The 1,067,330-nt window shown below is 41.8% G+C and overlaps 5 protein-coding genes, 1 long non-coding RNA gene, 1 other non-coding gene and 2 pseudogenes across 11 annotated transcripts in view; 4 read left to right on the top strand and 5 right to left on the bottom strand.

Moving 5' to 3' along the window:
- Nucleotides 1-152,165: 152,165 nt before the first annotated feature.
- Prr15 (proline rich 15) lies at nucleotides 152,166-157,234 on the bottom strand. Of its 4 annotated transcripts, none has more exons than XM_045135976.1 (2): nucleotides 157,195-157,234; nucleotides 152,166-155,193 (listed from the first exon to the last, which is right to left on the bottom strand). In XM_045135976.1, the coding sequence occupies exon 2, from the start codon at nucleotides 155,043-155,045 to the stop codon at nucleotides 154,677-154,679; it is 369 nt and encodes a 122-aa protein (XP_044991911.1). In that variant the 5' UTR covers nucleotides 155,046-155,193; nucleotides 157,195-157,234; the 3' UTR covers nucleotides 152,166-154,676. The 4 variants fall into 4 exon arrangements, with proteins under 4 accessions (XP_044991911.1, XP_044991909.1, XP_044991912.1 ...); XM_045135974.1 differs by lacking the exon at nucleotides 157,195-157,234 and adding an exon at nucleotides 156,832-156,967; XM_045135977.1 differs by lacking the exon at nucleotides 157,195-157,234 and adding an exon at nucleotides 155,649-156,198.
- Nucleotides 157,235-182,267: 25,033 nt separating this feature from the next.
- On the bottom strand, nucleotides 182,268-481,211 carry Chn2 (chimerin 2). The gene is made up of 13 exons (XM_004652770.3): nucleotides 481,104-481,211; nucleotides 346,804-346,842; nucleotides 325,792-325,847; nucleotides 302,194-302,225; nucleotides 297,799-297,912; nucleotides 296,281-296,566; nucleotides 213,599-213,676; nucleotides 198,450-198,534; nucleotides 192,909-193,082; nucleotides 190,220-190,297; nucleotides 188,438-188,575; nucleotides 186,792-186,897; nucleotides 182,268-183,991 (listed from the first exon to the last, which is right to left on the bottom strand). Exons 1-13 carry the CDS (start codon nucleotides 481,150-481,152, stop codon nucleotides 183,820-183,822), a joined length of 1,407 nt encoding a protein of 468 aa, XP_004652827.2. The 5' UTR covers nucleotides 481,153-481,211; the 3' UTR covers nucleotides 182,268-183,819.
- Nucleotides 278,630-285,991, top strand: LOC123455331. The gene is made up of 4 exons (XR_006633843.1): nucleotides 278,630-278,706; nucleotides 283,580-284,037; nucleotides 284,909-285,337; nucleotides 285,883-285,991. It is a non-coding gene; the product is annotated as an uncharacterized LOC123455331 (long non-coding RNA).
- Nucleotides 481,212-482,042: 831 nt separating the features above from the next.
- Nucleotides 482,043-691,680, top strand: Cpvl (carboxypeptidase vitellogenic like). The gene is made up of 13 exons (XM_004652772.2): nucleotides 482,043-482,356; nucleotides 573,044-573,229; nucleotides 580,091-580,209; nucleotides 596,794-596,908; nucleotides 597,905-597,963; nucleotides 600,082-600,161; nucleotides 605,615-605,681; nucleotides 616,479-616,601; nucleotides 617,039-617,170; nucleotides 621,310-621,408; nucleotides 623,372-623,545; nucleotides 645,207-645,389; nucleotides 691,570-691,680. The coding sequence occupies exons 2-13, from the start codon at nucleotides 573,067-573,069 to the stop codon at nucleotides 691,678-691,680; spliced, it is 1,425 nt and encodes a 474-aa protein (XP_004652829.2). The 5' UTR covers nucleotides 482,043-482,356; nucleotides 573,044-573,066.
- LOC105943674 lies at nucleotides 663,610-678,518 on the top strand (annotated as a pseudogene).
- A 45,423-nt stretch (nucleotides 691,681-737,103) lies between the features above and the next one.
- On the top strand, nucleotides 737,104-742,786 carry Tril (TLR4 interactor with leucine rich repeats). The gene has a single exon (XM_004652640.2). It carries the CDS (start codon nucleotides 737,990-737,992, stop codon nucleotides 740,402-740,404), a length of 2,415 nt encoding a protein of 804 aa, XP_004652697.1. The 5' UTR covers nucleotides 737,104-737,989; the 3' UTR covers nucleotides 740,405-742,786.
- A 4,751-nt stretch (nucleotides 742,787-747,537) lies between these two features.
- On the bottom strand, nucleotides 747,538-748,118 carry LOC101599625 (annotated as a pseudogene).
- A 58,990-nt stretch (nucleotides 748,119-807,108) lies between these two features.
- Nucleotides 807,109-807,273, bottom strand: LOC123455467. Its single transcript, XR_006633935.1, has one exon. It is a non-coding gene; the product is annotated as a U1 spliceosomal RNA (small nuclear RNA).
- Nucleotides 807,274-878,038: 70,765 nt separating this feature from the next.
- Creb5 (cAMP responsive element binding protein 5) overlaps nucleotides 878,039-1,067,330 on the bottom strand; it is a 430,087-nt gene continuing 240,795 nt past the window's right edge. The window contains exons 1-7 of one of the 2 annotated variants that reach the window (XM_004652775.3): nucleotides 1,028,281-1,028,360; nucleotides 995,001-995,127; nucleotides 988,643-988,753; nucleotides 898,876-899,190; nucleotides 894,837-895,064; nucleotides 885,312-885,420; nucleotides 878,039-884,439 (exon numbers count right to left, since the gene is read on the bottom strand). In XM_004652775.3, the coding sequence (XP_004652832.1) occupies nucleotides 884,276-884,439; nucleotides 885,312-885,420; nucleotides 894,837-895,064; nucleotides 898,876-899,190; nucleotides 988,643-988,753; nucleotides 995,001-995,127; nucleotides 1,028,281-1,028,327 (1,101 nt within the window). In that variant the 5' untranslated portion in view covers nucleotides 1,028,328-1,028,360 and the 3' untranslated portion in view covers nucleotides 878,039-884,275. Of the gene's footprint in view, nucleotides 884,440-885,311; nucleotides 885,421-894,836; nucleotides 895,065-898,875; nucleotides 899,191-988,642; nucleotides 988,754-995,000; nucleotides 995,128-1,028,280; nucleotides 1,028,361-1,067,330 lie in introns of those variants that run through there. The other variant, XM_045135541.1, reaches the window with a different exon arrangement.

Below are 1,067,330 nucleotides of genomic sequence, written 5' to 3'. Positions count from 1 at the left end.
CGCATCGTCCCAGCCTGAGCGAGCGGTGGGCACGGCGGGGCCCGGGGCTGGGGGTGCCCAGCGTGGGGCGATCCTTCGCTCCGCTCCACGACTCGGTGGGCACGCCGCTCCTCCACTTTATTCTAAAATGTCCTGAGCTCTTGGGACCGCTCTCCCCCACCAAGGCATCCTAAGCAGTGGGGGAGGAGACAAAAGAGGGAGCAAGACAGCCCCTCGCTCAAGGGTCCGCGGTGACACAGAGCAACAGCCAAGGAGCCCTGAGAACCCAGAACCCGGCAGGCAGAGGTCCGGTCAGCGGAGGCAGACTTGGGCCGAGTCAGGGTAGAAGGTTTCTCCAGCAGAATGGCGTGAATTATCCCGGTGACGCGGGGAGACAGGGCGCGTCAGGGGGGGCTGAGGGTGAGACAGCGTTTTGAAAACTAGAGTAAGTCTCTGGAACTTGGAATCTTTGCTCCCTGCCCCACCTCAGCCCTGTGTTGCACTTGGTGCACGGGCATTCCCTGCCTCCCTTGTCCTAAACATTCCTGCCAGCTAGGGGTGTGCCCTTGGCCTCTAGACTGACCCTTCAGGGCTTGAGTCTCTACTGTGAGCCCTGAGGGGTGCTAGGGAGGGAGGCGCGGTCTACAAAGGCTTGCAGGAAGTGCTTGGGAACACAGGTGAGGTGGCACTCAGTGCCAGCAGGGGGAAATCTCACATAGTGATCACAACCTGTCTCCAAATTCTGGTTTTGTGGCAGCAGCTGTCAAAGTATGTTTTCCAGGCAATCCTCAGCTCCTTTCTTAATTGCTCACGTTAATAGCCTGACAGAGTGGAGGCTTGTGGTTTTGGCAGGATTAATAATACACTCAGGATGTCTTCTCCTGTGTTGACAAGGATATGGCTTCTCTTTTGATTTGGTTGTAAAAGCAAATGTATGTCGTCAGGAAAGGTCAATGAAGGGCTGGGGGTACCCACTGTCCTACTTTAAACCTACATAACATATGATCGTGGATAAGAAACATGAGGAATTCACTCCAAGTAAAAGCCCTAAGCCATTTGATATAAAGGATCACTACCTAAAAAAAAGTCCAATACAGCACCCAGGGACACTCCTCCACTCTCATTACTTAGCTACTAATATTCTCATTTTAAAAGGCAATTTACTGAGGAAATATTTCCAAGGACCTGTAGAGTTTCCGTTAGTTCAGGTGAGCCTCTGAAGCACAGGTAGCTGAAAGGCCGTGCAGTTACTTACTTTACTAGATGGGTGGGCACTGCAGTGAATCAAGTCATTCAGGTTTTTTTTTCCCCAAAGGTGTTTGTTTTTAATTTATTCTTTGTGTGTGTGTGTGTGTGTGTGTGTGTGTGTGTATTGCTGTGCATGTGGTAGACAAAGGACAGCTTCAAGGTGCAGGTTCTCTCCTGCGCTTTGTTTCAGACAGGATCTCTCTGTGTTTTTGCCACTGGGAAGCCTAGCGTAGCTAGCCTGTGACTCTGCATCCCACTTTTTGTGGGGCTGGAGTTGTCAGACACAAACCACTGAGCCATCTCCCTAGCCCCTGATTCATTAAAAAGTTAAAAACAGCTTTTGACTGCCTGTTCACTCCTGAGCCTCCAGGTTCTGGTAAGTCTCCCCTTGTCTCTGCCCCCCTGGGCTGAGATGAGGGGAGAACCCCCCTGGCCCCTCTCTACCTCTCCTGCCCTCCACTTGGCAAGAGCTCTCTGTGCTTTCTTTTCTTTCCTCTGTAAATCTCATTTTATGTTTCTTCCAGGCCCCTTACATGGGCTCTCAGACCACATTGGGGTATCCATTTCCCTTCCCTTGGTTTTATACTTCCCTAAATAAATATAATAAGGTAATAATTAACAAAAATGTTAAAAAACAACAACAACAACAAAACTTGCTTTATGGGCTGGAGAGATGGCTTAGTGGTTAAGTGCTTGCCTGCGAAGCCTAAGGACCCCTGTTTGAGGCTCGATTCCCCAGGACCCACATTAGCCAGATGCACAAGGGGCACAAGTTTGTTTTGCAGCGGCTGAAAGCCTGGGAGTGCCCATTCTCTCTCTCTCTCTCTCTCTCTCTCTCTCTCTCTCTCTCTCTCTCTCCTCCTCCTCCTCCTCCTCCTCTTCTTCCTCCTCCTCCTCCTCTCTGTCTGTCACTCTCAAGTAAATAAAAATAAAAAAATTAAAAAAAAACTTGCTCCAAAGTAAAAGTGAAGAGTCTGGAAAATGGGGATGTTTGGGGCTTCAAGGTTTACCAGAGTTTGCATTCAGGTGCCCAGTGTCTCATATGCATGTGCACACCCTGTGATTAGCATCTTCTTAACGTCTATGGGCATTCCTGGCCAACTTTCACTGGGATGTGTATAACTGTAAGAAGGTATTTGTTGCCTGTTCGTGGTGAGAGATATTTGTTTAATGGAAGTCCTTGTGAGTCGTGGTCCAAATAATCAAGCCACTATCCTCTCATTCCTTATGTACAGAACTCAGGATCATGACTGGTTAAAGACTACCATGACGGTCCATTTTCTGATTGCCAAACCTTTCTAGCAGCTAGGGAAGTCATTGATATGGTTCTGGCCAGTGAATTAGAAAGAGGGGGATGTGTGAGAGGCCATCTGAAAAACCTTTTGCTGGCTCTGCCCTTCCATTTTCCATACTGTCTGTGCCTCAAATGCAAATGAGATGCCTAGTGATGGTACAACTAGATTTCCACCAACAGTCAATGACTGTAACACCAAAGGCCAATATAACCAGGGTGACAGGGTGGAAAATAGAGTCAGTGTGGTGTTGCTAGGCACCTGAACCAAAGCCAGCAGCTGTTCATTTAGGGACTATTTATTATGTGAGAAAAAACTGCTACATTTGTTTCAGCCGCTGGTACTGTTTTCTTTTTTTTTTCTTCAAGACTTCAAGAACATTATGAGACTGGGGAGATGGCTCAGTGGATAAAGCACTTGGCACTCAAGCATGAGGACTGGAATGTGGAGTTGAGTGGACATGGTGGTCTGCTGTAATCTCAGTGCTCAAGAGGCAGAGACAAGGAGCCTGGAGCCAGCTGGCTAGCTACACTAGCCAAATCAGTAAGCCCTGGGTTCAAATGAGAGACTCTGCTTCAGTAAATAAGGTGGAGAACAATCAAGGAAGATATTTGACATCAACCTCTGGCCTCCACATGCACCCACACATGCATGTGCACTCACACATATGTTAACACACAATGCATGCGAATGCCAAATAAAAAATATTAGTGCTTTTTATACCTATTTGTTTCCAAATAGGGAAGTCTAATTTGGAAATGATTTTTGAAGGGTCTAATCTTACAGCTAAAACTGAAATAGTGACCTGGAAAGGAAAAACTTCCCTTCCCTCCCATCCTTCAACAACAGACTGCTCACCGTTCATACCTTATGCTTGCAACAAATAACTTGCAAGCATATGTTTCTATCAGTTCTGTAACTTCTTGCACTCTCTAGGAGAAAAGTACTATAGGAATTTGAAATGTTTTGTATATGCATTCACTTTAATTTCTCAAATATTTATAAGCCAGCTATTACATAGTGACGCTGTGCCAGTGATGGGACCCCAAAGTTGGAGTCACAACTCTGTCTTCCCCTCCCCTACCCAACCCAAGAGCTTAGTAGATGACACCAGCTTGTAAGAAGTACTGCAGTTCTACATAGCAGAGGATAGACAGCTAAGATAGAGTAAACAAAGTTCCAGAGAACACAGCTGGGGGAAGAGGGAGACAGTAATGCCTTAACTGAGCCTGCATGGATGAACAGAAATACGTAGTGCCAAGAACTGGGCAAGGGAGGCTTTTCAGGGAGAGGGAGAGGTTGGTGTTTCAGGAGGCTCAAATATCCCATACCGAAAAGTGAACACACATGGACTCTCCCCCAAGTCTCACTTACTCTCAGTGTTGCCTGTCTTACCATTTATTCACACTATAGACTTGAGTGTCTACCTTCTGAATCTGTCCATTTCACTCTTCTGCCTGAGAACACAACCTGAGACCACTCTGCAGGACTTTCACAGTAACTTCTTAGCATTTATTACTCTGGTTTTTATCACAATAATGGAATATCTGAGGCTGTGTACTTATATTGAAAATAAGGTTAATTTAGAGGTTGAAAGTGCAGCATTATGGCAACTCTACTGAGGCCACACCACCTTACAGCAGAAGCTACCATAATGGCAGGAGCTCTGTGAGAGGGCAAAAGTCACATCACGAGCCCACAAGCCAGAAAGCAATACAGCTTATTCTTTTACTCATTCTTATATGAACCAACACAGGGTTGCAAGAGAACTACCTAATCCCTTCTGGGGGCACAGTACAATCACCTAACCAACTTTGACCCAGCTTCCCTTCTTGAAGATCCATTGTCACACTGACAACCAAGCCTGTAGCACCTGAGCCCTTGGAGGTCACACTTCATAGCTAGTGCCCTTCTTGTCATCAATTCCATGTTTTGGGGATGAACATCCAAATTAGACACAGCTTGTGGAAGGAAGGGATTTATTTCAAGCTTACAAATCCAGGGGAAGTTCCATGATGGTGGAAGAAACTGATTACCATGCATAAATCCAAGCAGAGAGCGAAACCAGCAGTATCCATCAAACACCAAAAGCAGCAAGCAGCAGGAACCCCACAAGAGCTCAAACATTTCTTCATAGTTATGAGCTGTAATTCAGATCCTTCCCCAAACACACCTTTGGGCTGGATCCTAGGATTTGTTCCCGGTGACACCTCCTTCAGCCCGGCAGCTGGAGACCGCAGTTACAAGCTTTTTATAAAATATCTGAGTCAATGGGGGACATATATTCAACTTATCAAATTCAAACCCAGTCCAAAATAGACTCATTATTGTCTCACACTGCAAATTGTATTCAGTCCAACTTCAAAGGTCCCCAGTCTTTACTAACTTTAAGATTGTTCTAAAGTCCCAAGTCTCATCTGTGAGTCAAGACTGTCTCTTAATTGTGTGTCATGTAAAATCAAACAAGTTACATACTTTCAACATATAATGATACAGAATAAACATTTCCAATGGAACAATGTATAAACAATAACCATCAGGTAAACATAAAACATCTGCAGTTCAACTCTGACATCCATAACCAGTGATGACAGTCTCTGGATTCCCAATTTCTATCCCTCCAGCTGGGCTGAGTAATGAGGGCAAACTTCCATCCCAAGTCAACAGTGCTCCCTGGAAGCCTCTGTATCAGCCTAGAAAGCAGCAGGTAGCAGAAACCTCACCAGAGCTAAAATCTCTCTACACACTTTTGGGCTGTGTTGTAGACAGCTGGGATGAACTCCCAAACAGACATATTAATGAGAGGAACAGGATTTATTTCAGGCTTACAGATCCAGGGGAAGTTCCACAATGGCAGATGAGACTGACCTCATTTCATATATCCAATATGAGAGAGAGAGAGAGAGAGAGAGAGAGGGAGAGGGAGGGAGAGAGAGAGGGAGGAAGAGAGGAGAGAGAGAGAAAAAAAACAGCACCACAAGAAAGAAAGCATGAACCTGCAGCAGCAGGATGCTCAGAGCTCACACTTCTCTGCATACTTTAGGCTGAGTGACACTCCTCCACCCTGTAGCAACAGTCTGCCTGCTAGGGGCAGGAGCTGCAAACTCAATTTTAATAATACCAGAGTCTATGGAGGGACATGTGCTCAAACTACCACAGGCTGGAATTCAGATCTGATCCCAAACACATCTTTGGGTTGGACCCCCAGGATCTGCCCCCAGTGACACCTCCGTCAGGCAGGTGGCTAGAGACCCAAGTTACAAGCTTTAATAAAGCAGGACTCTTGATAATTTCCCCAATTTCCCTGTGGTTTCAGCTGGGACTGGGGTGGAGTGCACTGGGTCATTTATCTCCTGAGGTCCAGCTCCTGTCTAAAACAGAGAAGCAGATTTTCCAATGGAGGGGGAAGTCAGAACTGGTTAAATGGGATAACCATTATTAATTTAGAGAGAATTTAAAGGGTATAGACCTTCTCATAGTCTAAGATTAGTGAGAGCTTGACAATGGAAAGCAGAATCACTATCTGGATATGATTCTGACTTGTTTCCCAGTTCCAGATACAGTTTCCTTTCTACTGAGCAGATCTTTTAGCAAATGGCTACCATGGCCATGCACCATTATTGCACTCATGTGAGCATCATGTCAGGTTGTTTGCTTCTGAGTCGCTTAGACTTTGAGTTGCTTGGACAGATATTGGCCACTTTCCCACTTGGTAGCTCCTGTAGTGCCTTCCAGCACTAGATGGGCTAATTGTCTACAGACTGGCTCTACTCCAGATTCCAACCAGGCCTCTCCATGGCCCATGCCAATAGCATTTGGTGTCTTCAGCAGTAGGGTGTTCCCATTAACCTCTGGTGGGTAATCAAGTGTCTGACAGAAGTCTGTCTTGTTTGTTTTGGGAGATCTAGTAGGTCTCTCTGATCAATAGCTGATTGTGGATGTAGAACACATCCTGGTACAAAGAATTATAGGCCAGCACCAAGGGAAAAGAAAAAAGAAAAATACAGAGAAGAAAGAGAAATAGGAGAAATTTGAGGTTAGATTTCATCTCACCTTCTCCACAGCCCTTCAATTCAGGTACTCCCCCTAAGGTCCTCTTGAAGGTTCCACCTTCTAGTTTGACTTCCAGAATATAGGATTCTATGGAAATAGCTCAAATTGGGTTCAGTTTTGTTTCCTCCCTCCACCTTTTCCCTTTCCCCAAGCCCTACTCTCCCTATTGTCCAAGCCTGAAGATGCTATTCAGTTATGTCAGCAACTTGGGCTGATCCAGGTTAGGAACTGCAGATGAATGAGATCATGCAGTGGTTGTCTTTCTGTGATTGTGTGAGTGCACTTAGAATGATCTGTTCCAAGTTTGACCATTTTTCTACAAATTTCAATGTGTTATTTCTTTTTCTTACTGCTGAGTAGAATTCCATCATGTAGATATACCACATCTTGGTTATCCATTTATCCAGTGATGGGCACCTGGGTTGATTCCAGTTTTTAGCTACTATGAATTGAGAAGCTCTAAGCATGGTTGAGCAAATATCTCTGAACTGAGATGTGGAGCTTTTAGGGTAAATGCCCAGTAAGGGAAAACCAGGGACTGGGCTAGTACTTCTAGTACTATGTTGAAGAGTAGTGGTGAGAGTGGACATCCCTCTCTTATTCCTGATCTCAGTGGGAACTCCTTGAGTTTTTCCTCATTAAGTATTATTTGGGCTTTAGGAGCTATATATATAGTCTTTACTGTGTTGAGATATAAACCTCCATGCCTATTCTTTCCAGTGTTTTAATCATGAAGTGGTGTTGTATTTTGTCAAAGGCCTTCTCTGCATCAATTGAGATGATCATGTGGTTCTTATGGTTCAGTTTATTTATGTTGTGTATTATGTTGACTGATTTCTGTATGTTAAACCATCCCTGCATCCCTAGGATGGATCCTACTTGATCAAGGTGGATAATTCTTTTGATGTTTTGAATTCGGTTTACAAGGATTTTGTTCAGGATCTTTGCATCTAAATTCATTACGGATATAGGCCTATGCTTTTCTTTTCTTTTTGTATCTCTGTCTTGTTTTGGTATTAGGGTGATGCTAGCTTCATAAAAGGAGTCAGGGAGGATTCCCTAGTTTCCGATTATGTGGAACAGTTTGAGAAAAAATGGTTTCAGTTTTTCTACGAAGGTTTGATAGAATTTAGCCAAGAAGCCATCAGGTCCTGGACTTTTCTTTTTTTTGGGTGGGTGGGGGGTTGATTACCTTTACAGTCTCCATTGATGTGATATGTTTGCTTAGGAGATTAGTCTGCTCTGAGTTTAGTTTTGGTAGGTAGTATGTATCTAGCAATTCATCCATTTCTTCCAGATTATTTAGTTTTCAAAACCTTTTAAGGTTTTGAAAGTATGCCTTGATGACTATTCCAAATTGGTTGATGTCTGTTGTGATCTCTCCTTTTTCTGATTTTGTTCATTTGAGATTTCTCTCTCTTTCTTTTTTTTTTCTGATCAATTTGGCCAGGTGTCTATCAATCTTGTTCATTTGTTCAAAGAACCAGCTTGCTTCATTAATTAATTTTTATTGTTTTCTTATTTTCTAGTTCATTATTTTTTGCTCTAATCTTGATCATTTCCTTCTGTTTGGAGCTCTTTGGGTTGGATTCTTCTGGTTTTTCCAGTGTCTTTAGGTGGACAGCCAGGTTATTGATTTGGAATCTCTCTGTCTTTGTAATGAAGGCATTTAGGGCTATGAAATTTCCCTCATGACTGCCTTCATTGTGTCCCATAAGTTTTGGTAGGTTGTGTTTTCATTATCATTCAATTCTAGGAATTTTAAAATTTCTTTTTTTATTTCTTCTACAATCCATTTATTGTTAAAAAGTATTTTGTTTAGTTTCCAGAAGCTGGTGGAGTTCTTGTTTTGTCTCTTGTTGTTAATTTCTAGCATTAAGCATTGTGATCTGACATGATGCAGGAACTTACTTCAATTTTCCTGACTTTATGAATGCATGCTTTATGGCCTAACATATGGTCAATTTTGGAGAAGGTTCCATGGGGTGCTGAGAAGAATGTGTATTCTATAGAGTTGGGGTGGAAAGTTCTGCAGATATCCATTAGGTCTAGTTGATCTATGGTGTTGTTGAGCTCTATTATTTCCCTGTTGATTTTCTGCTTGGATCATCTGTCTATTGATGATAGTGGAGTATTGAAGACTGCAACTATGATGGTGCTGGTGTTTATTTCTGTTTTATTGTCAAGCAGATTTTGTCTTATAAACTGTGGTGCCCTTGAATTTGGTGCATATATATTTATGATTTTGATGTTTTCATGTTGGATCATTCCTTTGATGAGTAAGAAGTGGCTTTTTTTGTCCTTTTTGATTACCTTTCATTTGAATTCTATTTTATCAGATATTAATATAGCAGCAGCTGCTTGATTTTTGTTTCCATTTGCTTGGAATATCATTCTCCAACCTTTCACCCTGAGTAGGTGGGGGGAGGTAGGTTTCTAGAAGACAGCAGATAGAAGGGTCCAGTTTTTTAATCCATCCTGATAACCTGTTTATTTTTTGATGGGTGAGTTAAGACCATTAATATTTAAGGTTATTAATGTGAGGTTTGAATTTATCCCTGCCATGATGAGGTGTTTTATGGGGTTTTGTGCTTTCTTGTGTTATGTACTATTTTGAGCCCAGTTTATTTTGGCTGTTGTGATCTTTTTCTTGTTGCTTCTTGAGATTGTTTGACTATTCTTGTGGAGGTTTTCCTCAAGTATTCTATGTAGGTCTGGTTTTATGTTCATATAATCATAGAGTTGACTTTTTTCATGGAAAATTTTTTCTTTAACCATCTATCTATTAAGAGTGATCTTTTTGCTGGGTAAAGTAGCTTGGGTTGGAAGCCATAGTTTTTCTGACTTTGAAGTGTTCTATTCTAGGCCCTTCTGGCTTTTCAGGGTTTCCAATGATAAATCTGATGTAATTCTGATGGGAATGCCCTTAAAAGATGTGAATTGCTTCTCTCTTGCTGCTTTTACCACTCTCTCTTTGTTTTCATTGTTAATAGTTTTAATTATGGTGTATCTTGGAGAGTTTTTTCTTGGGTCCTGCCTGTTTGGTATTCTGTGGGCTTCTTGTATCTGGATGGGCCTCTCTTTTGCAAGATTTGAAAATTTTTCATCAGTAATTTTGTTGAGTATGTTCTCTATGGCTCTGATCTGGATTTCCTCCCCTTCTGGTATACCCATGATCCAGATATTTGGTCATTTCAGAGTGTGCCATAGTTCCCTCGTATTCTGTTCACTTGACCTTTTTTGTTTGGTTTGGTCTTGGTTTTTTGAGGTAGGGTCTCACTCTAGCTCAGGCTGACCTGGACTTCACTATGTAGTCTCAAGGTAGCCTCAAACTCATGTCAATTCTCCTACCTCTGCCTCCCAAGTGCTGGGATTAAGGGCATGCACCACTATACCCAGTTTCACTTGACTTTTTGAACTTAGCAAAGGTTTTGGCCTCCTGATCAATCTCTTCTGTCTTATCTTCCCAGTCAGAGACTGTCTTCCACATGAGTAACTGTTGGTGAGTGACTCTAGAGAGGTTTTTATAACTTCTTTTGATTTTTGTGTTCTGTTGTATTTTGTATCATGTCTATCTCTTTTTTGAGGTACAATTTCAATTGGAGTTCTGATTTCCTTGGTGCTTCCTGTAGTTCATTCTTGCATTTGAGCAAGTCTTCATTTAGCTTAATCAACTGGCTTTTGAGGTCTTCCATTTCTTTACTTACCTTCAATTTATTCATATCTCTTTGGAGGGTTCTAATGTTTTCTTCAATCAAGTTAAGCCTACTGTCAAAACTGAATGCTCTAGGAAGATGATTCTGTTCAATTTCATTGATACTATTGTTGGTTCTTTGATAGTTTGCTTCAAGTTCAGAGATTTTTTTTTTTTTTTTTGATCAGAGTATCATTGGTTGTTGTGTTTTCATTTTGGGAATGAATTTCTGTTGATTTTTCTATGATTTCATTGAAGGCTTCCTGTAGGACTAGGCATCCTTGGTGGAGATCTCTCAGTTTTCTGATTTTTCATTGGCTTTTTTGCACTGTTGTCTACCCATTTTAGGAAGACTATTTTATTGAGGAGAAAGCATGTTTTCGTCCTTTGGCCCTTTACCCACTGACTCAGTTGAATAGGGATGTTGGTACCTAGTGGCCACTTAGGATGCCAGAGCAAAAGGCCTGATTACATAGCTTACACAGGGACCAGGCTTCCCCAAGCAAGGCACAATGGGACCTACTAGGACCAGGGAACTGGGAGAAGCAAGGGAACAGCAAGGAAATTGGTCTGGCCTATTCATTTTAGACCCACCCACACACTGTCTGTGTGAGGAACTCATGCCTGGGAGTTCGAGACCTTGAACCTGAGGGAAGGTTTTCTCTGACCTTCTCAGCCCTCCCTGTTCACCTCTGTACTCCAGCTATCCTGATCTTCTTTTACAGCTTTGAACAGATAACATTCTTCTTGACACAGGTTTTTGGTCATTCTCTTCTCTCTTTATGTGCCTCAATTCTTTTTTTTTTTTTTTTTTTTTGAGATATGAGCTAAATTTAGCTATCACTTACCTGGTTCCCAACTTGGTCCAAATTTCTTAGTATAAACTCTCATGACCTCATGAACCTTGCAGCATGGGTTACAGTTGTGATGATGATATTATCTGTTTCATAATCTGACTAACATCTATCATTCAGACTATAGCATGGTACCATGACCAGAGGAGCCACTCATAATTACTACATCCTACCTCATAGCACAGGGCACTAGAGGGGCACCCAATACAATCTGTTGTATTATTGGACAGAGGGACAAGTTGGGGTAGGAGCTTTGATGTGTACATTTAAGAGACTCTCAAAGTTTTAACTTGTAATATAAATTTATGGTAGTAAAATTTACCTAAAGTACTCATTCTTTTTTGCCTGTGTGTGGTATGTATGTGGGTGAGAGCATGTGTGTGCAACTGCATATGCATATGTGTGTGTACATGTGTGATGGAGGCCAAAAACCATCTTCAGGTGTCTTCTTCAATGGCCCTTCACATTATTTTTTGCCTAGAGTTCACCAGTTTGGCTAGGCTAGCTATACAGCAAGCCCTAGGGAATCCTCCTATCTCTGCCTCCACAGCCCTAGGATTACAGCAGTGTACGACCAGGAATAACTGTTTATGTGGTTGCTGGGGATCCAGACTCAGGTCCACACACTTCCGCAGTAAATGATTTACTACGGACTCATCTCCCCAGCCCCACAGCAACTTTCTACGTGGAACTTTAATCGTCAAACTTTTCTGCCTGAAAGCCTCAGTCATTATCATCTCATTTCAGGACAAAAAACAAATAATTTCACATTGTTCTTGTGTGATTCCTAATGTGCTAGCATTCAATAAACCTTGAATTAATAAGAAAACCAGCTTCTTGCTCTCTTCTAACATGTTCAGGAAAAAATCTGTAGTAGCTTAGAGGTGAACATGCCAACTAACACTGATGCTGCTTCTCCTTGGTGACACAGGACGACTAACAGTGACTTTGCATCTCTTTGGTGACACAGGTGACTAACACTGACGCTGCATCTCTTTGGTGACACAGGGTGACTAACACTGATGTTCTATCTCTTTGGTGACCCAGGACTCCAGCTACATTGGTAGGATGTGAAATCATGCAGCCCACTGGGAGTGGGTTTTAGGGCCCTGATACTCTCATACAATCCCCAGTCAGATCTTTACTTTGTAGCTTTTTCTTATACTGGAGAGAACTTCTGAACAACAGAAACACACATTGAAAATGTGAAACAAAGCAGTAGCTCAAGGTTAAGCAGGCACACTCTAGATTGTTCTTCCATTTCTGGACTTTCTGGACTTATACCCCCCAAAAACACATGCTATTTGTAGGATAATGAAGAATTTGCTGTTCCCAGACTTTTCGAACTTTCTGAAGATTAAGAAGATAATAAGAGTTGCATGTGATATTATGTTAACTTGTTACAAATCCTTTGTCAGAATGTTTGCTCCACAAAGTGTCATTCCCAGACCTCAGTCAAGTCAAAAAGAGAAACCTTTGTCTTCCTCTTTATACGGCTTACAGTTGGTAAGTGCTCTTGTAAGGTTGACCTATGTTTTCTGTCACAGTCCGACCCTCTCCCACAGTGTTGGTATGTGCTGACCAGAAACAAAGCAAGGAAGATATGGTGCCATATAAAAGGGGGAAAAAAAAAACCCAGCATGCTTATCTAATGGCAGTTTACACAGTGCTCTATAGTGTACTAAGAAGGGATCCTGAAAACACCTGGAAGGAGATGATCAAAAACCGAAGTACATCCTCATCAGCTGAGACTAATAATTAAGTATACAGTAAAGAACTGGGAGGGAATGGCCCTGAGAAACGTTGTTGAAGAATGACATGCTACGCAACCCTGCAGAGCCACTGCATGGGAACTTGAACCTGTGATTCCCAGTGTATTGCCACTCATCCAAGACCAACATTATAATGTAGCTATGAACAGGAGGAACATATATCTAGAAGTTACTTTAGTTGCTGTGAAAGGAAAGGACTGGTGGTGGGGTGTTGGAGAGGATGAGGCCAAAGCTTCAGGGTAATAGTGAGAACTAGTGATTATTAGATACTTCTTACCTCTGCATCAAGCTTTCCCCTAGCTTTACCCTGCCCAGTCTATGAGTAAACAAAAGGCATTGCTGTGTTTAGCCCCTCCAAGTTACAAGTCACAAGCCAGCAGACAGGAAAGCTTCAAGGAATGGTAGTAGCAGAATGTATCCTCCAGGCCCCTTCTGATGGGGCCAGTACAGCACCCCAACTTAGCTGTGGAAGCAAGGAGAAAGGCTTGATTTGTCTCTTACTCTTCTCAGGTCTGTTGCACACATAGTTGCTATTTGAAAGGAGAAGAAAGCTTCCTGGGGCTCTTCAATCAGCTGCTCTTCCAGAGCGAGCCAGGACAAAAGGGACACCTGGGCACATGTAAAATAACACAGAACACACAAAGGCCTTGTCGTTGTCAGCTCAGTGAATACTTCTTTAGTAGCTGGATTCGTAGTGACAACCTTGCATGGCGAGTTTCCAAATAATGTCTGTATCACAGAGATGCCATGTGAGCTGTCTGCTCCTTTCATTCAGTTGGACAGATTTGTTCTCTGTACAATTGATTGCATTAATGTGTTTATAACCTTTTCTATCAACAGTTAAATGGAATTTCTAAGGATGCAGAAATTTAGCAATGTGGTGTTTGGTAAACATTCTCATGGGTCTTTTCCTCTATAGTCTTCAATTTAAATCAGTGAAGATGGACAGAAATGCCATCACTGTACTTGTGTGTGCATATGTGATCTACTTTCCTGAGATAAAATGGTATTTTATGGGTGCTGACACTGAGATAGATAAACCTTGACATAGTAATCTTGATTTCTAGAATCTAAGATTAGGTGGTAGGTGTACTGAATCCCTAATAAAAGTAGGCTTAACGCAAATCAACCACTAGCTTATTTTAATTTAACATTGTATTCTTCTAATTCCAGTGGAGGATAGCACTAGGCTGTTTGGATAATGTAATGGTGGACAACAGCATGGTCATTTGCATAGTTAGAAACCACTTTTTCACATGAACATGAACATACACACACATATACACACAAACTGATTTTTGTAAGCCAATGGGATAATATATACAAACTCAACATAATGCTGAATGTTTATATGGACATCAGGAGTTCCTGGTTCTGGCTCCTAGTCCTCTTCTGCAGAGGTGACTACTCCACACTCTTCTAGCTTTTCATCTTTCATCTATACACTTTTCTTCTTAGATACATTCTTATTCTTTGTTAGTGTGCTTAGTCTTGGTTAACTTTCCTCCTCCTTGCTCCCTACCCTGCTTCTACCTTCCCATCTCATATTCTCCCCTTCACTTCATATCACTAGAGAGGTGCACCTTCCCCACCCTTTTCTACTAAAGCCTCTGTCTTCTCCCTTTTATAGGCTCCCTTCTAGTTCTCTGGAACCTATACATTCTCACTCCCACAATAACACACATATATCATTATTTTAATATAGGATCTGCATATGAGATAGAACATGTGGTATTTGTCTTTCTGAACCTTGGTTAGCTTTTAAAATATTTTCCAATTCCATTCATTGCATAGCAAGTTTCATGTTTTCTTTATACATGAATAAAAAACATTGCATACCACATTTTCATTATCTACTCCTCAACTGATAGACATCTAGGCTGAGTCTATTTCCCTGCTATTGCAAAAAGTTCAGCAATAAACACTGATGAACAAGTATCTTTGTGGTAGGGAGCACAGTTGCTTGGGTATATGGCCAGTAATGGTATAGCTGGATCATGTGGTATTTCTGTTTTTAGGTTTTTGAGAAACTTCCACACTGATATGCATAGATTGCACTAGTTTGTATTCTCATTGACAGTGAATAAGGGTCCTTCTACCTACAGGCCCTTGTCAACATTTGTTGCCATTTATTTTCTTGATGAAAGGTATTCTGATTAGGGTGAGATGGCTTCTCAAAGTAGTTTTAATTAGCATTTTTCTGATAGCTAAAGATTGTGAACACTTAAAAATATTTATTAACTGGTTTTATTTCTTCTATTGAGATATCTATATTCAGTTTTGTAGCCCTGTTTCTTATTTTAAATTCATTTTTTATTGATAACTTTCATAATTGTAGACAATAACCCATCGTAATTCCCTCCCTCCCCTGCCCAGTTTCCCCTTTGAAACTCTGCTCTCTGTCATACCCTTCTCACTCTCAATCACTCTCTCTTTTATTTTGATGTCATGATATTCTCTTCCTATTATGATGGTCTTGTGCAGATAGTGTCAGGCACTGTGAGGTTATGGATATCCAGGTTATTTTGTGTCTGGAGGAGCATGTTATAAGGAGTCCTACCCTTCCTTTGGCTCTTACATTTTTCCACCACCTCTTCCCCAATGGACCCTGAGCCTTGAAGGTGTGATAGAGACACTTCAGTGCTGAGCACTCCTCTATCACTTCTCAGCACCATGGTGCCTTCTGAGTCATCCCAAGGTCACTGCCATCTGAAAAGAGAAGGTTCTCCAACCAAAAGTGAGAGTAGCAGTAATAAATGGGCCTGAACATTAAGAGAAGTGCTTACTGGGCAGTTTGGTGAGCATAATATATAAATTTAGCCAGACAGCAGCAGATGTTACACCCCTAGGGCTCATGACTACCCCTGTTGTAGGTGTTCAGTATCAGAGACGTATTCCCTCCCATGGAGTGGGCCTCCAGTTCAATTAGAGAGAAATTTGTTTCCCCCATAACAGGTGTGCCACTATTGAACCCATTGCCTTATTTGGCCTGGCTGGCCAAATTTAAGGCTTACAGTGTCCATTGTTGAAAATCTTTGCTGGTAGTTTTTCTCTCTTACATTGAACTGTGTACAGTATGGCTTTTCCCAGCTTTCTGTCAGCTGGTCTACATAGAGGAGGTTTTTAGCTCAGCACCAGCAGGATTTCTTAGTGAAGACTCAGGCCAAATATGTGGAGTCTTCAACAATAAGGTCTTATCATTCATTCCTGATGGCAAGAGTGTCAGCAATGGCCTGTAGTGTTTGGGTGGGTGGTATCAGTGACCTCCCTGGCCAACAATTCACTGGAAAGTATCCCATCCCTGGCACTGAAAGTTTTCTAGTAACAATCTATGGCTCCTGAGTGTTCCATTGTCCAAAACAGTAGGTTTACATATGACTTATTTATAGCCTTTTAGATTTTGATTAGCCCACCCTCCACCTTTCCTTTACTCAATCTCTTTCCCTGACCTTACTTAGGCCTTTTCACCCCCATTAATCTGTTATTCTACTTACATATATACAATACCATCCTGTTAAGTGCCCCTCCCTTTCTATTCCCTTTACATCTCCTTTCTAGCTTACTGGCCCCTGCTACTGAGTTTTCTTCCTGCTCACATAGAAGTCCAATCATTTGTAGCTAGTATCCACATATGAGAGAGAATATGTGATGATTGTTTAGCCCAGTTTTTGATCAAGCTATTTGTTTTGGTATTGTTAAGGTTTTTGAATTCTTTGTATAGTCTAGATATTAAGCCTTAGTCAGATGGATAGCTAGTAAAGGTTTTCTACCATTGTATGCTGTATCTTCCTTTGTCTGTTCCTTTGCTTAAAGAAACCTTTAAATTTCATGAGATCCCAGATGTCAATAGTTGACTTCATTTCCTAGGTGACTAGAATGCTATTTAGGAAGGTCTTACTCATTTCTGTATCTTATGGAATCTTCTCAGCTTTTTCCTGTAGTATCTTTAGAGTTTTAATTCTCATGTGTTGGTCTTTGATCCATATGGATTTTAATTTGTTGTGTATGTATGCATGATGTATGTGTATATACAGCATTCCCATTTCCATTTGTAGGCTGTCTTTTCTCTAGTACATATTTTTGGTATTCTTTATTATCAGAAATCAAGTATCTAGGTCTTAGCAGCCACGTTGCCCAGGCAGACCCTCTCCCTTTCACCCTGCCGCAGTAGGACCTCCCACCTGGCCTGCAGAAGGGCATGTTTAAGTCTCAACAGTCTCTTCCCCCACAGAGACATTCTGCCTCCTTCACCCACACATGACCTCCCATTTGGCCACAGAAGGTCACCAGAAAGGGTGTATGTAATCCCAGAATCCATTTCCTTTCAGAATCTTTGCTCTGTTTATCCTGCATGGTGCACAGGACTTGCCATCTTGACTAAGACCTTTCCTTAATCATGAGACAAAGAATAATTTGTACTGATTATGGCATAAGTTACCAAGGGGATATTACAATTCTAAACATATATGCACCAAACACATGTGCACCTAATTTTATCAAGCAAAATCTAATATACAATTTCAGAGATAAATCCAGACACAATAATAATGGGTGACTTCAATATCCCATTATCACCAATAGACAGATCATCTAGACAGAAAGTAAGCAGAGAAACAAGGGATTTAAAAGATATCATATATCAAATGGATTGAACAGACATTGATAGAACATGTCATCCAAGCACTACAGAGTACACATTCTTATCAGATGCTCACAGAACTTTCTCTAAAATGGATAACATAGCATGACATAAAGCAAATCTTAACAAGTTTAGGAAAATTGAAATAACACTCTACATCTTATATGACCACAGTGCAATAAAGCTATATATCAACAATAAGACAAACTATAGAAAACATATTAACACCCGGAGATTAAACAGCACACTGTTGAACAATGAAGAGATTGCTGAAGAAATCAAGAAGGAAAGCAAAAATTCCTATGAATAAAGGAAAATAAAAACTTAATTTACCAGAACCTACGGTACATGAAGAAGGCAGCCCTAAGAGGACAATTTTTAGGTTCCAATACCTTTGTTACTGTTGTAGTTAGCTTCCCCTTGCTGGGATAAAACACCGAGCCAAACCAGTTTATGGGAGGCAGGGGTTTATTTGGCTTACAGTCTAAGTTTGATCATGGCAGGAAAGCATGGTAGAGCAGAGGCTGGGCATCACTTCTGGCCATAGAAGCTGGCAGAAAGCAACAAGAGAGTGAGCTGAGCTCTGGCAAGAGGGAAGCTAAGATCTAACACCCCAAATCCTATCCTCAGCAACACATCGACAGCAAAGTGCCATCTCCCAAATTTTCACCAGACAAGGACCAAGCATTCAAAACATACACGTTGATGGGGAACATCTGATTCAAAGGACCACAATTATAGAAGTAGATCCCAAACAAGTAACAATGAATCACCTGGAGGTTTTGGAAAAACCCAACCTCATAGTAACAGATGAAAAGAAATAATCAAGATCAGGGCAGAAATTAATGAAATATAAATTAAGAAAACAAAGAATTAATGAAATGAGTTGGTTCTTTGGAAAGATAAACATGATTGAGAAACTTTTAGCCAAATTAACCAAAGGAGAGAGAATATCTTAATAAGATTAGAGATGAAAAAGGAGATATTACACAGATACCAATGAAATCAAGAGAATCATAAGAACATACTTCAAAAAGCTATTTTCACAACTTGGAAAATGTGGTTTTCTTGGCAGATGTGAACAAAATTAAACCAAGAAGAGATAAAGAATTTAAATAGACCTATAACAAATACTGTGATTGAAACAATAATAAAAAAATCTACCAACTTAAAAACATCCAGGCCTTGATGTTTGCAGAATTCTATTATACCTTTTTGTTTGTTTGATTTGTCAATCTAAACCAGGGCTGGAGATATGACTTAGTGGTTAAGGTGCTTGTCTGTGAAGCCTAAGGACCCATGCTTGATCTCTCTCCAGATCCCACATAAGCCAGATGCACAATGGTGATACAAGCACAAGGTCATACATGTGCAAGGCCACACATGTGCACTAGGAGGCACAAGTGTCTTGAGTTTGATTTCAGGGCCAAAGGCCTAGGCATGCCAATTCTCTCTCTCTCTAAAATAAATAAATAAATAAATAAACAAATAAACAAATAAAAATTAAAAGATGAATCTAAACCACTGCTCCTCAAGACACCTCATAAAATTGAAAGCACTCCCTAAATCCTTCCATGAAGTCTGCATTACACTAATAGTCAAACCAGAAATACAACAAAAGAAAACTATAGACCAATGTCCCTGATTGGCATAGACACAAAAATTCCCATTGAGACAAAAGTGAATTGAATTCAAGAACATATTAAAAATATCATCCAACTCAATCAAGTAGGAGTCATCCCAAGGATGCAGGAATGTTTTGACATACAGACATAAATAAATGTAATATATTCCATACACAGGCTTAATGACAGAAGTCACAAGATCATCTCAATAGATGAATAGCTGTGTGAAAGGCCTTTGGCTGGGTGTGGTGGTACACACCTTTAATCCCAGCACTTGGGAGGCAGAGGTAAGAGGATCGCCATGAGTTCAAGGTCACCCTGAGACTCCACAGTGAATTCCAGGTCAGCCTGGGCTAGAGTGAGACCCTACTTTGAAAAAAACAAAAACAAAAACAAAAGAACACCCCCACACACACACACAAAAATAAAGCAAAGCAAAGAAAAAGAAAAGGCCTTTGAAAAATACAACATTCCTTTACAATAAAAATCTTTCTTTTAGGGGGCTGGAGAGATGGCTTAGCGGTTAAGCGCTTGCCTGTGAAGCCTAAGGACTGCGGTTCGAGGCTCAGTTCCCCAGGTCCCACGTTAGCCAGATGCACAAGGGGGCGCACGCATCTGGAGTTCGTTTGCAGAGGCTGGAAGCCCTGGCGCGCCCATTCTCTCTCTCTCCCTCTATCTGTCTTTCTCTCTGTGTCTGTCGCTCTCAAAAAAAAAAAAAAAATCTTTCTTTTAGGGATGGAGGGAACATTTTTCAACATAACCAAAGGCCATATAAAACAAAACAAAATCCAACAACATATTAAATGGAAAAAATTGAAGCATTTCTATTAAGATCTGGAAAAAAAACAAAGACCTAGTTTCTCCCTATTGCTAGCTAACATAGTGCTTGAAGTTTTAACTAGAATAAGACAAGAGAAATAAATGAAAGAGATACAAATTTGAAAAGAAGTAAAACTTATTTGCAAATGATCATTTTATACTTAAGAGAGCCTAAAAACTCTACCAGAAAACTCCTAGAGCTGATAAACACATTCAGCAAAGTGGCAAGATACAAAATTCATACATAAAAATCAGTAGCCTTCCTATTTACCGGTGACAAAGATACTGTGGCAAAAAACAAACAGGGAAGTAGTTCCATTCATTATAGTCACAAAAATAATCAAATATCTTAGAGTGTCCATAATTGAGGAAGTAAAAGACCTGTACAAGGAAAACATTGAAACACTGAGAAAAGAAATTGAAGAAGATGGAAAGATCTTCCATGCTTATGAATTAGAAAAATTAATATCATGAACATGGCCATGCTACCAAAAGGATCTTACAGATCCAATGCAATTCCAATTAAAATCTCAGTTATGGGCTGGAGAGATGGCTTAGAGGTTAAGCGCTTTCCTGTGAAGCCTAAGGACCCAGATTCAAGACTCAACTTCCCAGGACCCATGTTAGCCAGATGCACAAGGGGGCACATGCATCTGGAGTTTGTTTGCAGTAGCTGGAAGCCCTGGCATGCCCATTCTCTGTCTCTCTTCTCTCTCTCTCTCTCTCTCTCCTTGCAAATAAATAAATTAAATATTTAAATCTTAGTTACATCCTTCACAGAAATAGAAAAATAAAGCAATTATAAATTCATTGCTTCTCTATTCACAATAGCAAAGAAGTGGAAGCCCAGGTGCCCAACTACTGATGAATGGATAATGAAGACATAGTACATATACACAATGGAGTTTTATTCCATTTTAAAGATAAAGTATAAAATATATGAAATTATAAAATTTGCAAGAAAATGGATGGATCTGAAAAAATTGTACTAAGTGAGGCCAGCCATCTCTTTCTGTGCTGGCATCAGAAATACCCCGTGTGGGCTTCTGTGGGGACTTTTCTCATCTGTTCTGCTTGGTAGCTAGCAGTCTTGTCAGGAAATGATTTCCTTATTGTTATTCTGTTTATGAGTAATTCCCTCCTACCCATTTTCTGTTCACCCTTCATAGACTTTTGATCAATCAACAGTAAAACCCTGTGGTAGTCTAGTAATTGCCTATCTAAATATTTACATTCTCCTCTTCTTTTATAGCAGGAAAACACTTACTGATGGACTGTCAAATACTTAGATAATAGAGCCCCTTTCCAAGTCTTTTGCTGTTAAATAACACCAAATAATTAAGTTCTGGCCAGTAAGATTTAAGTGGATGTTTTAATAGGATATCGTGGAAAAGTACTTTTGGAGCTGACTTAGCTGACAGGGTTCTTTGTCCTGCCTGGCTTCCTCTTCGCTGGTGTTGGAGTGCAGACATGATGGTCAGAGCTTCAGCAGCTATCTTAGACCTTTAAGAGAATTTTCTACTGTCAGTCCCTCTCCTCCAGTCTCCATGGGGCCTGTGTCCCAGTGGTGGAGCATCTGCTGATGGCCTTCTTGATGTTAAAAGTATATAAAATGAGTGGGTTCTGCAAAGTGATTTAACATTAAGTGCACATGGCAGGTAAGATGCAATAGCTACTCCCCATTGCACAGATATAAGTAAACCAGAAATAAGCACATAGGGGCCAAGACCAATAGCCAAAGGCACTTGTCCCATTGCTTCCTCTGCCACTGACACAGGCCAAATAGAGTGAATGTGGATTACCTTCCTTCTCTACCATACACAAGCTGTGGTCTCCACGATTCCATTTTGCTTTTGCAGGCTAAGAGAGAAGGATGGAGAAATCAAAGTTCTAGTTCTCACATTTCATGTGACAAATGCTGCTGCTTTTGGCCATTGCATTAACTTACCATCACCCCTGTCACATCTGCTGAAGGTGGGTCTTGGCATGGTAATTCTTGGCTCACAGAAAAATGACCCAGGGAGAAATGACAATAAAAATGATGTTAGCACAGGATTGCACTGAGCACACACTACAATTATCCCCACGTCCAGTGAGAACAATGAGCTACAAAAGTCACCCCATGGACTACAGATTTGGAATTTAAAAATAGTCTCTTTGGCTGTCACCATTCAGAGCTTGAAGATGCTATATTGTGTTTTATTTGCATTTGCATTTCTTTTTAATCTTTTTGAGCCAGGCATTAAAGTTTTCTGTAGGGCTGAGGAGATAGTTCAGCTGGGAAAGTGCTTGCATTAAAACATGAGGACCTGAGTTCAATCCCCAGTATCCATGGTTATATACACCTATATTTCCAGCACAAGGGAGGTGGAGCTAGGCAGTTCCCTGGGCTTGTTGGCCAGCTAGTCTACCCTAATTGCTGAACGTCAGGCCAATGAGAGACTATCTCAAAAATAGGTAGATGGGCTGGAGAGATGGCTTAGATGTTAAGGTGTTTGCCTGCAAAGCCTTAGGACCCAGGTTTGACTACCAGAACCCACATAAGCCAGATGTACAAGGTGACACATGTGTACAAGGTGGTGCATGCATCTTGAGTTCTATTGCAGTTGGCAGAGGCCCTGGTGCACCAATTCTCTCTCATAAAATAAAATAAAATAAAATAGGTGGACCGCCTATCTGAGGAACTACACCTGAGCTTATCCTCTGGCCTCCACATATCTGTTCATACACATGCACATGCAGCCACACATCCTATGAACACCCACCACAAACACAAAGTGGTGTCTATTTTCTGCCATTATTTTCCTTATGTATATGTAAATATTCATATTCTTGAAATTTGGATACAACTTTATCTCAGCATTGTTTTAAATTAATGCTATGTATTTTAAAAAATTTTTCCCGATTTATTTTTATTTATTTATTAGAGACACAAAGAGGGAGAGGAAGAGAGAGAGGATGGGCATTCCAGGGCTTCTAGCCATTGCAAACTTCACCATGAGCATCTTGCTTATATAGGAACTGGAGAATCAAACCTGGGTGCTTAGACTTCTCAGTCAAATGCCTTAGCCACTAAGCCATCTATTCAGCCAAAATAATGCTATATTTTAATTACTACTCAGAAATCAACTCATTAAATAAATACTGTTCACTGACTCTGTGTATTTAGGGAACTGGGCTTGTCTCTGGTTAGGATAAACCTCACTATATCCCCTTCTTTCTTAGTTTTTACAGACAATCTACAAACTTACAATAATGTGCAAATGACAGGCAACTAGAGTACGCTGTGTTGAAAAATGAAATAAGGGCTGGAGAAATGTCTTAGCAGCTAATGCACTTGCCTGCAAAGCCTAAGGACCCATGTTCCACTATCTGGATCCCATGGAAGCCAGACACACAAAGGTGAGGAAAGTGCAAGGTCGCACATACTCACTAGGTGGTGCAAGCATCTGGAATGCAATTGTAGTGGCTGAAGCTCTGGCCTCTCTCTAAAAAATAAAAAAATAAATAAAAGAAATGATAGACTATTATGCTATTAGCTCAGACTTCTAAAGGGGCTTTTAAAAATCTCTCATTATAAAATTTTAAGACACGCTAAAGGTCACATCTGGCTGATTTCATGTAACAGAGTCCTATGTACGAATTAATATCAAAGGCCAAAATTTTGTCTCTTTCTTAATTTGCAGCCCCTCCATGAACCTTGCCTTACTCATGTGGTAGGGATATATTTGCAAATAATAATTCAAAAGCCATAAAGCTTAGTTACTTTGGGGTGACTGAAAATTGAAAACCCAGAAATCTCTATGCTTTGTTCAGCCACCTCCAGTACAAAGCTTTACTTGGTTGAGGTGACTTTTCAAATGAAAAGGAGTGGAGCTATTCTGGGGTCTGAGTTCACTAGGGGGTAAATACAGCCTGTGGCCTCCTCCAAAATTGTCAGAACTTCTCTTTCTCTCCTTTTAAGGAAATAAAGCAAAAGAAAAGATCTTTAGAGCAATCCTATCTATGGGTCACATTCTGGTGATTTCAACGTAAATCAAAATTTGAAAATCGGGCTGCAGAGATGGCACAGCAGTTAAGGCACTTGCCTGCAAAGCCTAAGGAGCCAAGTTTGATTCCTCAGTACCCATGTAAAGCCAGATGCACAAGGTGGCACATGCATCTGGAATTCATATGTAGTGGCTAGAGGCCCTGGTGTGTCCATTCTGTCTCTCTTTCTGCCTTTTTCTTTCTCTTACTCTCTCTAACATAAATAAATAAATAAAATAGTTTAAAAAATTGAAAATTATTGAAATCATTCATAAATTGCACCAAATTTAATGCTTCAAGAGCAAAACATCCTTGGGTGATAGCAGGTTTTATAGAACTTGACCAACATGATAGAGGGAAGGAAGAGCACTGCTTAAGCTGGGAACCCCAGCACCCGGACTCTGTTGGAGGAGCCAGATTTCCCCTCACCGACATCACTTGGAGAAAAACAAAGAAAAAGACAGTGGACAGAAAGTTGCACTGTGTTTTGGGGAACCTGAAAAAGAAAGTGTTCTTGGGAGATTGAGCTTCCATTATTGCCCAGGTCTGTTTAGGATCCTTGCTGGCATCTTCACGATCTGGGTATAAACTACGTCCTAGCATACTTTCATAGACCCCTGTGGCCCTATGCCCTTGCTCACACCATCCTCTGTAAACAAGAAGACAGACATTGCGACCTTCCTCTTCTTTCTGGGTACCGTTATCCTCCTGCTTCCAAAGATCTGGCTGGGCTTCCCAGCTCTGACATCCATCTTCATTTCCTCCTGTTGCTGCTTGGCTGCCCTTGGAGGATGGAATCATTGTTCATTTTCAGTGTGATTAATGACAGGACTCACTGTTGCCCCCTCCCCCCCAGGTTTCTGAGAGCTTTTAAAGAAATCGTTCCCACTTAAGCAACCTGAGGCAGGAGCTTTGATGCACTTTTTGGCAGCTGCTCTCTGCAGCCTACAGACAGAAGAGTTTCTCTTCACAAGAGCATCTGAGCATATTTTCTTGATGCACAGGTAATGCTAATCTTCTTAAAAGCCGTAAGCAGCCACAGGAAGGAATTGATCTTTGTTCTAAAATTGAAAGCTTTTTTTCAGCTTTAATAAACAGATGGGGAAAAATCTCATTAGCCCATTAAAAGAAACAAAGGCAAAAACAAAACCTAATCTCTTCTTTTCCTCCTTAAGAAGTGATTGAGGTTGCGCAGGAATGAGTCTTAAATCCTGGCCTGAGAAAGATGCTCCCCGGTCAAGCCCCCACGGCTGCTCTGGGTTTTTGCAGTCACCTCAGAGAGGCAACTGAAAGCTCTCCTTAAAGAGCCATTCGCTGGGTGACTCCTGGGAAAAGCACAGCTCTTGGAATTGGAAGCTCTGATTAGATGTCTTGCTGCCACCCACCTGCAGTGGGATCATGGCCAAGTGACTTAACCTTTGGCTAATCTCCTTTTCTGTATTGGGATTTCTGGGGTTGAGGATGGTAGTGGCACCTACTTATTTTACAAGGCTGACTGGGAAGCACAGTGATACCAGTGCAGACTTGATGTCTGTTGTTCATCTCCAGGTGGACAGTTCACATGAAACATAATGTATCTCAGAGGGAACTCTTAGCTCCTAAGCTCTGCCTCTGTCACCCTTACCTAAAGATCATCCCAAGGCCTCTGTAGCCTGGAAAATGGGATATAAAGTATGCCCTGGGATCCCGTTAGGGACCACCTGTAAGATCACAGGGGCATCCTACGCAAATAAACACAAAGACTAGAAAAGCTTGGCTTTGTCCTTTCTACCTGGGAGTCATTAGTCTCATATCTGCCCCAGCTGCATAGGAGTTATCTTTGCTTCTCCTTTCCTTTAATCTTCACAATGAATCCAAAAACAGGCCCTGGTGGTTTCCCCAATTCTGCTCCCTTGCACCTTCAGTCTTGCATTTCTGTCCAGCCTCCAAGCACTCTCCCTTTATCCACTGGCCTCTTTACACTTTGATCTCAGTGACAAAACTGAACCATTTCAGACTCTGACTGCCAACTAGATGTACCACCTAGAAGAACTTCTTTCATCTGTGGGGGATTCATTCCAAGACCTCAGATAGACTCCCAAAGTGGAAGATAGGATGAAATATACTGACACTGAGATAGAACAACTGCCACTCTGATAAGCACGATGACTAGCCAGTGTCTTTGCATGGTGGTATGCATGCTGTGCATTTAGATCAAGGGATGATGCATGACCCATACGGGCTAAGAGAGATGTTCACCACATAACTTGGCCAGTTGCACAACTTAAAACTTTTGTGGTATTTGTTTCTTGAATTCTTCCACTTAATATTTTCAGACTGCCTTTCATGAAGGAGAAGCAATGGAAATCTTACAAAGTATACTGGGTGGTTTGAATGCAAATGTATGTCCCTCATAGACAAAGATATATTTTTGTTTTGTTTTGTTGTTTTGCGGTAGGGTCTCGCTCTAGCTCAGGCTGACCTGGAATTCACTATGTAGATTCAGGATGGCCTTGAACTCATGGTGATCCTCTACCTCTGTCCCCTAAGTGCTGGGATTAAAGTGTGCATCATCATGCCTGGCCCTAGACTGAGTCATTTTTTATTGTTTCCTACTTCATTCTCGAGCAGACACAGCCCTGTTGAAGCAGGCATGTCACTGGGGGTGGATCTTCACTTCAACCCTGCTTGATGTGTAGCAAGCCACTTTGAGCTCAGACTGTTGATGCTTCCTGGCACTGGCTTCTCTGTCTCTGCCATGGCTGCTGAAGCGAGGCAGATTCTTCCCCTGGAATCTGTAAGCCTGAGATAAATCCTTTCTTCCCATGAGCTCCTTCCCAGTGGGTGTTTGTCCCAGCAACATAAAGGGGGCTGCAACAGTGTAGCAGCCACCTTCTCATTTCTGGGATAAAATACATGATTAGAAGAAGCTTATGGATAGAAACATTATTTCTGGTTTGCAGTTTTGAGGGGAAGTTTCATTGTGGCAGGGAAAGCTTGGCAGGAGCTGACAGCTGCCATCACATCTTCACATCAGCATGGAGGAAGTAGCAAGAGTGAGCTGAGTGTGTCAGACAGACTGGGCTATGACACCTCAAGGTCCTCCTCCGGTGGCATACTTCCTGCTGCAATGCTCCATCTCCCAAAGGCTCCACAACCTTTCTGAACTGCAACACCAGCTGGGGATTAAAAAGTCAAACATATGAGATGATGGGGGACATTTTGTATTCAAATCACCACAGAAAGTGACATTGTGTAGCAAGTTCAGTCTTGCGCTCAGTGAAGGAGCAGAGTGGTCACAGAGGGAACTAACTGATCACCAAGTAGATAATAAGTGTCTGCCAGAAGGAGAGACCCCAGCTGCATAATTCTGCTGGGAACAAGTAGAACAACTTTTTACACTGAAACTTCCACCTGTTGATGGAGGACAGAGGTCAGCAGTGTGAATGAAATACAAAAGTAACTGATACCTTTCCTAGAAATGGCCTGTCCTTCCCTCAACTGACTTGAAGTACTGAGCAACTCTACTAGAAACAAAACAAAACAAAAAACTGTAATGCACACAAAACTTTATGAATCATGTGCTAATGCTAAGGGAAATTGAGATTAGCCTGGATTTGAAATAATGCCTTTTAAATCTGTATCTCTAACTTCAAGCATAGAACATGTTTACAGGCTGTGAAGGAGGGCTGCGATCCAATTGTCCTTGGCAAATCAGCCCATTAGTTGAGTGCTGTTACTGTGAGCACTGGCAGGCTACACAGAGCTGGACAGGAGGCTGGGTGTCAAGAGGAGGAGGAGGCATCAGCACAGCAGACTAAGCCAACGATGGGTGTGAACAAGGGTCAAGGGCCATTCAGTAAGGAAGATGATAATTGTGGACATTCACACTCAGGAAGAAGAAACCACAATGCAAGGCAAGAGCTTCAGCCTGTACTAATCCTGAGTTCCCATGATAAAGAAGCCCCAGTCAGCAGGAGACCCCATTGCTCAGTCATGCATTTTGCAGTAACAGGGAATGGATCCCTTAGTCTGCTTGTCTATTTCGTTGTTTATACCCACCCCCCATAATAAAAAGTGCTTGGAAACTGGAAGAATGATAGTTGAACCAAATCATGGATCTAGACCCAGAAATCTAAATTTAAGGGAAAGCAAGAAACAAGGACAGAAGACTCTAGTCTCCAGGTAAGAGGGAGTCAGGTAGCTTTTTTTTTTTCTTCAGGCAGTTAGGGTGATGGGATCCCTGAAAGTGAAAAGCAGGAATGTCTTTGGTCCTATCCCTGTGAGGGCTATAGAGTTAGTGTGTCTGAATCTCTGGAAGTAAGAAAAAGGCAGGAGTTTGCACTTTCTAGAAATTAAAGATGATCTGACTTCTTATCTCTTGCCTAGTTCCCTAGACCTGTTTTTTCCATAACCAGCCAGGACCTCACCTGTGAAGGAGGTCTTTCATAGGATTTTAACACTGTGGTTGATCAAGTTCAGCCCTCAGAACTTGATGTCAGGGCTAATCTCTCCCTGAGAAAGCCCCTAGCCCTAATCAACCAGCTGTCCTGGTTCCCTGAGCTGGAAGACAGCCCACCACTATAAGGTTATAAATACCTTTGCAAGGGGAGGGCAGGCTCTCTGACCACTTGGGAACCCAGCTGTACTCTTCACATGGGTTCTTTATCCTTACCAGCTCCCCACATAGCAGAGGGTCCTTGAACTTTCTTTCCTCTCTTCTCTTTCTGTGTTCCCCTCCCCCCCAGGCCCACTACGTGGGATCTCTAGCCACATGGGTGCCTTTCCTTGGCTCTATACTTCCATCAATAAATATAATAATGTAATATTTATCCTTCTCAGTCTTTTTTATATTTCTTTGATTAAATTAGAAATGAACTTAGGATTTGGGGTTTAAGTACTTTCCTGGACCCCACATACCCTGTTACACTTGCATTTTGCTAGAGATAAAGGGATGATCTGCTTCCTTATCTCTTGCCTAAAGGAGATCTGTTTTTCCAGAAACAACCTGGGCCAGCCTCTAGCCCAGACCAATCAGCTGGCACATCTGAGCCAGAAGGTCCCCCCCCCCCACCACCATAAGGTTATAAATTTGTGGGGAGGAGGAAAGTGCTCTCTCTCTCTCTTTCTCTGTCTCTGTCTCTGTGTCTGTCTGTCTGTCTGTCTGTCTGTCTCTCTCTGTCTCTCTTTCTCTCTCTCTGGGCCACCTGACCATAGAAAACCTCCAGCTTCTGGTGAGTTTCTCCTCATCTTGGCCTATCTGGGCTGAGGTGGGGGGAAGAACCCCAACCTCTACTTCCCACATGGCTCTTCACCCTCTCCTGCCCTGCATGTGGCGGCAGCTCTACGCGCTTTCTTTTCTGTCCTCTCCACACTTTTTTTCAGTCCCACTACATGGGCTCTCAGGCCACATGGTATATTCATTTTCCTTCCATTGGCTCTGCACTTCCCTAAATAAACATAATAATTTAACAATATTCTTGTCAGTCTTGTTTTAATCAATTCTTTAATAAATTCTAGGGTTTGGGGTTTAAGGACTTTCCTGAATCCCAATACCCTGTTTCATAGGGGAACCAAACCTGCATACGTGTAAGATAGAATGAAGTACAATCCCCCAAACTGTGCCTCACTTTGGTTTTTAAATACTCTTTGTCTATCAGTTTGGGCTGCTATGATAACATATCACAGAAGGAGTGGTTTAAACAACTCACACATACCTTTCACAATTCTGGATGCTGAAAGTCCAAGATCAAGGTACCACAAGTGTCTGGTGAGGACTTTGTTTTGTTTTGCAGATAACTATCTCCTGGACACATCCTCACATGGACAAGACACATATCATTTTGCTAACCTTGTATTTCTAATAAAGACACTAATCCCATTCTTAATAATAATAATAAGAATTCTTAATAATAATAATAAGAATTAATTATCTCCCAAAGCCTATCGTCTAATAACAGCACTGTCTCCTCTAGAGGAGCAGCAACAGGTGCTCTTGGAAGCAGAGAGCCGCTCCCACCAGACAATGAATATGCAAATACCTTGATTTTGGACTTCCAGCATCCAGAACTGTCAGACTCATTTCTTTATAAGCCATTTAGTTGGTTTTTTTTTTTTAAAATAGCTGCATGCATTGAGTAGACAATTATGAAGACAGCTCCCAAATTCACTCTCAGAAGCCTGATTGGTTTTGTTTTCAAGGGGTAAGTCTCTAATCTGTCTAAAATAATTTACTCATCACAGTTTCTCTTTCTAGCAAAATCTGTCAAATTATTTAAAATATTCTGCAGTCTTGTGATTCAAAGATTTCCAGTACTATTTTCAAGTTGCTATTTGAAAGTTGGCTATATGCTATTATTTCCTCTTGGCCTAGTCCCCAGGCACTCTCGGCTAGTTTCCAGGAGTGTACACAGACAGCGCCCTTCCTGCATGCCCGCCCCAGCCTGGAGTCAGAGAATGCTCACAGAAGTACTAGAAGAGATAGTAATAATATAGAGATAAACAGCCAGGCATTGTGCTCATCAAAGCCTCAGTCTTCAAATTTCAGATACCTTATTTTAATTTTTTTGTTTTTCGAAGTAGGGTCTCACTCTAGCCCAGGCTGACCTGGAATTCACTATGTAGTCTCAGGCTGGCCTCGACCTCACAGGGATCCTCCTACCTCTGCCTCCTGAGTGCTGGGATTAAAGGCCTGTGCCACCACACCCAGCTTGAATTTCAGATACTTTAAAAAGCTCTTCATTGTAGCAATACAATTGTTCTTAGTTTTTTTTTTAAATTTTTATTTATTTATTTGAGAGCAACAGACACAGAGAGAAAGACAGATAGAGGGGAGAGAGAGAATGGGCGCGCCAGGGCTTCCAGCCTCTGCAAACGAACTCCAGACGCGTGCGCCCCCTTGTGCATCTGGCTAACGTGGGACCTGGGGAACCGAGCCACGAACCGGGGTCCTTAGGCTTCACAGGCAAGCGCTTAACCACTAAGCCATCTCTCCAGCCCTCTTAGTTGTTTTTTTAAAACAAAGTTTTCACATGAGGCCTTGTAAGACCTCTTTAGCTTGTTGGTTGACAGCTTCCTGGGGTTGCTTAGCTCAGGTGCATCTTGCTGGGTGTTGAGGAAGTCATGTGGCTTCACCTAGGCCAAGCAGCTCCTATTGAGAGAGGCAGATGATTCAGTTCAAGCTAACTAGCCAACCCTGGAAGGGCCAGAAGCACAAGGCTGCTTCTAGGAGGCCAGACCACACAGCTGTGTCTTGTTCTGAGAAAGAGTGCTATCTTTTAGAAGCCCCTGTTGCTCCCCAGGAAAATGACATGCTCCTGCCATCTGTATTCCTTGTATGCGTCCTGACAGGGACCTGCAGGCATTTAACTTCACTGAATCTGCTACAGATTCATGAGGTGAGTATCAACACTTCAGACAAGATGGCTAAATGTACATCCGAGCGGCAGAGAAGTGGTGTGAATATCAACTTCAAAGTTCACATTGCACCAAACTTAACGCTTTTAAAATTTTCTTTGTTCTTTGAAAGTTTTGTGCATGTGCGTACCGTATTTTGTTCGTAAGTGCTCTTCACTTTACCCTCTTACTCTTTCTCCCCCACCTCTGTTGCCTGCACTGAACATCAGTTCCTCACCGCTCACCAGTGGCGACACCCCTAAGGAGAATGACTTTACCTCCTCCAGCAACCAGTACACCTCAGGGTGGAGTGCGCCTCATGACCCCTTCCTCCATCCACGATGGAATTATAACAGTGTGTCTGGGGTCCAGCAAAGTCCTTGAACCCCAAACCCTAGGTTTGTTTCTAATTTTAATCAAAAAATTGGAAAAAAAAAGACTGAGAAGGATAATTAATAAATTATTATATTTATTGAGGGAAGTACCAAGTCAAGGGAAGGCACTCACATGGCCAGAAAGCCCACATGGAGGGCCTGAAAAAACCATGGAAAGAAAACCAGGAAAAGAAACTTTAAGGAGCTCCTGCACTGTGGGGAGCTGGAGGGGCTCAAGAGCTCATGGGGAGAGTAAGGGCTAGGGAGCTCTCGCCTCAGCTGGCCCAGCTGGGCTTTTCCAGGCCCAGCCTGGGGAAAACTGACCAGTGGCTGGAAGTTCCCAAGTGGTCAGGCAGCTCAGAGAGTGTGCCCTTCCTTTGCAAAGGTATTTATAACGTTACAGTGGTGGGCCCCGTCTTCCAGCTCAAGTCAATCAGACAGACAGCTGGTTGGTTAGGGCTCGGAGCTGTCTCAGGAAGAGGTTAGCCCTGATGCCCAGTTCCGAGGGCTGAACTTGACCAACCGCAGTGTTTGAATCCTATGAAAGACCTCCTTTCCAGGAGGGGACCAGGTTGTTTGTGAAAAAATAGGTCTAGGGAACTAGGCAACAGATAAGTCAGATCATTCTTGATTTCTAGCAAGTGCAGACTTTCCTGCCTCTTTTACTTTAGGGGCCCAGTCACCCTAATTGCTTACTCCCTCTCAGAGTGTTGACTAGCCCTATCATATGCACTAAGCTGTTGGGCCTTGAGAGGCCCGGGCGTGAGGCCTAGTGGAACTTCCTGAGCCCAGCTACAGTTGGGCGACCTGCCTCTGGCCAGCTAGGACTCAGCAAGACGCCTAAAGGCTTCTTGTCTGCTACTTCCCTGCCTGCGCCGGAGTTTACTATTGGCCCTTACCTCTTCCCCATCCTAAAATCCCCGCCTTCCCCAACATTATATAGACAACTGCTTGTAACAATAAAGCGAGTTCCTGTGAGTTCCTGGTTCCACAAGACTCCCGACTTAGTGTGGTTTTTCTCCGGTGACTAGGAGAGGTTTTCAGTCGTCTGATGCTCAGCCCCTTCTCCTCAATCCCTTGGGGGGAACCAGCTGCCTGGTCCCTCCTCAGCACTACCTACCCACCAGAAAGGAGCCCGGCACTAAGCTATTCTGCTTCTCAATGCTTGACAACTTCTTAAGCGTTGTTCCTTTATGCTTTGCTTAGGTGGGTTGTTTTCAATCTAAAGTCAGTTTTTTATGCCCTTAAAAAAGTCCGTAAATCCCTCAGTTCTAAGGAGATGCTATTTGCTTTTGAAGTGGGGTTCACAGAAGCCCTACTTTCCCTCAGATCTAGATTATCAAAACGTTCCATGAACAAAAACCCAACAAAACACCAGAAACGTTTCCAAGTCCTAGCACTGTTGATGAAGGAGAAACCTTGAGGTGGCCCTGCAGGCTGCCAGGCGTGGGCAGCCGGGCCCTAGGGTTCTGCAAGTCCTCACTGGTGTGACAGGCCCGCAGCTGGCTGCTGTTTGTGAGCCCCGGGGACTTCCCCAGGGCTGCTAACCTCCCCCACTAGCTGCTTTCTTCTCTCTTGTGATCACAGGGGAGGATAACGAATTCATAATAAGTAATCAAGGCCACTTGCAAATAAAACATAACGTACAAAATGTTCTTTGGAACCCTTTTTCTTGTTCTGTTCCCACATTTCCCTTTTTGATGCATGCATCCCACAAGAGTGATTAGGCTTCAGAGTGATTAAATACTATGTATAGACATTATTATAACCACATACTTTCTGGGCAGCAAGCACATTTTCTATTTGTGTAGTCAGGAGCCCCTTCTAAAACCTGTAGTGAAGGTTCTCAAACTGCAGTTGATATGGATCAGAGGTGGTAGAGGGAGAGTACATATGGAAGACCTCCTCTCTGAGGAAGACATACTCCATGATTGCAAGAAATTCCTGAAACCAGAAATAGTACCAAACCCTATATATGCACTGCTATTTTTCATATACACACAGTTTGGATAAAAGTTTAACTCTTCACTTGAAAAGCCTTCTAGCTTTTCTTTGGTATATATGAATTTCCAGCATTCCTACTTTACACTTTGGGGGTGTTAAGTAAAACAATCATTATTTGAATGCAAACACTGTGACTCTGATACTGATGCCTCACTCTGATAACGGATGGCCAACCTGTAATTAACAGGAGGGTAGCATACACTATGGACACATAGACAAAGGGATGGTTTGTGGTCCAGTAGAACATCAGAGGTTTTCTCATGCTATTTAGACACATTTAAAAATTATTTTATTTATTTAATTGAGACAGAAAGAGGCAGATAGAAAGGGGAGAGGAGTGCAGAGAATGGGCATGCCGGGGCCTCTAGCCACAGCAAATGAACTCCAAACACATGTACCACCTTGTGCATCTGGCTTATGTAGGTACTGTGGAGTTGAACCTAGGTCCTTAGGCTTCACGGGCAAATGCTTTAACCACTAATCAATCTCTCCAGCCCATATTCAGACACACTTTAAGTGCTGTGAACTAAGTTTCCCAGAAAACTTCTCTGTCTGCTGCACCTACTTCCAGCAAGGCTGAATGGATTGATAATGCTCCTGCGATCACAGAGAGATGGGATGTTGCAAGTTGGAGCCAAATTACCTTGGGTTGCCATCAGGTCCTTAATAGCCATTTACTGCCCACTTCTGTGTCCAAACTAATATCCTGCTGACTGTCAGTTGGTCAGGTGTAATCCATTTTGAAATGTAAGAACAGACCCCAGCTTCTGCCAACCCAAGGGCTCAAAATGTCATCAGATAGCCTCTGAGGCCTATGGTGGAGATCCCCCCACTTTGCTATAACCCTCCTACCTGATGGCTAGCCAGTGCACTTGAAAAGTGCCTTGATTTGTGACTTTCTTTTGTTCTGTTACTATAAAACCTTCATGAACTTGCAAACTTGTTGGAGCACGGGATTTGGGGTGACCTCAACCTACATTCCCAGGTCATGGCCGGTCATATTCGGCTCCAGAATAAACTATCTCTTGTCTCCTTTGAGGTGAGGGCTGTGTTTTTGTGTCAACAGTACACAATTTAACACTTATGAATTGTTTACTTCTGGAATTTTTTATTTAACATTTTCAAGGCACAGGAGATATGGGTAACTGGAATCTCAGAAAGAGAAACTTCAGATACACACATGGGTGATGATTAGGAGATAAAGTAGGGAGACTGTTGAAAGAGGCAGATGTGGGACTGCAGAATGAGATAGCATGAGAGAGCAAATAGGATTCGAGTCTTCAAATGAGGGGTTTGCATAGGTGTATGGGCTGATCGGGGAGAAGACCTTTCTGGGGGCAGCCTCATCTTTTTGTATGGCCTGACAGAGAAAATCAGAATTAGTGTTATGTTACATTTGCTGGAAGTTTTGGTCTACAGACCAACAGCATTGGTATCACATGAGAACTGTTTGGGAATGTAGAACTGAAGCCCCACCCAGGGTACCTGAGTCTAGTCCCCAGAGGGGCTATATAAATAGATTTAAGCCATATTACTGAATCAGGAGACATCAGGCAGATATGTGAGGTTGGGTGATATGGGTCACAGTGAGACATTAGAAGATACAAGAAGCCAGAATGACTGGAGAGAGTCTGGACAAGCAAACAAAAGTTTTCACAGGGGTGGGGATGGTTCCATCAGATTCTGGACATTGTATTTATCTATTTGTCCAGAGAATCTTAAAAGCATCATTACTTAAAAGGAATCTGATGCATTTTACTAAAACAGCTAATAATGTTTTGCCAATTTAACTTCTAGCCTGGAATGGCTGGTACATGTTTCTAAATAGGAGGAACCATCAGAAGCAAGGGGAAGATACAGTAGGTGACTGTCTTTTACATATATATTTGCTTACTCAGAGCTTTGGTCCAGACATAAGAGGTAGGATAGAGAAGGAGGGTGCTTCCCTGAGCAGGAGGAGAAGAGGATCGGTGGGGACAAAGAGCTAAACTGCAAGGATATTAATGGCTTATAGAAGTTCAAAGGATATTGATGACCTCTATCTAGGGGCAAAGGTCTCAAGTGTCAAAGAAGTCATAGAAGAGGTGGGATGTGCAGAGGAGGCTGAAATGGGAATGCATCTTACTCCCAGGTTGCAGAGTTTGGACTCTGTTTTGTGTGCATTATGCAGGGCAGCACCTTCCACAGGTAATGAAATCAAAGTTTAATGAGATAAGTGATGAAGGAAGGGCATCAGAGCATGTGCAAATAACATATAGGTTTAAAGTCCAGCTGCCCCTTCTCAGCTGGGTGATCTTTGGAAATTGACATAGTTCCTTTGGGCTTCAGGATCCTCATCTGGAGAACAGCGACAATAATTACCCTTCCATCAAGGCTGATTAGAAGGACAACTGGAGTGACCCATTAAGTCTTAGAAGTGTTTCTGGAACAGTTTGGTCCCAACAGTTATTAGTATACTATTATAACTATTGTTTTATTGTTATTATACAATTTTAACTGTTGTTTTATTGTTATTATATTATTAAAACTGTTGTTTCATTGTTATTAGAACTGTTGTTTCATTGTTATTAGAACTGTTGTTTCATTGTTATTATACTATTATAACTGTTGTTTCTTATTGGGCTGCAGCAAATAGACAGTTGGGGAAACTGGAAGCAAAGGAAACAGTTTTCTAGTTTCTGAGAATCAGAGCCAATTGGGAAGAGTGTGGAGACAAGTCATCCTTGGAACTTGCCCCAGTATGAAAACAGCTGATTTCACCCTTGTGTAAGCAGCTCTCCTGTTTACCAAGGGCACTAATAATAACCAGCCCCTGCATCTGTTCCACACGTCACCACCACCCTCCCCAGCTCCCAGAGTGCTGTCCCACACAGGACCCTTTGCCTCCTCCTCCTCCCATGCTGTGGGCTGGGGGTCAGGTGGAGTGTGCTCTGAACAGGTGGGTGGGAGGGTAAGCAACAAAGTATGTGCCCTGACTTGGTCAGAGACCGTGAAAGTGCAGGCAGGTTTTGACCATCTGAGTAATGAGAAGAGAGCGTCATGCATCAGTAAAAGCCCTCCCTGGCACTGGCCTGGGCTTTGAGGACTTGCGGCTCCTGCTCTGTTGCTCTCCGTCTTCAATCTGCAGGAGTCCAGAGGGACTGACAACCTTTCTAGTTACTTGCTCTAGGGAGCTGAACTAGAGCCTTTGTTAAATTGAAGACAGGCAAATAGCTAAAACTGCCATTTTTTTTTTTTTTTGGTTATTCTAGTTACAGTAGATTAACAAGTACCTTTAAAATGTGACTATCCCTTGAAAATAAATGTGAAGACTTACTTACATGTAATTTTTCCTTTATTACGATATAAATTTCTGGAGCTAGATAATGTTTTGTTATCAACAACATCAAGTGAAGATTGATCATTCTTGAGTGGGCTTGGAGAATGTGAGGTAGCTTTATAGACAAGGAAAATGATTGCAGGGACCAAATGTGGAATGGAGTTAAGAGCTTTGGTCACAGAGCAAGAATTCTAATGAGAAGGTAGCAGGCGGCACAATACGGGTCATAGAGGTAAAAGAACTGGCATTCTTGCAAGTCTTGTTGACTGTGAGACTGGGCCGCTGGACCAAGGCGTTAGCTTTCTCAATGTGATTGCAAATCTTGGCTTCTTTGGGCATTTCTGGTTTAGACTGACAATGTTTTCTTGCAGAATAAACTCCAGGTATCTCACAGAAGGTACTCAGCTCACTTGAGCAAGTGGAGTTCAGCTTCATGCCCTTTCTCCCTCTTGACTCTGGATAAGCTCTCTGCTCTGGTCAGGACACTCTTTCTACACCCTGTGATCAGCCATTGTCCTGGCTTAGGGTGCCCCACCCCTTCCTCTTTCCCAGCACAGCTTCCTGTACTGCAAGCTCTGCCAAAACCATTTCCCATGAGGTGATCTATTTGTGACGAGAAATCTTGTTTGCTGAAACATTTGTTTCCTTTCTTGTTTTTGCCATTTAATGGCATTAATTAATCAATTGCTATTTATTTAGAAAAGTAGAGTATATTTTTGCATTACAAATTAATGTGCATGTTGCTAATTATAGAAAATTTGGAAAATATGAAAGATAACAGAAATTAAATCATGCAGAAACCATGGCATTTTTCTACTCATGTCTACTCTTTTTCTTCACTTACTTATTAAGGCATACATAAATTACATGTACTGATTTTTATAAATGACGCTTTTGATAAGTGTATAAACCGCTCATTCAAAATATAGAAAAGTAGGAAAGAGAATTCAATTTCCCACTGTCACTATATGATGACACTACTCATTTAATCTAGGAATACATAGAGGGTGCAATGGTGTTTTTAGGCAACATATACTTTTCTTTAAAGTAGAGTAGGAAATATAGTAGTCCTTTCCTCATTTTGTTATTATTTTAAATGTATGATAGTAAAAATATAAAATATACAGAAATGATTGTCACACACAACTTGATATATTTATTTTTAGTCATTTCTCTATATATTTATACATATTTAAGACTATGTTATCAACAGCATATTGCATACATTTTAAATTGTAGTTAACCAGGGAATATTAACAGATTCTGGTGGTATGATAAAGAAAGTGGCTACAGGGCTGGAGAGATTGCTTAGTAGTTAATGCACTTGCCTGAGAAGACTTAGGACCCCAGGTTGATTCTCCAGGTCCCACGTAAGCCAGATGCACATGGTGGCACATGGGTCTGGAGTTTGTTTGCAGTGGCTAGAGGCCCTGGCTCTCCCATTCTCACTCTCTGTCTCAAATAAATAAAAATAAAATCTTTTTTAAAAAAGTGGCTACAGGTAATATCTGTTTATTAAATTTTCCCAAAGTAAAACACCCCTTACAAGCAATTAAAATAAGTTTTGAAGATGAAAAACACCATTACTCAAATTGCTCAGCTACAAAAGTGTCTATTATGTTGTCTTATGTAATCCTGCTTTTAATGAGGGGAAAGACTTTTTGTTAAGTATTTCTTCTAGCATAGTGCTTCAAAACAGCACAAAACTTAGCCATTGTTAGGAACTTCTAGAAGAACAAAGGCAGTTACTGTTTCATGTGGTCATCAAACAGAGCAGGAGTTGCCACCTGATTTGTTGAGTAGGGAGACCATGGTTCAAGCAACATGCAATGAACTAAAGAAATGTTCCTGAAAGGACAGTCTCAAAAACATGTATACCTTCTACTTGGAAAGGAATAAAGGAACAAGATGACTGGTCAACCAAAATAGCACTAAGTCAGACTTTGTTCTGACACTGAAAATTGCATCTGGAAATATATAATTCAACTGGATTACTAAACCACCATGCAAACTGTCTAAGGAGAGTGCTCATCTTTTTGAACCACAACAATCCCATTCTCAATATGCTAATTTGAATTAAAGTATAGTGTGGCTAGGTTATGGAGTCAAGTCCCCCTCCAAATGAGTATTCATTTTTTTTTAAATAGTTATTGTCCACATGTGGTGGTGCAATCTTTACTATTTTGATCTTAGAACATTTAAAGTGTACAGTAGTATTTTTAGGCAATGTATATCTCACCTTAAAGTTGAATGGAGAAATAAGACACCGCAATATGACAGTCACAGTTTTAAATTTTATCATTATTATTTTTAGCCTATTGATAAGGGCAGTTGGGATGTCTTTGAGATTAGTGGAGCCTTCTTGGTTCTTGGTTAAGCTTTAATCCAGGATAGGGGACTGGATGGCCATGGTCACACAAAAGTTCCTCCAGGTTCTTGTCTTATGAATTCAGTGAATAGAACTCCACAGACCATAGTAATAAAGTTTAGAAAGATTGTTTTGTACAGCTTAAGATGAGAGAAAGCATGGCTCCTAACGAGCAGGAAGGGTCCCCAGAAATAGAAAAGTCTGCCTGGTGACTCTGGTTGGAGTCTCTTATGGAAATTGGCTGGATGGGGGCTGAACAGGCCAGTCCAGTTCTCATGCCAGATGTCCAGGCACTTTGTATTGTTATTCTCATCATCCTGCCAGGTCTCTAAGGAAGGGAAATTCCTTTAGGGAAAAAGAAATAAGGAAAAAGAAAAAACAGATCCGAGGCCATGTTTCCAAGTACCTTGTAATCTTTTTTTTTGAAAAAAAAATTATTAATTAGTTTTGTACTCAGTGAATACAGTCAAGTTGGTACCATTATTAGGCTCATCCATGTCCTACCCCCTCCCTGTGGCCCCTCCTTGTTGAGGCATATGGGTCATGCATTGTGGAGTTAGCCCACAGTTATGGGTAGGAGAAATGTCTCTATGTATCATGACCCAACGAATGGCTCTGACATTCTTTCTGCCCCCTCTTCCACAAAATTTCCCTGAGCCATGTTGTGTTCATTTTTGGTGTGCTTCAGTGATGAGGTGTTGGGGGCCTCTGAGGCTCTGGCTCTCTGATTTGGTAGGAGTTGATTGTTCTCTGGGTTGAACTCCTTCACCCTTGTGCTGGTACCAAGTTCACCAAGAAAACAGCTTATTTTGCCAATAATTCTTAGTTTCAGCTGGGGCCCTATTGAGGTATGATAGAGTGGTTCTCTCCTTAGGATCTGTGTCTCTCTGAAAAAGAAAAGCAGATTCTCCAACAGAGAGTAAAGTTAGCACTAGAAATGGGATAACCCTTACTTTTTTTTTTTTTTATAGAGAATATAATGGTTGTAGGCCCTCTTGTAGCCCACGATTGGTGGTAGCTTGATAATGGAAAGCAGACTCATGTTTGGATATGGTTCTGACATGTTTCCCAGATCCAGCTTATGGGTCCCGTTCCACTGAGGGGATCAGTTAGCCAAATCAAGAGCAGTTGGTTTCCCACCATGGCTGTGTGCCACTATTGCACTTGTGTGAGCATCACAACAGGTTATGTGCTGCTAAGTAGGTTAGACCATGAGTTGCTTGGACAGACATTGGCCATTTTCCCCCAGTTGCCCATGTAGTACTTTCTGGCACTAGTCATGCTGACTGTCTGGGGACTGACTCTCTTCCAGATTCCAGCCATGTCATTCCATTTTATGTGTCAACCGCATATGGTATCTTTAGCAGTAGGGTCTTACCACTAACCTTTGGTGGAAATTAAGTAGTCTGACAGAAATCTGTTTTTTTTTTTTTTTTTTTTTTTAGGAAACCTTGTAGGTCTCTCTGATCAAAAGCTCATTGTGGATGATAGCCACATGCTGGTACTGGGAGTTACAGGTCAGTGCCCACTAAGAGAAGGAAGAAAAAGATAACTAATATAAAAGAGTTAGAGAGAAGAGAGACAAAGAGGCTGTAGAAGATTAAGGTCAGTCTTCATCATACCCTCTCCAGTATCTTGTTTTTAATTTTTTTTTGTTCATTTTTTTATTTATTTACTTGAGAGTGACAGAGAGAGAAAGAGGCAGATAGAGAGAGAGAGAGAGAGAGAAAATGGGCGTGCCAGGGCTTCCAGCCACTGCAAAGGAACTCCAGATGCGTGCGCCCCCTTGTGCATCTGGCTGACGTGGGTCCTGGGGAATCGAGCCTTGAACCGGGGTCCTTAGACTTCACAGGCAAGCGCTTAACCGCTAAGCCATCTCTCCAGCCCTCTCTCCAGTATCTTGTAGCTAAGGTGTTCCCTCTAAGGGCCGGGTGAAGGTTCAACCATTTGGTCTGCCTTTTAGGATGTAGAATGTTATGGCACCATTGCTGTTTGGGTCTAGATTTGTGCCCCCATCCCCTCCCTTGCCTCCCCTTCCCTCCCCACCTACCCTATGTTCTAGTCCTTGAGATGCTTGCTGGGTATGTCAGCATCTTGGGTAGATTCAGGTTAGGTGCTGTAGATGAGTGAGACTATGTGGCAATTAACTTTCTGTGGTTGAGTAGGTTCACTGAGAATGATCTGTTCCAGGTTCAACCATGTTTTCTCAAATTTCATTGTGCCATTTTTTTCTTACTGCTGTGTAGAGTTCCATTGTGTAGATATACCACATCTTAGTTATCCATTCTTCTAGTGATGGACACCTGGGTTGATTCCAGCTCTTAGCTATTACAAATTGAGCTGCTATAAACATGGTTGAGCAAATCTCTCTGGATTGTGGTTTAAAGGTTTTAGGGTAGATGCCCAGTAAGGGAATAACTGGGTCTGTTGGTAACTCTATAGTCAGCCTTTTCAGGAATCTCCATATAGCTTTCCAAAGTGGTTGTACCATCTTGCATTCCTACCAACAATGGATGAGGGTTCATAATTCTCCACATCCTCACCAGGATTTATTTTCATTTGATTCTTTGATGTTTGCTATCCTTACTGGAGTAAGGTAGAATCTCATAGTTGTTTTAATTTGCATTTCCCTGATAATTAGGGATGATGAACATTTTCTTAAGTGTAGGTTTGCCATTTGTATTTCTTCCTCTGTGAATTGCCTGTCCAGCTCTTTTCCCCATTTGGTGAGTGGGTTGTTTGATTTTTTATTGTTTAGGTTTTTTAGTTCTTTGCAGATTCTAGAGATTAGGCCTCTGTCAGTTGGATAACCAGCAAATATTTTCTCCCATTCTGTGGGTAATCTATTGGCTTTGCTTATTGTATGCTTGTCTGTAAAGAAACTCTTCAGCTTCATGTGATCCCATTGGTTGAGTGACTGTTTAAGATTGTGAGCTACTGGGGTTTTGTTCAGGAAGTCTTGTTCCATTCCTATATCATGGAAAGTTCTTATATTTTCTTCTAGTAGTAGCCGAGTTTCTGGTCTTATATTGAGGTCTTTGAAACATTTGGACTTGAGTGTAGTGCATGGTGACATGTGTGGATCAAGTTTCAATTTCCTGCATATGGCTATCCAGTTTGTCCATCACCATTTGTTAAAGATGCTGTCTTTTTTCTAGAATTTACAAAGAACTCAGAAACCTTTTTTCAGTCTCCTTCATATCTCTTAACTGTCTTTGATTTCCTTCCATTTTCTTATCTATTAGGTCTAGTCTAGTGATGGCAGCATCCACATGACTATCGGGCCTTTGTTGCTTTTCTGCAAGTTCTACCAGTAGCTTGGTGAGGGTTGCATTGCTCATAGCTTCAATTTGGTGTTCTGATCCTAATGACTCTTCTATGTTTGGATTAGAGATGTTCATTGTAGGACTAGGTGATCTAACTGGATTTTCTTGCATTTGATTTTTCATGTTATTTCTTTTATGCTGTGGTCTGCCCATCACAGTGCGGACTGTGGTCTAGATGGGCAGGGGAAGTGGTGTCTCTTGGCCTGGGCTAGCCAGCAGGCAAGCAGATGGGCTGAGTGGTCTTATGCTAACAAGTAGGTGGGTGGATCAGCCTGAGCTCAAGCACAGTGGGAAGCTGAAGCAGCTTGTGGCGGATGCCAAGCAGTCTGAGCTCTGACTTGGCACAATGCAGCCTGAGCTCCTGTATGGCAAGGGCGCCAAAGTTGCCTGAGCTCAAGTTTGGAGGGACTCTGACCACCAAGCACGGAGGCAGCCTAAACTCCCACATGTGGAACACTGGGACCCAGAAGCAGTCTGAGCTCACCCACCGAAGGGCTGGCACCTGAGCTGGTGCAGGCAGACAGGCAGAGTGAGCCTGAGCTCCTGTGGGCATGTGGAATGGGCCTGGGCTCACAGGTGAATGGGCAGCGGCCAGAGCAGTAAGTGGACAAACAGACAGAGCAGTCTAAGCTTGCACAGCGGGGTTCAGTGGCACTCATGCAGCATGCAAATGGATGGATGGATTCTGAGCTTTAGCGGAGCCTGCCCAAAGTCATGTGTAAACTGGGGTAGCCGGGCAATCGGCCCTGTGCAGTGAGGCAAGTGGAAATATGTTGGCCTGGGTCCCATGTCCTTCCCTAAGTGCAGTGATATCCTGAAGCTCCGACTGTGGGTATGGCAGCTGCTTGGGGGGATTGAGGGACTGGTGGGTACCCACGAGCGAGGGAATCAGCATTTCCTTTTTTCCTCCTCTGTGACCTCCCACTGGCAATCTATTAGAGATTGCTCTCCCCTAAAAGACCCAGCAAACCCTTAATGCCTTGCCTTTCTTTCCCTGGCATGTGTGGTACAGTTAGGCAGTGGCCATCTTGGCTGGAAGTACGTACCTTGTAATCTTATTCACATCTTCATATCAGATTTCTAAGGAAGGAGAATTCCTTTAGGGAAAGAGAGAAAAGGAAAAACCCAGATTCCCTCCTTACAGGCTCAAAAACATTTCCTGTTTCTAGCCAAGAAAAACTGCTCACTTTGTGGTAGGGACCCTGTTGCCCTCTGCTGCTTAGCCAATTTCTACCTCATTCTCCCTCTAAAGAAAATAACTTTTAACAGCCCCACCATGACAGAGAGGTAGAGACAAAGCCAGATCGTATTAAGCTTCTACAGAGAAACAGAATCAATAAGCCCACATAGTTGTCCTTGATTATCCGGGTTTGGTTACAGGATCATTTTAGACAACAAACTCTGAGGATGCTAATTCACTTATATAAAATGACAATATTTCCATATAATCTACATAATATTCCTATATATTTTGACATTTGTAGCTTATTTATAATATATAGTACAATATAAATCCTATGTAAATAATTGTTACTGTGTATTGTATAGAGAATCATGATAAGAAATATTCAATACAAGGATAATAATTTTTGATTTTTTTTAGATTCATAGTTGAATCCATGGATCTGGAAAATACTTACATAGAAGATCATGTGAAAAGCTCTGCCACAAGGCTTACAAGGCCATGGAAGCTGAGAAGTCCCACAAAGTGATGAAGACCAGGAAAGTAGGTGGACAGAGGCAATCACAATCTGAAGGCCTGAGAACCAGGGGAGCAAATGTTGGAAGTCCTAATCTGAGTTTGAAGGGGCTAGAACTAGGAAGAAGATACCCGAGGGCAGAATAGATGCCCCTACTTGAGCAGAGATCAAACATTGCCTTTTTATTCTCTTCAGGTCCTCAGTGGATTGGATGGTGCCCAGATGCACTGTGAGACAGATCCCATTCTCTTCACTTAGTTCACAGATCAAAGGGATTACTCCTCCTCGTAGCACACTCGTGGAGACACTCAGAAATGTCTACCGGTTACCTGGAACATGAATCATCACTTTGTCACTATGCTCCATGGCTGAATTCTAGCTTCAAAAAATCCCTTTACACAAATTTTGTCTTATTCAAACTTAAAGAGGGGTAGGGTTAGACCCTGAGTCTCATCTGCATTGCCCTGGGTCACCATTTCTTTGAGTGTCTGCCTATTTGATTGAGCTGTACTTGTGATCTGTGAGACTGCAGGAGAAATGCAATGGGAATCCTTGGAATGTGTCACCAAGATGGGCACTGCTGTTCCAGGGCTTCTACCCCTTCAGACACTGGGAAGCTACACACATCTACCACTGCTTGCTTTAGTCCATTTTGTGCTTATATGACAAAATATTTGAGACTGAGGGATTTGTGAAAGATAGGAATTTGCAGAAGACTTATGGGCCAGCACCTGGAAGAGCATTCTTGCTACATCACTATGCCATCACCTCTCACTTAGTCCCCCTCCCAAGATTCTAGCTACTAGCCACAGTGTTCTATCCTGACTGAGGTATGCCTCTGCCAAGGCCATACTGTATAAACAGGCCACTATATCAAAGAACTGAACTACCAGTGACACAACACATAGGTGTCCCTGTAACAACAAATACAACTCATCTCTAAGCTTGAACTGTGCACAGGTCCATAAGAAGAGATTACATCCTAGTCAAATATTCACACTATTATCTACTATACCCATATGATTCTCATATCCACAGCAGCCTGTTGGATCTATGCTTAAACCTAAACAGTCACAAACCACCATGAATTATCATAGGTCCCAATGAAAATTTCTCCCTGTACATGAAATTGTTTCCATTTGTGGTGTAAAAAAAGGCTGCAAACCCAATTGAAAGTGTAATGTTTCCATGTCCACGGAGCAGGTTTATGTTTCATTAATATTTGTGGTCACATCTGATGGTGGGTGGGGGGCAGGGGGAGAAGTCAGGCTGACTGTTGAATGACTGCAAGGTTCTGCTCAGGCTAGCTGATAGCAGGAAGCCTGGGACCAGACTCAGTTGCCCTGGGGACTGGGCAGCCTGAACCCAACTTCTTATAAAGTTGTCACTTGCTGAGCGCCAGCACATTCCTATAGCTTCCCACATAGTCTCTTGTGCCGCCAATATGTTTGGCATTTATGTGCTAATAGGTTACTCTCACATTTGGGTTATATAAAATATATGGAGAGACATAGTGGCAGAGTCTTTTTTCTAGAATGTAAAATGTGCAGAGTTTCTAGCAGCAATGTCTCTCCCCATGGATGAAAGAGAACAAGTACAAGGAGGAAACTGATGCTTTTCCTTGCTGCTGGTCTTGGAAGTTTCAACAGAGAAAGCCTTTTCTATGACTCATACCACAGCTGCTCTGCAACGTCTCAGGAGAACTGGCTCCAGGACCTCCATGGATGCCAAATTCTGTGGATATTCAAGCTATTTGTATAAAATACTATAGTATTTGCATCTAACCTACACATATCTTTCTTCATACTTTGTCAACTTTTACTGTTTGGGGCAGTACTCTAGGAAAAGAAAAGTCTGTACATGTTTAGTACACATGCACTTCTCCACTTCCAGTCTAAGGTTGGTTGAATCTGTGGATACAGACGTACAGATAGAGGGCTACATGTGTCTGACTTGATTCACCCAGCCACAGTACACTTCCCGTGATCCTATAGTACTTTTGTAAACTCCACTTTACTCATACTTAAGCATCCTCTACCAAAGTCCTAGAACCTAACATAGTCAGGCACTTCACATTTCTCTGATGGACCACATGTAGTGCATGATTTTGTTGCATCAATACTGCCCTTAGAATTCTTCCTGGTCATCTCACAACTACTAGACATTTGTACTTCCAAAGATGTTCTGTGTTGATATAGAACTTCTTTACTTTTGGGGGGCTTGTGTACTTGGAGTTACAATGCCATAAATGTAAGTAATCAACTGGTGAGTGGTGGGAAATGCTCATCTCACCAATTGGAAGGCAGTATATACTCAGTAGACAGAGCTGTGTTCCCTGAGTTCCCCCAGCCTGTGCTTGGTTCTCTGAGCAGAAGAGGGGCATCTTCCAAGTGGACTGATTTTGCTGGATTGCAAGTAGGTGTACAAATCAGCAGGGACTGGGGAAGCACAGTTTGGAAATTTTGCTTCACTGTGTGATGAGTTTTCTTCTGTCTGCATCTACACAGGCATTCCATGTATGCTTCACGACAAGCATAGCTTTAGACGAGGGCCACCCATGCAAAGCACTTCAAATGGTGACTCAGAGGAACTTTAGCAGAGGGTGTGACATCAACACCTGTGACAATGCAGATGTCCTGCTCCCAGATTTGCACACATACACACCTTCCTTCACAGACTACCTCGGAAACTTCACAGAACAGGCAATTGCCTCTATGAATCCTCTGCACAGTGGACAACCAGTATACCTCAACTGATAAGTTGACTGTTTATATTGGCTATTCTTTGCTGTGAGTTATGATTTTCTAGATTCTTACTTGGTAATTATGTAGCCTAAGAGCAGAGGAAGAATTTTAAAGGTAGAATTTAGGACTGGTAGAGGCCTCCACTTCACTCTCCAGTCTTCACATGCATTTATTTTTGTATAACTAGCTAAACATAAAAAAAAATTCCTAGTAAAATCTTGGTTTTTCATATTAGTTTCCTATGTAAATTTTAAACTAAACATTGCATTATTTTAAATTCCATAGTAATACTATATTTCTCTGGTCCCTACAAATATTAACAGACTGAAGTTCCCTAACTATGTAAATCTACAATTAGAGCAATTTTACTCCAAACCCACTTGGACTGAGCATCTCTAGAACAAAGTAATTTTATGGCCTATCCATTTTTATTCATCATGATGTAACTGAACATTTTGTAGGAATGGGCTGTGTTGAGGCAGCTCATTTAAATCCTTTAATCCCAGCACTTGGGAGATGGAGGTAAGAGGATCGCCATGAGTTCAAGGCCACCCTGAGACTACATAGTGAATTCCAGGTCAGCCTGAGCTAGTGAGATCCTACCTTAAAAAACCAAAAAAAAAAAAAAAAAAAAGCAGAACAGATTTTAGTCAACTGTTCCACCAACTTTACTGCATGACACTAATTTTGGAAGTTTTAGCACCCAGAATAAAACTGTGGAAACTTTGGGGCATGAAAACACAGGCCAGAATGGAAAATATTCCTTTGCTCCTTGTGAAAGAAAGTTAACATTACCTGTGTGCACTGGCCAAGGAAGGAGAGAATGTACAGTGTGCTTCTGGAGTCCACATAGGATAAAAAGCAAAATCTCTGGGCTGGAGAGATGGCTTAGTGGTTAAGGCACTTGCCTATGAAACCTAGGAACACATGTTCCAGTCTCCAGGTCCCACATAGCCAGGCATACAGGGACACAACTGTGCAATGCTACACATAGACACAATAGGTACAGACATCTGGAATTCATTCAGAGTGGCTGAAAGGCTCTGGTGCACCTGTTTTCTCTCTCTGTGTGTGTGTCTCTCTCAAAAACTAAAAATAAATAAATAAATAACCCAAAATTCCTACAAGCCCCAGAGATCCAAAGACAATTAGTGTGTGGAACTTTCCTTGGCAATTTCCGGTGTATCAAAAGGACCCCTATTATCAGCAGCCAGACTCTCACTTCCTATCAGTATTTCAATCTGTTTCCCAAAGAATGTTCCAAAAATTACTAGTACTTAAATTTATGTATTATTTGAGGAAAATGTTGGGGTCAGTGAAAGTTCAAGAAATGCTGCCTTACACATGCCTCCACTGCTTTGTTGGCACCAGAACGTGATCTGCTAGGCAGTGGCTTTCTAAGAGCGAGTTACAGAATGCAACTTGGAACTGTTTCCCAGCAACACTCAAAAGCAGACATTCTAAAAACCTTCTCTGTACAAAATCCTGAGAAGTATTGGATAAAGTGCATAATTTTATATGTAAAGCTAAGAAAATTACTGATTTTTTGGCAAGGAGAATGGAGATAGTGCATAGCTTAAGTAGTTATGAAGCCACATTGAATGGAATGCATTTCCAATGATAGAAAACCAGTACTTTTCATTTTAACAGCTGCTCAAGGGGCATGGTTGGAACTATAACCCTTATACTAAGCCTGGATTCTTAAGTGTGTGATCTTCTAGGTGTACGGGGAGACTTGAAGTTCATTCACAGAAAAGGGAAAAGGTAGGAACTAGTTTTATCACTACCTATGTTAAGGATATGGGAAGAAGTCCATCGTTGTAATTCATAATTGTAGACTACCTTTGCAATATGCAAAATCATAAAGCAAGATATTAAGTCAATATACTTTCAGATCATAAAGTTCCAGTTTTCCCAGAAAAAAAAAGGAAACATTGCTTATTGATAGGCTAATTCTCCATGAAAAGTTTTCAATGTTTATACCTACAAAATTCATTGAACATGACCTCAAAATCCAAATAAACATTTAAGGAATAAAGCTATCATGAATTTATAGAATAATTAACAACCATATTTTAACTCTAATGATTTCCAATATTGAAATTACTGGATGTAAAATATAAGCTTAAAATGTTTAAGTTATACAAAGAGAGAGAAAGGAATCAAACAAGATCATAAAAAGATGAGGCAGGTTTGCAAAGAAAATGTAGGGTTTCTAGAAATAAGAAATATCATTATTTTGGGCTGGAGAGATAGCTTAGTAGTTAAAGCACTTGCCTGCAAAGCCTAAAGATCCAGGTTCAATTCTCCAGTACCCACATAAGCCAGATGCACAAGGTGGTGCACACACCTGGAGTTAGTTTGCAGTGGCTAGAGGTCCTGCCATACCCACTCTCTCTTTTTCTCTACCTGCTTCTCTCTCTCTATCAAATAAATAAATTAAAGATATTTAAGGGGCTGGAAAGATGGCTTAGTGGTGAAGGTGCTTTCCTGCAAAGCCTAAGGACCCATGTTCTACTCTCCAGATTCCACATTAGCCAGACACACAAAGGTGAGACAAATGCAAGTTCGCACATGCCCATTAGGTGGCACAAGTGTCTGGAGTTTGATTACAGTGGCTGAGGCCCTGGCACTCCAATTCTCTCTCTCTCTCCTCTGTCTCTCTCTAAAACAATTTTTTAAAGAAATATAATTATTTAAATTAAAAATAAATGTTCAGCTCAAACAGCATATAAGACACTGCTAAAAACTAAAATTTGTAAGTTCAAAGATAGATTAGAAGACACTCTCCAGTTGTGGCACAGAGAGACCAACATATGGAGAACGTGGCAAGGAAGACAGACTGTGCACGTATCATTGGGTCCAATGGGAGCTCCAGAGGAGAGCTCATATTGAGTGAGCTGTGGCAGAAAATTTTCTGGAACTTAAAGAGTCACAAATCTGTAGATTCAGAATAAAAATTAATCATAATCATATTTAACAAAGTAAGTCTATACCTATAATAAACTTTTAAGACAAAAAAATCTTTATCTTGCCAATGATGAAATATGCATTTATATATAGAGACTTGTAAATTAGACAAAGTATGTCAGCAGACTTCTTAACCACAGTACCAGAGCTGGAAAACAGTGGAATATTGAGTGAGATTGTGGGAGAAAATTCACCATCAATGTAAAACTGTATAGTCAATCCAACTGTCTTGCGAGAAAGAAAATGAAAAATAGCTTATGACATACATACACACACACACATACATAGGTACATTGTTCCAACAAACTTTCACTAAAAGGAATTTTAATTTCTTTCACAAAGTGGTATGCTTTTAGAACAGAAAAACTGACTTTAGAAAGTAAGTCTGAGCAACAAAAATAAATAGTAAGCAAAGAATTTGGTTAAAAAGACTTAGGCAATTCTAAGAGAGTTTATTGCATACAACAGTAATATGAAATAATAGATAATATATATAGTGTGTGTATATATATATATACATGATAATGGTATGTAAAAGATAGGGCAAAAATAATGGATAAGAATAATCTGAAGCCAGGATGGAAATGATTGGAGTTAAAAAGAACACAGTTTCCAAAATTTACTGAGCACAGATCTCTTACGTGCAGGCATCCTGTGGGACTATGTTGCCAGGAAATGTGCCTTGTATTTGACTTGGAAGATAAGATTTCACCAAGAAAAACCCTCTTGGCATCCTGGATCCTTTTCTACCCTCCCATCCAGGAAGTCTAGTGACACTTGTGTTCAGCTGGGTTAGTGTAGCAGACAGAGACAGATAAAGTCTAAAGCAGATAAAGTCTAACTTCATTTGAATTCCAGATAAACAAACAATAAAAATCACTGTTTATTCAAAATTCAAACTTAGCTGAGCCTTCTGTGTTTTCATTCAGTGGCTGTGGATCCCCACATGGACAAAGGAGTGGGAAAGAATGTGGGGTTTTAAACACGGAGGTCAGAAGGGGGGTGGCGACTGTATGAGTGGCCTGAGGACACTTTTTCCTCTAAGTCATGAAACGGTGAAGCAGGGCTGGTTACATTAGCAGACTCTTGGCAAATATTTAACCTTCATAGATGAATAGGCTGTGTTCTGCTGTGAACTATCACCTGGGACCAGTTTCGGGCTTTTTTATGTTCTGCATAATCACAGCAGAAGGGCAATAGAATGGGCCAAAGAAGGAGCAGGGAATGAAGGGAAGAGTAATAACCATGCAAATCCGTAGCCCACTCACTGAGAACTTTGGTATATGATCTGGGAAAAGGCCTTGCTCTGAAGCAGGTCCAAACCTAATAAATAGGAATAGACTCTTAGCTATTATCTCCTGGAAGCTATCTAAATGAGTAAGAACTATGAAGCCATGCTAGACTCATAAAAGCCAGTACTTCCCAGTGTTGCTATGGTTTGACGATGGCTCCAGTGTGTCTGCTTTGAGGCTGGGGGTCCTCAGTGTGATGGTACTAAGAAGGGGTAGGAAGATCTTTAGTCCCAGCACTCAGGAGGCTGAAGAAGTAGCATAACTGTGAGCTCAAGACCAGCACTCTAGTCAGCCGTAACTAGAGGGAGACCCGACTCAAAGCAAACAAAGCAAAAAAAAATTTTTTCAAAAGGTAATAAACAATGGTAGTTGGGGAGATAAATCAAAGGTTTACTGCATTTGCTTACAAAACCTACCTGCCTGGGTTTGAATCCCCAGTACCCACATCTCCCCAGATGCAAAAATTGGGATATGCTTCTGTAGCAACAAGAGGCCCTAGCATCCCCCTTCCTCCACCCCCAACAAAAAGTGATGAGATCTTTAAAAGGAAGACCGTAGTGGAAGGTTAGTTAGGTCATTAGGGTTGGTGCCTTGGGTAGAGATTAATGTTGGTCTCTTAGAACAAATTACTTCCCACAGTGTGTTGCAATAGCAGATCAAACTTGACCCCTGAACTTCCTGGGTTTCCTGTCTTGCCATATGATCCCACCCTCTTGCAATCACTCCTTCTGTATGGCATGTTGGAATGTAACATGATCTTGCTGAGCTATTTAGATTTTCAGCTTCCAAAACCATGAGCTAAACTGATCCTCTTTTACTTACAAAGTACCCAGTCCCAGATAGTTTTTGTAGCTACAGAAAACAGACTAATGCAAATGATAATTATGGGTTAGGTATTGAACAAAGCACTGGATATTATCTTGTTTACTATTTACAGAATTTCTCTGTGTGGGGTGTTATTGTATTATCACCTCTGTCTATCGGTATGCCACACAGAAGTTAAACATGATCCCAATCATATATAGATACAAATAGCAGAGCCAGATGAACTCTGGTAGTGTGGTTCCAGAGGTGGGCTTTATTTTATTTTATTTTTCTGGCTCTCTGTCTTGAATCACGGTTTCACACATACTTACCAGGCATGTGCTCCTCCACTGAGCTATATCTCCAGCCCCCAGAGCTGTGCTCTGAGCACTAACTGTCCTGACTTACCTTGTCCTGTTGACTGCTAAGAAACAGTTTGATCTGAAATGCTGGACAAAATGTAGATGATGATGAAACACGCAGGAGCTAAATTTGGAGGCCATGTTGAGCTAAATGTTTTCTTGCTCTGTTTCAACCAGCAGTCAGGTTTTAATTTTTTGTAAGCAAATGCAGCAAGTCAAATGGGTGTAGCATGTTGATTTGCAGATCACATCTCTTGGGATGGGGATTATAAGAATAAGTTGTATATACAGTGGTTTTGAAAAATTGACAAAGTACTTAGTGGTAATATTGAAGTGTTGTTGCATTGAGAAAACAGCTTTACCTGGAATGCAGAGGCCCTGTGTCTCCCAGCTCACAGGTTAATACTTACACCTACAAAAACACCTTTCAGATGGGTTGTGCTGGAGCGAATATCTAAGGGTTTTGGCAGCCCAGCATCTCTCTGTACCTTCTTCTGCTTCAGAATCCCAGTTTTGCTTTGGGAGCAATTCATGCTTCTGCAATGGTCAGACATGGTACTAAGCATGAGGCAGTGTCCTGTGAGCCATATAGAGCCTCTTTCAATTGACTTAAATCTTGATGGAAGGCAGATATCCAAGGGGTTTTCCAAAGAGGTTCTGGTCCTTCATCTTCCAAGACCACTCACTGCCTTTCCTTGGACTCTGTGACCCACTCCATCTATCATCAATAATTTATTTTCTTAACTCAGCCCGAATTAGTTTCTACTACTTGGAGCCAGAGAACTCTAACATGTAGATCCTCTGTGTGAGTGTATAAACATATAAACATATGAATGTACAGGTAATAGGAATTCATTATTACTACTACACTTGGGGCAAGCCCTTGATTCTGTCCCTGGCTGTCTTACACTTACTGTTGCAGAAAGGTAACATGCAGAGAGCTTTCCCCAGAGTTGGGATGACAGTGGTGAGTTTAAGTGCTGCAGCTTCATGGAATAGAGTGGGTAGCAGAGGGCCGTGTTTCCTTAAGGACTGGAGGAAGACCTTTCTTCCACACTTGAGTGATCCGGTCCTGCACTATATTTGTCACAGATGAATAAAGGAGGTATTCTCTCTCTAGGAAATGAAGGGAACTAGAGGTAAGAAGGGGTGGGGTGGGGGAATTTGTGGGGTAATATGATGAAAGTACATGAAAATGGTCTTATATAACTGGAATACTAATTCCTTTTTTTTGGGAGGGGTGTCTTCAAGGTAGGGTCTCACTCCAGCCCAGGCTGACTTGGAATTCACATAGCAACCCTCATACCTCAGCTTCCTGAGTGCTGGGATTAAAAGTGTGCACTACTACACCCAGCTTGCCGAATACTAATACTTTTAATACTACTACTAATAAAATTTCAGCCATCCATGGGCATGCCTGTGATTAAGTTAGGCTAGGGTGGTGGGCGTGGCAGTGCATGTAAGAAATCCTAGCACTTGAGAGGCTGAGCAGGAGGATCTTGAGTTTGGGGTCAACCTGGCCTACAGAGTAAGACCCTATTTCCAAAAATAAGTAGGCGAGGTGACTAGAAGACCACTCCCTTACAAGATGCAGAAGTTCTTGGATGTGTCTGGCTAGCTGTGACTTATTGAATGTTCCTTCAAACAGTGCCACCAAGATGTGCAGGGTTCACTGATATGACCCTAGGAGTGAGTATGCATGGTTGCCAGGGGTATGATGGCATCTCCTAGGGTAGCTGCCCAGGGGCAGCGCTGTTTCTGATAAGTGAGTCTATAGTAAGTACCGGACCCCCAGCTCTATGCAATGGGGTTGGAAGTAAGGGCCCAGGGTGACTCCCCCAGTATAAGTTGCCCGGGCAATGGGGCAGCCTTCCCCCGCTGTTCTTACTGTCAAAACTCCAAAAGATATGGGTGCAGATGCAGCTCTTTAAGCCACATGTGAAATTTTGTGCAGGGTAAGGGACCTAAGGAAGGCACAGAAGCTCTCAGAGTGCCAGGCCACCAGCGCCTGCCACTGGGCTGACCGCTTACAGCTGCAGGGCTAACAGCAGAGCACAGACTGTGCTACTGGCCCGGGGCTAGTGTTTTCTTCCTTTGATCTCATGCGGTACTCAGCAACCACCACCTCCATTTAGCAGATGAAGAATCTAAGTCCCAAGGCCCCATCCAGAGCCACAATGCTGGTGAACCATAGACTGGAGATGAGATTCAGGAGGCTGCTTGAGAATTCATGTTCCGTGTTCTCTTGGATTATGACTTTAAGGTTCATGCTGCACACAGCCTTAGCCTTTCTTCATTAGAGATAACCTGGACCTGTGGCCAGGATTTCAAAAAGGAAAATCAGACCAGAATGACCCTCTGGTATTTGCCCATGAGGAAGGCACCACACTTTATGCTATGCAGAAATGATTGGAGAGAGCAGAGACAGAGAGATCTTTGTTTGAAGGACTTAGTTACATAATTTAGAAGCTAGTTCTCTTATTCATTCAACCGATGCTTGTCAGCCACCACAGAGAACTCCTGGGTTTGAACTCCAGTTATTCAACCAATGCCTGTCAGCCACCATAGAGAAAAACTCCTGGGTTTGAACTCTAGTTATTCAATCAATGCTTGTCAAATAGACAAATCAATAAAGCAGTCCTACTATATCTGTGGTCATGCACCCCATGGTTTCATTCACCCTAGTAAGCTGCAATCAGAAAATGTTAGTATTTTTCTTGATGAGAGAGGTTAGTTAGAATTTTTTTCTATTTTCTTATTTGCTGCTATTACTTATCTTACTGATTTATTAGCTAAATGTTATCATAGGCATATGTGTATAGGCAAAATATAATACAAACATATGGTTCAGTCTTAGCTGTGGTTTCCAGTATCCACTGGGCAACTTGGGGCATGTCCATCCTGGATAAGGAGGGATGCTGTGGTTGCAGTGTGATGTGAGACACCGGTGACAGAGTGAGGTGGGAGCCTGCACTGGGCACATCTCTTCCCTCCTAGATGGTGGGCACAGGAGTCAGCCCTGGCTTTGTAGAAGTGCTGATTATTTTTCTAGAGTCTTGCAGAACAGGGAACTAATAAGCGGAGCTTCAGCAATCCAGCTGGGAATGTGTGGGAGTGAGAGAAACCCGCTCACATCTGCACAGTGCCAGACTTAGTAACGAAATGCACAGGATGCCCTGTCAAATCTGAATTTCAGATAAACAACAGAATCAGTTTGTGCCAATCAATATTTTTAGTATCGTATGCCCCATATGTTATGTAAGCATGCAGATGATTGGCCATTTGACTGAAATTCAAGTATCCCTGGGCCTGCTGTGTGTTATCTGGTGAGTTTATCCAGGCATATCTAGGGAGAGGCAGTGTGCTTCAGAGTAGCTGGAGAGGTTGGGGAGGACAGTAGAATGGGCCAGCTGAGGCTGGAAGGCAGACTTGGGAAAACACATGCTTCAGGGAAGAATTGGGACTTATCCTGACATTAATGATGAGCCATTGTAGAGCTTTAGCCACAGGGGTGTGACACCATAAAGACAGCGGTGTTAAATGTGGTGTTAGGCTCCAAGAAAAGAGAATTAGCTTTTGTTCTGCCGAACTAAGTATCCAAGATTAGTGTTTTAAAATAATAAACATTTATTCTCTCATCATTTCCATGGGCTAGAAATTGAGAAGCAACTTAGCTGGGGGCCTCTGGCCCAGAGTTTCTTAAGAGGCTGAAAACAAGACATTAATTAGGGCTGGAGCTCTCAAGGCAAGGCTTTGCTGGATCTTGGCGGGGAAGCTCAATCCTTTGGCACATAGACCCTCATTTATGGGAGGAGAGACAGAAAGAGACACAGAGAGAGCGAGAGCAAATGAGCGAGAGAGCGAGAGAGCGAGAGTAAAAGAGAGAGAACCAGAAGGCATGTGTCTTTTGTGACCTCAAATTTGGAAGTCACAGTCATTCCCATAATGTCCTTGTGGTAACACAAACGTGCTCAGGGTGAACAGGCGCCTGTAAGAGTGTATTTAGAAGGAGGTAGGGATCATGGGACCATCCTGGCGGCTGGCTACTACCCATGGCTTGTTTCCCTGGTGATACACGGGACCTGGAAGTGGAGAACAATGGAAGTATGGAGCAGTGAAGAAAGGCTAGGAGAAGAAAGACAAAGGGAAAAGACAGGGAAGGGAGGTTGGAGGGCTTTACTTCCAGCTCACAGGCACATAACCGAGGCCATTCTAGGGGGGACTATGTCTACCTCCTTCTCTCCTGAAAATGCTCACAGGTGGCAGTGGCCTCCAGAAAGGACCCTAGGAGAGAGTACACACTCTGGAGGGGGAAGTGCTATGTCCCGGAGCCTGGCTTTTTCAGGTAAAGACAGAATTTTTTCCTGGTGAAATGTGAAATTTACATACTTAGAAAAAAGTGGAAATTGTAGAGTGGGCTTGTGTTTGGGTATGGTTCTGACTTGTTTCCCAGCTCCAGCTAAGGGTCTAGTGCCACTGAGTGGATCAGTTAGCCAAATCAAGAGCAATTGATTCCTCACCATGGCTGTGTACCACTATTGCACTTGTGTGGGCATCACATCCGGTTATTTGTTGCTAATTAGGTTAAACAATGTGTTGCTTGGACAGATCTTGGTCATTTCCCCCAGTCGCCTATGTAGCGCCTTCTGGCACTAGACACGCTGACTGTCTGGGGACTGACTCTCTCCTGGCTTCCAGCCATGTCATTCCATTTTACGCGTCAGCTGCGTATGGAGTCTTCAGCAATAGGGTCTTATCACTGGCCTTTGGTGGGTCATCAAGTACTCTGACAGAAGTCTGTCATTGTTTTGGGAAACCTTGTAGGTTTCTCTGATCAAAAGCTCATTGTGGATGGTAGGCCCAAGCTGGAAGTGGGGGTTACAGCTCAGTGTCCACTAAGAAATTGAGGAAAAAGATAACTAATATACAAGAGTTAGAGAGGAGAGAGATAGAGGGGAGAGGGGGAGAGGGAGGGAGGGAAGATGTAGGAGATTTAGATCAGTCTTGATCCTACCCTCTCCAGTGTCTTGTGGTTCAGGTGTTTCCTGTAAGAGTCTAGTGAAGGTTCAGCCATTTGGTCTGTCTTTTAGGAAGTAGAATTTTATGGTACCATTGCCGCTTGGGTCCGGATTACTGTTTTCCACCCTTTGATTCCCTCCCTGCCCTCCCATCCATCTTATTGTCTAGTCCATGAGGTGCTTGCTGGGTATGTAAGGCATCTTGGGCAGATTCAGTTTAGGTGTTGCAGATGAGTGAGACTATGTGTCGATTTTTTTTCTGTGATTGGGTAAGTTCGCTGAGAATGATCTGTTCCAGGTTCAACCATTTTTCCTCAAATTTCTTTATGTCGTTTTTTCTTACTGCTGTATAGAATTCCATTGTGTAGATATACCACATCTTTATTATCCATTCTTCTAATGATGGACATCTGGGTTGATTCCAGCTTTTAGCTATTATGAGTTGAGCTGCTACAAACATGGTTGAGCAAATCTCTCTGGCTTTTGGTTTGAAGGTTTTAGGGTACATGCCCAGTAATGGTGTAACTGGGTCTGTTGGTATTTCTATAGTCAGCTTTTGCAGGAGTCTCCATATTGCTTTCCAAAGTGGTTGTACCATCCTGCATTCCCACCAACAGTGAATGAGTGTCCCTGCTTCTCCACATCCTCACCAGCATTTATTTTCATTTGACCTTTTGATGTTGGCCATCCTTATTGGGGTAAGGTGGAATCTCATAGTTGTTTTAATTTGCATTTCTCTGATGATTAGGGATGATGAACATTTTCTTAGGTGTGTGTTTGCCATTTGTATCTCTTCCTCTGTGAATTGCCTGTTTAACTCTGTGCCCCATTTTGTGAGTGGGGTATTTGTCTTCTTATTGTTTAGACTTTTGAGTTCTTTGTAAATTCTAGAGATAAGGCCTCTATCAGTTGGATAACCTGCAAATATTTTCTCCCATTCTGTGGGTATTCTATTGGCTTTGCTTATTATATGCTTGTCTGTAAAGAAACTCTTCAGCTTCATATGATCCCAATGGTTGAGTGACTGTTTAAGAACTTGAGCCACTGGGGTTTTATTCAGGAAGTCTTGTTCCATTCCTATATCATGGAAGGTACTTCCTAAATTTTCTTCCAGTAGTTTTCTAGTTTCTGGTCTTATGTTGAGGTCTTTGATCCATTTGGATTTGAGTGTTGTGCATGGTGAAATGTGTGGATCAAGTTTTAGTTTCCTGCATGTGGTTATCCAGTTTGTCCAGCACCATTTGTTGAAGATGCTATCTTTTTTCCAGTCTATATTGTTTGGGCCTTTGTCGAATATCAAGTAGCTATAGTTGCTTGGCCCAAAATCCGGGTCCTCAAGTCTATTCCATTGGTCTATACTCCTGTTTTTATGCCAGTACCATGCTGTTTTTATTACTATGGCTTTGTAGTATAACTTTATATCGGGTATGGTGATGCCACCAGAGGTATTTCTTTTGCTGAGGATATGTTTGGATATGCGAGGCCTTCTGCCTTTCCATATGAAATTTGAGATCATTTTTTCTATGTCTGTGAAGAACACTGTAGGGATTTTAATTGGAATTGTGTTAAATCTATATATTGCCTTTGGTAGGATTGTCATCTTCACAATGTTAATTCTGCCTATCCAGGAGCATGGGAGGTCTTTCCATCATTTCAAGTCCTTCTCAATTTCTTTTTTGAGAGTTTTTATATTTTCATTGTATAGATCTTTTACTTGCTTGGTTAACGTTATTCCAAGGTATTTTATTTTTTTTGTTGCTATTGAAAATGGGACTATGTCCTTTATTTCTTTTTCTGTGTCTTTGTCATTTGCATACAGAAATGCTTCCGATTTTTGTGCATTGATTTTGTATCCTGCTACTTTGCTATAGGAGTTAATCACCTTCAGGAGTTTTGGGATGGAGTCTCTCGGGTCTCTTACATATACAATCATGTCATCGGCGAATAGCGCTAACTTAACTTCTTCCTTTCCAAATTGTATCCCTTTTATTTCCTTCTCCTGCCTTATTGCTTGGCCTAGGACTTCCAGAACTATATTGAAAAGCAGAGGTGAGAGAGGACATCCCTGTCTTGTTCCTGATCTCAATGGGAATTCCTCCAGTCTCTCTCCATTAAGTATTATTTGGGCCTTTGGAGCTTTGTATATTGCCTTTATTATATTAAGATGTGAACCGGCCATGCCGATTCTCTCCAATGTTTTGATCATGAAGTGATGTATCTTGTCGAAGGCCTTTTCTGCATCTATCGAAATGATCATGTGATTTTTATGTTTAAGCTTGTTTATGTGGTGTATTACATTGACAGATTTTCGTATGTTGAACCACCCTTGTGTTCCTGGGATAAATCCCACTTGGTCAAGGTGGATAATGCTTTTGATGTGTTGTTGGATTCGGTTTGCGAGAATTTTGTTGAGGATCTTTGCGTCTATGTTCATTAGGGAAATAGGCCGATAGTTTTCTTTTCTTGTGGCATCTCTGCCTGGTTTTGGGATTAGGGTGATACTAGCTTCATAGAAGGAGTTGGGTAGTTTTCCCTGTTCTTCAATTGTGTGGCACAGTTTTAGGAAGATTGGTTTGAGTTCTTCCGTGAAGGTTTGATAAAATTCGGCTGGGAATCCATCTGGTCCTGGACTCTTCTTTTTTGGGAGGTTTTTTATTACTTTTTCAATCTCCATGAGTGTGATGGGTTCATTGAGGTGGTTGATCTGCTCTTTGTTTAGCTTTGGTAGATGATATGCATCCAGGAATTTATCCATCTCCTCCACATTTTCCAGTTTTGTGGAGTAGAGGTTTTTGAAATAAGTCCTGATGATTCTGCCAATTTCACTGATGTCTGTTGTGATCTCTCCTTTTTCATTTTGAATTTTGTTAATTTGGAGTCTCTCTTTTTTTTTGCTTGATCAAATTGGCCAGAGGTTTGTCAATCTTGTTTATTTTTTCAAAGAACCAGCTCTTTGTTTTGTCAATTGCCTTAATTGTTTCCTTGGTTTCCAATTCATTAATTTCTGCTCTGATTTTAATTATTTCTTTCCTTCTGGAGCTCTTTGGGTTGGATTTTTCTTGTTTTTCCAATGCCTTTAGGTGGATGGTTAGGCTATTGATTTGGGATCTTTCTGTCTTTTTTATGAAGGCATTGAGTGCTATGAATTTTCCCCTGAGGACTGCCTTCATTGTGTCCCACAAGTTTTGGTATGATGTGTTCTCATTGTCATTCAATTCCAGGAATTTTGCAATTTCATTTTTTATTTCGTCCACTATCCATTTATTGTTTAAGAGTGTGCTATTCAGTTTCCAGTTGCCGTTGGGGCTCTTGTTGGTTTTTTTGTTGTTGATTTCTAGGACAATAGCATTATGATCTGATATCATGCAGGGAATTATGTCGATTTTCCTAAATATGTGGAGGCTATCTTTGTGACTCAGTATATGGTCTATTTTAGAGAATGTTCCATGGGCTGCTGAGAAGAATGTGTAGTTTGTGGATTTGGGATGGAAAGTTCTGTAGATGTCTGTTAGGTCTAAGTGCTCTATGGTTTTGTTGAGCTCTCTTACTTCCCTGTTGAGCTTCTGTTTGGATGATCTGTCTATTACTGATAATGGTGTGTTAAAGTCCCCAGCTATGATGGTGTTGGTGGTTATTTCTGTTTTATTGTCAAGTAGGTTTTGTTTTATGAACTGCGGTGCCCCTTTGTTTGGTGCATACCCAAATACAAGCCCACTCTACAATATCAAGCTACCATCAATCATGGGGTATAAGAGGGCCTACACCTATCAAACTGTCTATCAAACAAGTAAGTGTTATCTCAATTTTCCGGGTGCTAACTTACTCTCCGTTGGAGAATCTGCTTCTCTTTTCCAGATAGATGCAGATCCTAAGAAGAGAGCTGCCCCAACATACCTCAAAAGGGGCCCAACTGAAACTAAGGACAACTGGCGAAATAAGCAAGGGTGATGTTTTCCTGTGAACCGGATACCAGCACAAAGGGGAAAGAGATCAACGCAGAGAAAAATCAACTTCTACCAAATCAGAGAGCCAAAGCCTCAGAGGCCCCCAATATCTCAGCACTGAAGCAGACCAAAAATGAACCCAACATGGCTCAGGGAAAGCTTGCGGAAGAGGGGGCGGAAAGAATGTCAGAGTTACATGTTGGGTCATGATTTGCAGAGACATTTATCATACAAATAACTGGGGGCTAACTCCACAATGCATGAACCATTTTCATTAACAAGGAGGGTCTAATGGGAGGGGGTAGATCACAGATGAGCCTAAATAATGGTACCAAACTGCCTGTATTCACTGAAATGAAAACTAATAAATTAAATTTAAAAAAAAACTCAATCATTTCAAATAAAAAAGTGGAAATTATTTAAGAAAACATATTCTATCTCTATCAATTATTAATCATTTATCTATCGTCTACAATTTCCCTCTTCCTCTTTTTTTGTTTGTTTTTCTATAAAGCCATGAAGTAGTTCAAATACATATGCAGGTATTTTAGCAAGGGTTCCTTTGAAAAGTTCAGGTACATGCTAAGCTGTGATCTGAGCGCCCTCTGCTGCAGAGCAGGTGTCTTGCCTGGCATACAAGACTGGCTAGAGTCTGCTTACGTGGCCGTTTTAAAATCTATTAAATAAGTAGTACCTTGGCCTACTCAAAATCCCTGCGAATTTTCTTGTCTCCTAGGAGTCCAGGCTTCTGCATGGAAACAAAGTCTTTCAATTTGGACTTTTTTTTTTTTTTTTTTTTTTTTTGAGTGGGCACGGAGTCAATAGGGACCGTGGCTCTTGGTGCAGCACACAGTCAGAACACGCCTTCCAAACTTCATGAGGCGAATCCCTTGCTAGGCCCACAAATCCGTAGTTCAGAAGCTACCGCCCGGACCCCCAGGAGCAGCTCATCCAATAGGCCTCGGAAATGGCTTTGTGTATACCCGAGGATCCCCGAGAAGGTGCAGACATTTATAGCCAGCTCTGCTGGTAATTCCTGCAGAACTCTTCATCCTAAAAGGCTTGTGGCTTCAGAGGGACCTTCCCTGAACCAGCGCCATCCCAGCTACTAGCAAGTCAAAGGGAATTGGGCATGGTTACAATTTTGGACACATTGTGTGCACTTAAGACCAATTGTTGTAATGCATTGATAAAATAATTCTGCGAATATTACTGAAGTTTTCCGAGGAGAAGACAATTATTAATAGATGAACAGATAGTGACTGTGACCAAGCCACCAAGAGTAAGATTGAAATCCAGGGGGCCGAGCCATGTTCATAACAAACTAACTTGAAATATATGAAACAACATGGAGATAGTGCATCAAAAGTTGACAGCTGTTATCTTTGTAGCAGAAGGGGGCTAGGGAGATAGTTCAGAGGGTTAAGCGCTATTGTACAGGCATGAAGGCCTGAATTTGGAACTGCAGCGCCCGTATAAATGCGCAGTGTGGTGGCACACACTTATAATCCCAGGACGGGGGAGACAGAGATAGGAGGCTATTTAGGGCTCACCAGCTAGGCAGCTTAGCTGAATCTGCCAGCTCTAGGTCCAGCGAGAGACCCTACCTCAGAAAAAAGGTGGAGACCCCTTTGCATTTAGATGCCACTGCTCAGGTGCAGCACTGGCTGCATTTATAAAACCTGCACAGCCCAGAAATGCTCACTAGCTTCCGGTGCCTCTGAAAGATCCAGCACCTTACTTTCTGCTTTGGCACAGTTGTACAAAATCGATAGCAACTAAAGGGGAGAAAAAGGGGATGTGGAACACCCTCTAACTGCTGTGTTCACTGCTCTTCACTTCAGAATCACACCCTGCGCTTCAGCACAGGCTTTAAAAAAATTGTTGAGCCAACATGAAGCTATTGAAACTCAGAGAATGAGAATGAGGCCCAAATAAATAAATAAATAAATAAATAAATAAATAAATAAATAAATGGCTCAGGAACACAGCTCCCCTGCCTGAGGGTTCTTTCTTTCTGGTGGGTTGCACATTTTATGGCGAACACCAACATATTCCTGGGTCTTAGCAGGTATGTAGGTGTAAATGAAAGAATGCATTGTTTCTGTTCTTTCTGTGGAGTGTCGACCCTGGCTATCGATGGTGTCATCTGGGGAGCCAGGGCATTACGTGGTGGATTCTGTCTGCAATCGCCATCCTCCCTCTCCCATTTCCTCCACTCTGTGTTGCCAGGGTCGTTATCCAAACTCCGAATATGTGAGGAAAGGTTGTACTTGCCATTCTTCCTGCAGTTCAGCTTCTGTCTAAGCTGGGCTGCTCTGAACAACTGCCTGGGTGACAGAACGAGTGAACAACCATGTATGAAGTATCAAGTATATGCCAAGCACCGCTCCTGGTACATTCCAGCATTAGAACATGTTTTGTGATTCCAGTTGAATTTTCTGTATGAGAGCCATTCATACCATTTTAAATGTTTTCCAAAACCACTTGTGTTACAAAATCCTTAATTTTATATTTCACTTAAATTAAAGAAGAATATAAAAGGCTTACCCAAAGTGAGAGTAGCATTAATATAAGGGTATAAATATTAACAGAGGTGCTTAGTGAGCAGTTTGATAATAATTTTAAACCATGTGCTACTACATAATACTGACAAATGTAACTGTAGTTAATAATACCAATCTCTTGGGAAAAGTCAAAGGAATATTTAACTTCTGATGTAACTTTGACTAAGATATTTACTTTACAAACAAAACATTCTTATTTTGCTATATCACTTTAAGTATGTGATTAAAATTAAAAGAAGGTGGATACCTGAGAAGGTAGCTCAGTGGTTGGAGGTACTTCCTTGCAAATCCTGATGGCCTGTGTTCAATTCCCCAGTACCCACACAGAGCCAGATGTGCAAGATGGTTTGTGTGTGTGGAGTTCGTTTGCAGTGGCACTAGGACCTGGCATGCCCATTCTCACTCTCATTCTCATTCTCATTCTCATTCCCATTCCCATTCCCATTCCCATTCCCATTCCCATTCCCATTCCCATTCCCATCCTCATCCTCATCCTCATCCTCATCCTCACTCTCACTCTCACTCTCACTCTCACTCTCACTCTCACTCTCATTCTCACTCTCACTCTCACTCTCATTCTCATTCTCTATTTCTATCTCTGCTTGCAAAAATGTAAATAAATATCTTTTAAAAACTAAGGTGCACAACAACGAGGAATACCATTAACCTCTGGCTTCTACGCACACATACACATATGCATGCACAAACACACACAGAGAGAAAACAAAAAAGGAAAAGTAACTATTATATTTTAAAAGTGACAGAAGAAACAGTAACAGATTGCAATGTACAGATATATGTTTTTGATCTTCAAGCAAACGAAGAAAAATATGAAAGTATCATATATATTAAACAGTGAAAACTTTCAGTAGCTATTTGATGATACTAACAAGCTACTTTTTATTTATTTGTTTGCAAGGAGAGAGTGTAAGAGAGAGGAACAGAGAGAAAATATGTGGGTATGTCCAGCTGCTGTAAATGGACTCCAGACACATGTGCCATCTGTGCATCTGGCTTTATGTAGGTACTGGCGAACCAAACTTGGGTTGTTGGGCTTTGCAGACAAGTGCCTTGATCACTGAGCCATCTCCCCAGCCCCAACAAGTTATTTTTAAATGAGGGTATGACAATGACATTGTGATTATGCTTTATTTCTTTTCTTTCAATTTTTATTAATATTTTCCATAATTATAAAACATATCCCATGGTAATATCCTACCTCCCCCCACTTTCACCTTTGAAATTCCATTCTCCATCATATCCCCTCCACATCTCAATCAGTCTCCCTTTTATTTTGTTGTCATGATCTTTTCCTCCTCTTATGATGGTCTTGTGTAGGTAGTGTCAGGCACTGTGAGGTCATGGATATCCAGGCCATTTTATGTCTGAAGGGAGCACGTTGTAAGGAGTCCTACCCTTCCTTTGGCTCTTACATTCTTTCCACCACCTCTTCTGCATTAGATCCTGAGCCTTGGAAGGTGTGATTGAGATGTTACTCAGTACCCCAGTCACTTCTTTCCAGCACTATGTCCCAAGGTCACTGCCATCTGAAAAGAGAAGAATCTGTACCCAAAGTGAGAGTAGCATTAATATAAGGGTATAAATATTAACAGAGGTGCTTAGTGAGCAGTTTGATAAGCAGAGTCTATACATTCATCCAGACATCAGCAGATGTTATACCCCTAGGGCTCATGATTACCCATGCTTTAAATTTTCTCCCATGGAGCAGGCCTCCAGTCCAATTGGGGGCAGTTGGCTTCCACCATGACAGACGTGCCACTATTGCAACCATTGGCTCATTTGGCCTGACTGGCCAATTGTAAGGCCTGCAGTGTCCAGTGTTGAGTATCTTCACTGGTGGTATCTCTTTCTCCCATTGAACTACACATAGAATGGCTTCTTCCAGCTTTCTGTCAGCTGGTCTACATGGTGGAAGTTATCGGCTCAGTTCCAAAAGGATTTCTCAGTGGCCTTGCAGCCAAAGTATGTGAAGTCTTCAGAAATATGGTCTTACTATCTATTCCTGGTGGGAAACCAAGGGCCTCGGCAATGGCCTATAATGTTTTGGGGGCATCAAGGACCTCCCTGGCCAACAACTCACTGGAGGCATCCCATCCCTGGCACTGAAAATTTTCTAACAATGATGTATGGCTCCTGAGTGTTTCATTGTCCAAAACCGGAGGACTCCATATGATTTATTTGTATCCTCTTAGATTTTGATTAGCTCTCCTTCCACTTTTCCTTTACTCAAATTTTCCTCTGACCCCATTTTGGGCCTTTTCACCCCCGTTAATCTATTATTCTACTTACATATACAAAATACCAACTTATTAAGTACTCTCCTCCCTTCCTTTCTCTTCTCTTTATATCTCCTTTTAACTTACTGGCCTCTGCTAGTGAGTTTTTTCTGTCTCACACAGAAGCCCAATAATCTGTAGCTAGGATCCACATATGAGAGAGAACATGCGGTGCTTGGCTTTCTGGGCCTGGGTTATCTCACTTAGTATAATCCTGTCCAGATCCATCCATTTTCCTGAAAATTTTATAACTTCACTTTTTTTTACTGCTGAGTAGATCTCCGTTGTATAAATGTGCCATATCTTCATTATCCACTCATCTGTTGAGGGACATCTAGGTTGGTTCCATTTCCCAGCTATTATGAATTGAGCAGCAATAAACATAGTTGAGTATGTACTTCTAAGGAAATGGGATTAGTCCTTAGGCTATATGCCTAGGAGTGTTGTAGCTGGGTCATATGGTAGATCAATTTTTGGCTGTCTTAGGAGCCTCCACACTGATTTCCACAATGGCTGGACCAGATTGCATTCCCACCAAAAGTGTAGAAGTGTTCCTCTTTTCCCACATCCCTGCCAGCATTTATGATCATTTGTTTTCATGATGGTAGCCAATCTGACAGTAGTGAGATGGAATCTCAATGTAGCTTTAATCTGCATTTCACTGATGACTAGGGATGTAGAACATTTTTTAAATTTTTTTTTAATTTTTATTTATTTGAGAGCGACAGACACAGAGAGAAAGACAGATAGAGGGAGAGAGAGAGAATGGGCGTGCCAGGGCTTCCAGCCTCTGCAAACGAACTGCAGACGCGTGCGCCCCCTTGTGCATCTGGCTAACGTGGGACCTAGGGAACCGAGCCTGGAACCGGGAGTCCTTAGGCTTCACAGGCAAACGCTTAACCGCTAAGCCATCTCTCCAGCCCAGAACATTTTTTTAGATGCTTATATGCCATCCATATTTCTTCTTTTGAGAACTCTCTATTTAGCTCCATAGCCCATTTTTTAATTGGCTTGTTTGATTTCTTATTATTTAACTTTTTGAGTTCTTTGTATATTCTAGATATTAATCCTCTATCAGATATATAGCTGGCAAAGATTTTTTCCCATTCTGTAGGTTGCCTCTGCTTTATTCACAGTGTCCTTTGCAGTACAAAATCTTTTTAATTTTATGAGGTACCAGCAGTCAATCTGTGGCTTTATTGCCTGAGCAATTGGGGTTCTATTCAGAAAGTCTTTGCCAAGACCAATATGTTAAAGGGTTTCCCCTACTTTTTCCTCTAACAATTTCAGAGTTTCAGATCTGATGTTAAGGTCTCTAGTCCATTTGGACTTAATTCTTGTGCATGGAGAGAGAGAGGAGAATCTATTTTCATCTTTCTATAGATACATATCCAGCACCATTTGCTGAAGAGGCCATCTTTTCTCCAATGAGTATTTATGTCATTTTTATCGAATATCAGTTAGCTATACCTACCTGGACTTATATCTGTGTCCTCTATTCTGTTCCATTGATCTACATGTCTGCTTTTGTGCCAGTGCCATGCTGTTTTTGTTACTATGGTTCTGTAGTATAGGTTAAAATCAGGTATGGTGATACAACCCGCCTTATTTTAGTTGCTCAGTATTATTTTAGATATTCAAGTTTTTTTTGTGATTCCAGATGAATTTTTGGATTGCTTTTTATATTTCTGTGAAGAATGCCACTGGAATTTTGATGGGGGTTGCATTAAGTGTGTAGATTGTCTTTGGTAAGATTGCCATTTTCACAATATTGATTCTTCCAATCCAGGAACAAGGGATATTTTTCCATTTACTAGTGTCTTTTGCAATTTCTCACTTGAGTGTTTTATAGTTTTCATTGTAGACATCTTTTACGTCCTTGGTTAGGTTTATTCCAAGGTACTTTATTTTCTTTCATGCAATTGTGAATGGGAGTGGTTCTCTGATTTCATCCTATATGTGTTTGTTGATAGCATATAGGAACGTTACTGATTTTGGTGTATTTACTTTGTATACTGCTACATGGCTGTAGGTTTTGATCAGCTCTAACAGTTTGCTGGTAGAGTCTTTAGGGTCCTTTATATATAGAATCATGTCATCTGCAAATAATGATAACTTGATCTCTTCCTTTCCAATTTGTATCCATTTTATGTGCATCTCTTGCCTTATTGCTATGGCTAAGACTTCCAGTACTATATTAAACAAAATTGGGGACAGTGGACACCCTTGTCTTGCTCCTGATTTTAGTGGAAAACCTTTCAGTTTTTCCCCATTTAGTAATATGTTGGCCGTAGGCTTGTCATAAATAACTTTTATTACATTGAAATATGATCCTTCTATTCCAAGTCTCTGTAGGACTTTTATCATGAAGGGATGTTGGATTTTGTCAAATGCTTTCTCTGCATCTAATGAGATGATCATGTGACTTTTGTCCTTCAGTTCATTTATATAATGTATTACATTTATTGATTTATGTATCTTGAACCATCCCTACATGTCTGGGATAAAGCCTACTTATTCAAGTATTCAACTTTCTGATATATTCTTTATTCAACTTTCTGATATATTCTTGTATTCTGTTTGCCACTATTTTGTTGAGAATTTTTGCATCTATATTCATGAGGGAAATTGGTCTGTAATTTTTTTTTGTTGTTGTTGTTCTATCTTTGCCTGGTTTTGGTATCAGGGTGATGCTAGCTTCATAGAAGGAGTTTGGTAGGATTCCTTCTTTTAATACTTTATGGAAAAACTGAAGAAGCAATGGTGTTAGTTCTTCCCTGAAGGTCTGGTAAAATTCATCAGTGAATCCATCTGGGCCTGGACTTTTTTTTAGTTGGGAGATTTGTGATAAGTGCTTGGATCTCCATGCTTGTTACAGGTCTCTTTAAGTGATTAATTTCATCTTGATTTAATTTAGCTAGGTCATATAAATCAAGGAAATCATCCATTTCATTCAGATTTGCATACTTAGTGGAGTATATGCTTTTATATTATGTCCCTATGATTTTTTGAATTTCTTTGGCATCTGTTGTTATGTTAGCTTTTTCAACTCTAATTTTTATTAATTTGTGTCTCTTCTCTCTTTCTTTTGGTCAGATTTGCTAAGGGTTTATCCATCTTGTTTATCTTTTCAAAGAACTAACTCTTTGTTTCATTGATTCTTTGGATTGATTTCTTTTGTTTCTATTTCATTAATTTCTTCCCTAATCTTTACTATTTCTTTCTGCCTACTGATTTTTGGTTTGCCTTGTTCTTCTTTTTCCAAGGCTTTAAGGTGAAGGCTTTAAGGTGAAGCACTAGGTCGTTTACTTGCGACCTTTCTAATTTCTTAATATAGGCACTTGAACTATAAATTTACATCTTAGGACTGCCTTCATTGTGTCCCAGAGATTTTGGTATGTTGTGTTCCATTGTCATTTGACTGTGTAAATTTTTTTATTTCCTTCTTGATTTCTTCATTCACCCATTCATCATTTAGTAATGTGTTGTTTAATTTCCATGATTTTGTGTATACTCTATAGCCTTTCTTGCTATTGATGTGTAGTTTGATTCCATTGTGGTCAGATAGAATGCAAGGAATTATTTCAATTTTCCTGTATTTGTTAAGATTTGCTTTGTGTCCTAATATATGGTCTATTTTAGAGAATGTTCCATGTGCTGCTGAAAAGAATGTATATTCAGCAGCAATTGGATGAAATGTCCTGTAGATATCTGTTAGGTCCATTCCTTCTATGACCTCATTTAGTTCATATGCCTCTGATAATTTTTTCCTGGATGACCTGTCAATTGATGAGAGTGGGGTGTTGAAGTCACCCAATACCACTGTGTTTGGTGTTATCTGTTACCTTAGTTCTAGTCGTGTTTGATGAATTTGGGGGCCCCCATGTTAGGTGCGTATATGTTTAGGATTGTAATGTCCTCCTGTTAGAGGGTGCCTTTAATCAATATAAAATGACCTTCCTAATCTTTCTTAACTAATGTTGGACTGAAGTATGCCTTGTCAGATATTATGATAGCAACCCCTGCTTTTTTTGTAGGTCCATTTGCTTGAAACACCGTTCTCCAACCTTTCACCCTCAGATATTGTCCATCCTTTGTAGAAAGGTGGGTTTCTTTGAGGCAATAAATTGAAGGATCCTGTTTTTTAACCCAGTCTGCAAAGCTATGCCTTTTGGTTGTGGCATTGAGGCCGTTGATATTAAGAGATAATATTGAAAGATATATATTAATTTTTGCCTTTTTTGTAGTTCTTCTGGTTTTACCTTTGCTCTCTTGTGTTAACTAGTATATGAGTATTGTTTGTTTTTCCCAGTTCCTTATATGTGTGCTTTTCTTTTTCTTCAGCATGGAGGATTGTTTCAAGTATTTTTTGTAGAGCTGGTTTTGTCTTCAAATACACCTTTAACCTACTTTTGTTGTGGAATGTTCTTATTTCCATGTCTATTTGAATGGATAGATTTACAGGATAAATTAACCTTGGTCGACAGTTGTTATCTTTCAGAACTTGGAATGCATCATTCCAAGCCCTTCTGGCTTTTAAAGTTTGTGTTGAGTAATCTGCTGTAATCCTTATGGGCTTGCTTTTGTAGGTAACTTGATTTTTCTTTCTGACTGCTTTCAGTATTTTTTCTTTGGTTTGTGTGTTTGGTAGTTTGATTAAAATATGGCGTGGAGAGGTTCCTTCCAGGTTTTGTGGTTGGTGTTCTAAAGGATTCCTGTATCTGCATTGGCACGTCTTGCCTAATTTGGGGGAAGTTTTCTTCGATGATTTTGTTGAGGACACCTACTATGCCATTGGAGTCAAATTCTTCTCCTTTTACTATGCCCTTAATTCTTATGTTTGATCTTTTCATAGTGTCCCAAATATCTTGAAATTCCCACTCATACTTTTGTATTAGTTTGTCTTTCTCTTTGTTGGACTGTATTAGATCTGCCATCTGGTCTTCTAGCTTCGATATTCTGTCCTCTCCTTCATCCATTCTACTGGTGAGATTTTCTACAGAATTTTTAATTTCATTAACTGTGTTCATTATTGCTAGTAATTCTAACTGGTTTTTGTTCATTATTTCTATTTCCTAATTTATGTCTAGTGTTGACCTCTTTATTTCATTAAATTGGCATTCTGTGTCTTCTTTGCTTCCTTTGGTTTCTTCTTTGTGCTCTTTGAACATATTTATAATCATTCTGTTGAAATCTTTCTCATTTCCTCTAACTCATTCTCACTTGAGGTCATTTCTGATGCATTAATACTTTTTGGTGAATTTATATTGTCTTGATTTTTGGTGTTTCTTGTGTTATAATGTATATATTTTTGTATCCTGGATTATTTAATGATTGGATTTTCTAGTTATTTGGGTAATATTAGATATATCAATCAATTTGAAGTTATATATCTTCAGGGTAGGAGCTTAAGGAGCTAGGTGTGGCTCTGAAGACTCTCAGAGTATGTCCAAGAGTGACTCTAGGTGTGGGGCTTGCCTATTATGAGAGTATTCAAGTAGGCTGAGTGGAACCAAATGCAGATAGTTTCCAAAATTTAACTAAACAATTTACACTTTCAATGAAAAAAAGCACAGAGTATTTATCCAAGTGTATGCATTATGACAACCAGATCCTCTGTCTGTCCCTTAGGCTGTGTGGTGCCTCACCCACTTCCTTAATCCTGACAACAAGGAGGTTAAGATTCTGCTCTGTAGAGGGTTCCAAGTCAGCTTGTGACTAGGTGAGACTATTCCCTAATGTATAATAGAAGAGGAAACAAAGCCACTATAAATCAAGAAGCAACAAATAACAAGCCCCAAATACAGCTTATTTAAGAATGGCAAATTTGAGCATCAATCCGATTTAACATATAATTTATCCTGATATGGATAGTGCAATTAGCACTTCTGGTTCAGGCCTATATACCAGGTTTATTAGGCGGGTAGTGACCTGGTATACTCCCAGTTACCTTTTGGGATGAATTTGGTCTCAGTTATGCTTGGGTCCTTCTGTTGGTTCAAGTAGGCGTGGCTGGATCCTTGGACCGCTGCTCTGTTCGCTGGAGCTGGGCACTCGCAGTGGGGAAGGGGAGGCTGCCAATGCTGCTCTAGTTCTCTCACTGTTCCACATGCTCTTCTACCTTGTGATCTGCTTCTCCCTTGTTCACTGCCATTTTTCCTTCACATTTCTTGAGTTTGTGGAGAGCTCTGGTATGAGTGGAAAATCCCCTTGCCTGGCTTTTCCTGTGGCTCAAGCCATGCCTGGCAGCTGGCCACTGCGGTCCCATGCGTGGACCTGCTGGAGGCACTCCCACCAGCCTGTGCGGGCTCTGGATGCTCTGGATCTCTCCTACTTCTCTGCTGCTGTTTCAATTTCCTATACACCTCACTTTTTAGTAAAAGTATGCATTTTGCTGTTTTTGTTTTTTTGGCTTTTTCCCCCCAGGCTGCTTTGGCATGGTACCTATGCTGCCAACTTAACCAGAAGTCCCATGCTTTATTTCTAAAAGCAGTCTAATTTTCAGACTGACAGACTGAGATAGCCCTGATAAAATGGTTCTAAAATATAAACATCTTGCTTCAAAATCACTTAGGAGAGGAGGAAGTAGATGAAGGTGAGGATAAAAAGTATGATTATCTTAGCTATAAGCTAAGAATCATTAAATCTGGCTGATGAGGAATTCATTATTCCTTTTTTTCCCCTATGCACAAACATTTCCAAAGTAGGAATCCTTTTAGAATATCCAGTGTAAGGTACTGCACAGACTCAGTACTTGTTGAAAGACAGGACTTCTTTCTCCCTCTAAAACTTGTATTTAGTCACTGTTTGCTTTTGGTGGCAGATGTATGGCAATCTCTTCTGTTCCTTGCCCACTTTGCCTGCTTCACCTGCTGACTCTGGCTTCACAAGGCCAAGGCAGTAGTGAGGAAGACAGATGAGGGGATTTCTGCCATCACTAGTAGAGTGACCTCAGCCTCTCAGACTGAGAGTTGAGTTGTCCTGAGTTTTCTAATTTTCTTTTGTTATAAGAGCCCTCAGAAACCTAAGAACCACATAAACCACATACTGGTTCACACATCCTCAGTTTGGGTAGTGCCAGGTGTGTCCACCTGGGCAGAATGTCTGAAGCTCTCTCTCCCAGCTGTCTTTCATTGACTCTCCTATCCTATCTATCTCACTGACGTGAGCTGCGCAGTGGGGTGGAGCTCCTTTTTGGCTGTCCTACAAAGTTTCCTGGGTGTGACTCAAACTATCTGTTCTGCCTCCTCCTTCTTACTCTCTTTCTCTTCTCCTCTTTCTCCTTCTCCTTCTCCTCCTCCTCCTCCCTGGAGAGTGCTGGGATTAAAGGTGTGCGCACGACACCGACTCTAATTACAGGCAGCATGTATCAGGATTTCAGTCGAAGCCCTTTGTTCCACCTGCGCTGGTGATGAGGTGTCTCCCTTCTCATGAAAGTTTCTCCCCACCATATCTCGGGACTCTTGTCTTTGTTCTGACCTCCATTTATGTCCCTTATCTGACTCCAGAAAACTAGTAAGAAGTACTGGGCACTCTCTTTGTAAGTTATTCCTATGGTGTTCCTCACCATAATCCTCGCAGCGGAAATGTATGTGCATATAACTTTGCTTCTTCATAAATTGCTTGCTTGTTTTTTCAGGGAATATCATGCCACTTACTAAAACTAAATTGCTTCATTCTACAGTATTTTCTGGATTCAATTTTTTTTTTTTAACCAACAGTGCATTTCACTGTTTAAAAGTTACATTGAATTCCCTATAAAAGTGTTTTCCATACTTTATTCAGCTTTTATCTTAGTGATAATATTATGGTTCTCCTCACATTTTTGGTATTGAAAACAATCTGAAAGTGGCATTTCTTTCTGTGCACATGTGCAATTGTTTCTCTGAGTTGGAAAAGGGGAGGATTACTGAGTCATAGCCATTATAGCTAAAATTTTAAATCCATTCTGCCAAATGATCTCTGATGTAGCTGGTTCACTGCTTTCCCCAATACTTTGAAGGGACATTAGGGTTTTCATTGACTTCAACCTTACTACCTCAGTGACTGGTACTTATAGGCAGAAGGGCTAATATCTATAACCTGGTTGCAGCCTCAGCTCTGCCCTGACCAGTCCAATGACCTTTCTTTTTCTGGGACTGCTTCCTTGGATTTCTAATAAGGGGTTCTACACATAAAAGGCTCAGAGACTCTGGTCCTATGAAATCACTGCATTCACCAAGCATGGGATGGTAAAGTGCTAAATTCCATCTTGACCCACTAACAGTAGCATCCTTCAAATGACATGGTCGCTTTCACAGCATACAACCTAACAATTCTACTTTGAGTTAGAATTGTCCCTTTAGCCAGCCAGCTAGTTTTAGACGGTAAACTCTGTCTGCTTGCTTTTGTTTCATTTGCCATTAATAGTAAATTGACATAAAATTGCAGTTCCTGAGAATCAGAGGTGTTGCCATGGAAACAGCCTTGACTCATCCATGAAAACATTAAGCTACTGATGCTAATTTTTGAGGTGGTGATAAAAAAAAAAAGCTGTTATAGTAAGAATGGCATTTTGTTTTTAGAACAAGGACCACACTCCGAGGATGCATACGTGACTACCAAGGTTTGAATGTATCCAGGTCTAACAGTGTTCCCTGACTCTATGTCTGATAGGATATGGCAAGCCTGAAATGTGGGGTTGCTTCTGTCCCCCTGCTATTGTGTTATCAAGGAATTGCAGAACACTTACCAAATGGAAATACTCCACTTCAGGCTTATTGTTGAGTGAAATTTTATTACTTTTCATAAAAACATCTTATTTACTTTCAGAAGTATTTCATATTCTTCGTACATGATGTTCTTTGGAGTCAAGGTTTTCTATGTAGCTGCTCCTGATTTCATCACAATCCTTCAGCCTCAGCTTCTCAAATGCTGGGATGGATGCTACCACACCTAGATTCATTCTCTCCTCCCTCTCTGTCACTTTATTAAGACAATAAGCATATATATGGTTTATCCACCTTGAGTACAGTGGTTGCTCAATTTTGATAACTGTATATATGCAAACTTTTAACCTTCAGTAATATCAAGGTAAAGATTACGTCCATGACTCTAAAAGGTCCATCTTACTCTTTGTATTATGTCTCCTCCACTCTACTCTCTAACCCCAGATAATTTCCAACCTGCTTCTTATCACCTAAGTTTCATCCTTAGTAGAATTTCACATAAAGGAAACATATAGCATATATATTCTTTTGTGTTAGACTTCTTTCATGTCAAATAATCTCTTTGATACTGATATATATATATTTCATCCTTTTACTTGCTACAGAAGAAAATATTCCACAATATTCAGCAACATGACTATAGCACTGTTTGTATTCATTTAACAGGTTATAGATTTGAATTGTCACCAGCTGCAGGTGGTTTTTAATAACACTGCTACATCCAAGTTTTCACATGTCATATGCTGTCATCTCCCTGGAGAAACTACCACAAAGTAGGACTCTTGTGTTGTATGGTGTGCAGGGTTTCTTAGTAGGGGAAAAACTTCCCTGCCTGTTTTCCAAAGTGGCCATGCCATGTTACATTCCCATCAGCAATGCCAGAATGAGAGATTCTATTGCCACAGTTCTTGCTGGGGTTTGGCATCACCTCTTGATTTCTGTTCTTACCTTGGTTTGGACTAGCACCAGTTTGAAGACTATTTTTGGAGCAGGACTGTTCCAAGCTAAATGTCATCAGAGAAGCAATTCTTGGTGCCATCCAGAAAACAGATTGTATAACAAAACTCCCTTTATATATATAAAAAATCACACATCTAACCCCATAGATTTTAATAAAAGGTAATAGAATAAATGTTTTGTTGTTGTTGCTTTATGGTTGGGTCTTACTAGCTCAGGCTGACCTGGAATTCACTATATCATCTCAGGGTGGCCTTGAACTCAAGGCAGTCCTCCTACCTCTGCATCCTGAGTGCTAGGATTAAAGGCGTACACCACTATGCCTGGCTAGAAGATACTTTTAATGCCAAAATTTTGAAAAAACATTTTGTCTGAGAGCAATTTGGGCTTTTTAAAAACCCACTGAAATAATTAAAAACAATCTGAACATATCCATTTCTAAACAGTAAATTCAAACTTGTCTATGACATGCCTGCAGCCTTGAAAGCCCCTGTAGCTGAGTGGGAATGAGCCCCACTCTGATGGATGGGCATTGGGACAAACTCAGGAACACAGTGGGGATAAATGGAGTCACAGAGAGCTACCTTGAAACAGGCCAAGGGGAGCATTCACTAGGGAACATGGAGGGTGGCTGGAGGCAAGGGCTAATATAGGAAGGAGACACACTTATATGAAATATCAAGATATCCTGCCCATTCTATTATTTATTGCACACTATTTAGTTAGTTAGTAGCAGGGCTGGGATTACAGACTTGTCACTGAATCAAGTGTTTACATGGGTTCTGGGGATCTGAACTCAGGTATTCATGCTTGTATGGTAAGCATTTTTACCCTTGAGCCATCTCCCCAGCCCCATTTTCCTCCCTTTAGAAGGAAAGCTCCAGCCACTGCAGTCAAGTCGCAAGCACTTAGCTCACAGTTTGAAATATGAACTCACCAGCCCAGTGGTTCTGTTGAAGAGCACATTCGAGTGAATATTCAGGAGGGCATTAAAAATTACTCAACTCTGATCACTGATCTAGAGGGGGCCAAAGAATAGTGGGGTTAGTTTGTGAAAATTGCATTAAAAGCTTAATTCCCGAGGAAAAATTGCATCCACTCAGAATAACAGTGACCATGAAGTGAGCCGAAGTCTCATCATGACTGCTAGCAAGTTGTATTTAGCAACTTATTCAGGACCGGATCATGGCTTTGGAAGACATGAAAATTTAAACTTGCATTAGAACACAGTACACTTTTTCATACAAAATTAGGTTTGAGGAAAGTTTATGTTGAAGTTATTTTGAATAAGAGAGTGCTGTAAAAGTCGTATTATAACTTGAAGTTGGAAACCCTTTTTTCCGTTTGATATAATTAGCCTGAAGTGCACTTACAATGGCTTCAGAGATTAACATGTACTAACTTTTGGTACAAAATTGATGACCTGGACTTTGGGTCAAATAACTACAGATACTTGATATTTGACAAAGGTTGTAACATTATAGGCTGGAAAAAAGTCAGCATCTTCATCAATTGGTGCTGGACAAAATATATAACTATATGCAGGAAAATGAAACTCAATCCACACATCTCACCATGCACAAAAATCAAGTCCAAATGGATCTAAAACCTCAATATAAGACCAGAAACACTGCTACTATTGGAAGAAAAAATTAGGAAGAACTTTCCATGATAAGGAATGGGAAAAGAACAAAACCCCAGTAGCTCAGGAACTTAAACAGTCACTCAACCACTGGGATCTCATGAAGCTGAAAAGTTTCTTCACAGACAAACATACAATAAGCAGAGCCAATAGATTACTCACAGAATGGGAGAAAAATTTTGCCAGCTATACAACTGACAGAGGCCTAATTTCTAGAATCAACAAAGAACTCAAAAACCTAAACCATAAAAAAATCAAACAACCCACTCACAAAACAGGGCAGAGAACTGAACAGGGAGTTCTCAGAGGAAGAAGTACAAATGGCAAACACACACTGAAGAAAATGTTCAACATCCCTGCTTATCAGGGAAATGCAAATTAAACAATTATGAGATTTCTCCTTACCCCAGTAAGAATAGTAAACTTTTAAAAATCAAATGAAAGTAAATGCTGGTGAAGATGTAGAGAAATAGGAACCCTCCTTCACAATTTGTATGAATGTAAGATGGTGCAACCACCATGGGAAGCAATATGAAGATGCATAAAAAGGTTTACTATAGAGTTACAGACCCAGTTATTCCCTTACTGGGCATTTACCCTGAAAGCTCCACACCTCAGTTCAGAGAGATTTGCTCAATCATGTTTACAGTTGCTCAATTCAAAATAGCTAAAAGCTGGAATCATCCCAGATATTGTCCATCATTAGAAGAATGGATGACCAAGATGTAGTATGTGTACATGATGGAATTCCCCACAGCCATAAGGAAAAATTACATAATGAAATTTGAAGAAAAATGATCAAACTTGGAACAGATCATTCTCAGCAAACTCAATCACAGAAAGATAATTGTCGCATGGTCTCACTCATCTGTGGTTCCTAACCTGAATCTGCCCGAGATGCTAACATACCTAATAAGCATCTTTTTAATGTTTTTTATCTCAATTTTTATTAACATTTTCCATGATTATAAAATATATCCCATGGTAATACCCTTCCCCCCACACTTTCCCCTTTGCAATTCCATTCTCCATCATAGCCCCTCCCCATCTCAATCAGTCTCTCTTTTATTTTGATGTCATGATCTTTTCCTCCTCTTATGATGGTCTTGTGTAGGAAGTGTCAGGCACTGTGAGGTCATGGATATCCAGGCCATTTTATGTCTGGAAGGAGCACATTGTAAGGAGTCCTACCCTTCCTTTGGCTCTTACATTCTTTCTGCCACCTCTTCTGCATTAGACCCTGAGCCTTGGAAGGTGTGATCGAGATGTTACTCAGTACTCTAGTCACTTCTTTCCAGCACATAAGCATCTTGAGGACTGGACAATAGGGAGGGTAAGGTATGTAGGGAGGGTAAGAGTGGGGGGCCACAAAACTGGACCCAAATAGCAATGGCTCCATAAAATTCTATATCCTAAAAGATAGACTAGATGATTGAACCTTCATCAGGTCCTTAGAGAGAACACTTGAACCACAGGGCCCTGGAGAGGGTATGATGAAAACGAACCTTAATCTTCTCCTGTTTCTCTCTTCCCCCTTCCATCTCTTTTCTCTTTCTCTTTTATATTACCTTTTTCTTCCTTCTTTTCCTTGGCACTGCCCTGTAACTCCAAGTACCAGCATGTAGTTAACATCCACAATGAATTGTTGATCAGAGAAATCTACAAGTTTTCCCAAAAGAAGACAGATTTCTGTTGGAGTACTTGATGACCCACCAAAGGTTAGTGGTAAGACCCTACTGCTGAAGACACCATATGCTGGTGGTACAGAATGTGTAGTAACCTGGCTGGAATTGGATGAGAGTCAGTCTCCACACAGCTCATCTAATGCCAGAAGGTGCTACATGAGCAACTGGGCGAAAATGACCAACATCTGTCCAAGCAACTTGTGGTCTAAGCTACTCAGTAGCAAACAACTTGACGTGATGCTCACACAAGTGTAGTCATGGCACACAGCCATGGTGGGTAACCAACTGCTCTTGATTTGGCTAATATATCTGCTCAGTGGAATGGAACCCATAGCTGATTCTTGTAAACAAGACAGAATCATATCCAGAAAACGAGCCCACTCTCCATTATCAAGCTTTCACCAATTGTGGGCTACAAGAGGACCTACACCTAAAATAATAATTGTTGTCTCATTTATCTGGGGCTGACTTCACTTTCTGTTGGAGAATTTACTTCTCTTTTTGAGATGGACACAGATTCTGAGGAATGAATCAGCTTATCACACCTCATCATGGCCTCAGCTGAAACCATAGAATAATTGGGGAAATGAGCAAGAGTTCTGCTTTCTTGTTCAACCTGGTATCAGCACAAGGCTGAAGGAGACAGACACAAAGAAAATTCAACTCCTACCAAACCAGACATCCAGAAATACAGAGGCTCCTAAAACCTCATCACTGAAGTAGACTTAAAATGAACCCAACATGGCTCAGGTAAATTTGCTGAAGAGGTTGGCAGAAAGATTGTTAAAGCCACTTGTTGGGACATTATGCACAGAGACATTGCCTCTTATCCATAACTGATGGCTTACCCCCAAATTCACGACCCACATTCCCCAATGAGGAGGGCCCCTGTGGAGGGGGGACGATAGGGAGGAGGCTAATGATGGTAACAACATGGCTGTATACACACTGTGTATATAAGTAATAATAAAAAAAATAAAATAATAATGTGCTAACTTCTTAAACAAAAATACCAGATATAAAACATTGCAAATGTAGAAACAGAGAAGCAAAGCCCTTTGAGGATGCTCGGAATATTTTATGCACATTACAGATGAGTTACCTGATCATTGGTCAGGAGGTGTGAGGGGCTTTCTAACAGGTTGTCAGATGAAATAAATAATTTAAACAATCAAATATGTCCCACATTTCTGGGTTAAGAAGGTTGCTAAATAGATTCCTGAGTCATCTCCCCAACATATATATTTTACAAAACTACTCAGGAAATTAGTTATGAGATCAGTTGCAAATTACAACTTCTTGGGAATTAAATGTAGTAATCAAATATTGGACCCATTGCAGAAATTATTATTATTATTTTTATTTCTTTTTACTTATTTAAAAGAGGGAGAGAGAGAGAGAGACTGACTGGGTGTTCCAGGGCCACCAGCTGTTGCAAATGAACTCCCAGATGCATGGGCCACCTTGTGCATTAGGCTTATGTGGGTCCTGGGGAGAGAATTTGAAACCTAGCCTACTATGGCAAAAATACTGATGTGTTAGATCTGATTGATGTATTATCTGTTAATCTTAGTTAAGTTGTGTGTTAGGGTTAATTTATGTCACTTTTGATATTTCTTAGTTTATGGTACCTTCTCTTTTCTTCCTTTTTCTTTCGTGGGGACAGGGTCTTACTCTGGCCCAGGCAGACATGGAACCCACGATAGCCCATGAATTTTAGCCTCCCAACTGATGGAATTAAGAGCTTTTGGTTTTATTAGTTTGTCTGCTTGTTGTAATCTCCATTCATGAATAAATATTCCAAGTTAGTTTACTTGCATTTGCATATTGCTTGGTTGGATTTTAGGTTTGTTATATATATTTTTTCATCTAATCTACTATTGGTATCTTTCTTTTTTAAGATTTATTTTTATTTATTAGAGACACACAAAGAAAGAGAGGGAGGGAGAGACAAAGAAAAAGAGAGAAAGAGAGAAAGAATGGGCATATCAGAGTCTCTAGCCAGTGCAAACAAAATCCAGATGTATGCACCACTATGTACATCTAGCTAACATAGGACATGGAGATTTGAACCTGGGTCCTTAGGTTTCACAGGCATGTACCTCAACCACTAAGCCATCTCTCCAGCCCTATTTCTTTCTTTCTTTTTCAATAATTATTTATGGAGAAAGAGAGAGAGAATGAGCACATCAGGGCCTCTTATTGCGGCAGCAAAATAAATCCAGATACATATGCCACTTTGTGCATCTGCCTTGATCTTGATATTGGGGAATTGAACCCAGGTCAACAGGCTTTGCAAGCAAGTGCATTTAATTGCTGAGCCATGTCCCTAGCCCAAACTTAATTAAAAAAATTTTTTTTGAGGCAGCGTCTCATTGTAGCCCAGACTGACCTTTAACTCATTTTGTAGCCCAGGCTGGTCTCAAACTCACAGCAATCCTTCTTCAACTTTCCAAGTGCTAGGATTAAAGGTATGCACCACCATGTCTAACTACTAAAATCTTTCTACTACTCTCTCAAGCACAACTTGTTTACTTTCCCTCTATTTTCAACTTCATTTCCACATTATCTCTTCCTTATTTCCTCTTCTTTATTCTCAATAACATAACCTTACATAGTCTCAATAACCTCTAACATCTGTGGAAATTAACAATACACCGATTTATCTCTCCCAGATGCTTGTGTTACCTCCATTGTTTTCAAAGTTATCACTAGTCTTCACACTAACTCACCCTATACTGTCCCCACTTCTAAGTAACCCAAACCCTAGCATACTTATACCAGCCTTGTTCATTTGACCACTGGTAATTATTGAAGTAAAAAAGACCACTGTTATTAATTTTCTACTAGGACATTTGCATAGCAGGCATATCCAATAACTTGGGTCACTTCTGCCATTACTCTGCTAGTAATATAGAAGTCACATCTGGCACCTTAAGTTTCTGCTCTGAAGATACAATTTGTGATCTACACATCTAGGAGTACAACTGATAACAAGGCAACACAAGCATTAAAATAACTCAAGATGCAAAAATCTCTATGTAATAATATAAGAAACACAAAAAATCAAGTCAATATTATTTCTCAAAAAATTATAAATCCAACAGAAATGACCTCCAGTGAGACTAACTAAGATGAAATGCCAGACAGGGAAATCAAAAGAATGATAAGTATGGTCAAAAAAAATCATAGATGAAATCAAAGGAACCAAAAAGAAAACAAACTCCTGAAGGCCCAAAAGAATACAGGAAATAACTTAATGAAATAAGGAGGTGGATACAACATATGAATAAAGAAATAGAAATACTGAAGAAATAGCAACCTGTAATACTAGGAATGAAAATATATAGTAAATCAAATAACAATTTCAGAGGAAAAAAATTTCAGTAGAAAGTCTTACCAATAGAATGGGTCAAGGAGAAGACAGAATATTGGAACTTGAAGACAAGGTGACATATCTAGAACATTTCAGAAGTGAGAAAGATAACTCATCAAAGTATGAGGGGGAGTTTTAAGACGTTTGGGACACTATGAAGAGGTAAAACATAAGAATTCAGTGTATAGAATAAGGAGAAGACTTTCATTTTAAAGGCATAGTAAGTATTTTCAACAAAATCATAGAATAAAATTTCTCCCAAATAGGGAAAGAGATACCAATATGGATACAGAAGCATTTCAAATACCAAACAGATAAGACAGAAAAGAACCTCTACTTGTAATATTAACTAAACTACTAAACATATAGACCAAAGGAAGCATATTGAAAGCAGTAAGAGAGAAGCATCAAGTGGCCTATAAAGGCAATCTAACAGTATAACAGCAGATTACTCAATACAAGCTGATTCATTCCAGGCATTTTGAGAAAATGGGATCACTGGATCTTCTTCCCATCTTGTTCCCTGGGCTTCTGAGACTGTGATTACAACTGTAATAGACATCTGCTTCTGGAAAAAATAAGAACTAGTCACTGAAAAACTGTATCTGAGGCTGGGGCACTGGGCCTGTTTGTTTCTTTCTTGTCTGGAGTTAATACAAGTAAGTCCCAGTCTATTTGATTAGACTTGGGCTCAGCTTAGCTAGCAAATAACTTCCTGCAAACTCTTCCTCTGTCCATAGGAAGCTATCTTTAACTCTTACATTTCTGCTATTATAATCCCAAATCTTCCCACTCCCTTCCCAGGATCCCTAACTAGGGAGAATGTGAAACTTTTCAGAAATGTGCAAAGAACAAAACCATTTTCCAAAATATTTTTCTCATGACATCACATTTAAATGAGTGCTATTATTGCTAAGTACAAAAAAAAATCATGTGAACAGAAGGAAATTTAGGGTGCAATAAAATGACTATACATTCATATTTTGGGTATACCAGAAGGGGAAAAAAATCCAGGCCAGAAGCATAAAGAACATATTCAACAAAATTATTGAAGAAAATTTTGATACAGAGGAGAGTTCTGGTTAAGATCACGACATAGGAACCATACCAAAGCAGCCTAGGGGAAAAAAAGAAAAAAAACAACAAAATAGAGTCTTCTACTAAAAAGTGAAGGTGTATAAGAAATTATCAACCACAGCAGAGGAGTAGGAGACATCCATAGCATCTAGAGGCCACAGAAGCAGCCAGAAGCGGCTCCAGCAGCAGTGACACCAGATCTGCATGGCCACTGTTACCAGGCTTTTCCTGAGATGCAGGGAAAGCCAGGTGAGGGGATTTTCCATTCACACTAATGTCCTTGAAAACTCAAGAAACCTGAAGGGGAGGATAGCACAGACCAGTGGAGTGGCCAGTGAGAAAAAGGATTGTGAGGAACCAGTGAGACAACTTTAGCCACCATCCACAGCTTCTGTCCCCACCAGCTCAAGCACCAGCAAGCACTGGAGATCTGGGGAAGGGAAATCACCTACGCAGCACTCAGTACAGGCTGTCAGAGCAGTGACCTGCTAACCCTGCCAACTTACCTGAGCCCACAGCATTGCAAAGAGGGATCCAAGTTGTTGCGTACCAGAGCTGAGACGAATGCCATCCCAAATGGTAACCTGACTTACATCAGGCCATTACCCAACAAAAAAGCCTGGTATATAGGTTTGCATTAGAAGTTCTAATTACACCTTCCATGCCAGAGTAAATTACTTGTAAAATCTGATGGATGGTCAGATTTGCCATTCTTAAATAAGCTAGATTTTGGGCTTGTCATTTGTTGCTTCCTGGTAGTGCCTTTGTTTCCTTTTTGGTATTCATTGGAGTAGGGTCTCACTTGGTCACAAGTTGACTTTGGAACCCTCTACTGACCAAAAATCTTGGCCTTCCTGTTGACAGGATTAAGGGTGTGGGGCAATACACATCCTTAAGGACTTTGACTTTGTTAGAAGATCTGTTTGTTTTAGTACCTACTCTTGCATAAATACTCAGTTCTGGTTTTCCTTGACTGTGTATATTGTTCAGTTAAATTTTAGAATTTACCTGTATTTTGTTCCACCCAGCATACTAAAATAGTCACATAGCAGGCAAACCCAATGCCTAGGGTTACTTTTGCAATTTCTCTGAATGTCTTTGAAATGCCTTACCTAACACCTTAAGCTCCTGCCTTGAAGATATATAACATCAGATTGATTGATACATCTAAGACTACTGCAGATAATTAAAAAACCCAAGTATCAAATTAATCCAAGATGCAAAAATATCTACATTATAATGCAAGAAACAAAAAAATCAAGACAATATAATTCTATAAAAGTTATCAATTATGTATCTATCAGAAATGATCTCCAGTGAGACTGATTTGAGGAAATGCCTGAGAAAGATTTCAAAAGAATGATTACAACTATGTTCAAAGAAATTAAAGGACTCAAAGAAGACACAGACAAACTAATTTAATGAAATAAGGAGGTCAATATAAGACATGAATAAGGAAATAGAAATAATAAATAAAGCCCAGTCAGAAATACTAGCAATGAAAAAATGCAGTAAGTCAAATAAAAAAAAAGGGGTAGAAAGTCTCACCAGCAGAAAGGATGAAGGAGTAAACAGTATATCTAAACTAGAAGACCAGGTGACCGATATAATACAAACAAAAGAGAAATACAAGCTAATGGGAAGGCATTAATGGGAATTTCAAGATATTTGGTACACTATGAAAAGATCAAACATAAGAATTTAGGGTATAGCAGAAGGTGAAGAATTTAACTCCAAAGGCATATTAGATATTTTCAACAAAATGATAGAAGAAAATTTCTCCCAAATTGATAAAGAGGTGCCAATGCAGACACAGGAAGCCTTTAGAACAGCAAACAGACAAAACCTATAAAGAACCTCTCCTCTCCATATTATAATTAAATTATCAAACACACAAACCAAAGAAAATATATTGAAAGCAGTTAGAGTGACAAAGCTAGTCACTTATATAGGAAAGCCCATCAGGATAACAGCAGATTACTCAATACAAACTTTAAAGCCAGAAGGGCTTGTATTGATGTATTCCAAGTTATGAAAGACAACATCTGTCAACCAAGAATACTTTACCCAGTAAGGCTATCCATCCAAATTGATGGTGAAATAAGGATATTTTACAACAAATACAGGCTGAAGGAATATATAACAACTAATCCAGCTATACAGAAAATGCTTAAAGGGATCCTCCACACTGAAGAGAAGAGAAAGCATACATATGATATGAGAAAACAGGGAAAAATAAGTCATACTCAAAAAACAATACAAGAGAGTAAAAGGAAAAAGGTAAACATTACAAAACAAGAAGAATGGTGGATACAAATATATACCTTTCAATAATAACTCTTAATATCAAGGGCCCCAATGCTCCAACCAAAATACATAGGTTTGAAGATTGTATTACAAGGCAGGATACAGGGCTGGAGAGATTGATTAATGGTTAAGGTGTTTGCCTGCAAAGCCAGTGGACCATGGTTCGATTCACCAGGACCCACACAAGCCAGATGCACAAGATAGTTCATGCATTTGGAGTTCATTTGCAGAATCTAGAGGCCTTGGCATTTCTATTTTCTCTCTTCCTCTTTTTTTCTCTCTCTCTATCAAATAAGTTTAAAAAATATTTTAAGAAAAGGCAGGATCCTCTGTTGCCTCCATAAAAGGCAGACACTATCTTAGGGTGAAAGGATTGAAAACAGTGTTCCAAGCAAATGGGCCTAGAAAGCAAGCAGGTATTGCTATCATAATATCTGACAGGATAGACTTCAAACCAACAAGTAAGGAAAGATAGAAGGTCATTTTATATTGGTTAAAGGAAAAATTCAAAAGGAAGACATTACAATTCCAAACATATATGCACGTAACATGGGTGCTCCCAATTTTCAACAAACAAATACTAGTAGGTGTTGTGGTTTGAATAGAATAGATGCCCCCAGTATATTCAGTTGTTTATTTGTTTGTAGTTTGCATCTGCAGCCACCTGGCTGGAGGCAGTGTTACTGGACGGACCTTAAGGTGTGATGGTAGGTTTCAGATTTCAATCTAAAGTTATGAAAAGTGGGCGTAGCTGGAGTTCCTGAAGTGTGCTTTGTGGCTTTTGGCTTTTTGGCTTGTGCTTTTCTCTCTCTCTCTGCTTGGCCCTGTGAAGGCAGGTCAGCTTCTTCTGCCATTTATGGAACTTCCCCTGGATCTGTAAGCTTCAATAAATATCCCTTCCTCCATAGCTGTTCCTGGTCTGGAAATTCATATCAGTGAACCTGAATCTGTCTGCTACAGTAGGCTTAAGGTCACAGATAACACCAAGCACAATTGTCATGGGTGACTTCAGTATCCCACTGCCATCTATTGACAGTTCACTCTGGCAAAAAATAAACAGAGAGAAATCTGGATTAAATGATGTCATAGAACAAATGGACATAATAGATATCTATAGAACATTTCATCCAAGTGCTACAGAATTCACATTTTTCTCAGTAGTACATGGAACATTTTCTAAAATAAACCATTTGTTAGGGCACAAAGCAAATCTTAACAAATACAGGAAAATTGACTTAATTCCTTATACTCTATCTGATCCCAATGGAATTAAACTATAAATCAGCAACAAGAAAAACTACAGATCATATACAAAATCATTGAGATGAAACAGTACACCACTGAATGATGATTGGGCCATTAAAAAAATCAAACAGGACTTCTGGTTAAGATGGCAGTGTAGGGACCATGCCAAAGCAGCCTAGGGGAGAAAAAGCCAAGACACACACACACACACACACACACACACACACACACACACAAAACAACAACAACCCAGCAAAATACACACTTTTACTAAAAAGTGAGGTGTATAAGAAATTAAAATGGCAGCAGAGAAGTAGTAGAGATCCAGAACATCCACAGCCCACAGAGGCAGGCGGAAGCAGCCCGGGCAGTGGCAGCAGTGGCGGCTCCAGCAGCAGTGAATCCAGCAGTGGCAGCTTCAGCGGTGGTAGCAGTAGCGGTGGCTACAGCAGTAGTGGTGCCAGGTCTGCGGGGCCACAGCTGCTATGCTTGGCTTGAGTGGCAGGAAAAGCAAGTGCCCAGCTCTAAAAACAGAACAGTGGCACAGCAACCCAGCCAGCCTGCTTGAACCCACAGAGCACCAAAGAGGGATTCAAGCAAGAGCACAGCATAACTAATACCAAAATCTTCCTGAAAGGTAACTGGGATTACACCAGGTCAGTACCCGCCTAATAAACCAGGCATTTAGCTCTGAACCAGAAGTGCTAATTGCACCTTCCATATCAGAATAAATTATATGTTAAGTCTCATGGATGGTCAGATTTGCCATTCTTAAATAAACTATATTTTGGGCTTGTTATTTGTGGCTTCTTGATCTATACTGGCTTTGTTTCCTCTTCTGTTATACAATAGGGAAGGGTCTCACTTGGTCACAAGCTGACATGGACCCCTCAACAGACAAGAAATCTTAACCTCCTTGTTGATAGAGGATCTGGTTGGATCATAATACCTACACTTGCATAAATACTCTGTGCTGTTTTTCATTGAATGTGTACATTGTTTAATTAAATTTTAGAATCTATCTGTATTTTGTTCCACTCAGCCTACTTAAATACTCACATAGCAGGCAAACCCAACCCCTAGGGTCATTTTTGTAGATACTCTGAGAGTCTTAAGAGCCACATCTAACACCTTAAGCTCCTACTCTGAAGATATATAACATCAGATAGATTGATAAATCTAATAATACCCAGCTAACTAGGAAATCCAAGCATTAACTTAATCCAAGATGCAAAAATCTATACATTATAACACAAGAAACACCAAAAATCAAGATAATATAAATCCACCAAAAGGTATTAATGCATCAGAAATGACCTCCAGTGAGAATGACTAGAGGAAATTCCTGAGAAAGATTTCAAAAGAATGATTGTAAATATGTTCAAAGAAGTCAAAGAAGAAATCAATGGAATGAAACAAGAAATCAAAGGAATCAAAGAGGACACGGGACACTAATTTAATGAAATAAAGAGGTCAATACAAGACATAAATAAGGAAATCCAAATAATAAAGAAAAACCAGTCAGAATTACTAGCAACGAAGAACACAGTTAATGAAATTAAAAGAAAAATCTGTAGAAAATCTCACCAATAGAATGGATGAAGGAGAGAACAGAATATCTAAACTAGAAGACCAGGTGGCAGATCTAATACAGTCCAACAAAGAAAAAAAAAACAAACTAATAGAAAAGTATGAGTGGGAATTTCAAGATATTCGGGACACTATGAAAAGATCAAACATAAGAATTCAGGGTATAGTAGAAGGAGAAGAATTTCACTCCAAAGGCACAGTAGGCATTTTTCAACAAACTCATAGAAGAAAACTTCTCCCAAATTAGGAAAGAGGTGCCAATGCAGATACAGGAATCTTCTAGAACACCAACCAGACAAAACCTGGAAAGAAACTCCCCTCATCATATTATAATCAAACTACAACACACACACAATATATATAAAGCAGTTAGAGAGAAAAATCAAGTAACCTACAAAGGCAAGCCCATGAGGATTACAGCAGATTATTCAACACAAACTTTAAAAGCCAGAAGGGCTTGGAGTCATGTATTCCAAGTTCTGAAAGATAACAACTGTCGACCAAGGTTAATTTATCCTGTAAATCTATCCATTCAAATAGACATGGAAATAAGGACATTCCACAACAAAAGCAGGTTAAAGGTGTATTTGAAGACAAAACCAGCTCTACAGAAAATACTTGAAAGAATCCTCCATGCTGAAGGGAAAGAAAAGCACACATATAAGGAACCTGGAATAAACAAACAATACTCAAATACTAGTTAACATAAGAGAGCAAACAGAACTACAAAAAAATGGCAAACATAAATGCACACCTTTAAATAATATCTCTTAATACCAATGGCCTCAATGCCCCAACCAATGGATATATGTTTGCAGGTGTTGCTACCTTAATATCAGACAAGGTAGACTTCAGTCCAATGTTAGTTAAGAAAGACAAGGAAGATAAGGAAGGTCACTTTATATTGATTAAGGGCACACTCCAACAGGAGGACATTACAATCCTAAACATATATGCACCTAACATGGGGGCTCCCAAATTCATCAAAAAAGCACTATTAGAACTAGGGTTACAGATAACTCCAAACACAGTGGTAGTGGGTGACTTAAACACCCTACTCTCATCAATTGACAGGTTGTCCTGGGAAAAAATTAACAGAGAGGCATCTGGACTAAATGAGGTCATAGAAGGAATGGACCTAACAGATATCTACAGGACATTTCATCCAAATGCTGCAGAATATACATTCTTTTTAGCAGCACATGGAACATTCTCTAAAATAGACCATATATTAGGACACAAAGCAAATCTTGACAAATACAGGAAAATTGAAATAATTTCTTGCATTCTATCTGACCACAATGGAATCAAACTACAAATCAATAGCAAGAAAAGCCATAGAGCATGCACAAAATCATGGAAACTAAACAATACACTACTGCATGATGAATGGGTCAATAAAGAAATCAAGAAGGAAATAAAAAAAAATTATAGAGTAGAATGATAATGAGAACACAACAACATGCCAAAATCTCTGGGACACAAATAAGGCCGTTCTAAGAGGTAAACATATAGATTTAAGTGCCTAGATTAAGAAATTAGAAAGGTCTCAAGTAAATGGCCTAATGCTTCACCTTAAAGCCTTGGAAAAAGGAGAACAAAACAAATCAAAAATCAGTAGACGGGAAGAAATAATAAAGATTAGGGCAGAAATTAATGAAATAGAAACCAAAAAGAACAATCCAAAGAATCAATGAAACAATGAGTTGGTTCTTTGAAAGGATAAACAAGATTGATAAACCCTTAGCAAATCTGACCAAAAGAAAGAGAGAAGAGACACAAATTAATAAAATAAGAGCTGAAAAAGAAACCATCACACCAGATACCAGAGAAATTGAAAAAAATCATAGGAACATACTCTAAAAAGATATATGACACTAATTATGAAATACTGAAAGAAATGGATGATTTCCTTCATTTATATGACCTACTAAATTAAATCTAGATGAGATTAATAACTTAAATAGACCTATAGCAAGTATGGAGATCCAAACAGTTACCAAAAATCTCTCAACTAAAAAAAGTCCAGGCCCAGATGGATTCCCTGCTGAATTTTACCAGACCTTCAAGGAAAAACTAACACCATTGCTTCTTAAGCTTTTTCATAAAATAGAAAACCAAATTCTTTCTATGAAGCCAGTATCACCCTAATACCAAAACCAGGCAAAGATAGAACAAAAAAAGAAAATTACCGACCAATTTCCCTCATGAACATAGATGTAAAAATTCTCAACAAAATATTGGCAAACAGAATACAAGAATATATCAGAAAGATCATTCACCCTGACCAAGTAGGCTTTATCCCAGAGATGCAGGCATGGTTCAACATATGTAAATCGATAAATGTAATACATTACATAAATGGACTGAAGGACAAAAATTACATGATAATCTCTTTAGAATCAGAAAAAGCATTTGACAAAGTCCAACATGTTAAAAGTCCTACAGAGACTAGGAATAGAATGATTATATCTTAACATAATAAAGGCTATTTATGACAAGCCTACAGCCATCATATTACTAAATGGGGGAAAACTGGAAGGTTTTCCACTAAAATCCGGAACAAGACAAGGGTGCCCACTGTCCCCACTTTTATTTAATATAGTAGTGGAAGTCTTAGCTATAGCAATAAGGCAAGAGATGCACATTAAAGGGGTACAAATTGGAAAGAAATAGATCAACTTATCATTATTTGCAGATGACATGATTCTAAAGGACCCTAAAGACTCTACCAGCAAGCTCTTAGAGCTGATTAACAACTACAGCCATGTAGCAGGATACAAAATAAATACACAGAAATCAGTAGTCTTCCTATATGCTAACACAAAACACACAGAGGATGAAATCAAAGAATCACTCCCATTCACAATTGCATGAAAGAAAATAAAGTACCTTGGAATAAACTTAAACAAGGAAGTAAAGGATCTCTACGATGAAAACTTTAAAACACTCAGGCAAGAAATTGCAGAAGACACTAGGAAATGGAAAAACATCCCTTGTCCTTGGATCAGGATAATCAATATTGTGAAAATGGCAATTCTACCAAAAGCAATCTATACATTTAATGCAACCACCATCAAAAATCTTGATTTAATTTAGGTAGGCTTATAAAAGAATACAAATTAGAAAGGTAGAGAGCAAAATATCCTTATCTGCAGATCATCTGATTCTATACATAAAGGACCCTAAAGACTCTACCAGCAAACCATCACAGCTGATAAACACTTTTAGCAATGTCGCAGGATACAAAATAAACACACATAAATGAGAGCTTTCCTATAAACTAACAACAAACATGTGGAGGATGAAATCAGGCAATCTCTCATATTTACAACTGACTAAAAAGAAACATAAAGTACCTTGGAATAAACCTAACTAAGGAAGTGAAGGATCTCTACAATCACTCAAGCAAAAAATAGCAGAAGACACTAGGAAATGGAAAGACATCCTTTGTTATTGTATTGGAAGAATCAATATTGTGAAAATGTTACTCTTACCAAAAGCAATCTACACATTTAATGTAATCCCTATTAATATTCCAATGGCATTCTTCATGGAAATAGAAAAATATCCTAAAATTCATTTGGAAGTACAACAAACCTCAAATATCCAAAACAAATTTGAGCAACAAAAATAAGACTTGTGGCATCACCATATTCAATTTTATGCTGTATTACAAAGCCATAGTAAGCAAAAACAGCATGGTACTGGCATAAAGAGACATGTTGTAGATAATGGAACAGAATAGAGGACCTAGATGTCAATCCAGGTAGCTACAGTCATCTGATTTTCACAAAAAATCCAAAACAAACAAACAAACAATTCACTGGAGAAAAGACAGCCTCTTCAAGAGGTGGTGCTGTGAAAACTGGATATTTATATGTAGAAAGATGAAAATAGATCCTTGTCTCTCTCCATGCATAAGAATCAATTCCAAGTGGATTAGGGACTTTAATATTATACCTGAAACTCTAAAAGTAGGGGAATCCTTTCAACATATTGGCATAGGCAATTACTTTCTGAATATAATGCCAGTTACTCTGGAAATAAAACCAATAATCAACCACTGGAATCTTATGAAATTACAAAGCTTTTGTACAGCAAAGGACACTGTGAATAGAACAAAGAGACAACCTACAGAATGGGAGAAAATCTTTGCCAGCTATACATCTGACAGAGGATTAATATCCAAAATATACAAAGAACTCAAAAACCTCAACAGTAAAAAATCAAACTACCCAATTTAAAAATGGACTATGGAAACAGAGAGTTCTCAAAAGAAGAAATACAGATGGCATATAAACATCTAAAAAAATGTTCCATATCCTTAGCCATCAGGGAAATGTAAATTAAAACTACTTTGTGATTCTATCTCACTCCTGTCAGAATAATTATCATCAAGAAACAAATGACAATACATATTGGCAAGGATGTCGAGAAAGGGAAACTCTTCTACAGTGTTGTTGAGAATGTAGTCTGGTACAGCCATTGTGGAAATCAATGTGGAAATTCTTGAGACAGCTAAAAATAAGTTTACCATATGACCCAGCTATACCACTCCTAGGCATATGTCCTAAGGACTCTTCTCATCACCTTAGAGATACTTGCACAACCATGTTTATTGCTGCTCTATTAACAATAGCTAAGAAATGGAACCAGCCTAGATGTCCCTCAACAGGTGAATGGATAGTAAAGATGTGGTACATTTACACAATGGAGTTCTATTCATCAGCAAAGAAAAATGGAATTATGATATTTGCAGGGAAATGGATGGATCTGGAAAGGATTATACTAAGTGAAGTAGCCCAGGGCCAAAAGCCAAATGTCACATATTCTCTCTCATATATAGATCTTAGCTACAAATGTTTATACTTGTGTGTAAGTTGGAACCAAAAATTGATAGCAGAGGCCAGTAAGCTAGAAGGTGTATATAAGAGAGGGAGGAGAGGGAAGGATTTAAGGGGATGCTATCGTATATATGCAAGTAGAAGAACATACTATAGGGAGTGGAATAGTCTAAGCAAGGCCGTTGGAAGAGATTGAATAAAAGAAGGATGGGGGAGGGTCAATCAAAATTGAAGATATTCTGCCAGGTGTAGTGGCACACACCTTTAATCCCAGCACTTGGGAGGCAGAGGTAGGTGGATTGCTGTAAATTGGAGGCCACCCTGTGACCACATGGTGAATTCCAGGTCAGCATGTGCTAAAGTGAAATCCTATCTTGGAAAACCAAAAAGAAAAAAAAAAATTCAAGACCTTCTGAATAAGACATATGAAAGCCTACCTTTTTGGATAATGGCACATCCAGAAGCTATAGATTCTAACTAGAAAATGTCAGGGCCAGGGGTGAGATACCTTCCAATGAGTTGTTGGCTAAGGAGGTCCCTGTTACCTCTAAAACATTACAGGCTTTTGCCAAGGCCCTTGGTTTCCCACCAGAAACAGATGGTAAGACCCTGTTGCTGAAGACTGCCCATGGCCTGGGCAGCAGGGTAACTGAGAAATCAAGCTGAAGCTGAGCTGAAAATCTAATTCCTGTTGATCAGCCAACTGAAAGCTGGAAAAACCCGCACTGCATGTAGCCGTATGGGAGACAGAAGTCTTCAGTGGTGAAACAGTGGACACTGGAAGCCTCAAGTTTGACCAGACAGGCCAAATGAGCAAACGGGTACACTAGCAGTATGTCTGTTCTGAGGGAAACCAATTGCTCTCTAATTGGACTGGAGGCCCGCTTTATGGGAGGGAATACATGCCTGGTACTGAAAACCTAATCAAAAACCTATGGCAGTGGAGGTAATGAGCCTTAGGGGTGTAAAGCCTGCTCTTGTCTGGCTAAATACATATAATATGTTCACCAAACTGCCTCATAAGCACTCCACGTAATGTTGATATTCATATATTAACACTACTCTCACTTTTTTTTTCTAGACAAGGTCTCATTCTAGCCCAGGCTGACTGGAATTCACTGCATAAGTCTCAACATCACTTTGAACTCATGGCAATCCACATCTGTCTCCTGAGTATTGGGATTAAAGACGTGTGCCACCACATCACACACTTTTGGTTAGAGAAGTTTCTCTGTTCAGATGGTGGTGACCACTGGGATGACCCAAAAGGCAACATAGTGCTGAGAAGTGATGGAGGAGTGTCCAATCACTGAAACTTCTCTATCACACACTCCAAGGCTCAGGGTCCATAGTGGAAGAGATGGCAGAAAGAATGTAAGAGACCAAGGAAGGGTACCACTCCTTACAGTGCAACTGTCCAGACAGAAATTGGCCTCAATATCTGTATTCTTGCAGTGCCTACCAATACCTTCACAAGTCCCTCATAATTAGAGGAAGAAACAATGACATCAACATAAAAGAGAGAGACTAATGGAGAGAGGAAGGGGATATGATGGAGAGTGGGGTTGTGAAGGAGAAAGTGGAGGAGGGAATTATCCTGGTTTATTGTCTGTAAATATAGATGTTGTCAATAAAAATTATATGTTAAAAATGCACAGAAAATAAACAAACAAAAACCAAAAATTTCCAAATCTCACAAAAGAGAGGACCATTCAGATACTAGAAACTCACAAAACACCAAACAGACAGGACAAAGAAGAAACTCTCCAAGACGCATTATAGTTAGAACTCCTTTTTTTTTTTTTCCAAGGTAGGGTCTCACTCTATCTCAGGCTGACCTCTAATTCACTATGTAGTCTCAGGATGGCCTTGAACTCATGGCAATCCTCCTACCTCTGCCTCCCGAGTGCTGGGATTAAAGGCATGCGCCACCATGCCCAGCTCATAGTTAGAACTCTTAACATGAAAACAGAGAGTACTGAAAGAGAAACAACTCACTACAATCAAAGGAAATCCCATCAGGATGACCTCAGATTTCTCAGTGGAAACTCTGAAAGCCAGATGGACCAGGAGTGGAACACTTCAAAGTCTAAAAAACTATGGATTCCAACCCAAGATACTGTACCCAGAGAAAGCATCCCTTATAATTGATGTTGAAAGGAAGACTTTCCATGAAAAATGTCAGCTCTATGATTATATGAACACAAAGGCAAACCTACAGAGAATAGTTAAGGGAATACTCCACATAGAAGATTCACACAACCAATTTCAAGAGCCAACAAGAAGAAGATCACAATAACCAAAAATAGAGTAAGTTCAAAAAAGTACAAAGCCCAAGAAAGCATCAAACCCCATAAACACCCCAACATGGTAGGGACTAAATAGAACATTACAGTTATATAACCTTAAATATTAATGTTCTTAACTCACTCATCAAAAGATACAGGTTCACAGGATTGATCAGAAAAATGGACCCTTTTATCTGCTATCTTCAAAAACTCACCTTACCACTAAAGACAGACACCTCCTCAGGATGAGAGGATGGAAAATGATATTCCAAGAAAATTAAAATAAGAAAGAAGTAGGTGTATATTAATATCTGATACAATAGACTTCAAACCAAAAGTAATCAAAAAGGACAAAGAAGGCCCCTTCTTACTCATCAAGGGAATGATCCAACATGAGACCATCACAATCATAAATCTATATGCACCAAACCCAAGTGCAGCACAGTTTATAAAACAAAACCTACTTGACAACAAAACAGAAATAAACACCAATACCATCACAGTAGGGGACGTTAATATTCCACTATCATCAATACAGATATCCAAGCAGAAAACCAGCAGGGAAATAATAGAGCTCAAGAAAACCATTGATCCACTAGACCTGATGTATAGCTACAGAACATTCCACTCCAATTCTACAGAATACACATTCATCTCAGCAGCCCATAGAACATTTTCCAAAAGAGATCATAGATTAGACCATAAAGCATGACTCCATAAATTCAGGAAAATTGATCTAACTTCCTGTATCACATCAGATCACAGTGTAAAGCTAGAAATTAACAACAAGAGTCACATCAGGAACTCCATCAGTTTCTGGAAATGGACCAACACACTTTTAAACAATGAATTAGTTGTGGAAGATATCAAAAAAGAAACCTAGAATTGAATGAAAATGAGAACACAACTTACCAAAACTTATGGGACACAATGAAGGCAATTATAAGGGGAAATTTCATAGTGCTAAATTACTTCACAACAAACATGGAGAGATACCAAATTAATAACCTATCTACCCATATAAGTTGGAAAATAAGAAGAATTCCACCCTAAGAGCTCCATGGAAAGATGGAAAGAAATAATCAAGATCAGAGAAGAATTAATAAGTTAGAAACTAAGAAAACAAGTAAATAGATGAAATGGAGAGCGTGTTCTTTGAAACAATAAAGAAGATTGAGAAACATTTGGCTAATTTCATAAAAAAGTGTCAAATTAACAAAATCAGAAATGAAAAGGGAGAGATCACAACAGACATCAATGAAATTGGAAGAATCATCATTTCATACTTCCAAAACCTCTGCTCTACAAATTTGGATAATCTGGAAGAAATGGATGAATTCCTAGATATATACAACCTATCAAAACTAAACTCAGAAAATATTAATCTTGTAAACAAACCTACCACATTTGTAGTCATTGAAAAGGTGATCAAAAACATCCCCCAAAAGAAAAGTCAAGGATCAGATGGCTTCTTCACTGAATACTATCAAACCTTCATTGAAGACATAAAATCAATTTTTCTGAAAATGTTTCACATAATCAGAGAACAAGGAATCATCTACAACTCCTTTTTATGAAGCTAGCATCTCCCTAATACCCAAACCAGACAGATATACAACAAGAAAAGGAAACTATAGACCTATATTTCTGATGAACTTATATGCAAAGATCCTGAAAAAAATCCTCACAAATTGAATTCAACACACATCAAAAGCATTATCCACCTGGATCAAGCAGGCTTCATTCCATGGATGCAGGGATGGTTCAATACAAGGAAATCAGTCAACATATCACAGCACATAAACAAACTTAATCACAAGAACCACATAATCATTTAAATAGATGCAGAGAAGGCCTTTGACAAAATACAACATCACTTCATGATCAAAACTCTGGGGAGAATAGGCATGGAGAGTTTATATCTCTTTTTCATTAATTTCTGCCCTAATCTTTATTATTTCTTCCTGTCTACTGATTTTTGGTTTGCCTTGTTCTTCTTTTTCCAAGCTTTAAGGTGAAGCATTAAGTCGTTTACTTGCAACCTTTCTAGTTTCTTAATATAGGCACTTAAGGCTATAAGTTTACCTCTTAGAACTGCCTTCATTGTGCCCCAGAGATTTTGGCATGTTGTGTTCTCATTATCATTTGACTCTATAAATTTTTTGATTTCCTTCCTCATTTCTTCATTGACCCATTAATCATTTAGTAGTGTGTTGTTTAGTTTCCATGATTTTGTGTATGCTCTATAGCCTTTCTTGCTACTGATTTGTAGTTTAATTCCATTGTGGTCAGATAGAATGCAAGGAATTATTTCAATTTTCCTAATTTGTTAAGATTTGCTTTGTGTCCTAATATATGCTCTATTTTAGAGAATGTTCCATGTGCTGCTGAAAAGAATGTATATTCTGCAGCCTGTGGATGAAACGTCCTGTATATATCTGTTAGGTCCATTCCTTCTATGACCTCATTTAGTCCAGATGGCTCTCTGTTTAATTTTCCCAGGATGACCTGTCAATTGATGAGAGTGGGGTGTTAAAGCGACCTACCACCACTGTGTTTGGTGTTATCTGTGACCTTAGTTCTAATAGTGTTTGTTTGACGAATTTGGGAGCCCCCATGTTAGGTGCATATATGCTTAGGATTGTAATGTGCCATTAATCAATATAAAGTGACCTTCCTTATCTTTCTTGACTAATGTTGGCCTTCAGTCTACCTTGTCAGATATTAGGATAGCAACCCCTGCTTGTTTTGTAGGCCCATTTGCTTGAAACACCGTCTTCCAACCTTTCAACCTAAGATAATGTCTATCCTTTGTAGAAAGATGAGTTTCTTGGAGACAACAAATTGTAGGATCCTGCTTTTTAACCCAGTCTGCAAACCTATGTCTCTTCGTTGGGGCATTGAGGCCATTGATATCAAGAGATGTTATTGAAAGGTGTGTATTTTTATGTTTGCCTTTTTTTTTTTTTTTGTGGTTCCAGTTCTACCTTTGCTTTCTTATGTTAAATAGTATTTGAGTATTGCTTGTTTTTTCCAGGTTCCTTATATGTGTGCTTTTCCTTTTCTTCAGCATGGAGGATCCTATCAAGTATTTTCTGTAGAGCTGGTTTTGTCTTTAAATACTCCTTTAATCTGCTTTTGTCATGGAATGTCCTTATTTCTCTGTCTATTTGAATGGATAGCTTTGCAGGATAAAGTAACCTTGGTTGACAGTTGTTATCTTTCAGAACTTGGAATACATGACTCCAAGCCCTTCTGCTTTTAAAGTTTGTGTTGAATAATCTGCTGTAATCCTGATGGGCTTGCCTTTGTAGGTAACTTGATTTTTCTCTCTAACTGCTTTCAATAGTTTTTCCTTGGTTTGTGTGTTTGGTAGTTTGATTATAATATTACAAGGAGAGGTTCTTTGCAGGTTTTGTCTGGCTGGGGTTGTAAAGGTTTCCTGTATCTGCATTGGCACCTCTTTTCTAATTTGGGGGAAGTTTTCTTCTATGATTTTGTTGAAGACGCCTCCTATGCCTTTGGAGTGGAATTCTTCTCCTTCTACTATGCCCTGAATTCTTATATTTGATCTTTTCATAGTGTCCCAAATATCTTGAAATTCCCACTCATACTTTTCTGTAAGTTTGTCTTTCTCTTTGTTGGACTGTATTAGATCTGCTACCTGGTCTTCTAGCTTAGATATTCTGTCCTTCATCCATTCTACTGGTGAGATTTTCTACAGAGTTTTTTTTATTTCATTAACTGTGTTCTTCATTGCTAGTAATTCTGACTGATTTTTCTTCATTATTTGTATTTCCTTATTTATGTCTTGTATTGCCTTCTTTATTTCATGAAATTGGTGTCCTGTGTCTTTTTTGATTCCTTTGTTTTCCTCTTTGAGTTCCTCTTTGACTCCTTTGATTTGTTCTCTGACTTCTTTGAACATATTTACAATCATTCTTTTGAAATCTTTCTCAGGCATTTCCTCTAACTCGTTCTCACTGGAGGTCATTTCTGATGGATGCATTAATACTTTTAGGTGGATTTATATCATCTTGCTTTTTAGTGTTTCTTGTGTTATAATGTATATATTTTTCCATCTTGGATTAAGTTAAGGCTTGGATTTTCTAGCTAGCTAGGTATTCTTAGCTGTATCAATTGATTTGATGTTATATATCTTCAGGATAGGAGCCTAAGGTGTTAGGTGTGGCTCTTAAGGTTCTCAGAGTACCTACAAAGGTGTTCCTAGGGGTTGAGTTTCTCTGCTATGGGAGTATTCAAGTAGGCTTAGTGGAATAAAATACTGGTAGATTCTAAAATTTAACTAAACAATGTACACATTCAATCAAAAACAGCACCGAATATTTATGCAAGAGTAGTTATTATAACAACTAGATCCTCTAGCAACAAAGAGGTTAAGATTTCTGGTGTGTTGAGGGATCCAAGTCAGCTTGTGACCAAGTGAGACCCTTTCCTGGTGCAATCAATCCCAGTTACCTTTTTGGATGATTTTAGATTCAGTCAAGTTGCTGGCTGGGTTGTTGGTTGCTGTTCTGATTTCTGGAGCTGGGCACTGGCTTTTCCTGTGGGGCAAACCAAGCCTGGGAACTGTGGCCCTGCAGAATGGCACCCCCACTGCTGGAACTGCCACTGCTGCTTCTGAAGCTGCTGGTGCTGGATCTGTTGCCTCTGCTGGGTCCACTGCTGTTGCTGCCGCTGCTGCTACTGCTTTAGCTGCCACTGCTGGATCCTCCACTGCTGCTGATGGATCTGTGACTGCTGCCTCTGAAGCTGATGCTGCTGGCTCTGCTGCTGGATCTGCCTCTGCTACCGCTACTGGATCTGCCACTGCTGGGGCCGCTATTGCCAGTGCCAGAGCCGCTGATGTTGCTGCCAGACTCTGCTCCTGCTTGGGTCCGGCTGTTGGCTCAAGTTGGTGTGGCCAGGTCCTGAGACTGCTGCTCTGTTCGCTGGAGCTAGGCACAGTTGGTGGGGGAGGTGAGGGAGCCACAGCTGCTCTAGTTCTCACGCTGTTCCACATGTCCTTCTGCCTTGTGATCTGCTCCTCCATTGCTCACTGCTGCTCTCCCTTCACGTTTATTGAGTTGCGGAGAGTGCCGGTGTGAGTGGAAGCTCCCCACACCTGGCTTTTCGTGTGGCTGGAGCTGAGCCTGGCGGCTTTCTGGTGCGCCGCCGCTGCTGCAGTCAGCAGACCTGCCTGGGCCACTTTTGCCGGCCTGTGTGGGCTTTGGATGCTCTGGATCTCTTCTACTTCTCCATGCCGTTTCGATTTCCTATACACCTCACTTTTTAGTAAAAGTGTGTATTTTGCTGAGTTTTTTTCTGTCTTTCCCCCCACCCCAGGCTGCTTTGGCATGGTACCTAAGCCTCCATCTTAACCAGAAGTCTTTGAGTTTATATCTCAACACAATAAAAGTGATATATAAAGCACCTAAGGGCCAAATAGTACTTATTGAGGAAAGACTCAAGGAGTTCCCTTTGATATCAGGTACATGAAAGGGGTGACCATTCTCACCTTCAGGAAATTAAACAAACACTCAATCAACAGGATTTCATGAAGCTAGAAAGCTTTTACGCAAACATACCATAAGCAGAGCCAATAGATTATCCACAGAATGGGAGAAAAAGTTTGTCAGCTATACCACTAATATATAGGTATATATGTGGCCTAATATATGGAATATACAAAGAATTAAAAAAACTCAACAATAAAAATCTCAAACAAGCCACTCCAAAAAAAAAAAAAACCAAAAAAAAAAAACCAAAAAAAAAAAACAAAACAATGGGGGCATAGAACTGAACAGAGAGTTCTCAGAGGCAGAAATACAAATGGCTAACACACATTTAAGAAAATGTTCAACTCCCTAACCATCAGGGAAAAACAAATAAAAAAAAAAAACACTATGAGATTCCATCTTATTCCAATAAGGATGGAAATCACTAAAAAAATCAAATGACAACAAATGTTGGCAAGGGCGTGGGGAAAGAGGAACCCTCATTCGCTGTCAGTGGGAATGCTAACTTGTACAACCATTGTGGAAATGAATATGGAGATTCCTGTGAAAAAGATGAATATAAATCTATCAACAGACCCAGTTGTTCCCTTACTGGGCATTTACCCTAAAGGTTCCATGCTTCACTACAGAGATATTTTCTCAACCCTGTTTACAGCTGCTCAATACATAATAGCTAAGAACTGGAATCAGCCCAGATGCCCATCATTGGATGAATGGATAATGAAGTTGTGGCATATTTACACAGTGGATTTCTACTCAGCAGTAAGAAAAAACAGTGCAACAAAATTTGTAGGAAAATGCATGGTGCTAGAACACATCATCCTCAGTGAACTCACACATTATAGAAAGACAATTGCCACATGTTCTCACTCACCTGTGTTTCCTAACCATGATTGGCTTGAGCTGCTGGCATACCAGATAGGCAACTCGGGGCCACACAACAGGGATGGAAGGGTTTGCGGGGGGGGGGTGTGAGAAGGGGAGGGAAACAAACACAAAAGTAAACCCCAAATGAGCTAGTACCATAGAAACCTTCCTACTTGAAGGCAGACTAAAAGATATAATCCTCAGCAGAATAGGGGTAGCACCTGAAAAAAGGGCCCTGAAGAGGGTGGGCTGAAGTCTAACCTTAAAAAAAATTGGCTCTGATCTGTAACTCGCAGTACCAGAAATAGATACTACCACATCGAGCAGTTAATCGGAGAGAACAACCAGGTCCCCAAAACAAGATAGGCTTGTGTCAAAGCACTTGATTACCTGCTTGAGGTAAAAGGCAAGACCCTATTGCTGAAGACTCCATATGCTGCTGGCACAGAGCATGGAGAGACCTGGCTAGAATCCTGACGAGAGCCAGTCCCCAGACAGTTAGCCTGTGTAATGATGGAAAGCACTACATGAGCTATTGGGGGAAAGTGGCCAACAATGGTGTGAGCCAGCAGAGGCCTAAACTACTCAGAAGTTACCAGCCTGACAAGAAGTACACCGCAGTGCAGTGGTGGCACATGCCTTAGTGGGTAACCAGTGGCTTTTTTATTGGCTAAGAGATCTACTCAGTGGAAATGAACCCATATCTGGAACTGGGAGCCAGATCAGAATCCTATGGAGACAAAGTTTATGCTCTCCAATGTTAAGCTCCCACTAGTCTTTGGCTAAAAGAAGGGCTACATCCATCAAACTCTCCCTAAATTAATGCTCATGTAATTTAACATATATTGACTTCATTCTACATTGGAGAATCTTTTTTTTTTTTTTTTCTCAGAAGGTAGTGAGAACAAAGGAGATAAACCATCCCTTGTATCTCAGTCAAGGCCCAGATGAAACCTCAGAGGAATTGGGGAGAAAATCAAGAGTGCTGCTTCCATGGTGAGCCTGACAAGCAGTACTAGGGAGGAGACAGACCCTGAGGACACTCAACACACACCAAAGTAGAAATCCAGAGGCTCCTAAGAGCTCATCACTGAAGTAGACTTAAAACACACCCACCAAGGCTCAGGGGATTTTGCAAAGAGAGGGTGGAAAGTTTGTAAGAGCCCCAGGTTTGATGTCGTGCCCAGAGCACTGCATCCCCCCAGTAACTGATTGCTGCTCCCAAAACACATAACTCACAACCCATGGGAAATACCAGCAACCCCACTGAGAAGGGCCCCTGCAGAATGGGAGCAGGGAGGAGGGAAAAGGGTACCAACCCATGATATATCCACACAAAGTATGTCCTTAATGATAAACAATAAATTCAAATAAATATAAAAATAAATTAAAATTCAGGTGAACTTTTTGTTTAGCAAGAGCCAGAATAATTAGCGTGTAGCGGACTTCATCTGTCCCTTTGCCTAGGGTTCACTTGCTAGAGGGCCTAGCTACCTCTATTCACTCTTTGTAAAGAGTCTTCAGGCCAGGGTATCCTTCTTCCCTACCTCACATAGCTGCTCTGTTCCAATATATGGTGTAACCATCACTATGATGAGCTGTTTTCTCCCTCCTCCCTCCTTCCCTTCTTCCTTTCTCCTCTTACTGAGAAGCCTTCAAGAGTAAGTACTGACTTCTGTCAGTATCTGTGCCCTTTAGTCGTTATAGGGAGACCTCCAGTTAAGAATGTTTGTCCTGGCCAGCACTGAGCAACTCTACGTGGCTCCAAATGATCTTAGATACCAGAGGGATGTAACAAGCAGTGTTAAGGACCAATGATTTAGTTCTGTGGTAGAGGACTAGCCTAGCATGAGAGGTTGTGGGTTCAATTCCTAGCATCACAAAAAGAGTAATAAAGGGATGTAGAAAACAAGAATGGAGTAGCTAGTGATTCTGCTGGGGAAGTCAGGATATCACCGTCATTACTTAAGTCACCTCCCAATTGTTGCTCAGGCTGGCATGACTTGAGGAAGCTCAGGTTACAGAAGTAAAGACCACACATAAAGACTGCCAAAGAGAAATGCAGAGCTGCTATGTGAGAAGAAAGAGCTAAGCACATCCTCTTGGGACTGTTAAGCATATACAACTCTTCTGACAAGAAAAAAAATATTTTTGGTTAAAGTTTTAACCTCTACTCTGAATGCAATGAATGTTATGTAACAATATCTTCAGAAATGGCATCTGCAACATTTGTTTTACCTCAAGAAGTCAAAGAGGAAGTAGATACGAAGGGGAGCAGATACTGACACAACCTGTACTTACTCTTGAAGGCTCCTCAATAAGAGGACTGGGGAGGGAAAGAGGAGGGGTGGAGGGAAGAGAGAGAGAAGGGAAGAAGGGAAGGAGGGAGAAAACAGCTCAGTATGGTGAGGGTTACACCACATATTGGAACAGAGCAGCTATGTGAGGTAGGGGAGGAAGGAGACCCTGGCCTGAAGTCAGGAGGAAGGACCCAGTGGGCAGGAAGACGGGGTAAGTTTAAATGAGTGATTGGTGTGTTATTCGTTTCCACGGGTTACATTATCAGCATGGTTTGGTTTGAGTGGGAAATGCCCTGTAGTCCTATGCAGTGTATTGAAGTGCTTGGAGGCCAGCTGCTGGGCTTTGGGGAGCAATGGGTTCATGAGGGCTCTGGCTTCTTGAGTAAATTAATCACGATGGAGTCACAATTTGATTGCATTTTTAGGAGGGGATAGAAATATGGGAGGGAGGTGGGATTTGCTTGGAGGAAGTCATATCACTTAGAGGTGCGCCCTTGAAGGATGCATCTTGTCCCCAACCACTTCCTCTGTTACCTCTCTCTGCTTTCCACATGAGGTTGGGTTACTCTGCTGGACCACATGTCCCTGTCCGAATGTTCTGCCACATGCCCCACCACACACAGCACAGAGAGAGTAGAGCAGCTGATCATAGACTGAGCGCTTTCTTTTAAAAGTATGTATTTATTTGTGTGAGTATGTATGTATTTAGTGTGCACGTGTGTGCCACAGGGCACCCTGCCACTGCAAATGAACACCACTTACACACCACTTTTTGTTTCTAGCTTATGTGGGTGGCTTAGGAATTGAACCTGGGCTTTAGGCTTTGCAAGGGAATGCTATTCATTGCTGTGCCGTCTCCCAGCTCCAATTCTTCTTACTTTAAGTTGTTTTTCCTAGTTATTTTGTCATAGCAATGCAAAAAGGGACTAATACACAAGAAAAATTTAATAGTAATTTAAGGGAAAAAGGGCCTACTCACACTATTCACGTCTTGCTTCTTTGGGAAATGAGAGGAGTTCTTTGAAATTGTCCTAAATGCATAGGTGGCAGAGAATATTTAAAAAGTGTGCAAAGCACATACATAGCTCATTTCTGAGACCACAGCAACACATCATGGATGACATCTGGGGAAGAATTTTGGTGGTGACATTAAAAGCACAAAGTGGTGTTATTTTTTTTTCTGAGGTAGGGTCTCACCCTAGCCCAGGCTGACCTGGAATTCACTATGTGTTTTAGGATAGCCTCAAACTCTTAATGATCCTCCTACCTCTGCCTCCCGAGTGCTGGAATTAAAGACGGGCGCCACCTCAGCCGGCAAGATCACATGGTTTTAAGTGCGATCTACTCAGTCACTCCCTCCCCCCACCCTGACAGTGCAGACCCTCAACCACAGGAGCTAAGGATAAATACTTTTATTGACTCACAAGAACTGGTGTCCAGACTGGGTGAGACTGCAATGGTGGTGGGGTCTGGGGGTCACCACAGCACCTTACAGGGGGCTTTCTCTTCTGGAATAGCACTCTAGGCCCAGTTTTCTGTGTGCTCATTGTTGCTGCAGAAAAGCATTTAACTTCAGAGATGGTTTGAACCTTTAACTTGATCTTACAGGAAATTTAACCCAACTAACGGAAAGGTGGGTAATCAGTGGGCTGCCAGGCACAGGGGGGAGGCCAGCAGGGGAAATCTTTCTGGGTGCAGTGTTTAATTCCAGTCAAGCCATGCTATGTCCCACCATCCATTCAGTTCCCTAAAGAATGGAGTGAGCAGAGATGGAAAGGTGGCAGACTCTGACTTATGGAGACATTCCAAAACAGTTGCTGACATGAAATTCAATTTGGTTCAGTGATTGAATTCTCCCACTAGAAATGAAAGATTTTTCCAGAATTTATATTGGTAATTAAAGCTTCGTGGCTACTCCCCGTGAGGCAGGCAAGCAGAGAGAATAGCCCAGCCACCTGGGAATGGCTTGGCTTGAGCAGAAAACACACCCTTCTTCTAAACAATGCCCCTAGCAACCTGTGGGAACCTGGGACTCCCCCCTGTACTGAGCTGCAGAACTGCACGTACAACCCCTCCAAACAAGGAACTAGCTTTCTGCCCTTAGTGACTATTCTTGGTGATCAGTACCCAGTCAAAAACACTGTTGCACGGATCCCAAGCAGGAGCAGCAGGAGGCCACCCAGCCTGAACAGTATGGTGCACTGTGTCCTCTAAGCAAACTTTTAAGGAAAAACACCTACTTACTATCTAATGTCTATGCATAATTGGGTGTACATGATTCAAGTCAGATGTACCATGGGAAGGAACATGTACAGTTGAAAAAAATGTTATGTAACACAGCCTGTCAATTAAACCACAGCTCCATCCAAACTGCATCCTTAGAAATTAACCCTTCCTCCCCTAAAAGTCCTACAAAGAGAAGCCCCAGGTTACTTTCTGATCACCCATAGGACAGCCGTTACCATTTGGATAGTGTATTCAAACCTTTATTATTGCTTTGCTCTTAATAAATTTCCTGTTGCTTGACTATCTGGGTGAACCTTTCTTTAATTCTTTGCATAAGATGCCAAGAATGTGAATGTACCCAGAGACCACCCAGAACATCTAGCAGGACATATGCTGGCCCATTGGTATTTAAGGAACAACATTAAAGCAGACAAAATTCAAGGGATTTTGTAGGAATTTTCTATTTTGTTCATATTTAAGTGGGGAGATCATTCTATGTAAGGAATTTAGGTTAGAGATTATGTGAGATTTATGTTGAATCTTCTCATCTACCATACAGTGGCTGGTACACAGCAAATATTTGCTGAATGAATTTTTAATATTTGTGATCTTAAGGCAGGTTTTTAGTGTGTGTAGCATTTAAATTTCTTCTGTTTCATTGGGGACCAGAGGCTGGGAGATGTTAGAAGCTACTGGAAAATTAGCGACAGTACTGGAGCTGAATGCGCTACCCCTGCTCATTCATTGTTCCGGATCACACCAAACCTGACTTGTCCACTAGGCACAGCATTTAGGATTCAAAAACCTTTAGCAGTCTATAAAAATAAAGTTTAACTTTCTTCTAAAACTAGAAGAGAAGTGTTATATGTACATAGTCCTAAAGTATCATCTTTAACTGTTGTTTAATAGTTGCCAGTCAGTTGCCCACTGATGGAGGGAGGCAGTTGACCCTGTGCAGTGTGCTGTGTGGCTCAGCTGTGATATTTGGTAGGTTGAACAGTATAGTATCTTCAACCCACAATGGGTTTATGAGGATGTAACCCCAGCAGAAGTCAATACACATCAGTATTGCTCAAACAGACATTCTAATGACCTCATTTTACAGAGGAGGAAATAGCTCAATATGTCAGGTGACTTCCTCAACATCAAACAATGGAGAAGGAGGCACTGCTCATGTCTCTTTGGCCACAGAATGATCTTCAAACCACTACACACTACTCTTTTCTGCTCCTATCAGCACCTGTTACATTGATGGGTCATTGATATGGTCGAAATAAGAAAGTTCAGGCTGAGTCCCAGAGAACTGTACTGCTGAATGAAAGAGTCCATGTGGGGACTGGAGAGATGTCTCAGTGGTTAAGGCACTTGCCTGCAAAGCCTAATGACCTGGGCTTGATTTCACAGTACCTACATAAAGCCAGATGCACAGAATGACAATGCATCTGGGGGCCATTCACAATGGCTAGAGGCCCTGGCATGTTCATTGTCTCTCTCTTTGAAAATAAATAAATAACATATTTTTTCAAAACAAAGAAAGAGCCCATGTGAACAGACCATGCCCTCCATCTTCCTTTACCAGCGTCAGAATGTAGATGGGTCCCGGCAGGAAGCAGGTCTCTTTGTGCTGCTTCCCTGTCCTGCTCAGCTGTCGGGGTCCCTGCAACCCTATGCCAGCATCGCGTGAGGCTGCTCAGGCTGTAACAAAGATTGCTGACCTCCCTTTTTTATGCTCTGAAAATGAAAAGCTTAAAAGAAATAGATGATCTGCTAGGTCCTTTCCAGCTTGGAAATTCTAGGACCCTGATGGAACAACTGATGGGATTTAATGCACAAAATGTGACATAAATGGGTAAAAATGTACCCTTCTTGATTCTTGCTTAATCAAGTCCTTGAAACATAAAAGTTCTTTGTCTCCTGACCCTTTATAAAAAAAAAAAACAAAAAAACTCTTTTACCCTTTTTTTTTTTCCCTCTAGCTTCTCTTCTTTGTAGTGTCTTTGTTTTCTTTGATTTGTGGTCAACTTTGGTTTTCTAATGAACTTTCTAAAGGCTTTAGTCAACCTTTCTTGTAAATTACAGGGGACCAGATATAGAAAGAAAGAACAAGTTCATGTTTCCATGCAAATCACTACACACATCATCTGTCCTCAGTTTTGATGAAGCAAATGAAAGGAGAAAGAGCTCTTATTACTTGGAAGAAAATGGAGACGGCAAAGCCCAGAAGTTTCTCTTTAGTTAGCCTGCCATTGTGTTCCCAGCTTTGCTGTCCTCCCAAGGGCCAGACACCCAACACTCCCCCTGAGGTTCTCCGGGCACTGATGACATAGCTAGAAACCCAAGACTTGCTCCTGGCGCTTTCTTGCTGCCTTCCCACGGCCTGTGCATATTGGAAGCTATTCTGAGCTAAGAGGATGTGTGCAACGCAAGGCAGAATGAGGGAGACCTGATGGCAGGTTGCTGGCAACATACCTGTCCCAGGAGCCCTTTATGGCATGGTCACCCAGGCCATGAAACCAGAGACCAGTCCAGCCCTGGAGAACAGAGAGGCCCCAGGCTCCCTGGCTGCCAGGGCGCTGAGCCCTGCTGTGGCCACTACCAGCACATGGCCTGGCGCAACTGCTGGGAAGGTTGACGCGTGGGCTTCTTGGTTCTCTCTGCCGCTTTTCTTCTTGTCTTCCCTGTCAGCAATCCCCTTCTGCTCTCTTTCCTGTCTTCACTCTCATGTATCTTACTTTCTTTTCTCCTCTTTCTCCTTCTACCCTGCTGACTGTCTCATCTCTTTCCCTCACATTCACCCTAGTGTCTCCTGCCTCTCTTTATCCCTCTTCCTCATATTTCTCTTTCTTTCCTTCCTTCTGTCTCTGCCTTGCCATCACTTGAAAGTCTCACCAGAGAGTTGCTTTAGTGCCTTTCCAATCTGGCTGACATGCCAGACATCCAGGAAGATGGTCCCGTTTTCATGCACTCTCACACAGACACTCAGGCATGGTCGTGGCCCAGAGGAGGGAGTGCAATACATTGTCTTTTGTGCTTATTCCTGCAAAAGGCAATGTTGTATTTTGTGCATCAACTGGATTGTTGTCTGTAGAGTTTCCCTTTTCTGATCCCCCCACTCTCTCCTCTCTTATCCTAATGAGAAATTGAAGAGCATTATTATTGGATTATTATAAATCAAGACTGAAATTCCAGGCTGGAGAGATTTCTAAGTGGTTAAGGCTGTGAAGCCTAAGGACTCATGTTCAACTCTCCAGGTCCCATGTAAGCTAGATGCACAGTGATGCAAGCGTGCAAGGTCACACACATGCACAAGGGGGCACATGAAATCTGGAGTTTGATTGCAGTGGCTGGAGACGCTGGGGCCCCAAGCCTCTTACTCACTCTCTTTCTTACTTGCTCTTTCACAAAAAAAGACTGAATTCCTGAGGACTTTAGAATCAGGAAGTTACCACTAACCTTTTTTTCATGCCATACCAAAGTTCTCTGCATTATAGAAGACAAATGGATCTTCTCTTCACTCAGGTGGGATGTCTCCCAAAATTTGAGCTCTAAAGGATCTCTCTACATGGACCATTTCCCACAATCCTTTCTTAGTGGAATCACAGCTCTGGCCCCAGAGCTCCATGCTGTTAACAGAAGCACCAAGCTCCTCTTCCTCCCCCAAGGGAAAGGGGACAGTTGTAGATACGTCCTGAAGTGCTTGCAGGATTTCTGAGTCGCAGAATAGAGGAGACGTTTCTGCTGTCCTGCAGGGCTGGCCAGGCAGCTGGGTCTTATGGGCAGTGGCATCAGAGCGTTTGTCTTCACTGTCAAGCAGAAGTAAGCCTCTAGTCCTCGTGCTGGAGGCTGAGGACTGTGGTGTTGCCCATCACCTCTTCTTACACTCAGACCAGTCTTCTGGACCCGTAACTCTCACGGGTGCTGCAGAGATCACAGGCCCTACAGTCACAGTGTGAGAAGGGCTTCCAAGGGGTCTCTGGCTTTGCTGGTGTGGGTATATGTGAGAGGTGTCTGCTGCTTCAGTGTGATATACCCCAATACCCTTTCATCAAAAGCAATTCATGGGGCTGGAGAGATGGTTCAGTTAAGGTGCTTGCTTGGAAACCCCAATAACCTGAATTTGATTATCTAGTACCCATGTAAAGCTGGATGCACAACATGGCTCATGTGTCTAGAGTTTGTTTGCAGTGGCTAGAGGCCCTTGCATGACCATTTTCTCCTCCCCCTCCACTCTCTCTGCTTGCAAATAAAACAAAATGAAAACAAAAATCTACCTTTTTTGCTTAGTTATTTTATGGTAAATATTGACATTTAATTTGACTTAACGGTCTCAAAACAGGTGGTATGTTATTTTTTAAAAATTATTTTACTTATTTGCAAGCAGAGATGGAGAAAGAGAGAGACACACAGCAAACTTTAAACTGCTGAATCATGTCTCCAGCCTGGTATTTTCTTTTCACTGTTGATGAAAACCAGATATTAACACAATTCTGGGACCAGAAATGACAATATTTTTTCCTCTTGAAAAATGAGGAATTAGGAAGGTGTTATCTTTATTATGAATGGAGAATACATATCCAATTTTAATTATGGACATGGAGTGCCAACTAACTCTGTTGCTGTCATTCTGAACATTCTACTATTTAGTTAAAAATCGTCTAAAAGGGCTGGGTTTGGGGGCACATGCCTTTTAATCCCAACACTTGGGAGGCAGAGATAGGAGGATTGCTGTGAGTTCAAAGCCACCTTGAGACTACATAGTGAATTCCAGGTCATCCTGGGCTACAGCGAGACTCTACCTCAAAAAACAAACAAACAAAATCATCAAAAAGGACTGAAGAGATGGCTTAGTGGTCAACGTGCTTGTCTGCAAAGCTTACAGACACAGGTTCAACTCCTCAGAACCCATACAAACCAGCTGCACAAGATGAAGTATCTTGTGCACATGCCTCTGGAGTTCGAGTGCAGTGGCTAGAGGGCCTGGCACAACAATTCTCTCTCTCTTTCTCATAAAATAGTTTAAAACATCATCAAAAAAGTAAATATAACTCCTATTGAATTCAATCATCCAAACCACACCAGGGTGTCTCCTTGCAGTCCCCTTGGTGCGTGTTGTGGAAAGAGACGAAGTGTGAAGTCAGAGGTGAGAGTTTTGATCTCAGTCTATCATGTTGCTTAATCAGCTCTCACACAGATTTTATAATAAGTGATGGTTAACCACGACTTGTACCATGACGGTACCAACCACACTGTGGGAGAGAACACATTAATCCTCTTGCTTCTGTTGTTCTTACTCTAACCAGCCACTAGGTGGTGCTCATTTAGAGAATCCTCCAACTGCCAGTCAATGCATCTGGCAATTGGAGGTCACTCCACCACCTCAACCTCACCCAAGTGTTGTGTTGAGATCTGTGGCTTCCTCTCCTACCGCCTTAAGCCCAGCCATTTTGTGCCATTTTTCTATTGCCAAAGCACACATTCCATCTAAATTCACAGGAGGATTACTACAGGTGGAAAGAGAGGGAGGAGACAGGAAGGTGAGAGAAATAAAAAAGAGAGGGTCCCTGAGGAAAGAGGGGGAAGGGCAGAGAAAGCAGACGAGTAACCCTGGGAAAGAATAAGCGAGCTCATATTTTGCTAAAAAAAAAAAAGGTAGAACTTTTAATTTTGTTTCACACTGAGAAGCTGAAAGAGATACAGTGTTTCCCTGACAAGCCAGGAGGCCTTGAGGGCAGTGTGCTCAGAGCAGGCTAATGTGCCTGGACGCCCAGCCTGTGAATGCTGGAGGTCAGCAAAACCTGGGAGGACTGCTCTCAGCGATCTGCTGACTATCCTAGGTGCCTTGGTCCTCTCGCACTGCAGAGGTAGCTAAGGGAGAGGTGTGGAGTACAGGCAAAGTGTCGGTTTTCACCCGATCATTCTGAAGGAGAAACTACTCATGGAACATGAGAACTTTAAGGGTTAATTCTTCAAGATGATGAGCCATCTTTCCTGGAAGGATAGTTAATTACCGGTTAGGATGCTGAGAAAATGGTAAATTGTGCTGAGTGAAGCCAGCAAGATGACCCTTAGGGTCCTTTCTGGTGCTGCCTGTGTCCCCGAGACATGAAACTCATGGGCCAAGCTGAGCCTTTTAACTTGCACCCTGTCTACTCTGTGGTTTGATTTGGAAGCTTCAGGTAGAAGGGTGCCAGTGCCCACTGAAGCCACACAACACCTGCCTCTTCTACCCACACTTGCGGGTTTCCCTCCCACGTACTGAGGATGGGAGGGAAGGGCTGGGCATTTGGCATGGGAAACTGAGGACAGACTGAAAGGAGCCAGCCTTCTATAAGCTTGCTACTTGGAAAATGGCACACTAACTAAACATTTACATTAACTCCGTCTAAGAGAATGAAGTTCTGTGTTCTGAGATTGGGGGAATGCCTCTTTGGGACAGTAAGAGGATAATCAGAGGACTTCTGTCCTTCTCCACCATCTTCACCACTGTGGCTTTGCCCATATTACTGTATGAGTGGTTGTCTAGATGTCAGGTGCACATTTTCTAGACACCTGTTACGGAGTTGGAAGGCAGCAGTCTTGGTTAGTGGCCTTGGGAACTGAGTCACTATCTTTAAATCCAAGTTCTTTCACCTTTTAAGTGGAGTTCAGTTACGTAAGTGGCCCCGAAAGTACCTGTAAGAAGTCCATAAGATAATGCAGAGGGCTTAGTCCAAGCCTGTCACAGAGCTGTTAGCAGTATAATTATTCTGACTGAAAAGATTTGTTTTCATTTCTGTTACATTTGGAAGGATCCCTGGTGACTATATTAGGCCATGAACATATGAAGCAATTTGTGTAATAGTCCTACACAGGTAAATTTACTATTGATTCTGAAGGGCAATTTGCAAAGCAGAGATCAGAAGTTGTACAGCATGATAAAAAGCCAACTCAAGAACTACAAGAAGGACCCAGTTAGAAGCTAGAGCACACATAAGAAGAAAAACAGCCACCTCATGGCAAGACTCTCCTGCAAAACCCAAAGCATGCATATTTGCTTTGTAACTATACTTGTTAAGTCACTATGTTCAATGCAAACATATATACTGAGCAAGAGTTCTGATCCTATGTATGGTAGTCCCCATTCAACCTGACCAGAGAACTTTCATTCTGCACATGGCAGTCCCCTCTAATACATTAAGGGGATCCATTCCAAACACCCCAGAGGATTCCTAAAACAATGGGGAGCAATGGAACCTGTATATACTATATTTTCATCTTGTACTAACCTACCTATGACAAAATGTACTTTATAAATTAGACACAGTAAGAGGTTAGCATAAATAATAAAATAGGACAATAGTAGCAAAATATTGCAATAAAAGTTATGTGAACATTCTTTCTCTGTCTCTCTTATTCTGTCTCATAAAGGTTACTTGACCACAAGCACTGCCTTCAACCATCATTCTGACAGTCAAAATGACTCTGAAATGGTGAGTGGGGAGATATCACATAGAGTGTGTGTGCTCTGGACAAAGGGATGTGCCATGCCCAAGGTTGGGTGGAGCGAGAAAATGTGAGATATCCTTACCCTACTCAGAAAGGTACTCAACTTATTATGAATTGTTTTCTTACAAAATTTTTTATTTCATATTTTTAGGTCACAATTGATGCTAGACAACTCAACCCACAGAAAGTGAAACCACAGACACTAGGAGAGACTGCTGCATAAGAGTAGAGACTGTCATTAACCGAAAAGTTCTATTCAGATTGCCTTCTAGATAATTCTCTGAGACAAAGACCAAATTTTTAAAATTCAAATTTTGACACTTTCGTATATGTAATCATGTATTTTGATCTTATTTCCCCTGATGCTGTCTGTTTTCCCCATCCCAGTAAAATCCTTCTTCTCAATTAATCCCTATCCTACTTTCATGCCCTCTCTTGAGCCCCTGAGTTAAGTTGGGGTTGCCTGCATGACCATGATGTGTGCATAAACTGATGTAGTCTGAACGCTTGCTCCCCAGCTGGTGGCGATTGGTGAGGTCAAGCCTTCCAGATGATGTGTTTCTGTGGGTGGACCTTGAGGTTTGTCAGTCCTAGCTTGCCAGTGTTTGTTTGGCTTACCCCACCTGCTGTGACAGAGGTGATGCCCAGTCTCTGCTATGCCATACTTTACCCTGCCAGCCTGGAGACCGTGAACCACTACAAACTTCCCCCATCAGCTGCTTTCGATTGGGTGATTTATCCCAGCAGTGAGGAGGCAACTGCAACACGTGGGTAGGAGTTTATTTGCGGAGAATGGGCAGCTTGTGGTGCTTACACCACCGAAGAACAGGCTCCTCTAGAAACTGTTAGCTGCTATTCACCATCCTTGGAGGTGTGGGGTCTTAGGAGCCCTTGCCCACCCATGACGAAGCAGTTTCAGGCTCAGCTGTGTGCAGGAAACCACAGCTGCTGTGAGCTAATGAGTGGAACAGCCATGTCATACTCAGAAAGAAGACAGTGTTCCACAGCCCTGCTCTCCTCCCCTCCCCCTTCTCTTAGGCTCTTTCCATTCCCTCTTCAGTGAGGGTCTAGGAGCCCTGAAGGGGGTGGGTTTGTTGTTCTGTTTAGAACTGAGAATGCAATAGTCATTATTCTCCATATCTCTGCCAGCAAGGCACCTCTGCACTACCCTCTGTCCATTATAGACATAAATGGCTGAGCCTGTGGCTGTCAGCAGTACTGATGTATAGGAACAAATATGGATTCTTAAAAAGCCACTGGTCTGCTTAGCATACCAAATGTCCAGCTTTTTACCATGTGTTTTTGCCCCTATTCTAACAAGTAAATCTTATATTGGATGGCTTCGGAGAGGCTTTGTGACCTTGGGACGGGGTTCATGTGTCGTCTTTGGGTAGTTGTGGACACCTGTGGGAGTCATTTGTTGTGACCATCATCCAGATAGTTGTCATCCAAACTGATGATTACACATATTCCTGATGATGTTTAGTCAAATTCAACCCATTTTATTCTTAGCAGAAATTCTTCCAGGATGCTTATTCCATGCACTTTGTTTTATCTTTTTCAGACAGGGTCTCACTCTGTAGCTCATGCTGACCTTGAACTCATTGCAACCCCACTACTTCAGCATCCTGAATGCTGGGACTCAAGGTGTGTGCCACCATGCCTGACCCATGCACTATGTTTGATTTCCCAGAAGCATGCCTTCTTTACACAGACCCATGCCTCCCCACATGCTAGCCAAATAACTTGAGGAAGCAGTGAGGGTGCAGCACCTGTGAAACCATGCAGGGCCAGACTTAACCCCCCCACCCCCCGCCATCACAGTGATGTAGTCACAGGTAATGAGATGGCATCTTCAGAGCCCTGAGGACACAAGGGACCTTTACTAGGAAGTCTGGGACAGAATCTCAAAGCCTTTTTCCAGCTTGGGTTTAAAGGGATGAGAGCGTGCAGCTTCTGTGTCCCCCCACTGAGCCTGAGAAAAGGGCAGTGAAGCCAGGAGATGAAGAGACACAGGGTGACGTTATTGGACCCATCTTTCCCCCCAATTTTTCCTTTTAGTGGGACAATAACTTTTTCATGTGTTAATTCAGTTTCAGTTGGGGTTTCCATCACCTTGTCACCAAGGTGTCAAGATATACCCTTGTTCATTTAATGACAGTTAACAGCAGAGCACAGAGCGTGGTGCCCAAGACAAGGCAGCTGCTCAGCGAGTCTGGCATTTCCACTACCGCAAGCAGCAGGAGGCTCAGGGACAGTTTCCTGAAAAGTGGAAGTTGACTCTGGAAGATACGGAAATGTAGAGGTGTGAGTGGGATGAACGGTTGTGGTGGAGCAATGGCAGGAATGCATTGTGCACCCCTGGGTCACCCTGAGGACCCAAGCCAGGAGAATGAGCACTCCAGGGCGGGAAGGGATAAAGCAGCCAGCCAGCCTGGGGCAGGAATTGCTGCCGATCTAGGGTATGGCTAAAGAGCTTGGACTTTGCCTGCAGATGCAGAGAAATATTGTTTCCTTGCTTGATCTGACAAGCCAGCATTAATGTGATGGATCTTGGCAGCAGACAATGGCTTGGCAGGGAGGTCATGTCCAAGGCCAAGGCAGCGATGCAGGTTCAGCCTGGTCCAGTTCTGACCTGGGGCATGGAGCAAGTGGTGGACTGGGCAGGGCCGCTGAAGGGCAGGTGCAGTGACCCCAGCATGCAGTCTCGGCCTGCTGCTCGGCTCTCTTCCTTTCGGGGCTCAGGTGGTAGCTTTTGTCCTTGAGCAAGAAGAAGAGAATTTCCACAGGGCATTTGCTTTGTTTGGCTGGCTGAGTGATTATCAGTTTTCTGTTTCTGCGCTCACCACACCCTCTGACTCACTGCATGTACTGCAGGCGTGCACTTCTGAGAGCTTCAGGATACATTTCTTTTTCTTCTGAAAACATCTCTTTTAAAATGATGAATTGAATTGATATCAGTTTGTACTTTTAAATATTTCTTTGGCCTGTGTATGTGTGTGGTCTGCATGTGCGTGTGTATGCATGTTCAAATGTATATGGGTGCCTGTGTGTGCACATGAGTGATTGAGCAGAAGTCGAAATCAGGTGACCTCTTGAGCTGCTTTCTTCCTTATTGTTTGAGGCAGGGTCTCTTATTGAGCTCGCTCACTGGGCTAAACTGGCTGGCCTGCAAACGCTAGGGCTATGCTGCTTCTGTCTCCCCAGGGCTGGCATTATAGGCACGTACTGCCACACCTGACAATTTACATGGGTGCTAGGGATCTGCACTGTGTCTATTTGGAAAGCACTTTACCAGTAAGCCATGTCCTCTGCCCCTATTAATTAATTAGTGAAAGTTTTTTAAACTTAGAGAGACTTTATTTGGTTAAGAGAAGGAAACAGGAGAAAGTACTGAGAACTCCTGCCACAGGGAAGGCAGGAGGGGATAGCGTGTCCATGTGCAAGGAGCCAGGGTCCCCTCCCCCTTCTCAGCCCAGCAGGACCAAGATGAGGGGTAACTATCAGAGCAGGGACCTGAAAGTGCAGGAGAAGTGGAAAGTCAAGAAAAGCTGAATTATTTTTTGAAACAGGATCTCACTCTATAGCACAAGTTGGCCTTGAACTTGCAAAAATTCTTCTTCTTCAGCCTCGTAGGTGCCAGGATCACAGATGTGAGCCAGTATGTCCAGCTATACCTACTTTTTTTCTGACACTACAAAGAAGCCCAAGTTAATCTTGCTTGCAAAAGCTTGCAGATTTTATGATATGTCAAAGCCAAGGCTACCTTCAGACTGAGAAACAGTGTGGGATAAGCTCTGGTTGAAGGCCACGAGACCTGCATTCTAGCTAATCTCTCTCCATCTAATAGACACTTGTGAACATGCCTGGGGCATGCTCCTTGACATTGACATCCATACAGTTTCTCATCCTTAAGATGAAATAGCTCTGTTGGAGGCCACTCTAAATTTGCTTCCCGTTATGTAATCTTATGTATTTGTCCTGAGAGCCAGTGTTGGAGGAAATCTCTTGTGGAGTGAGGTAAGGTAAAAGACTTTGCCCTGGGGATAGAACTGAAGATTGAAGGTACAAAGCTCATTCCGTTTGCCTTGTTAGTTTTGTGGGTCTGTGGCAGAGTTGAGTCTTATCAGAACCTTACTCTTAAGAAGTACCACAGTCAACTCTTAATAAATCTGCCGATAAACTAGAGCTGTTATGGTTTGAGTGTGAAAGGTCCTCTGCAGATTCATGTGTCTGTGTATTAGATCCATAGCTGGCCAGGCTATTTTGAAAGATTATGGGACCATGGGAAGGTGGGGCTTTGCTGGAGAAACCTGTTTCTGAGGGCAGAGTTTTAGGGTTACAGCTGGGCCCCACTTGATCCATCAATGTATCTCTCTCTTGCTTCTTATTCATCTAAGATGTGAGGGGTCGTAGAGTCTCACCCCAAATGTCTGGGCTCCACCATGCTTTCCCCACTGTCATGGACTGTACCCTCAAACAGTCAATTAAAATAGGTCCTTCCTACCTTTAGTGGCTTCTTGTCAGTTATTTTATCACAATGTTGAGAAAAAATAAGTGGCCCCATTATATATGTATATTTTAAAATAAACATTATTTATTTATTTGAGAGGGAGAGAGAGAATGGGCATGCCATGACCTCTAGCCACTGCAAACAAACTCCAGACACATAGACCACCTTGTGCATCTGGCTTATGTGGGTCCTGGGGAATCAAACCTGGGTCCTTAGGCTTCATAGGCAAGCATCTCAACCACTAAGCCATCTCCCCAGCCCACATATGTATACTTTTAAACATTTAAGTTACAACACAGTTCATGAATGCTGCCTAGAACATCATGAGGTATCGTGGTTAGGCTGAATGACTTTGGAAAGATTTTATTTGAACCTTTGTTTCTTCCTCTATAACTGGAGATAAAAATATACATCTGGTTAATTTATTTTGAGGATTAAATGATACAATGTATATGATATGCTTGACCCTGACCTGGTGCTAAGATCAGGCTGTAACCTGTCCTAGGTTATTCCATATTGTGTAAAATATATATTTTTTAGACTGTATCTTGACCTGAAAAACTCTACTTTATAAGCAGCATTTTGAGTACAAACAGATTCAGTATGTTTTTGCATGCTGGTGGACACATGAATGATACCATTTACCTAGCACCCACCAAGCTCAGAATGACAAATAGAATGACAAATGACAAATAACTAAAGGGAAAAGATGCCACCTAGGAAAGTTGGGACCTTTTGAGATCATGCACATATTCAAATCATATCAAGAAAATCAGTCCTGAGAACTTACTGGACAAACCAGATTGAAGTAAGGGTGAAACATCATCACCTGGGCCCCAGAAACAGGAGGACACCAACAGAGCAATGGCAATGGCCACTACTGGTCTGCCATCTGACCACCTGGTGTGTATGTCAATGCATCTAACTAGGCAGAGAACTCTTGCCTGTCCTGGGGACTTCAGCTCAGCTCTGCCTCCACTGCTGACAGGGTCTACTTGCACTGTCATTCTGATCCTGTTCCTCTTGTAGACCTGATGTTCATATTCCCTCCTGTTTGTCTGGATCTAGTCTTGCCCCTCACCACTATGACCAAAGTCCCATGCTTCACCTGGGAAGCTTGAATCAACCTAGAGCTTTGCCTAAACTCTGACCCTGTGTCTGGCTTTACTCTTCAGAAAAGTGTCCATCAGAACTCCAAAGGCTTGCTGTATAATTTCTAGAGATTCCCTTTGAATCTTTATTAGCTTTCCATCTTTCTGCTTGTCTCAAGTCTGGACTGTCTGGAATTTCTTCAACTCTGCTGAGACCTCTTTAGCCCATTGTAGCTATTCTGTAACACACATCTACCCACCCATCCCCACGCCCTTCCAGAAACATGTGCGCAAACACACACACTCACATGCACACACAGAGGGGAGGTATTTACTATGTGTTGTGTAATGTGTGATCTGAGCATTAATATTAGTAGTAAGGATTGGAATAAAAATCTGTTCTGTACACACATCAAAGAGGGGCTGGGGAGATGGCTCCATGGTTAAGAGCATTTGCTGTGTAAGTATGAGGGCCTGAGAGAGCCTGAGACCTCCAAGGTTCAATTATCCAGATTCCATGTAAATATTTGAGTATTGACACAGGTCAGTAATCACAGTCTTGTGAGGGGTAGAGATCTGAGAATCACTGGCACTGCCTGACTGAAAAACCGGCAGAAATGGTAGTGCTGGGTTGAGTAGGAGACTCCAGCTCAAGGAAACAGGCTGGTGAGTTAGAAGCAGAGGATACCCAACACTCTCCTCTGGCAGGCACATGGGCATGAACAGGCTACACGCATCAGCACACACACTACGCATACATTACATCACACCACAGCACATGCCAAAAAATGGAAACAATCCAATCAATGCTAATCTCCACTGGAGATCATGGGAAAACAGAACTACTGGGAAAATTGCAGCCATGGAAACTGAAGTAGCCTGTTGAATCTGTTGTTAATAAATTCTGACATTGTATGCTCATGACATATCTACTAAGAGCTCAACATATAGGTATTAAAATAGTGATACAAATTCATAACTTTACAGATTAATTTTCTGCAAGCTTCATTCCTAAATTATGGAACTAAGTCTAAATATTTATAGTCCCTGCAATCTCCACTCAGATGAAATAATCAAGAATTTATCTGACCTATGCAACACAGTACAGTGGGCACACAGTGTTTACCAGCACATGTCCTAAGATGGATTTTAATACTGAACTTTGGACTTAAAAAGACTTTTATGCAGGCTCCTGTCCCCCCCCCCATAGTCACTATATATATGCATATATTGCATTCTTCATATCATAGACAATTTCAACTGCCATTAAAATGTTCTTTCTTACTTAATGACACCCCCACACAAATAAATACAATTTAAAAATATTAGTCATTTCAGCTGAACTGCTAGTTTTGCATTAGGAAGCTATGAGCAAAGAAGTCACAGAGGTGCAGGAGTGTTGGACAATTGCCCCATTTATTCAGTAGCTGTCACCAGCCCAAAAGGTACAAGGCAAATGTGCTAAGCAGTATAATAGCCTTCTGGGGTCCCACATAGTCGTGGCAGTGAAAGAAAAGTGAAAGACTGGGCATGCAATGCACTTGATAAGAGTACTTGTTTGGCGTGCACAAAGTCCTGGGTTCTATCCCTAGCATTACATAAAAATGAGGTGTGGTGTCACTTGCCTATAACCCCAACACTTGGGAGGTAGAAGCAGGGAGATCAGGAGTTCAAGACCACCTTGGGATACATGAGAACCCTGCCTCAAAGGAAAGTAGTCAGTATGTTCCTAACAAATCTACAAATGTCAAGGCTCTCTTAATTGGCTGGAGGGTCCAGGATAGATGTGAGCTAAGGATAGTTGGTCCTTTTTCAAGATAAATAAAAAGATGCTGGTTTTTTTTTAAATTTTTATTTATTTATTTGAGAGCGACAGACACAGAGAGAAAGACAGATAGAGGGAGGGAGAGAGAATGGGCTCGCCAGGGCTTCCAGCCTCTGCAAACGAACTCCAGATGCGTGCGCCCCCTTGTGCATCTGGCTAACGTGGGACCTGGGGAACCGAGCCTCGAACCGGGGTCCTTAGGCTTCACAGGCAAGCGCTTAACCACTAAGCCATCTCTCCAGCCCAAGATGCTGGTTTTTAAGTGTCGCTGATGCAGTCTAGCTCTGCGGCCATTAAAAACATAGAAAAATCCCAGAAGCTCTGTCTACTAGTGTTGGTTTTATGAGTTGCCTGTGCTAACCCCAGGACTCACGGGCTGACCTATGCCAAAGAGCGAATCCGCCTGAAATGAAGCAGGAGAGCACATTGTCACATCGTTGCTCTTTGCCTCCAGCATGAAAAAGAGAGTCTTCATTAGCTTTACCATCAAGAAAACCAAGTGTCTCTTCAGTACACAGGCATCACCTTCATGCAACACAAACGACAAGAATCAGGGCAAGGCCAGTAGCCTGGGATCTTCTAGAGCTACTCAAGGCAAATGCATGTAAGGCGTGGGAAATGGAGCAGAAGCTCTGCACATCACCGGGCTATTGAAGGGACACTTAGCAGGACTAAGTTAATCTTACATGTACTATTGATCAAAGCTCGAGCTGAGCAGATGTCTCATAGCTCGGGAGGCATGAAGATGAGAAAGGACACGTGAAGTTAGAAAAAGAAGAGGTTTCTAACAAGTCTATGAACCAGCTTGTCTTTCAAAATTATATATATAAAATGACAAAAATCTCCAGAAAACTATCTGATGGGGTCCCTAGGAAAGAGGTGTGGAAAGACATGCTAAGGGAACTTGCTAAGATAAAAACAATGGTAGGAAAGGAGAAGATCAAAGGTTTGATGGTGGGATGGTGAACAACATGTTGTTCTGAAGGATGAAACCTGGCAGAACAGAGCAATCAAGATCCTTTACAAATCTCTTAGACCAACCCACCATTCCCTGAGGCAAGAATGCTTAAATTTTCTTAGCAGATTTGAATTGTACAACAGGTTTTTATTAATCATGTTCACCACACAGTACAATAGCCCAGCAGAGTAACTTCCACTGCCTCAACTGAAAGTTTGTATCATCAATAGAAATTTCCACATCCTGAATGCCTCTACCTACCATCTTTCCTGTTTCTGAAAGCTTGTTTTTGTAGGTTCACATGCATATATGGCCAGATGTGAGTTTTCTGTGCCTGACTTATTTCACTTAGCATAACATCCTCCAGATCCATGTATATTGTCACAAATGACAGTTTTTTTTAAATTTTATTTATTTATTTGAGAGTGACAGACGGAAAGAGGCAGATAGAGAGAGAGAGAATGGGCATGCCAGGGCCTCCAGCCACTGCAAACGAACTCCAGATGCGTGCGCCCCCTTGTGCATCTGGCTAACGTGGGTCCTGGGGAATCGAGCCTCGAACCGGGGTCCTTAGGCCTTAGAGGCAAGCGCTTAATGGCTAAGCCAACTCTCCAGTCTGGCAGTTTTTTTTCTTTTAAAGGCTTAATAGCATTTCACTGTGCATGTAAGCCACATTTTTCTTTATCTAGTGTCCATTTATGGACATTTAGGTTGCTCACATGTACCACACTCTACCATTTAGTATACACAATTATTGCCAATTAAAATTAAATTTGAAAATTTTACAAATGGTTGTATTTTGATTTCATCAGTCTGTAAAATGATTCTCCCAAATTTAGGGCCCACAGTGTTTTACTTTATATAATGAATAAATTAAATCAGCAGCCCCTTTTAAAAGCACAATTTACTTTCTTCATAATTTTTTCTTTAATATATATTTTTTTAGATAAACGTTTTATTTACATATTAGAGAGAGAGAGAGAGAGAGAGAGAGAGAGAGAGAGAGAGAGAGAGAGAAAGAGAGAGAGAGAGAATGGACATGACAGGGCCTCAAGCCACTGCAAATGAAATCCAGACACATGTGCCACCTTGTGCATACGGTTTATATGGGTACTGGAGAATTGAACCTGGGGCCTTAAGCATCACAGGCAAGCACCTTAACTGCTAAGCCATCTCTCCAGCCCTCTTTAATATATTTATTTGGTTGCTGAGAGAGTATGGCTGCACCAGGGCCTCTTGCTACTGCACTACCTTGTGCATCTGGCTGTATGTGGGTGCTAAGGAGTAGAGCCCAGGTCAGCAGGCTTTGGAAGCAAGGGCTTTTCACAGCTGAGCCATGTCTCCAGCCCCCACTATCTCTAAAATAATGTGCATTCTAACCTCAGTGAGCTATTATTATCATTTTCACTTGTACTATAACTTTCTTCCTCCTTCTTCTAGACCTGTCTTATAGCCCTGTAATTTATAGAAAACAGAAGTTCTTTTAAAATAAAGTACACATGGGCTGGAGAGATGGATCAGCAATCAAGAGCATTTTTGTACAAGTGTGATGGCCTGAGGAGTCCCGGGAGACTGCTTGGTATGATACTGAGGACCAACATGAGCAGCCAGGGTTGGCTACCTGCATGTATGATTCCAGTCCCATAGAGAGTAAGAGAGTCAAGAATCACCTGAGCTCCAGAAGACACCACAAGCTCTGGGATCAGTAAGAAACTCCAGCTCAATTAAGAATAGATGGAAGAAGGATGGAGCTGAACACTAGGGTTCTACTCTGCCCAACACAGGAGAATGCACCCAGTCAGTCACAGTCAGCAATCCCCCGGGCACAGACCACATCCCAGTACATTATATACACAAACAAAAATGTGCACATATATTACCTAATTACTTCTTGGCTCAAAACCTCTTTCAGATTATATTAAAGATGAAATTAAAACTCTGCATCAATCTTTCATTCCTGCACGTTATTCCCATACTCAATGGCATGAATAGGCTCCTATGTCTGTAGGGTGGTTGAGAGGCTCTGCTTTGTGCTGTGGGTGTGACCAGGTCACCAAGGGCAGCAATAGCTTTCATTCTTTGGGGACCCACTGGCCCCCTGGGTCTTCTCAGAGCTGTCCTAAGTCTGAGCTCTACCCACAGGGCCCATTTCCAAACTTCCGCTTTGTGTCAGTTCTGTTAACAACCACCAAGAGGTCTCATGACCAAACCTAACACTGTCTGGACAAGAAAGTATATGAACCCCATAGCAATAGACCCCAAGGGCTGGGTGGTCCCTGAAAAATAATCCAAAGTAGCACATTCTCGAACTTTAGGTCAACTTGGTCTGGTGTCGTCCCCTAATGCTGCCCTGTCTTTGTGCCCCTTGCACTCTGACCTCAGGGCAATGCCGTCAGCTTTCTCTTTGCTCAGGGCCTCCAAGGGGCGGACATCCTCCTGGAATCACTGTTCTCCATCTCCTCCACCAACGGACTTTCAAAGCATCATTACTTTCCTTTACTGCATTTTCTATAGTCTTATTGTTTTAAACTTACAATCAGTTTTTCTAACACATCTCTAACCTGAGTGGGAGAGATTAGCATGTCCATAACCTGTGTGCATTGTTCACCATGGAAACATCAACTGTAGGCAGAGTAGCAGACACATAACAGATGAATATTTGGGGGGTGCAAGAATAAGTGAACAACTAAATAACTAATTGCTCATAGAAGTATAAAGTAGTCAGCATCCTGAAGAGTCAGCATTCTGTGTCAGTGCCTTAAAGACTGTTGATCTTCACAAATGAAATTATACTCTTGGAGTCTGTATAAGGAGATAGATAGGAGTGGTAACATTCATACAAAATTATGAAACTATTCTAAAAAGGCATTAATTCTTGTTCTGCATGTGTATGTCTGTGTGTGGTGTGTGTGTGTGTGTTGTGTGTGTGTATGTGTTGTGTGTGTGTTGTGTGTGTGTGGTGTATGTGTGTATGTGTGGTGTGTGGTGTGTGTGTGTGTGTGTGTGTGTGTGGTGTGTGGTGTGTGTGTGTGTGTGTGTCGTGTGTGTGTGTGGGGGGCTGTTAAGTCAATGTTGGGAGTCTTCCTCAATCACCCTCCGCTTTATTTTTGAGGCAGGATCTCTAACTAAACCTTGAGCCCCAGAATTTCCAGTCTTAATGTCTCTGGCATTAAAACCATAGACACACACTACTGTGCTTAGCATTTCTGTGTGAGTTCTAGGCATCTGGATTTAGGCCTTCACACTTGGGTGGCAAGCTTCTTACCAAATGAGCCATTGCTTAAGGCACTATTGCTTTTTTGATGGAAAATAATCATGATCACCATCAAACACTCACATAAATGATCAATATAAAGTGTAAGAAATAAAGTTGTCTCATACTACAGGGCACAGTGGTGTATACCTGTAATCCAGCACTCAGGAGGTGAAGGCAGGAGAAGTGGTAGTTTGAGGCCAACGTGAGCTACATGGAGTGTCTGAAAAGAGCACCCCAAACTATTTCATAGTCCTATATTCTAGATGTAACTATTGTTAATTGGTTTCAAGTAGATTTTTTCTGCATATGTTAACATAGTCATTTAGAAAGATCTTATTTAATCTACTTAATTATGTCTGGGAATGACATTACCCATCCTCCAAATACTATCCTAAGTATAAATCCACTGCAATGACTTATTGTTCCTACTATTTTTCTGTATGGCTCCACACTGTCAGCAAAGGAGAACCAGCATAATAGATTTAATTGTATGTTCTTAACCCAAGAGTCTGTGTTTCTTACTAGACCGTTTTCATCCAATTTTAAAGCTCTGTGGGTCTATGATAATTGTTATGAAATATAGGTCAATCCCTTTTTGCCCTTCAGTTTAAGTTTGGACAGAAAGTTTAATCTTCTGTTAGCTAGAAAAGCTTTACAGGTAAAAATGCTGCACTTGGCATAAAGAAACAGGAAGAGAGTAATGCAGAGAGCTTAACTGCAAGTGTTGTGAGTGTTGATGGTGCCCATAAAGATGGAAGAAAAAGCTGGGGATGAACAGGCAAGTTAGTGATTGCAGAAGAGATTTGCTATTATAAGGGCACCATAAACTGCACCTATAAGAATAGACCTATAGTTACATAAACTGCCCATGGAATTGTGCCATTATCTCATGGAGTATAAGAAGCAAGGGCAAGCAGTTGCCACATAGAATGTAAGAAATATGGCGCCCTAAAGAAAGGCAGGTCTCTACCATCTCCTATCAGCAGCTGATTCAGCCAGCCCTCCCATTTCCAGGAGCCAGTCAGCACCCCAATATAAGAAATTGGTGTGTAGAATACAAAGCATTTGCATTATCTTTTTAATTTTTAACTTAATAATTTATAAATATATTCTGGGTATCTTCTGATTTCTGTCTATATCTATTCCATCTTCTTTCTAAAGATTCCACAATATTCCTTTTTCTTAATTTACCATAATTTTTTAATCCCATACTAATGAGCTTCTGGATTATTTCCATTGCTCTGTGATAAATAATACTATAGTCAGTACACTGCTTTTAAAGCTATGGTACTGACTTGTCTTTTATGTACTTTGTGTAACTTTATTTTTCCATGTTTTGCCAACACGGAGGGATCACTAAAAAGTTTTGTAATTTGTAAGTGAAAACAGTGAATCATACTGTTTAATTTTTAATTCTTTTTTAAGTTTTTTTTCAATTTTTAATTCTTTCATATTAACAAATGTACATATTTTTATATTTATAGGACGTTTACACTTCAAATTCTTTGAGATTCTGGCTCATGTGATTTGTATCCTTTTCTAATGGGTCTAAGACTGATTGAAAATACCTTCTTTATTTAAAACTTTATCAAATTTACTAATTTATTGCTCCAAACTCTTGTTAGTGATGAGGACATTATTACCTGGCTCTGCACCATGTTGGTTAGGCCTGCTGTGTAGCCGTGTCTTCCAAATTGAGACATTCTGTCCTGCAGGGGTTACGTGAGACTCAAGAAGTCACCACAATTTATAAATCTCAGAAAGCACCTGAAACTTACCAGTATCACCTAGGCCCTAAGGTGACATGAACAACTGCTGGGGAGCGAGGCTGTCCCACTGGCTGAGCTGCTGGCGGGGGATCCCGGGGGGCAACCTTTGTGAGACCTCGCCCATACTCCCGAAGTACCGACTTGGATAGGGTTGTTTTCTTGATCCTATTCAGTGCTTAACCTGCTGAACAGGTGATTGCTCACATTGCACAACTGTTTGTCAAGGGAGATGAATTAATAAGTGATTTAAAAGTTTCTTCACGAATTACAATGTTTTCCAAAGTTATGACAGAGCATGTTGACCTATGTGGCCAGGAAGAACACGAGTGCTGCTGTCCGTGGAAGTCTGAGCCGATGTCTGCTATGTGTGCAGAACTAAGAACGAAAACAAGTCCTCTGGGCCGGTCTTGTGCTTGTGGAAGACTTCCAAGGTCTTACCTTTTTATGTGAGACTTTTGCTATGTGCACCAGGTAACCTCCTAGATAAGCGGTGTTATAGTATGAGTTGGCATTTCTAAATAAAATTGATCTGTCATTAGGGCAAGCCAAGTGTTCTCACATTTTGCAGTCTTTTCAATCCAAAGACAGTGCGGCAGCTCTCACTTCAGGTCTTCCCAAGCTCTCCTGCTCCTCTCTCAGGCCCTCCTGACTTGCACGGCAGCCTTGGCCTCTGGGCCTTCCCTTTGGCCATCTCACCACCACCCCAGAGTGGAAAACTTCTCTCCATAGTCGCTTCCACAGTCCCAAGGGGTCACTGAGCAAGGCTGTTGGCAGGGCAGATTTGAGTGAGGTTGGAGGCTCATGTGAGACTTCAGTGTGGCGCGTGGATGCCAGGCGGGGCGTCAGCATGTGTGGTCTCGAATCTCACGGCCTGCCTTGCCTGTGGTGAGCCTTTCCCTCTTCTCCCATCCTGACTCTCGTCGACCCTCTATCCCCTCACCCTCCATTCTGCGTCCTCGGCAGACTGGGGAGACTACGGGAATCATCAGTAGAACAATCCTGAATCTTTCTCTAAGGAAGGTCACTTTTTTTTCCACCTACAGAAATTTTAGCCTTGCTTTATTTAATCCTTACACCCATAGATTAATCATAAACAGACCATAAGGGAAAGTGTTTTTCTACTAAGGAAGAAACTGTCCTAAGAAGATTCTGCAGCTATCCCTTAAAAAGAGAGGAAAAAAAAATAACGGTCAACAGCATTCTGGTTTCCTGAATCTTCTGCAAAAATTGCTGTCATGCAGTGCATGGGGATGACTGTGAGATATGTGAACATACAGAGGAGATATCTGAGCATAATGTTGTCCTGAGGTGATCATACTCGATTTTTAATTGATGTTTATGCCTTTTAACTATGTATTTCTGTTAGTTAATTTAAAGATTTGGTTTATTATAGTTGTACTACAGTGAGTATTTTCATCAGTAATTTTAGAGTCTATCATATTTTTAATTTTTGAGACTTGTGTGTTGTGTTAATCTTATGTTGTTAGAATATCCATACATGCTACATATATATGTATATACTCCATTGTTTTTATTCCTCGAATGATGTGAGAATACAAAAGGTGGAAAGATAGGAAGTTCTTTCATGAAGCTTAACAAGTTTGAGAGACTGATACGGAGACAATGATATTAAAATACATGGCAGTTGGTAAAACGTGAATGTGAATTAGCGGGAAGCAGCCTGCTTTCCTGAGGATGTGGGTCCTGGGTGCTCCCCGGTGGCAGGTGTTCATTCTTCAGTAGTTGGATTCGATTGGGAGCTGGGCACGTGATCAAGTCCTCATTGATTACTTATCCATTTCTATGGATATAAATCAATATTTTAGTATCAAAAAGAATTGTACCAGTGCAAGGCCTGCTAAGAGGATGTCTGGAATGCACACACAGAATTATAGAACACTTGAAAACACTGGAATTTTTAAAAGAAATAATCTAAATGATTCAATTCATTTGGATAATAAATCCCTGAAAAGCAAAGGCCACAACACCCCTGCCATGGCTGCATGCCACAGACCCTCACTCACAGATGGGATAATCCAATGAGGGACTGAGCCAGGGCTCATAGCTGCTTCCTCAGCAAGCTGTCACCTGGCCTTTCCTGTGATAGAAAACTCAAGTGATGTCAGGAAATTTGTGGGCATACAAAGCTGCTGCTCATTTTGGGGTAGGAGAATGTGATTTTTATGTAATTTTGAGCTATTATTTTCTGATGTCTATAGCAAATGTCTGGATGAGTCTCTGCACATTATCCACATCAGCATATGTATGCTAGCATGCCTTTTTATATAGAAATACATGCTGAATGTACATATTGATATCTGTATTTCTGTCATTTTGCAGACAACATCCTTTTCCATCACAGCCCCTTGACCTCAACTCCATTTCTTCTTTTTTAATCTTTTTTTTTATTAATTAGTTTTGTATTCAGCAAATACAGTCAGTTTGGTACCATTATTAGGCTCATCCATGACCTACCCCCTCCCTTTGGCCCCTCCTTGTTGAGGTATATGGGTCATGCATTGTGGAGTTAGCCTTCAGTTATGGGTAAGATAAATGTCTCTGCATATCATGACCCAACATGTAGCTCTGACATTCTTTTTTTTTTTTTAATTTTTTTTTTATTTGTGAGCAACAGACACAGAGAGAAAGACATAGAGGGAGAGAGAGACAATGGGCGCGCCAGGGCTTCCAGCCTCTGCAAACGAACTCCAGATGCGTGTGCCCCCTTGTGCATCTGGCTAACGTGGGACCTAGGGAACCGAGCCTCGAACCGGGGTCCTTAGGCTTCACAGGCAAGTGCTTAACCGCTAAGCCATCTCTCCAGCCCAAGCTCTGACATTCTTTCCTCCCCTCTTCTGCAAAATTTCCCTGAGCCATGTCGGGTTCATTTTTGGTCTGCTTCAGTGATAAGGTGTTGGGGGCCTCTGGGTCTCTGGATCTCTGATTTGGTAGGAGTTGATTTTTCTCTGTGTTATCTCCTTCACCCTTGTGCTGGTATCCGGTTCATCAGGATCAACTCCATTTCTTAAGTGAGAGCAATGCAGCAGATGAGGGCTCACTGTTTGGGAGGTGAGGTGGTAGATGTAAAAGGGAGAGCAAAACCAGGGAACGAGAGGGACATGGAAGGAGCCTTGGTGTCACCGAGCCTTACTTCCCGTTACCACAGTAAGGTTGTCTCTTTTGTAAAGCCCTTGGCACAGACATTCTCCTCCAGTGTCCTGCAGCAAACGAGCAACAATGTACATGCTTGAGACAGCTGATGGCTTTGGTAGTCCAGAGTGATTGTGACAGGTGTGTCCTGTGGCAATTGTACCCTGCCACATGTCAGAGCACATCAGAAAGGCTTTGTAGAAACATTGTATTTTCAAATCAACAAGACAATCTAGTGTGACCTTGGGAGATCTTTATTTTGTTAAATTGCACTTGAATTTCTTAGGTGCTGAATTCTATGTTCCCTATGCTTAATATAATTCAACAATTGTATTAACACAATCATTGTTTCTAATCGGGATAAGAATAAAATACAAATTTGTTTCTGCTTTTTACCACACTGATGCAGACTTTATTCTCCCTATTGTACAGCTGAAGGTCTCTCGGGAAGAGCAAAGGGCCTGGGCCTCTGCATCACACCCTCCCTTGATAGATTCATGCCAAGTCACACAAAACACCAACCGGCAGCTTCTCACAGGGAAGGCCATAGGATTTTGCTCTTACTGACTCCAGGAAGACAGAGGAGGTCTTTGAACGCCAGATTTCCAGTTACTTTCAAAAATAGGAGCCTTAGCATTTTCCCATTTCAATCATACCAAAGAGAAATAAGTTGATCATAGGAGCTCAAAGAAAGGTGCCATCTGAGCCTCTACAGGTGCAAGAAAAATGGACCCTTTCTACCTTTCTACCTACTCCCGAAGCAAAAATATGTAAACTTTCAGTATATCCTTGTTACATGTTAGAAATGACTTCGAGCATGCAAATAGTCACAACAACTCTAGCCCAAGCCTATTTGGCTGTAGGAGTAATGAGTATTCAGTTGAGCTTCATTATTTACCCATTCCATATTTGTGTATTTTCTTATGTGTTGACATTTGTTTGTAGCCTGAGGTCCATTCTCATGGGGCTTTGGTAGTCAGGCATGTTCACACACTGACCAGTAGACCACATGTCACCCCACAAGCACTTACATTCCCAAGCTGAGGTAGAACAAGATGTTCTGCCTCCTTCTTTCCACTCTTGTACTAGAAATAATGACCTTTACCTAAGTCACTCACACATCTGTGCCTATTGCTAGTGATTTCATTGTTTAAAATGGACTCAAAGCATAGTGTTGAAGTGCTGTTTAGTGTTTAAAAGCACAAGAAAGCTGTCATGTGCCTTCCAGACAATGTGGTAGATCCACTTGGTTCAGTTAGTGAATGCTCTTGGTTGTGCATTCTGGTAAAAAAAAAAAAAATTAACAATGTGTATTAAATAAAATTTCTTCAAACGAGACACTTTAAACTGCATAAAAGGTGGTTGTACCTTGAGTGGCTGAAAAGTGCTAAGATTCAAGGCGCGCGTACCTACTCTATGTTTCCCCTGGAGCAATGGTACCATATTAACTAAGTTGGTGAACTACTAAATTACTCATTCAGTAGAGTGGTGACTCTATACAACATAACTATCATGGTTTATAGGAAGCACTTATTATTGTTATCATTGTGTGTGTATGTGTGCTATGCATGTGTGTGTGTGGGTATAGGTATATGTGGAGCCCAGAGAAGAACTTTGGGTATAATCCTTAGGAATGCTGCATGCCTCCTTTGAGACAGGGTCTCTCATTGGCCTAGAACTTGTCACATAGGCTAGACTGGCTGGCCGGTGAGCCCCAGTACTCTTGTGTCTGTCTTCCTAATACTTGGGATAGTGGGTATGAACCATCACTGCTGGCATTTGTGTCTGGGTGCTGGGGATCAAACACAGGTTCTCTGCTTATGAGGTGTGCATTTTACCTTCTGAGCTATCTCTCCAGCCCAAGAGCCAGTGGGATATTCATGTGCATATCACACATGTGGATATCTATATTCGCACAGTGTATTGTTTTAATTAACTGAGGTCTTCAAAATTTAAATATTTATTATTCATTAATGAATAATACTTGGAGATAACAATTACCATTTAATAAGGAACATTTATCTTAATTAGGGCTGAAAGACTCTATAACCAATCTTGCATTTAAATATTTATCTCTTCATCATTAAACTGGATTGTACCAACATGAGAATGTTACTTGACTTCTGTTTGGGAGAGTGGGAGTATGTAGGCTATAATAGTTTATGAATGTTACTGCAAAACATTTACTTGGCGTATCTCTACATTCCAAGCAACATTTTCATTCCAAAAATCTGTCCAAGAATTTGTTATCTAGTTAATAAGTGGACTTTTGAACATAATATTTGGTTCAAATCTCTTTGGCCATGTGTTTTTAAACAATTTAGCAATGCCCTTAAACACCAACTCATACCACATCAGACCATCCTCAGACTAGCACGACTTTCCCAGCGGGCACAGCCTGGTCCTCCAGACCCTCTGCGCTCCCTGCTGCCAAGTGAGGGTGGCGCAACATGCTTGCCAGTTTCACTTATCTTATTACACCAAATGCCAGCCAGGAGCTTCCGGGCATCTTCAGTTGTCAAAGTTTGTCCAGAGCCATAGTTTCTCAGAAATACCTGGGATCTAGGAGAGAAGTAAAATAGAAACATTTTTATAAAGCCATGTATCACCTAAAAATACATTTAAGTCAAATTAAAAATGTAAAGTATTTATTATTTAGTCATCTTCATAAATTATTTTATAAAATTCATCATGTGGTTGACAAAGCCCTAGGCTGGAATGGAGATATTATCTTCTTCACCCATGAAATTAATTATGTCAGATAGGCGAATGACTCAAGTGGGCCTGAGTTTTTGTACCTGTGAAGGTTGAGGTGGGACAGGGCCCTTTAGTGTTCCTCATAGATCTAGCTGGACGGCCTGGTTGATCTCAGGAGTCATTCAGGTCATCTTGATGTTAAAAGGACTTTAAATGTGCTTTAGATCCTGGAGAGTGTAGAGTTGGACTTGCTCTTTGCACCAGATCTAACAGTGGTCCCATCTGGTCCTGTGTACCAAAGGATAGTTTTGTTCTTCGTGTTGTGTTTAGCAGTTACACATCTGTTACCTCTCAGTTCATGAACTCAATTAATCTCATGAGCCTCTCCTGCACTGTAGCCACACTGTGAAGAAAACACAGCACCCATTTTCCAGCCAAGGCAAGGTCTGTGGTGCCTTGAGCTTAAAAAAAATTGTTTTTCAAAATTGGATAAAAATTCAATATCCTATCCAACTATCTTATTTTAAAAACTTATTTTAGCTGGGCATGGTGGCACATGCCTTTAATCCCAGCACTCGGGAGGCAGAGGTAGGAGGATCGCCATGAGTTCAAGACAACCCTGAGACTACAGAGTTAATTCCAGGTCAGCCTGGACCAGAGTGAGACCCTATGTCGAAAAACAAACAAAAAAACAAACAAAAAAACACCTTATTTTATTTATTTGTGTGTGTGTGTGTGTGTGTGTGTGTGTGTGTGTGAGAGAGAGAGAGAGAGAGAGAGAGAGAGAGACAGAGGGAGGGAAGGAGAGAGAGAGAGAGAGAGAGAAAGGTCATGCCAGGGCCTTCAGGCACTGTAAATGAACTTCAGATGCATTTGCTACTTTGAACATCTGGCTTATCTGGGTCTTGGAGAATCAAATCTGGGTCTATTGGCTTTGCATGCAAGTGCCTTAACCATTAAGCAATCTCTCCAGCCTTTAAAAATTATTCATTTATGAGTGTGTGTGTGTGTGTGTGTGTGTGTGTGTGTGAGAGAGAGAGAGAGAGAGAGAGAGAGAGAGAGAGAGAGAGAGAGAGAGAGAGAGAGGGAATAGTCTGGCCAGGGCCTCCAGCCACTGCAAATGAACTCTACATGCATGTGCCACCTTGTGCATCTGGCTTACGTGGGTACTGGGGAATTGAACCTGGGTCCTCAGGCTTCGCAGACAAGTGCCTTAACGGCTAAGCCACCTCTCTAGCCCCCTACTATCTTCTTTAGAACTATTCCTGCCATCTTAGACAATGAGTCAACATCAGAGAGAAATGCTTTTCTACGTAACTAAAAGATAAAGAACTAATTTATGTTTTAACAAATATGTGAGGAATTGTAGATGGCCACTTGAGTTAATTGGCATCATATTTTTAACTTATTCTAGAATTTTAAGGAACCATTTAAGCAGCTACTTGTGACCCACCCAACCCTGTATGGCTATTCTTGAGGTTACAGTCTGGTGTAGTTTTTTTCAATAATCAATTATCAAATAAAATCAGAAAACATTTATAAGTATTGTACTGTAGGGCTATAACTTATTTTTTGCCCTGGATGCCTAACTATTTCATTGTTTTTGTAATTTTAATAAGGTCTGCAATATACTTTGTGAAGCATGGTGAAGTAGAAATAATCTACTAGCTTAATTAACATTAGAATAGTTCTATGCTTCCAGTTAGCTAAAGCTGTCTTGCCTGTGTTAAAATTTTGTCCTGCCTGGATTTGGATCTCCAGGGATAAGGGGTGTCTCAAATAGCCTACCACAAAAAGGATCATCTACTTCCTTTCATGGGCTATTATATTGTGTCATAATGAATGTTTGGCAAAGCAAATATTTTCCTATTAGCTTATGTCAAAATGTTTTTATTTACTTATAAATCTGTCTACTATTTGGGAGCATTCTTATTCTCATTTTGGGCCCTCTTTCCTGGTATTCAAAACACCGCAGGCACTACTAGAATATTTTGGGTGAACTTTTTTGTATCTAAAGAATGTTTTATACTAAATAATTTCTCTCCATGTCATGCATTCTGTGCATTTAAATTTTTCCTTATAGCTTATTAAAATCAGGCATTGCTATAAATATATGGGTTTAATTAGTAATGTATCCTAGGGACCTTGAAATACAGAGGTTATGTTTCACAGAAGAAATACTTTTACCACTTACAATGCCTGGTTATTTTTTCTTGTGAAATAAATGGGCTTTCTATAGAAATAGTGCTTTCTAAGAACGTACTCTTGCCACTTAGTTTTGACAAGTGGGAATGAGGCAGTATGGACTTCATTGTGAGTCCAAATCTATCTTCTTTTCCATAAACAGAGGAAAATATTTCTTTCAGTTTTGATCCTCCATGAAAGGGAATTTGTCCTAGGTGTATTTCTCAATTAGTCTAAAGAAAAAACTGATTTTAATGAACAATTTACCTGACATTTTGTATGCTCCAAAAGCCAAGTTTTAAAAATATTATTAACTTACTTATTTGAGAGGGAGAGAGAGAGAGAAGCAGAGAATGGGCACACCAAGGCCTTTACCTACTGCAAACAAGCTCTAGATGCATGTACCACCTTGCATGTCTGGCTTATGTGGGGCCTAGGGAATCAAACCTGGGTCCTTCAGCTTTGCAGGCAAGCACTTTAACTGTCAAGCCATCACTCCAGCCCCCAAAGCCAAGATTTTAAGTCAAGCATTACTTAGCATGATCTTGTATTATCTGAAACTTGCTTGTTCATACTTAATAGTAAGTGAAAACCATTCTTACAAAGAGACCTTTGCCATTTAAGATTGTGTTCAAAGTGAGGTAGAGAATTAAGAAAGATAAGGATTCATTTTATAAGCTGATTATCATCTTGGAATATATCTGTTCTTGGTATTGTTAAGGTGTGGCTGACATTGGAATGATTCACGCACATAAAGAATTTTTTAAATACATAGAGTAATCTTTGACCTTTGACCTTTAAGATATTGAGTAATAGAGTACAAAAGTCCCTTCCAGTAATTTTCTCATTTTTTGCTGCTCTTAAAGACCATCAGAATATTCAAAGCAAAAAACTATCAGCAAGTCCAAATATAACATACAGGAGGATGTTAAGTAGTCTGTACTTTTGTTTGCTTGTGATTTGATTCATATGTGTTCAGAAATAACAAGCATTGATAAAGAAAATGAGGAATGTTAAATGCCAAATACCATTCTTTTGTGTGTGTGCATCTGCATATGTGCACATCTGTGTTCACACACATGAATGCAAGTGCATGTGTGCCATGGAATTCATTTTGAAGTCAGAGAACAACCTGGGGTGTCAGATCTTGCCTTACACCTTGTTTGGGGAAAGTTTTCTTTGTTGTTCATTTCTGTGACTGCCAGGTGAGCGGCCTGTGAGCTCCCAGGGATCCTCCTGTCTCCTCACCTCATCTGGCCACAGGGATGCGAAGTTGAAAGACACTCGCTGCTGCACTTGCTTTACATGGTGCTGAAGACTCAAACTCAAGGCCTTGAGCTTGTGCAGCAAGTGCTCTCTCTACTGAGCCATCTTCCCAGCCACCGAGGTAATTCGCAACATCGTATGTCAACCATGAACTTGTTCTGTAGTAATGACAATGCCACCTTTAAAAAAACATCAATCATAGCTCAATAGTAGAAGAGTGACTAAAATGTAGCTTGAATCCAGTAACATTAGGAGATAGACCTGATAGGCACTGCTATTAATCAAATGTGGAGGTGAGGGGAATGGACAAATCAAGTGTTTCCCAAAATGTATGGCTTGGATTCCTGAGATTTGGGGTTCATACTTATGGAAATTGGAAACAAAGCAGGTGGACATTTGGGGGTGAGAGAGATTGGGGCATTAGTTTTGATGTGCTGAGGCTCAGGTGGCCATTAGATATTCAGGAAAATCTAGAACTAACACATGAGGAAGTGAAACATGAGGAGGTTAGTAACTATTTTAAAATTTTTATTTATTTATTTGAAAGAGAGAGAGGGAGAAAGAGGCCTCCAGCCACTGCAAACAAACTCCAGATGCATGAGCCCCCTTGTGCATCTCGCTTACGTGGGTTCTGGGAGTTGAACCTGGGTCCTTTGGCTTTGCAAGCAAATGACTTACAGGTTAAGCTGTCTCTCCAGCCTGAGGTTAGTGACTTTTGCAAGCTCACACAGCCAGGATTATGAGATAAGGCATTCTGGTTCCAGACTCTCTGCTCATTTAAAAGAAAAGAAATACATATGTGTGTGTGTGTGTGTGTGTGTGTGTGTGTATGTGTGTGTGTGTGTACATACATACACATATGTATTTGCAAGCAGAGAAAAACAGAGAGAATGGACACATCAGGGCCTCCAGCTGCTGCAAGTAAACGTCAGATGCATGTGCCACTTTGTGCATCTGACTTTATGTGGGTACTGGGGAAATCAAACCTGGCTTTGCAGGCAAGCAACTTAATTGCTGAGCCATCTCCCCAGCCCAGATTTCCTGTTCTCAACCAGTACAATGCTTCTCAAAGCTTTGGGGCAAGCTCTTCCCTGAAGACACGGACCTTAACAATCCATCTTTGCTAACTGCTTTCTCTTCCTCAGTCTGCCCATGTGCTGACGATTGAACTCATGGCTTCACACATGATAGGCAAGAACTCTACCACTAAGGGGCAGAGAAGATGGCTTGGTTGGTAAAGTGCTTGCCTTGCAAACATGAGGACTTGAGCTTGATCCCCAGTAACCATATAAAACATAATAGATGTGGGATTGGAGAGATGGCTTAGAAGTTAAGGTGCTTGCTGGCACAGCCAAAGGACTGGAGTTCAATTCCCCAGTACCTATGTAAAGCCAGATGCACAAGGTGTATACATGTGTCTGGAGTTCATTTGCAGCAACTGGAGGCCCTGGAGCACCAATTCTCTCTATCTGCCTCTCTCTCAATCTCTTTCTCTTCTTGCAAATGAATAAATAAAAATTAAAATAAAACAGATGTGGTAGCACATGCCTGTAATCCCAAAACTGGAGAAGCAGACATTTGGATCCTTTGGGCTAGCCTAATTGGTGAGCTCCAAGTCAGTGAGGAGCTGTCTCAAAAAGGTGAACTGTGTTCTTGAGGATGATACCTGAGGTTGCCTTCTGGCCTTACACACAGGTATAACACGTGCACACAAACATATGTGAACATACATGCACATCCACCACACACTGGACAAAAATTAAGACCTCTGCCACTGAGATGTACCCCAGGGCTCTGGTTTTGTTGGACTGTGTCAGGGTACAGGCCTCTAATTCAGTCACTCCACTAAGTGCCGGGCCCTGAACACAGCTCTGCTCTTTCAGGTCACTGTCTCTATAGGGAGCAGGATTGCTGAGAGGTTTGAGAGTCACAGTGGGAAGTTTAGGAAGAGGAGATCATGGACACTGGGACTTATCCCAAGAACGGGAAGCTTGTGCCCATTCCAAAACTAGTCAATGTGGAGTATGCTAGAAACATCCACATGCTGGTTATGGGAAAACCAAATCAGGAACTTTTTTTCACATATTAGAAGGCATCTATAAAGCCACAACTAAACCAAACATAATGCTGAAAAGTATGTAAGACTGGAATACATTCTCTTCACTCCTGTTTAAGAGCCCAAAGGACTTACGTGCATTACTGGTGAATTACAAAGTGGTGAAGCACTCTAGAACACAGTTCAGCAGCTTCTCACAACATCGAGCATGGACTTGTCTGCATGCTTACCATGGAGACAAGAGATCAGGTTCACTCAAAAAACAGTTACAATAGTTATAGCAGCACCATTTACAATGGAAAGTGAGGCCTGAAAACAAACCCAACATCCTTCGCTGACAAATGGATAACCAGACAGGTGCTCATCCATTAAGTGACATACTACCAGTCCACAGTAAAAAGGAATCAGCTAATGATACCCTCAAGGCAGATGAGTGCATATGCTTATTCACATGGTAGGTGAAAAAAATCAAGGCTCACAAAGCTTGATTCCATTCATGTGACATTCTGGAGGAAATAATACTATAGGAAGAAATGCAACCAGCAGTTGCTATGGTTTAAGAGAGGAAAGAGGGCGTGAGTGCAAAGGTGCAGAGTCGGACACTTTTTTTTTTTGTTTTGCAGAGAACAAACTGTCTTCTATCTTGATTGGGGTGGCTGTTATACTCTAGAAACTTTCCCCAAACTCCCAGAAACTGTATAAAAAAGGGGGCACTTTTAAAATCATATGTACATTTTAAACTATTTTTTAAAGTAGTTGGTGGTCACAAAATGAAATAAAATAGACTTTGAGTAAAGGAAGGATGGGGAAAGGTCCCTGATAACCCCTAAAACATTGCAGGCCATTGCTGAAGCTCTTGGTTTCCCACAAGGAATAGATGCTAAGACACTATTTCTGAAGACTCCACATACTTGGGCTGCAAGGTCATTAAAAAATCCTGCTGGAATTGAGCTGTAAACCTATGTAGGCCAGCTGACAGAAGCTGGAAAAAGCTACACTGCATGCAGCTCAATGAGAGAGAGAAGTCATCAGTGGAGATAAATAACAGTGGACACTGCAAGCCTTAAATTTGGCCAGCCAGGCCACATGAACAATAGTGGCATGTCTGTTATGGAAGAAACCAACTGCCATCTAATTGGACTGGAGGCCTGCTCCACCAGAGGAAATATATGCCTGATAATGAAAACAAATGATGGAGATGGAGAAGTCATGAGTCCTATGGATGTAATGATTTCTGGTGTCCAGCTAACTGTATATATTATGCTCAACAAACTGCCTAATAAGCACTTCTCTTAATGTTCATACCAATATGTTAATGCTACTCTCATTTTTGGTTAAAGAAGTTTCTCTTTTCAGATGGTGGTGTCCTCTGGGGTGACTCAAAAGGCACCATAGTGATAAGTAGAAGTGACAGATGAGTTCTCAGCACTGAAACATCTCTATCACACCTTTAAAGGCTCAAGATCCATTGCTCTAAGTGGTGGAAAGAATGCAAGAGGCAAAAGAAGGGTAGGACTCCTTATAATACACTGTTCTAGACATAAATGGCCTGGATATCCATGACCTTGCAGTGCCTGACACTACCTACACAAGACCATTATAAGAGGAGGAAAAGATCATGACATCAAAATAAAAGAGAGACTGAGTGAGAGGGGGAAGGGATATGATGGAGAGTGGAGTTGTGAAGGGGATGTGGGGTGGGGGAGGGAATTACCATGGCTTATTTTCTATAATTATGAAATTTGTCAATAAGACAAATAAATAAAATTTTAAAAGGAAAGACTTTTATGATGATGCAAAAATTAGGCTGGGCATGTAGTTCATTTGGTAGAGACCTTGCAAAGAATATATGAAGCAGTGGTTTGACTTCCAGCACCACATACCCTGGGCATGGTTGTGCATGCTTGTAACCTAGTACTCAGGAGGTAAGTAGGAGTTCAGAAGTTCAAGGTCATCCTCCTAAACATAAAAAGTTCTGTGCTGGCATGGATGCATGATACCCTGTCTCTGCAAAAATGATAGCAATACCTAGAAGATTCAGAATTTGTCAATAATAATAGGGGCAGTGGGCAGAAGATGGTCTGCATGTCCTCCAAAGGACGTTAAGCAACTGTTCTTGCTCTTGTCACTTCCAGTGACCACTGGAGCCAGTAGCTGTGACATTCTTCCAGACAATCCCGGAAGAAAAACAGAAACACAATCACAGCCTCCTCCCGTGCCTTGTGAATTTTTTCAGAGGCACACTTTGCACTTCTGGGTCACTTGCATTGTTGAAGTCACTCGGGCTGTCCTGTGGGTGGCAGAGAGAGTGGGGTGATGTGACCGCAGAAGTATTCAAGTGGGTGCTTATGGCAGCTGAGCTTGCTTCACATGCCTGGACTTAGGAGACCTGCGGGGGGGCAGGGGGCACTGAACGACAGTGGTTGTGCCACGTTTTAGGGTTACGGATGGTGTATAGAAAAGCTTCCTAGGGGAGCCTAGGTGTTCTCAGTTTTTCGCCTGTTCTCTGCTGCTTGTAGGAATGACAGAAAATGTGACACGTGCACATAAATGAACTTTCTTGGTGTGACAAAATGCTTGAGGGGGACAGAAGAAGGCTGGAGAGCAGTAGGGAGGGGAGCACAAAGGGCAGGAATCTGTGGGGAGAGGCACGGCATCCTAACTGCAGTTTCCTCTCCCTCCCTCTCTTCCTTCTCTTCCTGCATTCTCTCCACTCCCGGCCTCACCTTGCCCCTCTTCTCTTGGCCTTGGCCTGCCTCTCTGCTTCTGATCCCATCCTCTTCTCACATCAAGTAGCAAAATAAAAGACAATTACTGAATGCGACAGAGAATGTACCAAAGGAATGGAGGGTGATAACAAATTATTACAAATTTGGTGGCTTAAGACAATACAATTTTCTTCTCATGGTCCTGGAAGCCAAAAGTCTGGAATCGAGTGTGGGCAAAGCTGCAGTGTCCCTGCAGGCCCTAGAGGAGAATCACCCTTGCTATTCGCAGTCCACAGGTCGTGGGTTATGAGCCTCCTCTCCTCCCTGTGTCTCTTTGCTGTGCATAGTGGGCTGTCCAGTGCTCTGAATAACTGTGCAGGATCCACTGCTCATTGTAAGACCCTGAACTACAATTGTAAAATCCCCCTTTCCAAAATAAGGTCCAATCAAAGATTCTGGGGACTAGGATGTTTCTTTTGGAGAGGATATAATCCCCTATAGCTGAGGATCCAAGTTCCAGAAAATCTTACTCATTCAATAAGCCAAATAGTTTCTGGTGATGCATGGTTACTTCACCTAATTAGGGTGAAGAGAAAACATGTGAAAAGTAAGGAAAACGCTTTGGCAGTACACCTAGGTGACTCAATCTTCTCCTATACTGTCCCCTGCCACTTGTCAACCAGCCGTCACCTTGCCGCCAGTGAGCACTGTTTCACAGCTGACTCTGTCCCTGCCCTTGGCTTCTGCTGCAGCCCTTAGATGACATAGAAGCGTTAGGAAGCACACCATTCGAAGTCCACAGCCAAGGAGCATGTGAAAGTCCATCCCTGGAAGCTGTCCCTGTCAGATTGACAAAATGCTGGGTCCATTCTATCATAGCCAGTCGACCACTCACTCCTCACAGGGGGCTTCATGAACAAACTCCAGTGACCTTGACGATGCAGTGATGGCCTTCCTGCACTTGCCATCGAAGAGACTGACAAACTCTTGATTTTGAGAACTTTGAGAACTACAGGCACGTACACTCATTCACTAACTCATACACTCACAGTCATGCCTAGCAAAGCCCAGCTCATTAGGAATTGATTTTTCAGGGAAACATGTTGTCCTTTTTCAGTGTATTTCTGTTCCCAGAGTCCGAGTCCATCTCTCTTAAAGAGGAATCAAAGGAGAAAAAAAGAAAACAGAACACATGAATATATTTTTAAAAATTATTATTATTTATTTATTTGAGAGCAAGAAAGAGGGAGAGGGAGAGGGAAAGAGAATGGATGCACCAGGGCCCCCAGCCACTACAAATGAACTCCAGATGCCTGCACCCCCTGTGCATCTGGCTTACATAGGACCTGGGGAATCGAACTGGGATCCTTTGGCTTTGCAGGATTCCTGAAAACTAATCCAACAAATCCCTTTTTAATACACATTCAGTTTTTTGATTCTGTTCCTCTAAAGAAACCCCAACTAATACACATTTGAAAGTGATTCCCAAGTGCACAATGTCTATAGAATGCTGATGGTGATTAGCATTCTGTCTTTCTTGGTAGCAGGGGTGTCTAAATGACTACTTCAAAGCTATCAGGCAAGGTGGGGTGGGTGCAATGCCTCTATATAGGACATTTACTCAGGAAGTTTGTAGATGTTGTCACTTAGTGAATGTGCTGGTTTGATTCAGGTGTCCCCTATAACATTAAGTGTTTTGGATGCTAGGTTCCCAGTTGATGGAGATTTGGAAATTAACGCCTCCTAGAGGGAGTGTATTATTAAGGGTGGGCTTATGGGTGTTATAGCCAGTTTCCCCTTGCCAGTGTTTGGCACACTCTCCTGTTCCTTTTGTCCACCTTATGTTGGCCAAGGGGTAATGTCCACCCTCTGTCATGCCATTGTTTTCCTTGCCATCATGGAGCTTCCCTTCCAGTTTGTAAGCCAAAATAAACCTCTTTTCCCCTCAAAAGCTGCTCTTGGTTGGGTGATTTCAGCCAGCAATGCAAACCTGACTGCAACAGTGAACAAAGGCCTACACTAGTTATAACTAGTCACAGAGGTAACCGTGGTTCAGAAATGCAATGCTGCACTGCACTTTCATACCTAGAAGAGCCTAAAAATAACATATTTGAATTAGCCCCACACAGCAAGTTCAAAAACAGGAGGTCTAATGGTCAGACAACAGGAGAAAGAAGAGTACAAATAAGCTTGGGCATCTTAGTGAACTTGTCAGCCATGCTCTCCACTTCCTTATCTACCAAAAGAGACAGTAGGCTGCTGAACCGAGGGAGGCAGCCCTCTGGGCTACAGCACTTACCTCCTTTGCCATGGAGAGACCTCTCCGAGGGTCAACAGATGTGTGTACATTCAACAGCCTTCCCTCATAGTACACGGCCTGAGGAAGAGGTGGAGAGGCCACAAGGCTAAAGAATGGGGCTTGGTAAAGAAAACAACTCCCAGTTTTATTAAGACTCAGGCCATCACGGGGTCTGCCACTTCACAGAACTGAGAAACTAAGAGGCAGAATGCCACATCTTCTCTGGGTCTCTCCTACTATTCACGCAGGCATGTTAGTGTTGCAGTCCGTTTTGCATTGCTGGTAGAAATCACCCAACCAAGAGCAGCTTCTGGAAAAAAGAGGTTTATTTTGGCTTACAGGCTTGAGGGGAAGCTCCACGATGGCAGGGGAAAATGATGGCATGAGCAGAGGGTAGATATCACTGCCCCCCCCCCCCCCGGCCAACATAAGGTGGACCACAGCCACAGGAGAGTGTGCCAAACACTGGCATGAGGAAACTGGCTATAACACCCATAAGCCCACCCCCAACAATACACTCCCACTAGGAGACAATAATTCCCAAAACTCCATCAGCTGGGAACCTAGCATTCAGAACACCTAAGTTTATGGGGGACACCTGAATCAAACCACCACATTCCACCCCTGGCCCCCATAAACTGATAAACATACATGATTTTAAATGTCATGTATTCAGTCCAACTTTAAAAGTTTTTTATCAATCCCAATGATGTTCATACATTCCCATAGTCCAAGATCATTTAACTGAGCCATAATACCATAAAAAGCCCCATAATGGCACAGAATAAACATTCACACTGCAAAAGATGGCTTCAGGCATAGCAAAGAAATATTCAACCAATACAAGATTTACAACAACCAGGGCAAACATCAAACTCTGTAGCTTCAAGTCCAACAACTCTAGCCAGTGATAAATCTCCAAGTCCAATAATTCTAACCAGCAACAAGTCTCTGGAATTCCAATTCTGCCCCTCCAGCTAGGCTACTCACGATCCTAGAAAACTTCATCGGGGCTGGCAGCTCCTTAACAACCATCTCATGATCCCAGCATCTCCACTGGGTCTCCACTGCAATCCTCATGGCTCCATGGGGTCTCCATTCAGGCAACCAGCAAACCCGCTTCACACTGACCATGGCCATTTCCAAAACACAAGACCATGTTGCAAACTCAATGACCCTTTCTTTCCTGCATTTCTTATACTCCACAATACCAGGTAGGGTGCCAATTTGTTAATCCAGGGGGCAATAAAGCAGACTTTGAAAAACAGGACACTCCTTGAGCACTTAGGTCCCTTCAAAAGAGTCTACATTCTTCCTGTTGCCCCAGTGCAGGTCAGCTGGCCCACTCTCAAAGGTTGTAATCTCTCAAACAATTTGCAGGTGCATGGGCAGTGACTTAGGCACATAGATTTCATTTTTTCTGTGCTATATCCCTCTGCTCATACCAGTTCATTTCTATACAAAGCAACCCTGCACAACTTCTCAGGACATGGGCATAACTACAAGCTTTTCATACAAACTGCCTCTAGCCCAGTCCAAGCAAAGCTCTTACTCACTCTCATAAGCCAAACCTCGAAGTTCATAGTACTTACTGCACTCAGGTCTTGCAACTCTGACTGGAATAGTCAATCAAACTGTACTTATAGTACTGCAAGCCATCTCTTAGGCAAAGGTTTCAAATCCTTCCACATTCCTCTTGAAAATCAGCTCCAAAAGGCCAAAGCCACACAGTCTGGTGTCTAGCAGCAATCCCACTCCTCGGTAGCACTTTACTGTTGTAGTCTGGTTCTCATTGCTGGTAGAAATCACCCAACCAAGAGCAGATTTAAGGAAAAAGAGGTTTATTTTGGCTTACAGGCTCAAGGAGAAGCTACACGATGGTAGGAGAAAACGATGGCATGAGCAGAGGGTGGACATCACCCCCTGGGCAACATAAGGTGGACCATAGCAACAGAAGAATGTGCCAAACACTGGCATGGGGAAACTGGCTATAATACCTATAAAGCCGACCCCAACAATACACTCCCTCCAGGAGATGTTAACTCCCAAATCTCCATCAGTTGGGAACCTAGCATTCATCATACCTAAGTTTATGGGGGACACCTGAATAAAACCACCACAGTTGGTTTAGAAGCCATGGTTTGGGTCACTCAGGACGTAGAACATCTTCAACACCATCAGGAACTAGAATAGCCTGGAAAGTAATTAATAAATCCAAATGTCCTGAATGATCTTGCATGATCCAACACTTGTGACCAAAAGTTCTTTTTTATTTTACTGTATTGCATTTCAAAATAAAGGGCTTCTTTTCTTTTAAAATACTTTTATCATTTATTTGCGTGGAAAGGGAGACTGAGAGCATGGTGTACCTGGGCCTTTTGCCTCTGCAAACAAACTCCAGACACATGCATGTGTTTGGCTATATGTGGGTACTGGGGAATTGAACCTGGGCAGACAGACTTTGAAAACAAGTGCCTTTAATCACTCAGCAATCCTCCAGCTGTAATATCATATTTTCTTTCAACATTTGCTATTTAAGTCATTGCCTACTACCCAAATGGCACATTGAATAATTGTTAGAATGAATCAATTTAGCAACTATTTGGTAACTAAGTAAGTGAATGGCTATACAAATGGCATCTCTAGGCTTCAGCCTCTCCATGTAGTCTCTGCATGTTGACCCCAATCTCCAAGAAATGTATATGTGAGCAGCTGCCAGAGGGCTGTGAAGGAGACCTGAGGTCTGAATTCCCATGCCACTTAGTTTCCTCTGCAAATCTGTCCCCATCACTGGGCAGAGGTGGCCAGCCTGAGTAACTCCTATGGATTGTGAGGATAAGGCTGTTTCTTGCGCTTTTTTTCTGCCAACAGGATCAGGAGCGCAGGGCAAATGCTTGTACCCAGGCTTTAGATTCATTCACTGCTGATGAAATGGTGACCCATACTCACCCTAAACTAGTACTAGCTCTCTTGAGACTCACCACTTCATTACCCCACCAAATGCTTCTCCATTTGTCTGCTTCACCCTTTTTTTAGGCTATCTTGCAGTACCTGAAACATATTGATCAAATAATCCCAGATTCAGAGCACATTCTGAGCTACAGAAAACACCACAGAACCACACTTACCTTCTTTGCCATCCCATAGCCTGGACCAGTGTTCCTCTCCCTCCATCTCCTCAACCTAGACCCTTCCTGTGTGTCTTTGAGGTTTTGAAGCAAGGGTATAACCACATGTTTTTAAAGAATAAGTATTCTGGAATTCATGGGAAGTAGAGCTTCTAAATTTACATCATATTTAAAAAGAAGTCATTGATATAATTCCCTGGCCATCCCCATTCCATTACACAGAAGTGAGAGTCAAGATAACCAACCTCACTGAAGACTTCTGCGAGGCTGCGTAGTTTCTGGTGGAGCTAGGATCACCTGTTCACTCAAGTCATGCAGTCACTGAAGTGCTGGTATCTGCTCCGCTGACTGACATGGGGAATGGACCCAGGGAGGTGCAGGAACACCATGCAAGCTTTGTTTACATGTGGTTACTCAAGCAGCAGAAGTGAAGTGACTTCAACATCACTCAAGGCTCCTGAGAAGGTGTACCTGAGGAGGCTCCCAAGCTCACGGACTCTGAGGACCTACTCTCCAGGGGGCTTCCTTGGCAGGGGGTAGAATATGTTCTGAAATCGGTATGCAGAAGAGAATGGTGGTTAGTGAAGTGGAAGAAGTCTGCTTTGGCTGTAGTGAAGAGATTGCAGGGAGAGAGGGATAGGGGAGAGATGGTTTGTAGTCCTACGTGCTAGTGGTTTGCACTGCCTCAACTGTCCATTTTCTTGTATGTTAACCTGTACCTTGCGAAGGTACAAAAGAAGGACGATGGCCCCTCTGGATTTCCATGATTCTCCAACTAAAGGGCAGGGAGCCCCAAGATCACATCCATAGGACATGGCCAGTGGTGGTGAGCAGCACCAGCCTGAATGCATCTAGATATATTCCAATAAAGTGATAAGCAATACTAGGAGGAAGTCTGTAAGTTACATGTACTGTTAGCTGACTTTCTGTCACTGTGACAAAATACCTAAGGTAAGCAACTTAGAAGGAAAAGTTTATCATGGCTCACAGTTCCAGATGTTTCAGTCCACAGTCACTAGGCCTGTGGCTTTGGAGCCTGTGGTGAGAGAGAGAACAGCATGGGAGGTGGCATGAGGTGGAGCATGCTGAGTACTTCTTGGCAGCTGGGAAGCAAAACAGCAACAGAAAGGAACTGGGGTCCCAATATCGCCTCTACAGCATGCCTGCAGTGATTTGTATCATTTGTTTTTTTGAGATATGGCCTCATATAGTCCAGGCTGCTATTCTGCTGTATAGACAAGGATGACCTTGAATTTTAACTCCTGATCATTCTGCTTCCGTTTCCCAAGTTCTAGGCATGTGCTGCTATGCCTAGTTTTCCATGGCTTTCAATCAAGCCATTACTACTGAAGATTCCAAAATTCCTATTAATGATGCCACAGGCTCGTGACTAGGCCTTCAACACACAGACCTTTAGGCAACTTTCAGGATCCACATGATAGTAAATGGGAAGAAAATCTTGAGACTTGAAGGTGGTTGAGGATTTGTTAGGCGAGGCTGTGGAAAGAATAGGATGTCAGATAGAGGCAACAGCATGCACAGAAGTCTGCAGGCAGTACAAGTTACATTTGCACTGGAAGTCTGCATGTGGATGGCCCCTGTGAAGGGCTGTGGCCTTCCCTGTCCATGTTTTAGAAAAGGATGGAGGAGAGTTGAGAAATGATTATCTCCAGGATCCTGTGTCTGGATCAGAGGTACTCCTGAGAACAACATCAGTGCGAATGGAAAGGAGATTTTTTAAAAATAACAATAAGCAGTCAGGACTATTCACAACACTTTAAAGTTTTTATTTATTTTTTTGTATGTACGTGTGTAGTTTTGTCTGTTCATGTATGTGAGGACACCTTTTGGGAGTCAGTCCTCACCTCCCACCTCCTTTGGGGCATGGTCTTGGGTTCTTCTTTTTTCCTGCTGTGTTCTCAGGCCAGCTGGTCTATGTGCTCCCAGGAAATTCTCCTGTCTCACCATCAATGTGCTGAGATTACAAAAGGACCCCAGAGCTTCCTACATTTGTATGGAGTCTGGGGATCGGAAATCCTACACTTGGACTTGAGCAGCTAGTGCTCTCTCCACTGAGCTATCCTCCTAGTCTGATTCATCGTTTGGACCTTGAGAGCTAGTTATGAGGAACCAAAGAAATAATGAAGGCAAGAGCACGCTTCTTGTTATTGCTGCTGGAGTGGAGCGCAGGGACCAGCCCTCTGCACCTCAAGCCCTGATGGTATTTTTTTAAATGTTAATTTACTTTGATACCCGTAGCTTAATTCTCACCACGAGTAACAAACTCCTAAATGTAATAGCAGTGTCCCTAAAACAGGAGGGACATCCCAACTTCTGGGCTAAATGACAGCACAACGGTGGCCTTCCCTGCCATCTCCCCTCCTCAGTCAGTACCAAGTGGCTGGTGCCTTCTGTTTTAAACAGGGAACATTACATGAGGTAGCTTTTACTATTAGTTTCTTAAGATAGCAGGATGCTAAAGGAGAATTACAGCTGGAATTAGACTCCATCTCCTCTTTCCATGGCAGAGTAAACCAACACTAGGTTACCAAAGTGTTCAAGAACAAACAGGAAAGAGGACTAGAACAGGTGCATTAGGAAAGCACAGTGACTTTGTGCTGTGTTTCCTTAGGGGGTGTGAGCCGACAGTTATGCTTACGCACTAGCAATTAGAAGAAGATTATCTCCCAGGATGATTGTAACCCAAGGAAATCCCTCTGAAGGAGGCACGGGGTGGCCCAATTTTGGTCCCTTCGACCCTACTCAGGGCTAAGGATTTTTCTAGTTTAGGCCAGAAATTGTGATCTCTTGAGCAAGCAGTTATGTTGCATGTCCTAGAGATAAAGACATGCCCTTCTTGGGTCTTATTATTGCATGAGATCATGCCACCAACTTTGGTGTAATGATGAGGAGTTCAGCATCTCACCTGAGGCTTCATTCACTTTGCTCTATTGTTTTGTCTGCTCATAAAGACTGCTTGTTTTTCTCACAGTGTCATTTATCATGGCCTCTAGCTATCACACTTTCTGCACAAACAGCTGTCTCTGCTAAGGACAGGCCTATGTGATTTCCTTACATTCTGCCCCTTTAGAGATAATCTCGGAGCCTGGGTACTACATCCTATACTCCAAATCTGCAGGGCCATATTCAGACACAGTGGTTGGGAAAACACTCACTGGGCTGTCTGGTGCCCCTTCCTCCACATCCCTAAGCCTCATGGGAATGCACATGCCATTGCTCAGAGGAAAGCTGAGAATGGGGCCAGGGAAGACCAGACCAGGTGACAAGGACAGTGCTGTAATAGAGCAGCCAACTTCACCCTGGGTTCCACACTTGCTTTTAGTCAGCAGTACTTGTAAGTTAACATCCAAATGTATAAAATACCCCTGAGCCCTACTTTTCTACTTACAGTTGAGATCTTCCAATAAAAGAACCCTTTAAAATTTTGTAAAGTTATTATTAAACTCCTCTAAGAAGAAGAAACACAAACTAAAAACTTCAGCTTACTATACCTGTCAGGCTTGGCATGCTGGTTTCTAGTGCCACACTCCTGGCATCTCTCTCTCTCTCTTTTTTTTTTTTTCCACAAATTTCCTGTGATCACTGTGTATTGGTGTCCATTCACATGTTTACCTTTTTTAAAAAAATTGTTTATTTTTATTGATTTATTTATTTGAGAGCAACAGACTGGGAGAGAAAGAGGCAGAGAGAGAGAGAGAGAGAGAGAGGAAGAGAGAGAGAGAGAGAGAGAGAGAGAGAGAGAGAGAGAGAGAGAGAGAGAGAGAGAGAATGGGTACGCTAGGGCCTCCAGCCACAGTAAATGAACTCCAGACACATGCACCCCCTTGTGCATCTGGCTAACGTGGGTCTTGGGGAATCAAGCCTCGAACCTGGGTCCTTAGGCTTCACAGGCATGCGTTTAACTGCTAAGCCATCTCTCCAGCCCTTGTTTACCTTTTATTTATACTTTTTCTTCTCATTTAATATTTCAAACGATTCCTCTGCACAACTCAGGAAAAAATTTTGACAAAGCTTTGGCCAGTGTTCTTGCTTATTATTAGTTTTATATTTCCCTTCTAAAGCCCAGGCAGGATGGAAGATACTGTATTCACTTGTTTCAAAGAATTTTTTTTAAAGAAGGCCATATGTTAATAATGAGCCATAACTTCCTGTCTATGCAAAATTGAGCCTCCGCGTGTAGTCAGAGTGCCATGAAGGCAAACACAGAAGTGCATGCAAGGTGGCCTGGAGTACGAGTCACGGCTCAGCCACCAACGTCGCAGGAATACTCACTGATGCAGAAACTATCCCGGTGTACAGTAATCATGGTTACACCACTACTTAACAAACACACCCTTGATTATTATGTCTTCTTTCATAACTTTTTGTTAACTATTTTATTTATTTGGGAGGGAGACAGAGAGAAAGGGGCAGACACAGAGTGAGTGAGTATGGGCATGCCAGAGCCTCTTGCCACTGCAAAAGAACTCCAGACCCAGGTTCTACTTTGTGCATCTATGTGGGCGTTAGGGAATTGAGTCTGGTCAGGCTTTAACCACTCAGCCACCTTCCAGCCCCTTTCATGTCTGTTGGGAACACAGCATTAGAATTTCCTAATGACTTCCAAGTTTGTCAGTGGAAGTTCACCTGCAAGAGGTTTAAATGAACACCAAATTTCATTCAGCAACACTTTCCCTTTATTTACTGTTAGTTATTTCAAGGTTTTAAAGCATTAACAGTCTGTAAGGATTCTGGGAATGAAATTATTTATCTGAAAGCACACTAAGCCCAGCAAGATATTTTGTCAGATTATCTCATCTCATTCATGATCTTACTACCCACCAGTTTTGTTTGGTTTTGGATTCCTCTGGCTTGGGGTTAAATCACCATGTTCTTCCCAGTGCATAACTGAGGAGCATTTGAAAATGATGTCATCACAAACCTTAGCGGCCAACTGTGGACTGCATTGACTGTCATAACTGCCATGATCGTGGCAGAACAGTGAGGAGAAGATGGCATGGTAATGAGTTCCCACTACCAGCCTGCTATTGGATATCCACAGCAATTACAGACTTGGCTGGAATCCACACTAGACACTGCAGCTGGGCGAAAGCCAATGTATGTGGATGGAGAGGAATTGTGAAGGAAAAAAAAAATTCTTTAAAACAGTAGATGAGTCAGTATAAGGTTTCTGAATTATGCAGTTGCAGACTTACTTTTGTAAAGGACAGCAGCATTAATCTATTGGTCTTGTTGAGGATGGAAGAGAACATTCTGGACAGTTACCTACTTGAATTCATATTACTTTCTACAAAGTGGAGTTGAAGTATCTTGGGAAGAGCCTCATTTGTCAACATCTGCTGCGCCCACTCCAACCCACTGTCCTTTGCATTACAGGATTTTCTGTCCACTCGAATTCTCAACTGCCTCTCTTCTGTTTGGATCTAGACTTAGCAGGTCCAATTAAAACTAATGGGAAGTCTTTCTCATCTAGAAAGCATATTCCTTTGAGTCACTGACCACATGTTTTCTGGTTTTAAATGCAAAACAAGTCTTTTCATGCTTGCAAAGATCACAGAACAACGTAAAACAAAAACCTCCCACACAACTTCTCTTTGCATGCAAGGCGTCCATAATCTCCAGTCAACAATTTCCTTTATCATACGATTTTAGGTATATGAACTCAGAGTTGAGTTGTCAGTATTTTAGTTTGGCTGGCACCCATCTCCCGTCATTAAATTCATTTTGTCACTGTCACCAATTTCTCCATGAGATTTCTCTTTAGATTTGTATTACTATCTTATAAATCACTAATCTGACAGAAGCAGAAACTGGCCTCCCTATATTTACAAACTGAGCAGCTCCAATTCTGTTTCCTTATTATTGTCTAAAACACACTGCAATGAATGCAGTTTCTCTACTTGGTATTAGTGGATGATGATCCATGAAGTGAACTGTGTTGGGAAAGGTCCTCAGTCCCTTAGTGACTAGAGTAACTTTTGTAACTTGCTGAAAGCAGATGGCATTTTCATTTACTTTTTCTTGAAGCTCAGAATAAAAGCAAACAGGTAGATTTTTAAAATCAGAATCTTCAGCTTAATTGATTAAAGGCTTTGAAACCAGATAAAGGCTGCTCTCAGACTAGAAGATAGTTGTCTGGAACACTGAAATAAGGAAAAACAAAAAAACAGCTTGGCACACTGCATGAGTCGCTTTCATGGGTTCAAACATTTTCAGTGTAAAGCTAACCACGGATACCAAACAGGTTGCATTATTATTGGCTTTGTGATTTACTGGACAGAAATTCACTGCAGCAAATGGAGAATTTAGTCATCTTGAATTGGCACTTTACTTTCTGAAGTTTGGTTAGTAAATTGGAATTGGCTAACTGGTTCCAGTTGGGTGTTGTTGGTTTCTGAAAATGTTCTCTGTTCTGTAGCTTTCCAACAGTAGCTGCTATGTCGTGTGGCAAATAATTAACACGTCACCTCACACCTGCCTGGAATGTCTGCTTTTAAGTATGATGAGTTTCCAACTTGGAATGGAAAAATAATAAAACAAAGTCACCTTAAGTCATACAGTGCAACAATTTTAATAGTCTATTCTGAAACAGGCCCATACAACTTTGCAGTTAACATCATTAAGGTATCCTGCCTTACTTCACAATGCTCCTGACTTAGGGATGGCTCTTCTGTCCTGTCCCTTCACTGAAGGCATAAGCCTAGAGCAGTGCCCCTAAAGTGCATTTCTCGGGCACTGAAAACAGCACTGTGTTTGGCTCCTAGAGTCTTCCATAAAAGCAGCCTTCCTCGCTTTGGAGTTGTAAAAGTTCGGCTACCTTACTGTCCCCAAAAGTGCCACCCATCTATCCCGCTCCCTTGGGTGGATGGACAGGGAAAGGCAAGGCTTCAGAAGAGCTTTTTGAAAACGAAGAAGAAAAGGCCATCCTCAGCAGCAAGTGTTTTTTTTTCTTATTATAAATAATTACTTAATGTATTTTTCAGTCATTAAATATTTAAAACTCAGTTGACACTTTACTTTCCAGGAAAAAAAAAAATCTTGAAGGCCTTGGGTGAATATTCTGAATTTGGTGGGCGCCACGCGAAGCTGAGGGCAGGGCAGAACTCTCCTTCCGAGCCAGGGGCTGGGCGTACCGGTGGGAAAGGAGACAGTCCTGGAGGAGGCGCTGGCTATCCCTGTGGGTCGTCCTGGGGGTCACCAGGGAAGCCCGCCTCCGCCGGGGGCCGGTCTCCCTCGGGGAGCAGGGTGGCACGCACTTTCCTCTTCTCCTTAAAGCGCCCCGAGCGCGAGATCTTCAAATTGCGCCGGCTGTTGCCAGATTTCTCTGCGCATAATTTGTCTGACTTGGGGGTCTCCCCGGCGCCCCCGAGGACATTTGGATGCTGGTTCTCTTGGGAGCTGCTAGTCCAATCAGGCTCGGGCGGCAAAGGATCCCCAGCTTCAGGCTGGGCCCCCGTGGCGTCTTCCTTGCTTTTCTTTCTGCTGCCGGTTAGCGATTTCCACCAAGGGCCCGAGCTGCCGAGCCCGCTGTCGGCCATGACCCGCTGGGGGGCCGAGGGGCCCCGGGCGCCCCACGTGGGCTTGACGGGGGTCCCCCTCTCTCCGAGGTTTCCCAACGTTCACTCCAGCCTTTTCCGGCTTCTCGCGAGTGGGCTGCGGAGTGGGAGCCCAGGAAGCGCACTAAGTCTGGAAGAAAACAAAACTTGGTTACTGGGTTGGTCAAATCCACGTGCCCCATTTCCTTCCCGTGCCCCAACTTTCAAACCATGAGGCCCCGGGGGGGCGCCACTGCATCTCGGGGCATGCAGGTGGGGCTGGACGTCGGGGTCACCACCAGATACATTGGCTGTGACCAGACTCCTTGGCCTCAACCTGTGCCTTGGCTCCAGGGGAGGTAGAAACATCACCCAGGGGAGCTCCTTGGCACCCGGATCAGAGCAGCTGGGGAGGGATTATAGCCCGCCTTCTCCACTTTGTCTGTAGCTGGACGTCCATAGATGACCACCTGGCCTAAAACAGCCAGGAGCACCTTCTGGAGGGCGCGCAGGGGCGGTTCAGAAACGAGGTGTTCCGCCCACTCTAGGTGAACAATGAGGTCAGACAGACCTAGGTTTCTTCAAAGGCTTTTTCTCACTACACACCCGTGTTCCAGGATCTTTTTCGATGTGATATTTCGGAGAATTTATATCCAAGTAAGTCAGAAGGTCAAGCGCCCACTGTTTGCTTTTGCTTCTTTAAGACTGTTTTAAACCACTTGCGCCCTGTGACTTTCAGAGAAGTGCGTCTAGACGTAACATCCCTTGAAAATTACCCTTACAGTCTCTTTCCTCCTAGAGGCCGAGTTTTCAGGAAGGCCCCGATCTCCAGGCAACGCTTAGAAGACGCCCATCGACAAACGTTCTCTTCCCATCGCCCATCCCTTAGTCCAGTATTTACAGTACGAGCAAATCTACCGCGCTGCCCAACTCTTGGACATTTTAGCTACAAACTCCTTTCCTGGCGCAGTTTCATCTCCAAAAGAGAAAGCGCCACGAGGCATTCCAAACAATAAGCTTCTGCCCCAAGCTTTACTAGACCCTCTGGGGAGCGAAAAGGCTGCTTCTTATCACTCGGAGCTGATACTGCAAACGTGCCTGCCCACGATCTACGCACGTTCCACTGGACACAGTAACTGCGATCCCAGGGCTCGCGTCTCCGCCCTGCGGCTCCGCAGCCCACGCACCGCGCGCTCCCGGGAAGCGGGAGGGAAACTTCGGCCGCGTCTTTTTGTGTGTGTTTGTCGCTGCAGGTTCTCCTCCCGGAACTGCCCCAGAGAGGAAGTCCCAGCTCCTGTGGGAGGTGGCGGGGCGGCCTCTGCTGAGCCCAAACCCTGGCATCAGCTCCTCCCCAGGATGCCCGGAGGACACGCTCGGGCTAGGACTTGAAAACAATAAAAGTAAAAACGGCCAAAAGTTGTTTCGGTTCAAAAGGCGCCCACACCCTCAGGCACAGTTGGCAGTCGGGTTTGCAAACATCCCACTCCCTCCTGCCTTGTAGATCGGAAAAGGGCCCCTCCTCACCCACCAGGGCTGTCCCATGCTGCGGCCACCTACCCTACTCTGTACTCCACAAAGATCAACTTTATGCGCATGGAAAGGCTGAGAATTGCGCCAGGAAAAGATGGCACATTGCGTAAAAGTAGGCTAAGCGCAATTCTTCAGAGCCCTTGGCTCGCAGCTTCTGCTCCAGGAGGCCAGGGACTGGGAGGGACAGGAGTCCGGAGTGACTCTGGAGTGCCAGGCTCTGTCTCCGCGCATAAATGCAGAACCGCTCCGGGTCACTCACCTGCTGTGGCTTTCCGGGACCCCGCTGCCCAGGCTGGCAAGAGCAACTCGGGGCCACCCGATCCTAGGCGCGGTGTCCCCCCCGTGCGCTCCTGGAGAGATGGGGCTGCTGGAAAGTGTTAGGGTCCGAATCCCCGCGGGGCTGGCCCGCGCCTCCAGCTCCCGCCCGCTGAGGGCGCCGCCGGGGGCTGCTCCGCCCGGTCGGTCGCTGTGACCCAGGGGCAAGCCCGGGTGGTCCTACGTGCCCCGTAGCGTTCCTCTTCCTGCTGATGCTGCCCGAGCCGCCGCAAGCTGGGACCTCAGAGGCTCAGTGGGGCGCACTGACCCTACGCGTCCGTAGGAACGGGGAAAGACATCTACCCACCTGCTGGTCACTCGCCAAGGGCCCGAAGACGCCACACGAGAGCCCCGGGGAGGGCTGGGGGCGGGACAGGAGGCGGCCACTGCGGCTACAGGTGCAGGTAGACGCTTCGTGGTCCCGCCCTCCAGGGAACCGGATTGGGTAAGACCGCTGAGACCGCCGACGAGGCGCCAGCATTGAGGGCTCTGATTGGAGGAAAGCTGAACTTCGCCGCCGGCCTGGACGACTTCTCCAGAACTGTGGACTCCCGACCTGGACACCCGGGCTCTGTGGAGCCAGCTTCACCTCAGTGCTCCGGGGCTTCAAACTCCAGTTATTTTACCCTCTGATGTCTGAGTCCCAGGGTCTCAAGCTTTGTCATCCGCGGGAGCTAATCCAAACTCCGGCATCGCGTTGGAGGGTTTAGTTAGAAGGCTGTACCGTGACCGAGCAGCGGTGCGGTCAGCCGGCGCGCTTTCCAGCGCTCGGTGGGTTCACTCTCTCGGCCCTCACCCCGCCCCAGGAGGACACCGTTCTTCTCGCTGGGTCCGCTAGGAAGCCTTGGCCCGCGGAGAGTAAAACAGACACCTGGTTTGCTCACGGGTGCGCTGGAGCCCGGGCGGAGGTTTGACTCCAGCTTCATCACCACACGCTACCTCAGCCTGTAGGTGTTGAGCTCCTGACTAAGTGAGATTGCAGTCATCCTTCGTATAACTCGGGATGCCCGTGGATGGACGGACCCCGGAGGCAGAGTTCGGGCCTTGCTAGGTGCTTTTTTTTTTAAGTTAGTTTTGCAAAACAGCATTTCCTTCTATCCCTCCCTCCGTCCCGCTCCTTCTTTTCTTTCCTCTCTTCCTTCCAGATGAGTTAGGAACAAAGCCTGTCTGAGGTGTCACCACCACTTTTGGATTTGGGTCCCTACCTGTTGAGAACACGCGCCCTGTAAATAGTTCCTTGCCTAGCATGTTTCCACAAAGGCCAGAGCGTTTTCTTCATACGTGATCCCCCTCCTAACTGAAATAACAACGACACAGCCCTTCATTTTTAGTTTGATGTTTCTGCTGTTTCGTGGGTTGGATGACGGCACGGTACAATTAACCCTTTGAAGGGAGAACACACCTATATGGAGGAGAAATGAGCTGGGGTGGGGGAGGGGTGAGCATTCCAGGAGGAACAGCATGTGCAGGTGCCTTGAAATAAGAAGGATACTATGGTTTTGGCCATCGAGTGCTGAGGGTGAGGTGACACGTAGTAAGACCAGATATCTGGTGCCACTAAATCATTGAGATCAAAAGCCATTGGAGAAGAGGAAGCAACCGTGATACTTGCATGAATGAACTAATTTAGCCATCCTGTGCTGGGATCTGACTTGCCCATGATAGGCAAGTCCTCCATCAAGAAGACAGGTCTAGCTCAAGATTCACATTTTAATATCCTTGTAGCTATGTGTACAGAGTACATGGAAAAGGACCCGTGGTAAGTCTTGAGGGCCCCATAGGCAGGGTGGAGGAGTTCAGGTGGGGTATGATAATGACTTGTAGGATGGTCTCCGGGAATCAGGGGAGATGTTGGAGGCAGAACCAACAGGACACTGTTTAATTTACGTCACATGAAATAGGAGACTGAGTTTGACTAAAGGCTTGAAAGATACTTTCACAATTCTTCTTGAGTTAGGAGTGGCTGTGTGACTCAGTTTTGTCCATAGAGTTAAAAGGAATGCATTAAGAAACTATTCTTCCTTAAATATTGGAAGGACTTCATGAGAGAATATCATTAGCCACACCTTTTATTCTTGCATTTCAGCGTGATGGAAGGATGTGATATCTGGTGTTGCAGCTGCCCCATTACAGAAGTGAGGTAATGGTTGACGCACAAGGGTACACGAATATGGAGTTCATTTTCAGTGGCAAGAGGCCCTGGCATGTCTGTTCTCTTTATATACCTCAAATAAATAAATAAATAAATAAATACTTTTTAAACAATGAGGTGATAGGCAAGCGTACAAGGCAGCATGCTAAGGAAAAGGCACAGCAGTGTGGGGAGCAGTTTGATGGCTGGTGAATCTGATGAGCCCCTGAAGGGACCTTGGAACCACTTGCCTCCAAACTTCTTCCTGCCCTCTGTTTTAACATTTCTCCTCCCCATTCTTCCTCCCCTTTGCTCCTCTCCTTCCTCATTTCCTTACTTATTTTATAGGCACTTTCGTCCTTTGGCAGCTGGACACGCATTTCCCTGTTCTTTCTCTTCATAGTAACTTCATGCTTTCTTTTATTCTTTCTGTGGACTGGCATCAGTGTTGTTGGAGTCATTATTCACTTTTCAACTGAGCAATGCAAACAGGAATGCCATTGGAATCTGTTCCTTGTAGCATTTTGTAATCTACCCTGACAGATTACCTGCTGCACTTGTTGATGTTCAAAAGCTGCAGACACAAAATATTTTCTACTCACTTCAGCTTTGCATATTTCTCCTCAGCAGCTGACCTCATCAGAGCCATTTGCTCAGAGATTATCTCTCCTCACAGATAAGGCCCCAAGGCTGACCTTTCCTGCTAGCCCACACTTCTCCCACTTGCTACTGTCACTGGATCAGAGATTCAGATGCCATTAGTCTCTCTGTTTATCCTTCTTCACCAAAAGTCCACCTAGCGGCTCTGTGCAGAGTGCTGGTGACAGGCACCTGTTGGAACGCAGCAGCCACTCTGCAGGAGAGTAGCAGTGTGCGTATGAGCTGCCTCTTCCACCCAGCTCAGCTCTCAGATATGCCGCCTGTGCTGGCCGAAGGGAACACAAATCATGGTAACTCACCTGCGTCGTGCACTTGCAAACCACTTCCACAAATATGTCCTTTCTAAGATCTCTGGATTCAGAGGAGGCTTTGACTGATCTGCAACATCTACATCATTGACAACTTCTTATTTGTTCAAGGAAAAAGAGAGTGAGAGAATCCTCTTGCTGTAAACAGAACTCCAGATGCATGTGTGCACCTGGCTTTAAGTGATTACTGGGGAATCCATCCCAGGCCTACTGCCTTTGCAGGAAGCATCTTTAGCTGCTCAGCCATCCCTCCAGCCCTAACAACTTCTTGAAGCATCCACTACTCTGATTTTCTACCTTTCCTCCGTGGATGTCATTTCTCTGTCCTCTCTGGCAGCTTATCTTCTTCTTAACTTTACTCTGGATAATCTCAGGGCAAGCAATTGATACCTTGCTAGGAAGTTTCTGTGCATCAACCCCTCCCAATCTTTGCAGCAACTGCTTGCTACTTTACAGGGAACTTAAATGGTGCTTGGGATGAACCAGCCTGCAGTAGTAGAACCAGGGTCCAGAATGAGGCAATCTGGATCAAACTCCAGGGCTTGAGCTTATCAATGTGTTGTGGTTTTTGTTGTGTTGTTGTTCAGTTCTCAGTCTTCCTCTGATCATTTCTGCCCTTTCCATGGCTTCAGCCACCATTTACAAGAAGGTACATCTTGAACTTGTATCTTTAGCTCAAGTCTCTCTGAATTAGGAAGCTGAGAATTTATTCAACTCGTTGATACTTCTGCTTGGATGTTTTTGAGGCACATCAATCTACATAAGTCTAAAATATGCTCTCCCAATATCTTCTGCCACACCCATGATGTACCCTTACTCAAAAATCCTTTGTCTAGTGGACTGGCACCATACCTAGGTCATAATGCAAACCAGACTCGAGGTATGCATCGTAATCCATTTTAACTGCTATAAACAAGTGTCAAGCTAGTGTAATGGCCCATCCCCATTGTCAACTTGACTGGATTTATCACCTTGGAGATACACCTCTGGGAATATCTTGGAGGGCCTTTCCAGAGTGGTTTAACTGAGGAGAAAAAACTCACTGAATGCAGGTACTGCCCCATGGACTTGAGGTCAGGAATACATCAAATCAGTCACAGTTTGAAGGCTGGAAAATCCCAGATCAAGGTGCCAGTAGATTCAGTGTCTGGTGAACTCCATAACCTGTCACTGGTGCCTTCCTGCTATGTTCTCCTATGGTCCTGGAGGCTCTTTTATAAAGGCACTGACTTTGTTCATAAAAACTCAGGCCTCAAGACCTGCTCATCTTCCAAAGGTTCCATCTTCAAATACCATTGCTGAGGGTTAGGTTTCCGGATAGATACAAACATTCAGTCCATAACCATGTTGTCAACGTCTTTCTCTGCTTGCTCTCCCAGTGTCCCAAAGCCTGTCAATTTAATGTTTTCAACAGAAATGACTTCCATTTGTCCTGGCTTTGTCTCTCTTTAGTTCTTGTACCTCATCCTTTCCCTCAGGAACACATTCCTCTCAAATACATATTATTTGCCCTATGAACCTGCTGGTGGTAAGCTCTTTATACTATTTTGTGATAATCCTAGTATATCTTCACTGAGTATTGACTTTTAAGGCAGGAATTATTTTCTTTCAGCCCATTAAACATATATGATTTCACTAAATTTTAGTCTACATTAGCCTATAGAAATATTGAAAACCTAGCTGTCAACCTGCACCCGCTTTCAGAGGTAATTGGCCCTCTCCCCCACTACTGCTATTAAGAATTTTATTTCTTGTTTCTTTTTTCAGTATGACTATGATCTAAGTATGCATTTCTTTTTATTTTTTTGTATTTGGTTTGATTCTTAATTCAGTTTTAGAAAACTCTCTGCCATTGTTTCTTCAAGTACCTCTGCCCCATTCTTTTTCTGAAATTTTGTATACACATTTGTTTATTTATTTATTTTATTAGAGGTATGAACTCCAGATGCATGTGCCACCTTATGCATCTGGCTTATGTGGGTCCTGGGTAGTCAAACCTGGGTCCTTTGGCTTTGCAAGCAAGTGCCTTAACCGCTGAGCCATCTCTCCAGTCCCACATAAACATTTGATACACCTCAATCTATCCAACCAAAGTTTCTAACTTATCCTTTTCTTGCTACCCACTTTTGCCTTCTATGAAGTATTCTGGATAATTTCTTTTGAGCTAATACCAAATTGTTAGCTCTCCCTTTTGCTGTATCTAAGAAGCTATTAAATTTCTCAATTAACTTGTACATTTTGACTACTGCTTTTGTAAATATTGTACTCAATTTAATTTCTAGAAAGTTAGATCATTATCTCATTATTCAATAAAAGTAGTTTTACACTTGTGTTTTCTTCTTTAAACATATGAACATAGTTGTTCTATAACACTTGTCTAATAATTAAAAATGGTAGGGAGCTGGCGAGATGGCTTAGCAGTTAAGGTGCTTGCCTGTGAAGCCTAAGGACCCATGTTCTATTCTCCATATCCCATGTTAGCCAGACACACAAAGGTGAGGAAGTGCAAGATCTCACATGACCACTAGTTGGCACAAGCGTCTGGAGTTTGATTGCAGTGGTTGAGGCCCTGGTATGCGAATTCTCTCTCTCTCCCCTTCTGTCTCACTCATACACACACGCTCTCTCATTCTCTCTCTCACTCCCTCTAATAAAATAAAATAAATGGGAGGGGCTGGAGAGATTGCTTAGTGGTTAAGGTGGTTGCCTGTGAAGCCTAAGGACCCAAGTTTGATTTCTCAGTCCCCACATAAAGACAGATGCACAAAGTAGTGCATGCATCCAGAGTTTGACTGCAGTGGTCAGAGGCCCTGGTGCCATTCTCTCTCTGTATCTGCCCTTCCATAAATAAATTTAAAAAGATGGGAACTTGTTGCAGGCCTATTTCTTTGTTGCCAGTTCACCACTCACAGTCTTGTTTCTCGATATTCTTGGCCATCATAGTGTGTTTCCTATTTTCCTAAAATGCTATTTGTAGGGAATGTTAAGGTGTAAGTTAAAGGTGATATACAAACAAATGGGAGTTTTAGGAGCTGAGAGGAGCTGCCACACAGGTGCACTTGGAGTTTGTGGCTTGGGGTTTGTCTGACAGTGACAGCAACAGATTCACATGAGCACTAGGCCATAACCACACCCTCTGGGGATATGTCCACTAATGCTTTCCCTTTCCACTCCAGCTCTTTTTCATTCAAAGATAACTTAGCCATGCACAAAGACCTGTGGGAAGATGGACAGTGTGTACTTCTGTTTTGCCAGGGCCTTGGTTGAAGTCATCAGTCCCCCTGGGGACCTAGACTTAATGAGAACAGCATCTCCTGTATATCTCTCTATCTTGGCCGAGTTCTGGGCTCATAATTTTGTCCTTTCTACTTCAGAAGCCTTCTTTTCATGGAGAGTTCATCCAGAAAACCCAGCCCACTGCTGAGAGTATTTAATTATAAATGTTTTGCTTGATGTTTGTCCTCTTGACTTTCTGGTTTATTTATTATCTGACTCACTAGATATAAATTTCATTTTGGTTAATAATTATTTACATGGCATTTTATACCGGTTACAGTTGAAGAATAAAGTTTAAATATAATAAGCATACACAAGCATTAGCTCACATTAGTCTTCCTAAGAGCCCTAGAAAACAGACACTGTTCTTATAGAACAAGATGCTATAGTGCAAAGAGGTTACTTCCCTGAGATCCCACAATTTGTCAGCACTGGAGCTGAAAACTGGCTTCAGAGGGCAGGGCCACAGCACACCACTGTTATATGTTGCCTTCTTTCTGCATTCTTACATGGCAGAGAGCTGTGGGAACTCCTTGAGATTTCTTTTATAAAGACACTGGTTCAGTTTATTTATTTATTTATTTGGTCTAACTCTAGCTCAGGCTGATCTGGCATTCACTATGTAGTCTCAGGATGGCCTCGAACTCATGGCGATCCTCCTACCTCTGTCTCCCCAGTGCTGGGATTAAAGGCGTGTGCCACTACGCCTGGCTTGGTTTAGTTTATTAAGACTCAGCCTTCAAGACCTGCTCATCTTCCAAAGGCTCTACTTTCAAACACTGTGGCTGTGGGTTAGGTTTCAATATGGGAGTTTTGGGGAGAGGCATAAACATTCAGCGTATAGCAGGTAAGTTCTTGCACATTGCATAGGGCCCTCTATGCTGATCACTGAGTTATCACAGCATGCATGGGTGCAGATGCCCTCAGTATAATATGACTGACGAGAAAAGAAATATAATAAATGTGGTGGGGAATTGCAATTTGGAGTCATCATTCCATGAGTTAATAGCTTGGTTTCTTTTCGAATTTGATGTGTGAGTATAATAGATAGATCAAAGTAGCTGGTATGTTCTTTTATGTTTTTGTTGTCAGCACGCTGAAAGAAACATATTGTGCTAAATTTGCCTCTGAGGAAGATGGATACAGGTGGTAAAATACAAATGGAGTGGGGTAATATAATGCTAGAGAGTGACTGTGAAGATTTTATTAAATCCTGAACTTAGGAAATAAAGGATATGGAATCCTAGAGCAAGGCTCTGTAAGACATTTGGACTTGCTTAGGAAGCAAAGATGAATTCAACATTATTGCTTGTTGAAAAATCACTGATGTAAGTAAACTCATGTCCAAGGCGGTGTTCTTTTGCTGATGACTTGATTCCAGGCTGGCCTGGGGCAGCCTGGCTCCTCTCAAAGGCGACCTGCTCTCTGCTCTTGCTAATGTCCCTTTGCAAAGTGCTGTTCAGTTATGCTCTGTTTGCCAGGCTGTGTTTTCTCTTTTGTGGTTGGTCGGTGTGTCAGCACCTTGAGTCACATGAACACAAGTAGAGGGTAGATATCTGATGAAAGGGTAACCTGATGCCGGAAGTGATATTTTGGTTTCCTTGCCTTCATCCAGGCCATTGCCAGACTTAAGGGAGTTGACAACCCTCAAAGAATCATGGCTTTCCTATGTCACAGGCTGTCAGGAGAGGTTAGCAAAGGGTTGGGAGCTCACCTCTGCTTAAGATAAACACAGGCACATCTCATATGTGTACTTTCACTTGCTGAATTTCAGGCTTGGGTGTTGATGTAATTTAATTTACACAGTAAGAGGAACTGATTTAGCTGTAGCTATAAATGTATTATGAGTAATTTTGAATTTTACCTCTGGGCTTTTCATTTTAATGGGAGGAGCCCTCTGAGAGTCAGGCATTATCAGTCTTATAATTTTATATAAGAAAGTTGAAGATTTTTTCCTTAAGGTCACTGGACTTGAGAGGTGGTGTTATTTTGATTCCAGTTTACTTTGTCCCTAGAACAGTGTTCTTCCCATATGTCTATTTAAATCTCACATTGCCATTTAGTTAATCAATAGATCAATAAACCTTTGTTGTTATCAAGGCTATCATATCAAAAGATAGTCATACTTTAAAAATTTTGATTAGGTCATTGTCTTCTAAGCTTCCCTTAACACAGTGTTAAATCACATTGGATTGCTTAATTGGTGAAGTCCCATGGAATCACAGCACACTCAAAATAAAGCTCAAATCAACTCTGGAAATCGTGATTATATACATTGCTTGTTAAAAGATTTGATTATTTGAATTACTTGCTGTGTGGCTCTGGGAAATGACTTCATGTTGTCAAGCTCTGGTTTTCTTACACATACAGTGCATATAATCCTATCCACTTCTCTGGGTGGGGGCCAGGATTAAAATAGACAATAGACAGCCAAATCTGCAGCACAGTGCTTACATATTACACACTCAGTGAATGCTTATTTCTCCTTGACTAATTTCTTTCATTGGCTGTGTGGAAAAATGATATAAGCAAACTCTGTCAGCCAACCAACCAATCAATTAATTAATTCCAAAATTATTTGAATTATAGCAGAAAGTCTTGAAAAGTACTGTCAATATTGTTGGTTATGGCCAGTGTCCTGCTCCCAACAATATCATGTTAAATTTACTGTTGAATATTTACTGTACAACATTTTCTCTGAATCTACAATTTTCAGGAATAACCTTAATCCAATCAAGCAGGATTTTTTTTGTATGTTATTCAAGGATGCTCATTAGCTTTCAGCACCAAAATTGCATTACTTATCATTAAGGGAGGAAATGTGCTGGGTTAAGCCTAAAACAATTCTACCAAAAAAAAAAAAAAAAAAAAAAGATCAATGAATGTCTAGTCAAAATCTTTAGAAGAAAGGACGCCATCAGATGATAGTTAAGGGCATACACTAGAGAACATATTTCATATGTGGTGCTCCAGAAGTCTCAACATATAATCCACATCCCTGCCTCATACTCCAGGAAGAAAGTTCCAGGAGCATCATGCCTCTGTTGTTTCAGATGACATGGAAATCTTCCTTTTGTCTTCCTCCAATTATGTTTCTATTTTGTTAAAGTAACATGTGCACATAAATTTAAGAGCTGAATATCATTCAAGTTCTTAAAGCGGATTACAAGAGTGTCTTTCCTTATTCCCTCCTTCAATGGTCTTCCTCTACCTCTTCAGTAATTTTTATTTCTTGGATTTATAGATCTCTATATTTCTAAATAATATGGCTATTATACTTTCTTTTGATTTACCAAATATTAGACCTGTAAATTTGCTCCCTAAGTATTTTTTTTTCAAGGTAGGGTTCCATTCTAGCCCAGGCTGATCTAGAATTCACTATGTAGTCTCAGGGTGGCCTCGAACTCACAGCCATCCTCCTACCTCTGCCTCTCAAGTGCTGGAACTAAAGGCATGTGCCACCACACCCAGCTAACTACCATAGTATTTAAGGGTTTAGTTTTATTATGTCACCATAACCTCTGCTTGACCTTTCTCCTATTGGCTATTCTATGTTTATAATATCATTCCTATGCAGATATTGTTCAGTCTTCATGTGGACTTTGGCAGCAAAGCAACCATGACACCTCATGATGTGGATATAAAAATGAAAGAGGACTCACCACCCTTCTGACCTAAAGACCTCCCACTAGCTTTTACCTCCTGAAGTCTCACCCACCACTTTGGAGACTAGGCCTTTATCACATGGATGTTTGGCGGACCTTCAAGATCTAAATGAAGGCAGCCATTCTTACCTTTGCACTTTCAATGAGGGAACACTATGGGGCAGCTCCACAGCCCACCCAGTGGTGTTTCCATCTACCCAAGATGCCTCTTCTTTGGGTACTCAGCAGATAGAGTGGCCCTGTTTGCACTAATCCTTTTCATCAAGAGTTCCAGCCCACTCCAGGTGCTATGTGTTGCTGTGTTCCTTCCCAAGCTTATTGCTCAAAGATCTGAAGAGGGAAAAGGTGGCAACCACTTGGATAAATGGAAGAACATTCATTCCAGGCACAAAGAAGGCTGGCCAAGACCTTCCTATGGTAGGAGTATGCCTCGTATGTGTTATTGATTTTATTGATTGTCAGTTTGACAGGAGTGAGAATCACAGCAATGTGTGAGGGATTATTTTGGCTAGGTTAGCTGAGGTTAAAAGATGCACCTTAACTGTGGGCAGTGCCATTCCATGTAGCATTCATGGGTCTCTGCTTCCTGACTGTGGACTGTGTGTGACCTGCTTCAGAACTACTGCTGTGCCTCTGCCATAGTGGACTACAACCTGGAACTTCAAGGTGAAATAGACGCTTCCTTCCTTAAATTGATTTTTTTTTTTGGTCAGGTATTTTGTCCCAGAAATGAGATAGTGACTAATGCAGCATGTTTGAGGAAAGACAGAAAGAACAGATCAAGTCTGCATGGGGTAGGTGCAGGCCACTGTGGCAGTGGAGGCAGAGAAATCATCAGGTCCAGAGAGGTCATATGCACAGTCAAGACTCTGGCCTTCATTCTTTTTTTTTTTTAATTTTTTTTTGTTCATTTTTATTTATTTATATGAGAGTGACAGAGAGAGAAAGAGGCAGATAGAGAGAGTGAGATTGAGAATGGGCGCGCCAGGGCTTCCAGCCACTGCAAACAAACTCCAGATGTGTGCGCCCCCTTGTGCATCTGGCTAACGTGGGTCCTGGGGAATCGAGCCTCAAACCGGGGTCCTTAGGCTTCACAGGCAAGTGCTTAACTGCTAAGCCATCTCTCCAGCTCTGGCCTTCATTCTTAGTGGGAAACCAGTACAGGGGTTCAGGCATGGCTGACATGATCTGACGAATTTTAACAGAATCTACCACTCACTGTGTTGACGCAGACTCACAGGCAGTAGGGAGGGTTGGGGACAATCAAAGAGAAGGGTGATGGTGACGTGGAACACAATAGCAGCAATAGAGTGACAAAATTGCTGGGACTAAAACGGTTACTGACTCATAACTTTTTGACTTCATGATGATGCCTTAGGCACTTAGTGAAATTGTGCTGTGAAATTTGAATTTGTAACTTTTCCTGGACTGGCAATGACTCCCAGTTAGCCCCACAAACACGAGGGTAACAAAATAACATTACAATGCGCACATCGCTAAGCTAGGTTAGGAGGATTAAATGCATTTTGAACACGAAGATGAATTTGTTAGGATACAACCCCAGCAGATCAGGGAACATGCTAAATTGTATCAAGATGATAAGCATTGCCCATACCCTGCTTGAGCAGAGCTTGAGAGAGTGAGAGAAAAGCAGCCCAGCAGGACTGTTATCACTTACTTCTCCATGTTGCAGGAAGCAGAAGCCGAGGAGGCATTTTGAAAACAATGATAGAGTCATAGTCAGTGTGTTCTTTCATTGCTTGACATCAGAAACTACTCTTTGTCAAGATATTGTGAAACTTTTTCACATCGATGATCTTGGAAAAATATTGTTTTAAATGATTGAATAGTATCCACTGCATACGATATAATAATGAGTGACTTAATAAGTCCAGTATTGACATTTTGTTGTTGCCAGTTTTAAATATTTATTTATTTATGAGAGACAAAGAGAGGGAGAGAGAGAGAGACAGAGAGAGAGAGAGAAAAAAATGGGTGTCCCAGGGCCTCCAGCCAATGCAAACGAACTCCAGATGCATGTGCCACCTTTTGCATCTGGCTTATGTGGGTTTTGGAGAATCAAACCTGAGATCTTAGGCTTCTCAGGCAGGTACCTTATCCACTAAGCCATTTTTCCAGCCCTATTGTCCATTTTACTGAAACAGTTTTTTTCTGGAACAATTGGGTGACCAAGCGGTTCTGTACTTCTGTTCATCTCCTGTAGCTACTTTTAAAAACTGCTGGAACAATTAACATTTACTTTTTGTTGTCAAAATAACTCCATGAAAATATACCTTATGGAAATTTAAATGGGACTTCCCTGATAAAGCCCCAAAGACTGGGAAAAATAGATTCTAGTCTAACCAGGAACTTAGTGCTTGAGAGTGTGAGAACAAGTTTTGTGATGCTTATCTAAACACCCATCTTGAGGCTATGAAGAAAGAGAAGAGTTCTCAAGAAAGTGGAGAGTGGACTGGAGGGATGACTTAACAGTTAAGCGCTTGCCTGTGAAGCTTAAGGACCCTGGTTCAAGGCTGGATTCCCCAGGACCCACACTAGCCAGATGCACAAGAGGGCACATGTATCTGAAGTTCGTTTGTAGTGGCTGAAGGCCCTGGCGCGCCCATTCTCCCTCTCTCTCTATAGGCCTCTTCCTCTCTGTGTCACTCTCAAATAAATAAATAAATAAATAAATAAATAAATAAATAAAAAGAAAGTGGATAGCATTGTTTTTAGGGTAAATTTTCAGATTACTATGAGAGTGCTCTTTGATGAGGGAAACCCAAGATCAAAGGGATTCACAGAGCTCCTTTGAGAATTTGATGGACATCCTGGAGCATATGGGGCATGCAGAGAGAGATACCAGTGTTTCTAGAAGAGTCTAAAGGTAGAGGGCCATACAGTGAGCAGGGCCTTTTCCAGGGCATGACAAAGCTGCATGCACTAATGTAGGCTAAGTGGAACCCCAGAGAGCTGAGATGTGAAAAGGACTTAGTTTAGGGTGTTAAATTCCAGCACAAACAGATGTTGGCAGTCTCTCTCTCTCTCTCTCTCTCTCTCTCTGTGTGTGTGTGTGTGTGTGTGTGTGTGTGTGTGTAGATGTGGGTGCACATGTGTATGGAGGCTAAAAAACAACCTCTGGTGTCAATTCTTAGACACCATCCATTTCTTTTTTTTGAGACAAGGTCTCTAAAACTTGCCAAGCAGGCTAGATTGGCTTGTCAGAAAGACAAGGGATGCAACTCTCAGCACATTTTCAGTGCTAGAATTTCAATCTTGTGCCACCACACCTTAAAAAATCATATACACACACAGTTTCTGGGGATTGAATTTAGGTCCTCAAGCTTATAATGCAAGAATTTAACTAAGCTAAGGTGGAGAGGAGAATTAAGAGCAGGCTGCAGGATGAGGCAGGGCTGGGCAAGGGAGCCACAGGTGGGAGATCTCCAGTTGATTCCAGATGGAAGGATCCTGGACCTTCATGGTATGTAGCTATCCATATGGAATTTTACCTGAGAGACAAGTAATTTCTTATTTATTCATTTATTTGAGAGAGAAAGAGAATGAGGGAATGGACATGTCAGGGCCTTTAGCCACTGCAAATGAACTCCAGATGCATGAACCACTTTGTGCATCTGGCTTATGTGGGTCCTGGGGAATTGAACCTGGGTCCTTTGGCTTTGCAGGCAAGTGCCTTAACTGCTAAGCCATCTCTCCAGCTCAGTAATTTCTTTCTTATTTTATCTGAATTTGAAATTTTTCCTATTTGTAGCCTACCCTAGTGCTATCATTATTCAAACTATTTTACAGAAAGAAATATGGAGAAATCCATGAACCTCAATACATCAATTTCACGTATGAAGCTTGATATAAATCTTTTTTTTTTTTTTTTTTGCTAAGCTAGAGATTAAACCCAGGATCTTCTTCAGGAAGAGCAAGTGCTCTTCCTGTGAATAACATCCCCAGGCCTGATATCAAATTGAAAAATACAGCAAATCATGAGCTAGATATGCAATTCTTTAAATCATATCATCAGAAACATATTGCACATGGTAGAATAAAATATTCCCTAGACGTGTAAGCAAGGCTTAACTTGTATGAATCTACTTGTACTACACACATTATTAACATGTTAATGGAGTAAATTTGATCTATAAGATATTATCCATGTGTAAGTTTTTGAAAAGTGGTCTCATAGAGACAAAAAGGAAGGGTATTCCTGTGTAAAAGCTGCTCTCCTTCTTCAGTGGCAACAAGAATCACCTGAGAATCATGACCAGGCAAAGGTCCAGTTTTGTTCTTTTTCCATCACACCTGTCATCCAGGCTCTGGTTCTCTGGAGGATTCTGTCACACACTCAATCTGATGACCAACAGTGTAAAAAACACAACACCCACCATACTTAATGGTGAAATGTTAGATGTATTCTCATTTAAAGTCAGAAACAAGATATGACTTCTGTTATTTCTGGATATGTATGCCTTTGTAGAAGAGAGGAGGATGAGGAAGAGGGAAGAAGAGGAACAGGCAAGAGAGAAAGGAGGAAGAAGAGAAAAGGAAAGAGAATTGGAAAGAGGACAAAGTCGCCTATATATGTAAGCAATTTAGTTATTTAGAAATCCACATAATATTTAGTCAAACTATTCAGTTTAATAGTATTATTCATCAAAGTTAGTGGATGTAAGACTAATATAAGTTTAACCTTATAAGATTAATGCATATGAGAATTATAGTATTCCCTAAATCTGTAATAATTCATTAGAAAATATATTAGAAATACCAGGCTCAGTTGCTCATGCTTGCAATTCTAGAAATTAGGAGGCTGAAACATAAGAGTGAAGTGAATTTAAGGCTAGCTTGGGCTAGTAATCTGCAGGTCAGCATGTGCTACAGAGTAAAACCTCATCTCAAAAAACCAAGATTAAAAAGAAAGTATATTATAAATAACAAATTTGTTCACATAGTAACAGAAATAATCATGTGTCTAGGATTAAATATCTTAAGACATAGGCATATACTTTGGGAAATTATGAAAAATTATTGAGTACAAAAGAAAACCCATATAAAAGAACATTATTATATTTGTTGAGATATATATCTTCTCTCCCAAAATAGAAATCAAATACCATTTTATTAAATCTGAATTGGTTGTGTCAGAATGAGATGAGAAGACTACATTACATTGTCATAGAATTCATTCAGAGCAACTAACTTACACCAACCACCAAGAAAATCTAAACAAATGGCACAAGAATGGAGTGTTTTCAAGACATTTCAGACACAAAATTTAAGAGTTTGGCATTGGTGCAAAGGTAGGTAAAATGACTAAACAGATAATACTAGAGTCTAGAAATAGACCCATATAATTATGGGAATTCTATCTATGGACTGTTGGGAGATCTCTGTCTCTCTGTGAGAATTCATATTCTATGAAGAACTCCAACAAATCCACAGAGAAGAAAACATTCAACTGGGGAATGATAAAACCTATGAATGGCCAGTTCAATGAAGAGGCCAGTAAATGAGAAATCAGTCATTAAACCAAAAAAATGTTGCTCAGCTTGTCTGGTATCCAAGGAACTACACATTAAGCAAAAATATATCTTTATCCCAATGGATTAGATTTAGATGTAGAAATACCAAGTATAGATAAAGATATGGCATAGGATACTCTCAAATGCTGGTGAGAGTACAGACTGTGCCATCTCTGGGAAATATGTTAACAAGGCTGACGATGGCATGAGCATCCTCCACAACTCAAGAAGTCCACCTGCAGTTGGTGCAGATTCTAAGGAAAATCTTCCCAGAAACGGTGATATTCAGAGAGAAGCGGAAAGTATCTAATATCTAATTGTAGCAAATGTTAAATTAAATAAAATTAGGGCAGTTGATGAAGTGGGTGAGGTGGGTCAATCCACGTGTGCCACTTGTAGAGACATTTCAATGCCATCATGTAGAGGAGAGAAGCTTGGTTGTAGACCAACTTAGAGTATTATTCCACATCTATAACCCATGGTATCTGTAAACCATGTGCAGTGGGTATATAAAATGTGCCAAGGAATGGCAAAAGGGGCAGAAGAATGGGGACAAAGCATTCATTGTGAACTTTAGAAATCTTCTAAGGTGAGTGGTGTATCTAAGGCCTGCTCACCTGGGACCTAGGCTGTAATTGATCACAAGCTTGCTTAAACTTGTCACAGGACATTAGGCAGCTTACTGAATCTTGGCGATAATTTGGTTTTGTTTACGGGTAGGATTCAAAGCCAGTGTGGGTGTGATTGCCTGAAGGAAGTAGGCCAGAAGCAGTGTTGGAGGCACATATCTGGCACCAGAGACAATCCCATGATGTTACTGCAATGACAGACAGGGAGACAGGCATTAATTTTCATGTTTCAAAAGGGACAAACATCGAGGCCACCCTGAGAAGGTGAGCCTGGGCTAAAGTGAGACCCTACCTCGAAAAAAAAGGGGGAACAACATCATGAAACTAGGAAATGTTAAAAACCTTGATCTCTGACTAAGCCAGGTCATGTGACTCTGCATCCTGTGCTCTGATCTTATCCACCCTGTGCTGCCTATCCACCATGTCCCTCTGCACAGGGAAGTTGCGCATGTCCATTCTCCTGTTTTTTGTTGCAATTGTATGTGTGTGCGCATGTGCATGTGTGTGTATTATTTAAAGTTTTTCACAACTTTGATAATTATAGAAATAAACCATGATAATTCCCTTGCCTCGCCCAGTTTCCCCTTCACAAATCCAGTCTCCATCATGTTGCCTCCCTCTATCAATTAGTCTCTCTTTTATTTTCATGTCATCATCTTTTACTCCTATTATAAGGGCCTTGTGAAGGTAGAGTTAGTCACTGTGAGGGCAGGGATATTGAGGCCAATTTGTGTCTGAATTATTACATTGTAAGCAGCCCTATGCTTTCTTTGGCTCTTACATTCTTTCTGTCACCTCTCTTGCAATGTACCCTGAGCCTTGGAAGGTATAATATAGATGTTTCAGTGCTGAATACTTCTCTGTCATTTCTCAGCACTATGCTGCCTTTTGGGTTACATCAGTGGTCACCTTCCTCTGAAAAGAGAAGCTTCTCTAACCAAAAGTGAGAATGGCATTAATATACGGGTATGAATGTTAAGAAAAGTGCTAACAAGGCAGATTAGTGAGCATAATATATGCATTTAACCAGACAAGAGCAGATGTTACTTTCTTATGGCTCATGACCTCCCCTGCCATAGGCTTTTGATTAGGTTTTCAGTACCAGGTATGTATTCTCTCCTATGGAGCAGGCCTCTAGGCCAAGAAGAGAGTGGTTGGTTTTCCCCTATAACATACATGCCACTATTGCACCCATTTGGTCATTTGGTCTGGCTGGCAAAACTTAAGACTTGCAATGTCTACTGTTTTCATTACTGATGACTTCTGTCTCTCCCATAGGGCTGTATGCAGCGTAGCTTTTTCCAGCTTTCTGTAAGCTGGTCTATAGGGAGGAGGTTTCCAGTTCAGATCCAGAAAGATTTCTCAAGCATGTGGACTCTTCAATAGGGTCTTGCCATCTAGTTCTGGTAGGGAACCAAGAGCCTTAGCAATGGCCTGTAATGTTTTGGGAGCATCAGGGACCTCCCTGGTCAGCACCCTCACTGGAAGGCATCTCATCCCTGGTACTGAAAATTTTCTACTAATAGTCTATGGTTTCTGGGTGTGACATTATCCAAAAAAGTAGGTTTATTCATAACATCTTGAATTTTGATTAACCCTTCCCCAACACTTCTTTTACTCAATCTCTTCCCTTTACCTCACTTAGGCCATTGCACCCTCAGTAACCTCTGTTTGTCTACTTAAATATATGAAATACTATCTCCTTAAGCCTTCCCTTATAGCACCTTTATAACTGGCCTCCTTCCCTTATAGCACCTTTATAACTGGCCTCTGCTACCAATTTTCACTCCAACTCACAAACAAGTCTATACATTTGAATCTGTGATCCACATTTGAGAGGGAACATGTGATGTTGGCTTTCTGAGCCTGGTTATCTCACTTGGTATTATCTTTTTCAGATCCATCCATTTCCCTGAAAATTCCATTTTTCTTTACATCGGAATAAAACTCCATTGTATAAATGTATTACATATTAATTATCTATTCATCAGTGGAGGGACATCTAGACTGCTTCCATTTCCTAGCTATTGCGAATAGAGCAGCAATAAACATGGTGGAGCAAGTATCTCTAGGTAGTGAGAAGAGACCTTAGGATATGTGCCTAGCTGGGTCATATGGTAAATCTACTTTTAGCTATCTCAGGAACCTCCACACTGATTTCCACAATGGCTGTACCAGTGTGCATGCCCACCAACAGTGTAGAAGGGTTCCTCTGTTTCTGCATCTTTGCCAGCATTTATTGTCATTTGTTTTCTTGATAATAGATACTCTGAAAGGAGTGAGATAGAAAGTTTTAATTTGCATTTCCCTGATGGCTAAGGTCATAGAATATTCTTTAGATGTTTATAGGCCATTTATATTTCTTTCTTTGAGAACTCTCTATTTAGATTCATAGCCCATTGTTTAATTGGGTTGTTTGATTTTTTTTTTTTTTGAGTTCTTTGTATATCCTGGATATTAATCCTTTATCAGATGTATAGCTGGCAAAGATTTTCTCTCATTCTGTTGGTTGCCTCTTCACTCTATTCAAGTGTTCTTTGCTGTACAAAAGCTTTCTAATTTCATGAGGTCCCAATGGTTGATCTTGAGCACCTGGGGTTATATTCAGAAAGTTGTTGCTTATGCCAATATGTTGAAGTGTTTCTCTTACTTTTTCCTCTAGCAGCTTCAGAGTTTCAGGTCTGATATTAAGGCATTTGATCCATTTGGACTTGATTCTTGTGCAAGAAGAGAGATAAGGATCCTGTTTTTGTATGCCGTCCCTTCCACTGTACACCAGTAGAAATTTTATTTGTAGGAGGCGTGTATATCAGTAAACTTGATATACCTACTGCATGTGAGGTACAATGCCTGGAAGGGTCTGAGGTAGGGTGGTGAGGGAAGCTGACGAAATTCCTGCTATCATAAAGCTGATCATTAGACAGTTACACTGTAGTTCCCAGTAGCTGTCAGGTGGGACCTATGGAGTCCTTGGCGGCTGAGGAAGGGTTTTATGAGTATGAAACATTTCATGCAGGCTCTAAGAATTGGAGCAGTCCTCACAATACTACAAAGCTGTTGTTCTGTCTGTGCTAAGGAATCCTCTTTGTTCAGGATCTTTGAATAAAGCAGACCTGTCCTCAGCTCAGTGTCAGTTCTGGTTAGTCAACACCATCACTTCTCAAACTTTAGCTATTCTCTAAAGGACCCATTAAGAAGTTTCCAAAGCACCAACTCTGGACTCTGTGAGTCATAGCTAAGAATTTACCATTAAAAAAAGTCCAAAGTCGAGCATGATGGCGCATGCTTTTAATCCCAGCACTTGGGAGGCAGAGGTAGGAGGATTGTTGTGAGTTTGAGGCCACCCTGAGACTACATAGTGAATTCCAGGTTAGCTTAGGCTACGGTGTGACTCTATCTGCAATAAAGAAATAAATAAATAATCCAAAGCTACATGGAGGAGTAGGATGTAACCATTCCTGTTGATTTTATTCTCCTTGCTAATGCCTGCCTTAGTCATGAGCATGCAAAGCCATTCTGGTCAGTGTGGCTTGTCATCTGATGCACACTCCTAGGAAGGTTTCCCTTGCTAGTAAATGGGACATTCAAGAAAAGAAAGACACTGTTTTTCTTATCATTGCAGCTACTCACCTGTAACCTGAGAAAAGCTTATAAGCTGAGTGTGGTAGGATAGGAAGATAGTCCCAATCTTGGACAGTCCTACAATTGGACTTATGTTTGAGCTAATAGATGTCTTTATTGTTTAAGTCCTATCATTTTTATTTCATGTGCCCCCAAACTTTCTCTAACTGATAGTTCTACTGCCTCATCTAAGTCAAGCCTGTCTGATTATTAGAAGCCATCCACTCTGAAGCAGTAGTTCCTATGGGCTATTCACATGTAGTTGACAGTGCCAACATGGAGACTGTGTATAAGGCCAGAAAGATTCCCTCTGATCCACCCAAGAGTTGTCAGCTTCTTGGATCATAAAAAGTGTTGTGGATATGTTGTCAATGACCTCCTGGAAAGCACCCCATACCTCTCCTCCCCAACACATTATCTCTGGCTTGATGAGGATCATTTTTGCTTGATACACGTTCTTTCTACTTGGCCTGCAAAATCGCAAACTCATTCCAAGGTTGGTTATTTTTGCCTGTTCCTCTGATTCTTATAGCTCCTTATTGTCCCTGCTCTCATCATTTGGCTTTCTAGCCTCAAGTCTGGCCATTTCTGAGTGAAATTTGGCTTGCCCCTCCAAGAAAGAGAATGGTTTGGAGGGATGAAACCCGAGTACAATAATTAATATTTGTGTATTACTATATAGTTTACACTTAGCTTGGAGTATCCACATTCAGGATCACAACTGATCTTTAGAAAAATGCTTGGGAGGTTAGGAGGGCAGCTATTTTGTTATTGTATCCACTTTTAGAATACAGAACCAGAACAACCCAAGATGATACTAATTCTAGAGATCATGGGACAGGAAAAACAGGTATCATGATGGCAAGGTGAGTGATCAAAGTATGTCAGAGTAAGACTTTCTTAACTTTCTAAGAATACAGTACTATTGAAGCAGTTTATGAAACTTCTAGTTTTGTTTTGAGTCCTAGATGTGATGTACTACACACAAGAGGTTGATAAGTCTATGAAATGAGAACATCGTTTTCCTTAGCCAAGATAGACTATAGGTTGTATCTTCTATACTCACTTCATCCCTTCCTGTCACTGACCAACTTACTTTTGCCTCCTTGTCTGCTCTTGTTACCGGTGACTCTGAGTCCGCATATCCAAAGTGAGTGCAACACGTTATCCTCCTCCTCTGGCCATTCTTGATCTCCCCATAAGTTTCTCTGAGTACCAGCAGGGTGGAAGAGATGTCACTGGGCAGATCTTAGGGTCCAGCCCTAAGGTGTGGCGATAGAGTTGAAATTCCAGTCTAACGATATGAAAATTGCCTGAGCTCCACATGGAATTCCTACATGTGCTGGTGTGGCTTTGGGGTTTTTGGCTTGGGCCTTCTCTCTGTCTGCTTGGTTCTTTACGAGGGGGCCAATTTCTTCTGCCATTATGGAACTTCCCCTGTATCTATAAGCTTTAATAATATTCCTGCCTTCATAACTGTGCCTGGTTTGTAAGATCATCTCAGTGACTTGAAGCTATCTAGTATAGCTGTTCCTTAGATTTTCTTCTTACCTGCATCCTCTTCTTGGTTTGCTTCACATCAGTTGTCCACAGTGAATCCTATCTGCCAGCTCATCCCTCTTCTGAGCTCTAGATACCAACCCTACATTTCTACCAAGATAAGCCTTTGTCACCATAACTCATCATACAGTCCCCCCGAGCCCCACCATGTGACTTCTCCTTACAAACTGCTTCTTTCTTTTATTCTCTTATTTTACCACACATCCACCTTGTTGCAAAAATCATAAGTAGGGATGTCAAATGTGACTGTTTCCTTCCTTTTGCCTCTGGCACCATGCTGAGAAGTTCTGATTGGTCCCCTAAATATCTTTCATTTCCAAGTCTTTTCTCCATCCCACCTGCCATGAGCCAAGTCAGGCTCCATCCCACCTGCCATGAGCCAAGTCAGGCTGTCATTGCCTGTAACAACTTCCTGATTAGCTCTGTGACTCTGGGCTTTTGTGTTCTGCTCTGTCCTGTCCTTTACTTCCTGTCTTGTCCACCTGACAGGCCTTTCTAAGTTTGACTCTTTTAAGTTTATTCTTTTTCTTGGCACCCAGGTTCCTTATTTTCTTACATAGGCCTGTGTATTTATTCTCACTCCCTTTCCTCTTCCTTCCCACTTTGTGCAATGGTTAAAACAACCCTTTACAATTTTCTGAACAGTCATGCTCTCATGTGTTTGGCTGTTATTTCTTGGTTTCTCTGCCTGGGAAGTCCAGGGAGGTCTCACAGGGAGGGAGCTGCTGAGTGGGACTCTTAGAATGAATAGAGATGTGCTATGTATTCACATCTGTATCATGTATCTGTGGGTCTTATCTCAGGGATTTTCTATTCACTGTGTGGCAGTAGTAATGACAATTGTGGTGATTTGTCATATACATGTATTAGACGTATGTAAAACAACAGCAGGAAAGCAGCAAAGTGAAATAAAATATCTTCAACTCAGTTCAGGAACAAAGAAAACAACAATGCTAGCTGTCTTACTCTGTTCAGGCTGTTATAACAAAGTACCATGTATTGGGTGGGTGGCTTACAAACAGCATTGTTGACAAGTCCAATATCAAGATGCTGGAAGATTTTGTGGCTTGTGAAGACAACTTCCTGGATTATAGGTAGTAATCGCCTTGCTATATCCTCATTGGAGAGGACATGAGTCTCTTTTATGAGAGCACTAATCTCCTCAATGAAGGCCCCACTTTCTGACCTAATCACCTTCTTAAAGCACTACCTCCAAGGATCATTTCATTGGAAATTCAACACATTCACCAGAAGAGTGAATATTTAGACCCATATCACTGGCTTACTTATATTTACAAAGCATTCAGTGAAGCAAATTTATCCAAAGCACAGGATCTAACATGATGCCTTACATGTAACAAACTAATCTAAGGGAATAATTACATGCATGAGGACACTGTGAAGCAAACCTGAAGAGAGGATAGATTTTTTTGAAGTGCTCATGAAATCCTTGATAGCTTACTATATTATAGTAGGCCTCATATCCTCTCTCCTCTTTGTCTCCCTCTGTGAATGCTGCAGAGGGTTCAGCATGGGGCCTCCCTTATATTTCTGTTTCATTTCCCTGAGCATGCTAATGCAATCCCATGCTTTCAGTTATTATTTCCAGTGGGTCCAAATCTCCAGCACAGGTCTGTTAATGCACTTTCTCCTAGAGAACCTATATTTGGATATCACAGATATTTCCAGTTCCTCAGGCCCAGCCTTTAATACCTCTTCTCCTCCTCTCCAACAAACTTTCATTCTTATAAATGGCTTTTGTTTAGTAAATATTACAGTTTCCCAAGTAACTGAGAAAGCACCCTGGATTCTTAAATCCAATCGATAGCCAAGCCTTTCAACTTCATTTCTTAACTATAACCCAGTTATATTTTTCTCTGCCGTATCCCTGCCTAGTCTGGTCTACCACCAGTCTCAGTTACCACGAACATCTGGCTCTGTACTGCTACTCTCATGACACCACATCTGCTCACATATTCTCTGATGAACTCATAGCCAAGAAAGTCATCTTCCAACAGTGGATAACAAATTGTGTCATTTGCCCCTTAATAATTCCCGTGAGTGCTGAATGATTTGTGTCCTTGAACAATAACACAAAGACATTAGTGGAAGTAGTCATGGCATCTGGAAGGAAGGAAGCCTGGAGAATAGTAGGTAGAAATATGCTAATGTTGATTTCTAGTTTCTGGGTTTTGCTAGGTCAGCTGTGGATCTGTAAGATGGTAGCATGAGTGGAAACCTGCTAAGGCTAACTTTTCTGCAAATATGACTGTTCCACAGTTAAAAGCATGTTTAAACATTAAATTTCTCTTTATATTAGAGGCCAAACCCCTTACATGAAGACTGTGGTAGTCTGAATAGGTGGCCACCAATATATTTATTGTTTCACTAGTTTGTAATTTTGATTTGCAGCTACCTGGCTGGAGGAGGTGTCACTATGAGGATGTCAAGGTGTGGTGGTGGGTTTGAAATTCCAATCTAAAGATATGCAAAGTGCCTAATTCCACCTGGAGTTCCTGAGGTGTGCAGTGTGGCTTTTGGCTTGTGCCTTCTCTCTCCCTGCTTGGACCTGTGAAAGCAGGCCAGATTCTTCTGCCATTATGGAATGTCCCCTGGATCTGTAAGCTTCAGTAAATATCTCTTCCTCCTTAACTGTGCCTGGTTTGGAAGTTCACTTCAGTGAACCCAAAGCTGTCTACTACAACCAGTTTCCTCTTTCCAGCCAGACTGAAATGATTAAACTTTCCCCTGAGATAAGCCTTTTCTTTGCCTCTAAGTCTTCAACATTAAGGAAAGCTTGATAAATGTTTGTTGGAAATTAATATGTTACATTTAAAAACTGAAAGTTTCTCTACATTGAAGATTAATAGTACTTAGGAATGTATAAGCCACCCAAGTTTGGTTAGAAGAGTTAGACAGCCCAGAAAAATTTTCACCTGTGATCTGTATTTCTTCCTAGTACTCTCTCCACCCTTGTCCTCATCCTTTCTCCCTATTCCTTTGCTTTTTCAGGATGTCACCCTTGATTTTTGCTCCAGTCCCCAGGCCTAAGCAGTCAACACCAGAATATCTGAAAATCCATTTACCATCATGGGAAAAGTGGGGGTCTCCTTCTATCTTTGCCACCTTCTTCTCCCACATTCCTGGCCCCTATTACACCTCTTACAACTTACTTGTGGGCATCCTACAGGACAATGTGTTATTCTGTACAGTCTATGACGGATGCTATGGCAGGAATGGTGACCCAGGTAAGGAGAGCCATTGCAGGTAGCCAGGAGGGTGGACTGCTGGGTGTTTAGGGAAGTGGGTGTGGCGAGCAGGTTTCAAACTAAAGCAAGGCTGGTGGATCAGGTGTTGGGATCACATCTGAGGAAAAAAGTGAACCTCACTCTCCCTGCATGTCACAGAGCCATGCTATCAAGTCCCTGGGTATTACTGGGGCTCTGACTTATCCCAGACAACTCCTTCTCCTGTAGGCTTCTTTCATCCCTGCTCCCATGTAAGTCTTTCCTTTTTAAAACCATTCTTAAAATCTTCAGAAATAACAATTACTTTATCATAGTGTCACGTATGAGGTCACAATCTGATTGTTGTTCTGAGTCTTTCAGAAAAACAAATTAACTCCAGCTACCTCTGCTCCTCACTTCACAGTGTGGCCAGTCAGCTCTGGTAACAGGTGAATCTTAGAATCCCAACTTGCAGCTTTGTGATTCCAACATTCTTGTCCTTTGTCCAAGTGTCCTAGTATGATTGACTCTAACTCCTCACTCCTGTATGGATCCAGGTGCCCTGGATTTCTGAAAGTAAAGGCAAAGAATTGAGTCTTTACTTCCCAACAGGCTCCCTAGAAAGATGCAGAAAGAGGGGTGAGCTGCTAAGGCAAGGTGGGGACTCCTAAGGATGCACCTGCCTTCTCCTGAGGTGTTGTAATGGTAGAAAATCCATTACCAAATGTATTTGCAAATATGGCCTCTAGACACCACGCCCCAAACATAGTTCAAAATGATAGACAGAAGCATTTAATACACAGATCGCTTTCCTTCCATTTACACTGTCATAAATTACAAAGTCTCATTCACTTCACAAAATAAAACCATTTCCAGATAAGTTTTGACAGTATCAAGAAGTACATAAGCTACAACAAACCAATCTGTACAGTTGGAGGAATGTGGGAAGCATGGAACAGGACAAACCAGTTTGAACCCTGGATGCCAAGAGTCCATCAGCAGGGAGGGCCCTGGGGATATCCTGGGTCCACAACCCTTGGTGCTCCTCTCCCTCCACTTATCACAGAGCAGTTCTCTTCTGGTTGCTCCAAAGCAAGACTTGTGATGAAGTATATGAATCATCTCAGACAATCAAGGGATTTAAAAGAAACTTAAATATTTCAGTTATATTACAAAATATAGGAAATATATAGAAATCTTTGTGTGAAAGGCTTATGTTAAGATAAATATAACCAATAGGATGGGACTCTATTAATAAAATCATATTACATTTTATTTCATACAGAGGAATTTTTATCAAGCAGAAACAAATTTTTGATAAAAGCAATCTTATTTATTCTCAATTTTAAAAATAGGTTTCTAAAATGAAAATGAAGAAAAAAATTCAACAATGATCCAACACATTCATCTTTCATTTGGAAATGTGGCAAAAAAATCAACCTTCTATGAACATATACATTTGAAGGGCATGGCTAAAACTAGAAAAGCAAACATGCCCAGATATATCCAATGTCCTCAATTTATCTCATGCAACAAATCTCATTGCATGTTTGAAATTACATACTCATAATATAGAAAGGCTATGACCAATTCTATGACATCCTTTGGGAAGTCACAAAAATTTTATGGAATGGAAACTGGATGTCTCAGAGCATCCTGTAACTGCTACAAGCATACACTATATAAAAGAGAAGAATGAGAGTACTGAAGAGAAAGACCTGTCAAAAGCAGGGACACGGGCGATGGATGAATTTCATCAAGAAGCACGCACAAGGACAGAGGTATGTCAAGGTAATACTGCATTCTGGTCGACATTTTCCAGGCATCACAGCAAGAACGCAGGACAAGGAACACGGGAATAACCAATGCACTGCATTGAGTTCTATTTGCTAAGATAAAATAACATTCTTGCAGCTAAAATAAAATACATTTTACAATATAGCTTTCATTTAACATTTAACATATAGAATTGTCTTCTTTTTGTAAGTGGAAAATGTATAACTATATCAAGTACCTTTATGAATTAAGTTCCCTTTTATTACTGATAAGATTGAAGCTTAAAAGTCTACATTTTTTAATAAGTTAAAGAAAGATTTATTAATCACTCTTCCAGCAAAACAGACATACATACGAGGCACGGCAAAAGACCCAAGGTCAGGGTTCTCTCCCCCTCACCATTGTCCTCATGTGGAGGAGGGAGACATAGTCCCCAACTCTGCAATCCACTGCGGTTCAGGAAATTCTAACACTTGCCTGAAAACAAATCAAGTGTAAGAAATGTTTTTATTCTTTTAGCTCTGACAACTCATTTCCCTGATGGATTAGAACAAAACATCTTCATTTTCAATTAAAATCTGCACAATCAGCTTTTGGTACCGCATGTCATGGAGGGTGGTGAGGGTGCTGTCCTCAGGGGGTCTCATCAGAGTGGGTCCGAATACGATACCTAGATTTTCTGCATTCATGAAATTTTCCTTTTCATTCATAGTAACCCTGGAAAACAAACACACACATTACATAAGCAAGCTTGCGGGTGGATGGACCTACTGGCTCTGTACTTCAAGACCATCTCTGGCTCAGGAAATTACAAAATCAAATTGAGAATAAACATGGCAGATGGGCATTCTCTCAAGGGTAATTTTCTGGATCATTTTTCTCTCCTTTTTAAACTGTTGATAAATGCCTTCAGCTAGTAGAATTAAATGACTAATGTGACCCTCTATGAACACAGCCTTAACAAATGAGAATAGTTCATCTTCCTGAAGATGCTTGGAACTGACATGTAAGTAACATTGGCTGAAGGGGCAGGAGGTTGTTGGCCAGCCCGTGGCATGTTCCCCGGGCTTGTGGGAAGTCTGGCTTTCTTCATCACGTCCTGCTGGTCTGCAGGCTGCATGCCAGAGAGGAAGCTGAGAGCAGGGCCTTATCTGCTGGCAGGAGTGGGCCCCAGGAGAGAGGGTGCGTATGGAGCAGGCTGCTTGGCTTAGGGAGAGCCAGGCCATTATCGTGGGGCAGGAGAATGGCAGCAATGTGGCCAAGTTTCAGGGCAGTTGTACATTAATCCTAGTGCCCACAGGATGAGGTCTGGAGCAGTAATTCTTGCTGGAATTTAAAATCATATGTACATCCACAGAAGAACTGAAAGGCCTTCAAGAATGAACTCTAAACCATCCATAAAGTTGGTTTACCACCTTCCTAGTAAAATGAAACTATGATTTCCCAGATTCTTGCTCTCAAGAATTTAGGTTTTTAGAATGTTCATAACAGACATGAAGTAAGTTCCACAAAAATGAGAAAATATAATAAAATATATTTATGTTTTACAGAGGCTAGCAGCTCTTTTGGAGGTAGTTGAGATTAGTCACTGAGTAGTGTCACTAACTCAACTTGACACATTTTCCTGATGCGAAGCTAAGAAAAATGTAGGGAAGAGGGCTGGAGGGATGGCTTAGCGATTAAGGTGTTTGTCTGCAAAGCCAAAGGATCTTGGTTCAATTCCCCAGGACCCACATTAGCCAGATGCACAAAGGGTGCATGTGTCTGAAGTTTGTCTGCAGTGGCTGGAGGCCCTGGTATGCCCATTCTCTCTCTCCCCAACTTTTTGTCAAATAAATTAATTAAAATTTAAAAAAAGAATTAAAAAAAAGTTGGGAAGAGGACATTCTTCACTATGAAAGTGCTCACCTCTCTCTGTGAAACACTGTACCCTAGCAAACAGGTAACAAACCCATCACAATAGAAATATGAAATCAATGGTATTTACAAGTCAGCTAGGAAACACTACTATTTTTCCTGATTATGGTACATTACCTTGCAAATGCAACAATTTAATGAAATAATTTGTAGCTAATTAAAAGCTAGGCATGATACCTTTTGTGCACTATTTAGACTCAGTATTACTTAGATTCAATAAATTAATCAAAGTAAGTTTATCTGAGTTGCATGTTGCTACCTCTTCCTAGATACTGGTCTTACAAGGCAGAAAAATGAAAACTGAAACCCTACTGTTTAGTATTGGGTTCTCAACTTGCTTGACTTTACTTACTGAGTAGGTATATAATTTGCTCAAGCAGACAATTTTTGTTTCATTTTATCTAACAATATACTGCTGTCATATATCTTCAACTCACAAAGGGAGACACACATAGATGTACAAATCTCTCAGTATTCAACGATCAATGTGTCAGTCTCATAAGTGTATAGAAGAGGAAAAAGATGCAAGGTTTAGGGAGGAGAGTCTAGAGCTAGAGATTCTAGTATTTTGCAAATATCTAGATGTTTCTGTCTCACACACTCATACATAGACAGCCTCACATTTGGAAGGTATCCTCCAAGATTGACCCCCGCTCCTCCAGCAAGCCCTATCTGCTGGAAGTATGGGCTGGACCTGGTAATGTTCTCCTAGCAAATACAATGTGTCAAAACACTAGAATGTTACCTTTGAGATTAAGTTACAGAATGACTGGGTTTCATTTTGGATGCTCTTGATTGCTTGCTCTAAGCAAAGCTAGTTGACTTTTTGGGAGCAGCTATGGAGGGACCCACACGGCAAGGAAGCGAGGGAGGTGTGTGGCAAACAGCAAGGAAATGAGGCTATCAGCTCAGCAATGCCAGAGGAGCTTTGTGGAAAGGGATGCTCTTCCCCTCAAGCCTTCTCATGAGCTTCTCAGGCTGGCTCAGAGCTTTGCTGCAACTTCCACATGGATATTGTGATATAGGCACCTATGAATCCACATCAAGATCCCTGACCCAAAGAGACAATGACATAATGTATTTTCATTGTTTTAAGCCATAAAGTTTTGGGGCAATTCATTGCTTGGAGAAAGAATGCATATATACAGAATGAAGAGGTCAAGTTGGGGATGTGTTCTCCCAGAAGGCAGATAGGCCCTGGAGGCTGTCATTATGGTGTGTAGAAGGAAGACCAGAACTTAGAGTACATCCAATGTAGGCAGAAGACACCTGCCTGAAAGTATTGAGAACAAATGCTTAAGACAGAGTGTGGGCCTGGGTTTCAATCTTCAGTTCATCTGCTTGAGTTGTCCATTTACCCTTTCTAAGCTTCAGCAATATCATGTTTAACCCAAGGTCCCCTAGGGATGCCCTATGGAGAGTAGTTGGAGCAGCTCTTGGCAGTGTGGGCTCCAGCAGCTAAGACTGAGGAAACCCAAGGAAGGCAGTCTTGCTATCTTCAGTTTCTTCAATGTAGAGCAAAGGAGGAAGGCTGTCTACTTTCTCTAGTACTGTACTAGGAGTAGATCAGGGTAGGTGCATCAGGGAGGTGCTGGCTTACTTTTTGAGGTGGATCATCAGGTATCTCAGGGTCTCATAGTGGGCAGGAGGCAGCAACATCAGCACCTCATGGACAGCTTCCAGTCTCTCATCTGCATTGGAGATTTCTGTGACAAGCACACAGATGGATGTTAGTGCATACATATGACTCCAGTATTCCAGAGAAGCAACAAGAAGTTGGTTTTGTGTGTTTTAGCCACAAATGGGAGGAATTTGATAAATTCATACAATCTCAGGTATTGTTTCACTTAATCAGTTCCTTTGTGTCATGCCTCATTCCAGAAAGAGCTGAAGTTGAACGCCATATGTTTAATGCACATTTGTGATGTAGGCGGCCAGAGTGGATGTTGTGCTCACCTTCCAGGCACCGGCAGTCAGGTGCTTGTGTGCTGGTGGTGCATGCACAGAGTTTGCTTGGCCCTTCTGAGTTTTGCTGAGAGATCACCATCACAAACTCTAATTTTGTCTGCATCAACTATAGTAGAATGTGCTATAAGGTGTCTAATAAGGTTCTCCTTTTCAGACTTCTATGACTAAAGACATTTTGCAATGCAAGGGTATTGACAGATGGGCCGACCAACTCTATCTCTATTAAAGGCCTCAGTGTGCAACCTAGGTTAGGAAATAGATACTATGCATGTTAACAATAGGAGGAAGAATGTGTGGACTTTGGGTCACTGATAGGTATTGGCAGACACTCAAAGAAAGCCCTCCTGTTATTCCTGCAGGGATAGAAAAAAGCCCAGTTGCTAGAATGTCCTCTGCTCAGGAATGCTAGGATCCAGAAAGGAACAGTTTTATTAGGGGGCAGGACCATAGCTCATTTGAAAGTTGTGTCTTTTATGAATCTTATGAATTAATGAATCAATATATCTAATGGCATATACCTATATATTTCAACCTTGAAACATAATCCTCCCCCTCAAGACAAACCATTTTCCTCAAGGAGAGTTTGACTTTTATGCCATTACTTTTAGCATGTGAATTTCTCCTTCCTTGTTACTACATGCTTCTTGGCAAAGTGCAGCCCTTCCCCTGACATGGCCCTTTAACTCTGGAGAGCAGAGGTCAATACTGAATGAAGAACTTGGGGTTGGTGGATGACAAATTCTGACGGTCCTCTTCTGGACTTGTTTGCTCAGTTCTCCATGGTAACTTTTCTCTTGTATCAAATCAAACTATAATCTTTGCTTTATGGGGTAGACAAGAAGAAGAAACTGGTGAGAGGTTCTAGAATAGTACTTGACACAGTGTATACAGTATATCTGTGCCATTATTTTTGAGACAGGGTCTCCCTATGTAACACTCCCAAAGGATGGTAGGAATTATTTTACACAGCTCTCTTTGGAGAGCACTGACTTTTACAACAGAAGTACTCATAACTCTCAATAAATAACAGACTAGCCATGCTGGTTGTCAGGATACAGGGAATGACGGGGAGGAACAGAGCTGCCTGGCACTCAGCTACTGCCATAGAGTCAGCCAAGTATGGGGATTAGCTCAGCTGGTGAGTGGCTTTCTATTAACCCTAATCCTGAGACACTACTGGTTAAAACTAGTGTCCTCTCAATAAATTAAATAGTTCAAAGTTTTAATTTTCTTGAGCTCAAAAGCACCTTATTTAAAAGATTCCTTTTCCCTACTTACTTGCTGCATCTATAAATTTGGAGTAGGTGTCATATGTGATGATGGGGATGGGTAAGTCTCTGAAATACAGTTTCAGGGCTCCAGTGATGATGTTGATGTCTGGATAGATGTTGGCAGAGATATCTGCCTTTTCACCATCTGAAAAACAATCAGTGGTCCAACTCCTGGTTAGTTCCTCACTTTGTGACGTTAAAGCATGCACAGAAAGAAAGATCCAGATGCGAATGCTTCCCAAAAATTCTGAGGTGACATTTTTTGACTTCTAATAACATTGATGTACTAGGGGTGACAGAAAAGAGCTTGGTGAAATTGGCATAGGCTCTGCAGTTGACCGAAGACAAGAGGACAAATAGGATAAAATATCAACCATTCTCTGGTTCCAGCCTTTGGTAATTTGCTAGCTAGAAATTTAAGCATAGTAAGTCATTCCATAGGCACAAAGATTTATTTTGTAAGAATTATACTAGCGTAGTAACCCAATATGAAAAAATAACACTGGTCAACACACATGAAAATGTCAAGAAGCAATGCATTAATTTACATATTTACTAAAATACTCTTTAGGATGCTCTTTTATGTCTGCCCAGTATTCTTTAGCCATGGGCCTGAAAAACATGCACATAAAATAATCACTGGGCACCTTACATTTCTACAGCCTCTTTAGGGTTCATTGAAGTTTTTTGAACTTGATCCTCCTCTGGCTCCTAGGACTTCAATCAGGGAAAGTTTATCTTTGCCTTATGCACAGATAAGATTACGTTTCTTACCAATTTTTCCAATTATCCTCATGGCGTTTTTTTTTTTAATTTTTATATCTATTTATTTGAGAGCGACAGACACAGAGAGAAAGACAGATAGAGGGAGAGAGAGAATGGGCGCGCCAGGGCTTCCAGCCACTGCAAACGAACTCCAGACGCGTGCGCCCCCTTGTGCATCTGGCTAACGTGGGACCTGGGGAACCGAGCCTGGAACCGGGGTCCTTAGGCTTCACAGGCAAGCGCTTAACCGCTAAGCCATCTCTCCAGCCCTCATAGCATTTTTTGACTATAAAGTTTTTCCATTAGTAAATACACGGAATCCATTTTACCTTATGCTGACTATGAATTTTTTTTTTTTTTTTTTTTGGTTAAAAGTCATTGAAGGTTGGGTGTGGTGGCATATGCCTTTAATCCCAGCGCTTGGGAGGCAGAGGTAGGAGGATCGCCATGAGTTTGAGGCCACCCTGAGACTACATAAAGAATTACAGGTCAGCCTGGGATAGAGTGAAACCCTCCCTTAAAAAAAATGTCATTCAATCAGGGCTGGAGAAATGGCTTGGCAATTAAGGCACTTGCCTGTAAAGCCATGGATCCAGGTTCAATTCTCTACAACCATGGAGTTACTTCCTGTACTCCACTGGTTTTCCCTCCTTCAGTGTTGGGGAGCCTTCCATTCCTGTTTCCAGTCCCTTTCCTTGGAACACTGAGAGAGAAGTCCTGAGTGGATTTGGTACATTTTGACATGAGGATGATGAAGGTATTCTGGTGGTATGTGGACTGGCCTCTTATTCAAATAATCTTTTAAAATCTCTTCCTCATATAGTCACTTGTCCATGGCTTCCAAAGAGACCTTGGAAACTCCCATCAGTGAATTAGACTTGGGAGAATTTTAACACATGATTCTTTACCTTGCTGAAGAGCAGCTATCAGTAGCTGAAAAGCTTTGTTCCACTATGAGTGAACTCTGGTAGCAGCAGGGAGGGCATTAGGGTAAGCAAGAGCATTATGGGCCATTCAAGCTTACCTCTATCAAATGCCATCTTAACATCTTCAATATGTTCTGTGAACCCTGAGACTCTGTAAAGCCCTTCTGACTTTAATCCTGTGGGACAAGGGAATACAAGGAGATTTAAACTTCAGCTTTCTGAAACATCTATAAAAAGACTCTAATTTCATATCTATACTGGAACTATCAGGAAATGAACAAATACATTTAGCCATCTCATATATCATGCCCTTTTGCGTCAGAACTTGGACTTGCCAGTCCCCATTTCCATGTGAGTCTGTATTAATTTTCTTGTTATAAATGGATATTTCAGTGAAGACCGGGTCTTCTTCCTGCCTGGATGTACAAAGAGAGCTGGTATTTCAGATTCTCATGAGCTCCTTTGTGCCTCAGACTGCCACATGCCAGTTTCCCTACCATAGATAGAAGCTGGCTTTCCCTAGCATCTTTTCACTCCTGATGCTGTGTTGGACACAATACCATGCTAGGTACACACACCCTGCATGTGTGTGATATATCCTCACTTTATTGCACAAGTCCAAATTTTCCAAGATTTTATGTTTAATCATAAAAATAAGACAGCATGCTAAATAACTGAGTATGAGTGATTTATTTAATTGTCTTACTTTCAGAAGGCTGATCACACACATGAATGTGGGGAAATTTATTGATTTTGGTGCTTGATCATTGATTGCCTACTTAGGGGGGGAAGAACGACCATTTCTGTCCCCTTGATTTGTTCTTTGTCCTCCTTACCTGGTGGGTGACATGAAGGATCAAAATCAGCAGAGGGAATAGAGGACTGGACTTTAGATCCTTTATGCCAAAAACCAGTGCTATCCAAACAATAGCTTTAGCAAAAATAAGCAATCATTATATTTGCCAATATCTTGGTAACTAACACATGTTCTGATTATACTTAACTTGGCTTTTATTGAATATGCGCTATCTGCCATTTACTAGGGTCTGCATTAGCTTGTGTTAGCTACAGAAATAGATGATGTGGCGGCCTTGCTCTCTCTGGAAACCATAACCAACATACTTAGTCAATTCCGGCTCTCATCTTGGTACCCACTGCTGAAACTACTCCAGATGAAGTGGCCCGTAAGAGGAAACCTACCTTCCACCCTGTTCCGGGTAGTAGGAAATGCAGGTCTATGCAGCACGATCGGGACATGCACTGCCACAGACAGAAGGCCACAGTAGTTTATGGCAGCATGTAGTGGTGCCTGCGGAGAGGGCTGAGGAAGCCTTCCTAGGAAGCTGATCTAGAAGTCATCCTAAGTTGGGTAACCCTCCTGTTATCCTGCATCAACACCTTCACTAGATCACAGAGAGTTTGTTAAACTCTGAGAGCCACACAGAGAAAACAGAGGAGACATTTCTCATAAACTGTGGTTCAATGAGCCAGTTTTGATTTAGCAAAAGAACCTGCAGAAGAGAGGGGGATAATTCTTTATAAAGGCCTGACAATTACTAGCTACAATGCCCTTTGATGTTTTGTTTTGGAAAGAATGGGAAACTGGCAAGTGAGAACTTACCTATAGAGTATATTAAGCCAGTTTGGTCTAGTGATGGATATAATGTGTAGCAGAACACAATAAAGGGCAAAACGGTTTGTTCAGGCTTTAAAGAGGCTTTGTATTTGGCCCAGATACAAAGTTTTCCAAGCTTTATCCAGCAATCCAAGTTCTTCCTAACAGAACCCTGCCCATCATGTTGCTGAACAGTGGCCAAATGAGAAAATTTTAGTATGAAAGTGTGAAAGAAAGATAAACCCAAGTATAATGTGAAGAGCCTTAAAAAATACCTTAAAATGACATTCTTTGCTGTCTAGATTTACATTGCTTACAGTTTTATAATTTTTTTTTACCTCTTTTCTTTAATATACAAAAGTAATGTTAGGGGTATCTTTTTATGTGGTGAGAGTCTGTTGCTAAATAATGTTTTTATTACTTAATAGCATTTTTAAGTCTGTCTTAATTGTCCTCAGAATAAGAAGAGGCCGTCTTCTTCTGTGACCCCAGGGTGCTTTGAATAGGGACACCTGCAATATGTGTATGTTTGCTCTTCTGGTTCCCCACGATGCAGTGTGAAATCTGTTTATATTTTTGTGTATATATTTAATATATGTGTGTTATGCACATGTATGTATGCATGCATGCTTGTGTGCCTGTATGCACACACGTGTGTGTGTGTGTACATGTGGAAGCCAGGGTAGACATCAGGTGTCTTCTTGATCACTATCTTCTGACACAAGATCTCTCGCTTTTGCTCAGAGCTTCATTGATTTGAGTAGTGAAGCTAGCCAGCTTGCCCCAGGTCCTGGCCCCACCTCCATCACCTCCATGCCCACTACATTTATGTGGGTGCTGGGTGTCCAGACTTTAGTTTCCATGCTCATGTGGCCAATGCTTTGAGTCATCTCCCCTGCCCTAAGTATGCATTTCTGAAGTCAAGAACAATGACTTTTATATCATCAGTATCTACCCTGTAGTCAATGCTCAGTGAACCTTAGCTGACTGTGGAAATTCATGGCTTATAGAGGAAATGGAAGTTAATGGTATGGGTTGGAACTAGTCTATCTCTGTGTGTTTCTGTTTCTGGGTAGGTCATTTTCCCAACAAGAGTAGTAGAGTATGTCAGTTTTCTTGACAATAGTAAAAATGACATCACTGTATGTGACAGGAAGGAATATTTCTCAAACCTCTTGCTTCAATTTCTCGAATACAGATGTCTACCACCATAGGCCTCTGAGTATTGTGAGCCTTCACGAGTGTGGTGAGGTCACAGCAGTACACTTTCTTAATCCTCTTGAGATCAGGCTGGCAGTCATTGGGAACATGCTTAGAACACTGCTTATGTACGTTCAACCCACAGTCTGTAAACAAAGAAGCCACATTAGTCTTGCCTGCTCCTCTTGTCATAAGCCAAGACAAATTACATGCTGCCAAAAATAAAAATAATAACACCAAGGGTTTGATGGATTTCTCTGGAACATCTATCCCATTACGAGGAGTACTTTGCACTAGATGTGCATGAGATTTCGCTTCCCTCATTAACTATTACATAACTGCACTGGCCTCATTGGTTCTCCTCTAGTTGCCTGACTATCTTATGGAGATACTTTCAGCCATTGGTCAGGATGGTTGTAGGTTTCTCCCTTACACAATGGAGCTCTATGGGCCTACCATGGCTTTTGGGCTTGGCTTTTTAGAGCTAGTCATGGCTCATACAGGGTCCTAAGAATTACGCTATGTTGTGCCATTATATCCTTAGTGTTCCCATTATGAGAAACATAGTTATTCTGTCTGCAGCAATGACTACTCGTTGGCTTGATGAGCTCATGACTACTGGTATCTTTTCTTCTGTTTTCCCTGGAGTGTGGTCCACAGTTTCCAACCCCTTTCTCTTTGTTGGGCAGTTGGAGGAGGTCATATCCCTTCTATTTGCCTTATCATAATACCCATGAGGGGAAATCATGTTAAACTCTACTCCAGTGGGAGGACTTGATCCCTTACAACTTATGACAATGCCTTGTAATGTGATGATTGGAGTAATTATTTATAAAGCTCATACCAAAGGCAAAGCTGAAAAGGTGATTTTAAGTTCAATGCACAAATTAAAAGCCTGGTTAGCAGTTGGTATCCACTAATGGACTTTCTCTGACAATTGCAAGGCACAGTCTACATTCTGAAAAATAAAAGTTTAATGCTGAGGTTGTTCCACATTAATGTGTTGTCTACTAAAAGTGTCTTCTAATATTGTTTTTCCTAGGTATAAAGAATAACTTTTTTGTATATATAGGCCACATGCACTCAATAATGAATATTGTAGTCAACTGCTTTATAAAATCATACTTAACCACAGCAAGGATCTGAGAGGTTCTAACTTCTAAAAATTCGTCAGTGGTCATTTCTGAGTGATTTTTTTTAGGTAATGTTTCCTGGCTGAGTTCTCTTTATGTACCCCTCAGAGAAAAAACAGCTAAAATTCATCTTAGTTTTATCAGCATGTGAAATCCCACAAAGTCTATGTAAACTCAATTTCATTCACTTTTATTCAAATTTATTCATTTATCTAGTGAATGTAAATTTTAGCCACCTGAGATCAATACAATCAATTAGGCTTCTTACTGAGATCAATGTTCTTTTGTAAAGTGGGGATTATAGTAGCACCCGCCCTGCCTGTCAAGTGGTTGTGGGGGTCACATTAAGTTAGGAAAAAGTGCTTAGGGAGGGTCAAAAATGCTATGAACATGTTAAGTCAAATAAAATTCATAGCATTACAGTGGCAGAAAATGCAAGCAGGTCTGCCAGGCTTGTCTTCTGTCATTAGTAATTTTGCTGTATCTTATAAACCTTTCTTAAAATTTTAAATTGTGGTAAGACATAGCATAAATATGCTTTTAATCATTTTTGACTTAGAAGTCAATGGCAGTAAGTACATTGTCTCCAGAGCTTTCTTTGCCCTGCAAAACTGAAGCTCTACATGATTAAACATTAACTTCCCAGACCTCCCACCAGCTCAGTGAGCCACCAGTCTATGTTCTAACCAGGTATGTGATTGCTCTACATACCTCATGTGACTGGAATGATGCCATACTTATAATTTTGTGTCTGGCTTATTTTATTAGCAGAATGTTTTCTAGGCTCCACCATGTTGTAGCATATGTTAAAGTTTTCTTACACATATATCCACACATATATGCACACAGACACACGGGATTCATTTACTAGTTGTGAGAAAGAAGGGATCCTACTTTTACTATAGCTAGAATCCTTTATCATTTGTTCTCATTGTTCAGGAGCATTTGGATTTTCATCTTTTAAAAAGGCTAAACAATGTTCCAATGTATGTCTATGTCATGTTTTGGATATCCAGTCATCCACCAGTGGATTCAGGTTGTACCTTATTCTTCAAGCAATATGCTGTTATTTGTTGGAGATACTGTTTTCAGCTCCTTGGGATGTCATACTTCCTGATATGGACTAGCTGATCACATGGTGTTGTGGCCTGAATGTAAATATATGATTCTCAGCACTCTGGTATTCTTGATTAAGCTTCCTACTTAGTCTTCAGCAGGAGGAACCCTGCTGGAGAAGGCATGTCACTGGAGGCAGATCCTGATTCCAGTCTTACCAGGTATGTAGAGAGCCATCTTGAGCTTTGGATGCTCGTGCTTGCTGGTGCTGTCCATTCTCTCTGCTGTGAAAGTGTGAAGTAAGCTGGGTTCTTTCGCCATGCTAAAACTTCCCCTGAAATCTGTAAGCCTAAAGTAAACCCTTTCTTCCCATAAGCTGCTTCTGGTTGGGTGTTTGAGAAAGTAACTTTAGCACATGATAATTCTATGCTTATTTTTATTACAAATTTTAAGATCTTACAATGGAATGTGTTTATCAATGCAGAGTTAAGCACCAATCTTATTAAAATTAAGATGTTTTATAGCAAGTGTAAAAATACTTAATTTTATAAACTAATAGAACTTCATGATCTATAAATAGAAGTCTAAATCATTTAAAAATGCCTAAATTATGGGCTGGAGTGATGGCTTGCCTGCAAAGCCATAGGACCCAGGTTCAACTCCCCAGGACCCATTTAAGCCAGATGCACAAGGGGGCATATACATCTGGAGTTCGTTTGCAATGGCTGGAAACAATGGAGTGTCCATTCTCTCTCTCTCTACCTTTCTATTTCTGTATCTCTCGATCTCTTTAATAAATAAAAATAAAATCTTTAAAAGCTTGTTTAAAAATACCTAAATTATGAAAAAAATTGAAAAAAATGATGGCTCCATTAAATGTAATGATCATTTTCAGCCTTCCTGCTCTTCAAAGGAAATATAGGCTAAAAGCAACCACTGGAGAAAACTAACAATACATTCTTAGAATGTGTTGTATTAAAAAAAAAACAAAAACAAAACAGAAACAGAAACAAATTCACAGAGCTCTGCATAAATCCCAGAGAAAGTTGCTGGTCACAGGTAATGTGGAGCCCAGTAATCTCTTCTCATAATGTTGACTTTGAACCAATTTCCTGTTGGAATTGGATAAGATCAGCAGTGAGGGATAGCTCTGGTAGGCATAGCCTGGACAGACTGAAGTACTGACCAGTGTGTGGTCAGCTGTTATATCACTGTGTCCAGTGGTTGAGCTGAGGTGCTTTGTGACCTTGGCCAGCTCAGTCTCTTGTGTTAACCAGGGTAACTGAACATTTCTCGAGAGGCTAACTCAGATCTGGTCTTGCCTCCTGCCTCAGGATCTGGATACAGAGCAAGAACACTCGTACCATCCAGGTATCCACATGGGCAGTTGCTGTGTCTATAGAATGGGAGCTAAGAAACACTGCTGCTTAGAGAAGATGCAATCAGACATGGAGTCAGTGTTAATCAGTCAATACCTGAGAAGGCTGCTCTTGCTCCCAGAATCACCATTTGCCAGCAGGAGCATGGCAAGATGAATGAGGAAAGCCAGCTAACATGTTAATTTGGCAACCATTTTATTGAATGCACCTTAATAAGATGTGTTATACCCAGTTAGCAGTGGAAATGTGTATCCAATTCCTGATGGAAAACACCCCCAGGGTTTCAAACTACTTTGAAAGTATGTGATATCAAATTAAAGTGTGTAGTTTCACTACTGACTGATGGCAGAAAAATACTGGGCATAGGTTCTGGAATCCTGCCACCTTTTAATCAATGTCCCACCACTTGTTATGTGGCCAAAGGCAATTAGCAATCATTGCTGAGACTCCATTTCCTTCTCATTTAATGGAAGATAATTGCATCTTCCCTCAAGTTTATTGGTGAAGCTGAAGGGCATGATAAACAGAAGACACTGTGGCAAACACATGTCCACCAGTGTCATTCATAATCTCCTTCCTGGAGTAAATGGGACGGGAATGAAGTTGGCCTTTTTTAAACTCTATGTAATTCTGTTAGAATGTATGTATGTATGCACATGAGTGTATAGGCACAAATGCCAAGGTACGCATGTAGTTAGAAAACAATTTGGAGGTGCCTGTGCTCCACCTTCTTTGAGGGTCTCTTGCAACTGTCAGGCTGCAAATGAACATCACACTAGCTGACTTGTGAGCTTCAGATTCTCCTGGCCCGGCCTCTTGTTGTAGTCACCTTTGGCTTACAGATACATGTGTCACTTTGCATTTGGCTCTATGTAGGTGCTGGGGAATTGAACCTGGACTGGACCAAAAGGATTTGCAAGCAAGTGCCTTTGACTGCTGAGGCACCCCTGAGCTCTAAAAGTGACTTTGTGTGTGTGCATGTTAATGTGTGTGTATGATCATGTGTGTTACATGGTACATGCATGGTAGTCTGAGGACCACTTTGGCTATTTGTTCTCAGTCCTTGCCTTGCCTCATTTGAGGGAGGGTCTCTTCTTTGCTGCTGCACTCACCAGGACAGCTGGCTGTGAGCCTGGATTGTCCTGTCTCCACCTTCCCTCTTGCTATAGGCATGCTGAGGTTACAGACACTTGCATTACAGCATTCAGCTTTTATATGAGTCCTGGGGATCCAAACTCAAAACACACTTGTGTGGGAAAGTGCTTTATTATCTACTGAGGCATTTCAACCCTACGCTGACTTTTTTTTTCTTTTTGTTTTAGGGACTATTGCCATCTGGGGAGGTGGGTGAGACTTATGGAAATATACTTTGTTGTTGGCTTTTTCCTTCCTTCCTTACATAAATATAAGATTCATTTTCAGTGTAAACACTTAAAATGGTATTCCCATCAATCTCAGAGAGGCTCTGAGCCCTTAAGAAAGCTAGACTTTTAGAGACTGAGAGATGGTTCAGTTGGTATAGTGCTTGTCCTAAAAATGTGAGGAGCTGAGCTCTGACTCCTAGCACCCACATAAATGCCATGTACTCCTAATGCTCAGGAGGCAGAGACTGGGGATCCCCAGGGACAAGCTATCTAGCTAGACTAGCTACATCACTGAACTCTGGATTCAACTAAGAGACCTTGTCTCAATCAAGGTGGAGAGAGGTCAAGGAAGACACCTGGCATCGACCTCTGGTCTTTAAATGCATGTTCACATCACACATATGCAGGCACACCTACACACACATGTTTACACACATAAGAATACACATACTTGCATGCAAACACACAAACGAAAGCTAGACTTTCATGCTCATTTGACATTGTCCCCAGCTCTGGAGAGATGTCTTTGGGTCAATAAGGTGGCACTTTACATAATAGGAAAGAGAAAGTTCTGAGTCTACCTGAGCACCGGACTCCTTGGGCGATGAGCCCCCACATGAAATTGGCACAGTACTCACACCAGTGTGGGCCTCGGAAGGTATGTACCTGTGAGGCAAAAAGAGCGCAGAAGAGTCAGTGATCTGGAGGCAGGTGGCCTTGCCCTTGAAACACGTGAAGTCAAGAAACAATGGCCTTGGCAGGAGTGAATTCTTCATGGGCCTTTCCCTTCCACTGATCAGAGCAGCAAACTGACCTGCAAGATCTGAGTGATGCTTTCATCTTTGAAATCATCCACTGATCCACCAGGCCCCAATCAGACAGGAACATGAGGAAGCAGTGAGATTACAGAACTGTGCCATCATCTAAGCAATGAGACTCTCTCACACCCCGAAGAAGACTGTGCGTACAAGCCAAGACAGCAGGAGCTGGCTGCTGGGCTGCTACAACCTGCATTTAGCTCAGCAAATTCTGGAAGGCAAAACTGTGTCCTTTTGACTTAAGTTGTTCCATCCATCCGTGGACTCTCCAGCCAAGTATAAATAAGACATGATTATGGGATAATTAAAAGGTTCTGAAGCTTTGAGCCACATTCAGGAAAAGGCATTTAAAAAAGCAACGGAGTTGGCTGAAAATGCAGGGTAAAAATAAGTCCCATGGAAAGGCTGTCTCCAGTGACAGGACCTGTCATCTGCAGGCCTGTTATAGCTTTCAGGTAAGTAAAATGGAAATTATTTTTGTTGATCAAAGTACTGTTCTTATCAGTCAGTGCCTAAACTAGTTGTTAAGTACTCCATGTACCACAAAGTAAGGATGATCTTCTATCAGATTTTTCAGGTATAGGACCATATATTAATTCAGGAATTAACAAACAAAAAGAGTTGTTTCCTAGCACCAAACAAGTTCAAAAACAGAGCTAAGGGAATCTTTGCTAACTAATTTGACCAATATTGTGGGCATATGCAAAGGTTGGGAACTTTTACATAATTAAACTGGCATATATTATCTGAAGATTTTTCCCAAAGCTTTAAATCTCAATTACTAGTAAAATGATATGCAGACATATTAATTTTGTAAGATTGGGAAGCCAATATACTTTTTTTTTTTTAAGAGAGAAAGAGAGAGAGGAAGAGAGATGGTTTGCCAGGGCCTCAGTCACTGCAATTTAACTCCAGATGCTTGTGCCACCTAATGGGAATATGTGACCTTGTGCTTGCCTCACTTCTGTGCAGATATCTAGCTTACATTGGAACAGGAGAGAGATCAAACATGGGTTCTTAGGTTTTGTAGACAAGCACCTTAACTGCTAAACCCTCTCCCCAGGCCACCTTACCTGCTAAAAGAACTACTTATGACCATGGTTTATATGTAATAAAACAAAACCAAGTGATAATTGTCTTCTTGTATTTTAGCTCATTAATTTGCCCATTATATTGTTAATATTTTGAAAAATTATTAAACAAATCTTTCAAAGTTGTTTTTACTAAAAGGAAGAAGTGTTCTGCAGGGTTATGACCCTTACATATGTGTTTCTGAAGGGAGTATGCTCCTCACACACATGGTTCTGAAGGGGGTATGGTCCTCACACATGTGGTTCTTCAGGAGTATGGTCCTTGGTCCTTACATGTGAGGTTCTGCAGGGGCACAGTCCTCATAAGTGTGGTCCTGCAGGGTTATGATCTTTACAAATGTGGTTATTCATGGGGATGGTCCTCACATGTGTGCTTCTTCAGGTGAATGGTTCTCACACACGTGGTTCTGCAGGGGTATGGTCTTTACACATGTGGTTTTGTAGAGGGAATGGTTCTCCTATTTGTGGTTCTTCAGGGTGATGGTCCTCACATATGAAGTTCTGCAGGAGTATCTTCCTCACATATGTGGTTATTCAGGGGCATGCCCCTCACACGTGTGGTTTCGCAGGAGTATTGTCCTCACATGTGTGGTTCTGTAGGGGCATGGTCCTCACACATGTGTTTGTGCAGGGGTATGGTCTTCACACACGTGGTTCTGCAGGGGTGTGGTCCTCACATGTGTAGTTCTTTAGGGCATTTTCCTCACACATGTGGTTCTGTAGGGTATGGTCTTCACACATGTGTTTCTGCAGGGGTATGTTCCTCACACACGTGGTTCTGAGGGGTATGCCCCTCACACATGTGGCTATGCAGGGGGATGTTCCTCTCACACACGTTTCTTCAGGGGTGTGGTCCTCACAATGTGGTTCTGCAGAGGTATCTTCCTCACACACGTGGTTCTGAGGGGTATGCTCCTCACACATGTGGTTCTGCAGGGGTATGTTCCTCACACACGTGGTTCTGCAGGGGTATGCTCCTCACACACGTGGTTCTGCAGGGGTGTGGTCCTCACACACGTGGTTCTGCAGAGGTATCTTCCTCACACACATGGTTCTGCAGGGGTATGCTCCTCACACTCTTGGTTCTGCAGGGGTGTGGTCCTCACACACATGGTTCTGCAGAGGTATCTTCCTCACACACGTGGTTCTGTAGGGGTATGCTCCTCACACATTTGGTTCTGAGGGGTGTGGTCCTCACACTCTTGGTTCTGAGGGGTATGTTCCTCACACACGTGGTTCTGTAGGGGTATGGTCCTCACATGTATAGTTCTGCAGGGGTGAAGACCGTACCTGTGGTTCTGCAGGGGATGTGGTCCTTACACACACACATGAGTTTGTAGGGGGTGTGATCCTCACATTTGGTTTGCCAAGGGTATGGTCCTTACACGTGACAAAGCACTCCTAAGAATTCAGAGAACTTATGGAACATTTGCATCCTCAGAAGCCTATTGCTATGAATCACCTAGATGCCCACTAAAATTGAATTTTCTACTAAAATAACTCTTTAGTAAAAGTGTACACTAAAATTTGTACTTTTTTTGAATTCACCAGTTATTAATATTTACTAGAAACGTTTTAAAGGTGCTAGTTAATTTTGGTCATATTATTAATATACCATTAATATACTATTATTATATTATTATGAATATACTATTAAGATTATGAGATCAATAAGATACAATGAAATAGTGTATAAAATATAAAAATAGTATGAGAAGTGATACAGTATGAAATTAGATGAAGCTGCTATTAGAGAGACTATGAAGAGCCTCCTGTTTACTTGGATGCTCTTGGAAAATAATGTGAAAGAAAAGGAGAGCAATTTTCTTGTGGAAAAGAGTAGGGAACATTTTGGTCAGAAGTAATTTATGGTGGTCTTGGAGGAACAAAAGAGCTTGGTATGATTAAGCAACTAGAGGCCAAGGAGTCCAGAACATACACAGAGGGATAGGGAGAGTGACTGAGATGAGGTACAAAGTAGGAAAGAGAAAGACATAGGATCCTTAAGACTTTATTCATGAATATGGATTTGGTTTGAAACTAGGTGCAGTAGAAAGTTCCTTGAATACTTTGAATAGAAAGGTAACTCTCTTGAAGATTATTTTGACCACTGTGTTCAAAATGGATGGTAGGGTGCTGATAGTGGACCATGTTTGCAAGTACGTGGTAGTCTAGTTTAGACCGAGAGCAGAATGCTGCTGGTAGAGATGGGAGAGGTGGAGTTGAGGCATATTCTTAAGACAGAATGTTACACAATCTGATGAATAGTAAAAATGTGATACTTCAAGGGAGGGAGGAATCAAATTTAACTCTTGGTTTCTCCTTTAGGAATAAGAGGATGGGGTTACAATTTGATGAGATGGAGAGATCATTTGGGGAGAAGTTCAAGAATTGGCCTTGGGAAGCTAACGATACTGAATTATTACTGTTAAGATAGAATTCATAGAATCTTGATGGATCAGAGGAGGGATGGGGACTACAGGCATACATAGGGCCATTCCTGAGAAAAAAACACAGGTGGCACTTTAGTTTGGGTAAATGAACAAAAAATATTAGAAATATGGGATTTGAGAATAGAAGAGAGGAAGTAGGGGTCACTTAACTTTATGTCCTCCATGCTTCAACTTAAAGAAAACCAAGAAAGTAAAATATTTTAAAATTAAAAAAAAATTTGTTCATTTTAATTTATTTATTTGAGAGTGACAGAGAGAGAGAAAGAGGCAGATAGAGAAAGAGAGAGAGAGATGGGCATGCCAGGGCTTCCAGCCACTGCAAACAAACTCCAGATGCGTGTGCCCCCTTGTGCATCTGGCTAACGTGGGTCCTGGAGAAAAGAGCCTCGAACCGGGGTCCTTAGGCTTCACAGGCAAGCGCTTAACCACTAAGCCATCTCATCAGCCCAAGAAAGTAAAATATTTTATAAGCCAACAGGTAGAAGATTGTTTTGGGAAGGAGAAGGCCACCATGCTGAATGCTGGCACAAAGTCCAACGTGGGAAGTCCTCCATGTTGATTCATGTATAAAAAAGCCATTGGTAAATATCGTCTCTTTGGATTGGGTTGGTAAGGACAGAAGCCAGACACAAGGGAAGTGATGAATAAGTCGGAAATAAGGAGCTGAAGAGAAGTGCAGGAAAATCCATTAAGATGTTTGGCAAACCAAGTCTGGCTCAAGCCTGTCTTGACTACTTCTCAGGCTAAGGCAAACGGATTTCTTTTTTACATAGTTTACTTATTTATTTGAGTGATATAGATAGATAAAATGAGAGAGAGAGAGAAAGAGTGTACCAGGGCCTCTAGCCACTGCAAATGAACTCCAGACACATGTGACACCTCATGTATCTGTTTTACATAGGTATTGGGGAATCAAACCTGGGTCCTTAGGCTTCTCAGAAAGCACCTTATCCACTAAGCTATTTCTCCAGCCCCCAAAGGATTTCTTTTGTTAAGAGTCAAGATATTTCTGGACTCCAAAGTGAGTTCAAGCTAGCCTGGGTAACTCTTTTTTATTGTGAGATCCTTTCTCAAAAAAAGTGAGAAACATACTAAATTTTGGAGAAAGAAATAGGATCCACGATTCAATCATGAGCAAGGAAATCAAAGTAGAAAATTTATTCACATTCTATCTGCATGAAACAGTAACAAGGAGACCAGTTTTAGAGGAATTAAAACAACATGAGAAATCACAGACTTAATGGGAGGGAGAGGACTGAAGCATCCCAAAGTCCATTTAATTGGGGATCTGTGAGAACAGCAACTAATTAGCTGAAAGATATTCTACATAACTATCCATATAACATTTTTGTGTATATGTAACAGACTGGCATAGAATCCAGGAATTTAAAAATACATAAAACAGCAAGAAAGGAATAAAAGCAAAAGATGACATACATAACATGTAGAACATATATAACATATAACATATATAAAATATTTATAGCTCTAATCACAATATATGTGACTAACTCATCAAAGAAAACATAGATTTGCAGATGGTATTTAAAATATATTCACAGGAAACCTACTCAAAACATAATATGAGAGAAATGTTGGAGGCAAAAAGACATGCCCAACAATGCTAGCCAATAGGAACCTCAAATAGGTCAAATACATGTTTGGATGATTAGTAATAAAAAGACAATTAGAAAACAACAATTAGAAATTTACTAGAACAAGCTTATATGATATGTGTATGATGTTAATTTTTTCAAAGCTTTAAGCCTCAATTAATAAAAAAGAAACACAGACAATGTTATTTTTAACAGATTGGGAGGCCAATGTACTACTTTTACTTTACAAAAGAAATCAAGATAACAGGAATGGTTGCAATTTGTTTGAATCATGAGTGCTCTTTGTAAGTAAAACAGCATAACTCTGACGTCTCATTTATACCCCCTGGTAATAAAATTTCAAAAAATATAGCAAACAGAAAAATCAGGAAAAGTTGATAAATCCACAGTTACAATTATTTTAACATCTATTTACTAAAAAGGTAATAAATCAAATAGATAATGTTAATACACTGAGAAGGAAACCTGCTTCATGTCCAACTATCCAAAGAGCACACGAGCTGTTCAAAAACACATGGCATATGTACATAGGTTGATTACGAATCAAGCCTCAGCATGTATAACTGCATTGACACCGTATGTACTATATTGTAACAATAATATGAAGAAATTAAGAGTAAATAATTGATTGACAAATACCAGTATGTTAAGTACAATATATGTTATGATGTGGAATGACCAAAACCACATATAATGGAGAGCTGGTATATCTCAGAAGAGCTTTATAAACTAGTTGGGGAAAGATGTCTGAGAAATGAACTTCTTCTATCAACCTTCCATTGCCTCGCTCCTGTGTTTACTTGATTCATGCTGATTATTACTTTGAACCTGGCCATGTACTGGTCCTTGGATGAGATACATCAGTGGAATGAGAACACCTCATACTGAAGGATCTCAAAGCGACAAGAATTCACAGGCAATATAGACAATTGTGGGTCAGCTAATGTAATAGGGATTCAATGGAAGGATAATGGAAAGAACAATACATTCTTCCAGTAAAGTTAAGAACAATAGTTTTGAACGGCATTTTGAAGGGTAGAATTTCATCACACTGAATAATGTGAGGGGGTTGGGAAGCAGCTGTGTTGACTGGGGCAGATGACTCTGGGACATTCTGTTAAGAAGATGAAATACATAACTAAGAATCGAAGAAGGTGGCATTGGTTGTTGAAACTAAAACCTTTTCTTGCAAATAGTAGAAAAGGAATGGCATGGTGTTCTCTGAAACATGTTCACAGATAAAAGAACATTCCCATAATGGGGGGAAAGTGCAAACAATGTGTTTTGAAGTTGGGAATTCTTACTGCATGCTTGTAACTGCATTCTGACACACCGAATCCTGCCTTGCTGCTTTAGGAAATGCAAGATATGCTAATCACAGATTTTGTTGTTTTTCTTTGCTCTCTCTCTCTCTCTCTTTTTTTTTTTTTTTTTTGAGTTAGGGTCCCATTCTAGCCCAGGCTGACCTGGAATTCACTATGGAGTCTCAGGGTGGCCTTGAACTCACGGTGACCCTCCTAACTCTGCCTCCCAAGTGCTGGGATTAAAGGTGTGCGCCACCATGCAGAGCTAGTCACAGATATTTAAGCTTTGTTTTTTATCAATATTTTACTAAATCACTGAGATCATCAAAAATTGCATTTAATATTTATTAGCCATGCCCATTTACCCACTCTCTGTCCCAACAGCATCCCCCTGCCTTTCACCACAGGCTGTCAGCCCAACAAATGCAGGTAGACATCACCGGCTAACACGTGTCCCCCACTCAGTCTCTAGAACTGAAACAAAACGGACACTGAGGGGGAATGTAAAGTTAGATAAACATTATTTCAGGCTCATTGCCTGATTTCCTTTTGGGAGTGGGCCACTGTTTATCCTCATGGTTGATATGTTGTTTGATTTTCTTTTGGATCCCTAGGGACTGTCTCTAGACACTCAACCACTTGAATGCTGAGGGTACCCTGAGTCCATGCTATTTGGGGTGCCTTCATTTTGTCTACCATGCCAATGTAATATCTCAAATCTTAAAAGTCACTGATCATCTTTTTCCATACTCTGAAGTTTATTGATTTTCAAGAATAACTTTTTAGAGAAAAAAAGCAAACATTTTGCAAATTTTAGGGCTGTAACTAAAATACCCCAGACAGGAAGAGAATACTCTAGACAGGAAGAACGTCTGTCCAAGACGATTACGCTGTGCATGGTTTGCCTGGAATTCGAAAACCACACCAAACAAAAAGATGGTATTGCTGGAGATAAGGTGTGCTTGACAAATGGCCCAGGAATGGCCACTTAATAAAGGCAAGAGGGAGGAGAAGTGTCAAGGAAAGGCTCTGGCACACAGTAAGCGCCCCCCACTTGGCTCTTTCCAAATGAACAGGATGTTATTTTTCTCACATCTGCTGACTCTGGAAGGCACTATTCTCTAGTGGTTTCAGAACAAATATGTTTTGATGGGCCAGTGTAGACACCACCCAAATGCACAATCAACTTGCCCAGAATCTAGTTGTAAGCTAGTGCTATTTATGATGTGCTGTGGTTGAGAATTTTTGCTTCTTATCAGTTCACATCAGGGTTTCTCAACCTTGTCACTGTTAACATTTTGGGCTGGAATTTTTTTTTTTTTTTCTGGGGGCAGCAATCTTGGGTATGGTAGAAGGTTTTTGCAGTGTTCCTGGACTTTGCCCACCAGAGACCAGTAGCATCCCTCAGTGAGGACAAATTACAGTTGTTTCCAGACATTACCAAATGTTTCCTGGTATGCATGTCGGGGGTGTGGGCAGGGGGATTTCTGACTATCGTCTTTTGAATATAGAATGCCCCCCCCACCCACACAATACGCTCATGTGTTTGAAAACTTGGTTTCCAGATGGCGGCACTGTTTGGAAAGGTTATAGACTTTTAGGAGGTGGAACCTTGCTGGAGAAAGTGGGTCTTTGGGGGCAGGCCTTGAGGTTCCATAGCCTGGCCCCACTTCCTGTTCACTTGTTGCTTCTGATTGCAACGTGAGGAGCTGGCCTGCCATGCCTTCCTCGCCATGATGGAACATCCCACCCCTCCCCACATTATAAACTAAAATAAAACCTTTCCTTCTTTAAGTTACTTCTGGACTTCTAGTCAGGCATTTAGTCTTAGCAATGAAAAAGAACTAATACACTTATGTAGGATAAAATTGTTTTACCTCAGTTCATTGCTTTTGCTATTTAAATAAAAAAAATGAGAACTTGACTCTTTTGTTTTAATTTAAGAGGAATCCTTTTGCCAATGGCAGTTTTATTCTTGGTCTAGTTTATGTGAATAGAAGAGGGGTTTAGCGATGGCAAAATATACGTCCAGCTTCAAGTGGCAGGATTCAGAGGTCTGCAGTTCACCGAGGGGCTGAGGGCATGTGGCCTCAGCTGCCCCTAGGTCAGCAGCGCAGTGGAAACCCCAAGTTTCTGTTGAAAGTATTCCAGTAGTTTACTGCATTTCCCACCACCATGTGACATTTAACTCATGTGAGAAATTAGATGAAACTTTGGACTGTCCCTTCCTGCAGGATCAGATGAAACACTGACCTTAAAGTGAACCTTGTCAGATGTAAGAAGATAACAGAGGGCAAGCACCGAGTGTGTAACAGCCACGCTCACTTTTCTCCCTGAGGCTGGGCACCTGCTATGGGAGACCAGGGAGCTAAGACAGGCTCTGAGCAGGGCACCACGGAGCCTTGGAGTTGTCTATTACTTGCTGCTTTAAAGCATTTAAAACAGGATTTAAGATATGGTTGCTTGCTAAAGTGCTACCCTTATTTCACAATACCACAAATTCCCAGCTGTGGTCTCCAGGAGACTGAAGATTCGCCATTTCCTGACCAGGAAAGCCCTTTAGGAGCTCTTTAGTAAAGGATTCAAGGTGCAGAGCTCAAATAATTTATACCAGAGATATGAAATGGGTATAGGGGTGATGCTCCAGCTGCTAGTGGAGGCATAAGAGCAGGGCCACCCCACTGCTCATGCAGGGAAATAGAGGAGTTTCTACAACATTAATTGCCTTGAGGCCTTTGAGGCATCTTCTCATTGCTTTAAAGGGAGTTTTTTCTGCCCTAGCCAATTCCTCTCTGGCTTATGACAACATTGGCACCGACATGCTTTTAAACAACATTCCTTCCTCAGAAACCTTCTGTGGTCTACAGCCCTGGCACCCTGAGTTTGCCCAATCCCATTAATTTTGGAAGCTAAGTGGGTTCTGGCCTGGTTAGTACTTGGATGGGAGAAACCTTCCATGGCTCCCATGACCTAGGACGAGGTTTTCCATTCAGGGCCATTGACATGGGCTGGATAACTACTGTGTGGTCTTTTCCTGACCTCTTTTGGATACCCTTGATACACTTACATGTGAGAATTAAAAAAGAAAACAAAACAAAAAAACCATCCCCAGACATTGACAAATATCCCTCAATGTCTCAGTGACTTCATTGTTGTGAACACATACCTGACCAGAGCAGCTTATGGAAGGAAAGAAGACTTTGGCTCATGGTTCTGGAACGGGATCATCATGGTGAGGAGGGCAGGAGCTCTGGTCACATTTTGTTCTCAGTCAGGAAACAGAGGACCAAGAGTGAGTGGGGCCAGGCCACAAGATCTTACCCCTTCCCCACGCAATGATCCACGTCCTCCAGCCAGGCTCCACCTCCTAAGGCCCTGCCATCTTCCCAAACAGTGAAACCAGCTGAGGTCAAAGCATTCAAACACATGAGCCTATGGGAGACACTTTACATCCAACCATAGCATTTAGGAACGAAAGCACCCAGGTGAGGAAGAGTCAATTATCCCATGGCCACTGGTTCTGCTGCCTGGCATGGGGGAGCCTGCAGTCTTTACTGACTGAGGAAAGGAATAAAGGGTAGAGGGGTTTTCTTTTCTAAGATCCTCCCAGGAGACCCCACTCACATGAATGGTGACCATTGGTGCTCATTCCATCTCTCCAAAGGAAGAGAAAAGGCTTCTTTTTTTTTTTAAGTGGACTGAAAATGAATCAGGCATTTAGTGATTTAGAATTGTCCCTTTTAGTCGTGAGTTCTTTGGGTCCAGAAAATCTCCATCAAAACTGATAACAGCTAAGCACTTGATATGATCAGGCTCCTTGGGATAAATGCCCCTTGTGAACTTGTTTGGTCGAGTCACCTCCATGTGTGGCCTACCCCAGACACCCAGCAGGGTTGTAACAGAGCTTCTTCACTAGGCTCTATGGTTTGTGAAGGATTTTCAGTCACTGTGATGACAGGGTCCTTGTGGACACACACAGATAAGACAAGGTACAAGACCAGCTGTAAGTGAGGTCCCACATGAGAGCAGACACCTCCCTATGCAAGGCTCTTCTCCAACACGTGTTTCCATACTTGCTGAAGTCCCTGCCACAAGGTTTGATGGCAATATGCCAGTGTAAACATGTTCACGGGGCCAGATCAGGAGCACGAGGGGCCATTGTGAGTAGACAGGACCACGCTGTACCTGCCAATCACGTTCTTTGGCAGTATCATCACAGCTCTGTTGGGCTGTTCCACACATGGCAGCTCCTGAATCCAGTGAACCAGAGGAAGTTTCCCTCTGCCCAAGTGCTAGGGTGTGAACATGAATCTTCCTCCTCCAGCTCATTTGTTTAACCCTAGGTCTCCAGCTGACAACACTACTTTTGAGGTCCTGAAAGTTTTAAGCGTGGGGGCTGGAGGAAGTAGGTGGTCACTGGAGGCCTGATCTTGGGCCCCGTTGATGCTCTGACCATTCTTGCGTTTTCCTCCCTCTGCTTCCTGTGCTCCATGGGTGAACAGCCTCTTCCTCCACATGCTCCAGCTGCCATGCCCATCACAGGCCCAGAATCAACAGAGCTAGGGACTACGGACCAGGACACGTGAAACTGAGATAAAGTGAATCTTCGTTGTTGGTGTTGGCGTCACATCATGGTGACACGAAGTCTACTAACACACCAGGGAAAGGCGGGCCACTAAGGGCATATGTACATTAGCTGGCAGTGAAAGCCACAGAGAGAAGCGAGGCTGGCAGGGGAGGGCATGGGGGCAGGGGCCAGGAAGACAGAAGGGGATGGGGAGCGTGGGGTGAGGTGGGTGCAGGGTGCTTTGTCCCTTGACTTTATAACTGTCTGGGATTTTTTTTTCTTCATTCTTACCCCATATAGGGAGGAGGGCAGGGTGTCCTGGAAGAGCCTGTGTGGAACAGAGAGGTGGGAGAGTGGCGTTGACTTCATGCAGACCTTGCAGACAAAGGGCAGGGGAAGGGCTCAGAGGCTGCCATGGCTACAGTGCTGGGGTGCACCAGGCCAAAGAACTAAGTGGGAGGTGTCTCTTGCAGTCCTTCCTTCTCTGCACCTCGTTTAATCTTGGCTCTTTTCTTACCTTAAGGTTTTGCTCAGGTCATTTGCACTGATGGAATGTTCTCACTTTACTCTGCTCAGCTCAGGTTACTTTCTTTATTCAGAGTTGAGCTGACTTCCCGCTCCCCCATACACCATTCTGGTTAGGGCTGACAGAGCAAACACACTGCTTCCTGCACAGGACCCCAGCACCAGGGAGCCTTTCCCATGGAAACAGTTACCTGCTAAGTCATATCTTCAGCCTGTTGGGTATATTTTTTTCAAAGGACAAGTTTATTTAGCATACTGAAAATAGATAGAGGCATAGACATGGTAGTAACAGAAGACCTGTCTGCTGACTTCCACGATCTCTTTATACCTTGCGATAGTCCCATCTTACAGAAGAGGAAATTGAGGCCAACAGAGTTCAGCTCTTTGCTGAAAGTAATGCAGCTACATCTGTCTCATCCTGTGCTGAGTGGGATGGGAGGCTATTGATCCTGATTGTTTGGCTCAGGGTCTGCTGGCCTGAAGCATTTTAGCTCTCATCCACAAGGTATATTAAGGTAATCCACAAAAGAAAGTCTCTCTTTTAGCCACCTAGATGACAGAGGTTAAATAGTGAAGTGTTTTCTTTCCTTAATAAATAATTTTCATTCCAGACAGGAGTCTGTTAATGTCACCACTTCAATAAATATCTCTTTGTGCCAAGTAGGTGCAAGGAACCCTGGAAAACCCAGCCTTTCAATGAGCTAAGACGGCATGTGTATACAGTGCTGCACAGGAGATAGTGACTGCACGAAGGGAGGCAAGACTGTCATTCGTCTCCAGAAGCTGCTATACTGGCTTGCTTCTGTTCTTTTTTTTTTTTTTTCTCTCTCTAGACAGTGTTGCTTGAAAAGCCAGAGGAATGCGCTGTTCCCAGGAAGGCAGAGCACACACTTTCCTCACTTGAGCAATGTTGGAAGTTTCACCTCATGAAAGTGTCCCTGAGCATAGCACTGAAGAGGAGATGTTAGCTGAGGGGACAGACCTGACTGGGCAAGGAAGCTGGTGTGGGGCTCAGGAATTGTGCTCTCCTGGCAGATTGCTGTCTGTCCACAGCGATCAGACAGGAGCAAGTAAAGCCTATTTGTTGACAAGCATGGAAATGGGATTATACATTCTTTCTTTTGAATACTAACTCCATGCCTTGCACATAAGATCTTGAAAAATAATCCAAGAAAGTTCCAGAATAAAACCAATTAGAAGTAAGCATAAAAAAAAAAAAAACCAATGTAAAACCAAGTAAGGTATAAAACATCAATTCCAAACAGTGTGCTATTGTTAAGAGTTCCTTTCTTTACTTAGCGGCTTGTTACTAAAAAACAACTGCTGTATTTATAGCATGGGCCTGCTTTTAGAACGTTTTTCCAAAGACCATGTACCGCTTCCACTTGCAGTTACTTAGGGGTGAAGAGGGAACAAGGGCTGAGGGTAAAAGGGGCAGAGAGGACAGAGGAAACGCCTTTTCCAGCCCAGCAGCTCACTCTGAAGGTCAGTGGCACGAACAGTACCATTGAAAGCCACAATTAACAACCACAACTACTCCAGGGCCTGTTCTGGTTTACAAACATCTGTGTAAGCCATGGAAGAGAAGAGCGCATCCCCAGCACAATGAGTCTATTCTCTGGTGTTTCATGTCTCCATAGCTGTAGAAGAGGCTGTACTGAGCAGTTACAGAGTTTAAGTCAACATTATAAATGCCACAGCTTTTATTTCCTCTGAGAGTCAATTTATCATGTTAGAAAATTTAAGAAATAAGATTCAGCTACCTTGTTTTGAAAAGTGCCTTAAGATTACTTTCCTGTGTGGAGATCTAAAATGAAAAGACTGACATTGATTTTGAATGTACCCATCAACCAAACACACTTATATTTTTAACATAACTGTAGACAAGGGTATGTATGGAGACACTGCTTCTTACAAACATGATGGTAGGGCACAATTCCAACTGTATCTTACAGCCAAAATAATCCAACTTTTTGAGAGGAAGGAAAGGGACTCATAAGTACGAGATCCACCCTGGGCATCCTTGGTTAGTGTCCACAGGATGCAAAATCAGGGATTTCTGCCAAAAGTCAGAAAAACACTTTCTTTGGGCAAGAAAAAAAAAAAGTCAAGGAGGTTAAAATAGAAATCAGGAAGGAGAGAATAAATGAAGATTTTTTTAATGCTCCAAATCTGACCCATCACTTCTCAGTGATGGGAGCCTTATCAAGGCTCTTGCATGGAGGAAGACTTTCACATTGCTCTTCCCAACCCTGATGCTGAGTGCACAGGCAGGATTCCTCCACTGCTTAGTCCAAGGGCAGCGTGCAAAGGCCTACAGCTTGTTTTCTAAAAGCAGGGGCAGGGAGACAGAGAAGACAAACACAAACGCACATGCATGACGCACACACACTTATCTCATGAAGAATGACCCTGCAGAAACAGTGCAAGAAGAACCTTCCCTGGCCACCTCTGACCAGGGGCTAACTGATGCCAACAGTCGCTGGTCCTGAAGAACATCAGATTTTATGGAAGGTAATTCACAGTTTGTTTCCCGCTATCTATTCTTTTCTTCCTGGATTCATCATCTGTAACCTCTCCAACTTATAAACTGTCATTTCCCCACTCTGGAGAATGCTCTAACTTCATCCTCGCTCTCCTTGCCAGCTTCTCATGCCAACCCTTCTTGTACAACACAGTCGGGCAAAGAAAACAGGCTGCAACTTTCTGACGGCACATCAGATCAAAAGCTGGTGTGAAATGGCGATAACACATGGGAAAATCCACTTAAATTCTTGCCAGAATGCCCTATCTTTGTGTTGTGTCTAGCGGCAGGGCCTAGTTGGGCCAGGCTGCAAGGTGGCTCTGCATCTTGATCACAAGAAAAGCTACTGGATGGGAATGTCCATCATCATGGTTTTCACAGCTGTTTAAGTTAGCATGCCTGAAAACAAAAGACTAAACACAAGATGTGAAATGGGCAACTATTTTCACTTGCTGATAGACAGCAATCCTGTTTTATGACGCCTCTGAGTGGAAAATGACTACTGCTGGACTTTCCCCAGAACATCTCTATTCACACCACAGACTGGGAAAGCTCTGTTTGCATTTCACTGGATTTGGGAAGATGGAGAGGAAATGGGTGTGGCTGTCTAGAATAGTCAACACTCAGGTGTTTTAGGTTTCAGCATGGAGTACACTGCTTTCTAAGGCCTCCAGTTTGACTTAATGCAGACCATTAGGGTTATGCATGTAGCTAAATGTGGAAAACAAAGGGATTTGCTGCCTCCTGCTTTTATAACAAAAGATCAGATGGAAATACATCCCTTCCCACCTGCCCAGCACAGCACAGCACAGGAAAGGATGCAAAAGCTTACCTTGAAGTTATGCGTCTTCTCGTAGTTGAAGTGGTTGTCATTGTGTGTGAGTGCAGCCCTTCGAACCAGTGAGGAGATCTGTGAACAGGCAAAGAGCTTGAGAGGGGGCCACAGAAAGCAGCCTTTGACTCCCACCTTCACCCCCAGCGCCAAAGTGAGCAGCTCTTGGCGTTTCCTGCCTGGCTTAGACTTCCGAACCACAGCACACTTTTTCTCATTCTCCAGCCACAGTTCCCGGGAGAACATAGTGCCTGGATCTCAGATCTTTCTAGTTTCCCCTGCCCAGCCTGAAAAGCTCTGAGCTGCCAGGGATTTGGGACCGCAGCTAATGTTAGGCAAGAAGATTTGAGGCAGCTGTGTCCTGTCTGCTGAGGCCTCCAGCATGTGACCTGGGAGGCCCCATTTGAGTGATGGAGGGGGCTTGCAGCTGAATAGAGATGGGCCTGCTTTGTGCTATCTTAAGGCCTGCATGTGTCTGGAACAATAGCACACATTCATGCACGCAGCAACCCCAGAAGCACATCCCATCAGCCCCTGAAGATCCAGGAAGGCGGCAGGCGGCAGCTTTATTCCTCCTGCCCCGGAACATGGCAAAGGAGAACACACACACACACACACACACACACACACACACACACACACGCACACGCACACACACACACACACACACACACACACACACGCACTGGCTCCAGTGTGCACAGACTGAGGCTGTATCCAATTATTCTGGGTCTCTGAACCCCATCCTGGGCTGACCTCCAGCAGATCAAACCTTTAAACCCAGATGATTGTCTAATATCACAGGACTAAAGCCTCATATATTTGTCAAATCTGCTGGGAACATGAAAGCTTCATCGTTATTCCTAGGCATGCATTAAATTGGGGCAGTCTGAGCACTGGCTGTGGTGCAGAAGAAGGGCAGAGCACTTCAGGCTGAGCTGGACAGAGTTAAAAACTGAGGCAGATGTCTTGCTGTAGGATGCCTCCCGGCTTCCCCTTCTCTCGTACAACACCATCCCCAGTCCTTCTTAGACAAGACACTCCTTAACTAAAGCCCAACCATCATAGTTGTTTTTCTTTTAAACAAAGCATCTCAGATGTTCACTCTCTCTCAGCCTACCACAATACACTTCTTGCTTTTAAAAGCATCATACATTTGATGAACTCTGGGACCACAGATTCTGGTCCTAGGTTTCTCCATTAATAGAAGTGGGGAAACTATGATGTCTTGGGAGTACTCCCTCTCTATTGGCAAGCTTTAATGGAAGAAATGCTACACAGTAAAATCAATACATTAGAAGCTAGAAAACAAGAAGAATGAGTATGGCCGGATGATTATGGAAATAGATGGTCCATGGCTTTTATCCTGTCTGCTATGAGACGTGGCTCCATGTCTCAGCAGAGCCCTCTGATCAATCCCAGATCAATCCTTGCCCTGTGCAATTCTCTACCCCTGTTCCACCATCATTGTAGCTTGGTTCAGAGTCTGTTACCCTATTTCATTTGTTACCTTCAACAAAACTGACATCCAAAATGCGGCATAACAGCTTAGGCTGTGCCAGATGATGCGTGTCATGTAGGAAATATGCTTACTCACCTTTTCCTCATTGGTAGGAGGGCAAATATTTTTCTGCTCATTTTGTGGATAGAAAAGCTAAGGTGCTGAAGAGTAAAATAATTTGCCCATGGACATGCAGCTGGTTTCAGTAGCAAGGCCAGGACCAGAAGGTGAACCACCCGCTTGCAGCTTTGCAGCTGTACGCTGTGCCTTGCTGCTACATTCTGCTTCCACATTGTCCAAACGCGTGATCTTAAATATCACCCAACTCTGCCCCATCTTCTCATTGCAACCTACCTTACAGGCCATGCGCAGCCCTTCCTAGCCCATTCACCACTCCCATCCACCTGGGAAATTCTGCATTTTCCCCATGGCTTAACGTGTCCTGGCATTGTAGGTGTTTACTAATCCCCACATCCAGCTCATCTTATTTCCCCACACAAATCCCAGAAATTTCTCTTCTGGCATACTCAGCTTTATGGTGTGATAGTTTACTCATTCTCTTAGAATGTTCTAGTATCAAATATATCTACATTCCCACCAATGTTCTCATTCTGCCTCAAATGCTGCCTTCTCCAGAAAGACTTTCCCCACTTCCCACTAGAGGTGCACTCCGTCTGTCCTCTGAAATGCCATAGGGTTTATCCAGCTCTTCCTTATTACAGCTCTCACTATCTTAGGCTCGAGTGATCATGACAGATCTTCTTCTGTCACACTGAGAATTCATGCAACATGCCTATGTCTGCTTCACCTTTTGTGTCCCTGCAAGTATCTGATGAGAGTCTTTGATACAGCTGCTTCTGAATAAATGGAAGATTCTGGAAGGCCCTGCACATGAAGAAAGTCATAGCTGGGGAGAGATGTGGACAAAGATTCCTAAATGGTGGAATCTCCCACGCTGTTCTATGATCATCACTCCTCCCACACTTCAGCTTCCAAGGACTGGAACCTCGTGGGGTCAGTTCTCCCAGTGTCTTCACTGACTCCTTTGCTCACTTCCCTTGACAAAGCCTGAGGTTCAGCTGTCCCTGATGGAGACTAAGTAGGAGCTTAGAAAGGCTTCCAGGCTTAGCCTAAAGGTGAGAACATGGAGAGCAGGAATAAGGATCTGTTCTTTAAGCTTCACTGCTAGCAATGCAAGAGATACTGTTTGATGGCCAACTGATCATGTCATGTGGGAGCACATTTTGTGATCTGTACTGGCTGAGTCATATGAATATGCATTTTGAGAACCAGATTAACTGTTTAAATGGCAAATAGGTAAAAGAGGATCCCTTCCTTTGGTATATGTAAAGTTGAATACAAGATTCAACATTTTCTTTTGGTCCTGTGCTTTTACTTATAACAAGTGATGCTTATTTCTATTTGTGACACTGACTTCTTTTACAGACATTTGTTTTCAATAGAATTGATCTAAACACTAGGCACATTCAGGCATGGGCAGGAACCATACACTATTCCCTTAAGAGTCTTCTTTTCATAGACTGTGCTAGTCCAGGCAGCAGCCTGATAGTAGGCACTGTGGATGACCTTGGCTCACCCTTGCATTAAAGGAAAACTATTATGAACTGCTCCTGGTAAAAACCTCCCTGTTCAGGAATGCCCTCAGAGTTTTCTTTATCTGAATACCATGGCAGATCCTCATTCGCCTTCTCACCCACAGCATGGAACACTGTGTCCTCAATATGCAGTAGACACTGGGGCTTTTTCCGACAAAAATCTCCATCTGATCTATTTTCATCTGCACCTTCATGAGATGGAGCACATTTCTCTACATGATGTCTTACACTCTGGATTTTCCCTGGGAATGACTGAGCATGAGGTGGAAGTAGCCCTTCCTCTCCTCATTATATCCCACCTCATTGCATCACTGAAAATGACCCCAGAAATGCTGCCCGAGAGGAAAACAGCTCCTGTGTTAACACTATCATCACAATATGCACACTAAACACCAGGCACTGTGCAAGGCACTTTTCATGTTTTGAATCACTTAAGACTTGCAATCCTACAAGGCAGGGACTATTACAATCACCCCCACGGAACAGACTGGGACCTGGTTGCTGAGGGATGAAGTGACTTGCCCACGCTGGTAAGTTGCAGCACATTGGCACAGCTAAGTAGGTCTAGACTGTCCCCACCCCCAAAGAACAAGTCATATATGATTTTATTATGGTAAAATAGTCCTAACACAAAACTTATTAAAATGTATAATTCAATGGCATTTAGTACATTCACAAAGTTCTGCACCCATTGCCACTCTAGCTCCAGAACTTTCCATCAACCCTAAAGAACTCTGACTTCATCAGCTGTCACTTTCTGATTCCCTCTCCTTGCAGCCCATGAACCTCCCCGTCCTGAATATTTCACATGGAGGGATTTCTACAACATATGAAACTGCTAAAGATGAGCAATTGTCACTGGCTTCTATTTTCTTCTCTGTTGCTTTCTCTATTCATGGAATTTCCTACAATGATTATGCCCTAGTTACATTACAGAAAACCAACTTAAACATTATATAGACCTCATTACAGTAAGCACAAACAGATGAAAAATTACTAGTATACTGAGAAAACTGAACGTGTTTAATCCTGCCTCCTTTCTTATAGGAAAAGAAACTGAGGGTCCTTTGCCCCTCCTAGTGGAGCTATTGAGCTAGATCAAGGCCCAGGTTCTCCTGCCTGAAACCCTTCAGGCTGTGGTCTAGGCAGCTTGAGTCCCCTGGGGACTTGATAAGAATACAACACACTGTGACACTCAGCCCATGTTCACTTGGTCTGAAAGCAGGCCTGGTAATGTGCATTTCTCACACATGCCCAGGTATGCCGATGTTGCTGGTTTGGCGACCATACTTTGAGATGTCTGAGTTATGCTTTCCACTCCTTGTACGGTAAATAAAATCACTTGGAGAACAGACACACCACTCCCAAACCTGCTGAAACTCCACCTCAGACTACTTAAATCCAGCTTTCTGAGGGCAGGACCCAGTTTTCAGAACTCCCCCATGGAAACATAATGCATGTCTAGAACTGAGAGTCCGGGTGCTCGCTGGACTGGCTTTTGCCTTCTCCATGCCCCTGCAGGAGCAAGGCCTGTTAAAGACCTGAACGCTTCAACTCACGAAGATGTTAGGAAAGAAAAAGCTGTTAACATAATAAGTTCTACTGAATAAAAATTCTCTCCTAAATGAATCAATAGATTTTCAAATATAAAACTAGACTGTATTTCTATTTATGCCACCCCACCTCTGCCTCCATCAGGATACTCCATAGACTTGTAGGGTCAAAGCAAAGATCCTTACCATGGCTTGCTGGCATATCTGGTCTTGCCCCTGACACCTTTTGGGTCTCACCTCCCACCACTTTCCTGGGGATTTATAACCATATCCTATCAGTGTGATTTTGGCATTGTGAGTTAGGGGCCTCTAGCCACTGGCTTTATGAGCTCGTAAGTACTATGCACCTGTCTCATCACAATTGAAACCCATGTCATGGGACCTAGCACCAAACAGGTACACTAGGTTTTGCTGAATGAATGAGTGGCTATCCGCAGGTCAGAAGATGGTGCAGGCTTATTATCATCACAGCCACATACTGTTACATCTGACACACAATACAAGGGCCATGACCTTTAGAGTTTCCTCCAAATCTGGCTATCAAGTTTCTAGAGTCACAAAAGGAATAGAGAGACCTTGTATCAAGGTCAAGCCTAAAGTCATAGGCCTGAGGAATAAGGGTAGATTTGGGTCTCAGTATTTCTTTGTTTTTGTTGTTTTTTGTTGTTGTTGTTTTTTTGTTTTTGTTTTTTCAAGGTAGGGTCTCACTCTAGCTCTGGCTGACCTGAAATTCACTATGTAGTCTCAGGGTGGCCTTGAACTCATGGCAACCCTACCTCTGCTTCCCAAGTGCTAGGATTAAAGGCATGTGCCACCACACCCAGCTAGGTCTCAGTATTTTTTAAAAGCTATGTATTTAGGGAGATATTTATTTCTCTTTATCTATCTATCTATCTATCTATCTATCTATCTATCTATTATCTATCTATCTATCTATCTATCTATCTATCTATCTATCTATCTCTTTATCTAGCACCTATATGTCTATCTGCCTCTCTATCTGTCATCTGTCTATCTGATGCCTTTTTCTTGTGAGGAAGGTAGAGTATATGCCATTATTCTTATTTTGTAAATGAGAAAGCTGAGCTGCATTTGGGCCTGTCCTGGGAGTTAGGGTGTGGTCTCCTAATGCCTCATGGAAATTCCTGGCACTCCACTGTCGTAGGTTATTTGCACACTGATACAAGGACTTATATCTCTTCTCTGTTCCTTGAAGGCATTTTATACATTTTCAAAATTTAAAAAAATTAACTTTACAACAACCTGTGGTGTTGTCATTTGTCCCCGGATAAAGTGCCTGAATCACAGCACTTGACATTTGTTCACCTTTATTTCCACTCTTCCATGGATTGCACAATCTTACTGTTAGTATGGTCTATCAATGTATGCTTACTATATCACACATATATGCTGTATATGTATTTTTTTCAGACATATACACACATATATCAAGAGCTTATAGATAGATTTTGAGGGGACTTGCAAATATAGATGCAGGGGGATTTCCGTTGTGGGTTCTGTGGTGGTATTTTAGACCTGCCTTTCCATATCTGTTGGCAACTGAAAATGCCAGAGATGCTGAGTGAACGAAGCTCAGACTGCTGAATGATGAGCAAAAGAGAGGTTATCTTTTATCAACACCACTAAACCCAGCCTGTTTGATCCTATGTACAGGGAACATGTTTTCCTGAGACAGAAATAAGTCTTCCTTGTTCTTCCTAAGAACTTCTCTGGAGTGTTTGCTCTCCGTTTGCTTGTGGATTTTGTGCCTGAAAGAGCACGGAGACAGCCGAGACTGCAGGTTCACCCCGTGACTATGGACGAAGAGAGGCCAGAGTGGAGGGCTGCACCCCTCTGCTCACGTGCTCGTTCTCGCTCAGGAGTCTGGTCTGCATTCCTGTGTGTCTGAGCACCAGGTGCCGGTGACCTGGAGCATGTCTGCAACTGTCCACCTGTAGACTTGCTCCATGTGGTCTGATGCCTTTGTCTCTGGTGGCACAGGCCAGTTACTTCCCTGACTGACCTCTAGGGATGGGGCGGTCCGCCGCAGTTTGAGAGAAACAAAAGCACTGAAGGAGCGGTCTCACCAATCCTGAAACTTGCTTCACCTCATTCAACATGGGCAGCGCTCATCGCGGACCAGAGGGCTTGTGTGCGCTGGGATGCAGCACAGCGCCCTGAGAAGAGGCCGAGAAGCCCTCTGACGTGTCTTATCAGACTGCTGGTGCAAAGCTGTGTTAGCTGTGTCTTCCATGCAGTCTCCCAGCAACATTTTACTGAGACAAGTGTCAGTGCTTTTGGCTAATTACCGTTGTTTCTTCAAGACAACTTGGATGTAGAAACCAAGATGCTGTGAGTCATTGACAAAACCTTAGGGAACATTTGGCAGCTCACACATTGCAATAGGCACGTGTTGTTTTGGTTTGGTGAACAGTTGTGCAAACAACAAGCTTCCATTAGAGCATAGTAACCATTTTCTGGAAGGAAAAATTTAAGCATCTTAGAAATTTTTCTTAATTTCTGAATTTACAAAAGTATGGCAGACTTATCTTTAAGAAGACAAAACACTTGTCAGTGAAAACTTCTTAAAAATGCTTTACAGTACTTTAGGGAGACTTCTGTAGAGCTAAGATACAAGAAAACCATGTTGCATATAAAGAAAGCAGGGCTGGAGAGATTGCTCAGTAGTTAATGTACTTGCCTGCAAAGCCCAAGGACTCAAGTTCTATTTCCCAGTACCTAGGTAAAGGCAGATGCACAAGGTGACACATGAATCTGGAGTTAGTTTGTAGTAGCTAGAAGCCTGGCACACCTTTTTTCTTTCCTCCTTTCTTTCTTTCTTTCCTCCTTTCTTTCTTTCTTTCTTTCTTTCTTTCTTTCTTTCTTTCTTTCTTTCTTTCTTTCTTTCTTTCTTTCTATCTGCCTCTTTATTTTTATTACTCTCTCAAATAAGTAAGTAAATAAAATATTAACAGAAAAAAGTTAAAAGAGAAACAGTTATTACTAACTCCTTAGCTGCTCCCTCTTGAACTATGTCACTTTCTTCTCATGGTTCCTGTTTATCTCCTGTGCGTTCTCCTGTTGTCATGTGACACCCCATCTGGCTAAAGAAGTACCCCAAGTGATGGACACAGTGTTTTATCATGGAAGTCAAGACACTGTGTCCTGGCTTACGGTTCTCTAATACACAGCAGAGCCCAACTGCATTTCTATGACTCCTGCGCCCTTCCTGCCACTGTCACCTTGTTAATCCAGAGAAATCCCTGCTGGAAGTCCAATATTTGCTAAAGTGCATTTCTTGTCACATGCAGAATGGCAGTTTGGGGAGAACCACTGCAGACTGTATCTAACATATTCTCTTCTATCTGCTTCTACCAGGTTCTCTGCTCTGCAGGTGAAGAAAGGTCTATCTGTGTTTCAAGAAGACATGAAGATAACCAGTTGTTTTCTGCCTGTGAACTGGCCCAGGTTATAAAGGTCAGAGATGCCTGCTACGCAGGATTTCATAAATAAAAACATCTCCAATCCTCTAGTGCTCCACACAGTGAACAATCACCTGAACACTACAGCCCTTGACGCCCTTCACAGTTGGACAGCTGATAGCTGCTGGTGAGCTCTGAGCAGTCTGTATCCTGAACTGTGGGTGGAGGCTTACACACTCCAAGTAGGATTTACGTTTACTTCTGGGATCCTGTGTGAGCGAGGACTAAGACTTTCAGCGTCATCACTGGACTTGATGTTCATGCATTGCCAGGACCAGCCCAACACCACCCTAGTGGCCCTGCTGTCCATTTCTCACAGGACGACATCTCCACAGCCACGGCCGCTCTGGGAAGAGACAGGTCTCCGCAATATCCAAGCATGACTGTTCCAGGAAAAGACAGCCCTGTCTGAAGCTGGAGGAATCACATTCAATTTAACCCTTTAAAAATATAATTCATTTATTTATTAGAGAGACGGAGTATGGGTGTGCTAGAGCCTCCTACTGCTGCAAAACAAACTCCAAATACATGTGCCACTTTGTGCACTTTGTACATGGATACTGGGGATTTGAATCCCATGCTTTCATGTTTCTCAAGTAAGCATCTTTAACTGCTGAGCTATCTCTCCAGTCTCACTTTTTTTTTAGTGAAAGAAAATTATTTTTGGTTAGGTTACAGACATACAGAAAAGAACTCTAACTTGAACCTAGAACCACACACTTCCAGAATCCATATTTTTAGTATCACAGGATTTGGCTGCTATGTTCTCTCTCCTGGGATCTGGGGTGGTATCCTGAAAAAGGCTTTGGGTTTAAATTGTCTAGTGTGGTATATGTCTGGTCTAATATTTTAGTGACCTGCTTAATCACAACCAATTACTTATAAAGCATGATCAAAATATCAGTGATTGGCATTGAAGGTCCAAGAACTTCCCACTCTACAACCTTTGCAATTTATTTTATATCTATGCTTTACAAAGCTGCACAAGTTCAAAGTGTCACATGTACATATGCATGCATACACACACAGGTACACACACTCACACACAGAGAGAGGTTTAAAAGCATATCAAATATAACCAGGAAGTTACTAGACAATGTACATTTGTTTAAATCATCCCAGGAACTACTTTTCTTGTGTACATCCAGATTTTAAGAATATTTATGTACATTAAGATTCAGCAATTGGATTTCTAAGAATCTATCAAAGAAAATGATTTTAAATAGCAGCACTATTTCTTTTTTTTTAAATATTTATATATTTATTTATTTGAGAGTGACAGACACAGAGAGAAGGACAGATAGAGGGAGAGAGAGAGAGAATGGGCGCGCCAGGGCTTCCAGCCTCTGCAAACAAACTCCAGACGCGTGCGCCCCCTTGTGCATCTGGCTAACGTGGGACCTGGGGAACTGAGCCTCGAACCGGGGTCCTTAGGCTTCATAGGCAAGTGTTTAACCGCTAAGCCATCTCTGCAGCCCACTATTTCTAATATTAAAGGTAGAGCAGGATATGCATGTCTTAATATCAGGAAACAGCTAAATCTGACACTTTTGCAACAATATAAATGATGTTTTAGAGGAGTGTATAATAACCTGGCTACAATGTACTTTGTGGAAAAAAAAAAAAACCAGGGTTCAAGGGATAAGCCTATTATGCCTGCAGATAGATTAGATCTTAGTGCATAAGAAACCACTGTCAGGAATAGACAAAGTGTGTGTGTGTATGTGTGTATGTATGTGTATGTGTGTGTGTGTGTATTTGACAGAGTGAAAGAGGCAGATAAAGATGGAGAGAGAATGGGCAAGCCAAGACCTCTTGCCACTGCAAACAAACTCCAGATGCATGTGCCACCTTGTGCAGCTGGCTTTATGTGGGTACTGGGGAGTCAAACCTGGGTCCTTTGGCTTTGCCAGCAAGTTCTTTAACCACTCTCCAGCCCAAACATCTATATTTTATTATTCCTCTAGTTATATTCTGTTTGTAGTTGGAATGAGGATGCAAAGAAAATTTTGTTGCCAGAGTAAACAGAAACATTTTTTTGCCCAGTTTGCATAAATTTTGTAGTTTTACTAGGAGAAATACTAGGTAGGTTGTAAACAAAACTACATGCTAGGTGAGTTTAAAGTATAGAGTCCTTCCAAGTCTGAATCTCACAGCCAGATTGTATTTATAGGGATTTTCAGGTTGTAAGGTGACTGGCTAAGTAGCATTACTGGAAGTTAAACTCTTAATCTGGCAGGAATCAGGGAAGGATTTACTGTCTGTGGGGCCTAAATCATGCCACCTTATGGTTTCTATTCAAAGCAATAAAAATCTCTCCAAATGCAGAAGACAACACTATGTAATGTCATATAAAGACACCATTTAGATAAATCCCTGAAGATATTTTCCCATTGAGTTAAGAGAAATAAAAGTTCTGTGGTAGAAACATGGTATCATGGAGATTTAATCCTATACTGTTTGTGAAAGTCAAGAGATGAAATACTAAAGGATAAGGATTATCATGTGCCTGTACCATAGATTTTTTTCCTCCAAATAAATAAATTAATTCAGACCTAGAAAATTACATCTCAATATTTGTACTATACCTAAAAGATCTTTTAGTTCTTGTAGTATTTAAAAAATATTTTATTTATTTATTGAGAGAGAGAGAGAGAGAGAGAGAGAGAGAGAGAGAGAGAGAGAGAGAAAGCGCAAATGAATGCCAGGTGCGTGGACCACCCTGTGCATCTGGCTTATGTGGGTTCTGGGGAATCAAACCTGGGTCCTTAGGCTTTGCAGGCAAGTGCCTTAACTGATAACTCATCTCTCCAGCCATATATATATATATATATATGTATATATATATATATATATATAATTTATTTATTTGCAAGCAGAGAGAGGTAGAGAAAAGAGAGACAGGAGACAGAGAATGGTTGTACCAGGGCCTCCAACTGCTGCAAATAAACTCAGACACATGTGCCACTTTAGGCATCTGGATTTAGGTAGGTGCTGAGAAATTGAACCCAGGTCTAGCTTTGAAGGCAAACACTTAACCACTGAGCAATCTCTCCAGCCCAGTCTTTGTAGTATTGTAATAATGACTTAGGATAGATACATTGAATTAGCTCAAAAATAATATAGGTCAATTCTTTTACATCAATACAATAATATGACCACTATTATTGTTTCTAACAAAAGGGTTTCAGTGATCTTGATGAGTTTGTAAGAGGGTAACTCTGTAATTGGCCATGTAGCACTTTAGTTGAAAATGTCATGTGTTTATTATGGCCCCAGAAAGAGCAATTAAACTCTGAAAATGGTGAAAAGCTTGTCTGTTAAGATCTTCTTATTAATAGGAAAGAGTTTGTAGCTGGGATGTGCAGGTTAAATAAGATTCCAGCTTCTCCACTTGTCTCCAGGTGGAGGAACTTGTTCCATCTCTTAGCTTCATTTCTCCAAGTTAAATGTAGATAGTAATAGTAGGTCCCTTAGAGGATTAAAGGAAAAAGTTTAGTTATAAAGTGATAAAGTAGATTAATTAAGCTTGTGTCTGGCATCATGTGAGCTATGGATAGTCACACAGAATTTAATGAATAATATAGCTACTGTAATTATGCAAGTGATATTTTGAAAGTTTAGGAAACCATTGTGTTTAACTAAAGTTACCTTTTCTTCATGTGATATGGAATTTTTTTAAACCTGCCCCAATTCCTAAACATATTTTAATTTGATTAGACTCACTAGAGAGTGAAGAAGATTCTGGAGGTTTTAATTATTAAAGATAATTTCTCAAAGGTATTTGACAGAATGAATATGGAATTGAGTGAAAGATGTATAAATACCACTAAAGTAGGTTGTATTCTGAGTATTGTGAGATATTAGAGAAAGGCAAGAAAGGTGCATTTTAGTATGTAAACTTGGCAAAACAGGATTAATATAGAAAATTGAATGAAATAGAATATAGCTTCTATGGACCCTGTGGAGTCAGCACAGCAAGCAGCCGTGGTCCCAGGCTCCACCCACTGTTGCCCTTAGTGCCTGCAGCTACAGGGAAGCCTGAGGACATTCTCCTAGGCTCAGTGCCTGCACTCTGCTTCCTCCCTTGTGGGTAAGACTGGTCGTTTGAAGCAGATGGAGCTCCTTGCTCCTTGATATCATTTTAGGCATCCTTGCAGACTTTTGGAATAGATGCGACATCACCATCTTGGGTATATCATCAGTGACCATTTTCAGTCACACTAAATCCTTATTTCCAAATGTTTCACAGGACACTGTTTATGCATACCAAATTATATATCATTCACATAGACATCAAATTTATGTTCCTTAAAATACATAGTTTCAGGCTGGACATATGGCTTAGTGGTTAAGGCACATGCCTGCGAAGCCTAAGAACTGAGGTTCGATTCTCTAGGTTCCACATAAGCCAGATGCACATGGTGGCACAAGTGTCTGGAGTTCATTTGCAGTGGCTAGAGGCCCTGGCTCACACATTCTCATTCTCTCTCTCTCTCTCTATGTCTGTTTCTAATAAATTAATTAAAAATGCATAGTTTTTTTTCCAGTTATTCTATGACAAAGCATAGGAAATGCTACATATGTCCCATTCTAGCAGGATTATCATTTGTATCATTGTTTAGACCAATTGGTATTTTTCAACCCATAACAAATGAAGATTTAGCAGCACTCGTGTTAGAAGTGTTTGATAGACTTGACATTAAACTTCAAGATTTCAGTATTGATTAAACAAACAATACATGTGATTTCAGATGCTTACAACACAATGATGCCTTGATAGAGGTGAGCTATGATTCTGATCAGATCCTGCCATATCCTATACCATGTCCACTAAGGAAGACAGGCATGGGCCCTGCCAACTGGTCCTAGGTCACTCTGGGGTAGAGTGAAGATGGTTGTTTTTGTCTTGTTCCCTACTACGAGTCATACAGGGCCAGTGGAAAAGGTGACATGAGTCAATGAAAGAATAGCATAATGGCCGCAGCTCACAGCCAACACGCACACCAGCAGCCCCACTCTGTCCTGGGTTGGATTCCAGAAAAACCTGGGTGCTTCTGGCTCTTGTGGATCCCTCTGAGTGGCTATGATGTCGTGTTGGACAAAGCCCAGGATGTCATCTGAATCCCAGCATTCCAGATTGTGACCTTGTCAGCTCTCTGGTGCCAGTGAGTCTAAAGTCCCAAGTTCTCTGGGCCCTGCCCCAAGGCCCTGGCACATACCTGCCTTTCTACCACTCTCACCTGATGAAGGCCAACAGTCTCTCATAGAAGTTCTTTAGCCCGAAGGGGCATGTCTTAAACAATCTGAATCCACACAAAACTGCCCCCAGGAAACAGATGAACTGTGGCCAAAGTACAGATCCCAAGAAGGAGAGCTGTGGGATGGGTGGGAGCTTGGTGCTGGTTATAGATTTTATAGATTTTGTTCATGTGTCTGGAGCCTTGCTACCATTCTGTGCTGTACTCGCTTGTCTGGTTTCATAACATGGTTCTGGCTGTCCATCTGGAAGGATCCTCTCTTGCTGGTGCCCATGGATCCACTTTCCAAACTGACATAGTCCAAGCTGAGCTCAGAAATTAGGAAAGAAAAGGCTTCTAGCCACCATGTTGCCTCATGGTTCAGTCAAGATGGGAGATTAGAGAACAAATTCCTCCAAAGGCAAAAGGTATATGTTGATGAGAATGACACCCAAGTGACGCTGAAATGAGTCAGGATAGATTGCCAAACCAAATGCTGCGCTGTGTGTCTAGTCCCAGAGTTTGTGGGCTTCTGGCAGTAGGATTACAGGAGGAAGGAGTTCCAGGATACCCATGGCTAAATAGGACACTCAATCTAAACAACAAAGCTGATATAACTTTCAGTTGGGATTCGAGGGTTCAGTCTCTAAGAACTGGGAGTACAGAATTTTAAGCATGGATGTGGAACTTTTGTAATGCCTTCTATTACGATGAGTTGGAGGTGAAGCTATGTGGCTCTTGGGCCTGGGTCCAAAGGGCTTTGGTCTTGTTCACTGGATACCTTGCCCTGGAGCCACGAGCTGTCATGTTAGAAATTCACCTTTTCCAAGGTGCTACATCAGCGGAAGCACAAGCTGTGGAGAGGCCTCATGTAGGAACTTTGGCCAGCAGAAGTGAGTGAGCAAGCCACCTCAGCCCAGGTGCCACACATGTGAAAAATGGGGCCTCCAGACCCCAGCCATCAGGTCCCCCTCGTGCCTTTGAGTCTTCCAAGCGAAGGCTCCCGAGACCCTGCCCTAACTTCTTACCTGACAGAACCTGGCACTTTGCACAATGAGTACTTTTCACTACTCAGTTTTAGGATTTATGTTTTTGTTATTCAACAATAGTATTTGAAAGACACTTTGGTGATGGTCTGTGGAAATTTTCCCATGCAAAACTGATGTCCTTTTGGATCAAGCACATCTGTTTAGTCTCATTTATGTGAAAAATTGGATATATTTTTTTTAATTTTTATTAACATTTTTCATGATTATAAAATATATCCCATGGTAATTCCCTCCCTCCCCACCCCCACACTTTCCCGTTTGAAATTCCATTCTCCATCATATTACCTCCCCATTACAATCATTGTAATTACATATATACAATATCAACCTATTAAGTAGCCTCCTCCCTTCCTTTCTCCACCCTTTATGTCTCCTTTTCAACTTACTGGCCTCTGCTACTAAGTATTTTCATTCTCACGCAGAAGCCCAGTCATCTGTAGCTAGGATCCACATATGAGAGAGAACATGTGGCGCTTGGCTTTCTGGGCCTGGGTTACCTGACTTAGTATAATACTTTCCAGGTCCATCCATTTTTCTGCAAATTTCATAACTTCATTTTTCCTTACTGCTGAGTAGAACTCCATTGTATAAATGTACCACATCTTCATTATCCACTCATCTGTTGAGGGACATCTAGGCTGGTTCCATTTCCCAGCTATTATAAATTGAGCAGCAATAAACATGGTTGAGCGTGTACTTCTAAGGAAATGAGATGAGTCCTTTGGATATATGCCTAGGAGCGCTATAGCTGGGTCATATGGTAAATCAATCTCTAGCTGTTTTAGGAACCTCCACACTGTTTTCCACAATGGCTGGACCACATTGCATTCCCACCAGCAGTGAAGAAGGGTTCCTTTTTTTCCACATCCCCGCCAACATTTATGATCATTTGTTTTCATGATGGTGGCCAATCTGACAGGAGTGAGATGGAATCTCAATGTAGTTTTAATCTGCATTTCCCTGATGACTAGTGATGTAGAACATTTTTTTAGATGCTTATATGCCATTCGTATTTCTTCCTTTGAGAACTCTCTATTTAGCTCCATAGCCCATTTTTTGATTGGCTTGTTTGATTCCTTATTATTTAACTTTTTGAGTTCTTTGTATATCCTAGATATTAATCCTCTATCAGATATATAGCTGGCGAAGATTTTTTCCCATTCTGTAGGTTGCCTCTTTGCTTTTTTCACAGTGTCCTTTGCGGTGCAAAATCTTTGTAATTTCATTAGGTCCCAGTGGTTAATCTGTGGTTTTATTGCCTGAGCAATTGGGGTTGTATTCAGAAAGTCTTAGCCAAGACCAATATGTTGAAGGGTTTCCCCTACTTTTTCCTCTAGCAGTTTCAAAGTTTCCGGTCTGATGTTAAGGTCTTTAATCCATTTGGACTTAATTCTTGTGCATGGCGAGAGAGAAGAATCTATTTTCATCCTTCTGCAGATATTTATCCAGTTTTCAAAACACCATTTGCTGAAGAGGCTGTCTCTTCTCCAATGAGAATTTTTGGCAAAAAATTGGATATTTTTAAGGAGCAGTGTTTAGTAGTGTTATAGATGATAGCAAGTGTTATGTGGAATGCAGTTAGATTTTTGTTTCTCAATACTAACAAAACATATAAAAATGGGTTTACTATTTTCTATTATGTGTAAAATACTGTTCCATGGACAGCATTAAAGTAAGTTAAATAAAAATTTATAGACAAATATTTTAGTATATGAACTAAATATATTTTATATATTTGTTTATATTTTATAATTTAAATATACTTTTTATTTAAATATATGAACTAAAATATTTTATGTTGCAGGACAGAATAATATAGTTACAATTCATTAAAGGTATATACCAGACAATAGTCTAGAAACTTTCATGTCTCCTCTCACAGAGCCATCTAAGCAACCAACCGTTCATCCGTCCATCCGTCCACCCATCCACCTATCCTGCCATCCACCCCCCTTACCCACCCACCTAGTTAATCCACCAGCAAGCCAGTGAAATGCTCAGGCAACAACAGGTGAACACCTCCTAGTGACCAGGCTCTGCACTGGCTCTGGACATCCATTGGACTCAGTCTCTGTTCTTTCTTTCTTTCTTTCTTTCTTTCTTTCTTTCTTTCTTTCTTTCTTTCTTTCTTTCTTTCTTTCTTTCTTTCTTTAAGAGCGATAGACAGAGAAAGACAGATAGAGGGAGAGAGAGAGAATGGGTGGGCCAGGGCTTCCAGCCTCTGCAAATGAACTCCAGACGCGTGTGCCCCCTTGTGCATCTGGCTAACGTGGGACCTGGGGAACTGAGCCTCGAACTGGGGTCCTTAGGCTTCACAGGCAAGCGCTTAACCACTAAGCCATCTCTCCAGCCCCAGTCTCTGTTCTTAAACCAGTTCATAGACTAGGAGAAGTGATCACAGACCAGGAGGGTTAACATATGCAAGGCATTTCCGTTCAGCTTTACAGTGTCTCAAATATGAATCTTTCTTCCTCTAAGCCTATTTCTTAGTTTTCGACTAGCAGCCATATGTAGCATATAGCTTGGAGATGAACACTTCACCTCAGTATGGTTTAAAATCTGAGTTTATATATGCATATGTATGAATTCCAAGCAAACTGGGGCCACAAATGTTACCTTGCAACTCCTCAGAATATATTCCATCTCCTTGGTCTATCTTGCTAGCCCCTCGTCACTTTTCTCTCCTCCCCTGGGCCTCTCACCGTGTTCCCTAGGAAGCTTCCCATGTGTTCATTACAGCACAAACTGCTATTATGTAACTTTCTTTTGGATCCACTTGACACTGAAATCTGCACACTGTGTGTCATCCTGCTCATCACCACGTCCTTGTCGCTGACCTGGCAATGTCATGTTCAATAAATAGTTTGGGATGAACAAATAGATATACAAGTAAATTGAAAGCTGAATCTTCAGAAATAAATCACTGACAGACTACTTAAAGCACACATCTCCCCTGCAATGTATTATTTTGGTCAGGAACAGAGATGGAGCAACGAGAACAGAAATAATCCTCATCTGTTCTCAACACAAAGAAGAAGTTGTGATGAACAGTGGAGCCATTGGATCAGCCCAATTTCTGATTCTGGTAAGTACAATCCTCTTATCTCAAAGATAAGGAAACTGAGGCCAAGAGAAGTGAAGTAAGTGTCCAAGATCCCCAAGCAAGTTGGAAGCAAAGTGGTGCCATGGACCATGAACTTTGGAATCCCAGTGCAATGTCTGTTTCACCAAGCTCGTGGCACTGCCCCTGCCATTGGCAGCTGCCAGCATTCCTTCATGGTGAGGGACTGGTTTGTCAAAAGCAGATGCATTCAAAAAGTGAGATGCTGGAGCTGGGACACAAGCATGCGGACTTGAGCTCAGATCCTCAGCACCTGTGTAAAATGTTGGGCACACTGGCAGGCCTTTAATCTCAACAGGAGGGAGGAAGAAACAGGCAATCCCTATTGGTGAGATCTAAACTTAGCAAGAGAGCCTGTCTCACAGAAGAATATGGAAAGCAACTAGGGAAGACTTCAACACTAACTTCTGGAACCATACACATATGTACACACACACACACACACACACACACACACACACACACACACGCACACACACGAAATACTGCTGTTTGAACACACAAATTCTTGTAGCCACATTCTAGAAAAGTCCCCCACTGTTCCTGTGGGTTGTCCTGTGGGGCTGAGTCAGCTCTTGGAACTGCTGATGGACATGCTTTTTCTCTGCCTACTGTACCATCTGCCAGATGTCGGACTGTGTCCTAAGACACTTGGAGCTTCTCTCTCTGGGTTCCCAGCAGTCTCACTTGTAGAGGAGCTGGATGGGGAAAGGACGAGGCAGTAAGACTTTGTCCTGGTTTCTATAGCACTGCACTCCTTTCAGGGGAGAAAGAAAACTCCAAATGAAAGCAGAGAAGAGGCTGGATAGCAAGAAAGAAGTGAGGGCATGAGACAAGGGGAAGAAGCCTGACAAGTCTTCCCCAAACACCTACAAGTCTCAGGAAAGACATTAGAAAATAAACAAATGCATAAAGCTATGTGGCCCTGAGACTTTCTGGGCCTCCCAACAGGGAGAGGATGACTCCTGACTGCATTCTTGTCACAGCAAGCCTGGGGACCAAACACCACGGGATTCCTGAGGAAACCTGAATCCACTTAAAAGGGGACAAAGATCTGGTCCCTCCTAGTTTCATGTAACAATTCAAAAGCCGACAGGCATCTTTGTGAGGAATCACTGTCAAGTTCAAGGCCACAGTGCCCTTAGCTGGTTGAATTTCATCCTCTGGGCATGGCATCTGTCCTTCCCTGGATTCTGATATGTCGTCACAGGACAGGATCAATGCTAAAAGAGCTTTGCCGAGGAGAAAGGAAGCCAGAGCCTCACACTTATCTGGGCAGGTGTATCTTCCACCCTAGAAGCAGCATTTCACACCAACGACTGACTGTGGGGCACTGAGAAGGCTGGCAGGGGACATTTGATACATACTTTGATAAGACTGAAAAGTCTCCTGCTTCTTACATGTGTGCCTGTCCTCGCTGCCGTGATCTTGCTAAGTAAGTGCTCTGGTGTTCTGGGTCCCCTTCCTCACTTCCAACATGACATTTAGCTAGCACCACTTTCCATCTTCTCATCCAATGAGAGCTAACTATTGTACTTGGAATTCAGATTCCCTTGAGAAGTGAGAAGCTGGGCAGTGGTGAGACAACTAGATAATCACATGTGCTGGGGAGAGCAAAGAGAGCAGCCAAAATTAAAGCTTCTCCTTTGTGATGCATGGCCTATGTATGTGTCTGCACAATCTTGCTATAGAGCTACTTTGACATTCCTATAGAGACCAGCTATCTAGCCATATCATTTGCCTCATAGTGTAGGGATTCAAATAGTGTGAGCACATCCCTCTAGTTCTAGACTCTCCACTACCTGAAAGTATTCAGAGAACCATCCTTCAACTGTATACATACCTCTGGTAATAGCCTGAGTAAAAAACTCAGTGGACCTGTGCTTCAGGAGACAGTATGAAATGAAGCAGGAATGAAAAAATATAACACAGCCTTTGCAACTTGTTTCAACAGAGGGATAGAATCTCGTTAACAAGGGATCTATGACAGTAATATGTACAATTTTAAGTGGATAATTGAAATTACACTATTACTATGGCTTATTTGTAAAATTCAGGTAGAAGAAGGATGTGAAAGACTTTAAAAATGAGTGAAACTTCCTGAGCAGAGGCTAGCTATGAGCAAGCTTTGGACTGCTACAGCTCAGGCGGAGCTAAGGCTTGGCCCTGGTAAGGCAGAGTAATTCCTGGGTGCTGGCACACCTTGCTCCTAAGGGATCAGCTCTTTTCTCTTGCATTGGATTGGAACCCAGCATGGTGGGGTCAGGATGTCCAAATACTTCAAAAGCTTCCATTCCAGCATTGGGATTCTCCTCACAATTACTTCTCTTTCCTGCTTCCCTCTCATATATGTGGTGAATAGAGGAAAAGAGTCCTCCAAGGCTAGGGACTCACTGTTGTAACCTGGAGCAACCTCAGAGTGAAATTAAAACCAATTAGGTCTGCGAGAGTTAATTATAGTGACAAAGAGCAGAAGGAGAAAGACTGTCTTCTGGGGAAAGAAAGACACAGCTTCCTTGAGTGTGACTGACAGGGACAGCTCAGCACGTGTCAGAGCGTTCAGGAGTTTAGTTCTGAGATCCATGACTCAGAACTTGCAGTAAAGGTGGGATATGGCGACAAAGAGGAAAGGCACCCTTTTCAAGGAGGTCTCAATGGTTCTCTTACAAGAGCACACAAGTAACTGCACTGTTGTTGTGGCAGCTTCAAGGCTAGTGGATGTGGCTTGATTCAAGGGCCTGGCACTGTGACTGCAGAGGCCAGAACAAGAAGAAGACAGCCTAGGAGCCTCCTAGGTCAGCCCAAACCTGCTATGACAGTGACTCTAACCTAGTCATAGACTTTGCTGAAAGTCAGGAGGCCAGGACCACATCCCACATTCCTGAACCTCTGGCCATGACTGAGGCAGGTGCTCAGAGCCAGTGTGGCTATTCCAGGGCCCATAATATTGTAATAACTGGCCAGCAAAAGTGCACCATATATTCTAGAAAAGAGGCATGCTTTTGTGTACCAGTGGCCTGGATGAGGTGGAAGGAGATCTGAGTGGTGAGTGAGGAAGACGCAGGGCAGTGCTTCTGGGGTCTTCCAGCTTCCTCCTGAGAAACAGGAAGGCAGCGGGGCATCCTCTGCAGCCCACATGGGGAGCAGCATGGGGCTTGAGGAGGCTTTCCCGGTGGGCCCCACTCTTTTGGACATTTCTCAAAGATTCCTGCTGAGTGAGTCTATCATGTGGAAGGCCTGTGGAAGCAGATGGCTGCTACCCTTCTTTGACATCAGAAAGGAGGGAAGGAGAAGAGAGAGAGCAAGCTGCTGCCCTGAAGGTAGGATCTCAGGTAGTTACTCCTGGGCAAGAACAGGCTCAGGGGAAACTTCACTTTTCCTAGAGATTTCACTCTCATCTCAGATAGCCCTTTCCTCCCCCACCTCCTTATGTCCTCTATGGTGGCTACAGGGAACCCAAGATTCCTAACCTGTGCACCCTTGCTTCAAGAGCAAATATTTGCAGACATGGAGGAGATGGACATCTGAACAATCACAAAACAGCCCGTGCCCTGAGGCATGGCATAGGTAGGTTCAAAGTGGTCTGGGAACAAGATAGAAGAAATACATTCAGAGAGGCAGATAGGCATTCTGAGGTCAGAGTCGGAAGGAATCTTCAAAGAAATGACATTGAGATGTGCCTTTACAGAAGAGCAAGATTTTGTTGGACTATGAAAGAAGAAAATAAGCAGATAAAATGGACCATCAGAGAGACAAGTGTGTGTGCCCTTAAAAGAGCAATTATTAAGATATATTTGTTATTATTACTTTTTGTTTTTATTCTCAGGGCATTAGGGCACTGTGCCTGCTAACACAGGTGCCCTACCACTGAGCTACATCCTCCTTACCTACTGGTTTTGGTTCCATCCTCAGACCTCAGATGTATTTCTTCCAGAGGTTCTTGTCAGACTTCCCAAAGCTTGGATGGGAGGAATGCTGAGTGATTGCTCCAAGGACATTGCTGCTGCTTTCTTCTTTCAGGGTGAGGGGTGAGCTGGGCTGAGCACCATGGGGCTCAGGAGCTCATGAAGGACAGCTCTGGTGGGGCTGGGGTGGAGGCTGAATTGCCATTCTCAGACAAGACAAGGTGTGGCATTGGGTTATCCTCTGTTCTTCTCAGGGCCAAAAACATTGTTTGGATTGAAGAGCTGATGAATACCACTCTATGCCCTTCCAGACCCATGGCCTGCCATTCGCCACAGGCAGGCCTTAGCTGTTTTTTTTTGTTTGTTTGTTTTGTTGTTGTTGTTTTTTATGAGCAATAGCTTTATTAAGAAAATAAAGATGACCTACCCCATGCACTTTAGCCACGCCACAGCTGAAACCAAAGCAGAATGGGGCAGACCTGCAAGAGTGCTCTTCCATGCAGAGCCAGGGTAGGGAGACAGACCCTGAAGATGCTCAACACCTACCAAAGCAGAGATCCAGAGGCTCCTAAGAGCTCATCACGGAAGTAGACTTAAGAGTCACCCACCAAGGCTCAGGGAGTTTTGCGGAAGAGGGGGTAGAAAGATTGTAAGAGCCACAGGTTGAGATATCATGCTCAGAGGCATTCCCTCTCCACCCCCCCAAATAACTTGATTACTGCTCCCACAATGCATAACCCACAACCCCATAGGGAATATCTGCAACACCACTGAGGAGAATCCTAGCGAAATGGGGGCAGGGACAAGGGAAAAGAGGGGACAAACACATGACGTATCCATACAAAATATGTTAATACTAATAATATTAATAGAAAAAATAAAAGAAAGATGACTGTATTGTATCTTCTATAGCTAGGCTGTAGGATGTTAAAATTCCTATCTTTATGTCCTGATGTCTTGACCTTTGAAAAATAATGCAATAAGATGGACATGTGGAACTAGACTAGGAATAATCGTACACAGTGAAAACTGGAACCTGCAGTTCTTACCAGGGGGAACCACCCATAGAGGGGAAGTAGGTATTCAGGTATCTTGGGTTGGGGTTCCTATGCTATCACTTGGGGCATTGTGGGGTAACCTTGGACATGACTTCTACATGTGTCCCCACAATTGTATGGTTGACTGTAGCATTTTTAAAAGTTGTAGTATTTTACTGGTACTATAATAATATTTATGTTATTAATATTAAATTAATAGTGAATTTTAATAAATGCATATTTATTAAAATTAATAATTTCACCACTAAATTAGAGCACTTTAATATATTTTATGTTTTTGCTTCACAGTGCTGGGCATCAAACTTAGGGCCTCTAGACAAGCACTCTGCTTTGAAGCCACATCTCCAGCCCTTCTACAGAAATTTGTGCAAAATATATAATCTACTTATTCTGAGTGACCAGTGAAATTGGGACTTGCACAAGGTCACCATACAATACCATGAGGACACTCATGACCACTTTCTTCTCATAATGCCAAATATTTACATGGAATTGGCTTCTGAGGTAGGCAGCTCTTCAGCTCAGTGAGATGCCATCACAGTGGTGGTGCAAAATCAGCTTTGGCAGAATCTCCACTATACCAGGGACGAGGCCAATTCAATATACCAGGTGCCCCTGGCAGTGGCCCTGTAGGAAAAGCATCCCAGATCCTAATACTTGGCAGGATATCACAAGCTGTAATGTCTCAAAGTGAATCTAGAAAATTGATTTTTAGGAATCTTATAACATTTTAAGTGGCTATTTAGATTATGATTTTGAAAACCTGAATCCTTAAAAAAACACATTGAAGGTCTGAAGAGATGGCTCAGGAATTAGGGGCACTTGCTGTATAAGCATGAGGGCCTGAGACTGCCTGAGTTCAAATCCCAAGTAAAACAGCTGGGTGTAGCCATACGTGTCTATAACCCCAGCCCCACAGGGAAGCAGAGAACCAAGATGGAGCCCTCACCGCCAGTTCCAGAAACAGTAAAAAAGAGCCAGCTGCAAACAGGCAGAAGAGCCGCAGAGCCCTGCAGTGAGTGAGCCTTGCTGTGGCGAGTTCACGGGATGACACAGGGGCACAAAGAGGAGTGGGCAGCATGCACAACATACACACACAAGGAGAAATTAAAGAAAAAACAATGAAGTGGTTTTGGTGAAGTCAGAATTGTTTTGAGCATACAGTTCCTTGAGTTTTGAGCAAGGCACGTGGTCAAGTATCAGCATCTATTCCCTGTATTGTTTAGTTAGGTATGACCTTGTCACTGGCCTTGGCAGTGTTCGGTGTCACTTGGGGGCCAGGTCATAGGGAGAGGACAAAACAGGGAAAGGTCACAGACATCCTGTGATGGGCACCGTAGCACACATGGATAAGAAATTACTGTTTGATCCTTTAGGACCCTGACATTTGTGAGGTTTTTTTTTTTTTTTTTTTGTGACCATCCCTATTGAGACAGTGATGACTGTGGATACTTTGCTAAAATGTGATGCAAATAAAAAAAATACAACTCCTGTAGCATGCAATTCCAGGACACACACACACACACACACACACACACACACACACACACACACACACACACAGTCATCTCTTTCTTGAAGTGTCCCTGACCTTAAGCACTGTAAATAGCCTGTCTTACCACGGAGTCCCCCCTATCTTGTCCTCACAAATGGACTCCCCACCCACATCATCTCCTCATTGAAGTGTCCCTGGCCCTCAGAACTGATAAAATGAACTGTCTGACCACTAAGCCCCTTCCCCCAGTCTTGTGCTCTTCTCCCCAGCCATTGAGGCTCAGGCATTTCAAGCCCAGGAGTTGAGGACACCAGGTCAGGATGAAGAGGGCGAGGAAGGGTACTATTGTGTGACTTACAGGGGTTCAACACCAAGCATGTTAGCACTGTCTAGAGGAATCAAGTATTATTGCACTTGGGTCTAAAGGGTCCACGTGACTCTTTGAAAATCGATGGAGATAGACTTAGTCTGGGTAGACTCTGGTCTTACTGTCAAATCTAAGCCAGCAGCATTTTACCCTGGCATGAACTACTTAGGTCTTAGCATTGAGTTTAGTTCAGATGGTGTTTGTTTTTCAAATGCTATGGCACTCCTGAAGTCCAAGGAGGATGGTCTGACAAAGTAGGTGTCTCTTTTCAGACAACATCATTTTGAGAGGAAGCATTCGTGACTAATACAATCTCATTACAATTATTACTGAATGTTTTATATTAGTACATTATATATTATATTGAATCTATAATATCTTTTTATTGACTATGTTATTAATCCACTAACACCTTTTTTGTGAGGGCTTTGTAGTTCTTTACTTACCTTACCATGGACTGATACAAGTAGTTCTCCAACATCCCCCATCTAAGCTGTGATTAATTTTGGTATTAGTTTGTGATCCTAATACCTTTATACCATTAACCAAAATGCCTCATTTCACCCAGGCCTTGAGCAACTTTTTACTGGGCACTGATTATATCCCAGGCACTGTACTCGGCCTTTGCCTGAACGACTCCATGTACAACAGACATGGCATCACTGCCCTCTGCAGCACATTGGTAGTTATACCCTCACCCGCTTGGGTGAATGAGGGGCTGGCACTATGATCACTGCATGATTGAGCTCCCTAAACATTTCTGATGAGTGGCTCAGCCACTGTCAATGAGAACAGCAAGGATTGTTCTGTATCTGCAGAATGTTGTGCTTAGGACACAGGTGTCCTCCATGGGTGCTTCACAGAAAGTGCCATAGTATTTGCAAATTTTGAAACATCTTTAGGAAGTAATGACTAAGTATGTGCTGTTGAGTGCAGTTGAATGTTTTCAAATATTTCCCTTCTAAGGAAGGTTCATTGAATATGTGGACATGCACAAAAATACACGTAGTCTATACTAAAAAAAAAATGGATGGGGCTAGGATTATATATATGTATGTATATATGTATATATTTGAGGTAGGGTCTTGCTCTAGCCCAGGCTGACCTGGAATTCACTATGTAATCTCATGGTGGCCTTGAACTCATGGCGATTTTCCTACCTCTGCCTCTCGAATGCTGGGTTTAAAGGCGTGCAACACCATGATGCCTGGGTCACTTTTTTTTTTTTTTTGATGTAGGTTCTTATTCTAGCCCAATTAACTTGGAACTCACTCTATTAGGCCCCAGGCTGACTCCAAACTCATGGTGATCCTCCTACCTCTGCCTTCCAAGTGCTGAGATTTAAGGCATGCAACTTTACAAAACAAAGCTTGGGATTAGGGACGTGGCTCAGTGGATAAAACCTTTCTGTGCAGTGAATGAGAACCTGAGTTTGGATGCCCAGTACCTACATAAAGATTGGGTGAATATGGCAACTGCTTGTACTCCCTGTGCTTTGGAGGCAGACACAGAATCCCTGCAGCAAGCTGGCTAGCTAGACCAGCTGAACTGGAGAATTCTGGACTCAAGTGGGAAAACCTGTCTCATTAAATATAGGCAAGTGTGATCCAGGAGCATATTTGATAACAACCACTAGCCTCCGCATGCATACACACTTGCATCTGAACCCACACTGGCCAGCTCTGCAATTGCCAATCCACTGGCCAACTCTGAACCATGTCTGTCCACTGGTCAGCTCTGCACCATGTCTGACCTGAGGCTGCCTTCAGTTGAGTCATTTCTTAATTAATAACTTCTATCAAAGGACTCAAGTCAGGCATGATAGTGTGATGTTTGGAAACACAAGCTTTTAAATTTCTTACAGGAAGAACGCCTACAAGTTTAGATAAAGACATGTTCGAATCTAGAATCTCATCCTTTAATAGACTACAGCAGCATATGCCTCTCAGCAAAAGGCTAGATAGACACAAGAGCCACAGAACCCAGAAAATAACACTGTGTATCAAGGGACCATATTCCTGAAATAGAAACCTACTTAATCCGAATAAAAGATTATTATTAACCATTATTATTAGCCACTAATCAGGTTAATGGAGAAAGCCTCTGCAGTTTCCAATAATTCAAAAAAATTTCTTGTCAAAAACGAATTGTCAAGCCAGCTGTGGTGGTGTATGCCTTTAATCCCAGCACTTGGGAGGCAGAGGAAGGAGGATCACTGTGAGTGGGCTAGAGTGAAACCCTACCTTGAAAATCCAAAAACCAAACCAAACCAAACCAAACCAAACCAAAACAAAACAAAACAAAACAAAAAAGCACAAATTTTCTTTCAAGCTTAAAAAAAAGGATACTTGGCCCCATCCCAGACTAACTGAGCCAATCATCAGTGGATAGAGGTCTTGCCATTTACAAAACTCTGCAAAGGACTCTACAGTATACTGCAGGTAAGCTATTGCTTGTTTTTAATATATCAGTTTCATTGAGAGTATAATTGACATATAATAAACTACACATGCTTAATGTGTACAGTTGTAAATGTTTTTACTTGCTCCTTACCCCCATGTACATACACAGAAAACTGCCACCATATTTAAGAAAATCAGGATCTCCACCAATGGGGAGGTCTCTCCCTCTTACCACTATCTCTGAGAAGTTTGAGTACAATAGATAATAGATATTGATGTCTTTCTTTGTTTTTTATAGTTTTCAAGAAATTTGTGGAATTTCTGGCCATTATTTCTTCACATATTTCTGTCCCCCTTTTTCTCTTATCTTTTTGAGGACTCTAATTGTATCTATAATGGGCTGTTTGAAGTTATACCATGGCTCGATGATACCTTTTTAACTTCAAAAATTCTTTTTGGAGAGTTTTAATTTCTGGCCTTCATTTCTCTGTTTGATCCTGTAATTTATAGTCTGTTATTAATCATAAGTAGCACATTTTTATGTCTCTCACACTGAAAGTTTTTGTGTTCATTTGTATCAGAGAGAGCAAGAGACAGAAACAGAGAGAGTGTGTGTATTGGCATGTCAGGCCTCTAGTCACTGCAATCAATTTCCAGATGTGGGCACTATCTTGTGCACATGTGTCACCTTGTCCATAAGCATTATCTTGCACATCTGGCTTATGTGGGTTCTGGAGAGTTGAACCTGGGTCCTTAAGATTCACAGGCTAGCACCTTAACTGCTAAGCCATCTCTCCAGTCTGAAAGGTGTTTTTAAATTTTATTTATTTAGTTATTTATTTAAGGGAGAGAGAGAGAGCATGAATGGGAACATCAGGGCCCCTAGCCACTGCAAAAAACACACACATACGCTACCTTGTACATCTGGCTTACATGGGTACTAGGGAATTGAGCCCAGTTCCTTGCACTTTGCAGGCAAGAGCCTTAACTGGTAAGCTATCTCTCCAGCCTAAAAATTTTTACCTTTAAAAATTTGATGGTTTTGTCTATACATTTTCCTACTTGTCTTCTAAATTATCTAGACTCCAGCTTGAATTATTCTGCTCTGATCATTTCCCCATCGCTGTTAGTTATAGAATGATTGTTATAAAGGAAAGAGAGAGAGAGAGAGAGAGAGAGAGAGAGAGTGAATATGAGGGAAAAAACATACGACAAGTAAGAAGGACCAGGAAAGAGAGGCTCCAGGGTGAGACACAGGCCCAGCCAGCCCTGCTGGTCAAGCTACAGCAGCTCAGATGTGAATTGTGAACAAAGTCACCACAGATTTCTCAGACCCAGGGGAATCCCTTGTCAAAGCCATGTGGGACAGAGGTAACCCATCTCTGAAAAGCCCTGGTTGACATGCAGATCATTAACAGATAAATGGAACTTGGTGTACTGAACCAGTATATATTGGGGTGATTTGTTATGCAGAAGTTGATAAGTTAAACAAGTGGGAAATAGGATTGGCCAGTGTTATCAACAAAGGGCTAAAATAGGAGATTCCCTACACTCAAATTCCCAAATGTATAAATATGTAGACTTTATTTACTGGATATCCATTTATTTATTTGCTGTAAGGAATAAAATCCCAAAGAATACATTACTTTTCCCAATAGGACAAACCAAATTCACAATGGTGCTAATATTCTTTCTAGACTGTTAGAAGCCTGGAACATTGCTTGATAGGCATCTCACAGGAGCAAGACTGAAGTAAGCCTGTGTCTTCCCAAGGGAGGTTACTCCCTGCAGCCAGGTTAGGCTGGCTTACATGACTTGCTTAGCCAACGAAAGCTGACCCAGTCACCACTGAGCTGGAGGTCTGTGTGGCTCGGTGGTTTCTTTTCTCTCCTCCTTCTTCCCCAGGCCAGTGCATCACGATAAGCACTGTTCCTTCATCATGGATCCAGGAATACTGTAAACTGAAGTGAGCTACAGACACCCATGGGAGATATGTGAGGGATCAATTTTTATTGTTGTCAAAGCAATGAGACTTAGTTTGCTTGTAGCATAGAATATGAATCTATGCTTGCAAACACACCATACGGTTTCTAAGAGTCTCTGAGGAATCTAGGAGCCCCCAGCCCCCAGCCCCCAACCCAACTTGCTCAAGACTCTTATATTAAGTGGAGAAATATTTGCATATAACCTGTGCTCATGGTCATATGTTTTAAATCATCTCTAGGTTACTTAAAACATTGAACTCAATATAAATTCTGTATCAATAGTTATCAAACAATATTGTTTAGGGAAGGGAAACAGGGATAAAACTTGGTATGCATCCAACAAGGAATTTTGATTTTAAATATTTTTAAAGGTTGATTGGATCTACAGCTGTAGATATAGGGGCCACTTTGCTGTCATGTGTCCTTCACAGGGTGACTATAGCTTTAATTTCTAAATTCACGTATATGTGTGTATGTGCGTCTATTTAGCTATGATCAGCTGCTCCAGTACTTCTCAGTTTATACTTCAAAATATACAAGATGTCTCAAAATACAGCTTTGTTTCTGCTAGAAAATTGAAAGCAATGGGGGTTAACTAGAGAGAATCATCATATTTGAATACAGAAGGAAGCTCTTAGGTGGCAGGGCAAATGGCCATTAATTGCTGACAGATTATATTGCCATTTAAAAATGGTCTGGTATGCATGCATCTCCAGCAATAGTATTGTTTATTCTAAGAGCCATTAGGGGAATACACATCCCATATACGTTTACAGTTCAAAATAGACACAATTTAGGCATACGTTTTTCTTTACACAGGTGGTGAAAGAACAGTTCTACAACAAAAACCCACCCAGTGGGCCAGGCTGTGTTGTGTGGCTGAACATTCAAACCAGGTTGTGGGTTGGGAATGTGTTGAAGAGAAATTCTCTGAACCTCTGGACTAGGTTCAGCTACCAACAGCTTATTCTGTTATTATTCATACAGCATGGAACAGACAGATGCTGGTAAACAATAGCTATAATAGAGAGTCAAGCCAGCTTTGGGACAAACTTCCTGTGTTCACAGTGCACAGATAAGGTTACACAGCCCTGCATAGCACCGGATAATCCTATTTGGCTGGCACGTCTCCACCCTCCCTCCCCCACACACACCAATATAACTTTATAGGTGGCTGTAACCTGAGATGTGCCCATATGAGTCAGGAAAAGTTGTCTGGTTGGGGAGTTACATATAATGTGGTTCTGAGATCTTTCTTTACTTTGGATGAAATTCATGTAACATAAAGTTAAAATTAAAAATTTTTTTTTCACTAATTAGTTTTGTACAAGTTAAAAATGTTTTAAGTACATAATTCTTCAAGTTTCATCCATGTCATAGAATATCAGAATTTCATTGTTCTATGAATAATATTGATGTGTATACGCATATTGCAATTTGTTTATCCATTCATCTTCTGAGGAACATTTGAGTTGCTTCCTTCTTTGGCTATTGTGATCAGAACTGTTAGGAACATTTATTGTATAGATGATTATTTGGGTACCTGTTATCAGTTCTTTGGGGTATATACCTGTGTGTAGAATTGTTGGGACATAGGGTAATTCTGTTTAACTCTTTTTAAAAATGCTTTTATTTCAGACTTTAATATAAGGATTTACTACAAATTTATTAAGTTCCCCTCAGGTTATTCTCTTTTGTTCATTCTCCCCCAACTTCATTTCACTGATGGACATCCTCAGCAGGGCATTGGTAATCACTATGGGGTCAAGAATGCACTAGTCAGTCTGCTTAACTGTTTAAAGAACTGCTAAACTATTTCCATAGAGGCTATTCCATTTCTAAAAGCAAAGTGTGAGGGCCCTAATGTCTACATCTTCTCAATATATTGTATTATTTTATTTTATTTTTTAAATTTTTATTAACATTTTCCATGATTATAAAATATATCCCATGGTAATTCCCTCCCTCCCCACCCCCACACTTTCTCATTTGAAATTCCATTCTCCATCATATTACCTCCCCATTACAATCATTGTAATTACATATATACAATATCAACCTATTAAGTATCCTCCTCCCTTCCTTTCTCTACCCTTTATATTATTTTATTTTTAAAAGATTATATCCATGCCAGTGGGTGTAAATGATATCATGGTTTTGATTGCATTTTTGTTTCTTATTCTTTTTAAAATTGCTTTTCTATATTGAGACACTTTTTAAAAAGATTTACTTATTTATTTGAGACAGAAAGGCAGAGAGAAAGTGAGAATGGGTGCACCAGAGTTTCTAGCCACTGCAAATGAAGTCCAGACACATGTGCTACCAACTACATCTGGCTTATGTGGGACCTGGGGAATAGAACCTGGATAGTTAGGCTTTGCAGGCATGTGCCTTACCACTAAGGCATCTCTCCAGCTCTTGATTGCATTTTCTTAATGACTAATGACATTGGGCATCTTTTCATACAGTTATTGGTTTTGTACAATGTCTTTACAAAATAAATCTTCTTTCAGGTCACTTCCATTTAAAAAAAAATTGAGTAACACAGACATATAGTATAATTTGCATAATTATTTCCAAAGGGGTGCTATATATATGTTGTATTTCAGCCACCCAAAAGCACATTCCATTCAGATAAAGAACCACGTTGTGGAGTAACCTAAGAAAGAGATAAACTTTTCTAGATCATGTTACAATAAGTAATTTTATTTTCCAGAATTTGGAGTTGTGTTCAACTTTAAAAGAGATTTATGTGTCTAACCAAACTAAGTATTTCTTCATAAAAAAGATGACACAATATGATCTCTTGGCATTAGCATGTGGTATAAAACAGAACGAAAGTTTGGTTCAGGTCACAACTCTTTCCCGTTGATGGAAAAATTTGAAAAAGCTAATAAAAATATTGAGCTTCAACTTTTCCATATGTAAAAAGACAACAAAATACCCACAAAATTGTGAGGAACAAATCACAAAATGTACATATGTGTATTCTGTGAGTAGAGCGGCTATACAAATGATGTAATTATAAGTGTACACTCTGTAAGCAGAGGGACGATACAAATGATGTAATGTGCGTGTGCACAATCTGTGAGCTGAGGGATATACAAATGATGTAATGTGCGTGTGCACACTCTGTGAGCAGAGGGACTATACAAATGATGTAATGTGCGTGTGCACACTCTGTGAGCTGAGGGACTATACAAATGATGTAATGTGCGTGTGCAAACTCTGTGAGCAGAGGGACTATACAAATGATGTAATGTGTGTGTGCACACTCTGTGAGCTGAGGGAGGATACAATGATGCAATGTGCGTGTGCACACTCTGTGAGCAGAGGGATATACAAATGATGTAATGTGCGTGTGCACAGTATGTGAGCTGAGGGATATACAAATGATGCAATGTGCGTGTGCACACTCTGTGAGCAGAGGGATATACAAATGATGTAATGTGCGTGTGCACACTCTGTGAGCTCTGGGATATACAAATGATGTAATGTGTGTGTGCACACTCTGTGAGCTGAGGGAATATACAAATGATGTAATGTGTGTGTGCACACTCTGTGAGCTGAGGGATATACAAATGATGTAATGTGCGTGTGCACACTCTGTGAGCAGGGGGAATATACAAATGATGTAATGTGTGTGTGCACACTCTGCGAGCTGAGGGAGGATACAAATGATGTAATGTGTGTGTGCACACTCTGTGAGCTGAGGGACTATACAAATGATGTAATGTGCGTGTGCACACTCTGTGAGCAGAGGGAGGATACAAATGATGTAATGTGTGTGTGCACACTCTGTGAGCTGAGGGAGGATACAATGATGCAATGTGCGTGTGCACACTCTGTGAGCAGAGGGATATACAAATGATGTAATGTGCGTGTGCACAGTATGTGAGCTGAGGGATATACAAATGATGCAATGTGCGTGTGCACACTCTGTGAGCAGAGGGATATACAAATGATGTAATGTGCGTGTGCACACTCTGTGAGCTCTGGGATATACAAATGATGTAATGTGTGTGTGCACACTCTGTGAGCTGAGGGAATATACAAATGATGTAATGTGTGTGTGCACACTCTGCGAGCTGAGGGAGGATACAAATGATGTAATGTGTGTGTGCACACTCTGTGAGCTGAGGGACTATACAAATGATGTAATGTGCGTGTGCACACTCTGTGAGCTGAGGGAGGATACAAATGATGTAATGTGCGTGTGCACACTCTGTGAGCTGAGGGATATACAAATGATGTAATGTGCGTGTGCACACTCTGTGAGCTCTGGGATATACAAATGATGTAATGTGTGTGTGCACACTCTGTGAGCTGAGGGACATACAAATGATGTAATGTGCGTGTGCACACTCTGTGAGCTGAGGGATATACAAATGATGTAATGTGTGTGTGCACACTCTGTGAGCTGAGGGATATACAAATGATGTAATGTGCGTGTGCACACTCTGTGAGCTGAGGGATGATACAAATGATGTAATGTGCGTGTGCACACTCTGTGAGCAGAGGGACTATACAAATGATGTTATGTGTGTGTGCACACTCTGTGAGCAGAGGTATATACAAATGATGTAATATGCGTGTGCACACTCTGTGAGCAGAGGGATATACAAATGATGTAATGTGCGTGTGCACAATCTGTGAGCTGAGGGATATACAAATGATGTAATGTGCGTGTGCACACTCTGTGAGCAGAGGGACTATACAAATGATGTAATGTGCGTGTGCACACTCTGTGAGCTGAGGGACTATACAAATGATGTAATGTGCGTGTGCAAACTCTGTGAGCAGAGGGACTATACAAATGATGTAATGTGTGTGTGCACACTCTGTGAGCTGAGGGAGGATACAATGATGCAATGTGCGTGTGCACACTCTGTGAGCAGAGGGATATACAAATGATGTAATGTGCGTGTGCACAGTATGTGAGCTGAGGGATATACAAATGATGCAATGTGCGTGTGCACACTCTGTGAGCAGAGGGATATACAAATGATGTAATGTGCGTGTGCACACTCTGTGAGCTCTGGGATATACAAATGATGTAATGTGTGTGTGCACACTCTGTGAGCTGAGGGAATATACAAATGATGTAATGTGTGTGTGCACACTCTGTGAGCTGAGGGATATACAAATGATGTAATGTGCGTGTGCACACTCTGTGAGCAGAGGGAATATACAAATGATGTAATGTGTGTGTGCACACTCTGCGAGCTGAGGGAGGATACAAATGATGTAATGTGTGTGTGCACACTCTGTGAGCTGAGGGACTATACAAATGATGTAATGTGCGTGTGCACACTCTGTGAGCAGAGGGAGGATACAAATGATGTAATGTGTGTGTGCACACTCTGTGAGCTGAGGGAGGATACAATGATGCAATGTGCGTGTGCACACTCTGTGAGCAGAGGGATATACAAATGATGTAATGTGCGTGTGCACAGTATGTGAGCTGAGGGATATACAAATGATGCAATGTGCGTGTGCACACTCTGTGAGCAGAGGGATATACAAATGATGTAATGTGCGTGTGCACACTCTGTGAGCTCTGGGATATACAAATGATGTAATGTGTGTGTGCACACTCTGTGAGCTGAGGGAATATACAAATGATGTAATGTGTGTGTGCACACTCTGCGAGCTGAGGGAGGATACAAATGATGTAATGTGTGTGTGCACACTCTGTGAGCTGAGGGACTATACAAATGATGTAATGTGCGTGTGCACACTCTGTGAGCTGAGGGATATACAAATGATGTAATGTGCGTGTGCACAGTATGTGAGCTGAGGGATATACAAATGATGTAATGTGCGTGTGCACACTCTGTGAGCTCTGGGATATACAAATGATGTAATGTGTGTGTGCACACTCTGTGAGCTGAGGGATATACAAATGATGTAATGTGCGTGTGCACACTCTGTGAGCTGAGGGATATACAAATGATGTAATGTGTGTGTGCACACTCTGTGAGCTGAGGGATATACAAATGATGTAATGTGCGTGTGCACACTCTGTGAGCAGAGGGATATACAAATGATGTAATGTGCGTGTGCACACTCTGTGAGCTGAGGGATATACAAATGATGTAATGTGCGTGTGCACACTCTGTGAGCTGAGGGATATACAAATGATGTAATGTGTGTGTGCACACTCTGTGAGCTGAGGGATATACAAATGATGTAATGTGCGTGTGCACACTCTGTGAGCTGAGGGAGGATACAAATGATGTAATGTGCGTGTGCACACTCTGTGAGCTGAGGGATATACAAATGATGTAATGTGCGTGTGCACACTCTGTGAGCAGAGGGACTATACAAATGATGTAATGTGCGTGTGCACACTCTGTGAGCAGAGGGATATACAAATGATGTAATGTGCGTGTGCACACTCTGTGAGCTCTGGGATATACAAATGATGTAATGTGTGTGTGCACACTCTGTGAGCTGAGGGAATATACAAATGATGTAATGTGTGTGTGCACACTCTGTGAGCTGAGGGAATATACAAATGATGTAATGTGTGTGTGCACACTCTGTGAGCTGAGGGATATACAAATGATGTAATGTGCGTGTGCACACTCTGTGAGCAGAGGGATATACAAATGATGTAATGTGTGTGTGCACACTCTGTGAGCTGAGGGAATATACAAATGATGTAATGCGTGTGTGCACACTCTGTGAGCTGAGGGATATACAAATGATGTAATGTGCGTGTGCACACTCTGTGAGCAGAGGGAATATACAAATGATGTAATGTGTGTGTGCACACTCTGTGAGCTGAGGGAGGATACAAATGATGTAATGTGTGTGTGCACACTCTGTGAGCTGAGGGACTATACAAATGATGTAATGTGCGTGTGCACACTCTGTGAGCAGAGGGTTGATACAAATGATGTAATGTGCTTGTGCACACTCTGTGAGCTGAGGGAGGATACAAATGATGCAATGTGCGTGTGCACACTCTGTGAGCTGAGGGAGGATACAAATGATGTAATGTGCGTGTGCACACTCTGTGAGCTGAGGGACTATACAAATGATGTAATGTGCGTGTGCACACTCTGTGAGCTGAGGGATATACAAATGATGTAATGTGCGTGTGCACACTCTGTGAGCAGAGGGATATACAAATGATGTAATGTGCGTGTGCACACTCTGTGAGCTGAGGGAGGATACAAATGATGTAATGTGCGTGTGCACACTCTGTGAGCTGAGGGACTATACAAATGATGTAATGTGCGTGTGCACACTCTGTGAGCTGAGGGATGATACAAATGATGTAATGTGCGTGTGCACACTCTGTGAGCAGAGGGACTATACAAATGATGTTATGTGTGTGTGCACACTCTGTGAGCAGAGGTATATACAAATGATGTAATATGCGTGTGCACACTCTGTGAGCAGAGGGATATACAAATGATGTAATGTGCGTGTGCACACTCTGTGAGCAGAGGGATATACAAATGATGTAATGTGTGTGTGCACACTCTGTGAGCTGAGGGAATATACAAATGATGTAATGTGTGTGTGCACACTCTGTGAGCTGAGGGATATACAAATGATGTAATGTGCGTGTGCACACTCTGTGAGCAGAGGGAATATACAAATGATGTAATGTGTGTGTGCACACTCTGTGAGCTGAGGGAGGATACAAATGATGTAATGTGTGTGTGCACACTCTGTGAGCTGAGGGACTATACAAATGATGTAATGTGCGTGTGCACACTCTGTGAGCAGAGGGATGATACAAATGATGTAATGTGCGTGTGCACACTCTGTGAGCTGAGGGAGGATACAAATGATGCAATGTGCGTGTGCACACTCTGTGAGCTGAGGGAGGATACAAATGATGTAATGTGCGTGTGCACACTCTGTGAGCTGAGGGACTATACAAATGATGTAATGTGCGTGTGCACACTCTGTGAGCTGAGGGATATACAAATGATGTAATGTGCGTGTGCACACTCTGTGAGCAGAGGGATATACAAATGATGTAATGTGCGTGTGCACACTCTGTGAGCTGAGGGAGGATACAAATGATGTAATGTGCGTGTGCACACTCTGTGAGCTGAGGGACTATACAAATGATGTAATGTGCGTGTGCACACTCTGTGAGCTGAGGGATGATACAAATGATGTAATGTGCGTGTGCACACTCTGTGAGCAGAGGGACTATACAAATGATGTTATGTGTGTGTGCACACTCTGTGAGCAGAGGTATATACAAATGATGTAATATGCGTGTGCACACTCTGTGAGCAGAGGGATATACAAATGATGTAATGTGCGTGTGCACACTCTGTGAGCTGAGGGACTATACAAATGATGTAATGTGCATGTGCACACTCTGTGAGCAGAGGGACTATACAAATGATGTAATGTGCATGTGCACACTCTGTGAGCAGAGGGATATACAAATGATGTAATGTGCGTGTGCACACTCTGTGAGCAGAGGGATATACAAATGATGTAATGTGCGTGTGCACACTCTGTGAGCTGAGGGACTATACAAATGATGTAATGTGCGTGTGCACACTCTGTGAGCAGAGGGACTATACAAATGATGTAATGTGCGTGTGCACACTCTGTGAGCAGAGGGACTATACAAATGATGTAATGTGCATGTGCACACTCTGTGAGCAGAGGGATATACAAATGATGTAATGTGCGTGTGCACAATCTGTGAGCTGAGGGATATACAAATGATGTAATGTGCGTGTGCACACTCTGTGAGCTGAGGGATATACAAATGATGTAATGTGCGTGTGCACACTCTGTGAGCAGAGGGATATACAAATGATGTAATGTGCGTGTGCACACTCTGTGAGCAGAGGGATATACAAATGATGTAATGTGTGTGTGCACACTTTGTGAGCTGAGGGAGGATACAAATGATGTAATGTGCGTGTGCACACTCTGTGAGCTGAGGGACTATACAAATGATGTAATGTGCGTGTGCACACTCTGTGAGCAGAGGGACTATACAAATGATGTAATGTGCGTGTGCACACTCTGTGAGCAGAGGGATATACAAATGATGTAATGTGCGTGTGCACACTCTGTGAGCAGAGGGATGATACAAATGATGTAATGTGCGTGTGCACACTCTGTGAGCAGAGGGACTATACAAATGATGTAATGTGCATGTGCACACTCTGTGAGCAGAGGGACTATACAAATGATGTAATGTGCGTGTGCACACTCTGTGAGCTGAGGGAGGATACAAATGATGTAATGTGCGTGTGCACACTCTGTGAGCAGAGGGATATACAAATGATGTAATGTGCGTGTGCACACTCTGTGAGCAGAGGGATATACAAATGATGTAATGTGTGTGTGCACACTTTGTGAGCTGAGGGAGGATACAAATGATGTAATGTGCGTGTGCACACTCTGTGAGCTGAGGGACTATACAAATGATGTAATGTGCGTGTGCACACTCTGTGAGCAGAGGGACTATACAAATGATGTAATGTGCGTGTGCACACTCTGTGAGCAGAGGGACTATACAAATGATGTAATGTGTGTGTGCACACTCTGTGAGCAGAGGGATGATACAAATGATGTAATGTGCGTGTGCACACTCTGTGAGCTGAGGGAGGATACAAATGATGTAATGTGTGTGTGCACACTCTGTGAGCAGAGGGACTATACAAATGATGTAATGTGTGTGTGCACACTCTGTGAGCTGAGGGAATATACAAATGATGTAATGTGTGTGTGCACACTCTGTGAGCTGAGGGATATACAAATGATGCAATGTGCGTGTGCACACTCTGTGAGCTGAGGGACTATACAAATGATGTAATGTGCTGTGCACACTCTGTGAGCTCTGGGATATACAAATGATGCAATGTGCGTGTGCACACTCTGTGAGCAGAGGGACTATACAAATGATGTAATGTGCGTGTGCACACACTGTGAGCAGAGGGAATATACAAATGATGTAATGTGCGTGTGCACACTCTGTGAGCTGAGGGAGGATACAAATGATGTAATGTGCGTGTGCACACACTGTGAGCAGAGGGAATATACAAATGATGTAATGTGCGTGTGCACACTCTGTGAGCTGAGGGACTATACAAATGATGTAATGTGCGTGTGCACACTCTGTGAGCTGAGGGATGATACAAATGATGTAATGTGCGTGTGCACACTCTGTGAGCAGAGGGACTATACAAATGATGTTATGTGTGTGTGCACACTCTGTGAGCAGAGGTATATACAAATGATGTAATATGCGTGTGCACACTCTGTGAGCAGAGGGATATACAAATGATGTAATGTGCGTGTGCACACTCTGTGAGCAGAGGGATATACAAATGATGTAATGTGTGTGTGCACACTCTGTGAGCTGAGGGAATATACAAATGATGTAATGTGTGTGTGCACACTCTGTGAGCTGAGGGATATACAAATGATGTAATGTGCGTGTGCACACTCTGTGAGCAGAGGGAATATACAAATGATGTAATGTGTGTGTGCACACTCTGTGAGCTGAGGGAGGATACAAATGATGTAATGTGTGTGTGCACACTCTGTGAGCTGAGGGACTATACAAATGATGTAATGTGCGTGTGCACACTCTGTGAGCAGAGGGATGATACAAATGATGTAATGTGCGTGTGCACACTCTGTGAGCTGAGGGAGGATACAAATGATGCAATGTGCGTGTGCACACTCTGTGAGCTGAGGGAGGATACAAATGATGTAATGTGCGTGTGCACACTCTGTGAGCTGAGGGACTATACAAATGATGTAATGTGCGTGTGCACACTCTGTGAGCTGAGGGATATACAAATGATGTAATGTGCGTGTGCACACTCTGTGAGCAGAGGGATATACAAATGATGTAATGTGCGTGTGCACACTCTGTGAGCTGAGGGAGGATACAAATGATGTAATGTGCGTGTGCACACTCTGTGAGCAGAGGGACTATACAAATGATGTAATGTGCGTGTGCACACTCTGTGAGCTGAGGGATGATACAAATGATGTAATGTGCGTGTGCACACTCTGTGAGCAGAGGGACTATACAAATGATGTTATGTGTGTGTGCACACTCTGTGAGCAGAGGTATATACAAATGATGTAATATGCGTGTGCACACTCTGTGAGCAGAGGGATATACAAATGATGTAATGTGCGTGTGCACACTCTGTGAGCTGAGGGACTATAGAAATGATGTAATGTGCATGTGCACACTCTGTGAGCAGAGGGACTATACAAATGATGTAATGTGCATGTGCACACTCTGTGAGCAGAGGGATATACAAATGATGTAATGTGCGTGTGCACACTCTGTGAGCAGAGGGATATACAAATGATGTAATGTGCGTGTGCACACTCTGTGAGCTGAGGGACTATACAAATGATGTAATGTGCGTGTGCACACTCTGTGAGCAGAGGGACTATACAAATGATGTAATGTGCGTGTGCACACTCTGTGAGCAGAGGGACTATACAAATGATGTAATGTGCATGTGCACACTCTGTGAGCAGAGGGATATACAAATGATGTAATGTGCGTGTGCACACTCTGTGAGCTGAGGGATATACAAATGATGTAATGTGCGTGTGCACACTCTGTGAGCTGAGGGATATACAAATGATGTAATGTGCGTGTGCACACTCTGTGAGCAGAGGGATATACAAATGATGTAATGTGCGTGTGCACACTCTGTGAGCAGAGGGATATACAAATGATGTAATGTGTGTGTGCACACTTTGTGAGCTGAGGGAGGATACAAATGATGTAATGTGCGTGTGCACACTCTGTGAGCTGAGGGACTATACAAATGATGTAATGTGCGTGTGCACACTCTGTGAGCAGAGGGACTATACAAATGATGTAATGTGCGTGTGCACACTCTGTGAGCAGAGGGATATACAAATGATGTAATGTGCGTGTGCACACTCTGTGAGCAGAGGGATGATACAAATGATGTAATGTGCGTGTGCACACTCTGTGAGCAGAGGGACTATACAAATGATGTAATGTGCATGTGCACACTCTGTGAGCAGAGGGACTATACAAATGATGTAATGTGCGTGTGCACACTCTGTGAGCTGAGGGAGGATACAAATGATGTAATGTGCGTGTGCACACTCTGTGAGCAGAGGGATATACAAATGATGTAATGTGCGTGTGCACACTCTGTGAGCAGAGGGATATACAAATGATGTAATGTGTGTGTGCACACTTTGTGAGCTGAGGGAGGATACAAATGATGTAATGTGCGTGTGCACACTCTGTGAGCTGAGGGACTATACAAATGATGTAATGTGCGTGTGCACACTCTGTGAGCAGAGGGACTATACAAATGATGTAATGTGCGTGTGCACACTCTGTGAGCAGAGGGACTATACAAATGATGTAATGTGTGTGTGCACACTCTGTGAGCAGAGGGATGATACAAATGATGTAATGTGCGTGTGCACACTCTGTGAGCTGAGGGAGGATACAAATGATGTAATGTGTGTGTGCACACTCTGTGAGCAGAGGGACTATACAAATGATGTAATGTGTGTGTGCACACTCTGTGAGCTGAGGGAATATACAAATGATGTAATGTGTGTGTGCACACTCTGTGAGCTGAGGGATATACAAATGATGCAATGTGCGTGTGCACACTCTGTGAGCTGAGGGACTATACAAATGATGTAATGTGCTGTGCACACTCTGTGAGCTCTGGGATATACAAATGATGCAATGTGCGTGTGCACACTCTGTGAGCAGAGGGACTATACAAATGATGTAATGTGCGTGTGCACACACTGTGAGCAGAGGGAATATACAAATGATGTAATGTGCGTGTGCACACTCTGTGAGCTGAGGGAGGATACAAATGATGTAATGTGCGTGTGCACACACTGTGAGCAGAGGGAATATACAAATGATGTAATGTGCGTGTGCACACTCTGTGAGCTGAGGGACTATACAAATGATGTAATGTGCGTGTGCACACTCTGTGAGCAGAGGGACTATACAAATGATGCAATGTGCGTGTGCACACTCTGTGAGCAGAGGGACAATACAAATGATGCAATGTGCGTGTGCACACTCTGTGAGCTGAGGGACTATACAAATGATGTAACGTGTGTGTGCACACTCTGTGAGCAGAGGGACGATACAAATGATGTCCTTACATGTGCACTGTGTCGGTATAGGGCTATAAATATGTGAGTTATTATTTATGTGGCTAAGCCACAGAATAATTACTGTTGTATTTAGTTCAACATTGCATTCAATGATATAATACAAGCTAAAATCTGTCCTATTAGTCTGAATTCCACAGTGAAACATGTTAAATCCCTTCCATTTAAGTCCCTGTCTGTTGCTGGTTCATACCCCACACTCTACATATGTTCTATTACTGTGGCAAATACATCTGAATATTCATGATGACTATGTTAAGGCTAAAGTTTCTTGATTTTTTGTTTTTATGAAAGTAGAAAAGTCTCTGTTTTGGCCAAGAATTGTATAATAAACAAAATACTCTGAATATACATGGAACATGTCTGAAGAAATTGTAGGGCTTGTTTATGACTAAAAATAAATAAGTGTGAAAACAGCCATATTTATGAGCTCTCTGATAAGGACAGTAGGCATCTGTGGTAGTAGTTTCGTCAGTAAATAAATAAGTGAAACCATAATAAAACTCTATGGGTTCTTCTTCAACATTTGAGTGCTCCAATTTAATGAAATGTTTTGAGTAGTTTTAAGCACCTATTTCCACCACATCCCAACAAAGCCTGTTTAATCAATGAGTGATGGCCAGCTAAAATGATGATCTTAAAGGAGCCATGATATATGGAGGGATGTGAAAACAAAACAAAAGAAGATAAATCCACTTGATAGGATAAGATAAGGGTTTTTTTAAACAATGTACAAAGAAAGTAAATTTATATCTTTAAATGAATACATTTAAATTTTTTATCTATTTTCTATATTCAAGGAGGGGGGGAGGAGAGAGAGAGAGAGAGAGAGAGAGAGAGAGAGAGAGAGAAGGAGAAAAGAGAGAAAAGAAAGAAAATACAGAAAAGAGAATTGGCACACCATGGACTTTTGCCCTTGCAAACAAACTCCAGATGCATGCGCACTACTTTGTGCATCTGGCTTTACATGGGTAGTAGGGAATTGAACATGGACCTCAGGATTTTCAAGCAAGTGTCTTTATCCACTAAGCCAGTTCTCTAGCCCTGGCTATTCATCTTAATGTTATTGCAAACATATAAATTATGTACTTAAATTTTATTTAAAATTTAAATAGTTAAACACATTTGTATAGATGTGGCTATGAGGATGTTCAGTGAAGACTTGTTTCTTTCTTCTATTTCAGTGAGCTATAATTCCTGTTTCCCTAAAATGTGTTTGTTCTATTTTTAATAAATACTTTATTTGTTTATTTGCATGTGTTTGTGTATGCATGTGCTCCAGGCTCTCTTGCTGCACTACTTTTTGTATCCTGCTTCATGTGGGTACTGGGGAGCTGAACGTAGGCCAGCAGGCTTAAAGGTTAAAGTGCCTTTAACTGCTTAGCCATGTTTTGTTTGAAACCAGTTTGTACATAATAGGTGGGGCTGGTTTATCTCCATATCTATTTTAATGCACTCTCAATATTTTATTCACCTTTTATTTATTTGTTTATTTATTTTGTTCCCCTGCCCCTGCCCCAGGGAGGTTATCACTCTAGCCCAGGTTGACCTGGAACTCACTTTGTAGCTCCAGGCTGGCCTCAAATCCACAAGGATCCTCTTATCTCAGCCTCCTGAGTGCTGGGATTAAAGGCGTATGACATTACCTGGCTAAGTTTTATTTTAAATGATGTTAATTACAGCATTTGAAGGGGAGGATCTAATTCCACACAAATTGGAAGACCCTAAAATGTACTCATCAAACTGCAAAAAAATAAACTGAGTGGTAAGAATACAACAGAAGTCCCATTAGATTCTTTTTGTTTTTGTTTTGTACAAGTGCAACCTTGTACAAGTACTATGGAAATCAATATGGGGACTCCTGGAAAAAAAAAAAGGAAATAGATCTACCATTTGATCCAGTAATACCACTTCTGGGCATAGACCCTGAAGACCCCACTCTTTCCTACAGAGGGACTTGCACAGGCATGTGTGTGGCTGTTCTGGAATCAGCCCAGATGCCCATCGACTGATGAATGGATAATGAAGATGTGGTACATATACACAATGGAATTCTACTCAGCAGTAAGGGGAAAATGAAATAATGAAATTTGTAAGAAATAGAATTGAACAAAATCATCCTAAGCGAGGTCCCACAGGCACAGAAAGACAGACGACACATGTACTCTGTCATATGCAGCTCCTAACAGGGATCAGAGATGAGTGTAAACCATAGTCCGCACCAGAAATGTGGGTATAAAGCTAGAATGAGAGCAGGAGAGAGAAGACAGGTTAGGGGAGAGATGGAATATCAGGGGTGGGAGGGGCTTGGAGGGATAGGGAGAGGGAAGGGTGAGGAGGTAATTCCACAAAAGTTAAGAAAACAAGATACAACTACCACTAAAAGGGATGGGGAGACAGTCCAGACAGATTGAATGAAAAAGCTTAACCCTAAAACCCTGGATTCTGGCAGATAAATCCCAGGCCCATAATTGGGTTGTCCTCCACAGGGAAACCCATGAGGTCTCCCAAACATTGTAGGCCATTGCCAAAACACTTGATTACCTGCCAGAGCTAAAAAGTAAGACCCTATTGCCGAAGACACCACAAGCAACCATCACAGGACATCAGAATGCCAGGCTAGAACCAAAGGGAAACTAGCTGCTTCTTGGCTAGCTCTCATAGTGCTAGAGAGCCCTGTGGGGGCTCCTGGAGGATAACGGTCACCAGCAGCGTGGACAAGCAGGGGACCCTGCAGACTAAGAAACCAACCAACCAGGAAAGAAGCACACACCTGTACAATGGTGGCACGCAGACGCCGTGAGGTTAAATGCTTGTTTTCTGCCAGACACGAGGTCTGATCAATGGGAGAGAACCCATACGGGTACCGGAAACCAAGTCAGAATCCCCTGGTCAGGAACCACATAGACTGCTCTCTGGAGAACAAGAGTCGGCTTACGCACCACAAAGTCTCTCAAATAACTTTACATACTCCCTTTAACCCAAGCTGCTCTCCCTATTGGTTGAAGAATCTGTTTTATTTTAGTGATGGCAGAGAAAATGAAGGAGCCAAGATTTACTGATAAGATTCTTAAGAAGATAGCCTACTGCCCATAAAGAGACTTGCCACCTCTACTACATCTGCTGAAACCCAGGAAAAATTGCAGAGGAAGTGGCAGCATGAATACTGCTCTTTCTGCTAGCTGATATCCAGCTCCAGGGTGATCACAACAGACATGGAGATCAATCAAAACCCACCAAAGCAGAAATCCAGAGGTTATAGAGAGCTCAACACTAAATCAGACTGCCAATAGACCTGCTATGGCTCAGGGAACACTGTAGAAGAGGGGGCTGGAAGATGGTAAGAGCCACAGAGTGGGTAGGAATACTCTGAGGCATGGTCCCCCAGCTACGCCATAGGGACTGAGTGAAGCCTTCATGACCCCACCAGTGAATACCATAACCCCACTAAGGAGGGCCCCCCAGGGTAACTGGATCCAGAGTGAGGGGAAAAGAGTATAACCTGTTATATATAAAATAAAATTTTAAAATTGATTATATTAAAATTTACATAGTAATATAGAAAAAGGCTCACAAGAAATTACTAAGAAAGTGCTTGGGAGATGGCTCCATGGATAATGTGCTTGTGAGGACCTGAGTTCAGGTCCCTGAAAGTCATGCAAAGCTGAACATGGTAGCATGCGTGTCTATAACTCTAATGATCCTATGGTGAGATGAGAGCTAGAGTCAGGAGAATCCCTGGAAGTTCCCAGCCAGCTAGGCTGACTGATGAAGTGAAAGGTCTCCAGAGACCTTGCATCAGACAAGATGTAAGGCAGAGACTGACATCCATGATTGCCCTCTGACCTGCACTCACACACATGTCTGCACTCACACAAGAACATGCACATCATAAACACACACAAACAATATCCTGGGTTGGTGTGCTCCATTCTAGAATTAACCAGCCCAGCTGCCACCCTCGCCATGGTCCAACACATGAATGGATAAGGCAGGCTCTTCCAGTGGGGCTCAGAGAGCGTTGGTGACTGTCTCTTAGTTTGTGGATTTCATTGTTGGCAGCTGGAAGGTGCTATTCCAGCTTTGAGAAGTGCTTCTCTGACTTTCTACACAGAACTTCTCTCTCAGACTTAGCCTGCATCAGAGATACACAGACAATAAAGCACTATCCACACAAATATGGATGCCTAAACTAGGGATCCCGATGTACATATAAAACTCCAGATGCTCTGGCATGCCAGCCGTGCCCACAGATGAGAAGGGAGGAGGTGACAGGACAATCTACAAGAAGCTCAGGAACCAGGTGGACTGGCAGCAGTGAACATGAGACCCGCCTCAAAGGACTGACCAGGCAAGGACTGGCACCAGAAGTTTCCTCTCGACCTCCACACGTGCTATGGCATGTGCATGCCCAGTCTCACACACATGATCACATGCATCATACAGCATATACAACACGCATACACTGACTTAAAAATGACACTGCTTCCTGGGTGCTTCTCCCCTGAGTTTTACCAGAGAAAAGAATGGAGACTTGGAAAAAGGGAAGGTGGGCTAGGGGGAGGGTTCTCAGTGTTGGATCAGTGTTTGCTGCCCATATAGGGCCTCTCCCCCACTTCTCTCTTTCGCCTGCTGTGCCTCACAAGGACTGCAATGTTCCTTCCAAGCAGGCAGCTCTACAGTTATGTTTGTCTAGGGTGCCTCCTGGCCCTTTCCTGGAAATGAAGTCTCACCTCATGGTCACAAGTCCTCACACAGTGGTCACCTTGATCTAAATGTTCACATATTAGTTGGGCGTGGTGGCGCACGCCTTTAATCCCAGCACTCAGGAGGCAGAGGTAGGAGGATTGCCATGAGTTCAAGGCCACTCTGAGATGACAGAGTTAATTCCAGGTCAGCCGGGACCAGAGTGAGACCCTATGTCGAAAAATCAAAATAAACAAATAAATAAAAAAATAAATACTCACGTATGAACATGACAAGGGAACAACCTGGTACTTCCTGTCTTCATGACTTAGGTTCCCCTTTTTTGTTTAGTCTTTCCAAATTCTACATAATTCTTAAATCTCATATCATTCACAAGACTTTTCTTTTTCGATTTTTTCGAGGTAGGGTCTCACTGTAGCTCAGGCTGACCTGGAATTCACTGTGTAGTCTCAGGGTGGCCTCAAACTCATGGTGAGCCTCCCACCTCTACCTCCTGAGTGCTGGGAATAAAGGCATGTGCCACCATGCCCGACTTTTCTTGGCCCTTTAAAAGAAGTTGTTCTTGGATTTTGGATCTTATCCAAATGGAGCATAAAGCAAATATGACCCTCACTTTTACATCTTTGTGTATGCACTACGTTTTGGCTAAAGTGCAGTTACAAAGAAAGAAAGAATGAACGAATGAAAGAAAGAAAGAAGACATCTCCACAGAATTTAGCACAATGCAGAGTTTTCAGGTGCAGGATAAATTAAAATGTGCTGGCTGAACCAGTGAAAAGAAGAAACATCCCAAATAACCAAAGCCTGCCTGCCAGTGAGAGCTGGTTCCTGAGATAAACTGCACAAGAGCTTCAAGTCTTTCTGGCAAGCATGTTCCAGGGATGCCTTTTTTACACACTTGGAGTTAACAGAGGAATGTCAGAGCTACAACCTCCTCCTTGTCAGCCTTGATTCCACACAGACCTTCTTCTTCTAGTTGTAGCAGCCAAATTATAGCCCAAGAGACAAATATAATAATATTCCAAAAGCCCAGGGACTGCTGCTGAAAATGTCCTATGAGCTAAACAACAACAATGAGAGGAGATAATCCAGGATTATGCAGGATGCATAGCAAATCCAAAATATTCCAGAGACTTTCATAAAGCGATTTCACATTTGTTGTCTTCTGCTCTTCAGTTTAAAAATAAAATTCTAAATATTTGTCTGGATGACTGACAGGGACAGTTAAATCTACCACAATTACACTTGTATATTTCCTAACAACCTTAGTTCCTTCCAGTAAGCATGCAGTCAGTCTCTCGGAGACCCACATTCACACAGATAGCTCTACTATTCCCTCAGGTGGGCTCCCCAATCAAGGAGCAGAACGAATTCATCCATGCATGTTTATGTGCACAGGGAGATTAGTAAGGCTTGCTAACCTGTTGCAATTCAGCTGAGGCAATTCATCATAATTGTATCTCTGTTCCTTGTGGATAAACTTCAAACAATTTCATCTATCCAGACCACAAAGGAAAAAGCAGGAGGCAAGGTCTGTAAGGAATGAGATATACTGTACTTGGGACTTAATCAGTAAGTAAAATGTAGATTTCCAAGTTAGATATTTTAATTGACCAATTTCCAAAAGCTTCATGTCTTTCTGGGTTATCCTGACCGGTGAGCTAGAGACAATGACTGTCGTGAGTGGGCAGTAGTGCCCAGAGGTGACGCTGACAGCAGAGGAGGAATGGAGCCAGAAACGCTTGGGTCATCTGTGGAGGCCCCTGGTAGCCAGATAGAACTCCAGTTGCTTTTTGGAGTACAGTGTTATTTAGAAAAATGTATAGGTCATACTTCTGGGTCAGGATACCACCCACAGCTTCTTAGGAATACACATGGAATGTCACAGTGAGGCACATCAATTGAAGGCAGAGAGGCAAAGGAACCAGGCAAAGCCCGTTCTCAGCTCTCCCTCCAATTCACTCAAGCAGGATAAGGGCCAGGAAGGTTACTGAGCAAACGAAAGGATTCGTGAGGGCATTCTTTGACCACTTCAGCTTGAGTCTCAAACCCTGAAGTCCCGCAGGAATGGGGAACATTTGATTTCTCTTGATGCTGTCTGAGCAGTCTCAGGGTGGGATCCTCCAGCTGTGAGCCTGTGGGGAAGGAAGGGAGGAGTCCATCCAAGAGTGTCTCCTCCTAACTCAGAGCAAGAACAAGTAAATGCCACCTATGGACCATAAGTGGATCAAAGAACAGAGAACAGTCTTAGGCCTGTTCAAGTTCAGGCCACGAATACGGTGTGGGGTACAACAACTTAACAGAAGGGCTCCATGTGAAGCAACAGCTAGAAATGCAAGGTTCTGGTGAAAGTGATCCCATTAGTAATCTGTGCACTGCTCAGTGACTCAGGCTCTTTGCCTTAATTGTTCCAGCCAGTGAGTAGATCCACTTGGTGACTATTGTGCTGGTGAAATTACAACTATCTGCCACCGCTCCACACATTTTCATGCTCCTTCTCTGGTTTAGAAGATGAGGGGCCTGTGGTCACTTGAGTCATTGCCCTCACCATAGACATGGCAGTTAGAGGTCCTATGGGGCAGCCTCCTAATGACACAAATGTGCCTACCAGGATCCACATTAGAGAGCCTCCTTAGAGCCCCAACCCAGTAAGTGCTCAGCTCTGTCTCCCTACCCTGTGAGTGGTGAGCTAGGGGGACAAGAGGGAAGGGTGGGGGAAGAAGTGACCATAGCCTCTCGCCAGCGTTCACTCTCTGTCAAGGTTGTACTTCCCGGCATTGTGTAAGACTTGAATTCTAATAATTAAACCAAGGCTGTGTTTTGAGAATGAAGGTGATGGTAGGGCTTTCAACTAGCTATAAGTGAAAAGTCAGGGGCATGAGAGAATCTTTTTTAATCCCTTAGCAATTACAGGCCTTTGGAACCTGCCAGCTACTCTGTGAGCCGTGCTGCACCACACACAGATGCCTGTGGATTATCCACCTTGGACTCTGCCCTCAGTTACTTCCTCTTCTGACTTTCCAATTGGACCCTAGCCTGATTTAGGCAGCAATGTGCCCAGATCCAGAGAATTCATCCACACTTATTCACACTAATATCGGTTTCTTGTTTCCAGTTGTCAGTGCTGGTCTATAGAAAGGCAGTACTGCCAGTGAGCCGTGAGGGAAAGGCTGCGGGAGACGTTTGGCCTGGGGAAGGGATGGGTAGAGAAACCCCTGGCTGCTGTCACCTTCCCTGACCTCTGCTGTGGGCACCACCATGTGATACCTGCAATGGGATAGCGATCCTAGGGTATACTTGGGCACCAAGTCCAGGGAAAAGGCTGCACCTGAGGTTGGCTGAGGCAGAATGAGAAGAGTCTGGGCCCATGGTCAGGCCATTGGCCCAATCCATTCTAAAGCCCATATTGGCCTATCTGTGCAGGAAGCAGTAAGGGTCCCAGTAGTTTAAATCTTTTAGCTGGACTCTTACCAAAGAATTGCTACACTTAAACACTAAAAGAATATTAAATCATGTATCTTACATACAGCTTATATGTTTTTAAATAGTATTGATTTAACAAAGGAGAGGATGGTAAAGTGGACTTACTTTCTTAGGATCAGTGTGCTTATATTCCTTATCCACCTTATAACACAATTAATCATAACACAAATCAAATTACAAATGAAAGCAAAGACATGGCCCCAGACCTCTACAGCACATGCTAATTATACAGAGTGCCTCACATATAATAAAGTCCATGTATGGCACAGAAGTGTATTATGCTACTAGATGTAAATTTCCAAATTTATATTAATGTAAACCTTTATCATTAATCTATCATAATAATTTAAAATCGAAGTCCCCAGGGACATAGATAAGTTGGTAAAGTGCTTGCTTTGCAAGTATGTGGACCTGAGCTGCGTTCCTAGCATCTATGTAAAAAAGCTGGACAAAGGCTAAAGTGATGGCTCAGCTGTTAAAGGGCTTGCCTGCAAAGCCTAAAGGCCTTGGCTCAATTCCGCAGTACCCACATAGAGCCAGTTGCACAAGGTAGTACATGTTTTTGGAGTTTGTTTGCAGTGAATGGAGGCCCTGGTGTGCCTATTTTCTCTCTCTCCATCTTTCATAAATAAATAAATAAAGTATATTTTTAAAACTCTGGACTAGACATTGTGGTACACACCAGTAATCCACTGCGGGGGAGGCAGAGGCTATAGGATTCCTGGGGCCCAGTGACCAGCCAGTCAAGCCTACTTGGTGAGCGCCCAGTCAATTACAGACATAGTCTCAGAATGAGGCGGATGACACTCGTGAGGATGACACCCAAGGGGTCCTCTGGCCTCTACACGTGCATATACATGCATCCATACACACGTATGCCTGCACACATGTACATAAACCACAGCACACATGTGTATGTGCACACTAAATAAAATCAAAGTTCCATTTTATAATTTGGTCTAAGTGAACTCTAGTATCCATTTATGTGTTGTTTTCAAAGTCTTAGTGCTATTAAGCACACACACACACACACACACACACAGTAATTGAACTCTGACATATGAGCATGTGTGTGCTGTATGACTCATGCTTTGTTCCATATGTGTAAAATGACTGACCAATGATGCATTTTGCCAAATACAACATCCATATGTCATCCATATCTCAACTTATAAAGTATATTTTTGTACCTAAGATAGCAAAGCCAAATCTAGCCTAAACCATGGAATACAGACACTAACCAAACCAAATATCATAGCATCTCTGGTCCACTCCTTCTCCAGTGGCGTTAGAGTTGCTCTAGTCCATTTCACTCTCAGGCCCATCCCCCAACTCCAGGAAGACGGACAGGGGTGTGTTTGCTTCTGTGGATGAATGTGTAGCTGTTTTGGATAAGTCTCTGCCAATTTCCAAACGACTGAGGCAGAAGTGGGCTCATGCTACAACTCTAAAAGACCCTGAACTTGTCCACATATGTTTGGCTGAACACAGTTGCCCTTGGAAAACACTCAACAAGACACCTGAGATACAGGTAGAGAAGAGCCAGGACATCCTTGCCAGTGGTCAGCTCTGGGATGGATTTTGAGATGATGACCATGGCCACACCCACTGCACTTTACATAGAGTGATCATTAGCCGAGTGTATCAGCCATGGGCCCACATTCCAACTAATGAAGAGGAGTGGGAAGAGCCCTCAGACACCTCCCTGCCATCAGTGTACAGACTCTTCTGGGCAGTGGAAAAGGCATCCAGGGTGTATATCTCAGACCCTTTATGCTCTTAAACTTGATTACAACACCTAAAACTTCCATCTCTGTGAGTTATATCTATTGACATTAAGAAAGATCATATCCCATTAATTCCTTAAAAATGAAAGCATTAAACCATATGTCCTATGTGTTAGTATATTAATATGAAAGTTAACCTTAGTGTTCTCAACTAAAGCAATCAAAGTGCCATTATTTTACTTTTTGTTCAAATTTCTTCATGTACCACTTATATGAGGACAGTTGGAGGCTCATACCTGCTTCTATACCCACTTAAATTATATACACATGTATTGTTGTGGAGGAAGAATATGAAACAAATGCAAGCCAGGTGTGGTGGCTGACACCTTTAATGCCAGCACTTGGGAGGCAGAGGTAGAGGATTGCCAAGAGCTCAAAGCCACCCTGAGACTATATAGTGAATTCCAGGTCAGCCTTACCTCGAAAAACAAAACAACAACAACAACAAAGATATAAATGCAGCCATAAAGGCTCACATTTGAAGAAGGAAAATCTTTAGGAAATGGTCTGAGGTGGTCTTGGACCATACTTTAAGACTCAGTAATTCAGAGCCAGTGACAGCCCAAGTATGTAAGTAGTGCTGGTCCTTGAATGAGCAAATGGAAAGTTGTCCAACCAGAAACACTCCACTGTACCATGACGCAAATTAGAAATGACCTTGACTGCTTAAGCCACTGAGATGTGGGGCTGTATGCTACAGCGCATAATCTTGTTCTAAAGGAAACACTGGCTATGTTATGACCCTGCACTAGGCTTGTTTAATTATTCTACATTTACTAATTTGATCAGTCCTAACAACAATCCCACCAAATAGTTGCTTTTGTAGTCCTCATGTTGCAGAGTATATGTATCTCTAAATTAGAGTATTAGAGAATTAGCGCAAATCGCACTACAAGTAAACGCAATCTGTTTCCAGAGCTTTTGCTCTTTAGGATGTCGCATGCTGCCTGCAGGCGTCGCCTACTTATTTATCATCACCATCTTATGCCTTACACTCCAGACAAGTAGAACAGACATGAGTAGAAAATACACACTTGCCTTAATGTCTTGTTTGCTTGCAAGAGATGTATAGGTAATGTCTAATTTTGAATTCTCCAGAAATGATGGGAATTGATAAGGAATAAACAAATGAAAAGAAGTTATCAAAGGAGAGAGCTAGCAGGACCATCAGAGGCTAAGGCAGGCAGAATTATAGATCCCACACAGGCCTGCTGCTGGGCAGCGTGGACTCTGCTCCATTCTCCTGAGACCCAGCTGGCAGCCATATCACAATGAAGAGACAGCTCACTTAGGCGACCTGGCCTGGACATGATACACATCATTTCCTGTCATACTTCACTAGCCAGAAAAGCCTTATAGCCCTGCCCAGACATAAGGAAGCTAGGGTGTGCATCCTGTTGTTGCCTGAGTCGTGAGCACATACACCAGTGAGATCCCAAGAAACAGCATGAATGCTACCATAGAGATCACCGTGGAGACCGTGATAGAGAGTAGCGCATCATGAGTATTACTGGGTGAGCCTCTTATGATCATTATCAAACCTCTAATGTAGATAGAAATCATAGATAAATAAACACTGTGCTTTGTGGGGCCAATATAATGCCTTTGTGAGCTCAGATAATGGCAACATAAAATCCTCCCAGAATCGCCTCTGAGGATGAGAAGTACGTGGAGCTGGAAAACCTCTGCCCATTTGAAGGCATGGGTGGACAGGGGCATACTTCCTAGTTTGTTCCCATATGAGTCTTGGACTACCAGATATTATGTTTGTTTAAAGAGAAACTAGAAATTGAAGTTTGTAAAATCTCCAAACTAAAGATACATTTAAAAATAATGTTCAAACTAGTCAAAATGTATCTTTGAGTCAGCTATAGATTAAGAAATTAATTCATGGGCAAAGTCTACATTGCTATGCAGCGTCATCCACTGATGAGAAGAGAGCATGAGCATGGGCTTGGGGGAAGACAGCCAAAGGCGTGATCTCACAGTGGTAAGGAAAGAGCAGTGATGGATCCAGTGATGGCCCATGCTCCTCTCAAGAAAATGAGGGAGGGAGCTTATAAATTCTACCAGATGTAGACCTGGTCTTGTTTGTGGATCACTGAATGTTAAGGCTAGGCAAATGGAAAGGTCTCAATAAGAATGTGGTAAGGCAATCTGAAGCTATTTTCTACAGAGGAAAAGCATAGGTGATGGCCTCTTTTTCACCCACGGACACCAGAAAAAATGATTTCTTTTTCATGACATTCTTTTTAGCTCTATACATTTTATTTTGTGCAGAACTTCTAGTGCTAATCAAAAGAATTATAAAACTAAAGTGGGGGTGTTGCAAATAAATACAATTTCCACAGTGGCAAATTTAGTAGTCTCATACTGTCCCCATATAGCCCTACATTGGTGGATGGCATCGGAATGACCCTTTCCTCGTCACTGTGAATGGAAAAGATTTGGCCTTGAAAGGAGGCTGGCTGCAGGAATCTGGGCTTCTGAGTCGAAGGCACAGGCACAGATGGGCCAGGAACAGAGAGCAGAGCAGACAGCGAGCTGTCATTGGATGCTAATGGAACCCTGACAATGCCCGAAGCCCCATGAAAAGGTGACGCTAGCCCAGGGAGGAGAGGAGACAGGGAACGCCTGCATGGACCAAATTTGCCCTGGCGGCAAAGATAGCAATAGTCATTTTAGGCAGCCTGAAGGCTTGAGAAGATACCTAACAAAAAAGAAGAGAGAAGGTTGGAGAGCTGGCTCAGCAGTTAAAACACTTGCCTGCAAAGCCTAAGGACCTGGGTTCAATTCCCCAGCATCCACGTAAAGCCATTTAGAAAAGGTAACAAGATAACGCCTGCATCTGGAGTTCATTTACGTGGTTAGAGGACCTGGTATGCTCACTTTCTCTCTCTCTCTCTCTCTCTAAGAAATAATATTTTTTTTTTTAAAGAAGAGAGAATATTTCCCATTTCCACATTTTGCCTGGGATTTTATATTCACTACAGGATATTTTCAGGCCAGACCCTGTAGAAAATAAATTTCCAGGGAAGCAGAAGTTGCTGGGAGCAAAACTGGGTAGGCTGAGATGGTAATGCACTTCAGCACAGACCTCTGGCTCCAAGGGAGGCTGAAGGGAGGCTGCTCCTTTGAATTGTTACAAACGTGGGCAATAGATCTGAGCTTTTACATGCGCATTATCCAGTCATCAGATGCCAGCTTTGCACAATGCAGTTGATGGGCACTGTGCTACAGATTATGAACTGATTATCCATTGCTCTCACTTTATATATTGTGGTTACCATGAGGTCAGGACATAATAAGTTTGAAGTAAGTGCCCATGTCATTTCCTTCTTCCCTCCATGGGAGCTGACATCCAGTGACTCTGGGAACTTAAGGCATTCCCTTTGCTGAAGGTTCTGAAGGCAAAGATCTTCTCCATAACATTTCATGTATGACTTGGCATTGCACAGACAGGCCAAAGTCAAGAACGGCCTGGGGCGGCCTGAACAAGGAAGTGGGATTAACAAGGCAAATATGGAGAAAGAAACAACATTGTAAGTTATAAAATCAACTATTCAACCTTTCTTTTGTTACTCATTTGCTTTTGCCCCACTTACAGAGACTATAAGTTTTGACAATGCCTGACACTGAAAGCGTTCCATGGGCAAACAACATGGGAGGCCTTCTCAACTCAGCCCTGTGGAGATGCTAGTTTAGCAGAGCCTGCTGAAAGTCCTTGCGCAGGAGAAATTGATTCTGCTCTGTGAAATGCAACTTTACCGAGCCACCGGAGGAAGGTTTGACATGTCCCGAGAAGACTACACAAGTTCAACGGGTTTGTATGCAGGCAGCAAGCAGCCGAATGCCAGGTTTTGGCTTCTCCTAGGTGAGTATTTCCTTTGAAAAACGAGCAGTGATGGACATACTGTTCCTTTTAGAATGTGTTTTCAAATCCCTGCAAGAGAATCTTGCTGGGACTACTTCTGGGCAATGGAGAGTCGCTCACACTGGAGTAAGAGGCAGAGGAAGGAGATGGCTGGTAGACATAGAAATGGTTTCAACATTTGATCTTAACCTTCCAGGAAATAGCCAGGAATTTATTTTCATTGTTGCTAAGAATCTGGAACTGCCTTCTAAACAGACGCATGCGCGGAGTGCACGGCACTCCTAGTTCTGCCGGCAGTTGCAGCAGGAGGTGTGTGCACTACTGCCACAGGAGCTGCTGCCTGGGAGGCGCAATGAGGCACCCCAGGCTCAGAGACACAGGGAGTGGCACCCAGCTAGTGTGGCTCTCTGCCTGCCCCTTAGCCACACCTTTGCATTCAACCTTCAGACCACTGCACACCAAATGGGTCAGTAACAATGCAGAAACGACAAAGCCACACTTGAAACTAACAAATATAACCCTGAAAAGAAAGCAACCTGGGAAACATACAAATAAACAAATCCTGACCTTGTGTGTCAATCTGACAAAATGCAGAGGAGCTGTTTCAAAGGAGAGTCACTCACGCTCTGCTACAGTTCTAGGGCTTCTATGTACATACACATACACAAATTCAGGAGTCTCCTCCCTAACAGCCAGGAGGCACTGCAGTTGAACTCCAGATGTGTGTTCACCATCTTGTGCACATGTGTGACATTGTGTGCTTGCGTCAGCTTGTGTGTCTGGCTTATGTGAGATCTAGAGAGTCAAACATGGGTCCTTAGGCTTTGTAAGCAAGCACCTTAACCACTAAGCCATCTCTCCAGATCCTGTCTCCTTTTCTTTGGTCATATTCCTGATTGAGGGTACATAGGCATAATATAACTCAAGGAGAATCCATCTACAAAGTAGACACATCTAGCTTATCTCATGCCCTTCAATGCTCAAGGCTTAAGCCTGTAGCCTCATTGGATTCCAAGAGCAGCAGGCTAGACCGCTATCAAAGGAAGGAAAATTTTTTTAAATGTATATTTTTTGTTTTTTACTTTTTATTTATTTGAGAGCGACAGAGACAGAAAGAGTGAGGGAGAGAGAAAGGGAAATAATGGGTGCAACAGGGCTTCCAGGCACTGCAAACAAACTCCAGATGTGTGCGCCCCCTTGTGCATCTGGCTAACATGGGTGCTGGCGAGCCTCAAACTGGGGTCCTTAGGCTTCACAGGCGAGCGCTTAACCGCTAAGCCATCTCTCCAGCCCAGGAAGGCAAATTTTATTGATGGCAAGACCTACATCCTAGAGAGGAAGTAATTATCTTGTAGAATTCATTCAAGCAAGGACAGTGCCATCTTCTTGGGACCACCTTTCAGAGGAAGATCGAAAAAATGATCAATCAGACCTCAGTATTCCCATGACTCTTTAGTTATATGTATTTCTTGCCCCTGCTCCAAAGATAAGTTCTTCGTCTATTTAAACCTTCAGTTCATGTCAGCACCAGAAGAAAGACTTGAAGTCACTGCCCTCTTTATCTGTTTCTCTTCCAATTGTGTTACACTGATTAAATCTCCTTTGACTGTTTTTTCACCATTAGTCATCTCTTTAAATGCCATACTGTGACCGGTAGTCAAATATAGTCCACTTGAAAATCCTGGAGCCAGGGATTTTCTGATTTTCTGGTAACCACAAAGTTTTTCCATCCTTCCTTACTCCCTACCTCCCTTCCTCTTTTTCTCCCTCCCTCCCTTCTTTCTTTCCTTCCTTCCTTCCTTCCTCCCTTCCCCCCTTCTTCCCTTCTTCCCTCCCTCCCTTCCTTCCTCTGTCTTTCCTTCTTTCTTTCTTTCCTTCATTCCTCTCTCCCTCCGTCTTTCTTCCTTTCTTTCTTTCCTTCCTTCCTTCCTTCCTTCCTTCCTTCCTTCCTTCCTTCTTTCTTTCTTTCTTTCTTTCTTTCTTTCTTTCTTTCTTTCTTTTCTTTCTGTTCCTGCTTTCATCATCAAAATATCAAGTTCCTTTATGCACACAAGCTAATGGACTTCTTTCCTTCCTATGGAAGTGATTTAGGCATAGTTCTTGACCCTGAGTGGCTGAGCACCCCTCAGGGAAGACCCTCATAGACTCTGGCAGAGTGTTATTATTCCTCCATAGAAGGCACAGGTACGAGGCTTTTAGGGGTATCAAGGAAAGAGAGGAAGGCTAGTAACATTCCAGAGAGAGCGGGGCCATTCCTCCTCCTAATCCAATTTGCTCTGTGCAGGCACTGTGTGTTACAATTCCCACTTGTGCTGAAATCTGAGAACCACTCAACGAAGAAGGTGAGCATGCTCACCCATTCCCCCATCGTTCAGCGTACATTCTCACTGAGTTGACAGAAAGCTTTCCCTGTAGCTGTCTTGTCATAGCCATTTCCATTTCAATATCGATTTAACTGTTTAAATTACTGAGTGACTTTTTATAGACATTAAAGGTTAGGATTTGTGAAGTCTGGGTTAATGAGTATTTTTAGTTTATTATTACTAGATTCAAAGTAGGTTTAAGAAAGGAGTATATCAGACTTGTACCTTTACAGATGGGAGATGGAAAGAAGGAAAGACACAAGCATAAATTCATTCACTAAACACTTGAAGTATATGTCTAAAGGAAGTGGTGGGGTGGGGGAAGAGGCTGCATCTTGGATAGATGAGCCCTTTGCCATAAGGGTGCTTGGTGGGCTCTGTTCCTCTAAAAGAAGTGGACAGTGGCATTTGACTCTCCCCACCCTTACTCAGACCTGGTGAAACTTAATGAAAAACAAACTTAGGCCTGGAGAAAGATGAGAGTGCCATCATTTAAAAATTCCCCATGGAGGCCAAAGCTCCCGGTTTGTTCACACCTCCCAGCTCCCTGGTCCTGGTACCCCTGATGCTGGCTCAGGGCTCCCTGAATGCTGCATGTGTACTGTGCAAGCAGGCCTTTCTCACTGGCTTCCTGACTGACCTGCCTTTGGCTTCCCCTTAGCCAGAGGGTACACAGAACATTATAGGAGCTGGCCTCTTGCCCGTGGCTCCTGTTTTCCCAACCCCTGGCTCCCCTGTAATAAAGAATGCATGCAAGTGGAGGAAGTAGGCCTGAGCTCTCAGTTTACCAAATCCCAGTTCCCAAGGTACCTTTGATGTATTTACATTCTCCATAATCTGCACATCAGTGGTTATAACCCCATTCTACTCCAATCCAGCTCACATTTAAAGCAGGACAGTCACTGAAGATCCTCCAAGGACAAATATCTGATTCACCCTAATGAAATAAGACTTTTACCCAGAGATGGGTAGACCACAGTGAAAAACAACAACAACAAAAAACCCCAAGAAACAAAAGTCAGAAAACTGAGAGATCTACACCAAAGATGCCTAGAACCACAATGGAAGCCTCCAATGAAATCATAGAGAAAATAACAGAAATTGAGTCCCAAGATGAAAAATAACAAGCCATGTGACCCCAATTTAAAGAATTACTGAACTAGAAGCAAAGAATCAAAAACCCAACAACTGCATAAGTAAAATTGAGCAGAATCATATCTTAGAGCACACAGCTTTTGTCACTAGGATTAAATTAATTGAAGAAAATCAGAGAAGCTGCAAAAGAGAGATATAGGAATTGAAGGTAAGTCAACAAATAGAGGATCTCAATAACCAGCTGTCAATAATCAGCTAATTAAGCTTAATGAAGACATGATTACATGCAAGAATGAATTCCAGGAAGCATCAAGAAAAATCAGACCTTGAACTGAAATTATACTTAAAAAAGAAATGGACATTATGCAGAAAAAAACAACAACAACAGAAAACAAACATCAAAAAGAGCTTTAAAAAAAACCTCTCTAGAAACCCTCACTAACAGAGTCACTCATGGGGAAGACAGAATTTCTGAGCTGAATGACAAGACTGAAGAAACTGATCAGGAGTTCAAAACCTTTGTTTAAAAAATCATGTGGATAGACTATGAGGGAACTGTGGGATACCCTAAAATGACCAAACATTCAGATCATGGGTATACCCTGAAGAAATCTAAGCCAGAGGCACCGAGAATATATTCAACCAAATTATTGAAGAAAATCTTCCAAATCTCACACAAAGGATTCCAGATTCAACAAACTCATAGAACACCAAACACACAGGACCAAAGAAGAACCTCTGCAAGCATATCATAGTTAAAACTCTAAACAATGAAAACAAAGAGAAGTGCTAAAAGCAACAAGAGAGAAACAAACTTACTACAAACAAAGGCAATTCCATCAGAATTACCTCAGATTTTTCAGTGGAAACCCTGAAAGCCAGAAGTGTCTGGAATGGAACTCTTTAAAGTTTAAAAAACTATGGCTTCCAACCAAAACTACTGTACCCAGTGAAAGTGTCCCTCATAATTCATGGTGAAAGGTAAATTTTCCATGAAGAAAGTCAGCTCAGTAATTATATGAACACAAAGCCAAACCTACAGAGAACACTTCAAGGAATAATCCCCACAGAAGAGTCAACCAACCAATATCAAGAGCAAACAAGAAGAAGATCACAATTACTAAAACTAGAGCAGGCTCAAAAAAGTAAAAACCCCAAGAAAGTACCAAATCCCATAAAGCACTCCAACATGGAAGGGATTAAATAAAACCTCACACTTATAGCCTTAAATATTGATGGTCTTAACTCATACATCAAAAGACATAAGTTAACAGGGTTGATCAGAAAAATGGACCCTTCTATCTTCTGTCTTCCAAAAACTCATCTCACCTCTAAAGACAGGCATCTCCTCAGGGTGAGAGGATGGAAAATGATATTCCAAGCAAATGGAAATAAGAAACAAGCCAGTGTTGGTATATTAATATATCACTCAAGGAATTCCCATTGTGATTGGGAACAAGATAGGTGTGTCCACTCTCACCTCTACTCTTTAACATAGCACTAGAAGTCCTAGCTCAAGCAATAAGACAGCAGAAAGAGATAAAAAGGATACAAATTGGAAAGGAGGAAGTCTACTTTGCCCTAGTTGCAGATGACATGATCCTATATGTAAGAGACCAAAAGCTATCTATCACAAAACTTCTAAAGGCGAAGTTCTAAATTTCTAAAGGCAAAGTGTCAGGATACAAAATCAACATACAAAACTCAGTAGCTTTTCTTTATGCAGTACCAGAAATTGGGGCTACCCACATTGATGATCACATTGTTGATGAGAGAGACCTTTGAGGTCCACAAAACAAGACAGGCTCCTGTCAAAGCACTTGATTACCTGCCTGAGGTAAAAGGTAAGACCCTGTTGCTGAAGACACCATACACTGCTGGCACAGAGCACAGAAAGGCTTGGTGGGAATCTGGAAGAGAGCCAGTCCCCAGACAGTTAGCCTGTCTAGTGCTGGAAAGTGCTGCAGGAGCTACTGGAGGAACGTGGCCAACAACAGTGTGAGCAAGCAGGGGTTTAAGCTGCTCAGAAACAACCAGCCTGACAAGAACTCAACACCAGCAATGGTGACACACAGCCTTGGTGGGTAACTAATGGCTTTCTGATTCGCTAAGAGATCTACTCAGTGGAAAAGAACCCGTATCTGGAACTGGGAACCAGATCAGAATCCTATGGAGACAAAGATTATGCTCTCCATTGTCAAGCTCCCACTAGTCTTTGGCTAAAAGAGGGACTACATCCATCAAACTCTCCCTAAATTAATAACACTTACACAATTTAACCTATGCTGACTTTACTCCATTAGAGAATCTGTTTTTCTTTTTCAGAGGAAAGTGTGACCCAAAGAGGTAAGCCACCCCTCTCCTCTCAGTCAAGGCCCAGGTGAAACCTCAAAGGAAATGGGGAGATGAGCAAGAGTGCTGCTTCCATGGTGAGCCTGACAATTAGCGCCAGCGTGAAGGAGACAGGCGCTGAGGACACTCAACACACAGCAAAGCCGAGATCCAGAGGCTCCTGAGAACTCATCACTGAAGTAGACATAAAACACAGCCACCAAGGCTCAGCCAATTTTGTGCAAGAGGTGGAGGAAAGATTTTAAGAGCCACAGGTTGGGATGTCATGCCCAGAGGCATCGCCTCTCCCCAATAACTGACTGCTGCTCTCACAATACATGACACACAACCCCATGGGGAATGCTAGCAACCCCAAGAGGAAGGCCTCCTGTGGAATGGGGCAGGGAGGAGGGAAAAATGGTACCAATACATGATGTATCCATACAAAATATGGTCTTAATAACCCCCCCCCCAAAAAAAAAGAGTCCCTGGGCTGGAGAGATGTCTTGGTGGTTAAGGCATTTGCCTGCAAGGCCCAAGGATCCACGTTTGATTCCCCAGGACCCACATAAGCCAGATGCAGGAGAGGGCACATGTTTCTGGAGTTTACTTTCAGTGGCTGGAGGCCCTGGTGTGCCCATTCTTTCTCTCTATGTATCTGCCTCCCTCTGTTTCTCAAATAAATAAATGAAAATAAAAATAAGTATTGTTTTAAAGTTGCCGATTGGAATTGGAGTGGAAACAAGGCTGGAGCTATTCAAATGGCCCTCTCGCCCCATGCACTCCTCCTGTCTTGGCTCTCTCTGTGCCCTCATTCTCAGACACCCCCACAGATGGGTGAGATGGCCATACTCACTCCATGTTGAAGTTCTGTGCCTCAGCAAGCCCAGGCAGAAAGAGCTCGCTTCTTTCTAAATTCTAGCAAAACCCATGGGTTACTGGTTCCTATGCATTTGCCCTCTGGCTTAACCCTCAGAGGAAAAGATCAGTGCTTGAATTAGATGTTTGAAAGTTAACACTTATTATCTATAAATAATAACGAAGTGTGAATGAATTAATGAATTGACCCTCTGGCACACTGTAGTCAATGCCTAAGGCCGGCCCCATGGAAGGAAGACTGCCATGGAGGAGATGCCCAGGCTCGGCTGCAGGAATATGCAGGAGTTCTCCATACCAGCATGGAGTGAGAGAGAGAGAGTGGGGCACACTGCAAAAAGGTGGGAGATGCTGTGTAGTCAAAGTAGCTCACAGAAATAATTGCTCAGATGTGATGGTCTCTTGGACAAAGCTTGAGAGATGTCCTACAGATCAAGGAGGTGAGATATGTACATGTGTGTGCAGGATAGCAGGGTCAGGGTCACGAAGGCCTTGCACGCCACACTGAGGGCTCACTCTCAGGTAGATGAGAACTATTGAACTGGTTTTTGACTCATGAGAACCATAGTTCCTTGGGTTCCCACACACTGCCAGTTGGATGGTCACGAATAGGTTTCTTTAGCCACCCCAGTGCCTCCTGTCAGAGTTGTAAGGATTGAATGCACCACCAAAGCCTTCCCCTAGAGAGCCTGGCATATGGTAGACCCCCATGAATGCTAGAGCTTCTTTCTATCCTTGTGACCTGGTTCATTACACTTAAATTACGGGGGTGGGTTGGGTTTAAAAACTCCATATAGGGCTGGAGAGATGGCGTAGTGGTTTAGTGCTTGCCTGTGAAGCCTAAGGACCCTGGTTCGAGGCTCGATTCCCCAGGACCCACGTTAGCCAGATGCACAAGGGGGCGCACACGTCTGGAGTTCGTTTGCAGCAGCTGGAAGCCGTGGCGCACCCATTCTCTCTCTCTCTCTCTATCTGCCTCTTTCTCTCTCTGTCACTCTCAAATAAATAAATTTAAAAAAAAAAAACAAAAAATTCCATATATTTGCAGCCCCAGAATTCTGCAGGTAATGCCAAGCTACACCAAGAAAGAAGTACGTCAGTCATTACTGCCTCAAATCATGAATGTTAGCTAGCATGTTTTCAGTTTCTCTCATCCAGGGTTCATGGCATCATGATCAAAGAAATGAGATGAACGCCTGTGGATGAAGACATGCATCCCATTTTTGTCACTTTGGGACTCAAGGAAGGAAACAGAGCTTTATATAGCCCAGAATCCTTTTAACCTTCACATAGAGCAAGGCTAAAAAGGCTCACAGGGATTTTATTTTAGAAATACTGGAAGCTGGCAAGTTTGTCTGCAATGAGCACTTCTCTTCTTAAGGAATCCCCTTAGTTATATGTATTTCTTCACAGGAACAAATTACCCAGGAACAGAAGATTAGTATCATGCCACAGAGAAGTGAGCACTGGTATCTGAGGAGGTAAATAATTCTCAATAAATGCTTTGCTTCTAAGCTGTAAAATAAGTCACAAGACACATTTGTTTTCTTTTTCCCTGTGGTGTACAGAAACGGAGGGCTGATCAGAGTCAGATAAGCTAACTTCTGGCCATTAGGTGCTAGTACTTGACCTGTGAGTTACTAGTCAGACAACGCTGGACAAATTGCACTGCTTCTCCATAATGTAGTCTATGAAGGATGAAAAGCTATGACATACTTGATGGAAGTCAAGTTCTTTTGGTGGAAGAGAGCATAATTATTTTTCCCAATTTTGAAAGTATCAAACATAACAGAAGTCCCCATATAACATGAATTATTTTATATGATGTTTGTATACACTGTGGTAAAACTACATATTTACCCTGTTACAGGGATAGTGGGACATGTATGGCCTAAGTTATAACTTATTTCTGGCTTTCAACTTGAGTATCAGTGATAGGTCTTCAATAATTTTTAAGCCATCAAGTCACGTGAGAACAATGAAAGTCATGTGTGTAAACATTAACTTATTTTTCTGATGGCTGGACTTCATTAGGCTCACAAATATGGACTCAGAACACAGTAAAACATTAACTTTCTAGAAACTTCAAAGTGATTATGTATAAGGAGAAACAAAATCAATGGGACATTTATGAACTGTCTTCATAAAACCCAGACATGCCATTGCCGAGAAATGGGTGATGTCAGCTCTGCAACCTGCTCCCGAGGCAGTGGGGACCAAGCACCTCAAATGTGGCTGGGACAGACTCATTTCCATTAGTGTCAATGGGAACCTCTCAGGAAACAAGATCCTTTCTCTTCCCTTGGGGAAAGATTTCCCACAAATACTTATGGGTCAAGCAGGCATTTTTTTCCCCCTCTCGGGACTATGGATTTCTGGCTTCCACCATTTCCTTGATGAATGACCTTAGTGACCAGCATGTCAGAGGCATCTACCACAGGGAGTCACGTTTCTTTTTGTTTTGTTAACAAAAGGTTTCCTGGAAATGCCAGGAGTTGAGAAGAGTTTACTGAGGCTCTTTAGTATGTTGCCTTAATCTTACTGTGTTTAATTATTAAGAGGTCTACAAACACACTTCTCTAGAGCCAGGAGGCAGAGGGTGGATGTACATTAGAAGTAACTCAGAAGGGCTTGACTCCTCTGCCTGTCAGGTAAGTGAGGTGCTGTGTCCTTGTCCGAGTCAGTGCGCCCCACTCTGACCTGCACCCCGGCTCACCTTCCTGTCACCATCCTTGGCCATGCTCAGGTATCCATATTCGGGCTCATTTGTGTTTTAGCAAATAATCTAAACTCTCTTCTCCCCAGTGGGCATGCAGGTCAGAAGCAGGGAGCACTGTTTGATGGGGTGAGCCACAACTCTGGTTATAAAGACAGAGCAGAGAACTTAAGCAGTTCAAGCATTTTCTGACCTCTCTCTAAAGCAAACGGGGGCGGGGGGGGGGGGAGGTTAACTAAAAACTGAAACCCGGGAGAGGGAGGCGAGCTGGCTCAGAGCCAACCTCGGGGGTCCACTTCAATCTCTCTTTATATCACTGATTCTCTCTCTCTCTCTCTCTCTCTCTCTCTCTTCCACTCAAGACTCTAGAAAGCTAGAACTGCTGAGATGCTGCTTTCCTGTTGGTAGAGAAAGAATGAAAGTTCTTCCTACATTTCCAGTGAAAGTCTGTCGTGTTCCATTGGCTCTGAGTTGACCCTTGAGCCAGGAAAATGTGATCTCCTAACCTTGAGTCACAATCCATCTCGGGGGTTGGTTCTATAAATTGAGAAGAGTGGAGAGGTGGCACTGGGACAGTTTCCAGATGATGGTGGTAGGTTTGAAGCAGTGAAAATGACAGTCATTCGTTATGGGCATGGGGACACCAGCATCTCCTTATTAGACAGAAACACAGATGGTGACGGGAGAACACTGTAGAAGAAAGGGTAAGGGCCACGCCTGCGCTAGGCCAGAGAAAGAAAACGCTGTTTCATTCACCCTGTTCAATGTCACCCTGAGCTTTAGACCTCTGTTTCTCACTGTGCAGGGAGGAATAACATTGGGCTGGTGGCTCTTCATGGGTGGCGCAGTCAGCCTTCCATTTCCAGTTTGCCCGTCCATGGCTTAGACCAGCTGTGGCTTTAAAATGCTTGAGAAATATTGTGCCCCAACACATAGATGTTTATCATTCCCTAAACAATAGGAATCACTATTTACATAGAATTTGCATTGTATTAGTGATCACAGTAACTTCTAGATGATTAAAGGGGAGGATGTGTGTAGGTTATATGTAAATATTACCTACATAATATAAATGATATAAACATCCATGGAGGTTTGGTATCTGAGGGGGTGTCCTTGAACTCATTCCATGTGGGCAATGAGGGACAAGTCATATATCAAAGTTACCTGGAAAACTGCTCCCAAATGATAGAGGCCCCTGGGCTCAAGGCATGTTGCTTAACCCCTGTCTAGACCCACTGGGGGGAGCCCAAGCCCTGAGTTTGCAGGAAGGTAAAGCCTTCGAGTTGGAGGGAGGGTGATGTAAGTCGTCACTTGGTCTCTGGTTGAGCGGATATCCTAGGTAACCGAACCATTCACTCTGCAGTCAAAGGTGACGAATGTGGCACAACAATTGCCTCAAGTAGCACCCTGGAGATGCACCTGCATACTTCCTGACTGGCGCCTGCAGTGTTTGCAAGATGCCAGGGTCCTCTCTGAGAGCCCACAATGCCAAACTAGTTTCATTGATTTCTTTTTTAACAGGTTGATGCTAATCTTTAGGAAACCTTGCTTGTTAATTTTTCCTAGTATATATTTTTAAATTCTACATTTCAGCTGGGCATGGTGGCACACACCTTTAGTCCAAGCAGCTGGGAAGCTAAGGTAGGAGCATGCTGTGAGTTCCTGGGGCCACACAGTGAGTTACAGATCAGCCTGGGTGACAGTAAGACACTGCCTACAAAATAAAATAAAATAAATCTACACTTACCTGGAAATTATATAAAAACATTGCCCTACTCTTTTTGCAGTCACACACCTGTGAAGCCATGGCTTGTCTCCATAGTTCAAACAGAGCAGTGAGCCATCACAGGCTGGATAGAGAGCTGGTATCAGAATCCAGCTGTGTCCTATTACCCAGACACAGGCGTGATAGACCCAAGCTGTCACAGCAATGCCGATACTCTGGTTTCTTTTTATTTTGGAACCCAGGCTCCGTTTTCATGAGCTATACTATTTGCACTAACACATGTTGGTCACGTAATGCCTTTAAAAGAATTAATATACACTAACATTTTTAGTTTATTTCCAACATGGTAAATATAAATGAATATAATGCACATAGTCAAATGCTCTCTAAGTCCCAGGGCCCCAAATCAAGAAGTTTGACCACCTCTGGGCTACAGTTCAGATTGTAGGGACTAGTTTTCATGTACTGTCACAGGCTAGCTGATCTGCGCAGAAGCTTTTGCAAAAAAGTGAGCACAAAGGCAAAAGCAGACACCCCCAACTATTTTACAGCCAAATATGTACTGTCAACTTGAGGATATGGTGGATGAGTCAATGAGATTATTGCTGAAAATCCGTTCATGTTCATTACTTCCACATCTTAGTCTCTGGCATGTAGAGCGCTGTCTAACCACAAGAGGGCAGTGTTGAACAGTAAACACCAGACACTGGATTCCTCCTTTCAAACAACTGGCTGTAGTTGGGAAGAAGAGACTCGGAGTGGGAGGGAGACAGGAGAAGACAATGATGGATGAATATGATCAAAATATATCATATGCATGTATGGAATTGCCAAAAACTTAATTAAATACACTAATCCACACAGAATGTATTAGTTACTTCCTCTTTGTTCATGTAAAACTCCATGCTTGAGAAAACTGATAGTGAGAGATTGGCATGAAAGATATTTCTGATATCATAGCAGTCCAGGGGACAGAAGCTAAATCAGATTTACAGTTATTCTTTTGTAACAGCGGTTTTTAACTCCAACCGCCTATGAGAAGCACCCAGAACTTTTAAAATTCTGAAGTCCAGGCCTTATATTAACTACTTAAATCTGGATTTCTTTTTCTTGTTATTTTTTGGTGGTGCTGGAGAATGAACTCAGATCCTTGCACATGCTAGGCAAGTACTCTACCACTGAGCCACGGAGTCCTCTAAATCTGGGTTTATGAGGGAGGGGTCCAGATGTGTTTAGTGTGTGTGTGTGTGTGTGTGTGTGTGTGTGTGCGCGCGCACGCGCACATGTTAACTCCCCAGTACATTCCAAATGTGCAGCCAAGGCTGAGAGTCACAGTCTTATAAACTCTGTCACTGAGAACCTCCAGCTGGCCCTGAGAGAGGCACACTCTTTCCGTATTCTTTTGCTGCTTCCCTTAGTCCTGTTCCAGGTAGTTATTTCCCCTTATTTAAATGCTAGCCTCGGATCTGGGGGCAAAGCCTGCACCAGCTCAGGTCCCCGCGCTGTCTTACAGGAGCATTCACACAGGCCTTTGAAAGAGGCAGAGAAGGAGCGACAGAGTCTAAGGCCTGTCTAGGTCACACACGGAAGTCTCTGAAATGGAAAAGCCATGAGCAGAGGTGGAGATACCTTTGGGGAGAATGCCCCTCTGAATGTCTGGTGGCCTTTACCTCTCTGTCTCACATATGACCTGGCCCAGGCCCTCAGGTTGCCTGCACTTTACAATCACCTGGAAAGAAGTTAAACTTCACAAGTGGTGACTTAATGCAACAGGTCGGAGGGGCCAAGCACGGGTGTTCCTTAGATACTCACGACCTAAGTGATTGTGATGGCTTCAGGCTTGAGAACCTCTGACCTAACCAAGTTAGATACTGCTTGGATGGGGCAATAAATTCCACATTATGAGGGGATTCTGATATAAAATAATGCTCGGCTAAGCCTGGATTTATGGGGAAATGCACACAAAATTAGTATCTATCTATTCTTACAATGTTCTATGCAATTCCGTTTTACGACTGTGTATGTGCAGTAGGAAGACGGATGACCACAGTCATTACTGTGCCTGTCATTTTTACTAGCAAAGCTCATCTTCATTTATCCTTGACTTGCAAGGGAAGACTGGTTATGCAGTTACATATTATTTCCAAAGAACCTCCTGTGGATAAAATCTACAGGTTCTCCAGATCTTGCAATTTGAGCATATATATCTTATCTGTCCCCTTCATTATGCTAATGATTCAGGCTCTGTTGTTTTTGCAAATAAATGCAGTACCTCTGCTTGGTGAAAGTCACTGGGCAACATCATGTTTGAATCTAAGGAAGACACAAAGCTACTCCATCCTTTAATGGCAAGATACTCCCACACTGCCCAGCAGAGGGCTCACCCAAGCACAGGACTATCACATTGGCATTGTCCCACTAGAATGTGCTTTGGCTTCTAAAGTCAGCTGGAGTTACACAGATCTCGAGAACAATGCTAGAAGACAGCACCTTGGTTGCCATATGCCCAGCTGGTTCTATGTTCTATCCAAGCTATTCTCTATATCACATCCCTTCCCGGCTTTTTCTCCGTCCTGCCTTTCCTGGTAAGAAGGCCACTCCCGGGGACTGCTGCGCTCCGTCTTTTGCAAGCGCAGAATCAGATGGCAGAAAATCAACTGGCAGGAGGAGAGGAACTGGAGCATGGGGTGGGACAACAGTTTGGGGTGTCTCCTCCTGTGGGAGCCCCCACACCAGCTCTCATGAAACCTCACTAACCCTTCTGCCTTTCTTGGTACCTTGAGTACAGGGATGGTAACCCATGCCTGTTGATATCCTCTAGGGAAAGCTCCCTTGTTGAGCAAATTCTCTTGGGAATCCCCACCCACTGTCCTCTCCATTAAAAAATACAGCCTTTACTTCCTGGTGATTCATGTAGGAGTCATAGAGGCAAAGCTTGTAAGCCTTGGAGGTCTTGACTATGAGGCAATCTGGCATTTTTTTTTCTATATGAGCCTCCTAGATGTCTATGGAACACTCTTCATGCTACTGAGCTGGGGACCTCAGTTTCCTGTTCTATAAGAAATCCCTTTTCCTTCAGATTCTGTGTTCTAAGGCTGCAATGGTCCCAGGGCCACTGGAAGAAAGGACTTTCCCAGGAAGGTAAGCTTGGAGACACGGATTCAGGTGTGGGCATGTCTGATCTACTCTGCCCCTCATCTGAGACATGCCGCCCCTCGATGGTGATCTTCAAGCTGGCTGCTATGTTTCATTCAGCAATTGTGTGCCAGTGAGCCTTGGATGTGCTGAGATTTGGAATCAGAGCTTCTGCTGTACTTGGACAACCTGTAATTGGGGAGAAAGATATCCAAACCACACATCCCCCAACTTGGCCTGCAGTGGGTCCACTAGAGATGATGAAGCATATATTGGCAGGAGCCACCCAGGAGAACTCAGCCAGTGGCTCTGGCATGGAGCCCAGGACCTGCCTTCTAACCACCCTCCCTCATGCAGCTCACACTGCTGCTTCCTCATAGCCATACTCTGAGAATCACTGAGGTGAGTACTTACAAAGACACTGGGTTAAGCTGCCGTAGAGACCAGTGCTAATCACTGGTGTAGTTCCAAGACCTGAGATGAGTTCCAGGATTTAATATATATACATATACTTAAGAGAGGGGAATAAAGAGTGAGTGAGAGAGAGAGAGAGAGAGAGAGAGAGAGAGAGAGAGAGAGAGAGAGAATGAACCTGCCAGGGCCTCCAGCTACTGACACATGCGCCATTTTGTGCATCTGGCTTACGTGGGTTCTGGGGAATCAGACTGTGGTTCTTTGGCTTTGCAGGTAAATGCCTTAACTGCTAAGCAATCTCTCCAGACCCCGAGTTCCAGAACTTTTAAAGAGAGGTGGCTTAAGCTGTAGCCAAAGGGCTGCAGGGAACCTGCAGATCACAGGAGGGAAAGGCATTTTGGGCTATGGACACAGAGAGAGGAAGTGAGGCAAGGGTCAGGAGGGTTACCAGCAGGGAAATGTGAGGCGAGGCTTCAAGGGGCAATGGACATTTTCATCATCCTTTGAATGTCCCTGGTCACCTCCTGCCCACCTTTTGCCCCAGGCCATGCTATAGCACCAGGCTTTGCCCGTAGCCTGCCAGCACCGGCTCACTCTTAGCAGCTTCCACTTTCTACAAAGATGCCAGTTTATGTGCAAGTCACCTGCATGTGGGGGGAGAGGTTCTACCTTTGCCAGCATCTCTCCACAGCAGAGGATAGGAGGTGACAGATAAGCCCCTCCCCCGGGCCCTCCAGGGACGGCTTCTACAGAGCTCCTCAGAAGATGCCCAAAGCTCACGGACCAGCTCAGTGAGGGCTATTAACAACAGCCTACTGTCCTGTTCTACTTTTCCAACCTTGACCTTTCCTTCTTATAGCTTCGGATACCATCCCAGGTTATCTGAGCATGCCAAGCCCTCGTCTCAGCCTCTGCTTTCCAGGGTCAGACAGGCGAAGGTCATTCTGAGGAATCTGAACTTTGTCCTGTAGACAAAAGCAGTACTTTGTCAAGATTAAAGCAAGGACATCACTCTGCTGAGCCAAGAGTCACCAGGGTACCATGAGGTTGGGAGAGAGTACCCTGAATGGCCTCCACCCATTCCTGGGGTTTTGCCAGTCAGCTCTGGCTAGGCATTCCTTTCTTGGCACAACTAGGCCACTGCATCCCATTCAAGAACAGTGCAGACAAAACCACCTGGAGGGCCAGCTGTTCACATGTGAAAGAAATAATGAAAGAGTCACCTTGAAAGTAAAGATAGGCATCCAGAAAGGAAAAGAAACAATGACTCCAGCAAACTGACACCAAGGTGAGTGGGAGGGGTGAAGCAGTTCCTCATGAAGGGGTAACATCCAACGGAGGTGGGGACACACCCCTCCAGGTAGAGGAGACTGGAGACCGTGGAGGGCTGTTGTCTGTGCTGAGAAAGCAAGGGACACCTGGGGCTGGTTCCCACATTACCAAGAGGGCGGGGGCATGAGCTGGGAACGGGGATGGGAGTGTGGAGGGGGCTGGGAGGGCCCAGGGTCCAACTGGGAGTCTGTGGATGAGCAGTGGGAACCCAGGGCTGTGACAGCAGCTAACCCACTTGCAGGGGCAGTCATCTCTTACTCTGTGACCATTTCTGCCCTGGTCCAGCTTCCAACTTTCAGTCAATCCTGCTAAGCATAGACTCTGGGTGAACAATGTAGTGGGGAAGGGTAGGAATGAAAGAAAACCGGTGGTATCAACATGGGGAAGGAGCGAGGAGGAGAGGTGGGAAAAGTTTTGGGACTGCTCTGTTCTGTGGGCCTGATTACCTACCTAGCATAGAAAATGTTACTATAACACTTATGTACTTATTCTTTTGAATAGATGCTGAATACATAATGGTCCAAAATTCAGAGAAGCAAGAAAAATGCCTTTCCCACACTTGCATCATCAGAGAGCCATTCCTCTCCTTATAATAAACCAATGATGCTAACATTTTTTGTTTTTGAAATAGGCTTTATGATCTGGCATGAAAAAAATATGTAAAACAATTTTCTCCTAATTTACACAAAAGATACATACTACACACCAGTTGCTCTTTCATTTTTTGTATCAGCCCATCTCAGTCTTGTACCTTCTGTTCCCTTACATAATTCATTAAGTAGATGATGGGTGTATAGATGGTTTCCAACTTCTGCTACAACACAAGAAACTCAGTGAACTGAATGAATAAGATATAATAATAGTCAAGTATCTATAAGGATTTTAGATCTTTGGATTAAGAACAAACAATTGATAGTCTATCCAAAATGTGAAACATTGATTTTTTCCCAGAAATTTTGGCAGGGGAAACTCAGCCTATATATTACTAAAAGTGCTTTTATTACATCAAATATATAGATTATTTTCCCCATCAAAACTCAAGTACACAGTCCTTTGGGTGCAAAGCAACTATTGCACTCACTGCTATTATTATCTTCACAAGACCTGTACAATGTTGACTCCATCAACATTTCAGCATGAATATTAGAGGACAAGGAAACAGAGGAGGAGGAGGACAGACAGAGGTAAAATAGAAGTAGAGTTGGGCGTGGTGGTGCCTGTCTTTATTTCCAGCACTCTGGAGGCAGAGGTAGGAGGATCACTGTGAGTTCAAGGTCATCCTGAGACTACATAGTGAATTCCAGGTCAGCTTGAGCTAGAGTGAGACACGACCTCAAAAAAACAAAAAAGCAAAAAAGAAGAAGAAGAAGTGGAACCAGTTGGAAAGAAGGGGTTCAGTGGTATGGTGTGGGAAGAGGGAAGAAGGTAACAGAAGGGGGTTATGATTAAATTGCAGTATGTTCATAAATAAAAATTATCAATAAAAAAATTAAAAACAAATGTAATTTAATAAGTCAGGTTATATTTATTTAATAAAGATATCTACTGAGAGCATTATTGTCACAAATATTTGATTCAGTGGGGCTTATTTGACAAAAAGATCGGTTCTCACAGCTAGTGACAGCAGCGTATTTTCCAAACCAGATCATGTAAAGATTGAGTGATTTGTAATTCCACTGGCTAAGTATGAGAAACCAAGGGTGTTTCCTTCGAGCAGTCAGGACAAGATGTAGTTCAGTTCTGTTAAATTATTCTGTAGAGTTAAGACACTCTGGACAGGATTGGGAAGTCTGGGTTTGATTCCTTACCCAGCTTCATAACAAAATGGAGATGGAAAAATCCTTCCCTATCAATCTACAAAATTGCTCTGAAGACAAAATGGGAAATTTCTTCGCATATGTGAGATGTGGTTGAAAACCCAGGTGCCTGAGCTGATGTTGAATCCTGTTGTTATTCATATATTGCCATGTTATTTCCTGAAGACAAGCCACCTGTGGAATAACTTCTAAAATACATTTCATGTAAGGAATTCCATTAGACAAGATCATTTTAATTAAATGCACTAAATAATGACTCCTATATACTACAGTGATTTTAAAACCAATTAAATATAAAGAAAGAATTAGAAAGGGTACTGGTTATGCCATTGCAACTTTTTAAGGTGTGTGTGTGTGTTTGTATGTGTGTGCATGTGGAAGCCAGAGGTTGACATGGGGTGTCTTCCTCAATTACTCACCACTGTGTCTTTTGAGAGGGGTTGCTCACTGAACCTAATGTTTACTGACTCAGTTTGACTAGCTGAACCAGCAAGTTGCAGAGGTCCTCTTGTGTCCACCTCCCAAGCTCTGAGATTACAGGCATGAGCTGCCATGCCCTGCTTGGTTGTTGGAGATCTACACTCGGGTCCTCGCGCTTATGTGACAAGCACTTCATCGACCACTGTATCATCTCCTGGCCCAGAGTTCTTTCTCTGCATCCTCCCTGTTTCTGCATCTCATCTAGAGTTATTAAAATCAAGCTCACTCCTAGAAACCTCAACAGAAGAATAATCTGGATACTGCTCAAACTGGATGGAGTAGATAATATCTTTTTAAAAAAATTATTTATTTATTTATTTGAGAGTGACAGACACAGAGAGAAAGACAGAGGGAGAGAGAGAGAATGGGCGCGCCAGGGCTTCCAGCCTCTGCAAACGAGCTCCAGACGCGTGCGCCCCCTTGTGCATCTGGCTAACGTGGGACCTGGGGAACCGAGCCTCGAACCAGGGTCCTTAGGCTTCACAGGCAAGCTCTTAACCGCTAAGCCATCTCTCCAGCCCAGTAGATAATATCTTTTTAACAATTAGCATTTCTAATGCTCTTGGAGTCACAGATAATAGTCTTTCTTTTGGATTCATTTGGAAATTATTGATAAGAGGAGTAATCTTGGAGATGGACATCCAGATAAATCTGGATTTTAGAAATATTGGGAAACCAACTTATCTCACTCATAAAAATCTTCAAGAAGTAACATCATGGGAGTAGACAAGGACCCCAGGCTCCACTCAGCCACCCCATTCGAGTGTTCACTACCTTTCTCTCGTTCTGCCTCCATGGCAACAAGCCACTGACCTGCCCCTAAGGGAAATAGAATCTCTGGTCAGACTGAGACTTTTAATAATTCCTCTTGTCAGTATAGACCAGAATAATGGATGGGCTCGTACCAAGTTACTTCATAAGCTACTAACAAAATGAGTGGCCGCCAGCAAGTGATGAGATGCGGTATGTGGAATATTCCCCAGAAAGCCAGGTTTCACATCATTAGTGTCCAAGAAAATCCACACCATTGCTGACACATGTCCATCAAACCACTTGCTGAGTATAGACTTCTTCCTTCAACATTTTCTTTCTTTTTGTTAACCTTTTCCACAAAATGTAAAGGCATACTGGTTGACTCACTGAATGTTCTTATTAACCCATCTCTCCTAAATTTATTTTTGAAATATTTTTATGTATTTATTTGCAAGTGTGGTGCAGAGAGAGAGAGAGAGATTTGGGAAGGGGATGGGGAGAATGGGCTCACCAGGGCCTGTAGCCACTGTAGTCAAATTCCAGGTACCTGTGCCAATTTGTGCATCTGTCTTCTCATGGGTACTGAGGAATTGAACCCAGGACATTAGACCTTCCAGGCAAGCACCTTAACCACTGAGCAAGCCCTCCTAAATTTATATTTTTAAATGAATATAAAATATCTACAGAGAAGGACATAGTTTGTTGTGCCAGTTTCATGATAAGAATATCAGCTAGAAATATCAGCTTCTGTTGACCAAACTTCCCGAATCATATTCTATGTGTCCTGCTGTCCGTGACCAACTCACTTTTTGATGGCACTTCTCTCTGTTTAGAAATATAAACACTACGTCAGAGATTTATATCCTAATTTATTGTCTGTGTTATTGTGGCCAAGAAGGTCGCTTTCCAGCCTTTTTTCCCCCTACATTATCTTGGAACATATTTTACAAACAAATTAAGGATTGGCTTTTATCTGCTGGAATAAATTGAAGTTGTGACTCATGTTCCTTCCCCCACTGCCCAAACTTCTTCTCACCCTCCATCTCTTGCCTCTTTTGCCAGTTAAAATGCAAATAATCAGCAGTCCCCCAATTTCCCAAATGGAATATTTGTAGAAATAATGTCCCAGGTGCTATGGAACACTGGAGTTACAAAAAGAAAATGGGAAATTATTTTTTTCATGGGCCAGTTGCTCAACCTCTGTGATTCTGGAGGTTTCCTTGGCTGCAACTCAAATAACTAATCAATTAACATTGCCCTTCACTACCAACAGACTGTTGCAGCCACCCTCTCCACCTCAGGGATTCCCCACCACTGATGTCCACTGGGTCGACCTGAGCTTCCCCCAGCTCTAGACAACGGGGCCCTGCTCTTGTTTATTTAAGGTGTGGCAGTCACCAAAAGTTGCAGCACTACCATCTTACCCCACTTACTCATTTACCTCAGTCCTAGTTTGCCTTAGAAGTTGGGCTCAGCTCAGCCACAGTGGGGGTCAACAGTGTGGCTGGCTGTCACTTTCTTTCAGTAAAAAGCAGATATGACTAGTCAAAGCAGATGGTCCTAAAGGGGCTCATCCAAAAAAATCTGCTAGCCAACTGTGGCTGTGCCTTTCAAATAAGCAATAATTTACTAGAGAGGAAAATCGGCTCTCCTTCACCGTACCTTGCCACTAACATGACACACCCAGCATGCACCCTCACCCAACTTGGGTGTGTTCTCACCTCATGTAAGGCACAATGTGCCTTGCCTTTCTAAGCATTCCAGATAGCCATTGTCACCAAAAGTGCTCCTGTGTCCCCCTGCGGCTAGCTTGGGACTGCAGGGACACTGCCTGCTTGCTGTAGAAGCAGGCCCCTTGCTCCCCCTTCCTGATCAAATTGTTCCTTGGTCCCCAATTTCAGAATATCCTGGGTCAGAGGGTGTGCATGGTGGGCTAGGAGTGAGTAAGCCAGATTCTTGTTTCCCAGTGCTCCTTCCAGCTTCCTGGTCTCTGTAGGTCTCCCTGAGCCTGGCTTGTGGAGGCCTGGTCCCTGTGTGGGAGATTTTCCAACCCAAGCTACTCTACCCACTAAGAGCATCTCTCATAATAGATGGTGAAAGGAAAACTTCCCATGAAAAAGTCAAATACACAATTATATGAACACAAAGCCAAACTTACAGAGAATACTGAGGGAATACTCCACACAGAAGTCAAACAACTAATCTCAAGAGCCTATAAGAAGAAGGTCACAATAACCAAAATAGACTAGGCTCAAAACAGTACAAAACACAAGGAAGCATGAAATCCCATAAAGCACTTGCCACGGCCGGGATAAATTCAAACACCACAGTAATAACATTAAATCTTAATGGTCTTAATTTACCCATCAAAAGATACAAGTTGTCAGGGTAGATCAAAAGATGGAGCCTTCTATCTGCTGTCTTCAAGGACCCCACCTTACCACTAAAGATGGATATCTCCTCAGGGTGATAGGATGGAAAATGATATGCCAAACAAATGGAAATAAAAAAAAAACAAGCAGGCATTGCTATTAATACCTGATAAAACAGACTTCAAACCAAAACTAATCATAAAGGGCAAAGAAGACCACTTCTTACTCATCAAGGGAATAATCCAACATGAAAACATCACAATCATAAATCTATATATGCCAAACACAGATGCACCACAATTTATAAAACAAAACCTACTTGACAACAAAACAGAAATAAACACCAATGCCATCATAGTCAGAGACTTCAATACTCCACTATCATCAATAGGCAGATCATCCAAGCAGAAAATCAACAGGAAAATAATAAAACTCAACAACACCATAGAGCAACTTGATCTAACAGCCATCTACAGAACATTCCACCCAAATCTGAAGAATACACATTCTTCTCAGGAGCCCATGGAATCTTCTCCAAAATAGGTCATATATTAGGCCATAAAGCATGCCTCCATAAATTCAGGAAAATTGAAGTAACTTCCTGCATCATATCAGATCACAATGCTTTAAAGCTAGTATTCAAAAACAAGAGTCTCATCAAAAACTCCACCAACTACTAGAGATTAAACAACCCAGTTTTTAACAATGAATGGTTTGTGGAAGAAACCTAAAAAGAAATTGTAAAATTTGTGGTATTAAACAATAATGAAAACACCACCTACCAAAACTTACTTATAGGCCACAATAAAGGCAATCCTAAGGGGTAAATACAGAGTACTAAATGCCTTCATAACAAAGACAGATCCCAAATCAGTAATCTTATTGTCCACCTAAAGGCACTGGAGAAACAAGAAGAATCCAATCCTAAGAACTCCAGATGGAAAGAAATAATCAAGATCAGAACAGAAATTAATGAACTGGCAACTTCTTAGGGTTTAAAATTATAAAAAAGTCGATAAAATAAAGAGCTGTTTTTTTGAAAAAAAATAAAGAAATTTGATAAATCCCTGGCCAATTTGATAAAGCAAGAAAGAGAGAGAGAGAGAGAGAGAGAGAGAGAGAGAGGGAGAGGGAGGGGGAGAAAGAGAGGTCTCAAATTAATAAAACCAGAAATGAAAAAGGAGAGGTCAAACAGACATCAGTGAAATTGAAATAGTTATCACAGCATACTTTCAAAATCTCTACTCCACAAAGTTGCCTAATCTAGAAGAAATGAATGAATTCCTAGACAAATACCACCTACCAAAACTAAACTCAAAGCATATTAATCTCCTAAACAAACCTATCACATCCATGGGGATTGAAAGGGTAATCATAAACCTCTCCCAAAAGAAAAGTCCAGGACCAAATGGCTTCTCAGCCAAATTTTATCAAACCCTTATTAGAGAACTGAAACAAATTTTTCTCAAACTATTTCACATATTTGAAGACCAAGGAATCCTCTTCAACTCCTTTTATGAAACTAGCATCACCCTAATACCAAAACCAGACAGAGATGCAACAAGAAAACTATAAACTTATATCCTTGATGAATTTAGATGCAAAAGTTCTGAACAAAATTCTTGCAAACTGAATTCAACAACACATCAAAAGCATTATTGACCTTGATCAAGTAGGCTTCATTCCAAGGATGCAGGGATGGTCCAACATACAAAAATTGGTCATTGTAATACACCACACAAATAAACTGAACCATAAGAACCACATGATCATCTCAATTGATACAGAGAAGGCCTTTGACAAAATACAACACCACATCATGATGAAAACACTGGAAAGAAGAGACATGGAGGGTTGTTATCTCAACACAATAAAGGCTACACATAAAGCACCCAAAGCCCAATTAATACTTAATGGGGAAAGACTCAAGGAGTTCCCACTGAGATCGGGAACAAGACAGTAGTGCCCACTCTCATCACTGCTCTTTAACATAGTAATAGAAGTACTAGCCCAAGCAATAAGACAGGAGAAAGGAAAAAGGGATTCAAATGAAAAGGAAGAAGTCAAGTTACCCTTATTTGCAGATGACATGATCCTATACATAAGTGACCTGAAAGTCTCCTTCTCAAAACTTCTAAAGGTGATAAATTCCTTCAATAAAGTGGCAGGATACAAAATAAATGCACAAAAGTCAGTAGCCTTTCTATATGCAGAGGACAAATATACAGAGAAAGAAATCAGTGAGGCTATCCCATTTTCAATAGCAGAAAAAAAATTAAATGCCTTGGAATAACACTAACCAATGATATGAAGAACCTATGTAAGGAAAACATAAAAAAAAAAAAAAACTCAAGAAAGAAACCAAGAACAACTTGAGAAAATGAAAAGCCCTCCCATGCTCCTGGATACATAGAATTAATATTGTGAAATTGACAATTCTACCAAAAACTATATATAGATTTAATGCAATACTAATAAAAATACCAGCTTTATTCTTCACAGAGATTAAAAAAATGATGTTGAAATTCATATGGAATGGAAGCAGGCCTCAGATATCTAAACATATCCTTAGTAAACAAACAAACAAAAAAAACCTCTGAAAGTATCACCATACCTTATCTAAAGCTATATTACAAAGCCATAGTAACAACAGTATGGTGCTGGCATAAGAATAGAAACATACACCAATGGGACATAACTGAAGACTCAGACTTTAGGTCAAGTAACTAGAGCTACTTGATCTTTGACAAGGAGCCAATAGAAAAGACAGCATCTTCAACAAATGGCATTGGACAAATTTGATGACCATATGTAGGAAAATGAAACTAGACCCACCCATCTCTCCATACACAAAAATCAAATTCAAATGGTTGAAACATCTCACTATAAGACTTGGAACTCTTCTGCTGAAAGAAAAAGTAGGAGGCTAACACGCACTTAAGAAAATGTTCAATATCCTTAACCATTAGGGAAATGCAAATTGAAACAACCATGAGATTCCACCTTACTCCAGTAAGGATGGCAATAATTAAAAAATCTAACAATGACAATGTTGGCAAGGATCTGGGGAAAGAGGAACCACTCTTGGTGGGAATGGAAACTGGTACAACCATTATGAAAACCAATTTGGAGATTCCTGAAAAGGATGAACATTTAGCTACCAACAGACCCAATTATTCCCTTACTGGGAACTTATCCTAAATGTGCCATGCATCAATACAGAGACATTTGCTCAACCATGTTTATAGCTGTTCAATTCATAGCTAAGAACTGGAATCAACCCAGATGCCCATCATTGGATGAATGGATGACAAAGTTATGGTACATTTACACAATGGAATTCTACTCAACAGTAAGAAAAAATGATACAATGTAATTTGTAGAAAAATGGACAGACTTGGAACAGATCATGCTCAGTGAGCTAACACAATCACCAAAAGTCAAGCACTGCATGGATTCATTCATCTGTGGTTCCTAACCTGGACCTGCTTGAGTTGCTGACATACCCAAGGCCCAGGCAATAGGGATGGCAGGGTGTGGGGGAAAGGGAGAGAAAGGGGAGGGGGAAAACAAACACAAAATCAAATCCAAAATGAGCTGATACCATAGAAACCTTTATCACTGGAGATAGCCTAAAAGATATAACTCTCAAAGGAGTAAGGAGGAGCGTCTGAGAAGTAGGTCTCTGGTGAGGGTGGGATGAAGCCTAACTTTAAAAGAAAATTCTCTTTTTTCTTTCTCTGACCTGAAACTCCCCATACCAGAGATTGTTTGCTACCTACACTGAGCTGTTAATCACAGAGACATACAAGGTCCCCAAATCAAGACAGTTTTCTGTCATAGCACTTGATCACCTGCCTGCGTCAAAAGCTAAGACACTATTGATGAAGACACCATATGCTGCTGACACAGTGCATGGAGAGACCTGGCTGGACTTCAGAAGAAAGCCAGTCCACAGACAGCCTGTCTAGTGCTGGAAAGCACTATATGAGCTACTGGGGGGGGGGGGGGGTTTGACCAACAACAGTCTGAGCAACCAGAAGCCTAAGCTACTCAGAAGCAAGCACCGTTACATGATGTAAATGCCAGTGCAATACACAGCCTCAGTGGGTAACCAATAGCTTTCTGATTGGCTAAGAGATCTGCTCAGTGTAAAGGGACCTATAGCTGGAATTGGGAACCAGATCAGAATCCTATGGAGACAAAGATTATGTTCTCCAGTGTCAGGTTCTCACTAATCTTTGGCTAAAACTGTCCCTATATTACTAATACTTATCCCATTTAAACTATGCTGACTTCACACTCTGTTGGAGAATCTGTTCTTCTTTTTCAGAAGGTAGTGAGACTGGAGAAGATACACTACCCCTCACACTTCAGCCAAGCCACGGCTGAATCTATAAAGGAACTGGGGAGATGAGCAAGAGTGCTGCTTCCACTCTGTTCCTGATAATCAGCGCCAGGGTGAAGGAGACAGACCCTGGGGACACTCAACACCCACCAAATCCAGAGGCTCTTAAGAGCTCATCACTGAAGTACACTTAAAACTTACCCACCACGGCTCAGGGAATTTTGTGGAAGAAGGGGTGGAAAGATTGTAAGACTTACAGGTTGAGACATCATGCTCAGAGGCATCCCCTCCCCTCAATATAACTGACTACTGCTCCCACAACACATAACCCACAACACCATGGGACCTGCAACCCTATGAAGGAGCATCCCCAATGTATGGGGGCAGGGACGAGGGAAAAGAGGGTGCCAACACATAATGTATCTATATGAGACATCTTGTTAATAATAATAATAACAAATAAATGGGCTGAAAATATGCTCAGTGGTTAAGGCACTTGCCTACAAAGACTAACAACCCTGGTTCAATTTCCCAATACCCACATAAAGGCTGATGCACAGAGTAGTATATGCATCTGGAGTTCATCTGCAGTACCCAGAGTCCCTGCTGCACCCATTCTCTCCCTCCCTCTCTCTTCAAACCAAGAAATAGTAACATATATATGCAAAGGATTAATCCATATTAGACCACATTCAGTACACAATTGTCCCTGGCTCATGTATAATGACCTCGCCCCAGGACAGGCAAATACAAATGGTATGCATTTGGCTAGCTAGGTGGAACTCAAGATGGAGCCAGCCAAGCCTCAAATGGTAAGTTAAAACACGTTACTGCTTTTGTTCATCATTAAACAGTAGTGGAGCTTTGTTTTTACTTTCAAACTACCAATAAGCTCACAGGTGGTTAAGCTGTAGCTCTTACTGTATTGGGTTTGGGAAAATAATCACACATTTCTGGGTCTTGGATGGCTCATGTGTCGCTCATGTGGTGGTTGAACTTTAAGAGTTCTAAGGTTCCCTTCTGGTTTTCCAATCTAGAGTTGACTGGACGGGGACGAAACTCCTCATCTATCGCTAACAATTAACAGGAACTAAAACTAGGGGCCCGCTTCATGACGCACGCCACTCACCTTTTCCACTGGTGTGTGTCCCTCATTGGTGACGCTCGCCTTCCTTGACTCGTTTTTAGACCTGCTCAGCCTCCTGGACACTTTTTCTCTGAGTAGAGTGGCATATCCAATGTGTTCATAGATAGGGTTTGTTGTCATTTTTGAAATGTATTCAGCAGCTTTTGTTTCTATGTACAGCGTTATCAAGCCATCTGTCACCAGATCGTGAATAGATTCGAATCTCTTCTCACCCACAAAGTGTTTCCCATCATGGAAGAGCCGGTAGTTTAAAGTCTGGTTTCCAAACCTGCCCATCAGAGAATGAGGGGTCACAGCAGTGTGAGGATAAATGTCAGGAACAGTAAAGGCAGCTGTGAGCACATACTGCATACCAGGCACAGGGCTGAGTACTTGACATTGAATCAACCTTTTCAACAGCTACAGTGTCATTATCCCAGTCTTACATAGAGGCAATTGAGGCAAGAAGAGCTGCGTGGGGGGGGGGGCTGCTGGAGATTACATGACTGGAAGGAGGTCAAGATAGTCATTTGGGGTCATTTGATCACTCAGGTAATTGGGCTGTACTACTCTCTTGTAAAAGTCCAAGCAAGCTCACCTGCTACTGTCCCTGGCTAGCCCTGCTTGGTACTCCTGGGACTGCCAGCTGCTGCAGGGCACTGGAAAGTCATACCTAGCTAGCTGGTAGCTTTTGAAAAGCTTCATCATTATATCATTTGTCATTTAAGATATGTTGTAGATGCCCCAAGGTCGTTGTATGGAGGGGGCATGCTGAATGCCTACCCTTTGTGGGTAGCCTGGGAAGCCTTCCCCCTGCTCCCGTTCTTTCTATAGACAGCTCCGTATGTGACCTTCTTCTGGTGATTCTGATATTGGGTCGCCTCTCCCAACCCTCATCAGATTGTGACGAGAAGCACGTGGCATAACATGTTGAATCCAGGCACGGAAGTGCTGCAGCACAGACACTGCCCTCTGCCATCGCTGCATTCAGAACACACAGTTCCCACTATTTCCACCGTTATAACACCCAGTTCCCCACAGGAAAGAAGTGCCTCAGTGGGAAGGCGTTGGTAAAAAGCTCAAGAGATCCCTGCTGCACTGGCTTGTCGGTATGCCGCACAGGGTTTGCTGTGATGGGTCTGGGGTGAGGGAGATCCCTGGGAAGCTCTCTGAATCGTGTGCTATGTGTCTGTAAACTGCTGCTCACCTGCAGTATCCGTGACTAAGGGCAGATGTGTGTGGCCTCTGGTATGCTGCTGGCGCTTGGGAAACAGTGTGAGAATACAAAGAAAACTGAGAGGGAGGGAGTCTCCATAGGTGCTGAGTTTCTGTTTGGGATGATGAGAATGTTCTGGAGCTTGACAGTAGAGATGGTTACACAGAACTGATGATATACTTAATGTCATTGTCTTGTACACTTAAAGTGGTAGAAATTTTATGTTATATAGATTTTAGTGCAGTTTTTAACAATGGAAAAACCATAAAACCACTTACGCAAACAGTGAGTGAAACTTTGCTCACCTTAGAGCCAGTGTGTAACATCCTGGCTGCCGCTGGCTTTCTCGAAGGATGTAGGCTCCCTCCACACCTCCAAGGAGCTCATCAGCCTGCTCGCGGGAGATGATCCCGTGGAACCTGGGGGAAACAAGGCCATCACCACTCTGCATAGACCCTGTACAAATGAGATACTACAGTAGCTAAGCTTCAGACAGTGGTGATATTGGCTGGCATCCACAGGCCCCTGCCACCTGCGTGAGAGGGCTGTGCCCATGGCATATGTGAAGCACCCTGAGCATGTCCCCAAACAGGTAAGCACTCAAGTGGCAAGCTGAGGAAGAACACCCAGTCCTTGCAGCTTTTTGCTATTGTCTTGGTTCTGGAGATGAAAATGAAAACTGAAACAAAAGCCAGGTTAGGGTTCCTTTCCAAACCATGGAGAATAACAAAAGAGAAATCACCAATTTAGTTTTCAGCTGCACCAGTGAGAACTATGTATTATCCTGATCGCAGATGAACACTTATTGATCCGCAGCTTGCCTGCTTCAGGTGCAGGCCCTTGTTAATTTCAGAGGTGCATGCTCTAGAAAGAACAGGCTGCAATTCACATTCTTTTAGTCCTTCACATTTTCAGAATAATTGATTAGGGATGCATTTGGAAAAGGGGCCTGTTTTTCTATTTTAATGGTAATGTTTGTCTTCTTTTTCTGTCATAACTCACATGGGACTAGAAAGCATGGCCTAGTTTCAGGCTGGGCCAAGGACTGCATTGATCTCCTGGAGATAGTTGTTTGAGGCCTACAGCATGGGCAAGGTGAGAGGAGGAAGACAGGTGGTGTTTTTGTTGTTGTTGTTCTTGAGGCAAGCACAATAGACTACCTTTTTTTTTTTTTTGGTTTACTTTTATTTATTTATTTGAGAGTGACAGACATAGAAAGAGGCAGAGAGAGAGAGAGAGAGAGAGAGAGAGAGAGAGAGAGAGAGAGAGAGAATGAATGGGCATGCCAGGGCTTCCAGCCACTGCAGACGAATTCTAGATGTGTGCGCCCCATTGTGCATCTGGCTAACGTGGGTCCTTGACCGGGGTCCTTAGGCTTCACAGGCAAGTGCATAACCGCTAAGCCATCTCTCCAGCCCCAGACTACCTTTTAATGTGAGAGTGAGTGAGAGAATTGGCATATCACGGCCTCCAGCCACTGCAATTGAACTCTAGATTCATGTGCCACCTTGTGCACATAAGCAACCTTGCGTTCTTGCATTACTATGCGTCTGACTTATATGGGACCTAGAGAGTTGAACATTCATCATTAGGCTTAGCAGGCAAGTGTCTTAGCCGGTAAGTCATCTTTCCAGCTCAGGTGGTGGTTTTAAACAAAGATGGAGGCTCACAGTCTCACTGGAGATTTGGTTACCTGGATGTTTCAGAGAAAGGGGATGGGTGCCCATGGGCCTTAAGCTTCTGGAAGTAGGATCAATACTTCTGTCTAGGGTTACCAAGTCTTAGAAAACCTTGGGGAATAAATCAGACAAGTAATTTTTTAAGCAAATAAAATATCTATCGTTTTGGAAGCGGGAGAGAGGAAAGTGCAGTCAGATGGACAAGTATTTCTCCCCAGGAAGGCAAAGCAAAGATTAGGTTAGAGGACAAATGAAGCCAGGGCATATTTTGGAGGAATAAAAGTCATAATTCAAAATATCTCCAAAATCTCCATCTTTTTAGTTTGTGTGTGTGTGTGTGCGCGCACACGTGGAAATCAAAGAAGAACTTTGAAGTGTTTGTACTCCACCATCTGTGAGACAGGCTCTCTTGCCACTACAAATGAACTTCCAGACTGGCAATGGTCATCAGACTATGTGAGCTTCAGATTCTCTGACTCTGTCCCACATTTTCGTAAATGAGTTGGAATCACGGATGCATATACCACTTTGCATTGGTAGGCTTTGCAAAGAAGCACTTTTCTTCATGGAGCTATCTCCCCATCCCCTAATTTTCTTTTGATCTTTTTGAATTGCCCAATTTTCTATCTTTTAAACATAGACCTTCCAGGGCTGGAGAGATGGCTTAGCGGTTAAGGTGCATGCCTGCGAAGCCTAAGGACCTTGGTTCGATTCTCCAGATCCCATGTAAGCCAGATGCGCATGGTGGACCATGTATAATGGGAAGAAGCTATAGTTCTGTGATCCAAACTGGTGTTGGTCTCAGGCAGCACTAGCTTGGGGGAAAGGGACTTCATGCGGTCTCCAGGGTTTGGATATAAATCACACTGAGGATACGTGTGCTAAGCCCTAATAGAAGCCTCCTACATACAAGGGTACCAAAGCCTCCCCTGAGGAGGTTATGCTGGCAGGCCTGGGAGAACCTCATCAGAATCACTGGGTCTAAGTGGGCTCTGCACAGTGTACATGAAAGTAGACCTTGCAGGATGTTTATGGGGAGCCTGGAACATCGGAGTTTGGCACTTTGATTGTGAGCAAGGCCATGGGACCCTGAAGATCTTGGCATGAACTGGGACTGGGGCTGACTTTAGCAAAGAGACCTGAGGGCAGCCTTGTACATGTTTGTGGATGGGGTGATGGGGAACAGAACTTTGGGAATAAAAAGCAGAGGACATGGGAAAGTGTCCCACATACGTCAAAAAAGTACAAAGTTCGTGCCAGAGGTGTTGAAGAATGAGATGCCCAGAACATGCCTGCCGTTGGGCCACAGCAGGGCAGAAGTGAGCACTGTGGGACAGGACAAGACACACAAGTGAGCAAAGGAACCTTACATCCTAGCCACGCTCACTCCTGCTAAAGCAGGTGACAAAGAGGATGAGGAGTGCTCAAACAGGCGGGAAATGCAAGAGCAGCTAAATTCTAACTCTGCTGAGCTGGCCAGGTAGTGAGTGCAAAGAATCAAGTTCAATTACTCAAAAGTAGGAGATGACAATTTTATGTAGCTGAAGACACAGCCTGTGGCTTATGATCCTTTTTATGCATGGCTTTAAAAGTCAACATGGCTGTGAGAAAGGGAAAGAGGTAACAATGGCTCTCTTGTGGGGACAGGCAAGCCATGAGTGTTCTCTACCATCTATTTTCCTATGTATTTCTTTTTCCCAAGGTATCTAAATAGGATCTGTTTACAGTGGGAATACTTAAAGTTTAAATGTTGAAAAACACAGAAGAAGCAAAAATTTAAATTTAAATAAAAAAGTAAATGTTCTCTTTCCCTAGAGATCTTCACTACACTCATCACAGATTGGAAGATGAGATCTAAAAGGTTATTCAATTTAACTCTTATGCAAACAAGAAAATACACAGTAAGTAAAGGACATTTTAGAAATCATGTACAAAAGTATAACTAGTTGCTTCTTTTGTTTTCTCTTTTCTTAATTTTTGTGCTACTTGCAAGCAAACTTCAAGTGAGTATATTGAAAAAGGAAATTATGCTACAATATGGATTAGATGTTAGGGACCTAGGGGTAGATAAAAGAGGCAGCCTTAATTCCTGGGCAAGTAACTAGACTAGCTGGCTGAATTGCCAAAGCCTGACAAGGAAGGTTCTGGAATGTACCTGTGGCAATTAGCAAGGACCACTGGGCGGAGACCCTTGCACAAGACATGAATCACCAAGACAAAGCTCTGCTGGGTATGGGAATAAAAGGAAATGGCCCAAGATCTGCCAGGAGAGTTAAGGAGGTAGACCTGAGAGAGAATTTGCCTTATAATATACCTCCAGGTGGGCCTTGGGAAGAATGACTTATGCCTTCCTTCTCCCTTTGACAGTCCACCAACTCTGTCTATAATGTGCTTTTCACATCAGTTTTAGATTGAAAATAACTCTTATGGTCATGCAGATTTGTTTTTCAGTAGGTTCCTGAGAAAGTGAAATGAAATTTCAGTTGGAATTAAATGTAAACTGGGTTAGGGGTAATGATGGTTTTAAGGCCATTTGGCTAATATATCCACATCAGGAGAAATCACCATTTGGGTTTTATGAGTCTGAAAGGAAACATGTTTCTCTTCTTGACCACTGCATTTATGAGGTAAATGAGTCAGGAATACAACTGTAGTGTATGGTCTTTGACACCCCCAATGTTTGTATTGTATCAATGTAAACCATGAAATCAAATACCAATAGAGAGTTCAATTATAAAATGCTTCCTTACACTGCAAATACTTGCCAGGCCCTTAGAAACTGCTTTTGTGGAGAGAATTGCAGAAGGAAACTTTCCCTCCTACCTTAACGGAAACCAAGCACCTGCGTGTTGTAAAGAGAATTCAACACAAAAGAGTCTGATTGCACTTATTATTAAACTCTAACACAATGGACATGTGATAAAGATCATCTATTAGAGAATTTTTAATATTTAATATTTAAATGACATAGAAAGTGACTACTTATTAAATTATTATAACAAAGAATAGAATAATACATACTCTCTTCCATAATATTTTGGTCTGTTCTCCACCTATATTAAAGAGAAGAAAAATATTAATAATGCAACTGAATTCCAAGAAGTAGGTAACAATACTACTCAAGTAAAAAGAGCTAACTAGAGCCTCTGTCATAATCTTATTATAGATTTAATTCTGTAATCAGAGATCCATGAACTTTGGAGTTAGTTAACACATTCTCTTTTGGTAGGAAAGATCTAGAATTATTATATTTCTCTACTCTGTAAGCTTATTTCCTTATTTCCTTAACCCCAATCACCCAGTGAAAGAATTTTCAGAGGAAAAAAAAAAAGTAATGTTTTTTTTAATAGTAAGGAATTTATCAAGATATTTTAAGCCTCATTATAAAGGATAAGACCAATGCCTCTGGCATGAATAAAACATAGGCATTGATTTCAATCTTCATCTATTTGTTCTGTTATTTACTTAAAAAAAGATGTGCACCTGGATTATAAAATAAATCAGGCTTACTGTGGCCTATTTCTAAAGGTTGATATTCTAACATTATTGTTTTAAACAAACGGCAAACAATGGGCTGCAAGTTCTTTGACACCAGAGATGTAGGACGGAGGACAAGATCTATAACACTAACAATCATGCTCAGTCTATACAGGCTTTTTCATCACTCCTTTAGCCTTGGGATTATCATACCAGATGTTGGCCACACATATGACAGATAAGTCATTTTTTTTCTAGAACTTTGCTTTCTGATGTGTATGGCATTAGAGTTGCTCAGAAATTAGCATTAATTCTCATATTCAGCTTTCCTTCTTCTACTCTCAAAATATAGCTGAGCCATGCAATGTTAGGAATTTTGCTGATGGTTACACACATGGCAGCAAGTGTACTCACTGGTGTAGGAGGCCAGCCTCACAGTTGTTCACAGTCAAATAGAGTTTCCTCAACAGGGTTTACCGATAAGCACAGTGCTGGGATTTTAAGGCAGACAGTTTGGTAGCCTGCCTCCAGCTTCCAAAGCACACAGGGGACCTTGCACAGATACCAGGGTGCTATGGACTAGGCATAGAGCTCAGAAAGATAAAATAAGATCTCTAAAGACCACCTCCCAATTCTACCTAGGACAACCTTAGGTGTAAAATACACCTGGAAACCACTCAACTAAAAGAGCACTCCTAACTCCTCACTTGAAAGTACGAACCCTGCTCTGTCTTTGTGGAGGAAGCTTTAAACGTTACCTTAATTAACTAAAGGACCAAGCGTGTGAAAAGGCCCTGCTAGCTGATGCCCTTTCTATTATTGTTGCTCTACATGCTGACAAGCTTTGTCATGTGAACTGAACTTTTTTTTTCACTTACATCATTCTACTTAGCTATCAAAGTTCTTGCTTATTTTGATGACACTGTTGATATTTGATCACAACACCAATGTGTCATAGCATCCTTTTAAGACGAGAAAAGTGAATGGACAAAGGCAATTTAGAATGACACATCTCTTCCCACTCTTGGAGTTATTAATATTCCTAAATTTAAAATGATTCTTTTTATAAGACCAATTTTTCTACCCTATCTGTTTGGCCACGTCCTAACACAAGTTGATAAAATCTGATATAGATTCCCACATGGTTATCTATCCTCCCAGTTATCCCCTAAAAGAAGACTAGTTAATCTGCCTTCTCAAGTGAATAGCATGGCAGAGAGAGTCAACTGCTAACCACATAATTGACTCTTAACTACAACAGCTGCTTTCAGTGCATTCACCGGTCATGCAAACATACAGCACACCTAATAGGCTCAGGGCTCTGGGTTTAGCCTGTCACTCCTCATGTAGCAGTGACCTTGCGGGTGCACAGAGGACATAGCCATGAAGATCGTAGCCAGTGGGAAACACGTAAGAGGGAATCTAACAAGGACTATAAAATAGGGAAATAAATGTTAATGGTGCTTTGAGGTGTACCACACAGGATCCTGCCTACAGAAGACTTTGATCCAAATGTGGACACTTATATGTATGATACCACTAAAAAATAAAACAAAACCGCTGACTCACAAGGGGTACCGTGAACATGGGATAGGGATAGGGAAAAGGCCTTAAATATTGGTGAAAGCATATGGTAGAATATTACTCCTCCTTTATCTGAAACTCAAACACTGTAAGCCATCCTGCCTTTCTTTTCCATTTAGCAAGTCTACACAGGAGGAGAGAGAAGTAGGAAATCAAAAAGGGCAAAGACAAAGTGATACTTGGCCCCCGACCCCTATCCTTGCTGGTCATGGTGGCTCTGATGGTCATCTCATCCAATCTCTTATCCTTTTGTTGTTTCTGTTGCTCTGGCAATAAATATCATTGTCCTTGCTAAGGTTAAAAAGAGAGACTGACTCTGATTTTGAAAAATCTTCATTTCATAAAATATTTAAGAACTATTTTACTTATTATTTGAGAAAGAGATTAGGGAGGTCAATAGAGAGAATGGGCATGTCAGGGCCTCCAGACACTACAAACAAAACTCCAGACACATGTGCCACCTTGTGCATCTGGCTTATGTGGGTCCTGGGGAATCAAACCTGGGTCCTTAGGCTTCATAGGCAGATTTTGATTTCCACTTGACAGTACAGGAACCAGAGATAATGATTGGGAGTTGATGTATTTTTTTTTTATCAAGTCCCCACCCTGAGATAATTATAAAGCATGTGCCAAAATGAGAATCACTATCATCTAGAAATATATATATATGTGAAAGCATATGCCTGTAATCTTATCATTGATGGAGGCTGAGGTTGGACAGCTAAGACTTTGGAGCCAGTCTGGGATATATGCTGATGAGTACTGGGGTAGTCTACATAGCAAGACCCTGCCTAACAGTCTCTCCACAACTACCCCTCTCTGTTTGGAGAATGAAGTCAATAAATGTTTCAGTCAGCAAGAATGACTCATTCTGAGTGGTCAAACCAGGAAGTACACTCAAGCCGGGCTGGGGCAGGATCACAAGATAAGATACGAGTTTCACAGTGGCTTGTTCTATGGGTGCTTCAGAGGAGCAATGAGACCTGATAAAGTACAGCTTCCCAAGATGACAGATGGAAACAGAGCATGCCCTTATGGGGTACAGTTGGCTGGCCCTCCAGATCCTTCTGTTTCATATGCATACATTCAACCCATGGAAATGGAAATTAAAAAAAAAATCAAGAAACTTTAAAAACACAAGACTTCAATCGGCTAGCTACATGTCAAGCCCTATGCTATATGCACATGGATGAAGTGACTAGCAGGCATTAGATTAGGTGCTATATATAAGTGATTTGGCTATGGTATGAGCCATATTAAGGATGGGCCTTTGTTATATGCAAATACTATACTGTTTTATCTGAAAGACTTGAGAAAGTGGATTTTGGAATTTAGGGGGCATTTCTACAACCAATACCCCTAGACTGACTTTTTATGTTAAAATATGATTTATTTCATGACTTTGTAGTCTCATTATAAGTAAATTTCTAGCATTGCTGTCTACTGAAGATGGCTTGGGTCCTGTTCAGTTCTGTTCATACCATCAGTATGCTGTGCTCTCACGCATCTGAACCCAGTGCAAACGTGGCAGCATGCAGCCTACGGTCTCTTCGTCCCATGTGCATCCTATGCTCCAACCACATGGAATCGCCTGCCATTCTATAAATGTGCTCCCTCCAGTGTGCCTGTCATTTTCATATGCTTTTTTTTTTCTTCTAAGGTCCTGATTAATTTTCAGAACATAACGATCACATGAAGGCAAGGGAACAAGCCCTGGACATCATCGGCTTTGCTGTGTGAGTCCAGACCTGAAAGATCTTGAGCAAGTGACTAATTTCTCTAAACCTTCTTTACTTTTTTTTAAAATTTATTTTTGTTTATTTTTACTTATTTATTTGAGAGTGACAGAGAGAGAAAGAGGCAGAGAGAGAGGTGGGGAGGAGAGTGGGCATGCCAGGGCTTCCAGCCACTGCAAAAGAACTCCAGAAGTGTGTGCCCCCTTGTGCATCTGGCTAAAGTGGGTTCTGGGGAATTGAGCCTTGAACTGGGGTTCTTAGGCTTCACAGGCAAGCGTTTAACCACTAAGCCATCTCTCCAGGCCTCTGCACCTTATTTTCTTTACCTCTGAAGTAGAAGTGATAATACAAGTGCCTTCCTCATATGTTTGCTGTGACAGTTAAAGCATGGAGCACTTGTACCAGTGCCTGCAACACAGAGCTCCTCATTGCATTCTAACTATTACTATGGGGACCCAGAAGTCTCTCCTACGCTGAAGGAAGAGCCCAGTGGATTCTTTGCTCTGTCTTAGAGTATATCTTCCTTTTTCTATTTCATGGGATGTAAAATATTTGCTTGTCAGTTTCATCTCTGACTGCTCTGTGAAGATTTTGTTTTGTTTTTGAGAAAGGGTTTTCCTGCATTGCACAGGCTGATCTCAAACTCCTTGGACTTAAAGAGATCTTCCCACCTCAGGCTCCCAAATGCTGGTCCTATGGGTGTGTACCACAGTGGCCAGTTTTGTATGTACTTTCTGAAACATCAGTTTCTTCATCTTCATAGCATTGTCTGGGTTTTCTGCATGTCTGGCACAGAGTATGTAGAGACACCCCTTGTGATCTGAATCACTTGCAGGCCTGCAAAGTGAGTGAGGAAGCAGAAGCCTAACTTCCACTGTACATGAAAAAAATCATTTTAGAACACCCTAAAAAAATCAACACTGCTGAATGCTCCCAAGCAACTACCTAAGAATATAATAAGAATTTCTTGCTTAACAAAAGGCAATTAGGGACAAATTTCCTCATAGGTTAACATTCCATGGAGCAGTCCATAGCTGACTAGAGCAGGAGTTTCATTATCTCTCTCAATGAGCATGAACCGTAAGAAAAATGTGCAGTGAAACACTTGTCAATGATCTGAAAGCTCCTCCCTAAGTGGGTCAGAGTGGGGAGTGCCCTCAGGTGTGCTGAGGGTTACCAAATACTGGTTCATGGGAAAGGGGGATAATCGTTCTGTATGTTTAGGCTGAGCCAATTAGGACATCATTGAGATCTGAGAGGAAACAGCCTGGCCTCAGTGTCATAGGAACCAGTGCTTTCAGGACCAGCAGCCTTGCCCTCACCATCACCACGGAACTTGAACCTGCACCTCAGAGATGGTTCACAAAATGCTTAAAAAGTCAGCCAAAAAGCTGCTGTGCACCTGACAACTTGGTAAGGGGATTTTGAACTGAATATTTTGGCTAGAACTTCTGGTAAGTTGTAGCAGATATTCAGAAAGTGAGAGCTCACCAAAGGAGCTCTCTGCTCATTAAAAGTTTGCAGAATGAAGACTGGAGAGATTGCTTAGTGGATAAGATGCTTGCCTGAGAAGTCTAAGGACTCATATTCAACTCTTCAGATCCCATGTAAGCCAGACACACAATGCGATGCAAGCACACAAGGTTGCATATGCGTACAAAGTAGTGCATGTGGCTGGAGTTCGACTGTAGGGGCTGGAGGTCCTGGTGCACCAATTCTCTCTCTGTCTCTTTCATAAACCAAAAACCAAAATGTTGGCAGAATGAGGCAATGTATCTGGGTGTAGAAACCCGCTCATTGTCAACCCAACCGCTCTGTGATAATAGGTAGATTGTTAAACATCTTTGAAAGTTATTTTCTTCAAGTTTCAAAAATCTTGGTACTATAAAAATATGCTATACTATTGAGGCTATTTCAGAGATTACGTTAGATACTGTCTATAAAATACCATGAGACTTGGAACACTATGGCAATAGTTTGACATTACTGATACTCTGAGGCAGGACTGATGTGTATGTTTCTCACTTAAGTCCTCCAGTAATATAATAAGGTAAGTGAGGGCTATTTTACAGACAGTCATTATATAGCTCACTGGAGGTCACAGAGCTAGTAAGCATCTGAGCATGGGAAGAGCACCTTTGATCACTGGGCCTCACTGCTTCTCCAGCAGAGACAAGTCAGTGTTAATGCCCATACTGGCTCTCAAAACTCTTCACTCTAGTCAAATATTGCATTATCAAAATGACTTTGGATGAGCACCTTCAAATCTTTCTAATGATCCACATTCAATAATGAATTAGTTAATGAGAATGCTAGATAAATTTGCCTAGATGCCCTGATAATTTAGATCTCTCACATCTTTTCCTATGATTTAGAGTTATATTTATCTTAAACTACCTGTTTGATTCCCTAACTTACTCTGCTAATTTTAAGGAAGACATCCTATTTTGCAAAGCTTGAAAGAACATTTGGTGACAGCTGCTCAGTGAGAGGCAGGAGGCATAATCCTTAAATGAGTTTGCTTTATCATCAGATTATCATTGCCTAGATAAACACAAGTTCTTTTATTTCCAACACAAAGACACTGAAAGAATATTGTGAGTCCTCTGTAAACAAGGTTTCCAATTATTGAAAAAACAAAGCTTGTATAATCCTTCAGCAGCTGGTATATGGTAAGTTTTTACTTGACAGAAATAATTAAAAAACCCAATTTAGCAACCTCTTCCATGGGCAGCCAGACTGCTGGCATCTCTGAGATGCAGATCAAGTATAGGAAAAGAGGCCTTTGATGGGGAGGGAGTTGTAATTGTGATATTATATACAAAATAATAAATACAGGTAATTCCTTTCTAATTAGAAACCAAACATCTCTATTGAAAAGGAGAGAAAGAAAATGCAAGTCCAAAAATTTACATTTTTGTAGTTAAAGTGCCTCATACAGGATAAAACTGAGAAAACATCAAAATCTCCCATTTCTTCTGGGACCTAAAGGCTTATTTCCCCCACATGGCATTACTTGAACACTTCCAGAACCGTAACTGAGCATTGGGAAGTCAGTTCCTTCATGTCGGGATCGAAATGTGCTGTAAGATCTATGGTGCAGACTTTCTGTAACAGATCCATTACACAGTCATCAGTGGTTCTGCTGAGCTGTGAATGCAGAGAATGACCTAAGATGTAAACAGTCTGTGAATGAGGAGATGTACACAGACGATTAACTGAGGGTGCTCAGGGCCAAATCAGTCCCCATTTATTTCATTTACTTTTCACCTTCAATTTTTCTCCCTAGATTTCCCAGGAATTTGCTGTAGAAGTCAGTGATACTTTTTACAGAAAATAAAAGACCTTTCTCTAGACCAGCAGTTCCTAATTATGAAGGTAGGAAGCCCTACCCTCACATAGCCCAGGAACACCTACCAAAGGCTGGAAGGATAGAGATGGTTCTGAGGGTGATGACTCTGGGTGTGGGGTGGGAAGTGCATTAGCAATAGCTATTAAGTACCTGGTAGGTAGAGTCTGGGATACTGCTCAACATTCTATAATACATCTCCCCCAAAATATCAGTAGTGAGAAACACTGCTTTAGGATAAAAGAACTTGGAGCCCAGCATGGTGGTGCATGCTTTTAATCCCAGCACTTGGGAGGCAGAGTTAGGAGGATGTCCATGAGTTTGAGGCCACCCTTAGACTACATAGTGAATTCCAGGTCCACCTGACCTGCAGCGAGAAAGAGTAAAAGAACTTGGCACATGGATAGTCTCAAAAAAGTTATAAACATTTTTAAAACCAAGACACAAATAAGCAACAAATACTTTACATGTAGAAAGTAGAATGGAGTAAAAAGAAGGTAACAGGAAATAGTTATTAATTCTATAATTTATTTTTATTTTATATTATTGCATCATTTTGAGAGGGAGAGAATTGGTATGTTAGGGCCTCCAGCCAATGCAAACAAACTCAGATGCATGTGTCACCTTGTACATCTGGCTTATGTGGGGTACTGGGGAATCGAACCTGGGTTCTCTGGCTTCATAAGCAAGTGCCTTAACTGCTAAGCCATCCCATCAGCCCTTTAAGTTTTGTTTTAAATATTTTATCTTTTTATTTGGGAGAGCGAAATATAGAGAGATTAATGGGGAAATGCTTATTTTTGATATAAAAATCATCTGTAATGGTATTTTAAGGAAGGGACCATAGTTGTAAAATACCTCCAACAAATCAACAAAATAGCTCGGTGAATAGAAAATCGAGCAGAGTATAATGTTAACAAGATTGGTAACAGAATCTACTCCATGCCTAGAAAGATGTGAATAATAAAAATATTAACGGAAATATTCAAGTTATTTTTTGGGAGTAGCCAACTGCATTATGCACACATGAAAATTGCTATGTAAATCCTTCACTGCTGAGGGGCTCCATGCCTCACTGCCTATGGCTTTCAACTCTGCTCTGGTCGCGTGCCAGGGAACAGAGCCTCTACCACTCATAGCCCCCTGAGCACAGATCACACTGGCTAAAGCATTGTCTGAATGTCTGTCCACAATGGACAGTCATTCAGCCCTGACTTCCTAGGCTTCACTAGAAAAGCAACTGTAAAAAGTATACAGCTACATTCAAATTACTGATGTTATACAGATTTGAGAAGCAACAGAAGGGCAAGTCCATCCAGACACCCTCATACATGGGGTGTGTGCTCCTGGTTCCGGTCAGACTTAGTGGCCCTGACCCAGAGCTTTCTCGAGGGCAGTGCTGGGAGAAGCAGAAGAGATGCAATAGACAATGCCCTTCACTGTGGGTGTTCTTACAACAAGTAGGCCATGTACTGATTGTGACTCCCATTTTGCTGATGAACAGAGGAAGGTCTGCAAGGTTATATAACTTCAAGGTCACAAAACGTCATGGAAACAACATCCACCCCAGGAGCTGCTGGGTACTGAGACGCTCAAGCGCATGATTTCATCTACACCAAGCAGAAGGGAAAATGTTCAAAGGCCAACAGAAAATGTATTCGTAGAGAACACTGATTCTGTTATGATAGATTGAGCTTCAAGTTATTTAAGTTCTAGGGCATGTTTATTCTGGGGACATGGGCAATTTGACAGTTACAAGAAAATCTTCTCACCATATCTGATGGCTCAGCCATCTCTCAACAGCTTCTCAGGGATCATGTACCTATTGCCTAAGCTGGTCCTTGTCATCTAGATTCCTTCCTCTTCCATTCCCATTTCAGGGTGTCAGTCTTCCCTTGGTACCTATCTCTTAGATGCTCTTGAAATGGCTTAATTTATGTCCATGTCTATTTACCCAAACCTATGGACTACCTAGGGTACATTTCTCAGATGCTGTTCACTGTTTTTGAGACAGGATCTCTCAGTGGCCTGGAACTTTCCATGTAGGGTAGACTAGCTGGCCAGTTAGCTCCAGGGATCAGTCTATCTCTGCCTCCCTGGCACTAGGATTATAAGTATGTACCACCACAAGCTCCACCACATCCCTTTCTTTAATGTAGGTTCTAATGACTGATTTACCTCCCTATCCCACACTGTGCTCTTTCTGAAGTTCTTTTTATTTTCTTTTTCTTTTTCTTGTATTAGTTTGTTCCCCTAGGCCTTCCTGGCAAAAATCTAACTGGTTTTAAAGATAAGAATTCAAACGCCATCATCTTGGGGAGTCCTGTAGTGGGTATCACTAGCAATCTTTGATTTTTTTTTAAAATTTTTATTAACATTTTCCATGATTATAAAAAAAAAATCCCATGGTAATACCCTCCCACCCCCCACACTTTCCCCTTTGAAATTCCATTCTCCATCATATTACCTCCCCATCTCAATTATTGTACTTAGATATATACAATACCAACCTATTAAGTACCCTCTTCCCTTCCTTTCTCTTCCCTTTATATCTCCTTTTTAACTTACTGGCCTCTGCTACTAAGTATTTTCCTTCTCACGCAGAAGCCCAATCATCTGTAGCTAGGATCCACATATGAGGGAGAACATATGGCGCTTGGCTTTCTGGGCCTGGGTTACCTCACTTAGTATAATCCTTTCCAGATCCATCCATTTTTATGCAAATTTCATAACTTAATTTTTCTTTAGCGCTAAGTAGAACTCCATTGTGTAAATGTGCCACATCTTCATTATCCACTCATCAGTTGAGTGACATCTAGGCTGGTTCCATTTCCCAGCTATTATAAATGGAGCAGCAATAAACATGGTTGAGTATGTACTTCTTTTTTTTTAAAATATTTTTTATTTATTTATTTGAGAGCAACAGACACAGAGAGAAAGACAGATAGAGGGAGAGAGAGAGAGAATGGGCGCGCCAGGGCTTCCAGCCTCTGCAAACGAACTCCAGACGCGTGCGCCCCCTTGTGCATCTGGCTAACGTGGGACCTGGGGAACCGAGCCTCGAACCGGGGTCCTTAGGCTTCACAGGCAAGCGCTTAACCGCTAAGCCATCTCTCCAGCCCGAGTATGTACTTCTAAGGAAATGTGATGAGTCCTTTGGATATATGCCTAGGAGTGCTATAGCTGGGTCATATGGTAGATCAATCTTTAGCTGTTTTAGGAACCTCCACACTGATTTCCACAATGGCTGGACCAGATTGCATTCCCACCAGCAGTGTAGAAGGGTTCCTCTTTTTCCACATCCCAACCAACATTTATGATCATTTGTTTTCATGATGGTGTCCAATCTGACAGGAGTGAGATAGAATCTCAATGTAGTTTTAATCTGCATTTCTCTGATGACTAGTGACATAGAACATTTTTTTAGATGCTTATATGCCATTCGTATTTCTTCCTTTGAGAATGCTCTATTTAGCTCCATAGCCCATTTTTTGATTGGCTTGTTTGATTCCTTATTATTTAACTTTTTGAGTTCTTTGTATATCCTAGATATTAATCCTCTATCAGATATATAGCTGGCGAAGATTTTTTCCCATTCTGTAGGTTGCCTCTTTGCTTTTTTCACTGTGTCCTTTGCAGTGCAAAATCTTTGTAATTTCATGAGGTCCCAGTGGTTAATCTGTGGTTTTATTGCCTGAGAAATTGAGGTTGTATTCAGAAAGTCTTTGCCAAGACCAGTATGTTGAAGGGTTTCCCCTACTTTTTCCTCTAGCAGTTACAGAGGCCATCTTTGATTTTGATTCTTGTTCTTTTCTGAAATTCATGGAAGGCAGAGTGAGGGCCATGACAACCATACTGTGATAGGTTGTTGTCCTTCATGAGCTATGAGCGTGAGCTTGTTGAGGGAAGGGCTCCTGTGTGATGATCTCTGTTGGTCGTCTCCCACATGCACATCCTTCACAGAGCTTGGTATGATGGAAGGCACAGACTGACAGAAAGGCAGGCCTGCTTAATTCCCTGAGATTCCTTTCCGGGTCTAGTTGGAATGAAGGTGTTCATGGAAAGATTGTGGCTAAGACCTTGATGCTTTGTGCCTTTAAGGCATAAAATAAAGCCTGTTCTCACCCCAGAATTTTCCGTTTTCAGAGTGAAGACTGATATGTGTCCACTGATATGTGGATCAAGGTCCCATAAATCCTCCAGACAAAGGAGTGAATGTTTAAACCATTGCAAGCCACTCAGCTGTTCTGCCTCTGGAATTTGAGCTGTTAAGTGTTTGCTCAGATGTATGGTATGCCTACCAGCAATAATCACCGAGTCATTAACAACCTGCTATGAACCAGGTGTTGTTCTAAGAATTCTCCTCACACTCATTTGATCCTCATGACTTCACACTAGGTAAGATTTATTATACTCAATTAGAAGTGAGTCAGATTAAAGCAGGTAGAAGCAAAGTCTAAAAACAGGCTGTAATACTTGGAGCTCTGACCCTAACCACCACACTCTACTTCCCTGATATGCCTCCGTCCTGTACTAGGGCCCTCTTGAGATGTTCTACATCCTAGAGCCTTTGATCAGCTTTTCTTTCCATCGAGGAACTTTTCTACCATCTCTCTCTCCCCCTATACTGTTTTTGGTGCCAAATTTACTCAGAATGGTTTCTATTACTCATAGTAGAACCCAAAATAATACTTGCCATGAACTTAAATCTCCAGGACTGCAGCAAATATGTCACAAGGTTCATTGAGTGCCACGGGTGACTCTGACTTGCACCTAGCACTGGAGATCCCACTTTGGGGAGCAGCTCCAAAATGTGAGAGAACAAACACCTGCTGAGAATCTTGGGGCAACCTCCCAGGACCTCTGCATGGATCTTCTAAAATATGTTTTTATGGGGCTGGACAGATTGCTTAGTGGTTAAGGCACTTCCTGTGAAGCCTAAGGACCCAAGTTTTGATTCCTCAGAGCGTGCATAAGCCAGATTCACATGGTGGAACATGCATGTGGAGTTCCTTTGCAGTGGCTAGAGGCCCTAGTACACCCCTTGTCTCTCTCTCTCAATAAATAAATGTTTTTATTAACATATATTAATTATACACAGTAGTAAGTTTAATAATGGCATTCTCCTACATATACACAATATATTTGGATCACATTAACCCCCACGACCCTCTCTGGTCCCACATGGATCTTGATCTACTCTAAGTAGCTTCCAGGAACACCAAACCCTTAGCTATGGATGACAGCCTCTAGCTCATCTCCCCAGAGCTCATTTTAACCCATTCTACCTTGCAACGCCTTCCCTGGAGCTGTCACTATAGATCCATCAGATCCATCATTGGCTCCTCGCTTTCATCAGCCTGTCTTGTTCGAACAACCTGACTGGCAACTGCTCTGGCTCTGACCTGCTGCTCTCTTGGCTGGACCTTTGTGTTCCTCTTGACATCTTAAAGCCACAGCGCTAGAATAGCTGTTTCCTCCGATCAAGCCAAATCACATGGTGGTTGCACTAGCCAGACTGCCTGCCTGGCCTCCCACCAGGGCAGTGAGACCAAATATAGGTTGACCTGTCTATCATTTTGATATTTCCTACAAATACATATCTTACTTCAAAAGAAAAGAAATCTTATTAAAGGAAATGAAAATCCAGGATTTAATCATGGCCAGAAATGTTATCTTAATATCTGACCTTATGTTCCTTTTGCTTAAAAATATGATTCTTCCCTTTCTTGAGTTTTTAGTGAAAATTGGAACTGGGACTGTTCTCTAGAGAATAAGGATCACAGATGAAAAGCCATCTTGTGCCACCTGATTGCCTGTTCCTCCTCAAACTAAATAATCCTTGTTCTCTTGACCTTTTCTATTAGTCTTCACTTTCTGACGCGTAATTCATCTTCATTATTCTCCGCTGTGCTCTTTTTAAATTCTTCACGTACCTCTTAAGCTCAAAGAGCTTGGAGTACCCAATAGAATCGAATCAAATCAAGAGAAAAAGTACTGCTACTGCTAAATTTCAATGGGGGAAAGATTAGGTGCATATACTCATTTAATTCTTCTCTCATGCTAGTAAGTTCTTTCCTTCAAAGTTTAATGGTATCTGGGTTAAGTGGTACTATATATACTTTGGAAAAAAAGCAAAGAACATTCTACTTTGCACTTTCACACTGATGATTAAAATTTAATATCCTAGAGAATAATAAAGGAGGAAGAACTAGGGATATGATAAAAATGAAAACCTTGTCTAGGGAGTGTTAATCCATTACATCAATCATAGTCACCTATGGAGGAAGCTTGGATAGGTACCTAAAATTTTAATATTGAAAACTGAGCATTCATGTTGCTAGATAATAATGGTGCCATAAAAATCCAGAAAGCTTCACTCTAGTACTGAAATAAAGGTATCTAATATGGAATGTTTAAAGCATGTACCAGCCCCAGAATGATTCCCCATAAGGTAATAAGTAAAAGAGGGACAGGACCTTATTAATGTCTGCCCATGATCCTGGCCATTTCTTTTCCTATACATTGTCCACATTACAGATTCCTAGGCATTGCTTGTGGCTCCCAGCAACTAGAACTGTGGGACTATCTCCCATTTGCCAGAATTGTGTACCCCAGAGAACGTCGTTCTTTCTCAGATCCACTCCTAATACATGTTCTAACTTTTTGATGCAAGATTGGTGGTCAGCGAAATTTTGTGGCTAGAGCTAGAAAATAAATAGATTTAGTCATTGAGGACCACATTGTCTCTGTCTCAAGGAATCAGCTCATTTGGAAACAAAGATGCTTTGCTATGTTCTAATTAGACTTTATTACGAAAACCGTCAGCAGGCTAGAGTTTACCATTGTCTCCCCTTGACTGACATATATGGAAGTCCATTCTTAATAAACAAGGTTCACAATATCTTATACTTAGCTTATTACACAGGCTCCTTGGGCCTTTCTAAAGCTGGGTGAAGTTTTCTATTTGTGTATCTGTCTTTTGATTCACTGCATGAATTAGAAGGAATCACCGGTTTTTAAGATATGTTATGCTGATGCCAAGTTTTAAAAAAATCACAATGAACTAAAATAGAAAATGCTTAAATTATATTTTGAAGCAACTGCAACTACCTCATCCCTGAATTGGGAGGCATTGGCAAAATGGCATTAAGCCTGGTCTTTGGGAGTCCATGGAACCCTGAGGACCATGACAGAGCAAAGCCACATCCAGGGAAGTGTAATTATAGACTTGGTAGAAATAGCCAGGGAGACACAGGAACAATTCACCATACAATCAATGTGTAATTACCTAGCAGGACACAAGGTGCTGGATGGCAACCAATATACCTTTATTGGACTGTTCCTAAGCTATTTAATTTCCTCCCACAGTAGATAGGGAAATGACACTGGCTATGTAAATAAGGAGGAAGGAAGAGATAGCATCACTGAAGCAAAGCTGGCTGTTCTGTCCAACAAGGCAGAGAGATACGATGTACTTAGAACTGATGTCAAGCAAGATTTGATTTGTTAAAGGGCACAGCTGAAAGCAACTGATTACCAATGGCTCAGGCAACACTTGCCTGCAGATTACAGGGGAATGGGAGACTGAGGCAAGGAGAGTATCAACTATAAACTGGTGTTTATTAGTAAACTAGTTGCCGAAACTCCCACAATGAAGTCTAAGCACACTAATGGTGAACTGAATGAAGAAGGTAGTATTTTACAAAATACTATTCAAAGTATTCCTGGCACAATAATAATAAATGTATAAGTTTTATTAGTACACAGGTTCTCTCCAAACAGGAAGAAATCTAACAAGGATGTTTCATGCAGCAGTCATAGATAAGGAAAATATGTAAAACACCCAAAAGAGCTCCACCTCATAACCTAATATATCAAATATGTATAAACATGAGTAGAAATAATCTCATGAGACATGAATTTGAATAGTTTTTCAAATAGTAGTACAATCAAAATCAGTGGTGTAATATCAAAAAACAGGTGGAGACAGAAGATCAGGTAAGCCAGGCACCAATCATACCCTTACAAGGATTCATATTTGGTGTCTGCAACATAAGAAAGTATGGGAAAGTTAGACATAGCAAAGAAGAAAGGCAAAAATATTTTCAAAGTGTATAAAAAGCATCTAGCAGAAAGTACATCTGGCAGGAACAGAGAACAGGCTTGACATGTGCTTTGAACTTGATGAGGAGTCTAGCACAGAGATGTGCCAACAGCACAAAGAGGTGATGATATCTTGATTCCTTTCTCCTGGGAACATAGGGAGGGTATGCAGTTGAAAGTGGAGCAAAGCAAGAACAGTCTTCCGAATGGTGGTCTTCACACTTGAGCAAGCAGGACTCTTGCAGAGCTTGCTAAAGCATGGGCACTTGGGCTCCTTCCCCAGGTCCTGATCCAGCAAGTCTGGGTTGGGCCACACAATATGCATTTCTGGAATGTTTCCAGATAAGCCCATTCCTGGAAGTGAACTATCAGAGTGGGAATGTGGTCTTTTCCTGTAGGGCACAGCATACTATTAGCCTGGTGCTCACGGCACTATGCATGATGTTCTCACTACTATGATAAGCAAATAATTATTTGCACTATCCATAGTTCGCTGATGGAAAATAATGTCAAGATTAAAACTTAGTTTTTAAGGAGAGTAATGCTTGGTTAGCTAGGCTACATTCCCCTTGGAGATAAGGCTCTTTGGGGAGCCTTTGGCAAGTGGCCTTTGTCAGCATTACTTCTCAGTTATAGTTTAACCAGGGGAGCAAAATCCTGAAGCATGTCTTTAAAACCCCAGCACTGCCCCAGCTGACTTCTTTCTGGGGAGCCCCAATTGTCAGGGGAGACCAAACTCACTACCTATGGTATGACGTAAGAGCAGCTGCTGTGCATGTGGGGAAGAACATTTGCTTCCTGGCTGATTGTTGTCTTCACATAGTTTCTCTGTTATAGTAGGACAGGTGATTTATCAACAACAGAATGTATTTGGCACATGCTTCTGGAAGCTGGGACGTCCAAGAACAGAGCCCAGGACATTCATCTTGCATCACAACATGGCAGAAGGTCAAGAGAGCATGCATAAGACAGAGATCAAAATTGGTTTGACTCATCCTTTCCATGTGATAACTCCCTCCAGAGAGCATTAATCCATTCATTCGGATGTGTCCATCCCACTGCTTAATTATCCTGCTTCTCAGCATTGTTGTAGCTGGAGGAATCACTCAGACCTTAGCCTAAGGTTTGTCTTTCAAAGGGCAAACCTTCCTTATTCTTTGCATCTCAGTGTGGGTCACCCCACTGCCACTCCATGAAGAGGAGATGGAAATTGGTTTTAGCTCTCCCAGGCTATAGGAGGGTGACAGGGCATATGCTATAATACATGATGCTATCAGTGATCTTTTGTTTACCCCTCACAGTGAACCACACAGCACTCCAGTGTGATTATATAAACAGTGAATACACAGATCTATGTTAAGACTGTAAGACATGAAAATCACCTGGTGAGAGTAAATAATTTTCTTAGAAAACTGCCTTTGTCAGTTGCTGTGTAAGCTCTCCTTCATTTTCCTTGATCCACTTTCACCTCAACTGATGCTTTAGCAACTGTGCTGTTCCTTGCTGACTTTCCTCAGTCCTTTCTGCTTCCCTGAGAGCTGAACCCCTGGACTCTATAGCAGCTGGGCGTCCAAGTGCAGTCCCACCACTATTGAGTTCACATTTGAGGTACCTTCATGTCTTCCACATGCACATCTGCAAGTCTGTGTTAGTGCAGAAGTCCAAAGTATTCCAAAGGGAATATATTCTTCTTGTTGAAGGGGAGTGTACATTTAGGTTAATCAAAACATTTGTCAATAAAGGGCTGGAGCAATTGCTCAATGTTTGAGGCCCTTGCCTTCAAAGCCTAACAACCTGAATTCAATTCCCCAGTACCCATGTAAGCCAAAAGCACAAAGTGACACATGCATCTGGAGATCTGGAGTTCATTTACAGTTCTTAGAGGTCCTGGGTGTACCCATCCAAACTCATTCACTCTCTGTCTCTGTCTTTCTTTGTCTGTACTTAAAAATAAATTAATATTTAAAAATATTTGTCAATAAAATTTTTGTTTAAAACTAAAATATAAAATGATGAAGCAAAAATTATCTGGTTTCATTTTTAGGATGAATTGATTATTCTTTGTCTAACATTGGCTTACTGAAATGTGGCCTTCCTTACCTGCTATAGCAAACCTAAAACCAAAGAATGACGAAACATCAAGTAAAAATGTTGACTGTTTAGTGAGTAAGATGATAGCCTGCTAGGAAAAATGATGGGCAAAGCCCTTAGTTCTTGGCTGTGTTAATAGTAAGAGACCAGTGAGTAGTGTGAGAATAAAAATAATGGAAATATTTATTCCTAGAGAACAAATTGTTTTCTGATACCTGCACATACAGCCAATTAAAGGGAAATGAGATTGATTTATGTTTGTGGCTTATAAAATCAATCTCACTTTAGAGACACTCCTTTTCCCATGTCTGCAATCTCTACTTTCCCATATCACCAAAAGGACTTTGTTTAAAAACACTTATTTTGGAGCTGGAGTGATGACTTAGTAACAAGGCACTTGCCTGCAAAGCCTAAGGACTCATTTTCAACTCTTCAGGTCCAACATAAACAAGACGCACAAGGTTACATAAGCATGCAAGATCGGTCGCCCATGAGCACAAGGTGGCACATGCATCTTGAGTTTGACTGAAGTAGCTGGAGGTCCTGGCATGCCAATTTCTCTCTCTCTTTTCCATAAAAAATGCAAAAAAAAAAAAAAAAAAACCAACCCATCTTTTTCAATGACTTAAAGATGAAAAGGGAGAGATAAAAGTGGAGTAACAGAAAACCCTTTTGCGTTTTCTTGAAATCTGTGATTAAAAATATATTGAGCCAGTTGAGAAAGATTTGCCCAATCTTTAAGGCTTGTTAACATTTCCCAGGGTGGCCTGAGACAAGACACATGCCTAGGGCCATGATCTTAGGAAGTTTAAATGTGACCAATGAAAACTTTAAAAGACATGATACAGATGCAAAAAGGCTTCAAAAAGCTGTTAAAAAAAAAAAAAGAAAGAAAAAGTTGAAATGGGTAGATACTTAGAAACAACAAAAACAAGAGACTATTCTGCAGGTGAGGGAAGAGGCATTTATGTGGTGTTTAAAGAAGGAGCACACTTCCCTGGCAGGTAAAGGAAGGCAGGGAGGTGGGACAGCAACTGAAGCCTGGCTTTCGTCTCCTGTGCTCCAGCCAACCTCCAGCAGTCAGGAGAACACAGCAACCTCATCAACCTCAGCTCTAGGACCCACTTTACTTCACAGAGATAGTTTACTTGAGTACATTTGTCTATAATAAGCAAGAGGGAAAAGAAGCTGCCTGGAGTGGAGAACCATTTGACATGGGAGGTTGTCATCTTAGTTCCCTTTTTTGGAGTTGAATTTTATAATCTCGTATTTTCTGCAGCAGTTTCAAAGAAGAAAAACGACGCTGAACCATTTACAGTCACAGAAGACTTTCTACTTATTTGGTGTATTGCTTAGGTAATTCCAGTGGAATTTGACTTTAAATTAGTCATGCAAGTAAATCTTGACATTTGGGCCCTTTGAAAAGACCAAAAAGAAACTTGAACTATTCCAGGAAGAAATACTAGTCTGTGTGTAAGTAAGCACCTTCACAAGTGCCAGAAGCCCTAATAACAGTGTCCAGAAAACCTAGTATGCTATTAGCAGCAGTGTGAGGATTCTGAATTCCCTACGTTAGTGGTCTCTCCTTGTCTTCACGATTTTCTCTGTATTTACGAATTATCCTGGTGCTTGGTTGTGCTTACTGCCAGGGTTAGACTTGTGATGAGGACTGACAATCTCTGGACTATATGTTCTTCTGGGGAGAGACTCACAAGACATGTTTGGAAATCATGTTAGAGAGTATACAAAGTACAGTGGCCCCACCCTACCATATCAGTCACCCACAGAAAATGTTACATGGAAAATTCCAGAAATAATTGGTAAGTTTAGAACAACTTGTATTACAGTATATTGTTAAAATTGTTTTGTTTTATTATTATTTTTGCTAATCTCTTACTAGACCTAATGCATGAATGAATAATTACCATAAGTAAATAGAACATATGTAAGGTTCAGTGCTATTGGATATTTTAGACATTCACCAGGATGTCTTGAAATGTATCTCTGTGGATAAGAGGGAATACTAGGGCTGGAGAGATGGCTTAGCGGTTAGGCGCTTGCCTGTGAAGCCTAAGGACCCCGGTTCGAGGCTTGGTTCCCCAGGTCCCACGTTAGCCAGATGCACAAGGGGGCGCACGCGTCTGGAGTTCGTTTGCAGAGGCTGGAAGCCCTGGCGCGCCCATTCTCTCTCTCTCCCTCTATCTGTCTTTCTCTCTGTGTCTGTCGCTCTCAAATAAATAAATAAATAATTTAAAAAAAAAGAAAGTACTATAAGCTCATTCAGTAGACTAGGCTGGCTGGTGAGTGTCACAGACCTCCTGTATTGACCAGCTTGAACCTGTGGAAGTCAAGCTGGCACTTGCACAAAATGGAAGAAGGAATGAGGGCAGCAAAGCCCAGATTTCTGCAAATATTACAATATGTGAAGCAGGCATGGGTCTCTTTGGGACATAGGTTTGAGAAGCCTGAGAGCCATCCACCTGCAGAGGCCATGTAGACAGATGGATGGAGGTGTTGGGAGCTCAGGGGAGAGGTCTTTGCTAAAACAAATTTGGGAGTCAGTATTCTGGACAGTTCCTGGCAGACCACCCATGCATATACTTGGTAATTAATAAATGCTTATGAAGTAACTGATTGATAATTGATGAAAAGGGCAAGTGAGATATTGCATCTTGGAAGAAGCTTTGAATCTCTTGGCAAGGAGCATTCAGGAAATGCCTGTAGAGTACCAGGTGCTGAGGTGGCTCAGTAAATATTAATTTACAGTGATGAATCTCAAGAAACCAATGAACTGTTGTTTCCGTGGCTGACCCTGCCTGGTTAAATTGGTGCCAGAGCCATTGTTCAGCTGCTTGTACCTTCTGTTCCTTGGCCTCTGGGTCTCTTTTCCTGGTGGTTTGATTTCTGACCTGGGCATTTTGCTCTGTTCTTTGTTATTCTTTACCCTCACATTGAGGGAATACTTTCATCACTCTTACTGTCCCGGAAGTGACTCAAATCTGGCTTTCTATGGCTTTCTGAATCTGCCTTTACACATATTTGTTGAGCACCTTTCATATGTCATAAGACATGCTTCAAGCTTGACATAGTTGTAGCAACCCTGCAAAATAGATGTTTACCCTGGGTTTGGCTGTCATCTCCCTGGAAGACAAATGGTTGACTCCAGGTCAGATGGCAAGAAATTTGTAGAGCAAGAAGACAAGTCCAGGTTGATTTTGCAACTAGCTGGGGTTAGCTAGGACTTTGGATTTTGCCTTTGGAGTCAGCCTTTGTCCATGTCTCACCTAGCTCCCCAGTGGAGTCCATTAGGTAGCTGGCATCTCGGGCTTGCCATCTGTTATCAAGTCCGGCTGGCCTGAAGCTTTAGCCCATAGCAACACTGTTTCTTCCTCTCTTTGATACTGCAGATTTCACTTGGCATTCTAATGTGGCTCTTGATCCTGTAAACCTGAGGATTGTACTCTTAAAGGTTCACAGACCAGGAAGGGATGAATCATTATCAGAGACACACACACACACACACACACACACACACACACACACACACAGAGAGAGAGAGAGAGAGAGAGAGAGAGAGAGGGAGAGAGAAGAGTGAGGATACTGGAGCAACTAGCCAGGGACCAGGGCAGAGGGACTGATAGGAGAAAGGCTGAAGACAAAAGAAGAAGACAGCAAAGCAAAGTAAAAACAGAAGGCATGGGCTGGAGGGATGGCTTAGCGGTTAAGGCTCCTGCCTGCAAAGCCAGAGGACCCAGGCTCGATTTCCCCAGGACCCACATTAGCCATATGCACAAGGGGGCGCATGCGTTTGGAGTTCATTTGCAGTGGCTGGAAGCCCTGGCACACCCATTCTTTCTCTCTCTCTCTCTCTTTCTCTCCCTCTCTCTCTCTTTGACTCTAATAAATAAATAAGAAGAAAAAGGAAATCTTAAAAAAAAAAAAAACAACAGAAGGCATGGACTCTTTCTAGCTTACTAAGATGCAAGAAGTCACAGTTGAAATGAAAAGCCTTATGACTTGCAAGTGCATTAAAAGCTACACTGTCTGGTTCCATTGCACAAGAGAGGCACTCTGTATTCATTAGGCAGGTCTCCAAGCATACAGGTGTATCTCAATGCAAAGTGGTGGTTCACTAAATACTGCAATAATCACTCCCAAAATGCCAGGTCCTAGGAGGACCAGCAACGTGGACATGAGTGACTCAGTTCACATTGCACTGGAGGACTAAATGAACTGAAGCTGGGCTTGCTGTCACCTCTCTGAGCAGTTCCTCCAGCAAAGGCAACCCCTCACACCTGACATCTGCCTGCCTGCTGAGGAAACAGAGCTGATGCGGAGCCACTGCTTGTTAGGCTGCATGGCAGAAGTGGGATGTGGACTCTTCAGGGGCCAGCTACCTGTGGAGTAAGCACCCATCGCAACACCTGCTACTGAGTCAAATTGGTAAGGGTGGAGAGCTCTGTACATGAAAGATAGACAAGAGGGAGGGAAAACCCACACGCACCATGTCCTTTAGTGACAGAGTGGTAGCAGATGAAGACTGTGCGACACTAAATAGACGCACAGTGGACCCTGAGCTCCGGGACGTCTGAAGAGCTTTCACTTAAACACTAGGAAAAGTTTCTATGAAGAGCACACAAATGAGCCATTGCTGCTGCTAACAGACACCTGGCTCTAAGGGCAACTGACATGACTTTCAGAAACAAAAATGTGTTCTCTCACATAGATACAAACCTAAAGCCTTAAACTGGTTACATCATAACTTTGTTCACTTTCATTATGACATTCAAATTGCCAATTTCTAAGTCTTTTCTGTATTTCAAATATATGGACCAAGGCTAAAAATAAGCTCTCCCAATACTTTTGCTGAATATGTGAACAATGACTATTTACTGTCCCCTAGTGTTTCAAGTACTGGTAGGGCTCAAGTTTGTCTAGAAAACTTGTCACTACTCTAGACAAAACTTTTAGATTTGAATTCTTATTTATATTATTATTCTATTCTTTAGCTCAAGATATCTAAACCCTCTCCATCTATATGCATAGTTGTCGTTTCTTCTGACAGAAGAAAATGAATGAGAAGTAGAAATGAATGGATTTTTAAAATTAGTTCATTTAAAATTCTTATTGAGGACACTGTGACTTTACAAATCTCATTTAAACTATATTTATCCTTTCTCTTATTTGAGTGTTATTGAATTACCAAAGGAGAGCAGACTGAGGAGTTAAGGACAAGATCACATTGCCAAGTAAATGGGAACTCATCTGGATGTTTTCATAACCACCAGTTCTTCTTTCCTCTCTAGTGATATTCCTGGGATAAGTCTAATATACTCTCTATTAAACTCCCAATCATTTGATGTCAGCACCCTACTACAGGAGTAACATTTTATGTAGAAAATAATTCAATAATTCATGATGTTAGCTCTGGCTATGGGGATACATGTACCCAAGCCTCTGAAACAGGTTCAAAGTAGACCCAGAAAGCCCTGATGTTCAAGAGCAAGTCCCAAGAGTGTTTGTTGATTGGAACCTTTCTCCCCTCTCAAAGCCTGCAAGTACATTACAGGCTCTCAGCTACTCTATATTTAATCAAAGTAATAACAAAAAGACACAAGGACCCTAGGGACTTCAGTTTGAAGGATATTAGTTTGTCTATTAAAAAAACCTGGTCTGGAAAAAATAGAAACTAGTACCTTCATCCTGCCTTTCAAATCTTGGTGGTTCCCCAGATGCTGAGAAAACCGATTCATGAAGGAAGACCCAGGTAATTTTAGTGGGCTGGCTAGAACTTTTATGAATTGATATCATTTGAAAGCCATTTCCAGGATTAAAATATAGTTACTTTTCATAAAAGGCTTTAATTTTAAAATATGAAGTAAATGAAAAGATTTGCTAATTATGAATGTTGAAAGTACCCAGATATTTATCATGCTCAATACTTTGCTTGAAACATTTCATAATTAAACATGCTGAAGTAGTCAAAACAGAAGTAACACAAACCATCAGATTACACATTGTGAGGGACTTACATGGATATTTAATTCATCTCTTCAATGGTTAAAAATGTAAGACTTCTGATTCTAAGTTAGTTTCTAAGCATTGAGAGAGCATCCAATTTCAAAATACAGATTATGAAGACATTCAATTTGTGACACTCCACCAAACGGTAAGAGAAGTCAGCTCCCAGGAGACCTGCATCCCCTGGCATGATCAGCACAGTGCTGCCAGTTCATCGTCTCTGACAAGGAACACCAGGAAGAGCTGAGTACTGACCTCCCGAGGACAAATGATCCTCTTGGGACGAGGTGCTTCTTGCTGCAACTGATACACTGCCAAAAACACAAAAAGATGATTATGATGAGAACGCTGCAGCACAGCTTCAAAAGGCCCACCTCCATTCATCTTTGGAACGAGCATGTAAGAGACAAAGACAGCTCAGGCACGTTTTCCAGGCTGGGTGAGGTCAGATCATTTATATGGAAATTAGTCACTGTGAATGTAAACTGGTGGAATTGATTTCTTTTTACTCTTATAAGGCAAATTTAGTTTCATAATTGTTACTAGCATTGTTCATTTTAGGGATTTCTTGAAAGACCAGATGCAACTAAAATTCTTTTGACTGTTTCAGAAATGAAATTCTACTTGCGAGTGAGTATCCCTGAATTTCAATGTTCATGGCTCCTGACACTGCTGGGGACAGGTGGTGTCAGGAATGTCATTCTCTGAAATGTTGCACTTATGCTCAGAGATAATGGAATCTGTGAGTGAATGAAGCACCAAATCCCTCCCTCTGTGACACACACACACACACACACACCTCTGCCCAACCTATCACCATGCGTTCATGTTTATTTTAATATTTCCCATCCATTGTCATTCCTCTTACCTGGATCTTTTCACATATTGAATAGTAACTGTTTGAACTTACTTTAATGACAGATTTCAGTCTCTAGTTGGAGAAAGTAGGTAACTGTATACAATACAGTTTATTAGACAATTATCTGTTATATTCAGGCTACGCATTTCCTTCTACTTGGCTGATCTGATTACATCCTCACCTCCCTCTTTCTCTCCCTTCTCCCTTTATTCCCTTCCTCCTGAGCACAGTGGATTCAGCTCAGGGCCTTACACCTGCCAGACCACTGCTTTGCCAATGAGCTGTACCCACTGTGCTCTCTGAGGACACAGCTGCCCTAGGCCAGGATGTTTGGACTCCACTTGCACAAAAGTATAGGTATAAAACAAGTCAATTTAAATCTTATATTCAGAATCTTGAAGAGGAAAGAATAATTTTAGATAGAAGAAACCCATAAAAAGATAAAATCAAAATTACATAATTTCTTTCAAGAAAATATAATAAGTATGAATATGCAATTTATTCTTAGACCACCAAATAAAACAGCATAAAGCTAATTGAAGGGCAGTTATATAGACATAAGTATGAATACAATGAAATGTATTTTGTAACTGTGGCTTCTGATGCCTATAGCTCTGTGTGGCTGTTTTCTTACCTCATTAAGTATGGACTACCCAGTGTTAGCACAGAGGGGGAAACCAGCTACCTCTTCCTGATGATCTTCTGCATTTCTAAGCATGGGGTGCTCACACTAATGATGCATATGATGACGTAAGAATGATTGTACCCATATGCAAAAAGACATTAGAGCCTTTTGGCACAGGAAGATACCAACAGTAAATGACAGCAAAACACATGGCCTCTAAACAGCTGCCTGGCTTGGAGGAAGATCCTAATGGAGAAGTGTACAGAAGGAGTGGGTGGAGGAAGGACCATTATTGTTTAGGTGTACGTTACACAGCCAGGACCCATGTTTCCATAGGCTTCTGAGCTCCCATCATGCTCTCTGCCTCCCTTGAACTTGGCTTTTCCTTTTCCATAAGTGGTGTGGCCACCTCTTCCTGTGCCTAGCCACTGACCATAGTGGACTTCCAGGGCTTCCTAGGCCGCTTCTTCCTCTAAGGATCCTCATATACTTCATACTTCCATGCAAAAGGTCACGTCTCTGCTCAGAACCCAACTCCAAGTTTCAGACCATATATCCAATATCCTAGAGGTCCCTCAAAAAGACTTCAGATTCAACATGTCAGAAGTAGAACTCAGGATCCTTCCTTTGAGGAATCCTGATATCAGCAAAGGTGTTACCACCCATTGCATCTCTCCAGCCAACTTCTGATTCATCCACGACACCTAGATGGCCAGTTTTCTTAGGTCTGTTCACTCCTCTGTATCAATTTCACCAACACTCTACTTCAAGATGCAGATTCTAAAATCCCTTCACTTGTTACCTACCTGGTGGATAGATTATTTTAAAATGAAAATCCCAGCTTTATGGCTTGCAGAACTCTCACTGCTGCTGGATGAAGAGCAGAGTCTCTGTCATGGGGCTTGGCCTCTCATGTCTGGCTTCACTATACACTGTGTTCAGTCTAGTTTGTTTCCTTTCCTTCCCAAATACATAATGCTCCATTCAACCTCAGCACTTCTGTGCATGCTGTTCCTTCTGTCTGTAGTAATCTCTTCTCCTCCTCCATCCCCAGTACTCTGTCTCTCATCATCCTGACTTTATTTCAGATAGTGACTGTGTGAGGCAGACTTCTTAAAAATCTCTCACCACACCAAACCACAACAGCTATTCTGTGCTCTTATAGCCTGTGTTTTCCTTCATATAATTTATCTCGTTACAATCCTGTCATTATTTGTATGAATTCTCAAAACATTGTCTTTCCTTTAGAAGAAAATCTCAGTGATATGGGTGGGACACCCCTCAATATGGTTTGTTAGGAAGGCTCACGAGGCCCCCAGACAATACAGTCTATTGCTGATGCTCTTGGTTGCCATCCAGAACTAGAGAGTAAAATCCTGTTGCTGAAGACACCACATCTTGTGGTTGTAGGACACTGAGAAATCAAGCTGTAACTGAGCTGGAAACCGTCTGCTGGCTAGCCGCCACAGAGCTACAAAGTGCTATGCAGGCTGCTGTGGGAGAAAAATCATCATCATCCTTATCCAGCAGTTGATCTTGAATGCAAAACTACCAACCAGGCAAGATGTGACCACTGGTTGAATAGGGGCACATAAGTTAAGGGTGTTAACCAACTTCTCACTGTTTGGATTTGAGGCCTGCTCTATGAGAAGGAATTCATGCCTTGTACTTAAAACCAAGTCAAAAGCCTATAGATTGGAAGGTCATAAGCCCTGGGGGGAAGTTACCACTAACTAAATGGCTAAATCAAACTCGTTACAGAAGCTTCTTTTTCAGATGGCAATGACTGAGGAAACCCACGACTCATCAAGGTGATAAGAAGAAGTGACTCTCTCTCTGCTTCTTTCTTTGTCTGTCTGTTGCTCTGAAACAAATAAATAAAACTAAAAAACAACAAAAAATGAATAAATAAAAATAGGCTGGGCATGGTGGCACATACCTTTAATCCCAGCACTTAGGAGGCAGAGGTAGGAGGATTGCTCTGAGTTCGAGTCCAGCCTGAGAGTACATAGTGAATTCTAGGTCAGCCTAGGCTAGAGTGACACCCTATCTCAAAAAAAAAAACCCAAAATAAATGAATTAATTAAAATAAAAAAAATAAAGATAAGCTGTCTTCTTCCCCTATGTCCTGAGTCCTGCCATGAGTAAAGGAATCATGTTTTCTTTTGCCTTATATTCTAATTGTAGTGTTAGTTGAGGAACTGCATCTATAAATCAAATAAAGCCATAGTTTCTATTTGCAAGAATGCTTCCCACTTTTGTGAGAAATCCAAAATAAGAAGTATTTGTATGAAGTAGGACAGTAAGTGCAGAGCTGGCAAGATACCAAGTGCTCAAGTCCTGTTGGAAGGGACAGATGAGTGAACTATGGCACATTTCCCAGTGTGCGCCCTTCTCCTGTGGTGAAGATGATAAAGCTCTGCACCCTGACATGGGATGGTCTTCAGGGTGCTCTCTTGCATTAAAATGCCAGGTAAAGATATACACTATGTAGTTGGCCCCTAGTACCCCTGTCTTCCTTATCTGAGGATTCAACTTAACACTGACTAAAGACATTTGGAAACAAATTGCACCTGCAGTGAATATGTACAACTTATTCTTATCATTATTCTTTAGGCAATACTGCATAACAGCTAAAGACTTATATGTAGCAGTCATATTGTAGTAGGCATTTTAAGTCACCTAGAGATGATATAAAGTATATGGGAAACTTTGGCTGGGCTACATTCAAATTCTGTATCATTTTGTAGAAGGAACCAAATCCTCTTCTGCTCTTGGTACCTACAGGGGTCCTAGAATCAATCCCATGAATTCTAGTGGACTATTGTATCAATATATGCACACACATAGTACATACACTTTTATTTTAAGAAAGGAAGTAAAGTAATAACATGCATATTGGATATGTTCACTTTTTCTTTTCTCTACATCAATGAACTCTGAGACAAATGTAGAAGTAATAAAAACAGTTATATTCATGGAATACAAAGCACTGGAAGAAAGAGCCCACCCATGTACATCTTAGTGTAGTGTTTTGATTTGGGGACCATGTCACTTACTTACAACAGGAAGGAAATGGCTCTGAGAGATGGGATTAGAGAAGCTTACAGGTGAAAAGAGGGAACATGAGCATGAGCTGGCCCAGGACAGAGAAGTAACTGTGGACATCCTGGCAGCTCTCCCTTCCCTCAAACCCTCAGGAAGGCTGCAGGGAGCCCCTTTGTTCCTCTAGAAGTTCTTGTGTGCCAGCTTGCAGAAGGATGTTGCTGTTAGGAAGTATAATGAGAGCCAAGGAGGCACTCCTCATGGGCAGAGGTTTAGATGCAAGTGGAAACTCCTGCCCACTGTCAAGGTTTTTTCAAGCCAACACTTATACGTAGGGGGGAGGATGGCTTTGTAAACACTGTGTGTAGTGAAGGAGAAAAGGAAGGAACTTGTTGCAAGGAAGAAGTTAATTTTAGCTAAATGCTCCTTTGCAAGACACGTGAGCATCTGCTGTACCACAGAAACCACCATTGTTGCATTATGTGGAGGTTCTGAGGATGAACACAAGAGAATGGCTTACTAAAACCCACCAACATCTCCAGAATAACACTTGAGTCTTTCCCAAGGGCCCAGAAAATACAGCTGTATATCATCATTCTTGCTTTATAGATGAGGAAAGAAACACAGAGATTAAATATTTGCATCGAGGCATTCCACTACACTGTAATCTTTTGATTTATTGAATCTGTGCCTCAGATTCTTTGTTGCTGCTCCTTCCATCCGCATGGCTGTTTCCTAATATCCAAATAATAATAACTCACTGCTTTCTTTCAGGTTGCTACATAACACCAGGGTCAATGGGGTAGAATCTTGCCCTGTTACTCTGCTCCTTCAGACTGTTGCATGTTTCTTCAGTGCACTCATTGGCTGAAGTGCTATCAATACGTGAAGCATAAATATTTTATTTGTTTTATATGCCACCTGCTTTGATCACCTTGTAAAAGGGACTATTCTCTGTCTACTGAAGCTTCCCAAGCTCTGAGAACCATGTTGGTCACTGAGAAGAAAGTTGATACACATTTGGTGAATGAATGCACTGTAGTACAAGGCCCATGGGCCAAAGACTGTGCCTCCAAGGAGACTGTGGTCCCACAGGGGAGATGTGATAGGAGACACAATGTCTAGAAGAGAAAATGAGGGATAGAGCAGGGATACAGGCATAGGAGAGAGGATGAGGCATGGAGAAAGGTGCTGGTATAGAAGAGAGAGGATGAGGGATGGAGAAAGATGAGGGATGGAGAGAGGATGAGGGGTGAAGAATAGTGCTGGTAGAGGAGTGAGAATGTGAGAGATAGAGAGAAAATGAGGGACGGATAGAGGATGTAGGTATAGGAGAGGGAGGGTGAGGTATGGAGAGAGGATTCAGGTACAGAAGAGAGGATGAGGGATGCAGAGAGGATGCAGGTACAGAGGAGACAGACAGGATGAGAGATGGAGAGGGGATGTAGTTACAGGAGAGAGAGAATGATAGGTGGAGCAGCTAGAGTGGAAATGAGGTGTGAATCACTTAGTGTGGCCAGTGTGGCTGCCTTAACAAGGTGTGTATTTTATTAGAAGACCATATGGAGCTGGAGGCAGGGAGAACTGGGAATTGAGGAAATAGTGACATATTTTTAGTAGGGAGGCAACATGACCTGAAGTGTCAGAAGAACTATCATAGAATAAGAGCATTCAGAACAGCAGAAGTTGCCATTTTCTAGGCACTAATATGTAGTACCTATTTTCTGTGAATCTTGCTCATAAACTTCCATGATAATTTACTGTCTCCTGCTAATAAAGCCATGGAGATGCCTGCTCACTTTGATGACAGATACCAGACCAGAACCAAATCAAGATTCAAAACCTGGGTTTTGATTTGTCCAGAGGACTTCTGGGTAAGATGACTGCATAGGAGTCACACAAAACCAGCCTATTGAAGGATTTAAGCAAAACCACAGCAAAATACACCTTTCTTCTTAAAAGTGAAGATGTATAGTTTTTTATCAGCCACAGTGGAGAAGCAGGAGAGAACAAGACCTACAAGAAAGGAGGAAACCTACCAGAATCCTGCAGAGGTGCTTGCAGACCGGGCAGATCCTTGAATCCACCCGGCCTGTGCCCACCTGCAGAAGCAAAGACCAAACAAGGGGATCTTCCAACCGCATCAAAGCCTGAAGGGGAGACAGCAGAGATCAGCTAAGAAGCTGCTGAAAGGGATACAGGCAGGACTGGCAGAGCAAGTCCAGTGCAACCGCAGGCTTCCTGCACTCTCCCATCCCCAACCCGACAGAACCAGGAGTCTCCAGAGAACACATTCAGACACTGGCAGCAAGGTATCCAGCACAGGGGATCAGAGCACCAGCTCCACAGCACAGAAAGGAGGGATCAAGGTGGGCACCCAGCACTGGTGAGATTAGAAGCCACCCCAAAAGGTAAAGATGTTGACTGACAAAAAAGCAGGGACAGGGCTGGAGAGATGGCTTAGCGGTTAAGTGCTTGCCTGTGAAGCCTAAGGACCCCGGTTCGAGGCTCAGTTCCCCAGATCCCACGTTAGCCAGATGCACAAGGGGGCGCATGCGTCTGGAGTTCGTTTGCAGTGGCTGGAAGCCCTGGCGCGCCCATTCTCTCTCTCTCTCTATCTGCTTCTTTCTCTCTCTGTCTGTCGCTTTCAAATAAATAAATAAAAATTAAAAAAAAAATAACTCTTAATATCAATGGCTTCAATGTCCCAACCAAAAACACAGGATTGCAAACTGGATTAATCTTATTTTCTTATTAATCTTATTTTCTATGTCAGCACAGGTGATGGGTTACATATTTGGGTTGGCTTTACCATTCTCAATTAAGCTGCATTTGGGGGTTGACTATTGTAGCTTTTGATGCTTTCAGATTCATAGAGCTTTGTCTTTTTCTTCTGTGTTTATTGGGGGACAAGGTCTAATTCTAACACAGGCTGGAACCCATTTCACAACAGAAATCTCAGCCTCCCAGCAGACAGGATTAAGGGTATAGAGCAACACACACCCTTAGGGATTTTGGCTTTATGAGGGTATTTGTTTGTTTCAATCCCCACATTTGCATACTCTGTGCTGGTTCTTATTGAATGTGTATATTGCTCAGTTTAATTTTAGAATTTTGGCAGTAAATTGCTCCATCCAGCCTGCTAGAATGGTTGAATAGTAGGCAAATTCAACACCTAGGATGACTTCTGCAGTTGAGCTGGAGTACAAGAGCTGCACTTGGCTCCTTAAACTCCTACTCAGAAGGAACGTAAAGTTGGATTTCCAAGTCTAAGAGCACTGCATATAATTAGAAAACCCAAGCATCAAATCAACTAAGAATGTAAAAATCACTACATTATGATACAAGAAACACAAAGAATCAAGACAATATAACCCCACCAAAAATTATAAAGCCATGAGAAATAATCCCCAATGAGACTGTTTTAGATGGAATGCCTGACAAAGGTTTCAAAATATATATATATATTTTATATATATATATTTTTATATATATATATATATATATATATAAAATATATATATATATATATATATATTTTATATATTTATAGATATATATATATCTATACCCAAAGAAATCAAAGAAGAAAATGAAGGAATTAAAGAAGAAAACAAACTGCTGGAGGAGTTCCAAAAGAACACAGAAAAGCAGCTTAGTGATATAAGGAGGTCATTATAAGACATGAGTAGGGAAATAGAAATACTGAAGAAAAACCAGTCATAAATTCTAGCACTAAAAAACACTGTTAGTCCAATAAAAACTCTGTGGAAACTCTCACCAGAATGATGAAGGACAGAATAGAAAACCTAAACATAAAGACCAGGTGGCAGTTATAATACAGTCCAACAAACAGAAAGACAAGCTAATAGGAAGGTATGAGTGGGAATTTCAAGATATTTGGGACACCATGAAAAGATCAAACATAAGAATTCAGGGTATAGTAGAAGGAGAAGAATTTCAATCCAAAGGCATTGTAAGAATTTTCAACAAAATCACAGAAGAAACATTTCCCCAAATTGGGAAATGCCAGTGCAGCTACAGGAAGCTTTTAAAACACCAAACAGACAAAACCCAGAAGGAACCTATCCTCGCCATATTATAATTAAACTTCTAAACATGCAAATCAAAGAAAATATATTGAAAGCAGTTAGAGAGAAAAAGCAAGTCATCTATAAAGGCAAGCCCATCAGGATAACAGCAGATTACTCAACACAAACTTTAAAGCCAGAAGGTCTTGGAATGATGTATTCCAAGTTCTAAAAGATAACAACTGTCAACCAAGATTACTTTATCCTGCAAATTTATCTATACAAATTGAAGGAGAAATAAGGACATTCCACCACCAAAACAGGCTAACGAAATTTATGACAACTAAGCCAGCTCTACAGAAAATACTTGAAGGAATCCTTCATGCTGAAGAGAAAGCAAAACACACACATGAGGAAACAGGTAAAAATAAGCCATACTCAAATTTTAGTTAAAACAAGACAGTAAGGGAAATCAGGAAGCACTATAAAACAAGAAGAATGGCTAGAATAAATATATACCTTTCAATAATAACTCTTGGGGCTGGAGAGATGGATTAGTGGTTAAGCGCTTGCCTGTGAAGCCTAAGGACCCCGGTTTGAGGCTCGGTTCCCCAGGTCCCACGTTAGCCAGATGCACAAGGGGGCGCACGCGTCTGGAGTTCGTTTGCAGTGGCTGGAAGCCCTGGCGCGCCCATTCTCTCTCTCTCTCTATCTGCTTCTTTCTCTCTCTGTCTGTCGCTTTCAAATAAATAAATAAAAATTAAAAAAAAAATAACTCTTAATATCAATGGCTTCAATGTCCCAACCAAAAACACAGGATTGCAAACTGGATTAAAATGCAGGATCCTGCTGTTTGTTGCCTCCAGGAAACTCATCTCTCAATAACAGATAGACACTATCTTAGGGTGAAAGGATGGAAAATAGTATTTCAAAGAAATGGGCCTAGGAAACAAGCAGGAGCTGCTATTGTAATATCTGACAAGATAGACTTCAAACCAACATTAGTGAGGAAAGATAAAGAAGGTCACTTTATCTTGATTAAAAAAATACTCCAATGGGAGGACATTACAATCCTAAATGTATATGCATCTAACATGGGGGCTCCCAATTTCATCAAACAAACACTGTGAGACTTAAGGTCACAGAGAACACCAAACACAATTGTAGTAGGTGATTTCAATACCCCACTCTTACCAATTTATAGGTCATCCCAGCAAAACATAAACAGAGAGACATCTGGATTAAATGAGGTCATGGAACAAATGGGCCTAACAGATATCTACAGAATACTCCATTAAACACTGCAAAATATACATTTTTTTCTCAGCAACACATGGAACATTCTCCAAAATAGACCATATGTTGTGTCATAAAACAAATCTTAACAAATATAGGAAAATTTGAATAATATCTTGTACTTTATATAACCACAATGGGATTAAACTACAAATCAGCAACAAGAAAAATTACAGACCATACAGAAAATCATGGAGACTAAACAATAAACTATTGAATGATGAATGGGTTGTTGAAGAAATCAGAAAGGAAATCAATAATTCATAGGCTCAAATGATGATGAGAATACAACAAACCAAAACCTTTGGGACACAAAGCAGCCCTAAGAGGGAAATTTATACCTCTTAGTGCCTATATTAAGAAATTAGAAATTTGGTATCACCCAGATACCAAAACTAGATGAAGACAGAACAGAAAAAGAAAATTACAGACCAATCTCCTCCATGAAAATAGATGCAAAAATTCTCAAAAAAAAAATACTGGCAAACAGAATACAAGAATATATGAGCAAGATCATGCACCCTGACTAATTAGGATTTATCCCAGATATGCAGGGATGGTTCAACATATGCAAATCAATAAATGTAATACACTACATAAATGTACTGAAGGATAAAAATTCACATGATTATCTCAATAGATGCAGAAAAGGCATTTGATAAAATACAACATCCCTTCATGGTAAAAGTCATACAGAACTTGAGAACAGAAGGAACATATCTCAACATAAAAGTAGCCATTTATGGGCTGGAGGGATGGCTTAGCAGTTAAGGCATTTGCCTGCAAACCAAAGGACCCAGGTTGATTCCCCAGGACCCATGTTAACCAGATGAACAAGAGGGTACATGAGTCTGGAATTTGTTTGCAGTGGCTGGAGGCCCTGCACACCCATTTTGTTTCTCTCTTTCTCTTTCGCTCTCTCTCTCCCTCTTTCTCTGTCAAATAAATAAAAAACATAATATCTATTTATGACAAACTTACAGCCAATATAATACTAAATGGGGAAAAACTTAAAGCATTTCCAGTAAAATGAGAAACAAGATAAGGGTGTCCATTGACCCCACTCTTATTTAATGTAGTACTGGACATCTTAGCCATAGCAATAAGACAACACATACTCATAAAAGATGCAAACTGAAAGGAAGAGATCAAATTATCTTTATTTTCAGATGATATAATTCTATAAATTCTATACTTAAAGGGCCCTAACGACTCTACCAGCCAACTGTTAGAGATGATAAACACTTTTAGCAATGTAGCAGGATACAAAGTAAATACACAGATATCAGTAGCTTTTCTTTATACTAACAACAAATATGTGGAGAATGAAATCAGGGGATTACTCCCATTCACAGTTGCCTCAAAAATAAATAAATAAATAAAGTACTGTGGATTAAATCTAACCAAGGATGTGAAGGATCTCTACAGTGAAATTTTAAAACACTCAAAGGAGAAATTGCAGAAGACACTGGAAAGCAGAAAGATATCCCATGTTCTTGGATTGGAAGAATCAATATTGTGAAAATGTCAATCTTACCACAAGTAATCTACACATTTCTTGCAATCCCCATTAAAATTCCAATGGCATTCTTCATGGAAATGGAAAAAAAAATCCTAAAATTCATTTGGAAGCAGAAAAAATCTCAAGTAGCCAAAACAATTCTGAGCAATAAAAATAAGGCTGATGGTATCACCATATCCGATTTTAAGCTAGTTACAAATTCATAGTAATAAAAACAGCATGGTAGTGGCACAAAGGCAGATGTTGTAGATCAATAGAACAGAATAAAGAACCCAGATAGATGTTAATCCAGGTAGCCATAGTCATTGGATTTTTGACAAAAATACCAAGAAAATTCATTGGAGAAAAGAAAGCCTCTTTAACAAGTGGTGTTGGGAAAACTGGATATTTATATATATGTAGAAGGATAAAATAAATCCTTGTCTTTCTCCATGCACAAGAATCAAATCCAAATGGATCAGGGACCTTAATATCAGACCTGAAACTCTGAAACTGCTAGAGGAAAAGGTAGAGGAAACCCTTCAACATATTTCTGTACGTAAGGACTTTCTGACTATAACCCAATTGCTCAGGAAATAAAACCACTAAACAATTGCTGGGATCTCATGAAATTACAAACCTTTTGCATAGCAAAGAACACTGTGAATAGAGCAAAAAAGCAACCTACAGAATGGGAGAAAATCTTTGCCAGCTATACATCTGACAGAAGATTAATAACCAGAATATACAAAGAACTCAAAAAACTAAAAAAAAAAAAAAAATCAAACAATCCATTTAAAAATGTGCTATGGAACTAAATAGAAATTCTCAAATTCTCAAAAGAACAAATACAGATGCCATATAAATATTTAAAATAGTGTTCTACATCCTTAGCCATTAGGGAAATCCAAATTAAAACTACATCTCACTCCTGCCAGAATGGTTATCATCAAGAAAATAGTTGACAATAAATTCTGAGGTTGTAGAAAAAGCGGACCCTTCTACACTGTTGGTGGGAATGTGGCCTGGTACAGCCATTGTGGAAATCAGTGTGGAGGTTCTTGAGACAGTTAAAGTAAATTTACCATATGACCCAGCAATCCTAGGCATAAATCCTAAGGACTCTTCTCACTACCTTGGTGATACTTGCACAACCATGTTTATTGGTGCTCTATTGACAATAGCTAGGAAATGGAACCAGCCTAGATGTCCATCCACAGATGAATAGATAATAAAAACGTGGTACACTTACACAATGGAGCTCTATTCAGCAGTAAAGAAAATTGAAATTATGAAATTTGCAGGGAAATGGATGGATCTGGAAATGATTATACTAAGTGAGGTAACACAGGCCCAGAAAGCCAACCATCACATGTTCTCTCTCATATGTGGATCCTAGCTACAAATGTGTAGACTTGTGTGTGGCTGGAACCAAAAATTGGTAGCAGAGGCCAGTTAATGAGAAAAAAGCCTCTAAAGGAGGGATGAGAGGGAAGGACTTAAGAGGATGGTATTATATATATATATGTAAGTAGAAGAACAGATTACAGGGAGTGGAATGGCCTAAGTGAGGCCAGGGGAAGAGATTGAGTAAAAGAAGGGGGGAGGGTCAATCAAAATTCTTGATATTCAGAATAAGACATATGAAATCCTACTTTTTTGGATAATGGCACATTCAGAAGCCATAAATTGTTACTAGAAAATTTTCAGTGCCAGGGATGGGATACATTCCAGTGAGTTGTTGGCCACGGAGGTCCCTGCTGCCTCCAAAACATCACAAGCTATTGCCAAGGCCTTTGGTTTCCCACAAGGAAACAGATGGTAAGTAAGACCCTATTGCTGAAGACTCCACATGCCTGGGTGGCAAGATCGCTGAGAATTCAAACTGGGGCTGAGTTGAAACCTCCTCCCTGTAGACCAGTCTACTGAAAGCTGAACTGCGTGTAGCCCTATGGGAGACAAAAGTCATCAGCATTGAAAACAGTGGACAATGGAAGCCTCAAATTTGGCCAGCTAGGGCAAATGACTGAACAGGTGCAATAGTGGCATGTCTGCTCTAGGGGAAACTAACTGCTCTCTAATTGGACTGGAGGCCCAATGGGAGGGAATGCATGCCTGGTACTGAAAACTTAGTCAAAAGTCTGTGGCAGGGAAGGTCATGAGTCTTAGGGGTGTAAAGTCTGCTCTTTTCTGGTTAAATGCATATATTATGCTCACCAAACTGCCCAGTAAGCACCACACTTACTGTTTATATTTATATATTAATGCTACTATCACTTTTGGTTAGAGAAGCTTCTCTTTTCAGATGGTGGTGACTACTGGGATGACCCAAAAGGCTACATAGTGCTGAGAAGAAGTGACAGAGGAGTGCTCAGCACTGAAACATCTCTATCACACCCTCCATGGCTCAGGGCCCATTCCAGAAGAGGTGGTGGAAAGAATGTAAGAGCCAAAGAAAGGATAGGTCTCCTTACATACAACTGTCCAGACAGATATTGGCCTCAATATCAATGACCTTGTGTTGCTTAGCAATACCTTTACAAGACCCTTATAATAAAGGAAAAGATGATGGCATCAAAATAGAAGGGATACTAATAGAGAGGGGGAGGGGATATGATGGAGAGTGGAGTTGTGAAGGGAAAGTTGGGGAGGGGAGGGAATTATCATAGTTTATTATATGTAAGGATAGAAGTTGTCAATAATGAAATTATACATTAAAAAAGCTTTTTACTCTCTATAAAAAAAGTAAGGGTTATTTCATTTGTCCTGGAGCTAACTTACTCTCAGTTGGAGAATCTGCTTCTCTTTTTCAGATAGATGCAGATCCTAAGGAGAGAGCCACCCTATCATACCTCAAAAGGGCCCGGGCTGAAACTAAGGAAAATTGGCGAAACAAGCAAGGGTGCTGTTTTCATGATGAACCGGATACCAGCACAAGGGGGAAGGAGATAAACACAGAGAAAAATCAACTCCTACCAAATCAGAGAGCCAGAGACTTAGAGGCCTCCAAGACATCACTGAAGCAGACCAAAAATGAACCCAACATGGCTCAGGGAAATCTTGCAGAAGAGGGGGCAGAAAGAATGTCCGAGCCACATGTTGGGTCAGGGTATGCAGAGACATTTATCGTACTAATAACTGTGGGCTAACTCCACAATACACGACCCAGATACCTCAACAAGAGAGGCCAATGGGGAGGGGGAAGGTCACGGATGAACCTAATAATGGTACCAAACTGCCTGTATTTTCTGAATAGAAAACTAATTAAAAATTAAATTAAAAAAAAAAAACTTTTAAAAAATTTTGGCTCCATCAACCAGTTCTCCAACATGGATGGTGGAAGGTACCATGTGGGGCTGCTCACATGAGAATCTACGAGAAGTTTCTTTAAAGTATAGACTCCATCCTGGCAATGTGCATCTGTCAGTGTGGCAAAGGATGCCTGAAAATCTGTTCCTTTCAAACCTTTTCTCAGGATATTCTAGTTCACACTCAGGAGTAACATCACTGTCTTTCCCTCACTGAAAAGGAGGCAGATGAGTGACAGAAGACAGCCTAACTTCCCATCCATGTCCTTTGCGACTCTTATGCACTAAAGACAAACGCAGTACCTCCTACCTTGACCTAGAGCAGAGAGCAGAACCTGGAGAAGAGGGAAGGGCTTCTGCAGCTGCCATCCAGGGAAGATGCCTCTCCCTCTTGCTCCCTCAGAAGCATATGCCACTAATTGATTCTCTATTTCTTAGTCACCAGGTCTTAGAATCCACAAGATTTGCTCAGGTATTCTAGACAGCTTGTTTGCTGTTCCAAGCAGAAAAAGTTGGCAACTTGGCACAGGGGGCTGTGCAGAATGTGGACAATGTGTCATTCTATCTACCCAGATGATGATGTGATGGCCAACTACAACTAGAGACAAATAGAAACCAGCCAAGTTCCTATGTTAGCTCCCAATAAGAGCCTGCCCATCAGTTACAAGGTTACCTGTGACAATACAAATAGCCAATGCACACTAATGTGACTGAAATATGTCATGTAATCTGAGTGTCACTTCCTGATTTTTTTGTTGTTGTTCAGCCAACACATTTCCCAACCAAAATGTAACAATGAATGCCACTTTTTAGGTAGTTCTTTTAGCAGAGGTGTGACATGATGGAATTTGCCTCTACAACAATGACCCAAATATGTTCCAGGCACCCCCAAGCCCTAGGGCTCTCTGGCACTGAAGGAAGTGCTCCCACTGGAGTAAGTTGTTTGTCAGGGTGAGGGGTAGTTTCTGGGAAATGTGGAGAAGAGGATGACAGCTCAGATTCACAAGAGATCTAAGGAAGATTGAGAAGGCTGATGTGTTTTTGGTTTCTTTTCTTTTTTTGGGGGGGGGGACGGGGACCTGGGAACAAAGTCCACATATCCTGTGGATGACATGAGAAAACCAATACCCTGGGGATGCGGAAGCCAGTCCAGACCCATCAGCTTTTAGGAAAACTTGCGATGCCCCTGCCGTGCATTTCCCACTAATGAGGGCTTCTGGGTGGGACATAAGCAGCATTACTGTGTCTATCTTCCATGCCTTTCCAGCACTCATGGAAAACTCTAGAGATGAGTGGAGAATAACAAGCACTGGAGCTGTCTTCCTTGGCCCAACGTTACCCCTCTACACCTGTTTTGGAAAGGATTGTCTTGCTAACAGAAAGACACGGTGACAACCACAAGTATAAGGCTCACGGGTGTCGAACCAGGGGCCAGGCATATGCATACATTAGAGAAATGTGTGGGGAATGAGAACTTCTGGACCCCTACTGTTGTGACTAAGAAATCTGTACTGGGAGCAAATAATAATTATTATAAGCACTCCTTTCAGGTAATTTTACTGCAATAGCTCTGCAAAACAAGGTTGTGCAGTTCCAACTCCTATTTCAGAAAATGGGCGAAAGTTCTGCTGTCCAGAGAAAAGATCCAGAGAGAGCTGTCAGCCCCAGCACAAGCTCTCTGATTGGCTTCTGACCTTTTAGAATAGAAGGTCTTAGAGTATCCCTATGATGGCTGACTTTTGAACCCTTCTGTTTGGGTCATACTGTTCTAGCTTAAAGTTCAAAATGTGACTTTGTTATTTATTATTATTATTACTACTATTATTATTATTGCTATTATTATTATTATTATGTGGTTATTTTCAAACAGAGAGAGATAGAGAGATAGACGTACCAAATGGACATGCCAGGGTCACCAGCTACTGCAAACTCCAGATGCATGCACCACTTGGTACATTTGGCTTTATGTAGGTACTGGGAAATTGAACCTGGGTCATTAGGGTTTGCAGGCAAGCAAACTACTGAGCCATCTCTCCAGCCCTGTGCTTTTACTTTTATGTGAACTTGAAAGTGTCTTTTTTTAAGGGCATTTAATCCAGCTTTTCTCAATGATTTCATCATAATTTGGGGGTTTCTCTTGATGGTTGGGTTTAAGTGTATAATATTTAGAGATAAGATCATCCTATAGGAAAAGTCCAGCAAGTAACAGAACAAGCTTCTTGGAAAAGGAGACAAAGTATTCTCTAATCCCTTGAGGAAGAGAAGGCAGGAAGTTAGCACCACCAAGTGATGACATGGTTCCTTAAGTCATATTCTGATCTCATGTACCTGCATAGCATCAGGTATAGTATAAGGCAGAGACTTAATACACATTTGTTGAATAAGTTAACTAAAGAATACCATATTCTGTATGCAGTCCTAGGATATTTGATTTATAAAGTTCTTTACACTTAGGTGTTCATGTTTGACATGTGGTTATATCCCCAGCATCCATTCATTCCCACCTTGCTCCTTCCATTGTGACCCCATGCTTTCCAGCCATGGGCATTGTATAAGATTGACCTGGCAGTGACTATTAATCAGCTTAGGAAGGCTAGGAGATTCTAACACCCTAATCACAGTAATGCAGTCAGAAGTAGGAAACATAGGCAAATTACAGCTGAAAATTAATTTTGACACTTGTTTTGAAGTGTTAATAAACTAGTCTCTCCCTGTGCCAGCTGCTCTTGAGGGAAGAAGCAATATCCCTGTTAGCATTAAAAACCATGCTCAGAACATGGCTGAACAAGTGGTGTTCAGAAGAAGAATCACGGGGGGTGTGGTGACATCATTTGAGAGGCTGGTGTAGGCCATATCTAAAGCCAGAGCCTCTAGATATTTTCAGTCAGTCTATGGGATGGAGTGGAATGTTCTGTTCCAACTCTGCTACAGGTAAGAAGAAAGCATTTGGTGGAAGAATACAGATTTCAGAAATGACAAGCTAGTTAGTTTGGCATCAGGGTCTAAAGTCAAAGGAAGATTTGAGACTATCTTGAAGAGCAAAGCTTGGTGACTCCTGAGGTTCAAAATGGGTTCACCAACCAATTATTCTACAAAAAACAAATGTCATATTCTGCTATTTTGTTGGACAATGTGGCAGTTTAAACTGTTTAGATATTTAGATGTACCTCCTGAGGTCCTGCAATCTCTCATGTGCCTTCTTACAATCCTGGGGCTACATAACAGGTCAGCCTGTTTGGCTGGGCCCTCTCTTATCCCAGCGGGTAGAAGAATGGTACTTGGCCTTTGATGAGAGAAGTTTCTTTTTGCAATTGGTGGTGACTATGGTGGAGAGTCAAAACTTCTCAAAATGCTAAAATAAGTGTTGAGTATTCAGCACTAAATGGGCCATCTGTGTCACTCAGGGGACACTGAGGAAGAAAATGTGAGAGCCAGAGGATGGGAAGGAGTGCTTTGGGGGGGCAATGTGTAGTGGACATGAAGTGAACATTGCACCCCTGATCTCACAGTGACTCTTGTTACCGGCACAAGACCTATACAGTATTGGGCCCACCAGCCCTCTGTCATGCGTAGATGGTAGAGAAGGGCAACAAACTCCAACTACACACAAAAAACCCAAGACAGCCAAGCAGATGAGGGGCTAGTTAGTGAAAGGGGAACAAGGAAAGGGGGACAAGAGAAGGTAACAGGACAGGATTCTGATCAAAATGCATCATATACACATGTGAAAATTGTCAATACAAAGTTAAAGGGCTGAAGAAATGGCTCAGAAAGTGAGAGCACGTGTAGCAAGCATGAGAGCTGAGACTCTCTGAGGCCCCAGGCTCCCAGGGAGCACATAAATGGCCAGACATGGCCACACAGTCCTGTGGATAACAGCGACTGCAGAATCCTGGGGTTTGTAAAAACTGTGGCTGTGTGTTCAGAGAGAGACTCCGTCCCAAAGAAATATGCAGATGGGTGATAAAGGAAGGGCATCCAGTGTTCTCCTCTGTGTGTGTCTCCACAAGTGCACACAGCTGCACATACCAGTGCATATACCACACACACACAGACACACACTCCACATGCTCAAAACAGATGCTTAAACATAGAGAAGAGTGGTACTTGGTTACTACAATTCCTTTCTGTTTGGAGTTTATGGGCTTTCTCTTTTACTAGTCTATAAATTGGAGGTAAGTGTGGGCCATATGGTTTTCATTGCTGGCTCCTAGTACTTATCCTTGAATGTTCCAACAGTGTTGGGGTGTCCATGGGTGGATAGTAACATTGGAACACTATGGAGTAGTGTGAGCCTGATTACAAGACACTAGGCACATTTACAAGGGAGTAACACTTAAATTCAAAGATTTCACGGGCCCAGGATGACAGTAGGGAGCTCTTTCTCAGTGCTATTCTGTAGCAACTTGGCCAGCATGCTTTTCTTCCTGAGGCTGACATTCTCCCCTTATTTTTAGAGATCTGTCTTACTTGAAGCTCTCAAATAGAGCCCAAATGACAGGTGGAAATAACAGAGAAATTTACATATGTCATTCAATTTCTATTAAATAGTCTGAACCATCCCTTTTGCCAGCATACCTTTATGATCCTAGAGCAAATTAAAAAATACACAACTGATATCCAAAAAACAATCAGTTAACCCCAATATATTAAGGTTAAGTTGATATTGTGGACATGTAATTAGCAATGCTCTTTCTAGCTTCATTAGGACAAAAAAGTACTTCTAAGAAATAAATTGGGTGGCCCAAGGTCACTTAGAAAACAAGAAGATTTTGAGCCGATGCCATGCTTTTGCTTGAGTAAAGCTCTTGGCAGTGGCATTGGCTCAACAAATATTTATTGGGTCATTAATGTATGCAAGGCTATGTGCAAGGGAGTGTGCCAGGCATGTAAGTCATGGAACATCCAATACCTCTCACTATAGATACGTTGTTGATTTACTGTCAGAGCACTTCACACTCCATTAGGAAACAAACAAACAAAAACATCCAATTACTGAGTCATTAGCAAGGCGTTTTAAAATCGAAGCTGGGAATGCAGAGCAATAGATTGGAAAGGCCCTTAGAGACCCAGCAGAGCCCCTTATTTCACAGATGGGAGGACAGACTCATGTAATAAAGCAGGAGGCGCCTCTGTACGTGCTGCACGGAAAGCTGAGAGCTGGACATTTGTGAAGGAAGCCAGCCACCCAAAGAACACCACGGATGGCAGAAGGCCATTTGGACAAAGCCACAAATGGCCTGAATTCTAAGCACTGTTTTAGATCATGAGAAGGATGTACCTTACAAAACTGGCAACGGATAGACATTGGGAAGGATGGGAGGACTGGAATAAGATGGGGCTGATTTGTGGGTCATGGGAAAAGCTGACTCTCAGATATATGTATTTCTCTAATATTTATTTTTATGTTCCTTTGTATTGCTTTTGTAATAATATACACATATGTGTGTTTGTGTATATTTAATATATAACCAGTCAAGCATACTTTATGATAGAATAGATACTTAGAAATGTGTTGTTGTGCAATTTCTGGTTGTGTAAATCCCAGAGTCTACTTACACAACCCTAAATAGTACAGCCGACTGTACATATGGACTATGTGGTGATAAGGATAGCCTATATGATCATATGCAGTTGATGTTATCCAAGGTGTCATTATGTAACATGTGATAGTCAGACAGACATGTAGATAGTCTGTCTACATTATTAAGTAGGTAGAAGAAACGTCTTGGAGACTTGCAGGCTGGGGGTTAGGCTTGCCTCTGGGTCTCACGGTGAAGGCCACCCACCACTTTTGAAAAGACTTTGTTGCCCGGTTACTTACCTTTCTTTATACAGGAGGTAGAAATGATGGTGGTGTCAGGGCAGTAATGAGAATCTGAGACTTAGTGGCTCAGAACGGTGGCTGGCTCAAGTCAGGGCCTCAGTGGGCAGCAGCAGCAATGGTAGCATTAATAATGGCAGCAATAAATATTATGGCTGCCTAGCAGGAGAGCCTGGAGGCACACCTGTCCCTCTCTCCCTCAGCATGAAGCATTTATACCCTACTACAGTCTTTCCTTCACCAAATATATAATTCTAGGTCAAGCGTAGGACACCAAGGAAAAAGAGAGATTGGAATGGTGGCCCCTGCCTGCTTTCATGAGGGGACCTTCAGTGTGGCTGACACTCAGATGTGACCTATGTCTCTCAGGAGTCACCCTTAGTGACCAACCATTTTTCACTATCAGTTCATGTGTTAAACACTTCATGTCAAATGGTATTATAGTCTTGGGATGATCAGCTAAGAGCAGTATTAACAGATGTAAATACGTTCAACCCTGATGACCAACTCAATTAAAATAAAGTCTCAGGCTGAAAGTAGAAGGTATCTCTCTCTTCTGGATTTTCCTGAAGTGAATCTCAGGTGGATGACTGTGGGGATCTTTTACAAGGAAGTCTAGGTAATGCTCTCTGATGGTTGTGCCTCCTCAGTGGAAAAGAAGAGCTGGGTTTTTTAGGGTTGTGAAATGGGATCACTTGTGTGCATATCACCCCAGCAAGAACCCTTCCAGAAGGCAGGCCAGCTAAAGATTTCCAAAGATTTTAATTTCTGTACTCACAGTATGATTTCCATATTGGAGGCTGGTATTCTTCAGCATCTAGAATGAAAAGAAAAAGATTGCCTGTCAGATTGTGGGTCAAACTGCAAACCTGTGTCCTCTCGGGAGGAACAGTGGTCTGTCAACCACACCCAAATGTAGGCCTCAGAGGACTTTCTGTTCACCAAGAGGTCAGCTCCAGGCATGAGAGCAGAAATACACATAGGTAACTTGAGGTCCAATGCTACATTCTTCATTTTTCTCTGACAGAATCAACTGCTTAACCATTTTTACAGAGTCTAGTAAATCAAAAAAAGGTTTTAAAGACATTAGCTTGATTGTGCTCCCTAGTACTTCTTTCAAACAATATTTACTCAACACAGCACAAGACAGATGTAATTTATCTCAGAGTCTCCAATCAGACCTTCAGCCCATTTATTAAGACTTTGGGGAACAATGCAAAGTGGCAAGCATGTCATATAAAATGTGTCAAGTTGTACAATCAAAACCACCACACTCCTAAAATACTGCCTGGCAGCAGAGACAAGATGCTTCCATTGGAATTGTATTGGCTCCTTGAATAAACTCCTATATGTGACTTTGAATAGAGGCCACCCTGAGACTACATGGTGAATTCCAGGTCAGTCTGGACTAGAGTGAGACCCTACCTAGAAAAAAAAAAAAAAAAAAGAATAAAAATAAAATAAAAAGAACACTGTACTTGTTCAAGCCTGTCAGCCATCAAAAGTGCCAGGTTAGCGAGTCATAACAAAGCAAGAGGATGACATTGTTCTTCTCACTCTGGGCGTCAAGGGCAAGAAAGCTGCTTGCCGACCCAGCCTGCTGTGGTGATGGCCCAGCTTCTTGTGCCCATGAAGTTCTCAGCCGGAGGCGTGCACAGCCTCCACACCAGGCAGAACGGCCTTCGCCCGGGTCGGGTGCGGGTCAGACGACATCTAGATTCTCCACTTCAGCTCTGAGGTCTTTCCACTCCCAGAGCAACCCACAGCCCGTCCCGTCCCTACATTGCCCCTCCTTGGGCTTCTGTCTTGCTAAACCTTTTCTAGCTTTGTGCAGGAAGATAGTTTGAGAAGAATTTTCTCCTTGAGAAACATTTGTGCTACTTCTTAAACAAACAAACCCCAAATGGTGAATTTCCCTGAAATTCGACTCTACTACACTTGTTAGCTTAAATTAAATGGTCTTAGGATGAATATCTGGGGCCTATCCCACCACAGTTCAGCCACAGTGACTCACTCAAGCACGGAGCGCTGATGATTTATGTTGTTATTTAGACTCTACTTGCCAATCACCTGCATTAACTTAATAGTTTTTTGCCAAAGAAAGAGAACAATATCTTACAACAGTCAACTTTTATCTTAAATAAGCAGCTAATTACATCCTATATGCACTGTACATTCATTTTAAAGGGTCACACAAGCATCACAAAGGCCATTCAAATCAAGTTAGTCAACTTGCTGAGTTTATAATAAAATTCCATACCTCCATCTCATGCCTCTTTACCAGAAGAGCTAGGTCCTATATGCTAAAATGCAGATAACATCTTCAAAAATATTTTTCAAAGGCACACACACCACATATTGTATATAAATTATATTTTTAAGATGCCTCCCATCCAGACCCATACTGTTTTATGATTTCAGTCAAGTTGTATCCTGTAAAGCAAGCACAACTGCAGATCCGAATGTGGTCATGATTGTTCACGTTTTACCTGTTGAGGGCGGGAGGTCCCAAAGCCAAGGAAGTGACCTGTTGGTGTGCTTCCTAGTGTACTTCCCAGGATCTGCCAAGACTTTCTCCTCTAAAGTCACAAGTTGAAATTAGATGACTTCTCACTGTCCATGTCAGTCTTGTCCTAAGGAAAACATACAATTCTGCTTCCTCGTAAGCAGCGGTTCCTCACTTAGTCCCGTGCAGGATTCCCTGCGCGTTCCACAAACAAATTTCCCTTTTCACTTGTTCCCTGTTGTCAGCACAGCTCAGATGTAACGAAAGCTGCCTACATATATTGAAGATGGCAGTACCCCCTGGCATAGAATCCTCCAACATCTTCCTCTGTGTATGAAGTCAGCTATACCGTGTCCTGCAGGGCCCTTGCTTGGTCTGGAGCTTGCCCCCTCTGACTCCACAGCAGATGCTCTGCCCTTCCACCCCACCCTCTGCCACACGGGGCTTCTCTGTGCACCTATCACAAGCCAGGATTTCCCAAGTCCCTAGCCTTTGCTTTGCAGTAGGCCTTGGCATGGCTCATTTGCCCTGTCATGTAGGACACAGCCCAAATGTCACCCCCCATGGGGCCTTCCCCCTACCCTGGTCCCTCTCCTAACACATAGGATGCATGGCGATTATTCGTTTACAGCTACTATTACTACCTGAAATTATTTATTGATTTGCTGGTCTGTTGTGACTGGTTTCACACCATTATTTGTCAAAATCCATAAAATAAGACATTTGCCTCATTTTGGCATCACAAGCCCAGAGAAGGCTGTCTAATATACATAAGGTATTCAATAAACAAAAATGAAGCTGCATGGATGATTACTAGTGCTCATAGCTGCCTTCCTAAAAGCTGAAACTAAAATGTGTTAAAGAGGTGAAGAGATCAGTGAACTCTCAGCTTCAAGCTCTATCTCTTCAACTACTTCTGAGTAACATGAAGTGGGTCCTTTCAACTCCTAATCCATCTCTTAGGGTATCACAGGGATTATGTGAGATAGTGAAGATGTGTTTTCGGGGTAGTGCCTGGCAAGTCATAACTTGTCCCTCCACAATGTCCCCTAATGTGGCTATGCCACCATTTCTGTGACATTGCCCTGTCCTGATCTGGCCCAGGGGCAGCGTTCCTGCCTCTCCTCTCTCCACTACAGCCATTTGCCCCAGACTGAAGCCTGGAATTAGCTCCAGTGCTATTGTGATGGAAGATTTTTCTATCCTATCAAAGAATTCAAACCGAGAAGCCATTTGTCAGGCTTCAGTGGAATGACTAATTATGCTGGCCTTGGAAACACACTTCACAAAGTACTAAAGCACACTTCAGAGGCTGTGGTCAAGGGAAAAAGCAAATATTTTTAATATGTTGGAACAAGTCTGTTCACCTCCAATAACACCCCACCAACACACACTATTTTTTGAATCTATTTATTTATTTATTTGACAGAGAAAGAGGGAGAGAAAATGAGAAAGGGGGGGGGGAGAATGGGTATGTCAGGGCCTCTAGCCACTGCAAACAAACTCCAGATGTGTGTGCCCCCTTGTGCATCTGCCTAACGTGGGTCCTGAGGAATCAAACCTGGGTCCTTTGGCTTTGCCGGCAAACACCTTAACCGCTAAGCCATCCCTCTAGCCCACACACACTATTTGTACCAATCTCACATAATACTTTGTAATGGCCATGACTTACTTCACTGTTAAATAGCCTGGCACTCTTTTCTTTCCTTTTTCTGCAGTTGTATTTCTTTCTTTTTGACAAGGTCTCACATAGACCAGGCTGACCTTGAATTCCACATGTAGTCAAGGATGATCTGAACTTCTGATCCTCCTGTTCCTGCCTCTTGGAACACTGGGATTACATATTTACCACCATGGCCAGTTTGATGGGTGGCAAAAATGGAGCTCAGGGGTGTCAGGCAAGCACTCTACCCATGAGCTACTCAGGGTCCCTTAGCTCCCCTTCCTTACTTGGCAAGTGAGAGAAATGAAACATGGAATTGTTAAGTGTCATCCTCAAGGTTATAAAACAAGTTAGAGGCAGAAGTGGGAGTCTGTCTTGCAGACTTGGATGCATTAGTCATCCTTGCAAGGCAGACCCCTTTCCCAAATTTGCATTTATTGAAATCAAGGATAAATAACACTAACATATAAAAGACTTATTATTTTAATTCTTGTGAAACTTAAAAAAATAAAAACAGGAAAGAAACTTAGTAGTGTGAAAAACTGCCACTAAGTGCAGTGGTGGGACACCTCATATGGCACAAGTCAGGAGACACAGTCTACCACAGCACTGATGATGGAGACGCCATACTTTGGAAAATGCATTATTATGTTATGAATTTTATGGGAATAGGCATAATGCAAAAATAAGAGAAAGCAAAATCTAGAAAAGCCTTGAATTTAAAAAAAATCTATTATTGAACTCATAACGCAATGCATTTCTGGAAAGGAACATGACTTTTAGGGATTCGAGAATATTGGGAACTATATTGCCTAAAAACATTCTCTCTTTCTCTCAAAATATATTTTAAAAAATTGGCTAAGGCATCAAGCCTTTAAAGAATGTCAATTTCTGACTTGACTTGGCATCTTTTTAAAAACTTTTATTTATTTATTTAATTTATTTATTCACTTATGTATTTGAGAGAGAGAGAAGAAAGGCAGTCACAGAGAGAATGGGCATACCAGGGCCTCTAGCCACTGTAAACGAACTCTAGATGCATGTGTCCCCTTGTGCATCTGGCTTACGTGGGTACTGGGGAATCAAACCTGGATCCTTTGGCTTCATAGGCAAACCCCTTAACCACTAAGCCATCTCTCCAGCCCCATTGACTTGGCATCTTTTTAATAGGAATCAAGCCCAAGGTGATAACTGAGCATGTGTACAAAGTCGTAGACATGAACTCAGTATTCCTCCTGGCCTATGTGTAATAGTGAACCTGAAAGTATAGCTGGAGGATGAGATGCTTAATTGTTGCCATGTACTTAATGATGAAAATGATACTCTGGGTCACAGCTCAGTGGTCAAGAGTTCAGCCTCTACAGTGAGCTTGTCTATGTTAAATACCCTACCCTGACACTTTCTGGACATGTGACCTCAGTCGGGTCATCTAATGTTTTTGTGCCACAGTTTTTAAATCCATGCAGTGGGAATAAGATAATGTTGCAGTTACCTTTCCTTGCTGGGACAAACATCCAACCCAACCAGAAGTAGCTTATGGGAAAAAGGGGTTTATTTCTGGCTCATAGACTCCAGGAGAAACATCATCAATGGTGGAAGAAGCTGGCTCACTTCCACAGATCCATTGCAGAGACACTCCATCGAACAGCCATCAAACACAAGCAGCCACAGCACAAACTGGCTCTTGACAGACTTTAGGGCTGGACTACAAGATCCATCCCCAGTGACACCTCCTCCAGTAGACTGCTGGAGACTTAAGTAGGAAGCTTAACCAATAATGCTTGGCCATCTGTTCAAAACACCACAGATACTACACAGCACAGAACACTATGATGACTGGAGGCTGATGAGTACAAAGTGTGTAAGGAGAAAATAACTAATATGCCACATGTCATGACAGCCCAGTGCAGGGGAAGGTAAAGAGGAGACACAGATGGGGCTGGAGAGACAGCTAGCAGTTAAGACGCTTGCCTGCAAAGCCAGCCTACCCTGGTTTGATTCCCTGGTACCTACATACAGCCAAATGCACAAAATGGTGCATGCATTTGGAGTTTGTTTGTAGCAGCTAGAGGCTCTGACACACCTATTTTGTCTCTCTTCTCTATCTCTCTGCTTGCAAATAAATAAATTAAAAAATTAAGGAAAAAGAAGAGACATAGAGGTGCTAACAAAATTGTAAATAAAATGTAAAGGATTAGCATAAGATAATTTGGGTGAAAGAAGCTAAATAAAATACCCAGTCTTGGACTACAGAGTAAGTTCTGTACTAACTCATGTTATAGATTTATTTATTTATTGGTTTTTTTGAGGTAGGGTCTCACTCTAGCCCAGGCTGACTTGGAATTCATTATGTGGTCTCAAAGTGGCCTTGAACTCTCAGTGATCCTCCTACCTCTGCCTCCCAAGTGCTGGGATTAAAGGTGTGTACCACCATGCCCAGTGTATTGTGGATTTTTAATAATAGGAACATACTCAAATCATAGCGTTACTAATAAAATTTCAAAGCAATTTAGTAGACAGGATCCAAGGCTTTTTGGAAACAGTGTCTCACTCTGTATCCCATTCTGGACTAGAATTCAAAGTACTCCTTATGCCTCAGCCTCCCAAGTATTATAGGCATGAGTTACTCACCATACTGAGCTCCAGTATCCCACCCCATGTTTAATATAATACATTCCAGAAGCTATAAGCACAACTATGAAAAGTTGTTACACCGAGAGTGAAATTGACTTTTTCTTGTTTGCTTACCTGCCCCTTAAATTTTTCTGTATATATTATCTGTATAAAATGCAAAAAAAAAAAAAGAAAAGAAAAAAGAAAGAAAGAAAGAAAGAAAAATACCGTAGGTGTGCTAGGTACTTTTCTCTATTTAAATAAATTAGCATACTGAAAAGAAGCTGGTATGACAAACAACAAAAATAGTTCTTGATTAACACAGGCAGTGTGCTCACTACTAGTGCAGGAAAAAAAAAAAAAAAAAAAAGGGGAGATGAGCAAAAGGGGCTGCATTCTTATAGCAAAAAGTCATGCCTGCCACACAGGGGCTGTCGTAAAAACACCTCTGAAATAAACATCAATGAGCAAGCAAGCCAAGAAGCAGATATCTCTCTCATTAAAGAGCGAAAGGAAGGGGAGGGGAGATACAGATGCTTAGAAAAAAACTGATTCAAACCTTACAAAAAAGGTGAGAAGAAAATTAAATCATCCATAAAAATTCTTAATGTATGGGCTGGAGAGATGGCTTAGTGGTTAAGCGCTTGCCTGTGAAGCCTAAGGAGACCGGTTCGAGGCTCAATTCCCCAGGAACCACGTTAGCCAGATGCACAAGGGGGTGCACGCGTCTGGAGTTCCTTTACAGAGGCTGGAAGCCCTAGAGAGCCCATTTTCTGTCTCTCTTTCTGCCTCCTTCTCTCTCAAATAAATAAACAAAAATAAAATAAATCTTAATGTACTATGTGAGAAGAGAAGAGGAGACAAGAGAGAGAAGACAAGAGAAGGGGCTATAGAGGCTGAGAGAAGCAGGTTGGAACTTGAAAGTGACCTTGAGCAAACCTTACATGCTGAAGTAACTAAGCCTTGTAAAGACGGCACCAGCATCTTGATCTTTGGGGAAACAAAGCATTCTGGGATGAGTCCCTGAGGGGGTCTGAAGGAACAGCAGGGCTCTTAGAGAGCATGCGTAGTAAAAAGTCATTTTTCTAGGCCAAGTATGGAAAAATAATATGGGACTTCTATTAATTCCACTCCTGTTAAAGATAACTCACGCTTACTATTAAAAACAGGATAACGATAATAATTTTGAAAATGTGTATTTCAGAAGGCCTCCTGCCTCAGAAGGAAAGAAGCGCTATTAAAAGATTTGTATGTAATCCTTACAAATTTTACTCTACAAATAGCTGCCATAAACATTTACAAAGTGATCTTGTACCATATATATTGGCCTACAATTTGCTTTTTGAATATCCCCTTTTTCACTTTTCTTTCTCCCTTTCCCCCTCCCTCACTTTTTCTTTCCCTCCCTCCCTCCCTCCTTCTCTCTCTCTCTCTCTCTCTCTCTCTCTCTCTTTCTTTCCTTCCTTCCTTCTTTTTTATTTCTTCTGCTTTTTTGTTTTGAGACAGTCCTCACTATGTGGCTTAAACTGGCCTGGAACTCACTATGTAGCCCATGCTGGCCTCAAACTTGGTACCCACCTGCCTCAACCTCTCAGGTGCTTAAATGACAAGTATGTGACATCACACCTAGATCTTGTACATTTTCCACTGCAAACGAACTCCAGAAGCATGTACCACTTTGTGCATCTGGCTTACGTTGTTACCATGAAATCAAACCCGAGTCCTTAGGAATCGCAGACAAGCGTCTTAACTACCAAGCCATTTCTCCAGCCCCTGTGTGGGTTTTGTTTTTTTTCCTTGTTTGTTTAACTGCAGCTTGGCCTTTCATTGTATGAGTTTACTAGAACGTAATTCATTCATTTATATAAATAAATATCAGTTAGGTAGACATTTATTTTCCAGGTTTTGCCACTGTAAATAATGTGACAAGATGTCTGCTACATTGGCTTGAGGAAGTTGAACTCCAATAAGTAAAAGATCTTGTGTATTTATTTTAAACCTTTTATTAAGGTGGTATTCAAAAACAGCTGTGTTAATTGGAATGCTTAACAATGCCTGCAAGGATATTCTCTCCCACTGGCTCTTGTCAATTTATATCTTCATTTGTGATGCCTTTAAGACTCAATTAGAAAATTCACAAGTGAGACTCTATTTTCAAAGTAGTAAGTGGAGCTATCAAATGATCTTGGGAGTGAATCTGGGGAAACATATGGCCAGGAAGTGAGGTGAAAACCCTCGGATCCCATGTGTTTTGAAGGCTGCAGCTGGAAGGTGTACTCTCCCAGGCACTGGTAGCTCCAGAAATGTGCCAATTTGATGGCATCACCTGAGGAGCAAGTGTAAAGGAATTTGGGGACTGATTAATGGAGAAAGAAGGCAGGTGCTCCACTTGGGTAAGTGACAACTGAAGAGGAATCCTGTAAATGACCAGGAGAGCCAGACTTCTCCCTTTGACTCAGTGGAGGGTGACTAGATCAACAGAAACGCACATGCCAGGTTTGGAACACAAGAGCAGTCAAGGCTTCCCTGGTCCTGAGGCTGAGCTCACAAGGAAGTTGGGGATGACACAGTCCTTAGAATACTTCAGATAAAGATGTGCATCACAGCAAGGGTGTCATCTGGAAAACACAGGGTGGAAGGCTGGAACATCTCTTTACTATTCCGCTTCTCGCAAATGCTAGGACTCTGCTGTCATCTTGATTTATTGATGCACACATTTGCAAATGGGCCGCAGTGGGCTTTTTCCACGGAAGCTGGGTGAAAACAGGTTTTTCAATCAGGCATGCAAGAGCCTCACGATGGGAGGACGGGTTCAGGATTTGTAGTGTGATTAGCTTAATGGGCCCAGAATGGGTTCGAATTCAGATGAAAGCAAACAGCAGCAGCAGGCATGGGACGCTGCATCTGTGTGCGTGCTGCGCTACGTCTGCAACACAACCGCGGCCAAGCTTCAGAAGGCCTGAAGCATGTGCGGCCAGAGATGCCGTCTGGGCTGTGGTCTTTTCACGTGCCCATAGCTAAATGGTGACAGGCCCCAATTGAAAAACCATCTATGGGTTATCCAAGCTTTCATGCAAATGCTTTTCACTCGTTGATAGAGAACCTGGTTCTCTGAATTGTCCCGCGAAATTAGCTATTCATATATATTCTCTTTGGAAACAGCTTGCTTAAGAAGCTAGAAGAAATAAAGCCCAGATTGCATTGACTATGGAACTTATAGCAGGGTGTTTATTACCAAACGAGCCTCACTCACAGAGAATAAGACAAAACTAGCAACTTGCTGGAATTTGCTAGACTCTCAAACTGGGCCTCCCCAGACAGGAATACTGAGGGTAGGAAGATCTCCAGGGAAGGAGAGGCGAGCAATGGAACAGAGCAGGGGATGAGGTAAGGTGAACCCAAAAGTAAAGAGGACATTATCTGAAGATGATGAGTTCACCAAGGGCCTTAGGCTGTAGCTTGTGGTCACGAGAGGGCACTGGGGCCACACAGAGCTTCTGTCCTGGGCCATTCATGCTGTAAACAGAGACTTGGTGAGGTTCTCCCAGGCAGGTGTTAGTTCAATGAACACAATGAGCCCTTGGCCTTGGGTGCCCAGTGAGCAGACAGGGTCAGGAAGTGCCTCACCACCTGCCTCTGGACACCTCCCTCTGGCCATTGCATTTGTTTTTCCCCCCTTGCACCTTATCCCTCAGCCACTCTGGCTTTTCTTTTTGTTCCTGAGTGCAACATGGTCATTTCTGTGGCCTCTGTCTTCTGATGGACATGTGACTGGCTTCCTTACCATTTTAGCTTCAGTATCCTGGCTCCTCAGGAGACTTGTCTCAGGCTTCCAGGCAACTTTCTTTGGTGCATCACAGAGTCTTTCCACTCTAGAGGAGGCTTTGCCATGAGCTTACAGATTTCTTCGTTCATATGTCTCCATGCCAAACTGGCAACAGTGAGAACAAGAGCCCCATTGATCTTGCTTTCTGCTCTCTCTGCACTGTCAGCCTACTAGGTCCCGTGAGGGGTTTAGGAAAGGTGTCCTTCATGGTCAGGTGGTCTGCCAGTTGGACAATGACTATATGTAAAGAAGATACTTTTCTTTTTTGGGTCGCATGCACCCCCATCCACAGCACATGGCCTGACCAGGGGATCCCAGGTTGGGTTTAGTCCCTACTTAGCTCTTGAGCTGGACACAAATAGCAGGTCCAATTTGAATGGTGCTGACCATTGCATTCTAAGACACAGTAGGTGGTCAGTACAGTGCTGCTAGGTGAAAGACAGAAACGCAAGCATGCGATCTGTTGCAGACATGCGCAGACAGATGGAAGCCAGCAAGAGGATGCGTGTGAACCGTGAGCACAGGGGCACTTCCCGGACTGGGAAGGTGGGTGGGGCCTGGTCATCAGGGGTTTCCTCGGGCCTTGATCAGTCACCATGGGTAGCCCTGTCTGGGGTTTTTCAAGAGTAGTCCCAAAGGAGCAACATTTAATAGCAAGGCCTCAGGTCCCCAGGAGGAGAACAAATCACTTCAGCTATCACAGCATACTGATCTTACTTGAAGGGCCACTCGACCACTCAGATTTGGAAAACAACAGCCAATGGCAAGGAGTGCCTTAGGGACAAAAGAGACCATGAAACAGGACACATTGACCAAGGTCTGCTCTATTAAGACTGGTGGCAGGCCATAAAATGGCACTGAGAACTAGGATGGTGCAGTCTGTTGGCTGTGACAGATGATGGTGTGGAGGGTTCGGTGCCTCAGAGTGGCTAGAGACAAATTTAGATAAGAGGGTTCAGATAAGTAGGGTTGGTGGTTGGATTAAAGGTTTACCTGTGTGGGGGAAGAAAGGGGAACATAAACAGCAAAGAAACTGGACCTACTGCGTGCGGTACAAACATCGCTCTCAGTGGTCGTGTGAAGCTGGGTCAGAGGAGAAGAGAGTGGGAGGGAGGAAAGGTGAGGGCAATGAGACCGACCCTAGGACAGACTGGGAATCTACGCGTCAATGACCGGCAGTCTGGTGGTGTCCGTGGGGATGGAGGAAAAGGAATGGAGGCTAAAGATACTGAGAGCACAAATCTACGGGACTTGGGATGAGCTGGCCCCAAGCAGAGAGGATGTGGGTAATGCCTTCCAGCCTTGGCAGAGGAAGATGAAGTCTTTGGCCTCAGCAGTTGGCTAGAGGGTGACTCCCTTTGTAGAATGGGCAGACCAGAGTGGAAGCAGGCTTGGTAGATGCGGATGCCCTCAGCTTTTCACTGTTGGAAAGAGATGATGACGGGATAGCTGAGTGCACATGTCTGAAAGGCCGGCAGGCAGTTCAGACAAGAGACTGAGGCTGGCCTTCTAGGAAGGGAAGCCCCGTGTGAAGAGGCTCCAGGTGCTGAATTATAGGACTTTGCAGGACATGATGAAGATCCATGCACAGGGCATGCAGGCCTCCCAGGAGAGAAAAGCAGGAGAAAAAGAGGAGAATAAGCAAAGGAAAGAAAGCAGAGATAGGCAGACTTGGGAGGTACAGTACAAGCCATTTAAAAAGGGAAAGCTGAACAGTATCAGAGTCTGTTCCAGCAAGATAAATAGCACAAGGACCCAGTGCACAGAGACAGGAAGGCTTGACAATCTTGGGGCAGAGGCCACAGTCAAGAGAGGCATGGGGGAAAGAAAACTGAGAAAACAGAACTTGTGAGTAGAAAATGCGGGGGGTGGGTGGGCATGAAAGCAAAGGATGTCAATAAAGGGAGCAAAGGCTTGAGACTTGGGGGCAACATGGCTATTACCCTCAATACCTTTGCCAAGCCACTGGCCATGCCCTTTTCTTCCTCAGCGTCACAGTCTTTCTCTTGCTTAGTGGCTTTGTTTGTAGAAAATGGAGACTGTTCCAGCCCCTTGTGGGCTTTTCTGGTGGGCATTTGCCTTCTCTGCTGCTTCTTAGAGACAACCTCCACACTGCTGCTCCCTGCAGCCTACACAATGATCTCCTCCACATGCCCCTCTAGCATCTGCCTGCCTCTTTACAAATTCCTTTCATCAGAGGAGTGTCTTCCTGGCTTTCCTCCAGAGCCCTCCTGGGCATTCATTTACTCACCTGACAAATATTTACCTAGAGCTTATGGCCTACTTGGCATCAAATATTTCACGAGACATGGGTGCTGATAGAAAGTCAAGATATAGAATGCAACTAAATGGAATCAATTTGGAGATAAAATAAGGCATCAACCCACTGATTTGTTCATTCATTTGTTTGTTCATTCAATAAACACTGCCACTGCTTAGCATCTAGACCCTGTCCCCACCCTCACAGACACATTATAATACAAAGCAGGATGTGTGTTATAAAGCAAGAGTAGACCCACAGCATGGTTGGAAGGAAGAAGAGAAATAAATTCTTATAACTAGTTATTTATCAATAATTATTCATTTGCTCATCTTCTTGCTGAGCACATTAGCTGTTGAGAAGAAAATGATTTCAAAGCACTTATAGCCAGCTCTCAAACCCAGCCACGTAGAAGGGCCACCTTTCTTCTATTATATTAGCATTCTTTGCATTTCTTGAGTTTACTGGGGGCATCTGTGTCTTGTCAGATAGTCATGGCCATGATAGACTAAATTCTTATAAAACAACTCATAAGTCATAGTTCTGGCACTGTTGCTACTAGCAAGCAAAGAGAAAGTTTCCCCATATTATCTTCAGAATGAAATGAAGATAGAAGAGAAGTAAAAAATTGTCCACCAAAAGTAGGAATATTTTAAGTGCTTGGTATATTCCAGATTCTGAGGTAGGCTCCTTACATAGATTATGTTAAATGTCTACAATTTTTGTGAATTATTTCTACCCATTTATCTACTGACCTGCCCATCCAACTGCCCACCCACCTACAGATGGAACCATAGGTGAGGTGAACCAGTTCTTTTTATCAAGGTGCCCTCAGTGTGAGCAGACTGACTCTGAAAGTGTCGGGAGGGGGGGGAGGAGAGAGAGAGAGAGAGCAGGTGTAAAGCAGCACACAGCATAGCTCCAGGAGGTGAGCACTTTTGTCTCCAGGAAAGGAGCAAGAAGAGCCTCAGAGATTAAGCCATTTTCCCAAGGCTGCATGACTCATGAAACAGAATTCAAATCCAGGTGATCTTTGTTTCAGAACCTATTGATTTTTCTCACCGTGGCCTTAGTCCATAGAAGAGCCAGCCACGCAAAGCAAAAATGAAATGGTCAGGGCCTTGGTATTTCTGGTCTGTTGCAATGAGATAAATGGCCTAAACATTGTAAAAAGGAAAAAAAGAAAGAAAAAGAAAACTTAAGAGAAGTAGAAATGAAATACGCATGGCATTATTCAATTTTCTGTCATCTTTTAGAACACAAAAAGGGAAATCATAGTACAATCGCTTCTTTCTCTCACATTCTTCGTTTCTCTTTCCTTCCTTCTCCACCCCCCCCCCCCACAGTTCCCACCCCAGTTCTTGCTCAGGGGTCCTTTGCGCACACAACAGGTAGCCTGAGGCTTCTCCCAGGCTTCATGTCAGCAGATCCTCAGCCCGCACCCAGGCTGGGCTTGTCAGCTTGCTACTAGTCTGGCAACAGATGGGCTCTGTGATTTAAGCACAGTCATTCCTCACAACTGGCACTGTTCATAACAACTGGTGTGGTTAGTTTAATTGTAGTAATTCATACAAGCGCAGGCCCACCAGCAGCCACTCACTCCCTGTGACCTCTGATCACCACAGCTTGTCTCTCCAGCTGAAAATAGAGCTGCTGTCTTGGAACTTGCCTGAGGGCCACGGACTCTTCTTCCCCATGTGAGTTCTAGTGATGAGTCTCTGGCAATGTCAGATCACTGGGCCTAGCGCGCCGCCCACAGGAGCTCGGGAGACAGAAGCAGGTGTCCAGTCTCCTCTTGTGCTGTGCTGGGTGGTGTCTGCCACTTCTTCAACCTCAACCCCAGACACCCCCGTTCTGTCATCTATGGAGACAGTGCAGAGTTCCTAAAGTGCTCTTTTGGTGGCACACTGCTATTTAAAATGAACTTTTTTTTTTTAATTTTTATTTATTTATTTGAGAGTGACAGACACAGAGAGAAGGACAGATAGAGGGAAAGAGAGAGAACGGGCGCGCCAGGGCTTCCAGCCTCTGCAAACGAACTCCAGACGCGTGCGCCCCCTTGTGCATCTGGCTAACGTGGGACCTGGGGAACTGAGCCTCGAACCGGGGTCCTTAGGCTTCACAGGCAAGCATTTAACCGCTAAGCCATCTCTCCAGCCCTAAAATGAACTTTTTTTTTTTTATTAAAGCATTTTGTTTTTGTTTTTGTTTATTTATTTATTTATTTGAGAGAGACAGACACAGAGAGAAAGACAGATAGAGGGAGAGAGAGAATGGGCACGCCAGGGCCTCCAGCCTCTGCAAACGAACTCCAGACGCGTGCGCCCCCTTGTGCATCTGGCTAATGTGGGACCTGGGGAACCGAGCCTCGAACCGGGGTCCTTAGGCTTCACAGGCAAGCGCTTAACCACTAAGCCATCTCTCCAGCCCTAAAACGAACTTTTAAAAGTCCACCATGGAATACCGTGAAGGCGTCAGAAGGAGTGAGTGGACTGACATGGATGCTTTTCCAACATGCATGGCCCAGGGATGGCAGCCTGAAAACAGTTCTGGAAGAAATGCCAAAAGTTGAGGCTTTTTCTGTCTGTCAAGGAGATTTGGGTGGCTAAGGTTACAAGAGATCAAGAGGCGTAGTTTTTGCTAAATATTCTTTTTTAAAAAAAATCATTTAAATAAAAAAGAGAAAGGGTGGAAGAGCAAAAGGAGGAAGGAGAGAGTTGCAATCATGACTATATATATTGATTTCCTTTCTAAAAATTAATCCATTAAGTGACTCCTGCAAAAAAGGGCAAAACTATTGAAACTATTGTTGATTAAGATAAATCCTGGTCTATTGAGTCTTTTCTAAATCAAGGGATTCCAAACAAGATAATTGAGTAACCCAATGGTCTCTCTCTCTCTCCTTCTCTCTCTCTCTCTCTCTCTCTCTTGCTCTCTGTCTCTCTCTCTCTGTGTGTGTGTGTGTATGTGTGTGTGTGTGTGTTCAAGACTATGCTAAACATTCTACTAATGAATTTCATCCCCAACTAAAAGAGATTTCATATGAAATATAATTTAAGAAAATGTCCTTTTTCTGAAATTAATGATCTTGAGGCAAATATCACACAGATCTAGAGATTTTACCCATTGCAGACAGCCTTGCATTACATTATATTGTTGGGTATTAAACATGCTGTATCTTATTTAGTATTCAGAATGAGAGGGGCGTCCAGTTAGGGTGACTGGACCCCTGAAAGTAAAAAAAGTCAGGAAAGTTTGAAATTGCTAGAAATCAAAGATGATCTGACTTCTTATCTCTCGCCTAGTTTCCTAGACCTGTTTTTTTCACAAACAATCTGAACCCCTCCTGGGAGGAATGTCTTTCATAGGATTTAAACAATGTGGTTGATCAAATTTAGCCCCAGAACTTGGTGCCAGGGCTAGCCTCTTCCTGAGACAGCCCTTATCCCAAACCAGCTGTTCCTCTGGTTCACCTGAGCCAGAAGACAGGGGCCACCACTATAAAGCATAAATATCTTTGCAAGGAGAGGGAAGGCTCTCTGACCACTTGGGAACTTCCAGTTATGAGTGAGTGTTCCCTTGGGCCTGGGCTTGGAGGGCCCCTCAGCCCTTACAGTCCACATGGTCTCCTTTATCCCCTCCAACTCCCCACATGGCAGGAGCTCTTTGAACTTTCCTTTTTCTTTCCACACTTCTTTTCAAGGTCCTCAATGTGTGATCTCTAGCCACATGGGTATCTTTCCTTGGCTTTATATTTCCCTCAATAAATATAATAATTTAATAATTATCCTTCTCAACATTCTTTTATATTCAATTCTTTGATTAAAATTAGAAACAAATCTAGGCTTTGGTGTTCAAAGACTTTCCTGGACCCCTAATGCCCTGTTACAAGAAAAAAACAGATATTATTCATCCCATTGTATAGGTAAGTTAACATGGAACTGAATACTCAAACCTAGCTCTCTTCATATTGGAAATGACCATTTTTTCCATTATGCAATCCTGCCTCTCATACTGGGCCTGGGTATGTCCTGGCAGTGCACACCCATTTTCACATTGGATTTCCAGGCAGTGCTCTGAATTGGGTAGTAGCATACCACTTCTCAGGTATAAAACCCAAGTCCTAAGAGAACATGTCTCACTAAGTTTGGCCAACTAACTCATTTGCATCTGTCGACATAAATTAAGGACAGTCCTCTATTGCCCAATAGTCATCCTTGAAAAGCTGACATATCATATTTTATCATGAGAACTAAATATATTTACTTTATAAGATTAAACCTGTTATTGGGTAACTTTGAAGGGTTTTGGGGGGTGCAAGGCCTCATGGTACCCCAAGATGACCTGGAACTCATTCTATAGCCCAGGCTGGCTACTTAAACTCATGATAAGCCTCTTGTGTTGGCCTCTGATATACTGGGATTACAAATGTGAGCCTCCATCCTGGCTTTCAACAAGGTTTTAAGAATGTCTTCATCTATACTACTATGACTGTTGGCCTTGGTTGTCAACCTGACTGGATGAAGGTCAAAGGTCTAGGACTGATGAAAAACATATATGCATCAATGGTGGACTTTTTTTTTTTTTTTTTTTTTTTGGTTGTTCGAGGTAGGGTCTCACTCTGGCTCATGCTGACCTGGAATTCACTATGTAGTCTCACGGTGGCCTTGAACTCTCGGTGATCCTCCTACCTCTGCCTCCTGAGTGCTGGGATTAAAAACATGCGCCACCACACCCAGTTTATGGGGGACTTTTAAGAGAGGATTGACATGAGGGAAAATGAGAGCAGTGGGTAGGGGAAAACAGTTTAAAAGGTGAATGCATCACTCAGCGGTCTGAATGAAAGAAGCTAGAAGTGGGTGCACATGCGGGCACAGGCCTCCCTTTCTACCTGGGCATGCCCATGGCTGCTGCTGCCATCCACTGACATCAGACCAGTTTCTTCAGCCTTTCAGAGTAGACAATGCTGGGTGACTCTCCAGGGAGCTGCTAGACCTTCTGCCCTGGATTGAGACTACTGAAGTGTCTTATTTTTAATGTTGTTTGTTTTAAATAGTAGCTACCATGTGTTTGCCTTCCAGCCACTGTTAGACTTCCCAGCCCCTATTATGGGAGCAAATCCAATAAATCTCCTTCTAATATATAGATTACATAATGTGTTTATGCTATTGGTCTTTCCTCTAGAACACTCTGGCTAATACATAAACTTAACCCTCACTTATTAGAGAAAGACAAATGAAAACAGAGGGGCCAACTCTGTCTAGGGGACAGGTGGGCTGGGTCACACAAGCCTCCAGGTACTTGGAGCTCAGGTCCAGCTTTGTTCCTGAGTTTTGATGCTCTGTGGATTCTCTATCACATGCTTTAAAATTTTCTCTGCAGAGAAAATCCTTTTAAGATCACAAGCACACAAAAGCAACACTTCAGACACCTTGCCAGCCAGACCACAAAGCACCCAGACCAGCACAGGAAGCCTGTCTGTGAGGCACAGGAAGTGGAAGGGAGAGCCGGGACTCAGCATGAGGCTGTCTCAGAGCGAACTGCAAGAATCCACGTTAGCACACACTTATCTCTTTGGTGCCAAGTGCTTGAGCAAATGCATGCAGGAAGGAAAGCCTTCCTGTCACCTCAGGCAGGCTGGTGACAGCATTAGTGTGTCTATAATTAGAGGTCTAAGGAGGCAAACAACAAGTGGCCCCAATGATTTCCGCAAGAGAAAGTATTTGTACTGCATAAAAGAGCAAGAAGAATGGAGCTCGCCCTGTCCCCCGCTGTTATCTTGGTGCTCCATGTCTTCATAGGGCTGGGGACAGCTGCGCCTCATGTGGTGGCAGTCATATTCACTTGCTGCTTACACAGTGGGGCGTTTGTCTTCCCGATCGGCCATGTGAAAGTTGCTACTTCCACCACCAGAAACCGGAACCAACTATTAGAAGGAATCCTTTCTTCACAGTCAGCTCCCGTCAGAGGCGGTTTGAATAGATACTCTCTGTTTATCTACATTCAGTGGTCTTGGCCTCAGGAACAAGCATGTCTTCACACACCTGGCCTCCTATAAAAGGTCTCTTGCTCATTTCCTAATTTGTTGCCCTATCAATCACTTATCATTCTGTTCCTAATCCCAACTAGGGCACTGGGTCTGGAAAGATGACAAATCCCAATGCCACAGGGAACACAGTTGAATGGAGTCAATGGGACAGATGTGCACAGTGCTGAGTCAGGGCGGGGTGGGAAGTGACGAGGAGCACCTCACACAGGAGAGCACGGTGAGGCTGGCTGTGTAAGAGGGCTGGGCCTTTGCCAGGCTGTGTGCTGTGGCAAGGCATTGGAAGGTGGATGTAATCATCAATTCTGAGCACTCCTGGAAGCCAGGAGTGTTGGTTTGTCCATTAAGCATTTTTGCCAAGAGAATGGTTTCTCACAAGGCTACTTAATCATTTCCAACAACTGTGTGTCTTGACCAGAGCTATCTTTCCTTAATGACACTGCAAAAGCAAATAGGGTTGGGAACCTTGCAAGAGAAGGGGCCATCTGCTCAAGGGAAAATTGAGAGTCCTAGGTGGGGTCTTCATGAGGGATCCTCTCTGTAGGCAGGTGGCCCACTAGCTTGGCATTTGTCCCAGAAGTGCCAGCCTGACTACTTTCCACGAGTGTCCTCTGCTTTGAGAAGAGCGAGTGACAGTGAGCTGTGAGACCCAACGGAAGGCACCGAGTGGAGCTGCTTCTGTGTCCCTCAAGCCTCAGTCCTGACACACAACATTGCTGTTTTCAGCACCAGCCAAGGCAGAAATGAATACCAAGTACAAGTCAGGTACCGGAACGGTGCTGTTCCATCTTCACCATGAATGTTGTGAAAAGGAGGACGAAACAAAGTTCAAGTGTCCTCAGTGATGTGTTTACCAGCCATCAATAATGCAATTTCAGTGCAAGGCTTGCCTGAGGTCCTCCTTTACTGCTCAAGATGTGGCCACGAGAAGGCAATCACTAGCTGGCAAGTCTAGCTAGAAACGAGATGAACAGACCAACTTATGGAGGTCTCCTCCCTCACCAGACCTTGCCTCTTAGCTGGCACCTTCAGGTCTAACTCAGAGCAGTAGCCAGCAAGTCTGAGATCTAGCTTTTAAATCTCAAAAAGCAGGAAATAAAATGTGAAGGCAGCAGCAGCCTCCAGGTTAAGGGCACTGAACCCACTCAATAACGGGCCCTGAATCCCCTGTGTTGAGTCCACTAAAGGAACTGGGAGCTCCCATGCCCACGCTGGTATCCTCCATCAGGAAGTGGGCACTGCTCTCCAGTGCTAACAGATCACTTACCACTACCCAGGAATATAGGCGAGGTTAGGACACTTGCCTTCATGAGGAGCTTCTGTGGAGCTGGCTTTTCAGGAATGGGCTGACTTTTCAGAAGTAATCTGTTCTACTGTAATAGGCTTTTCTCTCAAGCTCACAGTGACAGAGAATGCATGACTGACTTCCCATTATTCCACTTCTGTGAAAACTGATGTACCTAATAGATGGTTCTGCAAAAAAAGTGTGCTTAGTTCTTGACCACCACTGAAATGTTTATTATAGAATTTTAGATGCTTTTCAATTTGCATTTCATGTCACCAATATTGTCAAAACTATTAAACTCAAATTATCCTCAATTTGCCCACTAATTAAAAGAGCCTATTGAGGTGCTACTATAGAAATGTATGGAGATGCTCCCACATGTGGCTTCCTATCTAGAAGTGGGACATTTCTGCATCTGATTTTCTTACTCTGCTCCAGTCCTCTGAACCTACTTCTCATACTTAGGGGACAGAGACATGAAAAGCATGGGATCTGATGAGTAATTTTTCTAAAACCATTTCTTTCCAAACAGAACTACAAGAAGAATGTTTCTCATTTTTTCACCATGATTGCATTGTGATTGCCTTGTCCATCTGCCAGAAAATTCTATATTCATCTTGTATGGCAAACTGGCACCAAAATTCAAATTACTTACTACTTGGTTGGTTTTTCAGCTGTATTTCAACCCTTCTCCACTTTTTTTTTTTTTTTTTTTTTTTTTTTTTACAGAATTGTGGTCAAATTTACTAATGCCAAAGGCCAGGTGCTCTTCAAAATGTTATGGCTTGCTGTACTCCATACTACAGTGTAGTTTTCACTATTCTCATCAGCTCACACACGCTCACCTCACCGTCACTTGTCTGTGGCTGCTGAAGATTCACAAATTCCCTAAGACATTGTCACCATAGCTGCTCACTTGTAGGAGAGTATGGGTTGGGACTGATTATTAGTTAAACCCCAATAAGTAGTTTACGGCTACAGAAAAAATATCAGCCTGGAAAATGCCAATGGGAGGTTCATGACAGGTTCACTATGTGACCATAACATATTTCATGGCTTAGAGAAGAATTATGCTAATTTTTAAGCCTGCCACTATCTTTGTGTTTATCCAACCTGCTTCTCACTTTCATTTATGAAACTATACAAATAGAACAGGCTGACAGGGGGACTCAATTCCATCTGCAGTTCTACTGGATCATTTTTCCTCAAGAGACCTCACTTCTCCTGATCTGTTCTGCATTAATATCTTCTTCTCACTGGCTGTCCCTCCAGTGAGTGGCCATGGTCCCACAACAGGATTCTGAACAGGGCACTAAGAAACCTTTCCAGGGTAGCCCCAGCATGAAATTTGGTGGAACAGGATGGGTGGGGGCTAGGGACACAGTCTTCTATAATGTTCATGATGCCTAGTGTGGGACAGAAAGGAAGCATGGGGCCCAGCACCAGGATGGACCTCCAGATACCATGGAGCTGTACATACCCCAGCCTCAGACCTGTTGTGTAGACATCTACCACCATATTCTCCTTCAGTAAGTCTCTCTGGCCTGGCCTCCAGATGTTGGGAGTGAGGTCAACAACATCAAGGAGATAATCAAATCTCTGCCTCAGCTGCAGAAGGAGAAACTGGGCATCTGTATGGTGCAATTATGGCTTCTTTCCATGCAAATCCACACAATGCTTGGTTCCCAATGCCATGAAGTGAGATGTGCTGAGCTGTGGGACAGAGCCCCTGCCAACAGAGTAAGGCTTTCCCCAGTGAGTTCTGCCTGCTCAGGAGCTAGAGGGAAGTTGTTACAAGGCACAGCTGCCCTTTCTGCTTTTTTCTCTTCACAAACCTGTGGCCCTTCCACTTTATGCTGCGGGGTGAGGCAGCCCAGGATTTATCCCAGGAGCCCTGCAGATATCAGCATCATACACTTGGACTACTCTCACAATCATGTGCCAGATAAGCTTCTTTTCTATAAAGAAAACATACTCAGTACTGTGATTTGAATGCAAAATGTACCTCCACAGGTATTAAAATAGTTGGTTCAAACAGTGGTGGCACTGGGGTGATTGTGGAAACTTTGAGGTGGAGCCTTACTGGGGGACCTTGGTCACTGAGAGTAAGGTTGGTGTTTTATAGCCTGGTTCCACTTCCTGTTTGCTCTTGTCTTCCTGACTTGAGGTGATCAGCTCTGTTCCTGCTGCCACACCTTCCCCACCATAGTGGAATATATACCTTCAAAACTGTAAGCCCGAAGAAACCCTTTCCTTCCTTAATTTGCTTCTGGTCAAGTATTTGTTCATAGCAATGAGAAAGTTACTCACACACCTAGACTCCGGCATTCTGTTATAGCAACAGAAAAAGATTTAGAGTACTCTTCATCTCACTGAAGCTCACATTCACTTTTAATAAACAGAAACGCCTCATGAGGATGTTGTCCTCCCATTCCCCGACTCCCCCATGCAGGGGGCAGGCATCTGAGAGCCACACAGGAAGCCTCTCTCCAGTTTGAATGAGCACTTGGCAGAACTTTTTATGTAGGGCTCACAATGATCCTGGCCAAGCACTTTTTTTAAAAAACCTTTTGTCCTCACAAGAATCTCTCATAGTGGTCTGGTCTAATGACCTTGTTGGAAACCTGAGCAACAGAGCTCCAGAGAGGAAGTGCTTCCAGGCAGTCAGCTGGTGAGGACCATGCATGGGTCAAACTTGGACCATTTCAAGCTGCTGCATATATCCTTAACCATTCCTCCCATGGCTCACTGTTTTATTTTCTCTTTTTAGTGATAGAAATTATATTAGAATATTAGTCTTAGTTTTCAGATGCGTAAGACAAACTTCCACTCAAATTCCAATTTCTCAAGGGGACATTGCACTTCCCTTCTTTTTCCACTATCACATCTCCATCTTCCTGTCAATCCAGTGAAAGTTCACTGTATTGAAACCCCCAGATTTTGAAGGGATCAGCAATCTCCTTGACAGTTGGCCGATTGATCTTCTGTATCAGGGTGTTCCCTGTTCTAAGTGCATAGCACAGGCCCCCCTCCCCCCACCTCTGGCTCTGTCAACAGAAGCTGCTGTGAGGAAGCCGGGGGCCTGGAGGTGAGAAGTGTTTATTGCACTGCTCCCCAGCACGGTGCTGCGTGCAGACAGCAGATGCAGCCTTTCGTGATGCTCCAGCCCCAGTGCTTTTGTGGCTCTAGCAGACCCCGAGGAACATGCGCCCCGCCTGCTGCCTGTTCAGGCCTCAGGCTGTATGGCCTCCAACATTGGCAACACCTACATGTTTCCGGATCTCTTGGTCTTCTTAACCTACAGATCCCTCATCAGCTTCCCATCTGAGTGTGCCTTCTGTCCCCTGTGGCACCCCACTCAGGTCATAGAAAAGACTAAAACAAGACCTGCCTATGATCTGCTCATTTACTTCTGCAGTGACTTTTCTCTCACTTTAATAAAGTAGGTTCATATTCATTGTGTATTGGGAGGGAGGGAGCTCAGATCCTCTTCCACGTTCTCCAAAGCTCTGTCTCTTCTCCACATGGAAGGGAAGTGAGAATGGCAGGCCCACCAGCCAAAACAGTAAATTCACTTTCAACTGCAACCATTAAATGTAGGTTAAATTTAGAAGATGAATAAACATTTATCCTTGCTGTGTAGTGCATAATTTCACATCTGTAATAAACATCTACCATGACTCAATGTATATCAGGAGACTTTCATCTGTGCCTTTGCTCTTTCTAAAAATAGTCATAGCATCACTACCAGCCCCCCTTTACCCTTTTGTGGTGTATTCTGAGAGTATCAAGGCCTCAAAATTATGTGGGTTATTCTTTGTTTCTTCATATAATACAGATTCCACATATCTGCCATTGTGGGAATTCTGAGAATTTAAATGGTATGGTGGTAATACCAAATGATTACTGTTTTTCTCTAGTGTACATGTGCGTGCACACACACACACACACACACACACACACACACAAATGCACAAACATACACATACATGAACTTTCTTGAAGGTCAACTGGTGACCAGAATTAAACTCAAAAATGAAGTTTCAGAAAGGTCACATTTATGAATACTTGATTATAGTAAATAAGTAAGTATATGCCCATTAAGAGATGTATGTATTGTCTGTGTTCTCCAATTTGGAAGTTCCACAAAGTGGTAACAGCTACCATTCTCACATGAAAATGGCCCAATCTGACCTGTGTGCTGGATGACCTCACTCAATCCAGTATTGCAGGTTCAAATGGAACCTGTTAGGTACAACACCAGACCAGCTTACGTACCCGCAGTTAGTACCAAAGCACTCCACTACAAGAAAATGCAGAATGAGACTAAGGTCACATTTTGAAAAACACTATCAGGGCTGGAGTGATGTCTCAGTGGTTAAGGTGTTTGCCTGCAAAGCCTAAGGACTCATTTTTGACTCTCAAGGTCCCATGCAAGCCAAATGCACAGTCACACAAGGGTGCCAGGTCACACATGTGCACAAGGGAGCACACACACCTAGAGTTTGATGGCAGTGGCTGGAGGTCCTGAGATGCTAATTCTTTCCCTCACTCTTTCTCTCTATCACACACACACTCTCTCGCACACATTATAAAGGCAGTCTATTGGGTTTGCCTCAAAGACAAAAAAAAAGATACCGTCAGGCTAAAGAGATGGCTCAGTAGTTAAGGTGCTTGCCTATAAAACCTAAAGTCCCTGGTTTGATTCCCCAGTGCCTCATAAAGCCAGATGCACCAAGTGGCACATGCATCTAAAGTTCATTTGCAGCAACTGCAGGCCCTGGTGTGCCTATCCTCTCTGTCTCTGTCTCTCTTCTCTCTATCTCTATCTGCTTGAAAAATATATAAATAAAATAGTAAACAAAATAAAAATAGAGACTGTCAAAATGCTGCATCTATATGACTTTATGACATTAAAATGGGCTGTGGAGGAACTTATTATTTGAGTCTGAAATGCATTTGATTATTACATGTAATTAAATACTACACAAAATCTTGCTATGATGACTTCACAAGCTTCTGATTTAGGAAATGAAGAAATATGGAGATGAATCTTACCTTTGAGGGATTTATAGTCTGGTCAGGCCATGGCATCTAAAAGAATATTAACAGCATATAAAATAGACACTTACAGGTGAGAAATTAATGGTCCAGACTATAGGAGCTCTTGGAGTATAAAAACAAGACAGAAATCACAGAGAGCACCATCAGATCCTTCAAAGAAAAAAATATATTTTCTCTGGAAAAGCAACAGTTCTGTGATTTTTTTTTTTCCTAAGTAACAGGAGGAAGCTAAATTACCTAATTCAATCAAACACATTTTCTTTATTGTAGATGCTTGCCGACCCAACAGTATAATACTAAGATGCTTTATGGTTGCCCAAACAATGATTGAATGCTCTTATTTCTTGATAAGCATGTGCAAATTAAGCCCACACTACACATTAATTATTACCAAGGTGGCAGGAAGTACATGCAGCTTGAAAACAGCAAGCTTTCAGGGAAACGAAGGCATGAAATTATGTCCTCCTTCCTCACCATTTTTCTATTGATCTTCTTAGAGCAATTTCAGAAAAGTTGCAAACAAATAATTTATACTCTATAAGGATATAGGCTTGGAGAAGATAGGGAATCAGAAAAATGAGAAACTATCTCTGACTGAACTGTATTCTATTATGAAGGGCACACCATCCCAAATGGTTGGCCATTTTTCTTGCCTTATCTGAAGGTTTAATTCTAGTATGGAAGCTGAGGAGTTATTCTCTTCCTTTGTGCTTCTTGTCAGCCCTTGCTATTTGCCAGACAGAGTACTATTTCATTTCAATGTGTTGCTTAGCAAATCCTCACTAAGCCCTGTGGGCGACAGTGTCTTGGATTCAGCCAGAACTCCAGAAAGAGATGAAGTAGATCATCTCCTCCCCTGCCCCCTTTCTACAGTCTGCTGACCAATTCATTTTTGACCTACTTGTACTTGAAAAGGAAACAATTATCAGTCTGCAATGAAAAACCCCAAAACATTGTAAATTTGGAGCATCTGCTAAGATTGCATCCATTTTTTTTTTTTTTGGTATACCATTATTTCCTGGGAAACCCATATTGGGTGGATGACACTCAGGTGACATTTACCTGTCATGAGTGCCATGACTGAGGAATTTGGGGATGTCTCTACAGAAGTAATTAGCCCTTTAGCTTGATAGCCAACTTTCCTTTCTATTAATAAATGGTAGATTTTTTAAAATTTTTGATGATAAAAACTTTTCTCAACCTGCCATTTTAGGCTATTGAGAGCATATTATCTCCAGCACAAGGCACAAGGAGAAACAAGCCTGCTTGCTTGAAACTTAGTTTATAAATTCATGTACTGATTTGGAGATGAGATGATCCCTATTTTGCTGTTTTTATTTTTTAACTCAGCAATAGTGTGTAATTTAAAATGTCAGGAAATGGTAATAAAAGGAAGGAGGTTTTTTACTGCCCAGTAATTATGCTTCAATATTTAAGTTATAAGATACAAAATAAAACTATCGTAATTTGTCATTTACCATTTTTCTCCTTTACCACATTTTTGGTATTCTGGCATCTTTTGTGTGCTCACCAAATGACTTCAACTCACATTTGCATTCTTCATGGAAATTCAGCCAGAACCAAATGTTTAAAAGCAATGCTGTTGCTAGGCCCACAACTTCATCTTCTTTAGACGGTCAGTTGCTTATGATGAAGGGAGAAGAATATTCCACAATGGACAGAAAAGAGACAGACTGCGCATGAATATCTGAATAGGGCAAGGCAAGCTTCCCGAATATGGATGGGTTTGCTGAAGTTGAAAAAAGATTGACAGGGTAAAAATAATGTCCAGCCATTTTGCACTCCAAATAGGAAAGGAAGGGTCGCTGTTCCAAAGTGGAACAGAAGTAAAGATACCGCCCACAATGAAGTTGCTTTATAGATTCACAGCTTGAAGCAGGGCTGGCACCTGTAATCCCAGCACCTAGGAGAGTGAGGCAGGTGGATTGTGACAAGGGGGAGACCAACCTGGGCTATACAGCAAATACCAGGCTATAGCAAGACCTCATCTCAAAAAATACCAAACCAAAATTGACTCACAGCTCAGAGTCTTAGAATCCCAAAGACCTGGGGGTATTGTAAGCATAAATGGCCTGACCTCAGTGCTTGCAGAGTACTGGGCTTCTGGGCTCAAAACTTCTGTGCAACTCATGCCTGTCGACCAGCCATGATGCTTTGACCCAGTCTTTTTCTCAGAAGACACTTATTTTTAAAAGTCCTCCCACCTCCTTTCTCTGAAAGAATGATGGAAGCATAAAGGAAAAAAAAATCAGACTACAGAAAGAATTTTTTTTTTTAAGTGAAAACATCAAACTGTTAAATTAACTTCAAACTTTATAATTCAGGTAAGAAATTTTAAATGTGTCAAGTTGTAGGCGGCATTTAAGGCCATAAAGTGGTTATTATCCTACAGTAGTTATGCGGCATTCTGGGCTCCAGATGCTTCCCAACCACTAATTACACATTTGTCTAGCTGTCCCAATATGGAGCGGAGCGCAGTGTCATTAACCGCATCGCACAGGCATACTTAAGTGATGGGCCTCAGGTTACAGACTAAACAGAAGGTAGGAAGAGAGAATGATGCTAAGCTCTCAGAACAAGAAGATATATTGTCTGGCTTTATTCTAAAACACGCTGAAGTTAAATATTGGTGCAGATTTTGAGCTTGTATGACTATATTGAGGAAGGTAGAAGCTTTCCCACTCTTCGGAAGCAAAGCCAGTCCCTCGAGTGGTTCTCAACTGTGGTCTGGAAGGCTAGTGTATGTGGGATCCTTTGATCCCAAAGGTGATCAAAGCACTGTTTCCTGGGCCTCTTCTCCAACTCTTCTCACTTAAGAAGTCTTAGGTGGGGCCTGAAACTCTATATTTCTAGAAAGTTCCTGGTTGTTGCTTAGGCTGGAATGGACCTTCCACTTCCCATCAAAGCCCTTTCTCTCACAGCCTGGGATCATTCTCCAAGTCTTATCAGACCTCTGTTCCTCTTACTGTTTGTCTTTTGGCTCCCTCATCCCCTGACCTCATCAGTAAGTCTGACAGATGGACGTGAGGCCAAGCACAAAGGTGATCAGGGATCTTGGTTTTGTTCTTTACCAGGGTGTTTCCATTCAACTAAAGTCCTAGTTGTTTTATTACTGCATCTGTAAGAGGGGACAAAACACTTTTTATCGTGGCAAGTTTAAATTAATTGAAATCACCTAGTAAAGTACTGTAAGGGTATGCCCCACATTGACAATGAACTCGTTATTAATTATCATTATTTCATTTTTGCTCCACAAGCATTTCTTGACCACGTACTAGCAGCTCTATGATGGGCAACAGGAAGAGAATGACAATTCCTGAACCCTGTTTGCAAAGAGCTTAATATTTAAATTTTATGTTCTATGGACTTTTATATTAGTCGGCCAGAAGCAAAGCCACAGCAACAAAAGCCCATCTTCAAGTGAAGGCTTGCGCATATGTGGATATGAACCTTGATCTAGTCTGGCTGGATGGTGGGGAGGATGGGTGTCCCCCTCGGGCCTCTGTCTGGGTTTCCTCAGCTTGTGTGGAGCTGCCTTTCACTTAGAAAACTGCAGCCAGAGTCATAGCTCCTTCTCTGAAACAGAAGGAGGCAAAGCCCAGATTATTTTATGTTTCAAAGTACTATCCTTTTGAGGACTATTAGCATTGCACAAGGGTCTCTTCAAGAGGAGAAGTAGTATTTGAAGGGGTTTGGTGAGGGTGAAACCAAGAGAAGATAACAGAAGGCCTGAGTCAACGGGCAGCCCCCTCCGTGAGATGTGGAGGGGTGGGCACCGTTCCCTTCATGTGGCCCCTACTTCACAGCTAAGGAGAAATGCCTTTGGACTGCAAGGAGTAAACAGATCACAAAATACAAACAGAACCTAAGATAGGATGAACTGGACAGGTCAAGATCATTCAACTAGTCCAAGTAAGCCGGAACTTTACACTTGTGTTGGCTGCACCCAGCTCACAGGAGGCTTTCAGTGAGACGGGCAGCCTGCTAGCGGAGGCTTGTAATGGAGACATGACTCAGGAGGGTAAGGCCAGAAGCAAGGAATCAAATAAATTCATCATTTTTAAAGGAGTTTTGCTATCATGTAGGTAGTTGAGCTAGAAGTTGAAAGTAGAAATTATCCATGTGACAAATTATAGAAGAAACTGAGCATGGTGGCGCCCTGGGAACGACTCAATCTGTACTAATGCCGGTGACTTCTTTTCAGGAAAAGCCACAGAACTGAGAGAACAGGGAAAGGGAATCAGGCAGGAGGAACCTCACAAAAAATTTTGGACATGATGACAAAACACAAGATTGAAACTGTATTACTGGACAGATGAATAACTTGGTGATTGGCCATTTTAAAACAATTATTTGGTAGAAAAAATATAAATATTTCTTGGCCTTATCTCAGAAAATTTTTAACAAAAAGCAGATGTATTCTTATCAAAATTGCCCATGTACAGTGGATTAAATTAAGCTTCACATTGGCAGGAAGTAAGATGTCAACATTTTCTAGAATAAAATATTAGGTGCCTGGGTTACCAGCTGGGTGGGCTAATGATATAATAAATAGGAAAATGTGGATTTTAATAGATCTGAATAGCCTGGCACATCATTCAATAAAATTTTAATTTAACTGACATAAACGTAACTTTTTGCCAAGAATTTTAAAGAAATTCATTGTCAATGTGGAGTGACTCAAGATAGTATTGGGACTTGGGATATAGTTATGGACATGACAGTCTACCCAATTTCAATAGCATAAATGCATGACAAACATACTTAGGAAGCTGGAAGTTTGGGTTGTATTAACAGAATAATGAGGTGGCCACTTTGGTTAAACTAGTGTGTTGTCTGGGTACTATATATGAGGGCAGACATTAAGGAAAAATTGTAGTGTTTAGAAAGAATGTGAGGATTCAAAACCTCCTGGTGTAAGATCTAGGTGAAGTAAGTCAGTTTGCAGTGTTTCTGTGGACTCCTGGCACACATCTTCAAATAGCAGAAGGACCAGCTATGAATGTGTTCTGTGCAGTCTGGGGAACAGAACAAGCATCCTCACAAGAAGCACCTTCTCCAGCTCCATCAGCTTCTCTAGGAGAAGGGAGTACCTGTCACAGGGGCCTCTGTGGATGGTAGGTAGTGCTCCCCAATGGGGGCCATGCCCATCCTTCTACTGTCCCAGACTCAGATGTTGTTAATTTGACTAGATATACAGCAATAATCCTCTTCTGGAATAAACACCTACAACATTGAACTGCCAGCTGGAAGAGTGGCTTCCATGAGCCACTGAACCATGCAGAAATCCCAATTAAGCTGGTCTAATGAGTTGCTGGGGTTAGGAGAGCTTTCATCTTCCGAGTGCAAGGCATTTTCACATCAATTATTGCTCGTTATCTTCACAATACTCCCACTAGGTGAGGAAGAGGAGAAGGAGGAAGAGGAAGAAACAAGTTTCACATTACCCATTTTGTAGTTGGAGAAGCTTGGGGAGACTTGGCAAAGGTCATTTCATCCTGGTTGATAGCCTGGTTGTTTATCAACCTCTATCAGAACTGGTAAAGGCCATATTCTATCTTTCTGAAGGACACAGTCCTCTTGCAGAACATCAAGGACTGAACTAAAATTTACAATTTCAGGATAAGGCAGGACCCTCGGGGGAGCAAAGCAGAGCAAGCAAGAAATACTGCAAAACAGTGATGTGACCCTTATTCTATGATGGATAAGGGAAAGACAGCTTCTAGAATAGTTGCCTCATCCTACTTCATTTTTCTCAATTATGAGGGGAGGTTATAAGTCTCTGGGATGGAAAATAGATCCCAAATGCTTTCCATAGCACAGGAATCCAGGGCTTGTGTGAGTTTTCTTTTTTCTATGCAGTGGTTAACACAGTGTGGTGGCCTGAGTGTGACGTGCCCCCCACAGCCTCAGGTTCCTGTAACTAAGCCTCATGTGCACTCACCAGCTGGTGGAGCCTCTGGCAGGTGGAGCCTTGCTGGAGGAGGTGTGTCCCTGGGGAAGACCTTGAGGCTTAATAGTCCAGCTCTACTGAGGGTTCACTAGCTAGCTCACTCTTGCTGTTATTCCCCAGATGATGTGGCAATATGTGGCATCCACCCTCTGCTCTGCCATGCTTTGGCTTCCATGTTGACACTTCTCCTCAAATATAAACCTGAATAAAACATCTTTCTCCCATAATCTGTTTTTGGTCAGGTATTTTGTCCTAAATACGAGAAGGTACCTGCAACATAGAGTATGATTAAATTAGATAAGCAAAGACTTCTAATTAATCCATATGATCTGTAAGGGAAGTGTTATTTAAGCCTTCCTTGCCTGCATGCCAGGGAGAGAGTATAAGCGCATTTTCTGAGATTAAACTCTCTGAGTTCAAGTGCCAACTTAGCAATGTATGAGCTGGGCAACTTTGGACAAGTTGGTCAAGTGCTCTGTACCTGATTACCCTGGCTGTAAACAGGGACCTTGAGTATCGACCCTCAGAGGGCAGCTGTGAGGAGTATGTCAGTTCATCTCTAAGTATCTGGCCCCTGGAGTATGCTTCCCATTTCACCATCATTTTCACTTAATAGTTTGTAGAATGCAAGCTCATGGTGCCTGAACTGAATTCAAATCTTTGTTAGTCAGCTGCAGTAAGATCTTGGGCTCTTCACACCATATAAACTGTATTAAGAGAGCATTCATGATAAGATGTACCAAAAACTAGAAGTCTACTTTCTAAAAAAAGAAAGAAAGAAAGAAAGAAAGAAAGAAAGAAAGAAAGAAAGAAAGAAAGAAAAGCAGTTTCCCCCGATGATTCTGCTTCAGAACTACTGGCAATCTTTGAAGACTGTCTAGCTGTCTTGAGGTTGTTTTGTAGAAGTTGATGTTTCCGAGATCATTCTAAAGGAAGGCACTTTCAAGGGCTCTTGCAACTCCTAGCTTTGGGTCTCACTCTAAATGACTTGGTTCTGAAGGCTGAAAACAAGAAGAGACAGAATCCAATCATGTGTAAGTGTGGTGGATTCCCTCTGCCACAAGATGGGCAGTGACAGGAAGTGTGTACAACAGAAGGTCAAGGAAGAGGACCAAATAATGCCACCCACAGAAGAAGGTCTGTCCTTGGTTGGCAGTAACACCTCAAAGCCAAAAAGTAAGCAGGCAAGAAAGAGAACCCAAGGGAAGCAGGCCTCTGGGTGTGAGAAGAGGCAGTTTACTGACGGGTGATGGCATGGGAGCTTCCATTGTTATCTGGATTCCAACTCAGGTCTTGGGATCAACAAGCTGCCAGGTGGTATTGAGGAACGATGCTCTCCCCCAGGAGGGGGTCTCTGTTGGTTTGGGTGTTTATTTAATTTTTAATTCACTTCCTCTCTTTTGATAAAGGGGATCTCTTATCATGAAGTTGAAGGAAACTTGTGGTCACAAGTCTGTGGGGAGGCCAACCAAAAACCCTCATTTGCAAAACTTTGCAAGGGTTTCCTTGTTCAGAACTGTAGAACCTGTAACCCCTGGTTAACAGCATCTAACCCCCTGGTGTGGTTCCTCTCTCTTGAGACAGAAACTGCAGACATCAGAAGCCACATTTGGTGGCTCTGGGACACAGATCTCCAGTCTCTGAAGTTCATGGTGCCAATCAGTGTGGTGGCTAACAGAGCCACATTGATCCAATCCTACTTTATCACTATCTGGTTTTGACATGTTGGTCAAGGTATTTAACTTCTCTGTGCCTCCTTCTCTTCCTGATTAGTAGAGAAATCTATTGAGCCTGTCTCCAGGGCAACTGGGCTCATTCAGCTTCCATGAGTGCAACCTCTTAAAGGCTGAGCAGGGCTGCTCCTTAAATCCACCATCATCAGCAATCCCCCGCTGCGCCCCCTAGTGGAGAATCACTAAATGGAGATGTAGCCACCAGAGGGACCCTGGCCGGGGAGGGGTTGCCGCTTAAAGGAGCGAGGCCTGCAACGCTGGCCCATTCCCCCTTCAAGAGTGAGATGTGACAAAGTGCTGTGTGCCAGAATAAACAGCGATTGATAAACAGATAAACAGAGATCTGTCAGAAAACCCCGACGTGGCCACCCTGTGGGACAGACACAGGCAGTCACCCCTAGGGAGGGGAAGAAGCATTGGAAGTAAAGTCGTTTTATGAAAGTAGAGGCCGACTCTGAGCCTATCACGTGGACACGCAATCCCCGCTAAACCTCGTCCTGTCTCCCAGGTTTACCAAAAGGACTTCTGGAATTACTCAGCATACAGAACTTGTGTCCACCCTGAATCAGAGGTTTTAGCGGTTCTGATACACCCAAATGCCCAGGAAGCAGCATTTCCTGCCGTGCCTGGCATTAGAAAGGATCCTTCTGTGGCGAGACCAGCGCTTCTGCACTATTGCAGAGGTCCCAGCTGACCTCCGCTGCACCACCGCCCTCACCTGGGAGCCAGCACCTAACACTGCATCAGGTTTCTATCAGCGATGGGCTGGTGCCTGAATCCTGTCATTTTCACGATATACCCACAAAGACCATAGAACTCCCAAGAGTTCATAAGTTCTTACTGAGAAAGTCATATAATTATGACACCAAATGGCTTTACATGTGCAGCTTTCCCTCTCCCTCCCTCTCCCTCCCTCTCCCTCTCTCTCCCTCGCTCTCTCCATTCTTATTCACAGGCCGGTCACCCACTGCAGGGGCATGCCTTCCCCGTGCAGCATCCACTGAACTTCTGCTAGGTGTCTGAGGGGCAAACGTCTCTCAGCTGGGCAAAACCCTGAGAGAAGGCAGGTTGTGACCAGCTCTACCCTTGGGCTGTGTTAGCAGGATGGGGGTGTGTAGGGGCTCTAGAAGCTTCTTCAGAGTCCAGATAGACACCAGGGTCAAGCCAAATGTTTCTATGTGGAAATTAGTTAACTATTTCATAGGAAGATGAGAGTTATTTCTGTTGTGAAGCCCAAACTGTTATGATACTCACAGCTTTCATTAAAAGGAATGAGTTACGGGTTACCAACCAGAGCCTGCTAAGTTACCAGCATTATAAATTATGTACAGGGTGGCTCTCCCAGCTAGTGGAAATTTCTTGACTAAATCATTTTGTAAGTGCCAATATAAAATCAAGTAATATAACTGTCATGAGAGCCATTATTTAAAAATTTGCTTTGGGGCTAGGGAGATGGCTTAGCAATTTAGGTGCTTCCATGTGAGGCCAAATAACCCAGGTTTAATTCCCCAGGAACCACATAAGCCAGATGCACAATGTTTGTTTGCATTGGCTAGATGCCCTGGCATGCCCATTCCCTCTCTCTCTCTCTCTAATAGATAAGTAAGCAAATAAAATATGTAAAATAAAGAATACTTTAAAAATTGCTTTGCCAGCTGGAGAGATGGCTTAGCGGTTAAGCACTTGCCTGTGAAGCCTAAGGACCCCGGTTCGAGGCTCGCTTCCCCAGGTCCCACGTTAGCCAGATGCACAAGGGGGCGCATGCATCTGGAGTTCGTTTGCAGGGGCTGGAGGCCCTGGCGTGCCCATTCTCTCTCTCTCCCTCTATCTGTCTTTCTCTCTGTGTCTGTTGCTCTCAAATAAATAAATAATTAATTTAAAAAATTGCTTTGCCAGGGAAAAGTTGCTTCCTGGGGCACAGAGAAGGCCTGGGAAGCAGCCCGTTCCTTGTGTGCTGACCGTGTCCTTGTCTCTCCCATTGCACAACCCCTGACCATCCCTGGCTCCTGTGAATTGCACACACTGTCTCCATCCCATGTCTCTCCACAAACTACTGGTGAAGGGATGGAGAAAACATACCTCAGTCTTTGTGTACCATATTATCTCAGTTGTAGCTGCTCAGTTTGGCCCTTACAGTATGAAAAGCCAGGCATGATACATAAACCAGTGAGTGAAGGTGTATTCTGATAAAACTTTATTTGAATACATAAGTCTAGGCCAGGATTTGATCTGGGATGCCAAACTTTGCTGCTTCTAGGTCTTAAATCCCACTACCTGATACACATAATTACCTGGAAACTAACTCCATGGCTGCCTCAAAACTCAGGACTTTACAGCTAGACATGCTCTATTTTTATTTCTAGGAGTCTGTCAACACAACATCAACACCCATGGACCCAAGCATCACCCATATCCTCAAGTCGGCATCTCACCATCAATCACAAAACCTATCAACATCAGCTGTTAGTGCATGCACACATTCTGTATGTATTTTGAATGCAAGGGACATGCCTTCTTCTTGTAGCTAGCTCCCTAACCCATGGCACACAGAAGGAGCTCCAAAAATGTTTGATGAATGAAAGAAACAACTAACCTAGGACAGACAGTGCTTCTTGGATTTCAGTGTGTGTACACGTCACTGGGAGACTTGTTAATCACAGGTCCTGATTCTATAGGTCTACAATGGCACCCAAAATCCTATGTTGCCATCAAGTTCCCAGGGTGCAGCGTGCTGGTGGCTCACCTCCCACCCCTGAGTAAACAAAGACCTAAGGAACACACAGTGTCATGCACTAAGAGATTTCTCCCCCAGTTGCCTATGTTGATTTTTCTCCCATTGTCGTTTCATGAAATCATACTTATACCTATTCAAACTTTCAGAGACATTAATAAAATGTCTTAAATTTCCCAACTTTATGCACATTTATAATTCCATAGTTCAGACTATTTACTGCTTCAATTATTTCTTCATTCTTTATCTACCTCTGTCCCTTGGTGCCCACTTAATTGAATTTAGACCTAACTGTGTTCATCATCTGTAAAACAGTCCTTCTGCAGATGCTCCGCCAGTGTAGGTTTTCTTATCAAGATTTGTTACTTATCTTGATTTTGCAAAAGTTTTAAACAAATTATTATTGTTCAGAAATTCAAAAGAACAGTCTGTTTTTCCAGAACTCTAGTACAATGACCAAACAGAAACCTGGTTTCTGGCTACCTACACCCCATTTTATAGCAACAAAACACTTCTTTTTAATCAGCAGAGGAAATAGTAGCTTTCACGAAACATGTGACTCTGCTCTTGCCCTACCCCAGTAGGGAAGAATAGGCACAGTGATCAGGAGAAACCCTGAGCTCCATGAAACCTGAATTATTTTCTTTGGCAAGTTAAAATTGAGGCTCCCAACATTGTTGCAAAAATCATATTTCTTTGTGTGAATTCAGTAGCATTAGTGTCACATTGAGAACAGAGGCTCTGCCGGCACTCCTCTCTGCCTGGAAACTGGCTTTCAGTATCAAGATGCCATGGATTCGTGGCTTGCAGGCTAATTTACACAAGTAATCTCAGCATTTTTGATAATTACATTCCCTTTGACAATTTCTAAAGAGCCTGCATGGTACTGAACTGTGTCAGAAAATAGGTGTCAATGTGAATGTGTGACTCTAGCCAGGCTTTTTCACAATGAAATTGTAGCAAAATGCACTATAATGAACCCATATAAATTGATCTCTCCCTATACTTATCTCTGGCGAGGAAAATTAAATTGCCTTACCTGAAATTATAGAAAAAAAATAAAACAATTACAATGGTATGGTAGTCTTATAACTGGTAAACAATTTAAATGACCCAATTTTATTATGTGATATATAATGTGAAAATTCTAATTTATTCAGAATCTCTGACCAGAAACCTCAAGAAAATGTAGTTGAGTAGTCATCTATTGGTATGTACAAGAGACTAGTTACAAGACATCTAACAGATATGAACATTCTTGGCTTTCCACTCACTTTTGTAAAGTGGCATAATCTGCATATAATCATATTTACCTATGCTAAGCCATCTCTATACAACTTATACTACCTAATAAAAATCATTGTTAGAGAATAATGACAAGGAAAAAAGGTGGTACCTGTTCTGTACAGATGCAATTTAAAACAAAAACATTTAGTCCTTGGTTGGGTAAATCCACAATTGTAGAATACAAGTATACTAAGGGTCTTAATTCTGAATTCATATAAGTTTATCCTTCCTAAAACTTCAACACCCACCGAAATACTTTAGTAGTCCTTGCTGTCCTAGCTTTTTCTTCTTGGCATTTTCACCATTCTCAAAAGTCGTCTCTGTTCCTCATTAACAGGTAAAACTCCCCTGAGAAAAGAGCCGTTGCCTTTTATTCACTATTACATCACCGGAGTATTGAGCAAAGAGTGAGAGAGGTCAAAGAACACTTTGCAAACTGAATCATATATGATAATCCTCACATATGGCTATGTTATCAGAATAGCTCATTTTTCTCATTTCAGTTATTTGATTATTTCAAAAGTTCTGATATGTTAGGCATTTTACAAGGTTGAGGTTAACCTCAGAATAATAGGTTTATTTTATTCATTCAGGGGGCTTAATTTAAGGTGATCCCATTATCGTACCCTCCTGATGCAATGTCATTTCTTATCAGCTTAATTCTTCACTCTGCCTCTGTACGTTCCTCCCTGAGGGGATTATTTTACCTTCAACCTGAGGTTGGGACTCTTATGATTCAGCAATCTGCTTCCTAAGATCATATGGGGAAAATTGCCATTTTTGCTGCCAAAGCTGGAAAAGCGAATTAAAAAAAAAAAAGCAGGATTGGCCAAGCAATTTTGACCTCTCTCTCTGTCTCTCTCTCTCTCTCTTTCTCATATATATAACCATAATGAAGTAATGCATTCATGATTAGGGAAAGAGTCTGTTACCAAGTTATGCATAATGCAAGGTGTCTTACCCTTCTGGTGTCTGAGAAAATACATGAAACAGAACTTAATGTATGTTTGCTTGACAGAAGTATGCAAATATGACTTCAAAAGAATCCAGGAAACCGTACAATATTTTCACAACTAAATGCTAAATGCCAATAAGTGTAAGCTCTCTGCACTGAGTATGTTGGGACTTCAGAATCACTTCTGTTGGATTTGATGGCACTATTTTGCTCACATACACCCACAATCAGATGATACTTTACTGAAGGGCTATCTGGAACAGTTTTAAGATACAAGAATGAAGGACGGTCTTAATTATTCATCTATCAGTAAAAACAGAGGTAATTTTTAAAAAATTGCAGTTCACTTCCAATTCCTCCTTGCCCTTCTCAGTTCATCTGAAATGGAGAACATCTTGAATGGGCTCACTCCTTGCTATGGAAAATTTCTTGAAATTTTCATTGAATTAATATTTTGTGCATATCTACCTGTTCTAGTCACACCAACATCTCCTTCAGGACATGAACCAGGCTGTATTTATCCTTATTGTCCTTGGCCCTCAGAATTTATGAATGGTTAATTTTTTAAATTTTTGGTGATGAATTATTTGACATTTTTGTTGTTGATGATATAACTTCAATTTTTCTTTCAATGTCAAGTGTTCAAAGATTATTTGCAATTGTGGGAAAAGATACAAAACTGAAAATTTATCATCATAACCATTTTTAGGTTTAAGGTTTTATAGTGTTCATTACATTCATGTTGTGGTACAGACATTCTCTACAACCCTATTAATCTTGACAAATAAAACTATACCCATGAAAATAACAATGCTCTATCTCCCTGCCATCCAGCCCCTACGAAATCACCATTCTAGGGGCTGGAGAGATGGTTTAGCAGTTAAGCACTTGCCTGTAAAGCCTAAGGACCCTGGTTTGAGTCTCAATTTCCCAGGACCCATGTAAGCCAGATGCACAAAATGGCACATACATCTGGAATTTGTTTGCAGTGGCTAGAGGCCCTGATGTGCCCATTCTCATTCTCTCTCTCTCTCTCTCTCTCTCTCTCTCTCTCTCCCTCTCTCTTTCTCTGTCTGTCACTCTCAAATAAATAAATAAAAATAAACAAAAAAGAAATTACCATTCTACTTTTTGTATCTCTGAATGCCCTAGGTATCTCATATACATGTAATCACAAAGTATTGTCTTTTCTTTTTTGACTTGTGTATTTTACTATTATGTCCTTAAAGTTCATTCATGTCATTGCATGTTCCAGGATCTCATTCATATTTAAGATAGAATAATACTCCAATGTACATACCACATATTTTTATACCATTCATCTGCCAGTAGATACTTAGATCACTTCCACCTTCTGGATTGTGAATGATACTGTCATGCACTTGACTTTCTTTCTTATAGCTAGATACCCACAAGTACAACTGCTGGACTATCTAGTTCCAAGCTAATTTTAGCATTAGTGTATATACTGAGGCATTCAGGATGGGATATGTGTTTTTAAAAATACTTTATTTATTTATTTGAAAGAGAGAGAGAGAGAATGGGCACTCCAGGGCCTCTAGCCACTGCAAACCAACTTCAGACACATCCAGCTTTGCATGGATACTGGGGAATTGAACCTGGATCCTTTGTCTTTGCAGGAAAGCACCTTAACTACTAAGCCATCTCTCCTGCCCTGGGATATGTGTTTTTAAAGGAGGATTGCAAGAATATCATGGAAGAAGGACTTTAAAAGTGAATAGTGAAGGGCACTCTCTGGGCAGATGTTGAGTGTGTGACTAAGAGGCTCTCATATTCTGGACAATTCCCACAGATGAACACCCTTGGTGAACTATGTCTCATTAACTACCACATGACTCCATCTGTGATAAGAGTAGATAAAAGGCGTGAACATGAGAAGCCAAAGGGGAGAAGCAAGAGAAAACACGTGCCAAAGTACCAAGACAAGTTTCTCAGAGGAATTGTCCAAGAGGAGCACCACTGTGTGGGGGAGTGCTTTCAGGTTTATGAAGGTTAATCTTTGCTTCCTGGCTTAGCAAAGCAGAACAGTCTTAAAGACAACAGTTCTCTAAACTAGATGCTATTTCTCTCCCATCCTCCTTACAATGTAACCGAGAGTGATTGGGAAAGGACTCCAATGTAGGCAGCATCAACCCAACCCAGCATGTGCACGTATATTGGGAAGGCTGAGGGGGGAGCAGGGCTTGGCAATGAGCAGGGCATTGTTGATTCGGCTAAATTAATGATTCAGGATCTCTAACTATAAAAGGTTAAAGAACTGAGTGGACTAATGGGATGAGAAGGCAGATCATATTTGGGGGACAGAATTTGTGACCAAAAAATATATGCAAAAAGATACTATTCTAGAAATCTTGGCCAAAATTTTGGGAACTACTGGAAAATGTAGAGGCTTTCTATGTTGACACTGTGGCAATTAGAATTTTACATATGATCTAAGGTTCCTACTTAGATTCCATGGTGATTGGAGAAGGGGCTGGGGTACAGGAAGAAGCAACACATGCTGGTGGTATATTTTGAAGCTAGCATTTTACAAGTATAATAGGATATTGCTATTCCTGCAAGAGTCAATTTGTTCTAAAATAATAACATTATTTGGGAACAGTCTGAATTTCCTAATACCTCAATTTCATTTTAATAAATGAAAACCAGGAAAAATGCATGCATCACACACAGTGACTTTTTTCATGCTCCATTCTCAAGGGAGTAAGCCACGAGTTGTAAAACAATTATGTTTCTCTTGGGTCTTTATTAGTTATGTAACCTTAGTTAATTATTAGGAATTTCTGCTTATTAATAAACCAGGAATAATGTCCAAATTGTAAGGTTACTCTGATCTACAAAAAGAGTTATTTTTTTCTTTAGTTCTTCTTACCTCAAAGTAAATATACAGCACTTAGTAACACAATTTTGTCCATATTAATTCTTCTCCACTTTACCTACAAGTTGAAAGAGAAAATTTCAAGATGTTTTACTGGTTTTGATAGCATGTTCAAAAATTCACCTCTGACAAGGTGTATGGAAATAGAAGACTCAGAAGAAAGGCAGGCATGAAATAAGGGAGGAAGTAGTGAGAGGAAGTCAGAGGTTTTCACAGAGAATAGAAAGGGAATGATAGAAGTTGGGGGAAAGCAGCATAAGAATGCTTTAGAATGAATTGCTCTATCTGTCTATCTATCTATCTATCTATCTATCTATCTATCTATCTATCTATCTGTCTGTCTGTCTGTCTGTCTGTCTGTCTGTCTGTCTGTCTGCCTGCCTGCCTGCCTGCCTGCCTATCTATCTATCTGTCTGTCTGTCTGTCTGTCTGTCTGTCTGTCTATCTATCTATCTATCTATCTATCTATCTATCTATCTATCTATCTATCTATCTATTTATCTATCTATCTATCGTCTATTTATCATCTATGTATATATCATCTAGCTATCTATTTAGCTATTATCTATCTGTCTGTCTGTCTTTTATGAGAGAATATGCACATCAAGGCCTCTTGCCACTGCAGATAAACTTCATGTGCATGTGCATCTTTCTGCATCTGGCTTTATGTGCGTACTGAGGAATCAAACCTGTGTTGCCTAGCTTTGCAAGTAAATGTCTAACTGCTGAGCTTTCTCTCAGCCCTGAATTGCTACTGCAAAGGAATACATATACAAAACAGCTCAAGGCTGTAGCTGATTGGTTTCCAAACTTAGATGCAACAGTGGGTTAGTGCTATTTCCAAGACTGTCATTGTTTCAAAGTATACTCAAAATCCAAAATAAAAGAATTTTAGTATAATTAGTGGAGCACAGATACAGAAGATGTGAAATGTCACCTAAATGATGCATCAACTCAACGTGTCCTGGATATTTTTATTAGAATCTAAGTCAGCAGCTTCCCACATTACAAGTAGAAATCCCGATTCTTCTTGTTACTTAGGTGTTTCAGATGCTAGAACAACGTCTCTGGAACTAAATGAATGCTTAGAAAATGACATGTGCTCAATAAATACTTGTTGCATAGTCTTTGGTCAATGTTTATATAGATTTCTACATGCTAGTTTCAAGGCTTGCTAAAAAGAAATGTAGATGAAAATAAAATGTGATCCGATCACTTCTCTACAATGTGGTGGGAGGGAGAACAAGAAATGGCATGATAGTTAAACTTCATTTGACTGGAGAAAGAGTAAAAGAAAGGAAGAGAGAGAGAGGAAGGAAGAGAGAGGGGGAGAAAGGGAAAGGGGAAAGGAAGAGAAGAAAGAATGAATGAAAGAAGGAAAGGAAGGAAGAGGAGAAGAGATGGAGGGAGGATTGAGTGAGGGAGAGATATAAACAAGGGTCAATTTTAGGGTCAGGAGCTGTCAGGTAAGACTCCAAGAGAACATGTGACTTTAGAACCTAATACCTTAAGGTAAGGATCTTAAGATAGTTTAGTTAATTTTTGTTACTATAACAGAATACCCAATACTGGATATTTGGTAAAGAAAATCATTTGTAGCTCATGGTTCTTGAGGCCAAGAAGTTCAAGAGTGAGTGGCCACACCCTACATCACAACACAGCCAAGATCACAGAGAACCCATGAGCACGGCAAGCAGTGTGTGGGAGAGTGCAGGGGGCCAAACTCCAAGATAACGAACCCTTCTGAAGAGAGGGCTCTACCGCACCACCCAAACACAGCCTTGACCTCCCAGTGCTGCCTATAGCCCAATTCAACAAGAGGCTTTTACAGGGACAAATCTCAGTCCCTATTTGATAGGTTGCTGGTGGAGGACAGAGGAGCACAGCCACATACTCTGAGCAATGGTTGGGCAGCAGGAAAAGGTGAGAAAATACCTTTATGGACCAGGGAATGGAACCTCAGAAGACACTGGATCTGCCAGACCCTCCAAATTTGCGAGTAGTTATAAAGCACCTTGTCTTTTTGCTATAAGAGACAACAAACCTGAACCCACTAAGAGAGTCATTTAATTTGTTAAATAACATTTTAAGTCTTTATGTCCTTTTTCAAAAGACATGTGTGCCCATTATAAAAAAAAATCTGAAGATGACTGGACACCACGCATAAAAGAAAATTAACTCATAACCCTATTCACCAAAATAACTATCTGCATTTTGATATTTATCCTTCCATTCTGTATGTAAGCATACTTATTATACACTTGTAAATGCAAAAATGTAATCATACAGTATCTGTTTTATAGCCTAAGTTTTAAAAATTAAATGTGAACACAATTACATGTCATTTAATATTCTTCTACATGATCAATTTTAATGGCTGTAAGTACTCCACTCCATGAATGTACCATAATTTATTTTTATCTACTCCTTTATGTGAACATTTGCATCCATTGCTCTCTGTTACTGAACATTCTTGTTGATAAATCTCTGCACACATCCTTGACTTTCCTTTTATTTCTAATGAATTTCATTTTCATGACAACGTTAAAGTGAGGGAAGGGAAATAAACCCACGGCACCTTCGTGTACTCTGCAAGAGTCACCAAGCACGGCACCCTGGCTCCCACCCTTGAAGTGCATTCTTTTCCCATGAGGACAAGCAGGGCAGGAGAGAGCCATGTGAGACTGAACCATCCTGTCTGGATGAGGATCCCAGAGAACAGGTTCCTGGAGCATCACCTCTCTCTCATCTGCAACATCCAGATAACTGGGACCCATGCGGGAGTCCAGGTGAGACTGGCAGGCACTCTCTTTACCTGCAGGAGATTAGGCAATATCAAAACAGCCAAGAGCCCTACTTAGGGTCCTGCCAACAAATGAGGAGAGGTATTGTTTGTGCCAGCACCAGAATCTTTTCCCATCAGTCCTGGGTATCTTGATGTCAGTGAAACAATGGAAAAAACTGTAGACAAAGCAAACTTCCAAAGGCCCTGCTGGACTTCCTTATGCTACTTCTTGGGGTTGGTCTGCTCACTACTCAGACTGCCACATGCCACTTGTGCATGATAAGCCAAAAGGACAACAACAATGGAAATGAAACCATGGCGTTGCTCAAGAAAAGTCAGTCACCTGCCATGGTTTGCCATGCCCTGCACCATCACGCATAGACCAGGCAGAGGAAGAAATGTTTGGCTTGGCCTCCCAGTGAAGGAACGGGCAAAGAGGTAGGAGGCTGTCTGAAGGGGTCTGAACCCCACTGAGAAATGGAATGAGAGAATACATCAACGCAGCCAGGGTGCTCACATGGAGGGTTGCATTCAAACTAAACCTAAATGACCAGCGGCATTCCAGACACTTTTTAATCCCTAATCCTAATTCTGCTGTTTCTAACTCAAAATTAAACAACCCACAGGCCTTTGGTTGCTTATTAAAACTTATTATTGGGCTAGAGAGATGGCTTAGTGGTTAAGCGCTTGCCTGTGAAGCCTAAGGACCCAGTTTGAGGCTCAATTCCCCAGGACCTACGTTAGCCAGATGCACAAGGGGGCGCATGCATCTGGAATTCATCTGCAGTGGCTGGAAGCCATGGTGTGCCCATTCTATCTCTCTCTCTGCCTCTTTCTCTGTCTGTTGCTCTCAAATAAATAAATAAAAATAAACCAAAAAAATTTTAAGAAACTTATTATTGTAAAAGATCATGAGTAATTTATTGTCTTTACTGTAACAGTGGATATCATCTAGACAAAGTGTCTTATTAATCCATTTGTTGGCTCATTCAGTCACCTATTCATCACACATTAATAACCACTGATGGGTCATCTGCTGTATGCAGGACATAGTGTTGCCGGATTTTTACATATGGTTGTGAGCAAAACAGGCGTCCCTATCCCCATGTTGGAAGAAGGGAAGTAAGCCAAACTAACAAAGAGGAAAATAAATGATCGTAACATGCTATGGAGGAAATAAATGAGGTCCTATCACAAAGGGCCCCAAGGCAGACTTCCTAGTGAGGCATTGCTGGTGAGGGAGAGCAGTGCTCTTATTCATATAATTGCTAAATTTTCTTCCTGGATGGGGAAGACCATGTGCTCAGCTGTTCTGCACCTAGGTTTGGGGTCATGGATTGGTAGCACAAGTAGCTTTTACCTCTTCCTGGCCTGGCCTAACCAGTCCACACATTTCTGTGTCTCAGCAGATGAATGCAGATGCCACTCCTGTGAATTTAGAGAAAAGACAAGCGGCAGAGTGACAGCGAAGAAGCCACACCGAATACAGTACAATCCCAGATCTCCCCTCCTAACACACACGTGAACACACACAGGCACAGCATACCTGCACTGAACTGTGTCCTGGGAACACATGTGCTCTATTGTGGTTACTGTCTGAGGCCCACAGCTCTGTGGGAGAGCAGGAGAGCACTTAGCATCCAGATGACTATGGATATGACTCCTCTCTGCTGTTCCTCAAAGAAGGGTACACAGTCACCCCCCTGAAGAGCTATCACAAGAACATTATATCCTTAGAGCTAAGCAGGATTGCACATAACCTATCATATTATCAGAGGCAGGGGATTGATGGCTGCACACACTGACCATTTCTGTAGAAAAATGCTCATTTATAACTAGGCAAGAAGACAGGAACTGGGTTACACTGTGGAATACAGATCACCCCGAGCTGCTCCATCCGAGCTTCCCTGAGTACCCTCCAGGGTCATCCCTCAGAGACTAACAAAGCAACTGGGTCCAGAGGCAGTTATTGATTACATTGTATTCGATGATCTGACACATATTAGCATGATAAACAAAACTCTTGAGCTGGGAATGGTAGCGCAGGACTGTAATCCCAGCCCTCTGGAGACTGAGTATGGAGCATTGCCAAGTTTGCAACCAACCTAGGCCACAAAAAGCCACCCTGTTTCCCGCAAGCACGCAAACAAATATACAAATATTGAAAATCTGAAAAGAATATTGATAAAACAGCCACAAAAGAAAAACAAAAAAGGAAAGAAGGGCTAACAAAACAAACACCTGCATCAGACTCATTGCATACTTGTTCTCGGAGAAAGGCCAGAGAAGTGCATTCAGCGCGGGCTCCACAGACTTGCTCTCCCTTTTAGAAACACTGGCTCCTTTTCTGGCCACGTGCCCTCCTCTCACTGTGCCCTCATCTCCCAACCAGTCAGCATGCTCTTGAGTGACATGTCAAAAGGGATTCTTCCTTCCAAAGACGAACCCACCTTGTTGGTGGATCTTCCTTATTATTTATTTAACAAACTACTTAAACCATCTCCCTATTCTCTTATAGGATGCTGCCACTTCCATTTCTAGAAGCCACTAATAACTAACTTCTCAGCAAACGCTTTCCTTGCCCAGTTTTGAAGCTTGAAATACCTTCCCAAGAAACCGATAAAATACTATGACGTTTTCAAGTCTGCTTCTGAGGACACAGATAGTTTGAAGGTTTATTGGCTTGAGTCATGTGCTGCTGACTGAATACATGAAGACTCTTCTAGCAAGTGCTGAAGGGGACCTAATTTGCAACAGAGCACAAAGAATATCACAGTGCAAGACATATTTTGTAATACCTACATACTACCCTATATTGTCCACCTACAAGTGTGTATTGCAGATATGGGCCCATAATCTAATATTTAAAAGTGATTCAAATAAGTAAGGTTTGGTACAGGAGGAAGCAAGATAAGAGGGAAAGAGAAGACTGCAGAGAAAAAGAAGGAAAAGGAAAAGGAAACAAAAGACGAGAGAAGGAGGTGTGAGTTTTACTTGCTGACAGCTAACATGGTTTTTATGTGTTGCTTTCACCAGACTTTTCATTCTATGCCATTCAAACCAAATAGCAAGCTCTACAACTGCTGGGATTACTTAACCTCTGAAAACCATCGAGCTATTGACTCACCTGTCTACTTTATCATGTCTGTAAGCATTAACAATGCACATTGCTCTTAAAATCACAAGAACTGTAACAAATCAGAGCAGGTAGCAAAATATAAAAAAAAAGTAAAATTTGTTCGAGACGTTTCCTCTTTGAGGCCAGGGGTTAAATCTTTCTATGGTTGGAGTATGAAGAGGATGACGTTCCTTCTGTGCAGTTACTATACCTCATTCATAATACGCTTTGCCTGACCTGGAAAAGTGCAATAACAAGCCAGGTGTGGTGGCTTGCGCCTATAATCCCAGCACTCAGGAAGCAGAGGTAGGAAGATTGCCAAGAGTTGGAGGCCATCCTGAGACGACATAGTGAATTCCAGGTCAGCCTGAACTAGAGTGAGACCCTACCTTGAAAAAACAAACAAACGAAAAGTTTGGTAACATTTGTTCAGTATGGACATTGCATATCTTTGGGAATCCTTACCATATATATGTAAATGACTATTTTGGATAAATAACAGTTATAAGTTAAGAGCAACATTATTTTTATCATTCACTACCCCCTTGAATTCATTCTAATAAATTAATTCTTCTCTGGCATGAGATTGATAATCTAGGGCAAATGCCAGGTTTAATTTAATTTATTTATTTTGGTATTGAGATAAAAACTCAGGTCTTACACATACTAAGCAATTGCTCTCTCAGTGAGGTATGCTTTCACTATCTGACTTTTATAGGGAGAAGTTTGTCAGTGACTCAATACAGTAGAATAATCACATGCTAAACTTGATGGCAAACTGAGCTTCTCTCATTCCCAAGACTCCACCTGTGTCAATTCAGTGGCTTGGAGAAGATAAACTACCTTACCATCCATGTTTTTTCTATCCTTCTTTCTGGTCTGGCCTTGGAGTAAGTGCTGCCCTAAGACTGTGCAGGAGGCTATTGTCCCTTGCCCTCCCTCCCCATTGGCCTCTAGGACAAGATATGAGTTGACTCCAGACTGCTATCCCTAGGGCCTGGACCACTCATGGTTCACAGGAAATGCTCACATCTTCTGTACTTGGGACTTAGTCAGTCCCAAAGAACCACCCCAGAGTAACCAGCCACTTAACTTTCCCACAGTGAGACTGGTCCTTGTTAACCATGTCCCAAAAATGTGAAGGATGTTATTAAAACCCTTCAAACAATCTACTTGTAGCACCCTCCTTGGGCTTGAGGTAAAAAGCAGGCATATTTCATGCCTCCCCTTTTCTGGGAAAGGTTAGATTTATGTACCATATGAGTTGTCTCCAGAGTTCTATTAAAGGTGTTATGTCACAAAACCATGTTTTATACCTGTCTTGGCATTTCCACTCTGTAGTCTCACATCTTCTGTTGCAATGTTGTATGTATTGGGTGTGCATCCCAAACTACGACTGAAACTACTTTGTTTTATTTATTCACTTATTTATTGTGCCAGTGATCAAATTTAGGGTCCTATGCATATCAGAAAATCACTCTAACATTGAGCTACAAGCATGCCAAAACCAGTTTTATTTAACATAGTGTAATATAAGAATCTTCACTTTACCCTAAAATGTAAAATGTTAGACTTCTAAAGCAGATTGATTAAGGCAGTAATTGTTCACTTGACCACACTTTACATTGGTTCAAGCTGCTTGATATGTGATATCACCTCTCTCTGTGTTATAGCTGGGTTAGGCCTCTTGTAATAGGATATTTTATATGCTTCCTATGTCTGCTTTTGGATTCTTAACTCTCAGATCCACCTCATATCAGATAAATCTCTTGGGAATAGCAAAGGTTCAGATTTTTGCCATCTGAAAATTTGGTTGGTTTTTTTCCTTCTTTAACTCCAGTCATTCTCTGTTATTCCAGAATTTCTATTTCTATACCTTAAAATTCAAGCATTGTGGTCAAGAGAATATTTTGAAGACTGACTCCAGTGGTATTTTTGATCATTTGTTTTGTACTTTGTCCCTGTGCTCAATGATCCTGGTCTGTTTATGAGCTAATGGCACAGAGTAAAGATTTCCATTGCAAAATGACATAACAAGAAGAGAATGGATCAATGCAAAATTAATAACCAGGGGTAAATATCAAATATCTGCAGTTACAATTCCAACATAAATGGCCATTGATGAAAAAGTCTCTGGGTCCAATTGTACCCCTCCAGCTGGGATGCTCATAGCCCTGAGCCAGCAGCTCTTCATGGAAGCCATTCTGCAGTCCTGGTGTATCTAAACCATCTTTAGGTCTACATATCACACCATAGTTTGTTTTCATAGCTCCATATAATACCCTTACTTGATCTTCAAACAAGGGCCTTAAACCTGTTTCACACTGCCACATCTCTGCAGTTCCAGGAACCAGTTTACCTGTGTACAATGGCCTTAAAGGAACTCCACATAGGGATTTCCACCCTGATGCACATCCTGCATCATAGCATAAGCTTCTGGAACATGTGCACTTAATGACCTGTGTCCATGTATATTTCGTGCTTCTGAAACCAATACCAAGTTGGTAGCATAGACAAATTTGGAAATTTATGGGTGACTAAAACTTGACTTTATGAGGAGCATACTCCTTCATCAGTTTTCCTTCAAGCCACCTCCTTTCAATGGCTCACCTTAAGGTCATCATTTCCACTGTTTCAATGAAAAAAAAAAGAAAAACAGTTGTCCCACCCTTAATGGTGATAATATGCTTTACAATTGCAGCTCAAGTAACCTTAAGCCATTCTCTGCAACTGTAACTTAAAACTGTCTTGAATTTTACCTGTAATAAGCCACACAACTTTCATATCTTTCTATTCTATATCTACTGCCAACAGACTACTCCATTACTTTTAAATTCAACCTTGATAAAACTCTCTGAGCATGGACTAGCATGCTCAGTTCAAAAAAGGTTATTTCTTTACTTTTCAAATATTCATAAACCAAGCCTACACAGTCCACAATTCTCTCTGCATTTAGAATTTTAAAATTCTCACCAGAATAGCCCATCAAGCTCTGTTTACAGCACTGCAAGGATAATACTAAACCTTACAAGGATTCACCAGACCAAAGTTTCAACTCCTTGTGTATTCCTCCCACCAATATTATAAAAGACCAAAATCAATATGGTCAGAGTCATCACAGCCCCAGCCCTATTTCTTGGTACCAATTTTCTGTTTCAGTTATCTTCTCATTGGTGTAATTAACATCTGACCAGAAACAGCTTAAAGGAGGAAAAGGTTCAGATTCCAGGGTGAAGCATGTACAATGACAGAGATATCTGACTCCCTTCAGCATCAAGAGAGCGGGAGAGAGAGAGGCCAATAATAGCAAGCAACAACAGCCAGAGCTCAAACTGGCTCTCCACACATCTAGCAGGGCTGGACTGAAAATCCACTCCCAACAGAGTCCTGCTGGAGACTTAACCTAAACTACCTCAGGAATGGGGTAACCAAATTAACATTCAAGTGCATGAATATCACAGAGGGAATTCATGCCTAGTACTGAGAACAAAGTCAGAATCGTATGTTTGGGAAGGTAATAGACCCTGGAGGGAAGCTCCCACAGTTCTTTGGCTAAAAGGAGAGGTTTTGCCTGCCAAAAAATCTTCTAAATGTATATGTTTATCCCCTTTAATCCATGCTTCTCTCACATTTGGTTACACAGCCTTCTCTTTATAGATGCCAATGAATACCAGAGAGACCCAAGACCCATTAGAATAACAAGAGACAAAAACTGAGCCCTATCTGCCAGGGCCCAGGAAACATTACAGAGGAAGTTGAAGATTAAACATGAGTGCTGGTCTACAGCTATCCTAATAACCTCCTCTGGGGAAATGGTAAACACTGAGGAGACTCAAAGCACATTACAACAAAGCCAAAAAAATATCAGGGGCTTTTAAGAGCTCAACCCCAAAAGAGACTTGTAACATGTCATCCAAAGCTCAGAACAGGGAGTGGAAAGAAGGTAGGAGAAGAGCCACACGGTAGGAAGGTGTAGTCTGGGGCAATTGTACCCTCCATAGGGACTGACTGGTGCATTTATGGCAACACAGTGATTACTGATAACCCCACTGAGATGGGTCCACAGTGGAAAGGGTGCAGGGGATAGGGGGAATAAGAGGATAACCTTATGGGAATATGACCAATTTGCAATGTGTTCCAATATTAAAGTTTCCAATAAAAATTATAAAAATGAAAGAAAAGGAAATACAAATGGCCCAAACATGAAAAGTAGGTAATTGTCATTAAAAAATCCTGAATTGTCAGCATTTTGAATATTTCTCAAAAATGCAAATATAACAACCATATAACCCAGCTTTGCCACTCCCAGGGATATACCCCAAGAACCCTATACTCTATCATAGAGAAACTTAATCATGCATATTTATTGGTATTCATGATAGCTACAAAATGGAATCAGCCTAGATTACATCACAAAATATGTGGCATATATACACAATGGAATTTTATTCATCTATAAATAAAAATGAAATTTTGAAATTTGCAAGAAAATGGATGGATTGGGGAAAGATTGTAGTTAGTGAAGTAACCCAGGCCCAGAAAGACAAGCACAATATATTCTTTCTCTAACTCAGGCTCAAAAGACAAACACAGTGTATTCTCTCTCATATGAAGATTCTAGCTTCAGATGTGTGTCGGGGGAAGAGGTATGGAAGTGTAAGTCAATGGAGGCCAGGAAGCAAGAAATGGTACAGGAGTAGGGGAGGTCTAAGGAAAGGGGGCAGAAGAGCAAATGTGGTATGAAAGTATAGGAGTGGAATTCTGGGTGTGGAAAGGTTTAAGTGGGGCCAGGGATGGGGTGATGGAGGAGATGAGTGAGCAGAGTTAACCAAAACTACAGACATATGAAAAATCCATGTGAAAACCTACTTTTTAAAAAAAATATTTTATTTTTATGTATTTGACAGAAAGAAAGAGGGAGAGAGAGAGAGAGAATGGGTGTGCCAGGGCCTCTAGCCACTTCAAATGAACTCCAGATGCCTGCCCCCCTTATGCATCTGGTAACATGGGTCCTAGGGAATCAAACCTTGGTCCTTTGGCTTTGAAGGCAAATGACTTAATTGCTAAGCTGTCCCTCCATCCTGAAACCTACTTTTTGTTAGATAATTAATTAAAATACAATTTTAAAAAGAGTTTGGGGTCTGGGGAGATAAGTCAGTGGTTAAAGGTGTTTGGTTGCAAAGCCTATAGACCCAAGTTACATCTTCCATAGAACCCACATAAATCCAGACACAAAGTAGCACATGCATCTGTGATGCCAACACACCTATGACAATGGGACTCAGAGCCAGGTATGGGAGAGATAAACTGGCATTATTTGCAGTGGCAAGAGATTCTGTTTCAAAGATGAATCACAGACATCTTTGAGTTGTTCTCCACATATATGCTGTAGCATACATGTGCATGGATGTGCATATGCATGCACACACAAGCACACATACTCTCAAATAAATAAGTAACTTGTAAAGACTTTTAATGGAAATACTCTGCATGAGTAACTAATGCTGCTCCCAGAAGTCCTACGTTATATGAGGGAAATTACAGTGATGCTCAGGCAGTCTCCTGTAGCTCCAAAACAATATCAGATATTCACCAATGCTCTTGGTTGCCTATCAGAACTAGATAGTAAGACCCTATTGCTGAAGGTATCACTTGTTTCAGTTACAGGACACTGAGAAGTAAAGCCAGAATTAAGCTGGAAGCTTCCTTCCTGCTGGCTAGTTGTCACAATGCTGGCAGGTATTATGCAGGCTTCTCGTTTAGAAAACTCATCAACACTGTTACCCAGCAACGATCCTGAGAGCTGTACACATGTTCATCTAGGCAGGACGTGTCCACTGCAGCAATAGTGAGGAGACTGTTATGGAGATAAGCAACTGCTCTCCAATGGGATTTGAGGTCTACTTCATGGAAAGGAAGATATGCATGGTACTGAAAAACTAGGCAAAAGGGCTGGAGAGATGGCTTAGCGGTTAAGCGTTTGCCTGTGAAGACTAAGGACCCCAGTTCGAGGCTCAGTTCCCCAGGTCCCACGTTATCCAGATGCACAAGGGGGTGCATGCGTCTGGAGTTCGTTTGCAGTGGCTGGAAGCCCTGGCTGGCCCATTCTCTCTCTCTCCCTCTGTCTTTCTCTCTGTGTCTGTCACTCTCAAATAAATAAATAAATAATGAACAAAAATATTAAAGAAAAAACTAGCCAAAAGCCTATGGATGGGGAGTTCATAGACTAAGGGGAAGCTGCTACAGAAGTATTTTCTGTGCCCATCCAACCACCCTCTAAATATGTATGTCTATTCCCATAGATTAGTTCTGCTCTCACCTTTGGTTAGAGAAGCCTCTCTGTGCAGATGTTGATGAATACTGAAGAGACTCAAAACTCATCTAAGTGCTGAGAATAATTGCCTCTGGAATGTTCACTGCTAAATGAAATATCTGCAATACCTCTTCTACAGGTCCACGGGACAATGTGGAAGAGGGGGGAAGAATGAATGTAAGATTTAGAGAATGGGGAGGAGTGCTGTGGAATACTGTCATCCAAGCATGACATGGCTATTGAACTCATGACCTCACAGTGACGGTTATAACCTGCACAAGGTCCACAAAATACTGGGCCCATCCACTTTCCATCATGGATGATAGAAGATCGAATGCAAACCTTAATCATCGCCTGAGGGGTTGTAGGCAGTTGATGGTAGGTGGGAGAATGAGTATCATTATCTGAAGAGATGTAGCCACTGGTAGTATTGATCTGCTCTGGCAAATAATCCTTCAGTTATGCTCATCCAGGTAACTGTAGTTAAACTCAATGAGACACAAACACGCGTGCTCGCGCGCACACACACACACACACACACACACACACACACGCGCGCGCGCGCGCGCAGAGACATTAAAGTAAAAAATGAAGGCGGAACTCGGTGTGGTGGTGCACATTTTAAATCCCAGCACTTTGGAGGCAGAGGGTAGAGGCTCACCATGAGTTCAAGGTTTTGAGACTACACAGTAAATTCCAGTTAGCATGGACTAAAATGAGACCCTACCTCAAAAAAGGAGAAAGGAAAAGAATGCTGGTAGTGCACACCTTTAGTCCCAGCACCAGGGAGGCAGAGGTGGGAGGATTGTTGTGAGTTCGAGACCACCCTGAGACTACATAGTGAATTCCAGGCCAGCCTGAGCCAGAGTAAGACCCTACCTCAAAAAGCAAACAAAAAATAGATAAAGAAAATAAGAAAAGAAAACTAAGAAAGAGAAGAAGAGAGGAGGAGAAGAGAGGAAAGGAGAGAAGAGGAGAGCAGAGAAAGAAGAGAAGAGAAGAGTAAAGAAGAGAAAAAAAATAATATGACAGACTATTTGGAAAGAAGAAGGGGTTCAGAAGAAGAGGGGGACAACGAAAGTAATAGGAGAGGATTGTAATCAAAATACATTATAAAACATGTAAAAAGCCGTCAACAAAAGCTCAAGAATTCTCATTCTAGTGCAATTTTTGGTTTCAAGACCAACAAGTTGGAGGATTCCCATCTAGAGATGCGATGAGACGAGCTGACGCACAGCAGGGCTGGGCACTGGGACCCTCTCTCTGCATCACACCTTCTAGATAGTCTTGCCCTTAGATGGCAAATGAATCCCAAACCGAGACATACAAGTACGACACACTCTATTCAGTTATGCGTGTGTCTACAGCAGGCCATTTCCACCTTTGGCTATTGTGAGTAACAGTGTTACGAAGATTTGTGAACAAATACCTGTTTAAGTCTGTGCCTTTAGTGCTGTTAAGTATCACAGAGGACTTTTTAAAGCACTCTATAAAAAAATACTAGGAATTGTTAGGAAATATCAAATAATTGATTTACCTCTTTTAAGGATCCATAAAAGAAGCTATTGTTGCTAGGTTTCCCCATTGTAAAAATTTACCTTTTCACAACAATTTGAAGAGACAAAATGCCAAAAGGTTTACTGGCCTTCTATTTATTTAAAGACTCTATGAATGGTGATAATTAAAACAATTATCAAAATTTAAACTTGTCTACTCAAAATTATAGCTTCATTTTCAACACTGACTAATAGATAATGGATATATACTCACTCAAATTCTTATAATTTTCTGTAATGGTTACTCCATACATATAAAAATAAGTAGTTTTTAAGATACTGCATGTAATGACATGAAACTCTGAGGAATATCATGGTTTATGAGATAAGCTTGTGCATGACTTTTATCAAATGTCTACAAATAAATCACATTTTCAATGGGAGAAAGCTATGTAGGCTTACTGTTTAAAGCATGCCTAAAGAAAAGCGTTGGGGAAAGGTTCCCTTTGTTATTCAAATAGTTACTCAATAAATAATTTGTCAGCTTCACTAACTAAGAGAGATAAGCATTGGTGTTTTTGGAAACAAGGAAATTCAAATCTGAAAAATGAATTGCCAGTTTTTCCTTAAGCCTTACCAATATGCCTTGCCAATTTGCCTCACCATATCATTTTGTTGGCTCAAAGTGATATGCTGGATCCTTGGTTATTCTGAGCACAGTTAAAAATCAAAAATAGCACATGTAGGAACTGGGGAATCATAGAAGACAGGCATGTTCCTCTAAGATTGTGCACAGCCAGGAACCAAGAGCTCTGAGAGACACCTCACACACTAATGGACCTTGATTTCCTCTCTGACTCCTGTCACTGCCCCCTTGGATTTCTCATGCTTGATGATCCGTCCCATATCTCTCTCCCCCCCTCCCCGAGTCCTCTTTGCCTTACCCTCCTGTCTGTTTTCTGAAATGTTCTTGTTAAATTCAAAAACACCTGCTCTATAGCTTCCAGTCACTCTCATCCTAAATCCTTCTTACCACTGCCTCTGTTTAATTCCTCACTTTACAGCTTAACATTCAAAACCTTCTACTATTAGACCCCAGTCTTTTTTCAGGTCTCATTTACACTTAGTGCCTTGGCTTCTGAATAGGTATACTACCATTGGATTCTGTCTGGGTTTCTTCCCCCACATATTCACTCCACGTGCTTTTCTCTTCTACAAATTCCTCATCCCTTCAAGTTTCCCCACTCTGTGGCCCATCCTCATGCTGCTTTATCCGTGAAGGCTTCCCTGACTCTCCTACTTGGAAATTCATGGCTTTGTCCACACTCCCATGGAGAGTTATCCAAGTGTCTCGTAAGGTGCACGGCACTTTCTGCCCTACGTATGCATGGTTCTGTTTAGTCTTTAATGTCTCCTATTTAACAGATAAATGTAAATACAAAAATAATCATTGGCCACCAGAAAATAGTTTATTTAATCATTATACTAACTCTTCTAAGAAGTCAGAGTTTTGAGTTGTGCACAACATTGCTAATTATGTATGTATATACATATTTTATCTATATGTCATCTATCTATCATCTTTCATCTATCTGCTCATCATCTATATATCATCTTTCTATCTATTATCTGCTGTGTCCTCCAGAACTGTTGTCTATTGTCCCGAAACTTCTGAAAATGGTGCCATAACAATTCTCACTTAACACAGAAGCATGATGTTGTTGTACTGAGCAGAAATTTCTAAAAGTTCTAGAACAGAAAGCAATCACAGGCTCACACATCTGCTCTAGTCTCTGGACAGCTCTACCTACAGAGGTAGGAATGTCTTCTTCTTGTTGTTGTTATTTACTTCTCCTCCTCCTCCCTTTTCTTGCCTGTTTCTTCTTCTTTTTGCAATGGTTGAGGGATGTCTTCTTTTATGTAGTTCATCACCATCACACATTGGAGAACCCAGTGTGTTCTATGACAGAAATCCCGGCACATGGCACCATGCTGCTCTTTAAGACGACTCTTTTTCCTCATTCAGAAGAGCCACTAAATAGGACACCTTCTGCATCCATGCATCTTCCAAGTGCAAACCTCCCCTCCAGCCCAGACCTCCCCCCAACCCCCAGAAGTAGCAGTGCAGGGACTCTGGTTAATGGACAGCCTCCTAAGAAATATTTGCCTGTAGGAAGTCTCTCTGCACTTCACTGAGACAGGTCTTAATGTGCTCATTACATATCTGGTTTTACTTATGCCTTCTGGGACTGCTAAATACATTTGGCTCAACTTCTCTCTTTTCCTTTTCCAGAAGAGTATATTTACGACATTAAAAAGAAGCATTTTAAAAGGAGCCATTGGAAAGAAATTCAGCCCCATGGCAGGCAAATACCTGCCGGTAGAAAACAGCCAAAACTGTACAGAAATGTTCTTTTAGCAGCCTCTTCTAGCGTGGACTGGATCTCTGTAGTTTTATTCCATAGCACTCATAAAGAATGAAAGTCAGTTACATAATCCCATGGGGAATCCTGAGTATAGCATTTTAATGTATGTTTCATAAGATACACTTGAAGGAGCAGGGCTTCTTTTAAAGTTGAGTGCCCATGAGCAGGACTTGCCCCTTTTGAGGTAATCTTGTCTAAGGCTTCTCAGGTCAAGCCTGGGACATTTCCAGACTGTAGTGCTCATGACCAGCTTGGCTGCCAAGAACATGCCAATGCTTCCTCCTCTGGGACCCAGAGCCCAGTGTCAGACAACACTGTTGCCTCATCCAGGACCCTGCTGGCTCCAGGCCCTTTGCCAATGTGCCTAATCAACTCTGCTGGCAAAGGCAGTAATGCCACAAAGGCCAGAGCTGCATTAGCAACTTTCTTATCAAGGGCCCCCTTACGAGCCTCTAAAAGCATTTTCTTGGTCTTACTAACAAATATTATAGGCAAATGACTCAACAGCCAAATGTCACTCAGATATGTCTGTGGTAGCTGTGGTAGAAGGTGAAAACATTGGTAAAAATAGCCTCAATAACAATTAGTGCATTGACTCCCAGTTCTTCCTTTATTTTGGTACTAGGGATACAACATAGTGTCTTGTGCATAAAAAGCTGAGACTCACCACTGAGACACACCCCCAGCATTGGTTCCCAGTTTTTCTTGACTCCTGAAATTTATACCTGATTAGCTTCTGCTATCTTACCTGTTATAAATACAATCTTATTTAGGCATCCAGACTGAGAGTTCAGAGATGTAGAGATTGATAAGCAGCCCTGAGTCGCAGAATATTTCTGTGGGTTGAGCTGTAGAGAACCTGCACAAGGAAAGGACATATGCCATGCCTGAGACATTCAGCAAACACTTGAAGGTAGAGAGGGATGGAGAGCCATGCCCATAGCTAGGAGTATAGCATACTTGCCAGTAGAAACAGCAAGTACAAAGGTTCTGAAATGCTCCATATATAAGCAACCAATTGATCATTAGGGATGCCTACAACATCTGGAGCTGAGTAAGGGAACAAGAAGAGTAAGATGTAAGAACAGTGACATAGCAGTGACCAGGAGTCTAAGGCAGGATGAGAATCTGTATAGTGTGGTTTGTAGAAGCAAGGAGAAAAACACTATCTGGTGGAAGAAGTGATGATTATTAATCAATGGGGATGAATAAGGGGAGGAATGAGAACATGGACCCTTTAAGTCTACACTGAATGGAGAGTATGGCTTGCAAAAGGTATGGATATAGTGGTGGGCAAGGCTGACCACAATAATTAAAGGAAAATTGGAAGGGATGGAATTGGCAGTTTTCTGTAAAAGGAGCTGGAAAATGCTGTGATCACTAGAGGAAGGAGTACTATTAAGAAAGGTTATTTTATTCTCTTTTTTCCAAATGAGAGAAATAACAATCTGCTTGTATGCTGTTTGGGATAGAAAATCAATTCAGGGGAAAGAAGGTAGCTGCCAGAGAAGCAGGGGCACTAGAGGAATAAAAACATAGAGGACTTAGTGGATAAGGGAATAGGTTATGCATGTGGCAACAGAGACAGTCACCTCCAGAAAAAGCAAGAAGTCAGAGCACTGAACCCTGAGACTGGGAGGTTAAACTAGAGTACCAGAAACTCTTATGGATACTCTTCTGCCAACCACATCTTCTCCTGGATTGGCACAAGCGGGGTAGGGTTATGTCAGGAGGATGAGGGCCACTCACCCACGAGTCACCTCACATAAAGCAGGAACTGTGACAACCTGGCTTATGTATATCGGTTCAGAATAGACTGAAGGGGGGTTGTGGAAATAAAGCAGCTGGTAAACAGGTTACTTCAGTCTAGGAAGAAAAATATTTCATTTTTTAAGAGTATGATAGTAGCACTGGAAATGGGAAAATGATAAGCTTAAGAATATATTTTGGATCTGAAGAGATGGCTTAGCAGTTAAGGCACTTGCCTGCAAAGCCTAAGAACTCATGTTCAAATCTCCAGGCCCCATGTAAGCCAGAAGCACAGTGATGCAAACATGCCATGTTGCATATGTGCACAAGGGAGTGCATGTGTCTAGAGCTTGTTTGCAGCAGCTGAAGGCCTTGGTGCACCCATTCTCTCTCACTCAAATAAATAACAAGAGAAAAGAATATACGTTCAATGCAGGTAAGTAGGTATGGAAAATCAGTGAGTCCCAGGATGTAGTCTTTATTTTTCTTCCAAAGCCAATACTACAAAACCAGGGGATATTATAACAGCCTTGAGACCCAAATCAATAACATTTCACTTGCTTTTGTTGACAACGATCCAGGTTTAACTATCAAAGATTATTCCAAAATGGTGGTGTTATCAATATGTGATGCCAGTGAACAGATAAAAGTCTGCTGGCATTGCAAAGCAATATAGAAATGGAAGCTGTAGTTAAAAGCAAGGCGTCTGTGCCTGTTCCAATAAGCCAATTGGCAGGAAGGAATCAATAAATCACAAAATCAGTGTGGGAAGACATTTTGAGCTTTCCAAGATCAAAGAAGGGATAGTAAAATATTAACTTGATGCCCTTTTAACTTTCTTGTCTCAATGTTTATTAGTGCTTGACCTTTCTTAAAGTGAAAGATCCATTATCAGGTCTTTTGATAAATGGATTGAAAGCTTGTCTCAAAGCACTCAAAGCTTCTCTAAGTATTGTCTATTCTCTAGTGAAAGACTATTAGTCTACACTTTACAGTAACTCTCAGCATATCAAAAACATGCATCACTTTGCACACAGAGAAGAACTAAGGGACTGTTGGCCTCTTCCTCCCCACCACCCATGATGCCTCTTAAAACATTCTTGTAGATGGAGGAGAGATGGCAGTTTTAGAGAATCATAAAGCCTACTGCACACATATTTAATATTTTGGGTTTGGTATAACCAAAATATATTAGAAGCCCAGTCATACAAAATTTGCAGAAAAGCAGAGAGCAGAAACCCACTACTCTTATTCTGAGCTGTTTGAGAAGTATTAGCTGAGTTTTGGGTACTCAGTCTTCTCTGCTGTGTATGTAGGACATATAAGGTAGACCCTGAAAGAACCATGGCGCATTTTGACCACAATTAAACATCTAGTTCACACTAAAGGAAAATTAAGGCAATACAAAGAGTCAGCTGAAAGAATGTTCAACACAGCATGGTTTATTAGGAAGAAAAACTGAAATCCATCTAGCTATCTAAGAATGAGTTACTATTTAGAAAAGTTCCACCCATGTAATTGGACTATGCATAGCCATTAAAAGATTATGCCCCCAAAAGAATAATTTGTACAATTCAGAACTAAAAAATGATGTCCAATAACTTATAAATGGATAAATATGTTCAAAATAGATCTTTCTAATAAAATGAATATGAGCAATGTCACCATATTGTTATAAAAAGAAAACCTATCTTTATATGTGTATATATTGATAAAAAGAAATGAAAAGGGGAAATAGTTAAATGCTTGCCTTGCAAACATGAGAAACTGTGTTTTATCCCCAGAACCCATATTAAAAACAAAAAGTGAATGTGGTGGTGGTTGCTTGTCATACCAGCTCAGAGGTGGCAGAGACAGGAAATCCCTGGGGCTCTCTGGCCAGCCAATCGGGCCCACTTGATGAGTTCTAGAACATTATGAGGCTCTACCTCAAAAAATGTGGACAGTGCCAAAAACACCTGAACTTGTCCTCCAGCGCACACACAACATGCACACATAAGCATGCACACATGGAAAAATGAAAAGCATGAACATTAAGGATTTTGCAATTCCCTCTAAATGTAGGATTTTCAGTCACTTTGTCCCTGTTTCTCGTCCATTCTTCATTTGAACTTGTTCATACATATCATCTTATACTTTTACTTGCTTAATGGAATGCTGTCGGTGAAACCTGTTGAGCATGGTTTGTAGAGGCAAACGAATCTCAAATAAGATGGTCTGGCCAAACTCAAGCCTCTAATTTTGACCTTGCTGGCTATATAGCCATGTGGTTGTGTTTGAATAGAAACAGTAATGTAGACCAGAGATGTGGCCTTCTGAGTAGCCAGGCCCACTGTACTCAGACATCAAGTGGAAGGGCCTAGAACAGCAGCAGGCTCCAGACCCCCAGCATACAGGGAACAGAAGCCTTGCTGGGATAGGTCACAGGGCTTATTGCTCTATACAAAAGCAGCAAGAGAATCCAGACCCCAAATGTGCCCACAGCATATGTGAGACCTCAGGGAGAGGGACCTACTGGGACAAAGAGAAAAGCCCAGAGGGATCAGAGACCAGGCACATAGGTCAAAGGCATCTTTTGCCATTAGTAACGGTAGTTAAGAAAATTCCAAGTGATTTCAGGAGCAAAACCCAGTAGAAGGTCAAAGCAATTTGCTAAGATTCATTAACTTAAAAGCAAGGTCCCTAAGGAACTAAACTTTAATACCTTGAACTGCACACAAGCTACTTCAAAAGTTACATGAAAAAACATGAAATAGGAGGTACATTAGTAAGATTTCAATGCAATTTCTTCTACCAAAATGAGGTACAAGAGGGTTGGAATTTACAGGTAGTCTTGTCCCATTGACTGAGAATGATGGGCAGAAGGAGAGAAGGCCTCGGCTCTTTCTTGGAAATACCCAGAACAAAATCTGCAGGTAATGCATAAACAGGTGCACAGACTTTGCAAAGCAAATCATTGCCTAATATACATGGAAAGCCTAGCTGGACCGACCTTCATCTTTTGTGCCATCTAGTTGAATAAAGAAAACATAGGCCTGTCTGTTTGAATCCATTCCACCCTACCCTTGCGTAGTGCCTTTTCCAAGCAAGTGCTTGTTCCCTGCCTTCACCCTCTGTTCAGTTCTAGAATTTGCTCTCATTTAACATTGGCCTCTTTTCCACTGTGAACAGAGGGCGAAGCACGCATGCTCTCCCTCCCACTGGCACACTCATGCTCATCCCGCGGCCCCGCTGGCCTCTGCAGTGCTGCCAGCACCCCTCTCGGAGACATCTGTTGCCTTGCTTTAACCAAGAAGACCCTGAGCATGTGACTGGCCCACGCAAACTGGAGATAGCAACTTGCAACAAAAGCCGTATGTCCATCTCGCCTCTCCCCAGTCATTTCCTCCTTTAGCCTCAGCCTCAACAAGTGACCAAGCCTCACACAAGCTGTCAGGGACAGATGCTATGTGAAAAGAGGAAATTGGACTCAAAGATACTACAGCTTTTTTAATTAAGCCCAACCTAAAAGCCAAATAGCGAGGCATGAAATGAGAACTTGCTGGCAAAAAAGCATCTGGGTTTTCAAAATTAAATGCACTGGATTGAGTTCGTGTGGATTTACTATTTTCTCAAGTGTCATACTCTTCTTTCACTGTCTCAGATATTCTTGCCTGGGCAGTGGACATGCATTTTGTGCGGGTACTTGAGTATCTTAAGATTTCCTTTGTGCTTTTCTTCCTTGGCCCTCCCTGGGCTGGTGCAGTTGGCAGGATGAATGAAGTGTGTCCCCACACAGCCAAATGCTCACTTTCATCTATTCATTTCTTGCCTCCTCACTCCCAGCCCTCGGCAAACTCACGAATACCCACTCCATGCCAGGCGTGGCTTTATGAGCTAAGCAAACAGAAAGAATCCTATCATTGTGGATTCCCTCCTGCCAGCTCTCTAAGCAGGTCCACTCATTTCTTTGTCTCCATTTTCTCAAATTTACTATTATTATCCACTGGTCCTAGTGCTTACTGTTCTTCTTTGTGCACTGTCTGCTAATCAATGCGGACTGGGTCTCTGCCACTGGTCTCAGCTCCAATGGCCAGGCTCCCTGTGAATGGTTAAGGGTGATGAAGGCTCAGTGAGCAGACCACAGGAGCTTTTAGGACTGGAGAAAATAGGCAAAAAGATAAACAAAAATCTTCTTATAAGGAGACTAGAGGGGCATAACCTTATATTACACTCTATGCATTTTAAGGTAATCACAAAATGCAGGTGTGTTTCTTCACCATTTTACCCATAAAGAGAATAGCATATGTTATTTAACTGCTTAAGAAAACTCCTTATACTTCAAACTCAATAAAGAGGTTACCACAGCTGTCATTGTGCTTATTCTAGAGACTAGGAAATCAGGGAGATGCAACTTGTCCAAGCCCCACACTAGCATCCATGCTTCCCACTACTCAGGGCCTCCCACAGTCCAGCCAACTATGGCTCCCTTTACTGTACATTGTTAGATAAAAATTTATATTCAATATGCATTTATGTTTATATTTTATAAGTTTTTAATCAATCCATCATTTTAGTAAGTACCATGAACTGGAGATAAAGGAATATAATCTTGGAAGTATATTCTTGCTGTGGAAATCTAGTTGTGATATTTTTTAAAGAAATGCTATGGTAGTTTGAATATATGGCCCCCAATATACTTAGGGTTTTATTAGTTTTTAGTCTGCATCTGCAGCCCCCTGCCTGGAGGCAGTGTCACTGGGCAGATCTTAAGGTGTGGTAGTGGGTTTGAGATTTCAACCTAAAGATATGCAAAGTGTTTCTAGCTGGAGTTCCTGAAGTGTTTTGAGCTGTGTGGCTTTTGACTTTTAGGCTTGTGCTTCTCTTTCTCTGTTTAGTCCTGTGAAAGCAGGCAAGATTGTTCTGCCATTATGGAACTCCCTCTGGATCTGTAAACTTCATTAAATATCCCTTCTTCCATAACTTTGCCTGGTCTGGAAGTTCATCTCAGCGAACCTGAAGCTGTCTGCTACAAATGCTAAAAAGCAAATTTCAAGAAAATATAATTAAGGCAATAAGGAGAAGAAATTAGCCCATTCCATGGTCAGGTCATTCCTATTGTTAAACAGTAATCAGAAAAGAAGCATGTCATTATAGATTAATAGCTTACCTTAGGGACATTGAGGGAGACAGGATTGAAGATGGAGTAAGAGTTGAATATCAGTGACTCTATGTGATGGGATTTCTTAAGGTTAAGTGACAAGAAAGTACAATAAGCACTGGCTAATGTAAAAGAGAATTTACTGGAAATATACCAATGTGTTAAGTGGACTTCATTTTAGGTGTGGCTTGAGGTGAGACCCAAATGAAGGATGACACTTCATGGTGTATACTCAATGTTGTCCTGTTCTCTGAATTTCCTCACTAGCACTCTATGAGTCAGATGGAATGATTCCCATAAAAAAAAAAAAAAAAAAAAAAAAAAAAGCTAGAGCAAACTTGTCCAAAGTGGCTCCTTCATGTGAAAGGCAAGACAATTCCCACCCAAGTGGTTTGTCTGGCTCCCAGGTTTACACTTTGCCCTGCTTTCAGAATCTACCTGTCTTCAGAATCCCGATCTGCTCATTACTCCCTTCTACTTTCTCTGTGTTAGGACCTTTTCTTCAGATTCCAATTTTCTGAAAGCATAAGCGCTGAAAGTAACAAACTCAGAAGCCCGAAGAAGGAACTCAGCTAACAAGATGAGGGTTCTATTGGAGACGCCCCTCCCACAAGTCTCTCTCTCTCTCCTTGACTTCAATCAACCAAGGAGAACTGAAGCTCTGATTGGTCAGACCTACAGCAGATTGTGGCAAGAACTGGACTAGGAATAATATTGTAACGTGTCCCCAGAGAAGTGGAGTAGTTACAAATATGATGAGCAAATACTGAGTGGGGTGAACAATAGGAATTCATTTCACTGTAAAATTTCATCACTACAAATCAAATGTTTCTTTTACAATTATGCATTCGAAGTTGTTTTTCTTTAGGTAGAGTATCTATGGTGTCCTTCGTGTTTCTATGATGAATGCGAACAAAGGATGAAAGTATAAGAAGATGTGAAGTAAGGAAGGATAGTGAAAACAGGCCTACAGTCATTGACACTCTACTACGCACATGCCTGTGGGCTTTATGATCCCTCCATGAATGGTGAAGTAGCAGAATGTCCCCTTCAGGGATGATAGGACACCAGGTTTATCACTGTATGCCACATGAGCAGGGCCTGTCCCAGGTGAGGTCATGAACAATTTCCCCTAATTTCCAAAGCAGGTATGAACTTCTCACCATACCAGCTGTAAGGTAGGGCACTGCTAGTAGAGAGGGTCAAGATGAAAAGTAGAAGGAAGGGATGCTAGCCAGCCACAGCCAGATTCTCCATCCTTCCACCATCCCAACCCAGCCTCACGCAGCTTCTCCACTGCTCTCACCATCCCATCCCAGCCACACGCAGCTTCTCCATCCCTCTCACCATCCCATCCCAGCCACATGCAGCTTCTCCATCCCTCTCACCATCCCATCCCAGTCTCACTCAGCTTCTCCATCTTTCTCGCCATACCAATCTAGTCACACTAAGCTTCTCCATCCTGCTTACCACCACATCTTAGCCACACTCAGCTTCTCCATCCCTCTCACCATCCCATCCCAGCCACACGCAGCTTCTCCATCCCTCTCACCATCCCATCCCAGTCTCACTCAGCTTCTCCATCTTTCTTGCCATACCAATCTAGTCACACTAAGCTTCTCCATCCTGCTTACCACCACATCTTAGCCACACTCAGCTTCTCCATCCCTCTCACCATCCCATCCCAGCCACACGCAGCTTCTCCATCCCTCTCACCATCCCATCCCAGCCACATGCAGCTTCTCCATCCCTCTCACCATCCCATCCCAGCCACACGCAGCTTCTCCATCCCTCTCACCATCCCATCCCAGTCTCACTCAGCTTCTCCATCTTTCTTGCCATACCAATCTAGTCACACTAAGCTTCTCCATCCTGCTCAACACCACGTCTCAGCCACACTCAGCTTCTCCATCTTTCTCACCATCCCAATCCAGCCACACTCAGTTTTTTCATCTTATTCACCATCCCATCCCATCTGTACCACATCTTCAGTGCCTCCCTCTCCTTCCTTTATCCTGTCCTGATTTTCATAATTCTTTTGATACCCAAGATAGACTCCATTTTGAAATACAGATGAATGATGGAGAATGGAATTTCAAAGGGGAAAGTGGGGGGAGGGAGAGTATTACCATGGGATATTTTTTATAATCATGGAATGTTAATAAAAATTGAGGAAAAAATTAAAACACAAAAAATACAAATGAACTCTATTTCAATCTTGTGGGTACCTTAAAATTCACTGTTTTTAATGTTAATTTTTTTTTTTGAGGTAGGGTCTCACTCTGGTCCAGGCTGACCTGGAATTAACTCTGTAGTCTCAGGGTGGCCTTGAACTCAATGGTGATCCTCCTGCCTCTACCTCCTGAGTGCTGGGATTAAAGGCGTGCACCACCACACCTGGCTCTGTTTTTAATATTAATTAATATTAATTTTAAGCACCCTAAGATTATCATAATCTCCTAGTCTTTATGCTTACTGATGGGCATCTGAATAACAAGAAGAAAAAAAAGGAGGAGAAAATGTTGTTGTTCATCAATGAAGACCTCAGGCACAGCACATATGGCTGCCCATCCTGGTAAAGATGCTGTGAATCATCAGCAAAGTGGAGCTGCTGTGACCTCCTGGCTGGAAGGTCAGGGAAATTTGGTTCCAGGAAATAGTTCATGATGGTTGTGATGGTACCTGTATGAGCTGGAGAGTTACCATTAAATTATACAAATGGTTGATCTTATAACTTATAACTGCCAGAGGGCTCTGACCTCAGTTCTGTCCAATTCCAAAATTCTGTCAATAGCTCCAATGAGGAGAATTAAGGTGATGCCAGGAAACACAGCAATATTGTTGGAGGATATCAACAGTCTCACACAAGACAGTCTCCTGATTCCTGATGAGACATACAGTGATGAGTGTTAAGCCTGATTCAGATTAAAATAAACACACAAACAAGTGCCTGACTGTAGAGACATACATATTTAAAAAGAAGCTTCAGATACTCTATGTGTGGTATGAGTCAACTGTACATTGTGCTTGCCAAAAGTGAATGTGGTTTCATGCTGCACTAATGGAACAGAATATGGAGACCGTGGCTTATGCTAAGCTTTCTGTATTTTATGTGAATCGGATCACGCTAAGAGTTTTGTTCTCAGTTTCTGGACTGACTCTAGGAGACAAGTCGAAGGTGCAAACTGAAGCTTGGTAGGAAAGAAAGGACTACAAGGGACCTGAAGGTGTTTAGTTTGGACTATGTGAACCATGGGAACTACGTTTAAAGATGGAATAAATTCTTCTGCAAAAGAAAGAGGAGGAAAGGGAAGAGAAGAGAAAGAGAAGAGGATCTGTTTGTTCTAAGTGTCACCTGTGGCGAGATGTAGAACAGCAGCAGTAATGGGAGGAAAAAGTGGAGGGCATTCACACAGGGCCCGTGTTGTTGTACAGGGAGGTGCAAAGATGCGATGGGTTGGACCAGGTCAATGGTTCTTGAGCTGTGTCCTCAAAGATGCCTTGAGGAGGAGAACAAGAAAGAGTTGTGACTGAGAGTGGGTTCCCGCAGTGACACAACCTTCCTGTCTCATCTTCCACTGAAAGCAGGGTAGTTCTCCAATCTACTCATGCAAAGGACTTCTATTGGGAAGGGTAGGCTGTATGGAGCCATTGGACTGCACGTTTCCCATTCAATCCTGACTTTTCAGGATTAATACAGTCAAGATGACTTCTGGGGCTAAGGGGGTGAGGTCTGCTGCCAGAATCCTGAGGCTCAGACCTGTGCACATTCATTCTTTGTTGCTGGGTAACAAATCAATGCAGATGTAATAGCAAACAGTGCCCTCTTACTAGTTCACAGTCTCTGCATTAGTCCAGGTGGTGTGGAGCTGGGTCTCTGCCCAGGTCTCACTGTTGAAACCATGTTGTAGTTTCATTATGCTTCTCGAGCTTGCTGGAGGCACTCTTCCAAACTCACAAGTTTGTGGGCAGAATTGTTTCCCCATGACTGATGACTGATGACTGATGCTCTCCCTCCCTTACTAGCTGCTAACCAGGGGTCATTCATCCCCTGAAGGCCACTCTCCGGTGCTTGTCACTTGTCCCCCTCCCAGGAATGACCACAATATGACTATTTGGTCCTTCAGGGCAATCAGAAGGATCTCTTACTTCAAGTCTGTATTTTAGAGTCAGCCTAGACCTTCCTTGATGAACTCACCTGATTTAACCATGCCCACCTAACACTTTCCCGTTTAGCCCCAAAGAGACCTCACTTATAATCTACAAAAATCTCTTCCTGCTTGCTGTAACATGAGACCCGAGCAGGAGAGTGGTCCCGCCATCTTCACAAGCACCTTCCACACTGAGTAGGATGGGTTCTGCAGGGTGTGTACACAAGGGGCTTGAACTTTAGGGACATCTTAACTTTCTACCAATCATGCCTCACTTTTCTGCTAAGGATTCTGATCTTGGGTGTACTGCACCTGCTTTCTGAAGCTCAGTCTATGAATTAAGGATCATAATTCTTCAAGGGACTGCGTTGGGTTTAAATGAAATCATATGCAAAGCACTTGGAACAGGATTAGGTCCACATAAGCTGTGGAGGAGAGCCGCAGGAGCTCCTTAGCAGGAACTCATGGACCATGAGGAATGATGAATTCAGTGGAGGGTGCTCTTCCTCCGGCCAATGTGCTCCCAGGCAGGAGCAGTGAAAGTGGGTCAGACTTCCCTGGAGAGAGGTGGCTTCTGTTTCCTCTCTTACTGGCAGCTGTCCTTTTTGCTGACACTTGGTTTAAATCTCCTCTGCCACTTCAGGTGTCTACCACCCACAGTCACCCTTCTTGTGCCGTGTGGCTGGTGTTTTCTTCTTCTTCCTCTGTTGCTTCTCTCATGACTCTCATGTTTCACCCTGAAATATTTGCTTTTGTCAGTCACCATCAGCGAGTGAAACCCTGTTCTTCCTTCAGTTCAGCAAACATCCAGTCATGAATTTAATGGGTTTTCCTATCAGCATTCACTTTTATAGGCTCTCAAAATTAATTGCTATCTTTAAAAAATATTACTTGGGCTAGGGAGATGGTTTAGTGGTTAAGGTGCTTGCCTGCTAAGCCTAAGGACCCAGGAGCAACTCCCCAGAACCCACATAAGCCAGACACACAAGGTGACACATGAGTCTGAAGTTTGACTGCAGTGGCTGGAGGCCCTGGCATGTCAATCCTCTCTCACACACAAAAAAATTAAAAGACTACTATGTGTGTGTGTGAGTGTGTGTGTGTGTGAGAGAGAGAGAGAGAGAGAGAGAGAGAGAGAGAGAGAGAGAGACTGAATAGGTGTGTGCATGCCACATGCGTGTGTGGAGGTCAGAGGACAACTTTCAGGTCAGTTCTCTGCCTGCCCACCTCATTTGATTCAGGGTTTCATGCTATGATTCTCTGAGGTTCTTTGCTAAGGTCACCTTGAGCTTTGGAGAAATTCCCCTTTCTCCACCTCCCACCTTCCAGTTAACATTAGCTGGAATCACAAAAGCCTGCCTAAGCTTCCAACATTTTACCTGAGAACTGGGGGTCAAACTCAAGTACTCCAGCTTGAGTGGCAAGTGTTTTATCCACTGAGCCAGCTCTCCAAACTCTCAAAAATATTTTTTATCTGTGTTTGATATTATCTTGGATTATTAAAGTTATTAAAATTTGACTTATTTTCCCTTTAGGTAAAAATTCTCCTTTACCAATCAGATAAATCAGAAGATAATGTTGCAGTTATACAAGTCAGTGTCACAATTTCCTTTTAGTAGGGCAAGCCCCCAGTATAGTTAGAGCATTATTCCCTTCCTAGCAATTCATTTTCAAGCAGCTTTAAAGACCATTCTACCATGCAGTGACTCATCATTGGCTTGCAATCTAGTTTGCCAGTGAAAATCTAATGAGCATCAAGCAAAGGGAAACATAAGACAATCGTGGTCCACCAAAGTCACTGCAAACAGCGAGCCCACAGGCAGGTGCCAACAGAATTTTAAAAATGTGCACTGTGCCCTGCATGTAGTAGGTACTCAGTAGAAGTGTCTTGAGTTGAAATGAGATGTCTCCATAGCAGTTGGTTGAACAAAATTGAGATGCTGTCTCAATAAGAAACAAGCTGTGGGTCCATTTACTAATGTCTAAATCCAACGTGCGAGTTTTCAAAACAAACAGGAGAATGATCAGCATAGCAAAGTTCACGGCAGACAGCTTGTATGGACAAATGAGCTGACATGTGTTATCACCTCCATCTTCTGTGCTAGTGGAAAACTGGGTGAGGTCATCGTTACCACACCGACTTGCTCTGTCATGCCGCCGCTGGGTCAGCATTTCCCTCTCTGCCTTGTTCACAGAGGACAGTGCCTGGGAGTCCTGGGCCTGCCTATCATCCTGGCCACCCTCCCTTCTGGAGGCTAGAGGCAGTGATATGGCCAGCTAAAACCCTCTGCAGCTCAGACACACGGCAGGATGTGTCCCAGGAGTTGGGCCTGAGGATGTGTGTGCTTTGTGGGATGATGGGACTTGTTTCACCAGCTCACTGGTAAGCTATGCCATGCAACCAAATGTTGGACAGAAGAGGGTCTCCTCTGGCAGGGAAGTGTCACTTCTCAGAGTGTGGCCAGCAGGACAATGAGCTGTTGTATAGAGAAGGTGTGTGGGAACCCATTAGACATGTAGACCTTAGTCCTTCCTTCAGCTGACGCAGGCATTACACACATTTCTTCCTGTGATCCTAGATGGGAGAACTGAGAAAAATCACTGTGGAGATATATTTGGCTATAATCATCAAAACACCAAAGGCACACTCATTCCCTTTCATACGGTAACTGCATTCCTCGGGATGTATCCTACAGACACCCTTACACATGTGTGAAATCACCCAGAACTGTTTATAATAGCAGACAGCTAGGAACAACAGAATGTCCATTAATAGGGGTTTGTTTAAGTAAAAATTGTATTGTATACTTCAATGGCTATATTTTTCAACAAAAAGTTGAGGCACAGAATAATGAATAGTAGGCTAGCATTTTTGTTAAAACAGAAAAGGAAAGAAAGAGAAAAAAGAAGAAGCAGTAATATCTCAAGAATGTGAAGATTTACAAGAAAATGGTATTTGGGATGATAGAGAGATGGCTTAGTGGTTGAGGCATTTGGTTGCAAAGCCTAAGGACCCAGGTTCAATTCTCCAGTACCCACTTAAGGTAACTGCATAAGGAGGCATATGTGTCTGGAGTTTCCTTACAGTGGCTAGAGGCCCTGGCATGCCCATTCTCTCTCTTTTCTGTCTGTCTCATTCACTCACTCTTTCTCTCTCTGCCTCTTTCTGTTTCTCTCTCAAATAAAGAAATTTTTTTTTTAAAGAAAATGGTGTTTGGGGAGAGTACTGGGGATGAGGGACAGGGAAAAGGAGACTTGTCAAGACTCTTTCATTAATTCTGAGCTTTGAACTACGTGAATATATTGCTTATTCAAAATATAGTTTTTAAAAGCACTTGACATTGTCACTGTTAAGCAATCAATTAGTGTATGTAACAGCATTCACAAACTATCAGTCCCATAAATGCCTAACTATTGCTGTGTCTTGTATAAATCTTGTTGTTCTGTTTAATAATGAAGTGGAAGATCTTGGCCGAGAAGTGACTTTCTGTTGCCCAGTTCATAGTCACAGGCTGTTCTCATGAACAACTTTCTAAGTGTGTTGCTGAAAATCTATCTTCTTGACTGAGCTGTAAGCAACAGAACATGTGTACTCAGTGCCTGGTAGGATGTCCTGCACTTAGCTGCATCATTGTTACATAAGCGGATGAAGGAACCAATGAATGAACTCTAATGTCCTGAGTGGCAGGAGTAACAGTAATGTTGCTGGGTGGAATAAAATACATTGTAGCTCAGATGAGTGTGTCTTCCTTTAGTCACAGGTGTGAATAGGTTCCTGCAGCTCCTAATTCATCCCAAACCGCTGTCGTCTCATCTGGGTTTGTCCTACTCTCTGTTCCTTCAATGGTGGTGTCACTTAGGTCACTGCTTTCAGGCCCAGCCCTTCTTTCCTCTCTCCTTCCCGCTCCCCCACCCACCCTTGTAGGTTAACTCATTCACTTCCACAGTCTGAATTACCATCTGTAGTTCACTTTGCCAGTCTTTTCTTTGGGACAGGACCACATTACTCACAGCTTTATGGCCAACTTCCTCTGCATATCGTCACACTCCTCAAACTCAATTCTTTCTAGAATTCAGTTCATTTTCCTCCCAACCTTCCTCTGCACTCACAATCATATAGAGCTCCTTCTTAATCACTTAGGTGGTCTCCAGGTATAATTTCTCCCTCCTGCACCCCTCCATCCTACCTTCTGCTTCCTTAGCTGGGGGGGGGCTCTTTACAACAGCCTCCTATTACAACCCTGCTCCTTTCCTTGCCCCCTCTACAATCTGATTCGGGATCCCCACTACCACCAACCACATCATGTCTGAAAACAGAGAAGTGCCCATATTCCTCTTCTCCCCAAGAACCTTCTACAAAATACCAGAGCATCAGGCTTCTTGGAAGATCTGTTTGCTGCTTTCCAGACGCTACTCACACAGACATGAGTTCCAGAGACATGGTCACATCCTAGTCCTACCTCTGACGGACGGGTACTTTTATCCAAAGTGCCTTCCCTCCTTTTTCATGCTGAGGAGCCCTGTACAGCCAGGCCCACTCTAGCTTCTCGTCCACAGCTGTGTTCTTGACTGACGGTTAGCCTTGCTGAAGCCATTCTGTAGCTGTGTAAAGCATGCTCTTGTGGAGACAGAGCTTGGCCTGACACCTAGAGCAAACTAGTCCCAGTAAACATTTGTTGGCCAAACTTATTCCAGCCTCTAAATGACTAAACTTACAAAGACATGCTGTGCACAAGGAGCTGTCACAATCAGAGCCCCCTGTGCTCCCAGTTTTCTTCCATGCCTGTGTTTACATGCTGTCCCTACACAGCCCTTCATCAAGGACAGCTCACAAGACAGGGAAGATGATTATGGAAAACATGTTTTGATTTTGATATTTTTAAGAGCTGAAATATAATTTCAATCACCATGAACAACTGAGAAGCATTATTTCCTGGTAATCTGTTGTTAACATATAATTCCAACCCACAATTTCAGAGGTTGTATGCTACTATTACCAAGAGAAAATTGATCTACGAGATCTCTCAGGGGAAAAGGATGGAATCACTCAAGCTACAAGCCCAGAGCAAGCACAGAGATCAGATTAAAAGAGAAGGAAGGAACCCTGGGTGGGGTAGGGGCTACCTGCACACTGGCTTTAGAGGAAGACAAGCCTGGAGGGCTGGGGGACAGGCAGCAAGGGGAGGCCTGCTCATGACCGGGCCACCATCCTTATCAAACAGGCGGCACCCTCGTGGTCTTACTAATCCTTCTAATTACAGAGGCCTGGGCTGGTGGCCAATGCCAAGGGGGTCAGTTTTAACTCTTCATGGGGGAGGGTTGGCAGGACCCCCACCAAACAGGTGGTGGCTCATGGCAGGTTTCCCATCCCACCAGGGAACTAGAGTCCTCAACACAAAAGGAGGCCATCGTAGAAACTCAGGCTGAACCTGTTCAGTGTGCAGGAGGTTGGTGGCTTGAAGGGCATGGTGGTCCAGGGTTTCCCAGGACACTACAAACAGGGGGTCTGAAACATCGCAGGCTACTTTCTCATTTTCCTAGTGATGGGACCCAACCAGTGGTTGACGTCACTGACACTAATCTTTGTGAAGATATGCCTCACAGGCTAATTTTTGCCAGACATGTGATTTTATAAACAAGGTTTTAGAGGGACACATTCATGTCCATGTTCATCCCTTTATGTTTCATTTCTGGTTGTTTTCTCTCAACTCAATCAGAGCTGAGTAGTTCCAACAATAGCTTTTGAAGTCTGAAATATGTGCTATTTGCCCTTACAAAAAGCATGGCCAACTTGTAGTCTAGGAAATGCCTCCAACCATATCTCAGACCAACTACAAGCAGAATCTTTGGGGCCCAACCCAGGTAGAAAACCTTTTGAAAGCTTCCCAGGGAATGGCAGTGTGTAGCCAAGGTCATAAGCTCTCTAGGTCTCTCTGGGCCACTGGTTAAAAGACAGGGACTCTAAAACCAGCAAGGAGCTGTCTGTGTGACCCTATCTGACCTGTCCTGATGCATAAACTGAGAATGACAAAGGAACCTCCTTCAAAGGGCCCTGATGGAGCCTGGGGTCACAGTGGCTCACACCTTTAATCCAGAAGTCACAGGGATCAACAGACAATGCCAATTTACCTATTCCCCAATGCACTGGTGGGGCGCTAGCTAAATTTGGCAGGGGATAAAGAGAGTCAGGGAGTCAAGAACCAGGGATCTTTGCTGTGACAACACAGTCTCTGCCCTATACCTCCTGCCTACATTCTCTCTCTCTCTCTCTCTCCCTCTCTCTCTCTCTCTCTCTCTCTCTCTCTCTCTCTCTTTCTCTCACACACACCAGGATTATAAGTGAATCCATAGAGGTCATCCCCTGCTACTTTGGAAGAAGCCAGAACCCCGATGTTTGTCATTTTCCCAAAGAATAGAGCATGAAGCTGAATGTTTTCCCAGCCTCGTTACAATGATGGTCTTATACTAGGACAGCATAAGAATGGGTTTATTTTGTTTTGTCATGATATGTTTTGGGAACAGGCTTTCTTTGTTCCATGCATTGGCTGCAGACTGACTGGCTGTATCCACGGTGGTTCTCTCTAGCAGGGAAAGCCTGGCACTGAGCAGAACTAGCCACAGCCCTTATAACCCACTGCCCTCCATGCAGGTTCATGTTGCCCCAGCCCTGCCACTGTCTTGGTTAGAACGAGGTGAGGGTGTGGTTACAATGGACTGAGACCGTTCTGCACCCAGGAAATTGTGGATGAGTTGGTTAAAGTGCAGAGTTGTTGAGCAGCTGAGTAACACACATTTCAGCTGCTCTTAAGTCCTACAAACAGAAACCCATTGCGAGCCTGAGCAGCAACTTCTTTATTATAAAGCTCTGTGCAATTGGAAAGAGGAAAAAAAAATACAGGCACTGTCCAGACTAAGCATAGTACTTACAATCTGAGGCCTACTTGCTGAAAAGCATGGGAAGGAGACTGTCTCATGCCCTGGATTATCGTGTTTTCTGGTCCATGAACAATAGCTTGGCCAGACTGCCTCGCAAGGCCTTCAATGTCAATGTTGTTTTACTGACTCTGGGACATTTTTGGAAGGCTCATGTGCGCTATACAAATGTCAAAAGCTATAAAATGATTTGCCTGGCTCACATACTCATTTTCTGCTAATGATAAAACATCATCATACAGTGGGGCCACATGTTACTTGGAGAGAGGTAGAGAGGAATTCGGTGTGTTAGTGTGTTGGGGGCAGCATATACAGAAACATTTCTACATGGTCTGAGGTGTCCTGGGAGTCCCTGAGAATTTCACAGGAGATTTGAGAGGTCACATTTTTTTTGTTGTTGTTATTTATTTGACTTGTTCTTTCTCATTTCTCTAACAAGCATGGTTGAGTTTTCCAGAAAGTACATGATGTGATATAGCAGAGTATAGAAGCAGATGTGAGATCCAACCATCTCCCATTAAGAAAAAAAACAAAAACAAAACAAAACAAAACAAAACAAAAAAAACCCTAGGGAGGCTTGCAGTGAAGTAAAATAATGACACTGTTCTCATTATTTTAAAATATACTGTTTCTAAATTACAGTCATATTATTTAAACTAAACTGGTAAATAATTTTTTTATTGTTATTTGAGAGACAGAAAGACAGAATGGGCGCATCAGAGCCTCCAACCACTGCAAATGAACTCCAGATGCATGTGCCCCCATGTGCATCTGGCTTACATGGGTCCTGGGGAATCAAACTAGGCCCTTAGTCTTTGCAGGCAAACACTTTAACCACTAAGCCATTTCCCTAGCCCAATAATTTTTAAAATTTTCAGTTTAGGTTTCTGATATAGTAAATGTGAAGCAAGATGACCTACATAAACTGCTGGGGCCACTAATCATCGTTGAGAGGATAAAGAGGAGCTGAGCCGAGAAACATTTGGAGCCCCTGACCTAGAAGAACTGGGTACTTTCTTTGCCACCAGGGGACAGATTCTTCTCCTCAGCCATCAGCAGAGACTATCTGATACAGACTCACCACCATCTTGGTCCTGGGTACATGCTCTTCTCAGCCTTAGAAATAGCTTTGTCTCAGACTTTTACCATTGTATTGTCTTTATTCAGCCCCAAACTTTGATAGTGGAGGTTCAAAGCTGTTTATTTTCCCTGACAAGACAGAGGATGGTTTTCCTCAGCCCCTCAGCTGTCAATCAGACACCATCCAAATGCATATGGAGCCTGATCCATCCATCAACAAAGACAGATGTGCTTCTGTGGGTTGCCAATGGATAGGAGGTACATCTAGACCCGGGGAGTAAGAAAGCATCCTGAGCCTGGGCTTCTGAGACTAAAGGAACCCCATGAATCATCAGTGCTGGGCAGGAGCTGTCAGACCATCAATCAGTGGGTGGCAGGGTTGCCGATTAAGCATCCCTTTCAGTGTGTGAAATACACTGTGACTGACAGCAAGCCACAGGCAGAAACATGCTCTCGGCCTCCAGGGACCTTGGCACCACTCCTGGCAAACAAAGCTGAAGCCTTGTCTCCATCTCCCTCCTGTACCACAGTGAGCTATTCACCTTCACCTAACTCACCTGCCCAAAGTTGCTCCAGGACCCCCCGGGAGGAGAGCAAAGATGGCTGTGGAGCAGTCCCTCCCTCTGCCTTTCCAGAGCCTTTCAGCAGAGGAATACAGTTTCAACTTATTTCTGCACTTTGCCACTTTGTTAAAGAAAATGAGAATATGATGAGAAAGAACAACAACAACAAAATACTAAGCAGAGAAACGGAGGCCCAAGATCAGCCACAACAATGAATAGTCAACATCTGAAACATAAGAACTGATTCGGCAAAAGTTGTTCCCCTGTGTTTTGTTATAAATGTAATTTCCTCAAATTCACTTGAATGCTTGCAAAGAAACAACCTGATTTCCTTAAAAACTGACAGCTGCCTGGCCACCCTGGGGGGCACCTATTCCCAGGCAGGACTCACTGAAAGAGACCCATAGGGAGCTCTGGGCAACGACAAACCCAGCCCGAAGCCTTCAGAGAAGTGGAAAGGACACTGTATAACTTTTGATTTGCAAAGTTCCTCATCTTGGGGGACTTTTCTGGTATCACAAAGTTCTGGGCTAAAAGGCCTGTCATGAAAACACATTTCGCCATTACCTGTTTACTCAGCATGGCTAGGAGCAAAGGCCTGCTAAGTGCAAACAATGGACAGGGGCTGCAGCTTGTCTACTTGATGTCCAGTCAGGCAGAGACCTGCCGCAGCCTGAGTTACAACACATTCCACATGAAGCCTGAGAAGATGCACTGGGGAGTTGTATGGGAAAGCAGTTTCTGAAGGTATTTTATACATCCACCTCTACTTCCCACCCACCTCGCCCTGGTCTCTCACTCATCTCCCTCCACTGCCTCTCATCTCTCCCTCAACTCTGTCTCATCTCTCCACTTCCTCTCATCTCCCTCTCTGCTTTGGCCAAGGACAAAACCCTCACCTCTCCTTCCACTCCCAGCCAACTCTCCTTCTAATAATCCCTCTGATTTTTCCCTCTACTAGGTCTCACCTCTTCTTCCACATCCTCTCACCTCTATCTGGCCTATCCCCTCACCTCTGCCACCTCTATCTCAACTATCACCAATTCTGTTCTGTTCAATGAAGTTTTAAAATCCTGGCAACTGTCTTACTTTATACCTCCCCTGGCTTTTATCAAGATCATTAATTCCCAATCTGATGCACTAAGAGAATCAAAAGCTCATTAACTAATTTGTCGGATGCTTTTAAGAGTTGTGTGCATGTAAATTATTAGTTGAGATCATAAATTCGAGTGCACATCACAGAATCACCCTCATACCAGAAAAAAAATCTTTTCCTACAGCCACAAATTCCTGCATTTCTCTCTTCACCCCTTTCTCCAGCTCCTGAGTTCTCACTTTCCCACTGTACTCAGCAGCCACTCTGCATTGTGCATTACCCTACATTCATGTGTGGCTAACTCAACAATTGAAGCAATTCTAGGACATTTTTAAAGGGCTAAAATCAAAGATGGTGACTGCAGCCCCTGCCTTTATAGGACAGTTTGTAAGAGAGTGAGTGAGCCTTTCTGAAAAGCATACTAGATTTAGAACTGCACCCTACGGTGTGAGCTGAACGCCCAGGTGTACTGTTCCGGCCCACCAGCAAGGCGGTCCTGAGAGCTGCATAGCACCAGGCCCACAAAGTGCTCTGTGCGGTGCTGAGTCTGCAGCATGACAAGTGGATGTCAAATAGTTGCTCTTACTATTAGGAGCCACTTGAAATTTAGGCCATGATTCAGAAGAGGAAGAGAAGTAGAAAGAAACTATATATTACTGGGACTGGTTCTTAGTCCATCCATGTATTCTGTTTAAATTTTACAGGGCATGAGGGACTTTTACACTAATTTTTCTGGTCCTCAGAAAAATTTTCTGACGTAGGTAAGACAGGTTGCATTATCCAACCTAATAAAATAGGAAGTGACATCAGAAAGCTAGTACAATAGTTCTGGGCAGGACTGAGACAGTGGAGAAGAAATGGAAGCAGGACAGGAGCCACATCATTTGCAGTGCCTGAAGGGGGTATTTCCTCTCTTTGGGTCATAACGTCGATGATTTTATTTCCATGGCCCTACCTCATCTTAAGAAGTAATCTTTAAGAAAATTTATGAATAAAACACTGAAGAGGGGGCAATAAAAAGTAAATCTCCAATTATTCAACTCTGTTCCATCAGAGAAGTGGATGGTGCTGTTCCTGGTAAGCTGGGTGGTAACCCAGGCTTCCTCCCTGTAGGAGAAGCAGCACAGACTGCTTTAGGGGCCAGGCCTCCTCGAAGGGAGGTAGAGGGAGCAGAGTCATGTCATGTGCAGGGACCTGGCTCCTGCAGCCCAGCGGTTGTACTCTTTTTCTGTGGCTCCTTCCCCAAGGTAGCAGTGAAGATTATAAGCTTCCAGCTGTCCTTTATCAAGCCAGCGCCCCTTGGAATCTCACATCTGTCAAAGCCTTCTTGGGAAAGGAACCCACATGGAAGCACTGGTGCATACTCACCTCTATTACTAGCTTCAAGACTCCTAGAGAATACTATCTTCCAAGTGCAAAGATTAGAAGTGGAAATGCACACAGAAATTAGTAACACTTAAAAAATTCTCTTTAGCCAATGCTGGTACACCGGGAGTCACTAGTTTTTAAGTGGCATAAAATATAAAAGATAAAATATAAAATAATTGAAAATGGCAAATACACTATCAAATAATCTATTACCTAGAATGAATGACATCCTGAGCAAGACACACACACTAGATGTGTCTTATTACTCAACCCTGAGTCCCAGAGTTCTAATGAAGCAAATAAAAAAGATGCTAAGGACATCTGTCCCATAGCATGCCTAGAAAAATTATGGTGGGCACAGGGAAGAAAAAGATTCATCACAAAATACTCAGCCTTCTCCATGGAAAGGAACCTAGTACATCCCAGGTCAATATCTCAGGCTGCCTCTCTGTATGACTAAGTGGGGATTATAAAATCTGATTAATGTTAACAAGAAGTTGATTTGGCTATCATGATTTGGGGAGAGTAATCCAAGTTAGATATCAGCCAAATTAAGGCTCCAATAATCCTGGCACATGAATGTGGAAAGCTCTGGAACCCGCCGTCGTCCAGCACCGTGGGAAGACTCTGGTATGAAGAATGGCCTTGTTCAACTTGTACTATTCACCTAAACCAGAAATCCCAGTTTCTCAGAACACAGGCATACCAACAAACTAACTCCCTGAGGCCAGGGAAAATTCAAAAAGCTATCTACCAGTGCTTTGTCCTGGGGTCTAGGACCTTATAAGTGTCCCTCCAAACCACTGGGAAACTTTCACTTGGTCACAATGTGCAGAGTTGAGCTATCCTGTAAAGATCCAGGTTCTATAGCCAACCACCCTGAGCAAGCCAGATCTCAGAAGCTGAGCAGGGCTAGGGCTGCTCACTAGTTGGATAAGAGATGCAGGGCAGTGTTCTGCATGACATGCCTGCCTGGGAGAGATGCAGAGGGAGGTCTGGTCCCACTGCTGGCTGTGGATGTGGTCAGCAGTGTGGACAGGATGGGGCAGAGGCTGGCCATGCTCAGAACCAGTGTGCTCAAACTGAAGGTGAGTATACTGGAGAGAACCAGGGCACTAAGCTGGGCTCAGCATCATGCTCCTCTCTCCGTGCTGGGTAATCCTACAAATGACATTTCCTTCCAAAACGGTTTTCTCATCCATAATACAGGGTGATGTCTGACATGGTAGGAAACACTGAATATTAACTAATGTAGGTAAAGTTTAAAATTAAATATTTTGCATCTAAATGGTATATTTCATTCAACTGTCTTTAGGCCATCTTGCTGTCCATTAAAATAATCCTCACCAAGATGAAAAGTCCTGCATGTTCTCATGAAAAGTGAAACTTCAAGAACTCTTGTTGTCTGTTTCTCCATCTAACAGCCAATGTGGACCATTTGTGACTGAGCAAATACTTTTTTTTTCTGTTAGAAGGTGTTTATCATCTTAGTATGTGGTCATCCATTCTTCTCATACTTTGCAAGGGAGTATGATGGAACCAAGAGAGCAGAAGTTAGGGCAGAAGAAACTACTGAATCTTCCCCTCTCTGGACCTAGCCTACTGATTCATAAGGCCTGACGGTGCTCCACTTCCCCATCCCTGTGAGCCCTGCATTATAATGGCAGTTAGCTGACTTTGTGGAGGATGCATACATCTTGACAGTCTTCCAGCAAGGGGGTCTAATTTGGTTCTTTGTGAGGTGGCTCTTCACAAATATGCTGATCCAGTTTTTACCATCTAAAACAACCTTCATATGTTGACTGAAATGCAAAACCTTTGTCTTCCTTGTATTTCACCTGTCAAAGCAAACAGTATTCTTTGCACTTAGTACAGTAAGTTCTCAGAGGGAAGATCTTAGTCTGTCTGGGATTTCTATTGAATCACTATGTCATTCTTGGAGGAGGCCCTCATGCTTGTCCATAATGTCAGAATGTACAGAGCTACATTCCTTCATTCACAGCTGCCTCAGCTTCAAGGAGGCCCTGCCTTACAAGAAGGAGGGAAAAGTAAATAAGAAAACCAGAGCTTGAGGAAGTTTGGTCAGTCCAGGTTCAGCAGAGCAAGGGAAATTTGGGCTGTTTTGTTGGGCACGAGGTTCCAAATCTAGTCAGTAATCAGACAGAAAGAAGGCCTGGCAGAAGACCAAGAATACCTTGCATAACAGTCAGGAGGCAACTTGGAGCCCAGAAGGCTCGATTCTGAGTCAGTGGTGCTTCAAGAGTCATGAAGAATGAAGGGAATCAGGGCTGTACGAACTTTGCTGTGAAATAGCAAAGACCAGAGAGAAAGACAGTCCATCATCTGCCCCTAGCCTTCATCTTGCTTGGGCTCTCCTGCCAAATAGTTTCGTGGTTCAAAGTGAATAAGCCAACTGTAGCTCTAGTTAAGAACAAAAGATTTTATAAAGATGCAAGACAAAGGTTTCAGCCCACAGTTGCTTGGCCTCTTTCTGTGGGACAGTGCTGGGGTAGAAACATGATGGAGTGGGTGTAGTGGCACAGAGAATCTCAGGGTAGAGCAGTCAGAGGAGAGAGACAGAGAGAAAAGAGAGAGGAGGAGGGTAGACAGAGAAGAGAAGAGAAGAGAAGAGAAGAGAAGAGAAGAGAAGAGAAGAGAAGAGAAGAGAAGAGAAGAGAAGAGAACAAGGGTCCAGGGTAACCAATGTCCTTCAATAAGACACCCCCAGCGACCTAGACTTCTTACAACCAACACATTTACCTTTTGGTCCTCAGGATCTAATCGCCTCTCAGTGACAGGACCCACCAGCTGGGAGCCCCACCTTTACCACACTTTAAGGGATACTTCCTACATAAACCACAATATCCTGCAAGGGACAGTGTATTGAGAAGAAAGCAAGTGCAAAGTGGCTTATTAACAATATAGACAATATAGCATTCACTATAAGTTAAATTTATCAGGGGGAAATAAAGTGTGATGAAGTGCACAAAACATCCTTGCCATATTCTGTGAGGAGAAATGCATGTCCAAGTACAGCAAGAATGGTGTCCACAATTAGGCTGGAAATTCAAGCAAAAGACCAGGGACAATGGGAGAACCACAGGATAGCATGCTGTCCAATGTCTTCCTTCAGTAAGGACTCCTATCCATTGAGGACTCCTATCCAGGGTAGGGAGATGGAGGCCCTGGAACTGCCCCTGCCAAGCTTCTCCCCTATTCCTACATGCTTTCACTCAGTGCCCCAAGAAGCACCCTGAGCACAGCTCCAGCGTTCCTCCTCAAATGGGCACCCAGCTCTACAGACTCAAGCGTGGAAACATTTCCAATGAGGAAATGCAAGATTAATCACACTGTTCTGTTTCATGGGTGAAAGAATGGCATAAAAGACTGTAATATTTTATGTTATTTTTATGTAGAAAATGAATTTTCATAATTCAAATTCCAAATTAGACAGAAATAAAAGAACATACACAGAAAAGTCTTACTTATACTCCTATCTTCTGCAAATAATCATTTTTCATTAGTTTCTATTTATACTTGCATTGCTTATCGGCTTTACTCCTGGCTTTACTGAGGTATAATTAACAAATAATATTATGTATGTTCCACAGTGTGGTAATTTGGTATCCACTGACATTGTGAAATGATTACCACAATCAAACCAACTAACATCCATCTTGTATCACCACATAGTTACTCTTTGTGTATGGATGGGCAGCAAGGGCACTTAAGATCCACTGTCTTAGTAAATTTCAAATGCACAATGCAGGGATATTAATTATAGCCACAATAATATATGTAAATCTACAGAATTTATCTAATACTTGCAAATTTTATGTTTTGACCCAGCACAGTCTTTTTATGCACAAATAAGACAAATGCTAGATGTGTATATATAAACACACATTGCATAAATATTCTTTGTCTATCCTTTCTTACACAAAGCATAACATACAATATCCATGTTTCCACACGTTTGTCCTTTCTAGCATATAGATTTCAGCACATTCTCAGCCTTTATCCCTTCTTTCTATCCTATAAAGTGGTCCATATTCACATACAGAGTTCATCCTATCTCCTTTGTTATACCCATTGTTTTCTGTATCACAGTATACCCAATTAGTTCCCTATATCTGGGACCCTGGTGTTTCCCACCTTTTGAGATCATAGTAGTGACACACCAATAACCTCATACATAATATATTATTTTATGTTAGTGCACATAGAAGGCAATGAAAATGTATTTTTACTTCTGCAGAGAATGTCAGATTTCCTTTTGTAGAGGCTGTATAAGTTCACACACTTGTCAGTAAAATAGAGTTATGATTTCTGTTTTGAAAGTTTTGCTTACAGTAATGTGTTCCTTCTGTGTAATTTTGTAGGTCTTATGCTCTGGGAACATAAATATTTGTAGGGGTTGATCAAAGACTATCCTCACTACAATGAAGAAGTTTGAGCACCTCATTGTTCCATTCACATCCCATTAGTCATACAGAAAGCAAGTGAATGAAATTGACTTAGAAGATTTTATGGAAGCAAAGGGATTGGACCAAGCCCTGGAAAAAATCAGAAGTTAGGTAAGCAGGGAAAGGCTGCCAGGTTCCCAAGCAAAAGATATACATAAAACACACCAAGAAGAATGAGCAAATTAGAGCAAAATGTGATGTCAGTTATTGAGTACAGTGCTAAGAAATGTAGTGTAGGTCCGACTATAGAAAACCTTAAATTCCATAGGAATTGTTTGGTCTTCTGGCCTTAGGCTATAATAGTAGGCACATCTGTTCTGGCTTGTCCAAACAGTCTTGGTTTCTTCCTATTTCCTCAGCATCTCTTTTAGTGTCAAGAGGTTGTTTGGATGATAAATTATACAGTCAGCCATCCTACATAGTGGTACTACCAATCATATGATAGAAGTTAGAAAAGAAGGCAACTGGGTCATCGCCAGGCTAGTAACAAGAACAACAGAGGAATGATGGGGCTGATCCTGATGAAGGCAGGTCTATGTCTCCCATTCACTCACCCCATACCTATGATACACACTGTGCCATTAACGTCAAGTTCATGATATCATGGTACCTCCCTGTGCCTGGCACTGCTTATAATCCAATAGTTACAGCTCACTGTGACATCATTCCAAGATGTTAAGAAACACACACACACACACACACACACACACACACACAGAGGCATGAAACAGGTACTTGTTATCAGCTGAATGGCTCTGTCTGAGAGACGTCTGCTATGGTTGTCAGGAACTTAAATACCAGAGGAAAAGTAAATTGAATTCCGTTACATTTGGAAGAACATTCCTGTAAGAGGCTTGGTAACTTCTGATTACATTTAATGGCATTATACAGATTCTGTTTCTAGAAAATAAGTTTTAATAACACAAGTTGCATTTAGAGAGTCTGTCTTTACCCAAGACATACCAAAGTAGAGAACTAAGCTAACTATAGCTTGCAAAATAAAAGAAATAATGTTAGTGAATCAGTCAAATTCCCCACAGTTGCCTGCAGAAAAAAAAGAACATATAGAAAGTAGGAGTGGGGACAAACCATGCCTATTTGTTCCATTGTATAAAAGATCCTTCCTGAACTTTAATTACCCGGCTTGCTATCTTAGCGGTCTGCAAGATCTGTTCCAACTAATTGCTCATTTGTCCTAGTCTCTGTTACACAGTCTACAGAACACAGAAAGTGAAAAGACAAAAGGAAAGAAGAGAAAGGAAAATGGCATCCAAGCTATTTGTTTTTTCTGAAGATTACTCAGGATTTTTTTTTTTTTTTTTTTTTGTATAGCCAGGGAGGTTGGAAGAAAGGTTGCTCAGTGTGATATGCACACTGTCCCCTTCTTCCCTGACTATTCCTTTCCTTATCCAGAGTTTTAGAATGGAAGGAGGGAAAGGCAAGACAAGCAGCATGTAGCGAGCACACTGCACAGCTGCCTCACAAGCCCGCCTTTCTCTGCCAGAATGGGCTGAGTTGGTCTGTGGGGAGCTTGCTCATCCTGCTGGGTGGCACCTCTGTCTGAAGCTGAGCCCCTTTGACAATGAACAGGTAAAGGAAAACACATAAGCAGGTCTCTCCTGTTCAAAAGCCTACACACTGCTAGGGACCACTACTGCCCCTCCCCCATATGCTGCTCATGTCCATCTCCGGTGCCTTCCCTGGGGGATCCTGGGCTATGCTTCCTAAACTCTTCATTGCTCATCTCTCAATGCCTCCTCCAGTGGCCTCACCACTCTGTGACCCGCAAGCTGTCTTGTTGGGACGGTTGCACACAGTTGTTCAGAATGACATCTGTCCAGCTAACATTCCCTGGCTAAAGTTTGTCCTTTACGCAAGCCTGTCTGATTCATGCAAAATTGCAAAGAGGAGGCTAAAAGTACACTGGGCTCTGAAAAGCAGACACGCTCAGGTGAACTTTGGAAGGAGGACAAGTGAAGTGGTGATTGTACAGGAAGATTGACCCTTTGTATAGAAATGGTATGCGCAGTTTGTCTCGGATAACTGACAGATTCTCACCATCAGTCCCCAGTTAAGTCAGTGCTGAGCATGAGTGAACAAGGGAGTTATTGCTGGGAGCAATCATAGTTCAAGGCCCCTAATTTCCTGAAATCACTCATTTTACTGCTTAAACTTATACTTCTTGTACCAACCACTCTCTAATTGGACTGGAGGCCTGCTCCATAGGAGGAAACACATACCTGTTACTGAAAACCTAATCAAAAGCCTATGGTGGGGAGGTCATAGACTCCAGTATGGTCTTGTCTGGCTAAATGCATATATTGTACTCACTAAACTGCACTGTAAGCCCTTCTCTTAATGTCCATACCCATATATTAATGCTACTCTTACTTTTGCCTAGAGAAGCTTCTCTTTTCAGATGGTGGTGACCACTGGACCCAAAGCACCATAGTGCTGAGAAGTGACAGAGGAGAATTCTGCACTGAAATATCTCTATCATATCTTCCAAGGCTCAGGTTCCACTGTGGAAGAGGTGCCAGAAAGAATGTAAGAGGCAAAGAAAGGGTAGGGCTGCTTAGAATGCAATCATTCAGATAGAAATTGGCCTCAATATCTATGACTGTTCAGTGCCTAGCACTACCTTCATAAGACCATCATAGTAGGAGGAATAGACGATGACATCAAAATAAAAGAGAGACTAATGGAAGAGGGAGGGGATATGATGGAGTGCAGATTTGTGAAGGGAAAAGCAGGAATGGGAGGGAATTATCATGGTTTATTGTCTGTAATTATGGAAGTCGTCAATAAAAACGTTTTGAAGAAACTACTTCTTGTCCTTTTACCTTTTTTACCCTTAAAGTAGTGGCCCGTCCTCTGTTTCAGGATTTGCTTCAGATATGTGCAAATCTTAATTAAGAAGTGAAAACTCTCTGTCATTTTGAACATGCTTTATTTCAGCATTAGCAGTTAGTTGTCTTATCCATTCTTTCTCCAGCAATGATCTGTTAAAGGTACTGAGGCTGTCATGATGAACATGTTAGACACACTTCTGGTCTTCATAGCAGTCTCCATCCAGAAGAAGAGGATTAACTGCAACATTTAGCCTCTATGGTAACAAATACTATATAATTGGGCTTCCATATTTGTGGATTCCATGCCCATGGATTCAACTAATTACAGATCAAAAATACATTTTAAAAAACATGTGACTTTGTTAATTATATACAGACATTCTGTCCGTGGCACTGCTCCACAAATACTTTAGCATTATAATGATTTACTTGTGTTAAATATTATAAATCATCTGGAGACAAGTGCAAGTATACAGTAGGATGTGTATTGGTTATATGTAGATATTACTTCAATTTATCTAAGGGAGTTGAACACCCAGATTTTGGCATTTCTTCTTGCTGAAGGAACATTTGAAGCTAGAGGTAGGACTGTCATCTCTAGGCAGCAAGGGGGAAAGTCACAGGGAAGAAGACAAGAGCGGAAAAATGAAAGGATTGTGGGTCCCTGACTGCATTCCATATTAGCTCTGGAGACGTGACTCCCACCATCTTTTGTGAGACTCTCTAGTTAATCCTTATTTGAAAGCATCTTTCCAATCTCTCCCTTCATCTCTGTGCAACCTTCTATACTGGTTGCTATCTTTTTCCTTTTCTTGGAAGGACACCAATTATCTTGGGTTTAGGGTTTCCATAATTCTGTGTGAATTCAGCTTCACTAATTACATCTTCTAAGCCATCATTTCCATTTCCAAGTAAAATCCCATGATGTGGTTTTAGAAGCTGGAGGAGGGTCCATTTTTTACCTCTCTGTCTTGGCAGAGCCCTAACCTAAGGGCTGGTTTCTTTCCACACTCCTGGCCTTCCTCTTACTGTTGTGTTTGGTTTACTATTGTATTTCACAGTATGTAAAGCTCTGGAGATGAATATAAAATTTAAAGCATTTTCAAAACGTGGTAGGCTTTTAATTGTTTGATTAAATACATTCACCCTGCCACCTTGATTTTGATAAGTTGAAACCAGTTTAATGTGTCAAGGCTTATACTGTCTTGACTATATTGTCTAGATGCATATAATTGGGTTGCATTTCTGTGATGAATACCTTAGTAGTTGCAAATTTGGCTTCACTTTCACCATTGAAAATAAGTATTCACAGTTAACATGTATCAACACAGTTCATTTGAATACTAGAATATTATGCTGGGTGAGGGTGAAATCTCTGTTGATCTGAACATTATTAATATGTCTGGATTTACTCCATTCTCCCTGAAATCCTTCATGTGTTCCATAGACAAGGTTTCCTTAAAACTACTACTGAGCATTTATTCAGTACTCATGATAGATGCTGCATATGCATCTGATCCCCTCCTAATCTTCAAAAATGATTTTCTAGAGGAATGGGTTTTATTTGAAATCACAATCCCTTGAAGAAGCATTATAGCAGGCCATGGTGGTGCATGCTTTTAATCCCAGCTCTTGGGAGGCAGAGGTAGGAAGATTACCCTGAGTTCAAGCCACTCTGAAACTACAGAGTGAATTCTAGGTCATCCTGGGCTAGAACGAGACCATATCTCGAAAAAAAAAAAAAAATCCTACTTGGTAAAATCATACCAACTGCCTATGTACTTTAGCATTTGTATTTAATTTTGTCATCTTCCCTCATCATTTACAACTGATTACAAATTATTTAATAAATTATAAAGAAGTTTAGGTCACATGTGTATATTACTGAACAAATGGGAGTGTATTAAGACCTTGTAGAAAGGTAAAATCTTGTGATTATAGGTGTCTGTATGTTCTTCAATGACTCATAGTGCAAGTCTTGCACATTTCCTGTCTTCTGCACACTTCTGAGTCAGAAACCTCTGCCAGCATCCTCTGGCTCCCCAAGAGAGGCACTCCTTACATGAGCAAAATGTAAGTAGTTTAATCTGCCTGCAACATTTCAGGATAAAAAGAAATGTTAATTTCCTTACAGAATTATCAAAAGAAAGCCTGTGGTCATTTAAGGATTAGAAAGAAAGCACCTCTGATCCAATAACCTATCTAATTTCGATAATGGATATATAATTTCATTTTTTTCAATATAGATGAAAGGATGTTTAAAAGAGAAATCATCAATAAAAGTGTTGTAAAAACTGTCTGGGACTGATCCTGGCAAGCTTCTTTCATCTCAGAGAATGCCACTAGAGCTGTTCACAGCAGTCTGAGCTAACTGGAGTCTCTGGTGGTAAGTGAAAGCAAGCATAATAGACGAAATCATTGCATATGAATAATAAAATCACATACTTAATGTTAAATAAGGTTGTCAGTAAAGCCTTGGCATTGCTATTGAGAAGTCTTATGTTTTCTTCACAGGCAAGAAAGTAGAAGGAAAGATCATTCTTATTGTTGATTTTACAGCTAAAAGTGATATTTGCTTCAATTCAGATTTCTAAATTTTAAAAATCTGGAATCAGTTATTGAAATTCATTTCATTGCTATTGCAGAGATGTTTTTCCTATTTCTTCACCCTAGATTGAAAATATCACAAAAGTAAATGCAATGCCTCCATATTTTTATTTGACTATGTGATTATAGAATATCTTTCACACTGAAGTGACTGTTATATACCAAATAGACATGGATAAATAAAATGCACCTCAAAGAAGTAACAACTAAACCCTAGAGAAGAGAGCTGAGACACATCAGGACCTGTATGGCAAAGGCCTTGTATTCCAATAATGACTCATGTGCACTTTTGTGTCAAGGGTTTAAAGCACAAAACACTCAGCTCCCAGCTCCCAATTTACTGTATTGTGTTTGTGTTGGCTTGATTCAGGTGTCCCCCATAAACTCATGTGTTTTTAATGCTTCGTCTCTAGCTGATGGCAGTTTGGGAACTGGAGCCTTCTGGAGGTATGTTGTTGGGGGTGGGCTTATGGGTGTTATAGCCAGCTTCCCCTTGCAGTGTTTGACATGCTCTCCTATTATTGCTGTCCATTTGATATTGGTGAGGGGGTAATGTCTAGCCTCTGCTCATAATTTGTTTTCCTGTGCCATCATGGTGCTTCCTCTGAAGTCTGTAAGCTAAAATAAACCCTTTCATCCCACAAGCTATTTTGGTCAGGTGCTTTCTGACAGTAATGTGAAGCTGACTGCACCAGTGTCCCTCAAAGTGGAGCCTAAGTATTCTTTGTTTAACAAGCTCCCCATTTGGGTCTTCTGAGGACTGGTCTGTGAAAATCTATATGATAGGAATGTATAGGAAAAACCAGAGCACAGATAAGGCTAGGCAGATGGCTTGAGGCCTGAAGTATCAGGTTCTAAGATCTGTGGGTATAATACTAACAAAATCTGAACCATCTTTCTGGCAAAAACATCTGATGGTGGTCCAAAAAGCAGACTCAGTGGGAGGGACTTGGGGCAGGAAAGTCATTATGAGGCCCATGTGGGCAGACTGACCTGGACTCACTTTGAGAGCTGAGGCAGAGCAGAAAGTCTTACTGATATGGACGTGCCTGAAGGCTAGCCTCATGTGAGGACCAGACCTGGAGGCCAGTCTAAGGCCAATAGCAAGTGTCCTTTCTTCCTGATGTCACCTCCAGCCACCAGAACTGTTATCTGCTTTCTCTCCCAGCTCCTAGAGCCATTGCTCTTCACCTCTTGTCTCACTCTTCAGCTGTCTCCTCCATTACTTACAACAATGTCAGATCCAAAGACTGAGATTCACTATGATGCAGAGTGAAGTTTCCAAACTTCTGACATCCTCTAGACCCCACTCACCCCACTGCTAGATACTGGCCTCTGCATTCTGTTCTCATAGACTTGGGGGACGGCCCTTGTAGGCACCAGTGCCTGAGTAAGTCAGGGGCACATGGGTCCCACACAATAATGCTTTCCCTACAAAAACAATGCTCCCCCCCCCTGAAAAGCAGTGCACACCTACCACCCCAAGAATAAAGAACAGAGATGTTTGGTTTGTTTGACTCTTGCTTTGCTTTCTTTTGTTTTTAGTTGGAAAGCAAAGCTATGGGAAGGGGAAGCTAGCAGAGGAAACAATAGAACAGTGTAGTGCTCAGGTCCCAGTGGAGCAGGAGGAGATATGATGAGGGTCAAGACTAGCAATGAGAAGGTCAGATCTTTCGATGTACCACTGGGCACAGTAGGCCTTTGTTGTTATTGTTTCCTTCTATAGCCCAGGGGCTAGTAAGTGGAAAACCAGCTCTGGCCCTGGTTAGTTCCAACCACCAAAGAGTGTTCTGTGCAGGGTTCTGAGTAAGCCAGGGGGCACAAGGACCCACACAATAATGCTGTCCCTAGAAAAACAATGTCCTCCCTTAAAACCACTGCACACTGACCACTGATAGCTAGCCAATTCCAATCACCAGAGGGGGTTGGCTGTGCAGTAGATACCTGTTGCCTTCAGTAGTCTGGCCTGGGCAGGTTAGGGAGACATGAATTCATGAGGCAAAAGGTCCCTTGCTTAGGTGGAGGATGCTGGGCAATAAAAATCATAAATGATGAAGCAAGATGGAAGGCGAGGCCACAGCATGCCTTCATCTTCAGGAGGGAGGAAAAGCTGATTTTCATTTCTTCAGCTACCTGTGGTATTATAGAAATATCAGCAATATTTCAAACAGAAAATCCAAAATATGCGGTTCTGGCTGCACCACACATCTCCACTCCCCATGCTCCAGTTATGCTCAGCTGATTTCTCTTCTCTGAACCCCCTGGAGTAACCTTTCATTCTTAGGTTGATAAAAGATCATTTATCTTTGTCAAATCCAGCAATGATATCACCACTTCCGTGAAATGTGTGTGACACTCTTAGGCATGACAGATCTTACCTTCTACAGCATTAGGAATAACACTTCATCATGACATATGACAGTTCACTGCTATGGACCATTTGAGCTCCCCCCTCCAAAGTCCTCTGTTGAAATCCTAACCCCTTTGGTGACAGTACTGGGATATGATCAGGTCATGGGGGTGGAACCCTCATGAATGAGATTAGTCCCTTTATTAAAGCCCTGTTTGTTTAAATTTATTTCTTTTAGAGAGAGAGAGAGAGAGAGAGAGAGAGAGAGAGAGAGAGAGAGAGAGAGATAGATAATGGGCATGCCAGGGCCTCCAGCCACTGCAAACCAACTCCAGATGCATATGCCCCTTGTGCATCTGGCTTACGTGAGTCCTAGGGAATTGAACCTGGGTCCTTTGGCTTTGTAGGCAAGTGCCTGAACCTGTAAGCCATCTCTCCAGCCCTGCAAACAAAGAAAGAGCTTCTTTATCTCTTTCACCGTATGAGGCTGGAGTGAGAAGACAGGCATCTATGAAGCTTTCACCCAGGCACCAAATCTGCCAGTGCCTTGGTCTTGAACCAATGCCTGATGTTTATACATTACCTAGGTTGTGTGTGGTATTCTGTTACAGAATCTTGAACAGACTGAGCCATGTCTTTAGGTCATTGGGGCCAGGATTCAGCCTTGGCTGTGCCTTATTTATTTTAGATTCTAGTGTAATTGGCTACTGTAAAAGGTGTATATAATCACACATTGGACTCACCAACTTACTAATGAGATCAGTGAACAAAAACTAAGCCAATAATGGTGTGACCTTGATTAAAAGGAAACATGGAGGTATGAAACAAGAATATACCTAGAGGCCTATTCTGGATAGCAACTCCAGCAAAGTAAGTTCCCTCTGGGATTCTGTCCATCCCATGTCAGTGTCTGTCTCTTCTGACCCCCCTGAGCTATGTAGATAAGTGCTAGGAACAAGACAAGAAAACTCTGGAAATCCTAAGACAAAAAGTAATTCTCTGTGTAACATCAACCCCAATGACTTCATTCTGGGTGTCACAACAGTCCTATAAAACAAGAGAAAGCATTTCTACATGGGAATCTTTCTCTGCGTTACCAGGACCTTACCAAGCACTTCAGGGAGATCTGTTAAATGGAGTAGAATTCTCTGATCATTTTTCATTATGTTTTCTTACTTACTTCATCATAGAGTTACCCTAATGGGAGAAGAGATGACCTTGGCATTAATGTGTTCATGATGCTCTTATATGCATGCCTACAGTATCTGGACAATGAAGGCAGGGAAGGCTTCAGGGAGAAGGCTCAGATGGGCTTGAAGCACAGGAGGCATGCTGCAGCTGAGACCTGGGGAAGGGGCGAACTCACCAAGGGCCCGAAGAGCAGAAACAAACAAAGGACTGGAAATGAGAAGGCAGAAAGCCTGCTCAGAGACCTGCCTGTCCTTGTCACATGCTCCCCCAAGCAAGGCATTGCCAATCCTGGAAGTTGCTGAGGTTCTGAAGCCAGGTGTCCACTCACCAGCTGTGTGGCTTTGGGCAAGTTCCTTAAATCCTCAGAGCACCAGTGCTAGTATAAAGAGATAGTAAACTGCAGTTTTTCTAAGAATGGAGGACATATGGCAAAAATGTGATAGTGCATGAAATTAGTGCACATCATTAATAATAATGATTATTATTAATGGCACGTCATAGCTCTTTGAAGATAATTGCCTGTTCTTACTTACCTATACTAACTATCTGTTATTTATTTTGCCTAAATTTAACAGGTACTAAGGTTGTGTTGCCCTAAATAAGTCTGCTTTCCTCTGTATTCCTATCACTGTTCCTTGCTTTTTGTTTTCCTTCTTAAAGGAATGTTTACTGTATTTTGTTAGCCTGATTATACAAGGAAAAACACATAAATAGCAAAGGTTCAACCACCATGAACTTACAAACTAACTAGGGACAGTGTGATAAATACATAGTCAATTGTAATAAGTAGTGAAGTAACAAAAATTCCATAAAAGAAATGCTATTAGACTCCACATCTAAAACTAACATTAAGGAGCTGGAGGGATGGCTTAGCAGTTAACACACTTGCCTGGAAACACAAGGGACCCAGCCTTCTGTAACCTCAGGACCCATGTAAGCCAGATGCACAAGGTGACACATGCAGGTGGAGTTCATTTGCAGTGACTGAAGGCCCTGGCATACCCATCCTCTTTCTCTGTCTGTGTATATCTCTTTCTTTCCCTTTCAAATACATAAATAAAAATTAAAAATAAGCTGGGTGTGGTGGTGCCCGCCTTTAATCCAGCACTTGGAAGGCAGAGGTAGGAAGATCGCTGTGAGTTTGAGGCCACCCTGAGACTACATAGTGAATTCCAGGTCATCCTGAGCTAGAGCGAGACCCTGCCTTGAAAAACAAAATAATAATGATAATAATAATAATAAATAAAAAAAACATTAAGCAAAAGGAGGGAAAGGTAATGGACATTACATGTAGATATTACTTAATAAAGAAGGGATACCCTGATGGTGACATATGGAGCATCTTCTAGAAACTGGGTAATCTGACAAGCCAGTGTGTTGGAACTTGAAGAAGGGGTCTGGAGACTAGCATAGTGCCTGACTGAGAAAAACCTACAGGTCCAGACAAACATTCAATACTTATCTCATGAACAGTGTACACACAGGTACCACGGCTTGAGATCCTAGACCTGAATCTGAAAGCTTCACACCTTTCTACAGGGCCAGGAAGCCAAGGCCAAGAGAAGCTAACTTGCTGGTGGTACACTGCTCTGAAGGGCAGAATTAGAATGAAAGCCCCAGATTCTTGATTATCAGTCAGAATATGTAATCTCCATAAAGACAGTGCTAATAAATGCTGTGTACATCGCTTCGCTATCCCTCACCCAGGGTACACTGTCTAATCTATCCCAGCACTTCTTAGTCCACACCCTGCTTTAGCTTCTGCACAATATTCCAGTATCTGCCGATAGGTGGCGCTAATCCAAACAGCCTTAGTGCCCTTAGCCAGATGCTTAAATAAATAAATAAATAAATAAATAAATAAATAAATAAATAAATGAAGCAGCAAGCCTTAACATTCTACAGAGGGCCATAAGTGACCAGGGAATTTAAGCTACTTCCTAGAGTTTCAGTACATCCTCCTTTGTGGGAAGTGGACTCTCCCTCCATGGTCTAGGAATGTTTGTCCTCAAGCAGTAAGGGTGGTTACCCTGGCCACCTTGGCCCTCTACACAACATTCTCACCCCAGCACTTTCTCTTAGGCATCAAACTTAACAACTGAAAGAAGGGGAAGTCCCACACTCAGAAATGAGTGTAAATAAGTAAACCTCATTTACGATGATGGTAGGAAAAGGGGAAAACGGGTGTGGGGAAAGAAAATACTTTAGCCAACAGATATGAAATTAATCACCATTCAGTGTTTCCTTTTCAGTTTAGAAACCACTAAATAAAAATGAAGGAAAAAAAACCCAGGAAGTTCCCTCCTCATTGTTAACAATAGAACAATCCAGTGTGCTGGTTCACAGGGCCATTTCTTACAAAGCGGCACTGGACGTCCAACCCCAGGCTGTGCTTCTTACTTAGGCACTCGGCATCTATAAATAGTTCTGCAATTGACTTCAGGCTTATTTAAATTATGTAATTCGAGATTGAAAGGATATATTGGCAAGAACATTAGCACCAAACGTGGGAATCTTGGATTCTCTTACCTCGGTAGCCTGGTGGCTTTGTGATGTGGATCTGGTGCCTTTTGCTGTTGGTGATTTTTTTTTTTTTTTAGGCAGAGTCTCATGTTACCTATGCTAGTCTTGAACTTGCTATGTAGCCAAGGCTGGTCTTAAGCCCCTGATCCTTCTAAGTCTGCCTCCTAAATGCTGGGATTACAAGTAGGAAAGGTTAGGCTTCTTTTCCTCCTCTGGAACTCAGTTCCTGGAACTTTCCTCTTTGTGTCCCTCCCCTGCTGGTTTTGAACTTACTCTCACACTTCAAGCCCCTGTAATGACTACAGAGTTCCTCAACTCCTTCAAGTTTCCAGAATATTCTTTCTTATGGTAGACACATCTTCATTTTCAAATCTTTACTCAGCTGTCACCACCCCTAAGTCCTTTTCTTTTCCCTTCTTTTTGTTCTTTTGGTTGAGGATCAAATCCAGGTAGGTCCTCATGCATTCTGAGCACACACTCTACCAATGAGCTAAACCCCTAGTTCCTGAACCCCCCTACCCCCCCTCCCCTTCCTTGCTTTGTATCTTCGCTATCTTACCGCTTTTTCACACTGCTGTAATTTGTTCTTGGTCATGTCTGTCTCCTGTATGAGGCTGTGAATCTCTGAGGGGTAGGCTGCATTTCATCTTTTTTTTTTTTTTTTCCTGTGCACACAGCACGCAGTGAAATAACTGGAAACTAGCAGATATTCAATATATAATTGTTGGGAAAATATAATTCTGTCTAGCTACCCTGAGACTTGCTTTCTCCCTCCAATTGTAACTTAGTCACAATTTTGCAATCTTACCTGCCATCTGGCATTTAGCAGAGAGGTGCTGATTCAACAGCACCTACCTGTCTCACCTCTGAGATAAAATCAATAGTCATTCTGCTTTTGAAGTGAGATTTAAAACCTGGAGGGGAGAGAGCAGGACACCAAGTGTGCTCCTGTGAGGACTGGGCTAGGTGTCTCATTTTTTTTTTGAAGAAACAGGAATTTGGGGTGCCAGACCTCAAGTTCATTGTCCCCCAGCAACCTTCCTAGACTGAGGTGGTTCACACTCTCATTCTGCATTAGGGAATGCCAAGGTGGAAAACCCAAGAAGTGCTGGCCAGCAACCCACTTCCAAGTCCAGCTGTCCTGCCTTGTCAACAGGGTCTTCAGTGGTCAAAGGCTTGATGTCTGTGGAATGCATTTGGGCCCCTGATATATTTTCCTTGATCCACAGGGGCTTAAAAATGTTTGGATTAGCTACTGATGTTTAAAGATGGAGAGAGTGGGAACTAATGGAGAAAGAAACTTTCTGGTTTAACTTTTAGAACTGCTGGCTGTCAAGGAGTGCCCCACCATGTCTTAGAGGGAGGGGCACAGTGCTGCCCACTTTAGGTAAGGCATGTTCTCTGCAGTTCACCACACAGCCCACCTCAATCTTATTTCTGGAGCATTTTGGTACTGATTTTTCAAAGTTTGAGGCTAGGTTGGGCAAGGAAATCCAAGCATTGATCTGAGAAGAGGTGAGCTGAAGGACTTGGACCACAGTGTGGAAAGTAACCCTGACCCCAGGGGTCAAGAACTCCCCTTATAATGCCAGGGATAGAGTCTAGGGTCACTCATGCAGCTAGGGCCAAGCTCTTCTACCACAGGGCTATGTTCCCAGCTCAACAACAGGAGTTTGTAGGATATCTGTTACTCAGGCCAAGGTTGGGAGGTGCTACAAAAGGCAGTGCCAAGTCTAGTAGTGATGGTTTCTTGAGATATCACAATACTACAATAGAAGCCAGAGTTGATAGCTTTCTGGTGTGTGTAGTGTATAAATTTACAATCCCAGTCAGGATTCTGAATTCTAGACTCATATATCCAGGACCCTATTTGGCATGCCTACCTAATGAGTATGTCAAACTCAATGTCCCAAAAATGAAGTGCTCAGGGGTTCCCCAAACCTGTTCTCCTGCCATCATTTCCACCTTAGTCAATGCCATTTCCAGGCATTGTGTCAGACCCCCGGAGGTCACTGTGATTCCACACTCCTACTCCCAACTCTAGACCCCTAGTGCATCCACATCTGGCTCTACTTGAACGTGAACCCAGAAGCCCGTGCCACCTGGCCAGCAGTCTGCCATCCCTCTGACCTGCGCCAGCACCGCCCTGCCGCCTTCTTGACGCAGCTCCCTAGCTTCTGCCCTTGACTCTTCTCAGTCTTCTGTTCTTAACACAGAGGCCACGCTAACCCTAGGAAAATAGGTCGGGTCACATCATTGCCAAGTTTAGCACCCTACAATGATTACCCATCCCCACTCAATTCAAGCATGGTGGGGAAGGCCTGATGCAGGAATTGGTGGTCCATCTCCTCAGATGTACAGACATAGAAGTGGGTCTAACCTTCAAAGGCCAGCCCAGTGGCCTACTTCTGCCAGCCAGACCCCACTGCCACAGCCTTCACAGTGAGGCCACAGCTAGGGAGACTGAGCACCAAAACGTGAGCTTATGCAAGATATTTCTGATTCAAACCACAGCACTGTCCTTATGCAATTTTTCTTCCCTAATTGTTTTGTACTTCTGTGTATTGTCTGTCATGCCCCGCTAGGATCAAAGCTCTCTTAAGACACCTCCCATGCTTCATTAACTGCCATGTTCTCTGTGTCCAGAAGAAGCCTTGGCATGTCTTACAAATCAATATATATTTTTGAGATCATACTTTAATATGATCATTATCATTATAAAAAGAAATTTAAGACTGGTCATGCCTGTAATCCCCAACACTTGGAAGGTGGAGGTAGGAGGATCTTATGAATTCCTGGCCAGTCTGAGGCTACAGATTGAGATCCAGGTCAGCCTGGCTAGAGTGAGACCCTGCCTCGAAAATGAAACAAAAAATTGCCGGAGAGATGGCTCAGTAATTAAAGGCAAAGCCTGACAGCCCGAGTTTAATTTACCAGTACCCATTAAAGCCAGATGCACAAAGTGGTCTGTGTATCTGGAATTTGCTTGCAGTGGCAAGAGGTCCTGGCCTCATATTCATTCTCATTGTCATTCATCTCTCTCTATCATCTCCCCTTGCTAATAAGTAACATTTTAATAGGAAATTTAAATTAGTGGCTGACACTTGTATTATGCCAAATTTTATTTTTATTTTCTGTTAAGACAATATCATGTAGCTCAAACTGGCCTGGAAATCCTGATCCTCCTGCATTCATGTCCCAAGTATTGGGGTTTACAGACATGAACCACCTTGCCTGGCCTAAGTTTTAATTTTAAAAAGGGATAAATGATCCAGTGTGAGTGACAAAGATTCAAATTATGGGGTGATAGAAACTTTTATAGCCATATAACAGTGTAGGAAATATCAGGCCAGCTCTTTTTAGATCCTTCCCTGGCCCCTTGGAGACATGTAAAAATGATGCAGGAGCTAGAATGTTAAAAGTGCAAGATTTGTTCCCCCTTGCTTAACCCCTCTTCTGTCCTGTTTGTCTCTTCTGTGCATCTCTCACTTTTCTAGCTGGGGAACTTTTGCCTAGCTGGCTAGAGTTCCCAGCCCCATTGCCTAATCTCTGGTTCAGATCACATCATATCTCTGGCCTCCAGGTTCACCCTTGTATCCTGAGTTCCACTCAGCTTTAGCCAGGAGGGTAGATGCAAGGCAGAATGGAGCCTAAGAAAGTTTCTGAGGTGCTTCCTCCCTACTTTCTGCTTTCCACCAGTTTTTGAAGTTATCTGGAAAAAAAGTGCTGAAGTTTTATGATGATGCTGAACTAGGATAACATAAAGTTGACATGTTCGGAACAGACAGATGCATGCTAAAAATCATGTCATGTTTGTCTAAAACTGTAATGCTCACTATAAAAGGCAATAGGATGATGAGTTACTGAGACAGTCAGGAATCTGATGAGGAATCCACAGACCTGCAAAGACAAAGCCCAGAGCTAGGCAGCTTACTGCTTTCTAGAAGCCGACCCTGCCAAGCCAAGGCTAAGATAAGACACTGCTAACTCTAATCACGCTGAACATTTGCTGGTGCACATATTATAATGAAAAATTGACCATCTTAGGATTGTCTGCTTATCTGCTTCCACAAGTTGGTGGGATGGAGGCCTTGGTCTTAAGTCCATTAAAGAAACTACCTGGTTTGTGTTAATGGTGTCTTCTTGACACAGACAGAATAATGGCTCCAAAGATGACACTTCATATGGCAAAGTGAGTGTGCAGACATGATTAAATTAAGGACTTGAGCTAGAAATTTATCATGAATTACCTATAGGGGCTGAATGTAATCAGAAGAGTTCTTATAAGAAGAAGGCAGGCTGGGGCTGGAGAGATGGCTTAGCGGTTAAGCGCTTGCCTGTGAAGCCTGAGGACCCCGGTTCGAGGCTCGGTTCCCCAGGTCCCACGTTAGCCAGATGCACAAGGGGGTGCACACATCTGGAGTTCGTTTGCAATGGCTGGAAGCCCTGGCGTGCCCATTCTCTCTCTCCCTCTATCTGTCTTTCTCTCTATGTCTATCGCTCTCAAATAAATAAATTTTAAAAAATGAACAAAAAAAAAATTAAAAAAAAAAAAAGAAGGCAGGCTGGACAGATGGCTTAGTGGTTAAGACACGTGCCTGTGAAGCCTAAGGACTCATGTTCAACTCTCCAGATCCCACCTAAGCCAGATGTATAAAGTGAACAAACATGCAAGGTCACACATGCACAAAAGGGAGTGCATGCATCTGGAGTTCAAGTGCAGTGGCTGAAGTCCCTGGCATGATAATCATTCTCTCTCTCATAAAAAAGGCCCGTCTGGCTGCATTCACCCTAGGAGTCAGACAATGGCATTATTGCCATTTTGAACAAAAGCAAACAAGGCACAAAGAGAATATATATTTCTTGTGCAGGCCATATGGCTAGTTTGATGACCAAGTGGGGCTTAAATGCAGACTCTGGAATGTGAGTATCGAGCCTGTGTTAGCTTGTTCTTTTACATCAGCTAAAGAAAAGTAAATAAAAGCAATCTGCAGAAGTACTGTAAACTTTTAAACTAAATGATGGTAAGTAAAATTAAGCTAGGCTGTTACAAGGAATGCTCAGAAAACTGAATTTTATTATAGACACATGAGGACAATTCAATGAAAATAATCAATGAATAGTCATTGTCACTACTCTTCCTTTGAAATAATGCCCATCATAAAAATAACTGAAGTTTTCATGGATAGTATAAATAATAGTTTTAAAAGCAGCCTGCAAAATTTAATGGCATGCTGCATTCCATGGGCATTCAACAGCGCTGAAATATGTGAGTGCACACAGAGGGGACAGGCCATCAGCCCAGATGGAAAGCAATGTCCTGGGCCAGGCCCTGTCACCATGAAAAGATACACCTCTGCTCTGAAATGGAGACACAGACACACACCACACTAATTACCTACCTTCAGGTTTGAAGCTACTGGAATGAAATGAAGTCTACAGAAAGCAAGGCCAACTGCTTCCTAGATATGGTAATTACATATGCTGAATGCAATTCTGTGAGGGAGAAAGAGAGCTCGTGTAATGTTTCACCAAGGAGGGAGTTATGATTCTGGGGCAGTGATTTAGAAAGCCTTCCTGGCATGGACAGAAATAAGACACAATGAGAATATGAGCTGGTACCTAAACTGGAGAAAAGGTTAGGCAAATGCTAAGGACTCTTTTGGAAACAGAATTGACAGGAAGACTGGAAGAAAAAAATAAGAAAAGTAAAATTTCCATTTTAAACTCCCATTTCACTCAAATCCTGACTTTTGTAAAAATGACAGCAAGTTCCTGGATCTATTGTCTCCTAATGATGTCCTCATAAAATGTGTCAGGTTTACAAGTCTGTTTACAGATCCAGTGGTGATTTCTGCTCTGGCCTCTCTCAACACAGCCAGGGGCCTGAGCAGCCCAAGTGCCCTCTCTGCTCCTCACAAAATCACCAGCAATTACATGATTCAGAAGCAAGAGGCACCAGGGAAAGTTGCTACACTTTGTGTCAGGAAAGGTGGCTTATGCCAAATGATGGATGAGCTCTTTGCTATTCCTAGTGATCAATATAAATACTCCAACTTCAATAACCTGAAGATAACACAGTCAGCAACTAGTGAGATGACCAGTTCATGTATGAAGTGAGATCTAGGTGAGAATGAAGGGAAGTAAATATTGGGATCGGAAAAGGAAACATGATGTTTAACTAAAAATGCAAAATGTTTAAGATCAGTCTCTCATGCAGTGCAACTAGTAATCTGAAGTGCTAAAGATAGGATCCGTAGTACAATTTGGTCCCAAAGGAGGCATCTAAAAGGATAAAATAAAATCAGTGGAAAAGATCCACCCGCCCCCAAAAGTCCGGAACAATTTTGTCCCCTCAGCTCCAGAGTAGTGCCCCAATGGCTTTTGTGTTTTGCTGAGAGTAATTCATTCCATTTGCTTAACATTTCCACCAATGACTGAGGTACTTTTCACTTTAACATCAGTGGTGATGAGAAAAGTGGACAGCAGAAAATATCTATGTTCAAGGGTAGTCGAAATAATTTTGGGCAGATAGACTAAGTTCAATGAATGAAAAGAGGAAAAACAAACAGTATAATCTGGAATGTGAGGACTGGGATGGTCATGAGTAATGCAGAACAGACATGGAGATAAGATTGTCCTTTATATAGAAAAATACTGTACACTTTTAAGCTAAATGATGGTAAGTAAAATTAAGCTAGGCTGTCACAAGGAATGCTCAGAAAACTGAATTTTATTACAGACACATGAGGACAATTCAATGAAAATAATCAATGAATAGTCATTGTCACTACTCTTCCTTTGAAATAATGCCCATCATAAAAGTTTTCATGGGTAGTATAAATAATTGTTTAAAAAGAAGCCTGCAAAATTTAATGGCATGCTGCATTCTATAGGCATTTAACACCCTAGAACATTCTCCTCCCTGCATACACACTTTTCTTCTAATGATTGAGTTTTGCTCCTTTAACCACACTGTCTTCCCATTCTGCTGACACACAACCTGTTTCTTGCGGCTGTAGAGCTCAATAACAATAGTAAAATTTTGCAGCAAAAACCAAAGGGTTACCAGGCCCAGGTGTAACCAATTATAGCTGAAGTTAAGCCAGCAGATATAGAACAAGTTCCATATATGTGTGTGTGTTTGTGTGTGTGTGTGTGTGTGTGTGTGTGTATAGAACAAGTTTTATATATGTGTATGTGTATAGAACAAGTTTTATATGTGTGTGTGTGTGTGTGTGTGTGTGTGTGTGTGTGTGTGATTCTATGAAGTAAGCACAGTCCTGAGCCAGAAATATGCAGTAGAGTTAACTGGAATTGTTAGAGGTCTTCCTAACAGGCTCATAATATACTCATCAGTGAGTGTGCTGTGCTAGAGAAAAGGGTCTTGGACAATGTGTGATCGCAAACCAGGCAACTTTCCCATGCCTCATCTGCAAAGTGAACCTAATGCAAACTCTCTCTCTCATATGCAAGATGGGTCTACTGCAAAGGCTTGCTGGCCTCATGAGATATTTGAAGATGGGAATTGGTTATACACCTGACGCATTTCATAAAAGGCCACTATTACCAAAGTGCAAGGTCTAGCTTTAGTTCTAATGAAGAAACAAATGACTGTCATTATAGAAAACAAGAATGTCTCTGTAGTAAAGTCATGAAAACTATGTCAAGATTTGGAAATGTCATCAAGGATGGGTATTACTCTGTAGTGGAAAAGGGACAAAAATTGGGGCATTTAATAGGTTTTCTATGCATGAAAAGCTTTCATGGTACCATCAAGACAACAGAACTAAGATACAGAGGAACCAGGCTTTTACTATATTATAAGCCTGTTAGGTAACTTTCCTTGATAGGGGCATTTTGAGTGGCCAAAGTGGAGACACAGAGATACAGCACAATATTAAAACCTAGAAATCTATCTTAAACAGACAAAATAATTATCTGAGGCAATAAAATCCAAGCATTCTCAAAAAATACACATGATCTTGCCCTGCTAAAGCACAGCTGACAAACCTTTTCTATGAAGGTTCAGACAACTATTTTAGGCAGTGAGGGCATATGGTCACTGTCACCGTACTCAGATCAGCTCTGCTGGTGCAGTGAGAAAGCAGCCATGGGCAATGCTTAGGCAGATGAGCCTGGCTGTGGTCCAGGATAACAGCGCCAGGTTGGGTTGACCTATAGGCCATGGTTTCCTGTTCCTTATTTAAAGATTCCTTCTAGTTCTAGAATTGTAATCTGTAAAATGTAGCCTTAGCAAATGGTGATAACCCAACCAAAGGGAAGATTCCATCACATACTACTGTCAGTTCTTCCTATTAAGATCTTGGGACTATAATTACTTGATCTTGAAATCAGTACATCCAGGCAATATATCATCGGTAATGTCTTTTTCCTTTTTAGCAAAACATAAAAATGTTTACATATGTTTATTGCCATAATATCCAGACTTTATAATCCAAGCGTACAATATTACAATCTGCTACATTAAGCAGCATATGCCATATGCTAGGGTTCTTCATCCTCCTGCCAGCAGGAAGCATTTTTAGATAAGGTAAGGACATGTGTGGGAAGATACTACCTCTCTCCTTTCTCCAGCTGCCATTCTTTCATCTCAACCTTCTTCTTCATCCCTTCCCACTCCTATAAAGAAGACTGAAACGGCACCTCCAGGCCAGAGAGATCAAGAGTAGGCAGTAGTTGGCCCCACCAGTTGAGGGGACCAGAGCTGGGAAAACCATATCTTGAGGAGTACTAAGGGGTAAAGCCAGAAATGGATGCCGTCCCTGAGTTCAGGGGCCAGAAGAGAGTGCATTGCATGTCAGTATGCTGGGGAATGAGGCCAAACTGGAAGAGAGTGGGAGGAAAAGGAAGAGTGGGCGTGAAGTGAGAGTTCAGGAAGGAGATGGGGCCACAGTGCCGGAGGTGCATTGCTTGGCATGTTGCCCTGAGGCTGGTGGGCGGACTGGCCTCCCTGAAACCCTAGGTCAGAGCAGACAAACACCCCCTCCTTTATTACTGTGCCTGCAGCCAAATCACCTTGGACTTTGATCACATAGGATTCTCTGCCAATTGTATTTATTTCCTGGTATGACCCAGTGAGAAGGCTATGGGGCTTTTAGTCTAAATAAGTGAAATACATAAAATACTATTGGCTTAGTCATTCTGAAGATATAGTACACACAAATATGTATGTATGTATCACACTCACATATTCTGTGGTTACCGAAGTTTCTAGTTTCATACAGAATGGCACCCTGTTTGCATATAATTTGAGTTTATCATCCCAGATGCTTTAAATAGCCTCATTTACTTATGGTCTTGGAAATGATATAAGCACTATGCAAATAGCTGTTCTCCTATATTTCTTAGAAAATAAGAATGAATGAACAAAGTATACATGTTCAGCGCAAATGCATATGTTTGTGGATGTTTTCAATCTATGGTTAAATCTGCAGGTGCAATGCCACAGTGGGCCCAGTGTGTGTGTGTGTGTGTGTGTGCGCATGCACGCATGTGTGTCTGTATGTGTGTGTCTGTGTGTGGGGGTGTGCACATGCCAGTGTATAAGTGCCTATGTGTGTGCACATGCCAGTGTATATGTGTCTGTGTGGTTTAAGATAATTTTTCTGCTCACTAGAAGCAATGAGTTATAGATACTGAAATTTTAAGTAATTTGATATTATGTTTACAATTTAGGAAACAAATAGGACTAAAAACTATTTTTTTATAACTTGAAAACATTTTTTACAATAATTAACTTATTGAATTCTAGCATATAAAGATTTTGCAACCTTAACTTATAAGCAGAAATACTCAGGATTAAGCAAGGAAAAAGTGATATTCTTCTGAACTTAGACTACATATAGTTGGTCTTTATTATTAATGGTTATTGCTATTGTGAGTGACAAATGTCAGAACCCCCAGTTCTAACTAGTTTAAATGGAGAGGAAAGGCTGGTGTAGTCAAAATATCATGAATAAAACTTAAGCAACTACTGGATTCAGGGTCAGATAGTAAGGATCAAGACTCAGTTTTCCATCCCAGCTTTGTTTCTATCAAAGCAAACAAAACCCAGAGCAAATAGCTGATGGTTCCTGTGGGGACATGCGTGCTTCCTGGCCAAATCCCTGAGAATCAGCATGCAGCAGGCCCATTAGTCTCCCTCAGAAGCCACAGACCCAGAGACATAGGCTGGAAAAAGTATACCCCCAGAATAAAATATGGGCCTTCACCAGGAGAAAGAGAAACAATGTGGAACAACAGACAAAGCTCATCAAAGAACTAAGTGTATCACATCCACATAAAGCAGGTGACTGATGGCAGAAAGGAGGTTCAGGAGTGCGAAAATGAATCCAAGTCAGAACCTAGGAAATGGATAAATGATAATTACAGGCGGGCTGTAGTGTCGCTAAGGCAGGGAGACCTCTGCTGAAGAGCTGACCTAGGAGGATGCTCCCAGTAAAGCAGAGCTGATGGGAAAACAAAGCATACTGATAGTGTGAGGTGAGGTTGAACTCAACACCAAAATGCATAGAGCTGCACTATGCTTGCAGAACGGCAGGGCCACAGCATTGATAACCGCAGGTCCCAAACACTGCATCGCTCCTTTCCTGTGACAAGAGCTGTGTGTGCTCATTACAATTTCCTTCTGGAAACACAATAACCTTGGCACAGTTCATGGCTCTGGGCAGCCTTTTTCATTCTCTGATTTTTATATTGGAAAAGTAAAAGAATTTTTATCTAAAATAAGAAGAAACAAAGCAAAATCCAATTGTCAAAACTTTATATTAACATCATACGATTTACATTAATTATTTTGAATATATCTCAAGAACATTAAAAGAAGTTGGGTATGGGTATGCCAGCAATCAGAGGTCGAGGTAGGACTATCGCAAGTTTGAGGCCAGCCCATAGTCTCAATAAATTAAGGAAGGTAGGAGGAAGGAGGGAGGAAGGGAAGAAGGAAGGGCGGGAGGGAAGAAGGGAAGAAGAGAGGGAGGGAGGGTGGAAGGAAAGAGGAAAGGAGGGAGGAGAGTAAACGGGAGAAAGGCAGGAAGAGGAAGGAGGAAGGAAGGGAGGGCAGGAGAAAAGGAGGGAAGGACAGAGGGAAGAAGGAAGAAAAGAAGGATGGGAGGGGGAGACTGAGGGAAAAAGAAGGAAGGGAGAGAATGAGGGAAGGAAATAAAGAAATCAGGAAATGGAGGGAGGGAGAGAAAAGGAAGGAAAGAAGAAGAGAGGGACTAAGAGAGGAAAGAAGGAAGGGAGGGAAGGAGAGAGGAAGGAAGAAAAGAGGGAAATATAGAAGGAAGGAAGGGCAGGAGGAAGGGAAGAAAGAAGGAAGGGAGAAAGAAAGGGGGAAGGTAAAGAGAAAGTAAGGGAGGAAGGGAAAAAGAAAGGGAGAAATAAAGGAATAAAGAGAAGGAAAAGTTACTATCACCAGGACAATTCCAGAGAAATTGAAAATTCATGGCATAGGTAAATCGATAAAATTTATTTCTGATTGGCTTTTTATTCCTGTAGTATAGACTGGGTGAATTTCAACTGCTCCATGTTGCTCTGGGTAAGGAAACATGGTGTTTCAATCAATTCCTTAAAACACACAGACCCACGCTCATGCTACAGGGAGGCACTAAGACAGTAACTAGGTTTTGTGTCAGGAAATATTGTTTATTTTTCAGTTTAAAGGCTCATAGCAAATGTGTTATTTTTCAGCTCACCATAGAACTCAAAAGCTCATGCATGTTTCTCATGTCACCAACCTTGATTCTCTGGTCAGTCCCCAAACCTATGTAACTTGCTTACATCAGGGAAGTTTCCAAGAAGTCTGCATACTTTAGGACTTTGCCTTATTTTTTTGCCTCACTTATAATAACAGATTTCTGAAAGATAATTCAAAATGTTAAATTTCCCTTCATTTTTTAAAGCATTCAGAATGATACAGGCAGTCAATTAAGAAAAGACAGCTCATTGTTCTATGTTTTTTCCCACAGAGAATTTATGTCTCAAAAGACATTTTTTTATAAAAACGGAAAGTGATTTAATGTCTCCCTACCAGCCCAGAAAACTGTTATGAATTCAAAATCCACTCTTGTACAATGTTCTTAATTATAAGATAAGTAATCTTTCTCTGCTCATTTAATTCCATCCTATTTATCTTTTCAAGTGGAATGACACATTGCAAACACTATTTGGGGAGTTTTATTAATAAAGGCCTAATCCCACAGCTTGTAAGACATGTCGCAGAATAATGTTTTAACTACAGGAAAGCTCAGTGATTCCAACACCATGTCAACAGTTAGAACTGCCCACCAGTGAAGTAAGTCACCATCCCCGCGTGGTTAGTGGGCTTCACGGCTCACAGTAGGACATCGCATCAGCACCAGCACCTTGCTCCTGGGGCCTGCAGCAAGGCTTACCAGCTTTGCCCTAAATGCCCACATCAGGTAAAAGCAAAATAAATGCTAAACTACAGTTCTTAGAGAACTGAACTTATAGAACACGCTTTGGGGATTTCACATTAAACATAATGCATGCATCTCTGTACACATAAGCAGAGGTACAATATGATATAACCCCTTTCCAAGAAAGTTTACTTTCATAGGTAGAAAATTTTTTCCAGATTTAGTTCTTTTCTTTTTTAGTTTGTTTGTTCTTTGGTTGGTGTTTATTTTGGGATAAGGTCTTGCTATGCAGCACAGACTTACTTCAAATTAGAAGTCCTCCTCCTATCTTAGTCTCCCGGGTGCTGGGATTATAGCGATACACACCTATCCTTTCCCCTCTGGATTTGGACAGATTATCTATTAATTCGATTAATTCATGAAATGTGATGAAAGTCAGGAAAGAAGAAGGCAGTCATTCTGTCTGCTCTGAATGTCTAAAGAATTTGAAGGGGACTCTGGCTTTCAGAATCCACAGCAACTAAAAGCAATCTTGCTTGATTGAAAATGGACGTGTCAACTCAAGTAGGCTACAAATTTCCGACAGAGGGAATCAGCATATTAAATTACGTCTAAAGTCCAAATGATTCCTCCAGAATGGAAACCTGCCTCTATCCTTATTTTTGACCTCCTGGAGATATGTGTTTTACTCATTATGGCTCATTCTCTCCATTCCTTTCTACTGAAGCCAAGGGGAAGAGCAAGATGTGCTTAGCTTACACACTGCTGGCGCCAGCTCTGCTCATCCCAGCACAGAACCAATAAGATGGTCCACACTTTATCAGAAGAAGAAAGAGGCCAACCTTTGAACAGTACTTTACTAACTAAAAAACCAGCCTGAGTGGAAGACAAAATGAGCACTTCGTTGACCTTAAATTACCATATGGGTTAGTAGTTTTAGGTCAGTAAAGTTGTCCCTTACCATACTGTTTTTAATAAATAGAGAATATGTGATTGCCATAGTTTTAATAGATATCTAAAAGCGAGAAAAAGACATTGACTATAGTCACGAAGTCAGTAACACAGAAATAGCCCATGTGCTCTTAGCTATTAATTCTATAATTTTTTCTTAAACAATATGGAGGTTTAGAAATAAATCTTGTTTGTATATTTAAGGAACATAATGATACTTTTACTTTGAGAATTTTTTGTTTTTGTTTTTGTTTTTCATGCTGGAGATGGAACCCAAGACTTTCCACATGCTGTGCATATAACCTACTACTGAGCTAAACTCCTGGCCCTATTTCTTTTTTTTTTTTTTGTTTTTTTTTGAGCTTTAAAAATTTATTTTTATTTTTATTTTTATTTTTTTTTAATTTTTATTAACATTTTCCATGATTATAAAATATATCCCATGGTAATTCCCTCCCTCCCCACCCCCACACTTTCCCATTTGAAATTCCATTCTCAATCATATTACCTCCCCATTACAAACATTGTAATTACATATATACCATATCAACCTATTAAGTATCCTCCTCCCTTCCTTTCTCCACCCTTTATGTCTCCTTTTCAACTTACTGGCCTCTGCTACTAAGTATTTTCATTCTCACGCAGAAGCCCAGTCATCTGTAGCTAGGATCCCCATATGAGAGAGAACATGTGGCGCTTGGCTTTCTGGGCCTGGGTTACCTGACTTAGTATAATCCTTTCCAGGTCCATCCATTTTTCTGCAAATTTCATAACTTCATTTTTCTTTACCGCTGAGTAGAACTCCATTGTATAAATGTACCACATCTTCATTATCCACTCATCTGTTGAGGAACATCTAGGCTGGTTCCATTTCCCAGCTATTATAAATTGAGCAGCAATAAACATGGTTGAGCATGTACTTCTAAGGAAATGAGATGAGTCCTTTGGATATAGTGGCCCTATTTCTTATCACAGCTTATATACTTAGTTAAGATTTAGTAGCACCCAACCATGCACTAACTACTCCTTCAGTTACATTACTATGCTCATTGAGCATAGTAATGCTGATTTCTTAACCATAAATGATTTCATAACTCTTCATTACCACGAAATCTATAGGGAAACTGCATCAGTTATTGAGAAGGAAGAGCTCCTTGAGTGGAAGAGCAGTTGCCTTAATTGTTCTCTTTTGGTTCGCGGCCTTCAGGCCTGACTGTGGAACAGCTGTTGAGCCTATCTCGCCACCATGCCTGTTAGCTGTTGCTCCTGCTATGGGGTCTTTACCAGACTGGTCAAATGTCAAGGCCTTTCCCTTGATGAATGTGGCCCATGAGTAGAGCCCAAGACCCACTTTATGAAGCACTGTCAGCAGGGAGTCGTTTGTAATTTGAGAAAAAGAAAAAAAAAAAGAAATGCCCCTCTTTATCTCTCAAAATCATTCATATTTTAATATCTATTTTACTCACTAAAATAGTGATAGAGCTTTCTCTTGTTTCACTTTTGCATGATATATCTAATTTAATGTTATATGTCCAGAATCTACATGAAATATCTTAAACTTTAAACTTTGTAGAGTAGCCTAAAGTTTAAATATACTTCAGTTGGTCATCTTTATTTAGACTGTCAATCTTTATTTTTTTTTAAACTGGAATGCTAAAGCCACTACATGTAATATGATTACTGATGCAGTTTGTTAATTCTGCCCCTGTGTGTGTGTGTGTGTGTGTGTGTGTGTGTGTGTGTGTGTGTGTGTGTGTGTGAAGGTCAAAGGACAGCCTTGAGGTGTTGACCTTTTTCCCCTTCCACCTTCTTTGGGACAGAACCTCTCTTGTTTTGTTTGTTTTTGGTTGCTTGTTGGGTTTTTGAGTTTTTCTTTTCTGCTGGGCATGTCAGCGTAGCTCATCCCTAAAGTTATGGGATTCTCATGGCTCTGCTTTCCACAGCACTTTGGGATTACAGACACATGCAGCACTCTGCACCCGGCCGGATGTGAGTGCTGGGGAGCAGGCAAACCCGCAAGCTTGCCGAGAAGGTGCCAGTCACCGTGGCACCGCCTTCCTGCCCTAATTCTAACATCGTTTCATCTGTTTCCCATTCATCTCAGCTATTCTTTGCTTTTATTTATCTTCATTCTGTTGTCTTTTAGATTGTCATACTTTACTTATTTCCCCCTTGTTAACATTTCAGTTGTAGCTTCTTTTCTATTTTATTGGTGACTCTGAAGTTTATAAAAATACATCTTTGATTTATTTCAGACTTCTGTGTTAGCCATTTTCCCTCTTTCTAAACAATGTCCCTGAAGGACTTCCTAAACAGGGCTGAGGAACCACTGCATGTTTCTTGTGCTTACTTCATATGAGTACAGGCCTTACTGATTGCTGCCAGATTCTAGCTTTTCAGATTTGCAGTGTGTCAGAGCCACCGTCTCCCCATGATTCTGGGCGAAGACAAAGACACGGGGTCAGCTCTGACGGTGCCCACACTGACTGCAAGTGGCTCAAAGTCCGGGTCTGTATCAAAAATTCACCTAAAAAGTGAACCCTACTAGGACGTAACCTTTCAGCAGAGATCTTTAAGGACTCCACTCGAACACACTTGCATTCACTGGACATGGGCTCTATTGCCAGTATCTGTGGCTACAATACAGAGGGAAGGTAAGGAGCCACAATGCTAGTGAAAGTAAGGAGGCAGGGGTGAGGGCCAGGGATTGAGAGAAGAGAGTATCACAATCCCAAATGAGACTGATTTCATCCAGGGTACTTTACAGTTTTTAACTATTGCAATAAATTATTTTCTTTGAGCTCTTTTGTTTTTCTGATGCAAGATGAAGAGTTAAAATTAAGGTAAAGACTAGTTTCATTAATGTCTGAACTCTACCAGTCATTTTCACATTTGAAACAAAAGTTAATGTCTTCTGATTCCAGGGACTCAGCAGCATGACAAGCTATTCAGGTTGTACTGATTGAACTGCTTCTGTCTGTCTTTTCAAATCCAGGAAGAGACTTGTGCTTTATTGCTCAGCGGCATTCCCTCATTCCCTCCTCCTCAGCTAAAGCACCGCCTTCCAGCCTGCTGCCCAGGGGTGGTGCTGAGATGGCAAATCATCAGCTCTGCATATTTTACTTAGACACCTTCTCTAAAGGAAATCACTTGTTTGATCCAAGCTACCAAAGGAAGAAGCAGAGTTAAAAACAGTAAGCCCAGGGGACTTCAAGGCCTTAAACATGTCCTGTAACCTATCTCCCAACTAAACATTTATATCCAAATAAAAAGCATTGTTAGGATTCCTTCATCTGGAAGATTGATCTTCTACTTTAATTAAAAATATCTGATAGCCTACAACTTTCAAGACAGTTCCAGCTGACACATGGGCCAAGTGTTTGTGTTTCTACAATGGCCTTCCCAGTCGACCAATGTTAATGCAGGTCACAACTTAACATTTCTCTTCCATTCATACTGGGAGATGACAAAGAGTGCTTGAGTAGTTTCCAGATGAACAGGACTATCTATGGGAAAGAATGTTCCCCATGCACATAGCTAGTTAAAAACATGCTGAGTCCTACATAATTACTGTGTGGAAGAAAAGACCGTGGCAGAGCAATAGGTCAGATAACTACTGTGGTTTGCTCTTTGCAAGGCACAGCCTGAGATGATATAAAAATAATTATATGCACAAACCAGATTTTCCAAACTGCTTATTTAGTTTCTAGGTCAGTGTAGCTGGACAAATCCCTCTGAAAGTTAAGTTTTACAGCAGACCATGAATAGTTACTTTGCTTACATTACTTCTGTAAAGTGCTGCATGTATGTGGATGTTCAAGGGACGGTGTGGTGTTTAGTCCTCACCTGTGGAGGATTTCCCTCCTAGTAAGTGATGTGAGGTTGGGGAAAGCAAGTCAAAGCCATCCTGTAGCAAAAGGCAACCACCTCCTTCGCTGCTGAGTAGCTGAAATTTCGAGTACTACATGCAAACCAAGCCTGAGCTGTTTCAGACTCAGTCCACTTATCAGTGCCAGCAGCATCTGCATGTTCAATTCTTGCTTTTTTTCACAAGTATAGACAGGTCTATGAGAAAATGCCAATTTCCCCTTATTTCAATTTAACTGACCCTCAATCACTTGTACTTAAAAAAAAACTACAATGGCATTAATTTTGAATTTATAGATGGAAGAAAGATGCAGCAATCAGTCTTTGGGAGTTCCAGGATGCACCAATGGCCTCAGAAATGTATAGCGCTCTGGGTCTCAAACCAATCCACATTTGACTCACACTGAGACATGGATTGTTAGGGAAGGGGAAAGCCCAAGTATGCTGCAGCATGGAGTAGGCGGAGGACAAAGCCTTGCCAATGATAAACGATGAGGAGACAAAGAAAGAAGTGCAATTTGATAGCAGATCTTTGAAGATTGCCACAAAGAGACAAAAGACAGTTTTAGCAGACATGGACAGTGGGCTTCAAAATAAATGGGCACATGTGCCTCATCATGTGCCTCATCAAGGAGAAAGAGAAGAGAGATGGGGAAAGGAGAGAGAGAGAGAGAGAGAGAGAGAGAGAGAGAGAGAGAGAGAGAGAGAGAGAGAGAGAGAGAGAGAGAGAGAGAGAGAGAGAAAACTAGCTGCCTTTTGGCAAGTTTCCAACCTCATCAATTATATCAGTACTAGTGGGATTTCCACCTACCTCAGTGTCCTCCACCAATTTCCCCAATCCTAATTGTCTTTTCCTTTCTCTCAGATATACCGCAGTCTCCATGTCTCTGGAAATTAATCACTACTGGAGAGATTAATTGGAATTTTAAGGCTATCAATTGTAATTTCCTCTTCTTGCTTTTTAAAAAATGAGCGTATCTACAAGAACCCTTTTAGAAGCCAAAAGCTTACATTAAAGAGAGAGAGAGAGGATGACAAAAAGAGAGAGGGGGATGGGAGAAGGGAGGAATAGAGACGGGGGGAGGAGAGAGGGAGAGAGGAGGGAGAGAGGGAAGTTCTTGTTCCCTGATGCTTCTCTGGGATTCTTCACAGGCCTGTCAGTCATTGCACATGGAGAATTCCTCAGGCTTAGTTGCAAACTCTACCTGGAGATTTAAGTAAAAAATGGGTTTATATAATAAGATTAATTATATATAACCATAAGATAGTTTTGCCCCCTAGGTTATGATCCTTAAAGGGTTTTCTTTCCCTCCAGAATGCAATTTATCTGCCTAATGACACAAAGACTCATGTGTGCACATACCAAAGATATAACATAACTCCACCTGAGCAAATCCCTCTCTTGTAGTGACATGGCAACAAGTATTTTTAATTCCATTTAGCCAGAAGTAAATGTCTCCTGGCACAACATAAACAGAGTTGTAACTCAGATACAATTGGGAAATAGACTTAGAGTTGTGTTTTGGATTCGGAAAGGCTTTCGTCCTGGTGCAGGCTTACAGCCACAGTCCTAGCTCCAAGCTAAACCTGACCCTAACTCAGGACATCCAGGAAGCCTCTTAAAACTGTGACATTTACAGAAGCTGAGAGAAGGAGAAAGTGGGAGGGGACCATTGAGCTGCAGAATCTGTCTATGACAGGAAATGTGAATGAAGCGGCCAGCCTCTCCTCTAAGCCTTCATCTCCTCAGTTTTGAGTCCTTCTCTATGCCACTGTGTGTAAGCATTTTCAGGCGGAACTTTTGCTGGCCTATGATTGGCCTCCAGAATCTCAGAAGCAGTAGAAACTCTGAGCCCTAAGAATTTACAACTGATTACGTCTCAAGTTCTCTAGAGTTTCATTAAGTCTCCATTCACTCCCAGGCATGTTTGGTTTGTGAAATATTTGTATTTTTCTGTGTACATAGGATTGTGGTGTGTATGTGTGGTGTGTGTGGTGTGTGGGGTGTGTGTGTGTGTGTGTGTGTGTGTGTGTGTGTGTGTGTGTGTGTGTGTGTTGTGGCATATGCACATATATGAGCTGAAGCAGTTCCCCATGTGTGTGCTTGGGGAGACCAGAGGAGAATGTTAAGTGCCCCCTCCATCACTCATCACCCTATTTTTTCTTAAGACATAGTCTATATGATTTTGGCACTTGCTTTTTTTCTAACAAGCCCCAGCGATTTTCTGGTCTCGGATCCCCACAGAACTGGGGTTTCAGATGTGAGCAGCCACACCCAGCAGTTCACATTGGTGCTGAGGGAAAAGCATTTGAGCCTTCATCCTTGGGCAGGAAGCTCACTTAGCACCACTTAGCCATTTCTCTAAACCAGTTAACTGTTTACAGTGAGGTTTATGTCCTTTTCCACCCATTTTTAATACAAAAATAGTTTTTTAAGAACTTATTCTGCTATTACCTGGAGGCCTCACGGGGCTTGTCTTTATAGATTGAAAGCACAGTAGGAAGAGACTAAATCAAGAGTGCAAGTGGGCTGCTTCCTCTTTCTGTGTTCCTAGAGCCAAGCGAGGCTAGTACCATGAGCTCAATATATGTGGAAGGAGAAGGGTAAGGAAAATCATGGGAAGAATAAAATCCAAGGCATTGGATCTCCCTGATACTCTTGATAGATGAAATATCTTGGGAATTTAACTGAGTAAAAAAGGGATAGTAAGTGGTAGATTAGTATGTAGCACATTCTCTAGCATAAAATAACCACTTATGGAGTGGGGAGATTGCTCAGTGGTCAAAGGCACTTGTTTGCAAAGCCTGCCAGCCCAAGTTCAATTCCCAGTATCCACATAAAGCCAAATGAGTGAAGTGGCACACGCTTGAGTTCATTTGTAGTGGCAAATACCATGGCACACCCATTCTCTCTTTCTCTCTCACTCTCTCAAAATATATCAATAAAAATATATTTTTTTAATTTTATTTATTTATTTATTTATTTGAGAGCGTCAGACACAGAGAGAAAGACAGATAGAGGGAGAGAGAGAATGGGCGCGCCAGGGCTTCCAGCCTCTGCAAATGAACTCCAGACGCGTGCGCCCCCTTGTGCATCTGGCTAACGTGGGACCTGGGGAACCGAGCCTCGAACCGGGGTTCTTAGGCTTCACAGGCAAGCGCTTAACCGCTAAGCCATCTCTCCAGCCCGAAAAATATATTTTTAAATTCACATACCTCTGTCTGAAATTATAACTATATTTAATAGTTATTTAACTGCCATAATTTTAAATTTTAAAAATAGGACAAAAGGATTCTGTAAGAACTGAGATTAACATGGAGGTTTCTGTCAAAGAGGCAATGCTGATTCAGAGTTTTTTTCATCCTGGGAGAAATGAAGTTTCCTAGAAAAGTCAGTTAATGGTATTGTAACATATGGCCAAAATGAAGTGGTAGACTGAAGATCAGGGGAGAGGTTCCTCCACCTTCCTCACAGGACAAGAAGCAAAATGTTAACAAAAATGTGAGGGCTGTTGGGTACCAAGAACCATGCTCAGTCACTGGGTAGTACACGGATGAGCAAGACCAGGCCCTTCCTCAAGGCATTTATTATTGAGTAAAAGTCACAGAAAAAGAGGCTAGATTTGAGTATAAATGAAAGTACAAAAAGGAGACAGGACTAAATTAATGCATCTGGGGGTTAGGTAAGAAGGCATTTCTTCATTAGTGGCCTTGGGAGCATCCAGAAACCCACGTCTAGAACTAAGGTAGAGAAAGCAACTGCAGCTTCAATCCGTGAAGGTCACCTGTGTTTCCCTTTCAGACAAATGAATAAAGACATTACTGACAGACCAAAGAGAGGGAACTGTTGCTGTGTGAGTGTACATCCAAGACTTCAGTCATGCAGGATAGCTTTCTTTTGAAGAATGTCTATTTTGTGAAAATACCAACTGAATATTTATAGATGAAGTGACACCAGGCCTGGGGATTGCTTTAAAATAACCCAGGGAATGGAATGTGATGAAATCACTATGATGAGAGGTGCTTTTAGCTTCCTCTTCAGTATATTTGAAATGTCACATACAAAAAATTATTTAAAATATGAATTAAGAATAAAAAGTCTTCCAAACATGTAGGAAAAGATGAAAAATTTGAATTTTCATCCAATAAAATACTGCTATTCAGTGTAGTAAGTTTAAAAATGAACAAAAGTACTTTAATAATTACTGTTATGAATGACAATGAGGTCTCCACATGCTGCTCTGCATACGATGGCCACACACTGAGAAACGAAGTGTTATCTTACCATAGCTTTGGGTTTGAGACCAAGTTATACTGTTTCCAAGACGTAGTGGAAATATTCTGGGCATGACTAGCTAATAAATGAATGAATGCAAAGAAGAAGAGACGATTATCAGCGTATGCCGCACTGAAGGAGCTGTGCTGTCGCGGGAGTGGGCACACGCATCCGCATATGTGCGTGAGCCCAGGCATGCAGAATTGGTATTGCATTCTCTCTCATTATGAACGGATGTTTTCAAACTGAAGTCAGGTCATGGAATTCTCTTTTAGCAGTACCTAGGGAGAACCTATCACATTCAGAGTACCAATCAAAGTCCCCATGAGGGCCAAGGAGGCCAAGCATGATTTGTTCACCTCCTTTCTGATTAGTCCCATCACCTCTCACTTCAGCTCCACTGGTTTTGTTTCTGCTCTTATAACACCCTAGGCATAGACTCCAATGGGCTCAATACCTACTGTTCCATCTCTAGGATGCTCTTTCTTTGTCCATTGCACACTGGCTCCCTCTCCTTCAAATGTTACCTCAGAATAGCCTCCCCTGAACCCACAATTTATAATTAGGACTCTACCCCTGGCATTTCCTATTCCCTTTCCTGGTTCATTTTACTCTATAGAACTTAACACAGTACCTTGTAATGTATTATGTAACATCGAGGGCATGGGAAATCCTCATTAAACATACACTGAATGAAATATGTGTGCATGTATGTAATATGTTTCTGTGAGTAAATAAGTATTGGACTGTGATTATAAAGTATACTTATTAGTGTGGGTCACATGCCAAGAATCTTGTATGTCACGGTCCTGTACCACATGTGAGGCACCTCTGGACTTCTTAGCATGAGGAATAAAAAGACAGTGCAGTACACACATGCCCATCAGTGCTTCACATCCTAAAGATGGACAAACTATGCTGATTGTAATTACTGCCTGAAATATGTGTGGATGTGGCTAGTGACAAGGCTGTTCCCTTAGGGAGCAATGATAGTACCGTAAGTTGGTAAGAAGAAATAGGCAGTCAGAAAAATCATAAAATTTTCAAGACCCTCACAGATGTTCTGGTTCCAACTAATAATTCAACACATGAGCATCAGAGTTTTGAAATGATACTGTTAATTGTCCCAGGCCACAAGTTAAGTCAATGCTAAAAAAGAAGCAGTGGACACTTAGGTCATGTGACTCCTCAGCCAGCACCCTGGCCTGCACTAAAATGAGAAACAGGAATCTGCTCTCAAGAAGCATCCACCTATTCTCTATGCTTCGCATAGGTTGAGATTCTTTCTCCAATGAGGTGCCAATCATCTATTCCATGAAAACCTTGACAACTTTTCAGGAATCTCTTGTTTTAATAACAAAGAGTTGCTAATGATTATAATTTTTCATAAATGAAAGCCTTAAAAACTCCTTACCATAGCAACCAGGAGTAGTTATCTCATCTACTATTATTCCTTGACTTTCTAATGATGCAATCCCTAGTGATGTCTGTCCCAGGGATGTTAGTCTATCAAGAATCAAACCTTTAACCATCATGATCCTACCATTCATTGGAGATAGTCTATCCATGTTTTAAAGTAATGGAGCTATATTTCTCCGTAGCCATAAGCAAAGTGCTTCAAACATAAAACATTAACAAGAGGAACAGCAGGTCAGTAAAAGCTGGAGCATATCTTAATTCAATGGGAATGCAAAAACAGTTTTTATTTTATTTTTATCTATTTAGTTTTTAAGGTAGGGTCTCACTCTAGCTCAGGCTGGCCTGGAATTCTCTTTGTAGTCTCAGGGAATCCTCGAAATCACAGCGATCCTCCTACCTCTGTCTCCAAGTGCTGGAATTAAAGGCGTGCACCACCATGCCCAGCACAAAAACAGTTTTTAAGGAAGTGATTTTACTGCAAAGTGAACGGTTAGAATAATTGCTTGGTCTTCAACTAAGCTTTAATGAGCCCTCTGAACAGAAGAGGTCATGTGTCTTAGAACTCTAACTTTAAGGTGTCTATCAATGAGTTCTTGATTCCCCTTCTCTTCTCTCCCCATCCCTTTAGGAACCGCTGAGCCATTCCAGGAAGAGGTCATGAGTCAGGAGTGGATGAAGTGCATGATGGGCATCCTACTCCCTTGTCAGTGATTGGTTTATCTATACCTAACTGACCAAACTGTAGCCAATGAGGAAAAGGGAAATTTGTTGGAAGGAGAGATATCTGATAATATCTTATTTTCCACAGAATCAGAAGAAAAAAGATCCTAGATATTATGGACAGCTGTTGTCATCTTGACTGCAAAATGAGGCTAAGGAAAGGTTGCCCATAGAGGGCAGTGCCTAGAGCACCTCAGAGAAGCAGACGAAGCCAGAGGTCGCCCAGCACAGAACTATTCTGTAGTATTGTTTTTCCTATCGCAGATGAGGAACCTAATTCCATCTGATTCTTGCATCCTAGACAGGAAGTGGAGGTGTGCATGTGCGTCACATATAAGAAGAGTGTGCATGAATAGCAGACCCCTGGAAGCGTGCTTCTCTTGTTAAAGAGCTCAGCCTGAACCATTAGAAAGTAGGAGGGACAGGTGTAAAGGCTGTGTGTGGCATATCATGTCAGGACAGCCGCAGAGCCGCAGAAGCCGGCACAATACTACCTCAAGTCCTCAAGTGTGCTATTGCCTTAGGGAACACAGGGCAGCCAGAGCTTACCCGGATAAGGACACAGAATAATAAATTCACTGTGGCCCATTCTAACTTCCTTCTCTTGATGCCAGGAAAAGGTTTCAAGTGACACCTTAAGGAAACCACTCACCAAGAAGTTCCAGCACTTGCTTAGCCTTTGCCCTTCTGAGAACAGGCATTCATTTGTATTTTGTGGAGGTACATGGCTCAGTTGTCCTATGGGGGAAAAAGCAGACAGGCCATGAACTACTTGAAGGAGAACGCCAACCTATGAAGTCCCACAGGACGCTCAAGTTTGAAGCCTGTCCAAGAAGGTGGCTGTACAGGGACTCTGTTCCACAAAGACACAAGTCTTCACTTCCACTAACTCCATGCCAGAGATAAATGTCTCTCCAACTGACAGAAAGAATATCTGGGAGAAACTCTACAGGGAGAGGAGGGGCTTTCCTACAAGCCAGCACTGGAAGCCAGCAGGTGACTACAAGAAGCTTATTAACTGGCATCAGGAGAGCATGCTATATGTGGGTCTAGAAAATGTCCTTTTGTCAATAACTCTGATATGATCAAACGCTTTTGTCTTTGCTTGCTCAAGGTAAAAGTAACCACCACGAGAGCGTCTGCGGCAGCTATACATGTGTAGCTTCTCAGTCTTTTCTAAGATAGTATTTATAGTGCAACACTATGATCTAATGTGATCAAAGGGTGTTGGCTCTTTGATGAGAAACCATAAAAGAGCAGGCACAAGAAGCTATCCTTAGAAGCATTTGCACAGGCATCCGTCCATGGGAGTATAAGGAGGCGACATCAGACACATGGCTGTATTAACAACAGTCCCAAGAGCACCGGCAGCAAAGAATGGAGTCGCTTGGTTGCTGGCTAACTTACATTCTATTTTTAGGACTTAAGAGTTGTGCCCAGGTTTGGCAAGTTAGAAAAGAATCTAACTGGTCATGAGAAATACACTAATTGCTTTGGCCAGAACCAGCAGAGGAGACCTGATGCTCATTTTTCAGTGGAAGGAGAATGCATGGTCTTTAGAGGAACAGGGAAGAGAGGCATTTATCCACCAGGGCCTGATCTGCTTTCATGAACAGCCACAGAGAGCAGGCCTCTGTGGAGCTGGTAGGGAAACAAAAGAAGAATGTGGGAATAAAAGTATTTGTTTAAGAAAAAAGATCCCAAACTGATCCTAGTGGTACAGTCTGGTAATTTCAGCTACTTAAGAGGCCGAGGCAGGATAGTTGCAAGTTGAAGGCTTTCCTGGGCTACAGAGCAAGTTTCTGCACCCAACATCTACTTACATCTTGACAACTTAGCAAGATATTGCCTCCAAGTAAAAAGTGGAACAAGGTCTAAAGATACAGTTCAGTGGTGCTGCATAGGATGCATGAGGCCCTAGGTTCAATTCCTAGCCCCATAAGAAATGAAAGGAGAGCGGGCCTCACCATGTGGTGAGCAAGTGATCAGTGAGCATGGACTGAAGTGTCTCTTACCTGATTCGGAGCATCTGTCCAGGATGGACCAAACCTCCGGCTTTCCTGTAAGCTTGCCTAGTGATTTCTCATTCGTACTGTATTAATTTTTTGTATTTTGAAAAGTAAGAGCTGTAATTAACATATCCTAAAACTCTCCTGTTTAAAAGTGCATAATTCAATGACTTCTAGTATACTCACAGATAAATACAACCATTACAAGGCAAACCTATATAGTTTCAGAATTGTAAGGGTAAGATCATATCTGTTAGTAGCCATTTGCTCCTCAGTCCAGTTCTCCCAGCCCCAGAGACCAACCAACTCATTCTTACTCCATGTGTTGTCTCTCCTAGATGTTTCATGAAAATGGCCTCATAGAACATGTGTTCTTTTATGAATGGCTTCTTTCACTTAGCATAATGTTTTCCAGGCTCAATTACATCACTTTTGAAGAATTCTATACTTAAATTTCTTGTGTCCACTATTTTCTTCTGAAAAGTGCCTATAAACTGCAAATCAAGTTATGATGTCCTGATTCTATTGAGTCTATTGACACAGATTGCAAGTGAGAAATATTATGATTTCAAGGAAAACCAATTTTCTGGAAACCATTGCTGGTATGAATGGACTATTGAAACCAGTGTGACTGGGTGATGGAGTCTTACACCACACACTCCTATGACAGAGCATCTGGCATACGAATATGCTTATTCCCCCAGCACCTATTTGCTGAGTGTCCATGTTTGGCAGACACTGCCCAGCATTGTGAATTTGGCACTTATTTTTTTTAAGAAAAGGTAAAAACAGCTTCTTTGCTAGAGCATGGATTTTAGTAGTTCATGATAAACTTATTTGAAAAGAAACAGCAAAGGGATTGCAAAAGGTTCCAGGTAGTGAGCTTTAGAGTGAGGGCTGAAAGCAGACAGGGAAAAGTGGGAGACAGAGAGAGGAAAATGCAAGGATGAGGAACGTCCCTAAATGGCATGCTGGCTTCCTTGTCATTGGGTTGCTGTGATTCACAGGTTGCAGAGTAAGCAAGGATATTCTTTGCATATGTAAGCAAGCACCTTTAACTTCTAAGCCATCTTCCCAGCCTTCTTTTACATTTACAGACAGTCCTCTACTGGCAATGCAAAACTGAAGCACATTCATTAGAAATTCCCTCAAATATTTCTGTTTTCCTGGCTAACAATATTCTGGACGTGTTGGGCAGCAAGGCACAGCTCCCAGCCATCCCTGTCTGTGATCACAGTGTAGGGCAGGATGTGACCAGTGACTAACCTGACTGTGCTGTGAGCTAGCTAAGCTACAGTGCTTGGCCAGTTAGGCGTAGGCTACGCATTTACAACTTCTAGTACTTTACAGTGATGATGAGCTTACTGGATGCCACCCCAGTGTAAGTAAAGGAGACTCACGTTCAGTATAATATCAAATTTAATTTAAGATCAAGCACCACTTCACTGGATGGGAAAGTTTAAATGGTGCCAAACCTCAGGGCTGTGTAAGCTAACTTAAAATGTCACTAGCAATGCGGCATACACCCTGGCATCATACATGGGGTAGAGAAATTCTAACCTGGTTTCATCAAACTTCAAGGGTTTGAATTAAGAGGAAGGTAATATATTTAGGGAAAATATGTCCAGATGGTAGAGGATCCTGAGCTTTGAGTGTCACTTGTCATCTAAGAAGGGAACCTTGAAGCATCTTAGTAGACTGTAACCATCTTCAGAGCAGGGATTTTTTTTTTTTTCATGATTTGTTCATGATGTTTCACATCTCTTTCACAGACATTTACAGATTTGATCCTCACAGCCAGCTTTATGAGGCAGATAAGAGAATGGAAGCTTGGAGGGGTGCAGTTCACTGGTGCTGCTGGTGCTTGGGCCAGACCCATGACTGCCCAGTGTTTCCACACAACACCACACTGCCAGTCCATGGTTCACATGCACCCACTTTCATTTACAACCCCTGAGAGCAGATGTTAGAAACAAATTTCAGAGTTAAATTTAAAGCCACAGAAACAAATAGGAATCCACTCTATGGGTAGAAATGGATGGAATTCATTATTGTAAAAAGGAACACAGCTGAAACTCCAGATGGATTCAGACATGTCTCCAGGAACTCCTTAATGACAGATTTACACTCAGCTCTGTATGAAAGGAACTAAGATGCTGCAGGGCATCCCTTGTCTGGAAGGCTGCTGTGCAGTTTTACACAACAGAACCAAGTCAGTACGTGGCAATCATGTTTATAGGGCAAATGACATTTTAACTCAGAACTATGTCTTACACGTGTACTTGTCTAGGATTTGCTGTGTCACTAATCTTAATCTGATGTTAATTGCTTCAGCAGAGTTTATAAAACCCCTGTCATTTTTTTTTTCCTCAGAGGAAAGATTCTTATTTTGGAAAAAGTCATGTGGTTTAGTCTAGCTGGGGAAAACCAGCATAGAGCTCTCATGTGGCTAAAGTTCAGCCCTAGGGCATAGTAACATTATAAAGGAAAAACAAACAAACAAACAAAAAAAAAAAAAAAAACCCTGCACTGGTCACAGAGTATCTTTAACCCAACCATAGATAATGATCACATGGGAAATGAAAAAAGGACACTGAGTGAAGCAACCAGGGCCCCAATCAGAAACGAACAATCCAAAGGGCACATACCCAAGGAGACATACCACAGCTCTCTGCATATGAAACCTAGCAAAATAGTATTATTTACCTAGTAAACATGGCTTAGTATTCCCAGTGTGGTCTGTGGAGCATTGTAAAACAAAATAGCTAATTTTTCTGTAATAATGTGAATTTGAATGAGAAACTTAAATCAATATTAGGCAGCAAAATTATGTGTATTAATATCTACACATCATTAGCATAATCTCCAGTGATTTTTTTTTTCATTACTAAAAGTAATGCTAGGCTTGGATTTTCATTTCCCTTGGTATTAACTTATATATGACATAAATTTGGCTAGAAATAACTTTTGTTTAAAATGTACCCACTTCCATTCTCTGTGTAGATGTACACACAAACACACAAAGACATATAGCTGTGTGCACACTCACACACACACAGATTCATGGCAGGATGCCTCAGTCAAAAAGCTATCAGAGAAGACTTTTCTGTACAGATGAATGAAAATATGCCCCACTGTCTGCTTAGCCCCTCTTTCCAACTTTGCAGGCTTTCTTCGGAAGAAAGGCCCATGCATAAGTCAAATAATTAGATGTATAAACTCTAGAATTATAGTAAAAGCAAAACAAAACAATCCAAAGAGAAAAATGTCAAAAATTTGACAAATGTGCATACTATCCTTGTCTATAGCATGCTACTTCAAATTCCATGCACAGATTCAGGAAAAGCTCATGTTATCTCTAAATGCCTGCGTCAAAAATCAGGACCTCAGAATATGGGCTCTGCTGATTTAGTGGAAAAGCAGGTCATTTTCTGGTCTGGAACATGCACAAGGCTACAACCATGGGAGGCCACCAACTGTGTGGCAGTGTGTTGTGGGTGGTGGGCTGGGTAGTGAGGGAAAATAGATTGTGAGTCACATAGGTAATATTAAATATTCTAGAAACAACACTATTTTAAAATCAATAGCTGAAGTTAATTTTTAAAGTGTACTTTATTTCCCCTAAGTATTATTGTTTTAACACATAGTCTGTAATTTTAAAGGTTAGTGGTGAGTACGATATTTTGCTTCTGTTTTGTTTGCACTGTTTTTAAACTCAGTGTGGTTCTGTGCATGTTGCACATCCAGGTTCAGAATAGCCAGGAGCTGGGAGCCCCTAGCCGTATGTTGCTGTGGTGATCAGTCAGGTCTGCATCTCTGCATCTCAAGAACCAGGCCCTTGTCAGTAAACCTGCAGCTTCTACCTTCTCATCCATGCTGCAGCAGAGCTAGTTCCAAAGCCATATCCTTGCTCTTAGGCCTTTGCTATCCTGACATGGCTTCTCAGATTTATTTCTTGGAAGCAAAATCATTTAAGCACAAAGTACTTTACATCGCTGGTGTGGCATTATCTGAAATAATAAGGAAGCGTAGGGTTTCATTTCCTTGAAACTGAGCCAGTACCATGAGGGCACAGAGAGCAAAAGTGAATATGATGAAATCCAGGAACTGGGCTTTTCTCCAAAGACAAAAGAATTGCATAAGATTACTACTTCACATATTCTGAGATCCATACTGGCCTTAGTCTCTAATCGGAGTTTATGTCAGAAAACAAGTCTGCATGCCTTTGTATGCCTTTGGGTTATTAAAGATTCAGACTCCAGTGTTCCCAACATCCACCAGTTTCTTGACAGTCACTTGACACTTGAAAGATGCTTTCTTCTTTTCCACTATGGTCACACTGTTCAAGATGGTAACAGAAGCTTAAGGAGGAGAACTGCTTCTTTTCTTGGGAGCTGTCATGTTCCTGCATTTATTTGCATGTATTTCTTCCTAATTACATGAACTCAAAACTCTAAAAGTTAACTTGACTTTAAAAAAATGCATTTGCATCATCCTGTATGTGGGTCTTTTACAGAAGCAAAATAGCTCCCGCCAAGCTGCTGAAGGGTAGGCTGGTAGAAAGTCTCTTTCAAATAACATGGCTTGGATATGCAGTTAGCAACCTCAGTACACACAATCACAATTTTCCTATTTTCTTTACGATGCTTTGGAAGAGATACAATTGAATGATCCAAACTTTTTTTGGACACGGGAATTATTTTTCCTCATTGAGGGTGAAATTAAAACTCACAGTGGATTTATTTCAAAAAGAAATTGAGTTACCATTAGGGAAATGATGAGCCTTTAAAAAAAAATTGAATCAAACCTCAGTAACTAGAGAAATTTTACAGAAATTTTAATTATCCTTTCCAACATCCTCCTTCAGCCATTCTTCTACAGTTGCCCTCAAACTTATGAAGAAACTACTTTCCTAAAAAAGTCAGCTTGCAAAGTTAGTGAAGCAGGGGGCTGAACAGATGGCTTATCAGTTAAGGCACTTGCCTACATAGCCTAAGGGCCCAGGTTTGATTCCCCAGAACCCATATAAGCCAGATGCACATGGTGGCACATGTGTCTGGAGTTCATTTCCAGTGTCTAGAGGTCCTGGTATGTCCATTCTCTCTTTTTTTTTCTCTCTCTCTGTCTCATAAATAAGTAAATAAATAAAATTAATATTTTTTTAATTAATGAAGCACAAGCCAAATATCTAAAACAGAAAAAAACACAAAAGTGGAGTCCAAGTGATCAAGTGACCTGTCCTTGGTTGTTAGCCCTTATTGGCTATGTCCCCATCTTAGAGCTGGAGATACTAGGGACATCCAACAGGGTTTTCTGTTCAATGATAAAAAAAATCTGTGTGATCCAATATAGTAGCTTCTGGCCACATGTTTCTTGGACATTCAAAATTACCCTAGAGGGCTGAAAAGATTGCTAGGAAACTAAGGCACTTGTCTGCAAAGCCAAAGGACTCAGGCTCGATTCCCCAAGACCCATGTAAGCCAGATAAACAAGGTGGCACATGCATCTGAGAGTTTGTTTGCAATGGCTGGAGCCCTAGAGTGCCCATTCTCTCTCTCTCTCCCTCTTTTTCCCCTTCCTCCCTCCCTCTCTCTCTCGCTCAAATAAGTAAATAAAAATCAAAAATGTTTTCAAAATTCCCTAGGGCAGCTGAGGAATTGATTTTTTTAACTGAAATTGAAATAGCTACACATGGCTAGTAATCACCACTGTGAACAATACAGAACAGGGATAGGCCTGGTTTGATAAGTCTTTGCACTTCCATGTCAACAAGAGTCTTGACATGAAAGTCCTGTTTAAAATAGAAAACATTTTATTATGTTTATTAAGTATTAAATCATTAAATAGAGCAACCTTCATAAAGCCAGACAGAAAAGTTTGCAAGAAATTCTCTTTGGACGATGGTACTCTTCAAATGAACCAGGAAGAGGGGTGTCGACTAGACCCTTGGGGAGCTAGCGTCATGGACAACCATCCCAGCTCTAGATCCCCCATGCACAGTGCCGTGACACTGCCCAGTCCTGGGTTCCTTGGGCCCTCGTCTTGCTTGGAACTACTGAGTAATCTGCAAGCTCCTGCCTTGCTCTGAATCAACTCAGTCTATCTTGCTATTTATTAGAGGACAAAGGGTCTCAGGCACTGGGTGATTTAGAAACATACTTGGTGCTGCTGCTGATTATATTGCAAAATGGTAAGGTGTGGTGACCTTAAAAGGCCAAGCTATTGAAAGAAAACAGTCAATGCTGTGATTAGACCATACTATAGAGACATAATCCAGAGATTAGCCCCCACAATAGTGCATGATTAATTGTTAGGAAGAAAGCCACTTATTTGCACAAGGAGTTTTGTAGCAGCTCTTGTTGGGTGCCCAGGAGGAAGTTTTCTTGCATGACTATTAACCTTACCTGGTGAGCCTCAGGCCCTGTGAACAGTCACAGTGGTCCCCAGCAGAACTGACTTCCTATAGGCTAGCACATACCTAATAGAGGCTAGCTTCCTCTAGACATGGAGACTTTAAACAAACTTCTACACTGTGAGTTAGTAACTTTGAGGTATATCATTGTGCTTTGTCCCTCCAACCAGCCTGAACCAGACACAGGTGTCCACGTTGACCACTGACTCAAATCTATCTGAAAGTTAGAATACTGGCATCCTTTCCCAAATACCATATGGAAGGGGAGGCAGAATGATGCCTAGTGAATTTAGGAAATTGTGGCAGCCAAGTAAGCAAGATATAAGATTCATTTAAAAAATTCTAAATAAAAATCCAATAGACAAAATTAAAAAAGAGAAAAAGGAGAGGTAATGAAGGAAGAGAGGGAAGAAGGAAAGGTAATTAGAAAGGAATAGAAGGAAGGAAAGAAATGGAAGAAACATTTATTTTGAAAAATTAATGGCATTTCAGAAACTATGAAATCCTAACACATTCATAAAAATAAATGATTGGTGGGTGATAGGTGAATGCTATTAATCACATGCCTATCTCATATTAGAACCATTTTTCTTCCTTTGTACCTATCTTGGCAGGAATGTTGATCATCTGGCAGAAAACCTCTTTCTAAAACATGCCAATATGACACTGACCACGTACAGCTTTCCCAACCAAATGTCCCATTTTTTTCACCACTGTGGAGGAATGGGAAACCCTGCTGAGCAGCAGAAGGCCCTCAGTGGGGGAGATACGGGGGCTAGGCCCCAGGTGGTAGCCAAGAGAACACATTGTCCAGCTGAACTCCATACAGGCTGGCCTTGAAAAATAGCTGATGTCTGTAACCAGCCCCCACCCAAGGCTGAAAATCCATTCACTTCATGAGGTTAGTTGTGGGAATTGGCATTTCAACTAAATACTCAAATCAGTGGGCTACTTGTTAAATACTACACATATGTCATTGTGTTAGCTTTCTATTGCTATGACAAAACACCTGACAAAATTAAAGTTCAATTTTAGGATTCATTTGGTCTCATAGATTCAAAGGCTTTGGTCTATGGTCAGCTTTGGGCATAACATCATGTCGGGGACAGTGTGGCAGAGGAGGTCTGTTTCTTCATGATGGCAGAGGGTGAAAAGCTGCAGTCCCCTCACTCCTGGGATTCCACCAGCAACCTGTAATAGGCAGGCATGAGACGAAGCCTTGATCCATGGCTTTTGGAGGGCATTTGAGATCTAAACCATAACAAATGTGTGTAAGAAGTGCCTTTAACCTCTCAGATTCCAAACTATTAGGGCTATGTGAATTATAACAAGTGGAAGTAAAGTTGAGGAAGTTCAATCAGGTGTGGTGAAGTCACTAGGAAAATAAGCAGCATTGATCCTCACATGAGCAAAGATTTCTCAGCATTGGGTTAGCTCTAAGATTTTGTTTTTAATCACAATTTTTGTCCATCTGACTTAAAATAGGTAATCAAACCTTCTTGCCACTGTAGGTAGTTATGAAATTTTAATCATCAGATACTATCATTAAAACAAAAAAAAAAAGATTTCTTTCACATAACTGAATATTCCAAAAGAAATTGTCTGAAGACTCCAAAGGGCTGAAGGAAGACTTCTCGCTGTGTGCACCTGCCTGGGTGATGATACCTTGTTTTGCACTCACCTAATCCATGCCTAAATTACTATAGTTCCATTCTGCCACCTGAATCTCAGAAAACATATGCCTTGTTTACATCACTAGTTGTAAAATTCCTTTTACAACTTCTAAGGTCAACACTAGGTTAACAGTCAAAAAAATGCAACTACCTACTGTGTGGTCAACACTGCTGAATAATCCAGATATGCACCCTTGCCATTAAACAATGCGCTCTTCCAAACTAAGGTTTGATGACTCTGTACACATGCTAAATTTTACCTGCTCTCATCTGCATTTTAATTTATATAGTGAATGTTGACTACTTTATTTCATGTGCTAATGTTTTCAAAATGAACTTCTTTAAAATTTTAATTAATTTACTTATTTGGGAGAGAGGCAACTAGAGAGAGAGAGAATAAGAAAGAATGGGAGCAACAGAGCATCTAGCCACTGCTAACAAACTCCAGAGCATATGCCACTTTGCGCATCTGGCTTTATGTGGGTACTGGCAAATCAAACCTTGGTCCTTAGACTTTGCAAGCAAGTACCTTAACCACTGATATATCACTCCAACTCCAAACTAACTTGTTTTACAGGAGGTCACATTAATATTTAATATTCTGCCTGTCCAGTTACTATAAAATATCTTATTAATAACATTGATTAGGCTGATTTTTTGACTGAAATTATCCATTTGGCAATCATATTACTAACATGCAAAAGAGTTTTATTTTAATGATTACTAATTCTTGATTACTAAGAAAAGTTTTACAAACCAGTCATTGTTTGTTTCTGAACATAGTCAATTAGCACAGGCTATAGGATATTGGTTTTCTTGCAATTTAAAAGTAATAAAAGTGATCAAACCTTCTCATCAATCCAGGTGATTGCAAAATTTAACTATTAGGAGTTATCATAAAAATAAAGGAATAGGGGCTGGAGAGATGGCTTAGTGGTTAAGCGCTTGCCTGTGAAGCCTAAGGACACCAGTTTGTAGGCTTGATTCCCCAGGATCCACATTAGCCAGATGCACAAGAGGACACATGCATTTCAAGTTCGTTTGCAGTGGCTGGAGGCACTGGCGTGCCCGTTCTCTCTCTCTCTCTCTCTCTCTCTCTCTCTCTCTCTCTCTCTCTCTCTCTGTTGCTCTCAAATAAATAAATAAAAATGAACAAAATAATGAAAAAAAATACTTAATCACAGAAAAAAACATCGCCACATAGTCTCACTCATCTACAGCACCTAACTTGAATCTACCCAAGATACCTTACATACCCAGCAAGCATCTCATGGACTAGACACTAGGATGGATGGGGAAGGAGGGGAGGGCATCGAAGGGGTGGGAAACACTAATCTAGACCCAAACGGCAATGGTACCATAAAATTCTACTTCCTAGAAGGCAGACCAAATGGCTGAACCTTCACCAGGCCCTTATAGAAAACACCTGAACCACAAGACAATGGAGAGGGTAGGATCAAGTCTAACCTAAACCTTCTACATCTTCCCTCCCCTCCCTCCCTCTCCCTACCTCTCTAACTCTTATATATTAGTTATCTTTTTCCTCATTTCCTTAGTGAGCACTGACCTGTAACTCCCAGTACCAGCATGGGGCTATCATCCACAATGAACTTTTGATCAGAGAGACCTACAAGGTTTCCTAAAAGAATGACAGATTTCTGTCAGAGTACTTGATGACCCAACAAAGGTTAGTGGTAAGACCCTAGCTGAAGATACCATATACAGCTGACACTTAAAACAGAACAGCATGGCTGGAAGCCAGGAGAGAGTCAGTCCCCAGTCAGTCAGCGTGTCAAGTACCAGAAAGTGCTACATGGGCAACTGGGGGAAATAACCAATATCTGTCCAAGCAACTCATGGTTTAACCTTCTTAGCAGCAAATAACCTGATGTGATGCCCACACAAATGCAATAGTGGCACACAGCCATGGTGGGGAACCAACTGCTCTTGATTTAGTTAACTGATCCCCTCAGTGGTACAAGACCCATAGCTGGAGCTGGGAAACAAGTCAGAACCATATCCAAACATAAGCCCACGCTCCAAAATCAAGCTACCATCAGTCATGGACTACAAGAAGGCCTACACCTATTAAAATCTCTCTAAAAAAAAGTAAGGGTTATCTCATTTGTCCTGGTGCTAACTTACTCTCCATTGGAGAATCTGCTTCTCTTTTTCAGCCTATATGCAGTTCCTAAGGAGAGAGCTACCCTATCATACCTCAAAGGGCCCCAGCTGAAACTAACGAAAATTGGTGAAACAAGCAAGGGTGCTGTTTTCCTGATGAACCGGAAACCAGCACAAGGGGGAAGGAGACCAACACAGAGAAAAAATCAACTCCTACCAAATCAGAGAGCCAGAGCCTCAGAGGCCCCCAACACCTCATCACTGAAGCAAACCAAAAATGAACCCAACATGGCTCAGGGAATTTTTGCAGAAGAGGGGGCGGAAAGAATGTCAGAGCCACATGTTGGGTCATGATACGCAGAGACATTTATTGTACCAACAACTGTGGGCTAACTCCACAATGCACGACCCATATACCTCAACAAGGAGGGGCCAATGGGGAGGGGGTAGGTCATGGATGAGCCTAATAATGATACCAAACTGCCTGTATTTGCTGAATACAAAACTAATATTTCATATATATACACACACCTATTTGGTCTTTGGCATAAAAAAATTTAAGAAGTAAAGGCATAACAATTTATTGTATACATGATTAAATATTCCAGAGGAAACTTTCTGAAGAATTCTCAGAAAATGTATCCTTCAACTAATGTGAACCCACTCATTTCACTTGCTATGTCTCAATAGGTAAAACGGCAGAAACGACACATTTGGACAGTGAAGTCAAACAACATCAAGAGACAGACTCGTTTCTGAAAAGACAGGACACCTTGAGCTTATTAATGGGTAAGTTATTGCAGCTTTATTTCTGTGCAAACACAGTCAAACCTCAAGCCCCTGCAACCATTCGCTAAGAGAGGTTTGTCCAATGTTGAGTTCCCTTCTCTGGATGCTTAACCCTACAGAAGTCAGCCATCGCTTTTCCAGTGCCTAGTTGCCCAACAAGGTTCCAGGGTCTGTGTAAGCTACTTGAAGAACAGCAAGAATTCCTCATCAGCAGGCGGGGAAAGAGAGTGCTTGGGGGATGCCTGCATACTGCTGTCAGCATGACTGTCCAGAGAGAGCACCCCATCCACCAGGGGAAAAAAAGCAACCATCCAGGAAAATAAAAAGAGGCCACAGGTTTCCCATCTCTGGGCCTGGGTCTAGGTTCCTCCTTCGTCCTGAATTGCCTTTCCCTCCGTGTTCTGGAAAACCACTGACCCTTCAATATGCCAGCCCCACTGGCCGCTCCATGCTGAAGAGGTCCCACTTCACCTGCACCTCCTTCATGGGATCCATTGGAGCAAAGTGGGACACAAGAGCTCTTTGCCTGTCCCTAGCTGCTGCTGTGAACCTGAAGGCCCCTGATTTGTTGTTCTGTGTCTGAGATGTACAAGCCACTCCATAAATACCTCTTTAGTGGAACCAAACTCAAGGTCAAATTCAGTCTGGATTGAATGAAGCACATTTTACATGCACTGTGCTTATTTCTACACCTAAGGTAGAAGTTAATGAATGTCTTTTTCAGTCCTTAAAGAAGAAAAGTTGCTTTTCAGCAAGCACTTCTTCACGTACTTGCCCTACCCTAATTACTTCACATCTGTTATCTTCCTTCACCCCCACAGGACTCTGCCAATGTGGTATTACTATTGGTGCTAGCCTGACTTCAGATGAGGACTGGGGTTTGGAGCAATTAAGTAACTCACCCAAAGACCCATGGCTGGTCAGTAATGGAACCACAAGTCAAATGCAATGATCCGGGTACTTCAGTGCAGGGAGGAGTCCTAGAATTATCTTTCTCACTTAATTTTTTTGTCCCCTAAGGCAGAGTCTCACACTAGCCCAGGCTGACCTGGAATTCACTACATAGTCTCAGGGTGGCCTTGAACTTATGGCCATCCTCCTACCTCCTGAGTGCTGGAACTAAAGGTGTGTGCCACTGCGCCCAGCTCACTTTCTACTTAATCTAGAAATTGATGTTCTGCCTGACACATAGTAGGTTCTACGGTGTTGTCACTAATGGGCTCATGGCATGCCCTATTTTCTCAGACTCTGGCCTTTGTCTGAGAGAACCCAGCTGCTGTGACAAACAGGCTCTTTTCTTTCCTGCCCCACACCTCGAACAGGTGTGAATTGCTTGTGTTCTCTGAATTATTCATGATCCACACAATGGTAAGGGTACTTACAAAGAACAACTAATTTTTCAAGACAAATTGAAGATGAATTGATGAACTAGAAAACATAAGCTCCCAGGCCAGTTTGCTTCACACCAAATAATAGATCTATGACCTCTCTTTGAATTTCAGTTTTCATGTAATTTCCCAGGTTCAAATAGGATTAAGCATAGTGGTCCATAAAGTAGGAAAGAGAGACATGGCAAGCAAGCATCTCTCCCCTGTCTGCAAAGCAATAACCACCATCTACAGCCTACACTGTGCTGCTTTGAACCAGCATAGTCTTCCCAGGGCTAAGTTAGATTTCTTAAGGCACTCCAGGATCCACACATTCAGGTGGCCCAGGATCTGTGATTCATGACTCCAACAAATCATGCAGAAACAGTGCCTCCTTGCCTTACTTCATTCTTCTTTCTCCTTGCCACCTTCCGTGTCCAGCAATGCATGGAGGAGGAGTTTCTGAGAGGGAGAACTCTATGCTAATAAGAAGCCAACATCACTGTATTTTAAATTCAATGTTAGTCAACCAAAATGAATTGAAAGGCAGCGGCAGTGGTTTGAGGGTACTAAAAATAAGCTCCAGCATTTGCTGAGTTCTCAGAATCAAAACCACAGGCGGTCAACTTGTTGCTGCTCTTAATGAGAGCTGACTGCTCTGCCCATTGGCTGCTACTGCCAGAAACTCCAACTACACCCAACACCTAACAACAACACTGTTTTGACTAGCTGGCAGCTATTGAAAGGAAGTGTCTTTCCCCCAGAACTGAACCTGATAAAGGCGACGCACAGTTTTCAGGACAGCACCTTGTGCTGCCTGACAAGTGTACCTTGGTCGCAATGGCCATACATTGATGACTTCACTAGTTACACATCCAGAAATCTGGTTCCCTTTATGTCTGTCTTGCTGGGTAAATCCTGGCCCTCTCCCACTCCTTGGAGTTCATTTTGGGGGGAATAATGAAAAGAACACAATAGGACACATTACAATATTAATAGATTAGCAGTCCTGGTAAAACTTCAAGATCTTCTTGAACCTTGAATATTGGATGGCACAGTAACTGTCTTCTCAGCTGTCCCTTCAGTGCTTGTTATGGAAGTTTCCAAGGACCAGAGAGGCAGAGGGATTGTGCCTGATACTTCCTCCTATTAGAAACCTGTCATGCTGGAAACCGGTGGGGCCGCTTCTATTGATTCTCACTCCCTCAGGTTCATTATCAGTTTTTCTGTCTTCAATTAGACCTGCTGATCCACCATAAGAAAAGCTCACTGAAGCCCTCCTTTTGCCCAGCCCTATGTAGAACTAGAAAAGAAATGGAAGCCTTGAAAGTAAAATTCTAGAGTATTACAAGAAAAACGTCTAAGGAACTGCACAGGAAACACACACACACACACACACACACACACACACACACACAGTCACTCACACTTGTAAACGTGCCAAGAGTCAGAGGCTGGGCTTGACCTCTTTTCCCCTAACCCACTTCAATCAGCAACAGCAAGGCTTATTATTTCTACTGTCTCCAACCCATGCCCCAAGCCAAGGTCTCCACCGAGCTAATTTCTGAAACAAACAAAGAAATCCAAGTCTCCAAGGAGAGAGGGTTTGCACCCCTCTCCTTGGGATTTGGGTATCCTGGGTAGCTGGCACCAAGGCAAACAGGTCGGGGCACCACCTTGGTCCCCACCTTCCCTGACTCGCCAGCGCTCGGGTCGCGCCAGAAAGTGCAAGCACGTCCTACGCTCGCCTACTGCGCCCCAAGATCCGAAAACCCCAGGGTCCGCACCCTAAGGGCGCCACTGCCCTGCCCCCTCTGCACAGTCAGATGTCAGTCCAGGGGGTGCCAACATCGGCACTAAGATGCGAGCCACCCGAACAAGTATCCCACTCGCGGCCGGCCCCCGCTCCCAGCGAGTGGGCGGGATGGCCACAGGTAGGCTCTCTCCATCCTCGGGTGCGGGGCAGGGCGAGAGGCGATCTCCGGGGCGGCCGCGGTGCCCGGCGGGCTAAAACTCACCGGAGGACACGGAGGAGCCGGACAGGCTGGAGTTGCTGGACGCTGCCATCTCGTCGCGCCCGCGCGTGGCCGTGCGCTCAGTGTCGGTGCTGGCGGCGCCGCCGCTGCCCTGGCCCAGCCGCTCGCCGCCGGCGCGGCCCCCAGCCCATGGCCAAGTCCTGGGGACGCGCGGCGAGCAGCAGCCTCGGGACTCTGCGTGCACTTCCTGCTCCGCCAGATGACGCGCGCTGGCCGCCGCTATTTATTTGTGGCTCCTGTCCCTCCCGGCGCCTGGCTCGGGGTGTCGGGGGGTAGGTGGGAGCGGAGGGGCGCCGAGCTGTGACCTGAGTGGGAGGGTCGCGGACCCAGCCGAGCCCCACGGCGGTCTGCGCCCTCCGCGCGCGGCTGGCACCCGCACGCCCCGGAGGCTGGGACCAGCTCCCGCCGGCTCCGGGCTCCCTCTCCCGGGATCCCGCCTCGGAGCGGCCGGGGCAGAGGCGGCGGGAGACCGACAGACAGAGCGACCTCCCCCTTCTCCCTCCGCCCCAACTCCGCTCGCTCGCTCGCTCGCGCGCACACAAAGGAAGGAGAGCGACGCGGGCGCTCCGGGGCTTGACAGCTTTGGCGACTGGGGCTGGACGGGGACAGCTGGGCACGGGGGAGACCCGACTCAGTGACGGTCTCCCAGGTGCTGGGGAGGCCGCTGGGGTCGCAGGTCGAGCCAGGCAGCGGCACCCGACGCTGCCCGCGGGTTAGGAGGGGATGGAGAGGTCACTGGGGGTGGCGTTCTAGGGGTTGGGGGCGGGCAATGGGACTTGTCGCGTCCCTGGGGGCTCGCGAGCAGGAGACAGCGGCGGGGGAGGGGGTGGAGGTGGGGGTTGGGAAGCTAGAGGGCGAAGGTGGGGTACCTAAAGGCTTGGTGCTGGGCAGAAAGGGCCAGCCTGTCTAGGAGGCTGTGGAGCGCTGCTGGCACGCTCCTTCAAACCGCTCTTTGTTGCTCCGGAGCGTTTGGTCTCTGCCTTGCCCTGCTCTGCCCTAGGAGTTTCTAAAACACGGAAGGAGCCAATCCCGCTACACCTAAGTACCCCGGCCACCACAGTGCCCAGTGAGCTCCCTGGGCGCGAGAGACCGGCCTTTAAAGAAATAGAGACATGCCCCAGGGAGCGCCAGGCCTACACAAAGCTGTGTCAGAGAACCAGCAGCAGAGAAGCCTGAGCCTGGCGAAGGAGCCGCACAAAGGCAGCGTGGCCTTAGGAGCGAGTGTGCCCTTTCGGGTAAGGACCTGCCTCGGTGTGCTGACTGCGGCTGGAGCACCAGGTGTGTGCCGCCCTCCTGTATTTAAACCTAAATTAATCTCACTGGGAGGAAATATCATGCACGTTTTTAAAAAGTCTGTTTCACGCTCCCAGCAGGCTAATCGTTTCTTTCAATCCTGAAGCTACAGAAAACTGTGAAATTGGAACAGAAATTGTTAGATCAAAGGAAAAAGCAAACATTAAAGGAGTGAAAGTACTCTCATTATATAGCAAAATGGAAAGTGTTCACGTTGCGGGTGGTTCAATTTTGAAAAACACGGTTAAAAGGATATAGTTCGTTTAAAAATTATCAAGAGTGACACAGCCGGCGAAGCCAGGTCCAGGGACACCCCGCCTTCCACCAAGCACCTAACTGCAGTGAACAATCAATGCTAACTAATCTCAATATGCACCCACTTCACATTTTCTACTTGATTTAAACTATGGCTTAAAAATTTCCCCCATGATGCCATCTCAGTGTCTCGGCCCTATAAGGCCTGTCTTTTAAAGCATGGCTCACTGAAGAGCAAAGGCCTTCAGCACTCTCCAGTTACAGTGGGTTGTTTCAGGGCCCTGTTTGCATGGATCTTGAGAGATACCTGCTGCCTACCTTGACCCAGGCACTGCCTAGTCTTTCCACTCCATTCCATTTTTCTTTCTCTACAATATAAGTTGATGCAGCCTCGTCTTAAGCCCTCCAGGGACACACACCCAGCATGCCATTGATGTCTCTATCAGAATGGAGCTTCCTTTTGATGGAAGACAGCATTCACTTGTTTGAACATGAATCCCTTCTGATCTTTTTTAAAAATATTTTTTTCTTTGTTTATTGGTGAGGAGAGAGAGAGAAAGAGAGAGAGAGAGAGACATGAGTATGGGCACCCAGGGCCTCTGGCCACTGCGCACAACCCCAGATGCATATGGCTTTGCATGGGTTCTGTGGAATCAAACCCAGGCTATCAGGTTTTGAAAGCAAGGGCCTTTAACCACCGAGCCATCTCCCCAGCCCTTCCTGATCTTTAGATGGTAGACTTGGATGTGTCTTCCATATGTCTTGGATTTGCAGAAAGACAACTCTGATGTTTAGTTTAAATGCTGGTTCTGCCACTTATCAGCTAGGAGCCTTTGTGCAAATTATACAGATTTACTGAGTCTCAGTTTCTCCATCTGCACCACAGACACTGATATTGTGAAGCATTGTGAAGATTAAACAAGGTGAAAGGTTTAAAGCCACAATGTGTCCAGCATAGATTCCTTTCCAGAAGTGTCTGTAAATCGTTCACTTGAAAGATGAAATCTATGGTTTGAACAATTTTTTCTTTCTCTCCTACATGTAGAGAAAATGAGCCAAAGATGACTTATGTATTGGTGAAATGCCTCCTCTGTGGCCCAAAGCTTATAACTTTTTGTTGTCCCAAATTAAGCAATAGGTGATAGGCTTCATTATTCATTTCTGAAATCTCACAGAACAATGTCAGATTCTGTTTCTGCACTTCAAATGATAATGGTGGCCTTCATAGAACTTTAGGTACTTATAAAAGCATATCATAGCCCTGTGACAGAGGTTGTTTTTATTATTCTGAGTTGATGGAAGGAGGGGACCTTGCTGTGAAGGCACCCCAGGCTATCCTATGCTGCACAAACATGTACAAATGCTAGAGAGAAGGCACAGGGTGAGGCCCAGCCTGTGGCAGGAGATGGATGCTAAGCCTGAAGCCTGTTGTTTTGCACAATAAACACAAAGATCCAGGTTCTGAAATGAAATCTCAAAGTTGATGGATCATTTGGATTGTTAAAGCATAACTGATAGAGAGAACTCAGCAGGCAATGCTGCTCATGAGCACCTTCCTTCAGTGCAGAGCAATAGGGGCTGCGACTCCTCGCCAAATGCTTCATGCTGTCTATCAGCAGGCAGGGGAACGAAATGCTATGCCCTTCACCCTCAGTGAACTCAGGAAACCTGACAGTGGAACTTCCGAAGTGTTTCTTCCAAATGAAACAATGAAAAAATTCATTCGTGTGTTTTATTCATCTCTACATGGCATTATATAATATAATTATATAATTATATAATTCCAGTTTGCTACTGGAAAAGATAGCAAAGCTAGAATGATCTTAGACTTTCTTGAAGTCTAATCTGTTAGCATTTTCTTTTCGATGTTTTCTCAAGTGGTAGACTTATGTATAAAAGGAGAGTTGCGGTCTGCATAGAATTAAAAACTATCATTTTCCTTAAACTTAGCTTTCACCTACATTCAAATCCTTCCAGCCTCCCTTTTCAACCTTACTTCCTGTTCATCATCTCTCAGCTGTGACTTTTTCTCTCCATGCCCTGCCCCCGTTAGAGCTGTCAGCGCTGGCCTCTGTCCAGGCCCTCCCTGTTACCCATTCTTTTTTTTTTAAACCTTCAGAGAAAGTTCAACCAGGATGCACTTTGTCTTCTGAGACTCCCTGCCAGTTCTCCTGTAAGATGCCCCAGTTTTTCTGTACCTCCCAATATCTCAGCTCAGCATTTCTGTGGTGTCGTCTTTTAAAGGTGATGTTGTTGTGCTAGGGCACATTTTTCTCTCTAGTCATTGAAAGCTTCCTAGGGCAGAGTGGTCACAGCCCTGGTATAATCTACCATGTTCTATATACCATTGACCGTCAGGAGGTATTTTCTGAATAAATGAGCTAACTAAAGAATCAACAAGACCCTAACCAGTCCTCATGCTTACCAATAACCTTTCACCTCAGTGTCTGTGACCAGTGAGCACCAATATAACCCTTATAACATATGTGAAGCACAAAAGGAAGTGGAGAGGCACGGAAGGACATTCTCTGCTATGAACAAGGAAAACCAAAATGGTACAAACAAACAAAAAATATTAATGAAGCAAGTGTTGGCTGTCAGCACCCACCCTGTCTCCCATCCTCTGCCAGGACTGTTACAGGTCCCATAATTTATTGTTTACAGGGTAGCTCTTATGTTAACTGCACTATGTTATTTTGTTTTAGTGTTCCTTTTGAAGTTTGAAGGCAGACAGGCAGGGTGACTGGGGAGGTGTTTGAAACTGAGCTCCCTCCTTTCAGGACTTAGGGACATTTCTTAGTGAAGGTTATTCCCTTTCCCTGTACTAAACGCAGAATGAAATGCTCCTGACTTTCAAGATTAATCCAGTGGCCAGCATTCACAGGAGAATAAAGGGGCTACTTGCCAAGCAGCTTTAAATATTTTATGGCAAATACTGTAGACTGAAAAGTGGCTCTTTTACCATCAATTTCTTCGCATCAATATATTCTTTGTCGCTGTGAAAACTATTTCTTTTGTAGTTAAAGCCTTGAATCCAAAGATACCTAACCCTGTCAGAAAACACTGGCTGTTTGTAAGTAAAGTAAGGAGGGCGGCAGGCAGCTCCTGAGACCCCTCAGAAGGTGTGTGGCCTGTGTGCAGGGCCCAGAGCAAGGAGCCAGCTTGCACCGCAGGTGCCAGCTCTGCCTGCAAACAAAGAGGTGTCCACACCTGGGGTGCAGACAAAGGGAGGACGCCTCCATCCCCAATTCCCACTTCATGTTGTCTGCTGCTGGGGACACCTAGTGGCGACACCCATGGCAGGCACAGGCACCGGCATATGTGGCTCGTGCCTGAGGAGTGCAGGGGAGCTGAGGGCCTCTTGCTCCCTAGCTTGCTAGAATCATACATGCACATGCTCATTAGTTATAATCTCTTTAACAACTCACATGGGTATGCAAGCTTCAGCGCGAGCGCACGCACACACACAAACACACACAGATGAGGGCTTCTCTTAAGAACAAAAGCACAGACTTTGGAAAAATCCTTGTGCTGGCTTTCTTTAGCAAATTGCACAAACCTGTTTTATTTCATGATGTTTAAGACTACAAAACTCTTTTCTGCCCTTGTCCTAAGAGAAACCTAGGGTAAACTCAAGTGAAGACAGCCGTAAGCCTGCTCTGGGAAAACATATGCAATGAGTTTGGTTTTCATGTTTTCTTAGTGGTACCTTTGGCTATTTACACTTTTACTATTAAAACTTGCTTTTATAAGAGCATCTGCTGGGTTTCTTCTCTGCTCACTATTCATTTATTCATGCATTAAGCAATCCCTCAGGAAGGATTATTAAGCACTCACGGTGTGTCAGAGAGTGTTCCCACCCCTGGGAGTAAGGACATGAGGAAAGCCACACCTTGCTCTAGGGACCCCACATCATGAGAGCTTCCATGCCTTCCTGGGACCCTTCCCGGTCCACAGTGACTAGGTTTCCTACTCCAGAAATGGTCTCTGGTGGAGTGCCACAGCCACCACCCATGCTGGTGATAGCTTTCTTTTGAGCTAGAATTTTTATTTTTGTTTGTTTTAACAAAACCTCCAAAATCAAATCTCAAAGGCTATTTCTATATAATTGGAGTTTTCTAAGCCACAGTGTTGTCTTGTTAGCCTATATAATCAAATGGATAGTGTACAAATATGCCACTTATGAACATTTCTGATGGACCTAGGCTCACATATGGTGGTGGTCCCATAAGATGTAATAGAGCTGAAACAGTCCCATCATCTAGGATGGATATTTTAGCTACCATCAGGTGGTAACACAACCCATGGCCTGTTTATAGTGATGCTGGTTGAATCAATCCTACCAGTCCAAAGTACAATGCACACAGTTATATTTAGTTCCCACATTTGCTAAAGAACACAAATTACTGCTTTGGTTTTTGTATTTACTACACTATAAGTCTAGGATTTCAGGGTGTACACTGACCTATGAATATAAAGCTTACTATGAACATTGTGTCTGCTTGTTATTCAGGCAGCAGCCATATACATGTTGGGATGATCACATCTCTTGATTGTATCAAGGGGCCAAGTATAGATCGGCCTAGACCATCTAGATTAGGTAAACGCACATTATGATGTCCACACAACAACAGTTGACCCAGGGATACAGTTTATAGAACACATCTCATTAATAAGCATGTGGCTATGCTGTGAGTTCTCTTGGCTCCCACTCTTAGAAAATATGAATCAATATTTTCATTTATTTCCCCATGGCATTATTAGAATCAACAATATAATAGAAAACAGTTTTCCTAAGGAGAGAGAGTAAATCAACACTGGAGGAAAGTTAGCAGTATCCAGGCCAGTCTTTTGATACAAAGAATGCACTTTAGCCTTGTATAAATGTCTCCAAGTATTTGTATAAGGCATGGAAAAGCGATTTGGGGCCTGGGGAGATGGCTCAGTTGGTAAAGTGGTGCCTGGCAGGCACAAGGACCTGAGATCCATTCCTAGAAGCCACAGAAAAATGCTCGATGTGATAGCTCACACCTGTAATCACAGTGCCAGGGGGACAAGACCAGAGCCCTGGGGCTCACTGGCCAGCCAGTGCAGGCTAATTGGCCAGCTCCAGGCCAGAGAGAAACCCTCTCTCAAAAGAAAGGCAGCATTCCTGAGAAATGGTACCTTCCTAAAGTTGTTCTCTGGCCTTCATGCACATCTGCACACACAAGGGCACACCTATACACACAAATATGCAACTGTGCATACACACACACACACGTGTGTGAGTATATATATATATATATGTATATATATGTGTATGTATATAATATATATATATATATGTGTGCGTGTATATGTATATATGTGTATGCACACACACACACGCACGCACACGCAGGTAATAAAAAGAAGTGATTCTGGGAAAGTTTAATATGCATTTGTGGAGTCGGGCAGGCCTGATTCTGATTTTACTTTGCCATTTGTTACTAGTGTGACCTTGAACAAGTTACTTAAACTGGCTTTCCTAATCTTTGAATGGAGCTAATAATCCCAATTTACAGCTTGTGAGGAATGAATGACATAATAATCTCACTGATGTGTAATGCACAGAAGCTGGGGAAGGGGTGGTGTGTCGGCACTGTCTATGGCTAAGGCAAAGCACAATGTACGTACACCTGCACTTCTGCGGTAGTCAGGAGAGATTATTGTCTAATTCCAAAGTAATTTTCACCTCTACCTACCATTGCCAACAATATCACCTGCACGGGAGAATATTAAGACCAGTAAGCCTGGCCTGGAATTCAGACATAATCTAATTCAACTACATATTATCTGGTGACCTTGGACAAGAGAGGTAACCTTTCTGGTCCTCACTCTCCTTCTCAACAAATGGAGATGACAGTCTGTCCCATCTATATGTAAATGAATCTATGTCTGACAGTCATGTCATCGGTACTCAGTAGTACCCACGTGGCAGGTGTTTTTCAACTGGAGTTCCTGGACAAAGAGTGAGTGCTTCTGAGAGGGGAGAGTAGAGGAGAATCTCTAGAGTGTTGACGCGCAGAGTTTTCAAAGTACAAGGTCTCTGTCCTCAGAGACTCCTCCCTCTTCCTCCCCGGGCTGAGCTCTTCACAGCAGTTTACTTGTACTGTGCCAAGATAAATATGAGGAAACCAACCTTTTATGAGAATTGCTGCCACTGTGCCTATCACTGCCTCTCTCTCTCTGCATTCCCAGACACAAATGATACAGAAAACAAGACAAAAAGAACAATGGCTTAGTGGTTAAGGCACTTTGCCTGCAAAGCCTAAGGACCCAGGTTCAATCCCCCAGTATCCACGTAAGCCACATGCACAAGGTGACACATGCATCTGGATTTCATTTGCAATGGCTTGAGGCCCTGGTGGGCCATTCTCTTCTCTCTCTCTATCTGCCACATTCTCTCTCTAAAATAAATAAATTGATGAAATATTTAAAATATATGTACACACACACACACACACACACACACACACCATCATTAGCTGTGCCAAAGTGTACTCTTCACCTTGTACCCATTGTCACACACTCACCACTATCCTGAAGTGACACTCACTGTCTATATTTTCCACTAGGGGAAACTGAGGCGTAAATTTTTATGTAGTGTCTTTTTTAAAATTCTTATTTATTTATTTTTTGGAGAGACATAAAGAAGCAGATAGAGAGAGACAGAAAGAGAGAGAGAGGGACAGAGAGAATGAGTATGCCAGGGCTTTCTGCCATTGCAAAAGAACTCCAGACACATGCACCACCTCGTGCATCTGGCTTAAATGGATCCTGGGGAATCAAACCTGGGTACTTTGGCATTGCAGGCAAGTGTCTTCACCACTAAGCAATCTTCCAGCCCTTATGTAGTGTCTTGATCAAAATTTACAGCAACTCCCATTGTAGGCTGATCACTTCTACTTTATTTGATCAAGAAAACCAAAGGGGAGTGAAGGTAAATAATTTATCAAGGTTACAAGCTCCAATATGAATCTAGATTTGACAACTCTGCAGAATACACTAAGAGAAAATATACCCTTTAGTTTTTTTTTTTTTTTTAAAGGTTCTGCTTTTGGGTAAATATTTTCAGGTTTGAGCCTTTACTCAGATGAGAGATGAAGTCTTTAAAAATGATGATGATGCTGGTTTGTTGTTGTTGTTGTTTTAGTGACACCTGAAACACAAAGCTCAGGGCAGGTCAGACTCAGACTCCAGGGAAAGGTAACGTGTGCTCTGCATGACAGGGCACAGGCAGGGACAGGCACATGCTATGGAGACTAGTGTGCTGTTTATCCATGTGGAAGGGTTTTAAAGAACCAAGGGTACCTCCTCACCAAAAACTCAGTGTCCTCCACTGTCTTTGTACCTGAACTTCTCAGTGACAACTTCCACTCCTCAGACTTCAGCGTATTGTGACTACCTGTCATGGTTCAGTCACCTTTGAGGGGCCTCAGGCACTGAATAAATTATTCTGACCTGAATGAGCTTTCCCATTTCCCTCACCCGCAAAGCTGAGTTTCGTTCCAATGAGTGGGACAGCATACAGGAGAGGGCCGACAAGCTTCAATCTTCCCACAGATGTTACAGCACAGACCCCCACGCAGCGAGTCTCGAAGGGAGCTGGGCACCAGCTCACTTTGATTTCCTTCTTGATTTCTTCATTGACCCGTTCATCATTTAGTAGTGTATTGTTTAGTTTCCATGATTTTGTGTATGCTCTATAGCTTTTTTGCTACTGATTTGTAGTTTGATTCCATTGTGGTCAGATAGAGTGCAAGGAGTTATTTCAATTTTCCTGTATTTGTTAAGATTTGCTTTGTGTCCTAATATATGGTCTATTGTAGGGAATGTTCCATGTGCTGCTGAAAAGAATGTATATTCTGCAGCATTTGGATGAAATGTCATGCATATAGCTGTTAGGTCCATTTGTTCTATGGCCTCATTTAATTCAGATGCCTCTTTGTTTATTTTTTTTGCTGGGATAACCTGTTACTTGATGAGAGTGGGGTGTTGAAGTCACACACTTCAACTATGTTTGGTGCTATCTGTGACCAGAGTTCTAATACCATTTGTTTGATGAAGTTGGGAGCCCCTATGTTAGGTGCATATATGTTTAGGGTTGTAATGTACTCCTGTTGGAGTGTGCCCTTAATCAATATAAAATGGCCTTCCTTATCTTTCCTAAATAATGTCCAACTGAAGTCTTCCTTGTCAGATATTAGGATAGCAATCCTTGCTTGTTTCCAAGAACCATTTGCTTGAAACACTGTTTTCCAAACTTTCACCCTAATATAGTGTGGTGGAGGAGAGGGGTGGCGTGACCATGGTACTTACCCCCCTCCACTGAAGGCGCTACCCACCCAGGGCACACTGGGGAGAGTCCGCCAGCCTGGGTGGAGAGGCGTGGGGGTGGGAGAGCGGCTGAGCTGTAGGAAGGGCTGCCTGCCCCCCCAACACTGACAGCCCCCACACCAGGTGGGGGTTGGAGGAGGCAGGGGTGACAGAACAAGGGTTCTAGGGTGATAATTGGCAACTATGAATACATGTCAAAATCTTCCAGTGGTCTTCCAATGATCCAGATCCCAATGCCCAAACAACATCCCAAAATAATCAAATCAGCATCTGCAAGGGCAAGAACACTGATGTACTGTTTGTATTTAAGCCACAATATGTTTTTTTAAAGGTTGAAAGCCTTGGTGAGACAGAGGAGACTTGAGTAACAAATTATACAATTGAAAGGTTAGCTACAAATGGTAATTTGGCCAGGCCTGCTCTGTTTCTGGTCATAAAGGAAAGAGAAGGCCTCAGATTCTCGTCAGTGTCTTTTATATGACAGACATCACAATATAAGAAAATAGAATGCCGGAGTAGGACAGAAATTTCTCAATTAATAGGTTGTTGATTTATCTTCAGCTTTTAGTCTGTGTTTTGATTTTTAAATACATGCCAGGTAAGCAATATGCACTCACTCGAGGGCCACTCCCTTCAGGGCAGGCAGCTATCAGTGGGCAGATATTTCTCAGCAAATCCCCTATCATTTCTCAATCACAAAGAAGATTAGAAATGGGACTTTCAGCTCAGATGGGGTTGAAGGGTAATGTTTATGCCAGAGAAATACTTCACACCACTGCTAGAAAAATTACTTTAGGGAAAAAAATACTCTCAACTTCTAATGTGTTCTGAATATATGAAAATAAACCTCTGGGTCTGAATAGAAATGGGTAGCATAACTGGTGAATGAGCCCACCACCCACCTGACAACAGGGAAACTGAGACAAAGGTATTTTTGCTCACTGTTTAAACCCGAACATTTGATTCTTACCCATGTAAACTGTCAGTCCTCAGGATTGACATGGAAAGGGTGCAAGTCACATAATAGGTGTGAAGGTTAGTTTTATGTGAACCTGACCAGGCAGGGATGCACAGAGATTTGGTCAAATATTATTCTAAGTGTTTCATTAGGGGTGGTTTGGTCACTTTTAAAAATTATTATTTGTGTGTGTATATGTTTGTGCATGCATGCGTGTGTGTGTGTGTGTGTGTGTGTGTGAAGGTCAGAGGCCAACCTCAGGTACCATTCCTTTCTTTCCACCTTGTTTGAGACAGGGGCTCTCTTGTACTTTTGTTTGTTTGTTTTTTGTTGTTTCTTTTTTTGGTGGGAAGGCCAGACTAGCTGGCCTGTAAGTTTTGGGGTTCTCCTGACTCTGCCTCCCATTGTCATAGGTGCACTGGATTACAGATGCAGGTATGTGCCTCCAGCTTTACGTGAATTCCAGGGAGCTGGTCTCCAGTCAGCAGGCTTGCAGAACCAGTGACTCTAATCATTGAGCCATTTCCACAGCAGTTGCAGGGACTTTTTGATGAGACTAAGTCAGCAGACTGAGTAGAACAGATGAGAATCATTAGTGTGCCAGGCCCTGTGCAATCTGTAAAGGTCTGAACAGAACAAACTACTCTTCTTCACAGAGTGAGGGAAAGCCTGTCCTCTCGGAATCTAGACTGGGTATCTACTTTCTTTTCACTTCTAGGGTGAACAGAAATACTAAATCTTCTTGGCTTCAGACTGGAGCTAAACTGTCTGCCAACCTGGGAGGGACTTACCGACCTCCCTAATTTCCCAATGCCTTGTAATAAATCCACCTTTCTACACACACACACACACACACACACACACACACAACACTATGTAATGTATCCTGTGTACATATCCTAAATATAATCCATATGTATCATATGTATGAATCTCCTACACATTTTTCTATATATGTATATATATATATTCTATAAGCTTCATATCTTTCTCATACAGGTATACATTATATCATACATATTGTATTAGTCACAGTTCTCTTTGTATTGATTAAATGCCTGATAAAAGTAATTTAATGGGGGGGGTGGTTTGTTTTGGCTCATGGTTTCAAGGTACAGATATCCATCTGAGTATGCATGACAGAATTCATGGTAGCTGGAGCACCAGCTGGGTTCTTCACATCTTGGTAAGTCAAGAAGTAGACAGCACAGGCCAGAATCACAATTGAGTGTCACATCCACCAGCTATTCCCCATATCTCAAAACAGCTCTACCAGTTGGGCATCAAACACACAAACCTGTAAGGAACACTTCCCATTCAAACCAGACACCTCCACAATATCCTTTATATTATATATATATATATGTTCCATCTCTGGAGATCTCTAACCAGTATATTGATACATTGGCTTAAAGTCTTTATCCTTTTGTATTCTTCCACATGTTCTATAGTGAACATGAATAATCACTGATTTTTTTTAAAGTATGCTATTAAGAGTTTACTATGACAAGCAAAAAAGATCATGTCCTCATATCACACTGCTTGTGCTTCAGAACAATGATGCTTGTTAATCAATAGGGTCCATAAATATGACCCTGACAGCTATCAGCCTTAATTTCTGGGTGGGTCCCCATCCCCTGTCAAAGCTGATGACTCGGGAGATCTGGGGGTACATGAGGGCCTGCTTTCTAACAAGCTGGTGGGTGAGGCTGAGGCTGTTCATCCATGGGCGCTGCTTTGAATGACAACGTCTAGGATCACTATGTAGTGATCAGAGCCCCTCTTTAGGGAACTGGAAACTGTCCTTTAATTTCTCTGTGTTTACTACCAGTTTATCATTCTAGTAACTTCTGCAATGCTTCACAGGTGTCCTCCTCCCTGACCCTCATGAAACTGGAGAAACCCAGAGAGCAGTGCTTTTGTGTAGTGGCTTCTGAGCTCCCCTTTCTACCTCAAGAGCTTTTTCTATAATAGAATTTCAGAAATGTTTATAGAATGTAGCTGTTCATCTTTGCTCTGGTATCCCTAGTCATTTAAAAGCAGCAGGCCGCCCTGATTTTCCACGTGAAAGGGCAGAAGCAGGATTAACACAAAAGGAAGCTGTCTCATATTCTCTTCTGTTCTGTACAATGAATTTAATTTTCTTTAAGCTAGACCTATCTCTTTGGGACAGTTATATTCAAGACCCTTGATACCTCAGACCCTGTGGTATTCAAGCTTTGACTCCTAAACACTAGCATTGTTTTACTCAATTTGTGTTTTTAGACGTGTGAATGTATATAATTGTGTAGGCAAAATGTTTGAATATTCAGCTCATCATTTTTGGGGGGGGGGTTTGATCCAAATGCGCAGTATTGAATAAAAGTACCCTGGGGGGCTGGAGAGATGGCTTAGTGGTTAAGCGCCTGCCTGTGAAGCTAAAGGACCCCGGTTCGAGGCTTGGTTCCCCAGGTCCCACGTTAGCCAGATGCACAAGGGGGCGCATGCGTCTGGAGTTCGTTTGCAGAGGCTGGAAGCCCTGGTGCGCCCATTCTCTCCCTCTATCTGTCTTTCTCTCTGTGTCTGTCGCTCTCAAATAAATAAATAATGAAAAAAAAAATTTAAAGAAAAAAAAAAGTACCCTGGGGGTAGACGTGGGTAACACTGACCATGCTTGTCAAGCAGTGAAATGAGATGCTCTGGTAAGATGTGTGAAAAAGAATGAACAATGTTACAACTTTATTCATTTTCATTTCATTCAGTTTCTGCTTCCGCACTCTATTATAATCTGTCACATCATCATGTCTAGCTTTCATTTCTTACTAGTATTTGTGATCTTATTTCAGCATTGTCAGGCACAGCCCCATCAGATTCACATAACTCTTTTCGGCATTCAGAGTAGAAATCTTCCACTACTGCTAACCTTGCTGTGCCCTCCGATGTTTCAAACTCTATCATTACCTTCTCTTTTGTAGAGCATCCTGTCACTGTCTCATAATAGAAGTTCAGCTCATTTGCATATGCATTTGCATGTCTTCATTAGGAAGGAGAAGGCTAAATGATTAATGAGAGCTATTTCCCACTGACAGAAGGAATATTGTCAAATTTTAATATTTTTTATTCAAAGCATTGAAAAAAATAAACCTAACAAAAAGTCACTGATATAATTTAAAATGTTCTTCTTATAAAATAGTTCAAGCTTTCTATAGGCATTTTGTAGCTAAAAAGACAATAAATAAAAAAATTCGACCACTTCTCACCACCATTGATAAGTCCATGAAAACTTTTGTTGTTTTTCTCCCCCTATGGAAATTAGTTTAGTAGTTAGCTTTTTGCTGCTAATATTTGTTGTAATGTGAATTTTCATGTGTAAGAAACTTTGTTAGGCAGATCATAATATCTGTCTTGGGGTTATTATATATAAAATTATTAGTGACTTCTTTATTTAATTTTTCTAAGTTGTGTACATTTTTAAATGAATACATTTTACTTTTAAAACTGGCAACAAGGGCTTGAGAGATGTCTTAGTGGTGGTTAAGTGCTTGCCTGTGAAGCCTAAGAACCCCAGTTCGAGGCTCAAATCCCCAGGACCCATGTAAACCAGATGCACAAGGTGGAACATGTGGTCTGGAGTTCATTTGCAGTGACTGGAGGCCCTGATGCATCCATTCTATCCCTCTCTCTCTCTTTCTGCCTCTTTCTCTCTGTCTGTCTGTTGCTCTCAAATAAATAAATAAAAATAAACAAAAAAAAAAATTAAAAACCTGGAGGCAATATTAAACCTACTCTGAATTTGGAATGAACTTGAGTATTACTCCATGGTCTTCATTACATGATTTTTTTCATGGGAATATAAAAATTCCATTGTATAAATCTGTAATTTACCTTATTATTCCTTTGTAAAATGAAGAATCATCATTTATTAAACAATATATGTATTTCCACTTATTTTCTTAGGCTTCACTGCTGTAAACTTAACAGGCCAGTGGCAGGAACCCAGATACAGTATTCCACAAAAACAAAGTTCTCAGGAGGCCAAGTGCAAACTGCGACCAATGGTGCTTGCTGACGTGGACTAGTGAGGGCAGCCTTGCTCAAAGGCTACAAGACGTTTACAGCTCTTAATTTTTACTTAACTGATTACAAGTGAGATTAAACTTTTTGTTTGTCCATTAGTCATTTATATTTCTCTTGTAAACTGCTATTTATTTCTATATTTTGCAAAAATAAGTACTGAATCCCCATAATTACACCAGGAGTTATTTATTTATAACAATATTTTTAAAAATTATACTGACATTTTTAATACAAGAGGTATATGCAAAATAAGGTTCTTGCCCAGTGACATAATATGAGGAGCAGGGCCTGTATTTCCTAAATCTACATGCCGAACTCTTGGTCATTTCATTATAGTGCCCTTTAATTTGTGTGCCAAGGTTCTTATTAGTTTTTTAATGTTTTTGTTATTTTATTTGTAAGGAGAGAGAGGGAATGGGGGAGAGAGAGTGAGAGAGAGAGAGAATAAGAAAGAATGGGCTTGTCAGGGCTTCCTGCCACTGCAAACTCCAGACACATGCATCACTTTATGCATCTGGATTTACATAGGTCTTGGGGAATCAAACCCAGGGCATTAAGCATTGCAAGTGCCTTTAACCACTGAATAATCTCTCCAGCTTCCTTATTAGTTTGTAATGACTCTTTACATTTGTGGTAATTATAACACACTCTGATCAAACTTGTGTAGATTATATGTGCTTTGGTTCATTATTTGTTTTAGTTTGAAATATTGCAGATGTCTAAGTCTTTTATTCTATCAGTTTACACAAACTCTTTTTACATTGGTGTGATTAGCTCATTTAAAAGATTCAAATTTATTCATGATTTAAAAAAAATTTGTCCATAATTATAGACAATAAACCATGATAATTCCCTCTCCATCCCCACTTCCTCCCTCTCAAATCCACCCTCCATCTCTTAGTTAGCCTCTTGTTTGTTTTGATGTCATCTTTTTCCTCCTTTTATGAGGGTCTTGTGCAGGCAGAGCCAGGCACTGTGAGATCATATATATCCAGGCTCTTTTGTGTCTGGAGGATTGCAGTGTAAGCAGTCCTACCCTTCCTTTGGCTTTTACATTCTTTCTGCCACCTTTTCTGCAATGGACTCTGAGCCTTGAAAGATATGATAGAGATGTTCCAGTGCTGAGCAGTCCTCTGACAGTTCTTCTCAGCACTATAGTGACTTTTAAGTCATCCCAGTGCTCAGTGCCACCTGAAAAGAGAAGCTTCTTTAACCAAAAGTGAGAGTAGCATTAATATATGGGTGTAAACATTTCTAAAAAGTGCTTATGGGGAAGTTTGGTGGGTATAATATATTCAATTTGCCAGACTACAGCAGATGTCACTCCCCTACGGCTTGTGATATTTTTAAAAATATATTTTGTATTTATTTGCATACAGAAAGAGAGGGAGGAGACAGAGAATGGGCTCTCTAGCCACTATAAACCAACTCCAGATGTATGCACCACTTTGTGGTTCTGACTTTATGTGGGCACTGGCAATCAAACCCAGGAAATGAAGAAACAATTTTAGGGTGAAAAGCAGCCCCCACAAGATTCAGGATCTGGAATCATTTTACCTATAGCACAGAGATATTAGGCATTGGTGAGACTGAACATCCATGTACATAACTTAGTCATCCAGCAGCATGGGAGGCTGGGCCTCATCCCAACCTCACTACCTGGCCACCAGGTCTCCACTGGGTGATCTTGAACAAGAGTCAACAGATAAGAGGTCTGGAGAGGGCCCTTTTGTGGCATAGCATGCAGGAGGGGATTGTTCCCTCTGTGCCCTGATGTGTCTATAGAAGAAGAAAAAAGTGTTGGGAAAAGACAGAAAACAGTAGAGTCCCTAGGAGGGAGGCAGGACAGCAAACATAGCAACTTGTGTCCTAGTATTCAGGCAAAGATGTACTGGTTTGGTGGGGGATTAGAAACAAAAGCCGAGAGAGAAAGAGAGCGTGTGCGCGCATAAAACCCCTTGGGACAGAATTCCATACAAAAACCACAGAGATCTCCTCCTAGTGGGGGAGGCGCAAAAACCACTCCAGATGAGGACACAGTGTGCGTGTGTGTGTGTGTGTGTGTGTGTGTGTGTGTGTGCGTGCGTGTGCACCTGTGCATGTCCACATGTGCCTCTGTATGTGTGTGTGCATGCATGTGTGTGCACGTGTGCATGCATGTGTGCATTTGTAGTCCAGCTGATGAGCTCTGGGGTGCCATAGCAGGTGATGGCAGAGTGGGTTTGGAAGAAGCAGAGAGAAAAGACCCAGGCTTAGGAAAAAAGAATTGGGAGCCTCATAAAGTAATCATCTGGAAGACTAAGAGATAAAATAAAATTCTACAGATTAAAATATTAAAATAATATTCAGTTCAGTTGATAAGCAGTAGATTACATTGAAAATGCAGAAAAGCAGCAAACGTTGTATCAGAAGGCTCACTACATTGAGGTTTCAGAAGTGACTAGGTAGTGTTCAAGGAGATGATAGATAGCTTCCAACTATTTAAATGAACCCAGAGCAGAAGAAATAAAAATGGAGTCACATTTAGAATCACTATAGAAAAATGTCAAGGGGAACCCACAAAACCCAGAAGCAATCACTGGCTGAGCAGTGAACTTTTTACAGGCAAGAATCCGATCACAGGCTGAACTCACACCTTCATAGAGCTGAGGGCAAGTATCTGTGGCCCTGAATTCAACAAAGACCAAATTTTTATTCCAAATAAAGACAAAATAAATACACTTACAAACAAGCACTGCAAGGGATTAATAAGAAAGCTTCATAAACTTTATGAGGATGCTCTTTACGAAGAAGTAAAAGAACACAAATTAAGACCTGAAGGAAACTTCTGTTTAAACCTGAACAAACACTGATGGTGTAAAACAGCAACATTAATGTATAATTTCTGGTGTTTCAAAATCAAATCTGAATAAAATGCTACAAGGAAGAAAATACAGATGAATGCTGCACTGTGCTAGTATATATATTTCTTCATTTCCTTATAACTTCAGCTCTCAGAGAAATTCAAGGAAAGTTAGGATTTCGGCTCCTATTCTTCATCTGTTGTTTTTAGAGGGCGGGAGAAACATTTTTGTATAGCCATCTGCATTCCATGTGGGAGTGGAATTTCCAGTGCATGTGTACAGTGAGGATGCATGACAACTGCACTCAGCTGAGCTTGTTTTGGGGATGGTCGAAGTCAACCCCTCCACCGACCTTTCTATGCCATCAAGAGATGCAGTAAGTACAAGAAGAGTAAGGCAATGTCAGCCCAGCTTAGCTTACTGTTTCACAACACCTGATAGGTAGTAAACTTGAAAATCACAGTAGAAAGGATAGCACAGTCAATACATAACTGGCAATGTAGTTGCTGATCATCGTTCCACACTGTTCTCAAGTTCACATGCTTGGCTCTTGTATTGTCTATTCCAGCATCACCATGCCATGACATAATGGCGGCTGGCATGTTACTAGGCCACAGAAATGGTTTTGTTACATTATAATACATGGGACCACCATGGTATATGCAGCCTATCATTAACTGAAATGTCATTATGTGACTGTGGCTTAATTAAGGTATCACCTTTCACTTCTTGAGTGAAAAAAATACATTAGCCAGCATTTTTAGGTAATATATGGCATAAGGCCTCTTCCAGATATCCACTGAATTATGTAGCTAGAAATAGAAGTTGATAAAATATTTTGTAGTGTTAAAAATGTAATAGTTTACTTCTTTCCGTATTAACATTAATGATTCTTGAAATTGTGGATGAGATGGTAAGTCAAAACCAATGGTTGTGTGAAACTAAGTGTAAAAAATGGGTTCCATTAGTGAAAAAGATTGATTTTTATTAAGCTTTTCTTAAATACTCTTAAATAATCTAAAAGTTCAATTTATCTGTAAGGTGTTAATATGAATAATTTAAAATTCATTTTCTAACTGTAAGAGAAATCAAATTGATTCTAGTGATTTCTTAAATAGGTCAGATTTTTTAGGAAAAATAATTCAAAAGTGATAAATGGACAAGTAGAGAGAGAAATATATTGATAATATATAGATAAATATCATGATAGCATACCCAGATACACTTGAGATGCACAAGGCAGCATATGTGTCTGGTGTTCATTTGCAGGGGCTGGAGACCCTGGCATGACCATTCTTTCCTCTCTCTCCCCTCATTTTCTCTCATAAATAAATAAAAAATAAAAAGTCATTTGAAATACCCATATGGACAATGCTACCAAGACCTCAATGGGCTTGGACTTGGAGTTAAGGGATATGAGTGCTAAGGATCCACAGTGGGATGCCTCCTTGAAGACAGAATCACTGCAGAGAGCTTCCCAGAGAAAGAAACTACCATGCCTTCTGATGATGTATTCTAGCTGACCCTATGTCCAACTAGGGTGAGGTGGCTTGCCAAATTTTTGTCTCCTTCTTCTTCATCCCATGAGCTTCCCACATTCTCTATGACTACATCCCAAGTGGAACAAGCCACTGAGTTGACACTTTGCAGATACAGCTGCATCAAAGGTCTAGTATTGAAAACTGCCCTCCAAGTCAGATTTGAAGTTCCCTTTGTAGAAACTATATGCAAGGGCCAGACTGAGGACTTCATGCCAGTGGAGTGATAGCATCAGATAATGTCATATGGATTATACATGTGCTTATTTTGAACAGTGAAAATGCATTATTTTGAAACATTCTGATAGGTTTTAATTTATGTCATTATGTCTAGATTCAGCCTATAATGGATGCTTTGCTAAAATATTGTATATTAGGTATTTAGTTCATGGGGTTTGATTACACAGTGTTCCTTAAGGTTTCAGAGTTTGTCTTCTTGGTCCAAATATGTAAGTGCATTTCCCTCCAGGACTGCTATGCTTTTAGCTTATTTGGGACATGGTGCCTTGCATCTGACCAGCTCTTTTTGATGGCTCAACTGGCTAATGTGGAGTAATATTTCATGACATATTCCACATGTAGCAAGTCTTTCTTTGCAGACCTGTGAAGTGCTCTGGGTGATCCAAAGGCTTCTGGGCTTCTGTGAATGTTGTGGAAAGCACGATATGGGAAGTAACAGGGTAGTATCTGAGCTGCATCTCATGTGAAGAAGGGATTTATCCATAAGCAATGGGGAAAGTGGGCTATGCAGCTACAATGAGGGCTGGACAGAAGCAAGACCAGCCATTCCCCATTGTGTAGCACTTTTCATCTTAATTGACATCTGGTAAACAGTCACCTTCTATAAGCTGGAGAGTGGGACGTGTGGAGTCCTAGAGCAGTCCAGTCACTTTCATTTGAGTTCACAAATTCCAGAAAGTCACTCAGAAATGTTCCACACAATTGGGTAATGGAATTTCTAGAAGATGTATATCTGTCACAATGGCTGTATTTCTTCAAAATATCATTCAGTGTACAATAACCACTTTTAAGTGAGGACAGTTACACTGAGCATGGGGGGAAAAAACTAACATACACAGTATAAAAAATAATTAAAGGATGGGCAAATCCTTGAGTCAAATAGAAAAAAAAAAAATGTTGGACCAGGGTATGGACTAAATAGCTATTGATGTAAAGGAAGGCATATAAAAATCTTGTGCTTGAAGCTTCAGGAGTCCCTTGAGTTGCTCTGGTAACAAAGACTGAAGGAAATTGTGTCTGATGTCAAGCATCACCAACAAACTATTGTTAAACACACAGTGTCAAAAAACTCTCCCCCACCCCCTATAGGGTTCCTTGGATTCCACTTCAGGGAATGGGCTTTCCCCTCGATGTGTCAAGGTCAGATATAAAGATCAAAAGTTCACACATCTTTATCCCTGCCTGACAGCACCATATGAGGCAGGAAGAGTTCGAGGCACAGCAAAGGAGCAAGTGTGGGAAGAAGGAAGGGAGGAACTTTCCTGGGTCAAATATGCCCTGAAGACTAGAAATAGCTGTTCATAGTGACAACCACAGGAAGGGCACAGGAAGGCAAAACCCAGCAGAGAACAGGCTGAAAAAATTGTGGTCTTGTCTTTTAGTTTCTCTTCAATAGACTGTCAGCTACTTAAATCTTCCCCTTTTTTATAAATGAATCTCCCCTTCTTTTCCTTGTTTATACAACATAAGATAGTGACACTTTTTTAAGTTGACAGAACATCATTATAGTTAGAAATTCATATAAAAACAATACAGGTGCCAGGTGTGGTGGCACAGCCATTTAATCTGCAGAAGTAGGAGGATCACTGCCTGTTCGAGGCCAGCCTGGACTACATAGTGAATTCAGGTCAGCCTGGGCTAGAGGGAGACCCTACCACTAAAACCACCAAAAAAAAGGGCAGATATCAACACCAAAAAGGATATTGTCTAACAATTAAAACACCATTTTGGAGAGAAATGAAGATGTCATTGTTAAATTCTGGAAGACAAAGTACTCTGCTTATGTATAGTATTCAATACTTCAGGAGAAGCAGCTCAATAGGGTGATACATTTTAGAGATTAATGTTAGAATGTTAGCATGTTCTTTCTAGGTTCTTCCAGTAGGCTAATTTCAAGGAGAGATGTGTATGTATGTATGTATAGGCTTTTTTTGAGGCAGGGTTTTATTCGAGCCCAGACTGAAGCTCAGGCTGACCTTTTCTATCATCCTATTGAGCTTCTGGAGTGCAGGGATTAAAGGCCCGATTGGTTCCTCACTTTTTCTTTGTTTCCCCCTTGAGGAATGGTCTCACTCTAGCCCAGGCAGACCCAGAACTCACTCATCCCAGTCTGGCCTCGAACTCATATAGATCCTCTTACCTCTGCCTCCCAAGTGCTGAGATTAAAGGTGTTCACCAGCACACCTGGCTCCCACTTTTTTTTTTTTTAATGGAGACAGAGAGAGAGAAAGAGAGAGAGAGAGAGAGAGAGAGAGAGAGAGAGAGAGAGACAGACAGAGAGAGAGAGAGAGAGAGAGAGAGAGACAGAGACAGAGATATGGAGACAGAGATGGGCATGCCAGGGCCTCTAGTCAGTGCAAATGAACTCCAGATGCATGCACCACCATATGCATCTGGCTCATGTAGGTCCTGGAGAATCAGCCTTAGTCCTTAGACTTGTCAGGCATGTGCCTTAACCACTAAGCCATATCTCCAGCCTCCAAGGAAGTATATATAACTATAGGAACACATACTCTTTGAGTTATGTGCTTTTAAAAAACAGTATTAAATATACAACTCATAAACTGCCACAAAAGATATGCAAGGAAGAAAGTTGATTTGTCAAATAGGAAAAAATTCAGCATTTTATTATGTCTGAGATAAATTTCTTCTTATAATCATTAGAGTTACCTATAAAAATCAAGCCATAACATTAGTTTATTCTCCTCATAATGTCCTAACAACCACCAGGACTTTAATTTTCCATCAAAGAGAATTCATGACACATTTACTTCTGAATCACAGTAGGTTGGCATTATTTCAGATAAGTGACACAGAAATAGCTTGGATGTTGTATAGGTTACAACAGTGGCAAACATACAGATATGTAGATAACATACTAGCATAAACATATTTAGTTAGTAGTGTCTCAGGAACATGAATGTATGCTACCTTAAGATATTTCCTATGCTTTTAACATTATCTCATGGAAAAGATTATTGTAAATGTCTTTTGCCATCTGCTTAACTGAGGGTCTCCTGGGAAGCACAGACTTAAGATTTGAAGGGAAAGAGGAAAGGCCATCAGTCTGTACTGAATGGGAAATTGGAAGAGACATCTGGACATGGAGCTAGGCCTATGGATACCAGAGAGTTCTTATCCTTTGAGGTGCCTGGATAAAATTATATGATGTCTGACATTTTCCTCAAAATGTTCCCTGATGGTGAGTTGGCTGGGATACACATGAAACAAGATTGATGGCAATGATTCAGGAATATTGGGCTTCCTTGCCAAAGCACCAATACAATACACCAACACACTAATAATTTTGGGGTATCCCTGGATTCTTGTCTTATGAATTTGAAGAATGAAGTCTACACGTCAGATAATAAGGTTCAGAAGTATTTTAATTGCATAACACCGAGTTGTTAGTTGTTACATTTAAATTCACAGTTTTGTCTATTTTGGACACTTGTCATTCTTCTAATTTGACCTTTGAGATTAAAAAGGGAAATTTGGTGGGGTGTGTGTGTGCTATGTTGCCTAAAGCTTTTAAGAGACACTTCACTTTTTTGACTATTTTTTCTGCTGAGTGCTGAAGACCAATTAAGCCAAAATTTAATTTAAAATACACTTTTGAAGCTCAGTTGTGGCTCTTTAGAAATGACTCTTAGGGGTGTGGGAGGAGCTAGATGCCTCTCTCAGCATGTGTGCCATCTACTTGGATGAGTCAAAGTTGTGCTGACCATGTGGCTTCCCTTTCCTTGGAAGCATGGAGGGTCTTCTCTGTTCTGACTCTCCCTCTGCAGACTGCACATTGGTTGGAGTCCAATTTCTGGGTCTCTGTGTCTTCCCTGATCAAGAAGATAGGTGACTTACCAGAGCCATAGGACCCCTAGAAGTGTCCCCTTATCTCCTGAACCTCTTTGAACTGAGGGTCCAAGGCCAAAATATGGGCTGCCCCTTTAGCCCCAATGACAAATTCTGTGTATGTGCTCTGTTAATGTCTCATATGCTTTACAAGAGCAGGTATAGACCATGCCACTTGGTGAACAGCTTTAGAAACAGATTGCTAGATCTTCATTGTGAAAGAGAATTATGCCCATCATATCTGGTAATAATAATTCTGTTTATTTTTGGATCCTGTGTGCTTAACTGTTGTTTTAACCTTATTTCCTTTTGTCAACAATTATCCCATACTTAAATGGTCCTGTGACAATGTAACTACAACTACCTGGATCCACTTGATTGCCCTCTAAAGCCTAAAAGTTTACCAGAGTTTGAACCCTAAAGAAGCTGATAACTTGCTAGTCCTAACAGGGTGACAGACCATCCTTACCTCACAATATTAAACATCCCATAGCTGGAAATGAATGTAGGTCTTTTCCTAGGATGTTACAAATACTCTTTTATATGTGTTTCAGGTAGAGTTACAAATGCCAAAAACAGAGACAACCTAGTACCCAGAAGTGACTGTCAGGCCACAGTATTCTACTACAGGCTCTTTGATAGATAGCCCTCCCTCCAGAGGAACCCTAACTGCTGTGGCCTAACATTCTCCCTTTATCAGCATAAAGTAGTTAAGAGCGTCATTGCCCCATTTTCCTAATAGCGTTTCCTGGCGAGGCAAAGATAGGGGAAAGGATCCATGATAGGTAACTGTATTCTAACCCAAGATGATGAAAAGGGTCACCCTACTTCCTCCTTCTTCCTTAGCCTGGGTGAATTTTTACCTCTTATAGGTTGGCTTGTTGGGATTTCTGGGACCTGTGTATTATGGGCCAATCAGAACCTTCACTTCCATTTAAGGTGACCAATCATGGACTCTGGATGGATAGGCTTCCCGCATTCAATCAAAGTCCAGTTTCAACTGGGACTGTGGGCTTTCCAGTTCTGGAATCCCACAGCTTTCTTTACCTCTTACTTTGAAATAAACATTGTTAAAAAAAAAAAATTAGTGTGGGAGAGATGGCTTAGCAGTTAAGGGTATGCCTGTCGAGTCTAAGGACCCAGGCTCAATTCTCCAGGTTCCACATAAGCCAGATGCACATGGTGGCACATGCATCTGGAGTTTCTTTGCAGTGGCTAGAGGCTCTAGTGTGCCCATTCTCACTCTCTTTCTCTTCCCTTCTCTGTGTCATAAATAAATAAATAAATATGAAACAAATATTTATTTGAGAGAGATTTATATAGAGAAAGAGGCAGATAGAGATAGAAAGGGAATGGATGCACCAGGGCCTCTAGCCACTGCAAATGAACTCCAGACGCATGGCCTGCCTTATGCATCTGGTCTTTGTGAGTCCAGGTAAATCAAGTCTGGGTCCTTAGGCTTTGCAGGGAAGTGCCTTAACCACTAAACCATCTTTCCAGCCCAACTTTATTCTTTTAAACACTTTCTTGTCTTTTAATCCATTAGTTAGAAGATAAAATGAATCCAATACCCCTAAATGGTATCAGTAAGTCAATTTTTTAAGCTGGTATATTATACTATCATAATGGTTTTACTAGTCACTTTTCTCATAATGGTAACAAAATACCTGAAAAGAAACAACTTCTTGTGGAGCTGGAGAGATTGCACAGTGGTTAAGGTATTTGCCTGCAAACCCTAAGAATCTGAGTTCAATCCCCTAGTACCCATGTAAAGTCAGATGCAAAAAGTGGTGCATGTATCTGGAGTTCATGTGCAGTGGCTAGAGGCCCTGGTGTACCCATTCTCTCTCTCTCTCACTCTCTCTCTCTCACTCTCTCTACCTACATTTCTTTCTTTTTCCTCATTTCTTCCTTCCTTCCTTCTTTCCTTCCTTCCTTCCTTTCTTTTTTATTTCCTTTTTTCTTTCTCTCTCTCTCCTAAATAAATAAATAGATTTCTTTTAAAAAGCACTTAATGGAGGAAGGGTTTGATTGGCCCCGGGTTTGAGAGTACAGTGCGTCATAATGGAGAAGGCGTGGTGGCAGGAGCGGGAGGTAGCTGGATGCCATGTCTGCAGTTGAGAAGCAGAGTGAGGAATGCTGGCATGCTGCTTTCTCCCTCCCTCCTGTTACTCAGGCCAGGATGCCCAGCTGTGGCATGGTGTCACCCACATTCAGTGTTGGCTTCCTTCTTCAGTTAAATCTTTCTGGGAACACACTCACAGACATGACCAGAGCTGTGCCTCCTAGTGATTTGATTCTAAATCCAGTGAAGTTGACAATGAAGATTAACTATCACAAGTCACCCTTTGTCAACTTGAGACCCAAACATTTCACATTAATCTATAACATCCCATCCCTGGATTCAAAAAAGGCTCATGATGTCTCACCAACATCATAAAATTAGCTCATCTTCAAAAGTCCCCTAAGTCTTTACAGTTCTAACACTGTTCAAACTTTGACACTCTCTTCTGAGACTCAAAGCAATCTGTTAACTGTGAACCTCTATAAAATCAGAAAATCAGTAAGTTATGTATATAAAATGACACAGAGTCAACATTTCCACTTCAGAGAGAAAGAATCAGCATAACAAAGAAAGATTGGAACAAAGCAAGACCTTAACCCAGACATGATATAACTATCCTACATACAACCCAAAACATACTAACCTCCTCCCACCCCCAACACATGGCACAGTCCCTTGAGGAATGTATAGTCTCTAATAATCAATGATTTTAATATAAACTTAATAACACTTAACTATTGATAGGCTGATAATAATATAATTATACATAATTAATAATAATTGATCTCATAATAATATAATTACCTCAATTGATAATTATGTGGTAGAGAAATAGAGCAAGGAAAAGAAAATCATCAGTTATTTTTTGTTTGTTTGTTTTGATGTGGGGGTCTCACTTTTGCCCAAGCCGACCTAGAACTCACTCTGTAGCTCCAGGCTCACAGCAACCTTCCTACTTCTGCCACCTGAGTGCTGGAATTAAATGTATTCATCACCACACTTGGCTCAAAGGTATCTCAATATTTGTGTTCATAATCATAAACACCCTTAACAAAATAGGACAGAAACACTAGTGTCAATTACAGTGCTCATTTCCGTAACTGGTCACATGGCCCTAGCTGGTATTTGTAACTACCTTCTTCTACGACCCACTTGGTGTCATGTCCACTCTTAGCAAACAACTAAGCATCTCTTGATTCTTAAGCTGGAGGGATGACCCATATCTTCATTTCTGAAGGGCCTGGACAATTTATCACCCTGCCTTAATTGGATTACTGTAGTTTCCCACTGATGTTGATCACAAGACATGATACCACCAAGAGGCACCTTAACTGATCTCCTGCACTCCAGACATGCTATTCCTTACCTCCACTGTGGAGGAACAGTCCGATTTCCCCCAGTTGTCCGGATCAATCACCCCTGCTAACACTGTAACTCCTTTCTTAGTCTGCTGACTCAAGACCACAGGAGCCCAAAATGGCAGCCAGGGGTGGAGCAGGAGCAGGGGGGTTGAAGTCTTAGCTTCCAGTTTGATGCAGTGTTTGTGTGTGTGTGTGTGTGTGTCTCCTATCAGAAGCACTCCCTGCTCTGGAACCAAGACCTCCAGGCCAGCAGAGTATAAAGTTGTGGAACAGGAAACAAAAATTTGCCTAGTGGGTCTCTTGAGATGATGATGAGTGGTTCCATTCCCATTTGATTTGATTCCCTTTGATTTCTGGATCTGTGATTCCGGGCTATAGATTTTCCTATAGGGTACCATATATTAGATGTTGATTCAGAGCATATACAGCCTTCTGGAGAGCCCTGTCCTAGCCCTCCAGGCTACCGCCACTGATGTTACACCTGTTTCTTTAAAGGGCATTTCACCACTCTGTCAAGCCAGTTACTTCGGGATGGTGGAGACTGACCATTGTAATTCCAGTAACTTCCATGAGAATGAGCCCATTGTCATACATGGTTTTTGGCTGTAGAGTCCCTTAATCAGAAGTCATGTTGTGTGGAATACAAAGATGGTGAATAAGTCATCCTGTTAACTCCAAACACGGTAGTTTGGGCAAAAGCATTGCATGTATGAAAGGCAAGTCCATACCCAGAATAGGTATCTATAGTAAGGACAAAATATTGCCCACTCCATGACAGGAGTGTCAGGCTGTCACCAGGTTGCTGGCTAGTCATTCAGGGAAATGAGGCCATCTCAGGAGCTCAGTGTTGGTCTCTGTGGCTGGCATATTCGGCACTCAGCAGCAGCTATAGATAGGTCAGGCTGGTGAGTTGAAGTCCATGTTATTGAGCCTAGACATAACATCCACATCCCTGCCCCCGATATAACCATTCTTTTCTGGGGGGCAGTTAGAGGTAGGGTCCAGACTGACCTGGAATTCACTCTTTAGTCTCAGGGTGGCCTTGAGTTCAGGGCAATCCCCTTACTTCTGCCTCCTGAGTGCTGGGATTAAAGGCATGCGCAACCTGCCCAGCTTTCTACTTTCTACTTCACCTCTAGGGGCCTGTTTAACCTTAAATCTAGTTACAGGTCTAGAAGCTGCAATGAGTGGGCACCAAGGGGGATCACCATTGTCTTGCTGCATGGAATGTAGTGTTCTGGTCTGGAGTGTCCCACATTGCCTCATGTGTTTGTAATTCATCCTCATAGGCAGGTGCTAGCTGGTAGCAATTGGGGAGGTGAAGCCTTGCTGGAGGCAGGGTGTCAATGGCGCAAACCTGGAGGTTTACTCATCCACCTCCAAGCCCAGTGCTTAGATCACTTCCACCCAGGTGACGAGGCAGGGTGTGATGTCCTACTGTTGATTCTTACAGTGCTTTCCCCACCATGGTGAAGACCCCCTCCAAAGCAAATGTTGGGGTAAACCCTCTGCTCCCTTAAGCTGCTTTTCGTCAGGTGTTTTGTCCTACCATAGAGAAGTTAACTCCTACAATTAGCTTAGCTCTGAAATCCAGTAGGATTTGGGATGAAAAAGAAAAAAAAAAAAAAAACATCAAAAAAAGACACTGAAAGCACAAAACATTTAGGATGTTGCAAACAGATGAGGTGGAGGGCTTTTCTGAGCTACCAAATGGTGTGGTCTGATGTTTAAGAAAAAAAAAATATGTGTGTCATATATATTTGACTTGTCCACATTTGGTATTATGGTTTGAATGTGTAGTGCCTCCCAGTGAATCAAGTTTGAACACTTGGTTCCCAGGTGGTGGTGTTTTGGCAAAGTTTGTGGGAAACTTTAGGTAGTTGAGCCTTGCTGGAGGAAGTAGGTCACTGGGAGTGGGCCTTGATCTGTTATAGCTTGGCCCCACTTCTTGTTCTTGCTCTGGTTCCTGATTGTGGATGTAATATAATCAGACAGCCTGTTGTTTCTACTGGCATGCCTTCCTGACATGATGTCCATATACTCTGGAGCCATAAATGGAATTATAGTCTTTCTTTCTTGAGCTTGTTAGGTATTCTGTAAAAACCAGAGGAAAAATAACCAGTGAAGCTCCCAGTGGAGATTTCCTTGCTATCTTGCTATTGCTCAACCTAAAGTGCTAGAGGTTCATGATACCTACATCCTCTTGCACCTTGCCGAAAACCACATTCCTGTTGTCAAACCACTCACCCTGTGAAGTGTTGTGTCAGGTCCAGCGTATGCCAGAAGCATACTGTCAAGACCTGAGTACTTCAGGGTGAAATTCTCCATCACCAAATTGCTCCCTGAAGACAGACTCACTGCCAGTGCTCTCAAATGTGAAGTCACCACCCTAACACCTTAACCTAGGAATAGCTCTGTGAAAGCGCAGCCCATGGAGCCCAGTCCTTTCTCTCCAGTGCTGAGAGAGCAAAAGTTTTCTGCTGTCCTTGGAGGAATAGCATATGGAAGAACATGACAGGGTTGACCATGGCTGGAAGCTGGTGGCTTGGGGTAATGTCAGCATCTGCAAAGCCATAAACATCATTTGCATTTCTGCAGGTTGATTTTTGCTTATCTGAGATGCTTAAGATTAGAAGTGTTTTAGATTTCAGAGTTTTTCAAAGTTTAGAATATTTGAACATATTACAGTAAGATATCATGAGGTAGGAGAGAACCTCATTTATGTTCCATATGCATTTTTATATATAGCCTAAAGGAAAATTGCAACAATATTTTTCATGCACCTGCATTTTTATCACAACCTGTCATGAGGTCAGATGTAGAATTTTCCACTCATGGCATCATGTTGGCACTCAAGTTTTCTTATCCTCTAAGAGTTGTGGAGCTTATTGGGCATCATGTCAGCTGAGGGACCCATATAAACAGGACCACAATCACAAATGGATAATAAAAATTAGAATTTAAAAAAGCTGAGTTAAATATGGGGCTCAGGATAATAAGAGGCTCTGGCTAGAAAGGCTGGAGAAAGTGTTGAGGCCTTATGTAGCAGGCCCTGGGAAGTCCTTGGGTTTATCTTGACAGGAGAACAAGCCTTGGAGGTCGTGGATCCATCCAGCAGCAATGTGAACAGTGGAAGGACTGGAAGACATCACGCTCCTTCCTCCTCTTGTTCCCTTTCTTTCCTTTCCTTCCCCAGCACTAACTTCAAATGCTTACCCTTGCCAGCCCAGTCTGGATTAGGCTGAAAAAATTTCAGTTTTTCTCCTAGACTTAAACAGCTTAGACTTATTAATCATAGGCAGAAAGATAGAAGTTTAGGCAGAAACATAGGCGATAAGGTAAAAGAACTATTTTAAGATAAAATCTCATAAGAAGACAGATAGCTTATAGGCATTACTGTATAGGAAATAAATTTGTAATGTTAAAAGGAGGTTGACAACATAAAGTTTCCAAAAGTAAGAAAAACTCAGCAATAAAGGAGAGACTTAAGGAAGTGAAACCTTTCTTAATGTTACCTCAAGGTTGATGACATTAATGAGATTTTTCAAGGTTTTCAATGATAAGAGATATCATTTGCATGAAATTTAAAATGTCCTGCACAGCCAAAGAAAGTATCAGTAGAGTTAACAGACAGTTAGCAGAAGGAGAGGAAATCTTTGCTAGCTATGCTCCAGACAAGGGTTTAAAATCTAGAATACTGAAAGAACTGCAAAAAATAAACACTACTCCCCAAACAAAGTCTGCCTATCAATAAATGGAATGATGAATTAGACAGTTCAAAAAAGAAGTATAAATGGCCAGTTTTTAAAGACTTTATTCATGAGGTTACTATGTAAACATACTATAATTTGGTCATATTCCCATCAGGTTACCCTCTTTTGTGCCTGCCCCCAATCCACTGAACACATTCCTCTTTCAAGGTAGGCCTTCCTCTGCTTTGTTGTCTCATTCCTTTTCTCATCCTCTGTCCTCAATGCCAAAATGATTATCAGTTTAAGATAATGCTGGCCTTGTGGAGGTGGGATCACTGATAAACCAGTTTGTTCTTCTTGGGAAGACAATGATCCACAATGTGGCTTCAAAGCCTGTGGCTCTTACATCCTTTCTAAGCCACTTCTACAATATTTCCTGAGCCTTGGAGGACATGTTATGAGTCTCCTTTAGTGTTGAAGTCTTAAAAACTTCTAGTTTTCTGCATTGATGAGTTTTGAGTCTCCTCAGGGTCTACAGCCCTCTCCATAGAGAAGGATCTCTGGCTAGCAGCAAAATCAGCACTCATATTTAATAGGGCACATCCTATGCAATGTTTCCTGGTTACTGGTGGGTGTGATAGACATGACTCATCCAGTGATAGGCCCTCAGTCTTATATTCCTGCGATTTTGATGAGTATTAGGTTTCCCTGCCGACTGTAAAATGTAGGTTCTCTAGGAATGAGTGCAACATTAATCAAATGGGGTAAACATACACATTTAGAAGACTTGTTGATGGTCATAACCTCTCCCTTTATAGCCAAAGAATGGTGAAAGCTTCTCTGTAGGGTCTATGACCATCCAAACCATAGGTTTCTGACTTGGTTCTCAGTACTTGGTTAGGCCCACAATTGTGTGCCACTATTGCAGCAGTGGGTACATCTTGTCTGGTTTGCAGGATCCACTGATTACACCGTTGATGACTTTATTCCCCAGCAGCTTGCATAGTGCATTACAGCACTCCAGAACTAGTCAGCAACGAGATGGCTTCCATCTCATGTCCAGCTTGATTTCTTAATATTCTGCAGCCACTGGCTGTGATGTCTTAATAAGTGGGGTCCTATCATCTCGCTCTGGTGGGTAACTAAGTACGTTGGCAATAGTGACATTGTTTGATAGTAGTCTATGGTCTTAGGATAAGACTATCTCCACTCCAGCAGGATGCTTCAGCCCAATCTCTCTTTTCTTCTACCTATCCCTCCTGTCTCTAAGAAAGTTATTTCTTTTAATTAACTGATGAAGAAGTAGGTTTTATACTACTTATTCATACTTTGTTTATTTTGTTTCCCTTCCCCTCCACTCCTTCCCTTTCTCTTGCCTCCCCTTAAGCCTTTCTACCCCCTGTACTCTATCCCTCGATCTGCCTGCCTACTACTCTCTCCCCTAACCCCTCTATTCTTATCCTATCAACAGTGAGTATTTTTAAAAAATACAATATTTTTAGCCATCAGCGAAATTAAAAACAAAACTACTTTGAGATTTCATCTCACTCCAATAGGAATGTTTATCATCATGAAAACTAATGGCAACAAATACTGTTGATGATACTGGAAAGGGGAAATCTTCAGTGTTGATGGATGACAAAATAGTTCAGTTGTTATGGAAAACAGTGTGGAAACTTCTCAACAATCTGAAAATAGGGCAGGAGAAATAACTCAGTTTGTACAGTTCTTCCCTTGCAAGGATGAGGACATATGCTGGAATTCCAGAACACATGTAACTAGAAGCTGTGGCTATTGGTATGCTTGTAATCCCAGGGCTAGAAAGGTAGAAGCAAACAGACTTATGAGGTTGTCAAGCTACTCTAGCCTACTTGGCAAGTTCTGAGCCAGTGAGAAATCCTGTCTCCAAGAAAGTGGATGGTGTTCCTGAAAAAGAACTCAAGAGGTTTTGCTGTGGCCTCTATGTGCAGATATTCAAACATGCATATGTACCTGCATGTGCATGAGTACGTGTACACACACACACCATCCCCTGCACACACATACTTTTCCCACATGATACAACTATATTGGGCATGTACCAAAAGACTCTATATTATACTACAGAGACACATGCACATCCATGCTTATTGCTGCTCTTTTCACAATAACAAGGCAATAGAATCAGTCTAAATGTCTACCAACAGATGAATGGGTAATGAAAACATGACACATATACACAATGGAATTATACAGTTATAAAGAAAAATGAAGACTTCTAGGAAAAATAGCAACATAGTAGCCATGCCAAAGCAGCCTAGGGAGGGACATAAGTAGAAAAACAATATAATACATTCTTCTATCAAAAAGTGAAGGTGTATAAGGAATTGTCAACCACCGCAGAGAAGTAGGAGAGCCTCAGATCTTCTAGCCAGCAGGAAACCAGCCAGAATTCTGCTGAGGCACTGGTAGCCCCAGTCCACATGACTGCCTGGCCTGGTACAGAGCTGAAGAAGCAGAAACAAGAAGAGATTTTCTGCTTATAACAGCCTCCTCACAAACTCAAGAAACATGAAGGAGAAGACAGTGGGCACCAGCTAAAAAGCTGCTGAAGGAGGTCACAAATAGGACTAGTTGAGCAGATCCAGTACAATTCCAGACATACTGCAAAGCCTTCCATCTCCCAACCACCAGAGCAGAAAACTACTGCAGAATTCATCCATCCCTACACAGCATCCAATACAGCCTAACACAACACGAGATCCAGGGGCCCAAGCCGACTAATCAAGTCCACAATGCAACAGAAACGGACCAAGGTGGGTACTCAGCATTGGTGAGATTGAAAGCCATCCCAAATGGTAAGGGGCCTACTTACACAAAGCCAGGTACATAGGCCTACACTGAAAGTGCTAATATCACCTCCAATGTCAGGGCAGGTTAGGTGTTACATTTGATTGATATATTCTTGGTCTGCTTTACCATTCTCAAATAAGGTATATTTTGATGTTTGATATTGTTGCCTTTGATGTTTCCTGATGGTAGGGTCATTATCTTTTTCTTATGTCATTATTGGGGCCAGGATCTGACAGTCCCAGGATAGTATGGAACCCATTTCAGACCAGAAATATCAGCCACCCAGTTGACAGGATAATAACTTTGGCTTTATTTTATTATTTGTTTTTCTTTAAATTCCCATTCTTGCAAAAATACACCATGCTAGTTTTGATTGAATGTGCTTCTTACTCAGTTGAGTTTTAGAATTTACCAGTAATTTGCTCCACCTAGCCTACTAGAATACTTGCAAAGCAGACAAACTCAAGACCTAGGGTCATGTCTGCTGTTACTCTGGGGGCAACATAAGAACCATACCTGGCACCTTAACATTATTCCCTAAAGATAGATTAACTTAGATTTACATGTCTAAGAATACTGCAGATAATTAGAAAACTCAAGCATCAAATTAACTGAACTTGCAAAAATCTCAGCAACTTACCATCTATTCCTGGTGGGAAACCAAGGGCCTTGGCAATGGCCTGTAATGTTTTGGAGGCAACAGGGACATGCCTGGCCAATAACTCACTGGAAGGTATACCATTCCTGGCACTGACAATTTTCTAGTAAAAATCTATGGCCCCTGAGTGTTCTATTGTCCAAAAAGTAGGTTTCTATATGACTTATTTATATCCTCTTAGATTTTGATTAGCCCTCCCTTGACCTTTCCTTTACTCAATCTCTTCCTGTGACCTCACTTAGGCCTTTTCACTCCCATTAATCTCTTCTTCTACTTACATATATACAATACCATCCTTTTACATCTCCCCATCCCTCCTTTTATATTCCTTTTATATCTCCTGTCTAGCTTACTGGCCTCTGCTACTGAGTTTTCTTCCTACTCACATAGAAGCCCAATCATTTGTAGATAGGAACCACATATGAGAAAGAACATGTGATATTTGGCTTTCTGGGCCTAGGTTACCTCATTAAGTATAATACTTTACAGATACATCCATTTTCCTGCAAATTTCATAACTTGATTTTTCTTTACTGCTAAGTAGAACACCATTGTGCAAATGTACCATATCTTAATTATTCACTCATCAGTTGAGGGACATGTAGGCTGATTTCACTTCCTAGCAATTGTGAATAGAGCAGCAATAAGCATGGTTGAGCAAGTATCTCTAAGGTAGTGTGACTAGTCCTGAGGATATATGCCTAGGAGTGCTATATCTGGGTCATATGATAGATCTGTTTTTAGCTATCTCAGGAACCTCCATACTGATTTCCCCAATGGCTGGACTAGACTGCATTCCCACCAAAAATGTAGAAGGGTTCCTCTTTTTCCACATCCTCACCAGCATTTATGGTCATTTGTTTTCATAATGGTATCCAATCTGACAGGAATGAGATGGACTCTCAACATAGTTTTAATCTATATTTCCCTGATGAATAGGGAGGTAGGATATCTTTTAGATGCATATATACCATCTGTTTTCTTCTTTTCTTTTCTCTTATTTAGTCCCATAGCCCATTTTTAATTGGGCTGTTTGATTTCTTATTACTTAATTTTTTGAGTTCTTTGTATATCCTATAAATTAATCCTCTCTTAGATATATAACTGGACAAGATTTTCTCCCATTCTGTAGGTTGCTTCTTTGCTCTATTCACAGTGTCCTTTGCCATACAAAAGCTTTGTAATTTTATGACGTCCCAGCAGTTGATCAATTCCTGAAGAATACACATACTTGGGCTACAAGTTTACTGAGAAATCCTGGTGGAGCTGAAAACCTCCTCCATGTAGACAAGCTGACAGAAATCTGGAAAAAGCCATGCTGAATGTAGTTCAATGGGAAAGCATGAATGTGAATTTTAATACATTTGAGACATTATGAAGAGATTAAACATAAGAATTGAGGGTATAGTACAATGAGAAGAATTTCACTTCAAAGGTATAGTAGATATTCTCAAGAAAATCATAGAAGAAAATTTCCCCCAAATAGAGAAACTGATGCCAATATAGATACAGGAAGCCTTTATAATTCCAAACAAACAAAATTAGGAAAGAAACTCTCACTGCCATATTATAATTAAACTACAAAATACACAAATCAAACAAATATATTGAGAACAGATAGTAGATAGATAGATAGATAGATAGATAGATAGATAGATAGATAGAGATATGGAGAAATCAAGTCATATATAAAGGCAAGCCCATTAGGATAACAGCAGATTACTCAACATAAACTTTAAAAGCCAGAAGGGCTTGGAATGGTGTTTTCCAAGTTCTGAAAGTTAACAACTGTCAACCAAGAGTCTTTATCCAGCATAGTTATACATCCAAATGGATGGAGAAATAAGGACACTACACACCAAAAATAGGCTAAAGGAATATATGACAACAAAACCAGCTCTACAGAAAATACTTGAAGGGATCTTTCATGCTGAAGACTAAGTACAAACATAAGAAATAGGAAAAAATAAACAACACTTAAATGATATTTAATACAGGAGAGTAAAGGAAAAATAGGAAGTACAAACCAAAAGGAATGGTAAGAATAAATGCACACCTTTCAATAATAACTATTAATACTGGCCTCAATATACCAACAAAAAGACACAGGCTTGCAGACTGGATTTTTAAAAGTTTATTTGTTACCTCCAAAAACCTCAACTTTTCATAAAAGACTGACACTATCTTAGAGTGAAAGGATGGAAAATGGTCTTTCATGCAAATGGTCCTAGGAAAAAAGCAGATGTTCCTATCATAATATCTGACAGGATAGAAATCAAACCAACATTACTTTGGAAAGATAAAGAAGGTCACTTTACATTGATTCAAGGAACACTCCAACAGGAGGACAATTCTGATCATATATGCATCTAATATGGAGGCTCCCAATTTCATCAAACATTGCTAAACTTAAGGTCACAGATAACAGCAAAAATAATTGTAGTGGGTGACTTCAATATCCCACTCTCGTCAACTGATAGATCATCTGGCAAAAAAATTTACAGAGAACCATCTGAAATGATGTCATACAACAAATGGACCTAACAGATATCTATGGAACATTCCATACATATGATACAGAATCCACATTCTTTTCAGCAGCACATGGAACATGCTCTAAAATAGACCATACATTAGGACACAAAGCAAATCTTAAAACGGTACAGGGAAATTGAAATAATTCCTTGTACTCTATCTGATCACAATGGGATTACACTACAAATCAACAGCAAGAAAAGCTATAGAGCATACACAAAATTATGGAAACTAAACAATACAGAACTAAATGAAGAATGAGTCAATGAAGAAATCAAGAAGTAAACCAAAAAATTAATAGAATCAAATGATAATGAGAACACAGTGCAACATACCAAAACCATTGAGACTAAATGAAGGCAGTTCTAAGAGGGAAATAGCGTTAAGTGCCTATATTAAGAACTTAGAAAGGCCACAAGTAAACAAGTCAATACTTCACCTTCAGGCTTTGGAAGAAGAAGAACAAAGAAAACCAAAAATCAATAGACAGGAAGAAAAACTAAAGAGTATGGTAGAAATTAATGAAATAGAAACAGAAAAAAAAAAAAAAATCCAAAGAATCAATGAAACAAATGGAAATGGAAAAACATCCCATGTTCTTGGATTAGAAGAATAATTATTATGAAAATATCAACCTTACCAACAGCAATCCACACATTTAATGCAATTCCCATCAAAATTCCAGTGGCAGGGCTGGAGAGATGGCTTAGCAGTTAAGCACTTGCCTGTGAAGCCTAAGGACCCGGGTTTGAGGCTTGATTTCCCCAAGACCCATTTTAGCCAGATGCACAAAGGGGTGCACATGTCTGGAGTTTGTTTGCAGTGGCTGGAGGCCCTGGCACATTCATTCTCTCTCTCTCTCTCCCTCTCTCTCTCTCTCTCTCTCTCTCTCTCTCTCTCTCTCTCTCTCTCTGCCTCTTTCTCTCTGTCTGTCGAAAAATAACAAAAAAAATCATTTAAAAATTCCAATGGCATTCTTCATTGAAATAGCAAAAGTAATCTTAAAATTCATATGGATACATGGGCGACTGGGGAAAAATGAACATTATCTGTCCAAGCAACTCATGGTCTAACCTACTTAGCAGCAAATAACCTGCCGTAACGCTCAGACAATTGAAATAGTGGCACACAGCCATGGTGGGAAACCAACTGCTCTTGATTCAGCTAACTGATCCCCTCAGTGGTATGGGACCCATAGCTGGAGCTGGGAAACAAGTCAGAACCATATCCAAACATAAGCCCACTCTCCATTATCAAGCTACCACCAATTGTGGGCTACAAGAGGACCTACCCCTATTAAACTCTCTGTAGAAAAAGTAACGGCTATCTCATTTGTCCTGGCGCTAACTTACTCTCCGTTGGAGCATCTGCTTCTCTTTTTCAGATAGATGTAGATCCTAAGGAGGGAGCCACCCCATCATACCTCAAAAGGGCTCCGGCTGAAACTAAGAACAAATGGCAAAACAAGCAAGGATGCTCTTTTCCTGATGAACAGGGTACCAGCACAAGGGTGAAAGAGATCAACACAGAGAAAAATCAACTCCTACCAAATCAGAGATCCAGAGACCCAGAGGCCCCCAACACCTCATCACTGAAGCAGACCAAAAATGAACCCAACATGGCTCAGGAAAATTTTGTGGAAGAGGGGACGGAAAGAATATCAGAGCCATATGTTGGGTCATGATATGCAGACATTTATCCTACCCATAACTGTGGGCTAACTCCAGAATGCATGACCCATATACCTCAACAAGGAGGGGCCAATGGGGAGGGGGTAGGTCATGGATGAGCCTAGTAATGGTAGCAAATTGACTGTATTCAGGGTACAAAACTAATTAATAAAAAAATTCATATGGAAGCACAAAAATCTTTGAATAGCTAAAATAATTTTGAGCAACAAAAATAAGCCTGGTGGAATAACTATATCTGACTTTAACCTATGTTACAGAGCCATAGTAACAAAAAACAGCATGGTACTGGCACAATACAGATGAATGGAAAAGAACAGAGGACCTAGATATAAATGTAGGAAGCTACAGTCACCTGATTTTTGACAAATATGCCAAAAATATCATTGAAGAAAAGATATGTATGTGAGTTGGGATAAAAATTGGTAGCAAAGGTCATAAGATAGAAAAGGGCTGTAAGAGGGAGGGGGGACTTTCGGGGATGCTATTGTATATATGTAAATAGATTACTGTGGGTGGAAAGAAAGTGAGGTCAGAGGAAGAGATTGAGTAAAGGAAGGATGGGGTAGGGATACTCAAAATGTAAAAGGGTATGATTAATTCATATTAAAGCTACTTTTTTGGGCAATGTCACACCCAAAAGCCATAGATTGTTACTAAAAAAATTTCAGTGCCAGGGATGGGATACCTTCCAGGGATTTTTTAGCCAGGGAGGTCCCTGATGCTCCCAAAACATTACAGGCCATTGCCAAGGCTCTTGGTTTCCCACCAGCAATAGACGGTAAGACCCTATTTCTGAAGACTCCACATGCTTGGGTTTCATAGTCACTGAGAACTCTTGCAGGAGCTGAGTTGATAATCCCTCCCTGAAGACCAGTTGATGGAAAGCGGGACATGGTGGCACATGCCTTTCATCCCAGCATTAGGGAGGCAGAGGTAGGGAGATTGCCATGAGTTTGAGGCCACCTTGAGACCATATAGTGAATTCCAGGCCATTCTAGGCTAGTGCAAGACCCTACCTCAAAAAAAATTACAATAAAGAAAGAGAGAGATATGATCATTTGGATGTGATAAGCAAGCAAAATGGTGAGTTTGGTGTCTTCAAACAGCCATTTAGAGCCCTGCCCCATGACTCCTCCTCTCTGATGTCTTCAGTACTGAAGTGCTGTTCTGCCTCAGTGTCATCCAGCATCAGGCACCACAGGACTCCATCCATGTTAGGGATCAAGGTGTTATGGGTGGCAATAGGGTTGTTGTCCTGAGAGGGCCCAGACAGATAGCTCTTGGTTCAGGCAGTTAGACAGGGAATAGGCTCACTCTGCTTCATACCCTCACCATGCTTACCTCTGCCTGCCTCCCCTACCTCAGCTCCACCTGCCTGCTTCAGCTGCAGGACTCAGTCAGTGTCTGCTTGTCTGATCCAGTCAAATCTCCCTCCACCTCTCTTTCATGCACACCTGCCCAGGTGTGGATGGTCCCCTTCTCTGAGCTTGGTTGACTGGCTGACACATCTGATGGAGGTGTGCCAGTCTCTTCCTGAGCTCTAACTGGAAAAGTCTTACTTGGCTCACAGAGGGGAACTTATCCCTCCTGCTCTTTTCTCGGGCTGCTCACAACTCCACGCCGGGTCTCCCTCACATGTGACACCGTCTCTCCCCCTCTAGCAGCCTGGCTGCCAGGGGAGGAAGGGTTATTTCTTCATTACTTTTTTTCACAGCCTTTTAATTTCTTTGAAAACACATGAATTTTAGAAAAACCCCTTTTCACATTTTTGTGTCCAGGGCCCATGTTTGTTCTTCAGGACCACATGGAAAATTTTCCCTCTCCCTGGCCACATTCCTTGCCCTCCCTCTCCCTGTTATCCCTGATGGTTTTTGAATAAGTATGTGGTAGTTTTAAAATCTTTCTTCTCAGTCTGGTCTTATCCAATTCTTTGGTTACATAACAGACACAAACTCAGGGTCCGACATTCAAGGATTATTCCTGAACCTAGTTTCCCATAACAGTACTTACTATTTAGCAAGGGAAAACTCCTTTCAATGTGCTCCATTGGAGTGCTCATTATATTTCATTGACAAGGACTGCAAACTCTGCTCTCTAGTAAAATCACAGCCCAAGGGGAAAAAGGCTGATCTGGACTGACTAAGGTCAAATGACACAGCTCTTGGACACACTGTTGCCCAAACTTAAGATAGCAAGTAAGAAGTGGAATGGATGGCTGGGTAAGCATGAGATTATGTCTGCCTAGTGTCTTAAATTCCAGAATGTACTGTCCAGGTGAGCCTGCCACCAGTGAATTCTGACAGCACCTCCACATGCTACTGCTGCTCATATACATTTGGACGATAGACTGTAAATAGCAGCACTCTGAAGAAGATTCAAATGTTTAGAAACCATGTTGATATTAAGAAAATGAACTGGGCTGGAGATGGCTCAGCAGGTAAGGCACTTTCCTGAAGAACTTGGCGACCCAAGTTCATTTCCCTAGTACCCACATAGAGCCCGGTGCATAAAGTGGTGCTTGCTGCATTTGGAGTCTGTTTTCAGTGGCTAGAGGCCCAGGCATGCCCATACTCTCTTTCTCTCTTCTATCTCTCTCTACTTGCAAATAGACAAAATTATTTTTAAAAAGAAATTACTAATTAAAGTGATTTTTAAAAAAGAAGAAAATGAACTGATGTAACAGAGCCAACAGGGCACGGTGTCCCCTCCCACATGGCAGCGCTACAGCGAAGCCTGGCAGAGCACTGCCTGGGTGCCAATGGAGGTCACCGGTGCTGGCTGTGGGGACATATGTTGGGACATAACCATCCTGAGAAGTGAAAGTATTCTGAAGAGAGACTTGTATCCTTACCACCCTTTGGCTATCAGGTTCCCCCAAAATTTTAATTTCCTTAAGGCTTTTTCTCATGCTAGGAGATGAAAAAGGCTAAATAAAACCTAATGCAGGCCAAAAGAACAGATTTCACTCATTTCCAACAACTTGTCAGAACACTTTGCAGAGTGACAGAAGCTCAGAGAGTAATGGGTCAGTGATGGCCAGGACCACACCTTAACCAGGAGTGCCTAGCTGTGTATACCTCTTCTCTCAAAACCTCACATCAGGACTCTGAGGGAGGACTTGAGAGGTCACTGAGGTGTGCAAGGGAGAGACCTAGTGGTTTGTGGACTGAAGGGGCTGATTCATAAGGGTCCGCCCACCCAGGTGTGTTAGATCAAGGAAGAAGCTCCTGGGGCATGTTGCTTGTAGCCATCTTGGATGGGATGGGATCTAGGGCAGGAAAGGTAGCAATTTCTTGTTCCCTTCCCCATGTGGCCACACTGACTAAACCTCCTTTCCTTACTTTTCACTGGTTGATTTGTTTGTTTGTTTGTTTGTTTGTTTTTCAAGGTAGGGTCTCACTTTAGCCCAGACTGGCCTGGAATTCACTATGTAGTCTCAGGGTAGCCTAGAACTCATGGCAATCCTCCCATCTCTGCTTCCCAAGTGCTGGGATGAAAGGCATGTGCCACCATGCCCAGCTTCACCGTTATTTTTGTTGGCCTATTGAGGACCTGTGGTGTTTATGCCTCACCTGCCCGGCTGCCCAGATTGCAGGCTCTGACCCTAACAACTCCGATAATAGGAAGAGTATTTTAGAATAAGGCACCTCTTTTTGTTATTCCACACAGCTATGAACCCAGGCAAGGTTCTCCTTCCACTGTCCAAAGTGCATTGGGGGAGCATGATTACCCACATTCAGGGCAGTGTACAGGAAGCCGCAGGCTTGTGGGATCCAACTCTCACTGTCCTCTAGCCAGCTGCAAGTCTTAGAAAAATAGTCCAATCTCTTCTGGGCTCAAGTTTATCTTCTCAAATTGAAAGAGCAGAGTGAAGCCAAGGGCCCATCTCACGTCTACACTTCCATGACTCCTGAATGAAGAATTCCCTTGAAGGAGGAATATGAGGTGCTTTTCTCACAGGCTGCCAGGATGCTCTGTGCTCTGTTACCCATCAGTAAAATAAGGCTTGCGGATTCTGAAGAGCCACATACTGATTTAATGGGCTTTAAAATGGGTGGCTAAGTTTTAATTTTCTCTCACAGCAGATTCCCGGGGGTGAAGTATACTTTATAGTGGATAATAAGCACACAGGATATTTTGATTGCTGCAGGATATCTGATCTGAAAATCAAGTTTAATTCACATTCCTCTAGTAGCTTTTATTATCTGAATAAAATAAAAAGTCCCCAAAGGAATATTTACAGAGTTTAAATCTATTGGAATTTCAAAAGTATCTAAGAGTTAAACATCTGTAAATATTTAATTCAGGGTGAAATCAAATACTACTAATAATTTTTTTTTTAAGTTTGAATAGAGAAAATAAATCAGCAAAGCCACTGAGAATACTTTGCTATTAAATTGTTAATCCTATGGTCATGTCTAATGGCTCAGGTTTTATAACAAAGTTGTGGCAAAGGGCTGGGATGTAATTGAATGGTGAAGTATTTGTCTAATATGTGCAAAACCCGGGTTCTAAAAAAAAAAAAAAAGTAAAAAAGGCAATGCGTATATTGCCCATTGAGGTGCACAGTCAACATTACATGCGTAGCAAATGTTGGCAATCTCAGCACTGGGGAGGCAGAGGCAGGAGGATGAGGAGTTCGGTGTGAAATCGATCATAGGCCCTGATGAGGACTCTCTGGTAAACATTAGCAGGAGCGCTAGCTCAACAAATCAGTCTATAAAATAGCATAAACCAAGTGTTCTGTTCCCGCCCGAATTTTTACCACCTAGCTCCCCACATCTCTGGGCATGTGCATCCTAGCTTTATACAGTTCTCTTGTTGCTTTGATTGCACACCAGATATTGAAGTATAACAGGGAGATTGGGGTTCTGGGGTGCTTCCTGGAACCCCAAGCCCTGAGCTCATATCTGCAAACTAACCAAAGAATTGACAATTCCAGATTCAAGAGAATGATTTTTAAAATGCCACATTTTGTTTAGATTTTGCAAAGGAGTGTGGAAAGGGGAAGGCTGGGAGGTAAGGGGAGATAAAGTGGGTAGAATTACGTCACGTGGAGCTCAAAAGCCCATGTGGGCCATATGTAGCTCAGGAATTCATGTGACCAGATACAGATCTGGGGAAAAAAAGAAAGCAGAAAAAAACATGAAAAGTAAGAGAAAAGAAAGTTCAAGGAGCTCCTGCCTCGTGGGGAGCTGGAGAGGGTACGGGCCTCTCTCCACTGAACGTGGACTAGGGCCTGGGCTGAGCACCACCCCGCCCCCCAGCAGCCCAGGGAAACACTCACCCACAGCTGGAAGTTCCCAAGTGAACAGAGGGAGAGAGAGAGACTGTCCTCCCCTTGCAAAGGTATTTATAACCTGAGGGTATTGGGCTGTCTTTTGGCCTAGGTGAACCAGAGAGCCAGCTGGTAGGTTAGGGCTGGTACTATCTCAGAAAGAGATCAGCTCTGTCACCTTGAGTTCCAGGACTGAACTTGACCAACCACATGTTTATATCCCATGAAATCTGTCCCACCCACCACCAGGAGGGATCCTGTGGTTTGAGTCTCTAGGAAACTAGGCAAAAGTCACGTTTTTCGCCTTGGAGGGTCCAGTCACCCTAACTCTACCCACCCCTCTTCAGAAGGAGAAACAGGAGAAAGATAGTTTGTTTTCTACAGGCAGTCATCCAGGAACAAAACCCAGGAGAACAAGAAGATGCCACCTTTATTGCCCTAATAGGACTAAAACCCATGTCTGATCCCCTTTCGTCAAGATGGCTACAAGCAACACTGGCCAGCAACAACTTCCTGCTTCTTCCTCAGTCTAGCATACCTGGGTGGCCCCTTGTAAATCAGCCCCTTGAATCTGTGAACCAAGCAGGTATCTGTGTCCCTTACTCACCTGAGTCTGATGCCGAGGCTTATCCTAGTTGGATATCTAACCCTTATTTATATGGACCTGCCACATGTGTAATGGCTATCTTGGTCATATTCTTCTGGAACCTTACTCTCCTGATTGCTGCTTTGGTAGGGTCTTCCCCCTTCCTACCTGCAGGAGGAAGAATTTCTTCTTATCTGGGCCTTTTCCTGTCCTGTTGAACTGAACTATATGTGTGATTTTTCTCTAAGTTCTGAGTCCTTCACTATCCAGCATCTTAGCTTTCTTCTCTGTGAAGGTGAAAGGCTGTACTTTCACGCTGTTTCCCACATGTAGGTGCATGGGATCATCTTCTCAGTCTTTTGGCCTGTGCTCTCATGTTTTGCTTTCCACATGTGTGTGTATATGTGCCAGTGGCTTTTCCTCAGATTTCTCTGTGAAGATTCTCTCCACTTCCCCTCCCCACTTTTCCAGTCTGGCAAGGAGGGAAATTCCCTTCTGGCTTGAGTCTTTCTGACCTTCTCCTGGATACTAATTCTCCCTAAAATAAACCTCATTATGAAAGAGAAATAGGAGAAAGCTACCTTCTTTTAGGCAGTAAAAGTTAAGATCAGAGGCCCTTCCCTTGGCATGAATGGAACTCTTGTCTGATTGAAGCTTACCTACAACAGCTGCAGTGCGCCCTCCACCCCTGCTGCCCACAGCTTAGCACCCTACCTAGACGGGCGTCCTTCACTACACAGGTGTGCTGGCCCTGGAACCTGCTCCTTCAGATCTACAAACCAATCATACCTGAGTCTGATGAAAGAATACATTTTCAGTAGACTCTATGTTCTTCCTCCCTGGTCTGGTCCTCCTCACTGTACCCTGAGCTGCTGGAACATGCTTGAGTCTGGCTCCCCCACCTTCTACCAGCTGAGTGCAGAGAAAGCACTGTTTCTTGGCCTGAGTAATTCTCTGCTTTACCTCTGCTTTATAGTTTGGGGAAACTTCTCACTTTAATTACATGTATGATTCACACTCTAGATCTACATGTGGGTATCTCCTCTAAAGGGTGGGCCTGCTACCTGCATAATTTCTCTAAACTTGGGGTAACCATGGATATAACTCTCTTGAGTACCCATTTCTTCCTGCCTGGCATGCTCTGCTATTCTCAGACCATCACCACTATTAATTTTTTTCCATGGGGCAGCTCATGATGGATGCTGTGTCTTCCTGACATGATTCTCTTAATCTCTACATGGGTCTTATTTCCTCCCATGTTTATAGGTCTGCCCCAGCCAGTTCTCCCACATGTGAAATCACCAACCATGCTGTTTTCCATATGAGTGTATGTTTCTTACTTGTCACTTGCCTATTACTTGGCTCTAGTCTTCCTTGATCCTAACTTCCTTTAAATAAACCCCACAATTAATTCACAGTTTATCCTTATTGAGTCCCTTTTTTAATCAATTATTTGTTAATAATGGGACAGGACCCCAAATTGGGGTTCATAAATTTGAGGGACTCCTCCTGAATTCAAAAATGCTGCATCAATAATTTATTTAACTTCTCAGTCAGTTTTCTATTTTTTTGGTAAACTGGATAAGAATCTAAAAGTTTGGGTTCACAGGCCTAGAGGCCTTCCAATATTGATGTAGGATTTGGGGGTTCAAGAGAAGCCATGTAGAATTAATGAACCCAAGTTAGCCTCCCAGCAGCCTAGCCCACTTCTCTCTCTGCAGTTTCTGGTGGTGAAAACTAGTCGGATGAGGTCACTTGTATCTTTGCCTCTTGCATTTGATGCTTTCTCTATCTTGTTTATTTGGAGCTATTTTCAAAAGACATCTCACTGGGAGTGAAATTGCAAACAAGAAATAGAATTTTAGTAAGGTGTGAAACAGATTATCAGAGCACTCTTACTTTAGCACATGACATTTTTAATAATCATAGAAGAATTCTTTTAGTATCCTCCTAAGTGCCTCTTGAAGACCTTAGTGACATGTGAGACAGCTACTGACTAATTTGTTCTGGCAGAAAAATGAGTTCACTATTACTGAAAATATGTTTCCTATCACCAGACTCTATTCAGGTCACTGAGTGGCTTTTCACTGGTGGAAGGAAGTAGAATTTACTGCCAATGAAACATTATACAAAAGAGAGAAATAGCGTCTTGTTCTCCCTAGCACTAGCAAAATGCAAATCACAGCGAATTTCAAGATGAGGATGTTTTCAGTAGTGTGCATTTCTCTATTTGCACATGTATCTGAAATGTCTTAATCAACGTGAGTGAAGAGTACATGAAATAGACTGTGAATAAACAACTGTGAAAAGCCAGCTTTAAGCAGCTCTCAGCTTAGTGACTGAGATAATACCATTTCTCCAGGGAACTTCTAAATATAGAGGAATGATTGGTAGCCAGTCACCACATCTGTGTAGTTCCCTAACCCAGTAGGGGCTGGGCATGGGGCAGGAGGATTGCAGTTTCTAGTTGTTGACTGAGGGTGCAGCAGCCACAGGGGCAGGTGGGTGTGGCAAGTGAGGTAGGGGCACACCTTACTCCTTTTTCTCTCCCAAAGGTGTGGGGAACTGCTGTGGAACGCGGCCCATGTAAGTGATCAGGAAAGCTCTTCATTATTCTTTGGGAAATATAGCAGGATAAAATTGAGCAGCCAGGGAGCCTTTCATTTCCCTATAATTTGTCAGCACAGTCAAGCTTCTGGCTTCCTTTCTCTAGGTGAGATTACTACCTGCTGGCATCGGGAGGGGGCAGAGTGGACGAATGTGTGAAAATGGAAATTAAGCTGACCAAAGCTTGCGCTCTAATGTTCGTTAGACTCCTTTACTGTGTTAAAATGAGCTGTCTGGGCTGCCCTACACAGCAGCCCTGGGAGTTCACTTTGAGCAGGCAGGCTGGCAGTCCCTTAGACAGATTTCTAGACTGGTAACACAACTGTAAATTTTGATTTAAAAAAAAAAAAAACAAAAAAACTTGACCACTTGGCTTTGTTTATAGCTATGCAGAACTGAAAAAATCTGCTTTTTTACCTAAATGCCTTCATAAGGAATGGCAAGAGTAGTAGTCACTCCAGTGCTAATGAGAAGTTCCCGGATGGTAATTTTAATACATGCATATTTAATTGGTTTTAGACATCTAAGGAGAAAAAGAATCAAATGTTTCCTCACATTAATGACCTTTATCAGATGCCTCAGTGCAAATTTTTCACTTGAACGAAGAGATGTGGCCAGTCACTTGTCCAACTCTGTGTTTAGATCAAATTTAACTTACATTTTCGGCTTTCAGAGTTAGATCTTCATATAGATTTGGGGTTTGAGTGGTGACTCAGTGGTACAGTAGCTTGGGTTTATGATTTCAGTTGAACTGTAACCTTCATATCAATTTCAGAAATGTAAGTAACAAGCTTAATCCACTACATTTTATCATTGGAATCAATTTTGACAGTTTCGGAACATGGGACCTGGTACTGAGATATGATTGTTTTGTGACAGTTTTGCAAGGAAGATAACGTGCCACAGGAGAAATTTTAAACAAGAAATAAAGAACTATCTTGATTGGGGAAGGGAAGATAGATGTCAAAAAGTAACTGTGTGGTTTTCAGGTTGCCTCCCTTTAAGGTCTGACCTTGGACAGTGTCCATACTTTTCTCTATTTCAACATGCTTTGCTGTTCTCGCCTTTGGCCTCATTAGATTTCAAGGGAAGGAAACCCAAGGTTGGCTGTGAATATGACTTTTCTAATAACCACCGGACGAGAGCCTTGCTGGCATAGTTGGCCTGCTGTAGACATATCAGGCCCCGCTGTCCAGCTCTCAGATGCCAACAGGGTACTCGAGTACTGTCTGCAAGGCCAGAGATCATTTCAGAAGTGTCCCTCAAGTTGGTGTACTGACCTAACTCTACCAGCTACCTGGTCAAACTTCACCTTCCAATGAGCCTCCACCACTTACCCAAGATGAAGGAGGACCATCCATAGTTGATGTTTGGAATTAGAATAAAAACCTGGGGAAGTCAAATGATGATAAAAATAATCCAAAGTTTTCATGTTTCCAAGGAGGCTGCTAGATGAAGGTCTGAGAAGAATGGGTTCTGACATCTCTTTCTTCTGTCACTTCCACTATAAACTGGAGAATATAATGCCTACACCAGTGTGGTAGTTTGAATCAGATGTTCCCCATAAACTGAAGTGTTTTGAATGGTTGGTCCCAAGGTGGAACTTGTTGAAGGAGGTGAGTCATGGGGCTGGGCTTTGAGGTTTATTAGCCTCCAGCTTGCCAATGCTAGCTTACCTTGCTCTCTTTCTGGTGTTTTCCATCTGTTGTGGCAAGGGGTTATGCCCTTTCTGTGCTCTACCATCTTTTCCCTGCCATCTTGAAGCTGTCAATTTTACCAGTGTTTACCATGGCAAACCAATGAATTTCTTGGGCTTTCTGACAGAGTATGGAGATTCCAAAGCAACCACGTTGAAAGGCCTCATCTCAACACAGACAGCAATCTCCCTGTGGCTGGATAGGCGGAGCTGTTCAGCCTCTATACACTCATCTCCCCTGAAGCCCAAGACCCTGTGCATCATTGCATATGGCTGCCTCAGGGGACAGATAACATCTTAGAGCAATACAGTCTAGCAGCAAGGTAGCTTCTTTTGCAAGTAGTCAGCTTAAGGGCACAGACCTTAAAAAGGCAGAGATGCTACTCTGTCCTGGATAGAGTAGAAGAGAACTTCAATCTGATTGATCAAGGTATTGATAAGGAGCAGCCTCCTGAGTTTTCCTCCTTTTCTTTGGCTTGCACCACTCTCCCCCAAGTTGGTAGGCCCTTTCCAAATCTGAGCTCTCCTCCTGGGACCACCAACCAATCAAGGTCCTTTATATGCATTTGAAATTGGAAATGAGGCTCATCCAATTAGATGGCTGATTAAAAAAAAGACCTGATCCAAGTTGCCATGGATTTTCCAGTTTTTCCCTCATGAGACCCCTTGCTAGTCAGGAGGGTAAAATCCCTCTTCACTTGGAAGCTTTTCTTCTCTCTTATTTCTACTCTCTCTTAAAATAAATCTTTCCTAATTTACCTTGTTTTGTGTCTACATTTTTCAATTCTTTGCTAATAATAGTTAATAACTTAAATGCCACTGGTTTGTAGGCTTGGGAAATTCTTTGAGAACTGCTGGCTTGGGGATTTCTGAGCTTATCCAGAGCTCAGGGTCTCATCTCCAGGCTTGGCAACCATTCCCTGCCCTTCTGCTTCTATGGGGAAAGCTTGCTCTGGCAACCCTCTCATATGCAGTCACAGTGCTTCTGAGTAACATGGCCATCACTGTTTATCTCCGAAGACCACAGATGATAACAGAACTCTCTATTTTGGTTAGGTATAAACTGTTTCATAACATTTGAAGGATAAGGACTGTCATATTGTTCCAGGTATGATAGTGGATACTTGTAATCCCATAATTTGGGAGGTGTAGACAGCAGGAGTGACAGTTCAAGGTCACCTTGGGCTACATAGTGAAACCTTATCTCAACCCCATCTCCCATCCAAGAAAAAAAAGAAAGACATGGCCTATCTTTAAAAAAATAATTTTGACCAATAATCCAGTTTGAGCTCATATCTGCTGAATTTGTCAAGGAAGTTGTAAACCTGTTAAGTTTAGGGGGATAGAGAGGAAAGATGAGAAGCCCCTTTCCCTGTTTATCATTGCACACTTACTCGTGGAAGGGCCTGGCGTTCAGAATTCACACCTCTGTTACTCACTTAGGACAGCGCCCTGGTACTCCTTGTCTATCCACTGACACTGTGCTCTGAGCAGAGCATAGGGATTCCTCCCACAGTCCCCACCTGAGATCACAGGAACATTCTCACAGCTGCCAGACTCTTGCTGATTTGAACCTGTCTAGGTACCTATACTGACATTCCTATAGCCAACTGCATGCATTCAATGGCTCCACTATTACACTGGGAAAGGACAGGTTCACCACAGTTCTTTCCCAGTGTAATAGTCAAACAAAGGGAGGTAACAGATGGGTCCCAGACAGTTTACCAGCTTCTGCCAGTAAAAAGTATTTTTTTTTTTTCCTAGAGATGTCTTGGGAGAGTATGAATGGAAGTCTACAAGATTTTTATAAACCAAAGGAGTAAACCTATTAAATGAAATGTGTTCTTTTAGCAGCCACACTCTTTTTAAGTACTGACTTAATTCAACTTAATTTATTTGAGAGACAGAGAGAGGATGAGGCAGATAGAGAGAGAGAATGGGCTCACCAGGGCTTCCAGTCACTGCAAACGAACTCCAGATGTATGTACCACCTTGTGCATCTGGCTTACGTGGGTCCTGGGGGATCTAACCTGGTTTCTTGAGCTTTGCAGGAAAATGCCTCTACTATTAAGCCATCTCTCCAGCCCACAGTTACTTTTTCTTTTCTTTTTTCACTTTTTTTTTTTCGAGGTAGGGTCTTATTCTAGCCTAGGCTGACCTGGAATTCACTATGTAGTCTCAGGCTAGCTTTGAATTCAACACAATCGTCCTACCTCTGCTTCCTGAGTGCTGGGATTAAAGGCGTGTGACAACACACCCAGCAGTAACAACACTCTTTAGTTCAGCCAGTCCCCCAGGGCTGGGGTGATGTCAGTAGTAAGGCTACATGGCACAGCTGAGCTCTTAGGGCTTTCATCTTCAGACACAGGAAACAAAGCTGAAAACCTATAGCCAGCGACAGGAAGAGAGAAGGAAAATGTGGGTTGATGGCCTAGTGTGGCCTCTCTTCCAACTATCCAGAGCTGGCAGCATGCCGCCATCTCAAAATCAAGGCCGAGTCCCAGAGATCTGTAAGGATGAGGCAGGCAGGAAGTGTGACAGCTCAGCCCAAGCTGTTTGCCATAAAGCCCGGCTCATCGTTTGACGCAATCGCTTGAACACTCTTGTCACAGCTGTTCTCACTCACCTCACCTGTGTTTTTCGCTTTGATGCTGTCACATGGACTTTTCGGTTTTTGTTTTTCCGCAGTGCCGGGGGTCAAACCCCAGCCTTTTGTATGTACTAGGAAAGTGTCTTACTGCTGAGCTATAGCCCCAGCCTCATGCTTCCTGAAGTACATCAATTCCCTCAAGACTCTAGAATCCCAGTGGTAGAGACTTGCTCTTCCAGACCAGCTCCCCATGGGATGGTGAAATTAGTCAGAGGTGTGCTGCCATACTAGAGAGCAGAGCACCCACACTACTCACATTTACACCAGTGGAAAATAAAACCTGAGCAAGAGAAAGAAAGACAACCCACCAAAGGCATGCTCTCTTGTTAGTAAGCTGGGGACAATACAATAGAAGGAAACCTGAGTGAGAGGGAGAGAGGACACGAGGTGCTTTTGCATTGGTGTATGTCTTTCCTGCTACCAATGGATAACCCACTTGCTATGAGCCAGGTATTATATTAGCATCTCTACACGTCCTTAATTGAATTCTCAGCACTGTAGGACTATGGTTGTGTTATTTCCATACAGGAGAAGGCTAATGCTTAGTCATCTTAATCAAATAGCAGAGGTTATACAGCTATACAGTAACTAACTTGGGATTCAAATTCCCATCAGCCCATATCTAAGGCCATACGTTTAATCAAATATTAACCTGAGCCCCATGACAGGTCTACCATAATGTCATTTTATACTATACAGAATTGATATGAAAGTATAAAAAGAGAATACATGGGCCAGGTGTGGTGGCGCACAACTTTAATCCCAGCACTCGGGAGGCAGAGGTAGGAGGATCACCATAAGTTTGAGGCTACCCTGAGATTACATAGTAACTTCCAGGTCATCCTGAGCTAGTGAGACCCTACCTTGGGAAAAAAAAAAAAGAATACATGAGAGCGTTACACAGCCAGAACCCCCTATATAGATTTTCTGTGATTATTTCCCTTGGTTTTACATAGAGCGGGCTTTACCATCCTTAGTGGCCAGGTCTATATTAATCCTATAATTTCTCCTTAAGCCACCACCAACTTGTTTCCTAGTTTTCTCCATAGCCAAAGGGAAGCTAAAATTATGCCTTTTGTGAAAAGCCTTAACACCTGCTGTCAAAGGGCAGTAAACCATCTGGATCATCAGAGGAGAAGACTCACTTACAAAAGGCAGAGATTAATTTGGACTTTGTTTCCCTACATAAACCAAGCATAAGGAAGCAGGCAACCCAGGGAAGGATAATCATGCTGAGAGTGGAGGCACTTATTATAAATAATTACCATGTAATTATCCACACCTTCCCTGGAGTCTGTAGCTGGAGGCTAGTCTTGGGAGGTGCTCCTTCGAGCCGGAGCTCTGCAGCAAGTTATGATGGTGTCTGTCTGCGTCTTATGTCCGGATTACTGCCACCTGTGCCTGCTTCTCGTATGATGAAGTCTTCGGTGCTATGACTAAGGAACGGAACAGCTGAGCCACCACCCACCTCACTTCTTCAAAATAGCACGATACCTTTTTCCAAGTGGGGTAGGAGGCACTGGCTAGGACTTTTTCTTTTTCTTTGCTTTCTCTTTCTTTTTTGAAACAGGGTCTCACTATGTAGCCCACACTGGCTTTGAATCGGTGATCCTCCTGCTTGGCTAGACAAGGCCTGGGATTGCAGCTGGTGCGCCACCTCATCTGGCCTCTGATTTCTTTTCTCAAGCAAAAGATTTCCAAGGCAAAAATGTCCCCTGTGCAGGTGGGGACATTTCTCTTTGTGGTGTGCTTCCAGGCTGCATTTCAAAATGAGGCGGCACCACTGAACATGGGTGACACTTAAAAGGAGCCACAGTGGCAGTCTTGGCACAGATATTTCCAAGGGCATGTTTGCCTACAAGGTTCATTAGTTCCCCTTGTTTCATTCCAGAAGTGACCAATGTATAATGCAGCCTGTGAATGTAGCATTTGGAATTGCATTTACCTGATCAAGATGTGTAAGCGAGCCACTCTTGGGTCTTCTTGGTTGGAACATAAGGAAGCAGTGCAAACCCCTGGCCTGGGGACATGGGGGACAGGCTTTCTGGAAGTGTCCAGACACCATTCAGTATGATGCATTGAGTAGGTGGAAAGAACTGCAGTCACAAGCCTGGAATCTTACTGACTTCCATGGTCTTCCTTACTGTTATATATGTATATATTCCCTATATGATGAGCATCCTCTATCTATTATCTCATTCTCTTACACCAATGCCAGGTAGCTTGAAGGGATGAGGAACTGAAATTACATCACCAGGTGGAAGATTCTAGATGTGAACCTGGATTCAACTTGTGTTCTGGTCCATTAAGGCTTGGCAACCTAGAACCTCCTTGCAGTGTGCAGGGGCATAGGACACAAGTGCTTGGGGGAATTGACAATCTGTTTCCTCTGCTGTCAGAGCAGAAGACTGAACCCACAATCTGAGGGTGATCTGATTAGGAAACAAGGTACTTACACACGAAATAGTGAGGTGAAATCATGCTGGATCAGGAGGAGACCCCAATCCAAAGGCTGGTGTCATCACATGAAGAGAAGAGTATAAGCAGAGACACGCACAGAGGCAGACCAGGGAAAGACAAAAGCAGGTTCTACTGACGTTGTGGTAAGGGGAGAAATCTCCAGGGCCTCTAGGGACAGAGAAAAGGGTCCAGGGAGGCTTGTCCTTAAGAGAGAGGAGGGAGTGTACCCACAGGACATCTTGACTTCTGGCTTCTGGAACTGTAAGAGAGAATTTCTGTTCCCTTCAGCCACCTGGCTTGTAATGATTCTTATAGCATCTGTACACCACAATTGGCCCATGTACATTTTTCTTACATTGTTCCAATTGGCTCTTCCATAAGGGGCCTCCCCTACCTGGGTCATCCTTGCAACGTGTTTCGCTCTGCCAGCAGGGTTGCCCTCGCTTATCCTGGATAACCTTCCCAGACACACTCTGACTCAGAAACTCTGAATTCCAGATGTTTGTTGTTAGGGGGGGGATTGGACACACATGAACTTTTATATGAGAAAATTCTTAGTGAATTAATAATAAGGAAATATTGGGAATAACCCAAATGACCAAATGTTAGAAAAATGGTTGAATGAATTATCATAGATTTATAGGAACAAATATTACGCAGTCATTAAAACTATGTCTTTGAATTAGCAATTCATGGAAATAATTAGGATATAACACTATTAAAATCAGGATAAACATATCTGAGTATGAATCCAATTTTGTTTTAAACATTTATTTGTAAAGATAAACATTTATACAAAAAACATAATTTGGATAATCTCTGAGGAGTCACAATGGGATTTTTTATATCTAATCTTTTGGAATATACTTAAATCTCTATAAATAATCATATACTGTACTCATAATAAAAAATAAGCATTATATCATTCAAAAATTCAGAAGTCTTCCAGAACAGTAGCTTCTAGGCTATTTTTGATCTTGTTTTGTTCCAGCTATTTGTAATATGAATATAAATGAACATGTATTTCTGCCCAATTGTCCATATCCTGAAGCCTTGATTCTATAATTATACTACCTTTTGGTATGTGTGTATGTGTGTGCTCATGTGTGTGAGTGTATGGGTGTTATGGTGCATGTATGGAAGTCATGTGAGTTAGTGCAGGTGCATGGGTGTTATGGTGCATGTGTGGAGATCTGCGGATAATCTCTGGTGTCATTCTTTGTCTCCCACCTTGCTTGAGGCATGATTTCTTTTGTGGTTCTCCTCTGCATTCACTGGGCTAGCTGGCCAGGCAGCTTTCAGGCTCTTTTTCTATTGCTGCCTTTCTTCTAGCCATAGGAGTGCCTAGATTACAGGTCTTCGTGCCACAACATCCATCTTTCTGTGTGTTGTGGGGATCTGAACTCACGTACTCACACTTGCAGGACATGCACTTTATCCAAGCTATCAGTGTAGCCTGAATATGCCACTTTACTTGCCAAGTAGAACTTTTCAGATGGGATTAAAGTAAAGAGATGAGGTGGTTATGCTAGACTATTCAGGTAGACCAATGTCATCATTAGGGCCCTTTCAGGAGAGACCACTTGAGTACAGGTATAAGGACAAAAGCAGGGGATTGGAGTGATATATGGAAGAGGCCAAGAGCCAGATGGTGTGGAAGGCTTCTAGAAGGTGAAAAGGTAAAAAATCACTGTTTCTCTTAGGCCCTCTTCAAGGAACACAGTCTTCTTACAACTTAAGTTTAGACTTCCAACTTCAGGACTATAAGATAATACATTTATGTTATTTTAAGATACCAAATTTTTAAAAATTTGTAACATTAACCATTGAAAACTTATTTTTAAAATTCCAATGTATGGCCACACACATGCAGAGTTAAACACAAAGTTTTGCAGAACACTATTTGGTATTCTTTTCCCTACTGCCTCAAGCTGAATTGTGGCCCTCAAAAAGTATATACTGGGCTGGAGAGATGGCTCAGCATTTCTGCGCTTGCCTGCAAAGCCTATGGACCAGAGTTTGATTCACTAGTGCCCACATAATGCCAGATGTATAAGGGGGTGCATGTGTCTGGAGTTCATTTGAAATGTCTGGAGTCCATTTTTGTCTTTCTATCTGACTCTTTCTCTCCCTTTCAAATAAATAAATTAATAAAATAAAGGATAAGTTGAGTCCTGGGTGCTGACTCAATGTGTAGAGTGCTTGCTGAAAAAGCATGAGGACCTGACTTTGGATCCTCAATACCCAAATGACCTACCTACTGCATTGATGCACATCTCTAACTCCAGTGCTGGGAAAGTAGAGTTGGGGAATCCCTCAGGCTTTCTTGACCAGTTTGCATAGCCAAATCGGTGCATTCTGTGTTCGGTGAGAGACTGTCTCACGAACATAATGTGGAGAAGCACTACTGGAAATTTGCCAATGTTGACTTCTGGCCTCCACACAAACACATCACACACATGCACACACACACAGGAATATATCCACATATGCACACCACACATGTACACATGCAAAACAAAGTGTCTGCTTAAGTCCTAATCACAAGGATCTCAAAATATGCTTTTATTGGTAAGTAAGACCTTTATAAATTAAAAGTTTAAAAGGGCTGTTTTATGATGGAGCTTTCTTCCCTGCTCTCTGACAGTGGGACTCTTTACTGACCTCAATGAGAGCACTTGTTTTGTATTGTGGGATCGGTTTATTGGTTTTCTTTGCCTCTGCCCCAAAACTACATTGCAAGTTCCTTAATGACTGTTACAGAAAACTGTTCCTTTTCTTTTTAAGTACCTATCACAGAACTTGATGTACAATAAACACAAATCTCCATGTCCTAAACATGTTAGTGCAGTTTTAAGATTCATTAACTTCAGAAGTCCAAACTCTATAAACTTACAAAACCATCATTGAAAAAATTTGTTCTTTTGTTCCTAAGTTTTATTTACAGTCTCGTATCACTTAACCATGCGGCGAGCCCCTGTCCCGCAGGAAAAGCACGACCAGCAAACAAAGATCCTTCTCGATCACACTTTATTGGAGAGCCTCTTGGTTAACAGAAAAGTTGATGGCGAGGGGCGAGGGGCCCAGGAGTGTAGCTGCTTTTATAGGGCAGAATACTATGGGACGCCTGCTGATTGGCTGCCATAGGCTCACCCACCCACAGGAGCCACGGGATAGGCTCAGGACAAGGTGCATCAAGCGCATGCACAACCTCAAGGGAGGTTGCTGCCTAACTGAGGAAGTATTTACCTCAAGACTGGCGAGAATGGCGTCTGCATTGGCTCCCTACAGTTCCCCCTTTTTTATTAACTTATGGCATAGCTCAGAAAAATAGCCACCTTCCCGATCAGGTCCGCACCTCATGATGTGTTGACCGATCAAGGGAAGAAGTTCAACCTCCCCTTCCTCAGTGCAATGGGACAGATCCCCTGAGAGTGCAAAGGCGGCGGTCAAACGAAAGCTACCAGATCCCTGCCCATCCTCGTGCAATGGGCACTCTGAGACCCTGAGGGTGCAAGGGCCAGGGGAGCTATATGCCTTTTAAAGCCAAATTTGGGGGGAGGAACCACTTTCCAAGGCAGCAAGCGCTTGAGAAATGACCACCTTGTCCCTCTTGGTTTGGGCTCGCAAGCGGCAAATCAACCAGAGGCAAAGTACGCATCCTCCCAGGCAACACACTAGGAACATTCCCACTCCTACCCCTTCCTTAAAATGACAGATAGCAGGAAGCATTGGTGCAATTACTAAAAGAAAAGTTACTAAGAACGAACAGAAACGGTGGATGAACACACACCAGCACAGGGGCAAAGGAAGTATTCCTCCCACAGCCATGTCCAATGTCATTAACACCCCCAGATGTATTGAGGCGCTTCCAAGACGCCCCTTTATCTTGTGTCCCTTCCTCTTCCACTTGATTCATGGATTCCAGGCACAGGAGGAAGATTATCCACAAGACCTTCATCATCTCCGCCCTGATGAACATCACTGTCTCCTGGACCCTCCTCCGGAGATCGCTTGACTGTCCTCACCAGCCGGGCTGGAACCCAATGAGGGGAATCCTGTTCCTGTGGAAAAACACAAACAGCTCCCCTGGATCTTATCACAACAAGATCCGGTCCTTTCCATTTATTATCTAAGACATCCTTCCACAACACCATCTCACTAGATGATTGAATCACATGTTGACTGTGCCTGTCAGCTGCAGACTTATTATTATTATCCAAGATTAAAAAATTAAGGGTAAAAAGGGCTAAAGACACTCTTTCCTTGGGAGTTGCATTTTCCGCTATACCCCCTTTTTGTTTAAATAAAAGAGCTTTTAGACTTTTATTGGCTCTTTCTACTATACCTTGACCTTGTGGGTTGTAAGGAAGGCCAGTGGTATGTGTAACCTGTATTTGGGCACAGAAGGCTCGAAAGCCACCAGATGAGTACGCTGGGCCATTATCAGTTTTTAGGCGGTGTGGCTTTCCCCAAGCAGCCCAGGCCTCTAGGCAGTGAGTTTTTACATGAGAGACCTTCTCACCTGCCAATGGTGAGGCAAAAATAATACCTGAGCACGTGTCCACTGAGACATGTAGGTATTTTAATCTTCCAAACTCTGGAAGATGTGTCACATCCATTTGCCAAAGGTCTCCAGGACGTAGGCCTCAAGGGTTAACGCCCACATGTGGGGAGGGTAAAAAGGTGACATAAGACTGACAAGATTTTACAATGTCTCGTGTTTCATTTTTGGAAATAGAAAATTTTTTTCTCAAGGTGTTTGCAGGAACATGATATAATCTATGGAATTTAGTAGCTGAAGCTTTTGTATCTTCCAGAGAAATCATGGCGAGCCTAGTGGCCCAGTCCACGAGGTCATTAGCCTGTGATAAGGGGCCAGGCAGAAGTTAAAAGAAGTAGAGAATGTCTGAAAGACCTCCAAAACAATTAGGCATTTAACAATTTGAGGGGAATCAGGTCTAAACATTCTTACTATAGGCTCCGAGCCCTGTACCAAGTAGGCCCCACGACCAGACTTTGAACCATCAGTAAAGATGGCAGGGGCTGATGTAATAGGCTCCTGAACAGTGATTTTAGGAAAGTAAACCAGATTATTTTCAACAAAGGACAAAATAGGGCTCTTTGGATAATGATTATCTATGACATTTGGGAAAGCACACATGAGAATGCTCCAATCATCCACAGTGCCAGACAAAACTTTTACCTGTTCCTTAGTATAGGGGATGATGAGTTTGTCAGGCAGCTTTGCAAAGTGTATTAAGTAATATTTAAGCCCCAAACAAGCCTGTCGGGCTACCAGCTGCGGAAAATATTGGAGAGTGCGGGCTCCCAAAGAGTTTTTTTTTTTTTTTTTTTTTTTTCTTGAAGCCATAATAGAAGCCCCTCCTAGCGGAGGCCAGCCGCGACCAGGTTTTTGTTTTAATGAAGCGGCATGTGTCCCCAGGGGAGTTATAGGGTGGGGGTGCGGAAGGCTCTAGGGACTGTAAAGGACTACACCCTTGGCCTTTAGGCCCCTTTGTCTGTTCTCTTTTATAACAGGCAGTGGCCTCCTTTAGTCTTTCCTCTTCCCCTTTAAATAATTCTTCTTCTTCCTCCTCTGCAGAATCGGAGCTAGCCTCCTTATCTGTGTTAAGTACATTTGCATGTGTAAGTTCCTCAATGGGAGGATAGAGCCTGTTAAAGGCTCCTTTTTCCCCCTGGGGGGGGGGGCAATTATAGATTTTACCTGTTTCTCTGAGCTCATCTTGTAAACTTTTTTCTTTGTTTAATCCCTTCTTTTTTATTTTTTTTTCTTTTTCTAGGCCTAGTTTTTGACTCCCCATTTGAATCTGACTCAGAAAGGCTATCTTGATGCCTTGTGAGAACTTCCCGTCCCCTTCTAATAAGTTCCATGTGGTTTTCTTTACTTAAGCAAGAGTGAATCAGCCGCCAAAACGGCAGTGTACCCTTACCAATTCTGTCCTCTGAGTTGCCCATGTTGCGCTCACAGCAAACGACAAGGACAATAAGCCACACAGGAATGAAAATAACAAGGATCAGGTAGGGATCTAAGTGAAAAAACATTATGACTGGGGATGACTTACCGACGTCTTCCTCTCCGACGTCTTCCTCTCCGTGTGTCAAGTTCTGGATCCTCTTCGGCCCCTCGCCCGGTGACCACAAAACACCCGGCGTTCCCGGGTTTCGGTACCACTTTGCGGCGAGCCCCTGTCCCGCAGGAAAAGCATGACCAGCAAACAAAGATCCTTCTCGATCACACTTTATTGGAGAGCCTCTTGGTTAACAGAAAAGTTGATGGCGAGGGGCGAGGGGCCCAGGAGTGTAGCTGCTTTTATAGGGCAGAATACTATGGGACGCCTGCTGATTGGCTGCCATAGGCTCACCCACCCACAGGAGCCACGGGATAGGCTCAGGACAAGGTGCATCAAGCGCATGCACAACCTCAAGGGAGGTTGCTGCCTAACTGAGGAAGTATTTACCTCAAGACTGGCGAGAATGGCATCTGCATTGGCTCCCTACATAACCACAGAGACACATGTCATTATGCTATTTTACCGCTGTGCCAATATCACAGAACATTCTTACATGACCAAGATGGCGTAGCCCACTACAGATTCAGCCTGCATGGTAAATCCCCATTGCTACTAGGGTACAAACCTACGTAGCACATTACTATACTGAACTCTGTAGGTGATTCTAACACCATGCTAACTATTGCTAACACTTAGTATATCAAATACTGAGAAGGGATAGTAAACAGAATGTATGAAGGGTAAAATCTGGTATACATGTAGAGGCATTTATCATGACAGGAGCTTGCAGAGCCTATGGTTGCTCTGAGTGAGGCAGAGAGAGAGAGATTGAGAAAAGCTCAGGGCCTGAGAGATTACTGCACACTTCATGAGTGTATAAGCACTACGTTCTTAGACTAGACTACCTTTTTTCTTTTTTTCTTTCTTTCTTTTTTTTTTTTTTTTGTTGTTCTTTCAAGGTAGGGTTTCACTCTGGCCCAGGCTGACCCGGAATTCACTATGTAGTCTCAGAGTGGCCTTGAACTCATGGCAATCCTCTGACCTCACCTCCCGAGTGCTGGGATTAAAGCGTGTGCACCACCACACCTGGCTTAGACTACATTTGGTAAAAGTAATTTCTTCATTAATACAACAATGTTGGCTTAATGGAAACTTCTATTTTAAACTTTTACCTTTAAAAACTTTTGGATGCTTTTGTAACACTTCTTAAAATGAAAACATGTAGCTATAAAAAATATTCTCAGTTAATAGCCTTATTCTATGAGTTTTTTCTGTTTACTTTTTGTTTAAAACCAAGACACAAACGTACAAACAGCCTATACCTAACAGGGTTTTAGCATCATTAATCCTATTACCTTCCCCTTTCATATCTTTACAACAAGGAAGGTCTAAAGGGACAATAACTTGCATGGGGTTGTTAGCTATTGTGACATCTTTGAGATCCCTCCTAAGGACATGCTAGGAGTTCTTTTTGAAGAGCTGTCCTTGTCCAAAATCTGCCCAAGGGATTTGGTTGTTTTTATCTCCTCTCTCTCTCTCTCTCTCTCTCTTTCTTTCTCTCTCCCTCTCTCTCTCTCTCTCTCTCTCTCTCTCTCTCTCTCTCTAAAACATTGATTTGCTTGTGAATAGATAATATATCAAAAATATTGCTCTCTATCATTAAACTCAAGGTTTTGGCCTATATTTTCATACTCTTCAGGAAGATTTTTGTATCTGCAAGAGCTTCTGTTTACACCACTCACAGTACATTTCCGTGGGGTTCTTCTTCTCCTACTCCTGTCATTTCCTTTGCCCTGGGCTGTTCCTGGGCTGTGCATTGCTGTTCCAGCTCCAGCTGCTCCTCAGGTCCTCTCTGCAGGAGCTTCCTGCAGGAGCACTTCCGCGTCTCCCTCCCCAACCCTGAGCGAAGCCGTGCCATCTCAACTGCAGTGTTGTAGATTACTGCAGTTGCCTCCTCTTGGCAAGTCCTTTGAGATCATGAGTGAACTTCTTGAGTGTCTTCCTCCAGATGCCATCACGTATTCCCTGGTGACATCATCCCTAGCCCAAGAACCATTCTTAGTGGAGTCATGTAAGCCTTTCAACCTCACTTCAGGATCATCTCCATGTCTTTCTTAATAGAAGCAATGGCCTGAGAAAAGGCCCACTCGGGCAGTGGCATTTAAAGCTGTATACTCCTTAACCCATTTAGTGTATTTGAGCTCTCTAGAGGAACAGAAACAATGAAAACAGACACACACTCGAAGGGAGACTGTGGGTGTCTCAAACAACAGGGGCTGGGCAGTCCAACACTGGCCATTTGCACTCTGCATGTTGGAGAGACACAGAACACAGGAACTGCTCAGTCCAAGCTGAACAACTTCGCAGTGTCACTCCAGAGCTGAAGGCCCAGAATACCCCTGGAGACTCATTGCAGTCCAATGGCCACAGATGATGACAGCAGCCACGGACATGATCATTCAGGAAAAGAAAGAAAAGGCAGGCTTAGCTGTTAAGTGCTTGCCTGTGAAGTCTAAGGACCGAAGTTCGAGGCTCAATTCCCCAGGACCCATGTTAGCCAGATGCACAAGGGGCGCACATGTCTGGAGTTCGTTTGCAGTGGCTGGAGGCCCTGGTGCACCCATGCTCTCTCTCTTTCTATATGCCTCTTTCTCTCTGTGTCTCATGCTCTCAAATAAATAAGAGTAAACCAATTTTTTTTTAAAAAAGAAAGAAAGAAAAGGCTTGCACATGCAGGCATGCTGCCTTCCCATGCCTCCAGCTAGCTGTCAGCCCACTGAATGAAGCTGCCCACATTCAAGGAAGGTCTCTTTTCCCCATAGGCACTGTCCCACAAGTCAGTCCTCTGTTGAAATGCCCCCATAAATCCACAGAGCTACATTTACCCAGTCCCAGACACCTCTTAATCCACTCAACTTTTCATCCAAGAGCAACTCTCACAGTGGGATCAAAGACCTGCAGTTTGGAGGGGAAAAGACCACCTTGACACTGGCCTGAAGATCACTGGCAGGATGATGTGCAGGACCATTTCTGACCATATGTAACACCTAGAAAGGTGTCCTGTTCTCCAGACAGCACTCCTCCATGTCACCAGCACAGCAGTTTGGGAGGCTACATCCCCTAGGATTTCTCCTCTGTGACACTGGTTCCTGAATCAGGCACTGAGTTCCTCCCAACACAAAAGAACAAAGATCTTCAACTCATAGCCTGTATCAGTGTCCTAAGGAAGACTGTTATCTTGAAAACCTGGAAACCTGGTGGTGAGGTGTCCTTCTCACGAAAGAAAGTCCTTTCAGACATGCAGGTGCAGAATAATGAAGTTCCATCCCAATGCAAGATCTCCTCTGGCAAGTAATTTCCTCCCAATCCAGCTTACCCAGAGTGTCCCAAAATTTGTCAGGTACTGTCACATCAGTTCTCATAGACCCATGACCCACTTTCATATTACGATATGGATATGAATCTTCAATCATTTAAAGGCCCCAGACAGCAGCATCATTGTTGGGTTGAATATTTTCTTTTACTATCACAAACGACCTTTTGGCTTTGGCCATAGTTGTGGCACTGAGAGGGTCCCTGCTCTGTGTCGGCGCTTCACTCCTGGCCATTGCACCTCATCTAGGCCCTGCTTGAGTATTTTCCAGGTTGTTACCTTCAGTGATACAGACGCGTGAACAGCTTCTGTCTGTTTGTACTTCAAGGAGCTGCGACAACAGATGATTGGTGAACAATGACCAACATGTTTTTTAACCTTTATAGTCCTTAATTACTTTTAATTTTGTTTCCAGGTTAATCACCTTTTACTGGCAACATTAGCAGTCCATGATGAGTAAAACAGATCAAATCAAGTTCATGAGAAAGTGTAATTAAGGGATGCAGTGATATCCCTTGGTTAAGATGTATAAGGCTGTGGGCAGTAGAACACAACGCACTGCTTAACAGTAAAATTGTTAAGTAGAAGGTATGCGCTCTAAGTAATGATTAAATATATGATTTAAAATATGAACCAGTAAGCATTCATTTACTGTTATATTCATGGGGATACTTTATCTGTCTGGCAGTACCATAGCAGCATTGGCACAGCCAGAATGTGTTTCACTGTGACACTGTGATGTCACTAGGCAACAGGCATCTGTCAGCTACATTATAAATTTATGGGACTGCCATTGTATATGTTACCCAATGTTGAAGAAAACACCATTACATACGGAATGACTATATTTTAATAAATGTAATTGGAAATTTTCTTTAGCAAATGTATGCAATTTTCACTCAGGTTATCTAAAATAAAAATTTAAAAAAGGGGCTGGGAAGATTGCTCAGTGGGTAAAGTTGCTTGCTGGTGAAGCTTGTTAGCCTGGGTTCAATTCCCAAGTCACCCATGTAAGCCAGGTGCAAAACGTGACACAAACATCTGGCATTCCTTTGAAGTGGCAAGAGGCCATGGAGCATACTCATGCACGTATCCAAACATGTGTGCAGATTACTAAAATTTTTAAAAATTAAAATAAAAAGATGCATTATTCAGCATTTACAAAACCATGGGAAAAATATAACCTTTCAAGTGATGGTTTTTGTAAGTTGCAATTATCGCTCCGAATATATTAAATCTGTAGGAGGACTTTTTGGTGTACCCTGTTTGTAAATACAAATGCTAGTGTATGGTTTTCATTTACCAACCTTCATTCTGGGCATCGAAATCTCTTGGCCAGCAGCTGTCTTTGTGCTTTGGCCCAAGGAGAATTTGTCCAGGGCCCACCTGGAGGAAACCTCCCCACTCTGGCCCTTGGCAATGGCTTCCCAGTAGGGGGAAAAGTCTAAGAACTCTTTCATGGTACCCCTCACTCTCAAGCCCATTCCTCCCCAATCCAGCATTTCCAATTCCCTCCCCAAATGCCGGGGCTGCTCTCCAGACTCCATACACAAGCAACTGCGCTCCCTTTCCACAAGTAAAGGTTCGTGGGTCACATGGGCAGACAATGCTGATTCTTTTCTTTATATTCCCAGATTCAAGAGATGGGAGCAGTAGTAGTCGGGAATGCTAGATGGAGCTTTCACCTATGGACTGAGGCCCCATGGGAAGAGAAGAGGTAGCGTCAGACCAGGAGCTGGACACCTCTTCTCCCTGTGCCACCACATTTAAGTGCAGGATATCAAGGAGTTTGAACCTGACCTTTCACATCATTAGGAGGGCATCTCTGTCAAGGCTGGAAGGTAGAGTCTGTGGTACCTGACAGTTGATTGCTCCTACACATCTATGTGACTGATGTAGAGATCTTTCTTTGTACTCTTGCCTTGGGCGCCATAAATATTAAAGGTGAGCTAAATTTGGCCTTCAGAGTATTTTTCCTCCATGGATATTATTATTTTTCTCCGTGAAGAGGTAAGTCGAGTGCGGAGGGGTCTTCCAAGCAATGACTGCAGTCACCAAGCACATGATTGACGCGGCGATTTTCATTTAGCCTGTATTCATACAACCCAAAGGGGCAGGTACATGGGAAAAGCTAAGATTGTGTGGTAATTTGCTCCAGCTAGGGCTTTGGTTGACTTTGTTGCTCAACTATCCCAAACTGAAAGTGTCTTTGAAAAGGTAATGGTTTTAGTTTTCTCTCCTCCACCTGGAGTGTTAGGTGGGCTGCTGGTTCTCAACTGGGCCGCTGCACTTAGCGGGAGAGTGGCTGAGCTGGAAGGTCTCCATAGCCTCTCCCACTTGCCTCCAGGTTGGGAGGGCTGCATCTAATAGTAAGTGGCCTTCCCTCATTTTGTCTTAACTGTGCGATCACAGCTCCCCTGTGTAAATTCTGGCTCCCTTGCTGTCTGACCCCTGCCTCTTAATATGCATGCTGTTCACTTACAAGCAATGTGATCCTGAATGGTTACTTAGCTTAAGCCTAGATTCCACACTTGCACAAATTATGGACAATTACAGCACAGAACACTTCAGGTTGCTCCAAGATTCCAGTGCAATAATTCAGGAAGGGCACTTGGCACAATGTTGGCACTTGATCACTATTAAAATGATTGGTATGCGCTCCATCAATGAGTGTTTGTTGATTTTTTAAACAGTGAGAATAAAACACCACTTTTCAGACAATCACGGCATTTGCAAATATTGTAGCTGGGGGCATAATTTCAAAGTATGGGGTTGAAATTCTGAGAAAAAAATAAATAAACAGAACAAACCAACTCAGGTTGCACTGCAGTCCAGCGTCCTCGGTTAAGTTTCCAGATTCCTCTCTGGGGCTCTGCTGCTTGCTTCTTCCAGGATGGAAAGAGCTACTCTGTGCGGCTGCGTTCGGGACCTGGAGGTGGGGACCTACCTTTGACCCCATAGGTCTGGGTCACGTGAGTCTAAGGAACGTGTAAGAACTGGCACTCTGCAGTGTGCTTGAGAGTGGAGGGGTTTTCTTGCTTCTGCGGGACTTGGGACACAGGCCAGCTGGGGTCTGTGCGCCGTTGCGCCCGGGAGCACCACCTACCATGGTAAGTGCTGCCAGACCTGCTGGTGCCCGCCTGTGCTCTGTCCACAGACGCAGGGCTGGGCGGTGGTGTGTGTGTGTATGGGGGGGGGGGTGATATCGGGATCCCCTCAGAGACAAGATGGGAGACATTTCCCAGGGGTGAGGTCGGGGTAGAGAGGTCCTGCCCCGCTCAAATAGATTTTCAAGTTGGATTGGCGATGCTGTGGATGCGCCCAGCCAGAGGACACTCCGCAAGGTTCCTGGCACAACCTGAGGCTGGCGCAGCCCAGCGTCTTCCAAACCAGGAGCAGATGTAGTCTAGATCCGAAACCCTGGGTCTCTGGTCCTCTGTGCCCAGGAGCGGAGAGGATCAGGCTCAGTTTCTAGGGCATCCTTATGCCTGAGGGCTGTTCGGATTTCATGGGCTCTGGAGGGCAAAGGAAGTAGAAATTTGAATGTGCCCACGAAAGGAGACATGGCCTAAACAAATGAGTAACAGCACACCAGGGAGGCTGTTACTATTCTTGGAATGTGTCATTAGGAGAAAATCTGGAGTATGCAAAAAGCAGCCTCTTGTCAGGTGGGTCCAGTCCTTGGGGCCCTGTGGTCACTCAGTTCTCGGGGCCTGTGGTCACTTGCGGAAGGGCGGTTTGGAGGCTTTAGCATATGTACGAATTTTAATCCCAGCTCTGGTCTCTGCTAGTTGGTGACCTTGGGCAAATTATTGAAGCCTACCAAGCCTCTCTCCCATATAAAAGATGGACATAATAAGTACATTTTCTTTTAAAACACACAGAGAGATGATGTATTAAAAATGGAAGTGACTAGGGCTGGAGAGATGGCTTAGCGGTTAAGTGCTTGCCTGTGAAGCCTAAGGACCCCGGTTCGAGGCTCGGTTCCCCAGGTCCCACGTTAGCCAGATGCACAAGGGGGTGCACGTGTCTGGAGTTCACTTGCAGAGGCTGGAAGCCCTGGCGTGCCCATTCTCTCTCTCCCTCTATCTGTCTTTCTCTCTGTGTCTGTCACTCTCAAATAAATAAATTAAAACAATAATAATAATAAAATACTTTATAAAAAATGGAAGTGACTATAGAAAGTTTCAACTTAGTTCAGTGCCTGGATTTTCAGTGAAGGGTAGTTTTCCTGATGAGTTATCACTGATGAACCCTGGGATGAAGGCAGAACCAATAATGCTTAAAACTGTGTCCAGGACTGGAGAGACAGCTTAGCGGTTAAAGCATTTGCCTGCAAAGCCAAAGAACCTTGGTTGATTCCCCAGGACCCACAAGATGCACAAGGGGGCACATGCATCTGGAGTTCGTTTGCGGTGGTGGAGGCCCTGGTGTGCCCATTCTTTCTCTCTCTCTCTGCCTCTTTCTCTGTCTCTCAAGTAAATAAATAAATAAAATTTTCAAAGCAAGTGTGTCCACATAATGATTGTGGTTAACATAATTTGTTGCCTCTGACCCTCCACTTTCCCTGTAGTCACAAAGGGTCCTATTGAAAGCCCTTGGGTCTTGGAACTCGAGTGTGGCTTCCAGAATCTGCCACTTGAGTGACATCAGGGAGGTGGCTTTTGTTCTCAGGCTGCATTTCCTTATCAGTGAACAGAGAAGGAAGCATTCATATTTGTCCCCCCTTCTCTGTAAACATATAGCTATGTTAGGTAAAATGTTTTAAATTCCCACAGAAAGCATTTCATTAATCTGAAAAATAACTTTTAAGATAATTATTCAAGATAATTGGAACACTTTTGGAAGAGTGCAGCACACTGGCTTTTGTTGACATATAAAGTCTGTATGGTTGTCAAGACATTGTAGTGGAATGTACCTTCTAAATGGCTAGGGAGCTTGGCAGGAACCCTCCCTAACACGATGACAGTGTTCTTAGAAAGAAGCTATCTCATTTATTTTCTGACAATAGGGGCATTATTGGTTCCACAAAATATGTGAATCTAGCTTATAAACCCATTTAAGGTAGAATTCTATGAGGCTTATTTCATAGCTTAGGAAATAAATGAGATTTCAATGACAATTGGAATTATTTATTTATTTATTTTTAAATTTTTATTAACATTTTCCATGATTATAAAATATATCCCATGGTAATTCCCTCCCTCCCCACACCCACACTTTCCCATTTGAAATTCCATTCTTCATCATATTACCTCCCCATTACAATCATTGTAATTACATACATACAATATCAACCTATTAAGTATCCTCCTCCCTTCTTTTCTCTACCCTTTATGTCTCCTTTTTACCTTACTGGCCTCTGCTACTAAGTATTTTCCTTCTCACGCAGAAACCCAATCATCTGTAGCTAGGATCCACATATGAGAGAGAACATGTGGCTCTTGGCTTTCTGGGCCTGGGTTACCTCACTTAGTATAATCCTTTCCAGGTCCATACATTTTTCTGCAAATTTCATAACTTCATTTTTCTTTACTGCTGAGTAGAACTCCATTGTATAAATGTGCCACATCTTCATTATCCACTCATCTGTTTAGGGACATCTAGGCTGGTTCCATTTCCCAGCTATTATAAATTGAGCAGCAATAAACATGGTTGAGCATGGACTTCTAAGGAAATGAGATGAGTCCTTTGGATATATGCCTAGGAGTGCTATAGCTGGGTCATATGGTAGATCAATCTTTAGCTGTTTTAGGAACCTCCACACTGTTTTCCACAATGGCTGGACCAGATTGCATTTCCACTAGAAGTGTAGAAGGGTTCCTTTTTTTCCACATCCCCGCCAACATTTATGATCATTTGTTTTCATGATGGTGGCCAATCTGACAGGAGTGAGATGGAATCTCAATGTAGTTTTAATCTGCATTTCCCTGATGACTAGTGACGTAGAACATTTTTTTTTAGATGCTTATATGCCATTCATATTTCTTCCTTTGAGAACTCTCTATTTAGCTACATAGCCCACTTTTTGATTGGCTTGTTTGATTCCTTATTATTTAACTTTTTGAGTTCTTTGTATATCCTAGATATTAATCCTCTATCAGATGTATAGCTGGCAAAGATTTTTCCCAATCTGTAGGTTGCCTCTTTGCTTTATTCACAGTGTCCTTTGCAGTGCAAAATCTTTGTAATTTCATGAGGTCCCAGTGATTAATCTGTGGTTTTATTGCCTGAGCAATTGGGGTTGTATTCAGAAAGTCTTTGACAAGACCAATATGTTGAAGGGTTTCCCCTACTTTTTCCTCTAGCAGTTTCAGAGTTTCAGGTCTGATGTTAAGGTCTTTAATCCATTTGGACTTAATTCTTGTTCATGGCGAGAGAGAAGAATCTATTTTCATCCGTCTGCAGATATATATCCAGTTTTCAAAACATCATTTGCTGAAGAGGCTGTCTCTTCTCCAATGAGTATTTTTGGCATTTTTATCGAATATCAGGTGGCTATAGCTACTTGGGCTTACATCTGGGTCCTCTATTCTGTTCCACTGATCTACATGTCTGTTTTTGTGCCAGTACCATGCTGTTTTTGTTACTATGGCTCTGTAGTATAGGTTAAAATCAGGTATGGTGATACCACCAGCCTCATTTTTGTTGCTCAGTATTATTTTAGATATTCGAGGTTTTTTGTGATTCCAAATGAATTTTTGGATTGTGTTTTCTATTTCCATGAATAAAGCCTTTGGAATTTTGATAGGGATTGCATTAAATGTGTAGATTGCTTTAGGTAAGATTGCCATTTTCACAATATTGATTCTTCCAATCCAGGAACAAGGGATGTTTCTCCACTTTCTAGTGCCTTCTGCAATTTCTCGCTTGAGTGTTTTAAAGTTCTCATTGTAGAGATTCTTTACTTCCTTCGTTAGGTTTATTCCAAGGTACTTTATTTTTTTTGATGCAACTGTGAATGGGAGTGATTCTCTGATTTCATCCTCTGTGTGTTTGTTGTTAGCATATATGAAGGCTACTGATTTCTGTGTATTTATTTTGTATCCTGCTACATTGCTGTAGGTTTTGATCAGCTCCAACAGTTTGCTAGTAGAGTCTTTAGGATCCTTTATGTATAGAATCATGTCATCTGCAAATAATGATAACTTGATCTCTTCCTTTCCAATTTGTATGCCTTTTATGTGCGTCTCTTGCCTTATTGCTATGGCTAAGACTTCAACACTATATTAAATAAAAGTGGGGACAGTGGAAACCCTTGTCTTGTTCCTGATTTTAGTGGGAAAGCTTCCAGTTTTTCCCCATTTAGTAATATGTTGGCTGTAGGCTTGTCATAAATAGCCTTTATTATATTGAGATATGTTCCTTCTATTCCCAGTCTCTGTATGACTTTTATCATGAAGGGATGTTGGATTTTGTCAAATGCTTTCTCTGTGTCTAATGAGATGATCATGTGATTTTGTCCTTCAACGCATTTATGTATTGTATTACATTTATAGATTTGCATATGTTGAACCATCCCTGCATCTCTTGAATAAAGCCTACTTGGTCAGGGTGAATGATCTTTTTGATATATTCTTGTATTCTGTTTGCCAATATTTTGTTGAGAATTTTTGCATCTATGTTCATGAGGGAGATTGGTCTGTAATTTTCTTTTTTTTGTTCTATCTTTGCCTGGTTTTGGTATCAGGGTGATGCTGGCCTCATAGAAGGAGTTTGTTGAATTCCTTCTTTTTCTATTTCCTGGAAAAGCTTAAGAAGCAATGGTGTTAGCTCTTCCTTAAAAGTCTGGTAAAATTCAGCAGTGAATCCATCTGGGGCTGGGCTTTTTTTAGTTGGGAGATTATTGATAACTGTTCGGATCTCCATGTTTGTTATAGGTCCATTTAAGTGATTAATCTCATTTTGATTTAATTTAGGTAGGTCATATAGATCAAGGAAATCATCCATTTCTTTCAGATTTTCATACTTTGTGGAGTATATGCTTTTATAGTATGTCCCTATGATTTTTTGAATTTCTCTGGAATCTGTTGTGATGTTACCTTGTTCATCTCTGATTTTATTAATTTGTGTCTCTTCTCTCTTTCTTTTGGTCAGATTTGCTAAGGGTTTATCAATCTTGTTTATCCTTTCAAAGAACCAACTCTTTGTTTCATTAATTCTTTGGATTATTCTTTTTGTTTCTATTTCATTAATTTCTGCCCTAATCTTTATTATTTCTTCCCATCTACTGATTTTTGGTTTGCCTTGTTCTTCTTTTTCCAAGGGTTTAAAGTGAAGCATTAGGTCGTTTACTTGCGACCTTTCTAATTTCTTAATATAGGCACTTAAGGCTATAAATTTACCTCTTAGAACTGCCTTCATTGTGTCCCAGAGAATTTGGTATGTTGTGTTCTCATTGTCATTTGACTCTATAAATTTTTTGATTTCCTTTTTGATTTCTTCATTGACCCATTCATCATTTAGTAATGTATTGTTTAGTTTCCATGATTTTGTGTATGCTCTATAGCCTTTCTTGCTACTGATTTGTAGTTTAATTCCATTGTGGTCAGATAGAATGCAAGGAATTATTTCAATTTTCCTGAATTTGTTAAGATTTGATTTGTGTCCTAATATATGGTCTATTTTAGAGAATGTTCCATGTGCTGCTGAAAAGAATGTACATTCAGCAGCGTATGGATGAAATGTCCTGTATATATCTGTTAAGTCCATTCCTTCTATGACCTCATTTAGTCCAGATGCCTCTCTGTTTATTTTTTCCCGGGATGACCTATCGATTGATGAGAGTGGGGTGTTAAAGTCACCCACCACCACTGGGTTTGGTGTTCTCTGTGACCTTAGTTCTAATAGTGTTTGTTTGACGAATTTAGGAGCCCCCATGTTAGGTGCATATATGTTTAGGATTGTAATGTCCTCCTGTTGGAGTGTGCCCTTAGTCAATATAAAGTGATCTTCCTTATCTTTCTTGACTAACATTGGACTAAAGTCTACCCTGTCCGATATTAGGATAGCAACCCCTGCTTGTTTTCCATGCCCATTTGCTTGAAACACTGTCTTCCAACCTTTCACCCTAAGGTAATTTCTATCATTTGTAGAAAGGTGAGTTTCTTGGAGACGACAAACTGTAGGATCCTGCTTTTTAACCCAGTCTGCGAATGTATGTCTTTTCGTTGGGGCATTGAGGCCGTTGATATTAAGAGATATTATTGAAAGGTGTGTATTTATGTTTGCCATTTTTTAAATTTATTTATTTGAGAGCGACAGACACAGAGAGAAAGACAGATAGAGAGAGAGAGAGAGAATGGGCACGCCAGGGCGTCCAACCTCTGCAAACGAACTCCTTATGCATACACCCCCTTGTGCATCTGGCTAACATGGGACCTGGGAAACTGAGCCTCGAACCAGGGTCCTTAGGCTTCACAGGCAAGCGCTTAACTGCTAAGCCATCTCTCCAGCCCCCATTTTTTTTTTTTTTTTGTGGTTCCGGTTCTACCTGTGCTCTCTTCTGTTAACTAGTATTTGAGTATTGCTTGTTTTTTCTAGGTTCCTTATATGTGTCCTTTTCCTTTTCTTCAGCATGGAGGATTCTATCAAGTATTTTCTGTAGAGCTGGTTTTGTCTTCAAATACTCCTTTAACCTGCTTTTGTCATGGAATGTCCTTATTTCTCCGTCTTTTTGAATGGATAACTTTGCAGGATAAAGTAACCTTGTTTGACAGTTGTTATCTTTCAGAACTTGGAATATATCACCCCAAGCCCTTCTGGCTTTAAAAGTTTATGTTGAGTAATCTGCTGTTATCCTGATGGGCTTACTTTTGTAGGTAACTTGATTTTTCTGTCTAACTGCTTTCAATGTTTTTTCTTTGGTGTGTGTGTTTGGAAGTTTGATTATAATATGGCGAGGAGAGGTTCTTTCTGGGTTTTGTCTGGCTGGGGTTCTAAAGGCTTCCTGTATCTGTATTGGCACCTCTTTCCCAATTTGGGGGAAATTTTCTTCTATGATTTTGTTGACGACACCTACTATGCCTTTTGAGTGAAATTCTTCTCCTTCCACTATGCCCTGAATTCTAATATTTGATCTTTTCATAGTGTCCCGAATATCTTGAAATCCCCACTCATACTTTTCTATAAGTTTGTCTTTCTCTTTGTTGGCCTGTATTAGATCTGCCACCTGGTCTTCTGGCTTAGATATTCTGTCCTCTCCTTCATCCATTCTACTGGTGAGATTTTCTACAGAGTTTTTTATTTCATTATCTGTGTTCTTCATTGCTAGTAATTCTGACTGGTTTTTCTTTATTATTTCTATTTCCTTATTTATGTCTTGTATTGCCTTCTTTATTTCATTAAATTGGTGTCCTGCATCTTCTTTGATTCCTTTGATTTCCTCTTTAAGTTCCTCTTTGACTCCTTTGATTTGTTCTCTGACTTCTTTGAACATATTTACAATCATTCTTTTGAAATCTTTTTCAGGCATTTCCTCTAACTCGTTCTCACTGGAGGTCATTGCTGATTCATTAATACTTTTAGGTGGATTTATATCGTCTTGCTTTTTAGTGTTTCTTGTGTTATAATGTATATATTTTTGCATCTTGGATTAAGTTAATCCTTGGATTTTCTAGCTAGCTGTATCAATTGATTTGATGTTATATATTTTCAGGGTAGGAGCTTAAGGTGTTAGATGTGGCTCTTAACACTCTGAGAGTATCTACAAAGGTGCTCCTAGGGGTTGAGTTTCCCTGCTATGGGAGTATTCAAGTAGGCTGAGTGGAATAAAACACAGGTAGATTCTAAAAGTTAACTAAACACTGTACCCATTCAGTCAAAAACAGCCCCAAGTATGTATGCCAGAGTAGTTATTGTAACAACCAGATCCTCTATCAACATAGAGGTTAAGATTTCTGGTCTGTTGAGGGATCCCAGTCAGCTTGTGACCAAGTGAGACCCTTCCCTGGTGCAAACCCAGTTACCTTGGATGAGTTTGTTCTCAGTCAAGTTGCTGCCTGGGTTGTCGGGCTGCTGTTGTTTTCTGGAGCTGGGCACTGGCTTTTCCCACTGGGCAAACCAAGCCTGGCAACTGTGGCCCTGCAGATCAGCACCCTCGCTGCTGGAACTGCTGCTGCTTCTGGGTCTGCTATTGTTGCCGCTCCTGGGTCTGCTGCTGCTGGGGCCGCTGGTACTGGTTCCGGAGCTGCCGATGTTGCTGCCGAAGTCTGCTCCTGCTTGGGTCCCGCTGTTGGCTCAAGCTGGCATGGCCGGGTCCCAGGACGCTGCTCTGTTCGCCGGAGCTGGGCTCAGGCGGTGGGGGAGGGGAGGGAGCCATGGCTGCTCTGGTTCTCTCGCTGCTCCACGTGTTCTTCTACCTCGCTGTCTGCTCCTCCGTTGCTCACTGCCGCTCTCCCCTCACGTTTCCTGAGTTGCGGAGAGCGTGGTGTAAGGGGAAGCTCCCGCACCTGGCTTTTCCTGCGGCTGGAGCCGAGTCTGGCAGCTTTCTGGTGAGCCCCGCCACCACCGTGGTTGGCGGAGCTGCCGGGGCTGCTTTTGCCGGCCTGTGCAGGCTCTGCATGCTCTGGATCTCTCCTACTTCTCCGCTGCCACTTCAGTTTCCTATACACCTCACTTTTTAGTAAAAGTGTGTATTTTGCTGAGGTTTTTTGGTCTTTTTTCCCCCCATGCTGCTTTGGTGTGGCACCTACGCCACCATCGTAACCAGAAGTCCCCACTCAATTGGAATTATTTAGAAGAGTGCTAAGAAAGCCTATTGGGGAAGAATGTGGTATTAAAGGAAAAACGTCACAGTATGCATGGGACAAGCCCTTGACAGAAAAGGGTGCTGTCTCAGAAGCATCAGATACTCTATTATTGGCACCAAGTGCTCAATGTAAATAACTAATGACCTTTTCTTCATAGAAAGTACAGCTCATTAAAAAATAAAAACACTATCGGTATTACCTGATTTCACATAGCTCTGATAAAATACTTGACATTAACAACTTAAGGGAGGAAAGGTTTATTTTACTTCACAGAGTCAGAGGTTGCAGTCCATTGGAGGCTGACTCCATTGCTTTGAGCCAGAGGCAAAGTAGAATACCACTGTAGAGAGGGCATGGTAGAATAGAGCTGCTAACTCCCTTATGGTGGCTAGGGAGGAGGGAAAGAGCTTCAAGGAGCTAGGGAGGAAGAGAGGAAGATTGACTGGGACAAGGCAAGATTTAACCTCCTGTGATATACTCTCAGTGACCTGCTTCCTCTAAGCAGGTACTACCTCTAAAAGTTTCTGTCACCTTCTGAATAATGCCACTACAGTGGATTGATCCATTGGTTAGGTTAGAGCCCTGATAATCCAGTGATTGGATCTGGAGCTAGAGATCAAGCTTTCAACACAGGAGCCCTTCGGAGACAGTTCATACCTAAAGAACAAAGCAGGCATGAGTACTTGATTTTGACATTTCCAGTTGTTGCATCATGTGGGGTTTCCATGAACATTTAAGGAACTTACATGGGGTCATTTCTCATACATAGAAAGGAAGAGCAGTACATTAACATACATACCCAATATGTAAGGGGCTGGGGTGATATTTAGTGGTAGAGCACTTACCTAACATGCCCAAGGCCCTGAGATTTAGTCTCCTCTCCCAGTCTGTATTGACTTGGGAGCATGCTTAAGCTTGGAACTTAAGAACTCTGTTTTTCATGTCAAAATCCACCTGTGGAGTTTAAAATATTATGCTTTTATTCTGCATTTGTGAATTCAAAGAGTGAAACAATAATGAGCTCATTTCATAGGATGGTGGACTGATACTTGGTAAACTTGAGCTCCTAAGCATAGCTGCACTGAAAGCAGGCCCTGAGATCACTCTCCCTTGGGAGCTCTTGCAGCTCTCTCCTTACACACAAACTGTCTCTGCTTGTCTTATTGCTTCAACTTGGAAATGGGAGGCAAGACTGGTGCTAGCAACAGGACCATGTTTATGTCTTAGGCCAAGGTTTCAAATCCTTTCAAATTCCTCTGGCAAATCAGCTCCAAAAGGCTAAAAGTCACACAGTCAGGTTTCAAACAGTAATGACCCCACTCCTCTGGTACCAATTTTACTCTTGCAGTTATCTTTGTGTTGCATGAACAGGGAAAACGTTTCAGTTTCTTTTACTCTGCCATCTTTTGCCTTTTCCTGTCTCTTGCTTGAGTCCTTATCTGAAGTCACATGTTACTTTATTTCTTTTCTATCCATTGTGAGTCTCTAGTGAAAGAGTGGGGTAGGATGTGTATTCATAGCAGAATTACCCCCAGTGGACCCTGGTAGCCACTAGAATTATGCTCTTTCCTCAATCCCTTTTTTCCCCCTCAAAACTACAAGTAGCTAGTTGCTCAGGTGCAACAAGATTTATGTTGCAAGTGAAATCATGATGAAACAAGATCTTACTGAGGGCCTTCTTTATTTATGATGGGTCACAGAACTGAGTCTTTGAACCTCGTTCTGTTGCTGACTTCACCCAGGCACTTGTGGTTACTGGTTTTTCTGCACATGTCTATCTTCTTTTCCAGAATGAGTGCTCTTTGAAGGCAAGTACTATCTCTTTTTCATCTTTGACTCTCTGTTTTTGGCAAGCTGTTTCACCCCATAGTCTATGTCCATAAAATCAATAATGAATTGGGTACTGTTCAAAGAGTCAAAACTCTTTGCATGTAAGAATGTGGGAGGACAGCAAGGTTGTGGAGAAAGAGCTAGCTGGCTGACAGCCCCTAAGCTCCTGAGACGCCTAACAAGAAATGTAGATAGCTAAGTAAAGACAAAGATAACTTGAAGCGGGACTTGACCCTATGCTATGGAGTGTCACTTTGACACAAGAGGCAAGTGGCTGTTATAGCTAAGCCTGAAAGATGAAAAGCACCTCTGCCTGGGTATCTAGGGAAAGAGTATTATTAGCAAGGAGTAAACCAACTAGAAATATTTTTTTTCTTTCCTTCTGAGTATTGGAGTATTGGTAGAATTAATTTGACTTGGAGAAAGACCGTCTGTGGGGCCAAATTTATTCTTGTGTCACAGAAGACTAGTCAAAGCCACGTGAGAATGTATTGATAGCATTTTGTTGTTGTTGTAGTTTTAACTCATATATTTAGATCAATTTTATGGCATATATCCCCAAATGACCTTTCTTGGATAACCAGCCTATGGCTTATATGCAGGTCCCAGGCTACCAGCACAGCACAAGGGAGTTCTTTCTTTCATCAGGGTGGCTGAGTGAATCACCACTGTGACTCAGAGATCTCTTCCATCTGGTTAGAATCCTAGAAAATTCCAAGCTGGGAGAGGATGTTAGAAATTATGTAGTTCATTTACACTTGTAATTTAGTAATGAAGGACATGCAGCCCAGAGGGAGTGGTGACTTGATTGTCAAAGGAAGGGTGCACCTGCCAAATGAGTCAAGGCAGGAGCTTGATCTATCACCTGCAGGAATCATGGCAGTAAGTCTTCTCTTCCTGAGTGCCTTGCGATAGCAGAGAGAGCTCTTGCTGTCCTCCAGGGTCTCTTCTGTGTGTTTTTAAATCCCTGTTTTTGTTCAGTACACCTTCAAAGTATGGTGATGGCCTACTCTTGATTGACCAAATGAATGAACTGATGACACAAAGTTCATTTTCTCAGTTAACCTACAGCAAGGTAGACCCCATATCTAAAGTGACTGGGGAACCAGGAGGAGGCCTCAGCAGGGTTTTGCATTGTGCTGAGTCAAGAAAGGGCAGGTTGGCAAGGGATCTTCTCTTCAGCCTCTGTTCAGGAGATGGGAGGGACGGACAAGCTAATACCACAGGTGAGAAAACAGCACTTATTCAAAAGAGAGGATTGCCAGACATTTTTCAGTTATAGTGTGGGCAATCTTGAGTATGGAGAAATGAACTTCACTGATGTTCTGTTGTGAACATCTCAGCCTGGCTAGCAGCAGGGCTGAACTTTAGTTCCTAGGCACTTAACTCTATCTCTGTGCCTCCTTCTTTCCACATGAGTACTACCTAATGCATGAGAAAATCCATTAGTGGGTGCCCTCAGTTCTGGTGCCACCCCTACCCACTCTGCCATATAAGTCAGACCTGCACTTGCTGGCAAAGCCTACGGACCCAGGTTTGATTCACCAGGTAGCTCATGCATCTGGAGTTCGTTTGCAGTGGCTGTCTCTCTCTCTCTTAAATAAAGAAATAAATTAAATTAAATATTAAAAAAAATAAATAAATAACCTGGATTTGGGCATGGTAGTAGGGTTAGAATGGAGGGGGTAGATGTGAAGAACATTTGAGACATTCAGTTGGTGACTGGCTATGAGGAGACAAGAGAAACAAACAAATGTGCTTAGTTCACCAGAGGTAAGCAGGATTGCAATCCATTTCCATTCACATGGTGAAGTTGAGGAACCCAGTGGACTTCAGGTAGAAATGTTCAGCAGATGCTTGGAGAGATGAGCCTGAAGCTTTTGAGAACAGCGACTATTCTGAGTGGTGACAGCAGAAATTGCTGGTTTAAAAGATGACCATCCAGAGACATGTGGAATCAAGGATGAAATCCTGAGCAAAGATGGAGAGAGTCATGTTGGAGAAAATTCTAGAAAATACAGTAAGGAAAGCACAGACTCTATAAGGATTGATAAGTTACAAAAGGGACAATGTGTCAGTTAAGATAAAGACTGGCATTTTCCTTATGAATTTGGAAATGGAGTCATTAGTGGTTTTAGCAAAGCAGTATAGACAGGAGTGAGCATGCAGTAAGTGGGGAGTGGAAAATTTGCTCTCAGGAATTGCTGATGGAAGCACACCAGCAGGAGGTGATTCCATGATTCCATGGATGAAGAATCAGACAAGTTGGTTTGTGAGTTTTTTCTGTTGCCTTCACCTTGAATGCCAGTCCAGGCACTTTTGATTGGAAGTTAAATTGTGTGGGGACTCAGCAACTCTGTTGCCCTTTTATTGACCATGTGAAGACATTTTCACTGGGTTAATGTTAGAGATTATTTCTCATGCCCAGTTCCTTGTTATCATTCAAAATGTGGCTTCAAATTCTGGATATTAACTCTTGGCCATGTTCTGATATCTGTGTATTGAAGAAGGCCATTTAAATTTAATCAACCAAAAGTTCCCATTTACCCTTTATCTTAATGAGTGAGGACCCTGTGGGAAACCCTTGCTTATCATAATGCAGACACATCTTACATAAGAAATTAATTTAAGTTTATTGTTTCTTGGTTCTGGAGGCTGCAAGAACATAAACAGTGTATCCACAGGGAAGGTCTCAACTAAAACCTACAGCAGAGAGGCCTTCCTCCCCTTTTCTTGCTGTGGCCTTTTGAAAAGAATCCTGGATAATCCTTGGCTTCTGGTTGCACCAGTCTGATCCCAACTTTTGGTGCGTGGAGTACTATATGTGTCTCTATCTTTGTAAAGCATTCTCCTCCCTGTATTGCCCTCTTCTTTTTTAAAACAAAAGTTGTTTTTTTTTTTTTTTAATTGACAACTTCTATACTTACAGACAAGAAACCATGGTATTCCCCTCCCCTCCCCACTTCCCCCTTCATAACTCTGCTGTCTGCCAAATCCCTTCCTACTCTCCATTAGTCTCTCTTTCAATCTGATGTCATCATTATTATGAGGGTCTTGTGTAGGTATTGCTAGTCACTGCAAGGTCAAAGATATCGAGGCCAATTTCTGTCTGGATAGTTGTATGTAAAAAGTGGTACCCTTCCTTTGGCTCTTACATTCTTTCCATCACCTCTTCCACAATGGACCCTGACCCTTGGAGGATGTGAGATATTTCAGTGCTGGACACTCTTCTGTCCCTTCTTCTCAGCACTATGTTGCCTTTTGGGCCATCCAGTGCCATTTGAAAAGAGAAGCTTCTCTAACCAGAAGTGAGATTAGTATTAATTAATATGACCATTAAGTGTAGTGCTTTCAGGACAATTTGATGAGTATAATATATGCATTTATCCAGACAAGAGCAGGCTCTATACCCCTAAAGACTATGACCTCCCCTGCCATAGGCTTTTGATTAGGTTTTCAGTACCAGGCATGTATTCCCTCGCATAGAGCGGGCCTTCAGTCCAATTAGAGAGCAGTTGGTTTCCCCCAGAACAGACATAGTACTAGTGCACCCATTCGGTTATTTGGCCTGTCTGGTCAAACTAGAGGCTTCCAGTGTCCACTGTTTTCAGCACTGATGACTTCTGTCTCACATAGGGCTGCATGCTGTACAGCTTTATCCAGCTTTCAGTTGGCTGGTCAACAGGGAGAAGGTTTTTAGTTCAGCCCCAGCTTGATTTCTTAGTGACTTTGCTGCTCATGCATGTGATGTCTTCAGCAATAGAGTCTTACCATCTCTTTCTCAAGGAGAACAAGGGCTTTGGCAATAGCTGTAATGTTTTGGGGGCAACAGGGACCTCCCTGGCCAACAACTCACTGGAAGGTATCCCATCCAGGCACTGAAAATTTTCTAGTAACAATCTATGGCTTCTGAATGTGCCATTATTTAGGAATGTAGATTTCCATGTCTTATTCAGAATATCTTGACTTTTGAGAGACCCTCCCCCCACCCTTCTTTTATACACTTTCTTCTCCAGACCTAGCTTGGGCCTGTACCCTCCCTGTAATCTGTTCTTCTACTTACATATATACAGTACCATCCCCTAAAGTCTTTCCCTCTCCTCCCTCCCTATAGCCTTTTTCTAGCTTACTGGCTTCTGCTATCAATTTTTGGTTCCAGCTTAGACACTAGTCTATACATTTGTAGCTAGGCTTCACATGGGAGAGAACATCTGACATTTGGGTTTCTGGGCCTGGGTTGCCTCACTTAGTGTAATCCTTTCCAGATCCATCCATTTTCCTGAAAATTTCATAATTTCATTTTTCTTTACTGCTGAATAGAACTCCATTGTGTAAATGTACTACATCTTTATTATCCATTCATCTGTGGATGGACATCGAGGCTGGTTCCATTTCCTAGCTATTGTGAATAGAGCAGTTATAAACATGGTTGTGCAAGTATCTCTAAGGTAGTGAGAAGAGTCACTAGCATTATATGCCTAGGAGTGCTATAGCTGGATCATATGGTAAGCCTATTTTTAGCTGTCTCAAGAACCTCCACACTGATTTCCACAATGACTGTACCAGATTACATTTCCCCCAACAGTGTAGAAAGGTTCCCCTTTTACCGCATCCTCACCAACATTTATTGTCATTTGTTTTCTTGATGGTAGTCATTCTGACAGTAGAGAGATAGAATCTCAAGGTAATTTTAATTTGCATTTCCCTGATGGCTAAGGATGTACAACACTTTTTTAGATGTTTATATGCCATCTGTATTTCTTCTGATGAGAACTCTATTTAGTTCCATAAACCATTTTTTGATTGGGTTGTTTGATTTCTTATTGAGTTTTTTTTAGTGCTTTGTCTATTCTGGATATTAATTCTTTGTCAGATGTGTATCTGGCAAAGATTTTCTCCCATTCTGTAGGTTGTCTCTTTGCTCTATTCACAGTGTTCTTTCCTTTACAAAAGCTTGGTAATCTCATGAGATCCCAGTGGTTGATTAGTGGTTTTATTTTCTATGCAATTGGGGTTATATTCAGAAAGTCATTACCTATGCCGATATGTTGAAGGGCTTCCCTACCTTTTCCTCTAGCAATTTCAGAGTTTCATGTATGATATTAAGGTCTCTGATCCACTTGGATTTGATTCTTGTGCATGGATAAAGACAGAGATCTATTTTCATCTTTCTACTTGCAGATATCCAGTTTTCCCAGAACCACTTGTTGAAGAGGCTGTCCTTTCTCCCATGAATATGTTTGACATTTTTTTTTCAAAAATCAGATAGCGATAGCTGCCTGGATTAACATTTGGGTCTTCTATTCTGTTCCATTGATCTACATGTCTGTCTTTGTGCCAATTCCATGCTGTTTTTGTTACTATGGCTTTGTAATATAGCTTAAAATTGGGTATGGTGATACCACCAGCCTTATTTTTGTTGCTCAAAATCATTTTTCATCTCTAATCTTGTTACAGGGATCCAGCCTTGGCTTGAAGGAGGGTCCCTGAAGAGAGGTGTGAAAGGGAGCGACGCAATAACGACTCGAAGTCAAGTTCTGGTGCAAGCAGACAGGCTAATGCTGAAGGCAGCTGAGTTTTTCCATCTTTCTCTTTCTGCTTCTCTGTTTGTATTTTTGTTCTTTTTCTATTTTTTCTTTCTCTCTCTTTTTTTTTGTCTTTTTCTATGTTTTCTGTTTTTCCCTGCTTCTATACTTCTATGCTTCTCTGCTGCCACAGATCTTAGCCTCAGTCTTTTAGTTGCTGATCATGTCATGCAAGAACAAATTTCAAGAAAGGTACAAATTCACAGAATTCATAGAAATATTTTGTTATTCCTTTTCATCAAACAATCCCATAATTATTCACCTCGAGTAAAGTCATCAGGCCCCTATAATGATTAACTGTTTACATTTTCCCCATGTATGTGTGGTCAAGCACTTATGATTTCCTGAACTTCTACTTACAATTACTATATCAAAGGTGAGAGGCAAAACAACCACAAATGGGTGTTCCCATCATTAGTCACTCCAGTAGATTCATTTATCCTTCAATCATTTATATTGAATTTTCCTTTTCATGTCCCTCCAATACTTAGACTTACAGAAAAACAACCAAAGTCAGAAAGAGTTCAATCAGGGGGACCAAAGTCTAAGTATTAGAGGGTTTATCAATCTTGTTTAATCCCTTCAAAGAAGCAACTCTTTGTTTCATTTATTCTTTGGATTTTTTGTTTCAATTTCATTAATTTCTGTCCTAATCTTTATTATTTCTTCTCATCTACTGATTTTGTCCTTCTTTTTCCAAGGCTTTAAGGTGAAGCATTAAATTATTTATTTGTGAACTCTAATATCTTAATTCAGGTATTTCGAACTATAAATTTCCCTCTTAGGACTGCCTGCATTGTGTCCCAAAGGTTTTGGTATGTTGTACTATCATCATCATCTGATTCTATGAATTTATTGATTTCTTTTTTGATTTCTTCAATGACCCATTGATCATTCAATAGTGTACTGTTTAGTCTCTATGAGTTTCTGTATGCTCTGAAACTTTTCTTGTTGCTGATTTTCAGTTTAATCCCATTGTGGTCAGATAGAGTACAAGGGATTATTTCAATTTTCCTGTATTTGTTGAGATTTGCTTTATGTCTTAATATATGGTCTATTTTAGAGAATGTTCCATATGCTTCTGTGAAAAATGTATATTCTTCAGTATTTGGAGGGAATGTTCTATAGATGTCTGTTAGGTCCATATGTTCCATGACATCATTTAATGCAGATGTCTCTATTTTTTGCTGGGATGTCCTCTCAATTGATGTGAGTGCAGTATTAAAGCCTCCTACTACAATTGTGTTTAGTGTTATATGTGACTTTAAGTCTAATATTATTTGTTTGATGAAACTGGGAACCCCCATGTTAGGTGAATATATGTTTAGAATTGTAATGTCCTCCTGTTGGAGTATTTCTTTAATCAGTATAAAATGACCTTCTTTATCTTTCCTCACTAATGTTGGTTTGAAGTCTATCCTGTCAGACATTAGGTTAGCAAGCCCTGCTTGCTTCCTAGGACCATTTGTTTGAAGTACTATTTTCCATCCTTTCACACTAAGACAGTGTCTATCTTTTATTGAGAGATGAGGTTCCTGGAGGCAACAAATGTCAGAACCCTGCCTTTTAATCCAGTGTGCAAGACTGTGTCTTTTGGTTGGTGCATTGAGGCCACTGATATTAAGAGATATTATGGAAAGACATATATTTATTCTTGTCATTCTCCTTATTTTGTAGTGTTATGTAGAGCTGTTATTAAGATTGCATAAAAAAGGGGCTGGAGCTGGAGCTCAGTCCTTAGAGTACTTGCATATCATGCCTGAAGCCTAGCATGCATGAAGATATGAGTTTGATCCCAGTAGCACATAAACCAGGTATTGTGATGATTATAGAACCCTAGCATTTGGGAGGTAGAAACAGGAAGATCAGAAGTTCAAAGTCATCCTCAGCTGCATATACAGATTGAGTTCAGCCTTAGCTATATGAGGGCTTGTCTCAAAAAATAAATTGAAAAAAATTAAAATTAAAAAATAAAGACAAGAAAGATTGTATAAGAAAAATATATTTTCCTGATCATATATTGTTTGCTTGTGAAATACTTTGTAGGTTACAATTTATAGTTAAGCAGAACTTCTCGGAAACACAGTAATTTAATTATGAGGGGATACAGAATGTAGTATTTCCAAATGTATCTAAATAGGAAGGAAGGAGCATACCCAAAGCACATTTTAGGACGTGCTGGTATAGGCTAATGGAACAGACCTTGCATTCTGATTCTGACTGGCTTTGTAGTGAAATATATTTTCCTTGCCTGTTCAAGTGTTCATGGTTGACACCCTTGTAACAAAGAAAACCATAACAAAGTTATTAAACATATGTTTCAAGTGACCCAGGAGCCTTCAGAAAATGAAAATAGGGGGAAATTTTGTATGGAAATACATGCAGAAAGACTGAAGAATTGGATCTACTGGTAATAAACTGGGGAGCTAGGGAGTCACCTGGGCCTGTTCACATTTGATTTTTGGCTTCTTTGTGCGACATTCTTTCTCTAGGGAAGAGGCCAGGATCCCTGTGTAATGAAGAACTTGTAACCTACCTTTAGGGAAGGTAAGTCAGAGGATTCTTTATGGCCAGGTTTTTGGAAAGGGAGGATGGGTAAAGGTCAGGTAAAGACTTTCTTACTTGGGTTTCCATCAGCTTATAGTATTTGGTGTGCCCAGGTGTCATATCCTGAGCCCCAACACCTGCATTTTTTGTTTGGTTACATGGTACTTATGGGAACCAGAGCAAGGAACAATTTTAAATTCTCTGAGAATGGGTTTCTTATCTACAGAAGGGAATGATTACAATACCCAGCTGGTAAGGGTTAAAAACAGGAACTATGAAGCAATTGGCCCCATGCTTTGTACATAGGAAGTGTTTGATAGTTTCTGTCTATTACCAGTACCATTAAATGATGAAACCTTTGATCATGGATAAAATCTTCCTAGTTCAGAACAGAATAAACACTTGGGGGCATGTCTATTTCCCATTATCCTCTGACACTCCTGCGCTTTTCCCAAGGTGGACTAAGATTCTAAAGTACAGCTCAACAGTGCAGCATTTGAAGGTTATTTGTTATTTTCTTCTCTTCCTGACTCTTCTCATTCATTACTTGCCACATAGCTTGTGTCCTACTGCTGTGAATACAAGGATGTGGTGGCAGAGATAGTGACGACTCAATTCATTAGAGAGATCAGATCCTGCGTCTCGTGCCAGAAGCACAGGCTGGGAAAGGAGATAGGAGTGCAGGTGTCAGGCCACCACAGCCAAAGCCCACCCTTAACCTTGGGCATGCCATGTATATGCCATCTGAGGAAGAGTACTTCAAATATCAGTTTTAGAAATTAAAATTATGTTGAGGAAGAAGAATAGTGGGGCCTTCAAAATAAATTTTCTTTTACCCAATTATTAACATAAAATTCTGTAGCAACATAGCTTGACATGGGACTTGAGTTGATATTTAGTTCAGGGCTACACAATAGCTCCTTATTATAGAATTCAAATGCTTTGGGTATGCCTCAGTAGTTCTAAGAGGTGACTGGGTCTTTGTTCAATAGCAGAACCACATTCTTGTACATTCATTACCTACAGCTTTCATGCATGTGCATGTTACTGGTTGGCTTGTTTTTTCTTTTTTTATTAAAAATGTTTGCATCATATTGGTATCTAAGAAGCAGTGAAATATGAAAAGGAAGTTCAATCACCTATGTTGATTGTGGCCATGTGCTGGGCTCCTCCCAGGTGAATAGGTAGTGCTGAAGGAAAGACCAGGCCCTCTGGTTCCTCCCAAGGGATTGAGGAGAAGGGATGAGTGTTGGACGACTCAGAACCTCTCCTAGTCACCAGAGAAAAACCACACTGAGTCGGGAGTCTTGTGGAAGCAGGAACTCACAGGAACTCACTTTATTGTTACAAGCAGTGGCCTATATAATGTTGGGATGAAGGCGGGGAATTTAGGATGGGGAAAGAGGTAAGGGCCAGTAGTAAACTGTGACTATTGAAATGATAATTCCAGCTCCTGTGCAGGGAAGTAGCAGACAAGAAGCCTTTAGGCGTTTTGCTGAGTCCTAGCTGGCCAGAGGCAGGTCGCCCAACTGTAGCTGGGCTCAGGAAGTTCCACTAGGCCTCACGCCCGGGCCTCTCAAGGCCCAGCAGCCATGCTGTTTATTTTCCATGGAACACCAATTCCTCCTTCGGATGGGCTAAGTGCTTGCTTTGTGTTTCTCTGTTCTGGTTCCGGAGGGTCTTCTTCCCCTTTTCGCCAGCAGGACATGCGCTTTGCTGTGGCTTCTTTGGGTTTCTTTTCTGAAGAAAAAGACAAAGAAAAAGGGGGTGACTAAGCATGCCACACTACTGCTTCTCTCAGGGCAGGGCATGTCCCTGCTGCTGGCTGCTTTGGTTGTGAGTAGAGGGGAGAGGGCGGGAGGCAGTGTCCAGCTTACTTCATAGACAATGAACATAGTGCTTAACAACTGGCTCTGTGGAAAAAAGCCCGGTTTGGGGTGCTGGTGGATTTCCTTGGCATGAATACTGCTAGCATGGCATGGGATTGGAGCAAACTGTACTATAGTTCATCAGATTTTTTTTTTTTTACCTCTGTTTTAAAATTTAACTCATCCCATGGCATATTTTTATAGTTTGAATTTTCAGAAAATATATATGTATGTGCCACTAATTGCATTTTCAAAGTGTTTGCAAATGAACTGCCAGACTACAAACAAACATCAGATGATCTTTGGATCTAACTTTACATAGAGCCCTGGGCCAAAGAGCTTTGCCAGCAAGCATCTTTAACTGCTGAGCCAGCTCCTCAGCTACTAGGGTTAAATGTTGTTGTTTTTTTTTTAATATTTTATTTATTTATTTATTTATTAGAGAGAGAGAGAGAGAGAAGCAGATAGGGAGATAGAGAGAGAGAAAAAAGAGCCAGAGCCTCCAGCCTCTGCAAATGAACTCCAGACACATGTACCCCCTTGTTCATCTGGCTTATGTAGGTCTGGGAGAATTGAACCTGGATCCTTTGGCTTTGAAGGGAAGCACTTTAATCGCTAATCAATCTCTCCAGCTGCATTTTTAACAGTTGTTATGTTGAAGAAGTATCTCTCAGAATTTGTAAAAGTTTAACTCTGCCACACCAAGTGGGATACAAAGAAGTACCTGTTTTGTCAAGGTCCACTGAGAATTGTGGTGGCAGACTTAGGATAAATAGTTCTATTTCTATAACTGAACTTTCTTATCCATGTTCTAGTTTGCTCCTCTTTTATTCATGAATTGTCCAATAACCCATGACAGGGTTATGCTATAGGGTCCTATTACTTTTTGAGACAATGGGAGCAAGGATATTAGAATGACCAAAGATAGTGATAACGGGAAAACAATGAGATTTAGAGAGCCATCGATACATCCTAAATTTGAGTCTAACCATACACCAGTGGTAGAATTATAATCAAGTCCGTCTTTTCTAAGGCTTCTTGTTTCCCATCTTGTCAGACAAAGAAATCAGACCATATGAGCATTTAATGGAGTGTGGTCTATAATATCCTGGCCTTTTAGATCCAATTATTTTAGATCTGAATATTCCACAAATATTTGCTTATTACCAATTATGTACTTATGTGTTAGGGATTCTGGACATAAAGGACTACAAGTCTGATGGTTACTAGACTGCCATCTCACCTTTGCCTGGAGCTTCTAAGTGACCAAAGTAGGACTCCAGTTCAGCCTTCCAAGCTCTGTGGCTGCAGGAGATCAGGATATATCCTAATAGAATGTTAGGGACAGAATCAACTGTTCTAGAAGGAAATAAAACAGAACCTTATTCCTAGGAAACGCAGGCATCATAACCAGGTAGTATAAGGAATAGAGAACAAGTTCTTTCTTTTCTTGCCATAACTATCATTTATTCTACTTTAAGAAAAAGTAGAGAATCTACTCATTTTTCTATTATTATTTTAGAAAACTCAGAAATTGACAGAGCATAAAGTAAGGAGAAACTCCCACATAGCCAGTCTAGTAATCTTTTATTTATTTGTTTATTTTGCCTAATACGTCTCATATTTTTGTAGCAATCTCAGCAGAGATTTTCATTGCTGTTTATAATTCCATTATTATGAAAAGTAATTTGCTTATCTAATGTGTTATTGAGGGATGTTTAAGTTGTTTTTATTATTCTAAAGAATGCTGGGATTTTTTTTTTAATTTTAAAATTATCTTGGGCAATGGTTTCCCAATGTAAGATGTAGCAATTTTAGCAAATTGTGTACTTTAGAGCTTATGCTATTTGATCCTGCCAATATTGCTGAAGTTCATGTAGTTTTTGTTCCATTTCTAAGCATTTGTTAAGAGGACCATCTTGCCTGAATCTTTCATCTGCACTGTGAATAGTTCCCAAATTTTCATGTTATTTCAAGCAGGTATGATGAAATGTGTGCTTAATGGATTTGCTCAGCTTCTGTCTAGCACAGGATTTATTGGTTTAGAAAATGTGTGGTAAATGTTTAATAAATAAAACGATTCAGGCTAATTTAGGATAAGCAAAAGCATCTGAGAAGGGTGTTAAAAAAAAGAACAGTCATGATGAGGGCTTATGTTCACTGAGTAGCTGAGGGCTCCTGCCTGCAGAATGAGACTAGATGAAGTATGCTGTTATTTTAACACTCACATGGGCAACCGTAACTCCAATAATTATTTGATTAAATGGTAATGCGATTTACAAAATTGATTTAACTCTTACTTTTCTGCATTAACTTTATGTCAATTAAAACAAGACCAGTTTCACCTCTTTTTTGTCTTTACCAATTTTGAGCCAATCTCTCCTTACCAGGGAAGCCTTGTTCCTACAGTGGTTATTTAAATATTAATGGCTCCATTAAAAGGCGCTGGGGTTTGCAGCTAGAAGACTTAAGAAGTTAGATGACAGGACTGGTTTCTTATTGCAGCCCCCAGGGGAGAAAGGCCCTGCTTACTGAAAGAGTAGATTCTTCCATTATTTTTTAACACCACTGTGTTGTTATTGTTTTAATCGGAAAATAGAATTGTTGATTTCAGGCATTCTTTGAAAGTAGCTATGCTATTAAAACATTGGTATAACAAGTTCACATAATTAAAAACAATGTCTTAACAGTGCCATAGTGGCTGTTACCCTTGGGCATCTTAGGAACTTAATTTCAGTTTCTAAATTCATTTTGTTCTTTATTATAGTTAATAATAAGCCAAAAGCACTTTTAGCATTATACTGTATTTGTATGAACTTATTTACATTAGGCATAGAGAATTCTATTGTTAACCCTGAGAAACAAGATGAGGGTCATACATTCAATCATATTACAATTTTAAACCCTTATCTTGATGAGTGAATGTTGCTGAAAACCTTTATAAAATGACCACAAACAGTATTTTTATATTATGCCAAATTGGATCATGTTGAACATGGGGGTAATAGATTTTTACACATTGTGTCTTTTTAAGATGCTTGTTTGGCTTGGTATTTTAAAGCACTAAAAATCAAAAGCAGGCATTGTATTTGCATACTTGAATATTTCTTTTTACATTCATAAAACTGAGTGAGTGAAGAATTTTTTTCATTTCATGTAGATTTATAAAAGAATAATTTAGCTGTCTAGGGTAAGCTCAGTAATAGAATGCTTGCTTGGCATGTGCATGGCCCTGAGTTCCATCCCCAGCATGGGAAAAAAGAATTTAAAACTAAGAAATTGGATCACACTTAAGCAACAGTGGGGACAGAATAGGCCAGGATTGGGGTAGCTATCCCACGATGCCTGGGAGAGTTAGGATTATGGTGAGGCAAGAAAGGCACCTTCCTCAAATGGAAAATTTAAGATAATGTCACAAAAATTCAACAATTAAGAAAAAAATGCATTTTAAGTAATATTTGTAAACAATTCATGTATGCAAAAAGTTTAAAGAAAGCTATGATGGAACGAAAGTAAGTGGAAACTTTAGATGAAACAGTCTCTTACTACCTTTCACCCGCCCCTCACACGCTTCCCCCACCCATCCAGGTCCTACGTGTATCAGATCTAATTTCTGTGCTTTCATGTCCTTCACGAAACAATCTACTGAATTCAGTTTTCTTCTCTAAAATCATCTTGGCTTTCCTGGTGGAGTTATTAGGAAATTCAAGCCAACTAAAAGTACATGGAAGAGCCTATTGTCAACACAGTTACTATGTTTATATAATGCTTTGGGGACAGACCTTGCAGCTATTTTCTTTGTTTTTGCTCATGTGAGTGTGGTATGTGATGTGATGTGTGTGTGGTGTATGCGCATGTGTGTGTCCACTGCCCTACTTGCTTGCTATAGCAGGGTGTATTCGCCTGAGGTGGCAGGAGCAGATACCCTGCTCTATCGCCCTTCAACCCTTGTTACTGAAGCCCAAGTCTTAATTGATTTCTGAGCTTCTGTGGGACTGGAGTCACAGACAAGTGTGATCACCCTAGGCTGTTTTCATGGCTACTGGGGGTTGCACTCCACAGGCACCTCCGTCCTCTTCAGGCTCTTGCGCTGGCACAGGAAGTGCCTTTACCCTCTGAGCCATCTCTCCAGCCCAATGGTACATTGTTAACATATTATGATCAGCCACATGAATACTCTCAGAAGACATGATATTTGATGATTCTTGAAACGTTTCCTAACTTTTTGAGCCAATCACTTTAATTACTTTAAGTTTTATTTATTTTTAATTTTAGTTACTTATTGCATATGTGTATGTACGTATGGGTGTGCCAGAGCCTTTTGCTGCTGCACAGGAGCACCAGATATTTTCTCCACTTTTTGCATGCTTTACAAACACCTTTCATTGCCAAGCCGTCTTTCCAGCTCTATGAAATATACATATATATGTATATGTATGTATATATATCATACATATATATGATATATATTGAGATAGGGTCTTTGTCTAGCCCAGTCTGAACTGGAATTCACTCTGAAGTCTCAGGCTGACCTTGAACTCATACCAATCCCCTACCTCAAACATCCAAGTTCGGGGATTAAAGGCACACCATCAAGCCTGGCCAATTTTATATATTTTTTATGTTTATTCTCTTTTAAGATAGGATCTCATGTAGCCCAGGCTGTCCTTAAACTCACTGTGACTGTGAGGATGAAATCCTGATCCTCCTGCCCCTACTTGCAAAGCACTTGCCTGCACCTGATGGTGTCTAATCTTTTTCAGTTTACTTGTCAGTTGACCATAAGCAAATTGAAAATAATTATTTGAAATAGGATCCTCCATCTCCTCTTTCTTCTGTTTTGTTGTTGACTATAAAATTTGGTGATTACTAGAAATCCATAGTTTTTTGTTTTTTTTTTTAAGTTTCCTGCAAAATGCATTCATTAGATACCCTAGTTTCTTCTTTGCTCAAGCCATCCCACACACGGCAGTGGGGGAGCACCTTTCCTATTTCTCCCACCTGAGTTCTGTCACCTTCCACTGCTGGGTGCCCCGATGGGATCTTCCTGGGGCAGCTCAGCTTGACTGCTCTCAGTGCTTGGCCTCCCCTGCGGGAAAGTTCTCGTCACCGCTCACTGCTCAGTGACCGCTTACAGAGCCCTTGGTCCTCAAGGCTCTGTTTACTCCTTGATGGAATTTATATTCTAGGCCACATTTTTAAATATATGAATTGTTTTCCGGGTACATCAAAAATTCCTTGAAGAGTCGCTCTCCATATTGCTGAGGTCAGAACCAGCAGGCATTGGGTCTGTCTGACTCACAGCAAAGCTGCTCAGTAAAGATTACAGTATAAATTTTTGGAGCAAATAAATGAATCTCTTGCAGGTAAAAGGGCTAACCAAATAATGAATTTCAGTTCATTTGTGGAATGTGATTGCCTTTACCCTAGACCAACAAGGAGGGCTCAGTGCCATGTGGAAGGTGATCACTTCATTGATCCTGTTGACCGTCAGCCCTGGAGACGGACTCTTTCGTTCCCTTTACCGAAGTGCCAGGGTTGCTATGCCAGCCACCGGAGATGCAGGACAGCCGTTATTTCTTACCCCTTATATTAAAGCTGGGAAGATCAGTGAAGGTGAGTTTCAACCAGAAAACTCCTGGTAGATTTGTAATAATTTCCAAAAGCAATTATCTCTAGGACGAGAAATATATTTCAGTGTTTCAATTGTTTGACTTCAAATAGTAATGAATTGATGTCATGTGTTATCTGAGGTTTGGACTGAAATGAGGTTGTCAGGGCTGGATTATTTCTGTGGATGAGTTACAGCATTTCTATTATGTGGATATTTCTTATAGACCTTACAATTAGCCTGTGTGATCTTATTGCTGGGAGATTTGTAAATCTTTCAAGACAATTAGATCTGTATTTTGGTAGAAGAGGCTAATAACATAATCCATGTAATAAAATATGCAACTTCTCTGGAATAGGATGTATAGCTCTGTTTACCTCTATTGACAAAAGTTGGGACTGTTGACCAGGCCTTGAGGTAATCTATCCACTGAAACGGAGCATGGGAGCTTGATGACTTATGGTAGGAATTGAAAAATCAAAACTTTCCTTATCATCCAGGTACAAGGGAATTGTGAAAAGCAATCTTTTAAGCCAGTAACAATAATAGGATAATGTAGAGGGATTCTGGCAAGAGCAGGGACACCAGATTGGATAGCTCCCAAGGGTGAATGTGAATCTTCATTGCACAGGGATCTTACAGAAGGGCAGACACTGCTTGGTCAGTACAGGGTCCACTTCCTGAGGGCTGCCCTCCATCCTTCCTGCTGTGCCCTCCCCTTGTGTAACCCTCATAGCCAAGGCCTCAGTTTTCGTATTAGTATGATGGAGATTTAACAGCTGATCCAATGTACAGGAATATTCTAAAAATCCAAGGAGGAAAGTATGTGAAAATTTTATATCCTGTAAATTTCTTTCCAAATTTTAGTGTTTGCAAATGTCATTATTTAGACTGTGGATTTTTCCATGATTGTTAATAGAAGAATAGGCTTCATTTGGCATTATCAGAAATGTATGACCCACACCTACTCCTAATGCTTCTTTGTGCCTGGGTGAAGTCACTGTGGAGATAAAGGACTCCATCTTTCTGGACCTCAGTAGATCTCTAAGCTCCAAAATTCCGTGAAGAGACTACTTTGAGGAGTTGTTTCAAGAGAAGCAGAGAAATGGACTGGTGGCCATCAAGGAAGGGTCTTAAGGAAGGGACAGATATAATGAGTGACTGATGATGGAAAGGATGGGGCTGGAACAGGTGAGGAGACTGTGTTTAAGTAGGAAGACATGGAGCTGGCATTCGCTTAGAAGCCTGATGTTACCCCTAGTCACAGGTTAGGAACAGTTTGTGTCTGTGCAGCTAGTTGGTGGGTTAGATGGGATTGGAAATGTGCTATACTAGAAATTTTAGGGAAATGTCCATTTTAAAGATTAAAAATTAATCTAAAATAAAGGAAGCTTAAGTTAAAGCTTTTTTTCTCATTTGAAATCTTCTCACAGTCAGTAGGATGTCATTGTTTTGATCTTCTTTAAAATCAAGATATTCTTGTTTTAAAGGTGTATGAATCCTACTAACATGACTTTTTGAAATACACGTGGGATCCAGGTTCCCCATCTCTTTTCTAGAAGGAGAAAAAGCATTGATAAAGTGGTTAGTGTATTTTTAACAAGGATTCATTTTTACTTGGTATACATATGTCATGGAAAGTTGACTGCCCAAGCACATGGGCTGATTTTTTTTAAGGCTTATCTGTAGAGGCAGCACATCCTCATTACATCATTGCCACTGCAGTGGTATCTTACACAGCTCATCTTCCTTACAAAGTGGGTACTGATGCTCAGCCTCAGCTCATTAACAATAAACCAGAGCAAACCACTGAACTTAGAGCCAAAGGGGTTTAAGCTTAGCATTATCTTCATCCTACTAATCCCCATGTGAGGAAACAGAGGCCAAATATTACAGGATCTTCCCAAGGGGATGCAGGTAATAGAGATGATAAAGCTGACATTTTCCACTTTGTACTTTGCCTTCTGAAATTTTTATACAAATAAAATTTTATAATTTTTTTTATTTATTTGAGGGGGGGGAGGGAGAGAATGGGTGTGCTGGAGCTGCTTACTGCTGCAAATGAACTCCAGATGCATGCTTCACTTTGTGCATGTGGCTTTCTGAGGGGATGGGGAATCAAATCTATGCTAGTATGCTTTGTATCTTTAATCATTTCGCCATCTTTCTAACACCCACTTGTTGCAATTTATTACAATTTGTTTACTAAACTTGTGATCTTCTGAAAAGAATGCACATATAAAAATTAAATTTTTGGCTGGAGAAATAGCTTAGAGGTTAAGTCACTTGCCTGTGAAGCCTAAGGACTCAGGTTCAATTTCCCAGTACCCATGTAAGCCAGATTCATAAGGTGGTGCATACATCTGGAGTTCATTTGCAGTGGCTGGAGGCCCTGGCTTATCTATTCTCTCTATGCCGGCCTCTTCTCTCTCTATCCCTATTTCTCTCCAACAACAAAAAAAAAGAAATATTTTTTTAAAAATAAACTTTAAGGAATAAAATTAATGTGCTAGGTCTGAGGTATGTGTGCTGAAATTTTAAGAAGGAAGAAAATAATAATAATAGTAGCAAAATAATAATTAATTTAGCAATCATATTCCCATTACCTAGCTGATTTAAGGTTGTGGGTAAGATTTGGCTAAACAGAGGAAGGTCTGCATACATAATGAATGAGGAAGACACCTTAAGCAAAGGCATTAAGTGAAATAGCCCTGGTGGGTGGGTGGGTGTCCCACAGAACCGACTGCGGAGAATATTTTGTGGGATCCATGTGCATGACTGACCCTCTCCCTCCAATTCCCATTTCTCCAGCTAGGAGCATTCTTTGTTTTGGGGAACAAGCAGCAGGTACAGATTCTAAGCTTGATTTCCTGTCCTTTGCTACCATGGGTAGACCTTCACCCAATGAGTGTTAACATTTAAGGCACTAAACTGATATAATGTCACAATGTAAAGTTGTGACTTTCACTCTTTGAAAATGATGTTAGTGGCAGATCCAAAAGCTGGTACATCTGGATATGCAAATGCAGCCCAACAACATAATTAAGGATAATTTTATTCATGTGCTTTGCTGGAAGTTCAGGAAGCTCTGGACAGATGGTCAGCTTGGTCTCCTAAATCCCTTTTGTTTACAGAACCTGTTAAAGCTTTCAGAACGTGAGTTTTATTATCACAGTGAAACATTTTAGCGATAAATAGTTCACAGAAAAACAAGGGGAATTTTTTTTAATCCCCAATTAGCTTGGCTTAATTTTATGTGATTGTAATTGGATGTTTACTTTCTCTGCAGCTAGGACTTTTTGGAACATACTCCATGCAAAAAGCAAACAGTATATTTTTTACAAAGTTTAAAGAACATTTTGCTCTTGGGTTCTATTTATTGTTACTTGTTGACTGAGAGTGTCTTGTCTGCACTGGGAGATTCCAGTGTTTGTGAACCTATATGCACCCCTGATGAGCTGGTTCAAATCCTGCTTTGGCCACACTTCTCATTTTCAAAGTGTTACTATCACAAGCAACTGGTGACAGCAGTAAATAGCAAAGTGGAAGTGAGATCACTTCAAAGCAAACTTTTTCTTTTTAAAATTATTTTTAAACATTGGCATGGTAAGTCACAGCGCCAGGAAATACATCTTTTTAAATATAAATCTAAGAAGTTTGTTTTCCACTTTCCATGAATAGATTCTCAAGGAAGGATGAACAACTCATTTAAAATATAAAAAAAAAATCATGGCAGTTGAAAGATTGTTTAATAATTTTACTGTGATTCTGTGAATGGGAACTTAAAATGTGAAACAGGGCTGTACGCTTGTGGAGTAGAGCAAAGGCCTTCTAAGTTTCTAAAAATATTGGCAGGGTCTGTCTTCCTTAAGTTGTTTTGTTTAGATAAGCCATCCCTGCTACAATGTCAGCATTGGCTGTTCATTCATTTCCGCACTCATCTGCCCATTCATTAACAGTCATTCATTAAAAAGTATTTATGAAGTGTCTTCAAAGGGTGAATCAGCTTGCTATGTCCCAGGGGTTGTAAGGACTAAGACAAATTTCCTGCTTCCGTTCAGCTCTGGCAGGGGAGGGCAGGGGTAGGAAGCACCTGAGTGTGAGGTGCCAGAGAAGCAGCCTGGGCACCTGGTAGGCAATGAGCTAGCCCCTGCTTGGGTGCAGACCAGCCAGCGGACCCCATGCTGAGCCGGGCTGAGACAGATTGATTCAACCAACTCTCACCCATATTCCATTCCCTCCATCTCCTTCCTATTACATACTTTCTCTTTCTCTCATTATACTTTGACCTCTCTCATTTTTCTCTGTCATCTTTCTTGAACCCTCTCCTGCCCATTACCTCTTTCTGATCTGTACCTCACCATTTCCAGTCCAGCCTTCCGTTTTTACTTTTCACCCTTTTTGGGGGGAGGTGAAGAGGAGAGAATGGATGTGTCTTTTCTTTTCTGAGATTAACAGTATTTCTTTAGCTATCTCACAAACCTGTTATGGACTGTCAAATCCTGCAGTGTGATCTTTGGGGTGAGAGTAGGCGGAACGTAGAGGGAAACCGACAGCTTGAAGGAAGAGTGGGGCTCATGGTAAGGCCACACACACCACGTTGCCTTCCCTAGCCGCCTCTCTCTTCTTCGGACAATCTGCCCCTTTGTCTTTTCTCTTTGCTATTTTGGGTGAGGTGTTTATCTGTTTTCTATTGCCATAGCTGAATATCACAAGCAGAGTAGTTAGGAAATAATGATTAATTTAGCTCCAGTTCATAGTGGTTCTGAAGGCTGGAAAGTTCATGATGTTTTGGTTGGGACATTCAGACACAAGAAGAGGGACAGGTGCTACTGAGAGGATAATGGGAAGAGCCCCTGCATTCTGATTAAGAAATGCTGCCCGGGGCTGGAGAGATGGCTTAGTGGTTAAGCGCTTGCCTGTGAAGCCTAAGGACCCCAGTTCGAGGCTTCATTCCCCAGGACCCACGTTAGCCAGATGAACAAAGGGGTGTACGTGTCTGGAGTTCATTTGCAGTGGCTGGAAGCCCTGGCGTGCCCTCTCTCCCTCTCTCTCTCTCTCTCTCTCTCTCTCTCTCTCTCTCTCTCTCTCTCTCCCCCTCTTTCTCTCTCTGTCTGTCGCTGTCAAATAAATAAACAAAAACAAACAAAAAAAGAAATGCTGCCCGGAAGAAGTAGGCTGAACCATAACAATGCGAATCTGTCAGACTTCTAGGATTCTTTTGTAGGAGCGGTGCAGAAGCCAAGGAGAGCCTCTCTCGCATTGGCTGGAACTTTATGTCCAGCTGCTCCCCACCGGGCATGCTCATAAGCATCTTTATTATTCCTCACTTCACAGGAGAGAGAGTTGAGGTAAAGTGACTAGCTGCGAGACAGTTAAGATTAACCTAGGTCTGCCTCACCAGGAAGTCCACATCCTACCTTGTCAGCCCATTAAGACCCCGCCGGCTGGTCCCTGTCACAGTTCCCCGCTGCTTGCTGGTCTTACATCTCACAGGCGGTAGTGGCTGCGCTTGCTACGTGCGGCTTCTCCGTGCAGGTCTGGATGAGGCCTGTGTTTGCGTCCACAGTGAGGAGTATACCTTGCACAGGTGAGAAGCTGCAGTATGGGGAGGGGCCCAAGACTGGCGGGAAAACCTGCTGGGATCAGCCGAGTGTGAGGACAAGGAAGTGTGTTCTAGAGGCGCTTACCCTCTAGGCAGGCCTGCCCATTTCCAAAGAGGAACTTGTGGCCTGGAGGCTGTGCTTTGCTGGGAAAAGTGTGAGGACCAGCCCAGAACTGTGCACTGATTTCTGGGGATCTAAACATCATGGCTGATTTTGCTATCAGTGGAACAACAGGTGCGGGGCTGGGGAGAGATGTTCCTGAACCCTCCATAGTGGGCCTGTTTAGTTAGCGACATGGTGACAACTGGGCCCATGTCCTTCATCTCCACTCACGGACTTCCCTTCACACTTCCCCTGCTGCTTCCTCCCCCATGTCCTGCTGCGGCGAGCTTGAACTTTCGGTTCCTTTCCCACTCCTTTCCTGGTCACTACTTCTCCCGCCACTCCCTGCTGCTTACACCTTCTGACTCAGCAGCTGGGAGGTCCCTAGCACGTGGGGGAGAGGCCCTTCCTGAAGCCCGGCTGCTGGTACACGTCGCAGCTGTATGTCCTTGGGCAAGCTACTCAACTTTCATGTGCTTCACTTTTTCCAGAAGTACAACTGAGTTATATAACTATGCCTCTCGGGAAATGTACAGCATTTTCATGTTAGCTTCCGTTAGAATTATTTCTCCTGGACTGCCCAACTGCCTACATGTGCCCCTTTCTTGTTGCCTGTCTCTTTGCTGGCATAACAAAGCCAGAGTCCCTCCCCTTTCAAGTGTTCTACTGTCTGATTTTCCTCCCAGAGTAGCCAAAGTCACCCCTGGGCTCACTGCCTGTCTCTTTCTGCCATCTCCAGCCACTCGGTTCCCCTAAGCGTCAGTCTCCTCCCTTCAAGGGATGTGGCCGGCTTGGTCTTCCCAAGACTGCTTCCTGCATTTCACCGCCTCCCCTTTATGTGTAGCACAGCATGAATATTTGGGATTGAATAAGGCATGATGATGGGTGTGATTTATTTTTTTTTTCCTTCTTAAAAAGCAAATCTTATATACCTATAAAATACAGTTTGATCCTGGCCCCCTAAAGGCTTCAGGTTTCACCTGTCCTTGGTATCACTGTGAACAGGAAGACATGGGAGCAGACAGCGCAGACCTGCCTGAGGTTCCTTCTCCAGCTGCTGGTCCAGACTTGATAGCAGGAGGAAGCCTTGCCTGGAATCGGCAGGCTCACAAGTTATATTTCTCTAATCCTTAGACAGATTCTGTTTCTCTTCACCAGGGCAAAAACTGAGCTTGGTCGGTCCTTTCCCAGGACTGAATGTGAAGAGTTATGCTGGCTATATCACAGTGAACAAGTTCTACAACAGCAACCTCTTCTTCTGGTTCTTCCCGGCAAAGGTAGGCAGCCAGGCTCCAGCGGGGCCCTGAGCCCACAGGAGTGTGCGCTTCTGCGCTAGGACATTGAAATGGCAGCCTGTAGACCCACAGGAGTTTTTTGGTGTTGTGTTTTGTATTATTCGTGAACAAAGTCGTAAGCTTCATCTCCCCTGTCCCTCCCTTACACCTTGCAACTCCAATAGTTTCCAACTGCTGTCACGTCACATGTTCTATTACCACCCCTGCTTCAAAACCTCGACTTCTCCACAAGGTATTTTTTTAACAGTTGTTTAAAAAATATTGTCTAAAAATAAGTACTTGCAACTCTGCCTACGTGGTATTCCTGATTAGTGCAGGAAATGTTTGTGGAGGTGAGGGGAAATCCAACTTTTGAATTTCTTGTAGCTTTTTTTGGAATATTAACACTCCAAAGCTCTTCCTGCTCCAGTCTTCTTCCCATCTTCCAGTTATTTCATTCTAAAAATACTTGGAAGAAATAAAAAATATACTTGTGGCACTGTGGGCATTATGGAATCCCAAAGAAGAATGAGTGTGATACTGCTGAAGGTGACACATTTGTGGAAAAAAGAAAGAAGAAAGAAAGAAAGAAAGAAAGAAAGAAAGAAAGAAAGAAAGAAAGAAAGAGGTTGGTCGCTATTGTTATCTATAGCTCCACTATCACATCCTACTTACCTGGCCAGGCCTCTGTGAATGCAGGTAGAATACCTTTGAGTATCACAAGTAAATTTAGCTCATTTCCAGATCACACAGTTCTTGTGCATGAACAGGACACTACAGTTTGGGGTGACTTGGGGGAGATTGGTAGATGTTCTGAGATGCATAAACACATGCTCCTCTACCTCACCACAGAGTCATTCTCTGTTTTCATCTGCCAAATTGGATTTACTGTAGAAGCTAGAGAAAGCATAGGAAATGCTGTCTGTGTGGAGTGTGTTCATATTTGCATATGATTTGCATATGACAATGTTGCATTGGTAAATTGCTTAATCCAGGGTCATTTTCAACTTGAATAGTTTTTTATTGGTACTGTCATATTTTCTTGACTTTCATTTCATCTCTCCTCACCACATGACCTCTGACAGTTCACCTCAATGTAAGTCTGTGCTTGGGAAGGTGGGGGGGGGGGATGCAGAGTGGAACAAGTGAGAAAAGGAGAGAAAGGAATTCTTTCTGGTTGGGCACACAGTCATTTTGGACTCTGGAAGTCTTTTCTGGACTATGGCAAGTTTCACATTTATTCCTCTTACCAATGAGTGAAGTGAGTGAGGCACACAGAGCAAACCATTTGAGAAGATGTAGAGAGGTGGGAAGTTCAAGGTCAGCCCCTGAGCCACAGTGCCTTCTGATTTGCCTCACTTGGTGGAACCCACCTGGTAACCAGAGGCTCAGGGAGACTGGCAAGCTCCCTGGAGTTGCGGAGGGTAGGTAATGTGTGCCAGAAGCCAACAGGAAAAAAACAAAACAACAACAACAACAAAAAAAAAAAACCCAAAACAAAAAACAGCTCAGCTATCTTAAGGAGAATTCATGTAAATGAAGTGTAAGATATAACCTCGTTTTAACAGGTGCAGATTTTTATGTACTTTTAAATTTTATTGTACTTACTTCAAAACTCAGATTTATACTCAAATCCTCAACTGATTAAAATATTTCTGGGGCATCTTATTATACTTATTTCAATACTCAGATTTATACTCAAGTCCTCAACCGATTTGAATATTTCTTGGGCATCCATCAAGTTTGCATTTTCAGTATCATCTTAGTTAGACAGTCCAGTATGAAGCATCAGAGAGACTTGGGGGTTGGAAAGCAAATGCAAAGAGGTGAGTAAACAAGTGTTGAATAAAGAAATATACACAGATGGTAAAGCTGGTTAATCCTTATTGGATTCTATGTGATTTTTTTGTGTGTGTGTTGGTGGTGGTTAGGGGTTTTTGTTTGTTTGTTTTATTTTTAATTTTTTGTTCATTTTTTTTATTTATTTGAGAGTGACACAGAGAGAGAAAGAAGCAGAGAGAGAGAAAGAGAGAGAGAGAGAGAGAGGGTGCACCAGGGCTTCCAGGCACTGCAAACGAACCCAGATGCCTGCACCCTCTTGTGTATCTGGCTAACGTGGGACCTGGGGAACTGAGCCGTGAACCAGGGTCCTTAGGCTTCACAGGCAAGCACTTAACTGCTAAGCCATCTCTCCAGCCCTGTTTGTTTTATTTTTAAGATAGGGGCTCATGCATCCCAGACTGGCCTTGAACTTCTGATATAGCAGATTATGATCTTGAACTTCTGATCTTCCTGACCTCATTTCCCAAGTGCTGGGATTGCAGGCATACACCACCATGCTGGGTTTATATAATGTTAGTTCTCATGCATATTAGGCAAGATGCTACCAACTTAGCTATATCTACAGCCAGTTGCTCTTCATCTATATGATAAATTTAATTAATTAATATTTTATTTAATTATTTACTTGAAAGAGACAGAGAGTGAGATAATGAAGCAGAGAGAGAGAGAGAGAATGGGCATGCCAGGGCCTCTACCCTGCAAAGGAACTCCAGACACACCTGCCACCTTGTGCATATGACTTACATGGGCACTGGTTAATTGAACCTGAGTCCCTAGGCTTCAGAGGCAAGTGCCTTAACCTCTAAGCCATCTTTCCAGCTCATAATGTATATCTGTATATTATATAATATTGAAATTGGGATAAACATATTTACTTCCAAAAGCACTTATTTCTTTGTGGTTAAAACATTTAGTATCCATCCTTCTAGTACTTGTAAAAAATGTATTGTATTACTGGTATCCATAGCCACACTACTGTGCATAGAAGTAGAATTTACTTCTCCTAACTATAATATAGTACCCAAGAGATGAAAATTGCAAACTATTTTTTTCCAGCCCTCCCTAACCTCTGCACTCCCCAGCCTTGGGAAACCACTGCTCCGGCCTGTCCACAGCTCCTGGTAACAAAGTTACACACACTTTCATCAAAAAGAAATGCCTAGAGCAGGAAAACCCCAGTGGAAGGGATATGTTGTCCCCTGCATTTATGCAGGGGGTGGTAGCATGGTGGTGTAGACAGGTTCCTGTTGCTGAGATGAATATCTAATCCAGGAACACAGTTTAAGCTTACAGGTCCAGGGAAATTCCATTAATGGGGGAGAAGCTGGCTCCTACTCAGAAATCCAAGCAGAGAGAGTAAACACCATCAGCCAGGAACACTAAAAAGCAGCAAGTCCCCAGAACTGCAAACAGGGTCCCAGAGCTCAGACAGCTCTTACACCTTAGGGCTGGGCCCCAGGATCTTCCCCCAGTGACAATCCTCCATCAAGGCAGCTGGTGATCCAAGTTATAAGCTTGGGTAAAACACCTGAGTCCATGAGGGATATACATTCAAACTTGCACAGATGGGTTTCTGGAAAGACAAGTGAAATTCTGAGGGTCAGCTTTTGTAATCCTGCTTGGTCTTTCACTAAGACCTCTAGTGGCTCAGTTTCTATCACCCTGACCTTCCTTTCACTTTCCCCCACATCCACTCCCACTGGATTTGGTCCTTTCTCTTCTGCCTTGTTATGTATATCCACCAGGAGGTTTCTCACTGACTTCTGGACGTTGATTCTTAAGTAATGATCCAGATTTCTGAAAATGGTAATCAACAGGGAGGGAAAGTTAGGCAAAAACAAATCCAAGGACTGGTTTCTCTTTCTTATTGCTTCTCAGCAGGACTGATCCGGAGTGGCTCTACCTAGAATGTGGGTCACTGTACAGATGCTCTTGAAAGGGATGCAGATTCTGTGCATACCACAGGCTTCAAGGCTGAGGTCTGATGCCTCTTGCATTAATCCATGGCCAGATGGCTTTTTGGAAACTTTCACCCTAATGAAAAGTTGTCTGTGCAACCTCAGACTGGACTATGTCCCATTGGGACCATTCTTATAGCCAGAAGCATGTCCTACGATGACACCAGAAGTCCTGATCATGAGGCCATCACACCAGAAAAGAAGATTTTGAAGTGCAGGGCTCTATTGGAAGAGACAGGCAGGCTTCTGGGAGAGGGACAGGGCTTTATAAAAAGGCCATACTATGGACAGGTGTCTCCATCAGGCAGCTGGGATAGATCATTCCAACACCTCACTGAAAAGCCCACATGTATAGTCAGGTATCTGAGGCTTCCAGCTGTAAATCCTGGAAGAGAGCCAATTTGGGCAGAGCAGATACAGCCTACAGGGAGAAGTCGTGGTCACCAAAATGAGGGAAGTACCTTTCATTTGGCAGAAATATGAGTTCCTTCTCTGTCACAAGGAAATAGCTGACATTGTCATCTGGAGAGAAATGATCCCTTAAAAAAAATGAAGGTAGAGAAAATAGAGATCAGGAAGGATGCCACACTGTAATATCCTCTGAGTAATTTTCTGGGATGCTGTTCCTCAAACTACTGTTGTTTTCCTGTTATTTCTATGATAATCCCCTGTTATTGTATACAAGTCAGTGCATAATGAATTCCAGAAGTCAAAATTGGTGTGCAGTGGGAATACTGCAAAAGAAATGAGTAGGCTTTCTGCCTGGGATGAAAGTATAATGAAGCCAATAAAAACTGCAGCAACTAGAATGGCTATTGTTAAGTGAACATTGACCATGTGCTAAGTCCTCTGCATTTTGTTATTCAATTCTTACGAGAACCCCACGAAGAAGGAATTTTCTAAATGAAGAGGAGGAAGGAGAAAATAAAAATCATCCTGAAGCTACCTGAGTACACATGGATAGCAAAGGAAGTTAGAACTAGGTCTGTGACCAAGAAGTCTTTACTCTTAGCCATCATGTGTAATAGTGGTTCAAAGCAATAGTATCTTGGATTAGACAAGCTTGGTTGCCAATTGCAGCCCCTCTATATAAGCACATTTAACAGCACTGAGCATTGGATTTCTGAAGAACTTCTGAAGAAAAGAGCTTTCTGACAGAGGTTTTGAGACAAAAGAAATAATGCAGCAAATCCCTAAGAAGAGCCTGGCATGCAGTAAGTTCTGTTGTCTTATTTCATTGTGATCATTATTATAATCATTACCTTTGATGGCACTGACACAAATATTGTGCCACATTGAACCAGTCATGATTTGGGAGCTTAAAGGAAACAGAGGGAAATTTATCCTCAGAAGAAGGACCTATAATCACAAGCCAAGAGTGAAGATTCATTCCTCCCAGAAAAGGAAATTATCAAGTGAATCTTTGATTTGTCATGTTTATGAAAATGAGACATTGTAAGGGTGAATAGTTTTCTTCAAATTTTATTTATTTAATTTGAGAGAGAGAGGCAGGGAGAGAGAGAGAGAGAGAGAGAGAGAGAGAGAGAATGGGTACACTAGGGCTTCTAGCCACTGCAGATGAACTCCAGATGCATGGGCAATCTTGTGAATGTAGCTTATGTGGGTACTGGGGAATCAAACCTGTGTCCTTAGGCTTCATAAGCAAGTGTCTTAACCACTAGGCAACCTCTCCAACTCTGGAATGTTTAGTTTTAATTGTTGTCATCTTTCTGATTGGAAAATGGTGTCCAGTATTTGACTTTGTCTTACAGGAACATAAGCATCGTGTGCTCATTTAAGTGGAACATGAAGATCAGTCACCTCAGGTGTTCATACCCCGAGCAGGAGACGGCATTAGGCTAGTTTGGTTCCTTACTCTTCTGGCAGACTGGCTGGTTCCTGGAGTTCCCATTTCTGCTTGGTCTCTGTGAAAGGGCTGCACATCATAAGGGGCAGCATACATAGAAATGTGCACTTAGTATCCTGCATATCTGGGAACCAGGAATACCAAAGTGGCATAGGATTAGGCTGCCATGGCACTCTGGACTTGGCCTCCAGTGAAGGGGAAGGGACAGGTCTGAGAATCCTTGTCAAAGCAAGTTGTTGGTAGAAGCAAATGTGCTCCAAAGTGTTCCCAGAAGCCACTAGAATAACATGCCCGGCAGGGAAAATATAGAATCAGGTCCACTGGACCAATACCGGGTGCCGGGTGTATCATCTCCTCTAGGTGTCAGAACTCCTTAGAAACAGGCTGTGTGGGAGAAGACGGGGATGCCCGTCGGTCGTAGCTGGGAGCTTTCTTTCTAGGAAGTAAAGGCAGATGCTGCAGCTCAGGTCAGCCGCACCCAGCACGGGCTCTGAGGCCCAGCAACCAGCATTTCTAATGCACTCCACGGTCATCCCAGGGAAGCTCGTCAGTGGACTTGATCTTTGGAAATGAGAACTGGAGATCACTATTTAGGGTTTCTACTCTGGGTTTGTAATTCCTTTAACTTAGGATAGGACACTTCTCCCTGGGGCTGTTTTCTTGTATTGAAGTAGAGTTGTTAAACCTGGTTGGTACCTAGGGTTCTATCCCAGTCAAGACAAGCTTCAATATGCTACCTGTGTGCCTTTTGTTCCCCTTCTGAACAGAACCACAGCTGGCCTTTGTGGAACTTATATGTAGCAGAAATAAAGGCACTTGACCTCCTGCCTACATTATACAGGTTGGTGCTGCTTATAGCGCGGTCTCGAACCTGTCATTCAGAGGGATGCCAGTGCCATGTTGTGAGAATATAAACAAGCTGTTTGGAAGTGAAGTGCCCACCCACCACTCTAATCTTGGGGAAGACACCATCATCCCCTTAAGCCTTCAGATCACTGTGGCTCATAGATCTAGTTGATTTATCGGCTGAAACCTTACAGGAGGTCCTGAACTCGTGTCGCCCTACCCTATGTCCCTACATCCCTGACCACAGAAAGCATGAAGGACAATATGTTATCATTGCTGTTCTAAGCCACTCAGTTTTGGAGATGCATCACTGAGCTCTGGATAATGAATGAAATGTAGCCTCTTCTCTTGTTCCTTTGTTTGTGTCTAAATTATCCTGTGACAACAGTTATCTCTGAGCCGTGAGGGATAGAAACCTAGGAAATGGTGACTAGTGTGCAGGTCGTGTATATAGGAATGTTTTTTTTTGTTTGTTTGTTTTGTTTTTTTGCCCCCCTTTCAGCTTCAACTTACTTGCCCCAAGACAATAGAGCTTTAAGCATTTTCCTATTAAGTAAACAAGATGTTGTGGTTTGTCAGTAGAGGGTGCTGGAGGGCCATCACAGGACAGAGTTGGCTTCTCTTGGTGTTCCCTGTCCAGTGTTTGGTTTTTCTGAGCCTCGCTGCCCAGGTTAAGTAGCATCCCTGTGTGTGGGAACAACCAGTGGTCACCTGCCCTAGTGTACCCAGACCACCAAGGCCGTCTGCAGCCCTAGCTGTGCCCAGGAGATGGTCTGACCGTGGCCCTTCCAACATGGATCCCAAGCCTCCCTGCCTTGCCCAACAACAGGCACCTCACAGTCAGCCTCTCTGCAACCCTTTCACTAAGCTTGGTTGGATTTGGGCCAGACAACTCAGGGAACTTAGCTTCCAGCCTGGCTTCCACCATGCCCTTCATTATAGGCTTGGCCATTCATGTGCACTCTCCTATAGCCCCGTGTGTGTGCTAAAGTTCTGTTCACATATACTTATGGTTAATTCCCTTTTGGCATTGTGCATTTTGTACTAAGTTTTCTCTGTTCTTTGGTGCACAGGAAGCTACCTATCATATTGGCCTTGGGTCACCATCAGGTTGGGATCAGGCCCTCTGGCATTTTGGCCTCATTTGGACCCTATGGGGCCTGTGATAGCTGCCCTGCCCATGGCCATAGCAAACCCAGCAGCCTGGAGCAGTGTTACAGGCCAGTGTTTCCAGCCAGAAATGCTGACTGGTTAATTACAAAGTGAAAATGATCTTGTGGATTTGGTTTTATGACTGGACCCCAGATAGATATGGCCACCCTTTTCTTGCTTTCCTGCTCAGTATTAGGCTGGCCTAAGGAGCCAAAAACTTTCCGGAAAAGCCTTAGGAGCTTGAGCAGCCAGTTTTTCATCTCAGCCCTGCTCTGCTCAAGCCATATAGCATCACTCATCCTCGTTCTGTTGTGCAGAGCCTTCCTCCACACACTTGGCCACATTGACAAACTTGTGGTTTCCACACAGTTCGCAGGGATTCACTCATGGTTCTTGTACAGGCATAGTGTAATGTACCCAGGTTGGGTCAGCTGTTTCTCCTGATCCAATCACAAAGGCTGAAAGTGCTGGGTCATGTGATATCAGCATGATCCATGGTCCTTCCCCATGATGATGGATAATCAGTTCTTAAGAAGGAGATGGGGGTCAACAGATTTCTGTTTAAATATTTATTTGAGAGAGAGAAAAAATATGTACACCAGGACCTCTAGCCTCTGCAAAGGAACTCCAGACACATGGGCCACCTTGTTTATCTGGATTTATGTGGGTCCTGGGGATTCAGTACCAGGTACTTAAGCTTTGCAGGCAAGCACATTAACCATTGAGCCATTTTTTCCAGCCCTCAACAGCCATCTTCAACTGTATCTGGTACAGGCAGCTGCAGATTCACTGGTGGGCAACCATAACTAGAGATACCCCAAGCAGTCTTGGTTTATCTTCTTGTTGCTAAATATTTAAGGCATTAGGGGGTCTGAAAGAACAGAGGCACCTGAGACAAAACAAAAAAAAAATAGCTAAAAATGATGTTATGTACATCATGACTTTCATAAGTATTTTTGAACTCTACAGAGTACTTCTTGTACCCTTTCCCTTTTAGAGAAATAAAATTTTCAATTAGAGAAGAAAGTAATGACTGATTTCAGCCATTTTCTTTTTACACATTTAGAAGCAGAAATAAGATTCCTTCTCCCTCATGCATACTGCCTCCCTTTCTCTCTGTACTGCAGTGTTCTATGGGGTTGTGACCAAGAACCTGGTGGGAAGGTTAGGAGAAGGAGCGGAGCTGCTGTAATGTTGTAATAGGGACCCAATTGGTCAAGACGATGCGAGGGAAGAGAAATGATACAGGAGGCCAGAAACAGAGAACGAGAGGTAAAGGAAGACCTACTGGGTGTCGACACCAAGCACAACAAGCAAATTTCACTTGAAACACACAGATATGCAAGTTGTTCTCCTATATGTGCAGAATTAAAATGGTATTATACAGCTATTTAACAAGTCCAGTCACAAAACGAATTGCTTTAAATAAAGCACTTTGCCTTGATTAACACCATTAATGTAGCAGCTGCAGCAGCAGAGGAACCAGGGTCTGTGTGGCAAAGGAGGAGTCCATCCAAACACACGTGAGGGATTTAAAGACATTTGCTTGGGGTACTAATGACATCAATTAAGGTAGAACATATTACTTAAACCAAACAAATGATCAGTCGCTGCATATAGGAGTGTGAGAAGGCCTTAATGAATTTACGAGTTGCGCTTTGCATGTTAAGCAGTCTCCCGCTTTGTTGAGGGCAGTGGTTCAGCTGCACCCCCCACCATGTGCAATGCTCCCACCAGCGTGTGCGGCTGGAGCTATGTACTCCGCTCTGGGGACTGGCACACACTTGTCTGTTCTGTGTGCCCTCCTGCTCCAAAGTGCTTCCCAGATGTGTGCTGAGGTAGATAAATAAATACACACGTGTGTGCATGTAACACGTGCATACAGCATCTATAATGTCAACAAGGTAAACACATATGTGCATGTGTAAGTGTGTGTGCCGACCAGAGAATAATTTGGAGTGTCACCCTCAGGGACACCTTCACACTCTTTCCTATTGGTTAGGAGATTTTCTGTGAGGCTGGATTAGCTGGCCACCAACCTCCAAGAATCCCCCTGACTATAGCTCCCCACCCCAGTGCTGGGGTCGTAGGTGTGCATGTGTCATTTCATGAAAGTGCTAGGTGTGGAACTCAGGCCCTCATTCTTGTTAGACAAGCTCGTTACCTCCTGACCTCTTTCCCCAGCTCTATATACACAATTAAAAAAATAATAATAGTACAGCCTATTTCTATTTATGCATTCACTCAGCAACACACTCTAGAGTATATTACCATATTGCTGGAAGTACTGACGTTGATATACCTTTCTCCTCAGCCCCATTATGTTGATTCACTATTTGTGTCATGTACAAATACAAGGTGATGTCTACTCTTTGTCTCTGTCTTGTCCGTCTGTGGCCATAATGCAGAGGAGGGTCTGGGGTCTTGTCTGATAGCAAATAAGGGATGCAAGGAAGACTTGGAGCATAGGTGATGCTATCTACCCTGGAAGGCAACAGGGCAGGTCAGTACCAGTTTACTTTTCATGAGTTTTGCTTCCTTCACACAACAATCCATGAAGACATGGAGTATATTTATCCACTCACTCTGTGAATAGGCAATGGAATGGGCTGGTATGAGAGGTAGTGACATTGTCTTCTGCAAAAAGTCTAAAGGCAAAGATAGCCTGCCTCCCTCATGGTGCATGAACCCTGAGGAAGGAGTAACTGAAGTCATGAATTGACCACCAGGGGTCACCAGAAGAACTGAGAAGGTGGCTGCCGCAGTGCCTTTCTGTCTTTGTCCGCCTCCTCCCCTTTCTTCCTTCTTTATGCCGGGGTGAGGGGGTGGGGAACAGAGTCTCCCTTTATAGACCAGGCTGGTCTTAAATTCCCAGTTCCCCACCTCTCAACCTCTCCGGCGCTGGTATTACAGGTGTGCACCACTGTGCCCAGCTGCCACAGTTGTTTCCTGCTTGTAGAGAGGGTCCCAGGTGCCTGGAGCCATCTTTTGACGTTCAGTGTCATCTCCTGCCGGCTAGACTCCTCACTGGAGGGTGGAGGACTCCATCTCTTCTTTAGTACTTGGAACATCGGTGTCTCTTCTTTTTGATCATCAGTTCTTGCTGTATATAGAATATATAAACACATATATAGTATATAGCCATCTTAATTAAATAAATAACTTTACTAGTGGGGGATCAGTCATCTATCAGATCTCCACTCTCAGGCTACCACCCTCAAAAGACTTGTGAGTCCCTAGTCTAGTGTTCCTCTACCCATCTGTCTATTTGTGTAGTTACTAATCACCTGTCTTCCAATTCACCTTAAAAGAGATCAAAGCTGACACCTAAAAAGATGTCCCGGGCACTTATCTCACAGATGCACATATATCTGCTGTCTACATACATTAAACTGTCGCCTGAAAGTGGCATCACTGTTATTATTTACATTTTCAAGCATAGGATACTGAAATGCCCAGGGACACACAGCTATAAAGTAGCGTAGTCAGAATTCCAGTCCTGGTAGTCTAGCTCCATGTTCCCAACCACTAAGCAGCTTTCCTGGCCATGACTAGAAGTTATTCTGCAGCTCTAGACAGTGTCCTATGCGTATCTATGAGATGTGCTGAATTAATACATTGTGGTAAATGCATAGAACATTATACCATTTGGCCAAATGGTTGTATGCATTGCTGCTAACCCACAGCATGTTTCTCAGTGAATGTATAAATAGAAAGAATTAGATTGCACTATCATTATCATCATCATTATTATGACTATTATTACTTAATTGTGCCTGTAGGACTGGGGAGAGAGGTCACTGGGTAAAGTGCTTGCTAACAAGCATGAGGGCCTAAGTTCCAAACCCAGCACCTTCCCTGGAAGGTGAAGATTGGAAGACCCTTGGAGATTGATGGCCAGCTAATCTAGTCTGATAGATGCATTCCAGGCCAATGAGAAACTCTATCTCAAAAAGAGCGTGAAGGCGTCCCTGAGAATAACACCCGAAATAGTTCTCTGTCCTCTACCTGCGCTCACATGTGCACCCACCATCACACAAAAACATACATGTGCACACACAACACACACATACAAAAATTAAGTTATGCATACAGCATATACAACAATACAACACATGTGTGCATGTGTGTGTGTGTGCAGAATGGAGAAAAATGTGGACAAGTAAATATCTCCATGATCAACTCTAAGGAATAAATTGGTGAGGAAAGAGATTTTAAAATATATTGAGAAAAAACATAATTAAGAATAAGTACTCTCAGCTGGACTTGGTGGTGCACGCCTTTAATCCCAGCACTTGGGAGGCAGAGGTAGGAGGATAGCCGTGAGTTCCAGGCCACCCTAAGACTACATAGTGAATTCCAGGTCAGCCTTGGCTAGAGTGAGACCCTAACTTGGAAAGAAAAAAAGGACTGTCTTTAGAATATAGTTTTGAGGAAAGGTTTTAAAGCTTTGGGAAAGAAGTAACTGTACTAATTTTCATGTTTCATATACTCTGAATCACAACTTAAATGTGATTCATATTTTTAAATTTCTGACCTATGACACTGTAAACTGTAAACTAATAACATAGTTATTTCTTACTTCATTTGACCCCAAGTTTTGCAATGTGGCTTTATACAGGCTGTCTTCATTTACTCTCCTTCTTTCCCAAGGAGCAGGAGGGCTGTAGTCTCACACCACAGAGTTGGATATATCATGTTGAGAATAATCCACATGGCATTGTGGCCTTACTGTAGCCATAATTAATACTAATATAAGTTATCATGACATTGTGATGCCATACAACATACCAAAAGTCTGCATGTCATTCTATGGCTAGCTGTTAGGTGGGTAGTTGGCATTAAGTGTGAACATTCTGGCATCCGACTTAAGCATTTCACTGCAGATAAAGGTGGCATTAGGTCATAGGTTGGTCAACTCACCAAGTGGAAAGGAACATGAGCGGGGTTCTCTTTGAAAGCAGGCTGCTTAAAGGGAAGAGAAAGGAAGGGAAGAGGGTACTTAATAGGTTGGTATTGTATATATGTAACTACAATGATTGAGATGGGGAGGTAATATGATGGAGAATGGAATTTCAAAGGGGAAAGTGTGGGGTGGGGGAGGGTATTACCATGGAATTTTTTTTTTAAATCATGGAAAATGTTAATAAAAATTAAAAATAGCCGGGCGTGGTGGCGCACGCCTTTCATCCCAGCACTCGGGAGGCAGGGGTAGGAGGATCGCCATGAGTTTGAGGCCACCCTGAGACTACATAGTGAATTCCAGGTCAGCCTGAGCCAGAGTGAGACCCTACCTTAAAAAACCAAAAAAATAAAATAAAATAAAATAAAAATAATAATGATAATAATGATAATAATAATAATAATAATAATAATAATAAAGAAAACAGGCTGCTTCAAGGGCTGTTGGGCTCTTTTGCCTCTTTCAGGAAGTACACCTGAGGCGGAGGTGTGTGCTCTTGGTATTCCAGCAATCCAAGAACGTAGGCTCTGCACTTCACAGTTGCACAATAACTATGTTTGGGCACCATGGTGTTTGACTTGACTTTGTAGAGTGACTCTTAGGCTCAGGCTATTTTTTCTGAGAGTTCAGAGATTGCTTTTATCTTGCCAGGTGACAGGAAGGGATGTAGAAAGGCAGGAGAAGAGAGGATAAGTGGAGGCCAGTTACTCAGGGCATCTGAGAGGGCAAACTGCCTACCACCTCCCAGATCCTCAGCCCTGCCTGCACGTGGGAACCACCTGGGATCCTCTGGAAAAGATGAACGGTGTCTGCCCTGATTCATGCCAGGGGAATTGGAATCTCTTGGACTTGAGCCAAGGCAGAAGTACTTTTGAAAGAGTTTTACACATTATTATTCTTTTTTTCACTCAGGGCCAAGCCTGAGGGCCACCGGCTTGCTCTCACACAGGGACCCAGGAGTTCGCATGGACACTGGGGAAGATTAGGGTGCAGGGCTGGGTGTTCTTTGGAACGAGTGCACCTCACCACCTCACATTCCTGGCTGGAACCAGTGCACCTCAGCACCTCATGTTCCTAGCTGAGAGACGGGAATGTGCTCATGCGTTTCCTATCTCTCTATTTGTTAAAATAAATATTTTCATTTGTTTGTTTGAGAGAGAAAGAGTGAGAATGAGTAGTATGGGGGCGCCAGGGCCTCTTGCCACTTCAAACAAACTTCATGCATGCACCACTTTGTGCGGCTGATTTTATGTGGGCACTAGGGAATCAATCCTGGGCCAGCAGGCTTTGCATCAAGCACCTTTAACCCTTGAGCCATCTCTCCAGACCTCCATCTCTTAAAAGGTATCACCTGACCCTATTGTTGGGTGAATAAAAGTAAAATATGATTCTTGAGTGGCATTCAGTAACAAGGCAGAGACTCTTGGGGGAGATAAATATCACATGTCCAAGCAAAACACGTGGTGGCTCCAGGCAAGCTAGGGCAGGGTTTACAGCGGTCACCTCCTGTTCATTTTCTCATCAGAACATCCAAGGAAGCTTGAACCATGATCATTTGACAGGTGAGGAAACTGAGGCTAGAAGAAGCAGGGGATCAGGATGTCATGACTAATATGTGGCTAAGCATGGCTACAGCCCACTCAACTCCCAGTTCTGGGTTTAACTCCGCTTCCCACGGCAGCTCTAAAAGGCTGCGCTGATTTTGATGTTTTCTGCCTTAAGGTAACAGACAAGACCCTCATCTATGTGTTCATGTCATGTCAACCCTTGAAGCAGGAGGACAAAGGACTGAAAAACGGGCCACCAAATAGGGCCCTTTCCAGTCCTCCCATTTATGGATAGTTTGTGTTCAATTCCTCTGTACTTTCCTCAGTAGCTAACATTTGCAGAACAGGTATCATGTGTCACTCACCAGCCATGAAAAACAGTTCATTCAATCCTCCCATCAGCCACACGATGTGGGTACTGTCATGGAACCTCATTTTATAGAGGAGAGAGACTGAGAGAGTTTAGGTATCTTGTCCAAATTCATCTAGCAAAGCCTAGGCTTGTACCTAGAGAGCTGGATGCAGGAGCTCATCACTTACCCATGGTATTCTTCTGACTCTGTAGCCATAGTCCTATTCTTAAAAAATTATTTATTTATCTGAGAAAGAGAGAAAAAGAAGAAGATAGAGAGAGAGAATGGATGCACCAGGGCCTCTACCACTATGAGCTCCAGATGCATGTGCCACCTTGTGCATCTGGTTTATGTGAGTACTGGGGAATTGAACCTAGGTCCTTAGGCTAAATAGGCAAGTGTCTTAAGGGATAAGCCTCTTCTGCAGTACAGTCCTGTTCTTTTGAGGGCCCAGTTTCACTCCCGGCGTCATTTCTATTGCTCCTACAACGATAGCCGTTTGCATGTACTGGGTCTTAATTGTACACTCAGTATTGGTCCAAGGACTTTATCTTGTCCTTAATCTCTTGACATTTGGAAGTGGGTTCTGAGGTGGCCCCCATAACATAGCTGTTGTTATGCAGACCACAGCTATGCTCGGGAGCCCTTTCAACAAGCTTCCAGAACTGCTGCAAAGTTCTAGAGGGAATCTTGGTCACACTTCTGGTGACTAGCGAAGTCAAGGCCCATGTACCTGATCCAGCCACTCTTCCTCTGGCTTCTTGGCAATGGCCTCCCAGGCACCTTTGCCCAAGTCATTCTGGCCTCTGATCACAGTCTCCTCACGCAATCCAAGCGGATGGAGTGCAGCCACCACCCATATTGTCTGTAGGGCCGGCCAAGCACAGAGAGGTGGGGCTTTTGGGTTTGGGGTTGTAGCTGGGGGACCCCAGTTTTCTGTGCTTGGAGGAGAGGACATATGAATAGCAAAGATGCCAAACACGTGGTCACCGGCCTCCCCAAGGCTTTCTCTGAGCCCCATGGAGGCCAGAAGAATTTCCGGCTCTGGAGAATTTTCTCAGAGCCTTCTTCTGTCCTGTCACTCTTTCCCTTGCCATCTACCTCCATCCACAGCTTTGTCAGGGCTCCATGCCTGGCCACCTCTGCCTTTGGGACTCATTGCATTCTACATTGCCCACCCTGTCTAAAGCCCTACTCCTTCCCAGTCCTCAGGGACCCTCTCACTTCACCCTTGCTTCCTTTTCACACCCCTTAATTATTTTGTTTTCATTACTTGTTACTGTCTTTCCCCCATAAACTTGTAAGCTCCAGAAGAATGGGGAGCTTTGCACTAAGTGCTTGACTACATGCCCAGCTTCGAGCAGGCTCCAGCCTAAACTAGTGCTCCATAAACACATAGCAACTGAAGGAACAAAACTGCCCTCATTGGAGGGGGTGGTATTGGCACTACTCCCTATAGCTGATTTTCAACATCTAAATCTACTAATGACCCTTTCTAATTTGTGCTCCCTCATCTGCTATGCAAATGCATGCCTCGTTTTGGGTTAGTCATTTCCCTCTGCTAAGTGGCTCCAGGCCTGTCCGCATCCCAGTTTCCCCATGTTGAGTGGTTTTGCTCTGGCCCTTATGAATACCTTAGTGAATAAAATTTGAAGGTCTGTTGAGCTCTCAGTAAAGGAAGGACTCTCCCTGAGGGAAATGGACACTTTATTGTGTACCTTTTGGGGATTATACAGGTCAAATGGAAGAGCCTCTGAAAATTCAAACAGCTAAAAATTATTAATGCCAGACCCTAGGCAGTGTGTGAGTGTCCAATGGCCTACACTCAAGCAGCTTATCCTTTCAGGTATTCTCCATGCTTCCAATTGCATGCCAACATACTTGCTTATCATGTAGCGGACGTGGACTCACCATTGGGAGTGGAATAGGCCACAGGGTGGGAGACTTTCTGAGTTGCGTTCATGTCTGTGGAAGATAAAGGTTGTGTGACTGTTTCCTTGAGTGTACTTGGGAGGCTTGGTGTACTTCTGCTGGTCACTGTCCTCTCTGTTCCCTGTAGATACAGCCTGAGGAGGCACCAGTGGTCCTCTGGCTTCAAGGTGGCCCAGGAGGTTCATCCATGTTTGGCCTCTTTGTGGAACACGGACCTTATGTTGTCACAAGTAACATGACGGGTAAGTGTTGCTTGGACTGGTTTCCTGGCATATCCTGCATCTGGATCTGCCTCTGCTCCAAAACTAATTCAGAGTAAACAACACACCCTTAGGAATCCCTTAGCAGTTCCAGACAGGAAAAACATAACTTCATGACAATGTCTGTCCAGAGGAGGAGCCCTGGAGTGAATGTCCTATCTGGCCTTCTTTCTCCTTTCAAATTTGGGTGAAAGGGTGTAAGATATTTTCTCAAAGGCTGCTGCTGACTCAAGCATTCTTGGCCTACAAAGCAGTTGGTATTTATTACTATTTGGGTGAGCCCTTTTGCATGGGCCTAATGGAATTATATTTCCAATTATTCACACAAACAGAACACTTTATTAGTCAGTTGCTTATAGGATCTGATGAATGCCTTGGAAACCAGACACTATGGGGGGGGGGGCAGATAGGCAGAGGAAAGACTGGGGAAAAGCAGCCCCTGGCTACATCCCAGGGTCCTCCCCATCTCATGGATTTATTTGGGGGAGGTGGTTGACTTGCCCTGTGCCACCATTCATAACGTGAATCCACTTGTGATGCATTGAAAACACTACATGCCAGTTTTGCTGAAGCTGTTATACTACTCAGCAATGGGCAGAAGGGGGAGAACACAAGAGGACTGGGTGAGGGGTAACTTCTAAAGTTGGACAGATGGCTGTCACGATGTGGGTGAGGGGAAACCTCTAACGTTGGACAGATAGGTGTTATGATGTAGGTTCTTCACAGAGTTTCATTGTCAACCTTCCTTTGGGTATAGACAGCCTTTGACTAGTTCACAAGCACAGAGAAGAGAAAAGAGAAGGTGAAGGTGTGCTTAGTCTCCCCATGAGATCTCCGGCCATAGGAAGGAGAGGTCAGACCTTGGGATTGCTTAGGATAGGGGGTGTGTGCTGGGCCCCTATCTAAGAGCACCCTACCTGGAATATTTTGGGTTTTTTTTTTTTAACAGATCCATCTCTGATTCCTCTCTTTTAACAGTTCATGACAGAGAGTTTCCTTGGACCACCACTCTTTCCATGCTCTACATCGATAACCCTGTGAGTACCACACAGCACTATGAAATGGCAAGTGGTGGCCTCTCTCCTCTTTTTTATTTTTCTGAGTCATGGATAAATAACAGTGTTTTGGTCAACAACAGGCCACATATAAAGTGATGTTTTCATAAGATTTTAATGAACTGAAATATTACTATTAGTATATTAATTATATTAAAAATATCTTATTTTGTTTTCAAGCAAAGATAGAGGATGATAAGATGATAGAAAGAAATATATAGAGATAGATAGATAGATAGATAGATAGATAGATAGATAGATAGATAGATGATAGATATATAGATAGATAGACAAATAGAAAAAATGGGTACACCAGGTCCTCTTTCCACTTAAGTAGATATCCAAGACATGTGCCACTTTTTGCCTTTGGCTTTACATGGGTGTTGAGGAATCAAACCCGGACCATCAGGCTTTATAATCAAGTGCCTTTTAACCACTGAGCCATCTCTCCATCCCTTGCCACCTAGTGTTTTTACTATACACTTTCCATGTTCCAATATGTTTAGCTATATAATTCTTACCATTGTAGTAGAGCTTCTTGTTGTATTAAACAGGGTAGCATGCTGTACGGGCTACATGCCCTTGCCTAGAAGCAAGGGGCTACATGTCTCTTGCATGTTCAGTAAGTTAAACCTTCTAGGTGCATGTACATATTCTCTGATAGTCTCTTAACATGTACACATTTCTCAGAATGTTATCCCCATCACTAAATAATTTATCATTGCATATTTTATAAAGAGAAATACAGGTTATTTTCCTTTGTAGACTATAATTTAATCTGTAGGGCTGGAGAGATGGCTTAGTGGTTAAGGCATTTGCCTGTGAAGTCTAAAGACCCAGATTTAATTCTCCTGAACCAACACGAGCCATATGCACATGGTGGCACATACATCTGGAGTTCATTTGCAGTGGCTAGAGGGCATGGTGGGCCCTTTCTCTCTCCCTTCCTTCTTTCTCTCCCTCCCTCCCTCCCTCCTTTCCTCCCTCCCTCCCTTCCTTCCTTCTTTCTTTCTTTCCTTCCTTCCTTCTTTCCTTCTCTTTCTCCCTCTCTCAAACAAATAAATGAAAATATGTTAAGAATTTAACCTGTAAAGTAAGCAGCCTGGCATGATGCAGCACACTTGTAATCCAAGCACTGGGAGATTGAGGAGGGAGGATTATGAATTTGAGGCAGCCTGAGCTCTATAGTGAGTTCCAGGTTTGCCTAAGCTACATAGTGAGAGAGTATCTAAAGAAACAAAAACAAAACAAAAAATTTAATCTCTAAAATGAAAATCATTCTAAGATTTAGTTTTCCTATAAGTATATTTCATCATGCCTGAGTTTGTAATTCATTTTATTTATTTATTTTTTCATTCCTCAAACTTTATTTTTCTCATTTTCGACCCTGAGAACTGTGCTGTCCATTGAATTGTTCATCCACATTAAGGGCTGAATGTCTTCACTGATGGTATAAATTCCATGTCTCACAGGTTGTTGCTCAATAATGCATTCTTAATCTCTCATAAAGAATGCTAGATGCAGAGCTGGGAGTGGGCTCAGTGTGTAAGAGCACTTGCTATGCAAGCACTAGGGCCTGATTCACCTTAAGTTCAAATGCCCTTCACAGATGGGCACAAAGTCACTCATGACACCTTCTGTGAACTCCTGGGAATAAAGCAATATTAGTTTACAATTACTCTTAATTATTTTAAAACTATTTATCTTCTGAAGATAGAATGGTGTCATGGGCATATTTTCACAAATAAAAGTCTTTGACCACTGTCTTACCTAGCATTCCTTCTAGTTGAGACCAAACCAGACAGCTCTGGGTCCTTTGATTCTGTGTTAAGAATTTTACCTGTAATTTAACCTGTAGTGAGACCAAATAAGGCGACTCCATATGTCAACATGGGGCAGGGTCACCATGAAGAATGACAGGGCCCAGCTCTTCCTGGGCTTTGGGGATAGGAAGACCTTATGAAACTCTGCTCCTCCTGGAAGAGATCTGAAGTCAATGGCATGATCTTGGTAGTCTGTAAGGTCACATGTCACAGTGGGGTGTCTAACCAGGACACTTGTGTCGCTATGCTTATAACTGCTCATTTTTTTCCCTTTCAGGTGGGCACAGGCTTCAGTTTCACTGACAGTCACAAGGGATATGCAGTCAGTGAGGATGATGTAGCAAAAGATTTGTACAGGTAACGCCTTTGCCTCTGCTGACCAGATCTGTTTGTCTCTATAGTAAGACGCTTCCAGTGGCAGATTGCTAGGGATTCATCTTTATTGCCCAAGTTTTGAAACACTTAAGAATATTTCTACGTGAGGAGTGTACAAACACTCAGACTTTCTTCTGTACTGTGTCACCTTGCCAGTGATAACTCGGGGGGGGGGGGCTAGCAGAGAAGTTAGCAAGCAAAGCTAATCGTGTAAGGTGTGATTGTAATTGTGCAACAACATCTTTTAAGATACGATGGAAATGCAGAATTTTTCAGCCAGAGATTATTTTTCAATACTTCCAACCAGATGTCTTAGAAGTTTATGTATCTTTGAGTTTGCCAGGAGATAATGTTTTTTCACATTGTCTTCTTTTCCCAGGATCCTTCCTTTTGTAACTTTCAGAAACTCTATCTCTTCATGGCTATTCCAGACTTCTTCAGTTCATTAACTAGTTTTTATCTCTCCCCTTCATCTTAGAAAATATTTTCTCTAATTGAAAGGAGAGACAAGGGCTAGGGAGATGCCTCTGTGGTCAGAACACTTGCTGCCCAAGATTGGGGACCCGAGTCCAGCTCCAGTACCCATGTAAAAGGCTGGACATGGCTGCATGTGCCTGTGACCCAAGACCAGGGGATATATGTGTGCGCAAAGACACGAGGGATTCTGGGACTCACTGGTCAGTCAGCCTAAGTGAACAACGGGAAACTCCAGGTTCAGTAAGAGATACAATGTCTTAATGTCTCAGGGCATTAAGGCAGAAGAGTGATAGAGGAGGACTCCCAATCTCTCCCTTCGATACAGGGAGGACACATCTGATTACATACATACACCCCCGAACATACACCACATACTATAGACACTGTGAAAAGGGGTGGAGCAATGTAAAGTTGTATGTTTGATTAGACAGTATATACAAAATTTATTCATTGCTCCCCCCCTTTTTTTTTGCTTCCATCATTGCTATTTTTAGTGCATATTTTAAGAAAGTAAGTTGCCCTTTCTTATGTGGCTAAATTTTTCTAGTCTGTACTTTTTTTCTAGAGATTACATCATGAATTCTTTCAGGACGCTTGGGCACTATTTGATGCATCACAAAAATCTACTGAAAGAACCCTACTGACAAGAAATAGCCAGCTCAGCTCCCCAGCCCTACCTCCCTACGCTCTGCCAAGTTCCCTGGGGGCAAACCTGGCCTGTCCCCAAAGGGGGAGGGTATCTGGTAGGAGTCAGTGAGGACAAAAGCCTTCCCATTATTCTTTTTCCTTCCCAAGGTGGATAGATAGCTGAGGGACAAGAAAGACCAACTTTAGTCTTTTATTTTCCTCCAAATACCCTTCCTCCTTCCCTCCCTCCCCGCAAAGAATATGGCTGCGTTCTACTGTCATTTCCTACATCTCAGGATTTTAACACTTGCGTTCAATTTCTGGGAAGGAGAAAGGGTGCTCCAGGTTCCCACACCTTTGCAGGTACAGTGGGGACATATAAGAAGGCCTGCCTCCCCGCCCCCCAGCTCCAGTGCCTCTCTCCCTCATAGACAAAATTGTTGTGGCTGCCCTCAGAAGTTTATCAAGCACCATGTCTCTCACTTAGCACTGTGCTCTCATTCTTCTGACGGGAAGCCTACCCTTCGACAACGCTCTTCTGGCTTAAATCCAAACAAGTTCAGTTGATTAACTCACAAACACCCTGAGGGCGGAGGTTCTGTATTAAAGAAACTAGAGGCTCATCCAGCTCCTGGAAGCCAGAGCCCTGCGCAGCCCTGTCCTCCCTCTCCCCAGAGATCTTCAGCTTCCAGATGACCCTCCATGTGGATATTCACTGCTGACATGTGGCATGTCTCCTCTTGCATGACATGTAAAGAGAACCTATTTCAAAGCATCCATTGTTTATAGCTGGTTCAGTTCTTTTTGCTTCAGGCTCTTAGAACTGGAAAATAGCTAATCAAGAGTGGTGCAGAAAACTGATTTCAGCTGTTTCCTTTATAGTTTACACTATTGGTTTCCTTTTGTGACTGCATTCTTCTCTCCAGCTCACCAGATGGATGTTTGCAATAAGGAGGTTGCTTTGGAGGGTGTAAATGGGCTACTGCAGGTTTAAAGAGCAGAGCTTTCTTCTTCTCCCTTTGAAAGCCATCTCTCTTTAGTCCTGAAAATCCCACTCCTTTTTCCTATTAATAGTGCCTGGCTGGGAGGAACACCCTCCTAACGAGGCATTTAGCATTCTCATTTCTTCTGGTTTTCATTGTGTTTGGAAATAACTTTTTTTCATTAACAAGATGTTAGAATGCAGACTCCATTTTGTTTTCCCTGTGGCGGGTAGGCTACTCAGCCACATCCCTCTCTGGTGTAGAAGATGTGACTGAGTATAAAAGTCCCTTCACTTTGGTTTGGCTTTCCTGGCTGATGATACTGTCCTTGTATCCTGCTCAGTCATGGTGGCTTTGTGCTGCATACCCTTTCTGGAGCTGGAGATGCAGCAGAAGAAGCTCTCAGGCCCTGAACCACATAGTCTACCAGGGGTTCTAGAGTCACCTTCTTGCAGCTGAATGAAGGTGCTGATGTCCCTCCATCTGCATGGTGGCTGGTGATGGGGAAATGCCCTGATTGGCTACACAAGCCTTCCCTGTGAAGCATGTTCACACACAGGACTCTGGGAAATCCATGCAAGTGGAGGGGACCATAGCACAGCTACCTTCCATGTAGAATGAAAAGATGGCCAGAAGGCCCTTGTGTGTGCTAAACATCACAAAAGGCCAAGGTTCCTATTGCCAAGTATATCATTTCTCTGCTCTTGGCTGTTGTTACAACTAACTGGCTTTTGTTGATACATGCGGTGGCCTCTTGTTACCTTGTTATGTGCTATCCTCCTGTTGCTGTGGCAAAACACTTGGAAACATCAACTTAAAGGAGGAAAGGTTTATTCTGGTTTCAAAGCTTACAGTCCATGGCCACTTCCCTGGTGATTGTGGCCCCATGGTAGGCCAGGACAGCTGGCAGGAAGCACGCAGTGGAGTACAGCTGCGCACCTCCTGGCAGCTAGAAAGCAGGAAAAATATGAGAAGAAAGGGCCAGGGGCAAAATATCCCCTTTCAAAGAGACACCTCCAATAAACTACTTCCTTCTACAACACCTCCTAGTAGCCTTTTGAACTGTGAATTCATAAGTAAATTAATGCCTTCAAGACATGCCTTCATTTCCAAACACTTGCTGCCTTGGGAACATTTTGGGTCCAAACCATAGCAGTTTGGAGCTTCTGCTTAGAGTACTTGGACCTCTACTGCCCTGAATGTTCTCTCTCCTCCATCAGGATTGACCAGCTCCTCTGCTTTATGGGTCGGTTGCACATGGTCATTTAACACCCTTCTCTTCCTGCCAGCCACTAGCTAGTCCTCACCAACGATTATGTAAGGAGTACTTTTCTCCCAGCCACTTCTCCTTGCAATTTCTGTTTCTCCTTGCTGTCCTGTAATGCATCTTTCTGCCAGCAAATAATCTTTTCCTAAAATTCTGTTTAGTAGAGAAGTCATTGGCATAATTCCAGTACAGTTTTCAAGTGGAGTCTCCTAAGACAGGTGATTTCTGTGCCATGTATAACCATTACACCTGAATAAATGCATGGCAGTACATGTGTGCATAAACATACACGTGTGTGTGTGTGTGTGTGTGTGTGTGTGTGTGTGTGTGTGTGTATGTATGTTAACATGTCTGATAAACTTTGTAATTCAAACACACATAACTCCAGATTCTATTTTTAAGCAAAATTTTACCATATAATAAAAATAGTCCTTGTATAAAATATAGTTAAAAGCACATTTTATATGTGACTGCAGCTAACTAAATTTGCCTTTTCTCCATTCTTTACTCCTGCATAATAAACACCAAACACTTGCAAAATAAACAAACAAAACACCCCCAGAAAAACAGCCCATTACAAGAACTTTGACTTTGATATTAAAGCTCTGATAACTTCTTCAAGCAAGCTCTAGCTTTGGGAATTTCAGCTTGTGAATCTTGGCGTTTTCAAGCCAGAAGTAACCTGAGGGTTTATCATTCACTTTAGAATACCAGATATATAACATAGGGTGCAGGATTAAATTTTAATTTCAGATAAATAATAAATACATTTTAAAAAAAGCTATAACTATGGTCCAGCCAATGTTTGGACATATTTATACTAAAGCTTTGCTATTTGCCTGAGTTGCAAATTTCATTGGACACTTTGCATGTTTACTTGCTAAATCTGTCCATCCAAATAACTCCCCCACACCAACAGATACTCTAAGGAAATGAGTTGGAAGTTAAAGCATAAGGCTTAATTGAGATTTACAATATTAAATTAGCTGGTGCCATTCTACCAAGCAGGAAGAGCGAAAGGGAAGTCGTTTTTAGCCTGCGGCTTGGGGAGGGAAGGGTGGAGAATGAATTCCTATTTTTATCTCTGCTCTAAAGCCAGCTCATTGCCAGCACAAACGTGGAAGCTATAAAAATATATTTTCCCAAGTTTAGTTGCTACAAAGCCCACTATAAATAACAAATAGCAAAATATGCTGAAACTCCGCAGCAGTGTTTCGTGGTACATTTTTATGGAGTTCTGAAAATTAAGTGTAGCAGGGATCATGGTAATTTAATGACCCAGTTTTGTCTCACCGTAACCCTTGAACTTTCATCCTCTCCTGGTTTCCAGAGCCTAGTTGCCTTTCATCTTCCCTGGATGATCCATTGCATTTAGTCCCTCAGCAGGAAACTGGGACAAAAACCCTCCTAGCTTCTCAGAACTTGCAGTCAAGTCAGCACGTCCATCAATGGTCTGGGTGTCACAGGTTTTGTCTTCTTTTTGGAAAGAAGTTAGTAGAGTTGTTTAAATTATCATTTATTCTTTTCTTATTTAGGAAATAATTCCTTAAGCCTATTTAAATCTATTTCAAAATAGCTTACTAAAGTGGTGATTGTCAGTCATTTTAATGCATTTTTCTTTGCTCTCTTTTCTTCCTTCTGCAGTGTTTGTGTTCTTTTTTTTTTTTCTTATGTATTTTTTTTTTGAGAGAGAGAAAGAGGAAGAAGGAGAGAGAGAAAAAGAGAATGGGTGTTCCAGGGCCTCCAGAAATATGCACCACTTTGTGCATCTGGCTTACATGGGTACTGGGAACCTGGATCCTTTGGATTTGGAGACAAGCACCTTAACTGCTAAGCCATCTCTTCCAGCCCATGTGTTTTTTTTCTTATTAAAATATTGATATTCTGGGAGCTCCATCAAAACTCCATACCACGTGAACTTCTAACCATTCATATGCAATATGGTGTTATCACATAAGACTTTAGAAATATGCCTCACAGGAGCTCACAAAAGAATGAAGCTGATTGCCAAACCATGAGATATGGTAGCAAATTATTCTGATCCAATTTTATGATTCTTCTTTATTGTTTTTCTTTTGCAGTGCTCTCATTCAGTTTTTCCAGTTGTTTCCTGAGTATGCAAATAATGATTTTTATGCCAGTGGGGAGGTGAGTTGAAGTCTTGTTTCCTTGTGTGCTTCAAATATCACTGGGACTGAAATATATTATGACCTGTGTGGCTTATTTATTTTAAGATACACACATGTAGATAGATCTATCCACATATAGTTTTTCTTATTAATTTTCAAATTATCCCCAAAATAGTCTTTTGTGTATAACATTTTTTACAATCTAGGGCTCAGAAAAGCTTCATATATTAGTATAGTATAGTATAGTATAGTATAGTATAGTATAGTATAGTATAGTATAGTATAGTATAGTATAGTAGGTTATCCTGTCTTAGTATTCTGCCTTTTTTCTTATTCTTTCTTCCTTCCCCCCGACTTCCTTTCTTCCTTTCTTTCTTTCCTTTTATTCATTTATTTATTTTGCTGTTGTCATTCATGACAAAGATTTTGAGTCCAGGACAAGTACCTTGTAAAATATACTGCATTATGCATTGTCTGATTCTTTCCTCAGTGCCTAGATTCCATGAAGACAATGCATAGGTTATGTTATTCACCTTTAAAAAAAATATTCTTATTGAGCTGGAGAGATGCCTTAGTGGTTGAGGCACTAGCCTGCAAAGCTATAGGACCCAGGTTTGATTCCCCAGAACCCATGTAAGCCAGACGTACAAGGTGGCGCATGCATCTGCAGTTCAACTATTTGTAGTGACAAGAGGCCCTGGTGAGCCCATTCCCTCTCTCTCTCTCTCTCTCATACACACACACACACACACACACACACACACACACACACAAATAAATAAAATAAATATTTAAAATATTCTATTTATTTATTTACAAGCAAGGGTGGGAAGAATATGAAGTGGGGGGGTGGGAATGAGCATGCCAGGGAATCTTAGTACTGCAAACAACTCAAGATGCTTGTGCCCCTTTGTGCATCTGGATTTGCATGAGTGCTGAAGAACTAAACCCAGGCCATCCGTCTTTGTGGACAAGTACTTTTAACCACTGACCCAGCTCTAGCCCAATGTTATATGCTTCTGAGCATCCCATCAGGAGCTACATCATGTCATTCATTTTTTCTGGTGATGATGCTGGACTTGATCACTTGGTCAAGGTGGTAGTATCTTTATCTTTTACCATAAAACATGCCTTCTTCAAGACCCAAGATCATGTAAACATCTGCTCCCCCAAGTCTGTCTCCCAGTACTTTTATATCCATTGATGATCCCTACTGGAATCTGTTCTTACTTGGGGGATATAAAAGAGTGATATTTCTAATGTGTTTCTCTACAGATATCTCCTGCCATTCTTCTGATGAGATTTCTCTATCACCTTTCTATATTTACTTATAAAGATGTTGTATGGATCTAAGCATCGCTATTACTGTTTGGTCTTCCAATATTTATCACTGTCCTAGTCTAATTCTGGCATTTGGGTATCATGCCCTTCCGAAAACCAGTAACTGGGATTAGAAGGATAGAATAAGACTGGGCAGCATGGTGCCTAAGGCCTACTCCAATGCCAGGAGAGGAGGAGTAATAATCATTCTAGGATCCACACTTTCTGAAGAGTGAGACCTCACTCTGGAAATGTGATCTCCAAAGGAAGATCCAGGTGATAATTGATGCCAGAGAAAGGGCTGGAAGGATAGTAGCAAGCAAATCCACAAATGTGCCCATTAAGGGGATGAAAGTGAAAAACAGTCTGCATTTTCAAGTGAATGACAAGAGAATGAGACCAAGACCTTCTTGAGCCTGCCTTCTTCTTCTTTTAAATGAATAGGATAGTTTGTTTAGCATACTATGCTGAAGGGTCTTTAGAAAGTACTCACTTGCCCAGTTTCAATTATCTAGTACCACCACCAGTAATTTCCTATGATTCCTTACCTTTTCACAATTATCAGAGGCAGGGAAATGAACCAGAAGCAATACTGCTGTCACTTGTCAGCAGTCCTGGAAGACACCAATTCTTCCTCTCTGACAGAGGAATGCCTGGTTAGTGTGCAAGTAATGAGGTCATGCTGTGAACCGTGATGTTGAATACTCAGCAAAGCTGTCTGGTCCTGGATGAAGAAATTGACTCTTCTGCTTGATTTCTGCCTGGTGGTTTTTTTATTTATTTATTATTTAAAAAATTTTTTTTTTTTTTTTACTTATTTATTTGAGGGCGACAGACATAGAGAGAAAGACAGATGGAGGGAGAGAGAGAGAATGGGCATGCCAGGGCTTCCAGCCACTGCAAATGAACTCCAGACGCGTGCGCCCCCTTGTGCATCTGGCTAACGTGGGACCTGGGGAACCGAGCCTCGAACCGGGGTCCTTAGGCTTCACAGGCAAGCGCTTAACTGCTAAGCCATCTCTCCAGCCCTGCCTGGTGGTTTTATACATGTACTTTCCAATGTATGCGGGACAGGGCATTTTTCTGTTTCCATTCTTTACTGCTAGGGTGAGTAATCTTAAAGAACCCTGTGCCTTCTAGGAGATGAGGGAAGGTGTAAAGGAGAGTGGGCAGGGCCTAGCATCGCATAGCATATCTCCTTCTAGAAGGAAAACACTAAATAATGACACCCTGATGGTCCATTGTTATTATGATGTTTTACTTCTCAAGTCTAGTGGTCTCTCATTTGTTTTCTGTGTTAAGGCCATGAGACAGAATGTAAAAGTAGAAGCAGTCCACAGTTTTGGACTAGGAGGCCTGAACTTCACTGGATGACTCCAGGAAACCTGTGAACCTCTCAGGGCCACTCTATCCACCTTGTGTGAGAGCAAAGCACAGCTGTGCTGCTTTGTTAGAAGTTCAGCTACAGTTGCCTGGCCTTACTCCTTACAGCATCTCGATATTTGTAGTTTTAACATGATTCCAATTTACCTTCCTTCTCTCTACCCCCTTCCCCAGATTGTCACAGATTTTTAAGAAAGGAAAATTCATTCTTTTCTAAACTATTTGCTCACATTCTTAGGACAGCTAAGAAAATGACACCAAGCTTACAAAATCATCCTTAAAGAATGCATACGCTCGTAAAGTTTCCTGTTCTTCAGTGGACATGCCCTTTGCCTCTGTGTGCTAACAATAGGGGTACCATTGGTGGGAGCATGGCTCAGTGGAAGAATGGGGGTACCCTGATGCATCAAGTGTCTGGAGCAGCTGCCAGAGCCTTGACTTTGGTGTAAGGGATTCTGGGGAAAAAAATAATAGTACTTACTGCATAGCATAGTTTTGTGTGTTTGATTGGATAAATCTCCTTAGCTATTTCACATAGTGTCGCCATGGCTGTGGAGCACACCCAGTACATCATGCCCATTATTCTCACTGGTACTGGAAAGCCGAGTTCATCTATTAAGGCTCCAAAATATATGGTCTAAGCACTTGGACCAGGGCTGAAGTGTTACTTGAACCTCTGTGTGGCCAATACTTGGATGTGGCATTGCCTTCTCTATTGTGTGAGTTATTTTGATACTCCTTTCTGTGTTGGGGGCGGTGGTGATGGGAAGGCAGGGATCTAATCCAGGGCCTCAAACATGTTAAGTAATCCTATCACTGAGCTACATACACAGCTGATGTCAGTTTTGAAAGAAATAACTTGTTTTGCGTAAAAGATGAAGGACGTTAGAAGTTGGTTGAATTGCTTTTATATGTGGCAAAATGTGTCAGGACCCACTCAAATCCCAGCACACAAGGCAGAGCAGAGAGCGCATGTGGGCCTGCTCTGGACTCTAGCTTAAAGAGAGAATCAGTTTGTCTCCTTCCTTCTTCTCTTCATTTCTGCCCAGAACACCAACTGGAATTAATTTTCTCTAAAGAGAGACAAATGTGTCTGTAAATCACCCTCCGCGAGGCATGCAAAAAAAAGTACTTCAAAAGAAACAAGTTGCATTTAATTCCCATAATTAACTTTCTTTCTAAGTGTTATGCTTTCCAAGCCAGTAACTATTACTTCTTGTTGCTGAGGCCCAGACACACTTCAGAGTCCTCTCCAGTATCCTCAGGGCCTCCTGGATGTTGAAGCAGAACAGCTCTCTCTGCAGGGCAGGCAGGTGACAGGGTGGTGGGACTGAACGCCCGCTGTTCTCTGAGAATGTGGGTGCATACCACTCCAGGCAGTGGGTGGCTGTGTCAATGGTGAGAAGTGCTTTCAAAATGGCAGAACGTATGATTAAAACTGGGCATCCTTTCCCCATAGCTGAAGGGGGCAGACTTACTATCATTGCTTATTTGAGTACCAAATGCAGGCAGAAGTTTGAAGCTACGTATATGCTAGTACGTTTTTTTTTGGTTGTTTGTTTGTTTGTTTTTATGTTTATTTATTTATTTATTTATTTGAGAGCAACAGACACAGAGAGAAAGACAGATAGAGGGAGAAAGAGAGAATGGGCGCGCCAGGGCTCCCAGCCTCTGCAAACGAACTCCAGATGCATGCGCCCCCTTGTGCATCTGGCTAACGTGGGACCTGGGGAACCGAGCCTCGAACCGGGGTCCATAGGCTTCACAGGCGAGCCCTTAACCGCTAAGCCATCTCTCCAGCCCTGCTAGTACGTTTAAGAGGACACTCCATCTTCACCTGCATGGGTGAAGTCCTAGTGGGAGCATGGTGGCTCACAACTTCATTGAAATCATCATGGTCCATTGTTTGTTTAATGCTTTCATGCAATACTAAGCAGGATGCTAACGAGTGTTATAGAATGGCTTCACATGAGGTTGTTGTTAGAATTTTAAAAAGATGGTATTTCTCCTCAGACATCTTTCATTGCCTTTTTATTGCCTTCTCCGAATCACGGTGGCCTCTCCTTTCTATCATCCCTTGCCCAGCTTCCCACTCTCCTTGACTTTATGGTGCACGTCTTCCATCCCTGTTAGAATTGTTCTTTTTCTGATCCCCGATCCTGACTCACCAGCTTGCTGTCCACTGAAAAGGTTCAGATAAATTATGCCCAATTTGGGTTGTTTTCAACACATTTGTATTTGAATAGACAACAGTGGCCACTCATGGAAAGATGTAATTGGTGACTTACAAGCACAGACATGCAAGTAGTGGGGTGATATTTAAGGTGGAATGACAGAACTATGCTACCAGGGGGTCAATGATGATTCTGTGTGGCCACCATCATTACCTTGTTACCCCAGGTTTGGGATTACAGAGCTGAACACTAGAAAGTAGTTGAAGACCCCGTTCCACAGGTCTTGTTTGGAGATCTCATATGAGAGCATTTGTTCAGAAGGGATCATTTCCTTTTATCTTCTTAGCCACTTCTTAAGTATCCTTATCATAAAGATGAGGTGACAGAGGTCTACCTTACCAAGGTAATCCAGCCAGAAAGTGGAGGGGCCAGAGCTGGAACCTACATGGAGGGATTTCAGAACTAAATATTGGCATGCAGATATTAGCTGTGGGGTACAGTTGTGCCTGGATATGGGCTGTCTGGAACTGGGCCTTCTTGAAGGCCTAGTGTCTCCAGGACCTCCCTCTCTCTGCACAACAACCCTCTTTTGAGAAGGAGTCTGATATATTCTGTTCATATTTCCTGCAGATCTCTGAGGTTATAACCTTCTGGAAACAGAAGAGAAGCTCCTTAGCTCTTTAAATGTCTGTCTTTCTAGGCAAGACTCAGTTTTAATCACAAAGACTTGGCTTTGATCATAAAGTTTTATAGAGTAAATGGAAGTTTCAAATGATATAAAGACTTGAAGTCCTTGGAATGCAATTACTTCTCAAAGCTTGGAACTTGCTGACTTTTATGAGATAGCATTCAAGCTGTTTAACTCTTGAGCCTCTGACAAATGTCTATTTTCAGTTATGTCCCTCTGTACTTGCCAATATTTTCTTTTAGAATTGAAAAAGGATTTGTGCCTATTTGGTGAGTTTAATATTATAAAATTTGAAGTTTAAGTGGCAACCTAAAGAACTGAACACAGGCATATGGAAGTGTTTGCAAGTTGGGCCTCCGGCTTTTGGAGAATATATCCAAATATATATTTACTGATTCTCAAGTTGCATGGAGGAGAAGCTATGTAAATAGACACAGGTCATGATAAGCTTTGTCTGAAGTAAACTAGCATGGAGTCATCTATATAACCTGATGAGAGGAGAGATCTGGGGTGGGGGCAGGAAAGGCTAAGGTAAATCAATTTTGCAGCTTTAAACCTTCTGAACTCCATCTACAGTGAGCAAACACAAGGGCTTAGTTTGTTGACAGTGGCCTAGAGTATTCATACTTTTTATTTACAAGTCAAATTAACTGGACTCTCCATCTTAAACAAAGGAGTTTATTCATCTGGTTGGATTACCTGGCTTTAAGCCGCGCTTCTCCTGTTGCCATTGAGGTCATAATATTGGAGGGGGATGCATCTTTTACCACTATGCCTATCACTAATGGATTTTTTAAAGAAGCATCTATTAGTACTAAAATATAATATACATCCTTTGGAAGCTGGCACTTAACTTATCCATTTATGTGACTATAAGTTGGCTTTAGATCAAAAACAGTCTTGCTCTGTCTTCTTGCCTGTATACTTTGTAGTTTCTTTTTAAGCTCATATTCTAGAGAAAGAGATGCTTTGATAATATCATATTCTTGTTAAAAGCCTGCTTGTTAATTTCATGACTATGGTTTCAAAATTCGATGACACATAGTCTTGAAATGTCTAGGAAATTGTAGAGATTACCACATCACTGAAGGTCCAGCCTTCTTCCTTCATTAATTTTCCCAACTGACTATTTGAAGGCCACATTTCTGTCCTCAGAGAATATAATGGGGATGAATAAAGTGAAATCCTTCCTCCCCCAAGCTAGGTGAAATGAGAGCCTTCTCCCTAAAGCTAGGTGAAGCCAGGGTTGTACTGGCCTCATCCTTGGCTGCTTGCTTAGGGGGAGGGGCTATTCCATTAGACTTAGGTGTTTTGCCAACGTTTTTGACTTTTTTTGTGTTTATATGTATGTAATTCTGTTCATGGTACTGATATTTTCTTGTCTTGGTCTGTTACCATAAGAAACAATAATTCTCCAAGTGCAGAAAGACTTGAACATTAAGGCTTGTGAAACTATTTACAAAATGGCAATCGACCTTGTTTTTCCTTCTGATGATAGAGAGTCCTAGCCAGCCCTGGCATGAATTCTTCAAAATGGCATCTTGCCAGCTGAGTAGTAGAAGAATGGGTCACAAGGGTCAGGATGACTCAGGCCCCTCAGGGTACCACTGCTCGTGTTGACAAGCCCCTGCTCCTCCTACCCAGGCAGAGCTTAGAACCAAGCCTACCTGTGAATGGAGAAATGGTGCCCAGGTTGAGTGTTCTTCATCTGGAAAACTATTGCTTAGTTTCACCAACATAACTCTGCATGAAATATATAACTAGAAGCAAGGCAGCATTACTATAAGTGCATCTATTTTTTCTGCTAAACTTCAATAAGAAACGAAGTCATCTGAGAGCAGCTTAAACAATATTAACTATGAACATATGTGAAATTTCTGCAGAGAGACATTGTTTTCATTATCATGTTATTCTCTGACTCCCCATCCCCTTCTGGAGAAGCTTGAATTAGATATGAAATGTATATGAAATTTTTATCCTTTTCTTGAATGTAACTGGGTGGCAAGGCTACAGTAAGTCAGCTATGAATGTTGTTGAAACATGTATGAAGAGATTCAGATGTTATACACAATTACAAGTTTATTTAAGTCTCATTTCATTGTACTTTTACACATCTGGATAATTAAGCAAGCATTACATTCTCTGTAGACTATTTTTACAAGTACAATGTGCTCCTCACGTGATCTCCATGAGGCTGCTCCAGACATCATTGAAATGCTCACAGAGACTGCAGACCAGGAATTGGGGCTAAATGCAGCTATAATGCTAAGGCCTTTTTCTCATGGGCAAAATAAAAGATTAGAGCTGAAGTCTGAGATTCTTCTGATGTAGGAGGAAAATTACAGCATTATGGCTTCTTTGAGCTCCAGCAAATACAGCACATACATGCAAAAATCCCTCGTCCTTCTTGCTGGAGATGAGTGTACATAAGTTCACCATGGGAAAACGTGAACGAAACAAGAGCAGTGCTAGAATTGGCAAATCAATGCTCCTTTAAATATTAGAAACTAGCAAGGATAGATTTAAATCCAGATGTGGTAATTACTAACCCTGTTTGCATTGTCATGTAAAAAATACATGCTTATTTGGCTGAGTTCCTTATTTGAAGGTCACTGCCAAATTCTAAACTAATATGTGTCAGTTTCTTGCACACTTTTCCTCTTTCTTTTTAAAATTGCTTTGATGTTACAGTGAGTTTTCATGAGGCCAAGATCTGATTTGATGGAACATGTTAGTGTTAATTCACAGACTCCAGGGGCTTCATTGACCAGCTGTAGCTCACACTGGTAAGCATACTGGAGAGGTCAGAGAAGTAGGTCTGAGGCTCTAGTGTGGCTGCTGCTATCATCATTATGGGCATAAGACAAAAGCAAAGAAGTAGGAGTTCTTAAGTGTGGGATCAAAGTAGTAAGCGAGAGAGGCCGAGTAGTTTATTGTTAATTCTATGCTAAGAAGAGACACAGATAAATCACCCCTCAAGTGTGAACTTCTACTCAAGTTAAAATGCATATGAAAAGGAGAGAAGCTAGAGAAAACAAAGCATTATCTGGTTGTCTTCCAAAGCATTTGTAATTGTTAGATAATTATGAACTTAAGAAATAAATGATTCAAGAATCCAAGGTCTGATTCTGCAAACAAAAAGAAATACATCTCAACAAAGAGTATCAAAATAATAGAAATCTCATTATAATGTTTCCATATCTGTTTTCCATAAAATAATCCTGTAATTGTCTACTGTGTGACAGCCTGAGTCACTCAACCAATGGAATGATTAATGAAAAAGGCAATGAAGGATTTGTCATGCTGACACAAGGCAAGGAAGTGTGTGATAGTCATTAGGAACAAGAGAAGGAAATAAGCATCCTTACCATTCTATTAGCAGATGTGGGCTGAATATTAAATGATATGGTTTTGGAATTGATTATAGAATTGCCTATCTCACTGTCTTGTTTTCTTGAGTTGTCAGCATAACCAACATGGAATGTATAAAAATAAAACTGGGTTCTGCATGGGACTAGAGATCCAGTATGCATCCCAGGACCACTGGCTGCAATGCTGTTTTGATAGCAGAAATGAGAGTTGTAGAGGCAGCCACGCCTGGATAGACCTTCCGCTAGACATGGATCTAACATGCATAGCCCCTTGTTTTCATCATTGCAAAATCCAGGGAACTAATGTTTACTGGAAACTGGCTTATATGAAGGTAGTTGAAATAACCTGCTTCATAGAAGATGCCCCAAAATTGAATGGGTGTTAATGTATAGGATGCTTCTTAATTTCTTCCCTGGTTATATCCTACATGTGCATGGCGGTCACAAGGTAAAGTACCATACAACTGGTTGTTTTATGTCAAATTTCCATCACTATCTACCTAACAATTTAAGAACTTACCCTTCCAGCTCAGAAAAAGTTAAGACATGTTTATTACCCAGCCTAGCAATAAGACAACCTGAAGGAGATCATTCATGAGTGACACACTGTTTAGCACTGATACCAGTTTCCATGGAGAAAAAGTATTTACAGGTAATATGAGATAGATTCTACATTTATTGAGTATGCTACATGTACCTGTTTGCATTGCACAGTGTGCACATCATGGGAATGCTAACTCATAATGTGGTACACTTGTTCTTTCAGCTTTGAGGCACAGATTCCATAATCTTCCTTCAGAAGCAACCTGACCTTCTTAAGGGCATGTTTTGTGCTTTCTTATTTGTATCTCATATAATGCCTTTGACAGTCATTGTTGACTAGATTATAACATATCTTTACCAGTGAAATGATTATGCAAATGAATATGCTTTTTTGGTCATCTTACAAAAATTTTACTTGGTAAATGTTCATTAATAAGAAAGTACAGCAGAGTTATATAACAAAACAAATCTTTATATTTCCACAAGGAAGCTCATCATGAGTATGAATCTTCAAAAGCTTTGATTCAACATTTTCACTTTACCTATGCAATGATTATTGCACACAAGGTTTGCATCAGTGAGGGCATCTTGTATAAGCTGTGTGGATTACATGCTTTTACTATTAAGTTGAAAGGAGTTTAGATTTTGGAGTAGCTTAGACAAGGAATGGTTCTAGCTCTGCCACTTAACCTGTGTAGGTGCTGTAGGCCTCTCTTGAAGTGGGAATAGTAGTGGTTATGGTGCGGATTACGAGTTGTCATAAATTACTAACATTGCAACCACAAACTCTGGAGAGCCGTGGGGATGTTGTAAAAGACCCTGAAAAGGGACCCTGTTCTACAAAAGGTTGGAAATTTTGTAGCCAATAAATATTATTTTTGTTTTTTTTCTTCTTTTTTCCATCAGTACTTGTTGATTGGAAAATTTGTATCATTATATAGATTTTTAAATCTTAGGTTTAGACTTGAGATTCTTTTCCCCCTTTAATAAAACTTTGAATGGAAGATTCTGATAGGAGAAGCCCAACAGGTGACAGCTGTGTCCAGTGGCCCACATCAACTAATTTTGGAACTAAGCACACTAGAACGTTTGATTATTACATGGCATTTATTTGTTTTCTACTTAACTTGTAATTTTTGTGGCACATGGGATTATATGGTATGAAAATGAAAGTGAGAAGTAGAGCTCTTTGTTGGTTTGAACTTTACATTGTGAGCCACAGAAACGGCCCTCAATCTCAGGTGGTAATATCACTGCTTTATTGTCAATTGCTTAAACACATAAAATTATATTGACCTCCATCTACAACTGCACATTTCAATGTCTTTCCTTCTCAGTCTTATGCAGGAAAATATGTGCCAGCCATTGCCCACTACATCCACTCCCTCAACCCTGTGAGAGAGTTCAAGATCCATCTGAAAGGAGTTGCCCTTGGAGATGCATATTCTGATCCTGAATCAGTTAGTGTTTTGATTTTTCTTTCCAATTTATCCCTCTTAACAGTATGGACAGTCCCCTCTTACCTCAGAGACATAACTTGATGGAGAAAGGACAATGCCAATGACTTCATGACTTATCTAATTCTTACCTAACCTTTCAATGTGGCAGCACAGTGTGTCAGCCTGCGTTGACTATCAGTGCAAGGGTATGCGTGTGTATGTTGCGTATTTCATTGTTTGTGTCTGTTGTTATGGCATGTGTTGTGTGCTGTTGTTATTGTATGTGTTGATGTTGTGTCTCTGTCTGTATTTTACAGGGTGTTTGTGTATAATTGTCTGACTTGGCTAATCTGAGCACAAAATGTATAATTAGGAAGTGTAACTTCATGAAGCAAAAGGCAATCCTGACCTCTTTTCCTTTGCTCTCTGGTATTTATGTGTGTCCCTTCTGTTCTCAGATTGTAGGGGGCTATGCAGCATTCCTGTACCAGATTGGCTTGTTGGATGAGAAGCAGAAAAAGTATTTCCAGCAGCAGTGCGATGAGTGCATAAAACACATCAAGAAGGAGAACTGGCTGAAGGCCTTTGAAGTGAGTTCTGGGGCCCTGGGTTGCCCTTGAGCAATTAAAACCATCTGAGAAGAGGAGGGTCCGGAGAAGCCCCCTGGTGCTTAGACTTTTGTGTGAGAGAAGTATCCCTTTGCTAAGATCAGGAGGCAAGATGGGCAGGTTCATAATGAGGGAAAGGACTGTCTGTGTTCTTCTGAATTTACTTTGGCTGTGTTTTAAACCTGAGATAATCTTGGCATGTTTATCTAACTGTGTCTCTCATTAACCATTCTGATTTCTTTAAATGCTGTGTAGGACCAAAAGGCATTCCCTAGCATATGGAAATCAGAAGAAAGGCAACCTGGGACATAGATGCCTAAGCGTCACCAGATGCTCTGAAGCACATAGGAGAGTTAGGGCCACAAGCAAGGCTTCAGCTGGAGAAGTGTGGCAGGGTGCCCATCACATACTCCCAAGTGCCAGAATCAAACATTACCAAGCATAGAAATCTGAAACGTATCAAGAGCCATTGATATTTTTGACTATTATTACATTGTTCTCCCCAAATTAAATACAAGAATCTGATAATATGGTTTCTGCCTTTACCTTTTTACTAGTTAAAGTGTAAGAATATACTTTAATACTGTGATATGAATTCAAAGGTCGTGTGTGAACAATCTTCCTTAGAGGCTTTTTGCTGCACACACCCTAGAATCATCCAAGTTATCCTGCTTGTCATGTTGGTAAGTGAGGCAAGGGCTGAATATTGAGGACCTCAATCTGTTTATTAGTCACACATACTGTAACAGTGTACCCACCTAATGCAATCATGGCTGTTAAGGTACTGGCCTGATATGAATGGTCTTCCATTTCGGATCACCCTCTTCTGCCCTAACAGGAGACATACAAAGTTGGAGAGAAGAGGGCAAATAAAATCCTCTCAGCATGACTGCCCTTGCCACCAATTCTGATGGCAGAAAGCCGTGCAGATGCATGGAGAGAGCGCAGTCCCAGCTATTGGGCAGGACACTGATGGACTCTCCTCTCTGCATCAGGACACCAGATGTGACTGCACAGGGTAGATTCAGAATGCCTTGTGCAGTTGCAAGCACAAAGGAAGCTGAATCTTATTGGAAACATATACGATTATGCTTCAAGCTGGCGATGACAGTACTTTCTCGATAGGTTTAGGCTGTCTGCTATGGTAATCAGAGAGAAGAGAAAGCAGGGACGCTTTAGAATTTAGAATTATACCAAGTTTCATGTGGCATGAGAACAATTTGCAAGTGAGATATTTGATACGGTTCTCAGGATGAGCACAGGGATTATGTGGAGTGCAGAGCAAGAACAATGGAGAGGCTCCAAAGTAGGAAGAAAGTAGAGATGTCTATGGCATGGTGTGCAACAGTCTTGCAAACATAGGCCCTAGTGAAACTGTTGAAAAGTCCATATATTTTATAGATTCACTGGTAACGAGACCATGACTTAGGAATCACTCCCAAACCACAGTCACTAAAAAAGAAAAAAATTAAAAGTAAAACCTCCAAAACCTTAAAAATGTGAAATGTCTTTTTGACTATTGGTCCAATATCTTGAGTGGTAGATGAAAGCCTTTGTTTACTATTTTTTTGGTGGGGTGTTCAAGGTACGGTCTCACTCTAGCCCAGGCTGACCTGGAATTCACTATGTAATCTCAGGGTGCCCTCGAACTCACAGTGATCCTCCTACCTCTGCCTCCTGAGTGCTGGGATTAAAAGCGTGTGCCACCATGCCTGGCTGTTTACTATCTTAATAAGTAACTCTGATCAAAATGTGTTTCAATGACTGCACTAAAAGACACTAAGAAATCTTGAAATTCAAGAGGATACAAATGCCAAGATCTCAGCCCATCTTATTCAGCCTATTTGATATTCTGATACATTTAAATAATCAAGTTAATTAAAGAGCAGTGTGGTGGTTTGATTCAGGTGTCCCCCATAAACTTAGGTATTCTGAATGCTATGTTGCCAGCTGATGGAGATTTGGGAATTAATGCCTCCTGGAGTGAGTGTATTGTTGAGGGCAGGCTTATGGGTGTTAGAGCCAGTTTCCCCATGCCAGTGTTTGGCACACTCTTCTATTGCTATTGTCCACCTCATGTTGGCGAGGAGGTGATATCTACCCTATGCTCATGCTATCATTTTCCCCTCCCATCTTGGAGCTTCCCCTCAAGTCTATAAGCCAAAACAAACCTTTTTTTTTTTTCCCACAAGCTGTTTTTGGTCAGGTATTTTCTGCAAGCAAAGCAAACCTGACTGCAACAAGCAAGTCACTCATGGCTGGAGAGAACTTTGGTTTCTGACTCTGGAAGCAATGTACTCTCAAAGGTTGAATTTACATTCCCAGTGGAATTTCCATAGATGAATTTCAGAAGTGGTGTGCACATTCAGGCTAACTGCTGGCCTATAGTGGTCCATGGGGTTGGCCATACTAGGAAAATAACCCACCTACCTGCTCTGAGTTACAAACCTATAGCTTTGGCTTGAAGCAAACTGACACTTCATTATGCAATGATGAAGGGTGACCATTCATCTGGATACAGCCCTAAGCCAAGATTCTCAATTTGCCTCAGAGAACTTTGGCTGGGTTTCTGCTCTTCTCACTCTTCAGCCAGGCTCTGTGTCTCTGCCCCATTATGAGGCCACAAAATGGCCAGAGGTGTTAAGAATGGGAAAGACACTGACTGCTAGGGACCCAGCATGTATATGCGGTTGAGGATATGGGCTGAGAGTCATGGCTAGGCTAGAATCTCACCAGTGCTATTATCAGTGGGTGCCCTAGGCAAGTCACTTCTATGTGCCTTGTTTTCCTTTCCAAAAATCAGGATAACAGTATCTTATTTTGTAAGAAACTAAATTCATACTTTACAATGTTAAAATGTGCTGGATTCATCTCATAAAAATCTGTCCCAAGAACTTCTTATGATGGAGTGTCATCCTCACTAAGCCCCACTGCCATGACCTCAGTCTTCTCTGCAACTGGTGTCTTATCACCACCTCTTATTCCAAGTCTGAGTGAGCTTGGCTGTCTCTTGGTGACTCTACGTTCCTGCAGTGGGGCTCATAGGCAGAGTAGATGTGTTGCTCATTTCACATGACTATCTCCTCCCAAAGTGAGAAGCTCCGTGCTCCACGGCCTCAGATGGTACTACTCCTCACTGTTCATGCCAATTACCTACCTCCCTGGAATCCATCCTCACGTTGTCGGACTAGTTTAGCTACTGCCTCCGTGTTACTCTCTCTTTGTACTTCCTGGTGACTCCACACAGGCTTGTAACCCTTCATCGCTCAGATTCTTCCCCTCTGGTTTTTCATTGATTTTGTTCTACTTCTTCATTGCTTATTACCATCACAAAAAAGCCATCAATCACATCACAACCTCAGGTTTAAACATTTTTCCTCTGACTACCGCCTTCCTCCTGTCCTTCTAGCTCTCTTGTGCTATTATGCCAACTCATGCAGTCCTACAGCTCCAGACTCTATCGACCTGTTCGCCTCCCCAGCTCTTCATGATTTCGAACTCTCCAAGTTATCATGTCTCCAATCACCCAAGTTAAACCCAAAGTCATGCATTCTCAGCCCCAAGCCCCACTAGTGCTTCCTCCAGCTCCCTTGACTAAGCCACAACCTGAGCTGCTTCTCCCTGTCTGCAAGTAGCCAGGGACCATGTGAAAGCAACCTCTCCCACAAGGCTGATATGGAGAGTTCTAGTTTTGTTAGTCTTCTTCCTGGAATGTTCTTTCCCTGATTGTATTTTTGAACTTCACCCCAACAGCTTATTAACTTGAATACTATCTTCCAAGGGAAAGTCCTCCTGTACTGTGTCCCCTCCACACAAGTATATGCACACATGTGCACGTGTGTGCATGCACACATGTACACACACAGCATCTTGACTTACGTTTTCCTTGTTCTCCAACATACCAGAGTGCTTCTCACTCTAATGACACATGTTGCCTCATGAAGTTTGTTTATTGTCTCCTCTAGATTACAGATTCCCTGAGGGAATGCATGTGCCTGTTGCCAATGTTCAGTGAATGAAACAATAAAGATTGAACAAGTTACTGAGTAAATGGAATGATAGCTGGTCTGCATTCTCCCCCACCCTGACATTGTCCTGTCCTCTCACTTTCTCTGGCCTAGATCCTGGATCAGCTGCTGGATGGAGATTTAACAAGTAACCCATCTTTCTTCCAGAATGTGACAGGATGTGCCAATTACTACAACCTTCTCCAGTGCATGGTAATGATGGCATCTTTAAAAACCTTAGTAATGTTTGTTTACAACTTTTGGGAAAACCAAATCTCCTCTGATTTGGGAAATAGCACACATAGCTGACTTTATGTGAGATGAATATTTACAAATAATCTGGCATGATTTATTCTTCTAACCTCTGGGATTTGTTTTTCACTGAGGTTGTGTATGCGATAATCTCACCATAAGAATGTGTCATATTCCATATAACAGAATGATGTTGGATTAATTCAATTTATCCCTTTGTAATGGGTCCAAGACTACAGTCCTGCATATCAGGCTATTAATGGGTGACTTTAAAATGCCACATTTCTTGTTCTGTACTTGAGATGGCTTGGGGAATTAACAGCAACCAAAGCCTTCATGAAAATATGTGCTTTGTCTTCCTTTTAGCTTGAGTCGTTCAGTACATTTAATGTTGCCCTCTGGAATATTCTTAAGGTATTCAAGGGCCAAAGTTGACATCTTTTTTAAATTTTTTTTGTTTTTATTTATTTATTTGAGAGCGACAGACAGAGAAAGAGGTAGAGACAGACAGAGAATAGGCGTGCCAGGGCTTCCAGCCACTGCAAACAAACTCCAGATGTGTGTGCTCCCTTGTACATCTGGCTAACGTGGGTCCTGGGGAATCAAGCCTTGAACCAGGGTCCTTAGGCTTCACAGGTAAGCGCTTAACCACTAAGCCATCTCTCCAGCCCCAAAGTTGACATCTTTTATGAAGAATTAATCAAATAACAGAAAAAGAAGCTATGTGGAGTTTGAATTTGTATAGTATTTGCTACTGCCCATGACAATGCATTGATTTTTTAAATTGCCTTATTTATGAGCCATCTGTAAATGAACTCTAAAATAAGTTTTGATTAGATTTCTAAACTTGTGGCTTTGGATTTATATTCTCTTAAGAATAAGACATGGAGGGAGACAGTTTTATTTGTTTGTTTGTTTGAGGTAGAGTTTCACTCTAGCCTAGGCTGACCTGACGTGGAATGCACTATGTAGACTCAGGGTGGCCTTGAGCTTACAGCAGTCCTCCTACTTCTGCCTACTGAACTCTGGGATGAAAGGCATGTGTCACCACGCCCAGTTTGAGGAACAAAAAATTTTAATACATTTTTTTTCCCTACAAAGTAATATATTAACAGCTGAAAATTGTTTATGAAGGACAAAACTGGTGAACACCAGGCTGAAATAGTATTTGTTCTTTTATAATGACATTTAAAAATTTTTGTTCTTAGGGAATAATTATTTTTATCATTTAATATTTTGTTTCTTTTGATATAATGATTGTTACATACTTTTAAGCAGTGTTATTTATTTATTTATTGAGAGGGAGGAAGAAAATTAGAGATCTATAGAGAGAGAATGAGGATGGGTGTGCCAGGCCCTCCAGCTGCTGCAAACAAACTCGAGTGCATGTACTACCTTGTACATTTGGCTTTCATGGGTCCTGAGGATTTGAACCTGGAACCTTTGGCTTTGCAGGCAAACACCTTAACTGCTAAGCCATTAAGCCATCTCTCCAGCCCCAACTGGTGTGTGTGTGTGTGTGTGTGTGTGTGTGTGTGTGTGTGTGTGTCATTAATGAACAACAGTACCATACCACTACTGGCTTCTGGAGATGCACTTGACCCAGAGCCACTGATGATTGATTTGAATAATCTCACTTTCTTCCTTTTCCCAACTTCACTGTGAGTGGCTTGGTTAATTAGAGTGCTGAATTGTAAATTATTCATTTTTGAGAATAAAAATCCAGGACCAGGAAATTAGATAAATTATCCTGATTTGGCCTCAGCAAAGGATTCTGTCCCCCTTATATGAGCTCAAGAGTTCTATGCTAACATTACAATAGTGAGGAAAAGTTACCAATGGTGGTAAATCTTGTTCCTCAGCTTTCTCAGCAGACCTTGCCTAACCTTGTCTCATGATACCTTCCTGTTTCACCTTCTCCCAGGAGCTGGAGGACCAAAGTTACTACGAGAAATTTTTGTCACTCCCAGAAGTAAGACAAGCCATCCATGTGGGAAACCAGAACTTCAGTGATGGTACTGATGTTGAGAAGTACTTGAGAGAAGATACCATGCAGTCAGCTAGGCCATGGCTCACTGAAATCATGAATAACTATAAGGTAAGGGAAGGAAGCCAAGAGCTGTCTGCTTTAGAGCTTTTCACATGTTCCGGAGCAGAGGGTACTTCCTTTCCTTCAACTCTACCTTATATTTCTACACACACACACACACACACACACACACACACAAAACTTCTTTTCTTGATTATCCCCTGTGTATTATAATTTCCCAGAACTACTCCCTCATCTTGCTCTCTGGTCCCCTAGTGCTGCTCTTCCTAGAGGTGGCCTGTGTGATAGTGTTAGAGGCCTCTGCCTGCCGAAGCTTCCTCCCTAGATCTTACAGAGACAGCAGTAGTGCCTGAGGCACTACTACCAGGCAGCCCGTAGTCTCTATAGCACCACTGTATGAGTCAGGCAAGGAGCTTTGCTGTCGATCGTAAAGCAGCTGCAACAGGGCGGCTGCTGAAGCCCACTGCTGCTTCAGAGATACAGCAGGCGTGGCCCTTCGGGCAGTGATTGTTGTTGGCTTGTCTGTTATTGATGGTAAACCTCAATGTGTAAGTAATGGAATCAGAACAACATTGTTTGGCTTAAGTCATTAGTATCCTTAAAGCTTTATTTATGTAAGGCTCAGAGCTAATTTGCCATAGAAAACAGTGTTCTTGTTCTATTCAGAAAGCATAGGTGTCTTTTATTTTTAGCATAAGACTTACAGCACCCTGTCTCTGATAGAATGAGGAATGCCTTTAGGATTGTCTGTAGTGATGTTTTCATGCAGTTTCTGTGCAAAGCAGTGAAACATAGTTGTCCTTTTGTATGACTCACAGGACACGCCCATTCAAGAGCAGACATATGAGTGGCAAATTAAAATATTGCGTGGATAGCTTCCTAAATAACAAAATGAACAACAATATAGTGGAATAGTTGAATTTCTGCATGATTAAATCGGGTCAAAATATTATCAGGAGTTTTCAGAATCAGCTAATAAGACGGCATTGTAGTGAGAAGTGTGTTCTTAAGACTCAAGTTACACATTTTGAGTTTGTGCTCACTGGCTTCATTCTTGTGACTGTGGTGTTGCATTCTCTATGCTTCAGTCTCTTTGTCTATAAGCTGGGAATAAAAGTTGAACTGCTAGGTGAGCTTTTGTAAGGTCTAAGAGAGATTATGTATGCAAATACCTAAAGCAGAACTGAGTAGATGGAAGACATTTATAAGTGTACCTATTACCAAGAAAGTTCAACAAGTCTTAGCAAAACAAAATTTGCTTGTTACACAAGAAACCCTGGAAATCACAAAAATAGGAAGGTTTCAGTTTCCTATCTAGCACATAGAAAGCATAGAAATTAGTGCAGTATTCTTATAATCAGAAGCTCTTCTCAAGTTTGTGAATAAAATAAGGGCACTAGGCAAGCCAATGCTCCCTTCCCAAACTGCAAAGCCAGGCATATAAATGTATTGAGAGAGATAGACACTACTAACTAGAACAGAAACTCAGGAGGAGGAACCTTGACAAAGGCAGGAAACCCATGCTATAATTTACGTAGTATCACTGATTCAATTTGGAGGAATATAGGAGAAAAAATCACTAGGAAGCCCAGTCATGGGGCCTCTACACTTTTGTGAATCTTACCTCCAAGAATACAAGCAGATTCTCACAATGAAAATGTCTTCATTCTAATGGCAGAAAGAGGGGAGAAGAGACATTTTGAAATATACCATCTTATTCTGCTTTTACCAATTTCTGCTATCTTGCAAGACTATTTTAGCAGTGCCTAACTTGTTTAAGTTTTATTAGAAACTACCAGTGCTACTCAACTTATGGTGGGACTATACCCCAACAAACCCATGGTAAATTCAAAATAATGAAGTCAACAATGTATTTAATACAATGTAGCAGACTTCATCTGCTTAGGCCAGACTGCCTTCAACATGCTCAGCAACATTAGCCTACAGTTGAAAGAAATCTTCTAGCACAATGCCTATTTATAATAAAGTTTTGAATACTTCATGTGCTTTATTGAAATCTTTTATTAGTTATGTACACAGTATATATAGTCATGTTGGTACCATCATTAGCCTCCTCCCTGTCCTCCCCCCTCCTGAGGGACCCTCCTTGTTGGGGAATATGGGTCATGCATTGTGGGGTTAGCCATCAGTTATGAGTAGGAGACAAAGTCTTTGTACATAATGACCCAACTTGTGGCTCTAACATTCCTTCTGCCCCTCTTCTGCAAATCTCCCTGTGGCATGTTAGGTTCATTTTAGGTCTGCTTCAGTGATGAGGTCTTGGGAGCCTTTTGTCTCTGTGTATTGGGTTTGATAGGAGTTGAGTGTTCTCTGTGTCTATCTCCTTCACCTTTGTGCTGGTACCAGGTTCACCAAGAAAGCAGCACTCCTGCTCATTTCCCCAATTACTCTTAGTTTCAGCCAAGTACCTTTTGAAGTGTGATGGGCTGGTTCTCCACTTAGGATCTGCATTTATCTGAAAAAGAGATGCAAATTCTCCCATGGAAAATGAAGTTAGCACAGGACAAATGGGATAGCTCTTATTTGTTTTTTAAGAGATAATTTCATAGGTTTAGGTCCTCTTGTAGACCATGATTGGTGGGAGCTTGATAATGGAGAGTGGACTCATTTTTGCATATGATTCTGACTTGTTTCCCAGCTCCAACTATGGGTTCCATTCCACTGAGCAGATCAGTTAGCCAAATCAAGAGCAGTTGGTTTCCTGCCATGGCTGTATGTTACTATTGGATTTGTGTGAGCATCACGACAGGTTGTTTGCTGCTGGGTAGCTTAGACCACAAGTTGCTTGGACAGATGTTGGTCATTTTCCCCCATTCACTCATGTAGCACCTTCTGGCACTAGATGAGTTAACTCTCTAGGGACTGACTCTTTTTCCAGATTCCAGCTAGGGCACACCATCATATGGTGTCTTCAGCAGCAGGGTCTTACCACCAACCTTTGGTGTGTCATCAAGTACTCTGACAGAATTTTGTCTTCTTTTGGGAAACCTTGTAGGTCTCTCTGATCAAGAGCTCATTGTGATGTTAGCCATAAGCTGGCACTGGAAGTTACAAGTCAGCAGCACGGAAAACAAGGAAGAAAATATAGGTAATAAAAAGAGATAGAGAGATGAGAGAGAGAAAGAAAGAAAGAGAGAAAGAGAGAGACAGGAGAAGATTAAAGTTAGTATTCATCATACCTTCTCCAGGGCCTTGTGATTAAAGTGTTCCCCTAGGGACCAGATGAAGGTTCAACCATTTAGCTACAAAATGTGAGGCACAAAAAACACAGTGACAAAAAGAAAATTCCACTGGAAAAAGAGTAAAACTTCGGTGCAGAACATTTACAAACAGTAGTATGTACCTAATGAGATTACCAAAGAAGAATAAAAATGAACAGAAGCCATTTGGAAGCAGTTGGTGACAGATAGTCTCAGTAAATTCACATCACACAGAATACTACAGACTTAAGAAGTTCAGAACATACTAGACAGAGTAAATGTAAATAAATGAGCTAAGCACCTAATATGCAAGATATCCTCAAACAAAACTAGAAAGAGGGCTGGAGAGGTGGCTTGGTGGTTAATTGCTTGCCTGTGAAGCCTAAGGACCCCGGTTCAAGGCTCAATTCCTCAGGACCCACGTTAGCCAGATGCACAAGGGGGCACACGTGTCTGGAGTTCATTTGCAGTGGCTGGAGGCCCTAGCACACCCATTCTCTCTCTCTATCTGCCTCTTTGTCTCTCTGTCTGTTACTCTCAAACAAATAAAAGTACCAAAAAAAAATAGAAAAAGGTTGTTGTTGGTAGGCCTGCCTTGTAAGAAATGTTAAAATAAGGTCTTCAAAGAGACAGACAATGTTAGGTCAGAAATTCAGGTATACATAGAGAAAGACCATCATATAATGAAGAAGTGAAAATTACATGATTATCTGTCTGGAAAATTCAAATGAAGCAGCATAAAGTTACAGGATATCAGGTAAATATACAAAGGCCAATCACATTTTTATATACCAGCAACAAGCAAGTAGAATTTAAAATCAAAACACAGTGATATCTTCATTAGCATATGCAAAAATGAAAACTTAGGTATAAAACTAATAAATTTTATGCAAAGCATTTATGAAGAAAGCTACAAAACTGGTGAAAGATTTCAAAGACAAGCTAGGTAGAAAGAGAAATTTCCCTGCTTATAAATAAGAGGACTCACAGTTGTCAAGATGTCAGCTCTTCCCAATTTCCCATAGGTCCAATCCAACTCCAATCAAATCTCTCAGCAATTTATATTTTAGTTGTAGATAAGTTGATTCTACTGTTTACGTGGAAAACTTAAAGATTTATTACAACACAGTATAGAAGATATATAAAATTGGGGGACTGCTAGTACCCAGTCTTAAAACTTACTATGGAAATACAATAATAAGGCTGTGTGGAACTGGCAAGATAATAGACAAATTGATAATGTAGAAATACCAGCACATAAATATAGTCAGCTCATTTTGACAAGTTAGCAAAGGGACGAAGGAACAACAATAGTTTTCAATAAATGATGTACAAACAGCCAGATAACCCCCTGTAGAAAACATAGCTGAATCCAGAGTACTATGTAGCAAATGAGGTTGTAATGCCTTCAACAAAGAAAAATAGGTCTATAATGAAAAACAGCACCAGAAAATTGACAGGCAGAATCCTATGAAATAGGAACAGAGTGGCCCTGAGGACCAATGTCCCAATATCTGCAGTTGATGACTATGGTGTTTATCTATTTAGAGCGTGGCTACTGTCCTAGAGTCTAGGACCAGGTCTGGGATGTGTGGAAGGTGAAACTCTTCTTTCCTATGTTAATCTCAGAACTAGAAGAATCATATATATATATATATATATATATATATATAGAGAGAGAGAGAGAGAGAGAGAGAGAGAGAGAGAGAGAGAGAGAGAGGGAGAGAGAGAGGGAGAGGGAGAGAGAGAGGGAACCTAGAGGAACATTAGTCTCTTGGATTTCTTCTAGATAAATTCAACAGAAATGTCAGTTCATGCATTAGCTATTTTTCAAGTTACTGTGACCGAAAACTTGAGTGCAAGCAGGAGCAAGGGTTTATTTTGGCTCATAGTTTCAGAGGGTCGGGTCATCATGGTTGGAGGGCATGCTGTGAGGAGTGGCTCTTAGCTAGGGTGGTGGGAATCTGTTTGGAGGAGGAAACAGAGGAAAACACTGTGCTCATCTGACTTTCTCCTTCCCCCTTTAAAAAATTCATTCTGGGATCCCAGTCCAGGGGATGGTACTATTCTTATTTAGGGTGGGTCTTCTTTCCTCATTTAATTTTAAATAATACAGAATGTGATTAATGCCATGGAGATAGTTAATTGGTTGGGTAGTAAGTGCTTGAACTGTTCAGTATGATAATATCCTATAAGCCTTTAAACCTGCTACAAAGAATTATTAAGGCAGTGTGGTGAAGGTAAATGCTTCCATCTACTCTCACAGAGAGTCCTACCAACTTTCCTCACTGACAGAGAATGCTTTCACAGTCTGCATGTCCAATGGTGAACATTTGATTTACCTTGTACCTCATATTCTGTGTTAGAAGTCAAGCCCTTGGAATTTAAAATTTCTCTTTCATTTTCTAATCTGTAGAATTCTATCTTATTGAGTAGACAAAAAAGCATTCTTAGGGCAGCTGTGGTACACATCTTGTTCACCACTCCATGTCCAGAGTTTAGCTCATGCCAGGCTCATGGTAGACAACTCAATAACCCTTAATGAATGGAAAAAGTATTGTCATGGAAACACAGGAAATGATAAAAGTCTTGACAGACAGCGGATGTCACTTAATACATTTTACTTCCTTTAATCGTCCCTTTTCCTGTCATCTTGAAACTTCACTTCTACTCCAGCTGTAGTTTTCATGGCTTCATGTACATTAGAAGCACTTGGGGGAGCTTAAAACTAAATTGGCCTAGACCCTGGTCCATTCCACTGAAGGTGCTGACCGAGTGCAGAGTACTTTGCAATATGTATGAATAGAAGTAAGGAAATAAAGAACACGAGCTATCTTCATAATAAATTATTCTACATACAAATAATATACCACCTTAATCACCATTGATTATATTTCCTGTATGGAATTCCTTTTCTAGCAGTATTTAAAATAAAATATGCTCTCATATGTTAGTTGTAAGATTTAAAAAATAATACAACTGGCAGTGGGTGAGTGGGCCAGCTCTGAAATCATAATACCATAAGAGGTATTGGCTTTAATGCCTGGTTCTTTGGTCCTTCTGATAAAGCATTGTCATTGTTCTTATTTTCCTTAAAGATTCTAAAAATGTTTTCACCTTCTTTTTGTGTGGCTGGTGTTCTTACCTTCCTAGAAAGTATGTGGTCTGTATTTTCCAGACTGTGGGCCTTGTGTGTACATGTGTGTATTGGTCATTTCCTGTGTGAAATCATTTTGACTAATAAGAGTTAAACGTTATAAGCCACTGGCACCCAAAGCCATGTATTAGCTTCGGATTTAAGCTTGCCCCTCTTGCTAAGTCATGTGAACACATACTGTGGTTTCAGAAAGTACCATCTCTAAATACTGGCTCTTACCAACACGTGCTTGTGGTCTTAAAAGTTAAGTGGCCCCAGGGGGGGGGGGGGAGGGTAGGGCTTACTATGGTGTGTTTAGAAGTTCATCGAGTCAGGAAATTGTAAATATAAAGTTACATTTCCATGTCACTTATCATTCTACAGCTCATTAAATTCCCCTAATTGCATTTTCAGAATTCAAAGTCTTAATGTTCCTCAGCTTCACTACCAGACTGAAATCATAACACCCAGGTCATTACAGTGTTATTTACTTATGCTAGGCTCTGAAAGGATCTTCGTTTAGGATGGGGTAGTTCCTGATTAATGGATGCGACTTAGAAGTTTGAAAGGTAAATCTTTCTAGTTTAACTCATTTTCCCAGCTATTCTAGTTGCCTGTGGCATTTTCCTTAAGAATATTTTCTGATGGCAAAATGGTAATTGTGCCAGGGGACAAGAAACTAGATTTGATGAGTGGTTAGCATATCAAGAAAACATTCACGTTTAAATAAGCCTAGTTCTTCAAGTGTTTTTTGGACCCAAGCTTGCATCTTGCCATAATGGATAAAATTATGACTTTGTTTACCCTCTGCTTATGAGATCACTTTCTTCTGGGTGCTTTGAAGATAGGGAAGGCAGTGGTCCTACTGATCCTGAGAAAGCACCTGGGAGGAGAAAGTGGCTCCAGTGAAGCATGGCTAAGGAGAAGGAAGCTCACCTAGGACATTCGTTTCATGGAATCACAGCCTGGAGACAAGCAATAGCCTCTCTCAGGCAAACAGTCACAGTGTGCTTCCAGAAGTCAGTTCCCCCTGCAGGCTCCTCCAGGTCCTTTTATGATGCTGATTATAACCCAAGTGCAAGATTGGAGTAAGTTATTTCCATGAGGCATTCTTCTCTCAAGCTTATCACTTAAAAAAATCTTTAACCATCCTAATAAATAGACTACCCATACCTGTACATTATGAAATGAAATTTAATTTCATATGTACATGCCATATCTCCCTGTTCATTCATTAACTTTAAGTTGGATAAAATGTATGAAAATTATGAGGACATGCGAATTTTTATTTTCTCTTATTTCATGAAGCTATTCATTTTGCTTTAGGTTGCTTTTCCTGGTGAATACATCATCATTTTGCAAGAACTTTGTATTGTCAGTTAAATGAATCATATACTCAAAACATTAGAAAGTATGTTGTGATTTGGGGTAACAAGAAAAGTAGGAATTAAATCTGGGAGCACCTAAGTATTGCAGGGTAAGGCAGTTTGAAGAGAAAGATAATAAACTATAGCATAATTTGTTTGCAGATTCCAGGGAACTAACAATCAGTGAAATAAGACATGTGTACTCACATCAAGGTTCTGTGAAAGCTGATTGACTGCTGCAAACACTCTCAGTGCATCAGTTAACTTTACTTTGCAAAGATTATGTGGTAAAGGTTGGAGGAATATTCCTTTATGGAAATGCTTAGTAGTAATTACAATGCAGTATTTGTTACCACATTGTGAAGCTAGCTAATTTTTATCCATGTCAAGCATAGTAGGAGAAGATGAAAAACAATGAGACTGATGTTCTAAAGGACTAGATCACTGGGTGGAGTTCAGTGATCTTCAAAGCAGTGCATGTCTACCACCGGCCAGTGAGATGTATGGGGATATGGTTCAACTTTAAATTTTAAGGAAGCAATGAGCCTCAGTCAGGTGTAATTTCTTGACTGGGCCTGGGGCGTTCACTCTCTAGTCATCATCATCACCAACATCATCACCGCCATCATCACCGCCATCATCGCTGGGTCCCTCGGCTACTCAGTCTAACTTTTGGCCCAGTGCTCTTTCTGTGACTGTTTCTTCCATCAGAGAATGGATAGTTTAATGCATTGGCAGTTGGCTCTAGTCTATTAATCAAAAAGAGAAAATAACTCCCCATCCATCCCAGGAGGATTTGCCCTGTTTACCTGGTGGAATTTGTCCAAGCTCACCCCTGCCATGAGTCATTCTGCTATTCACTGCTGTTACTGCTCCCAAGCCTGGTCACTGGAGAGCAGTCAGCATGCAGCAGAACTCCCTTGTGACTGAATAAAAGCTGAACCTCCAGCCCTGGGGAGTTGGCCCCACTCTTCCTGTCCCTCCTCTTCACAGACTCTTATCACTCTGTATGCTCACTTTGTTCCTGCAGCCTCCTATTCAGTCCCGTATTGGTTGCAATGATTTGTAGTATCTTTTTAAGCCTGTTTGACCTTTTCTGGAAAGAAAAGGGGTAAAGATGCTTTATTCTCCAAACAGGGAGGAGTTGTGCCTTTAGAAGAAAGAAAATCACCAAAAACCTAATTGAAGCTAATGGACTCTCTTTATGAATAGAGCCATTGAGAGTATGAGGTGGAGAATCTTGCACCTGAATACCAGGTTTTCCTGTATAGATAAAAACACAAAGAGCACAGGCATCTCTCTCTCTCTCTCTCTCTCTCTCTCTCTCTCTCTCTCTCTCTCTATCTCTCCCCTTGTTAAAGAAAAGTCAGCTATAAAACTAAGTACCTCCTTTTTTAATGAGGTTAATATGGATGGAAACTTTTTGGTAACTTCACTATCTACCTACGTAGAGTTTGGGGCCTCATCACAGCAGATGGAAATTGAACTATGGAAGTAGCTTTCCTGGCTCATTGGATGAAGGCCCACTTACTTTCCTCCCATTTCCAGAGCACTCCCAGAGAACTAGCATCTTCTCAAGCTGAAAGACAAACAGGTCACATGAGGAGGGAATGCAGGTAGGCCAGCCAGAGCCAAAGGTGGGCTGCGCCCTGCTGTTTGCACCGCTCACTGAACCTAGGCTTCCCTCCTACTGTCCCTGTTTCTTTCAGGGGCTCCTGAACCTTGGTCATTGTTTTTGCAAGTTGCTTAGTACTTCTTCCATAACAGGGTCGTCCTGCTATGTACTGGGACTGGGGATAACTGTGTGGCACATGGGCACTCCCTTCCCAGTGCTGCATTACTGGCACTGTGTCTGGTTTCCCTTTCACAATCTCTTGGGGAATGCTTTCAGTTTCTCACATAGCTGTGAGTTGTGACTTGGGAATGGAGATCATAGTGATAGGGAGCATGCAGCCAGCTGGGGTGTTGATAGGGTCCTCCACAGCTCCTGTCTACTACCTTGATTGGCAGACATGGTAGGGCCTGTCTACCAGCCCCCCCCCCATGGTAAAATGATGTCCATTTGCCTTAATCCAATTTCATGACCCGACCCTGTAGACTACCCAGCTAAGAATGACCATCCTCAGAAGATACTTCAGTCATTTGACAACTGTTGACAAATAAGTTCTTTCCAGAATATACTCAACCCAAATCATATCAGTGCCAGGTGACAGAACTATAATGTAAGCACATTAGAAATATAAATTTCTGAATTTATATTTAAAATATATGAATTTAAAAAATAAATTTCATTTTCTAGGAGGCACATTAAAATATAAAAATATAAAACTATAAAAATACAAAGATAAAGTCAATTCATTATATATTGCCGTTAGCCATATGGATCATTTACATATGTAATTTTGATATACCAGTTTACAATCACTAGTTAGAAACCACTGCGGTACTTGACATTGCCTACTCTGCACAAAGTGTTCAAATCCCATGTGGATCCAGGCTTACAGGGCATCTCAATCTGGACCGGCCACATGTATGTGCTCACTAGCCACTCTGCCGAGCAGCCTAGTGTGACACTGTAGATTTAACTATGCATATATTAGAGGGTTTTTTTTTTTTTTTTTGCAGGGATGTTCTGGTTGGTTGGATTGTATACGAATATATACATGTTAATTAAATGCAATTAACAATATGGAAAGAGAAATTATTGGCTCTTTTGCCGACCTCTTAGTAGAGCAGGTTGTAGTCTTTGGCCTTGAATATAAACTTGAAGCTGACCTACAATAAGTTAGGGATGATTGCTCTCTTCTCAGGAGATTTGCATGGGATAGTTGGGGGGGGGGATGTTCCTGAGGTATGCTCCATTTGTTCAAGTGCATTTATTAATATAGTCAGTACATTCTTTTTAAAATTTTTATTTTTATTTATTTAGGAGAGAAAGAGAGGGAGGGAGAGAATGGGCATGCCAGGGCCTCCATCCACTGCAAATGGACTTCAGACACAAGCGCCACCTTGTGCTTAATGAGAGTACTGGGAATCAAACGTGGGTCTTTAGTCTTTGCAGGCAAAGACTTAACAGCTAAGTTATCACTCCAGCTTGAGAGTCAGGACATTCTTGAGAGTTTATAGGGTCAGAAAGCAGAGCAAAGGACCCCCATAGTGGACCTCTAGAACTTTTCTATTCCAACTAGAGAAACATTTTCTGAGCCATAATGAAAGCTCATTTTAAGTGTACTCCTGGGTAGTTGAACTTTTCTTCTCAAGATCCCTGAGTTGGTATGATGGCTTTCTGCATGCTTTTCAAGTTGGCTTTGCTTCTCATCCCCTCTAAAAGCAGCTCAGTTATTTAGTTTCAAACTGCAAGAAAATAACAATAATGTTTTTGGCTGAAAGACATTATTTGTGTGACCACTGGACACTCACTCAGACTTGTTCCACTTTCATGTTTCTTTACTTGAGTTGGGAAAAGACAGCAGGCAGGGGGACGGCAGGCACACGGGGGTGTATGCTGAGCTCTGTCCTGCTCTCGTCTTCCCGTTCACTTCAACTTGAAAGCAAAACCTCTCATTTTACGAACAACTTGGTTATAGAATTGACTACTGTTTCATTCAATAGTTGCATTTTTCCCTACTCCTGTATTCTCCACGTAGCCCTGGGGACTCAAGCTTCCTGAGTAATACATCCTTATGTCCCTACAAAATCACCAGGAAGGAGGGCCAAAAGACAGAGCCGTGGCCAGCTGGGGCCTGTTCTTGGTCCAAGAAAGGGAAACAACTCTGCCTCTGGTTGGGAACATTTCTTAAATATTGCACTCCTCAGTTGAATTAAAGTTTTCCTTTTGCAGCCAAGCTTTTGGGAAAGCCTAGGGAATTGTCCTTTGTTGAGCTGGATATTGGTGGAATTAATTCTTTTCTGTTCAGAGGAAAGGCACCAGTGGGCCATGCTAATTGCTCCAAGCAGAAGGAACTCCCAGCTACCTTGGAGACTATAATAGAAAGATAAGCTCAGCAGCTAGAGAAGGAAGTGTGGAAGGCTGCATTGTAGGGGTCTCACTGATTTAGCATCTGCATGGAAAGTTTCCCTAAAAAAAATTTTTTTTTGATTAGTGAACAGGAGAACATTCAAAAATAAGACAGATAGAGGCCAACTGGGAATGCCGCACAGCCTGGAATAGCTTAGCCTGCTGTTCAATCATTTCCCCAAACAGGAAACCACAAAATGTTAGAGATTAAGGTCACTAGATCATTGGGAAAAGAGCATAACTTTGTCTGCAAAGCATTATGATGTATTGCAAATGGGCCAAAATATAAGCATAAATCTTTCGTTTAGAAATGCAGCAACAGAGACCCAGCCTTTTCACAAAGGCCCCGTTTGCTTTTCTGTTGTATCGAGAGGCCCAAGCCATCTCCTACGATGTATCTGTAATTTTCCTACTACATGGAGGCAGGGACTGGAGCATAGGAGAGAAGCTTTGTATTCTGTTAATAATGTGTATGCTGTGTTTAGTTTTGATTTTTCACAGTATTAAAATGATAAGGTTTTGATCAGTAAGTGGACTTTACATAACTTATTTCCAATCTTATACTATAATACTCATAACAGAAATATACCAGGATGTAGTTTTATGCATTTCTTCCCCAAACCCCTTCTTGTAATCATTCATATCGGGTATATGAAGAGCCACATCTCCTTTTGCATCTTCAGGTGTCATGTGGCACCCCTCACTTATTGAGGGGAGAGCTGAGTTGTGAGGGTATGGAATCTTTCTAGGTGAGCTGGCCTTGAAAACATCAACAACCTATAAAACAAATGTCATCTGACTATTCCTTAGGTCTGTTAAGAGAGAGTTTCTTTCAGAGAGTTTTTAATTCAGGAATAAACTGCTAATTTATGTAATTTTTTGGAATCTGAAATGTTTATGGTTTGAGTTGCTAACATGACCAGCTTTTCAAAAGCTTTGAATGAAGCTGACTTTATTTATTTATTTATTTATTTATTTGAGAATGACAGACACAGAGAGAAAGACAGATAGAGGGAGAGAGAGAGAGAATGGGTGTGCCAGGGCTTCCAGCCTCTGCAAATGAACTCCAGACGCGTGCGCCCCCTTGTGCATCTGGCTAACGTGGGACCTGGGGAACCGAGCCTCGAACCGGGGTCCTTAGGCTTCACAGGCAAGCGTTTAACCGCTAAGCCATCTCCCCAGCCCGAAGCTGACTTTTGTTAGCTCTTCTTCTAAGGAAAATGTCTAGAATGAAAGAACAAGCTTGCCTTTCCTCTCCTGATTGTCCACTGTTTTGAGAAGTTTTAAAGTGTCTGCAATATTAGGGCAAGGGGTCACACCTTTTCCTATTTGTTCTGTGGAAATTGGTTCCTTTTCTACCTATAAACAACTGTTGAATAAGTAAGAATTTCACATGATATAATTAAGCAAATAAGCAGCTACCTTACATACTTAGATAAATATGCACTCAGCCCCAAGTAGAACAAAAGACCACTTCCCTTCCATTTCAGAGGGAAGAGACTCTCAGCTGCTTTCAAGTCCAGGAAGGAAATGAAATAAATGAACAGAGTTGCATTGAGACCTATTAATCTTTTTAAAAAATTAATTTATTTAGTTAGGAGAGAGAGAAAAAAAAAAAAAAAAACAGGCACACCAGGGCCTTCATCCATTGCAAACCAACTCCAGACGCATGTGCAACCTTATGTATCTGGCTTATGCGGGTCCTGGGGAATCAGACCTGAGTCTGTTGGCTTTGCAAGCAAATGACTTAACTGTTAAGCCATCTCTCCAGCCCTAATCTTTTTTTTTTTTTTTAACTCTTGACAGAGACATAGATACAAAGAAATATTTTGGATTTTCTGAAAAAAAAATTGTACAAATGTTGAGTGACAACTACCCCAAACCCTATGTGTGTAAGGACACTAGGGAAGGTACAGCTGTATCTATGGGGACAGCCAGATTGCAGCATCAGCCCACTGTAGCTGTCGAAATAAAGGTGAACCATGGCCAGACCTCCTGATACTCTAATGCTGGCTATCTTCATTTGGATTCCTATAACATGACATATAGATCAGCTTTCTTGAGATCACTAGAACTTTGTCTCTTGCAGTTTTGGTGGCTCCAAGTTTGAGATCAGGGTATAAGTGTGTCACACTGTAGCAAAGATTTGCTTTTAGGATGCAGGTTTCTGGTATCTTCTCCCAGCCAAAAAGAACACTCAGGAGTTCTTTAGAGTCCCTTTCTTTTCTTAAAAGATATTTTATTTATATTACAGAGAGAGAGAGGCAGAGAGAGAGAGAGAGAGAGAGAGAGAGAGAGAGAGAGAGAGAGAGAGAGGGAGAAAATGGGCATATCAGGGTCTCTAGCCACTGCAAATGAACTCCAGACACATGCATCACCTTGTGCATCTGGCCTACTTAGGTCCTGGGGAATTGGACCTGGCTCCTTTGGCTTCACAGGCAAGCACCTGAACCACTTAGCCATCTCTTCATCCTGAGAGTCCCTTTCTTAAGAGCACTGATCCCACTGATGAGGAGTCTACATCCCTACTTAAACATCTCAGAAAGGTGCCTCCTCCTAACAGCATTGCTTTGGGGTTAGAGCTTCCACGTGTGAATGTGGCAGGAGCTGCTACGGCTCATGCTTTCAGTGCTTTCTCCCTAGCTTCTGGTACTATTTTGGGAGGCTTTGGAGCTATTAGGAGGTAGGGCCTGGCTGGCAGAAGTAGGTCATTAAAGTGAATCTTTGATAGTATATCAGGTCCTTGGCTCTGGCCTTGTGTTGCCTCCTGCTTTGCTGTGAGATGAAGAGCCTGATCCAGAGATTCTTGCCTCATGAATCCATGGGCCTCACTGATGGGCTGAAACTTATGAAAACATGAGTCACAATAAACCATTTATCCCTAAAGTTCTATCTTAAGAAAATAGCCAAAGTGACACAATACAGGGGACATAGACATTGGATCTATAATACTGACATAATAATGTTTAAAAGAAATAAATATATCTACAAGCTAAATACAGATCCCAGGCAGCAAATGTCAGTCCTCTGTACTCCAGCAAGAGAGTGTAGCTCTTAGTTAGGAAGGTCCCAAAGATTCAAATATATATACATATACATATACATATACATATACATATACATATACATATATATATATATATATATATATATATATATATATATATATATATATATATATGGTATTGCCAGTACTAGATAGTAAGACTAAGCTGAAAATACCATGCACTTTGGTTGTAAGGCATGGAAAAATTAAGCTGGAACTAAATTGGACACTCTCCCCCTGTTTCAGACTTCATAGTACTATAAAGTGCTAGCAGGCTCCTGGGGGAGAAAGGCCATCCAAAGAATTACTCAGCTCTGGACCCTGCATGTTACCCCACCAGCATGCCAGTCAAGATATGCCCACTGGTACAATAGTGACATGACTGTTATGATAGTAACCAACCACAGTTTGATTAGATTTGAATACCATAGGAATGTAAATGGTAATCTACTATGGAAATAAGTATGGAGATTCCCTAAAAATATAAAAATGAAGCCACCATAACACCCAGGCATACCACTGTTGTGTGTATAACTGAAAGAATATGTCAGCATATCATCAAGGCACTTACACATTCATGTTTATTTCGGCACTGCTTACAATATCCATTATGAAATAAGCATAGATGCCCATTGTATTAGTTACATTTTGCTGTGATAAATAACCCAGAAGAAGAAGCTCAAGAAAGGAAAAGGTTCATTTCCGCTTGTAGTCCCAGAATTCACAGTCTTTCGTGTGGGAAAGGCAGGAGTGTGAGGATAGATGGTTTCATTGCACCCATGTTGCAGTCCGGTTCGCATTGCTGGTAGAAATCACCCAACCGAGAGTAGCTTCTGGGAAAAAGAGGTTTACTTTGGCTTACAGGCTCAAGGGGAAGCTTCACGATGGCAGGGGAAAATAATGACATGAGCAGAGGGTGGACATCACCCCCTGGCCAACATAAGATGGACCATAGCAACAGGAGAGTGTGCCAAACACTGGCAAGGGGAAACTGGCTTTAATACCCATAAGCCCACCCCCAACAGTACACTCTCTCCAGGAGGCATTAATTCCCAAATACCCATCAGCTGGGAACCTAGCATTCAGAACACCTAAGTTTACAGGGGAAACCTGAATCAAACCACCACAACCCATAATCAGGAAGGGAAAAGCAGGAAATAGGGCCAGCCTATAAAACCTCAAGACTGACCCCCTCACCCTGCAGCAACCACTTCCTCCAAGAACCAACATGCTTAAGGTTCCACAACAATGCCACCAGCTGGGGACAAAGTGTTCAAATATATGAACCCATATCCACAACATCTACCAACAGATGAACAAAGAAAACGTGGAATATATATGCAATGGAGTTTTGTTAGGCTATAAATAAGTACAAAGCAATGACATGTGAAGGAAAATGGATTGAATAGTAGAACATCACATTAAAAGAATAGACAATACTGAGAAAAAATTCACGTTTTCTTTCATATGTACAATCTAGATTGTGTGTGTGTGTGTGTGTGTGTGTGTGTGTGTGTGTGTGTGTGTGAAATTGCCTATATTATATATGGTACAAAAGTAGAATGAGGACTAAGAAGTAGGAAGGGAACCAGGAAACTGGGGGACAGAGAGTAATGGGGTGAATAAATATGAGCAAATTGTGTAAGATATGTACATGAAAATGTCATAATAAAGCCTAACATTGTTGACAATGAGTAAACACTAAAAATTGTGATTTCAGAAAAAGAGGACTGGGCTGGAAATATTGCTTAGTGGTTAAGGTGTTTGCCTGCAAAGTCCAAGAACCCATGTTTGATTCTCCAGGACCCATGTAAGCCAGATGCACATGATGGTGCATGTGTCTGGAGTTTGTTTTTGTGGCGAGAGGACCTACCATGCTCATTCTCATTCTCTCTCTCTCTCTCTCTCTCTCTCTCTCTCTCTCTCTCTCTTTCTCTCTAATAATGATAAATAAACAAATAACTAAAAACAAAAGACCACTTCCTATGCTAGGAATGAGGATTCTATGATCTGCTGTGAACAGTGCCATCAAATATATTCTTGTCCACAGAGCCCAAGTGAGAAGGTGCTGACAGGCAGCAGAATTGGACAAGCAGCCCATTCTGTGTCTGAGCTGGACCCAGGAAGAATGTCATTTTACTCACTAACTCTGTTTCCAGGGACTTTGGGTGATACTGAGCATTCAGTCATGGGGAGCCAATGCTTGCTGGTTTGGAAGAACTGAGCTTGCTCCTGAAATAGCTGCAGGTGGGCATTTGGAAATGCAGGTTCCAGGACTCATTCTGGCATGTCATAGTAACATACCTTCCTGAAGCATAGAGTGGACCCCCACCCCCTTCTCATCATTGTTTGGTAAAGGAGTATGTGGATAAAGTCATGTGTCCAAGAAAGCACATTGTAAAGTCAAAAATAAAAACATAACTTCCTGTCTTCTCCTCTGCCTTTAGACAAAGGAAGATACTTCTAAACCAGATCACTTAATGCCATCTCTTACAAAAATAAAGAAGATGGACAGATTAATTACTAAAAAATGCTTTAAGTTTAGAAAAAGGTTTCAAGGTTATTTATGAACCAAAGTTAAGCTTTCATCTAGTTGTCATGAAAAGTTGACAACTGGTTGTACTTGAGTTATTCCAAGTTATTACCCCCAGAGGCCTATTTTTAAAAATTGTCCTTAATGTTATTATTTGTTTTGCAACTTTTCATGATAAAAAGCATGATTGCCACATTAACCAAAGCACTAGACACTAGTCAAGCTAAAACAAATCAAAAATTGTCAATTGCCTTAAAACTGCCAGTATTTCAACGTATGCTTTCCCCAAAGTCACAAGCATGATTTCCGCACATGGCAATTGCAGAGTACAAGCCAGCAGAGTCCGTTGTGGCTGATTGTATTTGTGCACTGAGCATCAGCTCCACTGAGTTAACCAGCCAGCCTTGCAAGGAGTGAGGGAGAACTCTCTGCAGGGATGCCTTTGCTCCTTCACAGCTGACAGGCCAGGCCAGTGGGGAACCTGGGTGTTCAGGGCACCACCTGTGCCATTGCTGGAAACCAGTCCCAACAGCCTTGATTTGAATCTCTGATGACAAGGGACATGCAGCTAAAACCCTCACTCATCTGCATTTATGTCTTCTCCTTGTCCTTGGACTTTGTTGCCTAAAATACCAGCATGTCTTGTGCGGGGCGGGGGCCAGAGGCAGTTTTTCCCACTGTCCCTGTTTTAGCATAGAAAGTCTTGTTCCTGGGAAACTCCTCAGTCCAGGGCAAGTTGGGAGAGTGAGATCCTTGCTGGATTCGAGGCGCTCATCTGCTGCATGCTCTGTAGCATGAATGGCTCAGGGCTGGGTCCTGGAACTTCTGTGATTATTGGGATATGAGTAGCCATTAAGTGCCCATGGTTTCAGTACCACTCCCATGACACCATACCTGCTTGGCTTTTCATCTCAAAGGCGCTGGGTGCTGAGCGATCTCATCTACCTAACAGTGTAGAAGTTCCCAGCTGGGATATTCCTGAGGAGGCTTATGGGAATAACTATGACCTTCAGAGAACAGGAGAAGCCCTGAGATTCTTGTACTGATCAGGGCTCCCTTTGACAGCAGCTCTGAAATCAGCTCGCTTGGTCATGGTATTAGTCAGGTGCTCCAGAAGAACAAGACCAACAGAGAATAAATAAGAGGGGATTTATTAAGGGGACTTAAATGACCAGAAGCTGAATAGGCCTACAACGGCAGCTTGGAGGGCTGGGGAAAGATAGCAGCTGCTCCATCCAAGAAAGCGCTCACTGGGAAGGCCGTACAGACTCCTGGGAGGAGCTGGTGCAGATCTGCACTGAAGGGCTGACAGTGCCGGCGGCTGAGTGCAGAGACTTGGCTTAAGAAGAAATGCTCCCAGCCTCCCCTTCCTTGTGCCCCACCCTGGGGAGGGTGCCATTCATATTCAGGACAGTTCTTTTCCACTCAGTTGATTAACCCACAAGCCAATTATCTCTGGAGGCACCCTCATAGGCACCCAGAAGTGTACTCTGCCAATTATTCAGGTCTCTCTTCATCCAACCAAGTAGGAAAACAAGATGAACCATCATAATCATTAAACTGTTTTCTTTTTTGTTGCATTTATGTGCCTTTGTGGAGTTAATAAATGTTTTCCTTGCTTTGGAAAGGGAGGGAGGGTCGATTGCCCCTCCCCTCCAAGTATGTCTCCTACCCCACAGCTCACACCCAGGATTCTGCACTTCAGTTCCTGGCCAGGTTCCAGGGAGGTTATGCTCTCATGGGTGAGGAGCCTGCAGTAACAAACGGGATGGATCAGGCATGGGCTTTACTTCAGCTCAGGACTTCAAGCATGTTCTCTAATACTACATATGTAAGCCCGTAGCCCATAGCCTTTGCTAACTCTCCAGTACGGATGATTTTTAAAAAGGGGCATGGGAGATGGCACAGTGGATTAGTGCTTGTCATTGACTCATGGAGATCCCATCATCAATGGTGGTGCACTTCTGTCAGTCATTCGAGCCACGGGGAGGCTGACCAGAGAGTTTCTGGGGCTCACCCATTAACTAGTCCAGCCAAATGAATGAGCTCACAGTATAAGGTGGAGGGTACCCAAGGTAGACCTCAACATCAACCTAAGGCCTCCCCACATGAATGTGCAAGTGAACATACACGTGCACTCACACAAATACACACACACACACACACACACACGGGATAAAAGAACAGCTCACACTGAGTTTTAAAATACTGTGATGATGATAATAAAGGTATCTGCAAGGGACACTTCGGGGAGAAGATGCAAACTCATATAATAGCCACAAGGTGCGGAAATGCATAACCTAGCGTGGTCAGCATCTTTTGATCGAACTCTGGAAGGGGAATTACTTTACACGTGATTATCTTTATTAATCAGCCACAGTGAGTCTTCCTTGAATGGTGAAGTAGTTAAGCTTTGTGCGCTGGTACCCATCATATATAATTGCTTCCATACTGTAGGCCAAGACAGCTGTAGGAGGTTTTGCACAGGCCATAAGTACTCAAGGCCTTTGAGGTTATTTTTTGTATAAACAATGCAAATACTTTATTGCCCAGTTGACTTGAATCTTTTAGAAAGGCTATTTAAATCTATCAGGAATTTTTCCTTTGGGTTTCTTTGTAAGAGGGGGTGGAGACGGCGGGTGGACAACATGAAAGGCCGCGTGCGCCTGCGGTGGAGGCCCAGGGCTCTTTCATCTTCCCCCCTGTCCCGCCTCTGCTTCAGGATTTGGAGTATGTCAAAGTCCTGGGCTTTTTTAATTATGTTCAAGCCTTTTAAGAAGCCTGCACCATGGAGGCAGAGATGGAAACATACGCAGCAAACCATTTGATATCCAAGTTGAGTACTAAAGCAAAGGTCTCTACTAGGGCCAAGCCAGAGGCTCTAAAGATCAAAGGTTGCACAGAGCTGAGGAAAACCTCTTTGTTGTGTAAAGTGGTGATACTTTATATTAATTAATATCATGCCAATTTTATGGAAATAATGTCCAAAGAATAGAAAATAATGGAAGAAATGGCTCAGATTTCTGCCATGTAACTTAATGTGCCATACTTTTTGTTCTTTATATGTGAATACGTATTTGTATTTGATAAGGTAATTGTAATATGGCTTCCTTTGTCTTTGGCTTTCACATTTAAATTATATGATAAACATGTTTCACCCCTCATGTCATGGCTCAGTCCAACACTTTAATGGCTTCACAATATCAAATATAAGTCCTATACCACTGCACATGTATTGGCAAGGACTATCTGTGTTAAGCCAGTGATAAGATGTTTGGTTTTGTGGAGTTCTCGGTTATAAAGAGCTTATTTATTTATTTATTCCATCAGGATTATTTTTGTAGAATATATTCCATATGAAAAAAATTACTGATAAAAAGCCTCTATATTTTCAGTCACTTTCATGTAAATTAAAAATTGTTTTGGCCAGGCGTGGTGGTGCACGTCTTTAATCCCAGCACTCAGGAGGCAGAGGTAGGAGGATTGCCATGAGTTCAAGGCCACCCTGAGACTACATATTTAATTCCAGGTCAGTCTGGATCAGAGTGAGGCCCTACCTTGGAAAAACAAAAACAAACAAACAAAAATCCCCATTGTTTTGGAAAAAACAGAATTGCCTAAGATCTTTCTCCTTTGACATCCATTCATAGATGAGGGTGATAAAACTATATTCTCGTAAGAAAAGACTCGTTACTGCAGATAAGTGGTTGTCATATTAAAGCAAAAGATGGCATGGAGGGAGTAGCTTCTTCTAACACATCACGGATTTGAGGCACCGGCTTCAGAAAGTTGCAGTTACTACAGAATTCAGTGCAGGAGAAGGACAGAGTGATGTGGGTCTGCAACACCAGAGAAAAATGCCAGTCTGCTGGGGACTGTAGAACCTGGAATGAATGCTGCCTAGCCCTCTATTACCCTCTATGACAGAACTGGAGTGTGTTGAAGTCCTGGTCTTGCTTGTGTCTTTTAAGAAATGTGCACCATGAAGGTAGAGGGAAACCTATGCAGTGAAAACCAAACTGAGGATTCAGTTAAAGGTCTCCACTCAGTCCAAAATAGAATGTCCGAAGAGATCAAAGATTGCATGAAGTGAGGAAAGCCTCTTTGTTGGTCTTAGCAACCAGGAGAGACCTTTATTACACAGATAAACATGATGAATTAAACTTTTAGGAGAATACAATGGCTGAGAGGGCTGGATTCTTTCAAGTTGGTGTAGTGTATGGCTACCTGGAAGGAAATGAGCTGCTGTGCTGGGTGAGCCTCTTGGAGCACTGACTCAGAGAAGCGTCGTTTCCTTTGTCTATCTCAGGCTTACCCTTCATGCCTGCATCACCTGCCCTTGCTTTGCTTCCAATATTGCACTTGCTCAAAGCTGGATTTCGTCTCAGGTTCTGCTCTACAATGGCCAGCTGGACATCATAGTGGCAGCCTCCCTGACAGAGCGCTCCCTAATGGCCATGGACTGGAAAGCATCCCAGGAATTTAGTATGGTGGAAAGAAAAGTTTGGAAGATCTTCAAATCTGATAGCGATGTGGCTGGATACGTACGGCAAGTGGGTGACTTCCATCAGGTATGAAAACACTTGGGGACATGCAGGTCATGGGCATGGGATGGTGGGGATTGAACATAAAGTCCAAAGACAATAAGATGTGGTTGGTCTTAAGCAAAGTCACATAACAGCTAACATGTCTCCTGTAACTGTCTCTCTAACGGAGAGATGGGGTCTGCAGTACTAAGTCCACAGAGCGAGTTGTCTAAGTAGAAATTAATGTAAGCACTGTTGAGGAGGTAAGAGACGAGACTCAAAAATGACAAAATGGACTTCCAGTTAAGATGGCGGCGTAGGTACCACGCCAAAGCAGCCTAGGGGGGAAAAAGACCCAAAAAACTCAGCAGAATACACACTTTTACTAAAAAGTGAGGTGTATAGGAAATTGAGGCGGCAGCGGAGAAGTGGAAGAGTTATAGAGCATCCAGAGCCTGCACAGGCGGGAAGGGCGGCTCCGGCAGCCCGGCCAATCGCCACAAGCGCGGCGCAGCAGAAAACCGCCAGACTCGGCTCGAGCCGCAGGAAAAGCCAGGTGCGGGATTTTCCCCTCACACCGCGCTCTCCGCAACTCGGGAAACGTGAGGGGAGAGCGGCAGCGAGCAGCGGAGAAGACCGCGAGGTAGAAGAACACGTGGACCAGCGAGACAACCAGAGCAGCCGCGGCTCCCTCCCCTCCCCCACCGCCTGAGCCCAGCTCCAGCGAACAGAGCAGCGGCCCGGGACCGGCCACGCCAACTTGGGCTGACAGCGGGACCCAAGCAGGAGCAGAGTTCGGCAGCAACTTCAGCGGCTCCAGCACCGGTACCAGCGGCCCCAGCAGCAGCGGACCCAGGAGCGGCAGCAGCGGCAGATCCCGCAGCAGCGGCTTTGGGGGGAGCAGCGGCGGTGGTCACAGCAGTGGCAGCTTCAGCAGCGGTGGTGGCTCCAGTGGTGGCAGCTACGACATCAGCAGAGACAGCAGCAGCAGCTCGGTTTGCCCCGTAGGAAAAGCAAGTGCCCAGCTCCAGAAATCAGAACAGCAGCCCGACGACCCAGGCAGCAATTTGACTGAGACCAAAATCACCCAAGGTAACTGGGATTGCACCAGGGAAGGGTCTCACTTGGTCACAAGCTGACTTGGATCCCTCAACAGACCAGAAATCTAAACCTCTTTGTTGATAGAGGATCTGGCCATTATAATAACTACTCTTGCATACATACTCGGGGCTGTTTTTGATTGAATGTGTACACTGTTTAGTTAAATTTTAGAATCTACCTGTATTTTATTCCACTCAGCCTGCTTGAACACTCCTATAGCAGGGAATCTCAACCCCTAAGAACATCTTTGTAGATACTCTGAGAGTCTTAAGAGCCGCACCTAATACCTTAAGGTCCAACCCTGAAAATATATTACATCAAATCAATTGATACAGCTAAGAATACACAGCTAGCTAGAAAATCCAAGCATTAACTTAATCCAAGATGCAAAAATATATAAATTATAACACAAGAAACACTAAAAAGCAAGACGATATAAATCTACCTAAAAGTATTAATGCATCAGAAATGTCCTCCAGTGAGAAAGAGTTAGAGGAAATACCTGAGAAAAAGTTCAAAAGAATAATTATAAATATGTTCAAAGAGGTCAAAGAACACATGAAAATAATCAAAGAAGAAATCAAAGAGGAAATCAAAGGAATCAAAGAAGAGGCAGGACACCAATTTAATGAAATAAAGAAGGCAATACAAGACATAAATAGGGAAATAGAAATAATAAAGAAAAACCAGTCAGAATTACTAGCAATGAAGAACACAGTTAATGAAATAAAAAACTCTGTAGAAAATCTCACCAGTAGGATGGATGAGGGAGAGGACAGAATATCTAAGCTAGAAGACCAGGTGGCAGACCTAATGCAGTCCAACAAAGAGAAAGACAAACTTATAGAAAAGTATGAGTGGGAATTTCAAGATATTCGGGACACTATGAAAAGATCCAATATAAGAATTCAGGGCATAGTAGAAGGAGAAGTCCACTCCAGAGGCATAGTAGGCATCTTCAACAAAATCATAGAGGAAAATTTCCCCCAAATTGGGAAAGAGTTGCCAATACAGATACAGGAAGCCTTTAGAACCCCAGCCAGACAAAACCCAGAAAGAACCTCTCCTCGCCACATTATAATCAAACTTCCAAACACACAAACCAAAGAAAAAATATTGAAAGCAGTTAGAGAGAAAAATCAAGTTACCTACAAAAGCAAGCCCATCAGGCTTACAGCAGATTATTCAACACAAACTTTTAAAGCCAGAAGGGCTTGGAGTGATATATTCCAAGTTCTGAAAGATAACAACTGTCAACCAAGGTTACTTTATTCTGCAAAGTTATCCATTCAAATAGATGGAGAAATAAAGACATTCCATGACAAAAGCAGGTTAAAGGAGTATTTGAAGACAAAACCAGCTCTACAGAAAATACTTGATAGAATCCTACATGCTGAACAAAAGGAAAAGCACACATATAAGGAACCTAGAAAAAACCAGCTATACTCAAATACCAGTTAACAGAAGAGAGCACAGGTAGAACCAGTAACACACACACACACACACACACACAAAAATGGCAAACATAAATACACACCTTTCAATAATATCTCTTAATATCAACGGTCTCAATGCCCCAACGAAAAGACATAGATTTGCAGACTGGGTTAAAAAGCAGGATCCTACAATTTGTTGTCTCCAAGAAACTCACCTTTCTACAAAGGATAGACATTATCTTATGGTGAAAGGTTGGAAGACGGTGTTTCAAGCAAATGGGCCTAGAAAACAAGCAGGGGTTGCTATCCTAATATCAGACAGGGTAGACTTTAGTCCGACGTTAGTCAAGAAAGATAAGGAAGGTCAGTATATATTGATTAAGGGCACACTCCAACAGGAGGACATTACAATCCTAAACATATATGCACCTAACATGGGGGCTCCCAAATTCGTAAACAAACACTATTAGAACTAAGGTCACAGATAACACCAAACACAGTGGTGGTGGGTGACTTTCACACCCCACTCGCATCAATCGATAGGTCATCCGAGGAAAAAATAAACAGAGAGGCATCTGGACTAAATGAGGTCATAGAAGGAATGGACTTAACAGATATATACAGGACATTTCATCCAAAGGCTGCAGCATATACATTCTTTTCAGCAGCACATGGAACATTCTCTAAAATAGACCATATATTAGGACACAAAGCAAATCTTAACAAATTCAGGAAAATTGAAATAATTCCTTGCATTCTATCTGACCACAATGGAATTAAACTACAAATCAGTAGCAAGAAAGGCTATAGAGCATACACAAAATCATGGAAACTAAACAATACACTACTAAATGATGAGTGGGTCAATGAAGAAATCAAAAAGGAAATCAAAAAATTTATAGAGTCAAATGATAATGAGAACACAACATACCAAAATCTCTGGGACACAATGAAGGCAGTTCTAAGAGGTAAATTTATAGCCTTAAGTGCCTATATTAAGAAATTAGAAAGGTCGCAAGTAAACGACCTAATGCTTCGCCTTAAAGACTTGGAAAAAGAAGAACAAGGCAAACCAAAAATTAGTAGACGGGAAGAAATAATAAAGATTAGGGCAGAAATTAATGAAATAGAAACAAAAAGAACAATCCAAAGAATTAATGAAACAAAGAGTTGGTTCTTTGAAGGGATAAACAAGATTGATAAACCCTTAGCAAATCTGACCAAAAGAAAGAGAGAAGAGACACAAATTAATAAAATCAGAGATGAACAAGGTAACATCACAACAGATTCCAGAGAAATTCAAAAAATTATAGGGACATACTATAAAAGCATATACTCCACAAAGTATGAAAATCTGAAAGAAATGGATGATTTCCTTGATCTATATGACCTACCTAAATTAAATCAAAATGAGATTAATCACTTAAATAGTCCTATAACAAACATGGAGATCCGAACAGTTATCAATAATCTCCCAACTAAAAAAAGCCCAGGCCCGGATGGATTCACTGCTGAATTTTACCAGACTTTTAAGGAAGAGCTAACACCATTGCTTCTTAAGCTTTTCCAGGAAATAGAAAAAGAAGGAATTCTACCAAACTCTTTCTATGAGGCCAGCATCACCCTGATACCAAAACCAGGCAAAGATAGAACAAAAAAAGAAAATTACAGACCAATCTCCCTCATGAACATAGATGCAAAAATTCTCAACAAAATATTGGCAAACAGAATACAAGAGTATATCAAAAAGATCATTCACCCTGACCAAGTAGGCTTTATCCCAGAGATGCAGGGATGGTTCAACATACGCAAATCTATAAATGTAGTACATTACATAAACGGGTTGAAGGACAAAAATCACATGATCATCTCATTAGATGCAGAGAAAGCATTTGACAAAATCCAACATCCCTTCATGATAAAAGTCCTACAGAGACTGGGAATAGAAGGAACATATCTCAATATAATAAAGGCTATTTATGACAAGCCTACAGCCAACATATTACTAAATGGGGAAAAACTGGAAGCTTTTCCACTAAAATCAGGAACAAGACAAGGGTGTCCACTGTCCCCACTACTATTTAATATAGTTTTGGTAGTCTTAGCCATAGCAATAAGGCAAGAGACACACATAAAAGGGATACAAATTGGAAAGGAAGAAATCAAGTTATCATTATTTGCAGATGACATGATTCTGTACATAAAGGACCCTAAAGACTCTACTAGCAAGCTGTTAGAGCTGATCAAAACCTACAGCAATGTAGCAGGATACAAAATAAATACTCAGAAATCAGTAGCCTTCATATATGCTAACAACAAACACACAGAGCATGAAATCAGAGAATCACTCCCATTCACAATTGCATCAAAAAAAATAAAATACCTTGGAATAAACCTAACCAAGGAAGTAAAGAACTTATACAATGAACTTTAAAACACTCAAGCGAGAAATTGCAGAAGACACTAGAAAGTGGAGAAACATCCCTTGTTCCTGGATTGGAAGAATCAATATCATGAAAATGGCAATCTTACCTAAAGCAATCTACACATTTAATGCAATCCCTATCAAAATTCCAAAGGCTTTCTTCATGGAAATAGAAAAAACAATCCAAAAATTCATTTGGAATCACAAAAAACCTCGAATATCTAAAATAATACTGAGCAACAAAAAAGAGGCTGGTGGTATCACCATACCTGATTTTAACCTATACTACAGAGCCATAGTAACAAAAACAGCATGGTACTGGCTCAAAAACAGACATGTAGATCAGTGGAACAGAATAGAAGACCCAGATGTAAGCCCAAGTAGCTATAGCCACCTGATATTCGATAAAAATGCCAAAAATACTCATTGGAGAAGAGACAGCCTCTTCAGCAAATGGTGTTTTGAAAACTGTATAAATATCTGCAGAAGGATGAAAATAGATTCTTCTCTCTCGCCATGCACAAAAATTAAGTCCAAATGGATTAAAGACCTTACCATCAGACCGGAAACTTTGAAACTGCTAGAGGAAAAAGTAGGGGAAACCCTTCAACATATTGGTCTTGGCAATGACTTTCTGAATACAACCCCAATTGCTCAGGCAATAAAACCACAGATTAACCACTGGGACCTAATGAAATTACAAAGATTTTGCACCGCAAAGGACACAGTGAAAACAGCAAAGAGGCAACCTACAGAATGGGAAAATATCTTCGCCAGCTATATATCTGATAGAGGATTAATATCTAGGATATACAAAGAACTCAAAAAGTTAAATAATAAGGAATCAAACAAGCCAATCAAAAAATGGGCTAAGGAGCTAAATAGAGAGTTCTCAAAGGAAGAAATACGAATGGCATATAAGCATCTAAAAAAATGTTCTACGTCACTAGTCATCAGGGAAATGCAGATTAAAACTACATTGAGATTCCATCTCACTCCTGTCAGATTGGCCACCATCATGAAAACAAATGATCATAAATGTTGGCGGGGATGTGGAAAAAAAGGAACCCTTCTGCACTGCTGGTGGGAATGCAATCTGGTCCAGCCATTGTGGAAAACAGTGTGGAGGTTCCTAAAGCAGCTAGAGATTGATCTACCATATGACCCAGCTATAGCACTCCTAGGCATATATCCAAAGGACTCATCTCATTTCCTTAGAAGTACATGCTCAACCATGTTTATTGCTGCCCAATTTATAATAGCTGGGAAATGGAACCAGCCTAGATGTCCCTCAACAGATGAGTGGATAATGAAGATGTGGTACATTTATACAATGGAGTTCTACTCAGCGGTAAAGAAAAATGAAGTTATGAAATTTTCAGAAAAATGGATGGACCTGGAAAGTATTATACTAAGTCAGGTAACCCAGGCCCAGAAAGCCAAGCGCCACATGTTCTCTCTCATATGTGGATCCTAGCTACAGATGACTGGGCTTTTGCGTGAGAATGAAAATACTTAGTAGCAGAGGCCAGTAAGTTGAAAAGGAGACATAAAGGGTGGAGAAAGGAAAGGAGGAGGATACTTAATAGGTTGATATTGTATATATGTAATTACAGTGATTGTAATGGGGAGGTAATATGATGGAGAATGGAAATTCAAACGGGAAAGTGTGGGGGTGGGGAGGGAGGGAATTACCATGGGATATATTTTATAATCATGGAAAATGTTAATAAAAAAAAATGACAAAATGAAAAAGACAAGACTCAGCTGGAAGTAGAGAATCCCAGTGTGACTGGGAATCAAAGGGAGGAGAGTCAAGTACCTGAGAAGGTTCATGTAAGCTCCTCTGGCCAATCTGACAATACATGTTTATACGACACGTGGGGAACCAGGGAAGATTCTCTAGCTCACGCCACGAGTTGTAACCTCCACCCATTGGTCAGGCATTACTCCTGTCATTTTTCTTTCTCAATGTGGTTTTGGAATTTGGGAAACAGTGCTGTGCTGAATTAACTCATGAAATAAATTGGGAACTGTCCTCTTTCTTCCTAGTATCTCAGATAGTATCTGTAAGCATTGGGAAACTTCACTGGTGAAGCCATCTGGATCTGAAGGTTTATTTAAAAGGTCTTAAATCATGCATTCAATATCTATGGTAGATAGAAGATTACTCATATTTTCTATTTTTTAAATTTTTTTGTTTATTTTTTTATTTGAGAGTGACAGAGAGAGAGAGAGAGAGAGAATGGGCGTGCCAGGGCTTCCAGCCTCTGCAAACGAACTCCAGACATGTGCGCCCCCTTGTGCATGTGGCTAATGTGGGTCCTGGGGAATCAAGCCTCGAACCAGGGTCCTTAGGCTTCACAGGCAAGCGCTTAACCGCTAAGCCATCTCTCGAGCCCATATTTTCTATTTCTTAATGTCACCTTTTGTATAGTTTTCCCCCATGAATATGGGTACCTCATCATGGGCATGAAGTTGCTTTTGTAACATCATCTCACCTTCACTTAATGTCTCTTAAGCTTTGTGGTGATATTGGCAATTTATTCCTCTATTCCTTGAAGTATAATAAATTTATCAATTTTTAAATAAAAATATTTTTGCCTTGTTGATTTTCTCTATTGCAGTTTTGCTTTCTATTTTATTAAAATTTTATTTTACCCCCTTGTTATTATTTTATTGTGTGAGGTAAATACTTAGAACGTTTATTTCTAGTCTGCATATCTAATCCATGCACTTAATGTCATGAATTTGTTAAGCTTGACCTTAAGTGCCCCCTAAAATTTGTTATAATTCTATTATAATTTAGCTAAAAACATTAATAACATTCATTGTGTTTTGTGTCCTTTGGCCAGTGCATTGTTTTTAAGTGTATTGCTTAAGTTCTAAGCATTTTGACTGTACTATTCGTGCATTTATTTCAAGCAGAAGGAAATATATTCTGTTACAGCTTTGTGGATTTAAAGATTCATATTTTTTTTCAGTCATTTGAAGTTTACTTTTGGCCCCTCCTAGAGTGGTTATTTTTAGCAAATATTCCTCATATACTAATAAAGCATGTAAATTCTTCAGTCATTGCTTGTAATGCTTTCGATGTTAATTAAGGTTCTTTAAAATATTTTTAATTTTCAACTGTTCACTTCCTCATACCCTTGTCTCTGTTTCTTTCTCATGCTTGCCCTAGTAGTAGACACAAGTCTATTAAAATGTCACACCACGGGGCTGGAGAGATGGCTTAGCGGTTAAGCGCTTGCCTGTGAAGCCTAAGGACCCCAGTTCGAGGCTCGGTTCCCCAGGTCCCACATTAGCCAGATGCACAAGGGGGCGCACGCGTCTGGAGTTCGTTTGCAGAGGCTGGAAGCCCTGGCACTCCCATTCTCTCTCTCTCCCTCTATCTGTCTTTCTCTCTGTGTCTGTCACTCTCAAATAAATAAATAAATAAATAATAAAATAAATATGTCACAGCATGATTGTACAATTGAAGTATGTGGGAAGATTTTTCTTTTCTACTTTATTTCATGATATTAACCACATGCAGCTGAAGACATGCCATGCCTTCCTGATCCTACATTTTTCATTCTTTAAAAATATTTTAATACATTTTATTTATTTGTGAGCAGAGAGAGATAGAGTGAGAGAGGGAGATAGAGAGAGAATGGGAATACCAGGGCTTCCAGTCACTGCAAACAAACTCCAAATGCATGTGCCACTCTATGCATCTGGCTTATATGGGGACTGGGGAATTGAACTCTGGTCATTAGGCTTTACAGGCAAGTGCCTTAACTAATGAGCCATCTCTCCAGCCCTAAATGTTTTATTTTTATGAATTTTTTAAAGTCTTATTTTTCTTCTGATTGATTAGTGGTAGTATAAGTGCCCCCTTTCCTTTGAAAGGACGCAGATATCTTTTTTTTAATTTATTTTTTTATTAGTTTTCTATTCAGCAAATACAGGCAGTTTGGTACCATTATTAGGCTCACCTATGACCCCCTCCCCATTGGCCCCTCCTTATTGAGGTATATTTCTCATGCCTTGTGGAGTTAGCCTGCAGATATCTTTTTACAACTCTTTCCTTTCAACCTTTTTGTATCATTATATTTAAGATTTGTCTTTTAAGCCATCAATATTTTTTATGGATACTGACAATGTTTTTACATTGAACTCATCCATTTACATTGAATATGATTTCTGATTATTTTAAATTTACTGTTTTATTAGGTTTCTGTTTGTTCTTATTCACTCTCCATTTCCTTTTTCATATTGCACTCTTTTGCATTACTCATGTGTTGTATCATTTTACTTTTTCCTACCTATAACTTTGCTAGCTATAGCTCGTTTACTATTGTTTCATGCTGGTGCTGGACTGAGTGATATAAATTCTAGGCTTACTGAATCCTACTATAGATTAGAATGTTACCATTTTATAGACAAGTACAAGACTGTTACGAGTCTTACCGACTCCCTGTTTTCGTGTCATTCACAAACCACTCCACGTCTAGGTCACGTGCCACAGGATGCTGTTTGCACCACTTGACTTAGCCAGGGCCTGCTGTGTACCACCCATGCATTTTCCCTTTGTGCTGCTCTTCAGTCTTCAGAAAGATGCATTTACCTTAGAAAGACATATGCAGACAAGTTCTCCACTTGAAATGTCTTTCTTCTGCCTCTGATTGTGAAGGGTGTTTCCCCAGGAATGGGATTTTGATGTCACAGTTCTTTTCTTTCAGATCATTAAAGATAGGACTCTTGTCATCTCATTCCGCCCTTTCTGACAAACGTCAACCACTAGCTTTATTGCTTGCTCCTTCAAAGGTGATTTATGCTTTTTTTCATTTTGTTTCTGCTTATTTTTAGTGTTTTCGGTTTGTGCTTTTTGAGAAATTCTACTATTTGGACCCATAAGTTGCCTTTAGGTTTTTTTGTACCTGTGTTTAGATGGTTTGGGTTTATTGAGCTTTTTGAAACTATGACTTGAGGTCTTTTGTCACATTTAGAAAATTCATTTAGTCGTCCCTTCAAACACTGTCATGCTCCAGTGTCTATTCCCTGTTTTTCCAACACTGTGTTTACAGGAATATTGGTTCTTTTCATTTGATTTTGTGTAACTAATGATATTTCCATTCTTTTCCTCTCCATGCTTCCATTTTCATATTTTCTACTCTTGTTTCTTTCAGTTTTCTATTCTTCTTTACTCTGATTTCTAGCATGCTGCTTAACTCACTCGTCTATTTTTAAGATTTTTAAGGTTTCAGTTAACGTTCCTGCTTTGGACTGAATTTTCCCTACAACTTCCCATGACCCTACTCCCATGTGATTATATTGTGGGGACAGACCCTATAAGCTACAATTAAGGTTAAATGAGGGCATCAGGATGGAGCTCTGATTTAATGTCTTTCATGTCCTTATAAAGGGGACATTAGAGAGCTTTCTCCATTGTGCTCTCTGCTATGTGAGGACACAGTGATGCCGCCACTATCTGCAAGACAGGAAGAAAACTGTCCCCAGAAACTGAAGTAGCCAGTGACTTCATCTTGGATTTCAGCTTCCAGAATTGTGAGGACTCTAATTCCTCTGGTTATAGCCACCCAGTCATTCTAGGATTCCTTCCAAAGATTCCTGTCAGGGTTCAACTAAGTCAGCACACACATACTAAAATTTGCTATTTATATTTTTATTTTAATTTATTATTTAACTTATTTTAATCTGTGCTGCTTACAAGAGTACATGTGACAAAATAAATGTTATAAAGCCAGGCGTGGTGGCACACGCCTTTAATCCCAGAGGTAGGAGGATCGCCATGAGTTCGAGGCCACCCTGAAACTACATAGTGAGTTCCAGGTCACCCTGGGCTAGAGTGAGACCCTACCTCGAAAAATCAAAATAAATAAATGTTATAGATAGTAAAATTCAAGAGCTGTGAAAATATTTCATTTAAAATATCTATAAGGAAAAATTGTGATGTTAATATTCAGGCCACACAGAGTAAACAGAAAGGCTGAGCTGCCAGTGGGAGGTGGATGTCGCCTCTGCTTCGTGTTGCAAGTTTCAGCAGCATCAAGGGTCTTTGGAGACCCAGTGAGGTCCTCCCAGGCCACCTGTTATTTCACGATCAGCACTGGGAACGCTCCTTGACAGCACACACGTGTCCTGTGTGCACTTTTGTGTAAATGTCCAGCTTAGAAGGGCAGCATGTGCCATGGAGGTGGGGAGAAGAATTGGCTGCCAGTCAGAACCCAGCGGCAAATATCACACTAAGCAGGCCAAGTGTGCCTGTGAATGAACACCACATTTAGAGATAAAATGGTACTGCCCTGGCTGCCAAAACATGGGTAACAAAAGAAGTGAGGCAAGGGGGCCCACATGAGCTAGGGATAGGGAATGCGCCCTCATTTTATGTATGCAAAATCTGAACTCCCCTGCCCCCACCCCCAGAGCTCAATGGTGACTGTTGGAGATGAGGAGGAGAAAGGCTCCCTTGTGAACAAAGGCATTCTCTGTGAGGCTTGGATATGGGAATACTGTCCAAATGTCAAGTGCCTGATAATGAAGAAAATGAACTGCAGTCATGGCCTGGCTTTTCAGCATTAAACACACAAAACAGAAGCACGTGTATGTGTCTGCCAGAAAGAAACCATGCTCTCTGCCAAACACCACAGTTCTTGATTTAAAAAATCAAAACCAAAGTAGATTGTCTCCCCATGGTTACCTAAAAGGTCTGTGTAAAGGAATGACAGACCTCCTTAGGGCACACCTGGGGCTTTAGAGAGGAGCTTTCCCCCATCTTCACACATGAATCATCACATCCATGAATCCCAAGCAAATGCATGCAGCCCCAGAAAACCTTCAGAAACCAGATGGAACGCGAGTGCTTCTTGTTCCCCTGTGGCCTCTGGCCTGGGTGGAATCAGGTCTTTGGTACTTGCAACATATTAAACGTTAGGCCCTGTCTTGTACTGCATTCTGGAGCAGCTCCAGTTTGTGTATAAAATGTAGAGTTTGGAGTGACTTATCTCCAAGATATCCTCTAACAAAAATGTGAGATATAGCCGGGCGTGGTGGCGCACGCCTTTAATCCCAGCACTCGGGAGGCAGAGGTAGGAGGATCACCATGAGTTCAAGGCCACCCTGAGACTACAGAGTTAATTCCAGGTCAGCCTGGACCAGAGTGAGACCCTACCTCGAAAAACCAAAAAAAAAAAAAAAAAAAAAAAAGTGAGATATCAGGCTGGAGAGATGGCTTAGTGGTTAAGCACTTGCCTGTGAAGCCTAAGGACCCTGGTTCAAGGCTTGGTTCCCCAGGACCCACACTAGCCAGATGCACAAGGGTGCACATGCATCTGGAGTTCGTTTGCAGTGGCTGGAAGCCCTGGCACGCCCATTCTCAATCTCTCTCTCTCTCTCTCTCTCTCTCTCTCTCTCTCTGTCACTCTCAAATAAATGACTTTAAAAAATGTGAGATATTTATTTTCATGGATGACCAGATGTTCAGCTAGCAAGAAAAGTAGAAGAGGCCTCCAGCAAGTGTTACCATTCTCCCTCCACCACCCTGTATGTCTCTGTGTACCTAGTAATGTATTTATATGGGCATGGAGAGAGAGAAAGAGAGAGAGAGAGAGAGAGAGAGAGAGAGAGACTGACTTCCAGGTCAGAGGATAACTAAGACCATGGTAGCATCTGACCTGGCATTGGCCCCAGGCTTTTACTTGCATCATCTCGGGGACTCATAAATTTAATCCTTTCTCTTTGGCTGTTTATAACTTATGGCCACCACTGTCAAGGCTACCTTCTCTTCTTTGAGGGCTTTTTCTGACACTCTCTCCAAATGTAAAAGTTACCGAGCTGTGTTGAGATTCTTACGACTCTTGAAGCTCAGTTCATTTTGTCAACATCATGCCATCCTCAAGAATGTTTTGTTTGGTTGTTGTTTCCTTGTGTTTATTTTTATTTTATTATTGTTTTTCAGTGTTGGTCATTTAACTAGGCTAGCTCTCTACCACAGAGCTACATCCCTACCCCTTTCCATTTTATTTTGAACAGGATCTCATTATAACCCAAAATGGCTTTGAATTCACTATGCACTATTGCATGCTCTGGGCTCCAGGGCTGCATAGAACAGGAGAAGGTGAAGTGAGTATGAGTATTCATCTCTCTCTGCTTCCTGACTGTGGACTCAATGTGGTCAGCTCCTACCACCATACCTTACCATGCTATAACGGATTGTACCCTCAAAATGTGATTTAAAATAAACCTTCCTTGAGTTGCTTTTGTTAGGAATTGTGTCACAGCAACAAGAAAAGTAACTAATATATCACATTTTCCTAACTCATAAGCATACTTACCACAGGGAAATGAAGTCATAGCATTATGTTGGGGCAGGATACACTGGAGTAATAATTAAAGCAGTCCTGAGACCTGATAAGTTCATATCTAAGATTAGCTCCAAATTCCATATATGTGACTATTTCCCATAGACATAGAATATAAGAGTTTTTTTTAAAAAAATATTTTATTTATTTATTCGAGAGCGAGAGAGAGAGAGAAGAGGAGGCAGATGGAGAGAGATAATGGGTATGTCAGGGCCTCCAGCTACTGCAAACGAACAAGGGCCACCTTGTGTAACTGGCTTATGTGAGTACTGGGTAATGAAAGCTGGGTCCTTAAGCCTTTGCAGGTGAGCACCTTAACCACTAAGCCATCTCTCCAGCCCAGAATATTAGGTGGTACTAGAGCTTAATTTGTAGTGTGGCCAGGTTCATCCAAAGGTAAGAAGAGATATTAATAAGTTAATACATACTGGCATTGGCCATGTGAGCAGAGAGAGTATGGTGGTGAGGAGCCCAGACAACAGAGCAGGAATAAGGAAGAGTGCTGGTTCATGGTCTGGAGTATGAAAGAGAGCTAGGAGAAGACGTGAAGACAGCCGGGAGAAGTGGGACCATGGGAATTTGGTGGTAGGCTTAGGGGTATATGTTGTACTGTCCATGCAGCAGGGAGATACTAAAAATGTCTAAGAATATTTTCAGAGCTGTGAGAGAAGTTTAAAATTACAACAGTAGGATTAATTCAAGTTGAGGAGATCCTAGGAATAGGGTGTCCTATGAAGAGCTTTCTGGGGAAAAGATTCTCCATTGCCTTCACAAAGTTGCCTGCTTGGTACTTGAGTCTCAGCTTCTACATAGTGGTGGGAATAGGCTTTCTTTACAATGCCCAAGATGTGATGACCAGTGATTGGTGAAGGGATGCTCTGTGTTTGTCCATATCACCTTTAAAGCTACTGTTCCTCAGAGAGGGCACGCATGCCGGATCCTGGTTTTCCTTGTGCTCTCTTCAGCTGCAGCAAGCATTTCCAACCCTGAAGCACAGCCTTGCTCAAGCCTCACATGTCAAGCTGGCCTTGCCGAGGTTTGCCCTGTGGTTTCCCAGCATGTGGTATGCCACAGTGCCTCTTCTCCCAGCATGCTCTGATTTCTAGCAGAAACCAAACCTTAAGCTAACGATTATTTTGAGAGAAACCAACTGGAAGGAGAGGGTTGGCTTGATCTTTTCTCTTCTGGAGAGACGTGTCACCTGGAAAGCAGTTTAGTTAGTGAGAGGAAAGGGGACTATGGCTTGAACAAACCTGGTTCAAATTTAGTTTTGTCATTTCCTCACTGTGGGCTGCTTACTAGTACTGTGAACTTGGAGTCAGAATAGTTACTCTGTAGGGAGGTAGGGAAGGCTAAAGGTAATGTTAAGAATGACTACTAATTGCTTTGCTTTTGTGAACACTTGGGCTGATGTTTGCCACAGTTTTTATAATCCTTGAGTTTCTAGAATCCAAGTAGCTACTCTGTAACTTATGACATGGTGTTTCTCAATCCATAAATAAAGTAATAGAAGCTTCACCTGAGAAACTTGCTTAAGGCGTCAAAGTGTCATAGTACATAAGAATGGGTCACACATCTATTCTTCCCACCCAGCACAGTGTGTACTTACCTGTAAAGGCCCTGGACCAGAGACAGATGGAATACACCACTTGGAGAGATCTGGGCCACATGCCTGCCCTTGGAGTGAGAATGCGGTGATGGTGGCCACTGTACTTGGCAGCACGTCTAGACCACATAGATGACTTTGTTCCCTGAAGGCAAGAGCAGTGCTTACAAGAAGGATGGAGAAGCCACAACATGTAGACAGGAAGCAGTCAAGCTGCCACTTGCCAACTATGCTTTGCTAAAACTAACATTCACTTGAATGTGTTTCCATGATCACACACAACTCAAAAAAGTAGGAAAGAATGACCGCTAAATGTCGCTGGAGTGGAAAGGATAGTCAGTCTTACATGTGAACATTTAGGAATAACAGAGCTAGCCTTGCCACCTAACTTTCTTGTATTTCCTGCTGACATTTTTTTTTATACAATTTTAAGCAGCATGTGGAGCATTATGAACTGTTGGTTGCAGAAAGGTCTTCAGCAACACCTTGGTTGCTCCTGCTTGATAGGAGGAAGCAATGAACAAGAATGCAACCTTTACATCTGACTAGTTGAGAGAAGATGACTTTAAAATGTGTTGAAAGGAGTAAAGGGCTTATTACTAGATTAGAGGCAATAATTACTAAGTAGAGCTCGTTCTTTGGGGAAATCATTTTGGCTTTGTAGTAGCATTCATTTGTTAAACAGAATCTTCATCTCTACCCTTGGCCTTGTGCCTTCTGCAGAGATGGATGTTCTGACTTGGGAGTTCTGTGTCTGTCTTCCAGACCTGGGAAGGTTCCTTTGTCCATCAGTGGAATATTGGACAGGAAGTCAAAACCACCTACCTCCCCACCAGACCTGCATGGCAGTCATAGTTGGGTTCTCCAGAAACTGTTTTTGGTTTTGTTTTTGTTGTTGTTAATTAGTTTTGTACTCAGTGAATACAGTCAATTTAGTACCATTGTTAGGCTCATCCATGTCCTTCCCCCTTCCTCTGTCCCCTTCTTGTTGAGGAATCTGAGTCATGCATTCGGGAGTCAGTCCACAGCTATGGGTAGGATAAATGTCTCTGTATATCATGACCTAACATGTGGCTCTGACATTCTTCCTGCCCTCACTTCCACAAAATTTCCCTGAGCCATGTTGGGTTCATTTTTGATTTGCTTCAGTGATGAGGTGTTGGGGGCCTCTGGGAAATCTGATTTGGTAGGAGTTGATTTTTCTCTGTGTTTATCTCCTTCACCCTTGTGCTGGTACCTGGTTCACCAAGAAAACAGCACCCTTGCTTGTTTCACCAATTGTTCTTAGTTTCAGCTGGAGCCCTTTTGAGGTATGATGGGGTGGCTCTCTCCTTAGGATCTACGTCTATCTGAAAAAGAGAAGCAGATTCTCCAATGGAGAGTATAGTTAGCACCCAGCCACTGAGATAAGCCTTACTATTTTATAGAGAATTTAATAGGCACAGGCCCTCTTGTAGCCCACGATTGGTGGTAGCTTGTTAATGGAGAGCAGGCTTATGTTTGGATATGGTTCTGACTTGTTTCCCAGTTCCAGCTATGGGTCCCTTGCCACTGAGGGGATCAGTTAGCCAAATGAAGAGCAGTTGGTTCCCCACCATGGCTGTATACCTCTATTTCACTTGTGTGAGCATCACAACAGGTTATTTGCTGCTAAATAGGTTACACCATGTCAGAAACTGGATTTTAAAAACAAGTTTTGGGTGCAGGTTATATATTTGGGATCAACATTAATAAAGGAATGGGGAAGGTGGGGTTGGACAAAGGATGAAATAAAACTATGATACAGGTCTGAGAAATCCAAAGGGGAGATCTAGGGGGGAGTATTTTCTATTAGAATATTCCACATGTTATCAAAAAAGTCAGGCCATTATATGCCTGCCCAGCCAGCAAATGTGGGCTGCCCTCAGGCAGACATTATCTTGAGAAAAGCCCTCATAATATAGGTTTCTGCCCAAGCTGTTCTCCATGCAGTTGTGTCTTCTGTCTGATGGATTTGTGGGGAAGGAAACATTCACAAGAGGATCATTTCATATATATACGTGTGTGTGTGTGTGTGTGTGTGTGTGTGTGTGTGTACACTAGTCTTTGAGGAAAAAGGAATTAGCAGTTGCCAGTAAATATTTCCTTTACAGTTATTTATTGTAGAGTAACAAATGCTTCTAAAAACTTAGTGGATTAAGATAATAGCTTATTATTTACCACAAGCATGTGGACTGAATGGACCCACTTGAATAGTTTTTATTCAGATGGGGTAGGCTGAGGTCACACATCCAGCTGGAGCTTGGCTAATGCTGGGACATCCAGGATGGTACCCTCTCCTGGGTGCCGCCAATTGAGGATGCTGGCTGGGACTTAACAATATGGCAGCAAATCTCCCCAGTGGAGAAGCAAAAGATTCCTGCCATTTTAAGACCTGCAATAAACTGTATGTTGCTTTAGGTTTCTCTTGGTCAAAGAATACTCCAGAGTAAGGCCAAAGTGCTCTTGGAGCAAACAATTGGGAATTGTCATTAACCTGTTCCTTTCCCTTAAACCAGTGTATCTCAACCCTGCAAATGCAGAGTCTTAGGTCTCCTGTCAGAGTCTCTATATTAGTAGTCTGGAGAAGTTGGATGACAATATTAAGCTCCTCAGGGGCTTCTCATATGGAACTGGTTTGGTTTGCTCTTGTCCCTCTGTTGACACTGATGTGGCTTCTACCTCACAGGAACCTCTGTCATGGCCTGACACTGATTCTTTGAAAATGTCAGCCAAAAGTAAGCTGAATTTTAGCCTCGGTTCTTGCTGTTCATTGTTGGCTTACAAGAAGTCCTTGTTCACCCAAACCATGGGTAGAACATTGCTAATTTAGGCCGGTAGAAAAACTCTTATTTATTCAAAACATCAGCTTCCTTGCTCAAAAGCTAGCAGTTTTGTGCTATGATGTGGGCTTGGTTTGCAATGCTCTTAGAGAGTCGTGCATCTGTGTTACCCTCCAACAAAGAACTTGTTATATCAAGTACTGTCTGCTATAAGCATCATCCAGGGTGATGGTCCTCAGCAAAAGCACTGGACCCTAACTGCAGTAAGCTTGTTTCTACACATCCATCATTGGTCAAGTACTATAATGGCTTGATCAATTTCTGTGCCAAAGCAAAATATAGTGCAGAGTTTTAGAGTGTGAAATCTTATCATGAGTAAATTTTATATTTCCATTAGGTTATTGAATAAGAGTTTTTAACTTATGGTGAAGGAGTGTGGTCAGCAGTCAAGGGATCAGTGAACTTAGAAGGGAAACTAATCATGTCTTTATTTCTGCCAATCTGTAGCTGAAATAGCATTTCCGTCCATTATGAGTGATGAAATTCAGCATTTCCTTTCATTTGAATGTAGGCAAAAAGTCGTGGTGGTGTTACCAATGCCTTTTGAGTTTGTCACCAAAGAAAGCATAGCTATTTTCGTATCAGGTCCCATGTCACACATGCTACTATTGATATTGTGAAATTGCTTTTATACTCATCACTGGTTTGAAATTGCAGTTTTATCAGACCCAGTGGTTTCTCTTTCAGATTGTACTAATATTAATATGTACAAAGCTATATTGCAAGTTTATGTTTTACTATTTTGATACTTCAATGTGATACCTTCAATTTTAATCTGTAATGTACATGTATATGTGTATATAATGGGCTACTATGTTCATGGTTTCTGTATCTGTGAATTGAACGTGGATTCCAATGTAGTTATGATGGTTGCATCTGTACTGAACATGTACAGACATTTCTACTCATCCATATGCTCTATACAATACAACGTAACTGTTCACATAGCATTTATATTGTATTAGGAGTTGTGGTTCGGATGTTAAATGACCCCTCCAAGTTCATGTGTTTGAACACTTGCTCACCAGCTGGTGGCGCTGTCGGTGGAGGTTGTGGAGATGGGGCCTTGCTGAGGAAGTGGCTCACTGTGGGGTGGGCTTTGAAGGTTCCTGTGCAGATCTTCTTTGGCCAGAGCCTCTGTTTTCTGGTCCACGGAGATGTGAAAAGGACAAGCTCTGGCTGCCAGGGATGGGAGCTGGTCCCACTGCCATAAACCTATGAGCCCAAACACATCCTTCCTCCACTCAGTTTCTTCTTGTCAGATCTTTGGTGACTACAAGAAGAAGAGAAGTATCGTATTACAAATCTACAAATGTTTTACCGTGTTCAGGAGGATTGCACAGGACATATCCACCATTACCACTCCATTTGATATAAAGGACCGGAGCAACCACAGATTTCGGAGCCCATGGAGGTGGTTCTGCATGCATGTCCTCTGCAGATATTGCAGCAGACCTGCATTTGTGGCTGTGTAAGCTCAGACAGATGGGATTGTGGCTGTGTCAAGTTCTAACTTCACCATAACAGACACACTGTTTTGCTTGGAAATAGAAGCAGAGGGACTGCTGAAACAACTTGGCATTTTTCTACACAGCTGACTGTTAAGAAGTGTCTGAGTTGCCATTAAATTGTCTTTCCTTTTCTCTTTCTTTTTTCCTTATTTTTTGAGTAAAGGTCTTACTACTCTGCCCTCCAACTTATGAATCTCCTGCCTCACCCTCCCAAGTACTGGGGTTACAGATATGTATCAACATGCCCAGCTCCAGAATTGAGGTATTTCTAAAGGATTGAGTCCCTTCTAACTTACAATAACCTAAACCATTTCTGTTGATAAACAAAGAGCCCTTAGCATTCTTTTTGTTTCTCTCCCCAATTTGTGCTAAAATTCTAACATATGGAAACAGGGAAGAAAGGAGATGTAAGAGTTTAACTTTAGAGAGCAAAAAGCAAACAAAACAAAAAACTCAAATGTCTGGCAATTCCCTGCTCTTGTGCAGTCTGGTATGGAGATGTGGGTATTTATTTTTGTTCCTAATATTTATTTTTTTACACAGCAGCCAGAGTCCCCAAGCTTACATTCTGGCAGCTCTGCCTTCCTGGAGCTGTGGCCCAAGGGGACTTCCCACTTCTGTCTTTGTTTTCAGTTCAGCTGTTTCTGTGTCCTTCCCAGCCCCTGTTGGGTGACTAGGGCGGTCTCCTCTTCTCTATGTGGGGGAAGATAAGTGCACAGCAGACATAGCATATTAAATCCCTCAAAGATTCATTTCTGTGAGCATGGCAGCACTGATACTCAACTTTTCATTTCTCTTATATAACCTAATGTCAAATACATGCTAAATAGTTACAGGTGTGCAAGGTAAAACAGATAATGATAAATGAACAGTTATACACTTACCAGCCAGTTTAACAACCCCAATATTTTAATAGTTTCCCCTTTCTGCTTCTCTGGAGGGAAACCATTGTCCTGTGGTTTAGGTTTCTATTTCCTTCTTTTCTTTTTTCTTATTATAGTTAATCATTCTCTACATACATACATATCTAGTAATCCTTTACTTTCACGCTTAATGATGCATCAAGGAATCTCTTTGAATGTATTTCATAATAACATATTGGTGCTAGTTAGATTCACCCAGGTTGATATGGTCCATTGCGCTGTGTGCATTTTCTTTGCAGTCTGACTACATTACTAATCCATGCTACTGCTGGTGGACATTTGACCTGCTCCTGATTTTGAGTTGTTTGCTACTATAAATGCTGCCACTGTGAACATTATTGTTCACAACTTGATGTGTCTGAGTTAACATCACTACAGAGCATGTGGTTCCAAACTGATAGTCTTCCTTACCACTTTTCCCACTACTTTAGTGAACAGTGGGATTTCTCTCTTGTTATCTTTTCCATTGGCTTGTTAAAATGAAGGGCTTCATGTTCTCTCCCATGTCATAACCTTCATGGTGTTTGCTCTTGCTGTCTCCTGTCTACTTTTCTGGCCACCATCAGCCCAAAAGACCCCAACATCCACCCAGAGTGATTTTGTGGAGTGTGTGGCATGCCCAGATATCCACAATATAGAAGTATGTTTCTTACTTTATTTTTTTAAATATTTATTTATTTGAGAGAGAAGGTGGCAGATTGAGAGAGAGAGAATGGGCACACCAGGGACTCCAATCACTGCAAATGAACTCCAGACACTTGTGGCATCTTGTGCATCTGGCATTATGTGGGTATTGAACTTGGGTTCTTTGGCTTTACCAGCAAGCACTGTAACCACTAAGTCAAGCTGAGGGTGGCTTTAAGATTAAAAAAAAAAAAGTCAGAAATGTATTCTTTTGCATCTTTTCAATTCAAATCCACCAACATAGGCTCTGTTATAAGAAGAAGCCAGTAAAATAGACAGGTTTCAGCTTATGCCTTGTACGCACAGTCCAGCCCCAGACAAGAGGAAAACGTGAGTCTCTCCAAATCCTTCTCACTTCCACCACTTGTCCATCAAAACAAGGAGTAGACATGACTCAGCCAGGTGCTTTGCCTTGTCTTACCAGAAAACTATGGTCCTCCCACACCCAGAGGCTCAGCTGACATCTGCTTTAGAGTCTCCTCCTCACTTACTTGCTTTTATTCATTCCATAATGCTCATCATAGAAACCACAGAGAGCTACTTAAAAAGAAAAAACACTCCATTTATACAAAACAATAAAATTAGTGCAGCATTGGAGGGGGCATTTAAAAAAATGAGGGCTTTCCCACTTAAGAAAATTCCAAAGTGAAGTGTTTTGCCTTGTGTTTTAAAAGATGGTCTTCAAGAACATTCTGAGTTTGAATTTGAAGTTGTTACAGTTAACTTTACCCTTTCCTCGGAGCCTTCCTAGCTGATCTGAATTCAGCAGGTGACCTCAGTCTTTGTACGGTTTCCAGAATGCAAGTTTGGTTGTGTTGCTCCCCTGATTAGAAACCTCTTACCAACTACGTTGGCTGAAGTCTAAACACTGCATGACTTAGTAAAGATAGAGGATGGGGCCTCCATTCCTGTTTTGCCCCCTTCCCAATTCAAATCCTCAGACACAAAGCAAAACATGGTGTCCCCCCTCCCCCATCCCACATAGCAATTCCCATGTGAATCCATGTCTCTTAGGGCCATTTGTGCTCTGACTCCTGGGAAATCTCTCCTTGCCTTTGTGAGCTTAGATCTGTCAAACTATCCAGTAAACCCACATTGTCTCCCAGAAGACACTCCCCTCTCTGGCTTGGATTAGGCCCAAGACATCATAACTTCCTCTTCAGTCAGTTTCTCCGTTGGACACTGAGTACCCCGAACTGAGAATAAATGCCCTCTCCCTGTATTGCACAGCCCTTACCATTCCTGGCATGGAGTAAATGTTCATAGAATTCACACCAATCTGGTCACAATCTCATCCCTGCACCTCTCCCCATGCATGCCAATGTGTATTTTAAACACATCACCTGATGAGTGTGATCATTTCTCAGCACTTGTGCAAAACAGGGTGCCTTCTAGGAAGTAGTCTAGACATGCAGAGATAATGAATAGTTCAGAACAGCTCCTCTCGGACTGAAGGTCATGTTGCGTCTATCAGCCAGGGGCTAGTTCCCTTCAGTGTTCCCCAGGAAAGAAAGAAAGAATAAAACAAAGGAAGAAAGAAAGAGAGAGAGAGGGAGAAAGAAAGAAAGAAAGAAAGAAAGAAAGAAAGAAAGAAAGAAAGAAGGAAAGAAAGAAAGAAAGAAAGAGGGAAGGAAGTAAGGAAGGAAGGGAGAGAAAGAGAAAGAGAGAGAGAAAGAAAGAGGAAGAGAAAAAAAGAAAGAAGAAAAAGAAGATGACTATTCTGAAACACAGGTTTCATTATCCTGGTGTTGAGGGGGGTATCTTCTTTAAAAGATTTGGATTCTTGATTTTTGTTTGGTTTCCTTAGCTTTCTCTCGCTCTCTCTCTCTCTCTCTCACACACAGCTTGCTTCCTGAAAACAAAAGGAAACAATAAACAAAAACAACTCCCAATTTTACTCTGAGACTTTACTAGGAGTCGTCTTATCTCATGTGATGCTATTTCATTAGACAGGACTGATTAGAATGAGGAGAAGGCTTCTAAATTAAGCTACCCAAATACGCACTTAGTTCATATTCGGGGAGCTAATTCATTGTATGATATAAAATATAAATTGGCTAGACCATCTATTTATTGAGGGATAAGAGCTAGGCAACAATGCATAATTTTCCCAGAGTTGCTGAGTGGCTTTTAATAATCTATTGAAATTTAATAGCAACCCATTTCATTAAATGGAAAGTGAATAAATACTAAGTCTAAAATTTAGAGAATTATTAACCCATGAAGAACTTTAAAAAATTGCTTTTAAAACTATTGTATTTTTTTGTTGTTTTAACTTTAAAGTGTAACTAAAGAGTCACAAAAGCTCTTTGTGGGAATGTTAAACAGAACTAGAAAAATAAACAAAGAAGAAAATGGTGTGAGGTACAGGCTGATCACTAGGAAGCAACAGCATGAAGTTATGTGATAATGTGTCACCACACTGTCTACTGGACAAGAAACGATTTTTTTCTTATAGTTTTTGGCTTTGCAGTAAAAGTTTTACACTTAGTTTTATTTCAGCAAATGGTATCATGAAGGCTCCTGGCACTTGGCATGCTCTGTATCCTAATTTCCTGGTACCGAGGAACATTAGGGGTCCTGGGATCCCTTTAGCCTGTGGATTAATAATACACTTGAGACCAAATACCCAGCCTGAGCTGAAGCCTTCTTAAACAGGGCAGCTTTGGAGTACGCCAGCTATTCTGACACAGATGTAAGAAGTGTGGAGTGGTGAATGGTCTTGAAGCTCAACTACTGGCAGTTAACCCCAAGTTCATGGGCAGGTATGGGCAGGAATGGAAACAGGTAAAAGGCCTCCTCGTCTTTTTGCAAATACTTGACATCTAGCCCATCTGATTTCCAGAGCCAAGGTGTCAGAGAAGCTTTGGACTTTATAATTTATCTGCTCAGTAGATGTTTCTGTGCATGTCTGTCAGCTTTCTATCATCACCAAAAAGTCACTGAGCTAACCTTAATGGAGGAAAAGTTTATTATGACATGCGGTGTCTGGGCTTTCTATCCATAGTGCATTGGCTCATCACTTTTGGACCTGTTGTGAGGCCGCACATCATGGAAGGAAGTGCGTGATGACCAGAGAGCAAAAGACAGGGAGAGGCCAGGATCCCAGGATCTGTTTGATGCCTGCCCATACCCTGTTGATCTAACATTTTTTCACTATGTCCCACTTCTCTTTTTTTCCAGTAATGAATTTTTTTTTTATTAATACATGTCACACTGAGGTATAGTCTAATACATGTTTACTAATGAGCCACTCAGACAGCCAAGGTTTTCAGGAATAGCTGGGTTCCCATCCCAATTTGCAAACACATCAACATGTCTTTGAAATTCAGAAACTGAATTTCTTGAGCAGTCATGTGGGAAATAATGTATTAACCACTTGCTATCGTGGATGCAAGAAGCATGGACACTGCGTGTAAAAGACGTCATAGGTCAGTGGCCTAAACGAGTGATAGCTGTTGGACCAGAAGCCCCAGCACTGCTTGACAAGTGCTTTGCCACTAAGCCCCACCCCCGACCAGGAAGCAATTCTTTTATATTGTTTTTAATTGAGAACTTTATTGTATGAATACACTACCTAATGGTCATATTCCCATCCAGTTTTCCTCTTATTTTCTCTGTCCCTTATCCCTGTTCCATTGAGGGCCCTCCTCAGTGGGGTTATAGGCATTCACTGTGAGATCACAAATGCACCAGTCTCTGTTGGGGGAGGCAGTGAGCCTTAGAGTACACCTTCCCACCCTATGGCTCTGACATATTTCCCCCACCTCTTCTGCAATGTTCCCTCAGCCTTGGATGGAATGTCTTCTTCCAGCACTTCCTCCATAATGTTTTTTTGGGTCCTAACAGGTGTGACATAGATGACTAGTCTCATGCTAGGCAGTTGACTTTCTTCTCTTGCCATACTGATGGGTCGTGGGTCTTCCCGCTATTCATTGCCATCTGTAAAAAGCAGATTCTCTAATGGGAGGGCAGCATGGATCAAAGCAGCTAAACAGGCACTTAGAAGACTTTATGCCAAAGAAAAGTGGACGTTTCCTTCTAGAGTCTATGACCTTTCAAGACATAGGCTTTTGACTTGGTACTCAGTACGAGGTGTGAACTCCCTCCCACTGAGCCGGCCTTGTGACCCACTTCTTAAAGGTGTCACCATCTTCCAGTACTGCTATGAGTTGGAATCAAGCTTTAGATAAATGGTCTCTGGGGCCATTTCATATCCCAACCCACTTGGGTTCACCCAGAAATTGGAGAAAGAATGCCAGAGTGTGCCCTGTTTGTCTGTGAGAGAGAAAGTGCCAGAGAACAGAAAGCCTGAGAGTAAACCTAAGTGCCCTCATTTGTACGGTTCTCCAGTTTTCATGATGTCAGTACTTTCCCCTTTGGCTGATTGCAAGTTACCCACATGACCCCCACTGTACCTGGAGCTGGGCACCGATATGTACCACTGGCGGTTCTGATTTAGCGGGAGAGAGCTCAGCACATCACTGCTACAACCACCCTGTCTTGCCGTTGGCAGGCTGCTGGCTCTTGCTGGGCGATACCCAGTGAGCCAGCACCGCAGGAGAGCTCTTTGACTGCTGGAAGCTCCACCCTCTCTGCCTTTTCTCTCATTCTGTCCTCCAAGAGACACCACAACACAGTTCCTGAAGCAAGATACTGAGCAAGAGCCAGTAGTGAACTGAATTGTGCTTTTTATTTTTATTTTATTTTATTTTATTTTTATTTATTTGAGAGCGACAGATACAGAGAGAAAGACAGGTAGAGGGAGAGAGAGAATGGGCACGCGAGGGCTTCCAGCCTCTGCAAACGAACTCCAGACGCGTGCGCTCCCTTGTGCATCTGGCTAACGTGGGACCTGGGGAACCGAGCCTCGAACCGGGGTCCTTAGGCTTCACAGGCAAGCGCTTAACCGCTAAGCCATCTCTCCAGCCCGAATTGTGCTTTTTATCTTCCGTAGTTTAAAATCCAGGACCAGGGCTGGTGAAATGGCTTAGCAGTTAAGGTGTTTGCCTGCAAAGCCTGGTTCAATTCCCCAGGACCCACAAAAGCCAGATACACAAGGGGTGCATGAGTCTGGAGTTTATTTACAGTGGCTAAAGGCCTTGGAATACCCATTCTCTTTTTCTGTTTATGTGCCTCTCTGTCTCTCTCTCTTAAATAAATAAATAAAATATTTAAAATAAATGCATATATGAAATCCAGACCCAGAATGACCAGGTGAAGGGAAGTGTCAATTGCTTTTAAGTTGCATCAAATCATGTGCTGTACACGGGGTCCTTAAAAGGGGAAAAAGACAGAACAAGTTTCTGCCATTCTGCTAAGACAAGTGAAGTCTTGCCTGTCTGATAGTTGCATGGAGGGAGGAGATGGGGCTTGGCAGTGCATGTGGGGAATGGGGAAGGGAAACCTTGGATGGATGATGGCTTTGGCAAGCATAGGGGATAAAACTCATTGCAGACATAATTAAGGTGAGCATACTAATGGAGGCTTGATCTCACCTTCAAGCAGCTTTCCTACTTTAATTGGGGTCCTTCCCATGGGAAAGAAGGATTCATATTATGAAAATCTAAACAGCTTAGAAGATAAATATTTCTGCTCTTAAAGAGTGCATTGTAATCCCGTTTTTTTTTTTTTCTGAATAAGTACAGTAATGAAGTTGCATTTATTATTATTGTGACTTCTATTACTGCATTAGTTAAACATGTGCATGCATGTCCATTTTGACCATTAAAACTCAGGCAAGAATACTGCGGCCTTTTTAGTATGTAAAATTTGCCTGTGTCAGCAGATGATGCAAAGCTTCTGTGAGGTTGTGGACTTAGTGCCAGATAACACTTTATGTGCCTCATCTCTGAATCCTCAGATTAAGGTAAAATTTCTTAGAGTAGCCAAATATCCCAAATTGACTGATACTTTTTTTTTTAACCTTTAATACTAAAATTGCTGTAGTCCCAGAAAACCTTTGGTTCTGGGAAAACTAGGATAAGTTACGCTACATATTATCTTTATCTTTTTTAAAAGTTATTTTTATTTGCTTATTAGACACACACACACACAGAGAGAGAGAGAGAGAGAGAGAGAGAGAGAGAGAGAGAGAGAGAGAGAGAGAGAGAATGGGCACACCAGGGCCTCTTCCCACTGTAAATGAATTCTACATGCATGTGTCACCATGAACATCTGGCTTACATGGGATCTGAAGAATTGAAATTGGGTCCTTAGGCTTTTCAGGTAAGAACCTGAACTGCAAAACCATCTCTCCAGCTTCATCTCTATTTTTTTAAAAAATTTTTTGTTGACAATTTCTACACTTACAATAAGCCATTATATTTCACTCTTCTCCCCCATTTCCCCTTGAAAACTCCACTCTCCATCATATCCCCTCCCTTTCTCCATTAGTCTCTCTTTAACTGTGATGTCATCCTATTTTTCTCCTATTATGAGGTCTTGTGACGTTAGTGCTGGGCACTGCGAGCTCATGGATATCGGTCAATTTCTGTCTGGGCAGTTGCACTGTAAGGAGTGGTGCCCTTCCATTGGCTCTTACATTCTTTCTGTCACCTCTTCCGGAATGGAACCTGAGTCTTGGAGGTTGTGATAGAGATGTTTCAGTGCTGGGCACTCCTCCATCACTTCTTCTCAGCATTATGTTAGAGCAGGCCTCCAGTCCAATTAGAAAGCAGTTGGTTTCCCACAGAGCAGACATGCCACTATTGCATCCATTCGGTCATTTGGCCTATCTGGCCAAACTTGAGGCTTACGGTGCCTTCTGTTTTCCCTGCTGACAACTTCTGTCTCCCATTGGACTGCATGCAGTGCAGCTTTTTCCAGCTTATGGTTGGCTGATCGACAGGTAGAAGGTTTTCTTTATTTTTAATTAATTAATTAATTTATTTATTTATTTATTTGAGAGCGACAGACACAGAGAGAAAGACAGGGAGAGGGAGAGGGAGAAAATGGGTGCGCCAGGGCTTCCAGCCTCTGCAAACGAACTCCAGACGCGTGCGCCCCCTTGTGCATCTGGCTAACGTGGGACCTGGGGAACCGAGCCTCGAACCGGGGTCCTTAGGCTTCACAGGCAAGCGCTTAACCGCTACGCCATCTCTCCAGCCCTAGGTAGAAGGTTTTCAACTCAACACCAGCTTGATTTTTCAGGGATCTTGCTGACCATGCATGTGACGTCTTTGGCAATAGGGTCTTAATATCTGTTACTAGTGGTAAACCAATGGCCTTGGCAAAAGCCTATAATGTTTTTGAGGCAGCAGGGACCTCCCTGGCCAACAACTCACTGGTAGGCATCCCATCCCTAGCACTGAAAATGATCTAGTAGCAATCTATAGCTTCTTTATGTGCCATTATCCAAAGAACTAGGTTTTCATATGTTTTATTCAAAATATCTTGAATTTTGACTGACCCTCCCCCCACCCTTCTCTTACTTGGCCTCACATTCCACTCCCTATAATCTGTTCTTCTATATACAAATATATGATACCAATCCCTTAAGTCCTTCCTTCTCCTCCCTCCCTTATAATCTTTTTGCAGCTTATTGGCCTCTGCTACACAAGGATGTCTAAACAATTGTAGGTAGGAACCATACATGAGAGAGAATATGCAACATTTGTCTTTCTGGACTTGGGTTACCTCACTTAGTATAATCCTTTCCAGATCTATCTATTTCACAGCAAATTTCATTTTTCTTTACTGCTAAATTGTACTCCACTGTGTAATGCACCACGTCTTTATTATTCATTCATCTGTTGAAGGACATCTAGGCAGGTTCCATTTCCTAGGTCTTGTGACTAGAGCAGCAATAAACATGGTTGTGCAAGTATCTTTAAGGTAGTAAGAAGAGTCATTAGTATGTATGCCTAAGAGTGCTATAGCTGGGTCATATGGTAAACCTGTTTTTAGCTGTCTCAAGAACTACCCCACTGAGTTCCACAATGGCTGTACCAAATTAAATTCCCACCAAAAGTTTATAAGGGTTCCCCCTTTTCTGCATCCTCACCAACATTTATTGTCCTTTGTTTTCTTGCTGGCAGACATTATGACAGGAGCAAAATGGAATCTCAGAGTAGTTTTAATTTGCATTTCCCTGATGGCTAATAATGTTAATCACTTTTTTAGATGTTTATATGCCATCTGTATTTCTTCCAGTGAGAACTCTCTATTTTCTCCCACAGCTCAGTTTTTAATTGGGTTGTTTGACTTTGTTTTGTTTTTGGAATACTTTGTATATTCTAGATATTAACCATTTGTCAGATGTATACCTGGCAAATATTTTCTCCCATTCTGCAGGTTATCACTTTGTTCTATTCACAGTGTCCTTTGCTGTACAAAAGCTTTGTAATTTCATGAGATCCCAGTGGTTAACCAGTGGTTTCATTTCCTGAGCAATTGGGGTTACATTCAGAAAGTCATTACCTATGCCAATATGTTGAAAGGTTTCCCCTACCTTATCCTCTATCAATTTCAGAGCTTTGCACCTAATATTAAGGTCTCTGATCCATTTGGACTAGATTTTTATGCATGGAGACAGACAGGGATCTATTTTTATCTTTCTACATATAGATATCCAGTTTTCCAGGCACCACTTGTTGAAGAGGCTATCTTTTCTCAAATGAATATTTTTGGAATTTTTGTTAAAATTCAGATGGCTATAACTGCCTGGATTACCATTTGGGTCCTCTATTCTGTTCCATTAATCAACATGTCTGACTTTGTTCCTGTACCATGCTGTTTTTGTTACTATTGCTTTATAATAGAGTTTAAAATCTGGTATGATGATACCAACAGCCTTATTTTTGTTGCTCAAACTTGTTTTGGCTATTTGAAGTTTTTTTATGCTTCCAAATGAATTTCAGTATTGTTTTTTCTATTTCTGTGAAGAATGCCATTGGAATTTTAATGGGGATTGCATTAAATGTGTGGATTGCTTTTGGTAAGTTTGACATTTTCAAATTATTGATTCTTTCAATCTAAGAACATGGGATGTCTTTCCATTTCCTAGTGTCTTCTGCAATTTCTCACTTGAGTGTTTTAAAGTTCTCATTGTAGAGATCCTTCACTTCCTTGGTTAAGTTTATTCCAAGGTACCTTTTTTTTTTTTTTTTTTTTTGAGGCAATTGCAAATGGGAGGGATTCCCTGAATTCATCCTCCACATGTTTGTTGTTAGTATACAGTAAAGATACTGATTTCTGTTTGTTTATTGCATACCCTGCTACATTGCTTAAAGTGTTTATCATCTCTAACAGTTTGCTGGTAGAGTCTTTAGGGTCCTTTATATATAGAATCATATCATTTGCAAATAATGATAATTTGATCTCTTCCTTTCCAATTTGTATCCATTTTATGAATTTCTTTTGCCTTATTATATAGCTAAAATTTCCAGTACTACATTAAATAAAAATGGGGACAGTGGACACCCTTGTCTTATTCCTGAATTTAGTGGAGAAGCTATTATTGTCTTATTCCTGAATTTAGTGGAGAAGCTATTATGTTGGCTGTAAGTTTGTCATAAATAGCCTTTATTATACTGAGATATGTTCCTTCTATTCCCAGTTTCTGTAGGACTTTTAACAGGAAGGGATGTTGGATTTTGTTGAATGCTTTGTCTGCATCTACTGAATTGATCAAGTGGTTTTTGTCATTCAGTCCATTTATATAGTATATTATATTTATCAATTTGTGTATGTTCAAACATCCCTACATCTCTGGAATAAAGCTTACTTGGTTGGAGTGAATAATCTTTCTGATATATTTGTATATTCTGTTTGCCACTATTTTGTTGAAAAATTTTGCATCTACGTGCATGAGGGAGATTGATCTATAATTTTTATTTTGTTCTGTCTTTGTCTGGTTTTGTATCAGGGTTATGCTAGCTCAGTAGCAGGAGTTTGGTAGAATTCCTTTTCTATTTTACTGAAAAGTTTGAGAAGCAGTGGTATGAGTTCTTCCATGAAGTTCTGGTAAAAATCACTAGTGAATGCATCTGTGCCTGGACTTTTTTTAGTTGGGAAACTTTTTATAACTACTTGGATTTCCATACTTGTAATAGGTCTATTTAATTGGTTTATCTGATCATGATTTAATTTTGGTAGGTCATATGAATCAAAGAAATCATCCATTTCTTTCAGATTTTCGAATTTAGAGGAATATGCATTCTAAAGAATGTCCTTATGATTTTCTGAATTTCTTGGGTATCTGTTGTATGGTGTCTTTTTCATCTCTAATTTTATTAATTTTTGTCTCTTCTCTTTCTTCTTGTCAGATTTGCTAAGGGTTTATCAATCTTGTTTATCCTTTCAAAGAACCAACTCTATTTTTGAATCTTTGTCTTTTTTGTTGTTTGTTTGTTTCTATTTCATTAATTTCTGCCCTAATCTCTATTTTTTTTCTTCTCATCTACTAATTTTTGGTTTGCCTTTTTCTTCTTTCCAGGGCCTTAATGTGAAGCATTAAATTGTTTCCTGTGAACTCTATAATTTCTTAATATAGGCACTTATAGCTATAAGTTTCCCTCTTAGGATTGCCTTTATTGTGTCCCAAAGGTTTTGGTATGTTGTATTCTCATCATCATTTGATTTTCATGAATTTATTGATTTCTTCATTGACTCATTTATCATTCAATATTGTACTGTATAGCCTCCACAATTTCTGTATGCTCTATAGTTTTTCTTGTTGCTGATTTGTTGTTTAATCTCATTGTGGTGAGATAGAGTACAAGGGATTATTTCAATTTTCCTGTGTTTGTTACGATTTGCTTTGTGTCCTAATATATGGTCTATTTTAGAGAATGTTCCATGTGCTGCTGAGAAAAATGTATATTCTTCAGCATTTGGATGGAATGTTCTGTAGATATTTCTTAGGTCCATTTGTTCCATGACATCATTATTTCAGATGTCTCTCTGTTCATTTTTTTTTCCAGGATAACCTGTCAATTGATAAGAGTGGGGTATTGAAGTCTCCCACTATAATTGTATTTGGTGTTATCTGTGACCTTAAGTCTAAAAGTGTTTGTTTGGTGAAATTGGGTGCCCCCATGTTAGGTGCATATATGTTTAGGATTGCAATGTCCTCCTGTGGGAGTGTTCCTTTAATCAATATAAAATTACCTTTATCTTTCCTCGCTAATGTTGGTTTGAAGTCTATCCTGTCAGATATTAGGATAGCAACCCCTGCTTATTTCCTAGGCCCATTTGCTTGAAATACCGTTTTCCATCCTTTCACCCTAAGATGGTGTCTCTTTCTTATTGAGAAATGAATTTTCTAGAGGCAACAAATGTTAGGATCCTGCCTTTCAACCAGTCTGCCTGCCTGTGTCTTTTTGTTGGGCATTTAGGCTATTGATATTAAGAATTGTAATTGAGGTCTGTGGGCCCCTGGGGGTGTAGGTCGGACCTCTGGGCCCTGAGGTGTGGTGGCTCAGGGCCAGAGGGGCTGTTGGCCCGCGGCGGGCCTCTGCGGACCTTCCTGGAGCACAGCTCTGAAGCCCTGTGCCCCACAGGACACCCGGGTGGCTGGTGGTATCCAAAAGGCTGAGCGACAAGGAGCGGGTGCTGAGCAAGACCGAGCACTTGCTGCACGATGAAAATGAAGATTTAAAGCAGCTTGCAGAAAATGAAATAGCATTGTGTCAAAAATAAATAGCCCAGCTGAAGCATCAGAAGAACCAGATGAAGGGGATTCGATCCTGGAGGTCTCTGCAGGAGCCGGAGGCCAGGAGGCAATGCTGTTTACATCTGAGATGTTTGACACATATCAGCAGTATGCAGCCTTTAAAAGATGGCAATTTGAATCCTGGACTATTTCCCAAGTGAAATAGGTGGTCTTAGGCATGCTTCTGCCAGCATCGGGGGCTTAGAAGCATATAAACACATGAAATTTGAAGGAGGAGTACACAGGGCACGAAGAGTGCCAGACAGAGAAGCAAGGCTGCAGGCACACCAGCACCATGAATGCCAACAAGAGAGGTCACAACTAAAACAAAGAAGTGGCTATGAAAAAGTAACATGCAAAACTACACAGCATGTGTCTGGAGGAAGAAACAAGTAAAAGATCCAACTCTAGAAAGATCCAGGTTGGAACTAGAGGAAGGTTAGAAAACATAAGAACATACAATTTTCCACAGAACCAAGTAATAAATTGCTGTATGATCTTGAAACCTTCATGCAAGGCAACTGTCTTCTGGATGAACTTATACAGTCACTGAAGGACTATGCTGATTATGAATTTTAGTAGAAGTTATTTCCAGAAAAGACTGATGTGTTAGTAACCTTTCTCTCTCCAGGCTGGGAACATGGTACAGCACATCACATTGTGTGTATGTATTCACCAGTGTTCTCTTGAACATAGGTTACCACAGCTGCAAGTGATAAGCTTACACTCAAGACAGGTTACTGATGGAGATACTAGCATACAAGTAAAACACACCATAGAATCATGACTCCTGTGAATCTTGGATGCTGTATCCAAAAAGAAAAGAAAAAGGAAAATAGAAGCTGGGTGTGGTGGCACACGCCTTTAATCCCAGCACTTGGGAGGCTGAGATAGGATTGCTGTGAGTTCGAGGCCTCACTGACTACATAGTGAAATCCAGGTCAGCCTGCACTAGCGTGAAACCCTCTCCCCAAGATGGACTCGGGCCTACAGGAGAGGGTTGGCCCAGTCCACTCTTTGCTGGCAAGACTCCTGGATTGTCTTGGGTCAAGGCTGGTATGCAGCTGATAGAGCAGACCATACAAGCACAGAACCTCATCCTTTGGGGACTGCCAATCATGAAGCCTCCTGTCCAGATAGGAACAGGTCTGCTTAGCGATGAGTGTCAGAGGGTTTCTGTGAGCTCTCCAGAGAATCAGAACCAACACGATGTATAAGCAGAAATTTATTGCAAGTCGTGACTTACTTGACTAAGACAAACATGCAGAATCTGCAGTGAGAGCTGATGGTTCATCTGCTGGAAAATTTCCTCTTGCCTGGTTGGTGTGTCCTTCTGTTCAAACCTTTAATTGAGTGCAAAACCTACTGACATCTAAAACATCAGAAACATCTAAAATAATGTGTTACCAAATATGTGAGTAGGGTGCCTTGTTTCCAGTTTGACAGAATTAACCATGGGGTCCAAGAGTGCCCCTAGCGGCTGAGCCCTAGAATTGAAAGAAGCCTCCTCACGCTCACAGTGGTTCTCCCCCTAAGCTTCAGAGGGTGCTGGCTGGTAAAGAGGTGCTCACGTTTCAGAAGTCTGAATGTCTCCACACACAGCCATGGCCAGTGTGACAGTCTTTCTAGTGACATGGTTAGGTCCCAGGAGTTCCCCTTGTGAACGGCGATGGCGCTGACAGAAGAGGCTTCATGCATCGTGTGGCTGGCTCGCCTTCTGCCCTGAGAACAGCGAGGAAGCCAAGCCCTGCAGAGACAATTCATGGCAGCCCTGCTAGGTGTTGGGGTGGAGGCTGAGGCAGGACGATTGCACGAGTCCAAAGCCAGTCAGCTAGAGCGAGATTTTATCTAAAAAACAAGAAAGGGGGACTGGAAAGACGAATTAGCAATTAAGGCAGTTACCTGCAAAGCTAAAGAACTTTGGTTCGATTCCCAAGGACCCATGTAAGCCAGATGTACAACGTGGCAGAGGAGCCTGGAGTTTATAGTGGCTAGAGGTCCTTGTGTGCCCATTCTCCGCCCCCCTTCCCTCTCACTCTCTCAAATTAAAAAAAAATTTAAAAATCAAGAAAGGACAGTACCTCCTTTCCCCAATCTCCAGAGCTGCGAGAAATAAACTCATGTGCTTTATAAAGAAAAAAAAAAAAAAGAATTATAATTGAAAGGTATATATTCTCTCCGTTCTTAGTTTGTAGTGCCTCCTGTTTTCTCTTTACTCACTTATTTTAACTGTTATTTACATATGGTTTATTTTTGTCTATTTCCTCATGTGTGTGTTTTGCTTTCTCTTCAATGTGAAGGATTCCTTCAAGTATTTTCTGTAGAGCTGGCTTTGTATAAATTTCTTTAGCCTGTTTTTGTTGTGAAATGTCCTTATTTCTCCATCAACTTGGATAAATAACTTTGCAGGATAAATAATCTTGGTTGACAGTTGTTATCTTTCAGAACATGGAATACATTATTCCAAGCCCTTCTGGCTTTTAAAGTTTGTGTTGAGTAATCTGCTGTTATTCAGATGGGCTTGCCTTTGTAGGTGACTTGCTTTTTTTCTATAACTGCTTTCAATATATATATATATATATATATATATATTTTACTTTACTTGTTTACTAGTTTAATTTTACCATGGTAAGGAGAGGCTGATTCTGTGTTGTTTTTTTTTTTCTGTTTGGTGTTCTAAAAGCTTTCTTTATTTGCATTTGGCATTTCTTTGCCAATTTTCAGAAATTTTCTTCTATGAATTTGTTGAAAATGCCTACTAAGGCTCTGGATTGAAATTCTTCTCCTGAATTCTTATGATTGTTTTCTTCTTTAATTCCTTTGTTTTCTTCTTGATTCCTTTGATTTCTTTTTTGATATTTTGAGTAAAGATAAAATCATTTCTTTGAAGTCTTTGTCAGGCATTTCAGCTGAAAGAGTTTCATTGGGGCTATTTATTTTCTTTTTAATATTATTTATTATTTGTATTAACAGCTTCTATGATTGTAAACAATATCCTATGGTAATGCCCTCCCTCCCCCCACTTTCCCCTTTGAAACTCCATTCTACATCATATCCCTCCCCCTCTCAATCAGTCTCTCTTTTATTTATTTATTTTTTAATTAATTAATTTATTTGAGAGCAACAGACACAGAGAGAAAGACAGATAGAGGGAGAGAGAGAATGGGCGCGCCAGGGCTTCCAGCCTCTGCAAACGAACTCCAGACGCGTGCGCCCCCTTGTGCATCTGGCTAACGTGGGACCTGGGGAACTGAGCCTCGAATCGTGGTCCTTAGGCTTCACAGGCAAGCGCTTAACCACTAAGCAATCTCTCCAGCCCTCTCTTTTATTTTGATGTCATGATATTTTCCTCTTATTATGATGGTCTTGCACAGGTGGTGTCAGGCACTGTGAGGTCATGAATATCCAGGCCATTTTGTGTCTGGCGGAGCATGTTGTAAGGAGTCCTACCATTCCTTTGGCTCTTACATTCTTTCTGCCACATATTCTGCAATGGGCCCTGAGCCTTGGAAGGTGTGATCAAGATGTTACTCGGTACTCTAGTCACTTCTTTCCAGCACTATGATACCTTCTGAGTCGTTCCAAGAGCTAGGATTATAGTCATACAAAACCATACCTGGTATTTTACTTGGGTGCTGTGGATCTAAACTCAGGTCCTCGTGCTTGGGTAGTAAGCACTTTGTCTACTGCCATTTCTCTAGTCCCACATATGTTTTAAAATTTAAACAAGAAATTGCATGGTAGTGCAGGTGTTGTGTGTGTTTGGAGGGGATGTATGCACATGTATGTGCAGATGCACTGACCCATGCATGCATGTGCAGAGGCCAGAGGTCAGCTCTCCTTCCTGTCAGCCATTGGTGTATTTCCTTGAGACAGAATCTCTGAATGCAGAGCTGCTGCTTTTGCAAGTTCTATTGATTCTCTAGTCAATTCCCCCACAGGACAGGGGTCACAGACATGCATGGCCATGCCCAGTTGTTCATGTGGGTCCTACTGAATCAAACTCAGGCAACCTCAGGCCTTCTCAGGACTTCATACTTGCAGCACATGTTTTTACCCACTAAGCCATCTTCTCAGTCCTCTGCCCCAGATTTTGAAATTTCCTAACATTATGGAGTATTTTTTTCATGATCATCTCTACGAATCTCTGTTCACTTCATCAGGGTTGGGATTTGAACTAAGATCAGAGCGAGCATTCTCCCTCTCTCCCTTATCACAGTGTCATGGAAGCCTTACGGGCCAGTGCAGTGCAGGGAAAGTAAAGTACACAGACTCGGGACTCAGGACATTTGGATTTGAGCTCAGCTCTGGGATTTGGTATAGTGACTTAAATGCCTCATTTTTTCTTTTCTTTTCTTTTTTTTCATTTAAAAGAGAGAGGTGGAGTGACTTCCAGGTAAGATGGCAGCATAGAAGCCACGCCGGACCAGTGTAATGAGGGATTTCAACAAAATCACAGCAAAATACACTCTTCATCTGAAAAGTGAAGGTGTATAGGTTTTGTATTAGACATAGCAGAGAAGCAGAAGACACCAAGATCCACCAAAAAGGAGGAACTACCACACAACAATTTAAAATTACTGCCATATACATTCACAGCATATGTAACTGATTTTGTGAGAGGAGGCTAAAAGGAATGATGGGAGGATTTTCACCTCTAGGTGGTCACTTGTGGATCTCTCTTTAAAGGAGTGTGTTTCTTTTTTATTTTTATTTTATTTTATTTCATTTATTAGAGACATAGAGAGCGAGAGAGGGAGGGAGAGAGAGGGAGGGAGAGAGAGAGAGAGAATGGGTGTGCCGGGGCCTCTAGCCACTGCAAACAAACATCAGATGCATGCACCACTATGTGCATCTATTTTACTTAAGTCCTGGAGAATTGAACCTGGGTCCTTGGGCTTCACAGGCAAGCACCTTAATTGTTAAGCCATCTCTCCATCCCAGTAGTGTGTTTCTTCATCACAGATTTTCATCTTACTTTAAAAACTCCCTGACTGGGCTGGAGAGATGGCTTAGCAGTTAAGCGCTTGCCTGTGAAGCCTAAGGACCCTGGTTCGAGGCTAGATTCCCCAGGACCCACATAAACAAGATGCACAAGGGGGAGCAGACATCTGGAGTTTGTTTGCAGTGGCTGGAGACCCTGGCACTCCCATTCTCTCTATATATCTGCCTCTTTCTCTCTCTGTCTGTTGCTCTCAAATAAATAAATTAAAAATAAACAAAAACTTTAGGAAAAAAAAAAAAAACCTCCCTGATTGTCAGAAGTCTGTCTTTCATATCAGATAGTAATGTCTCTTCTACTTACCTTAAATCCTGTTATCCCATCTAGTATTTGGGAGATATAATGCCCTCTATTACCACCATAAATTGATTTTATCCATTTAATATTTACCTAAAGAACTATATCCTGAGATAAGAAAGTCAAATTAGGGCTGGAGAGATAGCTCAGTACTTAAGGTGCTCCCTATAAGGCCTAAAAAACCCTGTTTAATTCTCCAATACCCATGTAAAGCCAGATGCACAAAGGGGTGCATCTGGATTTCTTTTCCAGTGGCTAGAGGCACTGGCATAACCATTCTTTCTGTGTCTCTTATCTTTATGTCCCTCTCTGCTTGAAGATAAATAAAGATTTTTAAAAAGAAAGTCAGCTTAGAGTTAATATGTTTATGATTTTCCAAGTTACAAGGACACTTTAAGCCATTTTAACTCAATTTATGCCACTTTGTACACATAACTTATTCTTAGCTCCTACATTAGTTCAAGCTCCAAAAGACACTATTATTCCTATCATTCATTGTTTTGCCAACATGTGTACACTGTCAGTTTCATTATATCCACTTCATTTCTGTGTTTGCATCAGGGATCATCCTCCTGCCAATGAGCAACTCCAAGTGTTTTCTTTAGTGCAGGTCTCTTGGCAAATGCCTTTTGCAGTATTTCCTCCCCTAGAAAATGTCTTCATGAGGTCTTCATCTTTAGAGTTGTTCTTTATTTTCTTTCACAATTTGGAAGATCCTATTTCATAGCCCTCCAGTTTTCCTCATTTCTGTGAGTTAACTTTTCTGTTTCTCTGAAGGTCTTGAAACCACTGTTTCTTTTCTTGTGTCGGGTTGTAAGAGGTTCCCTGTCTTGGTTATAACAGTGGACTATTAGCACTTAGATATAATTGGTTTTCTCTGTGTTTATCCTACTTAGGGTTCACTGAGCTTCACTCAACTAAGAACTAATGACATTTCAACATGTCTGGGAAACTATCTGTCAGTATCTCTAAATATCACTATCTTTTTTTCCTTTTGCCTCACTCATTACATGTTAGGATTTCCGTCAAGCATATGTAAGGTGCCTTTTAGTTTCACATATCTTATTCTCTTTTCTGTTTATGCTAAACCCTTATGTGTCATGTTTCAGTTTGGATGTTTGTGACTAACTGAGAAAGAATGAACATCTTTTTTGTACATCTTTTCTGCTACGTTTAATACACTGAAATGCTGTCTATTAAGTCTTGATTTGCTGTTAGCAATGAATGAAAGTCTTTTTGAGTTATGGAATGTCTATTTTTTAATTATTTATTTATTTATAACAAAAGACAGAGGGAAGAGAGAGAGAGAGAGAATGGGTGCGCCAGGGCCTCTAGCTGGTGCAGACAAACTCCAGAAGCATGCACCATCATGTGCAGCTGGCTTACATGGTTCTGGGGAGTCCAACCTGGGTCCTTAGGCTTTGCAGACAAATGCCTTAACCACTAAGCCATCTCCCCAGCCCTGGTTCTTTTTTTATATCCTCAAATGTTCTGAATAATTTTCCTAACATCTTCAATATTTTGTTCAGTAACTTAAAAATCTATACCTGATTACTGATATCTGGGCACTTTTCCTGTTGTCTGTTTTTTCCTCTTGCTTTTTCAGTACTGTTTTGAAATGTGTGCTAAATTTTCTTGAGTGTTGCGGAAAATAGAAGCAGAATGTATCTGTTCCTGAGGGATTTAACTTCTTTTGTAAGGCAGTAGAGGTGGGAGCAGCTGGCTTTCAAGGCTTTCACTGGGGGTCTTGGTAGGGTTGTGAGAACTTCCCATCTCTGTTCTCCTTCCTTTTTCTTGAGAAAAGCTGGCTGTTTCCCAGGGTCAACCTCACAGCTAGGACAGCAGTTCCCAATTTATTCCTAGAGAGGTTTTCTTGTTTTTTCAAGAATATTTTATTTATTTGAGAGAGAAAGAGAGAGGGAGCCAAGGATTTATTGTTAACAGACAAAGAATACAACAAGAAACTTGCAAGGAACTTAGAGATATCAAGGCAGACCTCCTCCAAAACACACAGGGAAAACCTTCTGAGGAGTTCCCACCATACACCTGGAGTCTAGCTTCTGGCCACTGTAAATGAACTCCAGAGGCATGTGCTGGTTTGTGCATCTGGCTTTATGTGGGTACTGGGGAACTGAACCCAGGCTTTCAGGTTTTGCAAGCAAGCACCTTTAACTGGTGAGCTATCTCTGCAACCCCGGGAAACCTCTCTACAGTTTGCCACATAGCACAAACCTCTGTCTTGTGTTCTCCAGGAGCACGTGTCTCTGTGATGGCTCCATCTGGGTCTGCTAAGGATCTAGAAGCCTCTTTTCACCTCCGATTCAATAATCATTCACTAGACTCCAGATGTACGGTGCAACGTCCTGAGAAAGTTTTCCCTGTGTGTTTTGGAGCAGGTTTACCTTGATCCTTGGAAGTTCCTTGCTGCATTCTTTGTCAGCTAACAAGCTTTGGCTTGTTTGTACTCTCATATCTAATTACCTTTTGCTTTCTTTTATAAAAAACTATTTTTATTTTTCAACAGACAGAGAAAAAGAGGCAGAGAGAGAGGGAGAGAGAGAGAGAGAGAGAGAGAGAGAGAGAGAGGGAGAGAGAGAGAGAGAATGAGTGAGTATGGTCTTGCCAGGAACTTCAACCACTACAAATGAATTCCAGATGCATGTGTCACTTTGTGCATCTGGCTGTACATGGGTCCTAGGGAATCAAACTTGGGCTGTCAGGCTTTGCAAGCAAATGCATTTAACCACTGAGTAATCTCATCTTTTCTTTTCAATATATCCCCACTTGAGTGTGTGTTTATTTTATTTCTACTTATGGTTATTTTGTGAAAGTTAAAAGGGAAGATTTCGTAGATAAGGCCTGGAATAAAAAGAGTGAAAGAAGCTGAGTTTAAACTAGAAAGCATACCCAGCAAGGATCTCTGGATTGTGTGCACTGCTCTGCAGTGGACATCAAGTACCAGAAACCTGTCCTGCCTCTCACACATGCAGATCTCATGGCTTCCTTTTATATCTGCCTGGTCAATAACATACTTTATAAATTGATCAAGTCAGAGGACAGTGGTGGAGGAGGACTGCAAACTGGGCATTTAGTCTGATTGTTTCACTCCTTCCCCTTCCCACTTTCTTTCCTCTGAACCTACATCATCACTCACCTGATCTGAGTCTCCTTATTGGCTTGTTCCAGGATCACTCCCTCCCAAGTTATCTTCCTCATTGGATATTAAGTAATTTGTCTGTAATGGAACCCTAAGCATGTCATTGCCCTACTTAAAATCCTCTGGGATGTACCCAGAATGCAGATATTTACAGAGAGAGGAAGATTAAGTTGCCAGGGGCCGTACAGGAGCAAGATAGTAGTGGGCATGATTTTCTTTGAGAGAATACAAAAACTTTGCAGCTACATAATGACATTGACTATACATGCAGTGAATGTACCAAGTGCTACTGAATTGTACACTTTAAATTGTTAAAATATTTTATATTAATTATAATTTACTTCAATAAAACAAAACTTTAGTGGCTCAGTGGTTAAAGACACTTCCTCGCAAAACCTGATGGCCTGGGTTCAATTCCCCAGCACTGATGTAAAGCCAGATGCACAAAACTGCACATGCATCTAGAGGGTTTTTTTTTTTTTTTTTTTTTTTTTGTAGTTGCAAGAAGCCATAGTGCACCCATTCTCTCTCTCTTTCTCTTAAAAAAAGCATTTTTAAAAAGTCTTTAACATCCAAGCAAATCCCAATGGGCATCAAATACCCAGCCAGTGTTTGCCTGTCCGGTTCTCCTTCAGTCTTCCCTACCCTATGGTGCATGCATTGCTTGCAGAGCATGCTACATGCTGCCACTTCCTGCCTCTGCTTGTGCAGCAGCAGCTGGCTCGGCCTGCAGTGCATCCCTCCACTCTGCCACTCCATGTCTATCCAGGGATCTATCCTGCAAGACCCCTGAGAAGCCTCCTGATACATCTGCATCGGAAGCCCATTGTGAATTTCCTTCCGAGTCACAGCTGAAAGAGATGCAACAGGGAAGCCTTTCCTGCTAGGTCCCTGGCTCTGAATCCAGGAAGAATTGTATCGTTTTCTTAAAAACAAAGTAGAATGAAGCTCAAGTGTTTGCATAACCCTTTTAAAATTCATGGCACACTTGTGACCCCCTAGAACATCTGGAACACATGAATTTAGAAGCTCTCAAAATATATAGCTTCTGGAGACAAGGCCGTTTCCATCCTGGGAGCCCTGAGATTCATCTTGTCACATTTACACATGTCGTCACAATGCTGCTGCAGCTTGCTGCACACCTCCAAAAGCGGCTCAGTGGTCCATGTCTTTGATTTGTGAGTGATGAGGCTAGGCTGCAAACAACCAAATGGGTTACTTTTCAACCCTCATAAATTTATTTTTGAGATTAATGTTGGTAAAATGCTGTACATGAATCACTTGAGAACACTCGTCATTTTGGAATTTGGGGACATGGGAAATAGGCTTTGTTCCTAAAGAAGCTTTTCTTTCCAGTTTTCATGATGATTTGTCCCAAACCATCACTTCACGATATTTATATTTATTTATCTGAGAAAGAAAGAATTAGAATGGAGTAAAGAGAGAGAATGGACATGCCAGGGCCTCTAACCACTGCAAATGAGCTCTGGATGCATTGATATCTTGTACATCTTGTTTACATGAGTACTGGGGTATCAAACCTAGGTCCTTTGGCTTTGCACGCAAGCACTTTAAGTGCTAAGCCACCTCTCCAGCCTCTATTGCTTCATTATATATGACAGTTCACAAATTGCTCCAGGGCCATGGAGGATCACTGAGAAAGCATGACAATGACTGACCCCATCAGCTCTTCATCAATTGATCATCAGCAAGGTGTGTTGGGCATTGGTGCGTGACAAATGTCAGGAGAGTGGGTGCTCAGGTGGCATGATGAACAGGTGTTAATGGATTCTTATTTCTATTCTCCCTTTGTGTCAATTGACAACACCCTAGTTTCCCACAGAATAGAGGAAGTTCTAAGCAGTGGTACTCAACAGTTTGTCTTTGGACCAAGAGTACCAGCATCATCTTGGAACTTCTAGACATGCTTATTCTAAAGCCTGTCCCTAGACCTTCAGAACTGGAAACCTCCATTTTTATGCATATCCAAGAGTGGAATCAGCTACTTTCAACAACTACTTTAAGCCGAGATTATCACCACTAATGTAGGAATACTGAATGGTCTAGAGTAGTCATGTTGATACAGACATTTGGATTATGACTGTAGATAAAGAATATTATTAGAAGAATAATAGTAATTATATATATCATATACATACATATGTAGATCATTTAATATAAGTCAGTGTTGGAAGAATAATGCTGAATCTTTCCATCTTTCATCTATATCTGTGCTGGGATTGAACCCAAGGCCTTATACAGGACTAATATTTATTAAATACACAGGTCAGTCACTATACTAACTATTCCTCAGACAATATTCCCTTTAGTCTTCATATAACTCACAATAATCCTGAAAAAATGTTTTTCCCCTAATTGTATAGTTAAGGAAATGGAGATACAGAAACTTTAAGTCACATACCCAAGGTCACACAGGTTTCTGGGCATCAAATCCTGTCCAACTCCTGGCCCTCTGCCCCCCAAGTCCCACTGTGAAGCACAGTACTGCTCCCCAATCCCCTTAGCCACACTCTGGATTTGAAGGTTCCATTTGCTGTTGCTCTGGACCATCGTGGGAGACTCACTTCTAGTTGGGGCAGCTGGATTCTGTCACACAGATGAGTTCATTTGGTATCTTCATCTGGGCTGAGGTTGCACAGATGCATCCCTCATAAGAGATTCAGAAGAGACTCCGCAGGGGGAGAATCAAGCTTGGAAGGTGGAGCAATGAACATTTTCCTTGCAGTTAGAGGAAGAGGCTCTTATCACACACATGCTCACTTTTGATCTGTGACAAACATGGAATACACTGGGTTTCCAGATGCAAGCTTGTGATACTAGATGATGAGATCTTATGGCATGAAAACAATAAAAATGAGCAAGACAGGAAAGATTCCTTTATTTGGACCAACTTTAGCTAAAGGGAGCCAAACTGACTGGAGGTGACCAGACTGCTCTGCTCAATACAGGGAGCAGTTTTTCTCTAATTTTTTTTTTTTTTTTTTGTAGCAGTCCAAATGTTGGTAATTGCTCATTAGTTATAGGCACTCACAGAATCAAACTGTTCTTTTCCTTGTCTTATGCGCAAACATTCTTCCTTTGTCCTGGGGGAGAGGGCAGTGACTGACTGACAGTTGTACTTAACCTGAGAACTGCTGAGTCCCTCCTGCTGCTGATGTGTTCAACTTGCATACATGTCCTGGGTCACATGTCCTGGGCCTTATAATAGGCTGAGGGTCCATTGGTTCTTAAGTTGCAGAGAAAGCACAAAAAGAAACAAATATGTGCTCCAAGAGGCACTGGGCAGTTAACCTCATGCGATAGTCTTGCACCAATTATTTCTCAAGTGGTCAGCAAATCTCCACGTAGAGCTGGGGAGATCTAACTCAAAGACTGAGAAGAGATGTAATATGAAGACAGAGATGCCAGGCTTTTATCCCATTTGAGTCATCCATCAGATATCGGTGGGCTCCAGAGAAGAGTCAGTGTGTTGGCAAATGCAGTCTGCAACTTGCTATGAAGTGACGTAGGCAACTGTTAAAGCCCACACGTCAGAGGTGTTATCCATAGCCAGTTACTAGAAAGGAAGACTGTATTTCGCAGCTATGTGGCCTGAAAAAATAGTAATGTCTAAGTGAAATAAGAAGAAAAGAGGGCTAGAGAGATGGCTTAGCCATTAAATGCTTGCCTGTAAAGTCTAAGGACCCTGGTTCGAGGCTCACTTCCCCAGTACCCACAGATGCACAAGGGGGTGCATGCATCTGGAGTTCATTTGCAATGGCTGGAGGTCCTGGCATGCCCATTGTGTCTCTCTCTCTCTCTCTCTCTCTCTCTCTCTCTCTCTCTCTCTCTCTCTCTTTGCCTCTTTCTCTCTGTCTGTTGCTCTCATATAAAAAAAAATTTAAAAATGAAGAAAAGAAGCTAGGGAGTCTATCTAGCATTTTTCCTGGGAATAACTCCCTCATGTTTTTCTCATTGGTACGACCATCTCAAGCTCCTCTTCCCCAGGTTTAAGTTGGTGGAACTCTCAGCCTGTAAACAATCTGGCCTTGTGACTTAATCTGGTTTATGACAAAACCACTGAGTGAGTCTAAGGATGGGGGCAGAAAAAGCATTCTTCCTGCTTTGGATGAGTAACAGGCTCAGAAACACATGCCATGCTGAAGCAGTTGGGGGAGTTGTCCTGATATCTTATCTTATTTTTAAAAAATATTTTATTTTTATTTGAGAGAGAGGGTGGTGGAAAGAGGCAGATAGAGAGATAGAGGGAGAGAATGGACACACCAATGCCTCCAGCCACTGCAAATAAATTCCAGACTCATGCCACCTTATGCATCTGGCTTACATGGGAACTGAGGAATTAAACCTTTAGGCTTCATAGGCAAGTACCTTAACCATTAAGCCATCTCTCTACCCCTTCATATTATTTTGAAACACATCATAAGATAAGGTGGATTACTGAATACAGAGTTGAATTGGACATTAAGGAGAGAATCTAAATGGTAAATGAAGGATTTTTTTTCACATATGCTGTATATTTGAACAATTTTTATTTGATATTGGAAAAAAATAAAAAAATGTTCTAACTCCATGTTGCTCAAACAATATATTTTTTTATTTCATGTGTCAAGAATTTCCTTTTACTGGTTTTAAATTTTATTTTTTTGTTTATATCAAAATACTCCTTTAATTCTGCTAAAATCTAAGAGGGAAGGAACTGTTGTTTAGCATGAGACCTGCTTGGACTATGAAACTAATGGACAGAATTAGGCAGGCTCTTTGTCTAGTTGCAGACTGGCTGGGGTAGGCCACTACAACATCAGGGGACACAGAGCAGGCAAGTCATTGCTAAGAGAAAAAGACAAGTTATTTCCAATTTTAAGCACATGAAGGATGGGTAAAATAAAAGGTCTACACAATTTAAAACTTCCCTTCAAGATAGCTGTTACTAAAACTATCCAATGGGTTGGCAGAATTTGTTCTACATTTGTTCTTTATTATATTTTTTCCTCCTTGTCTGGAGAATAAACGAAGGACCTCACATACGCTAGACAAGGGTTCTACCATTGAGCTACATTATGGCCCCATTATGAATTTCATATATGTTTTAAATAGAGTTTAACCAGGATGAAAACTTTTCACGTATTTAGAATATTCATTTCTCTTCATTTCAGTGTTTCTCTTGTCTTTGTTTTTTAAGGTAATTGTTCGAGGTGGAGGACACATTTTACCATATGACCAGCCTTTCAGATCTTTTGACATGATCAACCGATTTATCTATGGAAGAGGATGGGATCCTTATGATTCATAAATTACTTTCCTGATGCAAAATTTGGGGAATTTTAATTTTTGAAAAGAAAATTTGAAAAGGAAAACATGTTATGTAAATAAAAAAACATATTTACATATCTGCAAGATATTTCTCAACAATAAAATTACCCTTGAAACAACTGAGCTTTGATTTGTGGGGCTATGGTACAAACACCACAAATAAGAGGGAGAATTACATGAGCTGCCCTAGAAAGCATGAAAAGAAGGGACTCTGAGGCATTGATCCAGATAACTGATAACTGTAATGTGGAGATCTTCACTAGGGATGACTAATCTTTATAAAAAGATAGAAAATGGGATAGATTAATAAATTATGCTTTGTAAATAAGAAAACAGTTATTTTTCATTTTAGTTATTCTCAAAGGAGACAGATATCTACAGATAGACAGACAGATAGATAGAGACACAGAGAGAGAGAGACAGCCTGTATATTTTAGCTTTGCATGTAAGTGCTTTATAACTGCTAAACCATCTCTCTCCAGCCCCCGTTTCCTAGAACTTAAACCTAATCCTGACATTGTGGTTGGCTAAGTGCATCCCCCAGAACTTCATGTCAGGACTGGCCTCTTCCTGAGCCAGCCTCTAGCCCAGACCAATCAGCTGTCTCTCAGATTCACCTAAGCCTGAAGGTGAAGCCACAATAAGGCTATAAATAAATGTGTACTGGGGACAAACACTCTGGGCTGGCTCCTGACCTTCCAGGTTCTGGTCAGCTTCCCTGGGCTGAGGGGAGGGGAGACCTCCCACGTTAGTTCCACCTGGGCTCTCCACCCACTCCTGCCTTCCATGTGGCAGGAGCTCTCTGCACCTTCTTTCCTTAATCTAATAAAGTCTCTCTAAACTAATCTAATCTAAATGGTCTATGGATTTTAATTCTTTAAATTCATAAGACAAGAATCCAGGGTACCCAAAATTTGTTGGTGCATTGGCATATTAGTGTATTGGCAAAGAACCCCCAAATACCCGTTTCAGAACTAGGCTCTGAGCTCTACCTTTCAGAGATCCCCTGCCCTAGGTCTTCCCAGTGAGGCCCCACCTCTTAAAACTTCCACAGCATCCCAAACTAGGGCCAGTACTTGGGGAACAGTTGTTTGCAACTTGAGTCTGTTAGACTCCAACTATAACAAGCATCTGAAAATGTTTGATAAATGTTACTGGATATGAATAGCTGAATTATTACCCTTAAAGAAATAGATGAAGTTATAATTATCATGGAGAAAAAAAATTTTGATAAAATCTTACTAGAAAAGGCAGCTTGCAATTCTTAGAATTAGAGATCATACATGTAAAAGAATGATACAGTTCTGGTTTAGACTGACTATCAACTTAACGTAGAATCACCTGTGAGGGATTAACGTTTTCTTATTTTTTTTTAAATATTTTATTTATTTATTTGAGAGCGACAGACACAGAGAGAAAGACAGATAGAGAGAGAGAGAGAGAGAGAATGGGCGCGCCAGGGCTTCCAGCCTCTGCAAACGAACTCCAGATGTGTGCGCCCCTTGTGCATCTGGCTAACGTGGGACCTGGGGAACCGAGCCTCGAACCGGGGTCCTTAGGCTTCACAGGCAAGGACTTAACTGCTAAGCCATCTCTCCAGCCCACGTTTTCTTTTTTTACAGTGCGGTCTCACTAGCTCAGGCTGACATGGAACTCACTCTGTAGCACAAGGCTAGCCTTGAGCTCATAACAATCCTCCTCCCTAAGCCTCTCAAAGGCTGGGAGTACTGATGTTCACAACCACACCTAGCTCAGGATTATCTTGATTAGGTTGGCATCGAAGCATGCCTGAGAGTGTTTATCGTGATTAGCCTAATCGAGGTAGGAGGATGCACCTAACTGTGCAGTGCGTCACTCCCCAGGCGGGATCCCAGCTGCATGAGGAGGAGAGAGCTGGCTGAGCAGCAGCGCTCATCGCTGGGTTTTCTCACTGCTGCGCTGCTGTGACTAGCTCCTGTCACCATGCCTTTCTTGCCATTATGGGCCAAGCACGGAAGTATAAGCTGAAACTGATTTCTATTAGGTATTTTGTCCTATAAATGAGAATTTGACCAATATATATACTAATTCAGATAAGCTGGAGATCTTATGCAGAGAACAAATTTGATCTGCCGTTGCTTCTTTTGCTAAATTTATTATTCCATCTAAGGTGCACACATTCATTAGACTGCCTAGTTATTTTCTTCCTGTCACCAGATAAAGAGCAACCTAATTTTAAATCATTTGTTGGAATTAAAATTTCAAATGACCTGGTGTCAAAATATAGGTATTTTGTAATATACATACATAACCAACTAAATTATTATACCCTGGCTAATACTTCCTGTTTTTATGTCTTGTGTGCATATCTCTTTGAAATTCTACAAGATGGTTTTTTCAGCATTGCTTCCCTTTCTTATTACCTATCTATGATTTGGCTCACTGGAGAATTAAATTTAAAAAGTCAGGTCCTATACTTGCTGAAAATATTGACTTTGTATTGTCTCGTGTTGTGCCTGAATGCTTTTAGGTTCACGATCTTTCTTCGTAAACAGGCGTGTTGTTCTTCGTGCTTGAGTAATAGTAGTCTTATCTCAAGTTCAGCATTCTGGCCCAAAGCACATTTCATTATCTCAGAGAATAAACTGGGCCAGAGGAGTGTGAAATTTTTTTCATATAGTCCCTTCTTCAGGATATGTTAGCTGAATTTACCTGCATGTAAATATGTAGTAGAAAGGGTACAAACCTTGGCCTGTGACCTGGGAGGCCCACCTGGGCCTCCATGCTTCAGGTGGTTTGGATAAACCACTTCTCCACGCTAGCCCTCAGTCTCAAAGACAGTAGCATTTGAAGGAAGTTCACACAGTATGGGTGTAGCACCTTTTTGACAATGAAATAAGACCATGGGTCCTCATTCATGGATTCTGGATTTTCTTTATTTCTTTTTTTGTTTTTTTCAAAGTAGGGTTTCACTTTAGCTCAAGCTGACCTGGAATTCATTATGTAGTCTCCTGATGGCCTCAAACTCACAGTGACCTTCCTACTTCTGTCTCCTGAGTGCTGGGATTAAAGGTGTGTGCCACTATGCCCCACTCAGATCCTGGCTTTTCATATGTGGCGTTTTCTCTAAAAATTTACTTGGGACCCAAAAGTCATATTGTTTTTCTTCAGAGGTTATGAAGGTAATAGCAAGAAATTTGAGTTGTCTAACTTTCCCAGTTATGGTTGAACAAAATGTGCCTTGTTTCTTCTTTCATATTATTTTAAGAAATGAATCCTGTTATAGATTTCTCTTCTTGCTTTTTATTGCTAAATTCACATCTAAAATGGTCCCAAGTGCTATCCAGTGTTCCCCAAAACAAGATGGTTGCAATAAACCTTACACAGCATGAGTTACACTGTTGCTCCAAGTTCAATGTAAATGGGTCAACAATAAGCATTAAAGAAATGACTATGAAACACAAAGGAAGCAATATTGTTTGTCGATTGGTTCACAAGAGTGTTATGACCAGAGACTTAAAGGAAGCTCATCTTGTTGCTAGGAACATGGTTCAGTATTTGCTAATTCCACTTTGGCAGAGATGGTACAGATCATAACTACAAAGAACAAAGAATGGACTGTGCTGACAGAACACCTACCTGAGGGACTGGCACCACAAAGATAGCTCGAAGAACGAAAATGAGAGAGGCTTCATTTATGTCATCTCTCTGCTGTATCAAGACAGTGCAGGGAGAGCCTCAACTTGCCAGGTCTTCAAAAGCAGCTCTCACCTGCCCTCTGAGGGTCCAGGCCTGTAGAGGCTGAATCCAGATAGTTTTACTTTTTAAAAGGGGAAGAGGTATTTCAGAGAGCAAAGAAATACAAGTTAAAAAAATAATCAAAAAGAATTATTTGTGTAGAAAATCTCCAAATGTGTGTGGAGGAGGGGAGGCATGGTAACACCCTCTTGGGACATCCAGGGAAAAAATTCTAGAATGAATGTGTCTGTCTAGATTTGTCTATACATGTTGATGGTCACAGTGGCCTCCCTCGCAGAATCCCATGTGAGAGGCAGATGAGAGCAGCTTCTCACAGCTCAGACGGCTCTCCAGAACTGAGTAGACATTCATATAGAGTGTCATCACTCTGGCTGATTTCATGAAAACAAAGTCTTCCAATCTTTAGAATCCTTTGCCTTTGACAAGGAACGGGCAGGTTGATCTCTCTGCCGCCCTGGTTCAGCCCAGCAGTATCTCTACGAGAACTGAGCTGTGTAAGCAGGAGTCCTGCTTCTTTGAAAAGGACAAGCATTCAAAGTTGTTTTTATCTTGGTTATGACAAGTGGCTATTGGGAGTTTGTCCCTTACATGGTACTTTTAAAGAAGCAGTAATCTCCACTTCCAATGTAGAGGCCATACTTTCACAATTGGTGAGAAAGTTAATTTCTTTCAAAAAAAATTTGACTGAGAACATTTTGAAAGCACATGTTTGGAAATGTTTCTGTCTTACTATATGCACATTATAAAAACAAAAACATCCTTCCAATCCAAGAAAATTTCAACAAAGCTCTTTGCATAAAAGATAGATGGAATTGAGAACTGATCTGGTGAATTATTACAGCGCAAATAATGAGTTCTTCTTCCATTTGGACCCACAGTTCTCTGTGGAGTGTCTTTCTCAGTTGTGATGGACTTTGAAACCAAGCAATGAAATAAACTGAATACATAACTAGACATTTAATTGCTACATTACAAAAGGCTAACCCAAGATTTTTCAAAGATGACAAAGTCTATCCAACACACTGACCCTATTAAAAGCATTAGCAGTGGCATTTTGGAATGCAGAAACACTCTGCCTCATTAAAAACCAAATGCAGTTTATGGCCTTATAGCTTATTAACTTATTTTCTGTCTTGAGACAGTCTCTCTGTAGCCCAGGCTGTACTAGACCTGCTCTGTAACCTAAGGTTGGCCTCTAATTCAGGATAATGTCCCTGCCTAAGCTTACCAACTGGTAGGATTACAGGCATGAGTCACCTCACTCAGCAAAACTTGAATATTTCACACATGGGCCCACACACAAACATGCTTATACACATATGAATGAATAAACAAACATGGACACACAAAGCAAAATATATATATATATATATATATATATATATATATATATATATATATATTTTTTTTTTTTTTTTTTGGTATTTCAAGGTATGGTCTCACTCTGTCCCCACAGGCTGACCTGGAATTAACTCTGTGTTCTCAGGGTGACCTCAAAATCACAGAAATCCTCCTACCTCTGCCTCCCATGTGCTGGGATTTCCCCTGAGAAGACACGGACACACGTCTTCACTACAAAGTATGATTATACCAATCCCAGTTCTGTGAACCAATGAGTTTATTGGGGGTTAGGGTCACTTACAGAGCATCAGGACCTCAGAGCAGCCACACCCCGAGAAGTCACATTTCACTCTGAATGATAATTTCTTTGTGGCCACTTTTAGAAGCTCCTTGTCCTTGTCCAGGAGTACGATACCACAGAGAAGCCCTTCAGTGGGGCTCACTGTGCTCTTCCCTCAGCCTGGGGGTGAGGACTTGCTTACAGAGCATGGACACTCCAGAGAAATCACGGAGCTGGAGCTCATTGTTCCTAGATCTTTTACCTCTCTAAAAAGTCAACTCCCGAGGTCATGAGATCTTGTGTGTTATTGTATACAGCTGGTGGGAAGGGGACCTAAATCTCAGGCGAGGGTCTGATGACACCTTCTCTGGTGAGTTGGCCCAGCTGCTTTTGATAACACCAGCAATAGTTGTTTATACCTTTCAATGCAGTGAAAATTTACCATACAACAGCTGATTAAGTATGGCAGGAACAGACAGCAGATGCCACATCTTCACATCAGTAGGGAAGAAGTAGAAGGGGATTGGGGCTGGGCTGCAACACCTCAAGACCTGTCTCCAACAGGGCTCCACTTCCTAAAGGCCACACAACCTTTCAGAGTAACCCCACCAACTGGAAATTACGTATTCAAACACAGGAGCCCATGAGGGATATTTTGCATTCAAACCACCACACTATTGTTTGAGAAGAGAGAAAAAACGTCTAATTTAAGGGTAGCCTTAAATCTCATGCTTATTTCATGAAATTAAATGGAATCATCTTGCTTCTTTTTTAGCTTGGCACCTCTCCTGAATTTCCAAGTCCCTGCTCCCGTAAGCTGGGCCAAGATAGGGGAGGCACTCCTGCCCTGACTCCCATGTGGGCTCCCTAGCCATTCCTGTCTCCCACATGGCAGAACCTCTCTCTACTTTGTTTTCTTTTCCCTGAGTCAATGTACTAGTTTAATAATTTAAAAAGTAATCATCTTTATAATATATAGAAAAGAAGTAAAGATAGATGGGGTCCAAATGGAGGAAGAGAGGGAGGAAGGGAAGAAGAAAGGGGGAAGGGAGGGAAGGAGGAAGCTCCCAAATTATTTTTTCTCATGAATGTACACATATATACTCCAATCAAGGCCTGAGCTCTTCTAACAGTTAACTTAAACCCTGTCTTACAGAAAGTCTGGCCTTGGTTCCCTTTTTTCCTTGTGAATAAGAAGCCCTCTACTCTTGCACCTGATGACACATTGGCCCTGTCAGTCAGTCTTTTGCCCCTGGGTCTCATCTCACTTCCACCTTTGTTCTTCTTGCCAGCCCTTGAGAGGCTGTCTCGGGTTGTTCAGGCCAACTGCTAAGATGCCTGACGGAGGACTGATCAGCTCCACCATCCCACAGGGAATTTGTGCCTGGAGATGACATAGAGCTACCTGCACACATGTGTTTACTTTTTTCTTGCACGTTGTAATGGTTACTGCTATTAACATTCTGGAGTTTCAAAAAACACTCAGAAAACAAATCTGAAAGTGATTAATTTTGTTGCCCCTAAGACCAAGCCTAGGAATGAAAAGCAGACCGTTTTGATTTATATCTTCTGGAAACCCAGGAAAGACATCTGTTCAATCATTTTAACAGGATTTTTGGCAACCTTGGTAGGATGACATAAAGTTGTGTGCATACCCCTGGGCTCTGTGCATTTGAGGAGGAAGCTAGGGCTATGGTTGCTGTTCAAATGGATTTCACAGGAACCTTTGCTGCATCCAGATCTTTTGGGCAAATATTAATTTGGTCCTTAAATTTTTAATTTTTCAGTTATTAATGTAAAAATTGTTCACTGAAATAACATATATAAAGTAAAAAGTATACTCACCAATCCCACACCACACACAGATGACTACTCATAATTCATCCCACATCTCTAAGACCTGTGGGAGAAAGATGAGACCCAGTACCAAAATCCAAACCAAACCATCTCTGTTGTGACTGGAGGAAATGGAAACCCCTGTTGAATATTAGGCAAGCAAAAGCCAAAGCCTTGTGAATAAGAATAGGAGAAGAGAAGAGGAGAGGAGAGGAGAGGAGAGGAGAGGAGAGGAGAGGAGAGGAGAGGAGAGGAGAGGAGAGGAGAGGAGAGGAGAGGAGAGGAGAGGAGAGGAGAGGAGCAGAGAGGAGAGGAGAGGAGAGGAGAGGAGAGAAGAGGAGGAAAGAGGAAGACCAGCTTCTTCCTCTTGATGTGCCCTGGAAATTCTCAGTAATACTTTCCCTAATCTATCAATGAATATTTGCAAACAAAACTCATGTGCACCTCTAGTATTTTTCTGAAAATATCCTGTTTTTACATATGAATCAAAGAGGAGAAGGAAAACCTGTGAAGTTGAAGAGACAGAGGTATGTACACAGAGAACAGGAAATCCCCGTTAGCTATATCAGTCACCCTGAGGTGAGAATTTACCTGGATAATAGGTCCAGTGTTGCTTACCTTCCTACATCCTACATAGTGTGCCAGGTTAAACCTTGCAGGTGGCAGAACTTGTTCTGGGTGCTAAGGACCTGAGGAGAAATCTGACTCCCCTACCCTTGAGGACCTCTGAATGGGGGAGGGGGGCAAGGCTTGTGATGGCAGGCAGTGACATACAGACTTCCCATTACATAGAGCCCCAGATCAGTAACGCCAGCATGTGACATGCTTTAATGGAGAATGCTCCAGTGCTTGGAGAGCACAGTAAGGCATGACTAGTTGCCCCCTTGAACAGGGGACAGTCTGGAGGCTTTCAGGGGAGGAGAGTGCTGCCAAATATCTACCCTCAGCATTGGTATACATGGAATAGTGAGTCTCAGAGCATTCCTGTATCTGTCTTCCCCACTCATATTTATCTTCCTGTCCTCAATAACTGTTCAATCACTTTCTTGCAAAATATGAATTCACAAATGGCTGCCTGATTTGTTATTTTTCTGATCAAAGCAGTGGACAGAGGGAAGTGCTAGTTTTGGTTGACAGTGGAAGGGCTACATTCATCATGGTGGCAGGAACATGAAGCTTCTGTAGTTAGGAGTCATGCTTGGCTTGCTTTCTCCTCCACATGCATTTCAGGACATTGGTCTATGGAAGTGCCACCGCAGTCAGGGTGTGTCTTCTCATATCAATTAACCTAATCAACAAAATCCCTCACAGGCATGGCCACGTGTGATCTAGCTAATTGCAGATCCCGAGAGGTCAACAGTACCGACCATCAGGCTGACCTATAACCCAGCAGTAGAAGATGTCGACGCTTACAGCTGGCATCAGGCTGGTTGGGTAGGCCCTAGTGGCTGTGTCTTCGTTCCCACCTTGTCTCTATCTGGCAAAGATCTAAAAAAGCTGTCTCCCTAGAAGTCCACCCATGGAAGAGCCTTGATAGAGTGTGAGATGGCACTTGTTAAAATTCCAACATGCAAGGCAGCAGCAGTTGGGACAGGTGGCCGTTACCAGGTCCAATCTCCCCTGGAAGGAGAACTCTCTTTAACGAGGATATTTTGAAATGGTTCCATGGTGTGACTCACCAGAAGGAAATGGTAAAATCTTCACAAACATGAAAAAAATTCAACCACAAAATTTTAGACTGGTGTTACACTGGAAGTCCTGGGAAGGCGCTTTGCTCTAATGAAACAGGGCCTTCAGAGCAGAATTTCAGCACCTCTAGTTTCCTTTGGTAGTGGTGTATGGGGCACAGGAAATGGCTCTCTACTGTCACTGCGCCCAAGTCCCTGACACCTCCATACTGGTTAGGCTTGCATCTCAGATCAGAGCCCTCAGAGGTCTAGTTTCTTCTTTCTTTTTATTTTTTTTCATTAGCCTATGAAGAATTAGGTTTCATGATAGTATTTTTTTTAACTTTTATTTATTTATTTGAGAGAGACAGAGAGAAAGAGACGAGAGAGAGAGAATGGGTACACCAGCGCCTCTAGCCATTACCAATGTACCGCCTTATATATCTCGCTTATATGGGCAGTTGGGAATTGAACTTGGGTCCTTTGCCTTTGCAGGCAAGTGCCTTAACTGCTAAGCCATCTCTCTAGCCCTTGTGGTAATATTTTAAGCAGTTTGTTTCTTGTTTTCCTTTTTCCCCATCCCTCTCATCAGTATAGCTTCCTGTCATAGTACATGTTTGCTTTTGTCCTCTCTCCACCTTCTGGTCACTTCCTGCTCCCCTCTCATAACGTCCTATCTCATACAATAGCCTATGCTCACTCTAGCCTCCCTTTATTTCCATATATACAATCATTACAAGTTAGGATCCCGGGGATGGGGAGATGTCGCAGTGGTTAAAGGTACTTGTTTGCCCTGCCAGCCTGTGAATGATTTTCAGCACCCCCCTGTAATGTCAGATGTACAACATGGCACATGCATTTTGAGTTCACAGTGGCAAGAGGCCCTGGAATGTCCATATTCACTCTCTTTCTCAAATAAATAAATGTATTCCTTAAAATGTTAGGGTCCACATATGAAAGACATATTAATCTTTGGACCTCCTAAGTACCTAAAACCAGCATATCAAAGTTTCTGCCATTTCCAACTTGTCAGGGACCTATTCTCTCTCTCAAGAAAGTAGAAGTGTTGATAGTCACGTATTCAATTTAGAAGTGTTCCAAGAGAAAAATAATTCAGTAATGCTGTGTTGTTAGAATATATACAGTCAGGAGCTGGAGAAATGGCTCAGCAGTTAAAGGTGCTACTTGCAAAGCCTGTGTGCCTGGGTTTGATTCCCCAGTAGCCATGTGAAACCTTACGCACAATGTGCTGCATGAAATCTAGAGTTCATTTGCAGTGACAAGAGGTCCTAGTTTCTATCTCTCTCAACTTGTAAATAAATAAGTAAATAATATTTTTTAAAGTGGGGGGCTGGAGAGATGGCTTAGCAGTTAAGGTGCATGCCTACATAGCTTAAGGACCCAGGTTCGATTCTCCAGGTCCCACATAAGCCAGATGCACATAGTGGCACACATGCATCTGGAGTTTTTTGCAGTGGCTAGAGGCCCTGGAGTGCCCATTCTCTCCCCCCTCCCTTTCTCTCTGACTGCAAGAAATAAATAAAAATAAAAATAAATCTTAGAAAAGAATATATCCAGTTAGGAACCTCTACATCAGCTAATTTAAAGTTGTTAGCAACTGCCATGGAAAAAGGTTCTAACAAAGAAAATGCTTATAAGGCTAAGGACTCAGGAAGGTAGATGTTGCTCTCTGACTCTTGCCCCATTCAAATCCTGACATTCCTAACAGTGGGTGACATCAAAGGAAGACAGGACATCAGAATGTAGAGTTAATCCTGGGTGGAGGAATTTTACTGGATGGAAACAAGCAGAAGTGAGACTAAGCCACATTTTATGTACAAGAATGGTGAAGCTCCTTTAATGGGACTCCTGTCCCTAGTAGAAGGGACCTGACAGAGACCAAAGAAGTTATGTAGGTGCTCTGTTACACATGGAACAGGGCCCTTATTGATTTTCTTTTTTTTTTTAATTTTTTTTTTTTATTTACTTATTTGAGAGTGACAGACACAGAGAGAAAGACAGATAGAGGGAGAGAGAGAGAGAATGGGCGCGCCAGGGCTTCCAGCCTCTGCAAACGAACTCCAGATGTGTGCGCCCCCTTGTGCATCTGGCTAAGGTGGGACCTGGGGAACCGAGCCTTGAACCGGGGTCCTTAGGCTTCACAGGCAAGCACTTAACCGCTAAGCCATCTCTCCAGCCCCATTATTGATTTTCTGAGTGAGCTAATCTGGTAGCTTTCCAGGAATCATGGGCATTATTTCAACAGACTTTTTAAAAATAATTAATACATTGGGAGGAGGGTATGGTCATGCATGAGCCTGTGGAGATCAGAAAACAACCTCTTTTTCCACTTTTTTTGTTTGGTTGTTTGTTTTTGTTTTTTGAGGTAGGGTCTCACCCTAGCCCAGGCTAACCTGGAATCCACTATGCAGTCTTAGGCTGGCCTTGTACTCACATCAATCCTCCTACCTTGGCCTCCTGAATGCTGGGACTAAAGGCATGCACCACCACGTCTGGATCCACCTTGTTTTGAACAGTGTCTAAGTTACAAGAGTAGCTGGCTGCAACCTTTAGATTCCCCTGGCTTTGCCTCCTGATGTCCTAGGTATGCTGGGATCACAGACCCCAGTCTTGCTTTTATGTGGGTGCTGGGGAGGATCAAATTCTTATGAACAGGCATCTCCCAAGCCTCTAAGAAGATGTTCTTGTTTACAAACATGCTGGCGGATACTGGGCAGTGTCTTCACCCTGGAACCACTGAATTGCTGATCATCTTGCATAAAAGCCCTGGTCTCATGGTTTGGTCTGGGCCCTGTGACCAGACTGTCCATGCTAAGAAAGCCCAAAGGCACCAAAGAAGAAACTCATATCAGCTCCAGTGGGTGAAGGGCCAGGTTAGCTCTGTATTTTTGGACAAAACATTTCCCAAATGACCAACATGTCTACTTGCATAGCTCTGTGAGTCTGATGCAAAGGCTGAGGGCAGCTATGATATGACACAGTATTCCAGGCTATTCCTCCCACTGGATTCATCCATCAGAGATCTGTAAGTTCCAGTGAAGGGTCAGTAGTTTAGCAAACAAGGCCCTCAAGTTGCTGTGAAGTAACCCAGGCAACTGTCCCCATAACCCAAACATCAGAGGCATTATCTTCACCAAGCTAGCAGGAAGCTCATAATGTAATGCTCAACTGTGTGGCCTCCAAAACTAGTGATTTTAGCAACCAAAGCTGTGGTTTTTGTTGAAGGTTGTTCCTGGTTCTTCCTTGTCTTTGTCAATTGAGAGGCCATCTATAATGCCACAGTTTTAAATAGCTTTATTACCTGACTGTCTCAAAGGGACAAGAAAGATGGTGAGGAAATCCTGGAAAAGACTATAGGTGGTTCCCTGAGACACTCCAGAGAGTGTGGTGACATTTGGGTGCCCTCCCCACACCCATCAGGTACAAGCCAGCACCTGCTTTTGAAGCTGGTCTTTGTGATAAGCTAGCCTCCTTGCCCAAAGCTACCAAGTAAAGCAAACAGCCCAGTGTTTAGGGCATTTCTTAGAGCAGAAGTAAGTACCAGAAAGCCCATCATACAGGTAGGGAATGCTAGCAAAGAGGAGTTCCTGGTTGTTTCCATGTGTACCTGCTGAGAGAGTCTGCCATCATAATGTAACTCTAAAACATAAATTCCTAATGAAGGCCATGGAATAAGGATGTGTGACTTTTCTAATCAGTGTGTAAAACTTAATACCTCAAAGTACATACGTGATTTAAAGGCTATTTCTTCTCAAATCTACTGGATAGACTTCGTAAAAGTGCCATGAAAGAATACAGTGATCCTTTGCCTCTTGGAGAGACTTGAGGTTAAGTGAGACTCCTCTTCTCTTCCAGAACCACTGGCCCTTTTTGTGCCCAGTGTTGTGCCTCTTTCAAACTGGACTCACTGATCTTTGCTCTCAGCAGTGGCCTTGTCTTTCTCTTCACTGAGAATGGCAGAGCAAGCCAACAGTGGGTGCTCAGTCTTCCTTTACCCCAGCATAACTCCTGCTCTTGTCCCAACCCAGAAAATCCCTGACCTCTCTTCTGTACTCACTGCCTATTGCTCCAAGTGTCCCATTGAAACCACCTTCAATGTGAATGACCAGACTTGCCATCTTCCCCTTACACCAGCAACTTCCTTGGTTCCCCCTGGTTGGCAGACAGTACCTCTCTTCCTGCAATGGCCATTCTTTCTTTCTGGTCAGCCAAAGTCTATTATTGTAAGTAAGTAATATCTTGTCATCTCCCTGCTCTTCTTTCAAGAGTATTGGGCAGTACTGGGCAGTCTTCTGGAAGGTTTCCTGTGGCTGGTCATTCACCAGCTCTGCCTGTAATCCATGGTAGATAGTAGTGCCATTGCATTTTCCAATGTACAACTCAGATATATTCTGACTCAATGGTTCAAATGGTAACAGATGATGTCCACACTCCCAGCTTTGAAAACCTTTCACAAACAGGATTAGCTTTGTCTGTTGGTTTCTCCCGCCACTCAGATCCATGTAGTAAGATTAGATTATTTACCCTCATTCACATTCCACCTCTGTTTTCTCTTCCTCTTGTCTGTCTATTCATCACACTCTATCCAGTGAAATCCTATCAACCTTCAAGGTCTGACAGAAGTGTAAGATACCATCAAGCTTTCTGCCTTTCTTGCTTCCTCTGCCCTCCTGCTCCTCCTGCCTAATAGAATCACTTTCCTGCAGGCATTATCTGCCTCGCTGGTGGAACATGCTCTTGCCTTCTGACTAGGCTCTCTGATATTTTCCTTTCTTTTTTCCATTTGAGCAAGTTGCTGACTCCATGACTCAGAGTCCTTGCTTCAGGGAGGGCAAAGGCAGGACGAGGAGTTGGGCAATTCTAAAAGCAGCCTGACTTTTGTTTCCCATAAACTGGAGGCCCAAAGGGAGGATAGGATCTGAGGAAGCAAAATGGCTTCGAAAGAAAGCAAGAACACCAGACTTAAAGACAATTTCCCCAGCAAAACTAGTTCTGTGTTTCCTCATTTTGGTGGAAACTAAGATGGGGCCAGCTTCCAGAGGGGAAGAGCTGTCAAGTGGAGTATTTAGGGAGCTGAGGCCACAGGGACTGAGAATGCCAGCCTTGCCCCAGAGTGAGAGAAGAAGGCCAGCAGGTAGGAAGGACTGCAGGACACACAGTATGACAGTGTGATTGGCAGAAGACCTTCTCCAGGAACCCCTGGCACTGTCTAAGATTCTCTGACCTTGATACACACTGGAGAGGTGGAATATCTGAGATGACTTTCCTAGTTGCTCAGTGGGAACTCAGGATGGAAAAGGAGATTATTGTAGAAATGAACAAAGACCATAGTTCTTATTACCTGAATTTGTGGAATGGTATTCATTTGTGAATTTTTTTCATAGTTGAGCCACAACTTTGAGGAAGAGAATCTGACTTCAATTTGACAATATTAATTGAATGCCTACTGGCAGGCAGACACTTTTCTAGATGGTAGGGACAGAGCAATGAACACTTTGTGGAATGTCCCTCTTCAATGACATACTTAGCCCGGAACACTTGTTCCCGGGGCGGGGGGCCTTGTGGGTTGTGTCTGCTGCAGCACCAAGGCTGCTGACCTCTATGGTGTGTAACCAGCTGCCTTCATGCTGAACCTGAACCCATGCTTTCCCCACCCTGACATTTGTGACTCAGAACAAATCCTCCCTGGGAACCCATTTTCCCCCCTATCAAGTTTTTTGTCACCGAAGAAAACAAAGTAACAAAATAATGCTATCAAGAAACTCTAGCCAAGTGTGGTGGTGCGTGCCTTTAATCCCAGCACTCCAGAGGCAGAGGTAGGAGGACCGCTGTGAGTTCTAGGCAATCCTGAGACTAGATGGTAAATTCCAGGATTCCAGGTTAGCCTGGACTAGAGTAAGACCCTGCCTTGAAAAACAACAAAAACAGAACACCCTCATAGCAGGGTAAGGGAAACAAAGTGGTCTGGAAAGGTCTTCCGGAGAGCTGACGCTGACGAGCCTGCTGTAAAGACAGCAGAGGTTCTGCTGGTTCTGGGAGCAGCACATAGGCCCTGCAGGATCACTGAGGGGCCTGGGTCTGGGAAGAGAGGAAGAGGGTTGGGATGGTAAAGCTATGGACGTTGCAGAACAAGGTGAAGGCTTGGGACTTGTTCCCCTTACTCCCGCCCTAGAATGTCAAGCCCAAAGTGTATGCTTGGGAAAGTTATTGAATAGAGTACGGGCCTACTGAGCCCATACATAGCACATAAAAATGCCAAGATGAGAATGCCATGTAATTCATGACACAGATATACCCAGTTTTAAACTTAAATGTCTTTCCTTTAGTCTCATCTTATTTACACTTTTTAAGTTTTTCTACATTGAAAATACTATGCCTTATTTTCTTTACTTCCTCATAATTATACTTCTTTTTAAAAATATTTACTTATTTTATTGAGAGAGAGATTGAAAGAGGCAGATAGAGAGAGAGAGAGAATGAGTAGGTCAGGTCCTTTAGCAGTTGCAAATGAATTCCAGAGGCATGCACCTCCTTGTGCCTCTGTCTTACGTGGGTCCTGGGGAACTGAACCTAGGTCCTTAGGCTTTGCAAGCAACTTCCTTAACTGCTGAGCCATCCCTCCAGCCCATAATTACACCTCTTAATACCATCTTCTAGTCCACTGAGATTCTGCTTCTCTTCTAGATACTTTAGCAATTTGGGCAAAGTGGCCCTCAGGTGACTGAGTTAAAGCCCTCCAGGATCATCCGCAGTCAGTGCCTCTTAGCAAGAGGGTCTTTTACGGGCCACCAAACCCTATAGATCAAGGCTGAGTGACAGCACACTGGCCTGATGGCCCCTTTTGCTCTTTTGCTGCAGAATGCCACAATCTGATGGCTAGCTTAGGAAAACCCTGGCTTCACAATGCACAGGGGTTGGAAAAAGCTCCCTCTGAGCTTGGGTTGCACATTATAACACTTCCTAGAGAGGCATTCTGTTCCCCTCAGGCTTCAGCCTTTACCCTCAGGGTTTGCCCCCAGCTGTTCCTAATTCTCTCCATGAATGACTCAGCTTGAGTCAATGTCTACAATTTGTGCCTTCTTAAAGGGGCCAGACTATTTTTTTTGTTTTGTTTTGTTTTGTTTTGTTTTGTTTTGTTTTGTTTTTGACAAAGTGAAAGATAGCTTAAACCAAGTTAAACCACCTATGGGTACAATTATAAATTTGAAATACAAAATATATTTATTTTCAATGTCTAAGAATGTAACTCTTCAACTCTGAAAATAAACACATGCCTTGGTTTAAATGAAAAGTCAGCAAGGGTTTAATAGAAGTTAGATAACATTCCAAGTCTATTGTCCTTCCATGTGTTTTGGGGTGGGCCTAGTCTGGGTGTCCTTAGAGCCCCAGGAGGAACAGAAGGCCTATGTATGGTCCAGATTGAGAGAGAGGCCTTGGTAAGGTTTGGAAGCACATGCAGATTGCACAGGGGAGCCTACATTTCATGGTCTGAAGATGCTTGGGGTTGTGTTGAAGCAGCCTTTGCCCGTGAGCAACAGATGAATTTATTCAAGATTTGCATTGCTGGAAGGAAAATAAACCTAAGGCAGGACAAAATTAATGGGAAATTGAAGGAGAACCCCGCCTCCTCCACCACTAACAATAATCTTTAGTTTGGCTGAGATGATTAGAGCCAGATGGAAAATGGATCCCAGGTGCCCAGGTGGGCAGGATGTCCAAAACAGCATCTTAGCTGGCAGAGTCCACAACCTTCCAGTATACTTGAAAAAGCCTAAGCCGTCCCTCCCTTCCCCCTCCCTCCCTCCCTTCCTTCTTTCCTCTTTCTATCTTCTTCTTCCCCCTTCCTTCTTCCACCCTCCCTCTCTCCCTCCGTCTCTCTTTCCTTTCTTCCATCCCTTGTTCTCCCTCCTTCCTTTCCCTTTAATTCCTTCCTCCCCCTATTCCCCTCTTCCTTCTTTTCTTTATTCTTCTTTTTCCTCCTCTTCCTCCTGCCTCTTCTCTTCTTTACTCTGCTTGGAGGCATGAAGATGTCCTAGATTGTTTTCCAAATGAGGAGATACTGTGATGGGCTGGAGATGAAAACTTGGGGGTGGGGTATGTGGGGCTGTAGGATCATAGTCGTTTAGAATTGTAGACGTGATTTCTCATCATTGTCCTTCAGCTCTGGATTTAAAAATAACATCTCCATCCTTGAGGTAATACAAGATGTGTTCAGCTGCCTCTATGGATATCTTACAATCAGTTCCTGGCAGATTATTGGATGCTCTGAGCTTAACCAGACCTACACAGAACCTCAAGTCTAATTCCATCAGGTGGCTTCTAATGTCATCACACAGAGCCTCTGGCAACAAAACCATTTTCCAATGGCTAATATCCTTTCCCTTCCGTGCTCATCCTGCCAGAATCATTTAAGTCTGTGTCTGAATCACTCCAGAAAAGATACTTCTTTTCCCTGGCAAAATGGTTTCCAGAGAACAGCAATTTCCACAGGACAAATGACTATAAAAGTTCTGTTCACTACAATCAGCATGATGGTAAACACACGGAGGTAGTGGTGCTGCAGAAGGGAAGAATGCTGCAGAGATTCTTTGCCATGGATGGTTTTATTTAGCAAATTGGCGACTACACCCATCTAGTGAAGAGTAATTGTTAATGTTTTAATTCAGCCCAGAAATCATTATGCAAATCAACATGAGCCAGAGGAGGACAAATTTGTCACCCACTGTGGTCAGTCTTTTATTCGCAGCTCCTAGTAGAGTCCTTGGCACTTTGCAAACATTGGGCATATTGATTGTTGAAGGAACTGAGGTGTTTTCAAAAGGACAACTGTGAGATTGTCTACCTTTCGAATTTTGTGGTATCTTATGTGAAACAGAATTGTTTACCCACATTGAACTACAGAAAATTTGATCTTGTTCCACTCTTAGGACCCAATGAGATCCTAAAAATAGGTGTTTTAAACTCTACCTTACTTAAAATTTGCAAACTACCACCAGATATTAGAAAATCCATGCTTCCTTCTATCACAAATAAAACTTCCATCTTGTATCATAGCAGTGCTCAACAATGCTCTCTCAGCTACAGGCTAAGACCTGCCAGAAATAATATTTAGACCATTCTCTGCTTCCCTGACAAGGCAATCTGGATCTGGATAAAGGGGTATAATTCCAGTTAGATATGCTAAGATCTAATCAGGTTTCTCATCTCTGAATAAATAAAAAGTTCTTGATTCTGAAAACTGTTCCACATTGTTTTATTCTTTATCACTCTTAGCTATTTGAGCCAGTGGTTTTAGAGTTGAGAAAAATATACTGGCAACCTCTGCTTATCATGGCTAGAAAATAACTCCATCAACTACTGCCCCATTCCAGATGAAGCTGGGTAGCGATTCTTAATCGATTTTTGAAGAGTGTCTCATTTAGAATGAAAATGTAAACTAAAGTTCAGATTGCTGCACGACCTTCTCCCACATAGCCCATCGCAGGAGCATTGACCAATCATTAAGGAGGGAGCTACCGGGATCTCCAACAGTAAACCAGGACCAGGGTAACAGAGTTAGAACTAAGTCCTTTGAACAAAATTTTAGATAGTGATACAGGAGTTTCTGGGGTGTTCTTTGAACCTAGTGCAGTGAGTCTGTATCAGCAAGGGACAAAACTAATTCATCATGTCAAGGTTGGAGCTCTAAGAGTCGTCTTCCTGCGGCTTTACGGTAGGGAGAAAAGCACACCTAGCAAGAGACTTCCAGTGAGTCACTGATAGTTGTAAGATGAAAATTTCATGTTTCTTTTTCTATTTTGATAGTTTTAAAACCAATATTTTCCAGGCTTGGTGGCACATGCCTGTAATCTAAGCCACTTGGAGGCTGAAACAGGAGAATCACAAGTTCAAGGCCTGCCAGGGCTCCCATGTGAGTTCAAGGCCAGCTAAGAGAGTTTAGAAAGACCTTGCCTCAAAATAAAACTGTAAAAACTGGACTGAGGGTGTAGCTAAGTGGCAGGTGCTTTTCTGGCATGTGTGAAGTTCATTAAGAAAATAAGTAAGGGCTGGATAGATGGCTTAGTAGTTGAGGCACATGCCTGCGAAGCCTAAGGACACAGGTTCAGATTCTCTGGTTCCCACATAAGCCAGATGCATATGATGGTGCATGCATCTACAGTTTGTTTGCAATGGCTGGAGGCCCTGGCATGCCCATTCTCTCTCTCTCTCCTTCCCCACCTCTCTCCAATAAATAAATAAATAATAAAAGAAAATCTGACCAAATGAAAATAAATGTTTAATGTGACTATGACCCAGGGGTAAACTCACCTATGCATATAGCTACTGGAAAGTTAGCAAATCAACGACATTTTATCTTGGATATCTGCTGTTTCATGTATTGTATGTTTAGCATTAATTATTTTGCAAACAGAGTTAGAAATAGATATAAATGCTATATGCAGCTATTGGTAAAATCTAAAGGTAAACAAAATGTCCTTCACATACCTCCCTGTTTTTCAACTGATTATTTGGAAATATCCTTCAGGTGACTCTTCTAGAATTCATCCCCACAAATAGGAAATAAGATTCAACCATATTTAAGCTTCTGGGGGTTAACTGGATTTGGCTATTGGTTTCTCCCTGCATTAGCTGATCATTAGAAAGCTATGTTGTTTTAATGGGGTTGACAATGAGCTTGACAGTGTAACAACATTAATACCAAAACCAGCTTTGATTTTAGACTTTAATTAGAATTTTCGTGCCATGGCAGTTTGGCTTGCCAAAGATTTATGCCTTAAAGGGATTATGTTAAAGATCATAGAAGCTGAATCAAATCGTTCTGGAAGAAGGCTGGGTGGGGATGCAGTGCTATATGCCTACTGGCCGCTGTTCTTGGGAATGTTTGAGGATTCCTGTCACACTATGAGTTGCTATGACAGTGTAGACCTGCTGAAGAGAAATCCTCTGAAGGGAAGGGCCCACTGCAAGTGGGTCTGGAAACTTCAAACAGGACTTAGCCTTCCCCACTTTAGAACATTCCAACAAGTCAGGGAGCTGGCAATAGGGGAAGAGATTCATCAGAAAACTGGAAAGTTAAGAAGATAGCCAGAGCGCTGTTGAGAGTGACAATAAGCTCAGGATACACTTGTGGGTAGTGTTCCCACAGAGCTGAATGCTTTCTTCTGGAGGTTAGAGGTGACTATCCTTTGTCAGAGAGGAAACTGAGGCAGCATTGCAGAATGGAGGGCAGCATGCTGGTCAGGGCAGTCCTGCATCCCTATGTGACTGGCCACTAGACTGAACAGGAAGCACTGCCCACAAAGCATTGAAATGTCTGGTTCTAAGGAGCACTGCTCCAGTCAAAGGGATGTGCAATGAGCTGAGTCATCTAACTGGGCTTGTCCTTGAATCACTACCCTTGGGGAGCTTTGCCTTCGTCCTTAGCTCCTTCCTCAGGAGAAAACTCTAAGTCCTAATCACAGGAAAGCATGGACAGGGGAGTCTTCCTACACTGCCAGGGGATGACATTGACAGGTTTAGATGATGATGTCACTACCCCCAATATGTGAATTTCAATAAGGAGAAAAATCAAGCCCCAAGGTGATTATTTCATTAGGAGAGACCTGGGACATATGTGGGCAAGGCCTTAGTACACTTAGTAAGCAATAAATAACCAGCTGAAGAGGGATGCTTTCTAGATTCCAGTCAAGTTTAATCCTGGTTCACAATCCAGCCATTTGGATCGTGTAAGAGGTGTAGCATGTATAGTTCCAAATGGGAAGAGACACAACTATGGCCAATTAAATGAAAAAGTAATACTTTCCTAAAAAGAAAATGTTCCTATTGCTCTTACTGATTGAAAAAGGGAGGGCAGGACCTGAGAAATGGCTTAGCAATTAAGGCATTTGCCTGCAAAGCCTAAGGATCCATGATCAACTCTCCAGGTCCCACATAAGCCAGATGCACAGTGACACAAGTGTGCAGCAGGATTGTATATGCACACAAGGTGGAGCATGCATCTGGAGTTCTACTGCAGCAGCTGGAGATCATTGTGCAACAATTCTCTCATTCTCTATCTTGCTCTCTCATAAAAAAAGGCCAGTCTATTGGGCTTGACTCAAAACAAAAATTAAAAGAGGGAAGGCAACCCACATGCCCATTAATTGTGTCTTCTCATGTCTATGTGTTTTATTCCTGTTTTTCAAAGTTAGAGACTGAGGAATCTTGCTATGTACTGCCACAGGGAGATCTCTAGTACACGAGATCCAAACTGGAAAGTAGAAGTCACTGTGTATCCTTTCAGCTGAACAGAATGCAATGTGGAGAAATGGTTTAAAAACTGCTGGAAGAACTGAGAAGTAAATTACGCAGGTGTTCCCTTCCCAAGGAAGCTGACACCTTAGCTGGATCCAATAAGCAGATTCAATGCTATGGTGGCTAAAACCAATCCCAGGCTGGACGTGGAGCCAGGAGCACATCTAGTTCAGCCCAGCTTCATAAGCCCTGCTCCCATCATCAAGGGAGGGAAAATGGGCTAACCTTTTTCCCCAACTGGAATCTACTGTAGGTACCTCCCATTGCAATAATCTAACATGAAATTGCCTGAATGTATGAATCAGGGAAAGAGGATGGAGATAGGTCTAGAAGGATAGATGTGAATTTCTAAGAGCCAAGAGACAATTCAGTGTATCCACACTTTGGCTAGGAAGCATCTCCACATTACAACACCCCCTATATCTTGCACATTCTATAAGATAAAGGTTAGATTGTAAACCTAACCACCAAAAGCATTCAGTGTGGTCATAAGTAAAAAAGAGCATAATGATAATAGCTGAATAATACTTTGTAATAAGCCTCTTCCAATGTCCATGCCACCTTCTCTTTGCCTTCTGCCTATACCAGTAGCTTGGGATGCTACACTTGGGCAGGATGATTTCAGTCTTCATTTGTGAGTTTTCAATAGTCCTTCAGATTATAATATTATTCTAGCAACTTTTACTACTGGATATAGAAGTTATCCGAAGCAACCAGAAGAATTTACTGGGCTCCAGACACAGACCTCTGTGCCCCTCATTGTATGTCACAGGCACCAAGTTGCCGTTTAGAAATTGTGATCACCTTGGTTAGAGTAGCAACAGCTTTCTGTGCCCATCTGCAGCAGACAAAGCTGAAGTGGGCAGATGGGAGCATCAACTTCCTATGCTTTGGATCCATACTGTGTTCTCAAGAGGTAGCACTGACCTTGGAATTATGAAACTTAAGCCAGCTGCACCAAGTTTTGTTAAAGGAAAGCAAACATTCTTCCAATGGCCTTTAAGTTGTGACAGTGAGCGAAGTCACTTCCATACTCACTTTGATTCCACATCTGTGTGAACTCACTTGAAGGCATACAACGCTGCTTATTTGTTGCTGAGACAAAGCACACCCTACGCAGTGTAAGAAAAGGTATCTAGATCGCAGGGACTTACTACATGGATAGAACATTTTTGAAATTTTAATTAACTATTCTTGCACTCTATATTGATAACTGTTTTGGGATGCTGAGGTACATGGTGAACCAGTAATGCTTAACATATGAGCCCAGTGCTACAGTATTTCTTCTGCAAAATTAGTCTCTCATCATGAGCAATGTTTCACGGGACCTAATGCCAGGTGAGGCAGTGTTATGCCCACATATGAGGTCATGACTAGGAGCAAGTGGGCAGTGAGGGTTCTGCATATTCATAAATTTATCCAGTCCAGGAAGGACAAAACCACGGGGTAAGAAGTTCCATGAAAGGCTTTGCTGACTAGTCTACCTGCAGACTGACTCCATGTCTGGCAGAGCCCTGTGAGCAAGTTACTTAAGAAATGAGATCAGCCTTGGGCAAGATAAGTCTATATCATTAAGTCTATGCATCACATCCATTTCTGCTACAACAGCCACATTCTTCCCAAGTCTGTCAAGCAAGCCAGAGTGGCTGGGAATGAGATAGACTGACATCCACTCACCAAGCTAGTACTGAGAGCATCAGCAATGAATGTCCTCATGGCGAGCATTCATAAAGAACACATACAGTGCCACATGGAGAGGTCCATCTGCAATCCTACCCTAGACTTACTTATTATCAACATGCTATTCAAACCAGGAGTTCTAATGCATTGGTGTGTATCACTTCCTCTGGCCACTAAGAGAACTTCCTGTACCTCATTGTGATGGAATACTTCAGCAGCCCATGTCTACTTGGTGCCTCCAAACTACAAGTGAACCAGGTCCAAATTCCATCTTCTGTTAATACCAAGAGTCTATACATGGGAGCTGAGGAGTAGGAGCTAGAGTGTCAAATCCACCTGATCATGAAATGTACTTGTGCCTTAAGGATCTCTGCAAACCCAGCCTAAGTGTGCATTATTCACACTAGATGCCAGGTTGTGGCTGTGCATCCCCAACTATGGATTGGTGGATCAGGGAACAAGGTAGCTGAAAAGACTTGGCACACTAAGTGTTTTAGTTACTTTTCTCAGTGCTATGACAAGCTACCTGACAAAAGTAACATTAGGAAGGAAGGGAAGGTTTATTTTGGCACATGGATGGGGGGCACAATCCATTACAGGAGGGAATGTGTGCCAGTGGTGGCAGGAGCATGAGACAGCTGGTCACATTGTGTCTGTGTTCAGGAAGCAGAATGCGATGAATGCTGCTGTTCAGTCCAGGGCCCCAGCTTATTGGATACCGACACAGCCCGCATGTAAGGAAGGTATTGTCTTCTCTCTTCAGTTAAAGCTTTCTGGAAACACTCTCATGGACACATGTAGAGGTGGATTTCCATGGTGATTCTAAATCCAGTCAACTTGGCAATGAGAGTTAGCCATCAAACTGAGTAACAAATTACCCTAAAACATAGCAGCAACCATTCACAGTATCACAGGGTTTTGGAGGGCCATGAATCTGGGAAGGGTCTCTTAGAAGGTTTTAGACAAGCTGTCCACAAAGGATGTTGTTAACTCAAGGCTTTATTACACATGCTATAGTTACTCTCAAATGGGGGATGTTTTGCTCTCCAGAAAATATTTAGCAAGGTCTATAGACATTTTGTTGTCACAACTAAGGGGAGTGGTACTAATTGTATTTGATGGGTACAGGCCAGTGGCCATAGTCTGCTTTCTATTGCTAAAAACACAGTGTGCCATACACACAGACTATTTTGCTCATGGCTATCATCCAAGGTCAAAGAAGCCATATCTAGTGTTGGCCTTCTTGCTGGCAGAGTCCCAAAGCAGGCATCACTGTGGGGTGGATCCTGGGGTATTTTGAGCAGGTCTGAATTCTAGTACGAAGGCAAGCTTTCTCTTTTTGGTGTTGGTGGTGGTGGTAGTTTCTCTCTCTCTCCTCAGATTGATGAATGGGATCCAGATTCTTCCACTATTGATGTAATATCCCTTGGATTTGTAAGTTAAAATAAATCCTTTTTCTCTCATAAACTGTGTTTGGTTGGATGTTTGTCCCAGCATTGTGGAGCAGTCCATTATAACCATAAGTGGTAAGAAATAATTGTGTCTTAGATCCTGCCATTTAATACCTCATAATGGCTTTAGCATGTCTTACTTAGATCTCATTCCACTGAATGACCCGAGTCTGGCCACTAGACCTCAAGACTTTTCCATCCCATAACTAAAGTGATTTCTGGCCAAGATTTTTGGAGAGAATGAATGTTCACATCCTTTGACATTGAAACATTATCTGCAAGATTTTATACTACAGATACACTAGCATCTATGTGCAAAGGCATATCTACATCATTTACGGTAACACTGCTAATTTGATGTAACTACTAGTAAACTGGAATAAGAGTTAGTAAAGAACTTCTCATGCAAGCATAAAGACTTAATTTAGGATCCCCAGCACCCTGCTATGCCTGCAATTCCAGCGCTGGGGAGGAGAGGCAGGCTGATCCCTGGGGCTTGCTGGCCAGCTAGTCTTACTACATAGTGGGCTCTACGTTGAGTGAGAGACTCTGTCTCAAAACCTAAGGTGCAGAGTGACTGAGTAAAACACCCATCATTGACCATGTGTATGAGGGCATCACACTTGCATTACACACATATGAACATATATATACACATGGATGCACATGTGAAGAAACTAAGTTAAATTTAAATACATATTGATAATGATGGCTAATTACATGTTGGGAATACTATGTTGCACTGAAAATAAAGTATACCTATGCATTTCAACCTGGTAAGCTCTTCAAAAAGTGAAAAATATCAATGAGCAGTATAAGACATAGTATGCACTTCTACCTGTGGAAAGAGGCAGGGAATTACATGTTGTGTATTTATACAGAAAATATATTTTATATGCACATAAACATTTTTGAGAGATCTTATACATATTTACTTCCCACTTTGCTAACCTTTTTAAATATTTCATTTTCATGAAGTACATTTATGATTTCTCATTAAAATGAGTTAAAATAGAAAAGTCTTTGATACAAAGACAATTCTGTGTGTTTGCTGTTTTATTAATGTAAAATATATCCTCTTACACATAATACTTAAGAGAAAAAATACACTATATTCTAAGGTTTGTTTGAAAAATAAATGGACAAAAAATATATCCAATAAATCTCTTTAAATGGATTTTACTGAACCAGTAAGTATCAAGGCCTTCAGTCCACAATTTGAAACTTGGGAGTAGAAAGTCTCATTACATATACACACTGTAAAAGATATAGCTCAAAAGTATGTTTCTGTTGGACAGACTACAGGTAATCAATAAACACTTGTTGGTATGCGTATAATCACTAATTAGATGAATATCAATCCTTAGCATTTGGTAAATGAAATGTAAATACAAAACATCAAAAAAATCATCCTGGAGGCTTCCTCCGTCAGTGAGCGTGAATGTGTGTACACATATACAGGTATTTAATGCAGGTTAGCATCTTTCCTTTCTACTTTGAGCTTAGTGGACAGAATATAATGGTGTAAACCATAAAGTCATTCTAGTATAGTCTAGCCAGCAAGAACTTGTCAAAGATGAAAAAGGGAAATGAGAAGAAAAGTAACTTCCAGAAGCAGAACTTAACCCCTAAGCTGAGTGAAACATGTCCTACACTGAAACAACCAGGTGTTTTAGACAGAAGGATTTTAGAAATTAGTCATTCTAAAAAGAAAGCACAAAGCTGGGTGTGGTGGTCCACACTTTTAATCCCAGCACTCAGGAGGCAGAGATAGGAAAAGTCCTGTGAGTTTGAGGCCACCTTGAGATCACACAGTGAATTCCAGGTCAGTCTGGGCTAGAGTGAAACCATACCTTGAAAAACAACACAAAACAAAACAAAACAAAAGAAAAAAACTGAAAGAAAGCACTATGCCCATCAGGTACTTGTGTGAAGTAGAGGGGAGAAGCCCTCACTGGAGTGTCTGTCAGGTGGGGATTGCCTGTGCGCTCTAAGCACGGTGCTGCGCTCAGTGGGTGACAAGACCTTGGGTAGCCTTCTCTTTTTCCCAAGTTGATAGACCTGGAGTCAAAGCCTTTGACACCAGTGTCGTGTGCAACTAGTCATCTACTTGATTCCCATTGTTTCCTAATCACAAGGACACTCGAGGTGCTAAATATTCTCAGCTACTTGTTTAAGCACATCTTTTTCTTTTCTTTCCCTACTTTGCTGAATTATTTATTAGCTACACAGTATTCATGCTCTGTGCTAAGTGCTGTTCTCTCCCCTTTTGCAACTGAGTGCACGTACATCCTCTCTTTCACTGTAAGTGTGGAAGTCCCCTTGAAGCTGAGGTGGCCATCATTCATAGCAGTGGACAACTCACTGGGGTGCTAGTACCGTTTCAAAATCACTAGGACTTTTTGTTAATATTGGGTATACTTGTTGCTTTTTCTGTTTGCTGCAGGCAATGGTATCTAGGCAATATATAAAAATTTCATATTAAGGTGCAATTATTTGAAAGCAAATAAAAAATAATAAAATAAAAAGGCTTTCCAGATGAAAAAGGCAAAAATTTGGTTTGCTGACAAAACCCTTTCTGCTTCAATTCAAACACGAATTAATTGATGGAGCACTCCCATACCCCATGCCCATATGGAAGCCTACACAAGATGCTACAGACCAGTATTAGGGAAAGAAAAAAAAAAAAACCCAAAAACTAGTGGAACAAATTAGCCCCAGGTGGGGGGGAGTCTTACTAAGATTCAGAGTTGGATTGGCAAGTCAGCAGTGGGTACAGAGAGTCTGCATTTTGAACGTGATCACAGGTGAAGATGGGGAACTGCTGCTGGCCAACATGCCTCACCTTGAGATGCCAAGTATACGGAAGAATGTCTGCAACCCTGGTTTGTCATAGGAAAATTTAAAAGAAACACAGATGCCAGATCCTGCCTCCAATCAACTGAGTTGGAATCCTGGGGAGCGACATTCAGGTATTTCTTATTTGTTAAAGCTCCCCAGGTGTCATTGAATAAATTCTGTACTCCACAAATTCATATGTTGAAGTCTCCACTGTGATGACATTTGAGGACTGGTCCTTTGGGAGGTAGTTGAGTTTAGATGAGGTTGTAAGGGTGGGGACCTCACAATGGGCTTAATGATCCTATGAAATCTCTCTCTCTCCTCCCTTTACTTTCTCTCTCCTACTCTCCCCTGCCTTGTGAGGGCACACTAAGAAAGTGACTCTGTATAACCCTTCAAGAAGATAGCCCTCACCAGACCCCATGCATGATAGCCTGATGACTTTGGACTTTCCTACCTCTGGAATTATTTAAACCACTCACCTTACAAGTAGCATTTTGTTTTGGCAGCCTGGGCAGACCAGCATATCAAGTGATTCCAGGAGCATGCAACAGAATTGACCATAATTGCTATGAGGGATACTGAATGGGAAGAATCATGGTTGTCTTTAGGCCACTGACAATCTATTTAGGGAGCTAAGGCTTAAGCCTGTAAAATCACTGACAGTCAAAGTGATAAGACTCAGTAAGGCAAAGCCAGGATTAATGAAATGAGGGGAGAGGACGGGGCTACTTCTTTGAAAGTTTGCTCTGGGCTGCATTAATTAGCCATAATTTATACAGTACAATAAAGTGATTGCAAAGACAGTATTCGGGTTTGAATTTTGATCAATTTGTAATGTACATAGTTACTGTCTAAGTCAAATATAGAACCCTAGCAATACTCCCACAATGTTTCTCTGTAGCCAATTGGCACTGTTTCCAGGAGACCCCCTGCTCTAATTCCTACCAACACAGATTAGGATACTATCTCTAGAACTTTAGATGAATAGAAGCACCCAGAGTGTATTTTTCTGTGTTAGCACTGTTACTCAGACTTTGGGGTCATCCACACTATGGCTTGTGTTGCTATAACTTTTTTTTTTTTTTTTAACTTCTGAGTGACATTCCACTATAATACAGCAATTTGCTTAGTCACTTAATTACTATTAGGCATTTTGTTTGGGGCTATTATAAATAAGGCCTCAATGACTATTCTTCTTAAACCCTTTTGTTTTGTAAAACACGAGTTCATATCTCTTGCATAAATACCTAGCGATGATATTTCCAGGTGAGGGGATAAATGTCGGCTTAATTCTACAAAGCAACTGCAAAATAATTTCCCAAAACATTTTTGTCATTCTATGTTCCTCTTAGCAATTTGTAAGAGTTCTAGTTGCTTCATTAAGCTGCCTTAGTGTTGCAAGTAGTTTTTAATTTCAAGACCTTATTTTTGCTTGTTTTGATTTTGCAGTCCTGGGGATGGAACTCATTACATCCCGCATGTTTGACGAGCACTCAACCACTGTGCTGTACCCCCAGTCCAAGACTTCATTTCCTTAGTGAAATCATCTGTCTAATGAGAACAAGACTTTTGAGAAGCAGTTTGAATAGTGGTTAGGAATTTGAGTTCTTGGTGAACTCAAGTTATAGAAATAAGCAAAAACTTTCTAAAAAGGACTTCAAGAACACAGGAAATAGTTCCCACCATCAATAAATGAGAAGCAAAAAAATTGTCTGCACAGCAGAGGAAATTATTAGCAGAGTAAACAGAAGGCCTACAGAGTGGCCTTAGCCACTATAGCTTTTCCAGCTACACCTCAGGCAGGGGCTTGTTATCTAGAATACATAAAGAACTACAAAAAAACAACTACCAGAAAGTAAAAGTGCCCATCAATAAATGGGTTAATGCAATGAACGGACAGTTATCAAAAGAAGAAACATAATTAGCCAACAAATATTTTTTAAATGTTCAAAACGGGGCTGGGAATGCAAATGAGCAGTTAAAGGCACTGGCTTACAAAGCCTACGAGTCAAGGTTCAATTCCCTACTATCCATGTAAAGCCAGATACACAAAGTGGCACATGTGTCTGGAGTTTGTTTGCAGTGGCCTGCCCTCTCCCCCTCTCTCTCTCTCTCTCTCTCTCTCTCTCTCTCTCCTTCTCCTTCTATCTCTCTTTCTGTCTTCTCAAATAAATAAATCCAAATATTTTTGTAAGTGTTCAACATTCTTAGCCATCCAGGAAATGTAAATTCAAACCACTTTGAGATTTCATCACACCCTGGTCGTACTGGTCATCAAGAAAGATTACAACAAATGCTAGTGAGGACATGTGGAAGGGGGCCCCTTTGTTGGTGGAAGTGTAAACAGGTGCACCCACCACGGAAATCACTGTGGAGGTCCTCAGAAAACTAAAATTCAAACTACCATATGACCCAGCTATTCAACTCTTGGCCATATACCCAAAGAACTCAGTATCCTGTGACAGAGAGCTTGCACGTTCATTTTAATTGCTACTCTATTCACAATAGCTGAGAAATGGAATCAGTAGATTCCAGCTGATGACTGGATGATGAAGATATGATACATATGCACAGGAGTTATATTTAGCTGGTAAAGAAAAATGAAATTATGAGATTTGTAAGTAAATGGATGAAACAGGACTGAAAGACAAAATTGCTTTCTCTCCCTCATATGCCAATCCTAACATTGAATGTTAAGATCTTTGAAAGGGTAACAAAGAATGGGTATATCTATGAAACTAAATAAAAAACCATCTCAGGGGACAAGACATGAAGAGAAGGGGGAGGGAAAAAGCGAACATGAGGCACAAGCCTAGAGTGGAGGCACCAGTGGGGAATGGCACATGGAGAGGAAGGGAGATGAAGGAGAAAAGAGATGAGTAACAGAAACAAATTTGTTTAAAAAGCACCATAATTCAAGCTAATTCTTTGTATGTTGATAAAAAAAAAACAGTGTTGAAATGTTGTTTCCATAAAAAGGGTGTGCCTGTGCTAATGTGAAGAGATGGCCAGAATGGATCATTCAGTGGCTAAGGTGAAGAAGGAAAAGCAAGAGTGTGTGCAGAAGCTCAACATCTACATGTATATGCACATGTACACATGCCTCTCACTGCACTGGGCATATGTACAATGACCCAATACAAGATTGGAGAAAGAAACAAGGTATACAGAAGGAGCAGGGGTCAAAATTAAGATTCTCTGTGAATGGCTCTTCATTTAGTTTTGGTTTTGAATTATACAGCTGAATTATTAGTTGCAATTAAAAATATCCTCAAATTGAAAGGCAAATTCAACCTAGGGCAATCAAACAGATCAAAGAACACACAGAGAAATTACAGAAATACACTAACTGAAACTCTATGAGCTCATATTGATACTGACAGTGAGTCAGAAAAAAATCAGTTGTCATAAATGGAGTTATTAGAAATTACTCTGTTTTGGTAGAATGGCAGCTAATAAGTATAAAAGGCAAGGACCACACAAGAATTGCTATTTTGCAATTACTATTGAATATCAATTCAAACAAGGGCTGTCAAATGAATTTGACCCTTGTTAGGTGAATGGCAAGGAGGAACTTAATCACTGAACTGCATTTAAACAACTCCACACAAAATACTCCAGCATTCGTGGGAGACCGTCCTACAGCCCAGAGGAGAAAGGCCCAGAATAAGGCCATTGTCCAGATAAGCATGGAGTCCAGTCCTGCCAGTTTCCTCTGGTCCCCTGGCCATCACTGCTCCGTCTTCAAGCACTATGGATGAGCACATTCAGTTTTAGAACTTCCCAGAAAGAGTCATTCAGAATGAGCATTTCATGGTGGGTACTCAGTGGCATGTGCTGTGTTACCTAGTGTCCAGTGAGACATACTCCAGCAGTCCAGATGTATTCTGGACTAAATATACTAATGTGAGTCCCCTGACCTCTATGAATAACTTCCAATTTACAGGAAATACAAGGGGCAGGGGATCAAGCTAAGATAGACAGCATGGGGGAGCAATGGAGAAACACTGCACAGGAACATTAGTGGATGGATAAGATCAGTGAGATGATGGGGGTGTTGTGCTCACAAAGGGATCTGCATAGTTCCCATGGATGTGGGCTAGTTATTGTGAGGGTGGATGGGTAAATGAGCAGTCTGGGTGCCTCCAGCTTCCCTGTACACGTGATCTCTTCCTCACATGCCCACATCCCTTTTGTCTTTTCACCACACATGGAGCAGCATATGTTCCTCACCAGAAACCAAGAACATGCTAGCACTATGCTCTTCACCTCCAGGCCTGTGAGTCAGAATAACTCCTTTCCTTTCAAACTATCCAGCCTCAGTAACCATGTTACAGAAACAAAAAGCAGACATGAACAGCCCAGGTACAATATTATGGTCTCATCTTAGTGTTAAAGCTATCACCTATGTATATACAAACTTCTAGAAATTGATATACTCAATGGTCAATAGTTACACTTTCCTTTGGTTAACATGATAGTTTTCTATTGATATCATAACAAATCACTCAATGTCTTGGTGACATGTAACAGTATGCATGCATTTTCTCATGGTCTGTAGGTCAGAAGGTGAACATGGGCCTCACTGAGCTCAAGACAAGATGAAGGCAGTGATGACTGACTTGCTAGAGGGGCGCTCAAGGGGAGAATGCAATTCTCTGCTTGTTCCAGCCTCCAGGTACTTCTTGCATCCCATGACTTGTGGCCTCTTTTCATCTCCAAAGCTAGCAGTAGCTGCTCCTTTACATTATAGTCCCATATAGCTAGTTACACCCACCAAGATACCCTGGGCTTCTCTCTGTGTTATAAAGACAGCTCATCAGTAACCTTAACTCCATTGGAAACCTTCATTCCCTTTGTGATGAAGCCTAATATATCCGTAGGTTTGAGGCATTAGGTGTAGGTGTCTTGGAGGGGCTGATATCCAACCACCCATGGGGAATCTTATATGCTTATTGTTGTTAATCTGTATTTTCTTAATTTCTACAATGCATATATACTGCTTCTACAAAAACAAAAGGCATTTGCCTTGTAAAGTTAAATAGAATTATGAGGGATAAAGTAACATAAGTGATAATATTATGGAAATCGTGAATATACATTGATAGCAGGATTGAAGAAAAGCCTGATTTAATTATATGTGAGAGTTAGGTACTAATGGCTTTGAAAATTTCCACCACAGAATCATACTTTAAAATGCTGTATTTCAAATAACAATATGTTTGGAAAGACAGATGGCTTTTTATTTTGATTTATGTATCACTTATTTTCGCATGTGTGTACTTATGTAGATGCACAATGTATGTGTATGCATGTGAGTGGAGGCCAGGGGACAATAACCTCAGTGTCATCCTATCAAACACTGTCCACCCTTTCTGAGACAGGATCATCAGCCTTTGGCTTTTTCCTATGGGCACCAGGGATAAGACTCAGGTCTGCACACCTGCAGTAGCCAGCACTTTCCTAACTGAACTACTCTCCTTTCCACAAAGAGCAGATGATTAGTTTTGAAAAGGTTTGTGCAAAATGACTCTAACAATACAAGGACACTGTGGTCAAAGTTTCGTGTGAAAAGCATATTTGGGAATTTTCCTAAGATGTGAGTTCAAACGCCAGATGTGTCACTTGCTAGTTGTGTGACCTTGTGACAGTTACTTAACCTCTCTTTGCTTTGACTGCATTGTTTAGGAGATGGGATTGATGCTGCACTGTCCTAAGGAGGTTGTTGAGGATGAAGTGACTTATTGCTTCCAGAGAGCTGAGATCTATGCCTGGAACATGATCAGCAGCTGTGAATGCCAGTCACTGATGGTTATGAGACTGGCAGATGTTTGTAACCACCTGTTTGGGATGGAAAATGACTGTGGAATTTTCCTTAAGCTCATACTTATATGCCATTACTTCGGGAATAATGGGAGTCACATACTGCTTACCAGTGGGGTTCTTATACCCAAGCATAGTAGAGTAATTACCCTGAGGGTTTTACTACTCAAGCTTTCCCATAGGGCTGCAGTCCCAGGAAACGCCTCAACAGTGCTAGCATGGTAGTTCAGTAATACCTCTGAAGAGTCAATAATTACTTAGTCCAGAATCAGCATGGCAAATAGTGCTTTCAGCTATGAAGTTTCAACACCTGTGTCCCGGTGGAAAGAAAATTCTAGTAATCTGTTCGTTTGACAGCTTGGAGGCAAGGTAAAGTAGCTTTCTAGGACTGTGAGGAATGGTGATAGCTTCAGTCTTTATGGCCCTGTTCACTGTGAATTAATATTCAGGCTAGCTGATATTGAGTTTTTGAGACCCATCAGGTACAATATGGGAAAGCACGCACCATTGTATAGCATGCAGACTTTTAAATAAAGCACCATATTTAGAAAACTGGACATTAACACATTCCACTGGATTGAATGATGTCTCAACAAAACAATGCAATGAGCTGGGTGTGGTGGCGCACACTTTTAATTCCAGCCTTTGGGAGGCAGAGGTAGGAGGATCACTTTGAGTTCCAAGCCACCCTGACACTACATAGGGGATTCAAGGTCAGCCTTGGCTAGACTGAGATTTCAAAAACAAACAAACAAACAAAAACAATGTAATGGATCACCAAATACATAACATTGAACCCAGTGTCCCTCAAACAAGATCCTACTTGTTATCCCTTGGGTGCTTTTCAGTTTTCTGCATTTTTTCCCAAAGTCTTGAATGGGTTATTGTGCAATGTGACTCTTCCAGTCTGAGATGTGGTACTGAGGGTCAGCCTTAGCCACAAACCCCTTCTACATCTGCAGAGTCTTGTGCCATGAAGCCCTTGACTGATAACACTCTGGGGAAACAGTGATGCATTACAACTATATCACTTCATGCGGCAGGGCACCGGTGCCTAGTGCAGTCAAAGGATTTGGAGTATGAAGTAAATGATGGCAGAGAAGGCCCAGATTCTAGGCCTGTCTAATCAGTTTTCAGTGGAGAATGTGGTTGCTGCACACTGCATGCTTTGCTCTAGGCAGCATGGAGAAGAGTAATCAAAAAAAGACAGAAATAGAACCTGCAAGAAAACACAGAAAATCCTTAGAATATGGCTTCCTCCTTGCTGTGGTTTGGATTGGTTCTCTACGAGATTCAGGTGTTGCCCATGTGATAGTAGTGGGAGATGTGGCTTTGGGGAGGTGACTTGGTCATGAAGGAGTAGGCGTCATGTAATGCATATGAATTAGGCGACAGAAGGAGATGATCATTTTGTCCTTTTGCTTTCTGTTGTGCAAGGATACAGCTTTCTTCCCCTTTTGAAGTCACAACATTCAAACTATCTTGGCAACAGAAAGCAGACCCTCACCAGTGAACCTACTACTACCATTACTTTGATCTTGGACTTTCCAGCTTCCAAAACTGTGAATAATACATTTCTATCTTTCATAAATTAACCACTCTGGGGGTGGAGAGATGGCTTGGTGGTTAAGGCACTTGCCTGCAAAGCCAAAGGACCCAGGTATGATTCTCCAGGACCCACATAAGTCAGATGCACAAGGTAGCACATGCATCTGGAGTTTGTTTGCAGTGGCCAGAGGCTCTGACATGCCCATTTCTCTCTCTGTCTCTCTCCCTCACTCCCTCTCATATAAATAAATAAAAATAAAATATTTTAACAAATAAACACTCTCTTCTTTTGTCATAGCAACACATAACAGACCAAGAGATTTTGCTCAACCTAACAGTTACTAAAGGCCAACAATTAAAAGAAAGAGCCGGTATTGATATTACACATGGCACCAAAAAGCTGTACATAACACTATTTTGCCCTCAAGAACCACGCATTGGCCCTGGGAGGACCAATGTGTTGAAATGCTAGCCCCAATCCTATTTTCCTGACACTTGCTGTGTTCTAAGCACTTTCACATACATTTTTTAAAACTCTTACATTGGGCAATGATAATCTGTCCTTTTAGATGAGAAAATGAACCTTAGATCATTGATGTGGTTCAAGGGCAGAGGTGTAGTAAGTAGATGTCATCTTCTTACCGCCCCATATTCATCTCATAGGTGGTTTATGACCAACATTTAGCTTTTTATGACACTTGTGAAAGCTTTGGGGATATTTACACTGTATACAGTAAACTGACTATCCAAGGTTATTTCCATTACCAAGATTGATTTTAAAAAGGTTTACAAGAAAGAGCATTTGTAATCAAGACGACAGACATGGCAGGGCAATGGGGAAACAGGAATGTATATAACATCATAGACATTTTTGCCAAAGATTTTAACTGCAAAAATTCATTCCTGAATTTTTTTTATTGTAAATAGAAAACAGAAAAAGATATATCTGTGCTCTCGTCAACCAAAGAAAAGCAGCGTTCCACGGGCCCTTCATTCTTAAATTTCTATGGCTAATATAAACTAGAAAACCTGACAATTTACATTAGCTTTTGAAAATTCTCCAGTTCAAATATCTAAGTGGTAACAACTTTTTTCCAGTCTGCAGAATATTATAACAAACAGTGAAAAGGATGGTAGAAACATTCATGTTTGAGGTCTCTCCATTACATTTTGGAAATGAAGGGGAGCGGGGGGAAGCGTTCATGGATCCACCAGCATTCTGCCAGCAGAAACACTTAATCCTGCCTGAGCATGGGCTCCAGTGCAGGGGCGGCTGGCGGCTTTGATCTTGTATCCCACTCCAGCATGTGGTGTTATGAAGCATAATCAAAGTGCAAATCTTCATAGACAATTACAGAGACTCTGGAAAGGGGACGGACGCTTCCTTCCTCTAATTTCCTTTCCTGCCACGTTCCTGGTTTTGAGTAAAAAGCATTTGGGCTTTTGATGAAATCTGCAAACACTTTTAGGGGGTATTTACAATGTATACAGTCAATTGCTTAACTGTCTAAGATTATTTCCATTACTGGGATTGACAGGATACTTCTTGCCAGGATAGAACCAGAGTTTTCAATAGCTTAAGTATGAAGGTGGCTCCCTTCATTTGGCTGTACATATTGAACTAGAATAAGAAGACATCTGCTTCTCCAGGGAATAGATAAGGCAGGGACCTGACTCATGTTCATATAGGTTTCAATAATAAATCTTTGAACATTTATAGGACAAGTTACTGTTTCTTTCACCTTACAGTCTTCAAAGATTATTGAATTCCAACAAGTTGAATTATGTTCTACCAAAAAAAAAAAAAAATGCAGTTGACTCCTCAATGTTTCAAACTGGAAGGGATCTTAGAAAGTATTTAATCCAGCCTTCCTTACATGGTCAGTAGTCAGTAGTCAGTAGTGCCCCCTTACACATACATCTAAACCATCAATTACAACAATTTGGATCATGTTGTGAGGGGACATTTAAGAATTCCCTTCATCTCACTGATGAGAGTGGGAGACAAATTCTGGCACAGAAATTGGAAATAAAGCTTATGTTTTAGCAGAGTTGATTCTCTTTGCCTTCTAGTTGTCATTTGTTGTCAACTTTGAGTGACAGTCATGTGCTTACAGAAATGGGTCTCAAGCAGGTTTACAATTCAGAAGCACGTGGACTCGGGAAGGCTTCATATGTTCTCATGGTTCCTTATTACTGTGCCCAACAGTATGTGAATTATCATAATCACAGAGGGACAGTCACAGGTAGGGCACCACTCAGAAGTCTAATCACAGACATGTATAACCACCTGCATCAGGTGGGCCCTGGAGCCCTGGCTGGCTCATGGCTGTCATGCTTCCTGACTACTTGGTGCCTTTATTGCACCAGTAATTAAAAGCTTGCAATCTCCCCTCTCACTGGCCTCATTAGTTGTACATACAAGCATGTGTCAAGGAACAGCTTATTGAGGTCGATCTGTAAAAGTCTGGGACCAGAAGCCAACAGTGCACATGGTGACCTATACTCCACCAGTAGAGAAGTTCCAGAAGTTAGCTAACTCAGCATCTTTTCTTCAAAGCAAGGTGCTTTGTTACCTTTTTTTGGGGGGAGGGGGTTTGAGGTGGGGTCTCACTTTAGCTCAGCCTGACCTGGCACTATGTAGTCTCAGGGTAGCCTCGAACTTTCTGTGATCATCCTACCTCTGCCTCCCGAGTGCTGGGATTAAACATGTGTGCCACCACAACCGCCTTAGCAGCATTTTTTCTTTTTTTGTTCTTTGTTACTTTTGTATTGCTATAATGAAAATACCTGATGTAAACCCCTTAGCAGGTTTTATTTTGGCTCATAGTTTTAGGGTTTTAGTCCATCATGTTAGGGAAGGCATGACAAAATGGCTCAATTCATGGCAATAGTGATACAGGAATTTGGGGTGTCTTTGAGAGCATCAGAGCCTTTCTAGGGTTGCAGGTGGACATTAACTCAGGAGCTGATGTACCAGAGGATATGGTCACATAAAACTTCCACTGAGCCAGTGGCCTCTGGGATTTTGTGCTATGAATTCTAAGAATGAGTTCCACAGACCATAGGGTAAAGTTTAGAGAGATTTTATTGTAGGGAGAGCCTAAAGTTTAGGAGCAGAACTCAGAGAAGGAACCAATACAGAGCTCTTGCCCAACAGGAAAGCAAGAAAGGGCTCCTGAAATATGTGGAGGCCCACCCAGAGACTCAGGTTGGAGGGTCTTAAGGGAGTCTACCAGATGGGGAGTATGAACTGGTCAGTCCACTCCTGATGCCAAGTGTTCAGGTGACATCAGGCTCTCCAGAAGAGACAAACCCTTTTACATTCCTTTCTTTCCCAAGAAAAGAAGAGATAAGAACTGAGGAATTTACCTCCTCTGGTATTATTTTTGGAAAACGAAGAGAAAAAATAAACCATATTCTCCCTTAGAGGCCCAAGGGCTTTTCCCACATTTTGCTATGAGGTAGCTATTCACATTGAGGGTCTGTTACCCTTAAGAGAACGTGGCTGAGGGTGTTCATATCATCATGGACCAGGAAGTACATCAGAACAGAAGCAAGGTGGGTAAAACCCTCAAGGTTCTGCCCCTAGTGACCTAATTCTGCCAGTGAAGTACCACGACCCAAAAGTTTCACAGCCTCTGAAAACAGCACCGCCAGCTGGAACCAAGAGTCAGAAACATGAGCTTGCAAAGGACATTTCAGATTCCAACCACAGCACTGGAGATAAGAATAATCCTTACCCAGTTCTTCCTAATATTTATAGTGAGGTTAGAAACAAGATATTATATATGGACATATATAGTTAAAATATTAGTAATTTAAAAGAAGCATAACAATTGTTCATTCAGAAAAATGTAAAGAACAAAAACAACATTATTTTATTTTGTCATCTCCTAAAGCCAATAACTATTAACTTTTGGTTTTCTCGAAGTACAGTTTTGTTTAGCCAGGGCTGACCTGAAGTTCACTATGAAGCCTCAGTCTCAGGGCAGCCTCAAACTCTTGATGATCCTCCTACCTCTCCCTGCCAAATGCTGGGATTAAAGGCATGAACCACCACACCTGACTACTACTAACATTTTAATTTCTTTGGTTCTTATTGATTATGAAAGCTTTGCCAACTCAATATTGGTTATTGAGTGCTCTCAAAATGAAATACAACAAGGCTACTGTCCTTCAGGATTGGTAGAGCTAAAACTGGCTAAATAAATATGATTAGTTTAGTATAGAGCACAAAAATTAAAAGAATAGTGGAAAGTTGTGCCATAAACTACATTTAATTGCTGGTTCTTGGATACAAATATTTTAGTTCTTAAGAATAAAAGATACTTTTATCCCTAGAGCATTTCCGTAGGCTACTGATTCCATTTCATTCTAAAAAAGACAACATTATATTATTGCTATAAAGCTTGAGTTGCATATAAAACTCCACACTGTAACATAAACAGCAAGTAGATTTGCCTTATTTCCTCAGTCATTATACTCAGTCAACATCTGCCTTTCCTTGATGTTTGCACAGTGTCCACAGTTCACTGTAGCTCTTAGAAATACATAAATAATCAGGCTGCTCTGAACTGATATAGTTTTCTTTGACATAAGAATCCAGAGTGTTGGACTTTGCAATGGAAACACACGCACGCACGCGCGCGCGCACACACACACACACACACACACACACACACACACACACAGTGCCTGCCTTCAAAGGCCTTAAGTTTTGGTGCATTATTGTTCAAGAATTACTAGCACAGTATGTGGTGCACTGTGATGAGCTATCCTGGATCAGTCACACACATTTGTCTCCATGGCTATGCTGAGCTCTCTGAAGGCATTGGCCTTGTCCGCATCTCTTCCCTCCTAGCAAAGGACATGCTGACATGCCTCAGGAAGTCCTTAAAAGCACTAGGTCACTGGTTCCTTGGCTTCAGTCTTCATCAGACAATACTTGGAAATGTGCTAAATAAAATCCGTAGGCCCTCTTCTGAAGGTTCCAGATCAGATTCTCTGGCATAGGCCTAGGATCTTGTTTTTAATAACTTCTCTGCAAAATGAGAATAATGATAGTTCCACTTCCCAAGGTCGTTATGAAAGCAAATGGAGTAATCTGATACTGAATGCTCAGCTTGCTGCCTGGCCTTCAGCAAGCATTACACATGGGGCAGCAATTACTGCTTTTGTTGCAGCTTGAGTAACCCTAACCCCAAAGTCCAAAGTACTCTGGAATCATGCTGATGATCAAAAAGTTGCAGATATCTGAGCATCTCAACTTTTCTACTAGGTCTCAACTAGCAATGCCATCGTGCAAATGTTCTTTTAAAAACACTGACATCTAAAGTACTTCTGTCCCAAGCATTTCAGATTAGGGTATTCAGCCTATATGATCATTCATGGAGAAGTGGCTTGAAGAGTAGCTTGTCAGTGTTCTCAAACTCGAGTGTGCATGAACCTCACAGTGAGCTCATACATGCAGATAATGATTTGGTTGTCCAGAGACTCTGACCTAATTAGGCTCATCTCTAACCAGAAATCTACATTCCTATATGTGCCAATGGGGAAAACAGAGCATCAGCAGACTTAATGTAAAACAGTGGTTTCTTCGTTCACATTCCAGATCCTCAAGGAAAAGAAATTTGTTTCTCAAGCTGGGCTATAGCGCAGCTCATAGAGGTAGAAAAAGACAATTTAGTGGGTCATTTGATAACATGCTAAGGGACCACTGGGAACTCTGTTTTCCTATTTTGTCTGTGTCTGGGACCACAGTCTATGTAGGGTTGGCTCACACAGGGTAAGGAAACAGCTGCTGTCGCTGAAGTCTTCCCTGGGTCAGCTCCAGGACACTGCTCCAACAGACTTGGCCAGCTCCATGTCCTGATCCCCTACCCCCTGCAAAGGAAGCTTTGTCCAGTTCTGAGGGCAACTCAGGCCAGCTCTAAGAGCTGCTGAAAATATGGCCTGGAACCTTTATGCATCTATAGCTAAAGTTCAAGGGAATCACAGGCTGCTGAGGGAAGACATGTGTGTTCATCCCTGGCAAGCCCAAGAAGATTTCATGTCTGGGCAAGAGCACTTAAGATTCCTTATACCACATATATGTGTCATGGAGCCAGCTGCAACTCGTTCGGGTACCTGAGCTCCGAAACCCTCCTGGTGCTGGAGATTTAAAGTCCTGCAAGCGTGAGACAACAAAGGGCAGGTTTCTCTGATGAGCAGCATTCCTCTTCTGGGTCTGCAGCTGTGATTACATATTGAAATGTAATCGATACCTGAATCTCCTGAAATCTGATCAAGCCAGAACCCATTCATTAACAAACACATTTCATAGTTTGGAGACAATTATTTATATGAATATTTATATAGAAAAGACAGCAAGGTCTTTTCTAAAGAAAATCAGGCCTCACTGTTATAATAAAGAATTAAACTTCTAAAAATGCTTTCCTTCAAACTCCTGTCATTTGTCTCCTTGTTCCTTCAAAATTAAACATATTCTTTCTTCCCACCCCACCATCCCTTAAGCATTTTGCATGGGCAACCCTAGAATTATGGTGGAAGAAGTTCCCAGGCCACTTCTCTTTGCAGCTCTGACCCATGTGGACTGTCCTTGGGGTGGGCGTGCCTCCTGTGGAAGCCCCAGCCAGATCTCCAGATTCATTCTTTAGAACTGCTCCTTGGCCTTCCCTTGGCATGACACACACTCAGGAGGACAATGGGACAAGGGAATTCTAGGGCCCCAAGAACCCTTCACAGGAGTGGAGGGTAGGCTTCAGTGGGCACACCACTAGGCAGACATGAAATCTTTCTTTTGTGAGGAAGGGTGCCCTCAGAGAAGGCCTGAGATGTGGTCCTCTTAAGCATGGGGTGGAGGGTGGGAACCCACCAAGGATACGCCTAGGGTGATGGCATACACACCGTATCTTTTCAATGTATCGGTAAACAGATATGCTTTGTACACGTCACAACAATATAGCTGATACCAGGTCGTTAGTACATGAGAAGCAGGTAGATTTTTTTTACTTTACGTATTGAGGCAGAGATGCTTGTTGCTACTCAGTGTGAACATGACAAATGACAGCAGTTGTCAGGTGGAATATTTGTTTCAGGACATTGTCCCATTGGCTGCGTAGCGCTGCAAAAGATCAGTGAGGTCAGAAGTGGTGGCACACACCTTGAATCCCAGCACTCAGGAGACAGAGGATTACTGTGAGTTTGAGACCACCCTGTGACTATGGAGGGAGTGAGTTCCAGGTCTGCCTGGGCTACAGTGAGAACCTGCCTCAAAACAAACAAAAACAGTGAGACTTGTAAGTCTGGCCCTAAATATGCAGGTAGATTTGAAGCATCCTAAAGCCCTGTCCTACATGCATTCCCAGGCTTTTTTTTTCCCTGCCATTTGGCACTCACTTTCATCTAGGGAAGGTGATCAATTCTCCATCTCAGCAAAGCTTCTAGAACATTCTGTGGCACTCCGATCAGGGAGGTGCTTCTTCCACAGCTCCACCCCTGGGTATTCTTTAGTCATCAGTTTTTCCATCACCTGTTTTCACCCTTTGGTCTCATTTTGTCTCTTAGCTACTCACTCCCTCTCATATAATGAGTTCTTGATTGATTGATTGATTGTGTATGTGTGTGTGTGTGTGTGTACATACATGTTTGTGTATGAGTTACAGCCTGTGAATGCCACAGCACGTGTGTGGAGAAAACAGGACAGTTTTGGGGTTGGTTCTCACCTTCCATCTCATTGAGGAAGGATCTCTCATTATTGTTTAACATTCCTTTTGTGAGCTTTGGAGAAATTCTGTTTCCAAGTCCGCCACAGATTCTGGCTTGTATATTGGGGTAGGGGGGTTCTGAGGGTCTGAACTCAGTACTCAGAGTTGCACAGCAAGCACTTTACCCACTGAGCTATTGCCTCAACACCAAAATGAGTTCTCCTAACTGCTTCTCCCCCACATACTAGTAGCAATAAGGTCTCCAAAAAATGTACGTTTGGAGTTGCTATTATAGCTCTTCACTAAGGGAGTCTTTTCTTTTTTCTTTTTTTTATTTTCACAATTTTTATTAACATTTTCCATAATTATAAAAAATATCCGATGGTAATACCTCCCCCCCACACACACTTTCCCCTTTGAAATTCCATTCTTCATCATATAAGGGAGTCTTTAGGATTGTCAAAATTCAATCAAAATGCCTCTAGCTCCTGAAAGAGGAAGGAGGTCTGAAAATAAACCACACATAGGAACAAGTACTGTTACAAAAATGGAGTCTTGGGACACATAAAATATCACATGAATTTACTCTGAAGTATTTAAATGTCATTTATTTGTAAAGTTGACCACAGGCCACCTGCCTTTCTAAAGGTAACATTTGTTTAAAAGATAAGGTCACACTTTTGGGAAAGGTATTTGCATGTTCCTGTGTTATCCTTTTATCTGTAGATTTCAAAATGTTACTCTCACTGAAACTGGATTGAGAGTGCTAGCAACTCATATTCCAAGAAACCCTTTGAAAATGGCATATCATATCTATTACAAAGTGTTAACCACATGCAACAGACGGCTGCTTCAAGAAAATGGAATGAGATGGAAGAGTAATTATCTCTTGGCATAAAGCCACAGATGATGACAGTTCACTGGCAATCCAGGCTACCTGGAAGCATTAACTTCTAGGCCAAATAGCAAAGAACAAATAAAAATCATGGAATATTTGCAGAGATCAGATGACACTTCGGTCTTAGAGGTGGGCAGGTATCTGTACGGGGTGAGTGACTCATCCAAATTCCAATGGCCTCTGAAGGACCCTTCCTGTTATGCTCTCCAACTACGCCTTGTCAGCAGAAGGTCAAGAAGGAAGCTTTATGCCAGGGGCTGGGATTTGGTTTATGCTTCTCCCTTTTCCACACAAGGCACCTCTCTGCATCCAACCTGTGCTCTGCTTCTTGTGCAAGGCAGGAATTCACCTAGTTTAAGGCTTACACCTCAGCCCCATCCTACGCACACCCTGTGATTTAATTTGGAAACCAGCAGCCTTTGGAAATTCTCTCTGAAAATTCCTGATTATCCTTGTGACTGGCAAGCACTGAAGGTCATCCTAACAATGTCCCAAGCTACAGGAGCTAGGAACACATGCTGCTCTGGACAAGCCAGGAGAATTGGGAACGTGTGTTGCACTGTACAGGCACAGGACCACCTTGCTAGCCCACAGACAATTTCACAGGAATCAGAAACTACACGAGAATTTCACATCACAATGAGAATTACAAACTCTAGGGCTGGAGAGATGGCTTGGTGGTTAAGCGCTTGCCTGTGAAGCCTAAGGACCCCGGTTCGAGGCTCGGTTCCCCAGGTCCCACGTTAGCCAGATGCACAAGGGGGCGCACGTGTCTGGAGTTCGTTTGCAGAGGCTGGAAGCCCTGGCGCGCCCATTCTCTCTCTCCCTCTATCAGTCTTTCTCTCTGTGTCTGTCGCTCTCAAATAAATAAATAAGTAAATAATCTAGACATTTCATGTTAGTAAGTCGCTGGAGATATGACCTATTGGTTAAGCCACTAGCCTGCAAAGCCTAACGACCTGTTCAATTCCCCAGTACCCATGTAAAGCAAGGTGCACAAAGTAGCACATGCATCTGGAGTTCCTTTGCAGGGAATGCACCCATTCACCCCCCCCCCCTTGCACATAAATAAATAATTAAAAAAACACTTGATTCTCCAGGTTTCTCTTGTATTTGAAACTCAGCTGGGTGGACCCACTAGCCCTGCATGGACCTGAGTGACAACTTCCCTCCTTCAACATCCACCTGCCCACAAAGTCAAGGTTCCTACATGCCTCTATCATGTTCCCATATTTTTCCACAAATCAATGAAACATCACAATTCCTAAAAACCATTCAAATCTTTGCAGCTTTCTCACCTCATGGGCTCATTTTATTTGAGCTTTCAGTGCCTTGATCTTCCCACCAGATGGTCAGCTTCTTGAAGTGAGGATGTCTTTTTTCTTTAGTTTCACACTGCTACACAGAATACATCCCAAAAGTTGATTTTTTGAACACCATGGGCGTAGAGATATTGTTTTAAATATCTGTTTGCAAACACACACACACACACACACACACACACACACAGAGAGAGAGAGAGAGAGAGAGAGAGAGAGAGAGAGAGAGAGAAGAACACATGAGTGAGCGAGTGCCAGGGCATCTAGCTGCTGCAAATGAACTCCAGATGCATGTGCCACTTTGTGCATCTGGCTTTACGTGGGTACTGGGGAAATGATCCCCAATAGTCAGGCATTGAAAGCAAGCGCCTTAACCACTAAGCAATCTCCTCAGTTTCTAGCCCTAATTTTAACAAGATAGGCTGCATAAATTAAAAGTGAGCAACAGGTATCCCTTGCCCGTTTTTATTTTTGCCAAAAGCTAGTTTGCACAATGCCCCATTATTCCATATTGATAATAAATGTTAATATTTCCCCCAGTGAGGCCAGGTCAGACACTCTTGAGCATGAAAACTGGGATCACGCCAGCTCAGGCACAATGCAGGAGGGCCCTACAGGTAGCAATTCCCACCATTCCCTAAGGACACACATACAAAGCATCCCCAGGACTCTAGGGCTGGAGGAGAACCAAAGGACTGAATCACCAAATTGTGACTGGGCACTTTCACAGGGGCAGAAGCAGTTCTGTGCTTTCTCCATGTTCATATGTCCCTATCAAGCTCATTCAGTTGAGACTCCTACAAGGGGGCGGTGCCTCTTCTCCAATGCCAGCAAAAGGTCATCCAAGACCCAACACTCAAGGGTGTACGTGGATTGAACTAGCCTCTTCCTAGAATGGGCCACCGTCATCCTTCTGGGGGCAACTTCTTGTTCCCCCAAACTTCCTATGGGGGCAGAGGGGGGAGGACTGCCCTGCAAGGTGGCACCTGGTAAAGCAAGTGAGTTAAATCGGTAAAGTAAGGTAAGACAAGGCGCGCTCACCCTTCTCCATGGTGGACTCGCCTCAAATAAAAAGGTCTCTGTCTGCAAATCCCCTTTGCTGGCCCGGTAATCCACCCCGCCCCCAGCCCCGCGTGGCCGACCCGTACAGCTGTTTTTAATCCCTGCTTTTCTCACTTGGCGTCCCGGCTCAGGCTGACCAGACGCGGAGCCACTTAGTGTTTCCTCCTCCCCCCGCCGTCTCCTCTTTCTCCGCCCGCGTCCCCCGGGGGGCAGAGTGTGGGAAGAACGAATTTCCGCCGGCTTCGCTCGCTCCTCGCCGACCCGGGTCCCTTCCGGACGCAGCCCGCGCTGCCCCGGCTTCCCACCCGGCTGCGCTCGCTCCGAGGCGCCTCCTGCGGGGCCCCGTGGCCCGGGCTCGGCAGCCAAGCCGCACCCCAGGAGCTCCTGGAAGGGATCCCTGTTTGCAGTTGGGGAATCCGCTCAGCAGGGAGAATCCGCGCCAGGGAATCCAGCTCTCCGGACTCGGCTGCAAACAAAAACCACCAGGTCTCGCTCGCTCTTCCCGCCCCCGACGCAACAGTTTTGTGCAGAAATGCAACAAGTAGCGCCCGGGACTCGCCGAGCGCTCTCTGCATCCTGACTTGGCACCGCGCGAAGCCCGCCTGCGGAGACCCCGGCCAGGCACCGGACAAAGGGCGGAGGAGGGGCCGGGCCCTGCAGCGAAGTCCCAAAGAGGCCATTTAGCGACTGTGGCCAGGCCGAGGGGAATGCAGAGGAGACACGGAGCGGGCTGGCCTAGAGGACAGTCCGACCGCAGCAGCACGCTGGGCGGGCGGCGATGGAGGCCGTGCGCTTCCTGCTCGTGGTGTGCGGCTGCCTAGCGCTCCCGCCGCGGGCCGAGCCCGTGTGTCCCGAGCGCTGCGACTGCCAGCACCCCCAGCACCTCCTGTGCACCAACAGGGGGCTCCGAGCCGTGCCCAAGACCAGCTCACTGCCTAGTCCCCAGGACGTGTTTACCTACAGCCTAGGTGGCAACTTCATAACTAACATCACTGCCTTCGACTTCCACCGCCTGGGGCAGCTCAGACGTCTGGATCTGCAGTACAACCAGATCCGCTCTCTCCATCCCAAGACCTTTGAGAAGCTGTCCCGCCTGGAGGAGCTCTACCTGGGTAACAACCTCTTGCAGGAGCTAGCTCCCGGCACGCTGGCCCCGCTGCGCAAACTGCGCATCCTTTACGCCAACGGGAACGAGATTGGTCGCCTGAGCCGCGGCTCCTTCGAGGGTCTGGAGAGTCTCGTCAAGCTCCGGCTGGACGGGAACGCCCTGGGGGCGCTGCCAGACGCAGCCTTCGCCCCTTTGGGCAACCTGCTGTACCTACATTTGGAATCTAATCGGATCCGCTTTTTGGGCAAGAACGCCTTCGCTCAGCTGGGCAAGTTGCGTTTTCTCAACCTCTCTGCCAACGAGCTGCAGCCGTCCTTGCGCCACGCGGCCACGTTCGCGCCGCTGCGCTCCCTCTCCACGCTCATCCTCTCCTCCAACAGCCTGCAACATCTCGGCCCGCGCGTCTTCCAGCACCTGCCACGCCTCGGCCTGCTCTCCCTCAGGGGCAACCAGCTCACGCAGCTCGCTCCAGAGGCCTTTTGGGGGTTGGAGTCCCTGCGCGAGCTGCATCTGGAAGGTAATCAGCTGAGCCAGCTTCCCCTAACCCTACTGGAACCTCTGCGCGGCCTGGAGGCACTGGATCTGAGCAGCAACAAGCTGTCTGCCCTGCACCCCGCCACCTTCGGCCACCTGGGCCGCCTGCGGGAGCTCAGCCTACGCGACAACGCGCTCAGCGCCCTCTCTGGGGACATCTTCGCCGCCAGCCCAGCCCTCTATAGGCTGGACTTAGACGGCAACGGTTGGACCTGCGACTGCAGGTTGCGGGGCCTGAAGCGCTGGATGGGCGATTGGCATTCGCAGGGCCGTCTGCTCACAGTCTTCGTGCAGTGTCGCCACCCCCCGGCCCTGCGGGGCAAGTACCTCGATTACCTGGATGAACAACTGCTGCAGAACGGGTCTTGCTCGGATCCCTCGACTTCCCCTCCCACAGGCCACAGGCAGTGGCCCCTACCTACAGCCACGAGGGAAGGGATGACGCCCCCTGCTGAGGAGCCGCCACCCCAACCGCAGCTGCAGCAACGCGGGAGGCTTCTAGCAGGAGTAGCCTGGGATGAGGCTGCCAGAGAACTCATGGGCAACCGCAGCGCGCTGAGATTGAGTCGTCGGGGTCCGGGTCTCCAGCATCAAGTCCCCTCTGCATCTGCTGCCATGGGTCCTCCCCCACAGCCCCTGGACCTGCACGAGAAGCCAGCGATGGGGCGTCCCACGCGTGCTGACCCTGCCCAGGGGGAGCCCACCCCGACGACTGAGCCCGCCCCCGAGCGGCCTTCGCCTAGAGACGCCGGGCAGCGCGCGGCACAACAGCGCCCATCCGTGGAGCAGCAGGAGCGCGCTGCCCAGTCCGACGGCGGGGCCGGCCTGCCGCCGCCGCTGGTGTCTGACCCCTGTGACTTCAACAAGTTCTTCCTGTGCAACCTGACGGTGGAGGCGGTGGGCCCCGACAGCGCGTCCGTGCGCTGGGCGGTTCGCGAGCACCGCTGCCCCCGGGCGCTGGGTGGCGCGCGCTTCCGCCTGCTCTTCGACCGCTTCGGCCAGCAGCCCAAGTTCCACCGTTTCGTTTACCTGCCCGAGCGCAGCGACTCGGCCACGCTGCGCGAGCTCCGCGGCGACACGCCCTACCTGGTGTGCGTGGAGGGCGTGCTCGGGGGCCGGGTCTGTCCTGTAGCCCCCCGGGACCACTGCGCAGGGTTGGTCACGCTGCCAGAGGCAGGGAGCCGGGGCGGCGTCGACTACCAGCTACTGACCTTGGTCCTCTTGGCGGTCAACGCGCTGCTGGTGCTCCTGGCCCTGGCGGCCTGGGGGTCGCGCTGGCTGCGCAGGAAACTGCGCGCCAGGCGGAAGGGAGGGGCCCCGGTCCACGTGCGCCACATGTATTCCACCCGACGGCCCCTGCGCTCCATGGGCACCGGCGTGTCCGCAGACTTCTCGGGGTTCCAGTCGCACCGACCTCGCACGACCGTGTGCGCGCTCAGCGAGGCGGACCTCATCGAGTTCCCCTGCGACCGGTTCATGGACAGCACGGGCGGTGGCGCGGGGGGTAGCCTGAGGCGGGAGGATCACCTCCTACAAAGATTTGCAGACTAGGTTCAGGGCTTCTAGGTGTGTGGAGACTGTCTCCTTGGCCTAGAAGGGCCATTCTCCGTGGGCCCCCAGCTCAGACCCTGTCTTAACAGACCTCCTCCTTCCTCCTTTTCTGTGCATTTGCCAGAAAGGCCAAGAGGGACCCAGAGCCAATCTGGGTACCACCCTCCACTTCCCAGTACTGGTGAAGCAAATGTATGGTACTTCGTGGTCAAAGCCCAGGCTAAGGACATAGGGTTGTGGGGGAGTAGAGGAAGGAGGACTTGGTGCAGCTAGGGGGTGACTCCCGTGGCCTCGTGATGGAGTAGCCTGACCTCCTTTGAGCTAGGAAAGGGAGTTCTGTGTTCCCAACATTGCCAGGAAGATTCTGGTGCAAGCTTTTTTGTTTGCTGTCAGAGGAGTTCTGTTTCTATTTGGGGCAGGGGGTGGGGGGAGGTTGCGGGGCGGAGGGACTTATTACAAAGGAGGCTTGGCAACCGATCCTACTGGTGTGGTGGTCTCTGCCAAAACGAGTAAGGTCAACAGGTGGCGACACTCTCGCCAAGGAACTCTTTCTGTTGGCTGGAGCACATTGAGGAAACCTTAAAGCTTGCATCATAACAAACACCTGTTTGTTTGTTTGTTTTTAAGCAATGTGAAGAGCTCTGGCATTTAACAAACTGACCAATAAACACAAAGACCATTTTAGTTAGGCCAAGCCCCTTCAACAGTTTCCCTCTTAATATTCACAGGGCATGTATAGTGGCTGACTTTGAGGGTAACTAAGATACACATATTCTCAGAAGGCTGCAGGCAAGACTTCTCTATTAGGGTTGTTCCTGTGGTTTTAATTTTATTTTTTTAACCTATATATGAAAAAGGAAATTTCAGTACCAGATTTGATTTGAACGTGCATTATGTATGTAACTGATGGGTTTCCTGGGAAACTCCACCCTTCCAGCCCACTTAACTACATGCCTGACAGTGTGTCTAGGTAGGTATAAATGTGATGTACTTCTCATTGCATTTTCATCAGTGACACACAATTAACTGTTCTTATTTTTCCCGAGTCGCATAGTTTGACAATAAAAGTCATTTCCTAATAGGGAAGCAAAGGAATGGGGATGTAGCTCAGTGGAGGAGCTGTTGCTTAGCATGCTGGAGGCTCTGTGTTGATCTCCAGCAGCACAAAAAAAAAAAAAAAAAAAAAAAAAGTGAAGGGTGATTGTCAGTCCATAGGTAATCTTTGGCCACATTAATGTCTGTCTGTCTGTCTTTATATGAAATAGTAGATGGGAAGAATTGTGAAAAGCAAATGTGAAAAAATCAGTGGGTATCTTTTTACTAAAGCCAGAGGGTTGTTATGAGTACTTAACTCTCACTGTGAAATAGTTATGTATGTTGCAAATTAATTCCTCCACTACTCTGTGTCTTACTGTATTATTAAATCCTATCTTATAGTAGTTACATTATTTCTTTTTAATGTTTTTTTTTTTTTAATCTTGGATAAGGCTCCTGCATTTGTTCATTTGTTTCTTAGCTATTTGGGATACTTTTGATCCCTGATATTTATGAAGTCCATGCTTGCTACTAAATGTAGTGGTTAGTTTTGCAATGATAATTTTGTGTGGGGGCTAAGCATAGTCCCTAAAGGGGTGTAAACAGTGGCTAGAGTCACCATGGTTTGGATTCACTGGCAATAGAGTGCTGGGGAGGCCTCTCCAGTGGTGCAATGGCTAACAGTGACTCCTCTGTTTAGAACCTAGAGCCCCTGAGGGTCTCAGTGACTCAGGGAATCCATCATAGCCCAGGGATCCTTTAACCCAGTTCATTCCTTTTATGTTTGGCCTACATAGAGCCATTCCTGCCCTTGTCCAAGCAGCTGAGTAGGGACCGGGGAATCTAAATTAGCTGATCTTTGTTTATGTCCAGATGAGTAAATGTCCAGACTGCTTAAACTGCAGCTGCTTTTCTGGCAGTCTTATCTGCAGGGCCCAAACTTAATAAACCACAGGAAATAGACTGTCATTCTTAGCTGCCAGGTCTTGTTTTAGATTCAGAGCATATGGGTGCATGGGAGAGGTGGACTGTTTGCTCTTATTTTCAGCCTGCAAGCTATCTGGCACTGATAATATATATTTCTGTGGTTTTTTTTTTTTCATGTATGGCACGATTGCATCTCTTAGCTATTTCTCTTATACAGCAATACAATATTGGGTCCTATTGCAAATTTGGAAAAGACTTCTAATTTCATCTACCACCCACTCTTTTTCAACTACAGAACATCACCAAAAATGTTTAATGCCTGGACATAAAACAATCTCACTGAAAGGTCTTTCAGTGGGAAATGAATAAATATTATTCATTGTTATGTTCAATTATGTCAATAAATCCACTTACTAATTAGTGATGTTTTATTGTTGGAGTTTCCAAATATTTTATGTGCTTTTAAAATATGCATTTTCCTACAGCCATTTTTATCCATGAAACTGAAAGCTGAGCTTGAAGTCTTTGTCTTCTTATAAAATGATTTTCATTTTTCATGGGAGATTATGGGCTTTCTCTGAAAGAAATGTTTGTGTTATGTATACCAAAGGCACAAGGAGACCACTCCATGTGGTCAGCCGTAGTGTGACAGTTGTTAAACACCACTGATGGCACGGAGACTGGCTCTCAGCAGGTGTTCCCTGTTTGCATAAAAGTGAGTTCAGATGAAGCCCCTAGATTCCCCTGGTGAATAATAACAGGGAAGGATATTGAGGAGGTCAGTTTTGCCATTACAGCTGTTATGAAAAGATAAAATTCCTCAAGAAAAAATCAAAAACTATGTCTGAGGGTTCAGTTAGAGAGATGTGTATGGTCTGGAATGAGGTGTGACCTCTGCTCATACAGTGGGATGACTGCTTCTGCAGGCTGCCAGGTAATGACCAGCATGTGACCAGAAGAGCATCACTAAATTGCCACACTTGATTTTAACCCAAGAACAGCAATATGGGGTAATGAGACAGATCCGAAGTTACATGGTAGGTATTTGTATTTAATCACTATCCCCTTCTCTTCCAACACTTAGAGATAAATAATAATAAAGCATTCTAGTCCAGGGAATTTATTCAAAACTAGATCATGATGATGCAAGCATCCTCAGAAACTATAGCATCATAAAAGTCCACAATAAGGATATGGAGATGATAAAATCAGTCATCAGAAGGCTACATTTGTTCTTTTTTACCTAATCTCTCTGTGCTTCCACTTTTCCACCAGGGAAGTGGGCTTTCTGTATTCTGAGTGCATAAACGAATGGCATTCAACAGCACCAGGTATACCATGGGACTTCAGTAGTTGTTAAATGTATCTTTCATATTTGAGTCCTGCACACAAGACAGCAAGCTTATGATGCCTTTTAGGAGTTTCATGGGCAAGATATTTTTTCTTCAGTGCTAACCAACCAAACAGAAAATAGCAATCTTTGCCATCCCTCGGGGTTTGAGTTACTTGAGACTTTTGGTGCAGACCGTGATAGACTTTGAAATAGTTTCTCATGATTGATAATGATTTGTAAATTCAACAAACTTTTGCTCATGGAATTCTTGCCATAATTTGTCCTTTATATGGCAACTAAGAACGGGAAGGCAGTCTTTATTCTGCAGTGGTCTCCCATCTTACCAACTGACTAACAGTCTTTCCCGTGTCCTTTTCCTCTCAGTTTAGTTAGGTGTATACTTTGTGTGCATAGCTTTTTTTTTTTTCTGAGGGATTACAGGCCATTTCCTTTTTCTCAAACATGTTGGAAAAGTATTTGGTTTGTATTGCATAGGACAACTGAGATATTTGTAAATTACGTTTAACTGTATTTCAAGTAATTATAAAAGAGTAATTAGGAATGCAATCCTCTGGTTGCTTTATGTGGGGTTGAGTAAGCATCCCAAGACATCTGAGAGAATTACAGCCACAAGTGGAGTGAGTTCTACTTGACATGGTGACTTGGCTTTGTAATTTAGCTGTGAAGAGCTATCAGATGCTAGACAGCAGTAAGCTCACACAGCAGTATTTCAGATGGCAGCATTTCCTGGTTATGAAAATATGTCACATTTCTTTCAAAATTGACGTAAGCTTCATAATGCTAGCTCTGTCCACAGTTCACATAGGACAGGGTAGTGCTGTTGTGTATTAAGACCAGCTGTGGTCATGTAGCAGCCATTCTCTTTTCCAAATTATAGTTTTTCATGAAGTAATGCTTACCCTAGAGCTGATTTCACACTTAACTCTTAGTGCAGTACATGTGCCCTGAAGCATAAGAAAACACACTTTTATTGCAGGCCACCCCTTGTATTCCCTTTTCTCCCAGCTGGTATCCTTCTAAGAATTTTTACTGGAGGAGATTAAAATACCTACCAATGATAACAAACACCCACATTAGCACCTCTCAATAAGTTAACATGTTGTAATACTTGTTTTCCCTCTAAAATGTCTCCACTGTCAAAACTCCCTGGTGTCTGTTCCTAAGTCCTGAGTACTGTTCTCAAGCCTGTCTATCACTGTGACTTAGATGTGTATCTTTGTAGTACGGCTCTAAACAGAGATGACTTATTATTTGAAGTTAGTCTCCATGAACACAGGATTACAGAGTACCAAGCCACCCAGTACTACTAGTAGAGAGACACAATTAGGTTCCTACAAGTCACTGATGTGTGTGTGTGTGTGTGTGTGTGTGTGTGTGTTTCATGGGTGTGGAAGTCAGAAAACAACCTCAGTTTTCTTCCCCAACTACCAGCTACCTTTTTTGGAATAAGTTTCCTTTAACTACCTTGGAATGCTCCTGATTTGGTACAATGGCTCTCCAGCAAGCCCTAGGATCCTCTTGTTTTAGCTGTCCCAGCATTGGATTAACAAGCAGGTGCCACCATGTCCAGTTTTGTCCTATGTGGGATCTGGGGGTCAAACTCAGGTTCTCGTATTTGCAAGGCAAGCACTTTACTGACTCAGCTATCTCCCCAGCCTGCTTGTCACATTTTTTGCCAGCTTATCAATACATAACTTTATTTCCATGTTTTGGTTTAAATGCATCTTAATTGATATAGTGATTCATCCACATTAGAGTATTGTCAGTTAGCATCCTGCCGCATGCCTGAAAACAGTGCACCTAATACATTTCCTCCATTAGATGCATCACAGACGTTATGCTTGAAACTCTTCACTTTTTAATTTTTTATTTATTTCGTTGCAAGAAGAGAGAGTGAGTATGGGCACTCCAGGACCTCTTGCCACTGCAAACCAACTCCAGGTGCATGCTCCACTTTGAGCATCTGTCTTGAGTAGGTACTGGGGAATTGAGCCTGGACTGTCGGGCTTTGCAAGCATCTTCAACTGCTAAGCTACTTCTCCAGCCCTGGGTCCCCTTTAAGCGGCAAAATTATCAACCAAAAGTACAAAACTCCTACCACGAAGATGTGTGAAAAGCACACTTAACAGGATAAAAGCCTGCTTGTCCTCAGCTCCAGGTTTGCATGAGCAACTCAGGTTATTCACTGACACATCAGCAAAGGACCATGAAAGTGCTGTCCAGGGTTGACTCTGGGGTGACAAAGACATCATAGGGAGAAAGTGAGTTTCCAAATATGGAATCAATAATAATGAAGGTCATCTGTACTTTTTATCACCCCACTTTCCCATTTCATGTTCCCTACTCCTTTATGACAGGCAATCATTTGCCCTTAATATTCGTGAGCAATCTTTTTTCCCCCCAAAACACCTCCAATTTTACTCCTGTTGCAAAAAGTAGTAAATGACACATTACTACAGGAAAACACCCAGCTCAGCTTATAACTCACCCTTGAAAATCAGAAGTCATATGAAAGTCCCTATAGGTGCTTATATTTACTATAAAGTTTGAAATCTAACCTTAGATTAGGAATTACACTAGGAATTATACGTTGCTTTCTTTGTTGAGACGTGCACACGTTCTGCTGGGCTAACCATCCACCAAAGCCGACAAGTGACAGCAAAGCCGTGCGCTGCCCCCAGCTGAGCCCATCAGGGCAGCGCCGTCCGGGCAGGGCAGAGTCTGACAGGATGAAGGACTTGCAGAGCGCCGGCCAACCCCGCAGAAGACCCAGCACACTGGCTTGTACGGGAAGGATTGTAAGCAAATGTGCAGAGACACACTTAACATGCTATAATAACAAGACAAATATGGGTCTATTTCCAGCATTCCAGCCAATTTTCACTGGTTCCTGGAAAGAGAAGCCACACCAATGTAGAAAGCTTTCTGTGGGCTGGAGGGGTGGGTTAGTGGCTAAGGCACTTGCCTGCAAAGCAAAGTACCCAGGTTCAATTCCCCAAGACCTATGTTAGCCAGATGTACAAGGGAGCACATGCATCTGGAGTTCATTTGCAGTGGCTGGAGGCCCTGGTGTGCCTATTCTCTCCCTCCTCCTCTCTCTCTCTCTTCCTCTTTCTCTGTCAAATAAATAAATAAATTAAAGTATTTTTAAAAAATTTGTAAAGAATGTGTTTTGCACTCACAGCTCTAGCAACTAAGAAGCACACAGTATATAATTCTTTGATCCTTGAGTGGGTAATCATGGAAGTTCCAAGATCATATCCACTAGGTTAGGCTGAGTTTTCACCTATAAAAATAGATTTTTGAAAACAACGCTTGAAAGAGATTTCTAGAAACACGAGGACTAGTAGAGCACAGGGTTGTAGCGAATGCAGGTGAAATGCTGGGGCTTCATTTCTACAAGCATCTTTTAGGTAGAAGACGTCTCAGTTCATTCCTACAGCCAAGCAATCACAGGAGGTTCAGAAATCAGTACAAGAAGCCGGTTCCAGCAACACCCTAGGTAAATACTCCCAAACAAAAACCCTTTTGAGGCTGAGGCCTGAAACTGACCCATGTACAAAAGATCTGGGGTGCACACAGACTGATGCAAAGCCTGCAGCGACAAAGGGCTCATGACGGTGGGTTATCCTTGTTGACACATCAACATGTTGGCTGGGGAAGAGCCCCCTGCTTAAATGGCCAACACAGGCCTGCTCCAGAGGAGTCTGACTCAAAAACCATGGGAGAGGTGCCTGCACAGGGAGCTAAGGTGACTGAACTTAAGGGGTTTCAGAAGAAAAGGGTGAGGAGGGTAGGTCATGGTGTTGGTGACCGATCAATACTTCACATGAATGAAAGCCTGTGGCAGAGTGGTTCTTTCTAAAATACATCTTCTGCTGTCATGAGCCGGGTGTCTCTGAGCCTGCTGGGCTGGTGATGTCATCATGGTCCCCTCTGTTGTTTGGAGTTGAGGCTTGGGGGGCCGCAGCCCGTTCTGGGAGCTGCCCTAGAAGATGACTTGCACAGGGAAGTCACCACCAGACCACTGCTTAAATCCAGCCCACAGGATTCCTGTTCTGCTCTGTAGTCCTGAAACATTTATTTCCTTGAAAGCTAGAAAGTCTGTGAATGTGAGCCGCACGTCAAATACGGCCCCAGCCACTTACCCTTATGGCGCTGCAGCGTCGTGATGAAGGCTGCGTGTTGAACGCAGGGCTCTTGTACTCATTGAAGATGGGTGGGTAGGTTGAGTTTAGTTTCTTCTGTGCCTTCAAACTCCTTGTAGTGCTTGCCCATGAAGTTTCTCTGCAGTAGCTGGAAGTTATCATCCATGCTGATGTCCACTAAACATCCAACCACAGCGTCAGATTCTGCATCCGAGGCAGAGGAGGACAACGCGAAGCTCTCTTCCTGCAGGGCGTCCGTGGCCGCGGGGCGCATCCACTGCGCCACGAGCGACCCATCCCCTCCTTCGGCCCCACGCCTGGGCCTCCGCTCTGCTCTGCTCTGGCCGTTGCGCACCATCAGGCCACCCAGCACTGGTACTATACCTCAACGTGTTTTGTTTTGTTGGCATAGACACAGGTTCTCTCTTCTTTGGAGAACAAGTACCAGACATCACACCTGTAGGCTTTCCTGCATCTCTTCTCTAATGCCCCATTTCTCCGGAAGAACTCCTCAAAAGAGCGCCCTCTGGGCTCCCTCCACCAAATGCTCATTCATTTTCAACACTCGCGTGAACGACCACACCTGGCTTTTAAGTTGATTTTCATAATCTTTTAGTATGTTTTCATAATCTTTTTGTAAGAGGTATGAATCAAGCATTGGTATATACTTGTTCAAACCCTGTTTGTTTGTTTTTTTGTTTTTAAACAAAAAACCCTTATTGAATAACAGTAGCAGCTACCTTCTCGTTGCTAGTTCCAAACACCCAACCAGAAGCAGCGTACAGGAGGAAGGATTTATTTGATTTATTTCAGTTTATGGTTTCAAGGGGCTGCTTTATCATGGAGAGGAAAGTGTAGCAAGAATAAATAGCTGGGCATCACGTCACATTATCAGGGACGAGCAGTGAGAGCAAGCCCTATGTGGCAAGGGAGGCTGGACTCTGACACCTCAAGATCCGCTCCCAGGGAAACATCCCTTTCTTTAAGGCTCCACAGGTAGGGACTGAGCACAGAGCTTAATCACTAACTGAAGAAGCTACGGGGGACATTTGGCATTCAAGCATCACAATAACGTTGACAACTTGGATAAAAACAATTGACCCTAACGATTCCCGCACATAGATTCATATGTCTATTCCTATGACAATATCAAATTATCTTACTTCTTTGGTAAATCTTGACTGAGGCAACAGGAGTCTTTCAAATGTGTTTTTCTTCTACAAAAATTGACTTTGACTACTTAGACATGTAGCACAATGTTGAGTACATGGTCAATCTATGTGAGGACCTTGGTTTGATCCCTGGGATCAAAATAAATAAATGAATTTTAGGATACGTTTGTTAAGGCTATTTAAAAGTAGCCTAGAAGGAATTTAATTTTGATTATGTTAGATAATTCAGGCTGCTCTAGTAAAAATATCACAAACTAGGTAGCTATAAACAGCAAAAATGTATTCCTTATAGTTCTATAGGCTGAGAGATCCAAGATAAAGGCTCTGGTGGATGGGAAAGCTTGGAAGACCTGCTTCATCTTCTCACTGTGTCCTCACATGACCTACCTGGCAAAGGAGATCTTGAAAGCATAAGGGTGCTGATCACATTCACGAGAACTCTGCTCCAAAGGTCCAAATCCTCATACCAGCAGCCATGGGTCAGTATTTTAAAGTAGGAAATTGGGGGCAGGGGTACATTTCAAACTGTAGTAGATTGCACCATCTGTAGATCTTCTGAGGGTAGAGAGAACTGGTGGATTTTTTCTATTTTCATGAGACAGAAACATTGTATAATATAGGTTGTTTTGATAATTGTTATCCTCATGCCTCCCCCTCCTGAGTATATAATGAGATATATAAACTAATTCACTGGCAAGAACTGACATCTGATAAGTGCGAACTCTAGACCTGTGGTCCTGTACCTCCCAGCTCTAGGCCTTTGGAAATGCATCTCCTCATTTAGTGAGTTCCTTCTAAGTTATTTGATAAATACATTGCCATTTTCAGACAAACATCAAGCTCTATGTATTTCATTCATCTTGATGCTGCTGCAAAGGATGTTTTCAATTTCTAACTACACCCCTTTCCAATCTGTAATATATAAAAATTAGTTGGTTATACCTTGCCCACTTACCTTATGAACTTGCCTAACAGTTTCAGGAACTTTTTCACTAAATTCATCTTACACTTTAACACTGCAAGCCTTCCATAACATTCAACTTCTTTATATGTAGTGTATGAACCTCTTTGTGTGTGTGGCCTGTGGTGGTGTTCTGTGTGTGTTTTTGTGTGTGTTCATGCATGTGGGGGTGCATATGTGTATGAATTTTTATATGTGTGTGCTTGCATGTGCAGGCTAGGGGTATTCCATAATTACTCTTTTCCTTATTCTGTGAGACAGAGTCTCTCACTGTACCTAGAGCTAGCTCATTGACTCAGGTAGACTAGCTAGCCAGAGATATCCAGGGTTTTCCTAACTCTGTATCCCCACCACTAGGCTTGCAGGTTTGCACCTGTGTTAGTTTGATTCACGTGTCCCCCATAAACTTATGTGTGCTGGATGTTAGGTTCCACACCTGATGGCAATTGGAGATTAAAGCCTCCTGGAGGAGTGTCTTATTGGGGGTGGGCTTATGGGTGTTATAGCCAACTCCCCCTTTCCAGTGTTTGGCATACTCTCCTGTTCCTGTTGTCCATCTTATGTGGGCCAGGGGGTAATGTCCACCCTCTACTCATGCCATCGTTTTCCCCTGCCATCGTGGAGCTTCCCCTCGAACCTGTAAGCCAAAATAAATCTCTTTTTCCCCGCAAACTGCTCTTGGTCGGGTGATTTCTACCAGCAAAGCAAACCTGACTGCAACAGCGCCTGTAAATAGGTCCTGGGGATCAGTACTCAGATCTTCATGTGTGTGAGTCAAGCACTCTAGCTACTGAGCCATCTTCCCAACCCTAGTGTGAGAATATTAATTTACACTAGGGTTGGGTCAGTCAACTATCTATGCACTTTTGTAAACATAAAAAGTACTTTTGTTTTGTTTTGCTTTGCTTGGTTATTGTGAAGCACAGCCTTGCTATGGAACCTAGGCTGGCCCCTAACTCTTGTTCTCCTGCTTCGGCGCCCAAGTGCTGGGATTACTGGTGTGCAACACCGTGTCAGGCCCTTGTAATTGGTTCTCTTGGATCATAGCCAGCTCTGGTTGTTTATGTTTGGTCTATGGCTTCTTTTTTACTAAAATAGCACAGTGGAGTAGTTGAGACAAATACCATATGACTGAAGCATAAAATATGTGCTATCTGGCCCTTTAAGAAGCAGCCTGCTAACCCCTGTTTTAGTGAATTGAAGAGTCACTTTTCAGGCCAGTGTGAAGAGGATGTCCTATAATCCATCACCAAGGAGGCTGAGACAAAAGGATCATCTCAGCTTCAAAGCCAGAAGATCTTGAGTTTCAGGCTAGCCATGGCTACATATTGGGAGAGACCCTATATCTGAATTCCCTCTAACAAAAGAAAAAAAAAAGAAGATTGTTATTGTATCTGTCTAGGTCACTCTGGATTTTTGCATCTGTGAAGTGTTTCAATAATTTTAGGAAATTCTTAGCCATCATAAGTATATTTTTTGTGGTTGTTTGAATTAGGTGTCTCCAGTCAGCTTATGTAAGTTCTGAATGCTTGCTCTGCAGCTGGTGGCAGTTTGGGAGGTAGAGCCTTGCTGGAGGAAGTCTGTTGCTGGGAATGAACTTTGAGGTTGATTAGGCCCTAGCTTGCCAGTGGCTCACTATTCTCCTGCTCCTTTCCACTGGTTGTGGCCGAGGTGATGCCCAGCTTCTGTTCGTGCCATGCTTTCTCCTGCCATCATGAAGCTGTAACTTGAGACTCTAAGCCAAAGTAACCCTTTTTTCCAATAAGCTGCTCCTGGCCGGATGTGTTATCCTAGTAACAAGAAGGAAACTACAACACCTTTCTTTCTTTTTAAAAATGTCTTTGGGCTGGAGAGATGGCTTAGCGGTTAAGCGCTCGCCTGTGAAGCCTAAGGACCCCGGTTCGAGGCTCGGTTCCCCAGGTCCCACGTTAGCCAGATGCACAAGGGAGCGCACGCGTCTGGAGTTCGTTTGCAGAGGCTGGAAGCCCTGGCATGCCCATTCTCTCTCTCTCCCTCTATCTGTCTTTCTCTCTGTGTCTGTTGCTCTCATATAAAAAAAATTAAAAATGTCTTTATTATTTATTTATTTATTTAAGACTGAGAGGGAAGAAGAAAGAGAGAAGGAGGGGGAGAGAGAAAAGAATAGGCACACCATGGCCTCTTGTCATTAAAAGTGAACTCTGGACATGTGCCTCACTTTGTACATTTGGTTTTATGTGGGTCCTGGGGAATTAAACCCCAGTCAGCTTTGCAAGCATGCACCTTTAACTATTGAGCCATGTCCTGAGCCTGTTTGTCTATCTTTCTTTCTGTTTCTCCCTTTCTCTTTCTTTCTTTCTTTCTTTCTTTCTTTCTTTCTTTCTTTCTTTCTTTCTTTCTTTTCTTTCTTTCTTACTACCCGCCTTTTTCTTTCCTTTTCTTCCTTCATTCCTTCTTTCTGCAACAGAGTGTTAGTGGTCTAGGAAAGTCCTTGAACCCAAAATTCTAAGGGTCATTTCTAATTTTAATCAAACAATTGAATAAAAACAGAAGACTGAGAAGGATAATTATTAAATTATTATATTTATTGAGGGAAGTACAAAGCCAAGGAAGGGCAACCACATGGCTAAAGATCCTGTGTGGAGGGCCTGGGAGAAAAAGCTTGGAAGAAAAGAGAAAACAAAGTTCAAGGAGCTCTTGCATGTGGGGAGCTGTAGGGGTAAAGAAGCCATGAGAACAATAAGGGAAGGGGCCCTCTCAGGGGCTTCTGCGCCTGGGCAGACCTAACCCAGACCCAGCAGGGGGAAAAACTCATCCACAGCTGGAAGTTCCCAAATGGGAGGAGAGTGTACCCCTCCCCTTGCAAAGGTATTTATAACCTCATAGTGGTGGGCTGTCTTCTGGCTTAGGTGAACCAGAGGGCCAGCTGGTCGGTTAGGGCTAGGGGCTGTCTCAGGAAGAGGTTAGCCCTGACACCAAGTTTCAGGGCATGAACTTGACCAACCACCACATTTAAATCCTATGAAAGACCTCCCTCCCAGAGGGGTCTTGATTATTTGTGGAAAAACAGGCCTAGGGAACCAGGCAAGAGATAAGTCAGATCATTTTGGATTTCTAGCAAGTGCAGACTTTCCTGCCATTTTTACCTTCAGGGGTCCAGTCACCCTAACTCCACTCCCACTTCCTTCCTTCCTTCCTTTCTTCATTCATTCCGTTTCTCCTACTATGTCTTCTTCCCTCTTTCTCTTTCTTTTTTCTCTAGAATCTTAATTATATCTGATCATACTTTACAGCCATCAGGCATCGTGTTCTTTTTCTTTTACACTTTAAAATTTGTGTTTTGTTCTGTACAATTTCACTTGGTCTCTAAGATTGCTACTGTTTTCCCACCTGCTAAGAATTTATTTAAGTAATTCTTCATCTCCAGTGTATTTTTCTCCAGAATTTCACTTTTTTAGAAATTTTCTAACTACTGAAATTCCATCTGGTGATGCATGTTGTGAAACTTCTCACTGGTTCTTCCTCTGTATTCATGCTCATTAGAGTTAAGACCCTGTCACAAAGTTTCAATATACAGGCTATCTTCAGAGTCTATTTTACTGATTGGTTTATCTCTAAGAAATAGGTTGCCTTTCCTGTTAGCTTATCTGTTTTGTAAATTGTAGCTCAAAACTAGATATTTTGTCAGAACACTCAAACCATGGAAATAATTTTATGCTTGGAAGTGAATATGTCATTTCTTCTTTCAGGCTGTATCTTAGAGGTTGAATTAACTAAGCCATTTCTTAAAATGGATTTAGATTTTGTTATCAGTATGCTACAGATTTCAAATTCCTGTAGTTGTATACAGGTATACTTGTCAAATAGCATGCTCATAACTTTAATTTAATTTTTTCAGTAGCGTTTATAACCTGTATTAAAGAAGAAACTAACTTGATTTGATAGTTTTTCTTGAAAATTTTTTTTACAAATTAAAAAGGTACTCTTAAATTAAATTAGTGCAATACTTGATACTAATATATGCAAATTAACATTTCGGGATGTTTTCTTTGACCTCACTCTTTTGCCCAATGTTATATGAAACATGATGATTTTATTTTCCTAAATAAAATTAATATGAGATTCCTTTTGTAATCAAATGGCTCTACAAATTATATTACTACATTCAGACAACTAAAAACATTTGAGCAAAGGTCACTGGAGAATTCTGTACATTTAATGCCCCATGGGTGAAGCTTTTGGTGTGAACTTAAGAATGTCACTAACCATGGTATCATGACTTCATTTGTGCATCTTTGTAAATGCTGCATTTACTTAGGAAGATATAGTGTCTTGCAAAAGGCAATGACTTTCCTTGGGCACATTTATTTTTAAGCAAATACTCCACTTATAACCAATGTTGATTTGAGGAAAGAAGCATAATGGGCAAAACAGCAAGGCTTTGATTTGTGGAATAACTCATGTCTGCCCTTCTCCTGACAAGGGCTATAGAAACCTGTTACTGTAGAATTATCACAGCATCTCAAAGTATAGACAGAAAAAAATAGCTTGTAACTAAGAAACTAAAAAGTATTGATTTTAATCATGCCTACGTCAGAGGTATTCATACAACATGGCATGTCCTGCAAAAAGCGAAAACTATATTTAAGATATTATCTTGGGCCGGGCGTGGTGGCGCACGCCTTTAATCCCAGCACTCGGGAGGCAGAGGTAGGAGGATCGCCGAGAGTTCGAGGCCACCCTGAGACTCCATGGCGAATTCCAGGTCAGCCTGAGCCAGAGTGAGACCCTACCCCGAAAAACCAAAAAAAAAAAAGATTTTATCTTGGTATTATTCATATTGGATATTATTCTGTGGCCTCAGAAATTTTGTTTAATTTAATAGGCTTTTATAAATATAAAAGTTCTGTCCAGTTCCATTTTTGAGTGGTTCCTATGCTACTGTAACCAATCCTTATAGTACCTGCTCTCTCAGGCAGCTGTGTTATTTTCTGGGATTAAAGATGAGGGGAAAACAAGACAGCAAGTACATGTTTTTGGGCCAATGTCTCACAGTGGGAGGTGCTGAAGATTAATTCAAAGCCAAACTGTGAGTCTCAAGGGCTATCCTGATACTTTGTCACTTCATGTGTACACGTGGTAACTGATCAAAGCTCAATGGCTTGGTTTACGACTTACCATGTAGAGTTATTGTTCCCCCAATGCAAACAACCCTTTGAAAATCATGCCTTAATCCTATCTTGATTGACCTTTGCTTTCTGCCTAGTTTTCTTAGCTTATGTAGTACATAAAGGGCAATGCCCAGGGTGACACTATTCATCCTTAACCTTTTATGGACATGTAGCCTCCCAGCCACAGGAACTTCAATCTGTCATGACATCCCGGGCCACTGCAGGGTCATTTCTTTCCCATTGTCCAGCAGCTCCCTAAAGACAAGAATTCTCTCCTGAATCTTTCTTTATGTCTCACCAGGTCCTGGCTAGTGGAAAGTTCCCAGACACCAACTTTCTGATGAGTGCTGCAAAGCTTCCATCATTTCCTACAGTGTGCTGGCATTGCTCATGGAGTTATAAACATATGTGTGTTGGGAAAGTCATTTAATGGTCCAATTCCACCCAAACATGCATTTATATAGTCAGAGTTGAAAACTTACAAGTGTTGTAAGATGGTATCTTTTTTTAAAACTTTTTGTTACTTTTTATTCATTTATTTGAGAGCGACAGAGAGAGAAAGAGGCAGATAGAGATAGATAGAGAGAAAGAGAATGTGCGCACCAGGGCCTCTAGCCACTGCAAATGAACTCCAAATGCATGCACCCCCTTGTGCATCTGGCTAATGTGGGTCCTGGGGAGTTAAGCTCAAACGGGGGCCTTAGGCTTTACAGGCAATTGCTTAACTGCTAAGCCATATCTCCAGCCCCTAAAATGGTATCTTTCACTGGGGTACATATGATCCCAACTTTCTATTTTCAACACAGAAATACAGCCCTCAAAATGAACCTTCCCAAGATCTGAAGCTGATTTCTTTTTGTGTATTATTTGCCAATTTTAGACAGCTTCAAATTTTTCCAAAATTGCATCTTATTTATATTAGCATTTTCATCACCTAGTGTATTTCACATAGTAGGTTCTACATAAACATTAGTAAGGTTAATTTTTTTTCTTTAGCTCATTAAAAAAGGGATTTGTTTTTAATCCAAAAATCATATGGCATACTTAACTCTGTTTTGATTCTAGAACATGATATTGTTACACAGACGACTCACAACTTCATTTCCTACCTTGTTTTCATTCTGTATTCACTTCTTACTCCACAAACCATGACTGAGACTTAAAAAAAAAAAAAAAAGAATTCATGGCCTACTGATAATTATGGGTTTCTTTTTGCCCTAGACAGACAAGTGTTTTTGTGAGATAAGGGACATTTCAGGGAACTGTAGACATGAATTGAAGTATAGCCAACTAGTTTCACCAGGTAAATGATTATCTATGGTCGCCAGAATGAGCAGCCTCCATGGCTGATGGGGCTGCTGACCTTGGCATATTTATCATTATTACCCCAGGAGACAGAAGCTAATATCTCTGTTCTTGTAAATGCACATCAAGAACAGAAAGGAGGCTTAGTCCAGTGGAAAAGAATTTGTTTCTGTGGGGCCAGAAATAGAGAAAGAGACAGAAACATGAGAGAAAGAAAGAGGTATGTTTGGTTCCTTATATTTTCTTTCCTCTTTTAACTTTAAAACTTTGTTCTATTTTTACTGTAGAGAGAAAACAGCATTAGGCTCTCAACCTTATCCAAATGCTCAGATTCACAATAGCTATGCCAGGCAGCAAGACTTAAGGAGAATAATTTTTCCTTACATGGGAGCCAAGCAAGGCCTCAAAACATGGCTAATCTATGTTATCTATCAGGCTGTGATTACAGGCTGATCTGGGGAGGCAGAGGCTGAGGTGAGGGATCTGACCTTGGATTACAGTGTGCTGGCCCCCCACCCTGACCCAAGTATGGTGTTCACAGCTTCCTGCCCCAAACTGCACTGAGAAAAAGGGGCAGAGCTGCCTGGTACCCCAAGTGGGGACAGTACTCAATTCACAACTATTCTAGGTTAAGGTTAGGAGACCAGAGAAGTTATATCTCCCAGAGGTGGCCACCATTTGTATCTGGATGCTAGGAGTGCCATCACAAAGAACTATGAATTGGGAATCTAAACAATAAACCCATGTTATCTTTCCGGGAAGTCTGAAAATCCAAAAAGATGCCACAGGGTTGGTTCTTTCTGAGGTTTTAGGACTCTGTCACATGTTTTACCCTTTGGACCTGGCTTCCTCAGGGCTTATAGACACACCATCCTGACCTCTTCTTGAACTCCACTCCACATGACTTCCTTCCTGTCTGCATTACTGTTTCCAAACTTCCCTTTTACAAGGATGCCATCACATTGGATTAGGGGCCCACCTACTCTAATAGGACCTCATGTGAGTATTTATATCTTCAACAGCACTGTTTCCACATGAGGTCACATGCTAAGTACTGAGTGGTGGGTTAGAATTTCAACATATGGATTTGGAGAAGAAAGTCCATTGACGGTTGGCTCCAAGGGGAAGACTTTCTTGATTCTTCACTCAACAAGGAAGGGTCAGAAGAGCAGCCAAAGGCTGGGGAGTGAAGAATGGAGGTGTGGAGAAGCGAGTCATGGGCGGTACAGCTGTAGGCTTCATGTTTGCTCATCAGAATGGTCATTCTTTTGAGGATACTGACAGCATTTGAGTTAAAACATGATCCAAGGGCCATAGAACAAAGCCACCTGTGCTGTGTGGATTTAGCTGCCCAGACGGCATTAGTCAAGGTCCTTGGCCTGGTGCTTTCAGCAATATGGGGCATTAAGCTGAAAAGTCCCGCTTCTTTCTAAGGTTCCAATACAGTGGGGCAGATCTAGAAGGAGCAGCTCCCATGCTCCTAGCCCCTGCATTTCCTAATAGGCAGCAGTTTGTAAATACATCTTCTATTTCCTTAACAAATGCCATGATATAGAGTAGAATTTAGCCAAGACTGGGTATTCATGCATTGTTAGAAACTTAACCATGTGATCACATTTCCCTCAGATGCCAATCATATGCTCACAGGTTGAGCATCTCTAAGAGGAAAATCCCAGACTCTGAGGGTTTGCCTGGCCTCACATAATAGGCTGAGACAAAAGTGCAGAGACACTGAAATATCACATAAAAATACTGTTACACTCTGTGTCTAGGAGCCTATGAAACATCAGTGGATTTTAGAAATAGATTCAACCTATATCCCCCAAGGTAACTCATTATTAGTATCTAAACATTCAAGAATCTGAAAAAGTTAAAACCCAAAATATTACATAGGATACTCTTACAAAAAAAGAGGATATTGGATGTAGATGATGTAATTGTTTCCATTTCATCCTAAAATGCATCTAAAATTATAGTTTTTATTTTCTTATTTGGGGTAAAAGAAGAATGGAGGCTGTTCATCTGCAGTTATTTATTTATTTATTTTTAGATGGAATTTCCTGATCCTCAACAAAGTATGCAGACCCTTGTCTCCCAGAGGGTCATCTATTTTTGCCTGCAGTGGAATCATAATCTGGGGGCAGTCTTTTCAGAGCCTCACATTTTTTGCTCTTTGTCAAGGATCCCTGGGCTTCTGTTGCAGTAGGCGTCAGAGCTGGCCACACACAGCCTCTCTTGCCCTCAGCTGACATGTGGAAGCCAGTCTCACCATCCAGAAAAATGCTTTGCCTTGTCTGCAGTGGAGCTGGTTCCACTCTTGGTACCTCTCCTTTGAGCATCATGTGCCAGAAAATGGGCATTGGCTGATCCAGTTCAGGAAGACAGGCTTGTTGATGGATATGGTAATGATGCCAGTAAAATTCAATTACTGTATCCCAGAGGACCATAGCAAGTGATAATAAATTAGGAAACATGAGCTTTGGAGTATCTTAACTGCAATTATAATGGGGATATTGAAAAACAAACAAGCCAAAAATTCTAAGCATTCATTTAATTATAGATGCTATAGTTTTCTACAACAAAAATTACTTCATCAACTAACCTTTTGTTCTTGTCATAAAGGATATGCCTGAGACACAGTCAAGAACAAAGAACATTTTATTGAAATTACTTGGTATTGTTGTGGCCCCAAAGCACACCTGGCCTCTGGGTAATGGTACCCAGGGAGGAAGCAGCCGCCTGGAAGGGCCTCCCAAGGCCATGGCACTAATCCACCTCTGTTTGCAGACGCCTGCCTCCCATGGCCCTGGGTTTCAGATTGCCATCAGGGTGGAGGTTTGAATGGGGGTGTAACCTCAGAAGGTCCAGCAGCACTTAACCACTACATCCATCAGGAATGTCAAGGCTTGCATTGTCTCATTAATTGGAAGCAGCTTTCCTGACATCAGATCCCTTTTCATTCCCAACTCTTCCATCCTGGCCTGCTTGCTCTCTCGCTCTCTCTCTCTCCTTTTTTTCAAGGTAGGGTCTCACTGTAGCTCAGCTGACCTGGAATTCACTATATAGTCTCAGGGTGGTCTCAAACTCATGGTGATCCACTTATCTCTGCTGGTTGTGCTTTGGGCCAGTGAGTGACATAATTGAAAGCTACTCTTTGTGAAAAGATGTTCCCAGGCCTCCATGTCTGCCTAGGACTTGCTTCATTGCTGTTTTCTCTGCAGCATAAATTTACAGCACACAGAGGTGGGATGGGATAAACAGCACTGAGGAAGTCTGGATTGAACTGCGCACCATGACCCAGTCGGAGACTATTTTAAAGTTAAAACGTGTTGTCATTGTCTTCTCTCACCCTGTTTTCTCTCTTTAAATCAGGATTCCACCTTGCAACTGTATGAATTAAAATGGAAAAATAGAGGAGATATACAAGAAGACAACCAAGGAACTAACACAATTTTCTGATTTGGCAATAGGGCATTCTCCACCCGTGCTGTGGGATTTCCTGGTATGTCCACTGAGACCCAATCCCTTTCCTGAAGAATTAGTGCCCCTCTCATCATGGCATGAAGTAATGTAAGGGCTTAAAGGACCTCTCAGCTGGGCCTGGGTCAAGTGTCTGGAAGTTCCCAAGTGGTCAGGCAGCTCCAAAAGCATGCCCTCCTCTTGTAAAGGTATTTATAACCTTATGGTGGTGGGCCTTGCCTTTTGGCTCAGGTGAACCAGAGGGACAGCTGACTGGTTAGGGCTAGGGGTTGTGTCAGGAAGAGGGAGCCAAGTTCTGGTGTCTAAGTTTGACCAACGACAATGTAAAGACCTCCCTCCCAAGAGGAGCCCAGGTTGCTTGTTCAAAAACAGGTCTAGGGAATTAGGCAAGAGATAAGAATCCAGATCATCCTTTGATCAGTAGTAAGTGCAGGCTTTCCTTTCTTTTTTGCTTCCCCAGGCCCAGTCACCCTAACTGCCTACTTTTCACAGAGATGTCCACAGCAGCAGGTATTGAAACTGCCCAGGCCCAGATGACAAGCCAGACACTGCTTTATTCTGGGTGACTCCATATCCTGCCTTGAGACCCTTTATTGGGTATACTTGGGCTCTCCCAATCAATTCTCCCTGTTGGATTTTTAAAAACCTATTTATTATTACTATTATTCTCTGTTAGAGAGAGATAAAATTGGTGCTTCAGGGCCTCCAGCCACTGAAATTGAACTCCAGACTCATGCACCATCTCGTGCACATGTGCAACCTTACACACTTGCATCACCTTGTGTGTCTGGCTTTCATGGGATGTGGAGAGTCAAACATGAGTCCTTAGGCTTTACAGGCAAGTGCCTTAACCACTAGGCAGTCTCTTCAGCCCTTGTTTGGTTTTTTGAGGTCAAGTCTAGCTCTAGCTCAGGCTGACCTGGAATTCACTATGTAGTCTTGAACTCACATCAATCCTCCTGTCTCAGCTGAGAGATAGAGAAAGAGGCAGATACATAGTCACTGCAAACGATCTCCAAATCATGTGTCAACTTGTGCATATACAGCTTTATGTGGGTACTGGGGGATTGAAACTAGGTCCTTTGTTTTTGCTGGCAAGTGCCTTAACCACATAAGCCATATCTCAGGTGCCTGCTCCTTCCTGTCTTTTATTGATATCAATAGGTTTTATGGTTTGTTTTTACTCTTTTTATGTGACTGGTAAGAGACTTAAGACTTTAGTATCTAACAATAGATCCTCAGACATGGGTGTGTTTGCCATCATGAATACCTGTAATGAGATCCTTTGAACATATTTGGCCCTATTAGATATGTGTTGGTTGGATAGAGGGTTAAAGGAGACCTGGCAATGAGGGTGGCTGGACTATGGAAGGATTAACCTGTTCTAAACGATGATCCATTATTTCCCCTTTGGTCATGACCCAACTCATGCATGTGGCCCTTCTGTAAACCCCTCACTCTACGTCCACAGCTGAGTCCTCAGTCCTTCACCACCTCTTTCATGATTCACCTCAGCCCAAGACTTTTCCACAGCCTTCTTCTCAATTTTCAAGTTCAAAATTTCAAAATTCAATTTTTCCCTATGATACTCCCAGATGATGACAATTTCATGCATTATTTCCTCAGCATGAGGGAGCTAGCAATCTCTGGTAGGTTAATTGAGGACTTGCCAAGATTAGGGGTGTGTCTTCTCATTACAGTGAGACTGGTAATCTCAGATGCCAGAGACAAGAGCAACATGCAGATTGTACTATCCTTTTATTTCCAGGAAATAATGCTGAGCAGTATTCATATTTTGCCCACACTGCTTCCTGCCCTTTGTCAAGGAGGGATTTTGCCCAATGTCCCAGCTATTCTGGGACCTGCCCTGTGTGGCTGGCTCTCACAGCCAAGATCAGGGCATTGTACAGGCAATTGTTGACTGTCCTTCATGGAAGAAGCTCGTGGAAGTATCTGGTCTGACCCCCTCCTCATTTGGCACAAAGCAGGACAAAAGTCTTTCTAAAGAAAGGGAGGGGTCTGGAGATGTGACTGAGAAACATGAGGGCCTGAGCGGGCCTGGAACCCTGTCTAAGTGCGATTACCACCACTCATGGGAACAGCTGGGTATGACCCAATCCTAGGGCCAGAGAGTCCTGGCAGAGATGGGAGAATTGGAGGAGCTCATTGACTAAAAAAACAAAAAATGGTGACAAAGGAAGCTCTGGAGAGTGAGAAATTGTCTTAAAGAAACAGTAGCTGAGCAGAAGCAGGACACCCAGTGTTCTCCTCTGGCCTCCTACACACACACACCCACACATCACAACACGTTCTATGTCACACATAGCCTACACACACACCTATCAGAGAGAGAGAGCAAGAGAAAGTGAGAAAGGAAACTAAAAGATATTTTATTTTCTATACATTTTTCTAGATGTGTTCTGGAAAAATGAAAGGCATGGGGCTTAGATAACTCATGGTCACAGTTTAGTAATAGAAGAAAAATTCATAATACTGAATGTTTTTGCTCAATAATAATGCCAACCTAGATGCACAAGTCCTGTATAGGTATTGGCAGGTATCTCATTGAAGCATTGCAGTGGACCTACAGTTTGACTACCTTACTACCAATTTTCTAAAACATTAAGTGACATCCCCCAAAAGGTCATATAACTGATAACAGAGCTAGCATATAGAATCAAATTTAACTGACTCTGAAAACTATAGTAATTCCATTACACTCTGATACACAACTGTGCCTGGTCAGAATGAGATGAATGTTTGTTAAATATGTCATTTTTGGTCCTGTGTATATCTAATGAGTTGGAATCTTACAGACATAGTTACAGGACCTCACTATAGATGAATCTTATCAAGCAAGATAGCTAAAAACTGCTTTGGTGTCTTTAATACTTTTTTTAATCCAGTATTTCTTAGTAAGGTATATGCTAAGAAAACCTTTCAAAAATATTTATTTATTTGAGAGATAGAGAAATAGGCAGTTAGAGAAAGAGAGAGAATGGGCGTGCCAGGACCTATAGACGCTGCAAACGAACTCCAGATGCATGCGCCCCTTGTGCATCTGGCTTACATGGGTCTTAGGGAATCAAACCTGGGTCCTTTGACTTTGCATGCAAGTGCTTGAACTGCTAAGCCATCTCTCCAACCCAGAAAACCTGTTTTAAATAAACATTTTATGCTATGATCATTTTAGATTTACACATAAGTTTCAGAAATAAGATAGGGAGTTTCCATCAACTTCCTCTGGAATCTTCCCTATGCCAGCATCTTACAAATGTTAGCATTTTACAAAACCATATATGTTTGCCAAAATTAAAAAAAAAACCTGAAATTGGCACATTACTATGAACTAAACTCCAGACTTTAATCAGATTGCATCAATCTTTACCCCCACCCCCATTCCCTTTTACTGTCTGAGGATCCAAGTCAAGGAATCCCAATGCAGGTAGTGGAGAGCCTTTTGGTCGCTGGCATGTTCTGTACTGCAGCTAAACCCAAGTGTACCCCGGAGCACAGCAATGGCATTCTTACTCGCTGGTGTAGCAAATGGCACACACAGCAATGTTGGGAGCAGCGCTCTTTGGTGGAAACCAAATAATAGAATGCATAAACACACCGGGGCCTATTTATGAGATGGAATGCCTTACAGCAAGAAGAAGGGACTCAAGATAACTGACATTTTGTTAGGCATCGCCGCCATTCCACGACGATGAGAGCCGCATGTGCTGCAGTTACCTTCTGGTTGCTTGTACAAAACAAAAAGCTTGAAGGGTGTATTTCTGTTACAGTCTCAGGGAAAGCATGTCAGAGCAGAGTCTGGGCATCACATCTGGTCCTGTCAACTGGAAAGTAGCAGCAAAAGTGAGTCAGGGGGCTGGAGAGATGGCTTAGCGGTCAAGCGCTTGCCTGTGAAGCCTAAGGACCCCAGTTCGAGGCTCGGTTCCCCAGGACCCACATTAGCCAGATGCACAAGGAGGCGTCTGGAGTTCGTTTGCAGAGGCTGGAAGCCCTGGCGCGCCCATTCTCTCTCTCTCCCTCTATCTGCCTTCCTCTTGGTGTCTGTCGCTCTCAAATTTTTTAAAAAAAAAGTGAGGCAGGGATTGAACACCAGGAGAGACAGACTAATAAACCTCAAGGCTGCGCCCAGTGTCACACTTCAATACGCATGTACAAACTAAGAAATACAAATTGTATAATTTTGATGACTCCATACGTGAGTAAAGATGCTCTTATACTTTAAATTGTTATTGTATACTGAAAGAGAATGTTCAAATGATACTAATAATTTATTTAATTTATTTATACTAATAATTTATTTAATAATAATGATACAAATAATTATAAATTTTCTTTACTTAGCATGACTTTAAATAGCAATAGGAAGCTCATAACAGGGTTGGTTTGACTGGAGGAGGGACTATGTTGGGATTCTCACCTTTTCATTTTGCCCTGGGTCTCACAAATTATGCTATGAGCTGACAGCCTTCGTCTCATCCTAAGGGAAGCACACAGTGCCGTGGAGGTGGTGCTGTGACAAGATTGGGAAGTGATGCTGAAAGAGATCTGGTGGATTGTAAGAGAAATATGCAAAGCTCCATAACCTCTGTGTTTGGGCTTAAGCCTCACACTCAGGCCCCAGCTGGTGGAGCCTTTGGGAGGCAAAGCCTTGTTGGAGGTAGTGTTTTTGAGCTTATTAGCCCAGCTCCAAGCCCATTACTTAGAACACTTCCACCCAGATATATGACACACAGATCACTTCCATGCCAACATCCTTTGCCATGATGGGACTTCTGCTCAAACTGTAAACCTGAAATAAACCCTTTATTTTCCCCATCAGCTGCTTTCGGTCAAGGGTTTTGGCCCAGCAATGGGGAAGGATGCACTGCCACCCCACACAGCACAGGACTGGAGGGCCCCTCTCTGTTATCAGTCCTGTTCTTCAGCCTGCTCTAGGCACTGGGGGACCATTGTTGACTTGTGTGCACCCCAAATATAGCTGGGACAGTAAGATTCCTGTGCATCTTCCCAGTGCTTGTGTGGTTTTGATGCAGAGCATGTGTGCCAAATGTCACATCAAGAATCAGTAAGCCATATGACCTGCCCCAGGCACATGACTTTTTCATGCACTATTCTACTTAGTAATTCAATCATATATATGTGCCAGTGGGTATTTTTTTTTACTTTATTCATTTATTTATTTGTGTGTGGAGAGAGAGAGAGAGAGAGAGAGAGAGAGAGAGAGAGAGAGAAGGAGAAAGAGAGTGTGCACGCTCCATCTTTTGCATTTGGCTTACGTGGGCTCTGGGGAATTGAAGCTGTGTCCTTAAGCTTCACAAGCAAACACCTTAACCACTAAGCCATCTTTCCAGACCATATCCTTTTGCCTTAGTATGAAACTAAAGATATATCTTCTGTGTCTACAAAACCTCCCAAATCATTAAGCACAGAATGGAGTGTTTTGGTTCAAAAGCTTGGGAAAGCAGCTTTCATTCATATCCTCACACACTAGCTTAATGGAGATGAATGGTTGCAAATGTCTGTACAGGCAACCCACACTCAGAGACCAACGTGGCTTTGGGCTGAAGAAATAGCATAGTGGCATGCTCCTCCTCTTTGAAATTTTCACTGTCACATGTCTTTGAGGATAGGAAATTTCTCTTCAAAAGGGCTGCCAGTGGTGGCGGGGAGGCATCCTGCCCATAGAGAAGGACCTGCTGCTGAGGTACAAGAAATTGGTGCTGGCTGTAGGCATGAGAAGCACCTCCCCACGTGTGAGGGTGATGGCTGGTTTGGGGCTAGGGTCCTCATGGCCGCTGTGGCATTGGTGGTAGGACATGTGGTGATCAGGGATGGGGCACAGTGAAGAGGTAATGAGCTAAACCATCACAATGTGGTCCTTCCATACAGACATCAGAGCAGGCATCGCTCTTGCACCCGGTCTCCTCTCTTGCTCTTGTTCTGTGGCCAGGCTCCCGTCAAGATGAGCGCATCCTATTCACAAATCCCATTCATCCCTTATGCCTTCTAACAAGATCCCCAGCTTTTATGGAATTTTACCACTGTTCACTCATTGTTCTCTACCTCTTCTCATCTGCCTGTGTGTAACGCTTAGAAATGGGCCCTTTTACTAAGTGAAATGTGATTGGTTGGCTCCTCAGATGAAAATCTATCACCTCTGTGTCTATAAAGATGAAATGTTTTTCTTTCCTATCTGCCTTCAATGTGTCCACCCAAGTTCATTCATTGATACTTCATCTCCAATGTCATTGCATTGGGGATGGGGACTCTACAAGGCAATGAATTGATCAAGGCAGGGCCCTCATGGCTAAAGGAACTACCCTAAACCTTGATGCCTGTGAGGGTTCAGTCTGCAGGGCCACCTCAGAAGCACAGGCCCTGTCCTCACCACTGAACTTGTCAGTGTCACGGTCTTGGACTTCAAGCCTCCAGACTGTGGAGATAAATTTCTATTATTTATAAATTACTCTCAGATATTTTTATAGCAGCACAAATGGCCTGAGATATTACTTAAAGTCCCAAATACTCTTTCTGAAATGTTCTCCCCTCAGCTACCAGCAAGGTTCGTTCTCTCCCTTCCTTCAGAACATGTTTCAAATGTTCTAGCTGAAATTCACCTTTGTGCTTTGTTGTGTCACTTGTCACACTGTGCTTTCTCTACCTTCTTTGCTATCTTTTTATCACCTGCTCCTGACCCCTCTCTGTGCCAATGTCATTTCTGCAAAGGCAGGGGTTGTTTTCCATCTTGTTTACTCTGAATCTCCTTCCCTAGCACATTGCCTGGTGTGTGGTAGGAGCTCAGTGATCATGGGTGTGAACCTACCTTACTTTAGCTTCTCCCTCGCCATCTCCTGACAAGGTCCTCCATATGTCTGCTGCACTGTGTCCATGAAGAGCTACCCACTCCTCCACATCTCAGGGCTTGTGCTCGCCCTCCTGCACACCTGCCTCCCCTTGCCACACACACAGCTGCTCTTCATCCTTGTGGATTCCACTGGGATCCCAACAGCTCCATCATGCCTTGCATGGCACACTCTCGTTGCCTGGACCAGACTCAGTGGCACTGGCCCAGTTAGTATCATCCACAGAGCATCCTAAACAACCCCAAGGCTACAGAAGTCATTGTTCTCTTGGTCTCACCATAGTGTGTTAATGTTGGATGAATGAGTATACAAATGGCATGCTCAAAGTCATGCAACCAGCTAGAGGCAGGAACCAGACTGGTCCCCAGATAACTCAGCCTTCTATCCCTTGTTCTTTCCACCACAAAATTCCTTGGAGACCTTCTTGCCAAGCTTCCTGAAACACAGTGGAGGTTCTGAGTGTCTTCAGACTCAGTTTCCCAGGATTGGACCTCTTGTCCCCAAACAGCTCTTTCCTTGGCCTGTCATCCTCAGAAGCCCTCACATGCACCACAAGGCTGCTGAGTAGCTGATTTCCACTATGTGCTCGGGTAGCATGAACAGATTTGGTGAAATTTTGTGATGGTTATGAAGTTAGTTAGACAGAAGGAATAAATCATGGGAAAATTGCAGGGGCTTCGTGTCATATATTTTCTTCAACATGAAAAATTGCTAATACACATGCTAGGAATAGGATTAGAACAATAAAGGCAGCAACATTACATTCATCACCCAGTTTAACAAGTATTGGCAATTTGAAACATTTACTTTTTACTTTTTGTTGATTTATTTTAGTGTATAACCTACACATTATTTCATTTACCTCACTTCAAAATTCCGTGTGTGTGTGTGTGTGTGTGTGTGTGTGTGTGTGTATGTGTGCTCACATATAGAATGCCATAGCATCCCTAGAAAAACTGATTCCTGAGAAAAAGGATAACACATTCAGAGAGATATTTGGGGACCATTCTCACACAGAGCAGAAGTAAACAACCACCAAGAAAGTTCCATGCCTCCTCACACCTAGCTGGAGCTTGCCTTGCTTTCCTGGACAGGAAGGCTGCGTGAGGCTCTCTCCCTGTTCCCAGAAGTGATCTTTTTGCAGGGTCTCAGTATGGACTTTGGAAAGCTGTCTCTCCATGGCCACTTGCAAGCCTTCTGGGACTAGTGTCTGTCTCACCCTCTACAGATTTGCCTGAAAGCCAAGGTTAAGGTTGTAGCTAGGAAGCACTTTCATTTTCTAGTGTCCTCAATTGCCTTGGCATCTCCTAAGCATATCAAGTGCCAATGAGAGCAAGCATTCAGGTTAGTGAAGTGGATTTAAACTCCTCAAATCTCAATGTCAACTATGCCACCCACAATGCCAGAGGAACAGATTGTGAAGGTCTTTCTTGCTTAAAAAAGAAAGCTCTTGGTCTTGGGCATGTCATGTCCACAAGATCCTTCTGGCTTCTAAGGCCCATGTCTTCTCAGGAGCCATCACTATACAAACCCATAATTTGGCTAGACCCATCCCCCACATCCCCCTCCTCCTGCCCACCCCTAAACTCATTTTCCCTTCCCTCTCAAGCAAGGCTTGTTTTTGCCTGTTGCTAGGCAGCATGAGTGAGCATTTGGCTGCCACTGCTTCTCCTCCCCACTAGCAATTCAGAGGCAGATTAACCCCTTGTGGTCAAGTGACTAAGAACATCTATGTGTCCTTGGGGAGAATCCCAACCACAAAACCTGACAAACCTTACCTTGCCCTATCTGTGCTGTGAGGCAAGGATGTGGGAGAGAGGGTTTCCTGGCCATATACACTTGATTTTGAGTTTTAGCCCCACCACCTACTAACCAAGTGACTTTTTGGAAGGGACTGGCTTTCTCCAACCAAGTCCCCCAGCGTCTCATCTGTGTGATAATAACAGTTTCTGGGGCTGGAGATATGGCTTAGCAGTTAAGCACTTTTCTATAAAGCCTAAGGACCCTGGTTCGAGGCTCGATTCCCCAGGACCCACATTAGCCAGATGCACAAGGGGGTGCACACATCTGGAGTTCGTTTGCAGTGGCTGGAGGCCTTGGGACGCCCATTCTCACTCTCTCTCTCTGTCTCCCTCTTTCTCTCTATGCCGGTCACTCTCAAATAAAAAACAAAAATTTTCTTTTTTTAATTTAAAAAAAGTAATAACAGTTTCTGTATCAGTCCATCCCAAGGATACAGCGGGCTATGAGCGCAGTGTTTGGCACAGCCTCCACTACGCCATGAGAATTTGGAATGACTGGCTACGTCACATGATGTGCATGACATTCACGTTTTATTCCACAGTACAAGTTAAGCTCTGGATGAAGAATAGGCGCAGAGAGGCAAAGTCGCTTCCTCAAAGGCAAACAGCTGATCTTGCATTGGAGGCAGTTTTCCTCTGTGTTTTCCCAGGGTGTGCTCCAGAAAACTCTTAGCCTCAAGATCAAGAATAAGCCCATTCAGACCTTTCTTTGAGGAAGGGAAGTAAACTGATTCCATGGGTCTTGCTTCCTGCTTTGAAGCAACACAGCATTTGATCAGTATTAAATCGTCTCCAAGATGCAAATTATGTGTGCACTCATCGTGTCTGATTTAATAGGCATGAAGAAGTAATAAGGATTTCAACCAAAATGAGAGCATCAGGACTGGAAAAAGAAAAATTGACCTGGAAATACATGGTACTGAGCTGCACATCCAATTCTTGATGTGACAAGCCACAAGAAAGCCAGATTTCATCAAAGAAGAGATAATGAGAGTGTGTCATGCCACCCATGGAAAAGTAAATTATTCCAAATCTTTTTCTCCAGCCTCCTAATGAGTCCAATTATTACTGCTCCCATTTTTTAGAGACAGTTTAATGTGGTTTCCAAGGAAGCACTGACTCAAGCTTGATCCCCAGAACCCCACGTCCACTTTGTACTGTTTGTGACTGGGCTGAGTTTGGCTCTGGCCTGGACCTGGTCTCCCAGGAAGACTGTGGGCTGAGGGAGGCGGGGCTTGCCCTCTGCCCAGGGATACTGAGCACCATTTCCTAAATTTTCATTATAGATGTGCCAGGCACTGGACCATTATGGATTTGATATTTTCTTTTTTAAATCAATTCACTTATTTGACCGTGGTAGGGATGGAGAAAGAATATGGGCACACCAGGTCCTCTTGCCTCTGCAAATGAACTCCAGATGCATGTGTCACTTTGAACACATGGCATTATGTGCATACTGGGGAATGGAAACCCAGGCTTTGCAAACAAGTACCTTTAACCACTGGGCAATCTCCCCAACCCAAAATTCACTTTAAACTCACTTTGTAAATATAAAAGGAAATAGCCTATGTTACTGCAAGCAAGAGAGGTTTTTGTGACGGATGAAAGCAAGCCCCAGCATCACAGTGGCAGCAAGCACAGCAAAACATGGTCTTTCACTTTGCAAAATCTATTGGGGGTCAGATGAGTTGATGTTACAAGGTTACATGTTCTTAGTGACAGTAACAATTTGACCCTGTGGTCAATCTAGAGGTCCAGCAATCTCACCATCTCTGGGTTGGTAATGCAAAGGAAGAGCCCCAGGAGGGCTCAGCCTAGAGACACTCAAGCAGTCTTTGCTTGCAGCTCACTGGTGAAGATGAGTGGCAGGTCCCTCCAACTGCAAGGGGGCAGGAAGCAGAGAGAATGCAGCCACCACTGAGTGAACCCAAGGGGCAGGAAGCAGAGGGAGAGTAGCCACTGCTACTGTGTCAAGCGCTTCTGCTGCATCCCTGGAACAGTGGAAGACTACTGGAGCTCTATGATGAAGACGTGTTCAAATATCACCACGGGAGCAATGCATCGATGGATACTATTGGTTTTATGCAGTCTTGGGTTTATTTAATCTGTCCTGAAAGAGGGGGGGAGTTGAAAGGTTTTAAGGAGGCGGTGCCTGCAGGGCACTGTGCACTCTAGGAAAGAGGAGGGGCATGTTCAAGATTCTCAAGGACCTCCCAGGCCATAGCTAACTTGCTCCTTCCAACACCCCCAGGGGGTGTACAGGTGCCATCATCACCCCTGAACTAGAGACATGGTTGAGTGACTTGTTCGATGTCACAGCAGGCAAGTGGCAGGAGCAGTTCTCCAGCCCAAGTGTGCAGGTGCAGGGCTGATGCTCCTGAGGTCTGGCTGGTCCCTGCATGGGCAGATCTCTGGGAACCCACCACCTGGAGAGCCCCTGGCGGAACAAGAATGAGTCTTCCTACCTGAACGATGGACTTGTCTGCCTGGTACCCAGACCATCGAGGCTTCAGGGAGAGATGTGGTGGGCACAGGGCCACACAGCGGCACAAAAGGACGAGTGTCTTGGAGCACTGAGGGGCTGAAGTACTCTCAAGAGGGACAAACAGTCGCACCTCTGCAGTGTTGGGTGAAAGGGTTTCTCAACCCAGGCCATAGGGATATCTGTGGGGGAGGAGACTTCTGGGTTGTTAGTGAGGGAATGGTAGCGGGGTGATAGGCAGTTAGGGAGAAGAATTTGAGCTGTGGGGTCACAGTGTCCTTATTCTGACTTGGTCCTAGAAGTCCCCAGAGAGCAGATGCCGCCCCTCCCTCATAGCCCGCAGCCAAGGCCACTAGTTGAGGGAGTGTTTCTGTGCTCAGGGCCTAAGGCGGGATCCAACCAGAAGCCCACTCCCATGTTCATGGTCAGAAGCAGGTGTGGAATCCTCTATTAGCTAAGAATGCATGGGCAGGGCAGACCCTCCAGAGACACACAGGATGAACCGTGGTCAAAGAGATCGAGATCGGCTGCCATTTAGCTCAGGGACCATGGGTATCCCAAAGCAGGCTAGTGCTTGCTTTTGCTTTGCTTGAATAAAATCTTCTGAGTTCATATCTCCTGCACTTTCAGTCTTTACTGTGCAGACAGAAAGAAGCCAAGCCGCAGGCTCTGGAACCAAGGGCCGCCTTGCCTGCCGGGGAAACGCTGGGAGATGCTGCTCTGTTCCTGGTAGGATGCTGAGCGTCCACCTGGCCTCTGGCCACTGAATGCCAGGACCTTCACCTCACTCCTCCTGGCTGTGACAAGAGAAAAGACCTACAGACACTGTCCCGAAACCCCTGGTAGTGACCCAATACTTGAATCTAACTTTGGTTTCTGGGCAGTGGAGTTTCTAGGAATTGGCATTAGCTGAGGAAGGAGTTCATATTTTCCCTCAAATTCTTTCTCCAAGCAGCTCAGAAAGGGGAAGGAGGCCCCCAAAGCTCGTTATCCTTTGATTGGTTTAATTGTTGATATGGAAGGCGTGTGGCTAAGGAGGAGGAGTCCGGAAACGCCTGGAAGGCACTTCTAAGATCCCTTTCTGTGGGGATCAGGTTGGTACTTTGCACTATGCTGCCCGCTCGTGGTTGGCGCGTTTCATAGCACGCAGAAGAAAGGATGATAGAAATCTAAACCCGGGAAGGGACGTGGGCGTGGCGAGAAGAGCCTGGGCAGATGCTTGTACACTGGGAGCAAAAAAGTTCCTGGGAACATCCTCCTGCATAGCGGAACAGCGGCTGTGCAAATTCCCCCTTTCTTCTCCCCACTCGCTAGGCGTTCAGTCAACCCCAGCGGGACAGGATGAGTCACACACACACACACACACACACACACACACACACACACACACGACACTTAACCTGAGAGCTTTCATAAGATACTTAACTTACCGGTGGCTGTGCTCAGGCTTTGCTTCTGCCAATTGGTGACACTGTGTAATTAGTAATCCTATAAGGCCTTTGAGGTCAGCTGTTTAAAAACGATGGAAACCAAGAGAAGGAGACAGAGAAATCTATTCTATTAATGCTTGTCTTCCAAGAGGAAATTTTTTAAAAATCACATTTTCATGTGGATTTAATTATATTTCACTTCCTCAAAATATAATGTTTGACTAACAAACCCTCAAGCACAGACAGTAAATTCCTGATAGACAGCTATTTTTTTGGTGGTGGGGGGGAATGTTTTCTGTTCCCAGGAAGCAAACTTTCATGTGAGTCAGAATTTATTTTAGCAGTTGAAACCAGAAGTTTAATTCTACCCAAGAATGATCAAAAACAATTCTGACCAGGCTGGAGAGATGGCTTGGCTGTTAAGGCCTTTGCCTGCAAATTCAAAGGATCACAGTTCAATTCCCCAGGACCCATGTAAGCCAGATGCACAAGGGACGCGTGTGTCTGGAGTTTGTTTGCAGTGGCTGGAGCCGCTAGTGTGCCCATTCTCTCCCTCTCCCTCTCCCCCGCCCTGAACCTCTTTCTCTGTCAAATAAATAAATGAATTAAATATTGCAATAATAATAATAATAATAATTCTGACCTATGAAAGCAGTCGTAGTGTCGGGTCCTATCAATGCAGGGGGTTAACAAAGGAGGATCTTGAAGGTCAGATGACTGTGGGCATCATGGAATGAAAACCCACTGTATTTCTGTCTTACATGAACACTCAGCATGTGAGAAAATTTTACTACTCCCTTATCCTGGCTCACATTTAATCATTTTCCTTTCTCTTTTTCTTTCTCCATGTGAGTGGCTTTGAACAGGTAAGCATGCATAGAATAGTGTATTGGGAGGGCGTCATGATCAGGTCCATTGTCTGTCTGTATGTGTGTGGGCAGTAGGAAACTGTGAAGTTTCCTAAGTTTTTATTGTTTTGTTTTGTTTTTGTTCTTAGTGCTCTGACTCAGACCCAGGTTAACAGGAGCCTGAACCCTGACAATCTGATGATCAACATCTCCCCAAAGCGAAGGTGGAGTCCACAGTTGGAATGGCCATTGGGAATGGTGATCCTGCGGTGTGGTGGAAGTCTCCCCCCAGGAGCTCTGTGGTAGTTAGCTTCACTTCTCATGGTGGGGACAAAGCACCTGACCAAAAGCAGCTGATGGGAGGAAAGGATTGATTACAGGCTTACAGTTGTGAGGGAAGCTCATCATGGTGGAAGAAGTTGGCTCACTTCATCTTACATCCCTAGTGGAGAGAGAAAGAGAGCATGCTCAGTCAACACACAGTAGGCTACACTCAGCTGCCTGAAGTTCTACCTTTAGTGGCCCCCCTCCTCCATCAGGACTCCACAAAGACACCCCCAGCTGGATTAAGTAGGAAATTTAAACACAATCACTTGAACCTGTGGGAGTATTTACATTCAAACCATCACAGACTCTAAGTCAACTCTAGGATCCAAATGAACTTAGCACTCTGCTGATAAATGTAGAAGTAGTAAGTGGGGGAGACACCATTTTCTGAAGGAGGCCAGAGAGCTGTGGGGATTACTAGACACATGGGTGGCTGGCCTCTTTAAAGAAAAACTCCAGTGTGACATTTTATGTGGACAGTTCATGATGATGATCAAGTCATGTGGGAAAATCTATTTCCTCAAACGTCATTTCTTCTTAAAAAACATTTTATGGACAATTTGCATACATATCGACAGTATAGCATTGTCATAATCCCCACTCAGGACCCTCCCTCTTCTCCTTTTCCTACCCCTCCTGTACTGAATTCCTTCCTCCTCCTCCTCCTCTTCTTCTTTTCCAGTTTTCTGAGGTAGGGTCTCACTCTAGCCCAGGCTGACCTGGAATTCACTATGTAGCCTCAGGGTGGCCTCTAACTCTTGGCAATCCTCCTATCTCTGCTTTCCAAGTGCCAGGATTAAAGGTATGTGCCACCATGCCTGGCCCGAATTCCTTCTTATTTCCAACCAGTCTCTCTTTTATTTTGAGGGCATAATTTTTTGCCTCTTAATATGCAGGTCTTGTGTATATAGCATAGGCCACTGTAAGGTCATGAATACCATGGCCACTTTGTGTCTGGAAGCCAGTATCATCAAGTATTCCCATTCTCTTGAGTTTATCATTTCCTTATGGAAAAATTATTCCAAATCCTTTCTTCCTGATATTTTTGGCATAAGCAGATCACTGTCCTTGCCTACCTACACTCCTCTCACTGAGTAGAGACCCCTCCCCTGAACTTCTCTCTCCCGTCTTTCTGAATTTGGTGCCCACTGGCCACCTTTTCCCACTTTTCCAGTACTTCAGAGCATTTTAACTGGAGAAGCAGAATAAGGGCAAACTGAACTCTGAATCATATAAGATGACTTTCTCAAACTGTCAAAAATCCAACAAATAATACTGGATCTTGTCAGCCTCTCAGCAGACATGGAAGTGGGACTTCTGCTCTATTACTGGGTGGACTTGTGGAGCTGTCCAAAGTATTGCACAAGTTCCCTCCTTCCCTTCTTCTCCTCCCCTTCTCTCTAAACCTGGAGATTAAATCCTCCAGGAACAAGCTAAGCAAGTATCAAACACTGAGCAACCCCCTCCCACCACCTGCCCAAAGATTGCTCTCCAAATGCAAATTCACTTCTCCTTTCATGAAACAAACTGGCTGCCAGGTCTATGCATAATCCTGTCTGTCTGCCCTCCCTCCCTCCCTCCCTCCCTCCCTCCCTCCCTGCTTCCCTCCTTTCAGTCTTCCCTTCCTTCTTTGAATCCTTTTCCTCCTCCTTTTCCAGAAAAGCTATGCTTCAGGCACCATGACAGCTTCAAGACGGATGAGAACTTGTTGGAGCCTTTCCAGGCCCAGAGGCAAAATATTTAAAAACTGGAAAAGATACTGTCAGAGGCAGATCTCAATTCTATAAAGCCTGGGCCTTAAATGACTTGACAGACTCTCTTAAAGACAGACACATATTCATTAATATATCAAAAAAAGCTACTAAGACCTTAGGGGTTTGGGTCTTTTCTCTCCTGAAGATCTCTTCAGAAAATTTGCCAAAATTGCCTAACTTGGATGCCTTTCTGATTGCACCCACTTCTGGCTTCCTCTCCCTCTCAGGAATGCCTTCTTTTCCTCAGCTCAGAGGCCAACACTGTGGAATGACTCAAAAGCCACAGTTCCAGTTGCCACATCTGGTCTCAGGAACCATCTACTGGGAGCTCTCCACAGCTGGATCCTGACATCCCCCAGGGTGCATCCTGCATTGTGCTGGGCATGGCAGTGACAGTGGTTGTGTGGCCTGGGCACGATCTCCTTCCATTCCGAGTCATGTTTACCAGTTGTATGGATGGGGTATTCATCTCTTGGAACCTCTTATTTAGTGTTGTATCTGCACAGCTAGGGCAATTAAAGACTTCAAGGAGGGGCTCTGCACAGTGGGGAGGGACGAAACACAACAAAGTGCCTGGCATCGTGCCAACACACAAGGAGCCTTTGCCTGGCAGAAATTTATTTAAAAGGCTGATAGTGAAAGTTATGTGTGTGTCTCTTTGCATTTGTCTGGCCCCCGACCCTTCCACTGCTGACTTTAAGAGACATTGAATATCATTGAAAACTCCATCCCCTAGTGAACGCTCTCTAGCTTGCCTTTTATGCTGTCTGTCGGGTTCAATCCATCATGGATGTAATCATATTATACATCGCCTTCACTATGAATAAGAAATGAGAGCATGGGGTTTTGTTTTCTGCAGTTTTCCTATCATGAGGGACTTGATGCACGCAGACTTGAGCGCCAGAGCTGACGGGTGCAGATAATAAATCATTTTATGCTTCTGGGATGGAAGACAGGCGCCTTGAGGATGTGATGTTGGTGTCGGCAGATGAGGCTCGGTGCTGTAGATCTAGTTTGCTCTGGTCAATGGAGAACGAGTGGAAACATTAGGATTACACTGTATGTGCCCTGCATAGTGTGGGAAAACTCACAGGCCAGAGTTCAGGGTGACCCGGTAAAGCACCTCCTAGACTGACTTTCTCACAAGACTCTGTGAGGAGTGGACACACACACACTGGCCTCCACGCTGCTGAAGGGGGCAAACTTGGGATGCCAGGAGAGGTTTATGTTTCTTAAGTTGTGAAATGAGGGCAAAACTCCCATATTGGATCACGTGGTGAACAAAACATAATACATAATAAAAACAGAAATGTCTGGATATTAGAGGGACCATACACTTCTGTGAAAAGGATCCACATTTGGTAATATTATGGAACCGTTGTGTAATTTCCAAACAAACAGAAATCACGAACCCTTAATTTTTAAACAATTATTTCATGTTGCTCATCGTATATGCATCTTGGTGTGTCTTTGTCATTTAGGTAGACTATAGCAACTAATTCAAAATCTTAAACTCGACTACCTTCTCTTATTCAGATTAGAATAACACAAGAAACTCATCCTTACATACAGGATCTTCCTGTTTTTAGAATAAAGCTTCCCAAATCACTAGATTGTTTTTAAGCATGATGAAATGTCGCCACCATGTGGTCTTAAGGTAAACTACCCTTTACTATTCGCTATTTGATTTTATCATCTATCTATCTATCTATCTATCTATCTATCTATCTATCTATCTATAAAATTAATCTGTTATTTATTTATTGTGATGCAGGGGGATAGAATCAAAGCCTTGGGGACACTAGCTGAGTGGTATACCAATGAATGCACTTGCAGGGCTTTGAGTATTCTTGAGCCAGGATCTTATGTATTCCTGTTTGACCTCCAACTCGCAGAGCCCTTGCTTCAGGCTGGGTTAAAGGCACGTTTTTTCCATACCAAGTGTGCCTTTGAATTGTTAATCATACATTATTGTTAGATAAACATCTGAAAATTGGCTTTGTGTTTAAGTATAAAGCATATTCACCTGCATTAAATATGCGGAGATAATTGAAGATGAAGTAAATTTGGTAAAATCTCCATCAGCTGATTTATTAACAATTTATTAGAAAAAAAATATCCATTTGTCCCTAGTATGGAAAAACGTTAATGCGGAAATAATTTGAGTACTGATGGAAATCTACCTTTGTGCAGATGGTAACAGGAAATGTTGCTTTTCTCTCCTCATTGTCTTAGGAAAAAATGATTGCATATTTTACACGGTAAATTTTTTTGCAATATGGGGAGAACATGTTGTGCAAATACACATTTAACAGCAATAATAGTAATTTCTTTTGTGTTTTCACTGCTAATAAACTCCAAAGCACATTTAAAATTCACCCTTTCCAAAAGTTTTATGGAAGTTCACTTTCATTGGTGCACTTTATGGACTCATGTCATATGAGGGCTGGAGGATAGCTCAGTGAGTAAACACTTTGCCTGGAAAGCATGAGGAGTTGATTTTGAGCCCAGAGCCTACATAAAAATGCCAGGTGGAGCCGGGCATGGTAGTGCACGTCTTTAATCCCAGCACTCAGGAGGCAGAGGTAGGAGGATCACCATGAGTTTGAGGCCACCCTGAGACTTAGTAGTGAATTCCAAGTCAGCCTGGGCTAGAGGGAGACCCTACCTTGAACAACCAAAAAAAAAAAAAAAAAAAAAAGAAAGGAAAGGAAAGAAAAGAAAAGAAAAAGCCAGGTGTGCATGATGCACCTGTAATCCCAGTGTTGGGAAGGCCGACAGAGGCAGATCCATGGGCTTGCTGGACAGCCTGCCTAGCCTATTGCTGGGCTTCAGGCCAATGAAAGATTCTGTCTCAAAAAGAGGTAGATGACGCTGGAGGCAGAGGACTCAACCCCTCAAAAAAAGAAAAAAAAAAAGGCAGATGTTATCCCTAAGGAACAGCACTAGAGGCTGTCTTCTGACTCCACATGAATGTTCACACACATACACCCAAGCACATGCTAACATGCATGCATACATTCACACTCACACCCACACTCACAAAAGGCTTTTTAAATGGATTGTGACAGATGGACATGGTGACACAAACCCATAATCCTGGCATTTCAGAGGCTTAGGCAAGAGGATCATGACTTCGACACCAGTCTGTGCTACACAGCAAGATTATGTCTCAAAATTCTATCAATCATTCACTTATCAATCTACCTATTTATCATCTGACATCTATACTGGTATCATTAAGCAAGACATTGTGCAAAGCATTTTGCCTGCAATATTTCTTTTACTAATTAAGGCCTGGAGGTCCAATATGAACATTTAAAAATTATAATGGAGGGGATGGATGGATAGCTTAATGGTTAAGGTGTTTACCTGAAAAGCCAAAGGACCCAGGTTCTATTCCCCAGGACCCACGTTAGCCAGATGCACAAGGGGGCCCACCCGTCTGGAGTTCTTTTGTAGTGGCTGGAGGCCCTGGCACGCCCATTGTGTATGTCTCTCTCTCTCCCTTTTTCTCTATTAAATGAAGAAATAGAAATAAAATATTTAAAAAATCATAATGGAATTAAGAAGAAATACTAGCCAGATGAATCAGGCACCCATTCAAGCTAGGAGCCAAACAGGTGCCAACAGCCCAGGAGGGGCTGTTTCTGTGACTGCGCCAGGTGGATGATGCCCTCTAGTGGCCACCTTGGGAATTTATCAGTTTAACCCAAATTTAGTCATGAAGACAAACAAGTGACAAGGAGCCACTAGTGTGTGGCCAATGATGTAAGACATTAGATCCTGCTGCCCACAAACGAGTAAATGAAGTGAGATGCACTGATATGTTAAGATTCACTATGGAGTGTGGTGCTCAAGAAACACCTCAGCATGTTTTCCCTTCCTCACTCAAAATGAAACAAAACATGCCTGGAAAATGTGATAAATAGGTTAGGGAAATGCTATCTTTTATTACTTAGGACTTTAAGACAAGCATAGATTTAGTCACTAGTAGTCATACAGTCCATTTAAAACAGCATTCTCTTAACAGTTTTGGTAGAATATGTGTTACTTCCCAGATATTTCCCTCGCTGCTAAACTGAAGAAAAACAGAGGCACTACTGGCCACAGAGCTGACCCTGCTCTGTACCTGGTGAGAAGCGCGACTGCCTAGAGAAGGAATTTGCATTCCTTCTTTCAAGCATCAGTTTGATGGTTTCTGTGGTTGATGGTCTTGTAAGTAAAGGCCCTACTGTTTGGAGCTGGGGAGATGGCTCAGTGCATAAAATGCCTGCCATGGAGCCAAAGCTTGGATTCTCAGCCACGGTATAAAGTGCCAGGCATGGTGAGGCACACCCGTAATGCTAACATTAGGGAGGAAGAGACATGATCCCTGTGAGGAAGGGATCACTGGCTGGTTAGTAACGAGAATCAAATCAGTGAGCTCTAGGTTCAGGAAGAGACCCCTTCTCGAAGAAAAAGACAGAGAGCACATCTGCTGTTGGTCTCTGCCTTCAACACACACATGCTTCCACACATGTGCACTTACACACATACAAACACATGCATGTATGTATACTGCCTATACATACATCCTGTAATTTATAAATCTTGTTAAAGGCAAGTAATATTTTATAGAAAATATTACTGAGTCACTCTGATAACATTTAAAATTTTTTTGTTCATATTTATTTATTTATTTGAGAGTGACAGAGAGAGAAAGAGGCAGATAGAGAGAGAGAATGGGGGTGCCAGGGCCTCCAGCCACTGCCAATGAACTCCAGAGGTTTGTGCCCCCTTGTGCATCTGGCTAATGTGGGTCCTGGAGAACCGAGCCTCGAACTGAGGTCCTTAGGCTTCACAGGTAAGCGCTTAACCACTAAGCCATCTTTCCAGCCCACCATTTATTTTTATTAATACAAATCCTTATGTCAAATACTTCAAAATCTATATAGTATACACAACTGAACAAAATGAAAATAAGTGAGAGAGAGATTAAAAAAAAAAATCTTGAAAACCAATGGAGGCATAAAAAGGAGCCAAACTTGACATGAGTCTGTGAAGTGTACAGATGAAAATGAAAATCTGTAAAACTTTCGGCAAAGGTGAACCTTAAACAAAGAAGAAACAAAGATTTCAGGAGGTTAAAAGGCATACATGAATCAGCTGGCAAGCAGAGACAACAGCTACTGAGCTATTAAGACAAGAAAAGACAGTTTCTTGGTTGACTGGCTCTGGGTTAAAAACAAGATGTAATTCCTCTTCTGCAGAGGAAGACGGAAGAGAGGAGATGGTGTGCAACGCTGCTGAGCTCGTGGCTCTGGGCTTAAGGGCAGGCAGCGTGTGAGTCTTTAAATCTAAGATGTGATATTTCCTGTGTGTAGCTCTTCTCCACATGTGCCTGCTCCGAGCCCACCCCAGCCTCAGCTTCACTCTCTCCAGTTTTAAAATTTATATTTGACAGAGAGGGAGAGAGAGAGAAAGAATGGGCATGCCCAGGGCTTCAGCTGCTGAAAACGAGTTCCAGATGTGTGTGGCCCCTTTGTGCACACGTGTGATGTTGCACGCTTGCATCACTGTGTGTCTGGCCTACATGGGACCTGGAGATTCGAATATGAGCTTTTAGGTTTTGCTGGCAAGTGCCTTAACCACCAAATCATATCTCCAGCCCACCCTCTTCATTGTTAATTGGGACAACCTCCAAGGGCTGTGTATACTGGCCTCTTTCCTAGCCCTGTGTATTTAATAATGCTGTTCTGTTCCCTCCCCACTTACAGCAATCCATTCAATTTTTGTTCTCCAGAATGGCAGTTGGGCATTATACATTTTAATGATAAATATTTTATTAGAATATGCTAATTATACATAATAATGGGCCTTAAGACATTTGCATAGATGTATATAATGTATTTTGGTCATATTCCACCCATTACCCTCTCTTGCTTATTGCTCTCCTCTTCCCAACTAGTGACCTCTGCTGATTGCCTGTCCCTTCCCCTTTCCCCATTGGCAATTCTTTGGACTTGATGAAGGCTGCATGCAGGAGCATGGGTGAGGGCTTTATTTAGAGGAACATGAAGAACTTACCACTGAAGGACACCTCTCTCCCTCCTCCAGAAGCCACCACACTTGGCAACACCTCTTAGCATCTTTGGATTCTCCTCTGTTTCAAATATCCTTCTGGCTGTAGTGATCCCAGGTGATGCTTGAAAGATTGACTTGTGTCTGCTTTATTTAATGCACCCTGAAGGCTCTCTTCCATATATTTTACTGTTGATTATTTTCCTACAGCTTTTGCTCACTGGTACTCAGGGCGGGGTCTACTTTCCCTCCACCACCTTTTAAGTCAGCTTTCAAACCAGACCATTCATTCCCTGCAGCTGCCTGTGTCATTTCCCCTGCCCCCTCCTTGAAGTGATCTTCACTTAGCATCCAAGCTTACACATAAAAACACATTGCGCAATGACAGTCGGTGATGTTCTAACCCAGCACAATAAATGGACCATTCATCTCATCAACGTCTTGGCCTCAGAAAGAGACTTGAAAGGAAAGGAAAGTTGTGAATCTGTGTAGGTGGAACCTTCCAGATTTCCTTTCCCAGACAGCACACGAAAATTAGGCCAAGTGCCCATGGAAACAGAGGCACTGACATTCTCTGATTCTGCCCAGTTCTCCTACACACGGGGCAAGAATGTGCTTCAACACCACATAAGCAGCACTTGAGAGACCAACCTTGCATAGGAAAGCTGTTCATGCTAGGTGAAGTTAGACTTGAGTGCATGCTGAGCTCTGAAAAACAACAAACCGTACAAGTTGGCATCAATGTAAGGAGCAGCCTTCTGGAAGAGTGAATGCCACCACGAGCTCAGCAAGCTTCTCATCCTGCTCTGGCATACCTGCTTTGGCCGTCCCTCAGAGGTGTCATCTGCCATTCCCAGCATGCTATCCGCAGTGAGGACAGGTTGTCACTTCTCTGGAAAGGGTTGAGGTATTGGACCTCCGTGAAGTCACTGGTTAATCTTACAAGGGGCATGTTAGGCCACGGGATTTCTGACAAATGAAGTGAAAAGAGTGCTGTGGGCCTTAGTGAGGAGGCACCCAGGCTGCTGCAGGCTCAGCCTCTGTGTTAGGGATCATGGTGCTCAATTTATAGTGTGGTATCCATGTGCTACGTGTTTGACATATACCCTGACACTAGGTTTAGAGGAAGCAGTTTCTCTTTCAAATGTTATGTTCTGTATAACTTGAATCCATCTCATCTGAAACCTGTGCACACTGATGACCTTCATAGTGAACTGGCCTGTTGTGGATATAAAATTCTATTCATTGACTCATATGATACTTTGTGCCATGAAATTATCTCTTCTGATATAATTGCCACTTTTCTCACTGAATTTTCTTAAAAACATTGCCTATACTTTGCTTTAAGTTAAAATAAAGTTGGGGGGGGGGGCGCTGGAGAGATGGCTTAGCAGTTAAGGCACTTGCCTGCAAAGCCAAAGGACCCAGGTTCAACTCCCCAGGACCCATGTAAGCCAGATGCACAAGGTGGCACATGTGTCTGTAGTTCATTTGCAGTAGCTGGAGGCCCTGACATGCCAATATTCTCTCTCTGTCTTCCTCTTTCACTCTTTCTCCCTTCCTCCTTTTCTCAAACAAATAAAAAAAATATTTTTTTAAAAATAAATAAGGTGAGGATGGAGTTTATTTTTTGAGATAGGGTCTCACTCTATCCCAGGCTGACTGGAATTCACTATGTACTCTCAGGGTGGCCTCAAATTCACAGTGAGCCTCCTACCTTTCTGGCAAAGCCAAAGGACCCATATAAAGCTGGATTCCCAAGGATTTCCTTTGCAGTGGCTGGAAGCCCTGGCATACCCATTCTTTCTCTCTATCTACCTATTTCTTGATCTTGCATGTGCTCGCAAATAAAGCATCTTCTAAAAGAGTAGTAGAAAGCATAATGTACATTATAAGTGAAGGACTATAGTTTGATGATTTTCCATTGCAAACACCCCAAGCTAGCCAGTTTCAGGCTCCAGAATGGAAACTCACCCACACCACCAAGAGGACCCAGGACACTCCCTTCCAGTCTTCATTTTATAGTAGCTTTCTTGTTTGATCTTTCTTCCTTGCTTTATCTATCATTTATACAGATTTCCTGCTATGTGTGGTGTGAGATCAGGTGAGGGATTGGCTCGGGGCCATGGGCTGAAGCAGTTGTCCTTTCCCGCTGTAATGCGGCGTCACCTTTGCCACGACCACACAACTCTTCTAAGTGCTCCCCTCTGCTCTCGGGCCTCCTTATTTATTCCTGTGCCATCACCACAACGTTTCCATTGCCTAGAATTTGTTTGTAGCCTTTTGTGCCTTTTTGTTTTGGTCATATTCTTTTTCTTTTTTGTATGTGTATGTATATGTGTAGAGTATATGTGGTGTGATGTTGTGTGTGGCGTATGTACGTTTATGTGCAGATGCATGTGCTGAGCATGTGTGTGTGGACTCCTGTGTTAGAAAGTTAAATTCAAACTCGTGATGGTATTTGGAACTGGGACTACTTGTAGTTTGTCAGGGTTAGGAAAAGCCACGGGGGCGGGGGGCGGGTAGGATGGTATTAGCGGTCTTGTAGGAGGAGAAAGAGAGACCTGAGCTACAATTCCCTTTCTGCTTCCTTTGTGGTGCCCTCTGCCAAGACCTCTGCAGTAGGAAGTCTCAGTCCAGGGTCAGTTGTCCCTCTAGCAATTGGTGAGAAGCATGAGGAATGGACTAGGGTTTCAGCGTCCCCTCAGGGATGCTGACAATGACCTAATTTCTTCCAACGAGGGCCCTATCTCTTACAAGTTCCTCCACATTCCAGCAGTACCACCAGGTGGTGACCAACACTTGGCATATGGGGAACATTCCAGAACCAGAAATGGGTCTCACTAGATGCAGATGTCATATCTGACTTCTCGGCCAGAAACTATGAGCAAATGCAAGTTTCCTCATCTTGAGTAGTTTTCTAGTGACAGAAAATGGACACAGATGCTCTGCTTTAGAAGCTGCATCTCGCTTTCTGCCTCTGAAGCTCTCCTGCCATTGGCTTCACCAGGTTCCTCCACTCCTGAGCGCTGCTGCCCAGAAGCATCAGTTTTGCTCTTGTCCATCTTACTGTTAACATTTTTGTTAGTGTAATTTTAGAAGTGTTTTTCTTAAGCTCCCAAGCCAGGAGATAGTAAAAGGCACAATGAATAAATGATGCCCATTATTATTATTATTATTATTATTATTATTATTATTATTATTTACCCTTTGTTCAGTTTGGGTCTGGCAGGTTTGTACTGCGATTCCCAGTCTCTTCCTTTGAGTTCAGTTTCATGATCTTCATAAGCTAATGGAAATAGACCCTGATTGTCACAGGCGAGTGCCTATTAGTTTCATGTTTTAAAATATTTTTATTTACTTATTTGTAAGCAGAGATAGATAGAAGAGAGGCAGATAGAGAGAATGGGCATGCTAAGGCCTTCAGCCACTGAAAATGAGCTCCAGAGGCATGCATTACATTGTGCATCTGGCTTTTCATGAGTGCTGGGAAATCAAACCTGTGTTGTTATGCTTTGCACGCAAGATCCTTAACTACTGAGCCATCGTCCCAGTCCTAGTTGCAGTTTTTGATACTGTGACATTCATACTTTTTGGTAGTGCTCCCTCGGAAAATGCAAACAACCAGGGACACCAGAGCCCCTTCCAGTTTGCAAGAGCAGCGTCTGTGGGTGTAGCTGGGTGGGGGCCCCAGAGCCCCTTCTTCCAGCTGCACACGCTGCACCTTTTGGCTGTGCTTCTCTGCGTTACCCTTAAGAAGCAGTGAAGACACTTCCTTAAAAGCTCTCCTGCTTGAGTCATCTCTGCACCTTGAGTTCTCATTATTTCTTTGTAAACCACTGTTTACTCGTTCTTGTAATGGCCTCCTTTGTAAGCCAGGATTGAACCTTTCCACAGCTCTGTGACCCTGCATAAGCCACTCTCCAACTCCTGATCTGGGTTTACTCAATTAAGGCAATTAAATGGAGCTCATCTCCAAGATCCTCACAAGGAAATGCCACATGCAATCTTGTTTTATTTTTTTTTCTTTCTTTTTTTGAGGCAAGCTCAAGAGACTGTCCTTTTTATGAGAGAGAGAAAGAGAGGGGGGGGGGGGAATTAGTGTGCCAGGGCCTCCAGAAGCTACGATGGACCCCAGACGTGTGCGACACCTTGTGCGCATGCACAGCCATGCGTATTTGTGTCACCTTGTGCATCTGATTTATGTTGGACCTGGAGAGTCAAACATTGGTCATTAACTTCATAGTCAAGTGCCTTAACCACTAAGCCATCTCTCCAGCCCTTGTTTATTTGTTGTGTGTGTGTCAAGCAAGAGATCACCACAAAATAAGCCAGTTTACAGAAAGAAGAGCTCCCAGCATTCTTACACTTTACACTATGGACATTATTCTACTCCCTAGCAATTCTTTCCTGTTGACTGCCGGCCAGAGGCTGCTGGCTGTGTGGCAATGAAGTGTTCTCTCATGACCAGCTCGCTCTTGGCTTCTTTCTACTGCTGAGGGTGGTTGAGTTGAGCATCAGCATTGGCTGCACTTCCTTGTGAGACCTGCATCTACTTCTCAAGCTTTTGCTGCCATCAGCCCATGGCTAACACTATCCCATACCTTGAAGACAGGCCAGTCATGGTCCGGCAAGGAGGTTGGGAGGAAGTTTTCAATTTTCTGAAATGAAACATGAATGAAGAGACCCAAATTATGGTAAAAAGCACACTACAGCCTGTTCCTTTTTTTCATGTGCATAACTGGGTTTTCCTTACCATTCTACCTAAGGAGGACACGTTTCTATGCAGCGTTTCTGTCTGTTTATTTAAATCGAGGTCAATCCTCTTGATAGTACTATCATAGGAATGCAGCAATGGGTTAATAAATCATCACAGAAAGTGAAAACATTCAGACACATGTAAAAGAAAACACAGTCCAAGTTGGAATGCTGTATCTGAATGAGAATACTTGACTTCTTGGAACTAAGTGTGGGGAGTTTGTCATGGGAACAAGAGAAAGATGGCCCAGGGTATAAGCATGTTTATTTCACGGTTGAAAATTCCTAAATGATTCCCTATAAAATGAAATATTTTTTAAAAAACCTATTTTAAATACTAAAAGAAGTTTGGTTAAAAATTGTAAAGTGTCACCTTCAAAAAGATTTTAAAGTCTATTATGTGAATGATTTTAGATTCAGGATTCAGTATTGATTTAGTATCATATTATTTCCAGCCTGTAAAAAAAATCCATTATTTTTTTGTTTATAGTGAAGCAAAGTTTAATCCTGAGGAAAGCAAAATTAGCACAGACCTGTGGTATTTTAGTTCCAGAGATTCTTGGAAATGACCCTCAAGATTTATGAAAGTCCCCACAGTGAGTGCAGAGGGACAGGGAATGTGGCCAGTTTGTTTCTGGGCCGCACTTGCCTCGTGTTTTCCATGAAAGGCACGGTGGCGCTGCCCTGGGCCAAGTGTCTCTACAATGTGCATTTACCAAGGTCTTGGGAGGTGACTGTCTGCATCAAAGGCGGTGGCAGATACCCACAGGGGTGACTTGCTTAAGGTTGGTAAGAACTATTTCAAACAAGGAGCCTGGGTTTTGAATCAGTGTTTTCTGCCTTCCTGGTTTTGTTTGTTTGCTTGTTTACAATAGCAAGAAAGTAAAAGTAGTAAACTTGTATTTAAAACCTGTCATTGGGGGCTGGAGAGGTGGCTTAGTGGTTAAGGCACTTGCCTGCAAAGCCAAAGGACCTCGGTTCAATTCCCCAGGACCCATGTAAGCCAGATGCACAAGATGGCACATTCATCTGGAGTGCATTGAAAGCCCTGGTGCACCCATTCTCTCTCTCTCTCTCTCTCTCTCTCTCTCTCTCTCTCTCTCTCTCTCTTCCTCTTTCACTCTCTCAAATAAATAATTAAAAAAAAAATAAAAATAAAAAAAAAACCTGTCACTGAAGGGCTGGGGAGAGAGCTCATTAGTTCAAGTGTTTGCTACCCAAGTGCGTGGACCTGAGCTGGGACCCTCAGGTGTGTGCTGCCCTGCCAGCGAGTGACGCCAGCACTTGGGAGGCCAGGACAGGGAGCCCTTGGGCAAGCTGGCTAAATAGACTAGCTAAACTGGGGAGCTCTGGGTTCATGTGAGAGACCCTGTCTCAATAAATAAGGTGGAAAACAAGTAAGGCAGGAACCCAGCATCAACCTCTGGCCTCCACATGTATTTGTCCTCTCTCTCTCTCTCTCTCTCATACACACACATGTCATTGAGTTGTCACTTTTAAAGCAAAATTTGTCGAATCATTGTGCTGCTAGGGCTCTTGGACACTATCTTGGGCAACGTCCTTGTTTCACATTTATTTGAGTCATGAATCTTTACTGAGAGCTGTTGTGTAGTAGGCGGAAGAGAAAACTGAGGCCTGCAGGAGTGTAATGGACTTTCCAGAATCACCCAGGACCTGATAACTATCAGTGTCAGTGGCAATCAGTCCTAGACCCTGGCAGCGGAAACCTTGGCGCACGTGCTCTTTGGGCTCCCAAGGGCCAGGGACCTGGACACAGCTTGCTTCAGGTCTCTTCTTAAGGCTGTGGTTGTGTCAGCTGCCATGGAGAGGTCAGGTGGAGGCTCGGCTGGGGTTGAGTCCACTCTCAGGTGTGCTTAGGGACCTGATTGACAGAACTCACAGGCTTGCAGGCTACTGGAGTCCGGCTTTTCTGCCCCGCTGTTACTACTTGGAGGCTTCTCTCAACAGCGCCCTGCCTACTGGTAAGTTTGTATGTCTGTTAGCAACATGGAAGTCGCAGTCTTTTGCAACATGGAAACAAAATGGCACTATTACTTTTTGCCATGATCAGTGGATTAAAAGCGAGTTACTTGGTCTACCCCACACTCAAGGGCAGGGGACTGTGTAAGGTCATAGTTACCAGGAAATTATAGCCACTTATGAGTAGCTGAGAAGTCTGCCACCTACACAGAGTATGTGGCTATAACAATGAGCTAAGTAAACACAGATAAATGGGTTTATCGTTTCTGAGCTATGCAGAGTAGTGCCAGGAGAGAAGTCTAGTTGATTTTCATCAATAAGAATTTTATTTTTTAAATATCCTACCAATTGCTCAGTAGGTTAAGAGGTGATCAAAAATGTTTGCAGAATGGTAGTCATAATCCAAGCAATCCTATTTCCTCATTCTGTGCCTGAATGTGCTGTATGTTAGGATGGCCATGTAACTTATCACCTGAACCATGGCCCTCTGGGGAGTGAAACAGGCACTGTTAGTAATTACAACAAAAACCATAGTAGCAAATCAGGACCATTCTTAAAAAACCTGGCCATGGCCACTAGTAACCCAATTATAGTCGCGAGAGGAGCAATCTTTCTTCAATCAGAGAAGGCTGAAGAAGTGTGAGTGGTAAGAAGGAAAGATGCACAGAGTGGATGCTAACCATGGGAAGGTATAGAGTTGTGGCCAGATCACCCTGCCCTCCTGTGCCCGGTGCCTATGTGCTTTCAAGGACCTCTGGAAGCTGTAAAGATTCTTAAAAAAAAAAAGAAAGAAAAAAGGCAAAACTCTTTATTTTCTCGTTTGCACATGTGCGTTCCACCTTGTTTGAGGCAGTCCCTCGTTCTGCCACGGGGAAGCCTGTGAGCTCTGAGATTCTCCTGCCCCACTTCCCCTTGCCATTGGTGCACCGGGATTATAGATGCATCCATTTCGTGTGTCCGGCTTTAGATGATGCTGAGCTTCCCAGCTCTGGTTATCAGACTTATACAGCAAGCACTTCTAACCACTTAGCCCAAGATTCTTTTCTAAAATTAAATTTTATTATTAAAAATGGTTGTACTCTTCTATTCTTTCTCTCCTGCCCCCATTTGACTGATGGTCCTCCTCAGTGAGGGTACTGGTATTCACAGAGGGGTCCTGAAGGCCTCAGTCAGTCTGGAGGGGCTATAGTGCCTCAGGAGAATTCCAACCATGCTGAGGCACTTTTACAACCTTCCCTCCCCATCTTTTGCAATGTTCCTGGAGCCTTGGTGGGCATGTTAGAGATTTGATTTAGTGTTTAATGCTCTGTAGCCTCTGATTCTCTGTTCAGATGAAACTTGAATTACACAGTGCTTGTTGCCATCTCCCTGGAACTGGTTTGCAGGCTAGCAGTGAGAGAAACACTTGGGTAGGTGCTGCCTCTGCAGTGACTCCTGGTCCCCAGCAGATGTGATGGAGGTGACCCGTCTTATGGCTGTCTTTTCCTGTTCTATTTTTTTTTAATGAACACCTTTTTTATTTATTTTTTGTTCATTTTTATTTATTTATTTGAGAGCAACAGACAGACAATCAGACAAACAGACAGAGAGAGAAAGAGGCAGAGAGAGAGAGAGAATGGGTGTGCCAGGCCCTCCAGCCACTGCAAACGAACTCCAGACGTGTGTGCCCCCTTGTGCATCTGGCTAACGTGGGTACTGGGGAATCGAGCCTCGAACCGGGGTCCTTAGGCTTCACAGGCAAGCGCTTAACAGCTAGGCCCTATCTCCAGCCCTTTTCCTGTTCTTTGGATGGATCCTAAATGTCCCAGTATTCTCTGCCATCTGTAAGATAAAATTGATTTTCCAACCAAAATTGAGCTCATCTTGGATTAAAGGGGCTAAACGTGCTTATTTGAAAGACTTATTGATGTGCATACCCACTCTTCTTAGCCAAAGACTTGGTTCTTAGTAGCAGGTATGAGTTCTCCCCCTCTGAATAGGTCTCATGTCCAGTCTGAGAACAGTTGGTTACACACAGGCTATGTGTCACTATTGCACAGGCATGCACTTCTTGCCCAACTGGTTGCTTTCATATCTTGTAGGATCTCTTGCTCATTCATGCTGCTGGTGACCATTTTTGTCACAGAAGCTCTCATACAACTTTCCAGTGCTTGAAAGCTAGCTGGGAAAGAACTGGTTTTCCCTCAGTTCCACCATGGTTACTCAATGTCCTGTGGCCCCATAACACAATTCTCAACGTCTTTATTACTACCCCCATCTCCTTGTCACTCTTTATTGATTTCATGAACAAATGAAGTGAACTGTGCCTCTTTTGAGGTTCTATAACATTCCTGCTCTTCTTAAGACTATTGTATTTCATTTTTTAAGCATTTCTTTTATCTTGATAGAGACATAAAGAAACAGGGAGAGAGAGTGAGAGAGAAAGAGAAAGAATGGGCATGCCAGGGTCTTGAGCCACTGTGAACAAATCCAGACCCATGCGCCTCCTTGTGGTGCATTTGTGATATTGCACACTTGCATCACTGTGTGTCTATGTGGGACCTAGAGTTTCTAACATGAAATCTTAGGCTTCACAGCTCAGTGCCTTAACAGGTAAGCCATTTCTCCAGCCCTTATTTCATTTTTAATAATTCAGTTGTGCAGGATAGTTGGCCAGGTTTGCCAGTGGATGATGAATGGATCTTTTTTTTTATTTGTCTTTGCTATGACATTGATACCATGTTTTGAAATGGAACACATTGGTCTGGTGTTTTACTGAAAGCTTATTTAAAATGGAAATGTTAAAAATCGCTGTCTATTAGTTCTTAATATGAACTTCCAAGCTGTATAACAGGCATTCATAGAACTGGTTGTTGATTAATAAAAGGCAGCAAATATTTGAAAATATTTGCTGAAATTCATGGAAATAGTAACTGGCTACAAAGGAAATGTTTCTTTGGTAACAGTATCTGCTGAAATGAATATTTTCTTTGAGAAACAAAAGCTGGTGAAACATTCACTTTGAATTGATCTTTAAACAGAATTCTAAATGTGGAAATCATTTCTAAATGCACATGGCATCCATTAACAGTCAGGTCTAGGAAAATTTCTCCTCTGAAAGACTTTCCAGGAGCAAAGTTGAGCTTGATTGAGCTTGTTCTGATGTTGGTTTCTCAGAGAGCAGCACTTCACCTAAGTCCAAGTTCTCCATATCATGTCATAGTTTCTAACCACTGAACACATGCACTATTGCAATGCCTACAGTGCCTGTCATACTCAGCTGACCATCTTCCCTCACCTTTCCTTGACAATGACAGTAATAACTATTATAATTATCTACTTCAATATTTCAAACTTTATGAAAAGGCTTTATAAAAGTTTTTATAATATTTTTGTTCCCAAGAGATAATCATTATTAACAATTTATAATGTATCCCACTATAGATTTTCTATAGATATTCAGGGATATATATCATACTTTACTTAGTCAGTATTTATAGATTTTTTTGTTATTAAAAACTTGCTGCTACATGTGAGTCTTTGTGTATAAGTCTGCCCATGTGTAACTCCCTGGAAGTGGAATTATGGGTCCAAAAATGTGTATATCTTTTCATTCTGATGAATTTTGACAGACTACCTATGCATATGCCTCAAATTTCTATTTATGGAAAGCAGACAGCCTATCTCTGTGCGTCATTAAAGTGTCACCAGGTCATTTTATCATTGTCTCCCTAGTGAACTGTTTTCATTTTTTGTTGATAATATTTTCTTTTCTAAAAATTATTTATTTATTTATTTATTTATTTGAGAGAGAGAAGAGAAAGAGGAAGAGACGGAGGGGTGGGGGCAGAGAATGAGCATGCCAGGGCCTTTAGCCTCTGAAACCAAACTCTAGGCGCATACACTACTTTGTGTATCTGGCTCACATGGGTCGTGGGAAATAGAAGCTAGGTCCTTTGGCTTTGCAGGCAAGTGCCTTACCGCTAAGCCATTTCTCTAGCCCTGATAAGATTTTCCTGAATTATACTTGTGCTAAGGGATCTTTACATATCTTTATAACCCATTTCTAGTTCATTGTCTGTGAGCCATTGCCCATTTTTCCATTCAAACATTGGCTCTTTCCTCTGCAGTTTGAGCATTTCTCCTAACATTTGGTAGAACTACATATTTATATAAATAGCCTCCAAATCCTGGATCATGGCTTCTTAGGAACACTCTAACCTCCATAACTTTCTTGTATGTGGTTTTTATTGCCTTTTTGATGCAATTGCACTGTGATTAAAAAAAAAAAAAAAAGCACACCAGGTCTGTATTCCCAAAATAGAGCTAAGTGTCCAGTGTGGGCTCAGGCAGCCGCACTTGGTCTTTGTTTGCTGACCTGTAGCTAGAGCTCAGTGTTGACATCCAGAATTCTGTGTCTGTTAAGGCTTTAACTTGGCTCTGAGTTTTCACTGGCTTTCTCTGGATTCTTGCCAAATACTGTGATAATAAAAATAATTCCGAGCTCCACTTTGAAGTGTTAAAGCTCAAGGTCACTTCGAGAGGCTGGCTTGAGCTGGCCAGTGTGGGAAGGGTTAATGAAACTGGGGCACATGGCTTCATCTTGATGTAGCTAATGTGACTCTTCGGGATGTATTTATCCTCTTTTTTGATTTATATATTTTCCTAAAGGTCTTGATTTACATTCCTGTTCTCTATCTCTCCTTTGGTTGCTTTCTGAGAAACATAAAACCTGTGGGGAAAATAAACTGTGTTCCAGGATCTGGCTTTGAGACATTTTCAAATGTGACTCCTAAGTGTCACTGGAGGCGGATTCTGGGTCCCTCTTATCCAGGCCAAATGCCTGCAGGGTAACAGATCATCTTCCCCTCAGCAGACTCCATGGGAGATATTCTCAATGGTTTATGCATTCTGGCCGGAAAGCACTCCCTGCAGATTCAGGGAGAATTCTTCCTGTGTTCCCCAGCAGAGGTCCCCAGGGATGGACTCTGGCTCATGGAGTGTAAACCCCATGTACTGTAGAGAGAAGATCAAGGGAAGACTTGGCACTAAGTGGTTCTTCAAAAGTTTCCAACTGGTCTAAGTTTTGAAAAACAAAGAGTGAGCTCTTGCTGCTTTTGCCTTAGGGAATACTTAAAGAAGGTGTCTTTAAACACCCCCTCAAAATGTCCAGATTTGAGCAGAAGGAAAGAAATCTGTAATAGGAACAGAGCTATCGTTTTCATTTTAGGATAAGAAAATAGAAAGGCAGAAAAACAAATGCAAAATCTCCTATTGGATTTTTATACTTATCTGTGCTGATGGCATTTGCAAATGAAAACCAAATCCTGGGTGGACAAGACCATTCCTCATTTGGTAGCTCAAAAAATTATTTCGTCAACCTCTTTTTGTAATGTGATAAAGTTCTGTTATCCATGGCATCTCTTGTGATAAAGCAAGAGTTAAATCTGGCAAATGAAAAATGTTCTTAGAAAAATCAGCAAGAAAAAACTTTTGAGTGAAATCCAAAGGAATGAAAGAGAATGCAAAAAAAATCATGTGGGTTGGGGGAGTGATAGAGAGAGAGGATGAAAGAGGGAAAGAGAGAAAGAAAGAAAAAAAGAAAGAAATGGAGGGAGGGAGATATAGAAGGAGAAAGAAAGAAGGAAAAAGGGAGAGAAAGAAAGGAAAAAAAAGAACAAGAAAGAAGGAAAGAGAAAGAACAAAGAGAAGACAGAAAGAGAGCATGAAAGCAAACAAGCAAGCCACCTAGCTAGCTAGCAGCCTGACGTGGTGGTGCACGTCTTTAATGCCAGCACTTGGGAGGCAGAGGTAGGAGTATTGCTGTGAACTCAAGGCCAGCCTAGGAATACATGGTGAGTTCCAGATTAGCCAGGCTGGAGTGAAACTTTGCTTTGAAGAAACAACAACAAAACCAGGAAAGAAAGAGAGAGAGGAAGGAAGGTATGAAGGAAGGAAGAAAGGTAGGAAAGAAAGGAAGGAAGAAAGAACGAGAGAAAGAAAAAAGTTCCTGCAGCTCAAATCCTTCCTGGGGATGAAGGGAAGATTGATGCTATTGGCAAGGGCAAGTTCAACCAATGCAACTTCATCACACAGTGTTTTCTGGACACCTAAAAGAGCGTAAAGAACAAAGGTTAGCACACACTCAAAATTGCTGGTCATATTAAGCCATTGTTTTGTGTTCCTTATTCTCTAGGGAGGCCTACAATTTGGAAACCAAACTGACAAAAGGCAGATTCAGGGAATTATTTATTTTGCTCTTTTCCATCTGGGCATCCACATTAATTGAACAGATTCATTTAGTGCCATTTTGTTCCCTTTAGAATTTTGGACATGAAAATTAAGAATCATAATTCTAATATCTCACACAGCCTGTGAGTAATGGCAGGATGCTTTATTGCCCTGACCTTTCCCGTTTTCTAAGTTTTGATTTGTTGGGTTCTTTCCTCCTTTTTCTTGCAGTTTACTTATTATAATTATTAATGAGGAAGCAGAAAAATGGCCATTCAGTCAAACTTTAGGGAATGGGACGTAATAAATGGTCTCTGCCTAGGATCTAACATTTGCCCCTAAATACAGTAATTATTACGTTGCTTGATGACATGCTGAATTTTACAAGGTTCTTATTAGGGAAGAAAAAGAACATAATAAATCCACTAATGTGGGTAATGACTGGTATGGAAATTGAAAATGGTTCAAAATTAACCCACTCCTTTTTTCCATCTTCTAAACGCCTTCTGGGTCCTAATATTATTCATCACATAAATACACTTGCTTTTCTCTCATTTCAACTTGTTCTGCGCTGCCAAGAAGCTCCAGAATTAATTGCAATTAAGAGCTATCTGGACTTAGCCATGCAATGCCATGAAGGAAAATGTAACAGATCTGTGTTCTTTCTGCCTTGCCCCTTGTTAATTCCCTGGATGGATGCTAAGCAACACTGGAAATGAAGGCTCTCAGCAAGTGGAAGTTCTCGGCTCAGTGAGGACTGGAGAAGGGCTGCCGAGAAAGGGTGTTTCGCTTTACGTAGGTCTACTTTTATGTGGCAAAAGGAATCTAATTCTACATGTAGGACTTCCCATGTGTCCATTACAAGCATCAAAAGTCCATGGGTAAAGGTGGAATGGTGAAGACAAGCCGAGAGAGTGTAAAAGAATGTTTTCTATTCCATAGATTAAAGAATCTTCACTCTACAAGAATACTGATTTCAGGTTGTATAAAGCACTGCATTTATAAAACATGTCTTTGGAATAAATTCTTCATAGCTTTCCCAAGTATGGCCTTTTATTGAGGCTAAATCTGAAAAAAATAAAATGAAAGAGAACTTAACTTTCCTAACTCCTTCTTATAAATACCTCTTATTGGGGCTTAACAATTTTTAAAGTTTACTTGAAATGAGGAATGGTGGGAAAAAAGTTAAACTCAACTAGAAACAAATTCTGGTTATTCAAAACAAAGCAGAAACCACAAAAAGTCAGTCTGTGAGTTTAGAATAAAGCATGAAGATGTGGAAGTTGCTAATTTTGACTAGGGATATCTGCTAGACAATGAAAGCAAGGGTCATAGTAAGTAGTGAAGTCTTTTTATTAAACTTGAAAAAAAAAAAGAAAGCTATGATTACCATATAACTCAACACTATTAGTATTATAGAAGCTGCTTATGTTATAAGAAAAGAAGCTCAGATCTCTAAAATGAAGTAAAGAAAATTGTGATATAAATACAGCAAAAACCTTATAACACAGAGAAAATTACTACATAATATATACTAGCAGAGGATTGATATCAAAATTTATCAGACATTCTATGGACCAATCAGGAGTGATTAAAAAACCCTCAGAAGAGTGGACAGTGGAACAAATAGTTAATTCACACCAGAAATAATTTAAATTGCTAATAGAATTAACAATTCTGTTATATTATTAATAATCATACCTACAGAGAAATATCAAATTTTACTTATAATTGGCAAAAATGAAAGACTTATAGGTTAAGGGTTTTCAAATGTGGGGAAAATGATAGCAATGAAAACTTTGAAAAGCAAATTTGGTAATATCCATAAAAATTAAAAGTTCATCATGTGTTTTAGAATGTTACTCTATCAATCTCGTTTAACAGAATACACATGTGCACAAAGATGTATAATCCATGCTATGCAAGTCTGTTCATCATATTGGTCTGTATAAGTGCAAAAGATTGGTGCATTGGGTTTCGCAGCTTTCCATAACAAAGTACCACAGGCTAGGTAGCTGAAACGACAGCTATTTATTTCCTCACACTTCAAAGGCTAAAAGTTCGGGACCAGCTTTCCCTGGGGCTGTTTTTATCCTGTGGTCTCTTGGGCTCACAGATGACCCCCTTTTCTTTCTATCTTTTCTTGGTCTTTCCACTGTCTTAGTCATTGCATTTGTTAAAGGTAATCATGGGTGTGGTTTCTACCACCATAATTAATATTTTTGGCCCAGAACATTCTATATCTTGAATGATACAGTAATGCCCTATTTTTGTTAATTCAGCAGCCCATCTGTCAGTCATCCATATTTGTATCTGAAACAATAGTTATGTTTTTTTCTATAGTTTTGCAACAGTACCCAATAATTAGAGTTGATTTCAGTTGTGGGATTGAAATGTAATAAACTGTCATGTACATTTCTCTTGATGAATCTAAGCATACATTTCTCTTGGGTGTAAATTTAGGAGTGGAATTTCTGGGTCACAGAGCATCGATGTACGTAAGCTTTTTGTAGAGATTGTCAGTATATGATAATTCCCTATGTTTACTAATGTGCATTATTATGACCCACTTTTCATAAAAATAACTCAGTAGGTATGCAGCATCTTCTTGTGGCTACAATCCATATTTCCATGGTGGTTAATGATATTGGCATTTTTCCTATGTTTATGGGCCATTGAGATATTCCCTTTTGTGAAATTCCTACACATGAATAGTTTTGAGTTACCTATCTTTCCTAATGATTTGTACACACCAGTGACATTTCCCACATATATCATTCTGCCTATTCCTTATAAATACCTTCTTTCATTTTGGGACATGCATTTTTCCTGTTTCTGGTGTGTCTATAAAGGATCAAATTTTTAATTTAATGAAATATCTCTCATAAGTCTTCTTATGTTTGCTATTTTTTATCTTTGTTAGGAAATTTTTGTCTTCTCACAAAGACTTGAAGATATACTCTGATATGTTCTAGATTCTTGTTTTGCCTCTTTACGTTTCTTATGACAAGGTTCATTATATTTATATAAATATCTAATAAATCCAGTAGTATTTATTATCCAGATCATAATTTCTCCATAATTTCTCCATGATATTGCACTGACACCATTGCTGTAAACCAAATGTTAGAAGTTCTGTTCACTGACTTATAATTCTATTTCATTGTGTCATATTATTTGTTTTAATTACTGTAACTGTTTAAAGTGTTGCCATCTAAGAATACATTAGATATTCTAGTTGATTTGCATTTCAGTATAAATTTTAAGATCAGCTTATGATTCTCACAAAATATTTGATTGCAGTATAAGAACGCATTGAACTTGCATGTCTGTATTCCAGAATGTGGGAAGTTGAGGCAGGAGCATTATAAACTCAAGGCCAATCATTTCAAAAACTAAACCAAACCAAACATTGCATGTAGTTCATATGGATCTGTTAGGATGCTATCAATGCTGATATTCCTAACCCACAAACAAGGTATAATCCTCAGTTTATTCAGAAATCCTATATTGTCTGTGAATAATTTTTCTTATTTTCTGTGTAGAAGTGTTAAGTATTTTGAGTGTTTATTTCAGAGTATCTGTTGTTTTGATCCCATTGCAAATTCTTATATAAGTTTTAGTGGTGCATAGAAATATAGTTGATTAATCAATTTAATATCATATATTAAATTTATAATTAGATAACTTGTTAGTAATTCTGATTGTTTTTCTGTAGATTACTTTGAATTACTTTGAATTTTCTACTTATGTCATCATATTTTTGGTAAATAATAATAACTTCATTTATTTCTAGTCCTCATATCTTATGTTTCTTTCCCTGATATATTTAATTTGCTTGGATTTCCAATACAAGGGTAAATGGAAGAAATGAAGGCAAGCATTATTTTATTATTTCTAACTGCTTTTCCTCAAGGGTATATTTGAAGGAGTTGTACCAGATATCTTTTTACTATAGTAAGTTTCCTCCTAGATATATTCTGTTAAAAATTTTTATTGTTTTCAATATACTCCTGAATACTAAGAGACTGATAATCAATCTGGACTTGACATTTATGGGATTGCTTTGGAATTCCTGTCATGTCTTGGTCAGGCTTCACTCAGATGGTTATACTGACAGTGCTTTGTGGTTATTTTCCAGAGAAGTTACACAAGTTCACTGTTCTGCCTTCCTTAAGTGATGTGAAGAATTCAACAGTGAAGCCACCTGGACCTGCACTATTTTCACTGAGCTTTTTTTTTTTTTTTTTTTGCATGTGTATATGAATGGTGTGCATGTTCATATGAATGTGGGTGCACAAATATGGGTATATGTGTGTATGTGTGTAGGCCACAGGTCTATGCCAGATGTCTTCCTTAATCATTCACTATCTTACTTTGTGAGATGGGCTATCTTGTTAAACCCAGAGTTCACTGATTCTGATAGACAAGCTATCCAACAAGTCCCTGGGATTACAGATATGATGTACCCCAGCTGATTTCTTTACATGGGCACCAGGGATCTGAATTTACGTCTTTGTGCTTTTCATGGAAAGCACTTTACTCACTGAGCCATGCCCCAACCCTTCTGTGGGACTTTTCAGAGTACAGATTAGTTTCCTTAATTGATAGGACTTCAGAGTTTTTCTTTTTTGTGACAACTTTTGAAAATTCCTTTCTAAAATGAATTTGCTGGGCTGGAGAGATGGCTCAGCCACTAAAATATTTGCTTGCAAAATCTGACGAACCGAATTTGCTCCCCCAATACCCATGTGAAGCCAGATGCACAGTTTGGTGCATTCCTCTGGAGTGTGTTTGCAGCGGCAAGAGGTCTTTTCACACCTATTCTCTGTCTCTCTCCTTGCAAATAAATAAAAATTTAAAATTTAAAAAAATAAAATGAATTTTCTTATTTCATTTATATCCTAAAATTTATTGATATAAAATCCATACATCTCTCCCTTTTTATCACAGCAATGTTACAGATAAAAACACCCCAAAACCTAGTATTTTAAAACTCTTAAGCCTTTATATGACTCACAAATATGTGGATCACTGATTAAGCAGGCTTGGTTGGGCATTGCAGCTCTTTCTGGGCCGGCCTCACTCACACATCTGTTGGCCAACTGATTGTGGGTGGTCTAAGCTAACCTCACCTGGAGCCAACAGGGTGACTTGGCTCTTCTCCATAAGCCTCTTGCCACTCAACATGTGAGCCCATGCATGTTTTCATGGCATTGGAAGAAGAGAAAGAGCATGGAAGTCTCATTTGCAGTGCTGTTCAGGCCTCTGCAATGCCTTGAAAATATCCCTCTGTCCAAAGTATGTAGCTAACACAAACTCCATGGTAATGACCATTTAAAAGTCCTGGTATTGGTATTTTGTGCTTTTTATTTCTTCTTTTTCTTGATAACAAGTCAGGTTAGACTTTTGAAGTTTAATTTAATTTATTTTTTTAATTTGTGTGTGTGTGTGTTCATGTCTGAGTGTGGGTACATGTGTGCCACAGTGCATGTGTGGAGATCAGGGGACAAATTTCAGGTGAATCCTGTGTTTTCCTCATGTAAGGCAGGGTGTCTGTCTGGATCTCCTCTGCTCTTCTCTGCTGTGCTCACAGTGAGCTTCCTGGAAATTCTCCTGCCGCCAGCTCCCATCTTGCCCATCCTTAGTGTGCTGGGATTACAGAAGCCTGCTATGGCTTCTGGATTTTTATGTAGTGTCTGGTGATTAAACTCTGATACTCCAGCCTGAGCAGTGAACACTTTATCCACTGAAACATCTTCTCAGCGCTTTATTAAATTTTTATAATTTCACTGATATTCTAAAAAAATCAACTTCACTTCTATTATCTTCTTCATTCTACTTCTTTTGAACTTTCTGCTTCATAGTTTTACTTTAATATGCCTAGGTGTGGTCTCTTTCTAATTATTTTGTCTGGGTATCTCTTTCTAATTATTTTGTCTGGTAATACATACAGCATTATAAACCTCAAAGTGAAAGCTAACCTAGTGAAATGAAGATAAATGTCCGATGAAGAAAATCAGTGAGGCCAAAGTTGGGGATGTCATTGCCAATCATTTGATGATGGTGGTGTCATCTATTGTTTGTTTGCTAAGACCCTGTCTTCCCTTTGTAATTAATTAGCAGCTCCATGGAGCTGCTTTGATACTTTGCTTAATAGTCTATTGTCCCCAAACTTTTGCCTCTAACTCGTGGTTTGCTTAATAGTGATGGTCTAGCTTCCCTCTTGGTGAAGATGAGAGGGCTCTTCTGTGAAGAAGAGTTGTCTCATATTCTCCGTTTAGTTTCCCAGTTGTTCTTCATTGTACTATGGATTCATAGCTATTTACTTTCTGCCACGTGTTATAATCCAGTGTGACCATTATTTAGTCTATATTTGGTTTATATTTGCCTTTGGGAGGCTCCTTTTCGTTGGCTTCTATCTCCTTTTGAGAGATCCATACTTCCTGAACACCTGCATTTTTCTGGTACAATATGTGTTCCAGGCTTATCTTGTCTCTTCCTTTCCCAGTTCAGAAATCAACCAAGTTACTCAAGGACTTCTGTTTTCTTTTATGGGGCGAAATGTTTTTAGAACCCAAAATATGAGTGCCAGGAAGATTTATTGCTTATAGGCCCTCTCAGCCAGAGAGGAAAGGCAATATCTGTGTAGACTTAGGTCTACACAACATCTGTGTAATTGAAACATCCATTCTGCTTCTGTATCTGTGCATACTCTGAAAATTTGATCTCAGAAAGAAACATCAGCTTCCACTCCAGCACCAGGTTCATTCAAGCCTTATACTTTCCTTTTTTCTATGAATGTGGCTTTTATCATCTGCAACGCATTTACTTACTTGGACAGTGTTAGTGTATACATAAACTAGTTCCAGAATTGCTAATCCAAACACCTATAAGAAATGTATTTACTAACAAGGCTATGGTAATTTTATATACTTATGTTTGTCTTTTGTCATAGTGTTCAGTCAGAAGTCTTGTCTTCAGAGGTACATGGATTAGATCTTCTTTTCTCAACACCCTTCAGTGTGTAGAGAAATATATCCATGTTATTCATAAATATTCATACCATTCATAAATAATATAACCATATTGTTAATAAATATTCATAATATTCATAAATGTTATATTATATTCATTTGTGACAGACAACAATGGTGGGTATGGAGGTGTCTATTTAATAACCTAACTATTGCCTTATCTAATTAATAGTGGTGCTACGCATGCTTTTCTAGGAAACACAGTAGTTTCTCTTACTAGATTCTAATAGCAGAGACAGATGTCATGTTTTCTGATATCCTATTTGAATGTTCCTCTATATAGAACTTCATTTCTATAATCAAAATATTATAATTTGAAATCAACTGTAATCAAACCATGAATGTTATTTTTTTCTTAGTTAATATAAAGCAAGCATTGAGTTGATAATGCATCATACTAAACAGATACAGTTTTTTAGGGGGGAGGAGGAGGAGTTAATGCCTAAACAATACACTGTAACAGCTATTTTCATGCCATCTGAGCTGTATTTGGTATAAGTAATATAGAGATGATTTAATTATATCATTATAATAATACAATTGTAATTATATTATGTGTGTAGGTTATACAACAACAACAGTATGCTGTATTGTTTAAGGTACTTGAGCAAATGTAGGTTTGGGTATTGATGGAGGGGTCCTGGAATCAAGCCCTTCCTAATCCTGAAGGATGAATATATATTCCTTGGAGGTTCTCATGCATAGGCACATTATAAGCAGTGCTCTCCATATATATGTTGGTTTCCTAGTAACCTCTAGCTTTATAAGCATCTTTTTTTCTTAGAAAACTCCACCCATGCAATTTTTATTCATTTTTCTTCCCAGAGCATGGGGATTTTTAGCTATACTACTGTTACTTATAAATTTGCTCTAATTTATATTGACTGGAATGAGGATATAAACCATGTTGGTCCAGTATTTACTGGAAGAGTCCTCTCTTTTTACTGTGGAATCTCATATTTTATGTGCATTTTCTTGTTTTATTTTAGTTATGTCTATTTTATTTTAGTATGTCTGTGCTTTCAAAAACATCACTAAGGGCTGGAGAGATGGCTCGGCTGTTAATGTGCTTGCCTACAAAGTCTAATGACCCTGGTTCTATTCCCCACTACTCAAGTACAGCCAGACACACAAAGTGGCACACACATCTAGAGTTCATCCGCAGTGGCCAGAAGCTCTGCACACCCATTCTCTCTCTGTCTCTCTCCTTCTGCCTGCCTGTCCCCACTTTCTCTCTCTCTCTTTCCTTGCAAATAAAAAAAATATTTTTAAATTACTGATAAAATGTTAGAGAGTGCATTTAAAGACTCCTAAAACTAAACTAAAAGCTTATTTAGAATACTACAGAAGATAATTCAAGCAGGCTATTAGAAAATAAATTGGAATAATTAAAAATTTCTGATTAAACTTAAATATGAGAAAAATAAAGAACAAATAGCATGCAGGATATGTAGAAAACAAATGATAATAAGGCAGCCTCAAATTTAAATATATTAGTAATTATATTATATAAAAATAGAATGTAAACCACAAATAAAAAAGCATTTTGAATAATAAAGTACAGCTCAATTATATGCTACATACACAAAAGTTACCTAGAGAATTAAGGAAACAAATATTGAAATTAAAAAGATACAAAAAGATAAAAAATGCATGACACAATAATAAAAACTAATGTGACTATCTCAACTAAAGGTAAAGATAAAGGACTTCAACATAAAATATATTACTGGATTAAATAAGAACATCGTATACTAATAAAAGATACAATAGCCAATCCCTAATTTGGGTACATAAATAAAATAACCTCACATTATACAGAGAAAAAGTGGCAAAATTAATAACCACATAATTTTAGAATTCAGCAAATTTCTCTCACTTCTCAGTTAAACAAGATTGCAAAAATAAAGTGAAACATAGAGGATTTGAAATATAGCTTCACCAGTAATAAACTAAAATTTGCCTGTAGGGAATTTTATACTCAGCCTCTCTAGAGATACAGTCTTATATAATACACATGGAACACTCACTGGCAGAAGTCATATTCTTGGCCTTAAAGCAATATCCACAAATCTCAGAGACTGGAAGCCACATAGAATGTTATTTCAAACTTGTGAGATTATGAATTTAGTAACAATAAAGTAACACTCTGCATGCTAGGAAGATAACCAATTGGGCAATGTCCTTGACATGCAAACATAATGACCTGAGTCTCGATCCCCAGAACCCAGGTAAAATGACCAACACAGTGACAACAGCATATAATCCCAGCACTGGCAAGGAAGGCCGAGATGGGAAATCCCTAGTGCTCACTGGCGAGCTGGTCTAGCCAACAGTCGAGCTATAGGCTCTAGGAGAGACTTTGTCTCAAAGAATAGAGGAGAGTGAGATTGAGAGACACCCGAGGCTTATCTCTGTCATACACTTTCATAGATTTTCAAAATACTCCACCAAATCTTAGCAAATTAATCCAGCCATATGTAAAGGGAATAATCCATCCTAACTATTCTGGGTTTCCTCCAGAAGTATTAGGCTCAATTCACACTTGAAAATCTATGTAATCCATCACTTGATCAAAAGCAAAGACAAGACCCCGGTGATGATCCCACTGCAGCTGTGTTTTCTTCTGATACAATGTCCTTCCAGTGTGTTTTGACTAATTGTGTTCTAAATGCACTCTTGGACGGTGGTGGATTGTTAAGGGAAGGTATTTTCTGGTTTGCAGGCCAATAAGAGAAGTGCTGGCCATTACAGAAGTTTTAGGAATGGGGGCAGACGAGAGTCTGCAGGAGCCCATGATGCTGGGTGGGGAAGAGGCGAAGCTGGGCATCTGGGAATCTGGAGCACCGAACTCAAGCTCTGTGGAAGGAGATTTGCACTGCACCTTAAGCATGCCTATTGCTGTATTTTATAACACAACGATCCTGCTGCCATCCACAGGCACACATTCTTCTTGCAGTCCAAACTACTCTTTTTCTCCCTCTTTCTTTGTCAAATAATCAAACAAATAAATAAATAAATAAAGCAAGCCCCTGATCATTTTAACACTTTCTGATTATTGGTTTTAATTCTACCTTCTCTTCATTTCTTAGATTCTCTCCCTGTAAGATGTACATGTTATATGTATATGTGTATGGACATGCATTCCTGTTGGGGTTTGAACCCAGGATCTTGTGCATGTTAGATAAGCTGAGCTACATCCCCAGCCATTGAATATATATTTATTATTTGCAATTCATTTTTTAAATTTCTGCTCATTCTCCCTCTCTTTTCATGAGCATGTCCTGTCCAATAAATGATACTGAAATATGTATTGCCAATTCTTTGCAACTTCAATATTTCTTTTCTAAAATATATTTTATTTAATTATTTTACATGGAGAGAGAGGGAGGGAGGGAGAGAGGAGGGAGAATGGGTGCACCAGGGCATCTAGCCCCTGTAAATGAACTCCAGATGCATGTACCACCTTGTGCATCTGGCTTACGTGGGTACTAGCTAATCAAACTAGGCCAATTGGCTTTGCAAGCAAGTGCCTTTAATCAGTGAGCCATCTCCCCAGCCCTAATATTTCTTTATAAAGGAAATTTCAAAGTTTTTTAAAAAATATGTATGTACACAGGTACACATTTGTAACATTCAGTCCTATTTTTTATGCATTTGACCATGTACGAGACTGAAATATGTGTCTTGTATGCACTGTAATTGCTCTCTTTCCTCAACTTCATAGAAAATATAGAACTCCATTCATAAACATGAGTTTCAATACAATCCAGTCACCACATCTAAAAGTTTGTTGGGTTTATATGAGTCTCTCTCCCCTGTGGAAGTCCGACTAAACAACACAAGGAGTCAGGGTCACTACTGAATAGAATTTATTCAACATTCACTGGATGGAAAATGCTTAAAAGATTTGTACTGTTTATACAGAATTATTTATAAAATGTGTGGTCCATTGAGAGTGAGATAGTTTATAGCAGAGACACTAAGATTCCCCCAAAGAGAGCTCCCAGCTCACCCAGTCACCTTGTCTTAGCTTTATAAACACAAAGCACTGTATAAATGATGCCAAAGAGATGCAAAGTCACACTGCCATGAGAGCTACTCCGGAAGAACAAAGTATGCTACATGCATGCATGAAAATGTCATCAGGAGATCCATTATTTCCCACAGCTAATATATGCTAAAAACATAAAAGACAAAAGTAATATTTTAATGTGGACCTACTTTCTAGTGGATTGACACATTTTTCAGAATATCTCAGCTGATATCTTGAAGCAAAAAGAAAAATGTTAGATTTCACCAGCTTCATCTGAGCCACTGGGAAAGTTGGATAGAGCAGCTGAGATAAATAATGTGTGTCCAGCAATGCTGCCTTAGACCAGTGTGAAGGAACAGAAGGTAGATAAGCTATGTGGCAGATATCTGTGATAAACAATGGGCCTGAACCCTATCATCTTTTCTCTTATTGTCTTAATTAAAATGTTTGAACCTAATTCTGTTTCTTAAATTTCTTACAGAGGGGCTTCTGCTAGATATCAACACTTGTCATAAAGTCAGAATAACTGGGTACCTGGAATTGTATGCTTTTGGTACAGAGAAAAAAATCTTGATCAATGCACTAGAGCAGAGGCCCGATAATAACCATATAAGAAGTGTCATTGCCAATGATGTTTTTTAAAAAACAGCAAGACAGTGATGAATAAAGAGTTCTACTAGTGGTTTCTTACAGGAAGAAGGCACAGGACACCTATGGTATAATATCCTAGGTTTTGGTCTGCGTGTGTGTGTGTGTGTGTGTGTGTGTGTGCGCATGCACGCACGCACATGCCATGGCCCATGTGTAGAGTTCTAAGGACAACCTCTGGGTGTCCATCTTCCTCTTCCCTGCTTGAGGCAGGTTCTCCCTTGTTGATACTGTGTTTTCACTGATTGGCTTCCTGTGTACCAGTCTAGCTGGCCCATAGCTTTTGGATTATTCTTGCTCTGCCTTCCATTGCCATAGGTGCACTGGGATGACCGACACATATGCCTCGTTACACCTGGCTTTATATAGGAGCTGGAGAGCTGTACTCTCACCCAGCAGGCTTGCACACACATGCTTTCAACCACTGGCCCATCTCTCCAGCTCCAATACCCTAGTTTTTACTTTGAGTACTGCATCATCTTATTGATTATGCAAAATTCACCTATGCAGAATAGCTTCCACCATCATCATTGTCATGATAAACATTATCATCATCAAAGAATCCTACAACTTTTAGAGTTAGGAGCTCTATTCCCTTTGCTCTTGGGAGAGCCCCACAACAAGCTGCACCCATTGCCAAGCGTGATCTATCAGGGTCCTTATCCAGAATCTTCTCACTACCCCATCTGTTTTGCTAGTTTTCTAGTCTCCACCATTCTTTCTGAATACTCTCATGGACACTCAGCCAAGACACTCATTAAAGGCTTCGAGAGTCTCATGCCCACTCAACCTCCAGACTCACTTGGGCAGACTATGAGTAGGTAATGAAAAATTTCATAAAACTTTATACTCACATGTTGCATTGACTACACTTGAATTCATGTTGTTAGTGTTTAGATGGATTAAAATTTTTCAACTGGGGAGAATGTGAACACAGTCTCCCTGGTACCACAAATTATGCAATCAAGTTTCCTACATGTGGGGAAATTACAGGGGTAGATTATCTATTGCACACATCCTGAGTATAACAGATAAGCCTTGCTCTGGTCTGATCATGGTATACCTCCTGCCAGGTAACTACAGATGAAGTTTATTTAAAATATTTGTATTTATTTATTTGAGAGGAGGGGGGCCGAGAAAAACAGAGAGAGAGAGACAAAGGTAGAGACAGAATGGGCACATCAGGGCCTCTGGCCACTACAAACAAACTCCAGATACAAGCACCAAATTGTGCATCTGGCTTACATGGATCCTGGGGAATACATCCTTTGTAGGCAAGGGCCTTGACTGCTAAGCCATTTCTTCAACAAAGATTAAGTGTTCTTTCCTCAATTTTTATTAACATTTTTCATGATTATAAAAAAATATCCCATGGTAATACCCTCCCCCCCAACATTCCCCTTTGAAATTCCATTCTCCATCATATCTCCTCCCCATCTCAATCATTGTACTTACATGTATACAATACCAACCTATTAAGTACCCTCCTCCCTTCCTTTCTCTTCCCTTTATATTTCCTTTTTAACTTATAGTCCTCTGCTACTGAGGTTTTTCCTTCTCACGCAGAAGCCCAATCATCTGTAGTTAGGATCCACATATGAGGGAGAACATGTAGCACTTGGCTTTCTGGGCCTGGGTTACCTCACTTAGTATAATACTTTCCAGATCCATCCATTTTTCGGCAAATTTCAAAACTTCATTTTTCTTTACCTCTGAGTAGAACTCCATTGTATAAATGTGCCACCTCTTCATTATCCACTCATCAGTTGAGGGACATCTAGGTTGGTTCCATTTCCCAGCTATTATAAATTGAGCAGCAATAAACATGGTTGAGCACGTACTTCTAAGGAAATGAGATGAGTCCTTAGGATATATGCCTTGGAATGCTATAGCTGGGTCATATGGTAGATCAATCTTTAGCTGTTTTAGGAACCACCACACTGATTTCTGCAATAGCTGGACCAGATTGTATTCCCACCAACAGTGTAGAAGGGTTCCTCTTTTCCACATCCCAGCCAACATTTATGATCATTTGTTTTCATGATAGTAGCTATTCTGACAGGAGTGAGATGGAATCTGAATGTAGTTTTAATCTGCATTTCCCTGATGACTAGTGATGGAGAACAATTTTTAGATGCTTATATGCCATTCGTATTTCTTCCTTTGAGAATGTTCTATTTAGCTCCATAGCCAGTTTTTTTTATTGGCTTGTTTGATTCCTTATTAGTTAACTTTTTAAGTTCTTTGTATATCCTAGATATTAATCCTCTATCAGATATATAGCTGGCAAAGATTTTTTCCCAATCTGTAGGTTGCCTCTTTGCTTTATTCACAGTGTCCTTTGCAGTGCAAAATCTTTGTAATTTCATGAGGTCCCAGGGATTAATCTGTTGTTTTATTGCCTGAGCAATTGGGGTTGTATTCAGAAAGTCTTTGCCAAGACCAATATGTTGAAGGGTTTCCCCTACTTTTTCCTCTAGCAGTTTTAGAGTTTCTGGTCTGATATTAAGGTTTTTAATCCATTTGGACTTAATTCTTGTGCATGGAAAGATAGAAGGATCTATTTTCTTCCTTCTACATACACATTTCCAATTTTCCCCACACCATTTGCTGAAGAGACTGTCTTTTCTCCAATGAGTATTTTTGGCATTTTTATCGACTATCAGGAGGCTATAGCTACCTGGACTTACATCTGGGTCCTCTGTTCTGTTCCATTGGTCTATATTTCTGCTTTTGTGCCAGAACCACACTGTTTTTGTTACTATGGCTCTGTAGTATAGGTTAAAATCAGGTATGGTGAGACCACCAGCCTTATTTTTGTTGCTCAGTATTATTTTAGATATTCAAGGTTTTTTGTGATTCCAAATAAATTTTTGGATTTTTTTTTTCTATTTCCATGAAGAATGCCTTTGGAATTTTGATGGGATTGCATTAAATGTGTAGATTGCTTTTGGTAAGATTGCCATTTTCACAATATTGATTCTTCCAATCCAGGAACAAAAGATGTTTTTCCACTTCCCAGTGTGTTCGGCAATTTCTCGCTTGAGTGTTTTAAAGTTCTCATTGTAGAGATTCTTTACTTCCTTCGTTAGGTTTATTCCAAGGTACTTTTTTCTTTTTCTTTTTTTTTTTTTTTTTTTGGATGCAGTCATGAATGGGAGTGATTCTCTGATTTCATCTTCTGTGTGTTTGTTGTTAGCATATATGAAGGCTACTGATTTCTGTGTATTTATTTTGTATCCTGCCTCATGGCTGTAGGTTTTCATCAGCTCTAACAGTTTGCTGGTAGAGTCTTTAGGGTCCTTTATATATAGAATCATGTCGTCTGCAAATAATGATAACTTGATCTCTTCCTTTCCAATTTGTATCCCTTTTATGTGTGTCTCTTGCCTTATTGCTATGACTAAGACTTCCAAAACTATATTAAATAAAAGTGGGGACCGTGGACACCCTTGCCTTGTTCCTAATTTAGTTGAAAAGCTTCCAGTTTTTCCCCATTTAGTAATATGTTGGCTGTAAGCTTGTCATAATTAGCCTTTATTATATTGAGATATGTTCCTTCTATTTCCAGTCTCTGTAGGACTTTTATCATGAAGGGATATTGGATTTTGACAAATGCTTTCTCTGCCTCTAATGAGGTGATCATGTGATTTTTGTCCTTCAATCCATTTATATGATGTATTACATTTATAGATTTGCATATATTGAACCATCCCTGCATCTCTGGGATAAAGCCTACGTGGTCAGAGTGAATGATCTTTCTGATATAATCTTGTATTCTGTTTGCTAATTATTTGTTGAGAATTTTTGCATTGATGTTCATGAGGGAGATTGTTCTATTATTTCTTTTTGTTCTATCTTTGTCAGGTTTTGGTATCAGGGTGATGCTGGCTTCATAGAAGGAGTTCAGTAGAATTCCTTCTTTTTCTATTTCATGGAAAAGCATAAGAAGCAATGGTGTTAGCTCTTCCTTGAAGGTCTGGTAAAATTCAGTAGTGAATCCATCTGGGCCTGGGCTTTTTTTAGTTGGGAGATTTTTGATAACTGTTTGGATCTCCATGCTTATTATAGATCTATTTAAGTGATTAATTTCAGCTTGATTTAATTTAGGTAGATCATACAAATCAAGGAACTCATCCATTTCTTTCAAATTTTCATACTTTGTGGAGTATATGCTTTTATAGTATGTCCCTATTTTTTTTTGAATTTCTCTGTCATCTGTTGTGATGTTACCTTTTTCATCTCTGATTTTTTTTAATTTAATTTATTAGTTTTCATTTCAGTGAATGCAGGCAGTTTGGTACCATTATTTAGGCTCATCTCTGATTTTATTAATTTATGTCTCTTGTCTCTTTCTTTTGGTCAGATTTGCTAAGGGTTTATCAATCTTGTTTATCCTTTTAAAGAACCAACTCTTTGTTTCATTAATTCTTTGGATTGTTTTTTATGTTTCTATTTCATTTATTTCTGCCCTAATCTTTATTATTTCTTCCTGTCTACTGATTTTTGGTTTGCCTTGTTCTTCTTTTTCCAAGGCTTTAAGGAGAAGCACTAGGTTGTTTACTTGTGACCTTTCTAATTTCTTTTTTTTTTAAATTATTTATTTATTTATTTGAGAGCGACAGACACAGAGAGAAAGACAGATAGAGAGAGAGAGAGAGAATGGGCGCGCCAGGGCCTCCAGCCTCTGCAAACGAACTCCAGACGTGTGTGCCCCCTTGTGCATCTGGCTAATGTGGGACCTGGGGAACCGAGCCTCGAACCGGGCTCCTTAGGCTTCACAGGCAAGCGCTTAACTGCTAAGCCATCTCTCCAGCCCTCTAATTGCTTAATATAGGCACATAAAGCTATAGATTTACTGCTTAGAACTGCCTTCATTGTGTCCCAGAGATTTTGGTATGTTGTGTTCTCATTATCCCTTGGCTCTATGAATTTTTTGATTTCCTTCTTGATTCTTCATTGACCACTTCATCATTTAGTAGTGGATTGTTTAGTTTCCATGATTTTGTGTATGCTGTATAGCCTTTCTTGCTATTGATTTGTAGTTTGATTCCATTGTGGCCAGATAGAATGCAAGGAATTATTTCAATTTTCCTGTATTTGTTAAGATTTGCTTTGTGTCCTAATACATGGTCGATTTTAGAGAATGTTGCATGTGCTGCTGAAAAGAATGTATATTCTGCAGCATTTGGATGAAATGTCCTGTATATATCTATTAGGTCTACTCCTTCTATGACCTCATTTAGCCCAGATGCCTCTCTGTTTATTTTTTCCTGGGATGACCTGTCAATTGATGAGAGTGGGGTGTTGAAGTCACATACTACCACTGTGTTTGGTGTTATCTGTGACCTTAGTTCTAATAGTGTTTGTTTGACGAATTTGGGAGCCCCCATGTTAGGTGCATATATGTTTAGGATTGTAATGTCCTCCTGTTGGAGTGTGCCCTTAATCAATATAAAGTGACCTTCCTTATCTTTCTTGACTAATGTTGGACTGAAGTCTACCTTGTCAGATATTAGGATAGCAAACTCTGCTTGTTTTCTAGGCCCACTTGCTTGAAACACCATTTTCCAACCTTTCACCCTAAGATAATGTCCATCCTTTGTAGAAAGGTGAGTTCCATGGAGACAACAAATTGTAGGGTCCTGCTTTTTAACCAAGTCTGCAAATGTACTTCTTTTGGTTGGGGCATTGAGGCCATTGATGTTAAGTGATATTATTGAAAGGTGTATGTTTATGTTTACCATTTTTTTGTGGTTCTGGTTCTACATTTGCTCTCTTGTTAGTATTTGAGTATTGCTTGTTTTTTCCAGGTTCCTTATATGTGTGCTTTTCCTTCTCTTTGGCATGGAGGATTCTTTCAAGTATTTTCTGTAGAGCTGGTTTTGTCTTCAAATGCTCCTTTTGTCATGGAATGTCCTTATTTCTTCATCTATTTGAATGGATAGCTTTGCAGGATAAAGTAACCTTGGTTTACAGTTGTTATCTTTCATAATTTGGAATTCATCACTTCAAGCCCTTCTGGCTTTTAAAGTTTGTGTTAAGTAATCTGCTGTAATCTTGATGGGTTTGCCTTTGTGAGTAACTTGATTTTCTCTCTAACTGCTTTCAGTAATTTTTCTTTGGATTGTGTATTTTGTAGTTTGATTACAATATGGCAAAGAGAGGTTCTTTCCAGGTTTTGTCTGGCTGGTGTTCTAAAGGCTTCCTGTATCTGCATTGGCACCTCTTGCCCAATTTGGGGGAAGTTTTCTTCTATGATTTTGTTGAGGACGCCTACTATGCCTTTGGAGTGAGATTCTTCTCCTTCTACTATGCCCTGAATTAAGTATTTTTTAAAGAATACTTTTATTATTTATTTATGAGAGAGACATGCAGATAAAAGGATGGGTGACCCAGGGTCTCCAGCTACTGCAACTGAACTCCAGACTCATGCAACACCCTGTTCATCTGGTTTATATGGGTACTAGGGAATTGAACTTGGGCTTTTGGCTTCATAGGCAAGCACCATAACTGCTAAGTCATCTCTCCAGCTATTGCAGTCAGGTTCACATTGCTGGCACAAATCGTCCAACCAAGAGCAGCTTGTGGGAAAACAAGGTTATTTTTTTCTTATAGATTCGCATAGATGCTCCACGATTGCAGGGAAAATGATGGCATGAGCAGAAGGTGGACAGCACCCCTTGGACAACATAAGGTGGATAACAATTATGGCAGAGTGTGCCAAACACTGGCAAGGGCACACTGGCTATAAAATCTATAAGCCCGCTCCCAACAATACACTGCCTCCAAGAGGCATTAATTCCAAAATCTCCATCAGCTGGGAACCTAGTATTCAGAACACCTAAGTTTATGGGGGGGGGGCGCCTGAATAAAACAACCATATTTTGCCCTGGCCCCCATAAACTGATGGAAAATGCGATGCATACAGTCCCTTTAAAAGTCCCCATAGTTTTAATCAATCCTAATGATGTTCAAACATCTCCATAGTCCAAGATCTTTTAACTGAGCCATAATACCCCAAAAGCCCCCCCCCCAAAAAAAAAAAAAAACATAATGACACAGAATGAAATCCACACTGCAAAAGATGGCATTGGGCTTAGCAAAGAAATATTCAACCAATACAAGAATGAAACAGGAAAAAAAAAAAAAACAAAAAAACAAACTCTGTAGCTCTGAGTCCAGCAATTGTAGTCAGTGACAAATCCCCAAGTGCAATAATTCTAAACAGCAACAAGTCTCTGGAGTTCCATTTCCACCCCTCCAGCTAGGCTACTCACAGTCCTGGAAAACTTCATCCAGGGCCAGCAGCTTTCCTTAGCTGCCTTCATGAGGTCCAGGCATCTCCACTGGGTCTCTACTGCAATCCACGGTTCATCCTTACAGCTTAATAGGGTCTCCATGCAGGCATGCAGCAAACCTGATTCACACTGCCCATGGCTGTTTTCCAAACACACGACTGTGTTGCAAATTCAACGACCCTCTTTTTCTTACATTTCTTAAACTCCATAATACCAGGTAAGGTGCTAATTTGATAATCCAGGGGGATGGGGTGAATAAAGCAGACTTTGAAGACAGGACACTCTTTGAGCACTCAGGCCCTTTCGAGAATCTACATTCTTCCTCTTGCCCCAGTGCAGGTGAGTTGGCCCAATCTCAAAGGTTATAATCTCTCATATAATTGTAGCTGAAGGGGCTGAAGTTTTGGCCTAAAGATTTCTTTGTGTGCCATATCCCTCTGCACATACCAGTCTGTTTCTAACCAAAGCAACCCTGCACAAGTTCTCAGGAAACAGGCATAACAGCAAGCCTCTCACTCAAACTGCTTCAAGCCCAGTCCAGGCGAAGCTCTTTCTCACCCTCATAAACCGTACATAGCATTCCTTAGTTCTTACTGTATTCAAGTCTTTCAGCACTGACCAGAATAATCCATCAAGCTATACTTACAACACTTTAAGGTGTCTCTTAGGCTACAGTTTCAAATTCTTGCACATTCCTCTTGAAAATCAGCTCCACAAGGCCAAAGCCACACAGTCAGGTGTCTAGCAGCAAATGACAACACTCCTCTGTACCAACATTACTGTTGCAGTCAGGTTTGCATTGCTGGCATTAATCAGCCAACCAAGAGCAGCTTTTGGGATTAAAGGGCTTATTTTGGCTTAGAGATTCAAGGGGAAGCTCCATGATGGCAGGGGGAAATGAGGGCATGAACAGAGGATGGACATCACCAACTAGCCAACATAAGGTGGACAATAGCAACAGGAGACTGTGACAAACACTGGCAAGGGGACACTGGCTGTAATACCATAAGCCTGCCCCCAATAATACACTGATTCTAAGAGGCATTAATTCTTAAATCTCTATTTGCTGGGAACCTAGCACACAGAACACCTAAGTTTATGAGGGACACCTGAATCACCCCACCACACCAGCCATAGATTAAGTTTTTAATACATATTCCACACCAAGTTTTATAGCTTTATACTCACAGATTTTGCCATGTGACTCTGCATTTCACTCCACTAGAGGTGGAGTGGACAGCCAAGCACTTGGATTTTGATTAAGGCATGTGACTTGCTCAGTTGGTGGCCTTAACAGATGTGATCACAAGTATGATGCAAATGGAAACATTCTGTATCCACTGTGAGTGTGCTGTGTCACTGAGGGCTTCTGGTCCCACAAAGATGAAAACTGTACTGAGCAGGCCTGATCTAAACCTACAGTGTGCAAAAAGTATGCACAGTGTGACCAAAGTGAGAGCAGCAGTTACACCAGCCAGCTTGCAGGTGCAGTTGATAGCATGCTTGAGTCTTGTATGCCACTAAGGTTTTGGTGACTGACATGCTGTTATTGTAACACCAGGTGATTGACAGACAGATTGAGAGCATCCATCATAGCATGTCCCTCCTCATTATCATTAGAGAGCCCATGATAGAGCTTCTGAATAAGACTCCTGGCTTGGCTTCAAGACATTCTTTAACCCTGAGCAGGTGTTTTCTTAAGCCTTAGTTTTCTTACTTACTTAACTACATCTACTTGCTGGGGATACCCAGTGCATTCTAAGATGTCAAAGTCACTGAAAAGTTCTACAATAAAGAAGGTCAAAATTGGGTTGAATAGATGGCTTAGCCATGAAGGCAATTTCCTTCAAAGCCAAAGGACTAGGGTTCAGTTCCCCAGTATCCACAAAAAGCCAGATGCACAGGTAACACATGTGCCTGCAGTTTGGCGTTTTGATTCTATCTGCCCCTCCTGTCTCTCAAATAAATAAATATAAATAAAATATTTTTAAAAGGTCAAAATTTCTTTAATCTTGCTTTTTCCAAAATTGTTTACCTTTCAAATCTTTTTACCTTCCTGGACCAATATCACTCGGAACAGGCTGCTCACTGCAGATTTGAAAGAGAGCCAGATACCTTCCCTTGCAGGAGTCTTTGCTAGACTCTAAAATAGTTCTTTTCTATAACCAATTAAACCCACTGCTTTTTGTCTCATTTTCTTCTTATAATATAATAATCATCAGTGTCTTACTTTAATTCTCTAGTTTTAAGCATCAAGCCTTTGGCTAATTCTCTAAGCCTATACTTTATCCATTTAAAAGTGGAAGATTAAATGCAATGTTAAACTGCCCACAGAATTTCCAAACAACCATATTTGCATTTTCATTCTCTGCAGGCACAGTTGCCAGTACCTGACACTCAAAATGCCCCCATTAACTTATTGTTAAGTGAATGGTTCCACCTAATTTCTTCAGTGCAGTTAGTGACACTGTCACCCTCACTGGGAACACAGCTAGAAATCTTTACATTATTGGTTATTTCTCTTGTCACTTTGTCCTCCTGAACCCAAGGGATTGCTGTGTCTTGTAAATTTTCCACTGTCTTGCCCTATATATCAGACATCTCTTTTTGCTTCTGCTCAAGGTCAGAAGCTGTAAATTTTCTTGTGGAAGCCAGATGGTCCATATCATAGATCTGAGGGCAAACATGCCTTCTCTGTAGTGGCTACTTCTTTCTTTCTTGTAGCTTGAAAGCAGCTACAGACAATAGCTAAATGAATGGAAATGTCTGCATCTCAGTAAACCTTCATTACAAGCCTAGACTGATGGAATTTGGAGGACTGAGTGGAGTTCACTATGGCCCACCATAGGGCAGCCTTTCTTATTTTCACAGCTGGAACTTACATTCACATAGAGATTTACAGGTATATGTGGGCATGATTTCTGCACATGTACATGTAGCAGTGTGTGTACATATGTGTGCATGTTCACTTGTGTTGGGTGTGTGTGTGCAGGTTTGCATGCACATGAGTGTGTAACATGTGTTTGTGAATGTGGAGGCCAGAGGTTGATGGAGAGTCATCCTCAGCCTCTCTTTACCTTTCGTGACACGGGTTCTCTTATTGAACCCAGGGATCAATTCAGCTGCCCTAGCTAGCCAGAGGGCCTCAGGGAATCCGTGTCGGCCTCTCCCATGCTGGAATTACAGATGCACACAATTTACATTTTACATGGGTGTTAGAGATCCAAGCTCAGATCTTCATGCTTGCAGGCAAGTACTTCACACACCAAGCCACCCACCTGTGTGTTTTAATGCTTTGCAAGGTCCCAGCTATACCCACACTGTAAATAACCCAGCAGAGAAAGACTCAGAGGTTTGGAGGAATGAAATAGCTATGTAGTCCCTTGGATAGTAAGGCTCAGGAACATTGCAGAAGAAGGAGTAGAAAGATTGTAAGAGTCGCAGTTTGGGTAGGCGTTTCCTGAGGCATGGTCTTCACTCCCCACAGAGACTGACTGAGGCCTTCAGGACTCTACACTGAGTCCCCACAGTGAGCCCCACTGAGGAGGGCCCTCATGGGAACAGGGGTGGGGTAGAGGGGATAGAAGAGTATAACCTTTAAAAAAAATAAAATTAATTGTAAAAGAGTGATAAAGCCAGAATGCAAACCAAAGTCTTCTACCAGAAAACCTACTACTCTGCCTCTGGAAATTTTCTGAAGCACAATGTCTTCATTGGATTAAGATTTTGCTTCCATTCTCAAAACACATGTTTTTTTTCTTTCTTTCTTTCTTACCTTCTTTCTTTTTAAGACAGAGTCTCATCTTTGACTCACTATGTAGCTGAAGATGATCTTGAATTTCTGATCCTATTGTCTCCTCCTTAGGAGTACTAGGATTACAGGTACGCAGTTTGTGCATTGTTCAGGGGTGAACTTAGGGCTTTGTGCATGCTAAGCAGATATTCTACCCATTGAGTACCCACAGATCCACCAAACCACATCATTTTGTTAATGCATGTCAGGGTCCTTGTGATGTCTCTGGTCAAAGCTGTTAAGAGGTATCCATTACCCAGTTGGGCAATCTCCTTATCTGGTCATCAGGACCCATGTGGCAGGCCATAGCTGCCTTTCCAAGAATACCTGCCTGCTGATCTGTTGAAATTCTTGTTACCAGAAACCTGCTTTACACATGATCTTCCTATGAAAGGAATTAAGGTCTACTCAACCTCAAGTGTCATGGGGTGGATTCTGTGATTAGTATCCGAGTGAGCTTCCCACACAGCATGATCATGATCTTAAAGTATCTTTGGCACCAACACTTGTGGAAAGGAGAAGAAGAGAGTAGAAACTGCAAAGATCAACAGACTTAGCCAGACATGAGCAGTCTGGAACTAGAGGATCCTTAAGAGGTGCCCAATAAGCCATGATGGTCAAGCCTTTTACTCCAATATTATGTGGGCAGTGGACATGGATTTCTCAGGAAAGGACATAACCTTGGACAAGGTGGCTATCTGCAAATGGGGCAAATTCCTAAAGGGGTTGTTAGCTGAAGGTCACATGGCACTCTCAGCTAGTGCCATGACCACTGCAATGACCATCTGGTAAATTTTTTTACAACTTACTAAAATCTGCTCTGCATTTGTATTGCAGTTTTATACATACTTACATTTCTGTAAATTTCCACCATTCTATTAAACTTTTCTTTGTGAGCTCTTTAAAGGATGTGGGATGGAAAGAGTGTGGAAATCGTAATCAGATCTCCCTGGTGTGAATCCCAGCTTTGCAAACTTTTTGTGAGATGTGTGAGCCTGGCTGAATCCCTAAACCTGTTTCACTTTGGTTTCCTGGTATAAAAAATCATAATACTGTCTTCGCAGAATCGCAGGAAATGACATGTACAAAATGCTTGGCTTGTACAAGTGCTTGATAAATAATAGTTTCCTCCTGTTTTAGGGAAGAATCTCAATTTGGTTTTCCCTAAAGCAATCACCACAGTGCCAGAAACATATAAAGGGTTCAGTATAAACTTTTCGAAGGAAAAAGTTTCCAAGTTTTTGAAATTCATTCCTGGGGCTGAGAAGTTGGCTCAGTGGGTAAAGTGTTTTCTGGGCAACCATGAGGACTTGAGTTCAGATCCCCAGCGCCCACAGTAAATGCTGGGTAGAAGAGTCCAAATCTGTTGCCCAGCATAGGTGATGTGGAGACAAGAGAATCCTAGTGCTTGCTGGCTAGCTGTCTTATCCCAGCTGATGAGCTTCAGGTTCAGCGAGAGTCCTTGTCTCCAAGAATAAAGTAGGGAGGATTGAGAGAGACAGCCAGGGTTAGCGTCTGGCCTCCACAGGCACACAGTAATGCATATACATGCACCTACACACATGTGTGCCCATATACCTACAAACGTGTCGATACACACATGTACACTGCATGTCCATTTGCACAAACAAATCCTTTCCTGTCTCCAAAGATCCCTTATGTGTAGAAGGCCTGTCCCTATCTTATCTAACCCAGAGACCTTGAAAGAAGAAATATGACGGAGAATGAGAGGTGGGGGTTGGAAGCGGGAAATAACGGACCTTTTAGGATTTCTTTGTTTGTATGGGCTTGAGTGTCTGTATATGCATGAGGCTTTTGGGACCACTGGGTAAACATTTCATGAGTGTCTTGCTGAAAGATCATATTTAAAAACCATATGTTTAAGAACCATAGGGCAGGAGAAGAATCACGAAAAGTGAACCAAGGCCTTTGTTCTCGTAGTTGGCAGCGCTAATGACAGTTCTGGCCCTCTCCTTGAGGCCGTAATCTCTTTTGCAGCAAACAGCAGTAAATGTCAACTCTGAAAGCCACCCGGTTTGACAACAAATGATTTAAGCACTAAGGGTGACAAGAAGACCGTATTTTATCTCACCATAGGGATGGCTTTGAGGGCTTAGTTGATGGCATTTTATATCAGATGGGCAAAACTGCATACAGTGGCAGATGGAAAGTGTCAGCTTATAGTAAAGGATAAAATTGAAGCTAATTTGCTACATTAAAAAAAAAACATTTTGGGGACTTCTAATATTTATGTGAAAACTTGGTTATTTTAGAGGAAGATACCACCCTAACATCAATTACAAGCTAATTTTGAACTTTGAATACTGTCATTCAGAACTTTGCAGGAAACTCCTGAATTGGGAAGCAACTTTTTGGCCTACATGAGAAAGCATAATTTTAATGAAATATTATGAACTGAATTTTTCAAGAAGTGAAGCTTTCCTTCGCATAACGCTTATGTTCTTATCAGTATCATCGTTTTGCACACAAAACAACAGCATCCATCTGCGAGGTGTGATCTGTCCAGCAGTCCCTGGCCAGGGAGGGACATGAAGTGGAAATCTAGTTCAGCATGTTCAGAAATCAAGCTGTCTGCATCAATCATTCTTAAGGCTGGGACATTTTTCTAGAACTCCAAATACTTCCATTGAGAACAAGTCACTTTCTTAAGTCTATTCCTTTTTTATTATGCACCAAAGTTCAGAGCAGCTCAACGAAATGCAGACTCGGGGAGAGGAAGCAGGGGACAATGAGTCTCCCAAACTTAGACCAAGCTAGAAAGCCTGTGGTATTAAAACCGTCCTGTGTTTTGGTCTGGCAGTGGGTATACAAGTCTGTGCATGACAACATTGCATGGTGCCTTAAATGCACACTAAAATGAGAAATCTGACTGAAGTTGGTGTTTATCATTGTCAATAACCTGCTGGAGATACTACCCTATAGCTTTCACAAATTAGTACCATTGGGAGCAATTAGGGTCCAGCACATAGATCTCAATTATTTCTTTATAAGTGCACATGCATCTACAATTATCTGAAAATTTAAAAATGTATATGGATTCCAGATCCACAATAAGCTGGACCTTTTACAGAGTTTTCCTTTTCCTATTTATGGTAGAGCATGTTTTCACAGCTAGAGGGAAAAGATGAATGGCTAGCCCCATGTCATGAATAATAACATGCCAGGGTAGGAGTAGGGGAAATGATTCTCGATCACTGTCTGCATGCATTACAGCGACCTTATCATGATGATTTTTTTCCATTGACATTTAAGAGAGAATATAAATATGGGTGTGTGTGTTTTAAGTAAGTCCCAAGAGACAGGAGCCTTAGCTTACAAATCTTCAGAAGTGTTTTAATAGTCTGTCAAACTCAGTTGACAATGTTTTATCCATTATGGAAGCTATTTCCATAATGATAAAATTAATGGTTTAGAATGAGAATGAGAAATTCTTTGACATCTAAGCACAAAAGTCATCCCTGGGGTTTTGCAGATAAATCAACCCCAACATTCCCTCTGTTAATGAAGAAAACCCATTGTGAGGGCATGCCTCTCTCCCAGAAATGTCATTAGTGAAGGGGAGAAATAATGAAAACACAGGGATAGGTACCACAATGTCAAATTTACAAAAAAAAAAAAAAAAAAAAACTGTGAAGATTAAGACAATATTAAATACCAACTAAAATTTAAAGAATCCTCACGGGAAACAGACTACACGGATTCTGGTTTCCATGTTCCCTGTAGCTTCAGGGACAAAGAGAGATGCCCCCAAATGGGGACAGTGTAAGCTGTCTCCCTTATCTCCATTCATTCACAACTGCACACTCATTAGAATTTTGTTCTAGGAGCATGAAAATGCACACATACTATAAGTACTTCTAATAGTGCCTTAAGTAGCCAGATTTTAGGCACCACTGGCGGAGCATAGTCCTTTCCTTTCATCCCTTACTTCTGGCTCCCTTCCCCCCATGCCTACTACCTCTCTAAGATTTACTCAGTAATTCTCCACCAGTGCTGGTGGAAGCTTGAGGATAGAGCCTTTCATCATTTAGATGGTTTGAAAATCAAATAAATAATAAATGCACATAAAAGAAATCTGATACAATCTAACATTTCTCTTTGCTCAAGTGTGATAATATCCCTCACATGGAAGGTACTAAGTGCTCCAGAGCTTTAGTGTTAAATGGCTGGTTTCCTTTATGGTTGCTCATGCCAGCAGTAAACAAAGCCAGTGAGTTTGTCTGGATCAACAAAACCCCGAGCTTTCCACCACAGAGCCTCATGAGGCACAGCAGAGGCATGCAAGAGGCTGAAGACAAGTGAGTTTCTTCCACAATGGTCATGATAGAATTCCAGGAAACTTACATTTCAATCCTTGAAGAAGAGGTTTCCTTATTAACTGAGGATATTATGTATAGCTCACTGAGACCATATAGGATCTGTGGCTGTGGTCAGAGAAGGCTTGCAGAGTATATTCTGTGAATAAGCTCTATTCTTTTAGAGATTTTGACCTGTAGCCATTTACATATTACAAAAATTTTCCTTAATCTAGTAGAAATCCTCTGTCTTCTAGCAACATGTCCCAATGTGACCGTACTTTTCTTTTAAAAAAATTGTTCATTTTTATTTATTTATTTGAGAGTGACAGAGAGAGAGAAAGAGGCAGATAGAGAGAGAGGGAGAATGGGTGCTCAAGGGCCTCCAGCCACTGCAAATGAACTCCAGATGTGTGCGCCCCCTTGTGCATCTGGCTAACGTGGGTCCTGGGGAATCGAGCCTCGAACCGGGGTCCTTAGGCTTCACAGGCAAGCGCTTAACCACTAAGCCATCTCTCCAGTCCATGACTGCACTTTCCTTTTGTCTTCCCTGTTCCACACGTGCTTTTCCAACCCTCCAACATGTTACCCAGCTCCTCAGATCTCAGGATGAGGTCTGCAGCCACTAGTAGGGCTTTGGAGACCAAATCCTGGTAGTCTGTTCTTACTGTTCCTCCCTTTCTGTGCCCTACCTTGCTCCATTGCCCCAGCCAGCCTTATCACCCACCATGGACACCCTCACTATGCCCCTTGATCCATTCATCTGCCCAATTTGCCGCTCGTAGCTCAACCATGTCTCCTGGCAGCTCTAGCAAGTGGCACTTTTACATCTACTTTTGTGTTTTTTGAAATTAGTTTCTGGCTTTCACCAGGCCACGACTTTCCTAGGGGTGGCAATTATTTTTATTTTCTAGCTTTGCCAATAAATCCTCATCACCCAGCATTACACCTAGCACATAGTGAGTATCCAATAAGTATTTGTTGAATAGATGTGTGAACACATGAAGCAAAAATATCTACTGTTGGATATACTGTGGAATGAAGGGGTAGATGAGAAAAAGATTAGACGGGGGTATGGAAAAGACAGACACAGGAGGACATAGTGACTGTCTAGATATTTTACAAAAGCAACAAAAGAATCATGTAATTGCTTCTAAACAAAAGAGAGTTGCATGACGTAAACTGCACCCACTTAGAGACACAGGGACAATGTCTCAGTCTATTCACGTGTGTGTGTGTGTGTGTGTGTGTGTGTGTGTGTGTGTTTCTGAAGTGTCTGCCAGAATTATGCTCAGTAGTAGAGACAAAGTAATGAACAAAATATAGATTCAGGTTCTGCTTGAGTTTTCTGTTTGCAAATAAGTATTTAATATATAACTGCTATTAGAGATCTGTAAAAAGTTGCAGAAGGATGAGAGAACCAGAATCAAGAAGGTGCTACTTTTGACCGGATGTTCAGGAAAGGACAATGTGATACGGTGATGTGGAGTTCATACTTGATTGAGGCCAGGGAAGAGCCTTGTGGGTCATGGGGTGACACTTTTCTAGGCTGAAGGGAGAGTGCAAAGGCCTGGAGACAGCTGTGTTCTCCACAGTGGAATACCGGTTCTTCAGACCTGGAAATTTCCAATCTTACCACTTGCCCATTGGTACCTTCATCTGCTTTTCTGTCTTATGTATAGTTAGGAAAACACTGCTTTTTTTTAATTATGAGGAACCTTGCTATCTTTTTAAATGTACCTGTGTTCATGTTTATGTGTGGGTGTGTGCATGTGTGTGGGGGGTGTGCAGGTGCACGTATGCAGGTGTGCATACACATGTGTGCACATGCATGAGGAGGACAAAGAACAATCTCAAGTGTCATTCTCTTTTGAGATTTGGTCTCTCATTGGCATGGTGCTCACCAACGTGGCTGGACTGCGTAGCTGGCAAGCTTGCGGGACCTGCCTGTCTCTCCTTCTCCAGTTCTGTGACTGGAGACATTTACTGTGACATCTGCACAGCATTTCATGTGTGTGCTGGGATACAGCTCAGGATCCCACTCTTGTAAAGTAAGTACTTTGCCCACTGAAGATTTTTCTTCAGGTCCTTGCTATTAAATATCCCAGTCTGGGAACTCTGGGAGACTTTGTACTTGCTTCTGCTTTGACCTTGACTCACGAACGATCTTCCTGTCTCTGGACTGCTCCTAGTCTGCTCTTTATGCCCAGCTGTCAGGAGTGTCTCTGACTTCAACTGACTCTAAACCTCAGGGCAGCTGGGCCAGCCTGAACTGGGATCAGGTTCCCCACAGCCCAGACCCCTCTCCTGGGGTCTACCACACACTTACTAGGTTCCTGGGACAAAAATGTCCTGGGAACCCAATGATAATCTTTGCCAAGGTGTTGTCTGTACATTTATAAGTATTAGCACCCCATAATCTATAACATCTAAAGTACTGACTATTTTTCACATCCTCAAGCCCAGTGAATGGACACAACAGGCTAAGCCACATCCTGACCATCATCTATATGCTATTAGAACACTGAGGCTGACCAGTCACAGCATAGGCCATCCCTGTCTCCTGGAGACAGCCACTGGTGGTTTCCTGAGTTTTCTCTGGAGTGTGGGGTATGCCACCTCCTTCTCCCTCAGAAGTATGCAGCAATGCTCAGTGACTCTCGGAATCTCACTGACCTTTTTTTTTTTTTTTTTTTTTTTTTCTTTTCCTGTCTTTCCCCTGGAATGCAGTGAATGTTTGCATTTGTCTCAGGGCGACAATGTTAATCTCAAAACACATAAAATAGCACGCAGCTCCATAGTTCTGGTTTCTTAGTAAATGCAACTAATCATCTCTAAGAGAGGTGGAGGAAGGAAAAGAAATAAAGCCACTGTTCTTTAGTATTGCCATGACATGCTGTTACAGTATATTCAAATATTATAACAAAGAAAAATATTAGTGTATTCTTTTAAACTTGGACAAGGCAAGAATTCCTTTAAACCCCTAGGGGTTATTACAACATCTAGTTTCCAAGTATCAGCTATTAAGTTACAGAACTTAGCATGCAGGTGCATCTATGTGCAACAGGACACACATGAAATTCCCTAGTGGCCTATCTGCAACTGATGGCATGAAGTCCATGATTACTGACTATTACTTATCAAGCTGTTGGTAGAAAATGTCTCTTTTAACACTTACTTGTTCAACTTAGCAGTTGATTGTTTGAATGATAGTTTCTGTTATGAGGCTGATTAATACATCCACTCAGTATGGGTTAAGCCTAGCCATGTCTTTTCCAGCACTTACTCCTGTGTATTTAATTTTTCCTTAGGAAATGTGATGTTGGGGATGAAGGCCTTTACTAAGACAATTGCTTGCTGTTTCACTTAAGGCAATGAGGAACTTCAATCACCCTGTGAGCCCCTTCAGATGAAGGCATAAACACAGGAAGGAAGCATGCCTGTAACAAACAATAGGAAGAGTTCCACCTTTATGCCTTCAGATTACTTGTGTTAGTCAGTTTTCCATTGCTGTGACAAAACACCTCAGAAAATCTACTTAACAGCTCCCAAGGTTTCTGTCCATGGTCACTAAATTCCATTCCATCTGGGCTATGGCCACTAAATTAATCATGGCAGTGGGATTGTGTGTCAAGACACTTAGTCATCTAATGGTAGCTGAAAACAAGAGAAAGATGAAGGAGCCAGGGCTTGTGACATCTTTGTGGTGGTTTGAATGTGAGTGTATGGATAGCCTGAAGTATTTTTAAAATATTTTATTTATTATTTTTTAAAATCTATTTTTATTAGATACGTACAAACTTAGTATGTAAACAAAGCAAGTTGGTACCACTGTTTCCCTCATCCCTTCCACTTTTATTTATTTATTTATTTGAGAGAGATAGTGGCAGATACAGAGAGAGAGAGAGAGAGAGAGAGAAAGAATGGGCACACCAGGGCCTCTAGTCACTGCAAACTAACTCAGGATGCATGCACTACTTTGTGCATCTGGCTTTACACAGGTGCTGGGGAATCAAACTGGAGTACTTTTGCTTTGCAGGCAAGCATCTTCACTGATGATCCATCTCTCCAGCCCCTAAGGTATTGTTGATTAAGTAAGAAACTGGAATCTCCAGCAGCCTGGCTGGAGGAAGTGTCTCTGGGGATGGATCTTGAATCCAGCCCTAAGGTGTGTTCACAGCAGTTTGACCTCTGGCTGTTTGGTGTTTGCTAACTTTTGATGATGTCTGTTTGCTTGGATCTATGGAATTTAGCCAGATTCTCCTGCCACTGATGGTGTTTTCCCAGGTTCTGTAAGCCTGAGATAAACCCTTTCCACCCATAAGCTGCTTCTGGTTTGATGTTTGTCCCAGTAAGGAGCTGACTGCAACAATTCTCCTCATGGCACCCCTCAGTAATCTAACCTCCTTCTCTCACTCCCTACCCCCTAATGGTCTCACTATCTCCCCAGAGCTCTGTGGGCTAGGGACAAATCTTCATTCAGCATATGCAACTTAGGGGACATAAAGGTCCTAAAAACCCTAAAGGATCCTAACATAGCATACTTCTGTATCATATATATATATATATATATATATATATATATATAAATATATACATGTATGTATATGAGACTGGAGAGATGGCTTAGTGGTTAAGGTGCTTGCCAATGAAACCTAAGGAACCAGGCTTGATTCTCCAGTACCCACATAAACCAGATGTCCATGGTGGTGCATGTATCTGGAGTTTGTTTGCAGTAGCTAGAGAACTGGTGTGCCTGTTCTTTCTCTTTCTCATTCATATATACATATATATATATATATATATATATATATATATATATATATATATAATATTATAAAAATTAAGGATTATTCACAACAAATCATGACATAGGCAGGGTGAGCATTTTGGTGGCCATATTTGCACTAAGTGACCTTTGCTGTTAGCACCCTGCTATCCTGTAGGAGAATACTTTTCTTTTGAGGAACTCTTTCCCTTCAGTTTGAGAGAAAAATGTTTTTTGTTGTTACATAAATGTGTGTGTGTGTGTGTGTGTGTGTGTGTGTGTGTGTGTGTTTGTGTGTAGCTCTTCACCAAGAATCTTAACTGGTGTACCTATAAAGAACAAGGAAAATAATCAAATGATGGTCAGGATTTCAGATATTCTTTCCAGTCCTGGAGAAGCACACTTGTAATCCTGGCACTCTAGGGACTGAGTTGAGGCAGGAGGATCACATTTAAGGTCAGCCTGGGATACATACTGAGACCCAGTCATGAGAAAGGAAAAGAATTCCAGATATAACTAACAACTCTTAAGCTGAGAAAAATTAGCCTGTCAATTCTGGTCTATATTTCAGATGGTAGGAAAGGAACTTTTCATATAGGCAAATTCATCTTTGTCTAAAAGTATCTTCCTTATCACAGTGAAATATTCTTTTATTTCTTCTCTATAAATAGCAGAAAGTAAACATGGTTGAGACAAATGGGTTAGTGTGTGAGTATTGGCTTACATTCTAGAAAGGAAAGATCATTACTAACAAGTGTACACTGTTGTATGAAGAATCAATAGCCACTAAGTCCGCTGGTTAATTGTGCTTTTAAAAACTTTATATAGTCTGTCCGGAGTTATTTCTCTTTGGAAAAGTGATGTTATGAATAAAAATTTAGTGTAAAGTCAAATGCTTCCAGCATTTGAAAACAAGATGATTTTTAAAAATTTTATTTTCAAGTTAGGATCTTGCTCTAGCCTAGGCTGACCTGGACTTCATCTCAGGCTGGCCTCAAATTCACAAGGATCCTCCTACCCCAGTCTCCTGAATTCTGGGATAAAAGGTGTACTCCACTGGGCCCAGCAAAGTGACTTATTTTTTTTCCTCTATTGTCCACCCATGAAATCTCTCTGAACATCCACCCTCACTGACAGCCACTACTTCTCTGGGCCCTTCTTGAACCTCCCTTGTTGTATTGGGAGTGACCAGCCTGGCACTGAGCAGCTAGGGCATTGTAGCAGACAGCTGCAGGTTCACTGAGATGAACTTCCTGACCAGACACAGTTACGGAGGAAGGGATTTGTTGAAGATCCAGGGTAAGTTCCATAATGGCAGAAGAAACTGGCCTGCTTTCACAGGACCAAACACCCAGAGAGAAGCACAAGCCAAAAAACCAAAAGCCACACAGCACACTTCAGGAACTCCAGCTAGGCACACTTAGCATATCTTTAGATTGAAATCTCAAAGCCACCACCACACCTTAAGATCCACCCAGTGACACTGCCTCCAGCCAGGTGGCTGCAGATGCAAACTACAAACCAATAAAACACTGAATATATTGGGGTTCATCTACTCAAACTACCACAGGCATGGTGGGGATGTGCTGCTCTCCAACCATCCCTCACTCTTGAACCTCACCTTCTGTATATATCTTCTACATGGCTGCTGAGAAAATGAGCCATTTTCTGACAATCATTTGCTCAGGATCCAGAAAATGTCATATGTAAATGTTATTTTGGGGATCATTTGGCTTACCTGTGTCACATTTTGAAGAAAAGCAATACAAGTTTGGGCTTTGGTGAGCCAACTATGTGCACTTTTCTTGCTATGATTGTGACTCTTTCACTGAAGGCCTTGACTGTCTCTATCAGTGCTGTGGTCAGGGTGAGACCTAGTAAAACACATATGTGTTTAATCCTGTAAACAGTGTTCCACAGAACTTCCTGCCATGATGGAAACAGTCTAAGTGATTTGTGTGTGTGTGTGTGTGTATGTGTGTGTGTGTGTGTGTGTGTGTGTGTGTGTGTGTGTGTGTAATGAGACTGAGAAACTGAACTTTCACTTTTTATTGCGCAAATACAGATTTCTAGGATCTGTGCAGATGGCTCAGTGGGTAACAGCACTTTCTGAACAAGTGTGAGGACCTGGGTTTGAGTCCTGCCACCTAGACAAAAAGCCAGTGGTGTTTGCTCCTGCCTGTAAACCCGGTGCTGAGGGAGAGAGAGACAGGATTGCTAGGGCTCACTGGTCAGCCAGTCTAGCTGAGTAACAAGCTACAGATGCAGTGGTAGACCTTGTCTCAAGTTAAAAAGCAGAAGTTCAATAAAGGAAGACATCTTTCCATACACCACACATACAGAGAGAGAGAGAGAGGAAGAGAAAGAAGGAGGCGGAGGAGGAAGAGGATGGAGGGAGAGAGATAGAGAGACAGAGAGACAAATAACAACACTAGAAACCCAGGTTCCCATCCATCCTTTACCTAGTTTCCCATAATGTGACCATTTGAAAGAACCCTGTTATTTGTTTTTCCAAAATAAATGAAGAAAATAATAAACCATGGCACAATTCTGTTACCTCATCCACATACTTTATTTGGACCTCACCAGTTTTTGTATTGCTATTACTTTCTAATCTAGGATCCAACCCATAACCTATTCTTACATTTAGTTTTCATGTCTCTCATGTGAAGACCTGACTATGTAGTTGGGTTTAATTGAACAGAAATGGCTCCCGCAGAGAGTGGCTGCTAAGGATAGTGTGGGGGTGGAGTGTACTAAACACATTCCCACTCATGGCCTTCTTTAGTTCTGATGGCACCCCAAGGAAGTTGCACTGTGACTCCCCAGCTACAGAGGAGAAAATGTTGCTCAGCCTGCCTGTCACTTTTGCTCCTCAAGACACTGGTGAGTGGGAGCATGGCTGAAAGCTTCCAGGGTCTTCTAACCCTTGGCTGCCTGCACTTTCCTCTCCTGCAGCTGTTTGCAGTGACACATGTGACTTAAAACTCCCAGGAGAAACTGGTAGCATTTATTACTAAGATATGTGGGAAAATCTTTATGTCTTAGGACAACTTTTAAGAAGCAAACAGCTCTGTAGAGTGAAAAAGGTCTGACTATTCTGGAAAAATGACTCCTCCTCTCACTGACCTCCAGATCGATGTTGGATCCAAAGCCCCAGTCCCAGGGCCTCTTCTGTATTTACACTCTGTCCCTAAGTGATCTCATTCAGTTCTGTGGCTTTAAATAACATCTGTAAACTGATGGAACCCAAATTTATATCTCTAGGTCTAACCTCTCCCTGACATTCCACCTGCTTCTCCTGTAGTCATGTAAATGCTGAACTCTTGTTCCCACTTTTTATTTTGAATTATAAAATTAAAAAAATGCACATATGAACAGGCTCACATGTGATAATTCAATATCTTACATATGTAGAATATATCATTATTAGGTTAGGATAATTACCATTTCTTTGTATTGGTAACCTTTGAGCTTTTCATGGGACAGTTACTATCCATTTACTCTAAATGCCTGGAAGTCATTCTTGATTCCCTTCTTTCTGGTTATGTTTGAAATATCCCCCCATTTGCAGTCCCCTCAGCCCCCTTCACAGCCCCTTCTTTCTCTTCAAGGCTGCTGCCATCATTTTTTGCTACTCCGTCTCCAACAAAACCTCATAATTTCCCTCACTGAAGTCACTGAATGGCTCCCAGGATCCTCACAAGCCAATCCAGCCCCCCGCCCCCTGTGATAGCTTAAATGGCATGAATGATCCACATCTGCATCTCTGATGTAATTCTCTATAGACCTCACTCCTGACATTTTGGCCAATCTGTGTCCTGTCCAATGGAAAATATAAATTCACCCACTAAGGACTCAGTCACCTCCTTGCTTTGCAGCTGCGGTTCCTTCTGCCTGGAATACTGAGCTCCACGTCTTTCCATGGGAGTTCCTGCTACAGGGCTTCATTTAACTCTCTCTTCTGGAGACCTGTCTTGACAGCTCTCTCCTCCCTCCCTTATTGCCTGATTAATTTCTTTGCAACACTTATCCATTATGAAATGACTCTATTTGTTATTATTGTTTTATTTGTTACTCTCCTAGAATGTCAGGTCCCTATGACCAAGGGACTGACCTCAATGGGCATCATGTATCTCTAGTACCAGTAAAAGTGTATTTGTTTTATAGTAGAAGCTCGGCAAATATTATGGATAAATGAATATAAGAAGGCTGGCCTACTAACAGTAATGGGAATTCATTTCTATTGTGTATTTATTTACCCCCTCCATTATTATTTCTGGAGACAGGCTTTTGTAATGTAGCTGAGGCTGGCTTTGAATTCACAATTCTCCTGCCTTACCTTTCTGAGGATATTATAGTCATGAGTCACCACTCCAGGATCCAGTGATTTTCTTAGTGGTACCCCAGGGCCAGCCCATTGCTGGATCTATCTTTTTAGTGTAATGAAGAGTGATCAGCCATCACTTTCTGGGTCATAGGGTCACACAGATAACAGAATGACCTATCAGAAACCAAAGCTAGTGTATGAATCACTCTGTTCAGTGATCCTGAAGTCATAAATACACTCACAGACTCTGTAGCTTCTTGAAAGGCTAGTTTCTTCTCACTCTGGATATCACTTCTTCATGCCGTGCCTCTACTATTCAGACTGTTTCTATGCCACAATGTTGTCATCACAATACCTGACTTCTACTTTCATGGCAGAGAAAGTGGCAGCTGTAATTGACATGTCCACTTCTAAATATTTTGTCCAGAAGTGACAAATGCTATTTCTGATAATAGCCACTGGTTAGAATGAACCAAGGCCTGGATTGCAGAGGGAGCCTTACAATATGGCAAAATAAATAAAAATGTGGGGATGAGGGAATGTCTCTGCCAAAGTCCACTCTTGGACACATACAAAGCAACCAACTCTTGTCTGAGGGGAAAATATAAAGTTCTATAAACAAGTGGTGGTACAGACCTGTCATTCCAGCACTTGGGACACTGAGGCAGGATGATTATGAGTTGCAGGCTAATCTGGACTACATAGTAACTCCCAGGCCAGCTTGAGCTGTAAGATATTGTCTCAAAATAAATAAGTTTAATTAGAAAGTTCCATCTAGTCACACATCATGCAGCTCCAAGTGCAGAAGGTCCAGGATGATTTACTGGGCACATGATCACCATCAGGATAATGGTGTCGTCCAGTGAGGTATGGAGGCTTGTGAGCTCATATTATCTTCTCCATATGCAGCTGATATGCATTAGTTATTCAGGAGTAGGACAAGCAGAAATACATTTTTGATGAGAAATGGCAGTGTTTGTTCAATAACCAGGGCCAGGATTCCCCAAGACTATTGGTTCTACCCTCTACAAATTTTCCCCCTGTTGTATATAACCTAAGTATTGGGGGACACGTCTTTCAGGAAACTGCATGGCTAATGGCTATTTCAGTCCATCTCCTGCTTGCAATGTTTTGGGACCCAGTGCCATTTTAAGTTCCACATAGTTTCAAACTAAGAGCCATTTTCTAGTTTACTAGCTTCCAGACAATTTTATAGGCCAGCACTCTCACCTACAACAGTTCTTTTGTTTATTTATTTATTTGAGAGAGAAAGAGAGAAAGGGAGAGAAAGGGAGAGAAAGAGAGAGAGAGAGAGAGAGAGAGAGAGAGAGAGAGAATGGGTACACCAGGGCCTTTAAGCCACTAAAAAAGAATGCTGGATACATGAGCCAACATGTGCATCTGGCTTATGTGGAACTGGGTGCATCAAACCTGGCTCCTTAGGCTTCACACGCAAGTGCCTTACCTGCTAAGTCATCTCTCCAGCCCTACAACTGTTCTTTTAGAGAAACGATCTAATCTTTTCTTCCTTGCTTCCTGAGCTCTGCCCTCAGTGGCTTAGCTCCACAGTCCTGTGTGGTTTGGTGAGAAAGCCATCCATCAGAGGCTTTGTCATTTCTCTCTGTCCACCAGGCTCAGGATAATGGGCAGCACACCAGTTGCCTGACTTTTAGCCCAAGTTGTTAGTCTTTAGACTCAAATGCTTTCGTGGTACAGTTAGCAAGTGAGAAGTGGTCCCTTGACGGACTCTATTAGGCTTTCGGCTCTGAAAGGCATTTCCTTACTCTGTGGAGCAGAGGTTATAAGTGTTTCATATTTGGGGTATAACAGAGCCACGGGAATGCAGTAAAAGAAGAAAGAGAATGAGCAATGGAAAGGCAGACACATGGGAAGGGAGTAAACGAGGGAGGGGAGAAATTGCCAGAGAACAGAACTGACAGGAAGAATTTCTGTAGCAAAGAGGGTGGAGTGGACAAAGGCAAGAGACAACTTTGAATGCCTCTCAGGCAAGGAGCTTACTGTAAGTTTCAGCGAAGGCTTCCAAAAAGGAGGGTTGGGGGCTGGAGAGATGGCTTAGCGGTTAAGTGCTTGCCTGTGAAGCCTAAGGACCCCAGTTCGAGGCTCAATTCCCTAGGACCCATGTTAGCCAGATGCACAAGGGGGAGCACACGTCTGGAGTTCGTTTGCAGTGGCTGGAGGCCCTGGCGTGCCCGTTCTCTCTTTCTCTATCTGCCTCTTTCTCTCTGTCACTCTCAAATAAATAAATAAATAATAAAAAAATTTTAAAAAGGAGGGTTGGCAGTTAAAGCTCAATGCCTCCTAGCTGGATGTGGTGGCTTATGCCTGTGACCCTAGATTTTAGGCCACTGATGTAAGCAGATCAAAAGCTCAAGTCTAAGCTGGGCATAGTGGTGCACACCTTTAATCCCATCACTCAGGAGGCAGAGGTAGGAGGATCACAGAAAGTTCAAGGCCAACCTGAGACTACATAGTGAATTCCAGGTCAGCTTGAGCTAGAGTGAGACCCTACCTCAGAAAACCAAACAGAAAAAAAAAAAAGATCAAGTCTAGCCTGTGCTACATAGTGAGAATGTCTGAAAAGAAAGAGGAGGAAGAAGATGGGGAGGAAGAGGAGGCAGCTGGTAATGCCAAGCTTCAACTATCTTTCTTTCTTAAAGATTTTATTTATGTATTTATTTATTTATTTGCTAGCAGAGAAAGATAGAGAGACAGAGATAGAGGGAAAGAGCATGGGTACAACAAGGTCTTCAGGTGCTGCAAATGAACTCTAGATGCATGCACCACTTTGTGCATCTGGCTTTACATGTGTACTGGGGAATTGAACCCAGGTAGCTAGGACTTGCAGGCAAATGTTTTGACCCCTGAGCCATCTCTCCATCTCTCTTCCTCCCTTTCTTTCTTTTTTCTCTGCCTGTCTGTCTGTCTTTCCTCCTTTTGGATTCTGAAGTTTCTACTCACCCCAGGCTTTGTAAGAGCTATAGAAATGGTTGAGGATGAGACTAGAGTCATCTAGAGTCATGGTGGGAGCTAGTGGTGCCTGGAAGGAAAAGAGCCCAGGAGCTGTTCTGATAAGTTTGCCTCTGTCTTCAGAACTAGCAAAGTGAGAGCACTGGGTGATAAGGAGCTTCCCCAAAGAAGTCTGGTGGTTTAAAAGGCTGGCTCTGCAGGAAAAAGAAATTAGAATCCCCCCTCTACCACTTAATTAGACCTTTGACTTTGGGCCTCCCAAAAGCCCACCCCAACTTAAACACTCCTGTTTTCACTTTTTTTATTTATGAAATAGGGAAAACAAAAACATTTTTATTATAAATAAAATAAGTTTGATCATGTACCTAAATAATACCCAATTAATGCTCTTATTGAGGTCATTGCTGCTGCAGAAACCACATGGGAAGTAAAGGAAGGACTCTACCTGGGCTGTCCATTATCTTCAGCTCCTATTGCTTATGGGAGTCTTCACCCACTACATTAGCATTTCTGAGAGTAGCGATAGCTCCTCACTTGGTTTCGGTTGGTGCTTATGGTAGAGAGCTTCCAGCTTATGGTGACACTTCTGGAGAAGATGGGGAATGTATTTGGATCAAATGCTTCAGGATGGATAAGATGGGTCATCAATCAAAAGCACTTGCTTTCATGACCTGCCAGGTCAGGTTCAATTCTCAAGCCACCCACATAAGCAAGATGCAAAAAGTGGTGCCAGCCTTCTAGGCATGTATCTGAAGTAATTGTCTCATTTCCAAGAAGTACGTGCTCAACCATGTTTATTGCTGCTCAATTAGTAATAGCTGGGAAATGGAACCAGCCTATGTGTCCCTCAACTGATGAGTGGATAATGAAGATGTGGCACATTTATACAATGGAGTTCTACTCAGCAGTAAAGAAAAATGAAGCTATGAAATTTGCAGAAAAATGGGTGGATCTGGAAAGGATTATACTAAGTGAAGTAACCCAGGCCCAGAAAGCCAAGCGCCACATGTTCTCTCTCATATGTGGATCCTAGCTACAGATGATTGGGCTTCTGCGTGGGAAGGAAAATACTTAGTAGCAGAGGCCAGTAAGTTAAAAAGGAGACATAAAGGGAAGCGAAAGGAAGGGAGGAGGGTACTTAATAGGTGGATATTGTATATATGTAAGTACAATGATTGAGATGGGGAGGTAATATGATGGAGAATGGAATTTCAAAGGGGAAAGTTTGGGGGGAGGGAGGGAATTACCATGGTATTTTTTTTATAATCATGGAAAATGCTAATATTTTTTTTTAAAAGTGGTGCCAGCATCTGGTGTTTGTTTGTAGTAACAAGAGACCCACACATGCACATATATTCAAATAAATAAATATGTTAAAAAATTAATTAGACCCAAATGTTTCTAATGACATATTCTGTCTGGCCAAACTTGATGGGGTTGCATTCTGATGCAATGGAGAATGGTTGACAGGAGCAGTGGGCATGAATCCGTGCACTTGTTCAACACATATTTGCTCAGTCCCTTTAGGAACCACGCTCTCTACCAAATCCTGGGGACTGGAGATGAACAAGAGAGAGAAAGCTGCCCCGAGGGAGGCAGAGGTCAAGAACAAGAGCTGCAGAAAGAAATCCATCACAAATGTGATCAGCAGTGTCATCTAGATAGCTCATCTACTATCATAGCCAATTTCTCATCAATGCATCGACAATTTGTTAAGTTTCTGTAGTACCTTTCTGTACACTAGAACGACATCATTAATAGAGAATGTGGTACATTGCACTGTTTTGATGGAGAAAACCTTGGGATACAATAGGAACACAGAGGAGGCCATCTGTCAGCTAGTGCAGAGAGAGCCCTGAAAGGTGGCCTAGAAGGTCAAGGAAAGCTTTCCAGAAATCTGTAGTGCTTTTTATTAGTTTTAATTGACAAATTATAATTACATATATTTATGGGGTATTATGTGCTGTTGTTCTACATGTATACATTGTGGATTTACTAAATTAACTAAGTCATCGTATCTAGCACCTCACAAACTGATTCTTTGCTCTTTGAGTGATTTTTGATATGAGCAATGCACTCATATTAACCACAGTCATGGTGCTCTGATCACCAGAATCTACTCTTCCTGTCAAGCTAAACCTTGCATTCTTTGACCAATATCTCCTCTTTTTCATTTACCTCCAGCCCAGCCCCAGGTAAATACAACCTTACCCTGACTTCTATAAGGTTAGCTTCTCGAGTGACCTCATGCAGTTTTTGTCTTTTTGAGCTTGGCTTATTTCACTTACCATGACTTTGAGTTCCGTCATATTGCTGGAAGTGACAGAAAATGTGCTATATGTATCACTGGAATACTACCCTCCAAAGAAGGAGCTCTTGTCACTGGTCTCTTAAAGCAGGAAGGTTTCACAGAGAGAACTGCATTCTAGGAGGGTGAAGAGAGATGAAAGCAGTGGTTCATTAAAAGCCTTTTTTTTTTAAATTTTTTATTTATTTATTTGAGAGTGACAGACACAGACAGAAAGACAGATAGAGGCAGAGAGAGAGAATGGGCGCGCCAGGGCTTCCAGCCTCTGCAAACGAACTCCAGACGCATACGCCCCCTTGTGCATCTGGCTAACGTGGGACCTGGGGAACCGAGCCTCGAACCGGGGTCCTTAGGCTTCACAGGCAAGCGCTTAACCGCTAAGCCATCTCTCCAGCCCAAGCCTTTTTGCCTTTGGGATGAGATGTATTCAGGCTGAAACCTGTGATAGAGACCAGGAGGAGTGGAGTTACTCTATGATGAACCCATGAAACTTAGAGACCAATTGCATGTGGACGTGAGTCAGAGCTCCTGTGGAACCTTGGAGTTCCTGGCATGAGCCTTGGGGATAACAAGGTTCTGCCATCATCAATTCAGCAAGGACGTTCTGAATAGACAAGCAAGGGAATAAAACAGCTACGTTGATCTCATGACATCTTACACTGGTGATGCTTATGGGTCATACAAATGTTCATGGGAAAGCAACTCCTATCTACAGAAGGGTCCAAGCTTGAGACACAGAAGCGGGACTCATGCCAATGCTTTCTCTTCCCCCAGGTGGGTGGAATAGGTTTGGTCAGGAAGGTAGCCAAGCTCACAATCCTTGAAGACTGGTGCCAGGTCAAAGTCCTTCCAAAAGAGCTTAGAAGAAGCAGACTAAAAGGTGGTGTCATAAGGAAAGTGCAGTGACTGAGCCCAAAGGAAGGAGTGAATGTGAGGAGGTGGGAATCAATGGAGAAATAAATTAGATACACATATAATTTGTCACTGAACATTGCAATTTATTGGCCGACCAATGGTGAGAATAGAAACAAACCCTGGCTCCTGATTATAAGGAGAGCACTTTTAACAACATTTTTTGGGTTGAAATTCTGTTTTACTGCCATATTTTTTGACACCACAAGTGTTGGGCAGGAAGAGTTGTTGGAGATGGGATGAGGTCCTTTGCTGGACTTCTCAGTTTGGCCTTAGACCAATGGTCTTGCTGATCATAGGAGAGACTCCCTTTTCCCAACTTGACTACCTTTGCTTCCACCTACATTTTACAGCTCTGATCCATTATCCGCAAGCATCACCCTCTTGCCATATATAGAAAAAGTAGCTGCAAAGCAAATGTGCTGTGGGGGTGGATGACTCAGGGGATTCAGGAGTGAGGTAAACAAACATTCTACCTTCTGTGGTAATAGACGGAGGCCCTTCAGGGCAAAGACTGCTGTCTGCTGCTTCTCATCCACGACTTCCTCCTGCATTTTTTTGTATAGCTCCAAGCATGCCACCAGTACCCATAACAAACCATTAATTAAAGTTAGCATCTGGTCCAAGGTTGAAAACTGCAACTTTGCCCTGTGGAGCTGTGTGTGTGCGTGTGTGTGTGTGTGTGTGTGTGTGTGTGTGTGTATGTGCTTGTGTGAGTGTGTGTGTTGCTCTCCACAAACCATTCCAGTCATTATCTTTCATTCAGTACCTAATTTCTAGTCTGTAATTTAACAGCCAATACTGAAGCCCAAAGAAGGGCAATAACTCAGTCTCCCTGTCACTAGCTACATCCCCAGAGCACAGCAACTTGGGCCCACCTTCAATGGACATTTAGAGAGTGCCTGTTCACTGTTGGGAAGGATGACATCGACTCACCTAGTGCTCTGAATCTTCTTAAAGCTTTTCATGACTTTGGTTAAATGGGTTTTGCCAAGACAAGTTCAACCAGAGACACAAAACATATATATATATCTGTGTGTGTGTGTGTGTGTGTGTATGTATGTATGTATATATGGTCAGAGACATGTTAGAAGAAATTGGCTTGCACGCTTGCTCTATGGCAACGGCTGCCTAAGCGGGTCTGAAATTTACTGAGCAGCAGTCAGGCAGGGAGAGCCGGAAGCACAGGGGAACTCAGGGTTGGTGACAAGCTTGGCCACACGTGGAATGTCTTCTGGACTCTCTGGCAGGCTCAGCCCTGTTCTTAACAGTTTCCAGCTGATGAATCCGGGTCCACTCATTGTCCATTATAATTATATTATAATTTCCCTTGCTGATGGGGACTCCAACAGTATCAGGGAAGGGACAACAGGGGCCCCTACCTTTGTCAAGTTGACAGATCAAAGATTTTATCACGAGGGTTAAGTATAAAGTGTTAGAGAGCCTGTGGAGGAAAAAAAAAAAAGACTGGGTGGAGTGTGAGAGGAGAGTGCTGGACAGCGTGGGACCTTCCCATGTCCTCATTTGGAATCAGAGGTTTCAGGGAAGTCCCTCTAGGGAAGGTAATTGATGTGCTAATGTATTCTCAGGCAGACTCCTGCCTGAGGCACATTGATGTAGGGACCATGTTTCCGGGCAGAAAGGCAGCCCACGGGGGTTTCCTGCAGGGTCAAGCCTCACGCGTGGTCTGGGCTAGGGGTTTTGCGAGTGGCCTCCGGCACTGAGTGCATTTCACGGTCTGAGCGCCAGAGGGCGCCAGAGCTGAGCAAACTCGCGGCGGGACCCTGGGAGCCCCTGGAGGTGCCGCGACGCCCGGGGCTCTGCGGGCGGCAGGGTGGCTTCCCTTACTCTGAGACAACTAAAGCAGGAAGCTTTCACGTTTTCACATTTTTCTTCAATGATGGCAGACTTTCGGAGCAAAGAGCTCTTCCGTTCGCCTTCTTTTGCTGGGGTGAGCTCGTGGGAGGTGGAGGTCCCAGGGCACAGGAGAGAGCAGGGACCTGCTGGGCTTAATTTGCCATAGCTCTCCGAGCCCCCTCCTTTACTACTGAGACCCGCGGGCCACTCCCCCGCCTTTGGGGTGTGGAGAAGTCCATTGTCTGCCTGTACAGGACTCAGTGTCACATCAGCTTGAGGTCCTGGCTGTGGCTTCAGGGACGTCACTCCGCAGCCCATGCACTTAACCACCTGTCTCTTCCCAGTGCGCAGCAGCCAGGAGGCCAAGGCCAGGAACGGGTCTTTTCTGTCAATTATATATTTGAGATTGCTCTTCTCTACACATGCAGAATGTTCATAGAATGCTTTTTAAAGACAATAGAATAACATTAGAAGGAAAGAAAAAAAAATCACTACAAGACTTCAACCAAAAGTTTAATGCAACGATATGACTTTGAAAAGCAAAACCAAAAAGAAACTGACCTGAATTTTTGCAAATCTCAAAGGTAGAATGCAAAGACAAATGAATCCTTAAGATAGTTGGAAATGATAAGAGTTTCTGCACTGGTTTGCACTCAGTCAGTCATAATTTCCAAAATAGGAATATTTGAATACAGGGACTGGCAAGAAGCTCATCTCTTATTCAAACGCAGCACAGGCCAGGGAAGGAAGCAATGTCACTCTCTTCTTGTCCGCTATCGGCACCAGCATGGCCTCAGCTTTTTGTGGGTTGGGCAAACTCTGACAGGAGCTAAAATCTGGGAGACTTCTCAGTTGTCAAGGGGCTTCTTACATTTCCAAAAGGAATTGGCCTAGATTCATGATGTCAGGTCATAGAGCGCAGAGTTAAATGTTTTTCTAACGTTGCAACTAATCTTGAAACTCAAACATGGAAAATCCAATGTATGAAAGGTTTGTGAAATTTTTACTAGAAATGTGCAAAGATGCTGTGTATAAATATCATCAGAAGACAAAAATGACATTTTTTTTCTAAAATGTTCTAAATACTTTTCAGTCATCTGGCCCAGACCTCTCCTAATGGACTTCTATTAAATAACATAATATCTTTTTTGAGCCATTTAGGAAAATATTTATATACCAATGAAAGCAAGGAGATTCTTTCAACAAGCTTGCTAAATGTATATTAGAGTAAGGCCAAACCTTGCATTTATGATGTTTTTTTCTTATTGAAATTGTAAGGCCACATTAATGATTTTTTCCCTCCCTTTATAAACATGGGCACACTGCTGTAACTTCCTTTATTTGCAATCAGTATGTCCCATAGTTAACAAAGAACTTTTTTAGAGAAAAATGTGCCCTAATGAAATTCAGTAATTCTTTATAAAAAGAAAAAAGGATCTTTTATAAGCAGTTTATATGCATTAAATATATAAGCATGGTGTGTACCTGGTAAAGTTGATTTCTGCTGACGGTGTAATACAGGTATATCAACACAGGGACCACAGCACATTATAGGGCATTCTTTATTGGGTTTTACCTTTAGGTAAAGACTTCTATTAAGAATATACAAGTGTCTGCATACCGAACCTGCCTTGTTTTCCACAGGGGCATATACATAATCTCTCTTTTTAAATTTGTTCAATCAAAGCTTGCTATATTGAATACATTTAATTGGAATCCAGTGGTTAAAAAATATAAAAATTTACTGGTGTAGAAAAGTTTTGATTAGTACTTTCCATTAGTGAGTGTTGTTGAGTAAACCCTCTGACTGTGTATTTGCATTCAGACAAGAACTGACTTAGCAAACCAGGTGATGCTTTCAACTGTACAAATATATTATTTCCCATAAATATTCTTAATGAAAGAGGTGGTCTGTTGCAGAGGAAGTAACTGCAGTGAAGACTTTAAGTAACTAGGGGAGGAAAAAGGTCCCAACCTTGATAAATACGCTCATGGGAACTGGAAGGGTGAGTTATTAGGTGTGGAAAGGCAGAGTCTAGAAAACCTCTGCCATATAAGGAATGGAGTCACCTCTGTGACAGAGTGGCAGACAGCGTCTTGAAGCCATGGATTTCTCTTACCTCCCCATCTTACCCTTTCTTCCCACTTCACAACAGGTACCTCAGATAAAACAAAAGGGTTTTTACTCCAGGGAAATGTTTCAGGAGAATGACAGTTTATGCTGGAATTGGACATGTAATAAATAAATAGAACAAAAGAAGGAACATGTTAATAAGCTTAAATGAAATTAAAATGCAAACATTTAACCAATTCTCAGAAATTTTGCATTAGTCACCGTCGAATTTAGCTGTCAGTATGGGCTGTAATGACAAAGGTGAGAATATGATTCAGGTCTTAAAGGAAGTGTGGTCCTCCTTTTCTGATTTATAATAATCCAAATCAAGAAGGGCTCCATTGCCCAACTGCATGTGTGTGGGCATGCATGTGTTTATGCAGGGTCATGGAGTCTAGAGTCAATGTCGGATATCTTCTGCAGTCACACTCCACCTTACTTTTTGAGACAGGATCTAGCACTAAAACTGAAGTTCATCAATTGGACTTGACTAGCTAGCCATAAGAATCTTCTTGTCTCTTCCTTACCAACACTGGGATTATAGTTGCTTCTCTGCACTCAACTTTTACAAGAATGTTGGGGCTCTGAGCTCAAGTCCTTATGCTCTCACAGTGAACACTTGACTATCTCCCCAGCACCTGTGTTTTACTAATGCATGATGCATAATTTCAATGATTCCTAAGAATGGATTAAGTTCAATGAATGTCTTTTCATGAATTACTATGATCCTGTGATGAATTCTCTGCTACTGTAATGTTTTGCTTGTGTAGTTGAGGGGCAGGAAGAATGTCACAATGAAACCCATTGCTTTGTGCATTCACATGTGTTCATAAAATAGCAACACATGCAAAGGGGAGAGGCATGAGGACAGCAGAAAGCCTTTCTTTGGAATAACTGTATGCTTTCTCTTTCTATGATCACATTCACAATGAATTTAAAGAAGACTTATGCAGGGAAGTGACTTTCTTTTTTCAAATTAGTGATAGTTGTAAGAGACTATTCTGTTCCACTCTTGTTCAGATGCAGCATGCTGACAAGGTAAAGAATGTGATATACAGCTTACACTGTTGTTGTTACACTCATTTACAGGTTGAAAACTGAAATGTTCAAAGGGAAACTTGTAGCTCACAATTGTTTTCATATGGCATGTGCTACTATGTTATTCAATAATACAATCATTTATCTAAAAGAGAAGGAGAAAGAGAGAATGGGTACACTAGGGCATCTAGCTTCTGCAAACAAACTCCAGACACTTGTGGCACCTTGTGAATTTGGCTTTACATGGGTACTGGAGAGTTGAACCTGGTTCCATAGGCTTTTCAGGCAAGCCCTTAACCACTGAGCCATCTCTCCAAGCTCCTACTTTAAAAAAAAAATCTAAACATTGTTTATTATATCATTTTCCTTAATTTCCCAATTGTTAATTGTAATTATTTTGCAATATTTTATTTTTATTTATGAAAGAGAGAAAGACAGAGAGAGAATATAGATGTTTCAGGGCCAGTTTCTTGCCACTGCAAGCAAACTCCATACACATACACCACTTGGTACTTCTGACTTTATGTGGGTACTGAGGAATTGAATTTGTGCCATCAGGTTTTACAGGCAATGCCTTTAATCTCTGAGCCATCTCTCCAACCCATCAATAATAATTATTAAAGAACATTGTTATGAAGTACCTGAGATGTGCCTGGCACTGCACAGAGTGGGTTTCCACTGGGAATAAGAACAAAGCAATTTTCCCCTTGAGAAGCAACATCCTGTGGTTCTCAGGAAATTAAACATTCACTCTGAATTCTGAATTCAGTTTACTTGGTGCTTAATAAATCTATATTAATTGCGAACTTTCAGTAGATGACGTCTACTCACCTCAAAGATTTTATGAATTCTAAATTAACTGGTGGGGCTTGATATAGTAAAGGGTCTCATAAAATTTCCAAAACCTGCTCAGGTTGAGAATTATAAAGCTTGCTGGATATGTGGTCCGTTCATGCCACATGGCTAGGGTGCATCAGAATTGCATCCTTGTCATCTGAGCCAAATAGTTTTACTCTAGTCTTCTGGAAAAATGTCTTTGAGGACCAAGACCTTTTGAGCCATGGTAGGATCTTTAGTGCTTATTGAAATAATAAGCCATCTCACATTTCAGAGCTGTGCAAAAAACTTGGTTTTAGGAAATACATTTTCATTGAAAACATACTTCTTTTTAATATAAAATAATGGATACTCTGAACTAAAGTTAAAGTCATACCACCAAGAAAAGCATAAAGATTAACATGAATATCCTTTGGAATTCTGCCTCAAATTCCAGGATATATACTTGTTCAGCCACTTTTCTATGGATCTGAAAATATCTTTAAAATAATAAGTTATGTATTTGTAAATAGTGGGTGGTGGGTGATTTCAGAAGTCACATAACTAAAGGTGAGTTAGGCTTGGGGTGGGGGATAAAAAAAAAAAATTGGGCCAGGGATAAAGTTCATTAAAGACACATCAATCTAAAATTAGTTAAAAATCCAACAAATAACGAGTCCAAGGTATTTCTTGCAACACTTGCCTGTGCTGTCTCATAGGTTTCACTGCACATTGGATCTGAACACAGAGATGCACACTTCACGTAAATGCTCCCTCATCACACCTCAGGGCCTGGGGAGTGTGGCTGGAAACACCTTGGCTCAGATTTTTGATGATTTCTTTTTTTTTTTTATTCTCAATTTTTATTAACATTTTCCATGGTTATAAAAAATATCCCATGGTAATACCCTCCCTCCCTCCTCCCACTTTTCCCTTTGAAATTCCATTCTCCATCATATCCCCTCCCCATCTCAATCAGTCTCTCTTTTATTTTGATGTCATGATCTTTTCCTCCTCTTATGATGGTCTTCTGTAGGTAGTATCAGGCACTGTGAGGTCATGGATATCCAGGCCAATTCGTGTCTGGAAGAGCATGTTGTAAGCAGTCCTACCCTTTCTTTGGCTTTTACATTCTTTCTGCCACCTCTTCCACAGTAGACCCTGAGCCTTGGAAGGTGTGATCAAGATGTTACTCAGTACTCCAGTCACTACGATACCTTGTGAGTCATCCCAAGGTCACTGCCATCTGAAAAGAGAAGATTCTCTACCCAAAGTGAGAGTAGCATTAATAGAAGGGTATGAATATTAAGAGAAGTGCTTACTGGACAGTTTGATAAGCATAAAAAATAATACATTTTTTCCAGACATCAGCAGGTGTTATACCCCCAGGGCTCATGACTACCCACTTTAAGTTTTCAGTGTCAGGGATGCATTTTCCCCAATGGAGCAGGCCTCCAGTCCAATTGGAGGGCAGACGTGCCACTATTGCACCCTCATTTGCTCATTTGGCCTGGCTGGCCAATTATAAGGCTTGCAGTGTCCACTGTTGAGTATCTTCACTGGTGGTATCTCTTTCTCCCATTGAACTACATGTAGAATGGCTTCTTCCAGCTTTCTGTCAGCTGGTCTACATGGCGGAAGTTATCAGCTCAGTTCCAGCAGGATTTCTCAGTGGCCTTGCAGCCCAAGTATGTGGAGTCTTCGGCAATAGGGTCTTACCATCTATTCCTGGTGAGAAACCAAGGGCCTTGGCAATGGCCTATAATGTATTGGGGGCATCAGGGACCTCCCTGCCAACAACTCACTGGAGGTATCCCAAGATTTGAAATGATTTCTTATTATGAGCTGCAGTGTTTTGATTGTACATGTAAAGTTTTCTCTATTATAGAAACCATGGTTTATTATGGAAAACAAAGATTTTAATGTTTTCTTACCATCATTGCCCAGTGTGTTAGAATCAAATCAAATTGAAATGTATTGTGTAATAAATTCTGATTTTTAAAATTATTGCTTGAGTTATTACTTGAGTTTCATTAAAAAAAAAAATTGGGGGCTGGGCAGATGGCTTAGTGGTTAAGCATTTGCCTATTAAGCCTAAGGACACTAGTTTGAGGCTCAATTCCCCAGAACCCACATAAGCCAGATGCACAAGGTGGCACATACATCTGGAGTTTGTTTGCAGTGGCTAGAGGCTCTGATGCACCCATTCTCTCAGTATCTCTCTCTCTTTCTCTCTGCCCCTTTCTCTCTCTGTCTGTTGTACTCAAATAAATAAATAAAAATAAACAAAAAATTTAAAATTTCTTTAAATGAGTTTTGTTCTGGGATTAGGACAGAAATTTCCTATGATTACGGACATGGCTCTAAATATACTTGTCATTTTGCACTTCATAATTATCTAGTGAGACATTCTTAGCACTGGATGTTATAAAATCTAAATATCTAGCTCTGAAAAGCACTGAAGGTAACCTGCTTCCTACAGTATCAAATATTCAGCAAAGATTGAATTTTTAAAAAATTTTTTATTTATTTATTTGAGAGCGACAGACACAGAGAGAAAGACAGATAGAGGGAGAGAGAGAGAATGGGCATGCCAGGGCTTCCAGCCTCTGCAAACAAACTCCAGACGCGTGCGCCCCCTTGTGCATCTGGCTAACATGGGACCTGGGGAACTGAGCCTTGAACCGGGGTCCTTAGGCTTCACAGGCAAGCGCTTAACCACTAAGCCATCTCTCCAGCCCAAAGATTGAATTTTTTATGTAAACAAAGCATGTCCTTCTCACTGATATGAAAATTTGCTGTCTTCTTTAATTAATGATAAAAATTATAAATATGTATACAGAGAAGTGTTTTAAATAAATTTATTTATGATTTGTTATCAATAAGTATTCAATTTGTATCTTTATATACACACACATACACACATATAAACTTCTCTGACAAAAAGAGATGGCAAGGAAAAACAGTTTAAGAAGCTCTGACTCAGGGCTGTAGAGATGAATCAGCAATTAACATGCTTGCCTACCAAGTCTACTGACCAGGGTTTGATTTCCCAGTACCCACACAAAGCCAAAGGACCCAGGTTCTATTTCCCAGGACCTACGTTAGCCAGATGCACAAGGGGGTGCACATATCTGAAGTTTGCTTGCAGTGGCTGGAGGCCCTGGCACACCCATTCTCTCTTTTTCTCCCTTTCCCTCCCTCTTTCACTGCCAAAAAATAAATAAATATTTTAAAAATAAGCTTATAGTCATACTTCATACTATATAGTCTAGACTAGTTTTTTACAGTAATATATATATATATATATATATATATATATATATATATGTATGTATATGTATTTGTATATGTATATGTATATGTATATATGTATATATACACACATATCCTCTGGCCAAGCAAGACCAGCAAAGAAAACTTTATTCAAACTATCAAGAAAGCATTTGTTACCATGTCAATGTTTTGCTAGATTGTTTTTCAAGAGTCTTTTGCAGAAGATGTTCTACATTTAAGTCAGTTTCTTTGGCTCGTATTTTGAGTGCCAGGTAAGGAAATTACAAAACGCATGGATCCTTCCCCATTTCTTACGGGTTTGGTGATGGGACCACCGGCACTTGCAGGAAGAGGTCATTCTCCAAACGGCCTGCAAGTGCCCAGTCAACACAGGGTTCGCTGAAGCCCACTGAGGTAAGGAAGCCTCTTTCTGGAGCCGGTGACCTTGCTCTGCAGGCAGCACTGGTTAGTCTAACAAAGCCTCTTCGTGAAGCTCTTCACCCCCTTGATTGACATGATTCACCACTGAAGCAAGGGGCTGAGAAGTGACGATAGCTTGTACGTATTCAGTTTGCAAAATCATTGCTCAAAAAGTGAATAGCAAAATTGCTTGACTCAGTTTTACCCTTTCTTCTCACTTTCTCCTCATGAGACATGGTTTTTCAGTGCCAGTCTTCCTTGGCTACAAGATCCAGAGAATGACATTGTGGAGAATACTAGGAAATCGCAATCAAGACTAGTCCTGAGGAAACATACACTCATGAGGATGATCCACTCAGAAACTTCTCTGTCCCCTGTACAGATTAGATCTGTGGTGATTCTAATGTTGATATGGAATTCTCTCATTTGTTCGAAATTTCCAGTTACAGGCTGAATCAAAACCCGTGTTTGCTGTGGGGTGTGGAGCAGGCTAGCACTGTTTTCTGCTTTCTGTCTCCCACCATCTCCCTCCGCCACCAGCTGGAAAGTCAGGACGCATTGGAAGAATGATGACTATAGTGCTGCTTGCCTGAACAACATCTTCCCCTATCATATTTTGTTATTTCCCCACTGTTTTTCTAACACAGACGAGGAAGGGCTTGGGCTCTTGGGGGACGTTACTGTTTCTTTCCTGAGATGCTTGGTAAAGAGGATGAATGCAGGCCTGGGTGGGGCGCAGGGAGGACCCCCTGAAATCTTGGCAAGGCCCTAAGAGTGAGCTCCACCTCAACTCTGACAGAACACATGGTTCTGGTCCAAGCTGTTTCACAGATGTGAGCCGGGTGCCTCCCAGCTCCAGCTGATGTGGCTCAGCAGACGAAATGGCATCGTCCCCTTAGAAACCTCCATTGCTCAAATGCACTCAGCAGAGTCACTGCTTCTGATAACACCAGCGGAAAAAAGCCTTCCAAGCCGCGTCCTTGGACGACCTCAGATGCTGGAGGCAAGGTGCTAACCGAAGAAAACTTGCAGAGCCCAACCTCCCATGTGGACAGATCCCCTTCTGACTTTGGTGACATTTGTGCCGGTGTGGAACGTGGGGAGCCTGGCCTCAGAGTTGTGAGAATGGCGGGGCTCCGCGGGGGGCGGGGGGCGGAAAACGGAGGCAGGAGGCTGGATGGCCACATAGATAGTTACTACTTCACCGAGTGACTGCTGAGTGACATGGGCTCATTGCATCTCAGCAGGCTGCCATCCATGGCATATTTTTAACATGAATTGCAAAAGAAATAACAAAAATGTGAAATGGCTAATTAGATAGCCCGTTCACATAGGCCCTGCCTGATGGCGCGTTTCTTGGTCAGCCTCATCATTTGCTAGTTTCCAAAAGAAATGACATCAGAGTCCATGAACTCTGGACTCGGGCCGGGCTGGGGGTGATAGAACCAGGGAAAGAAGAAATCAGGCTGAGCTGTTCATTAAGCTTAATGCATTCCTAAGGTGTTGGTGAAGTAAATGCCTTCTAGAAAGCTCTGGGGGACAGTTCAGTTTGGCGAGGGGAGTCCAGTCACAGAGCAAGTGATTCTATCTAAATGCACTCTGGGACAGTGATGAGACAAGACCCAGCTGTCTGGGAGGTGTAGATTGCACCCCAGGTGATGTCAGATGAGGTCAGAAACTTGATGTACACCCAGACTCATTCATTGGTGTGGCAGTCCATCTTTCCGGTTCACAGTAAAGATGAAAAATTAACAAAATGTCTCCTCCGTTATTTATCTTATTAAATATTTTCATTTTTTATTTATTTGTAAGTGTAGAGAGATAGAGAGAAGGGGTAAGAGAGATGGCTTAGCGGTTAAGGCGTTTGCTTACAAAGCCAAAGGACTTCAGTTCAATTCCCCAGGACCCATGTAAACCACATGCACAAGGTGGCACATACATCTGGAGTTTGTTTGCAGTGGCTGGAGGCCCTGGCACACTCATTCTCTCTCTCTCTCTCTCTGCCTCTTTCCCTCTCTTGTTCTCTTGCTCTCTCAAATAAATAAATAAATAATTTTTTAAAAAATTTTTATTTATTTATTTGAGAGCGACAGACACAGAGAGAAGGACAGATAGAGGGGGAGAGAGAGAATGGGCGCGCCAGGGCTTCCAGCCTCTGCAAATGAACTCCAGACGCGTGCGCCCCCTTGTGCATCTGGCTAACGTGGGACCTGGGGAACCGAGCCTCGAACCGGGGTCCTTAGGCTTCACAGGCAAGCGCTTAACCACTAAGCCATCTCTCCAGCCCAAATAAATAAAATTTAAGAAAGAGAGAAGAGAAGAGAAAAAGAGAGAGAGAGAGAGACCCTGAAAACAGACTCCAGATTCATGTGCCACCCTGTGTATCTGGCTTTATGTGGATACTGGGGAATTGAGCCTAGGTTGTTAGGCTTTGCAAGCAACCACCCTGACCTCTGAGCCACATCTCCAGCTCTTCTCCATTACTTGATATGATAACATTAAGACTGCTTCTCACCTAGAGACCAGAGCCCAGGGCAAATAACACTCTGGAAGCTTCCATAGTATATCATTTTATTTCTTTTAAATTTTTGTTTATTTTTATTTATTTATTTATTTGAGAGCAACAGACAGAGAAAGAGGCAGGCAGAGAGAGAGAGAGAGAGAGAGAGAGAGAGGGGGGATGGGTGCACTAGCGCTCCAGCCACTGCAAATGAACTCCAGATGCGTGCGCCCCTTTTGCATCTGGCTAACATGGATGCTGGGGAATCAAGCCTCCAAACAGAGTCCTTAGGCTTCACAGGCAAGTGCTTCACCACTAAGCCATCTCTCCAGCCCTATAGCAGATCTTTTAAGCATAGGCAAGTGCTAAGAATTGCCATGTTATTTGCCATTGGCCTACAGGAAAGTTGACCCATCCTAGAAGCAGTGTGTACATGCAGAGTAGAGGGAACACACAGGCTCTAAGGCTTCTTTTTCTTCTCAGTATGTACAGACTGAAGGAATCAGTTTACCCAAGCATTGCACATCTGCCTTAGGGCCTCTGTATCTGGGAAATGTTTTGCTATACAAGCCATTGAAAACTTAGTGGCTTCAACCAACATTGTGTTTGTAGAAAGGGTTTGGCCAGGAAGTTCATCTCTGAGCCATGTCTCATTTATCTCCACAACTATTTTCTTTTTCTTTTGCAAGAACAAGAGCAGTGCACATGTGCATGCAGGATGGCAGACATTCTACCACTGACCTCCGCCCCCTTCTCCAAGTCTCTATAGCTTTCACCTGCGTTCCTTTATTTCTTTTGGTAGAGCTGGGGTCAAACCTGGGCCTTGTACATGCCAACCATATGTTCTACCACAAATTACACTTCTTTCATCCTCTTTTCTTAAAGCTCAAGTAGGTTGTGGTACTGGACTCAATACATTGATAAAACCCACTACGATTCCAGAAACTTGACCCTGTAGGTTCAGTCATCCTGGTTCAGAAAAGAGGGAGAACCAGAGACAGCGCTGACCACCAGTGGAAATGGTTTATTCTGCCCAGTGTGCCGTAGGGATGTGCATGTTTAGATGTAAAGAGATGGGGATAAAGAAGTTACAAGACATGGAGACCATGGAAGAAAGCTTTGGCTGCCCCCTTTTGCCACTATACTTACTATGCCTCCTTGGAGACAGCTCCCAGGTGAATGTGCTCATAGGTCAGGATGGATCTGCAGGGACTCCTGAATAACGATTCAGACCACTAATGGATGCAGAGAGACATGTGTCCTCTATCTACCTATTTGAAAAGGGAAGGAAGGAGAAAGAGACAAGGTTGGAAGACAGATGTTAGGCGAATGCAAGAATGACCTTTGCTGCACATCCTTCAACAGACAACCCCATTGATAAGAGAGGGGTGAGGGGCTTGGGAGAGTAGCTATCTTGCTAGTTTATTGAAAATCAGGGGGAGGGAAACTAAATATGTTTTGGAACAGCTCTTGCCAATCAAAAGACTAGGACTTTAAGAGAAGTGCTTACTGGGCAGTTTGATCAGCATAGTATATATATGTAGCCAGACAGCAGCTGCCTGGATATCCATGACCTCACAGTGCCTGACACTACCTACCCAAGACCATCATAAGAGGAGGAGAAGATCATGACATCAAAATAAAAGAGAGAATGATTGAGATGGGGATGGGAATATGATGGGAAATGGAGTTTCAAAGGGGAAAGTGGGGGGAGGGATGGTATTACTATGGGATATTTTTTATAATCATGGAAGTTAATAAAAATTTGAAATATAAAAAAAAAACTAGGACCATCCTGGATGCCGAGCACAGCTTCTCAGGAGAAATTATCTGCTTAAAAAAAAAGAGACATGTTTCTTTACATTCAAACCATAAGGAAATTAGAAACAAATCACTTTCATTTTAGGTTTAATAATTTTAAAATTCCATTTAGTTCTCTAGGGTCTATTTTTCTTTAGTCTAAGTGCCAGTTTTTTTTTTTATTTTAATGTAATTTTCAAATGTTATAATTACATTTCTGTAGTTTTTCACCTTTGATGCTGCCTATATTGAAAAGTATATTTTATTTACTACAAAAATGTAGGTGAATGCTTGTGCTTACCTAGTTGGGAAACAGATTGGATGGCTCAGACTAAAAGGAAAAGTTGAAGATGTGCCTGAGCAGCAGCCTGCAACCAGGGACTCTGGGTATGTCAACAGGGTCTAACCTAACAGTAGAACTGAGAATCCCCTCCCAATCTCAGCAACATTTACATGCTTATCTGGTAAAGGTTGTTACAACTGAGACCACTGCTGGGTATGAGGTCAGGAAATGACTGACCTGGAGGGGGGAGACCAGTTGGATTACATGGACCACGACACCATTGGGATTAATACAAGCCAGGGAGCCTGGTGTGTATGTGGCGCCAGGGTAGACAGCTCTCCTAGACTCCTACTCCAGTGGTTCTACCCGGACAAAGGTCGGTGATACCAGCAGGAAAATGGCCAGAAACTGTCTATATTTTTCCTTTTCAGAGAGCTTCGGGGCCATATACTCATCATATCACTCACTGTTGGACAAACTGTCTAAGGGAGTTCTGTGGGGCAAAGTGAAGGCTTTAATCTGTGCATGATTAAACAAAATATTCATGCACATGGGTACCAAAGCCCTTAAATGGGACTTTTATGTTTTATTTTGTGTGGAACCACATGTGTATGTGTCAGTGTGTACCAGACAGATGAGAGATTCAGATGAGAGAGAATAAGCATATTATGTATATGTTGTTGGCATTATTATGGAAGTTAATGGCATATACCCAAACACATTTCTGAGCCCTGTCTCTGAACCCAGCTTGTACGAGATAGCATATGGGATTACAGAAGTAAGTAAACTACAACACCAGTCCCACAGATGCTATCATCTAATAAGAAAGAGACACCAACACACATAAATATTGATATGAAGCATATTGTGATAGAGCAATGATTAAAACACTGTTATTATATGCATACATTCCAACTGTGACTATCTCAGAAAGACCTTGTGGAAGAGGGGGCGATGGACATGGGTTTGGAGGCTGTGAGACCTCAATAGGAAAATGACCAGAAACTGTGTATTTCTCAGTGGCAGGGTGACAGGGTAGGTAGAGGGTGTCTTGGCAGAGAGATATATCCAAAAAAAATCCATGGACAAGGGGCAGGTTGGCATGGGAACATGCATCCTTGGGATAGGGGTGCAGAGAGATGTGGATGGACAAGATAGTTTAGGGTGATCTGTTTTAAGAAGGAACTGACTGGGCAGGGTGGCAGACACAGTAAGAAATGGTAGCAGGGTGAGGCAGTCACCCAGCTCAGAGGTGAAAAGATTCTGTGAACAGGAGTGGACATGGTAAAGAAAAGGCAGATTCATGTTTTAGGATGAAAACAAAATTGCATGGCCTTGAGTCTATTAGAAGTGGGTAGTAAAGGTGGATGACAGGGTGAAAAATAATGATGGGGTTTCTGCTGCACCCCGCCCAATGCTGCAGCCCCGCCTGAGTGGGAATCCTAACAAGGACAAGTCTGCCTCTCCACGTGCCTGTGCATTAAGCAGGTGCTGAACTCGGGTGGGGTACCACTGAGGCATAAGATAGCCATGGTATCTCATTGGCACTGGGGAATTGTGAGAATAATTGGGTTCTAAAACACAACTTGAGAATTGTTCTAGAAGTGATCAGTAGAGCTAGGACTGAGTGACTCATCAGAGGATGCTCATTCATGGAAGGAAGTGTCCTTAGGTTTTATTACATCAGTCTCAAATTTTCATTTAGAATGTGACTTAATAGATTTTTTGTTGTTGTTGTTTTGGCTGAGAATGAGAACACTAAGAAAAAAATTAGTTTTGGAGATTCGCCTCACTAAAGAGGGATGGGTAGGATGTGTGAAGAATGGATATCGTTTCTGACAGAGTTACCCCACCAGGACACCCCTTCTTTGCTCTTTTCCATAATTGCAGCATTATAGAGTACTGTTGTCAGCTTTCCGAAGCAAACTTGGCCTAGATGGGGAAAGTGAGTGTCTCTTGAATCTGTACTGCTTTAGACTTAGATTTAGAAGGAACCTGGATTATGTCCCCAATCCTTGCAAACTAGCTGCTTGGGTTCATTAATGGTTGGAATTTTCTTGGTAATTGCTTACGCAGCACTGTCAGGATGTCTTCAATATTTTATCAGGTTTACAGTGGTTTTCAACACATAGCACTGTGGGGCCTGGCAGATACACTAAGGAGGATAAAAAAGGGTCTTGGTCTGTACTAAGTGACATAACGTTAGTATGCATTCTAAAATTAAGAATTTGAAGTGGGTGTGGTGATGGCACATGCCTTTAATACCAGCACTCGAGAGGCAAAAGTAGGAAGATAACTGAGTTCCAGGTGAGCCTTAGACTGCATAGTGAATTCCAGGTCAGACTGGGCTACAGTGAGACTCTACCTAGGGAAAAAAAAAATCAATTAATATGCTAACAAGGCTAGAGGTAGGTGTCACATTGCTGGTTTTGTTTGTGTCATGCAGTAATCATTAAGGCATAGCATACTTCACTTAAGTGCATCTCTCTTAGCTGGCTTAATGGACTTCTGGACATAAATGTTGCGCACTCCTGACCTGTGTCTCTTCTGCCCCTTGTTCTAGAGAAGTGGCCAAGGTTTAATTGCATGATGTGGCTGTTTGCATATGAAAGGGAGCTCAAATGCATCTTGTGAGTGGATACTTGGAAGGGGAGTGGAAATTTACCCATTAGCTGAAAGAGCTGATCACTTTGTAGGATGGAGAAGAACCACTCTAGTGGATTATTAAATGTTTTGTAAACTGAAACTGTACGTGATAAAGAATGTAATGAAATGACCCAGCAGCAGATTTCTTTTTCCACCTTAAAAGAAGAGATGTAACACACGTGTGGCTCTGCTCAGAAACTGCCAGGACTTTTCTGGTCTGATCACTGATTATCAAGTGCCATCTTCTATGAAAACATTCTACATTAATGGGTATTTCAATGTTTCCTGTCATTTAGAATCACCCCAGGAAGCAAGTTTCATCTACCTGAATATTTAAAAATAATTATTGTACAGTATACACTCATTGTATTTATTATTATTATTATTATTATTATTATTATTATTATTATTATCTTGCAGGTCTGGAAATTAACCCAGAACCTTGCGCATGCTAGACAAACACCCCTCCACTGAGCTATGTAATAATGGAATGCCCAAGGTTTTGCCTTTAACTAACTGGTTTGAGGGTGAAGGCCATGATCCAAGTTGGGAACACCTATAGTATGTTCTCATTTTCTTCTATGAAAACTCTGTGCTCTGCTCTGTATTTCTGCTGGGTCAGCCTGCTCCTACATAACATCAGTTCTCAAATCGGTCACCTGGAGAGCTTGAGCACATAGCTGGCTGGCTCTCCATTCCAGTTCTGGTTTTAAAAGACTCAGGTAGGGCTGGAGAGATTGCTTAGTGGTTAAGATGCTTTGCTTGCCTGCAGGGCTGGAGAGATGGCTTAGCGGTTAAGCGCTTGCCTGTGAAGCCTAAGGACTAAGGCTCGGTTCCCCAGGTCCCACGTTAGCCAGATGCACAAGGGGGCGCATGCGTCTGGAGTTCGTTTGCAGAGGCTGGAAGCCCTGGCATGCCCATTCTCTCTCTCTCCCTCTATCTGTCTTTCTCTCTGTGTCTGTAGCTCTCAAATAAATAAATTAAAAATTAAAAAATAAAAAATAAAAAGATGCTTGTCTGCAAAGGCTAAGGACCCAGGTTTGATTCCCCAGAGCCCACATAAGCCAGATGCACAAGGTGATGGTCTGTCTGGATTTCATTTGTGGTGCAGTGGCTAGAGGCCCTGGTGTACCCATTCTCTCTCTCTCTCTCTCTCTCTCTCTCTCTCTCTCTCTCTCTCTCTCTCATATGTAAATAAAATACTTAAAAATATTAGCTTTGAGGTGGAGCCTGCAATCTTGCGTTTCATAGATTCCCGGGTGGCTCTGCTGCTGTGGGTTCCCAGACCACACTTTGAGAACCAACAACTTCACTGTAGAACTGTGGGCAGCACCACTCCACGTGCTGGAATTCTGGACTGTACGAAACAGATGAACAGGCTGAGCCCCAGCAATAATCTCACTCTGCTTCCTCTTTAACACCTGAATGTGACCTGAATGCCTCTTGGTCTTGGCACTGTGCCTTTCCTGTCTATAAGATAGACTACAACCTTGAACTGCAAGCTGAAATAAACCCTCTCTCCTCAAGTTGCTTCTGTCCAGGGATTTGATCACAGCAAGTAATGCACATGGACATAGTTTTGTACCAGTCTACATAAATTGTTTACTAGCACATAGATCATATAATAACACTATAGTTGCTTAATATTTCCTATAGGTTTTCTTCTCTTTGTTTTATTGTTTTGTTTTGTCTTGCTTTCTGGTGGGGCCTGAGACTCAGTATTTCTAACCAGTTCCCAAGTGATGCCTATGAGGCTGGCCCTTAGTCACAGACTAAGGGCCACCATAGGTGTGTGCCAGCGCAGCAGGCCTTCTGGGACATGGTAAGGTCTAAAGCACCACACTGCCATCTTCAGATACTTGCTCTAGAGCTTCTTTTCTCTAGCTCCCCATCAAGTGTTTGGCTGGTCTACATCACTGCTGCTACCTATGAAGCTGGGGTGTGGGATGGGAATATTTCTGTGCCCTGGATCCAAGTAAGCCTGAAACTAGAGACTTTTTTTTTTCTGTTTGATTCATTACCCCTTTTATTTTTATGAAATGTCCCTTTTTGTAAGTATTTTCATGCTATACCTATTTCATTCTGTTACTTTCAAACTACATGTAGTTTTAAATATGAAATATGCTTCTCATGGGTAGCATACAGTTGTATCTTGCTTTTTAAAATTTATTTTTATTAGATACGGACATATTTAGTATATAAACAACACATGTTGGTACCATCCTTTCCTTCCTCCCTGCATCTTTTCTGAAGAGGCCTTCCACATTGGGAATGCAGGTCAACCCTGTGGGGATTGTGGGTCATGCATTATGGGGTCAGCAGTCAGTTATGGGGGACAGGCAATATCTCTGTGAAAAATGTCCCAACTTGTAGCTCTAAAAATCTTTGCGCCCCCTCTTCTGCAAAATTTCCTGAACCATGTTGGTTACATTTTAAGTCTACTTCAGTGAGACTAGAGGTATTTTAGAAAATGCTATAGAATCTCTCTAAGGTAGGCATCTTTCTCCTGTGCTAAACTGTTACCTGTCTTTGGTATTTTTGTTTCACTTTGCATGCATTAATCTTACATACCTTTAACTCTGCAAACTTTTGAATAAAATAAAGTGCAAATATATCGCCTCATACATTGCTTTTTCTTCAGGCAAGCCCAACAGACAGGCCTTTTTAAATTTTTTAATGTGAGAGAGCAAGAGTGAAACAGCAAGTGAGAGAGAGAGAGAGAGAGAGAGATAGAGGGAATTGGCATGCCAGAGCCCCCAGCCACTGCAATTGAACTCCAGACCTTATGTGCAGGTGTGACCGTGTGCATTTGTATCACCTTGTGTGTCTAGATGGAATCTGAGGAGTCGAATATGGGTCCTTAGGCTTCACAGGTAAGCACCTTCATCACTCAGTCACCTTTCCAGACCAGCTGCACACACTTCTAATCACAGATGCATAGTGTATAAAATGTGCTGAAATCATCTTATATAGCTTTTTATAAAGTAGTCTTGTAGCCTTTAGCATTAAATGATCTCTGACTTTTCTAAGACAGTTTCTGAAGTAATCCAAAGTCATGCAAAATCAACAGGAAGCACAAACAATTATCTTAACAAACCAAAATCTTGTCTTCTAAGCTAATTTCCTTTTGTAAATGTCACAATTTGGTTTTGGAGTTTGAAAGCATCTGTAGTATCTGTCTTGTCTTCTTGATTCCAGATATAAAGATAAACTAGCCTAATGTGGGCAGAGATCACTATGGCTGCCTTTAATCACTAGTGCACTGGTGGATATGCTTTCCCCTGCCTAGGGGATGGATGCTTCTCTTGTTTAATATTTTATATATATATATATATATATATATATATATATATATATATATTTATTTATTTATTTGACAGAGAAAGAGGGGGAGAAAGAATGGGCATGCCAGGGCCTCCAGCCACTGCGAACGAACTCCAGATGCTTGCGTCCCCTCGTGCATCTGGCTAACGTGGGTCCTGGGGAATTGAACCTAGGTCTTTTGCCTTTGCATGCAAATGCCGTAACTGCTAAGCCATCCCTCCATCCAGGATGCTTCACTTTACATTGGCATGTCAGCTTCCTTCATTTGCATAATTTCAGTCCTTTTCAGTGATTGTTGTTTATTTGACCCAAGTGAGCTGCTGGTCAGAGCAGTTCAATAAATTTTTATTGAGCACCCTGTGCATTTAAGGCACTCATGAGGACACTAGGTTTTTAAACTGGTCATAGCCCGGGATTATGAAACAAAAGGGGAATTCATTTAGTTGAAGACTGAGACAGAGTTCCCCTCAGCAGTGATGTGTGCGGAAAGGGTGCCGGGCAGTGACAAGGGCCCTGCGGCAGTCAGAATGACCAGGTAAGGTTACTTCCATCCTTCCAGAATCCCCATTAGCACCCCTGTTAGTCACAAACAGATTAGAATCTGCAACTTCCCTGAATTTAGAGACCTCAGTGAGTATGTTTTAGAATTGACATGAAGGAAATTCAAGTTGCTTCATTGGCATATGATTAGATTCTTTTCTCATCACTGTGACAAAATGACCATCAACCAACTTAAGGGACAGTGGATGCATGGTTGGTTCATGGTGTCAAAGAGCACTGCCCATCCTGGTAGAGAGGGCACATAGGAACAGTTCCAGGAGCAGGAGCATGTGGCAGCAACTTCTCATATCTTGGTGGGTCACAAAAAATAGAGAGCACTAGGCTGGGCTATAAGCCTTAAAGCCTTCCCCACCCTTCCGTGACTCACTTCTGCCAGCCAGGATCCATAGCCTCCCAAAACAACAACACCAGCTAGAACCAAGTGCTCAAACACATGATTCTGAGGGAAATATTTCACGTTCAGACCATAGCAGAAATTTGAAAAACTAATTTCCTAAAAACTGAATGGGGTCCATGTCACGTCATCCTGGGAGATGTGTGCTATTGTCCTATTTTACATGTGTAATAGGCTGAGGCCCTGAGAGGTTAATGACAGGTGAAACAGCCAATGACAGCGTCAGCATTCAGGCCTGGAATGGCTGACTTCTGGTCCATTAGACTTTCTACTGACCCATGGGGTTTGTGTAGTTAAAGAACATTCCTTAATGTATTGCTCATTTGCAATTTTTATTTTTATTGTCCCTGATGAATTTGTGCTGTACTTTACTATTCAGATGAACTTTAGTGGCTTTGGGAGATTGGTTTTAGAAACTGTTTAATATGAATCTAAATCTTTTAATATCTTATTAGTTAATGCTGTTTTGACTTAGTCAAGCAGCAGCTTTGGCACACTGGAGTATGCATAAGCCTTCCCTCCTTAATGTTTAATGCCTAGTGTTTGGACTTGGGGACTCTCACTGTAGGAACCTGAGCTCCCAGTGCCAAGGTCCCTGAAGTGGAGACACAAACATGGTCTGTCCCCCAACAACGAGGAGGAGCTCATCTAAATGAACTAAAACATCAGCATGCAATCACTTTTAGTTCTCTGAGGCTTGGGTAAATGTCTATTCTACCTGATGTTGCTTTATTTTTCAAAGAATTTTATCTTGTTGTTTTAAAAAGATACAATTTCAATGGCAGTATTATATTTAATTTCTCAGGATAATAGGGAAACAAAACAAAACACTGACCTGGATATCTGAATCAGAAGTTCTGGTGTCCAGTTTCAGTTGTGTGACCTTTAGTGAGTCACTTAATGGCCACACATTCTGATTAGTTGCTGTAGGTGGAGACACTTGAAGTAGATACTCTCTGAAGGTTGCCATGGGCTCTGAAGCTGTTTCTGTAGGGTTACTTACTCTTACTTGGTAGAAGCGAGAAGGTAAATGTCCCTTCATTCCTTTTGCAGTAGTCAAACCAAGTCAACTGCTATTTTTAAAAAGCAAAACTAAAACAAACAAGTAGAAACCACTCAGTGGGTGAATGGAATGGGAGTGACCTTCTTGCTCCTGCAAATGCCAGCATAACTTCTCAGTCTACTCTCTTGGCACCTTAAGAAACCACCAGTGACTCAGGGATCCTTTTACCTCTGCTCCTTTATCCTCCTCCAGGGCCTCAGAATCCTCTGAAGTATGTTTAGCAGGGGAATGGAGAGAGTTTGAAAGTTCTCAAAGAGACCATAGGGGTCAGAGCATAGTCTATTGGCTCTGTTATATGGCTCTGTCAAGAGGTAGTGGGTCTTGCGAAGGTGGGCTACCTGTGACCTCTCAGGAGGAAAGTAAAACAGTGTGGCAAATGTATAGCACTGGATCATTGGGAGGTCCATGGGTAATTTATTCCAAATGTTTACTGAGAAGCTACTCTATGCCAAGAGCTCTGTCATGCTGGGACATGGCAAACTTCTTTCTTCTTTGGATCTTAATTCTAGCGAAGTATTATGTGTGATAGTGTGTACATGAAAAATATGTACATGTGAAATAGAAATATCAAGTATAGATTATTAATTCTGAGATTTAAAATTTTTCATAATATTATAATATATATTTTGGGGAATTTATTATATTAAGAGCATTCACCAAGCATCATTCTATGGTTTTTATACATTTTTTAAAAAAACTTTTGTTCATTTTTATTTATTTATTTGAGAGTGACAGAGACAGAAAGAGGCAGACAGAGAGAGAGGGAGAGAGAATGGGCATGCCAGGGCTTTCAGCCAATGCAAACAAACTCCAGACGTGTGCACCCTCTTGTGCATCTGGCTAATGTGGGTCCTGGGGAATCTAGCCTCGAACTGGGGTCTTTAGGCTTCACAGGCAAGTGCTTAACTGCTAAGCCATCTCTCCAGCCCCTCTTTACACATTTTTTCACATAACCTTTCTATACACTTAGATATTATTGATATACTTATTAGGAATTTTTTATGCTAGTTGGAATGCTAAAAACTCATTGGCACATGTTTGAATACTTTATTCAGTGGTGCACCTTGTAAAGGTTGTGGAACCTTTAGGAAATGAAGCCTAGCCAGAAACACTGAGCCTAGAGATGTTATAGTCCGACTCCACATTCTCTATACTTCCTCTTATCCTGGCTGGGCTATAATGTGACACTGGATTCCAGCTCTGGCCTGCCTTGCCTTGCCTTCCCACCATGATGAGACTTACCTTCAAAACTCTAAGATGAATTAAACCATTTTCCTTCTGGGTGGGTATTTCATCTCAGCAATGAGAACGTAGCTGAAACAATACCTAATTTTGCATTCTGGGAAACAGTCATGGAGAAGTTAAGAACATCACCCAGTTTCTGCAAGCCAGACAGTAAAGTTAGAGTAAGGGTTAAGCCAAAGTCACAACTCCAAGCTCCTTGAATGCTAGAGACCACTTGCTTGTGGGCTGCATTGAAGCCCTGTGTGTGCAGGGAGAGGCCCTCTTGTTGCCTCTTACCTGGTACATGGACCTGACTGATCTGCTAAAAATTAAGGCAGACAGTAGGGGGTTGTAAGGAAGCTCTTTGTGAACTAGAAAGCATCGGATCACAGCACCCTGCTTTGTCAGAGCAGTCTTGGCCTCAGAACATTTGATGACTTCCTATCTACAGCATACGGTTCCCATTCTTTACCTTCAGGGTCTTCATGCAGGTCTCTCCTCATGGTTGGCCACATCAGGTAGATGCTTTCCCAGAACAAGACTGGGAGATTCTCACTCATTTGTCTATCCAGTGACAGTGTAGCATTTCTCTGCAGCCTGCGCCAGCTTCACTCACCCTTGCACCCTCTGGGCTACTAAGCTAGGGGCTGGGGGAAGGGAAGGGGTCATCACAACCCAGTCACAGCACCCCCATCTCCTTACGTGAGGTGCAGGTAGACTAGTCTTATACAAGGCTTTTCACCTTTGCAGCTTGCTTCTCAGAGGTCAGGAAATTGCTAAACCAGGGTGCTAGTTTGATTCAGGTGTCCCATGTAAACTTGTGTGTTCTGGATGCCAGCTGGTGGCAATGTGGGAATTGGTGATGTATTGTTGGGATGGGCTTATGGGCATTATATTCAGCTTCCCCTTGCCAGTGTTTGGCACACTTTTCTGTTGCTATTGTTTACTTGATGTTGGTCAGGAAGTGATGTCCACCCTCTGTTCATGCCACCATTTCCCCCTGCCATTGTGGAGCTTCCCCTTGAGTCTGTAAGCCAAAATAAACCCTTTCCTTTCACAAACTGCCCTTGGTTGTGTGTTTTCTGCCAGCAATGCAAAGTTGACTGCAACAACAAGCAACCCCAAAATAAATCAATAATAAAACAGGAAAGAGTGGAGCCATCACAGTCCACCCAGAAGCTAGGCTTATAGTTGGCAAAGAATCCTGTTCAAGGACTTCCGGTTAAGATGGCGGCGTAGGTACCACGCCAAAGCAGCCTAGAGGGGAAAAAGACCAAAAGAACTCAGCAAAATACACACTTTTACTAAAAAGTGAGGTGTATAGGAAATTAAAGTGGCAGCGGAGAAGTAGAAGAATTATAGAGCATCCAGAGCCTGCACAGGCGGGAAAAGCGGCTCCAGCAGCTCGGCGAACCGCCGCAGCCTCGGCGCAGCAGAAAACCGCCAGACTCGGCTCGAGCCGCAGGAAAAGCCAGGTGCGGGATTTTCCCCTCACACCGCGCTCTCCGCAACTCGGGAAACGTGAGGGGAGAGCGGCAGCGAGCAGCGGAGGAGCAGACCGCGAGGTAGAAGAACACGTGGAGCAGCGAGACAACCAGAGCAGCCGCGGCTCCCTCCCCTCCCCCACCGCCTGAGCCCAGCTCCAGCGAACACAGCAGCGGCCCAGGACCCAGCCGCGCCAACTTGGGCTGACAACGGGACCCGAGCAGGAGCAGAGTTCGGGAGCAACATCAGCGGCTCCAGCACCGGTACCAGCGGCCCCAGCAGCAGCAGACCCAGGAGCGGCAGCAGCGGCAGATCCCGCAGCAGCGGCTTCAGGGGGAGCAGCGGCAGTGGACACAGCAGCAGCAGCTTCAGCAGCAGTGGTGGCTCCAGCAGTGGCAGCTACAGCAGCAGCAGAGGCAGCAGCAGCGTCTCAGTTTGCCCCGTAGCAAAAGCAAGTGCCCAGCTCCAGAAATCAGAACAGCAGCCGGATGACCCAGGCAGCAACTTGACTGAGACCAAAATCACCCAAGGTAACTGGGATTGCACCAGGGAAGGGTCTCACTTGGCCACAAGCTGACTTGGATCCCTCAACAGACCAGAAATCTAAACCTCTTTGTTGATAGAGGATCTGGTCATTATAATAACTACTCTTGCATACATACTCGGGGCTGTTTTTGATTGAATGTGTACAGTGTTTAGTTAAATTTTAGAATCTACCTGTATTTTATTCCACTCAGCCTGCTTGAATACTCCTATAGCAGGGAAACTCAACCCCTAAGAACATCTTTGTAGATACTCTGAGAGTCTTAAGAGCCACACCTAATACCTTAAGGTCCTACCCTGAAAATATATTACATCAAATCAATTGATACAGCTAAGAATACACAGCTAGCTAGAAAATCCAAGCACTAACTTAATCCAAGATGCAAAAATATATACATTATAACACAAGAAACACTAAAAAGCAAGACGATATAAATCCACCTAAAAGTATAATGCATCAGAAATGTCCTCCAGTGAGAAAGAGTTAGAGGAAATGCCTGAGAAAGAGTTCAAAAGAATAATTATAAATATGTTCAAAGAGGTCAAAGAACACATGAAAACAATCAAAGAGGAAATCAAAGAGGAAATCAAAGGAATCAAAGAAGAGGCAGGACACCAATTTAATGAAATGAAGAAGGCAATACAAGACATAAATAGGGAAATAGAAATAATAAAGAAAAACCAGTCAGAATTACTAGCAATGAAGAACACAGTTAATGAAATAAAAAACTCTGTAGAAAATCTCACCAGTAGGATGGATGAATATCTAAGCTAGAAGACCAGGTGGCAGACCTAATGCAGTCCAACAAAGAGAAAGACAAACTTATAGAAAAGTATGAGTGGGAATTTCAAGATATTCGGGACACTATGAAAAGATCCAATATAAGAATTCAGGGCATAGTAGAAGGAGAAGAACTCCACTCCAGAGGCATAGTAGGCATCTTCAACAAAATCATAGAGGAAAATTTCCCCCAAATTGGGAAAGAGGTGCCAATACAGATACAGGAAGCCTTTAGAACCCCAGCCAGACAAAACCCAGAAAGAACCTCTCCTCGCCATATTATAATCAAACTTCCAAACACACACACCAAAGAAAAAATATTGAAAGCAGTTAGAAAGAAAAATCAAGTAACCTGCAAAAGCAAGCCCATCAGGATTACAGCAGATTATTCAACACAAACTTTTAAAGCCAGAAGGGCTTGGAGTGATATATTCCAAGTTCTGAAAGATAACAACTGTCAACCAAGGTTACTTTATCCTGCAAAGTTATCCATTCAAATAGATGGAGAAATAAAGACATTCCATGACAAAAGCAGGTTAAAGGAGTATTTGAAGACAAAACCAGCTCTACAGAAAATACTTGATAGAATCCTCCATGCTGAAGAAAAGGAAAAGCACACATATAAGGAACCTAGAAAAAACAAGCTATACTCAAATACCAGTTAACAGAAGAGAGCACAGGTAGAACCAGAAACACACACACACAAAAAAATGGCAAACATAAATACACACCTTTCAATAATATCTCTTAATATCAACGGTCTCAATGCCCCAACGAAAAGACATAGATTTGCAGACTGGGTTAAAAAGCAGGATCCTACAATTTGTTATCTCCAAGAAACTCACCTTTCTACAAAGGATAGACATTATCTTAGGGTGAAAGGTTGGAAGACGGTGTTTCAAGCAAATGGGCCTAGAAAACAAGCAGGGGTTGCTATCCTAATATCAGACAGGGTAGACTTTAGTCCGACGTTAGTCAAGAAAGATAAGGAAGGTCACTTTATATTGATTAAGGGCACACTCCAACAGGAGGACATTACAATCCTAAACATATATGCACCTAACATGGGGGCTCCCAAATTCGTCAAACAAACACTATTAGAACTAAGGTCACAGATAACACCAAACACAGTGGTGGTGGGTGACTTTAACACCCCACTCTCATCAATTGACAGGTCATCCAGGGAAAGAATAAACAGAGAGGCATCTGGACTAAATGAGGTCATAGAAGGAATGGACCTAACAGATATATACAGGACATTTCATCCAAAGGCTGCAGAATATACATTCTTTTCAGCAGCACATGGAACATTCTCTAAAATAGACCATATATTAGGACACAAAGCAAATCTTAACAAATTCAGGAAAATTGAAATAATTCCTTGCATTCTATCTGACCACAATGGAATTAAACTACAAATCAGTAGCAAGAAAGGCTATAGAGCATACACAAAATCATGGAAACTAAACAATACACTACGAAATGATGAGTGGGTCAATGAAGAAATCAAAAAGGAAATCAAAAAATTTATAGAGTCAAATGATAATGAGAACACAACATACCAAAATCTCTGGGACACAATGAAGGCAGTTCTAAGAGGTAAATTTATATCCTTGAGTGCCTATATTAAGAAATTAGAAAGGTCGCAAGTAAACGACCTAATGCTTCGCCTTAAAGCCTTGGAAAAAGAAGAACAAGGCAAACCAAAAATCAGTAGACGGGAAGAAATAATACAGATTAGGGCAGAAATTAATGAAATAGAAACAAAAAGAACAATCCAAAGAATTAATGAAACAAAGAGTTGGTTCTTTGAAAGGATAAACAAGATTGATAAACCCTTAGCAAATCTGACCAAAAGAAAGAGAGAAGAGACACAAATTAATAAAATCAGAGATGAACAAGGTAACATCACAACAGATTCCAGAGAAATTCAAAAAATCATAGGGACATACTATAAAAGCATATACTCCACAAAGTATGAAAATCTGAAAGAAATGGATGATTTCCTTGATCTATACGACCTACCTAAATTAAATCAAAATGAGATTAATCACTTAAATGGACCTATAACAAACATGGAGATCCAAACAGTTATCAATAATCTCCCAGCTAAAAAAAGCCCAGGCCCAGATGGATTCACTGCTGAATTTTACCAGACTTTTAAGGAAGAGCTAACACCATTGCTTCTTAAGCTTTTCCAGGAAATAGAAAAAGAAGGAATTCTACCAAACTCCTTCTATGAGGCCAGCATCACCCTGATACCAAAACCAGGCAAAGATAGAACAAAAAAAGAAAATGACAGACCAATCTCCCTCATGAACATAGATGCAAAAATTCTCAACAAAATATTGGCAAACAGAATACAAGAGTATATCAAAAAGATCATTCACCCGGACCAAGTAGGCTTTATCCCAGAGATGCAGGGATGGTTCAACATACGCAAATCTATAAATGTAATACATTACATAAATGGGTTGAAGGACAAAAATCACATGATCATCTCATTAGACACAGAGAAAGCATTTGACAAAATCCAACATCCCTTCATGATAAAAGTCCTACAGAGACTGGGAATAGAAGGAACATATCTCAATATAATAAAGGCTATTTATGACAAGCCTACAGCCAACATATTACTAAATGGGGAAAAACTGGAAGCTTTTCCACTAAAATCAGGAACAAGACAAGGGTGTCCACTGTCCCCACTTCTATTTAATATAGTTTTGGAAGTCTTAGCCATAGCAATAAGGCAAGAGACACACATAAAAGGGATACAAATTGGAAAGGAAGAAATCAAGTTATCATTATTTGCAGATGACATGATTCTATACATAAAGGACCCTAAAGACTCTACTAGCAAGCTGTTAGAGCTGATCAAAACCTACAGCCATGAGGCAGGATACAAAATAAATACACAGAAATCAGTAGCCTTCATATATGCTAACAACAAACACACAGAGGATGAAATCAGAGAATCACTCCTATTCACAATTGCATCAAAAAAAAATAAAATACCTTGGAATAAACCTAACCAAGGAAGTAAAGAATCTATACAATGAGAATTTTAAAACACTCAAGCGAGAAATTGCAGAAGACACTAGAAAGTGGAGAAACATCCCTTGTTCCTGGATTGGAAGAATCAATATCGTGAAAATGGCAATCTTACCTAAAGCAATCTACACATTTAATGCAATCCCTATCAAAATTCCAAAGGCTTTCTTCATGGAAATAAAAAAACAATCCAAAAATTCATTTGGAATCACAAAAAACCTCGAATATCTAAAATAATACTGAGCAACAAAAAAGAGGCTGGTGGTATCACCATAACTGATTTTAACCTATACTACAGAGCCATAGTAACAAAAACAGCATGGTACTGGCACAAAAACAGACATGTAGATCAGTGGAACAGAATAGAGGACCCAGATGTAAGCCCAAGTAGCTATAGCTACCTAATATTCGATAAAAATGCCAAAAATACTCATTGGAGAAGAGACAGCCTCTTCAGCAAATGGTGTTTTGAAAACTGGATAAATATCTGCAGAAGGATGAAAATAGATTCTTCTCTCTCGCCATGCACAAGAATTAAGTCCAAATGGATTAAAGACCTTAACATCAGACCGGAAACTTTGAAACTGCTAGAGGAAAAAGTAGGGGAAACCCTTCAACATATTGGTCTTGGCAAAGACTTTCTGAATACAACCCCAACTGCTCAGGCAATAAAACCACAGATTAACCACTGGGACCTAATGAAATTACAAAGATTTTGCACCACAAAGGAAGCAGTGAAAAAAGCAAAGAGGCAACCTACAGAATGGGAAAAAATCTTCACCAGCTATATATCTGATAGAGGATTAATATCTAGGATATACAAAGAACTCAAAAAGTTGACTAATAAGGAATCAAACAAGCCAATCAAAAAATGGGCTATGGTGCTAAATAGAGAGTTCTCAAAGGAAGAAATACGAATAGCATATAAGCATCTAAAAAAATGTTCTACGTCACTAGTCATCAGGGAAATGCAGATTAAAACTACATTGAGATTCCATCTCACTCCTGTCAGATTGGCCACCATCATGAAAACAAATGATCATAAATGTTGGCGGGGATGTGGAAAAAAAGGAACCCTTCTGCACTGCTGGTGGGAATGCAATCTGGTCCAGCCATTGTGGAAAACAGTGTGGAGGTTCCTAAAACAGCTAGAGATTGATCTACCATATGACCCAGCTATAGCACTCCTAGGCATATATCCAAAGGACTCATCTCATTTCCTTAGAAGTACATGCTCAACCATGTTTATTGCTGCTCTATTTATAATAGCTGGGAAATGGAACCAGCCTAGATGTCCCTCAACAGATGAGTGGATAATGAAGATGTGGTACATTTATACAATGGAGTTCTACTCAGCGGTAAAGAAAAATGAAGTTATGAAATTTGCAGAAAAATGGATGGACCTGGAAAGTATTATACTAAGTCAGGTAACCCAGGCCCAGAAAGCCAAGCGCCACATGTTCTCTCTCATATGTGGATCCTAGCTACAGATGACTGGGTTTCTGTGTGAGAATGAAAATACTTAGTAGCAGAGGCCAGTAAGTTGAAAAGGAGACATAAAGGGTGGAGAAAGGAAGGGAGGAGGATACTTAATAGGTTGATATTGTATATAAGTAATTACAATGAATGTAATGGGGAGGTAATATGATGGAGAATGGAATTTCAAACGGGAAAGTGTGGGGGTGGGGAGGGAGGGAATTACCATGGGATATATTTTATAATCATGGAAAATGTTAGTAAAAATTAAAAAAAAAAGAAAAGAAAAAGAATCCTGTTCAAAATAGCATCTTGTGGGTGACATATTGCCAAGACATAATGATCATGGTTATGGACATAGTGGTGAATGGAGACACTTCATTTAATAGACTTGTACAGACAGCATAGTTTATCACATTTTATTTTGCTATTTAATTATTTATTAACTATTTGTAGCACTAGAGATTAAACTCAGGGCCTTGTGCATGCTAGGCAAATACTCTACTATTAATCTACATTTCTAGCCTAACTTTAAAACTTTTAAAACAGAGTGTCCCTATGTAGTTCACATTGGTCTCTGACTTCTGATCTTCATTCCTCAGTATATCAATTAATAGGATTACATGCATGAGCAGCCTTGTTCAATCAGCTCATTTTCAATGAGAGCTAAAAAGAGAGTACATACAATGACCTGAGTTCATTACAATGGAACTCACAAACCAGTGTGGCCTCAGTGTTTCTGGAATGACAACATACCTGCTATCTAGGAATGGATGGTAGATGGTCTCAGCTAGTGCTTCCAGACTTAAATGATGACTTAAAACATAGAATATAATTATGTTTGCATAATGTATTGATAATTTGGAAGAGATCTGAAAGTGTCAATATGAAGCTTGGAGAGAAAAAAATAAATTGCATTTTGTCTATATTGTCTAAGTATATTAAGAAAAATAAATTGCAAAAAATTTTTAAGATATGGATTTTTAAGTAAAGGTTTCAAATTATATGGGAAATTCAAGATTGCGTCAAGAAAACTAAATATAGTGTCATGTAAACTTGAAATGTTTAATATAATTTCACATCTGGGTTTTGTTTTCCTCTATTTCATTTTGATTTATTGATTTACTGATTTATTTATTTATTTATTTATTTATTTTTACTGTGTTGGGGATGGAACCTTTAGCCTTATACATGCTAATCAAATGTTCTATTACTGAACCATACACTTTGTTTAGTATGTTGGTCTTATACTTATATAGTTTAAGAATGTCACTGCCTCCCTTGCACATTCCACTTTTGACTCTTGATAACTGAACTTGTTAAATATATGTAACAGCTGAGTATGGGAGCTCATTCAGCTTTATATGTGTGTGTGTACATACATGCATACATACAGACATACAGACATGCATACATGGTTTGTTTGTTTGTTTGTTTGTGTTCAAGGTAGGCTGACCTGGGATTCATTATGTAGTCTCAGAGTGGCCTTGAACTCAGGGCAATCCTTTTACCTCTGCCTCCCAAGTGCTGGGATTAAAGGCATGCACTACCATGATGCCTGGCTCATTCATTCAGCTTTTTAATTATTTTGTCAAATTTTTGATAATCAACACAATTTTACACAAATTGGTGAATAAAATAAGTAAAATAAGGGGAGAGGCTCACAAAGCCCTTTATCTTCCTGAGGAAGGTATTAGTGGTTAATGTTTGCTGGAGGAAGGAGGGACATTTTCTTCAGTGGTGTGGTCACTGGGAAGTTTGACAAGTTGTCCATGCTCGAGTGAGCACTCCCCTAATCAAACCACTGGATCACACAGCAAGAGGTATGAAAGCAAAAGTTGGGCCACCTGGGAGGAGGAAGGGGGTCGTGAGGAGTGTGAAGGGGACAAGAAAGGGTAATGATGTAGTAATTGTGATCAAAGTACCTTACGTACTTACAAAATTATGAAAAAATAAAAGCAAAGCAATTATTAGAAGAGTAATTAATGTTTCAAAGAGTATTCAAAGTTTTTATTCATTTCCTAAATGGTCATACCTCTCATCATGCCACTAACAGGTCTTATCTCATAGGTGGCACTTACAGTAGATGATAAAACTTTTACTAAATTGGCCCTGAATTAAAGATTGTTAATATTGGGCTGGAGAGATGGCTTAGTGGTTAAGGCGCATGCCTGTGAAACCTAAGGACCCAGGTTCGATTCTCCAGGTCCCACATAAGACAGATGCACAAGGTGGCGCATGCATCTGGAGTTCGTTTGCGAAAGGCCCTGGCATGTCCTTCTCACTTTCTCTATGTCTCTCTGTATCTCCCTCTCTCTGTCTCAAATAAATAAATAAGTAAATAAAATAAATAAATAAAAGAATGTTTATCCAGGTGTGGTGGAGAATGCCTTTAATCCCAACACTTGGGAGGCAGAGGTAGGTGGAGCTCCATGAGTTCAAGGCCACCCTGAGACTACATTGTGAATTCCAGGTCAGCCTGGAATAGAGTGAGACTCTACCTCAAAAAAAAAAAAAAAAATTAAAAGTTTGTAAATATTGAATTTAATTTTTATTTGTTAATTCAACCACCATTAAGTATTATCTGAAGTATTATTTGTAACAATATGACTATTTTAATTGAAGCTAACAGCTTAATAATGGCAAAATTGATCTTACAAATATTTTATCTATTTTAGCAAGAAAATTGTAATATGGCTGCTTAAGTATGCTTCTTTTACTCTGACAATCATATATATATCCTTTTTTTTTTTAAGCAAGCAGGTTGGATGCCACTGAAAGGGGAGCTGGGGACCTAGCTCAGTGGTAGAATGGTTGTCTCACATGTGTAAGGCCATTCATTGGACCCCCAATCCCCAGCACCACAATAAATAAATAAATAATGCCACTGAATTGGCTCACAGGTTGCTTATGAACATGTATGTGACATAGGTAGAGTCTGAAATTGAGGGTGTTCAATCAAACTTAGGCCCCTCAAGAAATGCCCCCTTTGCCTCCCTGACTTTCAACCTCTCATGAGCACACCTTGGGTCTTATAGTCCCCCCTTGACACCTGATATTTGATCTCTCCATTAGTGCCACAGGCCACTTTATACCGTGCCCTGCTGCAGGCTGTCACCCAGGTGGAGCACGCGTCCCTGCTTCTCACAGTGCTCACTCACTGCCTGCGGGGCCGTGCGGTGCATCGCTGGACTCCACTCTGCTTAGCCAGCTTCTAAGGAGCTCAGACAGAGCTCGTCTGTGGCCACAGCCAATTAGATAGATGCTAGCCATTCAAGAAGTAGGGACATGTTTTATGTGGCATAACTCTAACCGTGGGCCACATCCAGCAGCAAACTAGCTGGGAAATTTTAGTCCAAACAAGCATGACAGGCCTGTCCCTTACTCTTCCAGCCTCTTTGAATGTAAAAGTGGCCAAATGATCCAGTTCTGGCCAATTACACAAGATAAGTTGCTCTTTCACCATTTTGTATTAAGCTCCCAAATGGAAGTGTGATGCTGGGTACCTTGAAGTGTAATTCTGAGCTCTCATGCAAGTAAACCTGCTTTCATGGTTTTATTTCTTTAAGTAAAAGACAGGAAAGGAAGGAATAAAACAATAGCCTTGACAGAGGTTGATTCTCTCTCTCCCTCTCTGTGTTGGCCCTGGATGCGCTCTGAGGTATCAGCCATTCTTTTAAGACGAGGTGGCAGGCATCTGAGAGAAACCAGAGGCATCACAGAGTTGCTGGTGCTAATATCAAGTTTCTGAGTCAAGGACAAAGACTCCATCTCTACTTTCCTTACAAGAAAAACAAACCCTGTTAGTGTACCCCAGTGGGCATTTAGTAGTCTACATTTGCATTGAGACATATCTGTTACACATTTATTTTACTGTGTACCTCAGGTTATATAATGAATGAAAGATATTAAGATTAGATCTTTATTGGGACTAGGTGGCTGAGTGGTTAAGGTGATAAGCTGCTAAAATTAGGTCTTTATCTATTCATCAAGGTATTCTTTAAGAAGACCCTATTCCTGAGCAAATAAATGCTAATTTTGCAAATGTTCACGAAAGATGACTTAGATTTGACTTGGTGTCTGCAAAAATGTTGTGGATGTTCTTCTGTGCATGCAGTGTATTCCTTCTAGGAAGCCAGCACTACCTTCCAGTGTGGCAGGGCCTTGTCTTGTGGAGTAAGGATGAGCTAAGTCTCCTCAAGTGACTGGACATTTCCCTTCTCATATCAGTATGACATTCAAAGGACTGAGTAAGGTCTCTAAATGGCTTCTCAGTGTAGACTTAGAGCATTGGTTAGATTTCCCGTTTCCAAGTGATGACAGTCCATTTGAACCAAGCAAGGGAAGACATTTATTGGGAGGATGCTGTGCTATCTAGGCGTAGAATCATGCTGTGAGAACAGTTGTGGTTGCTGTGACCACAAAAGATCTGCTTGAATAGGAAATGACTGTAGAGCTCTCTTTCCATCTCTTGCTTCTGAACCAGCTCTGTACACTGTACTTCTCTGTGCCCTGAAACTGAGCATCTCTGCTTGGCAACACATGGTTGTCGGTAGCTCCCAAGTTTACATCTTTTAGGTTCAAATACCAGGCAGGATGATGTGGGGGAGGGGAGAAGGATGGAGCATAATTCACTAAATGGCACATGCATCTGGAGTTTGCTTGCAGTGACTAGAGGCCAGGGAGAGCTCATTCTCTCTGTGTTTCTCTGTCTTTCTCTTTTTCTCTGATTGTAAATAAATAAATAAATAAGAAGAGAAAGAGGTAAGGAAAGGGAAGGGGTAAAAGGGAGAAGGGGAAGGAAGAAAAGAAATGAGGATGATAGGGAAAGAGAGAAGGGAAGGGAAGGGAAGAGAAGAGAAGGGAAGGGAAAGGAAGGGAAGGGAAGGGAAGGGAAGGGAAGGGAAGGGAAGGGAAGGGAAGGGAAGGGAAGGGAAGGGAAGGGAAGGGAAGGGAAGGGAAGGGAAGGGAAGGGAAGGGAAGGGAAGGGAAGGGAAGGGAAGGGAAGAAAGGTAGAGGATTAACTCTAGGCTCCATATCCCTTATATTAAGTTGCTAGGACCACTGTGAGTTGAGTGTTAAATTAAGAATCTTGGTGGAGGAGTCAGATGGATAGAAACAAGAAGAGAAATTGTTCACATAAAGATGTGGAAGTGGTTATGGGGAGATTCCCATGGAGAGCCACCAAAGAAACATCCCCACTTCTCCCTGAGCATGTTCATACTGATGAAAGAGACAGAAACCAGAAATCAGGGCTTGCCTAGGGTGACGGGTAACTGACAGGCAAATGGCATTAAAGTACAGACGCCTAATTCTTGTTCTAGGTTGTTCTATTCTTTTCTGAGCTCTTGCTTTCTTGGAGGTTTGAGGAGAAGAATTGTCTTGTTTTCCTGACACAAGGATTCTTAGCATAGTTCTTATAGTACTGGACTGAGTTTGAGCAATAATGATTCCTGGTCTGGCCTTAGAGTATGTCATTCTAATATCCTTAAAAATATGAGCACTTTGGAATCATTTATGAGATTATAAGAAAAATAGAGCAACAATCTTTCTTGGAAAATGTATAATTTTAAAGTGTATAAAGTCAATTTAAAACAAAAGTGGAAAATCATTGCAAAACATTACAAAATAAAATCTTACTGTTGCTGATAGCTTATTCTTATATTTTGACTTATTAAGGCACAGGAGCTGAGCCACCGCATACAGACAAGTTTCTAGCTGTCCAAAATTACCTTAATCTTCAATGAATATGCTGTTTCAATGCCAAGCTTTAAATATAAGACTCCATCAACCATTAGTTAATTCAATAAACATCTGATAACATCTGCTATGTGTCTGTCTTTGTTCTAGTCTCAACTGTTCTTCTTTTTTTCAACAATATATTTTATTCATTTATTTTGGATAAAGAGGCAGAAATAGAAAGAGAGAGAGAGAGAGAGAGAGAGAGAGAGAGAGAGAGAGAGAGAGGGAGAGGAGAGAGAGAGAATGAATGTGCCAGGGCCACTTGCCACTGCAAATAATCTCTAGGTACATGTGCTGCTTTTCTGTTTCTGGCTTTACATGACTACTTGGGAATTTAACCTTGGTCCTTAGGTTTTTCATACAAGTACCTTAACCACTCAGCAATCTCTCTAGCCCCCAAGTATTCTTGCATCTCTTATAATTTTTAAAATGTTTTTATTTAATTGAAATGGGGTGGTGGGGCATGCCAGGGCCTCTAGCCACTGCAAGTGACTAGATTTCTATGAGTTACTCAGAAATACCAGCTTTCGATTCAGTGACAATGTTTCTGTGCACTTGAGTTTTGGAAATCCTTTGCCGCCTCCAGAAGTCAGACACTTAACACAAGCTGACAGGGCTCAGGAGAAAATTGTAGTCTATCATGTTCTCCTGAGGAGCTGGCATATGATGTCACAAGCTGGCTGTGAGGGCTTGAATACAAGGATCACAGACATTCTGGTGGGACCTGACCAGAGGACATGGAAGCAACTGAACACACCAAGAGAGACAGACACGAGTAGACTAGGTCTCTGGGTGCCCTCTGAGCCAGAGGCCACCAGGAAGGAGTTGTCAGACTTCCCAGAGGCCTCCTTATGAAAATTGCTTCAGAACCCAATTAAAACAAGCTGAGTGATCTTTAAAATTCTTCTAAGAAATCTTGACCAGGTTCTTCTTCATTAATCAAGCTCACTCTATCTAGGAGGAAATCAATCAAGATCAACTCTGACAAACATTCCATTTGAAAAAAGAATGCTTCATTTATGATGACTTAAATAGTTATAGTGAATTGCTTACAAGCAATATGACACTTGATTTTAGCCAACAGGTCAAGAAGCAATCATACATGCAGTATGAGCTATCAATTTTAGACTCAGAGCAGCAGTCATGGCCGAGTGGTTAAGGGGGTGGACTAGAAATCCACTGGGGTCTCTCAGTGCTGTTTCAAATCCTGCCAAGTATGGAACAATTTTAAACTCGGAATGGTTTCACACAACAGTCTGAGCCTAGAGGCAAACTAATGAGTTATAAATGAACTAGGATCTTCCTATTGGATTCAGGTGAAAGAGCAAGTAAGCCACTCTGAGAAAGCATACACAGAAATGGTCTGTGGGAAACATGTCATAGCCCGCGGGGTCTGTGCTGTACTGATACTATTTCAAGAGACTTAAGGAAGATTTCTGATGCCTACACAGCTCACCTATGACCAGCGGTCTAAGAAGACAGGGTAGTATGATGAAACTCACTGGTTTCTGGAAGTTTCCTGGCTTTATTTCCATGTTTTAATATAACTATAAACATCTTCAATAACAATATTGTTTGTAATGTCTTTTAACCCCATCAGACAACTATTTCTTTTGAGGCAAGCCCAACAGACTGGACTTTTTGTTTGTTTGTCTGTGTTTTTAAGGTAGGGTCTCACTCTAGTCCAGGCTGACCTGGAATTCACTATGTAGTTTCAGGGTAGCCTCAAACTCACAGTAATCCTCCTACCTCTGCCTCACGAGTGCTGGGATTAAAAGTGTGCCCCACTATGCCCAGCTCTTTAAAAAAAAAAAATGTGTGAGAGGCAGAGAAAAATAGGAGAGAATTGGCATGCCAGGGCCTCTAGCCAGTGCACTTGGACTCCAGATGTGTGTGCCCCATTGTTTGCATGTGTGCGCTTGCACTTAAGTCATTGTGTGTCTGGCTTACATGGGACCTGGAGAGTCGAACATGAGTCATTAGGCTTCCCATATCTCCAGCCCAGTAAACTTTTTTGTTTCTTTTGTTTTTTGAGGTATGGTCTCACTCTGGCTCAGGCTGACCTGGATTTCACTCTGTGGTCTCAAGGTGGACTTGAACTCTCAGTGACTTTCCTACCTCTGCCTCCCAAGTGCTGGGATGAAAGGCGTGCTTCACCATACCCAGCAAGAAAATTATTTTTGATGTTATCCTGCTCCATCATTTCAGCTGCTTCAAGAAGGTGTTTTTAGTACCAAAGGAAGTAAGTAGCCTCTGAGGAGGCTCCATATTCTTTTTAAATTTTTGTTTTTGTTTTTGTTTACTTATTTGAGAGTGACAGACAGAGAGAGGAAGAGGCAGACAGAGACAGAGAGAGAGAATGGGCGCGCCAGGGCCTCCAGCCACTGCAAACGAACTCCAGGTGTGTGCACCCCCTTGTGCATCTGGCTACCGTGGGTCCTGGGGAATCGAGCCTCAAACCAGGGTCCTTAGGCTTCACAGGCAAGAACTTAACTGCTAAGCCATCTCTCCAGCCCAAGGCTCCATATTCTTTTGAGCATACCCACGTGTCATGTCATGATGGCAATATGTTCTGAGAACTGTGTTGTTAGGTTTTCTCATTGTTTTATGACATAAAATGACTGCACCATCATTAGGCATAGAAATCATATTTAGCCCATTGCATGCGTGTCTTAGGTCTGAAAACACAAGACTTAATAAAATAAATAAACTCTGTTTTGTTGGATAAGACAATAGGTAAAACAAAATAGAAATGTGCTCCAGTAACAAACCAGTGACAATCACAATAGCAGGTGTGAGATGTGAGGTGTAGATATTGGAGTCATACATTCAGAGAATAAATGTGAGATCATAAATTTTTTTAAGCAATTGTGATGTCTTTGGAACTTGCAATGGATATTAGACTGTTGGGAATGTGAGGCTACTGAATAGTCTAATGCAAATGTACCATGTAAGATTGATACTAGAATAGTACTCATTCCCACACCCCCAGGTTGGTGTTTCTGTGCCAATTTTAAATAGTCTGTCCTACTCTGGAGCTATGTGTCAGGTAACAGGTCTTGGAATTGGTTTGTGAAACATCACTCTTCAGCCCCGGGACAAGATAGACAAACTGGGAGTTCCTGAGAACAAGGCGGAGAATAGAAAAGGCAGGTTATCTTTCCCACAAATGCTTACTGCATATGAAAGTGTGTCTCATGCTCAAAAGCTTGGGTTACCAGGCTAATCAACATTGAAGATACCTTTGGTCTTACAGAGCTAACATTCTACTTGGAGGAATTGGAATATAAAGATAACAACTAAACAAAGTGATGTTAACAAGTACAGAAAAAAAAAAAGTGGCCAAATGGGTGAGAATGAAAATGTAGGTGATGTAATTTTGCATGAGAAGTCCGAAAAGGCTTCATTTGACAGGGAGACTCTTGATGAAGTGGTCTGTGCTTATGCTTGGGTGATGAACATTCTGGGCAGGAAGAATTAACAGTTTGTGAAAAGGCCCTTAAGTGGATGGTTCTTGGGGTGTTTGAGGAGCTCAGTGATATTAGTGGAGCTAAAAAGGCAGAAGGAGAAGGAGAATGGGAAGGGATGAACTCAGAATTGATGGGATGGGGTTGTTCATGTGAATTGTGTGTAAGTGAGTGTTAGTAAGGGCTGTTGCTTTGGTGTTGAATAAGAAATTGTCATATTGAGTGGTGAGGGGTCATGGTCTGATGTTTTTATTTATATTTATTTATTTATAAGGAGAGAGGAGGGGGGTGGTTATGCCAAAACTGTAAATGAACTCCAGATGTATGCACCATCTTGTGCTTCTAGCTTTATATTGGTACTGGGAAATCAAACCTGGGTCTTCAAGCTTTGTAAGCTGTGCCTTAACCACTGAGTCATCTCCTCAGTTCAAAGTATAATTGTTTTCCAAGGTAGAGTCTCACTCTAGCCCAGGATGACCTAAAACTTACTCTATAATCCCAGGCTGGCCTTAAACTCATGGTGATTCTCCTACCTCTGCCTCCCAAGTTCTAGGATAAAAGCTGCCATGCTTGGCTTTGACTTTTGTTTTTTTTGTAAAGGCTCCCTCAGTGGCCAATTAGGAGAGCATGGCAATAATACAGGTAAGCCTGCTGATGGTTTGGACAGATCATAACAGGAAGATCAGCACCAAATGATGGTTGGCTTCTGACTTTGCTAGTGGACCAGATGTTGAAAGTAAGAAGCTATACAGAGAAATACCTTTAAAAAAAAAAAAAACAGGAATAAAAACAACAAGAGCAAGGAAAGGAGAGAGATGGCTAGAAGAACACATTAAGGACCTATTGCTACCCTTATGATTTCTAGGGAAGTCAAGCAAAGAATTCCAAAATTTGGTTGCCAGAGAAACAGATATGGAGTGTTGGTTTCTCACCATAACTGAAGCATAACCAAAACTGGCTGAATTTCCTGACTGTTAAGATCTGCTAATCAACACCTCCCTTCTGGTGAAGGCAGGAGTATGGCCAGCCCAGGGTGAATGTGTTGAGCTGATAGTATCTACTGGGAAGTTGGACAGAAGAGACAGCAGAGTGGAGACATGGTCTGGATAGGAGAAAATCACCGTTTTTTTTTTTTTTTTTTTTTTTTTTTTGTTGTTGCTAGATAATGGCAGTTCTGAAAGGGTGAGCCTTGATGTCCCAGGCAGTAATAAAACTGTGAAGAACATTATCTTGAAGCCTAAATTTCATCATACAAGAGTCCCACATGTTATTTGCATTTGAGTGCTTTATTATATTGGAATTGCAGTGATATTAACATTTGTACAAATGCACAAAATCTTGTCTCTTTTTTCTAGAAAGAGATGTAAAAATCTGACCTAGTTGAACAGTCTTAATGAACTCATTGTCCACTTATAGCAATAAATGTGTTCACAATGCAACAAAAAGCTTAACATAAAATTAAACATATTAAATGCTGCAGCAAATATTTACACATATGTACCCCCCAGATTTTTTTTCTCCTTCCAGTAGGAAGGTGGTTGCTTTACAGACAGACAGACAAACACAAATGCTTTGCTGTTTACAATAACAAACAGCCCCAAGTCCACAACTTAAAGTGACAGCACCTTTTTCAGGGGAACTTCTTCAGTCAACACATATTTTACACAGTGCTAAACATTTTATCTATTATTTTTTGGACAATATTTCTATTCCAATTGTCCTAGAACATTTTGTCTGAATGGAGCTTTTTTTTTTTTTTTTTTCTGGGCCTTTTCAGAAGATCCCATACCCTATGTCCTTTCCAAGAAGGACATTTTGAGCTTACCTTTTTCTCAAAACCCACCCTCAAAGGCAGCGAGCGTGCGCTCCTCTCTGTGAAGCAGAGAAGATGGGCAGAACTTGTGGAAGGAAAAGGGGTGGCAGCCAGTCTTCTTGTCTGCTGGCTGAGCCGGAGGGTCCTTTTCTCTTTACCCCTTGGGCACCACTGATACCTTTCATTTTCTTTTTCTATCTGAGTAGCATTCTAAAAGAGCCAGCTAGTGTCTAATGAGTTTATTGTGTGGAAGATTTTAATGATGTATTTAAAGCTAATTTATTCAGGTCCCACATTCTTAGTCCTGAGGCTAAACGATTTTATCTTTAAAAAAAATCCTATAAAATTCTGTGATATAAACCTTGATGGAGGAAAACCTTCAGTGGCTTAGTTTGTAGGATCTAGCTTCTAATAAACAAAATATTGTAATTTGGTTTAAATGTAGCTGTTGATGATTATTGATTCCTTGATGAAGAAGAATTTGAAAGGTATCAGAGGGCCACGGAAGGGCCTTCATGTCTTCACAAATACTGGCATTTCGGCTTTAGCCCCCTCTTTAGCTTGCACTTAAATAAGTTTCTTTTCCTCAAAAAAATAGATGATTTATAGGGCAAAAATATATAAACACTCTTTAAGCTATTTGGCTACAGCATGACATCACTGTAAAACTCCACAAGAAATATTAAGATACTTTGAATGCACTCTTACACATTTTCGTTTTCACAACATGATGAACTAGGTTGCTTGTTTTTAAGTTTTCGCTGTGTGTTTGTTTTGTTACTGAATTTTACTTGTAAGCTTATTGCTCCTGTGTCTTATCCTGTCTTAGACATAATTGTAAAACAGAGGTGCTGTCCTTAATACAAGGCAACATTGTATTTTTGAGGCCTAGGAATGAAATGGATAGGGCCACTGTTGCTTGAGCAGCCCCAGACAGACCGTGGCTGGGACAACAGGGAAGTGTGCACCATGGTGCACAAGAGGAAGTCTCCTGGCTTCTTCAGGACACTTTGGCTTGGAGGATGAGCTAGAAAGCTCTTTAGTGTGGCTTAGCTTTTGCCTCCCAATCCGTTGCATAATATATCACTGTTTAGAAAAACATGCTGGGGACAAAGGGATAAAGAGAAAAAATGATGCTGTATATTGGCTTTTAGCATTCCTGTAGCAGGCTTCCACCTAAGCTGATGTGAGACACATTTCTTAGATATGCTACTAATGAATGCACGCAAATGTACCTGGTGCAAGTTTTCTGTAAAGTATTTTAAAGGATGCAGCTCAGAGCCTTCAAGGAAGGGTGCAAAAGTTGTAAAGGCAAGTTTAAGTACAGAATGGAGGTTAGAAAGAGAAGAAGACAATTGGGAAGGGATCAAAAAAGCTAAAGTGCAATTTTAAAATATAAATTATTTTAAAAGCAGAAAAGAGATTCTAACTTGTTACTGTTCGCATAGGCACGGTTTGATTCAAATTGAGATGGGTTCTCCCCTTTCCCTTCTCAGGTATGCTGCGTGATATCACTTGAATGGCTTGAAGCTGGTGCACGTTGCTCGGGAGAGTCCAGGCAGCTCTAAGGGAGCTAGCTGAGTAGTGCAAGGCATTCTGGGAGATAGAACGGGCAGTGGAGATAAGCGGAGATGGAGTCATTTTGACACTTTCAAGAAAGCTGTTCCAGTTATAATCTGATTCCCTTTAGCTGAACTCTGCTTCTAAATAAAAGAGTTTAAAGACTAAGGAAGAAATAAATGTTAAAAAACACCATGCTCAGAATGTAAATTAACAAATAACTCACAGAGCTATAAAAAGTCTTGAAAGGTCTATCTATTCACAGAGATCTAAGCAAATGCTTCCAACACATGGTGGAGAATAGCCATTTGAAACCCTGGAAAATGAAATCCACAAAACTAGAGTAGTTTATTATGAATTAATTCCTTAGAAACATGTAGATCCTACAGAAGAATACTGTTCAAATGGAATGTCTAAAATAACATTTATTAATAAATATCTTATAAAATTCTAAATTAATAGATTCCTGTTCAAATTTTGCTTTGGTCCTTGAATTCCACTGTACACACACACATACATATATATTTTCTTAGATGATTTTATTAATCAGAAAGAAGCACATTCTATCCTAATTGGAAAGCTAGTTTATAACAATTACTGATATTATAAAAAACACAGCCAAAGGCTGGTCTTTTCCCATAGCTGGCTAATGACTTTAATGATGAACTAACCCACTAAAATTTACTTTACTGGCAGGCAACCACCACCTGAACATTCACTACTGGCACCTCTCTCAGATTATGCACTGCATGTTATCTATTGACTAGACAGGCTCCAAGGAGTATTATCTCCAAGTAAATCATCCTAATTACTATATGCCGTAACAGCACACACCACGGTCTATGCAGGTTGTGCTGAGATGGGGACCTGCACACACAGGCTGAGGGATAGGAACAGTCTGAATAGGAGCACAAAGGGAGGACACCTCATAGGACCACGAGCTCTCACATTAGTGCATTCATTCATGGCGGGTATTCTCACCCTGCTGGGCCCAGCATCATAGGCTGAGAATCATGAGAATGAGAAACGATGAGGATACGGAGGGAGGATTTACCTGGCAGCAAAGCTCTCAGGTGTACTAGCTAAATTGTGAACATCAGTCAGGGGAGACACTGGAGAAGTGCCCAGGCAGTTTGCAGGGACTTCAGAGGCAGACTCTGTGATAAGCAAGCCACATACAAAGAAGGTGGCAGCTGCCTTCCTTCCCTCCTTATGATGGGTGCTCTGAAAGCCACTACCAGTGACTCACGAACTGGTGACACAGTAACTAGCTGGAGAAGAGAAGAGGACTAAAAAGATCTTCTCCTACACTGGCCAAAGGTGCAGGGTGAGCAGTACAGGAATGGATTTGTGGCAGGTTCTATGATCTGGGGAAGGCAGGACCTTTGGGGGAATCTTTCGTGTGGAAAGCCCAGTGTTGGATTTGGCTTAGGAATTCTTCTTTGGGGAGCTAAGGAAGCACTGCCAACAAGCCGGCCGCTTCCTCAACTATGCCTCACTCTTGAATGAACATACTCAAAGGACCTCAGCCATCACGAAGGCAGCTTCCTCTGATTACATGTTGAGCAAGGCTTGCTAACTTGCGTGGTTGGCTTACCTACTTAGCATAAAAAACAGACATAATTGAGCTATGAATAATGCACTTCGGTCAAACTGTCAAGCTGCTGAGTTAAGAAAATTCAGGTAAGTTCTTAACTACAAAAGTTTTCAGTTTAACAGCTAAATATTTCAATCATAAGGTGAAACAGAAGTAAATTAAAATCATAATTTTAGTGACAGATCTTTCCCTGGACATTCTGACAATACTAGTGAATTTGTAAAAATCCATTTCATTAAGTGCTATGCATGCAGTAAAAATTTTTAAAAAAAGTTTTTTGATTTTTACTTAAAGCACAACCTAAAATTAAAAAAAAAAATAAATCCATCAGTTCTATTAGTGCCTCTTCCTATGTCTTTTGTGAGGGTGGGACACATAGATGATCTAAATAAGGAATATTGAAAAAGATATTCTGATTTAAGAAAAGAGTTACAAATATTAACTCCTTTTTAAAGCTAATTCTTAAATATTTCTTAGGAAGCCAGTCAGGCCAAACCATTCTGTTGCTGTTAGAATTAAGAAAAATAACAATATGAGCATAATATTTAAAATACTTGAAAATGATATGTTTGCTAAAATGTAATAGAAAATCCTTCTCACTTGTATTTTACTTTTTTGTATTTGTTTGATTCTTAGGCCACATATCCCAAGTCCTAAGTTTTACTAAACACCCAAAATTGTCTCTCAAAACCACTGCATACATGGAAATATTGCTGATAAACATTGATTTAAAAAGTAAGTTAGTAGATAAAACTGAAACTAGTTATAAAAATCATGCTTCATAGACCTCATATTTTTTCTCCAAAATAGATTTTTAAACTATAGTGAGAGAAAAAGCACATCCTTCCCTTAGTGAACTCTTATAAAAGTGACACCTTCTATAAAATACTGTTTTTTGAAACCCACATTGTTCATAAACACACACACACACACACACACACACACACACACACAGGCATGCGCACACACAAATGCACACGTTAGGAGGTGAAGTATTCAGACAGACTAGCAACTGACTAGACCACTAGCAAGAAACATTACCCCTATTATTTGTGAAACATGATATTAAAACATAGCACAGTAGAATGGCTTCTTTCAAGGAGGCACGACTGTGGTTCAGGTTCTCTCTGCTTTTCTGAATGGGCAAGTCCACAGAAGCTGTTGGGACTATAAGTCAGAATTCCTCAGAAGAATGTAGCAGCCTGGCCACTTCCATGGGACTCAGTCACAGCCAAGGAGGCCATTGCTGTGCTGCCGGGCTGAGGGCACCCTCCAGAAACACCGGGCTTGCTTGCTTTCTGGTTCTTAGGAATGAGTCTGCTTTTGCCCACCGGAAAAGCAGTGCTCGTTCCACAGGCTTACAAAAAATAATAATAATAAATCTTAGGCTATTAGCAGCTGATGATTGAACAATATAATCTGTGTAGTGAATAGAGCCCTTCTGAATTATTATATAGTGCATGGAGTTTTGACATTATAGACAGGCCATATAAAACCAGGTGTAATTCAAAGGTGTGATGTTATAGCCCTGCATCCTAATTTGAACTTCCACAATCTGGGCTTATAAACCTCTCTTCCCTAGTGTCTCCACAGCTGGCATTCAATAGTACTTCACCTATAACCAAACCACCTTTTATTTGTTCTGATTATTAAAAACATTAAATCAGGCACATTAAACATCTCCTGGTTACCATTTTGTGAAAAGCAAGAGTGGAATGAACTCCAGCTGTGGGTTAAACTCAAATGAGGCAACAGTTAGGTCCACATTTTCAAGATTTGATATTTTTTTAGTTAAACATAATTTTTTTTATCCAAAGTATTGCTAAAGGGGAAAGTAATGAAACAGAAGAATGTTAAAATGAAGAGCAAGGTAAGCAGGGAACCCAGGTGAGTGGGAGTAGAGAGGAAAAGTGGACCATTGGAACAAGGAGAACAAGAGCAAGAGGTAGGACAGGAGGTGGAGAAGAGGGGAGAGATGCTTGGTGGCTTTATTAGGGCATCAATGGACCATAGTATTTATTCTAGCAAAAGAAATAAAGAGTCGTCAGGAGGGCTGGGTGTTTATCTGGGATTCTGGTGACATTACAGAGCAAACTCAACATGAGTTAGGATATCATCAGATGTCCTACCCAGTTACCTTGGATTCATCTCACTTGACATCTAGGTATACCTTATTTTGGCTAAAAGCTGTGGTTTAACAAGGTTCATTGTTTCAAGCAAAGGGTTGGACTGATAAGAATGAAGCTATGGCTATATACAGAAAAGATTCCATTTATAAACAAGTAACTGGTACCAGAAAGTTGGAGAAAAGCACCAACGCATTTCCCAAGCTGATAGATATTAATTGCATAACTCCCTTTTTTCTTATATAACTAAGTATAAAAGACAACATTTCCATAATAACTATAAAAATGAAAGCCAGTCTTTGAAGGGCTGAGGCGTCTTCCAGGTCTGAGTGAATTCTAAAAATGCCCTTATGAAAAAGGTTGCATGGTATGCCACAGCTCTTCTTGGAGGCAAGGTCTGACCCATACATTTTAAAGAATTGGATTCAGGTCTGTTCTGTGAGTGGTGAGCTGACTGAGGGTGGAGCTCCCCACGACCTCACTGACCGACGAGGACGTAGTGATGGTGTTATGCTGGATGACTTGCTGCTGTGAGCATGCTGGGACAGGACTTGCAGGGGGGCTACTCTCCGGACCTAGGAAAGAACACACATGCAGACACCAATATAGCTCTTTCTTGTGGAACTTGTGAACTCCTGGGGTGGGGGATGACATTACTAGACATTTACTTGACAGAGAAGAGTTCATACATTTTCTTCTGGAAGTTAAGGTCAAAACTTCATTTTATACTGAAGTCACCAAGCTCTGCCTTCCTGGTTTATAGCTATGAGCAAAGCCATACTTTCTCCATCAGCAAAAAGATGTGTGAGTCTTGGTATGTGAACTTCCCCATCTTGTATTTTCAGATGGCCATCCGTATAGCAAATGTGGAAAAATACTCACATGTGGTGGGAGAATCTGTGTTGCTCAATCTAAAAAATTATTTGAAAATGAATTGACCTTCAGCCATGCATCACTGTTCCTCCCACCATCCCTTAGGCAACTAGCACTTAACATATTGACATTCCAGGTGAGGAAATTGGGGTCAGGAAAAGAGGGTCTACTTTTCTTATGGATACACTGAAAACAGCTCAGTGAGTAGCATGCAGCTTAGTCACTAGAAGTGATTCACCCAAGGCCCACAGAGTTCTCAAGAAGTGGATAAGCCACTGGTAATTAGCCCACCCCAGGCTATTGTCTTCCTGGCTAGAAAGCTGGAATTTGGTAGGCTTTGTCAACGTAAAATGCCAGGGAAAATGCAGTCAGCAATTATCAGGGGCTGGTAGGCATAGTGTTGGGTAGGGGTCAGGAAAGATGGAGCCTCCTGGCAGAACAGCCTGGCAGTCAGTCCCTTAAGGATGTCGATACATTTGGGAGTAGAACGTATACTTGACTTTTAATAAAATTCAATGTACAATTAGTGGCAAAAGAATTGGGATACCAAAGAGTAAAAAAGTTGGTAACTTACTTAAATATCCTTGTGACTCTTTCTGCATGGCTGTTATCGGGCAATCTTTGTGTGTTAGCAACAACTGTTTCAGCTGGGCCACCTCATTTTTCAACATGGACACTTCATTCTAGAAACAAGCATGTGAAAACCATGTTAAGACCAAAGAATACCAATCTGCAAATCTCATGCACTTTCAACAGTGAAATTAGCAAACTGTTCATTTCTGTAATGTACAAATGACATTAAGAATAATATATATAGATGTTGCCAAGTATGGTGGCACACACCTTTAATCTTAGCAACCGGGAGACAGAGGTAGGAGCATCACCATGAGTTCAAGGCCACCCTGAGACTACACAGTAAATTCCAGGTCAGCCTGAACTAGAGTGAAATCTTACCTCCAAAAACTAAAAAAAAAAAAGAAAAAATGTATACAGAAGTTGATCTGAAATTTATATCTTCCATTCAATTTGACCCTCTGTTTTGCCAGGTGCTTTTGGAAGAGACTAGGGTCTAACTAAGGGGCTGAATCTTACTAAAAGGCCAACCATCTTCTCTAGGAGAGTCCTGGCTCTACAGTCAGGTTATATAGGTGAGAAGCACTACTCTCCACTCCACCTGTGATGCAGCTGAGCTTCACCTGACTCACCCTTAGCTGTTATAAATGGAGATAGAGGTGGCACACACTTCTTCAGTTTACAATGATTAAATGAGTTGATCAATGCACCACGCTAAGAACAATGCCTAGACACGCTAAGCGCTGCATTAACTGATGTATCATAACCTGCACGAGTTGAGATGGACTTTCCATGTGAGGAGAGCGTGAAGAAAAGCCATGCACTGGAAAAATGATGTGGCAGGATTAGTGCCTTCAAACTGAAGTGCAATCAGAAAGGGCTGACTAATCTACCACCAGCTATCTCAGTTCCACACGGCTGACAGTTGAACAGAGTGCATTGCCCTGCCTGATCCCCACTTGACAGCAGGAATTGGTTCACATGATGCAAAAAAACCTGGCCATGTACTCATGGTTAGACATCAGCCCAGATAGGGAAAAGTATTTAGAATAACTTGATCAGTTTCTTAAGTAGTTTGGCTGCTTTTGGTTTATAAACTATTCCCCCCTTGATGTTGGGTGACTGTGTGCTCTGTGGTTTTTACTTATTTACTATAGTAAGTGCTCCACGTCCCTATGCAGTAATTCACAAAGGCATGCTTACAGCTTTGAAGAATAATGTCCTTGGAACCTGTTTACAAAAATAAATATGGAGTAAAAGGTTCATTCCAAGGTGCTTCCACTGGATAAAAGTAAACTATAAACATGACACTCGAAGACACTTTGAAATTGTGATAAATAATCTTTTCTTTGGCTAGGTTCACATGTGGTTGGCAAGCATTCTACTTCACATGTGGAAAACTTAAAAAAAAAAAAAACTAGCAGGCAGCGTGTGTGTGCACACACACAATGACATTTAATGTTGCTGTCATTAAGCTGTATCTACACTTGCAAAATGAACCTAGGTTTTTCAGGTATATATTTATCACCTATATAAGTGAGTTCCTGAAATTCTAAAAAGTAATTTAAAAATGACATTTGTTTGAAAGAGTATCTCCCACTTCCAAATCCATTTAGGAACTGAATGCCACATTATAGGCAAATGTTGGGTGACATTAATAACTACGTTATAAAAGCCTCATCTACAAAGCTCTTCCCTTTCTCCTCCAAACTACAAAATTAAAACACCAGCTTGAGAGATTCATCTAACGATGAATAAAACATTTAACTACACAGGAAAATTGCTGAAACCTGAGAACATTCATGAACACAAATTGCACCTCCCACTTCCCAGTGAGCATGACTGATGAAAAGGACCCAGTCATAGCCAACACTGACTCTAGCCATTTCCAAAATAAGCAGGCGACATTATCTAGAGGACAATTTATGTTAGCCTTGGACAAAATCTTCTCAGAATTTTATCTAAATTTAAATAGCCTTCCTTGTATTCTCCAAGGTTTTCCTCTGTTTACAGCAATATGTTTAAAACAGAGTTATTTTCAGACCATTTTATGAAAGAAATATCTGGTTAAAAAACAAAATAAAAACTAATCACAACAACTAAAAGTGGGAACGAAAACTGAGAAAAGTGTGTGTGTGTGTGTGCGTGTGTGTGTGTACCTCAGAATAAAATGTCATGTCATTTGCCTTTTATTACAGAAACTACTTTCTGAATGTACGCTTCCAGCAATGTGCACTCTGACTAGGACCTGTCAAGCACAGATAATGTAGATGATGCTTCTGAAACAGAATAAGGTTCCATTTTTTAATGAACCCACACCTTTCACTGTGAGCCAAGAAAAAATTTATGGAAGTGTAAAAAGCAAACTGAGTCCTCTTTCTCTTTTTTAATTCTGGAGGAAAGAAATAATCCTGTTTAGTGACTGGTGGCCCTTTTGGAGAAGCTGAGTTTAGGTTCCATGTCTTCCTCTGCTGTGTCCTGAGCGGTTCGCCCCTTGTAGGGGAACTTTGATCTCCAAGCAGGATGTGTTCATTGCCTCTTCATTAAAACACTGTAAAGTCTATTCACAACTGTATCCAGTAGCATGGAACACACCCCAGACTCATTTATAATACACTGTTTGCTTCTGTAAAGCTATTTTACTATAAAAGAGCAGCAGTAACATCTCTGTACAGCATATATGGTACCAAAAACAAAAGCACCTGATGGTGGCTTTTTGTTTACAAATAGCAAAACACTTCATGGATAAAGCAATGTGATCTAAGTACAGAAACCAAGGTCCCGGGAAGCATAAAGATGTCAGAGTTTAGAGGGCACTGTTCATATTGATCATCATTTCAAGATATGTGTGATTTTGGACATATTTCTGAATGTGATGTGCTAGTAATTGTGTTACTCAGCTATGCTAAGGTTGAAAAATGAATGCCAATTAATAGCCTTAGTGCAGAAGAACAAGTAGCCCTTGTTATTTCACAATACCAAGGCACTGTGAGGAACAGGCAAGAGTCAGAGAGCTTAAGAAATCCATGCAGCAGCACCCAGCAGGACAGGGAACCTCATTGAGGGGCTGAGATGAGCAGGGCCTGAGCTTGCGTCTCGGAGCACAGGGCTTGCCTAGCATGTGTGAGGCTCTGCATTCCATCCCCAGCCCTTCAAACAAATCAAAAGGACACCAGCACCACCACAAAAGACAGGTTTGACTTTCTACATCACTGGACCAAAACGAAAAATAAGGTGGTTATTCTACTAAGTACCTTCCAGAAAAATAGCTTTCTATTCTAGGGAGGCTTCTATGCTGCCTTTTGTTGGGAAAGCTAAATACCTAACTATGTGTTACGTGACCCAATCTTGATTTTTAATAAAGTTTATTTATTTTGGAGTTAGGGTTTTCCTCTAGATGAGGCTGACTTGTAACTCACTATGTAAGCCCAGGCTGGCCTTGAACTCACAGTGATCATACTACTTCTGCCTCCAAGTGCTGGGATCAAATGCTACCACACAGAGCTCCAATCCTGATTTTTATCCATCATTTAACTTCTTTGATACTCTCAAATGCACTCAGATCTGATGTTTCATAAGGAAATGAATTCTAACATCTTTTGTACTACAGATCTTACAAGAGCAGATTCCAAAACACCATTTATAGTTTCATCTAAAGCAATAATTTGAATGCCTATGTATGTGTCCATATTGAGAAACAGTATATGAGCAGTCTAGTCTACCACTAGGGCACTTAAGATTATTTTAACAAAGGTGAGAAATCACTGCCCTTGAGAAAGGAGAATGGATGGTGTGCATAGAGCATGGAGAATCATCTAAGCATTCCACCTTCAAAGAAGATTGATATAAGAAATGAGCAAATACTACACTATATTGTTTAGTAAAATACCTTTTCAAGATCACATAAGTAGAATCGCCTTGAATTAATTTTGGAAGAGAACAACCACATTGCAAATGTTTTAAATTCATGAAAGAGGTACAATGTGGCCTGCAAGTCCAGTGGGGAAGTACAAGCCAGGACTTCCAGAGGCATTTCCTTACCATGAATTTCCTTGCTTTAGCAACAGTGGAAAATCACCAGTTTTGATTCTCCAATGTCATTTGCGATCCAGCTTTAGGTCATAATAAAAAAAATAGTTTACAAAATCAAAGTACAAATAAATACATGTACTCTCTTGTTGAAGTCAACCCTACAGTCTTAAATAGTTTCGAATGAATTTAGGTTTGTTGTTTTTAATGCAGTTAGCCATTTAAATAAAGACTCTATGAGCGGAGATCCCATTGCACTAATCTTTTTTTAAGCCAATCTGCTTGCCTCAGGATGAAGCAGCAGCCCTACAGAGACTTTCAACACTGTGAGAACCACATTTAGACCAGTATCCAGGAGGTCTCTGATAGCTATAGTACAGCTTAGGGCTTTGGGGATGTCATTTTGTTACATGATAAATCCATAATGCTTTTTGGTATAAGCTGTAGTTTGTGCCAAAAAATTAATTATCAAAGAAGGCCCTAGAATACTGCCCCTCCTTCCTTTTGTAGATTAGCTGAAACAGGTTTGGTTTTCTCTCAAACAAAGGACTTTCAATTTGTCAAGCAACGGTTTCCATCTGGCCTAGCCCCTTGCCAAGTCCCAGACCTGGGTTTGCATGTCTACAATTTCAGCAGCAAGTTAGACCATGTGTCTTTGCACTAAAAAGGAAAAGCAATTACTTTCCTGGGTGACCAGATGACTTCCATGTCCTCATTGGGCACAAATGACCTACTGAGCACTGTGTCAGAAAGAGGGACGAACTCCTTTGATTAAGGACTTTCAAGAATGAAGGATCACAAAACAGTGTTCTAGGTGAATGGGAGATGATGTGCTACTTCATAATTGTGTGGCATTTGAGGAGATGCCTCATCTTCTGAAATCTCAGTTTCTCCATCTGCAAAATGTCAGATTGGGGAGCTCCAAGCTTTCCTACTTCCTGTACCTACAATGACCTTTTTGAGCAGAGGTTTGTTGTGAGACTAGGAAATGAAGTCTGGGGGATTTGATTTTGTTTTCTTAGGTGTGGTTTTTCCAATCAAAAGTTCTGTAGCAGTCTACCTTGAAGGATCTATGCTAGAAAACAACCCCAAAGTGCCAGCTGGCCCTCCTGATGTTGGATCTTCCATTTGGCTGAAGTTCATTTGCTTAGCACCTTCCATTTCTGTTTACTTAATATTTGGTTCATGGAACCATCCTCCAGAAAGCCACCCCTTTCTTTTGACAAAGACCCACTGAGAGGGAAAGGGTCACTTAAAGGCAGCAGAATCTGTGCTACCCTCTCCACCCCGCCAGGGCAGGATGCAGAACAGAGAATGCCAAGGAGACCCGGCATACTGTGGCTTCCATTTTTCTGAGGCAAGAAGTCAGCAACGTAGTCTTTCAGACAATTTACCTCCCTAGGTTCCTGCCTGTTTCCGTAACCAAAAGATAGTGTTTGCTGCATCAGCTCAGTGTGATATTTTACCTTTGATTTCCAGAAGTTGGAACTCTAATATCTTTTTCTTAGCTTTCTTAGCTACTTTTGTTCTAAAACATTAAAACACACAGTGGAAGCATCTAGTAAGTATAAATGTATCTTGCGGATTTTTAAAAATATATTTTATTTGTTTATAAGAGAGAGAGAGAGAGAGAAAGAGATAGAGAGAGAATGGGCATGCCAGGGCCTCCAGCCACTGAAAACAAACTCCAGATGCATGCACCCCTTTGTGCATCTGGCTTACATGGGTCCTGGAGAATCGAACCAGGATTCTTGGGCTTTGCAAGCAAACATCTTAACTGCTAAGCCATCTCTCCAATTTCCTTGTGGATTTTTTGAAGGCACTTACAAATAATCACAGGGAATGCACAAACACAGCTGATCTCAGCCTCATAAACATTTCTCTTTGCTAGCTCTCTGTTATGACCCTTCTTAGTAAAGATCCTAGAGTAGTTTGACAAGGTCTCATTTTAATTATCATCTATTTAAAGACTCGCTGATATCTGACATATGTGTGCTGGCTATTCATAGTTCTTATTTAATGAAGTGGTGCTTAACCAAAGCCATTTTGGCAACACCATCATGCTTCCTGCTCCAAACAGGGGACATGTGACAATGTCTGAACTTCCTGGTTACCACAACTGGGACAGGGGGACGTGTTCCTGATATTATCTAGTCAAGAGGTGAGAGATGCTGTCAAATGACCTAAAATGCACAGTTATAATGAGGGGGCCATGCAGACTATGAAATCAACCATCCAGACAAGAAGTGCACACTTGTGGGGCTGGAGAGATGGTTTAGTGGTTATGTGCTTGACTGTGAAGCCTAAGGACCCGAGTTTGAGGCTCAATTCCCCAGGACTCATGTTAGCCAGATGCACAAGGGAGCACATGCATCTGGAGTTCATTTGCAGTGGCTGGAGGCCCTGGCACATCCATATTCTCTCTCTCTCTCTCTCTCTCTCTCTCTCTCTCTCTCTCTCTCTCTGTGTGTGTGTGTGTGTGTGTCTGTCTCTTTCTCTGTCTGTCACTCTCAAAATAAATTTAAAAAACCAAAATTTTTTTTTTAATAAGTACACACTTGTTCCATAGTGACACACAGCCTCTATTGGTAAGCAACTGTTTTCTGATTGGACATGAGGTCCTCTCATAGGCAGAGAACTTATATATCTGGTATTGGAAAACAAGTAAGAATCCTGTGGTCAGGAACTCAGTCTTCAGAAAGAGGTCCCTACTTCTGTCTGTAGAAGAAGAGTAGGTTCTCAAATAACTTTGCACACCCTTTAACCCAAGCTGGGTCATTCTTGGTTGGAAGATATGCATTATTTTACAGATAGCAGAGAAAATAGAGAAGAGTCATGATCCATCAATAAGACAAGAAGATAACCAACTATGCACCACAAGATATGCTACTTCTACCACATCTTCCAGGACCCAGGAGAAAAAGCAGAGAAAGCAGTGGCATGAATACTGCTCTTACTGCTAGCCTGACAACCAGTTCCAGGGCGATGGTGATAGATACAGTGATCAAACAAAATCTATCAAAGCAGAAATTCAGAGGCTACAGAGACCTCAACAGTAAATGAGACTGCCAACAGGGCTTCCATGGCTCAGGGAATATTGTGAGAGGACTGAAATATTGTAACAGTCACAGAGTGGGCAGGAATACCCTGAGGCATGTTCCTCTGCTGTACCACAGTGACTGACTGAGGCCTCCATGACCCCAAAGGGCAGACCATACCTCTGAGGAGGGCCCCAGGGTGATGGGAGCAAGGGTGAGGAGATAAAAGAGTATAACTGCTATCATTCATATATATATATATATAACACTTGAATTTATTTATGTGAGAGTTAGAGAGAGAAAGATGCAGGTAGAGGGAATGGGCACACCAGCACCTCTAGCCACTACAAGAAAACTCCAGATGCTTGCTCCACCTTATGTATCTGGCTTATGTGGGCACTGGGGAGTCAAACCTGGGACCTTAGGTTTTGCAGGCAAGTGCCCTAACCACTAAGCTATCTCTCTAGCCCATAAACAATATTTTACAAAGTGAAAAAAAGAAGTTATCAGGGTCCAGATTGAGAAACTGCATGTCTTCACAATCCTCTTATGGACCTCAGCACTGATAAGTTCCCAGGGTTCTCCTACTTCACTCAATTCAAAATCATTGCCATTGACATTTACTAGGTCCATGTAGACCAGTAACATGCCTTCACAAATTTTAAGGTGATTTACCCTGGTCCTTGCCAACAGTGTCTGTGAAAGTGCAGCTTTAATGTTCTAATTATATTTGTCAACACACAGCAACATAAAATGTAACTGTGAACAGTAATAATCTTATTCATATTCTACATGAAAGTTTCTCACAGACCACTATGCCTGGCCAGAGTCTAGAAGTGGTTTTGAAGGTGTTGTGGTCCAGCCATTCCTTTGTGGTCTGACTCTCCATAATTACATCCTTGCCAAAGTCGGTGAGGCAGCCAGTTTGCTGACACTCCAGGCATGGGGAACTACTCATTGATTCAACAAATAGTTCAACAACTCATGTACTGATTCAGAAAACAGTGTATGCCACACACTACCATAGAGGATAGTTAACAGGGAAGGTGCACACCTTTTTGTGCATATGAACTGGGGAGGGGAATCACATTACTTTTCCTATCTGTCATATGCCTCCCAGTTTTTTGCTTATGCTTGTCAAAAAAAAGGGTGACATATTTAGGGGGAAATGGACACCCCTAAGTTTTGGAATTCAGCCCATTGTTAACCCTACAAAGCTTTTTCATGTACACTTTTGATTTGTACACTGGATGTTCCATGGTCCTTTCCCATTTGATGGAACTGAAAATGCAAAGGCATTGGGGTTTGGTTTCCTTAGGGCACTCATGGCTGGTGATGCAGCTCAGTTGGTAGGATGCTTCCCAGCATGCATGAATGAGTGGTTTGATCCCCGCATCACATAACATTGGTTGTAGTGGAGCACACCTGCAATCTGGGCTGTAGAGAGCATCAGAAGATCAAGGCAATCCTCAGCCACAGAGAAAGTTTGAGGCTGTTCTAGACAACAGGAGACCCTGCCTCAAACAGCAGCAGCAGCTGCTGCCTAAGGGTGAACAGAGAGCCAGCTGGGATGTGGGAGGAAAGGATGGAGGGGCTACAAACAATTAAGAAGGCACGTGATCTTTCTGTCTTGGGGGCACCTTGATCTCCCCCTGCTGCTCCCAGGTCACTCAGCTCCTGGAGGTACTGGGTTATATCCACAGCTCTTATTACAGTCTCTGGGTTATTATCACATGCCAGTTAATGTCTCCGTTCTCCCAAGTAAACACTCTGCTCCTTCTTGAGGTTGGAGCAAACACTCTGAACTGCACTGGTTTTGTGCAGTGACGTCTTTCTGAGAAGCCCTATGTTATAGTTCCTTCCCTTCCTCTCCAGACACTCCCAGACATGGTGTAATTACCAAGTACTGCCAGGTAAGACACTCATGAGGACCCAAAATCTTGCAAGATAGGCATCTTGCTGTGTTTGGAATTGAGTGAGATGGAAATGGGCCTTTACTGTCAGAGCAAACCAACCAACAGAACCCACACATGTCTTCCATTCAAGAAAATCACAGACCACTGACTATATGCCCAAGCACTCCTGCCGCCTGGGGCACATACATAGCGCCGCTTTCAGCTGCAGACTTATTCTGTGCTAATTGCTGCGTGGGCACTCATCCACTTCTTCCTCCTAAGAATTTTATCAAGTTATTCCCATTTTATAGATGAGGAAACTGGGAGCCAGAGAGCTTAAACGCAGCAAGCCATTGCTGAACCCACGCTCCCTCCTTTTTTTCTTTTTTTTTTTTTTTTAATTAGGAGAAGGGACTGTCACTGGTTATTTTGTTTGGTGGCACGTCCCCAGACGTAATAACGCTGGACGAGTGGGTCGGGGGTTCCCCTGTGGGCACCGTGTGTGGCATGACCACCTGGGGCAGGAAATGTTCTGAAGCCCGGGAGAGGGACCGTGGCCCGCACCTGAAGCTGCATGTTTGTCTGTGTGAGCTCTTCTGCTTTCTTTTCCAGTGACATCACCCAGACCTTCCTCTTCTGTCTGCAGCGGGTGGCGGCTGCCCGGTTCCGTTCCAGAAATTTCCTCCGCCTCTCGTCGGGATCCTCGTCCACCACCCTTCGCCGGCGGCCCCCTGTGGGCTGGGGCGGCTGTATCGTCTGCGTTGGCTGCATCTGCTGTGAGGCTGGTGAAACCTGTGAGGACGCACAGGGAGTAGGTGATGAAGGGGAGACTTCGAAGCCAGCGTTAAGTAGAAAACACAGGAAGCCGGTCCTTTTAGTAGTAAGCACATGGAGCTTGTTTTCCATGAATGAAATAAACAATGAAATCACACCCACGAGAGAGAGAAAAAAAAAAAAAAAAAACGGCATCACTGAGCTACAGTGTACGGTATTTTGGCCAGATACAACCATGACTCATGACTAGACGTAGGCAGGTGGATTTTCCCTGACTAGCATTTGGAGCAACCAAGGTGGGAAACTTTTTTTTTTTTTTCTCCTTTAGGTGTTAAACATGTTTACTTCAGGCACTTTATGGACCTTTGTGATAGCAATGAATGGCTATTGGGTTGAAACAGAGAGGTCAAGATCATTGTCAAAGTACTGATAAGTGTTCATCTGCAGAAAACCTGGGGCAGGTAGTGTCCTTTGCAAACGTGTGTGTCCCTGGAGCAACACCTCTGGGATGCTGTCACTACTGTGACTCCTTGGAGAAATGTCTAGAGGTCATATTTTCACTATTTCACTCGGTCTCAGTGGGGAGGGCTGGCTGGACCTGCAGACTCCAGGCGGCTGTGGTCTGGCTGCTTCTCAGGGCTCTAAGGGGACAGAGTCTCAGAAGAGCTTTCTACGTGATGGAGAGCAGGGCCTTGGGACGCAGGCACAGCCACCCATGCTGTCTTGCCCGGTTAGACATTGAGGGCAGCCCTGCCTTATGAGGAAACCTCGGGAGTGCCATGCACTTTGTTAAAAGTTTCACTGTGCTGAGAGACTCACTGTCAGGTCTGCGTGCAATGTAGCACTGTGGAAAGGGTCGGGCACCCCCCCCCCCCCACACACAGCTTTATTTTCCTCCACCAGGCAGACACACGGGACCCTGTGACACTTCCGCAACTGTTGATGTGTCGGGACACTCAGTGCTTTCCCTAATGCACCTCACTCCTTCTTCTTTCTTCATTTGCAATAAAGCGTGGTTTTTTTTTTATCCCCCCTCTCCCATTTCTCAGCCACTCAGGTTTATGGCTGTAATACCTATAAAGTTGTTTTACAAGAGACATTTAACCTACAGAAATAACAGGCAAAAAGTTTTTAAAACGAAGCCCAACAACCTTTTCCACCACATCGCAAACCTATGATTGAAATCAATCAGAATGACTGTAATTGCACTAATAATGGCCACGGGTTGACATCAGCTGACTGAGGGTGATGTATTTCAGTCCTAAACTCCATCAAGCCTTCTATGACTCACTATGAAAGAATCAGGCTCAGGAGGGAGGTCAGACTGCTTCTCAGTTATTTTATATAAAGCAAAGACATTTTCTGAAGGTCTTTATTGGTGATTCTTTTCCTCCCAATCACAGAGGAATAACAAAATAAATTTTCTAAGTTCTTACTCACTGGAGTGGCTGGTGATGATATAATCCTTGCTATTGGCAAAGAAGTAGCAAATTTGTCATCTCAGATGCTAAGTGCTGGGTCACTCCTGCAAAGCCAGCATCAGGAGCAAATGTGCTCACTGTGGCTCTATTTTTACTTCAACTTTTCTTTTGTGAATTGGTAACCACTTACTGCCAGCCCTAGCTAAGATTCTCAAAAAGAAAAATTACTTTCTAATATTTATTGCAGGGACTCTCAACGTTCCTGTCCTAATTTCAATCAATTTTTAATGTGGACATTTTCCCCTGTGTCTTCCCCTTAGGGGCTAAGAAAGTGTGATTTCAGACCCAGTCCAGATCCTCAGCTGTGGGGAGGATCTGTTGGTTAACAGAAGTTCCCAGAATACATGAAGGGATGCCAGGACCCTGAATGCACCTCAATATGATGCAGGAAAATCACAAAAAGCCAAGAGAAGCTGCAGGTGCAACCCAAAGACCAGAACGTGTGTTCCCAGTAATTATCATTACCTATAATCTTAGGTAAAAGATTTTTTTTTAGCAAAGTTACTCAGTAAATTGACCAAAAAATAGTAGATTGTGATTTCCAGATGAAAGGATTCATATCTTAGAAATGGAAGGACCTTCAAAAATCTCTGCCCTAGCTGGTCATATCATTATACAACTGAAGTTCGAACATGACAAGGTGTCAGTCACCAGCTAAGTTGAAGTGACTGAAGAGTGGGATATTTGAGCTGTCTAAGTGACCCTGTTCAAGTTTTAATGCGCTGGATGTAGATTCTTTCTCTCTAGTGTAGAATTAAAGAAGGCAACCCTTGGTGCAGCTAATTATAACCAATTAACTAATTGCATATACAACTGGCCACTTACTGACTTGAAAAAGGGCAATTGGCTAATTGGTACGTAGTTAATGAACAGCTTTTGTATTTAAAGAACTGTTATAGTTGTCTGTGAACTAACTTGTCCAAAAAGGCAATGAAAACTCAATGTCTTCCTTTTCCTTAAAAAGAAATATGAACTGATTGCCTCCGTTTGACCTTAGGTCTTTCTTCCTTTTAATGCATGTTCCAGTACATGTATTGATCAAGAATTACTAAAATATGACTTAGTGTGTGTTTTGGATAGGGCTTTGCTACTAAACTACCTGCTAAGCCTCTTCTGAATTATTTTGGCTTGAAATTAATCCTGGCTAAGATGCTTCCAAAACTTTTACAGAGATTCTATGAATTTAATCTGTGATTCCTTCCATTTTGGCAATGGAAAACTGAGGTTTGGGGAAATTAAACATCTCTATGCACAATTACAAAGCAAAGTCCCTCTAAAGATCTTGTGGAGGCAGGTTTATTTATGGACAGGTTAGAGTTGCCTGTGGCTCACTTGCTTTGAGGCATGGCTCTCTTCACTTGGCATGTGTTAGGGAAGGGGACTCAAAACTCCTACCATTGCCTGCTCTGAAACCTATCTGAACATGCAGACAGGGAGGAGAGTGACTAAGTGTTCCTTGGTGGTCCCTACCTTCTGACACAGTTCTGACCTAGCTGGTTTGGATTTGGCAGAATGGGATGGGTGAAGAAGACTGACAAAGGTCATTATGATGAGGACCCAAAATGTCTGGGGCTAGCCATACTCTTCAGCCACGTACGGAAACCCAGTCTTGTACACGGACGCGCCTCTTTTCTTGGTCTGAGTGACATAATGTCTGCCTGGTCCCCCAACTCTCTTACAGTTACTCTACATGCTGGCTTTCTTCCTGGCTAGCCCTGGTGACTCTCCACCCCTGGGATTTGGCCTTTCTTTTTGGTCTGATCATCTGCAGAGTTTGTCTGCCTCTGGCTCCTCCAACACACTTCATATTCAGGATGAGTCATCTCTCTTCAATATTGACATAGCACCTGGCGCCCTAGAGTCCCTCGTTTAGCTTTTTTGTCTTTAGGAATTGTTACTCTTCAGATATTTAGCATTCATTGCTATTCACAGGGATGACCCGTTATAGTTAACTTCCATTTTACAGGTGACAAATGGAGTCTCCATGATGTTTTAAAGCTTAGCAGCTAGAACCAAGGTCAGACTTAACTTACTTTTCTTTTTCACCACTCGTTAAAGTTTCTCTGAATCCTCTCATTGTTGTTGTTTTTAGGACTAACTCTATCATAGGCTATGAAACATGGATCTTGGAGCACTTGGATCTGAAAATTTCTATATTATTTATAGAACTTATGATCAGATAGTGTCTTATGCCTCTCAATTATCCTCTAGGAAATGGACAGAGCTCCCCAGAATATCTGATGGAGCACCAGGGCTTATCAAATGAGAAAGCAGCAGGTGACCCCAGTGAGAGTGCTTACAGTGTTAACAAGGTCAGAGATAGGAAAGAGATGAAGGAACAGGACTACCTGTGCTTGGTTGCCGGTGTGCAGGGGCGGGTGTGGCGAGGTCTGGTGGTGTGCTGGGTGTGCATGGAGGTGGGAATGGGAGTGGTGATGTGGGTGGTTCTGCTGGTGAGGGGGCTGTGGGTGAGGGTGGTGCTGGTGCTGATGTGAGTAGGGGTGGTGAGGTGGCAGTGTCTGGTGTTGGTGCGGGTGTGAGTGCATGTGGTGGTGCGGCGTCTGGTCCTGCCGGGTGCCCATCATCTCCATCATGTGTCCCATGGTGTTCATATTCCCATTTGAAATGGCAGCGGGGTGGTGAGTCAATGCGGCCTTCAACCTCTGAAACAGAATAAAACAAGAGGGGACAATTGAGGTCACTCAGGTACACAGTAAGGATTTTGAAGCAAAATGACTCATACTTTCAATTCTATATTTTTTTTTGTACTAGTGTTAGTGGTTGCTACTAGGAATAGCATAACCTTGTGTTAGTTTCTTATTTTCTTGCATACTGTGATAATGTCAGCTACAACTGTTCATTCAACCGTCACAGTAACTGCAAGTATAGTCTAACAAGATTTACATATTATACAAAAGGTATTTCCTACTAACCAGTCTGTCATCATATCCAATTCATAGCCAAATACAAGTACAAGCCAAACAGAACCATTCAATATGATAATGCCACTAGACAGAGAGCTCCTGTGTCACAGACACTGTGTGTGTAAGGATCACAAGGATAAAATATTTTGCCTCATAATTTCTCAGATGAGGAAGATAGAACATTATTTTTTATTTTTCTGATGTAGGGTCTCACTCTAGCCCGGGCTGACCTGGAATTCACTATGGAGTCTTAGGATGGCCTTGAACTCACAGTGATCCTCCTACCTCTGCCTCCCAGGTGCTGGGATTAAAGGCGTGCACCACCACGCCTGGATTTAGAACATTATTTTTAAACATGAGGTAAAAATATTAATGCTATTTTAGGGCTTTGAATTAGTGTCCGCAATCCATAGGTTCTGGATACAGTGTGTAGGTCTTTCCCATTTGTTAATGTTGTCTCTCAGGGTCTTTTTTGATAATCTATTTTTCTTACACACTAACTTCTCTCTAATTTTGAATAAGAAGTAAGGAAAGTAGAATGATATATAGAATTGTGTTTGTCCACTCTCTGTGATGGCCATGTCAACAGGCCAGGTATATTTTGAGTACAAACATTGGTCATTAATCATTAATGAGCAAACAGACATGTGCACAAATAATTTATCTCTGAACAGAAATCAGGGACTAACCAATTTTTTCTACAAAGAGACAGGTAGCAAATCTTTTTGCCATTGTGAGACTTGCAGTTTGGCATCATGACTTAAAACCAGATGTAGATAATATATAAATGAATGGGTCTGATTTTTTTACCATGCAACTTTAGTTAGGGAAAGAAAACCTGACTTTCATGTAATTTTCACACAACATGAAATGGTATTCTACTTTTGACTCTCCCCCATCCCATTAATCTTTTAAAATGTCAGAATCATTCTTAGCTCATGAGTTGTACAACGTCAGACAGGAAGCTACATCTGGCCCATGGGCCATAGTTTGTAAACCCCACTCTAAGAGATCAGTTGGCCATCATGTTCATTCCACTTCCTTCAAAACTGTTTTTGTTTTCCTTTTACACAGGGAATTATCTTAATTCTTGGCATGGCATGTTAAGTACTGTATGAAGCAGTTACCACTTGGAAATGCAACCTGTGAAGAGATGACAGTTTGATTGGCAAGTTCTCATTGGCTCCATGAAGAAGTTGCTAGGGATTCACATTCTCTCCTTATCTGTGCACTTTTCTGACTGATGATGACAGTGGCAGCAGTCACCAGGAGAAGGCAAAGCCACGCTGACGAGAACGTCAAAACCATTGTACTCTAGCCCAGAACAGCATCAATGACTCCCAACCACTATACTACTGAAATATGCCAATGAAGTTAATCAAAATATTTCAATATAAAGAGCCTCAGTTTGTTTTAAAAAGGGAGATCAGAGGCTGGATTGCTCAGTGGTTAAGATGCATGCTTGCAAAGGCTGATGGTCCAGATTTGGTCCCTAGTACCCATGTTAAGCCAGATGGACAAAATGGTGCATGTGTCTGGAGTTTGCTTGAAGCAGCAGGATACCCTCCCATGCCCACACTCACTGCCTTTCTCATTTTGTCCCTCTCAAATAAATTAAAAACATAAAATGGAGGTCAGGATGGCATACTGTGTGTTAATGTAGATAACCACTAAAAGCATTTATTTTATATATCCTGATCCAGTAACCACGTCAGCCCTGGGCCCACTTGCAAGAGCAGTAGCCACTGCTTGACAATGCTAACTTCCCAAAGGTAATCCTGAGAAAGCTGAGCTCCTGAACCCCTGGGAAAGACAAGACACTAGGCACTGAATTGACTCCCAACCAAAAAAGTGAACAGATGCTCCTCATCTCCATGTTTTAGAAATGATTTCATTGTTTATATAAAAAATGCTCATTATAAAAAATTTAAGCAAGGTATGAGTGCAATGAAGTCAGCCACACAGGAGCCAGATGTTTTGTTTGTACTGGTGGGTGAGAGGCATTCCAGACAAATTCCATGTGGGCAGATGGAGAAATGGAAGAACAGGTAGAAGAATTTTATAACAGGGGCTCATAATTAATTTAAAACCTTTGATATAGCCTAGCAAAAAAGCCAAAAAGTGAATGAATTGCTGAGTTTCAAATACATGTTTTGTCACCCCAAGAAAATTTCCAAATATAGTGGCAAAAAAGTACTAAAAAGATTATATTGAAATCATCAGTTTTTTAAGTTGACTGGTTGATAACCTGACAAGGTTTAGAAAGGCCGTGGAAACATTTTCTTAAGAACTCCACTTCTTTTTATTTTTACTTATTTATTTATTTGACAAAGAAAGAGGGAGAGAGAGAGAGAGAGAGAGAGAGAGAGAGAGAGAGAGAGAGAGGGAGGGAGAGAGGGAGAGAGCATGGGGGCGCCAGGGCCTCCAGCCACTGCAAATGAACTCCAAATGCATGTGCTACCATGCATATCTGGCTAATGTGGGTCCTGGGGAATCGAACCCATGTCCTTTGGCTTTGTAGGCAAACGCCTTAATTGCTAAGCCATCCCTCCAGTCTCAGTGAGAGGTTTTTAAAATTACATTACTTGAGGTGGGAGGAACCACCCTAACTGGGCAGTGCCATTCTTTGAGCTGGTAGCCTTGGACTATATGAAAAGAGAAAGCTAGCTGAGCATTTGGCATTCGTCATTCCCACAACTACTATTATCACCTCTTCTTCTTCCAATGACATGATGATGTGACATGGGCTCCCTGCCCTGCCATGTTTTCTTGGTCACCGTGGACTCTACCTGCTGGACCTGTAAACTGAAAATAAACCCCTTTCCCTTCATAGACTGCTTCTAGTCAGGTGTTTTGTCCTAGCAACAACAAAAAAGACAACTAATACAGGACTGATGGATTTTCTAAACTGATTTTGTAAATTTCATCATTATTATAACATGTAGCATAACAGCAATTCTAAGCACTCTAAGTTTAAGACAGGAAGATTGCAAGTTGGTGGTCAGCCTCGGCTACATAGTAAATGGACATCCTTCTCCTACGGGGTAAAATATATGTGTATGCATAAAAATATACATATGCACACAATTTTATGTAGTTTGCAGTTAAGAAATCAACTTCTATGAGAATATTATATGGCAAAGTAAAACTACCTACTCAGCATTCTCACCCTAACCCTTCCCATTCCTCACATGTCATCACGTCTACCCTCAGACACTGGCCTAACATTTGTAAGATTTGTAACATTTGTTAAAAGCCTTCTTACAACATGTAGTATTATATCTTGCCTTTTTAGCACCTTAACAATACAACTGTGGTGGCTGGGGCGATAGAGACTGGTGGTTCCTTGGGGCTTGCTGGCTAGCAAGTTATAGTTGAATAGATGAGCTAGCTCTAGATGCAGTGAGAGAATCTGTCTCAAAAACACAAGTTGGAGAGAGACCAAGTAAGATATCCAACTTTGACTTTTGTCACACATGCACACACACAATGTGTGGGTGGTGTGAGTATGTGTGTGTGTGTGTGTGTATGAATGACACCTTTGTGTCAATAAAAATAGCTAATACAAATGACGAGTATTTGCTGAGCACTTAGTACGTACGAGTCCTCAGGCTGAGTTCTTAGTCTGCAAAAGAGCCCTGCACGGCTAGCGGAAAGGTCAAGCCGTGTGCCCAGGCTTGGCTCTTGGTGAGGGACAGGACAGTAGCTGTGAGCAAACACGCTGTTTACTCGCAGAGAAGGGGGGTGGGCCGGTGCTGACACTTCTCTATCACCAAAGGAAGAGAAGAGAGAAAGGGAGGGGCTAGTAGACAAGACACAGGCCATGCCGCCAGCTCTGGCCCTCAGCAGACAAGTGGGGACTAGCTGTTCTGAGGGGTGTGGCGGATGACTGGTTAGGATTTTCTGGTGACCCCCAGTAGCAAGGGTGGATCTCTCCAGGGCTCTCTGTCTTGCTCCCCTTGCTGTGTTTGGGAGAAACAGATACTTACAGTCTTCACTTAAAACACAGGGATGATAAGGCCCAGTATGCCTGCCTTCTTATCCCACATTAGTAATGCCTTTCTAGTGTTCAGGAAATGAAGGTCAAGGCCTTTACTATAGCCTTGGCCTAGCACCTGCACTAGAAGGTCTGCCTTCTCATTATCCCCTGCTCTGCCCATGCAACCACGCCGGACTACTTCTAGTTCCTGAAGGAGCATCCAGACACAAGGCCTTTGTGGTACATGCTCTTCTTGTCTAAGCTGCCCTTTCCTTTTTCAGTTCTGGGCTTCTTGCTAGTAAAATCCTCCTTGACCCTCTGGTCTGAGTCAATTCCCATTAACATATGTCTCCAGTAGAGCCATGTACCTTTTAGACAATTCAGCTGTAGTTAGATGATTTTTTTTGTATGATGAGTCTGTTAATATCCATGAATCATCCCAGGCATAACAACAGAAACCATTTGAATTTTTTCAGTGTTAAGTTCCCAGCTTTATATATAACCTGATACATTGTAGACATGCAATTCACATTTTTTGTCTGAATGGATGAATGAAAATATGAAATGAATGAACGTACCATCACTGTCCAAGGCTTCTGATGGGGCTGTAGTATTGTCACCCTGCATCACAGTCATGGTATATGCATGACAAGATGGTTGTGTTTGTCAACCAAGGGTAGCAATGACAGAAGTCATGTACACAGGTGAGCTTTAAAAGTGATGTCAAAAGACCTGACACTCCACACACACCCTGCCCTCCCCAAAACAGCAGAGAAAGCAAACTGCACAGAGCGCACGGTAACTTCATCTTGACACATTCTCTCTGAAAATGTGACATGGGAAACTGAGAGGCTGCTCAAGAGCGGGCCATAGTGTTGTCTCTTCAGTGCTACAACTGACTTTTCCACCTTTAATTAGGAGCAAATGGAGCCTGACAAATAAATGCCCCGCACCAGATTTTCATCTCTCAATAATTAGCTTGTACTGGAGAAGGGAAATTACTTGATTGCCTCAAGTCTGTTCTTGCAGGTTCCTTGCCAGGGCAATAACACCAGCAATGCTAACAACATTCCATTTAACTGTTTATTCACCTAACAAATATTTATTAGCCTTTGACTCTGTGCCAGGCACTGCACCAGGCACTTTGTTACCTGCCCATTGCCTGAAGTAAATCATAGAGACAAAGAAACCAAGGCTTTTAGAAAGCACCTGGGAGAAAAAGATTACACTCCAGTGTAGTAATGAGGACTTCCACCCGCCTCAGAGGACGTCACTCCTCGGAGCTGAGTTTACCCTGCAGTCATCAGCCTCATCATGTGTATCAGTGAGGATACGGGATTATGAGGTTGCTATGCTATGTTGTATTTAATGTACTCTACGTTATTTCAAAACAGTTGGGGGCGCTTCTCAAAGTCCTAAGCAGTCTGTCTCTTCTCTATGCCAATGCCAAAGAGAGCAAGTGCAATGCTCATCATTAAAACATCCCAAATTTAGCTGTTGTAACACACTCTCTGAAAGATGACAAATGATCAGAAAATGAGTCCAAGCTGTGTTTTGGAGTATTTTTCTTCTTGAAATTGAGCTGCGTCTTGTTTTAAATAACATTCCGTCTAATGCCAAGAAAAGGCAAGAGAGAGACACGGAAATTAATGAGCAAGTAAACAGATTTTTCTTTCGGCACTAAAACCCAGGCTGTGACTGAGACGAGACTGTAAGAGAGAGAAAAATGATTCAGTTCACTTTCTAGAATTTTCTACCATGTCACTTATTTATGAGAGCAAATGGGGAGAGAATTGAGAAGCCTGACGCACAGCAGGCTTTGGTGCATAGAGGTCATTGTCATCCCCGTGTGTATTTTACCAGCTTTCTGTTCACTGTTCTTGGTGGGAGAGCGGGCCTGCTGCCTTGGCTCTGCATCCTTATAGGAAACCAGCTGCTGATCCCTCTCCTTCCTAGCATGGCCACTGCCATAATGCCAAGGTACCACCTTCCCTCTCACTTTCCATTTAACTCAGTATGTCTCACATAGTCCAGGAACCTACACCATTGCCATTGCTTGAATGTGTGCCTATGTGAGTATACATACACACACATAACATACATGTAATATACACACACACACGCACACACACCAGGCAACCCCCCCCGCATTAGCAACCTTTTCATGCCAGTGAGAAACATTTAGGCAACTGTAAAACCTTTCCCCAACAGCGAGGTGGATCACTTCTGCTTCATGGTTTCCGAAAGCCAAGCCAAATTGTTAAGCACTATTTGAAATTCAGTTGGTTGGGCGGTAAGGAGGATTAGATAATTCTTTCTATAGAGCTTTTTATTATAACTTTCTGTTGAAGCTATTGAGTGTTCTAGAAAATTATATATTAAAAAGTAATGTTTCCGTGTTGACCATAAGTAAGACATTGCCTTTCTATATATGACTACGCAAAATCTGTATTTGTATTTCCTTTTGACACATAATTGTCACTAGTTACCTCAGCAAAGTGTTGCTATAAAATATAATTTCTTCTTTATCACCCTAACATAACTGACCAACAGAGGCAGTATAACCTAATGCCTTGGGTAGATTTAAAATTTCAATTCAAGACCAAAGACTGCTGACTGGTTCTATATATTAAAGATTTCTGATATTAAATCTCTCAGTACTATAAGTAAATAAAATAGAATTGAGTGATGATTAGCTACTGGATTTTATAAATATAAAGGTCATTCGGGTTCCAAAGTGTTTTCTAACTTATTATATTAAGAGGTAGATGGAGTGAATGATAGGGTACAGTTACATGAGCCAGGAATTTCTTCAGCAAGGTAGATATCTATTTAATGCCCAGAATCCTGGGTGTACCTCAAGATGTATACTGAGAATTATCAGCTGACCCTACTGAGACTTCATATCCACAATTTTCAGAATTTTCATTAAGAAAGTGAACTAAAATAATATTTGAATATTGTTGTGATGTTTTAAGATAGTGTTATCACCCTGCTGACTTTGAATTTGAGGCCCTACTCCCTTCACATCCATCAAAGTGCTGGGATTACAAGTGAATTCCACCATGCCCAGCTAAAATCATACTTTTCTTAATTCTTTAGATTTTTATTTTGTCTATTTTTGTTTTTCACACAGGGTCTCATATATATAGCTCAGGCTGGCTTTGAACTTTCTCAGTAGCCAGTGACCTCAAATTCCTAATCCTCCTGCCTCAGAATCTCCACTTCTAGTATTACAGGCATGTACTCTTTCATTTGTCTTTTCTTAATGCCTTGAAATTAAATGTATGACTTCCAAAATTTTCATAAAGTAACTCAGCTCAGATGGTTCACAGATTATTTTTTCTGCATTTTAGATTTGGGTTTGGTAATAACACTTCAAATAACTTTTCCAGGTTGAAAGGGGAAAATGCTTTAAAACTAGAAAGAAAAATTCTCATGTTATATCACTAAAAAGTATTCTTAAGATGTTGAAAATGTTGTAGTTAGTTATAGTACCTAAGCAGAATGGATGGAGATGTAGCTCAGTGTAGAATGTTTGCCTACCACCTGCTAGGTCCTGGGTTCAATACTCAGCATACACACACACACACACACGGTACCTGAGTAAAGTGGATCTTCAGTAGTTCAAATATAAGCAAGGAGAAGAACTGCATGTGTGCTTGATCAGGTCTAGAACTAGGTGACTCAATATACTTGGGTGGTAAAAGGGTCAAACAAACCCCAGAGACAAATCTTAGCAATTTCCTTGCCAGCCTTTTATGTTATATGTTTTATGTTAATATTTAAATCATATTTCAATTACAGTTCATCAAGAGTAAATGTTCATTTTATTATGGTAAATGAAGAGATTGATGAATGTTCATTTGTAGAATTATTTTCTTTCAGATCTTACTTCCCTGTGTCTCTTGGACTCATCAGAATGGTAAAGAGTTACTAGGTTGTGCATTTTAGTGAATTCCATTACAAACTACTTTTCTGAGAGTCAGAGCTTGTCTTAAGACAGCTTAGGGCTGGAGAGATGGCTTAGCAGTTAAGGTGCTCACCTGTGAAGCATAGGGTCCCAAGTTAAACTCTGAAGAAAGCCAGATGCACAAGGTAGCACATGCATCTGAACTTTGTTTGCAATGGCTAAGTCCCTGACATGCTGATTTTCTCTCTCTCTCTCTTGCTATCTGCCTCTCATAAATTAAAAAGAAAAGACAGCTTTAAACCCTTAGCAAAGCAAACCACATATTTTTGCCTTCATTTACCCAACAAAAGGAGGTTGGTATAATTTAGATTTGTAGTCCATTAGAGAAGACTAGAGTTTATGCTTATTGAGTGGTAAGGGTCTATTGGAGAGGTAAATCGTGTAAATATTGAAAGGAAGGAAAGAAAGATCACTCTCACAGAGCACTTATGGAAAAGAAGACACGCAACTTGAAGTGAGAAGTCTTGGTTTGCAAGTTAGACTGTATCAACCTAATCAGTCATCTTGAGGCTCAAATTCCTCTTCTATGAATGCTAGATATATAATAAGATGATAAGGAAAAGTATATTCAGAGAATCAGTGGAACAAAGTGGAGCTGCTTTATGAATTGAGTGATGTGGGTGGAGTTAATAACTGTTGAAAAATCAGACCTCTTTGTCCTTGATTTTAAAGTACTTTTATTTTAGTTTACTTTTTAACCTGAATAAAGCACATGGAATTTGTGAATTTTTCTTTCACAAAAGGAATGAAATACTGATCTATGCTATATTAATGTAAATGAAAAAAGCCAGACACAAAAGATCAAATTCTATATTGTTCTGCTAATGTGAACTACCTAGAATGGGTAAAGCCATAAAGTCAGAAAACAAACTAGAGGTTCCCAGGGGCTGGGGGAGGGTTAACTGTTTAATGGTTGCAGGGTTTCCTTTTGAGTGATGAAAAGACTTTGGAACTACACAGACTTGATGGTTACACAATATGTGGTATATATTATGTGCCACTGACATGTATACTTTAAAATGGTTAATTTTAAGTTATATGAATTTTACCTTAGCTTGAAAAATACTTTTAAGAATAAAACAAAAGGCTAGGAAACAGCTCTGTGGTAGAGCATTTTCCTACCAAATGTTATAAACCTAACTTTACAAGAATAAATAAAGCAAAAAGTAATATCAAATAAGGAGCTCTTTTCTTTAAACCAAGTGTTTACAGAGAGTCTTGACTTCATCTGACAATTTCTGATACCATTGGCATGTCACCTTAAGCAAAATACTGTGTTATAAGATAATTTGCCCTAGAATGGCAGCAGTTGATGACAGAGTTTTAATATTTGTCCTTAGGACTTTTTCTGTTCTCCAAGTTATTGGTACCATCCTTTCTTGCAACATAATTATCTGATAGCTGACTGAAAACTTTAGAGAACTTATAGAAGCCATTGTACCTATTGTGTGTGATGCAAAGCTAGAATAGGTTTCAATGCTCTGAATCTCAACATCTATAGACTTTGACTAATAATGAAAATTTGAGGGCTAGGAAGATGGCTCAGTTAGTAAAGTGCTTGCCACACGAGGATGAAGGACTGTGTTCAACCCCCCAAGTGAAGGAAATATACAATAATCAAAACTTGAGTGGACATGAAAGCAAACAGAGATCAATAACACACCAAAGTCCATGAGCCTACTACTTGATGCCTCTTAATTATAACATTAATGAACTCAATTCCCAACCAAAAGATACAATTAACATGCAGATCAGAAAATTGGATCCAATTCATTTTCTGTCTTAAAGAAACCTACATAACCATTAAAGATAGACACCACCTTAGGGTGAAAGGATAGAAAACGATATCCCAAGCAATTGGAAGTTGAAAACAAACAGGTGTGGCTATACTAATATCTGGCAAATTGACCTAAAACCAAAAGTAGTCAAAAGATATAAAGAAGAGACTTGATACTTATTATCAAAACAATTCAACAAGAAGATATAATCATAAACACAGGTGCTAAACACAGGTACACAAGATTTTATAAAGCAAAATCTACTAAACATAAAATCAGAAATAAATCCCAATACAATAATAATAAGTGACTTTAATACCCCACTATATACAATAAAGAAATTATTTAAACAGAAAACAATAAATAATGATGATCAACTATACCATACAGCAAATGGAGTTAAAAGATACCTATAGAACATCCCATTTAAATATTACAGAATATACATTCTACTCAGAAGCTCATGGAATCTTCTCTAAAATAGATCACATATTAGAACTTAAGGCAAGGTTTCACAAAAATCAAGAAAAATTATATATCTCCCTATACTACATCTGACCAAAGTGCAATAAAACTAGAAATCAACAAAAGAAAAACAACAGAAACCACATAAACTCCTGGAGATTGAACAACATAATATTAAACAATGAATGAATGGGTCATTGAAGAAATCAAAACATTCATACAACTGACTGAGAATTAAAACACAGCATACCAAAACATATAGGACACAATGAAGGCAGACCTAAAAGGGAATTATAGAGCTCTTAATCGCTACATTACAAAAATAGAGAGGTCTCTGGTAGCTATACAGCTGTCAGAGGATTAATATCTAGGATATACAATGAACTCAAAAAGACTAAGTAAGAAAATATATAATCCCATCCAAAATGGGTCTATTGAACCAAACAGAGAATTCTCAAAGAAGAAATACAAATGGCCAATAAACATGTGAATTGGTGCATTAGGTAAAATGAAATTGAGAATTCAACAACATTGAGATTCTATCTCTGATCAGTTAGGCTATCATCAAGAAATCAAGTGGTAACAAATACTGATGAGGGTGGAGGGAAGAGGAACCTCCGTGTGTAACTTGATTGCATGGTTTGGGAGCAAGTTTTCTGTAGACAATAACTTTGTGTCACAATGTAAAATGTTGGACATGCCTGAACTTCTCTTACTAACTTCTAGTTGTCAAGTAGTTCTTTTCTCCTCCTCTGATATTTTGTTTCTTACTTCTCATCATACATTTACAGTGTTTTGATTTTAATTTTCCACCTCAGACATTAGTTAATAGTTATTGACTTACTCCACTAAATAGTTGAGCTCTTTTACAACCTTTCCAAATTTTCCATGTTCCTTTACTAGAATGCATGATCTTGGAACAGTTTTAAGTGAATAGTCAATATCTACATGATCTTATATTTATTGTTCATATCTATGTCACTCATAGTATTAAATTATGTTTATACAATGCACAGATTAAAACTGCTTCATAGAATAATAAGTGACTTAGTTTCTTATTTCCCCTGTTTCTCTGAAGATCAGTACTGAAATCAGACCTACATTTTGCCAAAATGATATGTATTTCAATACAAGCCCATTAAGTAATTAGTTAACCATCAGTTTATCAATCAAATGTTGCATTTTGAGTTGATTCAATCTACCATTAGCCATATCTGTCATATATGTGTTCAATGGCTTTCCCCTTTATACCCCCCAAATTAACTTTATTTTTAACATCCTACCTAAGGAATTTTGTCTAACCCAAGATCATAAATATTTTCTCCTTAGTCTAACTTAAAAGGCTTATAGTTTTAAATTTAACACTTTACCTATCATTCATTGTGAGTTAATTTAGAAATATCATATGTAGTAAAGATCATGACTTACTTTCCCCTATACAGGCAGATATTTTTCCAGCACTCTTTCTTGAACACTTTTCTAATGAATTTGAAAATCAATTGATCACATATATGCTTATTAAACTCAACTTATCATGTGTGTGTGCATTTTTATAGGTCTATTTCTTTTTCTTTATTTATTTGCTTATATGTGTGTGTGTGTTTATTATTGTCACTTGTAGTAACTGCAAGCAAATATCAGATGCTATACCATATTTTGCTTCTGGCTTTGTGTAAGTGTTGGGAAATCAAACCCAGGCCACAGGCTTTGTAAGCAAGTGGCTTTAACTACTGAGCAATCTCCCTAGTCCAATATTTCTTGATTCGTTTTAATTACATTGACTGACATACACATTTACTTATAAGTAGTATGTGATAAGATTGATTAGCCTTGATGTAATCTTGAAATAAAGTATAAAAAATCTTCCAACATAGCTCTTGTCACAGTGGTATGTCCATTTGAAATTGATGACTACCAAACACATGTAAAATAATTTTCTCAATTTCTGCCAAAATCCTTATGAGACGATGATTAATATTACTATATGTACATATAAAAATATGGGGGTCTCAAATAAATAACTTAGCATTTAAGCTGAAGACTTATGAAAAAATAAAACAATTTCAAATGCAAAAATTACACATTGAAAGACACAATTAAGATCAAACCAGAAGTTGTTGAATCAGAAATAAAGAAATATTAAAATATTGATGAAATGAAGAAATGGTTCTTTGAAAAACTAACAAAATTGATAAACTTCTGGTGAAGCTGATCAAAATAAGAAGAGATAAGACTATAATAGGCAAGATTAGAGGTTTAAAAAGGTATTTTTGTAACAGATACCAATGAAATTAGAAGATTATTAGGACTTATTTCGAAAACCTATGTTTCACAGAATTGGAAAAAATGGAGGAAATGGATGAACTCGTTAACTCATATGAACCATCAAAAATTTCATGCCCATATGGATTTGCTGCTGAATTCTATCAAACCTTCATGATAACTTGATTTTTCTCTCTAACTGCTTTCAATATTTTTCCTTGGTTTGTGTGTTTGGTAGTTTGTTTATACTATGACGAGGAGAGGTTCTTTCCAGATTTTTGTCTGCCTGGGGTGCTAAAGGCTTCCTGTATCTGCATTGGTACCTCTTTCCCACTTTGGGGGAAGTTTTCTTCTATGATTTTGTTGAAGATGCCTACATGCCTTTGGTGTGGAATTCTTCTCCTTCTACTATTCCCTGAATTCTTATATTTGATCTTTTCATAGTGTTCCAAATATCTTGAAATTCCCACTCATACTTTTCTATAAGTTTGTCTTTCTCTTTGTTGGACTGTATTAGATCTGCCACCTGATCTTCTAGCTTGGATATTCTGTCCTCTCCTTCATCCATTCAACTGGTGAGATTTTCTACAGATTTAATTTCATTAACTGTGTTCTTCATTGCTAGTAATTCTGACTGGTTTTTCTTTATTATTTCTATTTCCTTATTTATGTCTTGTGTTGCCTTCTTTATTTCATTAAATTGGTGTCCTGCATCTTCTTTGATTTCCTCTTTGATTCCTTTGATTTCCTCTTTGATTTCTTCTTTGATTCCTTTGATTTGTTCTTTGACTTCTTTGAACATGTTTACAATCATTCTTTTGAAATATTTCTCAGGTATTTCCTCTGACTCGTTCTCACTGGAGGTCATTTCTAATACTTTTAGGTGGATTTATATTGTCTTGCTTTTTAGTGTTTCTTGTGTTATAATGTATATATTTTTGCATCTTGGATTAAGTTAATGCTTGGATTTTCTAGCTAGCTGGGTATTCTTAGCTGTGTCATTTGATTTGATGTTATATATCTTTAGGGTAGGAGCTTAATGTGTTAGGTGTGGCTCTTAAGACTCTCAGAGTATCTACAAAGATGTTCCTAGGGGTTGAGTTTCCCTGCTATGGGAGAATTCAAGTAGGCTGAGTGGAATAAAATACAGGTAGATTCTAAAATTTAACTAAACACTGTACACATTCAATCAAAAACAGCACCGAGTATGTATGCAAGAGTAGTTAGTATAACAACCAGATCCTCTATCAACACAGAGGTTAAGATTTCTGATCTGTTGAGAGATCCAAGTTAGCTTGTGACCAAGTAAGAACCTTCCCTGGTGCAATCCCAGTTGCCTTTTTGAATGAGTTTGGTCTCAGTCAAGTTGCAAGCTGGGTTGTTGGGCTGCTGTTCTGATTTCTGGAGCTGGGCACTGGCTTTTCCTGCAGGGAAAACCAAGTCTGGCAACTGTGGCCCTGCAGAACAGCACCCCTGCTGCTGGAACTGCCGCTGCTGGATCTGTCACCACTGCTGCTAAAGCTGCCACTGCTGGGTCTGTCACCTCTGCTGGGTCCACTGCTGCTGCTGCCGCTGCTGCTGCTGCTGCTGCTGCTTTAGCTGCCACTGCTGGATCCTCCGCTGCTGCTGCTGGATCTGCGACTGCTGCCTCTGAGCTGCTGCTGCTGGATCTGCTTCTACTGGATCGGCCACTGCTGGGGCCACTGTTGCCGGTGCCGGAGCTGCTGATGTTGCTGCTGGACCCTACTGTTGCTTGGGTCCTGCTGTCGGCTCAAGTTGGCATGACTGGGTCCTGGGACTGCTGCTCTGTTCACTGGAGCTGGAGAGCTGGACACAGGTGGTGAGGGAGGGGAGGGAGCTGCAGCTATTCTAGTTCTCTTGCTGTTCCACGTGTTCTTCTACCTCGTGGTCTGCTCCTCAGTTGCTTACTGCTGCTCTCCCTTCACATTTCCTGAGTTGCGGAAAGCTCCAGTGTGAGTGGAAGTTCTCCTCACCTGGCTTTTCCTGTGGCTGGAGGCGAGCCTGGCAGCTTTCTGGTGCGCGGCCGCCGCCATGGTCGGCGGACCAGCCGGGGCCTCTTTTGCCGGCCTGTCGGTCTCTGGATCTCTTCTACTTCTCCACTGTCATTTTGATTTCCTATACACCTCACGTTTTAGTAAAAGTGTGTATTTTGCTGAGTTTTATCAGTCTTTTTCCCCCCTAGGCTGCTTTGGTGTGGTACCTAAGCCGCCATCTTAACCGGAAGTTCCTCTATCAAACCTTCATGGGATGAACTAAAACCATTGTTTCTCAAGTTATTTCACAAAATTGACCAGAAGGGGATACACCCTATCTCCTTCCATGAATCCAGTGTTATACTAACATCAAAATCAGAGACACAAGAAAAGAAAATTATAGACCAATGTCCCTGATGAATTAGACACAAACATTCTCAATAAAATTCTTGTAAATCAAACCCAAATGCACAACAAAAACAAATTATCTACCCTGATGAAATACATTTAATCTCATTGATGCAGGGAAGATTTAAAACATGGAAATCCCACTGTTAGTGGGAATGCAAACTTATACAAGTACTATGGAGGTCAGATTGGAGGTTACTCAAAAATCTAAAAGTAAATCTACCACTTGACCCAACTATACCTGGGCATAGACCCTAAAGCCTCTACTCTTTACTACAGAGATGATTGCTTAGTCATGTTTGTTGATACTCTATTCAATAGTTAGTAAAGGGAATTAGCACGCATACTCATCAACTGATAAATAATGAAGATGTGGTCCATTAATCCAGTGGAATTTTACTCAGCAGTAAGGAATAATGAAATTTGGAGGAAAATGCAAGGACTTGGAAAGAAACATACTGATGTTATACAGACTAAGACAAACAAATACTTCATGTTCCCTCTCACATGTGGATCCTAACATGGAACAGTTTGATTTGTTTGTAAGTTGTATTTAGCATCAATGGTACTGGTAAGGAAACTATAATGAGGCTTGGAGAGGGAATAAAGCAAGGATGAGAAGAGGGAGTATTTGACAGCAAGTAGGGACAGAATACAGAGATCAGAAGGACTTGTTAGGAGGGGGGCTGGAGTAAAGGAAAGGGGGAATATATACAAAACTAATGGTACAAATCAGTGCCATACACATGACCCTCACTGCTAGCTAATTAAAAAATATAACTCTCTTAAAAAGAGAGAGTGGGAATAGTTTGGGCAAAAGCACCCTGCAGGGGTGGAGAAAGTTTTACCCTAACACAATATGTTTTTGCTGGTAAATCCAAGTGGCAGAATTGGCCACAGTGAGCTGTTGGCCAGAGAGATGCATGAAGCCTGCAAACAATGCAGGTCATTACCAAAGCACTTGGCTATTCACCAAAATGAATGGTAAGACCCTGTTGATAAATACACCACAGGGTGCACTTACAGGACATTGAGAGAGATCATCAGAGAACTGAGATAGAAGCAAGCTCACTTCTGGCTAGCTATCATAGTGCTGGAAAGTGCTTTGTGAGTTGCTGGGGGATAAATGTCATCAACAACCTCAATAAGAAATAGGTCCTGCAAACTAAAAATCAACCAGCCAGGCAAGAAATATACACCAGAGCAATAGGGGCACATAGGCAATGGCATAATCAACTCTTCTCTGACTGGATATAAGGCCTCATCAGTGGGAGGGAATTCATATATGGTACTGAGAACCAAGTCAGAAGAATATAGCTTGGAAGGCTATAGACCCTAGAGGGAAATCTTCAGCTGAAAGGAGAGGTTATCCAAAAGTCTTCTAACTGTCTGTATTTATCTCCTTTGTTCCATGTTACTTTCACTCTTGGTTATAGAATCTGATTTTTACAGATAGAAGATAATAATGGAGAGACCCAAGACCCATCAGTATGACAAGAAAAAAATCCAATTGCCTAGCATGAGACAAGTCATCTCTCTTACAACTTCCAGGGCACAGGAAACATTACAGAGGAAGTGAAAGATTAAATATGAATGCTAATCTCACATATAGCCTAAGAACCTCCTCCAGAGAGAGGGCACCAGACACCGAGGAGACTCAAAACTTATGAAGGCAAAAAATCAGAGGTGGCTAAGAGCTGAAAACTTAAGGAGATTTATAACATCCCCCCCTCCCAAATCTCAGGGAAGATTGCAGAATGTAAGAGCCACAGGGTAGGAAGGTGTACTCTAAAGTATTATTTCTAGACACACACACACACACACACACACACACACACACACACACACACTGACTGGAACACTCATAACCACATAGTGACTACAGATAACCCCACTGTATAGAGCCCTCAGTGGAATGGGGAAGGGGAGAAGTGTTATAAGAGTATAACACCATGGGGATATGGCCAATTTGCAATATGTTCATATAGTAAAGTTCTCAGTTTAAAGAAATCCAGGTATGATGGCATGTTCTTGAAATCCCAGTGCTAGGGAGGTAGAGAAAAGGGGACCCCTGAAGACTTCTGGCCAACCAGTCTAACCTGTTGGTGAGTACTAGGCCAATGAGAGACACTGTCTCAACAAAAAGTAGACAGCATGTGAGAGGAACAATATCTCAGGCCGTCCTCTGGCCTCCAAATTAATGCACAAATATATGCACATGTAAACCCCCAAAAGAAATTCCTGCCACAAACATGCATGCACACATATATGTATAGCTTATAAAAAGTAATTTAACAAGAGTCAGTATATTATCTTATGATTAGTTAATGGCAATAAGCAAAATAAACAGCTAGAAACTACCATCTAAAATAGCTTAGGGAAGATGTAACTTGACATAAACAGAAGGATGATAGACATTATCTACTGTACACCATCATGCAATGCAGCCACAGAAATTCTGCTATGGATTTGCAGCTGCATCCACAACACTGGACTAGAGCAGTTCATGCAAGAGAGCCAGGGTCCAACTCAATTCCTTGTTCCCACCAAAGGTCATCATCACACTTCCCAGGTGCTAGGGTTTTCTCTGGGGACTATTGTAAACCTCATTGGTTGGATACCACATTGCTTTCAATGTTTCTCTGCAGCACTGTGGGGAGCATGCTTTCGTTCACACACCTTAGCATGTTTGCCTGGCTCAAGTGTTCACTGAAAAAATCATGAATCGAGTTTACTATCTGGGCAGAGATGGTGGTTGGTGTCGGTATGAATGTCTGTCTGTCTGGTTGTGTGTGTGTGCACATATGAGTGCAGGCAAGCATATTCCTTTAGGAAATAGGGGCAATTAAGGCATGTAAGAAAGGGGATGAAGGAGACTTCTGGTATCAGTTTTAAGTCTTTTCTTTTTCTTGGGCTTTATTTTCTTGTTCTATCCATAGTTCTAAGCCCAAGTGAGATAGTCTAGATCTATTCTTTTTAAGCCATTGAGCTTAAGTATTATAAGATGACTTCAGGCACTAATTCTGCCGTAGCAGATATTATATGCTAGTTTTCCTCAGAATATTAAATATGCTGAATATATAAATGGTGATGCCTGCTGCTTGTAGAGCTCCTCAAATGGAACCTTCCCATGCAATGTATTTGAAACACGGGCTTGTAAATTTCTCTCTAAAACGAATCCTTCAGATGGTAACTGCAGGGGGACTAATGCCCTTTGTCTAGCCAGCACACACTACTAACCCCTAAAAGCACAACACCTGCAAACCTAGGTAACGTTGGGTGTGGGCTTATTTCCAGCTTTATAGAAGAAGAAAATTCTATTGGAAAAAAGTAATCCCTTGTTATGTTATTTTGGACGAGCATTTAATCAGAAACATAGGCAGTAACATATGTTAGAAAAATACATATGAAACATACAGCTTTGCATTTATAACTCACTATGGAAAATCCATGCTAATGCAGCATTGAGTTTGGGATTTTAATTGCCCAGAAGTCAGAAAATTCAGAGTTCAGATTCCCACAGCAACTTTCATTCCCCATGTGCATCACAGGGCCTTTCCTGAGTGGGTGACTTAATTACCTGGCAAACGTCATGCAAAGTGATGGAAAGGATCTCTCCTCATTCTACACTTCCTATAATCCCCCGTAGGATGGTCAGAGAGCAACTTTCCATAAATTGTACACTTTTTAATGCCTAGCTGTGCCCTGGTTGGTGCTTTGAGATTGTGACAGTAATCCCGCTTTTGGGACTGATGCCAAGGGACTTGGCCAGGTGCTGCCGGGGGTGGGGGGGAGCAGCCAATTGCCATCACATCATCAGGTTCTACAGCAAGTTCTGCCCCACACCCTATTTGCGGGCAGCTGCATTCAGTGGCAGTGGACACTGCCCTTAGTTTTCTTCCCACAGGGCTCTCTCTCTCTCTCTCTCTCTCTCTCTCTCTTTCTCTTTCTGATGCCCAAACTTCTGAATATGAATGCTTGGCCAGAAGTTCTATGGGGAACTGGGAAGAACCTTCTCTCAACACACCTCTGCCTGTCTAATCCTTGCAAGAGTTATACCTGACAGATTTTCTGTCATCTTTTGGCTTCGTTCCAATTATGCACCATGGGGTCTCTGTTGGCGACATTAGGTGGTCTGGGTCAAGGAACCTGGCAAGAAGTCTCTAGGAATTTCTTTTTATTATAGGATAAGTGGTATAGGGAAGTATGGTTGCCTTATTCCTTTATATCCACACCTGAGGCTATATCACATAATATATGTATCCAGGCCGGCTTAAATCACTGCTCACCACATATAAGGAAGAAGAATGGAAGGAAGAGAAATAGTATGCTCAATTCTAATGCACCAATTAACTTACTGTTTTGAGAGTGGTCCAAAGTCACTGGACCAGTCACCAAAACAACTTGCCAAGATAGTTCTGCTACCATGTTATAGTTGTAGGTCTGATCATGCTGGTCTAGGTTATATAGTCATTAGCCCAGCAGTCATTTGACAACTCCAAAACCACATTTAGTATTAGCCTCATGACTCTGTGCATATTGGGAATCCATGATGTCTTTGTCAATCTTCTGTCCTCCCTGGGCAGGGAGGGTCTGTAGAAAGCTGTGAGACTCAGGAGGGACCCAACATCACTAAGAGATATTATCACAGACCCATCTTTGGTGCCTTTGGCATAGCACAGCAAGGAATCACAGAGGTGTGTGATGGGAAACAACAGCAATATCCACAAAAAATAAAATAATAACAAAATAAAATAAAATGGAAAGCAGATCTCTTTCCCTCCATCCTGGATGTCTACATTTAAGCATTTAAAAGAAGGGGAAATCCATTATTTATAAAGAACCTGTCCATTTGTGTGTGTGTGTGTGTGTGTGTGTGTGTGTGTGTGTGTGCGCGCGCGCACAGTGAAAAGAAAAATGCCAACATTTAAACTTAAAACCTTATGTCCAAGAAGATACACCCAGATCATGTGAAAACATGATAAAAGTCAAGTGAGAAAATATTGAGTATTTTGTGTGTTCTTCAAAGTTTTGTTCAGTTGTTTTCAGGTTGTATAATGAGAAGATTACATGAATGAATTATTTGGCATATTTTGAACCGTAGAGTCGCGGGCCCTTGCTAAGTTCTTATTACTATTTCTTTTGTCTGTATGGGGTACAATTCAATGGGCCAAAGATCTAAATCTACTGTTTTACTGCCTGCAACATGAGCAATGGGGGTGGTGGGGTGGACAGTGTGGAGCCATTTTCCTAAATCACATTGTCACAACTGAGTACCATTCTAAAAATGCCAGATAGAAAGCTTTCTGGTTGATTTATTAATTGAATATGGCCTCGCCAAGAATCTATCTCCCAATAAGCTGCAGATACCATTTTCAAGATCTATCCTCTTCTCCAGCTCAAGTGATTTTTTTTTTTTTTTCTGACTCCACATTTCTCTCAAGCAACTGCTCATCAGGGACTGACCCTTCTACAGTGACTTGCCCTAAGCCACTACTGCTTTCCTCCAGAGAGGGTGAAGCTCTTTGCAGATACTCAGCCTATGAAGTACGTGGTAAAGATCCATCCACACATTTGGGGAAGTAGAAAACTCCTGCAGAGAAATATTAAGCCATCTGCTCAGAAGCTGGTAAAGGGAAGCAATCTGAACCTTGCTGTGTTCACTGGGGTACAGTCGGCTTGGCTCAGCAACTTCCTGTTATGAGAAAGGTGTGAGTAACAGTGAGCATGAAGGGGAAAGAAAAAGGAAGAAAAGCAAGAGGAAAGGAAAAAAAAAAAAAAATATGAGGGGAGTGTCCTCTGCTTGAGGACCCTGGCCCTGATTGGCAAACTTGAGACAGAGCATTTTCAGAGAGAAGTGAATATAAGGTTGCATCAAAATATCCCAAACTCAGAAACAAGCTCGATTCTCATTTTGGAGAATTGTTTACTCCACTCTGGTTCCTAGATAAATTAATCACCAAAGGGTTGTTATGGAGTGACTTCTTCCTAGCAAGAGAGTCTGTATCTCATTCGGCACATGGACAAGATCACATCCTAGAGGGATATTTTTATGTGAATGACACTACATTTAGAAAATTTCCCACTTCTGTAATGTTTTCAAATCATGCATGGTTAACCAGAGGCTAACAAAATGGTTAACCAAACATGTCAACCGCTAAGCCAGTGGAAATAGTGATGGCAGTTCTCACAACAGGGAATTGTTCTCCTCTTTCTGCGACAGACTCTACCCAGAGCCCCACCTTCCAGCTGACTTTCAGAATGGCATCGGGTTGAGGGAGCCTACTCAGGTCTGCAAAGCCCACATGAGGGATGCCATCTGCCACATTTAAGGCTGCTTTTCCAATAGTTAGTGTCACCTTAATTACAGAGTAATAGTACTTCCTCCAACCTGTTCATGTAAGCTAAACTCGCCATTTGTCTGGTCTGACTGATGCAAACAAACCATCCGGGCAGCAGGAATCTTTTTCTTAAGGTAAATAAACTTCTCTTTTTAAAATATTTATTTATTTGAGAGAGAGAGAGGGAGAGAGAGAGGGAATAAGAATGAACACACCAGGGACTCTAGCCATTGCAAATTCCAGACACATGTGACACCTGCTGCATCTGACTTACGTGGGTCCTGAGGAATTGAACCTGGGTCCTTGGCCTTCACAGGAAAGCTCCTTAACCACTAAGTCATCTCTCTAGCCCAGGAACATTTTTTAAGGAGAAAATTGTATGTCTTGGTACCATTTTAACATTCTGCTATTTATTTTTAGTCTTTTACTAAGAAGTATCCTTCAATTTCTTTCCAGAACTCATTCACTTCATGAAGCCTATCATTATTGAGTTTCCTTGGTGGGGACCACATAGGATGCACTTTGCCAAAAAGAACAACTGCTAATAGACAAATATTTGACTTTTTCTGGTTGAGTGATATATGCTACAAGTGGAACAAGGCTGTAAATGAGTTGAATAGATTTGTATGATATAGTTACTCCAAATATTTTCAAAGGGGAGGAGGAATATCTACTAAAATCCAATTTATATATAAAGACTTAATGTACTCTTCTGCATCCAACCCTAAGTATTTTCTTTAAGAAAAAAAGGCTTAAAATCAGATTCTAGCATGAAAAATCACATCTAAATGCTACTGTTCATTCTGTTCAATAAGCTTAATTTCAGTGTGGGGACCTGGTATTGCATCTCCTGAAAGAAATTCCTCAATGAAAGATTAGAAAGGCATAGGTAGAGTGGGCATATCTTCATCTTTTCAAATGCTTTTCTTAAACTCTCCCAGGTTTTCAATTTTTAAGCTATTTTTGGCTATTCATTTAAAGATAGACGTGTCACAGATGACTCTGGAACATGAAGACTGTTTACAAAAGTATACTATTTTGGAGAATCTTTACCTAGTGCTAAGAAAGTGTGTCTTCAAAACAATTTCCAATCAAATTCAATGAATAGCTTCAATAGGAAGAGCAACCTGTATTAAAACTAAGAGACTCTAATGAGGGCGTGGGGAGAGGTCTGGAAGATACTGTGCAACCTTGGAGTGGCTGATTTCATCCTAAACAGCAAAAAGTATCCAGGTAAGAGATGGCCACCTTCTTACTGACTGTGATCACTTTATAGCATAATGATTATAAAATAATGTCATATGAAATACACACTCCCAGATTTAATGATTATACTAAATTATGCACAAGTTTAAATGTACTGTTGTTCTTAGTTTCAACCTTGGTTCAAAGAAATACCTATAAAATATCAAACATAGAAATCAACTTAATATAGTATTAATGTCTATAGCAACAGATATAGATTATGTTTATTCAGACAAAAGACAGTTGTCAGGACAACAGAATGACACGTTTGAAGTGCACTTTAAAGAAATAAGCTGTAAGTACATTAGGACACCAGGGAGGCTACCATTTTAGGGAGATTAATGTATCTGATGTTCAGCGAGATTTCCACAACTCAAAATAGATGCCAGGCTAGGAATATGGCAGATTAGCTAAAGTAAGCTCTGTCTTACACACTCACACACTCCTGGTGAAGCGCAGGAGAGACACCGCTCTAGCTCTCATGGTCTGAGCCTGCTTATTAAATGTTCCATGATTTTTTTTAACCAGAAGAAAGGTTCATATGGCTCCACTTCAGCCAGGCTAATGGCAGCCTACCTCCCAAAGATTCCTTTGCCCTTTCCAACTGGCAAACACTAACTTAATTTCCTTTGGTACTGTGGGGATCATGCAGAATGACTGGCTGAGCATGCGACTCTCATCGAACCCCTCCTAGCAATAGGGAAGAAGTTGCTCATGCCCCGAACACACATCTATTGAGCGTTTACTCTGCACAGCAAGAGACAGCTCATGAAGACAATCTGTCCCTTCCTGACGAACCTGGAATGCAGCCATCAGCTGGTTTCATTGTCAGAGAGGTGTGGTGATATTGCATTTGTTTCCACTGAGATTTTAGAACAAAACTGTGTTGCTACTCCCTCAGTTAAATAGAAGCTGCTAGTATCCTCGGACTACATAGAAGTTGAGATGGCAACATGTGTTGTTCACTCAGGCCTAGAGTGGGACTTTTAGCCATGGCTTAACTCAGCAGTTCTTAACTGAGGACAAGGCGTTGTCCCCAGGGTACTTGGCAATAGCTAAGGACATTTTTGGTGGCCCGGAGAGGATGCTATTGGTGTCTAAAGGATATAAGCTAGAAATGCTGTGAATATCTCATAATATATAGGATAATCCCTCAACACAAAAGCTTATCCATACCTAACAATTATGCCAAAGGTAAAAAATTATCCCTCTCATCTGTCAACCACACCAACTGAACTATGACTAAATAACATTGATCCATAGGTTATTTCTTCCATTACTCTGAAGGATATATCATAGACCATTGTGACATTGGCATGAAAATCAAATAGCATCAGAATCCAACTAGAGAGCAAAATGTCTTCTTTGGGACCTGTCCTCTGTCCTTATGGGCTTCATCAATATACTCTGTGGCTTACATTAGCAATGATAACCATGGCATCAATAAATCAGCTGTCTTGAACGATAGGCTGTAATGATGGGAAGAGTTTTGGAGTGCACCCAGGGCAAGGCTGCGTTATTTGGAAGGTAATAAACCTGGGGGTCAGTGAGAATAAGGACTATGACAAGTTCAAGGTTGAAGGAGTATGAGAACGGAAGTCTCCTGACTACTGATCCAGGCTTCCTCTGCTATGCCGGGGACTAGTCTGGCATTCAACTACATCTAGAATGTTAAATAAGAAGCAGAGATGACATATGACACTGCTAATATCCATGGGCCACGTGTTTTCAGTGGTATTGAGTCGGTGTGTTTCAAAGCTGGCTGCTTCTTTTCAGGAGCTACTGTGAACTACCATGCCATGGGAGAGAGGAGAGGTAGATTTGCTAAACCTGTGGCCATCTGGATTGCCTCGGTGGGAGGCACGTGCTCTCCTGGAAGGGTCTACACAGCTTATGTCTGCCCAGCACCAATGGGAAGGACAGAACCCATGACTTTTAGAGTTTTATCAAGGGTGTCACCATGACTTCTTTACTCTTCCCTCAGATGGCTTCCTCCAGCTTCTGGATGTAGTTATTATAGCTGGGTATGGCATACAATTGATTCTGGCTACTAGGAGGCTGAGACACAATGCTCTTTCAAGTATCAGAGTTCAAGGTAGTGTTGAAGGCAACATAGTATGAACTATCTCAAAATAAGTGAATACACAGCTTTTATTAAATGGTTATTGAACTATATTCTGTTATCTTTATAATAAATTCAAGTGCTGTGGAAGTGAGTCACACAAAGCCTCAGCCCCAACATTGCCCTCACAGTGATGAACTGAGCTTGGACCTGGACTTTGGCTATACTTCATTTACCTGCTTTTCAGTAATAATCATGTAATAATCATGTAATAATCATGGGCTCTGAATTAGGCAGGGACAAGTAATCAATTCTACTTTCAAATAATTACTTCAAGACTGGATATTCCAGTAACATTCTCACATATCTTTCTAGTAGATAAGCTGAAAATTTAGTCAGTGAAGTGAGGATCCTCATCTTCCCTATCCTTCACAAAGAATCACAAGAGGGGGCATGGGAACTTAAACATCAAGGTATCTATGTCACTTCTCCTTACTACGTCTTCTCAGATCTTCTGCAAATTATAGAGTATGTCAAAACAAACTAAATTTTCATCTTGTTTTTTGAGGTACCTAAAGCCTCACACATGCTATACAAATATGTTCCCAGTTATTGATTTTTTTTTAAATTTTTAATTTGAGGCCAGAGTTACTAACTTTCCAAGGCTGACTCTGAACTCACCCTATAGCTCAGGCAGGCCTTAAAGTTGCAGTGCTTTAAAGTTTTAGCCTCTGAAATAGCATGAGATTACAGGCCTAGGCCACTAACCCTAGCTTTAGGTTTAATTTTCTGTTTCATATTGGTGGTTTTCTTTGTAAAGGTAAGAGGAAAGATATGTAAGATGGGCAGTCATAAGCTGAATGTGAGCAGGCTGTCTCCTCTTTCAGACTTCTGACATTATCTAATCTGCTTGGCAGTGCCACCTGCTATCTCCCCGACACCACTGAAAGAGCCTCATGACCAAGGAAATGAAACATGTGCGGCCAGTGTGTGCATGTGAGTGACTACGGAAGGAACAAGGGACCAAGGAGAAGAAGTGCCATGACATATGATTAGGCACTGGAAGAAATACAGAAGACTGCTCTGAGAGTTTCCTATGGCCCTTTAGACATCATCTTTATTTTTTGCAATTTTGGAGTCTGCCTTGTGGAGTTCAAGTGCATTCTTCATGGCAGCCAGTCCTCAGAGGTGTGAATGTTCTGGACTTTCACAAGCACAATACTTCACATTGTTGGTTCAGAAGAACTTTAATTTCTCTCTGTGGTGCCCCACCACCACCCCATTAGGAAGCTGTTGGTCAGCAGGGAGACACACAGCACAGTCAGGGCTGAAAATGCCAATGAATGCACAAAAACTTTGTTATAAGCATCTAGTGCCAGAGTATAACTACACATTACCAAGGAACACAGACCACACTTGTGACAAGAAAGGGTCAAGGTATCACATTAGCAATTGCATAAGGTTAACCAAAGATGTCTACTTTTCTAGAAAAAAATACTACTTGATCATGTCTAACACAGCACCATGGAAGCGGCTTATTACGATTTGAATGTTCACTCTTCCCCCAGGCTCATGTCTTTGACACTTTCTCCCAGTTGTTGGTGGTTTTGGAGGAGGTTGTAGCCTCGGGACAGTGATTCAGCTTATAGAAGTGCATCTCTGGATCCCCGTGCAGGCTGTGAAGGTGCTGGCTGCTTCTGGTTCCAACCCGACCTTTCTGCTTCCTGCCTGCCACCAGAGGTCTCCTGCTCCAGCTGCTGGTCCTTCCCTGCCATGATGAACTGATATCTACTGAACTTGGAGCCAAAAGAAATTTTTTATTTTCATTGTTTCTGTCATAAATTTGGCCACAGTGACAGTAACTAACACAAGGTTCTGTATAGGACAAGAAGCACCCATGCTCTGGGAAAATACTCTTTCAAAGGATAAGCATTTGGAAACCCATAAACCGAACAGATGAAAAACCCAGCTGACGCCAGGTGCCAGACCCTTCCCTGTAGATGACTTGTATAATACTCTACATGACCACATGCTAAACTCCAGGCATGTCTCGGGGAATGAGCGGCAACGGGGACATATATTCCAGATGTTTCCAGATGGAGTGATATCTGGGAGATACCTATACCACAGAATGGATCCACCCAGAAACCTAATGATATCTACACATGGATTTACCTGGCCCAGGACTGTTAATTTTTTAACTTTGAACAATTGCACTGGAGACCGTCCAAAAAAAGAACAGTGAAAAACCTTAAAACTTTGTATAGGACTGTTCATAGGTCATAGGATCCTAGAGGACCATTCTGAAAAAGCCAATGCCTTTAAGAACAATGACTAGAGATGAGGTATTGGGCTGCAGAAAAAAGGCAGAATGAGAAACTGAAGAAGAGAGTTGCTAAGGTGCAAACATGGGTGGAAAATGAATGGCATGGCAGGAAGCCTCTTCGGTTCTGAAGTCAGGGGAGCCATTTGCAAAGGCCCAAAGCTACTTGGCATTAGAGGTGTAGCAAGGGCCAGCAGGCATCATAAGCCTTCACTTGTGAACCACATCACACCCCCTCCCTAAACAAGAATCTTGTGGGCTGAAACCACAGGCTCATAGGCCAGCCTTTCTTGCCAGGGCAGCAGAGGAGTCTCGCTTTCCCACAGCTTGGTGTGGAATGTCAGCATCCCGTCACAGTGCTGGGCTTACGGGTCCATTACTGGAGCAGCCAATTCCATTTCTCCACTCACAGCAACTTTGCTCTGGCCCTTGGCCACAGTGAGAAGACCAGAGAGGGGGGAAAAAACCCAGTCCTATAACTAAGCACACCAAGGAGGAGGGTGGAGATTAACAAGAATGGATTGAAGTGGCTAATTTTCCCCTTTCTCCCTGCTGTGGTTAAAGCAGTGACAGATAATTTATCACACATTTTGATTGCATGCCAGCTGGCTGTAAAAAAAATAAGACTTGTTTATTAATTCAATTAGCTAGCTTATTTATCAGGGCTGGGTTAGTGGGGGCGGTGAGAAGGCCAAAGGATGCCCATGTCAGGCTGTCTCTCACAGGCCCTGCAGACAAGTAGAGACACACAGGCTTAGTCCCAAAGATGAGAAGGGTCATCCAAGCTGGGTTTGCCCAGGGCGCTTGGAGCTTAACGAGGAAGCCAATCAATTGTAATGAAATACTAGGGTGGGAAGATGCTCAAAACAGGACTACGTTGTCTGAGTGATGACAGTCATTAGTGCTTATCATATCACCCTTTCAGGGGCCACAATCAGACATAATATTATGTCCTTTCTGGACTCTAGTCATTGGCGGTTCTTTAGGCCCAGGGCTGCTGGTGTATCTATCAGCATGTATCAGCAGCCTGCCCAGGATCAGAAAAATCACTTATTCACAGTGTGATTTATTAAGAAAAATCCACAAGGATTTGCTAATGGTCTACTTTTTGCCAAGCTGTGTTTGCGATGCTCTTCTTCAGGGTGATAGTTCACCCACAGGCAGTGGCTGAGATCTGGGCCTTTGCCAGTCAGCCAGTACAAGTACTAATCCATTTACCAGAGGTCTTCCCTAAGGTCCCCTCATTTCACTGCCTGTCCCTCTTATTCTGCTCTTAGCTGGCCCATGTACTTATTCTAGACCGACTGCTTTTAACCCTGTGGTGTTAAGTAACCTAACTGTAATTGAATGATTATAATGTGTGTACATTTCATTATGTTTTTATTCAGAACAATTTCCCCCACAGGGTCTACTAATAGGAGGTTTTAGAAACTCGAAGGAGGCTGGGCATGGTGGGACACACCTTTAATCCCAGCACTAGGGAGGCAGAGGTAGAAATATTGCATGAGTCTGAGGTTACCCTGAGACTACATCATGAATTACAGGTCAGTCTGGGCAAGAATGAGACCCTACCTTGAAAAAAAAAAAAAAAAAAAAAAAAAAACTCGAAGGAAGACAAACACAATGGTATACTAGTTTTCACACATAATTTAGAACAAATGACATTGTGGACTAAAATGATAAGAGAAAAACAGAAATATCGCTTTGGGTGGATTAGGTGGTTAATTATGTAGCAAATGTGATCAAAAGGTGTATTAGTGACAAGGCCCAAACAGTAATTTGAGTGGGAATATGACATATTATGAAGTTCTGCTTTTTGCACTTAGGTCAGGCTGGGTCTCTGGTGGGGTGTGAGACCCATGATTGCTGTATTTAATGTTGCTAACCTGAGGTTAATTATGCTAGCTTCTGCTTATTGCACTGAGACACACAACCTCTTCATTGTTCCGTATCAGGATACAAGTTCTCCCAGTTCTGCAATGTCTTAAATCATCTCTATCTTCTTGCCTTCTTTCTCTCCCTCCCCTCACCTCTGGCTATTTCCCTTTTTGTCTCATTGGGTGACGAACTGAATCACAGATCATCTTCTTCTCAAAAATATTTTATTTATTTATTTACTTGAGAGACAGAGAAAAAAGATAGGAAATGTGTGAGCCAAGGTGTCTAGCCACTGCAAAGAACTCCAGATGCATGCACCACATTGTGTATGTGGCTTTGTGTGGGTATGGGGACTCAAACTCAGGTCCTTAGATTTTGCAAGCAAGCACCGTAACCACTGAGCTATCGCTTCAGCTCCAGCTCATTAATTTCTAAAGATCCCACGAAATAATAGATCTTTTTTTTTTTTTTTTAATGTGGCTCTTCTTGATGAGAGCCCCATCACTTGATATCTCATACCTTAAAGAACATCTGCTGAGCTGGATGTAGCCAAGTAGAATTAAGTCCCATCGTTGGGCTAACATCTTTTAACTTTGTCAATAGCTGCTGGCTGAGATCCTATGCTTTTAACAGTGGGAAGGGAATGTTCGGTGATAATGCACTAGCATTTCTTTCATTTCTTCTTTATTTTCACATCAACTTAACCAAAAAGAATCAACTTTAACCATAATATCTTTTGCTTCTGTTTCATTGTTCTCCTCTTTTGTTCCAGTGTGTTCAAGTTTCCTAGCTGAGAGTGGTACTTTGGGTCTCTGCTATGGGCAGTGTACCTATAACTTTACAAATTCTGTATGATAATTATATCTAGAGATGACAAGGCCAATAGAATGATAACCCTAGTGTTTTATTCACATCTTTAAAAAATGCTCTGTAAACCTTTCATTAGATTTTAGCAATACTGGATCAAAAACCATCTTAGTGCATTTTAGTCAAAATATAGACAGATACCTGAATGGAAAGGACATCTGATTTTGACTGACAAGTTTATTCATAGATAGGAAAACAGCTCAATTTTAAATTCACATCATTGAATCTAATGTATAGTCAGATTCATTAAGTCTAATGTTTAAAGTTAATTTTCATTTTTTAAAATTATGGAAAAGCCTAACAACCCCCTGTGCCAGCACAGTCTAGGCACTATCTGAAAAAAAAAAATATTCATGGGCTAGAGAGATGGCTTAGTGGTTAAGTGCTTGCCTGTGAAGCCTAAGGACCCCGGTTCAAAGCTCAATTCCCCAGGACCCATGTTAGCCAGATGCATAAGGGGGAGCATGCATCTAGAGTTCCTTTGCAGTGGCTGGAGGCCCTGGTGCACCCATTCTCTCTCTCTCTATCTGCCTCTGTCTCTGTCTGTCGCTTTCAGATAAATAAATAAATAAATAGATAGATAAATAAATATTTAAAAAAAAATCATAATGTCTCCAAGCAAGGGACTACTTCACTGACAGGTACATTGCAAGGAAGATTTTATAACATCTCTTTTTTTTTATTATAAAATGGTTGTTTTTCTTTAATTATTAATTTATTTAAGAGAGAATAAGAGTGATAGAGAGAGAGAGAGAGGGCCCACTAGCCACTGCAAATGAACTACAGACACAAGTGTTACCTTGTGCATCTGGTTTACATGGGTACTGGGGAATTGAACCTGGTGTCCTTAGGCTTCACAGGGAAGTGCCTTAAACTCTAATAAGCCATCTCTCCATCCCCCATAACATATCTTTTCAGCCATCATGCTTATATTAATCCTCTTCAAATGTGAAGCTGCCCTTTTTACAAAATGAGGGAAATATTCTTGTACATTTGGTAGCAAGTACTGTGAACAATTTAACCCTGAACATTGCTTGGACTTATATGTAAGTATTTCCTAGCCTTGTTGCTGGGATTTGCTTCTCGAATGATCTCATGACCAGTTAAAAATTTTATCTTTGCTCCTGTTCCCTATGGAAATAAAACCATGACCAGATCCTTTCACTCATGTTGATTCCTGAAGAGCACACATGAACATTTTACACATTCTGAATCTTCCCACTGCAGCTTGTTGAACAAACTGGTGCAAATACAACGATTTCCATGTAAATCGGGAACAGTTGGATGTCTCTCGACAGTGTCCCTAGAGTGGGAATCCCATCTGCTTTACTAAATGCAGATTTTCAAAGGAAACTGCTGTATTCTAATGGCCTCATTTATCACCGCATGGCGCTTGCCCCTCCGCGGACAACTTATCAGCACCTCGGCTCCCACACAGGAGGTGCGTGGTCAATGCCACCCACCTTCTTTAGGACTCAAAGTGCCTGGGAAAGCACAGGCAGGAACAAGCATTTCCACTTTCAGGGATTAGCTTTCCAGAAATGGACTCCTTGAATTTCAATTTAAAATGCCCTCAGTATCTAGCACTCTTTTGTGTAAGACAGATTGAATTTATCCCTTCGCTGGGAGTAGATATGAAGTGTGATGGGATAAAAACAAAAAATATCAACTACAGCTGCCGGATACAAAAAAGAGCATGGTTTTGAGCATGGATATATGCTTCAAGATGGCAGTTGGAAGAGCAGTCACATCAAAGGGCAGGTGATCTAAACAGGTTTGACTGTGAACCACTTTACTATAGCATCAATTATGCTTTGAATTGTGCAAGGCCTTCCCATCACTTGGTTGAAGGCTATTTTCTCCATTAAGAACGGAAGGCAGTGTTTTCTGTGGTGTGATGTAAGCCAGCTTGGGCTGGGCTTGTTTGCTTGGATAGACCATTGATGTTTAGGTTCCTCATCTCCTGAGTATGAGGGTAGTTCTTCTGCCTGCGAGACAAGAATTGGAGCTACATTGGGAATACCAAGGAGTGGAGAGAAACTGAGTACCTCCTTGTCCTCAAAAAATTGACTGTCTGTTTGGAGGAAAAAAAAAAAAAAAACCCATAGACACCACAGCTTAGCCATTTAAGTGATATAGTTTAAGGGACAGAAAGTGGCTATGAGAGGGTACAGCCCAACAACATGTTGGGTATGCAAGAGGGCAGCCCACAGCCAGGAAGTTTTCAGCTGTGTCTTCAAGAGACTTGGTTAGAAGGACACTAATTCCAAGTTTTAAGCAAAGCTTCAAGGTCAGGTCCTGACGTAGCAAGTTCTCTGAAGATATTCCTTCCTTCTCCTCTACTGTGCATCGTCAGCACTCAGTATTTAGGTGACCCTACCTTTCTGGTGAATGTGTAACTTTCTAATGAAAAGAACCTCAGACCTTTGATCAATTTCAAGTGCAAAATGAAAAACCAGGAACATCACAATTAACCAATGGTAATCCAGGTCGGCTGGCTTGGATGAAGTAGCCAGCACAATTTAGAAAATACATTATGCATGCTGCATGAATGTTCATTTTTCTCCCTTCTTGGTCTGAGAAGGGAAGGCTATGTAGAAGCAAGTGTTTCCAGTCAGCAAATATCTCAAAGTAATCAATGCTATGAGCCTTTTCTTTTCTTTTTTTCTTCAATTTTCATACTGTCCTTCTTTGAACAGACTGCCCTCCCCATCCTGAAGCAGAGCTGGTGAGGGCAGAAAGTGATCCAACATAATATGCTTTACTCTCCTTCCAGGAAAGAACTTTTCAAATGAGGTCCCAAGTGCTCACTCAGTGAGCACATATACACCTACACACATCCAACACATGCCAACTCTTGACATGAGAATTTTCAGAAACACACCAAAGCCTCTGTTTCATTTAAATTTATTTTTAATCACATAAAATCCAATTTGGAAAATTGGTGCATGGAATTTTCTGACTCACCAGAAGCTCTATATAAGATTGCAACTGCATCAAGAAGGTGGAAATATGTCTTAGCATGGCTGATTAAAAATGATCAAATTCCTCAGTGAATGAGCAGGGTTCGAAAGCCTATAAAGATATGCTATGAAATCCTAATATGAAGTCAGAATTCATTTGCAATATCTTACTCATGAGGAAGAATTGGGAAGTCATCACCATTCTGAAAGGAGGTGATCTTATTAACTGTGTTTTTCTTCATACAGATTCTTATTGAACTACCTATCTATATTTAATATTCTGGATCATATTAATTAATTTTAGTAGTAATCTTTGTCCTCCTCTCCTAGTCACTTTTTGTTATTCTTGTCAATATACTAGGATATTTCCTAATTCCTTAAGGAGTTTCCAAAAATGATAAAAGTAACTTGAGTTCAGTTCATACTTGTATTCATGGAAACAGTCCTCTTAACTATGAATAGCTTTCCTGAAGAAAAGTATGACTATTAAACTAGTAATGTATCTTCAATACGAAGTTGTGAATCACAGATTTTAGTATATATTTTATTTATTTATGTATTTATTTATTTATGAGAATGAGATATAGGGAGGGAGAGAGAGAAAAGGTACACCAGAGCCTCTAGCCACTGCAAACCATTACCAGAGGCATGCACCATTTTGTGCATCTGGCTTTAAGAAAGTGCTAGGGAAATTAAACCTGGGTACTAAGGCTTTGCAGGTAAGCACCTTAACTACTAAGCCATCTTTCCAGTTCCCCCCTTTTTATAGGATCACAGACTTTTAACAATCTATTCTAACAATCATTATTAGTTATATTTAAAAGGAGTGAAGGGCTGGAGAGATGGCTTAGTGGTTAAACGCTTGCCTGTGAAGCCTAAGGACCACGGTTTAAGGCTTGATTCCCCAGGACTCATGTTAGCCAGATGCACAAGGGGGTGCATGTGTCTGGAGTTTGTTTGCAGTGGCTGGAGGCATTGGCGTGCCCATTCTCTCTCTCTCTCTACCTATTTCTGTCACTCTCAAATGAATAAATAAATTTTTTTTTTTTTAAAGGAGTGAATAGGGGTCATTTTCTGTCCCTACACAACTAACGTACCAACTACTTCAGGTACAACTTGGACTCTCTGTGTTCAAGTGATCATCTAAGTTTTAGTCAAAAATGATTGCAGGATGTATATGAGACACAGCTTTTTATTAACTGAACCTTCAGTTACTAGGCACAGGTTCAGGGGTGTACCTATGAGAATGCTTTTCAAATTACCACAGTTTCTGGGACACGCTGCTGCCTCCATGCTTGCCCTGCAAAGGCCAGGGAGGGTTCATATGTCTGCGACACCTTTCCCACCATCATGTCCCACAAGCTAAAGGTGTGCACAGTGCAGAGGGCAAACACACCCGCAGACAGCAAGGACAAGGCCAGCAAACAGTCCTCCGCCAGGAGAATGGTCCATCAGAGCGTGTTCCCATGGCAATGTGTCAGTCACCCAGAGAAACTGTGTTTTCCAAGAATATTTATGCATAAATAAAATACCAAAAGAAAATGTTCTATTGACTGTAGCTATCTTTGAATAACTGGGCCTATAGCTAGTTATTTTTATTTTCTTCTATGTTTTAATGTATTTTCAAAAAAATCTATCTTCCAATTAAAAAAAATAATTAATTTAAAAATGGTGCCAGGCATGGTGGCACATGCTTTTAATCCTAGCACGTAGGAAGCAGAAGTAGGAAGAACACCACAAGTTCGGGTCCACCCTAAGACTACATGGTGAATTCCAGGTCAGCCTGAGCTAGAGTGAGACCCTACCTTGGAAAAAAAATTAAAAAGAAAGAAAGAAACCTGAAAAAAGTCACAAATTTCAAAATTCACCAAGCATCAAAAAGTTCAAAAGAAACATTGTGAAGATTTATATTTTGCAATAAAGAGGCCTCCAAAACAGATGATTCACAAGTCCCAGAGCTTCCAGTGGGCAAACATCTGGCTGGCAGATTAATTTGTTCTTTGCTCTGATTGTTTTGCAGTGCTGTTTGCAGGACTTCCCGCTGTCTTGTTTTCTTTCCATTTACATGTGAATTACCTGCCCTGTTCCTACAATGTACTTACAGAAAGGGTCCATATTTTTTAACCAAGTGGTGTTTTTTTCCTATTAATCTTTACATACCAGACCTATTTAAGTTTGGTAAATAAATAAACTTGGGATGGGATTTGCTGTAAGGAGTTTATGATGAGATTCAACTGAGCTTAAACTATAATGTATACATGCAATGTGGAATCATGTACTGCACAATGCCAGGGCAGATATGAGATTATTAAAGGAGTGGTAAGTCTAGCACACTTCAGAAAATGAGGTCACAACTTCTAATTTTGTTTAAAATTCTTCACAACATTAAGCTAGGGGGCACAATTATGGCAATTAACTTAGGAATAGCTTTGAGCTGTTGCATTTCTTATAATATTAGTTGGTAAAATAGTCCAGATAAACTGAAAAACAGTCCAGTGAATTCTTAGAAAATTAAAAAAGAGCCAGGACTGGTGGCGCAGGCTTTTGATCCCTACACTCAGGAGACAGAGGTAGGAGGAGAGTCATGAGTTCAAAGCCACCCTGAGACTACATATTGATTTCCAGGTCAGCCTGGGCTAGACAATGAGACCCTACCTCATAAAAGAAGAAGAAGAAGAAGAGGAGGAGGAGGAGGAGGAGGAGGAAGAAGAAGAAAGAAAAAGAAAAGAAAAATAGATGTACTAAGTTACCAGGCTGGAGAAATGGCTTAGCAGTTAAGGTACGTGCCTGCAAAGCCGAAGGATCCAGGTTTGATTCCCCGGGTCCCACATAAGCCAAATGCACAAGGTGGTGCATGTGTCTGGAGTTTGTTTGCAGCAGCTGGAAGCCCTGGCCTGCCCATTCTTATTTTCCCTCTCACTCTTTCTCTCTCAAGTAAATAAATAAAAGTAAATTATATTTTAAAAAGAGTTACCAAGTTACCACATGACCAGAAAGTCCACTTTTAGGTATATGTTTGAGAGAACTTAAAACATTTGTCCACATGATAATTTGTACATGAAAGTACATTACAACATTATTCAAAACAGACGACAAATGGAAACAAGCCAGATTTTCAGTTCATGAACAGGTGAGTAAAATGCAGAGCAGCCATACAATGGGATAGTAGTTGATAACACATGTGATCCTATGGAGAAACCTTGAACCTGTCACTTATGTGAAAGTAGGAAGCTACAAAGGCCACAGTTTGTGATTCCATTTACAGGAAAATTTCCAAACATGGAAAAGAGAGAAACGGGTGATTCGTAGGTGATTCCACGGCAGCAGTGTATTTGCTGTGTTCCGGGGACAGGTGCGATGTGTGTCTGGAAAAAACTGGTAATGCTTTCAGGCTGTCTTGAAAGGATTTAATTCAAAAGAATAAATGTATATGGAGCATCTAAGGGGATCACAGGATGAAAGTGGTCAGAAGATAAAAAGTATGGAGGCACCAGATTTGTGTTCAGCATGCTCTCAACAGTGAGTTGAGTATAAGAACATGTCATAACATGTAAGAAAATGGCATAATAAAACCCATTAGTTTGTACAGTGACTAAAAATGTAACAAAAAAAGAATTCAAAAAAAATCCAATGAGGTCAAATGAAAAGATTGTAAACGTGCACTGAAAATAATCAAAGAACTTTGCTGAGGGACTAGCCAACAGTGAGAATGAATGAAGGGAATTAATCAACATGATAAATCTGGTAAAAGTAGTTGTGGATAAAGAAGAGCAGCAAAGAGTTTTCAGCAGAACATACACAACATAACAATGTTTATTAAAAGGTTAAATGGTATATGCTGTTAAGAAACGTGTGACTATAGACTTAACACAAGAATGATGAAAATCGAGATCATACAGCAGTCTTCAGTTCTCAGGGGCTTCTTCAGTCTGCAAGATCAGGAGATGGGGACTTATGCATGTCTTAAACATTGAGTGACTATTTAAAAATCTGAGTTTGAGAAAAAGGCGTATGCCACTTTCTATGGGGAGAAAATGGACAGTATGGGGAAACTTCTAGATGGAGGTATTTGAATGAGGGCTAGCCGACTCATGACTGTGTGTGCGTGTGCGTGTGTGTGTGTGTGTGTGTGTGTGTGTGTGTTGAGAGTGTGCATGCATGGCTGTGTACACGTCACAGCAGGCATGTGAAGGTCAGAAGACAAGCTCAAGTGTTGGGCTTCCCCTGCCACCCAGTTTGAGGCAAAATCTGCTGTTAGCTGTTGGAAATTCAACCTGCAAACTTGCAAATGTTGGGATTTTCCTGACTCTGCCTCCCACTGGCACAAGCACGCCAGGATTACAGATATGTATTCTACTTGCAGCAGGCTTTACGTGGTGATGAGGCTCAGAACCCCAATCATCGGGCTTGTGTAGCAAGTGCCTTTAACCACAGAGCCACCTCCCCAGTCCCAGGACTCGTGATTTTAACATGCAGAGAGGAAAGGGAAATGTTTCGGGTGAATGGAACAGAGCAGGCAAAGAAAAATGCCAAGGTTTTAACATTAGGGAACACAGGGCATCTTAGAGGCCAGCATCTTACAGACTTTCCAAACTCAGGACACAACACACAAGGTGAGTCTCATGAATCTTGGTGTGGAAAGATTGATACATTACAAACAAAACATGAACAACATCTCAAACTGTGTTTGAAGGGTTGCAAACTTGTTCCTTCTTTTTACTAGTGAGAACAAATTGGGATCCCTGGAATATACCACTTGGGAGATGGAGGGAGAATAATTTTATCCACAAGTATTAAGTTGTTGCCGAGGACAGCTGAGTAAACAGCTTGCTAAAGTCTGTTTGAGGACTGCCAGCTAGTTACACCCATAATTTCATCTCTATTAACAAAAACAGCTCGTACTGTCGCAGGGCCTCGCTTTGACTGCCCACGTGGTCTGCAGTGTTTGAGTTATGGAGTGTCACTGAGGAACGTTCTATAGCAGCAGGGGCTGTGTTTTGATGTCCTTTCGTTACCCACCCCCACTCTGCTGATTTATGGCATACCACGCAGAGACCTAAATCAAAACTAGAAAATATGTGTGAAATAATGCAAAACAGAGCCGAAGGGTTGGCAATTCCGTAATTATACCTAAAGGGAAAATAATTATGTAATACCATATGGCAAGAGCAAGTCTCAGAATAACAAATGTCTATACTGTAAGCTCAGGATTCTGGGAAGAACATGCTGGGTCTTTGAAGAGACGCTGAGGAAAGGTTAAAAAGGGACCTAGAAACAGCTTTGTGAATGATGTTTGGCCTTTGATAATACTGTTTATAGCCCAGGAAATGGAGGCTTGAGTGAGTGAGTGATATAGTCCTGACATGACTGTGGAAGAATTGGGCGAAACTCTATAGTTATTTATCATTTCTTCTCAGTCTCAGATACTAACTATACTGACCATTGGTTTTACTACAATTCTAGAAATGTGAAAAAACCTTATTGATATAAACCAGAAGAGTCCAAATATAACACCAACTATGAATTAGGAACTAAATGAACATAAGAAACAATGCATATTAAAAAGTAAAGAAAGATGAAAGAATTCTTCAGTGGTCAAGGATATGAAACTTTCCTCCATGAGTCTATCAGTTAATGAACAACCTCTAAGTGGAGAGAAACATGAGAAGAAATGACCTGGGCAGTCTTCCAGCTTAAATCTTCACCCCCATCCACCGCACTGTAAAGCCCTGGCATGGGAACTGACATGAAAGATGCTAGGAAAAGATTAGGTGACTATGGTTGTTACCGGCCAACTTCCCTCATTAAAAAATTAGCCTTGGGGCTGGAGAGATGGCTCAGAGGTTAAGGCACTTGACTGCAATACCTAATGACCCGAGTTCGATTGCGTCTGAAATTCGTAGGTAGCATCTTCGGGCCCTGGTGCACCATTCTCTCTGCGTGTCTCTATGCTACCCCTCTCTGCTTGCAAATGAATAAGTTTAAAAAAATTAAAAATAGCCTTGACTTCAAGGACTCCCAAAGTTCCTCTAGCCACCTAGAGCCTTACTAGGACCTGAAATTGTGTGAACTTTGAAGACAGAAGGGGTGACAATTGAAACTATTCCAAACAGGGGAAAGAGATAGAGTTACCTAAGACAGAAGTTCATAAGCTATGGCCCTCAGGTCAAATCCAGCTACCTAACTGTAAATAAAGTCTTAGTGAAACATAGCCATGCACATTCACGGAAACGGTGGTGGAGCTGGGCAGTTGTTGTAGTAGCATGCCAGGGTCCTTCAAGTTTAGAATGTTGACTATATGGCCCTTTCCAGAAATTACCTTCCCACCTCTGTTCTAACATGTTATTTATCTAGAAGATTTTCCATTGTTATTTTTAATTAATAATTTATAAGAATACTTAAAACTTCAGATAATTATGCTTAACTTTTGTTTTAAATTTTATTTATTTACTTATTTGAGAGGGTGTGAGAGAGAGAAAGCGAGAGAGAGAAAAGAGGGTCTCCAGCCACTGCAGACGAACTCCAGACACATGCTCCACCATGTACATCTGGCTTTCGTGGGTACTGGAGGATTGAACCTGAGTTCTTAGGCTTTGAAGGCAAGCACTTTCACTGCTAAGCCATTTCTCCAGTCCTATACTTAAGTTTTAAAGTTGAAACTATTTCCCTAGATTTTGAAAGTGGTTTACATCCCAACTGTTAATCAATTAGGCTATCTTTTTTGTTTCCTATGCACAAGAGAAGCTGGCAATAGTGGTAGAGTATCACACAGTCAAACAGTGGTAAGGTAATTTCTTTATGGAAACCCAGATTTTAAGTAAGCATCACTTTAAAAGATTATCATGAAAGGAAAATGCTAAATGGTGCCTTAAAGGGACTAATCTGCATGTTTGCAAACAATAGCATATTTGCAAAGCTCTTATGGAGCTAGAGAGACAGATCAGCAGTTAAGGTGTTTGCCTGTAAAGCCTGACAACCCAGGTTTGATTCCCCAGTACAGTATCCAGGTAAGCCAGATGCACAAGGTAGTGCACATGTCTGGAGTTCATTCGCAGTGGCTGGAAGCCCCAGTGTGCCCATTTTCTCTCTCTCTCTCTCTCTCTCTCTCTCTCTCTCTCTCTCTCTCTCTCTCTCTCCCCTTGCCAATAAATAAATTAAAAAAAATTAAAGATTATTTCAAACACTACCTTGTTATAGCCTGTGTGGTAGGTACCCTGCATGCCATTTATCAAGATGAAACTGGTCAGTAATTCTCAGAAAGCTTCCTATCGACATTGACCGTACAGCCATCCGCAGAGTAGGGTGCCTGTTGTCTCTGAACAGCTCTTACTCTTTACTTCCCAGGGTAAGCTCTGTCGCAGGTGGACATGTTGGCCTCAACTCCCCTCCTGCTCTGAAGCAGCTCCTAGCCTCAGCTGTTGGCTCGAGCTTTCCGTTCTCCAGCATCCTGGGTGCCTGGGTCACACTGCTATCTGGTTGCTCTTTTGCCCCCCGCCCGCCCCGCCCCAGTGCGCTTTGGCTATTCACAGAAACAGTGTTAAGAGCCAACAGGTCCACAGCATCTCGCCATCTGAAGGAGAGTCCCTCTGCAGAGTGTGCAAAATTCGGAAACCCTGCCAGTCTGGTCTGAGAAGAGGTGGTTTTAAGAAACCATCCCGTGTCCCTTCACAGCTGGGCCAAGCAGGGTGGCGGCCTGAGAAAGTGGGCGAGTTTCAAGAGGACAATCAGCTGCCCTTTGCTGTCTAGTTTTTACCAGGCCAGAAAATAAAAGGTGACTTTTCCTTCATGAGAAATTTATGGCCAGAGAAAAAAAAAAGGGGGACTCACACATCATCTGTACTAGAGGAAAGCTGTGATACTCCCTGACTCCACAGAGCACACTTACTAAAGTTTTTCTTAAACAAGTGACAAACAAGAAAAATGTCTTCTCTTGAGAGATTGGGCTCCACCCTTCTATCCACCCACCCATCCAGGGGGAACTATAAATTAGATATTACAGGCACAGAAAGTTGGCAGCTTTGAACCTTGTGAAGTTCCAGGTCTGAAACTTCAGACAGATACTTTTTTGTTTTAGGCTTTCACCATTAAAAAATACACTTAGAAGTTTCTGTAAGATCTACATGGATGAAATGCCCACACAAAGGCCACAGGCTATGAGAAGGGAGATCCTGCTCCTCATAGGTGATGGAGCTGGAGAAGAATCATTTCACATTTTCACAGAGTAACTCTCAAAGGTAGAAACTATTATTGTCTTCCCAGAGTAGATGATGGGGCTCTGCCAGGAGGAAGAAGGTACTCAGGTCACGAGTCACAAGGCAGCCTCATTCCCCCATCAGGCAGCGTTCAGAAGACAGCTACAAACACATTTGCTAGCCCTCTGTTCCAAGATGTCTCTCCTGATAATGGACATCATTGATGATTGAAGTTTTCCTTTGAAGAGCCTTAGAGAAGGTGATCCTGAAATTTCAGGCCTAGTATTTTTTCCCTGAAGGAATAGATATGTTTTCCTTGCTGTGTTTAGAACCACTGGGGCCTTGGAGACTAATTCATCCAACTGGCTCACAGAACAAGCAAGTAAACCCTGACACCAAAATGTAGTGTGATTTATCCAAAGACAGAAACCAGTCTATGGTAAAGCTCTGCTTTCGGGACCTACTGTTATTCTATACTTTAAAAATATATGTGTAGGGCTGGAGAGATGGCTTAGCAGTTAAGGTGCATGCCTGTGAAGCCTAAGGACCCAGGTTTGATTCTCCAGGTCCCATGTAAGTCAGATGCACATGGTGGTGCATTAATCATCTGGGGTTCATTTGCAGTGGCTAGATGTCCTGGCGTGCCAATTCTCACTCTATCTCTCTCCTCTATCTCTAATAAATAAATAAAAAATAAATCAGAAAAAAGTAAAAATATATATGTACAGAGCTTTCCAGTTTTACAGAGTTATACTTGGCAAAAAAAAAAGACAATATCATTTTAAGGTATACAACATGATGACTTGGCTCACATCTAGTTTGTGAAATGATTATGCACTCAGTTAACTTTTTACTTGTTGCCCTGCTTTGTTTCAATTGTGTTATGGTGAGAACGCTGGAGCAAATTGCAAATACACCATTAGTTCAGTCATTGTGCTGTAGAGAAGGCCGTCTGAACTTACTCATCCTGTAATTCCAAGTTTGTACCCTTTGATCCACATCTCCTATTTCTTCCCATTCCCCTTCCTTTTTATTTTCTTTTTCATTTTCTTCCTTCCTTCTCTCCTTTTTTCCTTCCTTTTCTTCTTCTTATCCTCCTTCCTTTTCTTTCTCTCTTTCCTTGTTTCTTCTCTCTTTCTTTCTCTCTCTCTCTTTTTCTCTCGGTGTGTTTGTGCAGGCATATGCATATGTTTACACATGTGTGTGCAGGCACATGTGACTTGTATGCATGTGGAAACCAGAGGTTGACACTGGGTGTCTCCCCCACCTTATTTATTGAAACAGGGCTCTGAAATAAGCCCAGAACTTAGTGATTCAGTGAGTCTAGCCAGCCAGTGTGCCCTGGAGATCCTTTGACTCTACCTCCCAAGTGCAGCAATTACAGGCAGGCCACCATGCCCACCCAGCAAGGCAAGTACTTTACTACTAACTGAGCCATTACCCTTGCCACTCCTCTTTTTGTTTTCTTTTAGCAACATAGTTGTAGTGGGGACAAGAAAAAATAGTGTCCATAGCTTAAAATTTAAGGAGCTTCTTTCTCTAGTCTACATTCAAAAACAGCTGTGAATGATCAATTCACAGCATTGTCATTGCTGTGACTGTCTTTGTCATAATCATATTCTCTTCTATTCCTCAGTTATTTTCCTGGTCATGAAAACCAAAACAGTGACAAGATTAGTGAATGAAAACTGGATGACTGTGAGAGATCCAAAATGTATCTACTCATTAAAATAAAAAGTTCCATTCCCTCTCCTTCTCACATTTTATTTTGAAGGCTGACTGAAGAAGATGCTCTTGGGAAGGACTTCAAAAAGTGAAAATACACTTTTGTGCTGGTTCCCTCTTCCTACGTGACTTTGGTAGTGGGATGAAGCTTATTAGCCATTGAAAGAAGATTTCCTAGGATAACAGGCTGCCACAGACACCCAAGAAAACCGAAACCCCCACGTTCTGCTATTGCAGGCTAAACAAGAGGCTGAGCTGTAGTTAAGCATGTCACAGTGACTGTATTCCTACTGCCCCATTTGTCCACTGAATCCCTTTTCTCACAGTTGCTTTCACTACTGTCCTTGCATCTCAAATTGAATTTTCCACCAGAGGCAGGAAACTATTGGGACTAGTTGTGGGGGACGTGCTGTGGCCTGAGGTTCCTCATCTGTCAATGGCCAGGGGTAGCTTGCTCTGAGCACAGCTTATAGAACTATTGGACCTATAGGACTATGGGGCAATTTTCCTTCTCACCACTAGCAATAGCCTTATCCTTTGTGGTGGTGGAGATTTTAAGGCTAGAAGAAGGTGACAATGATTGTATTCATTCTTTAAATCTCATCCAATTTTCATCTTCCTGGATCATCCTATTCAACCAAATAATGGATTTATTCCTATATAGCTATCATCATACTCCAATTGTCCCCATGGGAGCCAGAAAATTCCGTTTCAATTGGGTACCCTGGGATACTTCCCTGGTACTTCTCAATACGGAATTAATTCTGAACACTGATTTCTATCCTCTTAAATGTTCAATTAATTCAATATGTCAGTGCTCCATCAAGCCTTTCACTTTGGGTCTCTTACACATGGTTTTATATATGCATGGGAGATTTACAAATAAACCAAGCATCTGCTGAATGAAGACACATCTTCAGGTTCATTTACCCAACTGAACTTCAACAAAAGAAAAAGAAGACCGATTTTTTTTTTTTTACTCTCTCCTAATCAATCATTTATCATGCTGACCAAAGATAGACACATGCTGTGTAGTGTACCAGAAGAATAAGTTTATCTGCAAAGACATAGCTAGAGTTTAGCACTTCTTTAGCTTCAAGAACATAGTGTTTTGGAACTTCCTGGAAGAAAGAGGAATATACTATAGACAGGTAAGAAAGTAGGAAGGCCATCCTTGTTGTAAAAGGCTCCATTCAGATCTTACCAGCAGGCTGAAACCACTTTCTTTTTAGTGAAGATGGCTAACATGGTTAACTCATCTGGTGTCACCATAATTATTGGTCCTGATTGGGCTTGGGACCAAATTTCAGTGTTTTGGGGATCCTCTCAACACTGTTTAAGTGAGTGCCCAAAGCCATAACTTACTTGTATAGCCAGAGCTGGCAGACCGCTTGCGTGAGCACACTCACACTGTCCTCGTGGGTTGCCCTCTGACCCTGGTAGGAAAAGCTTACTGACTAAAAGGCAATACATTCCACCCCAAAGGGAGAATTGTCTTTCTGAAAGTGCCTCCTTTCCTACACCATAATCTCCACAGTTGAGGATATTACACTTCAGATCAGATATTAAGGTTCTTCATGTTTTTTCTTCATAGTCTGTACAAATTTTAGTGGGAAAAAAGTTCCCAAGGATGTTATCACATTCCTATATTCCTAAGTAATGAAAACATTGGATAGAAGTGCCTCCAATTACCAAAGCCACCTCCCTGAAACTTCACTATCTCCAAATCCTGCCATTTTCCACAAGACCCTTCCTGAGGAAACGGGGGTTTCTCCACCCCTTAGGGCACTTCCCATGCTCTACACCCTGAAACAAGTCTTCTGAACCTTCTTTACCCCTTCTTTGCATGACACACCCACCTCAGTCTCAAGTCTACATGTTGAGATAAATGGCCTTCTAACATACAAATTCCATAGAGTCTATAGATGTTATTGTTTTCTGTCTTTATAGGAATCTTTTTAATTGACCAGTTTTCATATTTTAAAGACTAAAACAGGTTTTCTAAAACTTTTCGCCAAATTTAAGTTTTTCTTACTTACAATGAAATTAAACTGCTTTATTTTCAAGCTACCTAAAGGGATGCAAAACCCCTTCCTCTGGGAGTGTTTTGAAAATAACTGTCTATGGAACAAATAAAACTAAAGGTGGCACAAAAATGTATGCCGATTTGCAGTGTGCAAATTCCAGGATAAAGGTTAAAAGTGTTCATCACGTTTATGCTAATTCAGCCTTGATTCATCACAGAACCTTTAGGGCCATGCCCCCTGAAGATTCCAAAACAAACCTGATTTTGTTAGGATTATATAAATAGAAAGATTCCCAAAAAGGCAGAGCAAAGATACACCAAGAGAATAATGCTATGATGACATCAATGAGGAAGAGGCTGGCCAAACATCTCCAATTTCCTCTTTCTTTTTAATTCATTTGGCAGTTTGTTAGTGACACACTTCCTCTAGCCTAGTCTGGTGCACATAATCACAATGAAGAAAAGTAAAAATAAAAATAAAAGCACTCCTATTTTGAGGCATCAAGAATATAAATGGTCTAGTTTTCTTGGGTGCATAAACGATCAATGAATGCTGGTCATGGCGGTCTGTGCCTTTAATCCCAGCTCTCAGGAGGCAGAGGTATAAGGATTGCCCTGAGTTTGAGACCAGCCTAGACTATATAGTGAGTGAATTACAGGTCAGCCTGGCTTAGAGTGAGATCCTTCCTGGAAAAAACAAAAAAAAAAGTTCATTTTGACTTTTGGAAATTAAATCATGCTATATAGACAAATCCTTCCAAAAATTTTCTGTTAGTATGCAATTTGAAATTTAACATATCATACTTCTGTTATGATAAACACATTCAATTCATAGATTGAGACATGAGGATAGAAGTTGCACTTGATGTCTAATTCTGTTTGCACTGATGAGTTGAACTAACCACATACTCTATTGATGTTCAAATACAAAACCACTGTGTCCAAGTATTATCTTGGAAATTGAAGCTTTCTCTGTGGAGGCAGCTGCACATCCATCCTTATATTTTAGGAGAGAACCAGTGGGTGACAGTCTGGCTGATATGAAGACTGAGCATCCTTCTTAAAAGCTTACGCACCCACTGAAGTCATTTTGTCTGAACAGCTGAACAGCCATGATCCCAAGGTCAAGCTTCAGTCTTGCAGTCAAAATCTGAACTTCCCAGCACTGTGTGCCCAAATGTTTACAATGCACATCTGGGATCAGCTTCCCTTGTGCCTTCTGGAAACTAGGTGAGCCCTGGAAAGACTGTGGGAATCTTTTCTAAAGAACTAAGGGGGTTTTTAAGAAAAACACCAGGACATAAAGCATGAGGTTTGCTTCTTTTTGTCAGACTGTTCTTTCTCAATTATTTAGCCACATGGTTTTAAGTACTAATGAAGAGATAGTATGTGGCATAAAGGAAAATGTGTACTGACTAAACAAATAATACTGATACAATTACTAACTTTTTTATTAGTGTGCATTATGCCTTCTATTTTATACTCAGGAAAACAGTGGCTCCAGGAGATCTAAATAACCTCCCTAAGGTATTAAACTTTCTCTTGTCTGACTTCAGAGTTGTTACCTTTTCCCATTGTTCCCCATTCTGAGATTAGAGTTGGTAACAATTTAGAGTTAATTCCTGACTGTCCTGCACATGGGATTAGCATCAGCCTGCTACTACCTCTGCATACAGGTAGGGCTTAAAACAAAAAGTGGTTGTGGTCCACCTTTGGAAATGTGCTCTATCTTTATAACCTCCTTTTTCTAAGAAAATATCCTCTTCTCTCACTATAAGTACTGGTTGGGGCTGGAACACTAAGAGAAGCAGAATTTTTGCTGAAAATAAATGTCTATAGGAAAAGAAAAATGTTCTTTCCTTTCAGGCATTCATGTCTCTACCAATATTTTCCTCTCCTTTGATTGCTAGTCCTAATTGCCCTTGCATTTATTTCCTTTCTCTTTTCTTGTCAACCTACATGTGTGGTGGATCTATGAAATAAAATAAATAGATATATGCACCAAGATATGGGTCAAACAAATGTGATGCTGTGGCATTTGTTACATCTGGGAAAGGAACTCCAAAGAAAGCATAACAGCAAGATAATTAAATATTTAAGTATTTACATTATGTAGCTAAACACATTGTTTGGAATGGAATGTTGATGTAGAATCTTAAATGAATATTTTCACATAAGTGTAGTATTCATCCAAGAATAAAACAATAGTAAAGAGTGACTTTCACTTCTCTGATCTTTAATGAAAGCTTAATAAAAACAAATAAAGTTAAAAATAAGTAAAGATTTAGATTGGGCTTAATGAAAATCACACTGTAAGTGGGGCTGGAGAGATGGATCAGTGGTTAAAGTGCTTGTCTACAAAGCTTGATGACTTGGGTTTGATTCCCAAGTACCATTCACATAGCCAGATGCACAAAGTGGTGCATGCATCTGGAGTTTGTTTGCAATGGCTAGAGGCCCTGATATGCCCATTCTGTCTGTCTGTTTGTTTCTCTCTCACTTTCTCTCTGTCTTTGTGTGTCTACTTCCAAATAAATAAATTAAAATATTAATAAAAATTGGAACTGAAGAGGATTTTCAAAAAAGAAACAAAAATGGCCAATAAATATTTTTTTAAAAAAATCACATTGGCTCAGGAGGCACAGCTGGAGGATTCCTGTGAGTTTGTGGCCACCCTGAGAATACAGAGTGAAATCCAGATCAGCCTGGGCTAGATTGAGACCCTATCTCAAAACCACCACCCCCCCAAAAAAATCACATGGGGCTGTAAGTGATATAAACACATCCACCATCACTTTCATGGTGTACACACATAGTACATACAACATGACATACATGATCACCACAGGTGAAAGAGCCAGTGGTTAATTGGATAACAAAGTCAGATTTAAGACTCTTCCTAATATTTTATAATCCAAAATAATAAAAATGTCATTTGTAAATAAGAGATCAATGGTTAGGTCATCTTTGTCACCATGCTGGTGGCCAATATTCTAGGTGTTACAAGGCTGTGTAAGTTGAAAATTTGACTACAAATTTCACAGTCCCTTTGCATCTCTTGAAAGACAATGTGAGGGCAAATTGTGGTCAGATAAGACATTGAGGTGATTAAAGGTTGATGATTACCAACAGAGCATAAATAACCCTTTTAAGTCATACTAGCCTTAGAAAGAAATCCTTTACAATGACAGAAACTGAACTTAAATCAGCATTTATGTTTAGATTCTTCGGGAAAGAACCAAGTCCTCAGCTCTAAAAACATGTAAAACTGATCCGAGTTAAAGACAGGAAAATAAAAACCTAAAAATCTACAGGAAATGACATTTATTTCCCATAAAGAAATAGATTAGTACCTTTACACATTGATAATATTTGCAAAGAGTTTTTAAAAATGGAAAACCATGATGTGAAAATAGAAACGAAGTAAATTATAGCTTAGACTTTCTTCTACCCCGCCAGAATCAAATAGTCTGAGACCATCCAACAGGAATATTTGCACTGAGCAAACATTTGTGCATATAAACTCTCTCCTTTTAGTTTTGATCTTTCTCTTAAACATTATGAACTTTATAGCTTGGCAAAGTGTTGTGTTTGCTGTCCAAAACCCAAAAGACTACTTTTAAAGATTAAAAGTATAAACTCTTGTTGGGGAGGGGAATTAATAAAGATATAAACTTCTCTGAGAGCCTTTCTAGAGGAGAATTGGGCTCCTTCCTATATTTTGACTCTGGTTTATGTGTAATGATGTGCAATTTATTATAATATTAATATCTGAATGAATTCTGTTTAAAAATTTTAGCAATAATGAATGATAAAGCCACATGTTATAAAACAGTGGAAATTAATGTCAAAAGAAATTATTTTTATATCTGTTGGGGAGTCATTGAAAGCAACTTTTCTAGCTTCACAAATGTAATTACTACACTATCATCAATATGGAATCTCCCTACACTCCTGATTGCATCACACTTTCAAATCTTATGAATAAGAAAAAAAATTTCAGGAAGCATTTCTTATGGAAAAATATCTTCTAAAAATGATCAAAAGCCTCAAATGAGAGACGAATAATTTATAAGAATACTAATAATCACTAACTGTATTTAAGGGCCTTTACTTTTCCTATCTATGTTATAAATAGCAAGACAGGAAGTAAAAATAAAATGATTATCTTTTAGAGCTTAAAATGTGATGAAAGGAAGCTGGACAAGGTAGCACATGCCTATAATCCCAGCACTAGGAAGGCTGAGTTGGGAAAATCTTGAGTTCAAGGTCAGCATGGGCTACATATTGAACCAAAGAATAGATTTTGACACCACGCACACTGGTACATTAAATTTTTATTTTATTTTTGTTTATTTATTTGAGAGAGCGAGAGAGAGAATGGGCATGCCAGGGCCTCTAGCCACTGCAAATAAACACCAGATGCATGTGCCACCTGTGCATCTGGCTTTATGTGGGCAGTGGGGAACTGAACCTGGGTCCTTTGGCTTTTTGGGCAAGCACCTTAACTACTAAGCCCCACACTGGTATATAAAATGCTAGAATAGATATTCACACCAAACCCACTAGTACATTAAATACTGAAATAGATGTTTATACCAAGCCCACTAGTACATTAAATGCTTGAATACATATTCACACCAAGCACACCGGTACATTAAATGCTGGAATACATGTTCACACCAAGCATACTGGTACATTAAATGCTAGAATACATGTTCACACTGAGCACACTGGTACATTAAATGTTGGAATAAATGAACAGAAACAAGTCAGAAGAAAGACAATGAAACTTTTGATCTGTTCACCCTCAACATATTCATGAGTCTGACAAAAGCACATGAGTTGCTTCGAGCCAAGCCAAGTCTCTTTGTGTTACAATTTTCAGTTTTAACACTCTTGACCATCTATCTGAAGGTCAAAAGGAAACAAGGGCCAGAAATAACTTAAACTGATAAGTAAGATCCTTTGAGACCCTGTGTTTATAATCAATGATTAAAGTTAAGATTTTTAGATGGTTCTATTGCATGCCCCAGCTACTAAACAAACTAAAACACTGAAAATGTGTGAAACTTGATAAATCAAAGAAACATGATTATGTCACTCTCAGATTGAATAAATGGTATCTGATAGAGTTGAAAGGAGGAAAACAACAAATAATTTAAACATTCAGGACTAATAATGACTTTGCTGAAGAGAAATAAATCCCATTAAGTTTAGCAGGCATTACTTTGTTTTGTGAATATGCTTGCCAGGAGGCAAGGTTCAAGACACAGAAGGTTCTGGGTTCATGGATACATGGAAATACAAACAATAAATGGTCATTAGAAGCTCACCACGGCATTACCTTGCTTTAAAGCTCATAGAACTAGTTCTTTCATGGTAGGATATTTACATCTAATACTATTATACAACTTTAAGTCCTAGTCAGCATTCATCATAAAAACAAATCTAGTAAAACTGCCTAGTAAGTTTTTGACTGAAATTCAAACCACCAAACACAATATATTGAAAATTCTTTTAAAAGTGGGATAACCTGCTGGGTGTGGTGGCATATGCCTTTAATCCCAGCACTCTAGAGGCTGAGGTACAAGGGTCACCATGAATTTAAATTCACCCTGGCTCTACATAGTAAATTCCAGGTCAGCCTGGGCTAGAGTGAGACCCTATCTTGAGAAAACTTAAAAAAAAAAAAAGGCTAACCCATATGACCTGTAAATGTGAACATATCATTTGGGCATCTTAATTTTGAAAATTCAACTCATACAAAATGTACTTAGTTCATTATTTTATCCTGAAATTTACCTTGAAATGATGGGATTATATGTTAATTTAAAACCAAAATAAATGTACATGCCAAAAGTTCTCACAAAGTTTACTTTTTCTTTCTTTTTGTTTTTAAATTATAGGTATGTCATTGCAAATGCTGCGTGGATGTTCAGGGAAAATCTATGGCTTAAATTGAAATGACTTGGATGGTCAGTTTGTCTTCCTCTTCTTTACAAACTTGTTCCTTCTATAAGCTCTAGAATGAGAACAGTTTTACCCAGGGTGTGTTTGTAGTTTAGATTCAGATGTTTCCCACTATTTTATATTTGTGTCACAAATTCATTTCTAAAAATATCATGCTGTTTCTTTTGTCAAACAGAATCACACTATTTTTTCGAAAACTGATTTAAATATGGAAGGAATTACAAAATGTTCTAAAGTCTTGGCTTATTTTCTTTCACTTTTCCCCCTTCCCACATATATTTCCGTAAAACAAATAATACACAGACACAAACAACACACACGCATATCCTTCGCAACATTTAAATAGACTATACATAAGAAAATTTAGACTAACTCCAGTCACACAAAATGTTAACTACATGACTGATTCCAACTTAACAACTCCTGCCCTATTTGCATATGTGATACAGGACCATGAGAACGGAATGTTTAATTAAGGATGGAGTTTTAAAGTAATTGGATAAGTGCAGTGGTGTCAAGATTTATGTCGTGTCCCTTCTCAGCAGCTGAAAGTCACCCACTCGGAAAACATTCCACAGAGACCCTTCTCAGGGCTACAGCTGGGCCAGGTGACTCACCCATTGCTTTGAACAGAAACTTCTGAAATTCAGAACAAAATGGCCCATGAGGACTTGCTATTCCAGCAGCTGTCATTCACAGTGAGAAAATAGTGCCTTGCCATGGGCTCCCCGATGGCTGACAGCAGATGCAGAAGCCCAACTAGAGTCTCACCCAAGGAACACATTTCACACCTAAGTCAACAATTCTACATTAAAAATGCACTTCTTTCTGCCTCCATTTGTTCTGCCTTTGCTCTTGAGACCATCAGGCCTGTACGGATTTACGTTGAAGGTCTGAAGATTTAGATCCCTTTTCTTAGTCTCACATCTTACACTGCTTTGTGATGTTTTATTCCCTGTTTGACAGCATTCCCTCGAGCTTAAATGTGCCATGCAGGAACTGTATAAGAACAATGTCTTTAGGGTATTTCTGGGGGATAAGAACATTATATGTGCTCCTTTTGGTGAAGGCAGAAAGATATATGTCTACCACTTGGAAATATATTAGAAGATTAATTGGTTTGCATTTGCAAAGTGCTTTGAAAATCAAAAGTGCTATGATTACACCTAATTAAATTTCTCTCTTATATGTTCAGTAATAGTTTCATTTGTATTTGTTTCATTGCCAAGAAAATAGTTGTGCAGGCTCATAGAGGCACTGATATGAAAGTCTGTCATAGATGGGTTTTGTCTTTTTCTTTTTCTTCTTTTTTGTCGTATCACTTTTTTTGGCTTCTAGACACAGATATGCTCTGAACTGGCACATATCCGTAAGTTGGTGAAATAGCTTTTAATATGAAGCATTTCATGCATAGCGAAATAATCTACTAGCAAGGTAAATGCTGATTCATAAAGAGACAGCCACGAAGGATAATATATGCCTTGCAAGAGTTGGGGTGAGACTGCCCATCAGATGAACATGAACATGCAGAGGCAGATGGACTGAAGCAAAGCCACGGCAGATCTGAGTCATGCCCTGGGATCCTCGAGGTGGTATCATCAGCAGGACCTTGTAAACACCTTTCCCCACCAGGTAGGCTACTGTCCTGACCTGCCGAGATGCATCAGAACTGCAGAATAATTTGGTTGGTCTGGTTTTGCTGCCACATGTAGACACCCAATGAAGCCTCCTGGGAGAGGAGAGAGGTGTGTGTGGAAATGCAATCTGATGTAGAAATCAACTCCCCTGTAGGTAATGTTGTGCCCTAATAAAGATCTGGAAACACAGACTCAGAGGGTGTAATTAACGGCGTTGGGAAATCAACAAGCCAGAAAACTGTTGAGAGAAGTAATTCTATTGTTCAAAACATATTTTGTGTATTAGGAAAACAAAACCAAATTCTTTCCCTTGGCATCTACCCTCAAAAGCACATCAGCTAATGAAGCAGGTGGGGGGGGGGGCATCAGGACTGACATCACAGCGTCACAAGTGGCCGATGTGTATGTACTTAGCAGTAGAGTTCGTTTTCGGCTGATGTCATTAGTGAAGCTCGCATTAGTGATGTGTGTTGGCAAGCTTTCTGCTTCTTCCACATAGTAAACAGGCACAGCACACCGCAGACAAATGGACACCTGAGCATGTTGTATGCTGAGAAACACTGTGTGGTGTGGGCACTGAGCAGTGCCCAGTGCTGGACAGTGACAGGGTGGAATAATGGCATAAGACCCTCTCACTGTACAGTCTCTATACAAAGCAAGAAGCCCTCTATTCTTGCCTGAGTACAAATAAACAGAAAATGCTGGCAGCCAGTGCTCCCTGGTACACCCAGCAAGAACTAAAGAAAGCGAGGCCCTCATTTAAGGACCATGGTTGGATCTGCATGAATGTGTACATTGTTGAAATCTAATTGTGCATCTACAATTTCTGGTAGACTGCACATATCTGCTGTAAACCCCACAAAGCATGCAGCACACCTGCTCTGGTCATAGAGAATCTGAGATACCATTCTTCCAACACAGTTTTCTAAGAAATCCCTTGTCAATGAAAATAACCAAAGCCAAACAAAAGTGAATGTCAAAATTGGGCAACATCATATCGTATTTATTCTTTGTTGTATCTTGAAGCTATTTTTCTTAACTGGGCAAGACATTTAGCCTGAAGTATGCTGAGTTTCTAGTAAAATACTGGTGGCATATATTAACAGGATACTGACTAGGTGTTCCCACTCAGTTCATTTTATTTATCAGTTTTATAAACAAAAATAGGTGTGTGCATGCCCTTCCTATATAGACACACAAACATAGACACCCATTGCCAAGGCAATCTCCAAGGTTTCTGCTGAAGTTTTTTCTAACAAGGGAAGTTAATCACCCCAGGACAATTTAGAGGTCCTCAGGACTGAATCATTCGCTCTTCCACTCACCTCTCAACAGTGTGTGCTTTTCATTAATGCTGTTCCCTAGGTGGAATTCCTGACGTCTCACTTTAAATACACTTTTCTGTAAGTCAACTAACAAAACTAATTAGGAACTGTGAAAGGCCATATTGATAGAGTGAAAATATATAAACCAGCTCTGACAATTCTCCTGGAGGACTCCATACATCATGAGCCTTTGTGCTTGACTTTGGGCTCTTTTTGGCTAGAGTATAAATAAACTAAAGTAAAATCTCACATTTTAAACTGACTTTAAAGAACCACATACTTCCTGAAAGAACCATTTTCAAATTACATATAAACATGTTTAATCAGTCTTTACTGCTCTAAGCGGCTGGGGGATTTCACAGGGGCATGACTTGGTGACCTGCTGACGAGTGGGGCAGACCCTAGTGCTGGCTACATGAAGCCATGGCTTGATCTGTCTTGCTGGATTGACAAGTTAGTTCAGTCACAGCTAATTTGTCTGACTTCTCCCAGTGGACTCCCTGCTATGCACATACCAACCTCACACTTCCCAGCTACACCCCCACCAAAGCGGTGGCCGTAGCAGCACAGGCTCGATATGGGATGATGGTAATGAGGACAATGGCAAGCCTATATTCCGCACAGCTACAAAGCACGGAGTCTATGGTAACGTTACCAAAGCACACGAAAACTGTTTCTGTGGGCTCCAGAAGCAGACATTTGCTCTTCTGTGAATATCTTCTGTGTACAGCTCCCCCAGGTGGTCACAAATCCTGATCCACCACTGACTAGTCAGTAGGCATCTCTAAGCCCCATGTCTTAAGTGCTGAAAGGAGAGCATGGTTGTAAGGGCAATCGAGGCAACGATGGCTGCTGTGACTACTGCTTTGCCACGATTAGGAAGCGGCCTCAATACACGCCAGCATTGCTACCACTGTGCTGCAGTGACTACTGTTAAGACGATAGTATAAAGCCACACGCTGCGGCCTACGACCAGTGCGGAGTTCCCACTCTGGCCTGTACCACCCTGTTATTCCTACAAGAAGCCTGGTAACTGAACGTACCCCTTTTCTCCTATTGCTCAACCCAAGCTCGCCATTACAGTAGCATAGTAGTTAAAGGCACTCTAGGAATAAGATTGCTAAGTTAATTTTATCTGTTTTACTTATTTGCAAAGAGACAGAGAGAGAGAGAGAAAAGAAAGGGAGTGAGCATGGGGGTACAAGGGCCTATCGCCACTGCAAATGAATTCCAGACATATGTGCCACTTTGTGTATCCAGTTTTACATGGGTAAATTGAGCCTGGCCCATCAGACTTTCCAAGCAAGCATGTTTACCGATTGAGCCATCTTCCCAACCCGAGATTGCTGAGTTTAAATGTCAGATCTGCTATTTACTGAGTGGCATTGGGTAAATTAATGTCTATGCCTCTGCTTCATCCTCTGCATAATAACAACAGCATTCAGGGCCATTTCATAAGAACATCAAAGAAACCAGTATGCTAACATTATAAGCTGTATCTGACAGCGCTTGACTGAAGAAATCAGTCTCTAGCAGCATGCGAAGAGTAGTGAGGCTGACTGATCACTGCGCTAATGCGGCAGGAAAGGCAGTGACTTGGTACCTGTAAACAACATGTTGCAGATTGTCAAAACTCATTTACTGATGGTTAAGTACACCAGTGTTAAAAAGGTGAGTGCCTGAACCAATTATCTACAAAAATATTCAGTTGCTGGACCCAACAGTTTAAACACCAAGCAAAGAGAGCCAATTGATCTTTGTCTCTGTCTCTCTATCTGTAAGCTGCTATCAACTACCAGTACATCATATCTGAGTATCAGTTAAAGATTTTTCCTAATTCATAGTGTATGGCTGGAGCTGACATGAATAATCAATGTGTTACTCAAGAACAAGGAGTCTGGAGACCACCACACTGGTTGGGTAAGATTTGGCCCTCAATTAGCAAGTAGAAAAGACTCAAGTGAAAAATGACAGGTCTCCATCTCATAGTTTTCTTTAAAAAATACTCTTTTCATTGACATATATTAACTGTTCATATTTATGGAGTGATATTTATTTAATTTCAAAAAATTTTTAGGGCTGGAGGAATGGCTTATCAGTTAAGCCACTTGCCTACAAAACCTAAGGACTCAGGTTCGATTCCCTAGTGCCCACGTAAGCCAAATGCACAAGGTAGTGGTGTCTGTAGCTCGTCAGTGGCTAGAGGCTCTGGCATGCCCATTCTCTCTCTATATATATCTGCTTCTTTCTCCCTGTCTCAAATAAATAAATATTTTTTTTCAAAAACTCCTGAATAAAACTTTTTGAGAGGTTCATTTCAGTTTTATTTATGTTTTATACAGTTGTTTAGTTTTTAATTATTTTGTTTTCTCTGTAACACTTACAAATATGAAGATGTGATATTAGTTTTGACAATCTCCATACATACACACAATGTACCTTGAACCTCATGCCCTCTCCCCACTCTCTTTTGCTTTTCTTCTTATATATCCCCTTTAATAAGCCCCTTCTTCTTTCCAACTAACCCCTCCTCTATTTTGATGTCATCATTTTTTTCACCTCATATGACTGAGTAGCATCAACAGCTATTAGGTCATAAATGCAATGGCCACTTTGTGTCTGGCAACAGCATTCTAATTTCTGATACTTGCATATTTTGGGCACCACCTGAATAATATTTACATCTTTGGCTGACAGCATTCATTTCTTTCTTTGAGCAGCTCTTGGAATCAATGTAAAAAGTGAGGTAGGTTCATTACTTAATAAGTGTTAAGCCCTTCCTAAAGCACAGCTTAGTAAGGTTTTCCTTATTAGTCTTAGCTGATATATTCTTCTTACATGTCACTTTGAGACTCATATTCCAGAAAAACTGATTTCATCTTATCCCTCTCTGCCTATAAGCCTCCAGTGCCTCACTATTGCCTAAAAGATAAGGACAATTTCCTAGGCTGGCTGGTATTTCAGAGCCTCTGTGGCTAGCCAGAACCCAATATGGTACTTGGACCTTGTGTCTCACACCAGTTCACCTCTCAGCCCAGCAGTTTACTCTGATCTCTGGATGGAATTGGTTGGCCAGCGGTTGATGTATCTGTTTGAAAGTGGGTATCCTAAGGAGTTTTGTGATTTAGGTCTCACCACCTTCTCTTCACTGTTAGAACTGCAAAGCCATGACTTATTCCTTCTCCAGAGGCCTGCTCATTTCCTGCCTCCTTTCCTAGGTTTTGAGTCCAAGTTCCCACTCAGAAGCTTGTTTCCCTGCCAAGAACTTCTGTGGCACTTTCTCTTTATATCATGCATATAGTACATGGGTCATAAACTGCTTTGCATTAGCTTCCTGGTTCCCCAACTCACTGAGGGCTTACATGGGTCAGAATTCTCATGTAATCTCACTGTTGCCTAACATCATCAGACCTCAGTATACATTTATCCTGAGTCCTGAAGGAGAAATGCAATCTACAGGATGCAATCTAAAGAATCAATCTGGGCTGGAAAGCGGGCTCAGCAGTTAAGGTGCTTGCCTGCAGAACTTAAGGACCCAAGTTCTATTATTTAGTACCTACCTAAAAAGCCAGATGCACAAAGTGACACACACATCTGGAGTTGGTTTGCAGCAGCTAGAGGCCCTGGCATGCCTATTCTTTTTCTGTCTCTTCTTGTTGGTCTTTCTCTGCTTATAATTACTTATATAAATAAAAAAATTAGTGAGGCTGGAGAGATTGTTTAGTGGTTAAGGCAATTGCCTGGGAAGCCTAAGAACCCAGGTTTGATTCCCTAGTACACACATATGCCAGATGCACAAGGTGGCACAGTGGTGCATGTGTCTGAATTGTTTCCAGTGGCTAGAAGCCCTGGTATACCCATTTCTCTCTCTCTCTCTCTCTCTCTCTCTCTCTTTCTCTCTCTCTCTCTAATAAATAAATATATTTTAAAAAGTTAAAACAAATTTTAAAGAACAATCAACCTTTTCATCTTCAGAGTTGAGATGCAGAGAGGGCTAGCTTCTGGAACCTGTGTGCTCAGGCCTCAGGTGAGATGGTTTCCAGGGAGGGTGAAGGTTGTTGTTAGCCAAGCTCCTGCAATACCTATGCAGGCAGACAGACACAAGCAAAGGCCTAGTGTCCTCCTTGTGAAACTTTCTTATCATCTGAGCTGGATCCCTCTGGTGCTGAGTTGAAATAGAAGGATCACTGCATTTTAAACAAAGGGGTCACAAGCTTGGAGAACTTGAAGGATTAAAGATTTTGGGTTTTTTTTTTTTTTTTCATGTTCATGAAACTCTAACAAGGATGTGTTGGCAAGGGGCTATTTGCCAGCATGCTCTTGGCAACCAATTTGATCTCCTGTCTAGTTAGTAGGAAGCAAAGGTAAAATATGAACCACCATTTATCCTTAATGAGTCTGCTGGTGACAGCTTCCCACTACCTGGGAGGGAAACACATCAGGTGGGGCCCCATAGCTACAGCAGCCATCCTGCTGGGTCTGGTCATAGAGCTGGTGGGAATGGAAGGTATTGTCTTTTCATGTGATGGACGTTTAAAGGAACAGAAACTACACACTGCTATAATCCTGGCCGGCCACATGCTCCTCCTTGCAGTTCCGGCTCTATCAGAAGACTTGAATTATTCATGGCACACAGTGCCATCACTGCATGCAGGCCATGCAGCCCAGACACATACAAATGGAGGGCCTTTGGTGCACCAATGGCAGCTCTGTCGCTTTAAGAAAGCGAGTGCCTGTGCCACAGCAAAGCCTGTAGACTCAGCTGCGCTCTTACCTCACTCTCCCCTCTGCAGTGACCTCACCCGCCACAATGCCACTATTCATGCACAAGGAGTAGAGCACTGCATACAAAAGTTTCATTTAGACGCATAAACACACAGATTTAGCCTGCCTGATTAAAACTGAAACCTAGATATTTGGTTTTCTGCAATTTGATGAGCCTGAGGGACTTCATTTTTTTTTTTAAATAAGTTTAACTTTAAAGAATAACCTTGAAAAGAATAATAGAAAATGCATTTACCCAATGTTGTTAAAAATACTAAAATCTGTATTCTCTGATAAGGCTAGACTTCTCTTAGACTTTCTTTTTTAAAAAAAAGATTTTATTTTTATTTATTTATTTGTTACAGTCAGAGAGAGAAGGAGAAAGAGAGAGAGAGAGAGAGAATGGGCACACTATCTCTTGAGCCCCTCTTACACTTTTCTTATATCTTAGTCCCGAGGTCTCATAGATGATGTTCTACTTACTTTTAAAAAGCAAACTATGAACAATTTAGATTCTGAATATTTTTTCTTGAAATACAGATCACCTTCTTTTTTTTCTTGAAATGCAGATCACCTTCTTTTTTTTTTTTTTTTTTTTTTTTTTTTGAGGTAGGGTCTCACTCCAGCTCAGGCTGACCTGGAATTCACTATGTAGCCTCAGGGTAGCCTTGAACTCATGGTGATCCTCCTACCTCTGCCTCCTGAGTGCTGTAATTAAAGGCATGCACCACCACACCCCCAGACATGGAAGTATTTTTATTTCATTAGATATGGGAGAGTATTTGATAGCCTGTATTGTTGGAGTAGAAGATATTTATTAATAATATCAAAATATTGGAATATTATTACTACAAATAGAAACATGGCAGGCTTCTATAAAAGAAACGATGTTGATTCTACTGACAAGTCTCTATCAATAAAATTTTCCTGTGATAAGCATAAAAATAACCACTTACTCACAATTTTATTTATTTCATTTAACCACACAGTTCATTGCTGCTTTTATAAATGTGTATGCCTACCAATACACATAAATCCTAAGAATGAATTTTTAGAAATGCATGCCAAATTATTGCTCTCAAAGTTTAATCTCCACACTTAAAAAGAGGAGCTAGAAAGACGTTTCAACAAATCTATCTTCGAAAAAGGTGCTAAAGAGTTCTAAGGAATCCTTAATAGATGAGCTAGAAGAAACAGTTAATGTGAGAAGAAAATATCAAGCAAATAACTATGAGCCATGAGAATAACACTTAATGATAGCTTTCTGATTTCTGATGTCTGGTACTAATGAGAGAGAGAGAAAGACAGAGAGACATTATGGACAAATTATACAGACAACATTACTTTTATTTTTTCCACACAATTTACTATTGTTATCGCTTGTGTATTTTCTCATTAGTTTTATTTTTCCACACAATTTACGATTGTTATCACTTGTGTATTTTCTCACAATCATTTCTATTTTGGAACTATGACTTGTGTCAGAATCTGCTCTTTCCGTATTATTAGTCATTTAATTATTTCTAATGTCCCAAACCACTTCCACTGGCTTGATGATAGTGTTGCAGTGAATGACCTTGAACATAGCTCTTTGCTTGCACCTGTGAGTATTTTTAGGGCATATTCTTTAAGGTAGAACTGAAGGATATGAGCTTCCTTATGGCTGTCTCAAGGTACCCAGTCCTTCCTGACATGTCTGCTAGAAAGTAGAGCACATGCAGAGGGGATAGAGTGAGATTCCCTTCTAGCCCATCTATTTTGGCATGAAATTTGTTATGGAGCAGGGATCCTAAATCATTTCTTTCCAAAAAACATGTACATTTGCCTAACCTTCTACATATTTCTTTCTTTCCTTATTATGAAGTACAAGTTTTGTATGGTCTCATCATGTGTTGGTACACTGTACACCTCACCATACACGTAAATACACAATACAAACTAACACATAAAAATGGAGGGAGGAAGATGGGCCCATAAGATACAAAAAATGTCATAGAACTAAGAAAAGCAGTCCTATCTGGGAGATTCACATTCCTCCTAAATATGTTCAGACCACAAATATCTCCATGACTGAGTGGAGAGCCACCATAGCTCTGAGATGGCTACTTAAACCTTTCTTTGCAGAAATCTAAGAACATACTATAGACAGAACACTTTGGATCTCCACTTGCCAGCATGCAAATCCCAACTGTGCAGGATTTTCTCTTCATGTCAAATGATGAGTGGAGAGTAGAAAGGAGGCTCAGAGGTTAAAGGCACTTGCTTACAAAGCCTGATGGACTAAGTTTGATTCCCCAATACACACGTAAAGCCAGACCCCTAAGGTGGCTCATGTGTCTGGAGATCGTTTGCAGTGCCTAGAGGCTCTAGCATGCCCATCCTGTCTCTTCCGCTCAAATAAATAAATTAATTTATTAAAAAGAATAACAAGTATGGGAACTGCAAGCACTTTGTAACTCAAAGAAGAGTCATATATTTTATGTTCAGCCTCACGATGTGTTTCTTATATATCGCAAGCCAATGGTAAAGATTGCACATAACTCGCTTATTGCTAAGATTTGGAAAGAAAGCGGCCCCCACAGAATCACCTGTTGTAACACTTTTTCTCAAGCTGGTGCTGCTATGTTGGAAGGTTGTAAAACCATCGGAAGGTAAGACTTACCTGGGAGAAGCTTCTGGAGATGAGAATTGAAGTTTATAGCCCAGCCCTATTTCCTGCCTTCCATCTCTGCTTTCTGCTGTGCTTGGATGAGAGCCAATGGCTGCCTCGCGCCGTGCCATGCTGCCACAGAGCCAGCCCTGATGCATCTTCTCTGGCACGATACACCAAGTGCCCTACGCCATGAGCCCAAGGAAGCCCGCCCCCCCCCACACACACAGTGACAAGGAGCAACTAATACACATATGATCATCCTCTTCTTTAGAATAAAATTCACCATGTTTCTTGCTGGAAATTTACGTTTAGTGAAAAACCAAGTCCAGGCCACTTTATACTACATAACATTTCACAGGAAGCTCAAAAAAATTGAAAGTATATTACTGAAACATGCAAACATAGGTGAAAAAGTTTATTATTTTTTTTGTTGTTGTTTCTTTTTGGCTTTTCAAGGTAGGATCTCACTCTATCCCGAGATGAACTGGAATTCACTCTGTTGTCTCAGGGTGGCCTAGAACTCATGGTGATCCTCCTTCCTCTGCCTCTCCAGTGCTGGGATTAAAGGTGCATGCCTGGCTGAAAAAGTCTATTTTTTTAATAGATTTTATTTTTATTTAATTATTTGAGAGAGAGGACAAGGCGGAGGAAGAGAGAGAGAGAAGAGAGAGAGTGAGAATGGGCATACCAGGGCCTCCAGCCACTGCAAATGAACCCCAGATGCATGCACCACCTTGTACATCTGGCTAACGTGGGTCCTGGGGAATCGAGACTCGGACCGGGATCCTTAAGTTTGACAGGCAAAAGCTTAACAGCTAAGCCATCTCTCCAGCCCTGAAAAAGTCTACTTTTAACGACAAGGAATGGTGAGTACATATTTCAGGAAATGGGTGACCTTAAGGGTAGGTCAAGAGGACAGAACACTGGAGCACATCTTTAGTTGGCTATGACTGGTTGCAGTCCAGTCCTGGGCCTAGGAGCTGTATTCACAGGCATATGATGTGTTAGTCAGCTTTATAACATACATGAAAGCTTACACATATTCTATTCTCCAAAACACTAATGAACAAAAGAAAAGTAAGTTTAGGGCTGGAGAGATGGCTTAGCGGTTAAGGCGTTTGCGTACAAAGCCAAAAGATCCCCTTTCTATTCTCCAGGACCCACGTAAGACAGATGCACAAGGGGGTGCAAGCATCTGAAGTTCACTTACAGAGGCTAGATATCCTGGTGTGCCCATTCTCTCTCTCTCTCTCTCTTTCTCTCTCTCTCTCTCTCTCTCTCTCTCTCTCTTCTCTCTCTCTCTTTCTCTCTCTCCTCTTTCTCACTGTCAAATAAAGAAATATTTTTTTAAAAAAGAAAAAATGAGTTTACTTCCACCTGCAATGTAGTATATTGCTAAGAGCAATAGCTAGGAAATATGGTTAAAAGTCCACTATATCCATAGTTTTGCTTGCTAAAATGATGTTTCTTTTTTCAATTTTATTTATTTATTTATAAGCACAGACAGACCAAGAGAATGAGAGAGGGAATGGGCATGCCAGGGCTCTCCTGCCACTGCAAATGAAGTCCATCTGGCTTTATATGGATACTATAGATTTGAATCTGTTACTTAAGGTCAATCATGGTGTGAAGTATTAAATGGAAGAATCCAGACATAGCTCATGAGTGTTAAACTGCTGTTCTGAGTGGCATAATGACATCTCACATTGCTTGGCTCCATCTCACCTGAGATATGAATTATCACTTTGTCCAGTTTACCTGATCCATATAAGCTACCTACCCATCAGTTATTAAGCTAGCCACCCAGCAGCCATCTGGGTTACCATAGCAATCTTCTAGATAGCATTGATCTGATGTTCAGATAACTCTCCTTTTAATAATAATGATCCCAAGAGGAGTGATATTAGTGATTCAAACATGTCAAAGAAAATTCATAAATTTCATGAAATGTAAAAATTCTCAATAAAAAAGGAGTATGCTTGAGCTGGAGAGATGGCTTAGCGGTTAAAGTGTTTGGCTGCAAGGCTAAAGGAGCCAGGTTCAATTCCCCAGGAACCATGTTAGCCAGATGCACAAGGGGGTGCACGTGTCTGGAGTTCATTTGCAGTGGCTGGAGGCCCTGGCATGCCCATTCTCTTACTCTCCCTCTTTCTCTGTCAAATAAACAAATAAAAATGAAATATTTTTTTTAAAAAAGCGTATGCTGAAGTTGCTATAACCCACTGTAAAAGTGACTGTTTTGTCTATGAAATTATGAAAAAAAAGGGATAAATAACTGTGATAGTTCATTGTTGTGCTTCAGTCTGCAAAAGTCATAGACATGGTATGTGATAAATGCCATGGTTAAAATGGAAAATACATTAAAATATAGAGTCCAGTAACACCTATGGTTTCAAGCATCTCTTAGAGTCATGGATTACATCTTCCATGAGCAAGGAATTATTGCTGCATATTATTCATTTGCATATGTTGATATATCCTTAAAAGTTATATTTTTAGGTTAATACTATACCTAGAAAATATATAGTATTTTTTATGTTGTACACATTAAAAATATCTATTAGTTGCCAAAAATGATGTCAAATTTTAGCTCTTGGCCAACTTCTTACCAACTGGATTTCACTTCTGAGACATATAAAACGATTTATCTGGCAACTGAATTAAATACTTCTACTCATAGTTATGTGCTGTGCACCCCTAGCAACCTAATAAATACAAAATAACCTTAAAGATTGTCTTGAAAACTCAGCTGATTCCATCATTATGGACATTGCTATAAAGGTCTATAAAATGCAGGTGATGTTTGATAACGGTCAAAACAATGATTTATATTTGATTTCATGCCAGTAACCATAGTATTTCAATAAAGGCACCATACAGTAAACAAGTGGAAATTAATGAGAGTTAGTATGCCCTGCTTCACAATTTGCAGTATCAATGACTTCTTTTTTAAGAATAATTTCGTTCAAGTTAGATGTGCTCCCACCTGCCTCACTCCTTTTTACTGCTGTCTTAAGCGAGTAGGCACTCCATAGTTGGGCGCCACTCACAGGGCCATAGCAGAGGAGGTAAGAGTGACTCATATCCAAGGAGCGCCTTATAAATCAGCACATGGGCACTGAGACATCCATCGGGGCGGTGTGCCCTTTCCCCACTGCCACAGTCATGAAGTCATGGGACTAACATATTATTAGAATAAATCACTGGCCTGCAGACATGTATTTAAACACCAATTAACACATAAGCAAATGGGAAGAAGCTGACTTGTCTCACCGTTGTTTGGAGAAGTTGCTGAAATTGCCACTCTGTGCTGAAGCCTCTGATTCTACAGATGTTGAAATGCCCATAGAACAAGGGGCTGGGCCTGTGCTTCAGATGGCCAGATGTGGATTCTGCTTACAAATCCCCCTCCCATAAAAAAAGAAAGCCACAGGGGCCTCCAAGTGGCTTGTTGGGGCCATGAACTGTCACAAGCATTGCTTGCTTACTGCTTGTCAAATGAAATTATCAAACCCATAAACTGCATTTTTTCCCCTTTCTTTGTCCTCACACAAAGAAGCTGCTACCCTGGGGACCCTCTTGAATGAAAGCTGCTTTGAGATACCTATCACCTCGGACAATGCATTCCTTCCCAGGAAAAAAATTTCCATCTCAAAGCCAACATCGGGCTTAGCAGAAGGCATACATACGTATATCTGTTTAGAATATCTTTGTTCATACCTAGGGCCAGGGGAGGCTCATGCCTGTAATCCTAGCATTCAGGAGGCTCCCAAAGTAGGAGGATCATGATGAATTCAAGGCCAGCCTCAGCTACATAGTGAGTTACAGGCTAACCTGAACTAGACTGTCCTTGCCTCAAAATAAATACATAAATAAATAACTAACTTTGCTTCACCAGGACAGTTACATTCTGAATGTGACAAATCTGTTGAAAATAGAGAGAATGTGTCTCCACCAAGAAGGACTACAAGCTTGGGATTGTGAAATAAGAGAATCCCAGACTTCCAGGGGAGCCTGCACAAAAAGCTCTGGGCAGGCTTTATTGAGGCCACTTCATTCTAAAGAAGTGAGAGTTCAGTGTCCATGGAACAGATGGAGCTAGAGTTTGCCCTTAGAGTATCCTGAAGAGCAAACAACACACCACCCACCCAGGCCCTACTTACTGTCACATGCATGTGAGTAAAGGTAGCCGTCAGGGGCCCTAGCGGGCAACTAGGAGCTTTCAGTCATTTGTAGATGTTGGCTTTTAAAAAATGTATGTTACTTAGGTCTGGCATGGTGGTGCCTGCCTTTAATCCCAGCATTTGGAAGGCAGAGACAGGAGGATCACCATGAGTTCAAGGTGTCCTGAAACTACATAGTGAATTCCAGATCAGCCTGGGCTAGAGTGAGACCCTACCTCAAAAAAACAACAAATAAAGTATGTTATTATTTATTTATGAAAGAAAGAAAGAAAGAAAGAGGTAGAGAGAGATGGGCATACCAGGGCCTCTAATCACCGCAAATAAAGTCCAGATAGATGCATGTGCCACCTTGTGCATCTGGCTTATGTGGGTCCTGGGGAACTGAACCTTAGGCTTCACGGGCAAGCACCTTAACTGTGGAGCCATCTCTCCAACCCTGAATACATTTTCTTTACCTGCATTTTACCATTACATATCTCTTTAGCTGATTAGTGTGGCTGAGCTTCTCTTGTCCAGGCCATCAGGTCCTAGGGTTGACCTGAATAGCTTCGGTAACAGGAATTCAGCCTCTGTCCTCAAGATGAACAGGCTCTGCCTTCAGATAAAGAGCTTTCTCTCGTTGGCACATGTCCATTCTTATGACAGCTAGAGTTACAACTTGGATTTCAACAGAGCTCTGCACATTTATTTGCTTGTCTCATTCATAAAAACCTGAGCTGCCCACACGTTAAGGGACTTACTATAAATTTGGCTTCTGTAGACTCGAACTAGTATAGACTGCCATGGGGCAGCCCAGACTCTGTTTGTAAGAAAATGAAACAAAACCCTGCTCTTCTTCCCTTTTCTACTCTGTCCCAAGTGGCTTAGAGACGCATTATTAAAACTCACACCCTATTATGTCATTATTTTTTATCCTGCTTATCCAAAGTCATCAGGTGAAAAACCACAATCTGAAATTGGCCACATGGCCACAGGCACAAGTAGAGTTCATTCATTGACCTGGCATATTGTTTTGGCTTTTCTCCTCCAGGGACCAAGATACTACCTCAAGCAGAGATTGTAGGTATATATGTTGGGGAAGCTGGGCTCTCAGGGTCACCTTCAAGACAAGCACCAGCTGTATCCAGTCGTTCCCTTGGGAAGGGGCACTGGTAAACAAAGGCTGCTTCTCCACATCTAGTACGTGCTGTGAGGCTTTGATTTGGGGTGTTGCCAAGCAGGGTGGACTATGCAGAACTGGCCACAAGCACCTAGTCAGCCTGGCTAACCCAGCCCAGGGTCTCACCTGGCTTGTGCCCCAGACAGAGAGCTGTAAAATCTGTGGAGACTTTGGCTGAGGGTCCGACTGCAAATCAGAGTTCAGGAATATCTGAATCTTCTTTCTGCTCAGGCCCAGGAACACAAAGGTCAGTTCCTTCAGCCTTTGGGGTTCCAGAAAGGTGCTGACACACCCTAGGAAATCGTTTTTTACTTCACCTGAAGGTTATTATTAGTTGTCCCTCCCTTTGGACATAATTCTATCTTGTTGCAGAGTGATAGCTAGCTGCCTTGTTGCTCAGCCACTTTTTAGGATTAAAAAGAAAAACTTTATTTATTTTCAAACAGAGAGGAGAGAGAGAAAAAGAAAGAGAGAGAGAGAGAGAGAGAGAGAGAATATGAGCATGCCAGGGCCTCTTGCCACTGAAAATAAATTCCAGATGCATGTGCCACTTTGTGCATCTGGCTTCACATGGGTACTAGGGAGTTGAACTCAGTCAGGCTTTCAAATGAGCAACTTTATCCACTGAGCCATCTCTCTAGCCCCACTTTGCAACTTTAAAGCTTCTTTATTATAGATTTGCTCATGGCTTTAACCTTAATGAGGAGTGACTGATGCATTCATCACCCATGACAGAAGTGGCATTGCTAAGAAGAAACTGAATACAGATTATGAAGCACATGGAGTCACAGAGTAGATGTTATGTGCACTTACACACATGGACCTATGTGTTCATATGTGCACATTATGTTCCTCTTCCGTTCAGACGTCTGTATTTCTAACCAACCCCACGTCATCATCTGCTCACTGAAGAGATAAAGAATCCCGGAACTGCTTCAGAAAGGAATGTCTTGTTAATACAGAAAAACAAAAGTGAAGACTGTTAGCAAGCAAGGGATGTAAGGATGTACTTGAACCTTTCTTGAGAAAAGAATCTGGCTTGTGTGTTGTTTTACTCAAGACTACATTCACCCTGGAACCTATAGCTTCCAACCCCATGAGCCTCCTGCCCTGGCATCCTCAGAAATGTCTGAACCAATAAAGTTTTCTCAGGGGGTTTCATTACTGAAAGGGCTCATTAGGAAAGACATTAAAATACGAATTACCTCATAAACTATTTAGTTGTGTACCCAGTGGGAGTGTGCTGATTAGGGCCTAAGCTTTTCACAAATAGAGCTAATCAATTAAGCTTCATTAGAAACGGAAGGGTTCTCAAACAGAATGAGTAAGGCAGTGACCAGCTACCAAAGAACTTTATTGGAAAGAGCCATCTCTCAGAACAACTGCTGAAGGTAATTATCAATTTGTGGATCCAGAAAGTAATTCAAACAGTCCAGTCTCCTCAAGCTCAAAAGTTTCAAGATCAGCATTTTTCATGACTTAATGTCACAGGAACCACTTGACATTGATCTTCGAAATGCAGGTGGGAGTCTCTAGCAAGCTCTCAGGTGGTGCTACAGAGCCTTAAAACCTTAGATATTTAGTCCATAGTATTAACATTAGACCCTGGGGACTGATGCCACATTGAACATACTTTTTTTTTGGTTTCTCTACATGGGGTGAAAGAATGAGAAAGTTATTCATCCTGGACTTATGGCCAAAATTTCTCTCTACCCCATATCACCAGAAAATTTATTTTTGCTAATATTAATGTAAGCCTTTCATAAAACACCAGTGAGAGTGATTAGTATAAAATTGGCTTTGTATCTCCTCTGAGAACAGCTTTTTTTTTTTTTTTTGAAGTATAGTTTTGTTTTTTAGTTGACACACAGTAATGGTATGATTTATGGAGTATAGTGTGACAGTTCTATACATGTTTACAATATGTCATGATCATATGAGGCACACATACTTATCACTTCTTCATGTTGGGACCATCCCAAATTTTCTAATAGGGCCAGAGAGATTACTCACTGACTAGAAGCATTTGCTTGAGAGACCTGATGGCCTGAAATAAATAAATAAATATATTTTTTAAAATTTTCTAATTTTGAAATATGCAATGAGTTGGGACCCATCATTGTTATCGTACTATTATAGAACATTAGACCTTTTTCCTACTACTAATCTGCGCCCTGTGCCTATAGACTCTCCTCTGTCAGAAAGGTCATTCTGCAGCACGTTTTGAAAATCAGATGGAAGAAAAGACTAGCTTTCATTTTCTTGTCAGAATAAGGAAACATTTCTTCAGGCTCTGTAGACTTACACCCAAACCCAAAGCTGTGGTTGATGAGAAGTTTCAAGTTAGACATCCCACAAGATGGTTCTACTGGGATTTTGAATAAAACACATGTTCCTAGGCAAAGTAAGACAGAACCATGGTGTCTATGTAGCATGAAAATGATAATCCTGGAAGCCTTGAATTTGGCTCTCCCAGCTAGACTCTCAGGAAACAGCTCCGTTCCCCCTTCACTAACAATACCAGCTCTGGAAGGGTTGGGAACATCAGCGTTGCTTCCATGACTGCAAGGAGTAGTAAGAAAGAAGGGAGCCTCCTGTCTAGACAGCCACAGCCCCATACCGAGGCCACAATGTGACTCATCTGCTCTATGCTCAGGGGCTCAACTCTGCAGCAGCAGAAATGGGTTTGCAGACTTCACAGCAGTTCATCAGTCACTGGCAAGGGTGAGATGCATCTCAGTCTGCTGGGGCCTCAGGGTGCAGCTGGACTGGACAAATAACGCCATACCAATGACACACTGTGAAAGACCTCAGTGAGTGCTGAGCTGGACTGCTAATGCTCAAAGAGGCAAATGGAACCCCTCTCCCTAGTTCCAGGCTGTTTTCTAGATCATCACCTAGTAGAAGGTTCAGAGCACAGCCAAGTTGGAGCAAGCATCTCAGGGTCATGAACAAAGTGTGTGGCACAGGGACCTCAAAATCTCTTCCTGATCCAGTGGCTGTCACCAATGACAAGGTGATAGCCCACAACCTAAATCCCCCTTCCCCGATTCCTGGTGGCAAGCACCCTTCTAGTCTCCTTCTGAGAACACTTGACTACTAGACAGCTGGCAAAAGTTAGTCGAGATGGTGCAACTGTGGCATGTGGACGGCAGAAGTTCCCAGACTAGAACAAGGCACGGGAAGTACTCAGGGCACACAACTGAACGAGAAACTCCCTCTCAGGCCCTTGCAAGGTGCCCCAGGCCTCTGTGCATCTGTATGACTCTGAGCACAATGCTCCTAAAACATGTGCCTTGGGTGTTCCCTTGCCTGCTATTTAGCCTCAGAAGCCAGCCAGTCTGTAAGTGGCTGTGTTTATCAACTCAGCACAACCAGGCTTTACAGATTCTTACAGAACTTCCACTGGAATCCAAGGTTTGACTTTACAAAGAGAAATTATAGGCTTTTAAAATGTAAAGACTTGCTTTAGAAAGCTGTTTTGAGATTTGTGTTCTTTTCTGCCTATCCCTGCCCAAGTTCATATGATGAACTCCAAATTCACAGCTCCTCAGAATGTGACTGCATTTGGAGACAGAGCCTCTAAAGATACAACGAGGTCTCTACAAAAAGTGAGATGCAGCACAGAGGGAAGACCATGTGAAGGTATAAGAAGAAGTTGGCCGGGCATGGTGGCACATGCCTTTAATCCCAACACTCAGGAGGCAGAGGGAGGAGGATTGCCATGAGTTTGAGGCCACCCTGAGAATACGGAGTGAACTCCAGGATAGCCTGGGCTAGAGTGAGACCCTAATTCGCAAAACCAAATAAAAGAAGAAGTTGGCCCACCACAAGCCAAGGAGAAAAGCCTATAACAGATCCTTCAAAGGTGCCAGCCTATCAATCCATTGATCTTGAACTTCCAGCCGTCAGAGCTGTGATACTACACAACTGTGGCACTTTTGTTCTAAAAGCTCTAGCAGACCAACTCAGACACAGTTCCCTTTGCTTTCTGACACCCACTTCCCTGTGTTTAATTTTCTTCCTTTTTTTTCCTCTTCTCTTCTTTTTTCCCCCCAACCATCTTGAATGACTATGGACAATGAGCCATGGTGCCTTAGGCAACAGCTGTCTAGTTGTCCACATTTTTCTTCTTCATGGTAAAAGCAACATAAGAAAAAGAAAGTCGGTCATACTGCCTGGAAAACTCCCAACTGAGAATATGTTGTGATAGGGGAATGTGGGTTGCTAGGGAATGACTTATGTTTGAAGGAATTGTAAATATGTTCTTTAGATCTGTAAACCCGTGAGACAACACTGACGTTGCTGAAGATGAGGAAAAGATGCTGGATGCTCCCATTCAAACATGAGGTAGCACTCACTGTTGCTGTGGTAAGTTTCGCCCTCATGGAGAACAGAGTTAATCTTTTTATAGACCATCTCCATCACTCTTATCTCTGGTTTTCCATGCTAAAAAGAATCAATCAGTTGCTCTGACACCAAAAAGTCACAATATATTAATCGAGTGTGAGAACAGCATACTGTAGCTATTTTTAAGGGCTACGAAAATGTCAGCTCCTTAAGCTAGTGGGAGATGCATGCTCCTGCTATGGGCAAGGGCCCAGGGACATTGATTTTTGTTGCACTTTTTTTTTTTGTTGTTGTTGTTGTTGCTGTTGATCATTATTCCTCTGGTTTCTAATTCTAGTAATGGTGCAGAACCTTCTTTAGGAAGTTCACAATAATAAAGGAGGAGGAAACTGAAGACATGATTAATTTCAGGGGTATGGGTCTGTCTTCAAGAAAGCAGTACATCTTGGGCTGGGGGACAGTTCAATAGTAGAAGCAAGCCTGGTACCTTGGGTTTGATTCCTAGCACCACCAAAATCAAACAAGAAAATTGTTCATCTCATCTGGTGAAAGTGCATTCCACAAAAAGTTGTGCCTGAGGGTGGTTTTGGAGGCAAATTCCCTCAGGGAGAAACATGTTTTCTTTCCAATCTCCCCAAAGTCCAGGTGGGAGCCTCCTCTGCGGTCAAAAGCACTATCACGTGAGACGGGGGGGGGGGGGGGATGTCTGTCCCATGCCCTCCACGCCTCTAGCAAAAGATACACCACGGAAAAAGAAAAGGCTTTTGTGGGCAGCCCTGAGAAAGTAACCATCTCTGACCTCTCTCGTGAGGAAAGTGTGTTTGGAGTTCTGAATGAATGACTTTTAGACATACCTTAACAACACCGCCACATGTGTGAGAAACCTGCCCTCCCTTAGAGCTGTCTGGGCAAGAGCCACCCGAAGTTCAGGGGCAGCACGGGAAATCGTTCTTCATGTGCTCAGTTCCTCAGTGTTTTAGGTGATAAAAATACAAATACACATCCTTTAGTCAAGTAGCAATCAGGACATCTAACAAAGTGTAAAATCCTCATGTGCCTAGGTTCTATATCCATCATGTGTGCATGGCGCAGAAAAACTCAACGCCCAAGAGCCGGTTGTCCCGATGCATGTCTTTTACCTGAGAAAAATACCGATGGACAGCTAACGTTTTCACAATTGCATAGCAAATGGCAACTGAAAAGTAAAATAACATCTTCCTTCCTCCCAAACCATTCATGCCATCTTCCATATAGCCTTTTTGATTTTTATTTTATTTTATTTTATTTTATTTTATTTATTTATTTTTTGGGGCAGGGTCTCACGCTAGCCTAGACTGACCTGGAATTCACTCTGTATTCTCAGGATGGCCTCGAACTCACAGTGATCCTCCTACCTTTGCCTGATGGGACTAAAGACATGTGCCACCATGCCCAGACCTGACAGCCTTTTTGTTTTCCAAAAGTCTACAGGATTGAAGAATTTTCTATTGGAAAAGGACCAAGAAGCATGTCCAGCAATCTCATTTTTAAAGAAGATTTTAAATAGTATTCTGGAAAACTACTTTTCTTCATATTTCAATTACCATTTTATGTAATTTCTAAAGACCTGATCAAAATCAGCTCTCAGCACACTGAACATAGTTTTTGGTAAGGAGATCTTTTTCTCTCTATCTCTTGCATCTTCCTCTCCCTGGAAGACTAAGAGAATTCCTTCAGGAGAATTTCTAAGAATGGTATTCAAGAAAGGGAAGGCCACATGACTGTTGTGACAGACAAGACCTCACTGCAAACACTCTTAGCAGAGCCAAAACACCAAACCAAAATGGGAAGTGGTCACTGGCAGATTCTGCAAGGGAGAAACCTGCCTGTAACTTATGGAAATACACTGCTAGGGGCAAACTTTATAAAATCTGAATTACAAAACTCAGAGAATAAGCTTTCCATGTTCATGGTTGTTTACTAACATTTTTACTGCATCTGTCCAGTGTAATTTTGTCTTAAAATTCTACAATTGTGAGCTAGATCTCTCACCTGTTAGTGCATAAAAACTGCTTTTACAGCTCTGGATTTACAAATCAGTTGATTTGCATAATCCTCAACACTCCCCCAGCCCTTTCCCAAATCCTTTTTTCAGCCTCCTAAAGCAAACATGATCTGGCTCAAGGGATCTGGCTCAGGCTCCCCTGAACTAATCCACAGCAACACCGTGTAGAAGGGAGACTATTCCATGTAAATTGGCACAGTCGAATAAGATCGTGTTGTGCAAAGACCTAGTAGAAAGACATTCATGAATATGCCAGTAGGAGTGGCTCAGCTTCTCAGGTGTGAGGCAAGGGATTTACCTCCATCTCCCCTTGTGGTCCGGATAGATATGTAAAACCCAGATCATAAGTAACATCACCCAAATTGCAGACTGCACTGAACTTTCAACTCTCCTTCCCCATACTCACATCCTTACCCTTGAAAGGAATGAACCCAACTCAAATACCATTCTTTTTTTTTATTTAAATTTTTTGTTGTTGTTGTTGTTATTTTATTTATTTTAGAGCAACAGACAGAGAGAAAGAGGCAGAGATAGAGAGAATGGGCGCGCCAGGGCCTCCAGCCACTGCAAACGAACTCCAGACGCATGCGCCCCCTTGTGCATCTGGCTAACGTGGGACCTGGGGAACCGAGCCTCGAACCGGGGTCCTTAGGCTTCACAGGCAAGCGCTTAACGGCTAAGCCATCTCTCCAGCCCTCAAATACCATTCTTTATACTTTATTTTTCTAAATGGGCTAAAGCTTCTGAGGGAGATGTAAGTTATTGACATTCTAATATTGCATGTTATGCATCTTTGTAAAACCCACAGCTTAAAACATACTGTTAGATACACATTCTTGAAAAAACACATTTTAAAAAAATAACATTTGTTTTTTAAATTAGGGCCTCACATTTGCTAGGTAAGTCCTATACTACTGAGTTACAACCCTGCCCATTTTTACCTTTTTTCATAATTTTATTTTAGTTCGAAAATATATATTTTTTATTTATTTGAGAGAGAGAAAGAGGTGGGGGTAGAGTTGGCATGCCAGGGCCCTAGACACTGCAACTGAACTCCAGATGCATGCATCCCTTGTGCATCTGGCTTAAATGGGTCCTGGAGAGTCGAACCAGGATCCTTTGGCTTTGCAGGCAAACGCCTTAACCACTAACTAAGCCATCTCTCCAGCCCAAATTATTTTATTTTTGAGAGAGAAAGAGAATAAGAGAGAGAGAGAGAGAGAGAATGTGTATGCTCCCTTGTGCATTGCATGCTTGCATTACTGTGTCTGGCTACATGGGGCCTGGAGATTTGCACATGCATTCTTAGGCTTCACAGACAAGCGCCTTAACAGCTAAGTCACCTCTCCAGCCCTACCTTTTGCTTTGAGACGGGGCCTCCTAAAATTGCAGATTGGCCTTGAACTCGTTCTGTAAACCCAGGTACCTTAAATTTTTGATCCTCCTGCCTCAGCCTCTTAAGTAACTGGATTCTAAGCCTGGGCTACCATGACCCAGCAAAAAATATTTTTTTAGGTAGGTGTATATATGTGTGTAGTACTGGGTATGAAGTCAGGGCTTTCTAGGGAAACACTCTGCCACTGAATGTTTATTTTTTGTGGATGAGCATATGCATATATGTGTAGGGAGGGCTGTAGGACAATCTTGGGTACCATTCCTTTCAGGAACAGTATACTTTTTTTCCTTTGGTTTTTTTGAGACAAAGTCTCTCTGTAGCCCAGCTGACCTTGAAATCACTGTGTACTTATGGCCATTCCTCTAGTTCACCTTTCGAGTCCCGAGATTATAGGCATCAGCTACTAGGCCAAGCTCCTCTGCTGGTCTAACCTTTTATTTTCTTTAATTTAATTTGACAGAGTCCAGCTTATTTGCTCAGATTGTCATCATTATTGACATGACTCTCTCTCAGCCTCCCAAGTAGTATGGACCACCCCACCCAGCAAGCTGACAGCATGTTAATGCTCTTTTTTCTAGTGCCTCCAGGATTCATCCCACCAATCCCTGCCACCTACTAGCTCTGCTTACACTAACCTATGAGCAGTATTTCACAGAACATTCTATGATGGCAGGACTAGTCCTCTCTGTGCAGTTTATATAATAGCCTCTGGACACTTGAGTGTGGCCAGTGAGTCTCTGAGCTAAACTGAATTTTTAATTCATTTTATGTATTAAATTCCTAAATTCATTCAAAATTCACTTTAATGAAGTTTGAATATAAATAGCTACATGTGGCTAGAGGCTAGTATATTGGAGAGTGCAGGGTGGTGACCCAGCTAAGAAGTCTCCGCTCCCTCTGCAGCATAAAAGCAGTTCAGGCAGTTCGCATCTGATTGTGTCACTGCACCTAGCACATTATTTGCTCCATTTCCTATGGGAGTGGAAATTCCTAAAGGCTTGAGTTATATTGTATTCACAGTAGTATTTCCAAAGAACCCAGCATAAATCGGCATTTCCAAAATGCTCAGTGAAGACCTTCTGAGTAAAGTATAGATAAATGGATGGTTGTTTAGTGGACTGCTCGGGAGATTTCTTTATGACAAATCTGTGAAACCGATCTGTGGGAATAAAGTACACTAGGAGATTAACCATGATGACGTGACAAACTGTCTTGTCTTAGGAGCACACACAGTCCTTTAGTCTTATTTTTTCCTACAAATGCAATGTCGGTTTTATGCTTAACTGGAATTAAAGGAAAACTTGCTTTTAGAGGCCCCCTTCCTACTCTCCCCTCCCCCTGGTTGTTAAGCCGTGACTATACTCGGGCTTTTCTTTAAGAAAACTCCCAGGAGATGAAGTTCACTACAATGATGGAGTGAGATAAACATGCTTTTTTGCTGTGATCCTGTGTTCTCACATACCACATACTGTCCACAGAACAGCTGGGCTCATTCATCAGACTTGAAAATAATCAGGTTTCACACCCTGTTATTGTGGGTATGGTTCTTCTAAAGGGGTTCTTGGCAAAGAGCCTTTGTAACCATGTCCCAGTGATACAACTACCTCCTTCCAAGGAACTGGGGATCAGTGTATCCCTTGGTAGCATTTCTCCCCAACCTTTGGCAGAGTAGAAGAGAAGCTCTCATTTAACCATGTAAGATCTTGAATATTCTGGAAAAACATATCCAAATTGGCATGGTACAACTTGTATCATGGTCAGTTACATAGTTGAGTCTTGGAGCTATTAAAACTAAATATTTATAAAACTTAAAGTGGTTCTTACAAGGATATTTTAAGCAATAGAGTTTAAGATCTACATTTGTGAGTCTGTATGATTTTTGTCCTTGTATTTGTGAGTCTGTATGATTTTTGTCCTTGTATTTTAGTATTAAAATATTCAATGTTAGAAGAGGTTTCTATATTTTTAGGTTTGTGAACTTCAATCATATAGTTCCTAAAATCCAGTTAAGTATAATAACAACATGTGTTTGACACTTGGAAGTACCCTATATTAACTGTTTTACTTAAAAAAAGGCTTTCACTATTTGAAAAAAAATTAAGAATCATCTTTCTCTCTGTGTGTGTCTCTGAATATATATATATATATATATATATATATATATATATATATATATATATATATGTATGTATGTATTGATTGGCAAGTTCAAAGGAACAGCTTTAGAATTCCCATGAGTTTCTATGTCCATGTCTTCATAAAGAGAAGAGTTTCTAGAACTTGAATTCTAGAAAAGATTGTTTTCACATCTTTGCTGTATGATCAAATGTGAATCATTTCATCTCCTACACTCCCACTTTCCTTCTCTCTGACACTATAGATCTTATACTTAAAAGAATATTTATTTGCAAGCAGTGAGCAGTGAGAGGTAGAATAGAGACAGACAGAGTTAATGGGCACAATCAGAGTCTCAAGCTGCTACAAACAAACTCCAGATGCAGGTGCCACTTTGTGCATCTGGCTTTATGTGGGCACTGAGGAATCAAGCTCAGGTTATTAGGCATTCATTGCAGGCAAGCTCCTTAACTGCTGAGCTACTTCTTTAGCTCAGATCTTATACATTTTAAATATCATGAATTAACCCAGCAAAATAGAAATATTTTTGAAGCATGGACAGAAAAAGAAAGAAAAACTATGTAAAAACAAGTGTATTATCTCACTTAGTCTATCTCCAGGATGAGCTACAGTGAAGCTCCATGGTTATCACTCTGGACATGAGGAGCATACCTCTGGACATGAGGAAAGAGAAACATATGAAGTGTCCAGATCATGCAGCAGGGATCTGAACCAAGAAATCTAATTATCTGGGTGTTTTAACCAGTGTTTCATCCTGCTTCTAAATACGGGGGGCTAATCTTACACTACATTCCACTGAGCCAGTGGTTCCCATATGAGGTTTGCCTATGGTCTATGTGAAAGGCATGAAAATGTGCTATAGATCTTGAACTAGGAGCTACTAGTCATTAGTAACCCTACTGTTAAAGTCACAGAGACCTGGTACTCAAAAATAATTATAATTTCAAATATTAAAAAAAAAACTTCCATGACCTGTAGTCATTTGAACTTCTGCTGGAGCACTGACGTAACCTACATGTGGGACTCAGTACTTGGTGGAAACAGGACGTAAGTCCATCCAGGACAGGACTGCAGTGTGGTTCTCTTCCCACTTGGTGCCTGGATACAGGGAAAGGGAATCTATGTGCATGGGTTTGGAGATTCACAACAGTATTATTGGGCTGCCTGACAGGTTTGAGAGAAAAGAGACTGGACTACTGCATGGCTGACACTTATGGTAAGTATCTGCTGGGTCACTGTCACTGCTTCTAGACTCTCACTGCTGCTGAAATCCAGTCACCATGCTGAATTTAAGAAACCAAAGCAGACATTCAACATGGAAGGGTCATGTCTTTCCTAAGAATACCAAGAATGTAAGCTCTGAAGCCAACATCGGAAGCCCAGATTTTGGTTAACAATTTGCTGGCTGCTTGATCTTTGGCACTTTTCCCTGTCCATCACTTCTTCTGCTATAAAAATGAGATATCCACCTCAGAGTATTAAATAACATCATCAATATGCATGCTCATATAATCTAAGTGCCTTCCTCATAGTTCCTCACTGAACCATTTACCACATGTAATGAAGGTGTATTGGTAACAGCGCCCATGATCAGCGCACAGTTGGCACAAAATATCTGCTTGTTCAAGGAATGAATATGAGTAACTATGTAAGAATATCAAGCATGCATTGAATGCTGTACTTTAAAATAATAATTAACGTTACCCATGGGACTTTCTTTACTTCTACTTTCTATTTAATATTCTTGCATTGGACTGAATTCAGGAATGTTTAACTCTCCAGGAAGGAAGATAGTTTAACCCATACAGATTCATACAGTTGCATGGCTACTCATTGAATCATACGGGTCAGAAGTTGAGGCATCACAAGTAGGGTAAGAGCTGGAGCCATAAAATCCTGCTCAGGTTATTGTGAAGGTTATGAACATATCACTGGTTTACTAGAGATACTTTGGTAAATATTTAAGTAATGAAAGCCTCGATTGATAATTACAGAAAATATGGAGAAGCCACATTAAGGAAACCAAGAACTTTGCAATAAATAAATTGGCTAACTACAAAAATAAGAAAGTTTAGGAGAGTAGAAGCCACAAAACACTGTTTACAAGAAGGGAGTGATGGAAAACAAATAAGCAAAAGTCTAGGAAAAAAAACTATTAAAAACATATCTTGGATATTTAGTCTTAGAAGACAGAAGTGCAGTTAGTTAAGTAGTGCAGTGAGGTTTGTGAATTAACCTGAATCTGAAAACTGCAGTCATAAAAAGCCTGCTACACCCTCACCCTGTGGATTGCATTCCTAAACCCAGGTGAGGAGCTTTGCCTTCCCTACTAGGGAATCAGAGGGGGAGGACCATTTGAGTGGAGAAGTGAAGACTAGTCTGGGCAAAGCCTTCTCTAACAAGGAAGGAATTAAAAATGAAAGGGAGGGAAGAAGGGAAGAGAAGAAAGAAAATAAAAAAGGAAGGACAGAAAACAAGGAACATAAAGGCAGAGAAGAAGAAGAAAAGAAAGCAAAAAAAAAAAAAAAGAAAAAAGAAAAAGAAAGGATAGGGAAATTTTGCCTTAAAGCACAAAGAATGGGACCTTGTACTGTAGAGTTTGTGTGCAAGGAACTGGGTTCAATCCCCATCACTACTGGAAGGAGAGGAGAGGGAGAAAGAGAAGATAGAACACATGTTTGTGAGCTAAATACAAAGGCTTCGTCAGGAAGAAAGTAAAGGCACAAATACAGAAAACAATGCCCAACATTACCCATGATGTGGGAAACAAAACTGACAAAGATTTTGTTAAAAAAAAAGTAATAATAATGCTTGGCCTGGGAAGATTGCTCAGTGGTTAAGGCACTTGCCTGCAATGTCTAATGACCGAGGTTTGATTCCCCAGTACCCATGTAAAGCCAGACACACAAAGTGGTACATGTATTTGGAGTTTGTCTGCAGTGGCTAGAGGTCCTGGCACATTCATTCTCTCTCTTTCCTTGAAAAATAAATATTAAAAAACAATGATACGTAAGATTTCTGAAAATCCTATAAGGTTGATGCAGTCTCCTCTATTACATGAAGGAATGAAAATAAGCTCAGATTTTCAGAACCTTTACAGTATATACAGTCTTTAAAATTTTTATTCCTTTTAACCTAATTCTGAGACTTTCTGCTAAGGAAATGATCAAAGGTATAATTAAATACTTTCAGATTAGTTGTTAATTTTATTTTTATAATCAAAAGTCTATTTTAGTGAGAAAATCCAAATATCATGAAATAGAAATAACGTAATAGTTGATTTTGTATGTGCTTTCCTTGGAATAAACTACATAATTATAAAGATGATATTAAAATACATTTAGGAGAAAATGGTCATAATATAAAACTAAAACCCAGGCTATAAACTGGAAATTTAGGGTAAAGTCAATTTTAATATATTACATACATAAGCATTATGAAAGGCAAAAGAAAGTTTTAACATGTCTTCCAAAGTTTGCCATCCTATACTAATTATAGTTCAAACTATGCTGAATCCATGAATTCTGTCTTTGTAGCACGGCAGTCTTGCATCTGCATCAGGAAATTTCAATACTGAACTATCACAACACTCAATAAAAGGCCACTTCACCTTCAGAAGGTGCTACATCATAGGCCCAGTGGGCTGAGAAGTCTCACACAGAGCTGTGTTTGGCTGTGGTGGGCAGACCTGCCAGGTATCAATGCAAAGATCTGGAGAATGGGAGAAGGGTTTGCATTTGTCCAAACATTTCCTTCCTGCCGATTTGGCATGGTCATGAAACCTTACCATTTTTGAGCCAACCATTGGCATGAAAAATTTTACCTTCTGCCTACAACTTAGAAAACAAACAAAACCAACCAAACAAAAAAGCAAATAGCCTACCTTGTTGGAAGACATATTAAGTCACAGTCACACCTCCATCTAAGTAAGTTTATCTGACTTTGCTGCTTTCATACTATCAATAATATAACTGGGTACCCAGTGTTTGCAGCCAGATGCCAAACTTAGGACATGGCTTTCAAGGACTTTCCTGGGAGGCACTGAGGCAGACATGACGACAATGACAATGGGACCTAATCTTACAATAACAGCCAAACAGAGTGCAGTGGAACCCATCCTAGCCATAGACGTGGTTTCTATACAGCCGGGGAAGGAAAAAGGCTTCCTGGGGAAGGTGCATTTGAGCTGAGTCTGACAAAAGGAGAGTTTGAAGAGGCCCAGGGGATTGTCAGCAGAGGAGACTGGAGAAAATAGGCCAGGCAGCCTGGCTCCTGAGAGAGGCTTTAGGAGAGATCCTGATTCATAATGCTAAGTGAGGGAGAAGGGGCTTGAAAAGACAAAGAGACAGACTGTAGTCTCGTGGGCCATGGAAACCCGGGTACTAATAGGGAAAAGGATGCCTTATAAAAGAGTACATGTAAGACACTTTGTCAACTCTGAAATCTCCCTATGTTCCTCCTTCCTCAGATCCTAGCTTCCTCTTGCTTGTCTGGTAGCATCTTTAACCTCTGGCTAGCAAAGCTGAAGTGGGGTACAGCCCTGCCCTCCTTAAGCATCCCCCTGTTCTAGCAACAGCACCCAGTTTGGAAATAAATGAACTAGCCTGTGCCTTTATTTTCAGAACTTTAACCTGAGAATCTAGGTCGCCTATTTTATTCATGCTAAGGCAATAGAACTTTCTAGCTAGCTTTTGAAACTACTGGATAAAAAAAGAATTTTAGACAGATACCAGTAGAGAAAATATATTGTGATACTTTTAGACTTGAATATTTGATTCCTCCATTTTAAAAAGTTATTGACGTTATTTATTTGTGAGAGAGATAGAGGTAGATATAAAGAGAGAGAATGGGCATGCCAGGGCCTTCACCCACTGCAAATGAACCCAACATGCATGCACCACCTTGTGCCTCTGGCTTATGTAGGTACTGGGGAGTCAAACCTAGGTCATTTGTCTTTGTAGGCAAGTGCCTTAACCACTAAGCAATCTTTCCAGCCCCCTCTTTTGGTTTTTAAGAAAATGAAATCTGAAATTCTTAAGAAAACTTGGCTTCCTACCAATGCTACAGTTTCCATCACCCCACAGCCTAAATTTTCTGACATTACTTACACACAAAAAAAATGAAAATCAAGACAAACCAATCAACCCAAAGGAGAAAACAAACATTTGTTTTTAGTTGTATTAGCAAAACTATTGCGAAGTGTAAATTTACACACATCTCAAGAAATTACACACATCTCAAGAAAAAAAGACTGATCTATATCTCTTCAAAGCAGAGCTTCCCTGTCACAGGATATGTTAAATTTCCTTTTCTTTCCCTGCCTTTTGTGACACAAGCTGAGTTATTTGTACAACATTCCAGAGCAGACAAGGACACACGTGTGTCTACACGTACACAAACATACAGGCAAGACATGCCCAGAGCTCTGAGAGGGGTTGTTCCCAACCAGATCTTCTGCATTATCCTCGCCCAGATGTGTCTGGCTTCAGGCTTGGGAACAGTAAACTAACACGAAAACAAGACCCAGCAATTCGCGTGCTGGGCTGGATGACAGAGGCCATGAGCAAATGGGATTATATTTCACCTATTGCTATGGTGACCAAAGCAGGGTGGATACTGGCAAAAAGAGAAAGAAATAAACTGGGAAGACAATGAGTCCTAGGAGATCATCGGACTGCTTGAGAAGCCAGTTCTGTCTTTGAGGGAGGAGAGGGAATGCCAGGAAATTGAGAGGTGGCATGGCATCCGAGTGAGATATTAATTTTTTAGGCAGGGTCTCATTGTGTAATCCAGGCTGAGTTCAAGCTTACCAAAAGACTCTTGCCTCTGCCTTCCTAGTGCTAGAGTTACAGGTGCATTCCACCATGATAGGCTTGGAGTTAGATCTACTTTAATTCCCCTTTCTGCTTTAATAGCCACCTTCCCTACCCAGCACAGTTCAGAGATCTAAAAACCCAATGAAAATCAACACAAGAAGACAGTGATGAGATTATATGTTGGTGCAAGCAAAACCCTCCATTTGTATTAGATGCCAAGACTTCAGATGTATTCCTATTCAAGCTCATGAATAATATCATTTGATAGTACCATGTCAAGGCCACTAAGTCTCATGCAAGTCAGCTAACTTGAGCTCATTTATTGGGGTAATGGGCTGGTTTCCTTGATGCCCAATTGACATGAGAAGGCAAGGCCCCCCACAGTGCATTTTGTATCAGTCATCACCTGAAGAAAATGTTTGAGACACAGTTTCCTCAGAGCAGCCTGCATGCAGCTTTCCCAGGCAGTTCCTGACCAGCACATAGAGAATCATAGAGTTCATTAAGCTTGAACATCAGGAATCCACGCCCTAATTCTCCTTCTACCATAGCTCATGATCTTAGACCAATTCCTAACTTGGATTTCAGGCTTTATTTCTCAAAGGAAAGAAATTGCCTAAAATAATCTCTAAAACCCTTGGTTTTAGAATTTTTGGATTACCTCTAAACTGCTGTTCTCAGAGAATGTGCTAGATTATATTGGGGGTCTGCCCGATATAGGAAACATAATTGCTATAGGAACTTATTCTGTCATCATGATATTATCAATGATCTGAGAAGCTAATCACTTCACTTTAGCTAACAAGTGGCTGCACAGATTCCTGAATGACATTTTGTACTGTGAACAGGGCACAGTAGCAGCAGTGGATGAAATGTTCTGCTTTCAGCCAACAGAAAGGACCTGGATCTTCTTTGGTTCTTAAAGGGATGCCTGCTTTAGGTATTTCATAACAGTAGCTAAGCTCAAATCTGCTCACTATTTTGGCCAAACATCCACATGAAGACTTTTATCTATACTTTATAGAGGCCTGGAGGATTTAGTAGGCATAAATTACTAAAATGTGGCTGGGCCTGAATTGCATCCTACTTCATATCACCAATATTTTGTCTAACACAGAATTTCTTTTATTCAAAATAAGTTACCATTGGGAATACCAGTTAGAAACAGGGTCAAAATCAAACCACTGAGCTTAGAGCCTGGTGATACTACTATGTAAGGCTGGAAAAAATATCACTTAACCTCTCTATGCCTCTCTATATAAATTACTAATATTTTCCTGTTGCTCTTTCAGGATTGCTGGGAGGCTCAAAAGAGACAATACAGATGAGAACATGTTGCAATTTGTAAAAGGCTCTACCAATATAAATTCATAGCATGAGGACCCCCAGCTTTGAAAAGCATGGTTATGGGCCAGGACCTAAACACCATTTCCAAGTTCGTGTGTTCGCATCCTGTTTTATCAGCTGCATGGGCTTCCAAGAGTGACTCAAGCTCTCAGCGTATTCTTCGAAAAATGAGATGAACAGTGTTTCTCCCTCATCTGATCCTTGTAGAGTTAGATACAAAGATATTACATAGTTCCCGCCACATGCGTAAGTGCTAATTAGTGTTTGACAATTACTATTTTCTACCAACATGTCTAAGAAGGCAAACAGTCTATAAAATGGAGACATGTTGAACATGTGGGCAAAAGTGTAGATTGCTACTGTTGTTAGCCTCATAGACTCTTTATTATGCAGCTCCTATTGAGCTGCTCACTGGATAGTGGTTTTCAGAGCAGCAAGGTGGGGGGGTTCTGAGGAAAGGAGTCACTTCGTTCGGTCCAGCATGGTGTTTGGATTACTAGTTCCAGGGACACAAGGCCAAAAGCTGGTGTTAGGGTCAGCAGCACTTCCTGCCTGGTCACAAATTTCGGGGAGACAGACAGCTACATGTCCACAGCTTTTCACTCCTGTGCTTTTCGGAAGCTGGGAAGAGTCAAGGCCAACAGGCAAATCAAAGAACTGCATTTCTCACCAGAACCAGAGGGATGATACCTGAAAACACTTTCGAAAGTATAAAATTTCCAGGCAGCTCCACAGGGAGCTTGCCTGATGTGTAATTTATCTGTTGGGCAATGGTGGGTGATCAGGGGGCACAATAGGCAAACATTCATTCCAGCTGATAATTAGAGAGGGGAAAAGCAAACACAAACAAACCTAGGTTGACATTCAAAACAAAGTGGACTCTTCACCTCAGATCGCTCACTGTACCACCCTAAGTTCTGGCTGCCAGTGGGCAAGGAGGAAGCCACGAGCCGCAGCAGCAAGGTTATGATTTATGAGTCAAACTGGCCACAAAAGCACAAGCCAGGGCTGATATCTGATGGGCCCAGCTTTATATGTAAGTGATTTCATGATCTCCCCTAGTCTCTCGAGGGGTGTGGTGTCCTCACGTGGACAAAGAGGTCTTCAGGCAAAGCCTCTCAGTGCCCTCCATCTCTAAAAGGTCTGAACTCTCCAGTATTTATGGTTTCTGTCATTTGTTCATTAATGCATACATTTCTGCATTTATTCAATTAACTGTAAACCTAACGATAGATGAGGTATTGACAATCAATGACCTCAATTCAGCATGGAAGAAACAGCATTAGCTATCGATTGCCTTAATGCCTAGGAGGGCAGGGATATTCCAACTTGTTTTCTAAGGAATAGGCATATTGCTTTTCTCTCAAGGAAAAAATTAAATGGACACTGTTTGCAGACATCTTGCATTTGCAGAAATTGCATGTAGCCAAGTATTTGTACTTAGTGCAAAATTTATCTAGCTCCTTTTATTTCTTTCTTTCTTTTTTCAATGTAAGGACTAACTGAAGCCCATGTTGTTTTTGAACTGCTGGTTCTGACTCCCGAGTTCTGGGATTAAAGACATGTTCCGCCATGTCCAGCTAGAATATATCTAGTTCTATCCTCTCCTAGCTTTGGCTGCCTCTGGACTGGCTCCATCTCATCTACTCTCCTAGGTAGGGTTGGTTCCATCCATTATTTCACTTAACTCTACATAACCCAGTCAGATTTAGTTCTCATTCATGGGCCTTCCATCAGGCAAGGAACCTTCATGATGAAGCATTCACTTCACAGAGCTTTGAATAAATCAAGAGAGACGGACATGTAAGATTAAAGATGTTAAGCAAAAGATATGGGGTGCAGGGACAGCAGAGCTGCACCAATGAGGGAGGCTACAGCACCCTGGCTAAACCGAAGGGTTAGTTCCATCCTCCCACATCTTTCCCAGGTAATATGATGGTCCAAACTGTCCTTGCCCTCTCCCCTTAAATAGAAATAAACTAAAAAGAGTGATAACTTTAGTTTCTGACATCTAGTTACTGTATGATATTTTTATCCTGAGGATCAATATGATCATAAAGCTCTGTTCTTAGGCTGGGGATGTAGTTCAGTTGGTAGAGTGTTTGCCTAGCATGCACACAGCCCTAGGATCACCAGCACTATATGCAAATCTGGACATGCTGGCACATATTTGTAACCCCAACACTCAGGAGGTGCAAGCAGAGGACCAAAGTTTAAGGGCATCCCAAGCTTTTTTGCCAAGCTTTTGTCATCAAGCTGAATTTTAACTCACTTGGCCTCTCAGCTGTGAAGTATATAATGTGGGCGCAATGTTTTTGTTAGTGCTGTCTGGAGACAAAATGAGCGCAACCATGTACACTTTTCCCCCAGTAGCAATGCTCCCTGACCTCCACTCACCCTGTCCAAACTGAAGGTAACATCACCGGAGCAGCCAGACCCCTGATGTCAGCTGCCATCCTTCCATGTGGCAGTTTACACAAGGTCAAGGCACGTGAGACATGAGATAGGAGGCTGGAGTAATGTGCTTCAGGTCAGAGCAAAAGTCCAATGCCAGACTGGGCTACCTAGTGAATTCAAGGTCGGCCCGGGTAACTTGTCTCAAAGGAAAAATAAAAACGAAGGCCTGGTGATGAGCACTTGCCTAGCATATGAAGATCTGATTCAGTCTCTGGACCACACCCAGGAAAGACAGGGAATACAATTATTCAGAATGCAGAGAGTGCCCCATCACTCAATAACTGCTTGTATACACTACTGCCTGAAACTATGCTTGTCCCATGATGCTTTGCACTTCCCCTGTCTTCTCTGTCCCTTTTCCACCCCCACTCTTTCCCATTTATCTCTACTCCTATTCATTCACTTTCTTCTCTCCTTTCTCCTTTGAGTATCAACAATATTCGCTTAGTACCTAGTAAATTTACATCGAGCAGACCCTACTTCTACACAAGACACCAGACCCCAAGAGTCTAGAAGAACCTGTTATTTGGGGCTGGGATTAGAAACATGCAAGGCTGCGAGGGGTTTGAGTCTTCTCTGAGCCAAAAACGAAACTCACTATGTGTTTTGCACTTGTACAACTGTGAAGTCAGCTCACTACTGGCTTCATTCTTCAGAAAAAGAAAAAAATTCTTAAAGCTAAATTATGTCATTCTGAATTATGATACAAGAATCTTGGTTAGCACATTTATACTAATGTGCACTAAATCAAAGATAAATATGTGTGCTTCTTGTTTTTGGGTGCCCCACGTAAAGGCACTTTGAGTATGGCAAGAACCATGTTTGCTCTCTCCCATAATGGAAATGGGTGATTTCCAGCCAGGAAAAGAGATACATTCCAATAAGGTGCCCCCAGTCAGCGAGCCTGTAACAAAGTTGTGTATTGAAAGCAATCCCGGCTTAGGCTTTTGTCCACCTCCAAGTCCTCCACATTCAGGATGACGGCTTTTGTCAGAGGCCAACTGGGAGTCTGAGCTGAACCCCCTGACCCAGCATCCTCGGAAAGGTCAAGAAGCAGAGCCAAGGGGCGGGAAACACCTCCCTTGCAGCTCTGTGGTTACTGGTGCGCTGGGAGAACACACCCTGTGGAGTTCATTCATCATAAAAGCCCATGTGTGACCTCAGGAAAAGTCCTTGAAAACAGTGAAACAAGAGTCTCCGTTGAAATCTGGAATCCATTCCAGCCTTACACAGGAAGAAAATTAGGCATAGAACAACAAAGCCCATGGTTCAGAGCAACCTGGGGCAGCTTGGCTGACGTGAAAATCATGGAAGGTTGTTTTCCTCACTACTTGGTATTTCATAAAAGCTTTTCATCTGGGTAGGCCCAAGCCTGCTAGAAAACACTGTATGTTTAATAGATGGCAGGAACGGTTTCACCAGTGAACAAAGCAAATGGAATAAGAACAGAGATGCTGAGTGACATGTTCAAGTTCATGTAACACTTTTCCAAGCTACAAAGTAAATGTGATTCCAAACACACATGGCCAATACTGCTATTTGCCCCTTTGGAATAATGTATTGGCTACAGCAGGGCAGTAGAGGTGAAATCCAGGGGCAGAAAGAACAACTGCGCTCGCTAAGCCCCGACTCAGAGATCAAGTTCCTGAGCCCAGACACATGGGCCTGGAAATATTTACTCACTCGTAGCATGAATCAGCAGAGGGGTGAGCTTGGGCAGTGCGTTTAACTCAGCAAACATTGTGTGGTAACACTATTTTTATAAGTACAGACCAAATGCTTTTTGTTTCCAGCTGACATTACTCATAACTAATTTGCCATATCATATGATTTATTTCATACACATAAATAATTGTAAACCTGTGCTACCTTGAAAAGTATTTTCTCTCACTGGCAGCAAGAAGAGAGTCAGGACATTTCTGAGTCAAAGGGTGGCATCAAGAAACCACTGAAATCAACTGGCAGAGACATGTGACTTGAAATTGCACTTTACAGTCCACCTCAGGTTTGTCCGAAAGGTCTCTCTAGCCAGACACAGACCCCAAAGTGAGTAAGGAGACTGAGAAATCATCCAGCCAAGGACATAAGGTGTCAAACACAGACCTAACACACCTATTTATACCCACATGAAAAACTGACTTTGTTTTTCCTTAAGTACCTTAATAGTTCATTTAATTTTTTTCCCTTAAAAAAAGGTAAATGGCATTAGTTTGGTCTCCAAAAGAGATGCCAGTTCGAACTTTATTCTGCCAGCAATTATTTGGTTTGGCTGTGCTGAGCTTGACTTGAAAAATATTTGCCAATTCCAAAAAGATTTAACGAGCTTTGCTGCAGACGCCTGTGCCATCTGGCACGTCTCAGGGGCTGTGGCAGAGCAAAGAGAGTTCTCCTGACCACAGACTTCGTTTGCCAGGGTCGCCAGCTTTGGGAGTTGAGTAGATTCCTTGGGTCAAGAAGCTGCACCTCAAATGAGTGAAAGTGACCAAAGCAGTTGGGGTGGGGGGAGAGTTCTGACTCTACCCTGTGTGGGAACTGATAGATAACTCTCAGAATGGTCCACGGTATCTTACACCACGTGGCACCGTCCTAAATGCTGCCAGCCAACACACCAGAGACATCTTCAACTACTAGAAGAGATCGATTTTATCCCTTATTAGCACTAAAATCAACTGTTGTGGTATATTTCAGCCATCTGATAGTTAACCATGGTGTCAGAATTAAACTAGATGAAAACTAAAGGAACTTTATTTGGGACACAAAATTGGAGTATTTACTCTACATTGCAAAGATGGACATACATCACCTTTCTGAAAATATAGTCAAACATAGATACACAAACCTATCACTGAGTGTCCAGATTGATGGCACTTCCACAAATATCTTGGGTTCAAGTAACAAAGGATTGTTTCCTGAAGTCATGCCATTTAGTACAAGTTAAATAAAAATAAAAAAAAAAATAAAAAAAAAAACACGTAAAGCTCTCATCCTTTCAAATGAATATCACATCTGACAACTATGCCAAAAATGGTAAAGTATGTCATAACAGTGTGTGCTTAAAACTGAAAGGTCTCTTAAAGTCCTGGGATTAGGAAGACTGGCATTGAAACTGTAACTATGCTAAGAAAGAAAAACTCTGGAATATTTTCATTTCAGGTAATGAGCAAATATACACAGAGTTGGACATATTCCCTTCCAATGCTTAAGGAGCTCCCCAAAGTTCTGGAGGTCCCGTTCACTAACACCACATGCAATCCACTACTTGGGACACAATTATGTGATGCCCAAAATCTGTAACAACCTTGGAAATAAAATCAAATCTCTAAGGTGCATTTCCAGAGAAAAACCTATTCACCAAAACAAAGACGGAGCTCTCTCTCTCTACCTGGCTTCACTCACACTCAAGAGTCCCAGCAGAAGTCAAAAGAAAAATGTGTGACATAATAAAAGAGTGACTGGAACTGGTATTTACCATTTTGGCTTCTGAGTGCATTGGCTGGACTTGGGGCGAAGCACAGGGGTTACTGAGGTTCGGACCTTGCATCCCCATGATGCTGGAGCTCACCGACATTGGTCTCTCCATCTAAGAGAAAGGCAAGTAACAGAGTTAGAAGTTGGAGGTAGGAAGTCAACACACTTCTCTCTCACATGATCATTTACCATTTCTTGGAAAAACAGAGAAACCAGAGGCTTGATGTATGGTAACCAATGCCCTCACGAGCCTCAAACCCAAGCACACCCAAGAGTCGCCCAAGGCCACATGGTGTGCCTGCAGAAGATTCCCCGCACCGAGCAGAAGAGTGCGGTCATGGTAGATAAGTCCACAGAAAGCTGCTGACTATTTCCATTCCTGCACGTGCTTCGACCACCACTAATCGTGCTTATTTTTGTAGCTATAAAAAGTAATATATACATTAAAAAGTTTTACAAAGGTCATATAATATACTAAATGGCCATCTAAAAGGAAACCTTCGGCATTTTTGGCCCTAAATTTTATATAAATAAAAAATAAATCATTTGGCCAGTAAAATATAAAATTAATTTTAAAAGCAACTCTGTCACACATGGCAGGCCTTTCTGCTGCCCAGCTCATTAACACAGTTAAAGGATCCATGTCGGCTGGGCATGGAGACCCAGGTCCGTCATCTCAGCACTGGGGGGCAAAGGTGTGAGGGCCATGAGGGTGAAACATAGCAACATCGTGTCTCACAAAACAAGCACCTTCTTCCCCTCCACCCAAATGACGATCCTGGTGGGTATACCCATGGCTGCCCCTGGGGCACCTCTTCCTCCTCCTCCTCCTCCTCTGAACCGAGCTGAGCCTCTCCATAGCCCCAGTCTCAGGCCCCACAGCAAGCTTAGGCTCTGCACTGGGAAGGAAGCAGCCGGGAGGAGCTGGGGTCGGAACACACGTGTAGGTTCCTCCTGCCGCCTGGCACTCATTTCGATATAACATCATTCAGACACTTAAACAGCATTCTGGAATCTCTGTTTTCAGGGTGTTCCTTTTAAGTATTTCCAGGTCGATGATCCTGTTTGCTCTACACATGCTTTGGAACAGATTTTTTTTTTATTTTGTTTTCTATGTTTTTGGATTGTTGAACATTTACACGTGCCTAATAAGGTATTTAGAATATGAGACTCAAGTCTAAACATGAAACTCACATTTCAGATATACCTTACACATGCAGCCTCAAGTTAATTCTGCACGTTTTTGGTGTTCCTGCATTTGGACTGCCACTCACCACACAGAAGACAGGTAGGGAGGGTTTTTATTTATTTATTTTTTGTTTGTTTTTTGAAGCATCATTATGGTCCTTAGAATGTTTTAAATTTTGCATTCTTTACATTAGAGATGACCAATTTTACTATAGTAAAAAATGCCATTTTATTCCAGGAAGGGTATATCTGATGTATATAATATATTCTGCTAGGTAGAAAACTGAAAGCCTCCTAGGATGAGACAATGTTAATATCATGTGTAGAATATAGCGGTATTTTCTGTAGGGGCAAAATAGCTGCTTATGTTCTTCCATTTACCAAAGGCTGGAAATGAAAACTGTGACTGGAAACTTGTGGTATCCAATATCCTATATTAGCCTAGGTGATCTTGGAAAACAGTTTCTTATCAGTGAAGGGTTCAAAGTAGAGGGTGGAAATCCCCCTAAGAGGAGGGAAGCTGCAGGGTGATCCTGAGCTCAATGGTCCGGAAAGGTCATGTCTGTGACATAAATTTCTTTGGTGTTGGCCCTGGGGCAGGAGATCAGATTATGTTGTTAGTTTATGATTCCTAGTGGTTCTAACTGCAAACCTTTTTTCTGATTGGTGGGTTCTTAATCTTCCCTTAGCCTGGATTAGCTGATCAGTTATCTGGCAGGGGTGTAGGAAACTGTTTCAAGAGGCTAATGAAGGTGAAAATCCCATGTATTTCAGAGTACTTTCGTAATATTTTCTGAGGCCTTAACAATCCAGCTAAATAAAATATTCACTCTACATACCCTCTAAACCCCAGGCAGCTTAGCTACTCTATTTTTAAATCATGTTCAGAATTGTGGTAAAGTATATTTAACATAACTTACCATTTTAACCCGTTTTCAGTGCTATTAGGTACACCAAGTTCAGTACCATTAAGGACATTCACACTCTGCAATTAAGCCATGAAGATTTCAGAAATATCATTGCTCTAAGAAATGCATATTACTTATAATTCCCACTCCCAGAGTCTGACCACCAGGAGAAGTGGAATCCCATTGAGTCCCTTAGTCTTGCGGGGAGCCTCTGAGAGAACGTGAAGCCCACGCGAGACTTTCCAAAGAAGCATCTTTGAGAAGGACAGATACGCAGGGGTGAGAGCAGCCTGCCGAGGCTTCGGAGTCTGCAATTCCATTCGTTTTTTGGAAAAGTTTTTGTCTGTGAATGTTTCTACCCCATGAATGGGTTCAAACAGGCTGATTTCCTTAATAAAAGCATTTTGGATTTTCCATCTTGCTGATGACTGTCATGTAGGGTGCCAGCAAAAGCCACTTCAAATTAAGGATTTAGTGTTTTGCACTCACAAGGCAGCTAGACTTTAATGCGTTGACTAGCATGAAGAAGCCAGGAGGTAGCTTCTCTGACTGCACTGACGACTAAAGCGCTGGAGACAGAGCACTTGCTAAGCATGCATAGACTCCAGTACCACAAAACACAGAGAAACAGGATTCCATCTTCTTCTCACGCTGGGAAGCAAGAGCTAGGCTGTGTACAGTTGATGAACATTTCTAATGATGAAGGTGGCTTTCCCCAATTATGAGAACATTTGACTCTCAAGATAGGAAATCACAACCCAGGCAAGTCCTTGAAGGCAACACCTGCCTTGTTCTCCACGTATTCTCAGCTCCTAATACGGCCCTCAGCATTTAGGAAGTGGGCAGAGTGAATGGATGAATAAATGGAAGATATCTTAGTATGTTTCAGACACAGCCTTTGGGAAGGGTATTGCCTGGCGGCGTACATTACAGTTACATGCAGTTAAGAATCTCATCCCCACCTAAAGACACAGCCTCAACCTTGATGCCCAGGAACCAGAGCTTTCCCAGGGCCAGAACTCTGAGGGAAGAGTTTGTCCTTTGCTGTGTTAGAAGGCCTGAGTCACAGCATAGGAGCTGGTGACAAGAAGCTCAAGGAAAGGAGGCTTGGATTTCTAGGGCCTGGGACTTCTAGAGACAATTCCTCAAAATGTTGTATCAAGTTTCATGAGCAACATGAGTGTCCCTCAAGACCAGTGCCTCTCTCACTTAGTACTACTGAGACATCGAGTCAAGCAATCCAGTGTTTTGTGCACTATAGGATTGAACAGTGCCTTTGGCCTCAACCCACTAAACACCTAACTCACTCCAGTTGTGACAACCAATAATGTCACCAGATATTGCCAAATATTCCCCTGGGGGACAAAAATCATCCCTGTTGAGTGTCCCTGTTCTGAGCTGACATCGGCTGCTATGATAGCTGTACACATCATATCATGGGTTTGGAACTCCTACAAAAGTTGCACCACTGACTATTTAAAAAAAATATTTTTATTTATTTATTTATCTGAGAGAGTGAGAGAAGGAAAGGGAAAGAGGTAGATGCATAGAGAGAGTGTGTGTGGGTGTGAGAGAGAGAGGGAGAATGGGTGCACCAGAGCCTCCAGCCACTGCAAACGAACTCCAGATGCTTGTGCTTCTGGCTTACGTAAGTACTGAGGAATTGCGCCTGGGTCCTTTGGCTTTGCAGGCAAACACCTTAACCACTAAGCAATCTCTTCACCCCACACCCCTGACTTTTAAAAAAATATTTTACTTATTTATTTGTTTGATTGTGAGAGAAAGGGACAGCTAGATAGATGACAAATAAATAGATAGTGAGAGAGAGAGAGAGAAGGGGTCCACCAAGGCCTTTAGTCACTGCAAATAAATTCCACACCCATGTGCTACCTTGTGCACCTGGCTTATTTGGGTACTGGAGAACCAAACCTGAGTCGTTAAGCTTCACAGACAAGCACCTTAGCCACTAAGCCATCTCTCCAGCTCTGCATCCCTAAATTTTTGTCTGCACTGACTCTTAACCATGTATCAGGATCTTTGCTTCTATCCTAAGGGATCAAGTCTGGTGATGAAGTAAAGTAGAAAAGTGGTACCAGGCTAGTGAAGGCCAGACAGCCCACACTTCTCACCTCTGCCCCTGAAAATGGCAGAGTCTAACCAAACAGAAGTAAAAAGATCTCTGTAGTGATATTTTTCTGGACATTGCACAGAAATTCTGAAAGAAAAATGGTTTTGGACAAGAGAGATTTAGGGGCTGAGTGAGGACTGCTTGTGGTAGGCATCACTGTGCCCTTTGGTTGAGCTGAAGGAAATGAGGAATAATGACATTGATGGTGCTGTTTTCCTCCATCTACATAGGCCTTAGAAGAACTTTGCAGGTAATCAACCAGCTCCTCTGCCAGGACTGCTCAGCATTCCCACTGAGCCAGCCCATTGTTCATTTGTCTGAACTGAATCCACACGTCCTTCTCCATTCCAAGCCTATTCACAAATAAATGAGCAAACTGATCAACCAGCTATCACATGAATTACTCAATATAAGGTAAGGTGTGAGTTCCACTCAATCACAGTGTGACATGGGACACTTTAACTGCTTACTGTTCAGCTTTCATAGGTGCCATGAGTTTATCAATTCTTTCTGCTACCACATCCCCTAAAGGATTTCTGTGAGAACAAAATGACATGGCCACATTGACCGTTCCTTAAAATGCTCATTTGTTACTCCATTGTGGAAGGGATTTGATTGGATTGTCTTACCACCCATAGAGCTTTTGGGACCTTCTATAGCCCTGATTATTAAAGCATAATGCCAGGGTGGACAGGGAAGAAGAAAAAGGAGGTCCTAAGGAAAGAGAACCAAGGCTTTCTCTGCTCCTCCAGGTTAAGGGTGGAGGGAAACACAATGGGGAGGCAGATATAGGAGGGTCATGAATTCAAGGCTGGTCTGGGGTACATACTAAGACCTGATCTCAAACAAAACAAACAGGAAAACGGAGACTTAGTAGTCTGACTACTCCTTTAAATCCTGACTCCACGTATTAGTTGTATGATCTTAAGTAGATGAATGAACTCTTTCGTTTCTCCCTTTCTTCACCTGTAGAAGCACCCATTTTTTTTTATCAAAGTAAAGGGGAAAAATGTACCTATCGCTTAGTAGTTGAAAGAATGGGCTTTGGAGCCACGGTTCCTGGGTACCAAAATTAGCTACTCCATTTCACAAATGACAAGTTACTGGTCTTACTGTGCCCATTAGAAAGATGGAGAAAGTCATAGGCCAACTAGATAGAGCTGTTTCATGTACTAAGTTATTGGAAAGTGACCAGCATATAGCAAGTACTCAGTAACCACTGCCAGCATGATTCACAGAACCCGATGGGTACAAACACACATCATCTGCTATTATATATGATCATAATTATAATTATTGTTGAGTCCTGGCTAGAACATTCACTGGCAATTTAAGGACACTGTACAACTCAAACTGGGCACTTAAGATTAGAGTCATCCACAGGGAATTAATTCCAGAGTGCATGCCTCAGCCTTGATAATCAACATCTGTAGATGTTTGTATAAGATGGTGCAGTATTTGCATATAATATATCCACAACTTATATTGCCCAATACAATATAAATGTGATGAAAACACTTATAACACTGCATTGTTTAGGAAATAACCATGGGAAAAAATTCGGTAAATGTGTTTTATTTTTGAAAAAAAATTATTGGAGAGATAGAGAGCAGGAGGAAGGAAGGGAGGGAATGGGCATACCAGGGCCTCCAGCCACTGCAAACAGACTCCAGATGCATACGCCACCTTGTGCATCTGGTTTTATGTGGAAACTGAGGAATTGAACTTGGGTTCTTTGACTTTGCAGGCAATTATCTCAACAGCTAAGCCATCTCTCCAGCCTCTGGTACATTTTTTTTAAAAACAATATTCTCAATCCATGGTTGGTCAGGTTTTGGATATGGAATGATAGATACAGAGGGCTAACTGTGACTGCAAAATAGTGTCTTTTTGAGAAAATTCCATTTCTGGGGTGTTTCAGGCTCATTTGTCATCTGGGGACATGGATTCCTGCCTTGCAGCAAGGCCCCAAGGGACAGGAAATCCAGCAAGATGCCTGGACACCAGCACCTGGGCCCACCAGGCAACCTTGGCTCACAGTTTCAGTTGCACTCAGGCAGCTTGCACCTTAGCTTCTCCTTCCTTCTCAAGATCCTCAGTACAAGTTCCAACGTGAGAACCTCAGAAATACTTACTGGCATCAAGACGGCAGAAGATCCTGGCATGGTAGGGTTGGGCAGGGTCCCGGGCATGGAGGCTGGCATGGGCTGCCTTTGTCTGTTGTGGAGATGAAGCAGAGACGATAGAGAGCCTGGGACAGGCCTGGGAACAAAGGACAAAACACACATACACACATTATTCCGGGTGCCCTAACTCTGTTCCCCCAGTGGCCAGAACCAGCAGAGACACCAGCATCACAGCATAGCAGATCAAATCCACTGATGAGAGACCTGCATTATTAAGGACATTAGGGAAATAATAACAAATAAAATGCATGTCTGGTTTCCTTTGCTGCTTCCTCGTCAATATATCACATCCCACTTCATTTCCTGAGCTGTTATCTAACAGAGATTAGGTAGAGCACACTGGCGAATCTCTGATAGCCTCAGCTGCTAAGGAAGGATCTCTGGTAGAATACTGGGTTTACTCTCAAGTTGCAGCCCCTGTTGTGTCTTAGATCTGGGGATCTTGCCACATTTGTATCTTGGTCTAGTTCACACACTCCCACACCTCTGTCCTGAAGCCTGACTGGCTTTGCTCTGTTTTACACTTTCACCATGCAATTGCATAGCAGTCCCCATTCAGGAATACCTGGCAGAAATCCATTCTGACTTTTTTGTGTTTTCCCACTGTGAGTGGAAAAAAACAAAGTCAGGACACAAACCAACAAAGCCAGCCCAGCCTCTTATGACCAATCTCCCATTTCATAATAACTGGAGGTGTTAGGCTGTTTGACAGAAACTGATTTGGGCCTGACCTGCAGGATTTTGGTAAGCATTTCTCATGGGAGTATATAGTTAGACATTTTACTACAACTTGCCAAAAGAAAAGAGAGAGAGAGAGAAAGAGAGAGAGAGAGAGAGAAAAGAAAGGAAAGAAAGAAAAAAAAGAAGAAAAAATGAACAAAGAAAAAAATGTCTTAAACTGATTTAATGAACCAAGGAATGTGGAGCTAGGGGCAAAGGGAATTATTTATATTTATTATATTAATATGGCAAACAAGTGACCTCTGATCTAAATTCTCGATCTCTTGATACTTTGCTCTGGGGAGCTGTCTAACTGTAAAACCATGAGCAGACAACAAGCCAAACAAACAAGCAAAAGCCACTGGGGACAGCTGAATCTTCTGTCACATTAGACACACTTTGAGAATTAATACACTTCCAAAAGGCAATAAAAAGAAGGTCTCTTGTGCAGAGAACTGAGGAAGTCAGAGTTCTGTGTAGGCCAGACCCAAGGGACCATGATCTGTCTGGTGTCTATTAGGGCATCAGGACACTGTGAGCACCCCAACCCAGAGCCTCAGCATAGCAGTAAGAGAAGCTGCTTCCATGTAGTGTGTTTGCCTTCCCTGGGGATTTGCAGAGGGTACAGTACATGGGAAAGAATGCCAACATGTTCTTCCTACACCTTGCTGTTAAAATTCTAAAGAAGAGTAAGTTTTTCATTCCTTTTACCCAAGTTACATACAGCCTATCTAGAAGGATTATTCATCAATTAATCAATACTGATATGCACATATGAAAATATAGAAGAATATAAAGCTGTTTCACAGAGTTCTGTGGATGTGCCAGGGTTAGTAATAGAATGTGTGTATGAGTCGATTCCTAAATAAGCAAGTGTAAGTAGCTTGTGACAATGAAATGTATGCTTTCAGACAGACAAGTGAACTCCAGGAGTTAGTCTTTTTAAAAAAAAAAATTTCATTTATTTATTTAGGAGAGAAAAAGAGGCAGATACAGAGAGAGAATGGGTATGCCAGAGCCTCTAGCCATTGCAAATGAATTCCAGACACATGTGCCACCTTGTGAATCTGGCTTACATGGGTCCTGGGTAATAGAACTTAGGTCCTTAGGCTTTGCAGGCAAGTATCTCAACCACTAAACCATCAATTTATTATTTACTTATTAGAGAGAATCAGAGAGAAGGAGCACATCAGGGTCTCCTGTCACCATGAAGACACTCCAGATGCAGGCTTAACATTTTGCTTCTGGCTCCATTTTACATGGGTACTATGAATCAAAGCTAGATTGGCACACTTTGCAAGCAAGAACCACTGAGCAATCTTCCCAGCACAAGAGTTATTCTGGGCATATGCCCTGGGGAATCTTCAGAGAGTGGATTGATCAGAAGGGCCAGCAGACCTGTGAAGACACTTGGTCTTCCACAACTCCAGCAGGCTGAGAGATGTAATTGCTCTTAAATATTATGGGAGGCTGTGACTTTACCATGTCTACAAGTCTGTCTCTTTAGAGGTGGATAGTGAAATCAGATAGGTATAAAATTGTCTCAGTCATCAGACGTCCGTTTTATAGACTTCATTTTAACACTTTGCTTTGGAAATTTATTGAGATGAGAACAGTTGTATGTTAAAGCACATTCATTAGTATTTCTCCCAAATCTGACATTAATATCTGTACTCCAGTTTCTTAATACTTGAGATTCACTGGGAGTACACTCACATAAAGGTAGTTACTTCCCTATCCAAATAGATGCCTGTGTGAGTGTGTGTGTGTGTGTGTGTATGTACGTATGTATGTATGTATATATATATATGCAGTTGCATGCGTACCACCTTTCACCATGTTTTTGTTAAAATTGAAGAAGCTCCAAGAACAGCTAGGAACAAACAAAACAGGAAAGACAACTTAAAGCCTTTCTTTGTAGTATATTTGTTTGCTAGATCATCTTCTTGAATGAAGGGAAATGTATGTATTATCTTTATTTACATTCGGTTTCTATTTTCTACCATAACACATTAAAAATAACTTCGGCCATCAGTTTTTATTGATGGGCTGTTTCTTTTAAAAATGGAATCAATTAGACAGCTCAATGAATGTGAATGGAAATGCAAAAGTAATTAAATTTAAAATGAGTTTTCATTCTACCACAAATGATGGAAACTCCCAGCTATACAGAATCATTGGGGAATGGTATACTTCATTTAATCCAATGTTCTGATTAGGTTAGTTATTTCCACACCCTGCATAGATCTACTAGTTTTTAAAATATCAACTATTTCCTAATTACTTAAGAAAGTCTTCCAGGGTACTGGACTCCCTTGAGATAGTACTAACAGTTTCCAAGTAATGTCAATCAGGCCAATTAACAATGGATACTCAGAAGGAAAATTATGACTTGAGATTCCAATATATATGGATTCTGAGTACTTTTGAGGTTATTATTCTGTATCAACTATGTAGATTTTTTTTCTGCAACTCTTATGGCATTTCTCCAACAAACCAATGAGGTTTTCTAGGTTTCTTGATGTGGTTTCTAAAACTTCAAAGTGTAACCAGGTGTGGTGGTACATTCCATTAATATCAGCATTCTGGGAGGCTGAGGTAGCAGGACTACTGTGAGTTGGAGGCCACCCTGAGACTACACAGTGAATTCCAGGTCAGCCTGAGCTAGGGCAAGACCTTATCTCAAAAAAAAAAAAAAAAAAAAAACCTTCAAACAGTAAAATGAGTGTCAGCTGTGCTTATCCATCATTAATGCAACAGGCCAGGACTGGGAATGGAGAGCAGACAGCATACTGAGCATATGTAAGGCCCTACGTCCCATCCCTAGCACAATAAATCAAAAAATGAACAAACATAGTCTGAAGAATTATCTGTGCAGAAAGGTTCTTAGAAGCTATCATTTGTCCACATCACTGAGAGAGAGAGGCCACAGAATACTTGTGTTATTATCTAATTCCCTATGTATGTACTGAAGTTATAAATATTTAATATAGTATCCTTGTATAAGCTTTTTATATTGCCTTGATATTTTGAACTATGTTCAAATCCCTAATTTCATGTGACTTGAAACAATGTAGTGTGGTAGGTAGGTCATATTATTCCCATTTTACTCTGAATTAAATTGAATGCAGATACAGTTTATATTTGCCTATGGTTGCATGGGTCATGGAAGGAGGGAGAGCTTATCTTCAGCTTGCAACTGAGAGCATCCCTCATCATACCTTGATAGCTCCCATAGCTAAGTTGCTATTGATTTTTTATGCTAAAATAAATTCATGGTCCATTTCCTTTGATATTCACACTGCTCCCCAGACTTGCCATGACATAGTGAAAAAAAAAAAGATGGACTACTGCTAACATGAGAAATCATTCATCCATGTGAAATTCTATTTTCTTCCTTTTTAAAAAGGTAAATAAACAAAAAACCTCCCCAAACAACACATCAAGTAGATCCTGAAAATCAGATGGCAAAATAGCAGTAAAGTTGTGAAAACAAAGCCCCAACAGTCTTCCTTCTAGTGCAGGCTTGTTGCCATGAGCTAATAATTCCAGACTTTGAGCAAGCCGAGCCTCCTTTTTAATAACCATATGCCTCTAGGTAAAGTATTTCTACTAAAAATTATTGAGGCATGGAACAAGGTAAGATGTGTGAGCTCATGTTGGATTGTTCAATTACTAACTGAGTCCTGCCGCATTAAGAGTTTTCCAACTTGACAGATTATTCCTCTTTATACACTTGTATAAACATACTGCTTAGGGCTGAAATCTATGTAAGCTTTTCTTTCAATTAAAATGTCAAGGATGACAGACTGTGTTTTCACTATCCTTAGCAGAATGATAGGTACACAGCAAGCGACTTCATGTCCTCAGTTTTCCCCCCAAAGGATGTTTTCCAGTCTGGGGGTGTCTGAAAACCAGAGCCGAGGCTGCCAGCTTCCCTTGCCCCAGGCAAGCCTGGGTCTCTCTAAGGACTTGCAGGCCAATGCCTGGGTCTGGTCCCATCAAAGAAGGATTCTGTAGAGTTCCGCGGGCCTTCCAAGGACCTGTGGTACCCCAGAGTTGTCTATTAGGTTATAAGAATAGGCCCATCCATTTAGAGTTTGGCCAAAAGAAAGAGGGCAAATCATGGAAAATATTAGAAAACCAGAAGATCAATGCTAGCATGCCCAGCACATCAGCGGCATAGACACAATCTCAAGAAATAAGAAATAATAACATTGGGGCTGGGCGGGAGGCAGAATTTTGTTTTAAAAGCTTCAGACCAAGTATATGTAATTAAAAAAAAAAATGTTTTGTAGGAAGCAGATCCCATCACCAAGTTGGAAGAGACTTCCTGATACTGTGGGCTCTCCATTTTACCTATCCAGTGAACACAACAGCTCTCAGGCTTTGTCACCAGCTCTCGAGTGCTACCTGCAAATACAGGTTGTGAAGGGAAGCATGGTGTTTTGAATTGAGGTAAGCTGTAAGTTCCACTGCGATAAAGGCTCCATTCTCCCTTCAATAGGGTATGCCCAGTGCTTAATTGTGTATGAGATGCATAATAGGTGGTCAGTGTCTCTTGTCAATGACATTGAGCCAACCTAGGATTCATGTTCTTAATGTCAAGACTACCTTCAAACATGATTAAACTCTCCATAAAAGATGTTCCTAGACTGCTTATTACATTTAATATTTTTATTTTTTGTTTATGTATTTATTAGAGACACACATAGAGAGAAGGGAGGGAGAACAGTGGCCATGCCAGGGCCTTTGCCACTGCAAACGGACTCCAGACCCATGTACCACCATGTGCATCTGACTTATGTGGGGCCTGGGGAATTGAACCCTGGTCCTCAGGCTTCATAGACATGTACTTTAACTGCTAAGCCATCTCTCCAGACAAAGACTGCTTTTTTGTTTCATAGGACCCAAGCTTCTTTCTCACTTCCATATAACATCATTTCACACACAAACTAGAAAAAGAGTCATTATTGTCCAGTAGGCTTGTATTAACCTCTGAAATGAGACAAATAATTCCTAAGGCCATAAAAGAAGTGTTATGGACAAACTGCCAAGCTAGTGATTATCTGGGGGTTGGGGGAGCAGTAAAGTGCTCTAGAAGAGGATGCAGCATCTTCAATCTGAGAAGATATTTCCAATGTGAAATGCTTATTGACTTACCCTTCTGTGAAGCAAAATTTTAAAATTGCCAGTATGCTGAGCAAATCAGTTGTCAGAACCATCAGTAGAATGTGAAATTGAAAGGTAACATATTTTCTTCCATGGGTGATCACTTCACTATAAGACGAGAGTAAAGGTGACTGCCTAGGTTGGAACGCAAGCTCTGCCAGGCAGTAGCGGTGTGACTTCGGGCAAATTTTCTGTGTCTCAGTACCCTCAAGTATAAAATGGGTTGATGGTGACATTTAGTTCATGCTACTAAATGAGTTGCTACTCACTAAATATACTGAATATGAAACATTGGTCATTCAACAGAGTAGCCGTTATAGTTCGACCAATAAATGATGGCTTACCTGAGGTCTTAAAGAGCATCAATTCTTAGCTTCAATTAAGATACATTAAGGACTATAACTTAACCAACATTCCCTGCATATATATTTCACTAAAAAAATCTACTAAATTTAGATTTTCAAGCCCTTCTATGAGGAAAATGGGACCCTTTTCACTCATAACTTCAGAGATCTGAAAAATGACCTCATATTATTTCTCAGAAAGAGCTCCTGCAAATATTTCCTTAAAATGGAGCCAAACTACTTCCCCAGAGAACAGTCCTCAGTATCTTGTTTGTCCTGAAAACAGTGACAAAATCCAACCGAAACAATAGTTGGGAAAACAACAAAGCTGTCTGACCATATTTAAAAAGCCATCATATAATTATTGTGTCAATTAAGAAGTCCAGGAGACTGAGAGCAAGAGAGAATTATCCTCGGCCTGTGTCTCTTCTGAATGAGGTCATGCTCTGAAGTCTCACGACCAAGCTCTCAAGGATAGAAAAACAAATGCAATATTTCCCCTTTTAACAAATGAGACAAAGAAATAGAACTATTTCGCCCTAGGAAAGGCAGCTGTGATGGAAACACATAGTGTCCTTTCCCAGCTGCCTGTCTCAAGAGAGGGCCTCTGATAAGGAAGGGATGTGTCCTCCATCACCACGTGCCCCTCCACCTGCTTTTCTCTTGGTAGCACAGACATTTAGGTGTCAAGGCAGAGAATTCTGCTTTTGCGTCTATATCCTTTCTTTGGCCTCACTCTCAGCTTCTATCTTGGTCTTAAAAAAACAAGTATAACAGCAACGTTAGCAGCACTGCAGTCTAGCTTGCCAGAGTCCCTTACACCTACTTCTCTGGGCAGAAGGTTCCAAAGCACCAAGGCATTGTGCCCTCTGGCCTCTCACCATCCTGCCAGCTATTGCCCTGGGCTCTTCCACCTCTGGTTGTGAATCTGCCCCTCCCAGGAAGCACATTTACCTCCTGTCACGAACCCTTGACCTAAGTCACTCTCACTACCTTCTCTGGGCAATCACACCAGGTTGGGGCCTTATAAAACTGCTTTCAAGGGCTGGAGAGATGGCTTAGCAATTAAGGAATTTGCCTCCAAAGCCAAAGGACCCAGGTTCAGTTCCCTAGGACCCACGTTAGACAGATGCACAAAGGGATGCAAGCATCTGGAGTTCCTTTACAGTGGCTGGAGGCCCCAGCACACCCATTCATTCTCTCTCTCTCTCTCTCTCTTCTTCTATATCAAATAAACAGTAAATAAGTAAAAACTAAATATTTATAAAAAACTGCTCTCAATATACCCTCTAGGTTTCCCTGTAGCATTTATTACAGTTTAGCCCATCAGTGAACCAAATCAATCATCCATCAAAGACCAATCAAACAGCAAATGTGTATACATGCTCATCTTAGAGGGGAACATTAGCTTGGGCATTAAAATCACCAGTATAACAATCCTTTACAAATTTCCAACTGGGGAGAATATAATGTCAAAAAAATTAAATGTGCACTACTGTCTCTTGGATTTTGCCATCTATGCTCCCTCGTTGCATTTCATTAATGTTGAGTGATTTTTAAAACAAAAGAAAGTAAGGTATCTCTGTGGTTTGGGATGTGGATAAACAGTAGAATAAATGCCCAACACATGTGAGGATCTTGGGAGGGCTTCGCCTTCTAATTACATAGATAGCAATAAATCTGATCAGTCCGCGATTATGTCTACCCTGTCCTACCAAAGCAGGTGCTTTTGAGACTTAAGATAGTGCATGAGGACATGTGAAAAGAAGTGGGAAGGACATTGAGGGAAGGAGAAATGGAGAGGAGAGGGAGATTATAGGACAGATGGTGGTTGTGGAGAGGAGGAAGGGACAAGAATCAACCAAAGCAAGCTATTTTTGGAAATGCCAGAATGAATGATAACCAGACCTCTGTATGCCAACTAAAAAAATAAAATTTTTAAAAACTTAAAAGAGCAAGTGATGACTCCCAGCAAGTACTTCAAGAAAAGTTTTTTGAATTAATTGAACAAGGATACCAAGGGTTTCACCCATAAGCAGTGGATAAACAGTGGATGTTGCAAAAGCACTATTCAGGTAATTATCTATAGTAAGGAGAGGGGCTTAGTTGAATTTAAGTCATAAATGCAGTTCAGTTTAGATTAACAATCTCATATAAACCCATTTATGTGCCTTTCCCTGCCCCCAGTTATTTGGGATTGAACACAGAACCTACCACATGCTAGGCCAATTCTGTTCTTGAAGAACACCTCAAGGTAACATGTGCCTTTTACTCGTGACCTTAAATTAAACTTGAGCTTTCAGATGAGCCTAGACCTATTTGTTTTGGTATCAACTAAATTAATTTCTATTTGGAATTTTATTTGAAGCATTTCATAAGAAAGACCAAGAGTGATTCCGGAACACTCATCTGCCTCCAATCTATATAATGGTCTAGAAATTGGATGTGTGCCCCAAAAGAAGCTTGCATTTTTAACTCTAAGAGCTCTGCTCTCAGAGCTGACAGTTACTCCCACTTTATGGTCAACTCAGCAAGGGTCCTGTTGGCATACCATCACCAAGAGTACCTGAACTTGAAGTTACCACACAAGGCAAATTTTGGCTCCTTGCTTGTCAGTTTTATACTGCTGATGCCTTTATTTTTATAGATACAATACCTGATGTCTTGGAAACCATAACTTCTTTCTCCTGAAAAAGCCTGGCTGTGAGCAAGCAAGCTAGTGGGGGTAATAAAATGTAATACAACTAACAGGTCTGCATCCTGCTGGGGCATCTGCAGGGTTTTACAGCACATGCCCTGCACTTACTCTGGCAGAGAAGTGGTTTACTGGAGCTCTCAGGGCTTTGAGTAGAAAGAAGAGTTAGAGGAGGGGAACGCAAACTTGTGGCCACTCTATTAAGACTATTAAATCATTTTTTTCCCTTCTTTGTTTCTTTAATGACTGATTTCTGCATCATTAATTTGAATTAGTCCTGTACTCAGGCTGATTCATTTAAGTTAACCAAAAACATGGCTAGATTCATTTCTGATGTGCTATTGTCAGAAAAAAGTCCACTTTCAAAATCTAATTTTTTTCTTATAAAGAGCTAAGATACTTGATAAAGATCTTTGATGAAAGACCCCAAATGCCTCAGCAGTTTAGCTTAGCCACGGGTCAGACATGCAGACATGAAGAAATGGCTTTTCAACCAGCCAATAACATTCCAGCTGCATCAATTATTCATAAAATTACACTTGGAAAATGCAAGTAAATGCATATCAAAAGACATAAAATAAAAGATAAGTTGGAATGTGGCTCAAATACATGATGCAAATCTTACTGGCTGGGGAAAAACAACCTATCTTTAGAGAGGCCTATCTCTAAGTACAATTTCTTCCTGAGTTGTTAATAAGCTTCCTCCGGTTTCATGAGGACAAATAAGCAGCCCTCTGATTATGAGCCTTGTCATTTACATGAGATTGCTGCGTGCATTCATTCACCAGACATGAATAATTCATGACAATACTCACTAAGGCTCTTGCTGGATAGTCAGAGGCCATGAGCTCCCTGGGCTAACAGGCAGCTTGGAGGACCCCACCCCCACCACCAAGCTCAATGTCAGCAACTCTGGTTAGGTTTCTTCTGGCCCTGCAGCTAGTCAGGTGAATTTTAATCAAGTCATTGCTGGTGGAATTTTTACATGGTACAATCGCCCTACACCTCTATACCAAATTTGTAACTGAATTTTGTCCCTAAATAACAACAGCTTCAGTGACAAAAGATTGCCATGAAAAGGGAGCTATGGGAAATCCTACCAGGCAGCCTCTGCTCAGCTTGGGCCTCTTGCAAGGCTGCTCCTAATGGTGCCTTCCTAATGCCTTTACCTGACCTCTTCTTGAATCTTAGGCATGTCTCTCTAGCATCTCTCCTGGGAAGCTAAATTTATGACATCCCCCATGCAGCCACTCGCCTGGGTTATTTTAGCTTTTTGGGAGGCAGCACAGGGATTCATTTACTATGCTCATACATTGGCAGGAGAGGGTGGACCAGAGGGAGTGGATTTAGGCAGCTGAAACTCCACACAGGGGCTCTTCTACCTGAGGTTGCTAAAAGCTTGATCTCCAAAGTCCTTTGCTTTTCTTTTGCATTACTGAGGATCAAACCCAGAGTCCTTCACATGTCAGTCAAGTGCACATGCACTGAACTAGATCCCAGACCCCAGAATTATAATCTCTTCTTAAAACATATTTTATTTGGGAGAGAGAGAAGAGAGAATGGGTACGCCAGAGCCTCCTGCAACTACAAACAAACTCCAAACATGCCACTTTGTGTATCTGGCTTTATGTGTGTCCTGGGGAATCAAACTCAGGATGTCAGGCTTTACAAGAAAGCACCTTAACTACTGAGCCATTTCACCAGCCCCTCAAATATATTCTTAAGAACAAAGAAACAATGGAGACTGGAGCCCCAGCTGTCCATAGGTGTCCAGACAGGGACAGAGGCTTTGCCTTCTCTGGAACAGCAAAGACCACACTCGTTTACACCCTGAGCGAGAGCCACAAGCTCTGTCCCAACCACCAGTGAATCAAATACCCCAGCCACACAGGGAAGTCAGACATGCTGAAGAAATCCTTGCTGGGTGAAGGCTGAACATCCAGAGGGAGACAGAAAGAGTGGACACCATGAGAAGGTTCCAAAAACACATAGCAAAATATTAAAAGGCAGGAAGGGAAGATCTAAAGGGAAATGCATAGGATTAAGACTTGTATCCAGTGGAAGAGACAACAGAAAAGACTGAGAGGTAACAAGAATAATCTTCAAGTTTTCAAAGTATTAGACTCAGAAAATGGGCACCAGTGACTTTTAAACACAGCCAAAGTAGAGACCTAACAACAGTAATTCAGCAGCACATGAGAGTTAATTTAGAAAAGTCTATCCCCCATGAACAAATATTATAGAACAATGTAATGGCTAACTGGGGCTTGGGAAATACTTCTTATTGGGCTCTTAAAAACATCACACAGGGCTGGAGAGATGGCTTAGCAGTTAAGCGCTTGCCTGTGAAGCCTAAGGACCCCGGTTTGAGGCTCGGTTCCCCAGGTCCCACGTTAGCCAGATGCACAAGGGGGCGCACGCGTCTGGAGTTTGTTTGCAGAGGCTGGAAGCTCTGGTACGCCCATTTTCTCTCTCTCCCTCTATCTGTCTTTCTCTCTGTGTCTGTCGCTCTCAAATAAATAAATAAAAAATTTAAAAAAAAAATCACACATTGGGCTCTTGAAAACAGCAGTAACAGAGACAGAAACAGTGCTGATTGTCATTGCTGACCAGCCACTAACTTAAGTAGAGCATCCTTATATAGCTGACAGGGCAGTGGCTTCAGGCTGCCATGGACCAAGAACGTGGGATCCAGACAAACCAATCATTCTCTCTGCATTTCCCTCCGCAGAGCCATGCAGCTATGATATCTGTGTCACAGGTATTGCACAAGGGTCATTTGAGAGAATATTCTGAGTGTCTGGTCCATGGAGGACCACCAATGTATACTCTGTTCAAGACATAACCCAACTGTTTTAGAAAACAAAATAATCACTAGTATCAGTTTTAGAACACAAAATAATATTATGTTTAGCTAAACATGGAGAATGAGGTACTTGGGGAAAATACTCAGAGACCTCCAGCCTCTCAAGGGTAACTTTTGTAACTGTGAGGCCCACTGGTCTGCCATTGTCTTCTTGGGGAATCTTGCTCAGCCGGGATGGTCAGGGCTTTGGGCTTTCACAGTGTGTGTCTATCTTCCCACTCAGCTCAAATGAGAACATCAGAGAGCACTGAACTAGGAACTCCAATGAAGTGCATTGATATCATAATGAGATTACCTTATCCTATATTGTCATTCAGTTCCTGACAGTTGTACTCTATGACTTATCCATGAACAAATGTTTTTTTTTTTAATTTTTATTTTTTTTCTAAGCCCTTACCCATGCTAGGCAATGGCTCTATCTACTAAATCATGTCCTCAGCCCCATAATAGGGGTATTTGAAGAACCATGGTAACTTGAAGTATCATCTTGGTTTCTAGGGACTGTCATCTTAGCCCTGTCTTGAGCAAGGTATATGGGGGCAGGGTGGAGTTTCTAGGAAACTGTGTATACTTTCTTGTGCAACCTCCCTGAACAACCTTGCAAGTCCTCTGGCTTCACAAGAGCACTTATCATGAAGCTAAATTGATATTAATCTGAAACACTTAGTAAAATAGCAGCAATAAAGTTCATAATAATGATGCTTGGCATTTACATTGCACTTTGTGTCCAAGGATCTCAAAGGGCTTTTTAGCCAGGCTTTGCTATTTCCCAAACTATTCATGGATGGACTGGCACGTGGGTGAACACACCACAGCATAACATTCCCAGGAACAGGGTTGGTTTTATCATTAATTGGAAAGATTAGCACTAAAGCCATGTTATGTGTATAAACCAACCCCATCAGTGTGTACACACATGCACGCATACACACACACACACACACGCACAACACTAAGATCTACATGCTAAAAGGTAAGACCTAAGCAAAGCCTTTTAGTTCTGGACACATTTGGCCTGTGTTAGCTAGCTCAAATCTTGGGACCCAGGTTCACATTTTATTAGACTTGTTTTATTTTCATATTTCTCCCAACAATCTTTTCTATTTCTAAGTCCAACTCAAGGCAAGTATGGTACTATGCATCTATAATCTTAGCACTTGGGAGAATGGGGCAAGAGAATCATGTGTTTGAGGCAAGCATGTGCTAGCCATATAGTAAGAGCCTGTCTCAAAAATACAAAACCGAACAAACAAACAAAAAGGTTAAATACATCTTAATTTTTTTTTTGGAGAGAGAGAGAGAGAGAGAGAGAGAGAGAAATTTGGTGCACCAGAGCCTCAGCCACTTTATTCAACCTCCAGACACTTGCACCACCCAGTGGGCATGTGCAACCTTGCACTTGTCTCACCTTTGTGCGTCTGGCTTAGGTGGGATCTGGAGAGGAGAACATGGGTCCTTAGGCTTTGTAGGCAAGTGCCTTAGCTTCTAAGCTATCTCTCCAGCCCTAAATACATTTTAAAACTTGTGAATGTCTATGTCTATCGAAGTATCCATTTAAGCCAGAGGCACAAGGCGGCACATGCATCTGGAGTTCATTTGCAGTGGCTAGAGGCTCTGGTGTGCCTGTTCTCATTCACTCTCTCTCTCTTTCTATCTCAAAAAAATACATAAATTTTTTTAAATTAAAGTCTTGTTTGGGGGGGTGCTGGAGAGATGGCTTAGCAGTTAAGGAGCTTGCCTGCGAAGCCTACAGACCCATGTTTAACTCTCCAGATCCCACTCAAGCCAGACGCATAAAGGTGAGGCAAGTGTAAGGTTGCACATGCCCACTAAGTAGCATAAGCATCTGGAGTTCATTCCATAGCAGTGGTTGAGGTTCTGGCATGCCAATTCTCTCTCTCTCTCTCTAAGATGGCTTAGTGGTTAAGTGCTTGCCTGTGAAGCCTAAGGACCCTGGTTCAAGGCTCGACTCCCCAGGACCCACGTTAGCCAGATGCACAAGGGGGCACATGCGTCTGGAGTTCGTTTGCAGCGGCTGGAAGCCCTGGCCTGCCCATTCTCTCTCTGTCTCTCTCTTCTCTCTCTGTCTCTCTCTATGCCTGCAAATAAATAAAAAAATAAAAGTAAAGGCTTGTTTTTTAAGTTTATTCTGAAAAAAAAAAAAAAAACAGAAAACCCTAGATTGAAATGATGAGGAAACATTCATGCAGAGGGTTTATATAGAAAGTGTGACTTTCTCTTCACTGGTGTCCCTGGATTTTACCAGAAAGGGTGACTTGCTTAGTTCCCAAATGGTTCTCCAAACAGGCTTATTTCTATCCTCAAACAAATGTGGTATTGAGGGTTTCACATTTAAAATGTAATTTGATATCATTTCAGATGCCTTCCTACAGCTTAATAAACATCTTACCCAGACAGGCTTAGGGTCTGATTTTAATTTGTGGTAAGGTTACAGGCAAAGTAAATGCCAATTTAAGCTACAGACAATAAATGTGGAGTAGAAATAGAAGGAGGGTGACTGACCGCACACTTGGAGAACGCACGCTACATTAGGCTTGTCTATAGGAAGTGACTGTTCCGGAAAGCCCCTTCACCGGCTTGGATGGGAGTGGGGTCTCTCCTCAGATTCCCTCCATGAAGTTGCTCACCAGAACAAAAAGGCTAAGCTGTACTTCCTCAGGATAGATCAACCTGAAGATCGTAAAATGATACAGCAAGTAACAGACATTCATGGTCCAGCTTGGAACTGCAGACCCTGCAAAAACATGCTGCCTCGGCCATTTGTTTCCTAGGGTCCTGGGCTGGGTCCTCAATGCCTCCAGCTGTCTGTTCCTTCTTCTATAAAGTGAAGTGGCTGAGCCAGCAAACTCAAGGACCTTTTCAACGCTGAGCTTACGTGCCAGGATGTGGTCTACAGCGAGTTAGGTGAAATAGGGAAATATCTAGAAGTAGATGTTCTAGAGAAACAACTCATCTGTTGGGAGATTCGCCTCCATGTGAAGGAAAATGGGTACACAATTTCTTATTGGGTGTTCCAGAACATCCCTCTCCTTAAAGAAAAAGAACAAAATGGTTTGCCTGGCTCCTGAGTGCGGTCAACAGTGGGCCAAGGAGGGTGGGGAACAGAAACTCTGAGGAAAAGGAACACATACAAACAATAATCATTTTAATGGGGATAAAATTAAAGTTTCACTCTCTTGTGCACTAGCTTAAGTCACTCATTATTAATAAGGAAGGCATGTGTCAGGAGAGATAGAACAGGTCACCCAAAGGGCAACTGTGACTCTTCAGTGCAGGGTCTAGTAGGACTGGTTCCAAAGTGGGAAATTTTTTAAAATTTTATTTATTTATTTTCAAGCAGAGAGAGAGAGAGAGATAAAATTCGTGCACCAGGGCCTCTAGCCACTGTAAACGAACACCAGATGCATGTACCACTTTGTGTGGCTGACTTTACAAGGGTATTGGGGAATCAAACCATCATCATTAGGCTTTGCAGGCAAGTGCCTTAACCACCGAGCAATCTCTCCAGCCCCTAAAGTGGGCATTTCGAGAATAACAAAAATTCTCTAAGCCTGTGAGCTGGCAAAAACAAATTCACTACTGAGACATACATACTATATGGCCTACTTTCCACAAAGCAAAGTTACCACTCCCTGTAGGCCTATATTAAGCCCTGTGGATGACATATCTGATCCATGATGCCTGTTAGAGTTCTGTGTCATAACTGGGCCTTAAGCTGTCTAGAGATCTGCTTGGTCATTATTTCTAACTGTGTCTGTGAGGGTGTTTCTGGAAGAGACTCATTTTAATACATGGACTGAGTAAAGCAATATGTCTTCTCCAACTGGGTAAGCTCATGCAACCCCCTGAGAGCCTGTAGAAAACCAAAGGTGGAGGAAAAGGGCATATTGACTCTCTCCCCAGTTACTTGAGCTGAATCATCTGTCTTCTTGCCTTTGACAAGGGACTAATTCTATGAATCCTCCCCATGCTCAGGCATTCAAATTTCTACTAGAAATTGCTTTTGTAGGTCTCTACTTGGCAGGTGGGACCTCTTAGCCTCTATAACCTAGTGAGCTAATTCTTTAAAGTTAGAAGGCAAGTGGATGATTGGATGGATAGGCAGATAGAACATAGATAGATAGACAGACAGACAGGCAGACAGACAGACAAATAAACAGACAGATGTAGATGATCCTCACCATGGGGTTAAGTCCCAATAAAGTCATGGTAAGTTGAAATACTATGAGGCAAAGATGCACTTAATAACCTTACCTACTATTAACCATTATAGCTTAGCCTAACTTTGTTTAAACATGCTCAAAACACATTAACCTATAGTTGATCAAAATCAGTTAACACATATTTTATGTTATATGAACTTAATAGTTTATATTTACTGAATACTGAAAGTAAAAATCAGGATGCTTTCACAGCATTATGAAGTCCATAAATCACAAGTCAAACCATCATAAGTCAGGGATGATCTCAACCCATTCATCCTTCTCCTTTTTAGTAGTTTGTTTCTCTGAAGAACTTTAATATCATATCCTATGTTTAGATTCCTTTCTGTAGAAATTGTGTCATATTTCTTTAATTATATTTGGCAGGACTGAATTAGTAAAATGTAGCTATTAACTTTGACTTTCTCATCACACACTTCCCATCATTCACCAAGGTCTACCAACTCCTCCTCCCAAATAGACCTGGACTCTATCCACTTGGTTCTACCCTCACTGCTAAGACCCTGGTCCAAACACTGTCTTCTCTTACTTGTCCTCTTCCAACATTTTCTGCCTCTAGTTTTACTCCTTTTCAGTCCAACCTCACATTGCTGCCAGAATGAGCTTCAGGAACCAGAGATTAATCATGACATTTCCCTGTCCCTGCTCAACATTCTTCCATGGCTCTCCTGAGCAGTTTGGACTTAGAAAATAATTCCTTTAAGTGTTAGAGCTCTTCAGGTCTATAGCATGACTTTTCATCTGTCTTGCCATGCTCCACTCCCTGATTTTTAATATTTTCCTAAAATGTATCTTTCCTCCTCAAGGGCCTTGATATATCCAGTGGCATTTGCCTGGAATGCCCAGCCACCTCTTTTGTGGAACAATTTTTATCCACCCTTTAGATCTCTGCTTCCATATTACTTTCTTCATATTTTCTGAAACTCTCTAATTGGAACAGTCTCTAGTGCACAGGGTCGTAGCCCCTCTGTGCTTTCCTTCCTGCTACCTCTTGTAACATGTTTATTCCACGTCTGCCTCAGACCTTACACTCATGCCTCTTTCATGACAGCTATGTATCTTTTGACTGCCAGAGATCAAGCCACTTGATTTCTTGGACCATTGAGAAGATGCGGGCTTACTTTGTGGAGTATACAGTTCCATGTGGATATAGGAAAAATTTTTGCAGGACATCCTAACAGAGCTGGAAAGCTTTCCAGACGTGAAGAGCTTTGATCTAATGTAAGTGAACACCATGGTGTTTGCCTGCATGCTATTCGTAATAGATCTTTCTACCTTTCTGGAGTCTGAGACCATTCTTTTGACAAACACTAAGGGGGAAATGCCGAGTGGAAACATTTGTTCCAGAGCTTATGCTTTCTGCTTTAGGTCAAGGCTGAAACATTCAACTGTTTTTATGACAGTTAAGTATTTTGCCCAAGGTTTTGATTGCTGGAACTCTCCAGAAAGGTCACAAACCTAATGTTTATATCAAGTTCCCAAGCATCAAATACATAAGCCATTTCAACCTCTTACATTAAAATAGGCAGTCAGCATTACTTTTAAGTGTAATGGACTATTTTCTTTATAAGGAAGATGACTGAAAATTTTTCTACTGTGTTTTTTAGCTCACAACATAAAGTAAACAAAGCAGTGACTTGAATGTCTAGCATAATGGAGAGAATTTGCTTTCTTAATAAGGAATGGGTTTAGGCGTGCCAGAGCACAGTGGACATGTGAGAGTGATGGCCTACTACAAACTTCTGGCAAACTCCTTGGCCCACTGGTTCACAGCCAGTGTTTGTCTTCGTAAACGAATTCCACATCTTTATTAAGTTAAGTAGCTTTCTCTTATTATTTGAGACATACTTTAAATATTTTGTTTTATGACGTCCTAGAAATTGATACAATTCCCTCCAGATCAAGGGAGATGGAAAAAATCAATTATCTTTCTTTTTTGTAAATTTAGAATGATTCCACACAATCTATGCTCCAATTTATCCATTATGATGACTATCTCTTGACATCATATGTGAACAACTCAAATGCCATGATTCAAGATATCCTTCCAATAAGAAGACTTTTCACAGAAAATCCCTATTCAATTATTAAACTTTCTTGTGGGAGTTGATATGTTGGAGACTATGAAGTAGAATCAACCTCTTATAAGAAAAATGCTTGCCTGCACAAACCAAAACACATCAGAAACCTGGAGGAGCTTCACGTCGGGCCCTTTACAGCAGCAAGTCAGCTTCTAATCCAAAGAATGGATCTTATTAAACTGAATTTTATCTGACATGGATGGAATTTCTAAGTTGGCCCTTTTACAGATGAGCTAATTGGAGGAATTCTGAGGGCCATTTAAATCATTAGAATGGTTGGGACAGAATCACACAAGGCCTAGAAAAGACGCCCAGCCCTAGCAGAAACTAGATTTGTCTTCCCCACTCTTCAAAACCCGGCTCTCCAACCTCCTAATGGGTTTCACTGTTTTCTTTCCAGTGCTTATCATAATCAGGGAACCACACATTTGCATCCCTAATGGACCCTTTTCCAAAGTGTGTTGACATCTCAGTAGGTTTTGAATAGCTCTTAACGCTGTCTCCCTTTGGGCAGGTGCCCACACACCTCCTTATATGGGCTTCAACCTATAGACTGTCTGCTTTACTCACAGGGTTATTTTTTTAAATCTCTGGGAACATATCTTAATTATGCTCTTAAAAAAAAGTGAAAACTCAGAACTCTGATGACTCAGAAAATTAACATTTAGCTGGATCCCCACACACTGGGCCACATAAGAGTCAAAAGTGCCCTCTCTCTCTCTCTCCCTCTCTCTCTCCGTGTTTGTGTGTGTGTGTAGGAAATTTTCCTTTTAGAGCTATTTTTTATCAAAAGGAAATAGGTATAAATAAGACCGCCCAGATAAGCATAGATTAGGAGGGAAGCCGAGACTCAGAGGGAGTCCATCCTCTAACACACACCCTTCTGTAACACAGAAAGTCTTATGTTTTCTACAAGGACTAAGAGCCCAGAGAGCCTGCAGACTGATAACTGGAGTCTCAGATATCTTTCTTTTTCTTTTCTCTCTTCTGTTTTTGTGGTTGCAATAAAAAAAAAAATGTTCCTACAGACATATAGCAGAAATATAGTAGTTTAAAAAAATTTAACTTAGCTTCAGCTATGTTTTAGGAACCCTGCTGATAATCTAGTGTGAATAAAAGAACACTCCTGTCCTGAGCAAATCCATCACCTATGAAGGGAAAGAGACAGGGCATAGAAGTCTGTGTGTAATGAAGACATCACACACTCTTTCACCCTCCAAAGATGCCACCTTACACTCTGAGGTTCCAGGTCCCAGCTTTCTGAAGAGGAACTGCACCAGGAGGAGAGGCCAATCCTACCCTGCATGTGCATTTGGTAACACACTTGTACATGTGTGTGTGTTAAGTGGGAATATATCAATAAAGTCCAAGAAGATATGAAACAACTCCCTACATTCACAGCTTACTGTGAGATGAGAACTGAAATGAAGATTCTCTTTGGATGGGACCATGCTACAGAAATATAACACACTGGACTAATGTTTAAAATGAGGCTAAAAATTTAGAATTTTTAAAAATAATTTCCCAGTATGTCAGGTTTAGAGAAGCACGCAATAGGCTGTACTGATGGCTTTGAATGAGGAAGCGATGGCATGAAAAGGGAAGGGCAATGTGAGGGTGGGGGAGGCCCTGGGACCTTGGGCAGGGAACTTGGAGCTTCCAGAATCAAAGGAGCCCTTCTTCCTCTTGTTGTTCTACACTGAGCTGCTTTTGGAAAAGGTAAAGCTAGAGCCAGAATTTAGCCAAACTTTTTCTGATTCTGAAGATTTTTCTGAGACCAAAAGTTGGTATCATTGAAGTTTCTCTCCAGAATTTCTAGTTTCATCTACTTCTTATTTTGAGCTCAATAAACACAGATAAGCTCTAAAGTCATCAACAAGTGGATCTTAACAATCACTGTTAGATAAGCTTTTCACTGGAAATACTGAAAGTAGTTTTCTGTGTGGCTTTTATTGCCTTTGGGATAGTTCTTTTTGCAATAAATTAATTTTTATTTTTAAAGGATAAGGTGGTATCGTGACAATACAGTAAACAGTTTTCCCATGACTTGCAGCATAAAGTTAAAACAGGCGTTTATTTTTTTCTTTTTTTGTCTACATTGAGTTGAACACTTTTGATAAAGTGCACTGTTGTCCTCTGGTTTCTAAGCCAACACTGGCAGACATTGAATACTCCCTTTCTTTCAAAGGAAAAGAAAGGAAGGAAGAAAGGAAGGAAGGAAACAGGCAAGCAAACCTTGGTCATCCTGGCTTAAACGTGAAAATGAAACAAGATGGCTTCAGAGAGCAAGTGGCAAGGCCCGGCCCTTGTCGCCCAGGAGCTCTCTGTTCACTTACTCAATGTTTCTTGCTCAAAACCCACTCCTGTGCTTTTGCATATGAAAAATGAGGCTGTAAAAGTGTCAGCCTGCTTTTGTCAGGAATAGCTAGTAAAAAATAATTGGAGGCCACTTAATACGCACGATGCACAACAGTCACAAGATAATTAGTCCATGCATCCTTAATATGTTGCTCCTGAGTTCCCTCATGCCAGGAAGAATTCTGATGTGCAGAGAAATTATAAGACAGCTTATTAAATAGAGAAGCTGTAACAGAATTCAGCTTTCCAAGCCCACTCCCAGCAGCTTGCAGACCTCATCCCACACCCTGCCCTCAAAACATGCAGGACTCTAGGCAGCAGCTGTTTGAATAAACCAATCGACTTTCCCCCCAACCTGAGTCCATGGGATTTTACCTTCCTCCAAAGAGCTGGCCTTATAATGTCAAACAAATGACTAGAACAACCACGCGCAGCTCTGGACACCGGTGAGTAAAGTATACTCAAGGCTGCATCTCCCTGGAGGGCACTGTCCCACTGACTACTGTGATTGACAAGGGGCAGCATGGAGACGGGCTCAAGTATTTTTTAGTTGTGAGGTCATTTTCCGTAATTGCTTGACTTGAAACCTTACTTTGTCAATCAGACGATCCTCTGCACCTATAAATGTATCCCCACCCCCAGTGGTGGGGTATTGACGGAGAACTGAGTAAATGGTGAAGCTCCCCCACCCCAGGCTTTTTTTTCTTGTCATATAATTGTTGTCAAAAAGATTCACTACAATGTCTGGGGGTGAGGGAACTCCATGGCATTTTGTGTTCAGTAAAAATGTCTCAAACCATTTTTCAAACATTTTGAGGTTTGGCACAAACCTGAAATCCATCTTGCCAGGCACTTTTCCCCCTTTAATTTTTAAACCCATGTGTCTTTCAAGGGAAATTTAATCCGTATGTTTCTGATTCATTTACACTTAACTCATCAAAATGGTGCTTTGTAAGAGCTATTTGATGTACAAGGAGTCTTATGGATTTCTCTCTTTTTATAAGTCTGAAAAGCTTTCTTTCTGAGAAGAAGAAAATGGTATTTTACCAGCTGTAAGCCAAATGATTGGAGTTGTACTAAGAATCAACACAGAATTTAGGAGGCAAGAAAATAGCAGACACAGTGACATAAATAACTGGTCTCACATGCAGGCAGCCTCCTCCATCTAGGAAGAGCTCGCAGACAACCCTTCCCTAAAGAGGCCCCATCCTGAAGACCTAAGAACAGAGAAACCTAAGGCAGGAAAGAGCTCAGATCCTTTTACAAAATAATCCCCTGATTCCAGAGATACAAAGGCCATTGAGTATCCTACACCAGAATTAATGGAAAGAAAACCTGTTGCATTTCACTAGATAAAAGTGTTGCCTAGGGAATGAAATAATCACCAAACACCAGATCTAGGAAAGGCTAACTGATATTTCTGGTCCAGCAATGGTTGAATTGTGTTGTATAGACCTCTGAGTAGGGCGGGTTAAGTTATAGGAGGCAAAGACCGACTGGAGCTGTTTGCCACACTGGAGGAACTTCCACATAGAAGGGTTCTAAAGCACTCTGAGGGTAAGCTCAGTTTGAAGATAGATGCTTTAACATTATAAGAGACATGGAGGTACAGGCAAGGAAGCTTAGCACTAGGACACAAGTGGGCATCAAACCCCAAGTCTCCTGTCTCTTGCCCTGCACGACAGTGACCTTTTTACCAGTGCCTTCAAAGTCTGGGTGCAATCCAACAAATAGAAATTAGTGAAAGCATTTTAATCTGATATTAACAGCCTTTTAAAAAATATGAATATTAAAGGCTACCCTGAGACTGCATAGTGAATTCCAGGCCAGCCTGGGCTACAGCGAGACCCTACCTCAAAAGCGGGGGGGCTGGAGAGATGGCTTAGCAGTTAAGACACTTGCCTGCAAAGCCCAAGGACGCAGGTTGATTCTCCAGTACCCATGTAAGCCAGATGCACAAGGTGGCACATGCGTCTGGAGTTTGTTTGCAGTGGCTGAAGGCCCTAGTGAGCCCATTCCCTCTCCATATCTGTCTCTGTCTCTATCTTTCTGTCTCAATTAGAAAAATAAATAACAATATTTAAAAAAATGAATAGAGGCTGGAGAGATGGCTTAGCAGTTAAAGTGCTTGCCTGCAAAGCCTAAAATTTCATGTTCAACTCTTCAGGTCCACATAAGCCAGAAGCACAGGGGAATGCAAGCACACAGGGTAACACACGTGCACAAGATGATGCATGTGACCAGAGTTGACTGCAGTGGCTGGAGGCCTTGGTATACCAATTCTCTCTCTCTCTCTCTCTTGCTCACTCCTTCTTGCTAATAAAAAAAAAATGAATAAATGTTACCTGTGAAACATTATGTACAGTAAAGTTTGGGTATTATTTCATAAAATGCACACATATATGTATTAATATAGTCATTCATTGCTGCTATAGGAATTGATTCCAGACACAACTCCAAACCCAGATCCACAGTTGTTCAAGTCCCTCAACAAAATGGTAGAATGCTTTTCTATTACCTACTCATCTCTCATTTTAAACATAAAGATAAAAGTACTGGGCTGGAGAGATTGCTCAGTGGTTAAGCGCTTGCCTGTGAAGCCTAAGGACCCCAGTTCAAGGCTCAATTCCCCAGGACACGTTAGCCTGATGCACAAGGGGGCGCACATGCCTGGAGTTCATTTGCAGTGGCTGGAGGCCCTGGTAGGCCCATTCTCTCTCTCTGTCGTTCTTAAATAAATAAATAAAAATAAACCAAAAAAAATAAATATAAACATATTGCCTAGCAAATAAAATAATTAACAGGCACCAATTATTTTCAAGACCAGGGTGTTTGAATGTGCGGACACAGCACCCCAGACACAACGTGCAGCTGTATACACACACCCACAAACACATACGGGAATAGCAGCTTGTGATGGAAAATACATTTCTCATTGCTACTGCTCATATTTTAAAAAGTTCCAAACCCACTTTGTCACAGATAAAACACATTCTTCTTTTTGATAGTTTAGGCAGTAACACTTTCGACTGGCTTCCTGACCCTTTCCACCTGAGTAGGCCATTCTACAGAACACAGGCCTAGTCCATCAAAGAAGGCTCCATCAGAGTTTGGGGGAAATAGGAAAAGAACAGAGTTGGATAGTGCCGAGAAGGCAGGGACCCTTTGCTAGTTAACAGAAGGAAGGGTCATGCTCATCTGACTAGGATTTACAAACTGCAATAAGCATGACTAGTCATGTGTATATTCTAAACACTTAACCATCATTAATTAGCTAGAGACAGCTTGTTGAGGTCAAGAGACACAGTAGTAGTTCATCTCCCACCATGGAGCTGTGGAGACTCTTAGGAAGCTGAATTGCAGGAGGCCAAAACATGGCTCTGGCAGGATGAATTGGGCTAACTGGCCATATAGCATCACATCTTACAATAAAGCATCATGAAAAACGCACTGTCAGGAAACAAAAAGATATCTGGGCTGGAGAAATGGCTTAGTGATAAAGGCACTTGCCTACAAAGCCAAAGGACCCAGGATCAATTCCCCAGGACCCATGTTAGCCAGATGTACAAGGGGTTATACCTGTCTGGAGTTTGTTTGCAGTGGCTAGAGGCCCTGGCGCACCCATTCTCTCTCTCTCTCTCTTTCTCTCTCTCTCTCCCTCTCCCTCTCCCCCTTTCTCTGTCAAATAAGCAAATAAAAATAAAATTAAAGAAGAAAAATGCACTGTCAGGTGTCCGAGGCTGCAGGCATTCCCTGTGCCTAACAATTGAAAGCTGCCTTTAAGAGAAAGGATGAAAGTTATTAACACAATTACAAATTGCCCTTTGCTCTGTTTTTTTCAAAACCAATTCTCTGTGATCACAAAGTGCAGGAGTCTCTTTGGGATTATGCTAATCCCAAAGCAAAGTGGGGCTGCATGGGATTGTAGTGGAAAGAAAGAGGGAGGAAACAGTGTGACTGGGAGCCTGGAGGTCTCATCCTGCAGGTGGGTGGGCGCTGGTCCAAGGGCAGCTTCCAGGACACATCAGACATGCACTCTGCGTGTTGAAGCTCACGTGGGTGAGAGGGGAGAGAGAGTGGTGGCAAACAGAGATGGCCTCAGGTTGCCAGTTTATCCCATCTCCTTTATGGCCCATGAATTCTGGGCTAAGAGACACTGCATTTTATCTAATAACTAGACCCCAGGGAGATTATGACTGGGGGCATAAAACAAGTCAGCCCGTCTGCCTCTCCATGGCTCCTTCAACACTGGAGGAGTCTGCATAGCCAAGTGTGTGATTAACTCCCAGCTTCAAGAAGCCTAGCTCTCCCCTAAACTGTGAGGATGGTGATCAGCCCTCTGGGTCCAAGCACATCTCTGTCTTTCTTTGTTCCCTCTTTACACCTTCACACCCAGAAGCCAAGATATATCAGAGGACTGAGCATCATTCGCTTGGCACAGGTAGCAGATGGCCCGGCAGGGCAGAGGCATGCTTCTCTCTGCTTTAAATATGGGTCCTGGCCTTGCTGAAAAATGGCTTTATGACCTCTTTACATTTTGTGGAGCCACGATTTGTGAATCTGTAAAATGAGAAGGTTGGACTGAACAACCTCTAAGGCTCCTGCTTTATCATTACATTTGGAACAATAAGATTATTTCTCTACTGCAAAGGAAGTTACAGATGGTGAGGGTGAAATCTAAATAAAATGATGTTCCTTGTGACCCAGACTCTGGAGCTTCCTCTTTGCCCTTGACGGAAGGAAGTGGCAGAAAGCAGCTATGTACCTAGCAAGATCAGGATTCAGAAAGTTCATCTGGCTAGAGGACAGCAGATTCCCATCCACATGAGAGTGGTTGCTGGTTGAGAGCAAAATTGGAGGGGACATGCAAGGCGAGAGCAATTTACATCTACATTAGTACTCAATGGGTTTATTTTAATTGCTGCTATTATGATTAATTCCAGAAGAATTAAATGGGGTCAGCTCTTTCTTGCACTGTTGTTGAGCTGACTGAAGTATTATGAAAAGTAAGAAGGCCAGGAAGAAGTAGATGGAAAAGAAAACTCACTTTGTACCATGGGAAAGAAAGAAGGACGAGAGGGAGGAAATAAATTCAATTGAAAGGGGTGGGCATAAAAATCAAAGGTTCTTTTCATGCTGGAGAAGTGGTTTAGGGATTAAGGCACTTACCTACAAAGTCTAAGAACTGAGGTTCAATTCCTCAGAACCCACACAAGACAGAGGCACATTATGGCACATGTATCTGAAGTTTGCTTGCAGTGGCTAGAGGCCCTGGAGTGTCCATTCTCTCTCTTTCTTTCTCTCCCTCTCTCTCACTCTCATAAATAAATAAAATAAAAACCTTTAAAAAAAGGTCCTTCCTGATACAGAAACAAACCACTTTAAAGTAAAATCTTAAATCTCATATTCTTACCAGTGAAAAGATGGTGACCCAGCCTGAAGTGAGTGGAATGATTTTTCTCTTCACTCCCCTAACTGCTTGCAGCCTCACTTGTATTCTATGACTCAGTTTACCTTTCTGGAAAGGAACACAAACTGACAGATGTTTCTCTTGACATATTATTATTAATGTCCAAGCCATATCAGACAGACTTCCAAAAAAATATCCAACTGCTTTCTTCTTGAATAACTTGACATTTCTCAAGCACTTTCTATTCTCATTGCATTACACTCACCTACAGATTTCATTTCATAAGAGAAGTAACCAAAGTGAACAAAACATCAATGAATTGTCAAAAATCCTTGAGTTAGCCAACAGCAAAGCCAGACTTGGAACAGGGATCTGTGAGACTCGAACATCACTCACAGGGTGTACCCACATTGGGGCATCTTAGTGATGAACAGTAAGACCACCTTTGCCAAACAACTTGTTTCTCAGACTTTCAGCAGTGATGCAGGTCTGGTGGAGGATACAGGGTCAGAGCCAAATGGGCAGACCCAACAGGTGGCAAGTGGACCAGTAGGCCCTAGGCCTTGTTAGCACATGGATTCAACCCAACATAATTCTAGTTCTTTAAAGATACTTGATTGAAAAAAAAATAAAAAAGTTTTACAAGTTTCAGTAACCCACAGTGGACACGGCAGATTACACAACCCAGATTCTTGGTCCCATTTTCCTGAACTGAATGCATATGTTAAATGATGCCCTGACATTTATATTTTATTTATTTGTTTATTTATTTATTTATTTATTTATTTATTTATTTATTTATTTATTTATCAGAGAAAGAGGGAGAGAGAGAAAAAGAGAGAGGGAGAGAGAGAATGGAGAATGAGGACATCAGGGCCTCCAGCCACTGCAAATGAACTCCAGACATGTGTGCCCCCTTGTGCATCTGGCTAATGTGGGTCCTGGGGAATTTAACCCTGGTCCTTTGGCTTTGCAGGCAAATGTCTTAACCACTAAGCAATACCTCCAGCCATTTTTTTTTTTTTTTTTACTTTGGCATTCATTTGAAGCTATGTTATTACTACTTTTTCTAGGCTTTGATTTTTGTGACACTTCCAGTTATATTTCAGCCATCTAGATGGGAAGGCAAAGAATGACGAGGTAGAGCTGAGTTGAGGTTATCACATGAGAAAGGAAGGTGGCTAGATGGGTCATGGCTATTGTAGTAAGTACTTTCCTACTCTTCATGATGAGAGTAAACTATTGATTATTTCTTCTTGTGGGCAGCAATGCCCCATCAGTCATTAACTATGCTCTCCTGTCCCTGTATGTACAGGCAGAGAAGACATATGGCCTTGTCATCACGTATTTGTGTGCTCTGTGGTGGACTTGGGAGTGCTAAGTCGAATCAATTTCAGTTGTCAAAGGTGTAACTCTTCAAGGAACCACTTTGGTTGCAAGCAAACTTCACAAAGCACATGCCTCTCAAAGCAATACTCTAACAGCAAACAAATGTCAACCAGAGCAGCAAAGTCTACAAGAAAATTGCAAACTAAAATTTGGACCACAGAATCCATATTTGCCAATGCCTCTTGTTTCCTTCCTTCTTGTGGCTGTTCTCCTGCCCTGGGACTGCCCAGTCAGGGAGCTGCACATGCATCTTTCTGTAATCTGAGGCAAAGAGAGTTCCTTTTAATGCTCAGAGGCCCCTGAGAACCAAACAAGAACAGAAGAAAAACCCATGATTTCACCCCTGACTGCTTTAGCTGTAATTGTGTCTTAAAGTACAATGCCAGGTTTGCTCACCCTGTTTTCTCCCTATGTTCTTCAAAACAAGGCTTGTTCTCCAGACAACACTATTTTCTGTCACAATGTTGACCTGATATTTACATAATTTTATTTAGTAGTGCTGGGAGTCCAGGCCCAGGGTTTGTGTCTGCTACATAAGCATTGTACCAGTGAGCTGCATGTATAGTCCCTGGGTAAAAGCTCTCCAAGTTTTTACCATGCAGCTTGAGACACTACAAGGCCCTTTTCCAGGACCTAGCATCTCAGAATGAGACCCTGGAGACGCCTCGCATCACGTAATTCCACCATGTTTGCCATCATAGCAGCTTTCCACTTGCCATTTTTTAAGTCTCTTCAGTCTCCAGAGATGCCATTATTACCACAAGGAAAGGTATGTGCAAGGAACCAGAAAAATGAAAAGGTGGCCTCACCCAGCTGCAATTCTGCATCTCATACAGGTGTTATTGCAAATGTCAACATTTAGTTGAGCTGGAAGAAAAGTGAATCCACTTCTCATGGCTGAACTCATTTCATTGTCCATTCTCAAGGCCTCGGCTGTTCATGAATGAGAAGGGCAGAGGTCCTTTTCCAAACTGCAACACCCTGCCTCACCACCTCCATTCAGGTCACAGACACTTTACAGCTTCTGTGGATACTGGTCTTTGTCTCACTTTAGCCAAAATCGACCCTAAGCTCTGTATCTGAGCCCTGATGGGATCTCAGAATTGGCTGATTTATGAAATAAAAGGAAGGAAGGTATCACAGAAGAGTGGCTGGAGGAAGGAAAGGTCTGAGCGGTTCTGGGGACAAGAACCAGCTTCCAGTCTGGGAGGCAGTACCTGCAGCTGTGACTGATGCCAGAAGGGTTCTCCTTGACAACAGTAGCTGACATTTCTTCACTGTCACCTCATGGTCGGCCAAGGGCCTCTTCCACAACTCCACAAGATAGATTTGATTCTCTTCCTTGTACAGAGATGAAGAACATTATAGCATATAACATTATAGGTTTGGTGGCTTTCCACACAATAGTAAGGAAAAGAGTGTTTGGATCCCGGGCCCTTTTAATCTCAAAGATCACACTGCTTCTCCGATCAGAAGTCGCCACCTCCCTGATGCTATCCCCTTTCTTCTTGTCATAGTGGAGTGCAAAAGTGCTTAACTATAGACTGTGGCATCTCTCTGCTCCCTGGCCAGCAGATAGAGGAAGAGATCTGTGCCCTTTCAGAGGTGTCACCAAAGGCCTTGACCCCTCCTTACCTGCTAAGTTAAAAGCATAGCCCAGAGTGGCCTGTGAAAAGAAAAACAGTCACTGAAGCATCCCCCTGAAGAAAGTGAAACAAGTTTAATGCCACCAGCATTTCCCTGCTGGATGTCTGGTGACTGTCAGGCACAACTCTGAGGCCCCTTCTCTCAAAAGGTTGCCATGTAATATTGACGGTGCATGTTTGTCAGGAATGGTCATTGTTGCAGTCAGGTTCACATTGCTGGCAGAAAACACTGGACCAAGAGAAGCTTGTTTGGCTTATAGACTCGAGGGGAAGCTCCAAGATGGCAGGGAATAACAATGGCATGAGCAGACAGTGGACATCACTCCCTGGCCCACATCAGGTGGACAACAGGAACAGAAGAGTGCGCCAAACATTGGCAAGCAGAAGCTGGCTATAACACCCATAAGCCCATCCCCAATAATACACTGCTTCCAAGAGGTGTTAATTCCCAAATCTCCATCAGCTGAGGACCTAGCATTCAGAACACTCAAGTTTATGGGGGCCACCTGAATCAAACTATCACAGTCATTGAGCCCTATAGTTCACTAGCAAGTCTGAACCTCTACTTTCTTAAAACTATTTTTTTTAATTTTATTTATTTATTTGAGAGTGACAGACGCAGAGAGAAAGACAGATAGAGGGAGAGAGAGAGAGAGAATGGGCACACCAGGGCCTCCAGCCTCTGCAAACGAACTCCAGACGCATGCGCCCCCTTGTGCATCTGGCTAACGTGGGACCTGGGGAACCGAGCCTCGAACCGGGGTCCATAGGCTTCACAGGCGAGTGCTTAACCACTAAGCCATCTCTCCAGCCCTCTACTTTCTTACAGATGAAAACCATAGACGCCCAAGCAAGTACTGACCAACCCAGTCTGGGAAGAGCTGTACACAGTCATGGAGAATATTAGTGGCCAAGTCCAACTACAGCTCTGTAAGCTAGCCTTCCAGGATGTTACCATTGGGGGGGAGCTAGGCAAAGGAACAGGAGATCTGTCAAACTATTCCTTCAACTCATGAGAACTCACAATTAACTGAATAAAGTTTTCAATTATAAAGCATCAATCAAAACAAAAATCCCAAACAAAACAAAGCAGCATTCAAACAGTGGTGTTGCTGGTTTGTGCCCCTCAGGTCACTGATGAGTACCTGTGATGAAACAAGGTGACAGAAATTTAACATTTGAGGCTGGAGAGATGGCTTAGCAGTTAAGATACGTGTTTGCAAAGCCTAAAGACCCAGGTTTGATTCTCCAGGTACCACGTAAGGCAGGTGCACATGGTGGCGCATGCATCTGGAGTTCGTTTGCAGTAGCTGAAGGCCCTGGTGCATCCATTCTCTTTTTCTCTCTCTCTCTGATGAACAGATAAAAATAAATCTTAAAACAAAGAAATGTAGCAGCTGGCACAGAGGGCACAGCAGGGCAGGCTTGCGCCCCTCACCTCTCTGTGAGCCGCAAGCAGGGCATTTCTGATTATGGGTTAGCAGCTCACAGCCAAGTCAACTTGAAGTGTAATACGCTAAAAAAAGCAATCATGCCTTCTCTATTCCTGAAGAGTCCGAACACACACTTGGCACTCACCAAGTTGTGCACAGTGACTAATCACCATCACTCAGGTTTCAGTTCAGCTCAGGGAAGCTCTCCCTGTGGATAAGCAGTTATAGTCCTTCCCAGAACACTGAGGCTAAGCCCACAAATACACAGGCACAAGCTTTACCACAGGGTGCTACCCCAGAGAAAAACATGTCCTGTATAAAAGACTGCCACCTTGGAATTTGGCTGAAGAATGGAAGTATTGTCTGGGAAAATTATCTAACAAGTACGTGCAGTTTTGCCTTTCATGATTCTCAAAAGGTTTAGCCTTAAATCACACTTAAAAACTTGACACTCCTTCAGGCATGGGGATATAGCTCAGTCATAGAGCACTTGCCCAGCATGCATATGTCTCCAGCACTGAAACAAAGAAACAAATAAATAAACAACAAGAAAAAACATAAGCTGAAACTTGAACTTAGGTGACAACTATAGAAACTCATCCAGGTGTAGGGCAGCCCTCATAGGAATCAGTTCACTAGAATACGACTGTGTTCCACGTGAGTGACCAAAGCCCGCGTAGCACCTACACTCGGAGCTCCATTCTGTGACTGTTCAGCAGGTTTGCTGGACAGGTAACATCTTCCTCATTTTATGCCATTCTTTACACATAAACACCTAGGTAATTAAGTCACCTTGAGGACTACTCACAGGAAATGTTTGAAAACTTACAGATTCTACTACATAAGGAATCGTCATACCAAACACAAGCAATAAAGAAAACAACTTTCCAAGTAGGAAAAGATAGGTAGCCTTCTCCATTCATTCCTTTGGGAGCACCAATTCGTGTTGAGTTTAAAATGAATCTTTCTCAGAAGAGCTATGCCTAATCACCTTTAGTCCCACACATGCGTGCACACACATGTGTGTGCGTGTGCGCATGTGTGCGTGTGTGCGTGTGTGTGTGTGTGTGTAGACACATACCTTTTGAAAGAAGGGATTTCAGAGATCGTGCAAGACTGGTTCCGCGCATGAGAGAATGGCTCAGTGCTCACCTCGCCATCTGTCTCACTTTACATTGCAGCTTGGTGGGCTCATGTTGGCTAAGTTTGGGGTCACTGCTCTGACCTCTTACTCCCCACCGCAAAATACTCCCCTCCACACACACTCTCTTTCCACCTCTGGTGAAAAAGGAAGAAAGGAGAGAAGATCCGTGTACACTCATCATTACATCCATGCAAACATGCACCGCTAAGGCGCCCGAGCACTGTGGGGTGTGCTCCCGGCCTCCGTGGGCATCCACCTGTCTGCTGACCAAGGCTGCGGTAGCAGGAGGCGGGGCGGCAGTCCTGGGTCAGGGCTTGAGCTTTTCTTCTATGGGGCTTGGGTTTGTAACTGAACTCCTGGATTGCTCCAAAAAGCACTGAGCCCAGGCAGTACAGCCCAGTACTAAATGTGCTTCATGAAACGGAAATGTGGTGATAATTTTCTAAACATGAAAGTCTTTCTCTCAGTCTCTTTCTCTCGCTGAGTACATAAGACCCCTAAAGCATTCAGAACACAGTCATTTATCCCTCACCCTCTACTTAGTGCCGTCCTTTTCTCTCCAACAGAAGCTAAGACAAATACATCAAGCTTTTTGAAAATCTCTCCCCCACCAGGCTCAGCGTACAATGTTAAAGTTAATTCAAGGACATAAAAGACTGGGACGGCACCAGATCAAGTCCATTGCCACGTGGAGGAACAGAAAGTTAAATTTCTCAAGCAAATGCACGCTTACGCCTCACTCTAGTTGAAACAGTAGGTGAGAGACAGGACTATTTTTGAGTTCCATGTTTTACTTTAAAAACCTAGTCCATAAATTCTCAAATGGAATAGCACAAGCTCAAACTCTTCATCCTCGGCCCAACACATCAAATAGTTTTCCAGTCATTTACAATTCACCAGCTACACTCAGAATGCCCCCTCACCACCCACCCACCATCACTTCGACCTTTTATGAAAAGACCGCCGCTTTGAGCAGAGAGAGAGAGAGAGAGAGAGAGAGAGAGAGAGAGAATATCCTGCTGGAGGAAAATAATACACAGCTGTGATAATATCACGTTTAAAAAAATACTATAATATAGTTTTACTTTTAATAATAAAAGATAAAAAAGAGGTGTCTGTGAATAATTAGAGATTGCAGTCTGAAGCCAGTTACAGTCGCTGCAACTGATAATAAACTGAAAACCCCTTGAGAACAGGTAAATGCTTTGCAACCCTGACCCCCAGCTCTCACGTTACTTAACTACCCTGCGGTTCTTGCATTACATCACCATCCCAGCGATTGGTCCCTGCACTTTAACTCTCTCCCTGTCTCCTCCGATTAGGAGCGACACCGACCCGCCACAGCAAAGAAACTTTGCTGGCAGTTAGCTCTCTTGCTTCGCGTTTTATTTGTGGCCCGTCTGCTCCTGTGGCTCTGGTTAGCTTGACTGAGTTGTTGTTTGTTGTTTCGGGTGTTTGTTTTGTTTTTGCCCAGCCGGATCTCAACTCATTCAGGTCTCTGCACTAGGACAAAAACTCTGATCAAAGTGAAAGAAATGCCTCTTCGGGACAAGAGGAGGAGCGGAGGGGCTGGGGAAAGAAGAGAAGGAAGAGGAGAAACAAAGACGAGCTGATAGAAGAGGGAGAAAACGAAGAGGAGGAGGAGAGGATGAAAACTCAAGAGCAGAAAGTAACAGGGACCAAAAATTGTCTAAAATCAAGAAAAATAAATAAAATTGCAAACAAACCTCATGGACATCACTGAGGCTGAATTCCCTCCTGAGGTGCAGAACATGAGCGCTGTGGAATGAGTGTGTGTAGAATTTGAGCCAACGCTTAACTAGCTTGAGTGAGTCATATCCTTCCCATTTGATTCCAGGCCAAGCGATGATGTAATGCGCTGGCCCTTCTTTAGCGCCTTGCTCTGGCTCTCTCCCTCCAGCTCGGCTGCTCGCTCACTCTCTTTCTCCTGGGCTCGCCCTCCTCCCCCTTCTCCTTTTCAGCTCAGTGCTGGTGAAGTCACCATTTAAATCTGGCAGAACTGAAGCAAAAACTTCAATGTAACCAAAACAGCCCCAGGCCCAGTTCCAGGCTCAGGGAGCCTTGGCAGTGCAATTGCCCTTAGAAACCGGGTAAACAGAGGAGGAAACAGTGCTGCCTCGGGATGGCCCTGCAGCTGCCATCGGAGTTCAGAAAGGGACCCAGGGGTCCGGCAGCCTGGGGCTGAATGGTTCTGATAGGGAAATAACAACAACAAACAAACAAACAAAAAAATTGAAGCTGGTTTTAAAAACTGCCCAGCGTTTGCAGCCGGGGAAGTAACAGGAGGATGCAGGCAGAGATGGGGAAGCAGGAGTGAGCGAAAGAAGTTTGGAAGCATCAGGAGCGAAAAGGCAACTTCAGTTACCAAGTCCGCGGGCTTCAGCTCAGAACCAGGTGACAAGGTTTCCATTGCTCAGGGCCCTTTTTCCTGGAGCTGGATGGGATTTTCTGTTGCAGGGTTGCCAACCACCTCCCTTCTAGAGAACTCTCCCATCTGACCTCCCTGTCAGCAAGGGCAAAGCTACTTCTGGTCCAAACACGCGCTCGTGTCTGGAGCCATCAAGCAGTGTGAAATCACAGTCACGTCTCTGTTGGCCCTTGCCGGTGGCTGTGTGACGTGCCGAAGCCACAGGACCTGTCTGCGGATCGCAGCCTGGCTTTCCTAGACCAGCGCTCCACTCTCGGGTGAACTGTCCTTAAGGGAGAAAAAGTAAGGTGTCTCCCCACTCTTCACAGCAAAAGCTGGGCTTCCCCTTCCTCAACATGATGTGCGGACATGGGACATGCTGGTTGGGGTGGGGCTGTCTCTGTGTTTAAAGAGGGTGCGCAGAGAACAAATAGTGTATGTGTCTCTCTTTTTCTAATTACACAGTGAAGGAAAACTGTCTGGGAGTGGTGGAGGAGTCAAAGATGATCCTTCACAAATGACAATAAAGCCCTTTTAATTGGTAAATTCTGCTCCTCAACTTACCTCCCCCATATAGGACGCCTTAGAGCTGTCTCAGCCCCTGGCAGCTTTGTAAGCATGACTTTTAAAGCCTATTTCCTCACTTTTCTATTTCCTCTCCCCTTCAAGGCTTCGTTGAATAGAAAAAAAAAAAAAAATTGATTATTTAAAAAGTGGGAAGTTCACTTAGGACTTTTTTTTTAATGCCACAAAAGCAGAAGAAAGGCATGAGGCTGCAATTTTTTTTCACCCAAATATGATGCCAGCTTTTGCTACTGTCTGTTGTCCTCATCACTTTGTGGTCAGTAAATCAAGAAAGTGATAAATCTGGGAGGTGGAGATAGGAGGATCACTGTGAGTTCAGTCCAGCCCGAGACTACATAGAGAATTCCAGGTCAGCCTGGCCTACAGTAAGACACTACCTTGAAAAACCGAAAACAAACAAACATCTGTCTTTTTGCATTTTACAAAGCAGAGATGAGCTTGACTTTCCACTCTGGTTTGGGGGAACTCTTTTAGCTTATTAAAGATAGCTGTTTTGGGAGAAGGGGGAGCAGTCAGGTGGATGCATCTAAATCTCTTGGAATTTGCATTCAAGCATCAGGGATTACCCCTGTTCTCAGTATGAAGAGCAGACATCCAGCCTTGCCCAGCTCTGTGTGACCCAGGGGCTGGGGCCCGGAGGAGCTCTCTCCAACAGTCTGCCCTCTGGCATGACATCCTCAATTGATGCTGAGGCCACAGTGGCTCACAGTGACACCTTATCAAGGCAGGCAGCTCTGAATTAGAGGTGATCAACCATAATTACTGCTGGCGCCAGTGAAGCCGTGGCCTGACAGCAGCAGATGTGGTTGTTATAGTCTGGTCCGCCATGTCAGTGGCCTGTATAACTCACTTATGTCTCACTCGCCAAGCAGCATTGATTTTTTTTCTTCTGCTGCTGCTATATGGAATAAAAATTTCAATACTTTCTGCAAGCCTGTACCCTTCAAGATAAGTTGATAAGATTTTATATGGATAGCTTTCACCTTTTTGAAAGAGTTGTAGGCCATATGCATTGGTATAAAGTTAATAAGGACTTTCATTTTCTCACTCCCCACAATAATCCTTTGATCTTGGTTTTCATATTTAAATTTTGTCTTCATCATACCCTATCCAAATGGCTATCGGTGGAATAATTTTCCAAATTTACATCTTTTTGTAAGCTCAATGGGAATATGCTCTTGCTAGGATTGTTCTTGTTCGACCCCACAGGGGTTGGTTCGAGCTACTGGGATCCTGGGCTATGGATACAGATGATCCTTGGGCCACCCGCCCTCCCCAGGCCTTTCGTGGAAAGTGGCAAAGAAGATGCCAGCTTTGGCCAAAGCCAGGCCCAGACCTCTAGTGAGGGCCACCAGCATAGTTGCTCCTGCCAAGAAGAGGCAGGGCCAAGCAGTCCAGAGGGACTTCTTTGGGAAAAGCAAAACAACAAAAATAATACCACTTCAGGAGGATCGAGAGATGGCTTAGCAGATAAGAAGCTTGCTTGTAAAGACTAAGGATCCAGGTTCAATTTTTCAGTACCCACATAAGTCAGATGAGCCAGGTGGCGCCTGTGTTGGAAGTTCGTTTGCAGTGGCTAGAGGCTTTGGCATGCCAATTCTATCTCTCTATCTGCTTCTTTCTCTGTCCAATAAATGAATAATATTTTTTAAAAAGCACTTCTTTTGAGTATTGGCCTGAGTTAAGGTCCCTTGCAGAGGTCAAAGCGGTCTGAATGCTCATCCATATTTGCCCTTGATGGTTGAAGCAATGTCTCCCTCCTGCCACTTCCAAACCAGGCACTGAAAAGAAAACCTGGTTTCCCATTTTCTTCCTGTTATGCAGCTAATGATAAAGAATATCCTGTTCCCAAAAGGAAATTCCCGAGCTCCTTTTTTTTTACCCACTTGACCCTGATTTTTCATTAACCAACTTCTCCATTCCAGCCCATCCATGGTAAAGGCCATCCTCTGAGACAGACGTTTGTAGATAGGGGCCTGTACAATGCTGCAAGCCCAGTGGGAGCTTTGGGAGAAGTAGCCCTGGCCAGCAGACCCGGCTTCCAGATTAGCTGGCGGGCTCAGGAATGCTTCCGACGCCCTCCTCCGCAGAGCTGTCGTCCTTGGGGATAGGGTGGTGGGATTCGCAGCTGCTCCGTGTAGCACTCACGGACTCCCAGCTCTGATGACATGTTCACTCCGAAGAAGTGGACACCTCTGAGATTTGAGCTCAGAGTTTAGAATGCCTTTGGACTCTTTCCAAACACCGCGCTCAGAAAGGCACAACTGGAATGGCAGAGGCTGAAGGGGCCAGCAACACAGAGAAGAGACATTCTGTGTGCTGGTGAATTTCTGAGCTCCAGTGCCTTAAGGAAGACACAGCTAATATAAGATATAATAAAGACCCTTTCTGGGGACAGCTGAAGTTTTTTTTTGTTTTTTTTTTTTTACTTTTAGGCTTCTATTTATTCCCCTTAAGGAAAAGCATATCATCTTCTCTCAGAAATTGTTTTCAAAATTTAACCCATGATTCCTGAAGTCCCAGGGGAGTTTCAGGGGCCAGATAATTTCAGAGTTAAATCAGCTGTAATGACTATCACATGTACCCAAGCCATAAACCTAGTATTAAAAATTATTCCCAAAAATGTGGCATCTCTTCCTTTTTAAATTTACAATAACCATCCAGGTGGTTTTCTAAGGCCTACTTTGCAAATTGTTTCCAGGGAACCTTCCGGTCACAGACCACTGCACACCCACATGGTGTCACTCAGCATTCCCTTCAACTTGGGTGTCCTGTGTTTTCACAGTGGACAGAGCCGGAGGAGCTGTCTATAGCATGTCTCCTAAGATGTGTGCAAGCAGGACTAGCTGGCTTAAATCACTGGGCTTGCTAATGCCAGCTTCAGGCATGCCCAGGGAGAAAGCAAAGGAATGATACATCTTTGCTTACCCCTGCCGTTTACCTACTGCAGCAGCTACAGCTCCATCTGGTACCAAGTATCCTCAGACAACTCACTGGTTTTTCTTGTGTCAAAAGCCATTTCTAGTACACTAAAGAGGCAATCCTGAACTAAAAGGTCATGAATCTTTAATGATAGAAGCCATAGAGGTAGGTATGAGGAGGCTATAACATTCCTTGGATTAGTCCTAAAATATTGTCATTAATTTTGACGACTCATGTTTTTTCTAAATTTGTATTTGCACATAAAGGCCTCCCAAATAATTATAGTCATCCTTTGGTGCCAGCAAGGGACTGGTTCTAAGACCCCTCTGGGTACCAAAATCCAAGGATGCCTAAGTCCTCTGTATAAATCTATGTAGTTTTGGTATATAAATCTATGCATATCCATCCTTTTCTGTACTTACTTGTCTGAATGATTACCCTGAACATATACTCTACTGGCCATTCTTGTTGTTAAACATTTTTTTTTTACACAAGTACTCACTAAAAATAAAAATAAGTTTGAAAATTATAGAAAGAATAAGGAAGGATTAAACTACGGAACTATATTTGTGATTCCACTTCATTTTGCTAAGCTTCCAGCTATAGGACTTTTTATATCTAGTAACTGACCTTTCTTTACACTGAGCAGAGAAGTCCATGTGCAAGGATTTATTAAGAAAGTTTTTGTTAAAATTTCATCCTCCAACATTTCTGCCTGGAGGGGTAAGGAAGAAAAAATATATATATACCCAAACCTTAGTCTGTCCAAATGAAATTATTTGTTTTCATCAACTGGGCCCCTGAGTAGGTTTTGATAAGGGAGAATGAATGAAAGAGAAAACTGCTGACATAATATTTTGGTTTCCAAACCCACTTCCACATTCTATTGCCCCTCTCAGGCCTGTACATGACTGTGGTTTCTGTATTTACACCAGAGTCCTGGATGGAAAGGTGCAGTTAATCCTGCCTTACACTGAAATTTGCCTCTTATCTTTAAGAAAATGGTCATAGTGTCTCTTTTGTTTGCACTGGTATGTTTCTGTCTGTCTAGAAGTGTTGTAATGTGTGATTTCTGCATCACTTTTGTTCTCTCTATTCTATGAAGAGGAATAGGGTTATGATGTCCATGAGATCTGGTTGCAAAAGAACCTTAATTTTTTGAGAACTTCTCTGACTTTAATAGGAAGGAAAATAAGATTTGAGTACCACCTGTGCCAATCTCAATGTGCAATTCCCTGCCTTTTCCTTTTTGAGATAGAGACTTGTTATATTGTCAAGACGTCTCAATTCCTGTACTTACTCAAATGATCCTCCTGTCTCAGACTGCAGAATAGCTGACACTATATAGGCATGCCATGTCTGACTCCACCTCCTTTCCTTTAGCCTCAGTAGGAACCAGGAAGCCTGTTGTTATGCTAGTGATACAATATTGTGGGCTGCAGAGAGTGCTCAGATGGTTAAGGTGCTTTCCTGTAAAGCCTAAGGACAGGCTCAATTCACCAGTACTCACATAAAGCCAGATGCAAAAGGTGTCACATGTGTCTGGAGTTTGTTTTCAGTGGCTAGAGGCCCTGAGGTGTCCATTATCTCTCTCCATATCTGTTTTTCTCTCAAATAAATAAATAAAAATTCCTAAGTTTGATCTCTAGCATTTCAACAAGCAAAAAGCAACGCTTCCTGTGTTCAACTCCCAGCTAAACTGGTTTCCAGGTAAGAAAAAAACAGGAACATCGAGGGAAGTCTCAGTGACATTTAGACAGGTCCCTGGCCTGGCACTGGACAGAAGACATCAGCCTTTTTCTAGCTCAATAGTTCTTAACTTTTATGTGCCTATATATGTCTTGATTGCATATTAAAGTGCAGATTTCCAGGTATTTTATCAAATAATATTTAGGTAAGGGTGAGGCCCATAATGTGTATTTTTAAACAAAATTCTCCCCAAATTTTGATGCTAGGGATCTATAAGACTATAAGAAAGACCATATTTAGGATGGTCATCATATGATAGTCATCTTATGATCATAGAAATTTAATGCCAGCCCAAATATGGAGGCTTGTGCCTATAGTCCCAGCTGGTTAGGAGGCTGGGGCAGGAAGATTGTTGAAGCCTAGGAATTCAAGACTATCCTGTCAACCAACTTAGCACATCCTTGTCTCTAAAATACGTGTGTGTGTGTGTGTGTGTGTGTGTGTGTTGTGTGTGGTATATGCACACAGTATGGTACACACACAAGCCCAGTGTAGATGTAGAGTCCAGAGTAGGATGTCAGTGTTTTCTGCTGTTATTCTGTCTCATGTCATGGAGGCAGCGTCTCTCACTAAAACTTGGATCTTACCACTTTTTGGCTAGACTGACTGACCAGTGAGGCACAGTGAGTCCGCTGACCCTATCTTCCTCTCTATGCTGTGGTCCCACGTACGTGCAAGCGCACCCCGCTTTTACTGTGGCTGTTGAAGATCAAGCGTAGGTCCTCATGTTGCACAGCAAGCACTCTTACCCAGTGAGCCATCTCCCCAGCCCCTAACCATTTTTTTTTTAATTTATTTATTTGAGAGCGACAGACACAGAGAGAAAGACAGATAGAGGGAGAGAGAGAGAATGGGCGCGCCAGGGCTTCCAGCCTCTGCAAACGAACTCTAGACGCGTGCGCCCCCTTGTGCATCTGGCTAACGTGGGACCTGGGGAACCGAGCCTCGAACCGGGGTCCTTAGGCTTCACAGGCAAGCGCTTAACCGCTAAGCCATCTCTCCAGCCCCCTAACCATTTTTTAAGTAAATAGTGGCTAAGGGCACAGTGTCACAATACTTGCTTAGCATATTCAAAGCTCTTGGTACAATTTCTAGCACCACAAAGACAGAGCATTTTATAAGCAAAGAGAGAAAGATGAGCAAAAGACAATAGATATTATGAGAGTATTTTCCCTACTGTTTAGGCTCAAAAGGGGCTTGTCCTCCACTCCCTATTTCTTAAAGTATAAAGTATATAGTGATCTGTTTTAAAAAATGAACAAACCTCCACAGAATGGCTATTTTAGCTTTTCCAAAACAGGATGCCTACTGTGGCTAGAAAGAAAACATGCATGTTCACAGTAACATGACACCACCTACATGGTTTATGGAATTGTGGTCTCCAGGACCCCTGATAAGATTAGAGTTTCCTGACCTGTGGCTAGTTCTGTAAGACATTTGTCTTCTGTTTACTATCAACGCTTCCAGATGTTTATTTTGCAATGTTCCTAGTCTCCTAATGTGACAGCGAGGCTAGAGTGAGAACGGGAGGGAGGAATCTTGGTGTGAGTAAGGAAGTCTCTCATGGTCCCAGTTCACCACACAATGGGCATCAATGTGGTTATTTTCTTGAGCTTTAGTCAAACATCAAAGGTGGCCCTGGTTCTAGGTCCAAAAAAATGCCAGTGTCTTCTGCAGTGTTCTCCTTTCTAGTCCTTTACTCCCTGCTTGCCCCAAAGGCTATTAAAAACATGTTTTATTAAAATAGTTTCTATATATATTTTTGCAAGGAGAAAGAGAGAAAATAGAGAGAGAGAGAGAAAGAGAGAGAGAGAGAGAGATAATAGGTGCTGCCAGGGCCTCTAGCCACTTCAAAAGAACTCCAGATGCATGCACCACCACTGTGTGCATCTGGCTTTACGTGGGTACTGGGCAATCAAACCCAAGTCCTTAGGCATTGCAGGCAAAAGGTCTTGTCTGCTGAACCGTTTCTACAGTCCTTACAAATGTGTTTTAAAAGTTTTTAATTATTAACCTTGTCAAGTGCCATCCCACTTGAGAGAAGAAAGTGCCAGTCTGTGTATCTAGTTGCAAAGACAAGCCCGGTGAAGGGGAGTGAAGACACTGCTGTGAGTCATCAGGGACCGCATCTGCTGCAGAGCGGAAATCAAGCGTCTGAATTACAATGATCCACCTTGTATAATTTCTTTGTCACACCAACATTGTCATAGAACCATAGGAGAGTTATTGAAATAGACACCATTCACACAAGCCCACGGTACAGACACAGTGGAAAACTTTGGTAGGTGCTGAATACCTAGAGAAATACTACTACTACTACTACTGATTAGTAATAATAATACAATAATCTATGATGTTTGTGTAGATATGAGGGAGGGGCATTCAAAGAAAACTTTGGTGACAAGATCCTAAGGCACAATCATTAAGATGGTGAACATGAAGGAAAAGGGTAATGACTGGGACAAAAGCAAAGAAGGGCCAGGCATGCCTGTCACTCCAGCACCAGGGAGGCTGAGGCAAGAGATCTTCCAGGAGTTTGAGGCCAGATGTAAGTTCCAGGCTAGACAGGGCCAGAATGAGACCCTGCCTCAAAAGGTGTAGGAGACAAACCCTGAGGATACTCAATACCTATCAAAGCAGAGATCCAAAGGCTCTTCAGAGGTCATCACTGAATTAGACTTAAAACTTACCCACCACGGTTCAGGGAATTTTGCAGAAGAGGGCACAGAAAGATTGTAAGAGCCACAGGTTGAGACATCATGACCAGAGCCATTCCCTCCCCCCAAATAACTGACTACTGCTCCCACAATGCATACACTACAACCGCATACGGAATATCTGCTACCCCACCAATTAGTGTCCCTAATGGAATGGGGGCAGGGATGAGGGAAAAGAGGGTACCAACACATGATGTACCCTTGCTAAATATGTTGTTGATGATAATAATATAAATGCTAAAAAATAGAAAGAAAACACCAGCATGGTGATGCACACCTTTAATCCCAGCACTTGGGAGGTGGAAGCAGGAGGATCACTGTGAGTGATCATTTCTTATGATCATTTCTTATGATTTCTTATTTCTTGGCTTTGTTTTTATTTATTTATTTCATTATTTTGGTTTTTTTGAGGCAGAGTCTCACCCTAGCCCAGGCTGACCTGGAACCCACTATGAAGTTCCAGGGTGGCCTAGAACTCAGAGTGATCCTCCTACCTTTGCCTCCCAAGTGCTGGGATTAAAGGCATGTGCCATGTCCAGTTTATTTTTTCATTTTTGACACAAGGTCTTGCTGTATCTCCCAGGCTGGCCTCCAACTCAGAATCCTCCTGTCTCAGTCACCAGAGTGTTGTATTACTGGTATGTTCCATGTTTAACTATTTTTTTGGGGGGGCACTTCATGTCTTTCTAGCCTAGGGCCTACTAAGCCCCCTCAAATTGGCATTTGTTGGAGCTGTTAACATTCCTTTACGAAGAATGGTATTGTGTTGATCCAAGGGACATTCTCCAAGATTTGGAGAATGCAGAAATAATGGATTATTAATGATTCAAAACTCTCACTTAAACAGTTTTGGGGTAGTAATCCTTTTGAAGTTTCTGGCTACTTTCAGAAATCAATACTATGTAATTGCTAGCAACTTGCCTTTTCCATATGGTGACGATGTGACTTTGGTGTTGAGTTCTCATAGCAGATGAGAGCCTTCCTCTTTTCAACTGCGACATGACATTGTTACAAAAGCAACGTGCACCTGGTCCCAAGCCGTGAGGCACAGCTGCAGCGCAGGGCCATGAGTTTTGAGGTCAGGTGGCTTTGCGCCTAGTGCGCTACTGAACTCACTCTGGGCTGCCTCGTCTTCATCCATCAGGCATTCTGTTAACAAAGACCGTGTGGTATCACCTGATCTCTCCTGACTGAGCCAAACCTTGGCAAGGTCGAGATCCTTTGGTTTCTTTCTTCTCCCCTTTCACTCTCTCTCTTGATTTTCTTGGCACCTTTTTATTTTGTTTTGTTTTTAGCTAGCTTCAAGATTTTAGTTAATAAAATGCTGAAAACTCAATGAAACCCATCAGATAATCATATACTGGTAGATAGGAGATGGTATGAGGAGAAAATATTTTGGTATAAGGATGCTGTTGAATTCTTGGTTCTAGTTTTCAGATACATAGAACAAAACAAAACAGATATCATATTTGAAAGAGGAAATATATAAGAAAAGAAACAACTAGATCATTTTAAATGACAATTATTGCTACAAAGAATATAAAATGAAACTAAGAGCTACATGTAGCATTCCTGGAACTCTTTTCCAAAGACATGGCACTTTACCTGGAATTGCAGGGAGAAGGAACCATGGGCAGCTATGGTAAGGAGGGGCACACAGAGAACAACCCGGCTTATTCACTGGCAGGAAGGGATGTGGGTTTATGTTTTTTTTTTTTAGTGCATGGAAAGGCCATGGAATGAAGGAAGGAAAAGATAATCCAGGAGAGAATTTGGTCCTGCAGAGACAAGTCATGGAAAGTCTAAAGAAGAAAATGTCATCTTTATTAAGAAAAGTGCCTTGACCACTATATAAAGAATGGGCCATCACAGAAAAAGCTTAAGCTTGGGGATTCATAGGGAGATTTTGCAATAGTCCGGATGAATAGCCATGAAGGCTTGCATTGGACCAGCAGAGCACATGTGTGAGGAGACAGAGAGGAAGCAGAAGAGCCAGCTTTGACTTCATCCAGTACGTAAATGCTGTGGCTAATGGCTGCAATGAAGAGCCTGGCACCACAGATGACTCGGGAGGGTCAAGAGTTTGGCTGTGGGCATATTAAATGTGAGATGCCCGTTAGACATACAGATGTAGAAATCAGAAAGGCAGGCAGCAGGAACATTTGAGCTCAGCAGGGTAGCCAGGGTTGACTAAAGCTATCTACTGGGAATGAGCTCAGTGGACAGTCTCTAATGCTATACACTGGGTAGGTCTCAGGGTTGAGTCATGCAGAAGATTGCCAGTAAGAACTGGGTAGAGAAGAAGGAACCAAGCAAGTGGGGGAAGTAATCAGGAAGGAACTACTGAAGTATACTGGGAGCCAGTATCAGTGCCACAGTTGCATGACCAAAGTATGGCTTTGTTAGAAACCAAACCGAAGCTCCAATGCCTGTGGTCTGCCAAGAAAAACATTGAGAAGAGACTTGCTCCCAACTCCTTCCACCTGCACCTACTTCTTATCTCCCCATGCCTGAAAACACCAAGAAAGAAATGCTTATAATGCAGAAAATTTGAAACTCTTATTTGCAATTGATAAAAGATTTAGCACTTTAAACAAAATTCTATTTGGAGACAAAAGCTTCTATAGAACTGATTGCCTGAGCTCTTTTCCCACTTCTAGTCACCATTGAGGGGAGTTAAAACATGGCCCAAGCACCTCTGTAAAGAGACGTCGTTTTTATTAGCAAGAGATAAAGTTCATGTCCACAAGATCTTGGATTTATTCATTACTACCTTGAGACTTGGCAAAAACATGATAAAATTAACATTACCCATAGACACTAGATGGAGACCTCCACTGGTTTCCATGGTTAGGGAACAGATTAAAAAGAAAACCACAAAGCATGTTTTAAGACAATAAACTTTACTAATGTGTGTGCTTTTAGTATTTCTATGACATTTCTCATTTTGAGAACTCCCAGGGTGACTTGGGGAATGTAGGCTGCCCATAAGCTCCAAGGTCTGCTTTCAAAGAGTGGCAAATAGGAATAGACGTTTTCCAGATTTTTCTCCATCTTTGATCATGGTTATCCTGAGATGGGTTTTAAAATGAGGAGACCCCTTCAGAATATGTGACAATAGGCATTTAATTAATTAGGCCCAAGATAGACTGGGTTAGAGAAAGAGAAAATTCACCATTCCAAATTAATTAAATGAAGTAAATAACACATTAAAAATGTAAAAGTAAATTACAGAAGTCTGTGAAAAGTCTATGGTCCTCTAGGTGAATCCAAATTTTGCTGAACAGGAGTGGCATGAGGTGTGAGCCAATCAGTCCCTCCAGTACAACCTGTATTGCACTTGAAAAAGACATTAGAAATCAGGTGGAGGGGTGGGTGGCCACTGGGATTCAGGGAGCTGGAAATACTCATGAAGCCAGAATTACTTCAGAATTAGGGAAGAAATAATAACATAGTTCAATATTCTCAGATACTTTGGTAATATAATCTCATAGATCTTTACAGCATAAAAGATTCTCAAGACTATATTTTTCTCAGTTTGTAAGTTGAGAAAACAGGTATGAAGAGATTGAATTCCTTTCTCAAATTGCCCTAGAGCCTTTGAACCTAATTCAGAGCTCTCTTTGTTCCATCTCTAGGAAGTCTGGTGTCACAGGACTGGGGAGGGCATGCCAATCCACCCTCAGTAGTCCCCAGGATAAAAGTAGTGCCCTGAGCAATATGTGGCTGTTGGGATGGGACCGAGGGCATTTCCCATTAACTAGATCAACACAGCTGGTCTCTGTCAATCAGAATTTATCAGAACTTACTTCACAGCACATTATTAAGTGCCCTGGTGTTTCTGTAAGCAAATAAATGCATTAGGAACAGGACCCTTTTCCTGCCGTTCTCTACAGCATCCTGGCTCTGTTCTTAGAAGCGGATAAAGAGCAAAAGGGACTCTGGCCCCATTAATACCAATTTATATGTGCTGCAAAGCAATCTGCTACTTCTCTCAACCCTGCTCAAGCCAGATCCAAGGCCAAAACAGAGTAAGAAAGGTGGTAGACTTGATAAAGGACACTGAGTGATTAACTAGATCCAACGTCTTCTGACATCTAAACAAGTGTATTTTTTTCCCCATCATACAATTATATTCCTGGTCTGGTGTCTTAGATGCTGTGCTTTGTTTTGGGAAACAGTTTTTATATTTGGTTGGCTAAGGTCACAGAAACTTTTTCCATTCATTATTAGAAGATATCTAAATGCTTTGTTTCTTTTGATATTAAGGCTCAGGCCCAGGGCCCATTATATACTAGGCAAGTGTTCACCACTTAGCTTCCCATGCCCCCCACCCTAGACCCTGTAGAATGTACATCACACAAATTTAACATGGTGACCTATGCATACATTTCAATGAAATTAGGAAAAGGTTGAAATTTTTGATGTAGGAAATGATAATGAAGTGTAATAATAAGTCAAATTAAAATTAAAGCAAGTAGTCCTTAAATAAAGACAAGCAATGTGCTACAATATAATACTGTGTCACAAACTCTAAAAGTAACTCTAGATGGTATTCTTTCCCTTCTTTTAAGATGAGAAAATAAAATAGAGAGGAAGTCACTTCCTAAGGTCCGTGCATGACGTGCTCACTCCGACCACCATGCCCGGCTGCCTTTCATCTTCTGTGAAAACACGAGATAAAGCAAACACTGAAAGCCCCAGTTCTTGGCTTCTCTGTCTTTATTCTCTTATTTTGAAATTGTGCTTTCTTGTGAGGTTTCAGTCTCACTTTTCTCTTTTCTCTAGTTTTTTTAAAATGTATGCATATGTGTGTGTCTGTTTGCATGTGTGGGTGCACAGTGTATGAGGGTGCATGTTCACATGTTTACATGCGTAGGTGGAGGCCAGTAGACAGCCTTGGATGTCAACTTCAGGCACCATCTACCTCTTTTGAGACAGGATCTGTTGTTGGCCTCAGGCTTACCAGTCAGGCTGGACTGATTGACCAGCATGCCCCGGAGATCCTCCCGTCTGCCCTTAATAGCACTGGGATCACAAGGGTGTGCTGTCGTACATCATACCTGGCATTTTTACACAAGAACTCAGGTCTTCGTGTTTGAGAGGCATGTACTTTACTAACTGAGCTCTCTATCCAGATCCCTCTATTATCTCTTAAGAATTTAAAAAAAAAATGCACGCACACACACTAGGGCTGTTGCTGAAATGAGACATCAAGACATCAGGAGTTTATGCCACTTTTTGCATCTGGCTTACATGGATGGATTGGGAATTGAACCCAGTCCAGCAGGCTTTGTGAGCAAGAGCCTTTGACCACTTCCCTGACTCCTCCTCTAGAGACTCTGGTCAGATTTTAAACGTCACATATTAATGGCTATTGAAAGAGTCCATTTTCTACTAGAATTTTAAAAAGGTAACTGAGACAGGGAGAAAAGCTAAAGTGTCTCAATTTTCCCCAATCTGGAAATTTTAAATTTCTCTTTCTAGTTGAAATTAGAATGATCTAAAACTGCCCCAGGGTACTCCAAATCATGCTTACGCTAAAGCAAGTCATCAGAACCTACTTTCTGAGAAAAGACCACTGCAAGAAGGAACCATATGTCAAAATGGGAAGCATTTGAATTCATTTCACAATAAATCTCTAAATAGTTAGCCACTCTAGCACATGCTTTTCAACAGTACATTGCTGTATAAAATGTAAAGGTGGCTTCATTAACAATGTAGTCTGCTAGTGACTACTTAAACACACACCAGCTAAACAGGCACACACCTACATATTATGACATTAGTGAGCTTTTGTTGCTTTGACTTGTTGGCATATATGATGTATGTGGAGGTTTTAATAAACCTGGACAATTATTTCATATAATCTATGTATTTCCTCACCTTCTTTGTGTATAAGTATTCATGTACAAAATATGTTTGTGTTATTTTTGTTATCAGCTTCTCTTATCATTCATTAAGCAATATGAAAACTATTTCTAATGAAAAACAAATTTAGATGAATGGTCCTAATAGAGGGACATATTAAAATCAGCTGCTTACAGACTGTGGATTCACTTTTCAGAGGATGTGCTTGCTGTATTATTTGGAGGTTTTGTTTTGAGACAGGTCCCTCTCAGTGTAGCCAAACCTGGCTTGGAACCCACTATGTAGGCCAGGATGACCTTGGACTCATGGAAATCCTCCTGACTTAACCTTCTAAGTGCTGGGATTAAAGGCATGAGTCCCCAAACCTGGCTTGTTCACTGGTTTTAAAAGTACTTTATTTTCTCTCAGCTTTGTGCCAAGAAGGATCATGATGATACCGGGACTGGGATACAGAACAGAAGACCAGGCTAGCTCAGCTTCCCTGCGGTACCCTGGACACGGGGTCCCAGGGACACCCTTGGCTTTAGACTGAGAGTTACATGTGGGTACAAGGCAAAGGGAGAGGCAGCACTGATGAGCAGGTGGAATACTAGAAACAAGGATTCTAGACCCAGGAAACAGACCTCCCGGGCTGTGCAGCATCAAATGCTTTTCCCTCTATGAGGTTGGCTGGTAGCCACAGTTGTAAAACCGTCCATATTGTCCCTGAGGTCTCTAATATGATGTTGGAGACAGAGTTTCATGGTGATATACTGTTTTTTTTTTTTCTTTTTGTTTTGAAAAGATTTCTGATTTTCAGAAGAATTACAAAGATGAAGAGAGTACAAAGCACCCTAATGATTCTGCCAGCTTCCCAATGCTATCATCACTCTGGCACACTTACTGACCTGAGAATTATCATAGAGATATAGCAAAATATTGTTTACTAAACCATACACTTCATTTGAATTTCAGCTTCTTTTTCACTAATTTATTTTCTTTTCCAGGAACCAATCCAGGACACAAACATAATGACATTTTAATCATTTTATTCTTGTTTTAAAACAGGCTCTCATTGCTAACCAAAGCAAATATTGTTATTTGGTCATATCTTATATCTTTAGACTTGCCCATCATTACTCATCCACTAACACATACCCTAAAACGTTCTTTGACTAAGCCCAACTGGGCTTATGGGCTTCTTCTCAATCCAACGGACCTTTCCCCTGCCCATGTTTTGGCTTAGCCGGCTCCCTCTCCTTGAGAGGCTTTATGAACTGTGGCCCCTGTGAGGACTCATATCTGATGCTTCTACTTCAAGGGAGGGTTCTTGGTTCCTCAGGGTGGATGTTTCTTTCCTTTCAAAGAATCACTGCTATGCATACGGGGACCATGAAGTGGGGGCAAAGCCAAAAGCCAGGCCCCTGGGGAGTGGAGCAAGAAGACCCCAGATTCTAAAAGAGAGACATTCACATATCCTTGAAGGCAGTGAATTTGAAAACAACCTTGACACTCTCCTCCACTGGCGGACCCCAAAGCCATAGAATACTTAAGGCTTAGTGATATAATTGATTCCGATATAGATTGAAATTCTATCAGAAAAAAAAAAAAACAACACATTGAGTATCCTTTATATGAACTGCTTGGGACCAGAAACATTTCAGATTTAGGATTCTTTTCAGAAGTATTTTGGAATATTTGCGTATATACAAAGAGATATCTTAGGGATGGGGCCCAACTCTAAATATTACATTAATTTATGCTTTATAAATACCTTATATACTCAATTGAAGATGATTTTATATAATTTTTTGAATAATTTTGTACATGAAACAAAGTGTTATGGACTGGAAATTTCCACTTGTGATGTCATGTTGTCCCTCAAAACATTTCAGATTTTAGCAGGGTGTGGTGGTGCATGCCTATACTTGGGAGGCTAAGTAGGAGGACCATGAGTTCAAGGTCGTCCTGGGCTACGTAGTGAGACCTTGTCTCAAAAGCAAAGTTTTAGATGTTGGAGCACTTTAGACTTTCGGTTTTCTGATATGGGATTCTTAAATTGGATAGAAACTAGCCAGTTGCTACATATCCCAGCTATAACGCTCCAATATTTTTACTGGAGTAAGATCTGTTCTCATCTAAGCTCTATTTATATGAAAATCTAATCCTACCAATATAGCTTATTTTGATTTTTGTACTTTTACCCACTTCTTTACTATTGTAAAGATTCCAATATCTTGCAACATAAACTTTAGGGCAAAATTCTTGCATAGTTTTACAAATCTATACTTACATTTACAAATATATATGATAGAATTGCTATGGTTACATGCACATAATAAAAATTTTGTCAAAAAGAGACAAACATCCACATACCCAGAAATGTTTACAAAACCCAAGCAACAAAAGAAAATGACTTGTCATTGGAATCTAGAGCACTGCATTACCCTTCAATACAGAAAATGATTTCCAGCAACTTCCTTACAAATCTTTAAGCATTAGCTTAACAAAGATATTTAATAAAAATTGGATAAATTTTCATGTAAAGGGAGATCTTGCATCAAACCTGGGGAGGGAAATTACCTGAAATTTTTTTAACCTCATAACAGTGAGTTCTTTCCTTTTCTTTTCTTTTTTTTTAAGGTGGCATTTCATTCTAGCCAAGTCCGACCTGAAATTCACTATCTAGTCTCAGGGTAACCTCAAACTCATGGTTGGTACTCCTTCCTCTGCCTCCCAAATACTGGGGTTAAAGGTGTGCTCCACCACACCAGGCACAACAATGAGTTCTTGAAACAAGGGGAGTTCACTGGAGATGTGAACATAACACAATCTAAATACCAAGCATCTTATGAAAATGGCTGACATTCTATAAGACTGTGCATTATCCAAGGCTGAGGAAAGTATGCAAGAAGCTGTGTGGCTAACTTAATGTCACTAAATGACAGAAACTTAAAAAAAAAAAAAAAAACTTCAGTTATCTTGTACAATGTAACCATTCTGTCATATACAGACAAATTAAAAGTTTTTTTTAATATGTTGCTAAGAAACAATTAATTGTCACTTGTAGTTTTTTAATTAAATATCCAGCATTTCATAGTAAAATGGGGACTGGAGGTGAGGGAATACAAAACTGTTACCTATGTAAAATTTTGTGTACATATATATATATGTGTATATATATATATATATATGCATATACATATACATATACATATATATACATGTTTAATTTATATATGTACATATATTTAAATTAAAAGCAATTGAAGGAAAAAAGTGTAAATAGGAACAAATTCAATCCATGGGGCATATATTTGTTGTCTCCTTGGCTTGGCTTTGCCATTTTAGTGAAGCAGACTACATGTGACATCAAATGGGATTGTATAGAAAAATTTTATTTTATTTGTGAACTTAGAAATATTTTGCAACTTTACAATAGAGCAAATTATTTTCCTATAGCACATCAAAATGGTATTTTTGTTTCACTTTTTTCTTTGTATTCTGTACTTTAAAAAGGGCATATAATTGGAATACTTAAACAATGATTCAAATTCCCAGTCAATATAAAAATCCTTAAAAATGAGGAAATGATCTATTCATTGTAGCCACTAGTGACTTTGTAAAGTCCATCACTACTAGAGATACAGGTCTATGGGAAAGTGGGTGCTTAGCAGGTGCAAAGATGTGGGCTTGATCTACACCGAAGACAAAGAGAATAAAAATAATGGTTAATTTGACTTGTGAAAAAAATATTCTGGTAGATTTGCTCTTAGCCTTGAGTAGGGATATAAGCAGACTTAAGCATGTGTCACTGATGGAATGAACTAGAGACATAGTCCCTCTCCCAGTTCATCATATGCTTTTAATCACAAGACTTTAAACATTCTCCAACTCTTCCTAAACATCATAGGGACAGAATTTAACTTGTCAGCCACAAGGCTCTAGCTCAGTCTCAACACTCGACAAGAAGGTCTGGCACTTGATAAGAACACACTTACTCAGAGTAACAGTATTCCTGGTCACTCTGACTAGCATGTGTGCACTCATAGTAGGTTGGTGTACCCAGGGAGAGCAGTCATCTAGAACTTTCTTCATCTACCTATTCTTTGGGTTGTTCTGGGTAAGTCAGGACTTTATCATTCCAAAAGCATCAGTACTGGTTTTACTGTCTTCAAAAAAAGTAGGTCCCCACATCTTGTCACAATTTGATCCAAGTAAAATTTGTGAGAAATCAGCCCCAAATAGTCAAATAATGCATTTGTTAAAATGGGATTTGGCCTGTAATGATTACATTCCCTTTGTTCCTATAGCTCCCTTCCCTTTATTTAAGCTAACCCTAATCCTGACATTTTCTTTGCATTAAACTTTTTTAAGCAAACAAGCTTTGGCCTGATTCTCAAAAATCAACATCTGTGAACATAAAAGGACCCATTAACACCAGGAAATAAAATAGATTTTGGACTGATTCAAGGCAGGGACCTACCCACCAAATCATCAGTGATGGTTGCAGGGTTTCTCTGGAGGTCTCTATAGGAACAGACCCCTAGCCCAACCCAGTTCATCTTATGATATGGCCACCCGCATATTACTCATTGGGAATGTTGAGTCATCTATATTTATGAGGGATGGGTACACAGTAAGTTACTTGAATGATGCCACTGAGCCCTGAGGTAGCAGCATTCCACTTCTAGCTCTAGATTTGACATTTAAGTTGGATTAAGTTTATCATCCAAACTTTCCACCATCACCTCATGGCACTCAACATTCACAGATTTCCAAGTAAGAATGTTTACTATTATTTTAAGAGCTGGAAATGAAAAAAGACACCAAAAAAGTAAATTCTTCTGCTGCCATACCCCTTTTAAGAAGTTTAGGCACTTGGTCCTTCATAGGTGAGAAGACCTTTTCGTGGGCTGCTATATCATCGAAGCACGGGAGGCACTCATTTTTCATTGGGTTTTACTTTGCCTTTTAATTCCACTCGTGCAAGTTAATCTCAAAAGTCCAACAAGGCTTACAGCATGGTACAGTCATTTCTACTAATGCATGACTCAGCATTGCTTCTCATTCAGGCTTGGCAAGATGAAAAATAATCTTTTATCTATTCTCCCAGCCACTATTTGCCAAGATTTATCTGTTTAAGCCATTCCCCCTCAAATCCTTACTAAATTCCCCTTTCTTAACAAAAGAAAAAAAAAATTCAATAGATTTGGCTTGTCTGCCCCCTTCTTTATAAAGCCCCTAAATACATTCTTTAAAGTTTCATTTCAACCAAGGCATTTGGTAAGTTGATAGTTATAGCATGCTCACAGCTGTGGGAAAACTGACATAAAAAAATAACCAGCTCAGAAAAATGGCTCATGCACAATGTCTTTGAGTTTTCATGTTTTATTAGCAATTTGGACTCATTACTGTTTGGGGGAGGAAGGAAGGGAGGTAGTTGTTTCTGCAAGTTGTTTAATGTATTAAGCAGAGTTTTCCAATCAGATTTAATTGAGCTCTGCCCAGCCCTCAGAGCTGGGCTGAGAACATGTGGGCAGTGCAGAGCACTAACCCTTTTCTTCCGCCCCATAGATCCTCCCCTTCCATTTTCCTTCACTGAAATCCATTATATTTCAGCAGAGGTTAGGCTATGTATTTCATGTAGCTTACATAGGAAGATGAGATAACCTCCTTATCTCAGCCCTACGTGCTCTTGGTCCTTCCAGCTTTTGTCATTTTCTTAGTCTTTTGGGGCAAAGACATGATTACCACTTGGCTTACAACTCCCACATTGTCACTGAGGTTTTGAATTATGATGGCCAGAAAGAGCTGGCTAATATTTAAGAGCCTGAGATCACAGACTTGGTAATGAGCAAGGTCTGTCCTTATAGAACTTCGCTTGTACCTTTCTGTGACTTGTGGGATAGTATGCAGTGTCTAAACCTTTTTTCCTGAGTTCTGCTCTGTCATGGTATTAAACTCCCTCTGCCCAACCTGTGTCATCCATTTTGCTGTGGGAAAGCATTAATGGAGGGTAGCTGAGTTCTATGCTTAATCTTTAACTGACCCTTACCATCTCTTTAGAAAGGATAAGCTATCTGCCTGCTGAAGCAGTCCCTCAGCATCCCTCAGGGACACCATCATCATTTATTACATTTGAGAACTGTTAGATGTGCACACATCATTTCTTTTGTTGTGGAGTACTTGTAGGCACAAGTGTCAGATGAAAGAAATAGGAAAATTAATTTTACTTGGGTCCTCATCCTTGCAGTAAAGAGGGAAGAAAAGGGAGGGCAGTACAAAAATCTTGGTAGTTTTTTCCCCCATTTTTTCTGTAGACAAACACTTTTAAGATCCTATAAGAAACTAATGATAGAAAAAATCTGAAATATAGAAATACTAAATTTTACTTGAAGGGCTGAATTAGCTCAGTGTTCCTATTTGTCATAAAGGTCAAAGACTGAATTACCATCTCTTTTCCCCATTTTTTTTTTTTTTACCAAGTTCATTGCTCTCAGAAGGGAAGGTATTAGACTACGAAAGCAGCATAGTCGTTTCAAGGTTTCCCAGGCCAAGGCAGTGCCTAGTCAAGGTCCTCTGGACCAGCAGCATCCACATCACCTCAGAGCTTGTTAAAGGCACATTTCCCCAGACCTACTTTACACCTTCAATTCAGGCTTCTGAGAGAGCAGATGGAGCCCAGGAGTCTACAGATTGCTTCTCAGGCAATTTCTCTTCATGCAAAATTTGAGAAGCCCTGTAAACACTCTTCCCCTAAAGAGTCAAGTCCTATCCTTAGAAAGCAATGGTAATACTAGAACGAATTAGCAGTGGTAGTAAAACATATACAAGAATAAAAGATAAGGCATAGAGGGACATTTCTGTTATAAGCAAACAAGAGAAGAGGACAGAACAAATGAACACACATGCTCACAGAAACCAGAATTTTCATATCCATCCATTGAATCTAGCAAAATGAAAAATACTGAGGCAAAACAAATACAACAATATTTGGGAAAGGAAATCAGATCCCCACATTAAACCAATTTCCATCTCTGATACCTCAGAGGGTTTTGCTGGCAAACATAAAAATAGAATCGTCTACCTGAGATTATATTATTTTTTAAAATTATCTATGAATCTACCTATTATCTATATAATTATCTACCTATTTATATATCTATTCAATTTTGTTTGTTTGTTTTTGTGTATGTGTCCATGTGCGTGTGTGGGGGTATGTGCATATGACTGTGTATGGACACACACATGCCACAGCACATGTGTGCAGGTCAGAGGAAAGCTTTGGGTGTCAGCCTCCCCCTCCCCCTGTGTCAGGCAGGGTCTCTTGCTTACCACTCCATTTGCCAGGCTGGCTGTTCTGCAAGTATCCAGAGATGCTCCTGTCTCCACTTTCCATCTTGCTGTAAGAGCGCTGGGATCATAGATGTCCCTGTTGTTACTGTGTCTGGCTTTACGTGGGCTTTGTGGATCTGAACTCAAGTGGTTACACTTGCCTGGCAGTTACTTTATCCACTGAGCCATCTCCCCAGCCCCTTATCCTAGAGATTTATGACCCCACCTTGCATTAGGTAACCTTCACATACAGGGAGAGATATTCCTCCAGCTAACTTCATAGTCACACTATCTATACACAAGAAGTAGGTTTCAACATGAAGGGAAATGTTGATCTTTTACCTCTACTGATACTCCCCCCCCCCGAATTTTTCTTCCCAGCTTTCAGAATTATTAGTAAACATGACAGTTAAGCAAAATGTGCAGAGCATGATCAACTCAGAAAGCAAAAGCAACCCCCCCCCCAACACACACACGCACACTCTCCTTCCCCATGGAAAGAGAGAAAGAGCACGCAGGGCGTGGGCTCCAGAGAAACTTCCTCACACTGCCAGGCATTTTCCCACCTTAAATCGCAGCATGGGTGTGGGAGTGCTGTGCTGGGGTGGCAGAGTGGAGGAGGGCTTGTCATTTGCAGGTAAGTGCTTAAATCAACCTTTGCAGAGAGATGACAAGTCAGCTTTATGGTCTGGCCTCTAAAGACTTACTGTGGGGAGCAAAAATCAACAAGCTTGCATTGAACAGGTTCAAGCTGGCCAAGTTTAACCACTGCCATTTCCTGCCTGGACGAGCACGAGAGTGCTCTTAACCCACATCTTGTTTGAAACTCCTGGAGGTGGCATAAATACTGAGCTGTGGTGAAGCCACCTGGCCAGCTCACTTACCGTTAGAACTTTTTAGGTACTGCAAGGTCTCTGCCTCTAAAAGCCCAGGATCCTAGAATATCTTGTCCAAGCCACTTTAGGAATTTTTCTTCCTCACCCTTTAAATCCGGACTGGTCACTGTGAGCAGTAAGGTGCCATGACAATGCCCTTGATGGCTTTCTGCTTGCTCCCTTTGGCTTCCTCTTCTAGTGACTGTACAATGCTCTCTCATGATGACCACCGCTAGGCCGCTGGAAGAGCAGCATATTCCCCTGCTGTGAACTTTGGGACACCCATCTTATCCCTGGGGACTGGCATGCACAGACCTAATACGGAACGCACTCACAGGAAGCGGATCCAAACAGAGCTGTGTTTCCCTGTTACATGATGTTTCTGCCCCAGTGCGGCAGGTCAGCTTCCTCCACAGCTGCTGCACTTGCCTATTGTTACAGGGAAACATTTGTCATTCACAATGTTTATAGTTTGTGTGCAACTTTCATAGTAAGTCCACCTCACCAAGCCCATTAAAAAAAAAAAAAAAAAGATACATGAGATTTCAAATTCTTTTAAGTACAGGAGAAGGATCCACCCATCCTATCTGGAGAATGAATGAATGCATGGTAAATATTCTAGAAAGTCCAAACAAAGAGAACATACTAATTAATCAACTGTTGCTGACTTAAAAGTAAAATTCAGAAAATGCCAGAGCTTGTCTGAATTCCGTGACTGTGTTTTAATAAAGACAGGAAATTTTATTTATGAATTTGAGTTTCTAAACCCAGCAAGTAATTTATACCAGTAGTCACGCAAATGTCCCAGAGGAAATAGATGATGTGTTGGAAATACTTTGTTTTTGTGCAGAAAGGTGGAGAAATAGTTTCCACAGAGACTGGGATCTATGGAAGTGACAATAGGGAAACTGGGTGGGAAAGAGAAGGAGAGAATATTTGCAGAAAAATCATTACCTCTGTTTGTTCTGTAAGTTAAGAAAATTGAGCACCTAGCAAGAGTGATGCGCACAGCCACAGAGTGTTGACGAAATGGGAGAAATCTGGGGTGAATCTGGACAGGGCTGGGGAGTGAGATAAAGAAGAACCACGGGGGCTGGAGAGATGGCTTAGCAGTTAAGCGCTTGCCTGTGAAGCCTAAGGATCCCTGTTCAAGGCTCGATTCCCCAGGACCCACTTTAGTCAGATGCACAAGGGGGCGCATGCTTCTGGAGTTCTTTTGCAGTGGCTGGAGGCCCTGGCGCACCCATTCTCTCTCTCTCTCTCTCTCTCTCTCTCTCTCTCTCTCTCTCTCTCTCTCTGTTGCTCTCAAATAAATAAAGAAAAAATTTAAAAAAAAATTTTAAAAAAGAAGAACCACAGAAAGAGGGCTCTGCTGAATAGGTGACACCTGAGCCAGGTTTTGGAGGCCAGGCAGAACCATTCCCAGTGCAGGAGATGGTGGCAGCCTTGGAGGGCCATTCAAGATTATCCTTGGTTCCATGAGGAGAACTTGTCTCACAAAAATAGAAACACAAAGGAAGGAAGGAAAGAAGGAAGGGAGGGAGGGAGGGAGGGAGGGAGGGAGGAAGGAAGGAAGGAAGGAAGGAAGGAAGGAAGGAAGGAAGGAAGGAAGGAAGGAAGGAAGGAAGGAAATGAGGAAGAAATGGGAAGAGGAAGGGAAGGCAGAAAAGGAGTTGTAAAGTGGAGAGGAAGGAAGGGAAGAAAGGTCATAGGGCTTAAAAAGGCACTTATTAGAATAATTGGAATATTCAAGACCTGTACACAGTGAAAGGTGGTTGAAGCAAAGGTCTATGGAGAGAAAATAGAGAAACTGAGCTAGGGTAAGGATGTGAATAGACCTAAAGGTTTTTCCCTGGGAGATAGCTGGAGTTTTCTTCAGAGCAAGAAGACAAGGACAAGAATGACAAGAAGAAAAGGGAAAGAGAAAAGAAGGAGACATAATTTTCTATCACAAAAAGTGGGACAGCATTAAGAAATAGTAAACAGGAAATGGAAATCAAGACACATCTAATTGGACAAAGTTCCCTAGGTTTATTCACTATGGGATGGCTCAGCTTTGAATAAGATAATATTTTAAAACCTAATCAGCCTGGGCAGTACCAGGTGTTGGTAATTTTCCATTCCTATGGATAATCACTGCCATTTCCCTAAGTAGATTGGCTCCAAGAAGGGAAGGATTCACTGTCTTTGCATTTGTATTTCATCTGAATAACAATGTCTAGCACACAGTACATGCTAAAAAATTTGTTGAATAAGTAAATGACAGTTTGGCTGGGTGTATAATTCTAGACTCAATTTGCCCTCAGTATTATCGATTTGTTTATTTCAATTTATTTGGGGGGGCAGATAGAATAGGTGTGTCAGGACCTTCAGCTGCTAAAAACTCCAGATATATGTGCCACCTTGTACATCTGGCTTCCATGAGTCCTGAGGAATTGAACCTGGCCACTAAGCCATCTCTCCAGCGCCCCCCCCCCTCATGTTTTTGAAGACAGTTGTTCTTTGTCTTCAGAAAGTAATGTTGCTGATAAGTTCAAAGTCATTTTGAATCCTATTTCTTTATTGGTGACCTTTTCTTTTACTTCTTTTTTGCTTTTGTTTTACTTTTACTAGACACTTATAGAAGATCCACTATAAGCTGTAAACCATAATAGCTAAGCTATTCAACACATAGTCCATTTTTGTCATGTTAGTCATATTAATTGGGAAAAAATGTGATGTACAGTAGAAAAGAGAAAGTACCAATAAATCTTAACTCACTTGAATGTAGGTGTCCCAAGACCACTTTTGCTCTTTGGAATTGTCAACTTGAAATTTGGAGTATGGCTAAAGTTGTTGAGGAAGCGCTCACTTGCTTCAAGTGTCTTGGACAATGGTTTCCTCTATAATTTCTCCTCTGTTCTAATAATAGTTTTAAGAAAGTTTTCAAAATTTCACTTCTAATAATGACATATTTAGTCATACACATGTATGTATGTATGCATGTTTCCCCCTGCCTTTATTTCAAGATGAAGCAAAGAGGAGATGTTGGTATATGAAATTAGTTTGTCATTTTTTTGAAAAAAAAGTTTTAATTTTAATTGCAAGGAGAGAAAGAGAGGGCCCCATTGCTTCAAACAAAATGCAGATATATGCACCACTTTGTGCATGTGGTTTATGTGGGTACTGGAGAATTGAACTCAGACCTTTGGGCTTTGCAAGTAATTGCCTTTAATCACTGACCCATCTATCCAGCCCTAGTTTGCTATCTTAAATCACTGCATTTGTACTTCATTTTTGTGTTTTATACTTATAATCCATTAGAAATATAAAAGCCATACTAAAATTTAATTAGGCTTAATCTAATCCATATTGAAAGACATCTTGAGGGTTTAAGTTAGGAAGCACCTTAAAAACTAAAATTAATCAGAAAATACTATGCATTATAAAACTTTCTGCCAAAGGATGCCACAAGGATCAACAATCAAATGTTGCTCAGGGGCTTTGGGCTGACTGCTTGCCATAGGACATGAGGACGTCATTCTGAAAGGACACCGGAGGAGTCTCTGGAAAGGTGTAGGCATTGCTCATACCTCACACTTCCCATCACTGCACTGCTGCTTCTTTTGAAGCTTGTTTTGTCCTCATTTGCTTAAAATCTGCAACAACCTATCAGGCATTTAGATTTGAAAATCATTACCATCTTCTGAGATGCTTCAGGAACCAATTCTAGTGGTGGGGGGGGGTTGCTTTCCAGACCCTAATAGTCACCTGCAAAGGCTTTACTCAGGTAAACACAGTAAAGAGGAAAAAGCCCATCTGCCTCGTATGTTTACTGAGTAGGTTGCTTAAAACGTTGATTCTTGTCCATTCTCATGAAAGCACTGAGTCAGCAGTTCAGTGCCCAAAACAAAGAACCAAATACTCTGTTTATTCCCATTTGCAGATCTCTCAATGTGAAAACATGTGATACATGAAAACATGTGTACATCTTATTAAGAATGCGAGGTGGGGTCAACGAAGGGCTGCTGGAGAAAGCACTCTTGAACTGGACACCGTGTAGGGCATCCTTGTGCTGTTATTCTTCTACAACAGGAGCCTGTGGCTCTACCTAGGCTTTTTGACAGTTGGGTAGCAGCTGTCAGCCCTTTCTTGATCCCTCCCCTCCCCACACTGAAGACTCAACATGGCCTTCCTGTTACCCTTTGCTTTAATCAGCTCTGAATCTGAGAGCAGCAGGCTGCGTCCTCCCGGGACAGCCAGCCGGCCAGCCCAGGGTGAGCTGTCTATTCGATAGTGCCTCTCATGTTTCTGAAGCCTGAATGTGGCATGCATTGTCCTGGGATGCCTGGGATCCTCAGCAGCTGTGAGCACAGGCTTCTCTTGCAAGGAAGGTAGGTGCTGTGTGCCCCAAACTGAAACTGGTGCCTCCTCCACCATGGTTAACATCTCTTGCCTTCCTGAAACTCCAAGTAAGGGTTAGTCTAACAGATCTTCTAAAACAAAGGAAGCCCATTGCCTGGCTAGAGTTCTGTTTCTTGTGAGTTCTCACAACCATGCAGCTGGTCATAAAATGAATAAAATAAAATGAATTTTACTCCTTGTCATTGAAATGCTTATACCCTTATTCTTTGAAAAACAAATCTGAGCCATGCTTGGGAGAAATAGGCACAAAAAATCAGTTACACACTTATCTTACCACTGTCTGGACTTACAATTCATGAAGTAAACGCCATTTTCCACCTTTATCAAAAAAAAATCAATTAAATACTTATCATTTGTCTGTCCAGAAATATAAGGCATTCTCCACCCTTATCAGTGCATTTATTTCTATTGAGTGTTATGGATTAAGAAGGACAAAGGTGGGCTGGGGAGATGTATTGCTGTATTAATATGAGGATTAGAGTTCAAGTCCCCATTGCCAATGTAAAAACGCCAGGCATGGCATTTCTATAATTCCAGCTCTGAAGAGGTGGATACAGGAAAATCCTTAAGGCTTATTAGCTAGTTAACATACATGAGTCTTAGGTTCAGTGTGAAATTCTGTCTCAAAAAATAAGGTGGAGGGCTCAAGAAATGGCTTACTGGTTCAGGCACTTGCCTGCAAAGCGAAAGGACCCAGGTTTGATTCCTGAGTGCTCACTTAGAGTGTAAAGCCAGATGCACAAGATGGTGCATGCGTCTGGTGTTTGTTTGCTGTGACTAGAGGCCTTGGCCTGCCCATCTTTTCTCCTTCCCTTCCTCCCTCTCTCACTCTAATAAATAAATGAATAAAATATAAAAAGATGGGCAGTACCTGATGAAGACACCTAACCTTGACCTCTACGTGAACACATACATCTACCCTCGTGTGCGTATGTACCCACCACACATACAAACATGCACACTCACACACACAAAAGAACTATGACAAGTGTGTAAGAGTGAATGATGCTGGTGATCACAAAGACATGGTTTCAATGAAAGAATCCCAGGGCAGACTATAAGATGCCTGCTTAGTGAGCAGACAAAAATGGAACCCATTGCTCCATCAGGATTTGTACATGCAATGAGCAATGCAAACATCCTTCATACCATTCCCATGAATGGATTGAGCAAGGCAAGCATGTATCTAAGCCACTTGCTTAGGAGGACTGGTTGGTGCTACTACATTGTGAAGAATACACCATGATGATAAGAGAGAGCTTTGGAGCAATTTCTTTGTTTCAAGTGTCAGTTAAGGGGGATGGATGTGGGGGAAGGTGGTGAGTGGAGGTACTGCAGAGATAAGGGGAAGCCAAGGCTCAACTCAGCTTTAGTGGCAACTGTCATGACATGCCTTAGTTTGGTCCCTCAATCCCATTTGAACTGACATTGTTATGTTTTGAGCTCAACTTTCCAGGACTTCGAACTGGTTACTACGTCTCTGATACAGCCACATCCACTATGCACCCATACCTTTATATGTATGGCAGGTGAGAGTAATGGAGCCAAGGCCTTACAGACACATACCTGCATTTTCAAAAGGGATTATGAGTACTTGGGATTCTGTCTACACAGAAAGTATTCCAGCACTTCGAATTCTCTTGAAAATCCCCTTTTCCCCTTGCCAGTCTTACTTCCACAATAGTCATATTGTATATGTCAGATTTCCTAAAATATTTTTAAGAAAAAGAAAGAGGAGCTAAAATCTTTTTAGACATAGAGTATAAGGTCATACATGGAGTATATTGTTTTATTATAATCAGGGGAAACCATTCTAAATAATGTGTCCTAGAATAAACCCCTGTGAGCCCCTCAGGTGAGGGAAAGTGCTGGCTGGTCACTGACTCCTTAGCCAACTTCTTCCAGGGACAGGCTCAAGCCAGGAAGTTGTACAGCTGCTGCAGTGCAAATACAAAGCTAAGCCCCATTTAGCCTTGGAGGCAAAATGACTCTTTTGATTGGACTCAAATACATCCCAAGCAGGTTGAGTATTATCTACTGGGTTTCAGGAAAACCCACACTACTATGCATGCGGCATTTTCAAGATCAAGAATTAGTGAACATTTTTGGTAAAGTGTCTGGGGTAAATATTTTCATCTTTGCAGGCCATACATTCTCTGTTGCAACTATTCTACTTCTATATTGTAGAAAATATATGAACAATGGCTGTGTTCCAACAGAACTTTATTTGAGAACACAAGTTTGAATTCATATAAGTTTTACATGTCATCCAATGCCACTCTCGTTTAGGCACACTGCTATGATTCCAGTATTTTGAAGGCAGAGCAGAAGAATGAGCACTTCAAGGCTAGCCTGGGCTATGTGGAGATAGGCTGTCTCTCACACACATATTTTAAGATACATGAAGTTTAAAGTGCCATTATTGTTTTGATTTACTTTCAGACATCTAAAATATAAAAATTACTGTTAAATGCTAGGCATGCGATGACTGCTGGCATCAGCCTGTAATCCAAACACACTGGATGCTGAGGCATGAAGACTTCCAGTTGAAGGCTGGCCTTGATTATATTAGGGAGACTGTCTTAAAAACACAAAAAAAAACTAAGCAAACACTTGGCTGAATTTGGCCCTTGGGCCGTAGTTTGCCAGCCTCTGTGCCAAGGTGAAGGAGTGTGGGGCAACTTTCTTCCCTTGGAAACTCTTGCTAATGGACAAGACACAGAGATTTCAGCCGCCTTCTCAGCACAAAGCTCGACTATTGTCACCTATGTGAAGCTACCTTTAGAATCCGTGTCTCCCAGGGACAGCACTGTGGGCTTTCCCCATCCTCATTGAGAACTAGCTTCTTGCTCTCTGATGCTGTTAACCAGCAACATTCTATTCACTTTCCAAACCTAGAGCACTTTATGGACATATCAAAAGTACTTAAGGCATAGCTTTAATAAGAAAGAGAATAAATGAGCTTCAGCAAGGCAGTGTCTTCCTTCCCCGATTTATTTAAAAAATAACCCCAGGCTGGAGAGATGGCTTAGTGGTTAAGGCGCTTTCCTGCAAAGCCTAAGGATCAAGGTTCAGTTCTCCAGGTCCCATGAAACCCTGATGAACAAGGTAGTGCATGCATCTAGAGTTTGTTTGCAGTGGTAGAGGCCCTGACATGCCCATTCTCTCTCTCTCTTTCTCTCTCTGTCTGAAATAAAAAATAACCCTCAAGTTCTCAGAACAGTATCTAGACCCTCACAACCCTCTCACTAGGCATAGAAGTAATTATCTCACATTCAATGTATTAAACACAACAAACAAAATTTGCTATAAAAATTCCAATATCCCTTCCAGCTCTATACTGTGAAGCTATGATTTTGATAATATTATGTCTGGATCTGTGGTGTCCAACCCAACAGCAGATGGCTACACATGGCTATTTTAGAATTAAAATTAAGCAAGACTAAATAAAACAAAAATTTAGTTCCTGCATTATACTAGCCACCTTTAAAATAACTATCAGCTTAGGGCTTCTGTGTGAGAAGGAAAGAACTCAGTAGCAGAGACAAGTAAGTTAAAAAGGAGACATAAAGGGAAGAGAAAGGAAGGGAGGAGGGTACTTAATAGGTTGTTAATGTATATATGTAAGGAGAAGAATAGATTAACGGGGGTGAAAGGCCCAAAGTGAGGTCAGGGGAAGAGACTGAGTAAAGGAAAGGTGGAGGGAGGGCTAATCAAAATCTAAGAGGATGCAAATAAATCATATGGAATCCTCCGGTTTTGGACAATGGAACACTCAGGAGCCATAGATCGTTGTTAGAAAATTTACAGTGCCAGGGATGGGATACCTCAAGTGAGTTGTTGGCCAGGGAGGTCCCTGTTGCCCCCAAAACATTATAGTCCATTGCCGAGGCCCTTGGTTTCCCACCAGGAATTGATGGTAAGATCCTATTGCTGAAGACTCCACATACTTGGGCTGCAAGCCCACTGAAAAATCCTGCTGGAACTGAGCTGATAACATCCTCCATGTAGACCAGCTGACAGAAAGCTGGAAGAAGCCATTCTACATTCAGTTCAATGGGAGAAAGAGACACCGCCAGTGAAGAAACTCAACAGTGGACACTGTAAGCCTTATAATTGGCCAGCTAGGCCAAATAAGCCAGCAGGTGCAATAGTGGCACGTCTGTCAATGTGAAAACCAACTGCCCTCCAATTGGACTGGAGGCCCACTCTGTGGGGGGGGGGGCATACATTCCTGAGACTGAAAACTTAAAATAGGGGTAGTCATGAGCCCTAGGTGTGTAACACCTGCCAATGTCTGGATAAGTGTACATACTATGCTTATCAAACTACCCACTAAGCACTTCTCTTAATATTTATACCCTTATATTAATGCTAATCTCACTTTGGGTAGAGAATCTTCTCTTTTCAGATGGCAGTGACCTTGGGATGATTCAGAAGGTATCATAGTGCTGGAAAGAAGTGACTGGAGTACTGAGTAACACCTCAATCATACCTCATGATCAGATCTTCACTAACTGACACATCATCACATCACCCTCCCTGAAACAACATCCACCTCACCTCCTATGGCACATTGTCCACCTTACCTCCTATGACACACATCATCCACGTCACCTTCTATGACACATCATCCATGTCACCATCTATGACACTTCATCCACATCACCTCCTATGACACATCATCCATGTCACCTCCTAAGACACATCATCCACGTCACCTTTATGACACATCATCCATGTCACCTCCTATGACACATCATCCACGTCACCTCCTATGATACAACATCCAGGTCACCTTTATGACACATCATCCACATAACCTCCTATGACACAACATCCATGTCACCTCCTATGACATATCATCCACGTTACCTCCTATGACACAACATCCGTGTCACCTCCTATGACACATCTTCCACGTCACCTCCTATGACACATCGTCCACGTCACCTCCTATGACACAACATCCCTGTCACCTCCTATGACATATCACCACGTCACCTCCTATGACACAACATCCACGTCACCTCCTATGACACAACATCCACGTCACCTCCTATGACACATCATCCACGTCACCTCCTATGACACAACATCCATGTCACCTCCTATGACACAACATCCCTGTCACCTCCTATGACACATCTTCCACGTCACCTCCTATGACACATCTTCCACGTCACCTTTATGACACATCGTCCACGTCACCTTTATGACACAACATCCACGTCACCTCCTATGACACAACATCCATGTCACCTCCTATGACACATCTTCCACGTCACCTCCTATGACACATCTTCCACGTCACCGTTATGACACATCGTCCACGTCACCTTTATGACACATCGTCCACATCACCTCCTATGACACAACATCCCTGTCACCTCCTATGACACATCGTCCATGTCACTTCCCATGACACAACATCCACGTTACCTACTATGACACATTGTCCACGTCACCTCCTATGACACATCATCCACAGCACTTCTTGTGACACATCATTCACGTCACCTCCTTTGACCCATTGTCCACATCACCTTCTGTGACACATTTTCCATGATAACTTCTTCCATGACACATCATCCATGTCTCCTTCTAGCTCACTCACACAATCTGTTAACTACTTTCCAAGATTAGTATTGTTTTCCCAAAATTGCATCTTATGTTGTTATCGTTATCCTTTTTGCATAGGGGAAACATTTTGAAAAATTTACAACTGCTATTATTTGCAAAATGAATTATGCTAGTTACATAATAAAACACTCAAAAATCTCACTTGTGAAACAACTTCTTTCAGTACACACATAAACCAGATTATAGAGTGGTGAGTGTGTCTGGAGGACATTTGCAGTTGTATGAGGCTCTGGTGCACCCATTTTCTCTCCCTTTCTGTCTCTGCTTGCAAATAAATACTAAATAAAAAGTTAAGAAAAAGAATACTTTCAACTCAATGAAAGTGCATACAACAAAGAAAACACATTTAAAATTTTTAGTCTATTTCCAATCTGCCCTTTGAGTTTCATGTCAAAAATATTCTTCCCTCTCTGAAAGGCTTCATTCTTATGAGTTAAAGGTCTGTTCTCTGCTAGGCTGGGTTTGTGCTATCATCCTAGCTTGGCATGATTGCTCTTCAAAGCACAGGAAGTAATCCTGTTCTGAAGGCCTTAGGAAGGAAGCCTTTTGCACTATTACACAGTGCAGAGTGGGTGGGAATGGGGGAAACTTTAGTAGATAAAGTATGTATCATTGTACATGAGTCCCTCAAAATATTTCAGGAGATCACAGCACTGGGACTTCATACAAAGATGTGACTGAGGCTTCTCTTTTCCACTTCCTCTTGATTTTCTTGGCATGCATAGACCCAAAGTTGCAATGGAAAAAGAAATTTGGAAGGATTTCTCATGAACTGGGCAGTTCAGGTTTTGCTAGCTCCCTGGCTGGATTAGTCAGGGTTGTCCAGAGAAATAGAACCAGAAAGTTACATGGTGTTAGAAAGATTTAATACTACAGACTGACCCATATGAAGGACAAGACATCTCATAATCTGTCTTCATCAAGCTGGAGAACCAAGGAAGGAGATGACAGAGTTCTAGTCTGATCCAGAAGGTCTTAAAGCCTGAAAACCAGGAACACAATGGTGCAAAGTCCAGGCTGAGCCCAAAAAGCATAAGAACCAGCCACAGTGATATACAATTCATGAGAGATTAATGCCCCAACTCAATAGATTGGGTGAGAATCACTACCATTGGAAAGAACAATTTTTCTTCCTCAGTACACCTATTCAAATGCTACCTTCCTTCAAAACAGCATTATATACCCAGAACCAGTGATTTTCCAGTCAATTTGATACATAAAATTAATCATTACTTTGGCAAATAATGTTCTCTAAGCAGAAGTCTGCTTTGCAAGTCTATTTCCCGGTACATCCACCATCAAATGAATATTGACTGTAGGTCATTTCAGTTCTTCTTTTCTCATTAAAAAAATCTCCAAATGGTCAAAATATATTGGTCAATATTCTTCCTTTTTCTTTATGTTTGCAAGTTATATAGCATATGATACTCACACATTTGCACTAGTTATATGTATGCAAACCACAGAGTCAAACATCATTTTAATTGTGCACAATATTATGTCATGTTAACACCAGTTCCATCCAACACTCAGAAGTAAACCAGACACTTCACCAGGTTTTTCAAAAAGGTAGCAACCTCACCACCAGCAGAAATACTATAGTTTTATGCCATTACTAGACTGTAATTTTATGCCATTATTAGACTGTAGTTTTACACCATTATTAGACTGTATTTATGCCATTATTTGTCTGTAGTTTTATGCCATTATTAGGCTATAGTTTTATGGAATTATTAAGCTATACTTTTATGCCAATATTGGACTATAGTTTTATGCCTTTATTAGACTGTAGTTTTGTGCTATTATTAGATTGTCATTTTATGCCATTATTCAACTGTAGTTTTATGCCTTATTAGACTGTAGTTTTATGCCATTATTTAGGGAGATCAGATGTCCACACTGCACTCTTATATTTTATAAAGATCCAAAGGCAATTAGGATTCTATCACAGTCATAAATGCAACATCAGGGGATCTGCAGTCTGTAGGATAATGTGGGAACATTATTTCACAGTGTCAACTCATTCTCAGCTTGTACTTCATTACTCATCTGAACACTAGGCCAAATCCAAGTCCTATCACTCAAGAGGAGCAGCAACTGGGCCAGAAGCAGAACTGGAACTGGGTGGCCCTGTTTTGAGATGGCACTAGAGACCCTTCTGAAAACAGTTGGCCACATACTGTTCAGAGGGCTCCCGTCCAAGTCCCTCCATGAGTCTTTGCTTCTCATCAGCATAAACCCTCACTGGACAAGTTCATGCTGGTATCATTGCTTTCTATACTCAGTTATGACAATGCCAGGAAGAGCAATCTGCTAAACATGATGGGGGAGGAGGAAGCTAGCATTTTGGAAAGAAAAACTACTATTGAGGGTTAGTAGTAGGCACTTTTCGTTTTAGCACATTTAGTAACAGGTATAAATAGACGTGCTAAAAACCTTCTGGCTTTGATTTACCTTTGCTTTTAAACCATCAGAAATATCTACCAATAACATTTCAGATTTAAGCATAATTTTTAATCTTCTGACCCATTCCCTCTGTAAAATTCATTTCCAGATAGTGTCCTTTGTTTCCTGGAGGCTTTATGTCTTCAAATCAAGTTATAGTTTTGTCATCATAGGAAGCAAATTTTATTGATAAAGATTGCTTCTCCCTACTTGCCTCACACGCCCACCATGGGATCATATCAGAATAATCCAAAATTCCACTGGAAGACCCACAAGGAACTGTTACTGCTCTGGAGAGCCTGAGGGAAGGGCTTTCACAGAATGAAGTTGCTGGGCCACTGCTCAGCCCAAGGATATTTCCACTGATCCTCACTCAAGGCACCATGCTACAGCTTACAATGGAAGGGCTTTTTTCCAGGGACTGGCCTTCAGCTCAAAATGGTGGTCCTGGTATTGGTAAGACTTGGCATTTCTTGAAGTCTTTCTACATGCTGGACTCTACTTGCCTGGTCACAAGTGGCATCTCATTTAGTCTCAACAAGCTGCTGAGTAGGCACTTCTGCTTTCTCTTTCAGATGCAGATATAGAGGACTTAAATAACCTTTCCAAGGTCACACCTCCTTGTTCATCCTGTTCAGGGAGCATGGCCAAAGGCATGTGGAGGATGCTAAAAGTTAATGAAAAATGAAATGGTCATGTGTTGCCAGTTTGATGTGGGATAGAAGTGCTAGGCATAGAGACACTTGGAAATTCAACCCATATGCTCCAGCTTTTCGGTGGCAGGTATGTCCTAAGCTTAGCTGGAAGATTCCCTTTGGGAATTTGCAAACATTTTAAGAATTTCCCAGGGAGTCCAGTTCCAGAGAAGCAATCTATGACTCTACCAGTTGTATTCTTAGATGCACTGACATTGTTACATAAGTCCTGTAAGAAGAAAAAACAGTAAGTGTTCAAATTCAATGTAGGTGCCATTGCAAACCTTCAGATCCTGAGTACTGAGAACTTAACCTTGGGAAACAGACTTTCCCATAGGTCTCTAGAATGTGGGGCCAGCCTAGTGCCATGGTGCATGTGTATGTAGGGATGAGAGAAGCCCAGTTTAGACAGTGGTGTGACAACATAACAAATCAGGTTAAGATACTCCCCTAGTTCTGATCTTTCTGGGTTTGAACACATCTATCAAACTCTGAGCCATGGGTTACACATGATTGTTATTACACGCCTCAGTGAAATACTGGCTAGTCCATAGGCTTATCTCTATTCTGAATGATTCCAAATCCTACAAAAGGCAGGTTAGTCAGATCATTTTTATTTTCTTACCAGAACTGAGTTGAGGCTAAGTTGAGCCCTCCAGTAGAGGGTAGAGGGGTTCCATTTTCCATGGAGAGAATGAAGTTTACAGCTGCGTGTATAAAGCAGTCCCATGCTGCTCCATCTAGCTCACTCCCTGACAAACATGAACAGGCTGGTTGACAAGTCATATTGAAACACTCCTATGCAGAAAAGGTCTTTGTGTATGAAATAACAAAATAACTTTCAATATGAACTATTTAAAAATGGAATAAAATGCAGTTAGTAAATGCATGATTCTGTTGAACTAAATAGTTGTGTTAGTATTGGTAACAACTTCTCACTTTCTGGAGTTTTAATTATGTCTCATGGGACTGGGAGAAGGGTTAGCGCGGGGTGTGGAGATTTTAACAGCTTCTTTGCTGTGTCCCTACCTTTACGGCTATTGAACTAAAAAAAAAAAAAAAAAAAAAAAATCTCCACAGGCGAAAATTCTTTGCATTGCAAATAAAATAGTTTTCCCTGGTTTCTATCAGCAAAGGTCCCACAGGAACTGACAGCCAGTTTATGTCAATGAGCAAGAAATATTGTTTTCAGATTTATTTTTCATAGCAAAAAATAATTCATGTTGAACTTAAGACAAAGAACAATGGTTGCTGTAATTTGGGGTTTCGGCACAATCACTGGGTTTAATAAAAGCCTTGCAGCCATATATTTGTGGGGTACCTCATTAATTGTGGCACTCCCATGACTTGTTTCACATGATGGCATGTGCACACAGGAACACATACTACACATGCACACACATGCTTTCCTTTATACTCAGTGGGAAGATACGTTTGCTCTGTATTTCTTTTTTTTATTTCCATGATCCATCCATAAAACACTAATGGAATATGGAGTGTAGGTCACAGAAAAAAAGAGCAAGGAATGAAAGAGAAATCATGAAGGAATTAGAATAGCTCAACTGGGACAAGAATGAGCAGGTGACAAGATTTCTCACTGAGCTGGGTCTATAAAATATCTCTTATTTAAGTTTAACTCACCATTTTCTTTCACAGAAAACAATGTAGCTAGAAAGGTGAGGAACCCATCACCTATTTTGGGGTTTTGACTTCTTTCCCCAACAGAAACATGTTTGTTCTCCCCCATCTTTACAATGTTCGAGGCTAAGTTCTTTTGGCAAAAAGAGTGTAAGTGGAGGGAAGGCTCAGAGACATTTGAGCTGAGTGTAGCCCACCACAAAGTGGCAGGTCACCAAGCCCCTTTGGGTCCTTGTGTGTCTATTTCAACAATGAACTTCTTCCCAGAGAGGACTCTCTTAGTCCAATATTTCTTTCTTCCTTTTCTTTCCTTTTCTCTTTATATCTCCTTTCCCTTCCTTTCCATTTCATTCCTTCCCCTTTCTTCTCTTTTAACTACCTTTCCTTCCTTCCTTTCTCTGGAAGTCCACATGCTTCTGTTGACTTCCACCTACAACTTAGGTCCAGTATTTCTTAAATTTTCCTCTGAAATTATAGCCTCATCTTTCATTACCCACACATGGTCTCTACAGGTGTCACCTCAAGAAGAGAGGCTCACTTATCATGACTGTCTAGATTGCTTCCCTACAGTGAGTTAGCCACTGGGTCCTGGGTTTTGTGCAAACCATCTGGGGAAGAAAATTTCCTTCAATCTACTAACTAACTTTAACTGGATGTTGCCAGCTCCTAAGAACACTGCATTTCCACTGGAGATTTCCAGTGTCAGGATGAAGATCATGGAATGTAGATCCCTGATCTGATGCAATGATGCAGAGGTGAGGAGGTTTGGGAGATGTGATCAAGGATGACACTCACCAATGCATTTGGAGACACATTCTGAAAAATAAACTCAGTTGTAGCCAAGATTTCAATTTGGTGCAAGCATCAAAATGTGTATAAGGTCTGAAGGAGATGGCTCAATGGTTAAGGCACTTGCCTAAAAGGCCAAAGGACCAAGGTTCAATTCCCCAGGACTCACGTACGCCAGATGCACAAAATAGTACATGTGTCTGAAGTTCCTTTGCAGTGGCTGGAGGCCCTGGAAGCCCATTTTCTCTCTCTCTCTCTCTCTCTCTCTCTCTCTCTCTCTCTCTCTCTCTCTCTCTCTCTCTCTCTCTCCCTTTCTCTCTCTCCCCTTCCCTCTCTTTCTCTTCTTCTTTGTCTCTCTTAAAAAAATAAAAAAATATTTTTTTAAGAATGTGCTTGAGACTAGAGTTCAATTTAAAAGATTGCCCATGAGTCTTTTGGGAAAAACAAACTGGATATTAAAGGCTTTCTCAGAATTTTGTTTCTGCATTGACCAATGAACTGAAGGTGAGGAACAATTTTCTCTTGTTGCAACTAAGGAGTACATCTAGAGAGCTACGAGGGAATCCCCAGTTTGAAGAAGGGGAAGCATGAGTGCTGTGCGTTTGCAGGAGGCATGTCATTTTAAAACTCTGTCTTGCTACATTTTCAATTTCAAGGCTCATTTTCTTCTAGCATGTGAACAGCTTACAGATTGCCATT

Source organism: Jaculus jaculus, chromosome 16, assembly GCF_020740685.1.
Source record: "Jaculus jaculus isolate mJacJac1 chromosome 16, mJacJac1.mat.Y.cur, whole genome shotgun sequence".
NCBI lineage: Eukaryota > Metazoa > Chordata > Mammalia > Rodentia > Dipodidae > Jaculus > Jaculus jaculus.
This window is presented reverse-complemented; position numbering and strand designations above follow the sequence as displayed.

Coding starts and splice junctions, on each gene's coding strand:
- Prr15 (XM_045135976.1), bottom strand. CDS start 155,045: ATGGCCGACAGCGGGCTCGGCAGCTCGGGCCCTTGGTGGAAATCGCTA.
- Chn2 (XM_004652770.3), bottom strand. CDS start 481,152: ATGGCAGCGTCCAGCAACTCCAGCCTGTCCGGCTCCTCCGTGTCCTCC. Junction 346,843..481,103: donor CGGCTCCTCCGTGTCCTCCG/GTGAGTTTTAGC, acceptor TTTTCATTCTAG/ATGCTGAAGAATACCAGCCT. Junction 183,992..186,791: donor CTGATGATCCACCTCAAAAA/GTAAGCCAGCAC, acceptor TTTGTTTTCCAG/GGTTACTATGAATGAAAAGG.
- Cpvl (XM_004652772.2), top strand. CDS start 573,067: ATGTGGAAGGTGATCACTTCATTGATCCTGTTGACCGTCAGCCCTGGA. Junction 573,230..580,090: donor AGCTGGGAAGATCAGTGAAG/GTGAGTTTCAAC, acceptor TCTCTTCACCAG/GGCAAAAACTGAGCTTGGTC. Junction 623,546..645,206: donor AAATCATGAATAACTATAAG/GTAAGGGAAGGA, acceptor ATTTCGTCTCAG/GTTCTGCTCTACAATGGCCA.
- Tril (XM_004652640.2), top strand. CDS start 737,990: ATGGAGGCCGTGCGCTTCCTGCTCGTGGTGTGCGGCTGCCTAGCGCTC.